A 1,038,680-nucleotide genomic window follows, 5' to 3' on the forward strand; every position below is an offset into this window, starting at 1 on the left:
TTTCCGTGCGGCTCCGGTAATTGTGCCAAGGAGTTAATATATGTCTACGGGAATACAAAACAGGTCAAATGCACATGAATACATGTCAAATGCAGGTCAACTGCATGGATGATCTCTGAAGCATTTCAAACCAATGTATAATGCATTTGTCCATCAAAGCCTGTGGAAGGAAAGCTATACTTTGCCTATTTCAACAATTTAGCTTGTCAGCTAGATGCAGGATTGTGGATAAGGGGGTACCACCTGTCCTCCTGTCCTCCTGTACAGGGCCCAGGACAGCAGGGGGGCCCAGGTAGCTGGTGGGGGGGGGCAATTACTGGAATTAATATTCTGTATGGCTCTCTCTACAGCAGCTGAAAGCCGGCTTATTCTCCTCTCCCTCCTGCTGGCTTTCAGCTGCTGCAGGGAGAGCCATACAGGGGATCAGTTCCAGTAATTCCCCCCCCCCCCCACTACTGCACCCATGACCCTCCCTGTGCATCATATGCTTCCACCCTGCTGGCCGGGCCCCCCTGTGTGCCCCCACCCCCACAGGCAGCCAGCTTGCCTCCTCTCCTTCTTACCGGCTGCTGCAAGCACACAATAGGTTCTTTCAGGATGGAGAGTGGGGTGGTGGTCCAGTCATATTTACCAGCCCCTCTCTTTCCTGAATGAACACAATAAGTGATCGGTGCTGATCACTCACTGTGATCCTTCAGGATGGAGAGTGGGGGAAGGGTCCGGTAAATGTCACATTTAGCAGACCCTTCCTTTCCTGAACAAACACGATTGGTACCGATCACTTGATGTGTTCATTCATAACTAAAGCATAGTAAACTGTGGGGGTTTTTTTTTTGGGGGGGGGGGGGTTGTTAGGTTGGCTGTATGGGTAGAGCAATCATCTGAATGAGCGCTATGATGTTACCTACATGGAAGAAAAATATATTTTAAATATATTTTAAAAATATTCTTCCCAAATATATTGCCATATATTTGAAATGCTACAATTTTTGCCATATTCAATATATTTCAAAATATATTTCAAAAAATATATAGATATATACTGTATGTTGAAATGCATTTTTATACGAAAAATATTTTTAAAATACATTTCAAATATACTGTATGCCTTGAAAAATACAAATCTACATTTCTGGAATGCATTTTGAAATATATGTAAAAATATATGTTAAAATTACTTTTTTATATGTTAAAAAATTTGAAGAATATATAATTTTTTTTAAATATATCATTCAGATTTTTTTTAAATATAAAAAAGTCATTTTAACATATATATTTTTACATATATTTGTAAATGCATTCCAAAAATATAGATTTGTATTTTTAAAGACATAGAGTATATTTGAAATGTATTTTTGAAAATATCTTTCATATATTTTGTAATAAAAATGCATTTCAACATACAGTATAGTTTTATATATATATATATATATATATATATATATATATATATATATATAAATAAATATATATATATATATTTATTGAAATATATTTTGAAATACATTGAATATGGCCAAAATTGTAGCATTTCAAATATATGTCAATATATTTGGGAAGAATATTTTAAAAATATATTTTTCTGCCATGTGGGTAGATATTATAACCTAAATGAAGGTCTGTTTTCTTACATTTCCCTTGTTGCAATTAGACAAAACAATTTAATGAAATCATGGAATTCCAGATCCTTGAATCATTTCACGTGTGTAAGTGTGACAGGGAATATCATTACACAGCAGTCAGCATAGCCAGCATTTTACATATAAATGTCAGTTAACCCAAAACTGATATCATCGTTTTCTATTGACGTTTGATGAGTTGGATCAGAGCCACTTCTTTTATACTTTGGGGACTATAGTGATAGAAATTTCTCACCATAGATCTCAGCCCAGCATATCACATCACAGTTCATAATCCTAGATTGTAAGCTCGAAAGAGCAGGGCCCTCGAACCCCTCGTGTATTGTATTGTTTCTGTCTTGTCTGATGTTCTGTCCCCCTTGCTATTGTACAGCGCTGAGCAAACCCTTTGGCGCTATATAAATACTGTATAATAATAAATAATAATCTGCATATATCAAATGTTTGGACTGAGTATGACCCTCTTACTCCTTCCTTGTGGTCTCTGCCAGTCTATGGCATTGCACTATAATGCCAATATGTAGAAATCGAAATTCAGACACAATTTTCGTTGTTTGAAAATATAGATGTATCCAGGGGCGGACTGACAACTCATGGGGCCCCCGGGCAATAGGGGATCATGAGGCCCATGTATCCTTGCCCAAACTCAAAAAAGCCTATGAAAAAGGTACCAGGGGCATCTCATGGGGTCCCCTACTGACCCCGGGCCCTCGGGCAGTGCCCAAGTTTCCAAATGGTCAGTCCGCCCCTGGATGTACCTGAATTTTGGAATGATAAAAGTAACAAATTTAAACAAATCCGAAATTATGAAACAACATTTCGTGCGAAATAACAAATGATCCGCATTCAAATCGAATTCAAAACAAATTTAAAAATGAAATTGAATTTGAAAACAAATGCAAAATTTAAACATATTGCTGACTATTGCTGATTTTCTTCAAAGGCTGTGGGGTTTATTTACTAAAGCTGGTTCACTCAGAATCTCGTGCACTTCTGCATAGAAACCAATCAGCTTCCAGGTTTTATTGCTAAAGTTTAGCTGAACAAGCTGAGATTAGAAGCTGATTAGCTACCATGCACAGCTGCACCAGATTCTGAGTGAACCAGCTTTAGTAAATCTACCCGTGTTTATTAGAATATAGCCGTCTTTCAAAATTCGAATTTTGAAAACAATAAAATAAAACAGAAAAGAATAGAATAAAAAAGTATAGAATAGAAAATGAAATAATATAACAGATTAAAAAAATAATAGCATAGAAAAAATTGAATAGGATAGAAAGTAATAGAACAGAAAATAAAGGAATAGAATAGAAAAGAAAAAATAGAATAGATTACAATAGAATAAATTAGAAAGAATATAGACGTTTTTGAAATTTTAATTTCGAATAGAAAAGAAAAAAAAAAAATAGAAAGAATATAGCAGTCTTTTGAAATTCGAATTTAGAAAAGATTAGAATAGAATAACATACAATAGATAAGAATAGAATAGAAAATAAAGGAATAGAATAGAAAAGATAAAATGGAATGGATTAGAATAGAGTTAATTCGAAAGAATATAGCTGTCTTTAGAAATTCGAATTTCGAATAGAATGGAATAAAACTAGAAAGAATATATCCGTCTTCCCAAATTTAGAAAAGAATTGAATAGAATAAAACAGAATAGAACATGTATATATAAATATATATATATATATATACATATATATTTATTAAAATATATTTTGAAATATATGGAATACGGCCAAAATTGTAGTATTTCAAATATATGTCAATATATTTGGGAAGAATATTTTTAAAATATATTTTTCTTCCATGTGGGCATTCATTTAAATGTTTTTAAATTTTTAAAACTGATTTTTTTTTTCAGCCCATGAATATTTGTAAATTATATGATATGGGTTTCTCCCCCTTTCAACATCTCTTTTAACTTTCTGCTAAAATTTTGTGAAGTAGTACTGCCTGGACCTTGAAGAAGGGGACACTCCCCGAAAGCTTGTCCTCAAAATAGTTTGTTAGTGCAAATAAAAAAAAGTATCACGTCAGAACTCAATTGTTTATTATATGGCCCTCATACTGAAAAGTTTGGAGACCCCTGATGTGAAGGCCAATCCCAACCACATCCCCCAGTTATGCCGACCTGCAAGAATTAATATGCAGAAAAACACAAAAAAATGTTTTGTTCACCTTTATTCTGGCCTTTAAAATGACAAAAACATTGAATTAAATGTAGGGAGTTTTTTTTGTATCTGAAACGTACATTTTTTAGAGATCTATAGATCAGACCAAAAAGAGGGACATTTAAGGAGGAAAGAGGGACAGAGGCATGTGGCCAAAAAAGAGGGACAGCTCCCTCAAAACAGTTCCGGAAGAGGTTCGTTCAACTCCCAGGGCAAGGATGCAAAACTGTGTCCTCTCCCCAGGGCTGCTGTTAGAAACCACGGGGCCCCATACAGCCAACCTGACAGCCGCCCCCCCCCCAAAAAAAAACACAGTTTACTATGCATCAGTTATGAATGAACACAGCAAGTGATCGGTACTGATCGCGTTAATTCAGGAAAGGAAGGGTCTGCTAAATGTGACATTTACCGGACCCCTCCCCCACTCTCCATCCTTAAGGATCCTATTGTGTGCTTGCAGCTGCCGGTGGGAAGGAGAGGAGGGAAGCTGGAGCACTGCGGGGGTAGGGGCAAACAGGGGGGGCAGGGCAGTAGGGGGAAACTTATGGTGCACATGATGGGTGCGGTGGGGGGTGATTACTGGAACCGATCCCCTGTATGGCTCTCTCTTCGGCAGCTGGAAGTCAGCAGGAGCGAGAGGAGAAGAAGCCAGCTTTCGGCTACTGCAGAGAGCCATACAGGGGATCGCTTCCAGCAATTGCCCCCCCCCCCCCAGTGCTGATCACCCTCCCTTCCCACATCCGGAACCCCCAGCTGCTTGGGCCCCCCTGCTGGCCTGGGTCCTGTACAGAAGGACTGGTGTTAACCCTTATCCACGGCCCTGCCTCTCCCCCACTCCTACTGCATGCTGTAGAATGGGTGTACCACTTGTGCCCATTCACTGCCCCCTTGCACCAGCTGTTCATGGGTGGCATGGAGTGTGCACTGCACATTCATAACCATTTTCTTCATTTCCACAGTAGATATGAAGCTACTGCCTGGTCCTATTTACAAACCACTGTTCTAGAGCCTTGGCTGCAGTAAGGGGGCCCACCTACTGCTGCACCCTGGGTGGTTGCCCTTCCTGTCCACCCTTTGTCCTCCTACCCTGCTGCAAAATGCTGGACAGTTGGGAGCTGGGCATGAAGTATCAGGCTCTGACATCATGGTCGTGTGTTGTTGGTCATGGTATGTTCTCATGTCATTAACTGCGGTGTCAAGATAGTTGAATTTGTGGATTTCTGATGCCCTGTAATAAACAGTATCAGACAAAAGTAGCAGCACGCTGGCTCACAGAACTGCTTTATCAGATTGGGTATGACTTTCTGGGAGTCAGTTCATGGAAGTATAACGACTGCACTTCAACCAGAAACAGAAAATTGATGGCACTTTAAGCAACAGCCTGTGAATAGTAGGAAGACGAGCACCAACCAATATATAGAGTCCAAAGTCTATTTTTTAGCCAAACAGAATATGCCAATGCATTGTTTGAATTTCTGTCAAGGTTCTGTCTACAGTGGAGGTACTCGGAGACCTGGCATTCTTGCCAGTAGTTTGCATGGCCGCAGAAATGCACACTGGCAGGACATCTATGCGCATTGGTGTATGGGTGCAAGCCAGAACATGCATGCGCACAGTTACCGCGCCACCAGTCCAGTTTGGCACAAGACAACTTTTATAAGGAAGCCAATCACTCTCTCCAATTGCTGGTTGATCTCTGGCTTCCCAGTATCTTTGTCCTGTGTTTCCTTGCTATTGTGATCTCCTGTTACGGACTCGTTACGGCTTGTTCCAGGAGCTTCTTCTCTGCCTGTCTCCTGACCTGACCTCAGCTTGGCTAACTGATATTCTCAGTTGCTGTCCTGTGTAAGACCCCGGCTTGGCTAATGGATATTCTCACTTGCTGTCCTGTGTATGACACTGGCTATCCATCTGACTACGTATGCTCTAATCCCCACCTGGCATCTGACCCTGGCTCCGAATTGGCTACTCTTCTGTCCTCTGCTACTCTGAAAGGCCTGCTATCACTCATGGGCTCCACCTGTCTGCAGACACCATTCCATTGAATCAGCTAGGCTCCTGGGTGTACCTCCGACAAGCAAACTCAGTCAGATGATCTCTACAAGCACTCCTGCAGGCAATCCGTACTGCTTTGGGCCTGACTCCTTCTGTCCCATCTTCAGGGGAGTCTGGAACATAGCCGCAAGGGAAGCCCTCTCACCATTGGCCTCCAGCACCAGGTACGTGATAGTTTCTCCTTCATCGGGGTGATGAGTTGTTAATTGGAATGAATCCAAACTCAAAGAAGGGTCTTTCCACTTTCTTGATTGACAGGTTGTTAAAAAAGAGAGTGCACTGCATTCATAGGAACTCAAGATGAAAAATTTAACTTTCCAGTAGGAATGGTCAAATCAGAACAAAAGCTGTCACATACGTTTTCAGTTCTCCTTCTCTGTCTAATCTGTGGACAACCATGAATTCTGACTGGATAATATTGTGTGCATATATTTAGGTGAATGTAAATTGCAGATTGATCTGGTTTTCAAATCACCTTGCTCATGGCTCTTCTCTAGAAAATTCAAGATGGCGTTATGGTCCACGCAGGGGTGTATTTACCATAAGGCAAACAAGGCATTTGCCTAGAGTGGCATTTTTCAGGGGGGGCAGCAGCATTTTTCAGGAGGGCAGCACCGTCCCCCAGAAGAAGGGATGGAAGAAGGAACACACACAGCATGGGGATCAAGTGAGATCCGAGAGAGACTGCAGGTTGCTTGATGGTGTATGCAGAGCCCGTCTCTTGGATGTCCGGAGCTGTGAAGGTGAGTGTCTTTTTTCTCTCGCTGGGGTGGGGGGGTGGCCAGTGTATGGGGGGCGATGGTAGCAGAAGGCTCTCTCGGATGGGGGTGGGTGCTAGGGTGTTGTTGGTCAACATCAGGCTCTCTTTGTGAGGGAGGGGGGTGTTGGTCTGTGTCAGGGTCTCTCTGTGGGGGGGGGGAGCTGATTTTTGTGCTGCCTAGGGCAGCATGAACCCTAAATACACCACTGGGTCCACGGGTCATGTGAATTAGCTCTATCCACTATTTACAATTGTAGCACAATATGGTATCTTCTGAATGAGATCATGAAATATTTTCTTTTCAAAAAAAGACCATTTGTGTTCAAATCTTGGTAACGTACATAAAACAATAGTCATAAGAGGGCTTTTCCTGCCAGTAATTTATTTAATTGAGATTAATTCCACACTAATCTAAAAATCAGTATACAATGTCAGTGTGATGCTTAATAAGAAACATTCTGACCCTGTCACACATCCAACATTACAAGACACAAGATCCTCTTGTTTTACAGTGTAGTAAGCTAGAAATTGGCGGTAAGAATTTTTTTATGGGACAATGTCCTCAGGCAGACGTCCTAAGGAATTATAGCCACATCAAAAAAACATCCAATAAACAAAGATTTACAGCTAACAGTCAATATTATTACTATTATTATCATTTTATTACCATTATCATACATTTTAGCTTAGGGTCATCTTTTTGAAGAGAAAAAGCAAACTTAAAATACCAATTGTTATATTAATGAATATACTCTCTGAAGTATTTGTGTGCTGTTGTAAATCAAAGTTCTTATTAGGATAACCAGCCTCTTTAAAGGGGAATTACAGTCATTGTTAAAAAAAAAAAAGATGAAAAGACACTTGCCAGTCCAGAAGTCTTCAACTGGGCTGCTTCCTTATCAGTCTTTGGATCTGACACATTTGTGCCGCAGTCTTTGCCGTGGAAAGCCAACTGTGACTTCCTGAGTTTTCACAGACGGCTTCCTACTGCACATGCGCGAGATGCGCTGTGCTTTCAAACTGGTCTGTCAGCCTCTTGGGACATGGGATGTGTCCCATGAGGTTTCGAGTTGCGAACTTCCAGAATGCAGAAGAAGGAATCGGTACCTGTCAAGAAAAGGTATCTGTCCCCATAGGAGATTGGGGGGGGGGGGGGCAGGACTTTCACTTTTAGATGAGGTTCTGCTTGAAAGACCTAGCATTGGATATGTTAAAATGGACCTTCACCCATGAAGTCATCTTTTTCTATCCTTTGTTCATTTTCCCCCCTTACACAATTGGATCATTTTCCATCATTTTTAGAGAGGTTTATTACTTTTTTTGTGCTCCGCCACATCACCTCCTCCTTTCTCGACTAGGTGAGAATGATGTTGGACCCCCGCTGCCTCCTGGGATATCTGCTGTATCTGACAGTAACTCTTCTTACTGAGCCACCTGAGATGCTTGACAGCACCCTGTTGATTCCCTTAAAAAAATCATGTCTTACCTTGTTTCTGGTGAATCTTGAACTCTTTGCCCCTGCAATGAACTTTCTATTTAAGCCATGCCTTTGCAGTTCCTATGTACCAGATTATTGTGCTCTCTCCAGACAATATCTTGCTCTTGTCATTCCTGCTGCTGTCCATATCTTTTCTACCACTTGTTACCGACCTTTGGCTTGCTCCTCGACAACATTTCTGCTTGATTCCAACCTGCAACCACTTGTTATTGACCTTTCATTTGTTCCTTGACTACATTTCCACTTGATACTAACCAACAACAACTTTTTGCCAGCTTTTCTCTTGTTTTCTGACTACGCTTCCGCTTGATCCCAACCTGCAACCACTTGTTACTGACCTTTCGCTTGTTTTCTGGCTACACTTCTACTTGATCCCAACCTTCTATATCTGCTACTTGACCCCAACATGCTTGCTTCCTGGTGGGGCAATCCTGAGGATCGTGACCTGGTACTAACACGTAGGAAAACCCATCTCCACCATCAGGAGCTCTGGTGAATACCAGTTAGTGGTTAGACCCCTCACCTTGGGTGGTCCCAGGTTATCTGCCAAGGTGATCTGTCCATGTATTTTTCCAGCTACTGTTCTCTGAGCCTGACCTCTGACTGTGGAACCAGGTCACACACTCCAGAAGGCAGAATGTTGCTGAAGGGCACGTGCACACACTTCGTTCGAAAACAGAACTGTGTATGGAACAGCCCCATGCATGTGCAGATGTGCCGCAGGTCTCTGCCAGGTCTTTGGGACCTGTGGCTCATCTGTGAGTGCTTAGGATATCCAAAGATGGCAGTGTGGTAGAGGAGCAAGGGCAGGACAATATCCCCTGGATATTCCTATCTAAGGTTATAGTTTTGTGGAGACCCTATCTTAAAGGGTAGTTCGCCCTTACCAAAAATCTGTCTATGCAGGTCAGGGGCACATGCAGATAAAAACAAACTGTGCAACTTTGACTAAAGCTAAATAATGCTCTTGCTGTAGGTGTAGGCCATTACATACCTCCAGAAGCCTGGCTGAAAAGCTCGCAGAGATGGTGTTATCCCATCATGCCTTGTTGGTAGTATGTTGCTAAGAAGATAAGACAGGAAGGCACTCCTAAGGTCAACTTTAATAAAAGCGGTTAAAACACTTACAGTGTAGCAGTATAAACAGGCTCTAAGGAATCCGGCTGTATCCTCTAAGCAATGGAGCTACTGTGCCAGCCAGCAGCTTCTGGGGGAGCTTGAGATGAGATGTCAAAGATGGAGTGCACGCAGGAATGCATGCTGTCCACGAACCGGAAGTGACGTGAGCATGGAGCAGTGACGCATTTCAGTCTTGAAGAAGGAGCTCTGCGCATGCTGAAACTCGTCACCGCTCCATACTCACGTCACTTCCGGTCTGTGGACAGCGTCTTCCTCCTATCATCCTCCACACAGAGTTTGCTTCCACTCTTAAGAAGTGCTGCTCAGTACCGGTTTTCCAATACATCATCTACCACTGGCTGCCATTCCTCCACAGCATTCTCCACCAACGCACCCTGCCACCCATTCTACTGTTGCTAAGACACTCCTAGCCAATTCAAACTCCCTTGCATGTGCTCTCTCTATCCTCTGTTGCAGTAGCTCTGAGGTCATCAATTCTGGGATGGAGGAGATAGATGACCACATGTGTGGGGGTTTTGAGAGCTCACTAACATGATGATGGGGTGAGCAGTAATGACGGGGAGTGCCCTAGTAACTTTCTAGCACCAAGGCAGAATAGGATGATGCCATCTCTGGGAGGTTTTTGGCCAAGCTTTATGAGGTAGATAAATGGCCTATACCTATAGCATTATTCAATTTTAGTCAAAGCTGCACAGTTTGTCCCTTAGCTACAGAGTCAGTTTTTGATAACGGTGTACTAGCCCTTTAAGCTTCAATTGAATGGGTCATACTTGCAGGCAGTACTGACCACCAAACCCAACAGCAAAGGATCATTTTGTCATATGTATAGTACTATGCAGCTATCTTTGCAGCTTAAGGGGAGCAGCTGGGGGCACTAAAAATGTGTCTGCCATGTGTTTTAACTGCCCCCCTAACCACAAGTGAAAATAAGTGCTTACTACTGCAACAGTAGCTGTCTGTTAACCAACCTCCCTGCAGTATCAATATATAAGTCATGTACTGTCTTCACTGAGGGAAACAGACACATGGCTAGTGTGCTACTATTATTGGCAAGCTCTGACTGTATCTTCCTTGCAGAATTTCTAAAAAAAAAAAGAGGGTGCAAGGAGCAACATAACAAAAGTATAGTTACTTTCAAAATGTGCCTTGGAGTTAAGTAATATGTAAACCCAAGATATTCCTGATATGTGCCCGCTGTACCATGTACTTGTATGAAAGGTATCCTGTTTTCTTTGTATTGCTTCCTTTGTGTGAAATCCCTGGTGTTCCTGCCAGTCCCTCAGCTTTCCTGTCAAAAATTGACTACACTAGACATGAAAACACAGCGTGGTCAGTTCTCTAGCTGTGCTGGGAACATTTTCCTCCAATGATCAGGCTTTTGCTAACACGTCCCCACCTTCCTGCACAGCCATTCACTGGTAAGATCAGTATACTGGTGTTTCTCCTCCCCTAGCTCTCTGAGATCCTTATGCAGCTGAGAATAAAGGGTATGTGTTCACTTATAAAAAGGGGGGAGGGATTTATAATTTTTTTTATATCTCTAAGCAAATATTTATCCTTTTATTTTTATTTTAAGCTGAATGGGTTGTTTTAAAATGTGAGGGTTTACATGTGCTTTCAGCAGATTGAGACATTCAGAATGTATACCTACTTGGCCACTTGGCGCTCATTTAAATGATCTCAGAGGAAATAGTTTTACATTTTAAATAGGTGAACAAAACAAAGTGATTGTGCTAATTGTCTCTAATAAATATATACAACTCAATAGCAGTCACACTCACTATATTTCACATACAAAGATAAATAGCAAATGATCCTAACTGTGTTGCGCTGCTCATGAATACAACTAAAATAAAATAGATGACTTAAATTCATAAACATATAAAAGTTCATATATGTGCTCTTAAAGTGCTAAATCCACAGTCCATGACCAAACAGGAGATCCAGAGCAATTAAAGTAGCCCAAATAATCCCACAGATGGATAAACTCTACAGCGCTTGTGTATACTGACAGTCACAAACTGCTTACTGGATCCTCAGACCTCAGAAGGAAGGAGGTCTGGCTACACGTTAAGGGAAAAAAACAAAATAGATGGAAGGATGGATGAAAACCTAATGGTATGTGAAAAGGAACTCATCACGCCAACACCAGCAATCCAACAAGATAGGCTGACTCAAAATTATGTCAATGAAAAGCAGGAGGGAGAAAATCTCTCATGGTGTAATACTGAAACCAACATTTATTAAAATAAGAAAGTTACTCACAATTATAAAAGTTAAAACGGCATCACAGTATCAGTATGTCCCGATCAACACCACGGCAGGCGTGATGACATCACTGCTATAGCTCTGCCCGGCGTATTTCGTCCAATGGGACGTCATCCCTGGGGCAACAAAGTATGCCAATATCAAAATCTAAAACCCACAGGGGAAGGTGAACTGAACTTGTTAAATATTCCTCCTTAAAAATTGAACCTTATAAAATTCCAAAATGCATATGAATTGAACGCAACATTATCACAAAAAAAGAGATTATTTTGTGAAGTTGAGTTTATAAAGAAGGACATTTGGAGGAGCAGAGATCTCCCAAGCCTGTAGCTGTTCTTGGAGACCAGGGACAAATGACATCTCTGTGGTCAGCAGCACAACTGTGCCTTCTTTTCGTTGGTTTAAAGCTGTGTGAGTTTTATTTTCTGATTCCTCTCCACAGTGCTGATGGAATATTAGGACATGGTGAGGTTGGGTTGTTCCATGTTTTTGTGTGGTCTTGTCTAGATAACAGGAGCTCTGGGTATCCAGCATTCTTGGCATGCTTTGGGTTTATATCATCTTGAAAGCTGAATGGGAGGATGACTCTTATTCCCAGAGTAAAACAATGACTTTCTTCAGGCAGTAAGACCAGGAAAACACAAGCCGCAACTTCCTGAGCTTCGGGAAAGTCAAATGTTACAGCAAAACCCACTTTGCCATCCTTTCATAACCCGAGTATTAAACTGATTAAAGAGAACTGTAACTCCTCTTATATTCTTCTTTTTTTTGTCTGTTAAATATGCCATAGAAAGCATTTTCCAACATCTGTTGTATAGGTGTAAAAAATACCCGCTGATCCTGCCACAAAACTAGTGAGTTTATGACTTCCTGTGTTCTCTGCTCCAGCACTGTTAAATCTTAGCAATGCTCCCAGCTACCTCTTCGGACTACAGCCCACTCCCTCCATTACAGAGAAGAGGAGGAGGTGTTTTGTAGTCTTGCCATAAGGTGACAATGCTACTCTACCATACATATAGTCAGGCATGTGAGCATTGTCACCCTGGGAAAGAAAATGGAGACAACATCTAAGGACTGGTAAGCTGCATTTTTGAGGGGCGCTGAGTTTTTGGGTCCCCCCTAAGTTCTGTACAGCCAGGCAACACGCATTTTTCCAGCACTCTCATCCAAAGTCAGTAAGAGCTTGGTTTTGTTGTTTTTATTAGGGGTTAACAACTTGGATGGGGTCTAGGGGTATATGGGATCCCCAAGGAACTGCCCAAGGAACGTCTTAGCAAAAAAGGACAAAAATCAGCAACAGTCTTAGTAAGGAGCACTGAGTCCCCTTTGGTGAACCTCCTCAGACCCCAGATGAAACTTTCCTCATCCACCCAGCCATCTTGAGGGTGTCCCTGTACAAGGGATTCCAAGATCTACAATGAAGTAGTGCCATTGAGAACTAGTTAGGTATAGCACTAACCGCACGCTTCCTTCTTTGGCGCATGGGGTGTAGAAGTATTCACTTCTTCTTTTCCTGTAGCTTAATGGGTTGCGGCTGTTTTCAAGCATTATGCTGAGCTGTTTCCTTCCTTGCTGACAGGCTGTCTTTCCTAGTAGACTTTGTGACAGTGAAGATCCTTCTGTCCAGCTCCAGCTTGTAGGTAGGCCACCTCTGCTGGGGCCCCCTGCCCAGGCTCCACACATCAGCACCTCCATTTACCCAATCTTCCACCCGACTCCCCTGCTGTACAGGCTCTCCCATATTTAAGGGCTTTCCTAGCCACCACGCACGGCTTCCTGCCTGGGGATTGGCCAAGGTCCCTCAAACATGCAAATCCAGGCCTCCTTCCCTCATCCACCCCTCTTCTAGAACATGCCAGATTTTTTTAGAAGGGTGGGAGGGCTCCAGAAGGCCTGATCTGTAGAGCCTCCCAGCCCACATGAGGTAACCTCACTGCCTCACTTCCAGGCTGACTCATCCCAGGTTTCTAGCAAGCTCCTACATCCTACAAAACTCCTACCTAACCTGGAGGGCGCTACACTTAGATCCACTTTAAATTGTTATAATAAGCCTTGCTTCCTAGGTATCAGTGTGTGTGTGTGTGTGTGTGTGTGTGTGTGTGTAAACCAGAGCAAGGCAGGCAAGCAGGTCAAGTTTTGCTTAGTGATTTTAGTTCTGTTCAGCCATATATGGCTTTTATTAATTGCTAACCCAACCAATAACTAACTTCAAATAGATGTGGAAATCTGCTAGGTCATACCCTCCAACAACCCAGATATTCACTAAAGGAACACAAACCAGGTTTGGAGTCAAAATGGCCATAGCAGCCTTTTCTTAACCAATAAATTATTTCAATTTAAATAACATAACATTCCTGCAATAGAAACAGAGGAAAAAACTTTGTGGTCTTTTAAGGGCAACAAATTAAACTTAACTTTTTACAGAAAACTTTTTCTTAAACTTAGGCACCCAGCCGCAACCCACCGGCTCGGAGACAATCCTACTTATCCCCAGCCGCAACACACCGGCTGAGAGATAGCCCTACTTATCCGCAAGTGACCTCCATTTTACCTGTTCCGAGTTAACTCCTTGTTAACAGGAATGCACGAGGACCCCATACCACCGATGGGTCTCGAACCATTCTATATTCAGAATTCTTTCCTCTTTCAAAGACCAACCACCCCCAGACTGCTTTGACAACCCAAGCTCAAGAATTATGGGGAGGGAGGGTGGGAAGCTTCTCCTCTTCTGTAATTTCGCCGACTGGACTCCTGCGGTTCAACACTCTCCCCTACCTTAATGTGACCCCTCCCAGAAACTAGCCGCCTCCAGTCAGGTAAGCTCTGCTTTAAATTTTAAAAACTTCCCTCACTTTCTACCCTTACTAAGTTGTCCCACTATTCACCCCGTCATGTCTGTCCCTGTCCTTATTTTTTTTTTTTCTCCGGGCCTACCTTTCTTTTCTGAGTCAAGGGCTATCCAGAGCCAGCTCCATTCAGTCATATGCAGCCTTTATTAATTACTAACCCAACCAAAAACTGTAATTTCAACTAGATTTGGAATTCATTTGCCCATTTGATTTCTATGGGCAGTTCAGCAACACAATCTTTGTACTGAACTTTTTCTTTCTTTTCAAGCGGCATGGAAATTAGAAAGTCAAGCAAAGAAGTCTTGCCCTTGCTGTTGTTTGTTGTTATAAACATGAAGTGTCCCAACAGAGGAAGTAAGAGTGATTTGTCAAGTAAAGATCAGAGCCACTAGTTTTCTTATAAATATATCAGAGCTTAGTTTTCAGCATTGCAAAGAACAGAAAGCGAACACCAGGCGCCAGGAATCCCGCTTTGTAATGTTTTACTGGAACATCACCAGAGTGAGTCAGGAATAGTTCAGGTTATCTCAACCCTTAATTGAAAACCTCAGTGATAGGGTCAGCTGAGAGGGCATGGTGGCTTTCAAGAGACCATAGGCTACTTCGTAGAATCTAGACAAAGTAAACTGGAATAGTTATCCAAACCAGCTGATCAGAATCTAAAGAGTAAATGGACAAAGCCCTTAGCATAAGCATGTTCCATTGCATCAGAAGACCCCTGTGCTGAAAAATGTCTTGGGGTCATGTATAATTGTTGTCCTCTATGCCATTTTCGCAAGATGTCATCACTTTTCAGGGTGCTCTCTGGCACATTGCTCCTCTTCTTTGCCACTTCTTTGCACCCACCACCATTTATGTATCACCTCTGTCCTCAGTGGCCTCACCCATGACAGAACATTAACACCCAGTGCAATCAGTCCTACTCAAGCCACCAGAAGTTACTGTGATCGAAGTTTGACATTAGTGCAAAGCTCTACCCAAAACTGGAAAAAACCTAACCCTAGCCCTGTTTTTTTTCTCCGATAGGTCCAGTTGTGCTTTGGAGCTTCTGTCCAAGTTTAATGTTGCACAGGATGCATGTCTACTCCTAGCTTCTATCCCCTGACATCAGCACTTTATCTCTGATTTCCAGGTTACATATACTGTATATTCAGGGAGAAAAGTTAAAATTTGTAAATGTCTTCCATCTGATATCAGTGCCCTGCAGCTGGTGGCCTGTAGCCTGTAAGAACTCCTGTTTTGTCCCCTCACTTTTGATGGTTATTTCAGCAATAAATAACCACCAGATTTTTACCCTCATGGTGGTAGTTTTGATTAACAGGTATATGTATTGAGCAATGCAAACATAATTACCATTTCTTGGTCATTAATATTGGTAAATAGTGTGGATTAACTGCTCTTACAGTCAGCCTGGCTTTAAAAAAGGCACTTCTGCTATCTGTTTCATGTTCCATGCTTCTCTCCTCTGTAAGTGCTCAGCCAGAATCATAGATGTGCACAGCCAATTACATTAGGGTGTGCACCCCAAAGCTCAAACACACAGGGCTTTTTTCTCAGGATAAGGTGCAAGAACTTAGGGGTACTAAGGGGCCCAAAGTGTGCCAAAGAAATATTCTCCACACCATTACACCACCACCACCAGCCTGAACCATTGATACAAGGCAAGATGGATGCATGCTTTCATGTTGCTTACACCAAATTCCCAATACCCTACCATCTGAAGGTCGCAGCTGAAATCGAGACTCATTAGATCAGGCAACATTTTTCCAGTCTTCTATTGTCCAATTTTGGTGAGCCTATGCTAATTCTAGCCTCTGTTTCCTGTTCCCAAGTTGGCTGAGCTAGATTGGCTTTTATAGACCAGTAGCCAAGCAATGGAGCACATGGGAGGCTATTTTGGAGTTTAGAGTGGTGCAGTTCCTTTTTGTAAAAAAAAAATCCGATTAAGTTTTTTTTTTTTGGAATGTTGTGGGAGTTGGGTATCCGGGGAGAGAAGACTTGGAAAATGGGGGGGGACTGGGCTTTAAACTTGGAAAAAAATATAATATGGTTAGTTTTGAAAGCCAGGGACAAGATTTCACCCAACAAAATTCTAACATTTGGGACTGTATTTGGAAGTCAGGGACAGCTAGCGGTTTTGACAAGCATAAGATTAGCCCCATTAAAACTTTATCTAAAACCAGACCGAGACATAGATGACCATTATTTCATCAGACTGAATGCTCTCAATTTACAAATAGCGAAAGATTAATCGTTCTAGAGTTCCTGCCACTTTGGATATTTATTGCCCTATTTGTGCGTGCTTTTTAAACATCGTCATTGCTGTGTACAGGCTGTTAAAATGTCACTTGGGAGGCTCATGACTGTTGCAATGCATTGTAAAACTTCAGGCTTCTACCGCAAGGTCACATTAAGGGGAATTTATGTTATTGGTTCCCAGATTAATCATTGCTCAGCTTGTACTTTCCATTTAGACTCAGCTGTGAGCAGAGAAACACAAAAACCAAGCCTGCAAAATTGATTGATTAGTTTAGAGGGTATTAATAGGATATATTATTGACTGAGCTACACTCAGTGAAGGAGGCCTTTTGTGGAATGCTTATAAAAATAGAACTAAGCGACATCCATGAGTGACATCATTGGGTTAACAAGAGGTGCTCTGAGGTCCCAAATCTCAGTGACTTTACCATTTCCAAATGATCTTCAACCTCAGGACTTTGCCATAACACATTGAACTAAATGACTGTAATACACCTCCAAACTCCAAACAAGGTGATAAGTAAGTCATTGTTTTCCACATATTTTGTTCTTTTATGTCCAGCATGCTTAAGAAATTTTTGAAAGTGTCAAAATGTGTCAAAGTAATATTTATTATCTAAAGTCTTGTTACATGACATTAGGCTTGTCTTCCAAGCTATATGAATTTTAGTTACTTATCATCAATCCAATTTTCGATGAAGGTCATGGTTTATTGCTGGAGATTACTCCATTTTTCTATGTCAGTTGTCTCCAAACTGTGTCCGCCTTTGCTTGCCTTTTATCAGGCTCTTGGCGCACTACACCTCCCACCGATATGAGACACTATTCCTCCCACTGATGACAAGAATCTCTTTTAGTGACACAAACTATGGGAAATAATTCCTCCCTTTGCCATCAGCGATGAAGCACTACTTCTCCCACTGAAACCAACTATAACTCATCTGACTGACCACAGGTGTAATTTAATTTTTTGTAGTCCCAGTGACCACCAAGTCTGAAATATTGCCCACTGATACTGGGGCATTTTCTATTCCCACTGGTCACAGTCTGGTCCCCCTAAAGTCTGAATGACAGTAGACTGGCCCTTTGTTTAGAAAGCTTGAAGACCCCTGCTGTTTTTCCTTGGCCACCATCTTTTTGTTTTGGATAGAATAGAGAGGTTTTTTTTGTAGTCTGTGAGTTATGGAAAATTCTAGAGTTGTGAGTTGCCATGAGAGCAAGAGATACGAGGAAATTTTCCAATGGGGACAAATGTTCCAGTGACAACTGTCTAAGCTGGGAATTCCTCACACTTTGAGAGATTTCCTCTCATTTTCTGTTGCATCTTCAAAACAGCAAGTAAAGAAAATTCTCCCTATCAGGACACATATAGTAAAACATAACCTGGTGGGGTGTTTTAATCCTTCCCTATCTAAAAGCATCCAACAAAAAGTTTTGGCTATTCATACACTTTAATGTAAGAATTTGGTGGGCATCCTTGGCATTTGTGACCTAATTTCCCACCAAAATCAAAAACATTGCTTGATAATGATTTAAATTGGCTACTGCAGTCCCGTTTATTTACAATAAAAAATATCAAAAACATCTGTATAAAATAGCTAACAACTAATACATAAAATTATTAGTAACCAGCAAACAACAATGACCTAACCTTTAGATTTCCATATGATTGAAACTATAAGAGGTCTTAGAAGACACAATGTCAGGAAGCATAGAGGAGGTGGAGGAAGAAAGTGCAGTTAAAATCACACCCAGGGGCGGACTGACCATTTGGAAACTCGGCACTGCCCGAGGGCCTGGGGTCAGTAGGGGGCCCCATGAGATGCCCCTGGTACCTTTTTATAGGCTTTTTTGAGTTTGGGCAAGGACACAGGGGCCCCATAATCCCCTATTGCCCGGGGGCCCCATGAGTTGTCAGTCTGCCCCTGATCACACCTTTAATAAAATAGCAAAAATAACAGTTCAGGAACGTAGTCAAAACAGAAGCTAGGGTTTGGATTCCAGAGCGGGCAATCAGAGGGGGTCAGAAAAGCAGAAGTCAGCATAGTCATGAGCAAAAATCAGGAACAGGAATCGGAAGAGAAGTCTTCCAGACCGAGTTACAGGCAGGAACATACATAAGGAGGAAATGAGCTAAGCTGTTAAAATAGCAAAAATGGCTGGCTGTAGGCTGGACTACTAAGGCAGGTAACGGTACGCAGGCGAGTCACTGTGGAGACGAGTGGCTGGTAAGTAACCGACCGCTGAGCAGCTTCTGAGCACTGAAAGAAAAAAGCTGCTCATTAAGTAGCAGGAGCCCAGCCCTGACATATTCCAAGTTGATACTCTGCTATATTTAGCTCCTTCCCCAGAAGCATCATGCTGCCTTTTGGAAAAGCATTTAACATTGTTGCATAGGGACACCACCAATATACATCATGAGGAATCCCTGTAATACTAGATGAGACCCCCAACTTTCAATGCAACGATTATTAGTCATCTACCAAGACCCTCTTCCTGCAAGCTACCTTGAAAATATACTTCACTCATTAAGTAGCAGGAGCTCAGCCCTGACACACTCCAAGTTGATACTCTGCTATACTTAGCTCCTTCCCCAGAAGCATCATGCTGCCTTTTGGAAAAGTATTTAACATTGTTGCATAGGGACACCACCAATATACATCATGAGGAATCCCTGTAATACTAGATGAGACCCCCAACTTTCAATGTAATGATTATTAGTCATCTACCAAGACCCTCTTCCTGCAAGCTACCTTGACAATATACTCCACTCCATTGCACAAGATAGTTAGCAGTTGGGTGGGTGGGTCATTTTTTTTTTGTGGCAATAAGCTTTCAAATACGAGGGGCATTCAAGTCAAATGGAGACTTTTAATTTTGAAGGTATAAAAAGGGATGCTAGCGTGGCGGTATTACATTCAGTATTAAGTGGCAAGTGTGTTCTATTACTGATAGGGGGCGCACATGTTGCAGGCCAGTCCAGAGATCGTTAATCAAGATGGCAGACAACAGTGTTAGTGCGTACATGGGACAGCATTTGGTGATGACGTTTCTTGTGAACAAAGGCGTTAAACCACCGGATATCTACAGAAGACTTCAAGCACAGTACGGTGATGAGATGCTCAGTTGCAGTAAGACATTTCACTGGTGAAAACGTTTCAAAAATTGTTCCTCAGCGATGATCCCGGTCGTGGAGGTTCCCGGCCCACAGCAGTCATTCCTGTGAACATTCAGCGTGTGAAATGCTTGATCCTGGATAATCGACGCGTAACCTGTTGTGAAATTGTACAAGAGACAAATCTTTCCGTGGGAATGGTAAACACAATTAGTGATGGTCTACATGTTCAAGTCGAACTAACGGTAGACTCAAACATGGGCTGTTCATGTGTTCTGTGAACCCATGAACGGCACGGACGTTCGGTGGCCTGTTGTCCCATCGTGTCCCACAATGCACTGCGCCCTGACAGTGCGATGTGATTGGCCAAAGAATAGCACCTGACCACAGGTCAGGTGCTATGCTTTGGCCAATCACAGGGCGTGATGATGTCACAAGGGGCAGGGTGATCCCTTGTGCCATCATCACCCTATTTAAGAATGCTGTCAGACAGCGGGAGCCAGTATCAAGGGCGGAGCTGCTTTCGTTTTCTTTTTTCGGGTCAATGGTGGCGGTGGGCATCATGATTGATGTTGGATCTACTTTGGGGGACATTTTTTTAATTTTATTTTTTAATAAAGGACTAATTTTTTTAATTTACACCTTTTTTTGTGAATGGGTAGCGGTATCATGTACCCCATACTCATTCACATAGGCAGGGTAGGATATGGGAGCCCTCTTGTTAAAGGGAGCTTCCAGATTCTGATATGCTCCCCACCCGCAGACCCGCACAACCACCTGCCAGGGTTGTGGGGAAGAGACCCTTGTCCTCATTGGCATAGGGACACCATCTTATATAAACTCAAAAGTTCCGGTTTGACTTGAATGCCCCTCGTACTGTATATTCCCTGTCCAGCCTCCAAGAGCTGCTCACTTCTCCTTCTACCTCTACCTGACTCTATAAGCCCATTTCCTCTCCTACATAGTCATGCAGCCCTTCATCCTGGATCGAGGACTCATTCTTGCACAGGGGCGGACTGACAACTCATGGGGCCCCCGGGTAATAGGGGATAATGGGGCCCCTTTGTCCTTGCCCAAACTCAAAAAAGCCTATGAAAAAGGTAGCAGGGACATCTCATGGGGCCCCCTACTGACCCCAGGCCCTCGGGCAGTGCCCGAGTTTCCAAATGGTCAGTCCACCCCTGTTCTTGCATCCAATATTCTTTGGGTCCTCAATGCTTTCATCCAACCATCATGCTTTGGGTTGGATGATCTACCTTCTTCCAACTAATCTTGCTTCTTGGTGCTTTTTGGGCACGTTCTTTAGCTATCTGTGTTACATGACCAGCCAATTTATGAAAACCAATAATATTGTTAATAATCTAGCTTCCTTATACCTTTCATCATTCATACTCCATATTAGGGGTCCCTCGTAAACAGGGGCAGACTGACCATTTGGAAACTCAGGCACTGCCCGAAGGCCCGGGGTCAGTAGGGAGCCCCATGAGATGCCCCTGGTACCTTTTTCATAGGCTTTTTTGAGTTTGGGCAAGGACACAGGGGCCCCATGATCCCCTATTGCCCAGGGGCCCCATGAGTTGTCAGTCGCCCCTGCTCGTAAAGTTTCTACCTAATGAAAAACACACTCCACAGCTTTGCTAGACCTATAGGATATATGCAGATATGCTTGGGTCTCCATACTTGTTATGTTGTTTACTGAACACATTCATCGCTCTGATATAATAATTTTGTCTGGAAAAGCCAAACGCATATTTTATGAAACATATTGCAAGCCTTGATGACTTGCCAGCATTTTGCAATATTTCTCTAAATATGCGTTGCTCTTTTTTTTTTTTGTTCCAGCACAATATCTGTTTGATGTTGTAGATCAGTCTGGGCAGAATTGCTGCTTTGGATCAAGCTTTTCCTTGCCTGATGTTGTTTTCCTGATATCTGGATGAGAGTTGGGAGTTGGAACCAATTCCATGCATTCCACCAGGGGGTACTGTGAGTTCTTGGTTGATTGACATCTCCTTTTAATAGACTGCCAACATTTAAAGTGATATTAAACCCGTAGGGAGAATTCACACTAAAAATCTGATCAATCGCAGAGATTCACAGCTCCAGTCGCTCTGTGTTGCTGGCTGTGCTAGGGGGCAGTGTGTTGAGCATGTCAAACTGGCGGCCCTCCAGCTATTGCCAAACTACAAGTCCCATGAGCAGGGGCGGACTGACAACACATGGGGCCCCGGGTAATAGGGGATCGTGGGGCCCCCGTATCATTGCCCAAACTAAAAAAAGCCTATAAAAAAGGTACCAGGGGCATCTCATGGGGCCCCCTACTGACCCCGGGCCCTCGGGCAGTGCCCGAGTTTCCAAATGGTCAGTCCGCCCCTGAGGCATTGCAAGATTGACAGTTACAAGCAGGAGCGGACTGACAACTCATGGGGCCCCCGGGCAATAGGGGATCATGGGGCCCCTGTGTCCTTGCCCAAACTCAAAAAATCCTATGAAAAAGGTACCAGGGGCATCTCATGGGGCCCCCTTCTGACCCCGGGCCCTCGGGCAGTGCCCGAGTTTCCAAATGGTCAGTCCGCCCCTGGTTACAAGCATAACTCCCAAAGGCAGAGGCATGATGGGACTTGTAGTTTTGCAACAGCTGGAGGGCCGCCAGTTTGACACCCCATAGCACGACTCCCTTTTTGTTTTGTAGGAGCTTTATTTGAAGTGTGCAAAATGTACACTCCATTCACTGCAATATCAGGCAGCCTGGGTTCCCAGTATGCGGTGTGGGACACCGCATGTAATTTGCACAGGAATCGCACTACATTTTTGTGCGAATTACATGCAATGTCTCTGCGGTGCGTTTTGACCCATACACTTTGTATGGCTCAAATCGCATCCGCATCAGCAAGCTGCAGGACCCTTTTTTAAATCCGCACCTGAATCACATCGCATGGGTGATGCAATTTCTGGCAATCGCATTGCGTTTTGCAATCTCTTTCAGGGTGTCAGTAATTTATAACTGACACCCGCACCAGATCACATGAAGGTGATGCGATTGCAATGTGGTGCGGGAAACGCACAGGACTCGCAGCTTTTCCCGCACCACATTGGTGTGAACCGGGTCTTGGTCTTTTTTAAGCACTTTCAGCAGCTGATGTATTTACTGAGTATGCAGTTTCAGCCATGACCACTGCCCCAGGTTTCCTGTTTAGGGATGGTTCACACTATAGAAATGCAGTCCAGATGCTTTCCTGATGCGTTTGCATGCGCGTTTGTGACGCATTTGTGGTGAATTTTTTATGCAGTTAATTTTTTTTCCCTCTCTTTTTCTGCAATTTAAATTGGGACGTGTGCTTTCCAGGGCATTTTTTATGCATTGTGGTGCATCCGGTGCGTTTTTGATACATCTTACAAGCACTAGTGTGAACTATGACACTGACAACCATATTATTATTATTAGTATTATTATTATTATTATACAGGATTTATATAGCGCCAACAGTTTGCTCAGCGCTTTACAATATACAGGGAGACAATGCAGAAACAATTCAATACAAGAGGGATAGGAGGGCCCTGCTCCTTGGAGCTTACAATCTAGGAGGGAGGGGCTAGTGGTGCAAAAGGTAATAACTGTGGGGGATGAACTGACAGGAGGAGTAGAAGACTCCATTATTAGCTGAGGGCGGGATAGGCTTCCCTGAAGAGATGGGTTTTCAGAGATCGCCTAAAAGTGAGCAGAGTAGGCGATAGTCTGATAAATTTGGGTAGAGAGTTCCAGAGGATGGGGGAAGCTCTGGAGAAGTCAGGAGACGAGCATGGGAGGAGACAAGGGAGCAAGAGAGCATATAACCTACTTTCTGTGAGTTTTGGATGCAGAAAAAAAGCAACTGAAAGGCATGTAGTATGAACTGGCCCTCAGGGTGACTCCTTTCTGTTGCTGTATCCTATGGAGCCAGCCTTGTATGCAGGAACTAGGGTTGTGTCTCCCTGCACTGTGTACAATAATACTGCTATAGGGCGCATGGGAAGTGATTAATGTACACAGTGCAGGGAGATACAGCCCATGTTCCTGCACAGGGTCAGACTGACATTTGGAAACTCGGGCACTGCCCGAGGGCCCGGGGGCAGTAGGGGCCCCATGAGATGCCCCTGGTACCTTTTTCATAGGCTTTTTTGAGTTTGGGCAAGGACACAGGGGCCCCATGATCCTCTATTGCCCGGGGGCCCCATGAGTTGTCAGTCCGCCCCTGCACATCGCACCGCGTTTTGTGGACCACTTTTGGGGTGTTGTTAACATACACACCCGCATTGGTTCGCATGAATGGGGTGCGATTCTGATGCGGTGCAGAATTTACATTGAGAATGCTAAAAAACTGCACCGCATCAGTGTGAACCCGGGCTGAGGCATTCGGCTCAGTATGCCTTTTTGCACTCGGTGTATCCAGGCAGCTTTTACAAATGCCTACTAAGCGCCCTAAAAAACTGAAAATGGCTCCAGCCCTTAGTCTTGGTTCGCAGCAATGCGCTTTTTAGTACTTTTTGCAGAAACGCATTACAGTCCATTTAACATGGTTTCCTATGGAACATGTTCCCATTTATGCTTTTTTGAGCTGCTGCATTTTTGGAAAGGGTCAGGGACTTTTTAAAAAGCAAAAAATCAGCATTTTGTGCTACAATAGAGTTCAAAGGACACGCTGCTGAAACACATGTAGTGCGTTTTTTGCCGCATTTTCCAATTTTTTTAATGCCCAGCAACAAAAACATATTCCCTTTTAACTAAAAAAACAAACAAAGAAAAAAGCTGAAAAACACGCAAAACGCGGTAAAACTATAGCAACCATGCAAAATGCCCTGCGAAACAGACAAAATGCAAAATGCATTGCTGTGAACCAATCCTTAGTCTGATTTTGTCTTTCAGCAATGAAAAAAAAAAAATACTTTGTACCTTACTGACTCGTTGCAGCTATTTTTAAATTCTCCCTGGCATGTACTAATAATATTCATTTACATTGCACATCTTTCTTTTAACTGTCCTGACGAAGTGTCTGCAACAGCCTGAAGTACTAATTCCATCTCGACCTTTTCTTTCGATTTCCATTACGATATTTTTAGCCTTTTTATAAAACAGTTACATAAATGACTTATAATTCGGCCTGCAGCTGGTAAGTATGAGTAATATCCATAATGGCTTTCTAAAGGCAATAAACCTTTTTCGCTACAAGCCCTGAGGTCACGGAACACGCAGAATAGACTGAAGCGCAGCTGATGATCATCTATTCTTCAATGTATTCTCGCTTTAGAAGAGGTTATTTGGGGGGGGGGTGTATTACCACTTTGTGTAAATTCAAAAATGGTCAATATCATCATCTTTGTGCAAAGTTGTTTACTTTAAGATCATTGCAAAAATTAAGGGGGTACAATTTGCTCTTGGAGGAAAAGAGACTTAAATTCTGCATATAGGAAGGCTTCTTTACAGTAAGAGCAAGAGTCTTTCTTATTATCCATGAACTTTTTAAAGTTCCGTACATTGCTTCAGAAAAGGGCTGTATGTGTTTCTAGATGCACAAAATATAAATGGCTTGTATAAGTTTTGAGACTTCATTCTGTAAACTGCCCATGTACTGCTTTGAAAGGATCTGGGGGTTCTGGTAGATCACAAGCTTAATAATGGCATGCAATGCCAAGCTGCGGCTTCTAAAGCAAAATCCTCTTTTGTATTAAAAGAGGTATAGACTCCAGAGAGAGAGATATCATTCCCCCCGGTACAAATTATTAGTAATACCTCATCCGGAATATGCAGTTCAGTTTTGGGCACCAATTCACAAAAAGAACATTGGGGAACTGGAGAAAGTACAGAGAAGGACAACCAAACTGATAAGAGGCATGGAGGAGATCAGCTATGAGGAAAGATTAGAGGAGCTGAATTTATTCTCTCTTGAGAAGAGGAGATTAAGGGGGGATATGATCTCCATGTATAATACATAAGGGGGGATATGATCTCCATGTATAATACATAAGGGGGGATATGATCTCCATGTATAATACATAAGGGGGGATATGATCTCCATGTATAATATATAAGGGGGGACATGATCTCCATGTATAATACATAAGGGGGATTTGATCTCCATGTATAATACATAAGGGGGGATATGATCTCCATGTATAATACATAAGGGGGGATATGATCACCATGTATAATACATAAGGGGGATATGATCTCCATGTATAATACATAAGGGGGGATATGATCACCATGTATAATACATAAGGGGGGATATGATCACCATGTATAATACATAAGGGGGGATATGATCTCCATGTATAATACATAAGGGGGGATATGATCTCCATGTATAATACATAAGGGGGGACATGATCTCCATGTATAATACATAAGGGGGATTTGATCTCCATGTATAATACATAAGGGGGGATATGATCACATGTATAATACATAAGGGGGGATATGATCTCCATGTATAATACATAAGGGGGATATGATCACCATGTATAATACATAAGGGGGATATGATCACCATGTATAATACATAAGGGGGGATATGATCTCTATGTATAATACATAAGGGGGGATATGATCTCCATGTATAATACATAAGGGGGGGATATGATCTCCATGTATAATACATAAGGGGGGATATGATCTCCATGTATAATACATAATGGGGGATATGATCACATGTATAATACATAAGGGGGGATATGATCACCATGTATAATACATAAGGGGGGACATGATCTCCATGTATAATACATAAGGAGGGATATGATCTCCATGTATAATACATAAGGGGGGATATGATCACCATGTATAATACATAAGGGGGGATATGATCTCCATGTATAATACATAAGGGGGGATATGATCTCCATGTATAATACATAAGGGGGGATATGATCTCCATGTATAATACATAAGGGGGGGATATGATCTCTATATATAATACATAAGGGGGGGGATATGATCACCATGTATAATACATAAGGGGGGGATATGATCTCCATGTATAAAACATAAGGGGGGGTATGATCACCATGTATAATACATAAGGGGGGGGGGATATGATCTCCATGTATAATACATAAGGGGGGGATATGATCACCATGTATAATACATAAGGGGGGGTATGATCTCCATGTATAATACATAAGGGGGGGATATGATCTCCATGTATAATACATAAGGGGGGATATGATCTCCATGTATAATACATAAGGGGGGATATGATCTCCATGTATAATACATAATGGGGATATGATCTCCATGTATAATACATAAGGGGGGATATGATCACCATGTATAATACCGAAGGGGGATATGATCTCCATGTATAATACATAAGGGGGGATATGATCTCTATGTATAATACATAAGGGGGGATATGATCTCCATGTATAATACATAAGGGGGGATATGACCTCCATGTATAATACATAAGGGGGGATATGATCTCCATGTATAATACATAAGGGGGGATATGATCAACATGTATAATACATAAGGGGGGATATGATCACCATGTATAATACATAAGGGGGGATATGATCAACATGTATAATACATAAGGGGGGATATGATCACCATGTATAATACTTAAGGGGCACCAAACCGACACCAAAGATGGGGCACTATTCCTTCCACTAATACCAATGATGGGGCACTATTGCTCCCACTAATACCAATGATGAGGCACTATTCCTTCCACTGATATAAGGCACTGTTCCTCCAACTGTTACCAATGATGGGGCACTAGTCCTCCAAATGATACCAATGATGGGGCACTAGTCCTCCAAATGATACCAATGATGGGGCACTATTCCTTCCAATAATACCAATTTTAGGGCACTATTCCTCCAACTGTTACCAATGATGGGGCACTATTCCTCCCACTGATACCTATGATGGGGCACTATTCCTCCCACCGATACCAATGATGGGGCACTATTCCTCCAACCAACACCAATGATGGGGCACTATTCCTCCCACTGATACCAATGATGAAGCACTATTGCTCCCACTGATATCAATGATTGGGCACTATTCCTCCCACTGATACCAATGATGGGCACTATTCCTCCCACTGACACCAATGATGGGGCACTATTCCTCCCACTGACACCAATGATGGGGCACTATTCCTCCCACTGATACCAATGATGGGCACTATTCCTCCCACTGATACCAATGATGGGCACTATTCCTCCCACTGATACCAATGATGGGCAACTATTCTTTCCACTGACACCAGAGATGGGGAATTAATTCTCTGACTGACACCAGTTATGGAGCACTATTCCTCCCACTGAAGGCAATCATGGGGCACTATTCCTCCCACTGACACCAGAGATGGAGAACTTATTCTCCCAGTGACACCAGTTATGAGGCACTTTTCCTCGAACTGAAACCAATAATGGGGCACTATTCCTCCTATTGACCATCAAACCTATTGCATTGTTTACTACCACTGACATTGGAACATTTTATACTTCAACTGGTCACAGTCTGGCCTCTCTAAATCTTGAAGTGCAGTAAACTTGCCCTTTGTTTGGAATGTTTGTAGAGCCCTGTTCTAGATCAATAGAGGGCCTACGATTCTGAGAATGTAAGATTTTTTTTCCTTTATTGTTTATTTATTTTTGCCTTTTTGTTGAAATCAATGGACTTTTTTTTCATCATTGATAGCCAAAAATACTACCAAAGCCCTGGCACATGAATATATTGAATCAATTGCATTAGTTATGTGGTTTGCCCACTCAATGGGTGTGGTGGGCTGATCGTCCCAGAGAACACACACTGATTAGGTTTTAAGGCTTGTTCACACTAGTGACTGTGGAAAGGGCTGTAAAATCCTGTCACTGAGCAGCACATTTACCTCCCATCAACCGCTACCCTACCCCCTTTAGCAGAGGCTGGGGATGCGCACATTCCACAGCCGTAATGTTTTGCTTCCAGGTCTTGGCAGGAATTATACCCTCCATCGCATTCATTCACTTTTCATGAACCATTGGGATTGAATGGCTTATTCTGCAAGCACCCCGCAACCGTGATAGTGCGCCCTTTAAGGTGTTAAAGCAGGCAGTGAGGAAGTGATAAAACACCTCTTCATCGCCTGTCAAATGCCCTCCGAAGAGTGATTTGAATACACAGCTAGTGTGAACAAGCCCTTACTGTCCAATTTGGTTATTTAATATAGCCTGTTGAGTGTTTTAACCTGATCTTTATAAAATTTTAGTTACAATTGTTTGCTTGTCTGTATTGAATTGTATCTATTTCTATAAATATACTGAATCTATTTCATTACTTTTGTGGTGTGATTATATGTTGGGCTGGTTGACCCATAGAATACACTGAGGGTTTAAGTGGCCAATTTGGTTATTTTATACGCTGATCAGCCACAACTGTATGACCACCCACCTAATATTGAGTAGGCCCCGCTTTTGCTGCCAAAACAGCCCTGACGCATTGCAGCATGAATTCCCCTAGACCTATGAAAGTATGATGTGGTATCTGGCACCAAGCCATCAGTAGCAGATCCTTTAAGTCCTGTAAATTGTGAAGTGTGGACTCCTTGGATCGGACTTGTTTTTCCAGCACATCCCACAGATGTTTGATTGCATTGAGCTCTGGAGAATTTGGAGGCCAAATCAAAACCTCAAACTCGTTGTTTTGTTCTTTAAACCATTCTTAAACCATTTTTACAGTGTGGCAGGGCGCATTATCTTGATGGAAGAAGCCACTGCCATCAGGGAATACTGTTTCCATAAAGGGGTGTACTTGGTCACCAACAATGTTTAGGTAGGTGGTATGTGTCAAGCAACATCCACATGAATGGCAGGAGCCAAGGTTTCCCAGAGGAGCATTGCCCAAAGCATCCCACTACCTGAAATAGCTTGCTATCTTCCCATACTGCACCCTGGTGCCATCTCTGCCCCAGGAAAGCGGTGCACACGCAACTGGCTATCCACATGATGTAAAAGAAAACATGACTCGTCATACCAGGCCACCTTCTTCCATTGCTCCATGGTCCTGTCCTGATGCTCATGTGCTCATTTTAGGCTTTTTTGGCTGTGGACATGGGTCAGCAAGGGCACTCTAACCAGTCTACGCAGCCCCATACACAGCAAATTGCAATGCCCATTTTTTTCTGCTTTCAACACATGAACTTCAGGGGCAACATGTTCACTTGCTGCCTAATATATCCCATCCACTTTCAGGTGCCATTGTAACAAGATAATCAATGTTACTCACTAAAGCTAGCCATAGATTTTCACTCAAGAATTTTCGTTTCAAGAATATTCGTTTGATTTTATAATCGTTAGTGGGGTCAAATCAATGTTTCTTTTCGACTGCAGTGATGGGAGAATTCGAAGGGGTGGGAAGGAAAACTTTTCTCGATCAAACAAATTTTTGGTTTTCGTTCAGAAATTACATTCCTTTTAAACTCCAATGTTAAAAGCAAAAGACAATTTTCGAACGACTTTCGTCCATTCACAGAATGTTCAAAGAATGTCCGTACGACTTTTCGTACGAATATTGTCATCCGAAAATCTATTCATGTATAGCCAGCTTTACCCTATCCAATTGTCATAAAGTTATGGATGATTGGTGTATATGCTGTAGAGAGGAGGTTCCTAACTCCTGGGCCGTGAACTGCTACTGGGGTGGGTGGCGGGCAAGGTCTGATCTGTATTTTTTACCACTCGTGTTGCCGCTTGGGCTCTTCCTCTTGTCAGGTCAGTGGGGGTATTGAGTTCTAATGGGAGTGCAGGCCCTGCTGGAGTGCTGGGGATCTGGGTTGCCCGCTCCTTCTGTGGATCTAGTTTCTGGTGGTCTGAGGTGGAGCTGGGGTGGTGGTGCTCCAAATGCAGGGCATTGGAGGAAAAGTTTGACTGGCTGCATGGAGACTCCTATGGACGCCCTATTGGTGAGTGGTAAGTGACAATTGGGCTGGACCACCCTACCCAACCCCCTTTTTCCCCAGGGGTTGTCTTCTGCAAGGCTGGTCCCTGGTGTCGAGGAGGTTGGAGAACACTGTTGTAGAGTGTGCTAATCTGACCTCTATAATATATTAGTTACATTATCAAATATCTATTTCTATAAATATATTGAATGAATTGCATAGGGTGCTTACCCAATGTGTATGTTGGGCTGACTGACCTATAAAACATAGATCGAGGGTTTAAGCAGCCAATTAGGTTATATAGTTACATAGTTAATCTGGCTGAAAAAAGACAAAGGTCCATCCAGTTCAACCATACAAAAAAAAAATTATAATTTTATTTTATTTATTTAATTGATCCAGAAGAAGGCAAAAAACCCAGTCTGGCTGAAAAAAAGACAATGTACACCTAGTTCAATCATAAAAAAAAGTTATAATCCTATACCCACAGTTGATCCAGAGGAAGACAAAACAAAACCCAGCAAAGCACGATCCAATTTCCTCCTGCAGGGAAAAAAATGCCTTCCTGATCCTCCGAGAGGCAATCGGATATTCCCTGGATCCACTTTACGTTCTGCAATGCCAATAGCCTGGTAGACATGCTGACATAGAGGTTGATTTACTAAATTCAAATAGACAAAAGAGCATTTGCGCCAGAGCTTATTAAGTGAGGGGAAACTCTGCTGAATTCCATCATCCAATCAGGTACAAGAAATAATGCTGTTTTTTTTTTAATTTTCCTTACATGTTACATAGTAACATAGTTATTCTGGCTGAAAAAAAAGACAAAAGTCCATCCAGTTCAACCAAAAAAAAAGTTATAATCCTATAATCACAATTGAGCCAGAGGAAGGCAAAAAAATCCTATACCCACAATTGATCTAGAGGAAGGCAATAAAAACCCAGCAAAGCATGAACCAATTTGCTGCAGCAGGGGAAAAAATTCCTTCCTGATCCCCCAAGAGGCAATCGGATATTCCCTGGATCAACTTTACCTATAAATGTTAATATCAGGGGCGGACTGACAACTCATGGATCCCCCGGGCAATAGGTGATCATGGGGCCCCTGTGTCCTTGCCCACACTCAAAGCACACCCAAAAAAGCCTATAAAAAGGTACCAGGGGCATTTCATGGGGCCCCCTACTGATCCCGGGCCCTTGGGCAGTGCTCGAGTGGTCAGTCCGCCCCTGGTAAGTATCCAGTTATATTCTGTGTATCTAAGAAAGAATCCAGGCCTTTTTTAAAGCAATCCACTGAGCTGGCCAGAACCAACTCTTGAAGGAGTCTATTCCACATTTTCACAGCTCTTACTGTGAAGAAACCTTTCTGTATTTGGACATTAGATATCTTTTCCTCCAGATGTAAAGAGTGCCTCCTTGTCCTCTGTGATGACCTCAGGGGTTATTTTATATATGTTGCTTGGTGGCCTCTATCACATTTGGTCACATTTTAAATATACCTGAGCAAACGTCTCCAGGTGGAATATATTATAAAGGTGACATTTGAACCAAACAAGCCACCACTTTATATGGAGGGACCAGATGGTGATATCTCCTGTGTGTCTAATGGAAAGCTTTCCCTCCCTCTTATGTATCCACGAGAGCATAAATAACATGCATACACAAGAGAGCACAGAGCAGTACACAGAACCCCGCCATGAATGGCTTCCTTTCATCTGTGCTGACATATTGCGGTGTCCTCTCAGTCCTGTGAGTAATTCTTGCACCAGTCTGTTACATTCTCAGAAACGCTGAATGTCATTCACTTTCAAGAGCCATTTCCCTCTCATTTGTCACGAATCTGGAAAGAATGTTCCTTGCTTATTCTAATGGGCATCACGACTTTTCCTTTCACAATGTGCCATCCGCGTGACAACAATTATGGTATAGAACGCAAGCCGAAGACTATACTTACTGCAAGGCCCACCGCGCGTCGTGTCCTCCTCCATCCTGTCACGTATGACTTCTTGCAGTACACAGTTATTGTTTTATTCATGTTTATATTGGTGACATACTGTAACATGCAGCCATGGGAAGAATAGATCAATGCTGGTTTTATGCCCAGCTGATTTTATTCCCTGATTTTATGGGAGCTCATAGAGAGATTTAAAGGGGAACTAAGCTGTATACTCACCAAGCACATATAAGTCCTTAGTGTCCTTAGTGTCATTATTTTAAGAAAAATACATTTTTAATGCAATTCTCACATTATGGTATATTCTGTTCTGTATGCCAGCCTTTCTCAACCAGGGTGCCCAGGCACCCTGGGGTGCCTTGAGGTTTCTTCAGGGGTGCCTTGAGGTTTCTTCAGGGGTGCCTTTGCAAAATGTCTAAAAATTGCCCAAAACTTGTATACAACCCAGTGGGTGGAAGAAGCCTGACTTTTAGTTACACAAAGCCACAGGTTTTCATCGTGGATCATTACGACTTTCTAGCTGCCGGCGTCCTGACAACCAATGACCACAGGCGGACTGGCATTTGGAAACTCGGGCACTGTCCGAGGGCACGGGGTCAGTAGGGAGCCCCATGAGATGCCCCTGGTACCTTTTTCATAGGCTTTTTTGAGTTTGGGCACGGACACAGGGACCCCATGATCCCCTAATGTCCGGGGGCCCCATGAGTTTTCAGTCCGCCCCTGCCAATGACATCATCAGTTGATAAGGAGAATGTCAGTTGCCTGCACAGCATCCTAGTTTGACCCTCCCCTGCCCCTCTCCATCTGTGCTGGGGTCACATTAGCGCAGTGATGGAGAAAAACTGAGGGAGAAGAGAAACATGGGAATACTAGTCAGTACCAGCGTGCAAAAGTGTATTTGCTTTAGAAGAAAAAAATCACCTCTAATGTTGGGTGTCCTACATGTGTGGATGTTGCTGCGTTATATAAATTATTAGAATTGTTTTTCAAATTTTAGAATGGAGTGCCTTGGGACTGTCCATCATTTTAAAGGGTGCCTCAGGACTGTCCATCATTTTAAAGGGTGCCTTGACTGAAAAAAGGTTGAGAAACACTGCTGTATGCTGATTGTTACATTTTATATGCAGATTTATAAATGCTCCCTCTAGTGGATATCCGTGAATGTGATTAGCATTATTGTTTGAAGGGAAGTAAAATGTATTTCAGCCCGGGCTCACATATATGCGGTGCGGCATATCGCATGTGATTCACACAGGAACCGCACCGCATTCCTGTCCAAATCACATGTGAATTCTGTGAGGTGTGATTTGAGCCATACATTTTGTATGGCTCAAATCGTGCCACATCCGCACCAAAAGGGTGCAGGACCCTTTTTTTGGTCCTCACTAGAATCGGATTGTATGGGTGATCACACCCACGTGATCTGATTCTGCACATCGCACCGAGTTTTGCAAATCGATTTCGGGGTGTTCTTATTATTTAAAGATTTTATTTCAGATACTTACCGTATTTTTCGCTCCATAACACACACTTTTTTCCCCTCAAAAAACGGGGAGAAATGTCTGTGCGTTTTATGGAACGAATATGGAGCGGTTCCCTCCATCGCTGCTGCCGTGTTAGAATACCAGGCCGACTACTCGGCTCTACTGTGCAGAAGAACCCGCTCCTCCGTCCTACCTGTTCCTTGGTCCAGCGGTGTTCTGCTTTCACCAGCCGTCTTCTCTCCCCGGTGCCGGCATCTTCAGTGTGGGCACCTGGCTGTGACAGCTTGCAGCTTCACAGCCGGGTGCCCATTGCGCACGTGTGAGAAGTGCTGCACTTTGTGGGGGGGAGACAACTCCGCGGAAGTGGGAGCGGGTACCTGTCAAATTCGGGTACCCCCCCTCCAAAGGTCCGCAGTCTCTGGTCATCTCCTGTACTATGTCCGCAGTCTCTGGTCATCCCCTGTACTATGTCTGCAGTCTCTGGTCATCTCCTGTACTGTGTCCGCAGTCTCTGGTCATCCCCTGTACTATGTCCGCAGTCTCTGGTCATCCCCTGTACTATGTCTGCAGTCTCTGGTCATCCCCTGAACTATGTCTGCAGTCTCTGGTCATACCCTGTACTATGTCTGCAGTCTCTGGTCATCTCCTGTAGTATGTCTGCAGTCTCTGGTCATCTCCTGTACTATGTCCGCAGTCTCTGGTCATCTCCTGTACTATGTCCGCAGTCTCTGGTCATCTCCTGTACTATGTCCGCAGTCACTGGTCATCTCCTGTAGTATGTCCGCAGTCTCTGGTCATCTCCTGTACTATGTCCGCAGTCTCTGGTCATCTCCTGTAGTATGTCCGCAGTCTCTGGTCATCTCCTGTAGTATGTCCGCAGTCTCTGGTCATCTCCTGTACTATGTCCGCAGTCTCTGGTCATCTCCTGTAGTATGTCCGCAGTCTCTGGTCATCTCCTGTACTATGTCTGTAGTTTCTGGTCATCTCCTGTACTGTGTCCACAGTCTCTGGTCATCTCCTGTACTGTGTCCACAGTCTCTGGTCATCTCCTGTACTATGTCCGTAGTTTCTGGTCAGCTCCTGTACTATGTCCGCAGTCTCTGGTCATCTCCTGTACTATGTCCGCAGTCTCTGGTCATCTCCTGTACTGTGTCCACAGTCTCTGGTCATCTCCTGTACTGTGTCCACAGTCTCTGGTCATCTCCTGTACTATGTCCGTAGTTTCTGGTCAGCTCCTGTACTATGTCCACAGTCTCTGGTCATCTCCTGTACTATGTCCGCAGTCTCTGGTCATCTGCTGTACTATGTCCGCAGTCTCTGGTCATCTGCTGTACTATGTCCGCAGTTTCTGGTCATCTCCTGTAGTATGTCCGCAGTCTCTGACGTTCACAGCGATATCTCACATGTATGGTGCAACCGTTGTTTACATACCAGCACAGGGTCAACGCTCACGCCCACAGGTGTGCGCTCGTGGGGGGAGAGGGTGATTTTTTTTTTTAATCACTTTTAATGCTATCACAGGGAATGCAAATATCCCCTATAACTTCAATGGGCATTGTCATACATTCTTTTTTGAGAAATATGGGGTCTATCAGACTCTGGATATCTCCTCTGCCCTTACATCATCTAATCAAACCAAGATCGGTGGGATCAGATGCTTTCCCAATGTACAAATGGCGCTGTATATATCCTGCGAAACTGAAGTGATGAAATGCTCGTAGCTTCCTATTTCTTAGACTATAGAGATGATTGGCACCATTCTGGTCTCCAATCAGCTCTATGGTCAGCTGGCAGAAACACCGGCTGCATTCTCAGGTTCCCCCGATGGAACGGGACTGCCCAAGAAGGCCGTGGAAGGCAGCGGGGCATCATCTCCCGCTGCTTGTAAAAGCAAGCCTGCAGCTAATTAGCCAATAGGATTGCTTTTACATGAAAGCTGAATACCGGCTGAAAAAAACTATACCAGGATGATGCCTGCAGCTGATGCCATCATCCTGGTATAACCATTCAAAGTCCAGTGATGTACCAGTACTTCACTGGTCCTTGTTGGGTATATATACTATGTTCTTTTTTTTTTCTTGTATGCAGCCAGTGGGCTGAATGGAAAAAAAGAGAAGAAATCTCTGCCAGAAAGAGTGTGTGGTATGCCCACCATTAGAATATACCACCCTGCATCCACCCACTTCTAATGGTGAACACACATTAGGTCACACTTTGCCATAAGTGCCAGTTCCAAGATTGAACAAATGTCTAAACAGTGGCACGCTTGAATAAAAATTGTCCACGTATAAGTGGTACCCCATATGAAGAAATGATGACACCAAGTCCTAAACTTTCTTGCCACTGCTCCCCATGTAGTCTGGGCATCTGGGGGGCTCCTCGTGACTATCTTTTCTCTCGTAAATCTGAAACTGATATGTATAGCCTGTTGCCCTCTCACCGGTCTTCTACATCTTGACCCCATATCTAGCACGCTTGCAGGGGAGAAATTGTTTGAATGCAAGGCGGCCAGAAAAATTAATAAGGGACTCATCAGTTCAGATGTTTTGCTGGGGAGTATAGACATCTGCAAATTTTTGGTTAAGATGAATTACGAGGGGCGGAATTTTGTGGAGCCGGTCAAATTCAGGGTCACCTCGAGGATGACAGAGTGTATTGTCATTGAAATGCATAAAACACATTATACTCCCATATCTATGCCTGGCCATGGCAGCAGAGAACACGACATATGATGAATCGGGTCTGCAGACCAATACAACTGCAATTCATTTTTTTAATAATGCCCATGTTGAGGGTTAGGCCTAAAAAAAATTTAATTCAGAAACCGTAATGGGTTTCCATGTGAATGGTCTAGCAAGGTTTGAATTTGGGTTGGCGGCGACACATTGTTGTGCATATAAATTGCTTTGATCCACAATCACTGTATACAGATCTTCCATGAAAAACAGCTCCAAAGAATCAAGGGGAGTGGTTAAATTTGCTGTTTCCGCCTGAATTCCGGGTTGGGCAGTAAATGGGGGAAGTATGGGTGCTGCAGAATTTGTGGGCTGCCAATCGGGATCTGCAAGCACATCTGGAAGGATACTAGGGGCTCTACGGGCCTGTGTGCGAATTCTTGGTGGATTCCAAGATTTGCCAAGTAAGTAGTCCTGGATGAGAACTAATTGGGTCTTGCACCTGACTGCCCCCTCCTTTTATCTGTCCCAGGGGCTGTAGGAGTACTCACACTGTTCTGTCCTGTCCTGTCAGTGTGGTGGGCTGGTGGCTGCATTCAGGCCGTTCCCTGGGCTGGCTCCTTCCCTGCTGCTCAGGATGTCCTCCCTAAGAGACCTTGGGCAGTGGAGGTCCTCTTTTCCAGCAACCAGCCTGTAGGTAAGCCCCCTCTCAGGTTCCACCATCCAGCCTTCTCTCAGTCCATCTTCTACCCGACTCCCCTGCTGCTTAAGCTCTGACAAATTTAAGGGTTGTCCTCAGTCGCCATGCCTAGTTTCCTGCCTGGGGATTAGCCAAGGTCCCTCAAACATGCAGATCTTGGCCTCCTCTCCTCCTCTGCCCCTCTTCCAGAAAGTTCTCTCAATTTCTGGAAGGGTGGGAGGGCTCCAGAAGCCCTGACCTGCAGAGCCTCCCAGCCTGCCTTGATTTGAACTCCTGCCTCACTCCCAGTCTGACTCATCCCACACCACTACCCAGCCTATGTCTAATAAAACAACAAAGCCTACCTACCTAGAAGGCGCTACATCAATAAAAGCTGATCATTGTAAGCACACCTGTCAGTGGTAAATGGTTTGTCTCAACCATTTAACTGCCACCTTAGCTGGACAGCTTAGTCTATTAAAGTTGGAAAATAAACTTACTGTCAGGATCACCAGGTAATAAACTATGTTACAGGGGGAACTCAGAAACAAAACACGGTGGTTGATTTACTAAAGGCAAATAGACTGTGCACTTTGCAAAGTGCAGTAGCTCCAGAGCTTAGTAAATGAGGTAAAGCTTCACTTTGCAAAGAATACCCAATCACATGCAAGGAAAATAAAAAAAATATTAATTTTTGCTTGCACATGATGATGAAAGTCAACTGAGCTTCTGCTCATTTACTAAGCTATGGAGCAATTGCTCTTGCAGAGTGCAACTGCACTTTGCAAAGTGCACAGTCTTTTTACCTTTAGTAAATCAACCCCAAAGACTGCTGGGTTAATGCTAGTGACAGCCTGTGTTATAGATGTCATTTTTTGTAGCACTACCACCTTAGCAGTCGTTAAAAAAGTTGGTTCCCCCTATAGTCCTGTACATCCAGGCATCACACATCTTCACCAAGACTTGCATCCAGAGTCAGAAATCAGTCTTAGAGCTTTGGTTTTGTTGTTTTATTGAGGGGAATTGAACTGGGATAGGGTTGGGGGTGTACGGGATGCCCAAAGGAACTGATAAACTGAGGACAACTTCCTGGAACTATTTACAAGCCTTCTCTGCAGCACAGTCTTTGTTGGAGAGCTAGCCAGCACCTCCATAGTGTACCTCTCCAGACCCTAGACCAACTTCTCCTCTTCACCCAGCAATCTGGAGGTATCCCTGAATAGGGGATCTGGTTCCTGTCACTTTAAGAGTTGACCAGTCACTAGTAGGTGGCTAATCTGGTTTCCCACCAGAGTGCTCCTACCCTTATCTGCTTAGGGGGTGCAGGTGTACTCACTCAGATCCTCTCCTGTACTGCTTCTGGGTTGGTGGCTGCTACCAGGCCTATTGGCTGGGCCACTCCTTCCTTGCCATACAGGTGGTCCTCTCTCAGGGAGCCAGTGAGCTTGGAGCTTTCCTTCTTTCCAGCTCCAGGCCTGCAGGTAGGCCCCATCCCACTGGGCCTCCTCCAGCCTACTTCCTTCAGCCTCACATCTTCCACTTGAACTCTCCTGCAGCTGATCAGGCTCTAACACTTTTAAGGGTGTCCAGCCCCTTGCCAACCTCCTGTTGGAGATTGACTAGGACCCCTCAATAGTGTAACAAGCCACTACTCAGATCTGCCCACTGTCTCTAGAGTCTTCCTCCATAAGCCCTTGAACAAGCGGAAATTCCAGAGGGGTTGGCCTGCAGAGCCTCTCAGCTCCTGACCAAGATCTGACCTTCTGGCTATTACATCCATGCTGCTACTCAGCCTTCCTTACTGACAATCAATATTCTAGCTCCCCCTAGCTAAACTAGGAGAGTACTACATTTTATTTTGGCCATGGTGCCACATGTGAATTATAAATAATTGCATTTTTCAAAAATAAATAATGCTTTCATCTTTTTTTCATCCCTTTTTTCATCCCTAATGCTGCTGAGCTCCTCTATCCTTTTTCAATCACTTCCTATCTACATGTACCCACTCCAGTGTCAGCTGCACACCGCTGCCTAAGACCACCTTCTGATAGTGATAATGATGATACTTGGGAAATGCATGTCAGCATGATTGCTTGCAGTTTCAACCAAAGTCACATGGGACAGGGTGACAACGCAAAGTCTAAAGAGATATTTCCAACACACACATTCCTGAAATTAGGTGTACTTATGGGTCTTTACATTTTTATATGCTTGCACTTTGCTATTTTTGTAAATATATTAAATAAAGAGATTTGTTGCTGCACTGCAAATAATGTCAAAAAGGGGGACTTTTTGCGCAAGTGGGCAAGACCACCAAGAAAGTGGGCATGATCTGGACGAGAGCACACTGATCTCTATGGGACTGCCTGGAAGGAGGGTATGATATGTGTGAGCCATGGGCATGGGTGACAGTGTCCCGGGGATGGGGATAAAGGTGTTGGTAAGTATGCATTGTAAGTAGGCTATTCTAATCAGTCTTTATCCCTGCTTAACGACTGTGAAAAGGAGCAGTAAAGCAAAACCAATCTGTTGTACTAAAAAATCAGGAAGCAAGGCCTACCCTATATGTAATGATCAAACATAGCTGCCCACACAAACATATCTATACATATGAACTATAAATAGAAAAAAATATTGATTGTTCAGGGCAGGTGTTTTGTAGTGCTAGGATGACCACATTGCTCCTCTATAGAAACAGTACTGTACAGTGCAGAGGCGGACTGACAACCCATGGGGTCCCCGGGCAGTAGGGGATCATTGGGCCCCTGTGTCCTCTTCCAAACTCAAACCACACCCAAAAAAGCCAATGAAAGGTACTAGGGGCATCTCATTGTTCCCCCTACTGACCCTGGGCCAAATGGTCAGTCCGCCCCTGGTACAGTGAGTGAATGTAGTCACCCTAGGGAGGAAAGTGTATTTGCTGGCAGGATCAACAGGTGAAAACAAGAAAATAAAAGCCTGAAAAGTAATGAAGCCACCACATCTACAGATTTGTGAACTGCAATTTATTACATTTTGGAATCATTTTAGTGCTCACCCCCTTAAGGGCCAGTGAATTTGATTGGGTCTCCCCTAAGCTCTTCAGGGCTAAGCAACACGCATTTCCACATCGTCTCACACAGAGTTGGTGAGACAGTCATTGAGCTGTTTTTTGTTTATTTTATTGGGGGGGAGAACAACTTGCATGGGGTGTAGGGGTATATGGGATGCCCAAGGAACTGCAGACTTGAGGACAAACATCTTAGCAAACTGCACACTGTACAAAAATGTGGATCAGCAAAAATAGCACTGTCTCTTTAGGGGCACTGAAGTCCCCTTGATGTACCTCCTTAGACCCCAGATAAATCCTTCCTCTTCACCCAGCTGCACTGAGGGTATCCCTGGGCAAGGGGTTCCAAGATCTGCCACTTAAGTAGTTCTGGATAACAACTAGTTGAGTCTTGCACCTGAACACCCTCTCCCTTTATCTGGCCCAGGGGGTGTAGAAGTCCTCACTCTGTCCTGTTCTGTTATGGGTTGCTGCTGCTTTCAGGCCTTACACTGGGCTGGCTCCTTCCATGCTGACAGGATTGTCCACCTTAGGAGACTTGGCACAGCGGAGATCCTTCTGTCCAGCAACCAGCCTGTAGGTAGGCTTCCCTACCTGGGGTTCCCTCCCAGGCTCCACTCTCCAGCACCTTTCTTCAGTCCATCTTCCACCCAACTCTCCTGCTGCACAGCCATATTTAAGGCCATGCCTGGCCTCCTGCCTGGGGATTGGTGAATTTCCCCTAAACATGCAAATCTGGGCCTCCTCCGCCCCTCTTCCAGAAAGTGCCAGGAATTTCTGGAAGGTTGGGAGGGCTCCAGAAGCCCTGACCTGTAGAGCCTCCCAGCCTTTCCTTAGGTGAATCAACTACGTCACTCCCAGGCTGACCCATTCCCAGACTTCTAACAAGCCTGTAGCTGACAAAAAAACCCATCTAGCACTAGAGGGCAAGGCATAATGTTGAAACAGTCAACCTAGGAAAGGAAATTATTATTATTATACAGTATTTATAAAGAAATGTGTTACTGATAGTATCATCACATGAACATAAAGGAAAACAGCTTAAAAAAACAGAAAACCAGAACAGCCACCGCACCCACTTCCTCATCTTTGGGACTTTTAAAGGAGAGATAGGCTGGAGATTGGCTATTCTGCTTGCACAGCATTATCCTCAAGTCAGCCCAATTTTCACAAATGGCCCCTTTAGACCTAAGACAGGCCCCTTCTCCACAAGTTACCCCTCAAGATCAGTCCCCTCCACAAGTTACCCCTTCAGACCTCAGATTAGCTCACCTTCCACAAGTTACACTTCAGACCTCACATCAGCCTGTGGGGTAGGTGCAACATGGTGTGGTGGGCAGTAAGTCTTGATTTGCCAAAAATGATGTATTGCAGAAATAGTACAACAGCACAAACAAGCCTGGCGGGGAAGCTCACCCAACTGGGACACTTGCAACTGTTCTGTGTAGAGACAGCAATATTTAGGCTCAGAATTGCCAAACAGCGTCTTTCACGAATGACCTGGCCATTCCAACCAAAAGGGTAGGCTTCCTGAGAAGTTTGAAATAGTATCTGCTCTCGCTTTATTCCACCAGAACCTCGTTCTAATACTAGTGCTGTCCCTGACAGACAGGTAACCTGTACCTTCACTAGTCACTTGCATAAAGCATGCCAAAACCTGGTGGCAGAGACTTAAATGTGCTTGACCCAAGGTGGCCACCAGGGATACATGATTCAAGAACTTTAAACCAGATCACTGCTTCATGTAAGGAAGGAGGTCATAAAGAAACCCAGTTTCTCTCAATTTCCTCTCACAGTTGCAATGCCGCTTCAGTGCAGAATATAGACTGCACTTGCCTACAAGCCCCCACTCCACAATTTACCCCATCAGACCTCAGATCAGTCCCCCTTCAACAAGTTACCCCTCAAGATCAGCAGCCCTTCACATGTTACCCCATCAGACCTTTGATCAGTCCCTGTCCACTGTTAGACCTCAGACCAGTCCTCCTTCCACACATTACTACTTAAGACCTCAGAACAGCCCCCTTCCACAAGTTACCCCTTCGGACCTGAGATAAGCCCCCTCTTCCACAAGTTACCCCTTCCTCACATCAGCCCCCACAAGGTACTTTTGCAGACCTCATATCAGCTCCCCTTGTTAAAATTACCCTTCAGACCCCAGATCATCACCCCTTCCACAAGTTGCCCCATCAGACCTCAGGTCAACCTCTTTCCACCATCTATCGCACCTTCAGAGTTCAGGTCAGTGCAGCAACATAGAGTACAGTGAGGTCTATGCCAGAATTCCCTCGCAGATCTGCGCCATGATGTTTTCACTACAGAAGCAGCAGTAGTGATAGAGTTCCCCACTCTTCTGTATCGACAGCATGCTGGTTGGATACCTCCATTGCATACCTGCATTGCAGCATTCCAGCATGCAACAACAGATCATTGGGTGGGTCATTGGGACCCTTGTACTGTATTTGGTTCTAATACTGAGACAGTCCTGCAGAAATTGGGGAGGTTTAGGGTATGCACATCTAAGATCTGGTAAGCTGCAATATATTAAACTTATTCTTAGGTTTAGAAACTCTTACCTCTTTGCCAGCTCCTAAATAAAACCCCACTCCCTTTCCCCATTAGGATACCTAACTTTCTGCAGAAAATCCTGATGCCTGCTATTTACCCTACATAGCTTGGGTAATGCTACAACAAGTCCAGAAAACAAAGACAATCTTTCAGCAGCTCACACATGAAAGACAAGAGCATGAGTCACCCAGGAGGACATTGGTTTCTTAAGAGTAAATATTTTACTTTCATTATACAGCAAGCATTGATGGAACGTCTGACAAAGAATGTTGAAACACACACATGGTTTTAATATTACGTGCCAATGAGAGTTGGCCTGCGATGCCAAGTTTGCACCCACTGTTAATACTGGAAATGCAAGGATGAGGCTTCAGGCACAAGTGGTTATGTAAATGTTTTATTTTTGCAGATGCAGAAGCATTCGTTAAAGAAGATCTCTACTAATCATCTAGCACACTGTGGTTTTAAAGAGGTAACCAATCCTTTCTTGTAAAATAATGTGTTTTCCGAATTCCTTCACCGCTAACAGCCATCTACGTATGAATAAAAAGTACAAAATAGGCCTATATACAGTGGGGATCGAAAGTTTGGGCACCCCAGCTAAAAATTTGTATTAATGTGCATAAAGAAGCCAAGGAAAGATGGAAACATCTCCAAAAGGCATCAAATTACAGATTAGACATTCTTATAATATGTCAACAAAAGTTAGATTTTATTTCCATCATTTACACTTTCAAAATAACAGAAAACAAAAAGTTTGGGCACCCTGCAGAGTTAATATCTTGTACTGCTCCCTTTGGCAAGTATCACAGCTTGTAAACGCTTTTTGTAGCCAGCCAAGAGTCTTTCAATTCTTGTTTGAGGTATCTTTGCCCATTCTTCCTTACAAAAGTCTTCCAGTTCTTTGAGATTTCTGGGCTGTCTGTCACGCACTGCTCTTTTAAGGTCTATCCATAGATTTTCAATTATGTTGACGTCAGGAGATTGTGAAGGCCATGGCAAAACCTTCAGTTTACGCCTCTTGATGTAATCCCCCGTGGATTTCGAGGTGTGTTTAGGATCATTATCCATTTGTAGAAGCCATCCTCTCTATAACTTCAGCTTTTTCACAGATGGCATCAAGTTACCATCCAAACTTTGCTGAAATTTTATTGAATCCATTTTTCCTTTTACTCGTGAGATGTTCCCTGTGCCACTGGCTGCAACACAACCCCAAAGCATGATTGATCCAACCCCATGCTTAACAGTTGGACAGAGGTTCTTTTCATTAAATTCTGTGCCCCTTCTTCTCAAAACGTACCTTTGCTCATTCCGGCCAAAAAGTTCAATTTTAACCTCATCGGTCCACAGAACTTGTTTCCAAAATGCATCAGGCTTGTCTATATGTTCATTTGCAAATTTCAAAGGATGATTTTTGTGGTGAGGACGTAGAAGAGGTTTTCTTCTGATGACTCTTCCATGAAGACCATATTTGTACAAGTATCTCTTTATAGTGGAATAGTGTACCACAACTCCAGTGTCTGCCAGATCTTTCTGGAGGGATCGTGCAGTCAAACGTGGGTTTTGAATTGTTTTTCTCACAATCCTGCGAGCTGTTCTGTCTGATATTTTTCTTGGTCTTCCAGATCTTGCTTTAACTTCCACTGTTCCTGATGACTGCCATTTCTTAATTACATTCCGAACAGAGGATATTGACATCTGAAAACGCTTTGCTATCTTCTTATAGACTTCTCCAGCTTTGTGAGCGTCAACTATTTTCAGTTTCAGTTTTCTAGACAACTGCTTAGAAGAACCCATGTTGCTGATTGTTGGGGCAAGGTCAGATGAGTCTGGGCATTTAAAACCTTTGAGATTGACATCACCTGGTCTGCCCAGACAATGATTGAGAACAATCCATGACACTGGCAGGTCTCAGCTTTGCAAAGGGGGCAGTGCATGCTATAAATTCTGCTTGGTGCCCAAATTTTTTTGTTTTCTGTTATTTTGAAAGTGTAAATGATGGAAATAAAATCTAACTTTTGTTGACATAAGAATGTCTAATCTGTAATTTGATGCCTTTTGGAGATTTTTCCATCTTTCCTTGGCTTCTTTATGCACATTAATACCAATGTTTAGCTGGCGTGCCCAAACTTTCGATCCCCACTGTACCTCCCTTTCTTGGAAAAGTCTTATTTATGCAGATTTGAGCCAGGAAAAAAAAGATGAAGTACTCTTTTTATCTATCTGCAAGCATTGATAGACTCAGATTATGGAGCTCACCTTCTAAAGGGCCTGCTGAGTAGTCTCAAGGTTTTTTTTTTCTCAAACTGGTGTATCACACCAGTCACTGTTCTGGCTCAATGAACGGAATATCTTTTTTTTATGCTTTATTGAAAGTTGAGCTTGGACAGGGTACAGGGAAACGGGGGGATACCCCAGTAACACATAGTAGAAACAGGAGGACACTTCTCACTTTCTTAAAGCTTCTTAGCACAGTCTTTGCAGCAACAACTAATGGACTGAGCTACACTGGGACACCATAAAAAATGTCCAAGTCTGAGCAAAAGCTGGCATTGATGCATGAGGGATAGTATCAGCACACAGGCATTAGGATCTCACACACAGGTCTGTACTCACAAATGTCCCAGGATACTTGAATGCTTCCTTCCAATATTAGCAAGACGTTTCTCCTGGGAACAGGGGCGTATTTACCACAAGACAAACAAGGCATGTGCCTAGGGCGGCATTTTTCAGGGGGGCAGCACTGCCCCCTGGAAGAAGGGACACACGTGGCATGGGAACCAGGTGGGATCCGAGAGAGGCTGCAGGCTGCGTGATGGTGTATGCAGAGCCCTGACTCTTGTTCCCAGGAATGTTCGGAGCTTTGCAGATCAGTGTCTTTCTCTCCCCACGGTGGCCAGTGTACGGGGAGTGGTAGTAGAAGGCTCTCTCAGGTGGGGGGGGGGTGTTGTTGGTGAATGTCAGGCTCTCTTTGTGGGGGGGGGTTCATTGGCGTCAGGCTCTCTCTGGGGGGGGCGCCGACTTATGTGTTGCCTAGGACAGCACAAAACCTAAATACACCATTGCCTGGGAACTCTCCAGACCAGATCCCTAGTAATATCCCTCAATAATTCCATCAAGGTTCAGCAGAATAGTGCCCCCTCCCAGCAGGGCCGGTGCTTCCACTAGGCACTGCCACCTAGAGCTGGGACCTCGATGAGCACTAGAACAGGCCCCCCAGCTCTAGCATAGCTTTGACCTCAATGAGCAAGTGTGGAAGCACGGCTTGACTGCCCAGAAGGGCGGAAGCCCTTCAGGCTGGTAACTTCTCCTCTTGGACAAGAAAACTGCTGTTCCAATACTCAGACTATTTATGCACTCCTCCAGACACCTACTGGACACCCTCCCTTAGGGATTGGCTGGGACCACATAAATATTCAAGCTGCTTATTTGACAATCTCAGCCCAATACATTACAGAATCCTTCGGAAGGCAGGGGAAAGCAGTCAAATCTGCAACCAGTGAGACACAGAACAACCCAGCTAATTACATGAAAGCTACAAGAACTAAATTTACCTAGTCTAAGCAGCAGCCTATCTAGGAGGGTGCTGCAAAAAACAAAAAGCAAACACACCAAGTGGTCCTACAACTGCATTATTGACTTTAATAATACCAAAAATAATCAATATCACACTTGCAGAATGGAGGTTGGGTACTCCTACTTGGTGTACCGCACATTATAACTGACCAATGACAAGGAAGATGGCATGGGGAGGAGTGCAAGACACCACTCACACAATTGTGTTATGTCCCCCAAAGAAAACTTGGATGTGGAACAATCGTTCCACGGATTGACATGTTTTCAGGGGTATGCCTACTTTCTCAATGTGACATCCAAACGCTGTCCTAGGTCAGTTTTCAAAAAATATAGGATCCCATCCTTCTTAGGAAATGAAGTAAAAAATTTAATTGTTAGCAGTAATAACTAGAAAGAAGATAATTAGGATGGAATATTTTTTAATAAAAAAAATTACAATTATCATAAATTGAAGCAAAATGATGATATAACCAAACAAAGGTAGCAAATCCAATATATATAGGTTGAATTTACCTCTGATGTACTACATTACAATATCCAAGTAGCTGACAAGACCCACAAATGAATCAAAGGTAATAAGAAAGAGATTCATAATTTAGAGATCAACTTTTTTGCCAGGAAAGGTTTTTATGAAGAATTATTGCTCATGAAGACCATTAAAAATTCTCTAGATGTCCAAGTATACAAATGAATGGGAATTTAAGTATCAGACCTGGAGAACAGAAGTAGGTCCTTCTATAGTTTGGTGTTAGTATCTCTGTAACCTTCAAAACTGCCATGTCATGTGGATAAAGGTACCTGCATGCAGATGAACATTGGGGTATTCTGGAGAAGATCTAAGTTCAACTTCAAAACTTTTTTCAGAAGTGGAAAAACTTCTGTAGATCCATAATAATTTGGAGAGCCTTTAACCACTTATCTAACTGAGCAATTTTTTGAAGGGAGGGAGAAGCAAAGCAAGAAGCCAATCAGTTGTGCTGCAGTGCATAGATCATTTTGATAGATGGAGAAATCAGAGAGATTAGCTCATTGGTTTGATGTTTCAGTCTTTGCAGATGACACCAAGCTGTGCAGTGGAATAACGTCCTTACAGGATGTCTTCAACTTACAAACCGACCTCAATGCACTGTTTAATCGGGCAACTATGTGGCAAATGAGATTTAATGTTGATAAATTTAAGGTTCTGCACTTGGGGCCTAAGAATATGCATGCATCATACATACTGGGGGGTACAACTGGGGGAATCAATGGTGGAGAAGGATCTGGGAGTTCTGGTAGATCACAAGCTTAATAATGGCATGCAATGCCAAGCTGCGGTTTCTAAAGCGAGCAAAATCCTCTCTTGTATTAAAAGAGGTATAGACTCCAGAGAGAGAGAGATATTATTTCCCCCGGTACAAATCATTAGTAAGACCTCATCTGGAATATAAAGTTCAGTTTTGGGCACCAATTCACAAAAAGAACATTGGGGAACTGGAGAAAGTACAGAGAAGGGCAACCAAACTGATAAGAGGCATGGAGGAGATCAGCTATGAGGAAAGATTAGAGGAACTGAATTTATTCTCTCTTGAGAAGCGGAGATTAAGGGGGGATATGATCACCATGTATAATACATAAGGGGGATATGATCTCCATGTATAATACATAAGGGGGGATATGATCAACATGTATAATACATAAGGGGGGATATGATCTCCATGTATAATACATAAGGGGGATATGATCTCCATGTATAATACATAAGGGGGGATATGATCTCCATGTATAATACATAAGGGGGGGATATGATCTCCATGTATAATACATAAAGGGGGATATGATCACCATGTATAATACATAAGGGGGATATGATCTCCATGTATAATACATAAGGGGGGATATGATCTCCATGTATAATACATAAGGGGGATGTGATCTCCATGTATAATACATAAGGGGGGATATGATCTCCATGTATAATACATAAGGGGGGATATGATCTCCATGTATAATACATAAGGGGGGGGGTATGATCACCATGTATAATACATAAGGGGGGATATGATCACCATGTATAATACATAAGGGGGGATATGATCTCCATGTATAGTACATAAGGGAGGATATGATCTCCATGTATAATACATAAGGGGGATATGATCTCCATGTATAATACATAAGGGGGGATATTATCTCCATGTATAGTACATAAGGGGGGATATGATCTCCATGTATAATACATAAGGGGGGATATGATCACCATGTATAATACATAAGGGAGGATATGATCTCCATGTATAATACATAAGGGGGGATATGATCTCCATGTATAATACATAACGGGGGATATGATCTCCATGTATAATACATAAGGGGGATATGATCTCCATGTATAAATACATCAGTGGTTCATATAGTGAACTTGGTGTAGAGTTATTCATCCTGAGGTCATCACAGAGGACAAGGGGGCACTCTTTACGTCTGGAGGAAAAGAAATGTAATCTCCAAAACGGAAAGGTTTCTTCACAGTGAGAGCTGTGAAAATGTGGAATAGACTCCCTCAAGAGTTGGTTCTGGCAAGCTCAGTGGATTGCTTCAGAAAAGTCCTGGATTCTTTCTTAGATACACAGAATATAACTGGATACTAACATTTATAGGTAAAGTTGATCCAGGGAATATCCAATTGCCTTGGATCAGGAAGGAATTTTTTTCCCAGCAGGAGCAAATTGGACCATGCTTTGCTGGGGGTTTTTTTGCCTTCCTCTGGATCAACTGTGGGTATAGGATTATAACTTTTTTTTTTTTTATATGGTTGAACTGGATGGACTTTTGTCTTTTTTCAGCCAGACTAACTATGTAACTATGTTTCTCCTTTCACTACCCAGTCACAGACAAGACAAAAATACAAGTCCTTTGCAGGGCAGACAGCCCCTTATTTGTGTTTTATTTCTGTATTTTGCTATTTGCCTGGGGAAGACTTGATGGACCACTGCTGTCATTCGTGATGTTTCTATTTTACGAGTTCAACAGCAAGAACATTTGTGTGGTTGCAGTCAGGATTTCAAGCAAAAATTCTTGGTTAAAGTCTCACAGAATAGACTTTTCTATCCTTTCTGGAATTCCCCGTATATTCTTCATCAACGTAACATGCACCCAGTGGCAGATGTTTCATAGCTAGGTTTTAATCTCCTTCATGTGCTCTGCTGGTTATTTCAGTAGAAACACCATTGTCAGCATTCTTTACATGAGAATTTCCTTCCTAAGCAGAAGTAATATTTTCCTCAATAAAAGAAACCTAACACCCACAGAACTCCCACAAAGGACACAACACAGTGCAAGCAAGGTGATGACCCCGGTTCTAACTCTCCATACAAGTCTCTTTCTTTCATATTCCACTAGATATGTCTTGAGTCATCTTAGAATAACAATATGCACTGATTCATTCAGAATACATTTCTGTGCCAAATATATAAAAACCTATCATGGTTAGAGCACAGCCTAAAGATTGGCATTGCCTATAATAGCAATTGTGTTCTACCAGTTTGTGTCACCAAGTTGGTGAGGGCTCCCTGAACTCTCCATTATCTTATAAGGCTACTGACTACCCCATATGCCTGAACCACCATTTGAAATCTCCTCTACCATTCCCTCCAGTCAGGACTTTATGACAAGAACACTTTTGAAGCTAATGCATGGGCATGGTCCAAACACTCTTCATTTGGTTTTCTCCCATAGGGGTGTTGTATCACAGCTCTCCCCACATCTCTGAAGCTTCAGATTGGACACACTATGTTTTGCATGATTTTTTTTGTTTGTTTTTAACCTGTGTGATGGCACTTATAACTATATTTGCAGGCTACCATCTTTCTATTCAGGCAAAACTGTGGACAAAACACTCTGGAGGTATCCGTGTTTGAACTGAGGACCTCTCAATCTGCAGTCAAATGTTCTGCCACTAAACCCCCTGGGTTTTTTTCTAACCTGTTTGATGCCAGTTATAAGTACATTCAAAGGCCCCCATTTTTCTTTTCGAGTACAACTGTAGACAAAATGCTCAAGGGGTACATGGATTTCAACCAGGTACCTCTCAATCTGCGGTTGAATGCTCTACCACAGAATTGTACTACCAGCACGTTCTGCTGGGTTTTTTTTAAACCTGTTTGATGGAATTTATAAGTACATTCGCAGGCTGTCATGGTTTCTTTCAGGCACAGCACTCAGGGGGCACCTGGATTTGACCTGAGGACCTCTTGATCTGCATTTGAATACTCTGTCACTGAGCTTTACACCCTCTTTGTTGCTCAGGTGGCACTCAGATTTGAACCGATGGCCTCTCGATCTGCAGTCAAATGTTTTATTTTGTTTTTTTAATGCAATTTATACCTAAATTTGAAGGTTACCATCATTCCTATCAAGTACAACTGTGGACAGAAAGCTCAGGGGGTGCTCAGATTTGTACGGAAGGCCTCTTCCACTAAAGTGTGCACCCTGCATTCTGCAGCACCTTTTTCCTTTTTTTGCAGTTTTTAACCTTTTTATTGCCAGCTAAAAGCACATTCACTGGCTGCCAGAGTTCCTTTAAAGCAGGATTTTGAACAAAATGTTCAGGGGGCACCCAGTTTTTGGCCAAGGAACGCTTGCTATGCAGATGAAATGATCTGCCACAGATCCCCATGCTTTTGGAAGATTTTTTTTAACCTATTTAATGGCATTTATAAATACATTCTCCAAGTTCTATAAGGTCAATCTGTCTGCCTCAGAAATTCTGGTTTTGCTTGAAATTGCTCTGAAGTTGCCATTTAATGCCCTTGGTTTTCTTTTTATCATTTTTTTTCTTGTTAAGCTGGTTAGTCTGTGGTTTGTTTGTTTTTTTGGTGTGCCTGTTTGGACTATTTGGATTTTTTTCTGTCCCTAGGTTGCCAAATTGTGTTCCTCAATAGATGATGTAATAATTTCCTCATTTAAAGTTACCTTTAGGAACCAATTTCATATAAAGCACCCCCCTAGCGTAGGTTGCTATGCAAATTTTGAGAGCAGTGATTGCATGTTCTGGTCTGTTCAGGGTTTCACAGGCTAATTGCTTCCTCCTGCCCCTGGAAGAATCTTCAAGAGCATAGGGAGGGAGATTCAAGTGGCGAACCTAAATATTTATCATGGCAATAGTCAATTCCTGGAGAGGAGTGACCAGAAGGTAGCTGGGAAGGTGATAAGTAGTCTGAAGCCCTGGAGAGCTTGTTCTTTCTTTGACAGAGCTGGTGACTTTGTGCTTTTAGGATGTAAGTGTCAGAGGTACCTACAGGTATTAAGGTAATTAAAGGAACACTTAAATCAGAGTATAGCATCAAGTCAAGTAAACTCCTGGGATATTGATCTGGTCAGTTAAGTAGCAGAGAGGGTTGTTAATCAGTTTCAACTGCTTTGTAGTTAATAAAAATTAACAACAGGTGCACTAGATGGGCAACAATGAGATGACCCCCAAAACAGGAATAGTTTTACAGGTGGAGGCCACTGACATTTTTTTCCCTACTCACCTTTTCTGACTATGTTTCACTATTTTTGCATTTGGCTAGGGTCAGTGTCACTACTAGTAGCATGACCTTGACCCAACAGAGGTTGCACAGGCAGTCCAACACCTCCAGAATGACACATCAACACGTGCCATTGCCAGAAGGTTTGCTGTGTCTCCCAATACAGTCTCAAGAGCATGGAGGAGGCAGTTACTCTAGGAGAGCTGGACAGGGCCAATAAAGGTCATTAACTCATCAGCAGGACCAGTATCTGCTCCTTTGTGCAAGAAGGAACAGGATGAGCACTGCCAGAGCCCTACAAAATGACCTCCGGAAGGCCACTGGTGTGAATGTCTCTAACCAAACAATCAGAAACAGACTTCATGAGGGTAACCTGAGGGCCCAAAATCCTCTAGTGGGCTCTGTGCTCACTGCCTGGCACCATAGAGCTTGATTGGCATTTGCCAGTGAACACCAGAATCAGCAGGTCCACCACTGGCGCCCTTTGCTTTTTACAGATGAGAGCAGGTTCACCCTGAGCACATGTGACAAATGTGAAAGGGTCTGGAGAACATTATGCTGTCTGTAACATCGTTTAACATGACCTTTTTGGTGGTGGGTCAGTGATGGTCTGAGGAGGCATATCCATGGAAGAATGCACAGACCTCTGCAGGGTAGACAATGGCACCCTAACTGCCATTAGGTATAGGGATGAAATCCTTGGACCCATTGTCAGACCCTACACTGGTGCAGTGGGTCCTGGGTTTCTCCTGGTGCACGACAATGCCCGGCCTCATGTGGTGAGAGTATGCAGGCAGTTTCTGGAGGATGAAGAAATTGATACCATTGAAAGGCCCCCACGCTCGCCTGACCTAGATCCAATAGAACTCCTCTGGGATATCATGTTTTGGTCCATTCGACGACGCCAGGTTGCACCTCAGACTGTCCAGGAGCTCAGTGATGCCCTGGTCCAGATCTGGGAGGAAATATGGAAATATCCTAGGAAACCATCCGTCATCTCATTAGGAGCATGCCCCGATGTTGTCAGGCATCCATACAAGCACGTGGGGGCCATACAAACTACTGAGGACCATTTTGAGCTGGTACAATGAAATTTCAGCAAAATGGACTGGCCTGCTGCATCATTTTCCACTTTGATTTTCAGGGTGTCTTTCAATTCAGTCCTCTGTATGTTGATAATTTTCATTTCCATCAAACGATGAGACATCCTTACATTTCTAACACATTACCCCATCCATATCAGTATAGAGATCCAGCAGGAGATTTTTCCCCATTGAGATCTGATGTGTTTTCAAAGTGTTCCTTTAATTTTTTTGAGCAGTATATATATATATATATATATATATATATATCTACATACACCAAAAATACATCCCCTAGACTGAGTTATTGGAGTTGGAGTGCATGGACTGGAGCTTGTGGTGGTAGGCAGCCTCTTTGCCATTATCAGAGAACCAGCTATTACCAGCTGCAGGGCAGACACAGAGCTGCCCGCTCTCCTCAATGGGTAGTTGGATGAAAAAAGACTGCCTGTCCATTTTCATCCAACCCAATCCAACAGACCGAAGGGGAATTGGATCCCCATCGTCCCTTTTTGGTGGATCGGATGGGATGTCGACGGATGTAAACAGACACATGTCCGTTAATACCTGCCGCTCCATAGAGGAGAATGGAGGTTCCAATCGGGTCTGCCTGCCGGACTTGATCCGAATGTCCATGTGAAAGAGCCCTTAGAGCTTAAAAAGGCCCCAAGAAAGTTTTGCAGGTATGCATGCATTCATTAGCTATCATTTTTAATTTCAAAGTGTTTGCATTAAAATAAAATAAAATAAATATAAGGAGTTTACAGATAATTCCTGTCCCGTCCTTACCCCTGTATTGTAGACATTTGAAGGAAGTACTGTAGATAATGCTCTTAAACGTACGGAGTGTAACATAGAAAAGAAAGGAGGGGAATTCAGAATGAGCTCATTTGTATCAGGCTGTTATTTCCTTGAAATTGGACACTATTTCTCATCAGTGGGTAACGTTTTGATTCAACCTACAAGGGTCTATACTACATATCTGTGTAGTTACATAGTCAGGTTGAAAAAAAAATAAAGAAACTAGTCCATCTACTTCAACCAATTAAAAAAATACACACACAAATAATAAAACCTCCATTTACATTAACATTAATGCATGCCTTTGTTAACCACTTGCCCTCATGAGGATTTACCCCCTTTCCTGACCAGGCCATTTTTTGCATTACGGCGCTGCGTTACTTTAACTGACAATTGCGTGGTCATGCAATACTGCACCCAAATGAAATTTATGTCCTTTTTTTCCCCACGAATTGAGCCTTCTTTGATCGCCAAAAAAGCGACAATTTTGAGAAAACAACATTTTTTACTTTTTGCTATTTAAAAAAATTTAAAAAATCAAATTTCGTCATAAATTTAGGCCAAAATGTATTCTGCAAAATGTCTTTGCTTAAAAAAATCCCAATATGTATAAATTAATTGGTTTACGTGAAAGTTATAGCATTTACAAATGGCGGTATAGATACTGGAATTTATTTATTTTTTCTGCTAGTAAGGGCGGCGATCAGCAACTTATAGCGGGACTGCGGTGGACATTCTGACACTGGGGGGAACTGACTTGGTGTCACTGACATCCCCAGTGACAACAATACAGTGATCAGTGCTAAAAAAAAAGCACTGACACTGTACTAATGGCACTGGGCAGGAAGGGGTTAACATGAGGGGTGATCCAAGGATTAAATATGTGCAGGGAGTGTTTTACTAGGGGGCAGTGTGCTTGGTGCTTCACTATAAGCACACTGCGCTGGATGGCTGTGCTGAGCACAGCCATCCAGAGCAGTGTGCCCTAGCTGACTGTCAGAGCCTGGGATCGAACCTGGTCCTTCTGCAGTGGGAGGCAATGTTTCTTCTCACTGAGCTATCTGGAATGCTGAACAGCTCCCTTGACGATTCTTGGATAATCCTGCCTTGTGCCTTGATTTCTCTTGAACCTTGAACTCCTTGCTCCTCCCATGAACTTCCTTATAAAAGCCATGTCCATGCACTTCCTCCTTGCCAGATTATTGTGCCTTACCAGCCAATATCCCGCTTACTGTTCCTGCTGCTGTCTTCATCAACGTTACCTACCCTTGGCTTGCTACTGACTACGATTCTGCCTCATCCTATCTACTACCATTGGTGACCGTCCCTTGGCTTGTGACTGACTCCGCTTCTGTTTGATCCCTGAACTGTTTGATCCACTTTTGGTTTCCAGCCTACTCATTCCCTGGTGGGGTGATCCTGAGATCTGCGACCTGGCATTCACACGCAGCCAAATCCATCTCCACCATTAGGAGCTCTGGAGAAGACCGGTGGATGCTTAGACCCCGCACCTCAGGTGAGCCTGCGTCATTCCCAGGGTGGGCCGCTGGTGTACCAATCCTGCTGGTTTCAGGTAAGCCTTACAACTGCTGTAGCAACTGGTCTCTGAACCTGACCTTATATCGTGACACTGACAGGGAGGAGGACTGTTAGTAAACAAAAAAGTCGTCCTCCCCGTCGGTGATTGTTGGAAATCACCGGGGGCCGGCGGGTAATTACCGGCCAGGACCCGATGTTGGATAGCAGTGGCTGCAAATGGTGGCACAGATAAGGCGCGTGCGTGGCCCGCACTTGCCCCCTACCTGGAAATGCAAAATCACGTGTATATAAGTGATTTTGCGCACCTGTGCCACCCTGTAGCAGTATTTCTGCTATAGGGTGGACGGGAGGCAGTTAAAGCAATCCACTGAGCTGGCCAGACCCAGCTCTTGAGGGAGTCTATTTCACATTTTCACAGCTCTCACTGTGAAGAAGTCTTTCCATATGTGAAAGTTAAATTTCTTCTCCTCCAGATGTAAGTAAAGAGTGCCCCCTTGTCCTCTGTAATGACCTGAAAGTGAAACACTGAGTTTACTAAATGGACCATTAATGTATGAAACTGCCATTCCCAGTAGGCTGGAAAAAAACAAAAATAGTAGCAGAGTCACACTGAAGACTGCATTGATTTGAAGTGAATGTTTAGGGCTACATGTTGTCTTTATTATGCTCAGATATACTTTATTAGTCTTGTAAAAGTCTCATTGACTAGTAATCAATTCAGTTTGCTCTAATCTGCATATGGATAGCATGCCCTATCCCATTGTCATCATTTATTATTTAACCAGTTGCATACATTGGGCATGCTACATACACCCAAAATAATTCAGTGAAGTACACTGGGCATACGTAGCATGCCCTTTTCCTCTCCCTCTCTCTAGGACTTGCTAAGTAATACAGCAGAAGCTGTAGTAACTGCAGAACTGTGGTCAAAAACAGACCTCCGGAACAGTGTTTGTAAACACTTTTCAGAAGAATGATTCAGAAACACAAAGTCATGTTATTGTTGCTTTGATTTTACTCTGTTTTTATTCACATGAATATCAAAGGGATGACTTGATCTGCATTTGATGTTAGTTAAAGCAACCTTTCAAGTAAAAAAAAAGATACGTTTCTATTTTTTTTTTTATTTCTATTTTTTTAACCATTAAAGTATAACTAAAGGCAAAACTTATATTTTGTTTTGGATAGAGAGCATAGGAATCAGAGTGCTTGTCAGGCTTTATTGGGGTCTGTGCTCCCGTTAAGGAGATTCACCCTCTCTATTTGTCTGGTTTACCATTAACCACTTCCCGTCCGGCCCATGTACATAAACAGCCGGACGGAAGCAGCGCAGGAGCAGGTGGTTGTATATAGACGTCCTTCCGCTTCCCTGCCTGTGCGCGCTCCCTGGGAGCCAGTGTCTGGAGGACACAGCGGAACACCGATCGGTGTACGGGACCTCTGTGTGAGGTCCCGATCATGTGATCACTGATTGGCCAATCAGTGATCACATGAATAGTAGTAAGATGTCACTTCTGACATCATTGCTTACTACATGTGAAATCTGTGAATGATCGCAGAGGTCACATGGCACAAGGCTATTCACAACAGCCTTGTACCATGTGACAAGCTGTGACCAATCACAGCTCTCACAGTATTTCTCAATGGCTGCAAGAATGCAGGCAGAGAGAAGGAGAAATGATTGCTTTTACAGCCTTTATGGGTATAAAAGCAATCAGTGTAAAAAAAATAAATAAATCTTCATCACCCCCCACAAATATGGCAGTGTCACTATGGTGACACTGTACTGCTAGGGTGACAGTATATTAAAAAAAGAAAAAAACCTAAATAATATAAAAAAAAAAATTTAAAAACATGTTTTAAAAATTATAATTTATGGTTATAAACTAATTTGGGTTATTTTTTTTTTTAAAAGATAGCTGAATACATTTTGGCCAAGATTTATGAAGAAAGATTATTTATTTGCAAAATTTTATAAGAAAAATACTTTTTTTTTCAAAATGTTTGGGATTTTTATTTTTTTGCTATATAAATGAAAAAGTCCAGTGGTGAATAAATACCACCAAAATAAATTTTTATCTGTCTTAAAAAATGCTAAAAAATTCATATGGGTACAGTGTTGCATGACCGCGCAATTGTCATTCAAAGTTTGATAGCGCTGAAAGCTGAAAAATGGCCTGGACTGGAAGGGGTTGAAAGTGCCTGGACTTGAAGTGGTTAACAAGTGAAAGTAAAAGAAAATCCCAAAGTTTGGATTGTCCCCAGGAAAGTAATAGAGGGGAAATCTTCCAGTGGGGACACTAGTCCTGGTGACTTGGGGGTCCCCAAGAAATTCCCTTAATATGGAGGGATTTCATCTTGCTTGTTTGGCTATGGGACAAGAAATGAAGGGAAATCTCCCCAGTGGGGCCGAGATGGCAAAAAAGAAAAAAATCTGACAGGGGTTATAACCCTCCATTACTCTATCCAAAATGAAAAAAGCGTTGCATATAGTTCTACTTTAATACTTACACATTTAACATTTTTGTCATTTTGTTTGTTAATTTGTTTTGTGTTGAATCAAAATATGTGCAAAATTAACTAAAATACCTTTATTTCATTTGTAAATAATTTTGCAATGTTTTATACCAGAATATTAAATTTAGTGTCATTATAAATAGGACAAATTATATAATAACATTTATACTTTTCATCTATGAGAACGCTATATTTTTTTAAACTAACATTTTTTTAGCTTTGTTACATGTTTTGTCCATAGATTGTGATTGATAGATTTGCAATATAATATCACCAAAACAACGCCTTGTTTATCACACAAAAAAATATGTATTACTTTGATATCTTACAGTGTTACTAAACCCACAACAGTAAAATCAGTCTGTATATTTCATTAATTTCAGGTATTTATATAGTGCAATCAATTTTATGCAGCACTTTACATATATATTGTACATTCGCATCAGTCCCTAACCCTCAAGGGGCGTACAATCTAAGGTCCCTAACTCACATTCATACATACATATACTAGGGCCAATTTAGACAGGATCCAATCACCTACCAGCATGTCTTTGGAGTGTGGGAGGAAATCGGAGTACCCAAAGGAAATCCACACAGGCAGAACATGCAAACTCCAGGCAGGTGATGATGTGGCTGGGATTCAAACCAACAACTCTAGTACTGCCAGGCAGAAGTGCTAACCATTTAGCCACTGTCCTGTCTATATATATATATATATATATATATATATATATATATATATAACAGTAAAGCATGCTTGTTATACTCACTGTCGAACCTAAAGGGTTAATCCTCTGCATTGTATAAAAAGGCTGTTTGATCCTGTCTTCTCTGCCTCTCCTCTTGTTGTAATGTCCACCTGATACAGACTGAATCTGTAGTCACATGCTCAGTTTGGTGTGTATTGCTAGAGAGGTGTTTTTTCCTTGGGAGAGTGCACATGATCAGCACAGGGCCAATCAGCACTGTCCAGACAGAGTTCAGGGGTTTCACATCCTTCTAGAGCAAAAAAAAAATTCCTCCTACATGCTTTAACCAGTGCACTGCTAAAGTCACAAACCTGCTCTAACTGCTGATGAGAAAGGTATTTAGCAGTTTACATTTACTAAAATAATTGCATTTCCATGTTGTGTGTACTGTGGGAGACCAGATATAGTGAATGCAGGGTCCGGGGAGACCATATACAGTGAATGCAGGGACCGGGGAGACCAGATATAGTGAATGCAGGGTCTGGGGAGACCGGATATAGTGAATGCAGGGTCTGGGGAGACCGGATATGGTGAATGCCGGGTCCGGGGAGACCAGATATAGTGAATGCCGGGTCCGGGGAGACCAGATATAGTGAATGCCGGGTCCGGGGAGACCAGATATAGTGAATGCCGGGTCCGGGGAGACCAGATATAGTGAATGCCGGGTCCGGGGAGACCAGATATAGTGAATGCCGGGTCCGGGGAGACCAGATATAGTGAATGCAGGGTCCGGGGAGACCAGATATAGTGAATGCAGGGTTCGGGATTTAGTAACACTTTAAAATGACAGTAAAGCTTTGTTTTGTTTTTTAAATAACAAACACGTCTATACTTGCCTGCTCTGTGCAGTGATTTTGCACAGAGCAGTCCCAATCCACTTCTTTTTGGGTCCCCATCCTGGCTCCTCCCCCTCAAGCAGTGCCCCCATGGGAAAGCCGCTGGCCCTGGGGGCACCACTGTGTGCTCGTCCCTGAGCCGCTGCTCTATGCGTCCATAAAACACATAGAGCCACGGCTCGGCCCCACCCCCCACTCTCTCCTCATTAGCTTACTGGCTGTGATTGACAGCAGTGGGAGCCAATGAGCTCCCACTTTTGTCTTGGCCAATGAAGAGGAAGAGTCCACAGACAACAGAGGTCAAGAACGTCACAGGAAAGGATTGGGGGAGGGGGGGGTCCACAGAAGGGTTTTTTTACCTTCATGCATAGAATGCATGAAAGTAAAAAACCTTGAGCCTTTTGAACCACTTTAGGTAATGAAGAAGCCAAATAATCAGGTCTATAGCAGAAATGTAAAAATTGCTCAGGTCCATAATGGGGACTAAAGTGGTTGAAAATCTTAGAAAGCCTCCGAATGATTTTTGTTTTTTCCAAAAACTCAAACTTCTTACTTTCTCTATTGCTTTCATCTATGTTCCTTAAGCCTCGTACACACAGGCCGAATATTGATTAGTATCGATTGGTTCAATAGAAACTATCCATCATTCGGCCCGTGTGTACACTCGTTCTGTCCAAGAGAAACCAGGCAAACAGGCATTGGCATCCGATTAGTGATGGCAGTCAATGGCTCCAATTGCTGTCTGGTGTGTTCTGGAGATTGCTGTACTATCATCAGATGGTCAGTACAGTGAGCTCCTCCCGAGGAAGTCCCACCTTACTATTATCCCTTTCTCTTGCCCTATAGATTGTTTACTATTTAACTTAGGAGCAATAGATTCTCCTGTGAACATTATAGGAATGTCCTCCTGCGCTCCACAGAGTAACTAAACAAGGCCAGCAGCTAACATCTATACCCTATACCTCGGGATGAAATAGATATCTAATAGTGGATGAAGCGTTCAGCCATGAGGGTAATAAAACTAATGAAACTAAATATAAACAAATAAATAAAAAAATGTTATATACATATATAATAAAGTGACTAGTGCTCCAAATAAATGTACAAACAAAAATAATAAAAATATATAAAAAATTCCAATACATAAATATTTATAAAGTGAAGGTGACTGGTGCTTCAAATCAATCAATGTGTTCTCCTGTGAACGTGACCCTCACAACATGAATAGATTTTGCTTTAAAAAATTTTATTCAGGTTATAGTATAGCTTATACAGTAGTAGAAAGTCACGTTTATTTGGACCTGTTCTGTAACATTGAAGATGTTTTGCTTCTTATCCAAGCAACTTTTTCAGTTCTACTGACTACTAGGAACAAAACCCAGTAAGATCTTCATCATTACCGAATAAGTCCAGCTGAATGAGACTAAATACTACTAGCCATTCCATGATCTCGGTATATAAGAACTTTCATAGACACATTGGCCATTATTTTGGGGGGAGAAAACAACAAGAAAACTTACAGGAACCACCTACGCTTTAACCTCAGATGACATTTTGGGATTACCCTAGCAGTTCAAGCTCAGGCTGCACAGTAAAAGATCATGAGACCAGTATAGTTTTCAGAGAGCTCAAAACAACTGATAAATGAGCAAGTTAAACAGACTAATTTGACCATTGATGACCTGGGATTGAAAGCTGGTAATATTAAACAGACTTTGGTATCAAAACTACCTTATGAGATCCTATAAAGGATAGATAAATCTATAGAGTAAACTCAGCAAGCCCAGCACTGGGGATGAGGTTCAGGTCAGCTGCTAACATGGGTTCATGGTGAATATGATATGTTCACTGTTTGGAGACCTGGAGAAATATTTGGGGATTTGCTACAGTATGTACGTTTGAGCTGTCTTCACATCCAGGTTGAATGAAAGAACTCTTTGTTCCTTTAAACTATTCATTAATGGTTTTACAGACATATTAAAATGAGGCAGTTATGCATCTGCTAATAAGTTGCCCTTTGATTTTTGATTTTATATTTGTTATGTACATTCCCGTTTCTGTATGTATTTTGATATTCAATACTTTGCTTATTTGATCTGGTAAAATGTTTATTGTTATTATTTTGTAATTTTCATGTTCCATCGTTATAGGTGCTATATTCCATATCTGCTGAAGAAGCCTTGAAATAGGCGAAACATGTTGAGAAGTAATGCACCGGATTTAGTCTATTGTAACTAATACTATTTCCCAATTTAAACACTCGTGTGTGTATATGTTACTGTATGTTTGTTTTTTTTAAATGATTGAAATAAATGTTGCAATTTTTTCTTCTGTTATTATTGGCACCTTTAAAGTCCTGGTCATTTTCTTCTTTCAGTGAGGAGTTCATTCTCCTCTTCTTTCTTTTATTTGTATCCCTCCTCCCTTCTCTTGCATCGTATAGTATGTATTTAGGTTTTGTGCTGCCCTAGGCAACACGAAAATTGGCAACCTCCCCCCCCCCCCCGCAGAAAGAGCCTGACATTGACCAAGAGCACCCCTGCCCTCCAGCAGAGCCTTCCACTACCACTGCCACCCATACAACAGCCACCATCCCCCATGGCGAGAGAGAGAAAGACACTCACCTTCACAGCTCCGGACATCCCCAGGAACGAGAGTCGGGCTGTGCATACACCCTCATAAAACCCACAGCATCTCTTGGAACCCACCAGGTCCCCATGCCATGTGTGTACCTTCTTCCAAGGGGCAGTGCTGCCCCCCTCCTGAAAAATGCCTCCCTAGGCAAATGCCTTGTTTGCCTTGTGGTAAATACACCCCTGTATGTACAGATTACTGATTGCTATTGGGACTTTGCTGGTGTCTAACCAAGAATATAACACACAATACACACATTTTCTTGACTCATAAAAACCTCTACAATGTTAGTTCTTTATTAAAATGCTTACATTAAAATGTATGTTCCCTTTTGCTTACAATGCCTTATAAGGTTTCCATATGACAAAACTTTTTTTAAACCTTTATAAAAAATTGAGATCAGATATTGCACTCTTCCACGCAGTACCTCGATTAACCACATCCTTCAGCTCATTATATATATATACTGAATCTAAATACTGCATGGATTGTATCTTGCATGCTGGTCAGTGGTGGGGTAGATGTGTTTCATGGATGTCTAGTACACAAGATCAGAAAATTGAACAAAAAAATACTGGTTTCGAAATGATTGTATGATAATCTGATTGTTAGTACACAACGTTTGTCTGAAATTATTTTTCTCGTATGATACCAGATTATACAATTTTTGCTTAAACAGTATAGTTTTTGCCCAAAAATGCAGTACAAATACATTACATCACTTACAATTTTCTTTCTGTTGTATGAGAATGTTTGTAATTTTAGTAATCTCTTCACTTTCGATATAAGACTAACATGCAAAAAAACCCAGATGATGGTTTTGACAGGTACCCTTTAGTGGACCCATTGCAGCAGAGACTGTGAAACATAGTTTCCAGGTGAGCAGAATCATCAATTAACTATTGGAACCATCCATTTCACCAAGCCTCCACACTGTGTTTGCTTGACCAGGGCAAAGACGGAATTACAAGGAAAAGCAATTAAAAAATGAATATAAAAAAATCAAAACATATTCTTAGGTCTTATACAATTGTAAAAACACGTGTATAAGGGATAGGAATATATTACTGTGGGGCCATTCAAGTCAGGAATTTGAGGGGTGTATTTAGGTGTTTTGTAATGATCAGAATAGGCAGCCATCGTGATTTCTTGTCTATTCCTGTTGTGGTGACAGCTTAAAGTGATCTAAACCTAATTTTTTTCTTTAAATAATCAAATACGTTATACTTACCTGCTATGTGCAATGGTTTTTCACAGAGCAGCCCCGATCCTCCTCTTCTTGGGTCCGCTGCCAGCGCTTCCCATTCCCCCCTTTCCAGAGTGCCCCATAGCAAGCCACTTGCTATGGGAGCAATCTTGTGTGCTCACTCCTGAGCCCCGCTCTGTGTGTCTATTGACACATATAGCGGGGCTCAGATCCGCCCCCTTGCTCTCTCCTCCATAGCTCCTGCTGCTGCTTCTCTGTTCAGTGAGGAGAGAGAGAGCAGTGCTGGATCGAGATCGGGCTCAGGTAATTAATAAGGGGGGTGGGGGGCAGTGCACTTAGAAGGTTTTTTTTACCTTAAAGCGGAGTTCCACCCAAAAGTGAAAGGTCCAATTTTTTGACTCTTCCCCACCTCCGCTGCCACATTTGGTACATTTGGGGGAAGGGGGGAGCAGCAGTTATCTGGTTTTGACAGGTACCTGCTTCCACTTCCAGCTCAGTTGGCCGAGGTGAACTGAGCTGGGAGTGAGCCCCCCCAACCCACCTCATCCCTCTGGGACTCTGGTTCCAGAGAACTGCGGCCCATTCACAAAGCGCAGCACTCTTCACGCATGCACAGTAGAAAACCAGCGGTGAGGCCGCAAGACTTTACTGCTGGTTTCCCTTAGTCAAGATGGCGGTGACAGCAGCCAACAGCCGATTGAAGAATCAGCTTGGGGTGAGAACACTGCTGGATTCCTGGACAGTTAAGTGCCCTAATATTAAAAGTCAGCAGCTACAGTATTTGTAGCTGCTGACTTTTCATTTCTTTTGGGGAGGAGGGCCAGGGGCCGGAACTCCACATTAATGCAGAGAATGCATTAAGGTAAAAAAAAAATCTTTCTACCATTACAACTACTTTAAAATTTTGCAATTTCCCTAATTTTCAGTCCTGGTGACAACAATCCCCAAGACAAACAAAGAAAGCGAATCTCTGTAATGGGGACAGAAAAACCCCCCGAAAACAGGAGTTATCATCTTTCACTACTCTACTCAAATTCAATTTTTGGCTTTAGATTCACTTTTGCTATGCCTTCCTCATTGACTCCAATGCAAAACAACAACATTTTGCCAAATTCTCCACATTTTCTGCAAAAATGTTACAGTTACATATGTAGTTAAATCAGGGGGCGTCCCTATGATTGGTGTCACCCCCCCTGACTGGATCATATCTGCAGATTGAGCATAACGGATCAGACTCTGAAACATTATGCTCCCCAGTCCACAGATCCGATCCATCCTGCGGGGATCGTCAGCATGCAACCTATATGGAGTGACACCGGACCCGCTCCACGCAAAGGTAAGTTGTAAAGAAAGTCGACGATCCCCGCAGGATGGGTTGGATCCATCCTGCAGGGATAGTCAGCTTGCTTTACAACTTACTTTTTATTGGAGCGGGTCCAGTGTCACCCTGTGTGGTAGGTGTCACCTGCCTTGTCTGGCTGAAAAAAGACAAAAGTTCATCCAGTTCAACCATAAACAAAAAACAAAAAAAACAAGTTATAATCCTACACCCACAGTTGATCCAGAGGAAGGCAAAAAAAACAGCAAAGTACGATCCAATTTGCTCCTGCAGTGAAAAAAATTCCTTTCTGATCCCCTGAGAGGCAATCGGATTTTCACTGGATCAACTTTACCAAATTCATAGAAGCTGTACAATCGCTTCCTGCAATGAAAAGAGTTCTAGGAACAGAGGAGGTGGAACTTTCATTTTTCTTCAGATTTCCACTAGAAGAGCCAACATCAGCACAAGGGACACTATATTAAATGTAATGTCCCTTGTGTCTTGTTTTTTTTAAAAAGGAAGAATTACCTAATAGAAGCATTGAGCCTACCATTTTTGATTTTTTTTTCAGTGGGGTTATTTTTAATAATAAAATTTCTCTAAACCCAAGACAAACATGAATTATTGAGTCTCAATGGATCTCAGAAGTGGTGAGTTCGATTTTTTGAAGATACTGGAAATGTATCTCTAGTTTTAGATGTCTACCACGCTCAAAAGAATATATACCTTTTTTCCAAGGGTATTCAGGCTTATCCAACCATTCCTCTACTTCTTCAGCAACAGCAGGCACATTATATTTATGATTATGCTCATGTTTTATCTGTCTAAAAAAATTCAAAAAAAATCATATGGGTACAGTATTGCATGACCGCGCAATTGTCATTCAAAGTGTGATAGCACTGAAAGCTGAAAATTGGCCTGGACAGGAGGGGGTGAAAGTGTCACTGAATCAGTGATCACATGCAGAGTAGTAAGCAAGATGTCACTTCTGACATCATTGCTTACTACTTGTGAAATTTGTGAATGATCACAGAGATCACATGATACAAGGCTATTCACAACAGCCTAGTACCATGTGACAAGCTGTGACCAATCACAGCTCTCACAGTATTTCTCAATGGCTACAAGAATGCAGCCAGAGAGAAGGAGAAATTATTGCTTTTACAGCCTTTATAGGTGTAAAAGCAATCAGTGTAAAAAAAGAAAAAAAAATCTTCATCACCCCCACAAGTAGTACAGTGTCACTATGGTGACACAGTACTGCTAGGGTGACAGTATGTTAAAAAAAACCATAAATGATAATATAAAAAAATAAAATTAAAATGTAAAAAACTAATTTGAAAAATTATAATTTTTGGTTATAAACTAATTTGGGTTATTATTTTTTTTTTTACAAAAGAGATAGCTGAATACATTTTGGCCAAGATTTAAGAAGAAAGATTATTTATTTGTAAAATTGTATAAGAAAAACACTTTTTTTCAACATGTTTGGACTTTTTCATTTATATAGCAAAAAAATAAAAATCCCAGTGGTGAATAAATGCAACCAAAATAAAGCTTTACCTGTCTCAAAAAAATGCTAAAAAATTCATATGGGTACAGTGTTGCATGACAGCGCAATTGTCATTCAAAATGTGAGTGGCCAATCAGTGATCACGTGAATAGTAGTAAACAAGATGTCACTTCTGACATCATTGCTTACTACGTGTAAAATTTGTGAATGATCACAGAGGTCACATGGTACTAGGCTATTCACAACAGCCTTGTATCATGTGACAAGCTGTGACCAAACACAGCTCTCACAGTATTTCTCAATGGCGGCAAGAATGCAGCCAGAGAGAAGGAGAAATTATTGCTTTTACAGCCTTTATGGGTGTAAAAGCAATCAGTGTAAAAAAAGAAAATAAAATCTTCATCACAACCCCACAAGTAGTACAGTGTTACTATGGTTAAAAAAAAAACATAAATGATAATATAAAAAAAATAAATTAAAATGTAAAAAAATGTTTTGAAAAATTATAATTTTTGGTTATAAACTAATTTGGGTTATTTTTTTATTTTTTTTACTAAAAAGATAGCTGAATACATTTTGGCCAAGATTTAAGTAGAAAGATTATTTATTTTCAAAATTGTATAAGAAAAACACTTCTTTTTATCAAAATGTTTGGACTTTTTCATTTATATAGCAAAAAAATTAAAATCCCAGTGGTGAATAAATACCACTAAAATAAAGTTTTATCTGTCTCAAAAAATGCTAAAAAAATTCATATGGGTACAGTGTTGCATGACTGCGCAATTGTCATTCAAAGTGTGATAGCACTGAAAGCTGAAAATTGGCCTGGACTGGAAGGGGGTGAAAGTGTTCGGACTTGAAGTGGTTAAATTTCATAATCAGAATCCAGATTTTTTTTCTGATGCAAACTGAATGTAAATCTGAGAAGTATATCATGTAGCATTTCCAGATTTGTCACTACTGATTCTCCAGTTCCTGTTGTCACCTGGGCTGCAAAATACCAGGGTGAAGTGTCACAGGTATTGATTAATGAAAATGGATGTAGGAGTCAGAACAATTAATATTTTTAGGATCAAGTCATTGTTTACTACCAATTATTTAAGGTATTAACCCAGTTTACACAATCATGAAGAGGCCAGGCTGGTTTGGTGTCTAGAATGAAACCCATGAGGGAAACGGCAAAGTACGGTGTATCTAGAAAGTATTCCCAGTGCTTAACTTTTGCCACATTTTGTTATGACTCCAGTGGCAACCTGTGAGGCTCTGGTGAACTCCATCCCCAAGAGGGTTAAGGCAGTGCTGGAAAATAATGGCGGCCACACAAAATATTGACACTTTGGGTCCAATTTGGACATTTTCACTTAGGGGTGGACTCACTTTGTTGCCAGCGGTTTAGACATTAATGGCTGTGTGTTGAGTTATTTTGAGGGGGCAGAAAATTTACATGTTATACAAGCTGTACACTGACTACAGCACATTGTAGCAAAGTGTCATTTCTTCAGTGTTGTCACAGGAAAAGATAGAATAAAATATTTACAAAAATGTGAGGGGTGTGCTCACTTCTGGGAGATTGTAACGGACCGCCTGACAGCACCTCTATCAGTCCCCTGGTAGAGCCTCCCCAGAGTGTGGAGTCTAAGCACCGGAGCACTTGTTCACCAGGGCCCCTGATGGTGGGGATGGACTTGGAACACTCCGGTACCAGGTCGCAACTACCAGGTATCTCCAACAGGGGTAGAGGAGTCTGACAGGGGCTCCAGAGAGCTAGGAGTCTGATGTAAGGGAGCCTAGTGATCCCTGCGGGATGGGTGGATGGATGAGCTAAATCAGAGTCATGCAGGCCGGGTCGGCAACTGGCGGATCGGTAAGGTACAAAACGGTAGGCAAAGGATAGTCGGGTCACACGCAGGGTCAATACCAGGAGGTCAGATCTAAACGGGAACATCCAGGAGCAGAGTCAGGCAAGCCAAGGGGTCAGGAAGGGAGAAGGCAACAAGGTCAAAACAATCCAGATCAGAAGTACTCACACACAGGTAACAGGATACAAAGACCATTCGGCAACAAGTGTTTGTGCAGAGCTGGTTTAAATAGCCCGCCCTGCACCTGACAGGCGTAGCCTGGGTCCCAGTGCCTGCCTAGTACTGTCCAGACGACGGGTGCGCCTGGGTCCTAGTGCCCTGCCCCCTACACGTCTCGGCAGACACCTACGCATGTGTAGACCCATGCGTCGCGATGGTTCCTGACAGAGATACTGGATATTCAATGTCACAAATGGCATATGTCCTCTATAAGCGGGATCCTGAGTTTACCAAAACACTCCCTCTGCTTTCTTCCACTCCCCAGAGAGACATCCACAAAAACAAGAAAATACTTAATAGAGTACTATTTAAAAAACTCTTTATTGAACCCACACCTTTCAAAATCCACTCACATTATGTTCAGCATATATAGAAAAATTGTAAAAAATGAACTGTCAAACATCCGCGGTCAGTATGCAAACAAAACATACAACACTTCCTCCTTGGTGATGCTTTGCGTGATGACGTCATCCAAAAGCCCCACTCTGGTGCATTTCGCCACTAAACAATAGAAATTCTGAAGGACCCTCTGCACACTGCTATATACCCTTTCAAGCAGACTCTGCAATAAATAGGGATATTTGGTTCACACATATTGCAATACATGTTTAAGCTGGCCAACTGCGTCAGAGTAATCCCATGTATTGCAATATGTGAGAACTAAATATCCCTATTTATTGCATAGTCTGCTTGAAAGGGTATATACCAGTGTGCAGAGGGTCCTCAGAATTTCTATTGTTAACATGTGGTTACACCCCCAGTGGTGTATATAGGTTTCGTGCTGCCCTAGGCAACATAATAATCGGCCCCAGCCCCCCCCCCCAGAGAGAGCCTGACACCAATGAACACCCCCCCCCCCCCCATGGAGAGAGCCTGACATTCACCAACAACACCCCTGCCCCCCCTGAGAGAGCCTTCCACTATCACTGCCCCCCATACACTGGCCATCGACCCCCCTCCCATGGAGATGGAGAGAGAGAAAGACACTGGTCTTCACAGCTCTGGACATCCCCGGGAACAGGAGACGGGGCTCTGCATACACCGTCATGCAGCCTGCAGCCTCTCTCAGATCCCAAATGGTCCCCATGCCACATGTGTCCCTTCTTCCAGGGTACAGTGCTGCCCCCCTGAAATATGCCGCCCTAGACAAATGCCTTGTTTGCCTTGTGGTAAATACGCCTCTGTACACCCCTTTAGCACCTGATGGATAAATGCATGTACTAGCTATTGGGATTTGAGCACAGGTATATCTTTGTTCGTCACTAAACAAGTGATCTCCTCCAGGGGATCCCCTAAAATATTCTGTTGTTGCTGTCAGTGAACTTTAAAATAAGTCCCATCATTGGTGTCAGAATGATACAATAAGCCCCATCATTGGTGTCAGTGACATAAAAATAAGCCCCATCATTGGTGTCAGTGGGATAAAATACGTCCCATTATTGGTGTCAGTGGGACAAAATATAATATATATAATATTCCCATCTAACATGTTCCAGAAAATGGCAGGCAGGCGGGTGCTGTAGCAACTAAAAGAGTCCAGACATTTATTACAATGATCATATCACAGCAGTAAAGGTTCTGGGGGAATAGAATAAGCTCCATCACTGATGTCATTGTGAGTAAAATAAGCCCCCTTGATGGTGTCAGTGAATGTTGTAAAGAATCCTATTGCTGGTGTCATTGTTATTGGTAGTTAAATAAGTCCCATTGTTGATGTCAGTAAATTCAAATAAGTCCCATTTCTGGTGCCAGCGAACATTAAATTAGGTCCCATCGATTGCGCCAGTGAGCTACAATAAGCCCCATCATTAATGTCCCTGGGAAAAAGTAGTCCCATCATTGGTGTCAGTGGAATAAAATATATTATGTATAATATTTCCATCACACACATTCCTGGAAATGGCAGATAGCCGGGTGCTGTAGCAACTACCAGCTGGGACCAGGTAACACCAGATCAAAGCATATATCACCAGCACACCACAGATCTTCAAAACAGCCAAACTTTTATTAGAATGATCACGTCAGAGCAGGCATTGGTGAGATAAAATAAATGTTAAAAAAAGTTGTGTTGCTGGTGTCTGTGAGATACAATAAGCCTCATCATTGGTGTCAATGGGAAAAAATAAGTCCTGACATTGGTGTCAGTGGAATAGAATAAGCCCCATCATTGGTGTCAGTGAGATAAAATAAGTCCTATCATTGGTGTCGGTGGGATAAAATAAGTTCCATCATTGGTGTCAGTGGAATACAATAAGCCACACCACTGATGTAAATAGGAGTAAAATAGGCCTTCTTGATGGTGTCATTGAATGTTAAAATAAGTCCCATTGTTGGTGTCAGAGAAAGTTAAAATAGGTCTCATTGTTAGTGTCATTGATAGTGGCAGTACAATAAGCCCCATTGTTGGTGTCATAAAAAATGTATATAAGTTTGTTGGTGTCAGCAAAATTTTTCTTTAGTGCCAGTCAGATACAATAAGCCTCATCATTAGTGTCAGTGGGAAAAAAAAAGAGTGCCATCATTGGGATCAATTGTATAAAATGAGTCCCATTGTTGGCGTCAGTAGGATAAAATAAATCCAGTCATTGGTGTCATTGGAATAAAATAAACTCCATCATTGATGTCAGAGGGATAAAATAAGCCCCATCATTGGTGTCAGTGGGATAAAAATAAGCCCCAACGTTGGTGTCCATGGGATTAAATAAGACCCATCATTGGTGTCAGTGTGATAAAATAAGCCCCATCATTGGTGTCAGTGGGATGAAATAAGCCCCATCATTGGTGTCAGTGGGATCAACCAAGCCCAATCTTTGACATCAGTGGGATAAAATAAGCCCAATCTTTGGTGTCAGTGGGATGAAATAAGCCCTATCATTGGTGTCAGTGGGATGAAATAAGCCCCATCATTGGTGTCAGTGGGATGAAATACGCCCCATCATTGCTGTCTGTGGGAAGAAATAAGCCCCATCATTGGTGTCTGTGGGATGAAATACGCCCCATCATTGGTGTCAGTGGGATGAAATACGCCCCATCATTGGTATCATTGGGATGAAAAACGCCCCATCATTGGTGTCAGTGGGATGAAATAAGCCCCATCATTGGTGTCAGCGGGATGAAATAAGCCCCATCATTGGTGTCAGCGGGATGAAATAAGCCCCATCATTGGTGTCAGCGGGATGAAATAAGCCCCATCATTGGTGTCAGCGGGATGAAATACGCGCCATCATTGGTGTCAGTGGGATGAAATAAGCCCCATCATTGGTGTCAGTGGGATGAAATAAGCCCCATCATTGGTGTCAGTGGGATGAAAGAAAGCCCCATCATTGGTGTCAGTGGGATGAAATAAGCCCCATCATTGGTGTCAGTGGGATGAAAGAAAGTCCCATCATTGGTGTCAGTAGGATGAAAAACGCCCCATCATTGGTGTCAGTGGGATGAAATAAGCCCCATCATTGTGTTAGTGTGAAGTATAAGATTTATATTTGCTTTGGTGTGTGGTGGTTACACACCTCATCATACACACTCCTGCTCCACTGCCTTTCCTCTGGCTGAAACTATGCTGTCACCTCCAGGAGGAAGATCCCTCCCCAAAAGTGTCAGCATAATTTGCAGTGCCGGGTGTGGGAGCACAAAGCACCCATCTACAGGATGCAGACACAAAAAATGTTTGGCTGCCAGGTCCATACGTCCTACTTCCTGACAGTGGGGGTCTTACACACATTCCTGGGGGCTGCAGTCACCAGGCCTGTGTATAAATCTGCCAAGGTGTCTACCTGCCAAGTGGAAGTATTGGACTGTGCTGCTGCCCATTTGCTTCCACACACCCCCAGTAATAGTGCACCCCCACCCCTTCCAGATCATGCGTGCCCCCACCATGTATCCCGGGCTTCATTTGCCAATCTGTGGGCCCGGGACTGACACAGTGGGTGCCAGTGGGTAGAGGGGAGGGAGGAAAGCAGAATTACGTCCGCTCTCCTCCCCCCCTTGTTGCTGACCCAGAAAGTGACGTATATGACACCTCCGGGTCCCCATGTCAGTTTCCCCGGCTAGCATGGCCAGGAAAGAACGTAAGGTCATGCAATCTGCATTACATCACATTCAGCGAGGCACAGAGGAGACCCTGGATGTCTCAGTAAAGAGAACCTGTCACCAAAAAATCATCACATAGGGCAGGGGTGGGCAACTGTGGCCCTCCAGCTGTTGTAGAACTACAAGTCCCATGAGGCATTGCAAAACTGACAGTTACAAGCATGATTTCCAAAGGCAGAGGCATAATGGGACTTGTAGTTCACCAACAGCTGGAGGGACACAGTTGCCCACCCCTGAAAAGACCCCAGGGGACTTTTTGTTCCTTATGTGATGAAAAAAAAGTGGAATACATTTTTTTTGTAATTGTAAAAAATAAAGTTACACCCAAGCACATAAAATCCCCCCCCAAAAAAATTATGAGGCCATCCCCACATATACACATGTACAAAGGTAAAAGCAGGTGTCGGGGGCGCCTACGCAAGAAAATATCAATTACGATACCAGGGGCGGACTGACAACTCATGGGGCCTCCGGGCAATAGGGGATCATGGGGCCCCTGTGTCCTTGCCCAAATTCAAAAAAGCCTATGAAAAAGGTACCAGGGCATCTCATAGGGCCCCCTACTGACCCCGGGCCCTCGGGCAGTGCGTGAGTTTCTAAATGGTCAGTCCACTCCTGTAAGATACACATGTTACATATCGCCTCGCATACCGCAGTGAGAACAAGGATTCTAGCAAAAGACCTCCAGAATGCAAAACTGATGACCTATAGGGGCTTTTAAAATGTCTCCTATAGAAAATATAGAGTGCTGAAGTTTTTCACCATTTAATGGGCGCGCACAAGTTTAAGTCCTCATGCACACGGGACATTTTTACAGCGGCTGTTTTTGTAGTTTTTTTCTACAGCCAGTAAACCCCCCAGCATGTTATCCTATGTGTCCATGCACACCTAGGCTTTAATCATCATTTTTTGGCTGGAGCGTTTTCTGGCTGGAAAAAAATTTGTGGGTTTCTAAAGGAGTACTTTAGCTGTAAAAATGCTCTTACACTCATAAAAGCTGAAAAACGCTAAAAATCACGGCTATCCGGTATTTATGGGCATTTTTGTTTTTGTGGAAGTATAACTTTGCTAAAAAACGCAAATGCTAAAAAACACTAAAAAAAAACACTGAAAAAAGCTAATGCAAAAAAGAGAAAAAAATCACGTTTTTATTGCCGCATTCTACAGCTAACGCTACTGCCGTTTTTATAACGTCCAGTGTGCATCAGGCCTAAGGTTTGACATGTTGGGTATCTATTTACTCGGTGCAACCTCGTCTTTTCTTTATTACCCAAAAAATTTTTTTTTGCATTTTTGTACCCTAAAATTAACTTTAGTGTGTTTTTTTTTACCTTTTGCGGTAATATCGTGTTTCATAAAAAAAGAAAAATCAGAACTGCCACTATTTTATTCGGTAGGGCAGGGTTCTGTGGAAACTTATGGTTCCTCCAGAGGTTGCTAGGGCTTCCTTGAGCAATGAGCAATTTCTGCCTCTCAGATAAGTTCCCACTGACACCACTTATCTTTTAAGCTATCTTTAAAGCGGAGCTCCACCCAAAAGGGGAAATTCGGCTTTAATGCCTTGTTCCCCATTGCCCATTGAGGATTGGCACCTTTGGGGAGTGGGGGAGAATGGCTACCCAAATTTGATAGGTACCCGCTCCCACTTCCGCTGTGATCGTCTAGGCGATCGGAAGCAGAAGTCGTCCTCCATCCCCATAGTCTTCTGGGACACGTGACAGGTCCCAGAAGACTACGAGGCCATTCACAAAGAGCAGCGCTACTCTCGCATACGCAGTGGGCACTCGGCTGTGAAGCCGCAAGCTGTCACAGCCAGGAGCCCACACTAAAGATGCCGGCACCAGGGAGAGAAGATGGCCGGTGAAACCAGCCATGGTGAAGACACTGCTGGACCAAGGGACAGGTAAGTGGCTGTATTTTAAAAGTCAGCAGCTACAGTTTTTGTAGCTGCTGACTTTTTTTTTTCAGCTGAAACTCTGCTTTAAAGGGGGTAATTCTTCCCAACGACCACAAGTATAAGAAGCAGGGGCGGACTGACAACTCATGGGGCCCCCGAGCAATAGGGGATCATGGGGCCCATCTGTCCTTGCCAAAACTCAAAAAAGCCTATGAAAAAGGTACAAGGGGCATCTCATCTGGCGCCTTACTGACCCCGGGCCCTCGGTCAGTGCCCGAGTTTCCAAATGGTCAGTCCGCCCCTGATAAGGAGCATTCTTCCCACTGATGTATCATGAGTTGTAGATATAGTCATTTTTAGCAGGGGTTCCCTGAGACCGAAAATTTAACTTAAGGGTTCCTATGTCTTAAAAGGGTTGAGAAAGACTGCTCTCGGGTGTCCCCTTTCAGAAAATATATCATATTTTGGGGGATTTATGTAATCTTCAGGCCTAAAATGATTTTTTTTAAACGTGTGCAAAAAAAAAAACCCCGCAAAACCTGCTCTGGCAGCGAAAGGGTTACAGGGTTAAAAAATATACCGTATGCAGTCCATGAACAACGTTCCATAAGTTTAAACGAATCTGATTTAAAAAATATCCATTTCTGCTCTTCCCATTCTATTTGTGAACAGAGTGAAGCCCGCACCAAATGCTTCTGAATTTTTTTCAAATCTCTGCCCTGTCCTCTTCTATAGGACAGGCCAGTCATTAGGACAAGCGCCCCCTACTGGTACAAATGCGAGTGACAACTTTCTGAGCATAGTGTCATCTCTTGTTGCTGCACACTGCATTAGTGCACAGATCTGGAGGAAATACACCGAGCACACCGAGATTCAAGGAAGAATACATATAATGAAGGGATTTCAATAATAGTTGCTTATCCCAGAGATCAGCTTTAATGAAGAAACTCTTCTATCTCCTGTACAGTAATATTAGGAGCAGGGGTGGACTGACCAATTGGAAGCTCGGGCACTGCCCAAGGGCCTGGGGTCAGTAGGTGGCCCCATGAGATGCCCCTGGTACCTTTTTCATAGGCTTTTTTGAGTATGGGCAAGGACACAGGGGCCCCATGATCCCCTATTCCCCGGGGGCCCCATGAGTTGTCAGTCCGCCCCTGATTAGGAGTCAGTCCCTGCACACAATCAAACACACACACAGTAAATAATGATTTTCTCAGCGTGACAACAGGGCGAGAAAACAATCCGCATACATCACATCGATCATGGCACAAGCGTCCCAACACAATCGTGCTTGTGCAAGCGTTCCTGATTACCGACAATTACGAAACCTTGTCCAAACAAACACACAAGGAATCAAGGAATCAAGGCCGCGATATAAATAAATATCTCTGTTTTCTTTCTCAGGTAGGTTCATCTGGAACTGGCCCATCGGTGTGATGTGTCATGGGGGCTGCGGCAGCCAGGAGTGGTTTGCAGAGCCGTTGCGTAGTGTCACCGCACCACACCCCGTGTTTATCTGGATGTGACTCATTCTTCAACTTGGCAATAGGAGGCAAAAAAAAAAGGAAAACAGTCTCGTCTGACCTAAACTGGCCTTTGCTTGCGTGTGAGTTTTTTTCTCCCCCCAGTATCTAGTTCTATGACTGATGGAATGTGATGTGTTGTGGAAGGAAGTCTATACTGAAAAGTTGTATCCTGCCTTTCCTGGAAGGCATTCTTCTACACTCTGTAGAAACTGCGCCCGACTTTTAGGAAAGCTTCAGGAACAAATGTGATTTAAAATGTAACTAAACCCGGGACCCTGCATTCACTATATCTGGTTTCCCATTACCCTGCATTCCCTATATGTGGTCTCCCCAGACCCTGCATTCCCTATATCTGGTCTCCCCGGACCCTGCATTCACTATATCTGGTGTCCCCAGACCCTGCATTCACTATTTCTGGTCTCCTCGGACCCTGCATTCCCTATATCTGGTCTCCCAGGACCCTGCAGTCACTATATCTGGTCTCCCTGGACTCTGCATTCACTATATCCGGTCTCCCTGGACCCTGCATTCACTATATCTGGTCCCCCCGGACCCTGCATTCACTATATCTGGTCTCCCTGGACCCTGCATTCACTATATCTGGTCTCCCTGGACCCTGCATTCACTATATCTGGTCTCCCCGGACCCTGAATCCACTATATCTGGTCTCCCCGGACCCTGAATCCACTATATCTGGTCTCCCCGGACCCTGCATCCACTATATCCGGTCTCCCAGGACCCTGCATTCACTATATCTGGTCTCCCTGACCCTTCATTCCCTATATCTGGTATCCCCGGACCTTGCATTCACTATATCTGCTCTCCCCGGACCCTGCATTCACTATATCCGGTCTCCCTGGACCCTGCATTCACTATATCTGGTCTCCCTGGACCCTGCATTCACTATATCTGGTCTCCCTGGACCCTGCATTCACTATATCTGTTCTCCCCAGACCCTGAATTCACTATATCTGGTCTCCCAGGACCCTGCATTCTCTATATCTGGTCCCCCCCCGGACCCTGCATTCACTATATCTGGTCTCCCTGGACCCTGCATTCACTATATCTGGTCTCCCAGGACCCTGCATTCACTATATCTGGTCTCCCCGGACCCTGCATTCACTATATCTGGTCTCCCCGGACCCTGAATTCACTATATCTGGTCTCCCCAGACCCTGCATTCACTATATCTGGTCTCCCCAGACCCTGCATTCACTATATCTGGTCTCCCTGGACCCTGCATTCACTATATCCGGTCTCCCACAGTACACAGAACATGGAAATGACATTATTTTAGTAAATATAAACTTCTAAATACCTGCAGTATATAGCAGTCTTGTGACTTCTATCAGTATCCAGCAGAGCACTGGTTAATCTTGTAGGAGGCATTTTCATTATGCATATGAGGCTGCATAACCCCTGACCCTCTGACTGGACAGTGCTGTTCGGCCCTGTGCTGACCACATGCACCCTCCCAAATAAAAAAAAAACTCTAAATATACACACCAAACTTGGAAAGATCCGTATGTAAATGGATAGAAAACTGGCTAAAAGATGGTATTCATAGAGTAGTGGTTAATGATTCATACTCTGAATGGTCTGGGGTCATCAGTGGTGTACCCCAAGGTTCAGTGTTGGGACCCTTACTTTTTAATATATTTATAAACAATATAGGGTCTGAGATTATAAATCACATTTCAGTCTTTGCAGATGACACCAAGCTGTGCAGTGGAATAACGTCCTTACAGGATGTCTCCAACTTACAAGCCGACCTCAATGCTCTGTGTAATTGGGCAACTATGTGGAAAATGAGGTTTAATGTTGATAAATGTAAGGTTCTGCACTTGGGGGCTAAGAATATGCATGCATCATACATACTAGGGGGGGAACAACTGGGGGGATCAATGGTGGAGAAGGATCTGGGGGTTCTGGTAGATCACAAGCTTAATAATGGCATGCAATGCCAAGCTGCAGTTTCTAAAGTGAGCAAAATCCTCTCTTGTATTAAAAGAGGTATAGACTCTAGAGAGAGATATATCATTTTACCCCGATACAAATCATTAGTAATACCTCATCTGGAATATGCAGTTTAGTTTTGAGCACCAATTCACAAAAAGAACATGTATAATACAAAAGGGGGATATGATCTCCATGTATAATACATAAGGGGGGATATGATCTCCATGTATAATACATAAGGGGGGATATGATCTCCATGTATAATACATAAGGGGGGATATGATCACCATGTATAATACATAAGGGGGGATATGATCTCCATGTATAATACATAAGGGGGGATATGATCACCATGTATAATACATAAGGGGGGATATGATCTCCATGTATAATACATAAGGGGGATATGATCACCATGTATAATACATAAGGGGGATATGATCTCCATGTATAATACATAAGGGGGATATGATCTCCATGTATAATACATAAGGGGGGATATGATCTCCATGTATAATACATAAGGGGGGATATGATCTCCATGTATAATACATAAGGGGGATATGATCACCATGTATAATACATAAGGGGGGATATGATCTCCATGTATAATACATAAGGGGGGATATGATCTCCATGTATAATACATAAGGGGGGATATGATCTCCATGTATAATACATAAGGGGGGGATATGATCTCCATGTATAAATACATCAGTGGTTCATATAGTGAACTCGGTGTAGAGCTATTCACCCTGAGGTCATCACAGAGGACAAGGGGGCACTCTTTACGTCTGGAGGAAAGGAAATATAATCTCCAAACATGGAAAGGTTTCTTCACAGTGAGAGCTGTGAAAATGTGGAATAGACTCCCTCAAGAGATGGTTCTGGCCAGCTTGGTGGATTGCTTTAAAAAAGTCCTGGATTCTTTCTAGATACATAGAATATAACTGGATACTGACATTTATAGGTAAAGTTGATCCAGGGAATATCCGATTGCCTCTCGGGGGATCAGGAAGGAATTTTTTTCCCAGCAGGAGCAAATTGGTTCATGCTTTGCTGCGTTTTTTTGCCTTCCTCTGGATCAACTGTGGATGTAGGATTACAATTATTTTTTTATTGGTTGAACTGGATGGATTTTTGTTTTTTTTCATCCAGATTAACTATGCAACTATGTAACCGAGCATGTGCAGAGTGACTCCTAGAGCTCTGTAATATCAGCATATGGATTAGGAACAGTAGAAGGGGAGGATCAGAGAAGTCAGGATCAAACAGCCTTTTTACACAAGGCAGAGGAATAACCCCCTTAGTGTCCACAGTGAGTATAACAAGCATGTTGTACTGCATATACAGACTGATTTTACTGTTGTGGGTTTAATAACACTTTAAGGCCCTGTTCACATATCACGTAGCGGGAACAATCATTCCCATTTGCGATTTTTATTGTAAGATTTTCACACAATTCCTTATGTCGCGCATAGAGCGGCCTATTCACTTCAATGGGCTTCCTTATGTGCGTTTGTTGCCCAAAAGAAGCTCTTGCTCCTTTTTGGGTGATAATTTTAGTGCGATTTTTAAATACTTGTTTTGCCATTTGCAGTGTGACAATCATGGCAGAACCGTACTACTCTTGAGGTGCCATTAAAGTGGAACAATACTCACCTCCTGCGATGCGCTGTCCTGGAGCTCCCCGCCTGGCTGCTGACATCTTTGGACAGCCGGTTTCTGGGTCTTGAACACTAGGCATTGTCATTGGGCAGCACAATTGCTTAGTGGTTAGCACTTCCATCTGGCAGCATGAGGGTCATCAGTGTAAGTCCCAGCCACAGCACTACCTGCTTGGAGTTTGCATGTTCTCCCTGTGCCTGCATGGGTTTCCTCTGGGTACTCCGGTTTCCTCCCACACTCCAAAGACATGGTGGTAGGTTAATTGGCTTCTGTCTAACGTGGCCCTAGTGTGTGTATGCATGAATGTGAATTAGGGACCTTAGGTTGTAAGCTCCTCGAGGGCGGAGATTGATGTGAATTTAGAATATATATGTAAAGTGCTGAGTAAATTGATGGCACCATATAAGTACCTATAATAATTGGCCAGACAGAGATGACATCACTCCCACGCATGCTCGGGAGTTACATCAAAGTTGGCATTGCTGAATTTATACAGTGAGCTGTGCCTGCGTGGCTCACTGTACAGGGGTAGGCAGGCAGGTAGGTAGCTTTTATTGCAGAAGAGACAAAGCATGTTCCACTTTAAGGATAATGGCACCCATATGCGCGTTGCGCATTTTGCTGCAATTTGAAGTCACAGGCAGAATCTTGGTGATGCGAACAGGGCCTGTGGGGGGTCTAAACTAGGTGCATTCACACCATAGCATGGACAGAGGCCATTGAAATCATTCAAAGTTGGCATTGCTGAATTTATACAGTGAGCTGCGCCTGTGTGGCTCACTGTACAGGGGTAGGCAGGCAGATAGGTAGCTTTATTGCAGAAGAGAAAAACCATGTCTCCTCTGCATTAAAAGTCCTGCCTGTCCACCCTTTTTAATTTTTCCCTAAAATTCCACTTTAAGGATAATCGCACCCATATGCGCGTCACGCATTTTGCTGCAATTTGAAGTCGCAGGCAGAATCTTGGTGATGCGAACAGGGCCTAAGTCATGTGGGGGTCTACACTTAGGCTGCATTCACACCATAGCATGGACAGAGGCCATTGAAATCATTGGGATTTAGCTTGTTGAATGTCTTCGAGTTTCGAGCTAGAAAACACTCCGGTGTGAACGCAGCCTTGAGGAATTAATGCTTAGAAAGGCCATGAATGTTCAACCAGCAGGATGAACGCAAAAAAAGATTTGATTTCACCATCAACATACTTGGTGTTTACGCTGCTGTCAGAATACAATGATCGGTTTTGCCGGCTATAGCTGGCGACACTGATCGTGCAAAGAAAAAGCCCAAGAGGCTGGTTGTACAGAAGTTGATAGAGAGATTGACTTCTGTTCACCAGCCTGCCCATGGATGTATCGAAATTTGGACGGTCTCTGTTGAACCGGACAGATTTCAATCCATCTAACACTATTCTTAAAAACATTCCCCCTTCTACTACCGAATCTGCCTACCCTGTGTAAAGAAGATCTGTATATCTACCTCTTTTTTAGTCTGGTTCGCTCACGTGGTCCTGCAGCTCCGACTCCCTTGTGTCCTGGAGCACTCAACAACAGTTGGAAATTCCGAGAGTCGTTATGCCACCCATAGGCTGCTTTCATACTGATCCATTTGTCTTTCGCTTTTGCATTAAAAAAGCATAAGGAAAATGTGTGACCATGTATTCCTATCAAGCTCTTCACACTGATCTGTGTGTTTCTTAAAATCCCGCTTGCAGCATTTTTGGTGTAGGTTTAATGTGGTAAAAAAAACACGGCAAAGATGCATAAAAAAATGCACCCACATTACGTTTTTGGTGCACTTTTTGAGTCTAATGTCCTGTAAAAAAAAAATGCACCTCAAATGCGGTAAAAATGCTGTAAAGATGCAAATCAGTGTGAAAGTAGCCATAGACTTGCATGGCCCAGCCATTGTTAGTCCTAATCTTCCCTGCAGCCTCCGTTCACTAACACAGGAAAGCTGGAGCTGCAGGATCACGACTTACCTTTTAGTCTGGTCTGGTCATGTCATGGAGTGCTCAATAAAGAACAAAGAAATGAAGGGTCTATAATTTTTATTATATGTATATTTTAAATGATAGAGACAGAATATCAACCAAAAATCCAGAAAAACACGATACAAATGTTATAAATTGAGTTGCAGTTCAGTGAGTAAAATAAGTATTTGATCCCCTACCAACCAACAATAATTCTGGCTCCCACAGACTGGCTATGTGCTCATGTGGTACACAGATTAGTCCTGTCAAATAAGGCCGTGCTCCTGACAACAATTTGTTATGTGTATAAAAGACACCTGTCCACAGAATCTCTTTCTTCCATTCAAACCTTGATACCATGGGCGAAAGAGCTGTCAAAGGACATCAGGAACAAGATTGTAGACCTGCAAAGGGCTGGAATGGGCTACAAGACCATCAGCAAGAAGCTTGGCGGGAAAGAGACAACTGTTGAAGCGATTATTCACAAATGGAAGAAATACAAAATAAGCATCAATCGCCCTTGGTCTTGAGCTCCATCCAAGATTTTACTTCATGGGGTAAGGATGATCATGAGAAAAGTGAGGGATCAGCCCAGAACTACACGGAAGGAGCTTGTGAATGATCTCAAGGCAGTTGGGACCACAGTCATAAAAAAAACCATTGGTAGAACAATAAGCCGCCATGTATTGAAATCCTGCAGCGCCAGCAAGGTCCCCATCCCCAAGAAGGCACATGTACAGGCCCATCTGAAGTTTGCCAATGAACATCTAAAAGATTTGGAGGAGTGGGAGAAAGTGCTGTGGCCAGATGAGACCTCTTTGGCATTAACTCAACTTACTGTGTTTAGAGGAAGAAAAATGCTGACTATGACCCTAAGAACACCATCCCTACAGTCAAGCACAGTGGTGGAAACATTATGCTTTGGGGCTTTTTCTCTGATAAAGATACAGGATGACTTTGCCGCATTGAGGGGCCAATGGACGGGGCCATGTATTGTAAAATCTTGGATGAGGACCTTCTTCCCTCAGTTAGAACTTAGTAAATGGGTCATGGATGGGTCTTCCAGCATCATAATGACACAAAACATACCGCCAAGGCAACAAAAGAGTGGCTGAAGAAGAAGCACATTAGGGTCATGGAGTGGCCTAGCAAATCTCCAGACCTTAATACTGTAGAAAATTTATAGAGGAAGCTGATATTTTGAGTTGCCAAGTGACAGCCAAGAAACCTTAACGATTTAGAGTAGATCTGTAAAGAAGAGTGGACCAAAATCCCTCCTTAGATGTGTGCAAACCTGGTAAACTTACCTCTGTGCTTGCCATCAAGGGTTTCTCCACCAAGTACTAAGTCATGTTTTGCTTGGGAACCAAATAATTATTTTACTCACTGAACTGCAAATCAATTTATAACATTTGCATCGTGTGTGTTTTCTGGATTTTTGGTTGATATTCTATCTCTATCATTAAAAATACACCTATGATAAAAATTATAGACCCCTCATTTCTTTGTAAGTGGGCAGACTTCCAAAATTTGCAAGGGATGAAATAATTATTTTCCCCTCTGTATATATACGTTGTGGGTTTTAATTGGTATACTGGGATGATGCCTGCAACTACAGGCATTGTCCTGGTTTTATTTTTTTTTTCTGCAGGACTTTTTGTTTTATGTAAAAGCCATCCTAGCGGCTAATTAGCCACTGGATTGCTTTAACAGGTGGCAGGAGGGGTCACTCCCCCGCTCCCGGGCCGGTTCACATCATAGAAATGCAATCCGGATGCGTTTCTGCATGCATGTTTTTTATGTGTTTTCAACACGTTTTTTATTGGTACTGGGGCATTTTTGATGCATTTTCAATGCGTTCCAGTTAATTTTTTCCTCTCTTCTGTTCAATCTAAATAGGGACATGTGTGTTCCAGTGCGTTTTTGGTGTTTTCCGGTTCATTTTTTATGTGTTTTACCTCGTTCCAGTACAGTTCTGTGCAAGAAAAATGCAGTATGTTCTATTTTTTTATTTTTCCTCTCCTCACGCGCTGTCAGTGTGAGGAGAGGACTGCCGATAACCGGCATTGCCTGTTTACATGTGACCAGTTGTGATTGGACACAGCTGATCACATGGTAGAGCCAACATCATCGGCTCTTTACCATGATCGGATCGGTGATCTGCTACATTCTAGTAAAACAGTGCACCGTCGATCAGTATTCCCCCCTGGAGGCTTGCATGCCCAGCTAGAGTGGGAGGATGTCATATGATATCCCCCCAGAACAAGAGAGCTCCTGCCCATCTGTCATTTCCTTATAGAGCGGGCAGGAGGCAGTTAACAAGGGGACCTCTAGATTCCCCCCCCCTTCCCGTGTGAATGAGTATGGGGTACATGGCACCACTACTCATTTACAAAAAAAAAAGTGTAGTGTAAAAAATGACAGTAGACAGTCTTTGACAAGTTCTTTATTAATAACAAAAATGTAAAAAAATATCCCCTTAAGTAGATCCAACGTCAATCACAATGCAGTCAACCTGAAAAAAGAAGAAAAAAAACACTCCGCTTTCGATGTTGGCTCCCGCTGTCTTAAAGCTGTGCCGGGATGACAGTTCTTAAATACTGTGATGACGTCACAGTGACCCTGCCCCTTGTGACATCATCATGCACTGTAATTGGCCAAAGCATTGCACCTGACCTGTGAGGGAGCAGTGCATTGTGGGGCTCGATGGGCCTCCACTAGATATCAGTATATGACTGATCGAAATAACCTGATGCAGTTCAGTGCAATACAGAAAAATAATGTATATATGAGTATGAGCATTTACATGCGTTACACATGTGTACGCAAGGTCTTTACAGAACATAACTTTTTTACTTAGGATCATTCTGCCAGCCTCTTCCAGCAAGATCCTCCCCTGCTGAGTGCCCCCAGAGCAAGCTGCTTGCTTTGGGGGCATTTGTACATGTTCACTCTTGAGCTGCCTTTGTGTGTCTATGAGACACACAAAGCATGGCTCAATCCCACCCCCCGGCTCCATCCTCACTGGCTGAAATTGACAGCAGAGGGGACCAATAGCTCCCACTGCTGTGTCTCAGCCAATGAGGAGGCAGAGACCCGGGAGAGCTTCTGCTCTTGTGCACATTGCTGGATCGGGATGGGGCTCAGGTAAGTATTAGGGGGGGAGCTGCACACTGAAGTTTTTTTTTTACCTTCATACATAGAATGGGCTTTAAATATTTGAATATAATACAACAAAGATCTCCTATCTAAGCTTACCCAGGGATTCAGACACTAAACAACCAGAAAATATTTTGCAACCACTTATTTAGGCATCCAGACTACAACTTCACTGCCCAAAAGAGAAGTTTTTTTGTGACGCAAAGTTCCCATTATTGCACTAAACCTGAATTTCAGCATTTTCTTTCACAGCTCCGTTACAACAAAATTCAATTTCTTCACTGGCCGTTTCTTCACTTTGATTTCCATATCTGAAGTTACGTACCTTACTGCAAGACGCCTCTGTTCACCACGGCGCTCTGAATCACACTGGCCCTCATATCAGGAATAGTGGCTGATAAGAAAAAACACACATGATTTTATATAAAAAAAAAAGGGAAGAGCAAATTAAAATGGTTAAAAGCAGAAACGTTTATCACAGGCCTATTTATATTGTTACCCTCCTGATGTAACACATTGCACAGCCTTACAACAATCCTGTTCTGTTAAGTCAGTGATCACGTGAAGTGGTGTAATGGAAATAAAGAGACAGGCAGAGACAGTGAAAGTCAATTCTGAGCCACAGAGCAGCCATCCTAGTGCAGGCATATTCACCTAGATGGCACCTTTAAAGCTGCAGTTTAGGTATGGCAATTTTTGCATAGTTACATTGATCCAGTTTGTACCAATGTAGGTATGTATGTGTCCAGGGGCGGACTGACAACTCATGGAGCCCCCGGGCAATAGGGGATCATGGGGCCCCTGTGTCCTTGCCCAAACTCAAAAAAGCCTATGAAAAAGGTACCAGGGGCATCTCATGGGGCCCCCTACTGACCCCGAGCGCTCGGGCACTGCCCGAGTTTCCAAATGGTCAGTCCGCCCCTGTATGTGTCATACCTGTGGAATTCCCGTGGAAGCTGGAAATCACTGTAGAAGGCACCACTGCAATGATCTCCACTAACCTCCAGGTCGCATGTCGAGCGGCTGCCCTTTTGCTTACTGAATACAGGAGGTCACTTGCTTAGCATAGGCACCATTCAGAGAACACTTTCTATTTTCTCATTCTCTGATTGGACCAGGTGGGAATTTGCAGTGGGGAAAGCAAATAGAATTCTAGGATGCATCACTAGAGGGTTCACCAGCAGGAGGAAGGAGGTCCTGATTCCCCTATATAGATCTTTAGCTATCACTAGAGGGGTCACTAGCAGGAGGAAGGAGGTCCTGATTCCTCTATATAGATCTTTATATCACTAGAGGGTTCACCAACAGGAGAAAGGAGGTCCTGATTCCCCTATATAGATCTTTAGTTATCACTAGAGGGGTCACTAGCAGGAGGAAGGAGGTCCTGATTCCTCTATAGAGATCTTTATATCACTAGAGGGTTCACCAGCAGGAGGAAGGAGGTCCTGATTCCTCTATATAGATCTTTAGTTATCACTAGAGGGATCACCAGCAGGAGGAAGGAGGTCCTGATTCCTCTATATAGATCTTTAGTTATCACTAGAGGGTTCACCAGCAGGAGAAAGGAGGTGCTGATTCCCCTTTATAGATCTTTAGCTATCACTAGAGGGGTCACCAGCAGGAGGAAGGAGGTCTTGATTGCTCTATATAGATCTTTATATCACTAGGAAGTTCACCATCAGGAGGAAGGAGGTCCTGATTCCCCTATATAGATCTTTATATCACTAGAGGGTTCACCAGCAGGAAGAAGGAGGTCCTGATTCCTCTATATAGATCTTTAGTTATCACTACAGGGATCACCAGCAGCAGGAAGGAGGTCCTGATTCCTCTATATAGATCTTTATATCACTAGGAGGTTCACCAGCAGGAGGATGGAGGTCCTGATTCCCCTATATAGATCTTTAGCTATCACTAGAGGGATCACCAGCAGGAAGAAGGAGGTCCTGATTCCTCTATATACTGTAGATCTTTATATCACTAGAGGGGTCACCAGCAGGAGGAAGGAGGTCCTGATTCCTCTATATAGATCTTTATATCACTAGAGGGGTCACCAGCAGGAGGAACGAGGTCCTGATTCCTCTATATAGATATTTATATCACTAGAGTGGTCACCAGCGGGAGGAAAGAGGTTCTGTTTCCTCTATATAGATCTTTATATCACTAGAGTGGTCACCAGCAGGAGGAAGGAGGTCCTGATTCCCCTATATAGATCTTTAGTTATCACTAGAGGGGTCACCAGCAGAAGGAAGGAGGTCCTGATTCCTCTATATAGATCTTTAGTTAGACCTCATTTAGAATACTGTGTCCAGTTCTGGAGACCTCACTTACAAAAAGATATTGATAAAATAGAATGAGTCCAGAGACGAGTAACAAAAATGGTGAAAGGTCTGAGGGAAAAACATATCAAGAGCGACTTCAGGAACTTAACATGTACAGTCTGGAGGAGAGAAGGGAAGGGGGAGACATGATTGAAACCTTTAAATACATCAAAGGGGTAAATAAGGTTCAGGAGGGCAGGACTTTCAACATGAAACCAAAATCAAGAACACTAGAGGAAACTAACAGGAGGAAAGTTCCAAACTAATCTCAGAAATTACTGTTTTACTGAAAGAGTAGCTGATGCTTGGAATAAACTTCCAGCAGAGGTAGTGAGCCAATCAATAGTAAATACCTACAAACAATAGTAAATACTCAGACAAAAAAAGTAAAAAACAAAAAACAAAAAGAAACCCTAAAACAAACAAAAAAAGAAACAACCCCCCCCCCCAAGAAAAAAATGGCCAGATTCAATGGACCATTTGGTCTTTTTCTGGTGTCACTTTTCTATGTTTCTATGTTTCCAGAATACACTTTGCATTCATTGAGAGCTTGGTGGAGACCATGTACCATCCCACCATTTTGTAATTAGCTTCTACTGTATTTCAGATGTAGAAAAAAATACATTATGAAGCTTTTATAACACTCACCTAAGTCCACCATCTGTGTCCCTCACCAACCCTGCTTCCAAAAGTCACTATTAACTGGTCACCTGGTCCTGACATCATCCTAAGAAGACCTTGACGCTGGATAGCCAATAGCAAGAATTCAGGTCACTCAGACAATTACATGGACACCCTAAGAGAGACCCTCCTCATCTGCAAGAAGGGAGTGAGAGAAGACTCAGGATCTGAAGCATTGCGTGAATACGGATTTAGTTGAGTATTTCTATCATCTAGGTTTTATTTAAAAGTGATATAGTGCCTTTGCAGCAGGCCTTTTAAATTAGGCACTTCCTTCCTATACATTTATTATTTATTTCAGGCACTTATATAGCTCCGTCAATTTACGCAGTGCTTTACATATATATTGTACATTCACATCAGTCCCTAGCCCTCAAGGAGTGTACAATCTATGGTCCCTAACTCACATCCATACATACACATACTAGGGACAATTTAGACAGGAGCCAATTAACCTACCAGCATGTCTTTAGAGAGTGGGAGGAAACTGGAGAACTCGGAGGAAACCCACACAGGCACAGGGAGAACATGCAAACTCCAGGCAGGTGGTGCTGTGGTTGGGATTTGAACCAGCAACCCTAGTACTGCTAGGTAGAAGTGCTAACCATTTAGCCACTGTGCTTCCCACCCCAAATAAATAGACCCCTTGGAGCCTCTGGTCTTCGAAGTTACTTGCGAGGACCCAACCCTCCTGATCTCTCCTCTGAGGAACTACGTACCACTTTTCTGGATGGAATGGGAAAAGGACCAACCAATAATTATTATTATATTTATAATTATATATATTATATAATTATAAAAATAATAACCAATAATTCTCAAATGAGCAATGAGACTCTATCTACAATTTGCCTATAAATACTCTATCTCTTTTAGGTTCCAGGAATTTGGATATAAGCTCTGGACCAGATGATACAGGGTCCCACTGAAACTACATCATATGTTTCCCAATGTCAACCCTATTTGTTGGAGGTGCAGGGGCTCCAGGGGTACGTTGCTGTATATTTTCTGGTTGTGTCCACTCATTCTTCCTTTTTGGATTGAAATCTGTGTCCTGATTTTAGGACTTTCTTGTTTTATCCCTTATGGATGATCCAGCGGCATGTCTGTTACACATCAGTTCTTTCTCAAAACAGAAATATTGTCATTCCTTGGTTATTCACTTTATTAATGCCGGCAGGACCTGCATCCTCCCCCAATGGAAATCCAACACAACACCTATGATTGATCACTGGATTAAGACAGTAAATTATATCATGGATATTGAAGACCTTACAATGTCTTTTAAGAAAACAGTTATTTAAGCTTGGTTCTTCTGAAAAAAATATACCTTATGGTGCCGCTCCAAGCTATGGATGAAGGAAAAGAGTCACCCCACCAGCAAGTGAGAAGAGGAGAGCATGAGTCCGAGTGATTCTAGTGTCAGCCAATACAAGTGAAGGGATGGACACTGCTCAACTGACCCCAGAAGTCCAATACTAAGGAATGGCCTCAGCTGCTGCTCTGGCCATGCCCTCTGATGCATTTCCACCCTCGCACCGGGGCTTGGTCACAGGTCATGGCCAGAACGGCAGCTGAGTCCACTTGGTTCTTCTGAACCAATTTTCAATTCTCAGACAAATACAAAGAAATAATGGGATGCCATCTCTGGGGCCTTATCTCATCCCAATTCTTTTTTTCCTTATTTCTTTTTTGTTTTTTTCTCTTTTCCTTCTTCTTTGTTTCTCTTCTGCTTTCTATGTTCTGCTTATCCAATTTTTTTTTTGCCTATGGGAGGAGGTCTTGCTTGTTTTTGTAATCATGGAAGGCGACATACCTCTATGCTTCCATCAGCTGAGTTATGATAGTCCAATTTATCATGGCATCTCTCTAATACTCAAGCATCTCTATAGATACCACTGTCTGTTGCTCACTTCTATGTACAGTACCATTGTATATTTGGATGGTAACAGTTCTGTTTTGGCTGTTGTTGATATACTGTACCTGTATGCTTACTTAAACTTTTGGACTTTCATTGATTTGTTGATTTGGATAGAATGAAGATAGCAATTAGTAGAAGAAGGGAGTGCCTAGAGTTCAGTTCTAAAACTAAACTTTTCAATAATCATCTTAATTGCAACAGTCTGAAGAAGACCCTTTTCTGTCCCACAAAGACAGCTCTATAAAGACATTGTTTGAGCAGTTTTTTGTGAAAGAACTTGAGTTGCACAGAGCCCTGACCATCTTTGAGATGAATTGGAACGCTGATTCGGTCTTCTCATCCAACATCACAAATGCTCTTTTGGCTAAAAGGGTACAAATTCCTACATGCACACTCCAAAATTCTGTGGAAAACCTTCTTATAAGAACAGCTAGCAACAAAGGAGGGCCAATGTCCCATTCCAAAACCATGGGTTTTGGAATGGGATGTCCAGCAAGCTCATTTAGGTGTGATAGTCAGGTGTTCACTAACTTTTTCCTATATAGTGTGCATCCTGTAACTACATGGTGTATACATGTCATTCATTACAAAGCAGTACCTACAACCAAATCTTGGCCAAGATGGGTCATATTTCTGCCTCTTTATCCCAGGACACCCATGGTCTTGCTTCTACATTCCAGAGCCTTTATGCCAGGAGCAGCAGGGTAGAGTTTGACTCTGCCAAGCTTGACTACTGTTACAACCTTTCCAAACTTTCCATTTACTCAACTGCCTGGCCTCTGGGTCTTTGACATAGTTGCTACAGCTAGCAACCTTGTGTTTTATTATAGTAATATCATTGTATTTTAATTCAGGGACTTTCCTTTTAAACATAGAAAGCAATTGTACAGCCAAACGTAAATTTACAATGACATGTAAAACGTATATTCCATTAAAAGTCATCACATCTGTTTAAGGTGTGTCTCCTTATGCAAGAGACAAGAGTCCGGGGCTTGGCTGTGTCTTGTGTTATTCAGAGGAACGTTATGACTGAACGTAGCATACCATTGTCTCTCCATTGCCAGTGGCGACAGTTGTATGGATTGCCTTGATTTCAGTTACAGATACAGCAAATTCTCCCGTCTCTTGGATGACTCATATGATAATTCTTCAACTGTTCCATGACTGCAAATTTTGTTGTGTGTTCTTAAACCTAGTTATCTCATTCCTTGAAGGTCTCTGCAAACTCATTAACAATTTTAGAGTTATTCCTAGAGGGTGATACTGTAAATATTTTCTTTGCAAAATGATCTTTGCTTACAAAGGTCGTATTAAAAAAAAAACAGGATATTGTTTTAAATTGAGGAGCTGTTGAAACCATTAAATTACTATTTTCCACTATGAACACTTTTATATCTTTTCTTGCAATAAGGGGAGCATCGAATATATAACCCAGGACCTGACAACCTCAAAATCTCATTTGTTTCTGTGGGTGCCACCAATAAATCGTGGTGGCTCAGGGCATAGCTTGCATAGAAAAGAATTTCAGCATGGTAGGAGACCTTTATTCCTTGTTCAGATATACTGTATTTATTTCTCTCTCTGGTAAAATGCAACTCCCAGGCACTCTTTTTTGGTAAAATACAGCTTTCAGGCACTCTGATAACATGCAGATCTAAGGCACTCTATCTGATAACATGCAGATCTAAGGCACTCTATCTGATAACATGCAGATCTAAGGCACTCTATCTGATAACATGCAGATCTAAGGTGCTCTTTATTGTAACAGGCAACTCTTATTCTCTTTAGTAACATGCATCTCTCATGGTGCTCTCTGTGTAACCTAACATATAGCAATCACTGTACTCTCTATGGTATCATATAGTATTTACTGCACTATCTCTGGTAACATGCAGCTCTCGCAGCAGTCTCTCTGGTAACATTCATCTCTCATGGCACTCTCTCTGGTAGCATGTATCCCTTATGGTGCTCTCTCTGTAACATAACATATAGCAATCACTGCACTATCTATGGTAACATACAGCTCTCATAGCACTTTCTGTTTGGCAGCAGGCATCTCTCATGGCATTCTCTCTTAACCAGGGGCGGACTGACCATTTGGAAACTCGGGCACTGCCCGAGGGCCCGGGGTCAGTAGGGGGCCCCATGAGATGCCACTGGTACCTTTTTCATAGGCTTTTTTGAGTTTGGGCAAGGACACAGGGGCCCCATGATCCCCTATTGTCCGGGGGTCCCATGAGCTGTCAGTCAGCCCCTGCTCTTAACATAACATATTACAATCACTGCCCTCTCTCTGGTAACATACAGCTCTCGTAGTACTCTCTCAGGTAACATGCATACCCATATGGAAGAAAAATATTTTTAAAATATATTTTAAAAATATTATTTCCAAATACATAGCCTTATATTTGAAATACTACAATTTTGGCCATATTCAATATATTTCAATACATACATATATATATATATATATATATATATATATATATATATATATATATACACTGCATGTTGAAATGCGTTTTTATTACAAAATATATGAAAAATATTTTTAAAAATACATATCAAATATATTGTATGCCTTTAAAAATACAATACAATAGAAATAATCTGAAGAATATATTTTAAAAATATATATTTTTAAAAATAAATATATATTTTTTAAATATATTCTTCAGATTTTTTTTAACATATAAAAAAGTAATTTTACCATATATTTTTACATATATTTGTAAATGCATTCTAAAAATGTAGATTTGTATTTTTAAAGACATACAGTATATTTTAAATGTATTTTTAAAAATATTTCTCATATATTTTGTAATAAAAACGCATTTCAACATGCAGTATATACAGTGGGGATCGAAAGTTTGGGCACCCCAGCTAAAAATTTGTATTAATGTGCATAAAGAAGCCAAGGAAAGATGGAAAAATCTCCAAAAGGCTTCAAATTACAGATTAGACATTCTTATATGTCAACAAAAGTTAGATTTTATTTCCCTCATTTACACTTTTAAAATAACAGAAAACAAAAAAATGGCGTCTGCAAAAGTTTGGGCACCCTGCAGAATTTATAGAATGCACTGCCCCCTTTGCAAAGCTGAGACATGCCAGTGTCATGGATTGTTCTCAATCATCGTGTGGGAAGACCAGGTGATGTCAATCTCAAAGGTTTTAAATGCCCAGACTCATCTGACCTTGTCCCAACAATCAGCACCATGGGTTCTTCTAAGCAGTTGTCTAGAAAACTGAAAATAGTTGACGCTCACAAAGCTGGAGAGGGCTATAAGAAGATAGCAAAGGGTTTTCAGATGTCAATATTCTCTGTTCGGAATGTAATTAAGAAATGGCAGTCATCAGGAACAGTGGAAGTTAAAGCAAGATCTGGAAGACCAAGAAAAATATCAGACAGAACAGCTCGCAGGATTGTGAGAAAAACAATTCAAAACCCACGTTTGACTGCACGATCCCTCCAGAAAGATCTGGCAGACACTGGAGTTGTGGTACACTATTCCACTATAAAGAGATACTTGTACAAATATGGTCTTCATGGAAGAGTCATCAGAAGAAAACCTCTTCTACATCCTTACCACAAAAATCATCGTTTGAACTTTGCAAATGAACATATAGACAAGCCTGATGCATTTTGGAAACAAGTTCTGTGGACCGATGAGGTTAAAATTGAACTTTTTGGCCGGAATGAGCAAAGGTACGTTTGGAGAAGAAGGGGCACAGAATTTAATGAAAAGAACCTCTGTCCAACTGTTAAGCATGGGGTTGGATCAATCATGCTTTGGGGTTGTGTTGCAGCCAGTGGCACAGGGAACATCTCACGAGTAGAAGGAAAAATGGATTCAATAAAATTTCAGCAAATTTTGGATGGTAACTTGATTCCATCTGTGAAAAAGCTGAAGTTAAAGAGAGGATGGCTTCTACAAATGGATAATGATCCTAAACACACCTCGAAATCCACGGGGGATTACATCAAGAGACGTAAACTGAAGGTTTTGCCATGGCCTTCACAATCTCCTGACCTCAACATAATTGAAAATCAATGGATAGTCCTTAAAAGAGCAGTGCGTGACAGACAGCCCAGAAATCTCAAAGAACTGGAAGACTTTTGTAAGGAAGAATGGGCAAAGATACCTCAAACAAGAATTGAAAGACTCTTGGCTGGCTACAAAAAGCATTTACAAGCTGTGATACTTGCCAAAGGGGGCAGTACAAGATATTAACTCTGCAGGGTGCCCAAACTTTTGCAGACGCCATTTTTTTGTTTTCTGTTATTTTGAAAGTGTAAATGATGGAAATAAAATCTAACTTTTGTTGACATATTATAAGAATGTCTAATCTGTAATTTGATGCCTTTTGGAGATTTTTCCATCTTTCCTTGGCTTCTTTATGCACATTAATACAAATTTTTAGCTGGGGTGCCCAAACTTTCGATCCCCACTGTATGTATATATATATATATATATATATATATATATATATATATATATATATAATTTTTTTTTTTTTTTTTTTTTTTAAATATATTGAATATGGCCAAAATTTTAGTATTTCAAATATATGGCAATATATTTGGGAAGAATATTTTTAAAATATATTTCAAATATATTTTTCTTCCATGTGGGTATCTCATGGCACTCTCTCTGATGACATACAGCTCTCATAGCACTCTCTCTTGGTAGCAAGCATTTCTCTCTCTCTGTAACATAACATATAACATATAGCAATCACTGTACTCTCTATGGTATCATATGGTAATCACTGCACTGCCTATGATAACATGCAGCTCTCATAGCACTCTCTCTGGTAACATACAGCTCTCGTAGCACTCTCTCTCTGGTAGCATGCATCTCTCATGGTACTCTCTAAGTGACATAACATATATCAATCACTGTTCTCCCTCTGGTAACATACAACAATCACTGCACTCTCTGGCTACATATAAATCCCACTGCAATCTATTTCGTAACACTCATATTTCATAAACGTCTGCCCATGATACAGTTTTGCTACTGTCATAACATTGTAAAAACATTGTAAAAATGTTTTCCAATCTGACCTTTTTAATTGCTGCATTAGAGGCACAGGCTTTCTTAGTTGGCTGGATCTCACTTGTCATAAGATTCTGTGTCTGAGAACTGCAGAGAGTAGTATCAAAAAACATTTTTTTGCAGGATAAAATTCAGGAACATTAAAACAAAATGAGAATTATTGCATCCACAGGATCTTATAGGAAATCAATGGTCACAGCACACACTTTCATTTTATAGCATCATCATTTTGTTCATAATACAAATAATAGTTAGATTTGACAATCCAATATAAACTTTGAAATTGAATAATCTCCTTTCATGTTGTCAGTTCCTCCTGTTGGCCATCTCTTTCACAACTTCCTGGATTCCCAGCATGCTTTGCAGTTTCTCCTCCATTTCTAAGGACTACATATCCCATGGTATCTTGCTGCCTAAAACTCCTCCTTTCAGCACCTCTGTAGTTCAGAAGGCAGGCTCTGTGAAATATGTGACACAGCAGTGCCTGTTCACAGGTCGTAGTGACTACGAGTCACAGCATAGAGATTTGCACGACAAAAAAAAGTGTTTAATTTTGTTTTGGATTCATTAGTTTAGTAAATCATTTTGTTTTGTCATATTCGTTGTGTTAGAATTATTTTTGAAAGTTGCTTCATATATTCTGATTCAATTTGTATATTTGTTGTTCTAAATCGTTTTGCATTTACCCAGCCCCTTACTTTCCCGAATGAACACAATAAGTGATCGGTACAAATCACTCACTGTGTTCATTTATAACTGTGCCATGGTAAACTGTGTTTTTTTCTTTTTTTGTGGGGGGGGGGGGTCAGGTTGGCTGTATTGGACCCTTAATTTCTAACAGCAGCCCTGCCCTAAAGGGGTGGGCCCATGATACCCGTAGCGCACAGGAAGTGGGCTGAATAACAATGGGCATTATTCATCCTGACCAGTGGTAGCAACAGGTCCATCTGCCCTTGGTCTGACCATTAAATACATGTGCCTCTACTATGGGGGCTCTTAAAATTGCAGAGTTAGGAACTACAGAATATCGGGTGCTGTGATGAGGCTCTGTGGCTTACGTATGCATTTGCAAATGTGTGCTAACTAAACCCGTTTTTAGCGCATACTGTTAGACAGGTGAATTCAGTTTTTTTGCAGGCTGGCTGGCAAGTTAGAGCTGGGAATTGTTCTCTTTTGTTGTTTGACATGCATCGCCCTTTCACGTGCTCCTTGCTGTGAAGGCCAGTTATAGACTGGGGCAGTGGCCATTTTTTGTACTGTTTAATTGTTGTTCCATAGGTCGCACTGGACCCCTTGGCTGCCATTGTACTACATGCTGGGTGTCCAGTGCGCTCCTGCCCCTTTAAGGAGGGGTGGGCTCCCTCAGGTTCATCTGCCCTTGGTCTATCCATTAAATACATGTGCCTCTACTATGGGGCTCTTAAAATTGTAGAGTTAGGAACTAGAGAATACTGGGGTGCCGTGACGAGGCTCTGTAGCTTACGCATGTATTTGCAATTGTGTGCTAACTAAACCCCTGTTTTTAACGCATACTGTTAGACAGGTGAATTCAGTTTGTTTGCAGGCTGGCTGGCAAGTTAGAGCTCGCAGTTTTTCTTTTTTGTTGCTTGACATACAATAGGATCCTTCATGATGGAGAGCGATTAAATATGTCAGACTTACCAGCCCCTTCCTTTCCTGAATGAACACAATAAGTGATCAGTACCAATCACTCACTGTACTCATTTATAACTGAGGCATAGTAAACTGTGTTTTTTTTTCTTTTTTTGTGTGTGGGGGGGGGGGGGTCAGGTTGGCTGTATTGGGCCCTTGATTTCTAACAGCTGCCCGGCCCTAAGGGGTGGGCCCATGACACCTGTAGCTCACAGGATGTGCGCTGAATAACAATGGGCATTATTCATCCTGACCAGTGGTAGCAACAGGGCCATCTGCCCTTGGTCTGACCATTAAATACATGTGCCTCTACTATTAGAATTGGAGAGTTAGGAACTACAGAATACTGGGGTGCCATGATGTGGCTCTGTAGCTTACACATGTATTTGCAAATGTGTGCTAACTAAACCCCTGTTTTTAACGCATACCGTTAGACAGGTGAATTCAGTTTGTCTGCAGGCTGACTGGCAAGTTAGAGCTCCGAATTTTTCTTTTTGGTTGTTTGACATACAATAGGATCCTTCATGGGGGGGTCAGGTTGGCTGTATTGGGCCCCTGATTTCTAATAGCAGCCCTGCCCTAAGGGGTGGGCCCATGACACCCATAGCTCACAGGAAGTGGACTGAATAACAATGGGCATTATTCATCCTGACCAGTGGTAACTACAGGAAAAAGCAATTGATTTTTTTTCTTTTAAAACCCATCTCAGAGAAACTTTAATAAGCTAAGCAGTCTGATTCAGGATTGGAAATGCTATAGTTACATAGTTAGTCTGGCTGAAAAAAGACAAAAGTCCATCCAGTTCAACCATAAAAAAAAAAAAAGTTATAATCCTATACCCACAGTTGATCCAGAGGAAGGCAAAAAACCCAGGAAAGCATGAACCAATTTGCTCCTGCTGGGAAAAAAATTCCTTCCTGATCCCCCGAGAGGCAATCTGATATTCCCTGAATCAACTTTACCTATAAATGTTAGTATCCAGTTATATTCTGTGTATCCAAGAAAGAATCCAGGACTTTTTTGAAGCAATCCACTGAGCTGGCCAGAACCAACTCTTGAGGGAGTCTATTCCACATTCTCACAGCTCTCACTGTGAAGAAACCTTTCCAGGATTGGAAATGCTATAGTTACATAGTTAGTCTGGCTGAAAAAAGACAAAAGTCCATCCAGTTCAACCATAAAAAAAAAAAAAGTTATAATCCTATGCCCACAGTTGCTCCAGAGGAAGGCAAAAAAACCCAGCAAAGCATAAGGCAATTTGCTCCTGCTGGGAAAAAATTCCTTCCTGATCCCCCGAGAGGCAATTCCCTGGATCAACTTTACCTAGAAATGTTATATCCAGTTATATTCTGTGTATCTAGGAAACAATCCAGGACTTTTTTGAAGCAATCCACTGAGCTGGCCAGAACCAACTCTTGAGGGAGTCTATTCCACATTTTCACAGCTCTCACTGTGAAGAAACCTTTCCATGTTTGGATATTAAAATTATTTTCCTCCAGATGTAAAGAGCGCCCCCTTGTCCTCTGTGATGATCGCAGGGTGAATAACTCTGCACCAAGTTCACTATATGAACCACTGATGTATTTATACTCAACAAACAAGTTAAACCTCCTAAGTGACCCTAAATTGTCAAGTTTGATTAAAGTGTACCTTTAAAGTGTGTAATGTTAAAATGGATGTTATTTAAAGTGAAAACCAGAACCAAATGTGGTAATCCGAGGTCCTAAGTTAACTAAATTTAATAAGGCCATCTGTACTGTAAAATGGTCCAAGTAGACTTTGATAACTTGTCTGAACCGAGTTTCACATCCTGAAATAAATTACAATGACATGCAAAAAAAGAAAAGGAAAAAAATGTTTTTATATTATATTTATGAAACAGCTGCATCAAATTAAATCATGCGGCAAATCAAGCCTATGTTCTGAGAGGCTATACTTCAGCTTGGTATATAGATCTCATGGGAGTGTCTCAGACAGGTTCATTCCTGGGGTATGTCTTGAATTTGGTGTGTAAATGTTTTCTTCATATTAGTTTTTTTGTAAGAAATATTTCAGCAGGCTTTCTATACTTAACATCAGATGTAGTTTGACTCTATTGGCCAAACAGGACGACTTTATTCTTTTTTTTTCTTTATTTAGAGGATATGGGTTTTTTGAGGGTCCAGCTTGACACATGATCCCAACGTTCCCATACACATGACGCATTGCATGTTACAGAGTCTGCAGCGCTGGAACAGAGGTAAAGTAGGAACAGAGACTTTTTATCTTGATTGTTTTGTAACGTGACAGGCAGGGGCGGACTGACCATTTGGAAACTCGGGCACTGCCTGAGGGCCCGGGGTCAGTAGGGGGCCCCATGAGATGCCCCTGGTACCTTTTTCATAGGCGTTTTTGAGTTTGGGCAAGGACACAGGGGCCCCATGATCCCCTATTGCCCGAGGGCCCCATGAGTTGTCAGTCCGCCCCTGGTGACAGGATAGCTTTAAGCAGAACTTCAGCCAAAATTAGATAAAAATGAATACCCATTTAAAGAATAACAAAATCGGCATTTGCCACCCCTAGTCAGAGGTTTCCCCCGCAATACTATTTTTCTGCCCTTAGATATACTCAGTCTGATGGGCAGCATTATTCGACCCACTTCCTCTGAGCCCAGGTCATCCTGGACTCACTCCAGCCTGTGACTGTACAATGAAAAGAGAAGTAGCACGGTGATGAGCTCATCTCTCTATCAGTCTGCTCTCTCCTCTTAACAGTATGCTTCTTGTGAGCACCTGAACTGCTTGTAGGCAGGTTCAGCTAGCTAGTCTGCCACTAATGGGTTCTGTGCCAGAATAGTATCTGCTTACAGCAGACAGTGTCATCAGGTGCTAGGTCCCTTTTAGGTAGGGCCCTCCTGCAGTGATGTCATAGGTGAGGTAGTACTCGTATATAAGCCAGGTAGGGAGGAGCCCTAGTGCAGATGGGATCAGCACAGCCAAAACCCTACTCAGGGCAGAAGTCCCAGGATAGGTGCAAAAAGTTCAGTAAGGGCATCTTGTCTCTGGAACTACTAAAGGAGAATTGTAAGATGGATGCCTAAAGCCTAATGGGCAAATCAAAGTAACTATGACTCTGAGATTTAGAAGAGTAACTTCAGGGAGCATACCCGGCTGAGTAGTGCTATGGTATGGAACTTGAAGAGAAAGACTGTCTCTGGGAAAATGGCTGCTAAAGTGCTGCCTATGCTTTCACGTGTGACTGCTTTGGACAGTCCACTAAATGTGATTGACTGATGTATTGTCAAGTAACTCCAGAATCTATGTTGATGTGAGGTGACTGTTGTTGTGCCTTTTTCCATGTACCTCCAGTAAAGTGCAGCAACCATATTTATGTGTGGACATTCCTTCCTTTGAGGATATAAAGGTCAACCGCCAGGAATGTCATGTGGAGGCCTCTGGCATGGAGTGGGGCACAATGTGATGGAGGGTCTAGCCTCAGCAGAAGGGTTAGTGTTTTAGAAAGGACAGGAGTAGGGCAGGGACTTGTGCTCTTCGCTCCAACCTCTACCCAATCGCAAAGCCTCTCTTACATGCTTTTATTTTAAAAATACAACTAATAGTATATTATTGAACATAGAGCAGTATTAATTTATGACACTTATATCTGCTTACAATTCAGGCTTTAATGTTCAACTTTTAGCAAAAAATCCACCAGCCTCCTCCCTAACCCCCTTAATCCACACACATCTGTCCCCTTCCCCCGTGTACTGTAGGTAAGTGCTTTCCTCCCCCTACATCTGCAGTGCTGTCTGCAGCCCAGGCAGCAAAAATCTAGTTCTGGGCTTCCCATTGCTGTTCAGTAATGTCCCATAGACTTGAATGAAACTCTGCTTCTGCAGCATGAATACGAAGAGATCGCTGGAGGCCGTGGCAGTAGGATTAGGTACGGGCAGATCTGCGGTGAAAAGGGGGATCGCTCCAAGTATCAAGGACACTAGATAGGGAGGCTGGTGACATGTTTGGTAAAAAAAATGACCATATACTTAATGGGCAAGAGAGACGAGAAGCTAGTATTAGGCCATCAGATACAGCATTGCCATCTTGACTCAAGGTGGAAAGTCCTATTTGCATTTGCTACATTCCTGTTCAGTTTCCCCTGACGCCATATCAGACCTCTGGAAAAAATCTGTAAATTTTCACCCCATTTACAAAACACTAAGCTGGTGTTGGTTTCAAAATGAATAACACTACAAACATTACAAGAGGATGACAGTCCTCACACATCAACAGATTAGCAAGAACAGGGAGACGATTATTGCAACCACTTGCAATGTGAGACCAATCAAACTTTCCCTTCGTCCTTCCTACGGCCACAGAATGCCTTTTCCACTCTTCCAAATACTTATTTCAAAGGCATGGCAAAGTGCAGTGACTGTGTGCACAGAGCTCAAACCCATAGCAACTAATCAGCAAACATCTCTAAACGGAAATTGTCTGCGGTAAATTACAGCTTTTTTGCACTTTCTAAATATTCCCGAACATGTAGCTAAACCACACTAGAGCCAAGTTCAGAACTAGTGCTGTTCAGGAACTACAAGCCTAGACATGTTCTGCTGGAGGGCTGCAGGCTGGATAGTTACCCATGAGCTGAGCAAACATATATTAACCCGTTCACGATGGTTTCCATTAATGTAGAACTGCCACGCATTGGGAAAAGAGAACAGGATGTATCACTAGAGGGATCCCCAGCAGGAGGAAGGAGGTCCTGATTCCTCTATATAGATCTTTTGTTATCATGAGAGGGATCACCAGCAGGAGGAAAGAGGTCCTGATTCCCCTATATAGAACTTTAGGTATTACTAGAGGGATCACCAGCAGGAGGAAGGAGGTCCTGATTTATCTATATAGATCTTTAGGTATTACTAGAGGGATCACCAAGAGGAGGAATGAGGTCCTGATTCCTCTACATAGATCATTAGAGGGATCACCAGCAGGAGGAAGGTGGTCCTGATTTATCTATTTAGATCTTTAGTTATTACTAGAGGGATCACCAACAGGAGGGGTGAGGTCCTGATTCTCCTGTATAAATGTTTAGTTATCAGAGGGATCACCAGCAGGAGGAATGAGGTCCTGATTCCTCTATATAGATCTTTAAATATCACTAGAGGGATCACCAGCAGGAGGAAGGAGGTCCTGCTTTCTCTATATAGATCTTTAGGTATTACTAGAAGGGTCACCAGCAGGAGGAAGAAGGTCTGGATTCCTACACAAAGATCTTTAGTCATCACTAGAGGGATCACCAGCAGGAGGAAGGAGGTCCTGATTACTCTATATAGATATTTAGTTATCATTAGAGGGATCACCAGTAGGAGGAAGATGGTCCTGATTCCTCTTCAAAGATCTTTCGTCATCACTAGAGGGATCACCAGCAGGAGGAAGGAGGTCCTGATTCCTCTATATAGATCTTTATATCACTAGAGGGGTCACCAGCAGGAGGAAGGAGGTCCTGTTTCCTCTATATAGATCTTTAGTTATCACTAGAGGGATCACCAGCAGGAGGAAGGAGGTCCTGATTCCTCTATATAGATCTTTATATCACTAGAGGGGTCACCAGCAGGAGGAAGGAGGTCCTGATTCCTCTATAGATCTTTAGCTATCACTAGAGGGGTCACCAGCAGGAGGTAGGAGGTCCTGATTCCTCTATAGATCTTTAGCTATCTCTAGAGGGATCACCAGCCGAGGTCCTGAGTCCCATATATAGAACTATATATAGATCTTTAAGCTGGCCACAGACAATGTGTTTTAGTGCAGGAAAAAATCCTGCTTGCTGCATGTTTACTGCAATTTCTAGCAATGCACAGAGACCTCTCCAACAATGGCTTGTAAAGCCTGGAGTGGTGACTGTGATAATTGTGCACACAGATATGGACGCGGACAACGATTTTGCTAAGATCCACCATCTGGTATCATACTCTGCAAATATCATTCTCTCTCCCTCCAGCCCCCTCCCCTTGCAAGGAATGTGGTCTGTGTGTGTGCTGAGTTCAGGAGTGCACAGGGCACAGCTGGATACGCTTCTTGGTTGTAAACCCAATTAGCTGGTCCCATGATATCTGTCAGACTCGTGCCTTGGCCTGGTCGTAAAGCTATAAATCAGTCAGTCACTAGACATGAAAGCATTCCAGAGTGGCAGTAAAATGTACATACCACTTGAAACCACTTTTTCATACAAATTCATAAATCCCGACAGGAACAAGGTACAATAAAACAAAGCATATATTCAGATATGTCAGTTTAATACGTGTCACCTGACACCTTACACCCCTATGTGGCACCTACATGAGAGTAGAAAGCAATATGTCTTTATCTGGAACGGTAAGATATGTCATATTTGATGTCTGGACATTCAGGATATCATTCTGCATATTAATCTACTAGTGGCTAGCTAGGCTGCTACATGTACCTAATGAAGGTCTCCGCCTAAACCCCCTCCCTGAATGAGGCGATTGGCCCTTGGCTTCAGTAGACACCCCCTGCTGGGACACTAGAAAACAGGTTGTCATGCCTGGAGAGGATGATGAAGAGATTCTCCCTTTTAACATCAGGAACCATCTTTAGGAGAAAAGGCACCCTTTTGTTCAGGACACTTGGACACTGCTTAAACCAAGGACTTCTGCAGGTATCCTACCTTCTCAAATTTCTTTCTTTTATCTCTCTGTTGTGTTATTGCTCTCTCTCTCTCTCTCTCTATATCTATATATATATATATATATATATATATATATATATATATTTGTTACATCTTTTCTGTAAATATTTTTATTGCACCATTTTGACCTTTTTAGTAATAAATTCTATTTTCTGAAAAGTGTTGAACTGTTTCTAAAGCTCTTTAATGCAAACTAAGAATCCCTGTCTCTGAAGAGTGCTACTGTGTGTTTTAAAACATCTGCATACATCTGCCTGCGGTAACAGTGTGTATATATTATTCAAACATCATAGTGTTACTGCTAAGATTTGTGAGTTTCCTCCTTCTCTGTAAAAAGGTGGTGGTGGCAGTGTGAAGGGTTAATTGCATAATTAACCTGACCCAGTAACAATCGCTCTCAGGCTGCGGGCACATAGATTGTGGTCCAGTGAGATGGAAAATCTCTGTGCAGGGGGCAGCTGAGAGTGGCATTGTTACGCAAGTGGCAGCGCGGTTTTAGATTGGCTAGTCCTTCGGTCACAAGTTGGAGGGAAGGGCTGGGGTCTGACGCTGCTCCCGTCACAGTGAGCTTCAATGGCCCACGCATTGTCAGCGTTGCCTCCTCTCCCCTGCAGCTGCTGCTGGCTGACACAGGGGATCATGTGACCAGACTGGAGAAGGCTGAAAAAGGTAAATATACACTTACATAGGTTAGTTAGCATAGGTGTTAGGAGGGGGAGGGGACAGTTTGAAGGCTAGTTAGATGTTATTGGAATTCCACTTTAAGTAAAATTGCTGAGTCATGTATTATGGGTTTTGTCTAATTTATTAAAGGTTCATGTATACCATTTAATTATATCATTCTAATCACAATATAGTGCTACAGCCATCAAAAGGGATTGTTTGATTTGGTTGCAGTAGTTCTAGTAAATGAAGGGTGTGATGGTGTTGCTGCCTGTGCAGTCCATGGCTCCTGGTCTTGTTACTAACTAACCTCTATGTTACCTCATGGGTCCTGGGTACATTCAGCAGAACTCCAGATAGATATAAAAGCACAAATTAATATAACTCTGTATCCATTAATACATCATTAAAAGTATTTTTTAATGCAAGCAGTGAAAGTACCGGAAATTGGCTTAGTGTCATCCTTTTGCTGTTCCTGTACAGCAGAGCTCAGACTGGAAGTGTATAAAGCAGCACAAAGAGCCAATCAGTTCATGAGCTGACAAAGAGCATGCTGATAGGAGGAGAGAGCAGGGTGACAGTGATATGTACAGTCATGGTATGGGGTAGGGACGGGTCCTGTAAGTGTTACTGAACTGCATCAGAGAAAAATCTAAAGAGGGCTTTTTGCAGTTTGGCAGAGCTATGTAAATTACAGAACTGTATGAGCAGAAATGCAATTTTTTTCCGGGTATAAAATCTCCTATATATTTATGTAGTTGTTTGTCTGCAGTTCGACTTTAAAGTGATTGTAAATCTTTAAAATTAAAAATGAACAGAGTATATCCTTCTATAGTGTATACTTGCCTCAACCCAACACACCTAGTGTGATTTCTGTCTCTGCTCTCATTCCTCTGTTATCTGCATAAGTCACTTCTGGCAGTCTAAGCCAGCACCAAACAACCCCCAAACAACAGCCCTGCCCACTTCAGCACACAGCAGGTGATTGACAGCCTCAACGGTTCATGTTTCCATATGAGACTATGTAGAGGGGAGGGTGTCATTTACCTCCACTCAGGTCTCAAATTACACTCATCTTTATGCCCTGTACTATGCAGTGTGTGATATCAGATCCCTACCCTCTACTTTCTGGAGATGAGAAATGCTGTGTAAATTCTGGACTTTCATCTGCTGTAGAGAAGAGAGGGCTGCAGATAGAAAGGTATAACTTATGCATGAGAATTTGTTTCATCTCTTTATATCACCTGAGGCAAGTCACTTCTCTGGGTATATGTGAGGGTAAAAACCACATTAAAGTGGTTGTAAGGACTGAAGGTTTTTTCTATAGATGTAGGTAAAAAAAAACCTTCTGTGTGCTGCTCTCCCCACAGCCCCCCTAATACTCACCTGAGCCCCCTCTTGATCCAGCAATGTGCACAAGAGCCTGTCCCAGATCTCTCTCTCCTCATTGGCTGAGACACAGCCCCACTGCTGTCAATCGCATTAAGCTAATGAGGAGAGAACAGGACTGAGCCACAGCTCTATGTGTCTTATGGTTGCATAGAGCAGGGCTCGGGAGCGAGCATGCACCAGCACCCCCACAGCAAGTTGCTTGCTATTGGAGGCACTGGTCAAGGGAAAAGAGCCAGGAGCACTGGCAGGGGACCTGAAAAGAAGAGGATTGGGGCTGTTCGCTCTGTTCAAAACTATTGTTATTTAAAAAAAAAAAAAAAAACCTTTATTATCACTTTAGGTACAATACATAAGAGATAGGAGCATCCACAGGGGCAGACTGACAATTCATGGGGCCCCCTGGCAATAGGGGATCATGGGGCCCCTGTGTCCTTGCCCAAACTCAAAAAAGCCTATTAAAAAAGTACCAGGGGCATCTCATGGGGCCCCCTACTGACCCCGGGACCTCGGGCAGTGCCCGAGTTTCCAAATGGTCAGTCCGCCCCTGCGCGTCCATGTATAGGCAGGAAGGTGGATGTGAAGGGCACACACAGTAATTATATCACAGGTGATACAAATGTTATAAAGGTGATCGTGCATTTTAACAAAGCCCTAATTTCCATCCCAGCCTCACAGACAGATAATTATGAGGACACTGTAGGATTGTAGCAAGCCAGTCTGAGGACACATCCCTGTAATCACATATGACAAGCCACATGAAGTAATGCGCAGAGGATGGGGAAACTGCTGGGTTGATGAAATGTAAACTGTAGCCAAAGAAATATATGTTCTGCTCTCAATAGATACAATTGTATTCTTGTTTTCTATCTCTATTCCTCTCTATATCTCTATTCCTCTCTCTATATCTATTCCTCTCTATATCTCTTTTCCTCTCTCTATATATCTATTCCTCTCTATATCTCTATTCCTCTCTATATCTCTATTCCTCTCTCTATATATCTATTCCTCTCTATATCTCTATTCCTCTCTATATCTCTATTCCTCTCTATATCTCTATTCCTCTCTATATCTCTTTTCCTCTCTCTATCTCTATTCCTCTCTATATCTATTCCTCTCTATATCTCTATTCCTCTCTATATCTCTATTCCTCTCTCTATATCTCTATTCCTCTCTATATCTCTATTCCTCTCTATATCTCTATTCCTCTCTATATCTCTATTCCTCTCTATATCTCTTTTCCTCTCTCTATCTCTATTCCTCTCTATATCTATTCCTCTCTATATCTCTATTCCTCTCTATATCTATTCCTCTCTATATCTATTCCTCTCTATATCTCTATTCCTCTCTATATCTATTCCTCTCTATATCTCTATTCCTCTCTCTATATCTATTCCTCTCTCTATCTCTTTTCCTCTCTCTATATATATCTATTCCTCTCTATATCTCTATTCCTCTCTCTATATCTATTCCTCTCTCTATCTCTATTCCTCTCTATATCTCTTTTCCTCTCTCTATATATATCTATTCCTCTCTATATCTCTATTCCTCTCTATATCTCTATTCCTCTCTATCTCTATTCCTCTCTCTAACTCTATTCCTCTCTATATCTCTATTCCTCTCTCTATCTCTATTCCTCTCTATGTCTCTATTCCTCTCTATGTCTCTATTCCTCTCTATGTCTCTATTCCTCTCTATATCTCTATTCCTCTCTCTATATCTATTCCTCTCTCTATCTCTATTCCTCTCTATATCTCTATTCCTCTCTCTATCTCTATTCCTCTCTCTATCTCTATTCCTCTCTATGTCTCTATTCCTCTCTATGTCTCTATTCCTCTCTATATCTCTATTCCTCTCTCTATATCTATTCATCTCTATATCTCTATTCCTCTCTATATCTCTATTCCTCTCTCTTTCTCTATTCCTCTCTATATCTCTATTCCTCTCTATATCTCTATTCCTCTCTATGTCTCTATCCCTCTCTATATCTCTATTCCTCTCTATGTCTCTATTCCTCTCTATATCTCTATTCCTCTCTCTATCTCTATTCCTCTCTCTATCTCTATTCCTCTCTAGATCTCTTTTCCTCTCTCTATCTCTATTCCTCTCTCTTTCTCTATTCCTCTCTATATCTCTATTCCTCTCTATATCTCTATTCCTCTCTATGTCTCTATTCCTCTCTCTGTCTCTATTCCTCTCTATATCTCTATTCCTCTCTATATCTCTATTCCTCTCTCTTTCTATATTCCTCTCTATATCTCTATTCCTCTCTATATCTCTATTCCTCTCTATATCTCTATTCCTCTCTCTATCTCTATTCCTCTCTCTATCTCTATTCCTCTCTCTATCTCTATTCCTCTCTCTATCTCTATTCCTCTCTCTATCTCTATTCCTCTCTATATCTCTTTTCCTCTCTCTATCTCTATTCCTCTCTCTTTCTCTATTCCTCTCTATATCTCTATTGCTCTCTATGTCTCTATTCCTCTCTATATCTCTATTCCTCTCTATGTCTCTATTCCTCTCTATATCTCTATTCCTCCTTATGTCTCTATTCCTCTCTATATCTCTATTCCTCTCTATATCTCTATTCCTCTCTATATCTCTATTCCTCTCTCTATCTCTATTCCTCTCTCTATCTCTATTCCTCTCTAGATCTCTTTTCCTCTCTCTATCTCTATTCCTCTCTCTTTCTCTATTCCTCTCTATATCTCTATTCCTCTCTATATCTCTATTCCTCTCTATGTCTCTATTCCTCTCTCTGTCTCTATTCCTCTCTATATCTCTATTCCTCTCTATATCTCTATTCCTCTCTCTATCTCTATTCCTCTCTATATCTCTATTCCTCTCTCTATCTCTATTCCTCTCTCTATCTCTATTCCTCTCTCTATCTCTATTCCTCTCTCTATCTCTATTCCTCTCTATATCTCTTTTCCTCTCTCTATCTCTATTTCTCTCTTTCTCTATTCCTCTCTATATCTCTATTGCTCTCTATGTCTCTATTCCTCTCTATGTCTCTATTCCTCTCTATATCTCTATTCCTCCTTATGTCTCTATTCCTCTCTATATCTCTATTCCTCTCTATATCTCTATTCCTCTCTCTTTCTCTATTCCTCTCTATATCTCTATTCCTCTCTATATCTCTATTCCTCTCTATATCTATTCCTCTCTATATCTCTATTCCTCTCTATATCTCTATTCCTCTCTCTGTCTCTATTCCTCTCTATATCTCTATTCCTCTCTATGTCTCTATTCCTCTCTATATCTCTATTCCTCTCTATGTCTCTATTCCTCTCTATATCTCTATTCCTCTCTATATCTCTATTCCTCTCTATATCTTTATTCCTCTCTATGTCTCTATTCCTCTCTCTATCTCTATTCCTTTCTATATCTCTATTCCTCTCCTATCTCTATTCCTCTCTCTATATCTATTCCTCTCTATATCTCTATTCCTCTCTATATCTCTATATCTCTATTCCTCTCGCTATCTCTATTCCTCTCTATATCTCTGTTCCTCTCTATATCTCTATTCCTCTCTATATCTCTATTCCTCTCTATATCTCTATTCCTCTCTATATCTCTATTCCTCTCTCTCTCTATCTATCTATCTATCTATCTATCTATCTATCTATCTATCTATCTATCTATCTATCTATCTATCTATCTATCTCTATTCCTCTCTATATCTCTATTCCTCTCTCTATCTATCTATCTATCTATCTATCTATCTATCTATCTATCTATCTATCTATCTATCTCTATTCCTCTCTATATCTATATTCCTCTTTCTATATCTATTCCTCTCTCTGTCTCTATTCCTTTCTCTATCTCTATTCCTCTCTATATCTCTATTCCTCTCTATATCTCTATTCCTCTCTCTATATCTCTATTCCTCTCTCTGTCTCTATTCCTCTCTCTGTCTCTATTCCTCTCTCTTTCTCCATTTTTACAGCAAGTTGCTCCCAGACATCCTGTTTGCCATTTCATACCTGCACACAGGGCCGGTGCTAGACTATTTTGCACCCTAGGCAAAACCAGCTACTTGCAACCCCCCTCCCCCCACAAGAAAAAAAAAATATCTATATGTATATAGAGTAGATTTAATAGTAGAAACTAATATATCAGCAAAACATGAAACTTCTAAATTTCTTTTAATTTGCAAAAATAGGTGCCATAACATACAACCAGCACAGGGGCGGACTGACAACTCATGGGGCCCCCAGGCAATAGGGCATCATGGGGCCCCTGTGTCCTTGCCCAAACTCAAAAAAGCCTATGAAAAATGTACCAGGGGCATTTCATGGGGCCCCCTACTGATCCCGGGCCCTCGGGCAGTGATCAAGTTTCCAAATGGTCAGTCCGCCTGCACCAGCGCCAATATTAACCACTTCAAGTCCGTACACTTTTACCCCCTTCCTGTCCAGGCCAATTTTCAGCTTTCAGTGCTATCACATTTTGAATGACAATTGCGCGGTCATGCAACACTGTACCCATATGAATTTTGTAGTATTTTTTTTAGACAGATAAAGCTTTATTTTGGTGGTATTTATTCACCACTGGGATTTTTATTTTTTTTTGCTATGTAAATGAAAATGTCCAAAAATTTTGAAAAAAAAGTGTTTTTCTTATAACATTTTGCAAATAAATAATATTTCATCCTAAATCTTGGCCAAAATTTATTCCGTTATCTTTTTAGTAAAAAAAAAAAAATAACCCAAATTAGTTTGTAACCAAAAATTATAATTCTTAAACTTTTTTTTACATTTTTATTTTATTTTTTTTTTATATTATTATTTATGTTTTTTTTTGTTTTTTTTACATACTGTCACCCTAGCAGTACAGTGTCACCATGGTGACACTGTACTACTTGTGGGGGGTGATGAAGATTTTTTTTTTTTACACTGATTGCTTTTACACCCATAAAGGCTGTAAAAGCAAGCATTTATCCTCTATGGCTGCATTCTTGCAGCCATTGAGAACTACTGTGTGAGCTGTGATTGGTCACAGCTTGTCACATGGTACAAGGCTGTTGTGAATAGCCTTGTACCATGTGACCTCTGTGATAATTCAGAGATTTCACACGTAGTAAGCAATGATGTGAGGAAGTGAGATAAATAAAATATAGTTATTTATCATGCAGTATTTTAGTAGTGAAAAGCATGCATTAATGTTTCAGCTGTCAGTGGGATTCCCACTGACAGCTGAATGTAAAAGAAAGAATTGCCGGTAATTCAAAAATAATAAAAAAAACGGTGTGGGGTCCTCCCTTCCATCCATACCAAGCCCTTCGGGTATGGTATGGATTTTGAGGGGAAGCCCAAAATTTAAAAAAAAATGGCGTTGAGGTCCCCCCCAAAATCCATACCAGACCCTTATCCGAGCATGCAGCCCAGCAGGTCAGGAAAGGGGGGGTTGAGTGAGAGCGAGATATATTTTTAATTGTTTATTTGTTATGATTAACCTCCTCGGCGGTCTGATTATTTCTGATTTTTTGTGCTGAAAGCGGTACCATTATTTTGCATGGAAATATGTAGTTTTTTATTGTAGGCTGTAATTTTTAGGAATAACTCACTGAAATCTGTCCAAACAAGAGTCTAGTAAACATCCCGGGTAGGATAAAATTTGAAACACGAAATCATAAATTATAATTTAATAAATAATCATAAAAAATAATAATATAATAATAATAAATTTATTTCAATAATATAATCAAACCAAAAACACTGAAATTTGAAATACAGAGGCAAATTCGCACATCGCTGAGCAAAGTCGCAAAATTGTTTTCAGTGTCTGATGATGAATTTCCCCACGAATCATTATCACTCAATTCTGCAAGTGGTTCTGATTTACTATCGCTGTTCTCTAGCCGGTCTAAAACCGCTTTTGACCTAAAGGGACGCTTTTTGGATGCCATGGACTTTTCTAAGTTTCCAGGCAGAAAGAACAGTAAAAATGCAGGCAGGGCACAGGACAAAGCAGTAGGGACAAAATGTATGTGAAATGCATTGAAACAGCAATGTTTTACTATGTAATAATCATTTTTAAAAAATGACATTTTTTAAAAATTTCAAATTTGCCGCCGGTTCTGGCGCCCGTACGTCCCGACGTCACAGGGACCGGAACACGGAAGCTGGATGCCGGGGACGCTGCAGGGGACACATCGTGGGAGCGAAGGACAAGGTAAGTGCTGCAGGGACTCCCTGAGCAACGCCGCATGGTAAGCCCGAGTGTAGCTCGGGGTTACCGCTCTTGGTACTCAAATTTTACCCCGAGCTACACTCGGGAATACGGCTAAGGAGGTTAAACAACTTCAGTAAAAGAACATATATTGCTGTTTAACTATGTCTGGTCTGAAGTTACTTGTGGACAACCTTAAAGTGGAACTTTACCCGAAAGGGGAAGTTCTGCTTTATGCCCTCCTCACCCCCTCCCCCTTATTAGGGGAGATGACAAATTGAGAAGATGCAATACCTACACTCACCAGCCACTTTATTAGGTACACCTGTTCAATTGCTTGTTAACACAAATTGCTAATCAGCCAATCACATGGCAGCAACTCAATGCATTTTGGCATGTAGATGCAGTGAAGACAACTTGCTGAAGTTCAAACTGAACATCAGAATGGGGGAAGAAAGGGGATTTAAGTGACTTTGAATGTGGCATGATTGTTGGTGCCAGACAGGCTGGTCTGAGTATTTGAAAAACTGCTGATCTACTGGGATTTTCACGTACAACTATCTCTAGGGTTTACAGAGAATGGTCCGAAAAAGAGAAAATATACATTGAGCGGCAGTTGTGTGGAGGAAAATGCCTTGTTGATGTCAGAGGTCAAAGGAGAATGGGCAGACTGGTTATTGCAACTAGAGATGAGCGAATCGAACCAGGCGAACCGGAATTCGATACGAATTTCAGGAAAAATTCGATTCGCGTCGAATCCGAATATTTGCCTACTTCGGGTGCGCGAATCGGATTTTTCCCGATCAGCCGGCAAAAGTGTCCCTGCAGAGAGCTCCGCTATTTCTGACAGTTCTCTGACAGAAGGAACACATGTACAGCGGTTGAAACATTGTATCTATTTGTTTCCATTTAGGATACAGATGTTTTTATTCGGAAACAGATGTTTCAACCGCTGTACATGTGAAGGAGCTGTCAGAGAACTGTCAGAAATAGAGGAACTCTGCAGATACACTTTTTGCCGGTTTGGAATTCTTATTTTCATCCTACTTCTTCTTCTTCTTCATCCTCATCCTCATCCTCAGAAGAAGAAGAAGAGGATGAGGATGAAGAAGAAGAAGAAGAAGTAGGATGAAAATAAGAATAATTCCAAGCCGGCAAAAAGTGTATCTGCAGAGCTCCTCTATTCTGCAGATACACTTAGAGGAGCTCTGCAGATACACTTTTTGCCGGCTTGGAATTAATCTTATTTTCATCCTACTTCTTCTTCTTCTTCTTCTTCATCCTCATCCTCATGCTCAGAAGAAGAAGAAGAGGATGAGGATGAGGATGAAGAAGAAGAAGAAGTAGGATGAAAATAAGAATAATTCCAAGCCGGCAAAAAGTGTATCTGCAGAGCTCCGCTAAGTGTATCTGCAGAGCTCCGCTATTTCTGACAGTTCTGTGACATTCACTCCATACAGCGGTTGAAACATTGTATCTATTTGTTTCCATAAATGGATCCATTTATGGAAACAAATAGATACAATGTTTCAACCGCTGTATGGAGTGAATGTCACAGAACTGTCAGAAATAGCCTAAGAAATAGCGGAGCTCTGCAGATACACTTTTTGACGGCTTGGAATTCTCCTTCTTCTCATCCTTCTTCTTCTTCTCATCCTTCTTCTTCTTCTCATCCTTCTTCTTCTTCTCATCCTTCTCCTTCTTCTCATCCTTCTCCTTCTTCTCATCCTTCTTCTTCTTCTCATCCTTCTCCTTCTTCTCATCCTTCTTCTTCTCATCCTTCTCCTTCTTCTCATCCTTCTTCTCATCCTTCTCCTTCTTCTCATCCTTCTTCTCATCCTTCTTCTCATCCTTCTCCTTCTTCTCATCCTTCTCCTTCTTCTCATCCTTCTCCTTCTCCTTCTTCTCATCCTTCTCCTTCTCCATCTTCTCATCCTTCTCCTTCTCCTTCTTCTCATCCTTCTCCTTCTCCTTCTCCTTCTCCTTCTCCTTCTTCTCATCCTTCTCCTTCTTCTCATCCTTCTCCTTCTCCTTCTTCTCATCCTTCTCCTTCTTCTCATCCTTCTCCTTCTCCTTCTTCTCATCCTTCTCCTTCTCCTTCTCCTTCCTCATCTCCAAGGGCATTTAAATTAAAGGTACAGTGTTCTGCACTAATTTAAAGGCTCTCTGAAGCCTAGAAACCCTTTTTATAAGTTAACTTCGTAGCGAATTAATTCGCATCGAATCGAATTTCTTCCTGAAATTCGGCGAATCAGCCGAATCGAATTTTTGAATAATTCGCTCATCTCTAATTGCAACATTCAGATGGTAGGGTGAGAATTTGGAGTAAACAACATGAATCCATCCTGCCTTGTATCAACAGTTCAGGTTGGTGGTGGTGGTGTAATGGTGTTGGGGAGATTTTCTTGGCACTAGCAAGGTGGACCTAATAAAGTGGCCGGTGAGTGTATGTTTAATGTGCAGTGAAGCTATTCGTAGGAGGCCATATGGCCATTGCTTATGGCTACAGTACTAATGTTGAGTGGTGACTTGCCAAAGAAGATCGAAGGCCCTGGTAGTGAAAGAGCTTGTGTGCTAAGGTTCCTTCCCTAGGGTTCAGAACCACATTACTGGGTCCAATTTGCAGCGCAGGGTATCCTAGGGACCCAGCCTGGAAGTCACGAAAAATATGGAGTGAATCATCAAGAGAAGAATAAACACAAGTTAAGTACAAGAGTCCAGCTTCCTAGTATTCAAGTGTGATATACTGTATGCATCCATGTCACTGGGAGTGAGGGGTTGGGTCAGCGGTGGACTGACAACTCATGGGGCCCCCGGGCAATAGAGGATCATTGGGCCCCTGTGTCCTTGCCCAAACTCAAAAAAGCCTATGAAAAAGGTACCATGGGCATCTCATGGGGCCCCCTCCTGACCCCGGGCCCTCGGGCAGTGCCCGAGTTTCCAAATGGTCAGTCCGCCCCTGGGTCGGGTAACTGGTCTGGCGGAGTCTGGTACAGGCTCAGTGTTATCAGCTCAGAAATGCTGCACAATATAGAGAGAAGAGTTATGAAGTGTAAAGAGGAACTGTTATCCAAAGTGTTCAGACTGTAATTAGTTAAAGAACTGTACCACAAATTACGAGGAGTTGTGTTCTTTTGGAGAAGCCTTGCCTTTAAGGTGGAGCGCTGCCTTATTGCCAGCCTTTCTTTAATGGCAGCCTCAGCTTGCCTTGGGGGCACTAGCAAGCGCTCTCTTGGGGTCTCCATGTGGGCACAGTAAGCCCCACCCACAAGCAGGTTTAAGAATAGTTACCAATATCCACTTTAATTTTGAGTCCCCGTATTGACTCCAATCTTCAACAAATGAAAAGTCTTAGCTTTGCTCATCCCTAATCACCGCCAGAGTCCTAGAGATTGGAGCCAAGATGTGAGTCACTCCACCAGCATGCCCTGAAACATTAGCTCATGGAGAAGAGACCATTTGATATGACCTTGATGACCTAAAGTCAAACCAAAGCCACATAAGACACACTGAGTTGCTCACAAAAGATCTCAAACTTTGCTGAAACATCTCCACTCATACTAAACCTAATCCCCATCACCTGACCTAGACTAATATGTTACTCAGCCAGAAGAACCATCACTCAGCGTGCTGTCAAACTGACATCATTGCCAACCAGACTGATGAAACCCCTGCAATCCGATTCTAGTTAAAGGCCATTTACTGAAAACTCACTGATTCAGCTGCTGTCACTTATTTTTATTGTGTAGGTGGATGATATCACACAGTCATGAAATGTTGTATTTAGATGAGCCGTGTATTTGTGTCGCTTGAACCTTTTAGATCAAAAAAGTATATGAGCATCTTTTGAACTACAGGCTTCAAGCATTTTGGCCCCAATAGACAATGGGAACACCTGAAAACACACCTATTACACTTTTTCCCTACTAACTAGTTTTTCATTGGCTAAAATTAATTTAAAACATGAGGGTATCAGGCACTCAGTATGCTTGATCCGAAAGTGGAACTTTACTCTCTTAATCAACTATTGTAAATCCTCATGCTGCTAGCATAAGTAAATAGGAAAGTGTATAAAATTTTACTTGTTTTAAACTTTTTTTGTACATTTGTTCAGTTACTTTCTGGTTCTTTCGCCTTGACAAATGATGTCATACATCCAGGGGCGGACTGACCATTCGAGCATTCGGGCACTGCCCGAGGGCCCGAGGTCAGTAGGGGGCCCCATGAAATGCCCCTGGTACCTTTTTTTTTTTTTTTTTATAGGCTTTTTTGAGTGTGGGCAAGGACACAGGCGCCCCATAATCCCCTATTGCCCGGGGGCCCCATGAGTTGTCAATCTGCCCCTGCATACATCCCAAGAGTCTTCGAGGGGGACGGGGCTTTGGGGGGGGTGGTTTAGCTAAGCACACCCTCCTGCCTGCATGGCTGAGCTAAGGGCAGATGGATTCCAAAAAGTAAATGCTAGATGAATCATCTGCATTTTGCGCAGGCACGAGAGCCCATTCATTTGAATGGACTCCCATATCCCGTGACATGCAGGGAAGAAGTCCCTGCACTTCTTCTGAAAACACAGCCCACACGGGAACTTTGGTTCCCAATATGGATGCGTTTTCCAGTGCGGGCAACGTGCCATTAGAACTAATGGCACCCGCCCGCGGTTCCGCATTCCACTGTGCAGGTGGTGCGGCTGCACGGATTTTCGTGCTGATCTGCAGCACTACCTGCACATATGTGAACCTAGCCATACTCAAGATGGCTACGACCAGAAATGCTAGGGAGATATTTTTCTAAGTGGCTTCTCAGCAAAGTAAAGTATGGAGACATAGATGGATGGATGTGTTTGCTTTGAATATTAAAAATGAATTAAATAGAGTTTTTGGTTTTTGGTGTTCAGATGCAGCGGAGTTCCGCTTTAAAGTATATGTGAACACTCTCCTTGTAAACAACCCATTCTGTTAAAAATAGAAATGGAAGGCAAAAGGTATTAATATACAGTATATACAAAAAAAATATATATAAATACAATTTTTTTTTTTATAAGCAATCTTATCATTTCCATTTTCAGCTGTATAGACCAGCTTTGAGCTTGGACTTGGAGAGGTGGGGTTGGAGATTTCAGGGGGCAGGGGGTCATGTCAGTAGGAGGTAAGAAAGAGCAATACACTGATCTTTCCTTTGAGCCCGGGTTCACATATATGCGGTGCGGTATATTGCATGTGATTCGCACAGGAACCGCACCGCATTCCTGTGCACATCACATGCGATTGGTGTGTGGTGCGACTGGAGCCATACATTTTGTATGGCTCTAATTGAACCGCACCCACACCAAAAACGTGCAGGACCCTTTTTTTTTGGTCTGCACTAGAATTGGATCGCATGGGCATTCACACTTATGCGATCCAATTCTGCACATCGCATCACGTTTTGCGGACTGATTTCGGGGTGTTGTTAACTTAACATGAACGGGGTGTGATTCTGATGTGCTGTGGAATTCGCACAGAAAACACTGTGAATTCCGCACCGCATCAGTGTGAACCCGGGCTGAATGGCTATGCAGGGGGTCGTACCGGCACAAGTCCTGGCCACTAGAGGAAAGGCAGACTGTACATCCAGCATAGCAATAAAATTGACCACACTGGCATGGATGTGCTCTCGTGCCTAGCATGGTCAGTTTGAAATAGAACATAGCTGTCTCTTCATTTCATTTTATTTTATTTTTGTTATTATATCTTGATTTTCTCTTGGAGGACAGGCTGGAGGGTCTGTCACCTCTGCTCTGTCTGGGGATCAGTACTGTCTATACATAGAGGGAGATTTACCAAAACTGGAGAGTGCAAAATCTGGTGCAGCTGGGCATAGTAGCCAATCAGCTTCTAACTTCCGCTGCTTTTGACATGGTTGACCACCCCCTCCTCCTCAAAAAACTACACTCTCTTGGCCTCAGAGACGCCGCTCTCTCCTGGCTCCCTTCCTATCTATCACAGTGCTTCTTCAGTGTTACCTATAACGCTGCCACCTCCCCCTCACTCCCCCTCTCTGTTGGGGTCCCTCAAGGTTCTGTCCTCGGGCCCCTTCTCTTCTCCATCTACACCTCCTCCCTTGGCCAACTGATACACTCTCACGGCTTCAACTACCATCTCTATGCTAATGACACGCAAATCTATCTCTCTACCCCTCGCCTCACCCCTTCAGTCTCCGCCCGAATCACTAGCCTTCTGAATGACATATCGGATTGAATGTCACTCCACTTCTTCAAATTAAACCTTGCTAAAACCGAGCTCCTAGTTTTCCCCTCAGCCCGCGCCCCCCAATCCCCCTGACTTTTCTATCACATCCAACAATGCCACCATCAGGCCCACCCCGCAAGCCAGAGTACTAGGTGTCATCCTAGACTCCAACCTGTCTTTCCAGCCCCAGGTCCAATCGCTAAGAAACTCATGCAGACTCCACCTCCGCAACATCTCCAAAATATGTCTGTTCCTAACCCCGGAAACTACAAAGCAACTCATTCACTCCCTTATCATATCACGACTCGATTACTGTAACTCCCTCCTCATCGGCTTACCTCATCACAGGCTATCCCCTCTTCAGTCTATCCTGAATACGGCGGCCAGACTCATCCACCTTACTAACCGCTCCGTATCCGCCACCCCCCTCTGCCAATCCCTTCACTGGCTTCCGATTGCCCAACGGATAAAATTCAAAATGCTAACATTGACTGTTCATAACACTGCCCCGAACTACATCACCAACCTGATATCCAAAGATCACCCTAAATGTACTCTCCGCTCCTCACAAGACCTCCTACTCTCTAGTTCCCTGGTCTCCTCCTCCCATGCCTGTCTCCAAGACTTCTCCAGGGCTTCCCCCATCCTCTTGAACTCCCTACCCCAATCCATCAGACTTTCACCTACCCTCCTCTCCTTTAGACGTACCCTGAAGACCCATCTCTTCAGGGAAGCCTACCCTGCCCTCAGCTAATTGCCGATCTCCTACACTCTTCCTACCACTCCATCCCCCACTGCTATTTCCTCCTGTACCACTACCCCCTCCCTCCTAGATTGTAAGCTCCAAGGAGCAGGGCCCTCGAACCCCTAGTGTATCGAATTGTATTGTTACTGTACTGTCTCGTGTACTGTCTCCCATTGTAATGTACAGCGCTGAGCAAACCGTTGGCGCTATATAAAAACTGTGTAATAATAATAATAACTTCAGCTTGTTCAATTAAGCTTTCACTATAAATCCTGGAAGCTGATTCCTTTCTATGCAGAGCGGCACCAGAATTTGCGCCATGCAGTTTTAGTAAATAACCCCCCCTGTAACTATGTAATAATTTGTCTGTGCAAAGTTTAAAACATTTTAAGCAGCTTTAATATTTTGGTAGTCCTATTAAATGTAATCTTTTGTAAGATACAGTATATTGACAGAGAAGTTGTTGGTACGGTAGTTGAATAAAGCATTATGACAAGGTATCTCTACAAGGGGTCTTTACATTTTAAATCCCTGCTGAGCACTGTATGTATACTGTATATGATTAGAAAAGTTGTAGGCAGGCCCTGAAAAGTTTAATCCAAGAAGATATATCAAAGAGGGCCTGGACTTCAACACCTATTTAAAAAAAAAAACATAAACATTTGCTGAGCTGGCTTGCTTTGGTAAGGATGCTCATATGGAACAAGGTTACTTTATGATAGATACCCAGAAAGAGACTCAAAGCATGTACAGGCTTTTTTCAGCAGGATTTATTGTTGCTGGAGAGGATCTATGTATGTGTCAGGGTCAATTGTTGCTGGGGGATCAATTGTTGCTGGGTGGGATCTACTGTTGAGGGAAAGGTCTATTGGTGTTGGCTGATGGGAAACCCGTTGTTGCTGCTGGGGGTCTATTGTTGCTGGGGGGTCTATTGTTGTGGGGGGGGTCTATTACTGCTGGGGGGTGTCTATTGTTGCCCAGGAGGCGTCTATTGTTGCTGACAAAAGAGGATCTATTTTACTGCTTTCTTTTTATGATTAACAAATTCCATACAAATTACTTAGCACCACAAAATTGATACTTGGTTCTGTATTCTCAAAAAGTACTGGGAGGTGGGTAGGGGGTGGATCCAAGGTACAGTGCTCAGAGGTGGGTAGGTGGTAGATCAAAGAGGTGACTCTTGAGCAAAAAAAAGCCCTGTATATAGCAAAGGCCAAACCAAATGGTGAAAGAATCCAAAATAAATTTACAAGGTGTTCTCTGAATGGATGAGGTGAAGATTGTGACATCACCACCCCTTCCCCTAACCTTGTCCAATAAGAGTATGCTTTCTATCCATTGAAAAAAATATAAGTCCTCCTCCTCCATGGAGATATTCTTATCCTGAAAAAAGAAAACACATACATCCACCACATCTAGGGACCGCTTTTTGGATGATTTTGTCCTCTTTGAGGATAATTCATTATTTTAGGTTACATTTGGCAATTTATCTGGAGTATTGTTTTGGGAGCTTATGCCTTGATTTGGGAATCCAGTAAGAGTGATTTTATTGACGTCCAATTACATCCAGTGTATGGAGTGTACCGTATCCCCACAAAGTCAGCATTAACGGAGTTCGTCATCCTATTTGGGTATCCATACATGCTTTTCTTGACCGTCACTTAATTGTGGGGTCATATATGTGTGGTAAACGGCAGTATTTTTTGAGGTGCTGGTTATGGTGGATCCTCAAGAAAGTCTCCTTTGTTTTATAATTTGCATTTGTGTATTTTTTGGAATCACATGGAAGTTTTTTTAATTTTTTTTTTTAAATTTCATTCGCACCAAATACTTTTTGTTCATTACTATATTTTTTTTGCACATTATTGGACATTATAATTTTTTATGTATTATTTTTATGGTTATTAGTATTTTTGATTGTATAGTGCTGCACATTTTTGTTTATTTGGTTTATGTATTACACCTGCGATACTGTGCTGGCTGCTTCAATTTTATATTGAGTTGTATTTTACCACATATAGCACGGAGAAATTGAAATTTTTTATTATATAGAGAATAGAACTGGTTACTAACATTTATAAGTAAAGTTGATGCAAGGAATATCCGAATGCCTCTCAGAGGATCAGGAAGGAATTTGTTCCCCAGCAGGAGCAAATTGGATCATGCATTACTGGTTTTTTTTGGCTTCCTCTGGAACTGTGGGTATAGGATTATAACTTTTCTTTTTCTTTTTAATGGTTGAACTGGATGGAATTTTGTCTTTTTTCAGCCAGACTAACTATGTAACTATGTAACATCAAACCAAGCTGGCCCATTTTAAGTATGCAAATGATAGAAGTCCTGGAATTCAGCTTTATTTGTTCATAAAATGTTCATATAAAATATCCAACATGTTTTGGGGTCGAAACACACTCCCCCTTCATCGTATATATTTATAATATATTATAAATATATTATAAATATAAGGATCAAGGGATATATACCTATTTGCTCATAAAAGTCTAAATACAGGAACCAATTAAAATATGAGAGAAACTGTAAACTAATCACACAAGAATAAACATGTATTGGATGCAAATATCATGCTGAATGAAGGGACAGATTATTTTATAGGTAAGATAGGTATTTTATAGATGAGGTAAATCAGATTTCTACATTTACATTGAGCCAAGCTGGCCCATTTTAAGTATGCAAACAACAGAAGTCCTGGAGTTCAGCTTTATTTGTTCATAATATTTTCATATAAAATATCCAACATGTTTTGGGGTCGAAACACACTCCCCCTTCATCGAATATATTTATAATATATTATAATATTATTATAATATTATAAATATAAGGATCAAGGGATATATACCTATTTGCTCATAAAAGTTTAAATACAGGAACCAATTAAAATATAAGAGAAAATGTAAACTAATCACACAAGAATAAACATGTATTGCATGCAAATATCATGCTGAATGAAGGGACAGATTATTTTATAGGTAAGATAGGTATTTTATAGATGAGATAAATCAGATTTCTACATTTACACTGAGCCAAGCTGGCCCATTTTAAGTATGCAAACAACAGAAGTCCTGGAGTTCAGCTTTATTTGTGCATAATATTTTCATATAAAATATCCAACATGTTTTGGGGTCAAAACACAGTCTCCCTTCATCAGGGCTACAAGATATACATATATAAAAATTATAAATATATTATAAATATAAGGGTCAAGGGATAAATACCTATTTGCTCATAAATATCTTAATACAGGAACCAATCAAAATGTGAGAGAAAGTGTAAAATGAGCACACAGGAGTAAACATGTATTGCATGCAAATATCATGCTGAATGAAGGAACAGATTATTTTATAGATGAGATAGATCAGATTTCCACACTTACATCGAACTAAACTTGCCCATTGTAAGTGCAAACAATACAATTCCTGGAGTTCAGCTTTAGTTTTCATAAAAGTTTCATATAAAATATCCAACATATTTTGGGGTTGAAACACAGTCCCCCTTCATCAGGGCTACAAGATAAATACATATATAAAAATTATAAAAGTATTATAAATATAAGGGTCAAAGGATATATACAGTTTTGCTCATAAATATCTAAATACAGGAACCAATCAAAATATGAGAGAAAATGTAAAATAATCACACAATAATAAACGTGTATTGCATGCAAATATCATGCTGAATGAAGAAAAAGATTATTTTATAGGTGAGATAGATCAGATTTCCACACTTACTTCGAGCCAAGCTGGCCCAGTGTAAGTATGCAAAAATTAATATTCCCGGAGTTCAGCTTTAGTTGTTTAATAACCAATTCTATGAAAGAGCTCAAGCATTTGGGGTTTGAAACAGCTTAATCAACGCTACAAGATAAAGACAAAAATAAAAATTGCAAATATAAAGGTCAAAGTGTATATACCAGTGGTGGACTGTGTATTTCCTTTCCTGTGCTAATTCACTTTTGGACAGATCCACCAGATATGGAGATATGAGCCTTCTTGCCCACATCCTCCAAAGCATAATGTTAAGACTTCGGGGACATAAGAGGCTTTTTTACGCTTTCTTTCTTTTATTTTCACTCCGTCATCTAGCCAGTAAGTCTGTTTTTTTTTTTTACAAAAAAACAAGCTCTCTTGCAGATGTGTCAATTTACAGGAATGAGGCAAACCATTTACTTTTTGTTTATTTATGTAAGTAGCGCCCCTCTAGATAGCCTGGGGGAGTTAGTTACATTTGTGGGGGTTTTTTCATTAGAAAGGCTGAGCAGCAGCCTGGGCAATAGTCAGCAGGGTCAGCCTTAGGTCAGGGCTGAGAGGCTCTGCAGGTCAGTTCCTTGATACCTAACTCTGCTCTAGAATCTTGGAGATGATTCTAGATGCAGTGGGTGGGGTGAGGAGGAGCTGGACTGCACACTTAGAGGACTTGGGCCAATCTCCGAGCAGGAGGCTTGGCATGGGACCATGGCAGCCTTTAAGTGTGATTGAGCCTGCTCAGCAGCAGGCGAGTTCAGGTGGAAGATGTGAGGAAGGCTGAGATGTCGGAGCCTGGGAGAGGGCCCAGTGGGAAGTGGTCTACCTACAGGACAGGACCTGGAAAGCAGGCTCACTCAGTCTCATCAGTCCCCAGAGGAAGGATCACCTGTGGAGCCAGGAAAGGACAAACGAGAATTCTCCTGCGCTCCGGGACCCAGACAGGTGGCACAAGATGGAACCAGGCCTGGGGAGAACGTCCACCACTGCATAAAGGGCTGTGCAGCTCCAAACCAAGGCTGGGGAAGCCCAATCAGCACTGCAAAATGAAATAAAAAACAAAAAGCGCACCAGCCTTGCGCATTACCTCAGTAACCAAAATTTATTACTTGTAAAAAACATACTCACAAACAGCGAATAAAATCAGGCATGTAAGTCCTCTCAGGGACTTGGAGATAACATGAGTCCCATCAGGGGAGTTGGTGTTCAGTACAGCTGACGCGTTTCGAAGGGGGTCCCTTCTTCCTCAGAGCTACAAAGCTCTGAGGAAGAAGGGACCCCCTTCAAAACGCGTCAGCTGTACTGAACACCAACTCCCCTGATGGGACTCATGTTATCTCCAAGTCCCTGAGAGGACTTACATGCCTGATTTTATTCGCTGTTTGTGAGTATGTTTTTTACAAGTAATAAATTTTGGTTACTGAGGTAATGCGCAAGGCTGGTGCGCTTTTTGTTTTTTATTTCATTTTGCAGCCAGGAAAGGAGCCAGCCCAGCAAAAGGCCTGAAGGCAGCCACCAACCAAACCAGCTTACAGGCAAGGAATGACTGAGTAATCCTACACCCCCCGGGCCAGCTATGGGAAAAGAGCATTTTGGTGGGAAACCTGATTAGCTCCTTACCTGGGACTGTTCAATTTAAAGTGGCAGGCACTGGATCCTTGTCCAGGGATTCCTTCAGACTGCTGGATAAGAAAAGGATTTATCTGGGGTCTGGGGTGGTACACCAGGGGAGGCTGGAGGGCTCTCCAAGAAGATAAGTTCTGCCTTTGGACTTGGATATAGTTGCCAAGAAGTTGTCCTCTGTTTGCAGTTCCCTTAGGCATCCCAAACACCCCCATCCAAGTTTAATACCCCTAATAAAACTTGAAAAACCATGCTCAAGGACTGTTTACTTTCTCTGGAATGCTAGTCTGTGAAAAATGCATGTTTTCTGGCTGTGCAGCACTATAGGGGGACCCGAATCATCAGCAACTCCTAACGGGGTAGTGCTACATGTAACACTTTCACACACTGTATCCTTGGAGGCTACAGAAACAATGACACATAGCAGCCTTCTGTGTCCATTTACATCAGACTACCTCTGACCTGTCACAGTTAGGTCTAGAAAAATAGAAAAGGATGCAGATGTTATTGTAAACCTGCTAGATGGCTCCAGTGTCACCAACTCAAAATCTGATTGGTTAAAGCTGCAATTTCATAGCCATTTACTGCAAGTTACAGGAGCCAGCACTGTTGATTCTGAAGGCCTCAAGGCAGATTGCTTTGACCCTGGCAACACATAATGGCTATCATGGCTGAAATATTATTTGATAAACGTTCTAACACTACTGGAAGCAGTGAAACCAAGAGAAAAGCTATGAGATGAAGAGAAAAGACTATTGGGAATAACACATTCATGGAAAAAAATATATTAAAACATAAGTCAGTGATTCTGATAGTTCAGGCAGTGTTTAGTCCAGCAGAGAAGGCCTTGCTTGCCCTGACAGCCCACCACTGGTATATGCCCATTTGCACATAAATATCTAAATTCAGGAACCATTTAAAAAATAAGAGATAAGAGCATAAAATAAGCACATGAAAATAAACATTTATTGCATGCAAATATTGTGATGCTTTTTTTAATACGAAGTGAAATAAAACTACAAAAAAAAAATCCTACATAAAACTATTAAAATAATAAATACTACCTATATAAAAACAATAAAATAATCAATGATTTCTATGTAAAACCAAAAGAATAATCGAAAATTGCTATGGAAAAACTTTCTATGTAAATAATGCCTACATTTTTATTATCATGTGCTTATTTTATGCTGTCTCTTGTTTTTTTTAAATGATTCCTGTGATTAACTTGTAACCCTGATGAAAGGGGTAATGTGTTGCCCCCCTGAAATGTATTGGCTATTTGTATCACCTTTTCATGAGCAATATATCCATTTTTGACAGCTAGATAGGCTGTTTGTTTGTTTTCTTTTTTTAGACAGAGTAGCAGCCTGGGATGAGTCAACCTGGAAGTGAGACAGGAGTTCTCCTCAGCACAGGCTTGGAGGTTCTACAGGTCAGGGCTTCTGTAGCCCTCCCACCTCTCCAGAAACTTGAGAACTTTCTGGAAGAGGGGAAGAAGAAGCCCAGATCTGCATGTTTGAGGGACCTTGGACAATCCCCTGGGAGGAGGCAGGGCAAGCCTGGGGAGAGAGGGGAGTCAGGTGGAAGATGGACTGAGAGAAAGGCTGGAATGTGGAGTCTAGGGTGGGTCCCCAGGGAGGGGAGCCTACCTGCAGGCTAGTTACTGGACAGGAGAATCTACACTGCCTAAAGTATCCTGGGTTGGACATGCTGGATATCAGGGAAGGAGCCAGCCCAGAAAAAGATCTGAAAGCACCTACCAACCCACCATGCTGACAGGACAGAACAGTGTGAGTACTCCTACACCCCCTGGGCCAGATAAGAGGAGAGGGCGGTGCAAGACCCAACTAGTTCCCATTCAAGACTACTTTATTGTAAGCTCTTGGGTCATCTTGTCCAGGGTCTAAGGAGGTACACCTAAGGGGTAGTTTATGGCTCCCTAATAGAGACTGTTGCTAATCCACATTTTTGTATATAGTTGCTGAGAAGTTGTCTTCGAGGTCTACAGTTCTTTGGGCATCCCATATACCCCTAGACCCCATCCAACTTCTTAACCCCTAATAAAAACCATAAAAACAAGCTCAAGGACTGTTTTACTGACTCTGAAAGTACAAGTGTGGAAATTGCATGTTGCCTGGCTGTCCAGAGCATAGGGGGACCCAAATCAAATCCAGTAGCCCTTACGAGAGCAATACTACACTGTAAAAATCAGTGGGGCCCTGGCTAGCTCAAGCGTTTGCCTATCCTAGTGTGTATGCTACTGTATAAGGTAACATGGGAGCTGATATGAAAACAGACTTAAAAATGGAGCTCCACCCAAAAGGAGAAGTTCCAGTTTAAAGCTTCAATCCTCGTTAAGGTTTGGCACCTTTGGGGAGCTGGGGGTGCAGGGGGGGTTGTGATGTGAAGCAGATGTTGTCCTCCCTGTAGTCTTCTGGGACATGTGACAGGTCCCAGAAGACTACGGGGCCATTCACAAAGCACAGCTCTACTTGCGCATGCGCAATGGGCACCCGACTGTGAAGTCACAGGCTGTCTGGACGCTGGACGGGGACACAGAACGGTCAGTAATTTCTGGTCGGTGTGAGTACACTGCGGGATCGAGGGACAGGGAAGTGTCTGTTTTTTAAAAGTCAGCAGCTACAGTTTTTGTAGCTACTGACTTTTATTTTTTTTATTTTGACTGGACCACCACCTTAAGTAATTATGCTAGTTGTACATACAAATATATTTTAATAATTTGAATGAAAACATAATTGGAGTTTTATCTTTTTGTGCCTGAAGTTTGACATTTTAGCTGAAAGACTCCAGTAGAGAGGAAACAATAGCCCCTTATTTTCTGCATCAGGGATCCTAGGACTTTGCAGAGCATTTCCAACTGAATGCAATCATCCTGTAATGACTACAAGGAAGATCTTGGCTTTGTGAATCATTGTGGGACCATCTATTACATTGTGGTATTTGTGGTCGGATATCCAGAGGGCCCTGGGGTGATCTTGACTTAGGGGACACCTGGCCACCAGCTGCTTGTCTGATAGAGCCTTGTATTTAGGTGATGGTTTCGGGAAGCAGTAAAGTGAGAACGCCGCGCTGTCATCTGACATTTTGATTTACCCTCTTCAGAAATGTCAAAAGCATGAGACTGCGTTGGTTTAGGTACCTTTGACCGAAGTGGAAAGAAAGTTGCTTAAACGTGGTTTCTAAGAAAGTGGAAGTGAGATGTAAAAATATGGTATTTTATGAAATTGTTTTGAACAACAAAAATTTCACATAGACAGGAAAACAGTCCTGAATTTTCACTTTCCTCTAAAGTATTATAGAAAAAGTGATGAGTTTGCCTATAATATTTAAAGTCTGCCTAAGGCCAAAACTTTTTTTGTTTTAGATAGAGTAGGGAAGGATTAAAACACATTTTTTTTTAGTTTACCAGGTATCCCATTGGGTAGATTTCCTTCCATAATTTCCTGTCCAGTAGACATAATCAGAAGTATTGGGAACTTTCTCCAAAGCGAGGCAATTCCCTCCTTAAGCTGACCATACACTAGTAGAATTTAATTTGAAATTTTTTGTTTTAGGAAAATTTTTTTGATTTTCTAATCATTGACTTTTTTAAATTGCCTTTTGACATACTGTATATGTTTTTTATTTCTCACCCTTTTACTTTTATTCTTTCTCTTCCTCATTTTTCTTCTTTACTCTCGTTGTTAAAGGTTCTAACCCTTTAATACAGGGATTTTCAACCAGGGTTCCTCCAGAAGTTGCTAGGGGTTCTCTGAACAATAAGCAATTTTTGCCTCTTAGATAATTTCCCACTGACACCATTGATTATTATTATTATACAGTATTTATATCATGCCAATAGTTTTCTCAGCTTCATTGATCTTTTTAGATATCAGATAGGGGGTAATTCTTCCCAATGACCACCAGTGTAATGAGTATTCTTCCCACTGACCGTCACTAATTTATCATGAGATGTAGCTATAGTAATTTTTAGCAGGGATTTCCTGAGACCGGAAAGTTATTTCACAGGTTCCTTTGTGTTGAAAAGGTTGAGAAAGGCGGAATACCTTAAAGTGATTGTAGACCCCCATACAGAGATTAAACAAATCCTCCTACATACATTGTACCTGTGTATCTGAAGCCAATTTTCCTCTATAGCCATTCAAAGCGCTGAACTAATAAAACTTGCCTGAGAGTTAAGAAAAAAGGGAGCGGTGAGCTGAAGTGACACACTACAGAGCTCAGTGAGGAGACCTCTGAGAGCTCATTGGAGGGAAGAGACACACCCCTCATCACACAGCACACAGGAACAGAGCTCAGGCTGTCAATTTGCTGGAGGTCCCTCCCCGTCACCATTTTTCTCATGATGTCAGGAAAACCTGCCAAAAGTGACTCATGCAGATAGCAGAAGAATGAGGCAGCAGACATAAATAACAGTGCTCTGGATTGAGACAAGTACATACTATAGAGGGATATGCTTTGTTCATATTTCATGTCTGAGGTTTACAACCAGTTTAATGTTACTAGCCATTGATACTGAGCTCTGCAGTGAGTAATTTTAGCTTTCTTAACCCCTTTTTTTCTGAACTCAGGCAAGTTTTATAAATTCAGCATTTTAATGGAAGACAGGTACAACTTATGAAGGAGGATTTGTTTCTTCTCTGTGTATCACCTGAGGCCAGTCATGTCCCTGAGTTTACAACCACTTTAAGGACTGGTTCACACAAAAGCGTGGTGGGAGAAAGTCGTGTTTTTGCCACACCTTGTTAAAAAGGTACTGCCTTTGCGATTTGCTATGGATGCCAATACACTGTTAATGGCACCCTAAACACAGATCATAAATGTAGTGTATTTGTGATTACTATGAATCATTAAAGTGATTTGGACTTTTTTTTTACCATTTGCAATTATTGGATCAAAAGATTGGAGCGCCTCAACAATTGTGGCACTCTGGTCTTCTGATCCAACTATTGCATTTGCATCCTGAGGTTTCCATGGGAGTTTTTCGGTGTGCAGAAGCAGCCCACATATAACTCAGATGCCCCATTTGGATAGTATCAGTATAGTTTTGAAAAAAAAAAACAACCGCATATACCAATAAACATCCACCAAAAGTTACAACACCATCAAATACACCACATTTTATACCATTTGGTCAGGCGTTCTAACTGTTTGTGTCTTCCGTTGGAGGATAGCCCATATGTGAGCTGCCCCATGAGAGCCGGTAAGCTCTCCAAATGATTATGTTTCTTCACTGCTTTGAATGAAAAAGTGTTTGACATCCCAGCAAGTCTTCGACTGCAACACCTGCAAAGGTCCATGAAGAGAGTGAAGCAATACCAAATGGTACTGGGCCAGCCATTAGAAATTGTAGGGTCCCATACAGCCTGTCTGACAGAGCTGCCCCCACCAACCCATACAAGGAAAGCCTTTTAAATACCTTATTGTGCACGCACAGTAATCCTACCAGTCATGGATCCTTGAAATTAAATAAAAAAGATCCCAGGGCCCCATCAGTCAAGCAGCAAGGGCCAGGAACAGCGGGGGGACTATTTACTCATTTTTAGGATCATGACTGCTCCCAAAAATATAACTAACTGCTGGGAGCCACAGCCTGCGGGAGTACTGTGCATATACCCAATGGTATCTAAAGAACATGGCTGGATCTAGAGGGGTGCTGGGGTGGGCTATGCCCGCCCAGATTTTAGCTGTGCCCTCCCAAAGCCAACCCAAACCTGCCACTATACTACCCTAACCTGCCACTATACTGCCCTAAATTGACACAGTACCACCATAATCTGATCATTTCCTAGATTGTAAGCTCGAAAGAGCAGGGCCCTCAATCCCCTCGTGTTTTGCATTGTATTGTTATTGTACTGTCGCATGTTCTGTCCACCTTTGTAATGTACAGCGCTGAGCGAACTGTTGGCGCTTTATAAATACTGTATAATAATAATAATAATTTACTGCCCTAGTTTGACACTATGCTGATCTCAGGTATGCATTGTGTAAGGAGGAGAAGCTCTGCTGCCTTTGCCCAGGCTGTGCGCAGTTCAGGGTTGGGAGAAGGAGCTGTGCCCCTGAGCTCTGCCCTGCTAGCAGTGACCCCTGTCCTCTGCCCTGCTGATCTCCCATCCTTTGCTCCCCTGACATTTTTTACTGCATTGGGCCCCCTGCTGCACTAATGGAACCTGGGCCTAGTACAGGATGGCCAACTCTACCCCCCTATTGGCGGCCCTACATGGAACCAACATGTGGAAGATGCGTCTACCACATGGCAAGAGGATAGCGCTGGTTGGCCAGTAAGCACTGCATGACCCAAAGAAAAGGTTAGTACTTTCAAGAGAGACACCAGAGAAAAATGCTGACGCTCACAGATACCCAGTGTAGGCGGCATAAAATGCTATCCGCAATGGAAATGCTAACACTGCTTATGCAATATGCAGATTACATTCAATGTTCATAGCATAGGGTCATCCCCTGTGTCAGAGTTTCCATGAATAATGATGAAACTCAGTAGAAAGATATTGAAGCTGCCTAAATATGAAAGCAGAACTGGAGAGATGAGGAAATCACGGCTTCATTATAGCGATGGGATGGGGAACAGTGCAGATGCTTCCCTCTATAGAAGTGAAAAGTGCCAGCTAGGCAAAACCCTCACTCTATGTATGTTGTGAATGGGGCCACGTGCCAATTGGCTGGAACCTTTTCAGACTCTTCTGACTTCTTGTAAATCAAAAGACTTAAATGAGGGCAGCTGACTGAACAACTACTGAGCACTGCAAATCTTCTGAGGAAATCCTGACCCTGCAGCTATGATGCGATGGCTAGGAATGTGGAGGTTCCACCTAAGTCTTTCATGTTTCCTTATCACTCAGGGTCCTGCTTGCCTCAGTCATTGCAAACCACATCTCAGGAAAAGTTAGCAAAGTGTGAGTGGTGTGTCATAGCAAGCACCTTAAATAGAGTCAGTCACCAACTTTAAAAAAAACTACAATTAATATTTCAATTAATCAATGAATTAATTCTCACATGCAGTGTTTTTCATTTCCATAAAAGATATTTACTGACTTTCAATGCACCCTTGTACTAGAAATTTGACTATTCCATTAAGAGTCGATTCACTCAGCACAGCCCCCTTTCTTTTCCGTGTCATAACCTTCTTCTCTTCTGGAAGTGTCAAATTCCTCTCTGTGCTGGCCCAGGTCATCTACCCCTCCCTTGATCACCCTACATAACCTTTTATGTGGCTGCTGGTGAAGCAGCAAAGAGAAAAACTATGACAGCCTTGTTAATGTAGCCAGGTGCGGGCTACTAAGAAATGGGGGAGATGAGGCATTGCCTCTAGAGGGAGATCGCCCTTCCTATCTAAAGAACAGAGGATCTTTGGATCTTGGGACCTGTAGTCCCTCAACAAATCTTTATTGGATCCTGAAGCCAATTTGAAACTAGAAATTCCAACGAGCCATACCAATAAGGTATTCTGGGATTGTCTATTAATTTGACTGTTACTTCGCCCAGGGACATCTAGGAGGTTGGTTAAGTTCTGCCATTCTGCTCACAGCTGCACAGAGATTCATTGATCCAGACAGATACCAGCAGCAGTCCTTAGATTTATCTGCACCAGCATCAATGGTTCAGAGACACCACATATCTTTATACTATATGCTCATCTACACAGCTGACCTCAGTGGCTAAGGGGCATAGAGACATCCACACCCATCGCCATCCATGGTCTCTTGCCAACACTGCCACAGCTTGATCTCCACCCACTGCTCAATCCCATAGGGGATCCAAAACCTTCTAAACCCACATTATCACTCCGGATTAGTGAAAGGGCAGTTGCCCAGCTTTGACTCTATTCTGTACACATAAGGAGACTGCTAGCAGACACATTTACCCCCAGTTCAGCTAAGAAGATTTTGTTATCTTACCTTCACTGTCTGCAGACCTGATTCTATCGCCAGCTCCACCAACACCATTTTAAGTGTAAAGGGTCCCAACTTTGTTAGCAGAAGAATTCAGTCTCAAATACGAACTGACTTTCCCTTCACATAGATATATTTCTATCGCCCAATCTGAGGTGCATTTTCTCTATTCATCTAGAACCATTACCTTTATCCTAATACTGCACCGGTGGCTGTGGTGGGTCTGATTGCTCAGTACCAGGTTTCCTTTCTACAGTCAGTGCTGCACCCTTAGGAACCATCGCTATAATCCATATTACGTTTACCAGTGGTTCATTATAGTCTGTTTACTATTATCTGTGTTAAATCTACCACATCCATCAACCACAACAGTGATGGTCAAAATTATTGCTTATTGCCTCTAATTTGTGCTAGGTATTGTTGGTGACCAAATTACTGAACATTGTCTGTCTAATCCATGTCTAAACCTAGAGTGTCAGAAGGGTTGAGGTGCTCTCATGGTCAGGACAGTTCCAGAGGACAAGATTGACTCAGTGGCCCTTCCAGGGGTACGATACAGTAACATAGAAGAAACCGTGAAATAACTTTCTGTTCTCAGGGAATCCTTGCTAATAATTACTCTAGCTACAGTTCATGGTCACTAGGTATGGTCACTAGGATGGTTGCTCCTTATATCTATGATCACTGGGAACAACAGTGATTGCATTTGTAGTCATTGTGGTGAACCTCACCCCTTACAGATAGCTAAAAAGATCAATGCTGTCAGTTGTTACTTATCTAAGAGGCAAGAGCTGTTCATTGGTTAAGGAATCTCTAGCAACCTCTAAGGGAACCCTGGCTGAGAAATGCTACTATTGAGGGTCAGCTCTGCGTCTGAGTTCCTGACATCAATTCCAAGGAGGTGGCACCCAACAGTCTCAGAATTGTATGTCTACACAAAGAAGGCTTTTACAGGCAAATATCACACCCAAAATACATGAACTGTCCATATATGCACATTTTATTGGAATTATTGCTCTGTTGACATGGTCTTGCTAAGATGAACCTGTGCCTTGTCAAAGCAGGGGACAATAAAAGGTGGAGTTTAATGTCAGACCTTTCCTCCTGCATACTCTTGCTTTCCTCTTTGCTCTCTTGCTGCTCCATTTGGCTGCCTGAACAAAGAGAAATATACGGTACTTCCAGGTGTGAGTTCAGCATGTAACTCTTCCCCCTTCCTGCCATGATGGATGATCCATGATCCATTTGGGAATGGAGCATTAGTGGGGGAGCGGCAAGGAAACGTTTAGCCACTAGTGCCATTGCCACTTCGATGGAAGGGTTGAATTTTTATTACAGGTTTGTTTTAATGCTTGACCAGATATGCTTGGCAGACTTATTTCTTCTCAACAAATTTTTTTTTTTTTAGGACATAAGATTATCCATCTGATATTCCTAAGAGCCCTATATGTGTCTGATATTCGTGATCTTTATGCATGTGTATAGTATTTATAGGAGCTATACATATGTCTGAATATTTACTGAATGAGTCATTTGAAAGTCAGTTTTGCATTTAATTTGCAGTAAGGGCAATTATTGGAGTGTGATTCAGCACAGACCCCAGAGAGAGGACAGCTGGTGCCGGCTGACATATAACAGCCTATAACTCCTGCGTCTCCAAAGGACCGATGTACAGTGTGCGTTAATACATTTACATGCCTGGCGTGTGAGTCACCTATCACAGAAGACTGTTATGGTGTCTCCACTCCTCATACACAGCTACATCTCAAACTGCATGAAATTCGGATCATTTATACATAACAGACATCATTTTGTTCAGATTTCCTTTTTAAAGGCAATCTTTAGGCATTGCACCCCAGAAAAAACAGATGCTTTCCATGTGTTTGTGCATTTCATTTCAATATAAAGCGTGTTTTATTTTGTTCTTGTGCATTTCTCATATTAGTTTCTTATATTACCGTGCAGCAATGTTGAATGAATTTCAACACACATGTTCTGTCATCATAGAGCAAAATAATTAAGACAACACTTGGGGACCTCCACCCCCCTGTGGACTCCCCCGTAGAAAATGCTCCACCTGTGGACCCTTCCCCTTTCACATGGACCATGCTGCACCTGTGGAACCTCTTATCCATGTGGTCCATACTCCATCTGTGGTTTCCCTTCTACCTGCTCCACCTGTACTTCCCACCCTGAACAATGTGCCACCTGTGTACCCCCCTGTGGACCATGCTCCACCTATGGACCCCTCCCCTGTGGACCATGCTCTGTGGTCTCTGACTATCCCTCTTTTGTTAAAAGCAGGAGTTGCAAAGGATTGCAAGTTGGGATTCCTTGCGCCTGTGATGACATTTGTAAATAGGCGTTGCCTTGGGTATACGGTATTAAAGGGTTTAGAGAGTTCTTCCCAACAATTTTTATTAGATTAGGGTTTAAACTCTGCCACTCTGAGCCTAAGGGTCAGTGAGTTGGGGTTAGTAGCATACAAGGTTCCTATAATTAATGTATGACAAATCAAGGGATCAGAAAGAGCTAGTCTAGTCCAGTCCATAATGGAGTTCTGGCTGTCTGCAGATTGAATTGGCAATTGACAGCCTAAAGCTTGCCATGCACTCATAGATTCCTTCATCCACGCTAACTGCGTGGATGGACAAATCTCTAGCTGCAGGCTACTATATTCTGAAAGCCAGCGGCACCAGTTGTCAGAATACCCAAATAGTGAATCAACGTGATTGGATGCAGGTGCCTTTGGCAAGAAATTATCTGCCCAGCTCCTTCAACAAAGGAGAATTTTTCAGTCATCTTTTGTCTAGCCATGGGTTGCCATGAATCAGCCAAAATATCAGTTGTGTATGGCAGACACTATTTTATTTTAGTTTTGGCAGCAGAGTTAATTTATTAGTACAGATTTAATTGAAAAGTCTCCCATCATACTACCAGCTCCACCCAAATCTTACACTGGCCAGCCCCTGCTTCTCTGCTATGAAACCCCCTCTCCCTTACCAGGGAACTGAAAAGTTGCAGCTTTAGAAGTCTTCCAGTGAAGCTCTGCTTCTTCGACACATTGACACTGATATCCCCAGTCATGCCAGTGGAAACCCATCAATCATATATACTGACAACGGATGATAAGATAGCCCATGGTTCCTCATTTGTCTTGGACTCTCCAACAGCAAGATCTCCCTGCCATAATTCCCATATTCCTGTATTCTTGAAAGTCTTAGGTGCTCCCACCCTCCATTCCAGTTCCTCCTGTTACATTCAATTCATAATATAAAACAAATAAAAAAAGGTGGTGGGAACCCTCATAATGGCCACAGCAGGTGAGCAGAGTCAGCAAAGACATCTCACCAATAGAATCCTTGAAAGATAAAGGTAACTGTCAGTTTAGCTAGTCCACAGTCCATCTCAGGAGTGAACAAGAGAGGGTGGCTACCTTCCTACATACAGTGGGACCACAGAGAACGAATGTAGCCACCCTCTATTATTATTATTATTATACAGTATTTATAAAGTGCCATAGTTCGCTCAGCGCTGTACATTACAAAGGGGGACAGAACATGTGACAGAACAATACCAATACAATGCAAAACATGAGGGGATCGAGGGCCCTGCTCCTTGGAGCTTACAATCTAGAAGGGAGGGGATGGTGGCACACGAGGAGATAGCTGTGGGGGATGGAGCAGTAGGAAGAGTGGAAGAGGTCGGCAAGTTAGCAGGGGGTGGGGTAGGCTTCCCTGAAGAGATGGGTTTTCAGGGTGCGCCTAAAGGAGAGGAGAGTAGGTGATAATCTGATGGGTTGGGGCAGGGAGTTCCAGAGGATGGGTGACACCCTGGAGAAGTCCTGGAGGCGGGCATGGGAGGAGGAGACCAGGGAACTAGAGAGAAGGAGGTCTTGTGAGGAGCGGAGTGTGTGTGCTCTAACAGGAAGTCCAATCACAGCAGCAAAAAACAAAATTGGATTTGGAGATATGGAGGAGACTGAGAGCGATAGAAGGTGGATTTTTGAGTTAAAGCTGAGTTCCAGATGTTTTTGTGCTTATTAAAAGTCAGCAACTACAAAAACCGTAGCTGCTTTTAATAAACACACACTCACCTGTCCCAGGGTCCAGCAATGTGCTCACCCGCACTGTCTCTTCTCTCCCTCTTCTCCCCCCAGTGCCAGCATCTCAACTGTGGGCACCAGGCTGTGACAGCTTCAGCTTGACTTTTTGCTATAAAACATGTCCAGTAAAAAAATGTAAAAAATCAAATTTCGGCATAAATTTAGGTCAAAATGTATTCTGCTCCATGTCTTTGCTAAAAAAAAATCCTAATACGTGTAAATTAATTGGTTTACGTGAAAGTTAAAGTTTCTACAAATGGCGGTATATATACTGGGGGTTTATTTATTTATTTTATATATACTAGTAATAGTGGTGATCAGCGATTTATAGCTGCGGCGGGCATTCTGACCCTGGATGGGAACTGACTAACTGCCACTGACATCCCCAGTGACACTAATACAGTGATGAGTGCTAATAAAAAGCACTGACACTGTACTAATGACACTGGGCAGGAAGGGGTTAACATCTGGGGATGCTGTGTGCTGTTTTACATCATGTGCTGTGTATGTTTTACTGTGTGCTGTGTTGTACTAAGGAGACATGCTGTGCAGAGAGATACAAAACAGCATGTCCATGATGACAGCCGGCCAGGACCCAGTAATTGACATCTCTAGCCGCCAATAGCGGAGTGGGTAGGGCAGCGTGCCCCCTACCCAGAAATGCAAAATCATGCATATATACCTGATTTTGCACAGCCCTACTACCCTGTAGTAGTAGTTTTGCTATAGGGCAGAGGGCAAGTATCCTACCATGTAGCCAATAAAAACTTGATGCAATGGATGTTAGCCTCATTATATTAGAGGTTATGGCTACATTCTGTATCCTAGACATTCATCATTGAACACATGGAACCCTAAGTGATAGAACCACTTGGTACAGCATCCAGCCCCGTCCAGCCGCAGCATATTTCAGCTTGTCATAGACTTTAACAGGCTGCAGGCAGCAGGGCTGAATGTCACACCCAGGGGCGGACTGACCATTTGGAAACTCGGGCACCGTATGAGGGCCCGGGGTCAGTAGGGGGCCCCGTGAGATGCCCCTGGTACCTTTCTCATAGGGTTTTTTGAGTTTGGGCAAGGACACAGGGGCCCCATGGTCCCCTATTTCCCCGGGGGCCCCATGAGTTGTCAGTACACCCCTGGTCACACCTATGTCTTCCAGGCGCACTATAACGCTGGGATTGGAGGCACAGCAGCTAAATTCCTAGTGTGCCTAAGGCTCTGTTCATGCCATGGAAGAGCAACCAAGTACACATGCTTTTTTTGTGTATTTCTGGGCTGTCCCATGCATCCTGTTTAGTCCATTAAATTTAAAGGGCTGCCATATGCATGAGAAGTGTACAAAAAAAGGTGTCTTTTGTTACTGCAGTGCCATGTGTTTTGGTGCCCACAAAAGCGCATACGTTTCCAAGATGCATGGGGGTGCCAGCAAGAATTATTGGAACAGGGCCAATGCATTTTTTTTGCATTGCGGAAAAATGTGCCATTTTGCATTCCAGCAACACGATGGTGTGAAGAAACCCTAAGCGTGAAGGGCAGTTAGTAAGAAGAGCCCTGGGTGATTTGAGGTTGCAACATTTTACAAATAAGCGTGCCAGTCCTTCAAGTACACAACACATCTGAAATGCATGTCAAGGCACATTAACGCAAAGCACATTAACTCATCCATTTTGGCATGACAGATCGCTGGGGTGTTGCTGGTTATGATGTACTGTGTGCAATAGGCTGAAGATCATTTAGGCTCAGCTTTGTTCATGGTGCTGCAAAAGAGGAAAACCAATGACAGGGAGGTGAAGGATGTAGAAAACTCTCTCTAGTTGCTGAAAGATGAACATATGAAATCCTAACAGGCAAATACTACCATAGTTACATAGTTAGCCTGGCTGAAAAAAGACAAAAAGTCCATCTAGTTCAACCATTAAAAAAAAAAAGTTATAATCCTACACCCACAGCTGATCCAGAGGAAGGCAAAAAACCCAGCAAAGCATGATCCAATTTGCTCCTGCAGGGAAAACATTCCTTCCTGATCCCCCGAGAGGCAATCGGATATTCCCTGGATCAACTTTACCTATAAATGTTAGTATCCAGTTATATTCTGTGTATCTAAGAAAGAATCCAGGACTTTTTTGAAGCAATCCACTGAGCTGGCCAGAACCAACTCTTGAGGGAGTCTATTCCACATTTTCACAGCTCTCACTGTGAAGAAACCTTTTCGTGTTTGGAGATTACATTTCTTTTCCGCCAGACGTAAAGAGTGCCCCCTTGTCCTCTGTGATGACATCAGGGTGAATAACTCTACACCGAGTTCACTATATGAACCACTGATGTATTTATACATGGAGATCATATCCCCCCTTATGTATTATACATGGAGATCATATCCCCCCCTTATGTATTATACATGGTGATCATATCCCCTTATGTATTATACATGGAGATCATATCCCCCCTTATGTATTATACATGGTGATCATATCCCCCCTTATGTATTATACATGGAGATCATATCCCCCCTTATGTATTATACATGGAGATCATATCCCCCCTTATGTATTATACATGGTGATCATATCCCCCCTTATGTATTATACATGGAGATCATATCCCCCCTTATGTATTATACATGGTGATTATATCCCCCTTATGTATTATACATGGAGATCATATCCCCCCTTATGTATTATACATGGAGATCATATCCCCCCTTATGTATTAAACATGGAGATCATATCCCCCCTTATGTATTATACATGGAGATCATATCCCCCCTTATGTGTTATACATGGAGATCATATCCCCCTTATGTATTATACATGGTGATCATACCCCCCTTATGTGTTATACATGGAGATCATATCCCCCTTATGTATTATACATGGAGATCATATCCCCCCTTATGTATTATACATGGTGATCATATCCCCCTTATGTATTATACATGGAGATCATATCCCCCTTATGTATTATACATGGAGATCATATCCCCCACTTATGTATTATACATGGAGATCATATCCCCCCCTTATGTATTATACATGGTGATCATATCCCCCTTATGTATTATACATGGAGATCATATCCCCCCTTATGTATTATACATGGAGATCATATCCCCCCTTATGTGTTATACATGGAGATCATATCCCCCCTTATGTATTATACATGGAGATCATATCCCCCTTATGTGTTATACATGGTGATCATATCCCCCCTTATGTGTTATACATGGAGATCATATCCCCCCTTATGTATTATACATGGAGATCATATCCCACTTATGTATTATACATGGAGATCATATCCCCCCTTATGTGTTATACATGGAGATCATATCCCCCTTATGTATTATACATGGAGATCATATCCCCCCTTATGTATTATACATGGAGATCATATCCCCCCTTATGTATTATACATGGAGATCATATCCCCCCTTATGTATTATTCATGGTGATCATATCCCCCCTTATGTATTATTCATGGTGATCATATCCCCCCTTATGTATTATACATGGAGATCATATCCCCCTTATGTGTTATACATGGAGATCATATCCCCCCTTATGTATTATACATGGAGATCATATCCCCCCTTATGTATTATACATGGAGATCATATCCTCCCTTATGTATTCTACATGGAGATCATACCCCCCCCTTATGTAATATACATGGTGATCATATCCCCCCTTATGTATTATACATGGTGATCATATCCCCCCTTATGTATTATACATGGAGATCATATCCCCCCTTATGTATTATTCATGGTGATCATATCCCCCCTTATGTATTATACATGGAGATCATATCCCCCCTTATGTATTATACATGGAGATCATATCCCCCCTTATGTATTATTCATGGTGATCATATCCCCCCTTATGTATTATACATGGAGATCATATCCCCCCTTATGTATTATACATGGAGATCATATCCCCCCTTATGTATTATACATGGAGATCATATCCCCCCTTATGTATTATACATGGAGATCATATCCCCCCTTATGTATTACACAAGGAGATCATATCCCCCTTTATGTATTAAACATGCAGATCATATCCCCTGAGCTACTAGCCAGGCCTTAAGAGTTACTCGCCACCAACAAACACACACAGAGACACCTGTGCACACAAACAAACATGTACATGCATACACACAGATACATGTACATACACAGAAATACACACGCACAGACACATGTACATACACACAGAAACATGTACATACATACACAGACACATGTACACACAGACACACACACATGTACATACACACAGACACATGTACACACACACAGAAACATGTACACACATACATGTACATACACGAAGACACATGTACAGATACACACATACACATGTACATGCATACACAGACACACACAAATACACACACATGTACACGTACACACACACAAACAAAAAGTTGTAGTACTTTGTAGTTCACTCACAGAGCCGTGTACTGCACTCTAGGGGGAGGCAGAGAGCACAGCACACACTCCTTGCTTTGCTTTCACTGCGCTCAGCTATTGAGCAGTCTGACGGCTCCCAATGCCAATGACAGATCCTGCCTGAGCTCCGAGCCTGCTCAGCAAGACGGCCCTGGGGGACACACTTGCCCCCACCGTAATTTCCACTTGCCATTGGCGAGCAGGCGAGTGGAAATTTCAAGCCCTGCACTAGACAGTATAATCACTTGCCAGGATATCTAAGGACAGAGTTCTGTACCACTAGGCTGGGATTAACTAATGAACCAGCAAAGTCAGCAATAAAAAAATAATAAACAGTACTTATTAGCATATAGCAGTGTGAATAATAATACTATAACTTGTTCAGATTGCACTCTAGGAAATTGGCTAGGATATAGCGCAATGTCTCCTGTGAGCTATCTTTTACCATAAACAATAGGTGAAGGTCTCTGTGTAGCAGCTGTAAGGGACAATCTTTAGTCCTACCTCTTCAGTTGGCTTAGTGTTGGGGCCCAGTTGTACTGTTGGTGCACATGAGAATAGTCCCAGTCAAGCCTGCAGGCAGTGGTTGGCTGTATGATCAGTTCCTAAAGTACTAATTATTTTTAACAGCAGACAGTAAAACTCCTACAACAGCAGCTCACCAGTCCCATCGATATTGCAGCTCACTATTTGGTCACACACAGCTATTAGTCCGCTCTCTGCTCTGCACTCAAGTGACTCTGGCTGTTAGCACCTCTGAACTCCGCACTCCAGATCCTGCTCAGGCTGCCAATATGCAGCAGTAATGGTGCGCACTGGACAAGGACGTGCACTCTTCGGTCTCCCTCGCGGCAAGAGGAAGGTGTGAAATATTCATTTGCTACACGTTATATGTTGCTGTGCAATTTGGAGTGAAATCAATAATTCTATGGCTACTATTCATGTCTAACTTTAGTAACCTCTGGTGGCTTATGGAAAATTTGGGGTATCGGAGTTCAGTGTTGTTTCACGGGTGCGTGCAATTTTAAGGCTTGACCTGTTTGGTATCTATTTACTCGGGGCAACCTCATCATTTATTTATTACAAAAAAATTGCCTTTACGTATCCTAAAATTTGCACTTGAGCAGCCGTTGCGTTAATATCATGTAACATGAAAATTTGGAACTACCGTTTTATTCTGCATGATGGGGGTTTTAGCTAACCCTAACATAGAATTTCAGTCTAAATCTAACTAAAATTAAAGTTGCTGCCTCCCCCTCATAATTCTTCTAACTCCTATTCTAACTACCCTGTAGAAGGAAGATGGTTATACCGGTTACCAGTCACAAGATCAGCTCCCAGCTGTCGGCTTCAGGGAAGAGGAGAGAGCGCCAACAAAGGATGGAACGCCTGGGAGGTGACATCACCCATAGGCTTACTTGGGGGCATCCGGTGTCAGCTGTCCTGCATCTCCACTGAAGCTGCCTTTGGGAGCTGGGAGAACATGACCACCCTGAGAATAGGTAAGTATAAGCATCTTCCTTCTACAGGGTAGTTAGTATAGAAGTTAGGAGGGAGGTGGGAGCAGGTTTAAAGTGACACTAAAGCTTAGTTGTTTTTTTTTTTAAATAACAAATATGTCTATATTTACCTGCTCTGTGCAGTGGTTTTGCACAGAGCTGCCCCTGATCCTCTTTTTTTCGGGTCCCCACTGGCACTCCTGGCTCCTCCCCCATGAGCAATGCCCCCAGGGAAAGCCGCTCACCCTGGGGGCACCGCTGCATGCTCTTCCCTAAACTGCTGCTCTATGCACCCATAAGACACATAAAGCCGGAGCAGCCCCTGATCCTCTTCTTTTCGGGTCCCCACAGGTGCTCCTGGCTCCTCCCCCATGAGCAGTGCCCCCAGGGAAAGCCAATCGCCCTGGGGGCACTGCGGTATGCTCTTTCCTGAGATGCTGCTCTATGCACCCATAAGACACATAAAGCTGGGGCTTAGACCTGCCCCCCGCTCTCTCCTCATTGACTCACTGGCTGTGATTGACAGCAGTGGGAGCCAACGGGCTCCCGCTACTGTCTCAGCCAATAAGCAGGAAGAGTCCCCAGACAGCAGAGGCTGTTGAGAATATCGCTGGATCAGAGGGGACTTAGGTAAGGATAGGGGGGGGCTGGAGTGGGCCACTGCACACAAAATGTTTTTTTACCTTCATGCATAGAATATATAAACTTAACAAACCTTGAGCCTTTAGAACCACTTTAGGCTTTGTTAGTTCTAACCTGGAAGTCCACTTTAACCTTCCTGGCGGTATGAATATTTCAGATTTTTGGTGCTGAAAGCGGTACCATTATTTTTCATGGAAATTTGGCGTTTTATATTGTAGGCCTGTAATTCTTAGGAACACATCCCGGGTAGAATAAAACTTGAAACACGAAATCATAAATTATAATTCATTAAATAATCATAAAAATAATAATATAATAATAAATTTAATTCAATAATATAATCAAACCAATTACACTGAAATTTGAAATAGAGCGCCAAGTTTGCACATCACTGAGCAAAGTTGCGAAATCGTTTTCAGTGTCTGATGACGAATTTCCCCACGAATCATTATCACTCAATTCTGCAAGTGGTTCTGATTTACTATCGCTGTTCTCTAGCCGGTCTAAAACCGATTTTGACCTAAAGGGACGCTTTTTGGACGCCATGGACGTTTCTCAGTTTCCAGGCAATAAGAACAGTAAAAATGCAGGCAGGACACAGGACAAAGCACTCGGGACAAAATGTATGTGAAATGGTTTGATACAGGAATGTTATACTATGTGATTTTAGTGATTTTAATGAATGTCACTTTTTTCTTTTTCAAATTTCCCGCCGTTCCGTCCCCCGTACGTCCCGACGCTCGCAGGGAACGGAACCCAGAAGACAGATGCCGGCATCCGCCGGATTACATTGCCGGGGACACTGCAGGAGGGACATCGCGGGAGCGCAGGACAAGGTAAGTGATCGAGGGATCGCGGAGCAACGCCACATGGTATTCCTGAGTGTAGCTCGGGGTTACCGCTTCTGGTACTGAAACTTTACCCCGAGCTACACTCGGGAATACCGCCAGGGAGGTTAAAGACAAAAATGATTTGTATGCATATGTTGCAAAAAAACAATAACAACACATAAAAACAGCTCTTGCAGTAAAAGGTTTAATTCTAACTTCCAGACAAGACAATTATAGGCATTGGAGTCATAGTAATGGAAAATGTTGCAACCCCTTTTGCAGCAATGTAGCTTGGTGGTGCAGATTATAGGAAATGCTATTTTGGTATACAGTGTATACACTGATTGAGCAATGGGTTGTGTTTTCTTCAACACCCAGACCCAGCCTTGTCCTTCTGAAACACCGACTGTCACCATTCCATCCATGTGAGCTCAGATCTGCTTCTTACTCCCTGCCCTCTGATATCTGCTCGGTGGGGAATCTACCAACATTTCCAGCAAAGATCAAAATGCTGAACATAGGAGATGAGAGATCTCTGTGATGAAATATTTACCCATCTGACATGACCTCATTTACAGAAATGAAAATTCATATATAACTCTGGACTTTGTGACCTTTCACTTTCGCTAGGTTAGCACTTGCTGGAGACGATTTATAAAAGAATTTGATTGGTTTCCCAGAAATCATTTTGATAGAAATAATTAAATGTTTCCAACAGAGTGGCAGATAATGGGGCCGGGCCCGTTAAATAATGTAACAAAGTAAATAATAATATAGGTAAATGTTTTTTATGTAAATAATAATATAATAATAATGTAAGTAAATAATAGTATAAATAAAGATTTATAGATGTAAATAATAATAATGATGATAATAATAATAATGTAAGTAAATAATATAAATAAAGGTTGTTAATGCAAATAATAATGTAATAATAATAATGACAATAATAATCTCTTAGATTGTAAACTCCAAGGATCAGGCCCTCCTTTCCCTCTTGTATTGAGCTGTGTTGTTGCTGTATTGTCTCCCGTTATTTTGTAAAGCGCTGAGCAAACTGTTGGCGCCATATAAATCCTGATAATAATAATAATACTTTTTTTTATGTAAATAGGGTAACAAAGTAAATAATAATATAAAGACTTTTAATGTAAATAATAATATAAATAAAGATTTTCTAATGCAAATAATAATGTAATAATAATATTGATAATAATATTTTTTATGTAAATAGGGTAACAAAGTAAATAATAATATAAATATAGATTTTTAATGTAAATAATAATATGATAATAATGATAATGATAATGACTGATGTGAATGTACAATATATATGTAAAGTGCTGCGTAAATTGACTGTGCTATATAAGTACCCGAAATAAATAAATAAAATAAAATAAAAATGTCAGCAAATAATATTATAAATAAAGATTTTTAATGTAAATAATAAAATAATAATATTATTGATGCTAATAATAATAATACTAATGCATAATACATTTTTATGTAAATAGGGTAACACTGTAATGAGCGTTTCAATCTATTTTTAAACCAAAGAACAAAAATGTAATATATTGCCTTGTACCAATGCTTGAATATGGTGGCTGAATTTGTTTTCTCTTTTTTAGGCTTTTTTTTCCTTTACTTTCACCTTGGACAGTGGTGGGCAACCTTTTTTTTCAACTGAGCCAAATCTCGCCAAAACCACGATTGAAATTTATTTTGAGAGCCACATTTTTAAAACTGAAAATACATCCCCCATATAGTAATTCATCCCCCATAGTAATTCATCCCCCATAGTAATTCATCCCCCATATAGTAATTCATCCCCCATAGTAATTCATCCCCCCTATAGTAATTCATCCCCCATATAGTAATTCATCCCCCATATAGTAATTCATCCCCCATAGTAATTCATCCCCCATATAGTAATTCATCCCCCATAGTAATTCATCCCCCATATAGTAATTCATCCCCCATAGTAATTCATCCCCCATAGTAATTCATCCCCCATATAGTAATTCATCCCCCATAGTAATTCATCCCCCATAGTAATTCATCCCCCATATAGTAATTCATCCCCCATAGTAATTCATCCCCCATATAGTAATTCATCCCCCATAGTAATTCATCCCCCATAGTAATTCATCCCCCATAGTAATTCATCCCCCATATAGTAATTCATCCCCCATAGTAATTCATCCCCCATATAGTAATTCATCCCCCATAGTAATTCATCCCCCATAGTAATTCATCCCCCATAGTAATTCATCCCCCATATAGTAATTCATCCCCCATAGTAATTCATCCCCCATATAGTAATTCATCCCCCATAGTAATTCATCCCCCATAGTAATTCATCCCCCATATAGTAATTCATCCCCCATAGTAATTAATCCCCCATATAGTAATTCATCCCCCATAGTAATTAATCCCCCATATAGTAATTCATCCCCCATATAGTAATTCACCCCCCCTATAGTAATTCATCCCCCCTATAGTAATTCATTCCCCATATTGTGTCAATTCACTTACCTTTGCTCCGCGCGTTCCTCTCGCCGTGTTCCCGCGCCGTTCCGGTCTTCAGGGCGGACTGTGAGAGGAGAGGAGTCCGTCACGCTGCCCCGCCTACATCCTGACAGCCAATGTTTGCCACGCTCCGCGGGCCGGATTAAAAGGTCCGCCGGGCCGTAGTTTGCCCATTGCTGGGCTAGCTGCAGAGTCCTGACTTTTGGGGCGGCCGCCCGAGAGGAGGGAGGGGAGCGGGTGCCCAGCACACAGAAGAGCCGCATTAATGTGTGTAAAGAGCCGCATGTGGCTCACGAGCCGCGGCTTGCCGACCACTGACCTTGGCGATCCTGTCAGTAACACACTTCTTGCTCCATGATGACAACGCTCACACACTGTACTGTATTCTATGAAAAAGCAGCATTATCACCCTATGACAGGAAGTACATTAGGAAAAGAGAAAACCTTTCCCTCTTCCCCTCCCCTTCATCTCTATAACACAGGGGAGGTGTTCTGTAGACCTGAATCCGATCAAAACTCTGTGGGGTGATCTGAAGACGGCTGTGCACAGGAGATTCCCTCGCAGTCTGACAGATGTTTTGTGTTTTTGCAAGGAAGAGTGGGCAAATATTGCCAAGTCAAGATGTGCCATGCTGATAGACTCATCCCCAAAAAGACTGAGACTGCTGGAATCAGATCAAAAGGGGCTTCAACAAAGTATGAGTTTAAGGGTGTGCACACTTATGCAACCATATTATTTTAGTTTTTTTTATTTTTACTTCACCTAAAAGATTGCAGTTTGTTGTTCACGTTCATTTTTTTACATCACAGAAACCTGACATTTTAACAGGGGTGTGTAGACTTTTTATACCCACTGTATATCAATGCGCCTTTAGGCCTCATGCACACTGAGAAGCTCAAACACATTTTGTTTAAGATACAGGAGTTTTCAGAATCAAAACACGGTAAAAAGCAGCGTTTTTGCATGTGCATTGCATGTTAATGCGTGTTCCACATCTGGCCATTAGAATACATTAATGTGCTCTAATATGCGTATATGTGAGCTAATGTGCGTTTTTTTTTTCACTTTTGAGCGTTTTGTTTATGCTCATATACAGATTGTGGCTTGTGCAGTCTCACAGTGTATTTGCAGTGCGTTTTGTGTTTTGTTTTTTTTTTACATTAAGAAAGTATTGATTTTGATGCAATTTTGGATGGGTGCAACTTGGATGCGACTTTGGATGGGTGCGGCTTTGATGTGACTTTGGATAGGTGCAACTTTGATGTGACTTGGAATGGGTGCAACTTTGATGTAACTTTGGATGGGTGCAGCTTTGATGTGACTTTGGATGGGTGCAACTTTGATGTGACTTTGGATGGGTGCAGCTTTGATGTGACTTTGGATGGGTGTGACTTTGATGTGACTTTGAATGGGTGCGACTTGGATGTGACTTTGATGAGACTTGGATACGACTTTTTTTATTTTTTTTGGCAATAGGAAAGTATAGCAGTTCTGTTGATGAAGTGCAACTTTCATGTGACTTTACACTCTCTGGCAATCAAGTATCATCAAAGTCGCACCCATCCAAAGTTGCATTAACTTTAATACTTTCCTATTAGCAAAAGAAAATGGATCAAAAACGCAAGACTTGTATTTTTAGTGCGGGTCCATTGAAGTCTATTACATGCGAAACACAATCTGCTGCAGGAAAAAGAGTCCCTGGCCCATTCCAAAAAACGCGCTGTCTTAAAACGCACAGATGTGAACTAGATCCATAGGAAATGATGTTAAATGGACTGTAGTGCGTTTTTGCAAACTGGAAGCCCAATTGCAAACCGCAAAAGTGTGAACCTAGGGTAATGGTGTATTTAACAGACCAAAAGACAGGAAATGAGAGAAGTTAATTGGTAAGGGGGGTGTTTCATGTTAACCCTTTTACCATCACCGACATAAGCAGGTCCAGGACGGGGGGGGTGGTAGGGGAGAAGTGAGGCTTGCCCCCATGCCACATTAGGCTGCCTACAGCAATATCAATCCCTGTTCTGTGCTACTGAATTGCGGGAGGAGGAGTTGTGTGTGCCTGAAGCAGGGGCGGACTGACAACTCCTGGGGCCCCCGGGCAATAGGGGATCATGGGGCCCCTGTGTCCTTGCCCAAACTCAAAAAAGCCTATGAAAAAGGTACCAGGGGCATCTCATGGGGCCCCCTACAGTGCCCGAGTTTCCAAATGGTCAGTCCGCTCCTGGCCTGAAGTCATTTAGGTCCTGTCTACTGTGAGTAAGTTCCACTATGGAGGTATGCTGTCAGCTCTGCAATCATGTCGGGACACCTCAGTTCAGGCAGCTTGGCAGCACAGTGTCACTGGCTCCAGAAATGAAACAGGTGACCACCATGACTAATAGAGAAGATGAAACTCCCCAACAGGAACACAAAGAGCACAAAAAAAACCCCGGGGGCCAGGCCCTGTGCTGTCTTTTACAGAAGTGTTGTACAACGCTTATGTAGCACTACCCCCTCAGGGATTGCTGATGGACTTGGGTCCCTCTATAGTCCTGCATTTCCAGTCATTTAGCATCTTCCCCACCAGCTCTCGACCATAGATGGAAATCAGTCCTTGAGCATTTGTTTTCTTATTTTATTGAGGGAATTAAACTTGGATAGGGTAAGGGGGGTATAGGATGCCCAAGAGAACAAAAATCTGAGGACAACTTCCTGAACTATTTCCAGCTTTTCTTCTCTGATGCAGTCTCTGTTGGAGTGCTAACCAGTCGTACCACCCTAGACCATAGATGAACTCCTCTTCACCCAGCAATCTAGAGACTTTTTTCCTGAGCAGAGGATCTGGCTCCTATCCCTTAAATAAGGTGTACAGTCACTAGCAGTGGGCTAATATGGTTTCCCACCAGAGTGCTCCTTCCCCTATCTGCCCAGGGGGTGCAGGTGAACTCACTCGGATCCTCTCCTGTACCGCTTGGTTGCTACTACCATGCCTATCAGCTGGTCTGCTCTTTCCCTGCCATACAGGTGGTCCTCTCTCTAGCGCCAGGCTCGCAGGCAGGCCACATCCCACTAGGTCTCCTGGCAGCCTTTCCCCCTCCGGCCTCACATCTTCCTGCTCCACACTTCTCACCCATCACCACACTCTCCTGCCACTGAGCAGTCTCTTCCACTTTTAAGGAAGTCCCAGCCCCTTTCCAAGCCTCCTGTTGGAGATTGGCTGAGGTCCCTCAAGAGTGTAGCCAGCCGCTCCTCAGATCCACTCTCTGCCTCCAAGGCCCTCCTCCAAAAGCCTCAGAACGGGGTAAATTCCAGAGGGGCTGGCCTGCAGAGTCTCTCAGTCCTGACCAGAATTTGACCCCTCTGACTGTCTCACCTGCTGCTAATCAGTTCCTAACTAACCATTAGGGTCTAGCTCCCCCTAGCTAAACTAGGAGGGTTCTACACTTAGAATCTGAAGATGTAATTGTAGATAGTAGAATTGTTTGCAACTGCCACATCATGAGTCCACTATTGTAACATTTTTATACTTCTATTTTATTGTTGTTTTTATGTGTCAGCATAAGGCCTGGTTCACACCTATGCAGTTTGCTTTTGACCCGTTTCTGCAACGCTTTTTGCAGTGTGTTTTGCATTTTTGCACACTCGCTTTTGATGTGTTTTTTATGTGTTTTGCATTATTATGCTTTTTTTTGCCAATCTCTTGTTGGGCAGAGTAAAAACGCAAAATGCATAAAAAAAGCATGACCAAAAACGCACCATTTTGTGCTTAAAAAAAAAAAGTCCCTGACTCTTTCCAAAAACCCAGCGGCTGAAAAAAGCAAAGAGGTCAACATGGAAAACCATGTTAAATGGACTGTAGTGCGTTTCTGCAAAAAGCACCAAAAAATGCCTTGGTGTGTACTTTAGGAATCCAGGGCTCTTGCACAAAGCTCATCTGAGTCTGTTCAACGTAATTGCCCAAGCAGCTCAGGTGCAACGTACAACCATCCCATTGAAACGAATGGCTGTGCACTACTGTATTGATGTATACATTGGTGCCATCATAAACACAAGTGCAATGTATAGGTGTACACTAAATACGCTAAATATTTTCTATTTTTTTTGTGTATGCCTGTACGCTGTTTACGATAGTGCCGCCATACACTTGGCTTCAGCAGTACAATGTCAATGAACAGGCTCATCTGGCCCATGTGCTGGAGCCCTTTAACCTCCTTAGCGGTATTCCCGAGTGTAGCTCGGGGTAAAATTTCTATACCAAGAGTGGTAACCCCAAGCTACACTCGGGCTTACCATGCGGCGTTGCTCAGGGGGTCCCTGCAGCACTTACCTTGTCCTTCGCTCCCGCGATGTGTCCCCTGCAGCGTCCCCGGCCATCTCCTCCGGCCGATGCCGGCATCCGGCTTCTGTGTTCCGGTCCCTGTGACGTCGGGAAATTTGAAATTTTTTAAAAATTTCATTTTTGCTGTCATTGCTGTTTTAATGCATTTCACATATATTTTGTCCCTACTGCTTTGTCCTGTACCCTGCCTGCATTTTGACTGTTCTTTCTGCCTGGAAACTTAGAAAAGTCCATGGCGTCCAAAAAGCATCCCTTTACGTCAAAAGCGGTTTTAGAACAGCGATAGTAAATCAGAACCACTTGCAGAATTGAGTGATAATGATTCGTGGGGAAACTCGTCATCAGACACTGAAAACGATTTTGCGACTTTGCTCAGCGATGTGCGAATTTGCCTCTGTATTTCAAATTTCAGTGTTTTTGGTTTGATTATATTATTGAATTAAATTTATTATTATTATATTATTATTTTTTATGATTATTTATTAAATTATAATTTATGATTTCGTGTTTCAAATTTTATCATACCTGGGATGTTTACTAGACTCTTGTTCGGACAGATTTCAGTGAGTTATTCCTAAAAATTACAGCCTACAATAAAACTACATATTTCCATGCAAAAAAATGGTACCGCTTTCAGCACAAAAAATCGGAAAGAATCATACCGCCAAGGAGGTTATGTGAATTCAATAAAGGAATTTTAATCTTTTTTCAGATAAAATTCTGGAAAAAAAAAATAACCTGACAGTGGTTGTTAACCTTCTACATACCCAAAAAACTAAGACGAAAAAAGTTTTGACCTTTGATGCACTTTAACTTTTATTATTGCATACCAGTGTGTTTTTTACATGTTTTTATGGTAATGATGTGTAAGGGAATCATGTGTTTCATGTGTTTAGGAATTTCACAGATACACTTACCAGTTTAACCTTTACTTGTTTCCTTCTTTGTTTCAGAATGATATTGAAGAGGAACTGCCCCCCCCCCCCTTTCTCTTTTTCACTGGAATTATCTTTCATTTTAAAAAATTCTCATTTACCCAGTGAATCCAGCGTTATTCTGCTGTCATCTTCATTTCTGACGTCACCAGGAGTCAGATGTCTCCTCCCGGTTCAGGCAGCTGGCCTCCTTCAGTGAAGACCACCAGGTCCCCTTTCCCCCGACTGATGTATTGAAGCTGAAGCCTCCTGGGATATGTGATGTGTATATCCCAGGAGTCTTCAGGAGCAGAGGAGACATCATTCTCATCTAGGTGAGAATGGAGATAGGGGGCAGGCTCGGATTTAAGAAAAAAAAAAAGCATTGTTGGCGATGTCAACAGGCAGTTGGTACACTTATACACGTATGGTGGGATTGTCCGCTGATCCAACCTTTTTGGTCTCAAGTACACTCTATCAACTGAGACCCTGACTTATTCTCCAGAACAATACTTACTACATCTGACTGCTCTCCCTCTGAAGCAATACAAAAACTCGCTTGCGGTGCACATGATAAATGCGACCAAACAGGGTCGCTCTCTTTGCCCGGGGACGTCTAGGAGCAGGGGCGGACTGACCATTTGGAAACTCGGGCATTGCCCAAGAGCCCGGGGTCAGTAGGGGGCCCCATGAGATGCCCCTGGTACCTTTTTCATAGGCTTTTTTGAGTTTGGGCAAGGACACAGGGGACCCATGATCCCCTATTACCCGGGGGCCCCATGAGATGTCAGTCCGCCCCTGCGACCAAAGCATGCATACCAGTTCACAGGGGTTCTCCCACAACACCTACAATGGTAGAATGGTTTACACGACTGTTGAAAGTAGCTGAAATGGAGGAACTAATTTCTATCGCTAAGGAATCTCCTTCTGAATTCAAAAAACCTGGGCCTGCAGGAAACATTTCCAAACAACCGCAGAGTTCAAACGGATAGTGACGCTCACCCCTTGTCCAGACAATGATAGTGACACCCAGGGGCGGACTGACCATTCAGGAACTTGGGCACTGCCCAAGGGCCCGGGGTCAGTAGGGGGCCCCATGAGATGCCCCTGGTACCTTTCATAGGCTTTTTGGGTGTGGTTTGAGTGTGGGTGAGGTCAGAGGGGCCCCATGATCCCCTATTGCCCGGGGGGCCCCATGAGCTGTCAGTCCACCCCTGGTAACACCCCTTCCTAAATGGCCCAGCCCCTTTCCAAGCCTCCTGTTGGGGATTGGCTGAGGTCCCTCAAGAGTGTAGCCAGCCACTCCTCAGATCCACTCTCTGCCTCCAAGGCCCTCCTCCAAAAGCCTCAGAACGGGGTAAATTCCAGAGGGACTGGCCTGCAGAGTCTCTCATTCCTGACCAGTAGGGGGCCCCATGAGATGCCCCTGGTACCTTTCATAGGCTTTTTGGGTGTGGTTTGAGTGTGGGCGAGGACAGAGGAGCCCCATGATCCCCTATTGCCCGGGGGCTCCATGAGTTGTCAGTCCACCCCTGGTGACACCCCTTCCTAAATGGCAGTAATCTATAGAATACACCACATACAGTTTTCAGGCAATACTGAACTGAGTGGGGATGATATATGTCCCTCCTCCTTTTTACCATACCCAATGGAATGGCCTCAATATCAGAAATATTTTTTCGCCTTCTCCTCTCCTCCTCTCTCTTTTTCTCTCTCTCGTATTTTCCGCTCTTCTATTTTTTCTGACTTTTATCTCCTGACTATCGGTCCAGCTATATGCTGGGAGGATTACATTGGCCACAGTGCAAATAATTGACCTTGATAATGCCCTATGGATGTTGATACCTCTGACAGTTATATCAAGAAATTGCAGTTTCCGGAATCTGGGGGCCCTCAAGCCATTATATATTTGTTTTATTTTCTGTAGTGATTTAAAAAATTATTGTTATTTACGTTTCTCAGCTCATTTAAAAAATCTGGCTCATTAACAAACAGAAAGATGTACACCCGATCCTGTGACCCTAATCATTGGATCTAATGTAAATACCTTTGAACTGTACCTTCTTGACGTCTGATCATATTTGATTCTGTATTGGCAAATGTACTTTAATAAAACTTGTTTGGAAAAATAAATAAATAAATAAATAAATAAAGGAAAGGTTGGGGGGATTGTAGGAATGAAAAGTGCTTTTTTTGGGTTCACTTAAAATTTACCATGTAATATGATCCAACCAGGGGCGGACTGACAACTCATGGGGCCCCCGGCAATAGGGGATCATGGGCCCCTGTGTCCTTGCCCAAACTCAAAAAAGCCTATGAAAAAGGTACCAGGGGCATCTCATGGGGCCCCCTACTGACCCCGGGCCCTCGGGCAGTGCCCAAGTTTCCAAATGGTCAGTCCACCGTTGGATCCAACTGAACTATGCAGTTTAAATTAGCATAATACATCCCAGGTGAAAAGTCTTACTATTAATTTTCTTCAGAAAGCAGCCACAGCCTGAGTAGAAAAGCCTGTCCCCTGCCAGCATGGTCCAGAGAAGGATCCTTGCTCTCTGTGTGGAAGCAGCAGTTTCTCTGGGGGGTATATGTGTCAGATAATTGTGAACACAGCCATGATCTGCTCGGGTATCAGATTTTACATGACTCTGCCATTTCTGAGTGAGCATCTCAGTCCGGGAAGTAGATGGTGACCCTGGATGATGCCTCGATAAAGATGGTGCTGTCCTACTGGAGAGTAAAGCAAATAAGGGGCAGTACTGTGATCAAAGTAAGAGATAACAAATATCTGGAAGAGTTACACATGCACATTACTCATTGTGAGTGAATATGTACATGATGCTAGGTCCAGGTTAAATCTAAATAAGGGGGTTAAATAGTCTGGCTGAAAAAAGACAAAAGTCCATCCAGTTAAAAAAAAAAAAAAGTTATAATCCTATACCCATAGTTAATCCAGAGGAAGGCAAAAAAACTCAGCAAAGCATGATTTAATTTGCTCCTGCAAGGGAAAAAATTCCTTCCTGATCCCCCGAGAGGCAATCAGATATTCCCTGGATCAACTTTACCTATAAATGTTAGTATCCAGTTATATTCTGTGTATCTAAGAAAGAATCCAGGACTTTTTTAAAGCAATCCACCGAGCTGGTCAGAACCAACTCTTGAGGGAGTCTATTCCACATTTTCACAGCTCACACTGTGAAGAAACCTTTCCGTGTTTGGAGATTATATTTCCTTTCGTCCAGATGTAAAGAGTGCCCCCTTGTCCTCTGTGATGACCTCAGGGTGAATAACTCTACACCGAGTTCACTATATGAACCACTGATGTAAATACACTGGGGTAAATACAATTTTCTTTTATTAGGTAACATTTTATTAATTTAGGGATGGTGGCAGCTTCATGGAAAAGCCTGGTGGGAACAGGTCCTCTTTAAACCCCCACCTGTAGGTGGGCTATTAAAGGGCTTGGCAGCATGCAGGTCAGTCTGTCTCTGAGCTCTCTGATTACTCAGCAGCATGCAGCGATCGCCCCAGAAATTCCAGCTCTCATCGAATCCAGCTGTTCCACTGCAAACACAGCTCACTCATTACACTTCACTACACAGAACCTAAATCCAAGAGGACAGCGGAAACCGCAGAGGGGAACTTCCATCCAGCCACAAGCTGTGTATTAACTAACTGGATAATAGAGGCGAAAGCTGCGTGGTGATATGGCTGATCGCATTGCCCAAAATGATGGCAGAACTTACCTAAAGTGGACCGAACATCAGACCTTCAGATAGTTGTCACCTAACAATGCTTTGGCTTCTGTTTTTCTCTCCAGAAACGGAGCCATATTTGTTCAGGCATCATCCATGGTCACCATCTACTTTCTAAACTGAGATGCTGGCTGAGTCATGTAAATCCTGGTACCTCTGCAGTTCTTGGTTGTGTCTACAAATGTCTGAGACCAACAGCCCCTGCTTTAACTCACTTTGCTAGAGTGTACAGATCATTGAAGGTCCACTTTAAAGAAAGCGCTAGGCCCACTTTAACTACTGGACCATTTTATATGATCCATGTACCAGGTAGACCAGAAAATGGCGCTGCTCCAAGCTAGAGATGAAAGGAGGTCACTTCGCCGGCAAAAGGAAAGGAGGAGGCAGCGTCCCAAAGAGGTTCCAGCAATTCCGGTATGGTAGAGGAACAGCGCCGCTCAAGACCAACCCTGGGAGTCAGATACATGAGGTGACCACAGCCGCTGCTCTGGCCAAACCCTCTGACACATTTTGCCCTGAACACCGTGGCTTGGTCAGAGAGGCAACTCTGTGAACAAACCCCAGTAGGACAGGCCCAAAACGCATCAAAGGGCATGGCCGAAGCAGCAGCTGAGGCCATCTCACATACCTTACTCCCAGGGGCAGACTGACCATTAGAGCACTCGGGCACTGCCCGAGGGCCCAGGGTCAGTAGGGGGCCCCATGAAATGTCCCTGGTACCTTTTTTATAGGCTTTTTTGGGTGTGCTTTGAGTGTGGTCAAGGATACAGGGGCCCCATGATGCCCTATTGCCCGGGGGCCCCATGTCAGTCCTCCCCTGCTTACTCCCAGGGTCGGTCTTGAGTGATGTCCATGTACCAGGGCCAGAATGATGCAAGTAAGGTCAATGTGGGAGTTTTCCTGTGGACCTCATCCTGAACATCTCTGTTCTTGGACATAATTACATAGTTTTTCTGGCTGAAAAAAGTCAAAAGTCCATCCAGTTCAACCATTAAAAAAAAAAAAGTTATAATCCTAAACCTGCAGTTGATCCAGAGGAAGGCAAAAAAAACTCAGCAAAGCATGATCCAATTTGCTCCTGCAGGGAAAAAAAATATTTCTTGATCCCCCGAGAGGCTAACGGATATTCCCTGGATCAACTTTTCCTATAAATGTTAGTATTCAGTTATATTCTGTGTATCTAGGAAACAATCCAGGACTTTTTTAGTTGATGAGTACAGTAATAAAGTGAAGACAGGAGTGAGGGTGAGATATATAAGCTGTGGGATGGAGAATAAGGGTGAAGGAGAGAGAGTTACAACTGTGAGGAGGAGGAGTAGGGAGTGCATGTTACAGAGTGGGGAGATGAAGAAGCAGACTGGGAAAGAGCTGAAAGAGCTGGATGGGGAAACAGGTAATCTGTAGTCTGATTAGTATTTGAAGTTGTCTGCTGTGATTTCTTGCTTTGTGTTTTCACTGAAGTGCAGAACTGAAGTGCAATGCTCAATACTTTAACCACGATCAATACTTTAGCCAAGATGATAGTTGCCAATGCTACCCCTGAGCAAATTAAAACACACTTCATAGGGGGTCTTGTGTTCCTTTGGGATAAATCCTGGTTTAGGACTCTGAGATAAATACATTTCATAAAAATTCAATCCGTTGTGGTTTGGCTGAACTATTTAAAAATGCTTAAACCTCCAAAACTGGAGAAAATTAGAATATGAACTGGGTTTAATAAAAGTATATATTACAGAAGAAAAAATAATGCAAAATTGTCCTGAATGGTTTAGGAGTATCTTTTCAGCCCCATCCAATGAGATGATGAGACCACAAAAAAGACAACCACTTTCTTTAAAAGTTCCTGCAGAAATAATGAGATAGAATGCTGGGATCTGGTGACACTGGAAGACCAGCTAAGGGTGCTCAGGAAACATCAGAAGACATAAAGCAGAGTTGGCCAGTAGAGCAGCCTTGGGTCCCATGCTCTGTGATACCTTTTGGGAATTCAAAATAATATTGAAGTCCGAATTTGACTCAGGACATCTGAATTCACCAGCTTTGGTTTGAATCTATCATCTGAGTATGTCTTGGGTTTTCTTTGTGTTAATGTGTATGTAAACCTTAACAATGAACCTCTCTTGTTTCCTCTCTTTCGGTTTGTGGTAGTAAACTGCCACAATTGGGCTCCTCTGCAGGTTTAAGTCATAATGTACTAGTATGCACTGCATGCTAGCACATTATGACACACTTACCTGCACATGGAGCCCTCCAGTGCAGCGCTGTCACGGTTCCCTGGCGCTTTCATCTTCACCTGGTCTTCCTTCTGGGTTCATGGGCTCCAGCTGGTTGAGTGGCTGGGGCCATGATGATGTCATTACCATGCACTTCCACACCTGATTGTAAGCTTACTTGTAGGTACAACTTAAAAAATAGACTTTACTGCAACTTTAATTATTCAATTGAAAATGTTCTTGTTATAGCTGTATGATAAGCGCAAAAAATACCTGTTGACTTTGCCAGAAATCTTGTGAACGGATAAGTTCCTGAGCTCTCTGCCTGTGCACTCATGGTTATGGAAAGGGGGAGGGGTTATGGAGGGGAGGGGGGTTTATAAAGAGGAGGGGGACTATGGGGAGGAGGAGAAGGTTATGAAGAGGAGAAGGAGGAGGGGTCATGGAGAGGAGAAGGGGTTATGGAGGGGAAGAAGAGGGGTTATGGAGAGGAGGGGGGTTTATTGAGAGGAGGAGGAGGGATTATAGAGAGAAGGAGGGGGGCTATGGGGAGGAGGAGGTTATGAAGAGCAGAAGGAGGAAGGCTCATGGAGAGGAGGAGGGGTTATGAAGAGGAGGAGAAGGGGCTGTGGAAAAAAGGAAGGGCGGCTATGGAGAGGAGGAGGAGGTTATGAAGATGAGGAGGAGGGGTCATGGAGAAGAGGAGAGGTAATGGAGAGAAGAAGAGGTTATGGAGAGGAGGAGGAGGGGCTATGGAGAGAATGAGGGGGTTATGGAGAGGAAGGTTTATATAGAGAAGCAGTAGGAGGAGTTATGCAGAGAAGGAGGGGGGGCTATGGAGAGGAGGAGGGGGTTATGAAGAGGAGAAGGAGGAGGGGTCATAAAGGGGAGGAGGGGTTATGGAGGGGAGGAGGGGTTATGAAGAGGAGGAGGTTATGGAAAGAAAGAGGGGGTTTTGGAGAGGAGGGTTTATAGAAAGAAGCAAGAGGAGGGGTTATGGAGAGGGGGATGAGGGGTTATAGAGAGAAGGGGTTATGGAAATAAGGAGAGGGTTATGGAGAGAGAATGAGGAGGAGAGGTTATGGAGAGAAGGAGGGGGTTATGGAGAGAGAATGAGGAGGAGAGGTTATGGAGAGGGGGATGAGGGGTTATAGAGAGAAGGGGTTATGGAAATAAGGAGAGGGTTATGGAGAGAGAATGAGGAGGAGAGGTTATGGAGAGAAGGAGGGGGTTATGGAGAGAGAATGAGGAGGAGAGGTTATGGAGAGAAGGAGGGGGTTATGGGGAGGAGGAGGGGTTATGGAGTGGAAGGTTTATAGAGAGAAGCAGGAGGGGTTATGTAGAGGAGGAAGAGGGGCTATAGAGAGAAGGAAGATGGGTTAAGGAAATAAGGAGGGTTTATGGAGAAAAGAAGGAGGGGTTATGGGGAGGAGGAGGAGGGGATATGAAGAGAAGGATTGGGTTATGGAGAGGAGGAGAGGAAATGGAGAGGAGGGTTTATAGAGAGAAGCAGGAGGAGAGGTTATGGAGAGGAGGAAGAGGGGCTATAAAGATAAGGAGGAGGGGTTATGGAAATAAGGAGGGGTTATGGGGAGAAGGAGGAGGAGTTTGGGAGAGAAGGAGGGGTGGGGAGATGAGGAGTGGCCTGTGTTCTTTGTAATATATCAGAAATGAAGTAGGGAGAACTGACACAACATGCTTAAGAGTTCAATATGAAACATATGGCTTACTTTTTTTTGACATGTTCACTATTAACCCTGCCATATTCTCATGACCCCGGTCATACCATTTTATGGTCTGACCCAAGGACCCCATCTAGTTATCTTCTTCCTATTTTCATACAGTGGCAATTGGTACTTGATTATATGTGGATGTGACTTTACATTTTTTTTGGTTTTGTGAGTTAGCCCTAGAGGGAATGCTGTTATATACAGTACCACTGTTCTGTGAATAATTAGACTTGATTCCTTTAAAGTACAACTCCAAATAAAAAAATATTTTTCTATGGTTCCCTTCCCCCCCTACAAAATTCCCAATTTTAAATTACCCTGTCTAAACTCCAATGTCCCAGCTTCCTCGCCAGTCCTCTTTGGGCCCATTTCCAGTGAGCCCAGCCTGTCATTTACATGGTCCCTAGGGGGCCCATATGATGCAGGCTGGGCTCACAGGACCACAGTACTCCAGGACTGAGTGGCACCCATATGTCTGTACATGAATGCTGCTCAATCCTGGAAGATGCTGCCCCCACTGCCACTGCTAGAAGGCTGCAGGAAAAAGGTGTGTAATATATATATATATATATTTTTTTTTTATATATATATATTTATTTATTTATTTTTATTTTTTATATATATATGTATATATATACTTGGGGGGGGGGTCTTTAGGGGTTGCCTAGTGCAAGGCAGCATGCATCCCAATATTCTATTTACATTTATTATTAATTAAAATTCTATTTAAATACCTTAATTTTTTTATCTTTATAAGGGGAATGTCATGAATATGTATGATCGAGGACAACAGACTGCAGTCAGTCCGCAGACAGCCTGTAAGCATGGTAGTGCATCATTTATAAGTGAGCAATAAAGCCTCCGCAGTGTTCCCAGGGTTACTGACTCCATTCTTTAACTAAAAACCTCTCATTGTGGTCACCAACCACACTAAAGACATTAAACATTCACCCACAAAAAAACTCATTATGAATTCCAGCATATGCACAAGAAAGAAGTTGGCTGATGATACTATAATCATTTTGCTTGTGCATTCTGTACATATTTATTGGACCAGCCTTGAAATGTATGACTATTATGCCCTAATAGTCTTCTCTCTTTTGTTAAAAATACAATTCAAAATCATTTTAGAAGTACAAAAAAATGCCTGTTCATTCTGCCAGAAATATCGTCAGCTGATAGCTTCCTGTGCTCTCTGCTTTCTGCTCATCAGTCCAACTTTCTCTGTGGACTACAGACCACCACTCCCGTGCAGGGGCGGACTGACCATTTGGAAACTCGAGCACTGCCCGAGGGCCCGGGGTCAGTAGGGGGCCCCATGAGATGCTCCTGGTAACTTTTTCATAGACTTTTTTGAGTTTGGGAAAGGACACAGGGGCCCCTTGATCCCCTATTGCCTGGGGGCCCCATGAGTTGTCAGTCCGCCCCTGGTAGGGGGCCCCATGAGATGCCCCTGGTACCTTTTTCATAGGCTTTTTTGAGTTTGGGCAAGGACACAGGGGCCCCATGATCCCCTATTGCCTGGGGGCCCCATGAGTTGTCAGTCAGCCCCTGGTAGGAGGCCCCATGAGATGCCCCTGGTACCTTTTTCATAGGCTTTTTTGAGCTTGGGCAAGGACACAGGAGCCCCATGATCCCCTATTGCCCGGGGGCCCCATGAGTTGTCAGTCCGCCCCTGGTAGTGGGCCCCATGAGATGCCCTTGGTACCTTTTTCATAGGCTTTTTTGAGCTTAGGCAAGGACACAGGAGCCCCATGATCCCCTATTGCCTGGGGGCCCCTTGAGTTGTCAGTCCGCCCCTGGTAGGGGGCCCCATGAGATACCCTTGGTACCTTTTTCATAGGCTTTTTTGAGCTTGGGCAAGGACACAGGGGCCCCATGATCCCCTATTGCCTGGGGGCCCCATGCGTTGTCAGTCCGCTCCTGGTAGGAGGCCCCATGAGATGCCCCTGGTACCTTTTTCATAGGCTTTTTTGAGCTTGGGCAAGGACACAGGGGCCCCATGATCCCCTATTGCCCGGGGGCCCCATGAGTTGTCAGTCTGCCCCTGGTAGTGGGCCCCATGAGATGCCCCTGGTACCTTTTTCAAAGGCTTTTTTGAGTTTGGGCAAGGACACAGGGGCCCCATGATCCCCTATTGCCCGGGGGCCCCATGAGTTGTCAGTCCGCCCCTGCTCCCGTGTATTATGGCGAAAAAGAGAGGGGCATGTTCTGTAGTCCTAAAATTTGTAGTCCTCTGGTGACTCCTCCGTTGATACAGTATAGTGCGTAGCCTAGGGGAGGAAGTGTGTTACAGGCAGGATCATCAGGTGAATGAAATAAAGCCCAAAGAAAAGAAAGCTAATGCAGACATCATAGGACAGGAAAACAGCAATATATTACATTTTTGTTCTAAGGTTTAAAAAAAGATTGAGGCGCTTGTTACTTTGTTACATTCTTCACATCAGGGCTTGACAAATTTCCTTTGAATCTAGGAGCCAATTAAAAAAGTTAGGAGCCAGCTTTTTTTTTAGCATAGCGTGGGTTGTCAGCGCTTGGGACGTCATCTGATGCGATTTGCCAAATGACATGGCAAAACCACACCACGTTTTAGGTGCCATTGAATATAATGGCACCTGAACCTGCATTTTGTGAGCACAGTGATTCTGCGGTGATCCCAAAATGCCTAGGAGTGAATGGAGCCGTCCTGGTTCACACATATGCGATTCTGGATTAGTTTTGAAACTCACAGATTCGCATGACAGGCTAGATATTTTGTGTTTCTATTGAGGTGGCTCACACAGATGTGATCCACACGCATTGGGGTTGATTTACTAAAGGCAAATAGACTGTGCACTCTGCAAGTGCAGTTGCTCCAGAGTTTAGTAAATGAGGTAAAGCTTCACTTTGCCAACAATACCCAATCACGTGATGGGAAAATTTTTAAAAAGCATATTTGATTGGATGATGGAAGTCAGCAGAGCTTCTGCTCATTTACTAAGCTATGGTGCAACTGCACTTTGCAAAGTGCACAGTCTATTTGCCTTTGGTAAATCAGACCCTTTGTGTTTTGAGTGCCTTTATGAAAGGGTCCTGTGCAAGTTTGCAGCAGCGCTTTCCAGACTCGCAAGTGATAGAGTTATGTGGAGATAAGTGTTAATATAGGATTGCTATTGATAGGATTTTTCCATTGAAGTCGATGGGATGCGTTTTCTCTTTAAAGTCTATGTGAGGCGCTTGCCCACTGAAGTCTATGGGACGCAGGGGCGGACTGACAACTTATGGGGCTCCCGGGCAATAGGGGATCATGGGACCCCTGTGTCCTTGCCCAAACTCAAAAAAGCCTAGGAGAAAGGTACCAGGGGCATCTCATGGGGCACCCTACTGACTCTGGGCCCTCGGACGGTGCCCAACTTTCCAAATGGTCAGTCAGCCCCGATGGGAGGTGTTTTCCCATTGAAGTCTACAGGAGGCGTTTTTCCATTGAAGTTTGTGTGACGCGATTTCCCACTGAAGTCTATGGGAGGCAGGGGCGGACTGGCAACTTATGGGGCTCCCGGGCAATAGGGGATCATGGGACCCCTGTGTCCTTGCCCAAACTCAAAAAAGCCTAGGAGAAAGGTACCAGGGGCATCTCATGGGGCACCCTACTGACTCTGGGCCCTCGGGCGGTGCCCGAGTTTCCAAATGGTCAGTCCGCCCCGATGGGAGGTGTTTTCCCATTGAAGTCTACGGGAGGCGTTTTTCCATTGAAGTTTGGGTAACGTGATTTCCCATTGAAGTCTTTGGGACGCAATTTCCCATTGTAGTCCATGGGGTGCCTTTTCCCATTGAAGTCTATGGGGCACAATTTCCCATTGAAGTCTACAGGGCACGTTTTCCGATTGAAGTAGAAGGGGCATGATTTGCCTGTGAAAGTCATTGGAAGGGAGTGCGTGAACCCAGGCACCGGTACGCAATTTCTAGTCGCCATGGCGACATGGCGCCTGGGATTTCTCAAGCCCTGCTTTACATGATTTAAATATATTATTATTATTAGTTTTTTTTTTGTTTTTTTACATTATTAGATTATTATATATGTTGTGAAAATAAATGAAATAAATCCTGAAAAAAGAAAGCAATTCAGTCATTATACCCAAGGACTGGTAAGCTTCACTATATTACATTTTTGCCCATCAGTTTAGATAGACCTCAATTCCTGTTTCTTCTGTGACAGTGCGGCCAGCCATTAAATTCTGATTTAAAGCTGATTTCTGGGCTAAACAAATATTGTCTAAATACAAGTGTCATGTGTATTCTTCCTAGACTCTTGGTGTGCTCTGTGTATTTCTTCCAGATCTGTGCAGTAATCCAGTGTGAGACTTTCCCTCTGTGCAGGAGCTTCCTGTAATAAAGACCGCTCACTGCTGCTCTCTCTTCTTGTGCAGGGTGACCAGTCATCTCTTCGCTCCCTCCTGTAGTCTTCTATAGGCACTCTTTAGTGAATGGTGCCTGTTAGGCCCCCTCCTATGGCTCTGCTCTCTGCACAGGCTATGTACAGCACAGTGAGGATGTTACAGCTACTTTTACACGGTAATAACTTGGCTTGTAAAGGCATTTAATGCACACAAAGGGGTTTATATCGTTTGTGGCTATAGGGCAGGGTTTCTCAACCAGAGTTCCGTGGAAACCAGGGGTTCCTTCAGAGGCTGCTCAAGGTTCCTTGAACATTAAGTGATTTCTTCTTCTCAGATGAGTAATCAAAGGCATCAATGATCTTTGTAGCCATCTAAAAGTGGGGGATTTTTCCCAATGACCACAAATGTAAGGAGCATTCTTCTCACTGACCATCACACTAATGTACTGTGAGCTGTAGATATAATAATCATTAGCAGGGGTTCCCTGAAGCCAAGACATTATTTCAAGGGTTCCTCTATGTTAAAAAGTTTGAGAAAGGCTACTATAGAGGAATATACACTGCTCAAAAAAATAAAGGAAGACTTTTTAATCAGAGTATAGCATCAAGTCAATTAAACTCATGGGATATTGATCGGGTTAGTTAGGTAGCAGAGGGGGTTGTTAATCAGTTTCAGCTGCTTTGGTGTTCATAAAATTAACAACTGGTGCACTAGATGGGCAACAATGAGACAACCCCCAAAACAGGAATGGTTTTAACCTTCCTCTTGTGTTAGTTTCCTGTTACCATCTCTTATGTTAACGGGTCGGTTTTGACCCGTGTCTTAAATCAGCTGTAAAATATACTAAAAACAGTTATCTATCATCCAATTTGTTTCTCATATCTTGGTTACCTTGTTAGGCTTCTTTATCCATGAAAATATTGTTTTTAATAATTTTGGTGTGGGCCCCTGGGCCTTTTTTTTGTCAGTATACCCCTCGATTTCAATTAAAAAACAATGTAAAATGAACCTCAAGAGAATCATATAAATAAATAAAAGGTTGTTATGTCACCTGACTATTACTGAGGGGATTTAGAACACATCTCTGAAATAAACTTGTTTTGTTTATTTTTTCATTTTAACCTTCCTCTTGTGTTAGGGTCGGCACCGACCCGTTTCTAGGTTTTAAATGCATAAAATAACCATATAAATTTGTTTATTGCATCAAGGCTTTATGACTTTGTCAGGAACCTCTATTTCAACAAAATAAAAAACAAAAAATTTTTTCACTAAATTATAAAATGCTCAAGTTGAAATTATGACCTTTGTGTTGTTAGGGTCGGTTTCGACCCAGTTATAAAAATAAGATTATAAAGCAATAATTAGAGCCAAAACTGAAATCATAAGTTCACTGTCAACCAGCACACTGACAGCCAGCTCCTCTCCCAATCATGTGAGCTTTAGGGGATTCTCATTTTGACTTGCAGAGTGCACATCTCCAATTTGTAGCATGCAAAAATGAGAAGAAGATTTTCATTGAGCCAAGTTCTGGATAATATTTTTGGTGAAAATGAGGGAGAGGACACAGAGGAGCATAGTGATTTGGATGAGCAGGTTTCTGAGGAGGAAGACAATGTGGAGTATCATCCAGAAGACACAGACACATCTGATGAGTCTGATGAGGAGGCCACCGGTGCTAAAGCTGCTCCCACTGAAATATTCAAGTCCAAAAATGGTAAGATCTGTTGGAGCTCAGTACCTCCTGATGTACATGGCAGGGCAGTTGCTGCAAATGTCATCAAAATGACCCCTGGAATCACAAGGTTTGCTGTGATGAGAGTCAGTGACATCAAGACATGTCCTGAGCTATTTATGCCATTGTCACTAAAAATAGTCATCATTGCTATGACAAACCTTGAAGGAAAAAAAGTCCATGGCAGCATGTGGAAAGACATTGATGAGGAATACCTGGATGCCTATATTGGTGTTCTTCTTCTTGCTGGAGTGTACAGATCCTGCAATGAGGCCACTGATAGTCTGTGGGACGCATCGACAGGCAGAAATATTATCCGGGCAACAATGTCACTTCAGACCTTTCAAATGATATCAAGAGTCCTCAGATTTGACAACAGAGATACCAGAGCAAGATCTGACAAGCTTAATCCCATCAGGGATGTCTGGGAGAGATGGGTGCAGCTCCTTCCACTGATGTTCAACCCTGGGCCAGAGGTGACAGTGGATGAACATCTTGTCCCTTTCCGAGGAAAAGGCCCCTTCCGGCAATACATACCCAGTAAGCCAGGGAAGTACGGCATAAAAATTTGGGCAGCCTGTGATGCAAAACCAGCTATGCCTGGAATCTACAGATTTACACAGGCAAAAGTGCAAGTGGCATCCCTGAGAAAAACCAAGGAAAACGTGTGGTCCTCGATATGACTACTGGACTGCAGGGTCATAATATCACTTGTGACAATTTGTTTTACCAGCTATGACCTTGGACAAGAACTTCTCAGGAGGAAACTTACCATGGTGGGCACAGTGAAGAAAAATAAACCTGAGCTGCCTGCTGAAATCTTGCAGGTGAAGGACAGGGCTGCGCAACAAAGATGCACCTGTGTCATCAGGAAGTGACAAAAAGCCCACAATTATCCTCAACTATAACAAAAACAAAGGAGTGGACAACCTGGACAAGCTGACTGCCACCTACACTTGTCAGCAAATAACCAGGAGATGGCCAATGGTTGTGTTTTACAACATCCTTGATGTGTCTGCATATAATGCATTTGTGTTGTGGACCCACATCCACCAAGGATGGAACTCAACCAAAAATAACAAGCGGAGAATGTTTCTTGAGGAGCTGGGAAATTTCCTTGTCAAGCCACACATTGAGCGAAGGGAACGGGTGCCCCGAGACCCAGATGCTGCAGTCTTGGTCAGACAGCTGCAGAGGTCACCTAGCACTTTGTCCACACCAGCATCCTTCTCAGCCAGCCCTGCTTCAACATCATCCACCACAGCCACAACCACAACCCCACTCAGGCCACCTGATTCCAAAAAAGAAAGAGGTGTCAGGTCTGCCCAAGCAGTAAGGACAGAAAGACAAAAGTACTGTGCTTCAACTGCAACAAATATCTCTGCAAAGAACACACTAAAAGTGTCACTTTTTGCCACACATGCAACTAAACACACACACACGCACACACATACATGTTCTTGCACACAGACTTTTACTCTGATTTTGTTTTTTATTAGTGTTGGAACAAGTAATTGATTTCTATTGGTTTGATTTGCTTGATTGGTTGTTGTTTGTTTGACCTTGCAAATCTATACTTGGTTATATTTATGATAGATATATATATATATTTGTTCTGTTTTTCATTTTGTGTTTGTACTAAAGTTCTATTGCTGAAAAAAAGAGACTTTTATGCCTTTTTGAAGTAATTATATATATGGGTCGAAACTGACCCGTAACACCATAGATGTTACTATAGTTAATAATATTAAAGGTGGAGGCCACTGACATTTTTTTCCTTACTCATCTTTTCTGACTGTTTTTCACTAGTTTTGCATTTGGCTAGGGTCATTGTCCTACTGGTAGCATGAGGCAATACCTTGACCCTCCAGACGTTGCACAGGCAGTCCATCTCCTCCAGGATGGCACATCAATACATGCCATTGACAGAAGGTTTGCTGTTTCTCCCAGCACAGTCTCAAGAGCATGGAGAAGATTCCAGGAGACAGACAGTTACTCTAGGACAGCTGGACAGGGCTGTAGAAGGTCCTTAACCCATCAGTAGGACCGGTATCTGCTCCTTTGTGTAAGGAGAAACAGGATGAGCACTGCCAGAGCCCTACAAAATGACCTCCAGCAGGCCACTGGTGTGAATGTCTCTGACCAAATAATCAGAAACAAACTTCATGCGGGAGGCCTGAGGGCCCGACATCCTCTATTAGGCTCTGTGCTCACTGCCCAGCACCATAGAGCTCGACCGGCATTTACCATTAAACACCAGAATTGGCAGGTCCACCAATGGTGCCCTGTGCTTTTCACAGATGAGGGCAGGTTCACCCTGAGAACATGTGACAGATGTGAAAGGGTCTGGAGAAGCCATGGAGAATGTTATGCTGCCTGTAACATCATTCAGCATGACTGTTTTGGTGGTGGGTCAGTGATGGTCTGGGGAGGCATATCCATGGAGGGACGCACAGACCTCTACAGGCTAGACAATGGCACCCTGACTGCCATTATGTATCTGGATGAAATCCTTGGACCCATTGTCAGACCCTACACTGGTGCAGTGGGTCCTTTGTTCCTCCTGGTGCACGACAATGCCTGGCCTTATGTGGCGAGAGTATGCAGGCAGTTCCTGGAGGATGAAGGAATTAATACCACTGAATGGCACTCACGCTCTCCTGACCTAAATCCAATAGAACACATCTGGGATGTCATGTTTCAGTCCATGCGACGCTGCCAGGTTGCACCTCAGACTGTCTAGGTGCTCAGTGATGCCCTGGTCCAGATCTGTGAGGAAATACCCCAGGACACCATCTGTCATCTCATTAGGAGCCTTCCCCGACGTTGTCAGACATTCATACAAGCACGTGGGGGCCATACAAATTACTGAGGACCATTTTGAGTTGCTGCAATAAAATTTCAGCAAAATGGACTCGCCTGCTGCATCATTTGTTCACTTTGATTTTCGGGGTGTCTTTGAATTCAGTCCTCTGTAGTTCGATCATTTTCATTTCCATCAAACGATGGGACATCCTTACATTCCAACACATTACCCCGTCCATATCAGTATTGAGATCCAGCATGATATTTTTCCATATTGAGATCTGTTTCCAAAGCGTTCCTTTAATGTTTTTGAACATTTAAATGAAAGCTCAGCTTTACGCTGATCCCATGCGCGTCAAATGTTTAAGCACTGTAGGCTCCCTTTAAATAAGGCGAATGTGTAGGTGGATTTAGAACAGCATTACAGTACTGCTTGACATGAAAGGTCATTATTCATGTACAGTATACCATTTTCTTTGTTCTGGTGTGACATCTTAGCCGTTCTTCATAATTCAGCTGCTTTCACAACGTGTCCATGAGAACAGAATGAGTCTCTTATCTAATGAGTCACCAGCGGGCACCATGTTAATTTTGAGGTGCACAGCGGCCGTGGCGCACTGCGTACTATATATGTAATTTACAACAGCCGCTTATCCTGACATGAACTGTCTAATCCCCTCAGGATGAGTCAGGGCAGACCAAGCCTCAAAAATCTCTGATCTTATGATGATCACATCTTACATTTTTTACTTACTAAAGGGAAACTGGGCCGGCTATGAGACACCCCCCCCCCCCCCCCCACCGCTGTCCTTTCAAATCTCATTATAGCCATTCCACTCGTGACATGGCCCTCATATTACCGCTATCTCACAAAAAACCAAACCCGTCAGCCGAAATGTCATCATTGGAGGAAACCCATGGAGGTTACCTTACAGAAAACTGCCGAGTCCTCTAGGAGGATTATATTGTTTATAAAAAGAGAAAAAAAAGCAATGAGTTCATTTCACGCTCTAGACTGGGGGTCTCCAGACTTTCCAGTACGAGGGACACATCCTACATTTTACAAATATTCAGGGGACGAAAAATAAAAAAACGTTTTATAAACAAATGAATTAAATTTCAATGAACATTTTTTTACTTGGAGTTTTAATGTAATCAGCATGATTTGATTTTGAGTAATAGATGCAGAGAAATTCCAAATAATCCTAAACCCATCAGAGTCCTCCCTCACTACAGGGCTCCCATCAATGTCTGCCCTTACATCAGGGACTACATCAGAGTCCATCCTCACATCAGGGTCCCCATCAATGCTCCCCCTTACATCAGGGCTCCCATCAGACTCCCCATCAAACCCCCCTCTCTCATATTAGGGTCCCCATCATTGTCTGCCCTTACATCAGGGTCCCCATCAGAGTTCCCCCTTCACATCAAGGTGCCCATCAGAGTCTCCATCAAAACCCCTTTTACATCAGAGTCTCCATCAGAAAGCTACTATCAGAATCCCCCCTTACATGAGTGTCCCCTAAAAGTCGCTGTAACGATCGCAGCGTCAGACCCCCAGCCCTTCTCACCAACTCGTGACCGAAGGACTAGTCAATCTAAAACCACGCTGTCACGTGTGTAAAAATACCACACTCAGCTGCACCCTGCACACAGATATCCCAGCTAATGGACCACAATCTATGTACCTGCAGCCTGAGAGCGATTTTTACTGGGTCAGGTTAATTACGCAATTAACCCTTCACACTGCCACCACCGCCTTTTTGTAGAGAAAAGGAGGAAACTCGCCAATATTAGCAATAACACTATGATGTTTGAATAATTGTCTGTATACACACTGTCAGCGCAAGCAGAGATATACAGAGAGTTAAAAACACACAGTAGCGCTCTTCAGAGACAGGGATTCTTAGTTTGCATTAAAGAGCTTTAGAAACAGTTCCACACTTTCAGATAATAGGATTTATTACTAAAAAGGTCAAAAGGGTGCAATAACAATATTTACAGAAAAAGATGTAGCCAATATATATATATATATATAGAGAGAGACAGAGAGAGAGAGAGCAATAACACAGCAAAGAGATAACAGAAAGAAGTTTAGAGAGGTAGAGTACTTGCCAAAAGTCCTGGGTTAAGCAGATCAAGTTTCAGAGCAAAAGGGTACCGTCTCCCAAGTTGGTTCCGATGTTAAAAGGGAGAATTCTTCAACTTCCTTCCCTCAGGCCTGACAACCTATTTTGTAAGCCTCCAGCAGGGGGTGTCTCTGAAGCCAAGGGCCAATCGCCTTATTTGGGGAGGGTGTGTCTAGGCGGACACCCAAGCTAGAAACAAAATCCCTCCCAAGTTATACCAGCGTCAATAACCTTCCCTAGGTACATGTAACATTCTATCCACAGGTAGATTAATATGCAGAATCAGCTGCTGAACGTCTAGATATCAAACATGCCATATTTTACTATTCCAGCTAGAACTATATGGCTTTCTGCTCTCCTGTAGACTTCAACTAGGAGTGTAAGATATCAGACGACTTGCATTAAACTGAGCTATCCGAATATATGCTTGGTTTCATAGTAATTATTTCCCATCTCCAGATATACTGTAAAATTATATGGAAAAGTGTGTTTTAAATGTGAGGTCTGTTTTACGGCTAGCTGGAATGCCTTTGAAGCGGGAGAAGTACAGAATGTCACTTCCAACTACTTGGATGTAAAGTTGCCAGAACTCGGGGTTCACCCCAAAGACACCAGCTGCTAGGGATGCTTCTGATGGACTTTGTAATTACATGGACTCTACTGTAGGTACACAGGGACAGCACACTGCCTGGTTAGGAGTAGGGATTAGGGCAGCCATCACTAAATGGTGGACCACGGTCCAGATGCGGACCAAGTCAATGTACCTCCCTGACCCGCCGCGGTCGCGCCATTTAGGAGCCAGTTCTTCCCCCCAGCTGCCGCTAGCACTGTCTTCTTTGTAGAGTTGACATAGGAAAGCAACACAACAATGGATGGAGGGTGGTAGCTGGCCCAGTTAACTGACTGATTTCTAGGACTGCCCTGCATCATAGCAACCAGTTAACTGAGGCAGCTCCTACCCTCTGTCCATCACTGTGCTGCCCTTTCAATGGCAGCTCTAGACCTTCTGTGAGTTCCACCCTCTGCACTGTAAGGTAGGACAGGGAAGTGGGGTCTGTCACTACTATGATGTACAGGGGAAGTCAAGGGTGATGTGAAGGGGGTCCGGAAACTGTAATGTGAAGGGAAAGGTGTGATATAAAAGGGGCGGGGTAGGACAGGAATGTGAAGTGAGTGTTGTGAAAAGAGGGGGGGTTCTACAAAGGGGGCGAGGACAGGAATGTGAAGGGGGGCTGGGGACTGCAGTATGAATAGGGGGGTGCTATAAATGGGGTGAGGACATGAATTGAAGGGGGGCTGGGCACTGCAGAGTGAAGGGGGGTTCTATAAAGGAAGTGATGACAGGCATGTGAAGGGGGGCTGGGGACTGCAGAGTGAAGGGGGGGTTCTATAAAGGGGGTGAGGACAGGAATGTGAAGTGGGGCTGGGGACTGCAGAGTGAAGGGGGGTTCTATAAAGGGGGTGAGGACAGGAATGTGAAGGGGGGCTGAGGACTGCAGAGTGAAGGGGGGGTTCTATAAAGGGGGCGAGGACAGGAATGTAAATGGAGTGCTATAAAGGGGGTGAGGACAGGAATGTGAAGGGGAGTGCTATAAAGGGAATGAGGATAGGAATGTGAAAGGAGGCTGGGGACTGCAGTGTGAAGGAGGGGTTCTATAAAGGTGGTGAAGACAAAAATGTGAAGGGGAATGAGGATTGCAATGTTAAGGGGGGTTCTATAAAGGGGGTCTGGACAGGAATGTGAAGGAGGGCTGGGGACTGCAATGTGAAGGAGGGGTGTGCTATAAAGGGGGTGAGAATAGGAACATGAAGGGGGGCTGGGAACGGCAATTTGAAGTAGGGGATGATATAAAGGGGGGCCGAGGACAAGAATGTAAAGGGGGATTAAGGACTGTAATGTGAAGTGAAGGATGATGTGCAGGGGAACTGAGAACAATGTAATAACAGGACTGTGATGTGAAGGATCAGAGGCTAGGTTCACATCATTGCTTTCTGCATTTAGGCCGCCCATTTATGTCACTGAGCTTCCTTATACGCAGAAATGCAGAGAAAGACGTCCCTGACCCTTTTTTAAATGGTGCCATACCGAGCTGCATGGCACTGTGGCACCAAGCGGTTTGGCACTTGCAAAAACGTGCCGTGTTTGCCAATGCACAGAGGTGCCATTAAGAATCAAACATGTGATTCGGACCTCTGCTGGAAGGAAATTTTACTGACTGGCCCTTTGTGAATTTCAATTCAATACCCCTGGAGTAGGGTATTAGGATGTTGATTTTTATTGAAGTTCTCATGGACTGACTTGTCTGCTTTGGACTCTTTTGTAATGTTGTACTTTATTTCTAGTAAAGTGTTAAACCTTGACTTGTGCCTGGTCTGAAGTCCTCGAAAGGGGTGCATTACAAGTAACCGGCACTATCACACACTTAGTCTACAGCTTGGGTCACCTTCACAGGGGTTATGAAGAGTTAACATGTTAAGAGTTACCTTGATGCAAGTTATACATGTGGTTGTCATGAGCAACGGAAGGAACAGTCAGCAAGCAACCTGTCGAAACATGTCGGGACCGGTATTTTGAAACACTGGACAGATGGCTGTGGTCAGATTTTGGCATGGCTCACCTAATTGCAAGTTACTGTGGGAAGATGTACATTTACACGGGGACCCGAGAATTAACTGGAGAACAGTTGTGCAAGTGTACATGGTGTACGTTCATCTCTAAGAGTAGAGATCCGCCTTAAGGTTGAGTATTCCCTGACCGCAACCTTAGCCTTGTCCCAGGGCATTGGTGAAGGTACCCCATGTGTGTGAAGTAAAGTGATCCTGTACAAGGTTCCCAGCACAACCGAAAACAACCTACCCTGGGGTAGGCCTGTCATGTTTTCCAGACTTGGTGCCCAACAAGTTAATTGGAAAACATGGAGGACGTGACCATCTGCCTCACCTGCCCTACACTTTCATTGTTCTTTAACAAATACATACGTAGATGATATTGTGGGTTCTTTTTTTTTAACAACCTTGAGGTTAGCTCTAATAAATAAATGAATTGTCAGGCTAGATGCGCCCCTTGGCCCTTATCTGCCCTCGGTTTGATGATTCTATAGCTATAAAACTCTGCAAGTTCTGGAGCAGAACAAGTCATTCTTAAATCGGAGACTCGGAAGTTGCTTTCATAATGAAGGCTTTGGAACAATAGTCTTTGTGTTACCAAATGGTGGAATGTCGCAATGTGCTGGCAAAGGTGAAATGGGGTGAGCTTTGTGCAGCGTGCCAACCTAATGAAATACAGCTTCCTACAGGAATCAATACAGCTGGGAGGATGACTCTTGTTTGTTCATCAAATTAAAAATGAATTTGTTTGCACTGCTCGTTAGCTTTCCGCTCACACGTTCTCAGTGGCTATTGAATCCTGCTGTTCTAAGACAGTGACCTGTTAAAGGGGTTTTCTGCTCTACCTAGACCTTTGTCCATTCTTCGTCAATGACTTCATATCAGAAGAAGAGTATTGTACTGTGCTAGCCATTGATTCATTTAGAAAGCTTGGAATTTAAGTGAAACCCTTTATTGGCCAACTGCTAGAAGAATTCCAGATTTGGATATGTTGACATTGGTACAGCTTGGACCAATGTAACTATGCATATACAGTTGCAAGAAAAAGTATGTGAACCCCTTGGGATTACGTGGAGTTTTGCATGAATTGGGCATAAAATGTGCTCTGAACGTCATCTAAGTCACAACAATAGAAGAACACAGTCTGCTGAACATAATACTACACAAACATTAGATGTTGCCATGGTTTAATTGCACATAACATGTAAACATTCACAGTGCAGGGAGGAAAAAGTATGTGAACCTTTGGACTTAATAACTGGTTGACCCTCCTTTGGCAGCAATAACCTCAACCAAGCGTTTCCTGTAGTCGCAGATCAGACCTGCACAACGATCTGGAGTCATTTTGGACCACTCCTCTTCACAAAACTATTTCAGTGTAGCAATATTCTTGGGATGTCTGGTGTGAATCTCTCTCTTAAGGTCATGCCACAGCATTTCAATCGGGTTGAGGTCAGGACTCTGACTGGGCCACTCCAGAAGGCGTATTCTGTGCTGTTGCAGCCATTGTTTTGTTGAATTACTTGTATGCTTTGGGTCATTGTCCTGTTGCATCACCCATCCTCTGCGGGGCTTCAGTTGGCGGACAGATAGTCGTACGTTTTCCTGCAAAATGTCTTGATAAACTCTGGAATTCATTTTCCCATCAATGACAACAATCAGTCCAGGCCCTGAGGCAGCAAAGCAGCCCCAAACCATGATGCTCCCTCCGCCATGTTTCACAGTGGGGATGAGGATTTGATGTTGGTGTGCTGTGCCTTTTTTTCTCCACACATAGTGTTGTGTGTTCTTCCCAAACAACTCAATCTTGGTTTCATCTGTCCACAGTATATTTTGCCAGTAGTGCTGTGGAACATCCAGGTGCTCTTTTGCAAACTTCAAACGTGCTGCAATATTCTTTTTGGACAGCAATGGCTTCCTCCGTGGTGTCCTCCCATGTACTCCATTCTTGTTTCATGTTTTCCTTATTGTAGATGTGTCAACAAAAATGTTAGCATGTGCCAGAGATTTCTGTAGGTCTTTAGCTGACACTCTGGAATTCTTCTTTACCTCATGCAGCATTCTGCGCTGTGCTCTTGCAGTCATTTTTACAGGACGACCACGCCTAGGGAGAGTAGCAACAGTGCTAAACTTTCTCCATTTGTAGACAGTCTGTCTTACCGTGGACACATGAACATCAAGGCTTTTGGAGATACTTTTGTAACCCTTTCCAGCTTCATGCAAGTCAACAATTCTTGATCGTAGGTCTTCTGAGAGCTCTTTTCTGCGAGGCATGGTTCACATCAGACAGTGCTTCTTGAAACCAGTAAACCCAAAACAGGTGTGTGTTTTTTAAGGGCAGGACAGCTGTCAGCAACACATCCAATATCATCACACTGATTGGAGTCAAGGTTGGCTCACTCCTGGCTCCAATTAGCTCTGGGAGAAGTCATTAAGCTAGGGCCTCACATACTTTTTCCTCCCTGCACTGTGAATGTTTACATGTTATGTGCAATTAAACCATGGCAACATCTAATGTTTGTGTAGTATTATGTTCAGCAGACTGTGTTCTTCTATTGTTGTGACTTAGATGATGTTCAGCGCACATTTTATGCCCAATTCATGCAAAACTCCACGTAATCCCAAGGGGTTCACATACTTTTTCTTGCAACTGTACCATACATGTGGGATTGCTCAAGAAAAGTGGTCTCCAAACTGCGGCCCACAAATGTGTCTCATTGCTTGCTTCTATCCCGCCCTTAAGGCACTATTCCTCCTGCTGACACCAACAATAAGGCACCATTCCTTCCACTGACACCAGCAATGGGGCATTATACCTCTCACTGATATGAGACATTATTCCCTCTTCTGATACCAATGATCAGGCACCATTCCTATTATTGACATCAACAATAGGGCATTATTCCTCCTACTGATACCAGGGTGGGGCACTATTCCTCCCACTGATACCAACGATGTGCCATTATACCTCCCCCTGACATCAATGATGGGGCACTCTTCCTCCCACTGATACCAGGTATGGGGCACTGTTCTCCCAACTCACACCAACAATGGAGCACTCTACCTCCCACTGATGCCAATAATGGGGTGCTGTTCCTCCCACTTACACAAATTATGGGGAACTAATCCTCCCAATGACACCAATGATGGGGCACTATTCCTCCCAATGACATCAATGATGGGGCACTATTCCTCCCAATGACATCAATGATGGGGCACTATTCCTCCCAGTGACACCAACGAAGGGGTACTATTTCTCCCATTGACACCATTGATGGGAAACTATTCCTCCCACTGACACCAACAACTCCTACTGAACTAATAATCACAGGCACTAATATTCTTACTCCCACCAACACCCAGGAATATTCTATTTCCATTGTCCTCAATCCGGCCCCCTTAAAGTCTGAAGAACAGTAATTTGGCTCTTTATTTAGAAGGTTTGCAGACCCCCTGCTCTGGAAGCTGAATATCACTGTAGTAGACTCATTGGGGTTATTTACTAATGGCATATAGACTGTGCACTTTGCATGAGCAGTTGCTCCAGGGCTTAGTAAATGAGATGAGGCTTCACTTTACAAAGAATACCCAATCACATGATTGGATGATGGAAGTCAGCAACAATAGATCCCCCCACAACAATACACTGCCCTAGCAACAATGGTCCCCCTTGCAACAAAATACTACCCCAGCAACAATAAATCTACCCCAGCAACAATAGACCCCCAGCAGCAACAACAGATCTCCCAGCAGCCAGCATCCGTAGACCTCTTCCTCAACAGTAGATCCCTCCAAGCAACAATTGACCCCCCCCAAGTAACATAAGACCCCAGCAACAGTAGACCTCCCCAGGAACAATAGGCCCTCACAGAAAAATAGATTCCCTCCAGTGACGATAGATTCCCCAAGCAGTCATCATCAATAGACCCTCCAGCACATTCCAGCACCCTTTGTTATTTCATACATTTAGTGCTGGATGTGCAGGAACTGAGTTCCCCCATGTTGCAACTGAAAAGAAAACCCTGGAAAGAAGCATACTGATGAGATTGTCACTCTGCATTCCTATCCTGTCTGCAAGCTCCCTATGTTTGACAACACTGTGCATAGCAGAGAGCCTGACTGGCTCAGAACAACGGCATTCCCTCTACCAGTCTAAGCACTGCTAGGCAGGGCAATATAGGAAGATGACATAAAAACTGATGGATTTCATTTTTATTGAAATAAATACATAACTAGATTTAATGGTTTAGTTTATTCTTACTTTTCTGCTTTAATTGTAGCTACAGAGTCACTTTAACAACCCACAGTCACCTGAATATTGGTCTATCAGTGGCCTTAGTGATGTCAACGTCGCTTAGCCAATAGAATGCTTTGTCTCAAATGAGCAAGATGGCCGCCGGTGATGTCTGTGCTTTCACATGCTCCATTTACACTGAACAGAGAGAATTCTCTCCTAATGCGAATGTTGTGTCTCAATCCATTTATTATGTCAATACAGAATCAGCAGAGTTCTGAGAACTTTCCTGTTCCCTTTTGTTAATCCTTTAATGAGCTGCATCCACCCATACCACGTGGGATGACATTAAAGCCTCATTGAACAGCACGTGATCCTCATGTCTCTCCGAGTATTATAAAGCTATCATGTAATACAGACAAATCTTGCATCACACACAGACAGACACCGAGCGAGAGGCAGAGCACATGGTGCCAAGAAAAATAACCAGTTTTCCTATAGCCTCTATTACAAGAGATCACTTACATGCGAGATGTTGGTGTTATGAATAGAATAGTGTGATATATAATTTTACAAAGATTACAAAGTTTTCTTCTCATTAGAGTTGATTCTTTAGAGCAAATACAATTATAATTCATTTTCGTGAAGTCAGGACAGTGCAATATGAAATGCAATTGGTTTCTGTGGGTTGCTGCACCTTAGAATTAGGAGGCATTAAAGGTACAAGTATGTGTGCAAATGCTGGGCTAATTGGTCTCCCACTTAAGGGTGACATCATTCAGCTGGACAAGAAGAGCTCAGGATCAGTAGAGCATCTCTTTTCTTCTCCACTGATTCCAATGCTTTGCATCATCCAACCAGTGACCTGTGTAAGGTAGTATTTATCCTGCTTCTAACCACCAAAGTAAGGGAGTGTTCTTCTTCCTGGTGGCCATAAATGTAAGGGGGCATTTATCCTCTAACTAACCACCAAGGTAAGGGAGTATTTTTCTTCCTGATGACCACCAATGTAAAGAGGCAGTCTTCTTTTTGAAGAGTGTCATTGTAAGGTGACATTTATGCTTCAACTAACCACCAAGGTAAGGGGACATTCTTCTTTCTGATGGCCACCATTGTAAGGTGGCATTTAACCTCCAATTAACTACCAAGGTAAGGGAACATTCTTCTTCCTGATGACCACCAATGCAAAAGGACAGTCTTCTACTTGATGAGCACCATTCAAAACGACAAACACAAATACTCCCGAGCCTGGGGGGGAACTCAACAATGATTACATCTCTGTCCTGTATGGTGCATGCCTTGCTGCCCTCAAAGGACTGGGGAAGTCCAAAAATGCTGAATCCAAAAAGAACAAACAGAGGGCGCACCGGCCTAGTGCATTACCTTAAAACACATTTTTATTGATATAAAAATGATAAGTATAATACTCACAAAGGACGAGTAAGTCAATAGCTCATCATAAAAAGAAAGAACAGCACTGTCCAGTTTACATTGTATCGCATCTCACAGAAGGAACCCTGGACCTCCAACAGGCTGATGCGTTTTGAGGACTTGCCTCTTCCTCAGAGCCAAAATGATGAGCACCATTGTAAGGGGGCATTTATCCTCCAACTAACCACCAAGGTAAGGGAGTATTCTTCTTCCTGATGACCACCAATGTAAAGGAACAGTCTTCTTTTTGTAGAGCGCCATTGTAAGGTGGCATATATGCTCCAACTAACCACCAAAGGTAAGGGGACATTCTTCTTTCTGATGGCCATCAATGTAAGGGGGTATTTATCCTCCAACTAACCACCAACGTAAGGGAGCATTCGTCTTTCTGATGACCACAATTGTGAGGTGCCATTTAACCTCCAATTAACCACCAAGGTAAGGGGACATTCTTTTTCCTGATGACCACCAATGCAAAAGGATAGTCTTCTACTTGATGAGCACCATTCAAAACAACAAACACAAATACTCCTACGCTAGGGGATGAATTCGACAATGGCTACATCTCTGTCATGGATGGTGCACGCCTTGCTGCCCTCAAAGGATTGGGGAAGTCCAAAAATACTGAATCCATAAAGAACAGAGGGCATACTGGCCTACTGCATTACCTTAAAACACATTTTTATTGATATAAAGATGATATATACTCAAAAGGACGAGTAAGTCAATAGCTCATCAAAAAAAGAAAGAACATCACTGTCCAGTACACATTGCATCGCATCTCACAGTAGGAACCCTGGACCTCCAACAGTCTGATGCGTTTCGAGGACTTGCCTCTCCCTGAGTCAACCTGATGAACACCATTGTAAGGTGGCATTTATCCTCCAACTAACCACCAAGGTAAGGGAGCATTCTTCTTCCTGAAGACCATTAAGGTAAGGGGACAGTCTTTTTCTTGATGACCACCATTGTAAGGTGGTATTAATCCTCCAACTAACCACCAAGGTAAGGAGACATTCTTTTTCCTGATGACCACCATTGTAATGTGGCGTTTATCCTTCAGCTAACCACCAAGGTAAAGGAGCATTCATCTTGCTGATGACCGCCATTGTAAGGGGGCATTTATCCTCCAACTAACCACCAAAGTAAGGGGACATTCTTCTTCCTGATGACCATCAATGCAAGGGAGCATATATCCTCCAACTAACTACCAAAGGGGACATTCTTCTTCCTGATGACCACCAAGGTAAGGGAGGCATTTATCCTACACCTAACCACCAAGGTAAGGGAGCATTTATCCTCAAATTAGCCACCAGGGTAAGAGAGCATTTTTCTTCCCGATGACCACCAATTTACGGCAGCATTTATCCTCCAACTAACCACCAGGGTAAGGGGGCATTCTTCTTCCCATTGACCACCAGTGTAAGGTGGCATCCTTTCTTCCAACGACCACCAATGTAACAGGCATTTATCTTCCAAATAACCATCAAAGTAAGGAGGCATTCCTCTTCCCCCTGACCACCAATGTAAAAGAACATCCTTCTTCCCACTGACCACAAATACAAGAAAGCACTACACTGGCCACCAATATAGTGGGTGCATTTACAGAAACCCCTAATGCAATGGAAACATTGTCCACCAGTGTAAAGAAACATTTATTAGGATGGCATACCCTTTCTACTGACCACCAGTAAAGAGAGGTTATAAATATGTGTACAGAGATAAAGGGGTTTGCTATCAGGAGTGCAATATGCCAGGTCACAGAGATTTCAGTAGAAACGTGGTATGCCAGACAGGAGCCCTATCATACTCAGCTAACTTCCCAGTATGCCCGGAACCATAGAGATCTTCTATCGAATATATACAGAGCACTCCCTAGTATCCCCACCACCAAGATCTGTAATCCATCACACACAGGAGCGGTGCAGCGAAACCTCCCTGCATCAGACCCATGCTGTCACAGTAGGAAAAGTTGGGGATTTGAAATCTCCAGGGCTTTTTCTCCTCTCAGTGCAGTGCAGGAATGACAGCATGGACTAGACAGGTTTTGATTGGTCAGCACCGTGACGGTGCTGACCAATCAAAAGCCGTCTAGCTCAAACTGTCATCCCTGCACTGAGAGGTGATAAAGCCGTGGGGATTTGCATTCTCTCCTCTCTTGCCCTGCCCATATACATCACTATTTCAGGCAATGGGGGTTGATTTACTAATGGAAATAGACTTTGCATTTTGCATGTGCAGCTCACTCATTTTTCCCCCGAGTTTAGTGAAAGTGGTGAGGCTCTGTTGATTTCCATCATCCAATCATATGCAATCAAAAATGCTTTTTTAATTTTCCTTGAAACTGATTGAGTATTCTTTAGTAAAGTGAAGCTTCACCACATTTACTAACCTCAGGGGAATATGAGTGCAAGTGCAGTTACAAAGTGCATAGCCTATTTGCCTTTAGTAAATCAACCCCTGTGTCTCATTGCCCTGTATTCCACACAGTACCTCAAACCGTATATTACTCCTAGTACCACCTTGATATTACACACAGTGTTTTATATTTCTCTATATGCTTCTCTCCTTTCCAATAAAAGCAGCCCCTCATACCCAGGGCTTTTTCTTCTCAGAGAATAGGTATGGGTACTCCCCCCTTCCAAGTTACTTCATGTCAATGCACCCTACCCACCTCTGTGCACCGTCCCTTGGTTCCATCCCCTAACCACCTCCCTGTACCACCCCTTTTAGAAAAAACAGAACCAAGTATCATATTGTGATGCTAAGTAATTTGCATGGAATTTGTTAATGATAAGAAGAAAAGCAGTAAAATAGATCCCCTGCAGCCAGCAAAATATCCCCCTCCTGCCATCAACAATAGATCTCCCAGCAACAATAGTCCTCCAGTGACATTATATCTTCCCAGCAACAATATACCCCCTGCAACAAAATACTCCTACAGCACCAATAGATCCACCCTGGGAACAATAGATCCCACCAGCAACAATAGACCCCTCAACAATAAATATCCCAGCCCTCCCTCAACAATAGATCCCTCCAAGCAAAAATTGGTCCCCCCAACAACATAAGACCTCCTTTAGCAACAATAGACCCAAAAACAAATACCCCCAGCGACAATAAATCTCCCAGCAGCCACTATCAATATACCCTCCAGGACACCCCAGCACCCCTTTTCATTACATACATTCAATGCTGAAGGTGTTCCCCCTGAAAAAAAAGGTTTGCTTATACCACCGTATTATAGTGTCTTATAGCTCTATTTATCAAACAGTGCCTAATACTTCTCTATTATACACAGTGTTTCTATCCTTTCCATAACATACAGTGCCCCATACCTCTGTATTGCTTGCAGTGTCTATTGCATGCGTTGTATCATTCCTCCTTATTACATGTGGGGTTTCTTTCTCTGCATTAGACACATAGACAGACATGCTTCATTCGTACTGTAGTACCTATACCATTGGAGCAAGGCCCCCTTCAAGCCTTGGGTAAGTTATTGCACAGCATCATAGAAGAGTTCTGCTCCAAAGCTGTAACACCACAGGAGGCTAGTGCCATCAGAAAGAGGTAAATAGCCAAAATAAAAAGGTGGCTATAAAATAATAGTATTATTCATATAAATAGTATCACACTAATGATATATCGCTTAAAATGTTTCTTTTTAGTTTTTTTGTATACCTTGGAGAAGTGTCAGAACCATGAAGTGCCACCATAAAGCTTTCTAACACAATAAAAATAATTTTATTGCTGCTGTGTCCCCACTGGAGAGATTTTCCTCACTTCTAATTGCCACCAGAGAGAAATTCCCCCCAACAAGGCCACGAATGGCAAATAAAAACTCACTAGATAGGTTTTTTTATTTTCTATTTTTTAGATAGAGGCTGAGTAGCAGCCTGGCAGGAGTCAGCCTGGGAGTGAGGCAGTGAGTTCACCTCAGGACAGGCTGGGAGGTTCTACAGGTCAAGGCTTCTAAAGCCCTCCCACCTTTCCAGAGACTTGAGAAGTTTCTGGAACAGGGGTGGAGGAGGAGAGAAAGCCCAGGTCTGCATGTTTGAGGGACCTAGGCCAATCCTCTGGCAGGAGGCTGGGTATAGTGACCAGTGCAACCTTCAAATATGACAGAGCCTGGGGACAGGGGGTAGTCAGGTGGAAGATGGATTGAGAGAAAGCTGGAGTGTGGAGCCTGGGAGGGGGCCCCAGGTTGGGAGTCTACCTACAGGCTGGTTGCTGGACGGGAGGATCTCCACTGCCTAAAGTCTCCTGAGGAGGATATCCTGAGTATCAGGAAGGAGCCAGCCCAGCGGAAAGCCTGAAAGCAGCTACCAACCCACCACACTGACAGGACAGGACAGTGTGAGTACTACACCCCCTGGGCCTGGTTGCTAAGAAGTTTTTCCTAGAGTTCTACAGTTCCTTGGGCATCCCATATACCCCTAGACCCCATCCAAGTTGTTAACCCCTTAATTAAAAAAAAATCTAAAAACCAGCTCAAGAACTGTTTTACTGACTCTGAAGGTACAAGTGTGAAAAAGTGCCTGGCTATGCAAAGCTTAGGGGGACCCAATCACATCCAGCGACCCTTACGAGGGTATTGTTACACAATAGAAGCGAAAAGGTTTGGCTAGCGTTATGTTCAACACATTGTAACTTTTATCACCCCTATCTTCTTTTCTACAATTTATTTTAAATACCATTTTATTTTCTACATTTAATTTTAAATGATATTTGTATTAGGTCAACAGAGCAGTTTTTTTTTTACTTGATTTCTATAGAATGGGCAGCTGAGGAGGTAAGAGGGGCAGAGGGTTCTGGTTCCAAAAGCAGGCCAGGAATTCAGAGCCCTCTCATTGCCCCCAAGACTCATTCTCCACTCCGGTCGCCATTAAGGTGCGCTGCCCTCCCTCTGAACTTTATTTTGGCACCAGTCTGTAAAAGTTGCAGTTCCTTTTAAATTTCTAGCACGGTGATGTCATAGATTAACATTCCACAGTGGCTCAGTGAAAAGTAGCAATAATGTAACAAAACACTGATTACGGAAGGCTAGGCTCCGGCCATAGTTTATTGGCGAGACTTGGCCATTTTTTGTCATTAGTTCATGTACTCTCCCCAGAGTGCAGATCGTGATTTTGAAAATAATTATGAACATAAAATACCAAGTTAAAGATGTTATATTTTAAGAAAATCAGAAGATTTTTAGGCAAATATTCATTAAAGTAACATTCTACCTCTGCTATGATACGTTAATTTTCAGCTTCCCCTACTTGTAGTTTTCAGCGCAGAGCTCATGGTGCAGAGAAATGCCTTATCCTAAGACAACTATTACACAAACCCCCCCATAAACCTAAGACCACATGCACACTGGGCATCTACGTAGCTCCTGTGTGTCCAAACCCAGTGTTTTCATGTTACCCTCAGGAGGCACGGGTGCAGTGGCTGGATGGGGGTGGACACGCTACTGAGAGGTACTCACTTTTGGGGCCATATCCATTCAGGGACATTTGCCTGTAACACAAGTATTCTTTGTTGTGGGTATACTTCCCTGAATGCATACGGCCCTAAATAAGAGTACCAGCGAAACATCTAGCCCTGGCCAACCACAGCATAATTCAGCATGGCGTAGACTTTGATAGGCTGCAGGCAGCAGGGCTGGATGCTGCAGCTGTCCCTCCAGGGATATACAAATACTGGGAATGAATGCACAGGGGCTAGACATCTGGCGTGCATGTGGTCGAAGTGTTCCTGTAGCTTGAACATTACCTCTCCCAGTAACCCTAACATTAAACTTCCCTGTAACCCTCACACTAACCCTCTCTGTAAGGCTAACACTAACCCACCCTGTTACCCGAACAGTAACCCTCCCCATTACCCTAACACTAACTCTCCTGGTAGTCCTAAAAACAAACCCTCCCTGTTACCCTAACACTAACTCTCCTGGTAGTCCTAAAAACAAACCCTCCGTTACCCTAACACTAACCCTCCCCGTTACCCTAACACTAACCCTCCCCGTTACCCTAACACTAACCCTCCCCGTTACCCTAACACTAACTCTCCTGGTAACCCTAACACTAACATTTCTTGTTACCCTAACACTAACCTTCCTGGTAGCCCTAACAGTAACTCTCCTGGTAACCCTAACACTAACCCTCCTGTCCCCCAAACACTAACTCCCCTGGTAGCCCTAACATTAACCTTCCTGTTACCCTACCACTAACCATCTGTAATCCTAACACTAACCCTCCTGTTCCCCTAACACTAACTCTCCTGGTAACCCTAACACTAACGAGGCCAGACTCATCCACCTTACCAACCGTTCCATCTCCGCCACCCCCCTCTGCCAATCCCTCCACTGGCTTCCGATTGCCCAACGCATAAAATTCAGAATACTAACATTGACGTACAAAGCTGTTCATAACACTGCCCCAAACTACATCACCGACCTGATATCCATCTACCACCCAAAACGCACTCTCCGCTCCTCACAAGACCTCCTACTCTCAAGTTCCCTGGTCTCCTCCTCCCATGCCCCTCTCCAGGACTTCTCCAGGGCTTCCCCCATCCTCTGAAACTCACTACCCCAATCCATCAGACTGTCACCTACCCTCCTCACCTTTAGGCGCACACTGAAAACCCATCTCTTCAGAGAAGCCTACCCCGCCCTCACCTAACTGCTGATCTCCTCCGCTCCCCCCACCACTCCATCCCCCACAGCTATTTCCTCCTGTACCACTCTCCCCTCCCTCCTAGATTGTAAGCTCCAAGGAGCAGGGCCCTCGAACCCCTCATGTATTTTATTTTATTGTTACCGTACTGTCTCATGTATTGTCTCCCATTGTAATGTACAGCGCTGAGCAAACTGTTGCCACTATATAAATACTGTATAATAATAATAATAACATTTTTTGTTACCCTAACATTAACCTTCCTGGTACCCTAACACTAACCATCTGTAATCCTAACACTCACCCTCCCTGTTATTGTAACACTATCCCCCCATAATCCTAACACTAACCCTCCTTGTAGCCCTAACAATAACCCTCCCTGTTACCCCAACACTAACCTTCCTGATAGTCCTAACACTAAACTTCCTAGTAACCCTAATACTAACCTTCCCTGTAACCCTAACATTAATCCTCCCTGGTACTCTAGCACTAACCCTCCCTGCTACACTAACACCATCCCTGCCGGTAACCCTCACACTAACCCTCCTGGTAATCTTCACTCTAACCCTTCATGTAAGGCTAGCACTAACCCTCCCTGTTACTCTAGCACTAACCCTCCCTGTTACTCTAGCACTAACCCTCCCTGTTACTCTAGCACTAACCCTCCCAGTAGCCCTAACACTAACCTCCCCTGTTACTATAACACTAACCCCCATAAACCTAACACTAGCCCTCCCAGTAGCCCTAACACTAAACCTGCCGGTAACCCAAGCACCATCCCTCTCGGTAACCCTAACACTAACCCTCTCAGTAACCTTACAATTAACCCTTCCTGTAATCCTAACACTATCCCTCCATGAAACCCCAGTGGTAATCCTCCCATATATAAACATAACCCAGTGTTTTCATACCCACCTCTCTTGCATGGAATCCTCAGCACCAACCCTTCTGCACTGGAAGATGCCAACACCTGGCAGATATGGGGGTGGGGTCTTATTTGCACCATGTTACACCCTAAATATGGTTGTACCATTGTGCAAATGGTGGAGTTAGCGTTTAATGACCCTTTAATAATTCTGGGGAGTCCCATGCTGCCATAATACCTTCTAACATCATCAGGGAGCTGGCTGTCTCTTCCAGATTCTTGCAGCCTGCCCCCTTATGATGTGGCTCCTAACACAATCATTTTTTTATTGGTTATGTTTTATAAGAGAAAGTAGAAAACCTAATTATTTTCCAAAATTTTCAGTCTTTTTTTCTTTATATAATAAAAAATCCAGTGGTGATCAAATACCACCAAAAGAAAGCTTTATTTCTGTGAAAAAGTTATATAAATTTAATTTGCGTATAGCCGTACATTGTTGCATGACCACGCAATTGTTAGTTAAAGTAGCGCAGTGCTGAATAGCAAAATATGGCCTGGTCATGAAGGGGGTAAAATCTTCCAGAGCTCAAGTGATTAAAGCAGAGTTTAGTGCCACTTTAAGAGCTCGTTCAAAGGCCTGCCGTAGTACAACATGCATGAACAAAAAAAAGGGTGTTGGCATGCACATGCTTTAATATGTGCTTAAATGTGAAGAGAGCTTTAATATGCGAGTGGTAAAGTCGGACATGAGTCTTCCAGGGATGAACCTTAACACTCTTGGACAGTCCTCGGGAAACAACAGACATCCGCCACCTTTGGAATTCTATGAAAGTGCCCCAAGGTGGGCAAAGAAAAAAGTAGACAGAAGACAATGGACTTCTAGTAAATTTGATGGCGTAGAAATAATTTCCCTTGTCACAAAATTCCAGGAATGAAGTTGTTCTTTTCCTTTCTGTCCCCTGCTGTAAAGATATTTAGATGTGCAGAGAATCTGTCTAGATTTGTGTGGCGCACATGGTTTATAATTGGACCCTTCATGTAATTTCATCTAAAATTGCTGCAACCTAATCAAGAGGAAGCAGCAGAGGGAAGACTATCATGGCTTCCTGATGGGAAGCCTCACCTTTCCTGCCAGCGCAGGCGAAATATTGCTGGGATATGGAGGAGTGAGGTGTTGGACTTTCCATGAGGAAATGGAAATGTAAGGCAAACAGTGACCTCATACATGAAACAGAAACCATGACCTTGGCAAAGTGCCTCCTTATAGTCATTGATCACTGGAAGAGCATGGTCTAGTGGTCTCCGTAGGAGAGGCGTGAGTTTATAGAAGGCCATCCTGGAGTTTTGGGTGGAGTGACGTAAGGTCGTCATAATTTGGGAACATTGTCTTTTTTAATAGGTGTGATTTCCTAATTCATGCTGGAGATGCAACTCTAAAGATGTTTATGCATGTTACAAGACTATTTTTCATTCTAGTCATTTGTCTAAATCAGTGTTTCTCAAGCAGGGTTCCATGGAACCCTAGGGTTCCTCCAGAGGTTGTTAGGGGTTTCTTGAGCAATGAGCAATTTCTGACTCTCAGATAAGTTCTCACTGACACCATTGATCTATTTAGACTGTAAGGGGGTAATTCTTCCCAATGACCACAAGTGTTAGGAGCATTCTTCTCACTGATCACCAATGTAAGGAGCATTCTTCCCACCAATCATCACACTAATGTATGATGAGTTGTAGCCAGGGGCGGACTGACAACTCATGGGGCCCCGGGGCAATAGGGGATCATGGGGCCCCTGTGTCCTTGCCCAAACTCAAAAAAGCCTAGGAAAACTGTACCAGGGGCATCTCATGGGGCCCCCTACTGACCCCGGGCCCTCAGGCAGTGCCAGAGTTTCCAAATGGTCAGTCTGCCCCTGGTTGTAGCTATAGTAATTTTTAGCAGGGGTTCCTTGAGACCAGAAAGTTATTTTAAGGGTTACTCTGTGTTGAAAAGGTTGGGAAAGGCTGGTCTAAAGCCAAGCTCTTGCCTTACCTTCAGTTAGGCACAGTTGCACAGGCTTCCCTTCTGTACTGTAACTGCTTAGTTTGATTTCACTCACAGTGTGCATTTGAAGCTGCAGTAAGTCAAATAGAGCCCATCTCCTTTCCTTGCTGGAGGTCATATGTGTCATGCTTTGCCATATGTGTCTGTTCCCACCTCAGCATGGCACTGCAGTGCGTTTTGAAACATGTCCATTTTTTTCTGCATTTTAGAGCTTTGGGAGGTCAATCGAAATGAATAACAGTCCATCAATTTGCATATAACATACATTTTGTTGCGTTGATAACAGGTATTACCAAGCCTTTGGTCATTGGCTATTAACCCTGTCCGCTCCAAATTCTAAATTCAAAGGTGCAATGTAAATTCACACTAACCCGCATCAAAACGAATGTAGGCACATAAGGGAAACAATCATTGACCCAAAAAATTGTACTTGTCTAATGCTACAAAGAAGCACGTCCTCTACACACACACATAGATCAAATAGGCTTTGAATTTTTGGGGTCTCTTTATAAATGTTTTCTCACAAAATTTACAAGCTTTCATCCACAGTTTTCCAGCCGAATCTTATTAGAAAAATGTGTGAGGGCCATTTAACACCAGTGCGTTGATCTGCGATTCAGCGCAGCTGTAAAACGCAGATAAACAGAAGAACATGTGAAAAACAATCATTTCCAGAGTGTTCTATTCACACCATAATGCTGCGTAGACCTGCGTTGCACTAACATGCAACATGTATGTATTTTAGTGCAATGCAACGGATGTACGTTCTAGCATATGTTTTATCGCAAGTCAGTAAAACTAGTTTGAACATCATGTAAAAACATTTATAAATAGACCCCCATGACCTGATGGGAGTTCTAATCCTGCTACATTCCAAAACTAAGGAAAAACCATTTGACTTACATTTTAAAGTGACCTTGTAGTCATGTGCAGTGTGAAAAAAAATGTGTTTGATTTGTTAATTAAATAATTTCATTTGATTAAATTCATTAAATTAATTTTTGGAATTTGTTTAGTTTAGTTTATTCATTTTCGAATTCAATTCAAATTTTCTGAATTCAGTGGAATTGAATTCAATTTCACCAAATTCAGAACATTTGAATCAGCATTTGAATTCAAATTGAAATGTTTACATTTCATATTCATTTCCAATTTCAAATCTAATTCAAATCCGAATTTCATTATTTTGGACAAATTTAATTTCGTTATTTCGGAGGATTCGGTTACTATTGTGATTCAGAATTCGGATACATCCAAAATTTAGAATAACAAAAAATTTGCCCGAATTTTGATTCAGCACAAAACAAATCACATATGTCCAGTAAAAAGTTGGAGGTAAAAGCACAGAAAAATCCAGTATTTTAAATGTTTATTTGAAGAATTTTTCTATTGCATAAACAATTTTGTATTCCCATCAGCCATACCAGTACATCAGAGAGCTTTGATCATCCATGACCCTGTCTCTGGTTCACTGGTTTTCCTTAGTTGGACCACTTTTGGTCGGTCCTGACCACTGTAGACCAGAAACATCCCACATCCTTCACTTGATCATTTTTTCTACTTTCAACTTAAAGGACAGCATGTTCATTGGCTGCCTTATATATCCCACCCAAATTCATGTTCCATTTTAGTGAGATAATCAATGATCATTTCTTTGTGAGTGGGCAAACATTCAAAATCAGCAGGGGATAAAATACTTATTTCCTTCACTGTATGTGGGAAGTGAAGGCTGGCCTGTGTAGTCCAATCCAAGACAAGAACTACTGTAGCTCAGATTGATGAAAAAGTTAATGTCGGTTCTGATAGAAAGGTGTCAGAACACACAGAGCATCACAGTTTGTTGTATATGGGGCTGTGTAGTCGCAGACCGGTCTAGGTACATGTGTTCACAGGCAAAAGCCTACAATGGGCACATGAGCAACAAAACTGAACCACAGAGCAATGGAAGAAGATGGCCTGGTCTGATGAATCATGTTTTTTCTTTTACATCATTTGGTTGGCCATGTTGCAGGTGTCACTTACCTGGGGAAGAAATGGCACCAGGATGCACTATGGGAAGGCAAGCCAGTGGAGACATTGTGATGATTTGTCTAGTGGATTGTACGCCCCTTGAGGGTTAGGGACTGATGTGAATGTACAATATATATGTAAAGCACTGCGTAAATTGATGGCGCTATATAAGTACCTGAAATAATAATAATAATAATATTGGAGTCCATGTCTCAATGGGTCAGGGCTGTTTTGTCAACAAAAAGGGGACTTACTCAATTTTAAGGGTGTAGTGCTACCCCTGCAGGTGCCGCTGGTATTAACTGGTTCTACCCCTAATAGTATAGAGGCTGTCTGTCCCAGCAAGCAAGCACCAGTCCATTCACACTGGCTTCAATAACACGGTCTAGGGGATGTCTTTTTATTTATTGCTTGAAGAAGCTTTAACAGGAAAAGAGTTAGGGTATGGGATATTTCAAAACTAATAGCAATACTGTAGCAATTAGAGGACAATCTTCTCCTTATGTATATGTGAGTGTTGGTCAGTCTAAACCAGCCTTTCTCAACCTTTTCAACCCAGAAGAATCTTTAAAATAGCTTTCCGGTCTCAGGGAACCCCTGCTAAAAGATAATATATCTACAACTCAAAATACATTAGCGTGATGATTGGTGGGAAGAATGCTACATACATTTGTGGTCATTGGGAAGAATTACCCCTTGCAGATAGCTAAAAAGAACATTGGTGTCAGTGGGAACATATCTGGGAGGCAGAAATTGCTCATTACAAGTAACCCCTAACAACTTCTGGAGGAACCCTGGGGTTCCATGGATCCCTGGTTGAGAAACCCTGATCAGCTGAAGCCCCAACAGCTGAAGACCAGAAGACAAGTTTCTGGCATCTGGTTACCTAGTGCCCGTGCACAACTACTGGTGTCCAATGTGATTTCCAGAGCTCTGCACAGTCACAAGGCTCAATTTATGGTCCTTACTCACAAGTCAGCTGCCACCTTCCAGATTTCTCCAGACACAGTCTAGTGATTGAGACAATCCTTCTTCAGAGCTGATACCTTGTGGTGAGATCTTGCAATCAGCTTCTAGGAAGATCTATCCAGACCCTCAGCCCTTACACTGCTGAGGCCTCTAGAACAGCTACACAGTCCATGGGGTGCCTAAAGGCAGCAGCCCCTCAGACTCTGGAACCCTCCTGGTGAGAAGGAACAAAGCTCTCCAGTGCTTCAGACTATGTATCACCTTTCCAGCCCCCTTCTGGACACTCTTCTCCAGGGATTCGCTGGAGCATGATAAATATTAAGGTTGGTTGTTTTGAATCTCCTGCCTTAAGCTCTGGAAGCTTATTTCAGAGGCAGGGGGAAGCAAATAAACTCCCAGCCTGTGAAGCCCTGAACAGACCAGGACAAACGATCACGGCTCCCTTGATTGCAGAAGGATCAAAAAACTTAATTTCCCTAGCATCCCACCCTAGAAGAGTGCTACAGGGGGTGGTAATAACATTATGTCTGATCGGTATATGCATCCGTGGAAATCCTTATGCATCCAGGGATTTACACCCGTGTGCATGAGCAAGTACATACAAGCATGGCAAAAACCCTCGTACAGCCACATTTAGGAATTTAACAGTGTGCACCCGCTCAGGTTTATGCAAGCATGAAATATATTCACATACAGCTGCTCATTACTATGGGCTACTGTACATTGCATGTGTCTCTCCCGGGTGTGGAGCCTGCAGTTTACATCAGATGCCCAAAAGCGTCCATGTGCATCAAGCCTCATAGTATGCAGTTTGTATAAAGGTGTCGCTGTGTTTTAAATGGGAAGTAGGAGATGTTTTCACAGCGCCATTCCTGGATATCCCTCGGTTTCCCCCCAGCTCTCCAGATTCCTGACTTCTCCAACACAAACAATAGATGTGAGACTGTACATGGATATACATTAAATAAACAGTAAAGGACAAGCTGCAGACCAGACGTATTTACATAGAGAGGGGGCTCCTGATGGCAGACATGACCCCCATACACAAGTATGTACCGATTCAGTATAAAGGACTCCGAACAGCTGGAATCCAGCAAAGACTCCAGAACTCAGCTCTCTACCTGACATACTGGACATTCAGATAATGGGACGATGACAGATTTGTGTCAACATTCACAATGATTCTTGAGATTAGGAATGAGTGAATCTGGCCAGGTTCAGTTTGTGAACATTTCCATGAATCTTCTGAAAAGTCTGCAATCTTTGCAGCAAACCTCACTGAACATGTAGCACCCTCTTAGTTAGCTAGAGGGAGCTAGAATCCAATTGTTAGAGAGGAGGGCCGAGTAGCAGCCTGGGTGCAATAGTCAGGAGGTCAAATTTGGGCCAGGAGATAAGAGGCTCTGCAGGCCAGCCCCTCTGGAATTACCCCCTGCTCTAAAGCTTTGGAGGAAGGCCTAGAGGCAGAGGGTGGATCTGAGGAGTGACTGGCTTGTACTCTTGAGGGATCCTAGCCAATCCCCAACTGGAGGCTTGGCAAGGAGTTGAGACAATCTTTAAGAGTTTCTGAGCCTGCTCACCTGAAGGAGAGTTGGGGTAGAGTTTGGGTGGGAGACAGTGAGGAAGATGTGAGACTGAAGGCAGGAGCATGGGAGGGATCCCAAATTGAGAGAGGGGCTCATCTACAGGCAGGGAAGCTTGAAAGGAAGAAAGCTCAGAACTTCACTGGCTCCCAGAGTGATGACCACCTGTACAGCAGGGAAGGAGGAGCCCAGCTAAAAGGCCTGGTAGCAGCCACCAACCCATCAGCAGTACAGGGGAGGATCTGAGTACCCCTGCACCCCCTGGGTGGATAGAGGAAGAAGCACTCTGATGGGAAACCAGATTCGCCACCTGCCTGGAACTGTCCATTTCTTAAAGAGACAGGAACTGGATTCCATGTTCAGGGATAGCGCCTGATTGCTGGGTGAAGGAAGAGAAGTTCATCTGGGGTCTGAGGTGGTACACTAGGAGACTCTGGCTAGCTCTCCATCAGAGAATGTGCTGTAAATAGTTCCAGGAAGTTGTCCTCAGTTCATCAATACCCTTGGGCATCCTGTACACCCCAACCCTATCCCAGTTCAAATCCCCTAATAAAAACAAAGCCAAAGCTAAAGGACTGATCTCTGGCTCTGGATGCAAGCCTGTATGAAGATGTGTGTTGCCTGGCTGTGCAGCACTATAGAGGGACCCAGTTACCCGGCAACTCCTAAGGGGGTAGTGCTACAAATGCTATCAAGGAGGGCAGCAAATCTTGTTAATCATTTCTGCCCATTTGAAGGGCTAACAAGCAAGCAGTAAGGCAAAAGGCATAGAAATACAGACACTGCCATATAGGGCACATACCGAAAAAAAAAAAACTGTGGGGTTGATTTACTAAAGGCAAATAGATTTTGAACTTTGCAAGTGCAGCCATTCCAGAGCTTAGTAATTAAGTTGAAGCTTCACTTTGCCAAGAATATTATTATTATACAGGATTTATATATTATTATTATTATTATTATACAGGATTTATATGGCTCCAACAGTTTGCGCAGCGCTTTACAATATAAGGGAGACAGTACAATTGCAATACATTTCAGTACAGAAGGAATAGGAGGGCCCTGCTCATGGAGCTCACAATCTAAAGGAAGGGGGAGGTGATACAAAAGGTGATAGTTGCGGGGGATGATCTGGTGGAGGTGATTCAAGTACAGTTCTTAGGTGGAGGTGGGGTAGGCTTCCCTGAAGAAGTGAGTTTTTAAAGATCGCCTAAAGGCAGACAGGGTGGGGGCTGACCGGACATGCTGTGGTAGGGAGTTCCAGAGGATGGGAGAGGCTCTGGAGAAGTCCTGGAGGCGCGCATGGGAGGAAGTGATGAGGGAGCTAGAGAGGAGGATATCATGGGAGGAGCGGAGTGGGCGATTTGGGCGGTATCTGTGGATGAGGTTGGTGATGTAGCTAGGGGCAGTGTTGTGGATGGCTTTGTAAACTGTGGTTAGTATTTTGAATTTTATACGTTGGGTTAGTGGAAGCACGTGGAGGGATTGGATGAGAGGGGCAGCAGTCGCTGATCGGTTGGTAAGGTGTATGAGTCTAGCAGCAACATTCATAACAGACTGAAGGGGGGATAGCCTGTGTAACAGTAGACCAGTGAGGAGGGAGTTGCAGTAATCTAGGCGGGATATAACCAAGGCGTGGATAAGTTGTTTTGTGGTGTCATTGGTCAGGAAGGGGCGAATTTTGGAAATGTTCCGGAGGTTCAGGCGGCAGGATTTAGCCAGTGAGTGGATGTGGGACCCAAAGGAGAGGTCAGAGTCTAGGATTACGCCTAGCACCCTGGCATGAGGGGAAGGACCAATGGTAGTGCTGTTGATCTTAATGGTAAAGTCATGAGTGGGGGATCTGGGAGGAGGAAACATTACAAGCTCAGTTTTTGAAAGATTGAGTTTAAGGTAGTGATGTGGCATGCATGCTGAAATGTCGCTTAGTAGATTTGTGATACGTGAGGAGATTGAGGGGTTGAGCTAGGGAGTGGAGAGATAGATCTGGGTGTCATCAGCATAGAGGTGGTATTGGAAGCCATGGGAGGTTATTGTAGCTGGCCAGCTAAGACCAGTCCTAGGTTGTTAATATGGTTCACATATATGTGTATACCAAACCTGCCAATAACCTCAGTACAGTATATATGTGCATATGTTAAAGCCAAAAGCAGAATCATTGCTGTGATTTATGTCTTTGATTGTTATATGACATTTCTATATTCATTGTGTTAGCAGAAGCAGAAAAGGAAAATATGCCTTTAAGAGTTAGTTAAAGGTGAGCCAATCACAGACAGCCTCACACTGTACAGAGCCATAACCAATCCCAGCCAGTTTCACATTTGTGCCTGTGTAAAACTCCCTGCTAGGATTTTCTAGAGACACATGCTCACCAGACAGAGGAGGAAACAGACAAAGTTCCAATCAGAGAAGCTCCATGGAAGTAGAGAAGGCCAAATAGGTATTTAATGCACTTGTGTGTTCCTCTATTGTTTAACAGTGCAGGTAGATCTGTGTCTAAAAACTGTTGTATGTGTTTACTTGTAGTTCCACCGAACTTACGAATCAAGTCACTGTAGAGTAATCTAACGAATTTATAAATCCAAGTGAATTTATCAATCTATCGAAATATACAGAACGAATTTATCAAATCTATTGAACCTATCGAGATAAGCTATCGAATTAAACCACTGTAATATGAAAGAAATAAGCTACTGTATGATAAATGAAACAAGCCATTGTAAGCAGTTATATGAAGAAGATTGAAGTTATTAAAGAAGTTAACTAAAGTATTCGGTGTGCTCTTTAAACCTACTGCATCCACAGAGCGGCATTGGAGGAATTACAGAGTAAAGTCAGTCTAATCAAACAAAGAAACAGCAATTGCATAATTTTTCTAATGCCACAGTGCACTAGGCACCAAAGGGTGCTGCGCCTGCCACAGTTATCAGTTGGCCCAGGGAGGAGGTATAGAGAGAGAAAAGGAGGGGCCCAAGAACAGAACCTTGGGGTACCCCAACAGAAAGAGGAAGCAGTGCGGAGCGGAGGAGGAGGAGTTGTATGTGACACTGAAAGTGCGCTGAGAAAGGTAAGAGGAGAACCAGGAGAGAGCAGAGTCACGGAGGCCGATGGAGTGGAGTTTACTGAGGAGGAGCGGGTGGTCGACTGTGTCAAAGGCAGCAGAAAGGTCGAGGAGTATGAGTATGGAGTAATGGCCGTTGGTTTTAGCAGTTAGTAGGTCATTAGTGAGTTTTAGTAGGGCAGTCTCTGTGGAATGTTGTGGGCGGAAGCCAGACTGTCGGGGATCAAGAAGGTTGTTTTCAGTGAGGTAGCAGTTGATACGGTTGTGAACAAGGCGCTCGGGAAGCTTGAAGGCAAGCGGGAGCAGGGAGATGGGTCTTAAGTTATTCAAACAGGTGGGGTCCAGCGAGGGTTTTTTGAGGATGGGGGTAACCAGTGCATGTTTGAGTGGGAGGGAAAGGTGCCCATGGAGAGTGAGAGGTTGAAGATGTGGGTTAGAGAGTTTAGGATAGAGCAGGAAGGAGGCTGCAACAGTCGTGAGGGGACAGGATCCAGGGGACAGGTGGTGAAGTGAGCCTTGGAAAGGAAATCGGTAACTTCCTTGGTGGTAACAGGGTCGAAGGAGGAGAGTGTAGATGTAGAATTTGGTGTTGGGCCTGGTATGTTGGTTAGAGGAGGAAGCTTGACACTGGAGATCTCATCACGAATTGTGTTGATCTTCTTCTTGAAGTGACTGGCAATCTCCTGTGCAGTAAGTAAGTTGGTGGGTAGAGGCAGTGGGGGTGGAGTAAGGAATTAAGGGTAGAGAAGAGTTGACTAGGGTTGGATGAGAGGGTCTTGATGAGAGTGTTATAGTAGGTTTGCTTAGCAGAGTGGAGGCTGGAGTTGTATTTGAGAATAGCGGATTTGTAGAGGGTAAAGTTTTTCAGGGATTTATTTTTCCGCCATGCTCGCTCAACATTGCGGCTGTGTCTCTTGAGACTTCTGGTGTCATCTCTTTGCCAGGGTTGTGCCAGGGAGGATGATAGATAGTTGAACACCCAATCACATGCAGCATTTTTTGCTTGCAAACAATTGAATGATGGAAGTCAGCAGAGCTTCCCTTCATTTACTAAGCTCTGGAGCAAATGCCCTTGCAGTGTGCTACTGCACTTGCAGAGTGCACAGTCTATTTGCCTTTAGAAAATCAACCCCTATATATCTCTCTTTGCATGTGGACTGAGTGGAAGAGAATTTAAAGGGGCGGTATCAAGAAGTAAATGAAAAATATCTAAAAAGCCAAGGAGATCCAGGAAGTATTCAAGGATTCTGAGAAGGAGATTGAGGGTGATATATTACAGGTCCAAGGTGGAGGTACAACTGGTTGCGGTAGCACAGTTTTTATTCAAGTGTCTTCAGCGTATACAGTATATGTCATAAGGCACGGTGAATACAATTGCTAATGTGAGCAATGCAACTACCTGTATAGTACTGTATCATTTAGAGGATAACATACTATGCAGTTATATATTTGGTTATGTATCTTAGATTGTAAGCTCCAAGGAGCAGGGCCCTCCTATCCCTCTTGTATTGATCTGTATTGTTGCTGTATTGTCTCCAGTTATATTGTAAAGCGCTGAGCAAACTGTTGGCGCTATATAAATCCTGTATAATAATATATTTCCTCGAATGCACCCTGAGTGAAAGAGATTGTATAAGAAACATTCAATACACCAAAGCACCATATTATTTGTTTATTCAAGATGATGAGATTGTCTAAAAAAGTGGTATTTGACCATACATGTGTGTAGGGTCAAATAATTCACGTGAGACCATATTTTGATTGTTTTTTGAATATTTAAGAAGAAAATGCACACAAGTGTACAGATTGTTCACAAGAAACATCTATTATCATTTTATGGACACTGGATAGTTACTTTAGACTGTTTTCACTATTGTCCTATTAGTAGGAATTGTCATTGGAGGTGTGTAGCATTAGCACTGCTCCATTCTTTAACCTCCTTAGCGGTTTTCCCGAGTGTAGCTCGGGGTAAAATTTCAATACCAAGAGCGGTAACCCCGAGCTACACTCAGGCTTACCATGCGGCGTTGCTCAGGGGGTCCCTGCAGCACTTACCTTGTCCTTCGCTCCCGTGATGTGTCCCCTGCAGCATCCCCGGCCATCTCCTCCGGCCGATGCCGGCATCCGGCTTCCGTGTTCCGGTCCCTGTGACGTCGGGACGTACGGTCGCTGTTTCAATGCATTTCACATATATTTTGTCCCTACTGCTTTGTCCTGCGCCCTGCCTGCATTTTGACTGTTCTTTCTGCCTGGAAACTTAGAAAAGTCCAAAAAGCGTCCCTTTACGTCAAAAGCGGTTTTAGAACAGCGATAGTAAATCAGAACCACTTGCAGAATTGAGTTATAATGATTCGTGGGGAAATTCGTCATCAGACACTGAAAACGATTTTGCGACTTTGCTCAGCGATGTGCGAATTTGCCTCTGTATTTCAAATTTCAGTGTTTTTGGTTTGATTATATTATTGAATTAAATTTATTATTATTATATTATTATTTTTTATGATTATTTATTAAATTATAATTTATGATTTCGTGTTTCAAGTTTTATCATATCCGGAATGTTTACTAGACTCTTGTTCGGACAGATTTCAGTGAGTTATTCCTAAAAATTACAGCCTACAATAAAAAACTACATATTTCCATGCAAAAAAATGGTAACGCTTTCAGCACAAAAAATCGGAAAGAATCATACCGCCGAGGAGGTTAAGTAGGTAGGTATAACATGTCTGTCATTCGAAAGTAGCACTACCCCCGTAGGAGTTGTTGAGTTTTATGTCCCCCTACAGCTCTGCACAGCCAGGCAACACACATTTTCTTCCACACCTGCACACTGGAGACAGTAAACAGTCCTCAAGCTTGGTTTTGTGATTTTTGAACTTGGATGACGTTGAGGGGTGTATGGGATGCCCAAGGCAACACTGAACTGTGGAGGACAAACTTCTTAACAACTTTGTACAAGTCTGTGGACAAAAAGTCTCTTTAAAGAGCTCTCCAGCTCTCTGGTGTACCTCCTCAGATCCCCCAGATGAATCCTCCTCTTCACCCAGCTGTCTGACGGTATCCCTGGGCAAGGGACCCAGAAACTGCCAAAGTAAGAAACAATCCCAGATGAGGAGCTAGTTGGGTTCTCCACCTGACTGTCCTCTCCCCTTATCTGGCCCAGGGGGTGTAAGAGTACTCACACTGTCCTCTCTTGATAGCTCAAGGGGTAGGTGGCTACTTTCAGGCCTTTCGCTGGGCTGGCTGCTTCACTGCTGTTCAGGTAGTCCTTTCTGGAAGATAGTGGTACAGTGGAGACTCTATTGTCCTGCTCTTGCCTGTTGGTAGGCCCAATCCCTGGGCCCCCTCCCAGGTTTCACACTCCAGCCTTCACTCCATCTTCCACCTGACACTACTCCTCCCGGTGATCAGGCTCTCTCATACTTAAGGGCTGTCATGGCCCCATGCCTCCTGCTTGGGGATTGGCCAAGATCTCTTAAGTATGCCCCCCCTCAGCCCCACCCACTGCCTTCTAGAAACTTCTCAAGCTTCTAGAGCAGGGTGGGTATAACGTACCTGCAGGGCCCTCAGCTCTGACCTAAAATAACCTGGCTGACTCACACCCAGGCTGAGTCATACCAAGCTGCTACTCAGCCTCTACCTAAAAAACTAACTAGCTCCCCCTATCTAAACTTGAGGGGCACTACATTAATAAAAAAAAAACTAACGCTTTACATTCACTTTAACATTAACCGCATGCCGCCCACCCACTGTACATATACGGCGGCAGGGCGGCACTCATAGGCAAAACCACGTTTTAAAATGTGCGTTTTGTAAACAAATAGGGGGCGCGCGCGAAGCTGCCGCCCTATTTGTCCTGTGGATCACCGCCGCAGATGTCAGTTGCCGGGTCACAGACGCTCATTAGCCGCTATGTCCCGGCGATCGGCGGTAAACGGTGACAGAGAGCACAGCTGCAGTAGCTGTGCTGTCTGTCACCTCTCTGTCAGCTCGAGGATGAGCTAATCGAGAAAGAAGAGTTTCTCTTTCTCGATCAGCCTTGTCCCGTCCAGTACACACCCCCGTCCCCTAGTAAAACACTCCCCCTCACTCCTATAACCCTTCCCTGCTAAATAAAGTTAACCCCTTCCTCCCCATTGCCATTAGTACAGTGTCAGTTTTTTTTTTTTGCACTGATCACTGTATTAGTGTTCTTGGAGATGTCAGTGACCCCAAGTCAGTACCCCCCAATGTCAGAATGTCCGCCGCAGTCCCGCAGTCTCGCCATAAGTCGCTGGTCGCTGCCATAAGTCCCTGATCGCCGCCATAATTCGCTGATTGCCGCCATTATTAGTATAAAAAAAACCTTAAAAATCCCAGTATCTTTCCCACCATTTGTAAACGCTATAACTTTCACGTAAACCAATTAATTTACACGTATTGGGTTTTTTTTTAGCAAAGACATGTCGCAGAATGCATTTTGGCAGAAATTTATAACTAAATTTGATTTTTGCATTTTTTTTTTACTGGACATGTTTTATAGCAAAAAGTCCAAAATATTGTTTTTTTTTCCTCAAAATTGTCAGCCTTTTTTTTTAATAGCGCAAAAAATAAAAACCGCACAGGCGATCAAATACCACCGAAAGAAAGCTCAATTTGTGGGGGAAAAAAGGATGTAAATTTCATTTATGTACCATATTGCATGACCGCGCAATTGTCCGTTAAACTAGCGCAGCGCTGTATAGCAGAAAAATGGCGTAAATTGCAGTATCTATACCATAGTTTGTAGACGCTATAACTTCCACACAAAGCAATCAATATACACTTATTGGGATTTTTTTTACCAAAAACATGGAGCAGAAAACATTTTGGCCTAAATTTATAACCAACTTTGAGTTTACTATATATTTTTTATAGCTGAAAATAAAAAATATTGTTTTTCTTCAAAATTTTTGGTGTTTTTTTGTTTATAGCGTGAAAAATAAAAAGCGCACAGGTGATCAAATTACACCGAAAGAAAGCTCTATTTGTGTGAAAGCATTGCATGACCGCGCAATTATCAGTTGAATTAGTGCACCGCCGAGTAGCAAAAAGAGGCCTGGTCATTAAGGGGGGTAAATCCTCAGGAGCTCAAGTGGTTAAACAATGACCATAGAATTGTTGCTCGCACTCCAGTGTGTGCGGTGATATCTAACATGTGAGGTGCATTTGCTGTTTTTGTATGCTCGAAGGTGTGTGTACGTGGCGGAGCCTTGGGTTTTTTATTTTTTTTCTATTCAATTTTAATTTTTAAACTTTTTTTTTTAAACTTGACTTTATTGCTATCACATGGAAGCCCAAATTACTTGTGCAGGAAAGCCATCAGCCTGTAGAGAAAAGGTAAGCAAACTCCCAGATGTTGCAGCAGTGACTTGGGCTTCATTCACATCTATGCGTGTTGTCACTGTGCACAAAGCTGTGCACTTCCCGACATGCACAGAAATGCACTGCTCTTTAGCAAACATGTCGGGGTTCCATTCATTTTTTTTTTGGCACCCCCGTGTATCGGAAAGTAAACCATGTGGTTCGGTGCAATGCGATTTTACAAAAGGGACAGGAATTTTCCCCACGTTCCCCCATGTTTCCCACAGGTAGGACAGCCTATTGAAATGAATAGGCTGCCCTACACATGACATGCAGAGCCGCGCCTGCGCCAGGTCACATTGTACTGGTGTGAACCTAGCCTTACAAGGACTGTGTGGTCTAACTGATACCAGAATCAGACCCAATGCACACAAACCTCCTATTACATGCCCCCTAATACTTGTGGTGGGGGGTGTGGCTGTTACTCAGCTCTGCTAGCACAGGGCTCTGCAGTGTGAAAGCAGAAAGCAACACTGGCCCTGATATAAGGAGGTATATTAAGGCATTTCCAGTCACACATTATAACAAGGAAAGAAGGGAAGGGGAAGGGGGATCCTGGGACTATAAAGAGAATAAAGTGATACTAAACCTTCTGCTTTTAAGCACTTTAACCGCTTCTCGACCGCCCTATAGCAGAACTACTGCTACATGGTGGAAGGGCTACGCAAAATCACGTATATATACATGATTTCACATTTACGGGTAGGGCTAGGGCACTACCTGCTCCGCTATTGGTGGCTACAGATGTCGACCACCGGGTCTCAGCTGAGGAACAGTGACAGGGGAGAGACCTGTGTGTAAACAACACAGGTCTCTCTCTTGCCAGCAGTAACATGCTGCTGTGTATTTCCCTGCACAGCAGAGAAATACACAGCAGCATGTTTCCCTAATAAAACACACACAGCGCACACGGGTGCGCAGTTCTGGGTAGAGGGGTACGCGCACCCTACCCACACCACCATTCACAGCCTTGGCTGTCAATGTATGTAAACAATACAGATCTCTCCCCTGTCAGCTCCTGCACACTGCTTTGTATGGCTCTGCATACCAGAGCCATACAAACCAGTGTGCTTACAGTAAAGCACACACCAGGGGTGGACTGACCATTTGGAAACTTGGGCACTGCCCGAGGGCCCGGGGTCAGTAGGGGGCCCCATGAGATGCCCCTGGTACCTTTTTCATAGGCTTTTTTGAGTTTGTGCAAGGACACAGGGGCCCCATGATCCCCTATTGCCCGAGGGCCCCATGAGTTGTCAGACCGCCCCTGGCATACACACAGCACAGTTAACCCTTTGATCGCCCCAGATTTTAACCCCTTCCTGCCCAGTGTCATTAGTACAGTGTCAGTGCTTTTTGTTAGCAGTGATCACTGTATTAGTGTCACTGGGGATGTCGGTGGCAGTTAGTCAGTTCCCTCCAGTGTCAGAATGCCCGCTACAGTCCCACTATAAGTCACTGATCACTGCCATTACTAGTATATAAAAAAAAAATTCCAGTATCTATACCGCCATTTGTAAACGTTATAACTTTCACGTAAACCAATTAATTTACACATATTGGGATTTGTTTAGCAAAGACATGGAGCAGAATACATTTTGGTCTAAATTTATGATGAAATTTGATTTTTTTTATTATTTTACTGGATAGGTTGTATAGCAAAAAGTTAAAAATATTGGTTTTTTTTTTTCAAAATTGTAGGTCTTTTTTTGTGTACAGCGCAAAAAATTTACAACACACAGCTGATCAAATACCACTTAAAGAAAGCTCTGTTTGTGGGGAAAAAGGACATACATTTCATTTGGGTGCAGCGTTGCATGACCGCGCAATTGTCAGTTAAAGTAATGTAGCGCCGTTGGCAAAAAAATGGCCTGGTCAGGAATGGGGGTAAATCCTCTGGAGGTCAAGTGGTTAAGCAGCTGAATGAATCACTTACTCAGTATGCAGCTTTTTTATGATTTGAATTCCAGTTTAAGCTGGTGCCATGACCACTTTCCCAGGTTTCCCATTTCAGGGCAGCTCTTTTCCCTTGGAGTCCTCCTTGTATGCAGGGACTAGAGTTGTGTCCCCTTACTCTCTGTTCATCAATAGAAACACACAGCCCAAGAGCCTAGAATGGCAAAGCATTGCCTCCTCCCTCCTCTCCCCTCCCTTCTCCAAGCTAACAGACTGGCTGGAGACTGCCCTGTCCACTGCCTAACATTTTCCTGTGAAAACCAGAAGTTCAGGGAAGCAGAACTCAGAGAACAGGATTCAACAGCATTGAAAGTTGTAAATTGCATGAGTAAGATTTTTAACAAATAGTTTACTAGGGAATTTTTTATTTTGTTGTGCTCAAAGTGTTAATAAAATGCAAAAGGTTAAAAAAAAACCTTCAATTCAATATAATATAATATAATAAAATAAAAAAGAGTATAACTGTCTTCCAAAATTTGAATTTGAATAGAATAAATTAGAAAAGAATAGAACAGAAAATAATAGAATAGTAAAGAATAGCAAAGAATAGAATAGAATAGAAAAAAAACCCCAAAAAATAGAAAGAATATAACCATCTTCTGAAACAATAAACCAAAAATTAGTACTAGACCCACCATGGGTGACTTCAATCTTCGCTCTTCTGCAGAGCTAGAAGAGCCAATAGAATCTTCCGTTTTCTCCTTGTGTGTTGGATTCCTGCCTCTGCTTGATGTGCACACGGTTCTATCGCCGGTCACTATGTCACTACAGGGTCCCCTAAGAGCTGCAGAGACATACCAGTAACATAGGTAGGATATTGGACACACCCTGCAGCTTCCATTAAAATAATACCAGATGATCCCGCCATGAAGGATTCCTGTTATGGGGTGACAACCTCTCCCAATTACTCGACTGTGTTGTCACCCTGTCACATACTCCCCTCCCCCCCCACCCATGGAGACTACAAATAACTGCGATAACACAGATTGCACAGACCTGACCCACCATTGTCAGACATGTGCAGAGCAAAAAAATGTGTTTTGTTTCGTTATTTAAATAATTTTGTTTTGTTTAATTCTCTGAATTTGTTTTGATTTTGAATTTGATTTGATTCTACTCAAATTCTATTCGACCAAATTCAAAATCTAATTGGCATTCGAATTCTAGTTTGTTCCATTTGAAATTTAAATTTTGGAAGATGGTTATATTCTTTCTATTGTTTTGGGGGGTTTTTTCTATTCTATTCTGTTCTTTGCTATTCTTTACTATTCTATTATTTTCTGTTCTATTCTTTTCTAATTTATTCTATTCAAATTAAAATTTTGGAAGACAGTTATATTCTTTTTTATTTTATTATATTATATTATATTGAATTCTATTCTATTGTTTTTTCTATTCTATTTTTTTCTATTCTGTTCAAATTTGAATTTATTCTACTCAAAATTCAAATTTCAGAAGACAATTATATTCTTCTATTTTATTCTTTTCTATTCTATTCTAATCTATTCTATTATTTTATATTGTATTATACTCTACTGTTTTTCTGTTCTATTCTATTATATTCTGTTCTTTTATGTTCTACTCTATTCTTTTCATATTCAAATTCGATTTGAATTCAATTTGAATTTGTTTTTAATTGTGTCCGGATTTCGCAAAACAGTTATAGTTTTTCTATTTTATTCTATTCTATCGAATTCTATTCTATTGTATTTTTCTATTCTATTCTATTCAAATTTGAATTTATTCTACTCGAAATTTAAATTTTGGAAGACAGTTATATTCTTTCCATTTTATTCTTTTTATTCTATTCTTTTATCCTAACCCTCTTGTATTGAACTGTATTGTTGCTGTATTGTGTCTCGTTATATTGTAAAACGCTGAGCAAACTATTGGCACTATATAAATCCTGTATAATAATAATATTGTATTTTACTCTGTTGTTTTTCTGTTCTATTCTTTTCTAGTCTATTCTTTTCTATTCTATTCTGTTCTTTTTATGTTCTACTCTATTCATTTAATATTTGAATTCTATTCAAATTCAATTCAAATTCGATTTGAATACTGTCTGAATTTACTTTCGCTATTTCCGATTCGTTACTCATGTAATTTGGAAATTCAGAAACATCCGAATGTCCATGTGACATAATGCAAAAACAAATTAAATAAAAAATAATAATTTAAAAAATGTGTCCAAATTCAAATTTATTTCAGGTACTTATATAGCGCCATCAATTTACACAGCACTTTACATATATATTGTACATTCACATCAGTCCCTAACCCTCAAGGGGCGTACAATCTAAAGTCCCCAACTCACATTCATACATACACATACTAGGGCCAATTTAGACAGGATCCAATTCACCTACCAGCATGTCTTTGGAGTGTGGGAGGAAACCCACGCAGGCACAGGGTGAACATGCAAACTTCAGGCAGGTGGTGCCATGGTTGGGATTTGAACTGGCGACCCTAGTACTGCCAGGCGGAAGTGCTAACCACATAGTCACTGTGCTGCCCACTGCATGTCTATTGTCAGTATCAGGAATCTGGTCCAGAGCAATGATGCACAGCAGACGCTGGAACGAGGAAGTGTTTGCAAGAGTCTGGGGGAGATCAGCAGCACTGAGCCGCAACAGATGATTCACAAAATGGTGAAAAGACTATTTCGGAAAAATGATGGCGACTGTTTATTATACGCAGTGCTTTATCAAACTAAACGCCATTCAGTTGGGGTTTACATGTACTTTTGTCACCACTGGCTGTCTAGCAGCTCCATATGTTTTATGATTTATAAGGAAGCCGATGTTTTCTTTTGAATGTAAAGACGCATCAGCAGGATATCACGTGATCCTGTGTAAATTTACTTTAGATTTTTATTATGACAGGCGATCTCCTTCCTGAGTGCACCTAATGTATTCTATAGTCATCAGTAAGTGAGCTCTTCCTGAGAACACAACGCTGCCTTGTTCTCCGCTCCGCTCTTATGTAACCGTTCACAAGGCGCTGACACTTTTCCAGGAATTTCCAGCGTAATCGTTTTCTAGAACTGCACATAGATATAGGTACCAACCTGCGCCCTGGGATTGGGAAATGGCCGAGGAGTAAACTCCGGATGTAGACAGGTCAAGCAAAGTATTTCATGCTACAGTGACAGTATTGTACCGTGGAAGTCAATGATTGCTGCAGAATGTTTAGGGATTTCCCTTTATTGGTTAACTTAAAGTGTTACTGAACCCACAACAGTAAAATCAGTCTGTATATGCAGTAAAGCATGCTTGTGATGCTCACTGTGGAACCTAAGGGGTTAATCCTCTGCATTGTGTAAAAAGGATGGTTGATCCTGTCTTCTCAGATCCTCCCCTTCTTCTACTGTCCCCAATCCATCTACTGATAGAACAGAGCCTTGGGGGCAAGCTGCACATGATCAGTTTGGTGTGTACTGCTAGAAAGTTTGTTTTGTTTTCTTAGGAGATTAGCACAGGGCCAATCGGTGCTGTCCAGACAGAGGGTTAGGTGTCCTGCAGCCTCACTGGACAGTCAGAGGGGAATGAAAACCAATGTTGCTGTAATCTTTGGGGGTTAAAGTGTTACTAAACCCACAAAAGTAAAATCAGTCTGTGTCTGCAGTAAAGCATGCTTGTTATACTCACTGTGGAACCTAAGGAGTTAATCGTCTGCATTGTATAAAAAGGATGGTTGATCCTGTCTTCTCGGATCCTCCATTTCTTCTACTGTCCACAATCCATCTGCTGATAGAACAGAGCCTTGGGGGCAAGCTGCACATGCTCAGTTTGGTGTGTACTGCTAGAGAGTTTGTTTTCTTAGGAGATTAGCACAGGGCCAATTGGTGCTGTCCAGACAGAGGGTCAGGTGTCCTGTAGCCTCATAGGACAGTCAGAGGGGAATGAAAACCACTGCTGCCGTAATCTTTGGGGTTAAAGTGTTACTAAACCCACAACAGTAAAATCAGTCTGGAGATGCAGTAAAGCATGCTTGTTATACTCACTGTGGAACCTAAGGGGTTAATCCTCTGCATTGTGTAAAAAGGTTGTTTGATCCTGTCTTCTTTGCTCCTCCTCTTGTTCAAATATCCAGGTCTTGACTCCTGATAAGACAGACTGAACCAATAGCCATTCTGCACATTCTCAATTTAGTGTGTATTGCTAGAGAGGTTTTTCTTTTCGTGGGAGAGTGCATGTGATCAGCACAGGGCCAATCAGTACTGTCCAGACAGAGGTCAGGCATTAACCAGGGGCAGAACTAGAACGGATATTCCACCACTGTATTGCGCCAATACATGCTTGTTATACTCACTGCGGAACCTAAGGGGTTAATCCTCTGCATTGTTTAAAAAGGCTGTTTGATCCTGTCTTCTCGGATCCTCCCCTTCTTCTACTGTCCCCAATCCATCTGCTGATAGAACAGAGCCTTGGGGGCAAGCTGCACATGATCAGTTTGGTGTGTACTGCTGGAGAGTTTGTTTTTTTTTTCTTAGGAGATTAGCACAGGACCAATCGGTGCTGTCCAGACAGAGAATCAGGTGTCCTGTAGCCTCATAGGACAGTCAGAGGGGAATGAAAACCAATCCTGCTGTAATCTTTGGTGGTTAAAGTGTTATTAAACCCACAACAGTGAAATCAGTCTGTATCTGCAGTAAAGCATGCTTGTTATACTCCCTGTGGAACCTAAGGGGTTAATCCTCTGCATTGCGTAAAAAGGCTGTTTGATCCTGTCTTCTCGGATCCTCCCCTTCTTCTACTGTCCCCAATCCATCTGCTGATAGAACAGAGCCTTGGGGGCAAGCTGCACATGCTCAGTTTGGTGTGTACTGCTAGAGAGTTTTTTTTTTCTTAGATTAGCACAGGGCCAATCGGTGCTGTCCAGACAGAGGGTCAGATGTCCTGTAGCCTCATAAGACAGTCAGAGGGAAATGGCCGAGGAGTAAACTCCGGATGTAGACAGGTCAAACAAAGTGTTTTATGCTACAGTGACAGTATTGTACCGTGGAAGTCAATGATTACTGCAGAATGTTTAGGGATTTCCCTTTATTGGTTAACTTAAAGTGTTACTAAACCCACAACAGTAAGATCAGTCTGTATATGCAGTAAAGCATGCTTGTTATACTCACTGTGGAACCTAAGGGGTTAATCCTCTGCATTGTGTAAAAACGCTGTTTGATCCTGTCTTCTCTGATCTTCCCCTTCTTCTGCTGTCCCCAATCCATCTCGTGATAGAACAGAGCCTTAGGGGTAAGCTAATAAATAAGAAAGAGATCTCAGCGCACTAACAGCTAATGTCCAGTGTTATATGTCCATAAATCCCAATAAAGTCTATGGCTAGTAAGCGCTTCAGATAGCAGCCATCTCAGAGTCTGCACATGCTCAGTTTGGTGTATATTGCTAAAGAGTTTTTTTTTCCTTGGGAGAGTGCATGTGATCAGCACAGGGCCAATCAGCACTGTCCAGACAGAGGGTCAGGGGTTATGCAGCCTCAAAGGACAATCAGGGGAGAATGAAAACTCCTCCGACAACCTTTAACCCCTTTGTGACGACGCCACCCGGCCCTTTAAGAGATTCAGAAGTCAGGAGGCGGGGCAGGCTTTTAGGGTCATGTGACAGCTAATCACGGTGGCCACATGATCGGAAAAGGTCCTGATCAGGACCTTTCCGTGAGTCACGGACATATGTGCAGGGCACGCACTCTCAGTGCATATGTATTTTCAAATGGTATGCAAATATGCGGCCGCTTGGTGTCAAGGCCCAGACGCCGAGAGGCTGCATATTTGCGTGCACTCGGCGTCTAGGGGTTAACCAGTGCTCTGATAGAAGTCACAAGACTGCTCTAACTGCTGATGAGAAAAGGTATTTAGCAGTTTATATTTACTAAAATAATTGCACTTCCATGTTCTGTATACTGTGGGAGACCAGATATAGTGAATGCAGGGTCCGGGGAGACCAGATATAGTGAATGCAGGGTCCGGGGAGACCAGATATAGTGAATGCAGGGTCCGGGGAGACCAGATATAGTGAATGCAGGGTCTGGGGAGACCGGATATAGTGAATGCAGGGTCTGGGAAGACCGGATATAGTGAATGCAGGGTCCGGGGAGACCGGATATAGTGAATGCAGGGTCCGGGGAGACCGGATATAGTGAATGCAGGGTCTGGGGGGACCAGATATAGGGAATGCAGGGTCCGGGGAGACCAGATATAGTGAATGCACGGTCCAGGGAGACCGAATATAGGGAATGCAGGGTCCGGGGAGACCAGATATAGTGAATGCAGGGTCCGGGGAGACCAGATATAGTGAATGCAGGGTCCGGGGAGACCAGATATAGTGAATGCAGGGTCCAGGGAGACCGAATATAGGGAATGCAGGGTCCGGGGAGACCGGATATAGTGAATGCAGGTTCCGGGGAGACCAGATATAGTGAATGCAGAGTCCGGATATAGTGAATGCAGGTTCCGGGAAGACCAGATATAGTGAATGCAGGGTCCAGGGAGACCAGATATAGTGAATGCAGGGTCCGGGGAGACCAGATATAGTGAATGCAGGGTCCGGGGAGACCAGATATAGTGAATGCAGGGAAGCGAAAACAAACAAAGAGCGCACCAACCTTGCGCATTACCTCAATAAGCCAAAATTTATTAATGACAGAATAATACTCACAAACACTGGACTAAGGGACTAAGGATAAAAGCAGCCTGCGCGAGTCCCATCAGAGGAGTGGACATTCAGGGAACAGCTGACGTGTTTTGAAGGACGAACCTTCTTCATCAGAGCTTCTTGATGAAGAAGTCAATAGGCCCCAGGAGCAGCAATACAAACACAGCAATCCAGGGGAGAGCACAGCTTGCCTTTGGAGTTTACTGGACAGCTAAGTATTATTAATACGTCTATTTTTCATTGCGATAAATATTTATAGAATCACACAAACTTCTGTTCCATACTTTAGGCCAATATGTCACTGTAATACAAAATAAATATAAACCTGCGCCACAGAAAAAAAATAAAGACATTTAAATGCTGCTGTTCTAAAAGAACAATAAAAATATAAACACTTCATAGCGCAAATAAATTATATATGAAAATTAAATTATTATAAATAAAAGTCCAAAAAAATATATTTTTAAAATATATGAATTGTGCAAAATTTTTTGGGGTTTGAGCACAATTCATATATTTTAAAAATCTAAAAAAAAAAATGGGTGGACTTTATATATTTTTTTTTACTTTTACTTATAATAATTAAATTTTCATATATAATTTATTTGCGCTGTGGAGTGTTTATATAAATATGTCACTGTAACAGAAAAAAAAAATCTGAGCAAGATATATAAAAAAAACAAAACAATAAGAGCAAAAAGTCCAAGCGCTAGGACCCAGATGTATGGGGGCCACTTGCCCACAGCTGCTAGTATCACACTAGACTAGAGGAAGCGATAAATAGTTGCAAGAAAACCAGCGCTGAGAAAGCTGCGGCTTGTAATCAATACTCACCCCGCAATGGGTATCATCAGGGGTATACTTTTATTCCATAGTACTTCATAAAAAGCATTACATTAACCACTTCCTGTCTGGCCCATGTAGATAAACGGTCAGATAGAAGCGCTGCCGAAGCAGGTTGACATTTCTAAACGTCACCCGCGTTCACTGCCTGTGCGCGCTCCCCGGTGTATGATCGCTGTACGCGACCTCTGTGTGAGGTCCCGATTCATGTGATCGTTGATTGTCCAATCAGTGATCACATGAGCAGTAGTAATGTCCGCTTGGTGATGGTGATAATCGCGGTGTATTGCTGTCTCGGCCGGGGACCGCGGCGCTCCGCAACTGATATCACAGGGTCCCAGGAGGATGCGGAAGTCGACCACTGGGCTTGGACCGCAAGCTTCGCTGGTAACCACGACAGCGCGTTTCTCGCGCACGCGCTTTATCAGTTCGTGGACATCAGTGGTTACCAGCTTATTTATAAATGGGAACACAACAATTGGGCTGGCGTTAACCAGAGGAGGAAATAGAACAGATATTCCACCACTGTATTGCGCCAATACATCTGCAGAGTCCCCTAAAAGCCAGATTGATTAATACACAATTATCTATATTGTATTATAGTAATCCATAAAAGATAAAATTATGTATATAAACATATCAAAAATTGAAATATACATATATAAACAATTTATAACTTGTGCGACAATCTCCTAACACAGAAAGGCTTCTTCACAGTAAGAGCTGTGAAAATGTGGAATAGACTCCCTCAAGAGTTGGTTCTGGCCAGCTCAGTGGATTGCTTCAAAAAAGTCCTGGATTGTTTCTTAGATACACAGAATATAACTGGATACTAACATGTGTAGGTAAAGTTGATCCAGGGAATATCCGATTGCCTCTCGGGGGATCAGGAAGGAATTTTTTTCCCTGCAGGAGCAAATTGGATCGTGCTTTGTTGTTTTTTTTGCCTTCCTCTGGATCAACTGTGGGTATAGGATTATAACTTTTTTTTTTACTGGTTGAACTGAATAGACTTTTGTCTTTTTTGAGCCAGACTAACTATGTAACTATGACAGAGTTTGTGGTATATGTACTCTCTTGTCCATGTAATTTATTGTATGTAGGCCGCACCATACGCCCTTTATGGAAACGTATTGGTGAACACCGTAGGCTTATTAAAGACGGATGTGATAAACACAGCGTTCCCCGACATTTTCTTCAAGCCTATGGAAAAATGTTTGAGGATCTTGAAGTTATGGCAATTGAGCACATTGAGAATAGATCCTTGACAGATAACGAAAGATTTTCTCTCTTATGTAAGAGAGAAACGTTTTGGATATTTAAATCGGGCTCAATGTCTCCAAATGGTCTCAATGAAGATCTCGGCATCCATAGTATCCTTTAAATCTTGTCTTTTGAATTTTATATAATTGGTTTTTGACATCTAGTCAAAATATAGTAGTTTTGTACCTAGACTATTAACATCATTTTTGTTTTTTAATTTTTTAAATCACATATGTTTTTTATTGTAGCATTCTGTATATTAATTAATTTAAAGTTCATTACAATCCAATATTTTCTAATAAGAGTTTTTGTTGCTTTTGAAAGTATGAATTTTTTATTATTTGCATATTGTATGTTTACATTTTTGATATAAGTTTATATACATACAGGTGACCCTTGGTTTATGAATTTAATCTGTTCTGAGGGACTTTTCATATTGCGAAAAATTCGTAAACCGAAACGCGGATTCCCATAGGAATGCATTAAAAACCAATTAATCCGAGTTCAGAAAAAAGTCCAAAAAAGTTTTATCTGTTCAAAATTCTTTATAAAGTGCACTTTAACCATTTGCCACCCGCCCTATGGCCGAATGGCGACCGGCAAATGTCATCAGCGTTCCGGGTGGACGCCATATGGCATCCTCCTGCACATGCGCAGATTGCTCTCCTGCAGCAGCACGATCTGTCACCGGCCCTGTACCTCGGACACGGCCGATGACAGATCTGAGTATCGGCCCCCGTTGCCGGTACCATGTGACCTGCTGTGACCAATCACAGCAGGTCACATGACAGTTGTATACAATGGATGGCTTCATTCATGCCATCCATTGTATACTAGTGTCTAGCTGTGAATGGTCACAGCTAATCACATGCACATGTCATGTGATTAGCTGTGGCCAAATCACAGCTAAGCACAAAAAAAAAACCCTGAATGAATCGATGTCATTCAGGTAAATGCTTGCTTATAGCAAAGTAATTCTTTGTTATAAGCAAATTGTGAAAAAAAAAAAAATATTGATCACTTCCCCAAAGTAGTACAATGTTACTATGGTAACATTGTACTACTTTGGTCATAGTGAAATATGAAAAAAAAATCTTAAAAAGAAGAAAAAAAATGTAATAAAAAATAATAACAAAAAAAATATATATATTTTTTTTTTTTTTCATACTGTCACCAGTCAGTGTCCCTGATCACCGCCATGCCAGTTATATGATGACGCTGTACTGCACTGGTGACAGTATGTAAAAAAAAAATAGTGAAACTAATTTTTTTAATTTTGTAATTTTCCGAAAAATTATGACAAAAAAAATACAACTTCAAAAAACTCGCCATTCCTCTTATGAAGTACGTCAGACTGTCTACTTTGCAAAAAGGGGTCATTTGGGGGATATCTGTACTGTTCTGACATTCTTGGACCTCAAGAAATTAGATTGGCTGTCAGTACTTCAGGATTGATCAATATTCAGATCTATACCATAGTTTGTGAACTCTATAACGTTCCTACAAACTAAAAAATACATCCTAATTTGGGTTATTTTCACCAAAGACATGTAGCAGAATACATCTCGGCCTAAATTTATGAAGAACAATTATTTATTTGCAAACTTTTATAACAGAAACAAAGAAAAACGTGTTTTTTTCAAAATTTTTGGTCTTTTTTTGTTAATTTAGCAAAAAATAAAAACCCTAGCGGTGATTAAATACCACCAAAAGAAAGCTCTAGTTGTGTGAAGAAAATGATAAAATTTTAGTTTGGGTACAATGTTGTATGACCGCGCAATTGTCATTCAAAATGTGAGAGCGCTGAAACCTGAAAACTGGCCTGGGCAGGAAGGTGTAAAATTGCCCGGTATTGAATTGGTTAAAGGCGTAAACACTGTACAGGGATATGATTAAAAAAAATTGTAAATGCATTGAAAACCAATTAATCCGTTCCAGACGTCAGAAGTCAAAAAAAGTGTTCAAAACTCTTTATAAAGTGCACTTTAAAGGCATAAATATTGTACAGGGACGTGATTAAAAATCAATTAATAAATGCATTGAAAACCAATTAATCCGTTCCAGAGGTCAGAAAAAAGTCAAAAAAGGTTTTATCTGTTCAAAACTCTTTATAAAGTGCACTTTAAGGGCATAAATACTGTACAGGGACATGATTAAAAATTAATTTGTAAATGCACTGAAAACCAATTAATCCATTCCAGAGGTGAGAAAAGGTTTAAAAAAATTTTATCTGTTCAAAATTCTTTATAAAGTGCACTTTAAAGGCATAAATACTGTACAGGGACATGATTTAAAAAAAAATTGGTAAATGCATTGAAAACCACTTAATCCGTTCGTATTGTGAAAACAATTTGTAAACTGAGGCATTATTTTCAATGAATTTTCATTCGTAAACCGAAAATTACATTAACTGAGGTATTCGTAAACCGAGGTATGCCTGTTATTTTATCTTTTATAAATTACCATAATACAATATAGATAATTGTGTATTAATCAATCTGCCTTATAGGGGACTCTGCAGATGTATTGGCGCAATACAGTGGTGGAATATCCGTTCTAGTTCTGCCCCTGGTTAACGCCTGACCTCTGTCTGGACAGTACTGATTGGCCCTGTGCTGATCACATGCACCCTCCCAAGAAAATAAAAACCTCTCTAGCAATACACACTAAATTGAGAATGTGAAGAATGGCTATTGGTTCAGTCTGTCATATCAGGAGACAAGACCTGGATATTTGAACAAGATGAGGAGCAAAGAAGACAGGATCCAACTTCCTTTTTAGACAATGCAGAGGATTAACCCCTTAGGTTCCACAGTGAGTATAACAAGCATGCTTTACTGCATATACAGACTGATTTTACTGTTGTGGGTTTAGTAACACTTTAATTAAATGTGACAACAGGACAGTAAGGGGTCATTCACACAGTATAGATGCATCTGAGCGCGTTCACGTTTTATGCAGACTCGTGCGTACAAAGTATGGCAGACATGATTTTTAAAATCACGCCTCACCAAACTGTATGGCACTGTGGTACAATGGATTTTGGTGCCCAAGAAAACACTCATGTTCCCTAGATGCTTGGAGGATGCCATTAAGACATAATAGCAAGTTTCCCGCACCGCAGTTAGTGTGAACCAGCCCTACGGCTCCATTCACATCAAAGCATACTAAGAACATGCGCAAATTTATGAAACGTGAAAAACACATGTTGCAATTGCAGTGCCATTCACTGCTAATGTGGCCAGCAGACATACATTTTCATATGCATCAAAAATACCAAAACAGGTGGTTAAAAATTGCGCAAAGTTTGACACCCAAATGTGCAGGAGCTTGTTTGCTGTGTTTGTCACCCAGATGCGTGCAGTTCAAGAATGAGCAAAAAAAAAAAATCACGTTCACGCCACGCAAGGTGTGCACCCAGCTCAAAGACAGCCGACACGTTTTGAGAGCAAACAATCCTCTTCATCAGGGATTGGACAATGGAGCCAAATGGAGCCAAATGGATTCTATTGGATTCAACACAAAAGCTCCGGCATAGAACTCTCTGACGACAGAAGAATTGAAATGCAATCGCATCTGCCTCTATGGCCAAGTGATTGGCACAATGTGATGGCACAATCAGCCTCCCTATGCTGTTTGGCACTCTTACTTTCAAGGAACCACCACGGATCCGATCCAATCACAGGCCAGCACTGAAAAGGAGTCATATTGTGATACTACAAAACAGGAAAGGTGACATGTAGATGTAACAATCACTAGCTGCGCCCATGTACATATATAATTAAAAGCTGCAAATAGGTACAAGGTGTAATAAACATCATCTACAGCAGAAAATCTGTCTTCTCTCTGAGTAACGTAAATATAGAGTGAAGCATATCAGTTTTTACAATTAGAAATTACAGCACATTTGTGGAAAATGACAGGCTGATTGTATAGCAGGTGCAGTACGTATTCTTACCAACCTTGCTCTTCTATGCAGCTAACCAGCTAAATACACATTTTAAACACATGCATGGAGAATGCTTACCTGCCGGAAGATTTGTATTTCTTTCCATGCAGTCCTGACAGTGACCTCACCAGGGGCGGACTGACCATTTGGAAACCCGGGCACTGCCTGAGGGCCCGGGGTCAGTAGGGGGCCCCATGAGATCCCCCTGGTACCTTTTTCATAGGCTTTTTTGAATTTGGGCAAGGACACAGGCGCCCCATGATCCCCTATTGCCCGGGGGCCCCATGAGTTGTCAGTCCGCCCCTGGACCTCACTGTTCTTTACTGCAGTTAAGCAAAATAGCTTGGTCACTGCCTTGTCCCAGCTGGTGATTGGACAGTGAAGAAGCTTTCTTCTCTGTCCTCCACTCAGCATGTCAGCACATGTGTAGGCAGCAAAACCTGATTGGCCCTCAGTTCTGTCCCTGCCCCTCCCAATCTGAGTGTTGCTGCACAGGGCGTTACAGGAGGCTGATACCAAGACAGATTAGTTGCATTTCTGAAATATAAATGTATTATTTTTAAATGTTTTTTTAAATAAAGAAATAATATACATATATGCATTTACTGGTATTCTTATTCCTTCTTGGAGTTCAGTTTTATTTTATATATATATATATATATATATATATATAACAGAAATCAGTGCAGCACTGAAAAAAGGACACACAATGAGACTGAAAAAATATTATTAAATAATAAATAATAATAATTAGTGATGATGGTAATAAATAAATAATTCATATTGGTGATAGCAAATATAAGTGGATGAAGCGCAATAAAATAAGTGCAACTGTGAAAGTCTTAAAGCAAAAAGTGTTCATAAGGTGGTGAAGGCATGACACAATCGGGTGTTGCAAATGGATCCTATTGCACAGGTTGTGTCAAATTATTCCGTGTAGCTTTATCCATGCGGGAGATTGATAAAAATGTGCACTCACCAGATGCGCATAATTAAAGAGCAATGTGTTGAATGGTATATTAACCAAGAATCTGTAGGAAGCCCCTTTAAATGGACCAGACAGAGAGTGTGGGAAAAGGATCCCTTCTCTGGATATGAGACTCCTCTGCAACCGCAATTCCACTGGGGTCCTGGGAATCATTAGCGAGCAGAGTCGGACTGACCATTGGGAAACTCGGGCACTGCCCGAGGTCAGTAGGGGGCCCCATGAGATGTCCCTGGTACCTTTCATAGGCTTTTGTGGGTGGAGAAGGACACAGGGGCCCCATGATCCCCTATTGCCATGGGGGCCCCATGAGTTGTCAGTCCGCCCCTGTTAGTGAGTCACTCCTTGTCTCCACATGTACCCACCTCTGAGCACCGTTCCTTGGTTCCACCCCCCCCACCCCCTCATATATATAGGGACTGATGTGAATGTGCAAATATGTATGTAATGGTTCTGCCTGGCAGTACTAGGGTCATTGGTTCAAATCCCAACCACGGCACCACCAGCCTGGAGTTTGTATGTTCTCCCTGTGCCTGCGTGGGTTTCCTCCAGTTACTCCGGTTTCCTCTCATATTCCAAAGACATGCTGGTAGGTTAATTGGCTTCTCTGTAAATTGACCCTAGTATATGTATGTATGAATGTGAGTTAGGGACCTTAGATTGTATGCCCCTTGAGGGTTAGGGACTGATGTGAATGTATTATTATTATGATACAGTATTTATAAAGCGCCAATAGTTCGCTCAGCGCTGTACATTACAAAGGGGGACAGAACATGTGACAGAACAATACCAATACAATGTGATACACGAGGGGTTCGAGGGCCCTGCTCTTTCGAGCTTACAATCTAGGAGGGAGGGGATGGTGGTACAGGAGGAGATAGCTGTGGGGGATGGAGTGGTAGGAAGAGTGGAGGAGGTCAGCAAGTTAGCAGGGGGTGGGGTAGGCTTCCCTGAAGAGATGGGTTTTCAGGGTGCGCCTAAAGGAGAGGAGAGTAGGTGATAATCTGATGGGTTGGGGTAGGGAGTTCCAGAGGATGGGTGACACCCTGGAGAAGTCCTGGAGGCGGGTATGGGAGGAGGAGACCAGGGAACTAGAGAGAAGGAGGCTTGTGAGGAGCGGAGTGTGCGTGCTGGGCGGTACTTGGATATTAGGTCAGTGATGTAGTTCGGGGCAGTATGGTTGACAGCTTTGTACGTCAGTGTTAGGATTTTGAATTTGATCCGTTGCGCAATCGGAAGCCAGTGGAGGGATTGGCAGAGGGGGGTGGCGGAGACAGAGCGGTTGGAAAGGTGAATGAGTCTGGCAGCCGTATTCAGGATCGACTGAAGCTGGGATAGCCAGCGGCGAGGCAGGCCAGTGAGGAGGGAGTTGCAGTAGTCGAGTCGTGATATGATGAGAGAGTGGATGAGCTGTTTAGTGGTTTCTGGGGTTAGGAACGTGCGGATTTTGGCGATGTTGCGGAGGTGGAGTCTGCACGAGTTTGTTAAAGATTGGACTTGGGGCTGGAAGGATAGGTTGGAGTCCAGAATGACACCCAGTACTCTGGCCTGCAGGGCGGGTTTGATGGTAGCGTTGTTGGATGTGACGGAGAAATCAATGGGGGGTGGTGTCCGGGCTGGGGGGAAGACAAGAAACTCGGTTTTGGAGAGGTTCAATTTAGGAAGTGGAGCGACATCCAGTCTGATATGTAGCTCAGTAGGTGTGTGATTCGGGCTGAGACCGAGGGGGTGAGGTGGGGGGTTGAGAGATAAATTTGTGTGTCGTCGGCATAGAGGTGGTAGTTGAAGCCGTGAGAGTGTATGAGTTGGCCAAGGGAGGAGGTATAGATGGAGAAGAGAAGGGGCCAAAGGACAGAGCCTTGAGGGACCCCAACAGAGAGGGGGAGTGAGGGGGAGGTGGTAGCATTATAGGTAACGCTGAAGGAGCGTTGTGACAGGTAGGATGAGAGCCAGGAGATAGCAGAATCTCTGAGGCCGAGGGAGTGTAGTTTTTTGAGGAGGAGGGGGTGGTCGACTGTGTCGAAGGCCGCAGAGAGGTCAAGGAGTAGGAGCACTGAATAGTGGCCATTAGCTTTGGCGGTTAGCAGGTCGTTGGAGAGTTTGAGTAAGGCAGTTTCGGTGGAGTGTAGGGGACGGAAGCCGGACTGTAGGGGATCGAGGAGGTTGTTGTCGTTGAGGTGAGAGCATAGGCGGGCGTAGACTAGGCGCTCGAGGAGTTTAGATGTAAATGGGAGCAGGGAGATGGGTCTGAGGTTGTTCGGGTCATTGGGGTCCAGGGAGGGCTTTTTAAGTATGGGGGTGATGTGTGCATGTTTCAGAGGGGAGGGGAAAGTGCCTGAGGAGAGGGAGAGATTGAAGATGTGGGTGAGGGAGCGTAGGATGGAGGAGGAGGAAGGTCGTAGGAGTTGTGAGGGGATAGGGTCGAGGGGGCAGGTGGTGAGGTGGGCATCAGAGAGGATCTTGGAGACTTCCTCGATGGTAGTAAGGTCAAAGGTGTGGAGTGTGGGGGGAGCTTCAGTATGAGGAATGTAGGGTGGGGTGGAAGAGGAGGTCAGAGCAGTGGTGGGGCCGTGGGAGAGGGGTGATGAGGGGGTAGCTGAGTGAGGGTGAAGGGGGTTGGAGAGAGTTTGAGCAGCGACGAAGTCCCTGCGGGTTATGTCGAGGGGGAGGGGGGATAAGGGGGTAGCTGTGTGAGAGGGGACGGTATGAGAGGGTGTGTGAGTTGCGGCAATGTCCTTGCGAATTGTGTCAATCTTGTTTTTGAAGTGATTGGCAATCTCAAGGGCAGTGAGTGAGGTGCTGGGTGGAGGTGGGGGTGGAGAGAGTAGAGAGTTGAAGGCAGAGAAGAGTCGGCGAGGATTGGAGGAGAGGGCCTTGATGAGGGTCAAGAAGTAGGCCTGTTTGGCAACATGGAGGGAGGAGGTGTAGGTGCGGAAGGCAGATTTGTAGCGGGTGAAGGCTTGTTGGGATTTGGTTTTGCGCCATAGTCGCTCCAGGGCACGACTTTGTCGTTTGAGGGTTTTGGTGTGATCAGTCTGCCAGGGCTGGAGCGGTCGGGGTCTGATGTTGCGTGTGGTTAAAGGCGCTAGTGAGTCAAGGGCTGTTGAGAGCGCATTGTTGTAGGCGGTCAAAGCCAAGTCAGGGCAGGACAGGGGGAGGATGCGGTCGTGGAGTTGATCAGCTGCAGAGTGGAGGGAGGCAGGGTTAAGGTTGCGGAGGTTACGGCTGGTGGTAGTGTGACATTTGGAGGGGTAGGCGTTGGAGGACGAGGAGATAGAGAAGGTGATCAGGTTGTGGTCAGAGAGAGGGAAGGGGGTGTTAGTGAGGTTGTGGGGAGCGCAGCGGTTGGAGAAGACAAGGTCCAGGATATTTCCGTCGGAGTGGGTGGTGGATTGTATGCACTGTGCAAGTGCAAAGGAGGAGGTTAGGTGGAGGAGACGGGCTGTGTCTGGGTTGTCGAGGTTGACAGGGATGTTGAAATCCCCAAGGATGATGGTGGGTATCTCAGAGGAGAGGAAGAAGGGTAGCCAGGAGGAGAAGTCATCCAGGAAGCGGGGTATGGATCCAGGAGGCCGGTATATCACAGCAATCTTCAGGGGGGTTGGGGAGAATAGTCGGACGCAGTGGGCCTCGAAGGAGGAGAAGGATAGGGAGGGGGGGTTGGGAGGACTCGGAAGGTTCTCTGCGGTGACAGGAGCAGACCAACCCCACCACCTTTACGACCGTTAGGCCTGGGTGAGTGGGTCCAGGTGAGACCTCCGTAGGAGAGTGCAGCAGGGGAGGTAGAGTCAGTGGGCTGGATCCAGGTTTCCGTGATCTCTAGGAGGTTGAGGGAGCCGGAAACAAAGAGGTCGTGGATGGCGGTAAGCTTGTTGCACACCGATCGGGCGTTCAGGAGTGCACATGAAAATGGGGGGGAGATTTTAGGGAGCAGGGGGACAGATACTAAGTTGTGGGGGTTGCAGTAGGACGTGGAGGTGGGAGGGTGTTGAGCGGGTGAGGGAGGTGGAGGGCCAGGATTCGGGGAGATGTCCCCCGCGGCTAGGAGGAGGAGAAGGGTGAGAAAGTTGGCATGGGAGCAGGATGTGCAGGAGCGTGAGAAACTACTAGTGGAGGTGTTGGGGTCAGTGGGAGAGTGGAGTAATAGGAGGAGGTGGTGGGTGCCATAGAGGGGCGAAGGAAGCAGTGAGGACACAATATACAATTGTTTGGGAGGGGCAGAGGGATATAGTGAATGGATTTTGGGAATGGAGGAGAGGAAAATGAGAAGGAGGAGTGGAAGAGGCATTTTGGGGAGGTGATGAGAGCAATAGTAGGGAGATGATAGCAAAGAGGGGGAGATGTACAAGTTTTGGGGTGGAGCAGAGGGGTAAACAAATGAGATTTGGGAACAGAGGATAGTAATATGATAAGGAGAAGAGGGGCGTATTATATAAAGGTACACAGAGTGGGTCTCAGGCATGTAAGAGGTTTCCCAGGGTGTATGCTTGCAGTCTTCCAGCATGCAGTAGAGCTTCTTGCTGTTGTGTCTTCCTGCTGCTTAAGTTCTCCTGCTTTAGTTCAACTGCTGCGTTTAACTGCTTCTTCTATGCACTCCTTGTAAGCCGCACTCAATCTGAAGCAGCACCCCCATCAGAGACTGTGCCCCCCATCAGAGATCTCCCCCATGAGCTGATCTAAATTTATAGGGAGATGCTCAAATGAGCATTCAACTCCACCCCAATTAGAAGCTGATAAGGATCACATGAATAGTGGGGGATGATTCTCAGGAAACAGACAACAATCGTAAAACGGGTGCAGCTAGAGGTGAGCACTGGTCAACATACACAAATATAAATACTGTACACCATTTGTTCTGAATATAGCAGGAGTCAATGCATTTTGGAGTTAAGAGTGGAGGTAGGAGAAAGGTGCATTTACCCAGGAGGAAGGCAGCAGGAGTCAATGCGTTTTGGACAATGTACAATATATATGTAAAGCGCTGCGTAAATTGACGGCGCTATATAAGAACCAGCAATAAATTAATAAAATAATGTAAAGAACTGCGTATAATTGGCAGTGCCATATAAGTTCCTGTAATAAATGTGTGTATATATATATATATATATATATACACATACACACATATGTGTCACTGTTTACTTATTTAGTTATATTTGCATATCTATCTATCAATATAGATAGATATGTAAATATAACTAAATAATTACTATTAATTATTAATAGTACATATTATAATTATTATACAGGAAAATCCTGTAAAAATATGATAATAATATAATATATATATATATATATATATATATATATTATATTATTATCATATTTTTACAGGATTTTCTATATATATGTGTGTGTGTATAATTATTTACATATATATAATTTGTATTTATTATTTATATATATATATATATATATATATATGTGTGTGTGTATTTATTTATTTTACAACACAGACCTTATAGAATACCATTGCACGCACAGAATATGTGAATTATTTGTATTATTTTTACATTTATTTTTTCTAATAAATACATATGTGTATTCATTGGTATTTTATTCCTCCTTGGAGTTCAGCTTTATTAAAAACATTCTATTAATATACTTTTCTTTTTCTTTTTTTTTTTTAGAACACATAGTTTATTAGACACTGTTGAATGGGCAGGAAGTGTTTCTGGGGAAAAAAATAACAGTATGTGTGCTTAATGATTGTTGACTGTAAGATGCAAAGACTGTAAATAAATACAAAGTTGATAAAACATTACGTAGATTAAATAAATCAAGTCAACAAGTAAAGTCAATCAGTGAACTGAAAATGTTTTCCAGCAAACAATAGTACAAAGCATATTTAGTTTACTTTAAAGCAGGTATAAACACTAACAAGAGGACATTTAGTTTGGTAAAGTACTGGGTTTCATAAACAATGGCCTGTTTATTTATTCATTGTTTTTACCTTCTTTCATCCTTTGTTGCATCTCCATGCTGCTGTTCTCCTCCAGCCTCTTTCAGCCCCTTTCTTTCCACATGGACTCGCTTCAGCATCAGCTGCACATACTCTCGCTGGACCTGCTTCCTGATAGTGACAACAGTGGACCAGTCCCGCACAATGCGTCTGTAGGGTTGCATGTAACAGGTAGACAACTCAGATGTCACCCTATACCTGGAAGTTCTTAAACAAGGACTTTCCTGGCAGGATCAGCAGGGATTCTTTTTGCAAAAGCTGCAGATTTAAATGACTGAAACCAGCTTTGGCAACAATATTAACATATTAAAGCTCTTATGAAACTTTAAGGATTGGGTTCACATCTACTTGAAATGTCCATATTGTGAACCCCAATGTGACTGGCCTTGGAAGGCCTCTTGAATGGTCTGCCACATGATTCTGTGCCTCTGCTGGATATACTTATAGGGTGGCACTGAGGTTCAGCCTCGCGTGGACCTCGTGTGTAGCCAGGCACCAGTCTCTAAATCCAGGTTGCAGGGTGTCACAGGTTGTTCAGCCCAAACCAATAGTAAAGTGAACAGTTCATGCCCTGAGGCCTATCGTTACCATTATCCTAGTCACCTCATAGTTCTTCCCATCTGCTCACTTACATGGGCCCATGGTTGACAGGTGGCAGAGTGGAAGGTTCAAGCCAACCACCCAAGGCCCATGGCACATGGAGACCCAGGCCATCCAATACGTTCCACCTGAGGGGGTTTACTCTCTCACCATCAGGCTGGGGACTCTTTCTCCACCATTACCACCAACTCAACCAAGCTTGCACTATTGAAACACAGAACTCACTTCACCTGCCAGGTATGGACTTTGTTGGACACTTCACCCATTAGATTATCACACAGAGCCTTCTTGGTTGCAATAAACTCTTTTATTTGAATAATTCTTCAGCTGGACAGTCCAAATAATGGCATTAGTATACTTCAAATATTGGCTTCATATCAATAGATAGGAACAGGAGGTAGTTTGTGTCTTTAAGCTGGATCTGGATACCTCTCCTCTCAGTCTCTTGCTATAATTCCTTCCCTAGGCCATCAAGTCCTTCCAGAGGGAAGAACAAAGAGACACACCAATCGCCCACTGTTCCTTGAGCCTCTGCTCCAGCCCTTCTGTTCCAAAGTTCTTGTGGCCCATTTCTTACTAAACTATCTCTCTCTTTCTCTCCCCTAAAGCTGGCCATACATGGAAAAAAATGCAACCAGTTCAGAAGGGACCGGTCGAATTTCAATCTATGTGTGACCACTGTGGTTTATTTATTTCAGGTACTTATATAGTGCCATCAATTTACACAGCGCTTTACACATATATATTGTACATTCACATCAGTCCCTAACCCTCAAGGGGCGTACAATCTAAGGTCCCTAACTTACATTCATACATACACATACTAGGGCCGTGGCTGGGATTCAAACCCTAGTGCTGCCAGGCGGAAGTGCTAACCATTTAGCCGCTGTGCTATTTGAACAGAAGTTGATCTGCTAGTCAACTTCTGTTCCACTACCCTGTAAAGAGGACTACGATAGGCTGTATTTTGGCACCAAACTGCTAGAACCCCCATCCCGCTTCTTCTTTGATAGGACAGTGACCCACTGCTGGTGGATGAAAGCCTTCACCATATTGTACTCAACTCCTGGCTATAGGCCCGCTCACAATATCCCTGGCCTTAGGACTTAATATTAAAGATAAAGGAATGTTATGTTCATGTTATTTGACATCGCATTGACATACTGACATACTGACACAATTCTTTAGCTACATGCTCCCATACACAACAGCATACATTCTGTAGCTGTCACTCGGGCGTGGAACACCATCAAATAAGTCACAAGCCATCTTCCCCTATAGCTGTCCCAAAGGAAATGGGATATGTAACCTATCAATGGTGTATGAATACAGCACCTCAGAGACTACATACAGACAAACCCGTGGGCACATATAGTAATTGCGATGTAGATAGTCGTCACCAGCAGATAATAAAGCCCTAGAGCGTAGGGTATCATATTTGCAGATTTATGAATCCAAGTTCTCGAATTATTATCCTGTAGGTAGAAGGCCAAGGATCATGTATATCAGCAATGGGAATAATGAACTCAGTATACATTCACATGTCCAACAGGTTCAGTGGCATAGACCTGGACAACATGACCACATAATTGGTACTGGCTGGGGTGTTAGAAGATGATTCAGCAGACACTGAGCTAGCAGGTTGCCAATAAGTGCAGCATAGGTATCCCAAGACACATCAAAACGTTCAACACCAATATGTAACACCATAGGTAGGTTAGGGACCTCCACTTAGAGTCCATCCATAAGTGAATCCAAGACCATATAAAAAAGTTGCCAAGTTTACAGCTCATTGACCAAGATATAAATCACAGGGGCCGATGCAGCTGTCATCCATCCCCTCAGGGATGAGCGAGTCCATGCAGGCTGATATATGAGGTCTTGGATAAATAACAATGCTGTTCAAGGCAATGTAATGGAACAGTCTTACCACTCCACAGCCGTCCTAGTAGAGTCTTGGCTAGTCACAATGCTGTTCGGTACAGTGCGGAGGAACAGCCTTACCACTCCACAGCCGTCCTAGTAGAGTCTTGGCTAGTCACAGTGCTGTTCGGTACAGCGTGGAGGAACAGTCTTACCACTCCACAGCCATCCTAGTAGAGTCTTGGCTAGTCACAGTGCTGTTCGGTACAGCGTGGAGGAACAGTCTTACCACTCCACAGCCATCCTAGTAGAGTCTTGGCTAGTCACAGTGCTGTTCGGTACAGCGTGGAGGAACAGTCTTACCACTCCACAGCCGTCCTAGTTGAGTCTTGGCTAGTCACAGTGCTGTTCGGTACAGTGCGGAGGAACAGCCTTACCACTCCACAGCCGTCCTAGTAGAGTCTTGGCTAGTCACAGTGCTGTTCGGTACAGTGCAGAGGAACAGCCTTACCACTCCATAGCCGTCCTACTAGAGTTTGGCTAGTCACAGTGCTGTTCGGTACAGTGCGAAGGAACAGCCTTACCACTCCACAGCCATCCTAGTAGAGTATTGGCTAGTCACAGTGCTGTTCGGTACAGTGCGGAGGAACAGCCTTACCACTCCACAGCTGCCCTAGTAGAGTCTTGGCTAGTCACAGTGCTGTTCGGTACAGTGTGGAGGAACAGTCTTACCACTCCACAGCCTTCCTGGTGTCAATGCTGTCTGTTGTTAGTGGAAATATATTTCACTGCTGAATTTCCAGGTCATCGGAGGTCAATTATTCCTCTCTCCACTGCGGACCGCAACAACCAGCAGCATCACGGTTGGGCTGGGGGGAGTGAGGATGTGACGTCACTGACGCCTCATGACGTCAACGCGTTTCATTTACATACAAGCGTAGCTTCGTCAGGACCATCTTCCCCTTAATCCTGCTTAAGAGCACCACAGGGTCGGGACTAACCTTTCTGTATACTAGAACCACAGTATTCTGCTTCTACCATCGAGATTGAAAAGGTGCTTTTCTGCAGTATACCAGTTGCACTCTCTCTCTCTATGTCTCTTACCATAGCTCTGCCCAGCTGAGCATGCTCCCTGAAGTTACTCTCTCACTCTCAGGTGTACTGGTACTTATGGCAGAGAATACTTAACCTGGCCTAAAAGACCTTTTGCATCCAACTCACAGTCCACTTCAGACTATAATTTGAGTCAGTATGACTACAGTTGGTTATTTTTGGTGTTAACCTACCCCACCAGGGCTTCAGCCCTCTGAAGGGCCCTTGCAGTAGCAGACTACATCCCATCCACATGGCTGTGGGGTGTTTGGTTCCCATGCCCCATCTCACCCAAACTCTTCCTATCCTGGCATTTTTATGTTCACTAACTCTACCCATTGCATTACTACAAGAAGACTTTGTCTAAAAGGGGGCCTAACACCCACTTACATAATTCCCTATTACCACACTATTTGGGCAGAGTCACCTAAGGGCAGGCTAGCTAACTGCATCTGCCAATAGCCCTGTTGGTATTTTTTTGGTCGATCAACTCTACAGGCTATAAACTACAGCACTGATCCATGTATTCTGTCGGAAGTTTCCCTGCTAACAGAATACAATTACTCAGCAGGGAGGTTTGCCCCGTCCATCTCATGTGTGTGGATGGGGGAATCGGGTCAGATTTATTTTTTCTTCAACCCACTGGTTGAACAAACAAACTGGACCATGTATGGTCAGCTTTAGATGCCACACACCTTTAATAGGGACTCCTACAAAATAGGAGGAGCAACCTTTAAGGACCGGTTCACTCCAGAACACAGTGTGCTCCTCTGAAGTGCAATTTTCTACCCATTCATTTGGAGGCACTACTTTTGAAAAACGCGCCGCATCAAATTGGATGGTAGTGCGGTACCATGTGGTCTGGTTCCTGCAAACATGCGTTGCAAAGTTTTAGCACCGGCAGCAGATCGCAAAGGCAGTATGGTCTGGTGTGAGCCCACCCTGAGGGGAACTCCAACTGCTTACACATGTGGCCACACTCAGCAACCAGATAGAGTGATGCTGAATCAACATGCACCAAAAATTTGTTGCTTGTGCACACAGGTGTAAAACTTACCGCAGTCAGATCTAACAACTCAGTGCAGCAGTACAATGCTCTGTGGGCCCAATCACACAGCTGTGTTAGGTTTGGAGTATTGAATTGTGTTATCTTTTATTTTGTGCTGTATGTATGCAAAAATGTCCAGTCAAGCGTAAAAACCATGTGCATCAGGATCAATGTATACTCCTCCAGTATGTCACGCTCAGCGCTCCCCCTGGGAGTAGACATTTACCCTGATGCACATGGTTTTTATGCTTGACTGGACTTTTTAGCATGTGAGTGGTTTATATATATTTTAATAAATTGGGTTTATCACAGAAATCACTATGAGTTTCTTTGTTGTCTATCCCAGGGTTTTTTTTTCTCAAAGAATAGACGCAGGTACTCCTCATTCCAAGGCACTCCTTGTCTTTGTCCCCTACCCACCTCTGAGCAAAATTCCCTGGTAGCCAGCAACCATTGATCCCCCAAGCAACAGTAATTCCTTCCCAGCAACAATTGATCACTTGGTAAGATAAGATCCCCTGGCAACATTGGACCCTCAGCCAACAATAGATCCCCCTGAGCAACAATCGATCCCCCCAGCAACAATAAATCCTCCACCAAAAACAACAGATCTCCCCAGCAACAATAACCCTTTGCCAGTGACAATACAATAGATCTCCCAGCAGCCAGCATCAGTAGACCCTCCAGAAGCCAGCAACCATAGACTCCTTTCTCAACAGTAGCAAATAATCCTCGGCAAAAATAGATGCCTCACCAGCAACAAAAGACCTCCCCAGCAGCAAATTATCCCCCCAGGGACAATAAACCCTCCAGCAAACCCCAGCACCCTATTCAGTGCTGGAGGTGTCAGAACTACTTTCTCCCACATTCCCGGTGATAAAAGCCCTGGTCTATCTGTAAGATCCTTTCTGCTTCAAGCCATAGTGAAAAATAAATCCTTTATGGTTCATTCAGACAGGCAAGCAAACCCATCATTTAGTGCAGCGCTGCTGCCTGCTGCACATAAATCCACCTTGGAGCTGCGTGTAGGCAGCCCATAGAGGTAGATGCAGGCACAGCGGCTGCACAAAGTCAGTCGCATGCAGGGGCGGACTGACCATTCGGAAACTCGGGCACAGCCCGAGGGCTCAGGGTCAGTAGGGGGCCCCATAAGACGCCCTTGGTAGCTTTCATAGGCTTTTTTGGGTGTGATTTGAGTGTGGGCAAGGACACAGGGGCCCCATGATCTTCTATTGCCCGGGGGCCCCATGAGTTGTCAGTCAGCCCCTGGTCGCATGTCAAAATTTGACATGTGGGCAGGAGCAGGTGCATTAATCCAAATGCACAGTGTCTGCGTTCAGATACATTCACCTGCTCCTGACCGCCTGTCAGATTTTGACATGCAACTTTGTCCATGTAGCCACTGCGTCTGCATCCACCTGTATGGGCTGCCTGCATGCAACTCCGAGATGGATGCAGGCGCAGCAGAAAGTGGTTCTGCATGAAGGACAGGTGTCAGCACTTGTCTGAATGAGCCCCTAGGGGAATGGATGGTGTGGTCCTGTTTGTTCTTTGAAGCCTTTAACCCTTGATGTTTATGAGTACATATTGGACCTGTGAATAAGGGGGTCCGATGAATTAGGGTGAGAGCACACCTGGGGCACTGTGCGGATGGTTGAAATCACAGTGGACTTCACTTTTTTTAATGAGTGGAAAAGGGGCGGACTGACCATTTGGAAGCTCAGGCACTGGCCGAGGGCCTGGGGTCAGTAGGGGGCCCCATGAGATGCCCCTGGTACCTTTTTTCATAGGCTTTTTTGAGTTTGGGCAAGGACACAGGGGCCCCATGATCCCCTATTGCCCGGGGGCCCCATGAGTTGTCAGTCCGCCCCTGGAGTGGAATACATCCCAGAGGATTGGAGGAGATGGTCAGAGACTGGACCAACTACAATAGATGGTCAGAGACTGGACCAACTACAATAGATGGTCAGAGACTGGACCAACTACAATAGATGGTCAGAGACTGGACCAACTACAATAGAGGGTCAGAGACTGGACCAACTACAATAGAGGGTCAGAGACTGGACCAACTACAATAGAGGGTCAGAGACTGGACCAACTACAATAGAGGGTCAGAGACTGGACCAACTACAATAGAGGGTCAGAGACTGGACCAACTACAATAGAGGGTCAGAGACTGGACCAACTACAATAGAGGGTCAGAGACTGGACCAACTACAATAGAGGGTCAGAGACTGGACCAACTACAATAGATGGTCAGAGACTGGACCAACTACAATAGATGGTCAGAGACTGGACCAACTACAATAGATGGTCAGAGACTGGACCAACTACAATAGATGGTCAGAGACTGGACATACTACAATAGATGGTCAGAGACTGGACATACTACAATAGATGGTCAGAGACTGGACATACTACAATAGATGGTCAGAGACTAGAAATACTACAAAAGATAGTCAGAAACCGGACATACTACAATAGATGGCCAGAGACCAGAAATACTACAAAAGATGGTCAGAAACTGGACATACTACAATAGATGGTCAGAGACCAGAAATACTACAAAAGATGGTCAGAAACTGGATATACTACAATAGATGGTCAGAAACCGGACATACTACAATAGATGGTCAGAGACCAGAAATACTACAAAGGATAGTCAGAGACCAGAAATACTACAAAGGATAGTCAGAGACCAGACATACTACCAAAGATGGTCAGAACCTGGACATTCTACAATAGATGGTCAGAGACTGGACATACTACAAGAAATGGTCAGAGACTGGACATACTACAAGAAATGGTCAGAGACTGGACATACTACAAGAAATGGTCAGAGACTGGACATACTACAATAGATGGTCAGAGACTGGACATACTACAATAGATGGTCAGAGACTGGACATACTACAATAGATGGTCAGAGACTGGACATACTACAATAGATGGTCAGAGACCGGAAATACTACAGAAGATGGTCAGAAACTGGACATACTACAATAGATGGTCAGAGACCGGAAATACTACAGAAGATGGTCAGAAACTGGACATACTACAATAGATGGTCAGAGACAGAACATACTACAAAAGATGGTCAGAACCTGGACATACTACAATAGATGGTCAGAGACTGGACATACTACAATAGTTGGTCAGAGACTGGACACAGCACAATAGAAGGTAAGAGACTGGGCACACTACAATAGAGACCAGACATAGCACAATAAATGGTCAGAGACTGGGCATACAACAGCTGGTCAGAGATCAGACATACTAAAATAGATGGTCAGAGACTGGATACACTAAAACAAATGATCAAGGACTGGGAATACTACAATAGATGGTCAGAGACCAGACATACTACAATAAATGGTCAGAGACCAGACACAGTACAACAGATGGTCAGAGACTGGATACACTGCAATATATGATCAGAGACTGAATGCACTATAATTGATGGTCAGAGACTGGACATACTACAATAGAGGGTCAGAGACCAGACATAAAATAGAGGGTCAGAGACCGGACATACTGCAATAGATGGTAAGAGCATGGACACAGTACAATAGATGGTCAGAGACTGGATATACTACAATAGATGGTCAGAGACTGGACATAGCACAATAACTGAACATACTACAGCAGGTAATCAAGGACTGGGCATACTACAGCAGATGGTCAGAGATCTGACATACTAAAATAGAAGTCAGAGACTGGATACACCACAACAAATAATCAAGGACTGGGAATACTACAATAGATGGTCAGAAACTGCGGACATAATACAGGCATGGTGGTAGACTAGGAACACATTGTAGGAGATTGTCAAACACTGGGGACCTGTCACAAGAAATTGCTAGAGATCCAGTGCCATTACAGTCAGCACTCCCTTCAAATTTTATATTTTCCAATCAGCAAGAAGAAACAAAAAGATGCAAAAGAACAAATAGAATGGGCAACACAGAAAAAGCTTGTAGTATCTGGGTAAATGATTATTTTCCATCACCATCCCCGAGCAACTACCTAGGCAAGGAAAACACTGACGACTGCCCAGTAGGGCCTGAGGACAGCATAGTACAGGTGAAACTCTAAAAATTAGAATATCGTGCAAAAGTTCATTTATTTCAGTAATGCAACTTAAAAGGTGAAACTAATATATGAGATAGACTCATTACATGCAAAGCAAGATAGTTCAAGCCGTGATTTGTCATAATTGTGATGATTATGGCTTACAGCTCATGAAAACCCCAAATCCACAATCTCAGAAAATGAGAATATTCCATGCAATCAATAAAACAAGGATTGTACATAGAACAATATCGGACCTCTGAAAAGTATAAGCATGCATATGTACTCAGTACTTGGTTTGGGCCCCTTTTGCAGCAATTACTGCCTCAATGCGGCGTGGCATGGAAGCTATCAGCCTGTGGCACTGCTGAGGTGTTATGGAAGACCAGGATGCTTCAATAGCGGCCTTCAGCTCTTCTGCATTGTTCGGTCTCATGTCTCTCATCTTTCTCTTGGCAATGCCCCATAGATTCTCTATGGGGTTCAGGTCAGGCGAGTTTGCTGGCCAATCAAGCACAGTAATCCCACAGTCATTCAACCAGGTTTTGGTGCTTTTGGCAGTGTGGGCAGGTGCCAAGTCCTGCTGGAAAATGAAGTCAGCATCCCCATAAAGCTCGTCTGCGCAAGGAAGAATGAAGTGCTCCAAAATCTCCTGGTAGACGGCTGCGTTGACCCTGGACTTAATGAAGCACAGTGGACCAACACCAGCAGATGACATGGCTCCCCAAATCAACACAGACTGTGGAAACTTCACACTGAACTTTAAGCATCTTGCAGTGTGTGCCTCTCCATTCTTCCTCCATACTCTGGGTCCTTGGTTTCCAAATGAGATGCAAAAGTTGCTCTCATCAGAAAAGAGGACTTTGGACCACTGAGCAACAGACCAGGTCTGTTTTTCTTTAGCCCAGGTAAGACGCTTCTGACGTTGTTTGTTGTTCAGGAGCGGCTTGAAAAGAGGAATACGACATTTGAAGCCCATGTCCAGGATCCGTCTGTGTGTGGTGGCTCTTGATGCACTGACTCCAGCCTCAGTCCACTCCTTGTGAAAGTCCCCAACACTTTTGAATGGCCTTTTCCTGACAATCCTCTCCAGGCTGCGGTCATCCCTGCTGCTTGTGCACCTTTTTCTTCCACACTTTTCTCTTCCACATAACTTTCTATTAATGTGCTTTGATACAGTACTTTGGGAACATCCAACTCCTTTTGCAATTACCTTTTGAAGCTTTCCCTCCTTATGGAGGGTGTCAATGATGGTTTTCTGCACAACTGTCAGGTCAGCAGTCTTTCCCATGATTGTGATTCCTACTGAACCAGACTGAGAGACCATTTAAAGGCTCAGGAACCCTTTGCAGGTGTTATGGCTTAATTAGCTGATTAGAGTGGGACACTTTGAGCCGAAAATATTGCACCTTTTCACAATATTCTCATTTTCTGAGATTGTGGATTTGGGGTTTTCAGGAGCTGTAAGCCATAATCATCACAATTATGACAAATCACGGCTTGAACTATCTTGCTTTGCATGTAATGAGTCTATCTCATATATTAGTTTCATCTTTTAAGTTTCTGCACTGAAATAAATGAACTTTTGCACGATATTCAAATTTTTCGAGTTTCATCTGTATGTACCCGAATGCCGTGTGTGGCTCTCAAGACACAGGTTGGGCACCAGGGTGCTAAGTGCTTCAGATTTTCCTTTCAATGTGGCAGCTTTGCATATATTTAAAAAGCTTTATAAAGCTCTGCTATTAAAACACATATAAAGTCATGTGCTTTTAACCACAGACGTGTGAATGGGCCGCTGCGTGGGAGGTTTTTCCTCTGAAGATGTAAAATGCAAGAAAATTACTTTTTAGGTTGGTTTAGTGAACATAGATCATGGTAATGTTATGCTTTAAAGTCAATTCTTATCTCTCTAACCCCAGATTCACACCTAAGCGTTTCCCACAGCGTTTTGCAGAAACACAGTACAGTCCATTTAACATGATTTTCTATGGAAGACATTCACATCCCCGCGTTTTCACCAGGTGCGTTTTTTGGAAAGCATCAGGGACTTCTGTGTACACAAAAAGTATCATTTTTGGTTCTATAGACTTCAATGGAAACACTACAGAAAAGAACATAGTACGTTTTTGCTGCGTTTTTTATGTGTTTTGCTTCTAAATCTGCCTAGCAACAAGAAAAATTAAAAACATATAAAAGGAAAACGCAGCAAAACCACGTGAAAACGCAGGTGCAAAAACACAACACAAAACGCAATGCAGAAACGTGTCAAACGTAACCTGCATAGGTGTGAACCTAGCCTAAAATGAATCCAGCATTAGTGAGCGCTGTTTACGTCTGGAGGAAAAGAAATGTAATCTCCAAACACGGAAAGGTTTCTTCACAGTGAGAGCTGTGAAAATGTGGAATAAACTCCCTCAAGAGTCGGTTCTGGCCAGCTCAGTGGATTGCTTTAAAAAAAGTCCTGGATTCTTTCTTAGATACACAGAGTATAACTGGATACAGGAGCGGATTGACCATTTGGAAACTCGGGCACTGCCCGAGGGCCCGGGGTCAGTAGGGGGCCCCATGAGATGCCCCTGGTACCTTTTTCATAGGCTTTTTTGAGTTTGGGCAAGATGGCCCCATGATCCCCTATTGCCCGGGGGCCCCATGAGTTGTCAGTCCGCCCCTGACTGGATATTAACATTTATAGGTAGAGCTGATCCAGGGAATATCCGATTGCCTCTCGGGGAATCAGGAAGGAATTTTTTCCCTGCAGGAGCAAATTGGATCATGCTTTGCTGGTTTTTTTGCCTTCCTCTGGATCAACTGTAGGTATAGGATTACTCTTTTTTTTTTTATGGTTGAACTGGATGGACTTTTGTCTTTTTTCAGCCAGACTAACTATGTAATTATGAGTACAGCATACCATAACGTTACACAACATTGATTGAATAAATATGTATCAATTATATCTCAGATCTTCTCGCATAACCACTGAAGGAACTATGGGAGAACTGCTCAAGTTCTTTATTATATCTTTATTCATGAATGCAGATCTGTAATCATTAGTATGCCATTCAATGAAATTTTTAAATTCAAGCAGCGTAAGTCACTGAATTTGACCTGGTATTAAAAGAAGAAAGGGAATCCGCGCAATGGGTACACTAACCTATATTGGGATGGGCGGCTGCTGACACCAAACACAGACTCTGGTCACAGATGGCAAACAATGTATAAATGGATTGTGTAGCGCTGCCTTGATAAAAATTTGAACTAATATATATATATATATATATATATATACACATACACACACACACACAGTGTTCAAAATAATAGCAGTGTGTTTAAAAAAGCGAGTAAAGCTCAAAATCCTTATAATAACTTTTATTTCTATACGTGCAAATGCAATGGGAACACTGCAAGATCTATTCCAAATCAAAACATGAAGAAAAATGTTTCAAATTTGTTATTAATTTACAGAAAGTGAAGAAAAGTGAATATTAGACGGTTCAAAAAAAAATAGCAGTATCTGCATTTTTCTTTACAAACTCAAACCCTAACTGTATAAACTGAAAAATGTTTGAAGATTTTGCTTTCCTTTGAATGACTTAATGAATATTTAGTTGTAGTCGCACTGTTTCTGAGAACTGCTGTACATCTGTGTTGCATGGAGTCACCCAACTTCTGGCCCCTGTGAACAGGTATTCCAGCCCAGGATGATTGGACTACATTCCACAGTTCTTCTCTATTTCTTGGTTTTGCCTCAGAAACTGCAGTTTTGATGTCACCCCACAAGTTTTCTATTGGATTAAGATCCGGGGATTGGGCTGGCCACTCCATAACGTCAATCTTGTTGGTCTGGAACCAAGATGTTACACGTTTACTGGTGTGTTTGGGGTTGTTGTCTTGTTGGAACACCCATTTCAAGGGCATTTCCTCTTCAGCATAAGGCAGCATGACCTCTTCAAGTATTCTGATGTATTCAAACTGATCCATGATCCCTGGTATGTGATAAATAGGCCCAACACCGTAGTATGAGAAGCATCCCCATATCATGATGCTTGCACCACCATGCTTCACTGTCTTCACAGTGTACTGTGGCCTGAATTCAGTGTTTGGGGGTCGTCTGACAAACTGTCTCCGGCCACTAGACCCAAAAAGAACAATCTTACTTTCATCCGTCCACAAAATGTTGCGCCATTTCTCTTTAGGCCAGTCAATGTGCTCTTTGGCAAATTGTAACCTCTTCAGCACATGTCTTTTTCCCAACAGTGGGACTTTGCGGGGGCTTCTTGCAGATAGCTTGGCTTCACATAGGCGTCTTCTAATTGTAACAGTCCTCACAGGGAACTTTACACCTTCTTTCATCTTCCTGGAGCTGATTGTTGGCTGAGTCCGCGCCATTTTGGCTATTCTTCTATCCATTCGAATGGTAGTTTTTCGCTTTCTTCCACGTCTTTCAGGTTTTGGTTGCCATTTTAAAGCATTTGCGATCATTTTAGCTGAGCAGCCTATCATGTTCTGCACTTCTTTATATGTTTTCCCCTCTCCAATCAACTTTTTAATCAAGGTACGCTGTTCTTCTGAACAATGTCTGGAACGACCCATTTTCCTCAGCATTGAAATGCACTGTAACCAGCATGTACATCATTTGCTGCCTTCCTTCCCTAAATAAGGGCAATAATTGCCGCCTGTTTTTCAAAGAATGAATGACCTCACTAATAGAACTCCACACTGCTATTATTTTGAACATGCCCCTTTTCAATTAGTGATTCAATGACACAGAATCAGCAGCATGCATGTCATGACTGTTGGGTCTGTTGGATTTCTATTACTCTACTACACCTGATAGTAAATTATTTGCCATGTAGAAATATAATTATAGTTTATACGAAAAAAAAAGTGATTAATCTGACTAGTGATGTTGGATTGCTATTATTTTGAACACAAGTGTGTGTGTGTATGTGGTGTGTGCTATAATACACCTCCCCCACTAAGTGTATACTCTGTTGTATACCATATATGTACAAGGAATACCTTTGTATCATGAAAACGTGCTACATTTCAAATATCTACTTGTAACAAAAATGTGCTAATATAGTGCTAAAGTGCACCTCCCTCACTATCCACTAATCACAAAATTGTGCTGTATGGTGCTGTAATGCACCTCCCTCACTATCCACTGATCATAAAATTGTGCTGTATGGTGCTGTAATGCACCTCCCTCGCTATTCACTGATTACAAAATTGTGCTGTATGGTGCTGTAATGCACCTCCCTCCCTATCCACTGATCACAAAATTGTGCTGTATGGTGCTGTAATGCACCTCCTTTGCTATCCACTAATCACAAAATTGTGCTGTATGGTGCTGTAATGCACCTCCCTCACTATGTGTCCAATCTTGTACATACATAAATTAAAATGCAAAAAATGCTCTACATATAAATTAGAGTGAATCCAAAAAAACCAAAAATTGTTGCAAAACCCTCCGGGACTATAATCCCCCTTCCGCATCGATCAAGATTCAAACAATTTCTGGGGACCTTGGTGCTTCGGTGAACATGCACTTTTCTATGAATCAATGTGAAGTCAAGTCAAGCGATGTCAAGTTAGTGATTCTACTCGTGCTCTCCCTCCACAACCACACTCACAGCTGCTCCTAATGATGTTATGATGACAAAACGCGTTGGTCGGAGCTAATTGCATCACTTCTGGTTTTCTGTACTTCAGTGGTGGAATGCAGATAGAGTTCCAGGAGTCTAAAGCTTCTTAACCTCCCTGGCGGTATTCCTGAGTGTAGCTCGGGGTAAAGTTTCAGCACCACAAGCGGTGACCCCGAGCTACACTCTGGAATTATTATTTTTTATGATTATTTATTAAATTATAATTTATGATTTTGTGTTTCAAGTTTTATCATACCCGGGATGTTTACTAGACTCTTGTTTGGACAGATTTCAGTGAGTTATTCCTAAAAATTACAGCCTACAATAAAAAAATACATATTTCCATGCAAAAAAATGTACCACTTTGAGCACAGAAATACTGACATAATCAGACCGCTAGGGAAGCTACAGCGCCAGTTTTTCTTTTATTCCTGTAAGCACAATACAATTTGAATAAATGGTATGACACTATGGGAGCTTCCCTTTCTTGATGTTGCATTGCATGATCCGAGTGGAGGAGGAGGGAAGGATTATGGGCAGCACAGTGTCTAAATGGTTAGCACTTCTGCCTGGCAGTACTGGGGTAGTGGTTTGAATCCCAGCCACGGCACCACCTGCCTGGAGTTTGCATGTTCTCCCTGTGCCTGCGTGGGTTTCCTCTGGGTACTCTGGTTTCCTCCCACACTCCAAAGACATGCTGGTAGGTTAATTGGATCCTGTCTAAATTGTCCCTAGTATGTGTATGTATGAATGTGAGTTAGGGACCTTAGATTGTACGCCCCTTGAGGGTTAGGGACTGATGTGAATGTACAATATATAGGTAAAGATCTGTGTAAATTGATGGCACTATATAAGTACCTGAAATAAATAAATACATTTCCCTGTAATGGAAGCAGCTCATAGAATTGGATGACATCACATCGGCATATCTATAACCCAGAGATCGAGGATTTAACCTCAGTGTTTACAGACCTGCTTTTCATAGAAGGTCAAATAATTGTGGTGAGTGCGGCTGTGGAGGGGGAGTATGAGTGGAGTCGCTGACTTCATAACGTTCATTCATAGAAAAGCGCATGTTCACTGAAGCACCAAGATCACCAGAAATGGTTTGACTCTTGAGTCATGTGGAAGGGGCATTTTTTTTTTTTTTGACTCACTTTAATTTCTACCGCTTGCCAAACGCCCCTATATCGTTTGACAGGCGTTTGGGATGCGTTTTGTAACCCTCCTCAAATGCTCCCCAAACGCCCTATGTGCGGTTTTGAGGCATTTGATAGGCATTTGCCAAGAGTTAAAACCGCACCACAAATGCCTATAATGATGTTTAATGGTATTAACACTCACCAAACGCCTGCCAGGTATTTGAGGAGCGGTACCATAGACTTGAATGGGAGGCTTCAACTCCTCCTGAGTCGACGTGAGGCGCCAACATTACCTCGACGCTAACTCTTCAGTATGAACAGCACTGTGTGCTGCCATGTGTAGAAAATCTTTGGATTGAAGCTGAATGTTGCAGCTGTTGTTATTGTGTCTTTAACCCCTTGGCGCAGGTGCCTCCCGGCCCTTTAAGGGTTTCAGAAGCCGGGAGGCGGGGTTTAGGGTCATGGGACCGCCGTGACATTACGTCACGGCGGTCACATGATCAGGAAAGGTCCCGATCGAAAGAGGAGATAGGGACCTTTCCGTGAGTACCGGACATGTGTGCTGGGAGCCGCGCTCTCAGCACACACGGTCTTTTTTAATTGAACGCAAATGTGCGGCCGCTCAGCAACTAGACCCAGAGGCCAGGAGGCCGGTGTGAAGAGGTTAATGGGCGATTATATTTTGATATTTTTGCCTGAAGTTCTGCTAAGGCTACTTTCACACTGACCTGCCGCAAAAACACATAGGTGTTTTTACCATGCTTTCTGAACGCTTTTAACCTCTTCACGCCGGCCACATATTTGCGTTCTATTAAAAACGGACATATGTGCCGAAAGCACGCGCCCTGCGCTCTCCCAGCACACATGTCCGGTACTCACAGAAAGGTCCCGATCTCCTCTTTTGATCGGGACATTTCCCGATCCTGTGACCGCACATCACGGCGGTCACATTACCCTAAACCCCGCCCCACCTCCCGGCTTCTGAAACCCTTAAAGGGCCGGCGTGATGGGGTTAATGGACACCGAAAAACTGCATCAAAAACACTTCTCAAAGGCGTTTCAGGCAATTTCCATTGATCTCAATAGGAAGAGGCATTTTTGGGGCTTTTTTTTAACTCCCCAAACATGCTGCAAGCAGGAGTTTTTACACCGCATCGCAAGCGCAACACCTCAGTGTGAAAACAGACATAGATATACATTCACATACATAGGGAAGCAGTTTTCTTGAGCTTTTCAGCCGCTTTTTTTAAAGCACAAGCGCTTCAAAAACTCCTTAGTGCAAAAGTAGCCTTAGGCTACTTTCATACTGATCCTCCAAAAAAACACAGCAAAAACGCATAGGCGTTTTTACCGTGCTTTTGCGTGCTGAGCGTTTTTTAAAGGACATGTCACTTAAAAACTGCACCAAAAACACTTCACAGGGGCATTTTTCAGGCGTTTTCCATTGATTTCAAAGGGAAGATGCTGCAAGCAGGACTTTTTACACCGCAATGCCTCAGTGTGAAAACATACATAGATATACATTCACATACATAGGGAACCATTTTTCAGGTGCTTTTTTTAATGCAAAAACTCATCAAACACTCCTCAGTGTGAAAGTAGCCTACACCCCGGTCACATCAAGTCTGACTTTGAAATCACAGTGAAGTCGCACAATTTTAAAGTTGGTGGATTTCAGGTGAGATTTGCAAGACATCTGACACAGATGTCTATGCAAATCGCACCAAAAGTAGTTTTTGCACCGCAAGCGCAACGCCATAGATATACATTCACATACATAGGGAAGTGTTTTTCTTGAGCTTTTCAGGCGCTTTTTTTTATCTCAAAAACGCTTATAAAACGCCTATGATAAGCTGCCCTGTGCTGGCAGCACACTAGAGAACCAGACCGCTGCTCTCACACAAAATGGAGTGATCCGAATGCATGGCCGTCCAACACACCCCGTCCTCAGCACTTCCATTAATAACACGCATGCTCACTGGGTGACAATGTTAATTGTAATACTGGGGAGGGGGCGTGCTGGGACACTGGAAACGCAGAGCACTGCAGTTGTTGTGGGAGAAACAGTCCGGCTCCGCAGTGTGCTGCTGGCACAGGGTAGCTTAGCACAGTAAAATACCAACACAGCTAAATACAGAATTGAAATTATTAGGGATGTTTTATTCAGCCAGCCCAGCCAGTCCTGACATTTAGACAGCCCTGACAGACAGCACAGGCAGGTCAGTGACTAACCTTTCCTGCAATAAAGCCTTGTCACCACCTAGGGGGGTCCCTAGGGTTGGTGTCACCCGGTGCGGTAACACCAGTCCGATCCATTATGCTCCCCAATCCGCAGATCCGATCCATCCTGCAGGGATCATCGGCTTGCAACCTATACGGGGTTAACTGATCTCTCCATGTGCTCCACAAAAAGGTATGTTTTAAAGCAAGCCAACGATCCCCACAGGATGGATCGGATCTGTGGATTGGGGAGCATAATGGATCGGACTCTGATCCATTATGCTCAATCCGCAGATCCGATCCATCCTGCGGGGATCATCGGCTTGCAACCTATACGGGGTTAACTGACCTCTCCACGAGCTCCACAAAAAGCTACGTTTTAAAGCAAGCCAACGATCCCCACAGGATGGATCGGATCTGTGGGATCGGATCTGTGGATTGGGGAGCATAATGGATCGGACTCCGATCCATTATGCTCAATACACAGATCCGATCCATCCTGCGGGGATCGTCAGCTTGCTTTAAAACGTACCTTTTTGTGGAGCGGTTCCGGTGTCACCCTATGCGATAGGTGTCACCCGGTGTGGCGCGCACCCTCTGCACCTGCCTAGGGATGCCACTGCACCTCCCTGCTACCAGCACTTGTACTGTATACAGCCACGCTTAACTGACTTCTAGGGTCTCTGTTCTAAGGAATGTATAGTGGCTTTGTACTTGATTTCTTTATTTACTATGCCTGCAAGTAAAAAAAAAAAAGGGTAAAAAGCAAGTTTGAAGTAAAAAGCTTTTGTGTAAAAATCTCAATAACATAAACTGAAAGTTCAAAACACAAGTAAATGACTCTCTGCAGCAGGGGTGTCAAACTGGCGGCCCTATAGCTGTTGCAAAACTACAAGTCCCATCATGCCTCTGCCTTTGGGAGTCATGCTTCTAACTTGTAATTTTGCAATACCTCATGGGACTTGTAATTTGGCAACAGCTGGAGGGCCGCCAGTTTGACCCCCGTGCTCTACAGTGTCTCCTGCCCTATCAGACGGCTCAGTATGAAGTTTCAGTAAAAAAAACTGGGCCTCCTGTATTGCAGTCTGTCGAGTTAACCCATAGTGATCTGAGAATCCTTTGTCATGTATGAAATGTTTGTTTGTTGTGTTTATAATTTAAAAAAACACATAAAACGTATGAACTTCTACTTGTCTGTAGAGCTAGAAGGTGCATCTTGCAGTGCCCATGTCGTTCCCTGGTAATGTGGGCACTACCCATTGGCTGCTAGAAGACTCTATCGGTGGGATCCTCAAGGTTAACGACATCATGATGCAAGGGGCAGCAACAAGACTGGTTGGTGGCTCGGTGTGCAGTGGTCACCGTTCTCCACTCCTAGAAGAGGAGCTGCAAATGGTAATGTAAAAGCAGATTCAGGTAAGGTTTGTTGTGTTTATGTTGTGGATGAGGCAGAAAAAGAAAATGTTGCCTAGTTTTATAGTCCAATGTAAACCAGCTAAATAAATTCCATGTGCATCGAAACAACAGGTGCCTTCCAGTTGGTTATCATTATAAAGCCGCCACAGTCTCAGTAAAAAAGCCTGTCCCCTTTCACTATGCAGTGTGGAAGCAGTGGTCTCTCTGCAGAGGTACACACAACCCCCTGCTGAGTCAGAGCTAGAACTCTTCAACCAGCTTAAAGCATGAGCTCTACTTATTACATATATATATTGTGTATCACCCTCCTAGTTCTAGTTTAGCTAGGGGGAGCTAGACCCTGATGGCTAGTGAGGAGCTGATTAGCAGCTTAGGTGAAATAGTCAGAGGGGTCAAATTTTGGTCAGGACTGAGAGACTCTGCAGGTCAGCCCCTCTGGAATTTCCCCCTGCTCTGAGGCTTTCGGAGGAGGGCCTTGAAGGCAGTGGGTGGATCTGCCTTTTGAGGAACCTTAGCCAATCCCCAACAGAAGGCTTGACAAGGGACTAGACTCCCTTAAAAGTGTTGAAGCCTGTTCAGTAGCAGGAGTGTGGTGGTGGAAGAGGTGTGAGAAGCAGGAAAATGTGAGGCTGGAGGAGGAAGGCTGCCAGGAGATTTAGTGGGATGGGGTCTGCCTGCGAGCCTGGATCTGGAAAGGAGGAAAACTCAGGACTCACTGGCCCCCTGAGAGAGGACCACCTGTATGGCAGGAAAGGAGCAGCCCAACTGATAGGCCTGGTAGCAGCAGCCATTCCACAAGTGGTACAGGAGAGGATCTGAGTACACCTACACCCTCTTGGCGGATAGGGGAAGGAGCACTCTGGTGGGAAACCAGATTAGCCCTCTGCTAGTGACTGTTCACCCCATTTAAAGGGACAGTAGCCAGATCCCCTGGTCAGGAAGAAAGTCTCCAGATTGCTGGGTGAAGAGGATCTCATCTATGGTCAGGGCTGGTACAGCTAGAAGCTGCTGGCTATCACCCAACCTGTGTCAGAGAAGAGACGCTATGAATAGTTCAGGAAGTTTGTCTCCAGATTTCAGTTCCCTTGGGCATTCTATACCCCCCCATTCTTACCCTATCCAAGTTCGTATCCCTTCAATAAACTAACAAAACCAATGCTTAAGGCCTAATATCTGTCTGTGGATGAAAACTGTGTGGAAAATGCTAACTGACCAGCTGTGCGGGGCTATACGGGGACCCAAGTTCATGAACAACCCCTAAGGGGGTAGTGCTACATATATACACACCTGCCAAGTGACAGAGGATGGGCACCTGGTGAGGCACTGCCTGAGCTCTGCCATGGGGTCCAAGACAGGCTGCGGGCTGCTTGAGGGTGCAGGTAGAGGCCGATTCTGGTTCCCACACAAGAACAACACTGGGCTTTCCTGACCGTGTCTCCGGGGATGGCCGGCTGCTTTCATTCTGGAGATGAGTGCTGGAAGAATGTCTCCCTCTCCTCTAGATTGTGTGTGTGGGGGGGACACCTGATTTTCGTGTTGCCTGGGGCAGCACAAAAACAAAATACACCATTGTACTTATACAGTACACATATACTGTATATGACTTAAAGCCTAAGTGCAGCCAAAATGTAAAAAACCATCAGAGCAAGGACATAACTTACAGTCCGCAGGGTGTGTCCCTTGTGCTGATGCCTCTTCTGTTCGATGAAATCCTCCTCCATCCATGCCATCCATGCCATCCATGCCCGCTCACCCCTGTCACTGTAATCTTCCAGTGCAGTTGGGGTTAACAGAGCTAAGGGCTGTCACCATCAGGAGTGTCCAGCTTTACCCGCCCTTTACTTCATAGAAGCCGTACTACAAGGGAAGACAGACAGATGATGAAACATCTGCCCCCTCCATTCATAGATCACATTTCATCAGTGTGTGGTCGTCCCTTCTCAACAGAAGCAGGCTGACTGAACAGAAAAAAAAAAAACTATCTATGGCAGGGATGGGCAACTGCGGCTCTCCAGCTGTTGCAGAACTACAAATCCCATCATGCCTCTAGAAGTCATACTTGTACCTGTCAGTTTTGCAATTCTTCATCAGCTGGAGGGATGCCCACCCTTAGCCCTCCTGCACACGGGACGTTTTTACAGCGGCTGTTTTTGGCTTTTAATGTTTTTTTTTCCTACAGGCAGTAAACCCCCCAGCATGTTATCCTATATGTCCATGGCCACATAGACTGGAATCAACATTTTTTGTCAGGGACGTTTTGTGGCTGGAATAAAAAAAACAGGACTAGTGGGTTTCTAGAGGAGTTTTTTAGCTATAAAAACGCTCTATTGCAGAAAAACGCTGAAAAACAAAGAAAAATGTGACAAAACGCCAAACCGGCGTTTTTGGACTTTTTTTGGCCCAAAAAAAGTTTGTTTTTGGTAAAAAAAAATTGCTAAAAAACACAAACGTGGAAAAACACAGGAAAACACAGCTAAATGCTAATGCAAAAATGTTATAAAACACAAATGTGGAAAAACACGTGAAAACACCGCTAAATGCTAATGCAAAAATGTTAAAAAACACAAATGTGGAAAAACACGGGAAAACACAGCTAAATACTAATGCAAAAATGTTAAAAAACACAAATGTGGAAAAACACGGGAAAACTCTGCTAAACGCTAATGCAAAAACACTAAAAAAAGCTGAAAAACCCGCATTTAACGTGACTTTACACAGCCAACGTTACCAGCGCAGGGGAACACTGACTATTTGGGCGCTCCGGCATTGCCCGAGGGCTCAGGGTCAGTAGGGGGCCCCATTAGATGCCCCTGGTACATTTCATAGGCTTTTTTGGGTGTGGTTTCAGTGTGGACAAGGACACAGGGGCCCCCTATTGCCCGGGGGCCCCATGAGTTGTCAGTCCGTCCCTGTACCAGCGTTATCAAAACATCCAGTGTGCATGAGGGCTAATTCTATGGCCAGCTTTAGCGGGGAACGTGTCAGACCTCTGCAGTGTGACCACTGCTTCCATAGGTCCTTCTCCGCAGCTGTTGACAGGGGACAGGCTTTTCTATTCAAGCTGTGGCTGCTTGCATGCTAATGAAAATCAACTGCAAGACTTTGCATACCTTTAGTTTGGATGTACCTGGAATGATTTCAAACTGATAAAATCAGTTGTACCTCAAGTAAAATTGACACAAATCCATTACAGTATCCCTTTCAGTTGTGTATTTATTACAATGACTGGTGTCCTTTTAAAATGCAATTTAATATGGTGCAAATAAATACTAAAATAATATTTAAAAATAAATACAGTTTACAGAAACATGCTTTGTAGTTACACCATGGGCTGCCTGCCAGCGTAATCCTTTGTAAAACCACATATGATACTCCGCGAGCTGCAGCAACTGTACCTGCGATGACAACCTGTCTATTTTAACATATAATTACAGCCGGGCCCGCGTGAAGAGAATGCCACAATCGCCTGTTGATGTCGCAATCAGGTGACAATTGTTCATCACTTTCTTCGAATTCTATTTTTAGAGAGGGGATAATTAAATAGGTTGACTCACCGCTGCACCGACTACTCTGCCTGTTAGTAATCATTTTCCCTTGTTGGTGTTTTTTAGGTTATGAGAAAAAAAAAAAAAGATTGAATTGCATTTCCTGTGTGACAGATACAGTACCTGTATGCGATGAATCACAATTTGTTCAGCGCAAATATTTAACATTCACAGTATAAATAAGAGCCTATTCTTCTTGCTGTGCAGGGATTATGCTATATATTTCTTGGAATTAATTCACGATTTTTATAAAAGGATGGTTGTAGTTTGTATGCAGTAACTGGAAGATATATACTAAATGTGTGTTAAATGTAGTAAAAGAATAGAATGAAGGGTCCCAACCAGGGGCGGACTGACCATTTGGAAACTCGGGCACTGCCCGAGGGCCCGGGGTCAGTAGGGGGCCCCATGAGATGCCCCTGGTACCTTTTTCATAGGCTTTTTTGAGTTTGGGCAAGGGCACAGGGGCCCCATGATCCCCTATTGCCCGGGGGCCCCATGAGTTGTCAGTCCGCCCCTGGTCCCAACCTTAACATTTGAAAATTAGGGACACCCTGTAGGAACTATGGAGTGGAAACAGAAACAAAACCTCCTGCGCACAGAGACCCAGATCAGAAATCAGCAGGCTGAACCATAAAAGGCACAGTGGTTAAATGGTTAGCACTTCCGCCTGGCAGTACTCGGGTTGTTGGTTCAAATCCCAGCCCCGGCACCTCCTGCCTGGAGTTTGCATGTTCTCCCTGTACCTGTGCAGGTTTCCTCCGGGTACTCTGGTTTCATCCCACGTTCCAAAGACATGCTGGTAGGTTAATTGGCTCCTGTCTAAATTGTCCCTAGTATGTGTATGTATGAATGTGAGTTAGGGACCTTAGATTGTACGCCCCTTGAGGGTTAGGGACTGATGTGGATGTACAATATATATGTAAAGTGCTGCGTAAATTGACAGCACTATAGAAGTACCTGAAATAAATAAATATATGAAAGTTCATCCAATGGCAGATCAAAGGTTGTGCAGCTCTAACTCAAGGCTGGGGAAGCCCAATAACAGCTGTAATAAAAACAAAGTGCACCAATCTTCCACATTACCTCAGTGAGTAAAGGGTAAATGTATTAAGTTAAGATGTATACTCACACAAGTAGCAATATAAAAAGCATATGAAATCCAACATCAGCAGACATTCAAAGAAAAACCCACAGGCAACCTCAAAAGAAACACTGGTCCCATCTAGAGGGGAGATACTCAGGGTGAAGCTGACATGTTTCGAAGGGTGATCCCTTCTTCCTCAGAGCTCTGAGGAAGAAGGGATCACCCTTTGAAGTTGTCAGAATCATCCTGAGAGTCTCCCCTCTAGATGGGACCAGTATTTCTTTTGAGGTTGCCTGTGGGTTTTTCTTTGAATTCCGGACAATTCTTCTGTCAGTTATGGCTGCAACCTTTCTTGGTCTACCTGACCTTGGCTTGGTATCAAGAGATCCCCAAACTTTCCACTTCTTAATAGATGATTTAACAGTACTGATTGGCATAGTCAAGGCTTTGGACATCTTTTTATGTCCTTTTCCATCTTTATAAAGTTCCATTACCTTGTTACGCAGGACATTTGACAGTTCTTTTCTGATCCACATGGCTCAGTATCTAGCCTAGTCAGTGCTTCCAGGTAAGAGCTAACAAAATCATTGACTATTTATACACTGACACTAATTGCAATTTAAAAAGCCAAAGATGTGGGACATTAACCTCCAATTGGCATTGTAACCCGTGCGTGTCACCTTGTGTGTCTGTACCAAGGCCAAACATTCCAGGGGATGGAAACTTTTGATCCGGGCCATTTGGGTGATTTCTGTTATTATGATTTTAAAAAGGAGCCAAACAACTATTTGATAATAAATGGCTTCATATGATCATCATCCTTCAATAAAAGAGCATTTTTTGGCATGATCAGTCATATTTTCAATATCAATGCCAAAATTTCACAATTTCTGCCAGGGTATGCAAACATTTGAGCACGACTATGTATATATACATATATATATATATATATACACACACACACACACATAACTGTACAAACGTTTTAGGGCTCATTTACACTTGACTAATTTCTAACTCTTGCCAAGCACCCCTATAGTGTCTGCAAGGCGTTAGACTGGCATGTGCTGCCATGTTTAGAGTTTTCATAGGCGTTTGAGGAGCCTTAAAAATGCTTCCCAACCATCTGTCTAACGTCTGCTAACAAAGCTAGTGATTCTCTTACAATTTGCTGTCCAATTTCTGCCCAATTTCCTTTAGATTTACCTTCAACTATGTAGTGCAAGGGCCTGCCTAATTGGATACATTTGAAAGTGTTGTTAGGTTTGACCTCCTATTATATGGTTTTTGGTAAATCTAAAGCAAAATTCTCAAGAAAATTGTATAATGTATGGCCAGCCTTAGGCAGGTGTGCAGAAATGCTGTAAAGTCAGGATGCTATCAAAAATATATTTTTTAATTGTTTATCTTTAGCCATTTACAAAATGCAAAGTGATCGTTAAGGATAAAAATCAAAACCAAATCAGTATTTGGTATGACTACCCTTTAGCTTCAAACCAGCATCAATTCTTACACTTGCACAAAGTCAGGGATTTTATAGGGTTAGAGTCAGGTGTATAATTATTCAATTATACCAATCAGGTGCTAATGGCCATCAATTTCATGTGTAGGTTGAAACACAGTCATTAACTTAAACAGAAACAGGTGTGTAGCGAGCTTAAAACTGGGTGAGGAACAGCCAAACTCTGCTACTGATGCAGGCTATACATGGGTCAAATTCTAAACAAATGTTCTTTAGAAAATCAGAATTTCGTGCAGTTTCGTAATCCGTTGGTGCCACCATTGATTTCAAAATTTGACAAAGCAAGCCTTCAATTTCATCTCATGTTGCTACAGAAAAGAATTTTCATGGCTGGGAATTTTCTTTTCAGATCACAGATAATTTCTTTCTCAATTATATGTCTCGCATGACTCTCCCATCATTGACTAGAAATTTGTTAATTTTTCAAAAAATTTCCAACATGCCTGATCACTCAAATTCAAAGGCCGCATGAAAATTGGCAAATGCTGTGGCCCACTAATGGTGCAAAATCGGAAAGAAAATTCTTAGTTACGATTTTCGAAAAAAAATATTTTGGAATTCGACCCATTTATGGCCTGCATAAGGTGAGGTTGTGGAAGACAGTTTCATGTCACAGGTCATACCTCAAAGCAAGACTGAGCACAGCAACAAGACACAGTTGTTATACTGCATCATCTCCCAGGCCAAGATTTTAAAGCAGACTGGGATTTCAAGATTTGCTGTTCAAGCTCTGTTGTAAGGTTGAAGACCGTAAATGCAGTGGTTGGCCAAGAAAACCTAATGAAAAATGACACATCATGCTTACTTCCCTTCAACATCGGAAAATGCCCAGCAGTGCCATCAACACACAACTGGCAGAAACCAGTGGGACACAGGTACACCCATCTACTGTCCAGAGAAGTCTGTCCAAGAGTGGTCTTCTTGGAAGAATAGCAGCCAAAAAGCCATACTTTTGACAAGGAAACAAGGCTAAATGATTCAGCTATGCACAAAAACATAGGAAGTGGGGTGCAGAAAAATGGCAGCAGGTGCTCTGGACTGATGAGTCAAAATTTGAAATATTTGGCTGTAGCAGGAGGCAGTTTGTTTGCAAAGGGCTGGAGAGCGGTACAATAATTAGTGTCTGCAGGCAATAGTGAAGTATGGTGGTAAAATTGGGGTTGCATTTCTGCAAATAGAGTTGGAGATTTGATCAAGATCAATGGCGTCCTCAGTGCTGAGAAATAAAGGCAGATATTTATTCATCATGCCATACTATCAGGGAGGCGTGTGACTGGCCCCATTTTTATTCTGCAGCACGACAACAACCCCAAACATGCAGCCAATGTCATTAAGAACTATCTTCAGTGTAAAGAAAAACAAGGAGTCCTAGAAGTGATGGTTTGGCCCCCACAGAGCCCTGATCTCAACATTATGGAGTCTGTCTGGGATTACATGAAGAAACAGAAGGATTTGAGACAGCTTACATCCGCAGAAGTTCTGTGGTTAGTTCCCCAAGTGGTCTGGAACAAACTACCTGGCGAGTTCCTTCAAAAACTGTGCGTACTGTGTACCTAGAAGAATTGATGCTGTTTTGAAGGCAAAGGGTGGTAACGCCAAATATTGATTTGATTGGGATTTTTCTCCTGTTCAAACCTTTGCACAGATGTATATATTGTTTGGTGTTAAAGATATATTAGACCTCAGATCGTCAACCCCCTCTTCCTATTCCCCCTCTCTGTTTAAAGCCCTCCTACTTATTCTTCTCCTCCCTGTTAAGACCTCTCCTCCCTATTCTTCTTAACCTTTTCAGACCACTTATTAGCATAGCTCCCATACAACAGAGCCAAGAAGTTTTCTATTCCAGACTTTTATTTTAGCTCTATGCCAGGTGACAAGTATAAAATGGGGATAGAAGACCTTTCTACTTTCTTTCATTGGTGCAGCACTGATCAGAGGTCTGGCCTTTAGCAGGTACTCGAGGCTGGAATGTCAGTAGCCAGTGCTGGATTACTGGCAGGACCCCAGGATTTTAGTTCCAATCCTGAGAAAATCCCATGGAAACTAGGACTGTTGGGGGTATAGGTCCATTTAAAATGTCAAGGCCCCAATCTCTTGTAAAAATTTTTGGCTGATATTATGTGTAAAAAAATATTATTACACTGTTCTTAAACCAGTTTTTGGTTTCATCCTCATCTTTGCCTGTTCCAGCTCCACCCATATGCGGTACATCTCTACAATACATGCTCATTTTCCCTTCTTTTATTCCTTTAAAGATCCTGCAAGTGCTGAATATTATCTGTTGATTTGCCAAAAATGCACTCAGCTCCTAAGTCCTATATTGGACTGACAACATATAACATTTTTGCCAGTCCGGTCCGGTGGCCATCATTGTAAGTCCATTGATAATTTTATGCTCCATGTGGTTGCTATCCTTTTAATAAAACATACTACACTATATGATACTGTCTCTGGGCTCAGTTTATGAGCTTGCCCTCTAGGAGGAATCCCTTTCCTTGGTTCACCATGGGCTGGAGATGGAGACTTGGCTACTCTACTTTTGATTGTTCATTTGGTGCATCACTGGCTTCTGGAGAGATCCCACCTTCAACCGGGTCACCGGCAGGAGGAACAAGCAGGAACACCCCTTAGTGTCATTCCGCTCTGGGCTTGTTTGCTACTTACTTCTGGTGAGTGCATTATGTTGGAGGTGCAGTGCGCAAGTCACAGAAGTCGCTACATTTTGTTGATTTGATCACATCACTATTTTTGGGACTATTATGATATTTAGAGGACTTATATATATTTTCATTTTGTTATTTGTTAAACCGTCTATTTTGTTTCTTCATTGGAGTATTCACAATTCCCTATATCTTTTTTTATGATGTTTCCTTTCTCTTTTACTATCACACTGGTCATCATTGATTATAACACACATTTTTTTTGGGCTGCACATTGATATTATAGTGTTTTGTTTTGGTGGAGACAGAGGGTTTGCCACGTTTTGCTAGCTGCTTTACTTTTTCCTTTTCTGTCTTGCGCTCACCATTTATTCTTGGATATAACATTTTGTGGATGAGTGGTATCAGCCCTGCCCAGTTGTCTTTTGCAAAACTACTCAGCCACACCCACTCTCAAAACTCTACAACATAGAGCCTAATTATTCTGTAGTAATAACTAGCAGGGCTGTTCGAGAAAACACAAGAACTGTGCAGATGACACAGTACCAGGGGCGGACTGACAACTCATGGGGCCCCCAGGCAATAGGGGATCGTGGGGCCCCTGTGTCCTTGCCCAAACTCAAAAAAGCCTATGAAAAAGGTACCAGGGGCATCTCATGGGGCCCCCTACTGACCCCGGGCCCTTGGGCAGTGCCCGAGTTTTCAAATGGTCAGTCCACCCCTGCACAGGACCAATCTTAATTTCTGATAAGATCAACTGTTTCTTGAACTTAGAACACTTCTAATGGTGTATTAAATAGACCAAAAGGGAGAAAAAGGGAGCAAATATGAAAAGTTAATTTTTAAGGTTTACATATACATAGGCCATACAACAGGCAGCCTGAAAACCCTTAGTAATGGCCATGGCAGGTGTAGGGACCAAGGAACTACAGTAGAGGTATATATATCTTACTAATATATGACCACTTACTTAAATTTTTCAGGATCTCCTGTGGGTAGGTGCAGTGGGGTGCAGTTGCAGATAACTCAAACTTGTATTAAAGGAAATGCTCAACTCTACAAACAACCTAATAGGAGAGCTCCACACCAGGAAACACTCACATAGCTTGGGAATACAGCGGGCTCAGATGCACCAACAGCATCTGTCTCAGAGGGAGGAATACAGCCTGATTGGTCCGGTCCCAATGGGGGGCTTCCAAAGAAGGATGGCATATACGTAGCCTGTCCCTACTCATCTGGAAACTCTCCCTGCAGCTAATCACTATCCCTGACAGACAGGTGCTCTTTCCCTACACTATCCACTTCGCAAATCTGTGCCAATACCTGGGGGCAGGGAATTAAGAAGGCTCTGCTGACCCAAGATAGTTGCCAGGGGTCATCTGAATACATAACCAACAGGAGGATCAGGAAACCATAGAAAAGCCAGGTTTGTTTTGACTCCCTCTCCAGCTGCAGTACCGCTCTGGTCAAGCATCACCTACACTGGAGCAAAAGCAGACTTCACCTGCCTACACTCCCAAAAATTGAAATAAAAATTTGATTTGACTGATCCTAAATACAGATCACATGAGCCCCACAGCAATCTAAATTCCCACATCACACCAAGGAAGGAAACTTTTTGGTCAGTCATTAACATTTAATTACAGCATTTAGAATGCATAAACATGCTTTCACTTTTGAGTATAGGTCAGTTTTGAGTAGCTGCATTCATTATTAATGAGGACTGTGTCCTCAGCTAACCCAAGAGCCTCTGAGAATATGGCTCATGGCATCTAGAAAACTGAATTATAACTTTCCAGAACACCTGAATTTTCATCCAGAGACCCTGAGGATGTCAGTACATTTGGGATCTAATATTTACTTTTTACCATAGGTGATTTATAGAAGGTCTCCTATAAATGTAGTTGTGTGGTCTAGAATCATACTCCACAAATCTGATCAGAATATCTCACTGCCTCTTGGACATGGAGTGAACTAAGTGTAGCACATCTCGGGAGGCAACCATAGGTAATGCAGGTGTACACCAGTAATCAAAAAGTGTCCACATAAAAAAGCAGGGTTCCTGGACTGTGCACTTGAACTTGGCTGTTTTGCCTACAGTAGTCCAGCATGGAAGGAACATGATTTGTTTTGTGCTATTCAAAACAGCCACGAAGAAGCTTACATCCTACATTCGAGGAACGCAGAAAAGCAAAGATAACAAACTCTGTCCCCCCCAGGTAGAGGAGGGGATAAGGCTAATAATGGTGTGTCAGTGGTGTCACTGGAAGGAAAAATGTGTCGGCGCTGTCACTGGTCTAGAAACTCATTCCATAAACCTCCTGCAAGCCTCAGAATATCTCACCACCACTTGGACATGGAGTTAGCTAAAGCGGGTGTAGCACATCTCAGGAGACAACCACAGATAAGGCAGGTGTGCACCAGTGATCAGAAGGTGCCCATATCCTCTCTTCATTGGCCTGTGCCAGACTGTTACTTTGAAGGTTAATTTCATAAAACAGCAGGGCTCCTGAGATGAATACCAGAACCAGTTAGCCTAGAGAAGTGCAAAGAAACTGAACAGAAACATGATTTGTGCTGCACTCTGCAAAACAACAAAGAGGCAGCTTACATCCTACATTCAAGGGACCCAAAAGCAGCAAGTGGGGCTAAAACATTGAGGTGGGCAGAACTGGAAGCAGACTGGACATGGCTGACCAAAATCACCAGTCCATACAAGGGTTTAATTAGCCTTTGTTGAGTAAGAAGCTCTTCCATGTAATGAGACTTTAAAAAGTCTTTACATACACATCAAACCCACTATGACCTAAAATTTCACTTGTATTAATAACTGTCTAAAACTCATAATGTAGAAAATGAAAGGCAACCATAACGATGACAGGTGTTTAATCATACAGGGCAATGTGGAATTAGTGCAAAAATACAAAATGATGGAACAGATATACAATTGCCTAGGGAGATAACAGCTAGACAGCAAGTATGTCATTAGCTGCCGTTGGTCAATTTTTCTGCCTGAGTGGAGATGTGTATAGGGTGGGGTCAGTATCCTGACCGCATACCACAACCCAAGGACATGGATTGATACTAAAAGTTACTAAAAGGCACAGTTGCCCATCAAAATCAAATATATCACAGTACCCTTCCAGCCTGGGAAAGAAATGCACTTCTATCAATCCACTAACTCCACCAGTCCTCACAAAAATCTCCCTTTTCCTCCTACAACTAAACATACATTGTCCCAATAAATCTAAGTACCCATCCATAAGAGATTTTTGTAGTTCTAATTATTTTTCTTTATTTTTTATTATTGGCACTTAGATTTGTTGGGGAAATGTGGGTTTAGTTGTTGGAGGAAAAGGGAGATTTTTGTGGACTGGTAGAGGTAGTGGATTGATAGGAGTGCATTTCTTTCCCAGGCTGGAAGGGTACTGTGATATATTTGATTTTGGGCAACTGAGTCTTTTAGTTACAACAGTAACCTTCAGTATCATTCCATGTCCTTGGGTTTTGGTATGTGGCCAGAATACTGACCTTACACTATACATATCTCCACTCAGGCAGAAAAATTGACCAACGGCAGCTAAAGACATACTTGCTGTCTGGTTGTTATCTCCCTATAGCGAAGGCAATTATATGTCTGTTCCACCATTTTGTATTTTTGCACTAATTCCACATTGCCCTATAAGGCATCCCTATGACTTCCTTACATTTTCTACATTATGAGTTTTAGACAGTTATGAATAAAAGTGAAGTTTTAAGTCGAAGTGGGGGTTATTTACTAAAACTGGAGAGTGAAAAATCTGGTGCAGCTCTGCACAGAAACCAGTCAGCTTTCAGGTTTTATTGCCAAAGCTTAACTGAACAAGCTGAAGTTAGAAGCTGACTGGTTACCATGCACAACTACACCAGATTCTGTGTGTACCGGTTTTAGTAAATATATCCCCGTGGGTTTAGTGAGTATAGCACACCCAGTGACGATTGCGGCGTCAGACCCAAGCCCTTTTCATCAAACTCGTGACCGAAGGACTAGCCGATCTAAAACCGCGCTGTCACGTGCGTAACAATGTCACGCCCAGCTGCACCCTGCGCAAAGATTTTCCAGCTAATGGACCACAATCTGTGTACTTGCAGCCTGGGAGCGATTGTTACTGGGTCAGGTTAATTTTGCAATTAACCCTTCACACTGTCACCACCTCCTTTTTGTACAGAGAAAGAGGAAACTCGGCAATATCAGCAATAACACTATGATGGTTGAATAATCGTCTGTATACCACTGTCACCGCAGGCAGGGTATACAGAGGTTTAAACACACACAGTATCGCTCTTCAGAGACAGGGGTTCTTAGTTTGCATTAAAGAGATTTAGAAACAGTTCAACACTTTCAGAAAGTAAGATTTATTACTAAAAGGTCAAAAGGGTGCAATAAAAATATTTACAGAAAACAATTTAGCCTATATATATATATATATATATATATATATATATATGAATATACAGAGAGCAATAACACAGCAAAGAGATAACAGAAAGAAGTTTAGAGGGATAAAGTACTTGCCGTCAGCCTTGGTTTAAGCAGCTTTCAAGTGTCAGAGCAAAAGGGCTTTATCTCCCAAAGTTAGTTTCGCTGTTAAAAGAGAGCTTCTTCAACTACAACTCAACTCAGCTTAGCTTAACTTAACTATATATAACAGCCTTTTTCTAGGAACTCAGCAGGGTGTCTCCTTACAGCAGAGAACCAATCGCCTCATTTGGGGAGGGGTGTTGGGGCGGAGACCCAAGCTAGAACCAAAAACCCTCACAGTTGATTTCCTGGTTCATAACTTTCTCTCGGTGCATTTAGCAGCTTTGCCACTAGTGGATTAATATGCAGACGCATCTGCTGAACGTCTAGATGAAATATGACATACCTGCTGGGACGGTTAAGGAGATATCATTTTCTGCTCTCCTGTAGATGTCAGCTAGGGGGTGTAATATATCAGGCGGCTTGTATTAAAGTGGCCGATCTGAATTTATGCCTGGTTTTTATGTAAGTCTTCCATATTCCCAGATATGTAATCATAGGGGAAAATGGATGTTAAATGTGATGTCTGGTTTACAACTACGTGGAATGTCTTTGAGCTCAGTGAAGGACTTGGTTTATGGTTTTACGATCCTTTTCCAAGCAGAGTCTCGCAGACATATGGGGGCCAGGCTAATTGGGGTTTATAGCCATGAGCTCTCCCGCTGGGCCTTGATGCCTTTTTGAACTCAGCATCCAGAGACCACGTGTCACTCAACAGAGAGGGAGGGGGGATGAGGGAAGCTGATTTGGGAGTAGAGAATGATAGAAGATAGAGGCCTTTTCCAAAATGGAGGTTTGCATCCATCTCTGTGTGCACGATTGCTACACACCCCTTCTGTTGTCTACCTATTTAAATTTCCCACATAAAGACCAATCTTACAATGTAAGTATATATCAGGTAAATTGTGTTTGTTGTAAAAAAAAATATATGTGCACCAGAAAAAAAATCAGCCATAGCCAGAGCATTTTCAATGGTAATGGAAGCTTCCATAATCCTCTGAACCTATTTTGTAGACTGGAGCATGGAAATTATAACTAAACACAAAATTTCAAATGTCAGTTGGAGTCAGTCCATAAAAATAAATGAGCATATAGATTTTTGAAGCAAAACTAGTGAGAAGGGACACATCCCCTCCTTCGTTCTTGGGGCCATCTCATTCAGCCAGTTAAATGCAGGCTGGCAACAATCAAGCAAGCAGTGCTAAACTTTCTAATGACTCTGTCATAGATGCATTTTATATTCAATTTCTTGCTTGTGAAACAAAAAACAAATTATAAATCATCATGTTTATACATTTGTAGACTTTCACCCAAAACTATTAAAATGGCATTGACTTTTAAAGTCATTTTACTTTCCCTTTATTGAATGCAGTAGTTTAGCTAGACAGAAGAGCATGTTACTGTGCAGGAATACTATCCCCTACAATGTTTCAGTCCTTAGACACTCTATATGGGCTAATTCCCACTGAAGGATCGCCATAGGCATTGCCATTAAGGCAAATAAGGAAGAAGAAGAGGTTATCCCTGCTTGGTGCCTCTCTATAAATCAAAAGGAAGAAAACTATGGGTCTGTGTGTAGTTTTGCTGTCGGGAGCCCTGTGCAGTAGTTGAAGCCATGAAATAAAGTCGGTCCCTTCTATGATTACCTTACATTGCAACACAGAACTGGGGAGGGAGGAGGCCAACTCTCTACCTACCATATAGCCGTTGCTTCACTTTTGATTTTAGAAATGTAGATATCAGTAAAGTATCAGACTTCCTGGAAGAATCCCTCCTGCAAAATGCTTAAGATTATTGTGCTCAGAATTGCATTTTTGTTAATAAAAATGCTTACTGTCTAACCCAGAGTGAGTTAGGAAGATCAGGGGGTGCACACAGACCACGGAGAACCAAAGAAATACCCCAAAGCAACCTCTGGTGCTTCTTAAGGCCTGTATCCATGGGAAAATGCTGCTTGCTTTTGGGTACATTCAGCCTGCATTTCACAAAATGCTTCTGAGATTACAGATGTATCTGTCCTCACGTTGATCACCTTTTGACCTGCAGTAGACCTTCTTCTAAGCTGCATCAACCTGCTTTGATCTCCTTGCACTGCCATGGAATTCTATGGGAGGAGAAATTGTTGGGATAAGGAATGAGCTTGGGTCTGTATCGAACTTGAATTCAACTCCCGCCCACTGCCACCCATCGACTGTCAACCATCAACTGCTGCCAGGTCATTCCTTGCCCCGCAGCTGCCCATATACAAAGGGGCTGGGATGCTTGTGACATTATTGATCTAATATAGCCACATGGTCTGGCTGGGGTTGAGTTGGCGGCAGTCGGCAGGAGTGAACTAGGAATGAACTTGGGCTTGATTTGAATCCAAGTTCATTCCTAGTCACAACTGCTTCTCATCCTATACAAGCCCATGGGAGTGCAACTAATTGAAGGCAAAATCTGAACCCATGCTTAGACCTGAGCTCAACCCTATTTGTGGCATGAACAAAAGCCTAACAGGAAAAGATTGTCCTCCTGGGATAGTGCTACCTGGCCAGCTGGTCTTTACCAGAAAAATTACAGGGTGCCTTCAGTATGCTGTCCTATGCCACATCTCACATTCACAATTCATATTCATCACCAGTGACACTGGTATTATACATTCACCAGCCACTTTATTAGGTACACCTGTTCAATTGCTTGTTAACACAAACTGTTAATCAGCCAATCACATGGCAGTAACTCAATGCAATTAGGCATCTAGACGTGGTGAAGATGACTTGCTGAAGTTCAAACTGAGCATCAGAATGGGGGAAGAAAGGGGATTTAAGTGACTTTGAACATGGCATGGTTGTTGGTACCAGACGGGCTGGTTTGAGTATTTCAAAAACTGCTGATCTACTGGATTTTGACACACAGCCATCTCTAGGGTTTACAGAGAATGGTCCAAAAAGAGGAAAATATCCAGTGAGCGGCAGTTTTGTGGATGAAAATTCCTTGTTGTCAGAGGTCAGAGGAGAATGAGCAAACTGGTTGCTCCAACATTCAGATGGTAGGGTCAGAATTTGGCGTAAACAACATGAAAGCATGGATCCATCCTGCCTTGTATCAACGGTTCAGGCTGGTGGTGGTGATGTAATGGTGTAGGGGAGATTTTCTTGGCACTAGCAAGGTGTACCTAATAAAGTGGCCGGTGAGTGTATCTTATGGTGTTCCTGGCTTCTCAATACAGTCTTTGGAGCTTGCATAGAAGGACAAATGGAGCCTATTTTTATGATGCTTCTAAGTTCCTTCACAAGTGCATTTGACCCCCTTGAAAGCTGCATCAAGCTGCTTAAAGTCATTGTAAACCTCAGATGTGAAATATCCCCATATAGTGTTCACTTGCTTCTCTCCAAAGCACTAAGTGTCATTTCTATCTGCTGCCTTGTTCCTCATCACATGAGACACTTTTGGCACGTTTTCCTGACACCAAGATAAAAACGTTGATGGGGAGGGACCTCCAGCACACAGTCTGTGTCTGACAGCCTCAGCTCTTTTCCTTTGTGCTGTGTGAAGGGGGGTGTGCCCCTTCCCTCCAATCAGCTCTCAAAGCTCTTGTACAATGTGCAACTGCAGCTCCCTGCCCCCTGCTTTGTGAGTGTGAAAAATTATTTTCATCTCTGAGATCTACAACACTGTACAGGACAAATGACTGCAGATGAACAGGTACAACTTATGTATGAGAATTTCTTTCGTCTCTGTGTATCACCTGAGGCAAGTCACTTCACTGGCTATACAGTATGCAAAGGTTTACAGCTACTTTAGGCTGCTTTAGCATTCACATTGACTGCTATGAAGAAAAATTCAGTTTGACATGAACAAAAGCATGCAGAGTCTCTAAACCACTTGAGTCCCCAAGCTTTTCTATCCCAAAACTCCTTTACAGCATTTTTTTAAAATTTTGGTGATGTTTCTTTTCTGCACATTATACCTTTTAGTGTTTGTAGTCAACACTAAAGTATTGTTCATCTTTTTTGGAGGACACATGCAGCTTTAATTTGGTAGCAAATTTGCATAAATCAATTTTTTCCCTTGGTTTTTATTGGGAAAAACGTCCTGAGCACCATGTGTTGAGGGGATGCAGTTATACAACACACCTGGATATGTTAGATATGAAGTTTCCTCACAAAGCGACGATCCAAGTCAGTGCCCACCAGAAAGGTAAGTACGAACAGACTTTTTTCACAGGGGACTTTTTTTAGAAAAAGAAACATATTTTCCACTCATAAACCTGTTAACATGTAAAGTAATTATGTAAAGTCAAACTGAGAAGCCTACATCTGCTAATGTATACCTTGCAGAAATCCATGGAAGGCCCAAAACCTGGTTGGGTTCAGCACTGGCCAACCTCTTCCAACTCCCACTCCCCCCATAACGGTCTGGCATTATGATCAACAGGTTTACATTGCAGTGGAAGCCCAGTCAAAAATGTTTGTTAATTTTGACTAGAGAGGGAACTGAGAGAACCTCTGGCAAGTTTCTATAGCTGTCTGAAATCCCAAATGGGAAGATTCAATCTCACTTTTTGCCCCAGTGACTAGGCAGAATGTAAGGAGGAATCTACTCTACATTTTTCCCTGAAATGGGATTAAAGCAGTAATTTCCAAATGGGAAGATCTTTTTTCTCATAAACATTGACAAAGACAGAATTCCTGCTCAATTTGGGGAGATCACTTCTTTGGTGGTTACAAGGTCACACATCTAGCAACCTCCTAGATAGGTTTCTAGTAGGAATTAGGTAAATTAAGTTTTTGACTCCTCTGTATCCAGGGGAGCAGATTTCGATTGCTTTTGGCTGTTTTAGGTTCTACTGGTTGCAAGCTCAACTACTTCCCCCTACTTTCTAGTGAGTTCTAAAATGTATTGGGTTGAAAAAGGAAGACCCTGGACCTGCATATTCATAGAGCTTCAGCCAATCCTTGGGTGGAAAAATGGCCAGTAGGGGGCTGAGGTGCATATAAATAGGCTACGGCCTGAAACAGCAGGCTCCTTGCCCTGGAGGAGAAGAAGACCCAGCCCGATAGGCTGCTGCCCTTCTAGGCAAGTTAGAGGCTGCTGCCCTTCTAGGCAAGTTAGCCGAAGACCGTAGGAGTTTCATCGAGGTCCCAGCTCAGGGAGAGCTGCAGGGCCTATCTCTAGAGCTGAGGAGAACAGTCTGGAGAAAGTCTACTGAGGATCTGGCCTGAAGGCTCACAGTACAGGATCTGGCTGGTACTGGAAGGAGGCATCCATGTACACAGGGACACAGTGAGTAAAGGCCAGAGAGAGAGAGGGATCCTCATGACTATTGTCGTTTAACCCTTGGAGAGTCTGTTCAGATTTGTTGGTTTAGGACTGCTTCCATAGTTGGATTCCCCAGAGCTGTATGGCTGTTAATACTGATCACCGGGGAGTCCACCCTGAAGAGTTTAGCTATCACCAGAGAGTGTCCTCTGTTACTTGTTTGCACTACAATTTGGAGCACCCAAGGCTCACCCTATACTCTAAATAAGTTTAATCGGCATTAATCTTAAAAAAGACACTCACTGCCTAGTTATTGAGACTGGGAAACCGCTGTTTGTCTGGCTCTTGTGCACCCAATAGGGAATAGAACCTGGGACAAAACTGCAAGACCTGCCTGGGGTGTGCTCTACATACAGAACAGAGATCTCAAACCTTCCCAACCTACATTCAATATGAAATATGTTTTACCTGGAGTTCCACTTTAAACATATTTAATTGTGTCTGATTCCTGTATAGGACACAGGTGATCTGCAATGACTTAGATGGCCTTCATCCAATCTGACCACATGGCTCATCCTGTACCATTCCGATGATCCCTTACTTCGCCCCTTGACTTTTAAAGTCTGTGTAACAGTATAAGCTGAATAGGCAGTATGTCCATCCAAGAAGAGGAGAAAATGAAATACAATATGATTTGGCTATGTCTTTTCATAAATTATTATCAGTATAACAGTTGATCTAATTAGCATGTGTATAACAAAGTGCTTTTCTTTAAATTATATTAAATTTTTATATAAAATATATTATAATATTCATATGTTATAATATTATATTATATTTCTCTTTATTACATCAATATCTATCTATCTATCTATCTATCTATCTATCTATCTATCTATCTATCTATCTATCTATCATCTATCTATCTATCTATCTTATTCTAAACTATCTCTCTCTGTATAAAGGAATAAATATTCCCTTTAAAATGTATTGAAATCCCAACAATATACTTTTCTTATTTGCTCTTTTACAATTGTGACTATCTGTTTGATAAATTGAAAAAAAATTACCCTTTAATTCTTCCAGAAGTCCATGTATTGTTCTATGTTTGGCACATTCTGCATTGTCATCTCAAGCAGTATTATCAGCCCTGCTCATGTTTACCTTTGTGAACTTCCCGCCATGGTATGGAGATGAGGAGTAGGGATGTTCTGTAGTCCTTCTACACTTAGGGTGACAACACTGCTGCTCCAAAGATACAGTACAGTGACTGAACCTTGCACACCTAAGACATAAAGTGTGTTACTGGTTGGATTATCAGGTGTAAATAAAACTAAAAAGCAAAAAAAAAGATAACTAATGCAGCCAGCATATCTAAGGATTGGTAAGCTGCAATATATTACATTTTTGTTCTCGGTTTTAGAAACAAGTGCTGTATTGAAAGTAACCCCCGGTACACATCTGTGCGGGTGGTACTGCTGCGGATTCGCACGAAAATCCGTGCAGCCGCACAACCCGCACAGAGAAATGCAGACCCGCGGGTGGTTGGCATTAAATCTAATGGCACGCCGCCCGCACTGGAAAACGCAACCATACTGGGAACTAAGGTTCCAGTGCGGGCTGCGTTTTCCAAAGTAGTGCAGGGACTTCTTCCCTGCGTGTCACGGGCACGGGAGTTCATTCAAATGAATGGGCTCTCGTGACCGTACAAAACACAGACCGCATAGATGTGAACCTAGGGTAATGCAAATGTTGGCATAACTTTACATAGGTCATTCAAATTTGCACATGTTGGTAGAGTAACTCTTCCTCCATAGTAACTCTTCTTCTTCTTTTTAGTTTCAGGTAAATAATGGATTCCAGGCAGAAGCAATATGCTTCAATGGAGTTCTTGATGGAGGAGAGGTGCAGGCTGTCCAACATCCACAGAAGACTACAGAATGTTTACAGAGATGACACCATTGACAAGAGTGACCAATGACAAGACATTTCTCTTCACAGTTGTCACCTCTGTAATCATTCTATAGCCATCTGTGAATGTCAGACAACCTTCACCCCTCCTTCATCCAGAACTCAATGATGACACATTGCTTCTGCCTGGAATCCATTATTTATCTAAAATGAAGAAGAAGAATTACTATAGAGAGGAAGGGTAAAAGCCATAGAAGGTTCGAATTTCAGCCAGTTCAACAGGGACTGGACGAGATTCAAACCATCTATGGGCAGGCTGATTGTACCCTATTCGATTATTGTATGACTTGGGTACAACCAGCCTGTCGGATTTTACATGCAATTATTTCTAGTGGCTATTATAGCCGCTAGCAGTAATCATTGTGTTTTCCCGGCAGGAACGCTCCCCCCATCTCCCGCAAGCAGGAACACAATGCTCCACAGGTGGAATTCCACCATCATCACTGACTGTGTTGATGGGGGAATCGAGCGATGAAAAAAAAAATGGGGCAGCACAGTGGCTAAATGGTTAGCACTTCTGCCTGGCAGTACTAGGGTCATTGGTTCAAATCCCAACCATGGCATCACCTGCCTGGAGTTTGCATGTTCTCCCTGTGCCTGCATGGGTTTTCTCCAGGTACTCTGGTTTCCTCCCACACTCCAATGACATGCTGGTAGGGTAATTGGATGCTGTCTAAATTGACCCTAGTATATGAATGTAAGTTAAGGACCTTAGATTGTACACCCCTTGAGGGTCAGGGACTGATGTGAATGTATAGAATTCAAAATACTAACCACAGCTTACAAAGCCATCCACAACACTGCCCCCAGCTACATCACCAACCTCATCCACAGATACTGCCCAAATCACCCACTCCACTCCTCCCATGATATCCTCCTCTCTAGCGCCCTCATCACCTCCTCCCACGCTCACATCCAGGACTTCTCCAGAGCCACTCCCATCCTCTGAAACTCCCTACCACAGCATGTCCGGTCAGCCCCCACCCTGTCTGCCTTTAGGCGATCTTTGAAAACTCACTTCTTCAGGGAAGCCTACCCCACCTCCACCTAAGAACTGTACTTGAATCACCTCCGCCAGATCATCCCCCGCAGCTATCACCTTTTGTATCACCTCCCCCTTCCTTTAGATTGTAAGCTCCACGAGCCAGGCCCTCACATTCCTTCTGTACTAAAATGTATTGTAATTGTACTGTCTCCCTTATATTGTAAAGTGCTGCGCAAACTGTTGGTGCTATATAAATCCTGTATAATAATAATGTACAATATATATGTAAAGCGCTGCATAAATTGACAGCGCTATATAAGTACCTGAAATAAATAAATAATAAATCACATTTTGTGTGGCCTGCTTTACTCTACCAACATATGAAATCTGAGCGACCTATGTAAAGTAATAAAAAAAGTTATGCCCATTTTTGTATTACTTTGGGTACAGTCCTCGTACAATTTGTCCCAATGGTTTTCTGTCCATTAGGTAATTTAACCCTTTTCCACTTATCTTGCCCTTGGAATGAGTGTGTCGTGTCAACCGTCATGCCAGCGCCCTGTAAGTATTACAACGGGCGTATACACGTATGTCATGATAACAATGAAGGTTGTGTGGGGCTGCCATTCCCACGTTATCTATACAATGCTGGTTAAGCAAGGGATGAGCTCACCTCCAGCCTATGCACGGCTCTGCCATGTAATGTGACTTGTTCAGTAGAAAGTAATGAGCCTGGCGGAGTCACACCGCAGTGATGAGCACATTGTGAGGCTATTTGGAAGAAGAGGTTATTGTGTTGCTGGACAAGGTCTGGAGGAAAAACAGGATGAACACACCCCGACTAATGTCTCACCCACATTAACTTCAGCGGAGAGAGTCGAGAAATGCTAAGTGGAGATTAGTGCAATGTTTGCTCAGTCAAGCGTTATGATTTCACATGGGTCATATGGTTAGGAAAATCATTTGCTCAAGGTTGCGAGGACACAGCAGCTTAGATTATAAACTGATTTCAAGCAGAACTCTACGTGTTGTAGGAACAGTAAAAATATTTTTTAGAAAACCACCTTTATTAGTTGTGGTTATTGACAAATGTCTACAAAAATACTGAATGTTGTCCACAAATGTTCATTATTTCACAATCTCTGTTTTTTTTCTTTTTAAAGGTTGAGTTTCTGCTCAAAGTGTCCTCATCTGTCCCCTCCAACAACCTCCCTCTTCCTCACCAGATGCATACTAAAGCTGGCCATACTCTACCCGAACCAGCCATATTCTCTACATGGGTGGTCCTGTTGGCCCCCTCCCACCCGACATCCTTCGAATGAAAAATCAAAGGAGCTGTTTGGGAAATTTTCAGGAGAACAGAGACAGCGTACAGTCAGATGTAGCTGCTGATTGGGTGTTCTGACAGCCGCTAGTGCCAGCTGTCAGTATACAATAGGCACAGCAGGAGATTCATCCATCTATAATTTGAAGTTTTGAAGGAGTTATCATTTAGATTTTTTTTGTTCAGGCCTCAAGGCAAAAAAAAAATCTTTATGCATATGACCAGCTTTACCTCCATACTGCAAGTGTGAGTTTCTGCATTCATTTATATCCCTGGTGCCCAACCTCTGACCAACACAGGATTCTGGCAGCTCAGCTGCGATTTTACCATCCACCGGCTACTAACATTACAGCCTGACAGCTGTACTGTTAGAATTCTACACATGCCGCTACCGCGATGCTCTGCTTCACAGCTGCTGCAATTTCAACTCAGGATAATGAGTTTGACAAGCAGTACTGCGTGTCAAACACACCCATTGAGATCAATGGGACCACATTGCAACTGTGAGCCAAATGCAATGATAAAGAATAGATAGATAGATAGATAGATAGATAGATAGATAGATAGATAGATAGATAGATAGATCAATAGATATGATGAGGATGCTGATGATGAAGAAAAAGAAGATAGATAGATGGATGGAAAGCTAAATAGATCTCACAGATAGATAGAGGATAGATAGATAGATAGATAGATAGATAGATAGATAGATAGATAGATAGATAGATAGATAGATAGATAGATAGATCTCACATAGATAGACACATGCCATAGATAGATAGATCAATAGATATGATGAGGATGCTAATGATGAAGAAAAAGAAGATAGATAGATGGATGGAAAGCTAAATAGATCTCATAGATAGATAGAGAGAGAGAGAGAGAGCGATCAATAGATATGATGAAGATGCTGATGATGAAGAAAAAGAAGATAGATAGATGGATGGAAAGCTAAATAGATCTCATAGATAGATAGATAGATAGATAGATAGATAGATAGATAGATAGATAGATCAATAGATATGATGAGGATGCTGATGATGAAGAAAAAGAAGATAGATAGGTGGATGGAAAGCTAAATAGATCTCACAGATCGATCGATAGATAGATAGATAGATAGATAGATAGATAGATAGATAGATAGATAGATAGATAGATAGATATGATGAGGATGCTGCTGATGATAAAGAAGAAGAACAAGAAGGTAGATCAATGAATTGAAACCTAAATAGATAGATAGATCATGGATAGATAGATAGATAGATAGATAGATAGATAGATAGATAGATAGATAGATGTATTGATAAATAGATAGCTATGGATAGATCGATAGATCATAGAAGGAGAGGTGGGTCCTGTCATTCGGTAGTTTCGTGTCTGTCAGTGATGGACAATGAAATCCTCCATAAAGAACGGCAGGCAGATTTCGTCACTCTGGGCTCGCTGTTTATCTTGTTGAATGAACAAATCTGTTATTGCAAGTCGGCCTGTGAGACATGTAAGAGGAAATGTGAATAAAGTCTCTCGATTTCACTTCTAACTTGCTGTGATGAAACTGGGATATTGACTAAGCTGAGAGTAATCGAAGTGTTTCATTGCGTCCCATGTTGTCACTGGTTTCTTCATGTGCCACAGCAACAGGTCAACCGAATTTCTGAGGGGAGGAACACCATCTAGCCGTTTATTTTTAGATCTGTCTCGTATCGCCTTCAACCGCTCTGTAATAAAAATGTAGATTTGTGCTAGAAAACAGCTTTTCATGTTATCACTCACTACATCCAACGATGTATTCTTCCCCCTAAAGTAGAACTGTTATGATCCGCCAGGTGGTGCCTCAGGCTGCCAACTGACAGACCTACTCAGAGCGTGGGGTCTAAGCCCGGGCTGTGCTTTCACCAGGGCCCCTGATGGTGGGGATGGACTTCAAACAGTCCCGGGCCAGGTCACGACCTCCGAGCAGGCCCACCAGTGGCTGAGGAGACCTTTGGGGACAGGTACCGGGAGAGCCAGATATGAAGAGGATGGCGGCCCCAGCAGGGTAGTAACGGATCGTGGGCCCGTGAGGGTAAGCGGGGTACAGAATCGGTAGGCGAAGAGTAGTCGGGTCACACGCAGGGTCAGCAGGGAAGTCAGTCCGTAGAATGGTCAGGGCAATCCGGGTCAAACGCAGGAGCAGGCAGAGTAGTCAGGACAATCCGGGTCAATCACAGGAGCAGGCAGAATAGTCAGGGCAATCCGGGTCAATCACAGGGGCAGGAAGCGTAGTCAGGGTCAATCAGGGTCACTAGACGGGTGCAGGAACTCAGGATCACAGGAAGACCTTGCGGCAATCTGTGACAGTGCAGGGCATCTTTAAATAGTGCGCCCTGCACTGTCATTGGCCGGCTAGGACGCACCCCCGGCTGTCATTGGACGCCTAAGGCGTGCCCGCGGCTCCTACTGCGCATGCGCGGTGTCCTGTCAGCCGCGGCTCGCCGGGACCTAGTGCCTGTGTCCCGGCGCGATCTGCCGCCAATGCGCATGCGCGGGGGACAGAGCCGCGATCGTGGACCACGGAGCCGCTATCCCTGACATTGCCCCCCCCAATGGGCACCCTCCGGGAGCCCCACTGATCTCTCCACCGCGGGTGACCACGACAAAATTCCCGGATGAGCCTGGGTGCGTGAACGTTCTGGGCGGGTTCCCATGAGTTCTCCTCAGGGCCATACCCCTTCCATTTTATCAGGAACTGTGTCTGGCCCATCCTCCTTCGGCAACTGAGGATAGTCTCCACTTCATATTCCTCCTGGTCACCTATGGTGACTGCCTCGGGAGGTCTGGATTCACGGTCCGGGAAGGGATCCGGTCTGGATGGCTTCAGGAGAGACACATGGAACACAGGATGTATCTTGAAGGTCTGCGGAAGCTCGAGTTCGTAGGCCACCTCGTTGACTACTCGTTTTACCGGAAATGGGCCAATGTACTTGGGTCCCAGCTTCCTTGAAGGGCACAGCATCTTCAAGTTGGTTGTTGCTAGCCAAACCTGATCCCCTGGTTGAAGCAGTAATTCTCCTCTTCTCTTTCTGTCGAATGCCCTTTTACTGTCCTCTTGGGCTTTAGCGATGGCTTCCTGAATTGTCTTGTTATTGACAGAAAAGAAGTTCAAGATGTCTTGAGACGCCGGTACCGGATTCTCAGGCATAAGATCAGGGAGGAATGTGGGATGATACCCGTAATTGGAAAAGAACGGGGATTGACCCGTATCTGAGTGACTCGAGTTGTTGTATAAGAATTCTGTGGAAGGCAGCAACGACAGCCAGTCATCCTGAAGGTAGGATGTGTAGCACCGTAAGTACTGTTCCAGCGTCTGGTTGGTCCTCTCAGTTTGGCCGTTGGTCTGTGGATGGTAGGCGGATGAAAGCGACAGCTTGATTCCCAGTGATTTACATAAGGCGTTCCAGAGCCTGGAGGTGAATTGGACCCCCCGATCTGACACTATATCTTCGGGAACCCCATGAAGCCTCACCACTTCCTTGATGAAGATCCGTGCCGTTTCCGGTGCTGATGGGGTCTTCTCCAGGGGCACGAAATGTGCCATCTTTGAGAAGCGGTCGACGATCACCATTATTGCAGTGTAGCCCTGGGATGGTGGAAGTTCGACCACGAAATCCATGGCTATCATTTGCCAGGCCCGCTTGGGTATGGGTAATGGACGTAACAATCCCCATGCCCTGCTCCTGGAGGGCTTGTTCCTTTGACAGGTGGGACAAGTTCGGACGTAATGCTCACAATCCTTGATCATGTCTGGCCACCAGAACGAGCGCCGTAGTAGATCCAGAGTTTTCGTTACTCCGAAGTGGCCCGCCATTGGATGGTCGTGGCAGTGCCCTAGGACCAAGGTTCGCACTTCTTCTGGGACCATGATCCGGTCTTCCTTCCAAAATAGCCCACCATGGCTCTGGAGGGGTGACCCAGACGGAACTGGTAGTCCTACAGAAGCATCGAGAAGCCTGGAGCGAAGTTCCGTTTGTAGAGCGAGGAAACTCCCAGAAGGTAAGATGGTGTCAGGTACCACAGCGTCGTCGGGGTCCTCAAACATGCGGGACAGAGCGTCTGGTTTAGTGTTCTTAGTACCGGGTCGGTACGTTATATGGAATGAGAATCGAGAAAAGAAAAGAGCCCATCTCAGTCGTTTTGCCGTTCTTAAATATTCAAGGTTTTTGTGATCTGTGAATATTAGGATTGGGTGTGTGGCTCCTTCCAGTAAATACCTCCATTCTTCTAGAGCAGTTTTAATGGCCAGGAGCTCCCGATCTCCAATGTCATAGTTACGTTCCGCTGGTGTCAACTTCCTGGAGAAGAACGCCACAGGGTGCAGTAGTTCCTTGGTACCATTCCTTTGGGACAAAACCGCTCCTACCGCATTTTCGGAGGCGTCCACTTCCAAAACATATGGGAGAGAAGAATCTGGATGGCAGAGAATGGGAGCAGAGGTGAACAATTCTTTGAGCTTTTCGAATGCCGTCTGCGCTTCGGGAGTCCACTTAAAGCGGACCCCTTGTTTCGTCAGTTGCGTGATCGGGGAGACCAGACCGGAGAAGTTCCTAATAAACTTCCTGTAAAAGTTAGAAAAACCGATGAAACGCTGTACCCCCTTTTTGTCGGCGGGTATTGGCCAATCTAAGATCGCCGTGACTTTCTGGGGATCCATCGCGACCCCCGCGGAAGAGAGAACCAGTCCCCAGAACGTGATTTCGTGCTGTTCGAAACAGCACTTTTCTGCCTTCGCGTATAGCCCGTGTTGACGCAACCGTTCTAATACCCGTATCACGTGACCCCGATGAACCTCCAGTGAGGGGAAAAAAATTAGGATGTCATCCAAATAAACCACCACGAAAATATCGAGAAAATCACAAAAAACATCGTTGATAAAGTGCTGAAAGGTCGCCGGAGCATTACAGAGCCCGAACGGCATCACCAAATATTCATAGTGACCGAATCTCGTACGGAACGCCGTCTTCCACTCATCCCCCTCCCTGATACGGACAAGGTTATAGGCCCCCCGCAGGTCTAATTTAGTAAATATCGTTGCCGATCTCAATCTCTGGAGGAGCTCGGGGACTAGGGGTAAGGGATAACGATTCTTTACCGTTATTTTGTTCAGATCACGGTAGTCTATGCAGGGCCGTAATGATTTGTCCTTCTTCTCTACGAAGAATAACCCGGCCCCGGATGGGGATGTGGATGGACGAATAAATCCCTTCCGAAGGTTTTCGTCAATGTATTCCCTCAGCACTCCCGATTCTGTTTCGGACAAGGGAAAGATACGGCCGAATGAGATTTCAGATCCGGGTAGGAGGTCTATGGGGCAGTCGTAGGAACGGTGCGGAGGGAGAACGTCAGCTCCTCGCTTACTAAAGACGTCTAAGAAGTCATGGTAGGCCGGAGGAATAACCTGGGATAGATTGGTGTCGCCATCCAAGCACAGGAGGAACCGGGGAACCACGGATCCTGTGACGTGGCAGTGACTCAAACAATAAGGTGAGCGAAATTGAATTGTTCCCTTTCCCAGTCAATCTGGGGGTTATGGGCCCTCAGCCAAGGGAGCCCCAGAATGACTGGAAAAAGGGGGGATGCGATGGCATCCAAACGGAGGAACGCCTGGTGATGGTCTGCCATTGTGGTGAAAATGGGTGGTGTCTCCTGGTCCACCACCCCTGATTTTATACGGGACCCATCTGCCAAGAAGATGTTGAACCCCCTTTCTTTGGTCTGGAGAGGGATTTTTTGCCGGTGGTCAGATCGATGAAGCAACTACAGGCTCCTGAGTCAACGATTGCGGTCACCGAAAATGTTCCTCCGGGGAGCTGTAAAGACACAGGAATGGCCAGGTAACTCGACTGATCATCCCTTCCTGCAGGTAAAGTAAAAGAAACGGGCGTGGACTTACTCATTTTAGCAGGACAGGAGCGCACCTGATGACCAGCTTCCCCGCAGTACAGACATAGGTTCTGTGATCGTCTCCTCTGACGTTCCTCGACCGATAAGTGGGAACGGGCCAATCCCAGTTGCATGGGTTCCGGGTTGTCCCGTTTCCGTGCTTCGCGGATGGTTCCCTGGGGTTGGAACTGTATCTCTGGATGGAATCCATGCCACCCTTTGACCCTGGCTGCTCTTTTCCAGCCGACGTTCCCTTAGTCTACGGTCAATTTGAATGGCCAACTCAATCAGTTTTTCCAGGGAGTCAGGTAGGCCTACTCGTGCTAGTTCGTCTTTGAGAGACTCAGACAGCCCGATGCGGAACTGGTAACATAAGGCCACATCGTTCCATCCGGTGTCTCCCATGCAACGCCTAAAATCGGACGCGTATTCTTCGGCTGTCCGGCGGCCCTGCCGCAGAGAGTACAGAGTAGCCTCTGCGGAAGCAGCCCGCTGAGGGTCGTCATACAAAACGGCCATGGCCCGAAAGAACTCGGTCACGGAGTCAAGATGGGGGTCGTGCTTCTCCATCAGACGGTGAGCCCAATCCTGGGGCTCATCCTGAAGGAGGGAGACTATAAACCCCACCTTGACGGTCTCGGTGGTGAACGTGCGGGGCTGTAAGTCGAAGTACAGGGTGCAAGCGTTCCGGAAGGCTCGGAAGCGGCTCCGGTCACCACGGAATCGTTCCGGCAGAGGAACGCGGGGTTCAGGAGCTAGGGGTGTGGCAACCGCTCCAGATACCGGGTTAGCAGGAGGTTCTGCAGGTGGAGGACTCTGAGCAGGGGGAGTCAGGGGAGCTAATGACTCCATGCGGTCCTCCAGTCGGGCGCAGCGACTGTGGAAGTTCTGGAAAGCCTGGGTCAAGGTTGCCAGGTGCTGACAAATATCCTCTAGGGACGCCGGTCCACTTCCTGGCTCTGTCATGGCCGCAAGGTACTGTTATGATCCGCCAGGTGGTGCCTCAGGCTGCCAACTGACAGACCTACTCAGAGCGTGGGGTCTAAGCCCGGGCTGTGCTTTCACCAGGGCCCCTGATGGGGGGGATGGACTTCAAACAGTCCCGGGACAGGTCACGACCTCCGAGCAGGCCCACCAGTGGCTGAGGAAACCTTTGGAGACAGGTACCGGGAGAGCCAGATATGAAGAGGATGGCGGCCCCAGCAGGGTAGTAACAGATCGTGGGCCGTGAGGGTAAGCGGGGTACAGAATCGGTAGGCGAAGAGTAGTCGGGTCACACGCAGGGTCAGCAGGGAAGTCAGTCCGTAGAATGGTCAGGGCAATCCGGGTCAAACGCAGGAGCAGGCAGAGTAGTCAGGACAATCCGGGTCAATCACAGGAGCAGGCAGAATAGTCAGGGCAATCCGGGTCAATCACAGGGGCAGGCAGCGTAGTCAGGGTCAATCAGGGTCACTAGACGGGGGCAGGAACTCAGGATCACAGGAAGACCTTGCGGCAATCTGTGACAGTGCAGGGCATCTTTAAATAGTGCGCCCTGCACTGTCATTGGCCAGCTAGGACGCGCCCCCGGCTGTCATTGGACGCCTGAGGCGCGCCAGCGGCTCCTACTGCGCATGCGCGGCGTCCTGTCAGCCGCGGCTCGCCGGGACCTAGTGCCTGTGTCCCGGCGCGATCTGCCGCCAATGCGCATGCGCGGGGGACAGAGCCGCGATCGTGGACCACGGAGCCGCGATCCCTGACAAGAACTTTTTTTCTAATTTTGGATAGACTAAGGGAGGGTTATAACCCCTGTCAGGTTTTTTGCCATTTGTATCCCATTGTGGAGATTTCCCTTCACTTCCTGTCCCATGGACAAACAAGAAGTAAGAGGAAATCCCTGCAAGTTCCTTGGGGACCCCCACGTCACCAGAACTAGGAAGATTTCCCCTGTATTACTTTTCTGGGGACAACCCAAAATGTGGGATTTTTTTTCTTTTGCTTTAATGATAATGGTAAACAGAACAAATAGAGAGGGTGAATCATCCTAACAGGGACAAAGACATCAATACAAATCTGACAAGTGTTCTAATCCTCCTGCACTCTACCCAAAACTGAGAAAAAAGTTTTGCCTTTAATTATCCACTTTATGCCCGCCAGCAGTATACTGTGGACTATGCCTGTACACAGCAGAAGCCTATCAGCAAGTCCCAGCCAATGATTCGCCGCCGGGACCTACTGATCGGCTGTGTCCAATCACAGCCCAGAGCCCTGCGTTTCTAAACAACACAGAGCTCTGTACAGAGGGAGTGATCTCCAAGTTCCTCATCCCTGTAAATAGATAAGAAACTTAGAGATCCTTTAGTAAAAGCAGCACACTTTACACACATTACACATAGTTAGCACACATTACACCCCTTGATTGCCCTAGATGTTAACCCCTTCCCAGCCAGTGTCATTAGTACAGTGACAGTGTATAGTATTAACACTGATCACTGAATTAATGTCACTGGTGATGTCAATGTCAGTTAGTGTCAGATTACCCAGCACACTCCCACAGTCCCATTATAAGTCTCTGATCACTGTCATTAGTAGTATAAAAAAAAATCCAATATACAGTATATACAGTTAGGTCCGTATATATTTGGACACAGACACAATTTATTTATTATTATATTTATTTCAGGTACTTATATAGCGCCGTCAATTTACGCAGCACTTTACATATATATTGTACATTCACATCAGTCCCTAACCCTCAAGGGGCGTACAATCTAAGGTCCCTAACTCACATTCATATACAAGGGCCAATTTAGACAGGATCCAGTTAACCTACCAGCATGTCTTTGGAGTGTATTTTCATACTTTTGGCTCTGTATGCCACCAGAATAAATTAAAATGATACAATCCAAATTAATTTGAAGTGCAGACTTTCAGCTTTAATTCAAGGGGTTGAGCATAATTATCAAGTAAAAATTGTATTCCATTTTCAGGGGCTCAAATGTAATTGGACAATTGAATATGATCATAAATACAATGTTTATTTTTAATATTTTGTTGAGAATCCTTTACTGGCAATGACTGCTTGAAGTCTGGAACCCATGGACATTACCAAAGACTGGGTTTCCTCCTTACTGATGCTTTGCCAGGCTCTAACTGCAGCTGTCTTCAGTTGTTCTTTGTTTGTGGGTCTTTCTGAATTTAGTTTTGCCTTCAGAAAGTAAAATGCATGCTCAATTGGGTTGAGATCAGGTGACTGACTTGGCCATTGCAGAATATTCCACTTATTTTCCTTCAAAAGCTCCTGGGTTGCTTTTGCAGTGTGTTTTGGATCATTGTCCATCTGTACTGTGAAGCGCCGTCCAATCAACTTTGCTGCATTTGGCTGAATCTGGGTTGACAGTATATCTCTAAACACTGCAGAATTCATCCGGCTGCTTCTGTCTTCTGTCACATCATCAATAAACACTAATGACCCAGTGCCACTGGAAGCCATGCATGCCCATGCCATCACACTGCCTCCACCATGTTTTACAGATGACATTGTGTGCTTTGGATCATGAGCTGTTCCAAGCCTTCTCCACATGTTTTTCTTCCCGTCATTCTGGTACAGATTAATCTTAGTTTCATCCGTTCAAAGAATGCTTTTCCAGAACTGGTCTGGCTTTTTTAGATGGCAAAGTCTAATCTGGCTTTTCTATTCTGCAGGCTTATGAATGACTTGCACCTTGTGGTGAACCCTCTGTATTTGCTCTTGTGAAGTCTTCTCTTGATTGTAGACTTTGACAATGATATGACTACCTCCTGGAGAGTGTCCTTCACTTGTCTGGATGCTGTGAATGGGTTTGTCTTTACCATAGGGAGGATCCAGCGATCATCCACCACTGTTGTCTTCCGTGGACGTCCATGCCTTTTTATGTTGCTGAGCTCACCAGTGCATTCGTCTTTCCTCAGAATGTACCATACTGTTGATTTGGCCACTCCTAATGTTGCTGCTATCTCTCTGATGGATTTGTTTTTGAAGCCTTACAATGGCCTGTTTCACTTGCATGGACAACTCCTTTGAAAGCATGATGTAGGTTCACAGCAATAGATTCCAAATGCAAATACCACACTTAGAGTCAACTCCAGACCTTTTACCTGCTTAATTGATAAAGAAATAATGAAGGAGTAGCCCACACCTGGCCATGAAACAGCTTTTGATTCAATTGCCTAATTACTTTTGGTCCCTTGAAAAAGGGAGGTTGGCTACTCTTAAGAGCTGTAATTCCTAAACCCTTCCTCTAATTTGGATGTACATACCCTCAAATTAAATCTGAGTGTGCACTTTCAGTCCATATCCATTATATAAGAATAGCTTGAATATGTTTTGGTAAATACCTGAAAGAATCTAAAATTGTGCCTGTGTCCAAATATACTGTATTTTGTCTGTGTTCACAAATATTGCTAATGCCCATAAATATGCTGGAGAGTTCTAGCAAGTACCCCCTAATTAACAGCTCTCCCCTAATGCAGGATTTGATGCAGTTATGTTAAAACAAAAATAAAATTGATAATACACTCTGGCCCAGAAGGCATACACCCTTGAATGCTTAGAGAATGAGGCACAGTTATTGAAAGGCCACTAAAGACATGAAATCTCTCTAAAAGCATGGCAGATGGTCCATACTTTCCCTTATTTAGGAAGGGAACAACTTTGGATTCAGGAAATTATGGACCAGCACTCTTGGTGTCTGCCGTGCATACATTAACTGGGGATATATTGAAGGATGATATACAGCTATATATTGGCAAAATGAAATTAAAATTGATAATACACTCTTGCCAAGACAGTGGGCTAAAGTTCATGTCATAGAGTCAATCTCTTAATGTCGAGATCCACCCAGATTCCTGACCGCCACCTGGCTCAGCCTCTCCCGCCCCTTGCACAGCCTGGTGCAACAGTGAATACTGGAGGGGAAGAGCAGAGAGCCAGTGACTGACGATGAGTTCAGACTGAAGACTGAGAACTGAGCGAACAGAGGTCTTTGATCGCTCAGTTCTCGGTCTTAAGGACAGAGGCAGCATTGGACCGATGCTGCGTCTAACTAGGTGAGTATAAATGTTTGTTTTTTTCAACTCCCACACTTCTCCTTTAAGGAAGGAAGGTGGGAAAGAAAGAAAGAAAGAAAGAAAGAAAGAAAGAAAGAAAGAAAGAAAGAAAGAAAGAAAGAAAGAAAGAAAGAAAGATGCAGATGAGCTTGGACAGCACATATGAAAACATCTGTCTTTATTGATGTCTGCCTGTGAAAGACCTTGTTGATGCAGTAGGGCCACCATGTGTCTTTCCATTGTGTGAGATTGTTTACATCGAATCATCTACCAAGTCCTCAATTTGTTAGCAGAGTAGGACTTTTCCTCTCCCATTTTTATTCCCTCTATACAGCTGTCCAGATGTTACCATAAGTTTAGGAACGGATCTTGTATTGTTAGAGTATTTGAGCTGTAGAACACCTTGCAAACCAGTGGAAGTAATGTCAAAATAATCATGGAATTATAAAAAAATTGGATGATTTTCTCTTACAGTATGGTGATTAAAACAGAGCATGCATTAAAATGCAAGGTTCTTGTTGATAACAGCCCCCCCCCCCCCAAATAATAGACAAAAAAATAAAAAGGGTGCAAAACAATTATATCTTCAAGAAAACAAAAAAAATCTTAAGTTGGAGCTCACTTCCTGCATGCTAGAGGAATGACACTGTGTCTCATGAATGCATCCTGGGGTACCTGGGCGCTAAAGATGCCGTAAAACTGCAGTAATGAAATATATAGGAGCACATAATTGTCATGGGATCATGGGTACTCAGCTTTCCCGGGAGTCAGGGTGAAGCTTCAATGGACACAGGGGCGGAATGACCATTTGGGAACTCGGGCACTGCCTGAGGGCCTGGGGTCAGTAGGGGGCCCCATGAGATGTCTCTGGTACCTTTTTCATAGGCTTTTTTGAGTTTGGGCAAGGACACAGGGGCCCCCTGATCCCCTATTGCCCGGGGGCCCCATGAGTTGTCAGTCTGCCCCTGAATGGACATTTGTCTTTTTTCAAACTGAATAATATGTTTTTATTTTATAATGCAGCTATAGTTTTTCTGAATTGCCTATGGAATAATGCTTCCTTTTTTAGAAACAATAGTACTTCAAATTCCTCTAGTAAGAACCTTAGAGATTGTAGCACAGGATGGAGAGGAAGAGAAGTGATTACTAAAGGTCATAGTCTGTGCTGCAAGGTGATAGGCATGGAGGGAATTTCGAGAATTTGCAAAGCAGTGAGACAATTCTGGGCTCTAAAGAGCACCGTGCTTCGATGATTTGAACTTGAAGCCTAAGAACATTTTTAAAATAATTTAAACAATATAGACATCAATTATGACAAACTAAATGTTATAAAATGTTTTTTATTGCAATACTATACTACACTCCAGAGGGATATTTTTTTTTTTTTTTGCAAAACAATTGGCATAGAAATGAATTTTAAAATATATAAAAAGCCTTTCTGGAATGTTTTTGTGCTGCTCCGCAAATTACCTGCCAGCTGAATTGCTGCCTTAAAAAGTGACATTCAAGCGACTTTCACCCCCCTTACCTGCAATTCATTTAGCTGAATAAAATACAGAATTTCAGGGCCAATGTGAGTACATCACTCCCAATATATCAGATTACATACATACATTACATAATGAAAAGAGATAATTCTGCTATCCAATTCTGTACTGACCTCATCCTCTCATTCCCAAAAATCTGGAGATGACCGGCCTGTACAGGTGCAAGATTGGTTGTGGGCTTGCAGATGTGGCACCCTCCTAGACAGGCTAGGTTAAAGTTACCTTCTTTTAGTTCTAAATTTAGTTCTTTTTGGCTCTCCTGTAATAAGTGGAGCAGTTTGTGATTGCTTTGGATTATATTAACCACATGCCCTCCAGAAGATTTACCCCCCCTTCCTGACCAGGCCATTTTGTGCGTTACGGTGCTGCGTTACTTTAACTGACAATTGCGCGGTCATGCAATGCTGCACCCAAATGAAATTTACGTCCTTTTTTTCCCACGAACTGAGCTTTCTTTCGGTGGTATTTGATCGCCTGTGCGTTTTTGATTGTTTGCGCTATAAAAAAAAAGAGGCAATTTTGAAAAAAAAACCCAATATTTTGGACTTTTTGCTAGTAAACATGTCCAGTAAAATAATTTTACAAATCAAATTTCATCATACATTTAGGCCAAAATGTATTCTGCAACATGTCTTTGCTAAAAAAAATCCCAATACGTGTAAGGTAATTGGTGTACGTGAAAGTTATATCGTTTACAAATGGCGGTATAAATACTGGGATTTTTTTATTTTCTACTAGTAATGGCGGTGATCAGCAACTTTTAGCGGGACTGCGGCGGACATTCTGACACTGGGGGGGAACTGACTTGGTGTCACTGACATCCCCAGTGACACCAATACAGTGATTAGTGCTAAAAAAAAGCACTGACACTGCACTAATGGCACTGGGCAGGAAGGGGTTAACCTTCCTGGCGGTATTCCCGAGTGTAGCTCGGGGTAAAGTTTCAGTACCAAAAGCGGTAACCCTGAGCTACACTCGGGCTTACCATGCAGCGATCCCTCGATCACTTACCTTGTCCTGCACTCCCGCGATGTCCCTCCTGCAGTGTCCTCTGTAATGTCCTCCGGCGGATGCCGGCATCTGTCTTTCGGGTTCCATCCCCTGCAAGCTTCGGGACACACGGGGGACGGAACGGCGGGAAATTTGAATATGACAAAAAGTGACACTCACTAAAATCACATAGTAAAAAATTACTGAACCAAACCGTCTCACATACATTTTGTCCCGAGTGCTTTGTCCTGCGCCCTGCCTGCATTTTTACTGTTCTTTCTGCCTGGAAACTTAGAAAAGTCCATGGAGTCCAAAAAGCGTCCCTTTAGGTCAAAAGCGGTTTTAGACCAGCTACAGAACAGCGATAGTAAATCAGAACCACTTGCAGAATTGAGTGATAATGATTCGTGGGGAAATTCGTCATCAGACACTGAAAACGATTTTGCGACTTTGCTCAGTGATGTGCGAACTTGGCGCTATATTTCAAATTTCAGTGTTTTTGGTTTGATTATATTATTGAATTAAATTTATTATTATTATATTATTATTTTTTATGATTATTTATTGTATTATAATTTATGATTTCGTGTTTCAAATTGTAACATACCCGGGATGTTTACTAGACTCTTGTTCAGACAGATTTCCATGCAAAAAAATGTACCGCTTTGAGCACAGAAATATGGACATAATCAGACCGCTAGGGAGGTTAATATGAGGGGCGATCAAAGGGTTAACTGTGTGCTGAGAGTGTTTTACTAGGGGGCGGGGGGGGTGTGCTTCACTGTAAGCACATTGATCAGGATGGCTGTGCTGCGCACAGCCATCCAGAGCAGTGTGTGAACAGGGAGGTGCAGCGCTGTATAACCAAACAAATAATAATTACACAATAGTGAACAGTGACTGTAAATTAGTAATGCCACTATATGGTGGCTCTAGGTGAAGAGAGTGAAAAACAGTCCAGTGAAGGAGTGCTCTTAAGATCCAGGGTGATCTTCAGACGTCCAATATACAGGACCATCGGGTGATAAAATATAAAGACTGCGCACTCACCAGATACGCAATCTTTATGCGCATTTGTGTAAAATTATCACTAGACCTCCTGTATCATCATCCTGGTCTGGTCAGATCTGGTCAGCATATCCCTCATGGCCCGGTAACTGGATGGATGCAGCTGTTCCGTAGACTTGGCCGGTTCTCACCAGAACTCAAATAAATAGAAAGGGCCACATAGTGTAATATCCTCAGGTATCTTTATTGAAGGCACAGGATAGCAGAAAATCCAACTTACAAAAAATACTGACCCAGGTATGAATCAAAGATGGCCGCCGGGGCCCCTCGTGGCGCCGGCGGTGAAGCGTCCAACCTGCTGTAGCTATCGCTGACGCGTTTCGAGCGAAGGCTCGTAGTCATAGGGGTGCAGCTTACAGTGGTGGACGCAAGTGACAATGGCTAAATACGGACATTGGCGCATGCGCAGTACGCCATGCGCCATTTTCCCTACGCTGGATGTCCGCGCTACGGGCGCCATTTTATTGTAGCCCGACCCGATGGCGCATGCGCAAACGCCAATCGTCAGGTGCACTAAGACAAACAGCAGAACGAATGCTATGAACACCATAGCTGGTTCAATGTAATGCTATGAGCACCAGGGATAATTCAATCCATAAATTATGGGTCACCTGTGCAGAGTGAAGCCCAAGTGATATGGCTATGGGCAAAAACCAGGATGGATCCTTAATTAATAGATCCAAAATCCTAGTATATAGCCCATGTTTATCCTAGCCCAAATAGTGTGATTATGTAAAACCCATACAAGGGTATATTTATATAAACATAAAATAAAACATATTTAAAAACATATATAAAAACGTATATAAAAAATGTATATAAAAAAAAAAAAAAAAAAAAACCTGGTGATCATGCATACATAGATACTGGCAAACATATAACATCTGCCAAGCAAGAGAATTTTTAATAGATGAATACATCATAAATACCTTTATGTATGAAAGTCATTTCTAAACCAGTAATGACCAACAATAAATATATTTAATACAACTGTAAAAATAAAACATGCATCTATAGACCAGTGGGTCATTAGTGCATGTAGAATTATTAATATAATAACATATTTGTTAAAATAAATATGTATCATCATAATGGCAAACGGAAACTCTTATAGTTTTATAAAATAAATAAAATAAGATGGATATACATAGGATCAGTTGTAAAGAATTCGAATATAGATGTACAGATAGAAGGATATCTAACTAGTCCCAATTAGCTGTTATCAATGAAACTATTGGTATCCAATTCTATGTTAAGTCCTTTGGGGCGCATACAGTCCATCTGGAATATCCATTTTGTTTCCATTTGCGAGACTGCTCTTTTCTTATTTACGCCCCTCCAGTGGGCCTGTACTATATCAATACCTACAAACTGTAATGAAGATGGATCCCTATTATGATGGGTTCTGTAGTGTAATGATAAAGAATGATCTTTAAAACCCTTCTTAATATTGCTAACATGTTCACGAAGTCTATCCTTAAGTTTTCTGATGGTACGCCCAACGTACTGTTTTTTGCACGGACATTGCAAGAGATACACGACATATTTACTATGACATGATATGAAGTTATTGATCTTGAATGTCCTACCAGTACTAGTCGATGTGAAATTATCTGTCCTCTTTTTCCTATTACTATTACAGGTGCATATAATACACCTGTTGCATGGGAAAAAACCGGTGGTATCGTTCAAAAAAGAAATGTTCCTAGGAGGGTTGATAATATTTGGGGCAATAAGATTCCTCAGAGGTTGAGCTCTTCTATAAGTAATCTCGGGTCTATCAGGGAGGATTTTAGTTAACACTGGATCCGCCTTCAGAATTTTCCAATTCTGATTAATAATCCTCGAGATGGTCTTATATTGTCTGGAAAATGTAGTAACAAAAGGACAAATTTTTTGTGACTTTTGTAAAACATTATTATTAGCAAGCAAAGAATCCCTATCCATATTCCCTATTTCGTGCATAGTACGGGTCAGATCTGCATCGTCGTATCCTTTTTCCAAGAACCTATTTTTTAATATAGATGCCTGTGAAAAAAAGGTATCAACCGAAGTGCAATTTCTTCTCAACCTTAAGAATTGGCCTTTTGGTATGTTTGAAAGCCATAACGGGTGATGGCAACTACTGATGGGAATGTACCCGTTGCGGTCTGTTTCTTTGAAAAAGGAAGAAGTTATGATGGTACCTTCTTGGTTAATTAATGTCAAATCCAAGAAATTTACACTAGATCTACTATAATCAAAAGTTAATTTGATATTTAAGGTGTTATTGTTAAGAGTGCCAAAGAAATTTATTAGTGTCTGTTCATCCCCTTTCCAGACAAGCAGTATGTCATCAATATATCGCCTGTAGAAGTATAATTCCGGCCAATCTCTGGCATATATAACATCCTCCTCCCATCTTGCCATGAACAAATTTGCCAGGCTTGGGGCGAATTTCGCTCCCATTGCCACGCCCCTAGTCTTCATTACAGTTTGTAGGTATTGATATAGTACAGGCCCACTGGAGGGGCGTAAATAAGAAAAGAGCAGTCTCGCAAATGGAAACAAAATGGATATTCCAGATGGACTGTATGCGCCCCAAAGGACTTAACATAGAATTGGATATCAATAGTTTCATTGATAACAGCTAATTGGGACTAGTTAGATATCCTTCTATCTGTACATCTATATTCGAATTCTTTACAACTGATCCTATGTATATCCATCTTATTTTATTTATTTTATAAAACTATAAGAGTTTCCGTTTGCCATTATGATGATACATATTTATTTTAACAAATATGTTATTATATTAATAATTCTACATGCACTAATGACCCACTGGTCTATAGATGCATGTTTTATTTTTACAGTTGTATTAAATATATTTATTGTTGGTCATTACTGGTTTAGAAATGACTTTCATACATAAAGGTATTTATGATGTATTCATCTATTAAAAATTCTCTTGCTTGGCAGATGTTATATGTTTGCCAGTATCTATGTATGCATGATCACCAGGTTTTTTTTTTTTTTTTGTTTTTTTTTATATACATTTTTTATATACGTTTTTATATATGTTTTTAAATATGTTTTATTTTATGTTTATATAAATATACCCTTGTATGGGTTTTACATAATCACACTATTTGGGCTAGGATAAACATGGGCTATATACTAGGATTTTGGATCTATTAATTAAGGATCCATCCTGGTTTTTGCCCATAGCCATATCACTTGGGCTTCACTCTGCACAGGTGACCCATAATTTATGGATTGAATTATCCCTGGTGCTCATAGCATTACATTGAACCAGCTATGGTGTTCATAGCATTCGTTCTGCTGTTTGTCTTAGTGCACCTGACGATTGGCGTTTGCGCATGCGCCATCGGGTCGGGCTACAATAAAATGGCGCCCGTAGCGCGGACATCCAGCGTAGGGAAAATGGCGCATGGCGTACTGCGCATGCGCCAATGTCCGTATTTAGCCATTGTCACTTGCGTCCACCACTGTAAGCTGCACCCCTATGACTACGAGCCTTCGCTCGAAACGCGTCAGCGATAGCTACAGCAGGTTGGACGCTTCACCGCCGGCGCCACAAGGGGCCCCGGCGGCCATCTTTGATTCATACCTGGGTCAGTATTTTTTGTAAGTTGGATTTTCTGCTATCCTGTGCCTTCAATAAAGATACCTGAGGATATTACACTATGTGGCCCTTTCTATTTATTTGAGTTCTGGTGAGAACCGGCCAAGTCTACGGAACAGCTGCATCCATCCAGTTACCGGGCCATGAGGGATATGCTGACCAGATCTGACCAGACCAGGATGATGATACAGGAGGTCTAGTGATAATTTTACACAAATGCGCATAAAGATTGCGTATCTGGTGAGTGCGCAGTCTTTATATTTTATCACCCGATGGTCCTGTATATTGGACGTCTGAAGATCACCCTGGATCTTAAGAGCACTCCTTCACTGGACTGTTTTTCACTCTCTTCACCTAGAGCCACCATATAGTGGCATTACTAATTTACAGTCACTGTTCACTATTGTGTAATTATTATTTGTTTGGTTATACAGCGCTGCACCTCCCTGTTCACATATATGCTATTGAAGGTTTGATACGGTGCCTTTTGGGTGTACAGCTGCTGCTTATTATATATTATCACATAAGCGCTCACTTATCTTCTGTTTATCCAGAGCAGTGTGCCCGAGCTGACAGGGAGGAAGACTGTTAGTAAACAAAACAGTCTTCCTCCCCATCGGAGATGCTCGGTAATCACCAGGTACTGGCGGGTAATCACCAGCCAGGATCCGGTGATCGACAGCCGAGGCTGCGAAGGGCGGTGTGGGTAGGGAGCACGCACGGCACGTGCGCACCCCCTACCCAGAAATGCAATGTCACATATATATATATATATATATATATATATACATGATTTTGCGCACCCATGCTGCCCTGTAGCGTATGAGGTCTCGGCCAGTCCCAGGGGAAGGATGCCTAGTAGGTGTGCATAAATAGTCTGGGGCGTGAGGCAGCCCTGTTCTTGTCCAGGAAGAGAAGTTCCAAGCCTGAAGGGCTTCTGTCCTTCTGGGCAGCCCACCTGTAATTCTACATGTGCTCATTGGGTCCCAGCTATGCTAGAACTGCGGGGGGGCCTGTTCTGCTGAAACTTGCTGGAACTTATGAAGGAATTTCACTGAGGATCTGATCTGGAGAGTTCATGAGAGAAATGTCTGGCGGATACTGGAAGGAGGCATCCAAATATTATTATTATTATTATACAGTATTTATATAGCGCCAAAGGGTATGCTCAGCGCTGTACATTATAGTGGGGGACAGAACACGAGACAATACAGTAACAATACAATACACGAGGGGTTCGAGGGCCCTGCACTTTCCAGCTTACAATCTAGGAGGGAGGGGATAGTGGTACAGGAGGAAGTGGCTGTGGGGAATAGAGTGGTAGGAGGAATGGAGGAGATCGTCTGTTAGGTGAGGGTGGGGTAGGCTTCCCTGAAGAGATGGGTTTTCAGGGTGCGCCTGAAGGTGAGAAGGGTAGGTAACTGTCTGATTGATTGGGGTAGTGAGTTCCAGAGGATGGGGGAAGTCCTGGAGAAGTTCTGCAGTCGGGCGTGGGAGGAGGAGACCAGGGAGCTAGAAAGTAGGAGGTCTTGTGAGGAGCGAAGATTACGGGTTGGGTGGTATTTGGGTATCAGGTCGGTGAGGTAGTTTGGGGCAGCGTTATGAATGGCTTTGTATGTCTGTGTTAGTAGTTTGAATTTAATGCGTTGGGCAATCAGAAGCCAGTGGAGGGAATGACAGAGGGGGGTGGCAGATGCAGAGCAGTTGGTAAGGTGGATGAGTCTGGCCGCTGAGTTTAGGATAGACTGAAGCGGGGATAGCCTGTGTTGGGGTAGGCCGGTGAGGAGGGAGTTGCAATAGTCGAGTCGTGAGATAATAAGGGAGTGTATGAGTTGTTTAGTGGTTTCTGGGGTTAGGATCGGACGTATTTTGGAGATGTTGCGGAGGTGGAGCCTGCATGAGTTTGCCAATGATAGGACATGGGGTTGGAAGGACAGGTTTGAGTCTAGAGTGACACCTAGGACTTTGGCTTGCGGGGTGGGACATGCAGGGACATTGTGAGTACAGACCTGAGTGTAAGATCCAAGTGAGTGTGTGCTGCTGGTATCCCTTGGGCATCAGTGCCAGAACTTGCTAAAATAGGGACAGTCCTTATGATGTCTAAGTGCTGCTCATCCTCTTTGTCGCTGCTAGAGGGACTGTACCAAGAAGCTTTGACAAAGTGAAGAATGTCCTCTTGTTACTGCAAAATCTATCAGTGTATAGCCAGTTTTACTCAGGTCAAACCAATCACGTCTTGTTACCAGCTATGACAATATACAGTACTTGTATGAGGTCACCCACCTGGCCTTACTGCAATGGTCCAGCATGCCCCCTGCTGAGGCAGACCAATAGCTCAGCACTTGGCAATTTCATGGTCCCTGCTCATTGCTTAGTCTGACTCATCAGGGGTGTGTTGGGCTGCTGAAGCAAAACCACCGCTCACAATGAGAGTAGCACTCCTTAGCCGCATAGCAGAGTGCCTATTTACTTTGTTCACATACATGTTCATATGTGGGCACAGGCCCTTTTAGCCCTTTTTCCCACAACTCCCTGGGTTCATGAACGTTTCTGCAGAAGATACATTTCTCTGCTTCCCTCTCTCAGCAGTTTAGAGAGGTCACAGCTGATGATGCAGAGGGAGCAGGGCAAGTGATCAGCAGCCAGGTGAGAGGCCCTTCACTATCAGAACCGGCATTTGGGTAGCTGGGCCAGAACTCAGTAGCATGCAGCTTCTTTGGAAGACCCTGTTACTGTAGGGAGCACCTCCCTGACTGCTTTTAGAATACTCCAGTTCTGATGGGATCCTCCACACTCCCATTTCACCAATCTTTGTAACCTTCTACCTGTTTGCCTGTGTTATCTGACCTACCCTGGACTGTGGGACTGTGTTTGAGCAAAAATGCAAGTAAGTGTTTGTGTTCTGAACTCTTTTATTCAGGAAGTAGTAGTGATGCTCAGCTAGACTCTTTTGCTTTAGATCAGGGGTCTCCAAACTTTCTAAACAAAGGGCTGGTTTACTGTCCTTCAGGCTTTATAGGGGTTGGACCATGGCCAGTGAGAGTAGAAAATGGCTCGTGGTCAGTGTGAGGAATAGTGCCCCGTTAGTGGTGTCAATGGGAGGTATAGTGCTCCATCATTACTATCAATGGGAGGAATAGTGACCCATCATTGGTATCAGTGGGAGGAATAGTGACCCATCATTGGTATCAGTGGGAGGAATAGTGCCCCATCATTGGTATCAGTGGGAGGAATAGTGCCCCATCATTAGTGTCAATGGAAGGAATAGTGCCCCATCATTGATATCAGTGGGATGAATAGTGCCCCGTTATTGGTGTCAGTGGGAGGAATAGTGCCCCATCATTGACATCAGTGGGAGGAATAGTGCCCCATCACTGATATCAGTGGGAGGAATAGTGCCCCATCATTGGTGTCAGTGGGAGGAATAGTGCCCCATCATTGGTGTCAGTGGGAGGAATAGTGCCCCGTTATTGGTGTCAATGGGAGGTATAGTGCTCCATCATTGGCATCAGTGGGAGGAATAGTGCCCCATCACTGATATCAGTGGGAGGAATAGTGCCCCATCATTGGTGTCAGTGGGAGGAATAGTGCCCCATCATTGGTGTCAGTGGGAGGAATAGTGCCCCGTTATTGGTGTCAATGGGAGGTATAGTGCTCCATCATTGGCATCAGTGGGAGGAATAGTGCCCCATCACTGATATCAGTGGGAGGAATAGTGCCCCATCATTGGTGTCAGTGGGAGGAATAGAGCCCCATCATTGGTGTCAGTGGAAGGAATAGTGCTCCATCATTGATATCAGTGGGAGGAATGGTGTCCCATCATTGGTGTCAGTGGAAGGTATAGTGCCCCATCATTGATATCAGTGGGAGGAATAGTGCCCCATCACTGATATCAGTGGGAGGAATAGTGCCCCATCATTGACATCAGTGCGAGGAATAGTGCCCCATCATTGATATCAGTGGGAGGAATAGTGCCCCATCATTGGTGTCAGTGGGAGGAATAGTGTCCCATCATTGGTGTCAGTGGAAGGAATAGTGCCCCATCATTGATATCAGTGGGAGGAATAGTGCCCCATCATTGGTGTCAGTGGAAAGAATAGTGCCCATCATTGATATCAGTGTGAGAAATAGTGCCCCATCATTGGTGCCAGTGGGAGGAATGGTGTCCCATGAATAGTGTCAGTGGAAGGAATAGTGCCCCATCATTGATATCAGTGGGAGGAATGGTGTCCCATCATTTGTGTCAGTGGGATGAATAGTGACCCGTTATTGATGTCAGTGGGAGGGATAGTGATCCATTATTGGTGTCAGTGGGAAGAATGATGCCCCATCATTGATGTCAGTGAGATGAATAGTGTCCCATCATTGGTATCAGTGGGAGGAATAGTGCCCCATCATTGTTGTCAGTAGGAGGAATAGTGCCCCATCATTGGTATCAGTGGGAGGAATAGTGCCCCATCATTGGTGTCAATGAGAGGAATGGTGCCCCCTCATTGGTTTCAGTTGGAGGAACAGTGCCCCAAAGGCCAGATAAAGGCAAGCAAGGCCCACAGTTTGGAGACCACTGCTGTAGAGTCTTATAGGGACCATGCTATGTAACCACGTTACCCTGAATGATCCCCAGAGACATTGTTGTGAAGAGTCCATGTTTGTATTATTCTGCATTGTATGCTTGCTCTTTGCCATTCTGACCCCATTTAACATTATAGATTCTAACTTTGCACCTGTTTAGTAATCTGAAATTGCAGTTACTCTCTCTCTCTCTGAATATTTGGCTGATTACCTGTCCTGTTAAACTTGCAGACTAGTGGGCAGGGAAGACTGTATTAGTGGCATCAGGAAATTCCTAAACTGATATAATGGTAAAAAGATAATGTCTTGGTGCACCCTGAAAAAATGAGTGCATTCATTGAGAAAACCCGTCCTCCCTTCCCAATTGGTATCTGGTGTTGGCAGCATCTACCATCAACTCTCTCTATTCCCTTCTCGACTCACATCAACACAAATGTTTGCCCAAGCTGATTTGTGTTTGTGATGATGTAACAAACTCCAAGGGGATGCTTGAGGGTGGTTGGATCATGCATTACTTATGACTGTCCGTGGAGATTTTTGGGCAATCTAGTGTCTAGTATATAGTCAAACATTTGTCTTAGTTGCCAGTGCAAGCAATGCCGGGAGCATAGGTGGAGTACACTTAGTTATATTGCAGAATTCCAAATCACACTGTAGTCACATAGAGAGCCTGGTTATGTTACAGATTTGACTGGTATTTTTGTAATGGAGGGAGTGAGAAAGGAAAAAAGAAAATACAGAACAAAATACAGAGAAAAGGGTTGGAGAAGGGTAAAGAAAAAGGAAGTAAAATAAAATAGAAAAGAAAAGAAAATGGGGCAACTAAAATGGAAATAAAGCAAAAGAAGAAAAGCAAAATGAAGAGAGAGGAAGATGAAGGTAGAAAGGGAACAAGGGAAAGATGAAAAAAGGTATAGGTGTAAGGCAGGGGTGTCAAACTCAATTTCATTGCGGGCTGCATCAGTATTATGGTTGTCCTCAAAGGGCCGATTGTATCTGTAAGACTAGATGTCCAGAGCACCCCACCCTCCTTACATCGGATCTCTAGAGTCCCCCACCCTCCCTTACATCACAGTGCGTTGCTGTCAGAAGAAGCTGGGGGTGGAGCTGGAAAGCAGAAAGAAAAGGGTCTGGAGGAACACCAGAGGAGGGCTGGAGTCAGCTGCTGGAGTATGCTGAATGCTGAGACCAGGGGAGGCAGAGACAAGGTGGTTCTGCAGCTGCACAGAGAGACACAGAGTCTGCAGAAGTTCTGTCCTCTTCTCTGCTGTCAACTGCTGAAAAGGAAGGGAAGCAGACACAAGCCTCTCCATGGCTGCACGGGAACTACAGGATCTGGTGGAGAAGTTTTGTTCTCCTCTCTACTGCCCACTGCTGAGACAAGGTGGGGACAGAGAAGATAGGGGTGCCACAGCTGCAGGAGATGTGCGAGGGCCATATGAAATGGCCTGGTGGGCAGGATTTGGCCCATGGGCCTTGTGTTTGACACATGTGGTGTAAGGCAATGAAGAGAGTAAGAGACAAGAAGAAAAAAAGGGAGCGAGATGAGTGAAAGATAAAGTTACAAATAAAAAAGAAATAACAACAAAAAAACGAAAATGAAAGTAAAAAAGAAAGGACAAAGAACAAAGGAAAAGAATATTCAAAATGAAACAAAATGCAGTAACAAAAGAGAGCAAAGAGAACAGGAAATAGTAACGAAAGAAGGGTATATGGACAGAATAAAAGGTGGATATAGACAAAGCAAAGACAAAACAGAGATCCAAGTATGGAGGAGGCAAAATCTAAAAAAAATGGATACGGACAAAAGGAAAACCAAGGTTCAGTGAGAAAAGGGGGAAAGAGGATAGAAAAAGAAAAAACGGTCTGAAAAAGAAATAGGGAAAGTGGGAAAAAGATAAAGGAAAATGGAGTGAAGAGAGAAAATGAGAGGAGAGAGGGGTGAGAGAGGGAAAGAGAGAGAGAAGGGGAAGGGGGGGGGAGAAAAGGAGGGAGAGGGAGGAAGATTGGAGGGGGAGAGAGAGATGTGGAGGAGAAAGATGGGGGAGAGAAAGTGGTGGAGGGAGGGAGAGGGGTGAAAGCGGGGAAGAGAGAGAGAAGGGGAAGAGGTTGGAGGGGATGGGGGAAGAGGGGAGAAAACAAGGAAGAGGGAGGAAGAATAGAGGGGGGGAGAGAGATGGGTGGCAGAAAGATGGGGAGGAAGTGGTGGAGGGGGGAGAAAGAGGGGTGGGGGGAGAGAGAGTGGGGTGAGAGAGAGAGGGGGGTGGGGGGAAAAGGGAGGGGTGGGAGAGTCGTGGGTGGGGAGGGAGAGGGGTGAGAGAGAGGGGTGGGGGGAGAGAGAGGGGTGAGAGAGAGGGGTGGGGGGAGAGAGAGGGTTGATGAGGTAAAGATAAAGAGAAAGAGGGCTGGAGGAGGAAGAGAGAGAGGGCGGGGGTAGAGAGAGAGGGGTGAGAGAGCAACATGGAGGGTCAGAGGGATGTGAGAGAGGGGGGTGGGGGAGAGGGGTGGAGGAGGAGAGAGAGGGGTGAGGGGGCTAAAGAGAGAGAGGAATGGGGGGGTAAAGAGAAAGAGGGGTGGAGGGGGTGAGAGAGAGGGGTGAGGGGCAGAGAGAGAGGGATGAGAGTGAGGTGTGGGAGGGGAGAGAGAGAGGGGTGAGAGAGAGGCATGGGGGGGAGAGAGGGGTGAGAGAGGCATAGGGGAGAGAGAGGGGTGAGAGAGGCATAGGGGAGAGAGAGGGGTGAGAGAGGCATAGGGGAGAGAGAGGGGTGAGAGAGAGGCATGGGGTGAGAGAGAGGGGTGAGAAAGAGGCATGGAGGGTGTGAGAGAGAGGTGTGAGATGGCGGTGGGGGGGGGTGTGGAGGAGTGGAGCCGGAGAGGGAGCACATGTGATCCTGTTTTTCAGCACACATATAATATGATGGTGTGAACGGATCTTTATAATATGAACCCGCTATATCATTATGCCATTCAGGGACATTTACAGATGAGACTATGATTACTTCTTTCCCCCCTAAGTGCCCAGTACTGGGACTCCTACATCACTTCCTATTGGCAGAGTGGATCCAGTTCTTGTGATAGCAGAGGATCCTGGGACCTGTAGTCCCATAGACAATACATCCTGTATTCCTGAGTACTGATTGAACTCCCAGAGAGCTGGGGAACCAAAACAATGCTGGGAGAACAGATATATTCTACTGCAGGGGACTGGCTCGCTCTCTTGGTGCAGGATTCGGAGCTGAACACATGGGGACTGCCGTTCTCCTACAGAGACAGATTGGTGGTGTAATGCTGCGGGACTGCACATCAGTTCAGCACTGCAGGGGTAGTGTTACGCCCAGGGGCGGACTGACCATTTGGAAACTCGGGCACTGCCCAAGGGCCCGGGGTCAGTAGGGGGCCCCATGAGATGCCTCTGGTACCTTTTTCATAAGCTTTTTTGAGTTTGGGCAAGGACACAGGGGCCCCATGATCCCCTATTGCCCGGGGGGCCCCATGAGTTGTCAGTCTGCCCCTGGTTACACCTATACACTGTATAAGAAATGTGCATATGTAACAGAGCATTCACCCAGGAGAGGGCACAGGGCATTATGTAAGGGAGTCTGTGGGGTTTTTTGCACAGATCTTCCTTATTTTGTGTCATTGAGAGATTAGACATGACTGAGGTCTGATAGGACAGATAAGGGATGACAGTCTATACAGCCCTGTTGCCCAACCTATGGCTCTTTGTCACTTTTGTGTGGCCCTAGGGGCCCCTGCAAACACTAATCTCTGTTTCCCTATTTTCATATTATATCAGTGATCTCTAGCAGTCTCATGTAATGTGTCTGAAGTGTATGACTGTCTCCTGAAAATTGCCCCAGTCTTCAACAACTCCTATAACATGTCCAGAGTCTCTGCCTATCTCTTGTATCATGTCTGCAGTCTCTGACAATCTCTTGTACCATGTCTGCAGTCTCTGACCATCTCTTGTATCATATCTGCAGTCTCTGACCATCTTTTGAATCATATCTGCACTCTGTGACCATCTTTTGTACCATGTCTACAGTCTGTGACCATCTCTTGTACCATGTCTACAGTCTGTGACCATCTCTTGTACCATGTCTATAGTCTGTGACCATCTCTTGTACCATGGCTGCAGTCTCTGACCATCTCTTGTACCATGTCTGCAGTCTCTGACCATTTCTTGTAGCATATCTGTGGTCTTTGACCATCTATTGTACCATGTCGGCGGTCTCTGACCATCTCTTGTATCATGTCTGCGGTCTCTTACCATCTCTTGCATCATGTTTGCAATCTGTGACCATCTCTTGTACCATGTCTGTGGTCTTTGACCATCTATTGTACCATGTCTACAGTCTCTGACCATCTCTTGTACCATGTCTGCAGTCTCTGACCATTTCTTGTAGCATATCTGTAGTCTTTGACCATCTATTGTACCATGTCGGCGGTCTCTGACCATCTCTTGTATCATGTCTGCGGTCTCTTACCATCTCTTGCATCATGTTTGCAATCTGTGACCATCTCTTGTGCCATGTCTGCAGTCTTTGACCATCTCTTGTACCATGTCTACAGTCTCTGACCATCTCTTGTATCATGTCTGCAGTCTCTGACCATCTCTTGTATCATGTCTGCAGTCTTTGACCATCTCTTGTACCATGTCTGCAGTCACTGACCATCTCTTGTACCATGTCTACAGTCTCTGACCATCTCTTGTATCATGTCTGCAGTCTCTGACCATCTCTTGTATCATGTCTGCAGTCTCTTACCATCTCTTGTATCATGTCTGCAGTCTCTGACCATCTCTTGTACCATGTCTGCAGTTTTTGACCATATCTTGTACCATGTCTGCAATCTTTGACCATCTCTTGTACCATGTCTACAGTCTGTGACCATCTCTTGTATGATATCTGCATTCTCTGACCATCTCTTGTAGTACGTTTGCAGTCTCTGACCATCTCTTGTATCATGTCCGCAGTCTCTGACCATTTCTTGTATCATGTCTGCAGTCTCTGACCATCTCTTGTATCATATCTGCAGTCTCTGACCATCTCTTGTAGTACGTTTTCATTCACTGACCATCTCTTGTATCATGTCTCCAGTCTCTGACCATCTCTTGTATCGTATCTGCAGTCTCTGACCATCTCTTGTAGTACGTTTGCATTCATTGACCATCTCTTGTATCATGTCTCCAGTTTCTGACCATCTCTTGTATCATATCTGCAGTCTCTGACCATCTCTTGTAGTACGTTTGCATTCACTGACCATCTCTTGTATCATGTCTCCAGTCTCTGACCATCTCTTGTATCATATCTGCAGTCTCTGACCATCTCTTGTAGTACATTTGCAGTCACTGACCATCTCTTGTATCATGTCTCCAGTCTCTGACTATCTCATGTATCATGTCTCCAGTCTCTGACCATCTCTTGTATCATATCTGCAGTCTCTGACCATCTCTTGTAGTACGTTTGCATTCACTGACCATCTCTTGTATCATGTCTCCAGTCTCTGACCATCTCTTGTATCATATCTGCAGTCTCTGACCATCTCTTGTAGTACGTTTGCAGTCACTGACCATCTCTTGTATCATGTCTCCAGTCTCTGACTATCTCATGTATCATGTCTGCAGTCTCTGACCATCTCTTGTATCATATCTGCAGTCTCTGACCATCTCTTGTAGTACGTTTGCAGTCACTGACCATCTCTTGTATCATGTCTCAAGTCTCTGACCATCTCTTGTATCATGTCTGCAGTCTCTGACCATCTCATGTATCATGTCTGCAGTCTCTGACCATCTCTTGAATCATGTCTGCAATCTCTGACTATCTCATGTATCATGTCTGCAGTTTCTGACCATCTCTTGTATCATGTCGGCAGTCTCTGACCATCTGATATACCATATCCACAGTCTCAGACCATCTCTTATGTCATAGTCTTTGACTATATCCTGTCGTGTGTCTGCTGTCTCTATGTATATAAAGTTGACCACCGTGGCTATAAAAGGTGCAGGAGGAAGTACTGGCCATCCACAGCCATCTTCCGGTGTTTATTGTAAATTTGTGGAATTCTTCTTCCAGGTAAAGGCGGGAGAGAATCTTGGATGACTATGAAGAATGTGGGCTGAGAAGGAGGCTGCTCAACAAAGGACATGACTACTGTGATATGAGTCAGTGCTCCGCGTGTCCCGGCGTTCACACACACCGCTGGCACCACCATTCATTACAAAGTCACAGAGATTGCTGTGCCCTGTTATTTATAATGAGCTCTGACAATGGATCCTGGGACTGATGTCATGGCTTCTAAGTGCTGGTTATGTCAATTAATTCATGTTCCGGAGATAAAATAAATGTATGACTACAATTCAGACCCTTATAGCAACTTCCATGGAACATTAAAGGGGGATTCTGGCTTGCACCCCTTTGCCTTCTGATCATGAAAAAAATGCAACAATGAAGATATTTGTTAAAGCTGACGTTTAATCTGCTTCTATTTTGCTTTCCCTGCTTACTCCTTTCCCCCCTTCATCAACATGCTAATGATTTTTGTTTTTAAATAAAACCATTCCATTTTCATTACAAAGCTTGTTTTACACCCAGTGACAGCATCAATAGATCTCTGTGCTCTTCTATGCAATGCAGGCAGATCATGGTCGATGGGAGGGGCTGCACATACCTTTCTGAAACAAACCCACCACCCCAGGGAATGCATGTGATGTTGAGCCTCCATGACCGACAGAGCAGAGAACCAAAAAATGAGATTTCTGAGTAAAGGCAAAGGAGTCACTGTTCTGCTTAAGCTGCCTGCCCACCAGCATGCAGCAAAGTGTAAGGATCAGAAGGAAACTCATTTACAGTCAGGTTTTCCAGCTCATCCATTTCATTCACACACCCCAATTACAAATGTTTGGTAATTAAAGTTGGGTAATAACCTGGCTGATTCTATTTATAAGCTCCAAGGATCAGGGCCCTCCTATCCCTCTTGTATTGAACTGTATTATTGCTGTATTGTGTCCTGTTATATTGTAAAGCGCTGAGCAAACTGTTGGCACGATATAAATCCTGTATAATAATAATATATAAATCCTGTATAATAATAATATATAAATCCTGTATAATAATAATAATAATAATATAAATCCTGTATAATAATAATTATATATAAATCCTGTATAATAATAATAATATATAAATCCTGTATAATAATAATATAAATCCTGTATAATAATAATAATATATAAATCCTGTATAATAATAATAATATATAAATCCTGTATAATAATATATAAATTCTGTATAATAATAATATATAAATCCTGTATAATAATAATAATATATAAATTCTGTATAATAATAATATATAAATCCTGTATAATAATAATATAAATCCTGTATAATAATAATAATATATAAATTCTGTATAATAATAATATATAAATCCTGTATAATAATAATAATATATAAATCATGTATAATAATAATAATAATAATACAAGGGGCCTGTGTACGCTGTATATTCCAGTCGTTATGTCCACTTCAACTCCGGAAGATTTTACCCCCTTCATGACCAGGCCATTTTCTGCTATACCGCACTGCACTATTTTAACTGGTAATTGCACAGTCATGCAATGCTGTACCCAAACAAAATTTATATCATTTCACTCATTTCTTTTGATGGTATATGATCGTCATAGGGTTTTTTTTTTTTTTATTGCTTTGCGATATAAGCAAAAAAAGACTGAACATTTTGAAAAAAAAATAACATTTATCACTTTCTGCTGTGAAACGTATCCTATTAAAAAAAAATGTCTTAAAGTGTTGCTAACACAGGACCCTGAATTCACTATATCTGGTCTCCCCGGACCCTGCATTCCCTATATCTGGTCTCCCCGGACCCTGAATCCACTATATCTGATCTCCCTGGACCCTGCATTCCCTATATCTGGTCTCCCCGGACCCTGAATCCACTATATCCGATCTCCCCGGACCCTGCATTCACTATATCTGGTCTCCCCGGACCCTGCATTCCCTATATCTGGTCTCCCCGGACCCTGCATTCACTATATCTGGTCTCCCCGGACCCTGCATTCACTATATCTGGTCTCCCCGGACCCTGCATTCCCTATATCTGGTCTCCCCGGACCCTGAATCCACTATATCTGATCTCCCCGGACCCTGCATTCCCTATATCTGGTCTCCCCGGACCCTGAATCCACTATATCCGATCTCCCCGGACCCTGCATTCACTATATCTGGTCTCCCCGGTCCCTGCATTCACTGTATCCGGTCTCCCCGGACCCTGCATTCCCTATATCTGGTCTCCCCGGACCCTGAATCCACTATATCTGATCTCCCTGGACCCTGCATTCCCTATATCTGGTCTCCCTGGACCCTGAATCCACTATATCCGATCTCCCCGGACCCTGCATTCACTATATCTGGTCTCCCCGGACCCTGCATTCCCTATATCTGGTCTCCCCGGACCCTGCATTCCCTTATATCTGGTCTCCCCGGACTCTGAATCCACTATATCCGATCTCCCCGGACCCTGAATTCACTATATCTGGTCTCCCCGGACCCTGCATTCACTATATCTGATCTCCCCGGACCCTGCATTCACTATTTCTAGTCTCCCCAGACCAGAAACACAAAACAACTGTCAGTCTCCCTAGGTCTGGTGCACCATGCAAGATCTCACCTCATGGAGTGTCAATGATCATGAGAACAGTCAGGAATCATCCCAGAACTACACGTGAGGATCTTGTCAATGATCTCCAGGCAGCCGGGACCACAGTCACCAAGAAAACAATTGGTAACACACTACGCTGACAAGAATTAAAATCCTGCAGTGCCCACAAGGTCCCTCGGCTCAAGAAAGCACATGTCCAGGTCCATCTGACATTTGCCACTGAACATCTGAATGATACAGAGGAGGATTGGCTGAAAGTGTTGTGGTCAGAGGAGACCAAAATCAAGCTCTTTGGCATCAACTCAACTCGCTGTGTTTGGAGGAGGAGGAATGCTGCCTATGACCCCAAGAACACCATCCCAACTGTCAAACATGGAGGTAAAACATTCTGCTTTGGGGGTGTTTTTCTGCTAAGGAGACAGGACAACTGCACCGCATCAAAGGGATGATGGACGGGGCAATGTACCATCAAATCTTGGGTGAGAACCTGCTTCCCTCAGCCAGGGCATTGAAAATGGGTCGAGGATGGGTGTTCCAGCATCACAATGACCCAAAACACACGGACAAGGCAACAAAGGAGTGGCTCAAGAAGGAACACATTAAGGTCCTGGAGTGGCCTAGCCAGTCTCCAGACCTTAATCCGATTGAAAATCTGTGGAGGGAGCTGAAAGTTCGAGTTGTCAAACGTCAGCCACCAAACCTTAATGACTTGGAGAAGATCTGCCAAGAGGAGTGGGCCAAAATCCCTCCTGAGATGTGTGCAAACCTGGGGGCCAACTACAGGAAACGTCTGACCTCTGTGATTGTCTTCAAAAAATGTAATAGTAGCGGCTCCCACTTTTCTATTTTAACAGGTTCCCTTTAAGTAATATGGCTGTATCAGCAAATTACAGTTACAACATAATTTTGTTTTCCATTTTCAGCACCAGACCTAATTGCTTAACTTCTGCAGGAACATAATATGCCCAGTCAGCCATTTAGGATTGGTTCATTGTGACAATTAAACAGAATTAAAAAGAATTCTAAAGAATATATTTGTACCTTGGCTGCACCATACATGGATTCATCAATTCACCTCCCCCCCCCCAATGTAACCCAAATGCATTCTGGGACTAGACTACATGGGTTTAAGTCCTCATGCACACGGGACGTTTTGATAACGCTGGTAACGTTAGCTGTGTAAAGTCATGTTAAAAACACGATTATGCATTTAGCAGCGTTTTGTATCGTTTAGTGGCATTCTCCCATTTTTCCACGTTTGTGTTTTTTAGCATTTTTTTACCCCCCAGAAAATTCAGGTGGGTCAAAAAAAATCCAAAAACGCCGGTTTGGAGCGGTTTAGCACGTTTTACCACGTTTTGTCGTGTTTTTCAGCGTTAGAGCATTTTTAACAACTAAAAAACTCCTCTAGAAAGCCACTAGTTCTGGGGAGTTTTTTTCCAGCCAAAAAACGTCCCAGCCAAAAAACGTTGATTACAGTCTATGTGTGTATGGACACATAGGATAACATGCTGGGGGGTTTACTGGCTGTAGAAAAAAATGTCAAAAGCCAAAAACAGCCGTTGTAAAAACGTCCCGTGTGCATGAGGACTGACAGTTTCATAAATAAGAAAACTGGACCCCTGTCCTCTGTCCTGCTGACCTCCCATCCTCTGCCCCCCCCCCCTGATGTTTTACTGCACCCCCACATTGGACAGGCTAGATCCAGCTCTGTCTCTCAAGAGGAAGCCTTGTTGCAAGCAGCAGGTTGGCTCCATCTGATCAGCCTTCTCCCCTGTGATTGGCTGTGGCCAACAGCCAACTAGCATTTTTTTAAACTAGAGTTTTATTCCACTTTAATTAGGAAGTCATTGGAGCAAGGTGTTCACAGATCAGCAAGAAGCTATAAAGATTGACTCCTGCCCGGCCTTAGCATTGAGATCAATAGGTATCTATCCAGAACTTCATCACCACTGCCAGGGAAAGAAGAATTCCGGGGTTTGGTCCCTGGCACAATCGGGAAGGAGTCTCTCCAGTAGCCACCTTGACAACAAGCCACCCTAATGGATTGAGAACAGTTCCAAATGTAACTGAGGTAGCAGAACCCCAGCTGTCCCATGTGTCTCCTCAATTCTACCTCCCTTTGGTCTGCAGTATAGTTCTCCTTTTATAAAACTGAACTACTTGAATACCAAAAGTGTTATCCAGCACTAAGCCTTTCATCCAACTACTAAGTTATTGCATTTGCTGCTTTTCTTTCCCTTTAACCTTTCAGCAGCACCACGGGTTCTAGCTTTGCAGCTCCTCCCTAACATCTGACCGCCAACCACCAATCAAGTAAGACATTATGTTTATACATTATCCCATACTACAGTTTTACCCTTTCCTGGGATCATACTGAAGTCATGGAGCCCCGACGTTAACTTTTTCCTCCACATCTACTTTTACTGTAAATCCCTGTAAACTGCACCTTGTGATATCCACGTCTGGGAAATGGGATATAACAACAACCACACCTTGTGGTATCTTATATTATACTGTACTTTCAGTTAGAATTTTTCTCTGCACATATTCATAAATCAATGTACCTTATTTTTCGCTCCATAAGACGCATCTAGGTTTTAGAGGAGGAAAACAAGAAAAAACAATTCTGAACCAATGGACTGCAGACATAGTACAGGAGATGACCAGAGACTGCGGGCACAGTACAGGGGATGACCAGAGACTGCGGACACAGTACAGGAGATGACCAGAGACTGCGGACATAGTACAGGAGATCACCGGAGACTGCAGACACAGTACAGGAGATGACCAGAGACTGCAGACACAGTACAGGAGATGACCAGAGACTGCGGACACAGTACAGGAGATGACCAGAGACTGCGGACATAGTACAGGAGATGACCAGAGACTGCAGACACAGTACAGGAGATGACCAGAGACTGCGGACACAGTACAGGAGATGACCAGAGACTGCGGACATAGTACAGGAGATGAGCAGAGACTGCGGACACAGTACAGGAGATGACCAGAGACTGCGGACACAGTACAGGAGATCACCGGAGACTGCAGACACAGTACAGGGGATGACCAGAGACTGCAGACACAGTACAGGAGATGACCAGAGACTGCAGACACAGTACAGGAGATGAACAGAGACTGCGGACACAGTACAGGAGATGACCGGAGACTGCGGACACAGTACAGGGGATGACCAGAGACTGCGGACACAGTACAGGAGATGACCGGAGACTGCGGACACAGTACAGGAGATGACCGGAGACTGCGGACACAGTACAGGAGATGACCAGAGACTGCAGACACAGTACAGGAGATGACCAGAGACTGCGGACACAGTACAGGAGATGACCAGAGACTGCGGACATAGTACAGGAGATGACCGGAGACTGCAGACAGTACAGGAGATGACCGGAGACTGCGGACATAGTACAGGATATGACCGGAGACTGCGGACACAGTACAGGTGATGACCGGAGACTGCGGACATAGTACAGGAGATGACCGGAGACTGCGGACACAGTACAGGAGATGACCAGAGACTGCGGACACAGTACAAGAGATCACCAGAGACTGCGGACACAGTACAGGAGATGACCAGAGACTGCGAACACAGTACAGGAGATGACCAGAGACTGAGGACACAGTACAGGAGATGACCAGAGACTGCGGACATAGTACACTAGATGACCAGAGACTGCGAATATAGTACAGGAGATGACCAGAGACTGCGGACATAGAACAGGAGATGACCAGAGACTGCAGACCTTTGGGAAGGGGGGGGGGGGGAGTGGGTACCTGAATTTGACAGGTACCCACTTCCGCGGAGTTTCCCTCCCCCCCTCCCTCTCCGTAGTCTTCTGGGACACATGACAGGTCCCACAAGACTACGGGGCCATTCACAAAGCGCATCGCCACTCGCGCATGCGCAGTGGGTACCGACTGTGAAGCCGCAAGTTGTCACAGCCGGGTACCCACACTGAAGATGCCGGCGCCGGGAAGAGAAGACGGCCGATGGAAGCAGGACACCGCTGGACCAAGAAACAGGTAGGACTGAGGAGCGGGCCCTTTTGCACAGTAGAGCTGAGCGGCTGGCTGGCTCCATATTCGCTCCATAAGACGCACAGATATTTTACTCCATTTTTGAGGGGGAAAAAAGTGCATCTTATGGAGCGAAAAATACGGTAATTTTTTTTGTGTTTTGTCTTTATAAGGCTTGGATTGTATTGTTTCCTTTTTCATTTCTGTCACTTAGATATACAATACTGTGCAGGAGTTATAGGCTGGTGTGAAAAAATGCTGTAAAGTAAGAATGCTTCAAAAATATACATTTTAATTGTTTATTTTTAGCAGTTTACAAAATGCAAAGTGGGTGAAGAGAAGAAAAAGCTAAATCAAATCAGCATTTGGAGTAACTACCCTCTGGCTTCAAATCAACCTCAGTTCTTACACATGCACATTTTCTGCACAAACTCAAGGATTTTGTAATATTAGAGTCAAGTGTATGATTAACCAATTATACCAAGAAGGTGCTAATGATCATCAATGCCATATGTAAGTTGATACATGGTCATTAAATGAAACAGAAACAGCCGTGTAGTAGGTTTAAAACTGGGTGAGGAGCAGCCAAACTCTGCTACTAAGGTAAGGTTGTGGAAGACAGTTTCATGTCACATATCATACATCATAGCAACACTGAGCACAGCAAAAAAGCACAAGGTGGTTATACTGCATCAGCAAGGTCTCTCCCAGGCAAAAATTTCACAGCAGACTGGGGTTTCAACTTTTAAAACTCTTTTGAAGAATCACAAAGAAACGGGCAATGTTGAGAACTGTTAATGCATTGGTTGACCAAGGAAACTTAATGGAGCAGATGAAAGACACATCATTCGTACTTCTCTTTGACATCGGAAGAGGTCCAGCAGTACCATCAACACAGAACTGGCACCCAGGTACACCCATCTACTGTTTGGAGAAGTCTGACCAGAAGTGGTCTTCATGGAAGAACTTTGGCCAAAAAGCCATATCTCTGTCACAGAAACAAGACTAAGCACTCAAATATGTATAAAAAACATAGGAACCGAGGTGCAGAAAAATGGCAGCAGGTGCTCTAGACCGATGAGTCAAATATTTAAATATTTGGCTGTAGCAGGAGGCTGTTTGGTCACGAAGGGCTGGAGAGCAGTACAATATTGAGTGTCTACAGGCAACAGTGCAGCATGGTGAAGGTTCCTTGCAAGTTTGGAGCTGCGCTTCTGCAAATGGAGTTGGAGATTTGGTCAGGATCAAGGGTGTCAGAGTCAGATACTTATATATCATGCCATACTATCAGGGAGACATGTGATTTCCCAAAATGTATACTGCAGCGGGACAACAACCCCAAACATACAGCCAATGTCATTAAGAACTATCTTCAACATAAAGAACAAGTAGTTCTGGAAGTGATGGTTTGGCCCCCCACAGAGCCCTGATCTCAACATCATCGAGTCTGTCTGGGATTACATGAAGAGACATGACCAAGGGACTAAAGATGGCTTGATCCAGTCCCACTCAACCAATACCTACCCCCATCATTAACCTAAGTAACCGCACTGACAACAAAATGGAGTTAATGGCCCAAAAAGGCCTTTTATTACAACCAGCTATAAATAACATTTAAATAAGAGAAAACACAGTATAACATATGTTTTTCAAGGTCCCAATAGGCATCAAGAAAACGAATACCTGCGTCCTGCTTAACTAGGCCTCCAGTCGCAAAACCACCGACTTAGAGACACCACCGCAGATACCCCCACCAGCACAACTGGAAGCCGTACCTCAGACAGGTTCCTACAAAGTGCCTTTCTTGTGCCCACAGTAACCAGCGAGGACCTTGCACCCGCCGGTCGTCCACCAGCACCAACTGGTACAAGCACCACCAAAATGAACCATAAAACAACGGGCAAGCAGGAGGGAAGTTTGCCTTGTGAAAACTCTCTTCAGACTGAAGACCCCCCTGCCACACCCTGACAGACCACCCTTTGTAGTTCCACCCGTTCCCTCCATAAAACCATTTAGACTCCCCCTTTAGGTAATGGGACTCTCCTCTTCCAACCCCCTTCGTTCAGGTCTTCTTTTTTTTACTCCAGGCCTTCCTGAAGGATTTGAGGCAGCCTACAGAAGATCTGTGATTAGTTCTCCAAGATGTTTGGCCCAACCTACCTGCTGAGTTCCTTCAAAAACTGTGTGCAAGTCTACCTAGAAGAACTGATGCTATTTTAAAGGCAAAGGGCTGTCACACCAAATATTGATTTGATTTGGATTTCTCTTCTATTCATTAGCTTTTCATTTTGTTAAATGATTAAAATTAAACTATTAGCCCTTCTATTTCTGAAAGCATTCCTCATTTACAGCCAGGAGCGGACTGACAACTCATGGGGCCCCCAGGCAATGGGGGATCATGGGGCCCCTGTGTCCTTGCCCAAACTCAAAAAAGGCTATGAAAAAGGTACCAGGGGCATCTCATGGGGCCCCCTACTGACCCCGGGCCCTCAGGCAGTGCCCGAGTTTCCAAATGGTCAGTCCACCCCTGTTTACAGCATTCCTTCACACCTGCCTAAAACATTTGCACTTTACAGTATATGTCCCCTTTGATCTTGCCCATCGCCCCCCAGATTGGATAATGTCCCTCTAATGGGAATAACTAGCACAGTGATTAAACTTCTGTAAATAGGTCCTCAACTGCAACAGAAACCAGATTTGTGAAGGACATGGATGAAGTTTTTCTTTTTGCCCTGCAATCCGATCACTACATGACTTTTTCCGGTTGAATCTTTTGAAGGGTAATAATGTCACTCAAGACAAGTACAGTAAATTCAGCAAGCTGAAGAATTCACAGAGCGGTTTATTTTTATCCCGAACATCTGTAATCTTCCCTCTGCCGTATTTCGGTTACCAACGTTGCGCGGTGATGTCACCCACTTGCAACCAAATCTCCCAAGCTTGACAACTGACAGGTCCTGCGTGTTCCCGGGACCCTGTGCATGGCAGATGTCATGGGTGCCAGAGATGGAACCTGTCACTGCAGTATCCGCTGAACGCCAGAGCGATGAAACAAAGTCACGCCGTGTCTCGGAAGGTTGTCCGGGGCACGGGTCCAGCTGTCGGTTTTGCTGACAAGATGTTTAGTCAGGACACACAGTAGAGCTCACACAGGCCCGCTGATCGGGACGTAATGGAAAATATAGCAAAGCTTGTTTGCGCTACAGAATGTAACCTTACATGGTGACAATGCCGTCCCTTTTATCACATTTAAAGTAGACCTAGCATCAAATATATATCTTCATTTTTAGTGCATGCATGCTGAGTAATGTGTCAGCGTAACACTTCCAGCTATTTATTACCTTTCTCAGAGATCACAGACCTCCCATTGACAATGCCATCATCTATTTTTAAGGAACTGTCTTCATATAGGTATCATTCAGAGTCAGCATCTACTCTATGGACTGAGATCTGGACTGACCAGTGCAGTTTTTGGCTGTGTTCACAAATGACTGACACAGATCAGCCCCTGCTATAGCCTTTTTCCTTGTGACTTGTCACAAAGTTACAATGTTGCAATCTGAACCCTGGGAGACTGAGGATATTTATTTATTTTATTTATTTATTTCAATTACTTATATAGCGCCATAAATTTACACAGCACTTTACATATATATTGTACATTCACATCAGTCCCTAACCCTCAAGGGGTGTACAATCTAAGGTCCCTAACTCACATTCATACATACACATACTAGGGACAATTTAGACAGGAGCCAATTAGCCTACCAGCATGTCTTTGGAGTGTGGGAGGAAAGCGGAGTACCGGGAGGAAACTCACCCAGACACAAGGAGAACATGCAAACTCCAGGCAGGTGGTGCCGTGGTTGGGATTCGAACCAGTGACCCTAGTACTGCCTGGTGGAAGTGCTAGGATATGTTTCCCCCTGCTTGCAGAAGACTGATGACATCATCTCAGCCCAGGCAAAGTCACTGGACTGGAGCTCAAAGTAAGATTTGTAACGACAAGGGCTTGTTCATCAAAGACGAATTCTCCTGCGCTCTAGGACCCAGGCGAATCCCATCAAGGGGATGGATATTCAGTACAGCTGATGCGTTTCGAAGGGTGAGCTCTGATGAAGAAGGGACGCCCTTTGAAACATGTCAGATGTACTGAATATCCATCCCCTTGATGGGATTCGCGCTATCTTCAAGTCCCTGTGAGGACTTACGTGCCTGATTTCATTCGCTGTTTGTGAGTATATTTTTACAATTAATAAATTTTGGTTACTGAGGTAATGCGCAAGGTTGGTGCGCTTCTCGTTTTCATTTCATTCTGCAGTAAGGGCTTGTTCATACCATGTCCAATGAGTTGCGTTTGCTGTGCACACCATAGCACATGTATGGTGTGAACAGGGTGCATTGAAAACAATGGCTGCCCCTACTGCATTGATCCTTTGTGTCTTCCAGGTCCCATGCTGAGCGACTGCCCGGCTGCATAGTAACCATGGGGGTCGTCAGCTTGGCATGGGCGCCACTCAGAACACACTTTGCATTTTCTCAAAGAATGCAAAGCATTCTCTGATTGGACGAAGTGGAGAGGTTGAGTGGTGAGGACACTATCTCCACCTCATCCAATCAGAGAACACCTTGTATTCATTGAGAAATATATCAGGTGTTCTATGAATGGCGTCCGCTGAGCAGGTGACCCTCTGTGGGTATTTGTGCAGCAGGGCTGCCGCATGGCACAAGCCCCATAAGACAGTGAGGATAACTGTAGTAGTTGCAGCTACTACAGTGTTTCTCCACTTCCACAGGGATTGGTCAGGTATAGAATATGTATGCTTACATTGGACCAAGCTGGACTACTACACAGAATGATCCATACCTGGAACTCAGGGTTAAGCTACATCTGTCATGTGAGCAATATTGGGGCTGAAAATGCTTGTTCCCTGGCTGTATGTGCCTTCCATATTTCTGAGCCCTGAGCAAGCATACCAAACAAAATGTAGAAAACATTATCTCAATACTTGCTCTAGGCCCAAGCTTCAGCAGGACTGCCAGGGAGCTGAGATTTTCAGAAGGAAAGGTCAACAATGGTAGCCTTCAGCCATTCCAGGTTTCCATGAAATACAATCTATGGTCTCTTGAGTGTTATCTTTTTTGGCATTTGCCGTCTCCCCTCTTTCCCCCTCTGGACTGTCAGATTCCATTCTCCAGAGGAAACATCCTGTTCTCAGCTCAGTGTCTTACATAATCACTTGTTGTCTGCATAGACAAAGGCACCAGCTCCAATGCCAATTTCCTGTGCTTCTCCCATTAAAGGTAAATCAATATGCAACTGAGACAGCTTTTACTGGACAGATTCCTGGGCCGAAACCTGCTCCAATTCTGGAAATATATTACTTGTCTGGGAATATCTTCACTTTTTCGTTTAATAGGATTGACAGTCAATAATGCAAGCATGCATAAGCTACATCTTTTCTGCTTCAATGCCACTATATACATTGACATACTTCCTTAGAGCCAGTCTGCCTGAACAGTATGGTCACCGGATGACTTGGCACCATCCACAAGCAGCTTAACTCTTCAGCTCTTCCAAGACACAGAAGTTGAATCCAACACAATTTTACTTGCAATACAGAAGATGTTTTTCCAGTCCTTTGACGTGTCATAAGACAATGGCTTTCCTAAGCCCTGTCTCTGTGAATAACTAACACTGACTGAGGGAACATGGAAGAAACAGAGTAGGTCTAGCTAGGACTTAACTAACTAGCATGAAACAGGAGGGAAGGACAGAAGGACAAACCAAAATCACTAAGTAAACAATCTCTAGTGGCCCAAAACTGCCACTAGATGTCAGCATACTACAGAACAATAATAACCTGATGCAATTCAATAATACATTTAGGTAGGACAGAACAACATGGCTATCAGGGAGGCAGGGGAGGAGGCCACCTAGGCATTTTAGCAGGAGGGAGCTGCAAAGAGATCAGGACCCGCAATCTATGTTGCTGTAGTTCACAACACATGGGGGAACACTTTGGTCTTTTTTCCTTGAGCGCCTAATCGTCTTGTCCCAGCATTGATTGCTGACAGGGTGAATTGATAGCAATCATCCGCTGATACACAAAGATTTCAGACAAACTCCTGGCTGCTATACTCATTATAGCCAGGATTACACTCATACATTCAGGGGCATTTTACATTTTGTAGAGCACGTGATGGGCTTTAATGTGCAGGGCCAGGGACAAGGGGTGGGCGGGAGGGGCGGCTGCCCTGGGCGCAGTGGTATCATATGAGGTGGGGGGAGGGCACCACATGGAGAGTTCCTACCTACAAGCTGACAGGAGTAGTGACAGCAGTTTCAGTACTCCTGTCAGCTTAGCTCTGGAGATGACAAGCCACATTTGGAGAGGAGGAGAGAGCTGGGAGGAGGGGCAGGTTGTGTTCTCTCTCCCCTCCAGCTCCTCCTCCTGAAACTGCACCTCTCCTGGACTGGGACTGCTGGATCGCCACTGTGCAGTGTTTGTTTACCCTCCCCCATCTCCTCCTGGTTCAGTAATAGTTTTATGAAAGATAAAATTTGAAATGTCTATGGAAACCGTATAATGAGGAGTAGTTGGCAATAACAAAGCATTCGAGAAAGTAAAAGACAAACGCTATCATTCAGGCCATGAACTTTTCAAAATTAAAGGCAAACTCCAAGCAGATATAAATGACCCAATTTAAGGCAGCTCTGTATTCATAAACATTAATATTTTTTTTTCTATTCAAGCAGCGTAAACGCCTGAATGTGATCTGATATCAGCCTCTTACAGTTCACTGTACAGCAGAGCCCAGATTGGAAGAGGCAGAAGCAGCAGAAAGAGACAAGGGTTGACAAGGAACATGCTGATAGGAGAAAGCAGAGTGACAGAGAGGTGAGCTCATCATTTTGTTGATTTTCCCTCACTGTCCACTCACAGGCTGGGGGGCGGTTCCATGAAAGCCTGGGCTCAGAGGAAGCGGGTTGAATGAGGCTGGTTGTAATTGAGCTCCTAAAAATAATCTTCTGGTAGATAAGAAGTATTGCAGGAGACAACTTCAGGCTGAAGGTATCAAACATTTCTTTTTAATTTTCTTTTAATGGGCTATTATTTTTCTGTTTTATGTTGGTCACCCATTGTCTTGTGACAAATTCTCTCAGAAAGGTTCAGGAAGCAGTATGAATTCTTTCAAACAATCATCAAATGATGAACATGTGAGCACTTTCAGGTCTAAACCTAACTACAATGAGGGCAAATGTAGGTGAATTGGGTTTAATTTCAGGTCAAGGTCAGTGTCGAGTTAACATCATGGTTTAAGTTACGCAGACAATCCCCCGGGTCAGTTTTCAGTTCAAACTCAAAGGTTAAGTGGAAAGAAAAAGGTCAGCAAGAATATTTAAGTTACGGCAAAAGGTCAAGAAACAGCCATAAATTAGGGGCAAAATACAGGTCAAGCCAGCAGAAGGCAGTGAAGATAGAATAGACATGTAGGTCAAGGTTACCTAAAGCTAAGTAACCATGAAGGTAGACCTCCAGGCTCCTGGGACTGAAAGCGGTAAGCTAGGAGTAGAACTATGCTGATATCTAATCACTCTGCTTTCTCTTCTACTGTTGGTATGTACCTGTGCAGTGCAGGAGTATCTAGTGCTGGAACTCCCTTTGAATAATAGGGGTCTGAGTTTTAAACTTAGCCCTGCCAACTGCCATTCCTGTATACCAAAATACGATTCCTCCTGCGCTCCAGGACCCAGGCCGGTGGTGAGTAGGTGAAAGCAAACCCAAACGAAATGACCACCAGAGCATAGAAGGTCGTGCAGCTCCAAAACAAGGCTGGGGAAGCCCGAACAATACTGCAAAGTGAAAAAAACAAGAAGCGCACCAACCTTGAGCATTACCTCAGTAACCAAAATTTATTAGTAAAAGAATGGTACTCACAAACAGCGAATAAAAACAGGCATGTAAGTCCTTCAAGGGACTTCAGAAACAAGAGGCCAGCGCGAATCCCATCATGGGGGTAGACACTCAGTACAACTGACGCGTTTCGAAGGACGTACCTGAGGAAGAAGGTACGTCCTTCGAAACGCGTCAGCTGTACTGAGTGTCTACCCCCATGATGGGATTTGCGCTGGCCTCTTGTTTCTGAAGTCCCTTGGAGGACTTACATGCTTGTTTTTATTCGCTGTTTGTGAGTACCATTCTTTTACTAATAAATTTTGGTTACTGAGGTAATGCGCAAGGTTGGTGCGCTTCTTGTTTTTTTCACTTTGCATTCCTCTATACCAACCATCCTCAGCCAAGGTTCCTTCAGAATTTGTGAAGGGTTCCTTGTGCTGTTGCTGATTGACCTCCCATTTAATGGTGCCTATATAGTTCCAGGATCAAGCCAGTTGGCACAGCCAGCAGCATGGCACAATTTTTCATTTAAACTGTCCGTAAGGGTAGTATTCTTACCACTACTGTAGGTTTGCATTTTTCCAAATAGCCACCAGTGTAAGAGATGTTTTTCTCATTGACTTCCCACACTAATTATCTTTTTAGTTGTCCATAAGGGTAGCATGCTGACAACCACTGCAAGGTCTGCATTCTTCCTACTGACCACCAATGGTAGGGGCATTTTTCCCATTGACCCATCGATGAACTGGATTTAGTAAGGGTTCCCTGGGACATGAAAATTATTTTAGGGGTTCCTCTGGGTTAAAAAAAAGTTGAGAAAGGCTGCTCTACGCCAATGGAAATGCCCTGTAAAGCACTCTTATTGGACAAGAGTAAGGTAGCTTAGTCCTTAGTAAGTAAACATGTTTTGAAGAGGCACACAAAATGAGGCACAGTTAGAAGGGGCTTTATAATCTCATGTGCTGCACCCATTACTGTGACCTTCACTCTTTGTCAGAACAACAGCCTCTTCACACTGGACACTCATCAAGCAGTGCCTGATGCCTGGTCCCCTACTGTACTCTGTGGTTCCATCCACTGGTTCCTACTGTATGTCACTACAAGATACAATTGTGACATAGGGTTCAGCAGGAGGTACCACAGTGTGGCAGGGGATGGAAGTGTCCAACACAGTAGACCAAAAGAAATGGGGGGGGGGCACAGGTGAGTATGAAGCCTCCTCATTTGCAGGTTCTGCTTTGTTAAAAAAATGTTTTTAACTTTAAGTCTTTATTAAAATATTTAGAAGAAAAATGACAAGGATGACAATAAGGTATATAATGTGGTAATAGTAATGTCAGTATGTTGTTAGAGAATACATATAGGCAGTATAAAGTCAGTTGTCAGATAATTAGACAAGATTAAATAAGCAAAGTAACATCAATGAAAGAAAAAGAGGATTGGTGTAATCTACAGTTATTTATGTTAGCTGTGGCAAAAAACATATAATGTTGGATATGTACAGTGGGGATCGAAAGTTTGGGCACCCCAGCTAAAAATTTGTATTAATGTGCATAAAGAAGCCAAGGAAAGATGGAAAAATCTCCAAAAGGCATCAAATTACAGATTAGATATTCTTATAATATATCAACAAAAGTTAGATTTTATTTCCATCATTTACACTTTCAAAATAACAGAAAACAAAAAAATGGCATCTGCAAAAGTTTGGGCACCCTGCAGAATTTATAGCATGCACTGCCCTCTTTCAAAGCTGAGACCTGCCAGTGTCATAGATTGTTCTCAATCATCGTCTGGGAAGACCAGGTGATGTCAATCTCAAAGGTTTTAAATGCCCAGACTCATCTGACCTTGCCTCAACAATCAGCACCATGGGTTCTTCTAAGTAGTTGTCTAGAAAACTGAAACTGAAAATAGTTGACGCTCACAAAGCTGGAGAAGGCTATAAGAAGATAGCAAAGCGTTTTCAGATGTCAATATCCTCTGTTCGGAATGTAATTAAGAAATGGCAGTCATCAGGAACAGTGGAAGTTAAAGCAACATCTGGAAGACCAAGAAAAATATCAGACAGAACAGCTCACAGGATTGTGAGAAAAACAATTCAAAACCCACGTTTGACTGCACGATCCCTCCAGAAAGATCTGGCAGACACTGGAGTTGTGGTATACTATTCCACTATAAAGAGATACTTGTACAAATATGGTCTTCATGGAAGAGTCATCAGAAGAAAACCTCTTCTACGTCCTCACGACAAAAATCATCATTTGAACTTTGCAAATGAACATATAGACAAGCCTGATGCATTTTGGAAACAAGTTCTGTGGACCGATGAGGTTAAAATTGAACTTTTTGGCCGGAATGAGCAAAGGTACGTTTGGAGAAGAAGAGGCACAGAATTTAATGAAAAGAACCTCTGTCCAACTGTCAAGCATGGGGTTGGATCAATCATGCTTTGGGGTTGTGTTGCAGCCAGTGGCACAGGGAACATCTCACGAGTAGAAGGAAAAATGGATTCAATAAAATTTCAGCAAATTTTGGATGGTAACTTGATGCCATCTGTGAAAAAGCTGAATTTAAAGAGTGGATGGCTTCTACAAATGGATAATGATCCTAAACACACCTCGAAATCCACGGGAGATTACATCAAGAGGCGTAAACTGAAGGTTTTGCCATGGCCTTCACAATCTCTTGTCCTCAACATAATTGAAAATCTATGGATAGACCTTAAAAGAGCAGTGCGTGACAGACAGCCCAGAAATCTCAAAGAACTGGAAGACTTTTGTAAGGAAGAATGGGCAAAGATACCTCAAACAAGAACTGAAAGACTCTTGGCTGGCTACAAAAAGCGTTTACAAGCTGTGATACTTGCCAAAGGGGGCAGTACAAGATATTAACTCTGCAGGGTGCCCAAACTTTTGCAGACGCCATTTTTTTGTTTTCTGTTATTTTGAAAGTGTAAATGATGGAAATAAAATCTAACTTTTGTTGACATATTTTAAGAATGTCTAATCTGTAATTTGATGCCTTTTGGAGATTTTTCCATCTTTCCTTGGCTTCTTTATGCACATTAATACAAATTTTTAGCTGGGGTGCCCAAACTTTTGATCCCCACTGTATAGTAAAGCTAATTGAGGTAATGGGAAAACTTCCTAGTAGGTTATGGTGAGAGGGTCTGCTTTGTTACATGCTTTTAACCAGGCAGAAAAGTTGCTTTAAGACTCTGGGAAGCATCTACTTTACCAACATAATGCCTTGAGAAAGTGTGGAACTCTACATAAAATGGTTGCATGTTTTTATAATAGCATAAAAAAGGGGTGCAGCGCTAATAAAACAAATAAATAAATGCATATACATACATATACAAAAATATACAGAAATATAAAGTGACACTGTGCACCTATATATGTGCCACTAAGGTATGTGGCCAATATGACGTGGAGAAAACACTATATCCAAGAATAAGTCCAAAGTGCAGATGTGAGCGAGATCTCAAACGATCTTCTGGTATCCAAATGACACAGATTGTGGATAAGGTGAGACAATTAGGATATAGACTGCGCACTCACCAGATACGCAACCTTTATGCGCATTTGTGTAATATAATAAGGACATCAGATATCCCATCAAAGGTCTGGTCAGATCTGGTCATGCCTCCTTCACTAGCCCATGTTTTGCACTTAGCCTTCCCATTTAGTGGTAACCACTCTGCAGATGTAGCTGGCTCCCACAGGAGCTCAGAAAAAAACAACAGAGGAGGCCAGTAGTGCAATATGTCTTAGGATGTTTATTCCAGTTCGTTGGCAAGTAAGCATTAACAATAAGCAAGGAGTAAATAAAGTACTGACCCAATAGAAAGTTGCCTCCGCGACCCCTTGTGGTGCCGGCGGTATAGCGTGAAAACAGCTGTAGCCTGACACTGACGCGTTTTGAGCGAATGCTCTTAGTCATAGGGTATTTGGAAGGCGCTCACTTATTTATATGTTTTTAGCATGTTTTTATAACCTTATCTAAGAAACTTCAAAAAGGAGTTTAGAAGCAAACCTGAGTCCTTCACTTCCTTTCTCTTTACGAATTACGAGCTTGATTTCCTAGTGAAAAGAATGGGGAACTGGGCACAAGCTGTCCGAGGAAAGAGACTGGCTATTCTAGAAAAACATAAATGATAAACTTGACCAGTAAAGACAAATTTAATCAAAACTGAGATTTCAGTTGTGTGTGGTCGTTGGCAATGTGGATCACCTGCTGGGTTCTTTATCTTCCACAGTTATTCCCACCACTTCTGCACCCATTACAAAGCCAAAAGAAGGCAAATGATTTGGGGAGTCCACCTAGAAGAAGGTGACTTCTTTATTATGATCTTCTGGGAGAAGACAGAAAATCAAACTACCGCGAAGAAATGCTTTTACTAAAGTCTCTGAAGCATAAAAGAAGCCACTTTCAATTCCCTGGGGCCAGGTTTGGGTGGAGATGGTCTTAAAAGCTTAGTGTTACATGACCAATATATCCACATCCAAATCTCATCTCTGGAGACATCTCAGTTGACATCTGCTGCTGACCACACATTTGTGTGACCTGTCCATGCTACACTATAATTCTGTTCCCTCCCATCAATCTCCCCATGAAAGAATGAGTTTAGGAGCATACTGAGCTTCTTCTGATGCTGTCAGCAGAGGCTATCAATCCACACACAGCAAAGACGTTGGCTATAATTGACATGTTGGGCAATGTCAGCTATTGCATTCTCTGGTCCTAGGCCAACTCTGTGCGTAATATCTCGGCCAGCCTGTTACTAGTTAATCCTTTCCTAATCTGCTGTTTTGCGCAACTGGGGTTTAAAAAAAGAAAAAAATAAGCTGAAATATGTGAAACTTTTCACTAATAATTTATTGAGCTTGTTCTCTTACCACACCAATGTCACCCGAGCAATAAACATTTACTAGGATGTGTTTAAACACCAGGAGCTGGTAGAAATGGAGAATGTATATTTGATGCGCGGTAACTGTAATGGACATTCCCAGCTTTAGTAGAATACCTCACAAAGGCTACTTTTACATTGCCTTTTCTACCATGCCCATGTTTGAGGATGTAGTGTTCCCTATATTTTGTATAAAATAATAGGTCAATGGCCTAGCATTTATGTTTATCTGAAGTAAGCCTTTCATGAGAAAATGTGGGGAGTAGTAGACTGATGGTGCTGGCAGGTATAATTTTGTACTAATTGATGTATTTGACAAAAATATACTGATGGTAGCTCAATGGGGCATCTAAGTGATGGGTGGGCTGCTCCCATGAATTGAAGAACTGGTACAGTAGATTCGGACAGTGGAAATTATGTTTGAATGGGAAAATTGAAGCGCCACACCAAGGTTTGGAGTCTGAGGTTATTATTTATTTATTTCAGGTACTTATATAGCACTGTCAATTTAAGCAGCACTTTACATATATATTGTACATTCATATAATTCCCTAACCCTCAAGGGGTGTACAATCTAAAGTCCCTAACTCACATTCATACATACACATACTAGGGACAATTTAGACAGGATCCAATTAACCTAACAGCAGGGGCGGACTGACCATTTGGAAACTCGGGCACTGCCCGAGGGTCCAGGGTCAGTAGGGGGCCCCATGAGATGCCCCGGTACCTTTTTCATAGGCTTTTTTGAGTTTGGGCAAGGACACAGGGGCCCCATGATCCCCTATTGCCCGGGGGCCCCATGAGTTGTCAGTCCGCCCCTGCCTACCAGCATGTCTTTTGGAGTGTGGGATGAAACAGGAGTACCTGGAGGAAACCCACGCAGGCACAGGAAGAACATGTAAACTCCAGGCAGGTGGTGCCATGGCTGGGATTCAAACCAATGACCCTAGTACTGCCAGGCAGAAGTGCTAACCATTTAGCCACTGTGCTGCCCTAAGTTATGAAGTTTTATTCCAAACATACAGTATGGCAGGTGCTACAGCCAATGCGTTTTGGGGACTGCACATTGTCCCCTTCATCAGGGCTATAAATGAACAGTATCTATTGGTAAGGACTGAGAAAATGTGAGCGCTGCCATTGCTAAGCTAAGCTGTGGCTAGTTTTGGCCTCATTCACACTGGATGCTTTGGCTATCTCTCCTAGATGCCTTTTCTCCTGGCAGCACCATTTTGGTAGAAAAAAACCACTTGACACCTGTAAATGCATGTAATGCATTTCTGCACGTCAAGAGCTTGGGCGTTAATTAATTTCATTGGCCAGAATAATCATTTATTCTGGCTATTGAAATAAATTAACGCTCAAGCAGTAAATGCACCTAGCTAATGCACGTTTAGGCACTTCAAGCACTTTTTCTGCCAAAATGCTGCTGCTCCTGTATGCGCTGGCTGTATTTTTTTCCTGCCTCTTAAGATCTACAGGTATGTGTGCATGGACAAATACTGTAGACTAACATGCAGGGGTGTTTAGAGGGAGGAAAAAAGCGGCAGACAACCCTAAGAGCAGCATTAAAAACATCCAGTGGGCATAAGGCTTAAATAGAATAGGTCAATACTCACCTGGCTGAGAAGCCAACGACAGCAGTGCTCTCCAGCTGGTTTTGAGACAGTCATGATCATTGTGAAGCTGAACAGGTGCTTTACTGCACCCAAATGTAGACCAACCCCTCAGTGAAGTAACCTTCAGAAATCCCTTTGGTGTCTAGAGTGGACCTACAATATGATCCAGGGCTGCCCATGTTATCTCAGTAGGCATGCTGTGGGTGGTACCAATTATATCATCAAATTTGATGCATCCAGTTTGGTGATGTAATTCATATTTATCTCCCAGAAGGATACAATTTAACTATTGAGAAGATTGTGCATAAATGTTTAATGCTATGGGTGGTGGTTGTAGTGCAAGTCTCTCTACCCATCTCAGGTCCCTTCACACAGAAAAGGAACACTAACAGAAGGTGCTAAAAACTACTCAGCAGGCAACTTAACCCACACAACTGGTTCCATTTCTCAGGCTTCACGAAAGCACTAAACTCACAATTCTTTCTATCAAACTGAATCATGATGAAGCCAAAAGTCTTTTTTTTAAATTGAAGCAGCAATTCAATGGTAGCAAGGAACGTGGTATGAGAATCACATACCAACTTAGTAGAAGAGTTTATTGCTCCTCAACATATGTTCCATGAGACCAGCTAGAAGGCCTCTTAGAAGAATGTGGTCCACATACATTCAAAGGATAGACTTTGCCACCTATAGATATAGTTAATGCTCATTTAGTTCAACACAAGTCATACGGTGTTCCCAAAGTTCGTGCACCTGTGGTCTTCCTTGCCATCATCCAATTCTAAAAAATGTAGCACTATGTTCTTTAGTAACACAGCCACACAACATCCCCCCCCACACACACAAACACACCGCCAAATCCTTTCTCACTTGTTATCAGGACTAATGTAGGAACAGAATATAAATCCCAAAAGAGCTCATCAAATTCTGCTCCCCCACACACAGCTGAAAGTAAAACTCCAGGCCAGAGCACTCCCTACACATTGAGTTCAATAAATGTCCTTTTAGACATCTAGCTTTAGCAAGTTTGGAGTTTAAATGTAGGATTTTATCTGATGAGTACTGCTTGGACCTTGAAGAAGGCGACATACCCCGAAATTTTGTATGTTAGTGCAAATAAAAAAAGTATCACGTCAGTACTCAATTGTTTCTATCTGATGGAGAAAACTAAAATGTTTTTTTCAAAGCATACATTTTGAAAAATGTAAGATAGCCAGTAATGGGTATCTCTCCAAGGTGTATGCATTGATTAATGGCTAGCGCCAAGCAACCAATTACTATTTAGAAGACTTTCTAAAAATGTTGTGGCATTTCTTAGAACAACAAGTCTACATAACATGTCCTTAGGTTCCTTAGGAAATATCTTAGAGGACCATCTGATCCTTACAGTTCTAAATACTTGAGTGTACATTGGAGTTCTCTGAGTGAGTTTCAGAACCAAAGTGTTTCATATGAAACAAATCCCTGTACTTACTTCACACCCTCTGCTTCATCTTAAACCCTTGCTCCCATTTTGTCTCTGAAGAGGAGACAATCTGTCTGTTGTGGCCACACGGAGTGAAGTTCACACGGCTCTGTTTAGATTTGCCTGTTTTAGCTGGGTTTGGAGCTGATGAGCCAAGAGTCAAATATAACCAATATAGATATGTTTCTACAGCAGTTGTCACAACATGCACTCCTCAGCTTTCTCTCTAATTGTGAAATCGCCTCTATTTGTACACCATCACGCTGCTATTGCTCAGTGTTTGGTTTCTGAAGGGAACACTTTGGTCATGGATGGTGCCATTTCTCTCACTCGTCAGACATGTTTGTTCTTCTTTCATATTGCGTTTAATAAAAAAAAGTAACATAAGCAATCATTAGAAATGTGGCTGAGCTGCAGAATGTAGAAGACGAACCACAGACAGGTTAAAAATGATCCCTTAACTAATGTTGAGTTATGAGCTCTTAGGTCATATTAGCTCTTTTACTAAGGATAAATCTCCAAAGGTATGTGTGTAGTGGGATGTCATGTAGGCATAGACCCCACCATGTCCAGGTTGAGTGATAATCAGCCATAAAAAAGCCAAATATAAAGTTAAGATATAGCGAAAGTTTCTTAACTGAAAACCTAGTGAGGAAAGTAGATTCCGATTAGGCTACTACATGCCCATATCAAGCTTCACAGAACCAACTATGCAGGCCGGTGATGCAGGCCAATAATGCAGGATGACGTCCTTAACAACATTGCTGGCAGAGGTCACCCAAGGGATTGGACACAGAGTTAAACTTTCTCTGTCTTTCACTGTTCCTGATGCCAAGAGCCTCAAAACAGACCTGGAGCCAATATTATGATCCATGGGATCTGTGCTCAGTCACCTGCTCCCAGTGCTATGGAACCTTACACAACCTCTGGCTTGAAGAACACTGCCTTGTACATCATCAGTATCTAAGGTTCACACAGCACAAAACAAAGACACTCACACTGTAGTGGATTGTGATAGACAGTCCACGTTCTATTAGATCAGTGGTTCTCAACCTGTGGGTCGCGACCCCTTTGGGGATCGAACGACCCTTTCACAGGGGTCCCCTAAGACCATCAGAAAACACATATTTCCGATGTGTAAAGAGCAGCTACTGTGTAGAAAGCAGCTGCTGTGTTAAAAGCAGCTACTGTGTTGAAAGCAGCAGTATTGGAGGTAAAACAACACTCATGAATTATAATTACTGGGTAAATAATTTTATGGTTGGGGGTCACCACAACATGAGGAACTGTATTAAAGGGTCACGGCGTTAGGAAGGTTGAGAACCACTGTATTAGATGATCAGTAAAATGACAATTTTATAGTCTTGCTACTTTCTGCTTCTTGCTCTTTAAATTCCTTACTCTCTTAAGTAAACAATCAGATATAGGTTGACAGAACAATGATGATAATTAAGATGGCGCCTTCATCCGGAGTCTCACCCTAGGTGACTCATTAGGAGAAAAGTATCTTTTAATGTAAACAACCCCCATAAAAGGGAATGAGTCTTTTTGGGGACAATGATTGGAAGATATCAACACGGGATGGAAGAACACGCAGAAACCCAGTGGACTTTTCACCCAATCAATGTATATGCTTTGCCTGCATCATAAGCCCTATAAATGATACTGTTATTTCCTCAATAAAACAGAATTTTAGGAAGTTGGCAAACTGCAACAGTGCCAGTGTCTTGCTTCCACGTGCCCGTAATTCTATATTAATTTGGCTCACTGGTAGATCACGGTAAATGGTCTGTAGGTGACCTAGTCCAAAATAACACCACTACTCTACAACATCCTCATTTCAAGGGCCCAGGTCCACATTCTATGGGTCACTTGGACAAATCTAGACATTAGGCTTGCCCTATTTGTTTACCCGCATGTTTACATGGACACACATTGAATGCTAATAAATATAGGCTCAGGACCTGTTCAAATCAGCACATTTTAAGTATGTTGTAAGTGTAGTGTGTTAGAAAAATTCCTGCTTGCTACATCTTTTTTTTCCATAAAGGCTATATTGAGAAATGCGAAAGGATATACAATACAAGCAGTGCCATATAAGTATAAAAACAAAGTTGGAGCATACAACACCAACAGTGTGACACTAGCAGTTGTGAAAACTTCACGTATTTGGTGGCCAACCCATAGTACGTGGTAACAGCAAACAAACACATGTAAAAGAAAAAAAACAAAAAAGAAAAAAAGGCAAGGAAAAGTATATTAAACAAGCACAGCAAAAGACCCTCCTAAGAGGAGTCCATGTCGCATCAACAGTACTTCCGACCTCTATTAGGGTCAGGAGGGGTCTCAAGTAACTTCTGGGGTAGCTGTCAAAGTATGTCTCTGTTAACAGGCAATATAGTAAACCTAACTAGCAATAAAGTAAAAAAAAAGAAAAAAAGGGGGGGAATGTAATAGGGTGGGGGGATAGCAAAAAAAAAGAGAGAGCGAAGGGCAGTGCTAAAGAAGAAGGGGGAAGAGGGACAAAGATCCCTGCTTCCCATTGCAATGAATCCCATTGTAGCACCCTAATTGGGCTTGCTACATCTTTGATGAAGCTTCCAACAAAAAAAGCGTGTTCAATGCAGGGGCGGACTGACAACTCATGGGGCCCCCGGGCAATAGGGGGCCATGGGGCCCCTGTGTCCTTGCTCAAACTCAAAAAAGCCTATGAAAAAGGTACCAGGGGCATCTCATGGGGCTGCCTACTGACCCCGGGCCCTCGGGCAGTGCCCGAATTTACAAATGGTCAGTCCGCCCCTGGTTCAATGGTAATGTCACAAACTGGGATGTGGATCCTGCTCCTGTGTGCAGTAGCTTTGTCTAAGAACTTAATCTAAAGGGTAGATGGTGTTTTACGAGGGACCACCTTAGAGGAGTTTGGGCATAGCTGCTGGCTACCCCTAAGTCACTGAACATGTACTCGCAGATAGAGAGACAGTTTGCCTCTGTGCACGAGCTTCCTGTAATAAAGACCGGTCATGGCTGTTGTTTCTTCTTGTCCAAGGTGACTGGTCTTGTCTCCGCCCCTCATGTATTTTTCTGCAGGCAGACTATAGTGAGTGGGGCCTGCTGAGTCCCTCCCACAGCTCTTCTCTCTGCACAGGCTATCTATTCTACAGTGATGATGTCACTGCTACTTTTACAAGGTAAGATATGGGTTTGACAAAGGTATTTAGTGTGAAAAAAGTGGATTTATATCCTTTGTGGCTATTGAGGTATATTTTTAAATAATTTTTTTCTGCCAGGAGTTCAGCTTTAACCACTTGCCCTCCAGAGGATTTACACCCCTTCCTGACCAGGCAATTTTTTTGTGATACAGCGCTGTGTTACTTCAACTGACAATTACGCGGTCATGCGACACTGCACCCAAATTAAATTTATGCACTTTTTTCCCACAAATTGAGCTTTCTTTTGGTGGTATTTGATCACATGTGAAGTTTTTATTTTTTGTGCTATAAGTAAAAAAAAAAAAAACAATTTTGAGAAAAAACAATATTTTTGACTTTTTGCAATTAAACAGGTTCATTAAAAAAAAAATTAAAAATCAAATTTTGTCATAAATTTAGGCCAAAATTTATTCTGCGACATGCCTTTGCTAAGAAAAAAATCCCACTATGTGTAAATGAATTGGTTTACATGAAAGTTATAGCATTTAAAAATGGTGGTATATATACTGGAATTTTTTTATTTCACTAGTAATGGCAGCGATCATTCGGGCATTCTGACACTGGGGGGGAACTGACTTGGTGTCACTGACATCACCAATGACACCAATACAGTGATCAGTGCTAATAAAAAGCACTGACACTGTACTAATGTCACTGGGCAGGAAGGGGTTAACACCTGGAACGATAAAAGGGTTAACTGTGTGCTGTTTCACTATGGGGGCTTTACTGTGAGCACACTAGTTTGTATGGCTCTGCTATACAGAGCCATACAAAGCAGTGTGCAGGAGCTGACAGGGGAGAGATCTGTATTGTTTACATACAGATCTCTCCCTCGTCAGAGATACTCAGCGATCACCAGGTGCCGGCAAGTATTCACCGCTGGGACCCTGTGATTGACAGCCGAGGCTGCGAATGGTGGCGTGGGTAGGGTGCGCATGGCCCTCTACCCAGAACTGCACACCTGTGCTGCCATGTAGCAGTATTTCCGGTATAGGACGGCGCGGAACTGGTTAACCCTTCCCTATCCAAAATGAAAAACCAAAGTTTTGCCAATACATACACTTTGATTGGGTCCTAGCCCTAAAATGTGTTGCCGTGATTGGCCATTAGACTGTAAACCCCCCTTGGAGGCACAGGTTGATAGCAATGGTTCTGTGTTCTTTGTAAACACTGATAAACATACCAGTAATCTATCAACAAATAAAATATATTTGACATTATTTCATCCTGCATTTATTAGCTGCACTATATGTCCATATGTTATCACACCTAAAAGTAACTAGTAAAAAAAGTGACTTAAGAAAAATAATATAGAGAGAAAAACATTAATAATTTATTACGCATTCTACCATTATTAAACGCAGGTGCTGACATGTTACTATTCCGGGCTGTGAGGGAGTGACAGATTGCTGTGATATATAAAGAAGCGACAAGTGTGAATTGAATTCACTTGTAGAGTTTTATCATGACTGGGAAGTAAAGGCAGAAGTAATTAGCAGTAGGCTGTGTTGTTAGATTACATTTACAGTTCCACAAAGCTGATTGTTCTTCCATCCGTCTCCAGTGGGTACACACACACTTTCAGTCTCAAGGATATAAATCATTCCTATACAAGGATATAAAACATTCCTCATACAACTGGAACTTTGTTCTCTCCATATAGCTGACCACAGAGGCGTACTGACCATTTGGAAACTCAGGAGCTGCCCGAGGGCCAGGGTTAAGTAGGGGGCCCCATGAGATGCCTCTGGTACCTTTTTCATAGGCTTTTTTGAGTTTGGGCAAGGACACAGGGGCCCCATGATCCCCTATTGCCCGGGGGCCCCATGAGTTGTCAGTCCGCCCCTGGCTGACCATACACTAGTAGATTGCTAATGAAAATTCTCAGTACATTCGATGACTTGACGAATGTCATTCCAAGGTACTACAAAATTTTGTTTTGCTTTTAACATTCGATTTTGGAACAAATGGATTTTCCAGAACAAAAACCACATATACAGTGAGAAACTCATTAATTTGAGAAACATTTTCCATCCTACTTCCTTGAGTTTCCCATCACTGTTGTCAAAAATGAATGTTGATTTGACTCCATTGAAGAAAATTGAACATCTGTGAAAAAATGTTTTAAGCAAAGGTCTACTAGTGTATAGCCAGCTGAAGCCGGCTTTCTAAAGCTTGGTATACCTGTGGTGATTTGATACAACTGTCAAACTTTCAATTCTGTATTTTGTAGAAACTGCATAGCAATCGATCAAATGGTGGTTTGAACCAGCCTCAAGTAAATGGGGTTGAAATTGCACAGTTGAACACAGAAGAATCAAAGCGCTTTCAATGAAATTGATTTAATCTTTCAATAAACAATTGAGTTCTGACGTGATACTTTTTTATTTGCACTAACATACAATTTTGAGGACAAGCTTTCGGGGTATGTCTCCTTCTTCAAGGTCCAGGCAGTACTATTACAAAGTTTTAGCAGAATCTGCAGTGACTCAATTGTTTCTGTCGCAAGTGCACTAACCTCTTGCCGCCCAGCCACTGCATTAAAACGGTGGCAGGGCGGCACGGCTGTGCAAAAGCACGTTTTAAAGCATGCTCCGCGCTCCCGAAGTTTTCGCGGGCAGGGGGCACGCGCGCGCCCTCTTGCCAACCCGCGGGCGTCACGATTTGGTCCCGGAGGGATCAATCATCCGGTTTCAGCCAGTGATGTCCGGCTGAAATCAGATGATCAGTCCCTGTCCTACCCTGTCCTGTGTTGACATTTACACAGGACAGGGTATGATGTCATTCTTCTCTGCCTGGACACATTCATCCCAGAGAGAGAAGAAGACAGAAGAACTGTGAGTAAAAAAGCACTACACAGACAGTTAGAACACACCCAGGACACATTTAACCTCCTGATCCCCCCCCCCCCACTTAACCCCTTCACTGCCCTGTCACCAGTGTCATTGATCAGTGAACAGATTTTTACTGATCACTGTATCAGTGTCCCTGGCGACTTCAAATAGTGTTAGCTCCCCTCCCAGATAGCGCCAGATTGCCCGCTAGTACAACAGTAATCCCACTTAACCCCTTGATCGCCCCCACGAGTTAACCCCTTCACTGCCCTGTCACCAGTGTCATTGATCAGTGAACAGATTTGTGATTTTTACAGATTTTTACTGATCACTGTATCAGTGTCGCTGGCGACTTCCAATAGTGTTAGCGCCCCTCCCAGATAAAGCCAGTTTGCCCGCTAGTACACCAGTAATCCCGTTTAACCCCTTGCTCGCCCCCCCCTAACTTTGAGTTTACGATATATTTTTTATAGCTAAAAGTAGAAAATATAGGTTTTTTTTCAAAATTTGTGTTTTTTTTGTTTATATCGCAAAAAATAAAAAGCGCACAGGTGATAAAATACCACCAAAAGAAAGCTCTATTTGTGTGAAAAAAAGGACGTAAATTTCGTTTGGGTACAGCATTGCATGACCGCGCAATTATCATTTGAATTAGTGCAGCGCTGTATAGCAAAAAAAGGCATACATTACAGTATCTATACCATAGTTTGTAGACGCTATAACATGCACACAAAGCAATCAATATACACTTATTGGGATTTTTTTACCAAAAACATGGAGCAGAATACATTTTGGTTTAAATTCATGACTAACTTTGAGTTTACGATATATTTTTTATAGCTGAAAGTAGAAAATATTGGGGTTTTTTTTAAATTTTTGCAGTTTTTTGTTTATAGCGCAAAAAATAAAAAGCGCACAGGTGCTAAAATACCACCAAAAGAAAGCTCTATTTGTGTGAAAAAAAAGGACGTAAATTTTGTTTGGGTACAGCATTGCATGACCGCGCAATTATCATTTGAATTAGTGCAGCGCCAAACAGCAAAGAAAGGGCTGGTCATTAAGGGGGGTAAATCCTCAGGAGCTCAAGTGGTTAATACAGCTACAATCACCTCAAGCAATAAACTATAATGAAACTGTCAGTCTGTTGGCCAGCTTCCACTTCACAATCAACCAAATTGTGGGAGTTGATCAAACCCAAGTTTGGCAGATTGCTTAGTTTCTGGCCCACTTGCTACTGTATCCGTGATTCCTGTTGGAAGGAAATTAGTTGGAAATGACTGCAATTTCTCACATATATGGCTGGCTTAGGAACTGCTTATCCATCCAATATAGTCACCCACTAGACACCACAGAGGAATACCTGTATGAGGAACCCAAGATGACGAAGGGGGCCTTTTGCAGAGTTGCCATTTCAGCTCCCATGAAAGTTGAGATTGGGCTGGCATGGGCGATGGAAGGGCACAAGTGGCTGGGTGTTCGAACTAGTGACTGGAACTAAGGAGTGCTGATATCAAATGTGTTAGTAATTCACATATGAGCTTAGTCAGGCCACAAGCCAGGTTGGTAGCAGATGAATCACAAAACTAACTCGGAAGAAGAAATTAAGTCAGGAATAACCATAGGTTGGCAACACGCAAGTAGTGGAGTTCATAAGTAGGATCTTGGTCAGAGAGCCAAGGTTGGTAACGGAAGTGGACAGCAACCATAAGAAAACAGGTAAAATCTAAGAGCAGGCTAGGAAGATTCTGGGTCAGCAATGAAGGTCAAGCAAAAGTTCAGAAACAGGAGCCTCTGCAATACAGACTAAAAGACCATTCAGCAATCAGCCTACACAGAACTCAAGTTTAAGTATGTGCATAAGTCTGGCAGCTAGCTCAATGTTCCTGACAATTGATCTTGACTCACTTCATGCAGAGATCTCCTAATATCCTGTGTGCCACTGAACATTCCATGTCAATTCGCTAGTAATCAGCATCTCTGGATCCTCCTGGGTGTTGCTAGAAATGATAAAAGACGGAGGAACCCTGACGTAAATTGTAGGTGGCAAAGCACATTAAGAGACTGACCACGTGGTTGATGTGTGTAAGGGGTACAGGGTCTAGGGATCCTTAAAGATGAACTCTATACAAACAACTAAATACACAGGTGAAATACATATATGTGAGCTCTTTTACTTGCCAAAGGATTTGTATTTCTGTCCATTCATTCTTGAGAATTATTCAGCTCTGCCAGGAGTTCAGCTTAGCCCTATTTAACAAGAGGAAGGGACCTAATTTTTACATACCGCAGTTAAGTAACACTTACATTACCCCTCTCCACAAGCTTGCAACCGGACAGTGAAAGAAGCAGCTGACTGATGAGGTCATTACATTACACTACATCGAGTTTATATAGCACCAAAGGGTTTGCTCAGCCCTGTATAATAGAGGGGGGAACAATACATGAAACAGTACAGCAACTACAAACAGCACACGAGGGGTTAGAGGGCCCTACTCTTTCGAGCTTACAGTCTAGGAGGGAGGGGGTAGTGGTACAGGAGGAAGTGGCTGTGGGGGATGGAGTGGTAGGAGGAATGAAGGAGAACGGCAGTTAGGTGAGGGTGGGGTAGGCTTCCCTGAAGAGGTGGGTTTTCAGGGAGCGCCTGAAGGTGAGGAGGGAAGGTGATAGTCTGATGGATTGGGGTAGTGAGTTCCAGAGGATGGGGGAGGACCTGGAGAAGTCTTGCAGACGTGCGTGGGAGGAGGGGACCAGGGGGCAAGATAGAAGGAGGTCCTGTGAAGAGCGAAGGGTACGGGTAGGGTGGTACCTGGGAATCAGGTTGGTGAGGTAGTTAGGGGCAGTGTTGTGAATGGCTTTGTAGGTCAGAGTGAGTAGTTTGAATTTGATGCGTTGGGCGATAGGGAGCCAGTGGAGGGATAGGCAGAGGGGGGTGGCAGAGGTGGAACGGTTGGTGAGGTGGATGAGTCTAGCCGCTGAGTTCAGGATGGTCTGAAGCGGGGAGAGCCTGCACTGGGGTAGGCCGGTGAGGAGGGAGTTGCAGTAGTCAAGGCATGAGATAATCAGGGAGTGTATACGAGTATTTTAGTGGTGTCTGGGGTAAGGAAGGTGCGTATTTTGGCAATGTTGCGAAGGTGGAGCCTGCATGTGTTTGTAAGTGATTTGACATGAGGTTGGAAGGAGAGGTTTGAGGTCATCTCTCTGTCTGTCTGCTTCTTCCTGCTATCAGCATGCTGTTTGGAAGCATAGAAGCCAGGGGTGTTCAACCTGTGGCCCACATGTGGCCTTCAGAGCCATCTGATGTGGCCCTCAACCTCAAACCAGGAAAGCACATGCCTGGGGTCGGTAACCCATGGATTGCACTCTGGGCTTGCCATCCCAGAACATCAGAGTGCATCGAGCCGGCGCCAGCAGTGGAGAAAGCAGGCGGTCACAGAGAAAGCAGGAACCACATAAGCTGATACTTCCTCTGTAGCACCGGTCCCTGTCCCAGGCGGAGTAATACCAAGTGCACTTCACCTGGGACCTTTCTAGCAGCCTGGAGAGCGATTCCAGCAGAAGCTGCAAGAGGAGAAGAAGGTCAGTGTATTAAACCTCACATATACTGCACTTTTCCAATGGGCATATTAGCATATTAACAACTATTGGGCTGCTTCCACACTGAACCATGAGCACCTGTGGGTTTCGTGCAGATTAGTTGCACTGAGCCATAGACTTCTATTATGCCCTGAATGCAGGAGTTTGGGAGTTTTCTTTCAGAAAGTGCACCATACTGCGCTGCACCTGCATCAGTGAGAAAGCACCCTTATAGGGGGCTCAGTACAGTAAGGGCTCATTTACATTTGCAGTTTGGGGGTGGCAAAACCACTGGTGTAGCCTCAGGGGTTGCAATGGTGACCCACCCCATGCTGCAGGGGACCCATGCGGCCTCCCTGTCACATTGTTTTACACTTGGACAAGACAGGTGGTGGAGGATGGTATATAAAGGAACCGACCCTCTCCATTTTCCTCTTTTATTCAGAGGCTGCAGGTGGAAAATGTTAATTATGCTATTCAAAATAAAAATTGAAACAAAATCGAAATTCTGAACCATTTAATTTCATTGTGGCCTGCAACCAGTTACCATATCAATCAGGTGTCCCTCGTTTTTCAAAAGGTTGAGCACCCCTGGTATAAGCACTGCAGCAAACCAGACTGGCTCATTGTGTTGCTTCTTCCCCTTCCAGCCTGTGCAATCAATAAAAGAAGAAGAAAGTCCCCTGCACTAAAGAGTGGTACATTGATGATAGATACGTATCAGGTCTTTGGTGTATCCAATGTAAGCTAGGCCTTGATGCCCTCTAAGGGTTGGGGAAGCACAATTGAGTCACTGTAAATACAAGGGGAGAGGGGGCGCACCAGCCTAGTGTATTACCTGAGAAGTAACTTTTATTAAATCTGAAGTCAATATATACTCACAAACAAATGTAATATCAAAAGCATATCAATGTCCAAAGCGACTAAATCACCAGGTCAGCTTCCAAAAGTGAGAAGACCCTCAAATGGCTGACACGTTTCGAGGGGCAATCTGTGGAAGAGGGGGTCTACTACATTTGTTTGTGAGTATAGATTGACTTTGGATTACTCCAAAGACATGCAGGTAGGTTAATTGGCTCCTGTCTAAATTGGCCCTAGTATATGTATGTATGAATGTGAGTTAGAGACCTTAGATTGTAAACCCCTTGAGGGTTAGGGACTGATGTGAATGTACAATATTTATATCTAAAGCGTTGCGTAAAAAGACGGCACTATATAAGTACCTGAAATAAATAAATAAATGTTACTTCTCAGGTAATGCACTAGGCTGGTGCGCCCAGTCTGTGCAATGCTGTCCATGGACTGCTTGAGGCTTATCCCAAGTCAAATTAGGTACTGCTTGCTTTAAAAAAATAAATGTATTTATGAAAATAGAGTCTTTAATATCTGCACTTAAATTTAAAAGTTGACCTTGCATGGGGACAAACAAGGTAAAAACGACTCATGGACAATGGCCAACATTCCAAATTCAACGCAGCCGGAGGTCAGGCAGCTACAGATGCCAGAAACCACAAGCAAACCTTGAACATTTTCTGTTCAAATCCTGATCAGGACACTGCTTGGAGTTTGCATGTTCTCCCTGTGCTTGCATAGGTTTCTTCCAGGTACTCCTTTTTCCAAAGACATGCTGGTAGGTTAATTGGCTCCTGTCTAAATTGGCCCTAGTATGTGTATGTATGAATGTGAGTTAGAGATCTTAGATTGTACACCCCTTGAGGGTTAGGGACTGATGTGAATGTACACTATGTAAAAGTGATAGTTACAAAGTCTGGCTGAAAAAAAACACAAGTCCATCTAGTTCGACCATTAAAAAAAAAGTTATAATCCTATACCTACAGCTGATCCAGAGGAAGGCAAAAAAACCCAGCAAAGCACAATCCAATTTGCTCCTGCAGGGGAAAAAATTCCTTCCTGATCCCCCGTGGCAATCAGATATTCCCTGGATCAACTTTACCTATAAATGTTATATCCAGTTATATTCAGTTATATTTTGTGTATCTAAGAAAGAATCCAGGACTTTTTTTAAAGCAATCCACTGAGCTGGCCAGAACCAACTCTTGAGGGAGTCTATTCCACATTTTCACAGCTCTCACTGTGAAGAAACCTTTCTGTGTTTGCAGATTAAATCTCTTTTTCCTCCAGACGTAAAGAGTGCCCCCTTGTCCTCTGTGATGACCTCAGGGTGAATAACTCTACACCGAGTTCACTATATCCCCCCTTATGTATTATACATGGAGATCATATCCCCCTTATGTATTATACATGGTGATCATATCCCCCCTTATGTAATATACATGGAGATCATATCCCCCCTTATGTATTATACATGGAGATCATATCCCCCCTTATGTATTATACATGGAGATCATATCCCCCCTTATGTATTATACATGGAGATCATATCCCCCCTTAAGTATGATACATGGATATCATCTCCCCCCTTATGTATTATACATGGAGATCATATCCCCCCTTATGTATTTTACATGGAGATCATATCCCCCCTTATGTATTATACATGGAGATCATATCCCCCCTTATGTATTATACATGGTGATCATATCCCCATTATGTATTATACATGGAGATCATATCCCCCCTTATGTATTATACATGGAGATCATATCCCCCCTTATGTATTATACATGGTGATCATATCCCCATTATGTATTATACATGGTGATCATATCCCCCCTTATGTATTATACATGGAGATCATATCCCCCCTTATGTATTATACATGGAGATCATATCCCCCCTTATGTATTATACATGGAGATCATATCCCCCCTTATGTATTATACATGGTGATCATATTCCCATTATGTATTATACATGGTGATCATATCCACCCTTATGTATTATACATGGAGATCATATCCCCCCTTATGTATTTACACATGAAGCTCATATCCCCCTTATGTATTATACATTTTGATCATATCCCCCTTATGTATTATACATGGTGATCATATTCCCATTATGTATTATACATGGAGATCATATCCCCTTCCTTATGTATTATACATGGTGATCATATCTCCCCTTATGTATTATACATGGAGATCATATCCCCCCTTATGTATTATACATGGAGATCATATCCCCCCTTATGTATTATACATGGAGATCATATCCCCCCTTATGTATTATACATGGAGATCATATCCCCCCTTATGTATTATACATGGAGATCATATCCCCCCTTATGTATTATACATGGTGATCATATCCCCCCTTATGTATTATACATGGAGATCATATCCCCCCTTATGTATTATACATGGTGATCATATCCCCCTTATGTATTATACATGGAGATCATATCCCCCCTTATGTATTATACATGGAGATCATATCCCCCCTTATGTATTATACATGGAGATCATATCCCCCCTTATGTATTATACATGTTGATCATATCCCCCCTTATGTATTATACATGGTGATCATATCCCCCCTTATGTATTATACATGGAGATCATATCCCCCCTTATGTATTATACATGGAGATCATATCCCCCCTTATGTATTATACATGAAGATGATATCCCCCCTTATGTATTATACATGGAGATCATATCCCCCCTTATGTATTATACATGGTGATCATATCCCCCTTATGTATTATACATGGTGATCATATCCCCCTTATGTATTATACATGGAGATAATATCCCCCCCTTATGTATTATACATGGTGATCATATCCCCCCTTATGTATTATATATAGAGATCATATCCCCCCTTAATCTCCTCTTCTCAAGAGAGAATAAATTCAGTTCCTCTAATCTTTCCTCATAGCTGATCTCCTCCATGCCTCGTATCAGTTTGGTTTCCCTTCTCTGCACTTTCTCCAGTTCCCCAATGTTCTTTTTGTGAATTGGTGCCCAAAACTGAACTGCATATTCCAGATGACATATACATAAATGATGTTGGCACTAAATAAATACATATAATAATAAAATAAGCTCAATGGTTAACGTGTTTCTAATTCTGGAAGCTGACAGATAAATATTATTTATTACTCTATGACCTTGCCTTATAATAAAAAATGTTGTTTTTTTATATGATGTGTGTATGGAATGTGTCATCAGACCAATATCGGCATGTCACACTGATCTCAGCTGTCAGTCACCCGTTCCTGATTTACAGTGGAGGCCAAGCGAATATTGACGTGCTCCCGAGTCCCAGTGATGAAGGGGCTTTTGTGTGCTGACAAATGGTTAATGAGCAGGAAGAACAGGATAGAGGTCATTCCCGCAGGATAAAGCATTTCCTGAAGGACAGTTCCCATGCAATCAGAGCCCCATTAGTAACACAGAGGTCACCCAGCCGGATATCTTCTCTTAGCATTCAGGAAGAAGCCGTCTTCATCCTCCCCTCTCCTATCTGATGAATGTGCAAGTTCACTGACACTCCAGATCAATCCCCCCCATTGTGGTTTGTCATACAGGAACACGGTGGCACAGTCACAACATTTTCCCTTATTTTCCAATTCTTGTAAAGAGATGTACCTGGGGTGACATTGTTCTGGAATATAGAACGGTGGTCATTTAGGAAACTCACATGAAAGGTTTATGCCGAAAGCCGCCATTCCATTCTGCTCTGTTTAAAATAAGGTCAGACAATGATTTTTACTTTGATGGTCCCCTAGGGCAAAAATGTCCCAGATTTTGAATCTGAACATGAAGATCTGTCTTTGCAATACAGAAGAAACAACACTTATCTGTTAGGGTGGGCTCACACTTTTCCGCTTTGCATTGCAGTGTGCGGCATAGCATACAGTATATGAGGTGGGGCATATCATGTAAAATATTTCAGTGCCTAGGAGTCATATGTGTTGCATATAGCCACCTGTACAAATGAATTACAGTACATGGCTGTACGTGTGTATGTGCAGCTTTGAGCATAAACCAGGGGCGGACTGACCATTTGAAAACTCGGGCACTGCCCATGGGCCCGGGGTCAGTAAGGGGCCCCATGAGATGCCCCTGGTACCTTTTCCATAGGCTTTTTTGAGTTTGGGCAAGGACACAGGGGCCCCATGATCCCCTATTGCCCGGTGGCCCCATGAGTTGTCAGTCCACCCCTGGTGTAAACATATGGACATGTATGGACATACACCCCTGGATGCAGACAGTCTCCATCCAGGGGGCATACGTTCATATGAATGCAGGGCGGACTGACAACTCGTGGGGCCCCTGGGCAATAGGAAATCATGGGGCCCCTGTGTACTCGCCCACACTCAAACCATACTGGAAAAAGCCTATGAAAGGTACCAGGGGCATCTCATGGGGCCCCTACTGACCCCGGGCAATGCCCGAGTGTCTAAATGGTCAGTCCGCCCCTGTACGCATGTCTACACTTAGAGCTGCGTATGTCCGTGTAGTGCTACCCCTGCATGAGTCGCTTGGTTTGATGGGTTCTCTGTTCTCCCACAACTCCTTAAACTGCTGTAACCTGCAGTTATAAAGGGAAGAGAATCCAGTCATATTGATTAGAGATGAGCGAAGTATTCAAAAATTCGATTCGACTGATTCGGCGAATTCGTGGACAATATTCGATTCGAGTCGAATATATTCGCTGAGAATTTAACTTAAAAAAGGGTGTTTCTAGGCTTCAGAGAGACTTAATATTAGTGCAGAACACTGTACCTTTAATTTAAATGCCCTTGGAGTCTGCTGGGGAAGAGAAATAATACTGTCAGTCAGTATGACATGCAGATGAGTGCCGTCGATCTTAGAATCACCGCACACTTCACTCATTTGGCCAGTCACGGGGCCAAAACCAGTGTTTGGAGCCACAGTGTGGCGGTGGAGGCAGCAGCAATGGGAGGCCATACAGCAACCTATGACAAAATGGAAACCAGCAGGAGTGTGAGGAGACCTCAAAGTGGCACATGGCAGAGTGGGAGCAATGGGAGGCGGTACAGGGACCCATGTCACACTGTGGACCCAGCAGCAGCGTGACGAGGCGGTACGGGGGCCCATGGCAGATTTGGGGCCTGGCAGCACCTATGGGAGGCCTGTAATCTGCCAGCAACCTATGACAAAATGGAAACCAGCAGGAGTGTGAGGAGACCTGAAAGTGGCACATGGCAGAGTGGGAGCAATGGGAGGCGGTACAGGGACCCATGTCACACTGTGGACCCAGCAGCAGCGTGACCAGGCGGTACAGGGACCCATGAGAGACTCTGGACCTGGCAGCAGCATGAGGAGGCGGTATATAGGGGCCCATGGCAGATTACAGGCCTGGCAGCAGCAATGGGAGGCCCGTAATCTGCCAGCACCCTATGACAAAAAATGGAACACACCAGCAGTGTGTGAGGAGACCTGAAAGTGGCACATGGCAGAGTGTGGCGATGGAGACAGCAGCAATGGGAGGCCGTACAGGGACCCATGACAGACTCTGGACCTGGCAGCAGCATGAGGAGGCGGTATAGGGGCCCATGGCAGATTAGGGGCCTGGCAGCAGCTATAGGAGGCCCGTAATCTGCCAGCACCCTATGACAAAAAATTGAACACACCAGCAGTGTGTGAGGAGACCTGAAAGTGGCACATGGCAGAGTGTGGCGATGGAGACAGCAGCAATGGGAGGCCGTACAGGGACCCATGAGAGACTCTGGACCTGGCAGCAGCATGAGGAGGCGGTATAGGGGCCCATGGCAGATTAGGGGCCTGGCAGCAGCTATGGGAGGCCCGTAATCTGCCAGCACCCTATGTCAAAAAATTCAACACACCAGCAGTGTGAGGAGACCTGAAAGTGGCACATGGCAGAGTGTGGCGATGGAGACAGCAGCAATGGGAGGCCGTACAGGGACCCATGACAGACTCTGGACTTGGCAGCAGCATGAGGAGGCGGTATAGGGGCCCATGGCAGATTAGGGGCCTGGCAGCAGCTATGGGAGGCCCGTAATCTGCCAGCACCCTATGTCAAAAAATTCAACACACCAGCAGTGTGAGGAGACCTGAAAGTGGCACATGGCAGAGTGTGGCGATGGAGACAGCAGCAATGGGAGGCCGTACAGGGACCCATGAGAGACTCTGGACTTGGCAGCAGCATGAGGAGGCGGTATAGAGGCCCATGGCAGATTAGGGGCCTGGCAGCAGCTATGGGAGGCCCGTAATCTGCCAGCACCCTATGACAAAAAATGGAACACACCAGCAGTGTGAGGAGACCTGAAAGTGGCACATGTTTGGGGCATGATTCATGGCGGATTTAGTCAGTTGTGTCAGGAACTGGTGGTTTGAAATCCAGACTAATCCACGCCTGATTCATTTTCACAAACGTGAGTCTCTCCACACTTTGGGTGGACAGTCGTGTCCTCCGCGGAGTTGCAATACCTCCTGCCGCACTAAACACGCGCTCCGATGCCACGCTACTGGCCGGGCATGACAGCCTTTCAAGGGCAAATTCAGCTAGTTGGGGCCAAAGGTCAAGTTTCGTTGCCCAGTAGTCAAGGGGATTGTCTACCTCGGTTGGCAGGGTGCTGTCCAAGTAGGCCTAAGCCTGTTGTTTGAGGTCCTGCTCCAGGTCCACCTGATGCTGCTGCAGCTGCTGCTGCTGCTGCTGCTGCTGCGGCTGGTTATTAGTTTCCTCACTGCGCTGGTGAAGAAAGCTACTCATCATCGACTGCAGACTGAGGCAGCTGCTGCTGGTGGAGCTGCCACTGCTCCTACCACCCCACCCCTCCCCTGCTGCCATGGCAGCGTAACGCGAGCGCACAGGGCCCACAGTGTCTGAGGATGGACGTTGGCGCAGACAGGCAGAGACCAGCTGACTACATAGGTGGTTTTTATAGTACGTTATTTTGGCCTCCCTCTCAGCAGGTGTGAAAAAGGCCACCATTTTGGAACGGTAGCGAGGGTCCAACAAGGTGGACAGCCAAAAGTCATCCCTCTGTCTGATGGTTATTATTCGGCTGTCGGTACGCAAGCAAGCGAGCATGCTATGGGCCATTTGTGCCAAGGAATGCGAGGGACTCCCTGCCTCCATCTCCACAGCATACTGCCACGGTGCGTCTGGGTCCTCTGTCTCCTCTTCCTCCTCCTCTACCAGATGCTCCTGCTCCTCCACTCCTGTCCGCTGAGTGGAAAAACCACCCATTTCACTCAATAATTCCTGAGCACCAATGTCCTCCTCTACCTCCTCCTCTTCTTCCTGTCCTGCCCCCACAGGGGTCATGTGGCGTTGAGATCTGTGCGCCACGTCTACCGCACCCTGACCAGCCATTATTAACAGCATTTGTTCCAGGACGTGCAACAGAGGAATGACGTTGTTCATCCCATAGTCCTGCCGACTCACGAATAGCGTGGGCTCCTCAAAGGGCCTGAGCAAGCGCAGGTGTCACGCATGAGCTGCCAATGGCTGACATCCAAGTTACACAGGGAGTACCTTTATCCGCTTTTAACATCAGGAAATCTGTGATGGCCTTTTGCTGTTCGTAAAGGCGGTCTAACATATGTAGGGTTGAATTCCACCTTGTTGCAACGTCACAGCATGAGGAGTCGGTACGGGGGCCCATGGCAGATTACGGGCCTGGCAGCAGCAATGGGAGGCCCGTAATCTGCCAGCACCCTATGTCAAAAAATTCAACACACCAGCAGTGTGTGAGGAGACCTGAAAGTGGCACATGGCAGAGTGTGGCGATGGAGACAGCAGCAATGGGAGGCCGTACAGGGACCCATGAGAGACTCTGGACCTGGCAGCAGCATGAGGAGGCGGTATAGGGGCCCATGGCAGATTAGGGGCCTGGCAGCAGCTATAGGAGGCCCGTAATCTGCCAGCACCCTATGTCAAAAAATTCAACACACCAGCAGTGTGAGGAGACCTGAAAGTGGCACATGGCATGAGACACTGTGGACCTGGCAGCAGCATGAGGAGGCGGTACAGGGGCCCATGGCAGATTAGGGGCCTGGCAGCAGCTATGGGAGGCCCGTAATCTGCCAGCACCCTATGTCAAAAAATTCAACACACCAGCAGTGTGAAGAGACCTGAAAGTGGCATATGGTGGAGTGTGGCGATGGAGACAGCAGCAATGGGAGGCCGTACAGGGACCCATGACAGACTCTGGACTTGGCAGCAGCATGAGGAGGCGGTATAGGGGCCCATGGCAGATTAGGGGCCTGGCAGCAGCTATGGGAGGCCCGTAATCTGCCAGCACCCTATGTCAAAAAATTCAACACACCAGCAGTGTGTGAGGAGACCTGAAAGTGGCACATGGCAGAGTGTGGCGATGGAGACAGCAGCAATGGGAGGCCGTACAGGGACCCATGACAGACTCTGGACTTGGCAGCAGCATGAGGAGGCGGTATAGGGGCCCATGGCAGATTAGGGGCCTGGCAGCAGCTATGGGAGGCCCGTAATCTGCCAGCACCCTATGTCAAAAAATTCAACACACCAGCAGTGTGTGAGGAGACCTGAAAGTGGCACATGGCAGAGTGTGGCGATGGAGACAGCAGCAATGGGAGGCCGTACAGGGACCCATGAGAGACTCTGGACCTGGCAGCAGCATGAGGAGGCGGTATAGGGGCCCATGGCAGATTAGGGGCCTGGCAGCAGCTATGGGAGGCCCGTAATCTGCCAGCACCCTATGTCAAAAAATTCAACACACCAGCAGTGTGTGAGGAGACCTGAAAGTGGCACATGGCAGAGTGTGGCGATGGAGACAGCAGCAATGGGAGGCCGTACAGGGACCCATGAGAGACTCTGGACCTGGCAGCAGCATGAGGAGGCGGTATAGGGGCCCATGGCAGATTAGGGGCCTGGCAGCAGCTATGGGAGGCCCGTAATCTGCCAGCACCCTATGTCAAAAAATTCAACACACCAGCAGTGTGTGAGGAGACCTGAAAGTGGCACATGGCAGAGTGTGGCGATGGAGACAGCAGCAATGGGAGGCCGTACAGGGACCCATGACAGACTCTGGACTTGGCAGCAGCATGAGGAGGTGGTATAGGGGCCCATGGCAGATTAGGGGCCTGACAGCAGCTATGGGAGGCCCGTAATCTGCCAGCACCCTATGTCAAAAAATTCAACACACCAGCAGTGTGTGAGGAGACCTGAAAGTGGCACATGGCAGAGTGTGGCGATGGAGACAGCAGCAATGGGAGGCCGTACAGGGACCCATGAGAGACTCTGGACTTGGCAGCAGCATGAGGAGGCGGTATAGGGGCCCATGGCAGATTAGGGGCCTGGCAGCAGCTATGGGAGGTCCGTAATCTGCCAGCACCCTATGACAAAAAATGGAACACACCAGCAGTGTGAGGAGACCTGAAAGTGGCACATGGCAGAGTGTGGCGATGGAGACAGCAGCAATGGGAGGCCGTACAGGGACCCATGAGAGACTCTGGACTTGGCAGAAGCATGAGGAGGCGGTATAGGGGCCCATGGCAGATTAGGGGCCTGGCAGCAGCTATGGGAGGCCCGTAATCTGCCAGCACCCTATGTCAAAAAATTTAACACACCAGCAGTGTGAGGAGACCTGAAAGTGGCACATGGCATGAGACACTGTGGACCTGGCAGCAGCATGAGGAGGCGGTATAGGGGCCCATGGCAGATTAGGGGCCTGGCAGCAGCTATGGGAGGCCCGTAATCTGCCAGCACCCTATGACAAAAAATGGAACACACCAGCAATGTGAGGAGACCTGAAAGTGGCACATGGCAGAGTGTGGCGATGGAGACAGCAGCAATGGGAGGCCGTACAGGGACCCATGAGAGACTCTGGACTTGGCAGCAGCATGAGGAGGCGGTATAGGGGCCCATGGCAGATTAGGGGCCTGGCAGCAGCTATGGGAGGCCCGTAATCTGCCAGCACCCTATGTCAAAAAATTGAACACACCAGCAGTGTGTGAGGAGACCTGAAAGTGGCACATGGCAGAGTGTGGCGATAGAGACAGCAGCAATGGGAGGCCGTACAGGGACCCATGAGAGACTCTGGACTTCGCAGCAGCATAAGGAGGCGGTATAGGGGCCCATGGCAGATTAGGGGCCTGGCAGCAGCTATGGGAGGCCCGTAATCTGCCAGCACCCTATGTCAAAAAATTGAACACACCAGCAGTGTGTGAGGAGACCTGAAAGTGGCACATGGCAGAGTGTGGCGATGGAGACAGCAGCAATGGGAGGCCGTACAGGGACCCATGAGAGACTCTGGACTTCGCAGCAGCATGAGGAGGCGGTATAGGGGCCCATGGCAGATTAGGGGCCTGGCAGCAGCTATGGGAGGTCCGTAATCTGCCAGCACCCTATGACAAAAAATGGAACACACCAGCAGTGTGTGAGGAGACCTGAAATTGGCACATGGCAGAGTGTGGCGATGGAGACAACCCACCGACTGTTTTGCTCGCTGCCAAGCTGCCACCCTCTTCTCCTCATGATGCGGAAGCAATAGCCTGATGACGACGAGGCTGCCAAGTGCGATCAGCCTCATCATCATCAATTAGGGTCTCCGCCTCACTACTAGCCCCCTCGGCTGCGTGTGGGTCAGGAGACAGACCTGTCTCTAGACCGGCTACCGAGCCACTCTCCTCGCCACTACTTCTTCGCCTGGCTGCTGAAGAGGCGGATGTCTCCCCCCGTTCCTGACCGCCCTCTGTTAGCTCTTCCTCACTGTACTGGATGACACCGGGAGCACTGGCCTCTGGCTGCGAATAGTGCTGCCTCGACCCCTTCCTCTGCTGCCACGTCTGCTCGCTCCTAAAACATTGCCTTCTCTGCCACTCCTCTGCATGTTGTCTGACATACTCTTTAATTAAACGATTCTGTGTCCCTGAGTAACAATTCTGTGTCCCTGAGTAACGTTTCTGTGGCCCTAAGTAACAGTTCTGTGGCCCTCAGTAACAATTCTGTGTCCCTCAGTAACAATTCTGTGTCCCTCAGTAACAATTCTGTGTCCCTCAGTAACAATTCTGTGTCTGTCCCTGAGTAACAATTCTGTGTCTGTCCCTGAGTAACAATTCTGTGTCCCTGAGTAACGTTTCTGTGGCCCTAAGTAACAGTTCTGTGGCCCTCAGTAACAATTCTGTCTGTCCCTGAGTAACAATTCTGTGTCTGTCCCTGAGTAACAATTCTGTGTCCCTCAGTAACAATTCTGTGTCCCTCAGTAAAAATTCTGTGTCCCTCAGTAACAATTCTGTGTCCCTCAGTAACAATTCTGTGTCCCTGAGTAACAATTCTGTGTCCCTCAGTAACAATTCTGTGTCCCTCAGTAACAATTCTGTGTCCCTGAGTAACAATTCTGTGTCTGTCCCTGAGTAAGAATTCTGTGTCTGTCCCTGAGTAACAATTCTGTGGCCCTAAGTAATGGTTCTGTGGCCCTCAGTAACAATTCTGTGTCCCTGAGTAACGTTTCTGTGGCCCTAAGTAACGGTTCTGTGGCCCTCAGTAACAATTCTGTGTCCCTGAGTAACAATTCTGTGTCTGTCCCTGAGTAACAATTCTGTGGCCCTAAGTAACGGTTCTGTGGCCCTCAGTAACAATTCTGTGTCCCTGAGTAACAATTCTGTGGCCCTAAGTAACGGTTCTGTGGCCCTCAGTAACAATTCTGTGTCCCTGAGTAACAATTCTGTGTCTGTCCCTGAGTAACAATTCTGTGGCCCTAAGTAACGGTTCTGTGGCCCTCAGTAACAATTCTGTGTCCCTGAGTAACAATTCTGTGGCCCTAAGTAACGGTTCTGTGGCCCTCAGTAACAATTCTGTGTCCCTGAGTACCAATTCTGTGTCTGTCCCTGAGTAACAATTCTGTGGCCCTAAGTAACGGTTCTGTGGCCCTCAGTAACAATTCTGTGTCCCTGAGTAACAATTCTGTGGCCCTAAGTAACGGTTCTGTGGCCCTCAGTAACAATTCTGTGTCCCTGAGTAACGTTTCTGTGGCCCTAAGTAACGGTTCTGTGGCCCTCAGTAACAATTCTGTGTCCCTGAGTAACAATTCTGTGTCTGTCCCTGAGTAACAATTCTGTGGCCCTAAGTAACGGTTCTGTGGCCCTCAGTAACAATTCTGTGTCCCTCAGTAACAATTCTGTGTCTGTCCCTGAGTAACAATTCTGTGGCCCTATGTAACGGTTCTGTGGCCCTCAGTAACAATTCTGTGTCCCTGAGTAACGTTTCTGTGGCCCTAAGTAACAATTCTGTGGCCCTGAGTAACAATTCTGTGTCTGTCCCTGAGTAACAATTCTGTGGCCCTAAGTAACGGTTCTGTGGCCCTCAGTAACAATTCTGTGTCCCTGAGTAACGTTTCTGTGGCCCTAAGTAACGGTTCTGTGGCCCACAGTAACAATTCTGTGTCCCTGAGTAACAATTCTGTGTCTGTCCCTGAGTAACAATTCTGTGGCCCTAAGTAACGGTTCTGTGGCCCTCAGTAACAATTCTGTGTCCCTGAGTAACAGTTCTGTGGCCCTAAGTAACGGTTCTGTGGCCCTCAGTAACAATTCTGTGTCCCTGAGTAAGAATTCTGTGTCTGTCCCTGAGTAACAATTCTGTGGCCCTAAGTAACGGTTCTGTGGCCCTCAGTAACAATTCTGTGTCCCTGAGTAACGTTTCTGTGGCCCTAAGTAACGGTTCTGTGGCCCTCAGTAACAATTCTGTGTCCCTGAGTAACAATTCTGTGTCTGTCCCTGAGTAACAATTCTGTGGCCCTAGGTAACGGTTCTGTGGCCCTCAGTAAAAATTCTGTGTCCCTGAGTAACAATTCTGTGGCCCTAAGTAACGGTTCTGTGGCCCTCAGTAACAATTCTGTGTCCCTGAGTAACGTTTCTGTGGCCCTAAGTAACGGTTCTGTGGCCCTCAGTAACAATTCTGTGTCCCTGAGTAACAATTCTGTGTCTGTCCCTGAGTAACAATTCTGTGGCCCTAAGTAACGGTTCTGTGGCCCTCAGTAACAATTCTGTGTCCCTGAGTAACAATTCTGTGGCCCTAAGTAACGGTTCTGTGGCCCTCAGTAACAATTCTGTGTCCCTGAGTAACAATTCTGTGTCTGTCCCTGAGTAACAATTCTGTGGCCCTAAGTAAAGGTTCTGTGGCCCTCAGTAACAATTCTGTGTCCCTGAGTAACGTTTCTGTGGCCCTAAGTAACGGTTCTGTGGCCCTCAGTAACAATTCTGTGTCCCTGAGTAACAATTCTGTGTCTGTCCCTGAGTAACAATTCTGTGGCCCTAAGTAACGGTTCTGTGGCCCTCAGTAACAATTCTGGGTCCCTGAGTAACAATTCTGTGGCCCTAAGTAACAGTTCTGTGGCCCTCAGTAACAATTCTGTGTCCCTCAGTAACAATTCTGTGTCTGTCCCTGAGTAACAATTCTGTGGCCCTAACTAACGTTTCTGTGGCCCTAAGTAACAGTTCTGTGGCCCTCAGTAACAATTCTGTGTCCCTGAGTAACGTTTCTGTGGCCCTAAGTAACAATTCTGTGGCCCTCAGTAACAATTCTGTGTCTGTCCCTGAGTAACAATTCTGTGGCCCTAAGTAACGGTTCTGTGGCCCTCAGTAACAATTCTGTGTCCCTGAGTAACAATTCTGTGTCTGTCCCTGAGTAACAATTCTGTGGCCCTAAGTAACGGTTCTGTGGCCCTCAGTAACAATTCTGTGTCCCTGAGTAACAATTCTGTGGCCCTAAGTAACAGTTCTGTGGCCCTCAGTAACAATTGTGTCCCTCAGTAACAATTCTGTGTCTGTCCCTGAGTAACAATTCTGTGGCCCTAACTAACGTTTCTGTGGCCCTAAGTAACAGTTCTGTGGCCCTCAGTAACAATTCTGTGTCCCTGAGTAACGTTTCTGTGGCCCTAAGTAACAATTCTGTGGCCCTCAGTAACAATTCTGTGTCTGTCCCTGAGTAACAATTCTGTGGCCCTAACTAACGTTTCTGTGGCCCTAAGTAACAGTTCTGTGGCCCTCAGTAACAATTCTGTGGCCCTGAGTAACGTTTCTGTGGCCCTAAGTAACAATTCTGTGGCCCTGAGTAACAATTCTGTCTGTCCCTGAGTAACAATTCTGTGGCCCTAACTAGCTTTCCGGGGCACTAAGTAACGATTCTGTGGCCCTCACTAACAATTCTGTGTCCCTGAGTAATGTTTCTCTGTCCCTAAGTAACGTTTCTCTGTCCCTAAGTAACGTTTCTCTGTCCCCAAGTAACGTTTCTGTGGCCCTAACTCTGTCCCTAATACAGAGCGGTCTGCCTCTCTTGAATGACTGGAGGCAAATGAAGAATTCTAAAATGGCCGCCATTTATAGCTCGACCATTACACAGTGCTGGCTGGCTGGCTGCTGATTGGCTAATGCGATCACATGTCATTAAGGAATGCATTATGGGTCAGCGCGCCTTGTCTGCGCGCCTTCCCAGACATCCCCGCTCCGTCGCCGCACATGTCCGCCGCCATTTTAGGAAAAATTTCGATTCGCGCGTCCGAAGTAGGCTATTTTTCGGATTCGGCGCGAAAATTTTCCAATATTCGAAACGAATTCCACTTCGCCTACTTCGATTCGCTCATCTCTAATATTGATGCCTCTCCCATGCACAACTGTATACTGTAATTCATTTGTACAGGTGGCTCTATGCAACACCTGTGGCTCCTAGGCACCAAAATATTGCTGTAGTCTATATTTCCCAATAAACCCATTTGTACAAGGCCTTAATGTTCCACAGCAAAAAGAAACTCTAGAATTTTTTGATAGAAGAGACATAGTTACATAGTTAGTCTGGCTGAAAAAAAGACAAACATCCATCCAGTTCAACCATAAAAAAAAAAGTTATAATCCTACACCCACAGTTGATCCAGAGGAAGGCAAAGAAATCAGCAAAGCATGATCCAATTTGCTCCTGCAGGGGAAAAAATTCCTTTCAATCCCCCGAGAGGCAATCGTATATTCCCTGGATCAACTTTACCTATAAATGTTATATCCAGTTATATTCTGTGTATCCAAGGAAGAATCCAGGACGTTTTTAAATCAATCCACTGAGCTGGCCAGAACCAACTCTTGAGGGAGTCTATTCTACATTTTCACAGCTCTTACTGTGAAAAAACCTTTTACGTGTTTGGAGACTAAATCTCTTTTCCTCCAGACGTAAAGAGTGCCCCCTTGTCCTCTGTGATGATCGCAGGGTGAATAGCTCTACACCGAGTTCACTATATGAAACACTGATGTATTTATACATGGAGATCATATCCCCCCTTATGTATTATACATGGAGATCATATCCCCCCTTATGTATTATACATGGAGATCATATCCCCCCTTATGTATTATACATGGAGATCATATCCCCCCTTATGTATTATACATGGAGATCATATCCCCCCTTATGTATTATACATGGAGATCATATCCCCCCTTATGTATTATACATGGTGATCATATCCCCCCTTATGTATCGTACATGGAGATCATATCCCCCCTTATGTATTATACATGGTGATCATATCCCCCCTTATGTATTATACATGGAGATCATATCCCCCCTTATGTATTATACATGGAGATCATATCCCCCCTTATGTATTATACATGGAGATCATATCCCCCCTTATGTATTATACATGGAGATCATATCCCCCTTATGTATTATACATGGAGATCATATCCCCCCTTATGTATTATACATGGAGATCATATCCCCCTTATGTATTATACATGGAGATCACATTCCCCTTATGTATTATACATGGAGATCACATCCCCCCTTATGTATTATACATGGAGATCATATCCCCCTTATGTATTATACATGGAGATCATATCCCCCTTATGTATAATACATGGAGATCATATCCCCCCTTATGTATTATACATGGAGATCATATCCCCCCTTATGTATTATACATGGAGATCATATCCCCCTTATGTATTATACATGGAAATCATATCCCCCTTATGTATTATACATGGAGATCATATCCCCCCTTATGTATTATACATGGAGATCATATCCCCCTTATGTATTATACATGGAAATCATATCCCCCTTATGTATTATACATACATGGAGATCATATCCCTCCTTATGTATTATACATGGAGATCATATCCCCCCTTATGTATTATACATGGAGATCATATCCCCCCTTATGTATTATACATGGAGATCATATCCCCCCTTATGTATTATACACGGTGATCATATCCCCCCTTATGTATTATACATGGAGATCATATCCCCCCTTATGTATTATACATGGAGATCATTTCCCCCCTTATGTTTTATACATGGTGATCATATCCCCCCTTATGTATTTTACATGGTGATCATATCCCCCTTATGTATTATACATGGTGATCATATCCCCCCTTATGTATTATAAATGGAGATCATATCCCCCCTTATGTATTATACTTGGAGATCATATCCCCCCTTATGTATTATACATGGAGATCATATCCCCCTTATGTATTATACATGGAGATCATATCCCCCCCTTATGTATTATACATGGTGATCATATCCCCCCTTATGTATTATACATGGAGATCATATCCCCCCTTATGTATTATACATGGAGATCATATCCCCCTTATGTATTATACATGGAGATCATATCCCCCCTTATGTATTATACATGGAGATCATATCCTAGATTGTAAGCTTGAAAGAGCAGGGCCCTCGATCCCCTCATGTTTTGCATTGTATTGGTATTGTTCTGTCACATGTTCTGTCCCCCTTTGTAATGTACAGCGCTGAGCGAACTATTGGCGCTTTATAAATACTGTATAATAATAATAATAATAATATCCCCCTTATGTATGATACATGGTGATCATATCCCCCCTTATGTATTATACATGGTGATCATATCCCCCTTAATCTCCTCTTCTCAAGAGAGAATAAGTTCAGTTCCTCTAATCTTTCCTCATAGCTGATCTCCTCCATGCCTTTTATCAGTTTGGTTGCCCTTCTCTGTACTTTCTCCAGTTCCCCAATGTTCTTTGTGTGAATTGGTGCCCAAAATTGAACTGCATATTCCAGATGAGGTGTTACTAATGAGACATGCAAAGTATAATTTGCCAAAAAAAGACTTTTGCTCTAACAATCTTTTGTGCTCTGTGTACCTTACACAGTACACACGACGGCCATCCAATGGTCAAAGAGGAGTGTCGTAGGATCCAGGAAAAGCATTGGCAGAGAGGGCATCCAGTGGTCAAAGTAGAGTGTTGTAGGACCCAGAGGAAGCAAATGCAAAGAGGGCATCCCATGATCAAAGAGGAGTGTTGTAGGACCCAGAGGAAGCAGTGGCAGAGAGGGCATCCAATGTTCAAAGAGGAGCTTTATAGGACCCAGAGGAGGCAATGGCGGAGAGGGCATCCAATGGTCAAAGAGGAGCTTTGTAGGACCCAGAGGAATCAATGGCAAAGAGGGCATCCAATGTTCAAAGGGAGTGTTGTAGGACCCAGAAGGAGTAATGGCAGAGAGGGCATCCAATGGTCAAAAAGGAGTGTTGTACAACCAAGAAGAAGCAATGGCAGAGAGGGCAGAATGGTGACAGGATTCTGGACCTGTTGTTGCTGGAGAAGGGTGCTTTGGTAGGTAAGTGTGCCACAATGTAATCAGCACTTTACATACCGTATTTTACCCATTCACATCAGTCCTTGCCCACAAGCCATTTACAATCTAAAGTCTCTTCCACACACACACATACTAGGGCCATTTTGGACAGGGCCCACCCGCATGTTGTTGGAGGAAACCCACACAAGCACTGAGAGGGTATGCAAACTCCATGTAGGTTGTGTACTGATTGAGCTTTGAACCAAGGTTTCCAGTGTTGCAGGGCAGAGGTGTCACACAAGCACAGAGAGGGTATGCAAAATCCATGCAGGCAGTATCCTGGATGAGATTTGAACCAAGAACCCCAGTGTTGCAAGGCAGAAGTGCTAACCACAAAGCCACTGTGCCTACTTGCACATTACATTGACATCCTACCCGCCATGATGCGAACTTTAGTTCTGCTTCAAGTACGAAAGAGTTGCTATGGGTCTCTGCCTTTTGCAGGGAGTATTTCCGTTGTTATTGAACAGGCCAGGTTTGTGAGTACTTCGTCCATCCCCTGGGTAGTGTGCAGAGATTACAGTAGTAAGGTCAGGCTTCTTCTATTTACAGTAATTCCTCTGGGATGACAGGACGGCATCATCGCCCAGCTATGACTGAAGCCAGGAGGGTGACCGGTGGCCACTCTTAGTTCATTACTCAGCTTGGATTCCTCAGCACTTGGGACATGTAACTGACACCTGCTCCTCTACCCCATGCACCTTGCAACCAAATTAGGATGTAAGGACAAGCAGTGCCCAGCGTCAGTTTGTCCTGCCTTTTATAGATTTAATAAATAAACTTGGACATCACGGGTCACATTGCTGTCCTAAAGGTCCACAACAAAATAATGACAGAGCCAGGACACCTAGGTATGTCTTCTATAATAGGCATCTGCATTGAGAGGTGGAGGCCATACCAATGGAGGGTCTAAACCTGGAAAGGGGTGAGATCCTACAAGCCATGGCGTACCATAATGTCCTTTATGAACAGCTGTGTTTATTTGTAAAAGTATTTATGACCGTCTTCTCCCTCATATATTGAACTGCACCTGTTGCCTCCATATTACTAAAGAAGACATTTTTTATGGGATGGAGAATTATTTTTCCCATCTGCTTACAAATGCGGATTAATGTTGCTGAGGGCACAGGTGCACATTAAAGGGGAGCTCCAGTCAAACAGATAAATACACAGATTGTATACATTTAAGGGATCTGTTTTGCCTGCCAAAGGATTTGTACTCCTGTCCATCCCGACCTGAGATTTCAAAAAGTGAAGTCTTGCTGGTTTGCTCCCTCCCCCAGCCTGTAACTGAGTTATGTTTTATTTTTTTTTGGGGGGGGGGGAATTGATTTTTTTTATCACTACCTGCTCCCAATTCCACAATCTTCACAAGGATGACATCCCTTGTCCCTTCCGCCTCCTGGGACACGTCACATGTCCCAGGAGGCTGCATGATCGTCCTCACGGGCTTGTGCATGCACAGTGTAGAGCCAGCCGTGATTCCCCAGGTAGCCATAGCCAGCTTCCGTATCCAAGATGGTGGCACCAGGGACCTGCAGCAGGATGAAGAACCAGTCATGGGAAGACAGCGCTGGACCCCAGGCACTGATAGGTACCTGATTTTTTAAAAGTCAGCAGCTACAGTATTCATAGTTCCTAGATTGTAAACTCCAAAGAGCAGGGCCCTCAATCCCCTCATGTTTTGCATTGTATTGGTATTGTTCTGTCACATATTCTGTCCCCCCTTGTAATGTACAGTGCTGTGCGAACTATTGGCGCTTTATAAATACTGTATAATAATAATAGTATAATAATACTAACATTTAAAAAACAAACTGAAGTTCCTTTTTAACATACAATGTACCACCCAAGCCCTGAGATCTTTAACCTGTTGTTAGGACAGAGGGTGTATACACCTTGTTTACAAGTGATAATGAGATCTGCTAGAACAATATAGAATTAGTTAATTATGCTGATCTCAGCTCCATCTTTAACATTACATGGGAGGAAAACACTAAAAGCTTTTGCAGCAAAATAAAAGGTAAGCAGCAATTTTTAAATTTCTAATGGTAAATCCAGCCCTGAAAACAACAAAGACCTTGATCATAGGTTCACATAGATGCCAAAAAAGGTGCTTAGCAGACATTTTCCCTCTTGAGCTGGCCATACACTAGTAGATTTTCCAACAAACATTCAGACAAGCATTCACTGAAAATTCCTAGTACATTCGATGACTTGAGAAAGGTTGCTTAAAAAGTACTTCAAAATCTCAATGGCTTTTAACATTCAGTTTTGGAGCAAATAAAATTTACTGATCAAAAACCATATTCAATGTTAGAAATTCATTCCTTTGAAAAAAAAAAATTCCATCCTGTTCTTTTAGGTTTTCATATTACTGCAGTTGAATACAAACTTTAATTCAACCCCATTAATAATTACAAAACTGAACGAACGTTCTTAAAATGAAAATGTTCGAACAAAATTCTTCTAGAGCATGGCGTGCCTTACACCGTTCACTGGGCACAGCATGTTCCATTCCACACATTGCATGCAACATTAAAGCCATGCCAAGCCATTCACTTCAAAGATTTGCCTTCACACAGCAGGCAGGACGGAAGGCACCAGAGGCTCTACTACATTGCCTGTCAAGCTACAAGGCATAGTGGACCTCAGACGCAGCCCCTGATGTCTCTAAAGGGCCACATATAATGTTCATTATACACTGCTCAAAAAAAATAAAGGAACACATTTTAATCAGAGTATAGCATCAAGTCAGTTAAACTCCTGGGATATTGATCTGGTCAGGTAAGTAGCAGAGGGGGTTGTTAATCAGTTTCAGCTGCTTTGGTGTAAGTGAAATTAACAACAGGTGCACTACATGGGCAACAATGAGACAACCCCCAAACAGGAATGGTTTTACAAGTAGAGGCCACTGACATTTCTTCCCTACTAATCTTTTCTGACTGTTTTTCACTAGTTTTGCATTAGGCTAGGGTCAGTGTCACTACTGGTAGCATGAGGCCATACCTGGACCCTACAGAGGATGCACAGGCAGTCCAACTCCTCCAGGATTGCACGTCAATACGTGCCATTGACAGGTTTGCTGTGTCTCCCAGCACAGTCTCAAGAGCATGGAAGAGATTCCAGGAGACAGGCAGTTACTCTAGGAGAGCTGGACAGAGCTGTAGAAGGTCCTTAACCCATCAGCAGGACTGGTATCTACTCCTTTGTGCAAGGAGGAACAGGATGAGCACTGCCAGAGCCCTACAAAATGACCTCCAGCAGGCCACTGGTGTGAATGTCTCTGAACAATCAGAAACAGACTTCATGAGGGGGGCCTGAGGGCCCCATGTCCTCTAATGGGCCCTGTGCTCACTGCCCGGTACCATAGAGCTTGATTGGTATTTGTCATTGAACACTAGAATTGGTAGGTCCACCACTGGCGCCCTGTGCTTTTCACAGATGAGAGCAGGTTCACCCTGAGCACATGTGACAGACGTGAAAGGGTCTGGAGAAGCCATGGAGAACGTTATGCTGCCTGTAACATCGTTCAGCATGACTGTTTTGGTGGTGGGTCAGTGATGGTCTGGGGAGGCATATCCATGGAGGGATGCACAGATTTCTACAGGCTAGACAATGGCACCCTGACTGCCATTAGGTATTAGGAGTCCTGGGTTCCTCCTGGTGCATGACAATGCCCAGCCTCATGTGGTGAGAGTATGCAGGCAGTTCCTGGAGGATGAAGGAACTGATGCCATTGAATGGCCCCCACGCTCGCCGGACCTAAATCCAATAGAACACCTCTGGGATATCATTTTTTTCGGTCCATCTGACACCGCCATGTTGCACCTCAGACTGTCCAGAAGCTCAGTGATGCCCTGGTCCAGATCTGGGAGGGAAATACCCCAGGACACCATCTGTCATCACATTAGGAGCTGCCCCGACATTGTCAGGCATCCATACAAGCACATGGGGGCCATATAAACTACTGACCATTTTTAGCTTCTGCAATTAAATTTTTTTCACTTTGATTTTTGGGTATCTTTGAATTCAGTCCTCTGTAGGTTGAGAACTTTCATTTCCATCAAATGATGAGGCATCCTTACATTCCTAACACATTACCCCGTCCATATCAGTATAGAGAGCCAGCATAATATTTTCCCCATTGAGATCTGATGTGTTTTCAAAGTGTTCCTTTAATTTTTTTGAGCCGTGTATGTAATGCTACAGAAGACTGTCATAGATGGAAGACTTACTAGAGGAAATGGTCAGAGATTGCTCTACAGAAGTGGTTGGAGACTGAAGTCATCCTGTAGGAGGCCATCAGAGATTGGGGATGTGTTACATACTGTAGCCGGTAAGGTTAAAAGACACCATCCATCCAATTCGGCCCATTACATGAAACCGCTAGAGAAAACTGCTAGGACCCTTTACAATTCAATGCCCCTACTACTGACTGATGGGGCCCTTGGACCACACTTCAATCTTTGACAGTTTTCTGTAGCACTAAATACAATAAACATAATCTGCTGCAATTTGGTGTTTGAAGACTAACACTCACCGACCACTTTATTAGGTAGACCTTTTTAATTGCTTGGTAACACAAATTGCTAAATCAACTAATCACATGGTAGCAACTCCATGCATTTAGGCATCTAGACGTGGTGAAGACAACTTGCTGAAGTTCAAATCAAGCATCAGAATAGGGAAGAAAGGGGATTTAAGTGATTTTGAATGTGGCATGGTTGTTGGTGCCAGACTGGCTGGTCTGAGTATTTCAAAAACTGCTGATTTACTGGGATTTTCACACAACCATCTCTAGAGTTTACAAAGAATGGTCTGAAAAACAGAAAATATCCAGTGAGCGGCAGTTGTGTAAATGGAAATGCTTTGTTGATGTGAGAGAATGGGCAGACTGGTTGCTGCGACATTCAGATGGTAGGGTCTTTATGTGACATAAGCAACATGAAAGCATGGATCCATCTGGCCTTGTATCAATGGTTTAGGCTGGTGGTGGTGTAATGGTGTGGGGGATATTTTCTTGGCACTAGCAAGGTGTACCTAAAAAAACAGGCTGGCGAGTGGAGAGTACTTGAGGAAATGGTCAGAGACTGTTGTACTAGCATAGTTGGGCGGCAAAAATCATGACGCAGGAATCACAGAATAGAGACATATTACATGAAATTGCAAGAGAATGCTGCTGTTACACAGCCCTTCAAGCCAAAAAAACCCATTGAGACCCTTCAAAAAAAAAAAAAAAAAAAAAAGTTTAGATACATGGACATTTGCTTCACACCTACCGAATTGAAGAAACTCATCTTGCGGTTTCAATATTCCCAAAAGGGCTCTTTGGCACATTCAAAGTTTTTGAATAGAATAGCTTTTTGAATGGAAGAGTACTGTATACCTTGATCTGCACAATTTTCTATACTTGGAATTTGTTGCCTATTTTGATATGCATGCCCTAACCATTTGGAGGCAAAAGGCTATAGTTTTGAGTAAGTGGGTTGTTCTTGCATATGGTGTCCCATTGGCAACGTGTATAAAAGATGTGTTTTTTAACATCCTTTGCCAGGGATTCTTCTGGCTTCACCCTTTTTTTTTTGCTTTGTGTTAGAAATGTTGTGTCTAGTATGATTTGTGTGTAATTGGTGTGGTATAGTCATAACAATATACTTGTCACATATTGTACTTATGAAATATTCTATTAAAAACTTATTAAAAAAAAGAGGCTCCTTTACAATGAACTGCCTTGGGGAAATTGGGCTACACTTCAAAACACAAAAAGGGCATCATGTGTCTCTGGGGCCACAGGCTGGACACCAGGGCCACCTAAAGTAAACCTGCACTAATCAAGCCTGACCTTCTTAAACTGCCCATTGCCTGGCTTTCATATAAATCCATTGGCAACAATACCTTCTTTAACCTAGAACAAGCATGCAGATATTGGAGACCAAACTTTTGGTCTGCCTATGGATCGGTGAGAAGGGAATGTCCCAAATGCCGCACACCAGCATAACCAAAAAGTCGAAAGAGTAAAAGCAGCCTCAGTCCAGCTCTGTCCAAGCCACATGTGACACGTTTCACCCCACCCACAGAGCTTAGCCATGGAGGTGTGGATACCATGTGGCTGGGAGAATATATAGCACTTAGTAATGCCCACCTCCATGACGAAGCCCCAAGGGTGGAGTGAAACGCATCAGTGGCATGGCCTGGGCAGAGACTGCGTTTACTCTGGCAGCTGTTGGATTATGCTGGTATGCAGTGTTTCAGGGCAGTCTCTTCTCCTACCTAGTACATGAAGCTGTGACCACCAACCAGTCAGCACTCTTTATGAACCAGCAGTAACAGATCGCTGCTCAGTTCTCCAGCATTCTCAGAGAACACAGGTCTCCTGTGAATGCCTTTTATGCAGTAGTTCTCCAAACGCTGGGAGAACGGTCTCCAAACGCTGGGAGAACAACTGATTTTACTAGTTTCACGAGATTACAGTAAAAGATCAGTTTACTAAACAGAGGTAAATTATCGCTGCCTAGTTTGCGGTTCCCCCGATTCTCCAGCTCTGGGCTGGAGAATCTGGAGGGAGAACACAGATCTCCAGTGAAGAGCTGAACATGTTCCCCGCTGATCTCCTGAGTGTCATAAACTGTCAATGACCAGAGAATAGCTACGATCCTCTGAATCGCAGCTATTCTCTGTGTCATAAACGGACACCATAGTGTGAGTCACCAGACCGGGACGGAGAAGCCTGAAGCAGTACCTTTAGTTTTATGAAGCGGGTTCACAGCGCATATGGATCAGTACTGCAGAACGTATTCTATCCATTAGATCAGCCAACACCAGCCCCCCTACTTCTCTCAGAACAGGTTTCCCAGACAAGCCCCCAAAACCAGGACCTTCATCCAACAAAGCCAACACAATGATATATATAAAAAAGAAAATATTTATTACAATATACTGTACAAATTTAACAGAACTGACTTTTTTCTTCCACATATTTACACAACATAGTGTTTTTTTTTCCCCGAATCTGTTTTCAGCAAACGCTTACTGTCGGTATTTACAGTCTATGTACAGCGTATCACAGATACAAGTTTAACAACCGCGAGTCAGTTAGTGCAATGGAGGCTCTGGCACCTCTATGTCTTCTCACGATTTTCCTCTCTCTTTGACAGGTGCTTTTGCCAACAGTTATTCACATTACAATTGCTAATTAACATTGGGATTTGTTTTGTTTTATCTTCAGTTTTCACGAATGAAATAGGAAAAAAAAACACAAACAAAAAGGCTTCACTGCCAACAGAGCCTGGCATGCGTGTGTATTTGCACAGTGTCATGGCGGCAAGGATGTGAAGCACCAGCTTATAATGGACTTGTTTAGAAAATAATGCAGCAGAGCCTAAACAGCTGTTAACCCATGACCCAATCAGATATCAGCTTTTACTCCTGTCACTGGAAAAAAAAACAACAAAAAACTTCTGATTGGTCGCTAGGGTGAGCAGCACGTCAGTATTCTGCATAATTAAATTACAACTAAAAGCAAAACTTTGTTTAGGTTTGGATAGAGTGGAGAGCGATTAGAACACCTGACATCTTTTGATTGATGCCTGGGTCCCTGCTGACCATCTTCACCAAGAGTGAATCCAAAATTGAGTTGCCACCAGAACAAAAGCAGAAGGGAAATCTTCCAGCGGGGACACTAGTTCTGTTGAGGGACTTCCCTCACTTTGGAGAGATTTCCTCTCACTTTGGAGAGATTTCCTCTCACTTTGGAGAGATTTCCTCTCACTTTGGAGAGATTTCCTCTCACTTTGGAGAGATTTCCTCTCACTTCCTTTTTTGGCAATGGAACAGGAAGTGAAGGGAAATCTTCCCAATAGGACAGACAGGGGCTTTAACTCCTTACTTTATCCAAAATGAACCGTTTTGGCTTTAGTATCTTTTAAAGATCAATAGAAAAAGAAGACGGTCTATTTGTTTCAAGTAAAAAAAAAAAAGGTAGACCGTGCTAATGATTTAGAGAAAAAAAAAAAAAGTAACTTATTACTGAAAATGTATGAAATGCAAGGCTCTGTGGGCCAAAAAAAATAAAATACACAACAAAGCATGAGGTATATGTGCTTTTCACTAGAGTGAAGGCTTGCTGAGGTCCAGCCCTTTGAAGACCTGACCAAGGTGGAATCATCTTGGATGGGAGTAATTGGTCTTTCCAGACTGTGGTGTGGGACATTACAGTCTACCTATATTTCAGTGTCAAAGGAAAAAATGTCCCAAAGCAGCGCAGGAAATGGAGGGACAAAACCCACAATGCAACACTCTCCCTTTGGAGGCCATTTATGGCGATCTAAAATGGTCAAGGTAACACAAGGAAAATTGTGCGACTCTTTCTTCAAGTGTTTGGCACACGCCATTGACTCTTTTGTGCTGTAGAGGTTAAATGGACCTGCCTACTCTTCTCACTTAACCCCTTTAATGCTATATTATCAACAAGATAGGCCAATCGGCCACATTTCCAACCGTTAACCCAAGCAAGTTAATCACACCAAGGCTTGTGTGCCACGCTGGGTTCAGGTATGACACAGAGCGATGAAGAAAACTACTGCTGTTGCTAGCTACCAATCAATAGTTAGCTTTAATTTTCTAAGCGTCTCTAGGAAAATGACAGCTGGGATATGATTGGCTGCTATGAGCTCCTCTTCCAATGTTCTTTAGCCAGCCAATGGTGTAATTAAAATCACCTGATTTTATTGGGGAAACAAAAAGTCATGAATGCTTTCTGGTGGGCTTCCAGTGGTGCAGTGTTTGACCCCATTCACACTTGATCATAAGCATTTTCAGGCAAGTTTTGAGCCTTTTTTCTTTGTGGGATTCTTCATGCGTTTTAAGGCTCATTTTGCTTTAGCCAATGGAAAGATAGTTACTAGAATGAGACGCAAGAAATTGTGCATTTTCAGCTCAAAAGTCCATAGAGGCCAAAACCACACATCTCTGCCCCAATGAAGCACATGTACTTATGCAAGCAACACGATGCTCATGTGGGAATGGGCACCATTGAATATGATGGGAATTTTGAGGTTTCCTGAAAAGGCTTAAAGGCTCAACACTGCAAATCGCTCAGGCCTGAATGAGATCTTTGCACTATGGAAGCCCGTGGAGAACATATCAGCGGTGTATTGTGTGCAGGCAAATTGAGGCTTCTCAGGGTCCTGGGGCTCCTACCAAATAGGGGGGCCCAATTATTTCTGGACAGGGGACCGTTGCTGACTGTCTTCCACTGATCAGAGCCCATTGTGTTATTAAATACTGACTGAGCACTGCCGTTCCCCAATAGATGCAGGGCATAACGACCACAAACTGTCCATGCAGTTAAACCAAAGACCCAGTATTAACTGGGTAGAAAAGAAAAAACATTTTGTGAGAGTTGTAAAATCCTTCAAAAACACAGCAATGATTTAACACATTATATTCCCTCTGCACCAAACATATTGGGGTTATTCAATAAGGCAGTGCAAATGCTGTTCAAAATTCCAAGAGCCCCTTTGCAACCAAAATTTCAGTTTATTCTAGTAAGATCGTAATTAGCTTGTAGTGGGCAAAATGCAGTAGCCCAGAGCAACCAACCGTCCTTTGCGCTGCCTTACAGAACAGACCTAGATGGACCCAAGAATGATCCTAGATGATTCTTGGCGACCAAGGTATAAGCTTTTGCAATAGGATAATTGTTGGCAAACTCAGAATGGTATGTTTCTATAACATACGAGATTGTCCACACCACAGCTGCCAGGGCTCACAGGCTTCCTGCAAGTCCCAGATCTGGTCAATATAAAGACAATAGTCTGTAGGTCAGGAGGAGCTAGCAGAAGAAGGAATCAATGTCATCACAAGTCTGTGGAACATCAGGTACAAGCTGGTCAGTGTTGCTAGGTTCCTGATCGGCTAAGCCAGGGTGAGAGGCAGCTTCGAACCAGGGATGTAATAAAATTTCCTCTGCCGTGAGTCTCTCGGAGGGCTCCCGTCTCAGTAGGCTTCGGATAAGGCACCTAGCTTTTGGGGAGACATGGTCAGGGATGCAAAATTGTCCACGGCGGATTTTGGAGAAGAGTGAGCTGGGGTCCGAATCATGAAAAGGATAACGTCCAACCAAGAGAGTGAAAAGCATGACGCCCAAGCTCCAGACGTCAGCCGACCTCCCAGAATAAGTCCCTGTGGTGTTGAGGATCTCCGGGCTGACGTAAGCCGGGCATCCATGTTTGTCAGACAAAGCATCGTCCTCTCCTTTCATAATGTGAGCATCTTCCAAGCTTTCCAACCTCAGCTGAGTCCTGAGAACAGAAAAAAAATAAAAAAGGTTTAATATTGAGCTTTTAAACAAAAAAAAAAAAAAAAAAAAAAAAAAAACACATCAGCCACCATTAAACTGCAATTAACAGCATGGGAACATAAATGGCACAGCAGTAAAAAGACTGACTGACACCCTTCCAGTTGACTTTGTTACATTGGCAGAAGCTCTTGAGTTTTCCAATGGGAAACTTAAAATTTAACATTTTCAGCATAGACATCTAACACATTTGTGTCTTCTTTTCCTCTTGGAAACCAGCATAAAATTAACAAAAATCTCAAATGCCAAAAAACATAAAATCGCTATCATTTACAAACCAAATTATATGCCTTCAAATCTCTAAAGCGCTGGGAATAAAAAAAAAAGCCGTAGTGTGTGCTTTCCTCAAATAACCACCTCAATTCAACAACCAGCAGACCTAAATTGTAAGTTATCCTGGCATATAAAACCAACAATATAATTTATGTTAAAAGCCGGAGGAGATTGAAGGGCTACACAGCACACTTTTTTTTTTTTTTTTTTTTACGCTCAGGCCGCGAGGGGTATAATGCGTTCCCTTTTCTGTCCTCAACATGAACTCTTGTAATGCAAAGTAGCTGTGGTACAGAGGACGGAAAAAGTGACTCAAGCCACTCTACCGTCTGGCAGCAACCGGCTGGTGTGACAGTAAAAACTTTGCACCTGCGCCTGCCACATATCACTTAACCCCCTGCTGACCAATTCCTGACGCACGGAAAGGATACTCTCACAGCTGCCTGAAACTGAATATTTCCCAAAAATGTATACTTTCCATTACGCAAATAAAAAAAATGATTGCATGTATACCGGCGTGTAGGGAAGACACTGAAATACCATCTTTCCTAAAGAATTTTGGAGCCTCCATAGAGTTTCGGAATATTGATGCATTAACACTTCCGAGCTATTTTAGATTTAAAGAAGCATCCTCTAAATTCTTAGCATTTTCCCTAATCTGGTCTTCTCCTGCTGCATGTGCCGGTTTTAAAAGGGCCCACCAGGACATGGCGCTATGTATGGCTATAAAAAGTGGCATTTAAATATCCAATTGGCATGGAGTCCAAAACCAAGCTCTGAACTCACAGCCGCGACCACAGCCTTGTACCGCCCACCCCCCTCCTCTACCGCTCTTGGCTCCTCGCTCCCTTCCACCAGTTAACATTCCAGTGACGTGACGCTTGTAAATATCTCAGATGGAACAGCGCAAATCAGAATTTATTTCAGAGCTAGCAGGGTTTTTTTTGGCCAAGGATGTTATACCTACTGCCATACATCATTGATTATAATGTATATAAAACGGCCCACATACGTTAAGTGGCTGAGGGCCAGTTTGAAGAAATAGGAGCTACTCTATGAATTTTGTTCTCCGTATGTTGAGTGGCATCTGTCCAGACTGAGTGATTGAAGTACACACAAGAGATTTGAGTCCTGCTATGCATGGATTAATGCTCAGCCCAAAGCCCTCATGCACACCGGTGATTTGGACACCATGGACCATTGGTGCAGCATAATCCCTGTAGCCAGCCGCCTGCCAAAATCAACGACAGCCTGAAATACGCAGCGGTTGTAGGCGGTTCCAAGTGGTACAGTGTACAAGGCCATATGCATACGGGGAGGTATGCCCTGAATGCCGAAGTCCACATTCTAGGCATACGTCCCTGCAAGCATACCATCTTGTATAAGGAATAACATTCAGAACAGTGTACAACCAAAGCATATTTCAGCCTTTCATTGAGAATATACGCAGCCCCTGTTTCGCCCAAAAACGCACCCTTTTTATAGGCTATACCACCCAAACTACCAATGTGCATGAGCCCCTAAAGACCAAAGCCATCCCAAATCAGCTTTGTGGTTGCATCCCAGAGGAGCATCTCGATTGGCATCCTATATCTCCTGAGGGCTTGAGACGGACTTGCAAGAAATATATTCCTGCGCCATAGGCAGATTAATGGGCCATACTAATGCTAGGTCTAAAGGGAAATAAATGATCAAAGTTGTATTATGTGAAAGTCCTTCTAGTAATATACACAATTGCCTATATGTAAAAGTCCTGACACCTACACAGAGAAGGACAACTTCCCTATACAACCTACTGCTGCACAGTTAGCTGCCACTGCAAACAAGTGGAGATGGCAAAGTGACAGCTGCTAACATTCCTCTACGGGATCAACAGACAGGATGTCCGCTGTGCTGGGAAACTACGCTCCTTCCAAAGTTACTCATTTTAAAGTATCTTGCTTTGGAAAACTTTTTTAAACCATTAAAATGATTGTGCAATAATGGTCTTCAAATAACCATGCCATTTATATTGCGTGGCCCATTAGCAAGGGTGGTGAATGGTGTGCAGAAACCTGTAAAATAATTCTGGTCTTCATTGATCCCAAGCTATAGAAAGGTGGTTGTGGTTACAAGTTAATGGTCCTTGTGGCACTTTTGCTGCTTTTATCAGCTGTTTAATGCAGCAAAGTTGACGTTTTAGAGATACCCTTTTATTGGCCCACTTAGGTTATTAAAGATGCAAGTTTTCGGGATGCCTCAGATCTTATGCATTTTAGTATAAAGCCTGACAAAGGGATCTGAGGCATTCTGAAATCTTGGATCTTTAATAAGTAAGCCAATAAAGGGAATCATTTAAACTTCAAACTTTCTGCATTAATCAATAGCCAGCATGGTACAATACTCTATTCTCCATGCTTAGCCATTTTAGAAAGAAGATATAATATGGATAACATTGGTCTGTCCATAACAAACCAATACAAATTTGGCAATACAGCATCCTCAGATCTAACAAACAACTGACTTATTTAAGGGTCAGTCTACATTAAATATTTTAGTTTTAAAATATAAAAAGGAAACCCATGACTTCCTATACATTTTGCACACCTCAATGGAGAGATCTCCCAGCTATAGTTCCTGACGTTTTCTATCCATCTGGTAGGTTTGGGTGTTCCAGGTTCTCCTGTCACATTCTCCATTTTATAATAAAAATAAAACCAATCATGGAGAATAGAAACCCATTATAATGAGCACAGACCCAGAAACAAAACAGGTCTCCATCAGTTGGCCTAACTTTCCAGTATCTACAACAGCCAATCTTAACCTTTTCAACACAGAGGAACCCTTGAAATAACTTTCCAGTCTCAGGGAACCCATTCTATAAATTACTATTACTTATGTATAACTCCTAATACATTAGTGTGTTGGTCTGTGGGAAGAATGCTCCTTAAATTTGTAGGAATTACCCCCTTACAGAAAGCTAAAAAGATCACTGGTGTCAGTGGGAATTTATCTGAGAGGCAGAAATTGTTCATTTCCCAAGGAACCCCTAGAAACCTTTGGAGGAACCCTGATCTACAACATGAAAATAATTTCTGGTGGACCATCCCATTAAAGTTCAGGCTAATTTCTCTTTATTCTTTGAGTTCCCTGATATATCAAGATCAGCTGGGACAGAGATCAACTACGAACATCACTGTTCAACACACTACAAGCTTTATACAATGTCACGCGTACACAACTTTCCTATCGCTGTATCAATGCTATTCTTTTCCCATCAACAACCACTGCTTTGCTTCTGTTTGTATCGCATGGACTGGGCAGGGGGCCAGTCCGCTCTAGTCCTATCTGCTGAGAGCATTGCGACTGTAAACACACAAAACAAACAAAGGCTAATGGAAATATCAATATTTGGAGGCAAGATGGAGTTGGGGTTGAATCTGGGCCCTGATGTGGCTGTATGTGACAGCTCTGAGGTCGTAAGTGTCCGGCTGGTTGAACATTAACAGATTACTTAATATCGAAGCTAGGAAAAATTTTTCGTAACAATGCCTTGCACAACGGTAGGACTGTTTATACCTCAAAATGTTCTGAGGACACGTGTATCACCTTATTAGGAGGGGTCATTTTGTAAGCCGATATGACTAGGCCTATGAATTTAGACAAAAGCAACAGAAATGGTCAAGCCATGCTTAACTGGTGGCCTCACTGGCATTCTTTGTGTCTGAGCCAAAGTGCTCTCAGCGCTTCCTCCCCTGACCTATTAATGTCCTCCTCACCTATATACTCATCCAACACATAGCTATAAGATTTCTCAAACAGCCCTTATGATCTGGAATTCTCTTCTCCATTCTATTAGTCTTGTTTATAGTAAAACTAACAAAAAGCAAAAATGGCATCCGTCATGCATCAAGTCTGTTAGCCTTTAACTCAGATTCCTTCCTCACCTTTCTTTGTCAGAAAACACGAACTTCCTCAGTTTCAGGTCACCCAGGACAATATTAGACTGATGACAGTGGGAGACCGCACTGATGATTTGCTTAAAGAGTTTGGCGGCCTGCTCTTCGCTCAGCCTCTTGCAGCTGCGCACATAAGAGTGCATGTCACCGTACTCCTTTTCGAAAAACACGTAAGCCTTGCTCTCTCCTTGGATGACTTCCACAATCCCGGTAATGTTTCGATGCCAGGGGAGGTGGATGTAAGGCTGGATCTTGTGCTGGTAGTCCTTCAAGGGGAAAACCTGCAAAGGAAGCAAAAATATAAGATGTAATTCAAATGCCAAATCCTTGGACCAACATACTTTTACATTCTGACAATATCCGTAGGTTGACCAACAACGATGCAGCACAGCCTTTCCCAACACAAAACAACTTTCTGGTCTCAGGGAACCCCTGCTAATAAGGATTATATCTACAACTCATGATACATTAGTGTGAAGCTCAACAGGAAGAATGCTCCTTACACCTGTGGACATTGGGAAGAATTACACGCTTACAGAGAGCTAAGAAGATCAATGGTGTCAGTGGGAACTTATCCGAGAGGCATAAATTGCTCAAGGAACCCCTAGCAAACTCTGAAGGAACCCTAGTGTTCCATGGAATCCTGGTTGAGAAGCCACGATATAGCCATAGGGAACAATCTGACTTGGATTGCTCAGATAAACCATTGCACTTGACAGCTGTTGGTCAATCTAAAGAGAAATATAATGAGCGCACATCTTGTGGATCATCAGCTGTTGCGGTACTACAACTTCCAGCATGTTGAGGGGGCCTTGTAGTCCCACCACAGATGAAGATCCACGGGCTAAATAGGTCAGTAATAGGCTAAACTAGGACATGCAAACCATATGCTAAGAGATTATGTGCAAAGCAAAACAAGCACACTACACCAGCCCCAGTAAAACCGTGGCCTATTTTTACATCGCCTATTCAGAAGTGGTAAGCTCTCGTTTCTGCGGCTTTTTATGCCTGTTGGAACGACCATCAATAAATTCTCCCGTCACTCACTAGAAGCAGCAGAGGGCAGCAGCAAAATACACAAAGCCGTATTAAGGTTACATGGGAGAGCTCAGCATTGACGTAACCTGTCTAGTCCAATTAAAAATCTGCAAAATGAGACATTTGTGAAAGAATGCGATCATGTCAGTTCCAATGTAGAAGGAAAGGGAGGGTGGAAATTAAATTACAGAAACCGATGAACTGTCAGCGCAATTATTACCCGACCTACTGACACAGCATCGCAATATGTTCACATCTCATAGCTGTCTAGAATAGCAGGTTCAATCCAACTATATGTTCAGCTAAGGGAATAAACATATTGAAAACAGCCACATAGATCAGCAAGACATCATTTCTGATTGGCTGCCAAGGGTAACCGCATTGTCTAACTTTCTTCACTTGGTCTACAAAGCAGTGTAATTCATGATTTAGTCCTTTGAAAACCAGGCGTCATTTCAAAAGACCCCAAAGACAACATCTGATCACGCTAGGTTATTTGACTTTGCCTATCTGATGACGGATAATCAAATAAGCCCCAAAACCCTTCTTATCCTGGCCAATAGAATTCTCCATTTATCAAGTTTAGCAAACAGTACATGGGGTTTCCGTGGGCACATTAATAGGCTACGTCTTCTCTAAGCTGTGGGGCAGATAAGGTAACGGCTCCGTCTGCTGTAATGTCATGCAAGTCTCTCTAGTACAATGCAATCACATTGAAAATTGGGTATTGGCAAAGTGTTTGAAGGACCTCACAGGGCTTGTAGTCCCTCTGCCGTACCAGTGCGCTGCAGAGGACGGGAAGGGGGTAACTGGTGCCAATTTAAAAATAGCCTGCTGTCTTTCTTGGAGGAATGGAGCTGATGCCCTTAGGGAAGCAATCACTTAGTTGGAAGTGTTCAAACAGGGAGCTCTGGGGATCATGCGGGATGCAACTAGGTCTCCTGAGAAACCACATGCAATATAATACAGAGGAGCCCTTGGGGCAAGACAGGAAGCAGAGTAGGGGCCCTAGAGACCATCAAGCATCAGACTAAATGTAACAATAGAATGAGCTTTCAAGACACAATAAGTGGGTCTGTCAGATCCCATCGGTGAAAACTCAAACACTGCAGACAATGCTGCTTTCTCCTTGTGCCTTCTGCTCCAAAACACAGAACAGGGTCTCCATCACTCCCTCCTCTGCTTCCGAGACTGCAGACAAAAAAAAAAAAAAAAAAAAAAGAAGGAGGGGGGGTTGGGTGTTCTTGGTCTCCCAAAGAAACAAAGGAAGGGTAAGCCTTGCTTAGGTGTCCCCAGGACAATAGCAATGTGCTGTGGTACTATGGAAGGAAACTTTAGGGTCCCTCTGGAAGATGCAGACAATAGATTGACATCTTCCTTGCACAATGTCTCCACTATAGAGATAGCCCAGACTTTGAGCCCACCAGTACACACAGGGCTAGGGTTATCGGTCTTGTCTGCAGCTATCCCCCGAGACAGCATACGGAGGTCACTCATAACAGGCATTGCAGACAAAAGGCTGAGTTATTGAAGGCTACAGCAAGCACCCTACAACACTGACAACAGACACTACTGACCAGAGCTCCTGGAATCAACAGACTATAAATCATGGTAAAAGATGGACATTCGCTAGCTAGCCCTAGGACTACAGACAACATGATGATAACCCTGGGGTTTCCTTATATAGTGCAGAAGGCACACTGGGGTCATCCTTGACGTGGGGTTCCCTTAAAGCCTGCAAACTACATGGCATCACTCAAGGCTTGAGGACCCTAAAGATCCTACAAATAGCAGGATAAGGTCCTCACTATCTTGGGATTCTGCCAAACCCTCAAATATTCTGGGGGTCATCTCTACCCAGGGGCTCCCCGAGGCTCTGCAGACAAAAGGTTGCCCTATCCTGAAGGTTTTCAAAGAACCAGCAGACAAAAGGCTGGGGTCATGCCTACACTAGAAATACACAAGACCCAGCAGACAAAAGGCTGGGGCTGCGATCTCCCTCCAGGGCTCCCTAAGACCCTGCAAATAATATGCTGGGGTCATACCCAATCAAAACCCTGCAAACTATTTTCTTCCCAATCCTGGGGTTCTTCTTGAGCTTGCAGATAACAAGCTGGGCTCATATCTATGGAATGGAAGAACCTGCAGACTACAGACTAGCATTTTGCCAATCCTGGGGCTCCCCTAGACTCTGCAGCAACAGGCTGAGGTAATGCCTTTCCAAGACCCAGCAGACAGTCTCTACAATCATGGAGCTCCCTTAGACTTTGCAGCTAGGATCGGGTCTTCCCAAGGTTTTTCAGGCTATACACTAGGAATTTTGATGTTTCAATAGATCCTACACACAGGCTGAGATCATGACTTTCCAAGACCTATAGACTAGGGTCATACCAATCCTGGTGTTCCCATAGACCCTGCAAGTAACAGACTGGGATCATGTCTATGGAAGATCCTGCAGACTACAGACTAAAGTAATGCCAAAACACGGGGGGTTCTCCTAGACACTACAGATAACAGTGTGGGGGTCATGTCTATGAAGACCCTGCATTCTATGGACTAGTGCCACTCCAAACCTGGTGTTCCCATAGTCTCTGCAGGTGAACGGCTGTGGTCATGTCTATGAAGACCCAGCAAAATATGCGAGGGTCATGACAATCCTAGCATTCACATAGAAGATGCAGGTGAAACTTTGTGATCCTAGCTATGAACAACCACAACACAGACAAGGTTGATGCCTTTGAAGACCCTACAGACCATAGTCATTCCAATCCTGGTGTTCCCACATCTACGAAGACCCTGCAGATCATAGACTAGGGTCATGCCAACCCTGTATGTTCCCATAGACTACATAGGTAACAGTCTGGGGTCATGTCTATGAAGACCATGCAGACTATAGATGAGGATCATTAGAATCCTGGTATCTCCATATCTATGAAGAACCTGCAGAATAAATATAGACTAGGGTCATGTCAATCCTGGCGTTCCCATAAACCCTGCAGGTAAAGGCTGTGGTCATATATATGAAGACCCTGCAGACTACGGTCCAGTAGATTCTGGTGTTCCCCTATGAAGACCCTGCAGCCAAGCCTTGTGTTCTCATCTATGGAGACCCTACAGACTGGGGTCCGGTTGATCCTAGTGTCCCCTGTGAAGACCTTGCAGACTACAGACTGAGGTCATGCCAATCCTGGTGCCCCCATGTCTATGAAGATCCTGTAGATATAGATTGGGATCCTGGTGAACCCCTAAATATGAAGGCTCTACAGACTGGAGTCATGCCAATCTTGGGGCCCCTGTAGGTGTATGGGGTCATGTCTATGAAGACCCGACAGACTGGGGTCCTGGCAATCCTGATGAACCCCCACCCATGAAGACCCGACAGACCGGGGTCCTGGCAATCCTGATGAACCCCCACCCATGAAGACCCGACAGACCGGGGTCCTGGCAATCCTGGGGCCCCTGTAGCCCTGCAGATAAGGGGCTTCCCTTGAGCCTCCAGGTGCCCCCCGGTCCCCGGATAGAAGCCTTCCGCGTCCTAGGATGGGCCGGGTCCGGTGGGGCTCACCTTGCACTGTAGCTGGTGTCCGGTGTGCAGGTGGAGGGCTCTGGCCGCCACGTTGTCCCGGTCCCCGGCGGGCAGCAGCAGGTAGCTCCCTATACAGGAGGGTCCGGTGTGCTGGGGGTCGGCGCTGTGCGGAGACGGCGGGTGCGGGGATCCCGGGGAAGGCAGGAGGCCGCCGTCTGGGGGGACGTCGCTGAGCCGGGCACACTTGGCGGGGGGCTCGTCGCTCTCCAGCCTCTTGGGGTGATGGGCCCTACACGGGGCCATGCGGGGGGCCCCCGGCCGGCTCTGCACGTTGGCGAACATGTCTGGTGTGAAGAAGGAGGAGGGGGGCTCAGCGGGCCCGGAGCGGCATCCACGTGTCCCCGGGGCCCCGATCACTCAGCAGAGATGCGGCGTGTACGGCGTCCTGCCTGCATCTGTGTCAGCGGAGCCCCAACACCCGGCACAATCAGACACCGACCATCCAATCCTCCGCCTCCTACCGCACCATCGCCCCGCCCCCGCACTTGTGCAACACACAGCCACGCCCCCTCCCTCCGGAGTCTCATTCCTCTCGTTGCATCATCACCCCCCTCCCCCTCCCTTCCCGAACTGTCATCCTTCTCTGCAACCACCCGGGGATCGGTACAGAGGGGCCGAATGACACATAGAAACACCGACCCGAGGGTGTGCGACCGGGGCCGCCGTCCCTGCAATCACCTCCAGTGTCCGCTAGAGGGAGGCGAGAGCCGGGACACGAGGGCACTCTGCAACAATGTGTCCGTATACCGATCGCTGTATACCGCCCGATATCCTTATAACGATCGATATATGACCCCTCGTGTATTGTTTTGTTACTGTATTGTCTCATGTTCTGTCCGCACAATAATGTACAGAACTGAGCAAACCTGGAGCCATATAAATCCTGTATAATAATATATACCGACCACAATGCATCCGTATACCGATCGCTATACACCGCCCGCAACGCGTCCGTATACCGATCGCTATACACCGCCCCGCAACGCGCCCGTATACCGATCGCTATACACCGCCCCGCAACGCGCCCGTATACCGATCGCTATACACCGCCCGCAACGCGCCCGTATACCGATCGCTATACACCGCCCCGCAACGCGCCCGTATACCGATCGCTATACACCGCCCGCAACGCGTCCGTATACCGATCGCTATACACCGCCCGCAACGCGTCCGTATACCGATCGCTATACACCGCCCCACAACGCGTCCGTATACCGATCGCTATACACCGCCCCGCAACGCGTCCGTATACCGACCGCTATACATCGCCCGCAACGCGTCCGTATACCGACCGCTATACACCGCCCCGCAACGCGTCCGTATACCGATCGCTATAAACCGCTCGCAACGCGTCCGTATACCGATCGCTATACACCGCCCCGCAACGCGTCCGTATACCGATCGCCATACACCGCCCGCAACGCGTCCGTATACCGATCGCCATACACCGCCCGCAACGCGTCCGTATACCGATCGCCATACACCGCCCGCAACGCGTCCGTATACCGATCGCCATACACCGCCCGCAACGCGTCCGTATACCGATCGCTATATACCGCCCGCAATGCATCCGTATACCGATCGCCAGGGGCGGACTGACAACTCATGGGGCCCCCGGGCAATAGGGGATCACGGGGCCCCTGTGTCCTTGCCCAAACTCAAAAAAGCCTATGAAAAAGGTACCAGGGGCATGTCATGGGGCCCCCTACTGACCCTGGGCCCTCATGCAGTGCCCAAGTTTTCAAATGGTCAGTCCGCCCCTGCCGATCGCTATATACATCCCACAATGTATCCATATACTGATCGCTATATACCGCCCACAATGTATCCACATACCGATCGCTATATACCACTCCGCAATGCATCCGTATGCCGATCGCTATATACCGCCCACAATGTATCCGTATGCCGATCGCTATATACCGCCCAACAATGTATCCGTATGCCGATCGCTATATACCGCCCACAATGTATCCGTATGCCGATCGCTATATACCGCCCACAATGTATCCGTATGCCGATCGCTATATATCGTATCATTACATACTCCTTTACTCTATATGTTATATTGCCCTTGAGATTGCCAATCACTTCAAAAACAAGATTGACACAATTCGCAAGGAAATTGCCGCTACTCAAACTCCCTGCAAACCCGTCCCCTCTCACACAGCTACCCCCTCATCACTCCTCTCCCTCGACCCCACCACTGCTCTGACCTCCACTTCCACCCCACCCTACATTCCTCACACTGAAACCCCCTCAACACTCCACATCTTCGACCTTACTACCATCGAGGAGGTCTCCAAGATCCTCTCTGAAGCCCGTCTCACCACCTGCCCCCTCGACCCTATCCCCTCACAACTCCTACGACCTCCCTCCCCCTCCATCCTACGCTCCCTCACCCACATCTTTAATCTCTCCCTCTCCTCCGGCACTTTCCCCTCCCCTCTGAAGCATGCACACATCACCCCTATACTTAGAAAGCCATCCCTGGACCCCAATGACCCGAACAACCTCAGACCCATCTCCCTGCTCCCATTTACATCCAAACTCCTTGAGCGCCTAGTCTACACCCACCTAAGCTCTCACCTCAACGACAACAACCTCCTCGATCCCCTACAGTCCGGCTTCCGTCCCCTACACTCCACCGAAACTGCCTTACTCAAACTCTCCAACGACCTGCTAACCGCCAAAGCTAATGGCCACCATTCAGTGCTCCTACTCCTTGACCTCTCCGCTGTCTTCGACACAATCAACCACCCCCTCCTCCTCAAAAAACTACACTCCCTCAGCCTCAGAGATTCTGCTCTCTCCTGGCTCTCATCCTACCTGTCACAACGCTCTTTCAGTGTTACCTATAATGCTAACACCTCCCCCTCACTCCCCCTCTCTGTTGGGGTCCCTCAAGACTCTGTCCTCGGGCCCCTTCTCTTCTCCATCTACACCTCCTCCCTTGGCCAACTCATACACTCTCACGGCTTCAACTACCACCTATATGCCGACGACACACAAATCTATCTCTTGACCCCCCACCTCACCCCCTCGGTCTCCGTCCGAATCACACACCTGCTGAACGACATATCAGACTGGATGTCACTCCATTTCCTTAAACTGAACCTCTCCAAAACCTAGCTCCTAGTTTTCCCCCCAGCACGCGCACCCCCCCCCCCCCCACTGACTTCTCCATCATGTCCAACAAAGCCACTATCAGGCCCGCCCCACAGGCCAGAGTACTTGGTGTCATTCTGGACTCCAACCTATCCTACCAGCCCCAAGTCCAATCACTAACTAACTCATGCAGACTCCACCTCCGCAACATCACCAAAATCTGCACGTTCCTAACCCCAGAAACCACTAAGCAGCTCATCCACTCCCTCATCATATCACGACTCGACTACTGCAACTCCCTCCTTACTGGCCTGCCTCACAACAGGCTATCCCCGCTTCAGTCGATCCTGAATAAAGCAGCCTCACCAACCGCTCCATCTCCGCCACCCCCCTCTGCCAATCCCTCCACTGGCTTCCGATTGCGCAACGTATCAAATTCAAAATTCTAACACTGACGTACAAAGCCGTCCACCATACTGCCCCGAACTACATCACTGACCTAATATCCAAGTACCGCCCAACATGCACTCTCCGCTCCTCACAAGACCTCCTTCTCTCTAGTTCCCTGGTCTCCTCCTCCCATGCCCGCCTCCAGGATTTCTCCAGGGTGTCACCCATCCTCTGGAACTCCCTACCCCAACCCATCAGACTATCACCTACTCTCCTCTCCTTTAGGCGCACCCTGAAAACCCACTTCTTCAGGGAAGCCTACCCCACCCCCTGCTAATTTGCCGACCTCCTCCACTCTTCCTACCACTCCATCCCCCACAGCTATCTCCTCCTGTACCACCATCCCCTCCCTCCTAGATTGTAAGCTTGAAGGAGCAGGGCCCTCGAACCCCTCATGTATCACATTGTATTGTCATTGTACTGTCTCATGTATTGTCTCCCATTGTAATGTACAGCGCTGAGCGAACCGTTGGCGCTTTATAAATACTGTATAATAATAATTGTTCGTTACATACTCCTGTACTCTATATGTTATATTGGTTGTTACATACTTCTGTACTCTGTATATGGCTCATTACATACTCCTGAACTCTATATGATATATCGCTCATTACATACTCCTGTACTCTATATGATATATCGCTCATTACATACTCCTGTACTCTATATGTTATATCGCTCATTACATACTCCTGCACTCTATATGATACATCGCTCATTACATACTCCTGTACTCTATATGATACATCGCTCATTACATACTCCTGTACTCTATATGATACATCGCTCATTACATACTCCTGTACTCTATATGATATATCGCTCATTACATACTCCTGCACTCTATATGATACATCGCTCATTACATACTCCTGCACTCTATATGATACATCGCTCATTACATACCCCTGCACTCTATATGATACATCGCTCATTACATACCCCTGCACTCTATATGATACATCGCTCATTACATACTCCTGCACTCTATATGATACATCGCTCATTACATACTCCTGCACTCTATATGATATATCGCTCATTACATACTCCTGTACTCTATATGATATATCGCTCATTACATACTCCTGTACTCTATATGATACATCGCTCATTACATACTCCTGCACTCTATATGATACATCGCTCATTACATACTCCTGTACTCTATATGATACATCGCTCATTACATACTCCTGTACTCTATATGATATATCGCTCATTACATACTCCTGTACTCTATATGATACATCGCTCATTACATACTCCTGCACTCTATATGATACATCGCTCATTACATACTCCTGCACTCTATATGATACATCGCTCATTACATACTCCTGCACTCTATATGATATATCGCTCATTACATACTCCTGTACTCTATATGATATATCGCTCATTACATACTCCTGTACTCTATATGATACATCGCTCATTACATACTCCTGCACTCTATATGATACATCGCTCATTACATACTCCTGTACTCTATATGATATATCGCTCATTACATACTCCTGTACTCTATATGATATATCGCTCATTACATACTCCTGTACTCTATATGATACATCGCTCATTACATACTCCTGTACTCTATTATATTGGTCCCGATCAAAGAGCTGGTACTCCCAACAGTTGGAAGGTCCACTTTAAGACGGGCTCTGTAAAAGTGTTAGCTCCATATTTTGTGAGCGAAAAACCATATGTTATGGAAGATTTTCATTTTTTGTGAATGATTGCTGTGTGGTTTATTTGTGTCCGTGAGGCTGTCACCTGTGGTAGAGTCTTTAATGTATTTTTTGAGCGTACAAGGGCTGACAAATGCATGAGGTGTATACAGTGAGTAGGTTCAGGCTCTATTTAAGAATGCCCCCGTTAAGTCCTTCCAAGTTTGACCACACAGACCTTTATGGCAGGATTGCCAGGAATTTTTGATGAATATACAAATTTATAAAGATTGAGGTCTTTTTAAAATACATGAGCATGTCAAAGCCTACATGTGAATTTAGTGAATGGGTTTACCTATACTTTAATTAAAGAAAAAACAATGAATCTAATTGACTGTTAGCTGAGTTATGATGTTGTGATCTAACCATCTCACACAGAGAAACAGTTGTTGGAAAGATCTGGAATCTTATACGGAACAACTGAAGTTACCGAATGCCGCAGAAAGCCATCCTAGGCCGGATACCTTCCTGCCTGCTGACATTTCAGACACAGCGATCCACCGATTACATCAGTGGCTCCCCAGCCACAGCAAACTTCAATTACATCCTGCTCCACATATCAGCAGCCTGCCTGTGAGAGCAGAAAAAACTGCAAGATAAAGATAAACCCGACACTATGATTTCAACTCATTATTTAAAATTCTAAGTTGCATCATGCGTCTCCGACTAAGATAAACAATAGGTAATTGTTCCCAGTAATACGTGGATTTCAGAAGGGAGTAAACTTAAAACTGGCTTGCGGCAGTCATAGATTTTCGGCACGGTGTGGGTCACGTTGGAGCTCGGTGTCTGGTGATTGGGATCCTCTTAGGGAGAAGTGGCCTGATGATCAGGAGGCATGATAAGCCTTTGCCCTAAAGCTGATCAGTGCAGATTTCTCAGCTCAGTCCATACACCAAACATTTATCAAAGACGCAGAACAAAACCCCATGAGAGAAGTGTGGAGGCTTCCATTGCTGTCCTCTGAAAATGTTAGTTTCATAACAGTCAGGCAATTTGCATTTTCATATGTGTCACTGCTGGACAGCCAAGTTATTTAATAACTCTGAATACAGAGAGCACAAGCCCGCTTCTGTGCCTTCTCCTGCAGATTATGTACCTGATCTACCTTGGTCTTGGTCTTAGACCTACAGTGAAGGAAATAAGTATTTGATCCCCTGCTGATTTTGAATCTTTGCCCACTCACAAAGAAATGATCAGTCTAAAAATTGAATGGTCGGTGTATTGTAACACTGAGAGACAGAATAGCAACAAAAAATTCAAAAGAAATGCATTTCTAACAAATGATGCACTGATTTGCATGTTCATGAGGGAAATAAGTATTTGATCCCCTTCACAAAACATGACAGTACTTGGTGGCAAATCCCTTGTTGGCAATCACAGAGGTCAGACGTTTCCTGTAGTTGGCCCCCAGGTTTGCACACATCTCAGGAGGGATTTTGGCCCACTCCTCTTGGCAGATCCTCTCCAAGTCATTAAGGTTCGGTGGCTGATGTTTGGCGACTCGAACCTTCAGCTCCCTCCACAGATTTTCAATCGAATTAAGGTCTGGAGACTGGCTAGGCGACTCCAGGACCTTAATGTGCTTCTTCTTGAGCCGCTCCTTTGTTGCTTTGGCCGTGTGTTTTGGGTCATTGTCATGCTGGAACACCCATCCACGACCCATTTTCAATGCCCTGGCTGAGGGAAGAAGGTTCTCACCAAAGATTTGACAGTACATTGCCCCGTCCATCGTCCCTTTGATGCAGTGCAGTTGTTCTGTCCCCTTAGTAGAAAAATACCCCCAAAGCAGAATGTTTCCACCACCATGTTTGACAGTTGGGATGGTGTTCTTGGGGTCATAGGCAGCATTCCTCCTCCTCCAAACATGGCGAGTTGAGTTGATGCCAAAGAGCTTGAGTTTGGTCTTATCGACCAGTCCTCCTCTGTATCATTCAGATGTTCAGTGGCAAACTTCAGACAGGCCAGGACATGTGCTTTCTTGAGCAGAGGGACCTTGCGGGCACTGCAGGAGTTCAGTCCTTATCGGCGTAGTGAGTTACCAATAGTTTTCTTGGTGACTGTGGTCCAGCTGCCTGGAGATCATTGACAAGATCCTCAGTGTAGTTCTGGGATGATTCCTCACTGTTCTCATGATCATTGACATACCAGGAGGTGAGATCTTGCCAGACCTAGGGAGACAGACAGTTGTTTTGTGTTTCTTCCATTTGCAAATGATTGCACAAACTGTTGTCACCTTCTCACCAAGCTGCTTGGCGATAGTTTTGTAGCCCAGTCCAGCCTTGTGTAGGTCTAGAATCTTGTCCCTGACATCCTTGGACAGCTCTTTGGTCTTTGCCATGGTGGAGAGTTTGGAATCTGGATGTTTGATTGCTCCTGTGGACAGGTGTCTTTTAGTGATTGCTTCCAATCTCGGCTTGTTACCTGTATGAAAGACACCTGGTAGCCAGAAATCCTGCTGAATGATAGGGGTTCAAATACTTATTTCCCTCATGAACATGCAAATCAGTGCATAATTTGTTAGACATGCATCTCTTTTGAATTGTTTGTTGCTATTCTGTCTCTCAGTGTTACAATACACCGAACATTCGATTTTTAGACCGATCATTTCTTTGTGAGTGGGCAAACATTCAAAATCAGCAGGGGATCAAACACTTATTTCCTTCACTGTATCTAAGGCATTGGTGGCCTCTAAGCCCTCAGTTGTCGAGATTCTGTCTGATTCTGAGTCACTCCCGTCTTTAACTTGGAAACTTGCCTTCGAGGGGTCACAGTTCTCTGCCATTACTCCTAAATTAAAGGAGAATGGTTCAGCTCTCAATGATGCAGTGCACACCCTAAAACTAGAAGTTCAGCCTGCTGCTTCTAGTGGTGCTATTCCCAGTCTTGGGTCCTTTAGAATCCAAAAAAAGCAAAGACCTTCACAGTACATGACTGTTTCAGGTTGTCCTCCACAGTAAGGTTACCATTAATCTCTGTTTCCTAGGGATAGTCCCTATTTGACGGGTCTGTATCCAGAAAATGGGTGCCCCTAGCATTGTCCCAGGGATTCCAGCAGTATAGCATAAACATGGCCATCCAGCAATGCTATTTCGATTGCCTTTTTTGCAGTGCAACTGTTGAACTGGTGCTACAAGCCCACTCCTGCACCATCTCCTGTAGGTTCTGTATCTAATCCACTCATGCCCTTGGTAGCAACTGAGCCTTCAGCCACTAAGATTTTGTCAGAGTCTATGTTGCGCCAGTCTTTTTCCTTAGAAGCTTGCCTCCGAGGAGCCATAATCTTCTGCTGTTACTCCCAAATTAAAGGAGACCACTTTGGCTCTCATTGATGCCGTGTGCACCCCTTTAAAAACTAGAGGATCAGCCTGTTGCTTCTACCAGTTCTATTCCTAGTCTTGGGTCCTTCAGAGCCCCAAAAAATGCAAAGACCTTCCCAGTGCATCTGCTGTTCTAAGTCTTCCTCTTCAGTAAGGTTACCATTCATCCCTGTTTCCTGGGAGCAGTTCCTATTTGATAGGGTCTGTGTCTGGAAAATGGGTGTCCCTAGCTGTCTCCTGCAGGTTCTGTTTATGATCTACCCATGGCCTTGGTGACTCTCTGTTGAGATTCTGTCAGATTCTATGTTGCACCAGTCCTTGCCTTACAAGATTGCTTCCGAGAGGTCACGGATCTCTGCTGTTACTCCCAAATAAAGGAGAATGCTTCACCTCTCGTTGATGCAGTGTGCACCCCTCTAAGATAGAAGATCATCCTTCACTTCTTCAGTGATATCCCTGCACGCTATAAGAGAACCTCTTATAATGACAGGCTACCTCCCATGATGATAAATGATATTTATATGCTATATTTTTCCACTGTTCATGTTATTTTTGTATCAGTGTGGCTCATAGAAACCCAGTAGCTTCTCAAACAAAAGAACTTTACAAAACACAATTTTATTTCATGCTCCAGGTCAAAAAAGATTTGTCACAGAGTGGGGCCTGCCTACATATCAGAGGCTTTCAATGGATGATGAAAAAAACCGTCACAGGTTTGACAAAAGGTAAAATTATCTGTGAACGTCAGTCGGGAGGGAGCGGGATTGAAGAACTATAGTTCCCCAGCCTGTGACCAGACAATTATCATCCCACTGTTTCATATACAGTTTGCCTTCAGCTATAGTGCTGAATATTCTGAGATCCACGTGTTTTTTGGATTGCCTTTTGCACAGTGTGGCTGTTGAATTGGCACCACAAGCCCACTCTTGCACCTTCTTCTGCAGGTTCTGCATCTGATCCACCCATGACCTTGGTGGCCTCTAAGCCCTCAGCTGCTGGGATTCTGTCAGATTGTACGCTGCACTAGTCTTTACCTTACAAGCTTGCCTCTGAGGGGTCACAGTCCTCTGTCATTATGCCCAAATTAAAAGAGAACTCTTCAGCTCTCATTGATGCCGTACACACCACTCAAAGACTAGAAGATCATCCTGTTGCTTCTAGCAGTGCTATTCCTTTACAGCCCCAAAAAGCAACGACCTTCCCAGTGCACCCACTGTTTCAGGTTATCCTCCACAGTAAGATTACCATTTGTCCTCATTTCCTGAGGACAGTCCCTATTTGAGGGCGTCTTGCATAGGAAAAAAGGGGGGAAAGCGTCAGGGATTTTTTCAGTTGGAACTTGGTGGAACTTAGTTCCACCACCCCTGGCTCAGGCCCTCTGCTCCTTGCTCACCACTATCACTTGTAGACACTGAAGTCCGGCTTCTGTGTTTACAAGTGACAGCTTGTTCCCAGTGGCTCCCACAGATCTGATCTCCTGAGCAGCTCCCGGATGAGGACAAAGGAAATGCAGGTGTCCAGGGTGCAGTGTGGATGCCGACATCCCTACTGGATGATCTCCCTGCAAGTGAGAGAGACGGAGCCATCTACAGTGTGCTGGAAGGTACTAGAGCTGGCTGGGTGCTTCAGTTTAATACAGCAACAAAAGTAAGACATGTGGAAGATGGTGGAGCTTCTAAGGAGGGGTGGAGAAGATGGGGGCAGTGGAGGGGAGGTTGCATGCAGAGGTCAGAGCTGAAGAGGAGTAAAAGTGAGATATGGATGGGGGATGCAAAGGTAAGCAGCCATGGAAGAGGATTGAGCTCTGCACTCTGTATGCAGCGCACCCCTGAACTCTGCACTATGTACTTAGGCACCCTCGAACTCTACACTTAGTGCACCCCTGAACTCTGTGCTCTGTGTGTAACACCCCCATATCAACCCCCCTCCACTGACCACAGTCTGGCCCCCCTAAAACCTGAAGGACTGTAAACTGGCCCTTTGCTTAGTTTGGAGACCCCTGATCTAGCAGATCGGATCAAATGACAGTCTGATGTAAACAGACAGGCGGTCTGTTTACAAAAAAACTGCCCATAGAGGAGAGTGGCCTGTGTATGCGTTCACTCTGCATAAGTGGAGCGGACACAGGCAAAGGGAAATCATGTCTAAAGGGATGCAGACCCTGCAACTTGCCACATCAGAGCCCTGCAGGTGCAGCAGCTGATTGACAATTATTTATTTAATTTATTCACTCTCCCACGTTTTGTCACTTTTTCTTCTTATATGTGTGTTTTTCTCACAGGATGGAGGGTGTGGGTCCTCGGGCCTGCCCTGAAGTCTAGGGGGAGGATGTGTGGCCTTTTGGTTCCTTCCTCCCCTGTCCCTGGGGGGTTTTCTCTTCGGGAGAGCCCCCTGACCAAGTACTGGGTGTCTGGCTTCGGCTGGCCACAAGGAACGGTGGTCCACCAGGCCTTTTGGCCTGGAGGACCAAATGGGAACCTTGTCCCTGTCAGGAGCTTCGTGCCCTGGGGGATCAGGGTAGTGGTCCATCCCCTTCGGGGGAAGGACAAAGCACACCCCTAAGTGCACTTTTTCGTGTGGTGTTTTGCACTTGCACATTTTTTGTGAACACTTACGGTTTTTTCATTATTCGCACGTTTGCGGACTTAAAAAAAAAACAGCTGATTGACAGTTATAAAATCACTCCCATACAGATTCATTTTGCGCATGGACACAGACAAAAAGAGCTATTTCTTTAGAATAACAAAACAAAGTCCCTGTAGAAAAATCCCAGCAATGTACATAGATCACCCAGCAGGAAATGTTTTCTTCTTAACAGAAGTGGAGTTACTTTTTAAAAAAAAAAACATCATTTGTACAGCAGTTAGTGAATAGGGTTACAGGGTTCAGGGATTCAACGTCATTGGTCATTCAGGTTGCATTGTGTGGTCTCGCCCATACAGGGGCTTCGATTTCTGACACAGGCCCAAAGCCTTTGTGAACTTTAACTTTTTAATGTCTTGCAAATGGCGCCTCCAAAAATAGAAGCAGACTGAAGTATATAATATCCTCTCACCTAGGAGTGGATCTTTGTATTTCTCCTTCACTTGTTCAGTGATATCCCTTCACGCTAGATGAGAACTTCTTCTAATGACAGGCTACCTCCCATGGTGATAAATGACAGTTATATGCTATATTTTTCCCCCGCTCGTGTTATTTTGGGATCTGCGTGGCGCGTAGAAACCCAATAGCTTCTAACACAAAAGAACTTTACAAAACACAATTTTATTTCATGCTCCAGGTCAGCAAGAGTTGAAAATTTGTCACCAACGAGTGGGGCCTGCCTACACATCGGGGGTTCTCAATGGATGATGCAAAAACCTTCACAGGTTTGACAAAAGGCAAAATTATCTGTGAGCGTCAGTCGGGAGGGAGCGGGATTGAAGAGCCATAGTTCCCCAGCCTGTGAACAGACAATCATCATCCCACTGGTTCATACAGTATATGCCTTCAGCTAAAGTGCGGAGAATTCTGAGATCCACATGCAGCTCTTGTGCTGGGTGACTCATCTCATCGCGCTCCAACAACGCCGCTGAACTTAAAAAGTCAGATGTCAAAAGCAGAGATTTTTTTTTTTTGTCTGCAGGCAGAATTTGCTTTCTTGTGAAAATAGGAATTTTTTTTTTTCGTTGCCACACAAAGGGGTTGGATGGAGAAACAAAGAGAGTATCTGTTTTCAGCTCCGTAGTCCTGAACATGAGTATAGGGATTCCAACTGTTGAGGCAACATTACCAGAACTTGACTAATTTATAGAAACTAATAAAAGTACGCCCATATGGGTAACACCAGAATCATGCCTGCTTCTTTTACGTGTGTTACATGTGCAATGAGCAACTAGAGACCAACGGGTAAATACATGGCAAGGCAAAAAGTTGTTGTTACTTTTCCAGGAGTTGCTGGATTTTATGGGCTCTCCTAGTCTTTCTACTGAAGTTCTGCACCACTTTCATGTATTTTTATGTGTTGTATTGAACTGCGTCAGACTATTCTGCTACACCTAGTAGTGGTTCTGGGCCACTTGATTACTATGCGATTTTGGTCTCTCCCTCTGTCCTCCCTTCCTGTTCAGAGCCAATTAGTTTACTCCTAGCTAGACCCTCTGTGTCAGGAACTTCTTGTCAGCCGTCAGAGAGATCATGCTAAATTTCATGTGCATAAATGTGCACTCGTATAGGAACATGCATACAACAGCGTGCTCATGGACACATGGGCACATTCATCACAGATTCTGGTGCCTAGTGAACTATTTAAACCTGAGGCCTGCATGGGAGCATTGCTGAATTGTCTTTCAGCTTGTATCTCTGTTATCCTTGATCCTAAATCCAGTTTGACTCTGTTATTGACCCGGCTTTTGTCATGTCTGTCTCTGGAACCCTACTTGTTTATGTTTGGTGCCTACCAGTGTTACCGACCTCAGCCTGGACTCTTGACCATGATTCTGCCTATCAATTCTGTACCTCACTGCCTGTATGTTGCCAACTTCTACTCATCTCTGACCTTGATCCTGCTTGTGATTTGGTACCTTCCTGCCCAGCTAATACCGAACTCATCTTGTGACCCGGCTCTGCTTTCTACTGGTCTTTGTGAAGTCAGGGGCCATCATCGCTAAGATTCTGTGTACCAGCAAGTTCAAGTCCAAGGATCCAATCCTTCCATTGCCCTAGCAGTCCCTGTCTCAGACTCCATAAGTGCTCGGACAGGAATTGTGCAAGAGGCCACCCTCATTATCTCAAGCTTTTCATACAGGTATGTAATACTTCATGTTTCTTCCATGTTTTCTCACTCATTGTTAATTATTCACAGAGACAGGGCTTAAGAAAGTCATTATCTTCTTACACTTAAAAAGACTGGAAACACATTGTCTGTACTGCAATTATGTTAAGTAAAATCACATTGGATTCAACTTCTGTGTCTTACTGAAAAATTAAGTTGCCTGTGGATGGTGCCAAGTCAGCAGGTAATCATGCTGTCCAAAAAGATTGGATCTAAGAAGGTAGGTTAATGCATAGAGTGACATTTGAAACAGAAATACTGGTGCCCAGTAGCCTTTCTACAGCTGCCCAAAACACCCACCAGTGGTGACCAGATCACAGACACTCACTCTGTCAGTTCTATTCAGCAAAATGTATTAGCTCATTCTTCAGGGAGGAGAGGGTTAAAGATACAAGATACCCAACATATAGAGATTCCTTCTTTGTCTTGTAGTATCTTTACCTCTGCCACAGACTAATGTAGACCTGGGTAGGCCAGATGGTCAACTGCCTGGCATCGTCTTCAGCAACTCTCACAGGCTGGTAGTGGGTCTTTAAGTTGAGAGCGGCAATCTTTAATAGTAGCCCTTAAGCCTTTTTGATGACACTGGCGTACCTATCTCTGACAATCAGCAATTGGGTGACTGTACAGCTACCCAATCACTTACACAGACCCCAGGTATTGTGTCTCCTTTCCCCCAATGCAACCACTTCTTCATGTTTCCTGGGCTCCACTGTCCTACCTGCAGGCCTGGACCCACATGGCTAGGTAGAGGGGAGGAAGTTCAGTGAATGTTTGTTCACTGATCTCCCCTACCTAAAATGAACACATAAGTGGCCACTGTGGCTGGGGAAGAAGCCATCTGCACTCCATTAATTTCATAGAGTGCAGAAGAGGTATTAGCGGTGTAATAGACCACTGATGTCTCATTAAAGATAACGTCTCATAGAAAATAGCTGTCAAATTTTGTTCTGGTCACAGGTGGAGATCAAGTTGACCAGGGGGCTTCCTTTGCAGCTCTTGACCCACAACCCTGGTAGTGGTGACAGGGAATGTGGCACAAGGGATGATGTTGAAAGCAGCACATAATAAGAAGGCAAGAGTGTAGCCATGACACAAGCAGAAGATCTTCAACAGCTGGGCAGAAAGGTATTGAATCAGAAGGCAAGATACAGGCCGAAGTCAGCAACAGCCAGGTAGAGAGCTACAAGAACATAAGGCAGAGTCAGGAATACGCATGTATTTGCAAATGCGTGCAAACGAAATCCCTGTTTTCAACGTGAACTGTTAGGACAATTTGGTCGGTAACAGGCTGGTTGGTAAGTTGAGCTGGGAATTTTTCTTTGTTGTTGTTTGACATGCATCACCCTTCCATGCGCTCCTTGTTGCGAAGGCCAGTTATAGATTGGGGCAGTTGATGTTTGTTTGTACTGTTGGTATATTGACGAGGGGTGGACTGGACACCTTTGTGCCATATGCTTGGTGTCCATTGCCCCTGTGCCTTTAAGGAGGGGTGGGCTCACCTGCCCTCAGTCTACCCATTATTATACATATGCTTCTACTATGGAGGCTCTCAAAATTGATAGAATTAGCACTGCAGATAATACTGGGGTGCCCTGAAGTGGCTCTGCAGCTTACCCATATATTTACAAATGTGTGCAAACTAAACCTTTTTTTAACGTGAACTGTTAGGACAATTCATTTGGTTGCAGGGTGGCTGGTAAGTGAGCTGGGAATTTGTCTTTGTTATTGTTTGATATGTGTCACCCTTCCATGTGCTCCTTGCTGCAAAAGCCAGTTATAGATTGGGGCAGTTGCCATTTGTAGAGTCAGGATATAGGCCAAGGTCAGTTAACAGGCAGGCAGCATGGTACAAAATCAGAAGACAGAGAGCAAAGTCCGAAACACAAGTCAAGGTCACAACAGGCAAACAAAGATCCAGACACAAGTCAAAGGCAAGACAGGTCGTACATGGGAGGGCAGAAGTAGCCGGTCAGGCCACAGGTAAATCAGGAACTAGGTGAACACCACTCAGCCATCTGTCCATATCACATTCCAGATTGGTAACTGGTGGCTTCTTTGGCGCTAATACTAGTGCCTAGCATATACATGCACCTACACTCAAGCTGCTTAGCATGAAAATGTTGGCTCCTGTGTGCTCATACATATCTGGTATCAACCTTTTGCAAACAATGTCCTGGGTTTAGGGAAAACCTGACAAACCCAGATAATCATAACAATCAAAGCCCAAGCTGGCTTTACTAACGAAAGAATAGGGACACTGCAGCCCATGGAAGGGTCGCTGAACTTCATAACCAGCATTTCAAAATGTATTATTTTTACCATCCAATGGGAGCTTTTTTTCTGCTTTATGGTTCACGCAGAATGCAAAGGCACTCGCCACACATGCATTTGCTCAGTTTTAAGTTCTTTTGCAACTGTTCGAGATCCCTTTGAAGCAACAGGAATGTATACTAAAAGGGTGCAACACAACACAAAGCAGTTCAAGTGCATAGTCTGAATGCTTATCAACACTAAACTGTTCATAGTAATGAAAAGACCAAACTTGTGTCTGAAGTAGGGTTGCCACCCGCCCACCTATAAACTGGACAGCCTGGTTTTAATTACAACTGCTTGGTCTTACAGCTAGATCTATGCGATGGCTCTAGGGCAGCAATGGGCAAACTACAGCTCGCGGGCCGTATACGGTCCGGCGGACCTTTTAATCCGGCCCGCGGAGCGTGATACAAAAAAAAACAGCCAGGGCAGGCACACATTTGCATCATTCAGCGCGCTCAAATGCAATGATTGGCCAGTCTCGCTGCCACTCACATCCTGATAGCCAGTGATTGGCTGTCAGGATGTGTGTAGACGGGGCAGAGTGACAAACGTGAGGGGAGCTAGGCTCCTCTCACAGTCCGCCCTGAAGACCGGAACGGCGCGGGAACACGGCGAGAGGAACGCGCGGAGCAAAGGTAAGTAAAATTTTAATTTAATTTATATTAATTCACACATACACATCATTCATCTACTCTTGGTCCAGCCCCCGGGTCCAATATATGAACCCATTGCGGCCCTCAAGTCAAAAAGTTTGCCCACCCCTGCTCTAGGGGCTACAGCTTAGCCTTGGAGATCAAACGAGATCGGTAGCATTCAGGGTGATGTGGCCATAGGGGCTCATAATTGAAGCTCTCAACCTTCTTGAACTTGGGGATGCCTACCTTGGCAAGAAAGCCAAAAAAAAACAAAACGTCTACAACACCTGATATTCCAAGGCTTACAGGTGTGTCACTCTGTATCCACAGACACTATCTCTCCATCACTGCAGGTAATCACTCCATGTGTTTATATGCAAACAGCTGCAGACAATGTCAGCCCATCATTGATTTGTACATGCTTCCTGTCCTTGACTGATTGGAAACACCTGGCCGGCTGCAGAAATATGCATATTTTGGCAGTCTAGGGCCCAAATTGTCCATTTATATGAGCCGTAACAGTTTTATTATTGTACTATTAGCAAAAATTACATAAGAAAATAAAAACATTTTTGTTTAACAATGCCTAATGAGGGCACTTTTCTGCATAGTGCTATCTCATAAATTGTCCTTCCAACTTGTTTGGTTTTCCATTGGCCTGAAGGTGCCAATCATGGGCTGAAGGTCCTTCCAAACACAAGAAAGTTATTAAAAAATAAATTCCTTTGGCACAAGCCCTACGTAAGTTCAGGAAAGCACAATAATATAAGGTTAATAGAATCTCAAGGATGTCTTCAAGAATATCTCAGTGTAAAACTGGAATTTTAATAAAGTCCATATAAGGCATAATTCACTAAACTGTAAAGTTTGTGTTACATGCATTACATGACATAACTGTTATTATTTTCCACCATTGGATCACATTGGCTGTCATTGTTAAATATAACAGTCATTATGACAAATAGTGGTCTCTATAGCAGAGTGAATGGACATACAGAAGAAAGTAAACTTCCTGTCCACACAGTATCATATAGGTGTCCATTCTCTATATCAATCAAAAGAGATTAATGATTAAGATGAAGTGAAATAGCCGCCATGTAGTTACTTTTTTTATATGAACCAATCTAATTTTATCTCTTACATATACATTGACTACACTTATTTACATAGATAAAATTTGAATGGTTAAGTTGCTAGTAAAGTTTCAAAAGATAGTATTTCCTAAATCCTTGGAATGTCATAAGGCTGCTTTATTTAGTCAAAGGTTCTGATGTTGCCCCAGGGAGGACTTAGAATCTTTGGCCTAGGTGGGAAAACACAACACACCACACCCTCTGATTCTTTCATGACAGAAATAGGTTTTTGTGAGCTAAAAAGGTGTATCATGTAAATGTGTGCAATGGTGTTGCACAAAATGGTGGGCATGGTAAAAGGTGTGGGTTCCTTAAGCACATTGTTTACTATGACACACAATAAACATCGGCTCCTTTTGTAGCTCTTCACAAATCCCAGGAGCTCCTTTGCTCCTTGGATATCCCAATCACTTGGCCACAGGTCCCAGGAGCTTTTTTGCCCCAAGGACACCACAGACATTTGGTCATGGATCCTAGGAGCTCTTTCGCTCCATGGATTCCCCATTCTGTCTGAGGTCCCAGGAGCTCTTTTTTTCCATGGAGATCCCAGACATTTGTTCACTGGTCTCAGTAGCTCTTTGGCCCTAAGAAAGTCCTAGACATTTGATCCCTGTTCCCTAGATCTTTTTCGCTCCATAGAGACCCAAGACATTGGGCCACAGTTCCCAGGAGCTCTTTAACCCTATGGCGACCACAGATATTTGGTCCCAGATTGCAGGAACTCTGGACATTTGGTCACAGAAGACATCCAACAATCAGTCACAGGTTTTAGGAGCTCTTTTGGTCAATGAAAACCCAAGACATTCTGTCCCAGGAGCTCTTTCACTCCATGGAGACCTGAGACATTTGGTCACAGACCTTCACTCCATGGAGACCCCAGACAATCAAGTCACAGGAGCTTTTTCACTCCATGGAGACCCTAGATATTGGGTCACAATTCCCATGAGCTCTTTCACTCTATGGGGACCCCAGATATTTGGTTCCAGATCCCAGGAACTCTTTCACTCCATGGAGATCCTAGACAATTGGTCACAGAAGACCCCCGACATTCAGTCACATTTATGAGTTCTTTTGCTCCATGAAAACCTAAAACATTCTGTCCCAGGAGCTCTTTCACTGCATGGAGACACAAGACATTTGGTCACAGACCCCTCCTTCATTCCATGGAGACACCAGACAATCAAGTCACAGGATCTTTTTTTCCATGAAGACCCCAGTTATTTGGTACAAGGAGCTCTTTTGCTCCATGGAGACCCAAGACACATTCTTGGGCTGTAGGCAGGAGTACAGAGACGTTTGACTTCTCTGACACTCCCTGCCTACAGCAGATCCAAAATCAGCCATATGCTTCACTGAGGGTAACCAATCATTTTATGTGTAATAATCCTTCTTACCCATAACGGCGGTGTCAAGGTCCTACCTTTCCCAGAGGTTATGCTGCTCCATGTGCTGGCATCCATCTTGGATTTCTGCAGAGCATGGTGGGAGTCTTTTATGCCTTCAATCCTCTGCGGTCCATCCCCCAGAGGGGTGTGGTTGATCACATATAAGCCTGTTGTCCGCACGTGCTCTTTGCACTTGTGTCTTGTGTGTTAGTGTTGCAACAGCTCTGTTTATACTCTCGTGACTCTCCTGGAATCTGACTTGGCTTTTGACTAGACCATTCTCTGCGGTTTCCTTTGATCTGACCTCCCGTTGCTGAACTAGGCCTGTGACCTGTTATTCTTGTCTACTGTTCTGTACCGTTTGTCCTGTTGTTGTCGACCTGTCCTGCCCGACTACGCTATTGTCTGATCTGGTTCCTACCAGCTACACGCCATTGGCGGCGGCCATTACCGCAGCTGGGGTGTCTCGGGAGCCGCGACCTGGTTCCTGGCTGCGTCAAGTCCATCCCCACCATCAGGGGCCCTGGTGAAGGGCAGCCTGGGACTTAGACTCCGCGCCCTGAGGCACTCCGGTCTGTTGTTGGTGGTTGTCGTCAGTCAGTGCGTGACCCTGCCACTAGGCCTGCCTGTCCGTTCTACAGCTCCTGCCCTGACAGGCGGGAATGGCACGGGTCTGTCCTTTTGCCTACATACGTTGTACTAAAAGGTGTCCCCTTTCTCATCTCATAAAGTTGTGCTACAGGTGTCAAAGCTAAAAAAACGTCCGATGTCCAACTTATTGACACTGAAAAATTTGATGCCAAAATTCCTGTACCAAAAAACCAGCCATTCCAGTATGCAGAGGCTTAAACATACCAAACTGAAAGATGGATAAACTGCAAACTGGTATTTAATGTGACGGTTATTGTAGCAAGTTCGCTTGTCAATCACTTCATTTTTTTTTAGAACTTGGCAATGTTTTGACGCAGTGTTCTAAATCTTCTTGGTCGTATTTATTTCATGGTTGATGCGTTCCCCCTTTGAAGCGTAAGCCGTTTCTGCAATGCCACATTAGTAATAAAACAAATAATATACTATTTGTCAAGTAGAACATGGCGTGAGTGCACATATTGTGTTAGCACAGTGACATCATTCGGGCCTGCTGGCTCGGCAGCATTATCCAAAGACAATTAAATGGCTTCACTCGGCATTACATAGACACATTGCATCAGTTTCCTGGCTCCATCCTGGGGGTCTCCAGTGAGATAATGCAGTACAGGCCCTTTTTTTTTTTTTTTTTTTTTAACCATTAGTTGCCTGTCTCTGGCAGTCGGGTGGTTAAGTGAGTACAGGAGTGAAGCTCGCCCCTGGGCCTGCTCACTGAAAGTCTTCAGCTCCGGGCAGAGTTTTCTTCTAGGAACTTTGCACGCAATGAACATACCAAAAACACGGTCTAAGCTGGGCCCTTCACGCCACAAATCCCAAATGTTTTCCTGTACGAAACACGTGAAGAATAAAATTGCCTTTACAGTCGAGGCGAACTGTCAGTCAAGCTATTATGGTTGCTGGAATTTCATAAATGTTTCCAGGAACAGAGAAAAGGAACTTGTTGGAAATGATTGTATTTGTCGGAAACATAAAACGCACTATTATAAGAACATTTAAGGCCCATTTAGACCTTTTGTGTTGCGATAACGCACATTTTATGGCGCATGACCACATTGCACGGTATCACAAGATCCTTGGTGTGGTGCACTGCAGTGCTATTCAATCACAATGGCTCTTTGACCCCCCGGTTCACATATATGCGGCCGTGCGGGCCGCGTTTTGCGTGGGCACGAGAGCCCATTCATTTGAATGGACTCCCGTGCCCGTGACACGCAGGGAAGAAGTCCCTGCACTTCTTCTGAAGACGCAGCCTACACGGGAACCTCGGTTCCCAGTACGGTTGCGTTTTTCAGTGCGGGCGGCGTGCCATTAGAACTAATAGCACCAGCCTGCGGGTCCGCATTCCTCTGTGCGGGTGGTGCATGGATTTTCATGCGGATCCACAGCGACACCACCCGCACATATGTGAACCTAGCCTTAGGCATCACAGTAGCGGCCAACGCACCCACGCCACAGTGCAGTACAATGTACATGCCTACCGCTGTGGTGCACTGCATTTTAGGAAAGGGTCATCTGTTTTCTGATGCATTAAGCTGTGCTGCCAGCCTATTCATATTATATGGGCTGCTTTGAAGTATTTGTGAACTAAAAACCAAAAATGTAGTATTTTGCAGTTACTAGTACTTGGCGTGTTGGCTGCATTCATTTTCTTATTTTTTTTAAGTGTAAACTCTCACCTTGTAATACAACCTATTCAGTTTAAAATAGAAACGTCAGGCAAAACATTTGTGTATAGACAGGGCTTTCATTCTAATAGAATAGGTGCAGGTACTCCCCCTTTCATCCTCTACCCACCTCTGAGCACAATCCCCTGTAGCCAACATTAGATTCCCCCCCCAGCAACAGTAATTCCCTTCCAGCAACAATTGACCCCCTAGCAACATAAGGTCCCTCCAGCAACATCGGACCCCCGAGAAACAATATATCCCTGAGAAACTATAAATCCCCCCAGCAACAATAGATCCTCTACCAGCAACAACAGATCTCACCAGCAACAATAACCCCCGCCAGTAACAATATAATAGATCTCCCAACAGCTAGCATCTGTAAACCCTCAAGAAGCCAGCAACAATAGAGCCCTCCCTCAACAGTAAATCCTTTGCAGCAACAATTGGCCTCCAAGCAGTGTAAGATCCCCCCAGCAGAAATAGATCCCCCAGCAGCAGCAATAGACCTCCCAAGAAAATCCCCAGCACCCCATTAAGTGCTGGGGGTGGCGAAACTGCGTTCCCGCTGAAGAAAAAGCCCTAGTATAGATATAAAAAAACAATAAAAATACCTTGTTTTCCCTGATTTATAAGTGATCACATACCCTCTAAGCTCCTTATGAAGCTGAGAACAGAGCGCTGGGGAAGAAGAAACAGCAGTACACTGAATTTCCAAGTAAATGGTCATACAGGGGAAGGGGTGTCAGGACAAGTCTGATCATTGGAGGAGCGCAGGCTGAGTTCCCTACCAAGGTAGAGAACTGAGCATGCTGTGCTGTCCGCCTAGTGTGGTCAGTTTTTAGTAGGAAACAGTGGGACTGACAGGAACATCAGGGATTTCGCACAAAGAGCAGGATAATTATTATTTTTAAGTTCATGGTATAGCAGGCACATATCAGGATTATTAAATGTTAGGTTTTCATATTCTTTAAGATTTTGCTTTATTTTCACCCAGCAATCCAGCAAATAACACACTTCCCATTCTTAGGTGGCTACGTTACTCCTCCACTATATTTATGGAGGGAGTCATGGTTGTCACCGTAGGCTGCTCCACTGATAAGGACTCCAATCACCTCCATAACTCTTTATCTCCATTACATGAAAGGCAAAGCAATTGGTAGATTACAGAAGATAGCTAGGAAGGAAGATATTCAGTGAAGCTCACAGGAAGTGACAAGGACACAACGTTTCTGGGGAGATTAGTAGGTACTTTCTGTAGTTTCTGAAATGTTCTTAGTTTGAAAAATAAAAGAAAACTAATATGCAGCCACCACATTTAAAGCAGGAGTAAAGTCAAAATTATTTTGGCTAAACTTCTCCAATGGATCACAGCTATAACCAGCTGTCGGCTGACATCCCTCAAGTGGTCCAGGCCAGGGGCGGACTGACCATTGGGGAACTCGGGCACCGCCCGAGGGCCCGGGGTCAGTAGGGGGCCCCATGAGATGTCCTTGGTACCTTTCATAGGCTTTTTTAGTGTGGTTTGAGTGTGGGCAAGGACACAGGGGCCCCATGATCCGCTATTGCCCGGGGGCCCCATGAGTTGTCAGTCCGCCCCTGGTCCAGGCTCAGGAAAGATCCCGACTTTAAAGTTGGGATCCACTGAAATGCCTGGACCAGCACCTTTCTCAGCCTCTCAGTGAGTCACTAAGAGCCTCAGCCAGCCGCTCTCACCCGCTCCACAGCCTGGTGCTTCCATGAGCGCTGCAGGGGAAGAGCAGGGAGCCAGAGATTGACAGTCACTGGCTCACTGAAAACTGAAAACCAAGAACTAAATGATCAGCAGTGCTTGATCACTCAGTTCTCTGTCTTAGAAGTGGCAGGGGACAGCTGTAGCTGGGATCGGTGCTGCAGCCATCTAGACGAATATGCCTGCTTATTTTTTTAAAGTCATACTTCTTTTTTTTAACTGGTTCCTGCCTGGACATCATATGATGTCCTCCCATCCTTGGCACGCAGCGAAGCGATCAGTGGTAAGCTGTGTCCCTCAGACACAACGTATCACTGATCAGGGTAAAGAGCCAATGACATTGGCTCTTTACCATATGATCAGCTGTGTCCAATCACAACAGATCACATGTAAACAAATGCTGGTTATCGGCATTTCCTTTCCTCCCATTCTTGGCATGCAGCGAGGCGATCAGTGGTGAGCTGTGTCCCTCAGACACAACGCATCACTGATTAGGGTAAAGAGCCAATGAGATTGGCTCTTTACCATGTGATCAGCTGTGTCCAATCATAACAGATCACATGTAAACAAATGCTGGTTATCGGCATTTCCTTTCCTCAGTGCTATCACAGCGCTGAGGAAAGGAAAGCCGAAAACCGTTTTTCCTGTGGCAAGGGAGGTTTACAATGATAATCAGGCACTGATCTTCAGTAGACATGCAAAAAACTCTTACAGCCCAATAGCCTGTCCAGGGAGTGATACAGTATGTCCGCTTATGTCAAAACCCCAATTGTAAAAATAATAATAAGGGGGAGGTGCATCCAACTAATAGTCACTGCAAAGAAAAAACCCCACAAAAGGATAAAGCACCTCAAAGGCTTATAAGCGGCATATATTTATTGTGGACTTAACAGTAAAAATGTCATTTTTTCAGTGTATATATCCCATACATCCCCTCCCCATTTCCCCCCCCCCCCATTCCCACCTAGCTGACCCCCCCACCCTGTAACGACCCCCCCACCCTGAAACGACCCTCCAGGAGTCCCACCCAAACCTACCCTACCCTCTCCCTCCCAGTACACCCCCAATTCCCCCCCCCCTTTGCCCTTTATCCCAAACCAGGGTGACTAGGGCCAGCCCCCCACTAATCACCCAATCCCCCTTCCTGTGCAGATGTAGACTCTCCCTGAAAGACCCTGCTACGATGTGTGCTGAAATCCAATAAGAGCCTAGGTATGTCCGGCTAGTAGTATAGGGGCCACAAGGTGTATGTCCTCTGCGGAGGAGAGCAATAGACAATAGGGCAACAGATATGCCTCAAAGAGAATACCACAGTTCCAGATAGATTATCAATGCTCAAATCCTCCTAGTGTCCTCATCACCATCACTGGAGCTTTCGTAAAAGGACGCATAATCGGCAATTGACAGGTCCAGCCTACATCCAGGTAGCTGATTGACTCTGTATATCCATAAGCCGTAGAATAAGTCCTGCACTCATACAGTAGAGAAATGGAACAGTCTCACCATGTAGACCCGAGAATGTCCGTTCTGTATACAGGTAGCCGGGTATGTAATCCAGTCATATATAATGGTATTCTTAAATTCAGGCAACACAACTTGCAAGAGTCTCACTCTCGCTTCTCAGCCTTTTGGCTAAGATCAAGTGTAGTATCTGTTCTTATCAGTTTCCAGTAGGGGTGCTCCACGGTCATTCTAGCTTTGCGGGGATGACTGGTTGTATAGTACCCCTGCTGGTATGATGGGGGTCCTGACGGCTAGTACAGGTTGGAACAGAAACCGAGGCGCCCACAGGCTGTTGGGGCCTGGGAGTAATTCCCCCTGGAAGACCGGAGGGGCCCAGTTTCTCCTGATTTGAATGGATCTACCTTGTCTGGCCAGGGGCCGGGAAGGCAGAAAGTCCGCGAACCAGTGCCCCCTGAGTGGTCGCCTCAGGGGTGCTCTTAGTAACACTTGGGTGTGGGACCCCAACGTGTGAAAAGGCACATGGTCACTGTGTTCAAACACTTTTTCTGCACAGCGCCCTCGGGACCAGGCCTTCTGGCTAAGTTCGGGGCAATTTTTGCTAGGCCTGGTCTGTGCACAATTTGCACGACCACTTTTTATTTATTTAATTTATTATTTCTCCCACGTTTGTCACTTTCACTCTTATGTGTGTGTTTTATTTTCTCACAGGATGGAGGGTGTGGGTCCTCGGGCCTACCCTGAAGTCTAGGGGGAGGATGTGTGGCCTTTTGGTTCCTTCTTCCCCTGTCCCTAGGGGGTTTTATCTTCGGGAGAGCCCCCTGACCAAGTACTGTGTGGCTGGCTTCAGCTGGCCACAAGGAATGGTGGTCCGCCAGGACTTTTGGCTAGGTGGACCAAATGGGAATCTTGTCCCTGTCAGGAGCTTCGTGCCCTGGGGGATCAGGGTAGAGGTCCATCTCCTTCGGGGGAAGGACAAAGCACACCCCTAAGTGCACTTTTTTGTGTGGTGTTTTGCACTTGCACGTTTTTTGTGAACACTTACGGGTTTTTTTCGTTTTTCGCACGTTCGCGGACTTAAAAAAAAAAAACTTGCAAGAGTCTCACAGTGGGTTAGGAGAGCCGGCGTGCACTTCGGCTTCTCAGCAGGAGATCGCACATGGAAGGAGGACGTAATCCCTTCCGCCTACATGTTTCGCCCCTCCCACTGACAGGGGCTTCTTCAGGGCCCCTGTACTGGGAGGGAGAGGGTAGGGTAGGGTAGGTTTGGGTGGGACTGCTGGTTGGGTCGGTACAGGGTAGGGGGCTTGGCTAGGTGGGAGTGGGGGGGAAACAGGGAGGAGATGTATGGGATATATGCACTGAAAAAATTACATGTTTTTACTGTTAAGTCCACAATAAATATATGCCGCTTATAAACCTTTGAGGTGCTTTATCCTTTTGTGGGGGATTTCTTTGCACTGATCTTCAGTGCCCTGATTATCAGTGAAGCCCCATCAGTGCAGCATATCAGTGCCCATCAGTGCCACCTCTCAGTATCGCCTCATCAGTGGCCATCAGTGCCACCTTCTCAGTGGCCATCAGCGCTACCTCATCAGTGCCGCCTTATCAGTACAGCCTCCTCAGTGCCTCTTCATCAGTGGCCATCAGTGCCACCTCCTCAGTGGCCATCACCGCTACCTCATCAGTGCAGCCTATTCCGAGCCCATCTGTACAACCTATCAGTGCCCATCGGTGCAGCCTCATCAGTGCACATCAGTGAAGAAGAAAAATTACTTATTTGCAAAATTTTATACCAGAAACAAAGAATACGTTTTTTTTTTAAATGATTGGTCTTTTTTTGCATGTTTAGCAAAAGATAATAAACACAGCAGTGACCACTTGCCACCAAAAGAAAGCTCTATTTGTGTGAAAAAAAATTATAAAAAATTCATTTGGACACATTGTAGCATGAGCGCGCAATTGTCATTCAAAGTATGACAGCACTGAAAGCAGAAAATTGGCCTGAGCAAAAAGAGGGTGAAAGTGCCTAATGACTGTAAGCGGCAATATGTTGCATTTTTGATCTTGGGTTTAGTTCTCCTTTGCAGTGTGCTGTAGAGCACATCCACCTAAATATATGTCAAGTCAACAAAAGTCCTGTCCTCCCTGTGCCTCCTATCCAACCTGTCCTGTCCTGCAGAGCAATAGGCAGGTGTTGTGCGTTGTGTTAAAAAATGCTGCAATAAATTCTCTGTAACAGGTGAGGCCACCCAAACGTTCTGTGTTAGTCCTAGGTGGAGTCCGGTGGGTCCTGATACATTCTTCATAATAGAAAATAAATAGAAGTCCAGCAGAGATGGTGGGCCCCCCTCCTAATGTGCAGACTTGGGAACTCAGCACGTGGCGTCTCATCCCACAAGATATAAGGAACTCTCAGGTGGCAAAACTCTTCAAATAAGGGTGGATGGAGCCTTTACAGCCCAGTTCTGGGAAACCCAGGGGCGGACTGACCATTTGGAAACTCGGGCACTGCCTGAGGGCCCGGGGTCAGTAGGGGGCCCCATGAGATGCCCCTGGTACCTTTTTCATAGGCTTTTTTGAGTTTGGGCAAGGACACAGGGGCCCCATGATCCCCTATTGCCCAGGGGCCCCATGAGTTGTCAGTCCGCCCCTGGGGAAACCTGAACATGATCCTTTGCTGTGGGGCTGCACCTGCACTGCAAGGATTAGCTGCCTGTTTAGGTTTAGAGGACATTGAAAAGCAGAATTACTTACCTGATCTTTTCCCCCATGCTCTGGTGGTCTATTCCATAGTCGGATCAACAGCAGCTAAGTTCTTATCAGCGGTCATCCATCTTTTCCTGACATCATCAAGACCATTGCAGAGTCCCTGCATTGGATGTGATGATGACAAAGGACAGTCCGCTTTGGGTGCCTTGGAGAGCAAAGAATCAGGTAAGTTAAAGTGCTCTTAGTCTCCCATAAACCAAACGAGGGCAAAAGGAAAAGTATATGAAAAATAGCGAGGGGTCTCTATTCCATAGTCGGATCAACAGCAGCTAAGCTCTTATCAGCAGCCATCCATCTTTTCCTGACGTCATCAAGGCCATTGTGGGATCCCTTTATTGGATGTGATGATGACAAAGGACATTCCGTCGTGTGCACCGGGGAGCAAAGAATCAGGTAAGTTAAAGTGCTCTTAGTCTTCTATAAACCAAACGAGGGCAAAAGGAAAGGTATATGAAAAATAGTGAAGGGTCTCTATTCCATAGTCCGATCAACAGCAGCTAAGTGTCAAGGTCCTACCTTTTCCCAGAGGTTATGTTACTCCATGTGCTGGCATCCATCTTGGATTTCTGCTGAGCATGGTGGGAAGCTTTTATGCCTTCAGGTCTCTGAGGTCCATCCCCCAGAGGGGTGTGGCTGAGTACATATAAGCCTGTGATCCGCACATGCTCTTTGCACTTGTGTCTTTGTCTTGCTACAGCTCTGTGTATACGCTCGTGACTCTTCTGGTATTCTGACTCGGCTTGTGACTAAGACCATTCTCTGTGTTTTCCTTCGATCTGACCTTCCGTTGCTGAACCCGGCCCGTGACCTGTGATTCTCTGTCTACTGTTCTGTACTGTTTTGTCCTGTTGTTGTCGACTCGGCTTGCCTGACTACGCTATTGTCATTCTCACCAGCTACACGCCATTGGCGGCGGCCATTACCACAGCCGGGGTGTCTCGGGGGCCACGACCTGGTTCCTGGCTGCGTCAAGTCCATCCCCACCATCAGGGGCCCTGGTGAAGGGCAGCCTGGGACTTAGACTCCGCGCCCTGAGGGACTTCGGTCTGTTGGTGGTGGTTGTTGTCAGCCAGTGCGTTACCCTGCCACTAGGCCTACCTGTCCGTTCCACAGCCCTGCCTGACACGAAGCTCTTATCAGCCGCCATCCATCTTTTCCTGACGTCATCAAGACCATTGCAGGGTCCCTGCATTGGATGTGATGATGACAAAGGACAGTCCGGCGTGGGTGCACCGGGGAGAAAAGAATCAGGTAAGTTAAAGTGCTCTTAGTCTCCCATAAACCAAACGAGCAATTAACCCTTGCAGTGCAGGAGATTTTCAAATTTCCCAGAGTTGGGCTTTAAAAAGAAGCTTTAGTCTTTTCATGAATTGACCGGTTAACCATCTAAATTGACAGAATAATTAGCTTAGCATGATCCTTCGGTATATTCACAGTACTGCACCACAGTGACAGCTGCCTCATTCATGAAATATCAGAATATCTCCTGTCACTATATGTCAAATCACCAGAGATCACCTGTCTTTTATGGCCTGCCTTCATACACAGGGTGAGCCTGGGGCCCGGGGCCAGGGTGTGATTGCAGTGCAGAGAGGAGACCCTGGAGTGCAGGGTGAGTCATGCTGTTGTCATGAGTTGGGTGTAGAATAGATAATGAACAAAAACCTTTCACTGCACCATTCAGTAAATTGTATGGTAAGTATACAACACAGGTGACACATGCCCTGTGACAACGACAAGTCGGACCAGAGCTCCTGATGAGCTGTCTTGTAGAGTGACGCAAAGGGAAAGGTATATGAAAAATAGCGAGGTGTCTCTATTCCATAGTTGGATCAACAGCAGCTAAGCTCTTATCAGAGGCCATCCATCTTTTTTTATTTTTCTTTTTTGCAAATTCACCATCATTTGATTTGAGTTTGGCGAATCCTGGAAAATATTTGGAGAATCAGAACTTTCAGGCAGATTGCACTGAAGACATCTACTGGGGAAAATTTTGGTAGCCAATAGGCAAAATATTGTAAATAAAATACCAGACAGGCATAGGAAGCCAGACACAACCACAGGTAACCTGTGCCAATGCTAATTTTTTATTTATTTTTTATTTTTTAAGTAAAGCGGGGGTAAAGTCCGTTTCATACACTTTCAAAGGCCAACATGACAAAAACAAATTACAGGTTTAGGAGATGCCTTAAAGCTGTATGTGGTGCTGCAGAACAGCATTATTGTCAGGGACAGCCTCAACCACAGCGTACTAGAATTAATATTTACCATGACAAGGGTAATTCAGATCCCCACCCCAACCTTAACATCTTCAATTTTCAATAAATCAGACCGCACCCAGATGGAGTTAAATGTCCCTAGCAGCCTTTTATAAAGCCGGCCATAGATGGTTCGAATCCCAGTCGGGATTCAATGTTTTCTCTGAATCCATCCTGTTTTGAGCACTGATGAAGGGGAAGTGGTGTTGACCCCGAAACACAATGGATATTTTTATATGACTTTTGTATCAACAATTAAAATGAACTTGGAATCTTTTATCTGTTTTGGTCTGGTGCTCCTTTATGTATTTCCATGGTCAGAGCTTGTAAGGGTCCAGTACTGATTCTTTAGCTATAGGAGTGTCCCAGGTTCTATTACTCCAAATTCAGTGCAAAGCGTAACAGAGGACACTCCAGTTATAACTAGGCTCTTCAGGCTGGGCCCTTTTTGGACAAGCGGTAAATGGGCATACAGCTCAGGGGACTCCAATTGCAGGAGCAGCCCTAAGCCAGCAACTCTGTTACAGTCACTCAACAGGTTAAGCGGCCACAGTCACTGGGATCTCTTTCTCTCAGGCCTTTACGAACTGTGTCTCTGTGTACTTGGCTGCCTCCTTCCAATACCAGGCAGACACCTGTACCATGAATCTTCAGGCTGAATTCTCAGTGGACTGCCGCCTAATTTCAGTAACTTTAGAGATAGCCCCCCAGCATTCCCTGAGGTGGGACCCCAGTGAACTCCTGTTGATTTCAGCAACCCTGCTATTCCAGGCCCCAGCCTATTTATACACACCTCAGCCCTCTACTGGCCATTCTTTCCCCCAGGGATTGGCTGAGGCTGTATGAATATACAGATCCAGGGTCTGTCTCTTCTTGCCCACTACATTCTAGATACCACTAGAAGGCAGGGGAAGTAATTGAGCTTGCAATCAGAAAGACCTAGAATAGTCAAACGTAATCACACTCTGCTTCACTAGCTACAGAGGAGCCAAAAACTAAATTTACCGTCACCTCACTAGCAATCTAAGTAGGTGGGTGGTACAGGAGGGCCAGTAACCCAGGCCATAGCTCACCACTTTACAGTTCAATATAATATTCCCTATATTAACTTTTTCCAATCACAGCCACTCCAGATCACTGTCTTGGGGTCATTATAGCACATGAACATACGAAATGCAAGAGCCTTAGATGCTATATAGCTATTTTCAAGGGGCGTAAACTCAACAGCTCCATACCATCTACAGGTCTTCTCCAAGACAGACTAACTTGTGGGCAGGTTGTAATTAGGTAGGTGCTGTCCTGGAAGGAAGGGTAGGGGTTAATGTTCTTATGGTCTTTTGGTGGGATTCTTGGGTCCAACTCACTGCACCTTTCAGTATACATTGAGACAGTAGGCTGGGTCTAAGGGGAGGTGGGGGCCTGTGCCCTTAGCCTTGGTCGTACTGTCTGGAAGATCCGCTGAGAAGGCCGGTTCACTTCTCTGGCCTTAACCGTCTCTCTAGAACCTCAAAGATAATGACACCTGGAAAAGGTGTAGGAATGGCACAAGCATCATTTATATCTTAAAGACTTGGGGTTCACCCTGAAGAGACCAGCTTCTGGAACTTGCCTCTGTTGGATGTTGTAAATACTCGGACTCACCTCTGCAGAGACAGCACTTAGCCTGGTTAGACTTAGTGAATAGGGATTTAGGAGAATGGACTGTTCTTTTGAAGTTTTGTTGGACTATCTTGTCTGCTTTGAACTTTTTTTGTAATTTTGCACTTTATTCAGTAAAACATTGAAACTTTGTTGTTTGCCTGGTCTGAAACTATTCAAAGGGGTGTAAGCAGCCTGTCCAAAGAGTGTACCTGTTATAGGTGCAACGGCCTCTAGCCACGAGGGAGATGTTGTTGGCCCCCCCTACACTGCATTCCATCTCCCACAGAACTGCACTGCAAAGGTCCCCATCTTGTACAGAGATATGGAAATTCACGAGTTAAAGTCAAGTGTGCGTTGAAGCCCTTGCTATGTGCACAGAGGGGTTCGGTGCTGCTACTAGGACTGGTAGTAGGAAATGCTGGGCAGATGGCTGTGGTCAGTGTTCAGTATGGCCTGCATAATTGCAAGCTACAGTGGGGAGATGTACATTTACAAGGACCCGAGAGTAACTGAAGAACAGTTATTGCACAAGTGTACATGATATATCGGTCATCTCTAATGTTGAAGGCCCGCCTTAGGGTTGAGTATTCCCCCACAGTGGCCTCAGCCTTGTCCTGAGGCACTGATGAAACAGAACTATAGCAAAGGTACCCCATGTGTAGGACAGAGACACTACAAAGTGCCTTACGTAGCCCAGAAGACATGATGCTACCCTATTCTCTTCAGAGCCCACTACGAGCTTCTTTACCCTGGCATTGGCTACACTGTTGTCTCCTCAGAAAGAATATGAGACCATTAGAGAATATTGAGTTGCAGAAAACATTTACTTTACAACTTGTATAGCCCATATATCTTCAGTGACTTTTTATAAAGGAAAGTTATATCACATAATTCTTTAACAGTGCAGAACACAACATTTCCCATAGCAAGGTTCAAGGCACATTCTGTTTATCTGACTCTTCCCAAGGCCCTGTCAGTAGCACCAGGAAGAAAGTGGCAGTACCTACATGTAGCTTGCAGTTTATAGTTCCACCACTGATCCACCACACTGCTATGTCCTTCCCAAAAACAAAGGTCATCAATGGATTCTAAACTGGCTGACCTTCTACTCCCCCCCCTCCCCAAAAAAAAAAGCTTTACATCCTCTTCGGGAGTATTCAGATTGACATGAGGTCACCCTGCCAACCCTTGGGCAGCACTAAGCCATTAAAAAGGACCTGGCCTCCATTATGGTAATCTCTCTTTATGCAGGTTGTAAGATCTCCAAGAGATAGACAAACGAAACCAACGCTCCAATCTTCATGCAAACCAAGGAATTGCCAAAATGCCAATCGAAGAGGTGCTGCCCTTCTGAGATTGGGAAATCTGACCACTGGTAAATGAAAAGAAACAAGAGCGCACTCTCATCGTGCATTACCGTGGTATACCACGTAATTTATTAAATAAAAAAGGATGTATACTCACAAACCAACGTGATTATAGGCAGTATGGGTGATCCACAAAGACAGTCACAATACAACTGTGTCTAATGATGCGGATAAGCTGACGCGTTTCGGGGGCTAGACCCCCTTCCTCAGAGACAGTCACAATACAACTGTGTCTAATGATGCGGATAAGCTGACGCGTTACGGGGGCTGGACCCCCTTCCTCAGAGACAGTCACAATACAACTGTGTCTAATGATGCGGATAAGCTGACGCGTTTCAGGGGCTGGACCCCATTCCTCAGAGCTAGCTCTGAGGAAGGGGGTCCAGCCCCCGAAACGCGTCAGGTATCCGCATCATTAGACACAGTTGTATTGTGACTGTCTTTGTGGATCACCCATACTGCCTATAATCACGTTGGTTTGCAGGTTGTAAGATCTGCCTATCATTTAGATAAAGCCCTATGGCTGTTCTGAGCCCCCCCCCCCCCCATCCTTTTATAGTGAGGTGGCTGGGTTATCCATTTCCTACTAAGTATTGGCTCTTGTGAGTCTGTTGGCCAGGATTGAAGTGCACATGAGTGGGTGCGAAATTTGGGCGAATTCACACAAAAATGTGCCTGTTTGCTGCAATTCAAATCCTGGAAGTGCAAGGTGTAGTCAGCTTTGAGGGAATCAAAATCTATTCTCTGTCTATCTATCATAAGCAGACATCTATTTTGATTTATCGAACTCAGAATTAAACAGTATAGGTGGGAAGGAATCCAGAATGTATATATATATATATATATATATATATATATATAGACACACAGAGTACAGTCATCCTGTTCATTCTTAAATAAATGTTTCCGACTCACTTTCTGCCTCCTTCATCCCCCGCTTCCCCTAGAATCACATTCACAATCCTCCTACATGTCTGCAGTGGGGAACGCTGAGCCTTTCCTGTTCACAACACACATAATAAACTGTTCAAACACAGCTTACTCTCACTATGACTTCACAAACTGCTTTATTTTCCAACACTGAGAAATAAAATGGTGTCAGTCAAGGGTTAAAATAAACCATCTTATTGCCCCCCCCCCCCCATGCCTAAATTGATTTTGTAATGTAGCACTGTAACCTATATCTGGCATGTCGTTCTTGGAACTTGTCTGGCATTTGCAAAATGCAATAAAAAGGTAGACCATCTGTCATGTACCTGGGTAGTGAGCCTGACGTGAAGAGGCAGACCTCTCGTACATGCCCGGGTCAGGGACCGCTGGGAGTGGAACAGCGGTCGCAGGAGCTTGGTGGGGTAAGAGGGCCTGGGATCTGTCCAGTGATAGCTGTTGGACTGATGAGTAGCAGACCAGAGCAGGGTGCAGATGGATCCGTGCAGGGTGGATGGATGAGGTGCACCGTGTAGCGAGAAGCAGAGTCAGATGGGCCGGGTTCGGTATTAGACAGATCAGGCATGGATGGCAAGCAGGAGAATAGTCAGAGCATGGGCCAGGTTCAATAACAAGCGATCAGTCAATCAGGAGCAGGCAGAAGAGGAATCCAAGGACAGGCCAGAAGTCAGGGCAGGAGACGATTAATCGGAAGTCAGGAACAGGCTGGTTTTGGCAACAGGGAACAATCACAGAAGTCAGGAACACAAGCAGGGGAAAAGACCATACGACAATGAGACATCCACAGCAGACAGTTTAAATATCCCGCTTGCGCCTCTGTCCAGGCACCCGCACATCTGTTCGGCTTGCCAGAACCCAGTGCATGCGCATATTTGTGCGCCGCAGGGCATCACTTGTACTACTGGAAGGCATTTCCTGACACCATCTTAGGCCTGTTTAACCCCTTGCCGTCCGCCTACTGTTTATAAACGGCAGGGCGGTGGCAGTCCAGGGGTGGGTTGCCGTTCATAAATGGCACCCGCCTTTTCTAGCTGTGCACACTCCCTGGGAGCGTGCAGCACCGCGATCCGGTGCCCGCGGTGTCCTCCGGACACAGTGAAACACCGATCATCGGACGGGACCTCGTACAGAGGTCCCGATCATGTGATCACTGTTTGGCCAATCAGTGATCACATGCAAAGTAGTAAGCAAGATGTCACTTGTGACATCATTGCTTACTATGTGTGAAATCTGTGAATAATCACATAGGTCACATGGTACAAGGCTATTCACAAAAGCCTTGTACCATGTGACAAGCTGTGACCAATCACAGCTCACTCTGTATTTCTCAATGAGTGCAAGAATGCAGACAGAGAGAACGAGAAATGATTGCTTTTACATCCTATATGGGTGTAAAAGCAATCAGTGTAAAAAAAAAAAGAAAAAAATCTTCATCACCCCCCACAAGTAGTACAGTGTGACACTGTACTGCTAGGGTGACATTATGTAAAAAAAAAATAAAAATAAAAAATAATAATATAAAAAAATAAAATAAAAATGTAAAAAAAAATGTTTAAAAATTATAATTTTTGGTTATAAACTAATTTGGATTTTTTTTTTACTAAAAAAATAACGGAATACATTTTGGCCAAGATTTATGATGAAATATTATTTATTTGCAAAATGTTATAAAAAAAACACTTTTTTTCAAAATTTTTGGACTTTTTCATTTACATAGTAAAAAAATAAAAATCCCAGCGGTGAATAAATACCACCAAAATAAAGCTTTATCTGTCTCAAAAAAATGGTAAAAAATTCATATGGGTACAGTGTTGCATGACCGCGCAATTGTCATGTAAAGTGTGATAGCGCTGAAAGCTGAAAATTGCCCTGGACAGGAAGGGGGTAAAAGTGTCCGGACAGGAAGTGGTTAAGAACTGCAAAGAGTAATAATGTGTGCAAAGTGCACTAACCTATTGCAGCCAATCAGAATTCAATTATACGAGGTGAAGAGGAGTAAGGAACAATGAAAATGACTGCTGATGCATTGTGAGGGATTGTCCATTATGGGGGATATGCATTTTAAAACATAAGATAAATGGTAACTTGTTCTAACCTAATTTCCTTTCCTGACCCAGCGCTTCTTTAGGAGGGTCTCTTCCTGTAAAGTTGATGGTTAATCTTCGTTTTTTTGCATAAAAAAATATAACTGACCCATTTTTGGCCATCGCAACTCATCACAGCACCTGTGTAGTCACATCTTTGCATTGTGATGCATTGATGGGTTAGGGGTGTTGTTGACTGTGTTGACATGCATGGGGGGGGGCCTTTAGAAATAAATGAGATGCCCCCCACCAAATGAAATAACGTATGTTATCAAGACATGCCAACACACAATAAAACGTGTGATAATGCGCATGCACAGGTGGGAATCCAACTTCAAATTTAGGATTTCGGCAAGGCACCTTGGACAGATATGAGGTCGGATTAGGGAGATCCTCTAGTATAATCATCACACTCTTCATTTTAGGTTTCTGCTGGAGGATAAAAGTGAGAATCTGTTCTAGATAAAGCAGAAAGTTCTTCTTGGGACTACATAGAAAGCAGTAGAGAGCCACTCCTGTGTATGTCTCATATACAGAAGATCAGGCCTACGGCTGGAAATTCACACTACGTGTGGGCGGTGAATGGGGACCACAAGAAGTCATGTGTATGTTGTTCTATAGTGAGCCAGTCATATCTATATAGCTGCACACCGTCTGTTCCTGCCCTCCTTCCTGCTTCTAGCGTGTCAATTTCATACACATCCTGGTGACAGCTCATATTGTACATCCTATGTAACCCTCATAGGGTTAAAGTACCGTGGTTCTATTAGTAGGGTATAGGCTGCGTGGTCTATTTTTATTCAGTTTTATTCTATTTTTATCTCGACTATCCCTCATTCTTCACTCTGCTAAGTTTTTCCTTCCCATGGGTTGCATGGGAGATCTGTACACATATGGGGGCCCAATTCACAAAGGACCCATTCAAACAAATGCATTCATGCAACTGGTATTGTGCACTACGGTGCTGCAAAAATGGCCTTGCCCCCCCCCCTTTCTTTTTTTTTCTTTTATGCAGCATGTGCATTGTGGTATGCTGCCGTGTGGGTGCATTGTAAAAGAGCTGTGGGTGCCAATCAAAACTAATGTTAACACACAAATCCCACAGTTAGCATGTTACCACAAAATAAAGATATGAATGGACCCTTGGTCTAGAATGACACGCTTGCAAAATTTTTACACATCAAAGTCAGCATTTTCCAGCACTGCCATTGTCATCAATGCGCCCTGTAACACCTTCAAAATAAAAAAAGGGCAATGCACGTCACCATGTTGCACCACTTGAAACAACAGCGAACCCGTGTACATGCATTGTCATGTTTTAACACGCATAACATGCTATCGGGGGATTAAAAAATATTGGCGCACAGAAAAATGCAGCAACCTCTATAGACACACTTTATACGCCAAATAATTAAGAGTCACAAAACTATTCATTAGTATGTTGTATGTTCCATTCACATTCATCTCGCCTCTTCTGCAGTGCTGCTCCTTGCATCCTGCCCCTCCTTTCTACAGTATTTTCACCAATGCGGTAATGGAGAACACTAGAACATGGTGCAAGTGATTGATTTTTGTGATGCAGGCCATTGGACATTAATAGAAACTGTTGCAGATCCCTTTTCAACATTTCATATCCCTGATATGTGCCTGCTGTACAGTGCTGGGGTAAGGTCATCTAGAACCCAGGGCAAACATGTCAAATTGTACCCCCAACCCAAGACGTATGAGCATTAAGTGTCAGCGAAAATGTCTTCCTCAAAAAAATAAAAAAAATTGTACACTAATCTGCATGCTTACCCTCCAGCACAAATCTCCCCTCCTCCCAGTAAAAATCTACCCCCCTGCTGAAATTCACCTGCCCAGCACAAATCTTTGCCACTGGCATACCCCCCCCCCCAACCCAACTCCTTTCTCTCTCTCCTTATGCCCCCAGCACAAATCCCCCCTCCTGCCAGTACAAATATATCCGCCTGCTGAAATTCACCTGCCCAGCTCAAATCTTTGCCACCTGCACACCCCCCCCTTCCGCCCCAGCTCAACTCCTTTCTCTCTCTCCATATGCCCCCAGCACAAATCCCCCCCCCCGCCAAAAAAAAAAATCTTCCCTCTCCTAGCACAAATCATCTGCCCTTCAAATTACCCCTCTGAGCCTAAATCCTCCCCCAGCAGAAATTCCCCTTTTCCCAATCCCCCATCCTAGCATGAATACCCTAGCGTTTTTTTCCCCTAACACAAATACCCCCCAGTTATCCCTTTTAGCACAAATCCCCCCTCCCAGAAAAAGAAGACTTCATCTCCTAGCACAAATCCCCTCCCTCATCTACCATATTACTTTAAAAGCACAAACACCCCAAATTCCTCCTCCTAGCACAAATTCTCTTTCCCCCTCCCAACACAAATCTCCTCAAATCACCACTCCTAGTACACCTCCCCAAATTTCCTCTCCTAGAACAATTCTTACCCCCTGCCACCCCCCAAGTCCCCCTTCTCATCACAAATCCCCTCAAATCACCACTCCTAGTACACCCCCCCAAATCCCCCCTCTCATCCCAGATTCCCCCCCCCCCAATCTCCTTGTGGTGCCCCAACATCTCACATGATACCAGAGAGTCCAGGGGAGCTGCCCTCCCTCCCCCCTCTACCATATTATTTAAATAGGACAAACACACCAAATTCCTCCTCCTAACACAAATCCTCTTCCCCCATCCCCCCTTCCAACATAAATCCCCTCAAATCACCACTCCTAGCACACCTCCCCAAATTTCCTCTCTTAGAACAATTCTTACCCCCTGCCACCCCCCAAATCCCCCATCTCATCACAAATCCCCTCCCCCATCTCCTTGTGGTGCCCCCCCACACCTCACATGATATCAGAGAGCCCAGGGGAGCTGCCCTCCCTGCCCCCTCTACCATATTACTTCAATAGCACAACAAACCAAATTCCTCCTCCTAGCACAAATTCTCTTCACCCATCCCCCCTCCCAACACAAATCCCCTCAAATCACCACTCCTAGCACACCTCCCCAAATTTCCTCTCTTAGAACAATTTTTACCCCCTGCCACCCCCCAAATCCCCCCTCTCATCACGAGTCCCCTCCCCCCATCTCCTTGTGGTGCCCCCCTCATCTCACATGATACCACAGTGCCCAGGGCCGCAGCCCTTCCTACCCACCCCTTGTCCCAGCCCTGCTGCTGTACCATGTACTTGTATAAATAAGTCTCCTGTTCTGTTTGTATTGCTTCCTTTGTGTGAAATCCCTAGCATTGCTGCCAGTCCCTATGCTTTCCTATTAAATATTGACCACACTAGGCATGCGAGCACAGCATGGTCAGTTCTCTAGCTGTGCTGGGAACTCAGCCTGCTCTCTTCCAATGATCAGACTTGTCCTAACACGCCCCACCCCCTGCACAGCCATTCACTGGGAAGATCAGCGTGCTGCTGCTTCTCCTCCCCCAGCTCTTATGCAGCTGACAACAGAGCGAATATGATCACTTGTTTTAAAAAAAAGGGAAAAAAGTATTATATTTTTATATCTTCACACAAATGTTTTTAATTTGATTTTAAACTGAATAGGTTGTTATGTGAGGGCTTACAATCACTTGAACATATCACTTTTGCATCAAATCACATGAAACCCATGTAATTGCACTGTGGAGCCCAGAAAATGTGCTGATATATCCTTTAAAAAAAATTACCTAAATGGTCCCAAAATTTCCCTTTGTTAATCCTCTTGCAGAACATTTGTGCCATTTATTGTTATATGCGACCCAATGCACACGGGACGTTTTTACAGCGCCTGTTTCTGGCTTTTGACATTTTTTTCTACAGCCAATAAACCCCCCAGCATGTTATCCTATGTGTTCATGTAGACATAGGCTTTAATCAGCGGTTTTTGGTGCAGGGGGGGGGGGGGTTGGCTGGAAAAAAACCCACAACTAGTGGGTTTCTAGAGGAGTTTTTTTGGCTGTAAAAACACTCTAACGCTGATAACCGCGGAAAAACGTGGAAAATGCAGTAAAACATGGCAAATCTGTGTGGATTTTTTTTAGCAAAAAATTTATTTATTTTTTGCGTAAAAAACCGCTAATGCAAAAATGCTAAAAAATACAGAAAAACTTGTGTTTCTAACATGAATTTATACAGCTAACGCTACTGGTGTTTTTAGAAAGCCCCGTTTGCATGAGGATTTAGCCCTGGTTCACATCTGTGCGGGTGGTGCCACTGCGGGACCCGCACAAATACCTGCAGCCGCACCACCCATACAGAGGAATGCAGACCCACAGGTGGGTGCCATTCATTCTAATGGCATGCCGCCCACACTGGAAATTTTATTTTTTCAATTTATTTATTTCAGGTACTTATATAGCGCCGTCAATTTACGCAGTGCTTTATATATATATTGTACATTCACATCAGTCCCTAACCCTCAAGGGGTGTACAATCTAAGGTCCCTAACTCACATTCATACATACACATACTAGGGCCAATTTAGACAGGAGCCAATTAATCTACCAGCATGTCTTTGGAGTGTGGGAGGAAACCAGAGTACCCGGAGGAAACCCACGCAGAACACAGGGAGAACATGCAAACTCCAGGCAGGAGGTGGCCTGGTTGAGATTCGAACTAACGATCCTAGTACTGCTAGGCGGAAGTGTGAACCATTTAGCCACTGTGCTGCCCTTTGAATGACAATTGCCTGTACTTTGAATGATAGGTCCTGTACAGCGATCGGTGTTCCTCTGTGTCCGATCACGGTGCCGCGCACTCCCAGGGAGCACGCACAGGCAAATGAATGCAGGTGACATTTAGAAACGTCAACCCACTTTGGCAGCGCTCTCGTCAGGCCATTTATGTACATGGGCCAGAAGGGAAGTGGTTAATAGTAAGTCCTGTCCCTTGTGCTGAATTTTGTGTTTTTTATTTTGACTACACTTAGATTGTAAGCTCCCAGGATCAGGGCCCTCTGTTTCCTCTTGTACCAAATTGTATTGTAACTGTAATGTCTGCCTTCATTTTGTAAAGCGCTGTGCAAACTGTTGGCGCGATATAAATCCTGTATAATAATAACTTGATAATAATACACTCACCGAACACTTTATTAGGTACACCTTGCTAGTGCCAAGAAAATCTCCCCCACACCATTACACCACCAGCAGCAACCTGCACCGTTGATACAAGGCAGGATGGATCCATGCCTTCATGTTTTGCCAAATTCTGACCCTACCATCTGAATGTCACAGCTGAAATCGAGACTCAACAGACCAGTTAACGTTTTACCAATCTTCTATTGTCCAATTTTGGTGAGCCTGTGCGAATTGTAGCCTCCGTTTCCTGTTCTTAGCTGACAGGAGTGGCACCTGGTATAGTCTTCTTCTGCTGTAGCCCATCTGTTTTAATGTTCGGCATGTTGTGCATTCAGAGATGATATTCTGCATACCTTGATTGTAACGAGTGGTTATTTGAGTTCCTGTTGCCTTTCTATCATCTCAAACCAGTCTTGCCATTCTCCTCTCACCTCTGACATCAACAAGGCATTTTCGTCCACACAACTGCCACTCACTGGATGTTTTCTCTTTCTTGAAACATTCTCTGTAAACTCTACAGATGGTTGTGTGTGAAAATCCTAGTAGATCAGCAGTTTTTGAAATACTCAGACCAGCCTGCCTGGCACCAACAGCCATGCCACGTTCAAAGTCAGCTAAATCCCCATTCTGATGCTCAGTTTGAACTTCAGCAAGTCGTCTTCACCACATCTAGATGCCAAAACGCATTGAGTTGCTGCCACGTAACTGGCTGATTAGCAATTTGTTTTACCAAGCAATTAAGCAGGTGTACCTAATAAAGTGGCAGGTGAGTGTATGTACAGTAAGTATAGCACTTCCAGGTATTTATTACCTGTCACAGAGATCACAGCTCTCCCCTCTGATTTTCTCACTAGACCAACAGATCCATTTATGTTTAGGCATCATCCGGAGTCACCATCTACTTCTTGGATGCCATCATGTAAATCCTGATGCCCATGCAGTTCTGGCCCCCAGTTCACAAGCCCAGCCCAAGCTGAAGCCTCTCACCTTTCGACTTGCTACAAAATTACAATGTTGCAGTTTGATCACTGGAGAAAAGACTGAGGAGATATTTCCTTCTACCTGCAGCAGACTGATGACATCATCTCAGCCTAGGCATAGTCACTGGACTGGAGCACCAGCAGGGGCGGACTGACCATTTGGAAACTCGGGCACTGCCCGAGGGCCCGGAGTCAGTAGGGGGCCCCATGAGATGCCCCTGGTACCTTTTTCATAGGCTTTTTTGAGTTTGGGCAAGGACACAGGGGCCCCATGATCCCCTATAGCCCGGGAGCCCCATGAGTTGTCAGTTTGCCCCTGAGCACAAGGATGGCTTTTTAAAGATTTTCAGAAAGAAAGTATACAGTATATTGTGGCATGTCTGGAATATATTCATGTAGACTTACACATTTACTGAAAAGTCCACTGTAAGGAACTTGTTCAAGTACAGGTGAAGCATTGGGCAAAGTTTACATGCCTCATTTTAATAGGAAGATAACAGTGTGTCTATACTCATTCTAAAGGTAATCACCGACATTAAGAATTTTATTGGCCATTTCACTCATGTATATGAGTGTTATCTTACAGAATTTAGATTGCTTGTGTTCAACCAACCTGTTGTTGGAGAACTGTACTGAACTGGCTGAAACTGAACCCAGACAAGGCAGAAGTGCTTGTCATGGAGGGCAGAGGCTATCATTAAAATGGCAGCAAACACGTCCAGCTGATTTAAACCTCGGGAATACAAATCTGTTGTTCTCAGATGATGTGCGTGACCTGGGTGTGATCCTCAACACTGCCATTAGGTCCTCAGCTGCTATCAGGTCCTCCTTCCACCATCTCAGGAATATTAGATGAATCAAACATCTGATCCCACCAGAGAATATGCCAGAATTCACCCATGCTTTGGTAACATCCAGAATGGATTACTGCAATGTCCTCTACTATGGTCTCCTGGAGAAAAAAAACTACATTACTCACAGTTGGTACAAAACACAGTAGCTAGGCTTCTCGTTGACCAAGCTCATCACTGCCACACCACACCAGTCCCTACACTGGATTCAAATGGAAGGATATCCTTCAAGATTGGCCTACTAATGTGTATTATTTATTTATTTATTACAGGTACTTATATACGTTGCACTTTATATATATATTGTACATTCACATCAGTCCCTAACCCTCAAGGAGTGTACAATCTAAGGTCCCTAACTCACATTCATATATACACATACTAGGGCCAATTTAGACAGGAGCCAAATAACCTACCAGCATGTCTTTGGAGAAACCAGAGTACCTGGAGGAAACCCACACAGGCACAGGGAGAACATGCAAACTCTAAATTGGCCCTTGTATGTGTGAATGTAAGCTAGAGACCTTAGAGTGTGTGATTCTTGAGGGTTAGGGACTGATATGAATGTACTATATAAATACACATGTAAAGTGCTGCGTAAATTGACTGCTATATAAAGTACCTGTAATAATAATAATAATAATCCCCCAGTCCCTTCTGCTAAAAGTAATCAAAGGAGTGGGGTTCCCTGGGTTTTGGGATTGACCAAATATGTCTATGGCCATATTTGGCCAGTGTTATTGCTCAGATATGGCCATATTTAATAATATCATCTCTATCTTTGCCCCTTTGTTTCATGGCTGGGAAATCCTAACCAGTAAATGAATGGGACCAGGTGATGTCAATGGTTACCAAAGATGTGGCGGCTGCCAGCACCCACTGCTTCCTTAACAACTATTGACAAACAGAAGCTGTCAAATATAGTGATGGTAGAAATACTGCGGCCACCAAATGGGCTAAAGATGGGATGTCCGGATGAGCACCGGAATATGTGTTTTGACCAGGCCTTGAGCTCATCCCTAGTCCTCAGAGGAACTCTCTACCATTCATTGCTCAGGAAGTCCCCTCTCTGGATGTTTTTAAAAGCAGACTCAAAACACAGCTACCAACCCAGGTTTATGGCAACACCTAACACATCCATCTACTCAAAGACCTCGACACCAATCTAATAAGTCTTTAAAGAGGTTCCTAGCCCCCCCCCAAAAAAAATATAATTCAGCAGCTACAAATACTGTAGCTGCTGTTTTTTCTGTTTCAATAATTTTTTTTAGTTTTACAAGAAAAAAAAGAGTAGTACAAACAGTATGTGCTTTTACATCGCGAGAGCTGGGAAAGGTGATAATAGCAAACAGTAACATCGAAATGGAAGCAGAACAATATAGTTCCAACAGAGCTATTAACCGTAGAGCCATCGTAGAAAATTCCGTAGTTACATTAATGACCAATCATGACTCAAAGAGAAATGAAGAAGTAAAAATAGAAGAAAAAGACAACTATTGAATGCAAAACAATGAGGGCCATCTAAAGCGCTATGTAAAGGGGACAGGCCGGCCTGCACCTGACCACTCAACCTATAGTCCAGCGGGTGTAGACTTTCCTCCACAAGTCATCTGGAAGTGAGGAACTCCTTGCGGCTTCACAGCCGGCTCCCCACTGTGTATGCAAAGGCCCTGTTAATGGTCTTGCAGCATGCTGAGACCTGTGATATGTCTCAAGAGGCTACAGGCATGGGGGGGGGGCAAACTTTAATTTGGATTGTCTAGGCCCTTCAAAGGTGAAGTTCCGGTTTAAGTCCCCAAGAGGAAAAAGCGCTATACTATAGTAATATTATATTTATAATTTAAATTGATACTAAACCCCGGACCCTGCATTCACTATATCTGTTCTGCCGGACGCTGCATTCACTATATCTGGTCTCCCCGGACCCTGCATTCACTATATCTGGTCTCCCCGGACTCTGCATGCACTATATCCGATCTCCCCAGACCCTGCATTCACTATATCTGGTCTCCCCGGACCCTGCATTCACTATATCTGGTGTCCCCGGACCCTGCATTCACTATATCTGGTCTCCCCGGATCCTGCCTTCACTATATCCGATCTCCCCCGACCCTGCATTCACTATATCTGGTCTCCCCGGAACCTGCATTCACTATATCTGGTTTCCCCAGACCCTGCATTCACTATATCCGCTCTCCCCAGACCCTGCATTCACTATATCCGGTCTCCCTGGACCCTGAATTTACTATATCTGGTCTCCCCGGACCCTGCATTCACTATATCTGGTCTCCCCGGACCCTGAATTTACTATATCTGGTCTCCCCGGACCCTGCATTCACTATATCCGGTCTCTCCGGACCCTGCATTCACTATATCTGGTCTCCCCGGACCCTGCACTCACTATATTTGGCCTCCCCGGACCCTGCATTCACTATATCTGGTCTCCCCAGACCCTGCATTCACTATATCTGGTCTCCCACAGTACACACAACATGGAAATGCAATTATTTTAGTAAATATAAACTACTAAATACCTTTTCTCTCAGCAGTATATATGTCTTGTGACTTCTATCAGTGTCTAGCTGGGCACTGGTTAAAGCTTGTAGGAGGAGTATTCATTTTGCTCTGGGAGGATGCAGAACCCCTGACCTCTGTCTGGAAAGTGCCGATTGGACTTGTGCTGATCAGCATGCACTCTCAAGAAAAAAAAGAAAATCTCTCTAGCAATACACAGCAAACTGAGCATGTGCAGAATGTCTCCACATGACATGTCTTATCAGGAGATAAGAGAGGGACACTGGAAGAAGTGGAGGATCAGAGAGGAAAAAATCAAGCAGGGTTTTTACACAATGCAGAGTATTAACCCCTTAGGTTCCACAATGAGTATAACAAGCATGCTTTACTGCATATACAGACTGATTTTACTGTTGTGGGTTTAGTAACACTTTAATCCTCCCCTATTTTTTTCAGCTTGGGGTCTTGGCGGCTGCCGCAGAATAGCAGTATCTTAACAACAAATAAGGGACATTGGGTCTTTTGAGTACAATCCACATTTTACCCAGTGGTGAGAATGTTTACCATTTACATAGGTAATTCCCCAGTTGTCAGGAAATAACCTGACACTAATTACATCACATAGAATTTCCTGCTCTTGGTTGGTGCATGGTACCTGCGAGGGAATTGTCTGAATTACTTCCTTCAACTGTTCACAATACAAAGGAGAACAAAGAGCAACAAACAGCCTCAATGGACTCTTCTATAAATCAATTAATGAGGAATCATCATCCCCGGCTTTTCACAATTCGGAAGAGAAACTTATTATTTCTTCTCAGCGTTTAGCCTGTAACTTTTGCAAAAAAGTCTGCCACTGATTCAAGCTCACTACACAAAATTGGCAACCGTTCCAACTTATAACCAGCCTTAGCAGTAAGGGGTACATGGAAGGGCAATGCACATCGCAAACACACAAAAAAAGAGGATTTCCGAGCAACACTTACAGTGAAGGAAATAAGTATTTGACCCCCTGCTGATTTTGAATGTTTGCCCACTCACAAAGAGATGATCAGTCTAAAAATCGAATGGTAGGTGTATTGTAACACTGAGAGACAGAATAGCAACAAAAAATTCAAAAGAAATGTATGTCTAACAAATGATGCACTGATTTGCATGTTCATGAGGGAAATAAGTATTTGATCCCCTTCACAAAACATGACTTAGTACTTGGTGGCAAATCCCTTGTTGGCAATCACAGAGGTCAGACATTTCCTGTAGTTGGCCATCAGGTTTGCATACATCTCAGGAGGGATTTTGGCCCACTCCTCTTGGCAGATCCTCTCCAAGTCATTAAGGTTTGGTGGCTGATGTTTGGCAACTCGAATTTTCAGCTCCCTCCACAGGTTTTCAACCGGATTAAGGTTTGGAGACTGGCTAGGCCACTCCAGGACATTAATGTGCTTCTTCTTGAGCCACTCCTTTGTTGCCTTGGCCGTGTGTTTTGGGTCATTGTCATGCTGGAACACCCATCCACGACCCATTTTCAATGCCCTGGCTGAGGGAAAAAGGTTCTCACCCAAGATTTGACGGTACATTGCCCTGTCCATTGTCCCTTTGATGCGGTGCAGTTGTCCTGTCCCCTTAGCAGAAAAACACCCCCAAAGCAGAATATTTCCACCACCATGTTTGACAGTTGGGATGGTGTTCTTGGGGTCATAGGCAGCATTCCTCCTCCTCCAAACACGTCGAGTTGAGTTGATGCCAAAGAGCACGATTTTGGTCTCATCTGAACACAACACATTCAACCAGTCCTCCTCTGCATCATTCAGATGTTCAGTGTCAAACTTCAGACGGGCCTGGACATGTGCTTTCTTGAGCAGAGGGACCTTGCGGGCACTGCAGGATTTCAATCCTTGTCGGCGTAGTGTGTTACCAATTGTTTTCTTGGTGACTGTGGTCCCAGCTGCCTGGAGATCATTGACAAGATCCTCACGTGTAGTTCTGGGATGATTCCTCACTGTTCTCATGATCATTGACACTCCATGAGGTGAGATCTTGCATGGTGCACCAGACCTAGGGAGACTGACAGTTGCTTTGTGTTTCTTCCATTTGCGAATGATTGCACCAGCTGTTGTCACCTTCTCACCAAGCTGCTTGGCGATAGTTTAGTAGCCCAGTCCAGCCTTGTGTAGGTCTACAATCTTGTCCCTGACATCCTTGGACAGCTCTTTGCCATGGTTGAGAGTTTGGAAACTTAATGGTAACAAACTGAGATTAGCAGCACTCCCTTTAAGAGACTGCTTCTAATCTCAGCTTGTTACCTGTATGAAAGACACCTGGTAGCCATAAATCCTGCTGAATGACGGGATCAAATTCTTATTTCCCTCATGAACATGCAAATCAGTGCATAATTTGTTAGACATGCATTTCTGTCTCTCAGTGTTACAATACGCCTACCATTCGATTTTTAGACCGATCATTTCTTTGTGAGTGGGCAAACATTCAAAATCAGCAGGGGATCAAATACTTATTTCCTTCACTGTACCTGCCAGCCTGCGAAACAACCAATTTGGCCCTGTCTAACAGTATGCGTTTAAAAAAGAGGGTTTTTGTTTGCGCACATTTGCAAATACATGCGCAAGTCACAGTCCCACGTCAAGGGTCCTCTGTATACTGTGGATGGGCTCCTCCAGGCACATCTACCCTTACCCTATCCATTGATACATGTGCTCCTACTACCAGGCTTTGGAAATTTTTGTTAGGTCCACAGTATACAGAGGACCCTGGACGTGGGACTGTGGCTTACGCATGTCTTTGCAAATGTGTGCAAACAAAATCCTCTGTTTTTAATGCAAACTGTTAGAGAGGGCCAGATTGGTTGTTTTGCAGGCTGGCAGGTAAGTGTCGCTGGGAAATCCTTTTTTTTTTTTGTTTGTGACTAATTCAAGCTTGCCTGGAGTGTAGGTTAAGCTAGTTACTATAAAAAATGTAATTCAATGTAAAAGTTCACCGTCCTTCATACTGCTCCTTCCAATTCTCCCCAGCTTTGGGAACCCTAACTGCATGATATTTAATTAGCTAAAGCACTGTGTGTCATAAACAACTGCATTATTATTTAAAAAAAACAAAACAAAAAAACTAGATTTCACCTATCTTTCATTCTTTGTTGTATCTCAGTGCTGCTAATCTCCTGCACCCTCATTGCAGCCACCTCTTGTCTACATGAACTCCAGTGATGGCGGAATGGCATTTGTCAGGTTGTTTCCTGATGGTGACAACAGCAAATCTTATCTGTGTAATGTGTGTTGAATGAGAAGTCTGTATCGGAAGCCTGTGTAACAGAATGACAACACAGGAACACAATTTAGATACAGGGACAGAGCGTTGTCACGCTATAACAGGAAGTGCCAGAGCAAAGACTGTTATGGCAGGATCGGCAGGAATAATCAGGGCTTTTTTCTCAGGGAATAGGTGCAGGAACTCCCCCCTTCTAAGTCTCCCTTGTCTGTGCCCCCTACCCACCTCCGAACACCGTCTATGTGTCCACCTCCTACCCACCTCCCAGTACTGCCCCTTTTAGAGAATACAGAACCAAGTATCATACTGTGGTGCTAAGTAATTCGGAGTTTGTTAATGATAACAAGAAAAGCAGTAAAATAGATCCCCTGCAGCCAGCAACAATATAACCTCCTGGCAACAAATAAATCCCTCCAGCAACAATAGACCCCCCTTCCCCTGCTCCAGGCACTGGATGTTTTGACCATGTGCATGGCATTATGAAATCTGAAGACTACCGAAGAAAGTTGGGTCTCCGTCACAGGTCATGGGTCTTACAGCAGGACAATGACCCAAAGCACATGTCAAAAAGCACCCAGAAATGGTTTCAGACAAAGCGCTGGAGAGGACTGAACTGGCCAGCAATGGGTCCAGATCTCAGTCCCATAAAGCTCCTGTGGAGAGATCTCAAAACAGCAGTTAGGAAAAGAAACCCTTCCAATCTGAGAGACCTGGAGCAGTTGGAGACAGAAGAGTGGTCCAAAATTCCATTAGAGAGGTGGAAGAAACTCACTGGTGGTTAGAGGAAGTGACTGCTTTCAGTTATTTTTCCAAGGGGTGTGCTGCCAAATATTAAATTGATGGTGCCAATCTTTTGTCCAGTCCAATTTTGGGGTTTTGCAAGGAATATGTCAGATTTGTTTTTTGTTTTTCCACTTTTTGTGTCACATCAATACAAACAAAAGAAATAAACATGGGAATGCCTAAACATTTGAAATTGCAACAATTTTCTGGGCAAAGTGGTGCATTATCTGACAGTAATGCAGGAGTGTCAATATCTTTTGCCATGACTGTATAGTCCTCCTACAGCCCTGATACAGAAGTCTTAACTCTGCTTGACCTTTCTCCTAAAAGTGGCCCCTTTGTACCGTGCATGGTCATTGTTGCCCCATTCATTCTTTTTTTCACTAATAAATTTTTATTGAGGTTTCAAGGCAAGGTCAAAACAGTACACTTTACAATGATACAAGTCCACTTTGCAGAGTTCGCAGTTATAATATGCATCCATTTGTACCCCACATTCAACAATACCAAGCAGCATAGACACGTGCTTATCTGGTAAACCTTTTCTTTTTTTCAATATGTGTAATAATCTTGTTAAACTGATATATAGTTTCATGCAAGACCAACAAATAGTAAAAACATCAGTACAACTTGAAACATATATATGTTTTATTTGTAGCATAAAGGCCAATTCCTTGGAGGCCTCATAGTACAATCTATGATTCTAGAAGCATATGATCAGCCATTCTATAGAATAACCGCTATAGATTCACTATGAATTACCGGATCATTTACCATTCCAATTGAATTAGAAAACCGTTCCTTGAGAAACCAACAAATAATGAAAGAAGAAAACATAGAAAAAGGAAAAAGAAAAGTAGAAAGAAGGAAAAAAAAGGGGAGGAAGAAAGATATACGGTAGCAGGAAACTCAGTAAATTGGTGTGTTCACTCTCAAATGTAAACATTACTAGTAGATGAGTTGACGCAAAGAACGTAGACCGCGCCTAGGCACCCATATTCTCGTATTCTGTGGAATGTTGAAAGATGGTCCAGGCAGACCATGTCCTATGAAATTAATCAGTAGCTTCCTGTGCAAGTGCAACCAATTCCTCCATATCATGTATGTCATTTATTAAATTAAGCCATTCTTTGATGGAGGGAGGTTTTGAGGATTTCCAATGTCGAGGGATCAGAATCTTAGCTGCAAGCAAAAGGAACCTGGTAAGTGAACGTTTGTATTTCTTCATGGAACTTGCCCCATTCATTCATATGGGAAAGCCATACTCAGGGCTTAAAATTTCAAGTCCTGAGCTACTAGCCAGGCCTTAAGAGTTACTCGCCATCAACAAACACACACAGAGACACCTGTACACACACACAGACATGTACATACACACACACAGAAACATGTACGCACACGCACAGAGACACATGTACACACACACAGGCATGTACAGACATGCATACACACAGACACATGTACATACACAGAAATACACACTCACAGACACATGTACATACACAAAGACACATGTACACACAGACACAAGTACGTACATACACACAAACACACACACACATGTACATACACACACACACACAGACACATGTACACATACACGCAGACACATGTACAGATACACACATGTACATGCATACACAGACACACACAAACACACACACAGCCCTATAAAAAGTTGCAGTACTTCGTTGTTAACTCACAGAGCCGGGTACTGCACTCTAGGGGGAGGCAGAGAGCACAGCACACACTCCTTGCTTTGCTTTCACTGCGCTCAGCCATTGAGCAGTCTGATGGCTCCCAGTGCCAATGACAGATCCGGCCTGAGCTCCGAGCCTGCTCAGCAAGACGGCCCTGGGGGACACACTCACCCCCACCATAATTTCCACTGGCCAATGGCGAGTAGGCGAGTGGAAATTTCAAGGCCTGCTCATAGTAACCTTAAGCAGTTGCTTGGACTATAGTTTTGCCATAGAAACTAATAGGGGCTATGATGTGTACAGTATGTGTGGTAAAAACAAAACATTATGGAAAGAAAGATTATGGGGCCCCAAGCGGGGCTGAAAAGTGAGGATCTCTGGATCAGCATTGAGTACTTCACCTGATGGGCAGCACTCAGTGGGGTGGTGGGAACTTATGATAGGACAACTTTACAAAGGTACAGCTCTACTATAAATTATTTATGTATTCCTTTAAGTGTCTTACAAAACTAAAGACCTAACCCCGTTAAACATGATTCTGCCTGGAGTCAGGCTTCATGTGCAAATAGCTGAAGAAAGAAACATAAATGCATATTTGTTCTAAGACGATGTAAAACAATATAGCAGAATGTGGGAAAAAAAAGAGATGACGTAAAAATGACAAGGGCAATAATAGGGGTCATCACCTTGTTTGTACAGTGTTATGTGCCTTCTGTGGGTGTCACTGTTCATTATTGGAGAAAATATTACTTCTGCTTAGGAAGGAAATTCTCAGCTGAAGAATGCTGACTCCTGAAAGGATAATTACTTATTTCAGAGGCTCCAGGGTTCTGTGTCACCAGCAGGGCAGAAGAAGGTCACTTGACCTGGTGTGAAAACATAGCTGAGAAATGTCCACCACTGGGTGACGATGGTGTGTTGTGCCGATGGAGAATAGAACATTTCCAGGAGGGATAGGAAAGTCTTTAGCTCTAAGAGATGACTTGGGTCAATCATACAAATATCAAAAGCGTTGTGTAAACTACATAAATCCTGTATGATAATATTAACATACATACATGAAGACCAGCATATCTTCCCAGCATATTAGGATTTCACCTTGGCATTACCTGGCTACATCTTTACCTAATTACGTCAGGATTTGTGTGAAGTTCTCTAGTTGCTGGGAACATCCAATTTGCAGGATTCTGATAGGGGTTCCCAGCTCCTCCCCTCTGCAGACAGAACAACGCTTGTTTATCATGATTATTAATGTGTATGTCTAGTCACAAAAAATCAGTACATTACATACATGTTCCCATATGTAATCCCTTTAAAAAGCTGCACGTACAGAACAATACCCATTGCCAGAAATCCAGAGAGTTCCAGCTGCCGGTTTGGGTGACAACATGGTGCCTTTGCTGCACTGAAATCCCAACCAGTGTCATTAGCCTTGCCTACAGTACTCCACCTATTCTCCGCCCTTCCCAGTCCATTTACACATACATGCTTTGAAAGCTACTGTCCTGACTCCCAAGACCCTGCCCATACATTGTTTTTAAGGAAAGGGCTTGTGGGAGATGTAGTTCTGGATGTGTGCATACGTCATTAGGAACTGAGAACCTGATAGATGCCCCTGCTAAAATATTACAAGTCTGGTGTTGATGTCACAGGGAGTATTTAAAGATGGTTCTCACTACAGGAACAAGGTAAAAGAAAAATTTATTCTAAGGCATGCTTTAGATGGGGAGGGGGTTTAAATTTGGGCAGGGCCTAGACATACACTTAAAGCCGAAAATGTTCTATGTTAGAAGAAAGGTGAAACCCTGCTGCCTCATGCTGCTCTATTGTTCCCCTGTGATGGTGACAGGCGGGTGGAAAAGCCCAGGGAGCCTGTTCACAATCTGTATGGGACACCCTGCTACAAAGGAGAGGGATGCACTTCGATGACATCCCCAAAATCTGTATCAGCACAAACAACGTTCTTCCATCCTAGGACCACCTACTGATGTGTTTCACCCATGCTGGCTAAGCCCAGATAGGTAAAACACATTTGAGGGACGGAGCTGGGGTGGAAGGACATAGTGTGTGCTGCCTATTAAGTAAACGTCTTGGATTTTATGATGTCATTGATATCCCAATGACATCACAAAATCCAGGACGTTTACTTAATAGACAGGACACACTATGTCCTTCCACCCCAGCTCCGTCCCTCAAATGTGTTTTACCTTTCCTTCATAGAGGACATGTTCTATGCTGCTCCACAGCCAATTAGGTTCAAACCATTGTTCTCCAGCTGTCATTTTTCAGTGCTGATTGATTCTGATTGGTGCAGGGCAACCAGGACTGATCCATCTAAACAAGGCTTGAGGGGGTGGCGGTAAAAAAAAGGCAGTTGAGCCTTTGTTTAACTGCTCCTCTGGCTACCCAAGCACAAGTTACTATGGCCACCAGCCATGTAAGTTCACACTATCAGTCCTCATGTACACGGGACATTTTTACAGCGGCTGTTTTTGGTTTTTGACATTTCTTTTTACAGCCAGTAAACCCCCCAGCATGTTATCCTATGTGTCCATACACACATAGACTGTAATCAACGTTTTTTGGCCGGGACGTTTTTTGGCTGGAAAAAAACCCAGGACTAGTGGTTTTCTAGAGTAGGTTTTTAGCTGTAAAAATGCAGCAAAATGTGGTAAATCGTATCTCACCAGCGTTTTTGGAAATTTTTTTACTAAAACGCCGCTTAACACTGATATAAAAAAGCTACAAAATGGTGAAAAACTCACCTTTTTATTGTGACTTTACACAGCTAACTTTACCAGCATTATAAAAACACCCCGTGTGCATGGAGCCTCACAGCTGCAGTGTGACATGGAGGAAAATCATTCCACAGGTTGCGTAAAGCTGGCAGATATGCCTCCTGGGCTGCTCTGATTTGGACAATCACATGGTCTGCTCATACCCAACTTCATTACATGAAACAAATTAATGCCATCAGCAAGAATTTAAAAAAGTTTCTGTTGGGCCTGACATTGTCATCCATGTTATAAATGTCCACTGCCCTATAGCAATGTGACCTGTGATTCATGGTCATGCACTGTCATGCTTCTCTAATGGCAAGTCCGAATCCAAGCTTGATCAAATCTTTAAGATTTTATGGAAGAATATCAGATAAAAAGGACATTACGGCTTCAATTACCATCTCTATGCTGACGACACACAATTATACTCATTACTCATTATATCACGCCTTGACTACTGTAACTCCCTCCTCACCGGCTTACCCCACCACAGGCAATCCCCTCTTCAGTCTATCATGAATGCTGCTGCCAGACTCATCCACCTTACTAACCGTTCTGTATCTGCCATCCCTCTCTGCCAATCCCTCCACTGGCTTCCCATTGCCCAACGGATAAAATTCAAAACACTAACACTGACGTATAAAGCCGTTCATAACTCTGCCCCAAATTACATCACCGATCTTGTCTCTAAGTATCACCCAAACCGTACTCTCCGCTCCTTGCAAGACCTCCTACTCTCTAGCTCCCTTGTCTCCTCCTCCCATGCTCGTCTCCAGGACTTCTCCAGGGCTTCCCCCATCCTCTGGAACTCCCAACCCCAATCTATCAGACTATCGCCTACTCTGCTCACTTTTAAGTGCACTCTGAAAACCTATCTCTTCAGGGAAGCCTACCCCACCCTCAGCTAATACTGGAATCCTCTACTCTTCCAACCACTCCATCCCCCACAGTTATTACCTTTTGTACCATTAACCCCTCCCTCCTAGAATGTAAGCTCCAAGGAGCAGGGCCCTCTAATCCCTCTTGTATTGAACTGTATTGTTACTGTACTGTCTCCCTCCATAATGTAAAGCGCTGAGCAAATTGTCAGCGCTATATAAATCCTGAATAATAATAATCTTTAGACTAAGGCCAGGACTGGCCTAATCTAGCATCAATGTCATTATTATCTGATATGTTTCAATAAAAACTTAAAGATCAGATTAAGCTTGGATGTGGCTTTTTCAGACTTGTAATATTTGCACTTGGAGAGAAGCTGCTGATGCGAATCACCTACACCTATTCAGTCATGACAATGTACAGTGGGGATCGAAAGTTTGGGCACCCCAGCTAAAAATTTGTATTTGTAAAAATTTGAAGAACCCATGGTGCTGATTGTTGGGGCAAGGTCAGATGAGTCTGGGCATTTAAAACCTTTGAGATTGACATCACCTGGTCTTCCCAGACGATGATTGAGAACAATCCATGACACTGGCAGGTCTCAGCTTGGCAAAGGGGGCAGTGCATGCTATAAATTCTGCAGGGTGCCCAAACTTTTGCAGACGCCATTTTTTTGTTTTCTGTTATTTTGAAAGTGTAAATGATGGAAATAAAATCTAACTTGTGTTGACATATTATAAGAATGTCTAATCTGTAATTTGATGCCTTTTGGAGATTTTTCCATCTTTCCTTGGCTTCTTTATGCACATTAATACAAATTTTTAGCTGGGGTGCCCAAACTTTCGATCCCCACTGTACTAGCCAGATAAGCTGATTATTGTCTTCCTTCGCCAATGGCAACTATACCATAGAAGAGCAGGATTCATTTCCAGATGCTTCTCTGTAAGTTCTCACCGTAGCTCCACTGATGGGTCTCCCAAACTCTTGGACCACATTCCTCTTTTGGTGCGCCTAACTCTACGTGGTTCCTTTTTCACTCTGAGATGAGTCCCCTGCACTCCATGGATTCCTCCCATTCCATTGGTGTCTTACCCAACAGACAGCACACCACCCATCTATTCAATGGACCTAATGCACCCTGATGCTACTTTCATGAATGTCTCAGCACTCTTGACCTCTCCGTAGCCAGTGTGGAACCCCATACCCTACTGAAGTGCTCACATTACTTTAGACCTGATGTCCTCCTAGGTCTTGTAAAGGGTGACCAATGTCCACACAGCTGCATTTCACTGTCAAGTATTTCCTTTACTGCACTTCTCATTTCTAAATTCAAAAATGATCTTGTTTAGAGCTTCCACAATATTGACAAGAAAAGGTTCTTGCACCCTCCCCTCTGAAAAAAAATAGAATGTGGCCACCATATGTAAGTACCGTAAGCCGCAATATATTACATGATTGCTCTTAGCTTTAGATACACCATAAAGCTGATTTTCTCCTCTCTCCCACTCATCCAACCTGCCTGTCTAAAACCATTCTACTAATTAAGGGCTCATTTACACGTACAGTTGGGGGACATTAACAACAGATGTTTACATTTTTGCCAACCCCCCCATCAACGGTTCTCCCTTAGGCTGCAAAGGTGGATGGGGGTGTACATAAGCTCCCCTTAAGCTGCACAGACAGACGGGGGTGTATACTGGGCATGGGCAGAGCAAATATTACATCCCCTGTCATGTTTGGCAGGTGACCTGCCTGCAGGACATGACCCATTCAAGTGAATAGGGCCGCACCACAACCACCTGAAATGCACACAGTTGAGGCGTGGTGGTGCTGGATTCTAGAGGTTAAAACAGACAGTGAGGAGGTGACATAATGCCCCTTCACACCCTGTCAACTGCCCTCTGAAAAGCAATTGACCATGGGTCACTCTTCAGAGGGCAAGGCTAGTGTAAACAAGTACTGAAACTAGCAAAGTTAGTAGTACTTGCTTGCCTCCTCCGACGGATTCCAGTTTGCTCTGCACTCCTGTGAACCCTTTTCAACTGACAGCAGGCTGAAGCCTGAGCCACCCGCTCCCTCCCCCTCCACAGCCCAGCATTCCAGTGGGCAAAAGGGGGGGATGCAGAGCAGAGAGCGGTGACTGACAGTCACCGCTCTCTGCTCAGAACAGCTGTGATGTGACCGCTTGGTTCTCACACTTAGAACTGGCGGAGGATCAATGCTGCATCCACCTATGTAAGTATAAGGGCTCAGGTACACTGCAGCTCCTAAACTGATCAGGAGCCATTCTGCGTTTTTTTCAGCAGCCCCTGAACTCTCCCTAATGTTTTCCTATGTGTCCATGTACATATCGTCGTTTACAGTCAGTTGAGTTTACAGTCGTTTTTTTGAACGCACCAAACTTGCATTCAGGAGTAGATTTTACCGGCGTTTCAAACACCAAATGCTTGTAAACGCGGTTAACCGCGCTTATAAGCGTTCGCATTTAGAAGTGTTTTTTTAACTGTTCTATATCCAGATGATGTCCAGAGCTTTTTTTCATCATCAGAAATGCATGCAAAGCGTTTTCCATGTATTCAAATGGACCCGGTACACCAGCGCGGTCAGTTCCAGGTTTCGTGTGAAGGAAAAAACCGTAGAACGCGCCGCATTATGATGGGATCCATAGTGAATACAACCAGAAAAGACAGGTCATCTCAACACATACTGCTCTCTCTGCTTCTGCTCTCTATTCCTCTCAAAATGTCTGAAATTGTTCATTATTTACTATTTTTCAGTGCATTCTGGGCATTTGGGAGGGTCTCCTGAGGTTATCTTTTAAAACTGCTTCTAAACGCAAACGTGGTATGCAAACGTGGCTAAACTGGCGTTTTTTAACCAACGTTTTCCAGCAGTAAGTTTTCCATCATTCAGAAGAGTTTTCCAAACGCCCCGTGTACATGAGCCCTAATTGGGGAAAATAAGCCCTACTTCTCTTTTAATCCAACACTATGTAGGAAAATCTTATTTTTTCTTTCAAAAAAGATAACTGAAATTTTGTATGTGCCATGCATAAGAAAGGCACATGGAATCATGCTTCACGTCGTGCACGCACCATACAACATGATACTAATCTGTAAAAAAAAACACATTTGTCTTTTTGAGACCACACAGTTAAGAAGAAGATCTCTCTGAAGGCACTGGTGATGGTTCCTACAGATGGAGTATCTGTGCAGCAGGGGCTACGTCACCAGTGCCTTCAGGGAAACCAGGAAAAAAACAAACAAAAAAGGTTTAAACAACAAATGTTAGACTATTTCAGATCAGCATGCAGAGCCCCATGTTGATTTGAAGTTTATTGAAAGGTTGGCCCTCTTTAACCACTTCAAGTCCGGACACTTTCAGCCCCTTCCTGTCCAGGCCAATTTTCAGCTTTCAGAGCTATCACACTTTGAATGACAATTGCGCGGTCATGCAACACTGTAACCATATGAATTTTTTAGCATTTTTTGAGACAGATAAAACTTTATTTTGGTGGTATTTATTCACCACTGGGATTTTTATTTTTTTGCTATATAAATGAAGAAGTCCAAACATTTTGAAAAAAAAAAAGTGTTTTTCTTTTAAAATTTTGCAAATAAATAATCTTTCTTCATAAATCTTGGCCAAAATGTATTCAGCTATCTTTTTAGTAAAACAAAAAATAACCCAAATTAGTTTATAACCAAAAATTATAATTTTTTAAAAAATTTTTTGACATTTTTATTTTTTTTTATATTATGTTTTTTTTTCTTTAACATACTGTCACCCTAGCAGTACACTGTCACCATAGTGACACTGTACTACTTGTGGGGGGTGATGAAGATTTTTTTTTTTTACATTGATTGCTTTTACATCCATAAAGGCTGTAAAAGCAATCATTGCTCCTTCTCTCTGGCTGCATTCTTGCAGCCAATGAGAACTACCGTGTGAGCTGTGATTGGTCACAGCTTGTCACATCGTACAAGGCTGTTTTGAATAGCCTTGTACCATGTGACCTCTGCGATCATTCACAGATTTCACTAGTAGTAAGTAGGGGCAGACTGACAACTCATGGGGCACCCGGGCAATTGGGGATCATGGGGCCCCTGTGTCCTTGCCCACACTCAAAACACACCCAAAAAAGCCTATAAAAGGTACCAGGGGCATTTCATGGGGCCCCCTACTGACCCCGGGCCTGAGTGTTCAAATGGTCAGTCCGCCCCTGGTAGTAAGCAATGATGTCAGAAGTGATATCTTGCTTACTACTAGTCATGTGATCACTGATTGGCCAATCAGTGATCGCGTGATTGGGACCTCACACAGAGGTCCTGTACAGCAATTGGTGTCCTCCGGACACAGTGGGCACCGGATCACGGTGCTGCTCCAAGGGAGCTCGCACAGGCTGGGAGCGTGGAGGACGTTTATAAACGGCCACCCACTCCTGCACTGCTCCCTCCCGGCCGTTTATATACATGGGCCGGATGGGAAGTGGTTAAGTACCCCGCAATGTTTTTTTTTGGACGTATCAACTAGTATATTGCTGACTTTATGAGCAGAAATTACGATTCCATAGTATGAGAGGACGGTCATTATATTTCTAACAATTTTGGCATGTCATGTGGTTGCTTTCCCTGTGCGGAATGAGCAGGACGGAGGCTGACTCAGGAGAGGCGGTGTACCGGATCCTGTGTGCGGACACAGCTTCACCTCTCCAAACTGTTCATTATGTGCAGTAGACGAGCAGAAGGCAGCTAATTAAAACACATGTAATTACAACAACAGCAGACATCAGTATGTGAGATAATGTTGTTTACCACAGTTTCTGTTGGCGCCCGTTATCAGTTTCACGTCCTTGGAGGCCTTGTAATAAAAAGAACAACAGGCGAAAAACAAGACCCAGCCATAAAACAAACAGTTATGTGCAAACGCCAAATTATATCCCTTTAGTGATGGAACAGCCATTTGCAAAAATAGTTTTTGTCGCATTTCAAAAACCTTTAGAGTGGATTTACATCTACGCATTGTGGCAGCAAACGCACCATCTCAAACGTTACCACTGGCGTTATCGCTGCAGAAACACACGTGTTGAAATGCATGGCAAAGTACTATAGTGTGTTGTAGCAAAAAAATGACAACATGTTCAATATTCGATGCATTAGAAGCCAGTGTTTTCAATGGGCTGCCCTAACTAAAAGCATGGCAAAGTTTAGGGCACAGGCGTGGACTGACAACTCATGGGGCCCCCGGGCAATAGGGGATCATGGGGCCCCTGTGTCCTTGCCCAAACTCAAAAAAGCCTATGAAAAAGGTACCAGGGGCATCTCATGGGGCCCCCTACTGACCCCGGGCCCTCGGGCAGTGCCCGAGTTTCCAAATGGTCAGTCCGCCCCTGCTTGTGCTCCAGTCCAGTGACTATGCCTAGGCTGAGATGATGTCATCAGACTGCTGCAGGTAGAAGGAAATATTTCCTCAGTCTTTTCTCCAGTGATCAAACTGCAACATTGTAATTTTGTAGCAAGTCAAAAGGTGAGAGGCTTCAGCTTGGGCTGGGCTTGTGAACTGGGGGCTAGAACTGCCTGGGCATCAGGATTTACATAAAAAAATGACAACATGTTCGATATTTCATGCATTAGAAGCCAGTGTTTTCAATGGGCTGCCCTAAATAAAAGCATGGCAAAGTTTAGGGCACAGGGGCGGACTGACAACTCATGGGGTCCCCGGGCAATAGGGGATCATGGGGCCCCTGTGTCCTTGCCCAAACTCAAAAAAGCCTATGAAAAAGGTACCAGGGGCATCTCATGGGGCCCCCTACTGACCCCGGGCCCTCGGGCAGTGCCTGAGTTTCCAAATGGTCAGTCCGCCCCTGTTAGGGCAGCACAGTGGCTAAATGGTTAGCACTTCCGCCTGTCAGCACTAGGGTCATTGGTTCAAATCCCAGCCACGGCACCACCTGCGTGGAGTTTGCATGTTCTCCCTGTGCCTGCGTGGGTTTCCTCCTGGTACTGCGGTTTCCTCCCACACTCCAAAGACATGCTGGTAGGTTAATTGGATCCTGTCTTAATTGGCCCTTGTATATGAATGTGATTTAGGGACCTTAGATTGTACACCCCTTGAGGGTTAGGGACTGATGTGAATGTACAATATATTTGTAAAGCGCTGCGTAAACTGACAGCACTATATAAGTACCTGAAATAAATAAAGTAATTCATGATCAGCAGGGTGCAATTGATTTTGAATGGCATCCCAATGCACCTTGGAAACATGCCCAATGCAGTTGCATGGCAGTGCACCACACAAATAGGTGGTATGTGTTACATAGTTAGTCTGGCTGAAAAAAGTCCATCCAGTTCAACCATATAAAAAAGTTATAATCCTACACCCACAGTTGATCCAGAGGAAGGCAAAAAAAACCCAACAAAGCACGATCCAATTTGCTCCTGCTGGGAAACAAATTCCTTCCTGATCCCCCGAGAGGCAATCGGATATTCCCTGGATCAACTTTACCTATAAATGTTATATCCAGTTATATTCTGTGTATCTAAGAAAGAATCCAGGACTTTTTCGAAGCAATCCACTGAGCTGGCCAGAACCAACTCTTGAGGGAGTCTATTCCACATTTTCACAGCTCTTACTGTGAAGAAACCTTTCCATTTTAAAAAAATAAAATGTAAAAAAAAATGTATCTTTTAAATGTAAATGTTGTGTTGTATCGGCAGCGTATCCTACATGAATTAGTTGCCTTAATACAAGTTAACAGCCAAAACCCAGCATTTGAACATGCATTCAGTACCGCGCCTCGATGCACTGGACTGGTGTGATGGGGACCTTGAAGCCCAATACAAGCTGACATTTAATTCAAAAATATCACCCATGTTCTATAGAATGAAAAAGAAACAGCTTTTGCTGCAATACTCACCTCCTCCACAGAGGTGTTTTCCATAGACTGACCAGTCTGTGCTTTACTTCCAGTCCTCTGCTAGGTTAGGAAAAGGGGCATTTGGTGGACTTTATAGGCACTACAACAGTGATAGATAAAATGATTGCTCTATTGAACATACCGTATTTTTCACTCCATAAGATGCACTCCCCCCCCCCCCCTTATAATGGGGGAAAATGTCTGTGCGTCTTATGGAGCGAATATGGAGTGGCCAGCCCAGTATTCCCGCCGACATGTTAGAATACCGGGCCGGCCGCTCTGCTCTGCTGTGCAGCAGAACCTGCACCTCCGTCCTACCTGTTCCTTGGTCCAGCGGTGTCCTCACCGTCTTCTCTCTCTGGCGCCAGCACCTATAGTGTGGACACCCGGCTATGACAGCTTGTGGCTTCACAGCCGGGTGCCCACTGCGCATGCGTGAGAAGCGCTGTGCTTTGTGAACAGTCCGGCAGTCTTCTGGGACCTGTCACGTGTCCCAGAAGATGGGGAGGGAGGACAACTCTGTGGAAGTAGGAGCGGGTACCTGTCAAATTTGGGTACCCGCTCCCCAAAGGTCCACAGTCTCTGGTCATCTCCTGTACTATGTCCGCAGTCTCTGGTCATCTCCTGTTCTATGTCTGCAGTCTCTGGTCATCTCCTATATTGTGTCTGCAGTCTCTGGTCATCTCCTGTACTGTGTCTGCAGTCTCTGGTCATCTCCTGCACTGTGTCCGCAGTCTCTGGTCATCTCCTGCACTGTGTCCGCAGTCTCTGGTCATCTCCTGTACTATGTCCGCAGTCTCTGGTCATCTCCTGTACTATGTCCGCAGTCTCTGGTCATCTCCTGTACTATGTCCGCAGTCTCTGGTCATCTCCTGTACTATGTCCGCAGTCTCTGGTCATCTCCTGTACTATGTCCGCAGTCTCTGGTCATCTCCTGTAGTATGTCCGCAGTCTCTGGTCATCTCCTGTAGTATGTCAGCAGTCTCTGGTCATCTCCTGTAGTATGTCAGCAGTCTCTGGTCATCTCCTGTAGTATGTCAGCAGTCTCTGGTCATCTCCTGTAGTATGTTCGCAGTCTCTGTTCATCTCCTGTACTATGTCCGCAGTCTCTGATCATCTCCTGTACTATGTCCACAGTCTCTGATCATCGCCTGTAGTATGTCAGCAGTCTCTGGTCATCTCCTGTAGTATGTCAGCAGTCTCTGGTCATCTCCTGTACTATGTCTGCAGTCTCCGGTCATCTCCTGTACTATGTCCGCAGTCTCCAATCATCTCCTGTACTATGTCCGCAGTCTCCAATCATCTCCTGTACTATGTCCGCAGTCTCCAATCATCTCCTGTACTATGTCCGCAGTCTCTGGTCATCTCCTGTACTATGTCCACAGTCTTTGGTCATCTCCTGTACTATGTCTGCAGTCTCTGGTCATCTCCTGTACTATGACCACAGTCTTTGGTCATCTCCTCTAGTACCTTCGCAGTCTCTGGTCATCTCCTGTACTATGTCCGCAGTCTCCGATCATCTCCTGTACTATGTCCACAGTCTCTGATCATCGCCTGTACTATGTCCGCACTGATTGACCAATCAGTGATCACATGAATAGTAGTAAACAAGATATCACTTGTTGACATCATTGCTTACTAAGTGTGAAATCTGTGAATGATCACAGAGGTCACATGGTACAAGGCTATTCACAACAGCCTTGTACCATGTGACAAGCTGTGACCAATCACAGCTCTCACAGTATTTCTCAATGTATGCAGGAATGCAGCCAGAGAGAAGGAGAAATGATTGCTTTTACAGCCTTTATGGGTGTAAAAGCAATCAGTGTAAAAAAAGAAAAAAAAATCTTCATCACCCCCCACAAGTAGTACAGTGTCACTATGATGACACTGTACTGCTAGGGTGACAGTATGGTAAAAAATAAAACAAAAACAAACCATAAATAATAATATAAAAAATAAAATAAAAATGTAAAAAAAAAGTTTTGAAAAATTATAATTTTTGGTTATAAACTAATTTAGGTTATTTTATTTTTTACTAAGAAGATAGCTGAATACATTTTGGCCAAGATTTATGAAGAAAGTTTATTTATTTGCAAAATTTTATAAGAAAAACACAATTTTTTCAAAATGTTTGGACTTTTTTTATTTATATAGCAAAAAAAATAAAAATCCCAGTGGTGAATAAATACCACTAAAATAAAGTTTTATCTGTCTCAAAAAATGCTAAAAAATTCATATGGGTACAGTGTTGCATGACCGCGCAATTGTCATTCAAAGTGTGATAACGCTGAAAGCTGAAAATTGTCCTGGACTGGAAGGAAGTGAAAGTGTCCGGACTTGAAGTGGTTAAAGAAGAATGCTTCAGAAAATGGCTACAGGTAATTATGTGGGTGCATTCTCTGCAGGATTGAAAATCAGCAGAGATGAAAGAGGGACGTCATGTGACTGGACCAAAGAAAAAAAATATATTTTACAGTGATTTTAATATAAATTCAGAGGGAGGTTGGACCGGGGACTTGTTTATTAAAAATACTGAAATGGTAATTGACTGCAGTAGTGAGAAAAGTGAACACTGTATGTCAGACTCTCAGAAAAGAGGCAGATTGTTTCTCCAGAAAGCTGTAGCTTTGAAAATACGTTTTCGGAAAATAACACACATACATTTTTACGACATGCATCAAAGTGAGGAATTACATATCTGAAAGAAGGAAGGACCTTGTCAAAGTGAAAGTTTTTTGGAGAAGAGATAAAAAAAATCCCTGTTCAGGTAACTGATATTACTGCATATGTATCACAGGGAGTTTTAGCAACTCATAATGGTACTCCATCCAAAATCCTTATTCATTTTACAAATACAACAGACTAGTTCCAGTATCACCAGACCAGTGTAGGCCAGAAACATTGTTCCTGATTGCCACCACACCAGTGTCACCAGGCTAGTGTAAATCAGCAACAGTGTACCTGATTACCACCACACTAGTCTTAGTGTCACCAGAATAGTGCAGCCAGCAACATTGTTCCTGATCACCACCACACCAGGGCCAGTGTCACCAGACCAGTGCAGCCAGCAACATTGTTCCTGATCACCACCACACCAGGGCCAGTGTCACCAGACCAGTGCAGCCAGCAACATTGTTCCTGATCACCACCACACTAGTGCAGCCAGCAACATTGTTCCTGATCACCACCACACTAGTGCAGCCAGCAACATTGTTCCTGATCACCACCACACTAGTGGAGCCAGCAACATTGTTCCTGATCACCACCACATCAGGGACAGTGTCATCAGACCAGTGCAGCCAGCAACAGTGTTCCTGATCACCACTACACTAGTGCAGCCAGCAACATTGTTCCTGATCACCACCACACCAGGGCCAGTGTCATCAGACCAGTGCAGCCAGCAACAGTGTTCCTGATCACCACCACACTAGTGCAGCCAGCAACATTGTTCCTGATCACCACCACACTAGTGCAGCCAGCAACATTGTTCCTGATCACCACCACACTAGTGGAGCCAGCAACATTGTTCCTGATCACCACCACATCAGGGCCAGTGTCATCAGACCAGTGCAGCCAGCAACAGTGTTCCTGATCACCACCACACTAGTGCAGCCAGCAACATTGTTCCTGATCACCACCACACCAGGGCCAGTGTCATCAGACCAGTGCAGCCAGCAACAGTGTTCCTGATCACCACCACACCAGTGCAGCCAGCAACAGTGTTCCTGATCACCACCACACCAGGGCCAGTGTCATCAGACCAGTGCAGCCAGCAACATTGTTCCTGATCACCACCACACCAGTGCAGCCAGCAACATTGTTCCTGATCACCAGCACACCAGGGCCAGTGTCACCAGACCAGTGCAGCCAGCAACATTGTTCCTGATCCCCACCACACCAGTGCAGCCAGCAACATTGTTCCTGATCACCACCACACCAGGGCCAGTGTCACCAGACCAGTGCAGCCAGCAACAGTGTTCCTGATCACCACCACACCAGTGCAGCCAGCAACATTGTTCCTGATCACCACCACACCAGGGCCAGTGTCACCAGACCAGTGCAGCCAGCAACAGTGTTCCTGATCACCACCACACCAGTGCAGCCAGCAACATTGTTCCTGATCACCACCACACCAGGGCCAGTGTCACCGGGCCAGTGCAGTCAGCAACAGTGTTCCTGATCACCACCACACCAGTGCAGCCAGCAACAGTGTTCCTGATCACCAGCACACCAGGGCCAGTGTCACCACACCAGTGCAGCCAGCAACATTGTTCCTGATCACCACCACACCAGGGCCAGTGTCACCAGACCAGTGCAGTCAGCAACAGTGTTCCTGATCACCAGCACACCAGGGCCAGTGTCACCAGACCAGTGCAGTCAGCAACAGTGTTCTTGATCACCACCACACCAGTGTCAGTATCACCAGACCAGTGCAGCCAGCAACAGCATTCCTGATTGCTGCGCCACCACACCAGTCTTAGTGTCAGTGTAAGCCAGCAAAAGTGTTCTTGAATGCCAGCATGCCAGTGTCACCAGACCAGTACAGCCAGCAACAGTGTTCGTGACTGCCGCCACACCAGTATCACCAGAAGAGGGTAAATCAGCTAATTGATAGCCACACCAGTCCCAGTGTCCCCAGACCAGTGCTGCTACAAACGGTATTCTATTAAAGTGTCATCTAGCACCAATTTTAGCTAGAACTGGTTTGCCAGCCAATGCCAGATACCAGAACAGGCACTGCCAAAAAATTTAACTAGTTGGAAGGAGTTTCACATTCTGAGTATGTCTGGTGAGAATAGTGGGGAGGAGATCTCAGTCAGACGCAGAGTATGAACCTGCACAAAGCAGTGTTTCATTAATGGCCACCTCTGATTCAGATGATGAAGGGGTCCCTGCTAAAAGAGTCAGGTGCATTCAACATTCACTGAACATCCTAGTGAATTTCAGCAGGCAAGCACCAGCAGTGCGGTACATCCTGGTGAAAAATGTGATAGGTAGTCAGGAAATTAGATGCATAGTTTTTTACTCCTTGGAAGCCTGAAGTTGCTCTTTGGATTTTGGACCTTTAAAGTTTGACAAAGGAGGCCACATCCTGAAATGCATAACAACACCCATTTACAGCACACATGATATCATCACAGTCATCTTGTGAGCCTGCAGCGCTTCCCTGCTGCTCACAATGGTTCTCATTTATGTGATTTGTGCACACAGTTTGCTGCTTCTGCTGGCTCTTCCTGATGTTCCCCTGGTCAGCTTCTTGGTTGCAAGCATCTTACAAGACATCCACACAGAGGGGCTTGCTCACCATTGACCACCTAGAAGGTTGTCACCTGCTGAAGACTACACTTGTTAACTCCTTTTAAAATGTGAGTGCATATATATTGGTTTTTAATTCACTATATGTTTTAATAAATACTACACTTAGGTAGTGGTGCATTTCTCTCCTCCTTTTTGTTTATCAAGGGGAATAGTAGTTGTGGGGGTAATTCTTTGTATGCCTATTTACTATGTGAGAAATGTCCTATTAATTGACAACTTTGGAAAAAAACCAAATATACATTTTCATTTTCTTTCCATTGTCAAAAAATATGATCTTCAAAAGACTCATCATGCCTCCTAGAAAATACATTGTAAGGCTTGCTTTCTAAAATGTAGTAATTTTCTGGGTGTTTCCACTGTCCTGGCATTCTAGGGCCTCCAAAATGTGATAGGTAGTCAGGAAATATGATGTGTAACTTATGGCCTTTGATAGCTTGAAAGTGCTCCTTTGGATTTTGGGCCTCTATGAGTATAAGCAATGAAAACGTCTTAACAACTTCCAGACCGGACACTTTTACCCCCTTCCTGTCCAGGGCAATTTTCAGCTTTCAGCGCTATCACACTTTGAATGACAATTGCGCGGTCATGCAACACTGTACCCAAATGAATTTTTTACCATTTTTTTGACACAGATAAAGCTTTATTTTGGTGGTATTTATTCACCTCTGGGATTTTAATTTTTTTTGCTATGTAAACGAAATGTCCAAAAATTTTGAAAAAAAGTGTTTTTTTTATAACATTTTGCAAATAAATATTATTTCATCATAAATCTTTGCCAAAATTTATTCCGTTATCTTTTTAGTAAAAAAAAAAAATCCAAAGTTTATAACCAAAAATTATAATTTTTAAACATTTTTTTTTACATTTTTTTTTTTTTTATATTATTTTTTATTTATTTATTTTTACATACTGTCACCCTAGCAGTACAGTGTCACCATGGTGACACTGTACTACTTATGGGGGGTGATGAAGATTTTTTTTTTTTTTTTACACTGATTGCTTTTACACCCATATAGGATATAAAAGCAATCATTTCTCTTTCTCTCTGTGTGCATTCTTGCACTCATTGAGAAGTACTGAGTGAGCTGTGATTGGTCACAGCTTGTCACATGGTACTGTTGTGAATAGTCTTGTACCATGTGACCTCTGTGATCATTCACAGATTTCACACATAGTAAGCAATGATGTCACAAGTGCCAATCAGTGATCACATGATCAGTGATTGCCAATCAGTGATCACATGATCGGGACCTCGTACAGAGGTCCCGTCCGACGATTGGTGTTTCACTGTGTCGCGGTGCTGCGTGCTCCCAGGGAGCGCGCACAAGCAGGGTGCGGGGAGGCCGTTTATAAACGGCCACCCGACCCTGCACTGCCACCGTCCGGCCGTTTATATGCAACGGCCGGTCGGGAAGTGGTTAAACATGTGGTATCCTCATATTAGGGTAGAGTAGAAGAATGTGTTTTGGGGTGCAAATGTAAGTATGTCCATGCTGTGTGTGAGAAATAACTCAAAATAACAGCTTTGTGAAAAAACATCTAATTTCATTTACTGTGGCAAAAAATAAAATAAAAAAAATAAAACCCTCACCATTGCTCTTACTAAATACATTGGACTCTACTTTCCAAAAATGGGTAATTCTGGGGGTGTTTGATAAGCATGAGCGCTAATATTGTGTGACATAAACATTTGCAACTACCACCATTTTATTCTCCAGTGCTTTCAGAAAATTTCAGGCCTAAAATGTTCATTTTAAACTCTGAAAAAAATGGCTCTGGTAGAAAAGTCTTAAGAAAAACTCAAATGTTCTCTTTTGTACAGGTGTCTGACCTCTGCACCATCAGATCACAGTTGCTAGTGGGGCTCGTGACGTCCAATGGCCCCAGGACAATTTTTAACTGCTGCATGTCTGCTGACCAAGTTTCTCGGTAGGCTGTCCTAAATGTTCTCTGAGAAACATTTCTAAAAGAATTTCTTGACTGTGTTGTTTCTCCAGAAACTCTGAGTGATGCAATCATGCTGTAACGTCTTGATTTTTAAATCAGAATATCGAGAGATCCCCAAGTGCAGAACCTTCGCCATGACTCCAATAAAATCCATCTATCCCTAAACAGTAGCACTTGTATTGTAAATCCAGAGGCTACAGCTGTCAAGGTGTCAGGAGGTTTTGGTGAAAGTTCGTGCCCTGAAGCAGGATTCAGAGAAAAAACACAGCAAGGCGGATTTCACAGAATTATCATGAACGGTACAGCAAAATGACAGGAGGAGTGGGAATGTACATAACATACCTGTCACAAGATGATTAGGTTGTACTCACAATTTCTCCTGCGTGTCTGAAACAATAAATTAGTACTAACTTCTAAACATTTTTTTGCCTTGATGCATTCTCTGCATTACAGTGTAAAAAAAATACCTGTCCTACTTCCCCGTTCCTAAAAACCTGTCTTCATGTCACCTCCACCAGCTCCTATTCTTACTTCCCGGTCTCACGGGGGGAACTGAGAACAACAGAGCCATAGGCACCTGCTGCCATCAAACTCCTGTGAGGAAGAAGCGGGGGCGTGGCTTTCCGGCACAGTGTGCACCCATAGACGCATACAGCTTGGCGTGGAAACCGACAGGAACGCACGCACACAGGTGCATCCTTGGCACCCAGCTTGCTACAGGAGGCAATTGAAGAAGGAGAGGAGCCTACAGCGCCACCGGGGACTGCTGGAAGAGAACAAGAGCAACAATTCTATGCATCAGAGGCGTCCCTAGGGTTGGTGTCACCGGGTGTGGTAACACTTGGTGACACCCCCTCTGACGATCCCTGCAGAATGGATCGGATCTGCTGATTGAGCACAATGGATCGGATTATGCTCAATCCGCAGATCCAATCCATCCTGCGGGGATCGTCGGCTTTCTTTACAACTTACCATTTCCGGTGTCACCCCGTATAGGTTGCATGCCGATGATCCCCGCAGGATGGTTTGGATCTGCGGATTGGGGAGCATAATGAATCGGAGTCCGATCCATTATGCTCCCCAATCCGCAGATCCCATTCATCCTGCGGGGATCGTTGGCATGCAACCTATAGGGGGTGACACCGGACCCGCTCCATACAAAGGTAAGTTGTAAAGAAAGTCGACGATCCCCGCAGGATGGATCGGATCCATCCTGCGGGGATCGTCAGCTTGCTTTACAACTTACCTTCTATTGTAGTGTGTCCAGTCTTTGATCATCTATTGCAGCATGCCCAGTCTCTGACCATATATTGTAGTGTGTCTAGTCTCTAATAATCTATTGGAACATGCCCAGTCTCTGACCATCTATTGTAGTGTGTCCAGTCTCTGACCATCTATTGCAGCATGCCCAGTCTCTGACCATCTATTGTAGTGTGTCCAGTCTCTAATCATCTATTGTAGTGTGCCCAGCTTCTGACCATCTCTTGCAGTGTGTCCAGTCTCTGACCATCTATTGCAGCATGCCCAGTCTCTGACCATCTATTGTATTGTGTCCAGTCTCTAATCATCTATTGTAGCATGCCCAGTCTCTGACCATCTATTGTAGCATGCCCAGTCTCTGACCATCTATTGTAGTGTGTCCAGTCTCTAATCATCTATTTTAATGTGTCCAGTCTCTAATCATCTATTGCAGCATGCCCAGTCTCTGACCATCTCTTGCAGTGTGTCCAGTTTCTTTTACCAAAGATTTTATTAAACATGTTAAAAGAAACATACAAACCATAACAAATCATATGATACAAAGCGACAACAAACAATAAAGGACAGGGAAACATCACACAACAAACACAGAGAGACACATACAAGACCCACGCTGGGGTCCAGATAACACTATGGAAGGCAAAAGGCAGCAAGGCCTGCAACCACTTTCAGAAATATAAGCTACATATAGTTGTGTTCAAAATAATAGCAGTCAGACATCACTAACCGGATCAATCACTGTTTTTGGTAGAAATGATATTTCTACATGGCAAATAATTTACTAGCCGGTGTAGTAGAGTAATAGAAATCCAACAGACCCAACAGTCATGACATGCATGCTGCTGATTCTGTGTCATTGAATCACTAATTGAAAGGGGCATGTTCAAAATAATAGCAGTGTGGAGTTCTATTAGTGAGGTCATTCATTCTTTGAAAAATAGGTGGCAATTATTGCCCTTATTTAAGGAAGGAAGGCAGCAAATGTTGGACATGCTGGTTACAGTGAATTTCTCTCTGAAATTCTGAGGAAAATGGGTCGTTCCAGACATTGTTCAGAAGAACAGCGTACCTTGATTAAAAAGCTGATTGGAGAGGGGAAAACATATAAAGAAGTGTAGAAAATGATAGGCTGCTCAGCTAAAATGATCACAAATGCTTTAACATGGCAACCAAAACCTGAAAGACGTGGAAGAAAGTGGAAAACTACCATTCAAATGGATAGAAGAATAGCCAAAATGGCAAGGACTCAGCCAACAATCAGCTCCAGGAAGATCAAAGAAGGTGTAAAGTTCCCTGTGAGGACTGTTACAATTAGAAGACGCCTATGTGAAGCCAAGCTATCTGCAAGAAGCCCCCGCAAAGTCCCACTGTTGAAAAAAAGACGTGCTGAAGAGGTTACAATTTGCCAAAGAGCACATTGACTGGCCTAAAGAGAAATGGCGCAACATTTTGTGGACTGATGAAAGTAAGATTGTTCTTTTTGGGTCTAGTGGCCGGAGACAGTTTGTCAGGCGACCCCCAAACACTGAATTCAAGCCACAGTACACTGTGAAGACAGTGAAGCATGGTGGTGCAAGCATCATGATATGGGGATGTTTCTCATACTACAGTGTTGGGCCTATTTATCGCATACCAGGGATCATGGATCAGTTTGAATACATCAGAATACTTGAAGAGGTCATGCTGCCTTATGCTGAAGAGGAAATGCCCTTGAAATGGGTGTTCCAACAAGACAACGACCCCAAACACACCAGTAAACGTGCAACATCTTGGTTCCAGACCAACAAGATTGACGTTATGGAGTGGCCAGCCCAATCCCCGGATCTTAATCCAATAGAAAACTTGTGGGGTGACATCAAAAATGCAGTTTCTGAGGCAAAACCAAGAAATAGAGAAGAACTGTGGAATGTCGTCCAATCATCCTGGGCTGGAATACCTGATCACAGGGGCCAGAAGTTGGGTGACTCCATGCAACACAGATGTACAGCAGTTCTCAGAAACAGTGCGACTACAACCAAATATTCATTAAGTGATTCAAAGGAAAGCAAAATCTTCAAACATTTTTCAGTTTATATAGTGAATGTTTGAGTTTGTAAAGAAGAATACAAACACTGCGATTTTTTGAACAGTCTAATATTCACTTTTCTTCAATTTTTTTAAAGGAACAACACAAATTTGATCTATTTTTCTTCAAGTTTTGATTTGGAATAGAATGTGTCGGGTTCCCAATGCATTTGTGTGGATGGAAATAAAAGCTATTAGAAGGATTTTGAGCTTTATTCACTTTTTTCAACACACTGCTATTATTTTGAACACAACTGTATAAGAAGGCAACAAAAAGAAAACACAGAGAGAGCCACGCTCTCATGAGGCAATGTTGTCCCTGAGAATCATAGACCAGTAAGATGACAATATTAACTGACAGACAATTGGTCTAATATAAACAAACTATAGGACAGAGGAGAGAAAGAAAAAAAAGAATCAAAGAGAGAAAACAGGAAAACAAAACAAAGAAAAAGAGCAGAGAGAAAAAAAGAGACAGGCCAGTAGAGGAGTTCACCTGGGGAAGGAGAGCCGGGACACACCATCCCCACATAAGGGGAGTGGAGAGGAAAAACACAACACATCATAGATTAGTAAGTTTCGTGGTAAACCGAGAAACCGGTTGGTAATCCACCCATGGTCGACAAACAGAAAGAAACTCATCATGTTTATCCTCAAATACTGCTGTCAATTTTTCATTGATAAAGAAACCTTGGATTCTGGACCTGACCTCCTCAATTTGTAGAGTAGGGGATGTAGCGTGCCCAGTTTCTGACCATCTCTTGTAGTGTGTCCAGTCTCTGATCATTTCTTGTAGTGTGTCCAGTCTCTGATCATCTCTTGTAGTGTGTCCAGTCTCTGATCATCTCTTGTAGTGTGTCCAGTCTATGATCATCTCTTGTAGTGTGTCCAGTCTCTGATCATCTCTTGTAGTGTGTCCAGTCTATGATCATCTCTTGTAGTGTGTCCAGTTTCTGACCATCTCTTGTAGTGTGTCCAGTCTCTGATCATCTCTTGTAGTGTGTCCAGTTTCTGACCATCTCTTGTAGTGTGTCCAGTCTCTGATCATCTCTTGTAGTGTGTCCAGTCTCTGATCATCTCTTGTAGTGTGTCCAGTCTCTGATCATCTCTTGTAGTGTGTCCGGTCTCTGATCATCTCTTGTAGTGTCTGGTCTCTGACCATCTCTTGCAGTGTGTCTGGTCTTTGACCATCTCTTGCAGTGTGTCTAGTCTTTGATCATCTCTTGTAGTGCGCCCAGTTTCTGACCATCTCTTGTAGTGTGTCCAGTCTCTGATCATCTCTTGTAGTGTGTCCAGTCTCTGATCATCTCTTGTAGTGTGTCCAGTCTCTGATCATTTCTTGTAGTGTGTCCAGTCTCTGACCAGCTCTTGTAGTGCGCCCAGTTTCTGACCATCTCTTGTAGTGTGTCCAGTCTCTGACCAGCTCTTGTAGTGTGTCCGGTCTCTGATCATCTCTTGTAGTGTGTCCAGTCTCTGATCATTTCTTGTAGTGTGTCTAGTCTCTGATCATCTCTTGTAGTGTGTCTAGTCTCTGACCATCTCTTGAGTGTGTCTAGTCTCTGATCATCTCTTGTAGTGTGTCCGGCCTCTGACCATCTCTTGTAGTGTGTCTGGTCTCTGATCATTTCTTGTAGCGTGTCTACTCTGTGACCCTCTATTGTAGTGTATGCAGACTCCGACCATCTATTGTAGTGTGCCCAATTTTTTTTACCGAAGATTTTATTAAGTATGTTAAAAGAACAGGGGCGGACTGACCATTTGGAAACTCGGGCACTGCCCGAGGGCCTGGGTCAGTAGGGGGCCCCATGAGATGCCCATGGTACCTTTTTCATAGGCTTTTTTGAGTTTGGGCAAGGACACAGGGGCCCCATAATCCCTTATTGCCCGGGGGGCCCCATGAGTTGTCAGTCCGCCCCTGTAAAAGAAACATACAAACCATAACAAATCATATGATACAAAGAGACAACAAACAATAAAGGACAGGGAAACATCACACAACAAACACAGAGATACACATACTGTACAAGACCCACCCTGGGGTCTAGATAACACTATGGAAGGCAAAGGCCCGCAACCACTTTCAGAAATATAAAAGCTACATATAAGAAGGCAGCAAAAAGAAAACACATACAGCCACGCTCTCATGAGGCAATGTTGTCCCGGAGAATCATATTATTATTATTAAGAGTATTTATAAAGCGCCAACAGTTCGCTCAGCGCTGTACATTACAATGGGAGACAGAACATGCGACAGTACAACAACAATACAATGCGATACACGAGGGGTTCGAGGGCCCTGCTCCTTGGAGCTTAGACCTGTAATATGACAATAACTGATAGACAATTGGTCTAAACAAACCATACGACAGAGGAGAGAAAGAAAAAAAAGAATCAAATAGAGAAAGCAGAAAAACAAAAGAAAGAAGAAGAGCAGAGAGAAAAAAAGACAGGCTAGTAAAGAAGTGAAGTTTGCTGGGAGACACGAACGCACTACATGCTTTTCTGCAGCGTCTCCATTGCAGTCTATAGAACCAAAAACGCAATGTTTTGCATTTAAAAAAAGTCCCCGACCCTTTCCAAAAAAAACGCACCGGGTGAAAACAAAGAGATGCGAACCTGTCCCATAGGAAATCATGTTAAATGGAGTGCTGTGCGTTTCCGCAAAAGGCAAAACACAGCGGAAAACACTTAGGTGTGACCCTAGAATTAAATACACTAACACACTGAAGCCAAACTCCAGTTCACTTCATAATCAGTTACAGCAAACATTTTTTTTTTCTATGTGGGATAAACGTTTTAAAGAAAAAAAAAAAAAAGCTGGTCATTGTAGCCACCCGTCAGTAGAAAATTATATATCTCCCTGTGTAAATGGATACATTCTGCTGGAGAGCTTGTTCTTTTGAAAAACAACAGACTCGCCAGCTGGATCACCAGGTGAAAATAGAAGAAAGGCTGAAAACCAATGCAGCCATCACATCTAAGATTTGGTAAATTGCAATAGAATAAATGTTTGTTTTTGGGTTAATACTGCTTTAATCCCCACGTGAACAAAAGCCGTATTTTATGTCTTTGGTGGAGCTGTTCTTTGGGGCGTTCTGCCATCTCTCAGTGCAGAGGGAAGATGGGTAGGCTGGTGACCCACCTGAGATATGATGGTCTATTCTAGGCAGATTTATAATTAGAACTTTCACTCCAGTTTTGTGGTCACTTCCTGTAGCTTGTGGTTTCTCTCCCACTTCTGTCTGTATGAATCACAGTCTGCATTGCTCTTCACCTGTTCCGCTCTCTGCAGTGTCAGTGGCAATCAGGAACTTCACACGTCACTTTCATCTTGAGCAATGCAGATATTCCGCAGAATCACTGCCACATTCTGTCACCTCTCTCTGGCTCTGTGGCTGGCCGCTCAGAAGCATGACAGCGCCTTTGTCACATGCAGCTCACTCACTCCATGCAGAGAGAAAAGAAGGACAACGTGACAATGCCTGCAGGATCCTGCAATGACATGGGAGACAGCAAGTTCAGGGCAGAACAAGGTGGCGGCTTGTGCTATTGAGGGCTATGCTAGCTGATTTTTTTTATTTTATATTCATGTTAAAGGGAACCTGTCATAAGAAAAATACACTCACCGGCCACTTTATTAGGTACACCTGTTCAATTGTTTGGTAACACCAATTGCTAATCAGCCAATCACATGGCAGCAACTCAATGCACTTCTAGACGTGGTGAAGATGACTTGTTGAAGTTCAAACCAAGCATCAGAATGGGGAAGAAAGGGGATTTAACCTCCCTAGCGGTCTGATGGGGGTTTATTTACTAAAGCTGGAGAGTGCAAAATCAGACTCACTTCTGCATAGAAACCAATCAGCTTCCAGGTTTCATTGCCAAAGCTTCATTGAACAAGCTGAGGTTAGAAGCTGATTGGTTTCTATCCAGAAGGGAGTCTGATTTTGCACTCTCCAGCTTTAGTAAATAAACCCCTTTGTGTCCACATTTCTGTGCTCAAAGTGGTTTTTTTTGCATGGAAATATGTATTTTTTTTATTGTAGGCTTGTAATTTTTTGGAATAACTCACTGAAATCTGTCCGAACAAGAGTCTAGTAAACATCCCGGGTATGTTACAATTTGAAACACGAAATCATAAATTATAATTTAATAAATAATCATAAAAAATAATAATATAATAATAAATTTAATTCAATAATATAATCAAACCAAAAACACTGAAATTTGAAATATAGCGCCAAGTTCGCACATCGCTGAGCAAAGTCGCAAAATCGTTTTCAGTGTCTGATGATGAATTTCCCCCACGAATCATTATCACTCAATTCTGCAAGTGGTTCTAATTTACTATCGCTGTTCTCTAGCCGGTCTAAAACCGATTTTGACCTAAAGGGACGCTTTTTGGACGCCATGGACATTTCTCAGTTTCCAGGCAGAGAGAACAGTAAAAACGCAGGCAGGGCACAGGACAAAGCACTCGGGACAAAATGTATGTGAAATGGTTTGATACAGTAATGTTTTACTATGTGATTTTAGTGAATGTCACTTTTTGTCATTTTCAAATTTCCCGCTGTTCCATCCCCCGTATGTCCCGACGCTCGCAGGGGACGGAACCCAGAAGACAGATGCCGGCATCCGCCGGAGGACATTGCCGGGGACACTGCAGGAGGGACATCGTGAGAGCGCAGGACAAGGTAAGTGCAGAACAGATCCCGGAGCAGCGCCGCATGGTAAGCCCGAGTGTATCTTGGGGGGTTACCGCTTGTGGTGCTGAAACTTTACCCCGAGCTACACTCAGGAATACCGCCAGGGAGGTTAAGTGACTTTGACCGTGGCATGGTTGTTGGTGCCAGACAGGCCTGCCTGATTATTTCAAAAACTGCTGATCTACTGGGATTTTTATGCACCTGTTTACCATCATCACTGAAAGTGAAAGTAAAGTAAAACCCCAAGTTTTTGGTTGTCCCCAGAAAAGTAATAGAGGGGAAATCTTCCAATGGAGACACTAGTTCTGGTGACCTGGGGGTCCCCAAACCTTTTAACCCCTTGACACCGATCGCATGCAAATATGCGACCTGTCGACGTCTGTGCCTTGACGGTGAGCGGATGCATATTTGCGCGCAATTAGAAATTACATATGTGCTGAGAGCACGCGCCCTGCGCGCTCCCAGCACATATGTCTGTGACTCCCAGAAAGGTCCCGATCTCCCCTTTCGATCAGGACCTTTTCCGATCATGTGACGGCGAATCACGGCAGTCACATGACGCTAAAACCCCACTTTGCTTCTCTCGGCTTCTGAAACTCTTAAAGGGCCCAATGACATCCTTGGTGTCATTGGGAGGAATTGTGCCCCATCATTGGTGTATTCAGGGCACATTGGTAGGAATAGTGTCCCATCATTATTTATTTCAGGTACTTATATAGCGCCATCAATTTACGCAATACTTTACATATATATTTTACATTCACATCAGTCCCTAACCCTCCAGGAGTGTACAATCTAAGGTCCCTTACATCCATACATACACATACTAGGGCAAATTTAGACAGAATCCAATTCACCTACCAGCATGTCTTTGGAGTGAGGGAGGAAACCAAAGTACCCAAAGGAAACCCACGCAGGCACAGGGAGAACATGCAAACTCCTGGCAGGTGGTGCCATGGCTGGGATTTGAACTGCCAGGTGGAAGTGATAACCATTTAGCCACTGTGCTGCCCATATTGGTTTGATTGGGAGGAATAGTGCCCCATCATTGATGTAATTGGGAGGAATTGTGCCCCATCAATGGTGTAATTGGGAGGAATTGTGCCCCATCATTGGTGTAATTGGGAGTAACTGTGCCCCGTCACTGGATTCATTGGGAGGAATTGGGCCCCATCATTGGGCCCCATTGTTGGTGTCATTGGGAGGAACTGTGCCCCGTCACTGGCTTCATTGGTAGGAATTGTGTCCCATCATTGGGCCCCATTGTTGATGTCATTGGGAGGAACTGTGCCCCATCACTAGCTTCATTGGGAGGAATTGTGCCTCATCACTGGTGTCATTAGGAGGAACTGTGCCCCATTGTTGGTGTCATTGGGAGGAACTGTTCCTCATCATTAGGAGAAATTGTGCCCCAACACTGGTGTCATTGGCAGGAACTGCGCCCCATTATTGGTGTCGGTGAATGAAATAGTGCCCTAAGGACCAGATAAAAGCAAACAAAGGGCTGCATCCAGCCCCTGGACGCAGTTTGGAGACCACTGCCCTAGAGATTCCCTAAATTTGCATTTGGATTTCCTCTCACTTCCTGTTTGGCTATGGGACAGGAAGTGAAGGGAAATTTCCACAATGGGACACAGATGGCAGAAAATATAGTCTGACAGGGATTATAATCCTTCTTTAGTCTATCCAAAATGAGAAAAAAGTTTTGCCTATAGTTCCACTTTAATACAATTCTAAAGTTTCGGTTACACACATATTATGGGGCTCTGAATAACGGTAAAAACCTTATAGGGGTTCCAATCCTCCTCCACTCTATCCAAATTTGGAAAAAAGGCCTTCCTGTAAAGTACCGCCACAGTTTTCCTCCCCCTGAGATCAGAGGATTTATGGGATTCTGTACATGCAGCAGCATTAGGATGTATACACATCACAAGTATAGTTACCTTTTCTATGCAAGCTTTTTAATATTCGTATGGGAGTACCTATGCGTACACCCAAGCAAAGTGCTGTTTTGTCCTGTATTGGATGCACAGGTTTTCCATGCATCCTTGCAGGCAGTCCCATTCATGTCTATTGGTAAGTAGCAGTTGCACGGACATGGCCGCTGGTCTACATTTTACAGCCGTGAGGGTGGCTTGTCCCCAAAAGCAGACAGTGTGCATTCAGGGACCCGAACGACTATCAAATTGGGACCAGCAGCCGTGTCCGTGCAGCCACTGTACCCCAACAGACATGCATGGAACACCTGTGCATCCAATGTGGGCAAAAATGGCACTACGCACAGGTGTACCCATAGGTATGCCCGTGTGAATGAGGTCTAAGAAGAGAAAAAACAAAACACTGAACAGCGTAATAGCAACAGAAAATGTTTTATTAACAGAGAAGGGATAAAGAACATGGGGGTCAGATGTCCCTGAAAGCCAATTATTCATCCATCTTGCTTTGAAAAAAGTAAAACAAGGCAAACCGCCTGTAATCAGTTGAGTAAAAGGGTTGCTGGGAGTTGTAGTCTCTCAGCAGTATGGATTATGCTTTTCCCTGTCTAATATCTAACATTAAAATCTATGCAGCAGTAAGTTTAGGATCATATATATGTATAAAAGTGCAGCGCTTGTATTTAAAACAACGGGCCATGACATGCACTCGGCGGTGTGACGTCAGCACGTGGGCTCCTTTCTAATGCGTTTCGTGCACACGCACGTTCTCAAAGGGACCCGCCTCCTAGTAGTAGGAGGCGGGTCCCTTTGAGAATGTGCGTGTGCACGAAACACGTCAGAGAGGAGCCTACGTGCTGACATCCATGTGATGGTCCGGCGGCCATACTTGGCTTTGGTTTGTGAGCTCTTTTCTAGGATTTGCCACTACAAGGTCACATGCCTGTTCCTGTAATGGAGAAGTAATATGCTCTTCATAGGGATTTCTGTATAAAGCCCAGGTGTTTTGCTTTTCTGAATTTGCTTCCATAAGGTTGCATGTCCATTCCAGCAATGGAGTAGTAATATGCTCTTCAGAGGGATTTCTGTATAAAGCCTGGCTGATTTCAATTTCTGTGAGTGCATAGTGGTGGATTGTCACGGATGTACTCTGCACAGATGTCACTTCTATTCTATGGTTATTACTGATTTTGCACATTGAAGGACACTTCACTTTGGACTTTATTTATGGATATTTATATGTCTGACTTATAATCAGTCCACGTAACATTTTTTTCACATATTTATTGTTTTACATATAAGTGCTGCACTTTTATACATATTTATATTATTGTGAATGAAGTGGGTTCCCCTATTTGTTCTAGCTGCTTTCTGATTTGTTGATCCTAGCGCTCACTGATATTTGACACTTTTTGTAAAGTTTAGGAACATACCTCAGAGTTTTCTTTAAGTATATAAATAGCTGAACCTTTATCTTTAACCTTTTGGATAGGAAGTCTTAGACTCTCTGTCGGGTTTTTATCACTGTCTGTGTCCAAATTTGGGACATTCACCTTCTCTTTTTGTCCTGGTGATCCCTGTCTCTGGTATAGAAAGCAAGGGGAAATCCAAAATGTCACATGAACAGTAGGTGGGGGAATATTTTCCAACAGGTTCACCTATTCTCGTGACAGCTGTTTGCAACCCATCTCTGACAAAGAAAAAAAAAATTCCCATGCAGTGGAGCTGTGCCAACACTGCACAGGTTAACTGCTTCTTTTTGTCTAAGGAAGAGAACAGAGATATACTTACCTGATCCTCCAATCCTCCCAGCTCAAGACTGCTCTGGCACCCCCCTACTCGAGGTTTTGAGTTGTGGACTGTTCCTGATGTCATTAAGCCCAGAGCAGGCTCCATAGACCAGGAACAGTGCATCTCTGGACCATGGAGGAGCTTTGGTGGAATGATGGATGGGGTGAGTATAAGCTTTCTTCTCACCCCTAGACAAAATAATCAGCTGACCTGTGCAGTATGGGCACAGACCGACTGCATGGGAAAAGGTTTTCTTTGGCCGGAGTTGGCTGTAAATCTAGCTGTACAATTATTGAATTTCAGCCTTTTTCGGATGAACCCGCTAAAATATGCTCAGTGGTTGGCCCTGTCTGCGACATCCCTCGACTGAAAAATCAAAGCAGCCGGGCAGAAAATTTTTGACCACACAATGATTGCATCCAATCAGATGCAGCCGCTGTTTTGAGTATTTTAACACCCGATGGGGCTGGCTATCAAAACGCAAAAGTTGCAACAGGAGATGCATACATCCATCCAAAAAAAAAGGAAAGACCAAAAATAAAATTGTATATGGCCAGCTTAACAGGAGGTTCCCACTCACTTTACAGAGATGCCTTTAACATCCTGCTGTTGCTCTAGGACAGGAAGTAAATGGAAATCTCTCTGATGGGACACCAAACCGAAAAAATGAGGTCTCTTAACCATTACCTACTTTATCAAAAAAAAAAAAAATTTTTGGCTTTAAATATACTTTTTCAGGGGTGCCTTGGCAAAATGTCTAAAAATTACTCCACATTGTCCAAAAATTGTGTACAAACCATCGGGTGGATAAAGCCTGTTTTTTTTTTTTTTTACACAAAGCTACAGATTTATATTGTACAACACATTGTATAGGCCAGCTGCCAGCACCCTAACAACCGCTGATGTCAATGGTTGAGGAGGAGGACATTAGACACCTGCACAGCATCCTTGTATGACAACCCCCCCATCTATGACAGCACGGAGGTCACATTAGCTGCGTGGGGGAGAATCAATTAGGAAGAAGAAATGCTGGAATACTAGTCAGTAGCAGTGTGCAAAAGTGTATTTGCGTTGAAAGAATATATATCACCTCTAATGTTGGGTGTCTTATGAGTGGAGATGCTCTTGTGATATATAAAACTATTAATTTCGGGGTTTTTTTGGTATTTTTAGAAGAGGATGCCTAAAGACTGTCCATAAATTTAAAGGGTGCCTTGACTAGATAAAAGTTGAGAAACACTGCTTTAAGCCACCAATATGGATATCCAGCCAGTAACAACGCTTCCTGTTTCAGGTTGACAACGTTAAGCAACAGCACTTCAGCTCGCTGTACGCACTCCTTCAGTATGCTGGTAGGCTGCTCTCAGGTCTGCACATGCCTGCAGACCCTATAGACTGTCCAACGGCCAAGTTAAGTAGTGTGGACAGCAGGCTGACAACACTGCTGCTAATTGCAAGGCAACAGCTTAACGTTGTCAACCTGAAACAGGAAATGCTATTACTGACAGGATTTCCAGGTATAAAGCACACAGCCTAGCTCGGGAGAGTGCCCCCCATAGCAAGTGGGGGCACTTGCAGAAAAGGAGGAGCAGAGAGTGCCAGCAGGAGACCCCAGAAAAGGCGGTTAGGGGCTGCTCTGTACAATACCACTGCACAGAGCAGGTATGACATGTTGATTATTTTAATTAACAAAAAAAAACCACTGAAGCTCTACAATCACTTTAAAGGCGAAGCACAGTCAAAGCTCTTGGTTGTACTTCTGTGGATCACAGGAATGCAGTTTGTCCTACACTCCTGTGACTCATTTTCAGCCGATAGCAGGCTGAAGCCCAATGTCGACTGACATCACTCAGCCGGTCCAGGCTGGGGAAAGATCCCGACTTCAAAGTCAGGACTCACCCCAGAGTTTGGAGTGGCACCTTGGCTCAGCTTCCCAGCAAGCCGCTGAGAACCTGAGCCAGCCACTCCCTCCCCCTCCCGTGAGCGCTGGGGGTGGGTAGAGCAGATGGAAGACTGACAGTCACCACTCTCTGCTCAGAGCATCTGTGAGAACTGAGTTCTCACTGTTAGAGCCGGCAGGGACAGATGTTGCATCCACCAAGGTAAGTATAATGCAGGAAAAAAAATTAAAAGCCATACTTCTCTTTTAGGAAAACTATATACAGTGAGGCATAATGACAAACATGCTGAAAAAACAATTTGGGGTTTATACACACTTTACATCAGCCTAAAAATTTAGTTGGCATCAGGGGCGGACTGACAACTCATGGGGCCCCCGGGCAATAGGGGACCATGGGGCCCCTATGTCCTCGCCCACACTGAAACTATACTCAAAAGAGCCTATGAAAGGTACCAGGGGCATCTCATGGGGCTCCCTACTGACCCTGGGCCCTCGGGCATTGCCCGTGTGCCTGAATGGTCAGTCCGTCCTTGGTTGTCATTAAAGATTAAAGGACAGGAGGGATGCAACATTGAATGTCTCAAAAAATAAAAGAGCCTAATTACACTTCCCCATTGCAGTAATGTGCAGCAATGTAATTTACATGTGTTGCTGTGTTCATTTTGAATAGCACCCCAAACGCACTAAGACAATGCACCTGCTTTGTCAAAAATGGTTTCTATCCAACTTTTTGCATTGGGAGCTCATTCAATTTCATGAGCTGCCTTAATGCAACGCACCTTAATGCGTGTTAACAATGTAACTGGGTACTTATTGATTTTTATTCTGAGATCAAGCTATAAAATACCAAAAAAGGAAATGCCAAATCTGGCCTTAATACTTTGGTACCCCTTCATATATAATCCAAAATTGCCTGAATGTGTGTGTGTGTACATATATATATATATATATAGTTAGTTCCAGACAAAGGCATGTGCTGTATAGAATGGGCAATTAAGAAACAGTGTATGCCAAATGTGGACTAAATACTCTAGTATGCCTATATAATCCAGGGTTTAGTCATATTAATAGACCAGCATTCATTATTACATGTACAGTGGGGCAAAAAAGTATTTAGTCAGCCACCAATTGTGCAAGTTCTCCCACTTAAAAAGATGAGAGAGGCCTGTAATTGGCATCATAGGTAGACCTCAACTATGAGAGACAAAATGAGAAAAAAAATCCAGACAATCACATTGGCTGATTTGGAAAGAATTTATTTGCAAATTATGGTGGAAAATAAGTATTTGGTCACCTACAAACAAGCAAGATTTCTGGCTCTCACAGACCTGTACCTTCTTCTTTAAGAGGCTCCTCTGTCCTGCACTCATTACCTGTATCAATGGCACCTGTTTGAACTTGTTATTAGTATAAAAGACACCTGTCCACAACCTCAAACAGTCACACTCCAAACTCCACTATGGTGAAGACCAAAGAGCTGTCGAAGGACACCAGAAACAAAATTGTAGACCTGCACCAGGCTGGGAAGACTGAATCTGCAATAGCAAGCAGTTTGGTGTGAACAAATCAACTGTGGGAGCAATAATTAGAAAATGGAAGACATACAAGACCACTGATAATCTCCCTCGATCTGGGGCTCCACGCAAGATTTCCCCCCCTTGGGGTCAAAATGATCACAAGAATGGTGAGCAAAAATCCCAGGACCACACGGGGGGACCTAGTGAATGACCTGCAGAGAGCTGGGACCAACGTAACAAAGGCTACCATCAGTAACACACTACGCCGCCAGGGACTCAGATCCTGCAGTGCCAGACGTGTCCCCCTGCTTAAGCCAGTACATGTCCGGGCCCGTCTGAAGTTTGCTAGAGAGCATTTGGATGATCCAGAAGAGGATTGGGGGAATGTAATATGGTCAGATGAAACCAAAATAGAACTGTTTGGTAGAAACACAACTCGTCGTGTTTGGAGGAGAGAGAATGCTGAGTTGCATCCAAAGAACACCATACCTACTGTGAAGCATGGGGGTGGCAACATCATGCTTTGGGGCTGTTTCTCCGCAAAGGGACCAGGACGACTGATCCATGTACAGGACAGAATGAATGGGGCCATGTGTCCTGAGATTTTGAGTGCAAACCTCCTTCCATCAGCAAGGGCATTGAAGATGAAACGTGGCTGGGTCTTCCAACATGACAATGATCCCAAACATACCGCCCGGGCAACGAACGAGTGGCTTCGTAAGAAGCATTTCAAGGTCCCGGAGTGGCCTAGCCAGTCTCCAGATTTCAACCCCATAGAAAACCTTTGGAGGGAATTGAAAGTCTGTGTTGCCCAGCGACAGCCCCAAAACATCACTGCTCTAGAGGAGATCTGCATGGAGGAATGGGCCAACATACCAGCAACAGTGTGTGCCAACCTTGTGAAGACTTACAGGAAACGTCTGACCTCTGTCATTGCCAACAAAGGATATATAACAAAGTATTGAGATGAACTTTTGATATTGACCAAATACTTATTTTCCACCATAATTTGCAAATAAATTCTTTCCAAATCAGCCAATGTGATTGTCTGGATTTTGTTTCTCATTTTGTCTCTCATAGTTGAGGTCTACCTATGATGCCAATTACAGGCCTCTCTCATCTTTTTAAGTGGGAGAACTTGCACAATTGGTGGCTGACTAAATACTTTTTTGCCCCACTGTACATGTAATAATGAATGCTGGTCTATTAATATGACTAAACCCTGGATTATATAGGCATACTAGAGTATTTAGTCCGCATTTGGCATACACTGTTTCTTAATTGCCCATTCTATACAGCACATGCCTTTAGTAATGTATCTGATAACATGTACAAAGAGAAATGAGCTGAACACAAAAAAGAAACAGGAACAATATTAGTTAAGGAAAAAAAAAGCATCAATTGAGAAGCTTACCCCAGTTAACACCTGGGAACAATATAGGAAATATGCACAACAGGAAAACTGGGTAGGCTGCCTTTGAAATAATTCTGCTCTATAAATGCAGATGACTTTTCTGGGAAAACTAAACAGATAGGACCTTTGGTGACAACTGTTTAAACCGACATCAATTAAGCGTTTCCTGTCTGATCAGGGTATCCCTGCAACCACGGTAACAATTGCACCAGGGTCTTCTACATTTTACACGTGTATGAGGAGCCATACAGCTGCACACAGTCATTAAATCTCTATTTTCTTTCATCTTTTATCAAACATTCAGCAGGACCGCAGCCAGTTCCAAGCTCATCAATGGCTCTGCTTTTTATTGTGAACCTCGATGGCTCTTTTTAGGGCCGTGTCTGGAACAAGGTCAGTAATATTGACGTCGTAGTTGTCGCAGCCAATCCTTGGACACCTGCGGAGAAAAGAGACAGATTACAAACCTACAGAACATCAGACACAGACAGCAAAGCAGAACACAACTTGGTGTCACAGGCAGGAGCTTTAGGTTTCAGTAATTGTATTGATCTCTAGAAAAGAGGAAAAAGTACAGCGACAATGAATCCAGATGAAATAGGCAGAACTTGTTATGTAGTTGGAAGACCAGAAAAAAGGAACAAGTGAAACATATCAGAGGTTGTGATAGATGACTGCCAGTAATCATATTTATCTTGGGAAATCTCTAGTGAGTGAGGAAATTCCATCAAGCTATTTGGAGTATCATAGAAAATGTACAACATAAATGCAGAATCTTGCATTTAAAGCTGAACTAAAGTATTTTTCTTTATCGTACATCACGGGACAGAGCAGGCTATTCATGACTATGTGGGTATAGGCTACCTATAGGTGAATGGACACTGACCGACCAATCAGAGAGGAGGTCCTCCCCTATATAACCCCTCCTACACCCACTCACAAACAAATGATCAGTCTAAAAATCTAATGGTAGGTGTATTGTAACACTAAGAGACAGAATAGCAACAAAAAATTCAAAAGAAATGCATGTCTAACAAATTATGCATTGATTTGCATGTTCATGAGGGAAATAAGTATTTGATCCCCTTCACAAAACATGACTTAGTACTTGGTGGCAAATCCCTTGTTGGCAATCACAGAGGTCAGACGTTTCCTGTAGTTGGCCACCAGGTTTGCATACATCTCAGGAGGGATTTTGGCCCACTCCTCTTGGCAGATCCTCTCCAAGTCATTAAGGTTTGATGGCTGATGTTTGGCAACTCGAACTTTCAGCTCCTTCCACAGATTTTCAATCGGATTAAGGTCTGGAGACTGGCTAGGCCACTCCAAGACCTTAATGTGCTTCTTCTTGATCCACTCCTTTGTTGCCTTGGCCATATGTTTTGGGTCATTGTCATGCTGGAACACCCATCCACGACCCATTTTCAATGCCCTGGCTGAGGGAAGAAGGTTCTCACCCAAGATTTGATGGTACATTGCCCTGTCCATCGTCCCTTTGATGCGGTGCAGTTGTCCTGTCGCTTCTCGGCCTTTTGGCTAAGATCAAGTGTAGTATCTGTTCTTATCAGTGTCCAGTGGGGGTGCTCCCGGCCATTCTAGCTTTGCGGGGATGGCTGTTGTATAGTACCCTCACTGGTATGATGGGGGTCCGGAAGGCTAGACCGGAGGGACAGAAACCAGGGAGCGCCATGATTCGTTCTGGGGCCTTGGGAGTAATTCCTCTGGGAAAGCTGGAAAGACCCAGTACCTCCTGATTTGGACGGATCTACCTTGGTCTGGCCAGGGGCTGGGAAGGCAGAGAGTCCGCAAACACGGTGCCCCCTGAGTAGTCGCCTCAGGGGTGCTCTGAGTAGCACTTGGGTGTGGGACCCCACGATGCAAATGAGCACATGGTCACCGAGTTTAAACACTTTTTGCACTGCGCCTCTAGGACCGGGCCTTTTGGTCAAGTTCTGGGCAATTTTTTTGCTACAGGCCTCAGGGTCTGGTCAGTGCACAATTTGGGCATGACACTTTTTATTATTTTTATAGATTTATTTAATTATTTATTTATTTTTTTTCCTCACCTCACGTTTGTCACTTTTTACTTTTGTGTGTGTTTTTTCTCACAGGATGGAGGGTGTGGGTCCTCGGGCCTGCCCTGAAGTCTAGGGGGAGGATGTGTGGCCCTACGGTTCCTTCCTCCCCTGTCCCTAGGGGGTTTTCTCTTCGGGAGAACCCCCTGGCCTAGTACTGGATGTCCGGCTTCGGCTGGGCATAAGGAACGGTGGTCCACCAGGCCTTTTGGCCAGGAGGACCAAATGGGAACCTTGTCCCTGTCAGGAGTTTCATGCCCCGGGGGATCAGGGTAGTGGTCCAACCCCTTCGGGGGTAGGACAAAGCACACCCTTAAGTGCACTTTGTGTGTGGTGTTTTGCACTTGCACTTTTTTGTGAACACTTACGGGTTTTTTCGTTATAGTTGCACGTTTGCGGACTTAAAAAAAAAAAAAAAAAGTTGTACTGTCCCCTTAGCAGAAAAACACCCCCAAAGCAGAATGTTTCCACCACCATGTTTGACAGTTGGGATGGTGTTCTTGGGGTCATAGTCAAAGATATTTCTGCCTCACCCTGAAGAATGAGGTTTGCAGTTTGAAGGCCAAGAGGTATCCTTCAATTCGCCTCCGTATGAGGTTGCTGGGGAAGATGATGTCCTCGTTCGAGGCTATTCCCTATGCTCAATTCCACTCCAGACAGCTGCAAAGGTACATTCTGTCTGTTTGGAACAAAAAGATTCCAGCCCTGGATTACTGCATATCTCGGTCTCCAGAGATGCAGCAGAGACTGAATTGGTGGTTGCTAACTCACAATTTGAAGAAGATCCTTTCGGCCAGTGGTGTGGAAGTTGGTAATCACCAATGCCAGCCTTTTAGGTTGGGGGGCCATTCTGGAGGAGGCCACAGTTCAGGGAACATGGCTTCCATGGGAAAGGATTCTACCCATCAATGTCTTGGAACTTTGAGCAGTGAGGCTGGCTCTGAGGTATTGGACATCCAGGCTTCAGGGTTGGCCTGTAAGGATTCAGTCCGACAATGCCACAGCAGTCACATACATCAACCACCAGGGCAGTATCAGGAGTCAAGGTGCTCAGAAGGAGGTGAACTACATTCTGACCTGGGCAGAGAGATATGTTCAAAGTGTGTCAGCAGTGTTCATTCCAGGTGTGGAAAATTGGCAGGCGAATTATCTCCGGCAGTTGATTCCAGGGGAATGGGCTTTGCATCCTGATGTTTTCAAGAAAATCTGCCAGAGATAGGGTTGCCCGGACGTAGATCTATTGGAATTCAGGTTCAACAACAGGGTTGGTCTTTTTATGTCCAGGGTAAATGACCCTCGAGCGGCAGGGGTAGACTTCTCAGATTGAGAAGAAAAGGCAATTTTTAATAACAATTACATTATGACGTGTTGCAATTGTATACTCTATATTATTATTATTATTTATTTTTATTAATTTACCAATTTTTTTCCCCATGATGGAGATATCCTTTAGGTTGTTCAAAGGCATGGAACATTTTCTATAACATTTACATATGCACAGTGTACATTAAAATGAAACTAAAGCCCAGCTTCCAAAAACTGCAAGTAAGCAGGTCTTTATTGCAGAAAAGACATGCAATGTTTCCACAACAATAAAGGGCTTTTTTACACTAGAGGCAGTCCAGTGTTTTTATTTATCATCAAAAACAGTGTTTAACATGGATTCCAATGGTCCTAGTTCACACCAGTGTAGTGTGTTCCTGTATTTCTGTATAGAACGTACGTGTTCTGTATGGAAAGCTTCTGAACGGTGGAAAAATGTATCAAAACCGCACTGGAATGTACACGTCTTCAATTGAGACGAGATAAAAAAAAAGAGGGCAAAATACAAAAAAAGTGCATTCCGAAATGCATCTAGAATGCAGAAATTGTGGTGTGAACTGCCCATTAAAGCATCCTATCTTCAAGCGCAGCTCAGTTTACATTTCTGCACAGCGCCTGTGTGATGGGATGACTGCACTCCTGTGCATGTGCAAGAATGATGTCATTCCGCTCCGGCCATTGATAATGGCTGCAACCCGGAGTAGCCTGTAGAAGATGCCAGCGCTGTCAAGGGACGTATCATGGAGTTTAGATCCATTTAATGCAGCCTATTGGTTGCTATGAAGCAGGTGGTTCTTGTAGTCCAATAGAATACATTTGTACTGTATGCATGAAAGACCTCATTTACAAAGGTGTACTGCAGCGCACACTTGTGCAAGGACCGTGTTTATCTGCACGGGGTGCTTTCGGGACTGTGCACCCAAATGGGACTGTAGGCAGTATTTTGTATTCTATATCAATAAAAAAGCACAACTCTTATTGTTTGGTGCTAACTTGGCCAGGGCCGTTTTATTATTGGTGTAAATATCATTCTTTATAATAACTCTTTATTTTTACATATTAGCTTACTAATAATATAAAACATTTTTACTGAAATTAATATTACTCAAAGCCCCAGCGTAGTCACTACGACTCAAGCTGTACTTATTAACACAACATTTATCAACCATACGTATTCACCATACAGCTTTTTGCAATTAACATACTTACATAATCTACCATCATTTAATATGATACTTACCAATAATAATGGGCTTCAACAAAAAAATAGGCGGGTGGCAGGGGAGCACCACAGATATGCCTCCCAGGTTTCTGTTTTTTCTGTTAACGGACCCCCCTTTTATTTCCCTCTCCTCTTTCAAATTCTTATCTTTATTGGTCACTCTTTCTTGTCCAGGTGTAGTGGGGGGCTAAAAACTCCCAATTTCTAGAATCAACCCCATTATATTCGTATACCATGGGGTGGCTTAAAACTGTCCAGGTGTAGTGGGGGGCTAAAAACTCCTATTTTCTAGAAGCTTACCTATTATATTAGTATACCATGGGGGGGGGGGGGGGGGGACTTGAAACTTTAACGTTTTTTTCTCCTCTTCACACCAATGAGGGGGGGGGGCTGAAAACCCTACTGACCTTCTAGAATGTTCTCCCACTGTATTTATACAGTGGGGGGGGGGGGGCTTGAAACTTTATTTCCCCTGCCACAGTCCCACAAAAAAATCCCCCTTTTCTTTTCCTAAGGATGTCAGACTGGGAGCAGCAGCTGTGTCGCCATTGTGACATGGATGGGACTGCCTGCACGGGGATACATGCAGGACCTGTGCAGGTAAACATGGCCCTCGCACGGGTGAATGCTGTAGTACGCCCTTGTGAATGAGGCCTAAAAGCTCACACCTCACCAAGGAAGCAGAAAATTAATTCTGTTTCAATTTGCATTTACCTCTGGATTCGAATCAGAACAAATACTTTTTTGGGAACTCACCTGGCAGGTTTCTTCTTCTTGTGTCTGTCCTGAATCAGTTTTTCAATTGCCTCCTTCTCATAGCTATGGCCACATAATTTATTCTTCACCGGGTTCACCATCTCCATCTGTCATGGCAAGACCACAAAGCTAAAGTTAACACCCATAGCAGCAACCACTGGGAGTTTCTTAGCAGAACAGATTCATAAACAAATTGGTGCAAAATGAATCAATGAGCTGACACTGCTATTCATGAAACATTGCAAACTGTGCTCAAGGAGTTATGCAGGTTATATTAAGTCCAAGGTATGTAGTTTCCCACAATCACTAGCAGCATGATTAATCCACTTTGTGTGCGAAAAAAAAAAATGCCTTTGCAAACATAGTTATTACCTTTCAAAAAGTAGCAGTGATCATCTTCCCATCCATGCGATGCTTCCTGTGTAGGCTAAGTGTAAGTTTCTTTTAAAGTGGTTAGTTTGCGCATGAATGAATCAACAAGGGCTGCAGCAAAAGTAACCCAAAAGTAGGCATGACGTTTTTAATAACTTACATAGGTTGTTCAAATTTCACGTTTGTAGAGTAACTTTCCCTCCATAGTAACTCCTCTTCTTTTCATTGCAGGTAAATAATGGATTTCAAGCAAAGGCAACATGCCACCATTGAGTTCTTGATGAAGGACGGGTGCAGGTTATCCATCATCCGCAGAAGGCTACAGAATGTTTATGGAGATGACACCATTGACTACATCAACGACTTGGCATTGGTGGCTCTTGCCAATGGTGTCATCTCTGGAAACATTCTGTAGCCTTCTGTGGATGTCGGACAGTCTGCACCCCTCCTTCCTCAATAACTCATTGATGACATGTTGCTCCTGCTTGGAATCCATTATTACTACCATGAAAAAGAAGAAGAGAAGTTACTATAGAGAAAGGGTCTCCAAACTTTCTAGATTAAGGGCCAGTTTACTGTCCTTCAGACTTTGGGGGGGGGGGGGGGTGGCAGACTGTGGCCAGTGGGAGTAGACAATGCTTTAGGCTTGGTGGTTAGTGGGAGAAACAAAATACATACTGCCTGTGGTCAGTAGGGGGCGGAATAGTGCCCCATTGTTGGCGTTGGTGAGGGGAATAGTGCCCTGTTGTTGGCGTTGGTGAGGGGAATAGTGCCCCATTGTTGGCGATGGGAATAGTGCCCCATTGTTGGCGTTGGTGAGGGGAATAGTGCCCTGTTGTTGGTGTCAGTTGTAGTTATTATGCCCCACTGTTGATATCAGTGGAAGACATGTTACCTCATCGTTGGTGTCAGTGGGAGGAATAGTGCCTTTTATTAATGGGAGGAACAATGCAAGCAAAGGGCAACATCTTGCCGGTGGGCCACAGTTTGGAACTCACTGCTATAGAGGAAGAGTTACTTTACCAACATGTGAAATTTGAACCATTTATGTTAGGTAATGAAAAAATTTATGCCCACTTTTGCTACAGCCCTCATATATTCCCCTGTCATAAACTGTCAACTGGGAACTTTGGAGTCTCTGCTGTATGCATATGAAATCTCAAGAACAGCAGTACATTCATTTCAGGCCAAGGCATCACAGCAGTGAAAATTCCTGCTCTGTAATTTTTGGCGTTACGATGCAGTGGTTTTGGTGCCAACTAATTAATCACATCCAAAACCTAATTCATGTATATCCAAACCCAAGAAAAAATGTATTATATTGCAGTTTTTAGATTGGTGGTGGCAATATTTTCTTTTTTAAAGTATAAGAACAAAAAAGTAATACCGGTATATTGCAGCTTACAGTCTTCGATGTGGTGGCTGCATTTGTTTTCTTTTATTTCAAGCTCAAACATGTTCAGCAAATCTGCAGATACATGTTGATTTTGTCTGAAAATTCAGTGTGTTTGTCACTTCCTGTGAGCTTCACCTAGCTACAGTGGATATAAAAAGTCTACACACCCCTGTTCAAATGTCTGGCTTCTGTTAATTAAAAATTGAAACAAAGACAAATCATTTCAGAACTTTTTCCACTTTAGTGTGACCTATAAACTGTATAAGTCAATTGAAAAACAAACTAAAATATTTTAGGGGGGGGGGGAGTAAACATAAAAACTAAAATAATGTGGCTGTAAAAGTGTGCACACCCTAAACTAATACTTGTTGAAGCCCCTTTTGATGTGATTCCAGCACTCAGTCTTTTTGGGTATGAGTCTATCAGCATGGCACATCTTGACTTGGCAATATTTGTCCACTCTTCCTTGCAAAAACACTCACAGATTTTTGATCTGATTCAGGTCTGGGCTCTGGCTGGGCCATTCCAAAACTTTAATCTTTTGCCCGGTGACTGACTGCCGAGGCTGCGAATGGCGGCATGGGTAGGGCGCACACGCCCCCTTCCCGGAACTGCAAAATTATGTATATATACCGCAGGACTTCTCCAGGACGTCCCCCATCCTCTGGAACTCCCTACCCCAATCCATCAGACTGTCACCTACCCTCCTCATCTTTGGGCGCACCCTGAAAACCCATCTCTTCAGGGAAGCCTACCCCACTCTCACCTAACAGCCGTTCTCCTCCACTCCTCCTACCACTCCATCCCCCACACCCACACCCACTTCCTCCTGTACCTCTACCCCTCCCTCCTTGCGTTATATAAATACTGTATAATAATAATAATAATAATTTTGCGCACCCGGGCCTCCCTGTAAACAACATGAAAGCATGGATCCATCCTGCCTTGTATCAACGGTTCAGGCTGGTGGTGGTGTGATGGTGTGGGGGAGATTTTCTTGGCACTAGCAAGGTGTATCTAATAAAGTGGACGGTGAGTGTATACTCTGATACCAACTGATTGGAATTAATGTTCAAGAGGCCACATTATGTCTACGGAGACCCCAACCTACTTAGTTCCTGAAGATGAAAGCATTTTGGAATATTACCAATTGCAGCTTACAACATTTCATCTCAGAGAACGGGGCCAACATTATTTCCTGATACTAGAAAATAATTCATCTTGACGTCACAATGAACCACTCTTATCTTTTCCAGTATTCCTATTAAATAATGGGCCAACACACTGTATGTAAATACTGTACAATTTTATGCAATTCTATAGTCCAGCTTTCTGGGCACCATGTCGGACATGTATGAAAACTTTATTTCCATAGAATTTTCTTGGCAAATTTTTTACGAGGTAGGTCGCAAGGTCTTTCTTCAACCCTTCCTACCTGCTTGAGCTCTGCACAATGTGATAACACGTACACAGCAAATTTCTGCATATAAAGTATGATTGGATGACGAAACGCATTGGGTGGAGCTTCAGCATGTGATATCACCGCATTCTGGAGGGACGGCGGCCATCTTTCTGGTTGGAAACTTTATGTTTAATGCTGGTAACCATTCATATTGATGTACGTGGAACTTCTATTAAATTGGTTTGCAATATTATCAAATTACTACACTATGAGTGGTTTTCTTTTTATATTCTTTGTTTGATTACTGGATTGGGAGTCCTTATTCTGGCTTTTTTAGGATCTCATAAGAGGAAGAGTGAACCTTATCCTTGGGAGGATTGTCAGCTTTATCATCAACACTACTGATCCCTCTTTTGGGCTGAGAATATTGACCGCTGTGTTTTGGTCAGAACGTCCGGTAAGGGGCTTATTCATTCGGGTGCCTTGGTGATAGTGGACGGTGCCGAACTCTTTTTTGTGCAATTTATCCAAATCTATTGATTATTTGGACTTTATGATCATCTATTGTGTTACAGATTAGCGCTGCATTTTCTTTGTTTTTGATGTTTCTAGTTGTGTCATTACAGTACCAATTGCGTCTCTGTGGACATTTCTGGTTAAGTCATTATCATTCCAATTGCGTTTCTGCAGACATGTTTCTGTTTATGTCATTAGGGTACCAATTGCATCTCTGCGGACACATTTCTAATTGTATCATTACAGAACCAATTGCGTCTCTGTGAACGTTTCTGGTTAAGTCATTACGGTATCAATTGCATCTCTGCGGAAATGTTTCTGGTTGTGTCTTTACGGTACAATTGCGTCTCTGCAGACATGTTTCTGGTTTAGCCATTACGGTACAAATTGCGTCTCTGCAGACATGTTTCTGGTTTAGGCATTATGGTACCAATTGCGTCTTTGCAGACATGTTTCTGGTTTAGTCATTACGGTACCAATTGTGTCTCTGCAGACATGTTTCTGGTTTAGTCATTACGGTACCAATTGCGCCTCTGCAGACATGTTTCTGGTTATGTCATTACGGTATCAATTGCGTCTCTGTTGACATGTTTCTGGTTGTGTCATTACGATACCAATTGCGTCTCTGTGGACATGTTTCTGGTTGTGTCATTACGGTACCAATTGCGTCTCTGCAGGCATGTTTCTGGTTGTGTCATTACAGTACCAACTGCGTATCTGCAGACATGTTTCTGATTGTGTCATTACAGTATCAATTGCGTCTCTGCGGACATGTTTCTGATTGTGTTATTGCAGTACCAATTGCGTCTCTGCGGCATGTTTCTGGTTAAGTCATTATAGTATCAATTGCGTGTCTGCAGACATGTTTCTGGTTATGTCATTACGTTACCAATTGCACCTATGCGGACATGTTTATGGTCATTATGGTACCAATTGTGTCTCTGTTTATGTAATTACAGTACCAATTGCATCCCTACAGACATGTTTCTAGTTATGTCATTACAGTACCAATTGTGTCTCTACAGACAAGTTTCTTGCTATGTCACTACAGTACCAACTGCATCCCTGCAGAGATGTTTCTGGTTATGTCATTACGGTAACGATTGTGTCCCTGCAGTCAAATTTCTGGTTATACCATTACAGTACCAACTGTGTCTTTGTGGACATTTTTCTGGTTATGTTGTTACTGTACCAACTGCATCTCTGCATACATGTTTCTGGTTATGTCATTATGGTACTAATTGTGTCTCTGCAGACATGTTTTTTGGGTTTTGCCATAACTGTACCAAATGTATCTCTGCCAACATGTCTTCGGTTATGTCATTATGGTACCAAATGCGTCTCTGTACTGTAATGACATATTTCTGGTTGTGTCATTACAGAACCAACTGCATCTCTGTGGACATGTTTCTCATTAAACCATTTAGGTATTATTTGTGTCTCCGTGGACACAAATGATACCATATTTGTCCCTTATTTTTAGAACTGCTAAGAAATGTTTAATCCACTGCGTGTATGATTTCTTCATGTTTATAAGCATGTGTCCTGTGTATGCTTGTGTCGGGGGGGACATGCCCAGTGAGAAAAGGAATGTTATTTCTGGACATGGAACACATTTAAAACAACTTGGGCCAAGTAAAACATTTGGGTGGAGAACCACTTTAAAAGAAGACTGTCTAATGAAAAAGCAGGGAACTTCTTTAAAAAATGCAGAACTGATGCTTTATAATACCTGGCTGCAATGTGAGGGCTCTTTCACATGGAGGGCAGTCTCTACTGCTCTCTGAAAAGCAATCAACAGTGAAGAGCAGTAGCTGCCAGGCATTTAAGAGGTTTTTTTTTTTTTTAATCCCAATGGGGATTTTTTCGATATAATTTTTTTTCCCGATTTGAAATACTGCACCGCAGCCGCAAACTAAGCAGATATCTTATTGTTAAAGCGTGGTACCATTGACCACGGTGGATGAGTTTGACAGGAGGTGCCACCTTGCAAGCCAAGTATACTACACCGTCTGGCTGGTGGGCTCTCCTTTAGTGATGTAATTAATGTGACTTAAATCTCTAGAGCTCCGTGACCATCTCTCCCCAGCCTTGAATGTAACTATGTGTGTCGCTTATCAATCTGAAAGCAAAACTCCAAAAAAGCAAAAAATGAATAGCCCCGAAACAAAATAACAAAAAACAGCTTTTGCTGCAATTATTGACTTGAATCCAGAGATTTCCCCTGCATAATTTTTTTCTGCTACTAGATGTCCTCAGTTTGATGGATCTTTCCATACACTGCCTCAGAGCCCAGGTCTTGGACATTTTTGTTCTGCTACTAGATGTCCTCAGTCTGATGGCCAGCATCATTCCATACACTGCCTCAGAGCCCAGGTCTTGGACATTTTTTCTGCTACTAGATGTCCTCAGTCTGATGGCCAGCATCATTCCATACACTGCCTCAGAGCCTAGGTCTTGGACATTTTTGTTCTGCTACTAGATGTCCTCAGTCTGATGGCCAGTATCATTCCATACACTGCCTCAGAGCCCAGGTCTTGGACATTTTTGTTCTGCTACTAGATGTCCTCAGTCTGATGGCCAGTATCATTCCATACACTGCCTCAGAGCCCAGGTCTTGGACATTTTTTCTGCTACTAGATTTCCTCAGTCTGATGGCCAGTATCATTCCATACACTGCCTCAGAGCCCAGGTCTTGGACATTTTTTCTGCTACTAGATGTCCTCAGTCTGATAGCCAGTATCATTCCATACACTGCCTCAGAGCCCAGGTCTTGGACATTTTTTCTGCTACTAGATTTCCTCAGTCTGATGGCCAGTATCATTCCATACACTGCCTCTGAGCCCAGGTCTTGGACTCTCCCCAGACTGGATAGTCAAACGATAAAGAGCTCATCTGTCACTCTGCTTTCTCCTATAAGCATGTGTCTTGTCAGCGCATGAGCTGATTGGCTCTTTGTGCTGCTTCTTCCTTTCACAAATTGAGGGCTCGTTCACACCAAAATGCAGTGTGGGAAACCCGCATTCTGTGCACATTTCCTGCACCGCATTCAAAACGCACTGCACTTACAATCTGCAGCAGGTGTCAGTGTTAACTTAATGCAAGTGTATAGTCCAAACGCAGGTTGCAAATGCAGTGAGTTCGCCTGCACCAGATTGCATGGCACGGTAGCACCATTCACCATTGTTGTGCATGTTACAAAGCAGTGCCTGAACTACTTTTGGTGAGGTCCAACACGATTTCAGCCCATTCAAATGAATGGGCTGAAAGAGCACTGCACACAGATCGCATGGGAATCGCACAGAGCGTTCCTGCGCGATTCATAGTGTGAACTGGCCCTTAATGATGTATAAATAACTGCAATTATGCGGCATTCAGTTATGTCTTTTATATCTTCCTGTTCAGCTCTAAGTAATTATGTTTTTTACCATCATTTCTACAAATACATTTATATAACAAGACATATGGTTATTATACAACAACAAATCTCCAGGAAGATATTTTTATCCTCCACGCTCCTCGCACGGTATGAATAAAAACCAACGCTAACACAGCCGTAGCTTGGGTTCACTTTACAGCTCAGCCATTGGCTGGAGATTGCATCTTTTTGGCTATAATAAAGGAAGTCCCTTCTTAGCAGCAACATTTCCTGGAAAAACACAGAAAGGCAAAAACAGCAAGAGATACCTGTGAGAGATAAACTCCCAACATCTCAGAGCTCTGCTGTAAATCGAGCTTTTCAGAAAAGGTCAGAGCAGCAGGATTAAATGAAACTAGAAGTGAATTTAAATCAAACTCCAGCAAAAACGTTTTTAAGTGGACATCTCAGTGAAAAAAAAAAAAAAGTCTGCATGTTCACAATCCTGATATGTCACAATATACAGCTATAATAAATAGATTAAAAACATTTTTTTATCATTTAAAATCCCTCTTTGATTCCCAGTCATTGTCTTTTGCTAGGCTACGATGATATCCTCAGTCTGCTACAAGCAGGAGGAAGCATTTCCTCAGTCTCCTCTATCAGTGATCAGACTGAAACTTTGTAACAAGTCACAAGGTGAGAGGATGCAGCAGGGGCTGAATTTGTGTCAAACATTTGTGAGTACAGTCAAGAACTTCACATGCACCAGGATTTACATAAAATGACAAATATTAACAGTTAAGTGCAGCGCTATCAGCAACTTAAAGATCACTATATAAAATAGCCTTATTTAGAGGTAAAAACGATGGTAAAACCCACACAGGTTACAACATAGTCCATATTAAGTCCGCATACATAAGCAGAGCAGGTCCAACTGTGCAAGCCTGAAGGGGAGGCCCGAGTGCAGCTTTCAGCTCCAAACAAAACTAGGAAAGCATTCAGGCTGCAGTCCCACTCTATTATTGGCCACATGGAAACTTTGAGGAAATGTCAACCACTTTCACACAACTTTTGATGGCAAAAACATCCAAATGAACGATCCATCCTACTATGTATGATTTATACTGACACTGGGATGGCTACTGTATCTTCTTCACTGATTCCAACATGAGTCAGTGAATGGGAAACGCAGAGTCTCATCAGAGAGTCAGCAGACTGGTAATAATTGATAAAATTCTGACATGTTTGGGGCTGCATTTGGGGCCTGGTATATTTTTTGAGTTGACCACCACTGTTCTAGACCAGTAGTCTCTAAACTGAAACCCTGGGGCAGAATGCAGCTCTTCGTTTTCCTTTACCTGTCCCTTGGGGCACTATTCTTCCCACTGATACCAATGATGGGACACTATTCCTCCCACTGATACCAATGATGGGGCACTATTCCTCCCATTGATACCAATGATGGGGAACTATTCCTCCCACTGATATCAATGATGGGGCACTATTCCTCCCATTGATACCAATGATGGGGCACTATTCCTCCCACTGATACCAATGATGGGGAACTATTCCTCCCACTGATATCAATGATGGGGCACTATTCCTCCTACTAAAACCAATAATGGGACACTATTCCTCCCACTGACACTATCGATGGCGCAATATTCCTCCCATTGACACTGTCGATGGCGCAATATTCCTCCCACTGACACTATCGATGGCGCAATGTTCCTCCCACTGACACCATTGATGGCGCACTATTGCTCCTCCTGACACTATTGATGGAGTACTATTTCTGCCACTAAAACTAATAATGGGACACTATTCCTCCCACTGACACCACTGATGGGGTACTAATCCTCCCACTAAATCCAATAATGGGGCATTATTCCTGCCACTGACACAAATAATGGGGCACTATTCGTCCCACTGACACTATCGATGGCGCAATATTCCTCCCACTGACACCATTGATGGAGTACTATTTCTGCCACTAAAACTAATAATGGGACACTATTCCTCCCACTGACACCAATGATGGGGTACTAATCCTCCCACTAAAACCAATAAAGGGACACTATTCCTCCCACTGATACCAATGATGGGACACTATTCCTCCCACTGATACCAATGATGGGGCACTATTCCTCCCACTGATACCAATGATGGGGCACTAATCCTCCCACTGATACCAATAATGGGGCACTAATCCTCCCACTGATACCAATGATGGGACACTATTCCTCCTACTAAAACCAATAATGGGACACTATTCCTCCCACTGATACTATCGATGGCGCAATATTCCTCCCATTGACACTATCGATGGCGCAATATTCCTCCCATTGACACTATCGATGGCGCAATGTTCCTCCCACTGACACCATTGATGGCGCACTATTGCTCCTCCTGACACTATTGATGGAGTACTATTTCTGCCACTAAAACTAATAATGGGACACTATTCCTCCCACTGACACCAATGATGGGGTACTAATCCTTCCACTAAAGCCAATAATAGGATACTATTCCTCTCACTGACACCACTGATGGGGTACTAATCCTCCCACTAAATCCAATAATGGGGCATTATTCCTGCCACTGACACAAATAATGGGGCACTATTCGTCCCACTGACACTATCGATGGCGCAATATTCCTCCCACTGACACCATTGATGGAGTACTATTTCTGCCACTAAAACTAATAATGGGACACTATTCCTCCCACGGACACCAATGATGGGGTACTAATCCTCCCACTAAAACCAATAAAGGGACACTATTCCTCCCACTGATACCAATGATGGGACACTATTCCTCCCACTGATACCAATGATGGGACACTATTCCTCCCACTGATACCAATGATGGGGCACTATTCCTCCCACTGATACTAATGATGGGACACTATTCCTCCCACTGACACCAACGATGGGGCACTATTCCTCCCACTGATACCAATGATGGGGCACTATTCCTCCCACTAACAACATGGATGGGGTACTAATCCTCCCACTAAAAGCAATAATGGGACACTATTCTTCCCATTGACACAATTGATGGTGCACTATTCCTTCCACTGACACCAATGACGGGGCACTATTCCTCCCACTGATACCAATGATGGGGCACTATTCCTCCCACTGATACCAATGATGGGGCACTATTCCTCCCATTAAAACCAATAATGGGGCACTATTCCTCCCACTGACACCAATGATGGGGCACTATTCCTCCCACTGATACCAATGATGGGGCACTATTCCTCCCACTAAAACCAATAATGGGGCACTATTCCTCCCACTAAAACCAATAATGGGGCATTTTCTACTCCCAGTGACCACAGTCTTCCCCCTCCTCCCCTAAATCCTGAAGGATAGTGAACTGACCCTCTATTTAGAAAGTTCGGAGACCCTTGCTCTAGATAATGATTTTGCTTTAAAAACGGCTTACAATACAGAACATACCTGGGTGATGGAACAAGTGAAATTATCAATGCTCTGGGTGACGGCTATGTCTTCGTCCTCATCCAAATTGACTTCTGGCTCTTCTGATGGCATACCCACTACGAAACAAAGGAGGACATTGTTAACATGAGGATGAGATTTGCAGAGCTCCAATATAAAGAGAAATGCTGAGTTGCAGGAACCATGTACAAGATAACATCCGTGCTAAACACAGTGTTAGGACGGGTCTAGATGAACCTAGACAGTACAAATACTAGATCCAGTTCAGTAGCATCAATCTAAAGCAGTATATCAGGCAAACTAAAAAGAAGCATCAAATACATACACTATATTGCCAAAAGTATTGGGACGCCTGCCTTTATACGCACATGAACTTTAATGGCATCCCATTGGGTTGGCCCCGCCCTTTGCAGCTATAACAGCTTCAACTCTTCTGGGAAGGCCGTCCACAAGGTTTAGGAGGGTGTCTATGGGAAGGTTTGACCATTCTTCCAGAAGCACATTTGTGGGGTCAGGCACTGATGTCGGATGAGAAGGCCTGGATCGCAGTCTCCGCTCTAATTCATCCCAAAGGTGTTCTATCAGGTTGAGGTCAGGACTCTGTGCAGGACAGTCAAGTTCCTCCACCCCAAACTCGCTCATCCATGTCTTTATGGACCTTGCTTTGTGCACTGGTGTGCAGTCATGTTGGAACAAGAAGGAGCCATCCCCAATCTCTTCCCACAAAGTTGGGAGCAGAAAATTGTCCAAAATGTCTTGGTATGCTGACGCCTTAAGAGTTCTCTCCACTGGAACTAAGGGGCCAAGCCCAACCCCTGAAAAACAACCCCACACCATAATCCCCCCTCCACCAAACTTTACACTTGGCGCAATGCAGTTAGGCAAGTACTGTTCTCCTGGTAACCTCCAAACCCAGACATGTCCATCGGAGTGCCAGACAGAGAAGAGTGACTCGTCACTCCAGAGAACACATCTCCACTGCTCTAGAATCCAGTGGCGGCGTGCTTTACACCACTGCATCTGACACTTTGCATTGCACTTGGCGATGTAAGGCTTGGATGCAGCTGCTCGGCCATGGAAACCTATTCCATGAAGCTCTCTATGCACTGTTGTTGATCAATCTAAAGGCCACACCAAGTTTGGAGGTCTGTAGCTATTGACTCTGCAGACAGTTGGTGACTTCTGCGCACTGTGCGCTTCAGCATGTGCTGACCCCACTCTGTCATTTTACGTGGCCTACCACTTCATGGTTGTTGTTCTCAGTTGCTTCCACTTTGTTATAATCCCACTAACAACTGACTGTGGAATATTTAGTAGCAAATAAATTTAATGGATGAGGTGGCAACCTATCACGGGACCACGCTTGAATTCTCTGAGCTCCTGAGAGCGACCCATTCTTTCACAAATGTTTGTAGAAGCAGTCTGCATGCCTAGGGGCTTGATTTTATACACCTGTGGCCATGGAGATTGGAACACCTGAATCCAATGATTTGGAGAGGTGTCCTAATACTTTTGGCAATACATTGTATATTGGAGGTTTTTCACCTACCAATGGATTTGTATTTCTGTCCATTCAGTCCTGAGATTTATACAACTCTGGCACACAGCATTGTAAAATGTACAGGCCTTGTTCCTCCGCCAGCTTGTGACTGTACAGAGGAAATGTAGCAGGCTGAGGAACTCATTCCTCTGTCACTCTGCTCTTTCCTCCTACAAGCATGATCCGTGTTAGAACATGAGTACTGTAGGACAAATGACTGGCCCCTTGTGTTGCCTTTCTCTCCCTCAGTAAAAATATGCCGTACAGGGACTACAAAAGGCTGATGCCATGTCAAATTCAGGTACTTACAATGCATACATTAAAAAGCTACATCGTGATGTATTAATGAATACAGTGATGAATTTATTAGACTTCTATATAAAAATAACTAACAAGTAATACTTACCTGCTCTGTGTAATTGTTTTGTACAGAACAGGCCCGATCCTCCTCTTCTCGGGTCCCCGCTGGCACTCCAGGCCCCTCCATCCTGCTGAGTGCCCCCAGAGCAAGCTGCATGCTATGGGGCACACTTGCATGCTTGCAATCGAGCTGCCTGTGTGTCTGTAAGACACAGAGCACAGATTGGCCCTGCCCCTGCTCCCTCCTCATTGGCTGTGACTGACAGCAGTGGGATCCAATGGCTACCGCTACTGTGTCTCAGTCAATGAGGAGAAAAGAGACCCGGGAGAGCCGCTGGATAGCGATCAAGCTCATGTAAGTATTAGGGGGGCTGAAGGCATGAAGGTAAAAAAAACCCTTCTGCCTTTAATTTTTGAGTTTTGGTCAGCATGGGCTAGGGTTAGAACGTGTATCAGTGTTTATTGTTATCTGTGGCCCACTGAGGAGAATTGACCTTCAGATTTCTTATCCCTATGTGCAAGAAGTGAGGAGAAGCAAGGTCTGTGCTCCCATATCAGCCTGTTTATTACTGTTATTGCACATTTGATATGTTCTCGTTTCCCCTCCTGTTTCGTCTCTAGTTAGTACAGTCCCTAGCTTGACACTATCTGCTCTCTTATGCTGCTCAGCTTAGTTTTAATTTCTATTGCACAGACAGGGTTTATATATGCAATTGTTTTATTTTCTAGTGCAAATATGGAGTTTAGGAAAGGAACTGTCTTCTCACACTTTAAATGGATGGAAAACCATCCCTTGTAATACACGTATCTGAAGTAAACCTATGCTGGATTCAACGTCTGTCTTTTACTGAAGAGTTAAGCTACTTGTGGAGGGAGCAGTATGTATAGTAGAAGAGTCTGGAGGTATAACGGGGGCAGTAAATACAGTAGAGGAGTCTGGAGGTATAACGGGGGCAGTAAATACAGTAGAGGAGTCTGGAGGTATAACGGGGGCAGTAAATACAGTAGAGGAGTCTGGAGGTATAACAGGGGGCAGTATGTACAGTAGAGGAGTCTGGAGGTATTACAGGGGGCAGTATGTACAGTAGAGGAGTCTGGAGGTATGACAGGGGGCAGTATGTACAGTAGAGGAGTCTGGAGGTATGACAGGGAGCAGTATGTACAGTAGAGGAGTCTGGAGGTATGACAGGGGGCAGTATGTACAGTAGAGGAGTCTGGAGGTATGACAGGGGGCAGTATGTACAGTAGAGGAGTCTGGAGGTATGACAGGGAGCAGTATGTACAGTAGAGGAGTCTGGAGGTATGACAGGGAGCAGTATATACAGTAGAGGAGTCTGGAGGTATTATAGGGGGCAGTATGTACAGTAGAGGAGTCTGGAGGTATTACAGGGGACAGTATGTACAGTAGAGGAGTCTGGAGGTATTACAGGGGGCAGTATGTACAGTAGAGGAGTCTGGAGGTATGACAGGGAGCAGTATGTACAGTAGAGTCTGGAGGTATGACAGGGGGCAGTAGTACAGTAGAGGAGTCTGGAGGTATGACAGGGAGCAGTATGTACAGTAGAGTCTGGAGGTATTACAGGAAGCAGTATGTACAGTAGAGGAGTCTGGAGGTATGACGGGGCAGTATGTACAGTAGAGGAGTCCGGAGGTATTACAGGGAGCAGTATGTACAGTAGAGGAGTCTGGAGGTATTACAGGGAGCAGTATGTACAGTAGAGGAGTCCGGAGGTATGATGGGGACAGTATGTACAGTAGAGTCTGGAGGTATTACCGGGAACAGTTGTACAGTAGAGGAGTCTGGAGGTATTACCGGGAGCAGTATGTACAGTAGAGGAGTCTGGAGGTATTACAGGGGGCAGTATGTACAGTAGAGGAGTCTGGAGGTATGACAGGGGGCAGTATGTACAGTAGAGGAGTCTGGAGGTATGACAGGGGGCAGTTGGTACAGTAGAGGAGTCTGGAGGTATGACAGGGGGCAGTATGTACAGTAGAGGAGTCTGGAGGTATGACAGGGGACAGTATGTACAGTAGAGGAGTCTGGAGGTATTACAGGGAGCAGTATGTACAGTAGAGGAGTCTGGAGGTATGACAGGAGGCAGTAGTACAGTAGAGGAGTCTGGAGGTATTACAGGGAGCAGTATGTACAGTAGAGGAGTCCGGAGGTATGATGGGGACAGTATGTACAGTAGGGGAGTCTGGAGGTATTACAGGGAGCAGTATGTACAGTAGTGGAGTCTGGAGGTATTACAGGGAGCAGTAGGTACAGAATAGGAGTCTGGAGGTATGACAGGTGGCAGCATATACTGTAGAGGAGTACGGAGTTATGATAGTGGGACAGTATGTACAGTAGAGGAGTCTGGAGTTATAACGGGGGCAGTATGTACAGTATGACAGGAGTCTGGAGGTATGACAGGGGGCAGTATGTACAGTAGGAGTCTAGAGCTATGATTGGTGCAGTATGTACAGTAGAGTCCAGAGGTATGATGGGTGCAGTATGTACAGTAGAGGAGTCCAGAGGTATGACGGGGGCAGTATAAACAGTAGAAAAGTACAGAGGTATGACGGGTGCAGTATGTACAGTAAAGACCAGAGATAGGACAGGGGGGCAGTATGTACAGTAGAATACAGAGGTATGACAGGGGGCAATATGTACAGTAGAGTCCTGAGGTATGATGGGGGTATGTACAGTAGAGTATAGAGGTATGACAGGGAGCAGTATGTACAGTAGGGTCCGGAGGTATGACAGAGGGCAGCATGCACAGTAGAATATGGAAGTATTACAAGGAGCAGTATGTACAGTAGAGTCCGGAGGTTTGATAGGGGGCAGTAGAGTATGGAGGTATTACCGGGAGCAGTATGTACAGTAGAGTCGTCCGGAGGTATGATGGGGGGCAGTATGTACAGTAGAATATGGAGGTATTACAGGGAGTAGTATGTACAGTAGAGGAGTCCGGAGGTATGATGGGGACAGTATGTACAGTAGAGTCCGGAGGTATGACAGGGGGCAGTATGTACAGTAGAATATGGAGGTATTCCCATGAGCAGTATGTTCAGTAGAGGAGTCCGGAGTTATTACAGGGAGCAGTATGTACAGTAGAGTTCGGAGGTATGATGGGGACAGTATGTACAGTAGAGTCCGAAGGTATGACAGGGGGCAGTATGTACAGTAGAATATGGAGGTATTACAGGGAGCAGTATGTACAGTAGAGGAGTCCAGAGGTATGATGGAGACAGCATGTACAGAGGAGTCCGGAGGTATGATGGGGACAGTATGTACAGAGGTGTACGGAGGTATTACTGGGAGCAGTATGTACAGTAGAGGAGTCCGGAGGTATGATGGGGACAGTATGTACAGTAGAGTACGGAGGTATTACCGGGAGCAGTATGTACAGTAGAAGAGTCCGGAAGGATGGCAGGGGGTAGTATGTAAAGTAGAGGAGTACAGAGGCATGACAGAACAATTAACAGGTAGACTCACAAATGGTGGATACTGATATTTACATAATTTTCGCATAATTGGCAACAAAATCACAAAAAAATTTGGTCATATCTATATACAGGTGAAGTACAGGGGAATAGAAATTTGGCACCCCTTTACAAAACAGTAATGTTAGAATAGCAAAAGAGCCAGGTTCTTCACACAGAGGGTGTGACGGAGGTTAAATCACTGTCCAGGAAATGGGCCCGCAGGTTATTCTGGGATGGTGGAGGTGGTGGCGATCGTGTTAGCAGCACCGAACTGTGAAAGGCGTGGGGAGGATGCTGAAACTAAAACAGGAGTGTGTCAGTGGAATTAGGGATAATGGATGTTAACAATGAGAGACACCAAAATCGAATAATATTATTAGCAGTGGTTGTATCGTGGAGTCCAGGAACAGTGGAGGTAGTGAGGGTAACACTTGTCAGACTGGGGGGTTCAGGCTTCTTCTATGGCGGCTGATCACTGAGAAGTTATTGCACATACTGTACTCTGCTGGTGTAAAACTAGCTAGAGAGCCCTGTGTAACCCTCCTGTCGTAGATCTGACCCAAAAGAGAGCCATTATGATACATATACCTCCTGGCCCCAAGCACACAAGATGAAAGCTAATCCTCTTTTATTGCTGTAGATCAAAAGTCATCGTCATCTTTAATAAGGCAGAAGGAGCCCCAATACACAGGAATTATATTCTGATATTAATTGCACAACATGAAAAGATGGCTAATTTTCTTGCGATGAACTGGTGACACATGCATCCTTATGTAGAAAGTGAATAGAATGTGGACAACAGCCTGACACATGTAGAAAATAAAAAAGAGCCAATGTGTGGCATTTCCTACTAATGAGCATGTTAGAGCTGAACAAGTCTGAATCAGGAAAAAGAAATCCATGGCTCAGTAATTTTTCCGGAATACAGCCTATGAGTAAAAGCTGAAGTTGAATGCATGCTGGGTACGTATCTCCACCCTTTTGCCTGCATCAACAAGTTTGTAATTTTATGTCATTGATATTAGCAAAGGCACTAACATATTTTGTTCAAATTAAAAAACATGAAATAAAAATATGTAAAAAAAGTATTGGTGTATTTAAAACAATTCATGCTATTTAAAGAAAACCTGTGCTTTGCACATACAGGACACAGTAACAGGCCCTCTTTAATGTGCCCCCCACACACACGCCTAAGCAGCGCATGCATCTCCTTTGAGCCCCTGCCACTTTGTTAAACCACTACAATTGAAGAAAAAGACGTTTTGAGCAAGCTCAGCCACAGGACTAAGGACTCCCCCCTTCACCTATGTGACAGTTCATGGCCAATCACCAACCAAGCACATAGAGAGCATGGCATGCTCCTCCATACCTGGAAGTACTGGGTAATTTATTTGTTTCTGGAGACTGAACAGAGCACTGAGTGACAGGAGAGCAAAAGAAAAGTATTTGGCACAGGGGATAATAAATTAAATCTGCTGTTTCAATTGAAGGCCAACTCTGTCAGAATATTTTATCTTAAATAAGCAATGAGCACTTCTGACTTCAATCAATGGAAGACGCCAATTACGTGTTTTTAAAAATATTTTTGTATTTTCCCACCAGGCTGTAATGAAGGTGTCACTTTTTGGAAGATAGATACTCTATTACTTACCATTATAAAGCAAGTGCGACACCATTGTTTTGTTTGTATCCATGCATGTGGAACAGGACAAAGAACTCTTGTGGGGGGTATCTTGCAAAAAAAAAAAAAAAGTTCCTGAGATATAAGAAACCAGTGTGTGATCTATCTTGACAACTGCAACCAAAAATCTAAATAATAGTTTTTGGCTGAGTAATCTCCCACTTTCTGAAAAGCCAATATACAGTGGGGCAAAAAAGTATTTAGTCAGCCACCAATTGTGCAAGTTCTCCCACTTAAAAAGATGAGAGAGGCCTGTAATTGGCATCATAGGTAGACCTCAACTATGAGAGACAAAATGAGAAATAAAATCCAGACAATCACATTGGCTGATTTGGAAATAATTTATTTGCAAATTATGGTGGAAAATAAGTATTTGGTCACCTACAAACAAGCAAGATTTCTGGCTCTCACAGACCTGTACCTTCTTCTTTAAGAGGCTCCTCTGTCCTGCACTCAATACCTGTATCAATGGCACCTGTTTGAACTTGTTATCAGTATAAAAGACACCTGTCCACAACCTCAAACAGTCACACTCCAAACTCCACTATGGTGAAGACCAAAGAGCTATCGAAGGACACCAGAAACAAAATTGTAGACCTGCACCAGGCTGGGAAGACTGAATCTGCAATAGGCAAGCAGCTTGGTGTGAACAAATCAACTGTGGGAGCAATAATTAGAAAATGGAAGACATACAAGACCACTGATAATCTCCCTCGATCTGGGACTCCACGCAAGATCTCACCCCGTGGGGTCAAAATGATCACAAGAACGGTGAGCAAAAATCCCAAGACCACACGGGGGGACCTAGTGAATGACCTGCAGAGAGCTGGGACCAACGTAACAAAGGCTACCATCAGTAACACACTACACCGCCAGGGACTTAGATCCTGCAGTGCCAGACGTGTCCCCCTGCTTAAGCCAGTACATGTCCGGGCCCATCTGAAGTTTGCTAGAGAGCATTTGGATGATCCAGAAGAGGATTGGTAGAATGTCATATGGTCAGATGAAACCAAAATAGAACGGTTTGGTAGAAACACAACTCGTCGTGTTTGGAGGAGAGAGAATGCTGAGTTGCATCCAAAGAACACCATACCTACTGTGAAGCATGGGGTTGGCAACATCATGCTTTGGGGCTGTTTCTCCGCAAAGGGACCAGGACGACTGATCCATGTGCAGGACAGAATGAATGGGGCCATGTATCGTGAGATTTTGAGTGCAAACCTCCTTCCATCAGCAAGGGCATTGAAGATGAAACGTGGCTGGGTCTTCCAACATGACAATGATCCCAAACATACAGCCCGGGCAACGAAGGAGTGGCTTCGTAAGAAGCATTTCAAGGTCCTGGAGTGGCCTAGCCAGTCTCCAGATCTCAACCCCATAGAAAACCTTTGGAGGGAGTTGAAAGTCCGTGTTGCCCAGCGACAGCCCCAAAACATCACTGCTCTAGAGGAGATCTGCATGGAGGAATGGGCCAACATACCAGCAACCTTGTGAAGACTTACAGGAAACGTCTGACCTCTGTCATTGCCAACAAAGGATATATAACAAAGAATTGAGATGAACTTTTGATATTGACCAAATACTTATTTTCTACCATAATTTGCAAATAAATTCTTTCCAAATCAACCAATGTGATTGTCTGGATTTTTTTTCTTATTTTGTCTCTCATAGTTGAGGTCTACCTATGATGCCAATTACAGGCCTCTCTCATCTTTTTAAGTGGAAGAACTTGCACAATTGGTGGCTGACTAAATACTTTTTTGCCCCACTGTATCTGTACCTAAAGCTGCCCAAAGATGGGTTGTTTGTTTTTTTTTGATCAGTCCACTGGGACAAGCAAGGTGGATGGAGGAATCTTCCCTGGTGTGCTATTGTATTCTGACAAAGGGGACTCTGCTGTCAGAAAACACTGATCAGCGCTGCCACCGATTGGCTGGAGCTGCTGATCAAAAGAAACATTTTAACATTCTCATTTAACAGGAGGCATCGAATAGCTAAAGTGTAGTCACATAGGGGGTAAAGAGTAACTCCATGTTGTATTCAACATGGAAATGACGTTTGTTTCTTCCACTAAAAAAAAAAAAAGCTTTGTATTTTTTTCTTTGTATCCACCTAGAACAGCGGTTCTCAACCCCTTTGGGGGTCGAACGACCATTTCCCAGGGGTCGCCTAAGACCATCGGAAAACACATATTTCCGATGGTCTTAGGAACCGAGACACCGCTCCTCTGACTCAGTCGATGTGTGGGCGGGATGACACGCTGCCCTGTCACCTGGCCACACCTCCGGGATCCCTCAACAACTCCGCCTCCTCGCCGCTGATTGGCCACCGGAACTGTAGCTCAGGAGAGGCACACAGGCGGCCAATCACCGGCGAGGAGGTGGAGCTTGGAGAGGAGGAGCCGAGCGGCAGCGCGCGTAGATCTAAGAAGATCGAGGGAACTGCCGCAGTAAGTGAAGAGGAGAGCGGCCAGAGAAGGAAGACAGCTGACAGGTAAGTGAGAGAGCGAGCCCAGGCTGGAGCAGGGGTCAGCAAGGTAAGTATCATTGGTGTCAGTGGGAGGAATAGTGCCCCATCATTTGTGTGACTAATACCAACAATGGGGCACTATTTCTCCCACTGACACCAATGATGGGGCACTATTTCCTCCCCCCCCGCACTGACACCAATGATGGGGCACTATTCCTCCCCCCCACTGACACCAACGATGGGGCACTATTCCTCCCCCCACTGACACCAAGAATGGGGCACTATTCCTCCCCCCACCGACACCAACGATGGGGCACTATTCCCCCCCCTGACCCCAAAGATGGGGCACTATTTCCCCCTCCACCACACTGACATCAATGATGGGGCACTATTCCCCCCACTGACACCAATGATGGGGCACTATTCCCCCCACTGACACCAATGATGGGGCACTATTCCCCCCACTGACACCAATGATGGGGCACTATTCCCCCCACTGACACCAATGATGGGGCACTATTCCCCCCACTGACACCAATGATGGGGCACTATTCCCCCCACTGACACCAATGATGGGGCACTATTCCCCCCACTGACACCAATGATGGGGCTCTATTCCCCCCACTGACACCAATGATGGGGCACTATTCCCCCCACTGACACCAATGATGGGGCACTATTCCCCCCACTGACACCAATGATGGGGCACTATTCCCCCCACTGACACCAATGATGGGGCACTATTCCTCCCACTGACACCAATGATGGGGCACTATTCCCCCCACTGACACCGCACTATTCCCCCCACTGACACCAATGATGGGGCACTATTCCCCCCACTGACACCAATGATGGGGCACTATTCCCCCCACTGACACCAATGATGGGGCACTATTCCCCCCACTGACACCAATGATGGGGCACTATTCCCCCCACTGACACCAATGATGGGGCACTATTCCCCCCACTGACACCAATGATGGGGCACTATTCCCCCCACTGACACCAATGATGGGGCACTATTCCTCCCACTGACACCAATGATGGGGCACTATTCCTCCCACTGACACCAATGATGGGGCACTATTCCTCCCACTGACACCAATGATGGGGCACTATTCCTCCCACTGACACCAATGATGGGGCACTATTCCTCCCACTGACACCAATGATGGGGCACTATTCCTCCCACTGACACCAATGATGGGGCACTATTCCTCCCACTGACACCAATGATGGGGCACTATTCCTCCCACTGACACCAATGATGGGGCACTATTCCTCCCACTGACACCAATGTTGGGGCACTATTCCTCCCACTGACACCAATGTTGGGGCACTATTCCTCCCACTGACACCAATGATGGGGCACTATTCCTCCCACTGACACCAACGATGGGGCACTATTCCCCCCACTGACACCAACGATGGGGCACTATTCCCCCCACTGACACCAACGATGGGGCACTATTCATCCCACTGACATCAGTGATGGGGCACTACTCCTTCCACTGACACCAATGATGTGGCACTATTCCTCCCACTGCAAAATTACAGTTATGAAGTAGCAACGAAAATAATTTTATGGTTGGGGGTCACCACAACATGAGGAACTGTATTAAGGGGTCGCGGCATTAGAAAGGTTGAGAACCACTGACCTAGAAGGTACTTCATGTAAGTAAAGACTGTGTAAAGTGAATAGGAGGCGCTACAAAACAGTAAAAACACAATAAGGGCCTCCTCTGCTACTAAATAACATAAATGATAATTAAGTGGAGGGGAATGCAAACACCCAACCATATACCAAATGGATAATTGCAAATTATAAAAAGTATGGAGCAGCGCTACCCTAAATATTATCATGGCTTATAGCAAAAAAACAAATATAATAATACAAAACGGTATTAAAACCCAATATAACTCATACCAAATATATCTTAATGGTGACTATTCATTATCCTCAGTGCATACAGTGGATAAATATGCCACTCACTCACCAATCATGAAGTGAACTGATCCACTAGGGCAGGGGTGGGCAACTGTGGCCCTCCAGCTGTTGTAGAACTACAAGTCCCATGAGGCATTGCAAAACTGACAGTTACAAGCATGACTCTCAAAGGCAGAGGCATGATGGGACTTGTAGTTCACCAACAGCTGGAGGGCCACAGTTGCCCACCCTGCACTAGGGAATCCATAGTGAGACGGAAAAGTGAATAATTGTTGAAAATAAACACCAGTGAAGGAGGAAAAAAAACCTGATGGGACTACAATAAAGTGAAAGATATTAATAAATAAAAAATGGTGAATCCCTAAATGTGGGATCAATTATCAATCTGACAATAAGGGTGAATAAATATTGAAAATAAATGCCAGTGAAAGAAAAAAAGTCCTGATGGGATTCCAATAAAGTAAAAGATATTAATAAATATAAAAAATGTTGAATCCCTAAATGTGTGATCAATTATCACTCTGACAATACTGGTGACCACAAAGGCTATAAATTGCCAAATAATAGTGAAAAATAGGTGAAATGCTCCGTGAATCCCTAAATATGGAATTATCACACAATAGTGACAAGTGCAGTGATTAAATGACAAAAATCCGATAAAAAATAAATATACATAATAAAAATATATCACCAGAAATGATTAACCAAAAAAAGTATAAAAATTGTAGCATGAAATAAGTCCAAAGAAAAAAGTTCAAAGGTGCGTAGACACCAAATATTCCAACGTCTTCAGAAAGTGTTGGCGATAAAGCGAATATGCATGACAAACAATAGGAAATAATCCATAAACGGCTTCCATAAACATAACAGTAACATACCATAAAGTGTCATATAGACATGACTTAACATTGACTAGTCTTACCAGTTTATTGGGAATCAGCTACAAAGGTATCTAGGAGTGTGTATGTGGGTACATTACAGGATACCTGTTTACATGCTGCTTTAGGTACAGTAGAACTAAACACCAAATGGACGGCGTTTAGCCTTCTAAAGCACTGTGCATCATAAGCACATGACAATGTTTTTTAGATACTTATTTAGATACCGTTTTAACCTTTTCAGTGCTGCTGATCTCCTTTATATCTGCCATTCTCAACCTTTTTTTTACATCAGAAGGACCCTCTAAGTAATTTTCTGGTATTGGGCAATGCTGGCTATATTGCTGGTTGTTGGAAAGAATACCTCTCTTACAATGGTGGTCACAACGCCACCCCTACAGACAGCTAAAAATATGACTGGTGTCCTGCAGCTGGCTCTGCCAAGTGGTGTAGTCCCTGGAACTATGCATGCACCTTCAAATGGGAGGTGAATCAGCCACAGCTCAGGGAACCCCCTAGTAATCTCTGGAGAAGCCCTAGGGTTCCAGGGAACCCTGATTGAGAATGGCTGGTTTACATGTGTAAAATAAGAGAGTAAGCATATGAGCGCTATCAAGAATGTATAATAGCAGCTTGAACACAAAAGGTAAGCAAACACCACCTTCAATATAACATATAAAACAACAAAGTGCAGCGCTAAAAACAAATCGATAAAGATGCAAAGTTCCTGTCACTAATAGTGACAATGAAATAATTCCAAAGATGACATAGAGTCCACATGAAGATCAGGTGTGATCGTGAAACATATGCGTGGGGGACTTGATCCGAAGTAGTGATAAAAAGTGAATAGATAAATTGCGCACTCACCAGAGGTGCTTAAATAATACGCCTTATAGATCTGCCTGTCTCATCAGGTGTGTGCTGGGTCATCAATAAGGTCAGGATCCTCTATGGTTACGGGTCACGTCTCAGGTATGGCACTCAGGTGTATAGCACATTGGAAGGTCCCTTAAAGGTGCAGCTTCTGCAGGTGAAGGCTCTCAGTGAAGAGAGCACAATAAGGGACATGTCAGGGCTCTGGGTATGACCAGAGGTATGTGAACTGACGCAGGGAAACGCAGGCTTCAGATATGTTATAAACAATATAATTTATTAATACTAACAATACAAAACGCAGTGCAATACTAAAACATAACACAGTGCAAACGAACCAAACCAAACCACCCACAGATAACAATACATACAATGCAAGCGTAGTCAGGCCGGTCGGGTCATTAACAATCGGGCAGGTAGGAACAGGAGGAGCAGGCAGAGAGTAGTCAGGTCACGAGCCGGGTACAACAACTAACGGGCAGGTAGGTACAGGGGGTCAGGCAGAGAATGGTCGGGGTCACAAGCCAGGGATCAAACAGGAGAAGTCAGCAGAGGTCAGGATCAGGCAGGGTCGGCAACGAGTCAGTCAGGCAGGAACAGGAATGCAGGTAACAAGATACAGGGGCCCATAGAAAAACACACACCAAGGCCCAGACTGCAGGTCTGGCCATCCCTTAAATACACCTCCGTAATCAGCTTCAGGTGTTTGGCTGACTGCAGGGTTGAGTCTCTGATTGCTGAGAGCACCCGCTGGCCAGCCCTGGTACTGCAGCCCACAAGGCAGGTGAGTCCCACCATTACTGGCAATTCCATTCCTGACAGGACACCACATAGCGTGATACCATAGGAACAATTTTATTTGCAAATAGGTGCATACAAATGTGTGCATAAGAAAGCATTTCAGCTTTGGCTGCACATCATTGTGCTGGACTGGCTTTCTGATAGTGACAGTCATGGAATGTGACAGCAAGGCTGTGTGTATTCATCATCAAGAGGTGTTTTAACAGGGTGACAAAGCAAAAACAAACTGGGAGACAGATGTCACCCTATAATAGAAAATGCCTGAACAAGGACCATAATAGAAGCTTTTAATAAAAGCTAAAGATTTAACGACTAACTTCTGGAATTATATTAACATGACAAAATGATATGCAGCTTTGCTGATTGGGTTTAGATATACTTAAGAGATCTGCATAGAGTTGGTTCACCAACCCAACCATTCTTCAATGTCTATGGACACATTCAGTGCAGTATAAGGTTTGGTGGATCCTTTTTTGTGGTCTAGTCAGTTCTAGCTGACAGGCCTTTTAAACATTTTTAAAAATATAACATAATAATCACATTACACTGCCATGTCACGGACGTTCAAGTTTAAGTGGCATTTCTTGAAAACAAGAGGAAAAGTCAAAGATAGGCAGATAAATGTCTCCCAGCTTCCTGGAAGGTTATACAGTAGATAATGTAAAGCTTTCTAACTTTTCTCCGGGAAGAGTTGAGCAACGCTCTCTGCTCTGTCATCCTGAGCTGTACGATTAGTTAGACACTTTGCTCTTGCTGTGCTACATTCCAGCAACACCTCAATGTCATTTCTTGTAAACTGGTTAAAAAAAACAGCTGAGCAACTCAGCCAAGTGCAGAGGAGCAGGGGTGGACTGACAACTCATGGGGCCCCTGGGCAATAGGGGATCATGAGGTCACTGTGTCCTTGCCCAAAACTCAAAAAAGCCTATGAAAAAGGTACCGGGGATCTCATGGGGCCCCCTACTGACCCCGGGCCCTCGAGCAGTGCCCCAGTTTCCAAATGGTCAGTCCACCCCTGCAGAGGGGTGCTACAATGACTGCTAAGGGCAGAGGGATGCTATAAGATGTGCTAAGTGCAAAGGGGTGCTACAAGGACTGTTAAGGGCAGAGGGATGCTATAAGAACAGCCAAGGGCAAATGGATGCTATAAGAAGTGCTAAGTGCTACAAGGACTGTTAAGGGCAGAGGAATGCTAAAGGAACAGCTAAATGCAGAGGGGTGCTATAGGAACAGCTAAATACAGAGGGGTGCTATAGGAACAGCTATATGCAGAGGGGTGCTATAGGAACAGCTAAAGGCAAAGGGATGCTATAAGAACAGCTAAGGGCACAGGGATGCTACAAGGACTGCTAAGGGCAGAGGGATGCTTTAATAACAGCTTTTTTTTTTTGCAATTATTTTTTGTTTATATTGCAAAAAGTAAAACACCCAGCGGCAATTAAATACCACCAAAAGAAAGCTCTATTTATGAGAAAAAATATTTCATCTTGCATGACCGTGCAACTGTCATTCAAAATTGTCAAAGTGCAGCAGAGCTGAAAGCTGAAAATTGGCCTGGTAAGGAAGGGGTTATACAGTTGTGTTCAAAATAATATCAGTGTGTTGAAAAAAGTGAATAAAGCTCAAAATCCTTCTAATAGCTTTTATTTCCATACACACAAATGCATTGGGAACACGACACATTCTATTCCAAATCAAAACATGAAGAAAAATAGATCAAATTTGTGTTGTTCCTCTAAAAAAATGGAAGAAAAGTGAATATTAGACGGTTCAAAAAAATAGTGTTTGTATTCTTCTTTACAAACTCAAACATTCACTATATAAACTGAAAAATGTTTGAAGATTTTGCTTTCCTTTGAATGACTTAATGAATATTTGGTTGTAGTCGCACTGTTTCTGAGAACTGCTGTACATCTGTGTTGCATGGAGTCACCCAACTTCTGGCCCCTGTGATCAGGTATTCCAGCCCAGGATGATTGGACTACATTCCACAGTTCTTCTCTATTTCTTGGTTTTGCCTCAGAAACTGCATTTTTGATGTCACCCCACAAGTTTTCTATTGGATTAAGATCCGGGGATTGGGCTGGCCACTCCATAACGTCAATCCTTGTTGGTCTGGAACCAAGATGTTGCACGTTTACCGGTGTGTTTGGGGTCGTTGTCTTGTTGGAACACCCATTTCAAGGGCATTTCCTCTTCAGCATAAGGCAGCATGACCTCTTCAAGTATTCTGATGTATTCAAACTGATCCCTGGTATGCGATAAATAGGCCCAACACTGTAGTATGAGAAACATCCCCATATCATGATGCTTGCACCACCATGCTTCACTGTCTTCACAGTGTACTGTGGCTTGAATTCAGTGTTTGGGGGTCGTCTGACAAACTGTCTCCGGCCACTAGACCCAAAAAGAACAATCTTACTTTCATCAGTCCACAAAATGTTGCGCCATTTCTCTTTAGGCCAGTCAATGTGCTCTTTGGCAAATTGTAACCTATTCAGCACGTCTTTTTTTCAACAGTGGGACTTTGCGGGGGCTTCTTGCAGATAGCTTGGCTTCACATAGGCGTCTTCTAATTGTAACAGTACTCACAGGGAACTTTACACCTTCTTCCATCTTCCTGGAGCTGATTGTTGGCTGAGTCCTTGCCATTTTGGCTATACTTCTATCCATTCCAATGGTAGTTTTTCGCTTTCTTCCACGTCTTTCAGGTTTTGGTTGCCATTTTAAAGCATTTGCGATCATTTTAGCTGAGCAGCCTATCATTTTCTGCACTTCTTTATATGTTTTCCCCTCTCCAATCAACTTTTTAATCAAGGTACGCTGTTCTTCTGAACAATGTCTGGAACGACCCATTTTCCTCAGAATTTCAAAGAGAAATGCACTGTAACCGGCATGTACAACATTTGCTGCCTTCCTTCCTTAAATAAGGGCAATAATTGCAACCTGTTTTTCAAAGAATGAATGACCTCACTAATAGAACTCCACGCTGCTATTATTTTGAACATGCCCCTTTCAAGGAGTGATTCAATTACACAGAATTAGCAGCATGCATGTCATGACTGTTGGGTCTGTTGGATTTCTATTACTCTACTACACCTGCTAGTAAATTATTTCCCATGTAGAATTATAATTTCTACCAAAAACAGTGATTGATCCGGTTAGTGATGTCTGACTGCTATTATTTTGAACACAACTGTAAGTGCCCGGTAGGCAAGTGGTTAATAAATCTTCCAGACAGGTTGAGTTGGCCTTTAAGTAGAAGCCCAGTGCTGGCTGATAAAGCTCATCAATATCTTCCACCTCTCCAAGTAATCCACCTTATCTGCTTGTAATGAATGGACACGAAGCTATAAATACATTAATGTATACGGCTCATTCACCTTGAGCTAATTCTGTGCTGTATTGTGAGATCTCTGAGTCACCCAGCTGCTCCAGATGCGTAAGTGCTGCTTTCATGTGTCCTTTATGACAGGCATGAGTAGGTATTTTCACACTACTTCACATGCATGTACAGTATCCATCCTCCCACCTTCTATCCACACCCCGGAGAGGAGCTCTACAATGACAAATATCTAACATTCATCATTCTATTGCATTGTCTGGTCTATCTATTTATCGACTACCCGGCTAAAATAGAAGTTTTCAGAAGCTCCGGGGTCAGCAAAGTTGATAAACCAGAATGATTTGCAGCTATAAACGTTTGCAGAATTCCTCACAGGACCACAACAAAAACATAATTCCTGTCGTTCATCTGCTTGAAGAGCATGAAAAAAATGTATTTACGTAAAAACAAACACATGGCGTCTAGGGTCTAATGGCGCTTGCTTGCAACAATTGTGTGATTATACAGTACAAAAGGCCTTGCCTGTCTTGCTAGAGGTAAAAATAAGCAACATACTGTATGTCGCAACTACTTTGGCTAAATATAGTTGCATGTCAGAAAGGTTGTGATTTGCAGATATAACCTTTTGCCAAGAATGTGAAGTTTTTCCCCTAGTACATGTGTCAAACACAAGGTCACTGTGCCGAATCTGGCTCGTCAGGCCATTTCATGCGGCCCTCGCACCTCTCCTGCAGCTGCAACACCCCCCTTGTCTCCATCCCCACTTTGTCTCAGCAGCAGCCCCTTGTTACTACCTCCCTGGTCTCAGCATTCAGCAGATTCTGGAAGTCCTCTTCTGGTCCTCCTCCAGCCCCTGCACATTCTGCTTCCCAGCTCCTGGGGGGAAGAGGGGTGCACTGTGATGTAATGGAGGGTGTTGGACTCCTAACTTCTGATGGTGGGGGGTCATGACATCTGAAGCAAGGTGGGTGGAGTGCTCTGGACATCTAGTCTTACAGATACAACCGGCCCTTTGAGGGCAACCATAATGTAGATGTAGCCCATGATGAAATTGAGTGTGACACTCCTGCCCAAGTAGGTCCATACATTGTATACAATTATTCAAATCTGCAATCTGATGCTTTTACCAGTGGGGCAGGAGAGACACCCCTCAATGTTCTGAATGTGAATCAGGAGATATGGTTCATATGCTTTGGCACTGTCCCAAATTAGTATGAAATTGACAGAGATAGTCAAGTGCATGTTGAAAGTCTTAGGATCATAGCATCATGTTGCAACCTTGTATTGTGATAACATATTAACTGTAATACCTTGTATGCATCTCTAGGTTGCAGTACTTTATACCTTGTACCTATTCTGAAGTGTATCACAGTTTTTGTCTGTTATCTTTCTTTTTTTTTATTGCATAATTTGTAGGTACAGGTAAAGCCGAGAATTACAGAGGCTATGTACAGTATGTATTGTAAAACAATGATAAAAATTTCAATAAAATTCACTTGGTGCAAAAAAAAAAAAAAAAAGTACACTGAAGGGTGTTTGTTCTACTGTCAGCTTCACCCCCTCAAATCAAAGAAAAATATTAATGGCAACATAGTTCTATATAGTGGTGTGGGGTGACATAAAGTTAGGTCCATATATATTTGGACACAGGCACAATTTTAGTTTTTTTGCCAGGTATTTACCAAAACATATTCAAGCTATAGTTCCATAATGGATATGGGCTGGAAGTGCACACTCTCAGGTCTAATTTGAGGGTATGTACATCCAAATTGGAGGAAGGGTTTAGGAATTACAGCTCTTAAGAGTAGCCACCCCCCCCCTTTTTCAAGGGACCAAAAGTAATTGGACAATTGAATCAAAAGCTGTTTCATGGCCAGGTGTGGGCTACTCCATTATTTCTTCATCAATTAAGCAGGCAAAACGTCTGGAGTTGATTCTAAGTGTGGTATTGCATTTTGAATCTGTTGCTGTGAACCTACCTCATGTGTTCAAAGGAGCTGTCCATGCAAGTGAAACAGGCCATTGTAAGGCTTCAAAAATGAAACAAATCAATCAAAGAAATAGCAGAAACAGTAGGAGAGGCCAAATCAACAGTTTGGTACATTCTGAGGAAAGAAGAACACACTGATAAGCTCAGCAACATAAAAAGGCATGGACGTCCACGGAAGACAACAGTGATGGATGATCACAAGATCCTTTCTATGGTAAAGAAAAACCCATTCACAACATCCAGACAAGTGAAGGACACTCTCCAGGAGGTGGGCGTACCATTGTCAAAGTCTACAATCAAGAGAAGACTTTAAGAAAGAAAACACAGAGTCCACCACAAGGTGCAAACCATTCATAAAGCTGAAAAATAGAAAAGCCAGATTAGACTTTGCCAAAAAACATCTAAAAAAGCTAGACCAGTTCTGGAAAAGCATTCTTTGGACGGATGAAACCAAGATTCATCTGTACCAGGATGACAGGAAGGAAAAATTGTGGAGAAGGCTTGGAACAGCTCATGATCCAAAGCACACAGCATCATCTGTAAAACATGGTGGAGGCAGTGTGATGGCATGGGCATGCATAGCTTCCAGTGGCACTGGGTCATTGGTGTTTATTGATGATGTGACAGATGACAGAAGCAGCCGGATGAATTCTGCAGTGTTTAGAGATATACTGTCAGCCCAGATTCAGCTAAATGCAGCAAAGTTGATTGGACGGCGCTTCACAGTACAGATGGACAATGATCCAAAACACACTGCAAAAGAAACCCAGGAGCTTTTGAAGGAAAAGAAGTGGAATATTCTGCAATGGATGAGTCAATCACCTGATCTCAACCCAACTGAGCATGCATGTCACTTGCTGAAGGCAAAACTAAAGGCAGAAAGACCCACAAACAAAGAACAACTCAAGACAGCTGCAGTTAGAGCCTGGGAAAGCATCAGAAAGAAGGAAACCCAGTCTTTGGTAAGGTCCATGGGTTCCAGACTTCAGGCTGTCATTGCCACTAGAGGATTCTCAACAAAATATTAAAAATGAACATTTTATTTATGATTATATTAATTTGTCAAATTACATTTGAGCCTCTGAAAATGGAGTGACTGAGTATAAAAATGGTTGCTAAAATTTGTACTGAATATTTATGTTCAACCCCTTAATTAAAGCTGAAAGTCTGCACTTCAAATTAATTTGGATTGTTTTGTTTTAATTTATTCTGGTAGCATACAGAGCCAAAAGTATGAAAATTGTTTCCTGTGTCCAGATATATATGGACCTAAATGTAACTATGGGAGATACTGCTTGTGAGCTACAGGAAGCATTTAGGCATGGCAGAAAGATGGTAACACCAGCTACAGAACATTTTTTTCACACTATGACATATAATTACTGTTCACACCAAATAAATGCCACAAAACAATGACTGTTACTTTTTTTCTTAAGCTCTATTCTACACTACTAGAATAAACTGAACAATCAGATGTCATTCAAAATAGAACTATAGACCAAACCTTTTTTTCCATTTTGGATACGGACAGGGAGGGTTAGAATCCCTGTTATTTTTTTGCCATCTATGTGCCACTGGGGAGATTTCCCTTCAATTTCTGTCCCATAGTCAAAACAGGAAGTGAGAGGAAATCTCTGAAAATTAGGGGAATCTAATTAGGGGGTCACCAGAACTAGTCCGCAATGGAAGATTTCCCCTCTCCACTCTATCAAAAACAAAAAAAAATTTAATTTAGTTATACTTTCATATAAAAAATTGCATATGTAAACTACAAAGTGGAAAGGAGGCAAATACATTTTCAGAGGCCAACATACACCTATACAGTGAAGGAAATAAGTATTTGATCCCCTGCTGATTTTGAATGTTTGCCCACTCACAAAGAAATTAATCAGTCTAAAAATCGAATGGTCGGTGTATTGTAACACTGAGAGACAGAATAGCAACAAAACATTCAAAAGAAATGCATGTCAAACAAAGTATGCACTGACTTGCATGTTCATGAGGGAAATAAGTATTTGATCCCCTTCACAAAACAAGACTTAGTACTTGTTGGCAAATCCCTTGTTGGCAATCACAGAGGTCAGACATTTCCAGTAGTTGGCCACCAGGTTTGCATACATCTCAGGAGGGATTTTGGCCCACTCCTCTTGGCAGATCCTCTCCAAGTCATTAAGGTTTGGTGGCTGACGTTAGGCAACTTGAACTTTCAGCTCTTTCCACTGGTTTTCAATCGGATTAAGGTCTGGAGATTGGCTAGGCCACTCCAGGACCTTAATGTGCTTCTTCTTGAGCCACTCATTTGTGTCATTGGCTGTGTGGTTTGGGTCATTGTCATGCTGGAACACCCATCCACTACCCATTTTCAATGCCCTGGCTGAGGGAAGAAGGTTCTCACCCAAGATTGGATGGTACATTGCCCCGTCCATCGTCCCTTAGATGTGGTGCAGTTTTCCTGTCCCCTTAGCAGAAAAACACTCCAAAAGCAGAATGTTTCCACCACCATGTTTGACAGTTGGGACGATGTTCTTGGGGTCATAGGCAGCATTCCTCCTCCTCCAAACATGGCGAGTTGAGTTGATGCCAAAGAGCTCGATTTTGGTCTCATCTGACCACAACACATTCAACCAGTCCTCCTCTGTATCATTCAGATGTTCAGTGGCAATCTTCAGATGGACACGTGCTTTCTTGAGCAGAGGGACCTTGCGGGCACTGCAGGATTTCAATCCTTGTCAGCGTAGTGTATTACCAATTGTTTTCTTGTTGACTGTGGTCCCAGCTGCCTGGAGATCATTGGCAAGATCCTCACGTGTAGTTCTGGGGCGATTCCTCACTGTTCTCATGATCATTGACACTCCACAAGGTGAGATCTTGCATGGTGCACCAGACCTAGGGAGACTGACAGTTGTTTTGTGTTTCTTCCATTTGCAAATGATTGCACCAACTGTTGTCACCTTCTCACCAAGCTGCCTGTCCCTGACATCCTTGGACAGCTCTTTGGTCTTTGCCATGGTGGAGAGTTTGGAATCTGATTGTTTGATTGGTCCTGTGGACAGGTGTCTTTTATACTGGTAACAAAATGAGATTAGCAGCACTCCTTTTAAGAGACTGCTTTTAATCTCAGCTTGTTACCTGTATGAAAGACACCCGGTACCAGAAATCCTGCTGAATGATAGGGGATCAAATACTTATTTCCCTCATGAACATGCAAATCAGTGCCTAATTTTTAGACATGCATTTCTTTTGAATTTTTTGTTGCTATTCTGTCTCTCAGTTTTACAATACACCTACCATTCGATTTTTAGACTGATCATTTCTTTGTGAGCGGGCAAACATTTAAAATCAGCAGGGGATCAAATACTTATTTCCTTCACTGTACCTCATACATCAGCAGATAACATTTGCCTGACCAGGTCTTATCCTTGTACAAAGATTAGGACAGTTCATTCAATACTGATCTCCCAGTAGTGGATGGATACTGGTTCTGGTTTTTGTAGTCTGAAGATGACAAGAGGCCCCTCTGCCAGGAGTCATACTCTCATTAAATTCTCTGAAAAGTAAAATAATTTAAATAAAGAAGGAGAATTCTTCTTAATGGCTGTCTACATATATTTACAACTAAAATGCCAGTTTTGGGAGGTCTGACCTTTAGTATCAGTTTGAGATAACCGATGACTCAGCAGCACCCAGGAGACAGCCAGTCCATCGTGAGTAGTCAGTTATGAACACCGTGATGGCGCCCATGTATGACACTATCTATAGTGGTGATAATGATAGGGAGACATGGGCCTTGTACTGAGCATTAGTGGTGAAACCACATCTCATGTTATGACTGCAGAAGCATTTTAACTCCTACGGATTATCTTTAACCTCCAATGCACTCAAAGCCAGCATGACACACAGTGGATTCCAAAGAAAAATCTCTATCTGTATATCATTAGAAAAACTTGAATTGAAAAAAAAAAAAACCTTAAATGTTTTCCAGGGTTTATAGACATTACTGAAATTCTGCATGTTTGTAAACAACATTTGAGTAAATTGGTCAGTCAGAAAGGACTTTCCCCTCTGATAACCATTGGATCCATCAAAACACCCACACCCAACTACCCTCTCCTTCAACCATAAGCCTGGACCAATGAGAAGATGGATATCTGTAGAAGATATTTGAAATAGTAGATCATGTCATGTGGTCATGTGGTTGCCAGCCCAATCCCTGTGTCCTGACAAGGCCCCTTGGAGACTAGATCCAGGTTGCACAAAGAGCCCCAAATTCGCACCAGGTAAGGATTCAGCACCTCCCCCTACTAATGTAAAGGTACTCCCTCATATCATTCACCTGTAAAGCCTGCTCTGCCTACTGAAGCTCTGATATTAGAGAGTTGAAAGCCAAGGAAGAAATTGAGTGTAGGTTAGCGGGGCTTTCTGTCAACATGGAGATAATTTGAGGCCCCAACACAGATACTCTTTCTGGTACCACAAGTGTACAGTACTTAAGTACTTTTTTTTAGCTACAAAATCACTTTTAAGTGAAAATACTTGAATGGGAATCTGTCATAGACCCAGAACAATTATGTAGATCAGAAACATTTGAAAGTTTCCTTTAAAGCCTAACTTCGGGCAGCTGCAAAGACCCTTTGTGAGCAATGTAGATAGCTTCCATTTTAAAAAGGCTCTGCTGTTGCCTTTGCTATATCTCATCTGTTTAATGCATGCGGCCCTATTTATTTTTTCCTACCTGACCATTGACCAAGTCCTCAACTCTAACTCTAAACCGCAAACTGCATCAAAAAGTAATTGACAGTAATTCTTTTGCCAATAATTACTACAAAAAGACCATTATAGCACAAATCTAGTGTTTCTTCCTTGATGATGGCTGTGTGGTGGAAACACTTTGGGCTGAGTCTAGGTTTGTGATGTCATCTTGGTTTCTGCATACTGCAATTTTCCCATTTACCTGATGTGAGTGGACTACTGCAATAAAGTTTTATGATTTTACATTTTGCTTCACTATAAGTTTTCTTTTTTTTTTGTCTTTACCTCATATGCCATATGAATGGTGACAAAGCAGACCTGAGTAGCTGTTGAAGATATGGTGGCTGGGTCACCACGAGGCACATTTGATCTCTATAAATTGCGGTCTTTCCACCTGTCTGGAGCCATATCAAACCTGAATTGCCGTTGGAGATATTGTGGCTGTATCAAAGCAAAGTGCAGTTGATCTCTGATTACTGAGATCTCTCCACTGGGAAAATAGTGTGTGAGCACTGGTGTCATTCACGTGAAGAGCACTGATCATTTGGATTGATTCACAGTTCGATATTGACAACTTTGGGAATTTTGCACTCTATTTCACATTTATGGACTTTTTTTTATTGATCTTTGATTGCTTTTATTCTTAATTATCTTCATATTTTTGCACTAATTTTATTATTTTATTTTATTAATCATTGCTGTATCAACATTCGTATGGATAGCACATTAAAGTGACAGCACACCTATTTAGTGAGAAGTATGTTTTGATATCTAGTATTTGAATATTTCAGTGTTGCTGTAATCACATACTGTATCTTTAAAGATAAGTTCACCTTTTAACAAAAAAATAAATAAATGCCCTTTTTTTGCAGGTAAATTATTTTTTGTTTCTGGAGCCTCTAAGGGTTCATGTATACTGCAGCTGATAAACTCACGTTTAGGAGCTGTTTTGCGTTTTTTTTCAGCAGCCCCTGAACTCTCCCTATTGTCTCCCTGTGTCCATGTACACTATGACATTTACAGTCGTTTACAGGCAGTTGAGTTTACAGTTGTTTTTTTGAACGCAGAAAACTTGCGTTCAGGAGTAGATTTTATCAGCGTTTCAAACGCCAAACGCTTGTAACCGCAGCTAACTGTGTTTATAAGCATTTGCTTTTGAACATTTTTTAACTCTTCCATTTCCAGATGCTGTCCAGAGCCTTTTTTCATCATGAAAAATGCATGCAAAGCGTTTTCCCGGTACTCAAATGGACCTGGTACACCATACTTTGAGGTTTCGCATGAAAGAAAATATGTTAGACACTGCTGCAATAATTTCTGCACAGAAATGAGCTGGAACACATCCAAACACCACAAAAAAAAAAAAAAAAGACAGCTAATCTCAACAAATACTGCTCTCTCTGCTTCTACTCTCTGTATTTTTTTACTGTTTTTCAGTGCATTCTGGGCATTTTGGAAGGTCTCCTGAGGTTATCTATAAAAAATGCTTCTAAACGCAAATGCGCATAAACGCGGTATGCAAACGCGGCTAAACAGACTTTTTTAACACGTTTTCCAGCAGTCAGTGTCCATTGTTCAGAAGTGTCCCAATGTACATGGAGCCTATAGCATAGCACCAACCATCAGCAGATTGCTGGTGCCATGCAGGTCTCCTGCAGACCTGTCAGTATATCTGCTTGCTCGTACGGGATGGATGGGCAAGCAGATATACTGACAGGAAGACTCAATGAACTACCATGGCACTCCACAGAGCCATGATAGTTCATTGAGAACTACAAGCCTGCAGCCACAAAGGCGATCAGGTCATGTAGTTCATTCATTTACAGAACACCGTCAATGAATGATGCGGCCGGGTGAGCGTAGCCCCCGCATGGGTGCATTTTTTTAAAATTGTGACAGCAAGCAGGGAGGAGAAGATCCCCCACTAGCTGTCACAATAGGGAGCAGGGAGGAGCGGGGCCAATATGCTTGTAACATGTTGTACACTAAGCACAGGGAATCTCTTTTTTTTTTGTTTTTTGCCTAAAACATATACAGTGAGCAAAAGAAGTATTTGAACACCCTGCGATTTTGCAAGTTCTCCCACTTAGAAATCATGGAGGGGACTGAAATTCACATTGTAGGTGCATTCCCACTCTGAGAGAAAGAATTTGAAAAAAACATTCAGGAAATCACATTGTATGATTTTTAAAGAATTTATATGTCTTGCACTGCTGAACATAAGTATTTGAACCCCTGAGAAAATCAGTGTTAATATTTGGTACAGAAGCCTTTGTTTGCAATTACAGAGGTCAGACGTTTCCTGTAGTTCTTGACCAGGTTTGCACACACTGCAACAGGGATTTTGGCCCACTCCTCCACACAGATCTCCTCTAGATCTGTCAGGTTTCGGGGCTGTCGCTGAGCAACACGGAGTTTCAGCTCCCTCCAAAGATAATCTATTGGATTTAGGTCTGGAGACTGGCTAGGCCACTCCAGAACCTTGATATGCTTCTTACGGAGCCACTCCTTGGTTATCCTGACTGTGTGCTTCAGGTCGTTGTCATGTTGGAAGACCCAGCCACGACCCATCTTCAATGCTCTGACTGAGGGAAGGAGGTTGTTGCTCAAAATCTCACAATAAATGGCCCCATTCATCCTCTTCTTAATACAGTGCAGTCGTCCTGTCCCCTTCGCAGAAAAGCACCCCCAAAGCATGATGTTAACACCTCTATGTTTCACAGTAGGGATGGTGTTCTTGGGATGCAACTCATCCTTCTTTTTCCTCCAAACACGACAAGTGAAGTTTAGACCAAAAAGTTCTACTTTGGTCTCATCTGACCACATGACTTTCTCCCATGCCTCCTCTGGATCATCCAGATGGTCATTGGCAAACTTCAGACGGGCCTGGACATGTGATGACTTGAGCAGGTGAACCTTCCGTGCAATGCATGATTTGAAACCATGACGGCGTAGTGTTCTACTGACAGTGACCTTTGACACTGTGGTCCCAGCTTTCTTCATTTCATTGACCAGCTCCTCCCTTGTAGTTCTGGGCTGATTCCTCACCTTTCTTATCATCAGTGATACCCCACGAGGTGAGATCTTGCATGGAGCTCCAGTCCGAGGGAGACTGTCAGTCGTCTTTAGCCTCTTCCATTTTCTAACAATTGCTCCAACAGTTGATCTATTTTCACCAAGCTGTTTGGCAATTGCCCCGTAGCCCTTTCCAGCCTTGTGGAGGTCCACAATTTTGTCTCTGGTGTCTTTTGACAGCTTTTAGGTCTTGCCCATGGTAGTAGTTGGCGTCTGACTGACTGTGGGGTAGACAGGTGTCTTTAAAGAGCTCTGACAGGTGCTACTAGGTTAGATTAATGAGTGGAGTAGAGGTGGACTTTTTAAAGGCGCAGTAACAGGTCTTTGAGAGCCAGAATTCTTGCTGTTTATTAGGTGTTCAAATACTTATGTTCAGCAGTGCAAGACAAATAAATTCTTTAAAAATCATACAATGTGATTTCCTGAATTTTTTTTTAAATTCTGTCTCTCAGAGTGGGAATGCACCTACAAAGTGAATTTCAGACCCCTCCATGATTTCTAAGTGGGAAAACTTGCAAAATCGCAGAGTGTTCAAATACTTCTGTTCCTCACTGTATGCTAACAAATACTAGTGCAGACATTTAACATACCAAAATATCTTACCAAAAAACTGGCACTGAAAAGTCAAAAGTCCATGCTGAATGCAACTGATGGGTTGTCAGTAAAAATTAAAGCCAGGACCCCTATGAGTGGCCTACAAATATTGTTACGGTTACTGGAACCTTGTGATCTCCGCTCTGTAATAATGCAAGTTGTACGTTTAACCTCATCGAATTGTTTCAGTTCAGTTTCACGGTCCTTACTTCCTTTTTGGTTGGACGGAAAGCATCATTCAAGCAGCATAACAAATGATTATAGTCTCATAGTTTTGCCATGTGATTCACAATAAATAATTTATATTGCACCATTAGTTAAATCAGAATGGGGAAGAAAGGAGTGACACAAATACACAACACCACAAACGCGGCAGAAGAAGCTATTTTAGAAAGTGTTTAATCAAGAGGAGAAAGTGGCGATGAGAATATGTCGATAGGCTGACAACTGTTAAAGGGAAATACTTAAGTTAAAAAAAAAATGTATTACATGTATGTATACACACACACAGCAATCAGCCATAACTTTTTTACCGACCCACCTAATATTGAGTAGGTCCCCCTTCTGTTGCCAAAACAGCTCTGATCCATGGAGGCATGGACTCCACTAGACCTTTGAAGATATGCTGTGGTATCTGGCACCAAGCCAGCAGTAATAGATCCTTTAAGTCCTGTTGCGAGGTGTTTTTTGTTTTTTCAGTACATCCCACTCAATTGCATTGAGATCTGGAGAAAAGAGGCCAAGCCAACACCTCAAACTCATTGTGTTCCTCAAACCATTCTTGAAACATTTTTGCAGTGTGGCAGGGTGCATTATTTATTTTTATTTATTTATTTATTTCAGGTACTTATATAGTGCTGTCAATTTACACATATATATATTGAACATTCACATCAGTCCCTAACCCTCAAGGGGTGTACAATCTAAGGTCCCTAACTTACATCCATACATACACATACTAGGACAATTTAGACAGGATCCAATTAACCTACCAGCATGTCTTTGGAGTGTGGGAGGAAACCGGAGCACCCGGAGGAAACCCATGCAAGCACAGGGAGAACATGCAAACTCCATGCAGGAGGCGCCATGGTTGGGAATCGAACCCATGACCCATTTACTGCATTATTCTGCTGAAGGAAGCCACTGGCACCAGGGAATACCATTTCCATAAAGGGTGGTACTTAGTCAGCAACAATTTTTACGTAGGTGCTACATGCCAAGTACCATCCACATGAATGGCAGGACCCAAGGTTTCCGAGGCGAACATTGCCCAAAGTATCACACTGCCTCTGAACGTTTGTTTTCTTCTAATACTGCATCTTGATGCCATTTGTTTCCTAGGTAAGTGATGCACACCCCCCGCCTCCCCCAGCTATCCGCATGATATAAAAGAAAACGTGATGTTTGTGTAAACTCGTGTATGTGTAAAGCCTTTAGACTCTGGATGCAGACCTTCTAAGACCAGGGTTATACATCTTTATAGGTTTACGCAAGTGGTGACGTAAATCTAAGTAGAGCCACAAAGTGGTTCATCGCCGATGGTGCACAACAGCTATGTATCCTGTGCATAAAAACATGCCCTGGATATACATTGTATGCCAAAAAGCATACATGTGCATGATCCCTTATTTATTTAAACCTCTAAGACTTTATATATATATATATATATATATACATGAATGTGTGTTGTAACAGTCAATGGTAGTCTTCTATTCTTCATTGGAAGCCAGTGTAACATGGTGACAATGCGAGAAAGCAAACAAAAGATAGGGGTAGAGGGTTGTCACCTTATAAGGAATGCTTGAACAAGGATCTTCAAGGCAGGATCACCAGATATTATTTAAAAAAATGCATATATAAATAAAAAAATGTAATTACTTTTTATTTTAGGCTCATACAAGATTGTAATGAATGGGTTTGTATACAGTTTTACCTCCCGGTCATAAAGGATCTTGTTATCATTATCACAAAGATACGCAGAACTTCAAAAGGGGGTGGGGCTTTATGTCAACTTGGAGATGCATCAATAATTTTTCAGACCTGGTGCTGGAGACACTGAACTCAAATGTTCTTTTAATAGAAAGTATGTGAGCCAAGATAAAATTCTCATGTTATGTGATTTAGACATGAATGGTTCTTAGTGTTCTCTCTCTTTTTGCTGTCATGTGACATTAACTAGAATTAAAACAAACGGGGATAAAACTATATTTGGATGACACATGATCGGCAGAAGGGTCAGGTCAAGCGTGGATTGTTCTATATGAAATTACATCACTTACGATGGAATCAGACAGGACGCAATAGTCATATGCCATTACAGTAATGTTTTCTGACAATATCCGGTTCAGTGATCCAGTAGATCGTTCAATGAAGAGATCAGAGATGTCCAAGGACTGCAGAATTTCCTCTGATGATAGGAGGTTATAATGAGGGAAAAGTGCTGGATAGATACACCCAGATATACAAAGTAATACAGAAAATTCCAGGGGAAAACACTCTGAAGGTTCAGAACATACAACTCACAGGCTCAGGTTATGCAGTGTGTGATTTAAAGTGGACCTATGCCCAAATGTTAAAGAAGAAGTATGGCAAAAGCTCTTTTGGATCACAGGAGTGCACTTAGTTCTGAACTCATGTGACCCAGATTCAGCTGGCAGCGATCTAATGTCTTCTGTCGGTTGATGTCACAGAGCTGGTCCAGGCTCTGCAGGGATCCCAACAATAATGTCAGGATGCACCCAAATGCTTGACTGGCAGCTAGCTCAGCCTTTCAGTGAGCTGCTGAGAACCAGAGTCAGCCACTCCAACCCCCTTCACAGCCCCGAGCTCCAGTGAGCGCTGGAGGGGCAAAGCACAAAGCGGTGACTGACAGTCACCGCACTCTGCTCACTCTAGACCGAGAACCGAGCGTCTTTGATTGCTCAATTCTCGGTCTTGGAGGTGGTGGGGGACAGCTGCAGCATCAGACCAATGCTGCATCCACCTAGGGGAGTATGATTTGTTATTTATTTGTAAACCCAAACTTCTATTTTAACTTAAGCATAAAAATTGCTGCGCTTCCTCTACTGAAAAATGAATAATTAAATGAATAAACGACCCTCCTACATATAGGGTCCCCACAAATGTGCATATACTGCAATGCCCTATGGCTGACAACTGTATCCCTCCTACCCAGTGACTAAATAATATATAGGAAACCACTATGCTGTATATTCTCTGCGTGCTCAAACAACAATTGTGCTATAAAATGAATAATAGCAAATATACAATACCATCAAACTATATGTAAAATGAACTTATATGCAAAAGACAGTATGTATGTGTATAAAAGTCCCAATCAATATGCAAACATATAAAAGTTCCAATGTGGAAAAAATCCCCATCCGAATTCACTGTGAATACTAGGTGATACAATAGTTAATCTTCTTAACCATAGCAATCCTCTGTATGAAGTGCTCCAATTAGTGTTCCCCCTCCAGAGCCCCACTCACCACAAATAATTGACCACCTTGAATGGTAGGTCAAATATCGCATTAGATGTTGCACTGCTCTCCTGCAGTAAGTTGACCGTCTGTGTGACCTTGATACCTCTATACACTGGTAACGGACTCAATATGTGAAAACACCTCCAGATCAGTCGCTTGTGAAAACTCCTCCAGAACATCCACAGTACTCCTCCACCGCCATAAAAAAGCAAAACTTCCATAGCGTAACACCGTATTTATTAGATAAAAACTGTCAGGGATCTCCGCGATCCCCGCAGTGATGGTCCCGGCGCAGGCACAGTGCGCCATCCTGTGCAGGGACGCGGGCACTAGGTCCGGTCCGGGCCGGCCGCGGCGTTCGAGTTCGCGCATTTGCGCAGTAGAAGCCGCGGCCGCCCGCTGGGCACCAATGGCAGCGCAGGGCGCGATATTTAAACGGCCCTGAGCTGTAATTTAGTGCTTTCTGGTCTTACCTGCATTCCTGAATCTGCGAACCTGTGCCCTGTGAGTTATTGACCCGGATTGTACCTGACCTTGCCATATTCTCCTGTCCTGACCCTTGCTTTGTCTGACCTCTCTCCTGGATGCCCCCTATCGGATCTGACCTGCTGTTGCTGACCTGGCGTGTGACCCGACTATTCTCTGCCCGCTGCCTTGTACCGCACCGTCCTCTCTGTTACTGACCCAGCCTGTCTGACCTTGCTCAACCATCCATCCATCCCTCGCAGTGGGGTCTTCAGACCTCCTCATATCAGACTCTTTCCCGTGGGAGCCCTCGGCGTATACCACTACCACTGACGGACGTACCCAGTCGCCACGACCTGGTCTCGGGGTGCTCCAAGTCCATCCCCACCATCAGGGGCCCTGGTGAACAAGCACTCTGGGACTTAGATTCCGTGCGCTGGGGACGCCTATTCAGTGGAGTGCTAGTGGTACTGCCGGGCAATCCCTTACAAAAACACTTAAAATTGCACTTACATAAAAAAAAAGTGTATGGCCCTTTAAATCCCAGCACAAAGCAATTCCTTCTCAGAGGACAAGTGTAGCACTATCAGGCCCCTTTTTTCCGTATCAGCACAAGTGCTGGTACTTACTTTGAATAAGAGGTGTCCTTTGTGCTGGTGGCTGCACCATCAGGTGAAATCTTCCATCTTCTGCCTTCGCCTTCATATGAGCTGCTGGACCTGTCACAGGCACTTGTCAATAGTGCAGACTATGCTCGCCATTTCTGCCCCCCTCCTCCATTCAAAGAAGCCGTACTATCTTCCATGAATTTAAAGCACTCTATGAATGGAGGAGGTGGACCTTTCATTCACCCACCCGCCCTCCACTCACCCTATGAAAGGGGGAAGGACGGGCATAGTCAGCACTCTTGGTGAGTGCCTGTGACGGGTCCAAGGGCTTGTATTAAAGGGGATCTTCACTCTCTGAAACATGAACCCTCCTCTCTACCCCTAGCAGAACCAATGTGCAGAACTCACCACCAGGTAAGTAGGGGAGGGTGGAAATCCACTTTAAGCCCACCACTGCAGGGTATGGGTGGCTTCCAATGTCCAGTGAATGTTGCCATTACAACACATAGGCATGATTTACTGTAGTCCTCATGGGAAAACCTGCCCTAAGAAAATCCCTACAGCCAGGATTGTTCTTTTTAAACAGGCTTGGACGCCAGACCATTCATTTCAACAAAAATCTTCACATACAATTATATGTTCTTGTAACACGTCATGCATGTTCTATATCTGTAAAATCTCTCATGTAGTCATCCAAAAGCCCTGAGACTGTTGCTGGCTGCCACCATCTTGGATGTGATGTCAACAGTCCCTGCAGACTCAGAGCTGTCACTCTGCAGTATTTCCCTTCACTCCTCCCCATACAACTACATAAAAGGTTACGTAGGGAAGGGAAAGGAAGAGTTGGAGGAGCTGGGTCTGCACAGAGAGCAATCCAACACTCCCAGAAGAAGCGAGGACTATGAGGTACAAGGATGGAGGGGCTGTGCTAGAGGAATAGATTCTTCCTGGAGTAGTCACATTTTTTTTAGCAAGTTCAAAGGCACAGAGCAAGTGAATTAATAATTTAAGAGAGCAAAAATGCTGCAAGTAAGCATTTAAAATGCAGACAAAAATAAAAAAGTACTGCTCTAATGCTCCTATCACTGATATCAGCCAACGTGTGACATGTAATGACCTGGTGCAGATCGTATAAAACAGCTTTTTTTGAACAAAACTGAACCAGGTAATATAAAATGGCTTCAGCTCTGCTCTCCAACCACGTGAGAGGTCCCTCAGATGCGTTTCGTCCCCTAGTGGGCTTATTTTGTTAAGGCAATAGGGGGTGAAACACGCCTGAGGGACCTCTCCTGCGGATGAAGAGCAGAGCTGAAGCCATCATATACTACTCAGTTTTGGTCACAGTGAGTTGACTTCCTAAGAATTTAAAAGACTTGATTCTTTTGTGCTTTTACCTGCAATTTTTACATACTTTGCTCCAATCAATAACTCACACGCTCCTTGCGCTACAATAGTGGTCTCCAAACTGAGGCCTGGAACCCAGATGCGGCCCTTTGCTTGCTTTTATTCACCACTTGGGACACTTTTCCTCCAACTGACTCCAATATGTGGCACCATTTTTCCCACTGATACCATCGATGGGGCACTATTCCTCTAAGGATACCATAGATGGGGCACTATTTCTCTAATGACACCATCAATGGGGCACTATTCCTTCACTGACGCCATCAATGGGGCACTATTTCTTCTGCCAAGAGCAATGATGGGGCATTGTTTATCCCCACTGGCCACAGTCAGGCCTTCTTCAAGCCTGAAGGCCAGAAAACTGGCCCTTTGTTTAGAAATTATGGAGACTCCTGCTCTACAGGGTTTGAATACTTTACGTTTAATGCAACCTGCCTTTATGGAACAATTAAAAAATAAAGCTAGAATTGGGCTTTAATGTAGGCCTTATCTTTAAAATGGAACTGCACTGCATATGTGCACCACAATCCAAAAATACTATTTAATTCATTTTTAATATTCAAAGCAAACTCCTTCATCCATCCATGTCTCCATGTTTTATTTTGCTGAGACAATTTTGAAAAACACTCCCTGGTATTTCTGGCAGTGGCCATCTTGAGAAAGGGCAAATGATTCATGTAGCATTTACTTCCTGAAATCCATCAGTACTGGATAAGCTGACTTTAAAACACATACAAAAGGGCGCACACAACTGCATTAGCATAATACATTTTTTTTTAATATCAAAACCTCTAAGACAAATATATGCTCACAAAAGGAATACGAATACAGGCATGTATCATGGATACTTCAGTCTAGGGCAGTTGGGTCCCGTCCTGGAACCATCTGGTTTGAAAAAGCTGACGCATTTCAAGAGCCAAACTTCCTTCCTCAGAGCTACACCAACCTGGTGTCTTGTCTGCGTATATATGGCCACAGATCAGAAGCATTGACCCCACCCCTTCCCAGCAATGAGCTAGTGGGCACAACCCACTGCAGAAACACCCCATAACATCTTCATCCATCTTAAAACAACCACCAAGGTGGTAAAGTGTGAACAGCAGCATGCTAACCCTCATGTGACGCCACCCATCAAGGGAATGAAAGATTATTATACAATAGGAATTTGGTAAAATCACTAATGATGGTGGTCCTGGATGCAAGGATGTTTATTGTATCACTAAAGCTGCAGTATGGTCCCTCCACAGACCATGTGGGAAGGAGTGACACACATCCAATGTGCCGGATGGCTCAATATAAAATATATATATGTATACAAAACCACTTACATTGGTGTAGTCCCATGGTGGTCTCTTGTGGACCAAAACAAAGGGTGAGACAGTGGGCCAGAAGACCTAGATATCCATAACAGAGGGGTACATGTTGCGCCCCCCCCCCCATCCTCTCCATCACGACCAAAAATGCCACCATCAGTTCCACCCCGCAAGCCAAAGTCCTAGGTGTCACTCTAGACTCAAACCTGTCCTTCCAGCCCCATGTCCAGTCGTTGGCAAACTCATGCAGGCTCCACCTCCGGAACATCTCCAAAATACGTTCGTTCCTAACCCCAGACACTACTAAACAACTCGTTCACTCCCTTATTATCTCACGTCTGGACTACTGCAACTCCCTTCTCACCGGCCTACCTCATCACAGACTATCCCCGCTCCAGTCTATCCTGAACTCTGCGGCCAGACTCATCCACCTTACCAACTGCTCTGCTTCTGCCACCCCCCTCTGTCATTCCCTCCACTGGCTTCCGATTGCCCAACGCATTAAATTCAAAATACTAACACAGACATACAAAGCTATTCATAACGCTGCCCCAAACTACATCACCGACCTGATACCCAAATACCGCCCAACCCGTACTCTTCGCTCCTCACAAGACGACCTACTTTCTAGTTCCCTGGTCTCCTCCTCCCACACCCGACTGCAGGACTTCTCCAGGACTTCCCCCATCCTCTGGAACTCCCTACCCCAATCCATCAGACTGTCACCTACCCTCCTCACCTTTAGACACACCCTGAAAATCCATCTCTTCAGGGAAGCCTACCCCACCCTCACTTAACAGCCGATCTCCTCCACTCCTCCTACCACTCCATCTCCCACAGCCACTTCCTCCTGTACCATTATCCCCTCCCTCCTAGATTGTAAACTCAAAAGAGCAGGGCCCTCGAACCCCTCGTGTACTGTTTTGTCTCATGCTCTGTCCCGCACTATAATGTACAGCGCTGAGCAAACCTTTTGGCGCTATATAAATACTGTGTAATAATAATAATGTTGCATCCTGGAACGCATAATCCGGAAGTGTAAATATACCTCTGGACCACAAATCCGGATGGGCGCATTGGAAGTGCGTCAGCAAAAAGGGCATGGTGGCGTCCCTTGGCTTAGCTGAGAACCCTCCCCTCCTGAAGACTCCTGGGATGTATGAAATCATTTGCCTAGGTATGGAAATCAGGAAGTAACTGACGAAATGTATAAAAAAAAAAAAAATATATACTTTCCTATCTATTTACTAATGCTAGCAAAATAAGGATTAAAAACAGTCCATGTTGACTGAAAGAGTGAAGTTCCACTTTAAACACAAGGCCAGCACGTTAGGAGGGCAGATCCCTCACAAGAGCTAAGGTCACAGCAAAGGCCAACAAGGCTCCCATGAGCAGAACAGAGCTCCTACATGTAGAGAGGGGAAGGAAGGGAAGAGGAAGGAAGGATCTAATGAGCCATTCTTATCACCAGGCATAATGTAACCACAGCTCCCACATCTACCCTCACATACCACTGCAAACAATGTGGCTCCTAGAACGCACGCAAATACTGACCGCATTCCTTTAACATGCCTCTGCTTTGTTCAAGGACAACAAAAACATTGAAGATTCATTAGCTCCACACCAGGCATGTCAAACTGGTGTCTTTTGGTTCTCATGTAGCCCTCCTGTCTCCTGTTCCTCATTTTCTGCCATTGGTGTTTAAATATAACGTGGACCTGTGATGGCCGTTCGAAAAATACTCTGGAACAATATTTAATATGGACCATTTATCATTAAAGTGATTGTAAGGTCAACATTTTTTTTTTACCAGTTCGGCTCTATAGCAAATTTTTTATTTTTGCACACATGTAAAAATCTTCATTTTTGGAAGCAAAATTACTTAAAGTGGTAGTAAACTGGCCAAAAAAAAAATTCCCCTGCAAAATAATGTCATATTGTGCTAGTATGCATGGCATACTAGCACATTATGAAACACCTTCATGCTGTCACCGCTGACAGGGCATCCATCTTCACCCACTTTTCCTTTTGGGTCCGGGGGCTCTGGCCGCTTCAATGACTGGACCATGATGATGTCACTGCCGCGCACGTGCGTGTGAGTCTCGACCACGTGACAGAACTCTGAAGCAATGGCATGGGTATGCCTTTCCTTTGGAGCACATATGTTGGTGACATCATCAGCTGCAGGGACACTGAATACGGAGCACATATGTTGGTGACATCATCAGCTGCAGGGACACTAAATACGAAACACATATGTTGGTGACATCATCAGCTGCAGGGACACTGAATACGGAGCATATATGTTGGTGACATCACCAGCTGCAGGGACACTGAATACGGAGCACATATGTTGGTGACATCATCAGCTGCAGGGACACTAAATAAGGAGCACATATGTTGGTGACATCACCAGCTGCAGGGACACTGAATACGGAGCACATATGTTGGTGACATCATCAGCTGCAGGGACACTAAATACGAAACACATATGTTGGTGACATCATCAGCTGCAGGGGCACTAAATACGAAGCACATATGTTGGTGACATCATCAGCTGCAGGGACACTGAATAAGGAGCACATATGTTGGTGACATCATCAGCTGCAGGGACACTGAATAAGGAGCACATATGTTGGTGACATCATCAGCTGCAGGGACACTGAATACGAAGCACACATGTTGGTGACATCATCAGCTGCAGGGACACTGAATACGGAGCACATATGTTGGTGACATCATCAGCTGCAGGGACACTAAATAAGGAGCACATATGTTGGTGACATCATCAGCTGCAGGGACACTGAATACGGAGCACATTTGTTGGTGACATCATCAGCTGCAGGGACACTAAATACGGAGCACATATGTTGGTGACATCATCATATGCAGGGACACTGAATACGGAGCACATATGTTGGTGACATCATCATATGCAGGGACACTGAATATCCCCTAAACAGTGCACATTTAGTAGATATTCATTTTGCCTTCAGGTAAGCTTTATCATATGCTTACCCGTAGATACAAGTGTCCAGTGGGAGTTTACTTCCACATTAACCCCCAGTACACTATATATTTTCTGAAAGCAGAGGTCGAGGCCTGTAGACTAAAAAGAAGATAGTTGCTGTCACATTTGCGCAACTGTTTATTAAACGCAAATATTCGGAAAACTATATAATGAAATGAATTTTAGTGCAAACGCACACAATTCAATACCAACTTTTTTTGATAAAATATCAAAGATAAGGTTGTGTCGAGTAAATAGATACCAAACATGCCAAGTCTTAAAATTCAAAGCTCCTGTGATATCGCAAAAAAAACAAAAAGACAGTACCCAAAAATCTCTATGGGTGACGCTCTAAAAGCCTTTACAGCTCATCAGTTTAGAGTTAGGCTAGGTTCACATCTCTGCGGGTGGTGCCGTTGCGGATCCGCACGAAAATCCGCGCTGCCGCACCATCCGCACAGAGGAATGCGGACACGCGGGTGGGTGCCATTAGTTCTAACAGCAAGCCGCCCACACTGGAAAACGCAACCGTACTGAGAACCGAGGTTCCCGCGTGGGCTGCGTTTTCAAAAGAAGTGCAGGGACTTCTTCTCTGCATGTCACGGGCATGGGAGTCCATTTAAATGAATGGGCTCTCGTGCCTGTGCAAGACGCGGCCCACGCAGCTGCATATATGTGAACCAGGGCTTAACCAGGAGTTCTTGTGCAAGAAGTTTTGCTTCCATTCTGATGTTCCCGGTGATCTGTCACATGTTGGTGCAACAGCCATTTGCATACGCGTCCGCACCCTGGGCTACCTTTGCATATGTGTGTGGGGCAAGAGGGGTTACGGAAATTTTTTAAAATACATTGCTTTTTTTTTCTTTTATTTGTTTTTACTTGACTGCTATCACAAAGGGTTAATAATCCCCCATGTGATAGCATTGGGCAGCTGACAGGTACTCTTTATAGAGACATTAGTGGTCTAATAGACCCCAATGTCTCCCCTGCCCTTTACACCATCTAACCAAGCACCGATTGGCTTGGTTAGATGTGTCCCCTGGCTGTACTGGCCAGGAAATGGTGGATATGAAACAGAAGTGTTGCTTCAGGTTTCACTGATTTACAGGTAAGATTGAGGTATGGATTTGCCTTGATATCACACAGTTCTCCATTCTGAAGCTGGCCGGTTGTGGTCCCGAGCTCCCGGTAAAGCTGGATACACACAAAGTGTTTTTTTTTTTTTTTCCAACCCAGTGGGCTGAGGCTCTATGCACACTAGTAGAGCTGAAAACACTGCTGGATAAAAAAATGCTGGTAATAGCATTTTAGTAGCGTTTCATTAGCGCTTTTACAGTAAAAGTAGAGGAAGAAATAAAAAAGCTAGACAAAAAAAGCTGTTAGAAGTGTTTTAGTTGCACTCAGCAGTTTTTTTCTGCTGGAAAAACGCTCCAAGAAAACTCTACAAAAATAATTGTATTCCTGTTCCTAGATGCTGAAGCTCAAAAAATGCTGATAGCCTAAAGTAGTGTGCATGGACACATAGGATAACACTATGTAGCTTCAAGGAGCAGAAAAACGCTAATAAAAGCTTCTAGGAGCTTAAAAAACTGGTGTGCGTGGAGCCTGAATGAAAAAAACTGAGAGCTTGCCATACTAACACAAGCAATGTTAGCACGGTGATCTCCTGCACTGTGCCTTTGTGTTCTAACATGGGCACTGCCCCGCAACCGCCAGAACACACTGATCAGCGCCCACAGCCACTGGCTGCTAACACTGATTGGATGCTGGCTTCAGTGGTTTCCCATATGACAGACAGCTGTACACATGGGATGAAAGTCGGACGGTTCCTGCTGAACCGACCATCTTTGGATGAATTTTGGCCCGTGGGTGCCCAGTATAAGAGTGGGGGGTCATTTTATTTTATTTATTTCAGGTACTTATATAGCGCCGTCAATTTACGCAGCGCTTTACATATATATTGTACATTCACATCAGTCCCTAACCCTCAAGGGGCGTACAATCTAAGGTCCCTAACTCACATTTATACATATACATACTAGGGACAATTTAGACAGGAGCCAATTAACCTACCAGCATGTCTTTGGAGTGTGGGAGGAAACCGGAGTATACGGAGGAAACCCACGCAGGCACAGGGAGAACATGCAAACTCCAGGCAGGTGGTGCCGGCGTTGGGATTCGAACCAGCGACCCTAGTACTGCCAGGCGGAAGTGCTAACCATTTAGCCCTGTGCTGTCTTCACTTTCACTATTAGGTCTGGAGCCGGCTGAACAAACCAAGCACAAGCTGATGGCTCCAGTAGCACATAGCACATCCAAAGAGCTGAACTGGTTAAATTACAAATACTGTATGATATACTTACCTGCTCTGTGCAATGCAAAGAATGGCCCCAATCTCTTTGCATTGCACCATGCGATTCCTCTACGGTCGCTTTTTGAAAAAGGTGCATGCATTTCTGTGGGAAAAGCAGGCACAGCAGCCCATTCAAATGAATGGGCTGCAGTGCAAATGCGGGCAGCAAACCTGCACAGGTGTGAACCAGGCATCAACTTCTAATCCACTTCTTCAGGTTATATGACTTTTTGTCATTCTGGTTTTCATTACCTACACATATACTTTAAATCATGGGATCCCAACCTGTGGCCCTCCAAATCCCATCATGCCTCTACCTTTGGGTGTCATACTTGAAACTGTCAGCCTTGTAATGCCTCATGGGACTTCTGCAACAGCTGGAGGGCCACAGGTTGAGCACCCATTAAATCATGAAGGCCTTTTTTACTTCTGCATTTAAATCTACATGCATTTTTAATATGCTTTTTTCATGTGCTGAATTGAGTTTTTGATCCACTTTTCATGCATTTTTTATGTACAATGAAGGAAATAAGTATTTGCTCCCCTGCTGATTTTGAATGTTTGCCCACTCACAATAGCAACAAAAAATTCAAAAGAAATGCATGTCTAACAAATGATGCACTGATTTGCATGTTCATGAGGGAAATAAGTATTTGATCCCCTATCATTCAGCAGGATTTCTGGCTACCAGGTGTCTTTCATACAGGTAACAAGCTGAGATTAGAAGCAGTCTCTTAAAGGGAGTGCTGCTAATCTCATTTTGTTACCTGTATAAAAGACACCTGTCCACAGGAGCAATCAAACAGTCAGATTCCAAACTCGCCACCACGGCAAAGACCAAAGAGCTGTCCAAGGATGTCAGGGACAAGAATGTAGACCTACACAAGGCTGGACTGGGCTAAAAAACTATTGCCAAGCAGCGTGGTAAGAAGGTGACAACAGTTGGTGCAATCATTCGCCAATGGAAGAAATGCAAAACAACTGTCAGTCTGCCTAGGTCTGGTACAAGATCTCACCTCGTGGAGTGTCAATGATCATGAAAACAGTGAGGAATCATCACAGAACTACACGTGAGGATCTTGTCAATGATCTCCAGGCAGCTGGGACCACAGTCACCAAGAAAACAATTGGTAACACACTACGCTGACAAGGACTGAAATCCTGCAGTGCCCGCAAGGTCCCTCTGCTCAAGAAATCACATGTCCAGGCCTGTCTGAAGTTTGCCACTGAACATCTGAATGATGCAGAGGAGGATTGGTTGAAAGTGTTGTGGTCAGAGGAGACCAAAATTAAGCTCTTTGGCATCAACTTAACTCGCCGTGTTTGGAGGAGGAGGAATGCTGCCTATGACCCCAAGAACACCATCCCAACTATCAAACACGGTGGTGGAAACATTCTGCTTTGGGGGTGTTTTTCTGCTAAGGGGACAGGACAACTGCACCGCATCAAAGGGATGATGGACGGGGCAATATACTGTCAAATCTTGAGTGAGAACCTTCTTCCCTCAGCCAGGGCATTGAAAATGGGTCGTGGATGGGTGTTCCAGCATGACAATGACCCAAAACACACGGCCAAGGCAACAAAGTAGAGGCTCAAGAATAAACACATTAAGGTCCTGGAGTGGCCTAGCCAGTCTCCAGACCTTAATCCGATTGAAAATCTCTGGAGGGAGCTGAAAGTTCGAGTTGCCAAACGTCAGCCACCAAACCTTAATGACTGGGAGAGAATCTGCCAAGAGGAGTGGGCCAAAATCCCTCCTGAGATGTGTGCAAACCTGGGGGCCAACTACAGGAAACGTCTGACCTCTGTGATTGCCAACAAGGGATTCGCCACCAAGTACCAAGTCATGTTTTGTGAAGGGGATCAAATACTTATTTCCCTTATGAACATGCAAGTCAGTGCATACTTTGTTAGACATGCATTTCTTTTGAATGTTTTGTTGTTATTCTGTCTCTCAGTGTTACAATACACCTACCATTAGATTTTTAGACTGATCATTTCTTTGTGTGTTGGCAAACATTCAAAATCAGCAGGGGGTCAAATACTTATTTCCTTCACCTTATATTCTGTATGTGTATTCCGGAGGGGGGGTTGGGAACTTCCTGTGCTGTTCTATGTATTCAAGGCTCACTATCATGAGAAAACTTTTATTCTGGTAACCATATGTGGTTAATACTTTTAATTACAAAAATTATTACATATGTTATGTCACATTTTACCAGGGGCGGACTGACCATTCTAGTACTCGGGCACTGCCCGAGGGCCTGGGGTCAGTAGGGGGCCCCATAGATGCCCCTGGTACCTTTTCATAGGCTTTTTTGAGTGTGGGTGAGGACACAGGGGCCCCATGATCCCCTATTGCCCGGGGGCCCCATGAGTTGTCAGTCCGCCCCTGCATTTTACTATGTATATTTTCTCCATCTTTCCATCCACATCAAGCTATCCAGCACAAGTGACAGTTACAAGATTAAGGACAAACTATAACTATGTCGGGGTGCACACAGACAGCTTTTATTTATATGATGTAAACCTTTTTTTTCCAAATAAAGGGAAATAAAGAGAGCTGCTGTAATTTCTCAAAATAGTTAAAGTGACACCAATCTCTGGTAAAAAAAAAAAAAAAAAATTCTATCCAAGTATGTATTCTTAACTCAAAAAAGTCACTTTAACCCCTTGCCCGCCAGAGGATTTACCCCCTTTCCTGACCAGCCCATTTTGTGCGATACGGCACTGCATTACTTTAACTGACAATTATACGGTCATGTAACGCTGCACCCAAATGGAATTTACGTGGAGCTTTCTTTCGGTAGTATTTGATCACCTCTGCGGTTTTTATTTTTTGAGCTATAAAACATCCAGTAAAAAATTTAAAAAAATCAAATTTCGTCATAAATTTAGGACAAAATGTATTCTGCTCCATGTCTTTGCTAAAAAAAAAATACGAGTAAATGAATTTGTTTACGTGAAAGTTATAGCAACTACAAATAGCAGTATATTATACTAGAATTGTTTTTAATACTAGTAATGGCGGCGATCAGCGACTAATACTGAAAATATCCTCCTGCGCTCAATAGGATGAATAGAACTGTTATTTAGCTGCTGCCACTCAACTTAACCCAACAAGTGTAAAAAACGTTAAAAATTAGTGAAGCGCTAAATTGATCAAATATCATAAATAAAAACAAATAATAAATAAATCTATGCCGAATCATATAAAAGTGCTCAGTGACATCACACACAATCCATATCAATAACACCTCCCTACATGGGAGATTAAATTAGTGAAATCCCAATATATAATAATGAATCGTGAACTGACACACAGTGATCAAACTGATGATAATATAACTGAACTCAAAATTAAGATCCACAAAAATAGGATATCAAGTGGAAAAACATACCAGGATGGAGAAATTGTATTATATGCAAGAAGACAAGATGGGGTTATTCTCTAAGAAGGGGAGAAAATGGGAAGAATTTATGGTGAAATATATGAAGAAGCAATGTGAGAAAGATAGAAATATTTATATATCCTATATTCTAGTTGGGAACAGAGGTAATAGAACAATGCAGAGCGGGGGGGTTTATATGAGAGGAGGGAGGTTTTATTTGGGGAGGAGGGGAAATTAGATGGGGGGGGGAGGTAATGGGAATAAAGATAGTAAGAAATGTAATTAATGATTTGGAAATGTTTTTTTGTATGAGAATAATGATGAAATATGTATTTTATATGGAAAATAAATAAATATTTAAAAAAAAAAAAGTGGAAAAACATACCAGTGACTTCCTCCCCAATGTATAAATAAACTAATTAACATTCATTAGTGCCATAAACAGATAAACAATACATAAATTAGTGAAAAAAGTCCATGCATGTGATTCTGTGTTTCAAACAAACGTGTTCTCCACTCTGGTGTGAAAAGTGAATCCTCCAACGGGCAGCAATGCCTGCTCACCTCCTCACACTGACCCACACCGGGCCACAAAGCAGTTATCACCTTAATGGTATATCCTCTCAGATAAAGCTCCTCATCCAGGTGCACTTAGATGGCTCCTCCTTAATGCATCTCCACTCCAGGGCACATAAGTGAATACAAAAAACCGGAGGACGGGGATGACACTCACTCTGAGTGGATTATCCGGTTCGGTCTCTCCGGGATGTGACGTCACGTGACTCGCCCAGCTCCAAAATCAGCGACTAATAGCGGGACTGCGGCTGGTATTCTGACACTGGGGGGGAAGACTGACTAACTGCCACTAACATCCCCAGTGACACGTGCTTATAAAAAGCACTGACACTGTACTAATGACACTGGGCAGGAAGGTGATAACATCTGGGGCGATCAAAGGGTTAACTGTGTGCTGTTTTACTATTTTGTCAGTGTGTGTAAGCACACTGCTTTGCATTGCTGTGCTATGCAGAGCAATACAAAGCAGCAGCTGGTGCTGATGGGAGAGATCTGTATTGTTTACATACAGACCTCTCCTCTGTCTCTGTTCCTCAGCAATCACCGGGTGCCGACGGGAAATCTCTGGCTGGGACTTGGTGATCGACAGCTGTAGCTGCCAACGGCGGCACAGGTAGGGTGGCACGCACCCCCTACCCGGAAATACCAAATCACGTATATAAATGTGATTTTGCACAGCCCTGCCACCCTCTAGCAGTACTTCTGCTATAGGACGGTTGGCAAGCAGTTAATTGCTCTCAGGTGGCTACATTTGTTCTCCATGGTCCCACTGTTATGTAGAATGTAGCCACCCTCTGTTGCAGATGGTATTATGGACTATGACATCTGTAGTGTGCATAGAGCAGTATACATGTCTGCAACTAATAATGTGTACTGCTCGTTCCAAACAAGTGGAAGTGAGAAAAAGTGGGTTCGGAGATCATGGAGGATGTTACAAGGAAGTGGAAAAACAAAGTAAGAAACAATTTCATGAAAAATAGATTGGAGGGCTATTAAGTAGTGGATGTGCATGGATTATTTTTAGAGAATACGGATATTGTTTGGTGTCACTGGAGTTGGATGTTGACTTGTTTGTTGCTTACTTAAAAAGTGTATCTAATCCAAAAACTAAAATCAAATATATTTTAATGTACCACTCTATAGATGTGGTGACTGCATTTGTTTTCATTAATCAGGCTTATTTCTCTTTTTTCACCTGGTGATCCTGCCAGGAACACACTTCGCGGTGTAGGGTAACAACGCTCACTCGATGTACTGTATCTATAGAGGCCTAGTGTTGTTACCCTAAGTCAGGATGTCTGTTAGGACTACAGAACACTGCCCCTATCCTCATCTTAAAGTAGTTGTAAAGGTACAACGTTTTTTTAACTTGATGCATTCTCTGCATGAAGGTAAAATACCCTGTGCATGCAGTCCCCCCCTTAACCCCCGTCATAGTCAGTTAGGTGCGCTATCTCTTTAAATTGCTACATACGTATAATAATTATTATTATTTTATTATACAGTATTTATATAGCGCCAATAGTTTGCTCAGCGCTGTACATTACAATGGGAGAAAATACATGAGAAAGTACAATAACAATACAATGCGATACACGAGGGGTTCGAGGGCCCTGCTCTTTGGAGCTTACAATCTAGTAGGGGGGGGATAGTGGTACAGGAAGAAAAGCTGTGGGGGATGGAGTGGTAGGAAGAGTGGAGAAGATCGACAATTAGCAGGGGGTGGGGAAGGTTTCCCTGAAGAGGTGGGTTTTCCGGGTGCGCTTAAAGGAGAGGAGAGTAAGTGATAGTCTGATGGATTGGGGTAGGGAGTTCCAGAGGATAGGTGATGCCCTGGAGAAGTCCTGGAGGCGGGCATGGGGGGAGGAGACCAGGGAACCAGAGAGAAGGAGGCCTTGTGAGGAGTGGAGAGTGCATTTTTTGGGTGGTATTTGGATATTAGGTCAGTGATGTAGTTCGGGGCAGTATGGTGGACAGCTTTGTACGTCAGTGTTAGGATTTTGAATTTGATACGTTGGGCAATCGGAAGCCAGTGGAGGGATTGGCAGAGGGGGGTGGCGGAGACGGAGCGGTTGGAAAGGTGAATGAGTCTGGCAGCCGTATTCAGGATCGACTGAAGCGGGGATAGCCAGCGGCAAGGCAGGCCAGTGAGGAGGGAGTTGCAGTAATCGAGTCGTGATATGATGAGGGAGTGGATGAGCTGTTTAGTGGTTTCTGGGGTTAGGAACGTGCGGATTTTGGCGATGTTGTGGAGGTGGAGTCTGCACGAGTTTGTTAAAGATTGGACTTGGGGCTGGAAGGATAGGTTGGAGTCCAGAATGACACCCAGTACTCTGGCTTGCGGGGCGGGCCTGATGGTGGCATTGTTGGACGTGATGGAGAAGTCATGAGAAGTCAGTGGGGGGGGGGGGGGGGGGGGGGACTAGGAGCTCGGTTTTGGAGAGGTTCAGTTTAAGGAAGTGGAGCGACATCCAATCTGATATAAATCAAACTTTATTGGGTAATGCACTATAGAGTCTCCTATTTTTCATGTAGTTAACTGCAACCCTGGCTGCTGCATGACATGGTAATAATGGGAAGAAGATCAACTTTCAAAAATACATCAAATTTCATGTACAAATTTCATAAATGCTAAATGCATGTACCATACAACATCAACTAATGTGAAAAAATACTGCACAAAAGTGCTGAAGACAAACACAAAAGTGCTGAGTGCAAAAAAGTGACTAATGCATTAAAAAAAATCAAAATTCGTAAAACTAAAGTTCATATAGCAAAAGTTCACCAAAGTGAGTTCAACCAAAGCAGATCCACCGCTGGCTCTGAACAACCACTTCAGATGCGCCTTCACCCACCATGTGAGCACACAGCACAGAAATGAAGGCCACATATAACAGGCCAAATGCACCTAATTAAAATCCTTTGACAATCCCCACTACATCTACATGGACTTCAAGGCCTTAATCATCCTTTTACGGGCTCCAAAAAACCCTATGCACCAGTGACTTACCATCTGATGTCATGCAGCAGCCAGGGTTGCAGTTAACTGCATGAAAAAGAGGAGACTCTATAGTGCATTACCCAATAAAGTTTGATTTATTACAAGAATGCGCACCTACAATTTTAATAGAATGACACGCGTTTACACACTAATCCTCTGACACAAGGAACTCACATGCAGCTCTAAACTACAGTCATGCGTGATGACTATCCTGAATTCTGCAGCCAGACTCATCCACCTTACCAACCGCTCCGTTTCCACCACCCCCCTCTGCCAATCCCTCCACTGGCTTCCGATTGCCCAACGCATAAAATTCTAAATATTGATACTGACGTACAAAGCTGTCCATAACACTGCCCCAAACTACATCACCGACCCGATATCCATCTACCACCCAAAACGTACTCTCCGCTCTTCACAAGACCTCCTACTCTCCAGTTCACTGGTCTTCTCCTCCCATGCCCGTCTCCAGGACTTCTTCAGGGCCTCCCCCATCCTCTGGAACTCACTACCCCAATCCGTCAGACTGTCACCTTCCCTCCTCACTTTTAGGCGCACCCTGAAAACCCATCTCTTCAGAGAAGCCTACCCCGCCCTCACCTAACTGCTGATCTCCTCCGCTCTTCCCACCACGCCATCCCCCACAGCTATTTCCTCCTGTACCACTATCCCCTCCCTCCTAGATTGTAATCTCCAAGGAGCAGGGCCCTCGACCCCTCGTGTATTGCACTGTATTGTTATTGTACTGTCTCATGTACTGTCTCCCATTATAATGTACAGCGCTGAGCAAACGTTTGGCGCTATATAAATACTGTATAATAATAATAATAATGACGTCAGTGAAAAGGCTTCGCCCCAATGCGTTTCACACAATACTTGTCTGAGCCTGGTCTCGATCCAGCACTCTGCCCACTCTCTCTCCTTTCACTGGAGAGAAGCAGCATCCACTGACTCCTGCTACTGTAAATCACAGCTAGTGAATAAAGAGCACGGGGTGGGGCTGAGATGTGCATGTCAATGGACATACCCAACTTGGGAGTGAACACGCACCAGTGCCCCCGCAGCAATCGGCTTGCTATGGGGGCACTCAGTAGGGGGGGGAGCCAGGGGTTCTGGTGGGGGACCCCAGAAGTGGAGGATTGGGGCTGCTCTATGCAAAACCATTACACAGAGCAGGTAACTATGAAATTTTTGTTATAATTAGAAAAGAAAAATTTGTCTTTAGAATCACTTTACCATGGGTGGGTTCTGTAGCTCACCAAGGAAAACACTGCAGAGGTCAAGGGAACTTATGAGCTCACTAGATTTCTAGGAGGATCAATGGGTATTTTTTTTTTCACTTATAAAACAGACATAACAAAACATTTTCAACTGAATATTTAACAGACAGAAAGGGATAAAATAAAAAGAAATTGATAGTTACAGTTTATATACACTTTCAAATCCACCTGAAATGTTCACAGGGAATGCTGCAGTGATTTCACTGCAGAAGGAAGAGTGGTGTCACCCTGCTGAAGGATGTTGAGGATCAACACTGGCAGATAACATCTATTAAATAGGTTATAGGGGGACATAGATTAAAAAAATAACCCTGAGTTATTACTACTGAATTATTATTATTATTATTATACAGTATTTATAAAGCGCCAATAGTTCGCTCAGCGCTGTACATTACAAAGGGGGACAGAACATGTGACAGAACAATACCAATACAATGCAAAACATGAGGGGATTGAGGGCCCTACTCTTTCGAGCTTACAATCTGAGAGGGAGGGGATGGTGGCACAGGAGGAGATAGCTGTGGGGGATGGAGTGGTAGGAAGAGTGGAGGAGGTCGGCAAGTTAGCAGGGGGTGGGGTAGGCTTCCCTGAAGAGATGGGTTTTTAGGGTGCGCCTAAAGGAGAGGAGAGTAGGTGATAATCTGATGGGTTGGGGCAGGGAGTTCCAGAGGATGGGTGACACCCTGGAGAAGTCCTGGAGGCAGGCATGGGAGACGGAGACCAGGGAACTAGAGAGAAGGAGGTCTTGTGAGGAGCGGAGTGTGCGTGTTGGGCGGTACTTGGATATTAGGTCGGTGATGTAATTTAGGGCAGTATGGTGGACGGCTTTGTACGTCAGTGTTAGGATTTTGAATTTGATCCGTTGTGCAATCGGAAGCCAGTGGAGGGATTGGCAGAGGGGGGTGGTGGAGATGGAGTGGTTGGAAAGGTGAATGAGTCTGGCAGCCGTATTCAGGATGGACTGAAGTGGGGATAGCCTGTGGCGAGGCAGGCCAGTGAGGAGGGAGTTGAAGTAGTCGAGTCGTGATATGATGAGGGAGTGGATGAGCTCTTTAGTGGTTTCTGGGGTTAGGAACGTGCGGATTTTAGCGATGTTGCGGAGGTGGAGTCTGCACGAGTTTGTTAAAGATTGGACTTGGGGCTGGAAGGATAGGTTGGAGTCCAGAATGACACCAAGTACTCTGGCCTGCGGGGCGGGTTTGATGGTGGCATTGTTGGATGAGATGGACAAGTCAATGGGGAGTGGTGTCTGGGCTGGGGGGAAGACTAGGAGCTCGGTTTTGGAGAGGTTCAGTTTAAGGAAGTGGAGTGACATCCAGTCTGATATGTCGCTCAGTAGGTCTGCATACAGACTTTTAGCAGAGTTTAATGACAGGAGAGTTCAGAGGCAGGAAAAGAACCCTCTGCCAGTGCATCCAGTCGCAGCAAAGTTTGGGCAGAAAATGACTGCAAAATGTATACTTTTTTCCTTTGGCCAAAGTTCTTCTTTAAGGAAGAATTCCAGGTATGGATATTTTTACAAATTTACATTGTTCCAGCTTGGACAAATGTAACTATGTATGTGCCATACCTGTAAGATCCCCATGGAAGCTGGAAATCACTCTAGTAGACACCGCTACTCCAGTGATCTCTACTTGCTTCCAGATTGCACATTCTCTGGTTGGATGATGTGGAGAGTGTGACATCCCCACCCCACCTGTCAACCTCATCCAATCAGAGAATGCTTAGCATTCAGTAACAAATGGCACTCCTACCAAGCGGGCAACATTTTGTGTGCAGAAGGGCAGTTGCTTGGCACAGGACCCAGAAACTAATGGAGATCCTTATAGAAGCTGTGTTTGCTACTCCTGATCTCTAGCTTCTAGAGCTATGATGCTCAACTTTCTTGATATGGGGGCCTCAAGTGCGGCCCCCTACATCCCCAAAGGGCTGCACAAATAATTCAGTGAATATCCAGTGTCACACACATAATAGGATATGGTCAAAGACTATAGGTATGATACAAGTAATTGTCAGAGACTGTGGACATAACATAAGAGAGAGCCACAGACTGTGGACATGATACAAGAGAGGGTCAGGGACTGTGGATATGGTACATCAGATGGTCAGAGACTGTGGATATGGTACATCAGATGGTCAGAGACTGTGGATATGGTACATCGGATGGTCAGAGACTGTGGACATGGTACATCGGATGGTCAGAGACTGTGGACATGGTGCATCAGATGGTCAAACTGTGGACATGGTAAAAGAGATACTCAGAGATTGTGGACCTAATACAAAAGAGGGTCAGAGACTGAAGATATGACACAGGAGATTGTCAGATACTGGAGACATAACACAGGAGATGGTCAGAGACTGTGGATATAGTATATCAGATGGTCAGAGACTGCAGACATGATACAAGAGATGGTCTAAGACTGTGAACATGCTGCAGGAGACTTCCAGAGATTGTAAACATGAAAATACTAAAAGAGTTGTTGGGAGACTGGGGACATGCTTCAGGAGACAGTCAAAGACTGGATGAGACTGCTAGAGATCACTGCTATAACAGGGCAATAGGGACACACAGATTAGTGTTTGCAGGGGCCCCAAGGGCTGCACAAAAAGTACTGAAAGGCTGCATGTTAGGCACCAGGATTCTAGAGGGATCCTACATGTATGGTATATGTACAGGAACATTGGTCCAAGCTGGATCAATGTAACTAAATAAACATATCCATACCTGGAATTCCTCTTTAACTTCACAGCTCACAGCCATGCCTCCTTAGGTTCCCTTTTTAAATCAAATCCCTCTTTCCTCCCCAGCTGTCTCTCCGTCATGTTTGATGTATAGACATCTATAAATAAATGTACTAATTAACTACCAGACGTGTTACATTACACCAAACTTTCCAGCCATCTTTGAATTACTGACTTAATTTTCTTTAAACTAGTGTTTAAAAATAACTAAGTGAAAAAAGCATCAGTGGGTTTATCCAATCATTTCTGTACATTAAGGTTTCACAATCCCAATCCATTTCCTATGAACTCACGGTCATGGAGACATCTAAAGGGAAAGTAACAGGACAGAGGGCAGAGAAAAGTATAATATCATTAATCTTTGGCCCAGAGATGTTCTTGATATACAGTCCAGGAACCCTCCAGCCATGGCCAGCGGTGGGGGTGGAAGCTGATAGGTGTCCAGGATGCTGGGATTGGCTCAGATGGACCTGCTCTAAACAGAAGAGTGAAGAGTTCAGTTGCCAAGAGAAGGTGGAGTAAGCCATCTGGGGGGGGGGGGGGGGTTGGGTTGTGTGCATCAGAGCAAGCAATTGCCGCAAATAGTTTATCGGACCAGTAGTTGGTTTACTTATTAAGCATGAATAGACTAGGAGATGTGACACCCCATCAGCTTGGGCTAATTAATAGCACAATACTGTAGAGCTGTGGTTCCCAACCTTAGTCCTCAAATACCACCAACTTGCCATAGTTTGGGATGTTTCCTTAGATAAAATAAATATTTAAAGTGTTGCTAAACCCAGAACCCTGCATTCACATATGTGGTCTCCCACAGTACACAAAACATGGAAATGCACTTATTTTAGTAAATACACTGCTCAAAAAAATGAAAGGAACACTTTGAAAACACATCAGATCTCAATGGGGAAAAATCTCCTGCTGGATATTTCTACTGATATGGACTGGGTAATGTGTTAGGAACGTAAGGATGCCCCATCGTTTGATAGGAATGAAAATTATCAACCTACAGAGGACTGAATTCAAAGACACCCTGAAAATCAAAGTGAAAAAATGATGCAGAAGGCTAGTCAGGGCATGCTCCTAATGAGATGACAGATGGTGTCCTGGGGTATTTCCTCTCAGATCTGGACCAGGGCATCACTGAGCTCCTGGGCAGTCCGAGGTGCAATCTGGCGTTGTCGGATGGACCAAAATATGATATCCCAGAGGTGTTCTATTGTATTTAGGTCAGGCAAGTGTGGGGGCCATTCAATGGTATCAATTCCTTCATCCTCCAGGAACTGCCTGCATACTCTCACCACATGAGGCCAGGCATTGTCATGTACCAGGAGGAATCCAGGACCCACCGCACCAGTGTAGGGTCTGACAATGGATCCAAGGATTTCATCCCGATACCTAATGGCAGTCAGGGTGCCATTGTCTAGCCTGTAGAGGATCCATGCGTCCTTCCATGGATATGCCTCCCCAGACCATCACTGACCCACCACCAAAACAGTCATGCTGACCGATGTTACTGGCAACATAATGTTGTCCATACCCTTTCACGTCTGTCACATGTGCTCAGGGTGAACCTGCTCTCATCTGTGAAAAGCACAGGGCGCCAGTGGTGGACCTGCCAATTCTGGTGTTCAATGGCAAATACCAATCGAGCTCTGTGGTACCAGGCAGTGAACGCAGGGCCCACTAGAAGACGCTAGGCGCTCAAGCCACCCTCATGAAGTCTGTTTCTGATTGTTTGGTCAGAGACATTCACACCAGTGGCCTGTTGGAGGTCATTTTGTAGGGCTCTGGCAGTGCTCATTCTGTTCCTCCTTGCACAAGGGAGCATATACCCGTCCTGCTGTTGGGTTAAGGACCTTCCATGGCCCTGTCCAGCTCTTCTAGAGAAACTGCCTGCCTCCTGGAATTTCCTCCATGCTATTGAGACTGTGCTGGAAGATACAGCAAATCTTCTGGCAATGGCACGTATTGATGTGCCATCCTCGAGGAAGTGGACTGCCTGTGCAACCTCTGTAGGGTCCAGGTATTGCATAATGCTACCAGTAGTGACACTGACCCTAGCCAAATGCAAAACTAGTGAAAAACAGTTAGAAAAGGAGTAGGGAAGAAAATGTCAGTGGCCTCCACCTGTAAACCCATTCCTGTTTTGGGGGTTTCCTCATTGTTGCCCATCCAGTGCACCTGTTGTTAATTTCATTAACACCAAAACAGCCAAAACTGATTAACAACCCCCTCTGCTACTTAACTGACCAGATCAATATCCCAGGAGTTCAATTGACTTGATGCTATACTCTGATTAAAAAGTGTTCATTTAATTTTTTTGAGCAGTGTACAAACTGCTAAATACCTTTTCTCATCAGCAGTTACAGCAGTCTTTTGACTTCTATCAGTGCCCAGCAAAGCACTGGTTAAAGCTTGTAGGAGGAGTTTTTATTCTGCTCTAGGAAGATGCAGGACCCCTGATCTCAGTCTGGACAGTGCTAAATGGCCCTGTGCTGATCACATGCACTTTCCCAAGAAAAAAAAAACTCTCCAGCAATACACACCAAACTGAGCATGTGCAGAGTGACTCCATACGCTATGTCTTATCAGGAGATAAGAGGGGAACACTGGAAGAGGGGAAGGATCAGAGAAGACAGGATCAAATGGCGTTTTTACACAGTGCAGAGGATTAACCCCTTAGGTTCCACAGTGAGTATAACAAGCATGCTCTACTGTATATACAGACTGATTTTACTGCTGTGGGTTTAGTACCACTTTAAAGAAAGGAAGTCCTGAAACCATGCTCTTCTGGGGGTACTTGAACACTGAAGGTGGGGACCACTGTGACAGAGGGGGGCTATAATATCACCGCACAAATCGGAAGGCATGAAGATGTCATGTAAATAGCCAGAGGACCCCAGAATAAAAGGTATATATCAGGGGAATCCTTTACAGGAAATTATTATTATACCATGTTAGCCATCAATTAATGCATAAAGTTTGGAGTTTAGATGATACCCTCTAAACCAGTGGTCTCCAGACTGCGGCCTGGGGGTCAGACATGGCCCATTCTTCCCAATGACACCAATAAAGGGGCATAATTCCTGCCACTGATACCAATAAAGGGGCATAATTCCTGCCACTGATACCAACAACAGGGCACTATTCCTCTCACCGACTCCAACAACGGGGCAATATTCCTCTCTCACCGACACCAATGATGAGGCAATATTCCTCTCACCGACACAAACAATGGGGCACTATTCCTCTCACCGACACCAACAATGGGGCACTATTCCTCTCACCGACACAAACAATTGGGCACTATTCCTCTCACCGACACCAACAATGGGGCACTATTCCTCTCACCGACACAAACAATGGGGCACTATTCCTCTCACCGACACAAACAATGGGGCACTATTCCTCTCACCGACACAAACAATGGGGCATTATTCCTCTTACCGACACCAACAATGGGGCACTATTCCTCTCACCAACACAAACAATGGGGCACTATTCCTCTCACCGATCGCCATAAAAGCTAGTGAACAAGCAAAGAAGAAGTCCCCAATCGTAGCCTACTTATTTCTCAAAGCACAGGTTTCCTTTACCATGCTAATTGTACAGCAGCATTTTAAGAGCCGACCCAAAATGCAGAAATATCTGGGTAGTTTTTATCTACTTAAGTGGAAGTGGAAGCTTGTACCCAAAAAAGGCAAGTAAAGAGGAAAGGACTAGTCATCAGTATTGTCTGTAGGCTTCCTGCAGCTGATTTTATTTCCCCCAGTACTGTTTTACCATGCCTTAATCTGTACTGTGTCTGTGTGTAGATGCCGCCATCTTGGTAGAGGCAGAGCTTAACTTTCTGATGTGATAGCTGACCTCCTGATGTCTGGTGGAGTAATAATAAAGAAGCAGCAGGACGCACGGAGATAGCAAAGGTCCACAGCATGAATGATGTAGGAGCATGGAGATCCTTGCACTGCAGATCATCAGATACATCTTCCTCTCCTGCAAGGAGAACAGTGAGCAGCACAGTCCTGACATCACCAAATCTCACCCCAAATATGGGGAGACCAGAAATCACAGCCAGCAGTGCTTCAGATGATTTCACACTGCAGATGAACAGCTATGAGGCTCAAACATACTTTTAACAAGGTCAACATTCCTGCAATGTGGCTGTAGGTATTGAAGAGTGCTGCAGCAATGATCGGCTGGAACTGAAGGTAATCAGAGCAAGAGAATGTCACCAGCATATCACGGATTTCCAGAATGAGTCCAAAGCTTTTATTCTGTGATCACATCATTAAAACAGAAGCAACATTTCGAAGCCTCACAGGACACCTTCATCAGACATGTGTCGTCACATGCCTGATGAAGGGGTCCTGCGAGGGTCCGCGCACCACCGCGATCTGGTGCCCGCTGTGTCCTCCGGACACAGTGAAACACCGATCGTCTGACGGGACCTCTGTACGAGGTCCCGATCATGTGATCACTGATTGGACAATCAGTGATCACATGCAGTGTAGTAAGCAAGATGTCACTTCTGACATCATTGCTTACTATGTGTGAAATCTGTGAATGATCACAGAGGTCACATGGTACAAGGCTATTCACAACAGCCTTGTACCATGTGACAAGCTGTGACCAATCACAGCTCACTCAGTAATTCTCAATGACTGCAAGAATGCAGACAGAGAGAAAGAGAAATGACTGCTTTTACATCCTATATAAGTGCAAAAGCAATCAGTGTAAAAAAAAAAAAAAATCTTCATCACCCCCCACAAGTAGTACAGTGTCACCATGGTGACACTGTACTGCTAGGGTGACAGTATGTAAAAAAAAATAAAAAAATAAAAAATAATAATATAAAAAAATAAAATAATGTAAAAAAAAATGTTTAAAATTATAATTTTTGGTTATAAACTAATTTGGATTTTTTTTTTTACTAAAAAAATAACGGAATAAATTTTGGCCAAGATTTATGATGAAATATTATTTATTTGCAAAATTTTATTTAAAAAAAAAAACTTTTTTTCAAAATTTTTGGACTTTTTCATTTACATAGTAAAAAAAATAAAAATCCCAGCGGTGAATAAATACCACCAAAATAAAGCTTTATCTGTCTCAAAAAAATGGTAAAAAATTCATATGGGTACAGTATTGCATGACCGCGCAATTGTCATTCAAAGTGTGATAGTGCTGAAAGCTAAAAATTGCCCTGGACAGGAAGGGGGTAAAAGTGTCCGGACAGGAAGTGATGTGATCGCTGAATAAAAGTTTTTGGGTACTACTTAGGCACAATTAACATTTCTAGATGTTCCCTATAACATAGCAAATCTTCATTTTCTGAGCTAAGGTCCACTTTAATTCCACACCCTGTTCTTTAAAATTTGGAGCTTTAAGAATGTTACCATGGCAGGGAGAGTAGATTAGGTTTACAGAAGTTAATTATTACTCACTAAAGTTCTGAGAATCTTGTGTTATGTCATAGGGACCTGCAGAACACATACTAAAGAAAGAAGAACAAAAAACAAAAACTACATACAAGGTAAAAAGTCCCCTGTCCTCTTTGGTACAGGTGTTGTGAAGGAAGTTATGTGGGACTTTTCTTCTCTTACCTAACCTTTTCCTGCTCCCTGAAGTTTTCTCTTTCCAGATTCCACACATTTTACTAGTGCAGCAGTGGGGCTTAAAAGGAACCTGCCATCAAAATTATAGAGAAAATAAACTCTCCTATCCTTTACAGCCAAGGAAGCTGCTATATTAGCCCGTTTTATCTGTACTTGCCATGGTGCTGCACATGTGATCAGTTATGACACCAGCCATTTGATGGCTTGACAGTTCGGCTGAGAGCACAAGCAACTTTGACAGTTATCATTCACAGCATGCCTTGAATGTAACTTACTGGGAAACCATTAAATGGATAGGCTTAGTTTCACTTTATAGCAGACCTTCACACTGAAATGTAACTTTTCTCCCCCAACCCGAAAAATTCCCAACCCTTGTTTTTTTTTTTTACTTTGTTTTTGTTACTATTTATGTTTTTGCCCGTTCCCATCTTCCATTCTTGCCTAGGTGAAATTGATGTGCTCCGTTCCTTGTGTCTCATGGGATTTGAATGTCACCATATCTCAGAAGGCTTAGGCTTCCATACAGTGGAGGGCAGGGACAGGGGGGTGACTGCTTGAACCCGGAAGAGGTTCTCCATGAGATGTAATAAAATACGATGGGACTGACATGATAGCGGAATGTGGATCACAGGAGAACAACGCAGGATTTGCTGGGTGGGTGGGCATGTGAATTAAGGACAATCCAGAATTAGGTCAGGGGGAGGGGTGTGAAAGTTACTCTTTAAAGTTTTTTTTGTCAGTCTGTTTCTTAATAACAAGATTTCTTTTCATGTCACATGTTGAAGACACAACAGGAAGTCAGAAAATATCTGATCCAAGTAAGGAGAAATCTCCTCTTTTCACAAACATTGTTGCAGATGCCTACTTTTTGTTATTCTGGAGAAATACCTGTTTGTTTGTCTGTGTCCATGTGCAAAGTGAATCTGATGGGAGTGGTTTTATAATTATCAATCATCTGCTGCACCTGTAGAGATCAGAGGGAAATGGTAGGGTCTGCATCCCTTTAGGCTCCATACAAATTTTTGCAACTTCAAAATTGTGTGATTTTCATTGCAACTTTACAGTGCAACTTGATGTGACTTTGACGCGACTTTAGATGAGTGTGACTTTGGCTTTGACCAAGGATGATTGTATGTGCTGTACAAAGTCACACACAAGTCGCATGTATATCATTCAGGTGTGACTTTGGAATGCTTACATTGAAGTCTATGGCCCTTGAGGCGCATGAAAGTCAGAACAAAGTAATGCAGGAACTACTTTCAAGTCGCTGCGACTTGAGGTTGCATAGATATGAATGGTACTCATTGGAACACATGGGGTGCGACCAGGGGCGGACTGACCATTTAGAAACTCGGGCACTGCCCGAGGGCCCGGGGTCAGTAGGGGGCCCCATGAGATGCCCCTGGTACCTTTTTTATACGCTTTTTTGAGTTTGGGCAAGGACACAGGGGCCACATGATCCCCTATTGCCCGGCCCCATGAGTTGTCAGTCCGCCCCTGGGTGCAACTTGTCATTCAACTTTGGACCCCAAAAACGCATGACAAGTTGCACAAGTGTGAATGGGCTCCTAAATGTGATTTCCTTCCAGGAATGACATTTTGTTGCAGAAGATGCCTGAAATCTGACTTGTATCTTAGTGCAGACTTCTGGGAAAATCAGTAAGCCAATCACACAAGCAGGAAATGATGTTTCTGGGGGGCGTTCTCTACACATTCTGTGTACAGAACACCTTCAGGTAGCCATATTGCATTGCATTTTACAGAAAATTACAGCACTGCAGATTGAAAAGGAAATGTCATTTTAATAACATTACAATATGACTTGTGTCGCAATTGTATACTCTATATAATTTTTTTTATTTGGTAATTTTTTCCCACAAAAGTGAAGTTACCCTTTAGCCCCTAGACGCTGAGCGCACACAAATATGCGGCCTCTCGGTGTCTGGACCTTGACGCCGAGTGGCCGTATATTTGCGTACCATTTGAAAATATACAGTGGGGATCGAACGTTTGGGCACCCCAGATAAAAATTTGTATTAATGTGCATGAAGAAGCCAAGGAAAGATGGAAAAATCTCCAAAAGGCATCAAATTACAGATTAGACATTCTTATAATATGTCAATAAAAGTTAGATTTTATTTCCATCATTTACACTTTCAAAATAACAGAAAACAAAAAAATGGCGTCTGCAAAAGTTTGGGCACCCTGCAGAATTTATAGCATGCACTGCCCCCTTTGCAAAGCTGAGACCTGCCAGTGTCATGGATTGTTCTCAATCATCGTCTGGGAAGACCAGGTGATGTCAATCTCAAAGGTTTTAAATGCCCAGACTCATCTGACCTTGCCCCAACAATCAGCACCATGGGTTCTTCTAAGCAGTTGTCTAGAAAACTGAAACTGAAAATAGTTGACGCTCACAAAGCTGGAGAAGGCTATAAGAAGATAGCTAAGCGTTTTCAGACGTCAATATCCTCTGTTCGGAATGTAATTAAGAAATGGCAGTCATCAGGAACAGTGGAAGTTAAAGCAAGATCTGGAAGACCAAGAAAAATATCAGACAGAACAGCTCGCAGGATTGTGAGAAAAACAATTCAAAACCCACGTTTGACTGCACGATCCCTCCAGAAAGATCTGGCAGACACTGGAGTTGTGGTACACTATTTCACTATAAAGAGATACTTGTACAAATATGGTCTTCATGGAAGAGTCATCAGAAGAAAACCTCTTCTACATCCTCACCACAAAAATCATCGTTTGAACTTTGCAAATGAACATATAGACAAGCCTGATGCATTTTGGAAACAAGTTCTGTGGACCAATGAGGTTAAAATTTAACTTTTTGGCCGGAACGAGCAAAGGTACGTTTGGAGAAGAAGGGGCACAGAATTTAATGAAAAGAACCTCTGTTCAACTGTTAAGCATGGGGTTGGATCAATCATGCTTTGGGGTTGTGTTGCAGCCAGTGGCACAGGGAACATCTCACGAGTAGAAGGAAAAATGGATTCAATAAAATTTCAGCAAATTTTGGATGGTAACTTGATGCCATCTGTGAAAAAGCTGAAGTAAAAGAGAGGATGGCTTCTACAAATGGATAATGATCCTAAACACACCTTGAAATCCACGGGGGATTACATCAAGAGGCGTAAACTGAAGGTTTTGCCATGGCCTTCACAATCTCCTGACCTCAACATAATTGAAAATCTATGGATAGACCTTAAAAGAGCAGTGCGTGACAGACAGCCCAGAAATCTCAAAGAACTGGAAGACTTTTGTAAGGAAGAATGGGCAAAGATACTTCAAACAAGAATTGAAAGACTCTTGGCTGGCTACAAAAAGCGTTTACAAGCTGTGATACTTGCCAAAGGGGGCAGTACAAGATATTAACTCTGCAGGGTGCCCAAACTTTTGCAGACGCCATTTTTTTGTTTTCGGTTATTTTGAAAGTGCAAATGATGGAAATAAAATCTAACTTTTGTTGACATATTATAAGAATGTCTAATCTGTAATTTGATGCCTTTTGGAGATTTTTCCATCTTTCCTTGGCTTCTTTATGCACATTAATACAAATTTTTAGCTGGGGTGCCAAAACTTTCGATCCCCACTGTATATGTGCTGAGAGCGCGCTACCACCACATATGTCCGTGACTCATGGAAAGGTCCCAATCTCCCCTTGCGATCGGGACCTTTTCCGATCATCTGACTGCCGTGACAGCGAATCACGGTAGTCACATGACCCTAAAACCCCGCCTCCCGGCTTCTGAAACCTCTTAAAGGGCCGGGTATTTAAAGGAGTTAAATACCATACACACAGTGTCCTCAGATTATATATACAAGGAGTGTTCAATTCAAACTGGGACTTTTAATTTTACAAGTATAAAAAGGAATGCTAGCGTGGCGGTACTACATGCAGTAGTGTCCTATTACTGATAGGGGATGTACATGTAGCAGGCCAGTCCAGAGACCACTAATCAAGATGGCAGACAACAGTGTTAGTGCATGCATGGAACAACGTGTGGTGATGACGTTTCTTGTGAACGAAGGTGTAAAACCCGCGGATGTCTGCAGAAGACTTTAAGCACAGTATGGCGATGAGACGCACAGCCGCAGTAAGACATTTGAAAGGTATGAAAGTTTCAAAAATGGCCGTACGTCCATCAGTGACAATCCCAGCCCTGGTGGTTCCCAGCCCACAGCAGTCATCCCTGTGAACATTCAGCACGTGGAACGCTTGATCCTGGATAATCAACGCATAACCTGTCGTGAAATTGCACAAGAGACGATTTTTTCTATGGGAACGGTGAACACAATGATGACGAAGTACAACTGGCTGTCCCAGGATGGTTCAGGCGTATCTATCTATCCTTCTATGCTGAAGCTTTCTAGGCATTAGTTAAATGCTGGGATAAATCTACAAATGTAGCAGGGGAGTATGTCGAAAAATAAAGGCAAGTTCCACTCCTTGAAATATGTTCTTTTGTTATATAAACTCAAAAGTCCTGATCTGACTTGGAACGCCCCTCGTATTTATAGTTTGTAGGTAGGTGTAGTCTGTACTTCCTTCTGTAGGTGGCGATAAACTTTAGCAGTGATGCAGAACGGGAAGGAGGATGTGAGATACTTATTACTTTACAACTTCCTGCCATCATCAGGAAAGAAACTGTCTGATTGGACATTGGTGCCCTGATTGACCTCTATAGCCATTTTTAGTGAGGGCAATGCTTATTTAGGACACTGGCTCCTTGGGTTGGTAAGCATTTTGCGAGTGGTTAGTGTAGGGACAGGTTTCCCTGTCTGTCAGGGAGAGTGTTAAGAGTTAAGCAGGCCATACATGGGCCCCACTAACAGAGTGAAAATTAACCGATTATTCTTAGGTCCGATTTTCGAACAGAAAATCGTTCAAAAATTGACCCATGTATGGCCGGCCTTAGGGAGACGTTCCAGAGGAGTAGACACAGTGTAGGGACTATACCTATCCTCTGCTTTAAAAAACCTTCCATTTTGGTGTGGACTGGCAGGGCCGTATTCCCGCTCCTTATTGCCGAAGCTGTCGGCATCATCCGAAGATAATAGATATCTGCTACAGTTTCCATAGGTGGCTCTGAATGGCTGTGCCTACCCTCCAGGCCTGGCTCTAACTTGTTGGAACTTTCTGTGAATACACTGTTCTCGGTCACCTCGGCCTCTGTGTGATCAATGCTGGCTGACACACCACCCTGCTCACAATTTACCTTTCTTGATTGCTATACCCAATGCCACGACATGTTGAATGTTGTAGAATTTTCAGGGTGGAAAGGGTAAAAGGGTAGTTTTTAGCTGAAAAGTGCTCCACCCTTTCATTAGAAATACAATCCAAAATTACAATGCCTGATTACCACTCAGACTCCGTAAGTGAAAAAACAGATTCCTCCATTGTGAATCATATGTTAGTACCATGCCCAGAGTCAGATAATTAGTGAGACGGATGTAGGCTAGAGACAATATGCCACTTGATTCAGTATGATTAGACTTCCATTTCATTTTAGGACTCACCATTTGCTTACACTGTGAGTAACGGGAAGAAATTGAGCAACACACCCTAACATTTTCCCTGTATTGCCCAAGGATTTCATGATAACGTTCTGTAAATGTTGACGGGATCTTCTAACATGGAAAAAGAATGGAGTCTGCCCCCAAGACTTACAGATTTTGTTTAATTTGACATGGTTGCAGAGTTTGATCAAATTCATCATGGTGTGATGTTTTTAGTTCCATGCATGTCAGATGTTCATCTTTACTTACCCTAGGTTCACATCTGTGTGGTTGGTGCTGCTGCAGATCCGCACGAAAATCCGTGCAGCCGCACCACCTGCACAGAGAAATGCGGAACCGCTGGCGGGTGCCATTACTTCTAATGGCATGCCACCCACACTGGAACACGCAACCGTACTGGGAACCGAGGCTCCCGTGCGGGCTGCGTTTTCCAAAGAAGTGCAGGGACTTCTTTCCCTGTGTGTCACAGGCACGGGAGTCCATTCAAATGAATGGGCTCTCGCGCCCGTGCAAAACGCGGCCCGCACGGCCGCATAGATGTGAACCTGGGGTAAGAGAGAGACAATCACAAAACAGCACGGAGGAGTTTTAACAATGCACAAATAGGAATTCTTAAATCTGCTTCAAAAGGGCAATATACAGTGGATGGAACAAACACATATGCTCAGAGGGGTAAAGCATCAATTAAATATCTAAACTGAAAGACAAAAATGTAATACACTGCAGTTTACTAGTCCCTTAGAACCCTTTCCGTCAAACCGTTTTATGTTACAAAAAATTTTTATTGAGTTTTTCAAAGTTGTGTAACACGGTACAGAAGATTGGACACAAATTCTAATATTAGAGATCATAGGAAAATACAATTACAGCAATCGAAACAGGTACATTACAACTGGCCTATGTATGCAAAAGAAAAGAATTCCTTACACGCTGAGAATGGGCTGAAGTATTATACAAATCCAGCAACAATATGTTTTTCAAGGCACATCAATGGCATAAATTCAACAAGGTGTTGAAAACATTCCTCAGAGATTTGGTCCATATTGACCTGAGTCACTGTTGCCTTTCTATCGTCTCAAACAAGTCTGTCCATTCTCCTCTGACCTCTGACATCAACAAGGCATTTTCATCCACACAACTGCCACTCACTGGATATCTTCTCCTTTTTGGACCATTCTCTGTAAACCCTAGAGATGGTTGTGTGTGAAAATCGCAGTAGGTCAACAGTTTTTGAAATACTCAGACCAGCCTGTCTGGCACAAACAATCATGCTATGTTCAAAGTCACTTAAGTATCTTTCTTCCCCATTCTGATGCTCAGTTTGAACTTTAGCAAGTCATCTTCACATCTAGATGCCTAAATGCACTGAGTTGCTGTACAGGGGAGCTGGGATATACATTACTGTATACATGTCATATCACTATAATGGAGTACAGGGGAGGGGGGATATACATTACTGTATACATGTCATATCACTATAATGGAGTACAGGGGAGGGGGGCTATACATTACTGTATATATGTCATATCACTATAATGGAGTACAGGGGAGGGGGGCTATACATTACTGTATATATGTCATATCACTATAATGGAGTACAGGGGAGGGGGATATACATTACTGTATACATGTCATATCACTATAATGGAGTACAGGGGAGGGGGATATACATTACTGTATACATGTCATATCACTATAATGGAGTACAGGGGAGGGGGGATATACATTACTGCATATATGTCATATCACTATAATGGAGTACAGGGGAGGGGGGATATACATTACTGTATACATGTCATATCACTATAATGGAGTACAGGGGAGGGGGATATACATTACTGTATACATGTCATATCACTATAATGGAGTACAGGGGAGGGGGGATATACATTACTGTCTACATGTCATATCACTATAATGGAGTACAGGGGAGGGGGATATACATTACTGTATACAGGTCATATCACTATAATGGAGTACAGGGGAAGGGGGATATACATTACTGTATACACTTCATATCACTATAATGGAGTACAGGGGAGCTGGGATATACATTACTGTATACACGTCATATCACTATAATGGAGTACAGGGGAGGGGGGATATACATTACTGTATACATGTCATATCACTATAATGGAGTACAGGGGAGGGGGGATATACATTACTGTATACATGTCATATCACTATAATGGAGTACAGGGGAGGGGGATATACATTACTGTATACATGTCATATCACTATAATGGAGTACAGGGGAGGGGGTATATACATTACTGTATACACGTCATATCACTATAATGGAGTACAGGGGAGCTGGGATATACATACTGTATACACGTCATATCACTATAATGGAGTACAGGGGAGCTGGGATATACATTACTGTGTACAGTTTTATATTTTGGACTATTTATTCTAAAGAAAAATGTAATTTCATAAGTTTTAAGGGGGCGTGGTTGGAGGCGGGCCCTGGTTGGGGGCGGACCTGGGCAAGGTTGGGTGGGGCAACTGGTGGAGAGTATGTTTTGTGACCGGCTAGTAGGTCTGGACTCGAAATTTTAACCCCTGAATTACACAGAATCAGCAGCATGCATGTTATCACTGTTGGGTCTGTTGGTTTTCTATTACTCTACTACACCTGCTAGTAAATTATTGGCCATGTAAAAATATAATTTATATCAAAAACACGGATTGATCTGGTTAGTGATATTATATTGTAAAGTGCTGAGCAGACTGTTGGCGCTATATAAATCCTGTATAATAATAATAATAATGTTGGACTGCTACTATTTTGAACACAGCTATATGTAACTATGTAACAGAGACAAGAGGCTGTAGTACCATGTAAAGGACCCCATGAGAAGATTGCAAAATCAGGCCACAATGATTCCATGAAACTTGGAATGAAATATGGAAACTCAGAACGCCATAAAGCAGAAGGTTTTTCAAAGCTGAAGTGCAAACTGAAAGCAGCGTTACCAAACAGCACATGATTTTCTTGTATCCACACTGTGACACTAAGTGAGCAATGCATGACATCACTGTTCAAACAAAAGCAACTTCTGTGCAATGGGGCGATTGCAAAGCTATTGCAAAAGAATTGTGCAACCAAATACTTAGCTAATTATTGCAAGATCAAATAACTGTTGCTATGGTTACTGCTCGGTGTTTCCCATAACAATATTTATCTATTTCATAAATCTGCGTGACACAAAGAAATAAACATTTTGCTGTAACCTCTGTCCTATGGAGGCTGGCACTCATTAGTCATCTCATCCCAGAAGGTGATTACTTTCTCTGGATCTTCCTTGACAGTCGCTTTAAGTAAACCAGTGAAAGCCAGGGGCGGGAAAAAAATATGAAGGCTGCCATTACGGACATCTGCTTTTGAAAATGCTGGTTGCTTGGCTGCCATTGCTGGTTCAATGTCACAGACCTGAGAAAACATTGTACACAGAGTTCTGCTGTCACTTTAGTGATCCCGGTGGTCTTCTGAGTCTTGTACCGAGTGGATGTCCATCTTAGTGAACAAAGGGTGTCGCTTGCTCGGTATAGCTGCCATTCAAGGAACGCCTTGTATTTTTTTTATTGAATACAAGGCATTCTCTAATTGGATGAGATAAAGACGGGAGTGGTCACGTCATGATGTGCAGAAAGTGAGAGACCCCAATTCTGGGTCATATGATCTGCAACAGCAGTGTACTGAGATGTCAATATTAGCAGTGCCTTCAATGAAGCTGAATGACAAAACTGAGCTGCATCAGGTCACATGACCCGCTTTTAAAGAACAAGTTTTCTACAGCTGAGCAAGATTCTGTTGACTTTTATACTCGTACACTGCATGTATGATTAAAGAGATATTAAAGTGTTACAAAACCCCGGACCCTGCATTCACTATATCTGGTCTCCCCGGACCCTGCATTCACTATATCCGCTCTCCCCGGACCCTGCATTCACTATATCTGGTCTCCCCGGACCCTGCATTCACTATATCCGGTCTCCCAGGACCCTGCATTCACTATATCCGGTCTCCCCAGACCCTGCATTCACTATATCCACTCTCCCCGGACCCTGCATTCACTATATCCGCTCTCCCTGGACCCTGCATTCACTATATCTTGTCTCCCCGGACCCTGCATTCACTATATCTGGTCTCCCCGGACCCTGCATTCACTATATCTGGTCTCCCACAGTACACACAACATGGAAATACAATTATTTTAGTAAATATAAACTGCTAAATACCTTTTCTCATCAGCAGTTAGAGCAGTCATGTGACTTCTATCAGTGTCCAGCAGAGGTTAAAGCTTGTAGGAGGAGTTTTCATTTTGATCTCGGAGGATGCAGAAGCCCAGAAGCCCTGACCTCTGTCTGGACAGTGCTGACTGGCCCTGTGCTGATCACATGCAGAAAAAAAAAAAACCCTCTCTAGCAATACACACCAAAACGAGCATGTGCAGAGTAACTCCAACAGTCCAAGCTGTCCAGCAAAAGTGGCAGTCTGAGGATTAGGACAAACCATTTACCACTGACAAGGGTGCTTACAATGACCAGCTTTTATTTATTTTAAAACTTTATCCTTTGTTTGTCAAATCCATCTAAATCTGCTAGTGCATCTAACACTCTCCTACTCCTAGACTGACAATGCTGCTGTCCAAGGGTGTCTCCATTGCTCCTCGAACCAAGATGGAAACACCCCGGAAAGAAAATGTGTCAATGACAGCATCACCAGGTGACAATAAAAAAAAAAAAAATAGCCTAAATGAAGGCAGCCACCACAATTAGGGATTGGTAAACTGCAATATATAACATTTTTGTTTTTGGGTTAGTAAACTCTTTAAAGAGGACCTAGGAATGCTTTGAAGTGGTACTGTGGGTTATTGGAGCAATGGAGTTTTGCAGCAATGGGGTCCTTGGTTCAAATCCTGGCCAGGGCATTATCTACGTGTGTTTGTGCTGGATTCTTCTGGGTCCCCTGGTTTCCTCCCACATTACAAAGTCACACTGCCTCTCAATTAGATTTAGTATATGTGTACAAACTGGCTATGCACTTGCATTGTCACATTCTGAATACCAGTCCCAGGCCTGAGCAATTGGGGAGGAGCAACTAGCAACCTACCTTTGCCAAGAAAAGTCTATTAAAATACATTTCAAACGTATCAGTCATGGTGCCTCAAGACCTGGCCCATAGAATCGCAGAGATTCGGATATACAGTATCTGATCAAATATGTATACTCTTCCCTGCACTATTCTAAAGAGGAACTCCACCCCTACAATCAATAATAAGAGTTTTAAATCTTATAAATTGTACCTGTAAAAAAAAAAAAAAAAAAAAACATACTTACTAGTCCATGCAGTTCAATGCTGTCTTGCTTGTAGAGAATGTTCTCCCTGCACTGCTCCTCTCTGGCGCTGTGATCTTGAATTAATTTCTATTTCATGTGCAGACACACCGCAGGGATCCTTGTCAGGTCTATATAACCTGGTAGATCCCCGCAGGGTGTCTGCACATGCACCAGGCACAGAGCAACACAGAAATCCCAGGAGGCAGTTCACAGGACCGTGCGCATGCGTAGAACAGGTGCAATGGATCCCGGGCTGACTCCCGGTGTTCCTGCACATGCACAGTGTCTAGGTACGCCATAGGCGAGAATGACAAACCTCTACTTTATAGAAAAAAATACAGGTTTTTTTTTTTTTTTTTGCAATTCTGTTGGGGAGGGGAGAGGAACATTAAAAGATTAAAACATTCCTAGATTGTAAGCTCCAAGGAACAGGGCTCTCGAACCCCCTCATGTATTGCATTGTATTGTTATTGTACTGTCACATGTACTGTCCCCCATTGTAATGTACAGCGCTGAGTGAACTGTTGGTGCTTTATAAATACTGTATGATAATAATAAAAAAAAGATTAAAGGTCCTCTTTAATGAATTGGAGGAAACAAAATCTTGGTAAATACACAAAACACTCAAGTTCTGCTACACATCTTTGTAGTTCCTTGACTGACACTTGCATGAATGCCAAAGTGCAAAACAGAATCTGCTCCCTGGGCCAGAAAACATTGCATAACAGATAAAAAATGCTGTGATATCACTTCATTTGAAAGAGTACAACATGTCTTGAAGTCGAGTGTCTGCAGGTCATGCAGCACTTGAAGCACATGAAAACCCTACTTGTCACCTTTACATAACTGCTAACAAGGTCTGACTATCTAATAAAACATTTCCCAGACTCCTCTGCTGCTAACGCTGGCACTGATAATGACTGAGCAGCCTTCCAGTGCAAACATCCTATACATGGTGTGTGCGGCACTTCGTACAATACATGCCAGGTATTAGACCAGAGGAAGTGCGGGCACCGATAAAGGCAAATGTAAACGCATAGTCCACCTTCTGCAAAAATGCAATAAATGCACACAATTACAATTTTATATATATATATTTTTTTTTTTCATTTTTTCATTTAAGCTTACAGAGAGCACTGTAGGCATGATCAGTGTGTTGTGGATGTAATACACAGGATCCGGCAGACTCTTCTCCCGGGTCAGTAATGAGGGAAGGACCTATCATTCATGGGGCTGGAGGCAGTAATCAATTGACTACAGGTTTGGTGACATCACCGCACTTGTGCTCTATTGAGGCCTAAGAGGACCTCTGCCATGGTGTTTGCTATTTTCATTCACCCCCGGTTCACATCTATGCGGGCTGCGTTTTGCACGGGCACGAGAGCCCATTCATTTGAATGGACTCCCTGCCCCGTGACACTGCACTTCTATGGAAAATGCAGCCCACACAGGAACCTTGGTTCCCAGTATGGTTGCGTTTTCCAGTGTGGGCGGCGTGCCATTAGAACTAATGGAACCCGTCCGTGGATCCACATTTCTCTGTACGGGTAGATATTCGTGTGGATCCGCAGCGGCACCACCCGCACAGATGTGAACCTAGGGTCACAGATCCCTGGGAATTAATGATATTGTTATGCAGGCGCGGATCCACATTTCTCTGTACGGGTGGATTTTCGTGTGGATCCGCAGCGGCACCACCCGCACAGATGTGAACCTAGGGTCACAGATCCCTGGGAATTAATGATATTGTTATGCAGGCGCGGATCCACATTTCTCTGTACGGGTGGATTTTCGTGTGGATCCGCAGCGGCACCACCCGCACAGATGTGAACCTAGGGTCACAGATCCCTGGGAATGAATGATATGGCTATGCAGGCAGAACCATGTACAGCTGTGATAAACAGAAAAGGAAACAGGACGCTTCAGGGAGAAGGACCCATCGATTCTGGTTAGGCTACAATCACACCGGCAATTAGGGCCAGTGCCAATTGTAGCGGCAGTTCCTGCTGGGCTCTCAACAGATAGGAGTGGCCACTGGCCCCATTCACTATAATGACAGGTTATCTGCGGTGATCACTGCTGGACACACACAAAGTATCTTCAGCAGCGATCACCACAGCTAATCATTGGCTGTGCAGAGAGGCGTGAACAACTGCGGCCACAAGTGACCTGTCATTATAGTGAACGGGGCTGGTGGCCGCATCTACCTGCTGAGAGCCCAGCAGGAATCTCTATTTGCACCGGCACTAATCACGCGCGCGTGCGAGGGGGGGGAAGCTGTCATAGTAGTCACATGATTGGGAGCTGGTCCCAACGGCTGCCAATCGTTAGTGAGGACTGAGAGCTGACTTTGACAGTTTGGTCTTTGTAGTGGGAGTGCGCTCTCAGCAGCCACCTAGTTGCGCATATGTGTGGCGTATGGGCGTTAGAAGCCCATCCTTTTGCTGCCAGAGCAGCCTATAAACCCAGGGTCTATGAATATCAAGCCTCTGTTCTGTACTGTACAATTGAAATTTTTCTTTAACTATTTTCGGCACATTTTCTTTTGAAATAAAGCTAAAATTTGGTGATATCCATTAACATTCACCACCAAAAGGCCCAATTTGTCCTTAAAAAAAAAAAAAAAAGAAAAAAAAAGAAAGGTATAATTCACCTGGATACACTATGTAGTTTCAAAGATATGTACACTTATGTACATATCTATATACAGCGGTAGTAAATGCTGAAAAAAAAAAAAAGCCAGTTCCTGTAAGATAATTTCATAATGTAAAACTGAGTACTTGTGAGCTGCTATGGTGTATTTATTATGTGAAAAATGAATATATCCAAATTTTATATATATATGGCGTGCAACATTTTTTTTTTTTTTACATATATTTATGTGTTATATAAATATTTTCAAACATAAAAATAAAATTTAAATAATACAAGATGATTAAGTGGGTCGCCTACACCATACACACTCATACTTGTGTGTCACTGTAATCAAAAACAAATGTAAAACGTGTCGCGCTCCACTAATGTATTTGAAATATACTCAACAGACTTATTTATAAACAACAACAAATTCAAAATATTTTCAGTAAATTATAAATAACATATGTGAGTCCAACTTTGGATTGTGTTTAAAATAAGCACGCAGTTTCAGAAGGACTGCACACCAAAGTTGGACTCACATATGTTATTTATAATTTACTGAAAATATTTAGATTTTTATATTGTTTATGAATAAGTCTGTTGAGTATATTTCACATATATTGTTGGAGCGCGACACGTTTTGCATTTGTTTATAATTTCATAATGTGCTACTAGGCATCGCATATTAGAAAATTATGAGAGACGTACAGACTTACCTTAAAAAAAAAAGCCCCCCCAGTGGCACACTGTCACTGCTGACAGGGCTTCCATCTTTACCTTCCGGGTTCTCAGGCTCCAGCCACTTGAATGGCCAAACCGTGATGACGTCACTCCGGCACATGTGTGTGACAGTCACGGCTGCAGCACAGAGCTCATGCGTCAGTGACATCACCGGCTGTTGCTCACTGGAAGATCTCCTAAATGGTGCACATTTAGGAGATATACATTCTACCTACAGCAGGGGCGGACTGACCATTTGGAAACTCGGGCACTGCCCGAGGGCCCGGGTTCAGTAGGGGGCCCCATGAAATGCCCCTGGTACCTTTTTCATAGGCTTTTTTGAATCTGGACAAGGACACAGGGGCACCATGATCCCCTATTGCCCGGGGGCCCCATGAGTTGTCAGTCCGCCCCTGCTGAAGGCTGTACCTGTTTATCTACTGTATTCTCTTCTCTACATCTATTCAAAGTGCAGAATTTATACAGCTTGTCGGAGCTTTCAGAAAGAAAAAAGGGTGGCGGGAAGCTGAAGTTACATCAGGTGTGAATGGGGGATAATCCTCACCAACCTGCCAAAATTACCTACAGCAGGGGTGGACTGACCATTTGGAAACTCGGGCACTGCCCGAGGGCCCAGGTTCAGTAGGGGGCCCCATGAGATGCCCCTGGTACCTTTTTCATAGGCTTTTTTGAGTTTGGGCAAGGACGCAGGGGCCCCATGATCCCCTATTGCCCAGGGGCCCCATGAGTTGTCAGTCTGCCCCTGACCTACAGGTAAGTTTATTATAATCTTACCTGTAGGTGAAAATAGAAGAAACATTTTTACCACCCCTTTAATAACACATGCCAAGGGTGCAAAAAGGAGATCAGGCGTTACGGTTCATTTTACTTTTACACATTAACACATTAAGGGGTTAAAGTCCATCTAAAGCTACATGTCCCACAAAGACTACCCTGTCTACAGGGTGACAATGCTGCTGTGTAGTTTCACTGTAGTACAAACAGTGTAGTCACCCTTTTACAAGAAGTGAAAAATCAAAGGATCTACTGTGACAAATCTAAGGTGTCCGTTATGGACCAGCGGTAAATGATCGCTGCTCAGTTCTCGGGCATTCGCAGAGAACACAGTTCTCTTGTGAATGCCTTTTATGAAGCAGTTCTCCGAACGAAGGGAGAGTGGTCTACAAACGCTGGACAATGGTCTACAAACGCTGGAGAACGGTCTACAAATGCTGGAAAACGGCTGATTTTACAATAATCTCTCGAGATTACAGTAAAAGATCAGTTTACTAAACAGAGGTAAATTATTGCTGCTTAGTTTGTGGTTCCCCAGATTCTCCAGCTCTGGGCTGGAGAATCTGGAGGGAGAACACAGATCTCCAGTGAAGAGCTGAACATGTTCTCCGCTGATCTCCTGAGTGTCAAACTGTGAATGATCAGAGAATAGCTGTGATCCTCTGAATCGCAGCTATTCTCTGTGTCATAAACGGACACCTTAGTTGGAGTTGGGAAAACTGATGTGCGAAAACCATTGACAGATTGTGGCATACATTTTTATTTTCCATTTTAACATCAGCTTTAACATTAGCACCACTCTCTGTAATAAAGGAAAACACTCACCGTCACTGCTGGGTGAAAAGCAAGAAGACCCAGGGACATTACCTAACCAGAAAGAAGACCCCAGAAAAAAGGTATTTATTCAGTGATTTTTTTAACTGGTATGAGAGGGGAATGTGGCCTTTTTAAAAGTGTTTCTCAAACAGGGTGCTGCTTGGGTTCCTCCCAGGGTCTCGAACATATTACCTAGTTTTCCTTGGATCATGAGTTGCCATAGTGTGGGTGGGGCATCCATAACAACCAATGACGCTCTAGGGTCAGGAAGCATGGCATCATTCATTGCTATGGTGTAGATGGCCAGGTTGTCCACACCATGGCAACACACGATGTGGATCAAAGGCAGCCAGTATGCACCCCCAGTATTCAGGAGCTCCCCAGACCTGCTCCACCTCCTACCCTCTGCTACATTGCTGGAGTCAAAAAGTAGAACTCTGTTGTGAGGAGGTCACAGTGTGACTGGGCGGCTCTGTGATGGGGGGGGGGGGGGGGTGATTAGGGGGCTCTGTGATGTAATTATGAGGAGACTTTGATGTGATGGGTGGATTTCCTGATGGGGGGGCCTCTCGTGCATAGAGAGGCCTCTAATGTGATGGGGGAACCTCTGATGTGAAAGGAGACTTCTGATATTATGGGAGGACCTTTGCTGTGCATGGGGCCTACTGATTTTTATTTTTTAAAAATAACAATCATGTTATACTTGCCTTCTCTGTGCAATGGTTTTGCACACAGCAGCCCCAATCTTCCCCTTCTCAGGTCCCCTCTCCGTGCTCCTAGATCCACCACCCTGCCAAGTGCCCCCATAGCAAGCCGCTATGGGGGCACTCGTGTGCTTGTCGTATGTGGTGGTGTGTCTATATGAGAGCTTCTTGCAGAATGTTATTTTATAGAATGCTTTAGAATCACTTTAATTTCGTCATGGTGGCTGTGTGTATTGTCCTGGGTAATGGTTTCCCATCGATGAAATTTACATTTTAGACTGGGGTGCCTCGATATTTTGCATAATTTTAAAGGGTACCATAACTTAAAAAAGGTTTAGAAAGGCTGTTTTAAAATACTAAGTTACAATGAAAAATTCACGTTTTTTAAATACGAATCAATGATTTAATCTATGATTCACCACTGATCCCTATAGAGAACTGCTGCACCGATCCTACTTGCTCTTCTTGGCACACTCCATGCTCTGCCGATGACAATCTTAGCCTGAAATCCTTGTATAAATTTGCAGGCATTTGCTCCGAACACCAGGCACAGCAAAGTTTTATAACCAAAGCAGATAATGTACAAAAAACGAAGAATGCCACAAAGGAAAACAGACAGCCTGGAAGCAGCACTCCGACAGTCCCCACAATAACCAAAAACACTTAGGAGAGTTGCATAATACATTTATATAAAAGCAATTAGAGCACAGCTCTGCTACATAAGTTACATCCGCCGCAGTGCTTTCATACACAAGAGAAATCACCATTTCCATACTCATAAATCAGATTACTCTTTGGAAAAGGTTTTCTTAGATCGACCGCCCAGCGGCCTACAATTTGCACATGGGGTCACCATATATTAGGGATGCCGGATTAATTTGCAGGATCACTTGGCCCAAATTGCAAACAATGCTGTGAGATGGATACCGTGAACTCGGCCATCCTGCTCTGAGATACGGTTTTCTATCCAGGAGTGCCTTTAAGGCACCAGTCTACCCACTCCCTTTTGTCAGCAATCTGGGAACCCCCTTTGATAACCGGTTTGTAATTCAAGAAAGGTATCCCCAAACACACCCACTGTACGTCTGCACTTATAGAAAACCTGGGGAGTCAAGGAGTCAGTAGGAAAGCTTGCCACAGGGCGGCAGATACCTTCCCAAGAATGGCAGGCTGACAGACATCTTCTCGTCCTTACATGACCCAAACCAGAGCCAAGACCTGCTGCCAAAAGCAATGCACAAACAGTGCTTGTGATCCTTCACTCCTTGGAATTGAGAAGTATCAGGACCCGCTTACAGGGAGATTTCTAACAGGTTACATAATCTTGCTGGGTGATCCAACAGTTATTCAGACTGCCAGACAAGCCTGTCATCGCCCTATAGAAGTACAGAAATGGCCAAATAACCACAAAGGATGCTCAAAATCAGGATCATCATCTACTTTTATAATGTTGTCTATAACCAACTTAAGGCATTCCTCATGGCTGTCTATCAGATTCAAACCTGCCTGCTTGGAGGCCAAAACTGATATTAAACCCTCAATTCTTAAGCATTTTCAGCAGCTGATTTAATCACCTACTGACTATGCAGCTTCTTTATCTTCTATTTTATGTCTATGGTCCAGTTTAAGCTTGTGCCATGATTGCTGCCCCAGGTTTCCTGTTACCCGTCAGGGAGGCTCCTTTCTCTTGCACCATCCTATGGAGCTACCCTTGCATGCAGGGACTACATCAGCCTTTTTCAACCAGGGTACCCAGGCACCATGGGGTACCTTCAGGTTTCTTCAGGAGTGGCTTGGCAAAATTCTTAGAAATTGCCCAAAAATTGTATGCAAGTCAACGGGTGGATCAAGCCTGTCCTTTAGTTACACAAAGCCACAGGTTTTCATTGTGAACGATTACAATCTTCTAGCTGTCGGCATCCTAACAACTAACAGATATCATTGGAGGACCTTGGGTCCTTGCACAGCATCCTTGTTTGAGGCTCTCCTGCCCCTCTCTGGCAGCACTGGGGTCACATTAGCTTGTAAAGAGAAACACTGGAATACTAGTCAGTACCACAGTGCAGATAAGTATATCCTTTGGAGGCATAAATCACCTCTAACATTGGGTATCCTATTTGTGTGGATCTTTTTGCATTAAACTATTAGTTTATCTTTTTAAATTTTAGAGTGGGGTGCTTCGAGATGCAGACTTTTAAGGGTTGCATTGACTGAAAAAAAGGTTGAGAAACACTGCTCTACACTATGTGCATCAACAGAAACACATAGCCCCATAGGCTGTCAAGGCATTCCCCTGGTCCTCCTTCTCCAAGCTAACAGACCAGACTGCATTGTCCACTCTTAACTCCTTCCTGTGAGGACCAGAAGATCAGGGTAGCTGCACAGAGGCCAGTAGCCAGCAGCATTGAAAGTTGAAAAGTGCTGGGGTAATAAATTTAACAAATAGTTTACTGGGGAATGTTTATTTAACTGAGCTCAATATGCTGAGCTAAAAAAAAACCCTGAGTGTTTAACCACTTCCCGTCTGGCTGCTGTATATAAATGGCCAGACGGTGGCAGTGCAGGGGCAGGTTGCCGTTCATAAACGGTGCCTGCCATTTTGGATTGTGCTCGCTCCCTGGGAACACCGATCGCTGTACCTCTGTTTGAGGTCCCGATCATGTGATCACTTCTTGTGATGTGATGGCAAGATGTCACTTCTTGTGAAATCTGTGAATGATCACAGAGATCACATGGTACAAGGCTATTCACAACAGCCTTTTACCATGTGACAAGCTGGGACCAATCACAGCTCGCACAGTATTTCTCAATGGCTGCAAGAATGCAGCCAAAGAGAAGAAGAAATTGTTACTTTTGCAGCTTTTATGTGTGTAAAAGCAATCAGTGTAAAAAAAAAAAAAAAAAAATGTTCATCACCCCCCACAAGTAGTACAGTGTCACTATGGTGCTGCTAGGGTGACAGTATGTTTTAAAAAAGCAAAACAAATAATAATATAAAAAAATTAAATAAAATGTAAAAAAAAACAATTTTTAAATTATTTTTGGTTATAAACTAATTTGGGTTATTTTTTTTAATAAAAAGATAACTGAATAGATTTTGGCCAAGATTTATGAAGAAAGATTATTTATTTGCAAAATTTTATAAGAAAAACACTTTTTTTCAAAATGTTTGGACTTTTTCATTTATATAGCAAAAAAAATAAAAATTCCAGTAGTGAATACCACCAAAATAAAGTTTGATCTAACAAAAATGCTAAAAAAATTCATATGGGTACAGTGTTGCATGACCGCGCAATTCAAAGTGTGACAGCACTGAAAGCTGAAAATTGGCCTGGACAGGAAGGGGGTAAAAGTGTCCGGACTTGAAGTGGTTAAAGGAAAAGTTTGCCTTTAGCAACATGTTACACCCGTATTCAGGGTGTAACATGTTACAAAAGGACCGACCCCTGCTCTCCCATCGCCCTTTGTGACAGCTATTGGGGGATCATCGCCCATTGTGACAGCTAGTGGGGGATCATCGCCCATTGTGACAGCTAGTGGGGGATCATCGCCCATTGTGACAGCTAGTGGGGGATCATCGCCCATTGTGACAGCTAGTGGGGGATCATCGCCCATTGTGACAGCTAGTGGGGGATCATCGCCCATTGTGACAGCTAGTGGGAGATTATCGCCAATTGTGACAGCTAGTAGGGGATCATTGCCCATTGTGACAGCTAGCGGGGGATCATCTCCCCCGCTAGCTGTCACAATTTTTCTTAAATGTAGCTGTGTGGGGACCTGCCCGCTTTACTCATTCACAGTATTCTGTGAATGGGAAACTACAAATTCTGACAGCCTTTGCGGCTGTTGGCTTGTAATTTTCAGTGAACTACCATGGCGCTGTTGAGTGCTGTGGTAGTTCATTCATTCTACCTGTTACAGTGCATCAACTTGCCTATACAAGGTACGAGAACACCCTTACACTGACAGGTTTGCAGGATTCCTGCATGACACCACCAAACTACTGATTGCTGGTGCAATGCTTTCCAGGCTCCCAAAACAAACAATAGTAAGGTAATGAAATGCGCGTTTATTATTATTTTTTGTTAAAAGGTGAACTTATGTTCTCACCATGTTTTTCATAGATTCCTCCAGTCCCCCAGGGAACAAAGACCCTATAGCACTTTGTCCTGTTTTAATTGGTAATGTGGATGCTGAGCTAGCACAGTCATCAGCGCACCCACCTCCACCCACCATTGTTTGACCACGCTGCTCAGTAGGAGACAAATATACATTTAGTATTGAGTGACAATATTTGTCTCCGGCAGGCGGCATGTGCCAAGGCAAGCGTCGTCACTAATGCAAGGGGAGGCCCGGAGTGATTAAAATGGTACATTCTCTACAGCACCCGACACATACCATGCCTTTGTCTCTCTAGTACAAACTCTAGTTTGGCAGCGGGAAGTGGGGGAAAAAAATTACTGCATGAGGGAAGATGACTGAATAGAGGTGGCAAGAGGAAAAAAAGAATGCTAAGAGGAAAATTAAACTGGCAGCAGGAGATGGGAAAAGAGAAATGTCTGCAGCTGGGGAGATGATCGAATAGAGGTGTCGGGACAGAATGAGAACAGGAGATGGTAGCAAAAGGTAATAGACAATAAGAGGTGAGTAAAAATGATGGCGGGAGGGCATTAGCAGAGGGGGCACTGGTCACTGGAGTCTGCTGAAGCATAGGAATGCCCACAAATTGGGCCTCATACAGTGGTGGAGCTCACAAACAAAAATAAGATGTAAAAATGCATTTGCCTTTAAATGGTTCTGTTTTTCATTACTGAAGCACACCATTTTTTTACATGATTCACTAGACCATCAGGTAAGCTATTCCTGCTGAGATGACTTATTTAAAACTGGTGACATAGCAAGCTTTAATTAACCAAACTGGCCCCCTGCACCTGGGGGCAAGTCTTTAACTGATGTTGGCGTTTTCATTGTTGAATGATAAGGAATCAAAGCAGAACTACAAAAGCTAAACAACTATAACGCACTGTCTAAAGTCGATGTGTAGATTCAGACCAGGGGTGGACTGACCATTTGGAAACTCGGGTACTGCCCGAGGGCCTGGGGTCAGTAGGGGGCCCCATGAGATTCCCCTGGTACCTTTTTTATAGGCTTTTTTGAGTTTGGGCAAGGACACAGGGGCCCCATGATCCCTTTTGCCCGGGGGCCCCATGAGTTGTCAGTCCACCCCTGATCTGATACTACCCAAATGCACCCCAAATCTCCTTCTTTAATTACTCCCTGTCAAACAATTACCAGGCTTGAAAAACTCTTGATGTAGGCACACTGCCCAAGAGCCCTTTACTTAATGTGTCATGAAACCCACATCATTAAAAACTATCAATAAATACTGTATTACACACTGTTCATACTCCCTCAGTCACTATGGGATAAGTTTTCTGTATTCTGCAAAAAGATTAAAAAAAAACAAAAAAACAAAAACCTGGTTGAGCCTGCTGTTCCGTCTCCCCCTCCTGTCCATGTCCCCACTGCAGTTGGGATATTTACAGAACATCGTTGGCAGCTAAAGTACATGCTCAGTTTTCAGTGTATTTCTGCCCCACAGCATTTTCTTCCTATCAGAGCTGAGCAGCCCATGTGAATATAGAGTCGCACATGCGGGTGTACACATAGTGGTAAATGACAGCTCACTCCCTCCCTCCTCCTCCTCCATGCCCACTAACCAGCTAAATACAATGGGAGTGGGATATTACATTACTTAATTGATGGAGGTTTCACCTCCCTGCCCACTCCATGTTACTGTCAAAAAAATAATAAAGATTTGATTTCAAATATATATTTGTATGACAATTTAAAAGAGTTCATTGATATTATTAATTTTTACTCTGTTTCCAAAAATCAGTTTTTTTTTTTTATTTTAAACATGTAATCAATAGCAGAAGACAAGAAGCTCCTCCTGCCACTGTTTTCCTATAGACAGGCTGGGAAAGAGCTCGGTCATGTGACAGCTGTGTACCAATTAGCAATTAGTGGGAAGTTTCTTGGGAGTCAAGGCAATAGCATTGTTTTGCTGGGAAGGAAATCAGTGCGTGCACAAGACGTGAGACACAGAGAGGTGGAGGACAGGTGAACTTTAGTAGTGTTTCAGGCACTCACATTAAAGTCTATGGAGCTGAAAAAAACATGCCATTCTACCCTGAAGAAGCTCATGTACTTATTGAGCTTCAAGCAACAAGGCACAGAACACTCAGGTGTGAATGGCCTACTGTGAGTAATGGTACTCTTCATCTTGAGGGCTGTCGCATGCAGGGGAGGACTGACCATTTGGAAACTCGGGCATCGCCCGAGGGCTCGGGGTCAGTAGGGGGCCCCATGAGATGCCCCTAGTACCTTTTTCATAGGCTTTTTTGAATTTGGGCAAGGACACAGGGGCCCCATGATCCCCTATTGCCTGGGGGCCCCATGAGTTGTCAGTCTGCCCCTGGTCGCATGTAAGGAATCTCACAACAAAACACTCAGGTGTGAATGGGGGATAATCCTCACCAACCTGCCAAAATTACCTACTGATCCTGCATTCTAAATTGTTCCTCTACTTCCTTTCACTAGGTGACAATGCCGCACAACTGCTTTCCAGCTCATGGAGGTTTTTACCCTTGCATCTGCTGTGCTCACTTGGACAGTGCAATGTGATGACACAACAAGAAGCATGGCTATCACCGTAATCACTGCTGTTTAATGCTCCTATAGCTCTGTAATCAGCCGCTGGCCCTGCTTAGCCTAGCTTGCTGTGGTCCTCATAGCAGATGTAGTTTACACTAAAACTCTCCCACCATGAAAGTGCAAGGCAAATGACGTGGAGGATTATAACATTTGGACAAATCTTATTTATTCATAAAATGAGCTTTCTTATTGACTTTACTGTCATTAGTATTTTTATGTAAAGAACCCTGGAGCAGTAGTTTAAAGTGTTTCTAAACCCACAACAGTAAAATCAGTCTGGATATGCAATAAAGCATGCTTGATATACTCACTGTGGAACCTAATGAGTTAATCCTCTGCATTGTGTAAAAATGCTGTTTGATCCTGACTTCTTTGATCCTCCCCTTCTTTCAGTGTCCCCCTCTTATCTCCTGATAGTGTGGAGACTCTGCACATGCTCAGTTTGATGTGTATTGCTAAAGAGGTTTTTTTTTTTCTTGGGAGAGTGCATGTGCGTTCCTAACCCCAGAAACCACTAAACAGCTCATCCACTCCCTCATCATATCACGACTCGACTATTGCAACTCCCTCCTCACTGGCCTGCCTCGCCGCTGGCTATCCCCGCTTCAGTCCATCCTGAATACGGCTGCCAGACTCATTCACCTTTCCAACCGCTCCGTCTCCGCCTCCCCCCTCTGCCAATCCCTCCACTGGCTTCCGATTGCGCAACGGATCAAATTCAAAATCCTAACATTGACGTACAAAGCCGTCCACCATACTGCCCCGAACTACATCACTGACCTAATATCCAAGTACCGCCCAGCACGCACACTCTGCTCCTCACAAGACCTCCTTCTCTCTAGTTCCCTGGTCTCCTCCTCCCATGCCCGCCTCCAGGACTTCTCCAGGGTGTCACCCATCCTCTGGAACTCCCTGCCCCAACCCATCAGATTATCACCTACTCTCCTCTCTTTTAGGCGCACCCTGAAAACCTATCTCTTCAGTGAAGCCTACCCTACCCCCTGCTAACTTGACCGACCTCCTCCACTCCTCCTATCACTCCATCCCCCACAGCTATCTCCTCCTGTACCACTATTCCCTCCCTCCTAGATTGTAAGCTCCAAAGAGCAGGGCCCTCAATCCCCTCATGTTTTGCATTGTATTGGTATTGTTCTGTCACATGTTCTGTCCCCCTTTGTAATGTACAGCGCTGAGCGAACTATTGGCGCTTTATAAATACTGTATAATAATAATAATGTGATCAGCAAAGGGCCAATCAGCACTGTCCAGAGGGCAGGGGTTCTGCATCCTCCTACAACAGAAAGAAAACTCCTACAAGCTTGAACCAGTGCTCTGCTGAACACTGATAGAAGTCACACAACTGCTTTAACTGCTAATTAAAAAAGGTATTTAGCAGTTTATATTTACTAAAATAATTGCATTTCCATGTTCTGTGTACTGTGGGAGACCAGATAGAGTGAATTCAGGGTCCTGGGTTTAGTAACGCTTTAAGTGTAATGGCTAGTTTGTTTTCTGGAACCGAGAAAGACAGCTGGACATTGTCTGAAACTTCACTTCATGTCACAGGACCTAAAATAGTATACTGTACATTTCACTAGAAAAGGCAGACCTAGATCAGCATCTATATGCTCTGCACATTTCCCACATGGTGGTTTGTGCCTGGAGTTTTCCTTTAAGACCCACTTGTTTGTTCATACTCTAAATTAATGAGGATTTGTGTCAGAAAACTTTTCCGTTAACCTGACCTCATATGTTCAGTGTTCCATCAGCATTAAGAAGTGTTGCAAGATCCTGGAACACAATGAAATCTGGAACACCCTACCTATTAGCCAGGCTCAAGTGATCTGAATCTCCTTTATGTAGACAGAAGGCCTGACCCAGAAAAGCTGGCCTCATTTCCGTGAAAGATCTCCTGGTAAGTGGCACAATCACCTAGGAGATATGCAAGTATAGGATGTCATCTCTTTAAAAGGACCGACAAGGATAAACACATTTCTCTATTACAGTATCCATTGCTGATGAAGAGTGGACTGAATGAACCTTGTAATTAGATTTGGTAAAAAGCTCTCATTAAGGCAGATCTAGCAAATACGACTGAACAATATCCCATTAGTTACCCAGTCTGAGCAGTTGACTGGGTCTAGCATTTAGTCCAGCAGTCTGGAAGTAGGGGGGTACGTGGATTTGATCCCTCAGGAGACAGTCTAAAAGGAGTATTAGGCCCATTACATACCCTCCGACCTTTCTGAGATGTAAAAGAGAAACACCTTTCAGCATTCGTTTTGTAGCCATAGGTCAATCATGTACTACACCACTGGTCAAAGCAGACCATAAAATACTAAAGCTGAACTCCAGCCTTTGCATATCATTGTACCTTGTATTTAAAAGGCTGTGCACAGGCTAATGTTCCAGTGCTTTTTTTTTTTTTAACTTTATTGCCAACTTTGTGCCTCTAAGGTTGTAAATAAAGCCCAACTCCAGGCAAAATTCTAAATTATACAATGTACCACCAATATTCTACGTTTTTAGCAGGTGCCTTATATTCCCAACATATGCAGCAATATCCTCTCAGATCTTACTAGTACTTTCAGCATCATTTCCTGCCTGGGGACCATTCACTTTGTGATAATAGTTAGCTGCATGGCGACCGGTCCCCACACTGCCCCCATACAGTTCTCTTCCGGGAGACTCCCCGACAGTCAACCAGAGCAGAGGAAACTGGTTTCCCTCCCAAGCAAGGATCTGGGCCCCTGGGACTGCTGCGGGTGTGGGGCAGAGGTCAGTGGTGCTCTGCTCTGATGCCAGCTCTTTCGCTGGGAAGTAAAATGAAAATTCAATGGGCTCACCCAAATTCTCCAGGGCCACCGATCGTTGTAGACAGAGGTCAGCGGCGCTCTGCCTTCATGCCAGCTCTTCTGTTGGAGGCTCACTGGGTTGATCCTCCTCAGCAGGAAAGTATATTATGTCCCGAGTCTCCTCCATAGGCCATAATCAGTGGGTAGAAGGCTAGCCCCTAGTCCCCTCCAAATATTCCTGTCCCGCTTGGATCTGTCACAGTCATGATTATTATGGTGGGTGGGATAATTCTATTGGCCATGTCTTCTGCCCACCTGCCCAGCTACTGTTTCAATTCCCATTTGCTGCTAATGCAAAGTAACCTGCTAATACATGAAAATAGAAATATACACACAGTGCTCAACAGTATAACTGAAACTTATTAATAACTAAATATGTGTCCATAAAACGTCCAATTTTGTGATACAGTGCTACCAAATCACTATTGCCTCATTTCCAATAAAGTACTCAGTGCTCGACAACCATAAAAAGTGACTTTGTGCTCAGAATGTGACCTCTGAAGATGCCCAGTGGGAGCGGTGAAACGCGTTGCATGGAGCTTCTGATTTCTGGTGCATGTGGTCCATGGGACACACACAGACCAGATGCATTCCCAAACCGCAATTCAGCTGCCCATCAGGTTTTATACTTAAAGCGGAAAGTATTTTATATAAATGTAAGTGTGACTGTACAACCTGTTTTTAATAAAAGTTATTACTACATTATGAGGGTTCCCTCTTTCCCTTTAAGCTTTGTTTGAAGCACCAACATATTCATTGCTATTCTCAAAACCACTGACTGCGTGGAGAACAGAGAACAAGTGAAAAAGAAGGCAACATTCCTCACCAGAAGGAGAACTTTTTGACTCTTTTGCTTTCAGCTGGGGGTCCACCTTATCTGATGAGTGTGGTCACAAGAGGGGGCACTGATGAAGGATCCCATCCTGAGCACAAAGTCACTTTTTATGGTTTGCCGAGCACCGAACACTTTATTGGAAAGGATGCAATAGTGAATTGGAAACACTATCACATTTTTATGGACACATTTTAATTTATAATAAGGTTCAGTTATACTGTTAAGTGCTGTGTATATAGTTATACATATTGCATTGTAAGCTCGAAAGAGCAGGGCCCTCGATCCCCTCATGTTTTGCATTGTATTGGTATTGTTCTGTCACATGTTCTGTCCCCCTTTGTAATGTACAGCGCTGAGTGAACTATTGGCGCTTTATAAATACTGTATAATAATAATAATAATAAAACAATGTGAGTTGTCACATTAATATAACAGTAAAAATTGCCACTTGTTGCCACCTATGCTGGATACGGCTAAACAACATTTCCTGAAGTATTAAACTGCAAAATTATGTAAGGACTTGCAACTTATCCATTTGAAAAGAGCTAGGAATGGTTTTTTTAACCTAAAAGTGTTACTAAACCCAGGACCCTGCATTCACTATATCTGGTCTCCCCGGACCCTGCATTCACTATATCTGGTCTCCCCGGACCCTGCATTCACTATATCTGGTCTCCCCGGACCATGCATTCACTATATCTGGTCTCCCCGGACCCTGCATTCACTATATCTGGTCTCCCAGGACCCTGCATTCACTATATCTGGTCTCCCCGGACCCTGCATTCACTATATCTGGTCTCCCCGGACCCTGCATTCACTATATCCGGTCTCCCCGGACCCTGCATTCTCTATATCTGGTCTCCCCGGACCTTGCATTTACTATATCTGGTCTCCCAGGACCCTGCATTCACTATATATGGTCTCCCCGGACCTTGCATTCACTATATCTGGTCTCCCAGGACCCTGCATTCACTATATCTGGTCTCCCCAGATCCTGCATTCACTATATCCGGTCTCCCCGGACCCTGCATTCACTATATCCGGTCTCCCCGGGCCCTGCATTCACTATATCTGGTCTCCCCGGACCCTGAATTCACTATATCTGGTCTCCCACAGTACAGAGAACGTGGAAATGCAATTATTTTAGTCAATATAAAATGCTAAATACCTTTTCTCAGCAGCAGTTAGAGCAGTCTTGTGACTTCTATCAGTGTCCAGCAGAGCACTGGTCAAAGCTTGTAGGAGGAGTTTTCATTCTCCCTTGATTGTCCTATGAGGCTGCATAACCCCTGACCCTCTGTCTGGACAGTGCTGATTGGCCCTGTGCTGATCACATACACTCTCCCAAGCTTAAAAAAAACTCTAGCAATACACACCAAACTGAGCACATGCAGCTTGCCCTCAAAGCTCCGTTCTATCAGCAGATGGATTGGGGACAGTAGAGGAAGGGGAGGATCAGAGAAGACAGGCTCAAACATCCTTTTTACACAATACAGAGGATTAATCCCATGGTTCCACGGTGAGTTTAACAACCATGTTTTGCTGCATATACAGACTGACTGTACTGTTGTGGGTTTAGGAGCACTTTAAATCACTGAGGGTTGAGAAAGAGTGGGAGGGCCCCATTGAAAAAAAAAAGTTAGATATTCCGGTTCTAGATGAGCATGATCAGACAGCATGCATATCCAAAAGGAAAAGATCTCAAGATTTCCTAACTGTACTGTTGACAACCAATCCTATTTTGGGAATTTATATGGTTTATCAAATTATCATTTTAAGACCATAAGGTCTGGAAAAAAAAAGTCAACTAGACACGAACAACCAAACCATTAATTCCCATCACAATGTTAACCAATTCCTCTTAGCACCGGTTTTAAATACAATAATCTATGGCAATAAACATGTTGCTTAAGCCTTAAATAAAACATTTTCATAATAAAAGAGGTTGGTCTATGTCAGCAATGGGCAAACTACGGCCCGGCGGACCTTTTAATCCGGCCCGTGGAGCGTGATACTGTCAGGATGTGTGTAGGCGGGGCAGCGTGACGAACGTGAGGGGAGCTAGGCTCCTTTCACAGTCCGCCCTGAAGACCGGAACGGCGCGGGAACACGGCGAGAGGAACGCGCGGGGCAAAGGTAAGTAAATTGACACAGGGGGGACTTGGCTTACTACTTGGGGGGGAATAGTACTATGGGGGATGAAATACTATATGGGGGATGAATTAATATGGGGAATGAATTACTATAGGGGGGATGAATTACTATATGGGGGATGATTTACTATGGGGGATGAATTACTATATGGGGGATGAATTACTATATGGGGGATGAATTACTATATGGGGGATGAATTACTATATGGGGGATGAATTACTATGGGGGATGAATTACTATATGGGGGATGAATTACTATGGGGGATGAATTACTATGGGGGATGAATTACTATGGGGGATGAATTACTATGGGGGATGAATTACTATATGGGGGATGAATTACTATGGGGGATGAATTACTATGGGGGATGAATTACTATATGGGGGATTAATTACTATGGGGGATGAATTACTATATGGGGGATGAATTACTATATGGGGGATGAATTACTATGGGGGATGAAATACTATATGGGGGATGAATTAATATGGGGAATGAATTACTATAGGGGGGATGAATTACTATAGGGGGGATGAATTACTATAGGGGGGATGAATTACTATAGGGGGGATGAATTACTATATGGGGGATGAATTACTATATGGGGGATGATTTACTATGGGGGATGAATTACTATATGGGGGATGAATTACTATATGGGGGATGAATTACTATGGGGGATGAATTACTATATGGGGGATGAATTACTATGGGGGATGAATTACTATATGGGGGATGAATTACTATATGGGGGATGAATTACTATGGGGGATGAATTACTATATGGGGGATGAATTACTATATGGGGGATGAATTACTATATGGGGGATGAATTACTATGGGGGATGAATTACTATGGGGGATGAATTACTATATGGGGGATGAATTACTATGGGGGATGAATTACTATGGGGGATGAATTACTATGGGGGATGAATTACTATATGGGGGATGAATTACTATATGGGGGATGAATTACTATGGGGGATGAATTACTATATGGGGGATGAATTACTATATGGGGGATGAATTACTATGGGGGATGAATTACTATATGGGATGAATTACTATATGGGAGATGAATTACTATGGGGGATGAATTACTATATGGGGGATTAATTACTATGCTTACTATGGGGGAATATTACTATACTTACTATGGATGACACATACACATCATTCATCTACTCTTGGTCCGGCCCCCGGGTCCAATATATGAACCCATTGCGGCCCTCAAGTCAAAAAGTCTGCCCACCCCTGGTCTATGTCCTACAGCCACGTACTATTCATAGAAGTTTTCATAATCAATTTGACTTTCTCAATGGGAAATAAGAGCTGGCCTCTCATTAATAACATTCTTGTGTCTTACAACATCATTTAATAATTGCTGCCCTGACACTGATGACGAAATGCAGAGAAAGAACAGGAAACATTGTTGGACCCTTTCTGACAATTTTTTATTTATAAAGTGCAAGTGAGGCCATTTATCCTAAACTTATTAATACTAAATACAGCTGACAAGTTTCGCAAGAGCTTGGTCACTGAAATCTGTTTATAGTTCAGCAGTTACAGGAAGACAACTGAGTCTCCTGCTGTTTCCAGGAGTGTGTGATACACCAGTTCCTTGCATTGGAACAAGTGTTAGACTAGTCCTTCCTACTGATTTATGTATGATGACAAGTCCAAGGTGCAGAGTTTTGTGCAACCTTCAACCATTATGTACTAGGGACAGGTCTTTCTGATAGAGGTTGCAGATTCCTGTTGTGGCATGTGTGTGAAACATCTTCTGCAGCAAAACTACAAAAGCCAAAAGTGGTGGTAATGGTGGTGAACAAGGAAACGTATATTCATCACTGGTCACACAACATATGTGTCTACATCAGTCATTCTCAACCGGGGTTCCTCCAGAGGTTGCAAAGGGTTCTTTGGGCTGTGGTTGGTTGACCTCCCATTGGATGGTATCTACATAATTCCAGGGCCAACACTATTTAGCAAAATATGCAGCATGACACCAATTATGTTTTTACCGGTCTGTAAGGGGGGCTTTCTGACCTCCATCGTAAGGGTTGCATTCTTCCTACCGACCACCAATATAAGGGTTCCCAAGGACCAGAAAGTATTTTAGGCATTTCGCTGGGGTAAAAAGGTTTAGAAAGGCTGATTTACCCATTATAGAGAACCCAACACAGTGAAAACATCGGTTATAAAAACCAGCACTATATTATATCTGTACTGCACTTGCTGTACATAGTATGGTATTGGACCACCACCAAGGAGTTATGTGTGACCGTTCCTGGCCAGGAATCTGCACGCAGTTGAAGAATGCTAGAGGCACAAATGAAAAACAGAACTGTTGTAACTGCCAAGAAATTTGTATTTCTGCTAAAGAGCAACTATGGGGTCCGTTTTTATATACTGTAGTTTATATTTTCAGTTTGAGGGACTGGCCAAGGTCATTGTGTGGTGAAGAAGTACAACTACAATTGTAGGGGAGTGCTGCAGCCAGAAAAGGTTTGAAAGCCCAGGGGGCCTTTAAAAGAACAGCCTGGAGTTGAGGCTTAACCACTTCCCGACCGGCCGTTGTATATAAACGGCCGGACGGTGGCACTGCAGGGTCTGGTGGCTGTTTATAAACGGCCTCCCCGCACCCTGCTTGTGCGCGCTCCGGTGCCCGCTGTGTCCTCCGGGCACAGTGAAACACCGATCGTCGGATGGGACCTCTATACAAGGTCCCGATCATGTGATCACTGATTGGCCAATCAGTGATCACATGCAAAGTAGTAAGCAAGATGTCACTTCTGACATCATTGCTTACTACGTGTGAAATCTGTGAATGATCACAGAGGTCACATGGTACAAGGCTATTCACAAAAGCCTTGTACCATGTGACAAGCTGTGACCAATCACAGCTCACTCAGTAGTTCTCAATGGCTGCAAGAATGCAGACAGAGAGAAAGAGAAATGATTGCTTTTACATCCTATATGGGTGTAAAAGCAATCAGTGTAAAAAAAAATAAAAAAAAATCTTCATCACCCCCCAATAGTACAGTGTCACCACTGTACTGCTAGGGTGACAGTATGTAAAAAATAAATAAATAATAATATAAATAATAATATAAAAAAAAAATATTAAAAAAAATGTTTTTTTGGTTATAAACTAATTTGGCTTATTTTTTTTTACTAAAAAGATAACGGAATAAATTTTGGCCAAGATTTATGATGAAATATTATTTGCAAAATTTTATAAGAAAAACACTTTTTTTCAACATTTTTGGACAATTTCATTTACATAGCAAAAAAAATAAAAATCCCAGCGTTGAATAAATACCACCAAAATAAAGTTTTATCGGTCTTAAAAAAATGGTAAAAAATTCATATGGTCACAGTGTTGCATGACAGCGCAATTGTCATTCAAAGTGTGATAGCACTGAAAGCTGAAAATTGGCCTGGACAGGAAGGGGGTAAAAATGTCAGGACTTTAAGTGGTTAAAGTTAAACTAAGCCCATCGATTTAATGGTTTCCCAGTAAGTTACATTCAAGGCATGCTGTGAATGATAACTGTCAACGCTGCTTGTGCTCTCAGCTGAACTGTCAACTGTTGCATGACCGCGCAATTGTCATTCAAAGTGTGATAGCACTGAAAGCTGAAAATTGCCCTGGTCAGGAAGGGGGTAAAAGTGTCCAGACTGGAAGTGGTTAAAAGGAGTCTTGTGATCTTGACACACCTGCCAGATAGTAAATTCATAGTAATTGTAGAATGGTTCCCTGTCTGCTCTGATTGGTTATAAAGCAGCACCAGCACATTATTGAGATTACACCTGCGTGTCTACCTTCTGTAAGCATGTTCAGTAAGTATGTTCAGAACTGTATATCAGCAGAGCTCTGACTGGCATAATGTACTGCCCTTTCCTCCCCTAGTTGTAGTGCACCTGTCACTACAGGCTGATACCAACATGAAAAATTCAATGTACAAAGCCTGTACGCTACCTTCATGGCCACCGATGAGAGCCAGTAGATTCTTACCGGCAGTACTAAATGCTGCCTGTGCAGCACTGCCTCTGTGTGCAACCAACAGCAGCTGTACAAATGAATGGCTGGTGCCACCACTGTCTCCATGTAACTGCTCATCTGAACAATTGCATGAGACCCCAACCGACCCTGGACACAGACAGTGTGTATCTAGGTTTGGTGTTTCTGCAACATTCTGGCCGTAGTTAATCAGCCAGGTTGTATGTGGCTATAGAACAGAGTGTTGCGTCCAGCGGTGGCATTTAGGTTACAGTTGCAAGAAAAAGTATGTGAACCCCTTGGGATTACGTGGAGTTTTGCATGAATTGGGCATAAAATGTGCTCTGAACGTCATCTAAGTCACAACAATAGAAGAACACAGTCTGCTGAACATAATACTACACAAAAATTAGATGTTGCCATGGTTTAATTGCACATAACATGTAAACATTCACAGTGCAGGGAGGAAAAAGTATGTGAGGCCCTAGCTTAATGACTTCTCCCAGAGCTAATTGGAGCCAGGAGTGAGCCAACCTTGACTCCAATCAGTGTGATGATATTGGATGTGTTGCTGACAGCTGTCCTGCCCTTAAAAAACACACACCTGTTTTGGGTTTACTGGTTTCAAGAAGCACTGTCTGATGTGAACCATGCCTCGCAGAAAAGAGCTCTCAGAAGACCTACGATCAAGAATTGTTGACTTGCATGAAGCTGGAAAGGGTTACAAAAGTATCTCTAAAAGCCTTGATGTTCATGTGTCCACGGTAAGACAGATTGTCTACAAATGGAGAAAATTTAGCACTGTTACTGCTACTCTCCCTAGGCGTGGTCGCCCTGTAAAAATGACTGCAAGAGCACAGCGCAGAATGCTGCATGAGGTAAAGAAGAATCCCAGAGTGTCAGCTAAAGACCTACAGAAATCTCTGGCACATGCTAACATTTTTGTTGACACATCTACCATAAGGAAAAGATTAAACAAGAATGGAGTACATGGGAGGACACCATGGAGGAAGCCATTGCTGTCCAAAAAGAATATTGCAGCACGTTTGAAGTTTGCAAAAGAGCACCTGGATGTTCCACAGCACTACTGGCAAAATATACTGTGGACAGATGAAACCAAGATTGAGTTGTTTGGGAAGAACACACAACACTATGTGTGGAAAAAAAAGGCACAGCACACCAACATCAAAACCTCATCCCCACTGTAAAACATGGCGGGGGGGAGCATCATGGTTTGGGGCTGCTTTGCTGCCTCAGGGCCTGGACAGATTGTCGTCATTGATGGGAAAATGAATTACAGAGTTTATCAAGACATTTTGCAGGAAACCGTACGACCATCTGTCCGCCAACTGAAGCTCCGCAGAGGATGGGTGATGCAACAGGACAATGACCCAAAGCATACAAGTAATTCAACAAAACAATGGCTGCAACAGCACAGAATACGCCTTCTGGAGTGGCCCAGTCAGAGTCCTGACCTCAACCCGATTGAAATGCTGTGGCATGACCTTAAGAGAGCGATTCACACCAGACATCCCAAGAATATTGCTACACTGAAACAGTTTTGTGAAGAGGAGTGGTCCAAAATTACTCCAGATCGTTGTGCAGGTCTGATCTGCAACTACAGGAAACGTTTGCTTGAGGTTATTGCTGCCAAAGGAGGGTCAACCAGTTATTAAGTCCAAAGGTTCACATACTTTTTCCTCCCTGCACTGTGAATGTTTACATGTTATGTGCAATTAAACCATGGCAACATCTAATGTTTGTGTAGTATTATGTTCAGCAGACTGTGTTCTTCTATTGTTGTGACTTAGAAGACGTTCAGAAGCACATTTTATGCCCAATTCATGCAAAACTCCACGTAATCCCAAGGGGTTCACATACTTTTTCTTGCAACTGTACGATGCTGTATCTTAGCTATGTGACTATAATTGTCAGATCTAATTGAACTCAACTGAGAATAACTGTCACTTCTTATACAAAAATAATACATTTAAAGGCATAGTTCATCTTTACCAAAAAACTGTCTATACAGGTAAAGGGCGTCCATACATAAAAAGAAACCTTGCAGCACTGACTAAAGTATAATAATCTGGAAAGAAGAATGAAGCAACCGAATGCCTGAGCTCCTGCGCTGGACTGTGGACTCCACAATATCAGTATCCCCATATAAGTTAGAGAGGAATGCAAGCCTTGCTGCCCTCAACGGACCAGGGAAATCCAAAGAGAACTGTATATAAGAAACAAAAAGAGGGCGCACAGGCCTGGTGCATTACCTTAAAAAATGGGATTTATTTATAAATAGTAAAATACTCACAAAGAAATGTAAAATCAGATCAAAATAGGAAGCATGTCGCAAGGGATGCAGAGTGGTTCAGGAACCCCTGTGGGTGGTCTGGTGGGGGACTGTGAACATCTGTGTCTGGCTCTGAGGAAGAGGTACAACCTCAAAACGCGTCAGCCACCAGCTATCACAGTCCCCCACCAGACCACCCACAGGGGTTCCTGAACCACTCTGCATCCCTTGCGACATGCTTCCTATTTTACATTTCTTTGTGAGTATTTTACTATTTATAAATAAATCCCATTTTTTAAGGTAATGCTCCAGGTCTGTGCGCCCTCTTTTTGTTTCCTATATAAAGTATACTAATGCCCTTGCTATAGGTGTAGGCTATTTATGAATCTCATGAAGCCTGACCGAATAACCCCCAGAGGTTGAATCTCTCCGTCGTGCTTTGTGGCTAGGATGTTGCTAAGGGTCACTCCCAGTTAGTGCTCACCTTCATCATCACAGGAGCAAGTGCTCTCACAGCTACTACATTGGGGGAGAGAAAGAGCATGTGATGTGATCTCAAAAGAGCTCACTCCTGTGGTGAACAGAAACGGCTGGGAGGGACCCTTGGCAACCTTCTAGCAACAATGCAGGACGAGGAGACGTCAGCTCTGGGAGTTTTTCACCACTTCGTGGGGTACGTAAGTGGCCTACACCTATAGCAAGGGCATTATTAAACTTTAGACAGAGCTTCACAGGCAGTTTTCTGGTAAAGGTGAACTGACTTTTTAATATTTTTTAAAAAATGGATACACACCTGGATTATATTTATATTATATCTTCCTGCCTTTTAAAAGAAGCTCCGGCCAAATAGTTGAATACGTAGTCGAAGCATTTTTACTTGCCTTAACATTAATAAATTAATTAATAGTGATGCGCTATAACAGGGCTGTAAAGTGTATTTACACGAAACGCGCCAGTAGGGGGCCCCCAGTGGTGACCTATATTCTGCACGGCTCTTATGGACGGCCGGCGGCCATCTTGGAATTTTTGGATGCAAGTCTATTCATCTGCTTCTCATTATTACTGATTATCAATAAATACTACACTATTGGAGAATTCCCTCTTTGGGCTTGGTTTGTTCTGCGAGCCTCCTCTCCTAAGGTGATTTCTACTGACCGAGCATATGAGAACGTGATTAATCCCCCTGGTGGCTGATGACTGAATACCCAGAGATGGGCTATCCCCCTCTGATGTGTGTTACCTGGATGCTGCTGGCCTGATGACCCTGATGGTACAGTGTTCCAGATCCAGATGACCAGGAGTGGGTCCTATATTTACTCCAATGCGGAATAAATTGCGCCGTCTGGTTAGTGCAATCAACAGCTATTTCACACAGCCACAGGAGTCACTGATTTCTTCACCATGCTATATTACTATCAGATAGATTGACTTTGTCACTATTGTCATCACATACACCTTGGATGTATTTATTTATTAGTTAATTGGCACCTATGATCTTAGTGCCATTGAGTGCTTTTTCATATTTGGCTCATTTCTATATAGTCAATATTTATATTCCGAGTCCGTTTTACTGATGATTTTAGCTCTGCATATTTGTATGTCTTTATATGGTATGAAGAGGTTCCAGAGGTTCTCCTTTTATGCAAGAAGTTTTTTAACGTATATACATTCACCCAGCGCTCATTTATTTTTATTTACCAGTGTATGGAGAGTGACAACACTTTTCAGTAAGTATAACAAATGTCAGAGAGGAATGCGGCTGTGAGCGAGGTCCGCTGACACATATTCAATTTATATCTGAGATTGCATTCTTCCTTGAGTTTTATATTATTTATAGTAGATGTGCAGATTTAGGCCCTTGAGGTCAAGGCAATTGAGGTCAGTAATGCTGTACAGTACACCGTTTCAGTTATTTTTATAACATTAAAATAAATGTACTAAATTTAAACTCTAAAAGTACATTTCCTACCCAAGGTCCCTTTCATACGGGAGATCCGATCCGATCCGATCAGGTTCACCTGTCAGTTTTTTAGGCAGACCCGATCGAATGGTCCATTTATCCCTATGGTCCAGCAGGCATAAATGGACTTGTGTTCCACTTACCTCCAATCCGAGCTGGTCCACTAAAAAGAAACAGAGGGGGATCTGTCCTCTTTTGACTAAGCAGATTGGATTGGAGGGCAGTCGAGTATATATGGACGGCACAGTCAGTTAAATCCTGGCCGCCCATAGAGCATCGCAGTGCCACTCATTGTGAATGGCAGCCTAGTACATACAGTAGAGTGCAATATATAGTGTGCTGCAGTGCACCTCATCGCACATAACGTGTTGTGGTGCACTGCATGTTGCAGAAAGAGTAATGCGCATTTTTTTTCATCTGTTATGGTGTGTTGGCAACCCATTTATGATGTCTTAAGCCTGCTACAGGCTTGCAGCATTCATTACTTTGGCTGGTTTTATACTTATGGTGGACCCAAGCCATCGAGAAGAGTACAGCCCTAGCCATAGGAATGAATAGGGTGAATGTGGTAAAGTGGATGCTTGATGAGGCTTTTTTTTTTTTTTCTTCTTACAAAAGGCTGTGTGTGTGTTTTGGTTTTTTTTTTCCTCCACAAAACGCTGTGTGGCACTGGGTAGGACTGGAAAGTGAAGATCTCAGGAGCAGCTCAGTATTTAGGTGGGTGCCTGACACTCATGGTATTAAATGGAACATTTAAAGAACACCTGAGACTGAAGCTGGCTTTTAAAGCAACCCTGTTGATTCTCTAACATTTTCCAGGCAGTTGTAATAGAAAAGGATTAATACTTACATTTGGGTGGTGGGTCCATTCTTCGCACACTTAGGGCTCATGTACACTGCAGCTGATAAACTCACGTTTAGGAGCTCTTCAGCGTTTTTTTCAGCAGCCCCTGAACTCTCCCTAATGTTTTCCTATGTGTCCATGTATACATCTTCATTTACAGGCATTTGAGTTTACAGTCGTTTTTTGAATTGCAGAAAACTTGCGTTCAGCAGTCGATTTTATCAGCGTTTGAAACGCAAAACGCTTGTAAATGCGGTGAAACGCGGCAAATCACGATTATAAGCATTTGCATTTTTTTTTTAACTCTTCCAGTTCTCTATGCTGTCCAGAGCCTTTCTTCATCATGAAAAATGAATGCAAAGCATTTTCAAGGTACTCAGATGGACAAAACACTGAACACAGGATGTTCCTACCAAGCTGGTCACACATTGTAATGACCAATTCACACCTCAGACCTCTCCCACCCTTGGAAACAAAAGATATGTTAATGACCATTCACACCTCAAATTCCTCATGAAGACCCCCTGCCAGGTGGCCTTAATGACTCCCTCCACCAGACACCTTTCCCACTCTTGGAAACAAAAGAAATGTTAACGAGCAACTCACACCTAAGTTAACCTCAATACATACTGCTCTCTCTGCTTCTACTCTCTGTATTTCTTTGAAACAGTCTGAAATAGTTAATAATTTACCACTTTTCAGTGCCTTTTGGGCATTTGGGAGGTTCTCTTGTGCTTATCTTTAAAAAACGCTTCTAAACGCAAACGCGCATAAACGCAGTATGCAAACACAGCTAAACAGACGTTTTTTAACCTACGTTTTCCAGCAATCAGTTTCCATCGTTCAGAAGTTCCGTGTACATGGGGCCTTACTGAGCTAACAGTCCTGCTGCTGTACAAAATTTCTGGGTGTGTCTAATAACGTGCTCCCCAATAGGAGTTCTGATTCCAAGTGCTGGCCGTGGAGTTCTGTAGTGACATAACTGCAAGGGAAAGAAGAATGGACTCTACCTGTCCTGATTGGCAAGGGATCCGCTCAGTTCCCTGCTGATTGGAGCAGAGCAGGCAGATGACCAATCCGTATTCACAGTTTATGCAGAGCGAGCACAGACAGAGCTCTATGAACGGCTGGGAGTAAATGGACTTTGCTGTCCGTTTACACCCGACTACCCTCCGATCCTCTTCCTAAATGGTAGAGGACAGATCCCCTTCCATTTTTTTTTTGCAGACCAGATCGAACCTGGAGGTAGGCGGGTGTAAACGGACACAAGTCCAAAGGAATGCATGGACCATACAATCAGGTCCGCCTGGAAAACTGACAGATGGTTCTGATCAGATCAGATAAGATGCAAGGAAAATTTTAAAGCCTTTGTCTTCAATTTTTTCCTGACATTCAATTTGCCCCTCTTAATCATTAGAGAATCAAATGAACCACGTATGGCCAAGTATCCTACTGACACTTGGTTTAAAACCAAAGACAGTGCCTTTGTTTGACCTTACAGTTGACGCAAAAACCAAATAGAGGGGAGGTAAGCTGGATGAGTTACTATGAGAATGTGGTTTCTTTTAACTTGCATACGTGTGTATAGAGGTGTGAATCTTTATATGAATTCAAAACAAGTTTGCTACATGACCCTGGTCTGCTGTAGCTGATTAAATACCTCCTCAAATGACGCAACAAGGAGATAAACTTCACACTGCATGACTAGCTGTCAAGATAAAGACTGTAAAATCCTATGAGAATTATAACCTATTCTGACTCCATATAACACTCAATGCTGTTACTCATCCTAACATATAGCAGTCAAATCTTACCTGTAATCCCAGTCAGCAAAATGCACAGACTAGTTTTTTATTTCAAGCCTGCAGTGCGGTGTGCAAAGAATAAACGCCAAGTGAACCATTACACATAAAAAGTGCAAAAGGTGCATTAATGGTCCCCTCCTGCAGAGAAAGAAATTCCCTGACTGTCCAGGATGCAAGACTCCTGATGGGGACAAGGTACTCTGATCTGATCCACATAGCCAAAAGGCCTGGCAGACCCCTCTCCTCATGGCTAGCGAAAGGCGACCACTGCGTACTAGGTAAAGGCTCTTCCAAATAAACATCCTCAGGCAAGACAAAAAGGAACTTAAGGATCACACATCCTCCCCCTAGACTTCAGGGCAGGCCTGAAGACCCACACCCTACTATGCCGGGTAAGTGACACAAGGACATATATAAATAGTGCACAGGTTGCATCAATGGTCCCCCTCCTGCAGGACAAGGTACTAGGAAAAGACTCTTTCCAAATAAAGATACCCAGGCAGGGGAGGAAGGAAACAAAAGACCACACATCCTCCCCCTAGACTTCATGGCAAACCCGAAGACCCGAACCCTACCATTCTTAGTGAGTGAAACAAGGTCATACATAAAAAGTGCATAGGGTGCATCAATGATTTCCTCCTGAAAAGGAAGAACCTTCTTGATCCCCTGAGCCACAAGACTCCTGATGGGACAAAGCACTCTAGTCCACCTAGCCAAAAGGACTGACAGGTCCCTCTCCTCGGTGCTAGCAAAAGCTGACCACAGAGTAGTCAGAGATCCCCGGGTGGGTGAGCAAGGAACCTAAGGGCCAAGAATCCACCGCCAAGACTTTAGGGCAGGCCTGAAGACCCATATCCTACCATCCTTGATGACTGAAAAAAAAAAGGACACAAAAATTGATTTAGATTAAAGAGGGAGATTAGAACCCGTCAGGTTTTTCTTGCTGTCTGTCACCCCATTAGGGGAGATCCACCCCTCTTTATTTGTCCCAATGGCTATTGGTAAAGTGAAAGAAAATCCCAATTTTGGGTTGTCATCAGAACAGGAATAGAGGGGAAATCTTCCAATGGGGACACTAGTTCTGGTGACAATTTGGAGGGATTTCCACTCACTTCCTGCTTGGGACAAGAAATTAAGGAAATCTCCCCAAAGACCTGACAGTGGTTATAATCGTCTGTTACGCTATTCAATATAAAAAAAATAATTGCCTTCAGTTCTACATTAAAGTAACAATAAAACGGGTAGTTGAGCTTCTGTAGCAGGAGTTGGGCAAGTTAAAAGTGGATCGGGGAAACTACAGCAAAGAGGAAGCTGGGATGTAGCTCATCTAACAACTAACTAGACTTGACCTTACAATTAATGAAGGAATCTGGGCAACTGTTCCACGTTTGCTCCACTTTCAACACAGTTGTGTACAAGGAAAAAAGCACCAAGGGGCTTATTCAATACAAAACGTGCATAGTGCAGTATCTAGACCAGCCAATCAGAATCCACTTTGTACTAGAGTCTGATTGGTTGCTAATAATTACTGCACTTTGAACTGCTGCTTGCACTATACTGTACGCTAGGTTATTGTTTTACAAACAGCAGATGTTGAAATGACTAAATAAAACAGATTAATACTTTACTCTTTACTTTTTAAAAGCTTTTTATTTTATTTTCCAATGAAAGAAAAGCTAAAATTCCTCCTGGTGCCAAAAGCCTTCACATTATAAGGGGCCCTTTTTTTAAAGGCAGTGAATCCAACATTCACCAAAGATTCAATGCAGCCGAATCTCCCAGGTGCATGTGATTAAGTGACAGTGATTGATTCACCATCAGTGCAGTGAACATTTGGTGAAAGCCATTTCCACTCAGGGGTGGACTGAAAACTCATGGGGCCCCCGGGCAATAGGGGATCATGGGGCCCCTGTGCCCCTGTGTCCTTGCCCAAACTCAAAAAAGGCTATGAAAAAGGTACCGGGGCACCTCATGGGGCCCACTACTGACCCCGGGCAGTTTCCAAATGGTCAGTCCGCCCGTTTCCACTGCTTTATAAATAGGTTTCTTATTATGTGAAGGTGATTGGCACCAGGCGGCATTATCCCCCCACGTGTTTGTGTACACCTCACTGCATTATATAATATATATTTAGTTGCAGATGAGATACACTAAATTTGTGCAAATGTTCAAGTAATAAATACCTTTACAAATTACCACCAGGCAAATATAAAAATTTATAACAAACTTGGCGTGAGACTGCATTTCTAAACACAATCTAAAGTCTAAAGTACAATCTGATTGTACAACTTTGTAGTAAGAGGGCCTGCTTGTTTGTATACATATAAAAGTGTCTTTCATGGCCGGAGTTAGCTGTAAGACACTTAAAGAGACCCTGTCACCAGAAAATTCATTTTAACACCAATGTTCTCATAAGATTATATGTGCAGTTATAGAGTAACTCCACTTTTGTTGATCCCCTCTGGGTGATCTAGGTACATTGCAGGACTTCAACAACGTTTCTTGCAGATTTCTACCTGTTTCTGCTCTAACGATAAGGCCCTATTCATATCTGAGCGACTTGGAATCGCGGACAGAATTGCGCTATTCTGCCCACATTTCTGGATTGCGCTAAAAATGCACCAAAACATGCAACATGTGACAAAGCACCCAAAAAAATGCACTAAAACATGCCAAAGTTGGCTCCAAAAAAGCATACAGGAGCCACTTTGGCACACTTTTGGAGTGTTGGACGGCTCATTTAACTAAATGGACTGCCCTAAATGTCACGTTAAAATGTGAAAAAAAACCCCATAAGAAAAACACAACGCTCCTGCCTTGCTCATATATGAATGCAGCCTAAAAGCTGTATGTTTGTTTATGCTAATATGTGGAGGGGATCTGAATGGGAGTGACTTTTTCATTAATAATCGGCTGATGAACTTGCAGGTCTCTGAGGAAAGTTGCAGGGCCAGCATCCCTTTAGAAGCGATTAACCCTGGGGGAGTATCTCACCAAAAATGAAATTCCTGTTGCAGAGGATGCCTAAAATCTGACTTGTATCTTAGTGTAAAGTTCTGGGAAAATCAGTAAAACAATCACACAAGCAAGAAACTACATTTCTGGGGAAGATATGTACACCAACTGTGTTGCTATATTGCATTTCAAAGAAATGTACAGCACTGCGGCTTGTGTAGTAATTGTACTGTATATGCTGTTTTTTTCCCCAAAAAGTATAGTTACTCTAATGTATTTTATGCATGCTATTTACCTATAAAACCTCTCTTGTGTAGACATCCACAAGTCCTTAAACTTTTGTGGATGCCGCTACCTTGGATGTGATGTCAGCTGAACCAGCAGACTCAAAGCTGTTATACAAGTGATGCTCTTTAGTGCTCCCCTTCACACATCTATTGACAGCTGCATAAAACGATATGGTGAAGAAAGGGGTGGAGGAGCTTGGCCAGCACAGACAGTAACAAGACACTTCTAAAAGGAGAGAGAGCTAGGAGGAGGGAGAGGGCTGTCCTAGAGAATAGACTCTTCCAGGAATAATCAAAACCAGGTCAAGCAAAGGATACCTTACCACCTCCAAACAGCTACAGTCACCCACACTGTCTGCAGCCCGGCTGGTAAAAAATCTAGTACTGGTCTGGCCACACCTTGTCATCGTAGACGTAAAATGGAGTTCAATCCAAAACTGGAAGCTCTGCTTATCTGCCTCCGCTGCCACATTTGGCACCTTTTGGGAGGGGGGGGGGGTCCGGGTACCTGGTTTTGAAAGGAACCAGCTCACACTTCCGGCTCAGTTTGCCGCTGTGAACTGAGCCGGAAGTTCGGCCTCCCTCCTTCCCCCGCAGCCCTCTGGGACATTTCACAAGTCCCAGAAGACTGAAGTCCATTCACAAAGCGCAGTGCTATTCATGCACGTGCAGTGTAGGAAACTGGCTGTGAAGCCGCAAAGCTTCACTGCCAGTTTCCCTGAGCCAAGATGGCAAAGAAGAATCGGCTCGTGATCCCTGGACAGTTAAGTGCCCTAATATTAAAAGTCAGCAGCTACAGTATTTGTAGCTGCTGACTTTTAATTTTTGGGAGAGGGGGCGGAACTCCTCTTTAAATGCACTGTACCCTGTACTACATGAGCAGTGTCACTTTCAAGCCTATGGGATGTTGGTGTGCCAGGCAGCCCAGCACTTGAGGGAGATGTCTCAGACTGGATGTCACTCCACTTCCTCAAATTAAACCTTGCCAAAACCGAGCTCCTAGTTTTCCCCCCAGCCCACGCCCCCCCCCCCCCCCCCCTGACCTCTCCATCACGACCAACAACGCCACCATCAGCCCCACCCCGCAAGCCAGAGTACTAGGTGTCATTCTAGACTCCAGCCCCAGATCCAATCGCTGACAAATTCATGCAGACTCCACCTCTGCAACATCTCCAAAATACGTCCGTTCCTAACTCCAGAAACTACAAAGCAACTCATTCACTTTCTTATCATATCACGACCTGATTACTGTAACTCCCTCCTCGCCGGCCTACCCCAACACAGACTATCCCCGCTTCAGTCTATCCTGAATTCTGCAGCCAGACTCATCCACCTTACCAACCACTCCGTATCTGCCACCCCCCTCTGCCAATCCCTCCACTGGCTTCCGATTAGCCAACGCATAAAATTCAAAATATTAACACTGACGTACAAAGCTGTTCATTACACTGCCCCAAACTACATCACCGACCTGATATCCATCTACCACCCATAACACACTCTCCGCTCCTCACAAGACCACCTATTCTCCAGTTCCCTGGTCTCCTCCTCCCATGCCCGTCTCTAGGACTTATCCAGGGCTTCTCCATCCTCTGGAACTCACTACCCCAATCCATCAGACTGTCACCTTCCCTCCTCACCTTTAGACGCACCCTGAAAACCTATCTCTTCAGAGAAGCCTACCCCGCCCTCACCTAATTGCTGATCTCCTCCGCTCTTCCCACCACTCCATCCCCCACAGCTGTTTCCTCCTGTACCACTCTCCCCTCCCTCCTAGATTGTAAGCTCCAAGGAGCAGGGCCCTCGAACCCCTCGTGTATTGTATTGTTACTGTACTGTCTTGTGTACTGTCCCCCATTATAATGTACAGCGCTGAGCAAACCGTTGGCGCTATATAAATACTGTATAATAATAATGTCTCTAATGGAGCTCTTGATAGCAGTCAAAACCTTTTCTACTGTATCTAAAACTAAAAAAAAAATGTAGGAAGTCTGGGTATACATAATAATAGGATCTCAAAGAAAGAGTTAAATATATGTCTGGATTTCCTGACGGTTATTGACCAAGGAGCGGTAAAAACAGGTCGAGCCATGGTTGTACCACCTTGTGATTACCTGGCATGCAGCCGCTGAATTCTGTACACATGCTGCAGCAAAAATGAAATGGCATGTCAGTGAATGGAACTGTGCAATGCATATGGTTGTGGAGTGGCAGTGCAGCATTTTAAGGGTTAAAACAGGTGGTGAGGAGGTGACATATCACGTCCTCACTGCCTGTCAATGCCCTCTAAAAAAACAATCCACTTGAGATTACTTTTCAAAAGAGCAGCTATGCTAGCCGCCCACGTGAACAAGCCCTACCAGCAGCACTGACACAAAAAATACTTATTGTTTAGTACAGTAGGGGAACACTGGAATCCCTGACAGTTTTTTTTATTGCTCTCTGTGTCCTTGTTGCAGTTTTTCCCTTACTTCCTGCCTAGTAAACATGCTGTCACCCTAAAAATGTAAGGGGCTATCCCTTTAACGGAACTCCGGATAACAGTTAAATCAGCGATTCCAATCCTTCTCCACTCCATGCTTTTAAAAAAAAAAAGGAAACAGTTTTGGCTTGTCATGCACTTTAAATTGTAAAACCAAAGTGATTCAGCATACCCACAGTCTCTATAAATCTAAACGTCTATAATACACACAAACATACCACCAAAACGGTTTCGTTTTCATTGGGACAAAATGCATAAAAATGACAAGCGGCTTCCAAAAACAGGAGCTTGAAAGTTTACATCAGCCTGATTTATGACTTTTCCCACGGTAAAATAAATGAATAAATAAAAGTGGATAGAAATGCATTTAGCGGCTGGCGTTCCTTTAACTTGGCCGGAGTTCTCATCATCTGAGGCTCAATGGAAACAATGAACAGTGCCGCCTCATTGACTTCCCGGTAAATATCAGCCTTCACTCTCTGGAGCCAAGTCCAAGCAGCAGTCTATAGATATGGCGTGTGACTAACTCCAGGCAAACTTTGCTCATGGCAATCCCTGCAATTAACCTGGACATTCATTTTATTTACCAGCTTCGTAAGGTTCAGTGGTATCAACTTTCTGCCCCTAGTCTGCTGACTGACCAATAAAGTAGCAGCAATACACTCTGTCATCAGCTCTGGTCACTCTGCGTTCTGCTTCTGACCGCATACTCCATCATGAGCATGCAACAGAGTCTGATTGGCTGCCCCTCCTTTCCCAGCCTGGTTTGTAGGGAGTGTCAGCAAGTGAATATCAACAGTCAAGTAATTAATGTGCAATTAAGAGGCTGTAAACCCTCTTATATACCCAGTGAGGTGAATAGTCTCAGATGATACATAGAGATTAAACAAATCCTCCTACATAAGTTTATCAGCAGTCTTCTCTTTTCTACATCCCTTCAAAAGGGCTGATTTTAGGTAACATCTTTCTGCATTTGTCAGTATCACAGAGGAGGGGGTGGAGAGCTGCAGTTAGAGCTCTGTGAGAGCTGATTGGAGGAAAGGGACACACCCGCCCTTTCACACAGCACACAGGAGCTGTGCTGTGAATTGACAAGCTGTTTGCTGAGCTCTCCTCCCAACACCAATTTTATCTCATGTGTTGGGAAAACACCAGAAAGAAACCACACTTAGAGCTTTGGAGAGAGACAAGTAAACACTACAGATATATGTGCTTTGTTCAGATTTCAGGGGTGAGGTTTACAGCCACTTAAAAGGTGAAACTTGGCCAAAAATCTTTTTTTTGTTCCCATGCAGTGGGGCTGTGCCTGCATTGCACAGGTCAACTGCTTGTTTTTGTCTAGGGGAGAGCAGAAAGTTTATACTTGCCCGATCCTCTGGAAATGGTGCTCCCCCATGGTCCAGCACTGGACTTTTCCTTGTTTATGGAGCCTGCACTGGGCATGATGACGTCAGGAACAGTCCACTAATTAAGATCGCTGGAGCGTGGGGGTGCCAGACCAGTGTTGAGCTGGAAGGATCTGAGGATTAGGTAAGTATATAGAAAAAAAAAATAGCAGTTAACCCGTGCAGTGCGGGCACAGCCCCGCTGCATGGGAAAAAAATGAAAATGGGAAAATGTAAAAACACATTTTGTTATTTTTATAGAAATACACAACTACAGTCAATTGAAATTTTTTTTTTTATATCTGCCCAGAGTTCAGCTTTAAAGGGAACCCAGAAATATGAGCTACCATTTCCATCTTGTTTTTGTTATTAAGGTGCATACTGTGGGAATGTTTTTTTAAAGTCAATCTAGGGTTTTTACCTGAATGCATTCTCTGCTGAAACCTCCTACACCCCCTCCTCCCCCATACTTACCTGAGCCCAATGTCGATGCATCGTTGTGCACAACAGCAGCATCCCTGTGCTCTCTCTCCTCACTGGCTCATAAGCAGCAGGGGGATCCATTGGCTCCTGCTGTTGTTAATCAGATAAATAAGAGAGAAAAAATCATGCGCTAAACCCATTGAGACTAATGATAAACCAATCTTGCAAATAAGTCAGAAAAAATGCAAATGTGATAAAGTGAACTGCTGCTACTCACTTCCTGAATACCAGAATGGGAATTTACAAAAAAACAAAAAAAAGTGCGCTGTTCACTTAAAACCCCAATGGTATAAATACTAAAATGAATGTGTTTTCAATTAATATGTGTATCATAATACAAAAATCACCAAAATATATCATATAAATCAATAAACATTGCACAGATGAACAAATAATGATATATAAAGTCCCCAATCCAACGTGAAGAAAAAGTGCTGCGTGCTGAATAAATCTTATTCTCTTCACAAAAAAGAGCACCATTGAGCACTACAGCACTTTTTGGAGAATTTATTCAGCATGCAGCATTTTTTCTTCACATTGGATTGAGGACTTTATAGTGTATATCATTATTTGTTCATCTGTGCAATGTTTATTGATTTATATGATATATTATTGTAATTTTTGTATTATCATACACATATTAACTGAAAACACATTCATTTTAGTATTTGTAACATGGGGTTTTAAGTGAACAGCACACTTTTTTGTTTAATTTGTTGTTAAACATAGCCAGTGAGATGGGAGTGGGTGGGGTGGGCAATATATTTTATATAGACAAAAACAAAATTTAAATAAGGGAGCAGGACACTCATTTAAAAGTAAGAGGCAGATTTGGAGATCTAGGAATGTAAGCTCATAGATCTCGCCTTTGGAGCAGGGGCGGACAGACAACTCATGGGGCCCCCGGGCAATAGGGGATCATGGGGCCCCTGTGTCCTTGCCCAAACTCAAAAAAGCCTATGAAAAAAAGGTACCAGGGGCATCTCATGGGGCCTCCTACTGACCCTGGGCCCTCGGGCAGTGCCGAGTTTCCAAATGGTCAGTCCGCCCCTGCTTTGGAGTCAAGAAGAAATATAGGGATTCACTCTGCAGAATCTATTAAAGCTTAGGTATCAGCTTTGGGTGTACTAATGTTTCAGGGCCCTTTCACAAGGTTCTCCCAAGTGCTGATCATGTGACTAGAAGCCTAAGCCTATGGTCACATGATCTCTGTTGAAAGGAAGGATTGGAACCCTGGTTGAAATTACATTAGACATGATCAATACTGGGGTGTTAAACCAATAGGAATGTGTGGGGGTAGTCTACCTCTAGGTGCCTACAGTTTACACCTAGATTTTAGACATCACCTTCTGGCTGATTTTATCTCTTAGGATGTCCAAGAGTAAGATCTTGATGTTTTGGTTATTCCTGGCCACTTTGGACAGCCCCCACTCCTCCTGCTACATTATACTTAAAATAGACAAAAACAAAAAATATAAATATAGGAGCAGGGCCCTCTTCCAAAAATAAGAGGCAGGACCTAAGAATGAAAGCTCATAGATCTCGCCACTGGAGTCATAAGATGTATAGGGTTTCACTCTCCAAAATCTAATAAAGCTTAGCTATCAGTTTTGGGTGAACTGATCTTTGAAGGACCCTTCACAAAGAGTGCTGGTCATGTGACAAGCCTAGGCCTTTAGTCACATGATCTCTGTTGAAAGGAAGGCTCGAAACCCTGGATGAAATTAATTAGGCATGATCAGTACTGGTGTGATAGACCAATAGGAATGTGTGGGGGCAGTGTTTAGCAACAAGCTAAGACTCTGCCAGGAAGAGTCTACTTCCAGGTGCCTACACTTTACACCTAGATTGTGGAAGTCACCTTCTGACTTATTTTATCTCTTAGGAATTCCTTGAGTGAGACCTTGGAGTTTTGGTTCTTCCTGGCCCCTTTGGAAAGTCCCTAATCTTTCTGCTGAAATATATATGACAGTGGAAGAAGTATAGGGTTTCACTCTCCACAATCAAACCTAAAGCTTAGGCATCAATTTTGGGTGAACTGATCAGTCCATTCAAAAGGTTTTCCCAAGTGCAGATCATATGCTTAGAAGTCTACACCTTTAGTCACATGATCTCTGTTGAAAGGAAGGATTGGAACCCTGGTTTAAGTCACATTAGTCATGATTAGTACTGGGAGATTTTTTTTTTCCCCCCAAGAAAGGTATTTTGGTCCTTCTAGTAGTCTATTTATCTAACTCAGAAGGTCTAATAATACACTGAAATGATAATATAGGTTGACTTTAATAAAAGCAACATTAGCCGCTTCTTAACATATAAAAATAAACAAAGCTCTTGAAATGTTAATTATATCACTTGAGTCTGCAGGACTTCAAACCAGCTCAGCAAGACAGGATTAACAGTTGCATTTATCGCACAGAGCATTGTGTAAGAGTGCCGCTGGCCTTTATATAGGTATGCATGGCATGGGGGGCATTTTTCCGACACAGTTCTTGGTATTGGAAGAGTCTGCTCTGTTGCACAAGAGGGCTGAGAGAGAATGATATGTATCAAGTGTTTTCCTAGAAAAATGCAGTAAGACTGCCTGCCAGCTGGTCGGATGTCAGTGTCCAAGCCAGGCTGCCGAGATCACTGTGGATGAGTCATGGTGAGTCATTCGTCAGCTATTTTCCCCTTTTCATGTACTGCCAGTCGCTACGTTAATATTCAACTCGAGAGTAAATTTAGCAAACCAGGAAAACAACTGTTTCCATGGCAGCTTGTACATAATATTTATGCTATAGACAGTAATCAGCGGAAGGAATTTAGAGTAGTAAATGGTGAGAAAATGTGAGCCTTACGTTTATTGCCCCAGTCCATATAAGTTTTGTTTCAGTTCGTGATAGCATATCGAGAAGTGAGGATGGATTGCGTAAGAGGCCTGGCTCTCCCCGCTGGGGCTAGAAATTAGGCCAAGCTGGTAGCATGAAAAATATCAAGTTGTGGGCACAATGCCAGTGATGTGGACTTTACTAAACATAGACAGTTTTTATGACCAGCGCTGAGCGAACTATTGGCGCTTTATAAATACTGTATAATAATAATAATGACCTGGTAGGGTAGAGGTACTTCCATCTGCCTGGTATCAGTAGCACATCCTAGGCAAAGGTTGTATTTGTAGTCATTTTAAAGCTGAACTCTGGGCACAAAAACTTTCATTTAAAGGATAAGTTCACCTTTTAACAAAAATAATAAATGCACATTTTTTTGCAGGTAAAAAAATGTGCATTTACTATTTTTTTGTTTTGGGACCCTGGAAAGCATTGCACCAGTGATCAGCAGATTGTTGGTGCCATGTAGGACTCCTGCAGATTTGTCAGTGTACAGTTAGGTCCATATATATTTGGACACAAGCACAATTTTCATACTTTTGGCTCTGTATGCCACCAGAATAAATTAAAACAAAACAATCCAAATTAATTTGAAGTGCAGACTTTTGGCTTTAATTCAAGGGGTTGAACATAGATATCAAGTACAAATTTTAGGAACTGCAACCATTTTTATACACAGTCCCTCCATTTTCAGGGGCTCAAATGTAACTGGACAAATGAATATACTCATAAATAAAATGTTCATTTTTAATATTTTGTTGAGAATCCTTTACTGGCAATGATTGCCTGAAGTCTGGAACCCATGGACATTACCAAAGACTGGGTTTCCTCCTTTCTGGTGTTCTGCCAGCTGTCTTCAGTTGTTCTTTGTTGGTGGGTCTTTCTGCCTTTAGTTTTGCCTTCAGGAAGTGAAATGCATGCTCAATTGGGTTGAGATCAGGTGATTGACTCGGCCATTGCAGAATATTCCACTTCTTTTCCTTCAAAAGCTACTGGGTTGCTTTTGCAGTGAGTTCGGATCATTGTCCATCTGTACTGTGAAGAGCCGTCCAATCAACTTTGCTGCCTTTGGCTGAATCTGGGCTGACAGTAAATCTCTAAACACTGCAGAATTCATCCGGCTGCTTCTGTCTTCTGTCACATCATCAATAAACACCAATGACCCAGTGCCACTGGAAGCCATGCATGCCCATGCCATCACACTGCCTCCATCATGTTTTACAGATGACGTTGTGTGCTTTGGATCATGAGCTGTTCCAAGCCTTCTCCACATATTTTTCTTCCCGTCATTCTGGTACAGATGAATCTTGGTTTCATCCGTCCAATGAATGCTTTTCCAGAACTGGTCTGGCTTTTTTAGATGTTTTTTGGCAAAGTCTAATCTGGCTTTTCTATTCTTCAAAGAAAAGGCCGAATGGATCCACCTCCAAAAGAAAAAAAAAAACAAACCACACACAACTCAGCCAAAAAAGTCTTAAAGTATTATGTGAAAAAAAAAATATATACCGGTATATGAAAAAATGTCACCAATATTGATATGGATACTGTATATAAAGTGTATCCATACAGGAACATTTATTTACCATTATATATAAGTACTAAAAGATCATTATCATTTAGGGCAGGGATTATCCATGTGCTACACTAGAGGCATGCATTCATATTCTGGGACTATGAGTAAGTAAGGTCCATTAATTAATTATTTACTTTTTGCATTCTACTTTTTATTCATGGATCAATTAATCTATTTGCTTTTTTATTTATTTACTATTGGTGACATTTTTTCATATATATATATTTTTTCACATAATACTTTAATACTTTTTTGGCTGAGTTGTGTGTGTTTTTTTTTGGAGGTGGATCCATTCAGCCCTTTCTGTGATTGGGCCTTTCCGTGAGTGGGGGGGGAAGGATTTCTTGACCTCCTTCACATTCTTGGGTATATAAGAGTTGGAACAGCAGGGACATATTTTAGCTCTGAAGAAGGGGGTTCGTCTCCCGAAATGCGTCAGTTTATCCCTATTTAGGGCACAGCATTGTATTGGACTGCCTTTGCGGACCACTTATTCTACTTGTATTTTCCTTTGATTTGTGAGTATATAACTATAAACATATATATATATAACAATAAACACGTGGTGTACCACGGTAATGCACAATGAGAGTGCGCCCTTTTTGCTTTTGTTCATCATATATCCAGATTTCCCGATCTTTGAAGGGCTGCACCTCCTCGTTTGGCATTCTGAAATCCTTCTAGTCTGCATGAAGATTTGAGCGCTGGTTTTCGTTTGTTAGTTTTTGGATAGCACCAAAAAGGTGCAGGACCCTTTTTTGTGTCTGCACTAGAATCAGATTGCATGTGTATTCACACCTATGCGATACGATTCTGTACATTGCACCGCGTTTTGCAGACCGATTTCGGGGTGTTGTTAACTTAACATACACACCCGCATTGGTTTGCATGAACGGGGTGCGATTCTGATGCGGTGCGTCACTGCAAATTCCACACCGCATCAGTGTGAACCCAGCCTGACTAATTTCCTTGTTTCCTATCGTGTTCAGTTACAGTTATGTGAAAAAGTAAGGAAACCCATTAAAACTGACGTTTTCAACATATTTGAACAGGAAAACATTAGCTCTAGATCCAAAGAGTACCTCAAAATAAAGGTGATATATTTGAACAAATGACACTTAAAATTTTCCATGATATGTTCACTTTTATTATATAAATCAGGGGTCTCCTGTGGTGGAAGGAAAGAAAATTGTATCATCCATGGCTTCCTTCAGAGGCTGGTGGGCAGTTTTACAAACTGCCTACAAGAAGTCATTTCTGGTACAGGAGACCATACCTTACTTTTTCGACACCTTTACATCTATTGATTTTTTTTTTTTTACTAAATGATTGAAAAGGAAGCTTTTTTTTTTGTTCCTATCAGTAGGCATTGTTTGAATAAAGATCACTTGTTTGTTCAAATATGTTGAAAACAATTCAACAATATCCATGGGGTGTGCTTAATTTTTCACATGCCTGTATAACACATCACTTTCTAAAGAATAGACCAACTCACCCATAAATAATATTTCTGTCCTGAATGATTGATCACAAGCTCTCAGAACTCCAGTAGTGAGGTAACCCCACCAGAATTCCCAGTATCAGCCATCACAAGGCCAGATGATGGTATCATACCTCCCTGATGTTGAATGAACAAATAACATGGGATTCCAGCTGCACAAAGACGACAACCTCATTGTGACCTTGCGGGGAGGCAGAGGAGAAGTAAACTGTTGTGGGAAATTGTCACAGCTGGCTTGTCCCAGTGATGCAAGAACCGATATAGTGGATTCAGCGCACAACTAAAATACAAATTTTCTGATGAACTTACCCAAGCATTGTCATAGAAATAGATGCTTGTTTTGAACTTCTATCTCTGTTGTGGGGAAACAATGTTAAAGTGCTTGTAATCCTACATATACCCAGTGAAGTGACTGGCCTTAGGTGATAGAGAGATTAAACAAATCCTCCTATGTGAGTTCTACCTGTGTATCTGTAGCCCTCTCTTCTCTACATACATTCAAAGTGTAGAATTTGTAGAGCTCGTTTGAGGGTTCAGAAAAAAGGGGGTGGAGTGCTGAAATCACTCTGCAGAGTGCAGTGAGGGGAGCTCTAATAGCTGATTGGAGGGAAGAGACACCCCCTCCATACAACTCACAGGAACAGAGCTGAGGCTGTCAATCTGCTGGAGCTCCCACCCCTGTTACCTTTTTGTCTTGGTGTCAGGAAAACTTGTCAGAGACAAGTACACAGTATAGAGGGATATGATTTGTTCATATTTCATGTCCGAGGTTTACAACCAGTTTAAATCCCAACTCTATATCCTTGAGTTGGGCATTAAAGAAGAACTCTAGGATAGATTAAAAAAACCCATTAGTACTCCCCCCTACACAAAACACTAAACAGTTAATAAAAACTTAATAATCCTTACCATTTAGGAGAAAGGTCTAATTGAATTTTCATGACCCATTTCTGCAATACAAAAAATAACAGCATCTGCTCTGCCAAGGAGCATGGATTTCATCATATCCTCTCCTCTCTCTCTGCAGTAAAAGGAAACTACAGTTCCCATCAACCACAGGGAATTGTAGGGAATGTGGGCGGTACACTAGGACTGTACATGTTGAATGTGTCTGAGAGTCTCGGTCCGCCCACCACTGCAAGTGGGGCTGAATTACATCACTACTAGACAGAACTACAGAAGGGATGTGCCGTGGCTAGGGGAAAAGAAGGCATAGCAGTCACCGGTCTTACAAACAGGAAACCAAAGAGAATTAACAGTTTAATTTTGAACATGAACAGGCTATTTCAGAGCAACTACTGAGTGAACCAGAAGATGGATGACATATTAAGCTAAAGTAGGAAATTAGCAACAAGGCCATGTAAAGAAGTTTTTGCCTGGAGTTCTGCTTTAATAGAATGTGTTTTTTTATCCTTTGCTACATTGTAGTGATTCTGATCTCCTGCAGTCTCATTGCAGCAACGTCTTGTCTACATGCATTCCAGCAATGGCTGTATGGCATTTTTCAGGGTGGGTTTACTAAGGGTGACAACAGTGTACCATAACCATGTAACGTGTGTTGAAACAGGGTGACATGACAAGGTGACAATGCAGGGGCACAATTCGGAGATGTGGTGTCACCTTATAGAAGGAAGTGTCTGAACGATCTTCACGTCAGGATCGCCAAGTATTATTCTACAAAAACCTGCATAAAAATTAAAAATATGGAAGAGGATTTTATAGAATTATATTAGCATGTTAATGTTTATATAATATTTTAGTGATTGCATTTACATCTACTTTAAAGTAGTTCTAAACCCTAGCTCAATGGAAGATTAAAGCGGAGCTCCACCTAAAAGGGGAAGTTCCGCTTTAAGCCAATGTCCCCCGCTCCCCATTAAGTTTTGGCACCTTTGGGGAGTGGAGGAGAAGGGGGTACCAAATTTGACAGGTACCCGCTCCCACTTCCGCTGCAATCAGAAACAGAAGTCGTCCTCCCCCCTCCTTCTCCATAATCTGCTGGGACATGTGACAGGCTCCAGAAGATTACGGGGCCATTCACAAAGTGCAGCGCTTCTTGCGCATGCGCATTAGGCACCCAACTGTGCAGCCGCAAGCCGTCACAGCCGGGTGCACAGTTTTTGTAGCTGCTTTTTTTTCAGGTGGAACTCCGCTTTAAAGTGTACCTATGGTCATCAAAGTGTATCAAATTGCCTGCTTGTGGTGAAGTTAGCCCTTCCACTCCGTGAAGACGTCAAGCGATGAAACGCGTAGGGTGAGCTTCATAGTGACATCATTATGTTCCGTAAGTTGCCGGCATCTCTGGCTTTTGCAACGGCTTTATGTATATTTGCAGTCTAGGATAGTGTCAGCTGATGACACTTGAAAATGTGAGTTGTTTGGATAAAGAAGCTTTTAATAAAAACCTGCTATACAGTATCACATTATTTCCTGCTCTGTTCTCTTCCCTTTGAGCGTATATGCTATATGAAGATTCGTATATTATAAGAAACATCTTCTGTTGCCGGTCATCAGTCTGCAGACCATTGCTCCCAGAGCCAACATGCGATTTGCTAGTTTAGAATTTTACTAGCAATTTGCTCTGGGGAGTTTATTTAATTCTATTGGTGATATAGTCTTGTACATATATTGGTGGTGGATTTTCAACAATTATGAAGTTTTGCATTTGAAGAACATTATAGACATTTTTATTTATTTATTCATTGAATGTTTGTGAATTTAATCATTTGGATATTTTTGGCTTGGTTCTCATATTATTGTTATTCTGTTATGAATAATTTTCACATTTTGATTTATGTATTATTGTCACAGCAACATGTTTGTTTAATGAGCACTACCCTTTTCTTTTTCTTTTTGTTATTCTTCTTCTTCAGCTTACCCCTTAAGAAAGACTGTTCTGAAACGCGTCAGATTTTCAGCTGAAGCTTACTCACCCCTCTCGTTCTCCTGGCTTACAAAAGAGGGTGAACAACAATTCTCAGCCTACAGCCCACAGTTTACAGGCACTTTCGCCATTTTTCCTATGTCTGATTCTAATGTCTGTACAATGTGTCAAACTATGATGTTCACAACAATTTTGTAATAAAACCATGCACAGGTTTATATCACTTGTTTTGAGTTGCCTTAAAAGTCCCAGTACAAATTGCAGGGGAACATACTCATGGCACTCAGCCTTTGGGATGTTGGCAACTGGAGAATGAACCCTGTGCTGGATCCACATACTATGTGACAACAAAGGAGAGCAGTTGGGAGACAGGGACAGAATGTTGTCACTCTATAACAGCAAGTGCCTAATCAAGGATGTTCATAGCAGGATCACCAGTTACTATTTTAGCATATCCAACACAACAAACACTTTACTCCTGCGCTAGGAAAGGACTCAGTAGACCCAATAGGAATGTTCTGGAATTTTCTGGAATATGCACTGCTTGCTGCCCTCAACAGACCGGGGTGGTCCGAATACACTGGATACAAATGGAGAAACAGAAAAAGGGCGCACCGACCTAGCGCATTATCGTTTAAAATAATTTATTAAAGAAACAAAAAATAGGTATCATACTCACAATGGACATAAAAACACAGGCATGTTAAACTGAACAAGACATATGATGCAAACAACATCTGAGTCCATACGATGGAACCCTGGATGACCAACTGGCTAACGCGTTTCGAGGACACAACCTCTTCCTCGGAGCCAACCCCGAGGAAGAGGTTGTGTCCTCGAAACGCGTTAGACAGTTGGTCATCCAGGGTTCCATCGTATGGACTCAGATGTTGTTTGGATCATACATCTTGTTCAGTTTGACATGCCTGTATTATTATGTCCATTGTGAGTATGATACCTATTTTTGTTTCTTTAATAAATTATTTTAAACGATAATACACTAGGTCGGTGCGCCCTTTTTCTGTTTCACTATTTTAGCATAAGCTGCTGATTTGATAAAAAAAAAACAACTACATTAAAGCTGAAATCCAGTCAGATGTAAAACAATACAAATTAATGCAGCTCGATGTCCATTAATGTATTAAATATATTTTTTTAAATACAGGCAGTACAACTACCTGAATTTGACCCAATCCCATTTGTAACAGCATTCAGACTGGAAGACAGAATTGCAACACAATGAGCCAACCAGTTGTGATGCATTCAAAAGTACATGCTGAAAGGAGGAGACAGCAGGGTGACAGGGAGTTGAGCTTACCAGTCTGCTACTTCTCCTTTCACTGTCCAGTCAGACTTGGGGAGAGACAAGACCTCTAAGCATTACTGAACTGCAACAGAGAAAATTCAGTTCCCATGGCCTGTTAGAGGAGGTGAGCTGTGTGCCAGTGCTGTGTAAATCTCAGTACTGAATAGAGAGACATACATAAATTTTATGCCTGGTAAAACAACTCTTATATATGTACTGTATTTCATCTGTGTGCTTTCCGGTTTGCCTGGAGTTCAGCTTTAACATATTACATTTACATATACTTTAAATAGCAATTGTTTATGACTCATGTCTCTGTACCAGGCCTGTTCTAGGAACAGAGAAAGTGCTAAGAAATGCTGAACGCTCATCAATCAGAGCAGTACGGTTTTTCTTAATGAATAATTAACCGGTCTCCGGTCACGTCCACAGTCACAAATCATACACACTTAGAGCTAAATGATGTGTTGAGAAATCCTGGACCGGGCTCTCAGACAATATAACAACACTGCACCTTGCCAGCTCACAGTCTCAGCATCACGCGTCACTGGAATCCATGTTATCCTGCCTCTAGAACAGTGGTTCTCAACCACTGGACTGTGGCCCACTGCTGGGCTGTGGCATCCCTCCGACTAGGCTTCCAGCTCCTCTAGCCTCCTACAATGCCTCCCAACTCCTATAGTGTCACAAAATCCTCCCATAGTAACCCCCAATGAACTTTTAACCTCTCTCAGTGTCCCCAGGCCCCCCCAAACTCCCTCAGTTCCCACACTGCCTACCAACCTCCCACAGTGCCGCCAGACCCCTGCTGTGTCCCCTAGCTTGCCGCAAAGCCTCCAGCTCCCCATAGAGTCTTCACAGTATTCCATGGTGTCTCAAAGTCCTGGCAGTGCTGTCCAGTCTCCCACATTGCCCCTCAAAAACCCACAGCATTCTGGAGAAACCCTCATACCCCTCCAGGGACCATACCTCCCACAATTGCCCCCAGCTCCCTCCAGAAACCATCTCCCCTACAGGGCTACCAAGTTTGTTGAGTCTTTTAACCCTCTCTAGAACCTTCTAGTGACCCCCAGCCCCATCCAGAGCCTTCCAGAATTTCAATACAAATGTTGTGTTCCCATAGTCTCATTTTGAGTGTATATAGATTTTTTTTAGTGTCACGCACTGAAGTTTTGGAAGAATTTCCTGGGCTCACCATTCTAAAAGACTCCCAATCCCAGACACAGAAGGCTGTGATTGGACAGAGTTTTACAAAACGGACAATGTCAACACAGAAGGATCCTATAAACAGACTCAATTTAGTCTTACAGAGGGTGATAACATTATCTTTGACACATCATAATAAAGATATCGGCTCTACAATGCTTTATTTACTACAAACAGCCTTCTCCACTGAGTGTCATTTAGTTGGCGTTTATCATCCAAACAAGGCACGTGCTTCAAGGCAGTACAAAATAAAGACCTTTGGGTAACATGACTATCTTCAGAGAGGTTTACAGGCATAAGGGCATTATAAAATACGGCTTAGAGGGTTAGTTCACCTTTATAACCTTTACAAATAGACTGCCTATGAAGGTAAGGGGTGCTTGTAGATAAAAAATAAACTGTGCAGCTTTGACTAAAGTTGAATAATGCCCTTGCTATAGGTGTAGACCATTTAATACCTCTGAAGCCTGACTGGAATACTCCCAGGATGTTGCTAAGTGAGGTCTAGATGGTACTGCTCACCTCCACCATCACAGGAGTGAACTTTTTTCTCTGATTCAAACCCCCTCACCTGCTCTCTCACCCCTGATGCAGTATCTCTGAGCTCAGCAATGTAGAGCTCGCTCCCGTAATGGTGAAAGTGAACTGTAATAGCTAGGTCTCACTACTCGCAACATCCTGGGAGTATTCCAGATAGGCCTCAGGAGGTATATAAACGGCCTACATCTATAGCAAGGGTGTTATTCAACTTTAGTGAGAGCTGTTTTGATCTACAGACACCCCTTATCTGCATAGGTAGCTTTTTGCTAAAAGTGAACTAACCCTTTAAAGCAGAACTTTAGAGTACTTTTACAAATTTGCAAGTAGGAATGTTTTTTTTTTTTCTTTAATTGCAGAAGAGACACTGTCAGGAATGGACTTGCCAGTGGTGGTGGGACTCACCTGCCTTGTGGGCTGCAGTACCAGAGCTGGCCAGCGGGTGTTCTCAGCAACCAGAGGCTCACTCCTGCAATGAGCCATCACCTGAAGCTGATTAAAACAGGTGTATTTAAGGAATGGCCAGGCCTGTTATCAGGGCCTTGGTGTATGTTTCCCATGGGCCCCTGTACCTGCATCCTGTCTGCTTTCTGCCTGATCCAGATTCTGCTTCGATCCCTGACTCTGCATGAACTCCGCCTGTCCTGACCTCGGCTATTCCTGACTACTCTTCTGCCTGCTCCTTGTGCCCTGCCTGCCCGTTTGCTACCGACCCGGCCTGCCTGACTACGCTTAGTACTGTTTCTATTGTTATCTGTTGGAGGTTTGGGTTGGTTTGTTTGCACTGTGTTGTTGTTTAGTCTTGCACTGCGTCTATGTTTTGTTTAGTCTTAATAAATTGTCTTATTCACACTATACCTGAATTCTGCGTTTCCCTGTGTCAGTCCACAGATTTCTGGTCATACCCAGATCCCTAACAGACACACTATAGGGTCTATGCATAAAACATTTGCTTTGTGAATGTCTTAACGGACGCCATGAATGTTTGTAATCTTATTATTTCCTATGATCATCAGCTCCACCTAGTGGAAAAAATGCGGTACTTTTAATTACTGGGGTATTTCAGAAAAACATTGCATTATAGCCACTAGATGGAACTGACGATCACAGAAGATCTCGCCACCCCCACCTCCACCCAGCACCTCACTCACTGCCCTTCAGATTGCCAATCACTTCAAAAACAAGATTGACACAATTCACATTGCCGCAACTCACACGCCTTCTCAACCCGTCCCCTCTCACACAGCTACCCCCTCATCCCCCCTCCCCCTCGACATAACCCACAGGGACTTCGTCGCTGCTCAAACTCCCTCCAACCCCCTTCCCCCTCACTCAGCTACCCCCTCTTCACCCCTCTCCCACGGCCTCACCACAGCTCTGACCTCCTCTCCCACCCCACCCTACATTCCTCATACTGAAGCTCCCCCAACACTCCGCACCTTTGACCTTACTACCATCGAGGAAGTCTCCAAGATCCTCTCTGATGCCCGCCTCACCACCTGCCCCCTCGACCCTATCCCCTCACAACTCCTATGACCTCCCTCCCCCTCCATCCTACGCTCCCTCACCCACATCTTCAATCTCTCCCTCTCCTCCGGCACTTTCCCTTCCCCTCTGAAACATGCACACATCACCCCCATACTTAAAAAGCCCTACCTGGACCCCAATGACCCGAACAACCTCAGACCCATCTCCCTGCTCCCATTTACATCTAAACTCCTCGAGCGCCTAGTCTACGCCCGCCTATGCTCTCACCTCAACGACAACAACCTCCTCGATCCCCTACAGTCCGGCTTCCGTCCCCTACACTCCACCGAAACTGCCTTACTCAAACTCTCCAACGACCTGCTAACCGCCAAAGCTAATGGCCACTATTCAGTGCTCCAACTCCTTGACCTCTCTGCGGCCTTCGACACAGTCGACCACCCCCCCCTCCTCAAAAAACTACACTCCCTCGGCCTCAGAGATTCTGCTCTCTCCTGGCTCTCATCCTACCTGTCACAACGCTCTTTCAGTGTTACCTATAATGCTACCACCTCCCTCTCACTCCCCCTCTCTGTTGGGGTCCCTCAAGGCTCTGTCCTCGGGCCCCTTCTCTTCTCCATCTACACCTCCTCCCTTGGCCAACTCATACACTCTCACGGCTTCAACTACCACCTCTATGCCGACGACACACAAATCTATCTCTCAACCCCCCACCTCACCCCCTCGGTCTCTGCCCGAATCACACACCTGTTGAGCGACATATCAGACTGGATGTCGCTCCACTTCCTTAAACTGAACCTCTCCAAAACCGAGTTTCTTGTCTTCCCTCCAGCCCGGACACCCCCCCCCCATTGACTTCTCCATCATGTCCAACAACGCCACCATCAAACCCGCCCCGCAGGCCAGAGTACTTGGTGTCATTTTGGACTCCAACCTATCCTTCCAGCCCCAAGTCCACTCTTTAACAAACTCGTGCAGACTCCACCTCCGCAACATCGTCAAAATCCGCATGTTCCTAACTCCAGAAACTACTAAACAGCTCATCCACTCCCTCATCATATCACGACTCGACTACTGCAACTCCCTCCTCACTGGCCTGCCTCGCCGCTGGCTATCCCCGCTTCAGTCCATCCTGAATACGGCTGCCAGACTCATTCACCTTTCCAATCGCTCCGTTTCCGTCACCCCCCTCTGCCAATCCCTCCACTGGCTTCCGATTGCGCAATGGATCAAATTCAAAATCCTAACGCTGACATACAAAGCTGTTTACCATACTGCCCCGAACTACATCACTGACCTAATATCCAAGTACCGCCCAGCACGCACACTCCGCTCCTCACAAGACCTCCTTCTCTCTAGTTCCCTGGTCTCCTCCTCCCATGCCCGCCTCCAGGACTTCTCCAGGGTGTCACCCATCCTCTGGAACTCCCTGCCCCAACCCATCAGATTATCACCTACTCTCCTCTCCTTTAGGCGCACCCTGAAAACCCATCTCTTCAGGGAAGCCTACACCACCCCCTGCTAACTTGCCGACCTCCTCCACTCTTCCTACCACTCCATCCCCCACAGCTATCTCCTCCTGTGCCACCATCCCCTCCCTCCTAGATTGTAAGCTCGAAAGAGCAGGGCCCTCAATCCCCTCATGTTTTGCATTGTATTGGTATTGTTCTGTCACATGTTCTGTCCCCCTTTGTAATGTACAGCGCTGAGCAAACTATTGGCGCTTTATAAATACTGTATAATAATAATAATAATTATATTACAAACTATACGACAAACATTAGTGGTACCTATGTAAAATAATTAAGTCATCTGCACAGTGAATGTTTTATACATAGACTCCTAGGTCTCTTTTGCAATAAAGAATTCTTATCGGACTACTCATGAAAAGTTCTTACACAGCGTATAACAAAAAGCATTGCATATCTCTAATGCACAGCTCTGTGCTTTATAAATTTGTACTGTGAACTCTGAAACAAGCACAGTGCCATTTAAATGAATTTATAAAAATGCGAGGAGCATGCCCATATGATCCTTTGATCGAGGTTCTCTATGCCGCGTTAAGCAGGCTTCAGACTGCTACATGTATTTCATAAATGGGACACTGTTTTCAGCATTACTGTGGTGTCCTCAGCGGATCGCAGTATCCATTCTGCATTATAAATAGGGGACTCAGGCTAGCCAGAGATGGATCATTTCTTTTCATTCAGCCAGAGAGGTGAACTAAAAACAAATTGCAGTGGACAGAGGAATTCTCATTTTGAAACATTGTATTCTAACAGGTGGGGGGGGGGAATGGGACACTCCACTGTCAGAATACACTGATCAGTGGATGCAGCCCATTGCCTGCAGCTGCTGATTGAGAAAACTTTCTAACAAGCCCATTTGACAGAAGTTGATCGCTAGATCAACTTCTGCCGGGCAGGAAAAGCCACACATGGATAGAAATTTGGCCAGACCCTGCTGACTCAACCGAATTCTGAGCCATCTATGGCAGTGTTTCTCAACCTTTTTTCAGTCAAGGCACCCTTTAAAATTATGGACAGTCATGAGGCACCCTTTAACATTTTTGGACAGTCTGCAGGCACCCCATTCTAAAATGGGGTGCCTCCAGACTGTTCATAATTTTAAAGGGGAACCCATTCTAAAATGTGAAAAACTATTCTAATAGTTTCATATAACGCAGCAATATCCATACATGTAGGACACCCAACATTAGAGGTGATTTATTCTTCCAAAGCAAATACACTTTTGCACACTGGTACTGACTAGTATTCTGATGTTTCTCTTCTCCCTCAGTTTTCTCCATCACTGAGCTAATGTGACCCCAGCACTAATGGAGAGGGGCAGGGGAGGGTCAAACTAAGATGCTGTGCAGGCAGCTGACATCCTCCTTATCAACTGATGATGTCATTGGTTGTCAGAACACCGGCGGCTAGAAGGTCATAATGGCACACAATGAAAACCTGTGGATTTGTGTAACTAAATGGCAGGCTTGTTCCACCCGTTGGCTTGTATACAAGTTTTGAACAAATTTTAGACATTTTGCCAAGGCACCCCTTAAGAAACCTCAGGGCACCCTGGTTGAGAAAGGCTGACCTATGGTAAACTCCATGGAAAGCTATCCCTTTGGGCAAATGTTTAGGCCATCGGAGGAGAATGGTTCATGCAGCTTATGGAGAGGGCAGTGTCATCAAGGAATACTCCATCAGCTTTGTCTGCGGCAAGACTGTAAGAGGAAAAGTGTCTTAGCTGCAGCAACCAATCCAAATCAATCTCGGTTAGTAAAGTGGATTATGATCGATTTTTATTGTTGCTGCAATCTGCTGCTTGCAATTTTTAATAAAGTAGCGTGTACATATCTTTTATGAGGAGCAAGCTACAGAATATCAATCAAGATTTACTTATTGAAAAATGTTCCTCGGTGTCACCTGCTTTCAAGTACTGGTCTCCCACCATGATTAAAAATCTATACACAAAAGTGATATGGCTCATTCCATTTCAGCAATAAAATATCAAAAGGTAAATATTGATCAAAAACGCAGATATTTTATTCATTAAAAACTGAAAACCTGCCTACCTACCATACAATCATAAAAGGGAACATTCACCCAGAAATCATATTAAATAGAACCAATTACTAAATGATTATACCTATAATGCTACCACCTCCCCCTCACTCCCCCTCTCTGTTGGGGTCCCTCAAGGCTCCGTCCTCGGGCCCCTTCTCTTCTCCATCTACACCTCCTCCCTTGGCCAACTCATACACTCTCACGGCTTCAACTACCACCTATATGCCGACGACACACAAATCTATCTCTCAACCCCCCACCTCACCCCCTCGGTCTCTGCCCGAATCACACACCTACTGAGCGACATATCAGACTGGATGTTGCTCCACTTCCTTAAACTGAACCTCTCCAAAACCGAGTTTCTTGTCTTCCCCCCAGCCCGCACACCCCCCCCCATTGACTTCTCCATCATGTCTAACAACGCCACCATCAAACCTATCATTCTGGACTTTGGTGTCATTCTGGACTCCAACCTATCCTTCCAGCCCCAAGTCCAATCTTTAACAAACTCGTGCAGACTCCACCTCCGCAACATCGCCAAAATACGCCCATTCCTAACCCCAGAAACCACTAAACAGCTCATCCACTCCCACATCATATCACGACTCGACTACTGCAACTCCCTCCTTACTGGCCTGCCTCACCACAGGCTATCCCCGCTTCAGTCGATCCTGAATATGGCTGCCAGACTCATCCACCTTACCAACCGCTCCATCTCCGCCACCCCCCTCTGCCAATCCCTCCACTGGCTTCCGATTGCGCAACGGATCAAATTCAAAATCCTAACTCTGATGTACAAAGCTGTCCACCATACTGCCCCGAACTACATCACCGACCTAATATCCAAGTACCACCCAACACGCACACTCCGCTCCTCACAAGACCTCCTTCTCTCTAGTTCCCTGGTCTCCTCCTCCCATGCCCGCCTCCAAGACTTCTCCAGGGTGTCACCCATCCTCTGGAACTCCCTGCCCCAACCCATCAGATTATTACCTACTCTCCTCTCCTTTAGGCGCACCCTGAAAACCCACCTCTTCAAGGAAGCCTACCCCACCCCCTGCTAACTTGCCGACCTCCTCCACTCTTCCTACCACTCCATCCCCCACAGCTATCTCCTCCTGTGCCACCATCCCCTCCCTCCTAGATTGTAAGCTCGAAAGAGCAGGGCCCTCAATCCCCTCATGTTTTGCATTGTATTGGTATTGTTCTGTCACATGTTCTGTCCCCCTTTGTAATGTACAGCGCTGAGCAAACTATTGGCGCTTTATAAATACTGTATAATAATAATAATACCTGCACCAACCTGCTTATAAAACATTTATATCTGCTTTATACCCATAAACATCTGAAGAAAAGGGTGAAACTGAAAGGAAAACTTGATCTGCAGAAGTGGAATTGATGGTCCTGGGAACCATCCAGAAGCATTTATATCTGTAAATATCCTTATTTTGTATGAGGACAACTCTGGAGCTGTAAGTCAGAGCTGAGAATGTGCTCTTGCAATGCACTGGAGTGCATATTTGTGGGATTTCAATTGGCCAGATTTACAAGAAGGTGTGATGTTAACTGCTAAATACCTTTTCTCATCCGCAGTTAGAGCAGTCTTGTGACCTCTGTCAGTATTCAGCAGAGCACCGGTTAAAGCTTGTAGGAGGAGTTTTCATTCTGCTCTAGGATGCAGGACCCCTGAACTCTGTCTAGACAGTGCTGACTGGCCCTGTGCTGATCACATGCACTCTCCCAAGAAAAAAAAAAACGTCACTAGCAATACACACCAAACTGAGCAAGTGAAGAGTGACTCCACATGATGTCTGCTCTGGAGATAAGTGGGGGACACTGGAAGAAGGGGAAGATCAGAGAAGACAGGATCAAACATTGGTTTTACATAATGAAGATGATCAGCCCCTTAGGTTCCACAAGGAGTATAATAAGCATGTTTCACTGCATATACAGACTGATTTTACTGTTGTGGGCTTAGTAACATTTTAAAGTGTTACTAAACCCACAACAGTAAAATCAGTCTGTATATACAGTAAAGCATGCTTGTTATACTCACTTTAGAACCTAAGGGGTTAATCCTCTGCATTGTGTAAAATGGTAATTTGATCCTGTCTTCTCTGCCCTCCTCTTGTTCAAATGTCCACGTCTTATCGCCTGACAAGGCAGACTGAACTTGTAGCCCTTCTACACATGCTCAGTTTAGTGTGTATTGCTAGAGGTTTTTTTTTTTTTTGCTTGGGAGAGTGCATGTGATCAGCAGAGGGCCAATCAGCACTCTCCAAACAGAAGTCAGGGGTTTTGCATCCTGCTAAAGCAGAAAGAAAGCTACTCCTACAAGCTTTAACCAGTGCTCTGCTGAATACTGACAGAACTCACAAGACTGCTCTAACTGCTGATGAGAAAAGGTATTTAGCAGTTTATAATTACTAAAATAATTGCATTTCTATGTTGTGTGTACTGTGGGAGACCGGATATAGTGAATGCAGGGTCCTGGGTTTAGTAACACTTTAGTACATGTAATATTTCAGGTTTATCTTTTTTATATATTCACAGACTTTCCTAAAATTCTGTTTTTGTTTTGTCATTATGGGGTACTGAGTGTGGATTAATGAGAAAAAAATTTAATTTAAACAACTGTATCAAGCTGCAATATACCAAAATTGAAAAGCGTGACGGGGGTCTGAATACTTCATAAATGCACTGTATGTGTAAAAGAACCCCCACAAAACCGTCAATTTCCCTTAAAAAAAAACCATACAAAGCTATTAAATATTTCACTGAAAGCGAAGATTGCTGAGGGCCAACTTACTGGGCTGTGATGTGTGAGGTTTCAGCGTCTGACTAGATTTCTTGAGTGATGTTCAGTCATCGGGTGGAAGATAACTCAGAAATGATTTACTCATGCTGTCAGCAGAGGAAGAAGCCACGAGCAGCAAAGTTCCTTTTTTGATGCTGAATCACAGATAATTCAGCGCTATACTTATGTATCATGACACCTTTCTTTTGAGCTGTACATGAAACGAGATGTACAGTTCCAGTCATGCAAATACATGACTATTCCAAAATCTGAATCAGTCTGGGATATGAAGAACTTCTTGAAGTGGACATTGTGCCATGTTGCCAACAAAACACAGAAGTTGGCTTAATACGTTGCAATTTTACTCTCCAGCTCTTTGGGGAATTCCATTCTAATTTTATGACAAGTATCAGGGGTCCCAGGACAGCTCTTATTTCTGCCATTCATCCTTCCTCACTAGATGCGCTTCTTCGGACAGCCTTGTGACCGGATTTCATGCAGGAAATTACCATGAAGTATGGTTTCACCTGACTAGGATCATGTGGGACCTCCTATGGTGGTCTTTTGGTATACAGCAAACAAGTTTCCAGTGTCATGGATGTGAGTCTGTATCCACTTGGAACAGGCTAATCAGGAATTTGAGGAATAAAACTGGGTTGTGTACAAGCTTCAGAGAATACACCAACAAGCATTGTTTCCCCAAGGATCACCAAGAGGACATTGGAAGCTAGGGTCATGGATAGAAAGATACTGGGATCATAGCAGCATAGGAATGCACAGGACACTGAGAAGTCCCAAGCAGGCACCAAGTGCAGAACCTGGAGGAAGACAAGGGTCAGAGAGGTTTACTGGAGTACAGGAGAGTCTCGGGAAGACACTAGGAAACATAGTGAGCTTGGCATCTAGCCTGATGGTGTTGCTTGCAAGCAACACAAGCTAGCTGTTAAAGGCAACACCTGATTGCGACATCGGTGACCTTTGATTGGCTGTAGGCCAATGGCTTTGTACAGAGAAAAAGAGCCAGTGCTGATATGGGGCAAAGTTGGGTGTGATATTTTGCCATCAAGAGGATGCCAAAAGCAGGAGAGAAACTGCATATGTATGTGTTGGAGGGACTGAGCAACTATTAAAATTTTAAAGAAAAAAGGACATCTTTTTGTAGTGCTTTGATTGTTTGGGACTCAAAAACCCCCCAAAAAGAATAACTATACTTTTCTATATACAGTATCTCTCAGAAGTGAGTGCACCCCTCACATTTTTGTAAATATTTTATTCTATCTTTTCATGTGACAACACTGAAGAAATGACAGTTTACTACTATGTGACATAGTCAGTGTACAGCTTGTATAACATGAAAATTTGCTGTCCCCTCAAAATAACTCAACACACCGCCATTAATGTCTAAACCGCTGGCAACAAAAGTGAGTCCACCCCAAAGTGAAAATGTCCAAATTGGGCCCAAAGTGTCAATATTGTGTGTGGCCACCATTATTTTCTAGCACTGCTTTAACCCTCTTGGGCATGGAGTTCACTAGAACGTCACAGGTTGCCAGTGGAGTCTTCTTCCACTCCTCCATGACGACATCACAGAGCTGGTGGATGTTAGAGACCTTGCGCTCCTCCACCTTCAGTTTTAGGATGCCCCACAGATGCTCAATAGGGTTTAGGTCTGGAGACATGCTTGGCCAGTCCATTACCTTTACCCTCAGCTTATTTAGCAAGGCAGTGGTCCTCTTGGACGTGTGTTTGGGGTCGTTATCATGTTAGAATACTGCCCTGTGGCCCAGTGTCCAAAGGGAGGGAATCATGCTCTGCTTCAGTATGTCACAGTACATGTTGGCATTCATGGTTCCCTCAATGATTTGTAGCTCCCTAGTGCCGGCAGCACTCATGCAGCCCCAGACCATGACACTCCCACCACCATGCTTGACTGTAGGCAAGACACACTTGTCTTTGTACTCCTCACCTGGTTGCCGCCACACAAGCTTGACACCATCTGAACCAAATCAGTTTATCTTGGTGTCATCAGACCACAGGACATGGTTCCAGTAATCCATGTCCTTAGTCTGCTTCTCTTCAGAAAACTGTTTGCGGGCTTTCTTGTGCATCATATTTAGAAGAGGCTTCCTTCTGGGATGACAGCCATGCAGACCAATTTGATGCAGTGTGCGGCGTATGGTCTGAGCACTGACAGGCTAACCCCCCCACCCCTTCAACCTCTGCAGCAATGCTGGCAGTACTCATACATCTATTTCCCAAAGACAACCTCTGGCTACGAGGTAGTCTTCTTTGATCAACCATGGCGAGGTCTGTTCTGAGTGGAACCTGTCCTGTTAAACCACTGTATGCTCTTGGCCACCGTGCTGCAGCTCAGTTTCAGGGCAATCTTCTTATAGCCTAGGTCATCTTTATGTAGAGTATGAATTCTTTTATTCAGATCCTTAGAGAGTTCTTTGCCATGAGGTGCCATGTTGAACTTTCCGTGACCAGTATGAGAGAGTGAGAGCAATAACACCAAATTTAACACACCTGCTCCCCATTCACACCTGAGACCTTGTAACACTAACAAGTCACGTGACACCAGGAAGGGAAAATAGCTAATTGGGCCCAATTTGGACATTTTTCCTTAGGGTTGTACTCACTTTTGTTGCCAGTGGTTTAGACATTAATGGCTGTGTGTTGAGTTATTTTGAGGAGCAGCAAATTTACACTGTTATACAAGGTGTACACTCACTACTTTACATGTAGCAAAGTGTAATTTCTTCAGTGGTGTCACATGAAAAAAGATATAAAATATTTACAAAAATATGAGGGATGTACTCCCTTCTGTGAGATACTGTACTTCTATGTAATTATCCTTTGAGTTACCTCACAGCGTGGATCTGGCAGGAGCATGGGCATGTTGGGATAAGACTTTGGGGGAGGGGTAACAAAGGATAACTATACAAAAATGTATACAAATGTTTAGTTATCTGTTAAACCTGATCTGGTTGAAAAGGCAAGAAAAATGCTGAAGTTCAGGGACCTTGTGGTGTGTGCACATACATTAAATCTAGGCTGAAATCAAGGCCTTGACTTTTCACCAAGAAGAAGTTAAAGTTCAACCCCTGCCAAAACCTTTTGTTTGTGTAATACAATGAGCGATGTCAGAACTTCCTTCAGGATTTCATTGCATTAGAGGGATATTCCCTTGCCTTTTTTATCTCTGTAATATCAGAAGAAGAAATGATAAGAATGGGGGTGATCAGGATAGGAAGCCTGGGTTAGAGTTATGCTTTGAAGTCCAATGAACGTCTTCCACCTTTTTTTCATCTTTTGGCCCTTGCATGCTATAATTTGTAATCAATGTTTCCTTGGAGATGCTGCAAAATACCCTTTTCTGTGTGAAAATGGCTTCCTGCTCTCTCTGGGTGCAGTGCTCTGTGCTGATAGAGCTCAGTACCAGCCACACACTTCATCACAAGTGTCCTCACACTATTGCAGAGGAAAAGAGGGGGGGTGTCGGGTGGTGTCTGTTGCAGAGTGCTGATTACTGGGTGTACTAGGGCTAACTCTGGTACAACTGGACTGCTCAGTCATATTATATTATGACACTGCACGGCTGTTAACAAAAAAGTGAAGGCAAGACTATGAAAATGGAGGTTGCTATTACAATCTCTATCTGACTGCTTATCTATTTCTGGACTTTAAAGCACTGCTAAAGTCAGCAAATACTTACTTCCACTTCAGTGATGCAAGCTCCTTTGCTGGTGCAGACATCTTCTAACCAGCTTCTTCTGAGTGTTCGATTTTCGGTCATCTTGAATGACCAGTTGGGGAATGATGCAACTCCTATTTTTTGCAATGTTTTATTTTGTCACACACACTGTCAAATGCTAGAAAATCAGTGGACAGGTAAAGGCATTTCACAACAGAATGACTGTGTGTAGCCTATGCTGAAGATCCAAGGAGCTTCACAGGGATCGATTCAAAGTCAAACACAGCTACTGGGTATGTTGGCGTTGTTATTACCTTGTTCAGGCTCATGTTGACAAATGCATAGAGCCTAATTTTGTTTAGGATGTACTCACACTGGCAGTTTAAAGTGGTCCCAGGCAGGGTTCACCCCTTATTTCTGGTTCGTTTGTATAGTGGGATTGCTCTGAACCATACCAAGGAACACAATGCTCGGGACCACTTGGAAGAGATAATCCCAGGCACGGTTCACCCCCTTGGTCTGGTTCTTTTGTGCAGTGGGAGTGCTCTGAACCATGCCTAGGAACACCATGTTGGAGACCACTTGGAAAAGATGGTCCCTGGCATGGTTCACGTTTGGTCCGCTATGGTTTGCTTCAGTGTGAGTGCACTGAACTCTCCATTGGTGATTATGAACAGAAGCAGGGATCACTGGTTCTGTGGTCTAGTTAGCAGATGTGATGAAGTAAGTGTGCCCAGGAATACTTCCTTATATTTCAGTTAGAGTGCAGACCAGTGGGGAGCTGGGGAGGTGGGGACAATCAAACTCGGCCACAGTTCAGTTCAACCACTGTGCACACAAAAAAGCTGGCCATACATTATAACATTTTCCTATTCCATTTTCTTTAGATTTACTTTCAACTATGTGATGGAAGGGCCTGCATGACTGCATACAAATTTAAAGTGTTTTGGTTTGACCTCATATTATATGGTTTTGGTAAATCTAAAAGAAAATTGTATAATGTATAGCCAGCCTAAGTCCACTACAAAAAAAAGTATTGATTTTAGAAAAACTTTAATAAAACTTTAATATCTGAAGAAACCATTTGTTTGAGCACCTTTAGCTGATTTATATCACAGATGCAGCCTAAAGCCGACTTTTACAGGGCACAATGCAAAAATTATCTCAAACAAAATTCTGACATCCCAGTATTGAACTGGTCACATGGACTGGAGTTGGTGTGCTGCAGAACCAGCTTGTTACAGCTAACCCCATGAATTTTTCCTGACTTTACAGCCCAAAGCCTGCCTTATCTATTAAAACAGACTTAGCTGAAGAGAATCTATTCTCATGCATTCATAAAAATTAATCCTACTAATTGCTTCTCATGCTACACATGGTAAGCCAACATTACCGACTCTGCAGCAAGCTATGTGCTTGAAAAATAATTACCTGAATGGTATTTTTATATTGTTTATTGGTCCAAGCTATGTTGAAATCTACAAAACCACAAGCACAAATACAGCTGTTACAAGGCAAGTTATGTAACATGGTATTATTCATGAGATTGGAAGAGAGCTGCGCACAACAAGGAGTCACTTATAAAGCAGCAAAAAGAATAGATCTTATCTCATTAAAACAGGCTGATAGCAGACAGACCCAGCAACTAGAGAATTGTTCCTGAAGCTTTCCAGCAGCACGTTGGAAAAGTGAGCTTTGTGTTCATCCTACACAGAAATAGTTGGATGTTCTTCTGTGACAGGACCACAGAGCTCACCATTCAGATCACACCACTGCACAGGAAGAGGTATTGGGTGAAGACGCTGCATGCTCAGTTTCTCTCTGGGATGATGGTTAGCACACCCATTGCTATATGTAATGTTTCATTTTACATTTATATCAGATTTGGTGCCAAAGTCATCTGCCTGACAGAAGCCTTGGGCTCAACTACATTCTATGTGCTTGTGAGCATTAGATTGGACTGCTCCTGGTCTGAGTTGAAATGAGTTCACAAAAAAAGTAAAAAGGGATTAACCCTTTCACTTCCAGGCCCTGTGCTCCACTTTTAAAGTGATTCTAAAGGCTTAATTTTTTTCTTTTTAAATAACAAACATGACTATACTTACCTGCTGTGTGCAGTGGTTTTGCACAGAGCAGCCCAGATCCTCCTCTACTCAGGTCCCCCACAGGTGCTCCTGGCCCCTACCTCCTGTCAGGTGCCCCCACAGCAAGCAACTTGTTATAAGGGCACCCGAGCATGTGCACACCCCAGCTACTTCTGCATGTATCCATTCACATACAAAGCCATGGCTCAGCCCCCACTCTCTTCTCATTGGCTTACTGGCTGTGCCTGACAGCAGCGGGAGCCAATGGCTCCCTCTGTTCTCAGCCAGTGAGGAGAGGGAGTCCAGGGACTGCCGTGACTCCAGTGAACATCGCTGGATCTAGAGGGAGCTTAGGTGAGTATTAGAGGGGGCTGCTGCACAGAGAAGGTTTTTTACCTTCATGCATACCTTCGTTTTTAGTAAAATGGTGAAAATCGAATGTACGCAAAAATGTAAGTAATCAACTTTTCCTAAAAATCTGGAGGGTTTTCATTTTTCACTTACAGCTTTCAGAGTTTAAAAAAAAAAACCCCAAACCATGTTTTCTGAAAGCAAAAGCAATATAATAAATAGAAGGTGCTATTGACTTTTAAGGCCCTGTTATATTTATGCAAATGTCTATCAAATCAATATTTCCTCATCCAAAAGCAATATAATAAATAGAAGGTGCTATTGACTTTTAAGGCCGTTATATTTATGAAAATGTATATCAAATCAATATTTTCGTTAAAAATACACTAAAATCGTTAATAGCAGACACAAAAACCTGTAAATTTTACAATATTCCTGCTAAATTCCTACTAAATATAAAAGCTTAACCTGAATTAAGTTTAAAAATAACAAATATTTTTACACTTTAAATTTTGCCTTTCAGCAAAATGCTGAAAATCAAACGGTACGCAAAACTGTAAATAACCAAATTTCTCAAAATCTGGAGGTTTTCGTTTTTCACTTACAGTTTTCAGAGTTTGTAAAAGGACCCTCCAAACCATATATTTTCTGAAAACCCATGGCCAGCAGAAAAAAAGAAAGCCAGATCACCAGGTGAAAACAGAGAAGATAAAGCCTAAAAGAAGAAAACTAATGCAATCACCACATCTAATGTTTGGTGAGTTGCAATATACTACATTTTTGGGTTTATTACCGCTTTAAATGAAAACCTGTAAACACAAATAACAGGTCCGGCATAAAGAGGAAAACGTGTCCAGGTGAACACTCCATCCACTCCGATGCCAATCAGCAGCTCTGAGGCCATTGAAACTCAGATCTGGGCGCATGCTTCAGAACACTGAAAGACCAGAAGACTTTCGGTCTGGACTGCATTAAGGATGTTAACCAAAGGTAGCTCAGAAGGGTACTCAGCAGTGCTGTTACAACAGCTAACCAGAGGGGTAGGTAGTAAGGGATGTACAGAGTTTTTACATGTTTTTCCAGCTAGTATGAAAATCACTTTAAATTGAACCAGTCTCTGGAATAAAAGTATCCCCTGAAAAAACAGTTAATACTTCCCTATCTCACAGCCCATCTATGTTCAATTGGAAAGAAGCAACCATTGGAAGAATCTTTAGAACCCCAGAATGCTGGAAGTGTCTGATTCTCAGTTCCCTATTCTGTTTAGTGCTTCAATCTACTGCCCCTACATCACCACTTTGTCTTGTAATGACATACAGGCAGATGGAAAAAACAACGTCACACATTGAGGAACCAGGTATCAGACACTCCAGGCAGTGTTGCATGATGGAGGCTTTTCAGTCAGCGGTTTCTTTTCAATACAGCGGAGATCAGCAGTGTGGGTGGCAAAAGAAGTGAGTATTAACTGTCTTTCCTTATGAGAAACCTTTCTAAACTTTTATTTCAGCAACAGGGTTGCTTCACAGTTCAAGGTGTCAACTGCCTCAAAAACAGGTCCACAGAATGGATGAAGCAGAAATACTTGTACTGTGAGACCTCAGGTGCAGCTTCCTCTCCAGCAAGGAGAACAGTGAGAAGCACACCAGTATATCCACAGTCCAGTGAGGCTAGCAGTCAGAGGCAGCAGGAACTTAAATGATCTCTCACCGCAGACATACAACTATGAGGCTCAAGGCACAGGAAAAGCTGTTTTTTCCAGGAGGAATTCAAGACAAAAGTAAGATTTTTTTAAGACACAAATAACACTTCTAGGTGGTCCATGTAAAATAGCAAATGTCTACTTTTTAGAGGAGATTATAAAAAATACACATACTGATCCCTCTTATCTCTACTTCCTCTTTATACTTTTTGTTTTCCTTGTTCTCTCTCCTTGTTCCCATTCTAATCTCTGAAACCTATTCTGTGCCTTTTTTGCTTGTTCCTCCACCGTGACTGTTGCTTGCCCTCATTCCAGTAATATTCACAGTTACCTTGATTGCAATCCATGTGTAATGGTGTCCATACCACACATTGATGCATCTCTGGTAAATAATGCTATTCCCACTGTCCTTAACAAAGGATGCATAATGAACATGGTCTTGTTTCCTACTAACTGGTATACCTCTTCATCCCTCAGAGCCTCAGTATTTATATGTGTATTGATCTTGCCAGTGCCATACTGAACCTCTATAACCAACTTGTTTTTTAACATTCTCGTTATCCAATAAAAAGTTTGATGAAAGAGAACATGTACATGTGTGTTTTGATGTTCTTTCAATAATTTCTATGGGCTGTACACCACACCAGCACCTAAAAAAGCACTGCATTACAGTATACATAAAGTGCATTCATAAAGTATTCAGACCCCCTTCACTTTTTCAATTTTGTTATGTTGCAGCCTGTTACCACAGTTGTTTAAATTAATTTCTGTCTCACTAAACTACATTTAGTATCCCATGACAAAGAAAAAACAGAACTTTAGAAATGTTTGCAAATTTATGAAAAAAGCCCTGACATTTCACATTGATGTAAGTATTCAAATCCTTTGAAACAACACTTGAAATTTAGCTCAGGTGCCTCCCATTTCTCTTGATCGTTGCTGAGATGTTTCTATATCTTGATTGGAGTCCACCTGTGGTAGAATAGATTGATTGGACATGATTTGGAAAGGCACACACCCCTCTATAAAAGGCCTCACAGATGACAATGCGTACTGTATCAGAGCAGCCAGAGAAGCCATGAGGTCAAAGAAACTGCCTGCAGAGCTGCTGAGAGATAGCATTATTGCAAGGCACAAATCTGGGATAGGCCACGAAAAACATTCTGCTGCTTTGAAGGTTCCCAAGAGCACAGTGGCCTCCATAATTCTCAAACAGAAGATGTTTGGCACAACCAAGATTCTTCTAAGAGCTACTTGCCTGGCCAAACTGAGCAATCGGAGGGGAAGGTGACCAAGAACCCGATGGACACTGACTGAGCTCCAGAGATCCTGTGTGGAGATGGGACAAAGTGCCAGAAGGACAAACATCACTGCAGCCCTCCACCAATCTAGACTTTAAGGCAGAGTGGCTACACCGAAACCTCTTCTCAGTGCAAAACACATGAAAGCCCACTTGGAGTTTGCAAAAGCTTTTTTTGGGGTACTGAGTGTAGATTAATGAGAAACACAATTAATTTAAACAACTGTAGTATCAAGCTGCAAAATTTAAAAAAGGTGAAGAGGGTCTCAATACTTTATGAATACACTGTATATGAAGTTGGTGTTAGATTTTCAGCTGCATTGTGTTGTTCTATACCAGGGGTCTCTAAATGTTCTAAAAAAAAAAAAAAAGACTAATTTATTGTTCTTCATACTTTAGAGGGGCCAGACTGCAGCCAGTGGGAATGGAAGATGCCCAAACAATGGTGGGAGTAAACAATGCCTCAGGCTTTGTGGTCATTGGAAGTGAAAAAATTACATACCACTTGTGGTCAATAGGATAAGGATTAGAGCTCCATCATTGATATTACTGGTAAGAATAATGCCCCATAGTTGATGTCAATGGGAGGAATAATGCCCATCATTCATGTCAATAGGAGGAATAATGCCCCATTACTGGTGTCAATGGAATATTGCTCCACTGTTGATGTCAGCGAAAGGAATGGCATCTCGCTGGTGTCAGTGGGAGGAATAGTGCCTCAAAAGGTAACATAAGGGCAAGCAAAGGGCCATACAGTTTGGAGACTGCTGTGCTATACAATAAATGCTTTATTGTACACAAATATGAATAAGGCTGGACTGTATTACAAAAAACAGACAACGTTCAGAGATGTCATTGGCCAATAAATGCAACATTTGTTTGGTAAACTGTATTCACTCAATAAATTCTTGGAATTGTTTCATTCCTGGTGTCCTAATAACGAGAATTCTCCGCTCTTACATAATACAAACATTACATACACATACAAGGGAATTACAAACACACCATGTCCTGCAACTTTCACTAGAAGTGAGCCAAGTTTTTCTTTCTGCTGAAATACAGTTGTTCTGTCATCCGAACATGCTGACCCTGCCAGGACGTGCAACCTGGGACTTGCAAAAACACATTAAAGGGTCAATCAACCTAAATGTGATATTAAAAACACAAAAAAGCTGGCAGGCATTCTTGTTTTTTGTTTTACTTTCCAAATATTTGGGAACTCAGTACTGGTGATGTAATGATTGACACATTTTCTGCAAAGTCAGACAGATGACACACGTAGTTTATCATAAAGCAACTGGGCTTAGGTTGTCACCTCTCCACCTCCAATCAGCATCATCCCTTCTGTCAGGTGGGAAGGGAGTCGACCCAGGAATTGTATTTATGTTAACAATTTATCAACTTTCTGGATACAATAGATTTACTTTAGGCTCCCTGCACGCTGTGTATTTAGCCCCGATGCACAAGGCTCCAGAGTATTAGCATGGGTGGAAGGTGCACCAAGCAGTACTTACGTTTAGGGCAGTATGCCCTCAGGAACAATGGCCCTGAATGCAACCAATCTGCATTCTGGAAATTTGTCCCTGGGTGCATACTGCCCTAAATGCTAGTACCGCTTTGTGCGCTGCCCAGCCCCAGAAGCTGTCAGCCTCTCAAGGTATTTAACAGGTTACTGGCATCAAGTCTGGATGGTGCACCTGCCACGCACACCTAAATGTCAGAGCCTCATGCACTGGGGCTAAATGCCCAGTGTGCATGGGGCCTTAAAGTGACTCTGATCACAAAGAAAGCATTTAATTCTCACCTGTCTCGCTGGCCACAATATCAAAGTTCACTGAGGTACAGGTAATGTCAACCTTTTGGAAAAAAATAAATGCAACCACATTGTGAAAATAAAAATGTGCATTTAATACTTTTTTGCATTGGAGCCTGAAGAGCATTTGAACAGCAAACATTGTTTTACTGGTGCAATGCAGAAACTCTTGCAGGTTCCTACCGAGGTAGAGGCCCTACTGTTATGATTCTAGAGGAAGCAACCATTGGACTAAAAGTGCTGTGATATAGCTGAAAACAAATCAAGGGGATTCACAGAGGATCTGGCCTGGAGACTCAGGAGAAGTGTCTGGCCAAATTGAACAAGGTATCCAAGTATACGGGGACATTATGAGTATAGGCCTGAGTGTGGACTCCTAGTGACTGTTCGCTGCCCTAAGGCTGCATTCACACTTGAGCACTTTGTAGCTTGAAGCTCCAAAAAGCTAAAACTTTAAATATAATTTGTTCTCTATGGAGGCATCAACAGCAAGGCTCCTACTTTCCATTCATCATACATCTGCATCAGAGGCTGGTCATCAGCTCTGAGGAAAGGGATTCGTCCCCGAAACGCGTCAGCCATTTGACCGCGCTGACAGTGAGAACACCTTGCCCGCTGTTGTGGCCATTGTCATTTTTCTATGCTTTTTAGATACATGCTTCGTCTGTGAGTATGTTTTTATTATTCTTTCACTCCTACAATAAACCTTGGATAATGCACTAGGTGTGTGCGCCACCTGTTTTCTTTCTATCCAGTGGCTGATTTCCCCGTCTGAGGAGGGCTGCACCCCTGAAGCATTTCCTTTGGTTGTCGCTATCCTGGTACCCTTGGCTTCCCTTTTGGCTGTGCATATCCTGAGGCGCTGGAGAGTACATAAGATATCCATGCCTTTTCACACCTGATCGCACGAACAGGCACCATAGGGAACGCTTGATTTTTTAAGTTTGAGCATTTTTGAAGCTTCGAGCTTCAAGCTACAAAATATTCAAGTGTGAATGCAGCCTTACTCCTCTGAGCATCTACTCCAGTGTTGTTGATTTGGGACCTTTCCTTTGCTTGGAGTCCCAGGGTTGCTTGGTCTCCTATTGTCTGCCAAGAGAGGAATTATCCTGAAGCATGTAGACCAGGTAAAGGGTGTCCTCCGGTTTCTTTGTGCACTGAATTTGGAGTACCCCAAAACCCACCCTGCACCCCAACCAAGTTCAACAAGCAATAAACCATAAAAAGACATTCCTTGCCTGGTCATTGAGTTGTAAGATTGTTCAAGTTATTGTGTGGCAGGCTGCAAGTACACCCAATTAGGTAAAGAACTGGGGACAAAGCAGGGGGGCCCCTCAGGTGCATCTTCAATGGAGCTGCGAAAGGAAAGCTATGATACATTTTCTTTAAGAGGACAGCTTTATTTTATTTATTTTTTTAATAGCGACAGAGTCACTTTAAGTCATGCAGAGACGTGTCACAACAGACAAGATGTTGCTGCCAACTGTGTAATAGAATGTGCAATCCACATTTCATCCTCTAATTACAGCTGAACAATCCCTGTGCTGCTGATGATGATTGGACATTATCTGAGCAGTGCAATACCTGACATACACAGTGAACCAGCTTTACAGGAGTGGAAGACACATTGCATCCAGGATATGAGCTCACAGCTCCTGACACAATGCTGTCTTGTAGCACACAACAGACCTGAATTGTGATGAGACATTGGAAGGAGACATGGCTTGTCCCATTGGCTCATTATCTTGATATTTGGACGTGTGAAAACAGGCATTACAGGGACAGCACATCGTTTCTGAGAAGAGATTGTACAAGCTGCTAATAATAAAATATTTCTGCTAATATATATCCAGACTGACTGCTGTGGAAGAAACCCAACTGAAAGGAAAGCCAGACCCTGATTGAGATTTAAAGGGTCAGTCCATTTAAAAGTAACACTCTTGTTATACGGGAAAGAGCTAGCCCGTTGAATTCATATGTTAGGGATATGCCAACTGTGAGAACGCCCTTCCATAATTCACAGCTTTGTCCCTGTCCATCTCTGAGTTTTGGGTTTTCCTGCCCACATTTGTATGTTCTAGCATGTCCTGTTACATTTTCTATTATATAAAATAAAAAACAAAAACAGCGGGGGGCCCTCAAAAATGATAGGCAGAAGGATGTGAAAGGGGCCCCTAAAATACAAAGGTTATACATACGGTATAATGGATACTGTTTTACCTGCCAAAGGATTTGTGTTTCTGTCCATCCAGTCTGGAGATGTACACCGCTCTGCCACACATCACTGCCCTTTATGGAGGTCTTATTTCTCTCTGCAGCACTTAACTACTTCAGCTCCGGAAGGTTTTACCCCCTTCATGAACAGGCCAATTTTTGCTATTTAGCACTGCTCCACTTTAAATGACAATTGCGTGGTGATGCAATGCTGTACCCAAACAAAATTTATATAATCTTTTTCACACAAACAGAGCTTCTGTGTGGTGGCGTTTGATAACCACTGGGTTTTTTATGTTTTATTATATAAATGGAAAAAGACCAAAAATTTAAAAAAATATAGATTTTTTTTTACTTTCTGCTATAAAACATATTCAATTTTTTTTTTTTAAATCAAATTTCTTCATAAATTTAGGCTAAAAAGTACTCTGCTACTTGTCTTTGTTAAGAAAAAAATCCCAATAGGTGTATATTGATTGAAAGTTATAGTGTCTACAAACTATAGTATATATCTGGACTTAACAAATTTGCTTTCAATCTAGGAGCCAGCTTAAAAAGTTAGGAGCCAGGTGGAGGGGCAGCGTGACAAGGAAGGGGGGTGTCAGTGACCATCGCGACGCATGGGTCTGCACATGCGTAGGTGTCTGTCAAGACATGCAGGCATCAGGGCACTAGGACCCAGGCGCACCCGTCGCCTATGACGGTGCTGCGCAGGCACTAGGACCTAGGCTGCGCCTGTCAGGTGCAGGCGGGCTACTTAAACCAGCCCTGCACAGACACAAGCTGCCGTATGGTCTGATCTGGTTCCTGTGTTCCTGTTGTTTGGGATTCGTTGCTGACCTGACCTCTGCTGACTTCTCCTGCTCTGACCCCTGGCTAAGTTTGACCTCTCTTTTTGGATATCCCTACCTGATCTGAACTACTGGTACCGACCCCGGCGAGTGACCTGACTATCCTTCTGCCTGCTGCCTTGTACTACGCTGACCCCTCTGTTACCGACCTGGCCCGTTTGAACATGCTATTGCTCAGCCATCCATCCGACCCGCACGGATTAGCTGCTACTCTCCAGACCTGTCTGCCTCTTCACGTCAGACTCTCTACCTGTCATTACCTCTGGTGATTCCTCTACCTCAGGTGGGTGTACTCAGGGGCCGTGACCTAGTCACTGTCCGCTCCAAGCCCATCCCCACCATCAGGGGCTCTGGTGAACAAGCCGACTGGGGCTTAGACTCCGCACCCTGGGGAATCCTGTCCTGGGGACTGCTAGAGTACACCAGGTGGTCCATAACAGGGGGGCAATTTGACAACGAGGAGGGGGGGTAGCGGGACAGGAGGGGGAGGTGTCACGGGAGACGGGCAGCAGGACAGGCAGGGGGCAGAGGGACAGGTGGAGGACAGTGTCGTACACACCTTGGGAAGCACCAGTCCTCCCAGCTCTCACCTGTCCAGCAGCAGCTCCTCCAGATGGTGTCCGTGGAGAGGATCTGGTGTCAGGAGGGGTAGCTGAGCCTGTGCCCCATCTCCACCAGGATCTGAGACAGCAGCTGCAACTTAGAGTGGGAAGACTCCTCCACCCTGACCTCCTCTGACTCCCTCCACTGGCACCCCCTGGCCTCACCTACCCCACACAGCCCAGCACACACTACTGTTCCTGACCAGAGCCTGACAGCAGGCCCCAACTGCTCCCTGCACACACCTGGGATCCCCCCACCACTCCACCCTCCTCTGCATCCTGGCAGCCAGTCCACTCAGACAGCAGCTGCCCCGCGTTAAAGACAGCTCTGGTTGGCTTCCCGGACCCCAACTTGTGTATGGGCTGTCCCCCCCCCCCGATGGCGGCCATGTTGGCGGCGGGTGGGCCGGCAGGGTGCCTGGCGCAGTTTCCGGTCACTGTGGCAACCTGGCGCCTGGGATTTGTTGAACCCTGGCATATATACTGGAATATTTTTTTACACTGCGACTTACAGCCCTGGCTAAAAGTTTTGAGAATGACACAAATATTAATTTTCACAAAGTCTGCTGCTTCAGTGTTGTTAGATCTTTTTGTCAGATGTTTCTGTGGTATACTGAAGTATAATTACAAGCATTTCATAAATGTCAAAGGCTTTTATTGACAATTACATTACGTTTATGTAAAGAGTCAATATTTGCAATGTTGACCCTTCTTTTTCAAGACCTGCAATTCACCCTGGCATGCTATCCACCAGCTTCTGGGCCACATCCTGACTGATGGCAGCCCATTCTTGCATAATCAATGCTTGGAGTTTGTCAGAATTTGTGGGGGGTTCTTTGTTCACCAGCCTCTTGAGTTCTCAATGGGATTAAGGTCTGGGGGGTTTCCTCGCCATGTACACAAAATTTCAAAATTTTGTTCCTCAAGCCACTTAGTTATCACTTTGGCCTTTTGGCAAGGTTCTCCATCAAGGCATTGTTCATCACCAAACTGTTCTTCAAAGGTTGGGAGAAGTTGCTCTCGGAGGATGTTTTTGGACCATTCTTTATTCACGGCTGTGTTCTTAGGCAAAAGTGTGAGTGAGTCCACTCCCGTGGCTGAGAAGCAACCTCACAAATGAATGGTCTCAGGATGCTTTACTGTTGGCATGACACAGGACTGATGGAAGCACTTACGTTTTCTTCTCCAGACAAGTTTTTTTTCCGGATGCCCCAAACAATCAGAAAGGGGATTCATCCGAGAACATTACTTACCCCAGTCCTCAGCACTCCAATGCCTGTACGGTTTGCAGAATATCAGTCTGTCCCTGATGTTTTTCTTGGAGAGAAGTGACTTCTTTGTTGTACTTCTTGACACCAGTTCATCCTCCAAAAGTTTTTGCCTCACTGTGCGTGCAAATGCACTCACACCTGCCTGCTGCCATTCCTGAGCAAGCTCTGCATTGGTGGTGAACCAATCTCGCAGCTGAATCAACTTTAGGAGCTGGTCCTGGCACGTGCTGGACTTTCTTGGGCACCCTGAAGCCTTCTCCACAACAACTGAACCTCTCTCCTTGAAGTTCTTGATGATACGATAAATAGCTGATTTAGGTGCAATCTTAGTAGCAGCAATATCCTTGCCTGTGAATCCCTTTTTGTGCAAAGCAATGATGACTGAACATGTTTCCTTGCAGGCAACCATGGTTAACAGAGGAAGTACAATGATTTCAAGCACCACCCTCCTTTTAAAGCTTCCAGTCTGTTATTCTAACTCAATCAGCATGGCATAGTGATCTTCAGCCTTGTCCTCATCAACACTGACACTTGAATTAATGAGAATCACTGACATAATGTCAGCGGTACTTTTGTTGCAGGGCTAAAATTTAGTGGAAATGTTTTTTTTGGGGGGAATTAAGTTCATTTTCATGGCAAAGAGGGACTTTGCAATTAATTGCAATTCATTTGGTCACTCTTCATAACAATCTGGAGTATATGCAAATTGCCATCATATAAACTGAGGCAGCAGACATTGTGAAAATGATTATTTGTGTAATTCTCAAAACTTTTGGCCAGAGCTATATAGTAGGACTGTGCTAGTGCAGTGGGCAATCTGGAAACTGACACCGATATCTTCAGTGACATTAATTCTACTTATCAGTGATAATACTATACACTGTCACTGTACTAATGGCACTGACTGGGAAGGGACTAACCTCTCGGGGTAATCAAGGGGTGTGTGCCTATCAAGTGTAATGTGTGAATTATGTGCTGCTTTTTACTAAAAATACTGTATCTCTTTATTCCTTCTTCCTGCTTTGCAGGGAAAAGAAACAGAGATTGTTCCCTCTGTACAAAGCTCTAGGTTGTGATTGGACACAACAGATCAGCAGGTTTCGGCCATGAATCATTGGCTAGGGCCTGCTGCCAAACCCCCACTGTGTACAATCATAGAGGGAGTTGGCAAGCGAGGGCATGCGCTCTGTGCCTGGAACAGGTCAGCGACACACTTCGCTGTGCTTGTACAGTCCGCATGTTCGCAGTACATTGCAGGCGGCCTTTAAGTAGTTAAAGTGAAACTAAAGGCTGTGCAGCAGGCTGAATGGAAAAAAAAATCTGAGAGGTTGCCCTACTAACTAAGGAATGTTAGTACAGCGATCTCCCCCCCCCCCCCCCCCACTGAGCTATTGTTTTCTGACAGGGGAACTACTTCCCTACCAGAACACACTGATCAGTGCACACAGCCCTTGGCTGCCAGTGCTGATTGGATGCTGGTTTTCCAGCATGCCTTTTCAACAGAAGCCGGACAGACTGCTGCACACACCGGCTAAATGTCGGACGGGTTCTGTTGAACCGGATCATACCAGCTGTCAGGAATGGACTTGCCAATAGTGGTGGGACTCACCTGCCTTGTAGGTTGCAGTACCAGGGCTGGCCAGCGGGTGCTCTCAACAACCAGAGGTTCACTTCGGCAATTAGCCATCACCTGGGGCTGATTGCAGGTGTATTTAAGGGATGGCCAGACCTGCAGTCTGTGTCTTGGTGTGTGTTTTTCCATGGGCCCCTGTATCTTGTAACCTGCATTCCTGTTCCTGTTTCTGCCTGACTTGTTGCCAACCCTGCCTGATCCTGACCTCTGCTGACTTCTCCTGTTTTGATCCTTGGCTTGTAACCCTGACCATTCTCTCCGCCTGCTCCTCCTGTACCTACCTGCCCGATAGTTATCGACCCGGCCTGCCTAACTACGTTATGCTCTATATGTGTATGTACCTGTGTATCTGTATCAGTTTAGGTTTGGGTTTGTTTCACCTTGTTGTATGTATTTGTGTTAGCTTGGGGTTTGGTGCACTGCGTTTATGTTTGTATTGTTAGTCTTTAATAAAGCGTCTTATTTATACCATATCTGAAGCTTGCGTTTCCCTGTGTCAGTCCACACACTTCTGGTCACACCAGCATCTCTGACACCAGCCAATATTCGGCCCATGTGTACCAGCCTTAAGTCAAGTTCACATACTGCTTTCACATATTAATGAACGTATTGGGGGAGATTTACTAAAACTAATGAACACAGAATCTGGTGTAGCTATGCATAGTAACCAATCAGCTGCTACCTTCAGCTTGTTCAATTATGCTTTGACAATAAAACCTGGAAGCTGATTGGCTACCATGCACAAGCTGCACCAGTTTTAGTAAATCCCCCCATTAATTAGTGCGGTTTATAGCTGCCTAGAATGTAACTAAAGCAAAACTGGACCAGCTGCACTTTGCCATAAACCAGGTTTAGTTTTTCAATGAAATAAGGATTTTGGGTACTAAAACAACAGAAGCAGTTTTTGTCCGGATTTTGTAAAGTAGTGTCCTAGTAAAGCAATGTCCCCGTCAGTGTTAGCGATTGTTATCTTGGTTGACATTTAAACCAAAATACAGTGTAGAGATATAAACTCCGCCAGCCCCACAGCCACGTATTTTTAGTCTCTCTTAAACAAACAGGCTCCGTTAAACTTTGCCACCAAATATAGGCAATATCGCAGCGAGAAAGTTTCATCACCAGAGTGCTAACTTGTTTACTGCATTCGGATTCCTGGAAAGAGAGGCAGGAGGGCATTTTACACTCTGTGGCTCAATGTACATATAAAAGCATAGAACAAAAACACAAGAAACAAAACTTACTATGCAGATAACACATGTTCAGTTTTTGTAATCTATGATTTACATTTCACAGCACCTATAAAAGAAGTGCAAATACTGTAACGAACTATAAAATCATGCTCCAAGAACAAGATCATGCTCTAAGAACACAGTGGACCTCATTTGGCCAATTCCCTCATTTACAAGAGAACTTTGGAATTGAAAAAAATCCGATGCTGCATCTGTCCCCCGCTACTTCTAAGACCAAGAACTGATCAAAGACCGTTGATCACTCAGTTCTCTGTCTTCAGTAAGCAGACAGTGAGTGAATGTAAGTCTGCTTTGTCCCAACAGCGTGCCAGGCTGTGCAGGGGGCAGGAGAAGCTGGCTCAGGCCGTCAGGGGCATGCTAAGAAGCTAAGGCCGGCCATACATGGGTCAAAATTCGACTGATTTTTCGTCCGAAAATCGGACCTAAGAATAATCGGCCAATTTTCGCTCTGTTAGTGGGTCAATGGCACCAGACGATTTTTGTGGTTCCTCCCCTTTTCGGTGATCGGGCATGTTGGAAAATTCATGAAAAACAACCGATTTTCGACTCAATGATGGTCAAATCATACGATCGTTTTTTCTGAAAAGAATATGCGCATGAGCCGTGACCTGGAAGGAACAGAAGTTTCGCCTGTTATATGGGGTGAACTTTATGACTCGGTCGGACGATTTTCGGAATCATTGATGGCATCATCGGATTACCGAGCAAACAACGTTTTCGATTTTCGGATGAAAAATCGTTTGGAATTCGAACCATGGATGGCCTGCATAAGACAGTAGCTGGTCAGGCATTTGGGCAGAACCCGACAATATGGTTGGGATCCTTGAAGAGCCTGGACCAGCTCTGTGACATTAGCCAATAGCAGGCTTTAGCTGAAAACTGGGTCATAGGAGTGCAGAACAGTAGTGTACTCCTGTCATGCATAAGAGACGCAGGCCTAAAATCGCTTTGGTCCTACCTCTTCTTTAAATCTTTACACTCCCCTTTATCAGAATTACATATAGCTTTTTATTTATTATTTAAATATCTCTTTAGGGCTCAAGCACACAGACATGGTGGAAGTGAACAGTAACAGCTGGGAGTGTCTTAGCAACTTCCTAGAGTGACAGTGTGGCAATCTGTCACCCAGGATTCTCAACAAGGCAGGTTGAGGGGCTCCAGGGTAAGTATTTGATACGGAGGAAAGTGGCTTTTCACTTTGTCTGTAAGGTCTGTTTTGGGATCTGGAGCCTGGAGATTTCAAAGAGATCTGGGAGGGATGAAATCTCCAATCCTGGGACCAGGTTTTGGGAATGGCCAGGAGACTGATTGCACAGGTGAGTGCAGGCCTTTTCATAGAGTCAGGACCAGGGTTCTGGGCTCCACCCCGGCAGATAGGAGTCAGGAGGGCTCCACCCCGGCAGATAGGAGTCAGGAGGACTCCACCCCGGCAGATAGGAGTCAGGAGGACTCCACCCCGGCAGATAGGAGTCAGGAGGGCTCCACCTGGAAGACAGTAGTCAGGAGGGTTCCACCTGGAAGACAGGAGTCAGGAGGGCTCCACCTGGCAGACAGGAGTCAGGAGGGCTCCACCTGGCAGACAGGAGTCAGGAGGGCTCCACCAAGGAGAGGTGGAAGCCAAAAGCGGCAAGGAGCTGCTTGGGAGTAGCTGTGTGCTAGTGGCTAGCTGTGTGTGAGAGCCATTTTTGAAAGAGTCTGCAGGAGTCAGACGTAAGCCTGAAGAGGAAGGCCAGTGGAAGCTTGTGTATATCTGAGAGAGCCAGGAGGCTGAATTTTGTTTATGTGGATGATAGATACCCCTGTGTGGGAAACTTCTGATGTTTCATTTAAATAAAAGTGGGCTAAAAAGGCCTTAAAGTGTACTCCTGTCATGCATAAGAGACGCAGGCCTAAAATCGCTTTGGTCCTACCTCTTCTTTAAATCTTTACACTCCCCTTTATCAGAATTACATATAGCTTTTTATTTATTATTTAAATATCTCTTTAGGGCTCAAGCACACAGACATGGTGGAAGTGAACAGTAACAGCTGGGAGTGTCTTAGCAACTTCCTAGAGTGACAGTGTGGCAATCTGTCACCCAGGATTCTCAACAAGGCAGGTTGAGGGGCTCCAGGGTAAGTATTTGATACGGAGGAAAGTGGCTTTTCACTTTGTCTGTAAGGTCTGTTTTGGGATCTGGAGCCTGGAGATTTCAAAGAGATCTGGGAGGGATGAAATCTCCAATCCTGGGACCAGGTTTTGGGAATGGCCAGGAGACTGATTGCACAGGTGAGTGCAGGCCTTTTCATAGAGTCAGGACCAGGGTTCTGGGCTCCACCCCGGCAGATAGGAGTCAGGAGGGCTCCACCCCGGCAGATAGGAGTCAGGAGGACTCCACCCCGGCAGATAGGAGTCAGGAGGACTCCACCCCGGCAGATAGGAGTCAGGAGGGCTCCACCTGGAAGACAGTAGTCAGGAGGGTTCCACCTGGAAGACAGGAGTCAGGAGGGCTCCACCTGGCAGACAGGAGTCAGGAGGGCTCCACCTGGCAGACAGGAGTCAGGAGGGCTCCACCAAGGAGAGGTGGAAGCCAAAAGCGGCAAGGAGCTGCTTGGGAGTAGCTGTGTGCTAGTGGCTAGCTGTGTGTGAGAGCCATTTTTGAAAGAGTCTGCAGGAGTCAGACGTAAGCCTGAAGAGGAAGGCCAGTGGAAGCTTGTGTATATCTGAGAGAGCCAGGAGGCTGAATTTTGTTTATGTGGATGATAGATACCCCTGTGTGGGAAACTTCTGATGTTTCATTTAAATAAAAGTGGGCTAAAAAGGCCTTAAAAAAAAAGAAAGCGAGTTGCTTAGTGCATTTAACCAAGCTCTACCATTTGAAGCGAGTTCCCACACTAGCAACAATTTAAAATGGGGAGATGCCATCTCTGAGTTTTTCATTCAGACTTCAAAAGATACCTAAATGTCCTATACCTACTGTATAGCACGGGTATTATTCAACTTTGGTCAAAGCTGCATGGTTTGTTTTTATCTACAAATGCCCTTATCTAGGCAGCTTTTTTTTTCTTTGGAAATGTGGACTATACCTTTAACTCCTTCCCGCCGGGCCTATTGCAATATGCCGGCCGAGAGGGAACCCTATTAGCCTGTGAGGACGTTATATGACGTCCTCCTAGGATCGGGCCACGCTCTGGCATGTTCTGTCACCGGCTGTGTCCACGGGACACGGCCGAAGACAGATCACTACACCGGTTCGCTGTCAGTGTCATGTGATTGCTGTGTACAATCACAGCAGATCACATGACAGTTGTACACAATGAATTGCTTCCTTTCATGCCATTCATTGTTTATAACTATGCTGTGAGCTGTGATTGCTCACAGTAATCACATGTAAAGACTGGGCCAATCACAGCCCATCTGTAGCATGTGATCAGCTATGGCCAATCACAGCTGAGCACAAAAAAACTACTGAATGAATCAGTTTCATTCAGTAAAAATGCTTGCTTATACCAATGAAATTCGTTGGCAAAAGCATATATAATGTGTAAAAAAAAATAAAAAAATTTTTGATCACTTGCCCAGAGTAGTACAATGTTACTATGGTAACATTGTATTGTTCTATTCACAGTAGAATCACAGAATTCATCAATCATAAAAAAAAGTACTTTTTTAAAAATTAAAAAAAAGTATTATTATTATTATTTTTTTTAACATACTGTCACCAGTCAGTGTCTCTGATCACCGCCACACCAGTTATATGATGACGCTGTACTGCACTGGTGACAGTATGAAAAAAAAAATGGTGGAATTTTTTTCCCATTTCTTCATTTTCCACAAAATTATGACGAAAAATAACAACTTCAAAAAACTCGCCTCTTAATAAATACCTCAGACTGCCTACTTTCTGAAAAAAAGGTCATTTTGTACTGTATTTGTACTGTCCTGGCATTTTTGAGCCTCAAGAAATGAGATCAGAGGTCATTGCATCAGGATTTATCATTTTTTCGATATATATACCATAGTTTGTAGACTCTATAACTTTTCTACCAACTAAATAAGAAACACTGATTTGGGTTATTTTCACCAAAGACATGTAGAAAAATACATAAGACCTAAACTTTTGTAGAAAGATTTTTTATTTGCAAAATGTTATAACAGAAATGAAGAAAAACAAATTTTTTTCAACTTTTTCATTCTTTTTTTGTTTATAGTGCAAAAAATTAAAAATCCAGTAGTGATTAAATACCACTAGAAGAAATCTCTATCTGTGTGAAAATAAATAATAAAAATGTCATATGGGTACAATGTTGCATGACTGCGCAATTGTTATTTAAAGTGCAACAGCACTGAAAGGTGCGCAGTTGCGTCAACAAACCTCAACACGTTTTGACCAATAGATCGTCATCATTTGCACTTCCGGATGACGATCTACTGGTTGAAACGTGTCGTGGTTTGATGACGCAACTTTCACCGATGTCACTTCCGCCCTTTGGAACTCACGCTGGAACACGGCAGCCATCTTTGATTCCATTCACAAGCAACAAAGCTGAAAAAAATCAGTGCCATGTCACAGGCACTTTTTTTGTGAGTTGTATTTTTACTATTTATCCCCGCTATTAAAGGTTTTACAGTTTTACACTATGGGATGTCCACTTTTGTTTCTATTTCTATGCTGACAATTTGCTAAATTGCCTGTGGAGGAGAGGAGGATTTCTGGGATTAATTTAGCATCTGAGAAGGATTACTGGTTACCATCCACAACGCTATTTAATCCATGGGAAGATATATTGGTTACTATTAGCAACACTGTGGAAGACATCAGTCACCAACATCACGTTGTACATTTGGATAGTCCCAATAAAAGCGCTACTGACCATCCTAGAGATAGGTGGTCATGGGATGACAGTGAGTGCAAATCCATGTGGGGCACCAGTCTGAGCACAGTGGAGCACCTGTCACTTTAGATATGGAGTTCACAATCAAGAACTTAGCACGCTTGCACCTTGTTTTCACATTTTGGGACTGCATACTTAATACTACTAGTTTAATTAGATGTTTATTATTTTATGATTTTTTATTATTTTTGAGTGTCATCAATTTTTCATTGTTTACACAACTTATGCGCGGTTCACATGGTATTTATTATTCATTTTGTGTTTATAAGTTCACAATTAGGACTGCTGCATTAAACGGGTATTTCATATTAGGTTTTTATTCATAAGCACAGAAGCATTTCTTTATTTTTCACAATACATGTTTGGCCTAAATTTATGAAGAAATTAGATTTCTTGATTAGATATGTTTTAAAGGAGAAAGAAGAAAATAATTTTTTTTCCCAAAAAAATTTTTGGTCTTTTTTCATTTATATAACAAAAAATAAAAACCCAGTGGTGATTAAATACTACCAAAAGAAAGCTCTATTTATGTGAAAACAATTATATAGATTTCATTTGGGTACAGTGTTGTATGATCGCGTAATTGCCAGTTAAAATAATGCAGTGCCAAACAACAAACAATTCTGTGGTCATGAAGGGGGTACTTCCGGAGGTCAAATGGTTAACCATTAGCCGCCCGGCCTATAGCCGTTTGGTGGCCGCAAAAATGCATTAGCTTTCCGGAGTGTACGCCAATTGGCACCCTCCCGCACTTGTGCAGTTCGCGTGGTTGCAGAGCCGCGCAGCGGCGCGATCTATCACCGGCCGTGTACCTCGGACACGGCCGATGACAGATCTGAGTACCGGCCCCTGTTGCCGGTACAAAGTGACCTGCTGTGACCAATCACAGCAGGTCACATGACAGTTGTATACAATGGATGGCTTCATTTATGCCATCCATTGTATACTAGTGTCTAGCTGTGAATGGTCACAGCAGGTCACATGCACATGTCATGTGATTAGCTGTGGCCAAATCACAGCTAAGCACAAAAAAAAACAAACAAAAAAAACCCTGAATGAATCGATGTCATTCAGGTAAATGCTTGCTTATAGCAAAGTAATTCTTTGCTATATGCAAACTGTGTAAAAAAAAAATACTGATCACTTCCCCAAAGTAGTACAATGTTACTATGGTAACATTGTACTACTTTGGTCATAGTAAAATATGGAAAAAAAATCTAAAAAAAAAAAAATGTAATAAAAAATTAAAAATAATAATAAAAAAAAAATATATATATATATATATATATATATATATATTTTTTTTTTTTTATTTTTTTTTTTTATACTGTCACCATTCAGTGTCCCTGTTTACCGCCATGCCAGTTATATGATGATGCTGTACTGCAGAAATAGTTAAATACAATGTGGAAATAGAAATATGATTTTTAATATTTTGACCATAGATGTTCTTTAAGAAAAACTACAATACATTCACATTAAACGGATAAAATGATTTCCAAGATCCCTAGAACTTTTTCCATAGGAGCGGAGGTCTTGTGTAGTTGAAGTTGCTGTACTGCAAGGCTGGTACACCATAATTACTGATGTATCCAGAAAGCGAACAAAATAGCGACTTGCATCAGGTGACCATGTTACTCAGGCTCTGACTGGTCTTGCACAACATAATGAGGAATGTTTTGAAAATAAACATGATTGTGAAATGGAAAATGTACTGTAGCTGTGTAAATAATAATGATTAAAGGGGACCTGTCAAAGGTAAATAAACTGATTCTAGTGGAACTTGAAAGTAAAAAGGAATACACTAAAACAAGTAAACCTGCAGTATATTCTGTACAGCTTTATTGTCTAGGTCAGGGGTTTCAAAACTTTGTAAACAAAGGGCCAGTTTATTGTATTTCAGACTTTGGGGGACCGGACATGGGCCAGTGGAAGCAGAAAATGTCCTGCATCCAGTGGGAGTAAACAATGCCCTATCTTTGGTGTCAGTGGAAGGACTAGTGCACCATCCTTGATGTCAGTGGAAGGAATAGTGTCACATTGTTGCTAGTATAGTACCTCATCCTTGGTGTCAAAGGGAGGAATTGTGCCCCATCGTTGGTGTCAGTGGCCGGAATTGTGCCATTTTGTTGGTGTCAATGGGAGAAATAATGGCAAATCGATGGTATCAAAGGAAAGAATTATGCCTCATCGTTGGAATCAATGGAAGGAGTTGTTCCCAATCACTGGTGTAAATGGAAGGAAATGTGCCCCTTCGTTGGTGTCAGTGGGAGGGTTTCTGCCCTTTTGATGGTATCAGTGGAAGGATTAGTGCCCCACTGTTGCTATCAGTGACAGAAATTATTCCCCATTGTCTCTGCCTATCCCTCCACTGGCTTCCACTCACCCGACAAATAAAATTCAAAGTACTCACAACAACTTACAAAGCCATCCACAACTTGGCCACCAGCTACATCACTAACCTAGCCTCAAGATACCAACCAAACCACTCTCTTTGGTCCTCCCAAGACCTCCTGCTCTCTAGTTCCCGTGTCACCTCCCCCCCATGCTCGCCTCTAAGACTTCTCCCAAGCTTCTCCCAGCCTTTGGAACTCCCTACCCCAATCTGTCTGACTGTATCCTAATCTGTCCACCTTTAGACGATCCCTGAAAACCCTTCTCTTTAAAGAAGCCTATCCTGCTTGTAACTAATGCACTATGTTTTTACTTTCTCCATCAGCTCATATCCCCAGGGCTATTACCGTTTGTATCACTTGACTCTTCTTTTTTGATTGTAAACTCTAACAAGCAGGGCCCTCTGATTTTTTTTGTACCAAACTGTATTGCAATTGTAATGTCTGCCTTCATTTTGTAAAGTGCTGCACAATAAATCCTGTATAATAATAGTACCCCAAGGACCAGATAAAGGCAAGCAAAGGGCTGCAGTTTGGAGGCCAATGGTCTAGGCAGCGGCAATTGTGGTACACCCCAAAAGGTGGGCACTCTTTCTTGAGCTCTGCTCCCCCGCAGGCCTGTTGTGCCTCCAGAGCCCAACAAAATGCATATTAAGTCTGAGTATGGGATAATACTAGCTCCCCTCCCTACCTCTGTAAAATTCAGTGCTCAGGTCAAGCACCCAACTACCATACATAGTTGCTGGTGGGTTCCTGCCAAGCATTTTTTAACTTTCCTTTAGAAAGTTGAACTTAGACAAGAATTTTAGAGGGACCTCAATTACAGGATTCCCTCTTGAAAATTAGGTAAAGGATGTCTATGCTGACTGCTTTTTTTCCCCTTTTAAGCCTGACTGGAGATTCAGTGGAAGAAGAGGAGCAAGATATGAAAAGGAGGGTGCTACAACCTATATGCCCTGCATTGGGGGATAGCAGAGTTGCGACTATTTTCCAATACCCATCAAAACTAGCAAATTAAAGGCTCGTTTACACTTGCGGTTGAACCATTGCTGATTGCTCTTTGGAGGAATGGCACAAACAAAAACTAGCTATAAGAAGGAAACCCCTATCTAATGCCAACGAGCAATCAGGCTGGTAACAGCATTACGGTGAAGGGTGTGCAGGGATTGTATAGACTAAAGCAACCTTTCTCAGCCAGGGGTCCATGGAATCCTAGGTGTTCCTTGAGTAATGAGCAATTTCTGCCTCTTTGTTAAGTAACCACGGACAACAATTATTTTCTTAGCAAACTGTAAGGAGAAGTTGCTTCCTACTGACCACAACTGAAATGAACAATCTTTCCATTGACCATCACACTATACTGTGAGCTGTAGATATAGTAATAACTATCAGGGGTACCCCGAGTCCAGAAAGGTATTTCCAGGGTTCATCAGTGTTAAAAAAGGTCACAAAAAGCTAAGCTACTGGAAGGTGGAGTTTTCTTTATTTTAGCTCTTTTGTAACATCAAAAATATTTTAAAGGTCCCCCACATCGTCTAAGGCAGTGGTTCTCAACCTGTGGGTCGCGACCCCTTTGGGGGTCGAACGACCCTTTCACAGGGGTCGCCTAAGACCATCGGAAAACACATATTTCCGATGGTCTTAGGAACTGAGACACCGCTGTCAAGACACGTGTCAATCACACCTGGGCACGCCCCCCTCTCCGGGTAGGGGGATTTAACTCCCTCTGCCTTCGCTTATTGGTAGACCGGTCCGTCCCTGATTGGTTGGGTTTTGTGCCGGAACGCACGCAGCTGTTTGAAGCGGAGGATTTGTGCTGAGATCACCCGCCGCTCCGATCATTCCAAAGTTTCCCGCCCTGAATGACCCAACCAACCATCCCCATGAACTGCCTGAACGTGGCCGATGTCATGCCTGGATCACCCAACAAGATCGGGGCAGATCCAGGTTAGTGCCTACCCCATCGTACAGTGGGAGGGGCTCTCATTGTACCCCGCCCCAGATAAATTATTATGGGGGGCAGATATTTAATTTATGGGGGTGATACATTATTATAGAGGGGGAGAAGGGCAGACAAACTATCATTTGGGGGGGGCATTTTTATAGGGATGAGGGGCAGATTATTTGGGGGGGTAATCATTATTGGGGGCAGATGTATTTTTATGGGGGTGATAGATCATTATAGAGGAAGGGGCTAATCATCATTATTGGGGACAGATGTATTTTTATGGGGGTGATAGGTCATTATAGAGGGGGGTGGGGTAATTATTAGGGGGCAGATGTATTTTGATGGGGGTGATAGGTCATTATAGAGAGGGGTGGCGTAATTATTAGGGGGCAGATGTATTTTGATGGGGGTGATAGGTCATTATAGAGGGGAGTGGGGTAATCATCATTATTGGAAGCAGATGTATTTTTAGGGGTGTAATAAAAATATTTCACAATATATAATTACATATTTTTTTTGTGATTAATCACTATGCTTTAATTATGTTCAATTTATAACAATGAAAATACATCCTGCATATCAGATATTTACATTACGATTCATAATAATAGCAAAATTACAGTTATGAAGTAGCAACGAAAATAATTTTATGGTTGGGGGTCACCACAACATGAGGAACTGTATTAATGGGTCGGGCATTAGGAAGGTTGAGAACCACTGTTCTAAGGCATACCAGAAGTAATGATGGATGTGCAATTTTGATATGCAAACATTTTACACTTAAACGCACTAGCAAATTTAGATTGACTTGACTAACGAATTAAAAACAAACTTTTGCTGGACAGCTTGGTCTGTTCAAGGGAGTTAAAAAAAGCTGACTAACTGGATGGATCACTAGGAAAAAAGATTAAAAAATTAAAACTGATGCAACCACGACGTTTAAAAATTAGTAATCTGCAGTATTTAAAATTTTTGAGTTTGGGTTTAGGTACAAAAATTTCACTTGCCTAACCCAATATTCCTTTTCATCTGAAAATAATCTTCACTTTGGTCAGAAAATAGTTTTGCCACTCCAGTAAAGCAAAATTGGCTACATTTGCCCTGGAGGTATATTTTGTCTACCTCTGGACTAAACCCCGTTCTGAGAGATTGAACTTTACAGATATGTTTCCTTCAAATCTGGTTAACAATAGGACTTCTATAAATAGGATTGAAAGTGAAGGTTTTAATTAACCAATAAATGTATATTAGACCTGGAATGGCGGAGGTGGGAAGTTTGCCTTCTTCTAAAGTCATAACATCTGGTGGTTTTCTTGTGTACATGCTACAAAAAGGTGTTTGTATGTCCCAGAGGTTATATCTCAGCGTAGTTTCACAATAATAATTCAGATTATAGTACCTGGACATGCCGTTTGTATTACTGACAACGAAAGGAGACATGTGGATTGCTTTATCTGCTCTCTGCAGTAATTAACATCATCTGCAATTAGTCGTGACCAGCATCATATGAAACCAATAAACTAGCACATGTGCATGTTTATAGTGGGCGGCAAAAGGTCATTAGTGGCAGCTTGAAAGATTAATGTGAAGAATTATTATTTAACATAACAATACATCATTTATTCAGGATATAATCACATATGCACTGTAAGTGCTAAATCCCTCTTGCAGCATTCTCATCTTCTTAATGGCCATGAATCTTTGCATGCAACAACATAAGCTAGTGTGTTCACGTTCCACCAACCCCTTCTCTCCTGCAGCCTTGCCCACACATCTGAGATATGAACTCTAATGCAGGCCATAGACGGGGAGAAAAATGGCCGATTTTTCTTTTAAAAAACGAAAAATCGGTCGTTCAAGCGGCCGACGTTACCAGCAATGGTAAAAAAAATCGGCTGATTTTCATCCCGTCTACAGCCGGCAAAAAGTGTCCCTTCAGAGAGCTCCGCTATTTCTTTGACAGTTCTTTGACATTTACAGCGGTTGCAACAATGTATCTATTTGTATCCATTTAGGATACAGATGGTTTTATTTGGAAACAAATAGATACATTGTTGCAACCGCTATAAATGTCAAGGAACTGTCAAAGAAATAGCGGAGCTCTCTGCAGGGACACTTTTTACCGTACTGGAATTCCTCTTATTTTTCATTCTTCTTCATCATCATCCTCTTATTCTTCATCATCATCCTCTTCTTCTTCATCATCATCATCCTCTTCTTCTTCATCATCCTCTTCTTCTTCTTCATCATCATCCTCTTCTTCTTCTTCATCATCATCCTCTTCATCATCATCCTCTTCTTCATCATCATCCTCTTCTTCTTCATCAACATCCTCTTCTTCTTCTTCCTCTTCTTCTTTTTCTTCTTTTTGTCTTCCTCTTGCAGGTCACTGCTCATGTGCAGATTTTTTTATCGGTAAAAAAATCGGCCGATTTGCCCATCATTGCGCGAAAATCGGCCGATCGGCAAAATCGGCCGATTTTTTTTCCAACTTTACCGATAAAAAAAATCTGCCAAATACCGAAAAACGGCCGAACAAATAGCCCACTAACGATCCGAAAATCGGCCGATTTTATTTTCGGCCTGAAAAATCGGCCGATTTTCGACCCATCTATGGCCTGCATAAGCTGCATATCAGAGAATCCTAAGACAAGAGAAAGCAGTCCCGTTCGGAAAGAAACTACAAGAATATGCAAAATATGTTGCCATGACATAACTCATTCATCTCTACTCCAAAGACAATCCTTCCCACTGCCACCTAAACGCCAGGTGTTGGGGAACCATCAGAGCTGTCCATGCTCCTGACACACTGCAAGAAGTACCGTACACCAATGACATCCCTATATTCTGAGTTTATTGCATAAAGCAACAGCAAACCACACTATAGCAGTCCTCGCCCTAAAAATGCCCCCCCACTAACGCGTTTCACCCAGTAGGGCTTAACCTCCCTAGTGGTCTGATTATGTCCATATTTCTGTGCTCAAAGCGGTACTTTTTTTGCATTAAAATATGTATTTTTTTATTGTAGGCTTGTCATTTTTAGGAATAACTCACTGAAATCTGTCCGAGCAAGAGTCTAGTAAACATCCCGGGTAGGATAAAATTTGAAACACGAAATCATAAATTATAATTTAATAAATAATAAAAAATAATAACATAATAATACATTTAATTCAATAATATAATCAAACCAAAAACACTGAAATTTGAAATATACCGCCAAGTTCGCAAATCACTGAGCAAAGTCGCAAAATCGTTTTCAGTGTCTGATGACGAATTTCCCCCACGAATCATTATCACTCAATTCTGCAAGTGGTTCTAATTTACTATCGCTGTTCTCTAGCCGGTCTAAAACCGCTTTTGACCTAAAGGGATGCTTTTTGGACGCCATGGACGTTTCTCAGTTTCCAGGCAGAAAGAACAGTAAAAATGCAGGCAGGGCGCCGGACAAAGCAGTAGGGACAAAATGTATGTGAAATGGTTTGATACAGTAATGTTTTACTATGTGATTTTAGTGAATTTAGTGAATGTTACTTTTTGTCATTTTCAAATTTCCCACCAGTTCCATCCCCGTACGTCCCGACGTCGCAGGGGACGGAACCCAGATGACAGATGCCGGCATCTGCCGGAGGACATTACAGGGGACATTGCCGGGGGGACCTCGCGGGAGCGCAGGACAAGGTAAGAGAAGAACAGATTCCGGAGCAACGCCGCATGGTAAGCCCGAGTGTAGCTTGTGGTACTGAAACTTTACCCCGAGCTACACTCGGGAATACCACCAGGGGGGTTACTTATAGAGAACTCAGATTTTGCATATTCTCCAGCCAGTGATCGGTAGTGTGGGCTGAAGTAGAGGGATGTATCTAAGTTCTCTATGTGAACTCTACAATTAAGCCGTTGGGTTAAACGCATTAGAGGGGGCGGTCCTATGGCGAGGACTGTGTGGATTGTGGTTGCTCTATAGAATAAACCTGGACCACAGTGACAACATCAGTGTGCAGCAGTCTCTCATTTCCTAGAATGTGTTTTCATTTTTACTATCAAAAGCAAAAACATGATTGCATCCAGATAGCTAGGATCAAGCGTGCAGGGGTGTGGAAATTTTTTAAAGAACCACTTGTGCAGGGAATAAATCTAGGCCCCAATCTACTTGTCCCTTATGACAATCTACTTGTCCTGATAAAAGTTTTATTTTTTTTAACCAAAACCGTATTTAAATCAGAGGTGATATTAGGAATGTCTGGGGCTTTTAAAAACAAAGGGGGCTTTATGGCGACTTAAACGTGTAATATTTTTACCATTGCGCGGTTTATCGTCTCCTCCCCTCCCTGCCTGTCTCCAGCCCCGCACCCGGGGACTAGCAGGGAGGAGAGAGACCTTGCAGTGTAATGAACAACGATTGGCTGCTCATCAGGAAAGGGTGGGTCAGGGCTTATACTTTATCCCTTTAGCTGCCAGAGCCGTTTGTGCTGCCAGAGCCTCTGCGTGTCATGTTTAAAGGGTATCTTACATCATAAGATATTATCGCAGCCTCTCCATGAGTTCCATTGTTGTCCTCTACTTTGCTTCTGTTTCAGTTTTTTGAACCTTTCAACTTTCTGTTGTGGGGTGGCAACACTTCCTGGGTGGCTCCCAAAGCAGAAGCAGCAATGTCACCCAAGGATGTGTGCTCAAACTGTGGACTACAGGCAGATCTACCAACATACAGCAGGCTACCACATAATGGTCATTAGTTGGTCGCACAAGGAATCAGAGGACGTCTATTCCTGCATAACCTGGAAAAATCACTAAAGAGACATTTACAATAGCAGTTCTCACCCTAGCACTGCACATTTTAAGGTGTTTCATCCAAAAGTGCTTAATCATTGAGAACTCAGATTTTGCAAATTCTCCAGCAAGCGATTTATCTGCACAGCAGAAGTGAGCAGCGGCGTGGGCTGCAGGACAGGAGTGTATCTAAATTCTTTACAAGAACTCTACAATTAAGCCCTGTTGGGTGAAATGCATTAGAGGGGGTGGTCCTACGGCAGGGATGGCTTTTAGGTGGATTGTAGTTGCTCTATGAAATAAATCTGGACTATAGTGACAACATCGGTGTGTGGTGGTCTCTCATTTCCTAGAATATGTTTTCGTTTTGCAACAATATAATTGCAACCAGATAGCTAGGATCAAGCATATAATGTTTAATGGGTATCTTAAAGGATAAGTTTGCCTTTTAAAAAAATAAATAAATAAATGCACATGCAGGTAAAAAAAATGTGCATTTATTATTTTTATTAATTTGGAGCTTGTAAAGTGTTGCACCCATGATCAGCAGATTGCGGCTGCAATGCAAGGCTCCTGCAGACTGTAAGTGTAGGCTGTCTGCTCGCACCTCGTATGGGCAGGCAGATACACATTGACCGGAAGCATCACTGAACTACCTAGAGTGCTCACCAGCGCCCTGGAAGTTAATGGAGAACGACAAGCTGACAACCTTAAAGGTTGTCAGTATTTGTGGTTATTATATTTAGGGAACTCTGTGAATGAATAATGTGGTTAGGTGAGCACAGCAAGTTCGGGGAGAAGATCCCTGACCTGCTGTTGCAGGTGGGTGTGGGGGCAGCTGCAGCATTAACATGTTTCACCCTGAATACGGATGTAACATGTTAGAAAAGGTGAACTCACTCTTTAAAAATCATAAGATACAGTCAGGTCCATAAATATTGGGACATTGACACAATTTCAACATTTTTGGCTCTATACACCACCACAATGGATTTGAAAGGAAACAAACAAGATGTGCTTTAACTGCAGACTGTCAGCTTTAATTTGAGGGTATTTACATCCAAATCAGGTGAACGGTGTTGGAATTACAACAGTTTGCATATGTGCCTCCCACTTGTTCAGGGACCAAAAGTAATGGGACAGAATAATAATCATAAATCAAACTTTCAGTTTTTAATACTTGGTTGCAAATCCTTTGCAGTCAATTACAGCCTGAAGTCTGTAACGCATAGACATCACCAGACGCTGGGTTTCATCCCTGGTGATGCTCTGCCAGGCCTCTACTGCAACTGTCTTCAGTTCCTGCTTGTTCTTGGGACATTTTCCCTTCAGTTTTGTCTTCAGCAAGTGAAATGCATGCTCAATCAGATTCAGGTCAGGTGATTGACTTGGCCATTGCATAACATTCCACTTCTTTCCCTTAAAAAACTCTTTGGTTGCTTTTGCAGTCTGCTTTGGGTCATTGTCCATCTGCACTGTGAAGCGGCGTCCAATGAGTTCTGAAGCATTTGGCTGAATATGAGCAGATAATATTGCCCGAAACACTTCAGAATTCATCCTGCTGCTTTTGTCAGCAGTCACATCATCAATAAATACAAGAGAACCAGTTCCTTTGGCAGCCATACATGCCCATGCCATGACACTACCACCACCATGCTTCACTGATGAGGTGGTATGCTTAGGATCATGAGCAGTTCCTTTCCTTCTCCATACTCTTCTCTTCCCATCACTCTGGTACAAGTTGATCTTGGTCTCATCTGTCCATAGGATGTTGTTCCAGAACTGTGAAGGCTTTTTTAGATGTCGTTTGGCAAACTCTAATTTAGCCTTCCTGTTTTTGAGGCTCACCAATGGTTTACATCTTGTGGTGAACCCTCTGTATTCACTCTGGTGAAGTCTTCTCTTGATTGGTGACTTTGACACATATACACCTACCTCCTGGAGAGTGTTCTTGATCTGGCCAACTGTTGTGAAGGGTGTTTTCTTCACCAGGGAAAGAATTCTTCGGTCATCCACCACAGTTGTTTTCCATGGTCTTCCGGGTCTTTTGTTGTTGCTGAGCTCACCGGTGCGTTCCTTCTTTTTAAGAATGTTCCAAACAGTTGTTTTGGCCACGCCTAATGATTTTGCTATCTCTCTGATGGGTTTGTTTTGTTTTTTCAGCCTAATGATGGCTTGATTCACTGATAGTGACAGCTCTTTGGATCTCATCTTGAGAGTTGACAGCAACAGATTCCAAATGCAAATAGCACACTTGAAATGAACTCTGGACCTTTTATCTGCTCATTGTAATTGGGATAATGAGGGAATAACACACACCTGGCCATGGAACAGCTGAGAAGCCAATTGTCCCATTACGTTTGGTCCCTTAACAAGTGGGAGGCACATATGCAAACTGTTGTAATTCCTACACCGTTCACCTGATTTGGATGTAAATACCCTCAAATTAAAGCTGACAGTCTGCAGTTAAAGCACATCTTGTTCGTTTCATTTCAAATCCATTCTGGTGGTGTATAGAGCCAAAAATGTTAGAATTGTGTCGATGTCCCAATATTTATGGACCTGACTGTATTATTGTAACCTCTCCATTAGTTCCACTGTTGTCATTGATTTCCTTTACTTTGCTTCTGTTTCAGTTTTTCAAACCTACTGAACCCCAACTTCCTGTCGTATGATGACAACACTTCCTGAGTGGCTCCCAAAGCAGAATCAGCAATGTCACCCAAGGGTGTGGTGTGCACTACAGGTAGATCTACCAACACGCAGCAGACAACCAAGTACAGGTTTGTTAGTTGGTAGCAGAAGGCATTGAGGGACATCTAGTTCTGGATAACTTGGCCAAATCACTAGATATTCCCAAGCTTTTGTGGTGCAGGCACTCAATTGCATTTCCATAAACTTGTATAGAAGGCAATACCCGTCTGAACTAATACTTAGATAACACTGCATCTACAGATAAGATCTTAGATATTCTCTTCTCCCACTTGTCTGCGGATGAATCTGCAAAATGCAGTCCTTTCCAGAAATACTGAATTCCTGCCCTGGTTCCCCACTGCACTCAGTGGTTTTTCCCTCTGACCCCTACATCAGTACTGTGTCTTGTACTGTCATGAGGGTTCAGCAGTAGTAACCACTGAGTGCAGCGGGGGAATCAGGAGATTGACACTCCCAGAAGTGTCAGATTTTGCAGATTCTTGAGCCAGTGGTTCCTCTGCACTGCAGAAGTGAATGGCAGCGTGGACTGCAGGAGAGTGTATTCTCTAGGACACGGGTGTCAAACTGGTGGCCCTCCAGATGTTGCCAAACTACAAGTTCCACGAGGCATTGCAAGATTGACAGTTACAAGCATGACTCCGAAAGGCAGAGGCATGATGGGACTTGTAGTTTTGCAACAGCCGGTGGGCCACCAGTTTGACACCCCTGATCTAGGAAGTTCTAATGTGAAGGCAGCTTTATTTTAGGTGTTGGTTTTAGTGACAATTACTAAGTGAAAGCAAGCTTCCAAAGCACAGAGGTTCCACTGTGAAATATAGAACTGCACACACACTTCTATTAACCATTCCACAGTACGATCCGGGCATAATGGAATACACACCGACAGATGTCTCTGATCTTTTCATGTCCTGTCCGTCATCACTCTTTGAAATAAACACATGGGGTGGTTATGGCAGCAATATACATGTGTTGTGCTTTCTCCTCTCAGTTGTTCCATTCATCGATGGATCCTGCTGTCCTGCTGCCAAACACATAAGGTGTGGAGAACTAGCGCAGTGCAGACAACTCGCCCTCCTATTCATCCTCTAGAAGTGGAAACAGATGTGATCGAGGCTGTCCGCTGCAAATGTTATGTCACAACGAACTGCTGACGTTTCAGCTTTGTAAACTGAACAGCGAATACCGCTGTCAGCTGTCTAGGGCCTTCTTTTAGGATCCGTGTCAACAACAGAATGTTCAAGAGGACCTGTCACTTACATAAAGCCAACCATGCTTCTTTCACAATTAGCTACTAACAGCTTCAAAAGCAGCTTCATAAATGGACCGAGGAAAATATGTGTCAGCAGGTGTAATGTCTTTCTTTGCAAACTTAGATAGGAACAGAGTGTTCAATAGGCCCAGTTGTGTTCTCGCCAAGGACCGTGTTTATGCCAAATCGGAACTGATGAGAAAGCAATCTCCTAACATGGTAAAAATTAAATCTGTGCTTTTCCACCAGGAGTGAATAGAAATACCAGATACATCGGTGTATGGGAAAGCATGCGATTATCACCTGAACAGCACTCACATTTATTTATTTCAGGTACTTATATAGCGCCGTCAATTTACACAGCACTTTACATATATATTGTACATTCACATCAGTCCCTAACCCTCAAGGGGTGTACAATCTAAGGTCCCTAACTCACATTCATACATACACATACTAGGGACAATTTAGACAGGGGCCAATTAACCTACCAGCATGTCTTTGGAGTGTGGGAGGAAACTGGAGTACCCAGAGGAAATCCACGCAGGTACAGGGAGAACATGCAAACTCCAGGCAGGTGGTGCAGTGACTGGGATTCGAACCAACGACCCTAGTACTGCCAGGTGGAAGTGCTAACCATTTAGCCACTGTGCTGCCCGTACTCACATGTGGTCATGTGGGGGCAGAAGGAGTCCAAAGTCTTGTGCAAGCTTCAACCAGAGCAACTTGGATTTTGACAGTGTGCTCCTCCTCTTTGGAATCCAGAGGTGTACAGATCAGCGGGGGACATGTATAAATAGTGAGTGATATTAAAATGGTATTAAAATGAACCTGTTCCTTTGATCTGCACAGACAAATCAGAAACTCACTTTAAAGCGGTAGTAAACACTTTTTGGTGACTAGTACTTACAGGTAAACGTATAGCACAGTGGCTAAATGGTTAGCACTTCTGCCTGGCAGTACTAGGGTCACTACTTCGAATCTCAACCACAGCACCACCTGCTTGGAGTTTGCATGTTCTCCCTGTGTCTGCATGGGTTTCCTCTAGGTACTCCTGTTTCCTCTCACACTCCAAAGACCTGCTGGTAGGTGAATTTGTTTCTGTCTAAATTGTCCCTAGTATGTGTATGTATGAATGTGAGTTAGGGACCTTAGATTGTACACCCCTTGAGGTTAGGGACTGATGTGAATGTACAATATATATGTAAAGCGCTGCGTAAATTGATGGCAATATATAAGTACCTGAAATGAAATAAAATAATAAATACTTGCAGGTGCAAAGAATATCTCCTAAACGTGCACCGCTGTGTGGCAGAGCTGGGTAAATCTCAAGACTGAATGGACAGTAATTAAAATACTTTGCAGGTAAACCTGGTCCCACATATGTATTTCATTGTGTACACTGTGTGCACAATTATTAAGCGGTATTTTTGAGGATTGATGTCGTTATTGGACAACTACAGTGCTGTCGGTCACCAAAATGTTAATAAACCTCAAACCTGAAAATTTAAGAAAGTAAAAGTGAAGTGTTGCCTTTCTTAGGAGAATATCTATGTGTGCACATTTATTGGGCAACTATTAGTGTGCAGAATTATTATGCAACTAAATGAAAATTTTCCTATCTCACTTGTTTATTTTCATCTATTAACGACTTCCAGTCCGGACACTTTCACCTCCTTCCTGTCCAGGCCAATTTTCAGCTTTCAGGGCGATCACGTTTTGTATGACAATTGCGCGGTCATGCAACACTGTACCCATATGAATATTTTAGCTTTTTTTGAGACAGATAAAACTTTATTTTGGTGGTATTTATCCACCACTGGGATTTTTATTTTTTTGCTATATAAATGAAACATTTCACAATTTCTGCCAGGGTATGTAAACTTTTGAGCACAACTGTATGTAGCCAATTGCCTGAAGTTCAGCTTTAATGCATATACAGGCCTGTATTTGCTGCATCGGGGCCCAGCGAAGCAGTTTCGGGGGTGACAAGAAAAAGCAGTTCATGCCTGAAATGTTTGTTCTAAATTTCAGTCAGTGAAACTCCCAAATCAAAAACAAATACACTAATTCTCAGAAGGTAAAAATAACATACCGCCAATTTCATATTTCATCTTTTATTTTTGCTATAGCAGTATAATTAAATGGTGCCAGAAGAGATGGAGCCAGTACTAATGGAGTCGGTGCCTCTGGCTCTCATTAAAGGGTCAGCTCACAAAAAAAGGATTTTTGTACTTACTGTAAAATAATAAAATCAATTTATTTGAGCAAATTGTGGGACACGGGCATTGTAGGTGTATTGCTCAGAGCCCAGGCCCATAAAAATAGGAAGAGGGGTTAAGAAGGACTGAGAGCCAAAAAGAGAAAAACAAAGAGATTCCTGAAAGGGAGTTCCTCCAATATCCTATACTTATCTAGCAGGGAAAAAAGGGTAAATCCCCTGATTGTTGATGAAGGGACCAATGACACACATGGTGTGGACCTTTTTTGGTGAGGGTTTGAGCTGAACAAATTCACCCGCCGGATATAGACACATTTGAGACCCTATTCAATCAAATCTTGCTGGCCCCCTTCCACTGAGTGCAAGAGTTCAAGAGTAACACTCTCTTTAGAGAAGGTCCTATGAGCATCCCACAATGGGGATGCCAGAAAAGGGCATTAGGGTACACACAAGGGTGAATGATCTGGGAAATGACAGATGACTGAAAGAATTTGAGCTGGTCCCGGTCAACCTTGCAGGTCAAGAAATCCCTCTGGGGAGGAGGGATGCTGAAGGGTGCAATGGCAGAGGATTCTTCTAAACAAGGGAATGAATATCTGGATGGGATCTAACGCCAAAACCCAAGTCCCAATTTGGACAGGGCAAGTGGTCCCAGGATGCAGGGATGAGAGAGAATGTTATTGTGTCTTGTGCAGTAGCACTAAAGTGATAGCGATGAGCAACTGAAGGTGATCCAAAGGACACGGGTTAGCCTGTAAACTAAAAGTGATATTCTCTGCACCCAAATGCAAGGGAGGCAAGAGGGCACGGTGACCACTCATGGTGTACCTAATCACAATGTCGAGAGCAGGTAAATGAGTCAGATACTCCGTGAAACAGCATCTGCATCCCAACACAGTCAGAGTGCTCAGCGCATCTGCACGGACTTCAGTCACACACAAGACATAAGTTTAGACGGATGTAATAGGCCATCGCAGTGAATACACAATGTTTCAAACATTTGCTCCATCTGCCATGAAACGGGAGCGCAAGAGGGCTTTCTTTTGAGGGAACACACACATTCGGACACAGTTTGACAGATTAAAGTCACCATCAAAATGGGAAGGAGAGCAAGACCAGTCAATTCAAACAGATATTTGAGAAGGTACTCCACTTTCCTGTCAGTGAAATCCAGAAAGGGGCACATGCCCACAACCAGTCTTGTAGCATTCCTGGTAAGGTGGGTCACTGGTGTATCTATGATGGGAACAGACCACTGGTTTACAAATTCCGTTTCAAAGGAGAAAAGTTCAGAGACAAGCTTTTGGGTGGAGAGGGAGGTGCAGGATCCTCCTGAGTATTACCATTCTGCAAAGAGGTACATCTAAAATAGCGGGTGCATTGGTAAGGTCTTTGCAGCTGTAGAAGCTCTAAAAGACCCACTGCCGGGAACAACAGGCTGATCCCCCAGATATAGGGTAGAATGCAATGCATCAGAGGCTTGAAAAAAGCCCCTGTACATTTGAGGGGACTGTTAGACTGCAGTGCCACAAAAACAGTCTCTTCAGAGACAGAATGGTGGGATTCTGAGTCAGTGACAGGGACCAAAGACCTAGGCTGATCTAATGGTTCAAGAGGATCAGAGACACATTCTGCTGTGGAAGACGCTGGAGTGTGCTTAGTATCTGCATGCATGGTGCCCCAATAACTGAACACATAAAGCTAAAAAGTCCTGCGTGGACATGGCAGTCTCTGTTCACAAGGTGGGAGAAATCTTGGCCTCAACCAATGAAGCCTGGGAGGACTCCAAAGGTGACTATTCTATACGAATAGGGGTCTCAGGTTCCAGATTGCAGTTGACAGTTCTTACTGGGTAAATGCCCCCAGAACCACTATAGAGGAATTTGCTGTTTGGGTCATCTGTGGCAGCAGGACTATCCTATCTGTATCTAACAGTGACTAAGCCACTGTAGATGAGCAGTGGAAACAGACTAGAGAGCAGAGATCCACATGGTACTTCAGAAGCAGGAGCAGCAGCGGGATGGTGCTTCCACTAGGCTGAATGGTGTGTAAAGAAGTGCGGACCGTAGATGATATCAGCACTCAGTTTCTCAGCCTTGGCCACTGTCATGGTAAAATCGGTTGTGGCAGGAGATATTAAAGGCGCCCAGTGGTGTAAACAGTGAGCTAGATCCTGGTGTTGTAGCTTAAATGGCTTCACTTACAATGTGAGTCTTCAGACAATGGGTCCACCTGGAGCTGTGCAAGCTCTCTGAACCTGGACAGTGCTCCATGGCTAACTAGCACAGTACACTCTGGTTTGAAAAAGCTCTAGAATACATGCAACCAGTCCAGCAGGGTCCAGAACGACCTCCAAAGCTATGCTGAAGAAAAGCTGATCCAGATAGCTGCTAAATAGCTACGAGCTCAAGTAGCGGTGTAGAGAGGAATCTGGACTGAAGTCAGAGAGGAAAAAATTCAGGAAAGGAAAGAAAAGACTAAACACAAAAACTGGCTTTTCGCAGCAAAGCTGAGGATAAGGCATTGAACATCCTAGGACACTAGCTAAAACTGAAGTATGCTAGGTACAGAAGAGGTTATATGTAGCTGACATATCATTTTTCTGGTTTCCACTGTCCAAACGTCCTGCAGACAGAACTATAACCTGACTGTATCTGAATTCTCATTTCCTTGAATTGCCAAAATGTATCTGAATTCTTCTGTCCCGTGAATATCCGAAAAAGAAAGTCATATTTTATTTAGAAGTTGATTCCACTGGGCTGAATCAGACCATGGCTTTTTGTGTGTCTTGGACATTCGAAGAGAAAGATCTCCCAGCCATATTTCCTAATTCTTTTCCTGTCCACCTAGGATATTTTGGAGTTCCTACACACCTTTGTGTGTTCCAGCTCCTCCTGGTATATTCTCCATAATGTAAAATAAATTCCAGCAGTGAGAGTGGAACTCCCTTAGGCCTGTTTCACACAGGCATGAGCTTGTATAAGAGCAATCTGAACAGCAAGCTTTTATAAAGCATTTGCAGGGCTTTTGGCAAGCTTTGTTGAAGCTTTTAAAAGTACCATTCAGCTCTAGTTTGTAGATGTTGAACACACATACTAATGGAATCAGAGGCGGACTGACTATTTGGAAACTTGGGCACTGCCCAAGGGCCCCGGATCAGTAGGGGGCCCCATGAGATGCCCCTGGTACCTTTTTCATAGGCTTTTTTTGAGTTTGGGCAAGGGCACAGGGGCCAAATGATCCCCTATTGCCCGGGGGCCCCATGAGTTGTCAGTCCGCCCCTGAATGGGATTGTTCAACACCACTTTATATAAGCTGCTGATAGGCGTCAGCAGACTTTCAACAAGCTTCAAGAAGTGATGAAGCCTGCTAGTACCTTGTTTAAAGTGACAATCAGCACTTCAATTAAGATCTCTCTTCAACATTTACAAATTGGAGCTGAATGGTACTTTAAAAGCTTCCACAAAGTTTGCTGAAAGCTCTGAAAATGCTTTGTCAAAGCTTGCTGTTCACACTGTTCCTATATAAGTTGAAGCCTGTGTAAAACAAATCTTACAATAACCAAAAGAGGTATGCACACCTACAAACTCAACACAGAGAGCTGACCAATACAGTCCCTGAGGGGGTAGAAGAGACTGTCAAGTGATTTACCACATAGATATTCCAATTCCAAAAGATAAAAAGGTGAGGAAAGTAAAATTATAAGTTGGTTTTATAAATATATCTCTCACGCTGCTTAGAACTGAAGACTGAGCTGAACTTCTCAGTGAGACATCTTCCTACACGCAGCTGCCTTTCTGTCTAGCAACTCCAACGCTGCACGCCGTAAGTCTCCTTCAACCCATATTGTCTGATAAGACAGAACAAGCACAGAATACAGACATGGAGGCAATCTCAAACTTGTCCCATTTCTCTCCTAAAAACTTCCATTCACCCCTCTGAATCCCTAGGGCATGGATCACCCCACCTAGAACACATACTTATGTTGGGTCAATAAAAGAACTGAAGCCAAAATGTCAGCATAACAGCCAAGAACCTGGCAGTTTCGGAATGAGATCAGTAATGGAACCCCTATTTACATTAAAGTGGATCTGTGTACAAAATAAGAAAAACTGTATATGCTGCAGTCTGTCACCAGCATTGACAAAGCAGTTCATGTATTTGAGCTTCCCTCCGAATATCATTTATAACCTTTTGATTCTGTGAGAAGACCTGTCATTTTTCCACGTCCTTTAACAGGACAACAACATTGGACAACACTGCATTGTCACCCTGTGGACAAGGCAGTCCTAAATGGAAAGGTAGCTTTAGGTGGACCTTCACCCCTTCTAGATCCTTCTGACCTATAAGATTCTCAGAACACCTCAAAACTAGTTTTTGATTCCCTCTGTTCGCAGTCCTAGCTCATCACAGACGCATGTGTATGGCAACCAATCAGCTGCTATCTTGGATTTCAAAGCTTAATAGGGAAGAAAAGGCTAGCACTAAGGCCCCTTTCCCACAAAGGGGCCGATCGGGTCCGTCTGTTGGTTTTCCAGGCTGACCTGATCGGATCCTCTATTCACCCCTATGGACTGGAGACTTGTGTAAATTCACACCCACCTAACTCAAATTTGATCTGGACTGCTGAAAAAGAGAAGGGGATCTATCACCCTCCATCTAGGTAGATTGGATCGGAAGGCAGTCAGGTCTGATTACAGACCACCCACAGGGCCTAAACTGAGCAGACACGGACCTGTCTTCTGCCCCCTCTGCTATGATCATCTGGAGATCAGCAGAGAGATCCCATGCTGATCTAAACAGAGTCCACCCCATGTGAAAGGGGCCTAATTATTCCTGAAAACATTCCCTCCCCTCTCCTGCATAACTTAAGATCTCTGCCAATCTCTCCACTGGCTTCCGATTGCGCAACGGATCAAATTCAAAATCCTAACACTGACGTACAAAGCTGTCCACCATACTGCCCCGAACTACATCACTGACCTAATATCCAAGTACCGCCCAGCACGCACACTCTGCTCCTCACAAGACCTCCTTCTCTCTAGTTCCCTGGTCTCCTCCTCCCATGCCCGCCTCCAGGACTTCTCCAGGGTGTCACCCATCCTCTGGAACTCCCTGCCCCAACCCATCAGATTATCACCTACTCTCCTCTCCTTTAGGCGCACCCTGAAAACCCATCTCTTCAGGGAAGCCTACCCCACCCCCTGCTAACTTGCCGACCTCCTCCACTCTTCCTACCACTCCATCCCCCACAGCTATCTCCTCCTGTGATACCATCCCCTCCCTCCTAGATTGTAAGCTCGAGAGAGCAGGGCCCTCGAACCCCTCATGTTTTGCACTGTATTGGTATTGTTCTGTCACATGTTCTGTCCCCCTTTGTAATGTACAGCGCTGAGCGAACTATTGGCGCTTTATAAATACTGTATAATAATAATAATAATAATAATATCTTGCGTGAAAAAAACCCCAAAAAAACCATGTGTACCAAACTCTTTATAATCAATTCCAGTGAGGTGATCCCACAGATCTGGCTCTCTTGTGACAGTGATTGGCTGCTGAAGGGGAGAGGAGGAAGTACTGACAACGGCTGGGCCATGGGAGCGAGCCTATGGATGATGTCATGCCTCCCAGGATTCACAACCGTTGTCAGCTTACACAGGGAAGCTGGAGCTGCAGGATTGACCAGATCAGATTAAAAAAAAGGTAAGTACACGGATCTCTTTTTCTATACAGGGTATGCAGGATAGGTAGGAGGAGGGAATGTCTTTACCCATTTGCCCTCCAGAGGATTTACCCCCCTTCCTGACCAAGCCATTCTTTGTGATACAGCGTTGTGTTACTTTAACTGACAATTATGTGGTCATGTAACGCTGCACCCAAATGAAATTTATGTCCTTTTTCCCAACAAATAAAGCTGGTATTTGAGCACCTGTGCGGTTTTTATTTTTTGCGTTATAAAAAAAAGACCGCCAATTTTGAAAAAAAAAAAACACAATATTTTTGACTTTTTGCTACAAGCCATATCCATTAAAAAAATTGAAAAAAATCTAATTTCGTCATAAGTTTAGGCAAAATGTATTCTGCTGCATATCTTTGCTAAAAAAAAAAAATCCCAATAGGTGTAAATTAATTGGTTTACCTGAAAGTTATAGCGTCTACAAATGGCTGTATATATACTGGAATTCAAAATAAACATTTTTTATACTAGTAATGGCAGCGATCAGTGACTTATAGCGGGACTGCAGCGGGCATTCTGACACTGGGGGGAACTGACTTGGTGCCACTGACATCCCCAGTGACACCAATACAGTGATCAGTGCTAATAAAAACCACTGACACTGCACTGACACTGGGCAGGAAGGAGTTAACATCTGGGGCGATCAAAGGGTTAACTGTGTGCAGTGTTGTGTTTTACTATAAAGACAAGCTGCTTTGTATTGCTCTGCTGTGCGCCCCCTAACCAGAACTACAAATCACGTGTATATATACACGTGATTTTGCGCAGCTCTCCCGCCCTGTAGCAGTAGTTCTGTTATAGGGTGGTAGGGAAGCAGTTAAGAATATTTAGTGTTAGGCTTTTCTTCCACTTTAAGGCCTCATGAGGCAGAACAAATGCCGCAGTTAGAGGTGTGTTTTCTTTTTTTATGTCTCTAAATGCAGTTCTATGATAGGATATGTGGCCTTGCACATCAGGTGTTTAGATCTGTATTTTAAGAGCGTGTACACCATATGCGCGTAAATGTATTTCAATGGCCAGAATAAATGAATGCTTTAGACAGTAGAGTGCATTTATGCTCAATGACATATGTGTGGAAATGCACGTACAGTACATACGTAACATTAGAGGCATTCTCTGGCCAAAAAAATCCAGCATAATTCATATACCCATGTACATGAGACCTAACTGAACAAGCTGAAGACAGAAGCTGATTGATGTGTAGATTTAGAACAGGGGCGGACTGACCATTTGGAAACTCAGGCACTGCCCGAGGGACCGGGGTCAGTAGGGGGCCCCATGAGATGCCCCTGGTACCTTTTTCATAGGCTTTTTTGAGTTTGGGCAAGGACACAGGGGCCCCATGATCCCCTATTGCCCGGGGGCCCCATGAGTTGTCAGTCCGCGCCTGCTGAAGGCTGTACCTGTTTATCTACTGTATTCTCTTCTCTACATCTATTCAAAGTGCAGAATTTATACAGCTTGTCTGGCGGGAAGATGAAGTTACATCAGTGAGAACTCTGAGATCTGACTGGAGGAAAGAGGTAACCCCCCTCACACAGCATAGAGATGAGGCTGTCAATCACAGGCTGTGCCGTCCTGTCACATTTTTTTTCTTGGTGTCAGGAAAACTTGTCAGAAGTGACTGATGCTGATAGTAGAGGAACAAGGCAGCAGAGAGAAATGACACTTAGTGCTCTTAATTAAGACACATCCACACTATAGAGGGATAGGCCACATATATAATGTCTGAGGTTTACAACCACTTGGTTCACACTAATGCAATGCGGAATTCGCAGTACTTTCTGTACGAATTCCTCACTGCATCAGAATCGCACCCCGTTCATGCGAACCGCTGCGGGTGTGTATGTTAAGTTAACACCCCAAAATCAGTCCGCAAAACGCGGATGTGCGATGTGCAGAATCGGATCACATAGGTGTGAATACCCATGCGATCCGATTCTAGTGCAAACCAAAACAAGGGTCCTGCATCTTTTTGGTGTGGGATGTATGGCAAAATGTATGGCTCCAATCGCACCGCACACAAATCGCATGTGGTTTGCACAGGAATACGGTATGGCTCCTGTGCAAATCACATGCGAAATACTGCATTGCATATATGTGAACCCAGCCTACAGCTGAACTCCAAGCAAACAGCTAAATAGACAGATAAAACATATTTATGAGAGCTTTTTAGTTGCAAAGGATCCGTATTGCTGTCCATCCAGTTTCTTAGATTTACACAGGTCTGTCCGACAGCACAGCCTGTTTAGCAAGGTAGGGGACCTTAAATTTCTCTGCTACAGTTTAACCTTCACTTACAGGTCCCCTCCCCACCCCCACCCTGTGAATGGACAATGAAAGGAGAAGCAGCAGACTGATGAGCTCACTGCTCTCACCTGTCACCAACAAGGCTTTTTGCACTGCAGCACACCTTGTGCTGCTTCTCCCCACATCCCCTTCCTGCCAGTAAAATACAAAAGCTTGATTGTCAAATTCAATAGACTGCTTACATTTAAAATACACATGTAATGATATAACAATGATTACAGAACTGTATTCAAAAGAGCCTGGAGTTCAGCCTTAAAGTGTTACTAAACCCAGGACCCTGCACTCACTCTATTTGGTCTCCCAGGACCCTGCATTCACTATATCTGGTCTCCCCGCACCTTGCATTCACTATATCTGGTCTCCCCGGACCCTGCATTCACTATATCCGGTCTCCCCGGACCCTGCATTCACTATATCTGGTCTCCCCGCACCTTGCATTCACTATATCTGGTCTCCCCGGACCCTGCATTCACTATATCCGGTCTCCCCGGACCCTGCATTCACTATATCCGGTCTCCCCGGACCCTGCATTCACTATATCTGGTCTCCCCGGACCTTGCATTCACTATATCTGGTCTCCCCGGACCCTGCATTCACTATATCTGGTCTCCCCGGACCCTGCATCCACTATATCCGGTCTCCCCGGACCCTGCATCCACTATATCCGGTCTCCCCGGACCCTGCATCCACTATATCCGGTCTCCCCGGACCCTGCATCCACTATATCCGGTCTCCCCAGACCCTGCATTCACTATATCCGCTCTCCCCGGACCCTGCATTCACTATATCCGCTCTCCCCGGACCCTGCATCCACTATATCCGGTCTCCCCGGACCCTGCATCCACTATATCCGGTCTCCCCGGACCCTGCATCCACTATATCCGGTCTCCCTGGACCCTGCACTCACTATATCTGGTCTCCCCGGACCCTGCATTCACTATATCCGCTCTCCCCGGACCCTGCATTCACTATATCTGGTCTCCCCGGACCCCGCATTCACTATATCCGGTCTCCCCTGACCATGCATTCACTATATCCGGTCTCCCCGGACCCTGCACTCACTATATCTGGTCTCCCCGGACCCTGCATTCACTATATCCGCTCTCCCCGGACCCTGCATTCACTATATCCGGTCTCCCCTGACCCTGCATTCACTATATCTGGTCTCCCCGGACCCTGCATTCACTATATCTGGTCTCCCCGGACCCTGCATTCACTATATCTGGTCTCTCAGGACCCTGCATTCACTATATCTGGTCTCCCTGGACCCTGCATTCACTATATTTGGTCTCCTCCTCGGACCCTGCATCCACTATATCTGGTCTTCCCGGATCCTGCATTCACTATATCCGGTCTCCCCGGACCCTGCATTCACTATATCTGGTCTCCCAGGACCCTGCATTCACTATATCTGGTCTCCCCGGACCCTGCATTCACTATATCTGGTCTCTCAGGACCCTGCATTCACTATATCTGGTCTCCCCGGACCCTGCATCCACTATATCCGGTCTCCCCGGACCCTGCATCCACTATATCCGGTCTCCCCGGACCCTGCATCCACTATATCCGGTCTCCCTGGACCCTGCACTCACTATATCTGGTCTCCCCGGACCCTGCATTCACTATATCCGCTCTCCCCGGACCCTGCATTCACTATATCTGGTCTCCCCGGACCCTGCATTCACTATATCTGGTCTCCCCGGACCCCGCATTCACTATATCCGGTCTCCCCTGACCATGCATTCACTATATCCGGTCTCCCCGGACCCTGCACTCACTATATCTGGTCTCCCCGGACCCTGCATTCACTATATCCGCTCTCCCCGGACCCTGCATTCACTATATCCGGTCTCCCCTGACCCTGCATTCACTATATCTGGTCTCCCCGGACCCTGCATTCACTATATCTGGTCTCCCAGGACCCTGCATTCACTATATCTGGTCTCCCCGGACCCTGCATTCACTATATCTGGTCTCTCAGGACCCTGCATTCACTATATCTGGTCTCCCTGGACCCTGCATTCACTATATTTGGTCTCCTCCTCGGACCCTGCATCCACTATATCTGGTCTTCCCGGATCCTGCATTCACTATATCCGGTCTCCCCGGACCCTGCATTCACTATATCTGGTCTCCCTGGACCCTGCATTCACTATATTTGGTCTCCTCCTCGGACCCTGCATCCACTATATCTGGTCTTCCCGGACCCTGCATTCACTATATCCGGTCTCCCCGGACCCTGCATTCACTATATCTGGTCTCCCCAGACCCTGCATTCACTATATCTGGTCTCCCCGGACCCTGCATTCACTATATCTGGTATTCCCGGACCCTGCATTCACTATATCTGGTCTCCCACAGTACACACATCATGGAAATGCAATTATTTTAGTAAATATAAACTGCTAAATACTTTTTCTATTAGCAGTTAGAGCAGTTCTGTGACTTCTATCAGTGTCCAGCAGAGCACTGGTTAAAGCGTGTAGAGGGAGATTTCTTTCTGCTCTAGGAGGATGCAAAACCCCTGACCTCTGTCTGGACAGTGCTGATTGGCTCTGTGCTGATCACATGCATTCTCCCAAGAGAAAAGTTTTGTTCTCACACTACCTGAGCATGTGCATGTGACTACGGGTTCAGTCTGTCTTATCAGGAGATAAGATGTGGACATTTGAACAAGTGGAGGAGCAGAGAAGAAAGGATCAAGCGGCCTTTTTTCACAATGCAGAGGATTAACCCCTTAGATTCCACAGTGAGTATAACAAGCATGCTTTACTGCATATACAGACTGATTTTACTGTTGTGGGTTTAGTAACACTTTAATGAAGGCAATTAATAAAGAAAATCTTTCCAGACTGTAACATATTTTTTATGCACAAAATAAAAACCAATAGCCTCTGTTACATTATAAACATCCTTGGACAAATTACTTTTTTGGACCTTATTGGCTGATCTGGGTAACATTTTTGCTTTCTCTGACTGTGTAGTGAATATATAGTTTTCAAAGCATTTGACTTGAAAGCTTAATATATCTTTAGTGATTGCCAGTGTCCCGTCTGCAAAAAATGCAACAGAACTAGGAGGCTGATGGCACCTCGCTGAACATGGACAGAGGCTGACGGCACCTCGCTGAACATGGACAGAGGCTGATGGCACCTCGCTGAACATGGACAGAGGCTGATGGCACCTCGCTGAACATGGACAGAGGCTGATGGCACCTCGCTGAACATGGACAGAGGCTGATGGCACCTGACTGAACATGGACAGAGGCTGATGGCACCTCGCTGAACATGGACAGAGGCTGACGGCACCTCGCAGAATATGGACAGAGGCTGACGGCACCTCGCTGAACATGGACAGAGGCTGACGGCACCTCGCTGAACATGGACAGAGGCTGTTGGCACCTCGCTGAACATGGACAGAGGCTGTTGGCACCTCGCTGAACAAGGACAGAGGCTGATGGCACCTCGCTGAACATGGACAGAGGCTGATGGCACCTCGCTGAACAAGGACAGAGGCTGATGGCACCTCGCTGAACATGGACAGAGGCTGATGGCACCTCGCAGAATATGGACAGAGGCTGATGGCACCTCGCTGAACATGGACAGAGGCTGACGGCATCTCGCTGAACATGGACAGAGGCTGACGGCACCTCGCTGAACATGGACAGAGGCTGACGGCACCTCGCTGAACATGGACAGAGGCTGACGGCACCTCGCTGAACATGGACAGAGGCTGACGGCACCTCGCTGAACATGGACAGAGGCTGACGGCACCTCGCTGAACATGGACAGAGGCTGATGGCACCTCGCTGAACAAGGACAGAGGCTGATGGCACCTCGCTGAACAAGGACAGAGGCTGATGGCACCTCGCTGAACATGGACAGAGGCTGATGGCACCTCGCTGAACATGGACAGAGGCTGATGGCACCTCGCTGAACATGGACAGAGGCTGATGGCACCTCGCTGAACATGGACAGAGGCTGACGGCACCTCGCAAAATATGGACAGAGGCTGACGGCACCTCGCTAAACATGGACAGAGGCTGACGGCACCTCGCTGAACATGGACAGAGGCTGACGGCACCTCGCAGAACATGGACAGAGGCTGACAGCACCTCGCTGAACATGGACAGAGGCTGACAGCACCTCGCTGAACATGGACAGAGGCTGACAGCACCTCCCTGAACATGGACAGAGGCTGACGGCACCTCGCAGAACATGGACAGAGGCTGACGGCACCTCGCAGAATATGGACAGAGGCTGACGGCACCTCGCAGAATATGGACAGAGGCTGATGGCACCTCGCAGAATATGGACAGAGGCTGATGGCACCTCGCAGAATATGGACAGAGGCTGATGGCACCTCGCAGAATATGGACAGAGGCTGATGGCACCTCGCAGAATATGGACAGAGGCTGACGGCACCTCGCTGAACATGGACAGAGGCTGATGGCACCTCGCAGAATATGGACAGAGGCTGACGGCACCTCGCTGAACATGGACAGAGGCTTCGCAGTCCTTCAGGGACCAACAAGGTTTGGCTCTATGCTGCCACCCAATGGTAAAATAAAACATTTATTCTGAGTTTTTAACCACTGGCAATTTACATTCATAAAAATGCTTTTTAGGGCTTGCACACACCAGATGCTTCCAGGTGCATTTTTTAAATGCATCCTGAACACATGCAAGTAAAATCAATGTTTTGCAATCACCCTAAGCAGTGGCTGTCAACTTGCAAGGTAAAGGGTATCTCAAATGCAACCCTTAAAGTCTCCAAAAGGCCACATATAATGCCGGTTACATGTAATGCTACAGAAATCTGTCACAGAATGAATACTTAATAGAGGATATGGTCAGAGACTGTCCTACTGGAGTGGCTGAAGACTGAAGTCATGCTATAGGAGACTGTCAGGGACTAGGGATATGTTGCATGAGACCGCTGGACTTTACAAATCAGTGCTCCCTCTACTGACTGCAGGGGCCAAAGGGCTGCACTTCAAACACCAAAAAGCCACAGGTTGGGTACCAGGGCCCCTAGGGCTATGTTCAGACTCGCACCGAAGCCACTGAACCTCTGGAAAACAATCTGCATTCAAATAGTTTTCAGAGGCATTAGAGAGGTGGTGAAGAGGCGATGTCACATAGTTAGTCTGGCTGAAAAAAGACAAAAGTCCATCCAGTTCGACCATAAAAAAAAAAGTTATAACCCTACACCCACAGTTGATCCAGAGAAAGGCAAAAAAGCCCAACAAAGTGATGCCACCTCACCAACTGTTTTAATCCCATAATTGCTGCCCCAATGCACCACAAATGCATACAATATGTGTCTTGTGTTTGTGCCACAGTATGGACAAGCGTTTTGGTGCGCACGTTTGCAAAAGACATGGGGGTGCCATTAAGAATCAATGGCATCAACGCAAGTCTGCAAAGAAGCAGCGCATTTTTGTGCTTTGCGGGAAAGTGCACAATTTTGCACTCATGTGAACAAAGCCATAAACCCCCTCCCACTACTTAAAATAAACAAGAAAAAAACAATCCCCCCTGATATGCTGCAATTCTCCTTCCTGCATTGTTGCAAACATTTAGCAACCCCCCTCCTCATTTTCCTTCCTCCATTCTGAATGAGCTGGATGTTTGTAAACACTTGCAGTATTGACACTTGTGGTTGCTGTGATTGGTTTACAGCGATCACACATTATGGAGCCACTCTGATAGGCTCTGTACAATGGGACTGTATTCTGAGCTGCCCAATGAAAGTTATATCACATCCATTCATGGGGGCACTTGTTGCCCATGTGTGTTTTCTGCAACGCTGCTTAGTAAATCCATCCACTACTATATGGCAAAATTGAGATGGTTAAACTATTGATTATGTATGTCATATACATTGTTCAGCAAAATTAGAGTGCAAAGAGCATTATGTGCCAACTAAGAGCAACCAACAAAAAAAAAATCTTCGAAAGCTGATTGGTTGCATCATGCGTCTGATTTGTGACCGACCACTGTTAACAGCAAATTATTTCACATTCTCATTATTACATAAATCCTCCAAAGTAATTCATGTCAAGGGAAAAGGCAGCGTGACGATCGGTCTTGGCAAGATGATCCAGGCCCGGAGGGGCAGAGACTGTTTGCTTTCTCAGCACTAGTATTAATAGAGTTATTCATGTTCAGGCTCTGACGCGAGTCTTTAGTGCAGTAAAGATCCTGACATTGATTATTTTCTTTCTATTCTGGTCCTATGTATACGGAAGCGTTCTAGCATAACCAAATGCATTCCACCTCCGTGACAGCTTCCCAGAGATAGCACAGAGCTCAAATAGAGGAAGCTTCAAGAGGCTCACCAAGGTCTAATAACAACTTTGGGCACAAGAACATTAGAAATTTTTTTTTTGTTTTTAAAAGTACGTCAGGCAGAGGAAAAATTCACAATGGTAGGCTGAGTGCCTGCATCAGCAAAGTGCTCTTTCATGTAACAATTACCTGGTGATCCTGCCAGAATCACAGTAATGGCTGTCCTCCCTATAGCCAGTGACAACACTTTAACTTGAAATAAAATTGACACCCCTTAAATGTCCTGAATTGTTATCCCAGCTGACTGGTCACACTGTTAACAGGTGCTGGTTGGGTTGAATACTGGCTCGTCAGACACATCCTGGACTACAACAAAATGGCACCCATCCACACACAAGCTGAAATTCTCTTTGGAAGAAATGGCTTCACCTTGGTCTCCTACCCAGGGGCGGACTGACAACTCATGGGGCCCCCGAGCAATAGGGGATTATGGGGCCTGGTTTCCTTGCCCAAACTCAAAAAAGCCTATGAAAAAGGTACCAGGGGCATCTCATGGGGCCCCCTACTGACCCCAGGCCCTCGGCCAGTGCCTGAGTTTCCAAATGGTCAGTCTGCCCCTGCTCCTACCCATAGGAGATGATGTCAATATTCTCACTGCACACGTTCCTGGATTAGGCTCAGAAGTAGTGAGTGCTACAGCAATGACCAGCTGGAGACTGGAAGCATCACAGGTCAATGTACAGTTGTGTTCAAAAGAATAAGTTGTGTAGAAGAATAGCCAAAATGGCGCGGACTCAGCCGACAATCAGCTCCAGGAAGATGAAAGAAGGTCTAAAGTTACCTATAAGTCATGTTACAATTAGAAGACGCCTATGTGAAGCCAAGCTATCTGCAAGAAGCCCCCACAAAGTCCCACTGTTGGAAAAAAGACATGTGCTGAAGAGGTTACAATTTGCCAAAGAGCACATTGACTGGCCTAAAGAGAAATGGCGCAACATTTTGTGGACTGATGAAAGTAAGATTGTTCTTTTTGGGTCTAGTGGCCGGAGACAGTTTGTCAGACGACCCCCAAACACTGAATTCAAGCCACAGTACACTGTGAAGACAGTGAAGCATGGTGGTGCAAGCATCATGATATGGGGATGTTTCTCATACTACGGTGTTGGGCCTATTTATCGCATACCAGGGATCATGGATCAGTTTGAATACATCAGAATACTTGAAGAGGTCATGCTGCCTTATGCTGAAGAGGAAATGCCCTTGAAATGGGTGTTTCAACAAGACAACGACCCCAAACACACCAGTAAACCTGCAACATCTTGGTTCCAGACCAACAAGATTGACGTTATGGAGTGGCCAGCCCAATCCCCGGATCTTAATCCAATAGAAAACTTGTGGGGTGACATCAAAACTGCAGTTTCTGAGGCAAAACCAAGAAATAGAGAAGAACTGTGGAATGTAGTCCAATCATCCTGGGCTGGAATACCTGTTCACAGGTGCCAGAAGTTGGGTGACTCCATGCAACACAGATGTACAGCAGTTCTCAGAAACAGTGCGACTACAACCAAATATATTCATTAAGTGATTCAAAGGAAAGCAAAATCTTCAAACATTTTTCAGTTTATATAGTGAATGTTTGAGTTTGTAAAGAAGAATACAAACTCTGCGATTTTTTTGAACCGTCTAATATTCACTTTTCTTCAATTTTTTTAGAAGAACAACACAAATTTGATATATTTTTCTTCATGTTTTGATTTGGAATAGAATGTGTAGTGTTCCCAATGCATTTGTGTGGATGGAAATAAAAGCTATTAGAAGGATTTTGAGCTTTATTCACTTTTTTCAATACACTGCTATTATTTTGAACACAACTGTACATCTTTGTCAGCACACCACGGATCAACAAGTACTGTCCGAAAGTTTTACTGCAGCATGATCACATCACAGTGGGCAGAGTGCAATGTTTCAGAGCCACACAAGACCCCTTCATCAGGCATATGATATCAGGCATGTGATATCACATGCCTGAGAAAGGGGCTCTGTGCTGCTTCAAAATGTTGCACTGTCCATTGTGATGTGATCATGCTACACTAAAACTCTCACATGGTACCTGTTGACCGTGGTGTGCTGGCAAAGATGTACATGTACCCATGGAAGACCCCCCTCTATTGAGTTTTACCCACTAGGGGCTTAATCACAGAGTACAGGACCGCAACCCTCTGTGATTAAATCCCTACTGTACGAAACACGCTAGTGGGTTTCTCCCATGTGTAGGAGACCAATATGAAGCCATTTTTTTGCAAGTTCAACTATGAGACAGTGCAGATGGACACCATTTTGTTGTAACACTCTAACATGGTCAATTATTCCTCTAGCATTGTCACTCTTCCACCAGCAGGACATCCATCCCTCCTCCCTTTCACCATAGCAAGATTGTCTGTCTCAGCCCAGTCCTCACCCATCCTTCAGGGAGTGACAGCATGTCATACCAGAAAGCATTAGAAGTAGCCCAGATAGACACCATCAAGGAAGGAGGAAGTTCCTCTCACACTCCTACATGCTGCGGTTCCTCTCACAGTTCATGCGTTACTACAGGGTATATGAGCAGGTGAGAGACCAGAGTGTGCAGTTGGGGAAAGAGATATTCGCTATGTCAGAAAGTGGAGAATAAACCATGAATCTCTGCATCATTTGACAGGAATTGATAGGAAACCATTCTAACAAGAACCGAAAAAAATAAAGAGACTCTAACCTTTCCTTTACTTGTCATGAAAACTTTTGGCTAAAGCTGAACTTTAACTGCCTTTCTCTCAAAAGAATCTCAAGTATTTGCTTGTTTCGGAAATAACAGATTGTAAGCTGTAAAAGGGACAGACTGAATTGAGAGGGTGCACTACATATAAAGTGCTGCAGATAATCAGTGCCGCAGGAATGAAATAAATACCTCTTGAAGTCCAACTCTGGAAAACTTGAAAATTCTCAGTTGCAATGTGAATGCATCTGCCCTGCAAGGGTAACTGCTCATTTAGGGGGCACAGAAAATTAGATTTACTTACATGATGCTCCCCACTGCTGGACCGGTCCCTGCAGCCCCCTTTCCTCTATACTCCAGGTCTAAGATCCTCATAACATCAAGACCAATGTAGTGACCATAGCCCTGGTGCTGAGGGACAATTTCCTGTCAAAGTATGAAGGAGCACCATCTGTCAGGGGAGCAGAGGATCAGGTAAATAAAAGTGCTTTTACTCTCCCTCTAGACCAGTGCTCTCCAAACTGCAGCCCTTGCATTTATCCGGCTCTTTGAGAACTATTGCCCCCACTGTCAGCTACAGTTCCTGCCACTTACTCTGACAATGGGATACTAGTCCTCTCAATGACACCAACGGTGGGACACTATTCCTCTCACTGATACCAAGGATGGGGCACCATTCCTCCCACTGGCATCAATGATGGGCCATTATTCCTCCCACTGATACCAATGATGGGGCACTATTCCTTCTTTTGATACCAATGATGGGGCACTATTCCTGTCATTGACACCAATGATGGGGCACTATTCCTCCCGCTAATACCAATCATGGGGGACTATTCCTCCCGCTAATACCAATCATGGGGGACTATTCCTCCCATTGATACTAACGATGGGGCAGTATTCCTCCCTTGAGATCAATGATGGGGCACTATTATTCACCCTAATACCAATGATGGGGCAGTATTCCTCCCATTGAGATCAATGATGGGGCACTATTACTCACCCTAATACCAATGATCGGGGATTGTTTACTCCCACTGACACCAGGACATTTTCTTATCCCACTGGCCTCAATCCGCCCCCCTAAAGTTTGAAGAATGGTAAATTGGCCCTTTGTTTAGAAAGTTTGGAGACCTCTACTCTAGACCAAATGAGCTGTTAAGTAGTAACTCCACTTTTGTTGCGCGGCTTAGCGTACATTCTAAGGAAGACTGCAAACAGGCAGGAAGGTTTATTTTATTGCATATAACAGCCTGCCCACTTGCAATTTTTAAAAAAATGACTTTAGTTCTGCTTTAACTAAGAGGCTCTGGAGGTCTGGTCTCATGATGACTTCATCAAGTACAATGCCATGAGGATGGTGTAAGAACACCCACAACCCTGAGTGGAGGAGTGCACGGGAACATGTCAGTAAGAGGGGTAAGGTAAGTATTACACCCTATTCCTCATCCTCTAGAGTTAGCCTGGGTTCACACTATGAATCTGTGCAGTTTACATGAGATTCAGTTTGGTGTGATCTGAGCCTATTCATTTTGAATGGGCTCAAATTGCTCCAAAGTAGTGTATGCACTACTTTTGGAAATTCACTGAAAATGGATTGCATGGTAGTTTTGCACCATGCAATCTGATGCAGGAAAACGCATTGCGTCTGTGACATACTTTTGGGGTGTAGTTAACATTGCACTGCCACCCCCTGCAGATCACAAGGGCAGTGCAATTTGAATGCGGTGCAGGAAATGTGAATGGATCGAGGGTTTCCTGCACTGCGTTTTAGTGTGACCTGGGGCTTAGTGAGCATTTACCCTTTGCAGTGTGGTGTGAGGGGTTGCACCACTGCACAGGTAGTTTTTTTTTTTTTTTTTTTAAATTCTCCAGAGTTGGCCTTTAATTATGACCATTGAATGAATTCTGCGGATTGCTGCTTGAATTGCGGAAAGTAAAAGGTATTAAAGCTGCTTGTCATTGGCTTTGAATGGCCCCTATTTAAACTAGTTGTAGTTTCCTTCCTGGAGTTGTTTGGCCCCCGGCAGAGCAATGTACACAGTTTTTCCATCAGGAGGGCCTCTCACGCACAAGCTTGGAGGATCATTCACAAATGGAAGCTCCTGTGTACATTTCCAAGCCACAAAACCCAGCTACAGAGCAGCAGAGATCACAACAAAACCCTCATTCATCATCCTGTATTCACGTAGATGTAACTCTACACCGCCATGCAACACATCCGTAAACACACGGATCTCTGCGATTACAAGCGTGAGCTCGGCTTACGCAATGTTTGAAAATCAAAGATAACTATGACACCGGGGAGAGCGCGGCCATTGTGTCCTCTCTATCCGTATTCAGTGTCCCGTAATATTACTGCCGAGGAAGTAGCGCAGACTCTCCTTTTCATTGTCTACATGGGGGACTGCACTTTTGTTTTTACAAAGAACCTAAGAAATATGAGAAGATTCCACAGCAGCAGACAAGTGGATTAAAGAAAGAATTAGTAAAAGAACACAAAGTATACGAGTTACTTTAAAGTGGATGAAATGCAGAATTACAAAAAGAACAAAAAATGCATTCAACTACTTTAAGATATGAAACTCCAGGAAAATTGTATTACACCAGGCATTCATTTTCTTATATTTGTCCTTAAAGTTCACAGAAAATCATTTAAAAGATAAGTTCAACTTTATACAAAAAATAGTAAATGCACATTTTTTTGCAGAGAAAAAAAAATTAAATTTTTTAATCTTTGTTGCAGGAGCCTGTACATTATTGTACCAGCAATCAGCAGATCGCTGGTGCCATGCAGGTCTCCTGCAGATCTGTCAGTATATCTGCTTGCCCGAACAAGATGTACGGGCAAGCAAATGTACTGAATACTGACAGGAAAAATCAATGAACGACCACAGCGCTCCACAGTGCCGTGGTAGTTCAATGAGAACTACAAGCCGACAGCCGCTAAGGCTGTTGGGACTTGTAGTTTCCCATTCACAGAACACAGTGAATGAGTGATGTGGCCTGACAGGTGGAGCAGTTTCCCCACTAGCTGTAAAAGTGGGGGAGCGGGGGCTGGTGTATTCATAACATGTTACACCCTGAATATGGGTGTAACATGTTATGAAAGGTGAACTTATCCTTTAGACTTCAGCATCTGAAGCTTGCCTTTGTGAATTGCCTCTCTGCAACTGAATAAGGAAATCAGGCTTGTATTAAGAAAGCATACTCTAAGCCAGCCTTTTTCGACTAGGGTGCCTTGGCAAAATGCCTAAAAATTGTATTGAAACGGGTGTCTTGACATGCACATGAACTTTAATGGCATCCCAGTCTTAGTCCGTAGGGTTCAATATTGAGTTGGCCCCGCCCTCTGCAGCTATAACAGCTTCAACTCTTCTGGGAAGGCCGTCCACAAGGTTTAGGAGGGTGTCTATGGGAAGGTTTGACCATTCTTCCAGAAGCGCATTTGTGAGATCAGGCACTAATATTGGTCGAGAAGGCCTGGCTCGCAGTCTTCGCTCTAGTTCATCCCAAAGGTGTTCTATCAGCTTGAGGTCAGGACTCTGTGCAAGCCAATCAAGCTCCTCCACCTCAAACTCACTCATCCATGTCTTTATGGACCTTGCTTTGTGCACTGCTGCGCAGTCACAAAGTCAGGAAGGGGCCATCCCCAAACTGTTCCCACATGGAACTGTTTCATGGAAACATGAAATTGTCCAAAATGTCTTGGTATGCTGACGCCTTAAGATTTCCCTTCACTGGAACTAAGAGGCCAAAGCCGAACCCCTGAAAAACAACTCCACACCACAATCCCCCCTCCACCAAACTTTACACTTGGCACAATGCAGTCAGGCAAGTACCGTTCTCCTGACAACCACCAAACCCAGACACATCCATCAGATTGCAAGACAGAGAAGCGTGATTGGTAACTCCAGAGAACATGTCTTCACTACTCTAGAGTCCAGTGACGGCATGCTTTACACCACGGCATCTGATGCTTTGCATTGCACTTGGTGATGTAAGGCTTGGATGCAGTAGCTCGGCCATGGAAACCCATTCCATGAAGCTCTCTACGCACTGTTGTTGTGCTAATCTGAAGTCCACATGAAGTTTGGAAGTCTTTAGCTATTGACTCTGCAGACAGTTGGCAACTTCTTTGCACTTCACCATGCGCTGACCGCGCTCTGTCATTTTACGTGGCCTACCACGTCTTGGCTGAGTTGCTGTTGTTCCCAGTTGCTTCCACTTTGTTATAATACAACTAACAGTTGACCGTGGAAGATTTTGTAGCAAGGACATTTCACGGATGGACTTATTGCACAGGTTGCCACCTATCACGGGACCACACTTGAATTCACTGAGCTCCTGAGAGCGACCCATTGTTTCTAAAATGTTTGTAGAAGTAGTCTGCATGTCTAGATGCTTGGTTGTATACACTTGTGGCCATGGAGGTGATTGGAACACCTGAATCCAATGATTTGGAGAAGTGTCCCAATACTTTTGGCAATATAGCGTACAAGCCAGCAGGTGGATCAAGCCTGCCTTTTAGTTACACAAGCCACACATTGTGCACCATTGCAACCTTCTAGGTGTTGGCATCCTGATGTAATTGGTTGATAAGGAAGACATTAGTCCCCTGCACAGCATCCATGTTTGCCCTTCCCCTGCCTAAGGGGAAGGGCAAACATTAGCTGAGTGAGGGAGAGAAACTGAGGGAGGAGGGAAACACTGGCATACTAGTCAGTAGCAGTGTGTAAAGTATATTTGCTTTGGAAGAATAAATAAACTCTAACATTGGATGTCCTATATGTGTGGTTGTTGCTGCAATATGTAAAACAATTAGTTTCTTTTTTTTTTTTACATTTTAGAATGGGGTGACTCGAGATTGTGCAGAATTTTAAAGGGTGCCTTGAATAAAAAAAAGGTTGAGAAATACTGCTCTAAGGTCACAGAAGATGGACAGATAGGCCTATTTGAGGGAAAAAGCTAGAGAATGTCATTACCTATGTGGTGATCATCACTACAGCAGTGTTATGGTGGTCATACACACTTCAATAAACAATTTTTCCAATAGGAATAATTGATCTACAACAACCAAATTCGATATGCTACACATGGCAAAGTAGATGTCAATCAATAGTTAAAGTGATTGCAAAGGCATAGTATTTCTTAATTTGTTTGTTATTTTAAAAAAAAATACTAAGGATTTTGCAGAGAGCAGCCCTGATCCTTTTCTCAGGTCTCCCACTGGCGCTCCAGGTCCCTCCTTCTTGCTGCATGCCTCCATAGCAAGCCTCTTGCTCTGGGGGCACTCATGCATGCTCGCTCTCTAGCCAGCTCTGTGTGTCTGTAAGACACACAAAGGGGCTCAGCTACACCATCTGCTCCCTCCTCCCTGGCTGTGATTGACAGCAGCAGGAGCCAATGGTTCTTGGTGCTGTGCATGAGCCAATGAGGAGAGAGCCTCTGCTCTTGTGCACATCACTGGATTGAGATTGGGCTCAGGCGAGTATTAGGGGGGACCTTGGGAAGCAGCATCCAGAAGGTTTTTTTATCTTAAGGCCTTAAGGTAAAAAGATACCATCATAACTTACTGTCGGAAGTAATCGATCATGCCTCTGCTTTCTCATCAACTGAAATACAATCATATTCATCTCTTAGTTATTAAACGATTGATAATTTTCTGCCCTGGCTGAGTGACATTTAATCAAATCTTATATAAGTTGAGTCTAAATTGTTTGGAAGGAACGCTATAGCTATTCAATTGTTTCTAGATTTGAATATTTTGTTTGAATCACACATCGATCTGATAATGAAATTGAAGAATGCATGGCCACCATTAGGGCTCATTCACACCACATCTGCTTAGCTGCTTGATCTGCACTGATCAACACAAGGGCACATAGAAATCAACTGTCTTTTGTGTGCCCGTTCACACCGTATGGTGGTGAGCTATTACAAATCTAAGAATTCCCCAAATGATCTTTCCCAGACCTTCCATTCCATTGATTCACTCAGTTCATTATTATTATTATTATACAGTATTTATAAAGCGCCAACAGTTTGCTCAGCGCTGTACATTACAATGGGAGACAATACATGAGACAGTACAATAACAATACAGTGCGATACACGAGGGGTTCGAGGGCCCTGCTCCTTGGAGCTTACAATCTAGGAGGGAGGGGATAGTGGTATGGGAGGAAAAGCTGTGGGGGATGGAGTGCTAGGAAGAGTGGAGGAGATCGGCAGTTAGCAGAGGGTGGGGTAGGCGTCCCTGAAGAGGTGGGTTTTTAGGGTGCGCCTAAAGGAGAGGAGAGTGGGTGATAGTCTGATGGATTGGGGTAGGGAGTTCCAGAGGATGGGTGATGCCCTGGAGAAGTCCTGGAGGCGGGCATGGGAGGAGGAGACCAGGAACTAGAGAGAAAGAGGTCTTTTGAAGAGCAGAGAGTGCGTTTTGGGTGGTATTTGGATATTAGGTTGGTGATGTAGTTTGGGGCAGAATTATGGACAGCTTTGTACGTCAGTGTTAGCAGTTTGAATTTGATCCGTTGGGCAATCGGAAGCCAGTGGAGGGAGTGGCGGAAACGGAGTGGTTGGTAAGGTGGATAAGTCTGGCCGCCGTATTCAGGATCGACTGAAGAGGGGATAGCCTGAGGTGACGCAGGCCAATGAGGAGGGAGTTGCAGTAATCGAGTCGTGATATGATGAGGGAGTGGATGAGCTGGTTAGTAGTTTCTGGGGTAAGCCCTGATGAAGGGTGCCATTTTAAAAGCCCCCAAAACATGTTGCCCAGTTGGGGTGGGGGAGTGTAGGTTGTTAGTTCACCTTTTTGTTTTTTCTGAAAATGTGAGTTAACCCTTTAAATCCCTCATCACTTTCAGGGGGGCAATAAACCGAATTGTCCTGGCTACCAGTTCACGTTAAAAACAAGGTGTTTAGTTTGCACACATTTGCAAATATATGTGAAAGCTTCAGCATCCCTGTACCCTTAAGGAGGGGTGGGCTCCCTGCAGGCATACCTGCCCTTAACCTATCCATTGTTATATGTGCTCCACCCTGGGAGACTCTCAACTACAGAGTTAGGACTGCAGTACACTGGGGTGCCATAACGTGGCCTCAGCAGCTTATGTATAGATTTGCAAAGGTGTGCAAACTAAACCCCTTGTTTTAAACGTGAACTGTTAGAAAGGGTCAACTCGATTTGTTGCAGGCTGGCTGATGAGCTACTGTAGGTATTTTTGTCTGTTATTTGACATACGTCACCCTTCCATGTGCTCCTTGCATAAAAAAGGCTAGTTATAGGTTGGAGTGGCTGCCATTTGTAAAGTTGGGTAATTTTAAGTATTCAACAACTGTCCAGAGTTCCACTTTAAGATCACTTCCCAAGTTGTGTAGGTGACAGGTACACTTTAAATATTCTAGTTTCTTCTGATGTGAAAGCTGTAGCTCAGCATATCATTACAGTAGTGACTATTATGGTGCTGACGATTTTCAGTAAAATTAGAAAGTCGTGGTAAGTGCAGTTGAACACACTGGGTGGTTTTACCGCCCCCGTCCTCTCCTGTCGGTGTGCTAACCTTTCACAGATCCTCTCCTTTTGTTGATGAAAGTGGCATGATAATGGCAGGTATTGTACAGTCACGACAGAGCTGAACACACGAGAGGTATGGCTTTGCAAAATGCACGGTTTCTATTTTTGATGTGTATTTTTCTCTTAATTGCTGAACATCAATATGCTTCCTCCTTTGTATAATTTGTTCCTTTTTACATTTCCGTGGCTGTCAGAAAATAAACATCTCAGGAAGCTCATACAACCTTGTCCCTGAGTCGTGGAGACAACAGAATCTGAAAGACTCAAAACGGCAATGTGATCTCACAATAGTTCCAATGTCATCTCCACCAAAGCCAAAAGTCTGTTCTGAAAGAATTCATCTATACTGGAATGGGGGAGGGTTTGATTGGATATCTTGTCGGGAATGGATTGCCTTCTTTAAAGAGTTAGTTTATTTTTTTTTTAAAAACTAAAAAGAGAACACTGTACACCCTCTCCAACCCCACCCCTTCCAGGTTCCCACTGTACTTACCTCCATGAGTGATGAGCTGTCAGTGCCCACGCAGGCGCTGCAGTGATTCAGCGATTTGAAATCCCAGCTCTTCTCTCTCTTCTTTCTGTTAGGCTTTTGGGACAACTCGAATGATGCTCTGTGCCGGAGATAACCAATCAAAATCGCTCTGATCCGGCCTGGAAACCCTGCAGAAAAAAAAGGGAGAAGAGCGGGGATTTCACATCCCCAGACCACTACACTGGCTGTGTGGGCACTGACAGCTTATTATTCATGTAGGTAAGTACAGCGAAGACCAAAAGTGGGGAGAGGGCGTCAATTCACCTTTTAATTTTTTTTCTGAAAAGGTGAACATACACTTTAAATAAAAATGATCTTAAATTGAATCCTCTTGAGTTATAAAAAGCAGACCTTGGTATCAAAGATAATCTTTAGAAAACGATGTCTCTGTAGCGCATCAAATGGAGGAACTTGCATCAAATTCATGTACGTGTCAATAAGGAGCATTTGAATCTGTTGCTAGTATGCAATGCATACTAGCACATTATGCTCTTAACTTGCAGGGAATTTTTTTTTTGCTTTATACATATAAGTTTGCTACCACTTTAAAGACAAATTTTGTGATCTCATAAATGTGATGCAACAATTACACATGCTACACAATCAACAATTTACTCTAACTGTAAACTGTAAGCCCCATACATAAGCCGGATATAGGCAGATATCGGCTGGTTCAACAGAATACAGCAATTCCTTAAGCCCCCATACATAAGCCGAATATCGACCGATATTGGCTGGTTCAACAGAAACCAACCAACATTCGGCCTGTGTGTACACCCCCCAATCCTACAGAGGCCGGCCGAATCGTCAGCTTCTGTCGAACGGGCATGAACAAGAATCCAATCAGTGCTGGCAGCCAATGGCTGCGAGTGCTGACTGGTGTATTCTGGCAGGAAGGCAGTCCCCATGTCAGATCACAATAGCTCAGTGGGGAGATCGCTGTACTAACATCGGATAATTAGTATGGTGAGCTCCTCCCAAGCTCTTCAGTTGCTTTTTTTTTTCGTTCAGCCTGTGTACCAGGCATTATAAATTTGTTGCAATAATAGCACCACACAGTAAGGGCTTGTTCACACCAGCGACTGTAAGCTTTAAAAGTTAAAGAATTACAGGAACTTGTTACACACGTCAATACTACAATAAAAATCTTACATGTTTTTTTCTGAATTTGATGCAAGGCTTCCAACTACACAACTATACATATCGCCAGAAATGCCTTATTAGATAGCCCCCAGAATGTTCTGTAATTATTATTATTATTATACAGTATTTATAAAGCGCCAATAGTTCGCTCAGTACATTACAAAGGGGGACAGAACATGTGACAGAACAATACCAATACAGTGCAAAACACGAGGGGATTGAGGGCCCTGCTCTTTCGAGCTTACAATCTTGTCTGTAATGACAATAACACCCCAAAAATGTGCACTAGAAATGATCGTTTTGCATGTGATATAGAGGATGCTTCTTGTACTGCTTCTTCCAGCTATCACAGCTGCAAACAGACATCTACTCCCATGCACTTGTAATGCCGTCCTACGCGATACATCTGACGACTTTGTCAATGGGCCTAACGTACCACAATAGTGTGAATGGGCCCTTAGTCAACTAAATGTGAACTACTTCCTCTAATATTCAATATTTTCCCTTCCCAACAGCAAGCGGGAATCTGGTACGTCACCATTTTTCAGTTGTCTTTTGATGAAAGAACTGAGTGGAAACCTCTGGGCAGCTACTCGCATGCACTTGTAATGCCATCCTATGCGATACCTCTCATGACTTTGTCAATAGGCCTACTGTACCACAATAGTGTGAATGGGCCCTTAGTCAACTAAATGTGAACTACTTCCTCTAATATTCAATATTTTCCCTTCCCAACAGCAAGCGGGAGTCTGGTACGTCACCATTTTTCAGTTGTCTTTTGATGAAAGAACTGAGTGGAAACCTCTGGGCAGCTACTCGCATGCACTTGTAATGCCGTCCTACGCGATACATCTGACGACTTTGTCAATGGGCCTAACGTACCACAATAGTGTGAATGGGCCCTTAGTCAACTAAATGTGAACTACTTCCTCTAATATTCAATATTTACCCTTCCCAACAGCAAGCGGGAGTCTGGTACGTCACCATTTTTCAGTTGTCTTTTGATGAAAGAACTGAATGGAAACCTCTGGGCCGAACAGCGCCTGCTTCAAATCAGAGGCGGGAACTGTTTGGGTTTTCTGACAGCTACAGGTGCCAGTGTCAGAATACAACAGCCGCCACTGCAAAGTGATTTTTCTCATTCAGTCCGTGGGGGGAGAACAAAAGAAATCTTAACACGTATGGCTGGCTTTAGAAGAAAACACACCCTCCTCCATCCAGGTTTTAAATTTGCTGCAAACCTAGTGCTGGGCTTTCTTATTATTACACCAGAGCCTGTATTGTAATTGTAAATAAAGAATTTTAAAAAATTACAAATAATTACAAAAATAGATTATAAAATCATTGTTTCATACATAACTAAGTGAAATGTACTAAAACCACAATGGTTTCCTTGTGTATTCGCACACAAAGCTTTCACTTCAATTAGATACAGAGTCTGCAGAGCAAGGCTCGCCCAGTAAATGCACTGTAATGTATGTAATTAGACTGCACAAAAATTGGTCATGCTTTCTTCAGTGTGATCCTGTGTAATAAACAATGCTGGCAAGCCAGTTTTTTTTTTTTTTTTTCAACAATACATCATGACAGCATAGAGAAATCAAAGGTCTAGATGGTGTTGCAATAACTTGTAAACTATAACTCCTGTGCAAGTGGTTTTTCACACGAAAGCAAAGATACGGCCCATTAAAGGGGTTAGAGAAAGAAAAGTTACAGTTTGAAGCTTTTCCAGAAAAAAAGAAAAAAACAACCAATCACAGTTCACACACTACAAATACGCATAAAACATCTATCATTTTTCTGCTGCAATCTTGGTAAAGAAAAAAATATCAATAAAAATACAAATTTAAAAAAAATAAAATTTTTCTTTATTAGCGAAACCCAAAAATTCAGCTGAATTTGTCTTTTCTAGTTTCACTGCTTCTCAGTGTATGGCCCCTTTGACACGGAAGATCTAAACAGGTCTGTCTGTCAGTTTTTCAAGTGGACCTGATCGGATGGTCGCTTCACCCCTATGGACAGGCAGGTATATACCGACTTATGTCGGTTTACACCTGCCAAACTCCATTCCAATCTGGTCCTCTAAAAAAAAAACAAAAAAAAAACGGAGGGGTTCCACCTCCTTCCGTTTAGGCGGATCGCATCAGAGGGTAGTTGCTTGTAAACAGACAGGGGAATCCATTTGCTCTTGGCCACCCATAAAGTAGAGCGAGCTCTGACCGTGTCCTCTCTGCATAATCTGAGCGGATACAGATTTACCATGTGCCTGCTCTGATCAGCAGGGGATCTGAGCGGATCCCCTGCTGGTCAGAACAGAGTCTATCCTGTGGGAAAGGGGCCTAAAGGCTCTGAACTTTCATATGTTTACGTATTCTTAACAAGTAGTAGATGAGCTTTAAAAGTCATAGGGTAACCTCTGTAGCAACAGGTACTGTAGAGCAATTAATCTTCAAGAGTCCCAGCAGAAGCACTGAAATCCAAACCTAAATTGACACTTTCAGGAGTGTGGGTCTCCTTAGTCCCCTGAAGAACCAGTTCTCGTTGATTCTTTCCTCTAACTTCACAACGGCACTCTCTTCTGCAGTGAGATCAGGAACCAGTGGGAGGTGTGGGGGACCAAAGAGACAAACACTCTCGCAAGTGTCAGTTTCCTAGCAAAGTTTGAAGGACAATTATAGTGATTGGTGTGGTGTATGGTGGCACAGGCACCTGAAGAAGTGAGCATTTACTGCCTTTTTTACAGTTAACAGGAGAATTACCAAAATTACAAGGCAAGGTCAGTTGTGTCCACTGCATGCAACTCAGGGCTATATTTTAACTAAAGTGCACAATCGTTGCTCCATACACCTTGTTCATAAAAAAGAAAAATTATTTGGTTAAAGTGGAATATTAGTCAAAAACTTAAGTCCTGCAAGGACACGTTATTCTGGGACCTTTTGCAGGTATAGTTATATAAAACATTAAAATTAGTGCCTATACCAGCAATGGGCAAACTACGGCCCGTGGGCCGTATACGGCCCGGTGGACCTTTTAATCCGGCCCGCGGAGCGTGGCAAACATCGGCTGTCAGAATGTGTGTAGGCGGGGCAGCGTGAGGAACGTGAGGGGAGCTAGGCTCCTCTCACAGTCCGCCCTGAAGACCGGAACGGCGCGGGAACACGGCGAGAGGAACGCGCGGAGCAAAGGTAAGTGAATTGACACAGGGGGGACTTGGCTTACTACTTGGGGGGGGGGGATAGTACTGTGGGGGATGAAATACTATATGAGGGATGAATTAATATGGGGGATGAATTAATATGGGGAATGAATTACTATAGGGGGGATGAATTACTATATGGGGGGTGAATTACTATATGGGGGGTGAATTACTATATGGGGGATGAATTACTATGGGGGATGAATTACTATGGGGGATGAATTACTATGGGGGATGAATTGCTATATGGGGGATGAATTACTATATGGGGGATGAATTACTATGGGGGATGAATTACTATGGGGGATGAATTACTATATGGGGGATGAATTACTATGGGGGATGAATTACTATATGGGGGATGAATTACTATATGGGGGATGAATTACTATGGGGGATGAATTACTATGGGGGATTAATTACTATATGGGGGATTAATTACTATATGGGGGATGAATTACTATATGGGGAATGAATTACTATATGGGGGATGAATTACTATGGGGGATGAATTACTATGGGGGATGAATTACTATGCTTACTATGGGGGAATATTACTATACTTACTATGGATGACACATACACATCATTCATCTACTCTTGGTCCGGCCCCCGGGTCCAATATATGAACCCATTGCGGCCCTCAAGTCAAAAAGTTTGCCCACCCCTGGCCTATACTGTTTAATATCCAGTAATACGTGGTCTGACCCTGCTCTGCACATGCTCAGTTGCTCTCTTTTTTTTTGGCACCGCTGAAAATCTAGAGGCCAATCTGCTGAGAGCTTAAAGATTTACTGCTGCTCAGGGTCTCAATGCTGGAGGCAATTTACAGCACTCACTAATTTTGGTATTAATTATTAATTTGGAATGTATGTTTCTTGCTGAAGAGCATTATTTTTAATAAAGTTGTTATGGGTAAAGTTCCGCTTTAACTTGCTCAGCTTCCTATCAGTACTGATTCAAAGAAAGGTTTGGCCTATGAAAAGCCAATCGCTGTAAGTTGCCATCACAAAAGCGCACATATTCTCATATCTGTTTCTATTGGCTTTTAGCTTCAAATGTAGACAACCACAAAGCCTCACAGAGATGGTACTAGTATGAAACATTCATTAGCTGCTAATTTTTATAATTTAGCTACCGCTGGAGAATCCCAAAATAATGACCTTTGAATCATGGGGAGATCGATCTATGAACCCCTGATAAATGGAAGATTCCAAAGGGTGCCTCAAGGACAGATGGAAAAAGTAGTAAGCAAACAAAATGGAGGATTCCTTACTTTGCTTTCTCAGATCTTTAAGCTGGTCTTTGAAATTAACAAATTTATCGCATTGCCTTAGCTCCTCATCAGTGTTCTTGCTCTGCAAGGCAGAGTACCTCTCCTGGACAAGTTCTTTCAAATTCGGAATCTCCTCTGGTACTCTTTGCTTTAACTGCATATAGGAAACAAAGAAAAATAAAATTAATTGAATTTGAACAAAAGACATAAATGAGTAAAAAGGCAAAAACACTCATAATGCTGATCTATTAGTGTAGATTCATTATAAATGAATCTGTGACTACATTCGGAAAACTAATGGTAATGAGGAGGTTGCCTTTGCACAACGTCATCAGAACACTGGCACCAACAACTGGGCCAAGCATGTTTTGGTCACATTTCTGTGAGACTTAGACTGCATTCACACTTCAGCAATTTGTAGCTTGAAGCTCCAAAAACGCTCAAACTTAAAAAAAATTGTTCTCTATGGTGCCTATTTGGGAGATCAGGTGTGACATGCACCATAGAGAATTGATTTTTTTAACCACTTGAGCTCCAGAGGATTTAATGACCATGCCTCTTTTTACCACTCAGCACTAATTCAACTGATAATTGCGCGGTCATGCAATGCTGCACTTATACGAAATTTACGTCCTTTTTCCACACAAATAGAGCTTTCTTTCGGTGTAATTTGATCACCTGTGCACTTTTTATTTTTCACGCTATAAACAAAAAAAAGGCCAAAAATTTTGAAGAAAAACAATATTTTTTACTTTCAGCTATAAAAAATATATAGTAAACTCAAAGTTGGTTATAAATTTAGGCCAAAATGTATTCTGCTCCATGTTTTTGGTAAAAAAAATCCCAATAAGTGTATATTGATTGCTTTGTGTGGAAGTTATAGCGTCTACAAACTATGGTATAGATACTGCAATTTACGACAATTGCGCGGTCATGCAATATGGTACATAAATAAAATTTACATCCTTTTTTTCCCCACAAGTTGAGCTTTCTTTCGGTGGTATTTGATCGCCTGTGCGGTTTTTATTTTTTGCGCTATAAAAAAAAAAGGCTGACAATTTTGAGGAAAAAAAAACAATATTTTGGACTTTTTGCTATAAAACATGTCCAGTAAAAAAAAATGTAAAAATCAAATTTAGTCATAAATTTCTGCCAAAATGCATTCTGCGACATGTCTTTGCTAAAAAAAAAAACCCAATACGTGTAAATTAATTGGTTTACGTGAAAGTCATAGCATTTACAAATGGTGGGAAAGATACTCGGATTTTTAGGGTTTTTTTTATACTAATAATGGCGGCGATCAGCGAATTATGGCGGCGATCAGGGACTTATGGCAGCGACTTATAGCGGGACTGCGGCGGACATTCTGACATTAGGAGGTACTGACATCCCCAAAAACACTAATACAGTGATCAGTGCAAAAAAAAAACCACTGACACAGTACTAATGGCAATGGGGAAGAAGGGGTTAACTTTATTTTGCAGGGAAGGGTTATAGGAGTGAGGGGAGTGTTTTACTAGGGGGCGGGGGTGTGTACTGGGCGGGATAAGGCTGATCGAGAAAGAGAAACTGTTCTTTCTCGATCAGCTCATCCTCGAGCTGACAGGGAAGTGACAGACAGCACAGCTACTGCAGCTGTGCTCTCTGTTTGCCGCCGATCGCCGGGACATAGCCGCTAAGGAGCGGCTGTGACCCGGCGACTGACATCTGCGGCGGTGATCCGCGGTACAGATAGGGCGGCGGCGCGCCTCGCACGCGCCCCCTATTTGTTTACAAAACACACATTTTAAAACGTGGTTTTGCCTGTGAGTGCTGCCCTGCCACCGTATATGTATAGTGGCTGGGCGGCATGTAGTTAAGTTTGAGTGTTTTTGAAGCTTTCAATCTACAAATCGCTCAAGTGTGAATGCAGCCTAAGGGTCTTCAAATCAAAACATATACAACCACATGAAAGTGTCAGTCAATTCATATCTGAAATTTTATTTATAAGAGGACTTCAGTAGGTGGAAGCAACCTTTGGCTTTGCATATCTCCAGGGGCTGCAGTGACAATATCCAAGCACCTGAATAACCATTGTCTACAACACATTATTACATGTTCTGGCAGACTGCTATTTTTCCTTCATAAAACAAACAAATCCACAAACAAATGGCAAATGTAAAATAATATGTTGTAAAATAATAAGTGTAAAAGTTCCCAATTGATACATCCAACTATGAACCACAAATCATAAGGACCTTCACAAGTCTCAGTGCTCCACCAACCACCACATGGAATGGACATCCTGACCAGAACCTAAGACCTTATAAAACAGGAGGTGGTATATTGTTTTAAATGTTGCCAAACAGAAGATGCCTCGGAATCCTTTCCAGTGAAATGAATGAATTGCACCCAAGTATTGTATCCAATTTAGGCGGGGACTTGGACATAAAAAGGAAGTTGGGAGCCTCATGGTATAGTATTTTCAAACATTACCTTATTAAAAATACCAATATACTCACAGGATCAGAGAAAAGTCAGGTACTAACAAAAAGACAAACACCTCCCGCATGAATCGGCAATGACGTCGCCACTTGGCTCTGCCCTTACACGTATCGTCCCAGAGAAAGTCGTCAGAGGGATGCCAACACGTTATTACATTCTCTGGCAGACTGCTATTTTTCCTTCATATAAAAAATATGTTCTGCTGTTGTGCATACAAATAATCCACAAAAAAATGGCAAATGTATTATAATAAGTAATGTAAATTTCCCAATTGATACATCCAACTATGAACCGCAAATCATAAGGACCTTCACAAGCCTCAGTGCTCCACCTGCCACCACATGAACATCCTTACCAGAACCTAAGACCTTATAAAACAGGAGGTGGTATATTGTTTTAAATGTTGCCAAACAGAAGATGCCTCCGAATCCTTTCCAGTGAAATGAATGACCGAATTGCACCCAAGTATTGTATCCAATTTAGGCGGGGACTTGGACATAAAAAGGAAGGAGGGAGCCTCATGGTATAGTATTTTCAAAAATTACCTTATTAATAATAACAATATATTCACAGGATCAGAGAAAAGTCAGGTACTAACAAAAAGACAAACACCTCCCGCATGAATCGGCAATGACATCACCACTTGGCTCTGCCCTTACACGTATCGTCCCAGAGAACGTCGTCAGAGGGATGCCAACACGTTATTACATTCTTTGGCAGACTGCTACCTTTCTCTATGGTGCTTTCTTATCTTAACCACTGAAGCAGATGCCAAGGTATAGGTTTCCATACAGATGAAACAAAGGTTGTTCTGGAGTTCATTTGTAAAGTGAAAAGTTGCAACTTCCCAGTATTTATGGCAAGGAGTCCTAATAGATTAATTGTCACGACTCTCCTTTTGTTTTCATATATATTTTTAATCTACAGATTTAAAGATCTATCATGTGGTTTGTCTCACATGGGACAAAGTACATGAAGTAATTTGCTCCATGCTGCAAGGTGCTTCCTACCCCAGGGAACTACAGAGGCAAATGCAAAGACAGACTATGATTCTGGGAACTCAAGGGTCCTTGCCACCTATCTTTCCAACATAATATGGGGTAGTTTAAAGCAGAGCTATGGTCAAAATTCAAAGTCATATATTCATTTCCACAATGTGTTTCAATTGTTTCCAGGCTATTCCTACTATTCTGAATGAAGTTTGAAAATTTGTTTTGTGAAGATCCCCACACATAGTGACATGTATTCACTATGATCTGTGAGAAGGCCCTGCTGTGCAGCACAGTACAGAATCTCCCTTCTGAACTAATGAGGTGCTGAGGGGAGGAGTTTCAGAAGGCGGAGTCAGTACAGGAATCAAACCATGTGAGCAAGGTACCATGTGATATGTAGTCCTTAGATTTAAAAATAAACAACACAGAAGCCGCACAGCATCTAGGGAAACCAGGAAGTTGTGGAAAGAGGTAGCCAGCAGACAGGCAGAATTCACAGCATAGATATAGGTTGAGTAGCGAGCGCTTACTGTAATAAAGATTGGTACAAGCCGCTAGAACACCCAAAAAGGTAACCAACACAACCCTCCAAGACAACATGCAAATAATAAAGGTGCAGCGCTATTAATAAAAGTAATGGAATATCAGCATAGATTCCACATTTGAGAGTATATCAATAATAATATGTTAGATCATATTTTTTCGTCTAGGGGGGCTACAGCATCTGGACATCTAGCCACTGCAGGTGGCCATCCTGAATCATTTATGGTCAGTACTTTTTGTTCTATTTTTCCTTGATTTCTGGAAATAAAGTACATTTATGCAGTATCACGCTATGTGATGTCCCTTATTGGGCTCGTTATGAGCGCCACCCTTTCACAGTACCAAGCTTAAGAAGGGACTCCAGAGGTGCATGAATGTCTGAGGAACCAGGGAACCTTGCCAAGATGGATGACTAGTGGACCAGGGAGCGCAGCTTGACCTGAGTGCAGAGAACCTAGATGTAACCGATAAAAGAGGAAACTTCTTACATGCGTATTTTAAATGCACTTCTGGTGAGTGCGCATTTCATTTATCTCGTTTGGATTACTTATCCGTATTGGCAAAGGAGACCCGGCAGAATTTCTATATCACTTTTTTTTTTTTGTGTTTGGACGCTAGATTGAACATCAAACTTTATTTTAGATGAAAAAAATATGATCTAATATATTATTATTGATATACTCTCAAATGTGGAGTCTATGCTGATATTCCATTACTTTTATTAATAGCGCTGCACCTTTATTATTTGCATACAGAATTCACAGCATGAAAGGAGTTTTTTTAATTAAGCTTATATTGGATTGTCAAAAATAACTATTGCTTGCATTGCTAGTACAATGTGGATGTTAGAAAAAGAAAGTGTATGCCGTGACCATAGGACTCCTTTAACTCTCAAATATCTATGAAAATTGTATGTAAAATGTATGGTATTAAACAGATCTGATCCTTTAAATAATACATATTGTTTAGTACAGCTGTCCATTCTCTTCTACACTGTAGATATTACATAAAAACACGGCTGCCTAATGTCATGGCGGATTCAGGTTTTCCGATTACATCCCCACCAAGAACTATATGCCTTTGCAAAACGCCATTAAGAACAGAGCTGCTACATCGATGATTACATGGGCTTACGCTTATTCAACAGCATTTATGCTACGTATGAAAAGCAGACAAAGATTTCCAGGACACGTTGTGTCAAGCTGACATCTATGGCTTTCCTCAAATGGAAGCACATAGTGTTTGAACAGTCAGGGATGGGGAACACAGCTGCCAGTCTATGACAGCATACAATAAGTTCCTGGCACAGGTCCACTGACAACACCAGAACACAGTCAGTGCGCACTGACACTTAATAATAGTTTATTGTTAACATTTCATTTCTAAACCTGTATTCCATTTTAAAACCTTTAAAAAAAGCAGGCATCGCAAGATGGCTTTTATAACTTGCAAAAGCAAGCAAAACTTGCTCCGTGTTCTTCTCTAATATACCTGTGCACTGTGGCCTGATTTTCCATGACTTCACGGATTAGGACTGACAACTGCCATTCTATTTTCCAGGGGCATTGCCTCCATTGCCATTATCAAAAACTATTTTAACCAATAACCGCGCTCTATGATCCACTAAAAAGTGCTAAGTGCTTATAAATTAAGAATAAAAAATATAAATCAATCGTGATTAATTACATTATGTGACTAATTTCATATAAAAGGAATAATAAATTCTCAATCCATTATTGTGTCACATGAAGATATTGTGCAAATTCTCCATTAATAAGCCTCCAATAAATTCATCATATAATTGTACAAATCCAAAAAATATGAATTAACAAAATAAAAATTAAAAAATATAAAAACATAAAATAAAAAAAAAAAAAAAAAAAAAAAAAAAAGTCACACAAAAATATATAAAGTATACCAAAAATTGTCCCAATGTGCAACAGTGAATGTTCAGCTTAGATGGATATACTCTCCTTCACAATGTAGATTGAATCTTTGGAGTAATGCTGAAAGCCTGTGTAACTGCAGGGCTGTGAGGGATACTCCCTCCTTTGATTCACTCCTTATTCCTCTGTCATTGTACTCCTCGTAATTTACATGTAAGAAAAGAATATAGCATATGGTGCCTTATCTCAAGTATAAAAGAGCTTTAATTGTGCTTCCCAATGCACTCACATTTAAAACAATTCATATGCGCTTTGTATAAATACAAACTGCTGTGGCTTTGCAGAGCAAACAAAGAAAGCGGTGTGTGTCCTCACACCTTCAGTACTCGCGGTATCACCTTCAGAATGTGCGATGACGTCACTGCCCCTCCCCAACGCGTAGCGCTACAGGGATTTCGTAGCTTCGTCCGGGGGATGATGTGTGCGGTTATTGGTTAAAATAGTTCTTGATAAACGCACATCACATGAGAGTGGGCTTACAAACCAGCGATCTAGTATTTATAACTCCACAATTTACTCCGGTGGCTCGCAAGTTAATTTGTTAATTGCCTCCATTGCCAGTAAGGGCACTTTCACTTTGAATGGCGGTGGGTGGAGCTTAACCATGAACTCACAGAATATCAGGTAGATGTAATAACTGCAGGGTATTAAAACTAACAAAATCTAATGGAATTACTAGACAATTCTTAAAGAGTTAGTTTACCTTTTCATAAAAAAAATATATCTCCCACCCCCCCTTTCCTGGGCCCTGTTGTATTGACCTCCATGGGTGATGAGCTGTCAGTGCCTCTGCAGCTAGTGTAGTGGTTCCTATCTGCTCCAGAAGCCCTACAGAAAGAAGGAGAAGAGTAGGGATTTTAAATCCCCAGACGGCCACACCAGCTGTGTGGGCACTGACAGCTCATCACCCATGGAGGTAAGTACAGCTGGGACTGGGGGGGTGGGGGTGGGGTCAGGCTGTGGGGTGTTAGTTCAGATTTTCATTTCTGAAAAACTTAACTTATACTCTTAGGCTCCATGTACACTGCAGCTGATAAACTGACATTCAGGAGCTTTTCTGCGTTTTTTTCAGCAGCCCCTGAACTCTCCCTAATGTTTCCCTATGTGTCCATGTACTCATCATCGTTTACAGTTGTTTACAAGCAGTTGAGTTTACAGTCGTTTTTTTGAACGCACCAAACTTGCGTTCAGGTGTAGATTTTATCAGCATTTCAAACGCAAAACGCTTGTAAACGCAGCTAACCGTGTTTATAAGTGTTTGCATTTGAAAAAAATGTTTAACTCTTCCATTTCCAGATGCTGTCCAGAGCCTTTTTTCATCATGAAAAATGCATGCAAAGCGTTTTCCCGGTACTCAAATGGACCCGGTACACCATACTTTGAGGTTTCACATGAAAGAAAATATGTTAGACACCGCTGCAATAATTTCTGCACAGAAATGAGCTGGAACACATCCAAACACCACAAAAAAAAAAAGAAGACAGCTAATCTCAACAAATACTGCTCTCTCTGCTTCTGCTCTCTCTATTTCTCTCAAAATTTCTGAAATAGTTAATTTTTTACTGTTTTTCAGTGCATTCTGGGCATTTTGGAAGGTCTCCTGAGGTTATCTTTAAAACAACGCTTCTAAACACAAACGCTCATAAACACGGTATGCAAACACGGCTAAACAGACATTTTTTAACCTACGTTTTCCAGCAGTCAGTTTCCATCGTTCAGAAGTGTTTTCCAAACATCCCGTGTACATGGAGCCTAACACAGCACGCTTAACAGCCAATGGCACTGCAGAGCAAATGTATTCAGGGATCTGCAAGCCAGGTCTGTTTTCTTATTTAACAATAAATTCTAAAGGAAAGGCACTGAATAAACTTCATGGATTAACGATCAGTAAACGGTTCTTCCAGCTGAGGTCACATATTTATGCGATCCCTCAAATGACAGCCCCCTCCTCTTATATCACAATCCCATTCATACATCAGTGTTCTCAGTTCCCCCTGCATATCACATCACCCCCCCCCCCCTTTTACATCACATGCACATTTTACATCACCACCTTCACCCCCACAGTGGTGTCCCTTGCCCCCTTCATATCACCCCACCCAGTGATGTCCCCTGCCCATGTCACATCACTCCCCCCCCACCCACCCAAAACTGGTGTCCTCTTCCCCCTTCACAGCAGTGACTTCTGGCCCCATTTCACATTACGCTCCCCCACAGTGGTGTCCTCTGGCCCCCTTTCACCCCCCCCGCCAGCGATGTTGTCAAGGTCCTACCTTTTCCCTGAGGTTATGTTACTCCATGTGCTGGCGTCCATCTTGGATTCTGCTGTGCATGATGGGAGTCCTTTTTATGCCTTCAGGTCTCTGAGGTCCACCCCCCAGAGGGGCGTGGCTGATGACATATAAGCCTGTGGCCCGCACATGCTCTTTGCACTTGTGTCTTGGTGTTACTATTACTCTGTTCTGACTCTCGTGACTCTCCTGGCATTCTGATTCGGCTTGTGACTTGACTATTCTTTGTATTCTCCTTTGATCTGACCCTCTGTTGCTGAACCCGGCTTGTGACCTGTGATTCTCGACTGCTGTCCTGTACTGTTTTGTCCTGTTGTTGTTGACCCCGGCTTGTCTGACTACTCTTTTGTTTCTTCCACCAGCTACACGCCATTGGCGGCGGCCATTACCGCAGCTGAGGTGTCTCGGGGGCCGCGACCTGGTTCCTGGCTGCGTCAAGTCCATCCCCACCATCAGGGGCCCTGGTGAAGGGCAGCCTGGGACTTAGACTCCGCGCCCTGAGGGACTACGGTCTGTGGGTGGTGGTTGTCGTCAGCCAGTGTGTTACATTGTTAGGCCTGCCTGTCCGTTCCTCGGCTCCTGCCCTGACAGATGTCCTCTCCCCCTTTAAACATCATCCCCCAGAGTGGTGGCCTCTGGCCCCCTTTCACATCACACTCCCTCACAGTGATGTCCTCTGGCCCCTTTCACATCTTCCCTCCCCCTCCCTGTGATGTCCTTTTCCTCCTTTCATATCGGCCCCCAGAATGGTGTCGTCTGGCCCCCTTTCATATAACCCCCACTCCCCACACAGCCATGTCCTCTGCTTCTTTATTGGTTGCTAGGACTAATCTGTGTCCTAGCAACCACTGTGCCCTAGCAACCAATCACCTGCTAGCCAACTTGAAAAGTTAACTCTAGCAGCTACTGCTCTCCATCCAGAGCTGTCCTGCCTCCCACTTTCCTGTGAGAAGGACAGCGGTGGAGGATGGGGAAAGAAGCGGCTCTTAAATGGTGGGACCATGGCGATCTGGATGGGACAGTGGTTTGGTCCAGGTCTGGACCGCAGTCCGCCATTTAGTGCTGCTTGTTCTAAAGGAATAACAATATGCTAAAAGAAACCTGATTTTTTGGCCAAGAGCTTGGATCACCCTCTCCTAAGCCTCTTTACTGGTCAATGAGACCACTCATCACAGGGATGGATTTAAATATCTATTGTCAAAATGTAAAATCATATTCATTTCCACATTGTATTCCAATTTATTCTAGCCTACTTCTATTAATTTGAACAATGTTAAAGATTGTAAATGTATTTTGTGAAGATCCCCACACATTAACTTCCTTGAATTCTGTGACTTGTAGTCACTATTTCCTGTGAGTAAGCACTGCTGTGTCACACATTTCACACAGCCTGCCTTCTGAACTACAGAAGTGCTCAGAGCAGGAGTTTTGGAGGCTGAGTGAGTACGAGAATCTCTGCTTGCAGGCAGCAAGGTACATTGGATATGGAGTCCATGTAGGAGATCATGACGTCATCTGCCTGCCTCTCTGCCTTTGCCAATCAGAAAAACGCTTTGCATTCATTCATGAAATACAAAGCTCCCTGTGAATGGCTGAGCAGCATTCAGCTTGACTCAATTTTGTTTCGGCAGTGGGACATGAAGTTCTCGTCCTACTGCCAGATCACATCACTATATACTGTATGTAGCTGAGGCTACATATAGTTTATTCAGTGCTCCCAGCCATTGTAGGTGATTGAAGCAAACAGTTTGTTTGAACCATGTAACGGAACCGGAACCCAGACCGCACTGAGTTTTTCCGTTATACCACAGCTTCCCCTGTCCGAACACCATCCACGGACCACACCCTTGAAATCCCTCAGGAAAAAGACAGCACCCAGCTCTTCTTAAACAGGAAGCCAACTCTTTATTTTAACACAAAACACAGGATATATGCAGAGGGCGGGGAAACACAACCAGGAACAGGAAATACATCATCACCCCTCCCCATCCCACCAAGACACAGAACAATGGGATGAAGCACATGGCAAAGGACATTGACCAACCCCCACACCAATACACAAACAGTACATCCCATAATAGTTGGCTGGACAGGAAGACACAGCACAATGGGGGGTAGCACATGGCAAAAAGACAATGGACAGCCATGTGGCCGAGAACAAAGGAACACACACTATACACAAGACTCAGACATTCACATACACACCCTGTACCCCTTAACAGGCACAGGGTGCCTTAAACATAATGGGAATTTGGGAAGATGATACAGAGGTCCCCCCACCCCCAAAAGTCACTCCCGTCACAAACCAGCTTGGTCCAAACAAAGTAATTAAAGACAAATGAGAACTAGAGAGCAGCTTTAAATCTTTACCCAACACCCATCAATGAATGCCCTCTACCTATACACTTACAACTGTGATCCCTACCATGCAGTCATGCTTAGAGCCAAATAGCTTTTGCACCCACAACCAGATCCCACTTGCCGTTCCTCCTATTCAGTCTGGGTCTGTACTCATGGCAGGCCCACCCATTCAGAGAAGTTGTGCTCCGGAATGAAGGGAGTGATACAGAACAAATGCATAGTAGGAGCTGCCTGCTGCCAGGACTATTTTTGCAAAGGTGGCATAGAGCAGGGGACAAATAGCAAAGGTCTCAGGGGTTAAGGGTGAGCAAAGTTATCTTTTAGGTAAAATAGTCAGATCTGTAGAATATATAAATATATCACTTGCTTAAACATTTTTGGCAACTTAAATTTCTTTTTAGTAGGCAGAAGTAACCCTTGGAGTTCACATATCACTGATTGAGAAATTATGGTTTACGGTAGAAACTTCTACCAATACGGGGCTTATCAGAATGCCTGTCAGAGAACAGATGAGGAAGATTATTATCTAGGCTCAGTGAGGAAGTACCACCATTTACATCTCTTATTTTACAGGTTATGCAAAAATATTTTTTATGCAACAGGATGCACATATCTTTTTTGGTTTTGAATTACAAAATAACAAAAAAAAAAATCTCTATATATGTAGTAAAATGTGCAAATCATAAAGACATGGAAGTAGAGTGAAGAGCAAAAGCACTCTTGTACTGAAACCCAATGGCTCTGTCTGCATGGAGCTTGTAGGTTTTCACCATGATTGTGTGTGTTTCTTCCGGAAGTTCTGCTTTCCTCCCAGAATCTAACAACCTTCTGGAAAGATTCAGGACTTCTACCTAAACTGGCTTTAAACTGAATTAATTTTTATTTTCAAAAAGGAAGAACACGATATGTTGTTCAGGCAAAGTAACATACTCCTAAAAGCCCATTCCTCAACCCACTTAAACATCCTTCATACCATTTGAGCCACCACAAAATACCACAAAGGTTCTAGTATGAATGAAAAATGATGTAACCTAGCGGCCAAGTGGCCTATCGTCACACCATAACACGATCATGTGACATCACTACAATGTTATGGATCATATGTAAGCTCCAAAATCAACCTCGCACAGGGTTGACTGACAAAGCAAAGGAGCAGTACAAAGAAGTATAAGGAGGTCAGCACCCTTTGCAGCGTGGTCCCAAAATTTTCTCTACTTCCATTAGGTGCTTGACCACTCAACATCTGCCATGATGCAATTCATGACACCACTGCAAATGGATTAGATGACTGACCTGAGAGATGAGAAGACTGACCAGTGACAATAGATGCTGGAGGTACTCTTCCCGACACTCAACTGAACTGAGGAGCAACGATACAAAACAAATTCAGCTGTATGGGTCCAACTACTAAAAGCAGCTCAAAGATTTGCAATGCAAATTGTGAAGAGCCCAATACTGTTGTTCTAAATCAGCAATGGGCAAACTACGGCCCGGCGGACCTTTTAATCCGGTCCGCAGAGCGTGATACATTGGCTGTCAGGATGTGTGTAGGCGGGGCAGCGTGACGAACGTGAGGGGAGCTAGGCTCCTCTCACAGTCCGCCCTGAAGACCGGAACGGCGCGGGAACACGGCGAGAGGAACGCGCAAAGCAAAGGTAAGTGAATTGACACAGGGGGGACTTGGCTTACTACTTGGGGGGGAATAGTACTGTGGGGGATGAAATACTATATGGGGGATGAATTAATATGGGGAATGAATTACTATATGAGGGATGAATTAATATGGGGAATGAATTACTATATGGGGGATGAAATACTATATGAGGGATGAATTAATATGGGGAATGAATTACTATATGGGGGATGAATTACTATAGGGGGGATGAATTAATATATGGGGGATGAATTACTATATGGGGGATGAATTACTATGGGGATGAATTACTATATGGGGGATGAATTACTATATGGGGGATGAATTACTATATGGGGGATGAATTACTATGGGGGATGAATTACTATGGGGGATGAATTACTATATGGGGGATGAATTACTATATGGGGGATGAATTACTATGGGGGATGAATTACTATGGGGGATGAATTACTATATGGGGGATGAATTACTATATGGGGGATGAATTACTATGGGGGATGAATTACTATATGGGGGATGAATTACTAAATGGGGGATTAATTACTATGCTTACTAAGGGGGAATATTACTATACTTACTATGGATGACACATACACATCATTCATCTACTCTTGGTCCGGCCCCCGGGTCCAATATATAAACCCATTGCGGCCCTCAAGTCAAAAAGTTTGCCCACCCCTGTTCTAAATTGAGGAAATTTTACCATATTTTTGATCTTCATCACTAAGGCTTTATATATTCTGTAATGCACCTCACTCTTTTCTATTCTCAGTGCTATTCCACCTTACCATCTATTCCTACTCTGCTGCTTTGTTAATGTCTTCAGTCTACACCGCTGCAATATGTTGACCTGCACAGCTGTCACTGTCTTATCTGGCCACTGACCATTTCTCTACTCTACTTCGCAAAACCCTATGCTCCTTTTTCTTCCCACATACATATTCTAATCCACTTTCCAACTTTTCTCTGTCTCTCAGACATCTTTCCATTATCTTTCCTGTACTCGGTTCCTCCTAGTGTAATATGTAGTTCTATGTAGGCCCAGCTGCACCATGATTAAAGTGGAGAAATAACATCTACCTGCCTGCTACCCAATTCAACCCCATGGTAGCTCTACCTTTAAGAGTGGGCTAGATAACAAGGAACATTTAGCATCCACTCCTGAAATATGGGTGGTCCCTAAACAACAGTTTAAGGTCAAAGATGCAGTATATATGGAATATATAAATAAGTAAACAAAGTTTGCATATTTCCCACAGCTGGCCTTTAAAGAATATATAAACCCAACATTTCATATTCCTGATATGTGCCTGCTGTAACATGTATGAAAAAGTATCCTGTTCTCTTCATATTGCTTTCTTTATGTGAAATCCCTGGTGTTCCTGCCAGTCTATCTGCTTTCCTATTAAAAACTGACCACACCAGGCATAAGAGCACAGCGTAGTCAGTTCTCCTGGGAACTCAGCCTGCTCTCCTGCACAGCCTTTCATTGGGAAGCTCAGTGTACTACTGTTTCTCCTCCCCCCACTCTTATGCAGCTGAGAACAGAGGGAATGTGTGCACTTATGAAAAAGGAGTAACAAAGTGTTTATAATGTTTTGGTTTTTTTTAACTTGTAAGCCATTTAAAAAAACTTAAAACTAAAGGTTCTGTCTATGAACAGGTATTGGGAGGTGTCTGATATTGCCGATATTAGCATGAAAACCCTTTTCTGGTGGTCCTCTATGATTTAGTTTATTTTTGTTACAAGGCAGTTGACATCCTTGACTTGAGAACTTAGCCCTGCTACTACCACTAACCTATGAACCTGCACTTCAATGGCTTCTTCCTAAAAATAAAAAATAAAACAATCCCTCACTCAAATCTGTAGTTGCAGGCTCTGTGAAGCAATTCATCCTTAAGGATCACAACAGAAAAAAAGGTTGCACTCTCATTAGCTCAGCTTACCCAGCTCAGCAATGACCCAGCACAGCCCCATCCTGCCTCTCCTACCCCTCCCAGAAGTAGCTCAGCTCCTCTGTCCCTGCAGTAGCTCAGTCCCTGCTTCTGCCTCTCAGCAGTAGCTCAGCCCCTGCTTCTACCTCATCAGCAGTAGCTCAGCTCACCCCTCCTAACAATGGCTCAGTCATAGCTCAGCTCCCTTGTGCCCCCCCCAACAAAGGCTCAGTCGTAGCTAAGTTCACCCTGCTCTTGCCCCCCAGCGGTATCTCAGCTCTGGGAGGGGGAGCTGGGCTGCTGACCATAATGACTTCAATGCTTTTGTTGTGAATTGTGAGGATGTTTGTCAAAAGCGCCTGTAGCTACAGTGGTCAGTGATGACTAGTTTTAATGCTCATTTACTAATTGTTAAGGATATTTAAACACTTGAAGTTACTAACCTGACCACAGGTAATTTTATGACAACAAACGGTCATGGTGCGGAAAGCAGGCAGAGTCTGGACTACAGAGGTATACAGAGGAGGGCAACAGAGCCAATAAAAGTAATAGCTGGCATCTTTACTTTAAAGACTAAAAGTGACTGTTCGGTTTAACAGCCATCCTCCTCATTACCTTTTGCACTGTTATTTGTTGTACAAGGTACAAATGACTCAATCTGGCTTCTGAAAACCTAGGAAAAAGCACATCATCCCCCTCGTACGAAGTGGGCTTCCTTTTACCTAGCAGAGGAAGGAAGACGTAGTCAGTCCAATTAATAAACACACAAAGTCACCGGGATTCAAATGGGTGCAGCCAGAGGCGCCAGGCTGTCACACAAAAGATTTGCCCCTGACAAACAGGAACCTGAAGAGAACTCACATAGACAAAACTGACAGGATAGTCCTTTGGTAAGAATATACACATCATACATTAATAGATGCATTCTTAATCCCAGAAGCTGATTGAAAGGTAACCCCACCCCGTTGACCAAAAGTCAATCCCTTTTATGTAGAACTCCCTCCACCCTCCCAAATTACTGCAACCACTGGTGGTGCCAAAGACCCAGAGTAAGTATACTGATCTGCATGCTTGTTCTGTTTTCAGCAGGTGGTTTGCAGTGGCAAACAAGACTGTAGAAATGGGAGGCAGAGGATGCAGAATTTTATGAACGTTTGCTTCCTTTGAAGCTAAGGAGGCATACAGGATACTACTACTAACAACCAATAACAAACTTTACTTTCCCCTCCAGGCAGATATAAAAGAGCCAAATTAACGCAGCTTTGTAGTCATTTATACATCATTTATTCTCTAATATTGTGTATTCATGCAAACCCACTTTGGCAGGCCTGCGCATTCCCAAAAACCCCTTTCGGCACGTTAGCTCATTTGCCAAACTTAAAAAAGATGGTGGGTGGGGGTTGTTTGGCTAAAGTTCAAGGGGACAGAAGTTCCTTTTTAAAGCCCAACTTCAGGAAAATAAGAAGGCCTACCCCAAATAGTGCGTTAAATGCTCACTTAATATAGGGGGAGAGGATTAAGGAGTAAATACTTACCTTACGTCTTGCTCCACCACACTCCCTCCAGCCCTGCAACTGGTCTGTAAGCTGCAACCAACTCTGGTGGCACTCCAGCCTTATCAGCGTACCTTACAGGAGTAAAGTGATAAAGCCAAGGCTCTACTTACAGGCTGAAACAGGGTGTAAGGTAAGTGATAGAGCCTCTTCATTTCTCCTCTAGAAATACTAACCATTTAAAGTGACTATAATCTCAACTGTTTTTCAAAAAAGCACACATTATACTTACTTGCTTTGTGCAATGGAATTGCATAGAGCGGCCCCCAAACCTCCTCTTCTTGGGTCCCCCGCCAGCGCTCCTAGCTCCTCCTCTTCTTAGTGTGCTATGGTGGCACACTCATAGGCTCGAGCCACACTGACTACGTCTATAGACACAGACAGCATGACTACCCCCCCATGACATAGGGTTTGACTGATAGCAGTGAGAACCAATGCTCTTAGCCAAGCCTGTGGGAATGGGGAGAAGGGTAAGGTGGATGAGTCTGGCCGCTGAGTTCAGGATAGACTGAAGTGGGGGGTGGACTGTGGCCAGTGGGGGTAGAAAATGTCCCAGCATCAGTGGGAGGAATAGTGCCCCATCGTTGGAGTCAGTGGGAGGAAAAGTGTCCCATTGTTGGTGTCAGTGGGAGGAATAGTGCTCCATAGTTGGGGTCAGTGGGAGGAAAAGTGTACCATTGTTGGTGTCAGTGGGAGGAAAAGTGCCCCATTGTTTATGTCGGTAGGAGGAATAGTGCCATGTCATTTGTATTAGGGAGAGGACTACTGCCTCATCGTTGGGAGGAGTAATGCCCTATCATTGGTGTCAAGGGAGGGGAGGGAGGAACAATGTCCCAAGAACCACATAAAAGCAAGCAGAGGGCCACAATCCAGCCCTCAGTCCGCATTTTGGAGACCACTGCAATAGAAGAACTGTAGCTTAAATTGCTGAAAAAGTTAATGCTGGTTCCAACAGAAAGGTTTCAAAATTTAAAGTGCCTTGCGTTTGTTGCATATGGGACTGCCTAGCTGCAAAGAGATCAGGATGCCTATGCTGAACTGTGTCCACAACTAAAAGTGCCTACAATGGGCGTATGAACATCAGAGCTGGACCACAGAGACACCAATGGAAGAATGTGGCCTGATCTGATGAATTTAAGAATAGTTTGAGAAACACAACGTGTTTCAGGTGTGAACTTCAAATTCTCCAGATCTAAACCCAATTGAGCATCTGTGGGATGTGATTGTCCAATCCATGGAGGCCCACCTCGCAACTTACAAACCTAAGGCATCTGCTTCTAACGGCTTGGTGTCAGATACCAGAGCATACCTTTAGAGGCCCAGTGGAGACCCTGTCTTGATGGGTTATGCTGGATTGTCATAATATTGTGGTTGATCAATGTATCACACAAACCCTTCGGCGGGTATAACAGCTCCAATATATGTATTTCATCTGTGTATTCATTCGTTTATCCGCAGGTCAGCTTTAAGGGGAGCAGTGCTACCTCTCTGTATAAATCCATTCTCAGGTTAGACAGACATAAAAGAGAATAAAGAAAATGATTGTGAAATAACTAAGAGCAGGTTTGCCTGAACAGGTATTGCTTGATAAAAACATGGAAAGCAACACGTTTCATTTCCAAGAAAACGCAGAACTCAGATTACACGAAAAGCTCCTAAACAATACAATAAAGGTAGCAATGAATATATTGTAACAGAACACCCTGAAGTGACATTTCGCGTTTCCGGGAAAGAGGCAAGGGATGTACAGTGCAGAAAGATGAATCATACATTAATACACGACGATGCACATAAATCTCTCTCCGAATACAGATTTCACAGGATCTGGAAAAGCTCACACAATAACACAAAATGAGACTATTCAAGACAGAGTTTAAATATAGAATAGTACAAATACTGCCAATTAGAGACTTTGCTTTCCTCTCAGTAATTAAAGCCGAACTCTAGGCAGATATAAAAGACCTAGATTAATGCAGCTTTGTAATCATTACTTCACCAGTAAATTTAGTTTTTCTAAATTAAAGTATCTAAACTGAAGATGGTATCTTATCTATCTCTTGCAGGGCACTGTACAACAGAGCTCAGAATAGACGAGGGAGAAGCAGTACAAGGAGCCAATTAGGTGCAGGGCAGCCAATAAGGCAGTACAGCCGGCCCTCCTGTACCAGGCACAGGCCCCATTAGTTCAATAGGGGGTGCCTAGGCACCTGCTGAGCAAGAGGCCTGTACTGCCTTGTGACTCTTGTGGATACCCCTGCAGCGCTGCTGGCTTTCTCACTCTGGCTGTGCTGCAGGGAAATTGGTTTTATCTGCATCCCCTTCCACCTGCTGTACGGGCCTCTTTGTGCGCCACTCTCCCCTGCAGCACTGCTGGCTTTTTACTAGAAGCTGCTAAGGGCACACGGGGGGGGGGGGGGGGGGTCAATGGAGAGTGGGGGGGAGATGGCTAAATATTGAATTAATGAAAACATTGAGCAGTTGCTATCAATCGCTCCTGTGTCCATTTATCACTGAAGCATGGTAAACAGTGTTTACTATGCTTCAATTTGTAAATGGAACAGGGAGCCGCTACTGTCCCTTGTAGCTGAGGCTGCAGAGTAAGGGACTGATGAGTCTGTGTGCTCAATTCCTTTCTCTGTGTCAAGTCTGAGACATCAGGTGTCTGTTTAGAACCCTGCTATTTCATCAAAGGCCACCCCCTCCCCAACAAGGCAGTAAAAACAAAAAAAAAAATTAATTAATACAAATAAAATTCTAAAACTTTTAAAAAAAATTTACAATTCTAAAAAATAATTAAAAAAAAGAAGAGCTTGTTCAAATGTGCTTGAAGAGCAGTCAGCATTTGGATCGCTCTTCAGAGAGAGGCGCTATTCACTTGAATGGGTGTTGTTCAACAAGGGTATAATTTCTGCCATGGCTACAAAGCATAGCATTTTAGCTAAAATATCATTTGATATTTTCAGGGGGGCAGCCCTGATCAGGTGTGCTCATGTGCTAAAACTGAGCATGCCAATAGAAGGTGAGGGCAGAGTTAAATTTTCAATGGGTCAATCAAATTAACCCTGGGCACCCTAGATCTGGTTCTGCAGAACTCGAACTGAAACGGGGACACCTCTTGAAAAAAGGGGATGAGGGAAAACCCAGAGTTAAGAATCTACATATATATATATATATATATATATATATACACACACAGTACAGTCCGAGGAGAACAGCAAACATATGTTCAAGAGTTCACAGTTTTAAAGATAAAATTGGCTCATAGCGGAAAACAAATCCAAAGCTTTTCAGGGACAAAACAGACTTTCCCCTTTATCAAACAAATGCAAAAATATAGCACACATAAAGGGGGAATCTGGACCCTAAAGCATGCTGGATTTTTTTTTCTACTATGAATGAATTTTATCATTAAAAACTTTGGAATCTTGAATAATTGTTTGGTGCTCCTATTGGACTGTATATGTGAGCATTTAACCTCCCTAGCGGTCTGATTATGTCCATATTTCTGTGCAATGGTTTACAGGCTCCTGCAGATGAAAAATTAATAAATGCACATTTGTTTACCTGCAAAAAAATGTGCATTTATAATTTTTTTCTAAAAAGTGAACTTATGCTTTAAGTCTGCGCTTTGACTAGGCCATGCAAGGACATTCACCTTTTTCTCCTTCACCCACTGTGTGCTCATTTTTGCTGTGTACATTTTCTTGCATTGAAATATGAATTTTCTTTATTGTAGGCCTGTAATTTTTAGGAATAACGCATTGAAATCTGTCTGAACAAGAGTCTAGTAAACATCCCGGGTATGATAAAATTTGAAATACGAAATCATAAATTATAATTTAATAAATAATCATAAAAAATAATAATATAATAATAATAATACATTTAATTCAATAATATAATCAAACCCAAAACACTGAAATTTGAAATATAGCGCCAAGTTTGCACATCGCTGAGCAAAGTCGCAAAATCGTTTTCAGTGTCTGATGACGAATTTCCCCACGAATCATTATCACTCAATTCTGCAAGTGGTTCTGATTTACTATCGCTGTTCTCTAGCCGGTCTAAAACCGCTTTTGACCTAAAGGAACGCTTTTTGGACGCCATGAGCGTTTCTCAGTTTCCAGGCAGAAAGAACAGTAAAAATGCAGGCAGGGCGCCGGACAAAGCACTCGGGACAAAATGTATGTGAAATGGTTTGATACAGTAATGTTTTACTATGTGATTTTAGTGAATTTAGTGAACGTCACTTTTTGTCATTTTTTTTAAATTTCCTGCCAGTTCTGTCCTTGTACGTCCCGATGCTCGCAGGGAACGGAACCCAGAAGACAGATGCCGGCATCCGCCAGAGGACATTACAGGGGACACTGCAGGAGGGACATCGCGGGAGCGCAGGACAAGGTAAGAGAAAAACAGATCCCGGACTAGCGCCGCATGGTAAGCCTGAGTGTAGCTCGGGGTTACTGCTTGTGGTACTGAAACTTTACCCCGAGCTACACTCAGGAATACCGCCAGGGAGGCTACAGTGATTCTAAACATTAAAATTTTTTTTTAAAAAATTTAAAAAAAGCAAACACGTCATACCTACTTGCTCTGTGCAATCATTTTGCACAGAGCAGCCCTGGTCCTCTCATCTTCTCAGGTTCCCTGCCGATGCTTCTGGCTTCTCCCCCAGCCGATTGGCCCCATAACAAACCTCTTGCTACGGAGGGACTTGTGTGTGTTTGCTCCTGAGCCAGCTCTGTGTCCATACACACATAAAGCATGGCTCAGCCCAGCCCCAGCTCCCTACTCACTGGCTGTGATTGACATCAGCAGGAACCAATGGCTCCCGCTGCTTTGTTTTAGCCAATGGGGAGGGAGAGAGTAGAGAGAGCCTCTGCTCCCATGCACATAGCTGGAGCTGAATATGACTCAGGTATGTATTTAGGGGGGAGCTGCATACTGCAGATCTGTCAGTATACGAGCAAGCAGATATGCTGACAGATCTGCAGAAGACTTGATGGCAGCAACAATCTGCTGATCATTGGTGCAATGGTTTACAGGCTCCTGCAGATGAAAAATTAATAAATGCACATTTTTTTTTACCTGAAAAAAAAGTGCATTTATTATTTTTTTCCAGAAAGCGAACTTATGCTTTACGTCTGCACTTTGACTAGGCCATGCAAGGACATTCACCTTTTTCTCCTTCACCCACTGTGTGCTCATTTTTGCTGTGTGCTTTGGGTCATTTTCATGTTGGAAGGTAAACCTTCTTCCCATTGACAACTTTCTGGCAGAGGGCAGCAGATTTTCCTCAAGAATTGGACGGGATTTTGCCCTATCCATTTGTCCTTCTATCTTGACAAGTAGGGATGCACCAATACCGGTTTGATCGCAGAGTACGAGTACCGATACTTTTGGTCCAGAACTCACCAATACTGAGTACTGATACTTTGCGGTGTGGTTTGCGTCATTACAAAATGTGTGGACATAAATTGCACCGGAAAGAATAGCATTTGCTTTGATCAGGAATGCGATTTCTGTCCAAACCGCATGCGGTCTCCCCACTGTGGCAGTGTGAACCCAGGCTTGTCATAGCCTGAGTTCACATGGCAGTGGTGCAGGGAGGTTTTCCGCAGCAGAGAGTGGGAGAGAAGGGTATGTGGGGATATATACCTGGTGACAGATGCTCCATATTCTCAGCTGTAAGAGAGGAGAGAAAGCAACAGGGATTTCAAATCCCCGCCGCTTTCTCTCATCTCCTTGCAGGGATGACAGTTCGGGCTAGAGGGCTTTTGATTAGTCAGCACCATCACATGGATGGTGCTGACCAATCAGATGCCATCTAGCCTATACGATCATCCCTGCAAGGAGAGGAGGGTAAGCTGCTTCAAAGGTCTGGGCATATGAATTCCCCGCCGCTTTCTCTCCTCTTCTTACATGGATGACCGTATGGGTTAGGCAGTTTTGATTGGTCACATGGACGGTGCTGACCAATCAAAAGCCCTCTAGCCAGAACTGTCAACCCTTCAAGAAGAGGAGAGATCTTTCATCCCTTCAAGAAAAGGATAGAACTTTCTCAACTCTCCTACAACAGAGAATATGGAGCATCTGTAATCAGGTATAGATCCCCAAACGCCAATCTCCGCTCAGCATGGTATTGATGCAGGGAGGTTTCCCGCACCGCTCCTGTGTGAACTCAGGCTATGATATGCCTGGGTTCACACAGGAGCAGTGGGGAAACTGCATGCAATTTGGACAGGAATCATATTCTTGTCCAAATCACATGCTATTCTTTGCGGTGCAGTTTGCATTTTGTATTGATGCAAATCACATCGCAAAGTATCAGTTTCCAGTATCGGGAGCATTTTCACGAGTACGAGTAAATACTCAGTATCGGCACTGATACCAGTATCGGTGTATCCCTACTGACAAGTGCTCCAGTCCCTGCTGCAGAGGAACACCACCATAACAGGATATTACCACCTCCATGCATTACTGTAGGAACGGTGTTATTTGGATGGTGAGCTGTATTGGATTTCCGACAGACACATCTTTTAGAGTTGAGGCCAATTCATTCAATTTTAGTCTCATCTGACCAGAACATTTTGACATGTGGCCTCAGAATTTTCAAAGGTGCGATCTGGCAAAGTTCAGTGGGGACTGCATGTGGCCTTTCTTGAGGGGCGGCTTTTTTCTTGCAAACCTCCCATAGGCACATTAGTGGAGAATTTGTGATATTGTTGTCACATGCACACAATGACCACTCTTTGTCATCAATTCCTGCCACTGCTTCAGAGCTGCTGTACACCTCTTGGTAGTCTCTCTGACCAGTTTCCTCCTGGTGCTTTTACCCAGTTTGGAGCGCGTCCTGATCCAGGGAGGTTCTGTGTTGTACCAAATACCTTCCACTTCACAGGCTCCAAAGCAGCAAAGTGTGATTATTTTAAAGGGGGTGGTTCTTTTTTTATACCCAATGTACGTATAAGGTTTCCTGATATGTATACGAACATGTTTCTTCCAGATCTACAGCCCAATAGGTAGTGATGGCAGCATAAAGCTAACAACCCCCAGAGCATGAAACTTCAAAAACAAAACAGCAGTGGCAGCTTCCATATTTCTACCATGATAGGTCGCTTTTTAAAGGAAGTGAACTGGTAAACTGCTACTATAATCTAGAAAAAAATGACCTAAAGTCTACTCAACAAACCCTTGACCTGAGTGTTACAATTTATCAAGATTCAGAAAGCATTTCACACTGTCGGAGTATGTGTGCAGCCTCCTATTACATGATCCTGGGGTGAGAAACTCTCCTTAGAAACTACACAGGGTAGCTAGTAGTAGTTTGTCACATTCAATTGGACTTGTCCTGTAATGTTTTCCAGCTCCTCCAAGTAGCTTCCACAGTTCAAATGAGTGTTGGGAACAACCAGCAATTATAGCCACTTGTGATTTTAAAGTGGTTGTAAAACAAATGTAAGTTGTACTTGTTTATCTGCAGCTGTCTGTCACCTATACCTAGTCAAAGTGCAGAATTTACACAGGATCTCTCAGCTCTGAAAAGCAGAGTGGGGAGCTGAGGTTACACTCAATGAGGAGAGCTCTGAGAGCTGACTGGAGGGAAGGAACGCTCCCCTCCACACAGAGCACAGGAACAGAGCTGAGGCTGTCAATCACGGGTTGTCCCTCCTGTTACCATTTTTCTCTTAGGGTCAGGAAAACCTGTCAGAAGTGACTCATGCTGATAACAGAGGAACAAGGCAGGAGACATTAATGGCACTTAGTGCTCTGGATTGAGACAAGCATACACTATACAGGGATGTTTTGTTCATATTTCATGTCTGAGGTTGACAACCATTTTATTGAAAGTCCAATCTGGTTAGTCATAACCCGTCAAAGCACTTTTGAGATGTCTGTTCTTTGTCTTTAGACTGTGTTTGATCCTAGCCCAATGTAGAGTTTTAATAACTCCCAGTGCTCCGGTGGGTATCAAAAAGCAGATACTGATCTGTGTGGGCTTTCTGAGGAAGCCACTTGGATGACATTACAGGACAAGTCCAGTTGAAGGTCAGAAACACTATGGACTACAGAGGATGGTGGTCAGAACCAGGTGCAGAAGATAAAAAAAAAATTAAGAGTTACGCAGTAAGTATACCCCTCTTGCATTTAAAGTTTGAAGCCAAAATTTTTTTTTTTGGAGTGATGAGGGGTTAGAACCCTTGTTGAACTTTTATTATTGTGTGCGAGTCCACTGATGAGCTTCACCCTTTTTGTCCTCATTAGGTACTTATTATGTTGGCTGCCCAAAAATTGTTAATAGGTCATTGTAAGTTCTACTTGTCCTCATGACCTGAGACTCTTATCACCAGGACTGAGAGCCATGCAATGGTGACCCTGAAGGTAACCTCTGCTTATGTACTTTTTTTTAATCATATGCTCTGTTTGAATTGCCAGGCCTCTGAAGATGTACAAAAAAGCCATTTTTGCATACATTTTGCAGACATCGTCGACAGATCAGCAGTAGTAAATGAGTTGTTATTGTGTACTAACATAAAAATAATGTCTTTACAAAGTTTTGCAGACAATCTACTTAAATGCATGGAAGAGTTCACATGCAAGCATCACACCCCTTGCTGATGTTTCCATGGAATTTCTTTCCTCTCTAAGTATTGGAGAAAGGAAGCTTTCCAAGGAAGAATGGCTCTTCCGAAACTCCTTCTGTATAAATTTGTTGAGGTTTAAATAAAGTTGCAAGTCTTCTCATGCATCCAGAAATAAATTCCGTCTCGCTCTGTTGATGTCCCGGGTGACCTATGTGTTCACCCCACTGCGCTGTGACGATAACACCAGAGAGGTCCCTTCAGATGATCGCCATGAAGAGGAAGCAAATGTTTCCTGCTTCCCGGCCAGAGCCGCTCTGAGAAAGTTTTCCTGTCCTGACTTTAAACAAAAAATTCTTGTCATCGTTCTCTCATTGGGACTGGGCAGTCACAAGCACTTGATGACTTACAATAACTTCAGCCCTCACAGCCAACAAGGTCTTCAACAAGCAGGATTGTTAGGAATTCTCAAAACACGGGTACTGTGGTTACATCTGCATTACCACCACACTATGGATGTAATGGTCTTGGGAGTGTACTTTGGACACATAGATACAGTATAATGAATGATCATTGAGAATTCTCCATACCTTTTAGTCATTTCAATTTGTGATCCTCTTACAGCTGCTGAAGGGATAAATACAGTACAGATCAAAAAGTCCATAGCTCTAGGCACCATTTTGAAGTGGAACATACCCTAAAACATCATGATTAGTCACACTTTACTTTTTTCAGTTTTATTATCTGATACTACAGTTGTTTAAATTCATTATTTTTCTCAATAATCTACACTCAGTACCCCATAAAGACAAAGTGAAAACACAATCTTAGAAATATCTAAGAAAAACTAAAATATCACATGTACTTAAGTATTCAGACCCTTTACTCTGTACTTTGATAAAGCACCTTTGGCAGCAATTACAGCCTCAAGTCTTTTTAGGTATGACACACCTGGATTGGGAGATTTTCTGCCATTCTTCTTTGCAAATCCTCTCAAGCTCAGTCTGGTTGCATGTGGACTGTCGGTGAACAGCCATTTTCGGGTCTCTCCAGAGATGTTCAATAAGGATCAAGTTAGGGCCCTGGCTGGGCCACTCTAGGACATTAAAAGAGTTGTCTTTAACCCCTTCCCGCCGGCGCCTCCCGGCCCTTTAAGAGTTTCAGAAGCCGGGACGGGGTTTAGGGATCATGTGACTGCCGTGACGCGTTATCACGGCGGTCACATGATCGGGAGGAAAGGTCCCGATCGAAAGAGCAGACCGAGACCTTTCCATGAGTACCGGACATGTGTGCTGGGAGCGCGCAGTGTGCACGCTCTCAGCACATATGTTTTTTGTTAATTGCACACAAATGTGCGGCCGCTCGGCGTCTAGGCCCAGACACCGGGAGGCCGCACATTTGTGTGCGGCCGGCGTGAAGAGGTTAAGCCACTCCTATTTAGTCTTAGCTGTGTGCTTAAGATAGTTGTCATGTTGGAAGGTGAACCTTCGGCCCAGTCTGAGGTCCTAAGCACAGTGGAACAGGATATCTTTGAACTGTCTCTGTATTCAGCTTTCCCTCAACCCTGACCAGTCTCCCAGTTCCTGTTGCTGGAAACACCCACACAGCATGGTGCTACCACCACTATGCTTCACTGTTGGGATGGTATTGGGCAGGTGATGAGCGGTGCTTGGTTTCCTCCAGACATAACGTTTAGAATTCAATTGTTTAGAATAAAACAACTGTAGTATCAGGCTGCAACATAACAAAATTGAAAAAAGTGAAGAGGGTCTGAATACTTTATGAATGCACTGTATAACAAAGACACATTTTGAAGAGAACTAGAAAGCACACAAAGAGCATGGATTAGGAATCATAGCATGCATCATACTTTGGCCTTAGTTATAGATTTCATAGGTCAATATTAAGTATTCTGGTCTAAATGAAATACAGCATAAGATAAAAATCAACTGCAATGCTAAAAATAACCAATTAACACCTTTTTTTAGATTTAACTCCTACTGTACGTGAGTCACATGTAGGCTGCCATTGCTGAATGCTGCTTCAACAGGATAGTTACCTTGGTTGCTATGCTGATTGTCTATAATCATTACTTTCTGAGTCATTAACCTGGAACAAGCATGCAGTAAGTGAAGTCACAGAGAAATTTGTTCTGATGTGCATACTTGCTCTGGGTCAGCGGAGCAAAGAATGAAGTCAATAAATCATCATGACAACAAAGTAACTAGTATTTTCAGAAGCTGGGATAACCAGTAGTAACCCTCATATTTTTCTCAGTATGGGTTTCATTTAAATCTACTTTCATTGCTGCAATATATATATATATATATATTTTTTTTTTTCAATAATCACATAACTGACTTTAAAGCCCAACTCTGGGAACCTTAAAAATTACTTCCTGCAGTGGTACTATACCTGCACTACAAGGGTTAATTTTAGGCCTAGGGAACATACTGTGGAAAAGGAGATCAACTTACCCCATCCTGCACACTGCTAGAGTGATCCCCACAGCATCTTCTCCCCCATGATTTATCAGTATAAAGTCCTGAAACCATCAAGGACAATGCAGGACCCACATAGCCCTGTATTGGACATGGTGACGCTGAGGGACAGTCCACCACTGGAGCTAGGGGGAGTGCCATCTGCCGGGGAGCAGAGGTACAGGTGAGTAAAAGTGCAAAAACTCCCCTCTAGACTGAACAAGCATTGGACCCTTGCAGTGTGGGCACAGCCCCAAGGCAAGGGATAATTTTCAAGTTTCCTGGAATTGGGCTTTAAGCTGTAACTACAGGGTGCAGCAACATAACGTTCTTTTTTCAAAACGCAATAAAACCCATTTTATGAATCAGAATTGTTTTTATTGTCTTTAATAATGTAGGTACATATCTAAAGTTCTGTTTTACACAGTTTTGAAAATCATATCAGGTAGGTGACGCCCCCCATTGTCCATACACTGAATAAGCCGATTTCTGGCGTTTTTCATGACCCTTACCAGCATAGCAGCGGGTATGTTGGCAATTTCTGCGCGGATGTTGGCCTTCAGGTCTTGTAGGGTCCTTGGACGGTTTACATAAACGCGGGATTTCAAAAAACCCACAAAAAAAAGTCGCAAGGGGCCAAATCGGGGGTGTGGGCTCGCCACTCCAAATCGCCCCTTATAGAGATGAGGCGCTCCGGGAAGTGTTCCCTTAAAACAGCCATCGATGCTCTTGAAGTGTGAGCCGTTGCTCCGTCCTGTTGGAACCAAATGTCCCCTAAGTCCAATTCATCAAGTCGTGGAAAAACAAATTCCTCCAACATGTTCACATACCGGTTTGAATTCACTTATTCAGTGTATGAACAATGGGGGGCGTCACCTACCTGATATGATTTTCAAAACTGTGTAAAACAAAACTTTAGATATGTACCTACATTATTAAAGACAATAAAAACAATTCTGATTCATAAAATGGGTTTTATTACGTTTTGAAAAAAGGAAGTTATGTTGCTGCACCCTGTATGTACAGTACACTTCCTTGCAGTGTCCTGATCTCACAATGCTGATGTGTAGACACACTGGTGTTTTCTGTACACTGCTCTGACATAGTGCAGATAGGGCTCGTTCACACTAGGCTGTTTTGCCAACGCTTGCCAAACGCCCCTATAGCGTTTGGCAAGCGTTGGTCCAGCGTTTGCGGAGCGTTTTTTAACGCTCGGCAAACGCTCCGCAAACGCCGCATGCGCGGTTTAGCGGCGGTTGCTAGGCGTTTGCCGAGCGTTAATAACGCCCCACAAACGCCTATAATGCAGTTTGAGTGGTGTTACCGCTCCGCAAACGCCCCGCAACCGCGTCGCAACCGCACCGCAAACGCCGGCCGGGCGTTTGCGGAGCGGCACCATAGACGAGAATAGGAGGCTTCAAAGCCTCCTGACTCGTCCAGAGGCGTCCGTTTTGCCGCGACGCAACGCGACGCGACGCAAACGCTCCTGTTAGAACAGCACCATGTGCTGTAATGTGCAGAATTGGCAGAGGCGTTTGGGAAGCGGTAAAAACGCTTCCCAAACGCCTCTCTGCCGCCTGCACACAAGGCTAGTGTGAACGTAGCCATAGTGTCCTGACCAGGATTCGAACCAGAAACCGCAGTGCTGCAAGGCTGACAATTTCCACCTGGCTCCTTTGCTTCTTCAATCAAATTTTGTTGAACCAAGCGGTACCAACATGGCCACCCAGTTGTTGAATTTCAGATGATTCCTGCTGAATTTGAGCCATGTATGGCCATAGTAAGTTGTAAGTACAAGAGAAGTCTATGGGGATGTTGCTGACAATGGGACACTTGCATGGGAACAGTAGTGTACTGAGGCACTGAAATTTGCACGGCAACTCCTGAGTTAGGTCTGATTACTGGAGGAAAGAAGACTTAAGGAAATGCTTCCACCTGCCTGCAACAGACTGATGAAGTCATCACAGCCTAGGCAAAGTCACTAACTGTAACTTAGAAAAAATACTAAATAAAAAAAATAGAGAATAAACACTTGCAACACAAGCCATATTATTATTATACAGGATTTATATATCACCAACAGTTTGCTCAGCGTTTTACAATATAACGGGAGACAATACAGCAACAATACAGTTCAATACAAGAGGGATAAGAGGGCCCTGATCCTTGGAGCTTACAATCTAGGAGATATTTGTACGAAATGTTTTTTTTTTTAAGTATTTCTCCTTTTCAGTCTGTATTGCTGTATTTTTTTGTAAAATACAATGCAAGATGGCAACCTGGAGGCCTTCTGTAAAACAGATGGTGTACAGAACGCCCCACAGAAATGTCATTTTCTGCTTGTGTGATTGGCTCATTGATTTTCCCAAAACTCTGCACTAAGATACAAGTCAGATTTCAGGCATCCTCTGAAACAAAAATGTAATTTTTGATGAGGACCTCCCAAAGGGTTAAGTACTTCTAAATAGAAGCTGACACTGCAACTTTCATCATTAGAAAACAGCAAGTTTATCACTTGATTAATAATGAAAAAGTCACCAAAGTTCAGATTCACATGATGAAACAGCAAAACAGGTAGGAATCTGGTACAAAGTTTGTTAAATTCCTTGCAATTTATCACCCATTATTTATATTACCCAGAAGTGATTGTTTTGTTTCTCAACAGAAGTGAAGCTACTCTTTAAATATGGCTATTTAATGATAAAAGTGGGAGTGTTTCTGAGAAAAAAAAAATTTATATATATATATGGCAGCACAGTGGCTAAATGGTTAGCACTTCCGCCTGGCAGTACTAGGGTCGTTGGTTCAAAATGTATTTTATTAGTATTTTATGTGATAGACCAACACAAAGTGGCACATAATTGTGAAGTGGAAGGAAAATGATAAATAGCTTTCAAAACTTTTTACAACTAAATATCTGAAAAGTGTGGCATACATTTGTATTCAGCCCCCTTTACTCTGATACCCTTAAATAACATCTAGTGGAACCAAATGCCTTTAGAAGTCACCTTATTAGTAAATAGAGTCCACCTGTGTGTAATATAATCTCAGTATAAATACAGCTGTTCTGTGAAGCCCTCAGCGGTTTGCTAGAGAACATTAGTGAACAAATAGCATCATCAAGCCCAAGGAACACATCAGACAGGTCAGGGATAAAGTTGTGGAGAAGTTTAAAGCAGGGTAAGGATATTAAAAAAAATATCCCAGGCTTTGAACATCTCACAGTGCACTGTTCAATCCATTATCATCCGAAAATGGAAAGAGTATGGCACAACCTCAAACCTATCAAGACATGGCCGTCCACCTAAACTAATTGGCTGGGCAAGGAGAACATTAGTCAGAGAGCTCTGGAGGAGCTGCAAAGATCCACAGCTCAGATGGGAAAATCTGAGAATCTGTCCACAGGACAACTCTTAGTTGTGCACTCCACAAATGTGGCCTTTATGGAAGAGTGGCAAGAAGAAAGCCATTGCTGAAAGAAAGCTATAAAAAGTCACGTTTGCAGTTTGTGATAAGCCATGTGGGGAACACAGCAAACATGTGGAAGAAGGTGCTCTGGTCAGATGAGACCAAAATTGAACCTTTTGGCCTAAAAGCAAAATGCTATGTGTGGCGGAAAATTAACACTGCACATCACCCTGAACACACCATCCCCACCGTGAAATATGGTGGTAGCAGCATCATGGTGTGGGGATGCTTTTCTTCAGTAAGGACAGGGAAGCTGGCCAGAGTTGATGGGAAGATGGATGGAGCCAAATACAGGGCAATCTTAGAAGAAAACCTGTTAGAATCTGCAAGACTTGAGACTGGAACGGCGGTTCACCTTCCAGCAGGACAACGGCCCTAAACATCCAGCCAGAGCTACAATGGAATGGTTTAGATCAAACCATATTCATGTGTTAGAATGGCCCAGTCACAGTCCAGACCTAAATCCAATTGAGAATCTGTGGCAAGACTTGAAAATTACTGTTCACAGACGCTCTCCATCCAATCTGACAGAGCGCGAGCTATTTTGCAAAGAAGAATGGGCAGAAATGTCCCTCTCTAGATGTGCAAAGCTGGTAGAGACATCCCCAAAAAGACTTGCAGCTGTAATTGCAGAGAAAGGTGGTTCTACAAAGTATTGACTCCGGGGGGCTGAATACAAATGCACACCACACTTTTCAGATATTTATTTGTAAAACATTTTTTAAACTATTTATCATTTGCCTTCCACTGCACAAAAATGTGCCACTCTGTGTTGGTCTATCACATAAAATCCCAATAAAATACATTAAAATTTTTGGTTGTAACATGACAAAATGTGGAAAATTTCAAGGGGTATGACCACTTTTTCAAGCACTATATATATATATATATATATATATATATATATATATACACATATATACATATATACACATACACACATACTGCCAATGTATATTTTGACATGTCTGAAACCTATTAAGGTCAGAGTTGTAAGCGTAGAGAAAAGGTTGATTCCAAGTTATGCTACATACCGTTTTCAAATAAATGGTATTGATAACATGAAACAGTACCCTAGCTTCCTGAAATAAATCATACAATGACTATATAAAGTGACAGCTGCATAATCTGTGGACATAACAGAATAAATAGGACAATTCATATACAACATCTGGCAATAATCTTCATGCAACGCAGAGTGGTTCACAGAGAGGTCATGATGTCCTGTCTACCTTCCCAGCCCCAAGGTTAGAGTCATATGCAATGCCTTGCCCTTCCTGAAGCCTTGACTAGGACAGGACAGCTTGGTAGTCAGAACTTGTATCATTAGTGACCTGTGATCAATTTTTACAAAGAATCCATCTTCAGGGATCCATTCCAGCCAGGGACACTATCTGCATGGAGTGTGTATGTTTTGTGCAGGAGAACCTGCTTTGAGGCACAGTCCACAGACACACTGGCAGGCTATGTACCTTTATCTCAATAGGCATGTGTCGATAATGCTGGTTGGTCATAATTATTTTATTTTTTGGATATGATGAGTCTTGCATTTTTTTTTTAAGAGTATTTTCCTTTTAGGAGGTTTTTACAGATTCCACATGCACTCACAGTTAGGTTCCTTACCATGTGCCATTCTCATTTTACATGTCTGCAGTTCTATGCTTTATATACAAGTAAGTCGGTACATTTTCTAATGGCCGTGGTTTGTCAGGTAGTGTATTCGGTATCCTTGCCTAAAGTCCAAAATGAAACAAAAATGTTATTTGTTAAAACAGTGACCCAATGTTAAAAAAAACCCAACTCAGCCTGCAATCCTCACCCTAAAATACAAAGCTGGCCTCCACACTACCTCTTATTCACCACAAGATGTCCTCAGTCTTTTTGCACTTAATGAGCACCTACTGGGAGTGCAGGGCATCCTGGGCCCACCCCTGAGGGGATGTTAGCACAGCACCCTTCATTCACAGTGTACTGGTGCACAGATCTGTGTCGATGTCAGCAACTCAGCATTTTCTGAATGAATGCAAAGTGACTTGACCTATACACCCAGTAAGATTTGACTACAGAGGTGGCACCTTAAAGCGGAGTTCCAGTTTCCTTGTCTTTTTTTTTTTTCCTTAAACAAGCACCCCCGTGATTCTCACTGCTAGTAAAACCTATATTGGATACTGTCATAAAAGTAATCATTCACGTTGTTTATAAATCAGCAATTACTTACAGCGCCCCAGGTATACAGGCAGAAGCAGAGGATGCCCACTGACTCCTCAGATTGATAACACAGATATCCCAGGAGTCAAAGGGAAACCGGATATGATGTGCATGGCCATGGCGACTAGGAACGGAAATGGAGAGCATTTTGAATCAAAAAGGTACCTAAACAAAACATAAAACTCCTAAAGATTGCAGAGACACGTATCACCTACCAGTGGAGCCATTGTTGTTAGATAGGGTGGAACTCCGCTATAATATGGAAGTCACTTCCCTACCATTTCCAAGATCCTATCCAGGAGGAGTCAGGTGTACTACATAATAGCAGCACAGTTGCTAAATGGTTAGCACTTCCGCCTGGCAGTACTAGGGTCGTCGGTTCGAATCCCAACCACGGCACCACCTGCTTGGAGTTTGCATGTTCTCCCTGTGCCTGCGTGGGTTTCCTCCGGGTACTCCGGTTTCCTCCCACACTCCAAAGACATGCTGGTATGTGAATTGGCTCCTGTCTAAATTGTCCCTAGTATGTGTATGTATGAATATGAGTTAGGGACCTTAGATTGTACGCCCCTTGAGGGTTAGGGACTGATGTGAATGTACAGTATATATGTAAAGCACTGAGTAAATTGATGGCGCTATAGAAGTATCTGAAATAAATAAAAAAATAAAATAGACCTCATGCAGAAAAATGCCACATGCTTAACAATTGCCACTTTTACAAGCGTTTGATGTGTTTTGTTTTTTTTTAGCCCATGTCCATGCATTTACAGATGAGTGTTTCAGGCTAAAAAAAAAAACAAAAAACAAAAACCACCAGTAGGTGCAGACTGACAACTCATGGGGCCCCTGGGCAATAGGGGTTCATGGGGACCCTGTGTCCTTGCCCAAACTCAAAAAAGCCTATGAAAAAGGTACCAGGCGCATCTCATGGGGCCCCCTACTGACCCCGGGCCCTTGGGCAGTGCCCGAGTTTCCAAATGGTCAGTCCGCCCCTGATCACCAGCATGTTATTGCACTCTAATGGCCAGAATAAATGAATATTCTGGCCACTGAATTAATATCGAATATCTGGCCATTTAATTAATATAGTAATATCAAACACGCATGAACATGCATAAATGTGTGTGTAAAACATGCTTTAGGCCTGGATTTTAAGCTGCTTTTATCCTGCCATGAGCAAAGGTGTCCAGGAGATGAAAAAAAAAATGTCCAGTGTGCATAAAGCATTAAGCTGCATAGCCCCATACAGAGGTGTTAGGAAGTACTAACATACTAGTCCCTACAATGTGACATAGAAACTCGTGGCTAACATACTGTTGCTTCTTGTGATAATATTAGGGGAGCAGAAGCACCTCTCTTGTCCCTTGTGGCTCCCATGCTTGGCACTGGATGGTAGACAAATGCATAGAAGGCACAATCAAGTATTTTAATCTGGCTGGCCTGCTGTCATATTGCTATAATAACTATTGCTACTGCCCAATTATCCTGATAAAGTGGATTTTTTTGCCAACAAAATGCGTTGATATTTTGACTCCATCATTATGCAACACCAAGAAAGCTGGATCCATATAGAAGTGTTATCTTTATTATGTTGTATGATGGGGTTGTTAAGGGGATCGATCCATTTCAAATGTCCCTTTATGCATTGACATACCTCTCTGACTACGTTACTTGCTGACATGACACCATCAACAGATAGCTTAACTCTTCAAAAGGACATAGAAGCTGAATCTAGCAGGCCATACATTATACAATTTTCTTTCCTACAACTACCAGTTGCAGGAAACAAAACTACTTGATTACCCCATCAACATCCCTCCTGCAGTGCTAATGTATTCTGCCAGCGGGCAGCCTTTCCAGTCGGCTGAACACAATGATCCCTGCTTGCAGGTATAGCTGTCAGCAATGATTGTTTGGGGAAAAAAACAACAGGCTGGTTGTACTGAAGTTAAAGTGTTACTAAACCCCGGACCCTGCATTCACTTTATCTGGTCTCCCCGGACCCTGCATTCACTATATCCGGTCTCCCCGGACCCTGCATTCACTATATCCGGTCTCCCCTGACCCTGCATTCACTCTATCCGGTCTCCCCGGACCCTGCATTCACTATATCTGGTCTCCCCGGACCCTGCATTCACTATATCTGGTCTCCCCGGACCCTGCATTCACTATATCTGGTCTCCCCGGACCCTGCATTCACTCTATCTGGTCTCCCCGGACCCTGCATTCACTATATCTGGTCTCCCCGGACCCTGCATTCACTATATCTGGTCTCCCCGAACCCTGCATTCACTGTATCTGGTCTCCCCGGACCCTGCATTCACTATATCTGGTCTCTCTGGACCCTGCATTCACTATATCTGGTCTCTCTGGACCCTGCATTCACTCTATCTGGTCTCCCCGGACCCTGCATTCACTATATCTGGTCTCCCCGGACCCTGCATTCACTGTATCTGGTCTCCCCGGACCCTGCATTCACTATATCTGGTCTCTCTGGACCCTGCATTCACTATATCTGGTCTCTCTGGACCCTGCATTCACTCTATCTGGTCTCCCCGGACCCTGCATTCACTGTATCTGGTCTCCCCGGACCCTGCATTCACTATATCTGGTCTTCCACAGTACTCAGAACATGGAAATGATATTATATTAGTAAATATAAACTGCTAAATACCTTTTCTCATCAGCAGATAGAGCAGTCATGGGACTTCTATCAGTGTCCAGTTGAGCACTGGTTAAAGCTTGTAGGAGTTTTCATTTTCCTCTTACAGTTCTATGAAGCTGCATGAACCCTGATCCTCTGTTTGGACAGTGCTGACTGGCCCTGTGCTGATCACATGCACTCTCCCAAAAAAAACTCTCTCGCAATACACACTAAACTAAGCATGTGCAGAGTGACTCCTAAAGCTCTGTACCATCAGCAGATGGATTGGGGACAGTAGAAGAAGGGGAGGATCAGAGAAGTCAGGATCAAACAGCCCCTTTACACAATTTGGAGGATTAACAACTTAGGTTCCACAGTGAGTATAACAAGCATGCTGTACTGCATATACAGACTGATTATACTGATGTGGGTTTAGTAACACTTTAATCGATGGATAGTACAACCAGCCTGCCCATAGATTAACTTAATCTGAGCTGGTACCTGCTGAACCCACCAAGATTCTAACCATCTACTATGGCTGACTTTACACAATTTTACTTCAGATAATTGCAGAATAGAGGATGGTTATCCAGTCTTTTGAAGTGTAAGAAGACAATAACTTTCTTAAGTCTTTGCAAAGTACTAATGTAGACTGAAGGAACATGTAAGAAACAAGAAGCACTAAACAGGAAGGGAGGACAGGGGGGAAAACCAAAATCACATAGTAAACAAGCTGTAATGACACAAAACCGTCAACATACTACTAAACAATAATAACCTGATACACTTCAATGCAACACAGAAAAATTACATAAACGTGGGACAGAAAAGGGATGCTGTAGCAATATACAGTGCCTTGAAAAAGTGTTCATACCCCTTGAAATGTTCCCCATTTTGTCATGTTACAACCAAAGACGTAAATGTATTTTATAGGGATTTTATGTGATAGACCAACACAAAGTGGCACATAATTGTGAAGTGGAAGGAAAATGATAAATGGATTTCAACATTTTGTACAAATAAATATGTGAAAAGTGTGGCGTGCGTTTGTATTCAGCCCTCCTGAGTCAATACTTTGTAGGACCCCCTTTCGCTGCAATTCCAACTGCAAGTCTTTTTGGGGATGTCTCTACCAGCTTTGCACATCTAGAGAGGGACATTTCTGCCCATTCTTCTTTGCAGCATACCTCAAGCTCTGTCAGATTGGATGGAGAGCATCTGGGAACAGCAATTTTCAAGTCTTGCCACAGATTCTCCATTGGATTTAGGTCTGGACTGTGACTGGGCCATTCTAACACATGAATATGCTTTGATCTAAACCATCCCATTGTAGCTCTGGCTGGATGTTTCGGGTCGTTGTCCTGCTGGAAGGTGAACCTCCGCCCCAGTCTCAAGTCTTTTGCAGACTCTAACAGGTTTTCTTCTAAGATTACCCTGTATTTGGCTCCAGCCATCTTCCCATCAACTCTGACCAGCTTCCCTGTCCCTGCTGAAGAAAAGCATCCCCACAACATGATGCCGCCACCACCATGTTTCATGTTGAGATTGGTATGTTCGGGGTGATGTGCAATGTTAGTTTTCCGCCACACATAGTGTTTTGCTTTTAGGCCAAAAAGTTCAATTTTCATCTGACCAGAGCACCTTCTTCCACATGTTTGCTGTGTCCCCCACATGGTTTCTCGCAAACTGCAAATGGGACTTCTTATGGCTTTCTTTCAACAATGGCTTTCTTCTTGCCACTCTTCCATAAAGGCCAGATTTGTGGAGTGCACGACTAATAGTTGTCCTGTGGACAGATTCTCCCACCTGAGCTGTGGATCTCTACAACTCCTCCAGAGATACCATGGACCTCTTGGCTGCTTCTCTGGTTAATGCTCTCCTTGCCCAGCCTGTCAGTTTAGGTGGGAGGCCGTGTCTTGGTAGCTTTGCAGTTGTGCCATACTCTTTTCATTTTCGGATGATGGATTGAACAGTGCTCTGTGGGATGTTCAAAGCTTGGGATATTTTTTATAACCTTAACCCTGCCTTAAACTTCTCCACACCTTTATCCCTGACCTGTCTGGTGTGTTCCTTGGCCTTAACTACCTTCCACCCGCCATATAGTACAATGATGGGCACAAGGTGGTTCTCTCGTTCTGATAGGACGTCATATGATGTCCTTCCATTCTCACTGCGCATTCGCGGCTCAGGGAGCACGCAGCACAGCGATCGCCGGTGCGCTGTGTACCTCAAACACAGCGGATCACGGAAAGAGCCGAAGATGTCGGCTCGGTCATGTGATCAGCTGTGTCCAATCACAGCTGATCACATGTAAACACGAAAATGCTGGTTATCGGCATTTCTCTCCTCTCGGGCTGTCACTCTGACAGCTCGAGAGGAGCGGAGAGCTGGTAATCGGCTTTCCGCGGAGGGGACATGTACATTGATCATCAGGGCACTGATGATCAGTGTGCCCTGATGATCAGTGTAGCCCCAGCAGTGCCACCCGTCAAAGTCCATCAGTGCCAGCAGTCAGTGCTCATCAGTGCCACGTGCCAGTGCCCATCAGTGCCACATATCAGTGCATACCAGTGCACATCAATGCAACATATCAGTGCCCATCTGAGCTGCCTTTAAATGTCACCCATCAGTGCCAGTCAGTGCCACCTATCAATGCCAAGCAGTGGCACCTATCAGTGCTGCCAATCAGTGCCGCCTATCAGTGCCAGTGTCACCTATCAGTGCACATCAGTGCTAGTCAGTGCCGCCTAACAGTGCCAGTCAGTGCCACCTATCAGTGCCAGTCAGTGCTGCCTATCAGTGTCATGTATCAGTGCTGCCTTTCAGTGCCCATCAGTGATGCCTGTCAATGACCATCAGTGCAACCTACCAGTACCTCCTCATTAGTGCCCATCAGTGCCACCTATCAGTGTCCATCAGTGCAGCCTATCAGTGCCCATCACTGCAGCCTCATTAGCGCACATCAGTGAAGGAGAAAAATCACTTATTTACAAAATTGTATAACAAAAACTAAGAAAAACTTTTTTTTTTCAAAATTTTCAGTGGTTTTTGGTTTGTTTAAGAAAAAATAAAAATCCCAGAGGTGATTAAATACCACCAAAAGAAAGCTCTATCTGTCTCAAAAAAATGATAAAAATTTCATATGGGTACAGTGTTGCATGACCGCGCAATTGTCATTGAAATTGTGACAGCGCTGAAAGCAGGAAATTGGCCTGGGCAAGAAGGGGGTACAAGTGCCCTGTAGGTTAGTGGTTAATGATGCTGTTTGTTCACTAACGTTCTCTAACAAACCTCTGAGGACTTCACAGAACAGCTGTATTTATACTGAGATTAAGTTACACACATGTGGACTCTATTTACTAACTAGGCGACTTCTGAAGGCAATTGGTTCCACTAGATTGTGGTTAGGGGTATCAGAATATTGGGGGCTGAATACAAATGCACGTCACACTTTTCAGATATTTGTAAAATAATTTGAAAACCATTTATCATTTTCCTTCCACTTCACAATTATGTGCCACTTCGTGTTGGTCTATCACACCAAATCCCAATAAAATACATTTACGCTTCTGGTTGTAACATGATAAAATGTGCAAAAATTTCAAGGGGTATGAATACTTTTTCAAGGCACTGTAACATTGATATACATACCAGCCCTTTATTTTATGTATGGGGTTCTGATGCACTGTTAATATAACATCTAGATTTTAGGATTGTTTTGTCACTACCCATAAATTCCCATGACAGATGCTTCTGTACTATGTACAGATGAAAAACAATTCATTGCTTTTCATTAGCTATTCAACTTCAGGAGGAAATGTCACACATAATACCATCATGTCAAAAGGCGGGAGGAAATCATGTATATGGTATGTTAGGGGAATTCTCCTATCGTGCTTAATACATGGCAAGAGGAACTATTGGGCAGAGCAAAATTTTAAGAATGCTTTTTTTTTTCCAATACTTCCCCCACAACAAGAGATCAGAAGTGCAGATTACAGCACAAGGTATTCGTGTATTGTATGTATAAACATATATATATATATATATCACCACATCCTCACTATAGACTCAGATAAACTTACAGGAAAAGTCAAACTGTCACACCACTTATGTGTCATCATTCCTTGAAGAGAAACTATATGTAGTCATTTCTTAGCACTTATTTACAAAACTGTGGTTGATAGCAACCAAATAATTTTTTTCACCAAAGTTGTACTGGTGTGTGTCCCACGCATGCGCAGGAGTGCTATGTACATTCACAGGGCACTGTGAACAGGCAGGTAAGTGTCTTTTATTGCAGAGGATACAAGCAATGCCTAAAAAGTGTGTAAGAACCGAATACGTGATTACTCCAACTAACCTATAATGTTACTACAGTATGTGCTGCTGCTACTACCTACTGTGGGGTTCATTTATTAACTTCCCTGGCGGTATTCCCGAGTGTAGCTCGGGGTAAACTTTCAGTTCCAAAAGCGGTAACCCCGAGCTACACTCGGGAATACCCTGCAGCGTTGCTCCGGGATCTGTTCTTCACTTACCTTGTCCTTCGTTCCCACGATGTCCCCCCTGCAGCGTCCCCGGCCATCTCCTCTGGCCGATGCCGGCATCCGTCTTCCGTTCCTTGCGATGTCGGGACATACGGGGGACGGAACGGCGGGAAATTCAAAAATTTTAAAAGTGACATTCACTAAATACACTAAAATCACATAGTATAACATTCCTGTATCAACCCATTTCACATACATTTTGTCCCGAGTGCTTTGTCCTGCGCCTGCATTTTTACTGTTCTTTCTGCCTGGAAACTGAGAAACGTCCATGGTGTCCAAAAAGCGACCCTTTAGGTCAAAATCGGTTTTAGACCGGCTAGAGAACAGCGATAGTAAATCAGAACCACTTGCAGAATTGAGTGATAATGATTCGTGGGGGAAATTCGTCATCAGACACTGAAAACGATTTTGCGACTTTGCTCAGCGATGTGCGAACTTGGCGCTATATTTCAAATTTCAGTGTTTTTGGTTTGATTATATTATTGAATTAAATGTATTATTATTATATTATTTTTTATGATTATTTATTAAATTATAACTTATGATTTCGTGTTTCAAATTTTATCCTAACCGGGATGTTTACTAGACTCTTGTTCGGACAGATTTCAGTGAGTTATTCCTAAAAATTACAGGCCTACAAAAAAACCCAACATATTTCCATGCAAAAAAATGTACCGCTTTGAGCACAGAAATATTGACAAAATCAGACCGCTAGGGAGGTTAAGGCCTGGTTCACACCAACGTGGTTTTTAGTGCTTTTTGCAGAAACATACTACAGTCCATGGTTTCCTATGGGACACGTTTACATCTATGCGTTTTTAAGCCGCTGCATTTTTGGAAAGGGTCAGGGTACATTTTTGGTTGAATAGACTTCAATGGAGATGCTACAGAAAACACATGAAGGGCATTTTTGATGCGTTTTGTGTTTTTAATCTGTCCAGTAACAAGTTGCCTCCCCCCAAAAAAAATTTTTTTATCTTAAAAAAGCATAAAAACACAAAAGGCATGCAAAACGCATCAATTACATGTAACGCACTGCAAAAAGCACTGGATAAAAGGACCAAAAGCAAACTGCCTAAGGGCCAGTTTACACCACAAAAATGCACTCTGGATACGTTTTCGCTTACGGTTTACACCACACTCCGTTTCGGTGCAGTTTTGATGCAGTTTGCTATGTTCCAGTATGGTTATGTGCAGAAAAAATACAAGCATGTTCTACTATTTTTTTCAGCACTGGAAACTGACTGCATTAGTGTGAACTAGGGCCATTGGAATACAAAGAAAACACTGTGCATGCATTTTTGATGCAGAAAAAAATGCACTGGACTGCATCTGGTGTGAACTAGCCCTAAGGCTAGGTCCACACCTATGCAGTTTGCGTTTGACCAGTTTCTGCACTGTGTTTTGCGTTACGCTTTGCATTTTTGCACCTGAGTTTTTGCCATGTTTTTGTGGTTCTTAAAAAATGTTTTCTCTTGTCGCTAGGCAGATTTAAAATGCAAAATGCATCAAAAACGCGGCAGAACGCACTATATGCTTTTCTGTAGTGTTTCCATTGAAGTCTATAGAATTAAAAATGCAACTCTTTGCGTTAAAAAAAGTCCCTGACCCTTTGCAAAAAAAAAAAAAAACCACACCGGGTGGAAACATGGAGATGTGAACGTGTCCCATAGGAAATCATGTTAAATGGACTGTAGTGCGTTTCTGGAAACCGCTTATGCCGGCCATTCATGGGTCGAAATTCGACCAAATTTTCATTCGAAAATTGGAACTAAGAATAATCAGACAATTTTTGCTCTGTTAGTGGGGTCAATGGCACCGGTCAATTTTCGTGGTTCCTCCCCTATTCGGTAATCGGGCACTGCCCCGAACTACATCACCGACCTAATATCCAAGTACCGCCCAGCACGCACACTCCACTTCTCACAAGACCTCCTTCTCTCTAGTTCCTGGTCTCCTCCTCCCATGCCCACCTCCAGGACTTCTCCAGGGTGTCACCCATCCTCTGGAACTCCCTGCCCCAACCCATCAGATTATCACCTACTCTCCTCTCCTTTAGGTGCACCCTGAAAACCCATCTCTTCAGGGAAGCCTACCCCACCACCTGCTAACTTGCCGACCTCCTCCACTCTTCCTACCACTCCATCCCCCACAGCTATCTCCTCCTGTGCTACCATCCCCTCCCTCCTAGATTGTAAGCTCCAAGGAGCAGGGCCCTCAATCCCCTCATGTTTTGCATTGTATTGGTATTGTTCTGTCACATGTTCTGTCCCCCTTTGTAATGTACAGCGCTGAGCGAACTATTGGCGCTTTATAAATACTGTATAATAATAATAATGTTGGAAAATTCATGAAAAACTACTGATTTTCGACTCAATGATTTTTGACTCAGGTCAAATCATACGATCGTTTTTCCGAAAAGAATATGCGCATGAGCCATGACATGGAAGGAACAGAAGTTTCGCCTGTTATATGGGGTGAACTTTATTACTTGGTCGGCCGATTTTCAAAATCATTGATGGCACCATCGGATTACTGAGCGAACGTTTTCGGAATTGTGAACCTAGGGTAAAACAGGAAAGTGCAAAATTTGGTGCAGATGTGTATGTTAGCCAATCAGCTGCTAATTTTGTTCAATTAAGTTTTGATGATAAAAACCTGGAAGCTGATTGGATTCTATGCAGAGCTGCACCAGATTTTGCACTCTTCGGTATTAGTAAATGAACCCTCATGTGTTCCCACAGCCAAAAGCATATTAATAATAACAACCGAGTGAAGCGTTGCGCTAAAGTGCCACAAACACTGAAAATAATACATCAATATAACAGCGTGCGCGCGCGCACACACACACGCAATAATCAAAATGTGAATTACATGCACAAATGTGTTACATATGAATAAAATTAAAAACATTATTACCCATATTAAAATTGAACCACAAAAATTGCCATAATTCTAAGAACAGTGACGATACCACAATCCTGCTGTGGCTGGTACTCCCAAAACACACACATTGCCAACAATCACAACACCTGCTATACAGCTGAAGGTGGTGCCCTCAGTTTAACCAATCCAGATAGATATAAAAATAAATCTGTGCATAAAGTCCATATATCCAAGTCCATATATCTGTGCACTTTATATGCCCACCTCTATAGGACCCTACAAATGATATCATATAGGTCACACACAAGGGCAGACTTTTTTTTAGCCCGTGTCCATGCATTTACAGATGAGTGTTTCAGGCTAAAAGAAAACAAAAAACAAAAATCACCAGTAGAGGTGGACTGACAACTCATGTGGCCCCCGGGCAATAGGGGATCATGGGACCCCTGTGTCTTTGCCCAAACTCAAAAAAGCCTATGAAAAAGGTACCAAGGGCATCTCATGGGGCCCCCTACTGACCCCGGGCCCTCGGGCAGTGCCCGAGTTTCCAAATGGTCAGTCCGCCACTGGTCACACAGGATTTCTTCCTATGGATCAAAAAGGAAATCAGCCTCTCCCTTCCTCCCAGGATATGGTCCTTCATGTAGGGCAGTGTTTCTCAACTCCAGTCCTCATGGACCCCCAACAGGTCATGTTTTCAGGATTTCCATTATTTTGCACAGGTGATTTGATCAGTTTCACTGCCTTAGTAATTACCACAGCTGTTTCATCTGAGGGAAATCCTGAAAACATGACCTGTTGGGGGTCCATGAGGACTGGAGTTGAGAAACACTGATGTAGGGGAAAGTAGTGGACAGTTCCATTTAAGAGGTCCGATTCTACATCTCCATATTGAAGAGTGACACAACCAGGGAAAGGCAATGCCTGCCTACTCGTAATTTTTAAAGTGGCGTTTTGGGCTTAACCCTAACTAGCCTTGAAACTGCCCCCCCCCCCCCCAATAACCTGTGCATGAAAGATCTGTATACTTACCTATTTTCAGCCCACTCCATTCCAGTCATGTGATCTCTCCTGTGTCTGCCAGCTGCTGGGGAGGGGAGAGGAGAGGGAGCTCCAACAATGGATAGTAAAGCCTGAAGCAGTGATGTCACCCATAGGCTTCAGTGGGCCACCCGCTGTTGGTGCTTCCTCCTCCCCCCTGGAGCCGGCGCTAGCATTGATCATTGTGTTGTGCTAGCAGAAAAGATTCCCCGTTGGCAGAATACAATAGCGCTGCGGGAGGGATTCCCCCAAAAACACACTGTGTTGATGAGGGTATCAAGCAATTTTCTTGCCTATGACTTGCCTCAATCCATCCACCACACAATGTGTCATGGCAGATTCTGACTGTCCAGGAATAAGATGGGAGGTGGGAAAGGTGGCACCCCCCTGTTCAACTTACATAATCCCAATTCATGGTACTTTGTATAGGTTTCCTATACAGTTTATAGTATATAAGCTTTATTTACGTACAGTTGTGCTCAAACGTTTGCATACCCTTGGAGAACTGGTAAATATACAGTATATACCATTGAGCAGGCAACATACATGATATTAAGGTCAGGAGAAAGTGACGGCAACTGTAGAAACTTCACATTTTTCTGCTGTCACCACTGGAGGGTCAACTTGGCCTTGTGCTCAGGGTCATTGTCATGCTGGAAAGTTCAAGAGTGTCCCATGAGCAGCTTTCAAGCAAAAGAATGCAAATTGCCGGCCAGTATTTTCTGATAATATGCTGCATTCATCTTGCCATCAGTTTTCTCAAGATTCCCCATGCCTTCAGAGCTCACAAACCCCCAAAACCTCAGTGAGCCAACACCATGCTTCACAGTGGGAATGGTATTCTTGTCACTATGGACCTTGTTGACCCCTCTCCAACATAGCACTTATGGTTGTGAACATAAAGCTCTATTTTGATCTCGTCACTCCAGATTAATGTGCCAGAAGCTGTGAAGAGTGTCAGTTTTGTCAGGCATATTGTAACCAGTCTTTTTTGTGGAATTGGCACAGTAAAGGCTTCTTTCTGGCAACTCAACCATGCAGCTCATTTTTGTTCATGTATCGTCGTATTATGCTCCTTGAAACAACCACCGTCTTTTTTCAGAGCAGCCTGTATTTCTTCTGAGGCTACCTGTAGGTTTTTCCTTGTATCCAAAAACAGTTCTTCTGACAGTTGTGGCTGCAATCTTTCTTGGTCTACCTGACCTTGGTTTGGTATCAAGAGATCCCCGAATTTTCCACTTCTTAATGAGTACTTGAGCAGTACTGACTGGCATATTCAAGGTTTTGTATATCTTTTTAAATCCTTTTCCATCTTTAAAAAGTTCCATTACCTTGTTACGCAAGTCTTTTGACAGTTCTTTTCTGCTTCCCATGGCTCAGTATCTCGCCTGCTTAATGCATCCACATGAGAGCTAACAAACTCATTGACTATTTATACACAGACAGTAATGCTTGGTTCACATCTGTGTGGGTGGTGCTGCTGCAGGACCAGCCCAAGTACCTGCAGCCGCACCACCCACACAGAGAAATGCAGGACCCGCAGGTGGGTGCCATTATTCTAATGGCATGCTGCCCATGATGGAAATCACAACCGTACTGGGAACCTCGGTTCCCATGTGGGCTGCGATTTAAGAAGACGTGCAGGGACTTATTCCCTGTGTGCCTGGGGCACGGGAATCCATTCAAATGAACGGGCTCTCATGCCCGTGCAAATCACAGCCAGCACAGATGTGAACCTGGCCCAATTGCAAATTAAAAGCAAGAGATGTGGGAAAATAACCTTTAATTGCCATTTTAACCTGTGTGTGTCACCTGGTGTGTCTGTACCAAGCCCAAACATTCCAGGAGATGGAAACTTTTGATCATGGCCATTTGGCTCCTTTTTAAATCATAATGATAACAGAAATCACCCAGACAACGGTGTGATAATGAATGGCTTCATATGATCACTATCCTTAAATAAAACAGTTTTTTGGTATGGTCAGTCATACTTCCGATATCAATGCAAAAATGTCAAGATTTCTGCCAGGGTGTGCAAACGTTTGAGCACAACTGTATACATGCACCTGATGAAGAGTGAGGATGCTCAAAACTGTTGTTGAACTGCAGGGGCGGACTGACATCTCATGGGGCCCCCGGGCGATAGGGGATCATGGGGCCCCTGTGTCCTTGCCCAAACTCAAAAAAGCCTATGAAAAAGGTACCAGGGGCATCTCATGGGGCCCCCTACTGACCCTGGGCCCTAGGGCAGTGCCTGAGTTTCCAAATGGTCAGTCCGTCCCTGTTCAACTGTTATAGCTGGAATAAATTCATCATATTGAGCAAGATAACTTAGAATGCAGTGACCTTCCTGGACTGATATGTTTGTGTGACAGTTGGAGCCTGTGAGCTCCCTTCATTCTATGTAAGGAGACGCGAGTCTCACCTGCTTTACATACAGTGTGTACAGTGGGGATCGAAAGTTTGGGCACCCCAGCTAAAAATTTGTATTAATGAGCATAAAGAAGCCAAGGAAAGATGGAAAAATCTCCAAAAGGCATCAAATTACAGATTAGACATTCTTATAATATGTCAACAAAAGTTAGATTTTATTTCCATCATTTACACTTTCAAAATAACAGAAAACAAAAAAATGGCGTCTGCAAAAGTTTGGGCACCCTGCAGAGTTAATATCTTGTACTGCCCCCTTTGGCAAGTATCACAGCTTGTAAACGCTTTTTGTAGCCAGCCAAGAGTCTTTCAATTCTTGTTTGAGGTATCTTTGCCCATTCTTCCTTACAAAAGTCTTCCAGTTCTTTGAGATTTCTGGGCTGTCTGTCACGCAGTGCTCTTTTAAGGTCTATCCATAGATTTTCAATTATGATGAGGTCAGGAGATTGTGAAGGCCATGGCAAAACCTTCAGTTTACGCCTCTTGATGTAATCCACCGTGGATTTCGAGATGTGCTTAGGATCATTATCCATTTGTAGAAGCCATCCTCTCTTTAACTTCAGCTTTTTCACAGATGGCATCAAGTTACCATCCAAAATTTGCTGAAATTTTATTGAATCCATTTTTCCTTCTACTCGTGAGATGTTCCCTGTGCCACTGGCTGCAACACAACCCCAAAGCATGATTGATCCAACCCCAAGCTTAACAGTTGGACAGAGGTTCTTTTCATTAAATTCTGTGCCCCTTCTTCTCCAAACGTACCTTTGCTCATTCCGGCCAAAAAGTTCAATTTTAACCTCATCGGTCCACAGAACTTGTTTCCAAAATGCATCAGAATTGTCTATATGTTCATTTGCAAAGTTCAAACGATGATTTTTGTGGTGAGGACGTAGAAGAGGTTTTCTTCTGATGACTCTTCCATGAAGACCATATTTGTACAAGTATCTCTTTATAGTGGAATAGTGTACCACAACTCCAGTGTCTGCCAGATCTTTCTGGAGGGATCGTGCAGTCAAACGTGGGTTTTCAATTGTTTTTCTCACAATCCTGCGAGCTGTTCTGTCTGATATTTTTCTTGGTCTTCCAGATCTTGCTTTAACTTCCACTGTTCCTGATGACTGCCATTTCTTAATTACATTCCGAACAGAGGATATTGACATCTGAAAACGCTTTGCTATCTTCTTATAGCCTTCTCCAGCTTTGTGAGCGTCAACTATTTTCAGTTTCAGTTTTCTAGACAACTGCTTAGATGAACTCATGGTGCTGATTGTTGGGGCAAGGTCAGATGAGTCTGGGCATTTAAAACCTTTGAGATTGACATCACCTGGTCTTCCCAGACGATGATTGAGAACAATCCATGACACTGGCAGGTCTCAGCTTTGCAAAGGGGGCAGTGCATGCTATAAATTCTGCAGGGTGCCAAAACTTTTGCAGACGCCATTTTTTTGTTTTCTGTTATTTTGAAAGTGTAAATGATGGAAATGAAATCTAACTTTTGTTGACATATTATAAGAATGTCTAATTTGTAATTTGATGCCTTTTGGAGATTTTTCCATCTTTCCTTGGCTTCTTTATGCACATTAATACAAATTTTTAGCTGGGGTGCCCAAACTTTCGATCCCCACTGTATATATGTATATACTGTATATATACACAGATGTACACACATACTGCAGTAAAAGTTGACACTATCACTCATGTTCCTTCTTTCCCCATCTCCCTCCTGGATGAGCAATGCAGGCTGACAGCACATCACAGTATGACACGTGCAGCTGTCATGGGTATTTGGGTACGGTTCTGTGAATAGAGGCGACACACATATAACTGGCAGACACACAGCCATCATCACTCATTCCACACGATGACATGCGGCAGAGAGGAATTCACATACTGGCTCTTTTCTGGGGGAGAACGATTCTAATATTGTAATGCTACACGAGAATACACTGAAGACAAAACACAGTTGTCCTGTCCTTCCTATGACACCCCCTCTATGTCCATGGAACATTGCATCATCGTTCTCACACCCTGAGTTCTCTACCTCGAGGTCAGGCTCAGCGTCCACTCCTCACATTCCAGGCTTGTTTATGAGCACAGAGAATACTGCACAAATCAGGAACTGGTTTTTTTCTTAATTTTAACTGCATATTATTTTAAAAGAGTCTGACCACACAACTTCTGTTATAGATGAAGTCCTGTATAATGAAGACTTCTAATTTCCCCTGGCAATTTCATGGGAAAGATCTCACTTAGAGCTCCTGACTCTGTACTCATGCATCTTGAAGTGTCAGTGGTCTCCAAACTGCGGCCCTTTGCTAGCCTTTATCTTGCCCTTGGGGTAATAGTCCTCCCACCGATATGAGGCACTATTCCTTCCGCCGACACCAACAGTGGGGCATAATTCCTGACACTGACACTAATAGTGGAGCACTATTCCTCCCACTGATATCAAGAACGAGGCACTATTCTTTCCACTAGTATAAATGATGGGGCACTATTCCTCCAACTGATATCAATGATGGGGCACTATTCCTTCCACTAGTATAAATGATGGGGCACTATTCCTCCCACTGACACCAATGATGGGGCACTATTCCTCCCACTGATATCAATGATGGGGCACTATTCCTCCCACTGACACCAATGATGGGGCACTATTCCTCCTACTGATATCAATGATGGGGCACTATTCCTCCCACTGACACCAATGATGGGGCACTATGCCTCCTACTGATATCAATGATGGGGCACTATTCCTCCCACTGATATCAATGATGGGGCACTATTCCTCCCACTGATAACAATGATGGGGCACTATGCCTCCTACTGATATCAATAATGGGGCACTATTCCTCCCACTGATATCAAGAATGGGACACCATTCCTTCCACTAGTATCAATGGGGCACTATTCCTCCTACTGATATCAATAATGGGGCACTATTCCTCCCACTGATATCAATAACGGTGCACCATTTGTCCCACTGGCACTAATGATGGGGCACTATTCCTCCAACTGATATCAATGATGGGGCACTATTCCTCCCACTGATATCAATAATGGGGCACTATTCGTCCCACTGGCACTATTGATGGGGCACTATTCATCCCACTGATATCAATGATGGGGGACACCTCCTCCCACTGATATCAATGATGGGGCACTATTCCTCCAGCTGATATCAATGATGGGGCACTATTCCTCCAACTGATATCAATGATGGAGCACTATTCCTCCAGCTGATATCAATGATGGGGCACTATTCCTCCCACTGATACCAATAATGGGGCACTATTCCTTCCACTGATACCAATAATGGGGCACTATTCCTCCCACTGATACCAATGATGGGGCACTATTCCTCCCACTAATACCAATAATGGGGCACTATTCTTCCCACTGACACTAATGATGGGGCACTATTCCTCCCACTGATACCAATGATGGGTCACTATTCCTCCCACTAATACCAATAATGGGGCACTATTCTTCCCACTGACACTAATGATGGGGCACTATTCCTCCCACTAATATCAATGATGAGGCACTATTCCTCCCACTGATACCAATGATGGGCCACTATTCCTCCCACTGATATCAATGATGGGGCACTATTCCTCCCACTGATACCAATGATGGGCCACTATTCCTCCCACTGATACCAATGATGGGCCACTATTCCTCCCACTGATATCAATGATGGGGCACTATTCTTCCCACTGACATCAACAATAAGGTGCTATTTCTTCCACTGATACCAATGATGGGCCACTATTCCTCCTCCTACAGACCACAAGCTCTATGTAACTGACCACCAACCCTGTGGCACTGTTTATTCTCACTTATGTTGGGCCCAGGACATTTTTTTACCCCCAATGGCCACAATCCGGCCCCCCTAATGTCTTAAGGACAGTAAACTGGCCCTTTGTTGCTCACCTGAGAGCCTTTCTGTTCCTCGTTTTGCATTCTCCAAAGCAGATATTCAGACCTAAGAACTCAAGTGCAGAAATCTCATTACGAGAATACCAAGATGATGAGGGTCTGTAACTACAGTGAAGGAAATAGGTATTTGATCCCCTGCTGATTTTGAATGTTTGCCCACTCACAAAGAAATGATCAGTCTAAAAATCGAATGGTAGGTGTATTGTAACACTGAGAGACAGAATAGCAACAAAAAATGCAAACGTCTAACAAATTATGCATTGATTTGCATGTTCATTGGTATTTGATCCCCTATCATTCAGCATGATTTCAGGTGTCTTTCATATAGATAACAAGCTGAGATTAGAAGCAGTCTCTTAAATGGAGTGCTGCTAATCGTATTTTGTTACCTGTATAAAAAAGGAGTTTGGGATTATTACAAAAACAAAAAAAAAAACCCTATACTCACCTAGGTGGATGCAGCATTGGTCCTTCACTCGATCTAAGACCAAGAAGTGAGTGATCAAACACCGCTGATACCTCATCTCTCAGGCTGCAGAAAGCTTGGGAACTGTCAGTCTGCAGCTCTCTGCTTTGCCTCTCCAGCGCTCACTGGAGTGCAGGGGCTGTGGAGGGGGTGAAAGCGACTCGCTGAGAGGCTGAGACAGTTGGGATCTTTTCAGAGCCTAGACCAGCTCTGTGATGTCAGCCAACAGCGAGCTTTAGCCCACTGTCAACTAAAAATGGGTCACGGCATGCAGAATGAACTGCACTCCTGTGATCCATAGAAGTACAGACAAAAAAGCTTTGGCTTTACTTCTCTTTTAAAGGAGAAGTTCACCTTTGAGAACATGTTACATGTTCCTCCCGTTTTTAGGGAGGAACAAAAGGTTTCCTTTTCAGGGTACTGCTTAGGCACAAGTTAACACTTCTACAGCTAATGGTACATTGACATGAAAGTCAATGGGTAGAATTCCCCTTACATTTGTGTTCAGTGGTATGATTCTCCCATTAGAGATGGCTAAAAAAGATCAATGGAGTCAGTGGTCAAATATCTAAGTCAGAAAATACCTAGCAACCTCTGGAGGAATCCTATGGTTCAACAAAACCTTGGTTGAGAAAGTGTCCTAAGCGCATACACAGGAAGCAGTTAGAACTTGATAGAACTTCTAATATTCTTTACCCTATTCAAAATGAAATAATAAAGAGTCTATTCGCCCACCAGTAATATTTTAATCAAAGGTAGAGTCTGGTGGGCTTCTTATATGCCTTGGATTTTTCAATAGTGGAATCTCCCCAACATAATTCCTGGCTCTTTTTCTGTTCTCTTGAGAGTTCTGGGAGTTGCAGACCAATATTTTGTGTTTCGGCTCTTCCAGTTCCATTCTCTATATTATAATCACATATCCAGCAGGAAGAATGGAACCTGCCATAATGGGCAAAACAGGTATGCAAAACTGGGAACTCAATACAAAGATCTCACTAATAAAGTCCATGAGATATTTAAAAAAAATGTCAGCTGGTTTAATTCTTCATGATCAGCCAAGTACTAAAGTATCAGTTTTGGGTGGATAGGCTCTCCCTTAAATAAAGCCTGCAACATATTCACTTTATTATAATTTTAAAATCCAGCCTACAATGTCCTATCAAAAGAGCTCCAGGCCCTCTACTAGGCCTGGTTCACATCTATGCGTGTTGCAATTGATGCAGAACGTTTTGCGGTGCATTATGTGCTTTTGAACGTGCATTGCTGATGCGTTTAGTGTGCTTTTTTTATATCGAGTGCAATTGTATCAAAGTGGTGCAGGAACCTTTTCAATGTTGCAGTGACTTTGACAATGTTCCTGCACTACTTTGATGCAACTTCGATGCGACTTGAGTGCCAGAGAATATAAAGTTGCATCAAAGTAGTGCAGAAACCTTTTCCAAGTCGCAGCGACTTTGAAAATGTTCTTGCACTAATTTAATGCGGGTTTGATGCAACTTGAGTGCCAGAGAGTCTAAAGTCGCATCAAAGTTGCACTCAATACTTTCCTATTGGCTAAAAAAAAATGCAAAATGCATCAAAACACAACACTTGCATGTTTGGTGCAATTCCATTGAAGTATATTGCGCCAAAAACGCAATCTGCTGCAGGGAAAAAAAGTCCCTGACCCTTTCCAAAAACGCAGCAGCTGAAAATGCATAGATATGAACATGTGCCAGAGGAAACCATGTTAAATAGACTGTAGTGCGTTTCTGTACAAAAAAACACATGGGTGTGAACCAGGTCTTAATGCTAAAGACAACCAGTCGTGGATTCCTCCCCTTGAATGGGGTAACCGGCTCTTGTATTTTTGGATGTCGGCTCTATTTAGAGTAGTAGATCCAGTCTGTGGTTTGTTCCCATCCATGAACACCCTATTCAATTTGATGAAATGGTCATGTACTGTAAATGTAGACCTGTTCGGAATGCCCTACGCCCATTGGATGTGCTGTAGGGTACGCAGAGATCTCTCCTTCGAGCTGCAGGGGATCTTCAGAGTTTATGGCAAGCTGGTTATGACATTGTGATTAAAAGGTCTGTTTTTTTCAACACAGAAAGAAGAAATTAGAAACATATATAGGTGCTGCAATACATGCTATGAGGCAGGTGGTTGTGATATTTAAGAAGTGTGATTATAAATGTATTTAGGGGTAATCAAGAGATATATCACCTGCTCTTAGCAATTGGTAAACATTGTTTAGTTGAGAAACACAGTTCTGCAGTGTCTATGGCTGAACTATTTCCCCAAATCCTCATTTCTTACAGAGGAGCTAAGCTGTGGAAGCGGTTACCAAAAAAGGAGAGCAAAAGGCTATAGACTAGTCATCAGTATTGCCTGTGGCCCCCATGCAGTTGATATTCCCTCATTACTGCCATACCTTCTACACTGTGTTTCTGTGTGGAGGGGGGGATCATGGTAGAGGCAGGGCTTTACTTCCTCATGTCAGAGCCTCCAGCAAGGAAAACAGTGAGGCTAGCAGTCAGAGGCAGCAGTGACTAAGATATCACACTGCAGATATACAGCTGTGAGGCTGAAGGCACAGGAGTGCCTGCACACTCACATACAGTATCAGGAACCATGCTAAAATGTTTCAGGAGGAGTTTCAGACAAAGGTTGACTTTTCAGGGTACTGCTTAGGCACAAGTTAACACTTCTAGATGTTCCCTATAACATATGTTAACTTTTTAAAACAGACACTTCACAGGTCCCAGAATGCTGTGACCCATTTAAAAAGAGCACCGTGTTTCATGTGTGCACAGTAAGAAACCAGCTGTAAAGCCACAAGGCTTCGCTGCTGGTTTCCCTGAGTCAAGATGGCGGCACCAGTACCCAGGAGACAATTGAAGAATCGGCTTGAGTGAGGACACTGCTGGATACCTGGGCAGTTAAGTGCCCTAATATTAAAAGTCAACAGTTTCGTCAAGTGACGAAACGCGTTGGGCCTGGCCTAGTGGATGTGACGTTGGAACGTTCCTCCCAGCTGTCGGTTGTTTGATCGCAGTGCAGGAGGTTCGTTCCTTGATTTTTTCCTCCCTTGTGGATGTGGCATTTTAGAGGCTGTCATTGCTGGTGTCGGCTAGACACCTTCTTTCTTTGCCCATGTTATTGGAAGATCATTTGCTGCTTAGCTGTTCCATATGTGCTGCCTAGCTGATCCATATGTGCTGCTTGGATCACTATTGGTTGCTGTTCCTCTACTGGGATATCCTGCAGATCATCGCTCCCAGAGCAAAATGCTATCATGCTGGTTTATAATATAATCAGCATATAGCTCTGGTGAGTGTATTCATTTCATCTGGTGTTGGATTTGCACAGGGTGTTTGTTTTCAAGATTGACATTAAGTTGATATTGGACTATCACTGCTATGGTGGCTGGACTTATGTTTATATTTATGAATTCATTTATTTTTATTATTTATCCTTGCATGTTTTGTGAATAATTAGCGCACTTTTTATTTGTACACTACAGTATTTGTAGCTGCTGATTTTCATTTTTTTTTGGGGGGGGGGGGGGGGACTGGAACTTCGCTTTAAGTTCAGTTGAACTTTAATACCTGAATTTCCCAGCCTAAGATCTGCCATCCCGTAACTAGATGATGCTTCCAGACTGACCACATTCTTTTAAGCTCTGTTTAACTTTTACAGCATACTTTTGCAGCAATGACAGCATAAAACAACAAGCTATATAAAAGTTTTACTCACTGATGCTCTTTTCATGCATTTCTAAGAAAAAGGAGAACTAGGGTGGTGCTTAGTACAATCTACAATATTGTGCAATCTTGTGGGAAACTGCAGATCCATGAACTTGAAGCACCTATGCTCGTGACAGCAAGAACAAGGACTTAAATATTAGCTTCTGAAAAAGAAACAAGCCTATAGAAGACATTCCTGTTAAGATTAAAAAAAAAAAAACAACTTTGTGTTGTTGTCAGAGCAGTACTCCTAGTGCCTCAGAATTTGTAGATCTTGGTTTGGGGACATTAGGAATTGGCCCAGAAAAGGTATGTATGCTCCAGCAAGGATTTAGCATAAAGGAACAATTCAGGTATGGGTTAGTGTCAAGAGTTGGGGGTTTCAATTTTTCACACTCTCGAGGCACCCCATTCTGCACACTCTCGAGGCACCCATTACAATTCTGCACACTCTCGAGGCACCCATTACAATTCTGCACACTCTCGAGGCACCCTTTACAATTCTGCACACTCTCGAGGCACCCATTACAATTCTGCACACTCTCGAGGCACCCCATTCTGCACACTCTCGAGGCACCCTTTACAATGCTGCACACTCTCGAGGCACCCCATTCTGCACACTCTCCAGGCACCCTTTACAATTCTGCACACTCTCAAGGCACCCTTTACAATTCTGCACACTCTCGAGGGACCCTTTACAATTCTGCACACTCTCGAGGCACCCCATTCTGCACACTCTCCAGGCACCCTTTACAATTCTGCACACTCTCGAGGCACCCCATTCTGCACACTCTCCAGGCACCCTTTACAATTCTGCACACTCTCGAGGCACCCTTTACAATTCTGCACACTCTCGAAGCACCCATTACAATTCTGCACACTCTCGAGGCACCCTTTACAATTCTGCACACTCTCGAGGCACCCTTTACAATTCTGCACACTCTCGAGGCACCCTTTACAATTCTGCACACTCTCGAGGCACCCTTTACAATTCTGCACACTCTCGAGGCACCCTTTACAATTCTGCACACTCTCCAGGCACCCTTTACAATTCTGCACACTCTCCAGGCACCCATTACCAAATATAAAAAACGAAACAAACAGTTTTACAGAAAGCAGCAACATCTGCACATGTAGGACACCCAACCTAACAGGAGATTTATTCTTCCAAACCAAAAACACTTTTGCACACTGGTACTGACTAATAATCCATTGTTTCTCTACTCCCTCAGTTTCTCTCTTTCACTCATCTAGTGTAACCCCAGTGCTGATGGAGAGGGGAAGGGAAGAGGAAAGCAAGGATGCCGTGCAGGTGCCCGATGTCCTTCTGATCAACTGATGACATCTGTGTGTCTCCCAAGCCGCTGCTGACATGTGTCTGCAGACACCCGCTGGCATCTGATCCTGTACGCTAAAAACAGATGGATAGGGATCCGTTCCCCATCCGTCTGGTGGATCGGATTGAATGACAGGCGGTCCGTTTCCATCCGACTGCCACAGAGAAAAAAGCAGGCTGTGTCTGTGTCCACTTTGCACCAGCAGAGCAGACACACATCTGTCATCCACTTGCTCAGCAGGCAGAAATCCCCCACTGAGCAAACGGATCCACTGACAGGTCCGCCCCATCTGAAAGGGACCCTCTATTTTATCAAAAATTGGGTATTTTATTGTTGTTGTGTGCACTAAGTGTATTTTTTTCTGAAAATCTGCATTTGAAACGGCTACACAAACTTTGAAGGACATAAAAAAATGCAACAACAAGTATTCAATACTCCAGGGTCTTTGCATATATGTTTGAGGCTTCTAAATAATTTGCTACCAAAAAAAAAATGCTGATTTTAATATGTATATGAAAAATGTCAAAATTGCCCATGACGGCAAGCAGTTAAGGAACAAAACAATCCCTCCAGATGCTGAAAACTGACCAATAACTAAACAAAATACAAAAAAACAAGTTGTAGTCTTTTAAACTTCTATCTGGTTGTGTTGCATGTTTATGTGAATGCCTATTGAAGACGAACAATCTATTATATTATGTAAATAAAAAAGTGCAGAGCTAAAACAGTAAGAATCCAAATAATAGTAATAAAAGCTATAAGAACAACATGGCATGAGGTATTTCCATAAGTACAAACAAACTCTGGAATAAGTGATACGATCGTCCAGATAAAGTGCAATTAAATATATAGCTAAATTAAAGTGCCAAAGGTGGTAGTATGTATATCAGGTGACAGTGACAGTCCCCAATGGTTATTAACAGATGAAAACCTTCTATATTCCGGTATGAACCAGTAGTACTCTGGTGACATGCGACAAATGGAAAGATTGCCCACTCACCGGAAGCGCAATCTTAATGCGCATTGACTAAATAAGCCAGAAACGGAGGTCCCCTTTAAGGTACAGCCTGGTACGAGATCCCCTCCTCTATGGATCTGGATGTTACAGATGTCAGTCAGAGGATCCCTTTAACGGGTATACTGCAATAGGGTCTGGTCATAGGCTTCCCTCCTCTGGTCCGGATGTAGAAGACACCAATATTCCAGTGATCTCCATTAGTTTCTCAGCCCCATGCCGAGTGGCTGCCCTGCGATCACAGGAGGCTGCCTGCTCATTACAGACACCATTCAAAGATTGTTTTGCATTTTCTTGGGTGAATGTAAATTGTTCGCTGATTGGACGAGATGGCAGTGACATCACACTTCCCATCTCATCCAACCAGAGAATGCCTTGCACTCACTGAGAAAATGCATAGCGCTCTCTGAATGGCGTCTGTGCCGAGCATGCAAACAACTTCACTCTGTTCACAATGCAGCAGGGCAGCCACTTGGCACAGGACTCAATCACTCACAGCTAAGCGCTGGAACCCTCCGCTTGGGTTCTCGCATGTAATTCCCGGCAGGGTGAATGGACCCTGAGGGGCTAAGACATGTAGGAGTAGAGAAAGAGCAGTACACTAATCTTCCCAGTGAATAGCTGTGCCCTTGGAGGACAGGCAGGCCGTTTGCCCAACACAGCCAGAAATCTGAGCAGGCTGGGTTGTTTTTCCTCATATGACTAGCATGGTCAGCTTGAAATAGGAAAGCGGGGAATTTCAGGATCACCAGATATTTCACACAAAGGCAGCAATACAGAAAGAGTACAGGATACCTTTTAGCACAGGTACTGTACATCGTACAAAAGACACATCAGGAATATGAAACATTGGGGTAGTCTAAAATACAGCTACACAGTTTAATAAGTACTGATAGGAAAATTCCAAACAGATCAAGTATTTGAACTTAGTCCAGATTACTGCACAGCATCATATTCAATATCAAACTGCTACGTGCCAAGTACAGAAACCCTTGGCATAAAATCTGATCACAGTTTAATTAACAATGAACTCCAAACAGATATAAACACATATTAAGGCAGAGGTGTTTTTATTTATAAATAAATATTTTTTGACCTAGACACTTATCAGGACAGTTCAATAAGGCCAAGTTCAGACTTCTTCATTCTCTGGAAAGCAATCCACAGAAGATTGCTTTTCACAGTGCAGCAAAGCAGCTGCTGCCAGCCATGCAGGAGGCATTCCACAATGGTACAATCAGTCTGTATATGCAGTAAAGCATGCTTGTTATACTCACTGTGGAACCTAAGGGGTTAATCCTCTGCATTGTTTAAAAAGGATGTTTGCTCCTGACTTCTCTTTTCCTCCCCTTCTTTTACTGTCCCCAATCCATCTGCTGATAGAACAGAGCCTTGCGGGCAAGCTGCACATGCTCAGTTTGGTGTATATTACTAGAGAGCCTTTCTTTTTTTTGGGAGATTGCATGTGATCAGTACAGGGTCAATCATCACTGTCCAGACAGAGGATCAGGGGTCCTGCAGCCTCATGGGACAATCAAGGGAGAATGAAAACTTCTACTACAAGGTTTAACCAGTGTTCGGCTGGACACAGATAGAAGTCACAAGACTGCTATATACTGCTGATGAAAAAAGGTATTTAGTAGTTTATATTTACTAAAATAATTGCATTTCCATGTTCTGTGGGAGACCAGATATAGTGAATGCAGGGTCCGGGGAGACCGGATATAGTGAATGCAGGGTTCGGGGAGACCAGATACTGTGAATGCAGGGTCCTGGGAGACCAGATATTGTGAATGCAGGGTCCTGGGAGACCAGATATAGTGAATGCAGGGTCCTGGGAGACCAGATATAGTGAATGTAGGGTCCGGGGAGACCAGATATTGTGAATGCAGGGTCCTGGGAGACCAGATATAGTGAATGCAGGGCCCTGGGAGACCAGATATAGTCAATGCAGGGTCCGGGGAGACCAGATATAGTGAACGCAGGGTCCTGGGAGACCAGATATAGTGAATGCAGGGTCCTGGGAGACCGGATATAGTCAATGCAGGGTCCGAGGAGACCGGATACAGTGAATGCAGGGTCTGAGAAGACCGGATACAGTGAATGCAGGGTCCGGGGAGACCAGATATAGTGAATGCAGGGTCCTGGGAGACCAGATATAGTGAATGCAGGGTCTAGGGAGAGCAGATATAGTGAATGCAGGGTCCTGGGAGACCAGATATAGTGAATGCAAGGTGCGGGGAGACCAGATATAGTGAATGCAGGGTCCTGGGAGACCAGATATAGTGAATGCAAGGTGCGGAGAGACCAGATATAGTGAATGCAGGGTCCTGGGAGACCAGATATAGTGAATGCAGGGTCCGGGGAGACCGGATACAGTGAATGCAGGGTCCGGGGAGACCGGATACAGTGAATGCAGGGTCCGGGGAGACCAGATATAATGAATGCAGGGTCCTGGGAGACCAGATATAGTGAATGCAGGGTCTAGGGAGACCAGATATAGTGAATGCAAGGTGCGGGGAGACCAGATATAGTGAATGCAGGGTCCAGGGAGACCAGATATAGTGAATGCAGGGTCCGGGGAGACCAGATATAGTGAATACAGGGTCCTGGGAGACCAGATATAGTGAATGCAGGGTCCTGGGAGACCGGATATAGTGAATGCAGGGTCCGGGGAGACCAGATATAGTGAATGCAGGGTCTGGGGAGACCAGATATAGTGAATGCAGGGTCCAGGGAGACCAGATATAGTGAATGCAGGGTCCGGGGAGACCAGATATAGTGAATGCCGGGACCTTGGTTTAGTAACACTTTAACTTCAGTACAACCAGCCTGTTGTTTTTTTCCCAAATGATCACTGCTGGTATCTATAACTGCAAGCAGGGATCATTGTATTCTGCCGACTGGAAAGGCTGCCCGCTGGCAGAATACAATAGCGCTGCAGGAGGGATGTTGATGGGGCAATTGAATAGTTTTCTTTCCTTTTCTGTGTACACCCCTTGAGGGTTAGGGACTGATGTGAATGTACAATATATATGTAAAGCACTGCGTAAATGTACGGTGATATATTAGTACCTGTACTAAATAAATAAAATAAATAAATAAGAACAGTAAACTGTCCCTTTGTTTCGAAAGTCTGGAGACCCCTGATCTATAGATAATAGAGTGGAGTAGGGACATTAGGATTAGGAGAGTGGGTTGTTCTTTAACTGCATAACATATTCTTTAACATTAAAATCTAATTATCAACTAATTGTTATAGGTTTCTGCAAATAGTATCATCTTCTAAGACCAATATTTTTTAAAGAGTTTTTTTTCACATTAGATGACAGGTCTGAGATGAACAAACCAACAATTTAGACCAGCTAAACAGAACAGAGTGGCACTGACACATAGCACCGAGTTCCTTTACTCCGGAGATCTAGCAGGGGTCCCCAGAGTCTGATATGGTTGTTAAAGTGTATTTAAACCCAAAAACAAACATTTACAGGAGAAGTAATTCCAAAGCTCTTTAGGCCCTACTTCTTCTGGGGATCACAGGAGTGCACTTCGTTCTGCAATCCTGTGACCCATATTCAGCCCATAGCAGGCTAAAGTCCGCTGTCGGCTGATGCCACTCAGTTGGTCCAGGCTCTGGAGAGATTCCGAGTGTTCCAAATGCCTGGAATCACGCCTCTCAGTGCCCCGCTGAGAGACTGAACCAGCCGCACTTGTCCCCTCCACAGCCCGGTGCTCCAGAGAGGGGCAGAGCAGAATGCTGGTGACTGACAGTCACCGCTCCCTGCTTACAGGAGACCAAGAACTGAGTGAGCAAAGGTCTTTGATCACTTGATTCTCAGTCTTAGAGGTGGCGGGGGGACCGATTCTGCTTCCACCTAGGTGAGTATGTGTGTGTGTGTGTTTTTGTCACTTCTCTTGTAATATACTGCAGCATAATAGCCCTAATATCTGATGGCTGCATGATTTTCCTTTTTCCAACTAGAAAATATTTAGGGCTCGTTCACACTAGGCTGTTTTACCAACGCTGGCCAAATGCCCCTATAGCGTTTGGCAAGTGTTGGTCCGGCGTTTGCGGAGCGTTTAGCGGGGGTTGCTAGGCATTTGCTGAGCGTTAGTAACGCCCCACATGCCTATAATGCAGTTTGAGTGGTGTTACCGCTCCGCAAACGCCCCACAACCGCACCGCAAACGGCGGCCGGGCGTTTGCGGAGCGGCACCATACACGAGAATAGGAGGCTTCAATGCCTCCTGACTCGACTACAGGCATCCGTTTTGCTGCGATGCAAACGCTCCCGTTAGAACAGCACCATGTGCTGTAATGTGCAGAATTGGCAGAGGCGTTTGGGAAGCAGTAAAAACGCTTCCCAAACGCCTCTCTGCCGCCTGCACACAACGCTAGTGTGAACGTAGCCTTAGTTCCATGAATCCACCACAAAATGAAGATAAACAAAGGCAGACATGTTTGAAGTCCAGTTTGTGTGACAGCCATGACTCCTTCCAGATACAATGGAAAAGTGAGTGGAGACACAAAGGGACAGGAAGAATTCTATTTGCAGCATTACCAGGTGAAAATTAAGAGGGGGAAAGCCTGAAAAAAAGAAAACTAACACAGCCACCATGTCTAGGGACTGGTAAGCTGATTAAATTTGTGTTTTGAGGTTTAGATACGTTTTAAGGTCACAACCACAATGACCTCCTAGCCCACTAAACCAATGTCACACTAATACCGCGCTAGTAGGCTGCGTCACCCCCACATACTTTTCACATACTTTTCCCAATACAGACATCAAACCAGGCAGGAATAAGGTACAGAAACAGCCGATGCCAAGAAAAGATACTTTTCCGTAGGATTAAAACTTACTACAGTCCCCTTAAATCACTGACATATATTAGACACAAATTTAACGATTCCGTTTGAATCAATCCTGCTATAAAGATATATACTGCCTGCCCCCTGCAGGTTTATGGCTCATAATGCTCCAACAAACAGCAGAGGATGTCAGCCGTTCACATATAAAATAACAGCAGCAGAAAGAGGCCAGCCATTAATTGGAGGTTATAAAACTTATCATGGCTCCCAAAAGAGGGACAAAATATATTCCAACAGCCAGATTCTGAAGCAGCTGCATATGGCAACCAATCAGCTTCTATCTTTGATTTTCAAACCTTAACTAAAGAAGATGAAGCTAGAAGCTGATTGGTTGCAATAATGATTCTGTATGCTCCGGTTTTGATAAATTCCTAATAGTGGTTTTCTGATGAAATTATGAAAAAAAAAATAAATAGCTTCAAGAGCATCAAAACCCAGAAAATAAAAAAAGTGAATTCTTAGATGTGGTTAGCTGCATTAGTTTTCCATTTTAACTTGTTTTCATCAAGTGGACTGGCTAGTTAGTGTAATGAACCACCTGGCGGAGCCTCTAGTAACCCACGGAATAGGATTCCCCAGGGCGCGGAGTCTAAGTCCCAGTCTGCTTGTTCAGCAGGGCCCCTGATGGTGGGGATGGACTTGGTGCAGAAAGAGACCAGGTCGCGGCCCCTGAGTACACCCACCCGTGGTAGAGGGATCCGCCAGAGGTATCTGCAGGGTGAGAGCCTGATGTGAAGAGGCGGATGGATCCGATCGGGATGGATGGATGGCTGAGCAGAAGCGAGGTCAGACAGGCCGGATCGGTAACCGTGGGGACAGCATGGTACAAGGCGGCAGGCAGAGAATAGTCGGGTCACTCGCCGGGTCAGTAACAGAAGGTCAGATCCAATGAGGAGCATTCAGAAGAGAGGTCAGGCAAGCCAGGGGTCAGAGCAGGAGAACACAGCGAAGTCAGGAACGATCTGGGTCAGCAACAATCAAAACAGCACAGGTACAGGAGCAGGGATAACAGAATAGACCATACGGCAACCAGTGTCAGCGCAGAGCGGATTTAAATACAGCACCCAGTGCTGTCACTGGTGCCAGGCGCGAACCCGCGGTCCCGAGTGCGCATGCGCGAGTTCCGTCATTGGCGCGGCCGGCCAGGACCTAGTGCCCGCACACCAGTGCGAGTCGGGACACTGCGCCTGCGCCGAGCCACATGCCGCGGCGGCTCCTGACAGGGTGGCTCCTCTATCTATAGAGGAACAGCAGAGACACTACTGGACAGCGGCATTGTCTGGAGAGGATAGAGTTAGATGGACTTTACATATGTGACTAACAAATTAAAGCCTTAAAGCGGTTTTAAACCTAAAACCAAAAATGTAATATTTTGCAGATTATTAATCATTAGATGTGGTGGCTACATTAGTTTTCTTTTCTTTGGCTTTTTCCCCTGTTTTCACCTGGTGATCTGGTAAATAACACACCTGCAGAGTGCCCCCACTCCGGTTGAAGGAACACAGGGGCACCATTAGACAGCAGCATCATCAGTCTAGGGGGGAGGGGAGTGTTAGATCGACTAGCAGATTTAAATACATCAACAAACTGAAGCCAAACTCCAATGAATAATTTATGACAGGGCTCAACAAATCCCAGGTGCCAGGTCACTTGGCACTTGGACCCCTGCCAGTCCACACTAACCTGTACTTCCCTGTTAGTTCCGCAGTGAGTATAACAGAGTGGAGCCCAGGCCAGTGTTATGAGTCCAGATGGCACCCCCCCCCCCCCCCCCCCGGTGCGCACCTCTCCTGGGCAAAGAATCCCCCTAAACTCCCCGCACAGCCCCACGAAAGTTGCCCCCCCCCCGGAAGACTCCGCATGCCGACCCCCCCCCACCACACAGATACTCCCTGGAGAGCCCATGGAGAGGAGGACGAGCACGCCGGAGCCCATCGCTCCCCTGTACTCCATTATAGTGATATGACATGTTGTATACAGTACTTACTCCTACTCCCTCCGAGTCCCCCGCGGCGGTGTAGAGGGGGTCTCCTCTCAGCGGAGCCGAAGAAGCCAGAAACTGGCAGTTGTAAACCGGAACTCGGCTTCACAATGAGGCTTGGAGCGCAGGTGCAGTCACTCCATGCTTCATCTGTGCTCGCTGCTTGCCACAGAGGAATTTCTCCTCGCATTTGGCGAGCGGCTTTTTCAAGCCCTGTTTTAGATGATACAATTTGTCCGAAATACACAATCAGTCTATAGCAAGATGGGAGAATGGAAACTGCAAGGGATTACATCCTGAATAAAATAGAGGACAGGCTATTCCTAATCGCGGTTTTGGGTATGGGGCTCTCGTGAGGGAATGGATCTCGAACTGATCGAAGGAGCAGTATACCATGAATTCGTTGGAAGGTCATTGGGAGATGAAGCGTGACACGAAACCAGGTAAATCTACGTAGGAGGGGATTGCGAATCGGGATCTATAGTAGCCTTATATTAAGACAAAGAGTCTGTATCTTGTCTACAAAAATGATATGTGTGCCTATCAAGATCATCCAAAAAAAGTCAAGAGAGTGTGAATGAGAGAATGCAAAAGATATTGTAACTGTGGGGAAGGAAGAAAAATAGGAAGTTAGCAGAAAGAGGGAGAGGTGGGAAGAATTGCAGGCAGGAGGTGACTAGGAAAGGGGTAGGGGCAGAAAGAAGGGGTAAAGAAAGAAAAGGGGGGGGGGGAAAGGAGAGGGAAGGGAAAGGAGAGAGAAAGATGAAAAAAAGGGGGGGCAGAGCATGGGGACAACTCAAAGGGGTCGGGGCTGTCAGGGGCCTAGCAAGTGGGCAGTTTGCGTTTCCTTTATCTAATATTAAAGAGAAGGGCACTCAGTTCCAAAGGGGAGGTCGAGTAAACAAATCATTTGAGAAAGTGGATAGGGGTTCCAAGATCGAGAGCTGTCAAGGAGGAAAACCCATAATTGAGCAGTATTCGGAAGTCGTTTGGAGTGGAGCCAGCAGGCCCAAGTGCTCATCAGTGTTAAATGATTTGTCTCAACCCTCCAACTGCCACTTTTGCTGGACAGCTTGGGCTGTTAAAGCAGAATCGAAATATATAAATACCTTACGTTCAACAGTCTGATGTATGCATGGGAGTGCATTCACTCACACTAGGAGTGCGCTGGAATGTAAACTGAGCTGTGCATGTGCAGCTCAGTGTACATTCTGCACAGGATTGCAATTAGGCAGGTAAGTGGATTTTACTGCAAAAAGACATTATACATCTTATCTGCATTACAAAGCCTGCCTGTTCGCAATTTGTTATCTTTTACATTTAGTTCTGCTTTAAAGGACGTTCACAAATAACAGAGTTACTGGCAGGTCACCAGGTGAATAAACTAGGTTACTGGGGACTGCATTGTTAATGCCAGTGACACACTGCTTCATACATCTCATTTTTGCTTTTGCCTTTAGTAGTAATAGTAGATTGTAAGCTCCAAGGATCAGGGCCCTCCTATCCCTCTTGTATTGAACTGTATTGTTACTGTATTGTCTCCCATTATATTGTAAAGTGCTGAGCAACTGTTGGCGCCATATAAATCCTGTATAATAATAATAATAGTAAGTGTAAACTAGTCACTGGATTCAACCAACTGTGCCAGACCCAGAATACTAGCTGGGTTCTAGTCTGGTGTCCTTTTGAATATACAATGATGGGTTAAATCAAAGTGGAAGGAAGAATCCCGGGTCCAGGTGGTACATGGGGCCCCAAGCCCTGCCAAACTCTAGATGCAGCCCTATCTTGTTTGTCATTTGTCTGAATATCTGGCATTTGAAACTTGAATGACGGGAGTAAGGCTAAATCTTTTGTTAAAATCTAAATTCCAGGCAAACAGCAGATTATAAAAATACAATGAGCAGAAGGGAATTGTATTATCTGCCCAAAGAATTTGTACTTCAGTCCATGCAGTCACAAGATTTACAAAGCTCTGCCACAAGCACAGGCAGGCAGAGGAGGAGATCCAACTGTTCTCTGCTGCAGTTAAGTAACACTTACAGGATACTAACATTTATAGGTAAAGTTGATCTAGGTAATATCGGATTGCCTCTTGAGGGATCAGGAAGGAATTTTTTTCCCAGCAGGAGCAAATTGGATCATGCTTTGCTGGGTTTTTTGCCTTCCTCTGGATCAACTGTGGGTATAGGACTATAACTTTTTTTTTTCTTTAATGGTTGATCTTTTGTTTTTTTTTCAGCCAGACTAACTATGTAACAATGTAACAGGTGTTGTCCTTACCCCGGGAAAAGCAGCAGACTAATGAGCTCATCTCTATGTCACTCTGCTCTCTGCTCCTATCAGCATATCCCTTGTTTGAGCACTGTAGCACAACTCCTCGTGCTGCCTAGCCCCCCCCCCCCCCCAGCCTAAGCTCTGCTGTATAGACTGCAAAAAGCAGATACCAAATCAGATTCCATTCTACTACTTATTTAAAGAATCCATTTAAGACAGATGTGCGTAGTTTGTGTTTTTTATATCTGCTCAGAATTCTGCGTTAAAAGTCCACGCTTAAGATCAAATTACATGTTGGACCCATATTTAGGGAGCAACATGTAGCCAAGCGGATCCGCCCCAACCACACCCCACCCACCCCCGACAGTGCACTTGCATTCGTCTCCCCATCTCAGCTGTCAGATTTGAAATTGGCATGGCTGTGCAGGGCTCTACCTCCAGAGATCTGTGTATGAATGCACTACAGGTCCCATCTGCCACTGCAGCAGACAGACTTCTAGTTCTCAGTGGAATAAAAGAGAGGTGATTACCACACTCCTAGACAATTGACATTTCATTCAGCTCTACAACTAAAAGCCCATACATCAGTACAGACAGTGAGCTGGAGGAAGAGTCTGCAGAAGCCTGGCATTGCACCTGCCATCTACTGATGTGGTTGCACTGCTGTGCAGGCTTATTTGCAAAAAAAAAACAATTTTTTTGTGCAAAAATATTTTTTTGCAAAAGTTGGGCTTACACCGCGTTCCAAATTATTATGCAAATTCTATTTAAGTGTCACAAAGATTAAATATTTTGTTTTTCAGTGTAACTCATGGATGGCATTGTGTGTCAGGGCTCTTTTGATCACTGAAAACAATCTTGGACACCTTTGATAATTAGATTGGCCGGTGAGCCCAATTTAAGGAAAAACTACTAAAGGAGGGTGTTCCACATTATTAAGCAGAGCACCATTTTCAAGCAATATGGGGAAGAAAAAGGATCTCTCTGCTGCTGAAAAGAGTGAAATAGTTCAATGCCTTGGACGAGGTGTGAAAACATTAGATATTTCACGAAAACGTAAGCGTGATCATCGCGCTATTAAGAGATTTGTGGCTGATTCAGAGCACAGACGGGTTGGTGCAGATAAAGGCACATTGAGGAAGATTTCTGCCAGATCCATGCATCGGATCAAGAGAGCAGCTGCTAAAATACCATTACATAGCAGCAAACAGATATTTGAAGCTGCTGGTGCCTCTGGAGTCCCACGGACATCAAGGTGTAGAGTCCTCCAGAGTCTTGCAACTGTGCATAAACCTTCTATTCGGCCACCACTAACCAATGCTCACAAGCAGAAACGGCTGCACTGGGCAGAAAAATACATGAAGACTAATTTTCAAACAGTCCTGTTCACTGATGAGTGCCGTGCAACCCTGGATGATCCAGATGGATGAAGTAGTGGATGGTTGGTGGACAGCCACCCTGTTCCAACAAGGCTGTGACGTCAGCAAGGCGGTCGTGGAGTCATGTTTTGGGCCGGAATCATGGGAACAGAGCTGGTCAGCCCCTTTAGGGTCCCCGAAGGTGTAAAGATTACCTCTGCAAAGAATGTGGAGTTTATGACTGACCACTTTCTTCGCTGGTACAGAAGGAAGAACTATGCTTTGCGTAATAAAATCATCTTCATGCATGACAATGCACCATCTCATGCTGCAAAGAATAAATCTGCATCAATGGCTGCTATGGGGATAAAAGGAGAGAAAGTCATGGTGTGGCCTCCATCCTCCCCTGACCTCAATCCTATTGAGAACTTTTGGAGCATCCTCAAGCAAAAGATCTATGAGGGTGGGAGGCAGTTTACATCCAAACAGCAGCTCTGGGAGGCTATTCTGACATCTTGCAAACAAATTGAAGCAGAAACTGTCCAAAAACTCACAAGTTCAATGGATGCAAGACTTGTGAAGCTGCTATCAAATAAGGGGTCCTATGTTACAATGTAAAGTGACCTGTTAAAATGTTTATAAAGTAAAAATGTTGTTAAAAGTTTGATTGAAATAGCTTTTGATTTCAGTAAATATGCTGCAAACACAACAAATGACAATTTTCTGTTCTTTAAGAAAATTAAATAATGTATCCACCTGCGCTGCTGCGTTTACAATATATGATATGAAGACAGCTGCCAACATCCAATCCTCACCTTTTAAATGGACATATATATATATACAAATATTCAATATTGATGTAGCGCTGTGATAACTAAATTTCCAATCAATAGCTGTATCACTTAACAATAGAGTGGGTTTCAACCGTGAGAAAACAGTGTATTCTGTGTCAAACAGCCCGCACAATCTCGGCACACAGTGATTCCCTCTATAACATATAAATCGCTATTTATAGATGGTAAAGACAAAAAATTGCAGACAACAGTATCCAGTGTAGATGTATAAACACGCTTTTAGAGGACACACATGCTCCTGTGCTCGTGCAAAGTGGTAGGTGACAATCCTTATATGGCTAGCATGCCCGCTCACCTTCCCCCTGCGACCCACAGGGGCCAAATAGCCTTACGGGTCACACCTTGACCCTATGCGTTTTCTCCAGGTGCAAGATACTCTTCACTCTCCAATGCTCTCTCCTTCACCATCTGCTATTCCCCCTGAATAGGTACCGCTGTGCATGTACTTAAAAACTCATGGGATGGTGGCAGTCATGAAACAAAAACACAAAGATCCTCCATAGTGCAAAACTGTATATAACATTTATTCTGTTTAAAACCGCCAAGTTGCAACTCACATTTCAGCGTCCTGACGAAGCTACGAGGGGCGTGGCGTAACGCGTAGATGTGACGTAGTGACGCACTTCCGGGTTGGCGCCATTTTGCTACACCAGAGTGCCTCAGTACACCCATGAGAGGTGTTACAAGTGATATTTCGTCTGCTGAAATGTGAGTTGCAACTTGGCGGTTTTAAACAGAATAAATGTTATATACAGTTTTGCACTATGGAGGATCTTTGTGTTTTTGTTTCATGACTGCCACCATCCCATGAGTTTTTAAGTACATGCACAGCGGTACCTATTCAGGGGGAATAGCAGATGGTGAAGGAGAGAGCATTGGAGAGTGAAGAGTATCTTGCACCTGGAGAAAACGCATAGGGTCAAGGTGTGACCCGTAAGGCTATTTGGCCCCTGTGGGTCGCAGGGGGAAGGTGAGCGGGCATGCTAGCCATATAAGGATTGTCACCTACCACTTTGCACGAGCACAGGAGCATGTGTGTCCTCTAAAAGCGTGTTTATACATCTACACTGGATACTGTGGACTGCAATTTTTTGTCTTTACCATCTATAAATAGCGATTTATATGTTATAGAGGGAATCACTGTGTGCCGAGATTGTGCGGGCTGTTTGACACAGAATACACTGTTTTCTCACGGTTGAAACCCACTCTATTGTTAAGTGATACAGCTATTGATTGGAAATTTAGTTATCACAGCGCTACATCAATATTGAATATTTGTAATTTTCTGTTCTTTACAACCTATAAAGTGTTTTGAAACTTACTTTGCGTAATAATTTGGAACAGTGCATTGGAAGTGTTTTATGTTTAACAAAAATCCTGTTATCATTAGGAGGTTTGTTCAATAAAATTTGAATTGTACTCTTTAACAGTTGATATCATGAGAATTATGCTGACTGTTATTTACATCAATTATTTAGGGAAATGAGAAAAATATAATTTGCATAATAATTCGGAACACGGTGTAATCTCTAAATACATGTTGTTCCCATTTGCACACTTTATCCCTTATTTGAACTCATTTATCACTGTCTTTTTGCTTATTTATTTTACCACTTTTTCATTTACTGCTTTTTATACAAAACAGTAAGGTATTATTTAATTTCTTAATAACGTCACAATGCTCTTAAATGTTGAATGTCCTGTTAGCAGCAGCTTCTTTCGGTAAAATCCATTATATTTTAGGATTTCTGGTCCTTTACTAAAATGTTTCCAATCTTTGTTTCCACTAAATGACAGCTTTAGTTTTCTCAACGAACCTCAAGCTAACAAATTACTTTAAAAAGAAAACACAATAAACTGCACCAGAGTCAGTTACACAATGGATTTAGAGGAAATAACTCTGATATGATCATTTTGATAAGTTAGAAGATGTTGCAACAACATACCAAGAGCAGCCATACTTCTGGTACGGCCAAGAAGCACAAATGTAGCACTGCGATGATCCCTTAAAGCTGTGCCTCAAAAAGGCAAGCTGAGGGTACCAGATTCATCTGTATTATTGCCTGTGATCTCCTTGCAGTTGATCTTTTTCCATTGTTACCATGCCTCGTACTGCACTGTGACTTTGGGTAGAAGGAGTTTGTTTCCTCATGTCATAGCATCCTCCCCCCATTCCTTCAGGACTTGATAACTGATGAGGAATAATAAACAGCAGAAGAGCTGGAGGAAGCATAGAGCCACAGAATGAATGATGCAGAAGCAGGGAGATCCTTGCACCGCTGGTCCTCAGATACAGTTTTCTCTCCAGCAAAAACAATGAGCAATGAACAGCACAGTAATTACATCACCAAACCTCATTCCAAATCTAGTGTGACTAGCAGTGCCTTGGATGATTTCACACTGTAGATATACAGCTATGAGGCTGTAGAAACAGAAGTGAACTGATATTCTTTAGGAGGAGACAGAAATTAAAGTGGTCCTAAAGCCTCATATAAATTTACATTGATTAGATCCATTAGATATAAGTATAAATCCATGATTGTTTTTTAACTGCTTTCCAGCCGCCCTATAGCAGATATACTGCTACAGGGTGGCAGGGGTGTGCAAAATCCCGTATATATACGTGATTTTGCATTTCTGGGTAGGGGGGGCACACAAGAGCCCTACCCACGCTGTCATTCACGGCTGCAGCTGTCAATCAACGGGTCCTGGTGTTAAAATGCTAGCACTGGAAACCCGAAGTCCGATGAAGAACCAGTTTGGGTGAGGACGGCGTCGGGTCCTTGGACAGGTAAGTGTCCTTTTATTAAAAGTCAGCAGCTACTGTATTTGTAGCTGCTGACTTTTAATTTTCGGGGGAAGACATAAGCTCCTCTTTACCTTCTGCCTGAGATTCCAAGAGATACAAGAACTGGCAGGCGAGTAAACTCTATGGCATCCAGCCAAAACCCAGCATATCTGTTTGGGTGGATTAAACCTTTACAGTTTTTATTGCTTTGTACTTTTGTGTTTAAACTCTCATTTATTCCCGTAGATTAAGTTACAGTGAAAAAAAGCTTGACCTTTGTGGTGAGCTGGTAACATTCTACACTAAGCACACACAATCCACCGAATAAATCAAAGAGGGGGAAAATATTCATGCAACAATGTTATGAGGCATAGAGAAATAATGATTAATAGAGGACAAGCTCCAACTTGTTTCCATTCTCACCTTGCCAATGGTTTCCTCAACCGCCTTTATGTAGTGGCTTAAATCTCTGTTGACAGCAGCATATTCCAACATGACGGACTCCATGCTCTCCACGTCCACGGTGTCACCTACAATGACACACAGGCATTCTTGGTTAGGGAAATACCACAGAAAAAAAAAAATTAGTAGCGTTCTTGTTTACATTTTTTAAAGGGCATGACCACTTAATACAGATTACGGAATGTTTAGGGCAGGTAGACAAAATGCATCTAATTGCTGTAAATGAAACACCTTTACAATAGTTCTAAAACCTAAATATTTTCTACCTTAATGCATTTCCTCAAGCTGTGCTGCCTATGGACACAGGCAACGTGGCTCAGGATTGAGCCCGCAGGTGTGCCCCATAGGGGCTTGCTTTGGGGGCATACAAAGAAGAGGAGGAGTCTGGAGCACCGGCGGGGGATCTGAGAAGAGGTGCAGAAAACAGGAAAGTTTAACATGCTTGTTATTTGAAAAAAAAAAGAACAGCATTGACTTTTTTATCACTTTAATGCAGGGCTTGACAAATTGAATCTAGGAGTTAAAAAAGTTAGTTTTTTTAGCATATCGTGGGTTGTCAGCACCTAGGGCAAGGCAACTCTTGGGCGACAAGCTTCATGCAATATGATTTGCCTCACGACAATCACAACAAAAGCGCAACACATTTTAGGTGCCATTGAAATAAATGGCACTTGAACCTGCGTTTTGCAATCACAGCGATTCCCAAAATGCCCAGGTGTAAATGGAGCTGCCCTGGTTCACACATATGAGATTCTGGATGCATTTTCAAACTCACAGATTAACATGACAGGATAGATATTATGTGTTCCCATTAAGGTTGTTCACACAGAGTTGATCCACACGCATTGCGTTTTGAGTGCCATTACAAAAAGGGTCCTGTGCAAGTTTGTAGCGGTGCGTTCCAGACTAGCAAGTGATAAAGTGGCATGTGGAGATAAGTGTTCACAGAGGATTGCTATTGTCAGGAGTTTTTGCCTTGAAGTCAATGGGAGGCGTTTTTGCATTGAAATCAATTGGAGGTGTTTTTGCATTGAAGTCAATGAGATGCATTTTTGCATTGAAGTCAGTGGGAGACATTTTTCCACTGAAGTCAATGGAAGGAGCTTTGCATTGACGTCAATGAGACACAATTTTACATTGAAGTCAATGGGAGGCAATTTTGCATTGAAGTCAGTGGGAGGCAGTGTGTGAACCTAGGCACCAGGACACAATTTCCAGTCGCCATGGCGACCTGGGGTTTGTCAAGCCCTGCTTTAATGGTAATGTGGCTTTACTCCCCAATATATCAATAATGGAAGGGAACAGTAATATTTTTTGCTAGATCTCACCTTACCCTAAAGCTAGCTTGATTTTTGTCCCATTCAGCAGGATACAAGCCATGGGTGGCTGTCAAGGTCCTACCTTTTCCCTGAGGTTATGTTACTCCATGTGCTGGCGTCCATCTTGGTTTTCTGCTGTGCACGGTGGGAATCCTTTTATGCCTTCAGGTCTCTGAGGTCCATCCCCCAGAGGGGTGTGGCTGATGACATATAAGCCTGTGGCCCGCACATGCTCTTTGCACTTGTGTCTTGTGTCTTTGTGTTGCTGTTACTCTGTTCTGGCTCTCGTGACTCTCCTGGTATCTGATTCGGCTTGTGACTTGACTATTCTTTGTATTCTCCTTTGATCTGACCCTCTGTTGCTGAACCCGGCTCGTGACCTGTGATTCTCGTCTGCTGTCCTGTACTGTTTTGTCCTGTTGTTGTTGACCCGGCCTGTCTGACTACTCTTTTGTCTCTTCCACCAGCTACACGCCATTGGCGGCGGCCATTACCGCAGCTGAGGTGTCTCGGGGGCCGCGACTTGGTTCCTGGCTGCGTCAAGTCCATCCCCACCATCAGGGGCCCTGGTGAAGGGCAGCCTGGGACTTAGACTCCGCGCCCTGAGGGACTTCGGTCTGTGGGTGGTGGTTGTTGTCAACCAGTGCGTTACATTGTTAGGCCTGCCTGTCCGTTCCGTGGCCCCTGCCCTGACAGTGGCCCTGACAGCACCACCCAGCTCAATAAACTTCTGTTGCAAAAAGTTGCAGGCTGGAAAATTGTTGGCCAAACAGTGACTACATCCCATTCGATGCAGTAACTGTTTGGGTACTCAGACAGCTGCAGGCACTGTGGCTGTCTGCATACATACCCAGCAGGGGAGATTGCACTATCCACGCTAAACAGCTGAGGATACAAAGAGCTAATGAAATTTGAAAAATAAAACAAAGTTGATACTTTGCAGTTTGTGGCATGCTTTGGGGTGGAAGCGATTTTATGCATCCTGGACCTGGGACATGTGCATAGTGGATGATCAGTTTCTCCTATATTGGACCATCTCCAGCAATGTTCTTGAAGCCCAAATCTATTTTTCCCTACAACCCTCTAACCTGCCATCTGATAACATTTCCTTACCAGATGAAGCAGTTCTACTCACTTGAGGCGCCCCATACAGATCCCTCATTTTCACCTACAGAGACCAAAAATCAGCGCTGCACGTTAACCCTCACCAGCCAATCCCTTTCACTCCCCTCAGTCTGCCATTGGCCCTCTGGATCCTCCACTGGACAGCCAATGGGAACAATCCACATCCTGCAGGCAGTGATGTGAACACCCGGAAGAAGGATATAGGGACACATTCGGGGAGTAGATGATTATCCATTCTTGATTAGAAGGACCCAGTGCTGGATAAGCATGTGACCAAGACTTAGGGTGAAAAAATGGGTTTCGATAGATTTTTTTTTTTATAACCCATCTGTCCGATAGAGGGAGTTCACGAATATCTTGGAGTTGAGCTTTAAGTTCCCTACATAAGGAGTTTCATTTCCTTGCAATTCAGCAATAGATATTGAGGATGTAAAGTATTTTATTACAACATTGGAAGTGATCATGTGATTATGGTAAAGACAGAACCTCCCGCAGAGCAATGATTAAGAAAGAGCGAGTGTTGAAATTTGGCATGTGCTATGATGATGCTGAGCAAACATTGTGCACTGGACAGATACACATGGAATGGTCAAAAATTAGTATTGGCTTTGTGGGTTCCCTTTCTCAAACTGACAGCTAAAAGTGGCCACGCATGTATTGATACAAACATTTCATTGATGATTCAATGTAACTAAAATGATCAGAATTAATAAAAACTGTAAACCCTCAGAAATGTGATCGATTTAATGAGCTTTTGATCAATTTCAATCAGCTGCAGAAGAATTATATTGATTGTTTCTGATCAATTGAATGAATAACTGCTTGTGTTATACAATCATCATTTTCAATAGATCACTGGTGATCGATTCAATTGATACATGCTGCATCGATTAAAATATAAAATGATGAGTCACTTTGTGTGTGATTGCTTGTACATAGATTGATCACAAATCTATACCTGTACATCACCCTTAAGGGTCACCCTTCACTATAATTATATAAATATCAATGTTGTAATAAGAAAAGCCACGGCCCCAATACACCTTTGCCTGTGAAAAGCACTAAAATTATCTCTCCAAAAATGAAACGGTTGCAGGAGATGCCTATAATTTGATTCAAGCTCTATTCAGATATTAGGCAAAGCAGAGAGCTGTTGCCGAGAGCAGAAAACTGAGAACTGGAATTACTGTTGCTGTATTAAAAAGAAAGACAAGTTTGTTTGTTTGGTTTTTTATTTTGGGGGGGTATTGTAAAAACCTACCATTAAAGTTGTGGTAAACTTTAGACATGAAATATTAACAAAGCACATTACTCTAGGGCAGTAGTCTCCAAACTGTGGCCTGGGGGCAAGATGCGACCCTTTGCTTGCTTTCATCTGGCCCGTTGGGCATTATCCCCCCCCCCCACTGTCAGCAACACCAACAGTAGGGCACTATTCCTCCCACTGATACCAACGATGGGACACCATTCCTCCCATTGATACCAACGATGGGGCACTATTCCTCCCACTGATACCAATGATGGGACACCATTCCTCCCACTGATACCAATGATGGGGCACTATTCCTCCCACTGACACCAATGATGGGACACTATTCCTCCCACTGATACCAACGATGGGGCACTATTCCTCCCACTGATACCAACGATGGGACACCATTCCTCCCACTGATACCAATGATAGTATACTATTCCTCCCACTGATACTAATGATGCGGCACCATTCCTCCCACTGACACCAATGATGGGGCACTATTCCTCCCACTGATACCAATGTTTGGGACACTATTCCTCCCACTGATACCAATGATGGTAAACTATTCCTCCCACTGATACCAATGATGGGACACTATTCCTCCCACTCATACTAATGATGGGGCACTATTCCTCACACTGATACCAAAGATGGGGCACTATTCCTCCCACTGACACCAATGATGGGGCACTATTCCTCACACTGATACCAACGATGGGACACCATTCCTCCCATTGATACCAATGATGAGGCGCTATCCCACTGATACCAATGATGGGGCACTATTCCTCCCACTGATACCAATGATGGGGCACTATTCCTCCCACTGATACCAATGATGGGACACTATTCCTCCCACTAATACTAATGATGGGGCACTATTCCTCACACTGATACCAATGATGGGTCACTATTCCTCACACTGATACCAAAGATGGGGCACTATTCCTCCCACTGACACCAATGATGGGGCACTATTCCTCCCACTGATACAAATGATGGGGCACTATTCCTTCTACTGATACCAATGATGGGGCACTATTCCTCACACTGATACCAACGATGGGACACCATTCCTCCCATTGATACCAATGATGAGGCGCTATTCCACTAATACCAATGATGGGGCACTATTCCTCCCACTGATACCAATGATGGGGCACTATTCCTCCCACTGATACCAATGATGGGGCACTATTCCCCCCACTGATACCAATGATGGGGCACTATTCCCCCCACTGATACCAATGATGGGGCACTATTCCTCCCACTGATACCAATGATGGGGCACTATTCCTCCCACTGACACCAATGATGGGACACCATTCCTCCCATTGATACCAATGATGGGGCACTATTCCTCCCACTGACACCAATGATGGGGCACTATTCCTCACACTGATGACAACAACGATGGGGCACTATTCCTCCCATTGATTCCAATTATGAGGCGCTATTCCAATGATAGGACACTATTCCTTCCGCTGATACCAATGATGGGGCACAATTCCTTTGATGATACCAAGGATGGGGCAGTATTCTTCCCACTGACACTGATGACAGAGCAAAATTCCTCCCATTGATACCAATGATGGGGCACTATTACTTCCCCTAATAACAATGATGGCGCATTGTTTGCTCCAACTGACGCCAGCACGTTTTTTTCTTTCACTGACCACAGTCTGGACCCCTAAGGTTTGAAGGACAGTAAACCGACCCTTTGCTTATGAAGTTTGGAGACCCCTGCTCTAGAGCGTGTAAATGTCTCAAATCAAAGCACTAAGGCCCTGTTCACACTGGCATTGAAAACTGGAGTTTGAGGAGTGTTTGTATCGCTCCTCAAACTCCTATGCAATTGATAATATGGAAAGCACACAGTGCAGTTCACATTATCAAACCATGAAGCGTTAGCGTTGTGTCGCTTCAGAATTGAAGATTCAGGTTGAGTTTGAAGCATTTCAACTCCTTCCATTCAAGTCTATGATAATGCGCCGCAAATGCACTGGCATGCATTTGCAGTGCAGTTGTAGAGCATTAATAACATTAAATTAAAAATAGGCGTTCATTTTTAGCTCACCTAAATGCACATAGGGCGTGTCAGGGAGAATTTGTAACACACTTATTAATGTGCATAACACTTTATATGTGTTTGTTAAGAGTTAGCATTTTGAGTCAAGTGTGAACAAGCCCTAAGTGTCATTTTTGTCCACTGCTTTGTCCCTCAGCGTGAATTACTTCTGACATGTTTTCCTGACACCAAGAAATAAAAGGTGACAGGGGAAGGATATTCATTAGATTGACAGCTTCAACTCTGTCCTGTGAGCTGTGTGAAGAGTAATGTATCTCTTCCCTCCAATCAGCTCTCAGAACTCTCCTCACTGAGCTCTTCAGCGTGTAATTTCAGTTCCCTGCCCCCTTTTTTTCTGAACACACAGGGTTCATAAATTCTGGACTTTGATTGACTGTAGAGAAGAGAAGACTGCAGATAAACAGGTACAACTGATGGAGGAGGATTTTGTTTCAACTCTGTGTATCACCTGAGGCCAGTCACTTCAGTGGGTATATGTAAGGATTTACAATCACTTTAAAGCAGAACTACAGCCAACAAATAATTCAAAAATAAAGAGCCCGCTCTGTTGCACTATATACACTCTCCATTTGGATATTATCCCCAGTGCTTTTTTGCCATTATATGTCCTCAGTCAAATGGCCAGCATCATTCAACCCACTTTCTTTGAGCCCAGGTTGTCCCAGATCCACCCCCTGCCTGTGACTGGACAGCGAAAAAAGAAGCAGCACAGTGACAAGCTAATCTCTGATTATCATGCTTCCTGTCAGCACATTAACTTATTGGCTCCTTATGCTGATTCTCCCTCTCCCACTCTGAGCTCTGATGTACAGGGACTGCAGGAGGTTGATACACAGAGGAGTGGCGGTGGACGTGGTATACTTGGACACAGGGGTGGCGGTGGACGTGGTATACTTGGACAGAGGGGTGGTGGTGGACGTGGTATACTTGGACAGAGGGGTGGCGGTGGACGTGGTATACTTGGACAGAGGGGTGGCGGTGGACGTGATATACATGGACAGAGGGGTGGCGGTGGACGTGGTATACTTGGACAGAGGGGTGGCGGTGGACGTGGTATACTTGGACAGAGGGGTGGCGGTGGACGTGATATACATGGACAGAGGGGTGGCGGTGGACGTGGTATACTTGGACAGAGGGGTGGCGGTGGACGTGGTATACTTGGATTTAGCAAAATTATTTGACACAGTTCCCCACACATGGCTAATGTGTAAGATAAAGGCTTGGAAAAATTAATATGTAAATGGATTAAAAAACTGGCTAAAAGATGGTATTCAGAGAGTAGTGGTTAATGATTCATACTCTGAATGGTCTGGGGTCATCAGTGGTGTACCCCAAGGTTCAGTGTTGGGACTCTTACTTTTTAATATATTTATAAACAATATAGGGTCGGGGATTATAAATCCGATTTCAGTCTTTGCAGATGACACCAAGCTGTGCAGTGGAATAACGTCCTTACAGGATGTCTCCAACTTACAAGCAGACCTCAATGCTCTGTGTAATTGGGCAACTATGTGGCAAATGAGGTTTAATGTTGATAAATGTAACGTTCTGCACTTGGGGGCTAAGAATATGCATGCATCATACATACTAGGGGGGGTACAACTGGGGGAATCAATGGTGGAGAAGGATCTGGGGGTTCTGGTAGATCACAAGCTTAATAATGGCATGCAATGCCAAGCTGCAGGTTCTAAAGTGTTGGTTCTGGCCAGGTCTGTGGATTGCTTTAAAAAAGTCCTGGATTCTTTCTTAGATACACAGAATATAACTGGATATAACATTTATAGGTAAAGTTGATCCATGGAATATCTGATTGCCTCTCGGGGGATCGGGAAGGATTTTTTTCCCCTACAGGGGCAAATTGGATTATGCTTTGACTGTTTTTTTTTTTCCCTTCTTCTGGATCAACATATAGGATTTTAACTTTTTTGGGGTTTTTTTTCATGGTTGAAATAGGTGGACTTTTGGCTTTTGTCAGCCAGATTAACTATGCAACTATGATACAGGTCTAATTCAGGTACTAATTGCATTTTAAAAACTATGCTTAATAATGTAGTAATCGACAATGCTGCATTCATATGCATCTTTTATACCTTTCTAGAGTGTAGCTTTAACTTGTTAAAGCATAGCTGATGTAACAATATTCATGAATACTACTACTAGCTCATATCTCAGTTTAAGTCACTGGTGTTTCCCGTAAATGACCCGACTTTCTGTTTTGTGAATGAAATCAGCGCTCTCTGTCCAGCCGCTAAAATGTAGGTGTTTTCCAGATTACTGAAGAAAAAAAAAAAGGAATGCGTGTTTTGCTGTGTAAGCAACTCTTTCTGATTGAGCAATATAATCAGCTTACTCACATTCATGACTTCCTTCATTTATTTTTGTTTACTTTTTTGGATGAAGTTAACAAATCTGACAATTAGGCAATCCTGTTTATGAGATAAGTCATTGACCAGAACAATAAAAATAACGAACATATGAAAAAGTAGCCTAAATTTGGAAATGGTGGGGGATTAGAACCTTTGTCATTTTTCAGCTTCTGTTCTATCCCTTACCCACTCTATTCAGAACTAAAATAAAACCAGAAATCTAAAAAAGGAAAAAAGATAGGGGGGAGATTTGCTAAAACTGGAGCACTCAGAATCTGGTGTAGCTGTACATGGTAGCCAATCAGCTTCTAACTTCAGCTTGTTCAATTAAAGTGTTACAAAACCCACAGTCTAATGTCCCACAGTACACAGAACATGGAAATTTAATTATTTTAATAAATATAAACTGATAAATACCTTCTCTCATCAACAGTTAGAGCAGTCTTGTGACATCTATCAGTGTCCAGCAGAGCATTGGTTGAAGCTTGTAGGAGGAGTTTTCATTCTCCCCTGACAGTCCTATGAGGCTGCAGGACCTCTGACCCGCTGTCTGGACAGAGCTGATTTGCCCTGTGCAGATCACATGCACTCTCCCGAAAAAAATATCTTTAGCAATACACACCAAACTGAGCATGGTCAGCTTGCTCCAAAGGCTCTGTTCTATCAGCAGATGGATTAGGGACAGTAGAAGAAGAGTAGGATCAGAGAAGACAGGATCAAACATCCTTTTTACACAATGCAGAGGATTAACCCCTTAGGTTCCACAGCGAGCATAACAAGCATGCTTTACTGCATATACAGACTGATTTTACTGTTGTGGGTTTAGTAACACTTTAAGCTTTGGCAATAAACCTGGAAACTGATTGGCTACTATGCAGAGCTGCACCAGATTTTGCACTCTTCAGTCCAAGCAAATAACCCCAATAGTGTTTCCATTAAAGTGTGAGTAAAGGAACATTTTCTATGCCCACTGGCCAAAGTCCAGCCACTCTGAAGTCTGAAGGATAGTAAACTGGCCCTTAGTTTAGAACATTTGAAGATCCCCGCTTTAAGGCATCTTTTCAGAACTGCAATTTGAGATGCCGGAATACGTTCTGCCCAGGCCAGAGCCATGGAGGCTAAAAGACGTGGTCTGATACCACCTTGGCAACTGATACAAGAAATCTGTGTAAAACAGAGAAGAAATCAACCTCATATTCTTACTGGAATTTTTTTATGGCTTAGTTTATGGATGTGACCTCCATGAAAACTGACAACTGCATGAGTATATTTTGGGAGGCCAAGCTCGTGTGTGTGTGTGGGACTTCGGCCCAAGTGTTTCCAGTGATTGTAACTCAGACCGGAGAACACCCTGCCCAACGGCAACAACTCAGAGATTCCTGTCCTGGGGACAAAACATTAGGAAGTCTACTTGCGATCAAAATAGCAGAGGTCACAAAATGAGAAATAATACATTTTTTGAAGGCCCATATAAACCCGGACCTATACCTAAAGGCTATAAAGAACACCAGGAGAATGGACTCTAGTATACATTTCTTTGAGGAGTCTAAACACGAAGGGAAAGGTGTCTAGATGTCTCATTCTTTGGAATAGGTTTTACATTTTTGCAATGCTCCCATCTCTTGAGAGATCTGATAAAGTCACCTTTCTCTTCCTCCTTCACACTGACTATAATCCTGAGTTTTGGTCTGAAAAAGGGTGCAGAGGTGAAGGGCTTGAAGTTAGAAAGAATACAAGCATTAAATCTGAAAGGCTGCCACCACCCCTGTCTCGCATCCATGGAAACCTTCATAAGTGAGATCTACTTCGTTCTTTTCACCTTATAAACATAATCCTCACATAAGGGTTTTTCTAGGAACTGAAAAGCTCATGTCCACAATTCCCACACTTTTAAAGAGAGAGAACGACATGGTCAACATTCCCCATATAAACCAAACACAAAGGCCACACAGACAAGGAGAAGGAAGTGGAAACCACAAAGAAGACATCCTAGCGTCAGAGCCAATGAAGTCTCATATAAGAAGCACTTGATTCACAACGGCCCTACTCAGGCAAACACCCATAACCAAGAAGAGGCCTGCCTTTGGACCATCAGACAGAAACCCAAATGGTATCAGACTTTATCAGAGACTTGAGATGTTTTTGTCCCTCAAGGACAGGAGTCTTGTCATTATTATTATACAGTATTTATAAAGCGCCAATAGTTCGCTCAGCGCTGTACATTACAAAGGGGGACAGAACATGTGACAGAACAATACCAATACAATGCAAAACATGAGGGGATTGAGGGCCCTGCTCTTTGGAGCTTACAATCTAGGAGGGAGGGGATGGTGGTACAGGAGGAGAAAGCTGTGGGGGATGGAGTGGTAGGAAGAGTGGAGGAGGTCGGCAAGTTAGCAGGGGGTGGAGTAGGCTTCCCTGAAGAGGTGGGTTTTCAGGGTGCGCCTAAAGGAGAGGAGAGTAGGTGATAATCTGATGGGTTGGGGCAGGGAGTTCCAGAGGATGGGTGACACCCTGGAGAAGTCTTGGAGGCGGGCATGGGAGGAGGAGACCAGGGAACTAGAGAGAAGGAGGTCTTGTGAGGAGCGGAATGTGCGTGCTGGGCGGTACTTGGATCCTCAGCCTTCAGCAGTGCTTATGATGAGGGAGTGTAAACCAGGAAAAAAAAAATCAAACCATCCTGCTACTGCTGTCAGGATAAGCATGTCTTGATGTGCCACACAGATCGTTCCCGTCACCTGCACACCAGCTCTCACCAATGGTGTCCCTCCCTTTTCACTTTCACTCAGAACTACTGATATGCCTGAACCATATCTATCAATCTGTTATTATTCTGTGTACCCCCACCCCCAATGATATCACTCAAAATATAACTCAATAATATTCTTGATCCACATGCACATCAAATGCAGGCCATAGATGGGTCGAAAATCGTCTGTTTAAAAAAAAAAAATCGGTTGTTCAATGGCCGACGTTACCACCAATGGTAAAAAAATCGGCCGATTTTCGTCCCGTCTACAGCTGGCATTTAATTACTTCTGTCCCTGCAGAGAGCTCCGTTATTATATTTGACATGAAAAAGTATTACGGTTGCAACAATGTATCCATTTGTATCCATTTCGGACACAGATGTTTTTATCTGGATACAAATAGATACATTGTTGCAACCGCAATACTTTTTCATGTCAAATATAATAGCAGGCTGGAACTCTTTTTCTTCTTCTTTTCTTCTTCTTTTTCTTCTTCCTGCAGGTCACGGCTAATGCGCAGATTTTTTATCGGTAAAACGATCAGCCGATTTGCCGATCAGCAAAAACGGCCGATTTTTTTCCAAATTTACCAATAAAAAAAATGTGCCAAAACCCCAAAAAACGGCCGACCAACTAACCCACTAACAGTGCGAAAATCGGCCGATTTTTTTTTGGGCCGAAAAATCGGCCAATTTTCGACCCATCTATGGCCTGCATTAGTCCTAAAGTCAACGTAAACAACATAATAAAGTTAAAGTGATTGTAAAGCTTCATTTTTTTTCAAATTTAAATAATAAACATGTCATGTTTGCCTGCTCTGTTCTTTTGCACAGAACAGCCTGGATCCTTTTCTTTTGGGGTTCCACGCCAGCGCACCTGGCTCCACCTCTTTGGTGACACCACAGAAAGCCGCTTTCTATAGGGCACTCGTGCAGGCTTGATCCCAAGCTGCTCTGTCTGCATCTATAGACAGCGGTAAAATAATGAGTGTCTGCAGGCAGTAGTGAAGCATGATGGAGGTCCCTTGAAAGTTTGGGGCTGCATTTGTGCAAATGAAGTTGGAGATTTGGATAGGGTCAATGGTGTCCTCAATACTGAGAGCTACAGGAAGATACTTATCCATCATGCATACTATCAGGGAGGTGTGTGATTGGCTCCAAATGTATTCTGCACCAGGACAACCACCCCAAACATACGACCAATGTCATTAACCCCTTGACGCCAACCACACAGAAATATGCAGCCTCACTTCACTAGGCTTTATGCAGTGGGGTTGCATATCTGCGTATCTCCTTTTGTGCTGGGTGCGCGCAGCATGGCACATTTGCAGCACAGAAACCAGGATCTCACCGTGAGCCCCGGGTCCCTACTAACGACGGGGACCCAGAACTCCCGATTCTGGGTCACCCGATCGCTGTGATTGTCTCTGATTGGCTATCACAGTGATCAGTCACTGTGAAGCCCGCCCCTGTGTCTTCTCTCTCTAAATGGAGATACAATGTATCTCTCTATGCCCTTTCAGAGACAGAGGAAAATAAAAGAACAGCGCGTAAAACAATTAAATAGCTATAAAAAAAAAGAAAAAGAAAAAAAAAATTACCTAGATCAAGGTTTGATGTAGGTCAGTGCCAGGGTTAATGTTTGGGTCAAGTAAGGGTCAAAGGTCAGGGTCAGTATATTTTGGGCAGGATTTTTTTTATTTTTTAAATTAGTACCAGTGTCAATGTCTTTTAGGTAGGACATAAAAAAAAACAGCAAAATGTGCACTATGGTTTCTGGGCTGTACTATGGGTACGAACAACAAATAACATACAAATATGTGGCATCACGGTGATCATTGTTCTTGGTGGCAGGTTATGGTAGTAACAAGAAATATACAGCTAAATTTTTTAAAAAATTGGGTTTCTTTACTATCTTGGGACAGTTTCCCTTTGATAATTAAAAAAAAGTAGTGCATCTGCCACCGAATACTACGGGGCTTATCCAACCTATGGACAAAGGAGTTATTGTGACTTTCAAGAAATATTGTTTATGTCACACTTTTCGTCAGGCAGTGAAGGCTATTGATGAAATAGGAACAACCTTGCGACAATTTTGGAAGGACTATAACATCTACAAGGCTATAAAAAATATCAGCTTTGCTTGGCGTGAGGTTTCGGCTGTCACCATGAATGGAGTTCTGAAGATCCTTTGCCCGCAGTTTGTTCATGAAGTTCATGGACTTGAGAAGATGGGTAAGAAGTCCAAAGAAGTCTTCAACAACTTAGTCACCCTTAGCATGAAGCTGGAGCTAGATCTGCAAGAGGACGACTTCACTGAACTCCTTGCTGTGCAACATGAGAAGCTTACTAATGAGGACCTGATGGAATTAGAGGCCCAGCAAAAAGACGAAGAGAACCAAGAGGAAGATATAACTGAAGAACCAAAGAGATTCACAACAAAGGAAATGGCAAGGAGATTTACTTTACTTAAACAGGCACTGTTAGTTTTTGAGGCACAGGACCCCAACGTAGAACAATACACAAAAGTTGCAGCAGCCGTTCAGAATGCCATCCAGTGATACAGAGTCCTCAATGATGAGAAAAAAAGAGCTACTCGTCAGAAATCACTGGATCATTTTTTTTTCAGAGAGTAGACAGAATTGAATCCATCAAAAAACCTGTGTCATCAACATCAGGTGTGAGTAAAATTCCTTCTTGCCCTCCATCTCCTATTGCTGATTATCCTCCAGCTCTAACATCAGGTGTGGGCCAAATTCCATCTTGCCCTCCATCTCCTATTGCTGATGATCCTTCAGCTCCACCATCTCCCACCTACCCTACCTCCTCCAGTTTGTAACTCTCTTCTACGATATACCAGTTGTGGTACTGTACTGTACCACCATTTTAAGGAAACTGAAAAAGTAAAAATAGTTTATTTACAGTATTTTTGTGTGTTTGTTTTTTTATGCTTTACATTGTATATTTGTGTCAAAGGTGTATAAGATTCACTCTGTTGGACTTATGAACAAATCTGATTTAAGAATGCTCTCCAGGAATGGAACTCGTTCGTAAGTCGGGAACTCACTGTATTGTACATTCACATCAGTCCCTAACTATCAAGGGGTGTACAATATAAAGTCCCTAACTCACATTTATACATACACATACTAGGGTCAATTTAGACAGGAACCAATTAACCTACCAGCATGCCTTTGGAGTGTGGGAGGAAACCAGAGTACCCGTAGGAAACCCAAGCAGGCACAGGGAGAACATGCAAACTCCAACAACAGCATCAATTCTTCTAGGTACACTTATACACAGTCTTTGAAGGAAATTGCCAGGTAGGTTGTTCCAGACATCTTGGAGTACTAACCACAGATCTTCTGTGAATATGGGCTGCTTCAAATCCTTCTGTCTCTTCATGTAATCCCAGACAGTCTCCATGATGTTGAGATCAGGGCTCTGTGGGGGCCAAACCATCACTTCCAGGACTCCTTGTTTTTACATTGAAGATAGTTTTTAACGCCTTCACAACTGAGGGTAAAACAAATCCTAATGCCTAAGCACAATTTTGCAACTCTGCCATGTGTTAGTAAATCCACAGTGGCTAAATGATTAGCACTTCAGCCCTAGTACAGCCAGTGCTAACCATTTAGCCACTGGGGATTTACTAACACATGAAGAGACAGAAGGATTTGAAGCAGCCCATATCAACAGAAGATCTGTGGTTAGTACTCCAAGATGTCTGGAACAACCTACCTGGCAATTTCCTTCAAAGACTGTGTATAAGTGTACCTAGAAGAATTGATGCTGTTTTGAGGGCAAAGGGTGGACACACCAAATATTGATTAGATTTAGATTTCTTTTCTGTTCATTTACTTTCCATTTTGTTCACTGATAAAAATAAATGAACATTTCTATTTTTGAAAGCATTCTTCATTTACAGCATTTTTCACATCTGCCTTAAAGTGGCTGTAAAGGCTAAAGGTTTTTTACCTTCATGCATTCTATGCATGAAGGTAAAAAACCTTCTGTGTGCAGCAGTGCCCCCAGCCCCCTCAATACTTACCCAAGCCCCATTGAGATCCAGCGATGTGATTGACAGCCTCGGCTCTCTCGGGTCTCTGCCTCTGCATTGGCTGAGACAGCAAGTGGGAGCCATTGGATCCTGCTGCTGTCAATCACAGCCAGTCAGCCAATGAGGAGGGAGGGGGGCAGGACCAAGGCATGGTTCCATGTGCGTGAATGGACACACGGAGCAGTGGGTGCCCCCATAGCAAGCTGCTTGCTGTGGGGGCACCTGACTGACAGGAGGAGCCAGGATAGCCTGTGGGGGACCTGAGAAGAGGAGGATCCCAGCTGCTCTATGCAAAACCACCGCACACAGTAGGTAAGTATAGACATGTTTGTCATTAAAAAAAAAAATCCTTTAGAATCGCTTTAAACTTTTGCACAGTACTGTATTACCTTTTGTATGCTTTTTCCACTGCAGCCAATATAACATTTCTGCCACATACTGACATTCTTAAGACCCTGAAAAGATATTATCCCACCTATGTATTGCTTACAGTTGTAATATTATTATACAGTCAGGTCCATAAATATTGAGACATCGACACGATTCTAACATTTTTGGCTCTGTACACCACCACAATTGATTTGAAATGAAACGAACAAGATGTGTGTTAACTGCAGACTGTCAGCTTTAGTTTGAGGGTATTTACATCCAAATCAGGTGAACGGTGTAGGAATTACAACAGTTTGCATATGTGCCTCCCACTTGTTAAGAGACCAAAAGTAATGGGACAATTGGCTTCTCAACTGTTACATGGCCAGGTGTGTGTTTTTCCCTCATTATCCCAATTACAATGAGCAGATAAAAGGTCCAGAGTTCATTTCAAGTGTGCTATTTGCATTTGGAATCTGTTGCTGTCAACTCTCAAGATGAGATCCAAAGAGCTGTCACTATCAGTGAAGCAAGCCATCATTAAGCTGAAAAAAACAAAACAAACCCATCAGAGAGATAGCAAAAACATTAGGCGTGGCCAGAACAACTGTTTGGAACATTCTTAAAAAGAAGGAACGCACCGGTGAGCTCAGCAACACCAAAAGACCCGGAAGACCACGGAAAACAACTGTGGTGGATGACCGAAGAATTCTTTCCCTGGTAAAGAAAACACCCTTCACAACAGTTGGCCAGATCAAGAACACTCTCCAGGAGGTAGGTGTATGTGTGTCAAAGTCAACAATCAGGAGAAGACTTCACCAGAGTGAATACAGAGGGTTCACCACAAGATGTAAACCATTGGTGAGCCTCAAAAACAGGAAGGCCAGATTAGAGTTTGCCAAACGACATCTAAAAAAGCCTTCACATTTCTGAAACAACATCCTATGGACAGATGAGACCAAGATCAACTTGTACTAGAGTGATGGGAAGAGAAGAGTATGGAGAAGGAAAGGAACTGCTCATGATCCTAAGCATACCACCTCATCAGTGAAGCATGGTGGTGGTAGTGTCATGGCGTGGGCATGTATGTCTGCCAATGGAACTGGTTCTCTTGTATGATGATGTGACTGCTGACAAAAGCAGCCGGATGAATTCTGAAGTGTTTCGGGAATATTATCTGCTCATATTCAGCCAAAATGCTTCAGAACTCATTGGATGCTGCTTCACAGTGCAGATGGACAATGACCCAGAGCATACTGCAAAAGCAACCAAAGAGTTTTTTAAGGGAAAGAAGTGGAATGTTATGCAATGGCCAAGTCAATCACCTGACCTGAATCCGATTGAGCATGCATTTCACTTGCTGAAGACAAAACGGAAGGGAAAATGCCCCAAGAACAAGCAGGAACTGAAGACAGTTGCAGTAGAGGCCTGGCAGAGCATCACCAGGGATGAAACCCAGCGTCTGGTGATGTCTATGCGTTCCACACTTCAGGCTGTAATTGACTGCAAAGGATTTGCAACCAAGTATTAAAAAGTGAAAGTTTGATTTATGATTATTATTCTGTCCCATTACTTTTGGTTCCTTAACAAGTGGGAAGCACATATGCAAACTGTTGTAATTCCTACACCGTTCACCTGATTTGGATGTACATACCCTCAAATTAAAGCTGACAGTCTGCAGTTAAAGCACATCTTGTTTGTTTCATTTCAAATCCATTGTGGTGGTGTATAGAGCCAAAAAATTTAGAATTGTGTTGATGTCCCAATATTTATGGACCTGACTGTAATACTTATCTTTTTATATATGCTTCCTGTTACAGTAGTTATTATTAATTTGGATTCACTGATCAATATTAGGATAGTTGTCCATCTATAAAACTTCCAAGACACCTCTAAAAAATGATCCACCACATACTGCTTTGCAAAGGAGCAGCAAGGACTGCCACCAGTGTAAATGAGCCCTAATTCATTGTAAACTGCATATTTAACCTTTCTTAAATGGCTGCTCTATCACACTGCATGAGTGATATTATATTCCAATGTCTGCATTTCCCACCCGCAGCAAATGAGGAACATGTGAAACGCGCTGATAAACAAATCATTCGTCCTTTTCCGTATTTCCTTTTCCCTTCCAGAACAAACTGGACAGGTGGCATTTAAACACTGAACAGAAAGTTCAAGTTAGTCAAGCTGATAATGACGATGACGTTTCTGCAAATAACAAAGATCTCCTAAAAAGCGCACTTGACTTTTGTCCGCCAGCTCCTCTCCTGCTGAACGCACACAGCAGACTGGCAGAAAGTCTTTTTGTTTGACAAGTTTAAGCTGAGAGGTTCATCTGCAGTGACTGTCAATCAGACTCTGCATGGGGCCGTACACAATGCACGCAGCCACGGGGAGGTCAATGAATGATGTGCTTCTAGACCAAAGCTGCCAATTTATACAGACGCTTTATTCTTATAATTGATTGCGACAGCAAATCAAATAGAATGTACATGTAGTAAACATTTAAAGCTGATCTCTAGTTTTTTGTACTGAAATTGCTTACTCCGATTTCACTGCACACTCTGAGCTTCTCACAACATGCTTTAGAAGCTGCAGCATAAAGTGAGCAAAATCCTCTCTTGTATTAAAAGAGGTATAGACTCCAGAGAGAGAGAGATATCATTTCCCCCGGTACAAATCATTAGTAAGACCTCATCTGGAATATGCAGTTCAGTTTTGGGCACCAATTCACAAAAAGAACATTGGGGAACTGGAGGAAGTACAGAGAAGGGCAACCAAACTGATAAGAGGCATGGAGGAGCTCAGCTATGAGGAAAGATTAGAGTGGAGCCTGCCTCACATCTCGGCTGGAGGACATCCAGCATCATCGACCTCTTTTCTTGACTTAACAGTGAAGAAAATGGCAAACCCAAATACTCCTGAGCTTAGAGATGGGACTCTGTATGGATAGGACCACATCACGAGCTTCTTGGGATATGCACGCCTTGCTGCCCTCATCCACATATACTCGCACGACCTCCTGCTTTCTAGCTCCCTTGTCTCCTCCTCCCATGCTCGTCTCCAGGACTTTTCCAGAGCTTCACCCATCCTCTGGAACTCTCTACCCCAATTTATCAGACTATCGCCTACTCTGCTCACTTTTAGGCGATCTCTGAAAACCTATCTCTTCAGGGAAGCCTATCCTGCCCTCAGCTAATAATGGAATCTTCTACTTCTCCTACCAGTCCATCCCCCACAGTTACTACCTTTTGTACCACTAGTCTCCAAGGAGAAGCCCTCTTAACCCTCTTGTATTGAACTGTATTGTTGCTGTATTGTCTCCCATTATATTGTAAAGTGCTGAGCAAACTCTTGGCGCTATATAAATTCTGTATAGTAATAATAATAATATACTGAGTAGAGATAAAAATAACCAGAGGGTGCACCGGTCTAGTGCATTACCTTTAAAAAATTTTTTTAATAATGATAAAAGTAGGTATTGTAGTCACAAAATGTCAATACAGTCAAGGGTACATCGTGAAAGAACTGCTTTGTCAAATCCGTACTATGCGTCTGTCCGTAATGGGAACTCTGGACCTCCAACAGGCTGACGCGTTTCGAGGACTTTCCTCTTTCTCAGAGCCAACTGACAAAATGTCTGTACCCTCTCTTATATATGTTCACTAATGAACAGCAGCTGCAAGTGTGAGTGAACTAAATAGTTTGTTTTGGAACAGCTTTGTCCAATTAATTTATTTAAAGGATAAATTTACCTTTTAGAAAAAAATAAATAAATAAATGCACGCTTATTTGCATTTAAAAAAATGTGCATTTTTATTTTTGTCTGCAGGAGCCTGGAAAGCATTCCACTAGCGATCAGCAGATCACTAATGCCATGCAGGTCTCCTGCAGACCTGTCAGAATATCTGCTTACCCATTTGGGATGTATGAGCAAGCAGATATACTGACAGGAAGAATGAATGCTTCACAGTGGTAGTTCATTGAGGACTACAAGCTGACAGCCGCAAAGGCTGTTGGGACTTGTAGTCTCTCATTCACAGATGACTGTGAATGAGTGATGTGGCCGTGTGGGCGGAGCCCTGCACGGCTGCGGTTTTTAAAAATCTGACAGCTAGCAAGGGGGGAAATTCCCTGCTAGATGTCAAAGTGGGGATCGGGGAGGGGGGGGAACGAGGGCCGGTCTGATCATAACATGTTACACCCTGAATATGGCTATAACATGTAGCATGTTACGAAAGGTGAACTTATCCTTTAAACTTCACTAAAACATGGAGATCAGCTTAAGGGTATGGTATGTGCCATAAGGTATGTAAACAGAAAGGTATTTGTTTCCTTTTTTTACATTTCCTTCTATAATTTACTAAGTAGAGGAGATCAGAGAATAAGTGTTCGCTGATCTTCCTCCCCTCTACACGCTAGGTGTGTTCCAGGCACACGTGTGATAACGGAGCACTTGCAACATGACAGAGGGGAGGGCTGGATCACATCCATCTTTAAACGCAAAAGTGGGCTTGTCAGATTTACATGCTACAGCAGCCAGAAGTGTGTGTGTATAACCTCCCGCTTTTGCCAAGGCTAATATTGGTGGCAGAAAAAAGATTATCGGAGACCTAAGAGCCAACGTTTTTAATTTTTTTGGAGTACACAAAAGTTATAACACACCATTTAAACAACTCTAAATAAACGTTCCTGATATTATCAGAGATGTACTTCATTTTGCTTTTTGATTGAACGCTGCAGCAATAACTTTATTATTTTATGAAATTTCATATACTACTTGACCAGAAGTTAAGGCCACCTGGCCACCCCACCTACACAAGCACATTGGAAACCATTTTCCAAAACCATGGATATTATTATTATTATACAGTATTTATAAAGCGCCGATAGTTCGCTCAGCGCTGTACATTACAAAGGGGGACAGAACATGTGACAGAACAATACCAATACAATGCAAAACATGAGGGGATTGAGGGCCCTGCTCCTTGGAGCTTACAATCTAGGAGGGAGGGGATGGTGGCACAGGAGGAGATAGCTGTGGGGGATGGAGTGGTAGGAAGAGTGGAGGAGGTCGGCAAGTTAGCAAGGGGTGGGGTAGGCTTCCCTGAAGAGGTGGGTTTTAAGGGTGCGCCTAAAGAAGATATTAATATGAAGTTGTCCTCCTTTTTGCCGCTATAACTGCCATCACCCCTCAGCCAACGCATTCCACAATATTTTGAAGGTCATCTACTGATACTGGCTGAGAATACCCCGCACCTAATCAGCATTTCAGATAATCCCAAAGGTGTTCAGAGGTCAGGGCTCTGCACTGGTCACTCAAGGTCCTTCACACCTTTTACAGCTTGCTTTGCTCCCCCGCCTCTCTAAATACCTGAATCCTCAATCGATCTAGCACTGTGTTGCTCACAGGGACTGAGGCAGCAGTGGAAGCCATTGACTCCTGATACTGTCAATCAAAGGTTGTGAGGAGAGCGCAGAGTATGGGTCTGAGCTGTGCTGTGTGTGTCAATAGACGAGCACAGCTCTGCTTGGAATCAGGCCCATGCATCTACCGTTATAGCAAGCAGTTTGCTATTAGGGCAGATGGAGAAAAGAAGGAGCCAAGAGTGCTGGCGTGGGACCCCAGCAGAGGAGGATCAGAATACTATTGCACTGAGCAGGTAAGTATAACATGTTTATTATTTTAATTAAAAAACATTTTTGACATTAGAAATGCTTTACCTGTAACCCTCATTGGGCTCAGTATTTGGAGGGGCATTGGCCATATTGTGCAGATTTCTTATAAAGCTAATTTTACATGGCTGGGAATTAGGCTTACTCAAGTTGCAGCTCGACTGCTATTCTGGAGGTTGCATAACTCAAATTACAGCAATTACAGAACCCAAATTATTATATTATTGGAAAAACTGATTGTGCAACTGTACCTACAGGCAAGTAAACAATAGATACAGATATAATGAAGGTATAGACTTTTCATGGCTAGTGTTGCACAAACACGTCCATGTTTAATATGTTGGCAGTTTGGCCAAACTTCCCAAAAATAAGCAAAAATACTGAATCTGAACACCATTAAGGTCAATAGTGGTCAGTTTGGATGAGCTGCACACACCACACTCTTACTGATAAATGACCTGGCTGTGGTAGTTTCAGTTTATTATTAGGCATCCCAGGTGACATGCTGGAACATTGACGTCACCCAGAACTCATAGTAGTAAGTTGAAACTATTGCAACTAGGAATCTGTCATTTAGCGGCAAGAATGTGGAGTATACAGATCGCCGGGTTATTTGACGCGGATTACCTCACTGAACGACGCGGATTTACTTCTAAACTTTATTTTAAAGGCAAATTTGTCATTATTAGATTTTGTATCAAATTAAACAATACACAGCAAAAAAATAATAAGAACAGACAATGGAATGGGCAAAAAAACAACAACATAGGTATCAGTATGATCCATGGGGATGAAGGAAGATGAATCCAAACATAGATACAAGGGGGGCATCCCCAGACAGGCGATATTCAACAATAATGAGATAATTCCATAAAACCAAGAGAATAGACCCAGACAGAGAGAAAAGAAAGAGAAAAGAAAACTAAACTTTATTTTAAAAGCTGGTAAGGATGTGCTTGTGTTTTCTTAATTAAATAATTTTTAATACAGTGTTTTTTTTTATTAATAAGGGGGCGGATATATGGTCATTGCCTTATTGTACAGGGGATGTCCAAATTGAACCATAAGTCCCCCCCCCCATTACAAGCACCTCCTTTTTGGGGCACAGGGAGGTGGGGAAGAAGTCCTTGTCCCTCAGCAATGAGAAAAAAGTGCTTTGTAAGGAGAGGGAGGTTTTCTTGGCCCTCTACATCCCTTGGAAGGTACCACTCTCAGTGTTCAAAGGCTTGTGGCTTGATATGGTACAGAAAAGGGGGGCTGAATGCTCACTGCTCTCCCTTTCCTGGTCACCCAAAATAAAATATAGGGAAATAAACAGCATGGGTTTCTTCTTGCAATATCAACCAGATTCTCCAGGCATGCAACCTGAGTAGATAGTTAACCTTCCTTGACGGTATTCCCGAGTGTAGCTCGGGGTAAAGTTTCAGTACCAAAAGTGGTAACCCCGAGCTACACTCAGGCTTACCATGCGGTGCTGCTCCGGCATCTGTTCTTCACTTACCTTGTCCTGCGCTCCAGCGATGTCCCTCCTGCAGTGTCCCCGACAATGTCCTCCGGCCGATGCCGGCATCTGTCATCTGGGTTCCGTCCCCTAAGACGTCGGGACGTACGGGGGACGGAACTGGCGGGAAATTTGAAAATGACTAAAAGTGACATTCACTAAATACACTAAAATCACATAGTAAAACATTACTGTATCAAACCATTTCACATATATTTTGTCCCGAGTGCCTTGTCCTGTGCCCTGCCTGCATTTTGACTGTTCTTTCTGCCTGGAAACTGAGAAACGTCCATGGCGTCCAAAAAGCGTCCCTTTAGGTCAAATTCGGTTTTAAACCGGCTAGAGAACAGCGATTGCAAATCAGAACCACTTGCAGAATTGAGTGATAATGATTCGTGGGGAAATTCGTCATCAGACACTGAAAACGATTTTGCGACTTTGCTCAGTGATGTGCGAACTTGGCGCTATATTTCAAATTTCAGTGTTTTTGGTTTGATTATATTATTGAATTAAATTTATTATTATTATATTAATATTTTTTATGATTATTTATTAAATTATAATTTAGCATTTCGTGTTTCAAATTTTATCATACCCGGGATGTTTACTAGACTCTTGTTCGGACAGATTTCAGTGAGTTATTACTAAAAATTACAGGCCTACAATAAAAATAATACATATTTCCATGCAAAAAAATGTACCGCTTTGAGCACAGAAATATAGACATAATGGGGTTTATTTACTAAAGCTGGAGAGTCCAAAATCAGACTCCCTTCTGCATAGAAACCAATCAGCTTCCAGGTTTCATTGCCAAAGCTTCATTGAACAAGCTGAGGTTAGAAGCTGATTGGTTTCTATGCAGAAGGGAGTCTGATTTTGGACTCTCCAGCTTTAGTAAATACACCCCAATCAGACCGCTAGGGAGGTTAAGTGACGCAACACGCAGCCTACCCTTTTCCTGTACCATACCAGGCTACATGCCTTTCAAAATTGATAGAGTACCATACAAGAGACTGGGAAGGGGGGGAGCAGCAAAAACTCTATTTGCTTGCAAAGCTTCATTGTCCCATTGTTGTGGCCAAGGGCCTCTTTCCCTTCTGAGGTGCCCCAAAAAAGGGAAAGGAATAAAATGGACTTATGGTGGATATTCACCCCCTCCGCATTGTGCAAGATGAATTCAGCATTTCTCCTAACACTAATAGCAACCCTATTCATGTCCCAGATACAGAATTACAGGCATTCTAGCAGGTTACACTGCTAGCAGCAGCACTCAGGGAACGTTCAGCCGTCACTCAGCACACACTCTAGAAGTGCAGAGTGAGCACAAGCAGCTAACGCATGTTTATACGACACAACCCGACCGCCACGTGCATGACATTCTTTCCTGATGAGTCGTCCTGTGATTGTGCTGGAAACCTAGAAAGAAACAGCATTCTCCACACGCAAACCCACATTTCCTTGAAACCTCCTTCTTCCCAAGTGAGACAAAATACCGTAATTATAAGACCTTTAATTACAAATTTATATAGACAGAGATCTGGACAGAGGCCCATGTATTAGTGCTGATGGAGTATGGGAGTGTTAGGAGGCAACTCGTATACTCATCCAGTTTATTTTAGCTACTGCCATAATTCATTTTACGACTAAATGCAGATTGTTCAGTAAGTACCATTCTAAGCTCATTAGCTGCTTGGTTGTCTTTGGCTGCAATACTTTCTGAGTTACTGAACTGGAATAAGTATGTATATTAGAAAGTCAGAGAGAACTCCTGATCCATACTTTGTTTTGGCTCAGAGACCCAGAAAACACTGCAGATGCTGCATCTGCATGAAATTATTATTATTATTATACAGGATTTATATGGCGCCAACAGTTTGCACAGTGCTTTACAATATAAGGGAGACAGTACAATTGCAATACATTTCAGTACAGAAGCAATGTGAGGGCCTGGCTCGTGGAGCTTACAATCTAAAGGAAGGGGGAGGTGATACAAAAGGTGATAGCTGAGGGGGATGATCTGGCGGAGGTGATTCAAGTACAGTCCTTGGGTGGAGGTGGCGTAGGCTTCCCTGAAGAAGTGAGTTTTCAAAGATCGCCTAAAGGCAGACAGGGTGAGGGCTGACCGGACATGCTGTGGTAGGGAGTTCCAGAGGATGGGAGAGGCTATGGAGAAGTCGTGGGAGGAGGTGATGGGGGAGCTAGAGAGGAGATTATGGAGTGGGAATTTGGGCGGTATCTGTGGATGAGGTTGGTGATGTAGCTAGGGACAGTGTTGTGGATGGCTTTGTAAGCTGTGGTTAGTATTTTGAATTTTATACGTTGGGTTAGTGGAAGCCAGTGGAGGGATTGGCAGAGAGGGGCAGCAGTCGCTGATCGGTTGGTAAGGTGTATGAGTCTAGCAGCAGCATTCATAATAGACTTAAGGGGGGATAGCCTGTGTAACGGTAGACCAGTGAGGAGGGAGTTGCAGTAATTGAGGCAGGATATAACCAAGGCGTGGATAAGTTGTTTTGTGGTGTCATTGGTCAGGAAAGGGCGGATTTTGGAAATGTTCTGGAGGTTGAGGCGGCAGGATTTAGCCAGTGAGTGGATATGGGGCCCAAACTAACATTTGCCTGCAATCCAGGCAACTAACATTTTCAAAAAGAGAGGTTAACATTAGGGCCTCCATATTCTCTCTATACAGGTTTATTTAATCATTAGCCGCCCGGCCAATGGCCGTTTGGCGGCTTCAATTGTGTCCCTGCATTCCGGGTGCACGCCATTTGGCGTGCTCCCGCACATGCGCCGTTTGCGCTAATGCAGAGCGGCTCAGCACTGCGATCTGTCAGCGGCCGTGCACCTCGGACACTTGCTGGTACCATATGACCTGCTGTGACCAATCACAGCAGGTCACATGACAGTTGTATACAATGGATGGCTTCATTCATGATGCCATCCATTGTATACTAGTGCCTAGCTGTGAATGGTCACAGCTAATCACATGCACATGTCATGTGATTAGCTGTGACCAAATCACAGCTAAGCACAAAAAAAAAAAAAAAGCTGAATGAATCGATTTCATTCAGGTAAATGCTTGCTTATAGCAAAGTAATTCTTTGCTATAAGCAAATTGTGTAAAAAAAAAAAAAAAATACTGATCACTTCCCAAAAGTAGTACAATGTTACTATGGTAACATTGCACTACTTTGGTTAAAGTAAAATTTGAAAAAAAAATCTTAAAAAAAATAAAAAAAATGTAATAAAAAATTAAATATAATAAAAAAAAAAAAAATAAAAAAAAATATATATATATATTTTTTTCATACTGTCACCAGTCAGTGTCCCTGTTCACCGCCATGCCAGTTATATGATGACGCTGTACTGCACTGGTGACAGTATGTAAAAAAAAAATAGTGAAAATAATTTTTTTAATTTTTTCATTTTCCGAAAAATTATGACAAAAAAATTACAACTTCAAAAAACTCGCCATGCCTCTTATGAAGTACGTCGGACTGTCTACTCTGCAAAAAGGGGTCATTTGGGGGATATCTGTACTGTTCTGACATTCTTGGACCTCAAGAAATTAGATTGGCCGTCAGTACTTCAGGATTGATCAATATTCAGATCTATACCATAGTTTGTGAACTCTATAACTTTCCTACAAACTAAAAAATACATCCTAATTTGGGTTATTTTCACCAAAGACATGTAGCAGAATACATCTCGGCCTAAATTTATGAAGAACAATTATTTATTTGTAAACTTTTATAACAGAAACAAAGAAAAATGTGTTTTTTTTTCAAAATTTTTGGTCTTTTTTTTGTTAATTTAGCAAAAAATAAAAACCCCAGCGATGATTAAATACAACCAAAAGAAAGCTCTAGTTGTGTGAAGAAAATGATCAAATTTTAGTTTGGGTACAATGTTGTATGACCGCGCAATTGTCATTCAAAGTGTGAGAGCGCTGAAACCTGAAAACTGGCCTGGGCAGGAAGGTGTAAAATTGCACAGTGTTGAAACGGTTAAGGGGCCTGATCACACCAGCCACTGTTTGAGAACGTAGCCACTGTTGTGCGTAGCTGATCCTGGTGCTGGTCACTGTTTACTTGACAATTTATGAAGTTCTACTGGCCACAGCACAGTGCAAGGTGATGGACTGTGTCTAACTGTGCTGCGCTGAAAAAAAAATATTGTCTGTCAAACTGGTTTTCAGTGCACACCACTGAATGTGAACTGGTCTCATAGGAGACAAGGAATTTTGCATTCTCTTGCTTTGTGACTTCACTGGGCGGCCTTGCCCTGGTGTCAATGGGCCCTGGAAACCCAACCACTAGGCTCAATCAGTAGAAGATCTCAATTCCTTAACAAATCATAGGACAAAATAAAAATTGCTTTACCTGATATACTCACCTTCTCTCTGGAAACGACCATTCTGTAGTGTTGCTCCTCTTCCAGGCTTCATGATGCCCATTGTCATTCAATCCACCCCCAGTGAACTTACACTGTTATGGACACTTACCAACACATTACACCCCACCCAGGGTGGCATCATCTTAACATCTGGTCTTCAGGAGAATTTTCCAGAGAACAGTGCCCACACATAAGTGCTCACTACCAAAGAAAAGTAAGAGGACCCTGCTTTGTTACATAATCATCTGGAGCTTCCTTAAAGGGAAAATAGTACCAACATGTTTATTTCTTCCAGTCTCCTCCAAATCACTGGCTGCCAAAATTAAACCATCTATCAACAAAGTTGGCATACAAAGAGGCTGTCTTTGTACATGTACAGTTGTGTTCAAAATAATAGCAGTGTGTTGAAAAAAGTGAATACAGCTCAAAATCCTTCTAATAGCTTTTATTTCCATCCACACAAATGCATTGGGAACACGACACATTCTATTCCAAATCAAAACATGAAGAAAAATAGATCAAATTTGTGTTGTTCCTCTAAAAAAACTGAGGAAAAGAGAATATTAGACTGTTAAAAAAAATCGCAGTGTTTGTATTCTTCTTTACAAACTCAAACATTCACTATATAAACTGAAAAATGTTTGAAGATTTTGCTTTCCTTTGAATGACTTAATGAATATTTGGTTGTAGTCGCACTGTTTCTGAGAACTGCTGTACATCTGTGTTGTACGGAGTCACCCAACTTCTGGCCCCTGTGAACAGGTATTCCAGCCCAGGATGATTGGACTACATTCCACAGTTCTTCTCTATTTCTTGGTTTTGCCTCAGAAACTGCATTTTTGATGTCACCCCACAAGTTTTCTATTGGATTAAGATCCGGGGATTGGGCTGGCCACTCCATAACGTCAATCTTGTTGGTCTGGAACCAAGATGTTGCACGTTTACTGGTGTGTTTGGGGTCGTTGTCTTGTTGGAACACCCATTTCAAGGGCATTTCCTCTTCAGCATAAGGCAGCATGACCTCTTCAAGTATTCTGATGTATTCAAACTGATCCATGATCCCTGGTATGCGATAAATAGGCCCAACACCGTAGTATGAGAAACATCCCCATATCATGATGCTTGCACCACCATGCTTCACTGTCTTCACAGTGTACTGTGGCCTGAATTCAGTGTTTGGGGGTCGTCTGACAAACTGTCTCCGGCCACTAGACCCAAAAAGAACAATCTTACTTTCATCAGTCCACAAAATGTTGCGCCATTTCTCTTTAGGCCAGTCAATGTGCTCTTTGGGAAATTGTAACCTCTTCAGCACGTATTTTTTTCAACAGTGGGACTTTGCGGGGGCTTCTTGCAGATAGCTTGGCTTCACATAGGCGTCTTCTAATTGTAACAGTCCTCACAGGGAACGTCACACCTTCTTTCATCTTCCTGGAGCTGATTGTTGGCTGAGTCCTTGCCATTGTGGCTATTCTTCTATCAATATGAATGGTAGTTTTTCGCTTTCTTCCACGTCATTCAGGTTTTGGTTGCCATTTTAAAGCATTTGTGATCATTTTAGCTGAGCAGCCTATCATTTTCTGCACTTCTTTATATGTTTTCCCCTCTCCAATCAACTTTTTAATCAAGGTACGCTGTTCTTCTGAACAATGTCTGAAACGACCCATTTTCCTCAGAATTTCAGAGAGAAATGCACTGTAACCAGCATGTACAACATTTGCTGCCTTCCTTCCTTAAATAAGGGCAATAATTGCCACCTGTTTTTCAAAGAATGAATGACCTCACTAATAGAACCCCACACTGCTATTATTTTGAACATGCCCCTTTCAATTAGTGATTCAATTACACAGAATCAGCAGCATGCATGTCATGACTGTTGGGTCTGTTGGATTTCTATTACTCTACTACACCTGCTAGTAAATTATTTGCCATGTAGAAATATCATTTCTACCAAAAACAGTGATTGATCAGGTTAGTGATGTCTGACTGATATTATTTTGAACACAACTGTATATCCAGAGCTCTCAGAAGCCGTTGCACTTTTTCTATTATTCTTCTACCACAACCTCTAGAACAGGGGGTGTCAAACTCAATTTCACTGCAGGCCGCATCAGCATTATGGTTGCCCCCCCAAAGGGCCAGTTGTATCTGTAAGACTACATGTTCAAATCACCTCACTCCCGCTTACATCAGATGTCAAGAGACCCCCCCGCCATCAGAAGTAAAGAGTCCCCCACCCTCAGTCCCCTAGTTGCCTGCCGGGAGGAAGCTGGTGGTGGAGCTGGGAAGCAGACAGTGTAGGGTCTGGAGGTGAACCAGAGGAGGGCTGTAATCATCTGCTGGAGTCAGGGAAGGAAGGGATGCAGGGGTGCCCTGGCTGCACAGAGAGGCACAGGATCTGTACGAGGAGTTCTGCCCTCCTGCTTTGTCTCCTGCTGAGACAAGGTGGGGACGGAGACAAGAGGGTGCCACAGTTGCAGGAGAGGTGCGAGGACCACATGAAATGGCCTAGCGGGCAAGATTCGGCCCGTGGCCTTGTGTTTGCACATGTGCTCTAGAGAGTGCAAGAGATGCAAGAATCAACTCATATGCTCATTTGTGGTCTGACAAACAGTCAAAAAAGAAATCTAGGTAACTTGGTAAATGTAGTCTTCATGGGGAAATCAGCGACATAAAAGGAGGGAACAAGTATAATGTCCATCTGCACTGTTCGATACCAAGATCTGCAACAGACAAGTCTGTTTTTACTGGCAGTAGAGGTATAAAACAGTACTGCAGTTCTATGAACAGGACAAAGATGAATCATAAATGTAATGGACACCCTGCTGATGAGGCAAAAGCACAACTGTCCTCTAAAATAAATCTGTCAGTGTCTACAAGGTGTTTAAAAAATAATGGAAAGCGTAGGCATGCCTGTGTTTATCAAACCAAATCCTATGTGCCTGGGGTGGACCATGGATTCCAGGCCCAGCCATATACAGAGTCTCGACGCCCTGCAATCATACACTCAAACGTATAACAATTTAATGGCAGAGCTTCCAATGGCCAATGAGGTGCATGCTTTGGTCTGATAAATGATACGCAAATGTATTGCATTGCTGGTTTTTACACCTTTTTGGACAGAGAAGGAATGTGACTCCAGAGATAATATTTCTAAAGTCTGGCAGCCATAGATTTGTTATGTTATCCAGGTCTGCCTCTACTGGAGTTTCAAATCATGACATAATTTATGATGGAATACCATTACTTGCTATATTTGGTAACTTTCAAGTCATTCATGTTTGAACTGACTGTTCTCCTTTCTTCTGTGGTATGATTCATATTGTTTTCTGTCCTATAATTTCAAATGAATAAAACCTTTAAAACAAAGGGAAGCACGTGTACTGTTATTACTCACTCTGGTCCAATTTATATGCACATAGAGAATGCATTAAAAGAGCTGTTAAAGCCCATCTGAACCACCAGTTTGAATAAACTAAAGACATTCCATGTGCATCAAAGCAAAAATGAGCTAACAAACTAAATCCCTGTACACACGGGCTGAATATAGGCGGAAATCAGCTGGCACAGTAGATACCAGCCCATGTGTACCTAAGAAGGTTCATACTCCATTCAGCCCATGTGTAAGGGTCCTTGTCTGACAGAAGCCAAACTCACAGCCGGTTTCTGTCGAACGAGCTTGCTGGAAAAACAGCAGCCAACTGGCATCCAAACAGCGCTCTCAGCCAATGGCTGCGAGCGCTGAACGGTGTGTTCTAGAGGAGGAGGGGGGGAGGTTCCCACTGTCAGAACACAATAGCTGAGCGGGGAGATCGCTGTACTAACCTTACATCGATAGTACAGGGACCTCCTTGTGCGCATCTTTTTTTTTTTTCTTTAATTACCGTATGTACCAGGGTATACAGTAAGCTTTTTTTTTAGAAAGCAGCCACAGCCTGAGTGGAAAAGCCTGTCCCCTGCCATCATGCCATAAGAAAGGACCCTTGCTATCCAAATGGAAGCACCTAAGAAGGTTCATACTCCAGGGCCATCCTACTACCTAACAAAGTCACCATACCAGGCACCCCAACAGGACATGCCAGTCCCAACCACCAATTCGCACTGAAGAAAAGACCATGACAACAACCCCAAGGAATCCACCCCTCTAAACAAGTCACCAGCAGCAGCTCTCATAACCCATTTTCCCCAAAATCAGGTTTTTTTTTGTTTTTTTTTTAACGAATACAGTAGAAAAGCTTTCCAAGTCCTCTTTTGACCAGCAGGAAGCCAAAAAAAACCCAGACACACCACACAAATCAGTGATTCTTCAACAGGTCAAGAGTACAGTCAACATTTTGCACATAATCACTAATCTGTGAAAGCAAGCAAGGCCCTCCAAGTCCATTCCCAGGCAGACGTGTACCACATAACCTCTATCCTGTGCCTGCCAACACTTTGCACCAGACCTGTGTAAATGGACCAACACCTTTTAAAAGAGAAGCCAGGACCTTAAACATTCATCGTCAGAAGCAATGATCTTTCTTGGGATGCTTTTTGAAGGCTTGGACAGTTAAAGCGGAACTTTGCCCATAACAACTTGATTAAAAAAATAATGTTCCTTAGCAAGGAACATACATTCCACAATAATAATTATGCTACCAAAATTAATGTGTGCTGTAAATTGCCTCCAGCATTGTTCCTGTTTCTTCTTGCCGGTGGCTACCATTTTGCTGAAGCCCAGAGCCCCTGAGCAGCTGTAAATCTTTAGGCTCAGGCTCAGGCTCACTGTGCTGATCTGTCAGCAGATCAACACAGTGCTGAAAAATAGAGAGTAACTGAACATGTGCAGAGCAGGATGAGGCAGTATATTACTGGATTTTACACAGTATAGGCACTTATTTTTAATGTTTTACATAGTAATACCTGCAAAATAAGCCAGCCTGAAGTGACGTAGCAGGACTTAATTTTCTGACTAAAGTTCCACTTAAATCAATGTTATGGTCTCTGACTTGATCATACAATCTGCACCCAGGAACTAAGGGAACACTAATTCATGGAGAAAACATGCATGTTAACGTGCTGATAAAACAGGTTTTAAAAAGAGTACTATATAGACAAAGCATGCTATGTTTTTAATATGACATTAGAAACCGTAAAGCCATAACATTAAAAAAAGATAAGGAAAAAAAAACAACAAAAACACAAAACTAGATAAGATCGGTGCTTTGGTTCATAGACTAACCTTTCTTGAAATTCAGTATCTCTGGGGTTATATTTTAGATATCAACAGTAGATTTTAGGCAAAGATGAACTTACAGCCTTTGCCAAGAATTCAAGGAAAAAAATGTATATCTACAGTGAACCTGTGCTTCGCCCATGCAATGCAAAGGTTTATTTAATCTTTAGTTTTAGGTAAACATTTTTTTTGTTTTAGTGTGCAGTAGACGTCAGCTCTAGTCTGAGGAAAACTCAAGGGTGTTCATAGCATGCAATACTTCCAGTTCTACTTTAGTTACTTGGAGGTCACAGTGTGGCTATATTCTCTCTTCAAATACATTTCTTAGCATTTTCTAAGTCAGTGCAGAACATTCCTTCTATTTAACTGCTTTGACAACCAATTCCAGCTTCGATTAATATATATAGATATATATCTATATCTATATATATATGGTTCTGGAACGTAAGTGTGGAGTAAGGCAAATGGGCAACATGAATATTTCTACTGTCTCAACCAACCCGTGAGGGAGACTGCATCGATGGTTGCTGGGAAGGTGTATAAATAATCTGAGATCTGGAACAGAAGGGTCTTGTCCCTGTGGAGATCACAGCCTAGGGGGTGTCAGGGCAGGGTCACGCACTGACTGACGACAACCACCACCCACAGACCGGAGTCCCTCAGGGCGCGGAGTCTAAGTCCCAGGCTGCCCTTCACCAGGGCCCCTGATGGTGGGGATGGACTTGACGCAGCCAGGAACCAGGTCGCGGCCCCTGAGACACCCCAGCTGCGGTAGTGGCTGCCGCCAATGGCGTGTAGCTGGTAGGGACCAGATAGACAAAGAGTAGTCAGGCAGGCCGGGTCGATAACAACGCGACAAACGGTACAGAACGGTAGACAAGAATAACAGGTCAAAGGCCGGGTTCAGCAACGGAAGGTCAGATCAATGGAAAACGCACAGAATGATCAGTCAAAAGCCGAGTCAGATTCCAGGAGAGCCACGAGAGTATAAACAGAGCTATAGTCACACTAACACACAAGACACGAATGCAAAGGGCACGTGTGGACAACAGGCTTATATGTGATCAACCACACCCCTCTGGGGGATGGACCGCAGAGGCCTGAAGGCATAAAAGACTCCCACCATGCTCTGCAGAAATCCAAGATGGATGCCAGCACATGGAGCAGTATAACCTCTGGGAAAAGGTAGGACCTTGACAGGGGGCTGCTAGCCCCCTAGGAAATCCTGCCATATGCTTGCTGTTAATTGAGGCCTCAACTGGGCTAGCTGAGGAGCTTAGTTGCTGGAAACTGACTGAGGGGTTGCTGTATGAGGATCTAGTCTGATGTCACAGGCAGAAAGTGTGTGGATGATATTGTCGGGAGGCAACCAACATCTGAAGATGCTTGTGAGTATATACTTGTGTGAGAGATTTTAGAGACTGGGGGCTGTTGCCACCCCTCTGGCATTAGAGAGTCAGCTGTGTGTGTAAAGGAGACACTGTGGCTGATGTTCTAAAAAGCTCAGCCTATTTAATTCTTAGTGAAAGGACTCTGCTTGAATTGTTTTAAGAGGAAGACGTATATCCTTAAGTTGCTGCTACAAAGTTCAGTCCAGCATCTAATTGTACAAGGACTTTGCTCATAGTTCTACAGAAGGAAGCTTGGTGTCCTCAAAGTTGCTGCTAGAGGTTACTGGAGTATCCCACAGTTACCCTACTCCTATCCAAGTTCAAGTTCTATGATACAGTATCAGAAGAGCATACCACTAGACTGTTCATTGAGCCAAAAAAGTGATTTTGTGCCTGGCTGCAGGGCAATTTCAGGAAAATACCCAAGTGTCTTTTAATACAGGGGACTCCTCTGGGGGTACCGCTACACAAGTAAAAGTAATGCTTGAAAATGAAAGAAAAAAAGCAAGTATCTAATACCTCGGAATATGGATTCATGAATAATTGAATGATGTTGATGCCAGAGTTGGATGGAACCAAACAAGGGTCTGGAGATACAAAGACCTCCACTATAAGCACAGAGAAAAGACTACCACAAGTACCACAAGCACAGTTTTGATCTGTTCTCAGGTACAGTGGATATAAAAAGTCTACAGACCCCTGTTAAAATGTCAGGTTTCTGTGATGTAAAAAAATGAGACAAAGATAAATCATTTCAGAACTTTTTCCACCTTTAAATGTGACCTTTAAACTGTACAACTCAATTGAAAAACCAAACTGAAATCTTTCGGGGGGGGGGGGGGGGGGGGAGTAAACATAAAAAATGAAAATAATGTGGTTGCATGAGCGTGTGCACACCCTCTTATAGCTGGGGATGTAGCTGTGTTCACAATTAAGCAATCAAATTCAATATGTTAAATAGGAGTCAGTACACACCAGCCATCATTTAAAGTGCCTCTGATTAACCCCACATAAAGTTCAGCTTTTCTAGTAGGTCTTTCCTGACATTTTCTTAGTCGCATCCTGCAGCAAAAACCATGGTCCACAGAGAGTTTCCAAAGCATCAGAGGGATCTCGTTGTTAAAAGGTGTCAATCAGAAGGGTACAAAAGAATTTCCAAGGCATTAGATATCCCATGGAACACAGTGAAGACAGTCATCATGAAGCGGAGGAAATATAACGCAACAGTGACATTATCAAGAACTAGACGTCCCTCCAAAATTGATGAAAGAACAAGAAGAAAACTGGTCTGGGAGACTGCCAAGAGGCCTACAGAAGCATTAAAGAAGCTGCAGGAATATCTGGCAAGTACTGGCTGTGTGGTACAAGAGACAAAAATCTCCCGTATTCTTCATATGTCTGGGCTATGGGGTAGAGTGGCAAGATGGAAGCCTTTTCTTACAAAGAAAAACATCCAAGTCTGGCTAGATTTTGCAAAAACACATCTGAAGTCTCCTAAAAGCATGTGGGAAAATGTGTTATGGTCTGATGAAACAAAGCTTGAACTTTATGGCCATAATTCCAAAAAATATGCTTGGTGCAAAAACAACACTGCACATCACCAAAAGAACACCATACCCACAGTGAAGCATGGTGGTGGCAGCAGCATGCTTTGGGGCTGATTTTCTTCAGCTGGAACTGGGGCCTTAGTCAAGGTAGAGGGAATTATGAACAGTTGCAAATACCAGTCAATATTGGAACAAAACCTTCAGGCTTCTGCTAGAAAGCTGAATATGAAAAGGAACTTCATCTTTCAGCATGACAACGACCCAAAGCATACATCCAATCAACAAAGGAATGGCTTCACCAGAAGAAGATTAAAGTTTTGGAATGACCCAGCCAGAGCCCAGACCTGAATCGGATCAAAAATCTGTGGGGTGATCTGAAGAGGACTGTGCACAGGAGATGCCTTTGCAATCTGACAGATTTGGAGTGTTTCTGCATGGAAGAGCGGGCAAATATTGCAAAGTAAAGATGTGCCATGCTGATAGACTCATCCCCAAAAAGACTGAGTGCTGGAATCAAATCAAAAGGGGCTTCAACAAAGGATTAGTTTAAGGGTGTGCACACTTGTGCAACCATATTATTTTAGTTGTTTTGTTTTTTTTTTTAACTTCCCTCCACCTAAATGATTTCAGTTTGTTGCTTAACTGAGTTGTACAGTTTATAGGTCACATTAAAGGTGGAAAAAGTTCTGAATTTACTTATTTTTGTCTTATTTTTTTTACATAACAGAAACCTGACATTTTAACAGGGGTGTATAGACTTTAACCACTGTGCAAGAATTTTTGGAGATATTGTGAGGGGAAAACAAGAAGACAACAAGTTTTGAACAAAGGTGTTACAGAAGGATATTGAACATCAGCCGGACAGCCGTGGTCATTAATGGAGAGGTGCCACTGCTGCAAAGACTCACTATAGCAGAACCACATCTGTTGGAAGGAATATTGAATATAAAATTCCAATTTTTTGAACATATCACAAAAATCTTGTCTGGAGAGCAGCTGTGCAAGCTCCTCTGTGGGAGACAGTAAGGAAAAGAAAAAGAACATGGTGGAAGGATGACATCCAATAAAAGGTTAGGCAGCCATGATGTAAAGTGACAGTGTAAACAAAGCTCTAGGTTTGAAGTTCACCAAAGATCCCAAGCGGTTATGGAAGTGGCAACAGTAACACGCTTTATATTTTTTTCAACTGTCTCTGGAGTTAGAGGTTTCTGTATATTTCCTGAGACGTCCATTGTCAAGGAATCTTGAGACTTCTATTGAGATCTATGTGTTAATGAGCTGAAAGTGAGTCTCGGAGGAGTTATTGATTTTAGACACAATCCTCTATCATTTGTAAATTCTGTAGAGACCACTGAGAAGTATACAAGGTACACATCTGTCTGGGGCTATCTTAGGGGTCCCTCTTTTTTTGTAATCCTCCTCAGCCGATGTATCAAACAGTTCTAAGAAGTTCAGCCCCTCACCCATTAAAATGGTGACAGTACATCCATTAAATACTGTGGGTACACGAAGGGAAATTGTTTGTGGTTTATTACATTAAGACATGTTTAAATTCTATTTCCACTTTTGCAACCAAATTGGGAAACACCTACTTTATATTTGTTACAATCCAACACAACAAACACTTTACTCCTGCGCTAGGAAAGGACTCAGTAGACCCAATAGGAATGTTCTGGAATATGCACTGCTTGCTGCCCTCAACAGACCTGGGTGGTCCGAATACACTGGATACAAATGGAGAAACAGAAAAAGGGCGCACCGACCTAGTGAATTATCGTTTAAAATAATTTATTAAAGAAACAAAAATAGGTATCATACTCACAATGGACATAATGACAAAGGCATGTCAAACTGAACAAGGTGTATGATCCAAACAACATCTGAGTCCATACGATGGAACCCTGGATGACCAACTATCTATCACGTTTCGAGGACACAACCTCTTCCTCAGAGCCCTGAGGAAGAGGTTGTGTCCTCGAAACGCGTTAACCAGTTGGTCATCCAGGGTTCCATCGTATGGACTCAGATGTTGTTTGGATCATACACCTTGTTCATTTTGACATACCACTTCCTCAGAGCCCTGAGGAAGAAGTTGTGTCCTCGAAACGCGTTAGCCAGTTGGTCATCCAGGGTTCCATCATATGGACTCAGATGTTGTTTGGATCATACACCTTGTTTAGTTTGACATGCCTGTGTCATTATGTCCATTGTGAGTATGATACCTATTTTTGTTTCTTTAATAAATCATTTTAAACGGTAATGCACTAGGTCGGTGCGCCCTTTTTCTGTTTCTCCATTTATATTTGTTACAATGTCTTATTCATTAACAATTACTTGTAAGCCTAAACATTTTAACCTTAATGCATTCCCTGCATTAAACTGATTGTAAACCTCAGTCATGAAATATGACAATATGAAAACAAAGCATATCCCCCTATATGTACTTTTCTCAGTTAAGAGCACTAAGAGTCATTTCTGTTTGCTGCTTTGTTCCTCTATCAGCATGAATCAGTTCTGACACATTTTGCCACACAAAGAGAAAAATGGTGACGTGGAGGGACCTCCAGCAGATCGACAACCTCAGCTCTGTGAGCTGTGTGGAGATGGGTGTCCATTCCCTCCAATCAGCTTTCAGAGTTCTCCGCACTGAGCTCTGCAGTGTGTAATTTTAGCTTTCCACCCCCCTTTTCTCTCAGACAAGCTTTATAAATTCGGCCATGGAGAGAAGACTGCAAATAAATAGGTACAACTTATGTGGGAGGATTTGTTTACCGTATTTTTCGCTCCATAAGACACACCTGACCATAAGACACGCCTAGGTTTTAGAGGAGAAAAACAAGAAAAAAAATATTCTGAACCAATGGACTGCAGACACAGTACAGGAGATGACCAGAGACTGCGGACACAGTACAGGAGATGACCAGAGACTGCGGACACAGTACAGGAGATGACCAGAGACTGCAGACACAGTACAGGAGATGACCAGAGACTGCGGACACAGTACAGGAGATGACCAGAGACTGTGGACATAGTACTGGAGATGACCAGAGACTGCGGACAGTGCAGGAGATGACCAGAGACTGCAGACACAGTACAGGAGATGACCAGAGACTGCGGACACAGTACAGGAGATGACCAGAGACTGCGGACATAGTACTGGAGATGACCAGAGACTGCGGACAGTGCAGGAGATGACCAGAGACTGCAGACACAGTACAGGAGATGACCAGAGACTGCGGACATAGTACAGGAGATGACCAGAGACTGCGGACATAGTACAGGAGATGACCAGAGACTGCGGACACAGTACAGGAGATGACCAGAGACTGCGGACACAGTACAGGAGATGACCAGAGAATGCGGACACAGTACAGGAGATGACCAGAGACTGCGGACACAGTACAGGAGATGACCAGAGAATGCGGACACAGTACAGGAGATGACCAGAGACTGCAGACACAGTACAGGAGATGACCAGAGACTGCAGACATAGTACAGGAGATGACCAGAGACTGCAGACATAGTACAGGAGATGACTAGAGACTGTGGGCATAGTACAGATGGCCAGAGACTGCAGACAGTAAAGGAGATGACCAGAGACTGCAGACAGTGCAGGGGATGACCAGAGACTGCAGACAGTAAAGGAGATGACCAGAGACTGCGGACCTTTGGGGAGGGAGGGGGAACGGGTACCTGAATTTGAATGGTACCCGCTCCCACTTCCGCGGAGCTGTCCTTCCTTCTTCCCGCGCCGGCTTCTGTGACAGCCGGGTGCCCACTGCGCATGCGCGAGAAGCGCTGCACTTTGTGAATGGCCCGGAGCCTTCTGGGACCTGTCCTGTGTTTCCCAGAAGAAGGCGGAACATTCACAAAGCGCAGCGCTCAGATCCTGCAGTGCCAGACGTGTCCCCCTTCTTAAGCCAGTACATGTCCGGGCCCGTCTGAAGTTTGCTAGAGAGCATTTGGATGATCCAGAAGAGGATTGGGAGAATGTCATATGGTCAGATGAAACCAAAATAGAACTGTTTGGTAGAAAAACAACTTGTCGTGTTTGGAGGAGAGAGAATGCTGAGTTGCATCCAAAGAACACCATACCTACTGTGAAGCATGGGGGTGGCAACATCATGCTTTGGGGCTGTTTCTCCGCAAAGGGACCAGGACGACTGATCCATGTACAGGACAGAATGAATGGGGCCATGTATCGTGAGATTTTGAGTGCAAACCTCCTTCCATCAGCAAGGGCATTGAAGATGAAATGTGGCTGGCTCTTCCAACATGACAATGATCCACCACATACCACCCGGGCAATGAAGGAGTGGCTTCATAAGAAGCATTTCAAGGTCCTGGAGTGGCCTAGCCAGTCTCCAGATCTCAACCCCATAGAAAACCTTTGGAGGGAGTTGAAAGTCCGTGTTGCCCAGCGACAGCTCCAAAACATCACTGCTCTAGAGGAGATCTGCATGGAGGAATGGGCCAACATACCAGCAACAGTGTGTGCCAACCTTGTGAAGACTTACAGGAAACGTTTGACCTCTGTCATTGCCAACAAAGGATATATAACAAAGTATTGAGATGAACTTTTGATATTGACCAAATACTTATTTTCCACCATAATTTGCAAATAAATTCTTTCCAAATCAGCCAATGTGATTGTCTGGATTTTTTTTCTCATTTTGTCTCTCATAGTTGAGGTCTACCTATGATGCCAATTACAGACCTCTCTCATCTTTTTAAGTGGGAAAACTTGCACAATTGGTGGCTGACTAAATACTTTTTTGCCCCACTGTACATAGTTATATTTGTCCAAACCTGACCAATATGTGGGTAAAATGGCCATACCTAGAATTCATATTTAAAATACCTGCTTACCTTTTACCCTTCTCTTTTCTGAAAAATAAAAGCGGCTCTAAAGTTAAAATTCTCTGTATTAAGGTAAAAAAAAAAAAACATTTTACCACTTGCTATGTTCAACCTTCCCTTACACTTTTAACTGAGTCCTGTATCGATCCAGCGCTGTGCCCGCCTGCAATTCTTTCTGCCCCTCTCCATGCTCTCAGAGGCTTCAATGAAAGCAGTAGGGGCCCATTGGCTCCTGTTGCTGTCAGTCAAATCCTGTGAGGAGGATGCTGGGGAATGGAACCGACCCATGCGGTGTGTGTCTATGGATGCACACAGCCTAGCTCAGTAGTGTGCCCCCATAGAACACAGCTTGCTATGGGGGCACACACAGAAGAGGAGCAGAGACCGCTGCAGGGGGACTTCAGAAGAGGAGTAATAAACCCTATTTTGAAGTGTTGAAACTGTCTCTAAAGCATTTAATGCACACTAAAGAATCCCTGTCTCTTGAAGCGTGCTACTGTATATAATAATCTTCTGAATAAACTTGTCTGTGGTGACAGTGTGCGTTACAGACGTTTATTGTTCACATTTGTTCTTGCTAACATTGTGAAGAGTTGGCAGGTTGGAGTTTTAAGGGTTAATTGCATCATTAATTAACCCAGTGACAGTGCTGGCACCTAGATTGTAGTCCCGCAAGCTGGAAAATTTTTGTGCAGGGCACAGCAGAGAGTGATATTGTTATGAAAGTGACAGCATGGTGTGAGATTGGCTGGTCCTTTTTCACAAGTTGGTGCGAAGGGCATGGGTCGGGCACCGCGTTGCGTCACAGGTGACATGGCAGTTTACAGGGCTTAGTCCTAGGTTCATGGAACATCAAGCACTAGGGTAAAAACAAGTACAACTAAACTAGAGCAGGGAACATCAGAGGCTTTTCTGGTTAATACAGAGAACCGGAGGCATGTTATGGTATTTACTCTTAGGGAGGACAGTTTACAGAATAGGTTCACTTTAATATTACTACGAGAATATGGCTCCCTCTGCTGAGAGTATACAAATGCTACACTTTAATTTACTTCTAGTCAAATGATGAGAAAATATTGGCACCACCACAATGTCACTAATTCTCTACTGAAAAACAGTAAATGGTTACATGGTCACCATAGTGTCCTATCAGCCCCATGCTGTGCTATATACAGTGCTCAATACATTTTATATGGTATGATCTGGGCCTGTAGGCACAAAGCAATGGCAGGGAATGTGTTAAGCCTGCAGACATCTTTATGTGGATGGCTGTTAAATTTTCTTCAAACAAAACAATAGTTCTGTGCGTTGCATTCTTTCCAAATGACTTCAGCATTCTCCTGTTTCTTGACAACCTGAAAGGAGGTGCTGTGAATCCACATTTGTAGAATGAACAGACTGAAGGAACTAATATTACACAGCAAAAACAACTAAACCCCATGTTGCCACCAAATTGCCAGGTCTCAATAATGCAACATGCTGGGTAAGTTACTAGGGATCAAAAACATGTAAGCCTACTCCTTGACACAGTGCAATTTCTGAGAAAAGCTTTTTAACGCAAATTTAAGGTCCATAGGCTCAAGGTAAATGCAAGGTCCATATACTAAATCGGTAAGGTAGGGTAGAAAAAAGTCATATATTTACGTTTCCCCTGTCTTTTGCCAACTGCACTTTAAGGGGGGATGATGACAAGCTCCTTCCAACACAATCCTGGGAATGATGAGGATTCCACATCCAGTGAGAAGATGTTCTTGCTATGACTGGTGTGTCTTCTTGCAAGATCTGCGATACGTAGGCCTTTTTGTCAAGGCTGAGGCAATTTTTGTTACCAGGCTGCTGCACATCAGGACCCTTATTTATTTATTTTTTCTTCATGTGTTTTGTCACGGCACTTTTCATGTGTGTCCTTTTTTATTCACCAAGGATGGTAGGATGCAGGTCTTGGCCTGCTCTGCCCTGAAGTCTAGAGGAACAATGTGTGGCCCTTAGGTTCCTTCCTCCCCTGGTTAGGGGTCTCTCTTCAAAAGAACCCGTTACATAATACTCGGTGGTCGACTTCAACTAGCCCCAAGGAGAGGGGTCTGCAGATCCTTTTGGCTAGGTGGACCAGAGTGCCTTGCCTGTCAGCAGTCTTCCTCCCAGAGGGGTCAGGGAGGTCCATCTTTTTCAGAAGAGGACCACTGACAAACCCAGTGCACTTTTTTTCGTGGGTGTTTACATGTACTTTTTTGGTTCACATGGTGTTTAGTTTTTGCACATACACAACAAAAAAAACATTCCCCAGAAATCTCATAGGGAGGGATAAATGTATAACGTTTTCTTACATTCCCTAACTACCTATATGCAGCGATTGAGAGGGCCCAGGTCTATTAAGTGGACCTTGCATTTTACAGCAAGGCCCACAATAATTGTTTTATAGCAGCTTGAGTCAGAGCTGGATCATCTACAGGGCAAACTAGGCCGATGCATAGGGCCTGGTGGATGTCCAGGGTGCCTGGCTACAATCTTCAGCCTCTGAATAAACCAGGGGATAGTGCAAACTGATTGAAGCTTTGCAATAACCGTCTCTTGTAGGCAGTTGTGTGTCTGATGAAACAAGCTATACCACTGCAGACGAAGTAAAAGCTTGACTTCTCCATCCCTATTATGGTCCTTATCAATTTCAAGTAAGGGACTGGTGAAATGGGACAAAGCTGCTACCTTTCCTAGGGCCCCATTTAGCCTTAATCCATCTCTGGTTGAGGTTCATTTTAACCAATAGCCGCCCGCCCAATAGCCGTTTGGCGGCTGGGAAAAGGCTGTAGATTTCCGGGTGGACGCCATATGGCGTCCTCCCGCACATGTGCCGTTTTTGCGCTTGCAGAGCCGCACAGCGGCGCAATCTGTCACTGGCCGTGTACCTCAGACACGGCCAATGACAGATCTGAGTACCGGCCCGCGTTGCCGGTACCATGTGACCTGCTGTGACCAATCACAGCAGGTCACATGACAGTCGTATACAATGGATGGCTTCATTCATGCCATCCATTGTATACTAGTGTCTAGCTTTGAATGGTTACAGCGATCACATGCACATGTCATGTGATTAACTGTGGCCAAATCACAGCTAAGCACAAAAAAAAAAAACCCTGAATGAATCGATGTCATTCAGGTAAATACTTGCTTATAGCAAAGTAATTCTTTGCTATAAGCAAATTGTGTAAAAAAAAAAGAAAATACTGACCACTTCCCCAAAGTAGTACAATGTTACTATGGTAACATTGTACTACTTTGGACATAGTGAAATTTGAAAAAAAAATGTTAAAAAAAAGAAAAAAAAGTAATAAAAATTTAAAAATAATAAAAAAAATTAAAAAAAAATTTTTTTTTTTTCATACTGTCACCAGTCAGTGTCCCTGATCACTGCCATGCCAGTTATATGATGACGCTGTACTGCACTGGTGACAGTATGTAAAAAAAAAAAAATAGTGAAAATAATTTTTTTTAATTTTTTCATTTTCTGAAAAATTTTGACAAAAAAAATACAACTTCAAAAAACTCACCATGCCTCTTATGAAGCATGTCGGACTGTCTACTTTGCAAAAAGGGGTCATTTGGGGGATATCTGTACTGTTCTGACATTCTTGGACCTCAAGAAATTAGATTGGCTGTCAGTACTTCAGGACTGATCAATATTTAGATCTATACCATAGTTTGTGAACTCTATAACTTTCCTACACACTAAAAAATACATCCTAATTTGGGTTATTTTCACCAAAGACATGTAGCAGAATACATCTCGGCCTAAATTTATGAAGAGAAATTATTTATTTGCAAACTTTTATAACAGAAACAAAGAAAAAGTTTTTTTTTTTCAAAATTTTCGGCCTTTTTTTGTTAATTTAGCAAAAAATAAAAACCCCGGTGATTAAATACCACCAAAAGAAAGCTCTATTTGTGTGAAGAAAATGATAAAATTTTAGTTTGGGTACAGTGTTGCATGACCGCGCAATTGTCATTCAAAGTGTGAGAGCGCTGAAACCTGAAAAATGGCCTGGGCAGGAAGGGGGTAAAAGTGCCCGGTATGGAAATGGTTAAAAATGCAAAAACACTAACTTTGAATAGGAGGTTTACTACAAATCTAACAAACCAGCCAAGTCCCTACAACACCAGTGATCTGATGCCTCTCTACAGATCTAGAGAGATACATCTGGACACCCACTGCAGCAGACAGACGCTGTGCGCCAACAGCCTGTACTTACTTCTGTAGTAAACACAGTCTGTGGTGTACACACAGCGTGGGCCGGCACAGCTGCACATTTCAGTGTTCGCAATCTGCATCCATTTCCATTCCTCAGCACACCAAGCCATGCTGTGATCTGACTGCTACTGAAAGTGCATCACGTTGTAATGTGAATGATAAAATGTGCTTGTGCATTTACAGCAAAACTTCGCTTTACATGTGTTCATGTCACTGATTGGTGCTAAAAGTTGATAACAGCAAGTGAGCAAATAATACAGATATGAACACAGGAAAATGTATAAACATGGGGATCATTGTGAACATCGGTCTTCCTGGACTTGTCCTTAACACACTTATCCTTCACTTATCCCACACTTAGAAATCCAGGGAACGAAAATCCTGTGAAAACTGAAACTGGCAAATTTGTGGCCATAAAGCAGGGGTGTCAAACTGGCGGCCCTACAGCTGTTGCGAAACTACAAGTCCCATCATGCCTCTGCCTTTTGGGAGTCAACTTGTAACTATCAATCTTGCAATGCCTCATGGGACTTGTAGTTTGGCAACAGCTGGAGGGCCATCAGTTTGACACCTGTGCCATAAAGAGTCTGTAAAGGAAAGAATATTCAAAGAATCTTTTCAGCTGGTGATACCGGTCACTTCCAAAGGTCAGAGTATATGAATGTTAACTGGCAAATTCCTCTAAAGTAATCGGCGGTGGATTATAGGCAGTGAGGATGACCCAATGGAAAAGTTGAACAAGGATGTGAAAGGAGCAGATGATCAACCATTCCTTTTATAATGACCAGGAACCAAAACAAAAAGGCAGTATATACAAAACCATAGAAAATAATGGCCTCTATTCTACTATGCATTTACATTTGGCATATGTAAAGTCCAAAATTGATAGCAGATTTCTTCTATGTGGTTTATTTGAACATCATCACATAAACCAAAATGTACAAACAACAGTTTTGGGCCACACACAAGCCTTCTTAAATCCAAAAAGCAATACAATGCATGAAACAACATTTTTCTTCTTATATTTAGTTCCCTGGAAATGACACATTACATATTTACCTTCCGAAGGTATCAGTTGCATCAATTAATATGTTAATCACAAGCAGCTCATAGGCTCTCCTTTCATAGGTGGCTGTTTATAGAAGGTGCAGATGACTCCAATGGATAAAATGACCAACAAGGAGTGTAGAGCAAATGATCAGGCATTCCTTTATAATGAACAGGAACCAAGAAAAACAAGTAGAACCACAGAAACGGACTCTATTCTACTATACGTTTACATTTTGTAAATACACTACTGTGCAAAAGTATTAGGCAGGTGTGAAAAAGTGCTGTAAATGAGGAATGCTTTCAGAAACAGAAGTGTTAATAGTTTATTTTTATCAATTAACAAAATGGAAAGTAAATGAACAAAAAAGAAATCCAAATCAAATCAATATTTGGTGTGACAGCCCTTTTCCTTCAAAACAGCATCAATTCTTCTAGGTAGACTTGTACACAATTTTTGAAAGAACTCGGCAGGTAGGTTGCTGCAAACATTTCGGAAAAGTAACCACAGATCTTCTGTGTATGTAGGCTGCCTCAGATCCTTCTGTCCCTTCATATAATCTCAGACAGACTCTATGAAGTTGAGATCAGGGCTCTGTGAGGGCCACACCATCACTACCTCTGGTGGTAGTGGATAGGAGGAGCCAACAGAGCGTGACGTCACAGCCGCCCGGAGCCACGAGGAGGCCCGGCGGCCATCTTTAATAAGGGGTCAGTACTACTCTTCATCATTTATTGATACACAAGGAGTGTTTTACTATCCTGTTTTATTACTGCATTTTTCTGAATAAAGTCTTCTTAACTATACTACACTACGGGGACCGTTTTTGGCTCCCATTGGAGCTAATTAATTTCCAGGATATCCCACTACTATCCACTACCACCAGAGGGAGGGAGCCCTGTATCCAGTTCGTGCACCCATCCAGCCTTAAGGGGACCTCTGGACCTGGCAGTTTCTATTACATACTACCAAGACAGGATTACCTACCTTTAGATGGATGCTCACTTTCTCCGCCTTCCTAAGTGATCTGAGTGGATACTGATTATATGCACATGATTTTAGCGTGTCCGGTGAGTGTGCATTTTTATCATTTGTTCCTGTGACAATTTTCCTTGATATACTGCGACATCAAGTGAATTATCCTTTATATCTATTTTATGAACTGCTTACTAACGTGTTTATAATATTTATGGGACATTTTACTATTCATTTATTTACTATTCATATTTATCGCTGCACTTTTATTTATTTATATATTTAAGCTATAGTTGTATAATGGATATGGGCCGAAAGTGCACACTCTCAGGTTTAATTTGAGGGTATGTAGATCCAAATTGGAGGAAGGGTTTAGGAATTACAGCTCTTAAGAACAGCCATCCCCCTTTTTCAAAAGACCAAAAGTAATTGGACAATTGAATCAAAAGCTGTTTCATGGCCAGGTGTGGGCTGCTCCGTCATTATTTCTTCATCAATTAAGCAGGTAAAAGGTCTGGAGCTGATATTAAGTGTGGTATTTGTATTTGGAATCTATTGCTGTAAACCTACATCATGCGTTCAAAGGAGCTGTCCATGCAAGTGAAACAGGTCATTGTAAGGCTTCAAAAACTAAACAAATCCATCAGAGAGATAGCAGCTACATTAGGAGTGGCCAAATTAACAGCATGGTACATTCTGAGAAACAAAAACTGCACTGGTGAGCTCAGCAACATAAAAAGGCATAGACGTCCATGGAAGACAACAGTGGTAGATGATTGCAGGATCCTCTCTATGGTAAAGAAAAACCCATTCACAACATCCAGACAAGTGAAGGACACTCTCCAGGAGGTGGGCGTATCATTGTCAAAGTCAACAATCAAGAGAAAATTTTACCAGAGCAAATACAGAGGGTTCACCACAAGGTGCAAACCATTCATAAACCTGAAGAATAGAAAAGCCAGATTTGATTTTGCCAAAAAATATCTAAAAAAGCCAGACCAGTTCTGGAAAAGCATTCTTTGGACGGATGAAACTAAAATTAATCTGTATCAGAACGATGGGAAGAAAAATATGTGGATAAGGCTTGGAACAGCTCATGATCCAAAGCACACAACGTCATCTGTAAAACATGGTGGAGGCAGTGTGATGGCATGGGCATGCATGGCTTCCAGTGGCACTGGTAAACCCTATTCAGCTGTCAGCTTTTACCATCGTGGGATCTCTTTACAATACACCATACTTGTAACCTCCCTTCAAAATAAGAGCTGTTAAACTTGCCTATCTGGTGACTCGTGTCCTTCCTCCCCTTTGTTTGGACGCTGCAACTTTTTTCAGTTGCTTGGTATTAGAAACTTTAGGGAATGCCTTTTCTTTGTGCCATGCAGCGAGATTCTCTCCTCAAATCCCTACATCACTTCTGAGTCCTCCAGTGATGTAAAAGTCAGACCAAGGTACCACAACATGCAGCATGGGGCAGTCCTGGAAGTGTCCATCGCTGACCAAGTGTCAGGAACCATAAACCAGGTGGAGACAGAAAGTGCAGTTAAAATCACACGTTTAATGAAATCGCAAATATAACATAGCTTATGGGCAGCGCAGTGGCTAAATGGTTAGCACTTCCGCCTGGCAGTACTAGGGTCGTTGGTTCGAATCCCAACCATGGCATCACCTGCCTGGAGTTTGCATGTTCTCCCTGTGCCTGCGTGGGTTTCCTCCGGGTACTCCGGTTTCCTTCCACATTCCAAAGACATGCTGGTAGGTTAATTGCCTCCTGTCTAAATTGGCCCTAGTATGTGTGTGTATGAATGTGAGTTAGGGACCTTAGATTGTACGCCACTTGAGGGTTATGGACTGATGTGAATGTACAATATATATGTAAAGCGCTGAGTAAATTGATGGCGATATATAAATACCTGAAATAAATAAACTAGGAACGTCAAAAGAGAAGCCGGGTTTGGATGCCAGTGTGGGTAATCCGAGAAGCCAGGGTCAGGAAACCAGAAGTCAGTGTAGTCAGGAGCCAAACAACAGGAACCGGAAGAGAAGTGAGCCAGACCAAGTTGTACACAGGAACACACTGGAGATCATACATGCAAGGGTAAGGAGGAAATGAGCTAAGCTGCTATAATAGCAAAAAGGGCTGGCTGTGGGCTGGACTACTAAGGCAGGTAACGGTACCCAGGTGAGTCACTGTGGAGACGAGTGGCTGGTAATTAACTGACAGCTTCTGAGCACTGAAAGAAAAGAGCTGCTCGTTAAGTAGCAGGAGCCCAGCTCTGACAGCAAGGAAGTTTGACCATGGCTTTAAAACTGGTAAAAGGCATCTTTTAATCTTGTAATGGCAGTGATTAGTTGGAGGGGAGAAAAATGAAAACCTCTAAAAAATTTGAAGGTATAAGGCAGATTTTATAGGCACCACGAGACCACGCATAATTGTAATAAAAATAATATATGCTTTATATAGACAAATATAGAATTGGACACATATAAATATATGTCCTATTAAAAACCATGTTTATATTTCTCTTTTGGTTCCCCTGTGTTTGCCTGTAAGACCTTACTTTTGGATCCTTCAGCAATGTGCCTCACCCATGTGAGCCTTTCCTATATTTTTTTTTCCTTTTTGTTTATCAAATATGTGTATATTATCTATTCTAAATTGGAGATTAATATCTGCTATGTTTCCTTCAGTATTAGTGCGTTATCTCCTCAAATATACAGTCCTGAAGAAGCTAAATGCGAAATGCGTTGACCATTGAAAATGGATGAAATATGAACACGTTTTATTTACTCATATAAATGATATGTTATAAGAAGGTTATACCTTTGGGGGGTACTCCCTATGGTCTTTTTAATAGGGCATATACAGTTAAGTCCATATATATTTGGACACAGGTACAATTTTCATACTTTTGGCTCTGTATGCCACCAGAATACATTAAAATGAAACAATCCTAATGAATTTGAAGTGCAGACTTTCAGCGTTAATTCAAGGGGTTTGAACATAAATATCAAGTACAAATTTTAGGAACTGCACCCATTTTTATACACAGTCCCTCCATTTTCAGGGACACAAATGTAATTGGACAATTGAATATAATCATAAATAAAAAGTTCATTTTTAACCAATTCCCAACTGTGCTATAGTTGAAAGACAGCTAAAGCGTGCCCCCTGTTCGCCCCCTACGGACACAGCTGATCACGTGACGTGGTAAAAGGCCAATCACAGCGGCCTTTTACCATGTGATTAGCTGTGTCCAATGAGACAGCAGATCACTGGGTAAATACAGTTGTTGGTTACCGACTGCACTTTCCTCATGCTGTCACAGCGTGAGGAAAGTACTGCCGATAATCGGCAATTGTCAGAGAAGAGATCGGCACTGCCCTGATGATCAGTGCTGCCCACCTGTGCCTAGTAGTGCCACCCACTGGTGCCCAGCAGTGCCCACCATCATTGTCACCCATCAGTGCTGCCCATCAGTGTCCAGTAGTGCTGCCATTCATTGCCCATCAGTGCCGCCTATCAGTGCAGCATCATCAGTGCCAGCTCATCAGTGCCTCCTATCAGTGCTCATTAGTGCTGCCTATCCGTGCCACCTCACCAGTGCCCATCAGTGGTGCCTATCTGTGCCATCTCATCAGTGCCTATCAGTGCTGCCTATCAGTGCAGCCTCATCAACGCACATCAGTGAAGGAGAAAAATTACCTGTTTGCAAAATTTTATAATAGAAACAAACAAAAAAATTTTTTCTTAAATTATTTTGCTCTTTTTTTGTTTATAGCGCAAAAAATAAAAAACCCAGCGGTGATTAAATACCACCAAAAGAAAGCTCTATTTGTGTGAAAAAAATGATAAAAATTTCATATGGGTACAGTGTTGTATGACTGCGCAATTGTCATTCAAAGTGCGACAGCACTGAAAGCTGAAAATTGGCCTGGGCAGGAAGGGGGTATAAGTGCCCGGTAGGCAAGTGGTTAATACTTTGTGAGAATCCTTTACTAGCAATGACTGTCTGAAGTCTGGAACCCATGGACATTACCAAAGACTGGGTTTCCTCCTTTCTGATGCTTTGCCAGACTCTAACTGCAGCTGTCTTCAGTTGTTCTTTGTTTGTGGGTCTTTCTGCCCTTAGTTTTGCCTTCAGCAAGTGAAATTCATGCTCAATTGGGTTGAGATCAGGTGATTGACTCGGCCATTGCAGAATATTCCACTTCTTTTCCTTCAAAAGCTCCTGGGTTGCTTTTGCAGTGTGTTTTGGATCATTGTTCAACTGTACTGTGAAGCGCCGTCCAATCAACTTTGCTGCATTTGGCTGAATCTGGGCTGACAGTATATCTCTAAAAATTGCAGAATTCATCCGGCTGCTTCTGTCTTCTGTCACATCATCAATAAACACCAATGATATTTGCATGTAGCCTATCAGGTAGAGAGGGGAGGATCCTGCATCTAGCATAAAAATGGCACTTAACAGGAATGGTGTTGTCTGTGAAAACACCCTGGAGGGGCAAAACGCGTTGACACATTTCCGGTTCTGCCAGCATACTTAATATGTCACTTCCGGTGAGTGGAACGCACGCCGACGTGCGGCATTCCCGGAGGCCATCTTGTGTATGGGAGATTCTCTGTGCTGTCTGTGAGATCTCTGGAAATTACCCTGGTGTTGTGGCGTTTTTGGATTCATTAAAATGCACTTAAAATGCTGATTTTGATCATTAAGAATGTGAGTGGCTTGGTACTTGGGCATTGAGTTTAACCAAGTGTTGCAGTATTACGCTATATATTTGTTTTTTCCCTACATTGCACTGAGTGTTCTTGGAGAGTGGAGTCTGGTGATCCTGGAGGTTGGAAATTGGCTATTCTTTGGTGGAGTGTAGATCTGGAGGCTTACTAACTGGGTCTAGGATCCCATAAAAACCCTAATGGTGTTGTTTTCACCAGTATCTGGTGAGTGTAGTATATATTGTTTGTGCAGTATCTATCCACCCAAGCGACGCCATTTATTTATAAGAAGCCACTAACCACCAGAGAACCTATGCACTATACCTGGGAGTTGTTATATGCATACAGTTGCAAGAAAAAGTATGTGAACCCCTTGGGTTTACGTGGAGTTTTGCATGAATTGGGCATAAAATGTGCTCTGAACGGCATCTAAGTCACAACAATAGAAGAACACAGTCTGCTGAACATAATACTACACAAATATTAGATGTTGCCATGGTTTAATTGCACATAACATGTAAACATTCACAGTGCAGGGAGGAAAAAGTATGTGAAGCCCTAGCTTAATGACTTCTCCCAGAGATAATTGGAGCCAGGAGTGAGCCAACCTTGACTCCAATCAGTGTGATGATATTGGATGTGTTGCTGACAGCTGTCCTGCCCTTAAAAAACACACACCTGTTTTGGGTTTACTGGTTTCAAGAAGCACTGTCTGATGTGAACCATGCCTCGCAGAAAAGAGCTATCAGAAGACCTACGATCAAGAATTGTTGACTTGCATGAAGCTGGAAAGGGTTACAAAAGTATCTCCAAAAGCCTTGATGTTCATGTGTCCACGGTAAGACAGACTGTCTACAAATGGAGAAAGTTTAGCACTGTTGCTACTCTCCCTAGGCGTGGTCGTCCTGTAAAAATGACTGCAAGAGCACAGCGCAAAATGCTGCATGAGGTAAAGAAGAATCCCAGAGTGTCAGCTAAAGACCTACAGAAATCTCTGGCACATACTAACATTTTTGTTGACACATCTACAATAAGGAAAACATTAAACAAGAATGGAGTACATGGGAGGACACCACGGAGGAAGCCATTGCTGTCCAAAAAGAATATTGCAGTACGTTTTAAGTATGCAAAAGAGCACCTGGATGTTCCACAGCACTACTGGCAAAATATACTGTGGACAGATGAAACCAAGATTGAGTTGTTTGGGAAGAACACACAACACTATGTGTGGAGAAAAAAAGGCACAGCACACCAACATCAAAACCTCATCCCCACTGTAAAACATGGCGGAGGGAGCATCATGGTTTGGGGCTGCTTTGCTGCCTCAGGGCCTGGATGGATTGTTGTCATTGATGGGAAAATGAATTCCAGAGTTTATCAAGACATTTTGCAGGAAAACGTACGACCATCTGTCCGCCAACTGAAGCTCTGCAGAGGATGGGTGAGGCAACAGGACAATGACCCAAAGCATACAAGTAATTCAACAAACCAATGGCTGCAACAGCACAGAATACGCCTTCTGGAGTGGCCCAGTCAGAGTCCTGACCTCAACCCGATTGAAATGCTGTGGCATGACCTTAAGAGAGCGATTCACACCAGACATCCCAAGAATATTGCTACACTGAAACAGTTTTGTGAAGAGGAGTGGTCCAAAATTACTCCAGATCGTTGTGCAGGTCTGATCTGCAACTACAGGAAACGTTTGGTTGAGGTTATTGCTGCCAAAGGAGGGTCAACCAGTTATTAAGTCCAAAGGTTCACATACTTTTTCCTCCCTGCACTGTGAATGTTTACATGTAATGTGCAATTAAACCATGGCAACATCTAATGTTTGTGTAGTATTATGTTCAGCAGACAGTGTACTTCTATTGTTGTGACTTAGATGACGTTCAGAGCACATTTTATGCCCAATTCATGCAAAACTCCACGTAATCCCAAGGGGTTCACATACTTTTTCTTGCAACTGTATGTGAGTTGTTAACAGTTTATTTTGGATCTTAATCGAATAAAGGCATACTTCACTATCTAGCACCATTTTGCCCACTGGCTCGTTTATTTTGAGCTTTACAAGGTGGAGCGTTTTTTGGAGGCATGCTATCAGAAGTTTGAGCTTCGCTGGACCCACCAGGGAGACTAGGACGATCCCAGAGTGAGATTTACCATCCCCAATGACCGGATGCTGTCTTTACCGCTGATGGGGCCCTGATGTCCACCGATGATCCATTTGATGTCATACATACAACGCTCAGTTTGTATGTCCCTGTGGTAAGCGCATAATCGCACTATTTTTTCTGAGCACACAAATCTGGATTTGGAACGCACGAATTGCATCAGATGTCACCGGGTGTATCCCATACTTCCATATCAGCTAGCATTGATTTATGAACTCATTAATATAAGTTTTTTTTCTTGTCTATTTAAGAGTCTTAATACAAGGACTGCTATATGTTGTTTGATATATGATAATCTCTATATCTGTATATCCAAATATTATTCATCTTATCATTTCATAGCGCTGCATACCCTATACATATTTTGCAGTATATATTGTTTGTGCACTATCTTTGGTGGAAGCACGGTTCATTTCTTTGGAAAGAGGACTTTCAGAGACTTTTTTTTATTATTTTTCACCTATTTGGAGTGGGACCTTTAATTTCATATATATTTCATTTTAATATAATATTTTGGAGTGATACACAGTTTTTTTTATATTATTATTAATATTGTTTTGTGCTGTTTTTATGGTTTAAAAAAAAAAAAGTTTCACCTTGTTCACTTTGGCTTGGTTTTAAAGCAGCATTGAAATACATAGTAATCATCGTTATTCTGCTCAAAACAAAAAACGAAAAAAAAAATAATCAACCGCAAACACTTTTTAGGCACAATTATTGATTATGATTGCTAAGTAATAAAATGCCTTAAAAGCACCTCACTAGTACAATTACCACTATCAAAAAAGGTCTTAAAGGCAGGAATTTAAATCTGGGTGAATGCCATGCCTCTAGCAGGTTTCCATCTGGAATGAATGGGAAAACCATATGTTAACAGTTAGAGCCAGCACGACTGCACCTGATTGTGCATTCTTTCTAGGAAATGTATAACACAGATCACAGGAACATGTGCACACTGTGTTTGAAGAAAAAATATCAGTTCTGGGAATAAGTGTTCCCAGTATCCCTTAACACCAGAGGCGATGTACAACATGTTATTAATATTGCCAATGAAGTACCAAAACCAAAGTATCAGATGTATGTGTACACATCTGACAATAGCAGTATACTTATGCAGTAGAAATGATTGCTTGTTACTTGATTACTGATCATTTCAGGTACTGTATAGTGAAGTCATTGCAGGAAATGTAAAAACAAGTGGCTTATGGTGTTAAAAGCCTGATTACAATTTGGATGTTTTGGCAAAAATTGTATCCCCAGCAGTGGGTAAAAATAAAAAACACATCCTTGGTTGCTATACTCACCCATCCTCTGATGCTGGGCGTGCAGCTACTCCTCCTCTGGGTTGAATGACGCCCAGCATTATTTAGCCCATTTGCAGTGAGTCCAGAGTGTCAGGGCTCCACCCCCAACTGTTCTAGATTCATAGGAGGAACTCTGAAGAAACCAGCAACGCCTCATTATGTGACTCTGCTCTCTACACATTTACAATCTGCCCATCACTTGGAGGAAAAAGAAGACCTGTGATGTAAGTCTGCAGTGGGTATTAAGGAATGCCCAGTAAAAAAGTTCATATCACTCAGAGGTCATTTTGAAGTCTTGATAAAGATTGTCAAATCTTGACAGTATGCCAGCAGTTCTTAATGGCATTAAAGTGAATAAAAAAATAAATAAAAGTCAGCAGCTACAAAAGCTGTAGCTGTTGACTTTTAAAATACAGACACTTACCTGTCCCTCGGTCCAGTGGTGTCCTCACCATGGCTGGTGCCGGCATCTTCAGTGTGGGTATCCAGCTGTGACAGCATGCGGCTTCACAGCTGGGTAAAAAAAGCACATGCGCAAGTAGCGCAGCGCTTTGTGAATGGTCCCATAGTCTTCTGAGACCTGTCACGTGTCCCAGAAGGCTACGGGGCGGGGGGCGGCGACAACTTCCGCTCGCCTAAGGTGATTGCAGCGGAAGTGGGAGCGGGTACCTGTCAAATTCGGGTACCCGCTTCATGAAGGTGACAATCCTCAATTAGGAGAAGGGGACAAAGACCTAAAAAAATGGAACTTCTCCATTTGGGTGGAGCTCAACTTTAAAATTTCAGTCTTTATCAAGTTCTAATATATCGGTCTCCTATTGCATCTCATCATGATTCTAATTACATTCACTACTCCAGTTCTGAGGAAGGGGGAGGCCTTTCCCCCCCGAAATGCTTTAGCTTTACTTGATGCTCTTAAACAATAAACCAATTTCTTTGAATGATATGAACTTTTATACAAGGAGCTCCTCAATACCCACCCTGGAGTTTGTTTGCTGAGCGATCCCTTTGTTGCTATCAGAGAAGTAGTAGGCTTGGACCAGAACAAGGTCCATCTACACTGTACCTTCATTATGTATTGGCTCCTTTGAAGAGGGAAGACTCACTTCGCTGTGTATCCATCACAACCAAACCTCGCTTCTATTGGTCCAGTGATCTCACACATCTGACAACTGTGACATAATTGATCAGGTCACTGGAGGTATGGTTGTATTTCATAACAATGCAGGACAAACAGAGAAAAGGGGACCAGAATCTAGAGTGATGGGACATGCTCAGGTGGTACCTTTATGACAGAAGGGCACAGTGCAACTGGTCCCATTATTTTCTTGAAAGGTATAAAACAAAAACCATTTCACTTCTGCAGTAAAACAAAGAAACTAAGCTAAACTTCAGCAAATACTGTAAATCCATCCAAATAGGTTTTTGCTCAGCCTGAACAAACCCATAGTTTAGTAAGTGAAAGGTGAAGGTGGCACTATAACCTGAAGGTGGTGCTATAACCCTCCAATCAAGAATGTGGAGGCTGTGTCCTTCAATGAACAAAAGAGAAAATAAATTTAAAACAATTGTTAAAGCGTCCTTGCCCCCCCCCCCCCCCCCCGCGCACTCAGGCGTAAAGGCAAATGCATACGTAGGTCAAGCACGCACATGTAAACAGTGTTCGCACCACACATATGAGGTATTGTTGCAAACGTTATAGCAAGAGTAATAATTCTAGCAGTTACCAAAGATCCATTATCTCCTGCGCTCAAAGACTCAGATCAAACAGGCGTCAGTAACAAGCAGCGTGTTGCGTGTTCATCCGCTGGTGATCAGAGGTTGTGCAGCTCTATCATGAAGCTGGGGAAGCTTGTTAAAACTGTAGAAGAAGATGAAAGAAAGAGCGCACAAACCTTGCGCATTACCTCAATAAATAGTGACTAATTTTATTATTAAGGAAATATACTCACAAAGTGATGGTATAACAGGCATAAGTAACCATAATCCAAACAGGGTTACAGGTAAATCCAAAAGGGGGGGGGGGGGATGAAGGCTAACGTGTTTCGAAGGGTGCTCCCTTCTTCATCAGAGCTGGGTTGAGCAGATAGAGACTTCAGTATGGCAGAGTTCCTATGGCAAGGAGATATTCAGCCACTGAGTGTCAGTATTACAGCAGTTCAGCCTGTTTAGTCTTCATCCCCCCCCCCCCCTTTTCGATTTACCTGTAACCCTGTTTGGATTATGGTTACTTATGCCTGTTATACCATCACTTTGTGAGTATATTTCCTTAATAATAAAATTAGTCACTATTTATTGAGGTAATGCGCAAGGTTTGTGCGCTCTTTCTTTCATCTTCCTCTACAGCAATAATTCTAGCACCAGACCTCCTGTGTAACTCTAAAACAAGTAGCATGTAAAGGCTTTTAAAACATTGCCTATGAAGTGTTTTTAAGTATCGTAATTTGCCTGCATTCCGCGAGTGTACGCAATTTTAAAGTGTGATATGTTAGGTATCTATTTACTCGGCGTAACATCATATTATTTTTTCCAAACAGTTGGGTATTATATTGTGTTTTTGTGCATTAAAATTCATTGTGACATAAAAAATTGCAACTTCTACCATTTTATTCTCTAGGGGCTCTGAAAAATACATATAATGTTTGGGGGTTCTAAGTAATTTTCTAGCAAAAATACTGATTTTTAAATGTAAACAAAAAATGTCAGAATTGGCCTGGTCTTAAACTGGTTAAAGAGTAACTCCACTTTTGCTGAGAAAAAATATTCCCGTCTGGGTGATATATGTACATTTCAAGGATTTTACCAAATTTTTGTTGCAGTAGATGTTTTTTTATGTCTGTGTCCATGTGCAGACTCAATCTGTATGGGAGCGAATTCACAATTATCTATCATCTACTGCACCTGCAGGGTTCTAATAAGGAAAGTGGCAGGGTCTGCATCCCTTCAGATGCATATTCCCTCTGGGAGTATCTCATCAAAAATGACAATTTTGTTTCAGGAGATGCTCAAAATCTGACTTGTATCTTAGTGCAGACTTCTGGGAAAATCAGTGAGCCAATCACACAAGCAGGAAATGACATATCTGTGTACAGAAGGCCTCCAGGTAGCCATATTGCATTGAATTTTACAGAAAATTACAGCGCTGCAGATTGAAAAGGAATTTTTCATAGCATTCAATTACAATTGTATATGCTATACTTTTTTTAATTTGCTAATTTTCTTTCCCACAAAAGTGGAATAACCCTTTAAATTTGAATCCCAACCCTGTGAAGAGTTTACACGTTCTCCCTGTCTTTGCATGGGTTTCCCTCAATCCAAAGACTTGCTGGACATGGGTGGAGGGCATGGGGGCACTGTCCAGCCCGCTGTTGGCAGCCTGCCAAACTCCATAAGAGGCTGAAGTCTGGACGGTGCACCTAGCAATGTGAACGTTTAGGGCAGTATGCACCTAGGGATGAATGCCAGAACAAGAGAAGTCTCTAAATTGCCAGTCAGACACAGCTTTTTCTTGTCAAGCACTGCGTTTTGCATTCCTGTCCTGCCTTTATATGATCTGTCTATTCCAGAAAAAGAAGACTGTTAATTGCTTCGCTTTTTTTTCTTGTATGTGCAGTGCCAGAAATGTGGAAAAGATTTGTTCAGAAGTGAGCTACCACAGGAAATGCTTAAGAAGAACATAGCGATTGCAGCATGTCGCCTGGAATTACAAGAGATACTGACAACTGTGGAGAGCTCTGCTACTCAGGAATGACAAAAACAGCCTGGGAAGAAGAATGCCAGATCTTCCAGCTTATCAGCATTCCTGGCATGTCTGTTTAATCTGCTTGGATCTGGAGCACATCTGACAGCAGGCTGTGGTGACCATCCAGGTACAAGAAATATTCTCAACTGCTGAAGACTAATACAGGCCATAGATGGGTCGAAAATCGGCCGTTTTAAAAAAAAAACAAAAAACGAAAAATCGGTTGTTCAATAGGCCGACATTACCACCAACGGTAAAAAAAATCAGCCGATTTTCGCCCCGTCTACGGCCGGCATTTAATTAAGTGTTCTTGCGTGGCAAGACCACTTACTGTTATCTCACATATATATTCTTATTATTATAGCCAAATTTATCACCCTAACTCCTCCCACAGTTTTTATACTATATAGACAGTAATATACCGAAACATGCGGATTGTTCCCCATTGGTGTGCTATTACTTTGTGGAACGTTTTACCAAATGGCTCACGAAATATCGCCGTTTTTGTGGTGAAATTGGTCCCATAGGAATGAATGGCGGAATGTTCAAAACTAGAGTGGGAGCTAACAAAAGCTAGAGTGGGAGCTGAAAAATCAGGACATGATTTCTAAACTGCCATCACTCCCTCATTTTCAAGCCCACCTACACAAATCTTATATCAAAACGTTCCGCTATCCCTGCTGCCACTAAAAATGTCCACGGCTAAGCCATAGTCCTGATAGTTTTCACAATATGACCATTTGTTTGCAACTCACGCCACCCATTGACATTCATTGAAACTGCACTCTAGCCACCTCAAATTTGAAGGGCAATTTCTAAATTGCGACCGCCTTCATTTTTAATATTTCAGAGACATACTATGTGCTATATAAATAATTAAAAGTTGAAATGCATTTCTCACTCTATCAAGCTTGCCATGTGCACTTTTTAAATTTGATCAATCAATTGGTTAGTGTAATGTTTACTATATTTACTCACTCCAAACACTCCACACAGCTACTCTGCCCAGTCCAACCTTTTCACAGTTACTCCAGTCACTCCAACCACACAACAGTTACTCAAGCCACTCCACCCAGTTACTCCGCCCACTCCAGTTGTAGACCACTGGTGGAGCAAGAACACTTCACACAATTTCCCCAGAAATTGTAGATTTTCTAGTTACTTCTGTCCCTGCAGAGAGCTCCGCTATTATATTTAACATGAAAAAATATTGCGGTTGCAACAATGTATCCATTTGTATCCATTTCGGATACAGATGTTTTTATTTTGATATAACTAGATACATTGTTGCAACCGCAATACTTTTTCATGTTAAATATAATAGCGGACTGGAATTCTTCTTTTTCTTGCAGGTCACGGCTCATGCGCAGATTTTTTATCGGTAAAAAGAACGGCCGATTTGCCCATCATTGCCAGCAAAAATGGCCGATTTTTTTCCAACTTCACCGATAAAACAAATGTGCCAAAACCCCGAAAAGTGGCCGACCAATTAACCCATTAATAGTGAGAAAATTGGCCGATTTTTTTTCAGCCCGTCTATGGCCTGCATTAATGAGGGTCTCTGGATGCACAAGTGACCACAAGAGAAGAAAGAATGATTTTCATGGTTCCACCCTCATTCTTAAAGCTGGAAACACACCTCTGAGATTTTGCCTGATGCAATCAATGACAAAGTATAAAAATGCATGCCAGCCAGTGTTGTAATGCATGTTATATGGGGCTCAATGCACACCATGACACACACTGAGGCATCTTACACATCTTGGCATTTTACTGAGTGTTGCCACACTGAACAATAACATGGCTATTGATATGCAGTGTCTTGTAGTCCCAGTCATTTTGAATGCCACCACACTACACCTCTCCAACACTCCACAATGGCTATGCACGCCGCAAAGCACAGATGTGAACCATTTGATTGCTGAAAAAAGAGGGGCTTCCTGGAATGTCCCTGTACCCCCTGGAATGTCCCTGTACCCCAAATGTCCAGGATCCTCATGGCTGCATAGTGACCCACACTTTCCTGCTCTTCTCAAACACTTGCCCAAAATAGTGCTAGGTTACCTCACTGGTCCATAGGTAGCCACAGACTTGTAGAAGATGACTAAGGCTTGCTTCACACGGGCTTCAGCTTGTATAAGAGCAGTGTGAACAGCAAGCGTTGTTGAAGATTTAACAGTATCATTCAGCTTCAATTAGGAAATGTTGAACACAGATCCCAATGGGAGTGTTGATTGCCACTTTAAACAAGCTGCTAGCAGTCTTCCATACTACTTGAAGCTTGTGGAAAGCCTGCTGAAGCCTGCTAGCAACTTGTTTAAAGTGACAATCAGCACTCCCATTAAGATCTGTGCATAACATTTCCAAATAAGAGCTGAAGGGAACTTCAAAGCTTTAAAGTGGAACTTCACCCAAAAGGGGAAGTTTTGCTCTCACACCTACACCCCCCCCCCCCCCATATTACCTTTGGCACTTTATGTTATCTTGCGGGGAAGGGGGGGGGCAGGTACCTAGATTTAACAGGTGTCTAGTTCCCCACTTCCAGTCAGGTCACTGCGGAAATCCGAGCGGAAGTTTGGCTCCCCCCTCCTTCCTGGACACGTCACAGGTCTCAGAAAGCTGCGGGATCATTCACTCAAGAGCAGAGAGCAGCTGGCTGTAAAGCTGTTAGCAGTCACAGTTGGCTGCCCAGTTAATATGCCAGCACCAGGAGCCAAAGCCCCGGTGAAGAAACCAGAGAGTGAGGACAGAGCTGGGTCCTGGGGCAGATGAGTGTTTTATTAAAAGTCAGCAGCTACAGTTTTTATAGCTGTTGACTTTTAATTTTTCATAAGATGACTGAAGAACTGCTGCAAGTCTTAGAGAAAGCTGCTTGAAGCGCTTTACAACAGTTTGTTGAAAGTTTCCTAAAAAGCTTGCTGTTCACACTGCTATCATACAAGTGAAAGCCTGTGTGAAACAGGACTTAGTGTGACATGGGCCTATTCCTATGACATAAAGAGCTTTTTGCATTAGGATAGATTTACCCCTTTGCATTGTCTGCATTTTTCTGTGCGTTTTTGGCACACACTGACATGCATTGTTTCATTTGGCCAATGAAAGACATGCTGGTAGCTTAATTGGCTCCTGTCTAAATTGTCCCTAGTATGTGTATGTATGAATGTGAGTTAGGGACCTTAGATTGTACACCCCTTGAGGGTTATAGACTGATGTGAATGTACAATATATATGTAAAGTGCTGCGTACATTGACGGCGCTATATAAGGACCTTTTTGAATATAAATAAATAATAAAATAAAGTAAAAAAAATAGAGGCTGCTAGAGGGTGGGGGCTTGTTGTCATGCATTAAAATGCATGTTCTTAGATTGTAAGCTCCAAGGATCAGGGCCCTCCTATCCCTCTTGTACTGAACTGTATTGTTGCTGTATTGTCTCCTGTTATATTGTAAAGCGCTGAGCAAACTGTTGGCGCTATATAAATCCTGTATAATAATAATATTATCATACATTTAGTATTTAGCACAGTGGCTAAATGGTTAGCACTTCCGCTTGGCAGTACTAGGGTCGTTGGTTCGAATCCCAGCCACGGCACCACCTGCCTGGAGTTTGCATGTTCTCCCTGTGCCTGCGTGGGTTTCCTCTGGTACTCTGGTTTCCTCCCACACTCCAAAGACATGCTGGTAGGTTAATTGGTTCCTGTCTAATTGTCCCTAATATATGTATGTATGAATGTGAGTTAGGGACCTTAGATTGTACACCCCTTGAGGGTTAGGGACTGATGTGGATGTACAATATGTATGTGCGTAAATTGACGGCGCTATATAAGTACCTGAAATAAATAAATAATGTTACATGTGTGCTGCCATTGACAACTATGGGGCAAAAAATGTGCATTGATGCACCAAAAAAAAAAAAAAAAGCAACTGTAATATTTTTCCAATGCATGGCAGTGCTGCACATAAGGTGTGAACAGGCCCCATAGAAAACAAAGGCAAATCCCTTGTCATGCATCAACATGCACTGCCCAATGCACAGGTGTCAACAGGGCGAGTATCAGCCCTTAGAACGATCTAGATTGCCCCTCCCCCACCCCCACCATCCATCAGTGCCAGGAATGACTCTACGCTGGAAAATGACATTTAGGATCTGTAAGTCTGAGTCTGCTTGGCAGCCATGTGGCATTACAGAGAATACTTTTAGACAAGGATCACTGATTGCTAAAAAGTGACAGGTGCACAGTAAACCGATTCTCTGCCCTGTAAATCATCCCGTATGATACCACCAGGTACAGGAAAGATATGTCTTGGTATTAGTCACTATGACATACCTGGCATGACTTCTAGTCGAGAAGTGACATGTAGTGTACACAGAGGACTCTGTTTATGACAAATTTCAGGATCTGGATGAGCCAGTCCAGTGTTGGCTCAGAGAGCGTGGGTTAGATTTATCATACACAGCAAAATAAGATGATGATGAGGATGGCTTACACAACTGGAACCGAACTTACGCAACCAGAGTCTGCCCTTTCATTTCAGCTCCATGGTGTTGCAATAGTGTGGGATGTCTCAAGTATGTGTGAAAGCCAGACTGAGATCAGCAGGCAGGGAAGAGAGGCTCCATGGCAGGGATAGGCACACCGGCTCTCTTCACTGCACAGCAAATGCCATCATTAAAGAGTACCTGTTATGTAGATGCAATCAATGCACCTATTATGTTCTTGGGCTTTATCTCCTAACTTATAATAAAATATTGGGTACATGATTGGGTATTACAGGCTACTTGTGTTCCATTGCTTCCTCACATATCAGGCACGTGGTTAGCACTTCTGCCTGGCAGTACTAGGGACGTCGGTTTGAATCCCAACCTTGGCTCTACCTGCCTGGAGTTTGCATGTTCTCCCTGTGTGGGTTTCCTCTGGGTACTCCAGTTTTCTCCCACACTCCGAACACATGCTGATCGGCTAATTAGCACCTGTCTAAAATTGGTGTATATATGAATGACAGTTAAGCTGGCCATAGCTCTCCACCACCTTGGGGGACACGAGGGACGCCCTACACCGCCTTGGGGGACACGAGGGACGCCCTACACCGCCTTGGGGGACATGATGGACGCCCTACACCGCCTTGGGGGACACGAGGGACGCTCTACACCTCCTTGGGGGACACGAGGGACGCTCTACACCGCCTTGGGGGCACGAGGGACGCTCTACACCGCCTTGGGAGACACGAGGGATGCTCTACATTGCCGTAGGGGACACGAGTAAGGTTTGTGCTAGTAGGTCTGGACTCGAAATTTTAACCCCTGCATTTATCCATCAGGTGCTAAAGGGGTGCAACCACATATTAACACTAAAAATTCTGAAGGGCCCTCTGCACACTGGTATATTGCCAGTCCTACTGCCAACAGGGAAGGCCCCCCTCCACCAGAACACAATATTGCCACAAGAGGAATTCCCCCATCAAACACTTACTGTGCTGATGGGGGAATCCGGCGATTTTCTTTCCTGAAATCCGTGGTTGCATGATAGAAAATCGCATCATCTAAGGCTTGCCTTAGGGACCTTATATTGTAAGCTCCTTGAGGGCAGGGACTGGTGTGAATGTACCAAAAAAAAATAAAAAAAAAAAAATATATATATATATATATATATATGCACGTAAATCATCGGCGCTATGCATGTACCTGTAATATTTTATAGCCTACCTCTCTACTCAGGGGCAGTACTTATTTTGTTCCTTTAAATATAGAGATTTAAGGCTTAGTTCACACTGGCTTTGAAAGCAGGCGTTTGAGGGGCGTTTTTAACACTCCTCAAACACCTATGGAAATGATACTAGGGCTGCACCCAGTGCTGTTCACATTGGTAAGACGTGAAGCGTTAGCTTCGCGTTGCCTCAAAATTGAATCCTCATGTCGAGTCAGGAGGAGTTGAAGCCTTTCAACACCTCCCATTCCAGTCTATGGTGATGCTCCTCAAACACCTGGCAGGCGTTTGCGGGGCAGTAATACCATTAGAGTTTATTATAGGTATTTGTAGTACGGTTTTAAGGCTTGTAAAATACCGCGCACAGGGCACTTGGGGAGCATTTTTAACACTTGTAGAACAACCATATTAAAGCTCATTAATGCTTGTCTAATGCTAGGGGCGTTTTTGAGGAGTTAGAAATTTAGTCAAGTGTGAACAAGCCCTAAGAGTTCCTGTCATGCTTGTTACAATGTAATCCACAGGTATGCCCCCTCATTCCCACATGAGCATTTTTTTGTGCAATTCCCAGATGAAGCATCCCGTTATTCTCAATGGGCACGTTCACACCTGAGTGTTGTGCATCTTTCGTGGGAAGTTCAGAAAAATGCATGGGTTGCTTTGGGACAAACCCATGCCTCCTTGACCTTTATAGACTTGATTCAGAGTGCATGAAGAACACTTGAAAAGTAAGTTTTTTTCAGGGGCTCCCATTTAAAGTGCAATTCTACTCCTGTGCTTCAAGACGAGCATAAAAATGTGTGGAAAAACATGTACAAAAAAAAAAATAATTATGTCAGAATCCAACTAGAAGCTGGCTCAGGCTCTCAGTGAGCCACTGAGAGGCTGAGCTAGCTGTTCCCACCCTATTCACAGCACAGTGCTCCAGGGAGTCCTGGAGGGGCACAGCACAGAGCACCGACTGACAGTCACCATTCTTTGCTCTGAGCAGACCCGAGACCTGTGCGATCAGCAGTCTTTGATCGCTCAGTTCTCAGTGTAGAGCCGTCAGGGGACAGCTGCAGCATCAGATTGATGCTGTAGCCATCTAGGTGCGCATGATTTATTGTTTGTTTTACATTCCTGAACTTCTCTTTCAGGCACTTTCAACAGCTGATTTCATCACCTACATCTTTACCTATGTCTCCTAGATTGTAAGCTCCGAGGAGCAGGGCCCTCCTATCCCTCTTGTATTGAACTGTATTGTTGCTGTATTGTCTCCTGTTATATTGTAAAGCGCTGAGCAAACTGTGGGCGCTATATAAATCCTGTGTAATAATAATAATGTTCCGGTTTCAGTTGTTGCCATGATTGCTGCCCTAGGTTTCTTGTTTCCGGGTGGCTCCTTTCTCGCACAGCACTCCATAGAGAAAGGATGTCAGACTGGCGGCCCTCCAGCTGTTGTGATACTACAAGTCCCATCATGCCCCTGCCTTTGGGAGTCATGCTTGTAACTGCCTCATGGGACTTGTAGTTTTGCAACAGTTGGAGGGCAGCCAGTTTGACACCTGTGCCATAGAGTCATCCTTGATTGCAGGGACTAGAGTTGTACCTCATGGCACTGTGTTCATCAATAGAAGCAAAGTTTCTAGAAGCTAGTTACCAAAGTTGGTGGGTGAAAAATCTGGTGTAGCTCTGCATAGAAACCAATCAGATTCCAGGTTTTTTTTTGTTGTCAAAGTTTAATTATTACTCAGCGGCTAGACTCATCCACCTCACCACCCGCTCCACCTCTGCCACCCCCCTCTGCCTATCCCTCCACTGGCTCCCAATCGCCCAACGCATCAAATTCAAACTACTCACTCTGACCTACAAAGCCATTCACAACACTGCCCCTAACTACCTCACCAACCTGATTCCCAAGTACCACCCTACCCGTACCCTTCGCTCTTCACAGGACCTCCTTCTATCTTGCTCCCTGGTCTCCTCCTCACACGCACGTCTGCAAGACTTCTCCAGGTCCTCCCCCATCCTCTGGAACTCACTACCCCAATCCATCAGACTGTCACCTTCCCTCCTCACCTTCAGGCGCTCCCTGAAAACCCACCTCTTCAGGGAAGCCTACCCCACCCTCACCTAACTGCTGCTCTCCTTCATTCCTCCTACCACTCCATCCCCCACAGCCACTTCCTCCTGTACCACTACCCCCTCCCTCCTAGATTGTAAGCTCGAAAGAGTAGGGCCCTATAACCCCTTGTGTGCTGTTTGTAGTTGCTGTAATGTTTCATGTATTGTCCCCCCCTCTATTGTACAGCGCTGAGCAAACCCTTTGGCGCTATATAAACTCAATGTAATGTAATGTAATATTATTATTATAATTATACAGGATTTATATAGCTCCAACAGTTTGCACAGTGCTTTACAACATAAGGGAGACAGTACAATTACAATACATTTCAGTACAGAAGGAATAGGAGGGCCCGACTCCTGGAGCTTACAATCTAAAGGAAGGGGGAGGTGATACAAAAGGTGATAGTTGCGGGGGATGATCTGGCGGAGGTGAATCAAGTACAGTTCTTAGGTGGAGGTGGGGTAGGCTTCCCTGAAGAAGTGAGTTTTCAAAGATCGCCTAAAGGCAGACAGGGTGGGGGCTGACCGGACATGCTGTGGTATATTTAATTGAACAATCTTAAGTTAGAAGGGGATTGGCTACCATGCACAGCTGCACCAACATTTGCCCTCTCCAGTTTTTTTTTTAAAGAAATATTAATTGGGTTTTATCAAAAATAAAATTACAGAGATGACTTGCACGTTGAAAAGATATAAAACAGCCATACAGAGAATGCTCGTACAGATAACATCAAACAAAGAGGCCGGGGGAAGAGGTAGCATGAGGATAACCGTGGGTCATTGGGTCTAAGGACCCCCTCTGTCTTGATTAAGGGCAGGTTAACCAGGACGGGTTCAACTTCTGGGAAATTTAGTGGCATCGTAAAGTGGTAAAAGGTCTCTACGGAAGGTTACAGTCATATAGGTGGAAGAAGTGAAAACACTATTTCTGTATGTTCCTATACCACAACGTATGAGTGTAGGATGATCAGAGAAAGAAAATCAAGGCGGGGAAAGGGAACTAAAAAGAGAGAGGGGAATAAAACAAAAAGAAAAAATAGAAGAGACAGTGGAGGGAGAGTAAGAAAGGGGTGAAAAAAGGTTGAAGAAGTTTAGGAGGGGAAAGGGTGGGAGGGGAGAGGAAGAGAGGAGAGGGGAGGGGGAAAGGGGGGAGGGGGAGGGAAGAGGAAGGAGAAGGAAAAAGGGAGTTGGGAGGGAGGAGAAAGGTAGAGTGTGGGGAGGGAAGTATTCACAGACCTCTGAAGTGTAGTAGTGATGATAATAAAGTGAGCGAGTACCTAGGCCTCTAGGGGGTGTACAAAGGTCGTTCTATTTTCGGAGTTTTGTTTGGGGAGTTTAGACCATAGAGTAGCTAAGGACCCCGAAAGATTGACAGTCAAACTATAGTGACAAACACCAGTCGAGCAGAGGAGGACATTGAGCAAACGATACACAGACAATATACCAACACATTTTGTGAAGTTATACCACTTTTGGGGGGGTGGGGAGGGACATAGGATTTTCAAGAAGACTCCTTTGTTCTAGCAGAGAAAATGACCTGGATATATATAATTGCCATTTGCGAGCAAAAGAGTCAGATCTGTAGGGGAATGCAGAAAACAAATCAAGTTTGTCCCTGTGAAGGAGGCGAATGGGATCTTGTTTAATATCCGATACAGTAGGAGGTGTAGCCTCTACCGATTTTTTCAGAATGGCTCATCTTGTCATCAACAAACAGGTTGATAGCCAAGGTTTGTTCCTTCGAAGGAGTGGACTTAGATCCATGAGAAGCAAAGCAGAGATGGAGTCCAGGTTGTCGAATAAGAGATGGGCTGGAGACTTAGGGAGTTGGACCCCGGTCACAAATTGCGTAGAGAGCACTTGATCCCAGAATTTAGAGATTGAAGGGCAGGCCTAGAACCTGTATTTGAGAGTTGGCATATGACAGTTACAAAGAGGACAATGAGAGATGTTCGGAGCAGTTTTGGAGAAGGCACAGGGCATATAGGCAAGATGCATGATTTTCAGCTGCTGTTCCTGCCAAAACTCATTCGTGGTAAAGGCACAAGTGGTATTAAATCCTGTCAGAATCTGATCTGTTGAGAGCGAGTTGTGGAAGTCCTTGACCCAGGAAGCCATTGACATGAACTCTAAGGGTTTGGTAAAATGTAGGTTCAGTGGGCTGTAAATGCCCGAAATCTTGAATTTGCCTCTGCTCAAAAGGGTGTCAATCATTGATGATTGAAAACAAGAAAACTTGTCAGGGGCTAGAGATTTCACAAAGTTTAATACTTGTATGACATATAGAAAATGATGGGAAGGCAAGTCCAGGCTCCGTATGGTAGATAAGATTGGTTTAGGGGTACCAGTAGCAATGTCAAAAAGTTGCGATACTTGTGTAAGATCGTGAGTGTGCCAGATAGTGTAGGCTGCATGTTGTTGTGGGAGAGGGAAAGAAAGGTTACCATGTATAGGGAGGTCACCCTATACATGGTAATGACACCCACGGGGAATCGCCCAGTTTACGCCTGACTTCTCTCCATGCTACAAGGGTGTCTCGTATAAGAGGGTTGTTTTTTAGATGGGGTGGGAGCTGATTTACATTGCAATGCAGAATTGCAGCTAGGCTGAAAGAGTGGACCACAGCAGATTCAATCTAGTAATTGGAATAGATGGAGGATTTTGATAGCCAATCTAGGCTTATGCGTAGTAGACAAGCGAGATTGTACACATGGATATTGGGTAGGCCTGACCCTCCCTCACCCCTCGGGAGATATAGTTTTTGTAGTGCGATGCGAGGGCAGCGACCCCTCCAAAGGAATTTGGTAACAGCTTTGTTTAGTTTGATTACATCTCCATGCCTGAGCAAAAGAGGGATGGTTTGAAGCGGATAAAGCAATTTTGGAAAGCTCGTCATTTTAAAAAGATGTGATCTCCCCAGGAGCAAGAGAGGCAGCCCCGCCCACATGTCCACTTCACCCAGAATTTTATCAATTATAGGTGTGAAGGTAAGTGAGTAAAGGGTGGAGGGAATTTTACCTATTTTGATCCCCAGATAGGTACTATGGTGTGTGGCTAATTTCAGTATGTTGGATGATGCCCGGGGGGGGGGGTGTCTCATGTGGTAGAAGGGCAGTATTTTGCTTTTCGAGAAATTGATGCGAAGGCCAGAGCATTGTCTGAATGCAGAAAAAATGTCATAGACGCGGGGTATGTCTAAAGTTGGATTGGAGGTAAAAATTAAGATGTCGTCTGTGAACAGTGCGATGCGAAGGTCTTGGTGTCCTAATTGAATACCGTGTAGGTGTGAATTAAAAATCAAATATCGTGCCAGGGGTTCCAAAGCTAGGTTGAAGAGGAGGGGGGAGAACGGGCAGCCTTATCTAATGCCCTTATGTAAGGGAACAGATTTGGAAATAAGTCCTGCAGCTATGACCATTGCTGTTGGGCTAGAGTACATGGAAGTGATTAAATGGACAAAGGGGCCTGAAAAGCCAAACCTCTGAATGACCAATTGGAGCCAGGTAAAGTTAACATTATCAAATGCTTTTTCAACATCAAGTGATATAATTGCTAAGTCATGGAGGGGGTTAAGTTGGGCATGATTGAGGACCGCAAGCACTTATATATTAGAGGTCCCCTGGATAAATCCGGCTTGGGAGGGGTGGATGAGTGAAGGTAATATGGCAGCTAACCTGTTGGCAATTATTTTAGATAGGAGGTTGGCATCTAGATTTAATAATGAGATTGAGCGATAAGAGCCTGGTTCCGTCGAATCTTTACCTTTTTTTGCTATCAATTTAAGATAGGCATGATAGCCGGAAGGAATATAGCTACCTCCGTTTTGAACACACTGGAATACCAACAGTAGAGTTGGGGTGAGAATTTTGGACATCAATTTATAGAATTCGGCTGTGTAGCCGTCGGTGCCTGGGGCTGTGCCATTAGCCAATGTTTGAATCGCTAAGGTAATGTCTGAGGCAGTGATAGGAGCGTTGTGGGCAGAGAGAGCGGCCGAATCAACCTGTGGTAGATTAATTTGCTCCAAGAATGCGTTAGCACGAGGGATATCTATTGGGTCTGAGCCATATATTTGGGCATAAAATTGTTCTAGAATAGAGATAATTTAATTTGGTGTGGACCTCAAGGATCCCTGGGAGTCTTTCAAGGCTGCAAAATGAGTAGGAGTGACTTCTTGTGAATAATCCGCTAAGATCAATAATTTGTGGCCATCAACTTGCAGAGAGCAAGAATTTCAGAAAGCGCTCAGAATAGCCAGCGTAATTGAGGCACTTGGCTATGATAGATCGTGGCATTTGATGGTGAGCCCAAACGGTGAGCTCTTTCCACTATACAGGGCGTGGTAAGACCCAAGGCCACAGGAATGCGTGTGGAGCATAGATCCAATAGGCTGCCTGCATTGACCGATTCGGGAAGGTCAACAATGCGCAAATTTTCCTGCGTGAGCGATTTTCCAAATCATCCAATTTATCCAAAATTGATTGCTGCGTACATGCGACTTGTTGCGTACCTGCAGTAATGGAGTGAACATCATCCTTCAGGTCCGAGAGTCGTTGCTCCGTTTCAGATAAGGGTTTTGCCTGTTCGCTCAGCTCTTTTCTGATTTGATCAATGCCAGCGAAACCGCACGGTCCACAGCCAGCGTGATGGTAGGTGATAGAAGTGCAGCCACAACCTGAGAAATTTTGTCATATTGATCTGCTGGAACCTGTGGTTCCTGAGTCACGGTGGCTGTGTGGTGCTGTGATGCTGCTGTGCCTGTCTCCATGCCGTCGGCCATCTTGGCTGCAGAGGAGGGAGAGCTGCACATGTCGGGCCTCAAAGCCAGCAGAAGGTACTGCTCCATACAGCGGGACACCAGGAAGCAGGGGCTGTGTGGGAGGGGGCCCGGAGTGCGAGTCCCAGAAGCAGGGAGCCGGTGTTATATGCCCGGAGCCGCAAGTCCCGTATCCCACACATGCGGTGCCGGAATCGGAAGTCTCTCCAGTTTTAGTAAATCAAAAACATAGTCCTGTAACCAAAAAAGACAAAACACATACTTGTTCCTTCCTCCTTCTCCAAGCAAACAGACTGATTACAGACTGCACTGTCCACTGTTATTGCTTTCCTGTGAAGACCAGACGTTCAGGGAAGCAGCACCAGCAGCACTGGAAGTTGTAAACTTCATGTGCTGGGGTAAGAATTTTAATAAATCATTTACTGGGAATGTTTGTTTTATTGTTCTCAATGTGTTACTCTAAAAAACGCTGAGGATTTAATACTACTTCTATCACCTTCTCCTTGTTGACAAATGTGTAATTTGCAAGTGCTGATTTCAGATGGGACAGGCGCCAACAAGAGTTTTATATGTCATGTTCAAGTGCATAAATTGCTACCTGTATTTAGGTGGAAGAAATGAGCAGCAATTACTTATGAAATACAAATGGGCTGTATAGGCTAAGGTAGAGCCATGGGCAGCTCTCATCAACATTGAGAAAGTGCATGCTGATTTCAGTGTCACATGTCTGTCCTGTGACAGCATGGCAAGAGATGTGTAAATTCCTTGCACAATTCCTAAATCAGACACTTTTTTGGCCGAAGAAAAATTAAAGTGTAATTCTTCCCTCTGTGAGTTTTAACCAGTTCTCCCTCTGGAGCATTTTTTGAACACAATGCAAATATGCATTTTTGGCTAGAAATGTACTTACCCCCTTCCCCCCCCCCTGAATATTATATATTTTCTGTGAGAAAAGGCCCTGTGGAATAAAAAAAATGGTCGTTGACATTTTTTTTCACAGTGCAAGATATTTGCCAAACTGTTTATCAAATCTACAGTATATTTTCATTAAAAAACACAATAAAATTACATAATTATCCCCCAATTTTTTTGTACAAAATAAAAAAAGATGAGGTTGTGTCGAGTATTTGCATTTGCCTGCAAGATGTGAAAAAATTAAAGCGTATGTTACCCTCTCTGTGTTCACCAATCACTTTTCTTCCTTGCTCTAAACTGACCACACAAATCATAGAAGCTAATCTGTGTTAGCGTGGTCAGTTTGCATCTTTAGCTCGCCATTCAGAGGCACAGGACACTGTGCAGACACACAGCATACTTGTATTGGGTAGCTTGTTCAGCCAACATGTCCCCTGGCCAATCACAGCCTGACTCTTGACCATGTTCCCTGCTCAAGCACAGCCTGTATCTTGCCTCAGGCTGAACCGACTATGGAATACAGGCATACTGTGTCTGCACAGAGTCCTGTAACCCCAACCCCCCACTATCAGGAAGAAGAGGAGCATGGTCACATGACAGAACTAAAAAAAAAAAAGTATGAAAAATAACTTCTGAAACCAATCAACAACAGTTATGGTGCCTACATAGTTATAACTGTATTAGAAAGTTTCTAAAAGTTGGTATATTCACAACTACTTTAAGATATCCAAAATGATCAATAGGTAATGCTTTATATGTCTCTACAGCTCATCGGTTTAGAGTTGACCATAAATAAGGTACTTAGAATTACTGCTCTCACTCTGACATGTGCAGTAATACCCCATATGGGATAATAGAAACTTCAGCGCAAACTAATAAAATAACAGAGAAAAAGGGTGAGAGCAACATTTCTTAGGGTAAAAAACCGCAAGAACCTAAATACACATAAATCAAACCATGTGTCCAAAACAAAAAACAAAAACTCAATGCTCCAAATCTTAGGGTTCAAATATGTAACTAGTGTTGATACTGCTGCCCACACCACTTGCGTTCCCACAAATAAACAGTAAAATAATATAGAAGTAAATAGGTGCCACACAGTACAAATACTATGATTTATACCTAATGATAATTAATCATATAGTGACCATATACAGTGGGTATAGAAAAGAATCACCCCCCTTTAAATTAATCACATTTTGCTGCGTTGCAGCCTGAAATGAAGGCATTGAAAATGGGTCTTGGATGAGTGTTCCAGCATGACAATGACCTAAAACACACGGCCAAGGCTACAAAGGAGTGGCTCAAGAATAAACACATTAATGTCTTGGAGTGGCCTAGCCAGTCTCCAGACCTTAATCCGATTGAAAACCTGTGGAGGGAGCTGAAAGTTCGAGTTTCCAAACATCAGCCACCAAACCCTAATGACTTGGAGAGGATCTGCCAAGAGGAGTGGGCCAAAATCCCTCCTGAGATGTGTGCAAACCTGGTGGCCAACTACAGGAAACGTCTGACCTCTGTGATTGCCAACAAGGGATTTGCCACCAAGTGCTAAGTCATGTTTTGTGAAGAGGATCAAATACTTATTTCCCTCACAAACATGCAAATCAGTGCATAATTTGTTAGACATGCATTTCTTTTGAATTTTTTGTTGTTATTCTGCCTCTCAGTGTTACAATACACCGAACATTCGGTTTTTAGACTGATCATTTCTTTGTGAGTGGGCAAACATTCAAAATCAGCAGGGGGTCAAATACTTATTTCCACCACTGTAACTGTAATAAATGACTGTATTTTCCAGCAAAGGTACCCAGATTACAAGGTTGATTTACAAATCCTTCACCATAAAGGTATTTAGTCACTTGCTGGAGTTCAGTTTTAACTCCTAGGCTGCTGTCTTTGTCACATGTGAGTAAGAGGAAGGTTTTTCCCATTTTTTATTGTGAAACCTCCCAGTGAGGAATTCTAGATCAATTCCTTGGTATGATCTATCATAGATTCACATAACTGTCATAACACTTGAGGTGAAAGAAGACAGAATCATACAGAGGCACCATCGGGGCTGGAAATATACAGTGACATTATACACAGAGAGGAGAGCTGTGTTATACAGATATATACGCCATATACAGATGTGGGTGATAGAAATAATCAAACCATGTGCAATCTAAGTTACAGAAGTAGCCATGACAGTGTGAATGCTCCATTTAAAAAAAAAGGAAGAACAAACTCAAATAATAAGTTCAAAGTACTTACAGTTGTGTTCAAAATAATAGCAGTCAGACATCACTAACCGGATCAATCACTGTTTTTGGTAGAAATGATATTTCTACATGGCAAATAATTTCCTAGCAGGTGTAGTAGAGTAATAGAAATCCAACAGACCCAACATTCATGACATGCATGCTGCTGATTCTGTGTAATTGAATCACTAATTGAAAGGGGCATGTTCAAAATAATAGCAGTGTGGGGTTCTATTAGTGAGGTCATTCATTCTTTGAAAAACAGGTGGCAATTATTGCCCTTATTTAAGGAAGGAAGGCAGCAAATGTTGTACATGCTGGTTACAGTGCATTTCTCTCTGAAATTCTGAGGAAAATGGGTCGTTCCAGACATTGTTCAGAAGAACAGCGTACCTTGATTAAAAAGTTGATTGGAGAGGGGAAAACATATAAAGAAGTGCAGAAAATGATAGGCTGCTCAGCTAAAATGATCGCAAATGCTTTAAAATGGCAACCAAAACCTGAAAGACATGGAAGAAAGCGAAAAACTACCATTCGAATGGATAGAAGAATAGCCAAAATGGCGCGGACTCAGCCAACAATCAGCTCCAGGAAGAACAAAGAAGGTCTAGTTACCTGTGAGTACTGTTACAATTAGAAGACGCCTATGTGAAGCCAAGCTATCTGCAAGAAGCCCCCGCAAAGTCCCACTGTTGGAAAAAAGACATGTGCTGAAGAGGTTACAATTTGCCAAAGAGCACATTGACTGGCCTAAAGAGAAATGACACAACATTTTGTGGACTGATGAAAGTAAGATTATTCTTTTTGGGTCTAGTGGCCGGAGACAGTTTGTCAGACGACCCCCAAACACTGAATTCAAGCCACAGTACATTGTGAAGACTGTGAAGCATGGTGGTGCAAGCATCATGATATGGGGATGTTTCTCATACTACGGTGTTGGGCCTATTTATCGCATACCAGGGATCATGGATCAGTTTGAATACATCAGAATACTTGAAGAGGTCATGCTGCCTTATGCTGAAGAGGAAATGTCCTTGAAATGGGTGTTCCAACAAGACAACGACCCCAAACACACCAGTAAACGTACAACATCTTGGTTCCAGACCAACAAGATTGACGTTATGGAGTGGCCAGCCCAATCCCCGGATCTTAATCCAATAGAAAACTTGTGGGGTGACATCAAAAATGCAGTTTCTGAGGCAAAACCAAGAAATAGAGAAGAACTGTGGAATGTAGTCCAATCATCCTGGGCTGGAATACCTGATCACAGGGGCCAGAAGTTGGGTGACTCCATGCAACACAGATGTACAGCAGTTCTCAGAAACAGTGCGACTACAACCAAATATTCATTAAGTGATTCAAAGGGAAGCAAAATCTTCAAACATTTTTCAGTTTATATAGTGAATGTTTGAGTTTGTAAAGAAGAATACAAACACTGCGATTTTTTTGAACAGTCTAATATTCACTTTTCTTCAATTTTTTTAGAGGAACAACACAAATATGATCTATTTTTCTTCATGTTTTGATTTGGAATAGAATGTGTCGTGTTCCCAATGCATTTGTGTGTATGGAAATAAAAGCTATTAGAAGGATTTTGAGCTTTATTCACTTTTTTCAACACACTGCTATTATTTTGAACACAACTCTACCTTTGACTCAAAGTGTTACTAAACCCACAACCGTAAAATCAGTCTGTATATGCAGTAAAGCATTCTCGTTATACTCACTGTGGAACCTAATGGGTTAATCCTCTGCACTGTGTAAAAAGGATGTTTGATCCTGTCTTCTCTGATCCTCCCCTTCTTCCACAGTCCCCAATCCATCTGCTGATAAAACAGAGCTTTGGGACACTCTGCACATGCTCAGTTTGGTGTGTATTGCTATAGAGTTGTTGTTTTTTGGGAGAGTGCATGTGATCAGCACAGGGCCAATCAGCGCTGTCCAGACAGAGGGTCAGCGGTCCTACAGCCTCATAGGACAAATCAGGGGAGAATGAAAACTCCTACAAGCTTTAACCAGTGCTCTGCTGGGCACTGCGAAAAGTCACAAGACTGCTCTAACTGCTGATGAGAAAAGGTATTTAGCAGTTTATATTTACTACAATAATTGCATTTCCATGCTATGTGTACTGTGGGAGACCAGATATAGTGAATGCAAGGTCCAGGGAGACCAAATATAGTGAATGCAGGGTCCGGGGAGACCAGATATAGTGAATACAGGGTCCGGGGAGACCGGATATAGTGAATTCAGGGTCCGGGGAGACCAGATACAGTGAATGCAGGGTCCGGGGAGATCGGATATAGTGAATGCAGGGTCCGGGGAGACCAGATATAGTGAATGCAGGGTCTATGGAGACCAGATATAGTGAATGCAGGGTCCTGGGAGACCAGATATAGTGAATGCAGGGTCCGGGGAGACCAGATATACTGAATGCAGGGTTCGGGGAGACCAGATATAGTGAATGCAGGGTCCGGGGAGACCAGATATAGTGAATTCAGGGTCCGGGGAGACCAGATATAGTGAATGCAGGGTCCGGGGAGACCAGATATAGTGAATGCAGGGTCTATGGAGACCAGATATAGTGAATGCAGGGTCCTGGGAGACCGGATATAGTGAATGCAGGGTCCGGGGAGACCGGATATAGTGAATGCAGGGTTCGGGGAGACCAGATATAGTGAATGCAGGGTCCTGGGAGACCAGATATACTGAATGCAGGGTCCTGGGTTTAGTAACACTTTAAAATGTAAGTTCAATCAGGCTCTGATTAACTTTCTCTGACCACACAGCTGGTGTAGACATCCAGAGATTTGAAAGGTGCAGTCTTCTTCCGGCATGTAGCAGAGCGATTTTCATTGGTCATATGCTGCCATATGACCACTCGAAATGGCTCTGATCCATCCCAGGGAAGAGGAAGAAGACCACAACTTTCAAATTCTAGGACCCCTGGCACCAGCTAGGTTGGCAGTGAAAGTGAATCACCCATGGAAGTAAGCGCAGAAGGGGCCAGGAGGGGATGGGAAGGGTGTATGGTGTTAGTTCACCTTTTCATTTTTTTATGAAAAGATGAACCTACATCTTAAAGTGTTACTAAACCCCGGACCCTGCATTCACTATATCCGCTCTCCCTGGACCCTGCATTCACTATACCTGGTCTCCCCGGACCCTGCATTCACTATATCTGGTCTCCCCGGACCCTGCATTCACTATATCTGGTCTCTCAGGACCCTGCATTCACTATATCTGGTCTCCCCGGACCCTGCATTCACTATATCTGGTCTCCCACAGTACACACAACATGGAAATGCAATTATTTTAGTAAATATAAATTGCTAAATACCTTTTCTCATCAGCAGTTATAGCAGTCTTGTGACTTCTATCATTGTCCAGTTGAGCACTGGTTAAAGCTTGTAGGAGAAGTTTTTATTCTCCTCTCACTGCCCCATGAGATTGCATAACCCCTGACCCTCTGTCTGGACAGTGCTGATTGGCCCTGTGCTGATCACATGCACTCTCCCAAGAAAACTAAAACTCTTTAGCAGTACACACCAAACTGAGCATGTGCAGAGTGTCCCCGAGGCCCTGTTCTATCAGGAGATGTAAATTGGGACCTTGGAAGAAGGGGAGGAACAGAGGTAACAGGATCAAACATTCTTTTTACATAATGAAGAGGATTAATCCCTTAAATTCCACAGTGAGTATAACAAGCATGCTTTACTGCATATATAGACTGATTTTACTGTTGTGGGTTTAGTAACGCTTTAAGCACGTGTCCCTGTCATTTACCTCAAATGATTGTGGCAGGAGGATGGAAGTGAAAGGCATTTTTGGTTCATTTATGGCATGTAAAACTGTACACGAGACGATCCATTCCATATTACTCCAGGGTACAGAACCTGCTTTAAGAACATGCATAGACGGGAAGAGTTCCAGCGACTATAATGGAACAGATGTCACCATGCATTTTGCTTGCACTTTCACATGCACTGAACTGCACCAAATGTTCTCAAGTGTGAATGGGGGTCTACAGGTAGCCTCATTCAAAGTGATGTGGTGGTTGTAGTCCAGCCAGGAAGACCATGTTTTAGGAAATTTAGAATGAACACTGTTTAGAACTTCTCACTTTAAAACATTTCTTTTACGTACAGTATATCTTACTGATTTGATAAAGGTTTCAACAAAGGTGTAGCAAGATACACAGCAATACGATATCCAAACAAATAAAGTAAATAGAAGGTAGATTAACAGTAACAGTGATAAAGATGCAAACAAGTAAGGGCACCTAAGTGTCATTAATCAAGGTATCAAGTGTGGAGCAATGTCCAGTGCAGTTGGAGACCTGCAAGATTATACAGTGCCTTGGAAAAGTATTCATACCCCCTGAAATTTTCCACATATTGTCATGTTACAGCCAAAAATGTAAATGTATTTTATTGGGATTTTATGTGATAGACCAACATAAAGTGGCACATAATTGTGAAGTGGAAGGAAAATTGTAAATGGATTTCATTTTTTTTACAAATAAATCTGTGAAAAGTGTGGCCTACATTTGTATTCAGCCCCTCGGAGTCAAAACTTTGTAGGACCACCTTTCACTGCAATTCCAGCTGCAAGTCTTTTTGGGGATGTCTCTGCCAGCTTTGCACATCTAGAGAGGGACATTTCTGCCCATTCTTCTTTGCACAATAGCACAAGCTCTGTCAGATTGGATGGAGGGCGTCTGTGAACAGTAATTTTCAAGTCTTGCCGCAGATTTTCAATTGGATTTCGGTCTGGACTTTGACTGGGCCATTCTAACACATGAATATGCTTTGATGTAAACCATTCCATTGTAGCTCTGGATGGATGTTTAGGGTCGTTGTCCTGCTGGAAGGTGAACCTCCGCCCCAGTCTTAAGTCTTTTGCAGACTCTAACAGGTTTTCTTCTAAGATTGCCCTGCATTTGGCTCCATCCATCTTCCCATCAACTCTGACCAGCTTCCCTGTTACTTGCTGAAGAAAAGCATCCCCACAACATGATGCTGCCACCACATTTTACAGTAGGGTTGGTGTGTTCGGGGTGATGTGCAGTGTTAGTTTTCTGCCACACATAGCGTTTTGCTTTTTGGCCAAAAAGTTTAATTTTAGTCTACCTGACCAGAGCACCTTCTTCCACATGTTTGCTGTGTCCCCCACATGGCTTCTCGCAAACTGCAACAGAACTTCTTATGGCTATCTTTCAACAATGGCTTTCTTCTTGCCACTCTCCCAAAAAGGCCAGATTGTGGAGTGCACGGCTAATAGTTGGCCTGTAGACAGATTCACCTACCTGAGCTGTGGATATCTGCAGCTCCTCCAGAGTTACCATGGGCCTCTTGGCTGCTTCTCTGATTAATGCTCTCCTTGTCCTGCCTCTCATTTTAGGTGGACGGCCATGCCTTGGTAGGTTTGCAGTTGTGCCATACTCTTTCCATTTTCAGAAGATGGATTGAACAGTGCTCTGTGAGATGTTCAAAGCTTGGGATATTTTTAGAATCTAACCCTGCTTTAAACTTCTCTGCAACTTTATCTCTGACCTGTCTAATGTGTTCCTTGGCCTTCATGATGCTGTTTGTTCACTAATGTTCTCTAACAAACCTCTGAGGGCTTCACAGAACAGCTGTATTTATACTGAGATTATATTACACACAGGTGGACTCTATTTACTAATTAGGTGAATTCTGAAGGCAATTGGTTCCATTAGATTTTAGTTAGGGGTATCAGAGTAAAGGGGGCTGAATACAAATGCACGCTTCACTTTTCAGGTATTTATTTGTAAAAAACAATGTTGAAAACCACTTCTTATTTTTGCTTCCACTTTACAATTATGTGCTACTTTGTGTTGGTCTATCACATAAAATCCCAATAAAATACATTTAAATGTTTTGGTTGCAACATGACAAAATGTGGAAAATTTCAAGAGGTATAAATACTTTTTCAAGGCACTGTATATCATCCCACAAGGAAATCAAAACAATGTTGACCAATGAAACACTGTCTAAGGATAGGCCAAGGATGAGTAAATATAATGGAGATCAAGGGAGGAGCTGCTGTAGTTGTCAACAATCCTGTGCCAACAAGAAGCGAAAGAGGGTCGTGAGGTAGTGGGTTAGGTAAGGATAGAAGGACGGGTGGGGTTGTGAAGAATGCAGAGCCAATGAAGGGCATCTGATCCCACAATCTATTTGTGCATCTTACACAGAGCAAAAGCAAATTACAATCTAGGTCCATATGTTGGGTGTACTCCAGCCAGAAAAAAGCATGTTTTCAAAAATTTAGAATAAGTATTGTTTAGAGCAGCCTTTCTCAGCCTTTTTACTCCACAGGAACCCTTGAAATAATTTTTAGAATTTAGGGAACCCTTGGTAAGATTAGTCTTTCAGGGATCATTGAGAATATGCTTCTAATATTGGTGATGGAAAGTTGGAAGACTGCCAACCTTACAGTGGTGGCCAGAATGACTTCCTTGCAGTCATGCCACAGGATTTGCCAAGTAGCATTGGATCTGGAACTGTGCAGGCACCATCCGATAGGAGGCCAATCAGCCACAGCTCAAGGAACCCCAGAGCTACCCCTGGAGGTACCCTAAGGTAGCATGGAACCCTGGTTGAGAATGGCTGGTTTACAGCTAATCACCTTAAAATATGTATTTTTAAGAAAACACATCTTTCAAAAGAAAAGAGTTAATACTACTCTACTGGCCGTGCCTCCAATATTCACTCTGTTCAGGAATCTTCTGCATCTGACACCTTTCTGGGTATAATTATATATATCAGCTGTTTGCCTGAAGTCCACCTAATGGGCATATAATCAGTGCAGTGTGACTCTTTGCAACCTCTCATTACCTGAATCATCCAAAATGTTCTTAAATGCTACAGAACATTTGGTTTTTACCTAGGCTTGAGGTCATACAAAGGAACCAAGACAGAGATTTTTTTTTTTCTACTAAAAACAATAATGCAATTTTATACTGTCGACATGCCCCGATTTACATGGCATTTAAATTTTACTAAATTCACTTTTAAAAAGGATAACATTTCCCAACACTATAAAGTTTTGCAGTTTCTACAGTATTAAAGGGTGCGTTCTTCACATTTAACAGCAAGTTTGCATCTCATCCCACTGTTCTAACAGTCGCAGTCAAGGCTGGAAACCTTTCCCCGATGTGAATGCAGACACACAGAAAGACTGTCATTCTTTAATGAAAAGATTATTTCTCTTCCATCTGTGCAGGTTTCCCATGCATCGGATTTTCTGAGCGCTAATTACCAAGTAGAGATAGAGGCATTTGTTAGTGTGATGAGCAGTACAAGGAAAAATGTACTGGGAATGAATCAGAGAAAGCCGCAATGATTTCATCTGCAGAGCTAGTTAAAAAACACAACAGGGGAGACCTAAGAGAGGCCACACAACACGTCTCCCCACATAAACAACACTAAGTCCCTACAGACTTCTTCATTCAGTGAAAGTGGCTTAGCACAGTGGAAAAGAAGAGTAAATTATAAGTTAAGGGAAAAAAACAATGCACTCTTTAGAATAATTACCCTGCTATTATGAACGGGTGCTGAATTACAGGAATAGCTGATCATACGTTTGTCAACAAAAGTCAATTGAAGGCCAAAATGAATGACGGTGGTCCAACCCTATAAAGTGTACCTGTCAACATGGGTAGAATTGCTCAGACTGGGGTTTATTTACTAAAACTGGAGAGTTCAGAATCTAGTGCAACTCTGCATAAAGTCGAAGCCAATCAGCTTCCGTTTTTATTGTCAAATTTTAATTGAATAAGCTGAAGTTAGAAGCGGATTGGCTACCCTGCACAGCAGATTTTGCACTCTCCAGTTTTAGTAAAGCAACCCCACTGTGATGGATGCCTGGCAGAGGATTGATGTTTGAAACATTGACAAATAGAAATGTTTATAGGTCAGGATGCAACATCACCAGTTGGAAGGCCTTGAACTGAAATCCTGCTGGAGACCTTCTCTGCCCTTTAGTCATAGCAGGTTCAACTTTGCACCATCATTGCTTCATAGTAGTAGATCTGCCAGCCAGAAAGTGAATTAGTTAAATGTTAGACCAGTGGTGGTCAACTTACATGACAAATGGTGCCTCAGGTGCTGCCATTGTTATTATCAAAGAGCTGTACATAATATTCAGCACATGTAAAGCTGCAGAAGACCTGCAGAGGCTTAGAATACTACAGTAGATGGTTAGAGACTGTGGGCTTTCTACAGAAGACGGTTAGACTAGTCTTTTTCAACCAGGATGCCTTCTGGGTTCTTCAGGAGTGCTCTGGCAAAATACCTGACAAACAAGCCTACTTTGTTACCCTCAATAATACCTTCTCCTCCAGTCCTCATCGGCTCTTCTCTACTTTTAACTCTCTACTTTCTCCTCCCCCACCTCCACCCAGTACCTCACTCACCGCCCACGAGATTGCTAACCACTTCAAAAACAAGATTGACGCAATTCGTAATGACATCGCCACTGCTCAGACTTCCACCCCACCTAGCATTCCTCACACTAAAACCCCCTCAACACTTTGCTCCTTCGACCTCGCTACTACTGAAGAGGTCACTAAGGTCTTCTTAGAAGCCCGCCTCACAACCTGCCCCCTGGACCCTGTCCCCTCACAACTCCTACGGTCACCCTCTTCTTCCATCCTACACTCCTTCACTCATATCTTCAATCTTTCCCTCTCTACTGGCACCCTCCTCTCTAAAGCATGCGTACATCACTCCCATACTCCCCTGACCCCACCGACCTGAAAAACTTAAGACCCATCTCCCTACTGCCATTTACCTCTAGACTCCTAGAGCACTTAGTCTATAATCGCCTGGGCTCCCACCTCACTGACAACAACCTTCTTGATCCTCTACAGTCTGGCTTCTGCCCCCTACACTCCACTGAAACTGCCCTACTCAAACTCACCAACGACCTACTAACCGCCAAAACCAATGGCCACTATACAGTACTCCTACTCCTCGAGCTGTCTGCAGCTTTTGACACGGTTGACCACCCCCTCCTCCTCAAAAAACTACACTCTCTTGGCCTCAGAGACTCCGCTCTTTTCTGGCTCTCCTCCTATCTATCACAGCGCTCCTTCAGTGTTACCTATAACGCTGCCACCTCCTCTTCGCTCCCTCTCTCTGTTGGGGTCCCTCAAGGTTCCGTCCTCGGACCCCTTCTCTTCTCCATCTACACCTCCACCCTTGGCCAATTGATAAATTCCCACGGCTTCAATTACCATCTCTATGCTGACGACACACAAATCTATCTCTCTACCCCTCACCTCACCCCTTCAGTCTCCACTCGTATCACAAGCCTACTAAGTGGCATATCGAATTGGATGTCACTCCACTTCCTCAAACTCAATCTTTCCGAAACTGAGCACCTAGTATTTCCTCCAGCCTGCGCCACCCCCCCCCCCCCCGACTTCTCCATCAAAATCAACAACACTATCATCAGTCCCACCCCTCAAGCCAGGTTACTAGGTGTCATCCTAGACTCCAATCTGTCCTTTCAGCCCCAGGTCCAATCGCTGACAAACTCATGTAGACTTCACCGCCGCAACATCTCCAAGATACAACCGTTCCTAACCTCGAAAACCACTAAGCAACTCATTCACTCCCTTATTATATCTCGCCTCGACTACTGTAACTCCCTCCTCATTGGCCTACCTCATCGCAGGCTATCCCCACTTCAGTCTATCATGAATGCTGCTGCCAGACTCATCCACCTTACTAACCGTTCTGTATCTGCCACCCCTCTCTGCCAATCCCTCCACTGGCTTCCAATTGCCCAATGGATAAAATTCAAAACACTAACACTGACGTATAAAGCCATTCATAACACTGCCTCAAATTACATCACCGATCTTGTCTCCAAATATCACCCAAACTGTACTCTCCGCTCCTCACAAGACCTCCTACTCTCTAGCTCCCTTGTCTCCTCCTCCCATGCCCGTCTCCAGGACTTCTCCAGGGCTTCCCCCATCATCTGGAACTCCCTACCCCAATCTATCAGACTATCGCCTACTCTGCTTACTTTCAGGTGCACTCTGAAACCTATCTCTTCAGGGAAGCCTACCCCACCCTCAGCTAATACTTGAATCCTCTACCCTTCTAACCACTCCATCCAACACAGTTATTACCCTCTGTACCACTATCCCCTCTCTCCTAGATTGTAAGCTCCAAGGAGCAGGCCCCTCGAATCCCTCTTGTATTGAATTGTATTGGGACTGTACTGTCTCCCACCATAATGTGAAGCGCTGAGCAAACTGTCAGCGCTATATAAATCCTGTATAATAATAATACCTAAAATTTGCCTTGAATTACCCAAAAATTGTGCATCAAGTCCGTTTTATTTTGTTATAGGAATCCAGGGGTTTTCATTGTGCAACATTACAACCTTGGGCACAACTACTGACATCATTGCTTGATAAGTAAGATATCGGGCACCTGCACAGCATCCTTGTTTGCCTTCTTCTGCAATCTATGTCAGCACTCAGGTCATGTTAGCTGCGTGCGGTAGAGAAAATGAGGAAGAAGAAATATGGGAACACAAGTCAGTACCAGTTTGCAAAAATGTATTTGCTTTGAAAGGATAATTCACCTCTAGCGTTGGGTGTCTTACATGTATGGATGCTGCTGCAATATGTAAAGCTATTCATTACGATTTTTTACATTTTAGAAGAGGGTGCCTCAAGATCATCCATAATTTTGAAGAATGCCCTGACTGGAAAGAGGTTGATAAACAGTGGGTTAGACTGTAGACAGGCTACAACAGAAGATGAAGACTTGTGACATATTGCAAGTGACAGTCAGAAGCTGGGGACATGTTACATGAGACTGCTAGACATTAAGGCTGGGTTTGCCCTTTCCAAGTGTTTTAACGCACACATTATCATGGGTTACAATGTGTATAAACATGCTTTGCGTTAATGTAGCCTATACATTTTGAATAGACTGCCAACACACCCCAGTGCAGCCACCTTAAAAATGAACTGCAATACACTAAAGCCAACCACAGATGCATCAAAATATGGCCAGTTCAGCAGAGATTGGCCAATTTTCAATCCAAGTGTGGGCTTCCATGTTCAACAGAAGTCAATACTTAGATTGACTTCCGTCGAACAGGAATGCTGAAACACTTTTATCGATCACTGGCTGCAGCTGCTGATCAGTGTATTATTACAGCAGAATACAATGCTCTAGCATGGGGGGGTCCCTCCATCTACCTTTCTTGTGTGGATAGAGGAATCCATTTTTTTTTTTTGCGCAGTATCCCTTGTTACCACGCCACAATAGTGTGCAGCTTGGGCTTATGAAACCTTGTGGATAATGCTCACAAAAATTTGTAAAGACATTGCACAATATTGCACAAATGCATAAGTGGTCACCAATGCAACCCTATATCAGCCGTTGCAGAGAATGCCATTTACAGAGAAACATGAAACACCCAGTGTGACAATCTGGGAACAAGATGCATCAATATGAACGATACACCCAATACGGTGAAGAGAAAACACACACTGTTTACAAGAACTTACAGTTCAATTAAAAAAAAGGAACAAAAAAACTCTATACACCAAGGACAAGCAGAACAAAAACAAACAACAACAACAAAAAAACGACACTGCCCTATGTAGTGTACCTACAGTGTAATCTCTACAACATAAGCCTATAGCTGCCAATATATTCCACCATAATACCCCATCTGAACACCAAATAAGGGCGAGGCTAATACCACTGTCCTAGGTTTGTGAGTATGAATATTGTAAGGTCATTCATGAGTTGACTGGTTTGGGTAGTCTCAGTACGTTAAAGTTCACAAAAGGAAGACACCTCACAAGAGCGAAAAGCATATTTCATAGTGGGCCACATCGGCATTATGGTTGCCCTTAAAGGGCCAGATGTATCTGTAAGACTAGATGTCCAGAGCACCCCACCCCCCTTACATTTGATGTCAAGACTCCCCCACCCTCACTTACATCACAGTGCATCCCTTCTTGCCTTATCGGCTGCTGGGAAGAAGCTGGAGTCAGAACTGGGAAGCAAAAAGTGAAGGGTCTGGAGGACGATGAGGAGGGTTGAATGCTGAGACCAGGGGAGGCAGAGACAAGGGAGTGTTGTGGCTGCACAGAGAGGCATAGGATCTGTAGGAGGAGTTCTGTCCTCCTCTCTGCTGACAACTGCCGAGATGGGGGGCAGAGACAAGCCTCTTCACCAGTGGTTCTCAACCTGTGGGTCGCGACCCCTTTGGGGGTCGAACGACCCTTTCACAGGGGTCCCCTAAGAAAACACATATTTCCGATGTGTAAAGAGCAGCTACTGTGTAGAAAGCAGCTGCTGTGTTGAAAGCAGCTACTCTGTTAAAAGCAGCTACTGTGTTGAAAGCAGCAGTATTGGAGGTAAAACGACACTCATGAATTATAATTACTGGGTAAATAATTTTATGGTTGGGGGTCACCACAACATGAGGAACTATATTAAAGGGTCACGGCATTAGGAAGGTTGAGAACCACTGCTCTACACAGTTGCATGGAAGAGGGCAGGTTCTGGCGAAGGAGTTATGTCCTCTCTGCTGTTGACTGCTGAGACAAGGTAAACATAGAGACAAGGGGGTGCCGCAGCTGTAGGAGAGCTGTGAGGGCCAAATGGCCAAGCAGGCCTGATTTGGCCCATGGGCCTTGTGTTTGACACACATGGTGAAGAGCCTCCCTAATACCCCTGGGTTCTAAGCAAGGAACTTCTTAGACTGCGACATATAATTTTTTTCGCCTTCAGATTGAAATGCAACAACTTTAGGTTTTACATTGAATAGCAAAACCGTGCTCTTCCCGTTAACTACAAAAATGTAGAAAAGATGTATTACAGTCCAGTAATATCAGGGATGTGCAATTTCCATTGCCCGACACCCGGGACAAGGAGGGGAGGAGGAGATAAACAGCGCAATGTTAAAATTAAACGTTTAAGTCGTCATAAAGCCCCTTTTGCTTTTAAAAGCCCCAGACATTACTTGAAGCAGATTTAAATACGGTTTATGTTAAAATTCATGTTTTTTTTTTATCAGGACAAGTAGATTGGGGCACCGATTTAGACCCTGGACAAGTAGTTTTTTCAAAAATTTCCACACCCCTGAATATTAATTCACTTTTCTATCAAACATTGGAACATGGATACATCAGGACTCCAGGTTGGGAGAAAGGAAAATGCCTTGAGTCAATCAGAGAGCAGGTTGAACAGGTCTCTTCCTTCCACCACAATATTCTTATGAAACTCAAAAGCAAGGTGGCATGTAAATTACTAGCAGATACAGGGAGAGCAAGCTGGGCCCCAAAGTACAACTCATCATTATAACCATTATTTGTCAAAGACTGTGCGGTGAACACTTGCCAACATTAGTACCAGGGAAGTCGAGCAGCATCAATTGAAGTAGAGAGAATAGACTTGACTATAATCCAAGGCAAGGAGCAGCCATCATTCTAGACAGGGAATAAAAGATGCTACTGCCAATGCATGAACACAAAAACAGCTTTGTAATGGACATCACACCAATCACTACTGTAGCCAAGTAAAGGCCAAAATATTAATACCATTCTTACCAGATCATGACTGGCCCAATACCACCACTACAGCCAAAGATGGGGAATCATCTACACCCAGCTGTCAGACTTCACCCACCCGTTTTAGACCTAAGCTCTGTTTTCATATCCTGCTTCCTGGATGACTTTTCCTCCTGGCTACCCTTCTTCCTCTCCTCTGAGCTACCCACCATCATCCTTGGGGATTTCAACATCCCTGTCAACCTAGACAATCCGGCCACATCCCATCTCCTCCACTTAACCTCCTCTTTGCACTTGCACAGTGCATACAATCCACCACCCACTCCGACGGTAACATCCTTAATCTCATCTTCTCCAACCGCTGCGCTCCCCACAACCTCACTAACACCCCCTTCCCTCTCTCTGACCACAATCTGATTACCTTCTCTATCTCCTCATCTTGCAACGCCTACACCTCAAAATGTCACACTAATACCAGCCGTAACCTCCGCAAACCTTAACCCTGCCCCCCTCCACTCTGCAGCTGATCAACTCCACAACAGCATCCTCCCCCTGTCCTGCCCCGACTTGGCTATGACTGCCTATAACAACGCGCTGTCAACAGCCCTTGACTCACTAGCGCCTTCTAACCACACGCAACATCAGACCCCGACCGCTCCAGCCCTGGCAGACTGATCACACCAAAACCCGTGCCCTGGAGCGACTATGGCGCAAAACCAAATCCCAACAAGCCTTCACCCGCTACAAATCTGCCTTCCACACCTACACCTCCTCCCTCCACGCAGCCAAACAAGCCTACTTCCTGACCCTCATTAAGGCCCTCTCCTCCAATCCTCACCGACTCTTCTCCACCTTCAACTCTTCTACTCTCTCCACCCCCACCTCCACCCAGCACCTCACTCACCACCCTTGAGATTGCCAATCACTTCAAAAACAAGATTGACACAATTCACAAGGACATCGCTGCAACTCACACTCCCTCTCAACCCGTCCCCTCATCCCCCTCTCCCTCGACATAACCCGCAGGGACTTCGTCACTGCTCAAACTCCCTCCAACCCCGTTCCTCCTCACTCAGCTACCCCCTCATCACCCCTCTCCCACGGCCCCACCACTGCTCTGACCTCCTCTTCCACCCCACCCTACATTTCTCATACTGAAGCCCCCTCAAAACTCCGCACCTTTGACCTTACTACCATCGAGGAAGTCTCCAAGGTCCTCTCTGATGCCCGCCTCACCACCTGTCCCCTCGACCCTATCCCCTCACAACTCCTACAACCTCCTTCCCCCTCCAACCTATGCTCCCTCACCCACATCTTTAATCTCTCCCTCTCCTCCGGCACTTTCCCCTCCCCTCTGAAGCATGCACACATCACCCCCATACTTAAAAAGCTCTCCCTGGACCCCAATGACCCGAACAACCTCAGACCCATCTCCCTGCTCCCATTCACATCCAAACTCCTCGAGCGCCTAGTCTTTCACCTGCCTAAGCTCTCACCTCAACGACAACCTCCTCGATCCCCTACAGTTCGGCTTCCGTCCCCTACACTCCACCGAAACTGCCTTACTCAAACTCTCCAACAACCTGCTAACCGCCAAAGCTAATGGCCACTATTCAGTGCTCCTACTCTTTGACCTCTCCGCGGCCTTCGACACAGTCGACCACCCCCTCCTCCTCAAAAAACTACATTCCCTCGGCCTCAGAGATTCTGCTCTCTCCTGGCTCTCATCCTACCTGTCACAACTCTCTTTCAACGTTACCTATAATGCTACCACCTCCCCCTCACTCCCCCTCTCTGTTGGGGTCCCTCAAGGCTCCGTCCTCGGGCCCCTTCTCTTCTCCATCTACACCTCCTCCCTTGGCCAACTCATACACTCTCACGGCTTCAACTACCACCTATATGCCGACGACACACAAATATATCTCTCAACCCCCCACCTCACCCCCTCAGTCTCCGCCCGAATCACACACCTACTGAGCGACATATCAGACTGGATGTCGCTCCACTTCCTTAAATTGAACCTCTCCAAAACCGAGTTTCTTGTCTTCCCCCCAGCCCGGACCCCACCCCCCAATGACTTCTCCATCATGTCCAACAACGCCACCATCAAACCCGCCCCGCAGGCCAGAGTACTTCTGGACTCCAACCTATCCTTCCAGCCCCAAGTCCAATCTTTAACAAACTCATGCAGACTCCACCTCCGCAATATCGCCAAAATCCGCACGTTCCTAACCCCAGAAACCACTAAACAGCTCATCCACTCCCTCATCATATCACGACTCGATTACTGCAACTCCCTCCTTACTGGCCTGCCTCCCCGCTGGCTATCCCCGCTTCAGTCGATCCTGAATACGGCTGCCAGACTCATTCACCTTTCCAACCGATCCGTGTCCACCACCCCCCTCTGCCAATCCCTCCACTGGCTTCCGATTGTGCAACAGATCAAATTCAAAATCCTAACACTGACGTACAAAGCCGTCCACCATACTGCCCCGAACTACATCACCGACCTAATATCCAAGTACCACCCAACACACTCCGCTCCTCACAAGACCTCTTTCTCTCTAGTTCCCTGGTCTCCTCCTCCCATGCCCGCCTCCAGGACTTCTCCAGGGCGTCACCCATCCTCTGGAACTCCCTGCCCCAACCCATCAAATTATCACCTACTCTCCTCTCCTTTAGGCGCACCCTGAAAACCCACCTCTTCAGGGAAGCTTACCCCACCCCCTGCTAACTTGCCGACGACCTCCACTCTTCCTACCACTCCATCCCCCACAGCTTTCTCCTCCTGTGCCACCATCCCCTCCCTCCTAGACTGTAAGCTCGAAAGAGCAGGGCCCTCGATCCCCTCATGTTTTGCATTGTATTGTTATTGTTCTGTCACATGTTCTGTCCCCCTTTGTAATGTACAGCGCTGAGTGAACTATTGGCGCTTTATAAATACTGTATAATAATAATACAGTACCCAGCAGGAGATTTTACCTGGTTCCAATATATACAAATCTGTTTTGGCCACAAGAATGGCAATAAGGAAATGAACAACTGTGATTCAGATAGGTCCCACGGATAAGGTCTGTTATTGCTGTTAATCATCCAGTTATATCGGCAAGTGAGCAGCAGGATTTAAATAATAAGAGTGTATGAGTCACTAGTTCATCTGAAGCATTACTCAAAATCACAGCTTCAGCTTCCAGAATTGCTTTAACACATATCAGTCTGTAATTAGGCACAGAGGTTACACAATACCATATCATACTAGGTACCAGAAAGACAGGGCGGAAGGAAATGGCTGTGGACAAGAACAGAGATAAATAGGCATGACTTAAAGGAAATCATTACCAACAAAATATGGAGGCTACCATTGCTAACCTCTTCTAAAAATACTCATTTCCTGGCTTTCATCTGCACCAGTGACTACAATACTTTCAGTTTCATGCATCAGACCCCTGCACACATTTATATTGCCTTTGTATCTTGTCACATTTTGTGACAAGTGGGTGACTGGGGACAAAGAGAAGGCAAATTTATTAAATACCTTCTTCAGCTCTGTGTATACAAAGGAGCATGGGGGAGCTCTTGTCCATAATGGGCATGGTATTGACACAGCCCCAGATGATCCACATTGGCTCACAATTGATATGATCCAGAAATATTTAGACAGAATAAAGGTGAATAAAGCACCTGGACCGGATAGAATACACCCACAGGTCCTTAAAGAGTTGAGCTCTGTCATTTCAAAGCCATTGTTTCTAATTTTTATGGATTCTAATGACTGGCATTGTACCACTGGATTGGCGTAAGGCCAATGTGATGCCAATATTTAGAAAGAGATCAAAATCTTTACCAAGTAATAATAGACCTGTTAGTTCAACATCTATAGTTGGGAGAGTTTAATAAAAGACCACATAGATGAGTTCTTGCTGGAAAAAAAAAATTCTTTTTATGAGGAGGTGAGCAAAACCTTGGACAGAGGGGTGGCGGTGGACGTGGTATACTTGGACAGAGGGGTGGCAGTGGACGTGGTATATTTGGACAGAGGGGTGGCGGTGGACGTGGTATATTTGGACAGAGGGGTGGTGGTGGACGTGGTATACTTGGACAGAGAGGTGGCGGTGGACATGGTAAACTTGGACAGAGGGGTGGCGGTGGACGTGGCATACTTGGATTTTGTAAAAGCGTTTGACACAGTTCCCCAATGTGTAAGGTAAAGTCTATGGGCTTGGAAAAATCTGTATGTAAATGGATAGAAAACGGGCTAAAAGATCATTCAGAGAGTAGAAGTTAATGATTCATAGCCTGAATGGTCTAGGGTCATCAGTGGTGTACCCCAAGGTTCAGTGTTGGGACCCTTACTTTTTAATATATTTATAAACAATATAGGGTCTGAGATTATAAATCCCATCTCAGTCTTTGCAGATGACGCCAAGCTGTGCAGTGGAATAACGTCCTTACAGGATGTCTCCAACTTACAAGCCGACCTCAATGCTCTGTGTAATTGGGCAACTATGTGGCAAATGAGATTTAATGTTGACAAATGTAAGGTTCTGCACTTGGGGGCTAAGAATATGCATGCATCATACATACTAGGGGGGGTGCAACTGGGGGAATCAATGGTGGAGAAGGATGAGGGAGTTCTGGTAGATCACAAGCTTAATAATGGCATGCAATGCCAAGCTGCAGTTTCTAAAGCGAGCAAAATCCTCTCTTGTATTAAAAGAGGTATAGACTCCAGAGAGAGAGATATCATTTCCCCCGATACAAGACCTCATCTGGAATATGCAGTTCAGTTTTGGTCACCAGTTCACAAAAAGAACATTGGAGAACTGGAAAAAGTACAGAGAAGGGCAACCAAAGTGATAAGAGGCATGGAGGAGCTCAGCTATGAGGAAAGATTAGAGGAACTGAATTTATTCTCTCTTAAGAGGAGATTAAGGGGGGGATGTGATCATAGTGGTTCATATAGTGAACTCAGTGTAGAATTATTCACCCTGAGTTCATCACAGAGGACTAGGGAGCACTATTTACGTCTGGAGGAAAATAAATTTAATCTCCAAACACGGAAAGGTTTCTTTACAGTGAGAGCTGTGAAAATGTGGAATAGACTCCCTCAAGAGTTGGTTCTGGCCAGCTCAGTGGATTGCTTTAACAATGGCCTGAATTCTTTCTTGGATACACATAATATAACTGGATACTAACATTTATAGGTAACGTTGATCCAGGGAATATCCGATTGCCTCTCGGGGGATCAGGAAGGATTTTTTTTCCCTGTAGGAGCAAATTAGACCATGCTTTGCTTCTTTTTTTTTGCCTTCCTCTGGATCATCTGTGGGTATAGGATTCTAACTTTTTCTTTCTTTCTTTTTTTTTTTTTTGGTTGAACTGGAAGGACTTTTGTCTTTATTCAGCCAGACTACCTATGTAACTATTTTGATTGTTGATCGATGCACATTCATATTAGATGATTCTGATGGATAAATTTGGATCTATAATTTAGACTGACCTTTGATTGTTACCACGGACTCTGTCTGTGGCCAGGTGACCACCCTTTGCTGTGGGAGATGCAATATTTTTGTGTAGTTATATATATGACAATATATATCTCAGTTGGTTATAACTCTGAGGAAGGGGGTGTATCCTCTGAAATGCGTCCGCTTGCCAACACAGTGGCACATTGGGTCAAGCCACATAACACCCACACAGGATTAAGATTTGGTTTATACAACATTTACATATTTTCCATCTTTGTGAGCAATTTATTTAGCGGTTTGTCTTTTACTACAATAAAGTAATACACTAGGCGTTTGCACCCTCCTGTGTGCTTTTGTTACAGATACTAACAGTCCTGAAACCAGAGACAACTAGCAGTTTTAGAAAAACCCAAATTAAGGTGCCATTTTGTAAGTAAACTGCTTTATTAGGATCTATGGAAAAAGGCCACACATGCAATACACTACGGCCGACTGGCTCAGTGAAAGAGATGGAAGAGCCACACGGGATGCCATAGACTATGAGGCACAGATGAGGTCACCTGCAGATCTGTAGTGGTTGCTAAGTACAGGTTGGGGAGGAGAAAGGGAGTGACAAATAAAGCCCAAAAATAAACAAACACTCTCCAACCACTCCCTTCCATCCCCTTCTCACATTTTCACCATGTTTTCTTTTTTTTCAACTTTGAGGCAAGTTTTACTCCATTCCCAGAGGGATCCAGTAATCCAGCGCTGCAAGTGTGCCCACATTGACCGGGCTCCACAGGGCCCTTCTGTGGATGTCACTGTTGGACTCCTCTTCTGGATCCAGACAAGACCCTGCCATTTGACAACCAATAGGAAGTATCCACGTCATGCAGACAGTATGATCTTGCCCCCCGTAAACAGAACAAAACTAGGTTCAGAATGTCACATGACTGCAGATTTAAGCAATTAAAATGTTTTTGTTTTTTTTTTCTCATTTCATTGATAGATTGAGAGAGTGGGGTGGAAGGGGAAGCTCAGAGATCAGTTTTTAATCTCATAAGTTTTAAGTGACCATGTCAAGTCTTTAAATTTAAAAATTCCCAATGTCCACTATTTAGTACATCTCTGTCAGGCTGCAGCTCCATCCTCATGAGATGAAGGAACCATGACATGCGGTCGCAGACACAGGCATTCAGCACACCCAGAATTGTTAGGGGGGGGGGGAGGTGATAGACGTGGCTCACCTGAGAGGTGAGTACAATAGCTCTTCAGTTGCAGAGGGCTGGCTTTGGGAATCTTTTAATGTCTTGACCAGGTCACATTAATTTAATATGGTTGTGTCTACCATGGTCATCTCTGCGGAGGCAGCCAAGACACACATGACTTTAAATAAGAAGTGATAAGAACTGCCCCATGTACATCAATGAGCCTCAGATGCCAATGACCCTGTTGCCAGTTTTTCTTCCTTGGACCACTGCATATCGGGAATATACCATAAGAGCTGCAGTTTTGCAGTTGCTCTGACCAAATTGTCTAGCCATTAATTTGGCTCTTGTCAAAGTCACAAGATAATCAATGTTATTCACATTACCTCTCAGTGAATAATATTATGGCTGATAAGTGTATTTCCCGCTTCAGCTGGGAGATGGCAAAGGGGCCACTTCTGAAAGTATAATGCACGAGGCCTGCAGACCAAAGTTGGGCAACACTGGCATAAAGTATTAAGAATTAATCTTTCATCGTCAACATATTTATGCAAAGTTGTGTATCCTTAAGTGGTGTACAAGGAAAAAATATGTGCCTGTTTGAAAGTAACCACCATTGTTCTCCAAACTTTGCACCTCTGTACATACAGTTTGTAGATCTCTTCCCATTCTCACCATGTTACCGTGGGCAGTTACTGAGCTCTTACCTCTATCTGTAGACTGATATAGAACTGTCTACATCGCTGTATGATATCATAGTGTGAGTCGGACTGAGCAGTAAACAGTGGAGGGAAACATGGGGAAAAAAAGTAAAATGTGGCATTGGGCTAGATGCTGAGATGCATGGGATAAACCAGTGAAGTGTGACATGGGATTAGGTACGGAGTAGAGGCATGGAACAAAGCGGGGAAATGTGCAATGAGGCCAGGGACCAAGGAGAGGCAAGGAACAAGGTGATGAAGTGTGACATGAGGTCAGGCGTGAAGGAGAGTCATGGACCAAAGTAGAGAATAGTGGTATATTCAAGGACCAGGACAGGTGGAGAAAGCACTGATCCACAGAATTAGGCAGCAGCCAGGAGATCCTTGCCCTGCCAGTCCTCACGTTCAGCTTCCTCTCCAGCTTTATTCTGGTTTAGGCTACTTTCACATGGGGCACATTCTGTTGCCATCAGCAAGGGATCTGTGAGCTGATCAGAGAAGGGTGAGCGGATGGCACATCTGTGTCCACTCAGTATCTACAGAGCGGACATGGGCAAAGCCAACTCTGCTTTATGGGCAGCTGGGAGTAAACAAACTCTGCTGGCTGTTTACACCTAGCTACCTTTAACCACTTCCCGAAAGGCCGTTGCATATAAACGGCCGGACGGTGGCAGTGCAGGCTCGGGTGGCCGTTTATAAACGGCCTCCCTGCACCCTGCTTGTGCGCGTTCCCTCGGAGCGCGCAGCACCACGATCCAGTGCCCGCTGTGTCCTCCGGACACAGTGAAACACCGATCGTCGGACGGGACCTCTGTACGAGGTCCCAATCATGTGATCACCGATTGGCCAATCAGTAATCACATGCAAAGTAGTAAGCAAGATGTCACTTGTGACATCATTGCTTACTACGTGTGAAATCTGTGAATGATCACAGAGGTCACATGGTACAAGGCTATTCACATCAGCCTTGTACCGTGTGACAAGCTGTGACCAATCACAGCTCACTCAGTACTTCTCAATGAGTGCAAGAATGCAGACAGAGAGAAAGAGAAATGATTGCTTTTACATCCGATATGGGTGTAAAAGCAATCAGTGTAAAAAAAAAAACATAATCTTCATCACCCCCCACAAGTAGTACAGTGTCACCATGGTGACACTGTACTGCTAGGGTGACAGTATGTAAAAAAAAAATAAATAAATAAAAATAATATAAAAAAATAAAATAAAAATGTAAAACAAAATGTTTAAAATTTATAATTTCTGGTTATAAACTCATTTGTATTTTTTTTTTTTTACTAAAAAGATAACGGAATAAATTTTGGCAAAGATTTATGATGAAATATTATTTATTTGCAAAATTTTATAAAAAAAACACTTATTTTTTAAAGTTTTGGACATTTTCATTTAAATAGCAAAAAAAAATAAAAATCCCAGTGGTGAATAAATACCACCAAAATAAAGCTTTATCTGTCTCAAAAAAATAGTAAAAAATTCATTTGGGTACAGTGTTGCATGACCGCGCAATTGTCATTCAAAGTGTGATAGCGCTGAAAGCTGAAAATTGCCCTGGTCAGAAAGGGGGTAAAAGTGTCCGGTCTGGAAGTGGTTAATGTTCTCCACCTAAAGGGGCTAAAGCGGGCTTGATAGGACCCAGAGGTAGGCGGGTGTAAATGGACAAAAGTCCTTTTACATCTGCCTATGCATAGGGGTGAATGGATCCTTCCAATCAGGTACGCCTAAAGACCGACAGGCGGACCTGATCGAAACACCTGACTAAAAGGTGCCTTATTCCTTTTTCTGCTGTGCCTTGAAGTGACATAGGGGTCCGCAGATGTACTGTAGCTATAGCACCCGATGAGGGACACTTGTATCTGACAGAAGCATTGTATGCTAAAGAGTCTGACACAGGCTGCAGTGCTGGAACAAAGGTAAGATAGGAGACCTGGGCTTCCAGAAAGGTAAGCATTTTAAGGAGATATCCTTTTGCTTTCTGTGTGATCGATGGGACAGCAAGTAAAGGGGGAAATGTTCCAGTGGGAGCACATATGCAATAAAAGCACTTTTTTTTGTTAACAGAGAAAGGCAGAGAACCTGTCATCCTTGCATACGTTCTACAAAAGGAGACTTAAAGTGGCTGTATCAAACGGTTCACTGTTGCTAACATCATGAAATCTGCCATGCAGCCAACTCAGGAGTACATATAGACTGCATATAGACAGAAGTGGCTGCAGGAAATTGGTAGCAGTGAGACACAACAAAGGATTAAAAAAATAAAGACAAAATAAATTTGTCAAAAAAGTGGCAAGTTTTTATGATATACATTTTTTAATATACAGTTATTCAGTTAGGGTTTACATATACCCTTCATAGAAAGACTATCAGAGGTTCTGTATACATCAAGTGTGTATATACAGAAATACACATTACATATGACCAGCTGACCCCATTCTGTACTGCTTTATTACATTTTAGTTAGCGGTATAGTTTTTTACATTTTATTATATGAGTAGGCTGTAACGAGTTAGTTATCCTGACTGGAACCTTTAAAAGGTTAAAATGCCAAGAAAAAAAAATAATTTTTTGGGACCACTGACAAGCATGTTATTACTAATGGTGCACATTCGTTATTACACAGATTCAGACAGTTGGTGTTTTGATGGCAGATGGGAGGATGTAGTTTAGGATGAGATGCAGCCAATAATTCTGTGAATTTTTTATCCTTTGCTAGACGGATCCTAACTATCTACAAACACACTGAAGTAGAACTCGTTTTTACTGCATAAACAAAGACAAACAAATTTTCGAAGAATTTAAAGACACTCAAGTCTTAGAAGCCGACGCAGACACGACACGTTCCCTAATGAGCATCTCTAACTTTCTTCTCCATACACATCTAGTGCGGCTGGCTGCCTTACTCATTTCATTTCACATATTTGATCTTTATTTCCTCAATAGCCCAGAATCTGTTTTAACGCAGGCTTGGAGGTGATATGTCTCCTCTTCACTGACGGTTTTAACCAATCAATGCTGCACTACCATGTCATAACCACATGCATCAACACGTGGTTGCTTTGCAGCCCCATTCACTTGAAACGGTCGCATTTTGCAGTAGTGCCAGATGCCAAAAGTGACATGCTCTTTAATACATGAGCAGCTGTATACTGTCTATTAGTCAGGTGATCGGGAGGGCAGTAAAGCCATGGCTCGACCACTTGATTTTACCGCCCTTTAGCAGCTTGTATGAACAAGACCTAACTCCCCAACAAGGCTGCAAAGGAGCGAGGAGAAGGCCACTCAGTAACTTTACAAGTTACAATGAATAAATACCTGATCTGTTACAATATACAGTATCAAACAACTTTACTTTTGATCATGAAAGTGGGCCGTTGTTCCTAAGTGCCAGGCCCGCTTATTAAAAACATAACACTCCAAGTTAAAAAAAACCTTAATTGAAGAAATATTATTGTTTTCAAATATTGGGCTGCTATTTATTAGGCGCATTTTGGTTCTTTTAGAGAAGCTGTCCAGTCCAGTGACTTTGCCTTTGCCAAGATGATGTCATCAGACTTATCCTCAGTCTTCTATATTCCCATGATTAAAGTGCAACATAGTAATTTTGTAGAGGTGTACACCCTCACTACCAGTGCAAAGCAGCACAGCTCCATCAACCACCACCAGTGCAAAGGGGCGCGACTCCGCTGACCAACAGTGCAAGGTGACACATCACCACCGACCACCAGTGCAATGGGGCACATCTCCACCGACCACCAGTGCAAGGTGGCACATCACCACCGACCACCAGTGCAATGGGGCACATCTCCACCGACCACCAGTGCAAGGTGGCACATCACCACCGACTACCAGTGCAATGAGGCACATCTCCACCGACCACCAGTGCAATGGGGCACATCTCCACCGACCACTAGTGCAATGGGGCACATCTCCACCGACCACCAGTGCAATGGGGCACATCTCCACCGACCACTAGTGCAATGGGGCACATCTCCACCGACCACCAGTGCAATGAGGCACATCTCCACCGACCACCAGTGCAATGGGGCACATCTCCACCGACCACCAGTGCAATGGGGCACATCACCACCGACCACCAGTGCAATGGGGCACATCTCCACCGACCACCAGTGCAATGGGGCACATCTCCACCGACCACTAGTGCAATGGGGCACATCTCCACCGACCACCAGTGCAATGAGGCACATCTCCACCGACCACCAGTGCAATGGGGCACATCTCCACCGACCACCAGTGCAATGGGGCACATCTCCACCGACCACCAGCGTGAGGGGGCACATCTCCACCGACCACCAGTGCAATGGGGCACATCTCCACCGACCACCAGCGTGAGGGGACATATCTCCACCGACCACCAGCGTGAGGGGGCACATTTACACCATCTACCAGCGTGAGGGGGCACATTTACACCATCTACCAGCGTGAGGGGGCACATTTACACCGACTACCAGCATGAGGGGGCACATTTACACCGACTACCAGCGTGAGGGGGCACATTTACACCGACTACCAGCGTGAGGGGGCACATTTACACCGACTACCATCATGAGGGGACACATTTACACCGACTACCAGCGTGAGGGGGCACATTTACACCGACTACCAGCGTGAGGGGGCACATTTACACCAACTACCAGCGTGAGGGGGCACATTTACACCGACTACCATCATGAGAGGCACATTTACACCGACTACCAGCGTGAGGGGGCACATTTACACCGACTACCAGCGTGAGGGGGCACATTTACACCGACTACCAGCGTGAGGGGGCACATTTACACCGACTATCAGCGTGAGGGGGCACATTTACACCGACTACCAGCGTGAGGGGGCACATTTACACCGACTGCCAGCGTGAGGGGGCACATTTACACCGACTACCAGCGTGAGGGGGCACATTTACACCGACTACCAGCGTGAGGGGGCACATTTACACCGACTACCAGCGTGAGGGGGCACATTTACACCGACTATCAGCGTGAGGGGGCACATTTACACCGACTACCAGCGTGAGGGGGCACATTTACACCGACTGCCAGCGTGAGGGGGCACATTTACACCGACTACCAGAGTGAGGGGGCATAGTATCTATGTTTGTTTTTTTGTTTACAAACAATTTTGTACATGTACATTTCAGAAAGTACAATCATGTAGAATAAAGAAAAAAAAAAAGAGGGGAAATAAAGAGAAAAAGGAGTTTAAGTACACGAGTAGTATAAGTAAAAACGTAGGTGTTTGGTTTCTTAAATCCTGCACTTCTCTTTTGGAAGAAAAGCCTAACACTAAAGTTAAAAATGTTCCTTGCTCTGTAAAAAAAGATCTGTATACTTGTAATTTTTGTAATCCAGTCCGGTCAGGTGATCCTGTAGCTTCAACTCTCCTGCATCAGTGAGTGGCAGCTGCAGGAGAGAGGAGGGATAATTGACAATGCCAGGGCCATGAGAGCTTATGGGTGATGTCATAGCGTCTGGATTTCCCAGCCGACAGGGGTGTCATTTGTAAAACTTCCTTCCCACACAATTAGATGATAGTTATAATACTTTGGGAATAGCAACCATATAATAAATATAATAATAGTATATCTTAATATACTTCATTAAGTATTTAAAAGTTTGGTACAGGGCAGGGGATTGAACTTACATGCAGATCTTTTTTTTTTTTTTACATATACAGACCACTATATGAGATATCTATATTTTTCTTCTTTTTGTCTTTTTTCTTTAAGGGACATATACCCAGGGTGGATAAAAATCAATGACTTAAAAAAAAAAAAATCAAAAAAATCGGATTTTGTTGATTTAAATCGGATTTTTTTAAATAAAATGCTTTTTGAGGAAAATATATTACCATCCAAAGGTTATTCCATCATGAAGTAAAGATTCGTTTTTTAATTATGTAGAATAAGGCTGTATATGTTTAATTGTTTTGGTAAATAAATTCCATGAATCCATTCACAATGTCATGCTCTTCCAGAGGTTTTTGTAAGATTATTGGGCAGTTTCTCTGCCTACAAGATATTATCACAGATGTTCGGTTTACTTTGCAGTTCTCAAAACTGAATTTGACTCAGCGGAGATCACATGCCTCTTCTTCACAGCAAAAATGTTATAACATAAACAGAGTTAAGAAAAAGACCTTCATCCTAACTTCTACAAACCTATGAATACAGAATCAACCCCTTCACTGCTAAGGCTGGCCATACATTATACAATTATCTTCCAATTTTCTGCCCAATTTCCTTTAGATTTACCTTCAACTGTGTAGTGCAAGGGCCTGCCTAATTGGATACAACTGAAAGTGTTGTTTAGGTTTGTCCTCCTATTATATGGTTTTTGGTAAATCTAAACCAAAAATCTCCAGATAATTGTATAATGTATGTCCAGCCTTAGTTTCAAGAAGTTCAGTGAATAGAATAGAAACAATATTTTTCTGATTGTTTGGAGTGGAATAGATCTGCACAAGAAGAAAGTGAAACTAAGTGTGAGGAGGAAGGGGCTGACAGTCTAAGTTTCTTAAAATATATATATTTTGTTTAGCCAAATTAGTTAACAAACATGGATGTTTAAGCAAATCACATACAGTTGTGGCCAAAATTATTCAACCCCCAATGCTGTAAAGGGGTTTAGGGACTATAGTGTACATTTGGAATTGTATTCAGAATCAAATCCTACAAGGACGTTGTAACTACCCAAATGCAACTAAAATGACATCAATTGTTTATGTAATACAGTAGTAAATGGTTCTTATGTGGTTTCTTCATTGCCACAATTATTCAACCCCTTAAAGACTACCACTCTGAAGAACAGAGGTTCATACAGGTGCTTTCCATCAGGTATTGAAAACACCTGTGGATGTCACCGAGCAGCAATCAAGCATAATAAGCACCAATTAGGCAGCTTTAAAATGACTGTGATACTCAGCTCCTTCTAGACATTTACTGGTGTGGTTACAAACATGGTGAAGGCAAGAGAATGGTCCAGGAAGACAAGAGAAGAGGTGATTTCTCTTCACAGGAAGGGCAATGGCTATAAGAAGATTGCAAAGATGTTAAACATACCAAGAGACACCTTAGGAAGCATCATTCGCAAATTCAAGGCAAAGGGCACTGTTGAAACGCTACCTGGTCGTGGCAGAAAGAAGATGCTGACTTCGACTGCTGTGCGCTACCTGAAGCGTAGAGTGGAGAGAAGTCCCCGTGTGACTGCTGAGGAACTGAGAAAAGATTTGTCAGATGTGGGTACAGAAGTTTCAGCCCAGACAATAAGACGCACACTGCGTAATGAAGGCCTCCGTGCCAGAACTCCCAGGCGTACCCCCTTGCTGTCTCCAAAGAATAAGAAGAGTCGACTGCAGTATGCCAAAAGCCATGTGGACAAACCACAAAAGTTGTGGGATAGTGTTCTGTGGACTGATGAAACAAAATTAGAACTGTTTGGGCCCATGGATCAACGCTATGTTTGGAGGAGGAAGAACAAGGCCTATGATGAAAAGAACACCTTGCCTACTGTGAAGCATGGTGGAGGGTCAATCATGCTTTGGGGCTGTTTTGCTTCTGCAGGTACAGGGAAGCTTCAGCGTGTGCAAGGTACCATGAATTCTCTTCAGTACCAGGAGATATTGGATGGAAACGTGATGCAGTCCGTCACACACCTGAGGCTTGGGAGACGTTGGACCTTTCAACAGGACAATGATCCCAAGCATACCTCCAAGTCCACTAGAGCATGGTTGCAGAGGAAAGGCTGGAACATTTTGGAGTGGCCATCGCAGTCACCAGACTTAAATCCGATTGAGAACCTCTGGTGGGACTTAAAGAAAGCAGTTGCAGTGCGCAAGCCTAAGAATGTGACTGAACTGGAGGCCTTTGCCCATGAAGAATGGGCGAAGATACCCGTAGATCGCTGCAAGACACTTGTGTCAAGCTATGCTTCACGTTTAAAAGCTGTTATAACTGTAAAAGGATGCTGTACTAAGTACTAAGATTGAATGTCACTTGGGGGTTGAATAAAACTGATAATGCTGTGAGCACAGAAAAGACATTTGTGGTTATTTCATTATAACTGTTATGTTATATTTGTCTGACCTACAAGTGCCTCTTTAATGTAAATGTAAGCAAGATGACTGAATGATCAAAAGCAATGTCAAACTGGCCAAAACACTCAATTTCAGTGGGGGTTGAATAATTTTGGCCACAACTGTATGCTGGAATGTTATTGTTTCAGTTGAATGAATCTATTTAAATTGTTATTATTAAGGTAATGATTATTTTTCTCCTTCCTAAGTACAACAGAAAAGTTGTCCAAATATGAATGATTAACCTATTAAACTGGGGATAGAAAAACTAATATGAAAAGTTGTTATTCTAAAAATCTTCATCTACTTGTATATTAAAGTTATACCAGCAAGAATTAGTCTTTATGTAGAAAACTAGGATTTAAATCAAGCCTTACTAGTGATTTAAATCGTGATTTAAATCAAATCCACCCTGCATATACCATCTGTATCCCTTTAAAATATATACATCATTTCCATTGTTCTGTGGTTCCTCCATTATATATTGGCTGTGTCTTTGACCCTCTGACCCAGATTGCCCTATGGTTATGCATTCAGGACAGGTAACATTGTTAACGGCATTATCTTGATATATGTACATTAAAGTGAATACTTTTGCCTGCCTATGGATGTATTGAACAGATATTGGTGGTGTACCTTTCTGATTATGTATTTTTCTTATAATTCATAAGACCCTGAAAAAAGCAGTTCTCCCTGAAGAAGCGGGCATTGTTCCTGCAAAACGTGTTGGAGATACCGGCACAAAAATATGATCACCTGGGCTTATACTTATTTGCTTAATATTAACTACATTTACTGCATTTTTAAGTAATACCTATTCTACTGGAATGCTACTCTTAATTAATCTTGTAAAAGCTTTGTACAGTAAACATGCAATTTTTTATTACAATTTGGTGTGGTACCTTTAAAGTCCTAGTAGTGTTAGTTGGTGGGGTCATTTTTGGATATTTCATCAATTTTTGTTAACAGGCCGTAAGGCCTAGCCAATGCACATGCACTGACATTTATTTGTTTTTTTTGTAACGAGTGTATCACTTTGCACCTTGGGTCTGTCCTGAAGTCCAAGGGGAGGATGTGTGACCATCAGGTTCCTTCCTCCTCTGAATCAGAAAGTTCTCCCTTTGGGAGAGCCCCTCCCTTACATAGTACTCAGCGGTCAGCTTTGGCTGACCACGAGGACTGGAGTCTGCCAAGCCTTTTGGCTAGGTGAACCTGAAGTAAGCCTTGCCCCTTTCAAAAAATCTTGCACCCCAGGGGGTCAGAGAAGGGTCCTACTTCTTCCAGAGGTGGAGGTGTGTGTTATTTCACATGCACTTTTTTCCCTCTTACAGGTGTTTTGTTCATGCGCACCACCGTGGGTTAAAAAAAAAATGCACCCAATTTAGATAAACATGTACATTGTTCATGCGCATTTTTTGGTCAAACACTAGTGAATCGTATGTCAAAGATCTGTTTGAGATCATATATTAATACATCCCCAGGTTAATAAATGGAGCATAAGGAGCTGGATCATCTAATTGTGGTCCTTAGTTGGTATGTATAAGAAGCATAAGGTAATCAGGGGGAGGCTACAAAATAGAATTTCAAAAATATAATAAAAAAGAACATTCCAAATTATGAAGAAATAAAATAAAAGGTAAATCAATAAGGCTCAACAGAGAAGTCCCATGTGCGGCTGGTGAACACAACCATCTCATGCAACACGTTTCATCACCATATGTTGTGACTTTCTGAAGCTTGGAATATATGAAATATTATTTTCCATAGTTAATAAATTAAACAATGTACAGTATACACATTTTTTCAGGTTTTCATGATTTTTTTGTATTGTGGGATACATTTTTTGAGAACTTTTGTTAGTCCCCCTGACAATTCCTCCATCTGCTTTACTCTTCAGAAGAACAAAAGCCAACTTTGTTCAGGCATCATGCAGAAATCAGAAATTTTCTGATTTCCTAGACTTAGACTTTAAAGTGATTGTAAACCTCAGACATGAAACACAAACAGAGCATATCACTCTATAGTGTGGACTTGTCTCAATCCAGAGCACTAAGTGTCATTTCTATCTGCCGCTTTGTTCCTCTGCTATTAGCATGAATCACTTCTGAGACGTTTTCCTGATACCAAGAGAAAAATAGTGACAGAGGAGCAGGGGCGGACTAACAACTCATGGGGCCCCCGAGCAATAGGGGATCATGGGGCCCCTGTGTCCTTGCCCACACTCAAAGCACACCCAAAAAAGCCTATAAAAAAGGTACCAGGGGCATTTCATGGGGCCCCCTAATGACTCCGGGCCCTCGGGCAGTGCCCGAGTGATCGAATGGTCAGTCCGCCCCTGCAGAGGAGGGACTTCCAGCACACAACCTGTAATTGGCAGCCTCAGTTCTGTTCCTGTGTGCTGTGAGAAGGGGGGTGTCTCTTCCCTCCAATCAGCTCTCAGAGATCTCCTCACTGAGCTCTGTAGTGTGTAATTTCAGCTCCCCCTCTCCCCCTGTTTTCTGCAAGTTCAGGCAAGCTTTATAAATGTTGGATTTTGAAAGGCTGTAGAGAAAAGTATACTGCAGATAAACAGGTACAATTCATGTAGGAGGATAGGTTTAATCTCTGTGTATCCCCTGGGGCCAGTCACTTCACTATGTATATGTAAGGGCTTACAACCACTTTTAGGGCCCCATGTAGTATGTTATATTAACTCCCAAATAATAATAACCCCCCAGTCATTTTTATATATGTAATAATAACTTTCTATGTAATAACTCCCCTAGTTTTGAAGACGCTAAATGACATAAAAGTTGAAAGTAAGAGCTTAAATTGATATGCCTTATTTACAGTCAGGTCCATAAATATTGGGACATGGACACAATTCTAACATTTTTGGCTCTATACACCACCACAATGGATTTGAAATGAAACGAACAAGATGTGCTTTAACTGCAGACTGTCAGCTTTAATTTGAGGGTATTTACATCCAAATCAGGTGAACTGTGTAGGAATTACAACAGTTTGCATATGTGCCTTCTACTTGTTAAGGGACCAAAAGTAATGGGACAATTGGCTTCTCAGCTGTTCCATGGCCAGCTGTGTCTTATTCCCTCATTATCCCAATTACAATGAGCAGATAAAAGGTCCAGAGTTCATTTCAAGTGTGCTATTTGCATTTGGAATCTGTTGCTGTCAACTCTCAAGATGAGATCCAAAGAGCTGTCACTATCAGTGAAGCAAGCCATCATTAGGCTGAAAAAACAAAACAAACCCATCAGAGAGATAGCAAAAACATTAGGCGTGGCCAAAACAACTGTTTGGAACGTTCTTAAAAAGAAGGAACGCACCGGTGAGCTCAGCAACACCAAAAGACCCGGAAGACCACGGAAAACAACTGTGGTGGATGACTGAAGAATTCTTTCCCTGGTGAAGAAAACACCCTTCACAACAGTTGGCCAGATCAAGAACACTCTCCAGGAGGTAGGTGTATGTGTGTCAAAGTCAACAATCAAGAGAAGACTTCACCAGAGTGAATACAGAGGGTTCACCACAAGACGTAAACCATTGGTGAGCCTCAAAAACAGGAAGGCCAGATTAGAGTTTGCCAAACGACATCTAAAAAAGCCTTCACAGTTCTGGAACAACATCCTATGGACAGATGAGACCGAGATCAACTTGTACTAGAGTGATGGGAAGAGAAGAGAATGGAGAAGGAAAGGAACTGCTAATGATTCTAAGCATACCACCTCATCAGTGAAGCATGGTGGTGGTAGTGTCATGGCGTGGGCATGTATGGCTGCCAATGGAACTGGTTCTCTTGTATTTATTGATGATGTGACTGCTGACAAAAGCAGCAGGATGAATTCTGAAGTGTTTTGGGCAATATTATCTGCTCATATTCAGCCAAATGCTTCACAACTCATTGGACGCCGCTTCACAGTGCAGATGGACAATGACCCAAAGCATACTGCAAAAGCAACCAAAGAGTTTTTTAAGGGAAAGAAGTGGAATGTTATGCAATGGCCAAGTCAATCACCTGACCTGAATCCGATTGAGCATGCATTTCACTTGCTGAAGACAAAACTGAAGGGAAAATGCCCCAAGAACAAGCAGCAACTGAAGACAGTTGCAGTAGAGGCCTGGCAAAGCATCACCAGGGATGAAACCCAGCGTCTGGTGATGTCTATGCGTTCCACACTTCAGGCTGTAATTGACTGCAAAGGATTTGCAACCAAGTATTAAAAAGTGAAAGTTTGATTTATGATTATTATTCTGTCCCATTACTTTTGGTCTCTTAACAAGTGGGAGGCACATATGCAAACTGTTGTAATTCCTACACCGTTCACCTGATTTGGATGTAAATACCCTCAAATTAAAGCTGACAGTCTGCAGTTAAAGCACATCTTGTTCGTTTCATTTCAAATCCATTGTGGTGGTGTATAGAGCCAAAAATGTTGGAATTGTGTCCATGTCCCAATATTTATGGACCTGACTGTATTTATTTCAGGTACTTATATAGTGCCGTCAATTTACACAGCGCTTTACATATATATTGTACATTCACATCAGTCCCTAACCTTCAAGGGGTGTACAATCTAAGGTCCCTAACTCACATTCATACATACACATACTAGGGACAATTTAGACAGGAGCCAATTAATCTACCAGCATGTCTTTGGCGTGTGGGAGGAAACCGGAGTACCCGGAGGAAACCCACGCAGGCACAGGGAGAACATGCAAACTCCAGGCAGGTGGTGCCGGGGTTGGGATTTGAACCAGCGACCCTAGTACTACCAGGCGGAAGTGCTAACCATTTAGCCACTGTGCTGCCCTGTTAATATATACGTAAGAGTGTTAACAGGTTTTAATTATTGAAAGTTATCATTAATTATTTGGAGGATCAATTCTTTAAAGCGCCAAATTCCAAGTTATAAATGCAAAGAATAAACAGAGAACCTGATTGACTAGTCCAAGTTCTTTATCAACGCAACAGCATGCAGGAAGTGAGGTCGCATTATATATGGAAGAGTGACGCTGTATTGTACAAATTCTGTCGTGATATTCTCCGGAAGAGAAATAAAGTAAAAAATTAAAACCATGGAAGAAATCAAACAAAGCGCTGGGAGACGTGCATATTCGCATTATGAATTCCAGGATATATATGAATATTTGAGCAATCATGTCTATCCAGTTGATGTGAATAAATATAAATATATAATATGATAATTATAAAAATAAATATCACCCAAACCTTCTTCTCCACTCCTCGCAAGACCTCCTACTCTCTAGCTCCCTTGTCTCTTCCTCTCATGCTCGTCTCAAGGACTTCTCCAGAGCTTCCCCCATCCTCTGGAACTCTCTACCCCAATTTATCAGACTATCGCCTACTCTGCTCACTTTTAGGCGATCTCTGAAAACCCATCTCTTCAGGGAAGCCTATCCTGCCCTCAGCTAATACTGGAATCTTCTACTTCTCTTACCAGTCCATCCCCCACAGTTACTACCTTTTGTACCACTAGCCCCTCCCTCTTAGATTGTAAGCTCCAAGGAGCAGGGCCCTCCTATCCCTCTTGTATTGAACTGTATTGTTACTGTATTGTCTCCCGTTATATTGTAAAGCGCTAAGCAAACTGCTGACGCTATATAAATCCTGTATAATAATAATAATAATGAGAAAAGCAAAGGAGAGAAAGCAAATTTTCGACATTCAACAAGAAACTTCACCATTGTGAACAACGAATTAAAGTTCAATCGACGACACAAAGATGGCTCCACCAAACAGCTAAAATCCACATTTGACTTGGAGCAAATGCGTCAGCACCTTGTGTTATGTTTGGAACAAGGAGACATGCATCCATTTCCTAGATCTGCAAAGAAATTTAGAGGAAGAAAACGCAAACTGACGAAGATAGATTTAGATTTGTGAACATTACTAACATTTTAAATGTACATAACTATGTACATTACATGTATGTTGATATTTCTCAATTGTATGTGTAATTTTTGCTTACTTTAATAAAAATCTACAATGTAAAAACTTTAAAAAACCATCCTTGGTCTCATTTGTTTAATAATAACCATTTAATTCAAAAATTGAATTTATTTTAGATAACATACACCTTTTTCTGTTTGGGAGTTATTATTACATATATAAAAATAACTGCAGAGTTATGATAATATATATAATAATGACTGGGGAGTTATTTTCCAGGAGAGTCATTACTATACGGTACACTCCTTTGGAAAAAATAATAAAAATACAGTTGCTGTATATTGTGACATATATGGAAATTTAGTCCTACAGGTTTGCAAAGAAGTTACTGAATGGTCCCCTTTAACTGAAATAAATAATTAAAAATATAATGCTAGTAATGGGGGTCGGTGATGCATGCTAAACATGTAAGATTCAGTGTTGTTCTGTACTGTGAACGAATATCGCTTAGCTCAGTCTTTGGATCAATCTATCCCATGACACTGCACCCCTGACATTTGTACAAGGACAGAACATTCTCAGTAAATCACTAGTATTTCCTCAAACTATCACTGTAATGGGATCAGTACAATGAGCAAACTCATGGCGACAAAATGAATCTTGCTATACTGTATGAAAACAAGTACAGCTTAATTCTTACAGGAACGATGAATATCCTACTTCTAGTAGGCTAACAATATTAAAGGATGCCTTTACCTTTTAAAAAAAAATAATAATAAATTCTCATTTTTTTGCAGGTAAAATAAAAATGTGCATTTACTATTTTTTGTTTTAGGAACCTGGAAAGCATTGCACCAGCGATCAGCAGATTGCTGGTGTCATGCAGGACTCCTTGCAGACTGTCAGTGTATCGGTGTGCCTGTACCTCGTACGCACACACTCTGGCAAGAATCAATGAACTACCACAGCACAGTAGTAGTTAATTCAGAACTACAAGTCGACAGTCCCAAAAGTTGGCAGAACTTGCAGTTTTCCCATTCACTGAATACTGTGAATGAGTGATGCGGCTGGGCGGAGCCCCACACGGGCACATTTTTTTAAAACATGCAACACGTTTCATCACCATATGTTGTGACTTTCTGAAGCTTGGACTATATGAAATATTTTTTTTCCATATTTAATAAATAAAACAATGTACAGTATACACATATTTTTTCATGTTTTCATGATTTTTGAGTATTGTGGTATACATTTTTTGAGAACTTTTGTGAGTCCTCCTGACAATGCCTCCATCTGCTTTACTCTTCAGAAGGAAAAAAGCATACTTTGTTCAGGCATCATGGAGAAATCAGAAATTTTCTGATTTCCTAGACTCTGACACAATCTGACAAGAATCAACAAACTACCACAGCGCAGTAGTAGTTAATTGAGAACTACAAGTCGACAGTCCCAAAAGTTGGCAGAACTTGTAGTTTTCCCATTCACTGAATACTGTGAATGAATGATGCGGCTGGGTGGGCGGAGCCCCGCACGGGCACATTTTTTTTAAAACACTGTGAATGAATGATGCGGCTGGGCGGAGCCCTGCACGGGCACATTTTTTTTAAAACACTGTGAATGAATGATGCTGCTGGGCGGAGCCCCGCACGGGCACATTTTTTTAAAAACACTGTTAATGAGTGATGCGGCTGGGTGGGCGGAGCCCCGCACGGGCACATTTTTTTAAAAACACTGTTAATGAGTGATGCGGCTGAGAGGGCGGAGCCCCGCACGGGCACATTTTTTTTTAAAACACTGTGAATGAATGATGCTGCTGGGCGGAGCCCCGCACGGGCACATTTTTTTTAAAACACTGTGAATGAATGATGCTGCTGGGCGGAGCCCCGCACGGGCACATTTTTTTAAAAACACTGTTAATGAGTGATGCGGCTGGGTGGGCGGAGCCCCGCACGGGCACATTTTTTTAAAAACACTGTTAATGAGTGATGCGGCTGAGAGGGCGGAGCCCCGCACGGGCACATTTTTTTTTAAAACACTGTGAATGAATGATGCTGCTGGGCGGAGCCCCGCACGGGCACATTTTTTTTAAAACACTGTGAATGAATGATGCTGCTGGGCGGAGCCCCGCACGGGCACATTTTTTTAAAAACACTGTTAATGAGTGATGCGGCTGGGTGGGCGGAGCCCCGCACGGGCACATTTAAAAAAAAATTGTGACAGCTAGCGGGGGGGGGTAGAAGATCCCTCACTAGCTGTCACAACGGGAGATCAGGGGGACGCGAGGGCCAGTCCTTTCATAACATGTTACATCCTGAATATGGGTGTAACATGAAACGTTACAAAAGGTGAACTTATCCTTTAAATTCTCCTAGGCACAGCTCAGCTAGCCTGGATCTCTTGTGTTACTGTACATAAGACAGGGCTGCAACAATCCACTTGTAAGCTTGCTGTGATCGTATTTAAATCTGCTATTTATGTTGGCTAGAGTGCTAGTACCTGTCTTTTGCAAATACATACATTTAAATATTTTAACAATGAATCCTGTTTTTAATGCTACAAGTGTATCAGGCAATTACAGTATTAAACAGAGGTATATTATCAACTACAGATTACAGTGGCCTCTACAAGCTAAAACCATGTTTTCTGAATGCAGTTATCAAAAAAAAAATAAATATTGCAGCTTACCAATTCTTAGATGGGGTGGCTGCATTTGTTTTTTAGGCTTTTCTTGTTTATTTTCATCTGGTGGTCTCATTAGTAACACACTTCCTGTCCTAGAGTGACACCTTTTACCATACTGTATAGAGAAAAGTGTTGCGACCCCAGTACAGGGCTACAGTAACCTCCCCCTCTCCTCTTATTCTTAGGGGGTCTATAGTCCAATGACATAACCAGAAACAGTGTAACCAATAAGACTGCAGCACAGGCATAGAGTCAGCAGCTGACAAGATCGCAAAGGACTTTTTGCACTTCTCAAACAGATATAATGAATTGTTTTCAACAGAGTGAAATTGAGCAAATAAGAGAAGGCTATTCTTATAGTTTGGGGCAGCACAGTGGCTAAATGGTTAGCACTTCCGCTTGGCAGTACTAGGGTTGCTGGTTCGAATCCCAACCATGGCACCACTTGCCTGGAGTTTGCATGTTCTCCCTGTGCCTGCGTGGGTTTCCTCCCACACTCCAAAGACATGCTGGTAGGTTAATTGGCTCCTGTCTAAATTGGCCCTAATATGTGTATGTATGACTGGTTGTTAGGGACCTTAGATTGTACACCCCTTGAGGGTTAGGGACTGATGTGAATGTACAATATATATGTAAAGTGCTGCGTAAAATTAACGGCGCTATATAAGTACCTGAAATAAATAAATAAATAGTTTGCATATGCCAATTGTGGTCCACAGAGCTCTTTCCTTAATGTGCAAGCATGCACACCATATTAACACATTATGAAAAGTCTTCCCTCCAAAGTGCCCTCCTCCAGCGATATGAAGTCTGCACTCCCCTTATCATTATGTTGCGCCATCTCCTCCTGGTCTACTTCCGTGTCCAGAATATTCAGCCTTTGCCAGTAGTGAAGACCTTCGTGCATACAATGATTGCGCACTGAGCAGTGCATGTGCCAAGTCAGTGTAAATTAGGAAAACATAGTTTCAAGGCAGGAAAAGCTTTTACGGAAGACAAGACCTACAGGGTTGATTTACTAAAACTGTACAGTGCAAAATCTGGGGTAGCTTTGAATTGTAGCCAATCAGCTTCCAGGTTTTAATGTCAAAGCTTAATTGAACAAGCTGAAGTTAGAAGCTGATTGGCTCCCACACAGAGGTTGCACCAGATTCTAAGTACTCCGATTCTAGTAAATCTCCCCCAAAGAGTCTCTTCTGCCATAAAAATCTGAGTTTAGTTCTAGTTTAAAGTGGAACTTTAGCTAAAATAATAAACATGGGTGAATAGGCAGGCATGCTTTGTCTCTTCTGCATTACAGTTACTTGCCTGTCTGTCCACCCCCCCTAGAGTGAGCAGTGCATGCGCAGCTCACTGTACAATATTCGGCTATGCTGAAACTGACTGAAGTCCTGCACATGCACGGCACGTGTTAGGGTGACAACAGCACCTTAAAGACACCGTAAGGGTTCATGTACACTGCAGCTGCTAATTCAGGAGCCATTCTGCGTTTTTTTCAGCAGCCCCTGAACTCTCCCTAATGTTTTCCTATGTATCCATGTACATATCGTCGTTTCCAGGCAGTTGAGTTTACAGTCGTTTTTTTTAACGTACCAAACTTGCGTTCAGGAGTAGATTTTACGGGCGTTTCAAACGCCAAACACTTGTAAACATGGTTAACCGCATTGTTTTTAACTGTTCCATATCCAGATGATGTCCAGAGCCTTTTTTCCTCATCAGAGATGCATGCAAAGCGTTTTCCATGTATTCAAATGGACCCGGTACACCAGCGCAGTCAGTTCCAGGTTTCGTGTGAAGGAAAGAATAGTAAAACGCGCCGCATTATGATGGGATCCATAGTGAATACAACCAGAAAAGACAGGTCATCTCAACACATACTGCTCTCTCTGATTCTGCTCTCTATTTCTCTCAAAATGTCTGAAATAGTTAATTTTTTATAACAAAAAATGGTGAAGCGCTATGCAAATGAAACAAATCAGTGTATATACACACAAATATAGGTGAATAAATATACATTAATAAGCAATAATTAAAACGTGAGACTCCAATCTTTTAAATAATATAGAGTGACATGTGCTTAAAACAGCAACACACTGTGCAAAAACAAGTGCCTGGTCTGCCAATAAAAATATAAACACACCAGGTTAAATGAAATATATACCCAAAATAGATATATATACATAAATAATATTAACGTGAGACTCCAATCCTTGAAATAATACAAAGTGACCCGTGCTTAAAAACAGCAACACACTGTGTAAAAAATGCCTGGTCTGCCAAACAATATGTATACACACCAGGTAGAGTGAAATATATACCAAAAATTAGATATCCATTATTAATATATCAAGTGATAGGTGCAACAACACAAATAGAAAAAAATAAATGACAATTGAATAAAATCGTTCAGTGTAAACATCCATAGTGACCAGTCCAACAAAAAGTGCTTCAATCTTCAGTGTACACTATAAGTGCTCTCAGTGACACTCTTTGTGACTTATCCTACAGTGGCTAAAGTGCCTCCTCACCTCCTAACATGGACCCTTAAGGGCCACAACACCTTGGGTAATCCTCAAACCAGACGGCTTCCCACACTATGGCTCCACCTAGTCCACTGACTCCAATCGGGCCCCGATTATAACTCAGCGCATCAAATATCCCTTTCACACAATAGGCTCAGGCATGCATGACAGGTAAAGAGAAAGACCTCCATAGTGTAATACTGATTAAAATTCTATTAGTACAGCAGTTTCCCATGTGCTATGGGTGTACCGGGGACTCGGGTGTACCAAGATGGCGTCAAAACCAGAAGTGCATCACCGCTGAAACCGGAAGTGCGTCACCGCACAAGCTTGCTACGCGTTACACCACGATAGGACACGTGGCTTCCTCAGGAACTTTTTTACTGTTTTTCAGTGCATTCTGGGCATTTGGGAAGGTCTCCTGAAGTTATCTTTAAAAAACGCTTCTAAATGTGGTATGCAAATGCGGCTAAACAGATGTTTTTTAACCTACATTTTCCAGCAGTCAGTTTCTATCGTTCAGAAGAGTTTTCCAAACTCCCCATGTACATGAGCCCTAAACGTCACAGTGAGTTTATGGTGTGCTTGCCATGCATTTCAATAGAAGTGAATGGAGGCAGCTGCAAGGCCTCAATGCCCGACAAACTCTGCAGGTAGCATTATTTTTGTTTCACCACAAAGTGAGGCAACACTAATGATGCAGTGTGTACACCTCCCTACTTTAACAATTTTGAGTGGCGTTTCAGAAATGGTAAATGCGAACCCAACTGCCTATTTTCAATGCCTGTGTGAAACAGCCCTAATGGAACCCTAGGCAAAGGCTAGCAACTAATCCTTGCAATGTGGGAGCAAGCCTCACTGCAAGGGCAGTTTTGCATTTTCCCCGCAGTTCAGCTTTAAATCTTGGCCTTTCCTTACCCTCCTTTCTGTGTCTACATTTCTACAATAGTTTTGGTCAGATCTGTGGAAGATCAGCTTTTAAACACAAATAAAATAGCTTTCATTTTTATTGTACAAACTCCTAAGCTGTTATGACCAAAAACAGGCATGTATGTCACTTTCTATGATTCATATATCATAGAATTCCCATCTCGCAGCTTCTCACATTGTAGTGCAGAAATGGCTAGACTAAGTGATGCAATTCTCACATGATACACGAGGACCTGTCTGAATTCTTACACAAATCCACAGCCAATAAGCTCATTCCAAACCGCGTTCCTTGTTCTATACTCTTAGACATGTCTAAATACCAAGGCGATGTTTAAAGTGGTACCCCTAATAGAGTAGCAGGTCATCTCCCCACTACGTCTGCTGATACTTCCCATCTCTGAGCTCCCCCAAACTATGTGACAAAGCTTGGGCCTGGCAATCAGCCAATCAGATGCCAAGCATTGCATTGTTGGAGGAAGAAGATTAGTAGATCACATGCTCCCCCAAATCCAGGAGGTACTGCGTATTCACAAAGACTCTGGTAGGTAAACAAAGCCAGAGGAGACCACGGTGAAGGCATCAGCTATTTTATTATGCAGAGACACAGGACATACAGTGAAGGAAATAAGTATTTGATCCCCTGCTGATTTTGAATGTTTGCCCACTCTAAAGAAATGATCGGTCTAAAAATCAAATGGTATGTGTATTGTAACACTGAGAGACAGAATAGCAACAAACAATTCAAAAGAAATGCATGTCTAACAAATGATGCACTGATTTGCATGTTCAAGAGGGGAATAAGTATTTAATCCCCTTCACAAAGCATAGCTCAGTCCAGCCTTGTGTAGGTCTACAATCTTGTCCCTGACATCCTTGGACAGCTCTTTGGTCTTTGCCATGGTGGGGAGTTTGGAATCGAATTGTTTGATTGCTCCTGTGGACAGGGGTCTTTTGTACAAGTAACAAAACGAGATTAGCAGCACCCCCTTTAAGAGACTGCTTCTAATCTCAGCTTGTTACCTGTATGAAAAAAACCTGGTAGCCAGAAATCCTGCTGAATGATAGGGGATCAAATGCTTATTTCCCTCATGAACATGCAAATCAGGGCATAATTTGTTATTTCTTTTGAATATTGTGTTGCTATTCTGTCTCTCAGTCTTACAATACACCTACCATTAGATTTTTAGACCGATCATTTCTTTGTGAGTGGGCAAACACTCAAAATCAGCAGGGGATCAAATACTTATTTCCTTCACTGTATGTTTAAAATCTACAAAGAGCAGCAAGATCCTAGGACCCCACAGCGCATATACATTTCTATGCTCTAACAATGTATAATGCAGCAAGCTTTTGCATGTGTTTAGATGCATTTTTAATTATATTTTTTGTTTTTAAAACAGCCACATTGCCTTTTATTTCTCATAATGCACATGTTCCATTTTTTTTAACAAACACCATTCTATTTTTGACCAGCCCTCATAGTGTAACTGAACTGTACCATTGGTACCCCACCCCCATACTCTTCTGTCCCTAAACCAGCGAGTTTCTGGCTGTGCAGCTCATTGGCTTCACACATCCATTAAAATCCAGCTGGGCCCGTGCATACACTGTATATATTTTTACTGAATCCTATGGAGACTGTGAGATGTTCCGTTGGATATGAAGAAGAGTGTACGGTACATGTGTGAACCCCGAAGTAGGGCTGAAACCTCAGTACACCTTCCAAGGGAACTTTCTGAGGGCTCCAAACCATTCCACTGTGCTCTTGATGGCCACAACACATGGGCCTTCACCTTGTCATAACCACTACCCAGGTGGTCAGTCTAAAATAGCCTCCTAGCCACTCCCACATCATCGTATTACCCAATCAAAGAACAGCACTTCTCTAAAGCTAAAGTTATTCCTTCATGCTCGTACATCTCCATATCTATTTGAGAATGAAAAGAAGGATGGGCAGCACAGTGGCTAAATGGTTAGCACTTCTGCCTGGCAGTACTAGGGCCAACCACGGCACCACCTGCCTGGAGTTTACATGTTCTCTCTGTGCCTGCGTGGGTTTTCTCTGGGTACTCCGGTTTCCTCCCACACTCCAAAGACATGCTATTAGGTTAAGTGGCTCCTGTCTAAATTGGCCCTAGTATATGTATGTATGAATGTGAGTTAGGGACCTTAGATTGTACACCCCTTGAGGGTTAGGGACTGATGTGAACGTACAATATATATATAAAGCGCTGCGTAAATTGACAGCTCTATAAAAGTACCTGAAATAAATAAAGATACCAAATTAAAGCCTAGCTCTTGGTTTACCAGACCCCAGCTCCAGTTTTCTTCTTCTTGGTACACCCCTGCGGCTGTGGAAAAAAAAAACCTTCATATATACCTGATTGCTATGTTTCGTTGGTCCATTGACATCACATGTCCTCTATTTCCTCCATCAGTGGCTGAATCCTAAATGAGGCAGAATGGGTGCTTGGACCAATATAACTATGTATATACCCAGGGTGGATAAAAATCAATGATTTTTTTTAAAAAATCAAAAACATCGGATTTTTTTTATTTAAATCGGATTTTTTTTATTTAAATCGGACTTTTTTGATTTAAAATCAGATTTTTTTAAATAAAATGCTTTTTGAGGAATATATATTACCATTCAAAGGTTATTTCATTATGAAATAAAGATTAGTTTTTTAATTATGTAGAATAAGGCTGTATAGGTTTAATTGTTTTGGTAAATAAATTCCATGAATCCATTCACAATGTCATGCTCCTCCAGAGGTTTCTGTAAGATTATTGGGCAGTTTCTCTGCCTACAAGATATTATCACAGATGTTCGGTTTACTTTTGCAGTTCTCAAAACTGAATTTGACTCAGCGGAGATCACATGCCTCTTCTTCACAGCAAAAATGTTATAACATGAACAGAGTTAAGAAAAAGACCTTCATCCTAACTTCTACAAACCTATGAATACAGAATCAACCCCTTCACTGCTAAGTTTCAAGAACTTCAGTGAATAGAATAGAAACAATATTTTTCTGATTGTTTGGAGTGGAATAGATCTGCACAAGAAGAAAGTGACACTTAGTGTGAGGAGGAAGGGGCTGACAGTCTACGTTTCTTAAAATATATATATTTTGTTTAGCCAAAATAGTTAACAAACATGGATGTTTAAGCCAATCACATCTGCTGGAATGTTATTGTTTCAGATGAATAAATCTATTTAAATTGTTATTATTAAGGTAATGATTATTTTTCTCCTTCCTAAGTACAACAGAAAAGTTGTCCAAATATGAATGATTAACCTATTAAACTGGGGATAAAAAAACTAATATGAAAAGTTGTTATTCTAAAAATCTTCATCTACTTGTATATTAAAGTTATACCAGCAAGAATTAGTCTTTATGTAGAAAACTAGGATTTAAATCAAGTCTTACTGACTAGTGATTTAAATCGTGATTTAATTTGTGATTTAAATCAAATCCACCCTGTATATACCATACCTGGCTGATGCCACTGGAAGCTGGAAATGACTGAAGTAGGCACCACTACACCAGTAATCTCCACTTGCTTCCAGGCCCCATGCCAAGTGGCTGCCCTACTGCATTGTGAACACTGGAAGTCAGCCACTCAACACCAGCGGCATTAGAGAATTTACTGAATGAATGCAAAATGTACCCTGATTGGATGAGGTGGAGAGGTGATGATGTCACGCTCTCCACCTCATTCAATCAGAGAACTCTTTGAAAGCATTCAGAAAATGCAGAGCATTCTTTGACTAGCACTCATGTCGAATGGCCGACCTCCTGTGTTTACAATGCAAAAGGGTAGCCACTCAGCAAGGGACACAGAAGCAAGTGGAGATTACTAGAGCAGCAGTGTCTAATTCAGTCATTTCCAGCTTCCAGGGGCATCAGCAAGGTATGGTGTATAAATAATTACATTGCTCAGAGTTGGACCAATGTAACTGTGTATGTAATATCCATATCTAGATCTCTTCTTTAATTTCTGATCATTATACTTTTTATTTGTATCAGTACAACTTGGACCAAGAAGTAAAGGACACCCCCAAAAGCTTTCCCTGAACATTTAAAGGGCAACTCCACGTTTGTGGGGAAAAAAATAAAAAAATAATATAGTGTATACAATTGACCGAGACAAGTCATATTGTAATTTAATATTAGTGAAAAATGACCTTTCCTTTTCAATATGCAGTGCTGTAATTTTCTGTACGATACAATGCAACATGACAACCTGGAGGTGTTCTGTACGCAGATGGTATACAGTATGCCCCCCCAGAAATGTAATTTCCTGCTTATGTGATTGGCCTACTGATTTCCACAGAAATCTGAAATAAGACAGAGGTCAGATTTTGGGCATCCCCTGCAACAAAAATGTCATTTTTGCTGAGATACTCCCAAAGGGAAATCACGTCCGAAGCGATGCTGACAATGCATCTTTCCTCATTAGAGCCCTGCAAGTACAGCAGCTGATTGACGATTATAAAGTCACTCCCATTCACATTCATTTTGCACATGACACTGCAGTCACAGCTATTTCCCTGCAAGGTACTTAGGTCACCCAGAAGAAAACATGTTATTCTCAGCGAAAGTAGTTACTCTTTAATGTCCATGGAAACCAATCTACTCAGACTTTGAGAACATGATACACGTTCAGGCTGCAGATGTAGAACACAACCCCAGTGTGAGTCAACATCATGAAAAAAAATTTTTTTTTTACTTTCGCACCAGATGCGGACAGATTTTGATACTTTTTAAGTCATCCTGACCTTCTGAGAAGCCTGCCGAGAGGTCAGTGCGCAAAGCTTTTAACAATTACAAAAGGACATTCTTCAAGGAGCATGCCAGAACTGAAAAATGTTAATCCGTCTAATCCACAGGAGAGCTCAGTGGCAGCAGGATAGGTAAAACAGTATCCTGCCTGATAACAAACACCCATATCACATCCACGTAATGCAGATGTCCAGGAGGAAGACGATATGCGATTAACGCAATAAAACATTTAAAGATGCTGTGCAAAATTAATGTGCTTCATGCAGAAACTTTTCAGGGAATCTTCTGAGATAACTGTACCCCCCCGGTCACATCAAGCCCAACTTTGAAATTGGGCGAATTAGTGAAGTCGCACAATTTCAAAGTCGGGTGACTTGATGATTTCTGGTGCAATTTGCAAGACATCTGACTCAGATGTCTATGTAAATCGCACCAAAAGTAGTACATGCTCTACTTTAGAAATTGGTGCGGCTCCAACCAAGTCAGAACTGCACCAATATGGCAGCTCTAATAGCGGACAATAGGGTGCGACTTGGCATACAGTGGCTAAATGGTTAGCACTTCCGCCTGGCAGCACTAGGGTCGTTGGTTCGAATCCCAACCCCGGCACCACCTGTCTGGAGTTTGCATGTTCTCCCTGTGCCTGCGTGGGTTTACTCCGTATACTCCGGTTTCCTCCCACACTCCAAAGACATGCTGGTAGGTTAATTGGCTCCTGTCTAAATTGGCCCTAGTATGTGTATGTATGAATGTGAGTTAGGGACCTTAGATTGTACACCCCTTGAGGGTTAGGGACTGATGTGAATGTACAATATATATGTAAAGCGCTGTGTAAATTGACGGCGCTATATAAGTACCTGAAATAAATAAATAAATAAATAAGGCATATCAATTTAAGCTCTTACTTTCAACTTTATGTCATAAAATATAAAAAAATAAAAATGTAAAAACATTTTTTAAAATTATAATTTTTGGTTATAAACATGACCGTGCAATTGTCAAAGTGGGATAGCACTGAAAGCTGAAAATTGGCCTGGACTGGAAGGGGGTAAAAGTGTCCAGACTTGAAGTGGTTAAAGAAGGAGCCTCATTTTTTTTTTTTATAGTAATCCTACCAAAAGCACAATCCAGGTTCACTTTACATACTTGCTGATGCCTGGATTAAACTGGCAGAGCCTGAATTCTGCAGTAGTTTCTCCGCTTCTACACCAACCACAATCTAACAGAAGCTTCAGATTTTCATTGCTCTATAACTCAACACAACTAAAACCTTTTTAATTAAAAAAAAAAATAAAAATCGCCAAAGGCGTTCAAGCATGCTGGGATTTCTGGTAAGTTAGATCAGACAGAACTTTCGGGAACCAGAATAAGATATTTAATGGCATAATCTGATTTGGGAGACTGAAAACCGCAAGTGTGGAGTGCATGGCAGGGCTCAGCTATAACAACTAGCGTTTTCACTAGTTCAGCACATTTCTGTGAGGCTCATCACAGTCCAGTGACCGGTTACTATTAAATACCTGAGGTCTGACATGACTCCAGCATTCGCCTGCCATGACAAAGTTCCTATGAAAATGACATTTTCATTAAAGGTTTCTGCATGGTGATTTGCTGCCACCTACTGGGCGTATGAAAGTATACATGCAGTAATGCAAAGGGCCCTTATACACGATGCGTGCAATGAAGAGTGCTGTGGCAGCTCATCCATTTTTAGTGGCTTGTAAATATACTATATTTGGATCTACACTGCAATATTGTCCTGTGTCATGGTGCTCTCCATAGTAATTGTGCATTTGGTTTTATTCTATCTTTGCAATGAGGTGCCATTTAAAATGAATGGTAGCACACATATCAAGTACAGGGTGCAGCAACATAACTTCTTTTTTTCAAAACGCAATAAAACCCATTTTATGAATCAGAATTGTTTATATTGTCTTTAATAATGTAGGTACATATCTAAAGTTCTGTTTTACACAGTTTTGAAAATCATATCAGGTAGGTGACGCCCCCCATTGTCCATACACTGAATAAGCCGATTTCTGGCGTTTTTCATGACCCTTACCAGCATAGCAGCGGGTATGTTGGCAATTTCTGCGCGGATGTTGGCCTTCAGGTCTTGTAGGGTCCTTGGACGGTTTACATAAACGTGGGATTTAAAAAAAAACCCACAAAAAAAAAAAGTCACAAGGGGCCAAATCGGGGGAGCGGGCTGGCTACTCCAAATCACCCCTTATTGAGATGAGGCGCTCCGGGAAGTGTTCCCTTAAAACAGCCATTGATGCTCTTGAAGTGTGAGCCGTTGCTCCGTCCTGTTGGAACCAAATGTCCCCTAAGTCCAATTCATCAAAAAACAAATTCCTCCAACATGTTCACATACCGGTCTGAATTCACTTATTCAGTGTATGGACAATGGGGGGGCGTCACCTACCTGATATGTGTGAAACTGTGTAAAACAGAACTTTAGATATGTACCTACATTATTAAAGACAATAAAAACAATTCTGATTCATAAAATGGGTTTTATTGCGTTTTGAAAAAAGGAAGTTATGTTGCTGCACCCTGTATATTGCCTCAACACACAACATGCATTATCACATGTACAAGTGTGGAGTCAACCTTATAGTCATTAAAGTGTTATGCAAGTCTCAGAATAAAGTAGTATTGGGCCTCTTTCACACGGGTGTTCTGTATGTCCGTTTACAGATGAAAAACGGACACCCATGTATTTCTATGGACTAGTGGATGATCATCTGTTAACATCCTTTAATATCCGTTTTTTTTGAATGGAAGAAAACCCTATTTTTCTTTCGTACAAAAAAAAAAAAAAAAAAACCCGGAACAGACAAAAATGGATGTAAACAGACTTTAACGGATGTAAACGAATTAAAACAGATGGAAACCGCATGTAAATGGACGAAAACAGATGGAAAACAGATGAAAAATGGATGAAAAACAGCTGTAAACGGCAGAAAAAAGGATGTAAACGGATGACAAAACTGATGAAAAACGGATGACAAAACTGATGAAAAACGGATGTAAACTGATCCGTTTTTGCTTGGAAAAAATGTGACTGAACTGATGAAAAAAACATAACACCCGTGTGAAAGGGGCCTTAAACACTACATCTTTTAACTTAAAGCGGTATTAATCCCAAAAATATGTAGCAATTACCAATCATTAGCTGTGGTGGCTAAATTAGCTTTCTTTTTTCCCCCTTTATTTTAACCTGATGATCTGGCCAATTACACACTTCCTGTCTTAGGGTGTCCCCACTCCACTGGAGGAGCAATGGAGACACCTGTGGGTAGAAGCATTGTCAGTCTGGGGAGAGGGTAGTGTTAGATGAACTAGCAGATTTAGTTGGATTTACCTAACAAATTGAAGCTGAACTTCAGTTACCAGTTATAAGCATCCCTGTCAGTATTCAATGGTTTGTCTCAACCCCTGAACTGCTATTTTTGCTGGACAGCTTGGTTTGGTAAAGGAAATTGAAAAAGAACTCTAAAGGCCTAGGTGACAACCATGGCTCCTTACATACAGTAGTTACAGTGCAGGAGTGAGCTTAACTTGTTGCCGACCGCAGACAGCCGAATGACGGCTGCACTGCGGCCGGCCAGTTCTGAGTGGACGTCATATGACGTCCCCCCAGAACGCGCTCTCCTGCGCGCCCCAGGGGGCGCGCACCCGGCGACCTCCGTGATCGCTGTGTCCTACGGTCACAGCTGATCACGTGATGTGGTAAAAGGCCAATTGCAGCGGCCTTTTACCACCTGATCAGCAGTGTCCAATGACACGCTGATCACAGGGAAATGCAAGTGCCGGTTCTCGGCTGCACTTTCCTCACGCTGTCAGATCGTGAGGAAAGTACTGCCGAGAACCGGCAGTTGTCAGAGCGGGGATCGGCACCGATCATCAGGGCACTGATGATCAGTGCCCTGATGATTGGTGCCCAGCAGTGCCACCCGCAAGTTCCGCCCACCTGTGCCCTGCAGTGCGCCCACTAGCTCCGCCCACCTGTGCCCAGCAGATCACCCACCTGTGCCCAGCAGTGCACCGACCTGTGCCCAGCAGTGCACCCACCTGTGCCACTCTGCAATTTCACACACCTGTGCCCAAAAGTGCCACCTACCTGTGCCCAGCAGTGCCACCCACCTGTGCCACCCACCTGTGCCCACCAGTGCCACCCACCTGTGCCCACCCACCAGTGCTGCCCACCAGTGCCACCCACCAGTGCAGCCCAGCAGTGCTGCCAGTCAGTGCCACCAGTCAGTGCCCAGCGGTTGTGCCAGTCAGTGCCGCCAGTCAGTGCCCAGCAGTGATGCCAGTCAGTGCCGTCTATCAGTACCCATCATCAGTGTCACCTATCAGTGCCGCCTATCAGTGCTGCATATTAGTGCCGCCTATCTGTGACACCTCATTAGTGCTGTCTATCAGTGCCGCCTATCCGTGCCACCTCATTAGTACTGCCTATCAGTGCCCTTTTGTGCTGCCTATCAGTGCCCATCAGTGCCCATCAGTGCTGCCTCATCAACGCACATCAGCGAAGGAGAAAAATTACCTGTTTGAAAAATTTTATAATAGAAACAAAGAAACTTTTTTTTTTTTTTCAAATTTTTGGCAATTTTTTATTTATAGCGCAAAAAGTAAAGCGCCCAGTGGCGATTAAATACCACCAAAAGAAAGCTCTATTTGTGAGAAAAAAATGATCAAAATTTCATATGGGTACAATGTTGCATGACCGCGCAATTGTCAATCAAAGTGCGGCAGCGCTGAAAGCTGAAAATTGGCCTGGTAAATAAGGGGGTATAAGTGCCTGGTAGGCAAGTGGTTAAGTACAAGAAGTGTGTTATTCTCAGGATCACCAGGTAAAAAAATAATGGAAAAAAAACCTGAAAATAAACAGAAAAATGAGTCAGCCATCACATCTGAGACTTGATAAGCTGCAATATATTATATTTTTTGCCTACTGCTTTAATGCATCCCAAGCAATCTTTACAACATTCCCTAATACATACAGTTAGGTCCATATATATTTGGACACAGGCACAATTTTAGATTTTTCAAGTATTTACCAAAACATATTCAAGCTATAGTTACAGTCATGGCCGAAATTGTTGGCACCCTTGATATTTTTCCTGAAAATCAAGTATTTCACACAAAAAAGGTATTGCATTAACACATGTTTTGCTATACACATGTTTATTCCCTTTGTATGTATTGGAACAAATATAAAACAGAAGCAGAAAAGCAAATATGACATAATGTCACACAAAACCCCAAAAATGGGCTGGACAAAAGTATTGGCACCCTTAACTTAATATTTGGTTGCACACCCTTTGGAAAACATAACTGAAATCAGTCGCTTCCTATAACCATCAATAAGCTTCTGACACCTCTCACCCGGAATTTTGGACCACTCTTCCTTTGCAAACAGCTCCAGGTCTCTCTTATTGGAAGGACACCTTTTCCCAACAGCAATTTTAAGATCTCTCCACAGGTGTTCAATGGGATTTAGATCTGGGCTCATTGCTGGCCACTTCAGAACTCTCCAGCGCTTCTTTGCCATCCATTTCTGAGTGCTTTTTGACGTATGTTTGGGGTCATTGTCCTGCTGGAAGACCCAGGATCTTGGACGCAAACCCAGCTTTCTGACACTGGGCCCTACAGTGCGACCCAAAATCCTTTGGTAATCCTCAGATTTCATGATGCCTTGCACACAGTCAAGGCACCCAGTGCCAGAGGCAGCAAAACAACCCCAAAACATCATTGAACCTCCACCATATTTTACCGTAGGTACTGTGTTTTGTTCTTTGTAGGCCTCATTCCGTTTTCGGTAAACAGTAGAATGATGTGCTTTACCGAAAAGCTCTATCTTGGTCTCATCTGTCCACAAGACGTTTTCCCAGAAGGCTTTTGGCTTACTCAAGTACATTTTGGCAAACTGTAGTCTTGCTTTTTTATGTCTCTGTGTCAGCAGTGGGGTCCTCCTGGGTCTCCTGCCATAGCGTTTCATTTCATTTAAATGTCGACGGATAGTTCGCGCTGACACTGATGCTCCCTGAGCCTGCAGGACAGCTTGAATGTCTTTGGAACATGTTTGGGGCTGCTTATCCACCATCCGGACTATTCTGCGTTGCAATCTTTCATCAATTTTCCTCATCCGTCCACGACCAGGGAGATTAGCTACAGTGCCATGGGTTGCAAACTTCTTGATAATGTTGCGCACTGTGGACAAAGGCAAATCTAGTTCTCTGGAGATGGACTTGTAACCTTGAGATTGTTGATATTTTGCCACAATTTTGGTTCTCAGGTCCTCAGACAGTTCTCGTCTCCTCTTTCTGTTGTCCATGCTTAGTGTGGCACAGACAGACACACAATGCAAAGGTTAAGTGAACGTCTCTCCTTTTTATCTGCTTTCAGGTGTGATTTCTATATTGCCCACACCTGTTACTTGCCCCAGGTGAGTTTACAGGAGCATCACATGCTTGTAACATTCTTATTTATCCGCAGTTGTGAAAGGGTGCCAATACTTTTGTCCAGCCCATTTTTGGAGGTTTGTGTGACATTATGTCGAATTTGCTTTCTTTCCTCCCTTTTTTTGTTTTGTCCCAATACACACAAAGGGAATAAACATGTGTATAGCAAAACATGTGTTAATGCAATACGTTTCGTGAGAAATACATGATTTCCTGGAGAAATATCAAGGGTGCCAACAATTTCGGCCATGACTGTATATAATGGATATGGGCTGAAAGTGCACACTCAGGTTTAATTTGAGGGTATGTACATCCAAATTGGAGGAAGGGTTTAGGAATTACAGCTCTTAAGAACAGCAATCCCCCCCTTTTTAAGGGACCAAAAGTATTTGGACAATTGAATATAATCATAAATAAAATGTAAATGTTTAATATTTTGTTGAGAATCTTTTACTAGCAATGACTGCCTGAAGTCTGGAACCCATGGACATTACCAAAGACTGGGTTTCCTCCTTTCTGATGCTTTGCCAGGCTCTAACTGCAGCTGTCTTCAGTTCTTTGTTTGTGGGTCTTTCTGCCCTTAGTTTTGCCTTCAGCAAGTGAAATGCATGCTCAATGGGGTTGAGATCAGGTGATTGACTCGGCCATTGCATTGAATATAACACTTCTTTTCCTTCAAAAGCTCCTGGGTTGTTTTTGCAGTGTGTTTTGGATCATTATCCATCTGTACTGTGAAGCGCCGTCCAATCAACTTTGCTGCATTTGGCTGAATCTGGGCTGACAGTATATCTCTAAACACTGCAGAATTCATCCGACTGCTTCTGTCTTCTGTCACATCATCATTAAACACCAATGACCCAGTGCCACTGGAAGCCATGCATGCCCATGCCATCACACTGCCACCACGTTTTACAGATGACATTGCGTGCTTTGGATCATGATCTGTTCCAAGCCTTCTCCACATTTTTCCTTCCTGTCATTCTGGTACAGATTAATCTTAGTTTCATCCGTCCAAAGAATGCTTTTCCAGAACTGGTCTGGCTTTTTTAGATGCTTTTTGGCAAAGTCTAATCTGGCTTTTCTATTCTTCAGGCTTATGAATGGTTTGCACCTTATGGTGAACCCTCTGTATTTGCTCTCGTGAAGTCTTCTCTTGATTGTAGACTTTGACAATGATATGCCCACCTCCTGGAGAGTGTGCTTCACTTGTCTGGATGTTGTGAATGGGTTTGTCTTTACCATAGAGAGGATCCTGCAATCATCCACCACTGTTGTCTTCCGTGGACGTCCATGACTTTTTATGTTGCTGAACTCACCGGTGTGTTCTTCTTTCCTCAGAATGTACCAAACTGTTGATTTGGACACTCCTAATGTTGCTGTTATCTCTTTGATGGATTTGTTTCATTTTTGAAGCCTTACAATGGCCTGTTTCACTTGCATGGACAGCTCCTTTGAACGCTTGATGTAGGTTCACAGCAATAGATTCCAAATGCAAATACCACACTTAGAATCAACTCCAGACCTTTTACCTGCTTAATTGATGAAGAAATAATGAAGGAGTAGCCCACACCTGGCCATGAAACAGCTTTTGATTCAATTGTCCAATTACTTTTGGTCCCTTGTAAAAGGGGGGGTTGCTACTCTTAAGAGCTGTAATTCCTAAACACTTTCTCCAATTTGGATGTACATACCCTCAAATTTCAAGGTAAATACCAGAAAAAAAACTGAAATTGTGCCTTTGTCCAAATATATATTGACCTAACTGTATATTTTTTTTATATCAATGAACACAAGGCTTCCTCTGATTGACTGAAGTTGAGATTGCATCTGATTCCTTCTCTTTGTTATTATCTCTAGGTAGTATAGTTCATAGCTAGACACTCCCTATTTACTCTGCTACACAATGTAGTTGCACTTATCAGATGTAAAACTACACTATATTGCCAAAAGTATTGTGCCAGCCCTCCAAATCATTGGATTCAGGTGTTCCAATCACTCCATGGCCACAGGTGTATAAAATCAAGCATCTAGGCATGCAGACTGCTTCTACAAACATTTGTGAAAGAATGGGTCGCTCTCAGGAGCATTTTCTTGCTACTAAATATTCCACGGTCAACTGTTACTGGTATTATAACAAAGTGGAAGCAACTGGAAACAACAGCAACTCAGCCAAGAAGTGGTAGGCCACGTCACATGACAGAGAAGGGTCAGCACATGCTGAAGCGCACAGTGCGCAGAAGTCACCAACTGTCTGCACAGTCAATAGCTAAAGACCAAACTTGGTGTGACCTTCACATTAGCACAACAACAGTGTGTAGAGAGCTTCATGGAATGGGTTTCCTTGACCGAGCAGCTGCATCCAAGCCTGCAATGCAAACCGTCGGATACAGTGGTGTAAAGCACACCGCCACTGGACTCTAGAGCAGTGGAGACGTGTTCCCTGGACTGACGAATCACGTTTCTCTGTCTGGCAATCCGATGGACGTATCTGGGTTTGGCGGTTGCCAGGAAAACAGTACTTACCTGACTACATTGTGCCAAGTGCAAAGTTTGGTGGAGGGGGGATTATGGTGTGGGGTTGTTTTTCAGGGGTTAGGCTTGGCCCTTTATTTTCAGTGAAGTGAACTCTTAAGGAGTCAGCATACCAAGACATTTTGGACAATTTCATGCTCCCAACTTTGTGGGAAGAGATTGGGGATGGCCCTTTCCTGTTCCAACATGACTGCGCACCAGTGCACAAAGCAAGGTCCATAAAGACATGGATGAATGAGTTTGGGGTGGAGGAACTTGACTGGCCTGCACAGAGTCCTGACTTCAACCCCATAGAACATCTTTGGGATGAGTGGAAACTGGGATCCGGGCCTTTTCGTCCTACATCAGTGCTTGACTTCACAAATGCGCTTCTGGAAGAATGGTCAAACCTTCCCATAGACGCCCTCCTAAACCTTGTAGACAGCCTTCCAAGAAGAGTTGAAGCTGTTATAGCTGCAAAGGGCGGGGCCAACTCAATATTGAACCCTACGGACTAAGGCTGGGATGACATTAAAGTTCATGTACGTGTAAAGGCAGGCGCCCCAATACTTTTGGAAATATAGTGTATGTTGGTGCTCCCATGCCTAGTGTCAATTTTAATGTGGAAAGCAGAGGGACTGGCAGGAACATCAATGATTTCACACAAAGGATGCAATCAGGACACATCAGGAATATGAAAAGTTGGGTTTATATATTCTTTAAGTTAGCCATGCATGGCTCAAATTTCAGTCGATTCAAACAGGAATTCGAGAAGTGGGTGGCTTTGTTGGCCCCCACCTGCCAAGACAAAAGTTGTATGGAAAATTGAATCTGATGAAAAATGATCACCTGAAGAGTGGCTGCAGTCAAGTTCAGATATTCCTGCACCTGCAGCTGCTTGAATACGATAGCCAGTAGTGCAGACTCCGTCTTCCATGCAAAGTTAAATCTATTGCGTTTCTCTTGTTCAGGCTGAACAATTGAAATCTTAATGTCTATGGCTACCTTAAAGCGGAGCTCCATCCAAAAGGGGAAGTTCCACTTTAAGGACTGCTCCCCCGCTCCCCATTAAGGATTGGCACTTTTGGGGGGCAGGGGGGGAGCGGGTACCCGAATTTGACAGGTACCCATTCCCACTTCTGGTCCGATCGCCTAGGCCAGTGGTCGGCAAGCCGCGGCTCGCGAGCCACATGAGGCTCTTTACACGCTTTAATGCGGCTCTTGTGTGCCGGGCGCCCGCTCCCCTCCCTCCTCTCGGGCGGCAGGGACTCTGCAGCGTGATCCAAAAAAAAAAAACAGCCAGAGCAGCGCATTCAAATGCAATGATTGGCCAGTCTCGCTGCCACTCACATCCTGATAGCCAGTGATTGGCTGTCAGGATGTGTGTAGGCGGGGCAGCGTGACGAACGTGAGAGGAGCTAGGCTCCTCTCACAGTCCGCCCTGAAGACTGGAACTGCGCGGGAACACGGCGAGAGGAACGCGCGGAGCAAAGGTAAGTGAATTGACACAGGGGGGACTTGGCTTACTACTTGCTACTTACTTACTACTACTATATGAGGGATGAATTAATATGGGGGATGAATTACTATGGGGGATGAATTACTATAGGGGATGAATTACTATAGGGGGGATGAATTACTATAGGGGGGATGAATTACTATAGGGGGGATGAATTACTATATAGGGGATGAATTACTATACGGGGGATGAATTACTATGGGGGATGAATTACTATATGGGGGATGAATTACTATGGGGGATGAATTACTATACGGGGGATGAATTACTATAGGGGGGATGAATTACTATGGGGGATGAATTACTATATGGGGGATGAATTACTATATGGGGGATGAATTACTATATGGGGGATGAATTACTATATGGGGGATTAATTACTATATGGGGGATGAATTACTATATGGGGGATGAATTACTATGGGGGATGAATTACTATATGGGGGATGAATTACTATATGGGGGATGAATTACTATGGGGGATGAATTACTATATGGGGGATGAATTACTATGGGGGATGAATTACTATGGGGGATGAATTACTATGGGGGATGAATTACTATATGGGGGATGAATTACTATGGGGGATGAATTACTATAAAAACTTATTGAAACTAAAAACAGTGTACCATCCTATGTATTTTCAGTTTTAAGAATGTGGCTCTCAAAATAAATTTCAGTCGTGGTTTTGGCGAGATTTGGCTCAGTTGAAAAAAAATGTTGCCCACCACTGGCCTAGGCGAGTATAGGGGGGATGAATTACTATATGGGGGATGAATTACTATACGGGGGATGAATTACTATAGGGGGGATGAATTACTATGGGGGATGAATTACTATACGGGGGATGAATTACTATACGGGGGATGAATTACTATGGGGGATGAATTACTATACGGGGGATGAATTACTATACGGGGGATGAATTACTATGGGGGATGAATTATTATGGGGGATGAATTACTATATGGGGGATGAATTACTATACGGGAGATGAATTACTATACGGGGGATGAATTACTATATGGGGGATGAATTACTATGGGGGATGAATTACTATACGGGGGATGAATTACTATAGGGGGGATGAATTACTATGGGGGATGAATTACTATATGGGGGATGAATTACTATATGGGGGATGAATTACTATATGGGGGATTAATTACTATATGGGGGATGAATTACTATATGGGAGATGAATTACTATGGGGGATGAATTACTATGGGGGATGAATTACTATATGGGGGATGAATTACTATATGGGGGATGAATTACTATGGGGGATGAATTACTATGGGGGATGAATTACTATATGGGGGATGAATTACTATATGGGGGATGAATTACTATATGGGGGATGAATTACTATGGGGGATGAATTACTATAAAAACTTATTGAAACTAAAAACAGTGTACCATCCTATGTATTTTCAGTTTTAAGAATGTGGCTCTCAAAATAAATTTCAATCGTGGTTTTGGCGAGATTTGGCTCAGTTGAAAAAAAATGTTGCCCACCACTGGCCTAGGCGATCAGAAACGGATAGTGTCCTCCCTCCCTCCCTGTAGTCTTTTTGGACACTTGACAGGTCCCAGAGGACTACAGGACCATTCATGAAGCGCAGCGCTACTCGCGCATGTGCAGTGGGCACCCAACTGTGAAGCTGCAAGCTATCACAGCCGGGTGCCCACACTGAAGATGCCGGCCTCCTGGAATACAGGATGGCCGGTGAAACGAGCTGCAGTTTTTGTAGCTGCTGACTTTTATTTGTTGACAGCGTGAGTGGAACTCCGCTTTAAAGCTGCCTGTAGATTTTGAAAAGTCAAGAAGTGGCCATGCTGTCCTTACAGACAAGGTCTAGGGGGGTATATGTTATTGCATATATCTGCATCGGAAAAACAACAGTATGTAAGGATTTCAAGGAATGTTTAAAACGGTGCCACCAAAATACAAAGAAAGAGACACAAATAATGTAACAGTAACCATTTATCATATATGTCATACTATATACTATAAAATGAATACCCTGCACACCTGGAGATCAGGACAAATATAAACCCTCATTCAGCACCACAGTGGAACCTTGCCCCTCATTATTCATAGCAGGAACTACAAGGGTAATCCATTGTCTAGGTGGTAGGACCCATTTCTACTCCTCCAGTTTGGTAAGAAACCAGAAACAGTCAGGAACCATTACCATTGCATTCACTAGTTCCTGCTCCATCTCTGAATCGCTGTATGGTGGTTTAGCAAACTACAGCCTGCAACTTTTTTCACTTTGGCTTCCATCTGGTTTTCCAGAAATGCATATTTATTGCTTACAGAGGCCCAGCATGCAATCTGCATGCAAACTGGCTGAGCAGCTAAGCATCTCCCATGTTCATCTACCACGGGCTTTGTCCCCACAGTGGTCAGTCTGATGAAGAGTTCTGTATTCAGCTCTATTTGTTATACAATTTCCACACTGTCACCTTTGAAAAGCCCTGCAATTCTAAGGTCTTCACCAGCGCTGCTGTTAGAAACCACGGGGCCCCATACAGCCAACTTGACATGACTTCAATGGGGCTGCCTCTTGCCACTAATCATGGGAATCCCCACATCTAAATCGGCGTGCAGATGCATTAGCAGATGTGAATGCTCCCGAAGGCTCCATTGTCATGTAATTTTAGACACAAAGTCGCATGACAAGTCGCAGTCCATGTATTTTAATGGAAGGCATTCAAATCTATGCAACTTAAAGTCGCAGCGACTTTAAAAAGGTTCCTACACTACTTTGACTTTCATGGGAGTTGAGTGCTATAGACTGCAATGTACACTCTCAACAGTCGCATGAAAGTCACATCCTAATGTTATCAATGTGACAGTTGTGCAACAGCCAAAGTCATATTCATCCAAAGCTGCATCAAAGTTGGATCAAAGTCGCAATGTAAAGCTGCAATGGGAATCGCATGACTTTGGATTCACACACGTGTGACTGGAGCCTTACTGTTTTAAAACACACATGAAAACATAGACCCTGTTCAAAGTGTTTTATTTAAGCACCGCTGACGTTTACTGTCATTTCTCAAAAGAGACAAACTTTGTGTGCAATGGACAGTTTACACCAGGATTGCACAGAAAACGTGCCGCGTTCCCCTCGTGTTCCTTTGCTGTACATTTTTGCAGCCTATTCATTTGAATGGGCTGCGTTTTGCACTAGAACACAGAAAAAAATAGTGCATGGTCTACTTTTAAAAATGAGCTGTACCAAACTGCATGGTATTGCGGTACCATGCAACGTTTGCGATCTGTGTTTGGGGTGCTGTTAACAATACACTGCCACTCGTATGCAGATCACAAGAACATTGCAATGGAAAGCTATGCGGAGAAAATGCACAGAACGCGCCTTTCCCACACTGCGTTTTGGAGGTAGCTGGCTATACACTAGTAGACTGTTGAACGAACGTTTGTACGAAAATTCTCAGTACATTCTTGACTTGACTTATGTCATTTGAAGGTACTTCAGAATTTAATTTGCTTTTAAGATTCGATTTGGGGAATGAGCAGACTTTCCAGAATGAAAAGCACAGCCAGTGTTAGAAATGTATTGAAAAAAATATTGGCATCCTTCGAATTTTCTCATCTCTGCAGTTAATACCAAAGCTGATTTGAACCCACCAATGATTAGAAATTTGAACAAAGTTTCCTACAACAAAAAATTTTGAACAAAATTCTACTAAAATATGACTAGCTTTAGGCTAGCCATACATGCATCAATTTCTCTCATTCAGCCTACAAGGTGAACAAGAGAACATCAACAGATTTCTTCATCCATGCTAAACTGCATTGGAAGGAGGAATCTCCATGTCAGGAATGGACTTGCCAATAGTGGTGGGACTCACCTGCCTTGTGGGCTGCAGTACCAGGGCTGGCCAGCGGGTGCTCTCAACAACCAGAGGCTCACTTCGGCAATTAGCCATCACCTAGGGCTGATTGCAGGTGGTGTATTTAAGGGATAGCCAGACCTGCAGTCTGTGCCTTGTTGTACTGTTTGCTTGGCCCTGGTTTCCTGATCCTGTTTCTGCTGTCCTGACGCTGCCTGAACTCTGCCTGTACTGACCTCGGCTAGTCCTGACCACTCTCCCGCCTGCTCCTGGTACTCCGTTTGCCCGTTTGCTACCGACCCGGCCTGCCTGACTACTCTTGTATCGTATGTTTGTTATCTGTTGGAGGTTTGGTTCAGTTTGTTTGCACTGTGTTATGTTTAGTTTTGCACTGCGTTTGTATTGTTAGTCTTAATAAATGATATTATTTACTATATCTGAAGCCTATCTTTCCCTGTGTCAGTCCACACACTTCTGGTCACACCCGCATCCCTGACACTCCACTGCCACCTACTGTGTCAGGGCTGCCACAGCACTAAAGCTGCCCAAATACCCAAACAGTGACTGCATCAGATAGGATGCAGTCACTGTTCGGGCTACAATTTTCCACCAGGCTCCTTAGACCAAAGTCAACAGGTCAGTAGTACCGAAAGGGCCATCCAAGACTCACCTTTGCTCACCTTTTAACAAAAAATAAATAAATGCACATTTTGTTGCAGGCAAAAAATGTGCATTTACTATTTTTTGTTTTAGGGGCCTGGAAAGCATTTCACCAGTGATCAGCCGATTGCTGGTGCCATGCAGGTCTTCTGCAGACTATTAGCACAATCTGTCTGCCCGTGCATCATACTGGCTGCCAGTTTTACACTGACAGGAAGAATCAATGAACCACAGCACTCAACAGTGCCCACGTAGTTCATTGAGAACTACAAGCCAACAGCCACAAAGGATGTTGGGACTTGTAGTCTCCCATTCCCATGAATGATGCGGCCAGGTGGGCGCAGCACCACACGGCCACGTTTTTTTTTAATTGTGACCGCTAGCGGGGGGAAAAAGATCCCCCATTAGCTGTCACTGCGCAGGGAATTGGGAAAAGGGGGTGGGCTGGTCCTACAGTAACATGTCCCATGTTTCACCCTGAATATGGGTGTAACATGTAACATGTTACAAAAGGTGAACTTATCCTTTAGCGCCTAAGAGTAATACAAATCTTAAAGCCTAAGTAAAATTTTACACCTTTGACATGTGTTAGTAAAACAGTAAAAAAAAATATTTTTTTATTTAGCTGTGTGTTTCTTGTTACTACTGTAACCTACCACCAAAAAACAACCCAAAACAAATTTTCCAGCTCTTGACAATCACAGCGATACCATATACAGTATGTGTATGTTATTTGTTGTTTGTACCCGTACCACAGCCCATTTTGTTTTTCGTTTTTTTACCTAAAATACACTGGCACCACTTAAAAAAAAAAAAAAAACACAAATCATGACCTTTGACCTTGACCCAAACAGTAACCCTGGTACTGAACTAGATCAAACCTTGATCTAGGTTTTTTTTTTTTTTGCAAACAGGTTTTTTTTTCTTTATAAGGAGAGAGAGACATACAATGCATCTCTCTCCTCCATTCAGGGAGAAAAAAAAATAAAGGGGGCGAGCTTCACAGTGACTGACCACTGTGATAGCCAATCAGAGGCTATCACAGCGATCATGTGACACAGAATCGGGAGTCCCAGGTCTCGATCATTGCTCTCAGTGACACCCTGGTCTTTGTGTTGGGAGCGCGCTGTGCTCCCAGCACAAAGACAGGTACGCAAATATGCGGCCCCACAGAAAAAAAGCCCAGTTCCAGCCATCTTTGTGTGACGTCGGCGTCAAGGGATTAACCTCCTTAGCGGTCTGATTATGTCCATATTTCTGTGCTCAAAGCGGTACATTTTTTTGCATGGAAATATGTATTTTTTTTTATTGTAGGCCTGTAATTTTTAGGAATAACTCACTGAAATCTATCCGAACAAGAGTCTAGTAAACATCCCAGGTATGGTAAAATTTGAAACACGAAAACATAACTTAAAATTTAATAAATAATCATAAAAAATATTAATACATTTAATTCAATAATATAATCAAACCAAAAACACTGAAATTTGAAATAAAGCGCCAAGTTCGCACATCACTGAGCAAAGTCGCAAAATTGTTTTCAGTGTCTGATGACGAATTTCCCCACAAATCATTATCACTCAATTCTGCAAGTGGTTCTGATTTACTATCGCTGTTCTCTAGCTGGTCTAAAACCGATTTTGACCTAAAGGGACGCTTTTTGGACGCCATGGACGTTTCTCAGTTTCCCGGCAGAAAGAACAGTAAAAATGCAGGCATGGCACAAGACAAAGCACTCGGGACAAAATGTATGTGAAATGGTTTAATACAGGAATGTTTTACTATGTGATTTTAGTGTATTTAGTGAATGTCACTTTTTGTCATTTTCAAATTTCCCGCCAGTTCCGTCCCCCATACGTCCCGACGTTGCAGGGGACGGAACACAGAAGACAGATGCCGGCATCCGCTGGAGGACATTACCGGGGACACTGCAGGGGGGATATTGCGAGATCGAAGAACAAGGCAAGAGAAGAACAGATCCTGGAGCAGCGCTGCATGGTAAGCCTGAGTGTAGCTCGGGGTTACCGCTTGTGGTACTGAAACTTTACCCCGAGCTACACTCAGGAATACAGAAAAAATGAGGAAGGGTTGTTATGGTAATACACTATTTTGAGTTTCTTTTATTTTTGAGGTTTTCACAAAAGCCACCGGAAGCAATCAAACTTTATAAGAAAATTTCAAGTTTATTACATTCATCCTTTTTTTTTATTGATTTTGAACTATTGAGACATTGGACTTCTTTATGAATATTGTTGTTTTGATTACTACATATTATCACTTTTAAGGTGTGTGCGCTACTTATGTATTTCAGTTGGGGATTTGTTTAAAGAGGGGGAGATTCTTCTTTGAATAATTTTTTGTAGACTTGCTAAATTGGGTGCAGATGTGGGGGTGGCAAGTTCAGGGGTGGCAGCCCTGGATGTCACTGCTATTCCTAACAGCCGGGAGAGCAGACCATCTGGCAAGGATGGTGAGGGTAGTGCAGGAAGACCTACATCGTTGGTGATAATAGGGATTCTATAATCAGAAGGACTGATAGAATAATTTGAAGCCAGGCTCGTCTAAACCGAATGGTTTGCTGCCTCCCTGGTGCCAGGGTTCGGCATGTGGTGGACCAGGTTGATAAATTACTGGGAGGGGCTGGGCAAGACCCAGCTTTCTTGGACCCTGATAGAACCAATGACAGAATACATGGAAGGTGGAGGCGCCTTAAGAATTAATTTAAAGAACTAGGCTGCAAGTTGAAGAAAAGGACCTCCAAGGTGATATTCTCTGAAATATTACCTGTGCCATGCGAAACTCAGGAAAGACAGGGAGATTAGAGAACTCAATGCATGGCTAAAGACCTGGTGTAAGAGGGAAGGATTTGGGTTTCTAGAGCACTGGGCTGACTTTTCATTGGGGTGCAACCTATATGCCAGAGATGGTTTGCACCTAAATGGAAGGGGGTCTGCTGTGCTGGGGAAGAGGTTTATGGGAAGGCTGGAGGAGTATTTAAACTAGGATATGGGGGGAGGGAGAATTGGAATATAATGGGGCAAACAGATCAGACAGGAGTCAGTCCTTACTGGTGGGTGGAATGGGGAAAGATGGTGGGAGGGCTATGGCAGGTAATAAGAAGGTTCCCATGTTACAAACAACTATTGGAATTGGTACCAATTGTACAAAAATAAAAAATATGCAAATTATGTGTGCACAAGATGTCAATGAATTAAAGTGTTTGTTCACTAATGCCAGAAGTCTGCCAAGCAAATTAGGTGAGTTGGAGGCTTTGGTGCATGAACAGAACTATGATTTAATTGGTATTGCTGAATCTTGGCTTCATTCTTCACATGACTGGGCCATTAATATTCCTGGTTATGTTCTCTTTTGGAGAGATGGTAAAAAGGAAAGGTGGTGGTGTCTGTCTCTAAGTGAGAAGTGATCTCAGAGCGAGTGTGAAAGAGGACCTATTGATAGAGAGTGTGATGAGGCTGAAGTATTATGGGTGGAACTGCACATGGGGGTGCATACTACAAAGGCTATCATTGGAGTTTGTTATAGGCCACCCAGTATTAATGAGGAGGTGGAGACTCAGCTCCTTGCACAGATCGAAAGGGCTGCAAGGGCTGGGACAGTGATAATAATGAGAGAATTTAACTACCAGAAAATTGACTGGAGTAATGGTACTGCAGGAACAGTTAAAGGGCGAAAATGTATAAACCTACTACAGGACAATTTTATGGTACAGTTCATAGAGGCCCTAACCAGGAATGATGCTCTACTGGACCTGGTAATCTCAAACCATGCAGAGCTTATTGCTAATGTCCATATAAAAGAACATCTGGGTAGTAGTGACCATGACATGATTTCATTTATTGTTAGCTGTAAACAAAAAGCACATATGGGAAAAATAAAAACGCTCAACTTTAAGAGAGCTAATTTTCCAAGTCTGAGAGCTGCTCTCCAAAACTTAGATTGGGAATGAATATTGGCATCGATGAACACAACACAGAAATGGGAGTTCTTCAAAAAGACTGTATGTGAACACACTGCAAAATATATTCCCATGGGCAACAAAGTTTAAAAGGCTAAAAATCAAACCTATGTGGCTTACGGTCAAAGTTAAAAAAAGGTATAGATAATAAGAAAAGAGCTTTTATTAAATATAAAAAGGAAGGAACGCTATCATCGTTTAAACATTACAAAGAATATACCGTATTTGCCGGCGTATAAGACGACTAGGCGTATAAGACGACCCCCTACTTTTCCTGTTAAAATATAGGGTTTGAGCTATACTCGCCGTATAAGACTACCCCTCTTCCAACGCACACCAAATAAAAATGAAAAAACATCAGATTTGATTTCAGTATGGTATGGTATTTCAGTATGGTATTCCAATGATGGGGCGCTATTCCTCCCACTGACACCAATGATGGGGCACTATTCCTCCCACTGACACTAATGGTGCCCCATCAGTAGTGTCAGTGTGTGAGGAATAGTGTCCCATCATTAGTGTCAGTGGGAGGAATCATGCCCCATCATTGGTGTCAGTGGGAGGAATAGCACCCCATCATTGGTATCAGTGGGAGGAATAGTGCCCCATCATTAGTCAGTGGGAGGAATAGTGCCCCATCGTTGGTGTTAGTGGGGAGGAGGAATAGTGTCCCATGGTTGGTGTCAGTGGGGAGGAGGAATAGTGCCCCATGGTTGGTGTCAGTTGGGGAGGAATAGTGCCCCATCATTGGTGTCAGTGGGGAGAATAGTGCCCCATCATTGGTATCAGTGTGGAGAAAAGTGCCCCATCATTGGTGTCAGTGGGGGAGGAATAGTGCCCCATCATTGGTGTCAGTGGGGGAGGAATAGTGCCCCATCATTGGTGTCAGTGGGGGAGGAATAGTGCCCCATCATTGGTGTCAGTGGGGGAGGAATAGTGCCCCATCATTGGTGTCAGTGGGGGAGGAATAGTGCCCCATCATTGGTGTCAGTGGGGGAAGAATAGTGCCCCATCATTGGTGTCAGTGTGGAGGAGGAATAGTGCCCCATCGTTGGTGTCAGTGGGGGAGAGGAGCGGCTGCTCCTTCTTTCAGTTCAGCAGCTTGATTTTCGCGGGGCCGTTCGGCTCCGCCTCCTCGCCGGTGATTGGTCGCCTGTGTGCGCTGGCGCCCAATCACCGGTGAGGAGGCGGAGCCAAGCGGCCGTGTGACCATCAAGCGGCCGAACTGAAAGAAGGAGCAGCCGCGCTTCCTGGACCGGATCATCGTGGGACCGGAGCCAGGTAAGGTACAGCAGCCCCTCTGCCCACCCCTGTACTTAGTGTCCGTTGGAGGACACCGCCCCTGGAAAAAGTGCCGCCCTGACACACCGGCTCGCCGTATACCGGCGTATAAGACGACCCCCGACTTTTCAGAAGATTTTCAGGGGTTGAAAAGTCGTCTTATACGCCGGCAAATACGGTAACAGAATATGTAAAAAGGAAATCAATGCCGCGAAAACTGAAAACAAATGACAGATTGCAAAAGATAGCAGGACAAACCCCCAAAAATTCTTCAAATATATTAATAGTAAAAAGGTCCGGTCCGAGCATGTAGGCCCTTTACTAAATAATCTAGAGTGGGTGACTGGGGATAAAGAGAAGGCAAATTTATTTAATACCTTCTTCAGCTCTGTGTATACAAAGGAGCATGGGGGAGACCTTGTCCATAATGGGCATGGTAGTGACACAGCCCCAGATGATCCAAATTGACTCATAATTGATTTGATGCAGAAATATTTAGACAGAATAAAGGTGAACAAAGCACCTGGACCGGATGGCATACACCCACGGGTCCTTAAAGAATTGAGCTCTGTCATTTCAAAGCCATTGTTTCTAATTTTAGGGACTCTTTAATGACTGGCATAGTACCACTTGGATTGGCGTAAGGTGGTGCCTATATTTAAAAAGGGGTCAAAATCTTTACCAAATAATTATAGACTTGTTAGTTTAACTTCTATAGTTGGAAAGCTTAATAAAATACCACATAGATGAGTTCTTGCTGGAAAAAAATATTTTAAGCAACAGACAGCATGGATTCATGAAAGACAGAAGTTGTCAAACAAATCTGATTCCTTTTTATGAGGAGGTGAGCAAAACCTTGGACAGAGGGGTGGCAGTGGATGTGGTATACTTGGACAGAGGGGTGGAGGTGGACGTGGTATACTTGGACAGAGGGGTGGCAGTGGACGTGGTATACTTGGACAGAGGGGTGGCAGTGGACGTGGTATACTTGGACAGAGGGGTGGCAGTGGACGTGGTATACTTGGACAGAGGGGTGGCGGTGGACGTGGTATACTTGGACAGAGGGGTGGCGGTGGACGTGGTATACTTGGACAGAGGGGTGGAGGTGGACGTGGTATACTTGGACAGAGGGGTGGAGGTGGACGTGGTATACTTGGACAGAGGGGTGGAGGTGGACGTGGTATACTTGGACAGAGGGGTGGCAGTGGACGTGGTATACTTGGACAGAGGGGTGGAGGTGGACGTGGTATACTTGGACAGAGGGGTGGCAGTGGACGTGGTATACTTGGACAGAGGGGTGGCAGTGGACGTGGTATACTTGGACAGAGGGGTGGCAGTGGACGTGGTATACTTGGATTTTGCAAAAGCGTTTGACACAGTTCCCTACACATGGCTAATGTGTTAGGTAAAGTCTACAGGCTTGGAGGAATACGTATGTAAAAGGATAGAAAACTGGCTAAAGATCGAATGCAGAAAGTAGTGGTTAATACTTTTCAATTGAGTTGTACAGTTTATAGGTCACATTAAAGGTGGAAAAAGTTCTGAATTTATTTATCTTGGTCTCATTTTTTTTAATCACAGAAACCTGACATTTTAACAGGGGTGTGTAGACTTTCTATAGCCACTATAACTGGATATAACATTTATAGGTAAAGTTCATCCAGGGAATATCTGGTTGCCTCTCGGGGGATCAGGAAGGAATTTTTTTCCCTTGCAGGAGTAAATTGGATCATGCTTTCCTGAGGGGGTTTTTTGCCTTCCTCTTGATCAACTGTGGGAATATGATTCTAACTTTTTTTTGGTTGAACTGGATGGACTTTTGTCTTTTTCAGCCAGACTATGTAAAGTCTGTGTAAGCTCTATCACTGGCCGATACAGGGGTTACACAGGGAGTAGACTAAGGGCTCTGGCAGGTGGTAAAGTTAGCGGGGGAGCACAGGTAAGGCAAGTATTAGTGGGTGGGGAGGGTAACCTATCAGAAAGCGTATTAAAACCTAACTCCATATTTAATGTGTCTTTAAATAGTTTGTTTGCACCAAGCTGGCCTAAATTAATGATCTACTGCACTGACAGGTGCACTTGCTGGTTGTGCTGTATTAACTGCATGTAGCCTCAGCTAGATATAGCATACAGCGCTGTGTTCTGGCAGTGAGATGGGGACTTGCTGTCCCATTCCTGGAACAAAACAGAGTAGGAGCTTTGTATTCTATGAATGAAATCAAAGCTTCCTCTGATTGGCGGAAGGCAGTTTGTGATGTCATCCACCTGAGTAAACTTTGTATTCATTCATAGAATACAAAGCTTCCTGTGAATGGCCGAGCAGTGTTCAGCCCTACTCTGTTTTATTACAGGAATGGGACAGCAAGTCCTCGACTCACTGCCAGAACACAGCGCTGTATGTTATATCTAGCTGAGGCTACATACAGTTAATACAGTGAGCCCAGCAAGGGTACCCATCAGTGCACTAGATCATTCATTTAGGCCAGCTTGGCGCAAACTATTTAAAGACAGAAGTGCAATAAATAGTTTGTTTGTGCCAGCTTGATCCAAATTTTTTAACTAGTTTCCGCCCGGCCAATAGCACAAAGGCGGCTGGGCGAGCAGCTCATCCCTCCGGGTGGACGCCATATGGCGTCCTTTCAGGCATGCGCAGTTTGCCTGCCCGCAGGGTCGCTCTACGACGCGATCTTTCACTGGCCGTGTACCTCGGACACGGGCGATGACAGATCTGTGTACCGGCCCTGTTTCCAGTATCATGTGACCTGCTGTGACCAATCACAGCAGGTCACATGACAATTGTATACAATGGATGGCTTCCTTTCATGCCATCCATTGTATACTATTGTGTCTAGCTGTGAATGGTCACAGCAATCACATGCACAAGCTGGACTAATCACAGCCCAGCTGTGTCATGTGATTAGCCGTGGCCAAATCACAGCTAAGCGCACAAAAAAAACCCCTGAATGAATCGATGTCATTCAGGTAAATGCTTGCTTATAGCAAAGAAATTCTTTGCTTATAAGCAAATTGTGTAAAAAAAAAACCAAAAACTGATCACTTGTCCAAAGTAGTACAATGTTACTATGGTAACATTATACTACTTTGGTCATAGTGAAACATGAAAAAAAATCTTAAAAAAAAAGAGAAAAAAAGTAATAAAAAATTAAAACTAATAAAAACATTTTAAAAAATAATAATTTTTTTTTTTTTTTGTACTGTGACCAGTCAGTGTCCCTGATCACCGCCATGCCAGTTATATGATGACGCTGTACTGCACTGGCAACAATATGTTTTATTTTTTTCCTTTTCCGAAAAATTATGACAAAAAAAATTACAACTTCAAAAAACTCGCCATGCCTGTTATGAAGTACGTCGGACTGTCTACTTTGCAAAAAGGGGTCATTTGGGGGATATCTGTATTGTTCTGACATTCTTGGACCTCAAGAAATTAGATTGGCTGTCAGTACTTCAGGACTGATCAATATTCAGATCTATCCCATAGTTTGTGAACTCTATAACTTTCCTACAAACTAAATAATACATCCTAATTTGGGTTATTTTCACCAAAGACATGTAGTAGAACACATCTCGGCCTAAATTTATGAAGAACCATTATTTATTTGCAAACTTTTATAACAGAAACCAAGAAAAATGTGGGGTTTTTTTCAAACTTTTTGTTCATTTAGCAAAAAATAAAAACCCCAGTGTTGCTTAAATACCACCAAAAGAAAGCTCTAGTTGTGTGAAGAAAATGATAAAATTTTAGTTTGGGTACAGTGTTGTATGACTGCGCAATTGTCATTCAAAGTGTGAGAGCGCTGAAACCTGAAAAATGACCTGGGCAGGAAGGGGGTAAAAGTGCCCGGTATGGAAGCTGTTAAAGGGACATTAAATATGCAGTTGGATATTAAAGGATAAGCCCACTTTTTAGAAAAAAATAATACATGCACTTTTTTTGCAGGTAAAATAATGTGCGTATATTATTTTTTTTCTTAAGAGCCTGCAGAAGATTGCACTTGTGATTAGCAGATTGTGGGTGAAATGGCAGGCTCCTGCAGACTGTCATTATAGCTGTCTGCATGTACCTCCCATACGGGCAGACAGTCACTGAAATCAAAAAAGATCAATGACCTACAAGAGTACTCACCAGTGGCCTCGCAGTTAAGTGGGAAATACAAGCAATCAGCTGCAATGGAAGATGGTACTTGTAATCCATTCATTCACAGGAAACTGAATGAATGATGCGGCTGAGTGGGCGTGGCCCTCCATAGCTGCGCTGTTTTGAAATTGTGACAGTGGGTGCGGGGAGAGAATCCCTCACATGCTGTCACAACGAAAGCTCGGGGAGGTGCACACCCTGAATCTGAATGGAACATGTTACTAAAAGTGAACTTAATTGTTTAAGGGTAAAGATTCTTTTAATATACATAATTCTAAAAGAAGAATAAAAACTTCTAAAATGTACAAAGTTGGATGCAACATGTCCTTATTTTGTGTTTTCAGCAACAAATCAAAGCTAGTGATCCCCAGCTGGTCACATAGTGATGTCTGTGTTCTACACATCTACATAGAAGTCATCAGTCAAGGAAAATGAAGTCACAACTTACATCCGCTCTGCAGAAGATCCAGCGCCACGCCGGTGGCAATGTCCATCCCTGTGTCTACGTATGTCTGGCAGTTCTTCAGGGAAGAGATTGATGAGTCCAAAGACGAGAAACTGAAAGGCATATTGTGATCGGCCATGTTGTAATATCTACCTGCTAAAAAAAAATAAAATCTGTCAATGCCGTGTGATAAATATACCTAAAAAGGCATACAGTACGGGGTCCTGGATTGATAACGAGGAATCTGACACCTAAACAGAGTCGTAAAAGAACTTCCCTAGACACTAACCATGAATCATATTTACAATAATAAACACCCTCCATGCAGTACAAACAAATAAATTTAAAAAACCATAAAACAGTCATGTGACCCTGAGAATGGGCAGAGCTGCCCAGTGAACTCTTAGTGTGCATATATGGAAGGAGCGCCAGACTACAAGATAAGAGTCCAAATTCATTTACTGATGTTGTGTTAAAAGACAGTCCATGTCTTTCCGGGGTCAAAGGAACTCCCCATTCATCGGGGCTCCAGTTAAAAATGAGAACCTTGAATGGACTCAAAGAAAGGCTTTCCTGTTGGAATCTGTACAGGGGAGCTGATTGCTGGAGTAGGATTCTTGGCCAGCAGTCAAAACAACCTGCTCTTAGGACTTGTTTATATCTGCGGAGGACCTAACTGTCCTTCGAATCCATGGTGGATCGCTTTTCAGAGAGAGTTTGCCAGCAGGCTGGGGGGTTTTTTGTCACCTCTTCACAGTCTGTTTTACCCTATGAGCTAGCACTACAGAGCTGCACACATAGCAGACGCAGGATGGTTGTGGCACGGCTCCATTCACTTGAATTGGTCACATTCAGCAGTGGTACAACAACACAACGCATTGCACCCATGGCACGTATACAACCCTCCCCTCCGCTAGCTACTGTGCTGGGTTAAAGTGTAAAATCATATAACATACAATCCACACTGTATTCCAATTGTTTATAGCCTACTCCAATTATACTGAATGTTGAAGTAAACTTACTTTGGGAAAATCCCACACATTTACTTCCCTGAATCTTGTGACATGTAGTCACTACGTGCTGTGTGCAGGTGTAACGGCAAGATGTGTACCCCCATGAAGATGTATTTCCCTGACGCATCTGCGCATGTCACGGTTTTCGGCAGAAGTAGCCAATCGCCGATCACCATCCATAGCACAGAACTGCCTCAATTAGCCCCTTTTAGGCTGCACCACTGAGTGCATGCACTGCTGAAGCTGATCCCGCAGATCAATAGTTGACGCACCCGCAAGATGGATAGAAGCATCATGGAAAGGAGAGAGGTCGGATGCAGTAGCTCTGTGATCGCTTGATCGTCTCTGAAACCGTGACATGCGCAGATGCGTCAGGGAAACACATCTTCATGGGGGTACACATCTTGCCACTACACAGGCACTGCTGTGTAACACATTTCACAGAGCCTACCTTCTGAACTACAAAGGTGCTGAGGGGAGGGGTGCAGGGGGCAGAGTACGTACAGGAATCACAGTTTGTGGCAGCAAGGTATCATGGGATATGTAGTCCATATAAAGGAGAAGCAAAGCATGCTGGGAATCCAGGAAGTTGTGGAAAGAGACAGGCAGCAGACTGACAGAACAGGCAATAAAACTACGGCTCAGCACCTACATTTTTTTTTACTAACCCTCCCTTATCCCGGCCGCAAGTGTAACTGAGACCTTAGAATCCATTTTAAAACTACATATACATATATCTGTCTAAGACTACTCTTCCACATAGTGGAGACAGTGAACTCACACAGCAATGTTGTCACCCTGGGGAATATCAGATCTACTGGCAATAAAACCGTGTTACAGGGAGAGCTCAGGAAAAGATAAACTACTGTGTTAATGCCCAACTGAACCTTCAGTTTCAACTGACTAAATACATTTCAGGTGCATCAAAATAAAAGGTGTTTGGTGTTTAACAATTCCTTTACATTCTAAAGCAGCCACAGCCTGAGTAGAAAGGCCTGTCCTCTGCCAGCAGTTACAGAGTGGGACGCCTGCTCTCTATGTGGAAGCAGTGATCTCTCTGTAGCAGGGGCGGACTGACAACTCATGGGGCCCCCAAGCAATAGGGGATCGTGGGGCCCGTGTCCTTGCCCAAACTCAAAAAAGCCTATGAAAAAAAGGTACCAGGGGCATCTCATGGGGTCCCCTACTGACCCCGGGCCCTCGGGCAGTGTCCGAGTCTCCAAATGGTCAGTCCACCCCTGCTCTGTAAAGATCCAACACCCCTTGCTGAGTCTGATCTACAACTCTGCAATCAGCAAAGCTCATGCTCCTAATTGTTGGCTATTACTAAGAAGGGGGTATATTGGGCCTATGCAAACAGACTATTGCTTCCACATATATATATATATATATATACACACTATATTGCCAAAAGTATTGGGCCAGCCCTCCAAATCATTGAATTCAGGTGTTCCAATCACCTCCATGGCCACAGGCATGCAGACTGCTTCTACAAACATTTGTGAAAGAATGGGTCGCTCTCAGGAGCTCAGTGACTCCAAGCGTGGTCCCGTGATGGGTTGTCACCTGTGCAATAAGTCCATCCGTGACATTTCCTGGCTACTAAATATTCCACGCTCAACTGTTAGTGGTATTATAACAAAGTGGAAGCAACTGGGAACAACAGCAACTCAGCCACCAAGTGGTAGGCCATGTAAAATGACAGAGTGGGGTCAGCACATGCTGAAGCGCACAGTGCGCAGAAGTCACCAACTGTCTGCAGAGTCAATAGCTAAAGACCTCCAAACTTCTTGTGGCCTTCAGATTAGTACAACAACAGTGCGTAGAGACCTTCATGGAATGGGTTTCCATGGCCGAGCAGCTGCAGCCAAGCCTTACATCACCAAGTGCAATGCAAAGCGTCGGATGCAGTGGTGTAAAGCACGCCACCACTGGACTCTAGAGCAGGGGAGATGTGTTCTCTGAAGTGATGGATCATGCTTCTCTGTCTGGCAATCTGATGGAAGTGTCTGGTTTAGCGGTTGCCAGGAGAACGGTACTTGCCTGACTGCATTGTGCCAAGTGTAAAGTTTGGTGGAGGGGGGATTATGGTGTGGGGTTTTTTTTTCAGGGGTTGAGCTTGGCCCCCTAGTTCCAGTGAAAGGAACTCTTAAGGCGTCAGCATACCAAGACATTTTGGACAATTTCATGCTCCCAACTTTGTGGGAAGAGTTTGGGGATGGCCCCTTCCTGTTCCAACATGACTGCGCACCAGTGCACAAAGCAAGGTCCATAAAGACATGGATGAGCGAGTTTGGGGTGGAGGAACTTGACTGGCCTGCACAGAGTCCTGACCTCAACCCCATAGAACACCTTTGGGATGAATTAGAGCGGAGACTGCGATCCAGGCCTTCTTGTCCGACATCAGTGCCTGACCTGACAAATGTGCTTCTGGAAGAATGGTCAAACCTTCCCATAGACACCCTCCTAAACCTTGTGGATGGCTTTCCCACAGAGTTGAAGCTGTTATAGCTGCAAAGGGCGGGGCCAACTCAACATTGAACCCTACGGACAGTTACCCAATATGGTGTTGGGCTGCCTTTGGCATCCAAGGCAGACATAATTCTTCTGGGAATTGACAAATCTAAATCTTAGATGGTGGATAATGGAATCTAATACCACTCTGCATGCAAAAATCTTTCCAGTTCTCGAAAGGATGCCGAAACCGAGCCTGAACCTTGTTCTTCAAAATTGGCCATAGTGGCTCTATAATAATGAGGTCCAGCGACTGTGGCGTCCAGGGAAGGTGCGAGACTTCGTCTGCATGCTCCTCAAACCACGAGCATTATCTTCTTGGTAAATGGCAATGACTTCGGGAAACAATGTCTGCACCATGGGGTGCAAATGGTCGGCCAAAATTAGTACTGTCAGAGACTCTACCTTTCAAGGTGATGATGGGGCCTGCAGAATACCAAGATATGACTGCCCAAACCATGATTGTGCCACCACCATGCTTATCACTGGCACAGGACAGTCTTGGCTGTAAGGGGGATGGTGTTTGCCACATGAAAACATGTCCGGTGGTTGGGAACGGTGTGAAACTTGATTCATTGGTCCATATTACAGTCTTCCATTGATCGATAGTCCACGATTTATGGGTGTTGCACCATTCTCTCCTCTTCGGAGCAAATCGGTCACTAGTGGTTTGGCAATTGCAGCTTGCCTGTGAAGGTTTTGCTTATGGAGTTCCCTCCACACCGTTTTTGTGGACACGGGCTTTGGAAGACTGAGATTGAGCTCTGCAGTCACTTTTGCAGCAGTTGTTTTCTTATTCCAGGTCACAATCCTGCGCAATGTCTTTTTCGGTCAGCTGACCATGACGACCGCGCTTATGCTTATCACATGACATTTTCCCAGAAACTGTATATGCCGCCATAACCTGCAGTACTGCGGTACTGAACCTCATGACACGACAAATAAATTGGCAACTTCAGTCACAGAGGCCCCCGCTAAACGGCATCAACATTCTGCCCTCTTTGAAGCTCAGTAAGCTCTGAGATGACACCGTATTACTAGCAACACACACGGTGAATGATAAGTGAGGCTCATCAGGTGTCTCATCACACAGCGGAAGCAAAAGAATGTTCCATCACTTCCGCTTTCAACATGAAACACGTCGTCACTTCCATACCTGCAAATCATTTTTTTTCATTTTTTTGTCATGTTTCAATTTTTTCATTTTTTTGTCATGTTTCAATTTTTTCATTTTTTTTGTCGTGTGTCTGTGTTTGTGTGTAGTTTTTTTTCTTTTACACACACTGTATGAATCATCTATGGCTACCATTGCCCTTCGTTCTCTGTGCTGGTTGGTGCACTGTACCTGTTTGTTCAGAGAGGCAGTGCCACGTAACCCCTTTAGTACGGTCTGCCTGCATTGTATTGTGACCAGGTGGCGTGTCCAGGCACAGTGACATACCTGTACATCATTCCCTGCGTCGGGGTTCAGGGCGCACTCAGTGGTTGTCACCGACAGCTCACGGCCACTGCTTCTCAGTGGGGCGGCTCCTGGTCATGTGACTACTGTGAGAGCCAATCACAGTGGTCACAGGATACAGAAGCCACACCTTCTTCTGCCCATTTAAAGGGACACATTAAGGGGGTTAAATTGGAACTAAACCCTCTTTCATCTTGGCCTCTGTTTGATCTGCAGTTGCCATGGTGCTGCTTATGTTTATCTATTTATGACAAGTATGTATCCCCTTGCCCTCCAGAGGATCCCCCCCCCCTTCCTGGCCAGGCCATTATCTGCGTTACGGCGCTGCATTACTTTAACTGACAATTGCGCGGTCATGCAACGCTGCACCCAAATGAAATTTACGTCCTTTTTTTCCCACAAGAAGAGCTTTCTTTCGGTGGTATTTGATCGCCTGCGCATTTTTTATTTTTTGCACTATAAACAAAAAAAGACCGACAATTTTGAGAAAAAAACAATAGTTTTGACTTTTTGTTATTAAAAAATTAAATTTCATCATAAATGTAGACCAAAATGTATTCCGCTCCATGTCTTTGCTAAAAAAAAAATAAAAAATCCCAATGCGTGTAAATGAATTGGTTTACGTGAAAGTTATAGCGTTTACAAATGGCGGTATAGATACTGGGATTTTTTTTTTCTTACTAGTAATCAGAGACTTATAGCGGGACTGCGGCGAACATTCGGACACTGGGGGGGACTGACTTGGTGTCACTGACATCCCCAGTGACACCAGTACAGTGATCAGTGCTAAAAAAAAAAAAAGCACTGACACTGAAACTAATGGCACTGGGCAGGAAGGGGTTAACATGAGGGGTGATCAAAGGGTTAACTGTGTGCAGGGAGTGTTTTACTAGGGGGCGCTGTCTGTGTGCTTCACTGTAATCACACTGCTCTGGATGGCTGTGCTAAACACAACCATCCAGAGCAGTGTGCCCGAGCTGCCAGGGAAGATTGTTAGTAAACAAAACAGTTCTCCCCGTCGGAGAGCCTCGGAAATCACCAGCCGGGACCTGGTGATTGACAGCCGTGGCCACAAATGGCAGCGCAGGTAGGACGTGTGTGCAGCTCGCGTGCCCCCTTCCCGGAAATACAAAATCACATGTATATACGTGATTTTGTGCACCCGTGCCGCCCTGTAGCAATTTTTCTGCTATAGGGATTATATAGTACGTCAATTTACGAAGCACTTTACGTATTTATTGTACATTGACATGAGTCATGTGACCAGTTATGACACCAGACGTTGGATGGTTTGGCGGTTCGGTTGAGAAGCAAATGTGACAGTTAGCATTCCCGGCATGCCTAGAACTTTAGGTGGAATTGAACCCATCACTAGAACGGTCTCCCAAAACCGTTATATTCCGGGCACGCCATACATGAGAACTGGCACAGTTGCTTGTGCTCTCAGCCAAACTGTTAAACCATCCGATGGAAGTGTCATAACTGATCACATGTGCAGCACAATGGCAACTGCACAGCAGACAGAGGCCAAGATGGCGGCTTCCTTGTCTGGAGAGGAGGGTTTAGTTCCGCCTTCATATCTAGCGGTGTGACAGGTGGCGTGTAGTGCACAGGGAACCATACTCCATAATACCACACTGGGGGGGAGGGAGGCACATGGCAGGCCATTACCAGCCCACATGTAAATAATGCCATCTGACTGGCTGCCTCTGCAGTCTGGACAAGCATGCTGCCAGTGTTGTCCTCACTCCTGGGTGTCATACATGTTCCAGGTCAGTGATGGGAAAGCAGTGAAGCCACTGGAATGACACGGAGACCACTCTCTGCTTCCATCACAGCCTTCCCACACAGGTGTGGAGGAACACGAAGCCTACTAGTGAGGAGAGTGCGGGGACTCGGCTCTGTCACTGTGGATGAGGACGTGCTGGGAGTTGTAGTCCTCCCCTACCTGCTCGCTGCTCTCCCTCTACCAGCCCCGGCTCAGCATGACATCACAGCGCGCGCCTTTCTCCGGCTCCGCCTCCTCCAGAGATCGTAGTCATGGCAGCGGTGTGCTCATCAGAAGGCGCCGGGGTCACATGACGGAGCGGTGACAGGTCATGTGATGGGATGTCAGTGTGGGTGAGGGAGATCGGGGGGCAGGATGGCGGGCACAGCTCTGCTGCACTGATACAGGTAGGTGCTTCCAGTGTCTGTCGGGGGGGTAGTGTGGGCTGAGGCAGGTAGGTGCCCCTAGTCTGACAGGGGGCAGGATGCCCAGACACAGAGAGGTGCCCCTGGCTCGCTCAGATTCATGGAGGTGCCCTTGGCTGGCACAGAGGTAGGTGCCCCCATCCTGCTCAGAGGTGGGTAGGTAGCTCTGGTCCAGTCAGAGGCTGGAAGGTGCCCCCCGGATGGCTCAGAGACAGGTAGGTGCCCCTGGCTTAGTCAGAGGCCAGGAGGTGCCCCCGATCAGCTCAGAGGTGGGTAGGTGCCCCTGACCGGCTCAGAGGCGGGTAGGTGCCCCCGGGTGGCTCAGAGACGGGTAGGTGCCCCCGACCGGCTCAGAGGCGGGTAGGTGCCCCCGACCGGCTCAGAGGCGGGTAGGTGCCCCCGACCGGCTCAGAGGCGGGTAGGTGCCGGCGGGTAGGTGCCCCCGACCGGCTCAGAGGCGGGTAGGTGCCCCCGACCGGCTCAGAGGCGGGTAGGTGCCCCCGACCGGCTCAGAGGCGGGTAGGTGCCCCCGGCCGGCTCAGAGGCGGGTAGGTGCCCCCGGCCGGCTCAGAGACGGGTAGGTGACCCCGGCCGGCTCAGAGACGGGTAGGTGGCTCTGGTCCAGTCAGAGGCCCGGAAGGCCAGCAGAGAGGTGGGTAGGTGCCTCCAACCCCTCACAGAGGCGGGTAGGTGCCCCTGGCCAGCTCAGAGATGGGTAGGTGCCCCCAACTGGCTCAGAGATGGGTAGGTGCCCCTGGCTTAGTCAAAGGCCAGGAGGTGCCCCCGATCAGCTCAGAGGTGGGTAGGTGCCTCCGGCTGGCTCAGAGGTGGGTAGGTGCCTCCAGCTGGCACAGAGACGGGTAGGCGCCTCCGGCCGGCACAGAGGCGGGTAGGCGCCTCCGGCCGGCACAGAGGCGGGCAGGTTACTCTGGCCCAGTCAGAGGCCCAGAAGGTGCCCCCGGGCCAGCAGAGAGGTGGATAGGTGCCTCCGACCCCTTACAGAGGCGGGTAGGTGCCCCCGGCCGGCTCAGAGGCGGGGAGGTGCCCCTGACCCAGTCAGAGACCTGGATGTGCCTCCGACCCAGTCAGAGGCTGGGAGGTGCCCCTGGCCGGCACATAGGCGGGTAGGTGCCCCCTGCCCAGTCAGAGGCGGGTAGGTGCCCCTGATCATCTCAGAGGCCAGAGGTATGCTGCAGCCTCCAGTGTTTAACTTCCAGCATGTCTTCACTGTCCTGGCCACACAGACTTCTATGGCAAGGGTGCTCAGCCTGTGGCCCTCAACCTCCAGGGAAGTGCACTTCTATTGTATCCTGAGTCTTGATACACCCACAGGATATAATAGAAGTCTATGGCAAAGCACAGGAAAGCCGCGGGTGCACTGTGCTCCACCCACACTGCAGGTAATCCGCAGCACATCAGTGTGAAAGCAGCCTTATAGGGGCCTCAGGACAATAAGGGCTCGTTAATGTGACGGTGCGCGGCGTCAGACCCCAGCCCTTCTCACCAACTTGTGACTGAAGGACCAGCTGATCTCAAACTGCGCTGTCACTTGCGTAACAATGCCACTCTCAGCTGCACCCTGCACAAAGATTTTCCAGCTTGCGGGACCACAATCTATGTGCCAGCAGCCTGAGAGCGATTGTTACTGGGTCAGGTTAATTACGCAATTAACCCTTCACACTGCCACCACCTCCTCCTTCTTCCTTTTTTTTTTTTTTCTACAGAGGAGGAGGAAACTCACAAATCTTAGCGGTAACACTATGAGATTAGTATAATGCGTCTGTATGCACACTGCCACCGCAGACAGATGTATTCAGAGGATTATTACATACAGTAGCACTCTTCAGAGACAGGGATTCTTAGTTTGCATTAAGAGCTTTAGAAACAGTTCAACACTTTTCAGAAAATAGGATTTATTACTAAGAAGGTCAAAAATGGTGCAATTAAAATATTTACAGAAAAAGATATAACATATATATATATATATATATATATATATATATATATATATATACAGTCATGGCCGAAATTGTTGGCACCCTTGATATTTCTCCAGGAAATCATGTATTTCTCACGAAACGTATTGCATTAACACATGTTTTGCTATACACATGTTTATTCCCTTTGTGTGTATTGGGACAAAACAAAAAAAGGGAGGAAAGAAAGCAAATTCGACATAATGTCACACAAACCTCCAAAAATGGGCTGGACAAAAGTATTGGCACCCTTTCACAACTGCGGATAAATAAGAATGTTACAAGCATGTGATGCTCCTGTAAACTCACCTGGGGCAAGTAACAGGTGTGGGCAATATAGAAATCACACCTGAAAGCAGATAAAAAGGAGAGACGTTCACTTAACCTTTGCATTGTGTGTCTGTCTGTGCCACACTAAGCATGGACAACAGAAAGAGGAGACGAGAACTGTCTGAGGACCTGAGAACCAAAATTGTGGCAAAATATCAACAATCTCAAGGTTACAAGTCCATCTCCAGAGAACTAGATTTGCCTTTGTCCACAGTGCGCAACATTATCAAGAAGTTTGCAACCCATGGCACTGTAGCTAATCTCCCTGGTCGTGGACGGATGAGGAAAATTGATGAAAGATTGCAACGCAGAATAGTCCGGATGGTGGATAAGCAGCCCCAAACATGTTCCAAAGACATTCAAGCTGTCCTGCAGGCTCAGGGAGCATCAGTGTCAGCGCGAACTATCCGTCGACATTTAAATGAAATGAAACGCTATGGCAGGAGACCCAGGAGGACCCCACTGCTGACACAGAGACATAAAAAAGCAAGACTACAGTTTGCCAAAATGTACTTGAGTAAGCCAAAAGCCTTCTGGGAAAACGTCTTGTGGACAGATGAGACCAAGATAGAGCTTTTCGGTAAAGCACATCATTCTACTGTTTACCGAAAACGGAATGAGGCCTACAAAGAACAAAACACAGTACCTACGGTAAAATATGGTGGAGGTTCAATGATGTTTTGGGGTTGTTTTGCTGCCTCTGGCACTGGGTGCCTTGACTGTGTGCAAGGCATCATGAAATCTGAGGATTACCAAAGGATTTTGGGTCGCACTGTAGGGCCCAGTGTCAGAAAGCTGGGTTTGCGTCCAAGATCCTGGGTCTTCCAGCAGGACAATGACCCCAAACATACGTCAAAAAGCACTCAGAAATGGATGGCAAAGAAGCGCTGGAGAGTTCTGAAGTGGCCAGCAATGAGCCCAGATCTAAATCCCATTGAACACCTGTGGAGAGATCTTAAAATTGCTGTTGGGAAAAGGTGTCCTTCCAATAAGAGAGACCTGGAGCTGTTTGCAAAGGAAGAGTGGTCCAAAATTCCGGGTGAGAGGTGTCAGAAGCTTATTGATGGTTATAGGAAGCGACTGATTTCAGTTATGTTTTCCAAAGGGTGTGCAACCAAATATTAAGTTAAGGGTGCCAATACTTTTGTCCAGCCCATTTTTGGGGTTTTGTGTGACATTATGTCATATTTGCTTTTCTGCCTCTGTTTTATATTTGTTCCAATACATACAAAGGGAATAAACATGTGTATAGCAAAACATGTGTTAATGCAATACCTTTTTTGTGTGAAATACTTGATTTTCAGGAAAAATATCAAGGGTGCCAACAATTTCGGCCATGACTGTATATATATATATATATATATATATATATGAGAGCAACAGAACAACAGAGAAATAAAAGAAAGAAGTTTCAGAAGGCAGGATACTTGCAAAAGTCCTTGGTTTGGGCAGAGTCCTTTCGTCTGAACAAAAGGTTGCCTTTCTCCCAAAGATGGTTCCTGATGTTAAAAGGGAGAGCTCTTTTTTTTTTCTCCAGGCTGTCAGTCTTTTTCTATTATCTCAAAGGGGTGTCTCCTGATAGCAAATATCTGCCTCATTTGGGGATGGGTGTTAGGCAGTCACCAAGGTTATGACCAAATCCCTTACAAGTTCATACCATGGTCAATAACCTTCAATAGGTACAGGTAGCATCCTAGCAACTGGCAGATTAATATGTAGAATCATATTCCAAACACACAGATACCAAACTGTAGCATATCCTGCCACTCCGGATAAAAGATATTGCTTTCTACCCTCTTGTAGACGCTACATAGGGATGTAAGGTGTCTTGTGACTCCTATTAAAATGACCTATCCGAATATATACTTCATATCAATGTGCCCAGTTCCTGCTGAAGTTTATGAATTTGTACGTTTTATGGCACCCTCTGCTGTAATGTTTACAGGTCATGACCAACTGAGTTATGGTTTTATGACCGGGCAGAGGAAAGTGGTTGTCAAGCAGACATTCTGGAACCAGGCTAATTAGGGATTTACAGCCATGGAGTACGATATGCACTTTCGACCCCAGTTCATTTACAGACCACATTCCATTCAAAAGGGAGGGGGACATAGGGAGTCAAAATGGTATAGACCTTAACAAAATGGTTGCCAGCGTCCATGTGGCTAATCGCACAATTGCCACAGTTAACATTTGCAGTTTGGGGGGCAGTAAAGCTGCGTAGTTGAGATGTGCTTTTCCGCACAGGTAAAAGAAGCTTGAGCCTTTACGACCACTTTAACCCCTTCCCGCCCGCGCCTCCCGTCCCTTTAAGAAATTCAGAAGGCGGGGCTTTGGGATCATGTGACCGCTGGGACGCGTCGTCACGGCGGTCACATGATCGGGAAAGGTCCCAATCGAAAGAGCACACCGGGACCTTTCCGTGAGTAGCGGACATGTGTGCTGCGCGCTCTCAGCACATATGTTTTTTTCTTACCTGAACGCAAATGTGCGGTCGCTCGCCGTCTAGGCCCAGACACCGGGAGGCCGCACATTTGTGTGCGGCCAGCGTGAAGGGGTTAAGTGGCCCTCGCTCTTCAAAAGGTTGAGCACCCGTGCTCTATGGGTTTGTCTCTGCCCTCAGGATCCCCAGTGTCCTCAGTTTCATTGCAATTCCTACTGTCCAGAAACAAATAGGGTCATCTTTTTTTCTTTTTTTTTTTTTTTGCATGTTTGCGTCAGTGGGTTGTGACTGGCTGCCTTCCTTTGGGTAGCTGGTGTCTGTAGACCCTAACATTCCCTCATGTTACCTCAGGACGACCCTCCCCCCCTCCTATTTTCTTTTTTTCAGTGGGAGGTCTTGGGGGTAACTGCTGGCCACTTGCCTTTGGAGGTAGGCAAGTGGCCTACCTCCAAAGGCCTTTTCTCTGCATAGGCACTTTTAAAGTGGAACTAAAGTCGGGGATACTTGCCTATTCTGCAACGGTTCAACACCTTCAAGGTCACTCACCAGCCCTGGCATCTTCTTCTCAGCTTCTCCCAAGTTTCAGTCTTCAGGAATCTTTATTGGCCGGGGGGGGGGGGTGACATAATTCCTGCCCAGATTTTTTTTTTCTCAGAGAATAGGTGTAGGAACCCAACCAGGCTCCACACCTCCACCAAACTGCATCAAATAGTGTGTGTGACCAAACTGCACTCAGTGGTTGGTTCTTAAAGGGGAATTAAAAAGCAGGCGTGCATTATGTACAGAGTTCAGGAGGGTGCAGGGCCCGGGAGTGCGCCGCGCACAGGGTGCAGGGCCCGGGAGTGCGCCGCGCACAGGGTGCAGGGCCCGGGAGTGCGCCGCGCACAGGGTGCAGGGCCCTGGAGTGCGCCGCGCACAGGGTGCAGGGCCCAGGAGTGCACTTTCATACACGGAGCAGAATTAGGCCCTCTTCCACAGGTCCTTACTTCTGCACCTTCTGTGTACATCTCATTTCCTCCCCTGCTGAACTCTCAACCTGTGCACCCACCTCCATCCACTGCCCTCATCCTCTCCACTCCCTTAAAAGCACCACCTTTTTCCTTACTTTTGTTGCTGTGTAAACTGAACCACTGGCCTGGATCTAGTGCCTCCCTATACACTGCAGGCAACTTCTCATCTAGCATTTTCAGAGAGATCATCCTGTGGGGCGTCAGGACACCAGGTAACAGATAAGGACCACATGATGCCCCCTCCCTTCTGCAATTGCACTGCACCCAAGCACCTATATCTCCCCCAGTCCCAGTCCTGAGTGAAGGCAGGAAGGGATCTGTGCACACTGCTGGGAGAGGTAAGCTGTCACTTCAACAAAGAAGCTGGGATTCTGTGTTTAGGAGTGACAATAGGGAGCAAAGAGCCAGAGCCGGAAGTGGCGGAGTGGCTGAAACAAAACTCTGCTTTTGTGTGTGTGTGGAAATCAAATGGAGCTGCACATGCACAGCTCTGTGTACATTTCACCCCCGGTTCACATCTATGCGGCCGTGCGGGGCCGCGTTTTGCTCGGGCACGAGAGCCCATTCATTTGAATGGACTCCCGTGCCCGTGACATGCAGGGAAATAAGTCTCTGCACTGCTTTGGAAAACGCAGCCCGCACGGGAACCTCAGTTCCCAGTACGGTTGCGTTTCCCAGTGCGGGCAACGTGCCATTAGAACTAATGGCACCCACGGGTCCGCAATTCTCTGTGCGGGTGGTGCGGCTGCTCGGATTTTTGTGCGGATCCGCAGCAGCACCACCCGCACAGATGTGAACCTAGGGTTCGTGTATTTTATTGCAGAAGAGACCTCCGTGTCTCTTCTGCAGTCAAGAACCTGCCTGCTCACATGTTTCTCCAGTTAGTTCCACTTTCAGAAGAAGGTGTGCCAAAGGTTAAATTAGCGTTTACATTATTAGTAGATCCACTTTGGTAGCTTTCCTGGAAGATGATTGGGGAAAAATTACAGTTAGACTGCAACTACGAATAACCATATTTTCATGAATCTTTCAGGACATCATTCATATACGCACCCATTGTTTTTCCTGCAATTTCAGTTTTTGGTAACTATGGGTTCCCCTCATGTGCTGGGGAAACGGTTCTCACTTTTATTATATGAAGGATGGGAGAGGCTTTTAACTACGTTTTGTCTTGTGTCTTCTGTTGGTAGGTAGCTGTTCAGGAAGATTCATGGAAATACAGTTACCGTCTAGCCGTAGTTATTCAGTTAGAGTCTACATCTACTTTAAAGTGGAATTCCAGGCTCTAACTAAGCTCTCATCCCACTTCTAACACCTATACCTAACTAACTGTCAGGAATGGACTCGCCAATGGTGGTGGGACTCGCCTGCCTTGTGGGCTGCAGTACCAAGGCTGGCCAGCGGGTGCTCTCAGCAGCCAGAATCTCACTCCTGCAATCAGGCCATCACCTGAGGCTGATTGCAGGAGGTGTATTTAAGCAGGACCAGGCCTGTGATCAGTGCCTTGGTGTATGTTTCCCATGAGTCCCTGTACCTGCATCCTGTCTGCTTCCTGCCTGATCCTGCTTTGATCCTGACTCTGAACGAACTCCGCCTGTCCTGACCTCGGCTATTCCTGACCACTCTTCCGCTCGCTCCTGGTACCCTGTTTTCCCGTTTTCTACCGACCCGGCCTGCCCGACTACGTTTGATTGTATATATGGTTATCTGTTGGAGTTTGGGTTGTTTGCACTGTGTTATGTTTACCTTGCACTGTGTTTGTGTTGTTTAGTCTTTTAATAAATTGTCTTGTTTACTCTATACCTGAAGCCTGCGTTTCCCTGTGTCCGTCCACACACCTCTGGTCATACCCGGAGCCCTCACACTAACCTGTAGAAGGAAAATGCTTATACTTATCTATTCTCAGGACTCTCCAGTTTGGTAACATCATTGGCTCCCAATGGCAGTTTCAGGGGAGAAGAGGGACAGCCGACATCGCATGCCTCATAGTAATCCTATGGGTGACATCACCGCCCAGGCATTTCCATCTGTTGTAGGTGCTCTCTCTTCTCCCCTGAAGCTGCTACTGGGGAGACTAGGTATAGTTGTAATAAACTACAATTCCAGGCTACTACCTAATTAGTCTTAAAAATGTATCCTTCCCCCTGCTAACACCTGTGCTAACTAACCCATGTAAAGAAGATGTACAGTTAGGTCCATATATATTTGGATACAGGCACACTTTTCATACTTTTGGCTCTATATGCCACCAGAATAAATTAAAACTAAACAATCCAAATGAATTTGAAGTGCAGACTTTCAGCTTTAATTCAAGGGGTTGAATATAAATATCAAGTACAAATTTTAGGAACTGCGACCATTTTTATAAACAGTCCCTCCATTTTCAGGGGCTCAAATGTAACTGGACAAATGAATGTAATCATAAATAAAATGTTCATTTTTAATATTTTGTTGAGAATCCTTTACTGGCAATGACTGCCTGAAGTCTGGAACCCATGGACATTACCAAAGACTGGGTTTTCTCCTTTCTGATGCTCTGCCAGGCTCTGACTGCAGCTGTCTTCAGTTGTTCTTTGTTTGTGGGTCTTTCTGCCTTTAGTTTTGCCTTCAGCAAGTGAAATGCATGCTCAATTGGGTTGAGATCAGGTGATTGCAGAATATTCCACTTCTTTTCCTTCAAAAGCTCCTGGGTTGCTTTTGCGGTGTGTTTGGATCGTTGTCCTTCTGTATTGTTAAGCGCCGTCCAATCAACTTTGCTGCATTTGGCTGAATCTGGGCTGACAGTATATCTCTAAACACTGCAGAATTCATCCGGCTGCTTCTGTCTTCTGTCACATCATCAATAAACACCAATGACCCAGTGCCACTGGAAGCCATGCATGTCCATGCCATCACACTGCCTCCACCATGTTTTACAGATGACGTTGTGTGCTTTGGATCATGAGCTGCTCCAAGCCTTCTCCACACTTTTTTTTCCCATCATTCTGGTACAGATTAATCTTAGTTTCATCTGTCCAAAGAATGCTTTTCCAGAACTGGTCTGGCTTTTTTAGATGTTTTTTGGCAAAGTCTAATCTGGGTTTTCTATTCTTCAGGCTTACGAATGGTTTGCACCTTGTGGTGAACCCTCTGTATTTGCTCTTGTGAAGTCTTCTCTTGATTGTAGACTTTGATAATGATATGCCCACCTGCTGGAGAGTGTCCTTCACTTGTCTGGATGTTGTGAATGGGTTTTTCTTTACCATAGAGAGGATTCTGCGATCATCCACCACTGTTGTCTTCCGTGGACGTACATGACTTTTTATGCTGCTGAGCTTACCAGTGCGTTCTTCTTTCCTCAGAATGTACCAAACTGTTGATTTGGCCACTCCTGATGTTGCTGCTATCTCTATGATGGATTTGTTTCATTTTTGAAGCCTTACAATGGCCTCTTTCACTTGTATGAACAGCTCCTTTGAACGCATGATGTAGGTTCACATAAAAAGATTCCAAATACCACACTTAGAATCAACTCCAGACTTTTTACCTGCTTAACTGATGAAGAAATAACGTAGGAGTAGCCCACACCTGGCCATGAAACAGCTTTTGATTCATTTGTCCAATTACTTTTGGTCCCTTGAAAAAGGGGAGATGGCTACTCTTAAGAGCTGTAATTCCTAAACCCTTCCTCCAATTTGGATGTACATACCCTCAAATTATACCTGAGAGTGTGCACTTTCAGCCCATATCCATTATAGAACTATAGCTTGAATATGTTTTGGTAAATACTTGAAAAAAACTAAAATTGTGCCTGTGTCCAAATATATATGGACCTAACTGTATATACTTACCTATTTTCAGCCCACTCCAGTCCGGTCATGTGATCTCCTCTGTCAGCCAGTGGCAGCGGCAGCTGCAGGGGAGAGGAGAAAGCACCCAACAACGGATGGGAAAGTTGGGAGTGGCGACGTCACCCATAGACTCCTAATACCCAAGCCATTGTCAGCATGATCTCCTGTGTTAGCCTGAGGAAGCTTCCGGGGAAAAGAGTGAGTGCCCGTTTCTCTCTCTCGCAGCCTCCAATGGCTGACAGGGGAGTCCGATCATGTGATCGGACCAGTGCAGGCTGAAAAATAAATTCACCTTTTTACACAGTCTAGTCAGCATAGGTGATAGGAGGGGGAAAGGAGCATTTTTAAGACTAGTTAGGTCTTTTCTAGAATTCTACTGTAAAATGCATATGTGTAACTGAACTTGCGTAGATTTTTTCAAGGATTAGAACAGAAGACTGTCTTGGAACTTCGTCTGTAATATTTTTCAGACTACCATTGAGTTTCCCTTTTGTGTGATATAAAATAGTTTACACTACATACTGTGTGATTTTATTTATGTATTTTTTATTACACAGGTTCACTTGTCACCATCCCTCCTTCCTCCTGCACCATCTGAGCAATAATGCTGGACTTCCTGGCAGAAAACAACTTCTGTGGGCAGGCCGTCCTGCGGATTGTCTCCCGGGGCAATGCCATCATTGCTGAACTGCTGAGATTGTCTGAGTTTGTCCCCGGGGTCTTCAGGTTAAAGGACAAAGCCGACCAACAGAAATATGGGGAGATTATTTTTGATTTCAGCTACTTCAAGGCAAGTCAGCAGATGACCGCAATAAAACTCCAAGCAATGCTATCAAATAATTATTAATAGATAATTTATTAGGTTCCATAAAATCTCACATGTTCAATGTGTTAATATAATTTCAATAGTCATTTTTAATGTTTTAATTTGCAGATCTCATGAATATATTTCTTTTCATTTATACCTGGTGATCCTCCTAGGAAGGTTCTTGTTTAGGCATTTCCTGATCTGGGGTGACCATTTTCAGTCCCTGAGTCCCAGCTGTGCTCCTGCATTGTCATTTTGTCACATGTGACTCTGATGCAGACTACAAGTTGCCCAGCCATATCACATCGTGTGGCCATGTTCCATCATAGTTGGTTACAGGAAGCCAGTATAGAGCAGTAATGTGCAGCCGATGCTGGAGACAGGAAGTGGCTAAAAAGGCTGGAGGAGATCAGCAATACTGAGACGGGGGGGTTTAAAAAATACATTCTGTAGGAAAAAGCATGGCACTTGTTTACGATACAAATTGCTTTAACATAATGTCATTTAGTTAGGTTACGTTTATATTCGAGGTAATCATTGCTGTGCCTCTAAAAAGCAATCTGAGGTGGATTGCTTTTTCAGAGGCGTTTGGTGGTGAGGAAGAGATATGTTGCCACCTCACCTCCAGATCTAACCCTGTACAGTTGGCAATGCTCTGCTGCAACCATATGCATTGCACAGAACTACTGCACAATCATTTACTTGAATGCTTTGCAAAGAATTACTGCACAGTTCCATTTACTTGAATGGGTAGTTTTCAGCATCGGCACTGCCTACTGAACGTGACGGGGTAAATGTTTTGTAGCAGCATGTGTGCAAGACTGTCCAGCTGCCTTTGCAGCTTTTCGGGAGGTAATCAGTAAAAACAATATTGAATCTTAAAAGGTTAGTCAGTAAAAACATAGCTCAACCACTTTATTTTATCGCCCTCCCCAACCGCAAGAGGAAACAAGTCTTTAGAGCTTAGATCTACTTTAGAAAAAAAAAAGGAAATGGAAAAGGAAATCAAACACTTTATTCAAAACAAGAGTACAGAACTACACTGCTCAAAAAAATTAAAGGAAATCTTTTCAATCAGTATAGCATCAAGTCATTGAAACTCCTAGGATATTGATCTGGTCAGTTAGGTAGCAGAGGGGATTGTTAATCAGTTTCAGCTGCTTTGGTGTTAATGAGATTAACAACAGGTGCAACAATGAGACGACCCCCAAAACAGGAATGGTTTTACAGGTGGAGGTCACTGACATTTTTTTCCCTACTCATCTTTTCTGACTGTTTTTCAGTATTTTTGCATTTGCCTAGGGTCAGTGTCACCAATATTAGCATGAGGCGATACATGAACCCTACAGAGGTTGCACAAGCAGTCCAGCTCCTCCAGGATGGCACATCAATACATGACATTGACAGAAGGTTTGCTGTGTCTCCCAGCACAGCCTCAAGAGCATGGAGGAGATTCCAGGAGACAGGCAGTTAGAGCCAGAGAGCTGGACAGGGCCATGGAAGGTCCTTAACCCATCAGCAGGACTGGTATCTGCTCCTTTGTGCAAGGAGGAACAGGATGAGCACTGCCAGAGCCCTACAAAATGTCCTCCAGCAGGCCACTGGTGTGAATGTCTCTGACCAAACAATCAGAAACAGACTTCATGAGGGCGGCCTGAGGGCCCGACATCCTCTAGTGGGCCCTGTGCTCACTGCCCAGCACCTTAGAGATCGATTGGCATTTGCCATTGAACACCAGAATTGGCAGGTCCTCCACTGGCATCCTGTGCTTTTCACAGATGAGAGCAGGTTCACCCTGAGCACATGTGACAGTTGTGAAAGGGTCTGTTGAAGCCGTGGAGAATGTTATGCTGCCTGTAACATGGTTCAGCATGACCGTTTTGGTGGTGGGTCAGTGATGGTCTGGGGAGGCATATCCATGGAGGGACACATAGACCTCTACAGGCTAGACCGTGGCACCCTGATTGCCATTAGGTATCGGGATGACATCCTTGGACCCATTGTCAGTCCCTACACTGGTGCAGTGGGTTCTGGGTTCCTCCTGGTGCACAACAATGCCCGACCTCATGTAGTGAGAGTACGCAGGCAGTTCCTGGAGGATGAAGGAATTGATACCATTGAATGGCCCCCACACTTGCCTGACCTAAATCCAATAGAACACCTCGGGATATCATGTTTCAGTTCATCTGACACCGCCAGGTTGCAACTCAGACTGTCCAGGAGCTCAGTGATGCCCTGGTCCAGATCTTGGAGGAAATCCCCCAGGACACCATCCGTCGTCTCATTAGGAGCCTTCCCCGACGTTGTCAGGCATGCATACAAGCACATGGGGGGCATACAAACTACTGAATGTCATTTTGAGTTGCTGCAATGAATTTTCAGCAGAATGGACTCGCCTTCTGCATCATTTTTTCACTTTGATTTTCAGGGTGTCTTTGATTTCAGTCCTCTGTAGGTTGATCATTTTCATTTCCATTGAACAATGGGGCATCCTTACATTCCAACACATTACCCGTCCATATCAGTATAAATATCTAGCATGATATATTTCCCCATTGAGATCTGATGGGTTTTCAAAGTGTTCCTTCAATTTTTTTGAGCCGTGTTTTTTATGATGCCTGATAAAGAAACCAAACGTATATTAGAAAGCATATATCCAGGCAGATAAAAGAAGCACCGATCAAAGCAGCTCATTAAATGTGTGCGGGGTTCTTTTGTTTGTTTTTTTAATGCAAGCAGTGTACCTCAGTTAGTCCCCAGTCACATCGGTGCAAATTGTCATGCAATTTGATTGTTTCAAATCTCATGACCACTCGCACCCTATTGTCCGCAATGGCAGCAGTCATACAAGTGCGATTCTGACTCCGTCTGAGTTGCTTCGATTTTAAAAGTACTTCATGCACTACTTTTTGTAAGTTTCAAGTGTGATGTGCATAGACATCTGTGCATGAAGTCAAACAGATGTCTTCCAAGTCGCGCTTGAAGTCAGGCTGACATCTGACTTTGAAATCCCGTGAATTCAAGTGAAATTGCAAGAATTCAAAGTCGGATTTGGTGTGACCTGGTGTCAGTCTCTTGCAGCCCCTGTACAGCAGAGCTCAGATTGGGGAAGGAAGAAGCAGCACAAGGAACCAAACAGTGGTGCTTGCAGTGCAAAGATGATGTTAAGAGGAGAGAGCAGAGTAATACATTTGCTTATCATTCTGCTGCTTCTTCTTTTACTGTTCAGTCACATGTTGAGGTTTGGGGACCATACCTCTAAACATTCTGTACCTGCAGCAGAAAAAAATAAGGTCTTCTTCCCTGCCAGAAAAGGCTACGCCATGTAGCAGAGCTATATAAACCTCAGGACTGGATGAACAGAAATAATAATTCTTTGACAAGTTAAACAGCTCCTCTGTATGTATTTCATCTGTTTTTTTGGCTGTCTGCTTGGAATTCACCTTTTCTGTAACTCACGCCAGACCATTTTTTATGCCTTTTGGATAGTGAGGAAGGGTTAGAACTCATAAGTGTTGTGTTTTTTTTTTTTGTTTTTTTTTATTGCTGCCTATCTTCCTCCTGTATTTTTTTTTCTTTTAAATATGAATATAAAAAAGATTGCAGCAGAATAGTGACTTGCGTATATTCCACAATGGGAACTATGCTTGCTATTTCATATAAACATCCCTAATGTAATTTTTGTCATGGTTGTATTTTCTCCTTTTTACCCCAGCAGTAATAAAGACATTTGATTTTTCTATGCAGGGACCTGAGAATTTTGAGGGGAAACTGGAAGCCAAACTGGAACTTCAGGATCTGGATGAGGAGTTTCGGGAGAACAACATAGAAATCCTCACAAGATTCTATTTGGCCTTTGAGAGTGTTCACAAGTACATTGTGGATTTAAATAGGTACACTATCAGTGTTTTTTAATAGTTCTATTTTTGTTTGCAGTATTGCAGGACACCTTCCTTTTAATGAAGTCTTTCTTTAAACATCTAGGGAGAGCAAAGGCTTGAATGTGTGCCTAACTAGTGTTTGTGTGTACTGCAATGTGCTTTCACTAAGGGATGTGCTGGTTTTTATTCCCTGCTTAACAGGGAAACAAAAACCAGCACATCCCCACTAACAGGACAGAACTCTCTACTGTTTACATTGACAGTGCTCTGCCCATTCTTCCTCCTCGCTGATCAGCAGGTGCCGTTGATCAATCATTGACCAGCACCCGCTGATCTGCATGTGGTGTGACTAATCGCAGCACGGCCGGTGCGCCTCCTACCTGGAAGTACTGGATCACGTACTAGGCACTTGATCCGGCACAGGAGAGCCGCTCTGCTGCCGTACTCCCACAGGAGGCAGTCGGCAAGCGGTTAAAAAAATTCCCTCATCCCTCGAGTGCTGCCAGCCTGGGATTCCATTCTGATTCAGCTGGTATTCCTCTCACTAGGCCATGGCCAGCTACTACTCATTATGCTCATTATGTTTGTGTGTAGATTGAAGAGCGGAAGAAAGATTGCTGGATTGGGGAGAAAAGTAAATACAGTGTGTTTCAAAAAAGCTGATTTATTCATAACGGAATGAACCGAACACAATTGTATTAACATGAAAAGATACATTAACTGTCCAAGTTTTACCACTGCATTACAAACGTAGTTAAGATATAAATCGGCTTTGCTTTTGCACCTTACTTTTTGAATCACACTGTATTATGCGAGGTTGACTGCATTCAGGGGGGCATGGAAATTGTTAAAGGGATAGTTCACCTTCACCAAAGAATTGCCTATGCAGGTAAGGGGCATCTTTGGATAAAAACAAACTGTGTGTGTCTCTGACTAATGTTCAGTAATGCCTTTGTTGTTATAGGTGTAGGCGTACCTCATGAAACCTGACTGAAATACTCCCAGGACGTTGCTAAGTGAGGCCTGTCATGATAATGCACACCCACGATGACTAGGGTGTGGTCCGTGACTTAGGGTAAAGAGGCAAGAAGGGGGGCTTACTTTGAGCATATAAGACTGGCTGTGGTACACTTTCACAGACCGCACTACCCCTGGTCACCACTAGAGGGAGACTCCACTCCAATTTAGCTGGCTGACCACACACAGGCAGATATCAATCTTCTATACAATTTGGTGCACTCTAAGGGTTGGGGAACAGTCTAGCAATTCGCACACCCTTCTAGGATTGCTCCAGCTAAGGCACAAGCTAGAACCCCGGTGTTAATCACTTTCCTACTGTCCACATACCCCCACACCAGATACACAATAAATGGTAGCATGCCACCACCCAACAGTTTGCCTAAAGACTGGTCTGCTGGGCCTCCACACACAAATCTCATTCTGGCAGATCTGCTACTTTACAATCTGCATGCAATCTACCAACACGCAGTGCAATTGCATACAGATTGGGCAATGAACTTAGATCGAGCACATAGACACTACAATACAACAATCTCTTCACAGATAAGAGCCCTATTTAGTATACAGAAGTTGCTTATTAATTTTAATATTTTATTATCCCAAAAGTGGGCAGTGCATAAAATATGTACTAAGAAACAGTTACAGAAAGTACAAAAAAGACATACACAGTTGGCTATTCACTGTAAAATTAAAAGGGAATAAAACAGAAATAAAACTTTTACCAAGATTTATCCTGTGACTGGAGCAAGTCGAAAGTCCACAATTTGCCAGTCAAATAGAACCGGCTCCATATGAATCACTCTGTCCATATCTCAGGGTCCTCAATTTATTGAAATATGGATGTGGGCTGGACTTTAGCCCTTGGCCAATCAACCCTGGAGGATGTTCCTGTACCAGCCCACAGGACTTTGTTTTCTGAAGTGCCCAGAGCTGAATGGGCCAGGAATGGTTCGGATCACTGGGTCAGGAATAGGATCTCCGACACCAGCACGTCCATCCGATCGCGACATTACCAATCACTGTCCAGCTGTTGCAATCAGGTGCCATGTAACCGTTTTGTGTGTTTCTCTGGGTTTCAACATAGACTACAAATACAGTTTTACATGTAGCCTAAAATGTGTCCAATCAGAAGGAATTATTTTTGTCTCTATGCAACTAATATTTTAGCTTTTATGAGAAATGAAATAGATTCCTCTGCTCTATTAGGTCTGCAAGTTTTGATTTATACTTTCTGGGCCTTCCCTCTGTCTCCTGCTGATTTGTGTAGTCAAATGACTAGGATTCTTCTTTTAGGTTCAAGAAGATGGCAATCTCTGGCTACATAGATGAGAAAGTTTTATTGGTATCTTGGTGTCACCTCTAGCCTAGGAGCGTGCTCTGTCCTTTCATGTTCAAATATTTTATTGTAAGGCAACAGGCCAAAGTTCCAGTTCAGTAACACAGAGAAAATGAACATGGGTTACATAATAGTGGGACAGGGTATGAGATCAACAGGTGGAGACCATGTAGCAGTATTCGTATCACATACATGTACAATCAGGAGGGATGTAGGAAATCCTGCATCCGGAATAAACCAATACATTGAAATACATACAGTGCTCAACATGTAGATGGGAGTTCCGAGGAACAGATATCAAGAAATGTGCAATGAACAATGAGGTATTGGCGTCAGTGGATACAAACAAAAACAGCATGATGCAAAGAGCTGCGAGTTAATCTATACCGGAGTAGGGGTTATAGTATGGGTTCGATAACCCATAATTATTGTTAAGGGATGGGCGGCTATCGACTTAGCATGTAGTAAGGTTGAAATTTATACTGATTATGACCAGGCTATCTGTAGGCTTGATGCCTGGGGGCAGGAGCGGACTGACCATGTGGAAACTCGGGCACTGCCCGAAGGCCGAGGTCAGAAGGGGGACCCATGAGATGCACCGGTACCTTTTTCATAGGCTTTTTTGAGTTTGGGCAAGGACACAGGGGCCCCATGATCACCTATTGCCCGGGGGCCCCATGAGTTGTCAGTCCGCCCCTGCCTGGGAGAGAAGGGGGAAGTAGCAGAAAATTGGGAAGGTGGGTTTAGGGGGAAGGAAAAGCTAGAGGGGGTAAGGAAGGACAGGGGGGTACAAGAACTGGGGGGAGAGGGGGCATTAAACAGGTTCGTGGAGGGATAAGACAGATAGGGAGGAAAAACATAGGTTAGTATCGCACAGGAAAGGATCAGGGAAATAGAAATGAATAGGCAGAGAAAAGAAAAGTGGGCTGGTAAAGGGCAGTCATGAGAAGAGGGGATGAAAGGATAGCCCCAAGGGTAGGCAGGGTCCTATTCTCTGTCCTTTCGAATGCTGATTAAAAACATATGTCTCTGACTGATTAAGGAATACTGTATCTCTAATAACTCAGGATTAAACTGTATCTACTACTGAACTACTTCTTCAGATCACGTCATATCTCAGCTACTGATGAAATTATTCTACTCCTTAGATGTATGTTACAAGTCCTAATCATTACTGCTCACCTCCACTATCTCAGATGTGAGCTTTTGCTGAGAGCTCACTCTTGTGATGAAGGAAGTGAGCAGTAACATGCAGGCTTCACTTAGCAACGTCCTGGTTGTATTCCAGGCAGGCTTCATGAGGAACGTAAATGGCCTACGCCTATAGCAAGGGCATTATTAAACTTTAGTCAGTGCTGTACAGTTTGTGTTTATCTACAGACACCCCTTATCTTTTATAGGCAGTTTTTTGGTAAAGGTGAACGAACCCTTTAAATGACAACTTCACTAAAGGTGTCCTGTGAAGCTAATCTGTGCTTTGCCCAGGCAAGGCAAAGCACCATGTTTGCTTTAACCCCCTTCCTAGCACATACTAGCTTCCCTTTGCTCCCCCACCATCCTTTACAGCTGCCAGAATTGAAAAGAAAAATACCCAATACTTCTGCTTATGGAGAAGCACATGACTCACTCAATTTGACAGTTCTAGGCTGATCGCCATGCACCATTTCACACCTAAAATGTAGTTTTTTTTTTATATATGCAAGTAAATATATATTCTTGTTTCAGGTATTTGGAAGACCTTAATGAAGGAATTTATATCCAGCAAACCCTAGAAACTGTCCTTCTCAATGAGGATGGGAAGCAACTCTTGGTGAGTAAAGACAGATCCTCTATAGCAGGCTTAGGCTATCACATGTTGGTGAAGTCTGTGCTACAGCTTGACATCGAAATATCTTATACCATTAATTTGCCTAATTTACCTGCACTGCTGAATGATAACTTGATTAAAAATAAAAAAGAAAAGCTCTTCAACTTCCTTTAAAAAAACAAATATAACATAAAAAATTGATACACAAGCCATTTTGTAATTAATGTTATTAAAAATTACTTTTCAAATCTTCAGCCACTCTAATTTTCTGAAAATGTAAAAGGAAAAAAGAATGCTCTATGGCAGCATGAAAGTGTTCTGTACATCATTGATGTATGGGGTGCCCACAGCAGTGTCATTTCCTACTTTTGTAATTGGTTCACTGATTTAAAAGTCTGCTCTAAGATGCGTAACAATGTAGACACCTCCCTACAATAGGGATTTCATTTTTTTTTTCAGTTTCTTTGGCATTATCTCTCACTAATTGCAGTTTTGTTTAGTAATTCATTTTTTGGTGACTACTGCAAAGTTTTTTAATGGTAAGGAATGCATTACGGCAGGGGAATTCAAACTTTCTAAACAAAGGGCCAGTTTACTGTCCTTCAGACTTTAGGGGGCTGGACTGTGGCCATTGGGAATAAAAGATGTGCTGGTGTCAGTGAGAGTAAACAATGCCTTGGTGTCATTGGGAGGAGATGTGCCCCATCATTTCTGTCAGTAGGAGCAATAATTCCCCATGGTTGGTGTCAGGAAGAGGATTATTTTCCTAGCATTGGTGTTAGTGGGAGGAATAAAGCCCCCATCGGTGTCAGTGGGAGGAATAGTACCCCACTGTTGGTATAAGTAGCAGGAATTATGGCTGATTGCTAATGTCAGTGGGAGGAATAGTGCTTCACTGGCCGGATAAAGGTAAGCAAAGAGCCGCATTCAGCCCCGGGCCGCAGTATGCAGACCACTGCATTAAGATAAAAAATGTTTTACCTTTAGAACCAGTTAGAGGAAGTAAATGTGTGGATATCTTCACAAAGTAACTTTAAAAGCTTCAAGATCACTTAGATTAATAGTTGGCTAGACATTAAGGAAATGAAATCTAATGTAGAAATTAATATATGATTTTATATTTTGACAATAGATACACTTTAATAAAGTGGTCAGTTAGTGTGCTGCGAAAATGTGTGTGTGTGTGTGTATGTATGTATGTATATATATATATATATATATATATATATATATATATATATATATATATATAATATTTTTATTTTTTTTTGTATACTTGTCACACTTAAATGATTCAGATGATCAAAAAATTTTATTATTATACAAAGATAACCCGAGTAAATACAAAATGCAGTTTTTAAATGATAGTTTAATTTATTAAGGGAAAAAAGCTGTCCAAACCTGCCTGGCACTATGTGAAATAGTACTTCCCACCCCCCAAACCTAATAACTGGTTGTACCACCCTTGGTGGCAACAACTGCAATCAAGCATTTGCAGTAACTGGCAATGAGTCTCCTACATCACTATGGATGAATTTTGGCCCACATTTCTTTGCAGAATTGTTTTAATTCGACCACATTGGAGGGTTTTTGAGCATGAATGGCCTGTTTAAGGTCATGCCACAGCATCTCAATCGGATTTAAGTCCGGACTTTAGCTAGGCCACTCCAAAGCCTTAATTTTTTTTTTTCCCGAGCCATTCAGAGATGGACTTGCTGATGTGTTTCAGATCATTGTCCTGCTGCATAATCCAAGTGCACGTGGGCTTGAGGTCCCTAACTGATGGCCAGACATTCTCCTTCAGAATTTTCTGGTAGAGTGCAGAATTCATGGTTCCATCAACTATGGCAAGTCGTCCAGGTCCTGATGCTGCAAAGCAGCCCCAGACGATCACACTACCGCCATGATGTTTGACTGCTGATATGTTCTTTTTATGAAATACTGTGTTAGTTTTACGCCAGATGTAGCGGGACACACACCTTCCCAAAAGTTCAGCTTTTGTCTCCTCAGTTCACAAAATATTTGGCCTAAAATCTTGAGGATAATAAGATGTTTTTTGGCAAATGTGAGATGAGCCTTTCTGTTCTTTTTGGTCAGCAGTGGCTCTCGCCTTGGAACTCTCCCATGGAGGCCTTTTTTGCCCAGTCTCTCTCTTATTGTTGAATCATGAACACTGACCTTCACTGAGGCAAGTGAGGCCTGCAGTTCTTTAGCTGTTGTTTTGGGGTTCCTTTATGACCTCCTGGATGAGTTGTCTTTGTGCTCTTGGAGTAAATTTGATAGGCTGGCCACTCCTGGGAAGGTTCGCCACAATTCCAAATGTTCTCCATTTGTTGATAATGGCTTTCACCATGGGTAGCTGAAGTCCCAAAGCCTTAGAAATGGCTTTGTAACCCATTTTAGGCTGATACATGTCAAATACATTGTTTCTCATTTGTTCTTGAATTTTTTCTAGACCTTGACATGTGTTGCTTTTTCAGATATTTTAGCATGCTTCACTTTGTCAGACAACTTCTATTTAAGTGATTTCTAGATTCAACAGATCTGGCAATAATCAGGCCTGGGTGTGGCAAGTGAAATTTAACTCCGCTTTCCAAAATATGTATTTAATCACAGTTTATTCATGATTTAGCAAAGGAGGGGAATTACTTTTTCACACAGGGCCAGGTAGGTTTGGGCACTTTTTCCCTTTAATAAATGAAATCTTCATTTAAAAACAGCATTTTGTATTTACTCAGGCTATCTTTGTGTAATAACATTTTTTTTTGACGATTTGAATCATTTAAGTGTGACAGATATGCAAAAAACAAATCAGGAAGGGGGCAAATATTTGTAACTCTACATGTCTCTGAAATGAACTAACCTATCTGCTTTCTGATACATAGTGTGAAGCTTTGTACCTGTATGGGGTGATGCTGCTGGTAATCGACCAGAAGATTGAAGGGGAGGTCCGGGAGAGGATGCTGGTGTCTTACTACAGATACAGGTAAGTCTGCCTTATGTTTATATTTTCAGTCTGATGATCTTGCCACATTCTGTCTCTGATATTGGACTCTTTAGGCTACATTCACATTATGAGGGCCAGTGTGAATTGTAGCAGCAGTCCCTGCTGCAACCTTCAGCAATTATCACGATCAGGTGTGCCCACTGGCCCCATTCGCTATAATGACTGGTCACCAGCGACCGCAGCTACTCGCCACTCTCTGCACAGCCAGAAATTATCTGTGGTGATCACTGCTTGGTGCACAAAACGTGCTGGCTGTGCAGAGAGCAGTGAATAGCTGTGTCCGCTGCCGATTTGTCATTATAGTGAACGGCAGATAGTTGCAGTAGGATTCTCTGATCCCTGCCGCTACAGTTCGCATCGGATCTAATTGTTGGTCTGATTGGTAGCATTACTATATCACAGTATCCAGTGCCTCAGTTAATTCTGTGAAGGTTTGAGCTTTGTATCCTCTATCCCAAACAACAGTGTTTAATTGTTTTCAGTGCAGTGATGGACACTACTTCTAAATCGCATAGTCAGGTCTGTGACCTCACATTTTTCTGCATTGCAAATAGGTAATACAGTTAGGTCACTGGACACCCCAGCCTGCTGATTGGACAATGAAAGAGCAGCAACACCGTGATGAAGAAAACACTCTGCTGTCTCCAATGAGGAGCGGCGAGTGTTAGATCGACGGCACTATGTTATGCAGAATCTCAAGATTACATCATTTGGGTTATCTGTGCAATTTCAGGCTGTAACTATGTGATCAGTTTGGTGACTTAATTCTGTTCATTCATATTCAGTGCTGCCAGATCTTCTGCGGACTCGAACATGGATGATATATGTAAGCTTCTGCGTAGTACAGGCTATTCCAGCCAGCCAGGATCCAAACGCCCCCTGAATTACCCTGAAAGCTACTTCAGTCGAGTGCCTATTAGTGAAACATTCATCAGCATGGTGATTGGCAGACTGAGATCTGATGATATTTATAATCAGGTAAGGAGAACACTTTAGGTCTGATATATCACACATTCAAAGAACTGCTGATATTTTCCCACAGCCGCTAAGATTAGACTTTGAATCTTGTGATGGGTTTACCTCAATTTCTTTAAACGGATGGGCAGAGTTTTCTTTATTTTCTAATCCATCTTCATGCCAGTGTCATATGAATTAAGTAAATGGTTAAAACCAGACCTTGTACACCAATCACAAGGTCCTCTTATTCAAGGTCGTCCCCCCCCCCCCCCTTAGCTAAAACCAAACCCGGTGGGAAGAAAAAACGTAGGTGGTATACTTAGGTTTCCCGTGTGTGTGTGTGCGTGCGTGCGTGCGTGCTCTTTTTGTGCAGCATTTAACGAAGCGGGGTGGGAGTCCAGATTAAATAAAAGGACCTTGCCCAAAGTGAAGGATCCACTTTAAAGGATATATAAACCATAAAGATGAATGTCTCTTATTTGCTCCCTTTTTGATTTGTTTAAAAAATAAGTCTGTTCAAATAATTTAAAAAATGCTTTTTGATCTTGCTAGAAACCAGTGCTTTCCTTTTCCTGTTCATGCTGTGGAACTACATAACTCCTAAGTAACAAAACCCCTACATAACTAGGGGTGCCGCTCAAGTGGCTCATGCTGAGGGTGCAGGTTGGGGAGAACCTGTCCTGCTCAATGCAGGTAATAAAGGAAAGAAACAACTCTGAGTGCCACAGACCATCAGAACCCAACAGTTACTATAGTAGAAGCAGCCTCAGCCTAGTTCCATCCAGGCTACGCTCCCCTCCAACGTGTTTTGCCCTGCTCTCTTGCATGACTAAGTCCTGTGAGCAGGGCGAAACTCGTTGGGAGCGTGGTCTGGACAGAGTGGGGCTGATGCTACTTCTACTATGGGGACTGTCGGGTCTTGATGGTTTGCAGCACTCAGGGTGGTTTCTTTCCTTTTATGTTTTATGCTGCTTTTCCATAGATACAATATGGTAAGTGAGCATTTGTTTAAGCAGCTACCATATCTAGAACTAGTAAAATGCAATATATAACATTCTTGTTCCAGGTTTAGATACTGTACTTTTAATTATTGTTTCATTACCCCTTGTTGGTAAAATGTCTTGGCTTTGGGAGGTTAAACATACCATATTTTGCTTCTTAGCTATAGGTGATGGCAGACCCCATTGCAGCCCAATTTTTCTTTATTGACAGCCTTCATACCTTGTCATGCTGCAAGTCCTGTGTTTTCTATTAGGTCTCAGCCTATCCATTGCCTGAACACCGCAGTACTGCCCTTGCCACTCAGGCTGCAATGCTGTACGTGATCCTGTACTTCCACCCATCCACCCTACACACCCATCAAGCCAAGATGAGGGAAATAGTGGACAAATATTTCCCTGATAATTGGGTAAGTTACAGTCTAGGTAGGTAAATATTTTTTATTGTTTTTTTTTTTCCAACCTCTGTACAGTTATTTTTATTGTTGCCCATAACTGGAAGGGTTATTCTTCCTGTCGTAATGACCCTTTTTTTTTTAATTTTGTATGTACACTGATATACCCAACCTGTTTTTGTTGGGCACCATTATTTTTTATTTTACCAACAGTAATGCAAATTGAGTTACATTTTTAGATTTGGATCAGGTGTGAGAAACTGTTTACAGCTTTGCTCCTTGGATAGAAAACTGAAGTCAGAGACAGTCTAAGCAGGGTCTCTTAACCAGTGTTCCATGGAACCCTAAGGTTCCTCAAGAGGTAGCTAGGGGTTATTTGAGCAATGAGCAATATCTGCCTCTTAGATAAGTTCCCACAGACACCGTTGGTCTGTTTAGTTATCTGTAGGGGGACATTCTTCCCAATGGCTGCAAGTATAAGGAGCTTTCTTCCCACTGACCATCACACTAATGTATCATGTAGTTATAGTCATTTTTAGCAGGGGTTCCCTGATACCAGAAAGATATTTCAAGGATTCATCTGTGTTGAAAAGGTTGACAAAAGGCCAGTCTATAGGGACATTATAGGATTCTCAAAAAAAACCCTCTTTCCCATCATTGGGTCTCTGTGTTTCTTTATGAAATGCAGGCAGATCATAGCTTGGGGTAGGAGGGGTCTGCAGGGTGCTGTACATAGCTTCCTGAAAACACCCCAGCACCCTGTTTTAGTACTTCTTTTATTTTCACTAATCCTTGATGTAAGGGAAAATATAAGGAGCTTTTAGTCAAATTTTTTGTTCCACTAGAAAGTACAATTTCAGTTCTACTTCAAATCCGGTTTTCAACACTTCTAACCCTTTTTGTTTTCTTTTTTTTTGCACAGGTCATCAGTATTTATATGGGGATCACCATAAATCTAATGGAGGCATGGGAGCCATACAAGGCTGCAAAGACTGCTCTGAACTACACCTTGGATCTGCCAAATATCAAAGAGCAGGTAGGACTGCGGGCAGTGTTTTCATGCTTATTCTAAGGCTGACCATCAAGGTTCAAATTTACGTGTACATTCCTGTGAGCTAGACTAAAAGGTCCTAGTTTTAGGGCCTGTTCATTTTGAAAGAGTAGAATTCTTTATCTTTTAATCATTTAGACAGATCCCAACAATAAAGGGAAAAAATAGAGCGCACCAACCTAGTGCAGTATCTTAAGGATTTTTATTGTAAAGAAGGTAAAATATTACTCACAAACAAATAGGAAAAGCACACTTCAATCCACACATCCATGGCCAAATAGAACAGTCTTTCACACCTAGGAGGGACCTCGCCGGGGACCCTGAAGGCTTACCGGTTTCGAAGGATGTCCTTCTTCCTCTGAGGCTCTGAGGAAGAAGGACATCCTTTGAATTGCATCAGCCTTCAGGTTCCCCTGGTGAGGTACCCCCTTGGTCTGGGAAACTGTTGTGTCCGGCCACGGATCTGTGACTTGAAGTGTGCTTTTCCTATATGTTTGTGAGTAATATTTCACTTTTTTTTTTTTTTTGTTTTTTTTTTTTTACAATAAAAATCCTTAAGATAATGCACTAAGTTAGTGCGCCCTTTTTTTTCCCTTTCTTGTTGTTGTGATCACGGGACATCCCCAGTCCTTGAGAATAGCAAGACCATGTGTGATTATTTGCTTCTATACTGAACCAAGACTTATGCGCAGGAGATTTTTGTTCTGTACTGTTGATCAGGATCCCAACAATGTCATGATCCACTCAGGTGCCTGATCAGCAACTGGCTCAATCTCACAGCACACCGCCGAGAGCCTGAGCCAGCCACTCCCGCCCCCTCTCCGGCCCAGGGCTCTACTGGGAGCTGGATGGGCAGAGCACAGAGCTCAGACTGACAGTTACCACTCCCTGCTCAGCATGGACAGAGAACTGCACTATTAGCAGTCATTTGATCACTCTGTTCTCAGGATTACATCTGGCGGGGGACAGCTGCAGCATCACACAACGATGCTGCACCAGGGAGGTGAGTATGTGTGTTTTATTTTTTTGTATTCCCATACTTCTCTTTTTTAAAGAGCATACATTTTTTTTCCAAATTTGGAGGGAAAAAAGCATGTTGTGTTTTTTTTTTTTTTTTTTTTTTTAAATAGTTTAACAAAAAAAGCTTAAACCATATATATATATATATATATATATATATATATATATATATATATATATGCAGTTTTATTAGTGATTAAGCTAAACAATGCTTGCTGATCTTGCAAAGTTTGGCCTAGGCATCTATCAATAACCTTCGATTTTAAAAGGGTTAAATACTAACTGCTAAGGCTATATTAGTAATAATTTGAAAATGTTAAAGTATAAAAACTTTTTTTTTTTTTTTTTAAGTTTTGGATTAGAACATTTGTCAGATTTTATTGTTGTCTGTGTTTCCATTAGGGAGATTCACCCTCTCTATTTGTCCTGTTTAACGTTTTTAGCAAAAGTAAAATAAAAATACATTCACAAATTCTACGCTATCCTCCGAACAGTAGTAGAAGGGAAATCTTTCAACAAGGAACACTGGTTACAGTGACAACCAGGGTTTCCCTTTTTGAAAGAAATTCTCTCTCACTTCCTGTTTTGGCTATGAGACAGGAAGTGAAGGGAAATCTTCACAATGGGACACAGATGGCTATAAAAGGGTTCTAACCTCCCCTTACTCTATCCAAAATAGGGGGGGAAAAAGTTTTGCGTTTAATTCTACTTCAGTGTTGCTCCATTCTTGTTTTCATCAGGCATGTCGCTATGCAGCTATTGTAGAGCGCCTGCATCCACAGGTCCAGCAGTTCCTGAAGGAGGGTTTCCTGAGAGAGGAATTTGTCCTGGATAATATCCCCAAGCTGCTAAACTGCCTTCGTGACTGCAACGTCGCCATCAGGTGGCTGATGCTTCACACGGCAGATTCGGGTAAGTGTTTCAGATTATTAACTGCTTCCCCTCCACCCTGTAGCAGAAATACTGGTACAGGGCGGCATTAGTGTGCAAAATCACGTGTATATATACAGGATTTGGCATTTCTGGCCATTCGCAGCCTCTGCTGTTAATCACCGGGTCCCGGCCGGTGATTACTCGACGGCACCCGGTGATCGCCGAGTATCTCCGATGGGGGGAGAGACCTGTGTATAAACAACACAGATCTCTCCCCTGTCAGCTCCTGCACACTGCTTTGCATGGATCTGCATAGCAGAGCCATACAAAGCAGTGTGCTCACAGTGAAGCACACACACAGCCCCCATAGTGAAACGACACACAGTTAACCCTTTGATCACCCCAGATGTTAACCTCTTCCTGCCCAGTGTCATTAGTACAGTGTCAGTACTTTTTATTAGCACTGTATGGATGTCAGTGACACAAAGTCAGTTCCCTCCCAGTGTCAGGAAGCCCGCTGCAGTCCCACAGTCCCACTATAAGTCACTGATCGCCTCCATTACTAGTAAAAAAAAAATTAACAACATTCCAATATGTATACCACCATTTGTAACGTTATACCTTTCATGTAAACCAATTCATTTACACGTATTAGGATTTTTTTTTTAGCAAAGACATGTAGCAGAATGCATTTTGGCCTAAATTTATGATGCAATTTGATGTTTTAAATGTTTTTATTGGACATATTTAATAGCAAAAAGTCAAATATATTGTTTTTTTTTCTCAAAAGTGTCAGCTTTTTTTTTTTTTTTTATAGCAAACAATTAAAAACTCATAGGCGATCAAATACCACCAAAAGAAAGCTCAATTTGTGGGAAAAAAAGGATGTAAATTTCATTTGGGTGCAGCGTTGCATGACTGCGCAATTGTCAGTTAAAGTAACACAGCGCCGTAAAGTAACACAGCTCAAGAAATGGCCTGGTCAGGAAGGGGGGTAAATCCTCTGGAGGGCAAGTGGTTAAAGGACACCTTTTGGGGGCTTCAACCTGCTTGTGTTAGTACTCAGGTCTGACAATATTTCAATCAATTCAAAATGCTTGTTTTATTCTAATTTGTGTAGCACTGACATTAGAGATATTTGAAACTTTACAAATAAATTCACACTCCGGAGTTGTGTGGTTTTTTTTTTTGGTTTTTTTTTACTAAAACTGGAGAGTGCAAAATCTGGTGCAGCACTTCATAGAATCCCATCCGCTTCCAAGTTTTATTGAACAAGCTAAAGTTAGAAGCTGATTGGATACCATGCACAGCTGCAACAGATTCTGAGCGCTCCAGTTTTAGTAAATCTCCCCCTCTGTGTAATGAAATTACAAGGGTTAAAACCTCTTTGTCATAGTGAAATAAAAGTCCTGCTTAACTTATGAAATGCAGGGATTGGACAAAAGAAAATGTAAACACTACATGATTTTCCCGTGTGAAAGTGAAGACATGTTTCATGTTGAAAGTGGAAGTGATGTAACTTTCTTTTGCTTCCGCTGTGTGATAGTCATGTCAGAGCTTACTGAGCTTCAAAGAGGGCAAATTGTTGGTGCCGCTTAGCTGGAGCCTCTGTGACTGAAGTTGCCAATTTATTTGCCGTGTCGTGAAGTTCAGCACTAAAGGTTATGACGGCAAATACAGTTTCCAGAAACATGTCGTCTGATAAGCGTAAGCGCGGTCAACATGGTCAAATGAGTGAAAGGCACAAAAGGACTTTGCGCAGAATTGTGACCCAGAGTAAGAAAGCAACTGCTGCAAAAGTGACAGCAGAGCTCAATCTAAGGTAAATGGTGGTGGTGCCATCTTTGTTTGGGCAGCCATATCTTGGTATTCTGCAGGCCCCATCTTCACCTTGAAAGGTAGAGTCACTCCCAGCTACCATGTACAAATTTTGGCTGACCATATACACCCAATGGTGCAGACATTGTTTTCCGAAGACAGCGCCATTTACCAAGACGATAATGCTCTGATTCACACAGCTAGTGTTGTCAAATCGTGGTTTGATAAGCATGTTGAGGAAATCTCACACCTTTCTTTGGGGCCGCAGTCACCAGACCTCAATATCATAGAGCCACTATGGTCAATTTTGGTTCGGACTCGTTTTCTGCTTCTGGCATCTCTGCAGGAACTGGAACGATTTTTGCATGAAAAGTGATATCAGATTCCATTCTCCACCATCCAAGAGTTATATTTGTCAATTCCCAGAAGAATTCTGTCTGTCTTAGATGCCAAAAGCAGTCCAACACCTAATTTGGTAACAATTTTTTTTTTTTTACCCAAAGTTTCCATCATTTTGTCCAACCTTAGATTCTAGGTGCCTTTCTGCATTGCTAATTCTCTGGTCTCAATACTTTGGTGCACTTTTGTTCCAGAAAAGTAACTTAGAAAGCATTGTAACCAGAGACCAGCATTATAACCAGAGACAGCCAGACAGCTAGGCAGGTCTGCTTTGTCATCCTTGAACTGTCTTGTGAGGACATTCATTTTGTTAGAGAGATATGCCTATTGTGTCCATTACTTTGATTAAATAAATGTATCTATTGCAGCCTATGACCCGAACAACAAACGTCTTCGACAGGTCAAAGACCAGGTCTTGGCTGAATCAAAGTACAACTCCAAGATCTTGTTCCAACTTCTGCTGGACACCGCTCAGTTTGAATTCATCTTGAAGGAGGTAACACTGTCCATTCTTTGGGTTTATTGTTAACCATGAAAATCTCACTGCTGCATTGGATTGAATTAAAGCCCAGCTGAACTTTCAGTTGAAATCAGAATTCTGGGTGCAAAAACAAAAGGTGTGCAAACTATTACATTTATGTCTTTGCGAAGCAGTCACAGTCTGAGTAAAAGAGCCTGTCCTTGCCAGCATTCTATAGAGAAGGACACTTCTACTCTGTTTGAAAGCAATGATCTCTGACCTATAGCTCGGCAATCGGCAAAGCTCATGCTCCTTACTGATTGGACAGTTCTAGTTCTGGCTCTTCTCTACAGAAAGCGAGAGTTCTCTATAGCATGCAGTGGCTGCTTTCTAAGGACAATGAATTGTAAGACTTTGCACACCATATGGTTTTGATGCACCTCGAATGTGTTTATCTGATTTAAAAGATAAGTTCCACTTAAAAAAAAAAAAAAATGCACATATTTTGCAGGTAAAAAAAATGTGCATTTATTATTTCTTTCGAAGGACCCTGCAGAGCATTGCACTGCGATCAGCTGATCGCTGCAATCTTATACAAGCCATAGACTGGTCGTTTATCGGCCAAATTTTCGTCCAAAGGAAAAATCAGCTGATATTCACACCGTTAGTGGGGCAACGGTGTTTTTCGCAGATCTTCTCATTTCTTTTTATCAGTCATGCTGGAAAATCCACGAAAAACGGCCGTTTTTTGTAAGCATTGGTGGCAGCATCCATGGCAGCAACGACCGATTTTTCGTTTATCGGCCGACAATTCGGCCGATAAAAGGCCCGTCTATGGCCAGTCTTAGGCTCCTGCACACTCTCAGCATACCCGTCTGCCCATATCTTGTGGGGCAAGCAGTATCAATGGACTACCAGAGCACTTACCAGTGTCCTGGCAGTTCATTGAGAACTCCAATCAGCTGCAACAACTGACAGTACTTGTAGGCATTCATTCACAGGAAACTGTGAATGAATGAATGACGTGGACAAGTGGGTGGAGTCCAGCAGGGCCCCATTATTTTCAAATTGTGACAGTGGGTGCGGGGAGAGGATTCCTCGCCCGCTGTCAAAAGGAGGGGGGATTGGTGGGGGAGTCTGCAGAATCTGGAACATGATACGTATTACATCCTAAAAGCAGGTGGAACATGTAACATATTGAACATATCCTTTAAACTGAAAGTTTATTTGGGTTTTGCCCCCTTGCAGCCAGCCCTTTAAGGAGTTGTTAACATTGGAAGTCAGAGGTTGGCGCTCATGTGATCACTATGACTGGCTTTCACATTGGTCACATGTTCAATTTTATTTACATTTATAAACAAGTGTTTTATGCCATTTCTGTGTAAAATCTTTCTCTTACAAATAATTTCATAGTTGGTGCTTCTGTGATAGAATGTTAGAAGGGCACGGTCCACAGTTGAATGTGGGGAGGTAGAAGGAATTATTCTTGCACAGGGGGCCCTTAGTGACTCTGTCTGGCAATGATTGTATTCATGTACAGTATTTTCAATTTTACTAAAATGAAATGTTGGAAAATTTTAATTATTCATTAGTTATCCTTGCAGACAATAAAGACATTTTATAAAAAAACTGCAATTAATTTCCTTCAAAGGGGATACAAACAAAATGAACACTTAAAGGGTGTAGCTCAATATATAAATCACAGGTGTATAAGTTCTTACTATGTGTATTCTAGACTTTTGAAGTGTGTATATACAGTATACTGGACTGATAGATTGCATGATCATGGAAGTAATTTGGGCAGTAAAAGGTGAAAAGGATCTTCTCCAGAAGTTGGTTCGGGCAACAGAATTACTCTTCAGCATCTGTGAACTTCTAGACCAGGGGTCCTCAAACTACGGCCTGCAGGCCGAATACGGCCCCCCAAAGCATTTTATCCGGCCTGCTGGGGGAAAAAAAAAAGCGGACTGGCAAATAGCTAGGCAGCATGAAAGTCCCTGATTTCACCTGCTGCAGCCTGAGAAGCAAAAGGAGAGGATTACACAAGGCACCAGGTACAATGCATTGCGGTGTCCAGTACGTTACAGTGTACAGTGCATTTGGTGTCCAGTACGTTACAAAGTACAGTGCATTGCGGTGTCCAGTGCAGTACAGTGTACAGTGCATTGCAGTGTACAGTGCGTTAGTGTACTTTGCGTTGCAGTGTACAATGCATTGCGGTGTCCAGTGCGTTACAAAGTACAGTGCATGGTGGTGTCCAGTACGTTACAGTGTACAATGCATTTTGTATCCAGTGCGTTACAGCGTACAGTGCTTTGTGGTGTCCAGTGCGTTACAGTGCATGATGGTGTCCAGTACGTTACAGTGTACAATGCATTTTGTATCCAGTGCGTTACAGCGTACAGTGCTTTGCGGTGTCCAGTGTGTTACTGCGTGCAGTGCATTGCGGTGTCCAGTACGTTACACAGTACAGTGCATTTGGTATCCAGTACGTTAGTGTACAGTGCATTGCGGTGTCCAGTGCGTTAGTGTACAGTGCATTACAGAGTACAGTGCATTGTGGTGTCCAGTGCGTTAGTGTACAGTGCATTGCGGTGTCCAGTGCGTTAGTGTACAGTGCATTACAGAGTACAGTGCATTGTGGTGTCTAGTGCGTTACACAGTACAGTGCATTTGGTATCCAGTACGTTAGTGTACAGTGCATCGTGGTGTCCAGTGCGTTACAGTGTACAGTGCATTGCGGTGTCCAGTGCGTTAGTGTACAGTGCATTACAGAGTACAGTGCATTGTGGTGTCCAGTGCGTTAGTGTACAGTGCATTGCGGTGTCCAGTGCGTTAGTGTACAGTGCATTACAGAGTACAGTGCATTGCGGTGTCTAGTGCGTTACACAGTACAGTGCATTTGGTATCCAGTACGTTAGTGTACAGTGCATTGCGGAGTCCAGTGCGTTACAGAGTACAATGCATTTTAAATATTGTATTGTTTTTTTGCACTACAAGTAAGATATGTGTGGAATTTGTTCATATGTTTTTAAAACTATAGTCCAGCACCCCAACAGTGTGAAGGTCCATGAACCAGCCCCTGTTTAAAAAATTTGAAGACCCCTGTTCTAGACTTTCACACCTCTAGACTTTCACATCACATGTTTGCCACTTTCCTTCTTGCACATTAGTTGATCTGAGACACTTGCTGACCTACGGCTGTCACTCTCTGGAGAGCTGCTTAAAAGAAAAAACTATTTTTTTTATACCAGCTCTAAGATTAAACTGGAACAGTTGCTTAAACAATCCAGTGCCCATACTGTAGCTTCCTAATTTATGCATGCTGAGTAGGCAATATGTGGAGTTTGTAGTGTGTGTGTATGTATGTATATATATATATATATATATATATATATATATATATATATATATATATATATATATATATATATATAATCAAATTGGTATTAGTCCAGTTAAATAAATAGGGAGAAGCATCCCTGAAGAGGTAAGTGTTTCTTGATTTCTCTCCCTACAGATGTTTAAGCAGATGTTGTCTGAGAAACAGGCCAAGTGGGAGAACTATAAGAAGGAAGGTTCAGAACGTATGACGGAACTGGCTGATGTATTTTCCGGGGTGAAGCCTCTTACCAGAGTGGAGAAGAATGGTAAGACACTGTTGCCGCTCTTGCAACATCATATGACCCTAATGGTTTGGGAGGTGATAGAAGACATTCCTGCATGTTATGGGACAATTGTATTGTCCTATCCACAGTACTTTTTTCCCCACTTCGGACAGGTGGTATTATCTAAACCAATGTTTCTCTGTCCAGATTAGGCCCCGTTTATACATCTGCACAATCTCAAGGCACCCTATTCTAAAATGAAACAAATGAAACTAATAATACATATTGCAGTAGCATCCAAACAGGTAGAACACCCAACATTGGAGGTGATTTATTCTTACAAAGCAAATACACCTTTGCACTACTGACAAGTATTCCAGCATTTTTTCTCAAGTGTTTCTCTCCCTTACACAGCTAACGTGGACGCAATACTGACGAAGAGGGGTGGGGGGGAAATCAAACAAGGATGCTGTACAAGGGCCCAACGTCCTCATTATCAACCAATTACATCAGTGGCTTTTGGGACACTGGCAGTATTTTTTCCAAGGCACCCTTGAAGAAAGTAGAAGCCACCCTGTTTGAAAATGGCTGATCTAAACTATTGCCATGCTTTTCATAACCGATAGAGGGGGAAGAGAATGAAAAAAAAAAAACACTTTTTAGATTATGATACATGTTACACCCGTATTTAGGGTAATATGCTCCTACGCGCCCCCTCCTGTAACAGCATGCAGGAGGTTCTTCTCTTCTCAGCCTCTGTCACATTTAAAATTTCCCACTGTAGCAGCCGAGCTTGTAGTTTCAGTGGAGTACAAGTGTGGTAATCAGTGTACTCATAGTCCATTGACAATTCTTCCAGCTTTCTAGAAAAACTGTGCAGAGGAAGAAGAGTGTGCAGGAGCCTGCCATTGCACCCACGATCCACTGATCATGGGTGCAATGCTTTGCAAGCTCTCGTGGGCAAAATTAAACAAATGCATACACTGGCTGTCAAATGCCAGCTGCATTGTGCCACAAAGAAGTATACGCCTCACCTTCTATCAATATTATATAAAATGTTGAACATGCCAGAGGAGACTTTTGTCCCTTCCTACGTGCGCAAATGGGAGGCTGACCTGCCGATGTCCTTTTTGGAAGAACAAGTGAACCAGATCATTCAATTAGCTCATTAATCCTTGATAGCTAATCGTTTCCAAGAGCAGGGATACAAACTTCTGTCCCGGTGCTACTAAACAAATTTTACCCCTCAGTCTCCAGTTTGTGTTGGCATTGTCAGAGGGAAGAGGGCACTTTACAGCATATATGCTGGCAATGTCCTTTGCTGAATCAGTTCTGGAAGGCCGTGAGGAATTTGGGAACAGACCCATTGGCCTACCTCCATCTCTACTCGGTACCATTACGTCGCTATAGACGCTCCCTGACAGTTCATCTTCTGAATGTGGCACGGGCATGCATTCCAGATCTGTGGAAGCAAATCTCCACCCCCAACTATGGGTCACTGGTTTGTGAAGTTGAATGAAATGAATTCAATGGAAATCCTAACTGCCTCCCTTAACAATAAGGAAGATTTTTTCGGGAGACGTGGCGGCCTTGGATGATGTTAACTTTCTTGGCACAATATATGAATGTGGCGCCCTCTTCCCTCGAGCATGATTGAGTCCTCCTCGACATTACTTTCTGTAGGTTAGACATTGAACCCTAAGACTGGTCTTTGGGGGAGGAGTAAAAGGAGCCCTGTGCTACTCTGCCCCTTCACCCCCCAGATCTGCCTCCAGTACTCTTGTTGTGTCCCCACTCCGTCCTCTCTGTCTCGTCTCTCCTCCCCCCCTTTTTTTTTTCCTTTTTCCTCCCCTTCCCAGAAAGTTAAGAAGGTAACATTTTTTTCCACCTACTTTTTAAATTTTTTCTTCCTTGGTCCCATAATGGACCGATTCTCTGTTTTCAAATATAAAAGTTTGTTAGACTTTGAGTATTACAGGCTCATCGCCCTACATTTCCTGTATGAGTGGCCTTAGAGTAGTTATATGTAACAGACAACTTGTATCTAGCCTAATATTCCTGATTACTGGAACACTGTGATATGTTGTGCCATGTAGTGCGTGTATATGTTTCTGGAAATGTATATGGATTTTCCTTATTGTTTACTGTGTGAGGGTACTCCCTTGTATATGCTCAATGTCCAACTAAATAAAGAATTAAAAAAAAAAAAATGCAAGCTGCATTTTCCTGTCAACACTAGCCCTTTGGGAAGCTGGTAGGATTTCAGACAATAGGTTTTTTTTTATTAAAACGGTTCTCTGTAGTTATTGTGGTATGAAGACCAGGGGAATATTTACTGCTTAGCTTTGATTATTAAAAACTTTTAGAAGTTGTAAAGTGCAGAATGCAATGATTCCAGCAGATGGATATGGCTCATGTGCAGGACAAGGTGGTCATCATAGAAGATGCCCTTCCTTTCCACTGTCAATCATTGCAATCATTGAACCATTGCATGGACTATTGTTTGTTGCATTCAACTGGGTCAAGTGGTCCTGGTGGAATCCCAAGAAGTTATACGGGTGATGTCACTGGTTGTTCAGCTGGGCAGATGGGGTGGCAGATGGAGGGTGTGGCATGAAACAGAGATATTGTGAACAGCTATGTTTTTTGGCAGACTATACTGAAGGACCCACTGAAATAAGAAAACAACTTTGGCCAGATTGCCAAGAAAAAAGCATCAGTGTCCTCGGAACAAAAATTTAAAGATGAATTCCAGGAATTCAGCCACTTTGTAAAAAGTGCAAGTACACTATGAGTCAAGTCCAACAAGGTGCATGACATCTCCTGAACGTATCTTTATTTGTTTTATATTTGACAGGTTTATGGCTCTACCGGTGTATACTCTTACACTCCGGGCTGTGAGAGAGGAAAAAGAGGTGCACAGAGCAGCTATGCCCGCCCCCCACCTCTGATGCCCATTCAGTGAAGCCTTTGTATTTTGTGAATGATTTCATAAAATACAAAGGCCTCTGTGATTGGGCAAGAGAAGGGGATGAGCGGGCAGAGCAGCTGCACCAACTCTAATGTTGAAGATGCTTGGACCTGAAGCATCAGCATTGGGCTCCTCTTCTGGGAATGTAATAAAACTGTCAGATGTAAATAAAAGAGATAAGCCCAGGAGATATCATGCAGCTCCTTGTACTTAACTCATTGTGTGCCTTCCCTTTCCACAAAGTAGCTCAATTCCTGAAATTCAGCTTTAAGTTCTGAAAAGGATGATCAAACTGTTTCTCAAACACTGACCTTCTGTCCTTCTGTAGAGAACCTGCAGGCCTGGTTTCGCGAGATCTCCAAACAAATCCAGTCCCTGGGCTATGATGATTCTACAGCAGCAGGACGGAAGACTGTGCAGCTCATACAGGCTTTGGAAGAGGTTTGAGTTCCAGCTATTCCTTTTTGCAGATGCTCTGAAGGAGTGGGTGGTTTTTGCAGCCAGTACTTTTGCTGCCCAGGATCATCTATTCACCTTCATTAGTTGCTGCCCTTCAAGCAGGCCTGAAATCCATTAATGCCATGTAGCATAGCTGCTGTACACTAGGTGTGCAGATAAGTCGTTTTCTCCTACTTTCACAGTGCTTTTTTTTTTTTTTGCTTTTTTTTGTTTTTGGTTCAGCTAAGTTACCTTCAATGCTGCATATACATGCAGATGACAGTTGAGGATGCTAAAAATCTAAGTTGTATTCATGCAAGATACTGATGTCAGTTTTGATCTTCCAGCTCTAAGACTTTAATTCAGTGCTTGTACAGTGCAGGATAGTGTTGTTTACTTCCCCCCCTACTTTCTCTCTCAATCCATTCATAAAATGTAATGTTTTTTATTCACAGAATACAACGTGTTCTGTGATTGAACAGGGGGAGGGAAGGAGCGGGTGAATGTCAGGACCTCCCCCTTGTCCGATCACAGAACACCTAGGAGTGATACAGTTGTATAGCCAATCAGTAGGTCTATCTAAACATAGACTGTGCCCCAATACACACATGACCCCCTCTGTTCCAGAATTGGTAGCTTGATTAAACCTAGAGCTAAGGCTACATTTGCATGGGTGCTTTGGCCCGGTACAAATGGTAGCAACAGGAATCTGCTGATTCCTGCTGCTGTTTTTGTCACCTGTGAGTGGCTAGCTGCGTTCGCCCAGTTCGTAAATTTTAATGTCTGGTTCCTGGTAGCCACAGCTATTTGTGGCTGTTTGTACAACCAGCGGTTATCGCTACTGGATTTCAACCTGTTATTAACCTCCCTGGAGGTATTCCCGAGTGTAGGTCGGGGTAAAGTTTCAGTACCACAAGCGGTAACCCCGAGCTACACTCGGGCTTACCATGCGGCGCTGCTCCGGGATCCCTCGGTCACTTACCTTGTCCTGCGCTCCCGCGATATCCCTCCTGCAGTGTCCCCAGCAATGTCCTCGGGCGGATGCCAGCATCTGTCATCTAGGTTCCGTCCCCTGCGAGCATCGGGACGTACGGGGGACAGAAAGGCGGGAAATTTGAAAATGACAAAAAGTGACGTTCACTAAAATCACATAGTAGAACATTACTGTATCAAACCATTTCACATACATTTTGTCCCGAGTGCTTTGTCCGGCGCCCTGCCTGCATTTTTACTGTTCTTTCTGCCTGGAAACTGAGGAATGTCCATGGCGTCCAAAAAGCGTCCCTTTTTAGGTCAAAAGCGGATTTAGACCAGCTAGAGAACAGCGATAGTAAATTAGAGCCACTTGCAGAATTGAGTGATAATGATTCGTGGAAAAATTCGTCATCAGACACTGAAAACGATTTTGCGACTTTGCTCAGTGATGTGTGAACTTGGCGCTATATTTCAAATTTCATTGTTTTTGGTTTGATTATATTATTGAATTAAATTTATTATTATATTATTATTTTTTATGATTATTTATTAAATTATAATTTATGATTTCGTGTTTCAAATTGTAACATACCCGGGGTGTTTACTAGACTCTTGTTCGAACAGATTTAAGTGAGTTATTCCTAAAAATTACAGGCCTACAAGAAAAAAAAAAATACATATTTCCATGCAAAAAAATGTCCTGCTTTGAGCACAGAAATATGGACATAATCAGACCGGTAGGGAGGTTAAAGTGTACGGACTCAGCAGCCGTAACTAGCTGCTCACGGGTGTCCAAAAACAGCAGCAGATTCCTGCCGTTGCCATTTGCTCCGTGCTAAAACTCCCATGCAAATAAAGCCTAACAAGTAAATATTGAGCAGGAGGTTTTGTTAAATTGATTTGTTAAGTAGCAGGTCTGGCTAAAATACGATCTATTTTCAAAAGCCTTTGCAGATGCTTCAATGCGGCAAGCGTACATGGCTTGCCAGCAACACTTTACCAACACACACTAGTGTGAATTTTAAGGCCTGATGGCCAAAAAGCATTGGCTGTTTTACAGCTGTTATACATGTTTTAGCAATAAATGATAACCATTGTTGGATGCCATTCTGATTGCCAGCCTCTCCTCTTGTGATTTCTGCTACCTGAGGCTTTGGCAGCCTATGAGTCTGAGCAGCAGGCGGAGTTGGGATGTGAGATGGTGGAAGCGCTAACACACCTGTGGGGCAGCACAGTGGCTTAATGGTTAGCAATTCTGCCTGGCAGTACTAGGGTCACTGGTTCGAAAACCCAACCACAGCACCACCTGCCTGGAGTTTGCATGTTCTCCCTGTGCCTCCGGGTACTCCGGTTTCCTTCCACACTCCAAAGACATGCTGGTAGCTTAATTGCCTCCTGTCTAAATTGTCCCTAGTATGTGTATGTATGAATGTGAGTTAGGGACCTTAGATTGTACGCCCCTTGAGGGTTAGGGACTGATGTGAGTGTACTATATATGTACAGTATGCAAAGCGCTGCGTCAATTGACGTCGCTATATAAGTACCTGAAATGAATAAAATAATACATAAATATTCACACAGTGTGAATTCTTTGCTCCCTTACCTAAATTTTTATTGTAGCTATTAATTGTTTTATCATCTTAAAAATTAACACCAAGCAAAAGTACAGCATGTATGTGTAAAGTTTCATTAACATTTAGTCCTCCTGCATAAATGAAGTCCATTACCAAAAAAAAAACTATTAATTGAGGGAAGAAGAGTGGTGGTGCTCCTTGCACATTGCCTGCAGTGGCTATTTTTTGTTCTGATACGAGACCTTTTTGGTATTATTATTATACAGGATTTATATAGCACCAACAGTTTGCTCAGCACTGTACATTATAATGGGAGACCGTACACGAGACAGTACAGTAACAATACAGTGCAATACACGAGGGGTTCGAGGGCCCTGCTCCTTGGAGCTTACAATCTAGGAGGGAGGGGATAGTGGTACAGGAGGAAATAGCTGTGGGGGATGGAGTGGTAGGAAGAGTGGAGGAGATCGGCAATTAGCTGAGGGTGGGGTAGGCTTCCCTGAAGAGATGGGTTTTCAGGGTGTGCCTAAAGGTGAGGAGATTAGGTGATAATCTGATGGGTTGGGGTAGGGAGTTCCAGAGGATGGGGAAAGCCCTGGAGACGGGCATGGGAGCTAGAGAGTAGGAGGTTTTGGGTGGTATTTGGATATCAGGTCGGTGATGTAGTTTAGGGCAGTATTATGAATAGCTTTGTACGTCAATGTTAGCATTTTGAATTTTATCGGTTGGGCAATCGGAAGCCAGTGGAGGGATTGGCAGAGGGGGGTGGCGGATACGGAGCGGTTGGTAAGGTGGATGAGTCTGGCCGCAGTATTCAGGATAGACTGAAGCGGGGATAGCCTGCGGTGAGGTAAGCCGGTGAGGAGGGAGTTGCAGTAGTCAAGTTGTGATATAATAAGAGAGTGAATGAGTAGCTTAGTAGTTTCCGGGGTTAGGAACGAACGTATTTTGGAGATGTTGCAGAGGTGGAGTCTACATGAGTTTGTCAGCGATTGGACCTGGGGCTGGAAAGACAGATTGGAGTCTAGGATGACACGTAGTACTCTGGCTTGCGGGGTGGGGCTGATGGTGGCGTTGTTGGTCGTGGACTTCATTTATGCAGCAGGCCTAAATGTTAATGAAACTTTACACATACAGGCTGTACTTTTGCATGGTGTTCATTTTTAGGATGATAAAACAGTTAATTATATGCATAAATGAAGTCCATTACCAAAATTGTCTTGTATCAGACCAAAAAATAGCCACTGCAGGCAATGTACAAGGAGCACCACCACTCTTCTTCCTTCAATTACTGGATTTTTCAAAATTTGTTGTGAAACCTTTATGCTGCTGCAGATCACAATACGAGAAAGAGAAGCTGCAAATAACACCAAATTGGATATTATATAAGGTTAGTGGTAACATTCTTACATTGTTTTTCTTATTATCTCTTTCTGTAGGTTCAGGAGTTTCACCAGCTGGAGAGTAACCTTCAGGTTTGCCAGTTCCTGGCTGACACCAGGAAATTTCTGCATCAGATGATTCGCACCATTAATATCAAAGAGGAGGTGCTCATAACCATGCAGATTGTGGGTGACCTGTCCTATGCCTGGCAGCTGATTGACAGGTGAATGCTCTTTCTCCCCTCCTGTACTGAAGTTGTTCACTCTGATTCTCTGCTCACAGTGTGCATTAGAAGCTGCAGCCTCGTTTCCTGGATGGAGGTTGCCCATCTAGCTCTTTAACTCCCAAGCTTTACTGTCCCTGTCCCACCTCTTTCATTCATTGGATTTCACTTCTTTCAATCATAGAAGCTCAGCATCATGTGTGAGTGTTGCCTAGAGTGGTCTACATGCATATGCAGCCTGCCTATGCATGCTCACTCCTCCAGATTCTGATGTTTTCAGGAACCTATGTACAGCACAATAACTGCCCCTCCCACCAGCCATGATCTGCTTGCATTGTATAGAGCATTGCAAAGACCCAGTGATGACATCACAAGGTCTAAAATAAGGTATATAATGAAGACAGGTTTTATTTAAACCGTTTTATATTTATTTATTTATTTCAGGTACTTATATAGCACCATCAATTTACGCAGTGCTTTTACATATATATTGTACATTCACATCAGTCCCTAACCCTCAAGGGGTGTACAATCTAAGGTCCCTAACTCACATTCATACATACACATACTAGGGCCAATTTAGACAGGATCCAAATAACCTAACAGCATGTCTTTGGAGTGTGGGAGGAAACCGGAGTACCCGGAGGAAACCCACGCAGACACAGGGAGAACATGCAAACTCCAGGCAGGTGGTGCTGTGGTTGGGATTTGAAACAATGACCCTAGTACTGCCAGGCGGGAGTGCTAACCATTTAGCCACTGTGCTGCCCATGCATGTTAATGAGGGGGAAGAGGAGCCAGGGATGGTAAAATATAAATAGATTAAACTTCAGCTTTAAAGGATAAGTTCACCTTTCATAACATGTTACATCCATATTCAGGGTGTAAAATGTTAGGAAAGGACTGGCCCCTGCTTCCCACAATTTAAAAAAAGTGTGGTTATGCGGGCCTCCACCTACTTGGCCGTGTCACTCATTCACAGTATTCTGTGAATGGAAACACTACAAGTTCCAACAGCCTTTGTGGCTGTCGTCTTGTAGTTCTCAATGAACTACCAAGGTGCTGTTGAGCTCTGTGGTAGTACATTGATTCTTCCTGTCAGTGTGTATCTGCTTACCCGTATGAGGACACAGGAACACTGACAGGTCTGCAGGAGTCCTGCATGGTTGGTGCAATGCTTTCCAGGCTCCCAAAACAAAAAATAATAAATGCACTTTTTTTTTTTAATTTGCAAAAAAATATGCATTTATTATTTGTTGTGAAAAGGTCAACTTATCCTTAAACATATGAACATGGGTATCTGACACATTAGTGACTCACTAACCTGGAAAATGTATGCATGCTGACAAACAATTTAACAATGCAACCTCCCTGTATTATATTCTGACCGGTTCCCTATAGGGTGACTAGCTCAAGCAGGAAATATTAGGCTAAATGTTTTTTCCAGCACATATATATTTATGTTGTTTTGTTTTTTTTTTTGTTTTTTTTTTTTGTTTTTTTTGTTTTGTTTTTTTCTTTAGCTTCACATCTATTATGCAGGAAAGTATAAGAGCCAATCCATCCATGGTGACCAAACTGAGAGCCACTTTCCTAAAGGCGAGTAACCTTCCATCTAATATCTATTATGGTGTCTTTATTCAATGCATAGCTCCAGCCAAAACATTTGTTTTCATTAAGATAATGTGGAGAATGGATGGAATTTCTGTCATGTTTTCTTGATGTGTGTCCCATCTGGGAAGAGCCCCCAATTAGTCTTTATCCTTCTCGTCTTTCCCCCTTCCCGCGCCCCCCCCCCCATCCTTTCCATCACTACATACAACACCACCATCAATCCCGCCCAGCAAGCCAAGGTCCTTGGCGTCATTCTGGACTCAAACCTTTCCTTTCAACCTCATGTCAAATGACTTACAAACACATGCAGGCTCCACCTCCGGAACATCGCCAAGATACGCTCCTTCCTTACCCCAGACACCACTAAACTACTCGTACACTCCCTGATTATCTCACGCCTTGACTACTGCAACTCCCTCCTCACCGGCCTACCCCAGTGCAGGCTCTCCCCGCTTCAGACCATCCTGAACTCAGCGGCTAGACTCATCCACCTCACCAACCGCTCCACCTCTGCCACCCCCCTCTGCCTCTCCCTCCACTGGCTCCCCATTGCCCAACGCATTAAAGTCAAACTGCTCACTCTGACCTATAAGGCCATTCACAACACTGCCCCTAACTACCTCACCGACCTGATTCCCAGGTACCACCCTACCCGTACCCTTCGCTCTTCACAGGACCTCCTTCTATCTTGCTCCCTGGTCTCCTCCTCCCACGCACGACTGCAAGACGTCTCCAGGTCCTCCCCCATCCTCTGGAACTCACTACCCCAATCCATCAGACTGTCACCTTCCCTCCTCACCTTCAGGCGCTCCCTGAAAACCCACCTCTTCAGGGAAGCCTACCCCACCCTCACCTAACAGCCGCTGCCCTTCCCTCCTCCTACCACTCCATCCCCCACAGCCATTTTTTCCTGTACCTCTACCCCCTCCCTCCTAGATTGTAAGCTCAAAAGAGTAGGGCCCTCTTACCCCTTGTGTGCTGTTTGTTGTTACTGTACTGTTTCATGTATTGTCCCCCCTCTATTGTACAGCGCTGAGCAAACCCTTTGGCGCTATATAAACTCGATGAAATAAATAAATCCTAGTGACAGGAAGTCGGAGGGAGAGAAAAGTGACCAGAAAGGGCAACAAAACCACTTGTATGTAGCAAAGCTAGGAAGGCTTAGAAATCAAGTCGGCTGTGGCAGTGACATCCATGCACCTAATTTTTCTTGGTGTTGCTGAGAAAGGAAATGAGGGTTAATCTACCTAGTGTGAAAAAAATTGTACTTATTCCCCCACTCTGTCTAAAACAAAAAAAAATATTGTGGCCGGTGTTGGACTTGAAAAGTGCATGTATACTGGCAAAGGTCTAAAAACATCAGTTTGTTCAAACAGCAGACAACACAAGGTACCCAACAATACCGGTATTTGGAAATAGATTTGTTCCCAGCAACCTCCAGGACTCAGCAGAAGGCTCCAAAAAAACGTTTCCACTTTTCCCATAGCTCTTGCCCCCCTTCCTTAGCTATCTGACAACCAAATACAGCACTGCTGTCCTAGCTGCATAGACTCTGAGATACAGCGACTGTGGCAGACCCATAAGTTAGAGCAAAGTTCTCCAAAGAGAAAAGATTCTAAAGAATTCCCCAATGCGCTCAGAAGGATCAGGTGACTACCTGGCACACTGAGGAGGTTTTAATTACAAGTATTATGGTACATTGGGTTACATTTTTCTGACACAAATACATCTGTCTGAATTCATATATGTCAAAAGTCTTGTCAAAACGTTTTTGATTTTTTGAGTTTTGCATAGAGTAGGGAAGAATCTGTGTGGGAGAATGCTGGGAAATTTTTCTAAAGGCTAAGTTAAGCTTTAAAAATTAATAAATTCATTTTCTTTTACAGGTTAAAAAAAATGTGCATTTTATTCTTTTTTTAAACCGTAGCCTGCAAAGTATTGCACCTGCAATCAGCAGATCGCAGATGCAATTTCGGGCTTCTGCAAACTCTCTATCCAGCTTTCAGCCTGTACCTGTAAGCTGAATGGTAGAGAGTGTGAATGGACTACGAGCTCGTTGATCAGGACGCTCACGACTCATTCAAGCTACAAGTCCGTCTGCCGCAGTAGTAGACGGAATTTGTAGTTCTCTCATTCACAGATCCCTGTGAATGAGGGAGGCGGCTATGTAGGCAGAGCCATTTTCATTTTGCTGGTGTCGGCTGCCACAGAGGGACCATGTGTGAGACCTCGGGCACCCTGCAAGAGATGCAAGGCAGGTATTCACACTAGCGTGCCTCTGTCAGGCCAGGTACCGGAGCCCAGTGCCAGAACTTGTTCTGGCACTGGGCTTTGGCATTTCTGCACAGGTTCATCGGTACTATGTACTGCTGTCCTCCCCGATGGCTGCCCTGCTGCTCAGGTGCCTCCATAGCAAGCTGCCTGCTGTGGGGGCACTCAGCAGAAGGGAGGGTCCAGGAGCACTGGTGGGGGACCTAAGAAGAGGAGGACTGGGGCTGGTCTGTGCAAAACTATAACACAGAGAAGGTAAGTATAACTGGTTTGTTTAAAAAAAAAAAAAAAGTTGTCTTTAATATCACTTTAATTCTGACAAATGTTCTAAACCCTTCCCCATTCTATAGAAAACTAGACGAAACAAAACGTTTTGGCTGGGCCTCCAGGACTGCAAGAAGGCAAATTGCTTCGCATTATTATCTTTTAAAATAATAATTCTCTCTCTCCTACAGCTGGCCTCTGCCCTCGACTTGCCTCTACTTCGTATCAACCAAGCAAACAGCCCTGACCTCCTCAGTGTTTCCCAATATTATTCTGGGGAGCTGGTGTCCTATGTCAGGAAGGTGAGTTACACGTGTCTTGCCCACATCTAATTGAGAATTTCACATGGAAATTTAAAAAAAGAACCAATAATGCATATTTACAAAGATTTCGGTCCATGCCAGAAAACATTGTTTTCTTTGAAAGGTTCCACAATCTAAAGTCTGCAGCTTTGTGACTTATATCACCTCCTGACAATACCCGTATTTGGAAATGGAACTTCTTGCTGCCACATTTCTTTGTGCCCTCAGTGCCTCTGAATGTTGTGAGGATCTCACACACATCAATGTGTGGCAGGAGAGCAAAGCAATTGATGAAACAAACAATTCTTCTAACATCAGGTCACCAGCAGAACAGGAATTCTTTAGAATATAGTCTGTTTTATCAGTCCCAAAGTTTTCAAATCACCAACTGAGACCCGCAGGATGGAGGGTGCCAAGCAAGATTGTCTAAACCAGCCTTTTTCAACCTTTTGAATATGGGGTAACCCTTTAAATTACTTTGTGCTTTCAGGGAACCCCTGCTAATAATTACAGTATCTACAGCTCACAGTACATAAGTGCGATGGTTACTAGCAAGAATGCTCCTTACATTTGTATCATTAGGAAGAATCCCCACTTTCAGACATCTATAAAAATTAGTGTTGTCCGTGGTTACTTATCTGAAAGGTAAAAGATGCTTGTTGCTCAAGAAACCCCTAGAAACCTGTGGGGGAAACCTAGGCTTCCATGGAAACCTGGCTGAGAAACGTTGATATACTGTAAGCTGGAAATATAACACAGGCAATCATTTTAAACTGCTGCAAGTGTCAAACGTGGATACCTAGCAATGACATCCCATACCTGCGCAACCTCCCAAACTCTCATCATTTTTGGCGATCTAAATAGAACTTGTCTGTATACTTTTTTGAACTTCCTGACAGTTCAAAAACTTGCTGTCAGACCAAATATCGTTGGATACTGAAGTGCCCAGATATTTGCCTAGGATTAACCATCTTTTTAATTTCTACAAAAGGTTCTCCAGATCATTCCAGAAAGCATGTTTACATCTCTGGCTAAAATCATCAAGCTGCAGACACACGATATTATGGAAGTTCCAACACGCCTGGATAAGGACAAGCTAAGAGATTATGCCCAGCTTGGAGCCAGATATGAGGTGAGAGCCGGGTGCTGCAACAAGATATCTCATCACATGGTCCTTGCACCAGCTTATTCAAACAAGCCTTAACCGCTTTCCCGCCACCCTAAAGTAGAACTACTGCTACAGGGCGGCAGGGCTGCACAAAATCGTGTATATATACGTGATTTGCATTTCCAGGTAGAAGGTGTGCGCACCGCCATACCCGCACCACCATTGGCGGCAAGGGATGTCAATCACCGGGTCCCTGCCGGAGATTCCCTGCTGCCACCCGGCAATCGCCATGTAGAACTGACGGGAGAGACCTGTGTGTAAACAACACAGGCCTCTCTCCTGCCAGCAAGGACATGCTGCTGTGTATTTCTCTGCAAAGCAGAGAAATCCACAGCAGCATGTCTCCCTAGTAAAACACACAGCACATCATGTAAAACAGCACACTGTTAACCCTTTGATCGCCCCAGATGTCAAAATGCCCACCACAGACTCCACTATAAGTCACTGATTTCCCCCATTACTAGTATAAGAAAAAACAAATAAAAATTCCAGTGTATATACATTTGTAGAAGCTATAACTTTTATGTAAACCAGTTAATTTATATGTATTACATTTTACATGGGATTTTATTTTTAGCAAAGACATGTACAGTAACAGAATACATTTTGGTCTAAATTTATGAAGAAATTAGATTTTTTTATTTATTTATTTATTTATTTTACTGGATATGTTTTATAGCAAAAAGTCGAAAATATTGTGGGGGGGTTTTTTTTTTTTAATTGTCTTTTTTGTTTATAGCGCAAAAAATAAAAATTGCAGACATGATCAAATACCACCTATCGAAAGCTCTATTTGTGGGGGAAAAAAGGACATATACATTTAATTTATGTACAGTGTTGCATGATTGCGCAGTTGTCAGTTAAAGTAACACAATGCCGTATCGCAAGAAATGGCCTGGTCAGGGAAATCCAGGGGGGGGGGGTAAATCCTGTAGAGGGCAAGTGGAACTTTACCCATAACAGCTTGATAAAAAACATGTTCTTTAGCAAGAAACATACATTCCACATTAATAATTATGCTACCAAAATTAGTGTGTGCTGTAAATTGCCCCAGCACTGTTCCTCTTCCTTCTTGCCAAAGGCTGCCATTTTGCAGAAGCCCAGAGCCCCTGAACAGCAGTAAATCTTTAGGCTTTCCGCAGATCGGCCTCTACAGATCAGCACCGTGCCAAAAAATAGAGAGCAACCAAGCATGTGCCGAGTAGGGTGCGATATTGTTTTACTGGAATTTAAACAGTATATGCAAGTTTATTTACATAACTATACCTTCAAATAGGGCCAGCGTGATGTGATCTAGAAGGACTTAATTTTCTGAATAAAGTTTCACTTTAAGAAAAGTGCTGCAACTTACAGTGACCGATCAGAATTTATCCGTTACTGATCTTATGGTTTCTATGGGTTTATGCCTTTTGATAAATGATGCTGCTGCATTATAGCATTGCAAAGCTTTCTCAACCTTGAGGTTTCTTCAGGGGTGCCTTGGCAAAATGTCTAAAAATTGCCAAAAACTTGTATACAAGCCAGTGGATGGAACAAGCCTGCCTTTTTAGTTACACAAAGCCACAGGTTTTCATTGTGCCCCATTACAACCTTCTATTTGCCGGTGTCCTGACAACCAATGACATCATCAGTTGATAAGGAGGATGTCAGCTGCCTGCACAGCATTCCAGTTTGCCCCTCCCCTGCCCCTCTCCATCAGTGCTGGGGTCACATTAGCTCCGTTATGGAGAAAAACTGAGGAAGAAGAGAAACATTGGCATACTAGTCGGTACCAGTGTGAAAATGTTTTTTTGCTTTAGAAGAATAAATCACCTCCAATGTTGGGTGTCCTACATGTGTGGATGTTGCTGCGTTATATGAAACTATTAGAATAGTTTTTAATATTTTAGAATGGGGTGCCTCAAGACTGTCCATCATTTTAAAGGGTGCCTTGACTGAAAAAAGGTTGAGAAATACTGCTTTGATAAACGAGCTCAATTATTTATTTGTCAGTTTGAGTTGTACAGGTTAAACTCGAAAAATTAGAATATCGTGCAAAAGTTCATTTATTTCAGTAATGCAACTTAAAAGGTGAAGCTAATATATGAGATAGACTCATTACATGCAAAGCAAGATGGTTCAAGCCGTGATTTGTCATCATTGTGATGATTATGGCTTACAGCTCATGAAAACCCCAAATCCACAATCTCAGAAAATGAGAATATTACATGCAATCAATAAAACAAGGATTGTACATAGAACAATATCGGACCTCTGAAAAGTAGAAGCATGCATATGTACTCAGTACTTGGTTTGGGCCCCTTTTGCAGCAATTACTGCCTCATTGCGGCGTGGCATGGAAGCTATCAGCCTGTGGCACTGCTGAGGTGTTATGGAAGACCAGGATGCTTCAATAGCGGCCTTTAGCTCTTCTGCATTGTTCGGTCTCATGTCTCTCATCTTTCTCTTGGCAATGCCCAATAGATTCTCTATGGGGTTCAGGTCAGGCGAGTTTGCTGGCCAATCAAGCACAGTAATCCCACGGTCATTGAACCAGGTTTTGGTGCTTTTGGCAGTGTGGGCAGGTGCCAAGTCCTGCTGGAAAATGAAGTCAGCATGCCCATAAAGCTAGTCTGCGCAAGGAAGCATGAAGTGCTCCAAAATCTCCTGGTAGACGGCTGCGTTGACCCTGGACTTAATGAAGCACAGTGGACCAACACCAGCAGATGACATGGCTCCCCAAATCAACACAGACTGTGGAAACTTCACACTGGACTTCAAGCAACTTGAGTGTGTGCCTCTCCATTCTTCCTCCATACTCTGGGTCCTTGGGCCTCTCCATTCTTCCTCCATACTCTGGGTCCTTGGTTTCCAAATGAGATGCAAAAGTTGCTCTCATCAGAAAAGAGGACCACTGAGCGACAGACCAGATCTCTTTTTCTTTAGCCCAGGTAAGACGCTTCTGATGTTGTTTGTTGTTCAGGAGTGGCTTGACAAGAGGAATATGACATTTGAAGCCCATGTCCAGGATCCGTCTGTGTGTGGTGGCTCTTGATGCACTGACTCCAGCCTCAGTCCACTCCTTGTGAAAGTCCCCAACACTGTTGAATGGCCTTTTCCTGACAATCCTCTCCAGGCTGCGGTCATCCCTGCTGCTTGCGCACCTTTTTCTTCCACACTTTTCCCTTCCACATAACTTTCTATTAATGTGCTTTGATGCAGCACTTTGGGAACATCCAACTTCTTTTGCAATTACCTTTTGAGGCTTTCCCTCCTTATGGAGGGTGTCAATGATGGTTTTCTGCACAACTGTCAGGTCAGCAGTCTTTCCCATGATTGTGATTCCTACTGAACCAGACTGAGAGACCATTTAAAGGCTCAGGAACCCTTTGTAGGTGTTATGGCTTAATTAGCTGATTAGAGTGGGACACTTTGAGCCGAGAATATTGCACCTTTTCACAATATTCTCATTTTCTGAGATTGTGGATTTGGGGTTTTTATGAGCTATAAGCCATAATCATCACAATGATGACAAATCACGGCTTGAACTATCTTGCTTTGCATGTAATGAGTCTATCTCATATATTAGTTTCACCTTTTAAGTTTCATTACTCAATTAAATGAACTTTTGCACGATATTCTAATTTTTCAAGTTTCACCTGTACATTCCTCAGAACTGTTTTGGTTAGAAGTCTGCTCTTTCTGGTAATCGGCTACACCGTACTTCAATTCTTTGTTTACCTCTTAGGTGGCCAGGCTGACCCATGCTATATCCATATTTACCGAGGGCATTCTAATGATGAAGACTACTTTGGTTGGAATAATTAAGGTAATCTAGTTATGTCCAGTGATTAAGAATATTGAGCCTCAGCAGGGAACACTGCTGCATTGTTAAGAGACAGATCCCAGCTTTCCTTTAAAAAAAAAAAAAAACACCTTACAGTAGAAAAGTGATTTACTTTCACTTCCTGTTCCATAGCCATAACAGGAAGTGGGAGGAATACCCTTAAAATTATTGGGCCCTCCAGGTCACCAGAACTAGTGTCCCCATTGGAAGATTGCCCTCTATTACTTTTCTGGGGACAACCTAAAAATTGGGATTTGTTTTTTTGTTTTTTTTTACTTTTACTTTCCATGAGAATGCTAAAATACAGTGGGTGAATCTCCTTAAGGCACAGACAGCAATAAAAATGTAATAGGTGTTCTAATCCATCTCTACTCTGTACAAACGTTAAAGAAAAATATTGCCTTTAGCTATATTTTAATGTGAGCCGGTCACGAATAATAGGCATTTATGAGAATATATATTGTAAGGCTATACTATTATTACAGATCCCCACTCATGACTGCTTGTATTTTAAAGCCAGCTCCAGACTCTGGAAAGAGTAAAAGCATTAGAGTCTCTGTCACTTTTTTTTATTGCTATTTGGGTCCCTGTTGGGGAGATTTCCCCTCACTTCCTGTCAGGATATTAAGTGATTGAACATCTATCCAGCAGGCACACAGGCAAAACATTTTTTTTAGTAGATTAAAACTTGAATTGTGAAATTGACATTTTTCATCTGAGCCTGATTTTCATAGCTGACCTGTTTTTTATCTCCAGGTGGATCCAAAGCAGCTATTAGAAGATGGCATACGGAAGGAGCTTGTTAAGAGGGTGGCGCTCGCTTTACATAAGGGACTCATCTTTAACTCAAGAGCAAAGGTATCATCCACATCCACACATAATCCTATATGAGTGTAACATGTATGTGTACCTCGAAATACAGCCTAGGTCATTTATTGCTGAAGAATCTGGGAATCCTTTTTTACATACAACACTAACACCTCTCAAACTTGCCTGTGCCTGTTGCTACTGTTCTTATTTTTCTTTTGCAAGTGGGGAAACTCCAGCCCACTTCTGTTCTGTTAATACTAATAGGTTATACCAATGGTCTTCAAACTGCATCCCGGGGGCCGGATGCATCCCCTTGCTTGCTTTTATCCAGCCCTTGGGCCATTATACCCCCCATTGTTAGCAACAGTGGAGCCTAGTTCCTGCCCCTGACACCTACAATGAGGCACTATGCCTCCCAATGACAACAACAAAAGGGCACTATTCCTCCCAATGACATCAACGATGTGTTACTATTCCTCCCTCTGATACCAACGATGGGGCACTATTCCTCCCGCTGACACCAACGATGGGGCTCTTTTCCTCCCGCTGACACCAACGATGGGGCTCTTTTCCTCCCGCTGACACCAACGATGGGGCTCTTTTCCTCCCGCTGACACCAACGATGGGGCTCTTTTCCTCCCGCTGACACCAACGATGGGGCTCTTTTCCTCCCGCTGACACCAACGATGGGGCTCTTTTCCTCCCGCTGACACCAACGATGGGGCTCTTTTCCTCCCGCTGACACCAACGATGGGGCTCTTTTCCTCCCGCTGACACCAACGATGGGGCTCTTTTCCTCCCGCTGACACCAACGATGGGGCTCTTTTCCTCCCGCTGACACCAACGATGGGGCTCTTTTCCTCCCGCTGACACCAACGATGGGGCTCTTTTCCTCCCGCTGACACCAACGATGGGGCTCTTTTCCTCCCGCTGACACCAACGATGGGGCTCTTTTCCTCCCGCTGACACCAACGATGGGGCTCTTTTCCTCCCGCTGACACCAACGATGGGGCTCTTTTCCTCCCGCTGACACCAACGATGGGGCTCTTTTCCTCCCGCTGACACCAACGATGGGGCACTGTTCCTCCCGCTGACTCCAATAATGGGGCACAATTCTGCCCACTAACACCAATGATGGGGCACTTTTCCTCCCCCTAATACCAAAAAGGGGACATTGTTTACTTCCACTGACACCAGGATATTCTTTAGTTCCACTGGCCACAGTCCGGCCCTCCTAAAGTTTGAAGAACAGTTTGTTTAGAAAGTTTGGCCACTGGGCTATACCACTGCATTACAACTGAACTTTTAGTGTAAGTCTGCTAAATACATTCCACTTGAATCAAAACAAAAGGTATACACTATCTTAGAGTTTGTTTTCCTTTTAAAAACCAGCCACAGCCTGAGTAGGAAAGCCTGTCCCTGCCAGCATACTGAAGATTGACCCTTGCTCTCTAGTGTGGAAGCAATTGGTCTCTCTGCAGAGATTTGACATGCCCTTTGCTGAGTCAGACCTATAGCCATGGAATTTGCAAAGATCATGCTCCCTGCTAATTGGAAGGCTCCGACTCACCATAGGGCATGTCAGAATCTAGCTGAAAGATCATTGATTCCACACATAGGGAAAGCATGCTGGCAGTGGATAGGCTTTTCTACCTGCTTCACAGAGAGAATAAACGAATAATTTATACATTACTCTGATGCACTTGGAACGCGTTTAGCTAATTTTCACTGAAAGTTCAGTTGCTCTTATTGAGAGTGGGATGGTTGGCCTACTGTCCACCCTTGTAGGTACTTGTCCAGCATCTTTCCAAGTCTGCAACACCCGTTGCACTCACTGAAGAAGAAACATTCACTGCAGTAAAGCTTAGGAGGGTGCGGTGGATGCCTGAAAGTTTACCAATGTCATTTGTTTACAAACTGGAAATTATTGGCCAATGACTGAAATAATGGAAGCCTTTATCGCATTAGTCGATTAGAAAAGAGATGAAAATGGCTAGACCTTAGCTCAAGATAATTACATTGTTTTGTCTTCTAGCCCAGCGAGCTATTGCCAAAATTGAAGGAAATGGCAGCCACTATGGACGGATTCCATCGCTCCTTTGAGTACATCCAGGATTATGTCAGCATTTATGGTCTAAAGATTTGGCAGGAAGAAGTGTCCCGTATTGTCAACTATAATGTAGAACAAGAGTGCAACAACTTTCTCCGGACAAAGGTAGTATTATATGCATTTATTTCAGGTACTTATATAGCGCCATCAATTTACACAGCACTTTACATAAATGTATATTGTACATTCACATCAATCCCTAACCCTCAAGGGGCGTACAATCTAAGGTCATATATACATATACTAGGGCCAATTTAGACAGGAGCCAATGAACCTGCCAGGCACAGGGAGAACATGCAAACTCCAGGCAGGTGGTGCCGTGGTTAGGATTCGAACCAACAACCCTAGTACTGTCAGGCTGAAGTGATAACCATTTAGCCACTGTGCTATACTGTAAATCCTGTATAATAATAATAGTGTATGGGTTGTTAGAGGAGAAGTACAGCCAATGCTCTTTTGGCTGTGCTTCTCCTGTGGATGACAGGAATGCAGTTCGTTGTGCACTCCTGTGACCCATTTTCTGCTGACAGCGGGCTGAAGCCCGCTGTCAGGTGACACCACTCAGGCAGTCCAGGCTGGCGAAAGATCCCGACTTTAAAGTCAGGATCCACCCCAGAGTATGGAGCGGCACCTTGGCTCAGCCTGTTAGCGACCTTCTCAGAGCCTGAGCCAGCTGCTCACTCCCCTTACACAGCTCAGCGCTCTACTGATCGCGGGTGGGGGGACAGAGCAGAAAATGGTGACTGACAGTCACCGCTCTCTGCTTACAGTGGTGGTTAGAACTCAGCTATCAGCGGTCATGTGATTGCTGAGTTCTCACCCTTAGAGCTGACAAGGATCAGATGCAGCATCAGACCAATGCTGCATCCACCTATGTAAGTATGATTTAAAAAAAAAAAATAGCTTTTCCCATACTTCTCTTTTTAAATAGAATGGCCAGGTCTAAAGTGTAATAACTAATATACAAATGCGGCGCTCAATATTAGTTACAGTGTGCAGATAGTAACTCACAGTATTGGAACTTAATAACACATGCGGATCAATGTGACTGTTGTGACACAGTGAGCAATAATAAACTTTTGTGACTGTTGTGACTGTGGTATTGAATAAATAGCAACAGAGCTTATTGAATATAGTTCATGCGGAGTAAAATAATTATAAATGAACAGTAATATTCATAGCCTCTATGGCTAGAAGCAACGAGCATACTATATACCGATTGGATAGTATCCCATATGTCATAAGCTGATAGGATATAGTTCGTGCAGATTATTGTGACTGCGGTGACACAAAAACAGCGGATAACTTTCGTGACTGCTGTGGCTGGAAACAATGAGTGTACTAAACACTAACCAGATGGCACAATTAAATGTGCATTGGAGTAAATAAGACCTACTCCTAGGTACTCTGGGGGTGGGAACTCGGCATGCGGATGTGATCATCAGGTGGAGGTACTTCACCAGCTGTCATCTATCCAAAGCAGGATTCCACGTCTCAGGTTAAACCGTGTCCAGCAGTACTTTTTATAGCCATCAGGGGGATCATACACGCAGGTGGAAACCAGGGAAAGGATCCTTCAGGTTGAGGACTCTCGGTGCCAGATAAATGAGCCCAGAGAGAAAAGAACTCCAATAGTGTAGTATGTTTAATGATAATATTAGAGTAATATCAAGGTACAGGTAAAAAAACAGAGCCAGCACTTACATCTGAGGTAGTCAGTAGGTAAAGTAGTTAGCAATCCATGAGAAAGGGTATCATTTATCTGGCACCGAGAGTCCTCAACCTGAAGGATCCTTTCCCTGGTTTCCACCTGCGTGTATGATCCCCCTGATGGCTATGAAAAGTACTGCTGGACACGGTTTAACCTGAGACGTGGAATCCTGCTTTGGATAGATGACAGCTGGTGAAGTACCTCCACCTGATGATCACATCCGCATGCCGAGTTCCCACCCCCAGAGTACCTAGGAGTAGGTCTTATTTACTCCAATGCACATTTAATTGTGCCATCTGGTTAGTGTTTAGTACACTCATTGTTTCCAGCCACAGCAGTCACGAAAGTTATCCGCTGTTTTTGTGTCACCGCAGTCACAATAATCTGCACGAACTATATCCTATCAGCTTATGACATATGGGATACTATCCAATCGGTATATAGTATGCTCGTTGCTTCTAGCCATAGAGGCTATGAATATTACTGTTCATTTATAATTATTTTACTCCGCATGAACTATATTCAATAAGCTCTGTTGCTATTTATTCAATACCACAGTCACAACAGTCACAAAAGTTTATTATTGCTCACTGTGTCACAACAGTCACATTGATCCGCATGTGTTATTAAGTTCCAATACTGTGAGTTACTATCTGCACACTGTAACTAATATTGAGCGCCGCATTTGTATGTTTATCTTTGGCATTATCTGGAGGACCTGAGGTTGTTTCCTCTTCAATGCTGGCTGCTCCCACCTGTATTTAGCTAGTTGTCACCCAGCGCTCATATACCTTGTACTATTTACAATATAATAACTAATTGGATGGGCTCTGTCACCAAAATTTTTAGAGTTGTAAATATCACTGTTGTCAGCAGGAGGACCTTGAGGTAGTCACAAATGGGGTAGTGCATACATTTTCGATGGAACAGCCTATGCAGTTAATTTTATTTCTGATTATTGTATCTTGACTTGGAGGTCTTCAATAAAGTAGCTCCAAAGCTCTGGGGTGTATAATTTTTGTTTACCTCTTCACCTAATTCCAGATTCATGTTTCCACCAGATTCAAGACTGGCAAAGCATGTACCAGTCCACACACATCCCCATTCCTAAGTTTCCCCCCGTGGACGAGTCTGTCACCTTTATCGGGAGGCTGTGCCGGGAAATCCTGAGGATAACTGATCCAAAGTAAGTTTTCATTGGAGATGCAAAAAAAAAATATCAAAGAAACAGAGTGAACAAATTAATAAAGGTAGCCACAAGGAACCAGAAGGCCCTCCTCTGAAAATGAATTTGGGCAATTTCAATGCAATGGGTGAGCGACTAAGTCAAAGGGTTGTCTGTTTACTAACGAATAGAGATGAGCGAATTTTTCAAAAATTCGGTTCGGCTGATTCGCCGAATTCGCGGAATAAATTCGCTTCGATCCGAATATATTCGCTGCGAGTTTAACTTATAAAAAGGGTGTTTCTAGGCTTCAGAGAGCCTTTATATTAGTGCAGAACACTATACCTTTAATTTAAATGCCCTTGGAGTCTGCTGGGGAAGAGAAATAATACTGTCAGTCAGTATGACATGCAGATGAGTGCCGTCGATCTTAGAATCACCGCACACTTCACTCATTTGGGCAGTCACGGGGCCAAAACCAGAGTGTGGAGCCACAGTGTGGCGGTGGAGGCAGCAGCAATGGGAGGCCATACAGCACCCTATGACAAAATGGAACCCACCAGCAGTGTGAGGCGACCTGAAAGTGGCACATGGCAGAGTGTGGCGATGGAGACAGCAGCAATGGGAGGCCGTACAGGGACCCATGACACACTCTGGACCTGGCAGCAGCATGAGGAGGCGGTACAGGGGCCCATGACAGATTACGGGCCTGGCAGCAGCATGAGGAGGCGGTACAGGGGCCCATGGCAGAGTGGCGGAGCGTAAGCAGCTAAAATTGAAGGCCATACAGAGGCCTATGTTAAAAAGTCCCCCCAGCAGCAGCGTGGGGAGACGACTATCAAGAGTCCAATGGCGGAGTGGCGGAGCAGAAGCAGCTTCAATTGAAGGCCATACACAGGCCTAGGTTTAAAAGTCCCTCACAGTTAATTCCAATAACGAACTCTACTCCTCCGTGCAATCTACTTACGAGACCCTGGGCAGGTCTGGGTCCAATTTGTGGTAGAGACTGGTTTTGTTCAGCCATGCTTGAGCGAGTAATAACAGGTCTGTGCTGCCCTTTGGTGTCTGGCTTAATGCGCACAACACTGAACGTCCCAGCGTTTGTCAACGATTTGCCGTTAAGTGATGCAAACCCGCTGAACCACGTTCATGAGGAGCCGGTACAGGGGGCCATGAATCAGTATGGACCTGGCAGCAGCGTGAGCAGACGACAGAGGCACATGGCGCAGGGTGGCGGTGTAGGCAGCATTATTCTGAAGCCATACACAGGCCTAGGTTAAAAAGCGGAAGCCGTCAGCAGCGTGAGCAGACGACAGAGACACATGGCGCAGGGTGGCGGTGGATGCAGCAGTATTCGGAAGCCAAACACAGGCCTCGGTTAAAAAGCGGAAGCCGTCAGCAGCGTGAGCAGACGACAGAGGCACATGGTGCAGGGTGGCGGTGGAGGCAGCAGCAATGGAAGGCCATACAGCACCCTATCACAAAATGGAACCCACCAACAGTGTAAGGAGACCTGAAAGTGGCACATGGCAGAGTCTGGCGATGAAGTCAGCAGCAATGGGAGGCCGTACAGGGACCCATGACACACTCTGGACCTGGTAGCAGCAAGAGGAGGCGGTACAGGGGCCCATGGCAGAGTGGCGAAGCGTAAGCAGCTTAAATTGAAGGCCATACAGAGGCCTATGTTAAAAAGTCCCCCCAGCAGCAGTGTGGGGAGACGACTATCAAGAGTCCAATGGCAGAGTGGCGGAGCAGAAGCAGCTTCAATTGAAGGCCATACACAGGCCTAGGTTAAAAAGTCCCCCCAGCAGCAGCGTGGGGAGACGACTATCAAGAGTCCAATGGCAGAGTGGCGGAGCGGAAGCAGCTTCAATTGAAGGCCATACACAGGCCTAGGTTAAAAAGTCCCCCCAGCAGCAGTGTGGGGAGACGACTATCAAGAGTCCAATGGCTGAGTGGCGATCCGGGAAGTCAGCGTTGTGATTGCAGATGCAATGCAGAGATTCTATGAGGTGATGCCGTGGGTGCGAAGAAGATCATATACCGTCGTACTTCCATCCATAAGACGGAACAACCTGCGAACCGGGAGCTTTATTGCCCTGACCCGCTGAGCAGCTTCTGGGATACCCAAGAGGCCCATGGCAGAGTGGCGGAGCGTAAGCAGCTTCAATTAAAGGCCATACAGAGGCCTATGTTAAAAAGTCCCCCCAGCAGCAGCGTGGGGAGACGACTATCAAGAGTCTAATGGCAGAGTGGCGGAGCGGAAGCAGCTTCAATTGAAGGCCATACACAGGCCTAGGTTAAAAAGTCCCCCCAGCAGCAGTGTGGGGAGACGACTATCAAGAGTCCAATGGCTGAGTGGCGATCCGGGAAGTCAGCGTTGTGATTGCAGATGCAATGCAGAAATTTTATGAGGTAATGCCGTGGGTGCGAAGAAGATCATATACCGTCGTACTTCCATCCATAAGACGGAACAACCTGCGAACCGGGAGCTTTATTGCCCTGACCCGCTGAGCAGCTTCTGGGATACCCAAGAGTTTGGCTTCTGTGGGGAATATGGTTGAAAACTGAAACTTAAAGGCATGTTGACGGAAGGGCACCAGTGTCAGTGCTCCGGAGGGAATATAGCTTCAAAGCTGACACTTAAAGGTATATCGACGGTCAGAGACCACAGGAAGTGGAGCTTGCGTCTTAAATCGACTGAATGTGGCAGACGTGAAACGTCTACGGGCCGTATATGAAACGGGTTGTTCCTCTTTCTGGAATAAGTGTTGGAAATGGCCACTCTTTTTGGTGTGGCGTTTTGTCTATTTAATTCCGATAACGGACTCTACTCCTCCGTGCAATCTAGTTACGAGACCCTGGGCAGGTCTGGGTCCAATTTGTGGTAGAGACTGGTTTTGTTCAGCCATGCTTGAGCGAGTAATAACAGGTCTGTGCTGCCCTTTGGTGTCTGGCTTAATGCGCACAACACTGAACGTCCCAGCATTTGTCAACGATTTGCCGTTAAGTGATGCAAACCCGCTGAACCACGTTCATGAGGAGCCGGTACAGGGGGCCATGAATCAGTATGGACCTGGCAGCAGTGTGAGGAGACCCGAAAGTGGCACATGGCGCAGGGTGGCGGTGGAGGCAGCAGTATTCGGAAGACATACACAGGACTAGTTTAAAAAGCGGAAGCCGTCAGCAGCGTGAGCAGACGACAGAGGCACATGGCGCAGGGTGGTGGTGGAGGCAGCAGTATTCGGAAGCCATACACAGGCCTAGGTTAAAAAGCGGAAGCCGTCAGCAGCGTGAGCAGACGACAGAGGCACATGGCGCAGGGTGGCGTTGGAGGCAGCAGTATTCGGAAGCCATACACAGGCCTAGGTTTAAAACTGGAACCCAGCAGCGTGAGCAGACGACAAAGACGCACATGGCAGAGGATGGATCTGGCAGCAGTATGAGAAGGTGGTACAGGGGCCCGTGGCACAGTGTGGTGATGGGGGCTACAGCAACTGGATGCCAGAAAGTGGCCGATAGGGCTATATACTGCATGGAATTATAAAGTTGTAAAGATAGCGGCCTATAAGGCTATACACACTATAACAATCATGACTTGATTGACCATTGGTCTATAAGGCTATACACAGCATGAATATCATGACTTATTCTGAGAGTGGTTTGGAAGGCTATATACAAAAAGTAATTCATGAGCTGTCCGGACAGCGGACAATAAGTACATATATACAAATCAATTCATCAGCTGTCCAGCCAGCGGCCTCAAAGGCGACACATATAGAAAGCAATTCATGAGCTGTTCAGACAGCGGCCTCTAAGGCGACAGATATACAAAGCAATTCCCGAGGTGTTCAGGGAGCGGCCTGAACGGCTAGGTTATTACTAAATATATTTTTGTGGCCAAACATCGGCCTATAAATAGATGTCTACACAGTGACAAAAAATTATGTCGCCAGACAGCGGCCCCTAAGGCGACAGATATACAAAGCAATTCCCGAGGTGTTCAGTGAGCGGCTTGAACGGCTAGGTTATTACTAAATATATCTTTCTGACCAAACATCGGCCTATAAATAGATGTCTACACAGTGACAAAAAAGTAGGTCGCCTTACAGCGGCGTATCCTACAAATTGACATTATAAGAAATGGTTTAGACCAAAAAAAAGAAAAAGAAAACTTTGATGCGATGCTATACCTTAGTAGATTGTGGAAAGTCGACAAGTCAAGCGTAACTGTGTACATTACAGAAAATCTTAACAAGAAAACCAAACGTGGCCAAACCGTGACCGATACAACAAGTTAACAATGTAAGAAACAGGAGGGGGCCAAACCGTGGCCAATAAATAAACAGTCCACCTCATTGATGAGATGGACAACACGTGTCAAATAAATATTTTAAAAAATTGCTATTCCATCGGTCTGGAACTGGTCGACTATAAATAATTAAAAAGTTTAAATTCATGTGACAGTCGTCCAGCGACGTATAAATAATTTAAAAACACCAATTCATGAGGGGCCCGACCAGCAGAGTATAAGTCATTAAAAAGGTTCAATTCATGTGACGGTCGTCCAGCGAAGTATAAATAATTTAAAAACACCAATTCATGAGGGGCCGACCTGCAGAGTATAAGTCATTAAAAATGTGCAAAACATGAGTCGGCCGACCAGCAGCCTCTCAATAAAATATATATACAAATGTACGGATCAGGTGGAGGTTTTCCATTTGTCCCTAATAACATGTTTGGGGCATGATTCATGGCGGATTTAGTCAGTTGTGTCAGGAACTGGTGGTTTGAAATCCAGACTAATCCACGCCTGATTCATTTTCACAAACGTGAGTCTCTCCACACTTTGGGTGGACAGTCGTGTCCTCCGCGGAGTGACAATACCTCCTGCCGCACTAAACACGCGCTCCGATGCCACGCTACTGGCCGGGCATGACAGCCTTTCAAGGGCAAATTCAGCTAGTTGGGGCCAAAGGTCAAGTTTCGTTGCCCAGTAGTCAAGGGGATTGTCTACCTCGGTTGGCAGGGTGCTGTCCAAGTAGGCCCAAGCCTGTTGTTTGAGGTCCTGCTCCAGGTCCACCTGATGCTGATGCTGCTGCTGCTGCGGCTGGTTAGTAGTTTCCTCACTGCGCTGGTGAAGAAAGCTACTCATCATCGACTGCAGACTGAGGCAGCCGCTTCTGGTGGAGCTGCCACTGCTCCTACCACCCCACCCCTCCCCTGCTGCCATGGCAGCGGAACGCGAGCGCACAGGGCCCACAGTGTCTGAGGATGGACGTTGGCGCAGAAAGGCAGAGACCAACTGACTACATAGGTGGTTTTTATAGTACTTTATTTTGGCCTCCCTCTCAGCAGGTGTGAAAAAGGCCACCATTTTTGAACGGTAGCGAGGGTCCAACAAGGTGGACAGCCAAAAGTCATCCCTCTGTCTGATGGTTATTATTCGGCTGTCGCTACGCAAGCAACCGAGCATGCTATGGGCCATTTGTGCCAAGGAATGCGAGGGACTCCCTGCCTCCATCTCCACAGCATACTTCCACGGTGCGTCTGGGTCCTCTGTCTCCTCCTCCTCCTCTACCAGATGCTCCTCCACTCCTGTCCGCTGAGTGGAAAAACCACCCATTTCACTCAATAATTCCTGAGCACCAATGTCCTCCTCTACCTCCTCCTCTTCTTCCTGTCCTGCCCCCACAGGGGTCATGTGGCGTTGAGATCTGTGCGCCACGTCTACCGCACCCTGACCAGCCATTGTTAACAGCATTTGTTCCAGGACGTGCAACAGAGGAATGACGTCGTTCATCCCATAGTCCTGCCGACTCACGAATAGCGTGGCCTCCTCAAAGGGCCTGAGCAAGCGGCAGGTGTCACGCATGAGCTGCCAATGGCTGACATCTAAGTTACACAGGGGAGTACCTTTATCCGCTTGTAACATCAGGAAATCGGTGATGGCCTTTAGCTGTTCGTAAAGGCGGTCTAACATATGTAGGGTTGAATTCCACCTTGTTGCAACGTCGCAGATCAGGCGATGCTGTGGAATTCCGTTCTGCCGCTGCAGCTCAAGGAGGGTGTGCTTTGCGGTGTAGGAATGGCTGAAATGCATGCAAAGTTTACGTGACATTTTAAGGATGTCTTGCAGTGGTATGGTGGATTTTAGGAACTGCTTGACAACCAGATTGAACACGTGAGCCATGCATGGCGCATGGCACAACCTTCCTTGACGCAGAGCACACACCATGTTCTTTCCGTTGTCGGTCAACATGGTTCCGATTTTCGGTTTGCGCGGAGACAGCCATCTGTCAATTTCTCTGTTCATTACACTGAGAAGTTCCTCCCCTGTGTGACTACGTTCGCCAAGGCATACCAGGTGCAGCACAGCGTGACACCGTTGCGCCCTGCACATGTGATATGCCGGTCGGGTAATGGGACTTGGCACGGGGGTGGCGGCTGAGGACACGGCGGAAGAAGAGGTGGTAGAGGCGGACATCTTTGCTGGACCAAGGACGTGCAAACGTGGAGGCAAAAGCGGCGTGACCTGTCCAAGTTGCTGGTGCGGCTGTGCCGGCACCACGTTCACCCAGTGGGCCGTAAATGACATGTACTGTCCCTGACCGTAGTTACAGCTCCACACGTCGGCGCTGCCGTGCACTTTGGCAGAGACCGACATGCTCAAAGACTGGCCCACCATCTCTTCTACATGTGAAAGCAGGGCTGGCACTGCCTTTTTGGCGAAGAAATGCCGGCTTGGCACTCTCCACCGCGGCTTGGCACAAGCCATCATTTCTCGGAAAGGTGCTGAGTCCACCACTTGGAAAGGGAGGGACTGCAGCACCAGCAACTTGGACAGGAGGACGTTCAGCTTCTGCACCGTCGGGTGCGTGCTCGCAAACTGTTGTCTCTTGGAAACGGATTGCAAGAAAGACTGCTGACGGAATCCGTGAAGAGGAGTAGCAGGAGAAGGAGCATCTGAACGAGCGGAAGATGCCAACGAGCGACAACTCCCCTCAGCAGAGGTGTTGGAGCCTTGACTGGCTGATAGAGGGCGATTGACGTCGGGTGACGGAGCAAGTAACGGAGCGGGTGATGGAGCGGGGGCTGGGGCAGGCAGAACCGCCGTATCTTTATCACGGTTTTCCCAGGCCACGGAATGGCGACGCTGCATATGCTGACGCAACGCTGTAGTCCCAACATTGGCCCCCTGGCCACGCTTGACTTTCTGGCCACATAGTCGACATACGGCTACGTTTACTTCCTCGGGCGGCTTGACGAAAAATTGCCACACCGCCGAGTAGGAAACTTTGCCCCCGCTACTCCTCACTGGCTGACTGCTACTTCCTCCGTGCACACCGGCACCACTACTGGCCGTGGTGGTAGGCTGCAGTGGAGCTGGTGCTCTACTCCGTGGCCGTTTGGCTCCACTGACACTGCTGCGACCCTGCTGCCTCCTGGGCAACCCACTGACTGTTTTGCTCGCTGGCAAGCTGGCACCCTCTTCTCCTGATGATGCGGAAGCAATAGCCTGATGACGACGAGGCTGCCAAGTGCGATCAGCCTCATCATCATCAATTAGGGTCTCCGCGTCACTACTAGCCCCCTCGGCTGCGTGTGGGTCAGGAGACAGACCTGTCTCTAGACCGGCTACCGAGCCACTCTCCTCGCCAGTACTTCTTTGCCTGGCTGCTGAAGAGGCGGATGTCTCCCCCCGTTCCTGACCGCCCTCTGTTAGCTCTTCCTCACTGTACAGTGGGGCTGAGCCCACAGCATGCGATACTTCGCTTGGTGAGGGAACACCAAAGGACAGGGGCAGGTCGAGGACACGTGATTTCAGTGGGCTTGCTCCCGGGCCATGCCAACTAACGGTTGTGTCTGACGTACCCACCGACCGTTGGCTGTAGGTGTCAGAGGTGACCTGGCAAGAGGAAGACGACCGAGTCAACCAATCGATGACAGCAGGGTTGTCGGTGGAGACACGACCGCTGGATGACACCGGGAGCACTGGCCTCTGGCTGCGACTAGTGCTGCCTCGACCCCTTCCTCTGCTGCCACGTCTGCTCGCTCCTGAAACATTGCCTCCTCTGCCACTCCTCTGCGTGTTGTCTGACATACTCTTTAATTCAATAAGCACCCCAAAAATAAAAACGGATTTAACTCTTTGAACGTACAATAGTGGTTGTGAAGCAGAAAGTCAGTTTATTTAGCACAATCGGTCAATTGCAGCTTGCCGTTGGCTGGAAACTGTACGTTTATGTCACTGGAATGCACTAATCACCCAAAAAATATTACCGCCACCCGGCGTGTATATGGATTTAACTATTTGAACGTACAATAGTGGTTGTGAAGCAGAAAGTCAGTTTATTTAGCACAATCGGTCAATTGCAGCTTGCCGTTGGCTGGAAACTGTACGTTTAGGTCACTGGAATGCACTAATCACCCAAAAAATATTACCGCCAGCCGGCGTGTAAATGGATTTAACTCTTTGAACGTACAATAGTGGTTGTGAAGCAGAAAGTCAGTTTATTGTACACAATCGGTCAATTGCAGCTTGCCGTTGGCTGGAAACTGTACGTTTATGTCACTGGAATGCACTAATCACCCAAAAAATATTACCGCCACCCGGCGTGTATATGGATTTAACTCTTTGAACGTACAATAGTGGTTGTGAAGCAGAAAGTCAGTTTATTTAGCACAATCGGTCAATTGCAGCTTGCCGTTGGCTGGAAACTGTACGTTTATGTCACTGGAATGCACTAATCACCCAAAAAATATTACCGCCACCTGGCGTGTATATGGATTTAACTCTTTGAACGTACAATAGTGGTTGTGAAGCAGAAAGTCAGTTTATTTAGCACAATCGGTCAATTGCAGCTTGCCGTTGGCTGGAAACTGTACGTTTATGTCACTGGAATGCACTAATCACCCAAAAAATATTACCGCCACCCGGCGTGTATATGGATTTAACTCTTTGAATGTACAATAGTGGTTGTGAAGCAGAAAGTCAGTTTATTTAGCACAATCGGTCAATTGCAGCTTGCCGTTGGCTGGAAACTGTACGTTTAGGTCACTGGAATGCACTAATCACCCAAAAAATATTACCGCCAGCCGGCGTGTAAATGGACTTAACTCTTTGAACGTACAATAGTGGTTGTGAAGCAGAAAGTCAGTTTATTTTGCACAATCGGCAAACTGCAGCACCAACTGTGCACGACAGCCACCAAAAAAAAAAGGGTGTATGTCACTTTAAATTTTCGATTCTTTGATAGCTGTGGCCCTAAGTAACGATTCTGTGTCCCTGAGTAACGATTCTGTGTCCCTAAAGTCTCTGTGGCCCTAACTCTGTCCCTTAATACAGACAGGTCTGTCTCTCTTGAATGACCGGAGGCTAATGGAGAATTCTAAGATGGCCGCGATTTATAGTGCTGGCTGGCTGCTGATTGGCTAATGCGATCACATGTCATGAATGCATTATGGGTCAGCGCGCCTTGTCTGCGCGCCTTCCCAGAGATCCCCGCCCCATCTTCTCTGTCCATTTTCTCCGTGGCCACACATGTCGCCGCCATTTTTGGGAAAATTCGATTCGTGCATCCGAAGTTTGCTAATCTTCGGATTCGTCGCAAATAGAATTTTTCCAAATCTTCGGAACGAATTCCACTTCGTCATGTTCGATTCGCTCATCTCTACTAACGAAGATACTGCAAAACCAGTACCCCATACACTTAGTTGTGACTGAGTGATGGGGAAACAGCAGCTGACTTATAAGGTCATCTCTCTGCTCTTTCTTCTGAGCTCAAGCTGTATTTGTTATGTTTACTGCACTCTGTAATGCAGTAAAGCCTAATTGACTAAATTGTTGCCCCTTCCACTTATATGCAGATGATTACAGAATTCTAGAACAGAGGCAGATCTCAGTGCTATTTGAAGAACATTTAAACCAGAACTCCGTGTTTTCTTTATAACTTTAAAAAGTTAGTTTTGGCCAGCATGGCCATCCGCCTGCCTCTTCACCTCTGCTAATCGGAGAACACCTTGTATTCATTTGCCCACACAAGGGAATTGTCGGACTCGGGCCTGAACAGAGCACACATTCTGTATGTGACACAATTTGCTGCACTGTATTACACACCTCACATTGTTTGGAACGCTTTGTAACTGCAAATAGTCATTTGGTCACGCTGGCCCAAACCAACATTTTAAAGGGAAAGGAAACCTATAGTTAAAGTAGTTGTAAACCTTATCTATACCCAGTGAATGTAACTGGCCTCAGGTGATACACAGAGGAACAAATTCTCTTGTGTAAGTTGTACCTGTTTATCTGAAGCATTTTCATCCTTGTAAAACTCAGAGATGAAAAGGATTTTTCACAGATTCTCCAAGAAAGAGCTGGGGAGCTGCATTTAGATACTGTACAAGAGCTCTGAGAGCTGTTTGGAGGGACACACACCCCTTCACACAGGAACGGAGCTGAAGCTGTCAATCACAGGCTGTGTTGGAGCTCCCTCCCCTTTCACCTTTTTAGCGTCAGGAAAACACGTCACTAATGACTTGTGCTGATATTAGATCAACGAGGCAGCAGAGGAAAATGACACTTGGTGCTTTGGAGAGAAGCAGGAAATTACTATAAAAATATGTGCTGTGTTCAGATGTTATGTCTTAAGTTACAACCACTTTAGAAGTTTTTTTTTTTTAACGTCTTAACGCTGACCCCATGAATATATTCGGCGGCACAGCGGTGGGCTTTTTTGCTCTGTGGTCACATATATGCAGGGATACCAACAGACCTCCTGTATGGGGCCCAGGCCAGCTGGGTGAATCAGATGTGGGCAAGGAGGTTGATCGGCATGGAAGGGGGGCAGTTACCGAAACCGATCCTCTGTATGGCTTTCTCTGCAGTAATTGCTCCCCCCGGGGCACCCAACACCCTCCCTATGCACGATATATTTCCTCCTGCTGCCCAGGCCCCCCTGTGTGCCCCCACCCGTGCAATGCCGCTGGTGTTTCCTCTCTCCTTCCCACTGGTACTGCAAGCACACAATAGGATCTTTCAGGATGGAGAGTGGGGGAAGTGTTTGGTAAATATGTCACATTTACCAACCCCTTCCTTTCCTGAATGAACACAATGAGTGATCGGTACCAATCACTCACTGTGTTCATTTATAACTGAAGCATAGTAAACTGTGGGGGGGGGGGTTTGTTTTTTTTTTGGGGGGGGGGGCTTCTTAAAGCATCCCTGCACATATGTATGGCCAGTGTCACTGTTTTATGATGAGAATATGCACAGTCATACATCCCCAGACCAAGCCTTCACTGATTACAGTTGGCAGCTGCTAGGACGGGCTTCCAATCACATGACTACTTTTTTTTTTGTGCCAAGCATAGTTAACACCTGACCGGGAAGCCCAGGAGATGCCTATAGAGTTTAGATATCTTTAAAGAGTTGCTGACGGAAAGGGATTAATGAATGCCTAACTGGATTTAATTTGGGATCTTTTATATCTGCCTACACTGTTACTGTATCCTGCTAAAACTTAGCTGTGGCACAGTCTGTGGCAAAGTCTAAAGATAAATAGGATGCAAGTCATTGCTCTGCCCAGCCATAGAATTCACATCCATGACCACTGTGAGTCAGGAGAAGAGGGCAGAGTATGCCAGGAGATGCCAAGCAGAGAAGTCTGTGTCAAGTCCGCTCACAAAAAATAATGTTCAGCCTTACCTGGCCATCCTCTGGTTCATGCGTTTGCCCTTCTTGACTCTGGTAACTGAAATAATGGATATTGATATACTGGGGGTGAGCAATGCTATGAACTGGATCGTCTGCTCAGGTGAGCCAGTTTATTATCTCTCATCCTAGTTATCATTTGCATCGGTAAAACCCAAGTTTTAATAAAATGCAGTTATCAAAGAAATGCATTGTGTTTTATTATCATCTATGCAGTAGCTGAGTTGGTTCATAGTCGGGATGAAAACAGTCTGTGAAAATGTTGCAGATTCCCCTCGTGTCTAACAGGCACATGTGAGAGAGCTAAAACATTAGGACTTGTGTGTTGCGAGGTGTCAGGGGTGCGGGTGTGACCAGAAGTGTGTGGACTGACACAGGGAAACGTAGGCTTCAGATATAGTAAATAATATAATTTATTGAGACTAACAATGCAAATATAAACGCAGTGCACCAAACCCCAAGCTAACACAAATACATACAACAAGGTGAAACAAACCCAAACCTAAACTGATATAGATACACAGGTACATACACATATAGAGCACAACGTAGTCAGGCAGGCCGGGTCGATAACTATCGGGCAGGTAGGTACAGGAGGAGCAGGCGGAGAGAATGGTCAGGGTCACAAGCCAAGGATCAAAACAGGAGAAGTCAGCAGAGGTCAGGATCAGGCAGGGTCGGCAACAAGTCAGGCAGGAACAGGAATGCAGGTTACAAGATACAGGGGCCCATGGAAAAACACACACCAAGGCCCTGACTGTGAGTCTGGCCATTCCTTAACCCCTTCACGCCTAAGGGTAAAACAAATTAAATGCCTAAGCACAATTCTGCACCGTTGACATGTGATAGCAAAACCGTACATATCATCACAACTACTTTGCACATCCAGGTGGATTATACCTTGATTCTTTCAGGATAAATTGGGCCTTCATTTGGTGGTAAATGGTAATGGATATCTCCTGATTTTTTTTTATTATCAAAGGAAAACTGGCCAAAAATAGTAAAAAAAATCCTTTTTTTTTTATTTAGCTATGTGTTTCTTGTTATGACCATAACCTACCACCAAAGAGCAACCCAAAATAAATTCTCCAGCTCTTGACGATCGCAGCGATACCATATATGTGTATGTTATTTGTTGTTTGTACCCGTAGTACAGCCCAGAAACCATAGTGCGCATTTTGTTTTTTGTTTTTTTTTACCTAAAACACACTAACACTAACTGACACTGACATTAACACTAACTGACACTGATACCAATTTTTTTTTAAATCCTGACCTTTGACCCTGACCTTTGACCTTGACCCTGACCTTTGACCTTGACCCTGACCTAAACACTAACCCTGGCACTGAACTAGATCCAACCTTGATCTAGGTATTTTTTTTTATTTTTTATTTTATTTTTTTAATATTTATTTATTTATCTTTTTTTTTTTTTTTTACAAACTTTTTTTTTTCTTCTCTCTGACAGGAGTTCGAGAGATACAATGTATCTCTCTTCTCCATTCATAGAGAGAGAGAGAAAAAAAAACAAGGGGGCCGGGCTGCACAGTGACTGATCACTGTGATAGCCAATCAGAGGCTATCACAGCGATCATGTGACCCGGGACCGGGAGTCCCGGGTCCCGATCGTTAGAACGGGACCCGGTGCTCTCAGTGACACCGCGGTCTCGGTGCTGGGAGCGCGCTGAGGGGCGCGCTCCCAACACAAAGACAGGTACGCAAATATGCGGCCCCACGGAAAAAAGCCCAGGTCCGTGAGGCCGCATATTTGTGTTACGTCGGCGTCAAGGGGTTAAATACAACCCCTGCAATCAGCTTCAGGTGTTTTGGCTGACTGCAGGGGTGAGTCTCTGATTGCTGAGAGCACCCGCTGGCCAGCCCTGGTACTGCAGCCCACAAGGCAGGTGAGTCCCACCGTTATTGGCAAGTCCATTCCTGACACGAGGTCTCCTCCTCAGGCTTTCTCCACAGTTGGGGAAAAAAAAAATAAGAGAAATCCTAGTGTCTGTGATGTAATAAAAGGTCTTTCCTGTCTTGCACTAATATCATTCAGTGATTTGATGATGAATGAGGGCAGATACCACATGATGCCTTTTAAATGTTTAAAATCACTGGCTGGTCTCCTGCAACGTTTGTGCATAACCGATAACAGAATGGGGGACTGTTGCATAATAGGGCAATGCTCAACCAGTGTCGGCGGATTATGCAACAGATTTACTGTAGTTTGAGTCATGAATTCCTCCCTCCGCTGCTCTAAAACAGCACTGCAGCAGAGTAAAGCCTGGCCATGACCACAACTGCATTGTGCATATGTATGGAGTTAAGACTGTCTTATCTTCAGAACTTAATCTCAGCACTTTGCAAATCTGACACTGTTGGCTGCCCAGGACTCCAGGGGAAGGGGCCTCAAATACACAAAATCTGTTGCACAGACTTTGCTAAATGAAAGGCAGTCTGCTTTACATCTGAGTGTAATTTGCTAATAAATGTCCCCCAATGTCTTTTCACCACAGAGTGACGTGTTACATAGACCAGATGAACACCTGGTATGACATGCGCACCCACCAGGAAGTGACCAACAGTCGCCTTTTCTCCGAGATCCAGGACTCCCTGGGAACATTTGGCCTAAATGGGCTGGACAGACTGCTGTGCTTCATGATCGTCAAGGAGCTGCAGGTACCTATGTCAACAACGAGGCCTGAAGCAAACCAGTACTGTGGTTGTATCCTACCACCCACCTCATACTCTAACCACAAAAGTGGGAGGGGGCTAATCTTAACAGATTATTACTGGGAAATATGTTGCTTATGTCATTTAGGCAGAATCTCTCCTGTGTTGCCATATTGGAGAATTGCAGCAGGCTTTCTAAGTCTCAAAGTCACTGGGTACTGGCCTCCCTTTGACCCACAATGCACTCCTGACAACTCTGTTGATCCTGGTTGGGGTCAGCAGACTGCCTGGGGCTGTGGGTGATAGATGCTTTCTGAAGGAGCCAAAAGGGGGAGCAGCTGTTCACCATATAGTGTGTGGAATGTGCTGTAATACTGTGTGTGTATGTGTATATATATGTATGTGTGTGTGTGTATATATATATATATATATATATATACACATACACAGTATTACAGTGCATCCCACTCACTATCTTATTGGTGAACAGCTGCTTTCCCTTTTGGCTCCTTCAGAAAGCATCTATCACCCAAAATAAATATATATATATATACACAGACACAAATGAGTGCAGCTCCATATTCGTTAAATTATCAATAAATACATATTTTTTAATGCAAGCTATGTAAGTACCTGAACTTGACTTGGTATCAGCCTCTTGCAGTCTCTGTACAGCAGAGCTGCTTGGGAGAGGAAGAAGTAGCACAGCTGTGCTGCAATGCAAGGAGCATGCTGATAAGAGGAGAGAGCAGAGTGACAGGTGAACTCATCAGTTGCTGTTTCTCCTGTAGCTGGCCATTCACAGGGTGGTGGAGAGACAAGATCTGTAAGTGAACTCTTTATACTTAACTTACCTGGGCTCCCCCATCGCTCCTTACACTCTTAAAGCCAACAAGAATACTTGGCATTTCCTGGCATAGTGGAGCACATGGCCTGCTCCCCTGTGACAGTGCCTGGGCCTAGCAGGCAATCATTAGGCTGAGCACTGTCACATGATCTGTGGAGTGTCTTCACTGCTGCCCCCTTGCTCACCAACACAGCCAATTTCATTACAGGCTGCTGTCATGGAGTGCAAGTAAGGTGAATGGTCGGGGGTTGCCTTTTGCCTTTGCTTTGTCCTGCATGGAAAGCTTACAGCTTCTCTTTAAAGGATAAGTTCACCTTCTGAACATGTTACATGTTCAGCTTGTTTTTAGGGTGGAACATGTAACATGTTAAGGCATCTGCACCCACTCTCCCCTTACCCCCCTCCCTGTGTCTTGAGGCACCCCATTCTAAAATGTGAAAAACTATTCTAATAGTTGTATATAACACAGCAAAATCCACACATGTAGGACACCCAACATTAGCGGTGATTTATTCTTTCAAAGCAAAAAAACTTTTGCACACTGTTACTGACTAGTATTCCAGTGTTTCTCTTCTCCCTCAGTTTTTCTCCATCACTGAGCTAATGTGACCCCAGCACTGATGGAGAGGGGCAGGGGAGGGTCAAGCTAGGATGCTGTGCAGGCAGCTGACATCCTCCTTATCAACTCATTGGTTGTCAGGATGCCGGCGGCTAGAAGGTCGTAACGTTACACAATGAAAATCTGTGGCTTTGTGTAACGAAATGGCAGGATTGTTCCACCCGCTGGCTTGTATACAAGTTTTGGGCAAATTTAAGACCTTTTGCCAATGCACCCCTGAAGAAACCTCAAGGCACCCTGGTTGAGAGAGGCTGCTTTAAGATGTACTAAAAATGTTGCACAGAGGAAATGCTATTAAAAAAACAATGCATTTTTCAAGTCCAAAACTGTTAACCAGGTCCTCTCAACTAGCTAAACTGATTTTCCATTATTCTATATTTCCAAAATATGTTATCGTTTTTAAGCACACGTAACAATATATCATAACCTACATCTGATGAGAATTTGTAACTGTTTGTACAGAACTTTCTCAGACTGTATCAGCGGATAATTCTAAGAGATAAAACAGTCCAGGAAACTCTGAGAGCGCTACAGAAAGTGGTCAGTCCACTAAAAGGGATTATAGGTAAGTGACATACAAGTCATGAATGACCAAATGGGATGCATTAGCCAACAGAAACCATCAGGAGTGCAAACCTGCAGAAATGAAGAAAGTGTGCAGACATGGTAAAGAGGTTTAGTGTTTCAGAATGGGAAGCCACGTGATCTGAGTCCCTTTGGCTATGAAATAATTGTTAGATCCGAAGTTAAAGGTGCATCATCTCCAATGCTGTTGACTTTTTAGTGTTCAGAGTCAGAGGAGAGTGGCAAATTTTTGATTCCTGTGTGCTAAGAACAGGAAAATGGGGATACGGAGAGCCCCCTTTGAATTACCAAAAGTGGACAATTGTAGACCGGAATGAGTTGCCTGGTCTGACAAATCTCAATTTCTATTGCAACATGCAGATAAATGGGGTACACGGCAATAGTTGAAACATGGTTTGCAGCATAAATGTGTGACCAACTTGTGGCGGAAAACTAACACTGCACATCACCCTGAACACACTATCCCCACCGTGAAACATGGTGGTGGCAGCATCATCTTGTGGGGATGCTTTTCTTTAGCAGGGACAGGGATGCTGGTCAGAGTTGATGGGAAGATGGATGGAGCCAAATACAGGGCAATTTTAGAAGAAAACCTGTTAGAGTCTGCAAAAGACTGGGGTGGAGGTTCACCTTCCAGCAGGACAACGACCCTAAACATACAGCCAGAGCTACAATGGAATGGTTTAGATCAAAGCATATTCATGTGTTAGAATGGCCCAGTCAAAGTTCAGACCTTAATCCAATAGAGAATCTGTGGCAAGATTTGAAAATTGCTGTTCACAGATGCTCTCCATCCAATCTGACAGAGCTTGAGCTATTTTGAAAGAAGAATGGGCAGAAATGTCCCTCTCTAGATGTGCAAAGCTGGTAGAGACATCCCCAAAAAGATTTGCAGCTGGAATTGCACCGAATGGGGGTTCTGCAAAGTATTGACTCCGGGGGGCTGAATACAAATGCACGCCACAATTTTCACAGATTTATTTGTAAAAAATGTTGGCAACCATTTATCATTTTCCTTCCACTTCATAATTATGTGCCACTTTGTGTTGGTCTATCACATAAAATCCAAATAAAATACATTTACGTTTTGGTTGTAACATGACAAAATGTGGAAAATTTCAAGGGGTATTAATACTTTTTCAAGGCACTGAACTGTGCCTACTGTATTACTTTATGCACTTTTTTTGAATAAAAATTATATTCTGCTTTAAAGTAAGCAAAAACAGGGAGATTTCTACTCTGCAGGTTATCAGCTACAGCTTCCTTTCCTGCAAAGATAACAGTGAACAGAACATGATGGCCTGACCAATTCTTACTCCAAATCTGGTGAGATTAGCAGTCAGGCAGCAGTACTTTAGATATTCCCACATGCCAGTATACAGCTATGAGGCATGGGAAGTGCACTGCAAATCTTTTAGTGTACTACTTAGACACAATTTACATTCGTAGGTGTTCTTTTTAAGATACAGTTTAGGCCCACTTTAACTTAGCATGAACTAAAGTCCAGATGAACTATTCTTCAGCTGTTTGTTTAATCCATACCTTAAGAAATCCGACTGTTTTCTAAGTGCAGTTCTACATGGTACTAAATAGCTGTACCTCATAAAGTGGTCATGAAGTATGTACGTATGTGGAGCAAGTAGACTACTTGGATCTTATCATTACTAGTCCATTAAAAGAAAGTGTCAGTGTCCTTCCCATAACACCCAATCAGATCCCAGCTTTCCTTTCTAAGGGCTGAGTTGCATTGTGTCTTGTAAATGTAATGTTACCAAAACAATAATATCTAATGTTTCTCTGCAGCCAACTCTTCTAAAATATATTCGTCTGCTATTGCTAAAACCCCAAAGATCTGGACTCCATATCTGGATTCAATAATGAAGGTAATTAAGTCAGTTTTTATAACTGTTTTGTTCTGTCTTTGTTACATACAGATGACATACATACAGAACTAATAGAAAAAAAAAAGTTTTGCTTTTTAGTTATATTTTAATATATCACCGAGCTGGTTGGTCAGAGAAGCTAGGGCTAATTTTGTACATTTAAATTAAATTACAATTAAAAAAGTTTTTATTACACAAAAATTGTATGTGCCAATTTAAAACCGTGATAATAGACACTGATCAAAGGTACACTAGTTCATAGGCAGACTCCAGTGACAAACAGGAAATTAATTTATCCATTGTAAGAAGAGACAAAGTTTTACATCTCATTTTCGGTTTTGACATGTTTCACTCCTTTGCTGCATCAGGAAACTACTGCATTAAATATAAATAACAAGTACGCCCCTAGAAGCCCCCACAGAAGACAAGCCCCCCAAAGTAGGGCACCCCAGCTGACATGGAGGAGTAATCAGTGGACTGCAGGAGGATACAAGGAAATGTATTACGATACATTCAGTAATAAGGGGGACTATTTGGGGGCTCCTAAATATTATTATTATTATTATACAGTATTTATAAAGCGCCAATAGTTCGCTCAGCGCTGTACATTACAAAGGGGGACAGAACATGTGACAGAACAATACCAATACAATGCAAAACATGAGGGGATTGAGGGCTCTGCTCTTTCGAGCTTACAATCTAGGAGAATACCAACCCACACACTTGGCTCCTGTTATATTCTGTCTTTAAAACAACAAAACCTATAAATCTTTGCTATCAATTGCATCTGTTCTCCCCGTGTGTCATCAGAATGGCAGTGAGAATAACACAGATCCTTTTTTGCACTATTTAGGCAGACTTTGGATTTTTTGTGTTGTTACAGGTCGGTCAGATGCAGATTCTCCGGCAGCAGATTGCTAATGAGCTAAACTATTCCTGCAAGTTTGACTCCAAACACCTAGCCGCGGCTCTGGAGAACTTCAATGAGTAAGATACAAAAGATTGTATTACTGAGCTACGCCTGATTTTACACCCTCCTTATAATCATTAAGGCAGAACCCTCCTGTCCATTACAGCCAAGGAGTGCGGCCATCTTAACCCCCTTTTGATCTGCATTTGCCCTATTGCTGCAAATGTGATCAGCTATGACACCAGCCATTTCATGGCTTGACAGATCGGGTTGAGAGGTAATATAGGCATCCTGGCAACTGTGACAGTTATCCCTCACGGCAAGCCTTGAATGGAAATTGTTTTGGAAAACAGGCCTCATTCACACCATACGTGCATGAAAAATTGTACGCCCCTTGAAGGTTAGCGACTGATGTGAATGTACAATATATATATGTAAAGCGCTGCGTAAATTGGCTGCACTATATAAGTACCTGAAATAAATAAATAAAACTGATGGAAACTGACATGCAGATTTCACTTGCAGAAACATCAGTTTACATCAGTTTTCATGCACACTTCAATGAGTTTTATAAATGTAGCAGATTGCTGTGCAGAAAAAAAATCTTCTTGTGACACTAGTGTTGTGGTATGAACAAAGCACTTGGGTTAGAACAATAGATTTTGTTGTGCCCTTACAGAACACGTGCAGAAAAACTGATGTCTCTGCGCCATGTTGTGAACAGGCCCTTAGGAGTCATTCACACCATACGTGCATGAAAACTGATGTGCAGATTTCACTTGCAGAGACATAAGTTTACATCGGTTTTCATGCGAGCGTCAATGAGTTTTATACACGTTGCAGATTCCTGCACAGAAAAAATTGCTACTAGTGTTGTGGTGTGAATTGGGCACATAGAGAACAATTATTTTTGTTGTGCCCTAGCAGAACGCGTGCAGAAAACCTGAAGTCTCTGCACCATGGTGTGAAGGGATTGTTCACACCATATGTGCACAAAAACCGGTGGTAAAACAGATTTCACTTGCAAAGACAACAGTTTACATCAGTTTTCATGTGCGTTTCAGTCAGTCTTTATGCACGTTGCCATCGGTTTTCATGCGCGTCTTTTTTATGCACAGAGTTACATCACATCCTGTGTCATCACCCCCTCATTAGTGCCCCCCTCATCTGTTCCTCACCATTAGTGACTGCTCATATGTGCCCCACCACCAGTGTCCTCCACCATCAGTGCCCCTTTATCTGTCCCCCATCATCAGTGTCCTCCACCATCAGTGCCCCCTAACCTCCCCCCTTATCAATGCCTCCCCATCAGTGCCCCCTTATATGTCCCCCCTCATCAGTGTCCTCTCACCTGTCCCACACCATAACCATCAGAGTCCTTTCATCTGTCACCTGCCAGTGTCCAATCAATGTGTTTTGGTGTGAACAAGACCCATAGGAAAGCATTGTTTCCTGTGTGTCCTGCCAAGACCTGCGAATTTCTTGTGCAGAAAAACGCAGGTCTCTGCAGAGGGTGTGAACGAGCCATTGAAATGGTTGTGAACCCTTACATATACCGAGTGAAGTGGGTTCAAATGTTACACAGCTGAAACAAATCCTCCTACATAAGTTTTACCAGTTTATCCACAGTCTTATTTTCTCTACACCTGCTCAACATGCTAAATTTATAAAGCTTGTCTGAGAGTTCAGAAAAAAGGGGATGGAGAGCTGCAATGACAAACTGTAGAGCTCAGTGAGGAGAGCTCGGAGAGCTGATTGGAGGGAAGAGACACACCCCCTCCACATAGCTCACAGGAACAGAGCTAAGGCTGCCAATTTGCTAGAGGTCCCTCCCCTGTCACCATTTTTCTCTTGATGTCAGGAAAACTTGTCAGTAGTGACTCATGCTGATAGCAGAGGAGCAAAGCGGCTAGCAGAAATTACACTTAGTGTACAAAATTATTGGCACCCTCAATTTAATATTTGGCAGCACACCCCTTGGAAAAAACAACTGAAATCAATGGTTTCCTATAACCATCAATGAGTTTCTTCCACCTCTCTTCTGGAATTTTGCACCACTCTTCTTTCGCCAACTGCTCCAGGTCTATCAAATTGGAAGGATTTCTTTTCCCAACTGCTGTTTTGAGATCGTGTTATGATTAAGCACGAGATCGTGTGAAACGCGTTAACAGTTCCTGTATTCATGTCCTGGTGTTTTGTGTGTCCTATCGATCAAAAAATACACACTATATTCATCTATCTTCCAGTGTGCGGCTGACCCTTCTTCCTATTGAGGTCTCTCCACAGGAGCTCTATGGGATTGAGATCTGGACTCATTGCTGGCCAGTTCAGTCTTCTCCAGTGCTTTGTCTGAAACCATTTCTGGGTGCTTTTTGATGTGTGCTTTGGGTCATTGTCCCAACTTTCTGACACTGGACCCTACATTGCACCCCAGAATTCTTTTGGTAGTCTTCAGATTTCATAATGCCATGCACACGGTCAAGACATCCAGTGCCTGAAGCAGCAAAGCAACCCCAAAGAATCAGTGAATCTCCACTATGTCTGACTGTAGGGACTGTATTCTTTTTTATTTTTTATTTTTTTTATTTTTTTTTTTTAAAGGCCTCATTTCTTTTTTTGAGAACAGTAGAATGATGGGCTTTATCAAAATGCTGTAATTGTCCACAGCACATTCTCCCTAAAGGATTTTGGCTTCCTCAGGTACGTTTTGGCAAACTCCAATCTGGCATTTTTATGTTTCTCCTTGGTCTCCTACCTTAGCACCCCTTTTCATGTAGATGGCAATGTATAGTGAGCTGACACAGTTTGTACCTGCGCCTGAAAGCTTGGATTTGTCTGAAAGATGATTGAGGTTCTTTAACCATCATTCAAACAATCCTTCGTTGCAATCTTTGATCGATTTTTTTCTCTTTCGTCTACATCCAGGGAGAGTAGCTACAGTGCCATGGACTGTAAACATCTTGACAATGTTGTGCACAATGGATACAGGAACATTAAGATCTGTGGATATGGACTTGTAACCTTGATATTGTCCATGCTTTTCCACAATTTTTGTTCTCAAATCCTCAGACAATTCTTTGCTGCTCTTTCTCTTCTCCATGCTACATGTGGCACACAGAGACACACAACAGAAAGGTTGAGTTAATTTTTCACCATTTTAACTGGTTGCCGGTATGATTTCTATATTTTCAGCACCTGTTAGTTGATACAGGTGAGTTAAATTACAAATTACAGGAGCATCACGACGTGAAATGCAATTATTCCTTACAATCTTGAGACGGTGCCAAAAATTTTGTCCAGTCCAATTTTGGAGTTTTGGGTGGACTGTGTCAGATTTGACTTTTTGTTTCTCCACTTTTTTGTGTCATACCAATAAAAACAAAAGAAACACACATGAAAATGCTGAAACAGTTGTAATTGCAGCAATTTTCTGGGTGAAGTGGCGCATTATCTGACAGAAATGCAGGGGGGACAATATTATTGGCCATGACTGTAAATGTATACACATTATTGGAAAGGAGTGGCACAGAACTGTTTTCACATATTCAGATGTATATTGCTGTTAGGGTGACACTGAGCAATTGCAGCAATATTATTATATAACTATTTAGTTCTATATAGGGCACTTATAGTTTAGGGTGTAGCTGTTCTGGAGTAAAAAGGGTTTGTTCTTTAAGCCTAGAATAGATGTGATATTTAAGTGTCCATACTCTTTATGCCATAAAGATTGTTTACATCTTGTGTATGCAGTCCAGTTTGGTCACCAGTCCTCAGGCAGGATGTCCTTGAACTGAAGAGAGCCCAGAGAAGGACTGTCACGCACCTAATTTAGAGACTGAAATGACAAGGTCGGCCTCACTTGTGTCACTAGCCCTGACCCCACTGGAAGTGGAACAGAGGGTGTCTAGGGACCAGGGGGACAAGAGCGCCAGCAGATGTTGTTTGCAGCTCTTGCAGCTGGAGACTTTGGAGGACTGATGAATCTCCGATTCAGGAACATATTGATATGCAGATCTGGTATGGTAGGTCGCCAGGTGTGCACCAGAGCAAGGCAGGAAGCTGGGATGGGAGACAGGAGCAATGTCATAGGAATAATCGGGGTCATCAACGGGCAGACTGCGAGGTACCAAATCATAAGCAAGCCAAAGTCAGGAGCAGAGCCGAAGTCAGGAACCAGTATCAAGCAGGAGAGTAATCAGAGTAAGGTCAGGAACAAGTATCAAGCAGGAGAGTAATCAGGGTCAGGTCAGCAACAAGGAAATCACATAGGAATGAGCAGGAAACGGGGAACAGCTGAAGACCAGTCAGCACTCTGCAGAGGCACCTTTTCACTATGGACTATGGATCCCATCATGAGCATAATGCGGCACGTTCTACCATTTTTTTCCTTCACGTGAAACCTGGAACTGACTGTGCTGGTGTACCGGGTTCATTTGAATACATGGAAAACACTTTGCATGCATTTCTGATGATGAAAAAAGGCTCTGGACAGCATCTGGACATGGGACAGTTTATAAGCGTTTGCGTTTAGAAGCATTTTTTTAACTGTCCCATGTCCAGATGCTGTCCAGAGCCTTTTTTCATCATCAGAAATGCATGCAAAGTGTTTTCCATGTATTCAAATGAACCCGGTACACCAGCACAGTCAGTTCCAGGTTTCGCGTGAAGGAAAAAAGCACTTTATAAACGTTAACTAAATGCAATCTTACAAGCCAGGACAAGGCTTTTTATCACCATCCTTCTCTAGTGGGTCACAGGGCTTATTAGCCTCATTGTCCTTGTAAGGGAATCCCGGTGAGACGATTGGCAAATAGAAATGCGCAAAGAAATGCGCGATCGCGCACACGCACGGTGAAGATTGGCTCCAGATGGACTATATAAAAGGTGCCTGTGCTGAGTGCTGACTGGTCTTCAGCTCTTCCCCGTTAAAAAAAACACTTCTAAACGCAAACGCTTATAAACGGGGAACAGCTGACGACCAGTCAGCACTCAACACACCTTTTAAATAGTCTGGAGCCAATCTTCACTGTGCGCATGCGCACTTCTATTCACCAATCGTCTCACCGGGATTCCCTCTTAAAAGGACAATGAGGCTAATAAGTCCTGTGACCCACTAGAGAAGGATGGCCATAAAAAGCCTTGTCCTTACTTGTAAGATTGCATTTATTTAACGTTTATAAAGGGCTTTGGCTGGAGCTGAGCTATAAACAAATCTTTTTCTGTACAATTCCCAGATGCTAGAACTTCCATATAACGCCCCCTCCATTTCTAAGGGCTCATGTACACGGGGCATTTGGAAAACTCTTCTGAACGATGGAAACTGCTGGAAAACATAGGTCAAAAAACAGCAGTTTAGCCGCATTTGCATACGGTTTAGAAGTGTTTTTAAAAGATAACCTCAGGAGACCTTCCCAAATGCCCAGAATGCACTGAAAAATAGTAAATAATTAACTATTTCAGACCTTTTGAGAGAAATAGCAGAAGCAGAGAGAGCAGCATGTGTTGAGATGACCTGTCTTTTCTGGTTGTATTCACTATGGATCCCATCATAATGCGGCGCGTTCTACTATTCTTTCCTTCACACGAAACCTGGAACTGACTGCGCTGGTGTACCGGGTCCATTTGAATAGATGGAAAACGCTTTGCAAGCATTTCTGATGATGAAAAAAGGCTCTGGACATGGGACAGTTTAAAAAAAAAAAAAAAAAAAAAAAAAACACTTCTAAACGCAACCGCTTATTAACGCTGTTAACCGCATTTACAAGTGTTTGGCATTTGAAACGCCGCTAAAATCTACTCCTGAACGCAAGTTTGGTGCATTCAAAAAACCGACTGTAAACTCAACTGGCTGTAAACGAAGATGTGTACATGGACACATAGGAAAACGTTAGGGAGACTTCAGGGGCTGCTGCAGAAAACACTGAACAGCTCCTGAACGTCAGTTTAACAGCTGCAGTGTACATGAGCCCTAAGGGGACTGGAGGACCTCTATAATGAGGAATGACTACAAACCTTAAACTACGTTAGAATACAAACATATTTTTTTGATGAGTTTCTTAGTGAACACAATGTTTAGGGAAATGGAAAATAATAGTGACATAAACACACACTCAGGTGGAACTGGATAGACCAGTGTCTTTATTCAACCTTATCAACTATGTAACTAAACACATTGTCTAATAAATGTCAACCAACAAATGGTGACAGTTCTCTTTTGTCCATTCCAGAGCCATTCTGTCAGACATAAAAGCTCATTACCAGGATCCATCCTTGCCGTGCCCCAAGGAGGACAACACTCTGCTGTATGAGATCACTGCCTACCTGGAAGCTGCTGGCACACACAACCCGCTGAACAAAGTAACACTCATTTTTTCATGACCATGCGCTGTAGCTTAACCACCTCTGTACTGCCATGTTTCACCCCCTTCAATACCAGGCCATTTTTCAGTTTTGATACTTTGACAATTAGTCAGTCATGCAACACTGTACCCAAGTAACTTTTATATAGTTATTATTATTTTTTTTAGACCGAGCTTTTTTTTTGGTGGTATTTAATAAGCACTGAGTTCTTTTATTTTTTACTATATAAAGGGGAAGAAAAATAAAAAATAATAACCTTGCGTTCTGTTTTAAAACCTAGCAAAAAATTAACGCCAGGACAGTATGTAATCACCCAAAATGACCCAATTTTGGAAAGTAGACATCCACAGGTGATCTGATTTTTTATTTATTTTTTTTCCACACTTTTTTGGAAATAGGAGATTAAAACATGGTGCTTTGGTAATGGTGCACTATGTATGATAAGATTAAGCTTTGGGGGGGTTTTTGTTTGTTTTTTAATCTGCAAATAGGGACGTTACTTACATTTAATGTGAAGTGTTCCTTGTGCTGATGCTGACTGTCATATTGGAAATGTGAAGACCTCTGACCCTTTCCCATACCCTGCAGTCATATTTTTCCTGTGCTGCGAGGGTTAATACAAACCCTAGACTTGTGACAAGCACTTCTCAAAAGTGCCAACTATGCCCTTTCCCTACCCTTTCCACCCCCTCCTCCATTCATTGAAACTGTACTATAGCTTCCATGAATTAAAAGTGCTCTATGAACGGAGAACGGGCAAATGAAATGAATGAAAGGTCTGCCTTTTCCATTCAGAGTTCACTGTTAATTCATGGAAGCTATAGTCTACCACTGGTATTCACCCCTGCAGCACCAGAAGATTACGACTACAAGGTATGTTAGGGGGGCAGAGGACTGAAGATTTCCACTGTGACTACCAGCACAATGGACGTTTTTCATTAAATGTAAGTAATGTCCCTTGTGCTGATGTTTTAAAAAAAATGTTTTCACCTAAACTTGGGGTTTAAATGTAAAAGACATATACAGATTGATCAGGAGGTGAAGAATATAATATATATATATATATATATATAATGAGGTCACATACAATGGGAGGTTGGAAATGAAGGGGTCAATTTTTATAGATGTGCAGGATAAGGGAGGTGAGCAGGTAATATGCAGGTCCGATCAGAGACAGTATGAGGCTGACATATATTGTAGAGGGGTGAATGACGTTAGAAGTGTGTGATTTATTATTGTCGGCACTGTATTGTATTACACTGGTGCTGGCTGGTGATCAGGAGGCTTTCTTTCCTTTTGCACACCAATTGGTGGGAAAGCAAACTGTGCTGCTTGATCACTGGCCAATAAGTGGCACATTACAATCTGTGGTGCTGTGATTGGTCATAGTGATCATGAGGTCCAGAGGCACTCCTATTGGCTCTGTACCTATTGTCTGTAATCCAATGTGTCCAATGACAGGATGGCACATGCAGGAGCTCAGTTCTCCAAAAAGTACCAGTACATTCTTCCAGAACAATAGGGGAACAGGCCCCCTTTGTATATGTATATGACCAGCTGTAAGAGGTTAAAGAGGGCCTGTCACTTTTGAAATATCTATTTCTTAGCCCATTTGATGCATGTTATGAAATGTTCCAGCCTACTTAATTTTCTAGTAATGTTTATCTTTAGAGCTGCCTCTTTCCATACATGCTGCTTGACTCTTGGCTTTTTCTTGTCTGTTTGATTTTACAGATTTATGTCACCACCAAGCAGCTTTCTTTTTTCCCCATCACCAACTTCCTCTTTCTGATATCCCAGCTGCCCAAACTTCAATATACCAAGAATTTAGGTACTGTATTGTACTGCTTTGGAGTAGCTACTTTCATATGCCCACTACAGTGTTGCTTAGGTGGATGACTTTGTATACCTTTTGCTTAGTCTACTATCCATTTTATTATAAAAAATGAACTCGACTTTACGTATACTATATGCGGACTATATTATGTGCTGAAGAATCCTTTTTTTTTCTGTTCAGGCACACCTACTAGACATCCTAGCCAGGCAGGAGACACCTCTATTTGCAGCTCCAAAATTATTTGTCCATCTCTAGCCTGCTTATTGGAGAATGAATCCTCACCATCACACAGATGTCTCATTATCCTGCAGTTTTAAAATGATATCTGGTGATCCTACCATGAAGGTCCTCTTTCAGGCACTTCTTATTACAGAGTTACAATGCCCTGTCTATGTCTTCCAGTTGTGCTCCTGCATTGTCCCATGGGATTCCAATTTCAATACATATTACATAGTCATGGTCCACTGTTGTCAAAAACAGGAAACCAGCTCTGAGAAATGCCATGCAGCCATTGCTGGAGCACATGCAGACAGGAAAGCCATGTAAACAGGCATGAAAACATTTATTTAAAAGGTAATTTGTTTCATATACAGATCTTTAGTTGATTAAAGGATTACATCAAATCAAAAGACTAAATGAACAGATTTATAAATCCTAAGGCGGGGGGGTTGGCAACCAGTAGATCTTAATCTACCAGTAGATCGCAACCAGGTGACTGGTAGATCGCGATCTGGGCTAGCTGACCCTCCACCCCAGAGCCTCAGATTGCAATGCGGAGGGACTACTTGTAAAGTTGGAGCATGAGCTGCATAAGCTGATGCATAAGCTGAGTGCCGGCTCCTGGCCCATGTGGAGGGATACAAATTGCATTCCACCTCTTACCCTGGCTAGCGGTCTCTGGAGTGTTGCCGGCAGCAGGAAAGAGGAGATATTCAGGTCAGTGTGAAGCAATACACTGAACATAATTGTATAGAGCTGCTTTCACACTGATGTGCTTCGATTTACCCACACCGTGGGTGCAGTGCAGGGTACCTTCAGCTTTCCTGTTGGTCTACTGCGTTTTAACCATAGACTCTTTAGATCCTGTGGGTTTTTGCACACTTTCTGAAAGTGCACCAAAATTCCAGCTGTTTTTGGTGCACTTTCAAAAAAGGGCACCACACCTGCAGGATATAATAGAAGTCTATGGTAAAGCGCAGCTAAGCCAGGAAAGACGCAGATGCACTGTGCTACACCCACGATGCACATAAACCTCACCACATCAGTGTGAAAGCAGCCATATAAGGGGGTTAAAAAACAGTAAGGGTTCATTTACATTTGCAGTTTGGGAGGCATTAAAACCCCTAAGTTGATGTGTTTTTACATCCCCCGCCCCCACCACAACCCCTTTAGCTGCACAAGTTATACATCATGTCATGGTTGGTGAGTGTAGCACTTGCCAAGCATGACCCATTCAAGTGAATGAGGCCACTCTGCAAGTGGCCTGCAACCTTGTGCAGTACATCAAACAAGGGGCTAAAGCAGGCAGTGTTGTTGCTTTCTCACCATCTCCTTTAACCCCTTGGATCCCACAGAAGCATGCTGTTGTAGGGTGCTTGCAGAGTGCCCCATTTACTTGTATGGGATGTGAGTACACCTTTAGCTGCTGCCTCAGCAGCTAAAGGGGGTAGGGATCGGGAGCGGTAAAACTGTGACTCAACCACAGGTTTTACCACACACCTCTCCCCCTCCACACACACTTTGTGTGAATGAACCCTAAGGTGCCGCTGCCGAATGCAACTGAGGGCTCATTCATAAGTGCTCTGAAAAGTGATCCGAGTGTGTTTAATTGGTGGTGAGGAGGCAATATGTTCCTCTGAAAAGTGATCCGAGTGTGTTTAATTGGTGGTGAGGAGGCAATATGTTGCCACCACGGCACAGACGGCTTGTGGTTCTCAATAAACTGCTGATGTGGTGATCAGCACGCTTGTAGTCCATTGATACTTTCTGTAGCCCATTAACCGAAAGTCCATACAGAAGTACAGTAGAAGACCTGTAGGAAGGCCTGCAGGAGCCTAACATTGTACCTATGATTCTCTGATCGCAGGTGCAATTCTTTCTAGGCTCTTGTGTTAAAAAAAAAAAAAAATTAAATGCAGATTTTACACCTGCAAAAAACGTGCCGTTATTTTTTTTTTTTAAAATGTGATGTTAGCCAAAACAAATAATAAATCTGGTCAATTATGAGGATCTCACCACAGTTCTGGCAGATTCATGTAGCGCTCTCTCACTTTCATGATGTTATACTGGGGGCATGCGCTCCTTGCCGCCTAGTAGTCCAGTAATAAGGTGCTTCAGAAGCTCTCTAATTTACAAGTGGGCCACTGAGTGATCTTTCTCTGCTAAGGTAAAGCCATTCTCTTGAGAATCCCTTAATCCTCTAGGAACCAGCGGTTGATGCTTCTCTCTACCACATAGGTATGACCTGTAGGAAGCCAGCAGATGCCATTGACTGGCCACCACTAGTCCTGGGACTACTGACGTTGCTGAAACAGTTCCACTCCCGATACACAGAGCAGTTCCTTGCCCTTATTGGGCAGTTTATCCGCTCTTCCATGGAACAGAGCACAAGGTGAGTGCTAGCGTATTAGTACATTACATGTTAGATTGTCTGTCTTTTCTTCACGTAAATGTCAGCGGTAATGCAAACCGCTCAAAGCAGCTTAGGAGAGCAGAAGAAGGGACTCCAAAGCATATCAAACGGATTCCAAGTGCAATCTAAATGCATATCAAATCATGCTGCATTTTGCCCCTCCACTCAATCAAGAGTCCACTGGGGTTTATATAAATCATATAGAGTTTTTTTATTGCCTGATAAACTGGGTGAGTCAGAAGTTACATTATGTAGATGGAATAACTTCTGTTTTTGGGTTCCAGCCAGAAGATTCCAGAGATGCCAGCCGATGTAGTTGGTGCACTTATGTTTCTCGAAGATTATGTTCACTATACTAAGCTGCCCAGAAGGGTAAGTAGATCCACTGTCCCCATCATTGTTCCATATTTTGTTTTTTGATATACAGATTTTTGAGAAGGGTTTATCCGAATTTTGAGTATTCTGATTGGCAGAATGCTAAATAAAAGCTAAGATGAGATGTTGGCCTTATACATATTTCTAATAAAGAACTGCTGCCACTCACAGGGTACGTCACCCTTCCTCTCTGGTACAGGGGTCAGACTTTAGTCCATGTCCAAATACAACACAACTTCGACATCTAGAAAACAATCTGTTATTTGCCACGTTCAGAAATCTTCAAGCTTTTTATCCAAAACGTTGGCAAGATTACAGCGAAAGAATTCCTTGACACACTTCACAAAGCAGTGCATACTTCTAAACCTTATCATTAGGCACTGCCTTACGAAATGTGTCAAAGTATTCTGAAGTGTCTTACCATCATCTTTCTAATGAACAAAAAGCTTGCAAATTTCTGAACATGGACATAACAAATTGTGTTTTGTATATTGAAGTGAACTTTATACAGAGACTTTGTTGAAGTCAATGTGCACCACCACTAAGGAGAAGCAAAGATGGCTGGCCCATGTACATTTCTATAGTCTCTATATTGAAAGTAAGTTTAAATATAACATACATTGATAAAAATTCACTTAGCTGATCACATTTACATACTGTATGTATCTGGGGAAAAAAACCCAGTTCCCCTTTAAAGCCCAAGTCCAGTCAAAATATAAAAAAATTAAAATCAGCAGCTACAAAAACTGTAGCTGCTGACGTTTAAAAAATAGACACTCGCCTGTCCTAGGATCCCACGGAATCCTCACACTGGCTTGGTTCACCTGCTGTCCTGTGTCCCTGGCACCAGCATCCTCAGTGTGGGCAGCTTGCAGCTTCACAGCCGGGTGCCCACTGTGCATGCGTGTGTAGTGTTGCGCGTTGTGAATGGTCCCGCAGTCCTTTGGGACCTGTAATGTGGCCCACAAGGCTACGAGGAAGGAGACAGAGAGGAAACCTTCCACTTCCGTTTGCCTAGGCCAGGGGTAGGCAACCTGCGGCTCTCCAGCTGTTGCAGGACTACAAGTTCCATCATGCCTCTGCAAGTCATAGCTGTAACTGTCAGTTTTGTAATGTTGCAATGCCTCATGGTAAATGGAGTTTCACAACAGCTAAAGAGCCGCAGGTTGCCTACCCCTGGCCTAGGCAATGGAAGTGGGAGCTGGTAGCTGTCAAATTTGAATACCCTACTTGGAAGAAAAGTGGGTGCGCTGTGTTTCAAAAATTCCAAAGTGCAATTTTTACACAATATCAAACCATATTATTATAGAGAAAATAGATAATGAGAGCTCAGAATTTGCAATAACCTAACTAAATATAAAAATAACATCACAAATAAGGTTGTGCCAAAACACCATACTCCACTTTCAAATAAATAATAAACCTAGAAGAGTATATATCCATAGAGATGAACAAATGTGTGTATGGACAATAATAAGCTAGATGCCTAAATATGTAAAAAAAAACCCTGCAAACTTAAAAATTTGTATGGGGTATAACAGGGGCGGACTGACAACTCATGGGGCCCCCTGGGCAATAGGGGATCATGGGGCCCCTGTGTCCTTGCCCAAACTCAAAAAAGCCTATGAAAAAGGTACCAGGGGCATCTCATGGGGCCCCCTACTGATCCCGGGCCCTCGGGCAGTGCCCGAGTTTCCAATTGGTCAGTCCGCCCCTGAGCAAGTACTCCACTCTCAAAATAGAAAAAACATTCTAAAAGTGTATATGCGTACAGATGGACAAAAGTTTAATGAACAAGCATAAATATTGCCAACAAAGTTGAAGATGAATAAAGCAACCAAATGTGCAAAATGTCTGTACAGATGAATAAATATCCTGGTGAACAGTCCAAAATTAAGATGGAAAACCCCAAAAGGAAAGGAGACACACTTTAAAGTGTAAGATGGAGAGCATTCAGTGCCAGGAAATCGCACCACCCACATGTTAGGTGAACGCCGCACCAGAGACACTGATCCCACATAGAGATCATGAAGCACCTTGAAGATCATGAAGAACACTTTTAGAATGTTTTTTCTATTTTGAGAGTGGAGTACTTGCTCAGCACAAAATATTCAGACACACCACTCCCTACTTTTTTTTAACTTTTGTTCAAAACTAGAGAGCATGCCAAATCTGGTGCAGCTCTGCATATAAACCAATCAGCTTCCAGGTTTTATTGTCAAAGCTTAATTGAACAAGCTGAAGATAGAAACGGATTGGCCGCCATGCACAACTGCATCAGATTTTGCTCTCCAGTTTTAGTAAATCCACCCCAAAGTATTAGGGCTGCCAAAGCTGGATCGAAATTGGCTGGTTCAGCAGGGACCGGCCAAATTTTGATCTAATGATCAAGTTCTCTGGTACAGAATGTTAGAATAAACTGATCAGTGCTCCAGCCAATTAACTGCAGGTGCTGATCAAATGAACATTCTCCAAGAGTGGTGTCATCCCCAATGTCAGAATACAGTAGCACAGCGAGGATCCTCCATCCACCTTGCTTGTGTGGATGGGGGAATCCATTTGTTTTTTTGGCTTATGTACGCCCAGTCTTGAAGAAAAGAGGGTAAAGCCTCATACACATGTGGCTTAGCTTGTAAAAGAAAGTGTTTTTGGGTGCCTGGGAGGCACAGATGCAGCGCACAGCCTTCTGCCATCAGCCTGTTAAATCAATGACAAGATGAAATATGCAGGGGCTGGATGCATTCATCGGGAGTACAGGGATAAATGCCCTAAGCACTGCTCATGTGCCTCATCGGTGCTCATACACGCCCTTTTTTTTATTCTGTATGAGCCAAACTGCCCTTGTAATGAGGCCTAAATGTGACCACCAGGAAAAGTCGCATTTACAGAATAACAAGTAGCAGTGGCAGCGTTTTTTTTTTTGTTTGTTTTTTCAACAAATGTTTCCTTTATTATCCTTAATACATTTCTGTTTATTTAGTGATGTTTTTCTTATACTCTTTCTTATTTTTATTTTTTTTTAGGTGGTTGAAGCTCATGTGCCTAACTTCATATTTGATGAGTTTAGGACAATTCTTTAATTGGATGTGCAGAGCAAAGACTGAGAGAAGCTGATAAACTAGGACCCAGGACAAAGCTGTGGTTTGGCGGATTACCAAGCTTGGATATAGGAACAGCTGGCACAGACCTGGTGATCAGTAGTATAGTAGTCTGATTAAAGACATAACTGCATACATTCAGTAGCACTCACACTTGGGAATAATGACGTTAACATTTCATTCTGTGCCCTCAGGAAATAAACGTAAGTTGTCATTTTACTGTTATCTGTGTCAGTGAACTGTGTGATTCCCAGAGACTAGAGATAAAAACAATCTTCAGTTCTATCCATAGTTAGATCATTGTAGAAGATGAGAACCATCACACCGCTTTTGAAACTCAAGAGGTCTCTGGTGTTAGCAAAGCCTAGTACACGATCAGAAAATCATACAAAAAATTCCGCTTTCAAACCAATTGTACAATAATCTGATCCTTGGTACACCGCTTTTGTCTGAAATTATTCGAAGGGACAAGCATGAAAATTTTTCTTGTACGATACCAGATTCATTTATTACAGTTTTCGTCCGAAAATACAATAAAATACATTACATCACTTCTGAATTTTTTTTTCTGTTATACAAGAATTTTTAGAAATTTAGTAACCTCTTCACTTTGGTATGAGACTAACATGCAAAAAAACCCAAACAGATGATCGTTCGTCCAATATTCCCATTGTGTGTACAGAGCTTTAGGTTTTATTTCCGGCATACATACTTTTTTCTAAATGTCCTCAGTCCAGTCACATGACATGTGGGTTTGTTTTTATTCTTCAGATATTTTCCCATCTGTGTGGTCCCTGATGATGCCGAGGATAGATAACAGTGGTGTGGTTACATGAGGGCTGCTCTTTGGGGTTGATTTACTAAAACTAGAGAGTGCAAAATATGATGCAGCTGTGTGCATGGCAGCCAATCAGCTTCTAACTTCAGCTTGTTCAATTAAGTTATGTAAAAAAATACTGGAAGCTGATTGGTTTCTATGCAGAGCTGCACTGGATTTAGCACTCTTCAGTTTTAGTAAATCAGCCACTTTATATTATTACACTCCAAGCAGAGGACCCTGTATATGTGTTGCGAGGGGGAAAGGGGAGTCTCTGTGGGTCCTGGAACTCACTTGATGTCCTCAGTCTCAATAGACTGAGTACATCTAGTATGCAGGAGAGAAAGTAAATATTGCAGGATGCTTTTTTTTTTCTTATTATTATTCCAGGAGAATTTTTAAAAATAGCCCAGGGTCAGATTTTAAGTGCTTTTGTTTTGGAAGAGGGGATCAGTCTCCTCGAGCTCAATGTTTTCTATAAAATTGGTATTTGCAACCTTTACAGCAGTATCTTACTTGTCTGTGTTATACAAACATCGAGATAGGTCATGCAAGTGTATTTTTTTATATTAGGTGCTATGAGGAATGGTCTGTCTACTATAGATGGAAATAAAAAATGTATACTGAGCAAGGTCACTGGACTAAGGTTTGCCATATCCAACAGATTCTTCCATTCACGCTAAATGGCAAGTATGGAGGAATGTCTGCTACCAGGCATTGTATGTAGGCAGCTGCAACATCCAATGCTGCTTAAAGTAGAACTTTATTCAGAAAATTACATCCTGCTAGGTCACTTCAGGCTTTTGCAGGTACAGCTATGTAAAACATTACAAATAAGCGCCTATACTATTTAAAATCCAGTAATACACGTTCTCACTCTGCTCTGCATGTGCTCAGTTGCTTTCTATTTTTTGGCACTGTGCAGAAAATGTAGAGGCCCGATTTACTCACAGCCTAAAGATTTACAGCTGCTCAGGGGCATTGGGCTTCAACAAAATCGCAGCTTCCAGCAAGAAGAAACATGAGCAATGCTGGAGGCAATTTACAACACAAACTAATTTTGTTAGCATAATTATTATGGAATGTACAGTGGGGAAAATAATTATTTCATCCCCTGCAGATTTTGTAAATTTGCCCACTTACATAGAAATGAAGTGTCTATAATTTTGTATCATAGGTGTATTTGAAATGATAGAGACAGAATATCAACCAAAAATCCAGAAAAAACACACAAAACAAATGTTAGAAATTGAGTTCCAGTTCAGTGAATAATTTAAGTATTTGATCCCTTACCAACCGACAAAATTTCTGGCTCCCACAGACTGGCTATGTGCTCATATGGTACACAGATTAGTCCTGTCAATTTAAGAAGGTGCTCCTGACGACAACTCGTTATGTGTATAAAAGACACCTGTCTACAGAATCTCTTTCTTCCATTCAAGCCTCACTATCATGGGCAAATGACCAAAGAGCTGTCAAAGATTGTCAGGGACAAGATTGCAGACCTGCACAAGGCTGGAATGGGATACAAGACCATCAGCAAGAAGCTTGGTGAGAAGGAGACAACTGTTGGAGCGATTATTTGTAAATGGAAGAAATACAAAATAACCATCAATTGCCCTCAGTCTGGAGCTCATGGGGTATGGATGATCATGAGAAAAGTGCCCAGAACTACATGAGAGGAGCTTATGAAAGATCTCAAGGTAGTAGTGACCACAGTCACCAAACAAACCATTGGTAACACAATATGCCGCCATGGATTAAAATCCTGCAGGGCCCGCAAGGTCCCACTCTTCAAGAAGGCCCATCTGAAGTTCGCCAGTGAACATCTAAATGATTCAGAGAGCGATTGGGAGAAAGTACTGTGGTCATATGAGACCGCAATTGAGCTTTTTGGCATTATATCGACTTGCCATGTTTGGAGGATGCAAAATGCTGACTATGACCCTAAGAACGCCATCCCTACAGTCAAGCACGGAGGTAGAAACCTTATGCTTTGGGACTGTTTTTCTTCTAAAGGTACAGGCCAACTTTGCAACATTGGGAGGCCAATGGAAGGGCCATGTATTGTAAAATTTTGGATGAGAACCGTCTTCTCTCTGAATGTGAGTCGTGGAAGGGTCTTCCAGTATGACAATGACCCAAAACATACCGCCAAGTTAACAAAGGAGTGGCTCAAGAAAAAGCACATTGGCCTAGCCAGTCTCCAGACCTTAATCCTATAAAAAATTTATGGAGGGAGCTGAAACTTCGAGTTGCCAAGCAACAGCCAAGAAACCTTAAGGATTTAGAGATCTGTAAAGAAGGGTGGATCAAAATCTCTCCTGAGATGTCTGCAAACCTGGTAACCAACTACAAGAAACATCTTGCCTCTGTGCTTGCTAACGAGGATTTCTCCACCAAGTATAAAGTCATGTTTTGCTTGGGGATCAAATACTTATTTTACTCACTGAACTGCAACTCAATTTACAACATTTGTATCGTGTTTTTTTGGGATTTTTGGTTGATATTCTGTCTCTATCATTTAAAACATACCTATGATAAAAATTATAGACCCCTCATTTCTTTGTAAGTGGGCAAACTTACAAAATCTGCATGGGATCAAAAAATTATTTTCCCCACTGTATGTTGCTTGCTAAAGAACAATATTTTTATCAAGTTTTGATGGGTAAAGTTCCACTTTAAATACACGAACTGTGACTTTTTCCCCCCCACACAGCTTCTTCAATTTTTCAGTTGAACTGAACATTGCAGCCAGCTTCCCCTACTATCTCAGCACTGGATCCAAATCCAAGCTTCATTTGTGCATTGTACGATATAAAAGGGAAAGATGCCCACAGGTATGAAGTGAATCACCTGGCCTGATTTTATTGTGTTTCCACAGACCCTGCCAGCCAACAATTTTTCGAAGCAATACCATCTGGAGGGTTTAGGAGACCATATCTGATCAGTTGGTGCCATGTGTGTCTGGTTCACCTAACAACATGCCCTCCCCATAATCCCTCTGTCCCTAGAATACATGGGACAGCCTTTCATTACATTCAGTGTCTGAAACCAGGTGACCAGGCCTGCCATTCTCAGTACTCCAAAGTGCCTATGGGTAGTCTGAGATGAAGCCATCATGTTATGGGTCCCTCCCATTGTTTTTCCCCTAGTTCAGTTGTCCGTAATCAGCACTGCAGGTATTGTACATACAGTGGACTATACCTATCATACACGAACAAAAGAGGCTGTAAATCGAGGATTAATGCCATGAATCGCTCAGCACATTCCTGGATGACTGAATTGTTGCACAGCATCCCCTGCTAAACCTTATCATGTGGATGTGTCAGATTCTGTTTCAAGAGGCAGCAAACAAGGACAATCCAATTATTGGCACAGAAAATGGTGTCTGTACTGTAGGACCGTAGTATTGCATTTGTTAGATATCCTCTAATTATTTATAATAACCATATGTACAGTTTAAAAGAAGAAAATGTTTATTTCATTTACACTTAGATATGAAGTGCCTGTAAAAGAAGCAAATCACAGCAAGTGCCTAATACAAATTCCCATTTCCCGGCCCTGCTTGGGATCACAATTGCCTTTTTTTGGCTAATAAGGGTTATTGCAGGCAATTTGTGGTGTCTGCTGCTAGGCAGGACTTTTTGGAAGTCTACTGACAGCAATATGTAGGCTGCCATTGCTAACCATCTTATGAATGCTAGTTTGGCTGCCATTATGAATGCTACGCATCTGGCTGTAGATATAGAGAAAGGAACGCCAGACCAAAATTGGATGAGTCCAAGATAATGTTAATTGTTGATTAAAAAAAATATAAACACAATATAGAAAAAAAACGAACGCGTTTCGGACTCAACACGGGCTAATACTTGGATGGACTCAGTGAAAGCAGTTACTTCACAGATCTATATTAGAACCAGTACTGAACTCTCCTCCTGGTGTAACAGGCAGCTGCTCAGGTACAGTCTGTATCATGCGATTTAACTCTTTACTTTGACACAAATCGCACCTAGCATCTTTCTGTACGCTGCCCACTGTTATTCTCAGCACAGAGTGGTGGAGTAGGTAGTCACCACATTGATCCCTACAAAAAAAGCAGTGCAGAGTGCATGTCCCACACCACAGTGATGCACATTTACAGTTGTAATCTTTGTCCTCCAATCGCAAAAGAAACTTGGCCTATAAGCTCTGTTATTGTTTAACCCCTTCCTGTCAACAATATATTAATGTTCCTCAGCACGGAAATACCTGAATAAGCGTTACCCCTTTAACAGCCAGCAGCAGACGCTTTGCACGGTTGCTTGCTCTCAGTCCCAGATGTCAATGATGGCTCTGGTCCCCAAGTTGTTATCAAAAATACGGGAAAAGTGGGAATAGAACGCTGGGGAGTCCACATACAATCACTATGAGTGAAAATGAGGTGCCACCAGAGTATCTGGAAGGGTGCCACCTAACCAGCTATCGAAAACTAAAGAAAAGATAATAGGCTGCACACCAAAAAGGCTAACTTTAAAAAAGTTTATAGTACAATCTTTTCTTTGGTTTTTCCCAAGGCATTAGACAGTAATCACATGCAGACAAGAAGCTTCGTTGGCAAAAATAGTCTGCAAGTAAACACAGCTACCTAGAGGCTGCATTGGCATCTGTAGTGTCATCAGTCTTAGGGCTCATGTACACGGGGCGTTTGGAAAATTCTGAACGATGGAAACTGACTGCTGGAAAATGTAGGTAAAAAAATGTCAGTTTAGCCGCATTTGCATACTGTGTTTATGAGCATTTGCGTTTAAAAGCGTTTTTAAAAGAAAACCTCAGGAGATCTTCCCAAATGCCCAGAATGCACTGAAAAAAAGTAAAAAAATTTATTATTTCAGACATTTTGAGAGAAATAGAGCAGAATCAGAGAGAGCAGTATGTGTTGAGATAAACTGTCTTTTCTGGTTGTATTCACTATGGATCCCATCATAATGCGGCACGTTCTACCATTTTTTTTCCTTCACCGGAAACCTGGAACTGACTGCGCTGGTGCACCAGGTCCATTTGAGTACCTGGAAAACGCTTTGCATGCATTTCTGATGATAAAAAAGGCTCTGGACAGCCTCTGAACGCTTCTAAACGTAAACGCGGTTAACCGCTTTTACAAGTGTTTGGCGTTTCAAAAATGCCGGTAAAATCTCCTCCTGAGCACAAGTTTGGTGTGTTAAAAAAAAAAAAAAAGACTGTAAACTCAACTGCCTGTAAATGACTGTGTACATAGACACATAGGAACCGTTATGGAGAGTTCAGGGGCTGCTGAAAAAAACGCAGAAAATCTCCTGAACATCAGTTTATCAGCTGCAGTGTACATGGAGCCTTAACTGTAACTGTAAAAGGAAAAAAATCTTTTTTACATTTTTATCAGCCTATAATAAAAAAAGAACAGGGTATTTCCAATAAGCCTAGGCTCACACTGAAGCGCACCGTATTCACGTGCGATTCGGTGCAGTGCGGCATGAGCACATTTATTTTAAATAAGCACAAATTGCACCGCGCCACCCCAAAGTAGTGTATGCACCAACATTAGAAAAGCACTGAAACCAGATCGCATGGTTGTTTTGTAGCTGCTTTTGCAACCTGCATTTGGGGTGTCATTAGCTTTGCACTGACACCCGCTGCAGATTGCAAGGGCAGAAGGATTTAAACGCAGTGGGGGAAACATGAACAAATCGCGGTTTTCCTGCACCATGTTCTGGTGTGAACTGGGCGCTAAAAGAGTGTATGAAATAAAATCCTTATGGGGGATATTTACTAAAGCTGGAGAATGGTTTCTATGCAGATTTGCACTAGATTTTGCAATCAGCTTCCAGGTTTTATTGCCAAACAACCATTTTCCCTCCAGAAGATTTACCCCCCCATCCCCATGACAAGACCATTTTTTTGCTACGCTACTTTACCTGACAAATGTGCTGTCATGCAACACTACACAAACGAAATTTACAGTCAGGTCCATAAATATATGGACATCGACACAATTCTAACATTTTTGGCTCTATACACCACCACAATGGATTTGAAATGAAACAAACAAGATGTGCTTTAACTGCAGACTGTCAGCTTTAATTTGAGGGTATTTACATCCAAATCAGGTGAACGGTGTAGGAATTACAACAGTTTGCATATGTGCCTCCCACTTGTTAAGGAACCAAAAGTAATGGGACAATTGGCTTCTCAGCTGTTCCATGGCCAGGTGTGTGTTATTCCCTCATTATCCCAATTACAATGAGCAGATAAAAGGTCCAGAGTTCATTTCAAGTGTGCTATTTGCATTTGGAATCTGTTGCTGTCAACTCTCAAGATGAGATCCAAAGAGCTGTCACTATCAGTGAAGCAAGCCATCATTAGGCTGAAAAAACAAAACAAACCCATCAGAGAGATGGCAAAAACATTAGGCGTGGCCAAAACAACTGTTTGGAACATTCTTAAAAAGAAGGAACGCACCGGTGAGCTCAGCAACACCAAAAGACTCGGAAGACCACGGAAAACAACTGTTGTGGATGACCGAAGAATTCTTTCCCTGGTGAAGAAAACACCCTTCACAACAGTTGGCCAGATCAAGAACACTCTCCAGGAGGTAGGTGTATGTGTGTCAAAGTCAACAATCAAGAGAAGACTTCACCAGAGTGAATACAGAGGGTTCACCACAAGATGTAAACCATTGGTGAGCCTCAAAAACAGGAAGGCCAGATTAGAGTTTGCCAAACGACATCTAAAAAAAGCCTTCACAGTTCTGGAACAACATCCTATGGACAGATGAGACCAAGATCAACTTGTACCAGAGTGATGGGAAGAGAAGAGTATGGAGAAGGAAAGGAACTGCTCATGATCCTAAGCATACCACCTCATCAGTGAAGCATGGTGGTGGTAGTGTCATGGCGTGGGCATGTATGGCTGCCAATGGAACTGGTTCTCTTGTATTTATTGATGATGTGACTGCTGACAAAAGCAGCAGGATGACTTCTGAAGTGTTTCGGGAATATTATCTGCTCATATTCAGCCAAATGCTTCACAACTCATTGGACGCTTCACAGTGCAGATGGACAATGACCCAAAGCATACTGCAAAAGCAACCAAAGAGTTTTTTTAAGGGAAAGAAGTGGAATGTTATGCAATGGCCAAGTCAATCACCTGACCTGAATCCGATTGAGCATGCATTTCACTTGCTGAAGACAAAACTGAAGGGAAAATGCCCCAAGAACAAGCAGGAACTGAAGACAGTTGCAGTAGAGGCCTGGCAGAGCATCACCAGGGATGAAAACAAACTTTGTAAAGCACATAAGAGATGGCATCAAACTCCCAGGTCCAGATCAATCCTGGTATTCCTCCTCCATTCTGTGCAGTGTGCGCTCTGCCGATCTCTCCAGGGAATCCCCGGAGAGATCGGCGGAGCGCACACTGCACAGAATGGAGGAGGAATTCCAGGATTGATCTGGACCCGGGAGGCTGATGCCATCTCTTATATGTTTGACAAGTCTGTTTGAAACATCATTGGGGAGAGTGGAGGAGGAATACCAGGATTGATCTGGACCCGGGAGTTTGATGCCATCTCTTATGTGCTTTACAAAGTTTGTTTGAAACATTATTGGGGTAATTATCCACTGCTACACGAGTTGGAGTGTTGTTTGTTCTGTGCAGTGGGTTAAATAATAACACTAAATTGTCACAGAGTATGATAGCACTGGTCACTTGAGTGGATCACTATTGTTGGTTGCAGTGCTCACAGAGTGTTTTTCACACTTGGATTTGTTTATATATTTTATATATATGGGTGTATATGTTTAAGTACATATATATAGATATATACTTCTATATATATATATTTTTTTTTTTTTTCACATGCACAATTTTAGTGTTTGATGTGACTCACTATATATGGCACGTTTTTCCTTTTGATATAAGGATAATACACTATGTTGAGTTTTTTTGGTTTTTGAGGTATATGAATATTTGGACATGACTTGAAGATTGAAAATAAGAGAGATATTTTCTTGGAAGAAAAAAAGAGGACTATAGTTTTTTGGAATTGCACTTGTGGACATTTGGATAAGGAGGATATTTATTTATTTATATTTATTTTATTATTTATTTATTATTCTTTATTTTATTTATGATTACTTTTTTAGTGTATTAATATAATTTGGGAAAGGAAAAAGACTTTATAATTTATAGATGATTATTATTCTGTCCCATTACTTTTGGTCCCTAAACAAGTGGGAGGCACATATGCAAACTGTTGTAATTCCTACACCGTTCACCTGATTTGGATGTAAATACCCTCAAATTAAAGCTGACAGTCTGCAGTTAAAGCACATCTTGTTCGTTTCATTTCAAATCCATTGTGGTGGTGTATAGAGCCAAAAATGTTAGAATTGTGTCGATGTCCCAATATTTATGGACCTGACTGTATGTAATTTTTTTTCACACAAATACAGCTTTCTTTGTGGAATGGTATTTGATCACCACTGGGTTTTTTCTATTTTTTTGCGCTATAAACGAAAAATGAAAAAAAAAAAACAGATTTTTTTAATATAAAACATATCTAAAACATATACAATTTCTTCATAAATTTAGGCCAAAATGTATTCTGCTACATGTCTCTGGTGATGATCAGCAACTTATAGTGGGACTGTGGTAGTGTGGCGGGCATTCTGACACTGGGTGGAAACTAAGTAACTGCCATTGACCTTTCCAGTGACACTAATAGAGTGATAAGTGCTAATAAAAAGCACTGACACTGTACTAATGACACTGGGCAGGAAGGGGTTAACATCTGGGGTGAATAAAGGGTTAACTGTGTGCCAGGGAGTGTTATTGTGTATATTCTGAGTTCTGTTTTCCTAGGTGATGTGCTGGTTTTTATTCCCTGCTTTGCAGGTAGATAAAAACCGGCACATCCCCGCTGACAAGAGAGAGGTCTGTGTTGTTTAAATGCACAGATCTCTCTCCTGTCACTCGCTCCACCAATAGCCAATGACAGCGCACTCCCTACCTGGTAAAGTAAAATCACATATATATATACTGTACGTGATTCTCTGCAGCTGTCCAGCACTGTAGCAGTAATTGATTAAACATGCTGAAGTTAGAAGCCGATTGGCTATCATGCACTGTTGCACCAGATTCTGAGTGCTCCAGTTTTAGCATATATACCCCTATATGTGTTTTATTTATTTCAGGTACTTCTATAGTGCTGTCAATTTACGCAGCGCTTTACATATAGTACATTCACATCAGTCCCTAACCCTCAAGGGGCGTACAATCTAAAGGTCCCTAACTCACATTCATACATACACATATTAGGGCCAATTTAGACAGGAGCCAATTCACCTACCAGCATGTCTTTGGAGTGTTTTAGTTATTTTTGCATCCATGCTGTTAATAATCAGCAATGCATCCGACCGGCTATAAAACAAAGAGCCATCAACAATTCGTTGACAAAACAATTTAATTTGTAAAATTAACATCTTTCTATTAAATTATGCTTTTTTACATAAAACTTTTTTCCAGAATATAAAATATAAAAGCAATGCACTTACAATACATGTGTAATATTACTGTACAAAAATATAGAACTTCAGGGAAGTGCTCTAATCATTGGTGATGTCGAACATTGAATGTTATTACACCATCAGGAATGGTCTAAATAAAAGAAGCCATTAATGTACAACATCTAGGTAAATTAAACCCATTTACAGTTCAGTCCAGTACAGAACCCCTGCAATTCACAAAGGCAATGTAAAAGAGACAGAAATAACAGCAAGGGGGTAACACAGGTGAACAGAAGGCGTTGGTTTGCTCGTTGATTCCCAGGCACAACACTGTCTACAGGAACCCGTAGTAAACATGAAAATGATCTAATAATCAGAGATCTTCCAGGAAAGAGGTCAACTCTTTAAACCTCCGTACAGATGGGGTGTTTCATCAATTACAGCCTTCAGCTCATTAAGACAGAACTATGGTCCAGCTATAAAATCACATGCGGTAGGCTGCCCATACCAATGTGGAACGGGCGGTCTATTATTCTAGGTGCTCCCTTAAAAGAGATGTACGGCCCAAACTTTTTTTGGTCATACTTCTTGTGGATCACAGAAGGGCACTTACTTTTGCTCTCCTGTGACCCAGAATTGGCCTATAACAGGCTACTACCTGCTATCAGCTGACACCACAGAGCTGCTCTGGGCTCTGGAAGGACCCTGAACATATTGTGAAGACACACCCAAGATGCCTCATTGACAACTGGCTCTGGCTCTCAGTGCAGGGCTGAAAGCAGAAGCCAGCTGTGCCCACCCTCTCTCCAACCCAGTGCTCCAGTGACTTACAGTCGCAGCTCTCCGGTCTGACTAGACTGAGAACTGAGTGATCAGTGGTCACATGATCACTCAGTTCTTGGGCCTAGAGCAGATGTGGGACAGCTGCAGCATCACATTAATGCTGCAGCATAGCGGTAAGTATAAAGGTTTTTTTTTTTTCTGCACCTCAAATGTCTCTTTTTTTAAATGTTTTAAATATCTTTAGGTTCTGCCAGTAGAACCATTGGTTAGGCACTCTGCTGGGGTGACAGGTTTTTTTTCCTGTAAAATACTACAGTGTTGTCACCATGGCAGCTCCTGTACCTGCTTAGAGGTCGGCAACATTGATAAGCCCCTACTTGTAAATAGTTAGTCTAGCTCTGCCTACAGCCCTTTAGATTGATGGCTGATTACTCTTGTCTGCAGGAGCTTGGTAAAATGATGCAAAAGTCATGTATTTTTTTACAAATTACGACCTCTTATCAAAAATCAGTTGTGCTGAAAAGTGAAGAAGCTGCTGTGAATAACTTCATTTTTGTATTATTTATATAGCACTTTCCTCCCTGGGGGCTTATCTGGTGATGGGGCAGGTAGTAAGGCAGCCATCTTAGCAACGCTTACTATAATATCATACTAGGAACAATTTATCAATCATGTGTCTTTGGATTGTGGGGGGGGGAAGTGAACACATGCAAACCCCATGCAGATAACAACCTGCCTTGGACCTAAACTAAGAACCCCAATGCAGCAAGACAGAAGTGCTAGTGACTGTGCTACCCTTTAATCATCCCCATCAATACCTCCTTTTACAACGGGTCTGTTTTAGCATTGTCTGATTTCAGATAAGTAACCCAAATGTCACATAGCCCTTTCTTCTCCCTATAGGTTAATGAGCTGCAGGATGTAAATCACTCTACAAACAGTCCTCACCGCGTGCGCACGCACACACACACACACACAATTTCTGCTCAACCCGAGTGTAGTTTATGGTTAACATTTTTCATTTGTTGTTTGCGATTCTCCCACACACTTGCTTTACCTGAATAAAAATGTCAACTCCCCCTATAAAAAAAACAAATTTGACAAATTTTTCTTGGTTTTCAGTGTGATTAGAGAAAAGGGTTGCAATCATGATCTGCTTGAAAATGCCACCACAAATGTGTTTATGGAATGATTGGAAGAAATAAAAATCAATCAAGTGAATTGACTCTCTCCTGGAGAACCTCCTTCAAATATGAGGCATGGTGATAGAAAACAGTGATAATTGGCCCCAGGACAATGGCAAAGTGGTCACAACAAAAGTCAAACACAAATCACGAAGACATTGTAAGGTACAAGTAAGGCTAGAAAATATCCCTCTGCACTGTAGAAGTAATGGAAATAAAAAAAATATACATTGGACATGGTCTAGCTAGTAGTAGAAGTCACATTCAACTGGACTTGTGTAATGTTGAACATTCTAGCTATAGCATGACCTTGAGAACCTTCACAGACATTGGACATGGCCACAAGAAGCAGCAAGAAAAAAGAGACACCGCCGTTTTTATAAAAAAGTTAGATCCAATGTAGTTTTTTAAGCATATTAATGAGGAAACTGCAGGAATGACAGATAATATGCTACAGTGTGCTTATAAATGCAAACATATCTATCCATTGCAGGTTCCCACAGTCAATGGCTTCGGAGCTGCATACAACTCTTTGTGACCTTTCATGTAGCTTGCAACAGCCTCAAAGCAGACCCTGAACACCTTTTATACCAGCATTTCTCAACCTTTGTATCTTAGAACAACCCTTTAAATAATTTGCAGGCCTTGGGGACCCCATGCTAAAACCAATTCATTAAAGGTCACTGGGAAAAAAGTCTCTTACATTGGTCATTTTGAAGAATGACCCCATTACAGTGGTATCCAGAATGCCACCCTTACAGTAAGCTAAGAATGCCACCCATACCGATCAAACGATTATTGGTCATAACATTCACTTTGCCAAGTGATGCTGGCCCTGGAACTAGGCTGACACCATCAAATGGGAGGTCAATCAGCCACAGCTCAAGGAACCCCTAGCAACCTGTGTGGGAACCCTAGGGTTCTCCGGAACCTTGGTTGCGAATAGCTGTTGTATACCATATGCATCCCAAAGACAGAATGTACCGTACACAAACCATTTAACATTATAGAATAGGTTGGGCAGGAAAAAAAATAAAACATGGACAGTGATGAGGATTTTACTCAATAGTGCCTGTTTTAGGGCTTGCGTAGATGGGCATTTATTTTCTTCCTTTAATGGTGCAGTATGGCTATGTCTGACCTGCTTTACATTTCTTTGGACAAAGAAGGTCCTTTTGAGATGAGTTTGCATTGAGGGAAAAGCAGATCAAATGCAGCTTGTTAAGTTTTGTGTTCAAACCCATGCATGCATTGAAACAGTTCAAAGAGAGAAGGCAGGGTACATCAACACTTACCTACACGGGCCCTTTTGCTGTTCATGCACTGCTGTACTCACAGATCAACCCCTGGGCCACCAGCAGTGATTTACTGTAATCAGGGGCGGACTGACCATTTGGAAACTCAGGCACTGCCCGAGGGCCCAAGGTCATAGGGGGCCCCATGAGATGCCCCATGGTACCTTTTTCATAGGCTTTTTTGAGTTTGGGCAAGGACACAGGGGCCCCATGATCCCCTATTGCCCGGGGGCCCCATGAGTTGTCAGTCCGCCCCTGACTGTGATCCAATCTCAGGGGAAAAAAAAAAGGGGGAAGCTAAAGGTAGACATTGGGCTCATTCCACTAGGACAGACTTTCTCAACTTTTTTAACACAAAGGAACGCTTAAAACGACTTTCAGATAGTAAGTTGGTATGTAGAACCAAATAAAAGAATATGGATGTGGTATACCTAACGTATCTGACACTCAAGGCTGCTCTATAAGACAAAATTGTCTTCAGTAATAATAATGAAACAAAATAAATTATGATAATCCCAAGGAAAAATGCAGACAGTCAATTGTAGTGCCCCTCAAATTGGTAGTCAATAGAGAAGGACTTCCTTACGTTAGTTGTCATTGAGAAGAATATCTGTTACATTGGTGGTCATCGGGGAAAAAAGTCTCCTACATTGGTGGTCATCTCGAAGAAAGTCTCCTACATTGGTGGTCAATGGGAAGAATGTTCCTTACATTGGTAGTCAGTAAAGAAGGATTGCCTTACACTGCTGTTCATTGATAGTCAGTGGTTAAGACCCCCATACATTGGTGGCCAGTAAGAAGAATGCTCCTTACATTGGTGCTCAGTGGGAAGAATGCTCCTTACATTGGTGCTCAGTGGGAAGAATGCTCCTTACATTGGTGCTCAGTGGGAAGAATGCTCCTTACATTGGTGATCAGTGGGAAGAATGTTCCTTACATTGGTGGTCAGCGGGAAGAATGCTCCTTACAATGGTGGCCAGTAAGAAGAATGCTCCTTACAATGGTGCTCAGTGGGAAGAATGCTCCTTACAATGGTGCTCAGTGGGAAGAATGCTCCTTACATTGGTGCTCAGTGGGAAGAATGCTCCTTACATTGGTGCTCAGTGGGAAGAATGCTCCTTACATTGGTGCTCAGTGGGAAGAATGCCCCTTACATTGCTGCTCAGTGGGAAGAATGCCCCTTACATTGGTGCTCAGTGGGAAGAATGCCTCTTACATTGGTGATCAGTGGGAAGAATGCTCCTTACATTGGTGCTCAGTGGAAAGAATGCTCCTTACATTGGTGCTCAGTGGGAAAATGCCCCTTACATTGGTCGTCAGTGGGAGAAATGGCCCCTAAAAACAGCTAAAAAGATCAATGGTGACTAATCTGTGAGGCAGAAATTAATTGCCCAAGAAACCACAAACAACCATTGGAGGACCCTAGAGTTCTAGGAACCCTGGAAAGGATACACTAAGCTATACCAATCATTATGTGCCATAAGAGGCGTTATTTTCAGCAATGAAAGCCAATGAGAGTTGCAAATAATAGTAAAATGGCTATGAATAACCATCATGGTTATAGAAAATAACCCATAAATTATAGATCTGTGAACTGAGGCTATTGCAGACTATGCAAGAGTCACAGGGAGGGTAGCAGAACATTCCAGCAATTACCATTAGACGTTAGGTAGAAAATCCAGTTAAAATAACTTCATCATTTCTGCCAGGTCTCAGCCTTGGCTTTATACTCATAAAACTTTGTATGCAACCTGTCACAACCCTTTAAACAATTTTTTCTTTTTCTTAATCATGGTGGCCAGTAGTTATTTCTGAATGAGGTCTACAAGAAAAGGTTTGGGGTTTCTACTGAAGAGTATGTAACTTACACTACTAAGTAACCTGTTGCCTATTCCAAGTTAGGCTGCATTGGCAGTTCATGAAGCTAAAGGACAGATAGAAAAACAAGTTCTGTACTTCAAATTAAAACTTCAGGAATGCTGTGGCCAGTATCTGATCCAGGAACTGACCCACAAATACTGTTCGGTTCATAAGAAGTTTGTCTCTACCAAAACGGTTAAATGAACTGTGGGTCTGTTACCGTTCCCAACCCCCCTGCTGGGTAATAATCTGTTTCATATTTGTCATAGGCTTCATAAAATTAATCCTTCTACCAGGCAGCTGCCAATGCAAATAACAGAAATTAAATTTTGATTCGCCTTAAGGCAGCAACCGTGTCACGTGTTTCTGGATCCTAAATAGGTCTAATCCGAGGCTTGTGTGGAGAAGCAGTCCTCTGCACTTTGCAATCATTCTTCTGTTTAAGTCTAAGAATCAGTGTGATGGACCTCGTAATCTTGTGTTGACACCACCAGGCCCTTCTTCGTATGCTCGGAGAGACAGGAATGTTCCTCTTCCAGTAATCAATAAACCAAGTATTTCATTTCTGAGTAGATGAGAGGGAAGATGACAGAACAAGCTCGGTATAGGACGGCAGTACTTCTGAGAAAGGCGCGGGGTTTTGTTAACCAAGGCTCCGTCTTGAAGCAGAAGTAGACGGCGTAAAAGGCGACGGCAAAGAAATGTCCGATGAGCTTCGTGGGTTTGGGGGATAGTCTGTGGGAAGACAGAAGAGCCAGCATTATTATTAGTAGTCATAGCTGTAGAGTTCTATCAACAGTGCAAAGTGCTGTAACCTTCAGATTTCAATTTATAGATGGCTGAAAGATTCATTCTGATTGGTTACTGAACTATACACTTTGACCTTTCATATACAGTGTGTGCCATGAATCGTTCCTGGATAGAAGAGATGTAGCATTGTATTTAGATCACTTACACAGAGAGAAGACCTATGGGGCCGGCCACACATTCTCCTCCCAGCTTGAAGTAATTGAAGCACGCTCTTCTCAGCTGGTACAAAGAGTCTGCAAAGAGGTGGACACGTTAGAATTCTGTACAGTGTCCACATGGGTCATTTTTCCCCAAAATAGCTTGATCTTGGTATGGGCAACACAGTTTTTCATTTAGAATTGTTAGTAAAGATTATAATATGCAATTCTACAATTCAATGCGTGTAAAAGCACAAGTCCTCTACATTAGCCACAGCAATGTCAGCAGACAAAAAAGTTAGGCCTCTTGCACATGGACGTCATAATTTACTGATGTTTACTCAGGAAATAGTTGACAGACACAGTAAAAAAAAAAACTGTGTGTAATGACCAATGCTGCGTAACTGTGCGTAAAGATGAGTAAATGTGAGTAAGTGTATACATGAGTAAAATCCTCTTGTAGCTGATTGATCCCATTCCTTGCAGGTTGTTCCCTGCTCTTGAGAATGTTCAAAGAGAGATATATGTGTTATCTTCCTCTGCCTCCTTGGTGGTCAGTGTCAAGACCCACCCAACTGCTTGGTGGTCTGTGTAGGGATCCCCCGCCTCCTTGATGGTCAGTATCGGGACCTCCCCTGTCCCCGCCTCCTTGGTTGTCAGTGTCCGGAACCCCCCTCTGCCTCCTTGGTGGTCAGTGCCTGAGACTCCCCTACCTCATTGGTGGTCAGCAATTGAGTTCCCACCCAGCCTCCTTGATGATCAGTGTCCATGGTGGTCAGTGTCTGTGTGCCCCTACAAACCTCCTTGGTGGTCAATGTCTGCATGCTCCCCAAACCTCCTTGGTGGTCAATGTCTGTGTACCCCCCAAACCTCCTTTGGTGGTCAGTGTCTGCATGCTACCCCCCCAAACCTCCTCGGTGGTCAGTGTCTGCGTGCTACCCCACCCCAAACCTCGGTGGTCAGTGCCTGCATGCTCCCCAAACCTCCTTGGTGGTCAATGTCTGTGTACCCCCCAAACCTCCTTGGTGGTCAGTGTCTGCATGCCACCCCCCCCAAACCTCCTCGGTGGTCAATGCCTGCATGCTCCCCAAACCTCCTTTGTGGTCAATGTCTGTGTGCCCCCCAAACCTCCTTGGTGGTCAGTGTCTGCATGCCACCCCCCCCCAAACCTTCTTGGTGGTCAGTGTCTGCGTGCCACCCCAAACCTCCTTGGTGGTCAGTGTTCATGTCCCTATGTGACATTGACAACAAGGGGGGAGCAAAGACACCTATGGGGGGCAACATACACTGATCACAGATTGGATGAAGGGGCACAAACACTGACTACAGCAGGAGGTTTAGTACATAGACAGTGATCACAGCGGAGGGGGGCACACACATTAAACACCAAGAGGGGGAGGCATTGCTGTTCTCTGCACATCCCACTCATCCCCTACAGCTCTCCCTGTCCTGCACCAACTGCATGTCCAAGCCAACTTGTGTTTTGCCCGCACTGTTACCCAGTGGTGTATTTAGGTTTTGTGCTGCCCTAGGCAAAACAAAAATCGGCGCCCCCCCCCCCAATCCTGCAGATAGAGCCTGACATTGACCAACAACACCTGTGTCCCCACCTGAGAGAGCCTTCCACTACCACTGCCCCCCATACACCAGCCACCATCCCCAATGCCGAGAAAGAGAAAGACACTCACTTTCACAGGTCCGGACATCCCCGGGAATAAGAGTTGGGCTGTGCATACACCATCATAAAACCCGCAGCCTCCCTCAGAACCCACAAGGTCCCCATGCCGTGTGTCCCTTCTTCCAAGGGGCAGTGCTGCCCCCCTAAAAAATGCCGCCCTAGGCAAATGCCTTGTTTGCCCTGTGGTAAATACACCCCTGCTGTTAACGTTCGCCATGGAGGATTACCTAGGTGGGTGGGATCCTATTCAGCCAGTGCTCCTATTTACGCCTATATGGCTGTACACTTGTGTGCAAGTACTAGAGTACACAGGTATGTATGCATAAAAGTTTCAATTGTTTGTTTGTTTTTAACAGACCTGTACTTTGCGCTGCTGAACTCATCTTTACACAGCAGTGTGCATGGTGTGATAGACAACAATGCATCTGATTCAGGGGTGGACTGACCATTTGGAAACTCGGGCACTGCCCAAGGGCCTGGGGTCAGTAGGGGGCCCCATGAGATGCCCCTGGTACCTTTTTCATAGGCTTTTTTCAGTTTGGGCAAGGACACAGGGGCCCCATGATCCCCTATTGCCCGGGGGCCCCATGAGTTGTCAGTCCACCCCTGATCTGATTACAGGTCCATAAAAACAGTGGCGCTTTTTACTCCAATATGCATGAAGCCGTAAATTAAACTTGTCACGGAATATGATAAAAATTGCATTAGTAGAGGTTACCTTTACATAAAGAATTTCAAAATGATCAGCAAATCCACAAAAACAAACAAATTAATCTGTATGCAAATACTGACTTTTGCTGAAAAAAAATGTAAAGTTGGCTCTGCCTCCTCCCAGTCCTGAATGTGATAGACAGCCTTACTGACCAATGAGGAGGCTAAAAACCATTAATGGATGGGTCAAGCTGACCTTTTTTTTTAGGAAAAGTCCAGACATCTGCATAAAGCCAGTCTCCTGTGTCTCTGGGCATGAGGTTTCCACCAAAGATAACCTCTGCCTATTTATTTTTTCCTCATATACTCAGTCTAAACTGCAATTGTTTTTGCATTAGCGTGTAGCGTTTTGTTTCACAATAAAAAATATTTTTTTGGTCAAAAAAACTTCAAAAACTGGAGTTTGCAGTGTTTTACTGCGTTTTGCCATGTTTTTCAGCTAATAAACTCCTCTTAACCACTTCCTGTCCGGACACTTTTACCCCCTTCCTGTCCAGGGCAATTTTCAGCTTTCAGCGCTATCACACTTTGAATGACAATTGCGCGGTCATGCAATACTGTACCCATATGAATTTTTTACCATTTTTTTGAGACAGATAAAGCTTTATTTTGGTGGTATTTATTCACCGCTGGGATTTTTATTTTTTTTACTATGTAAATGAAAAAGTCCAAAAATTTTGAAAAAAAGTGTTTTTTTTAATAAAATTTTGCAAATAAATAATATTTCATCCTAAATCTTGGCCAAAATTTATTCCGTTATTTTTTTAGTAAAAAAAAAAAAATCAAAATTAGTTTATAACCAAACATTATAATTTTTAAACATTTTTTTTTACATTTTTATTTTATTTTTTTTTATATTATTTTTTATTTTTATTTTTTATTTTTACATACTGTCACCCTAGCAGTACAGTGTCACCATGGTGACACTGTACTACTTGTGGGGGGTGATGAAGATTTTTTTTTTTTTTTTTTACACTGATTGCTTTTACACCCATATAGGATGTAAAAGCAATCATTTCTCTTTCTCTCTGTCTGCATTCTTGCAGTCATTGAGAAATACTGAGTGAGCTGTGATTGGTCACAGCTTGTCACATGGTACAAGGCTGTTGTGAATAGCCTTGTACCATGTGACCTCTGTGATCATTCACAGATTTCACACGTAGTAAGCAATGATGTCACAAGTGACATCTTGTTTACTACTTTGCATGTGATCACTGATTGGCCAATCAGTGATCACATGACCGGGACCTCGTACAGAGGTCCCGTCTGACGATCGGTGTTTCACTGTGTCCGGGGGACACAGCGGACACCGGATCGCGGTGGTGCGCGCTCCTAGGGAGCGCGCACAGCTAGAAAAGGCGGGTGCCGTTTAGGAACGGCAACCCGACCTTGGACTGCCACCGCCCTGCCGTTTATAAACAGCAGGCGGACGGCAAGAGGTTAAAAACACTAGTCTTGCTGTTTTTCTTCAGTTACAAAACATAGCTGTCAAAAAGCATTGATTCCAGTCTATGTGTGCATGGACACATAGGATAACATGCTGGGGGGGTTTACTGGCTGTAGGAAAAAAACCGTCAAAATCCAAAAACAGCCGCTGTAAAAACGTCCCGTGTGCATGACTAATAAAGAGGCCGGTGGCTGTATTTTATTTATTTATATATATATATATATATATATATACAAATAAACATTTTCTATTTCCATAACCAGTTGTTTCCTTCATGTAGTCTTAATAAGCAGCCCTGCAAAAGGAGGGGTAGGGAGAGAGGATCGCTGCTCTGACTGTTTCATTTTAGTTTGAGCTACTGAACTCTGTAACAACAGGCTTTTTGCAACAGAGAAGCTAATGAGAGCATGGAAAAGGTAAAGGGGAACAGTGCTCCACCTGCTGGCTGCATATTGTATGTACATACCAAATCATCTTATTATCTTATGCAATATTTTATGTTTGGCAAAAAAAAATGTTTTTAATCCTAAAAAACATAAATGAAATCTATAAAAAAAAAACACTATGGGAGTTACTTAGTAAAGCTGGAGAGTGCAAAATCTGATGCAGCTCTGCACTGAAAGCAATCGGTTTGCAGGTTTTATTACCAAAGCTTCAGGCCCCTTTCACACGGGCGTTCTGTTTTTTCTTGGAAAAACGTGACTGAACTGATGAAAAAAAACAGATCAGTTCACATCAGCTTTTCATCAGTTTACGTCATTTTTTCATCAGTTTAGATCAGCTTTTCATCCGTTTACATCCCTTTGCATCCATTTACATCCGCTTTTCGTCTGTTTACATCCCTTTTCATCCATTTACATCCATTTTCTATCCGTTTGCATCGGTTTTTCATCAGTTTACATTCGTTTTTGTCCATTTACATCGGGTTTTTTTGTCTGTTCCGTTTTTTTTAATGGAATAAAAATATTGTTTTCTTCCGTTCAAAAAACGGTTGTTAACAGATGCGGACATTAATGGATGTAAACAGATGATCATCTGTTTACATCCGCTAGTCCATAGAAATACATGGGTGTCCATTTTTCATCCGTAAACGGACAGATGAAAAATGGAAATAAGGAACGCCCGTGTGACGGGGCCTAAGTGATCACGCTGAAGTTAGAAGTTGATTGGCTACCATGCACAGCTGAACCAGATTCTGAGTGCTCCAGTTTTCATAAATCTCCCCCTTCACATTCCTTTTAAGAATAATACAGCATTAATGAGAATCTACAGTAAGAAGAGAAGCAGCAATTTCTGAGGACAGATCTCACCTTTCCAGTGCCCAGATACTAAAGGAAGCCAGTGAATGAATTAGCCCATTAGTATTCACCAATAATAGAAGTATCAGTTGTGGGTGGTCTGTCCCCTTACAGACAAGTGACGGATAACTATATAAACCAGTTTATGAACATTATATAATAAATACTTAGTGGCCCTTTAAGGTTTAAAAAAAAAAATATTTGGTCTTTCAGACTCAATCTCCCACACTGGTAATCTGATTACATGTCATGCATTCCCCTCTCTCTGGCAAACAATACAGAGTTCTGTTACCAGGCAGGCAGTGTGATGTCACCGTCATGTTGTATATCAGATGACACTTTCCACTCACCATCTGTAGCAGCAAACAGCTCATACAAAGCCTGGGCCAAAACATTCACTACGAATGAGTGGGACTTCTTCCTGGACCAGTAAAACCTCTTCTTAGCCTGAAAGACATATAGGTCTGGATAATGTAATACTGCACAGCGCATTAGTCATTTATATGGTGCAAAGAAAAGTATGTGTGTATTCTGTAGCAACCAATAATCATTCAGTTTTTTTTATTTTACAATAAAATGTTTTCACCTATTTATATATTTGCATACAAATATAGACGGTACTGTATTGAGAATCTTGGGGCTGCATCAACACAGTCTGATAATCTTTTTCAGTTTTCACACTGAGCTTCTAGATAATTTATTTTATAAAATAACTTTTATTGAATTTTACGTATGCAAACAACAACACATACAAAAACAGTAAAACAACAGAAAATAACTTCTAAAGAAGTCAGCGGCCTCACAGGGCCAACTAACATAAAACCTATACAAAACTGATAGAAAACTGACGCCCCCCCCCCAAACCAGGCTACCCCAACCAGCCAGGCATAGCTATACTGGATACCGGAACCTTCATGAGCCACAAGTAAAAGATGTCAACAATATACTCCCTGTACATGAGCTGGAGCTCTCTCCCCGTCACCCTTTTTCTCTTGGTGACAGGAAAACTGGTCAGAAGTGACTCATGTAGATAACAGAGGAACTAGACAGCAGAGAGGAATGACACTTAGTACTTTGGAGAGAAGGAAACGCCATAGTAACGTGTTTTGTTTTTCATGTCTTAGGTTTACAACCACTTTAAGGAAGACAGTCATATTTGCTGTTACACATCGGAGGCTCCTCTTTCTATTATGCAGTGTTGCTTAGTAAGTTCTTTTTTTATGGTGCATATTCAAAAACAGACTCTCTATGGGCATTATGTATCACCGGGGGAGATGTACTAAAACTGGTGCACTCAGAATCTGGTGTAGCTGTGCATGGGAGCCAATCAGCTTCTACCTTCAGCTTGTTCATTTAAGCTTTGGCAATAAAACCTGGAAGCTGATTGGTTTCAATGCAGAGCTGCACCAGATTTTGCACTCTCCAGTTTTAGTAAATAACCCCCCTATGTGTTCTTACTAAGAACTGGGGCTACTTCCCAATCATCAGTAAGCATCAGACCTACCCTGAATGTATAAATCTCATTGGTGGTTGAGGAACAATAACAGTTCTTAAAATATAGAACATACCTGTTCAAGGCAAAGCAACAGCACAACCTCACCTTTCATTCACTACTCAATACTCCGCTGTGCTGCTGACATCGGAGAAAATACCCCATACTTGCAGGTATGTAGGAGTATGTCACTTCCCTTCCTCTCAAGTGAGATCGCTGATGCTTTGTGATGTTACATGGGGGTTCGGAGGGATTTTTTAGCAACATGTAAGCTCCAACTAGGCAGACCCACAGCTTACACAGGGCTTCCTTCCCTCACTCCTAGTGACTGAGCAGAGTGGTAGAGGAGAGAAGGAGGGGTGAATATATGCTCCTGGAGAGGGGGGAATAAGATGAATTTGTTGCTTTGCCATGCACGGCTCACTGTATGTTCATTTGGTAAAGTAGCCATTGCTGTAAACCGTACTGCTTGGGCCCCAAGCAGGGGCGTATTTACCACAAGGCAAACAAGGCATTTGCCTAGGGTGGCATTTTTCTGGGGGGTTGCGCTGCCCCCCAGAAGAAGGAGCACATACCGCATGGGGACCAGGTGGGATCCAAGAGAGCCTGCGGGCTACTTGACTTGTTCCCATGGATGTCCGGAGCTGTGAAGGTGAGTGTCTGTGAATCTCTTTCCAGGGATGGGAGGCGGGTGGCGTCAGGTGTATGGGGGAGGCGGTGGTAGTGGAAGGCTCTCTTGGCCGGGAAATGGGGGGAGGAGGTGGTATTGGCTGGTGTCAAGCTCGCTCCTTTGGGGGGGTGGGTTGCTGGTTGGTGTTATGCTCTCTCCGAGGTTGGGGGGGTGGTGGTCAGTGTCAGGCTTTTTAATTTGGAGGGTTGTTGGTTGGTGTTATGCTGTCTCCACAGTGAGGGGGTGGGGGGGTTGTTGGTCGGTGTTATGCTCTCTCCGAGGTTGGGGGGGGGGGGGGGTGGTCGGTGTCAGGCACTTTAATTTGGAGGGTTTTTGGTCGGTGTTATGCTCTCTCCACAGTGAGGGGGTGGGTGGTTGTTGGTCGGTGTTATGCTCTCTCCACAGTGAGGGGGTGGGTGGTTGTTGGTCGGTGTTATGCTCTCTCCACAGTGAGGGGGTGGGGGGGTTGTTGGTCGGTGTTATGCTCTCTCCACAGTGAGGGGGTGGGTGGTTGTTGGTCGGTGTTATGCTCTCTCCACAGTGAGGGGGTGGGGGGGTTGTTGGTCGGTGTTATGCTCTCTCCACAGTGAGGGGGTGGGGGGGTTGTTGGTCGGTGTTATGCTCTCTCCACAGTGAGGGGGTGGGGGGGTTGTTGGTCGGTGTTATGCTCTCTCCACAGTGAGAGGGTGGGGGGGTTGTTGGTCGGTGTTATGCTCTCTCCACAGTGAGAGGGTGGGGGGGTTGTTGGTCGGTGTTATGCTCTCTCCACAGTGAGGGGGTGGGTGGTTGTTCGTCGGTGTTATGCTCTCTCCACAGTGAGGGGTGGGGGGGTTGTTGGTCGGTGTTATGCTCTCTCCACAGTGAGGGGGTGGGGGGTTGTTGGTCGGTGTTATGCTCTCTCCACAGTGAGGGGGTGGGGGGGTTGTTGGTCGGTGTTATGCTCTCTCCACAGTGAGGGGGTGGGGGGGTTGTTGGTCGGTGTTATGCTCTCTCCACAGTGAGAGGGTGGGGGGGTTGTTGGTCGGTGTTATGCTCTCTCCACAGTGAGGGGGTGGGGGGGTTGTTGGTCGGTGTTATGCTCTATCCACAGTGAGGGGGTGGGGGGGTTGTTGGTCGGTGTTATGCTCTCTCCACAGTGAGAGGGTGGGGGGGTTGTTGGTCGGTGTTATGCTCTCTCCACAGTGAGGGGGTGGGTGGTTGTTGGTCGGTGTTATGCTCTCTCCACAGTGAGGGGGTGGGTGGTTGTTGGTCGGTGTTATGCTCTCTCCACAGTGAGGGGGTGGGGGGGTTGTTGGTCGGTGTTATGCTCTCTCCACAGTGAGGGGGTGGGTGGTTGTTGGTCGGTGTTATGCTCTCTCCACAGTGAGGGGGTGGGGGGGTTGTTGGTCGGTGTTATGCTCTCTCCACAGTGAGGGGGTGGGGGGGTTGTTGGTCGGTGTTATGCTCTCTCCACAGTGAGAGGGTGGGGGGGTTGTTGGTCGGTGTTATGCTCTCTCCACAGTGAGAGGGTGGGGGGGTTGTTGGTCGGTGTTATGCTCTCTCCACAGTGAGGGGGTGGGTGGTTGTTGGTCGGTGTTATGCTCTCTCCACAGTGAGGGGTGGGGGGGTTGTTGGTCGGTGTTATGCTCTCTCCACAGTGAGGGGGTGGGGGGTTGTTGGTCGGTGTTATGCTCTCTCCACAGTGAGGGGGTGGGGGGGTTGTTGGTCGGTGTTATGCTCTCTCCACAGTGAGGGGGTGGGGGGGTTGTTGGTCGGTGTTATGCTCTCTCCACAGTGAGAGGGTGGGGGGGTTGTTGGTCGGTGTTATGCTCTCTCCACAGTGAGGGGGTGGGGGGGTTGTTGGTCGGTGTTATGCTCTATCCACAGTGAGGGGGTGGGGGGGTTGTTGGTCGGTGTTATGCTCTCTCCACAGTGAGAGGGTGGGGGGGTTGTTGGTCGGTGTTATGCTCTCTCCACAGTGAGGGGGTGGGTGGTTGTTGGTCGGTGTTATGCTCTCTCCACAGTGAGGGGGTGGGTGGTTGTTGGTCGGTGTTATGCTCTCTCCACAGTGAGGGGGTGGGGGGGTTGTTGGTCGGTGTTATGCTCTCTCCACAGTGAGGGGGTGGGGGGGTTGTTGGTCGGTGTTATGCTCTCTCCACAGTGAGGGGGTGGGTGGTTGTTGGTCGGTGTTATGCTCTCTCCACAGTGAGGGGGTGGGGGGGTTGTTGGTTGGTGCTATGCTCTTTCCACAGTGAGGAAGGGGGGGGTTGTTGGTTGGTGTCAGGCTCTCTCCGCAGGGAGGGTTGGAGTGACCAAATTTTGTGTTGCCTAGGGCATAATCCTAGATACACCATTGACCCTAGGGAGGAGGGGGCTCCCTATGCCACCACTGCACACATCTGGGATTCGATCTAGGAAATGCTCCTCCAGCTGGTGATTTTGTTCAGAAGATCTGGATTCCAGTGAGTACCTTACCTGCAGTATTTGTGAATGTTCATTCAGATCTGGAAGATCCTGTAAGAGATTCCTCCAAATTTTCACGTCATTCAGTACAACTGTCATTCCACCACCTGTTAGCGGGTGTCTCATGTTGTATGCATCCCCCAGTAGCAGAACCCCTGCACAAGCAACCAAGATAGAGAAAAGGTTTAATGTATTAGCTGCTCTATACAATAAGACATTTAGAGAAACATTTCAAAGTCAGGCTGATGGATAAACTAATGGCCCATACACACGATACGAAAATCGTACGAAAATTTCTGTCAAGGAACGGTCGATCATCTGATCGTTAGTATAGTGCTTTCAATAGATGATTTTGACTTTTTGGATGACAAAAAACGAGGGTGCAAGCTAGAAAACTTTTATCGTACGAGAACAAAACGTCTGATTTTCTGATATAACTGTACAGATATAATCAAAGAGAAAAAAAAACGCACATGATCAGAAGCAAAGAACGACCCTACACTTCCTCTTCTACCACCCTAGTACATAGCTACTTTGCCTTTGTCAGCTGAGAATTTTCTTACAAGTCAATACCATTCCGACTACATCACGATATGCACTTTCATGGAAAAATTGGACGATCGGTCGTCGGATTTGCTCATCTTGTGTGCTAGGCTTAAAGTGTTACTAAACCCACAACAGTAAAATCAGTCTGTATATGCAGTAAAGCATGCTTGTTATACTCACTGAGGAACCTAAGGGGTTAATCCTCTGCATTGTGTAAAACGTCTGTTTGATCCTGTCATCTCTGACTCTCCCCTACTTTAGCTGTCCCATAGTTAGAGCAGCAGTGGCAAGTCTGCACATGCTCTGCTTGGTGTGTATTGCTAGAGAAGTTTTTTTTTGTTTTGTTTTTGGGAGGGTGTATGTGATCAGTGCTGTCCAGACAGAGTGTTATGCATTATGTAGCCTCAAAGGACAGTCAGAGGAGAATGAAAACTCTTTCTACAAGCTTTAAACAGTGCTCGGCTGGTTACTGATAGAAATCACAAGACTGCTATATACTGCCGATGAAAAAGGTATTTAGCAGTTTATAATTACTAAAATAATTGCATTTCCATTTTCTGTGTACTGTGGGAGACCAGATATAGTGAATGCAGGATCCAGGGAGATCGGAAATAGTGAATGCAGGGTCCGGTGAGACCAGATATAGTGAATGCAGGGTCCGGGGAGACCAGATATAGTGGATGCAGGGTCCGGGGAGAGCGGATATAGTGGATGCAGGGTCCGGGGAGACCAGATATAGTGAATGCAGGGTCCTGGGAGACCAGATATAGTGAGTGCAGGGTCCTGGGAGACCAGATATAGTGAATGCAGGATCCGGGGAGAGCGGATATAGTGAAGGCAGGGTCCAGGGAGAGCGGATATAGTGAATGCAGAGTCCGGGGAGAGCGGATATAGTGAATGCAGAGTCCGGGGAGAGCGGATATAGTGAACGCAGGATCCAGGGATATCAGATATAGTGAATGCAGGATCCGGGGAGACCAGATATAGTGAATGCAGGGTCCAGGGAGACCAGATATAGTGAATACAGGGTCCGAGGAGACCAGATATAGTGAATACAGGGTCCCAGGAGACCAGATATAGTGAATGCAGGGTCCAGGGAGACCAGATATAGTGAATGCAGGGTCCAGGGAGACCAGATATAGTGAGTACAGGGTCCGGGGAGACCAGATATAGTGAATACAGGGTCCGGGGAGACCAGATATAGTGAATACAGGGTCCGAGGAGACCAGATATAGTGAATGCAGGGTCCGGGGAGACCAGATATAGTGAATACAAGGTCCGGGGAGACCAGATATAGTGAATGCAGGATCCAGGGAGATCGGAAATAGTGAATGCAGGGTCCAGTGAGACCAGATATAGTGAATGCAGGGTCCGGGGAGACCAGATATAGTGGATGCAGGGTCCGGGGAGAGCGAATATAGTGAATGCAGGGTCCGGGGAGACCAGATATAGTGAATGCAGGGTCCTGGGAGACCAGATATAGTGAATGCAGGGTCCTGGGAGACCAGATATAGTGAATGCAGGGTCCTGGGAGAACAGATATAGTGAATGCAGGATCCGGGGAGAGCGGATATAGTGAAGGCAGGGTCCGGGGAGAGCGGATATAGTGAATGCAGGGTCCGGGGAGACCAGATATAGTGAACGCAGGATCCAGGGATATCAGATATAGTGAATGCAGGATCCGGGGAGACCAGATATAGTGAATGCAGGGTCCAGGGAAACCAAATATAGTGAATGCAGGGCCCTGGGAGACCAGATATAGCAAATGCAGGGTCCGGGGTTTAGTAACACTTTAACTCACCAAAGCTGTCAGTAAAGCTTGGATTGGATTGAATGAAATGTTAAATGTCAAAACAAATTTGTACCTTGCTTGTTGACAGGTGAGGGTGGGAGGAAACTGGCCGGCATTGTCCTCAGTCGATCATTTTCTACAGCATACAGGAATGGATCCTTCAGATGATCTGTTATTAAAGAAATGTCATATTTACATTACCTATAAATGTCATCTTTTATTCAATAGTCATCTTTTCTATGTTTTCTGATCAAGGATGACCTTATTGAAGAAATATGGCACATTTGCTAACAGATGGAATAAACTAGTAGTGGATGCATATATAGTCACTGGAATGGAATATATTATCATATTTGCTATACTGTATACTGTATGTCTTTCCACAGAACTATGTTCAATAGAAAATGTGGAGACCTGCAATTAGTTATGGAGTGGGGAAGGGGGGGCAAACACACCTGTATCTACAGAACATTATCCCATAGGCTCTCCGTCTCATTGACAAGCATAGCCATTTATGATACGCCCTTTAAATGGTCCTCAGTATCATTCACAGCTGAATCCAGTAGACATAGCTGCATCTATCTGTAGCACCCTCCTAGTCAGCTAGGGGGCGCTAAACTCCAATTGTCACTGAGGAGGGCTGAGTAGCAGCCTGGGTGCAGGGTTGCCAATCATTCGTAAATTTATAGACAGTCCATAAATTTCAACCTATTTACAGACTGTGCACAAATGTCAGTTACGGACAGCGACCGTCTGTAAAAATATGCTTGCGCAGTACCAAAGCTGACCAGGCTCAGCTGTGCATAGATGAACTCGGAACCTCGGATGGGGAGGGAGGACCAGGCCAGGTATCTATGCACAGTGATTTTGTCGCCTTTTACATTTGACTGAGGGGGGGGGGTGTCTTGTATCAGAGTTCCCCTTTACATCAAACTCTGCAGTCATGGAGAAACATGGTTTTTGACATAAACGCATTGCTAAGAGCACTACAAAATGGTTCGCTCAGCGCTGTACATTACAAAGGGGGACAGAACATGTGACAGAACAATACCAATACAATGCAAAACATGAAGGGATCGAGGGCCCTGCTCCTCGGAGCTTACAATCTAGGAGGGAGGGGATGGTGGCACAGGAGGAGATAGCTGTGGGGGATGGAGTGGTAGAAAGAGTGGAGGAGGTCGGTAATTAGCAGGGGGTGGGGTAGGCTTCCCTGAAGAGATGGGTTTTCAGGGTGCGCCTAAAGGAGAGGAGAGTAGGTGATAATCTGATGGGTTGGGGCAGGGAGTTCCAGAGGAGGGGTGACACCCTGGAGAAGTCCTGGAGGCGGGCATGGGAGGAGGAGACCAGGGAACTAGAGAGAAGGAGGTCTTGTGAGGAGCGGAGTGTGCATGCTGGGCGGTACTTGGATATTAGGTCAGTGATGTAGTACGGGGCAGTATGGTGGACAGCTTTGTACGTCAATGTTAGGATTTTGAATTTGATCCGTTGCGCAATCGGAAGCCAGTGGAGAGATTGGCAGAGGGGGGTGGCGGAGATGGAGCGGTTGGAAAGGTGAATGAGTCTGGCAGCCATATTCAGGATCGACTGAAGCGGGGATAGCCAGCAGCGAGGCAGGTCAGTGAGGAGGGAGTTGCAGTAGTCAAGTCGTGATATGATGAGGGAGTGGATGAGCTGTTTAGTGGTTTCTGGGGTTAGGAACGTGCGGATTTTGGTGATGTTGCGGAGGTGGAGTCTGCACGAGTTTGTTAAAGATTGGACTTGGGGCTGGAAGGATAGGTTGGAGTCCAGAATGACACCAAGTACTCTGGACTGCGGGGCGGGTTTGATGGTGGCGTTGTTGGATGTGATGGAGAAGTCAATGGGGGGTGGTGTCCAGGCTGTTTTTAAATATTTGCAGTTTTGCACTTAAAACTGGCATTTTATGTACTTTTCTTGAGTGTCAGCAAAAAAATGCGGCTCTGTCAGTAAATGTCATGATTTGCATCAGTACAAATTTGGTGCTGTTTGTAAACTTTGGGTGTCCTGTCAGTAAATTTCACTTCGGGGGGTTAGCAACACTACCTGGGTGTGATAGCTAGCAGGGGTAAAACAATGGTAAGAGCTGAGAGGCTCTGCAGACCAGCCTCTGGAATTTCCCCCTGCTCTAGAACTTTGAAGAAAGGTCTAGAAGCAGTGTGTGGATCTGAGGAGCAGATGATCTGCACTTTTGAGGGATCCTGGCCAATCCCCAACAGGAGGCTTGGCAAGGGACCAGGACAAATCTTAAAAGTGACAGAGCCTGCTCAGCAGCAGGAGGGTTCGGGTGGAAGACAGTGAGGGTGTAAAGCTTAAGGCAGGAGCCTGGGAGGGGGCCCAGATGGAGAAAGGCTCACCTACAGGCCGTGAAGCTTGGAAGGAAGAAATCTCAGACCTTCACCAGCCCCCAGAGCGAGGACCACCTGTGCAGCAGACAAGGAGCATCCCAGCTAGAAGGCTTGGTAGCAGCCACAAACCCACCAGCCACACAGAAGGACTATAGGAGTAAGCCTGCACCTCCTGGGCCAGATTGCGGAAGAAGCACTCTGGTGGGAAACCAGATAAGCCGGGACTGTCTTATTTCCTAAAGTGACAGGCACTGGATCCCCTGCTTAGGGATTCCTCCAGAAAGCTGGGTGAAGAAGAGGATCTGGGGTCTGGGATGGTACTACAGGAGATGCTGCCTAGCTCTCCAAAAGAGACTGTTTTGCTGTAGAAATGTGTAAATAGTTCCAGGAAGTTGTCCTTGGTTTCTCGGTTCCATAGGGCATCCCATACACCCCTTATCCTATCCAAGTTGAAATTCCCTTAATAAAATCCAAAAACCCAAGCTCAAGGACTTGTTACTGACTCGTGGATGTTAGTCTGAAAACTGCATGATGCCTGGCTGTGCAGGCCTATAGGGGGACCCAAATACTCAGCAACCCCTAAGGGGGGCAGTGCTACATATGACAGGTTTTCCTAATAGCCCAATGTCCAACTGACAGTATTATTAACAGCTGTATTCGGTAAACACAACTGTGTCCACAGATCCTCTACAACAGCCCTGCTTAACCTTCTGAATTAGTTTTCAGATCTAGGGAAATCTCTGATAAAACCAATTCATCGGAGGTCAGCAGTAAATGTACAACTGATATTGGTGGTCATTTGGAAAAATGCCCCTTATATTGGTGGTCATTGGGAAGAATGTTCCTTACATTGGTGGTCAGTGGGTAGAATGTTCTTTACATTTGTGATCAGTGGGAAGAATGTTCCTTACATTGGTGATCAGTGGGAAGAATGTTCCTTACATTGGTGGTCAGTGGGTAGAATGTTCTTTACATTTGTGATCAGTGGGAAGAATGTTCCTTACATTGGTGCTCAGTGGGAAGAATGTTCCTTACATTGGTGATCAGTGGGTAGAATGTTCTTTACATTTGTGATCAGTGGGAAGAATGTTCTTTACATTGGTGATCAGTGGGAAGAATGTTCTTTACATTGGTGATCAGTGGGAAGAATGTTCATTAGATTGGTTGTCTGTGGGATGAATGTTCCTTACATTGGTGGTCAGTGGGTAGAATGTTCTTTACATTTGTGATCAGTGGGAAGAATGTTCTTTACATTTGTGATCAGTGGGAAGAATGTTCTTTACATTGGTGATCAGTGGGTAGAATGTTCCTTACATTGGTGGTCATTGGGAAGAATGTTCATTAGATTGGTTGTCTGTGGGATGAATGTTCCTTACATTGGTGGTCATTGGGAAGAATGTTCATTAGATTGGTTGTCTGTGGGATGAATGTTCCTTACATTGGTTGTCTGTGGGACAAATATTCCTTACATTGGTTGTCTGTGGGAAGAATGTTCATTAGATTGGTTGTCTGTGGGACGGATATTCCTTACATTGGTTGTCTGTGGGACAAATGTTCTTTACATTGGTGGTCAGTGGGAAGAATGCTCCCTAAATTGGTGGTCAGTGGGAAGAATGTTCATTAGATTGGTTGTCTGTGGGACAAATGCTCCTTACATTGGTGGTCGGTGGGAAGAATGTTCCTTACATTGGTGGTCAGTGGGAAGAATGCCCCTCACATTGGTGGTCTGTGGGAAGAATGTTTCACTTAAAGAGGTGGTCAGAATGCCACCCTTACAGACAGCTAAGGACACCAGTGATGTCATGCTGCTGGCGCTTTACAATAGCAGTGGCGCTTGAATGATGTAGGTACCTTCAGACAAGAGATCAAATAGCTACAGCTCAAGGAACCCCTAGCAACTTCTTAAAGAACCCTACGGTTCTGAAAAAAAACCCTGTTTGAGAATGGCTGCTCTACAACAACACTCTAAATATAACCATCTCCGAGAAGGCATTACCAGCCATTGTTGAGAACTCTCTCCTCTCCCTTGTAGCCAGCTCCTTGCAGACAAAAGGGGAGATCACGTGACTGGACCATAGCAGCATGGACATAGGTAGGTATATACAACTTTCTTACACAGGTTAGTAAGAATAGGTATTAGGAGGTGGGGGGGGGGGCATTTTTAAGAATATTTAGGATTACCTGGAAACTCTACTTTAAGCAAGCAGGGTGCTAAGCATGTTTGTAAAGCCAATCCTTTGCTTTATAAATGTATATTTTTTAAAGCAGCGGTATAGCTGTGGTAAGGCTTTATACATAGGGCCAGGCGTGGACTGACCATTTGGAAACTCGGGCACTGCCCGAGGGCCCGGGGTCAGTAGGGGGCCCCATGAGATGCCCCTGGTACCTTTTTCATAGACTTTTTTGAGTTTGGGCAAGGACACAGGGGCCCCATAATCCCCTATTGCCCGGAGGCCCCATCAGTTGTCAGTCCGCCCCTTCATTAGGGCCCTAACATTGTGAGCATGTTTACAGGAGAGAACAGGCGGATGACCAAGGACAGGTCCTGGACTAAGCTGTATTCTTTAACTTCAGTGCAGAGGTCCAAAACCTGGCTTTGCTTTCTGCTAGGCGTGTCTGGATTGTCAATTGACCAAATATAATTACAAATCATATGGTAGGCAAAATGGTTACATGTGTTTGCCTGTTAACAAATGATTATATATGTGTATTTCAGTTATAGATTTACCTGCTTGCATGGGTAGAACTATAGGCAATGTTTTTTTTCATATTGGATAGAGCAAGGGAGGGTTATAACAACTTACAAAGCTATCCACAACCCAGCCCCCAGCTACATCACTTACCTAGTCTTAAAATACCAACCAAATCATCCTCTTTGTTCCCTCAAAGACCTCCTGCTCTTTAGCTCCCTTGTCACCTCCTCCCATATTCGCTTCCAGGACTTCTCCCAAGCCTCTCCCATCCTATGGAATCCCCTTCCCCAATCTGTCCGACTGTCTCCTACTCTGTCTACATTTAGATGATCCCCGAAACCTCATTTCTTCAGACAGGCCTTTCCTGCCCCCACCTAATATTGGTACTTTATTTTCTCAATCAGCTCATCCCATACCTTTTGTATCAATTGACCCTCCCTTTAGATTGTAAGCTCCTAATGAGCAGGACCCTCTGTTTCCTACTGTATTCAATTGTATTGTAATTGTACTGTCTGCCCTCACGTTGTAAAGCACTGCGCAAACTGTTGGTGCTATATAAATCCTGTATTATAATAATAATATAACCCCTTTCAGATTTTGTTTTTCACCATCCGTGTCCCATTGTGGAGATTTCCCTTCAATTCCTGCCCTATAGCCAAACAGGAAGTGAGAGGAAATCCCTCCAAAATTAAGGGAATTCCTTAGGAACCCCCAGGACACCAGAACTAGTGTCCCCATTGGAAGATTACGTTTCTGGGGACAACCCAAAATTTGGGGATTTGCTTTTACTTTCAATGATAACAGTAACGGGGGCACAGACACCAAAAGGAACTGACAGAGGTTCTAATCCCTCTGTACTCTATCCAAAGCTAAAAAAAAAAGTTTTGTCTTTAGTTATACTTTAAATTTTATTCTTTATTGGAGCAACTACAAACAATGTGCTTACCAGGCATCTGTGGCAGGACGTTTTCCAGCATGTACTCTTTCAGATTTTTGGGTATTTCCCCTCTGATATCAACAAGGACCCGAGTCTCAGTGGATGATATCTGATAAATCAAAACTGGACTGGGATTGGCCAGGACAAGCTCTGCATGATGAGGCTTAAACTGGGGTGAGTTCTAGGATAGAAAATAAACAGAGAATACATTTATCTGATCAACATAATCCTTCTTCTGACATGAAAGTAACATAAGTGAAGTAAATATGTGATTGTTCCTCCTGCGCTTAACCTCCCTGGTGGTATGATTATTTCAGATTTTTGGTGCTGAAAGCGGTACCATTATTTTGCATGGAAATTTGGCGTTTTTTATTGTAGGCCTGTAATTTTTAGGAATAACTCACTGAAATCTGTCCGAACAAGAGTCTAGTAAACATCCCGGGTATGTTAAAATTTGAAACGCGAAATCATAAATTATAATTTAACAATCATAAAAAATAATAATATAATAATAATAAATGTAATTCAATAATATAATCAAACCAAAAACACTGAAATTTGAAATATAGCGCCAAGTTTGCACATCACTGAGCAAAGTCAAAGAATCGTTTTAAGTGTCTGATAACGAATTTCCCCCACGAATCATTATCATTCAATTCTGCAAGTGGTTCTAATTTACTATCGCTGTTCTCTAGCTGATCTAAACCCGCTTTTGACCTAAAGGGACGCTTTTTGGACGCCATGGATGTTTCTCAGTTTCCAGGCAGAAAGAACAGTAAAAATGCAGGCAGGGCTCCGGACAAAGCACTCGGGACAAAATGTATGTGAAATGGTTTGATACAGTAATGTTTTACTATGTGATTTTAGTAATTTTAGTGAATGTCACTTTTTTTCATTTTCAAATTTCCCGGTGCTCCGTCCCCCGTACGTCCCAATGTCGCAGGGGACAGAACCCAGATGCCGGCATCCGCCGGATTACATTGCCGGGGGCTCTGCAGGGGGGACATCGGGGGAGCGCAGGACAAGGTAAGTGATCGAGGGATCGCGGAGCAGCGCCGCATGGTAAGCCCGAGTGTAGCTTGGGGTTACCGCTTGTGGTGCTGAAACTTTACCCCGAGCTACACTCGGGAATACCGCCAGGGAGGTTAATGGGTGTACCTATACCAATGACAAAGCTGCTAGCCTTCAAAACCCTTTACCCAAAGGTATAAATGAACGACATAAACTCGTTCTTCATGAATAGCGAAGCACCTTAGATGTGGGGGATTTTTTTTGCACTTTATTGGACTTGATTGGACAGTGGTTTTTATGATTGATTTTTATGATTATTTTTTCACTGTATATATATATGTTTCATATTTTCTCATATTTTTTTCTATGGATTTGTTGTTATTTTAGGAGTTGTGGATGAGCACTTGTCTCTTTGGTATTTGACATACGAATATCCCGTCACTGGGATGCAATTTGTTTACACATTTGGTGTGTGAATATTATCCCATTTTTGGGATTGGGAAGTTGGTTGTTTTTTTCACTTTGTATAAGGGTCCATTTTTGTGACCTATTTTTTTATTTCACCATTTGCACTATATGGCACTTTGTGATAAATCCCTGTACCTGTAGTATCTCTTATATTTTCACATTATTGTGTGTATATATATTTATTTATTGTTTAGAGTCATTTATATTTATATTTAATTTTCTAGCGCTGCACCATATTATAGTTTATAAGTGAAGTAAAGCTTTGCTCGTTGAAGAATGTTTTTATAACTCCTAGACCACGGGTGTCAAACTGGTGGCCTTCCAGCTGTTGCCAAACTACAAGTCCCATGAGGCATTGCAAGATTGACAGTTACAAGCATGACTCCCAAAGGTAGGGGCATGATGGGACTTGTAGTTTCCCAACAGCTGGAGTGCTGCCAGTTTGACTCCCCTGTCCTAGAGGCTAATTTATAGCAACAGGCAAGAAAAATAGCTCTCAGATTGGTGCTGAAAAATGTATACATACAAAGCACAAACCTTTAAAATGCATCCTACAAAGTGCGAGGAAACTTTGACCTGGCCAGAAATAAGATCTTTTCTGAATTTGGAGAAAAGTCCATCAGCAACAACGGTAAGTGGAGCATGGAGTTCCTGCAATAGGAGTATTAAAAATCAACAATCTGCTATAATTAAAAATGTCATATATAAGAACATCCCTCACTTGTGTACGTTGCTACAGAATTATTCCACCCTAAACTCACATTAGCAGACATTGACCAGTTTGAAGGATAATAAAGTACAGCCTTGTGCACAGTGACACCTCGAATTGACTTCTGGCTGCTTTAATCTCAACAATGAGATCTGGGTGTCTAAAGTATCCAACTACTTGCAGATGTCACAGACATTACAATAGAGTTTAATTTTCTCTTTACCACTTTTGTAATGCAGGAAACAATAAAAAAACAGCAAGACTCTGTGACACGGTAAGAGGGACTTCAACAGGGGCAAAAATTGTCTGCTGATGTCCGCAAGAGATATAAAAGTCAGCGGGTGATTCAGACAACAGGATCCTTTCCTAACTTAAATAATTAGTTATGGGTGGACTGGCCCTTATTTTACATTACAATGTTACATTTAAACAACTTTTTAATTTGTTGACTATTACATATAAATTGGTTAATAGTGATGTGCTTTAAGGCTAGGCTCACATATGTGCGGGTGGTGCCGCTGCGGATCTGCATAAAAATCCGTGCACCACCCGCACAGAGGAATGCAGACCCGCAGACGGGTGACAATTTTAATGGCAGGCCGCCCGCACTGGTAATCGCAACCGCACTGGGAACAGAGGCTCCCGTGCAGGCTGCGATTTCCAAAGGAGTGCAGAGACTTCTTCCCTGCTTGTCCTGGGGCACGGGAGTCCACACGCACAGATGTGAACCAGGGCTAAAGGCATAGTCTATCTTTTGAAATAAAGTAATAGTGCACCTATTTGTAATTCCTACAGTGTTCACCTGATTTGGATGTAAATACCCTCAAATTAAAGCTGTCAGTCTGCAGTTAAAGCACAGCTTGTTCGTTTCATTTCAAATCCATTGTGGTGTATAGAGCCAAAAATGTTAGAATTGTGTTGATGTCCCAATATTTATGGACCTGACTGTATATTAAAGGATAAGTTCACCTATTCTGACAGGTCTGCAGGAGACCTGCATGGCATCAGCGATCTACTGATCACTTGTGCAATGCTTTCCAGGCTCCTCCAGACAAAAATTATAAATGCACATTTTTTTTACCTGCAAAAAATTGCACATATATTATTTTTGTCAAAAAGGTGAACTTATCCTTTAATATGAGAAAAAAAAATATTTTTTTTTTTTTGCATTAGAGCCTGCAGAGCATTGCAGCCATGATCAGTGCATCACAGGTGTAATGCACTGGCTCCTGCAGATTTTTCCTCAAGCCCCAAGAAACAGACCTTCAGTTATAGGGCTGGAGGAAGATAAAGTGGAACTTCACTCTCTCAATCAAAAATGACTATTTTGAATCCTTATGCTGTTAGCATTAGTAAATAGATAGGAAAGTATATCATATTTACTGGTTTTAAACTGTTTTTTACATTTTTTTTTATTTACTTCCTAGTTTCCATGCCTAGGCAAATGATGTCATACTTCCCAGGAGTCTTCAGGAGGGGAGGGTTTTCTCAGTTAAGCACATCCTTCTGCCTGCATGCTTGAGCTAAGAGCAGATGAATTCGAGGAAGCAACTGCTACATGAATCATCTGCCCTTACTCAAGATGACCATGGCCAGAAAGGCTAGGGGGTATTTTTGTAAGTGGTTTCTCAGCAAAATAAAGCATGGAGACATGAATGGATAGGTGAGTTTGCTTTGAATATGAAAAGCGAATTAAATAGAAGTTTTGTCTTGTGGTACAATTGTTGTGACATTGCTGCACTTGTGCTCCATTGAGATCTATGAGCCCAAGGCTGCTTTTGCTGATGTGACTTGTAGTCTTCCATTCACATATCCTGTGAATGGATTTGGGAATTAATGATGTGGCTGTGCTGGTGGAGCCACATACACAGCTGCGCTGAATTCAACAGTAAACAATAGAACCAGGTAAGTTGGAGAGGAGGATTGTGAGGTTGGGGAATGAAACCACATTTCATGTTACACCCTAAATATGGCTGTAACATGGTATGAAAAGTGGACTATACTTTTATGGTGCCTTCAGCTTGCATTTAAGATCAGTTCGAGTTCGAGAAACTTCTGAGTTCCTTCACATTTGCATCTGACCTGTAGTTTACTTCCTTCTGACATGCTTTAGACCTCCTTCTAAGCTGCTTTTGCATTCCCATTGACTTGTATAGGGAGGAAAGCAGTTTGGACACAAGCTAAAGCCCATGAACACGTCCTTAGGTTGTCTAGAGATGGTCTGATAAAAGGAAGTGATATGCTCATTTAGAACTGCAGTGACAGCAGTTAGCAGATTTCTTAGCTAGCACTTTCGATCCCTAGATATTATCATCACACAGATTTTCCCAACCCAAGAGAAGATTTATTTACAACCAAAGTAGAACATCATGGAGGGGCACAAGGGCATTAGATTTGTCTTAGGATAGGAAAGCTTCTCTTTTTCATATCATACCTTCACATCCCCTGTTTCTTTGTCCCTGTACTGGACTCCAAAGATGGCGTCATCTTCTTCAATTAATTGCAGAACTGTCCCCTCAATATACCGAACGCTAAAAAAGAAATCAGAAGACTAACAGAATGGAATGGAATCCTCTGGCCCCATTTTCCTCCTGGGCTAAGAGTTAAAAAGCTAACTAGAGTTAGAAAGCTTAACAGATATTTGTGTCTTTCTGCCCTCACACGTGTCTACCAGGGGCGGACTGACCATTTGAGCACTCGGGCACTGCCCGAGGGCCCAGGGTCCGTAGGGGGCCCCATGAGATGCCCCTGGTACCTTTTTCATAGGCTTTTTTGGGTGTGGGCAAGGACACAGGGGCCCCATGATCCCCTATTGCCCGGGAGCCCCATGACTTGTCAGTCCGCCCCTGGTGTCTACAATCATACAGATCAGTTCAGAGGGAGTTGCTATTTTGTAAGCTCCACCAGTCACTGCAAGAGAGGTCTACACTTACTTTGGCTCAGCCATGGCCATCTTGCGAAGCCCCATGATGAAGCGACCATGGTGAAAGGCTCTCCCACATTGTAGCTGGTCCTTCTCATTCTTTGGATAAGGAATCTCCACTGCTGCCTTACTTTCAATGTCATGGACAACATATCCATGTACGACATGAGCATCCAAACCTTCTGCTGCATCTGCAAATATATCACACTGTAATGAGCCACACTGTCATCATATTTTATCAGAAAATGACAGTATTTGAAGATGCTACAGTGCTTGTGTTGATAATATGCAAAGGATCTCTATTTCTATTACACCATTAGCAGAGTAACTCTGATTATTGGCAATAGATAGGAAATAAGAGCTGTTACAACGTTAGGTTAGGCAGAACATGGATCTAACCACACGTTTGTACCAACATATTATACCAAAGAATGAAAGGAATACATATTAACATGGTAAAATAGGTTTCAATAATATTGCTTATTATGCCCACGAGCATGTAAACTCCCCTTTGGCCATCTTGTGACCTTACCCTCATTTCATTCCTCCAAAGTAAGACAATGTGTTAATTTAGGAGGACCCCACCTTTGTTTCCCTTTCAGTGTTCAGTTAAAGTGTTACAAAACCCAGGACCCCACATTCACAATATCCGGTCTCCCACAGTACCCACAACATCGAGATGCTATTATATTAGTAAATGTAAACTGCTAACACCTTTTCTCATCAGCAGTGGATTCTATCAGTGTTCAGCAGAGCACTGGTTAAAGCATGTAGAAGGAGTTTTCATTCTCCCCTATTAGACTGCAGGACCCCTGATCCTCGGTCTGGACAATGCTGATTGGCCCTGTGCTGATCACATGCATTCGCCCACAGAAAAAAACCTCTCTAGCAATACACAGCAAACTGAGCATGTGCAGCTTGCCCCCAAGGCTCTGTTATATCAGCAGATGGATTGGAGACAGTAAAAGAAGGAGAGGATCAGAGAAGACAAGGTCAAACCCCTTAGAGGATTAACCCCTTAGGTTCAACAGTGAGTATAACAAGCATGCTTTACTGCATATACAGACTGATTTTACTGTTGTGGGTTTAGTAACACTACAGGTGGCCATATATGTTTCACTCCTGTCCGCTGCATCACCTTTGCATAATGATGGTGGCCACGTTCTCTAGCTGATACAAGGGTAATAATTTGAGATCCATTGTGACCAATACAAAAATATTGAATTCCCCAAATTTTCAGTGGCCACCCTGATTTGATGAGATCCTGTGATCAGGAGATAAACTGATTGGCTCCTGGTTTTACCACACTAATGAAACCATAAAAAATTGACCATACACAAGTAGAATTTTTTTGAAAATGTTTGTTTTCTAAACACTCATTCAAGTTTCTAATAGTTTGTTAGGTTAAACTGACCATCATTTTTGACCATAGTGGCTAGAAAAAGCAGGAAGGAACATGTTTCTTGAGCGAACACAATTCTAACTGTGGATATGGTTTTAGTTTAAGAAATACTGCACAATGCACACAATAAAACTGTTTACTACAGTATGTCTGGGATTCCATTCAAGAAGAAGGTCTGGACAAAATTTTAAGTCTTTCAAACAAAATGAGTTGATGCTCTGATGGTCTCATCAAATGCCATGATGAACAATTTTCACAATTTCCGTGGGAACATTCATACAAAATTTTACTCGTGTATGGCCAACTTTAGGCACTCACTTTCTACTACTCTGATCTCCTGCTGTGATTAGTGCCCAGCCCCTTTGAAATCATCTGTTTCATCTGGTATGCCTTAAAGTGTTATTAAAGGCATTTTTATTTAATAACATGTATATTTACCTGCATTGTGCAGTGGTTTTAAACAGAGCAGCCCCAATCCACCTCTTCTCGGGTCCCCTGCCAGCGCTCCTGTCCCCACCTTCCTACAGAGTGCCCCCAGAGCAAGCACCCTGCTATGGGGGAACCCAAGCAAGATTGCTCCTGAGCCGCTGCTCTGTGTGTCCATTCACACACAGAGGTGCAGCTTGGCCCTGCCCCCTCCCTCTCCTCATTAGCTCACTGGCTGTGATTGACAGGCATTGGTTCCCACTGCTGTCTCAGCCAATGATGAGGAAGAGTCTCCCTCTGCTCTCGTGCACATCCCTGGATTGCGATGGGGCTCAGGTATTAGGGGGTGCTGCACACAGAAGGTTTTTTTTTTAGTTTCATGCATAGTCAGGAGCATTCAACTTGCAATTGAAATCAGTTTAGGATCCAGTTTAGTGAAGTTCCATCCGAATTCCTTTACAGGTGCTTCTGACATTCTTCTGACCTGCATTTGACATTTCTATGCTAATTCAAGCTGTTTTTGCATTCCCACTGACAGTAAGAAAAGCAGATCTAGCACATTAAAAATGTCCATATACAGTACGTGTCCATATAGCATTCATAGTGTCTTTTTCGGTAAATGTGGTCCGCCTTTCCAACCCCCGTGTCATCTTCTGATCTGATGTACGACTTGACAAAACTCCTCAATTTGACCTCCTTAGCACCATATTGGCCAGTTTGTTTTTTTGTCTCTGGCCTGTTTCCAACTCTCATTCTGGCCCAGCTGTTACCAGTCTGGAAATGATTACAGCAATCCGAAATAAGGATCCATTAGGCTCATGGGGACCCAAGAACTAGAAAGCACATCAAAGTTTCTAGGAATAGAGGCTGTACTAGACAGAGTGCTACAGTATCAGGTCACTTGGAAGAATGCCCTCCTTACAGTGAGGGTCAGAATGCCATCCTTACAGACAGCCAAAAAGGTGGCTGGTGTCATGCCCATGACTCTACCAAGTGGCATTAGATCCAGAAATAACCAGGCCCTATAATATGGGAGGTCAGTCAGCCACTCCTCATACAACCCCCAGCAACCTCTGGAGGAACCCTGGTTAAATGGCTGGTTTGAAGAGATCAGAATAATGAGAAATTACCTTTGAATTGATGCCAACAGTCTACTGTTTGACTGGGGGTGAATTTTTGTTTTTGGTCCAAATATGTTAAGACCAATCATCAGACACCTCTCAGCTTTCATGTATCTTCACTTACCACCAAGGCCAAGGTCTTTCAGGGCCTGATAACCTCCTGGCTGCAGTAGCTCCCCCACTATACGATCGGGTTCCTTCAAGTCTCTCTCTATGACGACCACTCTTCTGCCATCTCTAGACAACACTGTGGCCAGTGCTGAGCCAAGCACTCCAGACCCCACAATGATGACTTCCGGCTCATCGCTTGTCATGGTCCCAGATACAGTGGCTCCATTTGAGACTACAGACCCATGAATGTTGTTGTCCGTTTTGCTCTGCAAAATAAAACCACATAATACAATCATACAGATATTATTTTCTAAAGGACACGCACTTCTCTTTCTGTACTTACAGACATCTCCAGTCATTAGCAATGACCCTTATTTATCAAACTGTGCTTGTTGAGCTTGGCAGCCAATCAGAATTTTGTTTTCATGCCTTCTTACCAGCTACCCTGTGTGCTAGTTTCTGGTTGTTCTTGATTTACCTGTCGACTCAGACTGCCCAACCCTACTTGTGTCTCCTGCCCCTATTGGAGATGCTGCCTGTTCCTGATACTCTCTTGCCTTCCTTGACCTCAGCCTGGATATGGAACACTATCTTGCCTCTTGTATGCCTCAGTCTCACACTAACTGTTCTTCTGCTTGCTGCCTGCTTTGACCTTTGCCTGAACATTGACTATGCCAACTTTAACCTCTGCTTGAACCCCAACCTTCTGCTAATTTGTACAGTCATTGTAGTCACTCTGTTCCCTTCCTGGGATGATCCTGAGGGCTGCATCTTGGTGACAGCTCCCAGCAAAGTGCCCTGGGGGCCACTATAGCCACCTGCCCATCATTCCTTGCAGGGTGCTCTGGCAAAGACCAAGTTATCACTTAGATTCCAAGTCTTGGGTGAGCCTGCGTTACCTGTCAAGGGGGTCAGTTGTAACATTGGGACCTCCATCAGACACAATACATGGACATCAATACCTGCATAAATCATAGCAATGTATATAACTGTGATCCCTAATCAATATCCTCAGATACTCAGAATGCTATCTTATTAATTATGTCAATGTCTGTCTTCAAATGACCAAGAGATCTGGAAAAAATGGGCTACAGTGTGTAGCTGTAATGGAGCCTTGGATCTACTATAAAGTATTTACAATTATAAAATAGATAGATAGATAGATAGATAGATAGATAGATAGATAGATAGATAGAGTAGAGCAGGGTGATCTATATTGCAGTATTATAGATAGATAGATAGATAGATAGATAGATAGATAGATAGATAGAGGGATAGATAGATAGATCATGGATAGATAGATAGATAGATAGATAGATAGATAGATAGATAGATAGATAGATACAGAGAGTAGAGCAGGGTGATCTATATTGCAGTATTATAGATAGAGTTATAGATAGATAGATAGATAGATAGATAGATAGATAGATAGATAGATAGATAGATAGATCTCTAGAGAGCAGGGTGATCTATATTGCAGTCAGGGGCGGACTGACCTTTTGGAAACTCGGGCGCTGCCCGAGGGCCCGGGGTCAGTAGGGGGCCCCATGAGATGCCCCTGGTACCTTTTTCATAGGCTTTTTTGAGTTTGGGCAAGGACACAGGGGCCCCATGATCCCCTATTGCCAGGGGGCCCCATAAGTTGTCAGTCCGCCCCTGATTGCAGTATTATAGCTGAAGAATTGACAGGAACCCCATCATAAGAGAAACACAGTGGGCAGCCATTGCTGATCTCATGACGCTAGCTGATCTCTGGCTTCAATACTTTCACATTACAAACAGCAAACACGTATGCAGCCAGGTGGGTCATAATTCCTGGTTTAGGAACAGTGACTCAGGCAGCACTGACATCACTGGATCAGCATGACAGGCAACTACCGTAGTCTATAATAAGTGACATTAATAGCCGCCATACTTTAGTCATGATAGGTTTTATTTCACACCATAACATGGCAGCCTGCAAAGCAAATAAAAAGCATCCCAGGGATGTGCACACTTGTCAAATGTCAGTATGGGTGAGGGGAGATCCGAAGGAAATGTAATAGGATGTAATCTAGCAGAGGAACTATAAAATTATTTAGAGAAAATGTATCTCTTTATGTAAAGAGAACATATAACAAATTTCACAGAATATAGCGATAATAATAAAAGAAGAAGAGAGAAAAAGAAAAAAGGAGAATATTAACAAAAAAGTAGTAAGGATTGCTTATACTGAGCGAGTTATGTTATCACTCCTATTGAATATTCTGTATTTCAGGATCTAGGATGTCCTCATCCATGCTCAGTTTATACTAGTGTAATGTGATTTTGGCATTATTTTCAGTGTGATTCTGTACTGCAACTTTGATGCAACTTGGTTGCATTTTTGCATATTCTATGGGAACAGATTGCACTGTAAGTTGTGCCAAAGTAGCACAGGAACCTTTTTCCAAAATCACACCATACTGAGTCACGATGATGTGAATGGGAACCATTGGTAATGATGTGATTTCCCTTGTCATGCGATTCTGAGTAACACAAGTTGCATCAGAAATCACATTAGTGTGAACGGAGCCTTACAGCGTGAAAAGTGTGATGTGACCTGTAGTAAGAGTGTTCTGTGGTGTAATGTATGACTGGCATGTTACAATTCACCTGGACCTTACTAGCACCTTATGGTAGAAGCTGAAGCCTGTGTCATGTACAGAACAGCATACAGTCTGGTGTTTGTAATAAGAACTGTCTGTGATGTCCACCTGCTACTAACAGAATTCAATGCTTGAGCTTGAATATGATTTGGTTGCTCTGCTGCAACACAGAAAGTTTTTATTTCAGACTTGGCAGATCAGCTTCAATGTACTGCCTTACAGTAGTGAGTTAAATTACGATAGATAGATACATATATAGATACATAGATATATACATAGATTGAGGGATAGATCAATCGATCGATCATGGATAGATAGATTGATCTATCCCTCAATTGATCGATCATGGATAGATAGATAGATAGATAGATAGATAGATAGATAGATAGATAGATAGAATTATGTATTGATAGATAGATAGATAGATAGATAGATAGATAGATAGATAGAACAGATAGATAGAACAGATAGATAGAACAGATAGACAGACAGACAGACAGACAGAATTATTTATTGATAGATAGATAGATAGATAGATAGATAGAATTATTTATTGATAAATAGATAGATATATAATAGATAGATAGATAGATAGATAGATAGATAGAGCGATTTATAGATAGATAGACAGCTACAAATAGAAAGATAGATTTTTTTATAGATGGATAAATACAGACAGATATCCATATATAAACCCATCTAGATAAATACAGATATTTTGCAATACACAGACAGACCTCTAGACAGATCAATAGAGAATGATGGTGGGACAGTGAACAAGAAAAGTCTGTATGGAAGAGAAGCCATGCCCCCCCCCCTTACCTTCTTGCCCCCCTGTATTCCGGGTTCCCCCCGCTGATTTTGAGGGCCGTTCAGGTTGAAGAGTCTGGAGATAATCCCGGGGCCCCCCTGTTTCTGGGCCCCCCAGCGGCCCCGGTAGCGGAACAAAGACAGCAGCAGGCCGGCGGTGCAGCACAGCACCACGGCCACCATGACCTCCAGCCGGGGGGAGCTGAGCAGCTCATCGCACTTCTTGTAGACGTAGGTGAAGGTGGCCACCCCCAGGAAGGTCCACATGGTCTCCAACACACGGATCCAAGCCCCCCGGACACTCCCCTGCGCTTCCAATAATGTGATATTAGACGTAGGAAAGTCACACACAACTAAGGAAATGAATGTCACAAAAATGTAAAAAAAAGTTCTATACTATAAATAAAAAGGTAAATGGCAGAAAAATGTACACATTTCAGGAAATCAATAAATAAATGGATGAGTGCTTGCTGATAGAGGCGGCCGGGTGCCAGGCATGGAGCATTGCAGGCAGCTGCTGGCAGTCCAGGTGAGTTGCTGTGAGCTCACACCTGCCAGGCAAGCCTCTAGTTTCATGCGGAGGGGAGTGTGCACAGCCTATCATGCTGGATCACCAGCTGCACTGGCCCCTCCCCTTCACACACACCTCTCACTGATGGAGGGATGTCAGAGCAGCCGGCCGGCTTCGCCAATCCCCATCCACTCTGCAAAGGATGCAGCACGCAGCCTCAGCAACCAGAGGCGGAGGTTGCCGAGCAACCAGACCTTGCCATCACACCCCAGGGCGTGACTCTATATATTGAGGCGTGTTTTCGCGGCGCACGGGATCCTAGCTTCACGCCCAGCGCTCGTTCGCCCAATCGGAAAACGTCGCTAAGGTGAGCAGAGCTCACGCTATGCCGAATGCAGCCAATGGGAGGGGTCGAGCGGTTCGCTGCAGACAAGTTCGTCAGCGCTTGTAGCTGTAGTGCGATGTGACGTCACGGGTTGAGTGTGGCGGGATGGCACGGAGTCTGAGGGGGCCTTGATGGGAGGGAGAGTCGTGCCGAGAAGTCGTGCTTCCGGTGTGAAGCGAGGTACACGCCATAGTGATAGATAAAAACATTTCCCGGCATCCCTCAAACATCACATTATAAACCAAACCTGGTTCCTACAAGTCAATGAACGTCAAGAGTTACTGTTCACCATGTCAGGCAACTGACAACTCATGGGGCCCCCGGGCAATAGGGGATCATGGGGCCCCTGTGTCCTTGCCCAAACTCAAAAAAGCCTATGAAAAGGTACCAGGGGCATCTCATGGGGCCCCCTACTGACCCCAGGCCCTTGGGCAGTGCCCGAGTTTCCAAATGGTCAGTCTGCCCCTGCACCATGTACAACTTTATTGACACAAAACAATAAAATCAAACAAAACATTGATATTCCCTGATTTGGTCCCCATTTACAGCTCCGCGGTGTGATTTCACGAATTGTTACACGCATAAGGCAGCCCATTCATTTCAATGGGCTGCCCTACGCACAGAAAGCACGCCAAAGAAGCACCTGCACCCTATTTTGAAGTAGACCATCTCGTGTTTTTTTGTAGCGGCATCAGGGGCTGACTGACAACTCATGGGGCCCCCAGGCAATAGGGGAACATGGGGCCCCTGTGTCCGCCCACATTCAAACCACACCCAAAAAAGCCTATGAAAAGGTACCAGTGACGTCTCATGGGGCCCCCTACTGACCCCGGGCCCTCGGGCAGTGCCCAAGTTCCCCAATGGTCAGTCCGCCCCTGAGCGGCATCAACAATGAGCCCGGGTTCACACTGATGAAGTCCAGAATTTGCAGCGTTTTCTGTGCAAATTCCGCACCACATCAGAATCGCACCCCTTCATGCGAACCACTGCGGGTGTGTATGTTGAGTTAAAAACACCCCAAAATCGGTCCGCAAAACTCGATGTGCAGAATCGGATCTCATAGGTGTGAATACCCATGCGATCTGATTCTAGTGTTGACCAAAAAAAGGGTCCTGCACCTTTTTGGTGCGGGGGCAGTGCGATTAGAGCCATACAAAATGTATGGCTGCAATCGCACCGCACACAAATCGCATGTGATTTGCTCAGGAATGTGGCGCGGTTCCTGTGTGAATCACATGCGATATACCGCACCGCATATATGTGAGCCCAGGCTGAATGGCAGCGTAAGTGTGACACGTGTTGTGTGTTCACGGAACACGCCGATGTGAATGGAGGAGTCATTCCTTATGTAGCACTCTCCTAGTCAGCTAGGGGGAGCTAGACCCCAATTGTTAGCAAGGAGAGCTGAGTAGCAGCCTGGGTGTGATAGCTAGCAGGGTCAGACGATGGTCAGAGCTGAGAGATTCTGCAGACCAACCCTCTGGAATTTCCCCTGCTCTAGAACTTTGGAGAAAGGTCTAGAACACAGGTGTCAAACACAAGGCCCCCGCCCCGAATCCAGCCCTCTGGGCCATTTCATGTGGCCTTTGCACCTCTCCTGCAGGTACCCCCTTGTCTCCGCCCCACCTTGTCTCAGCAGTCAGCAGCAGAGAGGAGAATAGAACTCCTCTGCCAAATCCTGCACTTCTCAGTGCAGCTGCAGCACCACCTCATCTCTGCCTCCCCTGGTCTCAGCATTCAGCGGACTCTGGTAACTGACTCCACTCCTCCTCTGGTCCTCCTCCAGACCCTGCACTTTCTGCTTTCCAGCTCTGCCCCCAAAGAGGATGCATGGTGATGTTAGGGAAGGTGTGAGATTCTTGACATCTGATGTAATGGGGGTGGGGTGCTCTGGGCATCTAGTCTTACAGATACAACCGGCCCTTTGAGAGCAACAATAATGCTGATATGGCCTATGATCAAATGGAATTGGACACCCATGGTCTAGAAGCAGTGGGTAGATCTGAGGATTGGCTGATCTGCACTTTTGAGGGATCCTGGCCAATCCCTAAAAGGAGGCTTGGCGAGGGGCCAGGACAACCCTTAAAAGTGAGAGAGCCTGCTCAGCAGCAGGAGAGTTAGGGTGGAAGATAGGACGTAAGACTGGGAAGAGGAGCCTGGGAGGGGGCCCATATGGAGAGGGGATCACCTACAGTGCCTTGAAAAAGTATTCATATCCCTTGAAATTTCCCACATTTTGTCATGTTACAACCAAAAACATAAATGTATATTACTGGGATTTTATGTGATAGACCAACACAAAGTGGCACATAATTGTGAAGTGGAAGGAAAATGATAAATGGTTTTCAACATTTTTTACTAATAAATATCTGAAAAGTGTGGAGTGCATTTGAATTCAGCCCCCTTTACTTTGATACTCCTAACTAAAATCTAGTGGAAGCAATTGCCTTCAGAAGTCACCTAATTAGTAAATAAAGTCCATCTGTGTGTAATGTAATCTCAGTATAAATACAGCTGTTCTGTGAAGACCTCAGAGGTTTGTTAGAGAACATTAGTGAACAAACAGTATCATGAAGGCCAAGGAACACACAAGACAGGTCAGGGATAAAGTTGTGGATACGTTTAAAGCAGGGTTAAATTATAAAAAAACATCCTAAGCTTTGAACATCTCACAGAGCACTGTTCAATCCATCATCTGAAAATGGAAAGAGTATGGCACTACTGCAAACCTACCAAGACATGGCCGTCCACCTAAACTGACAGTCCGGGCAAGGAGAGCATTAATCAGAGAAGCAGCCAAGAGGCCCATGGTAACTCTGGAGGAGCTGCAGAGATCCACAGCTCCAGTGGGAGAATCTGTCCACAGGACAACTATTAGTCGTGCACTCCACAATCTGGCCTTTATGGAAGAGCGGCAAGAAGAAAGCTATTGTTGAAAGAAAGCCATAAGAAGTCCCGTTTGCAGTTTGTGAGAAGCCATGTGGGGGACACAGCAAACATGTGGAAGAAGGGGCTCTGGTCAGATGAGACCAAAATTGAACTTTTTAGCCTAAAAGAAAAAAGCTGTGTGTGGCGGAAAACTAACATTGCACATCACCCTGAACACACCATCCCACTGTGAAACATGGTAGTGGCAGCATCATGTTGTGGGGATGCTTTTCTTCAGCAGGGACACGGAAGCTGGCCAGGGTTGATGGGAAGATGGATGGAGCCAAATACAGGGCAATCTTAGAAGAAAACCTGTTAGAGTCTGGAAGAGACTTGAGACTAAATGAAAATGTCCAAATTGGGCCCAAAGTGTCAATATTTTGTGTGGCCACCATTATTTTCCATCACTGCCTTAACCCTCTTAGGCATGGAGTTCACCAGAGCTTCACAGGTTGCCACTGGAGTCCTCTTCCACTCCCCCATGACAACATCACAGAGCTGGTGGATGTTAGAGACCTTTGCGCTCCTCCACCTTCCATTTGAGGATGCCCCACAGATGCTCAATAGAAATTAGGTCTGGAGACATGCTTGGCCAGTCCATCATCTTTACCCTCAGCTTCTTTAGCAAAGCAATGATCATCTTGGAGGTGTGTTTGGGGTCGTTATCATGTTGGAATAGTGCCCTGCAGCCCAGTCTCCGTAGGGAGGGGATCATGCTCTGCTTCAGTATATCACAGTACATGTTGGCATTCATGGTTCCCTCAATGAACTGTAGCTCCCCAGGACCGGCAGCACTCATGCAGCCAAAGACCATGACACTCCCACCACCATGCTTGACTGTAGGCAAGACACACTTGTCTTTGTACTCCTCACCTGGTTGCCGCCACAAACGCTTGACACCATCTGAACCAAATAAGTTTATCTTGGTGTCATCAGACCACAAGACATGGTTCCAGTAATCCGTGTCCTCAGTCTGCTTGTCTTCAGCAAACTGTTTGCAGGCTTTCTTGTGCATCATCTTTAGAAGTGGCTTCCTTCTGGGATGACAGCCATGCAGACCAATTTGATGCAGTGTGTGGCATATGGTCTGAGCACTGACATGCTGACCCCCCACCCCTTCAACCTCTGCAGCAATGCTAGCAGCACTCATACGTCTATTTCCCAAAGACAACCTCTGGATATAAGGTGAGCATGTGCACTCTACTTCTTTGGTCAACCATGGCAGGGCCTCTCCTGAGTGGAACCTGTCCTGTTAAAGCACTGTATGGTCTTGGCCTCCATGCTGCAGCTCAGTTTCAGAGTCTTGGCTTCTTATAGCCTAGGCCATCTTTATGTAGAGCAATAATTCTTTTTTTCAGATCCTCAGAGAGTTCTTTGCCATGAGGTGCCATGTTGAACTTCCAGTGACCAGTATGAGAGAGTAAGAGCGATAGCACCAAATTTAACACACCTGCTCCCCACTCACACCTGAGACCTTGTAACACTAACGAGTCACATGACACCGGGGAAGGAAAATGGCTAATTGGGCCTAATTTGGACCTTGTCACTTAGGGGTGGACTCACTTTTGTTGCCAGCGGTTTAGATATTAATGGCTGTGTGTTGAGTTATTTTGAGGGGACAGCAAATTTACAATGTTATACAAGCTGTACACTCACTACAGCACATTGTAGCAAAGTGTCATTTCTTCAGTGTTGTCACATGAAAAGATATAATACAATATTTACAAAAATGTGAGGGGTGTACTCACTTCTGTGAGATACTGTATATACCATAGTTTGTAGACACTATAATGTTCAAAGAAACCAATTAATATACATGTATTGAGATTTTTTTTTACCAAAAACATGTAGCAGAATACATTTTGGCCTAAATTTATGACTAACTTTGAGCCTATTGGACATTTTTTATAATCAAAAGTGAAAAATATAATTTTTTTTCAAACTTTTTGGTCTTTTTTTTGTTTACAAATAAAAAATGTTAAAAATAAAAACCGCAGAGGTGATCAAATACCACCAAAAGAAAGCTCTATTTGTGTGAAAAAAAAAACATAGATTGTGTTTGCATACAGCATTGCACGACCTCGCAATTACCAGTTGAAATAGTGCAGTGCCAAACAGCAAAAAATGGCCTGGTCATGAAGGGGGGTAAATCTTCTGGAGGGCAAGTGGTTAAGGAAGTTATCCCAATGGTTAGTACATTTTGTGAGGCCTATTTTATTGTTCATAGCAGATTGCCATTCTTCCTGCGAAAATGATCGTTGGAGGTCTTTCTCCAACTTCATCACACAATTTTATTTAGCGAAATCATCATCATGTTGTAAATACTTAGAAAACCACGATATTCCTTTTTTTAACCCAATAGGGTTCGATATTGAGTGCCACAGCTTAGGGTCCATATCCACCCTCTTCTTTGGGTTGTTAAGATGCTAGTTACTAATCTGGATATAAGGGTGGATGTGTCTCCCCAATCATGAGGGAATAATCTCATTCATTGTATGAAATCCTGCGTTACTTAAAGGTTTGATATTAATGTTAGGTATGATATGTTCATAGGTTGGAAGTGATATATCTAGATGTAGTTTGGTCAAGGATAAATTAGACTTAACTAACACTGAGGACCAGGCTTCCAGAGTAGCAGTGATAGAGGGAAGGTAGGTTTTTATTTTTTGGGTGAAATATATTTTGCTATTAAGTTGGATTGAAGATCTCGGTTAGGAACCATGACCTGTTCAATTTGAACCTAGGGGCGGACATTTGGAAACTCAGGCACGGTCAGTAGGGGGCCCCATGAGATGCCCCTGGTACCTTTTTCACAGGCTTTTTTGAGTTTGGGCAAGGACACAGGGGCCCCATGATCTCCTATTGCCCGGGGGCCCCATGAGTTGTCAGTCCGCCCCTGTTTGAACCCATAGTTTATCGGAAGGGACTATCCAAGCTTTGAGGTGATTTAGGAGGGCAGCATAGTAATAATTTGAAATCACAGTTAGACCTATGCCTCCCTTGGACTTGATAATAAGTGCAGTAAATGGGATACAAGATCTTTTCCCTTTCCAGATACATTTTTTAAGAGCTTTTTCCTATCTTTACGAAAAAGCTATGGGGTACCACTATCGCAATAGTTCGAAAATACTATAGAATTTTAGGCAATATCAACATTTTGAATGCTGCCACTCTTCCCAGCCAGGAAAGTTCGAATTTTTCTGTTAACTCCGATGAAATTATCTGGAGCCGTTTTATAAAGTTATCATCAAATATTTTAGAGGTAGGAGCAGATGTAGTTATGCCTAGATATTCTAGTTGATTTATTGTCCAGCTATAAGGAAATTTTTCTTTAATACATTGTAAGGGACCTTTCTTGATTCTAAATCAGGAGTGCACATGATTTAGTTATATTCAGTTTGTAGTATGATACTGTGCCAAAAGTATCAATTACTGATGAAATTTCTGTTAAGGAGTTCAAAGCGTCAGGTAAGGTAAGTATGACATCATCTGAGAATACCCCAATTTTATGGGATTTTTTTGCTACTTCTATACCCGATATCAATGGATTTGTTCTAATTAAGGTTGCCAAGGGTTCTATCACTAAGGAGAAGATAATAGGAGAAAGAGGACACCCTTGCCTAGTACCATTGGTAATTATAAAAGGGTCTGATAGAGCTTTAGATGTATACACCTGTGCTGTGGGAACTGTATATAGAGCCGAAATAGCAGATTTGATGGAGCCATGTATACTAAATTTACTTAGCGAAGATTCTGGATAATCTCAATGAACTCTATTGAAGGCCTTTTTGGCGTTTAGGAAGTTCAATGATTCTCATTAAATTGAATATTCTATGGGTACTATCAGCCGCCTGTCTACCCTTGACAAAGTCCACCTGATCTACTTGAATAAGAGTAGGAGTTATCTTTAATAATCGAGATACTATAATCTTAGCATATAATTTAAGGTCGGTATTTAACAGGGAGATTGGATGAAAATTTTGACGGCGGTCAGGGGACTTGCCAGGTTTAGGCAAAGTGACTGTCAAGGAACGAGAGCATCACTGCGATGCACGAATCTGCGCATGTGCGGAATCCCGATCCGAACAAGCGTGCGGGCGCTAGGACATAGGCGCCCGCGGCAACACTTGTGGCCGCGCATGCGCACTCGCGCACACAGGTGCACGCCTGGCACCAATGACGGTACAGAGCGGGCTATTTAAACTGGCCATTACAATGTCCAAGTTGCCGTATGGTCTTAATCCTCTACTTGTGTTTCTGATCCTGTGTGTGCTTTCGTTGCCGAACCCAGCCTGCTCCTGATTACTGCTGAACGTCTCCTGCCCTGACCCCTGGCTTGCCTCTGGACCACTCTTCTGCCTGCTCCTGATCTTTTGACCTCCTGTTGCTGAACTTGGCCTGTGACCCAACTATCCTTTGCCTGCTGCTCTGATCCGTTCTGCCTCCACGGTTACTAACCCGGCCTGTCTGACTCCGCTACTTGCTTCATGGTGTGTCCGCATCCATCCATCCTGCACGGATCTATCCGTTTACCGCTCAGGTCTTCTCTGCCTCCTGCCTCTTCACATCAGACTCTTACCAAGCTACGTTCCACTAGCAGTCCTCTCTACCACGGTTGGGTGTACCCGGGGGCCGCGACCTGGTCTCAGTCTGTTTCAAGTCCATCCCCACCATCAGGGGCTCTGGTGAGCAAGCCGACTGGGGCTTATACACCGCGCCCTGGGGAATCCCAGACTGTGGACCTATAGAGATACCGTTAGAGAGTTTGTGACAGTGACTATAATAGCTTTAAGTATTTCAGGAGGAAAAGAGGTAGTAGTTGCTGCTGCATCAAAAATTTTCTTTAAATGAGAAAGTAGTAAATTTTGGGACCATCAGCTCCATGTGATTTCCCTTTAGGCAGAGCTTTGATGGCAGCGATAATTTCAGTATCAAAGAAAGGTTGAATCAGTGCTTCTAAATTTTGCTTGTCAAGTTTAGGTAGAGTTTGTCAAGAAAATGGTTTATAAGGTCAGAAGTGGGTTGATATGTGTTGGAGGCATCTATAAGGTTATATATGGGGGAGACTTATCTTCCAAACACAGTAAAGCATCTCCTTCTGATTAATTTTGGTGGTTATGTAAGTCATGCATCTTATATGGTTGGTTTTCTGATATTCAACTATAGAAATATAAAGGATTAATCGCTGATAATTATTGTTATAGAGTGGTATCCTGTCCCTGAGGAAGAATCTGTACTAATGTATTCAAAACGCGTTAGTCCCAGGCTGAATGCATCTGCAGTCAATATTTGAGGTTGCAAGATGGAAATCAGCTTTGAGGGATACCACTAGATACCTATTGCAATAACCACAATGTTGTGAAGTGGATAAGTTGTGGATAAGTTGTCAAAAACTGTTGCACTGTTTATTGGTAAAATATGTGTTGTTTATTTGATACGTACCAGTGTGTCAAATAAAATGTTGATCTTTTAAACAATTGGTTGTTTTGTATATATTCCAAGGTTGCCTTAAAAATCCCATAAAATGTAAGGTGTAATTCTCTCTATTAATATTGTAACTGGGATATGAGTGCTAGCAGGGTAGACGGTTTTGTGCAGTGCACAGTGTGCCACATGTATGCAACAATGGAGCAACAGCTTCAGGATGGACCCCACTGCGACAGATGTGAGAGGGTTTCCCTTCTGGAAACTCGCGTTAGAGATCTGGAGGAGCAAGTTGCAACACTAGGCAGAACCGACAACCTTGAAAGGGGTTTTCTACTCTCTGAGCAGGTAGCTAATGGGATTAATGTGGAGGGGCTAATCAGGATTATCAGGTAGGAAGATGGGTTACCTTTAAGGAGAGGGAGTGGTAGGGGCTCACAGAAAAGGAAGGCTGGCCCTGGGTTTGAGCACCCAAACAGATTTGCCAAGTTGGGTGAAGATGTGGGGGTGGCAAGCTCAGGGGTGGCAGCTCTGGATGTCACTGCTATCCCTAACAGTCGAGAGGGCAGACCATGGGAGGGGTGGTGAGGGTAGTGTATAAAGGTCTAGACAGTTGGTGGTAGTAGGGGATTCAATAATCAGAAGGACTGATAGAATAATTTGTCGCCAGGATCTCCTCAACGGAATGGTTTGCTGTCTCCATGGTGCCAGGGTTCGGCATGTGGTGGACCGGGTTGATAAATTACTGGGAGGGGCTGGGCATGATCCAGTTGTCTTGGTCCAAGTTGGAACCAATGACAGAATTATATGGAAGGTGGAGGCTCCTTAAGAACCAATATAAAGAACTAGGCTGCAAGTTGAAGGGAAGGACCTCTAAGGTGATATTGTCTGAAATATTACCTGTGCCATGCACAACTCAGGAAAGACAGGGGGAGATTAGGGAACTCAATGCATAAAGACCTGGTGTAAGAGGGAAGGATTTGGGTTTCTAGAGCACTGGGATGACTTTTCATTGGGGTGCAACCTATATGCTAGATATGGTTTGCACCTAAATGGAAGGGGGTCTCCTGTGCTGGGGGAGAGTTTTATGAGAAGGCTGGAGAAGTATTTAAACTAGGATCGGGGGGGGAGGGAGAATTACCGTATTTTTCGCTCCATAAGACGCACTTTTTTCCCCCAAAAAAAGGGGGGAAAATGTCAGTGCGTCTTATGGAGCAAATATAAAGCGGCCGGTCCGGTATTTCTGCCGCCACCATGTCAAAACACCGGGCCGGCCGCTCAGCTGTTCTCTCCTGCAGGGCCTTACCTGTTCCTTGCTCCAGCGCTGCACAGTCTTCCTGCGCTGGCTTCTGTGACAGCCGGGTGCCCACTGCGCATGTGCTGCGCTTTGTGAATGATCCGGTGTCTTCTGGGACACATGACAGGTCCCAGAAGGCGCTGGGCCATTCACAAAGCGTAGCACTTCTTGCGCATGCGCAGTGGGCACCCGGCTGTCACAGAAGCCGGCCCGGGAAGAAGAGGGAAGGACAGCTCCACGGAAGTGGGAGAGGGGTACCTGTCAAATTCAGGTACCCGCTCCCCCTCCCTCCCCAAAGGTCAGCAGTCTCTGGTCATTCCCTGCACTGTCTGCAGTCTCTGGTCATTCCCTGCACTGTCTGCAGTCTCTGGTCATTCCCTGCACTGTCTGCAGTCTCTGGTCATCCCCTGTACTGTCTGCAGTCTCTGGTCATTCCCTGCACTGTCTGCAGTCTCTGGTCATCCCCTGCACTGTCTGCAGTCTCTTGTCATCCCCTGCACTGTCTGCAGTCTCTGGTCATCCCCTGCACTGTCTGCAGTCTCTGGTCATTCCCTGCACTGTCTGCAGTCTCTGGTCATCTCCTGCACTGTGTCCGCAGTCTCTGGTCATCTCCTGTACTGTGTTTGCAGTCTCTGGTCATCTCCTGTACTGTGTCCGCAGTCTCTGGTCATCCCCTGTACTGTGTCCGCAGTCTCTGGTCATCTCCTGTACTGTGTCCGCAGTCTCTGGTCATCTCCTGTACTGTGTCCGCAGTCTCTGGTCATCTCCTGTACTGTGTCCGCAGTCTCTGGTCATCTCCTGTACTGTGTCCGCAGTCTCTGGTCATCTCCTGTACTGTGTCCGCAGTCTCTGGTCATCTCCTGTACTGTGTTCGCAGTCTCTGGTCATCTCCTGTAGTGTGTCCGCAGTCTCTGGTCATCCCCTGTACTGTGTCTGCAGTCTCTGGTCATCCCCGGTACTGTGTCCGCAGTCTCTGATCATCTCCTGTACTGTGTCCGCAGTCTCTGGTCATCTCCTGTACTATGTCTGCAGTCCATTGGTTCAGAATATTTTTTTTTCTTGTTTTTCGCCTCTAAAACCTAGGTGCGTCTTATGGTCAGGTGCGTCTTATGGAGCGAAAAATACGGTAGATTATAACGGGGTAGACAGATCAGACCGGTTAGTCCTTTTTGGTGGGTGGAATGGGGAAAGATGGGGGACGGCTATGGAAGATGATAAGAAGGTTCCCATGTTACAAACAACCAGTGGAATTGATACCAGTAAATATAATAAAGTACAGCTCATGTGAGAATATATAAATCAGTAAAGTTCAACGGCTGGTACCAGCAGTGGTTTCCTATGAAGCAGTTATCCCAATAGAGTTGTGACTGGAATCAAAATAACAGAAGTGCGCACTCACCGGAAGCGCATGGAAAATGCGCATATAGGAATAATACTCCTAGGTAGTAATCTGTAGTAGGCAGGTGGTGGGCATCCTTCTGAGATCTGGTCAACAAGCCTGGATTTAGTGGGAGATACTGCTGGGTCCAGAGGTCCCCTTAAGGGTGGATGGGCGCTCAGCCTGCATACAGGGCTCCCTCTCTGGATACTGGAAGAGGGAGCCCTGTATGCAGGCTGAGTGCCCATTCACCCTTAAGGGGACCTCTGGACCCAGCAGTATCTCACACTAAATCCAGGCTTGTTGACCAGATCTCAGAAGGATGCTCACCACCTGCTTACTACAGAATACTACCTAGGAGTATTATTCCTATGTGCGCATTTTCCATGCGCTTCCAGTGAGTGCGCACTTCTGCTATTTTGATTCCAGTCACAACTTTATTGGGATAACTGCTTCATAGGAAACCACTGCTGGTGCCACCCATTGAACTTTACTGATTTATATATTCTCACACGAGCTTTCTACTTCATTATCTATTTTATTTATCCATTGAGCGCTGCACTTTATTATATTTACTGTTACTACAAAGGTTACTGTGGTTACCTTAAGTGTCTCAGCCGCTATTTTCAAAGAGCGCTCACTATATCTTGCTTTCTATTTTTCAGTGGAATTGGTACCATTTGTATGAAAATAAAAAATATGCAAAATACGTATGCACAAGGTGTCAATTCATTAAAGTGTTTGTTCACCAATGCCAGAAGTCTGCCAAGCAAAATAGGCAGGTTGGAAGCTTTGGTGCATGAACAGAACTATGATTTAATTGGTATTGCTGAATCTTGGCTTCATTCTTCACATGACTGGGCCATTAATATTCCTGGCTATGTTCTCTTTCAGAGAGACAGGGTAAATAGGAAAGGCGGTGGGGTCTTTCTCTATGTGAGAAGTGATCATTGGAGTTTGTTATAGACCTCCCAGTGTTAATGAGCTGGACACTCAACTCTTTGCACAGATCTAAAGGGCTGCAAGGGCTGGGATAGTGATAATAATGGGGGATATTAACTACCCAGAAATTGACTGGAGTAATGGTACTGCAGAAATAATTAAAGGGCAAACATTTTAAAAACCTACTACAGGACAATTTTATGGTATAGTTCATAGAGGCCCCAACTAGGAATGATGCTCTGCTGGACCTGGTAATCTCAAACCATGCAGAGCTCATTACGAATGTCCATATAAAAAACATCTGGGCAGCAGTGACCATAACATGATTTCATTTATTGTTAGCTGTAAACAGCGAGCACATACGGGAAAAATAAAACCGCTCAATTTTAAGAGAGCTGCTCTCCAAGACTTAGACTGGGAAGGAATATTGGCATCAATGAGCACAACACAGAAATGGGAGTTCTTCAAAAAGACTGTATGTGAACACACTGCAAAATATATTCCCTTCGGCAACAAAGTTTAAAAGGCTAAAAATCAAACCTATGTGCTTACAGTCAAAGTTAAAAAAGCTATAGATAATAAGAAAAGAGCTTTTATTAAATATAAAAATGAAGGCACGCTATCATCGTTTAAACATTACAAAGAATATAACAGAATATGCAAAAAGGAAAAAAAGGCCACAAAAATTGAAAACGAACGACAGATTGCAACACATAGCAGGACCAACCCCCAAAAAATCTTCAAATATATTAATAGTAAAAAGGTTTGGTCTGAGCATGTAGGCCCTTTACAGAATAATCTAGAGTGGGTGACTGGGGACAAAGAGAAGGCACATTTATTAAATACCTTCTTCAGCTCTGTGTATACAAAGGAGCATGGGGGAGCTCTTGTCCATAATGGGCATGGTATTGACACAGCTCCAGATGATCCACATTGGCTCACAATTGATATGATCCAAAAATATTTAGACAGAATAAAGGTGAATAAAGCACCTGGACTGGAAGGCATACACCCACGGGTCCTTAAAGAATTGAGCTCTGTCATTTCAAAGCCATTGTTTCTAATTTTTAGGGACTCTTTAATGACTGGCATAGTACACTGGATTGGCGTAAGGCCAATGTGATGCCAATATTTAAAAAGGGGTCAAAATCTTTACCAAGTAATTATAGACCTGTTAGTTTAACTTCTATAGTTGGGAAGATATTGGAGAGTTTAATAAAAGACCACATAGATGAGTTCTTGCTGGAAAACGTTGTTTTAAGCAACAGACAGCATGGATTCATGAGAGACAGAAGTTGTCAAACAAATCTGATTTCTTTTTATGAGGGGGTGAGCAAAGCCTTGGACTGAGGGGTGGCGGTGGACGTGGTATACTTGGACAGAGGGGTGGCGGAGGACGTGGTATACTTGGACAGAAGGGTGGCGGTGGACATGGTATACTTGGACAGAGGGGTGGCGGTGGACGTGGTATACTTGGACAGAAGGGTGGCGGTGGACGTGGTATACTTGGACAGAGGGGTGGCGGTGGACGTGGTATACTTGGACAGAGGGGTGGCGGTGGACGTGGTATACTTGGACAGAGGGGTGGCGGTGGACGTGGTATACTTGGACAGAGAGGTGGCGGTGGACGTGGTATACTTGGACAGAGGAGTGGCGGTGGACGTGGTATACTTGGACAGAAGGGTGGCGGTGGACGTGGTATACTTGGACAGAGGGGTGGCGGTGGACGTGGTATACTTGGACAGAGGGGTGGCGGTGGACGTGGTATACTTGGACAGAGGGGTGGCGGTGGATATGCTAATGTGAAAGGTAAAGTCTACAGGCTTGGAAAAATCCGTATGTAAATGGATAGAAAACTGGCTAAAAGATGGCATTCAGAGAGTAGTGGTTAATGATTCATACTCTGAATGGTCTAGGGTTGTCAGTGGTGTACCCCAAGGTTCAGTGTTGGGAACCTTACTTTTTAATATATTTATAAACAATATAGGGTCTGGGATTAAAAATCCCATTTCAGTCTTTGCAGATGACACCAAGCTGTACAGTGGAATAACGTCCTTACAGGATGTCTCCAATTTACAAGCCGACCTCAATGCTCTGTGTAATTGGGCAACTATGTGGCAAATGAGGTTTAATGTTGATAAATGTAAGGTTCTGCACTTGGGGGCTAAGAATATGCATGCATCATACATACTAGGGGGGGTACAACTGGGGGAATCAATGGTGGAGAAGGATCTGGGGGTTCTGGTAGATCACAAGCTTAATAATGACATGCAATGCCAAGCTGCGGCTTCTAAAGCGAGCAAAATCCTCTCTTGTATTAAAAGAGGTATAGACTCCAGAGAGAGAGATATCATTTCCCCGGTACAAATCATTAGTAAGATATGATCACCATGTATAATACATAAGGGGGGATATGATCACCATGTATAATACATAAGGGGGGATATGATCTCCATGTATAATACATAAGGGGGGATATGATCACCATGTATAATACATAAGGGGGATATGATCTCCATGTATAATACATAAGGGGGGATATGATCTCCATGTATAATACATAAGGGGGGATATGATCTCCATGTATAATACATAAGGGGGGGATATGATCTCCATGTATAATACATAAGGGGGGATATGATCTCCATGTATAATACATAAGGGGGGATATGATCTCCATGTATAATACATAAGGGGGGATATGATCACCATGTATAATACATAAGGGGGGATATGATCACCATGTATAATACATAAGGGGGGATATGATCTCCATGTATAATACATAAGGGGGGATATGATCACCATGTATAATACATAAGGGGGATATGATCTCCATGTATAATACATAAGGGGGGATATGATCTCCATGTATAATACATAAGGGGGGATATGATCTCCATGTATAATACATAAGGGGGGGGATATGATCTCCATGTATAATACATAAGGGGGGATATGATCTCCATGTATAATACATAAGGGGGGATATGATCTCCATGTATAATACATAAGGGGGGATATGATCTCCATGTATAATACATAGGGGGGGGGGTATGATCTCCATGTATAATACATAAGGGGGGGATATGATCCCCATGTATAATACATAAGGGGGGATATGATCTCCATGTATAAATACATCAGTGTTTCATATAGTGAACTCGGTGTAGAGTTATTCCCCCTGAGGTCATCACAGAGGACAAGGGGGCACTCTTTACGTCTGGAGGAAAAGAAATGTAATCTCCAAACACGGAAAGGTTTCTTCACAGTGAGAGCTGTGAGAATGTGGAATAGACTCCCTCAAGAGTTGGTTCTGGCCAGCTCAGTGGATTGCTTTAAAAAGTCCTGGATTCTTTCTTGGATACACAGAATATAGCTGGATACTAACATTTATAGGTAAAATTGATCCAGGCAATATCCGATTGCCTCTCGGGGGATCAGGAAGGACATTTTTTCCTGCAGGAGAAAATTGGATCATGCCTTGCTGTGTTTTTTTTTCCTTCCTCTGGATCAACTGTGGGTATATGATTATAACTTTTTTTTTTATAGTTTAACTGGATGGACTTTTGTTTTTTTTCAGCCAGACTAACTATGAGACTATGTAACCACCTTTACAAAAACTGAAGTTCTGTCTTCAACAGACTTATGTTTGTTAAAGCTGAATTCAAGGTAACAGACAAAGTCTGATCGAACAGATGAACACTGGCTGCCTTGGGAGCAAGGGACAAGGAGAATAAAAGTGCTTTTCAGTGTATTCCAGGCAAATACGAGCACTTCAGTCTTGCAGTGGGTGCTTCATTTTCCTGGAGTTAAAACTTTTAAAGTGGTAGTAAAGTCTAGATAGACACTTGTACCCAGGGGCGGACTGACAACTCATGGGGCCCCCGGGCAATAGGGGATCATGGGGCCCCTGTGTCCTTGCCCAAACTCAAAAAAGCCTATGAAAAAGGTACCAGGGGCGTCTCATGGGGCCCCCTACTGACCCCGGGCCCTCGGGCAGCTCCTGAATTTCCAAATGGTCAGTCCGCCCCTGGTTAAAGGTAAGCTTATAATAAGGCTTGCCTGTAGATAATGTGAATATTTTGTAAACTTGTGCTGTTTAGAAGATAGTCACTGTGGCTGCAGCCGGTGATGTAGCTGTGCTTTCAGTGTGCTGTCAATGCAGAGAGTGCTGTGCCACGATTGTGACTGCCATGCGTAGGAGTAACATCATTGCAGCCCAGCCATTCAAATGCGTGAACATTGAAGGAAGAAGAAGCGTCGCAGCAGTGACAGTGCATCGCTGCAGAGCTTCCATTAAGAGGTAAGTTTGTCATAATGTTCTAGTATGTGGTGCATATTTTTAGGGCTTAAACAACTAGTCAACATATTTAATTATAATCGACTATGTAAATAGTTATCAACTATGTTCATAATCAATTGGTTGGTTAGCCGATTAGTTGGCCTGCATACAGAATGCATTATTTGTTTACATATCAGAAATACAGTGCAGCACACATACAGCTCAGTACGCCGTCCACACATGTCAGCATACACGGCGCTGCACACCTACAGCTCAGTACACCGTCTAGAGATGTCAGCATACACGGCGCAGCACACCTACAGCTCAGAACGCCGTCCTTACATGTCAGCATACACGGCACAGCACACATACAGCTCAGTACGCCATCCGTACATGTCAGCATACACGGCGCTGCACACCTACAGCTCAGTACACCGTCTAGAGATGTCAGCATACACGGCGCAGCACACCTACAGCTCAGAACGCCGTCCTTACATGTCAGCATACACGGCACAGCACACATACAGCTCAGTACGCCATCCGTACATGTCAGCATACACGGCGCAGCACACCTACAGCTCAGTACGCCGTCCATACATGTCAGCATACACGGCGCTGCACACCTACAGCTCAGTACACCGTCTAGAGATGTCAGCATACACGGCGCAGCACACCTACAGCTCAGAACGCCGTCCTTACATGTCAGCATACACGGCACAGCACACATACAGCTCAGTACGCCATCCGTACATGTCAGCATACACGGCGCAGCACACCTACAGCTCAGTACGCCGTCCATACATGTCAGCATACACGGCGCAGCACACCTACAGCTCAGTACGCCGTCCGTACATGTCAGCATACACGGCGCAGCACACCTACAGCTCAGTACACCGTCCATACATGTCAGCATACACGGTGCAGCACACCTACAGCTCAGAACGCCATCCATACATGTCAGCATACGCGGCGCAGCACACCTAGAGTTCAGTACGCCGTCCATACATGTCAGCATAAGCGGCGCAGCACACCTACAGCTCAGTAAGCCCTCCATACATGTCAGCATACGCGGCGCAGCACACCTACAGCTCAGTACGCCCTCCATACATGTCAGCATACGCGGCGCAGCACACCTACAGCTCAGTACGCCCTCCATACATGTCAGCATACGCGGCGCAGTACACCTACAGCTCAGTACGCCATCCATACATGTCAGCATACGCGGCGCAGCACACCTACAGCTCAGTACGCCGTCCATACATGTCAGCATACACGGTGCAGCACACCTACAGCTGTTTTTGTATTATAAACGCCTAATTTTTTCTTTGACCGCATCATGACAGGTGAATAAAAAAACATGCTGCTGCTACTGAATATTTTATGATGGCCACACACGTATCGATTTTTGGAAGAGATTACAAAATTATTTGTACATTTGATAAATGGATGAATGTCATCTATTTGACCCAACAATGAGAAAAATGAATGAACGTTCCTAAAATGAACATTTTCGAAGGAAAAATTTGTGTATTGACAGCATAAGTGACAATCTGCAAAACAATCTTTGATCTTTGAGTCTGATGATATGTACCAGATTCAACCTCCAACAGTATATATCTCTTCTGTCTGTTATGCTCAGAGTGGATTAGATATTTTGTTCCCCAACCATATAGCTGGTTGTTTATATGAATCACTGCATACAGATATTGAATAATAAAGAAGACATTGAAGAATAATGAAGAACATTGAAGAATGTTTATATTTTTAAACTTTACATAATAACTAAATTATATTCCAAACTTTTTTGAGGTTTTTATCCAATTAATCGAACCAATAATCAGCCAATTAATTGATCAGGAAAATAATGGTTATTTGCAGCCCTACATATATTATCACATTAAGGCATGAGCCTGCAAGGGGACCTTCGAAACAAATGTCTTTTGAAGGCTCTGTGACCATATCAGACTGTACCAGCAGATGGCAGTGCAGATATTTGTAATTACAGCATCAGAGGAGCATAGAGGATATCATTCAATGGTACATATACCCCTGGGAATATTTCTGGCAGGCTCAAGGGGCAGCTTCTACTAGCTACAAAACACTTAAAGTTCTGATAAATAATAATTAACATTTTAAACAAAGCTGAATAAGTCATTTTACTTTAAATGCAATTCCGGGCAACAAGCAAGCATTTAACAGGCTATAAATGCTATCCAATAAACACAAATCTTAAAGTGTTACTAAACCCACAACAGTAAAATCAGTCTCTATATGCAGTACAGCATGCTTATGGCACTGTGTAAAAACGCTGTTTGATCCTGTCTTCTCTGATCCTTCCATTCTTCCAGTGTCCCCATGTTATCTCCTGATAAGACATATGGTGTGGAGACACTCTGCAAATGCTCAGTTTGGTGTGTATTGCTAGAGAGGTTTTTTTTCTTAGGAGGGTACATGTGATCAGCACAGGGCCAATCATCAATGCCCAGATAGAGGGTCAGGGGTTCTGCATCCTCCTACAGCAGAATGAAATCTCCTCCTACAAGCTTTAACATGTGCTCTGCTGAACACTTATAGAAGTCACAAGACTGCTCTAACTGCTGATGAAAACAGGTATTATATTTACTAAAATAATTGCACTTCCATGTTCTGTGTACTGTGGGAGAACATATATAGTGAATGCAGGGTCCGGGGTTTAGTAACACGTTAACTAAAATCAGAAAGTTTATGAATATTTCCTTCTTTGTGTCCTCTGCAGAATGAATACACGCAGCTTCATAAAGGATTCATTAGAGGGCAGCTGGAGTATTCTTCCTGGGGATTGTCCTGTGTAATGTTCTCCTTTTCTTTTAGCATTACCAATTACATTCAGATTTCCAAGGCAATTTTTATTCTTATTCATGATTTTAGAAACATACTGACAATTTTTTTTTCCTACATCAGGCTTTTAGTATGTGAGGAGCAGCAGTGAGGGTTCTCCAACATCACAGGCAGATGTGTTCCAGGATCACCAGATTAGAAAGGAATGGGGAGACAGGCAGTGGGTTGGTGCTGTACAGGAATTCCTGGATGAAGAACTGAATATCTCAGGGGTGTGATATGTTCTCAGTATGCATGAATCTCAAGGTTTGCAAGGTTTATTTTATGAAATGTGTTGACTTTTTTCTACTTACCTTTTATTTTTGATGTCTCCTTCCTTGTCAAGTCAGGGTCTTCTTTCTCTGTTTTCCATTTTTTGTACAGGTGGAAAAAATAATTAATTCTCAGTGTGCAAAGCAACAACAGTAACAACAACAGGAGGACTTCTGGAGATGGAAGCTTGTTCAACCTCTTCAGCATCCTTGCAACCACCACACTTGACGTTATATGGCACTGCTAAAGACACCATACCATATCCATAATCATTGCCTGATTTTTAGCACCACTGGTACCAAGGGCCTTCCTGTGATGCAGCTATATCCCTAGAGATAGAAAATATTGGAGGAATCATTAGGGAGGGGGTCAGCAACCCATAGATCGCAGCTAGGTGACTGGTAGATCGCAGTCTGGGCTTGCAGACCTGCCATCCCAGGACATCAAACAGAGAGCAATGCAGAGCGACTTAGTTGGAGCTATTGTAGGCAGCAAGAACAACATAAGCCGATGTCTCCTCTGCAGTCCTGGCTGCTGTCTCATGCGGAGTGATACCAACTGCACTCCACCTATTATCCTGGCTCCAGAGTGGTGCCAGCAGCAGGAAAGAAGGTCCTCAGGTCAGTGTAAAGCAATACACTGTGCTTAATAGTATAGAGCTGCTTTCACACTGATAGTTACATACAGGGGCGGACTGAACATTTGGAAACTCGGGCACTGCCCGAGGGCCCGGGGTCAGTAGGGGGCCCCAGGAGATGCCCCTGGTACCTTTTTCATAGGCTTTTTTGAATTTGGGCAAGGACACAGGGTCCCCATGATCCCTTATTGCCCGGGGGGCCCCATGAGTTGTCAGTCCGCCCCTGGTTACATATAGTTACATAGTTAGTCTGGCTGAAAAAAGACAAAAGTCCATCCAGTTCAACCATTAAAAGAAAAAAGTTATAATCCTACACCCAGAGTTGATCCAGAGAAAGGCAAAATCGGATATTCCCTGGATCAACGTTACCTATAAATGTTAGTATCCAGTTATATTCTGTGTATCTAGGAAAGAATCCAGGCCTTTTTTAAAGCAATCCACTGAGCTGGCCAGAATCAAAAAAGGGTCCTGCACCTTTTTGGTGCGGATGCAGTGAGATTTGAGCCATCCATAATGTATGGCACGGCACAGAATTCGCATGTGATTTGCACAGGAATGCGTTGTGGTTCCTGTGCGTATCACATACGATGTACCGCACCGCATTAGTGTCAACCTAGCCTAAAAGTCAGCAGCTACAGTTTTTAGAGCTGCTGACTTTTAATTTTCTATAATTCTCACTGGAACTCCGTTTTAAAGTGGAGCTCCACCCAAAAGGGGAAGTTCCGCTTTAAGGATTGGCACTTTTGGGGAGCAGGGGGGGGGAGGGGGGGGTACCCGAATTTGACAGGTGCCTGCTCCCACTTCCGCTGCGATTGCCTAGGCAATTGGAAATGGAAGTTGTCCTCCTACCCTCCCTCCCCGAAGTCTTGTGGGACACGTGACAGGTCCCAGAAGACGACAGGGCCATTCAGGAAGCGCGGCGCTACTCGCACATGCACTATATGTACCCGGCTGTGAAGCCGCAAGCTGTCACAGCCGGGTGCCCACACTGAAGCACTGGAATACAAGACAGCCGGTGAAACTGGCTGTGGTGGGGGCAACGCGAGATCGTGGGACAGGTGAGTGGCTGTTTTTTTAAAGTCAGCAGCTACAGTCTTTGTAGCTGCTGACTTTTATTTTTTTCCAGAGTGAGTGGAGCTCCGCTTTAAATTAGAACCTTCACAGACATAGAGGAAAAAATTAGAAACTTTGTACAACGTCTCTGTAGAACTTCCAAATAAAAGTGCAGCGCTAAAAGTGCAAATACAGAGTACAAATGATATGAATGTGACAAATAATATAAAAAATATGTTGTGAAAGCGAATACAAAAAGTCCCAGTGTCAAAGGACACTAAAAAATGTCCTTGAGTGCAATCACAAATCTTCAATTGTTTAGATGATCAACCATATTCAAGTGAAGCTCGTGTCACCCCTCTCAGTGCTCAAGGAAGGCTTACCGGATAAATTTGACCATCATGTTATAGAATGGTCAAATTAGGCACAGATATAATCCTATGGCAACCG

At 43.6% G+C, this 1,038,680-nt stretch overlaps 4 protein-coding genes, 1 long non-coding RNA gene and 2 pseudogenes across 5 annotated transcripts; 4 read left to right on the forward strand and 3 right to left on the reverse strand.

Moving 5' to 3' along the window:
• Positions 1-350,488: 350,488 nt before the first annotated feature.
• Positions 350,489-363,205, reverse strand: TRIB1 (tribbles pseudokinase 1). Its single transcript, XM_089677508.1, has 3 exons — positions 362,756-363,205; positions 358,141-358,433; positions 350,489-353,885 (listed from the first exon to the last, which is right to left on the reverse strand). The coding sequence occupies exons 1-3, from the start codon at positions 363,056-363,058 to the stop codon at positions 353,417-353,419; spliced, it is 1,065 nt and encodes a 354-aa protein (XP_089533634.1). The 5' UTR covers positions 363,059-363,205; the 3' UTR covers positions 350,489-353,416.
• A 24,123-nt stretch (positions 363,206-387,328) lies between these two features.
• On the forward strand, positions 387,329-387,491 carry LOC149462030 (U2 spliceosomal RNA; annotated as a pseudogene).
• A 60,694-nt stretch (positions 387,492-448,185) lies between these two features.
• On the reverse strand, positions 448,186-880,705 carry NSMCE2 (NSE2 SUMO ligase component of SMC5/6 complex). Its single transcript, XM_089677511.1, has 7 exons — positions 880,572-880,705; positions 873,641-873,793; positions 728,962-729,068; positions 657,868-658,021; positions 463,759-463,856; positions 453,243-453,349; positions 448,186-448,305 (listed from the first exon to the last, which is right to left on the reverse strand). Exons 2-7 carry the CDS (start codon positions 873,774-873,776, stop codon positions 448,197-448,199), a joined length of 711 nt encoding a protein of 236 aa, XP_089533637.1. The 5' UTR covers positions 873,777-873,793; positions 880,572-880,705; the 3' UTR covers positions 448,186-448,196.
• LOC149462032 (U2 spliceosomal RNA) lies at positions 449,383-449,498 on the forward strand (annotated as a pseudogene).
• LOC149462033 (uncharacterized) lies at positions 570,899-577,438 on the forward strand. The gene is made up of 2 exons (XR_016312733.1): positions 570,899-571,039; positions 577,210-577,438. It is a non-coding gene; the product is annotated as an uncharacterized LOC149462033 (long non-coding RNA).
• On the forward strand, positions 880,677-970,728 carry WASHC5 (WASH complex subunit 5). The gene is made up of 29 exons (XM_089677509.1): positions 880,677-880,798; positions 890,963-891,195; positions 894,961-895,106; positions 899,176-899,260; positions 902,143-902,243; positions 903,050-903,242; positions 904,477-904,629; positions 905,537-905,650; positions 907,426-907,597; positions 910,144-910,271; positions 913,756-913,885; positions 917,143-917,255; positions 921,241-921,407; positions 922,931-923,006; positions 925,748-925,858; positions 926,850-926,990; positions 930,754-930,834; positions 931,609-931,710; positions 933,698-933,877; positions 936,545-936,669; positions 950,875-951,037; positions 952,960-953,062; positions 954,886-954,965; positions 955,849-955,952; positions 962,103-962,232; positions 963,970-964,066; positions 966,530-966,683; positions 966,989-967,076; positions 970,103-970,728. The coding sequence occupies exons 2-29, from the start codon at positions 891,010-891,012 to the stop codon at positions 970,157-970,159; spliced, it is 3,480 nt and encodes a 1,159-aa protein (XP_089533635.1). The 5' UTR covers positions 880,677-880,798; positions 890,963-891,009; the 3' UTR covers positions 970,160-970,728.
• Positions 970,729-980,454: 9,726 nt separating this feature from the next.
• On the reverse strand, positions 980,455-1,016,882 carry SQLE (squalene epoxidase). Its single transcript, XM_089677512.1, has 11 exons — positions 1,016,274-1,016,882; positions 1,012,838-1,013,090; positions 1,009,775-1,009,955; positions 1,009,276-1,009,372; positions 1,006,670-1,006,783; positions 1,004,663-1,004,834; positions 998,734-998,829; positions 996,335-996,477; positions 992,069-992,165; positions 986,593-986,680; positions 980,455-986,372 (listed from the first exon to the last, which is right to left on the reverse strand). The coding sequence occupies exons 1-11, from the start codon at positions 1,016,526-1,016,528 to the stop codon at positions 986,180-986,182; spliced, it is 1,689 nt and encodes a 562-aa protein (XP_089533638.1). The 5' UTR covers positions 1,016,529-1,016,882; the 3' UTR covers positions 980,455-986,179.
• Between the last annotated feature and the right edge of the window lie 21,798 nt (positions 1,016,883-1,038,680).

This window comes from Staurois parvus, unplaced genomic scaffold (assembly GCF_062004578.1).
Source record: "Staurois parvus isolate SC_StPar_1 unplaced genomic scaffold, SC_StPar_1.0 ptg000187l, whole genome shotgun sequence".
In the NCBI taxonomy this organism is placed as follows: Eukaryota; Metazoa; Chordata; class Amphibia; order Anura; family Ranidae; genus Staurois; species Staurois parvus.

Bases quoted from the DNA above. Each gene is read 5' to 3' on its own strand.
- TRIB1 (XM_089677508.1), bottom strand. From the start codon at position 363,058: ATGTTCGCCAACGTGCAGAGCCGGCCGGGGGCCCCCCGCATGGCCCCG. The intron at 358,434-362,755 runs GTGAGCCCCACC...CTTCCTTTGCAG, and splicing joins GACACCAGCTACAGTGCAAG to GTTTTCCCCTTGAAGGACTA. The intron at 353,886-358,140 runs GTGAGGAAGGAA...TTCTGTTCTCAG, and splicing joins GTGTTTTCTGACAAAGAAAG to GACTCAGCTGAGGTTGGAAA.
- WASHC5 (XM_089677509.1), top strand. From the start codon at position 891,010: ATGCTGGACTTCCTGGCAGAAAACAACTTCTGTGGGCAGGCCGTCCTG. The intron at 910,272-913,755 runs GTAACACTGTCC...CTCTCCCTACAG, and splicing joins TTGAATTCATCTTGAAGGAG to ATGTTTAAGCAGATGTTGTC. The intron at 913,886-917,142 runs GTAAGACACTGT...GTCCTTCTGTAG, and splicing joins TACCAGAGTGGAGAAGAATG to AGAACCTGCAGGCCTGGTTT.
- SQLE (XM_089677512.1), bottom strand. From the start codon at position 1,016,528: ATGTGGACCTTCCTGGGGGTGGCCACCTTCACCTACGTCTACAAGAAG. The intron at 1,009,373-1,009,774 runs GTAAGTGTAGAC...TTTCTTTTTTAG, and splicing joins ATGGCCATGGCTGAGCCAAA to CGTTCGGTATATTGAGGGGA. The intron at 1,006,784-1,009,275 runs GTATGATATGAA...CTCCTATTGCAG, and splicing joins AAGAAACAGGGGATGTGAAG to GAACTCCATGCTCCACTTAC.
- NSMCE2 (XM_089677511.1), bottom strand. From the start codon at position 873,776: ATGGCCGATCACAATATGCCTTTCAGTTTCTCGTCTTTGGACTCATCA. The intron at 729,069-873,640 runs GTAAGTTGTGAC...GTGTCATTGTAG, and splicing joins GGATCTTCTGCAGAGCGGAT to GTGACACCGTGGACGTGGAG. The intron at 448,306-453,242 runs GTGAGTTCCCAA...TTTTCTCCGCAG, and splicing joins AAGAAGAAGAAACCTGCCAG to GTGTCCAAGGATTGGCTGCG.